At 42.9% G+C, this 1153433-nt stretch overlaps 1 protein-coding gene across 17 annotated transcripts; it reads left to right on the forward strand.

The window, feature by feature from the left end:
- The first annotated feature begins 14622 nt into the window (after window positions 1-14622).
- On the forward strand, window positions 14623-536696 carry ADGRL3 (adhesion G protein-coupled receptor L3). 17 transcript variants are annotated; one of them, XM_075421262.1, is made up of 27 exons: window positions 14623-15318; window positions 102896-102962; window positions 192780-193024; window positions 248598-248618; window positions 249350-249563; window positions 308523-308632; window positions 349968-350768; window positions 382281-382361; window positions 425138-425443; window positions 427964-428067; window positions 437072-437257; window positions 441025-441063; window positions 453852-454035; window positions 454845-454967; window positions 457253-457461; window positions 458150-458326; window positions 468964-469173; window positions 469691-469911; window positions 477285-477351; window positions 478727-478818; window positions 493718-493744; window positions 497064-497232; window positions 500069-500194; window positions 502844-502940; window positions 518708-518836; window positions 522156-522207; window positions 524205-524362. In XM_075421262.1, exons 3-27 carry the CDS (start codon window positions 192970-192972, stop codon window positions 524263-524265), a joined length of 3861 nt encoding a protein of 1286 aa, XP_075277377.1. In that variant the 5' UTR covers window positions 14623-15318; window positions 102896-102962; window positions 192780-192969; the 3' UTR covers window positions 524266-524362. The 17 variants fall into 17 exon arrangements, with proteins under 17 accessions (XP_075277377.1, XP_075277379.1, XP_075277366.1 ...); XM_075421264.1 differs by lacking the exons at window positions 522156-522207; window positions 524205-524362 and adding an exon at window positions 533018-536696; XM_075421251.1 differs by lacking the exon at window positions 522156-522207 and having other exon boundaries at window positions 524205-527805.
- The last annotated feature ends 616737 nt before the right edge of the window (window positions 536697-1153433 follow it).

Below are 1153433 nucleotides of genomic sequence, written 5' to 3' on the forward strand. Positions count from 1 at the left end.
TCACCTGCAAACATAATACGATGAAAAATTCAAAGGAGAGTGACAAAGATGGCAAAAGGTGTGCGGCAGTTTCTCCATGATAAATGAGCAAGCAGGCTACTACTCTTGCTATGGGTCAGATTTGACTGAGGGGAGACAGGGTAGTCTCTGGAGGCCGCAACGCTAGGAGAAGCCAGATGTAGAAGAAATCCATGGTGGTTGTGGGCTGCAGCATCGTTGAGGCTTTGCCAGGGATGCTTTTATGGGTGCTCAACTCATCTGCATGGCCTCAAGGGAGAAACAGCACCAGATTGTGCAGGAGAAATCCAGAAGGCTCTCCTAAATGAGGAAAAAACCCTCCATGTGTAATTGAGAAAGTCCCTGAAATTAAAATTGGTGAGAGAGTACTTGGGAGAAAGTACTATGACTGCTTGTGTTGTTCTTGCTCCTCCCTAGGTGTGTGCTTAGGGGCACAGCTGGAGTATGTGTGTGGTGGTGGGGGGAGTGTGTGTAAGCTGCTTGCATCCAGAACATGAACCATATGCTGCTTTTAAATCTTCTGAAATTGAGCAGCCTTGTCTCCCTGATCAGACCTTATCTTTAAAATGATGACCAACTTCTGGGACTTCTTTCTGTGCTTGCTTCCTGTTTCTGTGAACTTGAACATGGCTCTTGGGAAACACTGTGGATTGACAGCTTCAGCAACTAAAAAAAAATAGACATGATCATCACTGTCAGAGAAGGACTTGGAAAGAGAAACTGAGACCTTAATTATGGCTGCAAAGGAAGGGGCTCCTTGTAAGAGCGATAATAAAATGAAGATCGAGGGAAGGAAGTACAGAGCATAGGAACTGCAGTTAGGTTTTGGAGACTATTAGCAGTTCCATTTATGATCATACCAATACAGCTAGAGATTTTTAAAAGGTGCAGCCTAAAAGGCTGCCAGACTGTGAACCATGCATTCTGCAAGAGCCACAGAAGGTAGCTTCAATACAATAGGATAGTAATAGGCGATGTGTTGCAATCTTAGTCCAAGTAAGAAACACTAATGTATAAAAATCCCTTTGAGAATTTTTTTTTTTTTTTTTTGTTCTGTTGGTGGCTGTAAGGTATATGCTAGCAGGTCCAGCATGGTGGTTTTAAAAAGGAAGGAAGGAAACCGTATCATTGTGGACACTGCTTTTCCACTTCATGAGAATGCCAAACTGAGAATGCAGGAGAATACAAACACACATGATCAGCAATGACACAGAAAGCATAATTGCAATTACTTGGGAAAACCAATACAGTACTGCGTACATTAGAAACATAAATGATGCACCTTCCAAAAATACAAGTATAAAACATGGCAATAGCATTCAAAACTCATTGATAGCTGGATCTGAATTAGACCCCCTGAAAACTTGGATGGTGGAGAATAAAAACAATGACAACAACAGCAGTAACAGTGCCCTGTGGTTATTACTAACACATCTGTAGAAATGTATACTCATGTTTAGCATTTATATACTACAGATGAAAACCTGGCTGGTTTTGATGAACATTGAGATGTAACTGTCTGCAACAGAAAGAGATCCAACTTGAGGAAGCAGGGGGCCTCTACTCACCCAATATTCTTTGTACAGGAAAGCTATGCATGAAGGTCATCTAAGTACCAGTATGGCCTGAAGAGCTGAAATACACATTTCTGCCTTGCTTGCTCCATTCCCTCCAGCTTCTGTGCACAGGATCAGCTCTGCAGCCAGAGCGGACAACTCAGCTCCAAAGTCCGTTTAACCCAGGGGCTGGGATATGGGCTGCCAGGGAGACAAACGAGGGTCCCCCTGGGAGGGTAATATCTTAGTGCCCTCCTTGAATTAAATGATAGCTTTATTTCTTTAGGGAAGACCTTTTGCTTTCAATCCAGGTGCAAAAGTAAATAGACTTTTCTTTAAAAGTGTAAATGAGACCCAGGGATTTATAAGAGGGGGAAAAGCCAGCAGTCTGCAGGTGTTTGGTCACAGAGCGAACATACAAGATATCCACATGTAGGTCAATTCTTTGAAGGACACCAAGGAGCAGGCAACACTAGAGCTTTGAACACTTTGAGACAGAACACAGTCACTTTCCCGGTTAAAAGGGAAAAACAACACCTCAGCTAGCCCATCAATAAGGTCAGCAGTCCTAGAAGAAAACCTTTGTCCAAGACCTTTAATACAGAAAGGCAAGAGTATGAACAGCTAGTATTTAACAGAGATAACAAGACAAGCAGTGGAAGTAATTTAAAAAAACCCATAATCACAAGCAAAAAAAAAAAACAAAACCCAAAACAAAAAAAACCCAAAAGCCCAAACTAAAACAAAACAAAATATACACCACAGTGCAGTCCTGTTTTGACTTGGAACAGAGCATTGCAGAGGCCAGTGGTATTACACTGCCCTTAGACTGACCACAGATTTCATGGGTAGAGTTGATTCCTCCCTTCTTTGCACAAAAACGCCTACCTTCTTCAACATGCAAGCAAACACAAAATAGAAGGAGTATTATGGGCTCTATTTAAAAGGTGGTTCTATGTCAGAGTTTCAAAAAACAGAAGGCAAGTAACTTACAACCTAGATTTAAATTTATGATGGGCATCCTGGATGGATCATCAGAAAGTAGATGTTTTGGTGTTTGCATCATATTTGATGCTGTTCTCCACTGCCACTTCGAGGGTATCCAGTTCCCAGAAACTGTCACGAACAAGCATGTGGCATGAGGTAAGCAACATTGGAAAAAGCCAAATGTTTTGCAGTTCCCTTGCTGCACAGATCACTTGAGCAAGTTGAAGATGAGCAAGACGTGCCAGAAGAAAAGGTTGTAATGGATAACACAAATAGCTGGATGCTCTGTGCGCATCGGTGTTCAAACCACTGCATATACATCATCTGAAGTTAGCTGAGGGTTGAACCCAATGGCACATTATTTTGGAAAGAAAGCTCATCTTTGTGTTTGCCCTCAGTTTTCAAAAGCAACTGTGCTCTTAAGAGGTAGGAACCTGCTGGCAACTGCCTAGATTTTGCTCTGAGGACCATCTCCAACTCATTTGTAGCTCAGCAGTTCAGTGCTAAAACAGAAATTTGCTACTTCTGTTTGTTCTTCCATCTGAGTGTCTTCATAGACTGCAATTCCCCATAATGTGTAGTAATGAAGACCACAAAAGATGAATGAAACCAGAATTCCTGTAACAGCTAGTTTGGAAAATCAGACTTAACTTCTATCATTGTTAATGATATTCGGAGGTTTGGCTGTGGCCAGTGAAAGAGCCTGGTGCTGCAGGACACATCAATTTGCCAGTCAATTTACAGGGCCCTGGTATTGCATACAAATCTCCAACCTATATTGAGTGTCGGAACTGAAAAGCAATTCCGATGATTGGACCTTATTCCCTGCCTACTGCTCTAAACATGTCTTCAGTATAATGATATTCATATTCTCCAAATCACTACGCTGCTCTCATCTTGGCTCACCAAGAAGCTGTTGTGTTTGCTAATCTGTGTGGTATGTCCTGTACAGTAGGGTACCTGGCTTAATTTGGAAATCTTCTAAAAATGCATGCTTGAATTATTGATTGTGCAGAAGATGAAATGAGATGGGGTGGATTTTAGAGTTATGAATATAAACTCCTGCTACCAAGAGATGACTTCGATCTCAAAGAGATGCTACTACTACACATCTTACAGGTGCTAATATCAGGCTACCTACTGTCCTTGTTACATGTTTGTTATTTTTCTTAATAGGCATGCAGAAGTAGGGATTAGTGTGGAAACAGTTTAGGAGCACAGTTGCCACTGGTCTGTGGTGAGATTATGCACCTGAAAATCTCTTTTGAAATCTGCTCCAGGTATCGATTGCTGTCAGATTTTCATTTGGATGAATAGGTGTTCTGAAAGGTCCCTGACCCCCTTTTCTTGCTTTCTGATTGGTAACATTTTATAGCCCAGCCTGTTACCCTTCATGCAAGACATTAGGTACACCTTGCTTGCTCTTCTTTCCCTTTCAGAAATTGTTTCAGCAAGTCTTTCTCAGCCTCCTTCTTCCCCAGCCCTACTGAGCACAAAACTAATCGGGTTCATCTATAACCAAATTTATGAACATCCAAGACTACCCAGCACCTGAATTGCTCTTTTTGCACTGTTACCATATCAGCAGCTCGGCAATTGGGCATTCAGCATTTCACACAGCGCTCAGGTGTGGACCCAGTGGACCTTTGCGCATTTCAGTCATCTCTCCTGACTTGTTCTCTGCCTATGCTGGTACTTCTCGGTGTTTTGTTTGCTTTCTCTTTAGCTGCCAGACACTATGCTAACTATCTGAAGATTAGATCTCCCATTTGTCTCGGATCATTTTCCTGTGACCCTATCAGAGGAAGCATTAAAAGATTTATAAAATGAATGTGTGAAACAAGGATGTGCCAATCAGCTCTACAGAAGGGGGTAAAAACATTATTTCAGTAACTGCTGATACGAGCTAAAAGAAAACTGAACTTCATAAAAAATCATTCCACTGATTTCTGAAACAGAGCCCAGGAGGCAGAAAGATCGTGGAGGAGACCAAAAAGATCAATTGCATATCTCTGCACAACAATCCATTTCTTAAAGCCCTGATTTTTGGTCTAATCCCTTTGGCTGTGCTTTGACCCAGTCTTATTTGATTCATATTTTTTGTCATTAAATTGTATGCATGAGGTATCCACTCAAGACTTCACCTTATGCACATTTCACCAAAGGGAGCTTCTGTTGTATTTGGTACAAACCACTCTATATGGTTTTATTATTTGAAATCTTCAAAATTTGTCTTTGCATTATTGATTTCTTTCTTTTTGGAACATGACTTACCCCTAGACATAGCATTTAGTCTTCAAAATGATTAAGATCACTTTATCACTGCAGTATAACCTTAAGTGAGAAAGTTAATTTCCTTTTCAGTGTAGAATTTCGCCATTAATACTTTGAGTACTAAATTTATACCGCTGCAGTCGAAGTCCTCAGAGAGAGCGTCTTTAAAACACCGACTTCTTAACTGTGATCATTTTCTACTTTTGTTTCACAAATGGCTTTAAATCCTCTCACAGTGTTGCAGGAAGAGTGATATTTTCCCTCGGCTTCTTCTCTCAATCCTGCCTATCAGGAGACAGGTGAGATAAGTTGTTGCAGGTGATATAAGCATTATAGTACAGACGGCTAAGGGTAGTGCAAAAGCACGGTGCCCAGCAGTCCCCGAGAGGCAATACAATATTTCTGCCAGCAGATCAAATTTCTCTCAGGCCCAGCAGGCAATGTGAACTGGAACCTTACTCTTCTGGATGTCAGCGTAATTCATCCTGCACGCTAATGCTGCGATGGATGCCAAGGGTGGATTTCCTCCTCTTCTTCATGGGAGATTTTGGTTGCTTGTAGTGCGTAAAGGCTATGTGATGCTGGCTGATGGAGTCATGTTAAGTAGCAGCATGAAGTAGAGGGCTTGAAGTGCCCTATAGATTAGTGTCAATACATTGATTTCCTAACGAATATGGGCACCAGGTATCTACGCGGTGTTGTGTTGTTTCTTTGTGAAGAACATCTTATTTTCCTGAATGCCACGAGAGTGAATCAACAAGCAGCCCAGAAATTACCCTCCACATCTTTGGTCCTAAAAGTCATTCTGCCTCTTCTCCTTCTCAACCCCATCCACTGTTGTTGCTGTTCACTGGATTTCTTCTGGTTTCCCTGAACTTTTCCGACTTTTACCAGCAGCTGCAACCAATAAACCTCCTTGCCTCCAAATCTGCTGCCAGTCCCAGGGAAAATTCTCTGGCGGCACAGCTTATTTTACTCTCCTATTTCTGCTTCATGTTTTTTCCACAATAACTATGTGGAGGGGCATTTAACTGCTCTTTCCATTTGGCCTGGCTGAAGCATACTCAGCACATTCATCTGCTTTAACATGACTGCTAGATCAAAACCCCCCTCTTACAACAGCCAGTTACATCTTCCAGCCTAACCTACTGACACACTAAGAGAGGCTGCAGCCTGTGAAAATACACCCAGAGCCAGCGATCAGAATTCAAGAGTTCAAATTACCGAGAAAAAAAACAACCTCAGTTCTTTAAGGTGACACTCCAGTGATAATTTTTATTTTCTTCTACATTATTTAAGTAGTGGAACAACAGAGACAGGTCATGCTTTCAAACAGTTGAAATCACTTGAAATCGTACAGGAAGGCTGTATTGTTAGGTTTCAATTAAGCTAAATTATTAATGATTTTTGTTTCTAATTGCCTAACTACCTCGACTACAGACAGATTCAGGTCAGTAGTTCAGGCAATCCTTATGCAGGGCCATTTTGCAATCCATGTCTAAGCCACCAGTCACAACCAGCCTTCCACAGCAGGTTTGCACAGCCTTCCCAGTTGCAATGGCATTGTGAGCAGCATGGATCTGGGCACACGTGTCAAGAATGGCAGTTTGCTTAGACCAAATATCACACTTTTCAGGGCAACATCCAATCTTCAGCATCTGTGCCAGGAAGTGTTCCCATGTCCCTATTGCCTATGCTTCAAGAAGCGTTCAAACAGCACCACTGCCTACCAAGAGAGCAGTGCAGCAGGAGTATTTCTGCTATTGAGAGACTGGGAACCGCCTTCTGCTGCACAAGGCATTGGACTGAACATACAGGCTGCAAGGAAATACATCACCTGCAAGTTAAAGACCACTTGCCCCATGGCACTTTCTTTTCTTTGTGCTACTTTGATGGTGCCAAGCTACTGCAAACTACGTTAACCAGCCAGTGTGCCATGGCTTAATGTACCCCTTAAACAGAAATGTATTTTTTGACATTCCATGTTTTCAAAATAATAAAAAATAGTTATTTATTGCATTTCCTGTGTAACATGGAAGGGGTTCTTTTGTTAGTTTTTTGAGGCTATTCTTACACCTAGAAAAATGGTATTCAAATAAAGGTGAAGGTACATATCAGAGAGATGAGACTACAAATGAAGAAAAATTGTACTGATGGTCCACAAACCAATGATTATAAATCCCCAGAGTTTCACTTGTTATGGAAAGAAAACTGAATATTAATGTAAGAAATGCACCATTAAAGTACTGAGTTTTACATCTGACCTGTATTTGATCCTTATGAAAGAAAAAATTCATGAGAAAAATGCAAAATGTCTTTTAAAACCAGTGTAAGTCCAACTGAATCTGCAAAGAATAAAATACTTTAATCAAATTATGTGGGTAAAGCAAGACGTCTTTCCACAGAATCACAGAATCGTACGGGTTGGAAGGGACCTCTGTGGGTCATCTAGTCCAACCCCCCTGCCGAAGCAGGGTCACCTACAGCAGGCTGCACAGGACCTTATCCAGGCGGGTCTTGAATATCTCCAGAGAAGGAGACTCCACAACCTCCCTGGGCAGCCTGTTCCAGTGCTCCGTCACCCTCAGAGGGAAGAAGTTCTTCCTCATGTTCAGAAGGGACTTCTTAGGCTTCAGTTTGTGCCCGTTGCCCCTTGTCCTGTCACTGGGCACCACTGAAAAGAGTCTGGACCCATCCTCTTGACACCCAGCCCTAAAATATTTATAAGCATTTCTAAGGTCCCCTCGCAGCCTTCTCTTCTTCAGGCTAAACAAGCCCAGCTCCCTCAGCCTTTCCTCATAGGACAGATGCTTCAGTCCCCTCATCATCCTCGTAGCCCTCCGCTGGACTCTCTCCAGTAGCTCCTCATCTTTCTTGAACTGGGGAGCGCAGAACTGGAGACAGTACTCCAGATGGAGCGTCACTAGGGCAGTGTAGAGGGGAAGGAGAACATCCCTCGACCTACTGGCCACACTTCTCCTAATGCACCCCAGGATCCCATTGGCTTTCTTGGCAACCATGGCACACTGCTGGCTCATGGTTAACCTGTCGTCCACTAGGACACCCAGGTCCCTCTCCACAGAGCTGCTCTCCAGCAGGTCCGCCCCAAGCCTGTGCTGGTGCATGGGCTTGTTCCTTCCCAGGTGCAGGACTCTGCACTTGCCCTTGTTGAACCTCATCAGGTTCCTCTCTGCCCAACTTTCCAGCCTATCCAGGTCACGCTGAATGGCAGCACAGTCTTCCGCTGTATCCCGACACTGCTCCCAGTTTGGTGTCACCAGCAAACTTGCTGAGGGTGCGCTCTAACTCTTCATCCAGGTCACTGATGAAGAAGTTAAACAAGACTGGGCCCAGTACTGACCCCTGGGGGACACCACTAGTTACAGGCCTCCAACTAGACTTAGTGCCGCTGATGACAACCCTCTGAGTTCTGCCATTCAGCCAGTTCTCAACCACATCGACCACTCATCCAGCCCACACTTCCTGAGCTTGTCTAGGAGGATGTTATGGGAGACCGTGTCGACAGCCTTGCTGAAGTCAAGGTAGACAACATCCACTGCTCTCCCCTCATCTACCCAGCCAGACATGTCATCGTAGGAAGCTATCAGATTGGTCAAGCATGATTTTCCCTTGGTGAATCCATGTGACTGGAAAGCATTATCACCACAACTCTTTTGGATATGAACGGCCATCGTGCACAACTTTTTTTCTTCCACTTGCCAAGCGGTCTGCACAGTTTCATACAAGACAGCAGCATAACAACGGCCAGCCTGACTACCCAAGCTAGCCCCAGATGTCAAACTCCCCAAATCGAAGTTGAGTGCTAGGCCATGAGGCATGTGCAGGGAGAAGCAGGATGAGGTGGGAATCTTCTGCCCCTAGGTGGGGTGGAAGTAAAGGGCTTTGGCATGCTCAGCCTACCCAGCACAGCTTCTGACACAGACCGTACAGCTTGTGACGATGCTGGGATGAGAGAAGGTTTGCACTGTCAATCCCAGTTATAGGTAGCCCTGCCTGAAGCCACAAGGAGATATTCCAGGTTTGAAGAATTGTCTCCTGCTTGTCTTTGGTGCCAAGAAATGACTGCCTCTGCCCAGCCTGACTTTTGGATATCTACCTCTACAGGCATCTTAAAAGTAGCAGTGCTCAGATTTCCCATAGTAGAATCCCTGAGTGACTAAATTCTCTAGCAGGTTTGTAGCCAGAGCAAGTAGTGGGACAGAAACCCATCTGTCCCCATGCAATGTGGCCGAATGTTGATCGAGAATTTAGTCACCCAGGGGTTTTACCAAGGGAAACTGCTAGCTTTCAGACACATGCAGAGGCAGATATCCAAAAGTCAGGCTAAGCATGTGCCTCACCGCTGATTTCTACTTGTGAACTACTCCTTATTTTGTAAGTTTGCTTGAACCCAGTGCAATCGATCTCACTGAGGTTCATGCCTAAAAAGAAGCGTGGGAAAAGGCAGCATGCAAAAATGTGAGGTGGTCCCCCATCAGGGAGGCATCTCAGAGTGCTTTCCTAAACCAGTACTGCAGATAAGATGACAAGGAGGAAGAAGAAAACACAGAATATGGGGTCTTTCAGGGTCTAATTCAGCGTTACTATCTATTGTCATTTGTTAAAGAAATTGGCGAGCTACTATTGTGGGGATTTTATGATGGAAATGTGGATGTATGAGAGATGAGTTGAGTTTTGCTGGTTCTATAGCAGGAAGTCCATGATGTTTATTTGCATCCCTCCATAGCATTTTTTTTTATACTTGATGTATTCTTGTCATGACAATACTTCACATTGAAAAAAAAAAGGTGAAAACCAAACAAGCCACATAATACTTGATCATGAATAAAGAAAACACTGAAATATATTTCGTGCATGAGAACCGGTTAAAAAAAAAAGCAAGTCTGAAAAGCACAAATATGTACCAATGAACTGCTCCAGATGACAAGCATCTCTGAGAATAAGATAATTCATTACAGAGTGTAACGGCTCAGTGACAATTGTTTATGGAAGTTCACAGAAATCTGAGAGAAAGCCAGAAAGCAAATAGGACACAGATCTTCAGAAAAAGAAGAATGATAAAAAGAAAAAAAGGAAAATAATTAGAATCACAGGTGATTACAATTCACTAAACCTAATTTTAATCCATTGTAAAATAATGACATTATCATTAAAGCTCCATATATACCTGGGGGATAATGGAATAATGAGCAGAAAAGGATGCAGGCACTGCGGTGCCAGGGTGGTATGTGTGACAGATCCTTCTGATGAAGAAAATGGATTGGGAACCCAAAATACTGGGTGATCTTGTTCTAATAATACAGCTTGAAATGGTGATTTTTTTTTTCCCATGGGAGAAAGCATTCTGGAAAACTCTAAGGCTGCAATTCAGTTCTGTTGCAGGTTTTCCAGTGTAAAACACCAAACTGAATTTTAAGGCCTAAGGGCCATCTGCCTCTGTAAGCAAAAGTGCCTGAATGCTGGGCTGATGGACATGGAAAAGAATAGCAGTAGATTATAGAGAGTCTTACAAAATGATAGAGCAGCACAACAAATCAATGCACTTCGGGGTTGCTGGCGTAGGTAGGTTACATCCTTCGACTGCAGAGAACAACTGCTCTTCTTGTAATCGCATCTGGGATACGGCATTAAATTGCAATTCCTCATTACCCGTCCTTACAAAACACAAAAGGATTTCAGGGAATTCAGATCCAAAGAGAAAAATTATCAGACTCTTGGAAAGACTGATGCACAAGGAGAGATTAAGTAGCTTAAATATATAGCTTATCTAATCAATAATTAAGCAAGAGAAGGATAATGGTTTAAAAATACGTAAAAGAAGGATAGTTATTTTGGATGATGCATGGTCCCAATTCAGCACAGTGCTTAAACACATGCGCACATCCATCAGCCCTGCAAAACACCCATGCACGTGATTTCAGCAGAGCTTAAGCACATACCAAAATTTAAGCATGCATTGAAGTACTTTGATTAATTGAGGCCGTAACCATAAGTAATGGTATGAAATTAAGAAATGGAAAAATGTAGGCTGAACAGCAGGAAAATCTTCCAAACGGTGAGATAGATGAGACTGGGAAGTAATTGCTCAAGGGAATTGGTGAAAACCTCATCGCTGGACAGATTTCAAGTTTCCCTGGACAGAGTACAGGGAGAATATCCTTTGGGGAATAATCTCGCTGTTGCCTCTGGAGACCACAACTGCACAACTTAATGCAAGTTTTCTGTCTATAGGTTTTTCTGGGCTGGCTTGCACTGTTATACCCGAGACACAATTTTAATGAGCAATGATAGTGCAACAGGCTGGTGGCCTTCCAAAGCTCTTCCTTGCCTCCCCCGCAGAATTAACTAGGTTTTTTCCTTCTTCATTATATGTAAAGCTATGAGAGGAAAAAAAACACCAACAAAAAAACATACCACACCACTTTAAGCCTAGTGGTATTTTGTCTTTTTTCCACTCACTGACTAAACATTGATTTTGTTCTCACCTCTGCATTAAAACAGAGCTTAAAGAAATATAGCAAATCTAATTTCAGCGTGCAGGGCTTTGTTTCGTTCCCTGAGCATGTGTGGTGAATATCATCGGAGAGGTCATCGTTTCTCGGAGAATCTCATATCAGTGGGCATCCCACTAGAGGCAGTATTCAAGATTTGGCGGGGTTGGTGGTTTCTTTGGGTGTTTTTTTTCTCCATGTTACACCTGGAAGAAGGGCAGTTACAGAAAAAGAACTTTCCCAAGGACGGAGCTGTAGAGTCTTCCACTGCTTTTCACACTGGGGACACCAATTTTGGTGAGCCAAATGCGAGGCCCGAAACACAATGGCTTTTTAATTGCTTTAAAATTTACTTTTTCTTCAAGTAAACATTTGTAGAATGTTGTGCATCATTCACTCGGACTTTTGGCGGTATTTTGCAGCCTTGTGGGAAAGGCCAGGTGTTCTCTAACACGGCTTTTCACAGGAAATGTAAATGGTTGAGACAGATGTGTTGTAACTTTTAGATTCCTCTTCGCCCTCTGAATTTCACCACTGTTGACATTCTTCCTTTATTTTTGCAGTGTCAGTGAGATGGGCCCTGATTTTATTATTGGGAAAACAGCATTTATGTTTATCAGTCTTAATTTTCCACACACATCAATGCATCCAGAATAGCAGCTCTTAACCCAAAATACACATTTCTGAGCCTGTCTAACTAGCGATGCAGCTGGGAACCCATGTGAGCATCTTCCTGACCCACAGTCTGAGTTAACAAACAAGATTAATTAATTAACCTGATGAAATTCAACAAGGGCAAGCGCAGGGTCCTGCACCTGGGGAGGAACAACCCCATGCACCAGTAGAGGCTTGGGGCGGACCTTCTGGAGAGCAGGACCTGGGTGTCCTGGTGGACGAAAGGTTAACCATGAGCCAGCAGTGTGCCCTGGTTGCCAAGAAGGCCAATGGGATCCTGGGGTGCATTAAGAAGAGTGTGGCCAGCAGGTCGAGGGAGGTTCTCCTTCCCCTCTACACTGCCCTAGTGAGGCCCCATCTAGAGTACTCTGTCCAGTTCTGCGCTCCCCACTTCAAGAAAGATGACGAGCTACTGGAGAGTCCAGCGGAGGGCTACAAAGATGGTGAGGGGACTGCAGCATCTGTCCTATGAGGAAAGGCTGAGGGAGCTGGGCTTGTTCAGCCTGAAGAAGAGAAGGCTGCGAGGGGACCTTAGAAATGCTTATAAATATTTTAGGGGTGGGTGTCAGGAGGATGGGTCCAGACTCTTTTCAGTGGTGCCCAGCAACAGGACAAGGGGCAACGGGCACAAACTGAAGCCTAAGAAGTTCCTTCTGAACATGAGGAAGAACTTCTTCCCTCTGAGGGTGACGGAGCACTGGAACAGGCTGCCCAGGGAGGCTGTGGAGTCTCCTTCTCTGGAGATATTCAAGACCCACCTGGATACAGTCCTGTGCAGCCTGCTGTAGGTGACTCTGCTTCGGCAGGAGGGTTGGACTAGTCCCTTCCAAACCCCTACCATTCTCTGATTCTGTAATTCCTTTATCCCACTGAAAAGGACGGTCTTGCAACATCTCCTTCCTCGGAGATCTTTCAGAACCTGTTGAAGAAACAGATGGGCAAGATAATAAATGGAGTGGGTCTTTCCATCAGGGTGGACCGGATGGCCCTTCCAGCTCTATAGGTTTTTTACATTCAAAGATGGGAGTGCTATCCCATCTCCCCAGATGGGTCTGGTCTCCGGGGTGGAGTGTGCCATGTTGAACGTGTCAGCACTTGGGAAACTGGGAAATCATTTGCATTTTGTGTTTTCTTATTTGTTTTGTTAAGAGTTTATTTTGTTTACTTCCTTCTCCCTCAACGGACCACACGGTCTGGGAGAGAAGTGCTCATCGTGTTTCAGCCAAGCACCATTATTTCCAGAGGTCCCTCGTAGGCATTTGAGAGAGGGAGGTAGACTTCTTGTCCCCTGTCCTGGCTGTCCTCGGCTCTCCGGAGGTGAGGGGATTCATGTCCCCAGGGAGGGGACGGAGTGGGTCCCCCCTGCCCCAGGCTGCCTTGGGGCTGCCCTGAGTCCCATCCCTGGGCTGCGCAGCAGGGAGAGGGGCTGCAACCAGTAGGCGGGCTGTGATTGACCACTTGCTGGGGACAACAGGCCAAGTGGCCAATCAGGAGGTGGGGAACCCAGCGGGTAATGGTTCTGTGCCGGAAAGGCAGGCTGCGATTGGCTGTTTGGCTGGGGATAAAAGCCCAAGTGGCCAATCGGGAGGCAGGGAATCCAGCGTGGAATGGTTCCGTGCCTGATAGGCAGTCTGCGATTGGCTGTTTGGCTGGGGATAAAAGCCCAAGTGGCCAATCGGGAGGTAGGGAATCCAGCGTGGAACGGTTACGTGCCTGGTAGGCAGTCTGCGATTGGCTGCCTGGGAAGGGAGCAATGGCAGTTGTCTATCGGGCGGTGGGGGATCCTTTCTGGAGGGGGCTGAGGGGCAGATGGCGGCGGGGGTGGGCGCTGGGGCTGCAGAGGGCCCGGGGGAAGGGGGCGGCTGCGGGGCAGTGCGGACCGCGGGTGGCACGGCACGGTACGGCGGGAGCCCCCGGTGGGGCGGCGCGGTGCGGTGCCGGCTGGCTGCTAGGTGGAGCCCGCGTCCGCGCAACCCAGATCCGGGCCCTCGCCGCTCCCCCGCCCTTCGGCTCGCCGCCCGCCCGGCTCCGTGCGGCCGCCGCCGGGCAGGGCAGCAGCGCCGCGCAGCCCGCCGCCGCCGCCGCCTCCTCCCCGGGCCCCGCTCCCCGCTCGGCCCTGCGGGGGACGCGGGTGCTGCGGGTCCCGCCGCCCCCAAGCGCCTCCCACCCTCCCCTTGTGCGGTGCCTGTGTGTGCGCGCTCTGCCGAACCGAGCCGAACCGAGCCGAACCGGGGCCGCCCGCAGCCATGGGCCCCCCCCACGCCCGCTAGGCACCGCGCGGGGCGCGCCCGCGGAGCCGCCTCCCCCCCGCCCCCGCCCGCGGCGACCCGCGCCGGGGCTGGCGGTCTCCGCAGCGGGAGGAGGAGGAGGAAGGATCCGGGGTGCCGGCGGAGCTCGGGGGGCTGAGGAGCCCCCGCCTCCCTCTGCGCGGGCGCCTTTGTGTCCCCCGGCCCCGCGGAGCGAGGGGCCGCGGGCAGGGGAGCGGATGCGAAGAGCGGCTGGTGCTGAAGGGGCAAGAGAAAAAAAGGGGGATGGTGGAAGATTTCTCTCTCTCTTTTTTTTTTTTTTTTTTTTTTTGGTGGTCTCGTCGGCAGCGGCTGCTCTTCCCCAGCAGCGGCGGCGGCGGCAGCAGCAGCAGCAGCAGAGGCAATGACTCTGCCGCATACGAATCGCCTGGCCGGTGGTGCCGGCTTCGGAGACATCACCTTGCTCTGAAGTTGCCCACCTGGAGGAGGTAAATCGGAGCGGGGCTTTGGTCCGGAGGGGTCGGCGACGTCGGGGGAGAGGAAAGAGCGATCGCCTCCCCCATCCCCGCACACCCTCCGTCCTCCGGGAGGGAGTCTGCGTAGCAGAAGAACACGGCAGGAAAGGAGAGACTTTTTCTTCTTCCTATTTTTTGTTTTCCTTTTTTATATTTTAATTTTTTAGAAATTTTTCCTTCCTTGAGGGACATTTGCTGCTTCGCATTGCCCCCTTTTCTTCCTGGCTGGAGGCTTTGGTACGGTGGCCAGGTCTGCTTCCTACCCCCACCCCTGGTTTTAATGGCTGGATGGTGGCAGCAGCTCCGTGCTGCAGGTTGTTGAGGAACTGATGGGGACTCGCATCTCAGGAGCCGGAGGTGTCTAAAGGTAACTAACCACCCGACGGATGGATGCTCACCCGCCCTTTCCCGGCTGTCAGTCGCACCCTCGCCAGGTTGCGTTGGGCTGAAGGGTACCGGCCGCCCTGGGCGCACGCTTGGATTGAATTATTTCGTGATAAGGACAGTGTCCCTTCAGGGGGGCTGGATGCTCCAGGTAACGGGAGTGCCTCTCTGGGTCTGCGTGCTGGGGGCAACAGCGGGGACAAGGGATGTGCTGCTAGCTGGGAAATGCCTTATAGGCTCTGGCCGGGTTTGGCCGTGGACAGCTGGGTGGCAGAGGCAGTGGGTAGATGGAGGAGACCTGGTAGGTTTTGTTCTTGCTCTCCCTTCTCTTTTGCTGTGAAAGGCACCTCGTCGGACCGGTGGATTTGCTGGCGTTACACTGAGAAATTCCTGAGTTTCCTGTGTCCCCCCCGTCCTTATGCCCATCCCTTCATGGTTCTGTGTTTCTGTTAATTGCTGAAGGGTGCCTCGAGAAGCAGTCATTTTCCTGGGTAGAAGGAGGCAGAGGGTGGACAGGGGGCATGGGTGGGGAGGTTGCCAAATTGGGGGTTGCATTGGGCACCGCGTATGCATGGATGTGGGGTGGTAGGGTACAGATCTGCATCCAGCCCAGCCGCCCTGGGTTACAGGTAGGAGCCAGCTTTGCTTCCCCTTGCAGCCAGAGAGGGAAACATATGGTCCAGGTAGATGCATTGCTAGAGATGTTTAGAGCTTCCCACCTCCTGCCTGTGAGATTGCGTTTGCTGGCTCCAACAGCATAGGACTGGTGTTCGCCAGAGGGATTTTTTGAGCAAGAGGGCCGGTATGTGTGGATGGAGGAAGAAAATTGCTTTTTTTTTAATGTCCTTTTTCTCTTTTTTGAACTCCTGGTTTGTTTGCTTGCTTAATTGTTTGTTTGTGTTCCCTTTGCAAGTATCTTTTGAGTGTTTTGACTTGGAAATATGGTTGTAAGGCTGATGATTGCTTCCTGCCATGAGCCAGAGAGCAGCCCTTTCCCAGCCTACGGAGCCTACCTCGAGCTGGTGCCCTTTATTGCTGATGAAGATGTAGGTACAGTGCCCCAGGAATGTGCCCTGGGTACCTGGGGGATTGCCTTGAAGGGCTGAGTTTGATCAGCAGCCTTGTGTCCAGCGTTGTCCGTAGGAACAGCGTAGCCCCCCTGATGCATTTAGTTCGGATTTTTTTCCACCCTTTCCCCTATAGACAGGCAGATGTTTGGTTTTGTGGGAGGGGTGGGGAGGTAGGAAAGGAGCCTCTCTTTCTCTCCCTTTCTTGATAGGCATGTGATTGTTCTCTGCGGTAGTTAAAACAACTTGTATGTGGCCAAAAGAAATCGATTGTTGTATGTTTGTCACTGTAGCTTTCATCGGTTTAGCGAAAACAACTGACTACTGTTGTATTTACTTTCCTGTTTAGGTCACTCGTTGGGAGGTATTAGCCTTCCCACTCTCCCAGTCCTGGTTCCAGTCAGCTAGCTGCTTAGGAGCAGGCTGAGATGCCAAAAAAAAAAAAAAGGGTGAAAATGCCATCTGTGTCTTGAGATGAGGCAGATAGGTAGTCTGCTAGTTGCAGTTTCTTTCTCTATTACAGCACTGATTATTCCAGAGTGTTGGATCAAGATTTTCAAAGCTGACCAACAACAACAAAAAATCTTCCCTGGACTTAAAAATTAATAAATTCCATTTTCATTGTGGAATGCTGTCTCTTAAAGAGTGCAGCCAATGCAGCCTGCTTGGTATTGAGTAGTAGCGTGTGCTTTGTAGAGCTCATTTATCATCATTTCCAGGGGTTCACGGTATGAACAGGCTTCTACTGTGTATTCATTAGGAAAAATCCTTCCCTGCAGTTTTTTTATGGGAGTAAACCAGGTGCTGCAGGTTAAAACAGGCTGCTGTCAAAAAGTCTGCAGTCATCACTTAAGAATACCAGACCGGGGAAGGAGAAAATCTGCAGACCTGTGCCGATGTTGGGTGAGAAAGTTCAGGTTACGGCTCCACTGTAAAGTTGTATTTTTTTCTAAAGGTAAACCAACTGCTCTCAGATGGCAGGAGTCGGTCCCTCTCGTTGTGGTTGAGGCTGCTCCTGTTCCAGCTCCTTGAGAGTACTTTTTCCTTATTTAGGCTTGCTTTACTACAAAGTGATTGTTGTTGTCTCATTACCTTTTAGCAACAAATAAAGTGGATACAGATCTCTGGTGTGTCTGTTTCCAAAGGACTGAAGTTTTTACAAAGCTAATGTTGGCCCATGAGTTCTGTATGACTTTTATTATTCAATAAAATACGAATTTTCCCTTTTTTTCTGAAGGCTGTTAGGAGAGGGTATGTTTAATTTTACATGTAATTCCAGAGCAAGCTAAATGGCAGTGCAGATTGATGGCAGTGAAAACACCAAGTCCTGCTTCGCGGGGCAATGAGATTTTAATGGTATTTATTAAGTTTAAGGCTAGCCAGTCCTTGCTCGGATGTTTTGTTTGACAAAAGTAGGAGCTGGGTTTTCATTTTCTCGGTTCCCTCCGGAGGTGGTGGAGCAGCTTGTTTCTCAGCCTAGGAAATTCGTCCCCGAGTGTCTGCTGGGTCGTTCCCCCTCCTTTGTTCGCTGTGCTTGGCTGCGGGTCCCACAGGGTGGGATGCCATCGGGACCGCGTCCTTCCTCAGTGGGGGTGATGTGGCGGAGGTGCTCATCTTGCGTATCCTGCCGTTAATTGCAGAAAAGACTTTTTCCTCCTGCAGCAGAAAACAAATTGCCCTGCCCACTGGTGCGAAAATGAAGCCGGTGCCCTTTGCTGGCTGGGAGGGAAGCACAAGCAGGTTTGCAAGTGAAGATGCAGGCATGCGCAGCGAGCTGGCTGGCTGATGAGCTGGGTGTCTGCGTGCTGCCCAGCATTGCAGGGCTGTTCTAAGAATAAATAAGTATAGATTTGGAGGCAGGTGGACCGAATTATTGGCCAGGACTGAAGAGGAATATGCATGACTTTTGGCTTTGGTCAACACGTCAGTTGGAGGGCCCGATGCTGCTGTCAGGGTTTTCACATTCAGAGCATGAGCGTGTGCATCATCAACATGAGTAAATGAGATGCACATGGGAGAGTGAGGTCTTTGTAATTGGAGTAGTCCTAGGAACGGGTGATTTATTATTACAGATTTTAATACTAATAGTGTTGGGACTGGTGTAGATTGACTAGGAAACTATTTCATGTGCGACACAGTATGAAGGATGGGCTGAAGATGGATGAAAGAGATGAAATTCAGGGAGCAAGAATGGATTAGGGAAAAGCTAAAACATGGAGGATGAGCACTAGGCTTTTTATGCTTTAAATAAGCTTGCTTTCTTTTTTTTTTTTTTCTTAAATTATGTTATTTGGTGGTTGTGGAGACAGTCCAATGGTGTGATTGCAGTGATTTTGATGAAACTTCTTACTCCTTAGGGCATTCCCGCACATCACAAAAGAGGTTTGGAAGAACCGCTCAAAAATTGCTATTTTGGAACGGTGATGAACGCACTGCTCTGAGAGCTAGGCATCACAGTATTGGTGTATTGCTTGGGACAACACTGAAACACCAGGACAGCCCTGCAAAGTAAAAAAGTGTTTTCCTGCCACTTTTGATGATGGGCCGTTTATTGGAGTGGGCTGCACTTGGTGAGCATTGAAGTTTTGAAGAAATGTTTACCATAGTTCACATGGACTCCCAGTTCTTCCCTGCTGGTCCCTTTCTCGTTCAGTAGATGCCCTCCTGCTGGGGTGTGGATACTAGAAATGCACCATGATGCCAAAGTTTGAGTGTACAGGCACACTTCAGTCTTTTCTATGTCTGTAGGCAATGCTTTCAGGTGTCTACAGGATGGAGAGCTAGAAAATGTGTCATTTGTAACAGTTCACTCTGCCCTGGGGTATTTGTAGGAACGTAACTGTCCCAGGCAAGGCAATATGGGATGCTGGACTCTGGCTGTGTAATTTCCTGGGGTCGTGCCTGTCTTGGCAAATCTTTGTCACAGTCCTCACCAGCACTTAATATCAGGCTCTTTAATCCCTGCCTGGGACATGTGTGAATATTTCCTCCTTTTCGTAGGTGCTGAGATGCTCCTGCACTCCCTGATCTTATCCTGGTGCCTGCCGGCAATGGAGGCTCCCAGAGCTGGCTGTCGAAGTGGAAGAAGGAGGAGCTTGCTTTTAAGCATCTACTTTTATTTCTTGGGTACTTTAATGGCAAAGAAACCACCTCCCACTCAAACCTGTGATGTGATTCTGTCTAAGATGTTATGGCAATGTTATCCCATTGCCTGTTTTTAGCATCTGAGTTTGTGGTGTAATGCTTGCTTTACGTTCCTCACTAGATAATCTCTACAGCGCAGTGTGAAATGCATGTGTCTCCTGGGTGCAAGCTAAGTGTTCCTTTTTAAGACGACTTTTCTAAGGACACCTTGACACTAGCTTTTACTTCAGCAGTCTTTTCAGAGAGCCTCCTGATTTTACCTGTAAGACAGATGCATTTATCAGTCATTGCACCAAGCATCTGCAGCTATAGCAAGGTAGCCTGTCTTTTTGGGCAATAAAAACTTAATTTTAATTGTGTTCTAGACCACTGTTCTACTTACTAAGCAGTGCTCAATGTGGGATTTTTTCCTAGCCTGTCTGAAACCTCTGTTTTCCTGTGGCAGAGAAATGAGGACTAAGCCATTTTTAAATGGCCTTTGTCTTTCTGTCTTTTTTTTTTTTTTTTGTCCTCCCTTTTTAAACTTTTTGCCTCTACATCTTCAGGCCCATTCCAATCCAAGGGAAGTATTGCTGCATCTGTCATGGGGTTCCTGCTGTAGTCAATGGACTGCTGCAATTGGCTTCCGTGTGAGGAGAAGATGCTGAAGAATCTCAGATGTGGTGTCTTCTCAAAAGATCCTCCAGAATCTCAGATGTGGTATCTCTTACATTCCCCCACTTCAGCATTATGTTTCTGCCAATTGTGTTGTAATGTCTTTGCCAGAGGTGGCATTTCAAGGCTGAACGAAGCTGTGTACGCAGGTGAAGTCTTGGAATCTGTGCACACTTCTGAAATCTGCTTATGAAAACTGTCAAAAATTAAACCAGAGACATTTCTGTTTGAGACTTGACAGCTTTTGGTTTCGAGGCTCATAAAATAGACACCATACTGAATGAAACAAAGAAGTGTTTGGAAGCTATCCTTATTAGGCGATATGAAGTTATATATTTCATTTAAGTGCCTCATAGTAATAAACTTTTACAGAGCATCCATCGATGTATGGCCTCACACTACCAGGACTTTTTATTTTATTTTATCTTTTTTAAAGCACGTTGGTCAACGTGAGTAATTACACAGGGATTATTTTGGTGGTCACAAACCTAATGCTTCAGCAGTCTGTAGCGCAGTCCAATTCATTGCAGTGAATACCTGACAGGGAACAGTTCTGAAATATTTTGCACAATGTTTTGGGTAGGTTGGATCATGGCTTTGCTACTATTAATTATAATACCTTTATTGACTTGATTGCAGTTGCATTGATTTATGCCAGGTAAGGTCATTGATTTTGAACTTCGCGACGGAGCTATGCGTTTTTGAAACTTACAGCGAAATGTCATAAATACAAAAGATCAACATGAATGTTTTCTGACAGCAATAGCAAGTTAAAATGAAGTGAAATAGGACTCTCCGTGCTTTTGTAGAAGCGGTGCTTAAGATGTAATCGTGAGTTGCCCTACTATAAAATCCTGCGCAAAGGTGCCAGCGCTGAATAGCGCTGGTCTGAAAAGAGGTCTGGTCTAAAGCTGGCACCTTCGGGTAAGAATCGAAGTGGTTTTACACCAACAACAAGTAGTTCGCTCGTAACAGTCATCGCATAAAATGCATGTGAGTTTTTACAGTAAGTCTGTTTCCCACTCTGTGGGAACCAAGAATCTGGTTGCAGAGGTGAGGACGCTGAGTGAATGGACACTGTTTAAAGTTAGAGGGATAGAAACATTCTGACTAACGCATGCATTTATTACATGCAGACACATACACAGACTTATAAAGATCATGATTTGGGGAACAGACACAGTTCTGATTTTTTTTGTCAGATTCGGGGAGGTGAAAAAGAGGTGTCTAAGTATTGCACCTGTACCCAAAACATATGGGCCTACATCTGGATGTGTGTGTGTGTGCATACGTAGGTTTGGTTTGTGAAATGATGGTGCTGATGCATAGAGTTTTTTTAATTCTGTTGCTGGAAGCACTCCTCTCCCTATTGATTTTCTGATTCTTTTTGGAGTTCTTGAAATATAGGTGCAGTGATGGACAATAACAACAAAATACTTGTGCACGGGCCTACAGTTTTAAAATCTTAGCGGAGATGCTCACTTACTAGTCCGACACCAAAACAAAGCAGCCACATTTTCAGATATGCTGAGCAACCCCACGTTTGATCAGAATTGGTGCTGGTCCTTGCTTATTTGTTGTAGCAGCTTATTCCCATGATGAAGTTGCTGATCCCAAGCCTGCCTTAACGAGAATTTTTTTCACGGCCCTCAGAGTGCAGGAGAGGAACGTCGCTGTGTTGCCCAAGTGATGTTTGCAGCTTGCTTGGGGATGTCGGCATTTTCCTTCAAGCCAGGAGCAGGGGTACGTTAGAGATAAGTACACTAGCTAACTTTGGGCTGATCTAGGTTAGATGGGGAATTTAGCTCAAAAGAGCCCAGCACCAGGAGCTGCCGAGCTGTTGACTTTGTGCGTTTTTTTAACGTGCCTGGTGTGTTGTGTTGGAGGACGCTGGAAGAAAAGGGAAGCATTAAGCAGACGTGACAGCCCCGCTCCGTTTGATCGGTGGTCTTGCTGTTTACCAGCCCTGCGGAGGCACTGCGCTGCCTTGCTGTTCAGCACCGTGGCGCAAACCAAGCCTGGGCTTAAGCCCGTGAGAATAGGGGAGGGACCTGAGCCCAGTTTTTGATGTTCTGCATGGATGGGTACCCTGAATACTCAAATGCATTCCGCTGACAGCTGACCCTGTAAGGAGATTTTTCAATAGCTCTCTGGGTTTTTTTTCTTTTTTCTATTTTTTCCCCCTCCTTTTTTTCTTTTTTCTTTCTCTTTTCTTTTTTTTTCTTTCTTTTTTCTTTTTTTCCCCTCAGACTTCTGAGGGAAAGAAAAAAATAAAAGCACCCATTGTAGCCATCCCTTTGAATAGGGTTTCACTGTTGGAGAGAGCTGAGAAGAATTTCAGGGATCACGTTAACTCCTTTTTGTTTCACGGTGCCTTCGCACGTGTGTGTGTGTGTTACTGACCAACACATCGTCATTTCAGAATGGTGCGAATTCCCGTCACTCACTTTGAAGGGGACAGGTTTTTGGCTTTGCTTTTTTTTTGCTAGCAAGATGTACGCTGCAGGTTTCGTATCCGGAAATATCCACCACGTAGTACAAATCCTTATTTGCCAGTTTCGTCTGTGTGTTCTTTTGCATCTTTGGGTTTTGTTTGTATTTTTTCCCCCCCTCCTTTTTTTCTGCAGGAACCAAAGGCTTTTGGGTTCTGTCCTGAATGACTTTTTATGGTAAGGCTATCTGGACGTACAAAAAACTGGTCTATAATCCTGTAGTAGATGGCATATCCAGAGAACAGCCGTTCTTGCTTCCAGCACACCACAGATTGCTGTATTGCACATTGTGCCTCAGCTTGACCTCATTGGAGCTGTGTGTGTGATCTGAAATGCTGCTCCTTTGGATTTAGGATATTGCAATCAAGGCCTTTAATCATTTAGAGATGTGGTGTATATATCCCGCTTCCTTCCGAGGGAAATTATGGTGTGACTACTACACTTGCAACTCCCACAGCAGAGACTTCTTCAAGAAAATGTCCTTTTGGATTATCTTTAATGGATGCAGGTGCGTGGAGTGGCTGTGTTGCTTTTCTTTCTTTCTTTTCCCCCCCCTTTTTTTTTTTTAAGTAAGAAGGACAGTAATATTGCAATTGCTGCTTTATCTGGTACGACTCCAAAATGATCCATGTCTCCTTGTGAAAAATTCATCCTGATAGGTATTTGAAATATAACGATTACGTTGCATTGAGTGGTAACTTGTGACCTTTTGACAAGTGATCCGCAATTACAATCATAATGCACTTTATAGATCTCCTTAAGTAGGTCACCAATTTGCAATGAGTCTTTCTAAAGTCTGTGTGATGCATTTCAATTGTGGGAGTGGGGAGCACTTCTCTCTATAACATTGCTGATTTTCCAAGGGAAGGCTAAAATGCGAGAAGGGTATGATACCTGTGCGAGTATCCTTCTTTTGACAGGAAATCCAGGCGCGCATCACTGACTGCGTGAGGTTATTCCTGCCTGAGCAGCTCTGTGTTTGAGTGGCACTGAGATGTTGTGTATAACTTGAGTACCTATAGAAAGATGTTGGCCAGTAGACTCCAACAGTTGTTTATGCCAGCCTAAACTAAGAAGTTGTAATTTTCCCATTCAGGGGGAGAATCTGGACCTCCACAGTGCCTATGGGGATTTTTGCAGCAGGGAGAGTGAGATAATGGTGGGGAATATATCGAAGAGCTGCCTCGCTGTTTGTCTCCTCCAGCTTTGAGTACAGCAGATGGGGGGTTGTCTTCTCCAATGCTTTTACGCTTGATTGCTCCCTTATCCCTTGTGAGCGAAGGGCAGACCAGCATAACCCATGGGCAAGGCTGTAAAGGTGAGGATGCCAGCTTTTATTTGACCCTTTTCAATCTGTGGGCTTGAGCACAGTGAGGGTCCAGGGTTCCTCCCAAGTTTATATAATTTCGGGGCAAAACCTATTGCAGCAGTAGTCATGGTGGTGAAGCTGGCAACTTAATAAATTAATAAAAATTCGTAGCCAGAGTTATAGGCAAGTTAGTGAAGAGTATCATGGAAGTCTGGTCTATACTAATATAGATGTGTTTTGCAGTAGGAGTAATGTAATGCTGTTTCTTTGAGCTGGTTCCTTGTCTTACTACTACTATAAAATAAATGGCAAAGCCTATGTTGACCTTGGGCTGCCAAGTCCACTCCTAATTTCGAACTCAAATAGGTCTCTACTGAGCTGCAGTAGGAGCTGTGGTCACACACCAAACAAATAATCACTTTTTTTTTTTTTCTGTAAATCCCTTTTTCTTTTGTACCATAGACATTTGTGTGGGTGGTTCCTCATTGACCACAAAGATGTGTTTGTGTTTTTTTGTTGTCTTTCATTTATGTTCTCTATTGAATTAGTAGAGTTATGCAGTTTTGTCTGTCACACTTGGGTGGGATACTGCAGTGATTCAATTTAAAATGAAAGAGAGATGTCTTCATTTTAGGAAAAACTATGGCTAAGTGGTGAGAGTAAGCAGGTCTAGCCTTTACCAGAAACCCTAATTAGAAGAAATCCCATGTACGGTTGACCTTGACTATTGAGACAACCCTCAAAGAAGAAAGAGCACGAAAAATTAGTATGCTACTAGCGCTATACTTTTATTATTTGACGTTATTAACCAAACTCGGTGTGTATTTCTTTTTTGAAGCGTTTGATTAAATGTGTGATCTTATCTTGGTGAAATGGCCCGCTGGGCTGCAGACAGTGGTGTTCAGAAATGAAATTTATTTAGAGCCTCTGAACAGACATTTATTCAATGAGACTTTTCCTGAATAATAGATGTAACAGTGAGATAGCTGCGCAATGTGTTTTGGGGTTTGGGCTTTTTTTTTTTTTTTTTTTTTGGTGTAGGGAGTTTCAATGTGATCGGGGAGAAGCTAACAGAAGTGCGCAGGAGTGAGAATAGGATATGTATGTAGGAAATTAATGTATGTTGCAGAATCAGGCCCCGATTCTGCCACGAATTGTTTTTTGGACCAAGGTTTGCACACTTTGGGACCTTCCTGTTGGCGTGTAAGCTTATTCTTTAGCTAGGGCTTTTAAGATACTTTAATTTTGTGGAAATAAAAAAAAAATAACCCACAAAAATCCACAGATGACAAACCAGAGAAGCATGGTAGTTGGCTCTTGGGGTCAATGTTGATGTCCTTAAGCAGTTTTTTGGTTTCTAATAGTCCCATCAAATGAGTGACACTAAGGGAAGGAGGCTAGTCCATGCGTAAGGAAGGCAGGCTTCACCGGAGGGTGTCCACCTGCTGGATTATGTCCAGCGATGAGAAAATGTGAAATGTAGGTAAATATTCTCGTCTTCCTTGTTTTTTTCATTGGAAGCACAGTGCTTTCTTATTAGGCACAGCTACTGTGGGACCCTCCGCCAGGGAAAAAAATACCCTAAATGAAGCTTCCAGTTTTGAAGCATTATCAGAGATGCAATGGTATATATCTGTTTTTACAGCAAAGCAGTCAACTTAGATTGTAGTTTTCGATACAGGTCACAGGGATAAGATTGCATTGAATGTGTGGACTGCACAGGATTTTCAGCTGTGGACACATGATTAGACGTCTTGCTTTTCCCAAGATGAAGCTGAGAAGGAGCGTGAATACCTGAAAATGTATTTTTTTTTTTTTTTTCCAGTAGTGGTCTTATAAGAATATGCTGTGGTGATCTCTGAGGGCAGAAGACGTGAATTTTCTGAGCGACTTAGTCTTCCTCTACAAAGGGGCCTTTTTTATATAGAAAGTTTGCTTTGGAATGAAAGGAGTCCCAGAGTGCCTCTGCAGTAAAACTGTGTTTTGATCAATCCTCATCTGCCCCGCTGCTCCCCTGCATTGTACAGCAGCTGTCTTCACATCAGGTTAGATGGTGATTAAGTGATTTCTCCTTTTAGAGGCAAAATCAAAACCTTCCTTTACAGGAGTCGGGAGAATATGTGAGCTCTATGCCTTAATGATATGCCGAGGTGCCAGCTTAGGAGTCCTCCACCATTTGATGCTGCTCATCTTCCCCGCTCTTTGGTTAATGTGGTTGCTTTTCTTGAAAGCTGTATGGCTCTCAGGACTTTCTGATAACTTTTAATTACGGAGACATGTTTCTTTCCTGGTGCACAGCTAATCCCACCAGACACCAAACGTAGACTCTGAGGCTGAGTGTAAAGCACAGGAATTCATGTGTCTGGGAGCCCTGTGTATTTTGCCACGATGCTTACCTGAGCATGAGGGATAATTTCTGCTTGTGGGGTGATTTGCTTATGTGATATACTGAGGAATACAGCCTGCAAACATGTAGCTTGCAGGCGTATTTTAAGGGGCTCTTCCATAGTTCTGCAACTGGATATGAGTCATCGATGTGGCAGAGACAGCAAGCCCAGAGCTATGGGTCAAAGATCAGCAAACATCATCAATCCTCTGGAGCATCCTAGATGGTGTCCCCAGGGCTGGTTTGGTGCTGAGGGTCGTAAAGCTGCCTGCCGTGAAATCATCCCTCTGGGATGGTGGCGGGCAGCAGGGAAGGGTAGGGGCAAGGAGAGCCGCGTTTATAACTGCTCTGTTGGCTGCGCAAGGATGACAGCGGTTCTTGGCTCTGGCATGAGCTCACTGGGGTGCTCAGACAGGCCGTGTCTCATCTGGGTACCTGCATGTCAACTAGGTTGTAATCCAGTGTTAAGAAAAAACCTGAACATTTAAAAATGGTCCTTTCTGCAGCTGAAACTTGCACGTGAAAGCACAGCCTGCTAGAAAAAGTAATGATCCCATTATGATCTGCTTAAACTAGGAGTTGGTCAGGAAAATGAAGATGGAAAATTCGCCGGACTGAAGTCTACATGAACTCTACTCGTGTACAGAAGTAACTTGGTCTGAGTAACTCCATACGTGGTGGTTTCTGAGCTGAGACTGATAGTGTGTTTCTGAACTGGGAATAGTAACGTGGGGTTTTTTTGTGTTTTTTTATTTGTATGTAAATGCTGCAGAGCTATAGTATTTCACAGAATCACAGAATAGTAGGGGTTGGAAGGGACCTCTTGTGGGTCATCTAGTCCAACCCCCCTGCCGAAGCAGGGTCACGTACAGCAGGCTGCACAGGACCTTGTCCAGGCGGGTCTTGAATATCTCCAGAGAAGGAGACTCCACAACCTCCTTGGGCAGCCTGTTCCAGTGCTCCGTCACCCTCAGAGGGAAGAAGTTCTTCCTCATGTTCAGACGGAACTTCCTGTGCCTCAGTTTGTGCCCATTGCCCCTTGTCCTGTCGCTGGGCACCACTGAAAAGAGCTTGGCCCCATCCTCCTGACACCCACCCTTCAGATATTTATAAGCATTTGTAAGGTCCCCTCACAGCCTTCTCTTCACCTAATTTTGAACTTTTAATGGGACTCTAAAATGAGAAGGAAAATCCATCATGAATAAATTTCCAGGGTGGCTGTTTAAAAAGGGAGGTAGCATTTTTCACTAGCATTCTGTTGCTCCTAAAGCTAAGCCAGTGTTTTTAATTAAGAAAAATCACTTGCCATGCATGCTGGGTGTGCGGTTGGGTTGTTGCATGCTGTGAAGGTGCCACTGATGCTTGCCTTGCTGAGAGACGTGGTGGCCCTTGGAAAAGGTGCAATGGGAGCAGTGCTTCTCCTGTATCAAGAGGTATTTTTATGGTCCCATTTTCCTGTCTGAAAGTCACTCATGCAGAAGTTGAGGACTTTGTTCAGTTGTGTGGGCTTTCGGGCTGCAGTGCCTACTGAAGGTCCCGCATGTGCCAGCGTTCTTGGTGGCAAAAACTAATGGTACACAAATGCCACAAGGAAGGGAAAGTTCCTCCTGATAACATCGCCTTAGGACTAGAGGGGACCTGCCTGGCCAGGCATTGCACACCACCTACGTGAAGGGGATAGTGCCCACGCTGGACGCAGCACAAGGTGTCGTGCTGCAGCCCATCCTAATTATTCCACTTGGTAACCTTACTTACTTTCTACTCCTGTTGAATTTTTGCCTAATTTTGCCTAACACGCCTAATTTTCGGTGTGTTAGGGAGTAAGGGACTGATCACAACCATGCAGTTGAACTTGTGGTGTGTGTGGCAGTAAGAAGGTTCAAAGGCAGCTGTGTAATTAGGTTAAGTTTCCAGCCTCCTTGCTACTTTTCTGCTGTTTGAGGGGAGAAATGAGGATCCCTTTGTGCCCTGATGAGTGTCTTCTAGCAAAGCAGGGGCTGATGCCTGGCTATGCCAGCCTTTTCCTGGCTGGACGCCTGCTCTATTTTCTTGCAGTTTCTCCACTTCCATTTCCAGACTCCTTACGTCAGACATCCAGGATGTGTAAAGATGATCTATGTGTATCTACTGATGCTATTGTAACTTAGAGCAATTATTCAAATTAAGCAAGAGGACGTGTTTGATCAAAAGGGTGAGATAAAATAATAGCAGGAGCACCGACTTCTTAAATGCAGGTCTGTGGTCTTGGTAGCGAGATTTCAGCAGCTGGCAAGACACGTCGTCATCTGGGAAGGCCTACTGGGAGCCACAAATTAATCACATCACGTCGCTGATCTTGACATTGCCTTGCAATGTTTGTGCTGCCATGTTCAGCTCTAGATGCTAACGTTACATCATGGCAAAAAAAGATACTGGCATGTGCCGGTGGAGGAGGATGAGCAGATAGCCTTGCGGTTACCTCCATTTTCTGGCTGCAGTGAGCTTACGAAGGGAGGGGACTGTTTTTTTTCCTTCCCTTTTGCCTTTTCTCACTGCCTTGCATATCAGTTCTCATCTTATTTACATTTTAGGATATCAGGCCAATTAAGAATGTGTTTCTCGGTTTTTTGTATGTGTATGATTTTCTTGTCCTTGTCTCTATACTGCTCTTGTCAAATAACTATGTAGCGAAGAGTCAGTTTTCACTTTTAAACTGAGAAGAAACCATCTTTCCCTTTATTAATTTGGCTTTGGCCAATGCTCTGAAATCTTCAAAGTGGTATGGAAGTGTCCCTTAGTTTGCATGCTTGGATGAAGGCCAGCAGAGGTTTTCTTGTGTGGGCGTGCTTTGTTTGTTTTCCTCAAAAGCTGTGTGGTGATTCAGGCTAGTTGCTGCTGATATAGGCTTTGGATATAGTGTTTGTAGCTAATTAAAAATAGCCGCTAATTGCGAGCTGAATGTTGTGGACTTGAATTTTCCTGCGTGTTAGCTAGGATAGGAGTTTTCCTGGAAAAGTAAGGGGTAAAACTCCTTGAGGAGGCTTACAGGTTATTACTTAGGTGTGATTAACAGGGCCATCGCCTGCAGGTACCAACAGCAGAAGTACTGAGTTCAGTTGTGCGAGTGTGGCACGGTGTAATCCCCTCATGCCACATGAGCTGTCTGCTGAACTTCCTCCAGTCCCTGTGCTGACCTTTATCGTTTCGTGTCTTTCCTCTTTAGACAGCTCTACGTGTGCCGCTGATTGAGAATGGTGTTTGAGCGCTCCAGTGGGAAGTTGCATGTGTACAGTGACTTCCCCAAAATCATGATGTGCCAAAGCCTGTGAGTTTTGGAGATACCTTAGAAGTTGTTGCTGTTCCAGAAAGAACACCGGTTATATGTTTGATATGAAAGGAACAAAGATACAAAGCTTTTTTTTATTCGTTCCTTCATGCGGAAATAGTGGATGATGCTTGGATCCTACTTGTGTATATTTTTATACTGACAGACGCTGATCTTTTCCTTACAACTCACCTTGGCTCCAAATTGCTTGAGCCTCTGCTGGCTGCTTTTTGATGAGTATGGTGCTCTTGCGAGTTTACCTTTTTCTCTTCTCCCTGAAATAACTGAACAAAATCATGTGAGCAGGTGAAGTATCTAGAAGAGCATCCCCGTGAGCAGCCTGCCTGCTGTGCTGGTACCTGCCCGGTCACTGCGTTGGGCTGAGCCGCGCAGAGCAAGGTGCTGCGACAGCTGGAGAGCATTCACTGGGGCACGTTTGGTCATCTGCTGTAGGCTGCTAGCGGATAAGGCTGGGGTGGTTAACTGTCTCATTAGCAAACTTTTATTGCCGTGCTGAAGTGTGGTGCAGAGGAAGCAGGCTTTGTTCTGGCTTGTTTGTTTAGCTAATTGATGTTTTTATCATTTTATTCTTTTACTCTGCACCGCTCTTTTACTGTGGGATTAGTGTGTGTGGCTTTTGTGGTGTTGTATTTTGATTTTTGTGGAGTTTTTTGGGTGGGTTTTTTTTTTTGTTTTTTTTGTTTTGTTTTGTTTTGTAACAGGAGAAGGATGAGGTCGGTTTATTTTATCTGGCTGAACAGGGATGTCTGTATGCAGTCTAATCAAGTAAACTGTCCTTCTAGCTAAAGGAAAGAGGCAGGCACTTCTGAGGTATGATTCCTTTCATTCTCAAGCAGACATGTAAAATAGGTCAGATGAATTGCACCCTAAAAAGCTTATTTCTCTCCACTGACTGTAAAGGAAGCCTAAGGTGACAAACTCAGATAGAGACATTTACATTGCAGATATCTTAAGATGGAGAATTTCCCACCCCGGGAAATTACTCTTCTTGGCTTGCAGTGCATTTCCAATTTAAATGTGAATTTGTGTGATAAGCCAGTACCTGGCGCAGCAAAGCTGATGCAGCGGGAAGCACATGGGGAGGAACTGAAATGGCCCCTGGTCTTCCCAGAGCTTGTGCTTAGGAGGAGCTCTCACTTAGTCAAAGGAGGACTGGCAAGAGTCGAATTGGTGTAAGGCGTGTACCTTAAATATCACAAAAATAAATGCATGCATGGTGGAATATGAATGATCCTTCCTGTTAGTTTTTGTGCAGTCCTGTGTGTTGAGAGTGGGACTCCCATCATGGGCTTTTGTACCTCCATGGCTTTGTTTTTCCCCAAGAATATGTAGAAACCTTCAGACCTGAGCAATTACACCTCTACTCTCCCTTTTGCTTTCAAGGCCTGAAACGTTAATATCTGTGAAGATGGTGGAAAGGCAGATTCTGGGAGACGTTTCTGCCTTGACTTGTGTGTGAAGGCATCGCCCTGTGATGCTAAGCCTGTTGGTGGGAGAGGAGTTTCCCAGGTTGCAGCCCTAAGCTCCTGGTCCCTGACAAATTAAGGGTTTATCTAATGAAGCTGTCGTATGAACATGGTGTGCATAGATCCTAGTAATCTCTTAAGATTCAAAGAAAAAAAAATAACTTCTGCCCTCCTTTCTTGAGTCCCCAAAAAGCTTCAGTTTGGACAGATGTTCCAGTGCAAGTTTTGGCTGCTTCCCCTCCACCCCCAAATCAAACCCCTTTGTTTTCTCTCTATTTCTATGCCCGCGTGGGGAACCAGGCTGGGAAATTAAGCTCTAACTTTAAAATCTGCGTTGGGTTTGTAGCTCTTGCTGGGCTGCTTTCGCCTGGAATTGGTTTCCTGGCTGGTTTACAGCTGATTTTTGTGTAGCTGCGTGGTAGCAGCACAAGCTGCAGGAGGGTGCGGGGAGTGCAGAGCTGCTCAAAATGTGTATGAGGTTTTCTCTGGGGCGTTGGTGGCTCTCCCAACCTTCCTGTTTCCAACCATAGGGGCTCTGAAGGTCCGTCCCCAATGTGTTGGCTAAGTCTCTTGCTCTAAGGAACACTGAACATCACACATATATATATATATATAAAACACATGTACATGTGTGTGTAGGAAGTGTACATATATGTACATGCTTATATACATGTATGTATATGTGTGTATATGTATGTATGGTAACTTGCTAAGCAAGATATGTTCTGTTCTCTTTCTTCCCGCTGTTTCTAATATACTCCAATAAAACCAGACAGAATTTAACCTCAGCATAGTGCAAACTCATTTTACAACTTGCACAGAACTTTGGAGAAAGACATGAGAGCAAACTGCATCTTGCATCTTAAAAGCAGAGCTGTTATATGCATAGCACATGCCCGAATCCATCAATATTGCAGATACGTAGCACTAAATTCACCCAGCCCATTCTTAATTATTTGGTGCTGGTTTCTTGTCTGCACTGTTCGTTTTAATTTTTTAAGTAGGGGACTGAAGCCTTGAAGAGCCCTTCATTTTGAACTGGATGGACATGGGGATTTTTGGGACTGTACTATAGTAGTAACACACTGGTGGCTGTTTTTTGTTGTTTTTTAACAGCTAGTATAATTTCTGTGATGCCATTGTTTGGATGATTTTGCCCTCATTAGAGGACTAAGGGAAGATTTCTTTGTTCTTTAGACTTGATGTAAAACGGCATATGTTACTTTCTCTAAATAAAAAGAGAGGCAATAGGAGTATTTAAATATAGAATGTCAGCTAATGATGAAGGAGCATTTAAAACTTCTGTTATTCTGAAGAAGTTTTAAATGAACAATGAAAACAAAGGAGATGTTGCTGAGTGTTTACTTCATTGTGGCTTAAAATTGAATTTGTACTTTACAGTCATAATTGTCAGATCAAATTAAAGAATCGAAGGGAAGCTACGTGGGGTTAGATCTGATAAAGGACTTTGTATGACTCTTTGCCTCAAAAGCAGCAAAAAAAGGGATAATATTACGTGAAAATTTTAGCCAGCTTTGCTGGAGATGACCAGTTCTGATTCAGGGGATTCAGAATGTTCTCTTCAGGGTTATTTGGTAGCCCTTGGACTTTATAAGTTTGCTGCAAGCCATTGATTATGAAGTGTATTCCATAGTCATATGAAACTATGCGCATGTATCATTACGCCGCTCTCTCTCAGATATAGGGCATTTTTTGTGATTTGTTTGTGTCTGTTTAGGGTGTAGTCCTGCTGATTTGCTCAAGTTGCTTGGGATTTATCAGTGCATCGAACATCTTTACTTATTTTCGGGTCAGCGTTATCCCCTGATGACAGCGGCCAAGTGAACTGCTTTTGCATAGACCTGTTCCTGAAAATTTCTTGAGTTAACAAAGACACATGCATTCATTTTGAAAAAGAAATAATTTACGGACAAAAACCCTTTGAGCAGCGTGAAGGCTATAACTTTGTAAAGGTCCTAAGTGTGAGTTCAGTTTGTTCTGTCTGTTCCTCTCCAGGGCAGCACTTGCAGACAGAACCAGGGTCCAAGGAATTTAAACGTAGTATTTTATGATATCTTACTCACATCTTCTTTTCAGTAGTTTTCCTAATATTTGTAAATTTGAAATCTGAACAAGTCCTCCTTTTGTTGGAGAAAACTAGGTTTCTGGTTAGAGCTTGTGGTACGCTATGGGCTCCACTCAGTCCAGCTTTAGCATCTGCCTATGTAAGAAAGAGCTGATTGAGCCTGAATAGCATCGAGGCATTGCATTAAGGCACACCTTTCCTACTGAAGAACACACTTGAACAGACAAGTCCAACCACCAGCTTCTTTCTGAGTGTCATTCTATTTTTCTGCAAATCTGCTAGTCTCTTGTGAGAATCTTAAATATTACTTTAATGTAGGTTTGTATTCCTTCTGGTTTTACAGCAGCTGTTAATGCAAATTGTTCATGGAGCTGCTCTGACTTCTGTAGTGTTGATTTTTTAAATTATTATTTATTTAGAGGGGTTGTTTGTTTTTTTTTTAGAATGTAAATTTGAATCTCTGTTAGTAAAAATGGGGCATGGGGACTGGTTGGCATACATATGTGCAAGGACAGTCATAGCAAAGAACAAGCTTGTTTACAGAGCAATAAAAAGTTAGAGGACACACTTCAATAATTGTATCTTAGCAAAGCATCAGTCTGATTCCTGTAGATTGGTAAGGTAGTATTTTAATAGCTTTTTCTACAGATGACTCCTTTTTTTTTTTTTTTTAAGCTGAAATTCTGGATGTATGCAGTCTGTAAGATTCATACTGCTAGAATACCTTGAACTGTTTTTTAATATTTGGCCTTTATAGCGTATGTATTCTTGTGAATTGTAGTACTGGTTTCTTTAGCGCTGTTCAGGAATAGTATCTATGCTTGCTCTTTTCTTGCGGTGATTTGTTTTTCATAGCTTCACTCCTTTGTTTAAAAAAAAAATCTTAAAAGGAGTATGGCAATTACTAGTTATTAACCTTCATTTGCCATTAGTTGTGTTGAAAGCTGGCATCACAAATGCTATATTAAGAAATGTTTTAATTAGGTCATTAGATCCTATGTGATTTGGTGATTGACCGGAGAGAAATGATAACAGAAAGAGGTGTAAACTGGCAGAGTCTTAATTCAGCAAAGCATTTATGCACATGCAGTAATAGGGCTTAAATCCTCCCTTGTAGTTGAGCATAGGCTTTGCTGGGTTTGAGCCTAAAACAGATTTCCACCTCAAATGGGGAGGGCTCAGCATTTGGCAGAAGTCGCTGTTGCAGCGCAGCTGGTGAAGTTGGTGAGTTTCGGCTCCGTGGGCACCGTTTCTGTGTTAGCTGGAAGTGGAACCACACATTGGGAACATCTGCCTTGGTGCTTCTCCTTTGCTGTGATTTCTGCATTGGGACTGTTGTTAATCCGTTGGGGGTGGGGGGAAAGAAGGAAAAAAAGAAAGGCAAAAAAAAAGGGGTGGGTAGTAAATGAGTAAATTCTGCCTCAGACTGGAAAATGACATCTTGTTTCTCATTTACTACACTGAGCTTCAATGTATGCTTTCAGGTGGCAAAAAAAGTATGTATGTTTATCAGTATAATAGAGCAATTCTCTGCTGGGGGGTGTATGGAAATTAGTTTCCTAAAGGGCCTGTTGACTGCTTGGATTTTCATGTCTTTCCAGGGAATGCCTTATAGCAGGAAATACTGAGTTAGATTTCAGAAGTCAAAAAATCATTGACATTTTGTTGGGGGGGGTGTTTCTTTGCTCTGCTTTACTAAAAAGGGGAGAAGCTTCAACATACTAACTTTTAAGAGACATTTAGTAGCCATGAAGTGTCATGAAGGGACCTCTGTGGGTCATCTAGGTTTGTGGGTTTGTTTTTTTTACAGCACAATCAATAAGATTAATATTTTATCATGTATTCCCTTTTCACCTTTAAGAAGTATTTTGCCAGGAAAGAAAATTTATTTAATGGTTGTACAGGTTAGTGCACCATGTCATGCCCAGGTAACTTTTGAACCTGTTGCTGAATTTGATTACCAGAGGAGGAGTGGTCTCAAATCATTTTATTCAAATTCTGTGAAAGCTGATGCCCAGGTTTTCATAACCTCAGTGAGACCTAATCCTCAAATGATGTATTGCAACGGTGCTTATGCACCTTCAGCGGAGCTGCGGTCTATTTATACCCTCTGAAGTCTGGCTTTAACTGGTGGATTTTTGTACCTTTTTAAATGAACATAAATTATATGAATACTTTACAGTCCAAAGTAATAAAAAATCTGAATTGTCACCATTTCTTTCTAATAGTATCACAAGACAGATTCCTGAGTAAAGTATGCACATAAACTTTTAGCCCATTGAAATATGCATATATAATTTAATTTGCATACATTAAATTCATAGTTTCATTAATGATTTAAGATTCTTTTGCAGTTGGAAGGCTCTGTCACCATTTTTGCTTGATTGAATTGCCTATTCTATTTAAATCAGACTTGATAATATTGCTTGTGCATTACAGAATGACACTGGTAACTTTGTTAGACCTTGTATCAACATGACTAATTTATAACTGGCTGCAGTGTATTATTAGCCAGAGATATATTACAGTGTAAGACTTCCCCAGAGTGGAAATTTTAAAGTGCAAGTAAGATGGCAGTTGCAGGGGGTGTTGCTGAGAAGGTGAAGGAAAGAAACCTTAGTACCTTACATCAAAAGAGCATTGCCATATGAGCATTGTTAAAAAGGCAGTAAACTCAATCTGTGGTTTGATCTATTATGCTATAGCAAAAAAATAAATGCAGACTATTTTAAACAAATTTTAAACAGTAGTATGCTAAACGAGCAATGAGCCTTATTTTGATGTTGGCCCAATGCTGGCTTCAAAGTTGCTGTTGTTCATGGGCTTTTTTTTTTTGCTGGGATTGTTTCCTTCTTTTGAAAGTTTGTAGGAGTGTTACCTTACTAAGACAAGATAATTTTTTTTTTTTTTTGAGGTGACTTCCTGTTTCTCATGTTTACCAATAGGCATCCCTCTGGCATATAGTAAACGTGATTTCTAAAAGGTGGCTCAATAAGAAGAGGGTGTTGCTGTTGGGATGCCAATGGATTGCATCTTCTCAAAATCACCAGTTACTAGCAGTTGCTTCTCAGTTCCTTGGAAACTGGAGTAGTCTGTCTGATTCTCTGATAACCCAGTAACCTATCTCTCGTAAAGACCAGGAAGAGTCAAAAAACTGCATGGGGCATGTGCTGACTCTCTGGATGCATTGTGGTGGGACTTGATCCTGTTCAGAATTGACTTTCTCACAACAGTGGCTACATTTGGTGCTTTTGGAACTTGGATGGGCTTCCAGGAGCTCTTGACCCACCCTCAAGACATCTCTGGAGCAAGACTGGGTGAAGACAGAGCCACTTCAAGACCTCCATCTCCTCCTTCACCCAGAAATGCAAATGTATTTCTCCAGAATGGAGCAGCTCACAGAATCCCCATCCAAAGTTTAACAAGAACCGTTGAAAACGTAACCCAAGGTGCTATTGTCTGGTGGCCAGAAATAACCAAGGAGAAAGACAAAGCTGCAGAACAAACAGAAATGCCTACTTGTGCAGGACCCGCCTTTCCAGAAGGAGATGGAGAAGGCTCCCAAATTCAAGAGGATCCTTGTCTTTTCAGAGCTGCTCTGTCTGTGGAGCACCTATACTGTGGTTTCCAAGTGTTCAAGAAACTAGTCAAAGAAGCAACCGGCAAGCAGGGTCTGGCAAGTGGCGCGTATATGTGTGTGTGTATATTTATACATACACACATACACACATGTATGTATCTGTATATAATTTGGTAGGTTTTATAACAAAGCTCTTGGGACTCCTTTCATGGAGAGATGAATGGATGGAGGTGCTGGGCAGTGGGAAATCCCTCGAAGGAAAAACAAGGAATAGGTATAAAATGTAAAGCAGCAGGGGTTGCGATAGAAATGAGTGAATCAAGGAGCCCTATGTGTTAGGTCCAGGCATGTGCAGGCTGTTTGGTGAGGTTTTATGATCTCAGTATTTTGTTTACAGGGCAGATGGTTTTTGCCTGCAGGTTTGCATCCTGCTTTTGATCCTTCTTCCCTGCTTACTGTGCGTGCTGAAATGGGAAGAAAATCTGAACTATTGTCTCCAAGAAGTGGTTGATAGTAAAGGGTGTAAATGGATTGCAATTGCCCATGAGGTCTCTGATCCTGTAGACGCCTGTGTTAGCTGTAGAAAAGAGCAGTCCCATTAAACTTAAGTAGGACATCTTAGCTATTTAAATGTACACGCGTAGATTAATGTGCTTGCCTCGGTTATACGCTGAGATGTTGTTGGGCTGGTCTTGGGTTTCAGAGGTGCTGTGGTATAGAGAAGCAAGGATTAAAGAAGGAATAAGAGAGAAAGTGGACAATTACTGAGAACAGAGAAATCACACAATGCCGAGAAACTCCCTTTTTACTAAGGATCAGATATTCTCAGAGAACATACTGACACTTGCTCTTGTGTATTCCCAGTTTGCACTTTGATATTAATTGAACCAAGGACTAAAATTCCTGCTTTGTTGATAGATTTTCTTTTTTAATTTTAAACTGATTAATGTTTTCATTTGACTAGCACTGCTGACTCTGCAGAAGATGTGATCTTTTAATTAGCAGATGTCAGGATTAGCGTTAGTGTTGAGCTGTAATTAGCATTTGTACGCATAGCAAAAGACCGGGCTCAGCTTGGCAGCAAAGAGAATGAAATTATAGGTAGTGGTGTAACTTGACGTTTTCTTGCATATCTGTAGTGCTTTTTTTGGAAAAGTGAATCCCGCAAGTATCATGATCAAGGCATGAAGTCTAGTGGAGTATGCTGATAGAAAAATTACATATAAATTATTGGTATGTGTTCTGCTAGTTAAATCACAAGTTTTGTTGGCCTAAGAGAATTTAATATATCTAATTGTCACACAATGATGCTTTTAAATTGAAGGCTGCAAAGTGGTAATAGTTTCTTGGCTAGACCGCAGCAGCATACACTGACACGGATGTCTTTGGGAATGGTATTTTCTGAGTAGAGGAGACCTAACTGGAGCAGGTGACATATGGGGCTCTTGGAGTCCCACTTCAGATTAATTTAAAGAACAAATGACGTTGACTTTATACTTCTACTTGCAGAAGTGTTTATGGGAATGGAGCAGTATGTGAATGTAAGAGGAAGTAAGAGGCAGTGCATTTATCACAGGTCGGGGATATGCAGAGGGACCCAGGTACAGAAAGTGGTGAAATCTGGATGTCTCCAAGGAGGGAAACTTTTCCTCTCCTGCTGATGGAAAATCAGCATCATTCCAAGTCAATGGAAAGAGAACATCACTGAGTAATGTGGAACTTAAAAGCTGATCATCGGTTATTGTGGGGAAATCTATTCAGTAGCATTTTATCCATGTAAAGGAAAAATAGTCCTTTTTAATTCTGCTGAGGTAGTCGAAGACAATGGTGATTTCTGTGATCATTAGTCAAACAATTAGACAAAACTCAGTGGCTCTACTTTTTGATGCACCAAAGGAAAAAAAGAAATACATTTGATTATAGACAGTTCAGGAATGGAGGTTTAGAGTTTATAGTTCTGATGCTCGGAGGGAGAAAGGAGTCTTCTGTAACAGCACATCTATGATAATGGTCATAATATTATAATATAAATTGAGTTTGTGGTGATCCCAAGGCTGGATAGGAGAGCAGAATCCTATTCCCCGTTTGTGTGCAGAGGTCGTTCTTTCTGTTTTTGGTATCCTCATCGCATCTAAACCACACTGAAATGGGGTTAATGATTCTGACCACCTTTGTCAAGTGCTCTGATGTTCATTGCTGAGGAGTGTTGTATTACGGTGATAAGTTGTTTCTGGTTGTCACGTATTCTTTGTGGTTTTGAACTGTTGGAGATAAACAGGACAAAGAAAAAGACAAATGTTATGTATGTGAAGCTATGAAATGATGGTTTAAAAATGAAAATTTTTTGAGAGAAAACAGAATTGAGCCTCAAGTCCGTATTACTTTTTTTCTCTCCCACTTTGAAGCTGAAGGTTTACAGGTAACAAAAGGAAAAGCAATAAAGATTTAACTATTCTCTCACATGTATAAATAGTGCTTGTACACATAACCACATCCCCTCAAACGCAAAAATCTCCTTCTCTTGCATCCGAACCACTGCTTGGATATGTGGGAACAGCCATGAGTGATCCTAGGCACTTAACGTGCGCTGTTTTGAGTGAGTTGATATGATTGTGTTTGAACTTCCCTCTAGTGCTTTATTTCTGAAAGGAAAAACCAACTATCTCATAGACGGAGGCTTTTCAAGGTGTTGACCTTTTGAGGGAAGAGCGTGGTACATGCAGAGCAGTGTAAACTCCCAGTGATCATGCAGTGAAATAGCATTAAAAGCGATGGTGTGTCTGATTTGTCAAATGAAGAAGTAGTACATCTCACCTTCTAGCTGAATAAACACGGCTTATAGCAGAGGGTAATGCTGTCATCATAACATAATTGAAATGATATTATTCCAATGTACAATTCAATAAAACTAACCAGAGTAGTGGAGTTATCGATTTAAACTCAGTTAAAGGCAGTTCACACATTCAGTTCAAAATACTTCTGATGAATATCAGTTCTGGTAATGTGATTTCCTTCATTCAGTAGCAGAAAAGTTTTTATCAGCCTAAAAGATCAGATAAAATGTTAGGAAAGAATTTGATTTTTGCTCTGTTGGCCTAAGCAGACTGACTCCTTAGCCATGAGACACTTCATGTTTTTCAGTGTATGCATTTCTGATGCATCCCCAGTTTTAGCGTGTTTAAAGAAACCGAAAAGGATTACTTAATGACATGTGTCCAAAGGTAAGGGGACTTTTTTGCTCAAAGCAGTCACTGCTAGTTGTAGGTGTGATTGTTTGTCATGTAAATATCTAACTCCGACCTCTTCTGAACCAGAGGAAAGAGTCTGCGATAATTACTTGGGTTTTTCCTAGTGTAATTAGCAAGTAATCTGCTGTGACATCTAAGTACAACATATGTAGTCAGTGTGTGAGTAAATATGTTGTTTAGTCAATTATAAAGCAATGTCGCCCTTTTTTTAAGTGAAAAAGGAAAACCTTTTGCATACACTGGCTCTCAAGGCTGTTTTTTCCGTGGCTCGTTCTAAAAGGTCAATGAAGCATGAGGATGCGATGGCATAGATCGTTTCACGAGAAGCGAGGTGAAAATATGTAGAATTGGCATTTGTCTCTTCCTCATAGCAGGATCAATACTGCAATCTTAGGGCCAGTGTTGCCCTTCTTTGCTGTCTGCTTCCGTTTCTTCCTTCATCCCTATTTTAAATCCACTTTTAAGAGGACAGCAGGGTGATTAATACTTTGAGTATTTAGAACTTGCAGCAAGTTTGCTAGTTTGTTGGTTATCTCTTAGGCTTATCTGTCAGAATAGCTGTCAACTGATTGTATATCCTATAGGAGAGTCTTAGAAAAAAATCACACGTCAAAGGAAAGAGGTTCCAGTGTGCTTCCCCCCCCATTTTTTCCCTCTTCTTTCAAGAGTTGTGCTCTGTGTTGACCCTTTCCATTTTATATATCGCTTTCACCAAAAGATGCTTTTTTCCACCCCCATACGCTCTCCTTTTGTTCATACTTTCTCACACTAGCATACCTGTTCTGTGCTTACATGCATCCTTCTGCTTTGTGAGCAGTGTTTCACAAAACTCTTGCGGTAGGAGCAGACCAGCTGCATGCAACCTGCTGACCTGGCCTGAAATCCTTGCTCTGTCTGAGACTGCTTCGTCACTCTGAACCTGGGATGTGAGACATATTCCACGTTGCTTCTAAATGTGATGGCAAGAAAGCAATTGATAGCTGTAAGCATGAGACAAAAACAGTACATTTGATTGCTTGCATTTGACTAAACTTCATTTTCTTCTGTTTGGTTTATTCATAGAGACGCAAACCAGTTTTTTTGTTCAGCAGCACATCTAATTGATTTCAGAGTGAGGAAGAAAATAAAGCTGCAGCTCACGGTGGACATTATTCCTCCTTGAAATGTTCTGAATACTTCAATTTATTATACTGTTCCAGTTATAAGGAGGGCTGTACCCTGAAAAACCAAGAAATGAACAGTGTCTGCACTTGCTCGTGGCGAGACCTTGTTCATCAGGCTACACCTCATTTTCTTTTATCTGTCATTGCATAAATAACAGGCTGCTTGGGTTGATGGTACCCTACCTGTGCCAGATATAGCTGCTACCACGCCTCGTTTGCTCTGCACAGGTCAGGTAATGCTATAAATGGCTTGAGGAAGGAGAACTCAAACAATGAGATAAGGATTGTCCTGCAAATGGCTCTTGGCTGGTGATTGAAGGCATTCAAGCCCAGAGTCAACATCATTAACTCAGCTGGCCACAAATGTAAGTAACTTGCAGTTAGGAGTGTAGCCTTGAGTTTGTTGTTAATGATATCTTTGATATGGCTGTTTTGGAAGAGAATTTCCAGTTTCGTATGTGCTATCACAATTTTTTATATTTTTTTTACACTAGAGAACTGTGCAAAAAAAGCAGTGGGGAATTCTTATGGTACCCCTCGAGGCAAATTAAACATGTTTGTGCTTAAATATAAAACAAAAATTCAATAGACAATGCGTTGGGCAGAGTCCTACTGCAATATGCAGTTCTACATGGACTCTGCAAAGATGGATCACAAGCATATTCCTTACCTGCACTGACACCAGCACCAATCCCAAGAGCAGCTGCATGGGGCACCTCAGCCCAGCGGTCATTGGGACCGTCCCCCAGCCCAGCTCTGCTGCGCAGAGGTGGCCCCTGAACACTCCCGTGCCTGGAAGGCTACAAGACAATGCTGAGCCTGTTTCTTATCTCATGACCAAGGGAAACTTCACTCCCTTGCAAGGAGTTGTTCTGTCCCTGGAATTCCTGCTTCCAGCCAGTTTAACCCCTTCTGCAGTTGGGCCACCTTGCCCTCTGTGCCAGATCATTCCTCGCTCATGAATTGCCACTGCTGAGCAGTTACAATTAGAATTTCCCCTTCACTAGCAACGCTTGCACAGTACTGAGCTCAATGACCCTTCATTTCACAGGGGAGACCACACTCCATGCTATACCATCAGCATGCTTGCTTTGGTATATGAAGTAAGATGTTGCAGTGAGCAGCCCCTTCACGAGCTGCTGCTTACTACCTCCTTGGTCGCTGATGTCAGTCTTTCTCAAATAGGAGAATTTTTTTATTTTTTTTTTCTAAAAAGGGACTTCTTTGCTCTTCTCCACTGTGTGACCTTCCCTCACTTAATGCTGATTTAGGATTTGTTACAAACTCACGATGAATATTTTGAACAGCCTCTAGTGATGCTGCTGGTAGTACTTCCCTGTGCAGCATCCTACCACAGTCTCTTGCAAAGGTTTAGAAGGTTAAAACATACATTCATGGCTGTGTTCCAGTGTTGCAAAGTTGCTGAATTTCCTGGAGCACAAGTCACGTCATGTTGTTCAGAGTTTTTATGAAGATTTTTTGTTCTGAGTTTGAAATTTTCAGAAGTGCAACTGATACGCTCGCATCTACTGAGCCCTGACCGCTGCACGATTTGAGACACAATTGCCTGTCTAGTGGCATCCTTGTGAGCCTGATTGTGTGGTTGTGCTGTGATCCTGCAGTCGAAAGCTGGGGCTCATTGAAATGATAGCAATGGAAATCAGAATAGAAAGAGTGTTTGAGATTGCACTGAGGGGAAACACTGCTGCAGAAGTAACAGCACACCCATGGACTTAAATAGGTTATTTCAGTGTCCAGTCGATTTGGTCTTCTTTATAAATGTGGGGGTATGGAAACCATCTTTTGCTTGAGTGAATGAGGGCAGTGAAACTGCTGGATCTCTCTTGGCTTGGAGATGCAACGTGCTGGGAGTAGAGAGCCTGCAGCGACTGGAGGGATGGTATTATGCGATGTCTTCAGACTTCCTGCAAGCTCAGGGATGCAACAGAAACGAGCCCTGCAAAAAGAAGCCTGTATAGTGGTGTGAGAATGGCTTACATGAGAGGTGATCCATGTGCGTCGGGTGAGATGAGCTAAGGTTCAGCTCTCTGAGGGGAAAGAAAAGCTGCAGTAATATGAACTGCATGTGTGTAATAAGCTGTAATGGTTTGGCCGTTTTCATCTCTTGGGGCACAGTTATTTGAGCAGGTGGTGGGAAGAAGCTCTGCTTATGGTGTGGATGTGTGTGCAAATTCATTAGCCTGAGAAGATATCCCCACCCTAACGATACTGGATCAGTGATTTGAGGAAGAACGCAGACCTTTCCCACATCTCAGTGTGCTGGCCCCTCGCAGGGGCAGTCCTCTGAAGCGGTGCCGCTCTGCCCTGCCAGGCAAAGCTGGAGGGCTCTTATCGTCTTCCTTCCGCCTCGATAATAGCACTTGTCATCTTGCCATGCATGTGGATTTTTACACAGCTCAGCATGCTTTCCAGCAGACACCAAAATATTAATTATAATGCTGTAAAAATTAATTGAAACACAGCATAATCTCTGTTAAGTAAGGTCACTGAAATTGTCTTAAAATAGACCCCTCAAGAAATAAGATGAAATCTCTCAACAGAGGAGCTTGGCAAATTTCCTGTGCCAGTCCTCTTGAGATGCTTCCTATAGCCATTAAAGTGCATTCAGTATTTCTGTATTTTCCCTTAGAGCACCTGCCATTCAGAGCAGCTTTCCTATGCTGCTCATCTCTGCTATCCCATTAACGGTATTTTGGCCTCCCTTGCCCAGGTAAAGGTGATGGGAGCCAAGCACTAACCAGTGGTATCTTCGTCTGAGCATTGACTCCTTGGAAGAGTTTGTGGACCCAGGGAGGACGTGAGTGGAGACCCAGTCTTGGCAGTTCTTTGATTCCATCACGGATCTAATATCAGAATTACCCGCGATTGGTTGTTAGTGTCTACCCAGCGCCTACAAAACTGGTCTGGTGAAGTGCGTAGAGGGATAAAATCCTAGCAGCTTCCAAGTGACCCCTGTCCAACTATTTTATGGTTTTTAGGAATGGCAGCCGTGTCTTTTTCATCCTGTTTCAAGCCAGCTAGTACCAAGTCTGGTTAGATTTGGAAGCAGAATGCATGTTTATGCTAGAGGTTGTTCTTATTTAATTGAATGGGCGATAAATTACACAAATAAATATAAAAATAAGAAGTTTCAGAAACACTTTTTCTTGCAGATAGATGGCCCATGACTTCAGTACCACATTGGGATGTAAGCTGGTATTTTAAGGATGGTTACTTTCAGAAATTTAGGATCCCATGCGGTGCCATAAGGCTTTACTTGCAGAAGCTGCGTGAATGGGATCTCTGACATTTTGCAATTGAGTGACACCTGCTTCATTTTATTTTATTTTAAGGTAAACTGCTGTCTGGAAGAGTAAAATCATCTCCTGTAGGCAGACGAGGTCTAACTGGACCAAACAAGCTTCCCAACATGTCATGGCGGGATCTTTTTCCAGCTCTCGTTTTCTCTTTCCATGTTGTAAGGTCTTTTTCTCTGACCAGAGGTCAATGGCCTGCAGGAATCGTAACCTTCAAGTGGAGGGGAAAAAAAAGTGAGAAAGAAAAAATCAGAGCTTCAGATGACCAGGATGAGAGGATGGGTGGAGGAGCTGCTGTGTTGTCTGGATGCTGTGGTGCTCTGTGCCTCTCACCACTGCGCTCCAAACATGAGCCCTTCTGCAACCGTGTTTTTTGTCTTTCCCATTCACAAAATCTGTGAGGAGGAAATATGTATGTGTCAGTCTCCTGAAGCTAATAGAAAGAGGTTGCTTGTACATCACAGCTAGGTGAGAGATAAGGCCCTGTGTTGGTGCTTCAGAGGTGCTGGCAGCTGCTCACAAAAGCACATGGGGGAAGCAGATGGAAAGAAGTGGCTTCTGTAGGCAGGGCCAGAAAAGAAACACTCAGATTGTTGCAGGACTGGGACCTGCACGTTTGGAGCAGAAGACTTGAAACACACCCTTAGCATTTAAAAAGAAATGCGGTAAACTTGAGTGGTGTCCTTCCTCCTGTTCCCAGAGGGCTATGAGTAGGCAAGGATTTCACCTGCGGGCAGTGCAGCAGTGCACCACAGCGGGGGAAATACCCTGTAAATGCTGGGAATGGTGATTAATAATATTAATAATGTTGATTAATAACCCATCCCCCTTCTCGCACAGAGCTGGTGGTAGGTAGAAGGCTACAGGGCTTTGGAGGGGAGTGGAGGGAACACAGACCAGAGGCAGCCTGCGCTGGTATGGTCTCTGCCTTTTGTTCACTTGTTTTTGTTTTCAGTAAAAATTGCATGGGTTCAGGAGGACCCTCCTAAGGGAGAGAGGATAGCAGTGTTGTGAGTGAATTCTTAATTGACTTATAGAATAGAGCTTGAAGACAAAAACCTGGATGGCTTAGCTCTTAATGTTTTTCTGTGATTTTCGTTGATAGAGAGATAACTTTATGTAGTGTGAACTCTAGGCTGCTGTGGTCTCTGGACTCATGCAGCAGCCAGCGAAGGGAGTATGTTGCAAACTGCAGTAATTAATCCTAGCAGTTTGTTTGTTAGGCTTTGAGGACGCGTGCCTTGCAGTATAGAAGTTGAAATAACCCATTGGAGGGGAAATCTGAAAATCATACAGCAATCTCCTCTTAGATTTGGCTTCACACAAGGCATCTGAACTCTGCTATATCCATCTTTCTAAAATTTGTGGCTAAACTTTACATGAAAAGAGCAGTCGGACTTCAAGTTGTGATGATAAAGGCAGGATCCACTGTCAGAGTGATTAGAGGCCCAGGTTATCCCTAGCAATTGCCATGCTGTAAATACTCTGTCCTTCTCCATACCCCGAAGCCAGAAGTCTGTAACCCTTTTAAAGAAGAAATGCGAAGAGGTTGTGAGCCAGCAAACCCATTTGCGAATGTATTCTTCTTCCCTTGCTGTTGGGTGTTACAGCACTAAAAATAAATTAAAAGGCTCCATCGTAGGATATTATAACTAGCTTATGATGCAACTTACCTGCTGATAGACAGTGTATTGTAACAATTCCTTCTGGCTGCTGACAGCTCACCAGGTGCTTGGAAATGTCAGCTACTGCCCCAGGATATACGGAGAGTTTAGGGTTTAATTTTAAGGTCTTCCATACTCTTCGTGGGTGGAGAGTAGCGGGGAGTTGGCCCCAGCAGTCTTGGGTCCAGCTTGTGTTTCTCTTCTGTTCATTAGCCTACCTGAACGGTGCTCTCTCAGACCTCATCGCTCTGTTGGACTCGTGGGTTTTGGTGCGTTGTGGTCTCCTGTGCTGGTAGTCACTTTGTTTTGGCTTTATTGAATTAATCTCAGTTTTTTCATATGCTGCCACTCTTTTTTTTTTTCTCTTAAGGAGGGGCCCACTCAGCCTTACTGGTATGTTTGGTAACTGTATAATTAGAAAGCTAAAAATAATATACTGAAAGCAGCAGTTTCACGGAAGACATCCCAATTTGGCAACACTGGGCTCTGACTCATGTTTGCTTTGCTAAGAAACGAGCTGGTTTAAGACAGTAGTGGGTATTGGGCATTGCCTTTCGGAGCAGGTAACATTTGCCTATGCTGGGTGCCACGTAGCTGAGTTTATTAGGATTTATTACGACGCTTACCAAAACCCTACCCAGTGCTCTAAGTATCTTGGTGCGAGCAGCAATGATACAAATCAAAGAACCGACCTCCCCATCTTTGTCTGACAGCCAGCAGATCTCAGCTTTATCAGCAGTAGTGCTTTTATCCTTAAAGATAGTACTGCAAGCAGTATTCATTATATATATAGTTTTTATTATTTTGCTTCCTTCCATGCAGTGACAGGCCATAAATTCCTCTTTCTCTCATGCTGGTTTTTGTTATTTATTTGTAGTGTGCTAATTCCCAGAATCTGAACCTGAATCAGGACCCCGTTAATGCTGGTTCTTTACAGACCCCACCGTAAGAAAGGAGCTCTCTGAAATACCAAGGAAGCCTGTTTTACTGCCTTGCTTGGTATCTGAATACATGCTGTTCTGGGATAGAGTCTGAATGAAGGAAAATGTAAATTATGAAATGAAGATTTCATACTATGCTATTGCACCAGGAAGAAATCCTGTGTCTTCCAGCATAAGCTCTTTTTCATCAGGCCTCATCTCTTAGGTTTGTGTGGTCCTTAGGGAATCTCAGCATGTTGGCTGCTTTACCTTGTAACTGCCTGCAAGATTTTTAATTATGGATCATAAAATGCTGGCACCCAAATACAAGTGGAAAGACTCCCAAAGTTGTTGTCTTGAACATCTATTATTGTGTGAATTGCTTGCCTGATCTTCTGGTGGCTGAATTGTGACCTTCAAGCACTGAAGACCTGAGATGCCATCGGGGTGCTGGGAAGGCAGGACTGGCTTTATATCAATTTAAATGCACAGAAAGCTCATAGGACTTAACTTATTTAGTTATTTACCCCCTTTGTTGTCATTTTAGTCCTTTTCTGATGGCCAAATTCAGTGAACTGCAGAGGAGGGGTAGCTACTTAAAAGTCTGCCTTGTTCTGAGCAGTTTCTTTCAAACTTTATTTTGCCTCTTAGGTGAAATAGAGAGTAAATTTACAGCTATGGTTTGTGAACCATGCTTAGCTCAAATGATAATAAATCATTAAACGTGCTGCCATTGGCTTTGAAGGGAAGCAACTGCGGCCCAGTGCTGGGACCACTGAACTTCCGTTAAATGGTGAATACTGATAATAAATAAAAACACATGAGAAAGAGGTTTCAGTTCAACACTTTTAACGTTCATTACAAATGCTTTTTAAAAACTCTGAGACTGGTTTGCTTTATATACACGCTACTTTTTGACATCCTCATCTCCTAGTCGATTAGCTGGGCCAAAGCATGGAAGATTTCAGGTCATGCAGTAAGAGTAGCAGAGGTGCATCTGCCCACTGGACTGGGTGTGGAGATACATCAATATGTGTACCTGCAGAGCAGGAGGTGGGTGTGGACCTAAGCAAGCCCTGAACTGGACTGTGTTGGGTCATCCACCGGGCTAACACACCCGCTTTGTGTGTCCACAGCACAACTGGGGTGTTGTTAGTGCGTGTAGCTTGGTTTCTCCTAGCAGGAGGTCGTCAGGAGCACTGGTTTCAGGATAACCGAGTTGTATGAGTGGATCCCTGGATCCCAAATGTGCTCTACATCCCTGCAGGTGTGGTTCACGGGGAGTTTTTGGTGACAGGTTTTGGGTTTGCATGTCAACATGACAGCTGCTCATGGGCTGACTTACAATCCTGCTGGCCGTGTTGATCACTCAGATGATGAAGTCGGCAGTGGGTGTAACCACAGTCTTAACAGTGCAAGATCGCAGCCTGATTTAGGGAAGGACAGGCCCCAGAAAGGGGTGGATCCAGCATCTGCTATTGACAGTAAGCCATGGAGCAAATATGAGAGGCAAACAGCACGAACCCTGAAACCTGGCAGCTGCCTGGGTTGGCTGAGGATGTGTTGGGCAGTCCAAGTGCACGTGCAGCTGAGAGTTTCTCTGCTGGGTGGTGGTGAAGCTGTGTTTTTCCCTGCCTTGGAAGCTGAGCTCACATAGTTACCTAGGGAGGCAAAGTGCTGTGTCTTGTCTCAGCTAAGCTTTGGGAAGTAAAGGAGGGCTGCCCTGCTAGGTGGAGGTGCCCCAGTGGGCAGGGTTTGGGGCTCCGGATCACGGCACACAGCTGGAAACTGGCGCTGCCAGCCGTGTGGTGGCTTGCCTGCAGTAAGAGGTAGGAGTTTGCATTTATTCTTGTGGAGTTAGTGAAAGAGGGTATAACTGCTTTTGGATGGACGAAAAGACGTACGTGTCGATGTATTTATCTGGGTGGCCATGAGTCCTTTCTTCATTGCTGCAGCACAGTGTGGCTTTTTCACTTATTTATTTGTTTGCTAAATAAAAAGCTACAAAACTTCAGAGGAAGGCTGGGAACGTTGGTTTGGTATCCGAATGCCTTCCATATCCACGCTGTGCGCAGACAGATACATCTTTATATCCTGATTTTAAATTCTAATCTGCAGTGCTGTAGATAAGGTGTGGGAAGACGGCTGACATTTCAGCTCACTTCATATCATATTATTTTTAATCAGAAGCGAGTGCTCAACTTTAAACAAACACTGGTGAGTCAAGTCCACTGGTCTCACCGAGTGGTAATAAGGATTGCGATTTTGTTCTTTGCAGCACAATTAATTGCAATACCTGTAAGTGACATTTTTGACCATTAACTTTTGACACCGTAAGCTAGTTTTTGGAGAATTCTTAAAAAAAAATGATATGCAGAAGCATTTGTTTGTGTCCAGGATCATGTTTGCAATTGACAGGAATCCAATGTATTGCTGCTCAGGCTATAGGTGAAGTACTGACCTCACAGAAATAAGTGAGATTTTTATGAGTGATTTTGCAGTCTCTGGCCATTCCTGTTCTCCAGTGTCAGCAAGCTCCTTAGAAAAGAGGAAAACTTTGAAAGGAGGACTGTGCTGTATTAGAGCTCTAATTAAATTACTAAAACTTGCCCTTCCTACCCTGTGTTCCAAATTAATTTGTAACTTTTTAACAGAACATGAAATCTGAAGGCCACCTGTAAGAAGGGGGTTATCACCTGCAAGAAGGGGATTATTTCCATTTAATAATATTTTCTCAACAGAGATACAAAAGAAATGCCTAGCAGAGTTAATCACAAATATCCATTGAGAATAAACATGCAAAATGTTACATCAAGAGTGTTCCTACGTATGCAGCCCTTCGAGCTCTACTGCTATTAATTATATGTTCAGAATGCATGGATGTGCAAAGGAATGAAGATGTTATATGCATATATATATTTACGTATACCCACCGACTGCATAACCTACATGCTAGACTTTACATAGCACTGTATCAGTTTCATCCTACTGCTGCCTGCAAGACTTCCCTGGACTTAATTACATGCTAGAGGATCGAATAGTAAATGCATTATTAAAAGGAGGAGCTTGGGAATAGGACAAGCTACAAGCAGGAGTGCTAACTATAAAACATTGGGCGACGACTCGTCTTTGCCGAGCTCGCTTGCCACACGTGCACCCCAAACCGTCCTGGCTGCAGGTGGAAATACGGTTAGGTCATAGGAGTGAGGACACATGTGTAGCCACCTGAAGTTTATTGAGATAATGAACAGTTCCCATACAGAAAATCATTCTTAAAAGCTGAGTCCTGGGGATTTCTCTAGAAGTGAACCTGCAGTTGCTTTTGCCCCCAGAAGCAAATCAATTTGCTTGTGAGAGCTGGTGAGCAAGCTGCCTGCTGCTGGCTGCAAAGGAACCAACGCTGTGAATCGCTACAGAGAGCTGAACTGTGAAAAAATCAAGTTTTTACGTGTCAAAGCTGGGTTACTTGGGTCACCTTTGGTACCTCAGAGCTGCTTTTGCCCCCTGTCCCCCCACCTCATGTTATTCTGTATAAAACAAGACCCCCTCTATGGAGAAAATTCATAGTAATGAAAGCGTGCTTCTTGGTTCAGACCTGTTTGGTTGGACGTTTTAGTTTTTTTCCTCTGCAGTTTTATAAACACCCACGCAGAATTCAGCTTTAGGTGTATCCTCTATAGAGCGCTGTGGTGTGTATCTGCTTTACAGACGGGTGCAGCGCTGGCAGTCTCATAGGGCTGCAGCCGTTCCTAAAATATTTTTGGGTGTTTTTATCTGCGAGAGGAGTTGGACCTGAGTTCGACTCCTCCGACGGAGGGAAAATTTCATGATCTAGCAACTTTTAATGCTTCGCTGCCCTGCTAGCACAGCTAGTCAGCTCAGATCGCAGCGTGGGGCACTGCAACCGGTGTTTGGCTTCAAGGCAGGAGAGAGAGGCCATCCAAATCATCCCGCCGCCTGCTCTGCGCTCCTGGCTGGCTGTGTTTTTCCACCGTTGTTCAGCATTCATCAAAATGCGGTGCTTGGAGAACGGATTCACCGTGCTCTGTGGGAGTCTCCTGTGGCGCTCACTTCAAGAGGGAAGAGCAGCAGCATCCCACCCTGGCTCAGCACTCGGAGGATGCCTGGGCTAGAGTGCCTGTCAGCATGTGAGGATGGACCTCTACTTGACACCTTAGTGCCTATATTCAATGCAGAGAATATATACGTACTCTCCACTTCGCCAGCTTGCACTGATTAAATTACTGTTTACGTACCTGGATATGTCCATTGCATACACGTGTTTGCAAAATCTGGGTGTGACCAAAACCGGCATGGTGTTCTCCCTTCCCTCCTGGGACATTGTCTTCCTGTTAATAACCCCAAATTTGCCTGTGTGTTTTGCAGGTCCCAGGGTAATAACTTAAGACGGTCTCCCGTTCTGGGCAATTTGAAAAGTTAATGTTAGTCAGAAATTTTAAGTGGCTGCTTCTGGGTGAGAGACATGATGCCAAAAACAACATTTATCCATTAAAGTAAATCTTAATTACAACAAAGCCAAGTATTGTCTGTTTTGATCACCAGCTTTGCATCATATTTCCTTGTTATTTATTTTTTTGCCAGTTTATGTCTTTATAGTGAACCACGTTCACATTTATTTTTTAAGAAATCTGATTTCTAATGAATATATATTACGTCTTTTTTTTTTGGGGGGGTGTGGAAGTGATTTAGTTTTGCTCAAAATGGAAATCCAGATTCAAGGATATTTTTTGTCTTTTTTCTTCTTTTTTTCTTTTGGTTTCTTGGTGCAGTCCAATCCTCTGCTCCTTTTTGTCCAGAAATAATAGCTTTTCCAGAACACTCTGCCTACTTGAAACGCTGTATCTACCAGCTTGACCAGATTCCTCTTCCTTGTAATCAGCACCGATGTCATACACCACCTTTCTCCTCTCTGGGGCTGAGGCTACGATGATTTTAATGGGTTTAAAGACAACTTCAGCACTAATAACAGCAACGTTCATTTATTTCTATTGCTTCTGACAGGTTATGCAGATATCGCAGTTATTGTAACATTGTGCGTGCTTCAGATATCAGATGTCCTTTGATAATTTTACAAGATGTATTTTGCCTAATTATTTTGTCCCTAATTAATTCAGGCTGTCCTTGACGTCAGGGCAGCGCAGGGTGCACGTGCCACAGATTCCCGGGAAGGAATTTAAATTCCTGGGCTTGCTGGCACTTGCAGAAATAGCTGTTTCTCGCTTCAGATATAAACCAGCATCATCTCTGCCATCCGTGCCCTGACCGATCTGGGGGTGCTGGGCTCCTGCTCCGCCATGGCTCTTCCCAGCCTTGATGGGACCGGTGGCTCTGGCTCTCCCTGCCAGCTGTGGGTGACCCCAGGCAACGCCCCTCTCCAGCCCCATCGCTGCTTCCCTGGGGTAAATCCTCAACTTGTAATGCTGCAGGATTTCACTTGAAAGGGGTTGAGGAGGGGAAAACATTGCGGGCACACCAAAAAAGTGGCCCTTCTTGGAATTTAATGTGCTAACTGCAATCAGCAGTTGAGCAGTATTGCTCTTACTGCATTAGTTGTGTCGTTCTTGTTTGATGCTATCAAGAACGGTGGAAGTCTTAAATTCCTGGTTTTTTGCTGTTAGATTTTTTTTTCTTTGTTTGAGATTGTGTGTAGCAAAGGATTTGTTTCAAAATGTCAACAGGAATAAGCAAAAAGTAGAAAATGAAATTAAAATGCAGTGGAGGCAGAAGCTAAGAAAAGAATCCATTTAAAGGAAGGACAAAAGTGGACTTTTAAATTTTTTTTTAATTTTAAGAGCATCAGATTTTAAATATTGAAAGTTGGAGTAGGCAAAAATTACTAAAAAAAAAGCCCCAAAGCTTCTCCTTCCTACCGAGGCTGGGTGCACCCAGCTCTGCTCACGGCAAGTTTTTCTGCAGGAGTAAAGTCTGTGCAGAAGGTCTTGGCACAGAGCAGCCTGGCTTTTGTTGGCTGCTAGCACCTGTGTACAAACAAGGCTTTGAGCTCTACAGTTATTTCAGGGCTGGAGAACACAGCAATTACAGTCGGGGAACTGGTATTACACCAAGTTATTTTCTGATTGTATAGTACTGGACTTGCAGAGTAGAGATGATTTACAAGCCAGTTACTCCAAGGAGCTTTGTGTAAGACCCTGTTCACGTGTTTGGCAGTAAACTGTGTATTTCTCATCTTCAGTGTGAGAAACACACCTTTTGCAGGAGTGTTGGCTCTGCAGGGAAAATGAGACTTTCCGACGTTCCATCCTGGCGTCACTGGCAAGGTGCTTTGATGGAGCAGCTCTGAAAATTTTGTATGCCTTTTACTGGTACCAGTGGTGGCCTCTCCTCATTTTGTCTTTTCACCATGTCATCCCAAAAAGGGGCGGCTGCATGCCTTTGATGCCAAGCAGGCAATTAATTATAAGCAGAGTATTGAAAGTTTTGGAAATTTAGATGTCTTGCTCATTCTGGATAGAAACCCTAAACTGGGAGGTGAAGGAGACCTAGGCTGGTAATGAGCAAATCTTAACAAGATTTTAGGGTGAATCTTGAGTTTGGCAAGACCCTTTGCAGTATTTTGGACAGATGTAGCTCTTTTTCTGGAGTAATGCAGAGTGGCTTTTAGATAGCCCAGATTACAAGGTGATGCAGCTGATGCTGTGGCTGTCCTTCACTCCTGTTTTTTACTGGCAACCCAAAACTGCTTTTTCTCAAGTTAGAGAAAAGTTATGCCAATTCCTTCTTGCTGGTTAACTGGTTAATGCTTTATGGTAGTGTTAAATGTCACACAGTGTTGGTGGTAGGTAGCACCCCAGGTCATGTCCCAGGAGCACTCTGCTGGGCACTGTGCTGGGGGGGCTGAGGACGTGGCACTCCCTTGCAGCATCAAGAGAAGGTTATTCCTTTCTTGTGTCTCAGTTTCCTGGGTTTTTCTTCCATCTGAAGACCCTGAGATAGGCAATGTTGCTGGCTTGACTGCAAATGAAGTCTGTACTCTGTCATCTGGTTGGTAGGCGGTGCTGCTGAAGTCGCTCTTGAATTGAAGGAGATGAAGGTGGTTGTGTGCAGAAACATTATTTTACGAGTAAGGGAAATTATCCGAATCGTACTTATCACGTTTGTTGCTTTTTTGGTCAACCTGAAGCACGGTGTGTCTTTTAAAAGGCTGAAATTACTCAAAATAACTGGATTTGTAGTTTTGAAAGTCAGTTGTAAAGTAATTTTGTGATCATTTTGCTGACTGAGACAGCAGCATGTTATATTTCTGCTCCTCTTGTCCCTTAAGACCTTCATAAAATGAGATCTTCTACCTCATGAGCCTGTCAAAATGACTGCATTTTAAAGTAAATATGAAGACATCAGTGAACATAATTTTCTTTGAGTTCAGTCCCAGCCTAATGGCTTTGACAGAACATCCAGTTAATTTTGCTCTAGGCTGCTGCTGCAATCTGTCCTAAGGAAATTACTGGGGATGATCAGATTTCTTTGTTTGTGAGAGATGAATGCTGCTGAGTTGCCTGCTTTCTCCTTGCTGGTGTGGCCACGAGCTGGGGTCAGCTTTCCAGAGAGCTTGCTGTGAGGTTGCACAGAAGTAGAGGTCGTCCATGGCGAGGAATACCTGCTCGGTGTCCTCCACCCAGGCTGGCATTGCAGGTGGGTTTAATAAGACACCGGCTCTCTAAATCTACATTCCCTGGCCAGCAGTAGGAGCAATGCCTCAAAGCCCACCTTGGGTGGCATTGGGGCTGATTCCTACTTGCTCTGCCAAAAAGCCTTGCATTTATCCTTCCAGTTCTCAGTCAACAAGCACTGCACATTGCTATCCTTGCATTTACATACCACATGGGTGAATGTAACACATTAACCATTAAGCTGTTAGGCTAGCCACGTTTACTGGCACACAGGCTCATCTGCCACATGGTGGAAAGTCATTGCACTTTGCACACCATCAGTGCTTTGTGTGGACCAGCAGAGAAGCTCGTGTGGAGCGCTTGCACCGTGGAGATTTTGTCCAGATCAGGGTTAGGTGTTTTGCTTATAGCTGTTGGCAAATGAAAGAATGGCTTGGTTGCCATGTTGTAATTAATCCAGAAGGGTCTTGGGTTGACTAGCATTTGCGCACTCTTGGGTGGTGGTCCACCTGCTTGAAGTTTACTGTTTCCTTCAGAAAAATGACTTAAAGCAGAGAAAAAATAGGGAGAAAGCCACTCCTCTTAATAAAGAAAAAATAAAACCAAGTGTGTGTATGCATGAGAAGCTAGAAAAGTGGAATATGAGGGGAAAGAAGAAATACAGCCATATGCCTTGCTAACTGTGAGCAGGGCTCATGCAACAAATCCTGACCAAGCAAATTCTCTTCCTTCTTTTTACTTTTAACACAGCAAAACATGCTGCCTTTCTCTCTCCCCAGACTGGTCCTCCTGGATGAGCCGTGGTCTTACCCAGTACAGAACATAAATATGTAAAATTATTCAGTGTTGGTAGGTTTGAAAACACAGTGTGTTAGAGTCAAAAAGAATATTCTGAACAAATTGGAACAGGGGCTTTGATCTGAAACTACTGTACTCTTATGTTTTAAAAGCAGTAATTTTGGACTTCGAGTCTCAATTTATTCTTAAAAGAAAAAGGTTACTTAACCTTAAAAGGAATAAAATGGAGCCCAGGTTTACTACCTAGCATCTAATACCTTTGCAGAAGACATGTTTTGCAGTAATATCGGGAGGGTTTTATGTTTTGTTGTATCATAAAATAGTCTTTTTGACTAAATTATTTAATCAGAAATTTTGGCAGTATAACATAGATTTCATTTTCTCTAAAATAGCTTTGGCCTTTTTTTTTTTCAGAGTATTTATGGAAAATCTTCCTATTTTGTGTTTTCTGTGGAGAGAGGTTTTATAATTGGTTCAGTAAACTATTTCATGCTTTCACTACAGATATCACTGCATTTCAAAATGTTAGACTAGGTTTTCTTAAAAATACAGCAAAAGTAGTTGTTTCCCACAGGAGGCACATTTCCATTTTCTCCACGCTGATACTTCATCGCGCTAATCCTAAGGAGGCTGGGTGCAAGCTCGGCCATGCCATTCCCAGATTGACTCAAGGATGGTACTGGTGCTGGTCTGAGCCAGCTGAGCTTTGCTGGACTTTTGACCTTATTCCTCCTCTCCCTGCATATCGACAGGGCAAGCATTTAGCCAAAGTGCATCCCATTTTAGGGACAGACAAAGCCCTCTGCCCCATACTGACTGCTGCAATTTCAAGATCACCAAGTTGGTTTGCATCAGTATCACACAATCACCGAACCAGTTTTCCAGGAGTTGAAAGACTTTATCCTACTAGTTATTGAGGTATAAATTTGTTGCTGCAATCAGTTGTTAGGCAGGATTTGCACACAGTCCTGAAGGTTGGGAGAAACTTCATAGATGCCATACGCTGATTTTCAGTCCTCTATGTAAATCACAAATGTAACCATATAGGTTGTTCTGCCCAGGCAGGAATTTAAATCCTCTCAGCCATAGACAATATGCCCTGTTTAAACACTACATGTTCCAGTGTGCTGAAGTCTTGCATAGGTATCTTTCTTATTATTTCAAGAAAAAAAAAAAGAAAAGCTTCTTTTGAAATGAATGTTTCCATTCCTTCTTTAGTGGCTATGAAAGAGGAGTCTTGCATTGTGGGTTTATGTGTTAATGAGATCGAGTGAGGAAACCCTGGAATATGCGAGTGAAAATGTCAGGAGAAATAATAAATGTAGATATTTTACTAAGTATCTTAGTAAGCTTTTTCAGTCTTTCTACTGATTTATCTTTACTTTCTGCTTCCCTGTTATTTTCGGTGCCATTCTGAAAATCAGTAATGCAAAGAAAACCATTGCTAGAAAAAGAGAAAATGTGGGGGTTTTTTCTTTGTTTTGTGTTATTATTTCCATCTCTTTTTTCTTTTTTCCTCATTCCTTAAATGATAGGAGCTGAAAGGACCGGTAATTTATGAACTTTGAAAAAGCCTCCTTTAAATAACATGAAAGTTTAATACTGTGTTGCCTTTGGGGAGTATTTTTGAACGTCTGTGGCTAATTCTTGTTGATTTCAGTGGGAAGTAGGAGCCTAAACACCTTTTAAAAATATTTCTGGTAGCACTTAGGGCACTTTACAAGTCAGTGGGATTTGCATGCTTATGTCATTGAAGCACTTTTGAAAATCACATTGAACTCTTTGGAGACAGTCCCACCATTGGAGTCTATGGGAATTTGTTTTACTAAGTTGCTTAGGCACTGCTGATAACCTGAAATGATTGCAGGTTTCCCGTTTAAAACAATTTGAAATCCCCTTCCTTTGGCTGCAGATAATTTTTCGCTGCCTTTTCTACTTCATGGTAGAAACCATAGAGGCTCTGTGTTTTTCCAAGAGTGAGGCCGGACACAAGAAGCTGCTTTTCCCTAAAGTGATATAGAAGTCTTAATTACAAAGACCAAAGAGAAGAAAAGCATTTTACTGTTAATACAGCATGTATTATCACTCCTTAGGCAAGTGGGCAGATCAGTTCTTACCTGACTTTCAAAATAAATTTGCACTCAGATTGATCCAAGGCTCTTCTGCAGGGCTAGTCGCAGCCTGCTCGCTGCGAAAGGCTGGTCCTGCCCCCCGGCTCAGCTGCTGAAATGCACAGAGGCTACTGCTGAATGCCCCGGTCGAAGTATGTGTCTGCAAAACTCTGCACGCAGAAATCTCTGATTACAATTTTGTGTGGAGCTGCAAGCTTGACACGCATTTTTTCCATCCCTTTTTTTATTATTATTTTTTATTTGCATGAACCCCTATATGTGAGGCAGGAACACCGGTAAATCTCATAGCAGTGTGTTTGAGAAGGGTTTTCTTGCAGAAATGCTGGACGGACTTTCAGAAGAAGCAATAGTGTCTCATATTGGGAACGTTTGCTGCTTAAGAGTTACCTTAGGGGAGAATTATTCCTTCCTAAAGCAATCCTTATTTATCCTCTGCTGTCTGCTTTCTGCATACAACCTGCTTTCCTGGCTGCCGACGGGGTCCAGCCAGCGAAACTATTAAAGATAACCCAGACGGGAGATGGGTCTTTTGAAAATCTGCCCTTAATGTTAGAGCATTTAAAAAAGTAAGACTGAGAAACTCTACCAGCTGTAAGTAGTGGTACAGAGCATAACTAGCATTTTCCGCCTCCATTAATCATCCATTGGGGTTCATCGGGATACCTCAGGCTGGATTTAAAGCTGGGCGTGTGCCAGCCCTGGATTGCACTATCTGCTTGAATCACAGCCTTAGTCTGACATTGATTTTAAACTTACTAGAAGGCTCTGAGTGCCTGCAAGAAATATTTCTAAAGCATTGCTTTCCTGGAATAGAGGTGTACTGGTGAGATACTGCCATTGGCTTCATGTGGTGCATCTAGAGGGGGTGCGAAATTTCCTGGTAGTTTGCAATTGAAAGAACTTTACCATAGTAAATGCTGGAACAAGCTGAAAAAGAAGTGAACGAAATTCAACCTGGAGAGCCTGCTTTGACTCCTAGGAGAATTTAACAATTGATACACCTTAAGTTTAGGAATTAAGGGTTTCTTTTCTGAATACTGCTGCCAGCTAGCATGATTGGGGACGCTGTAGGAAAGCTTAGGGATTCACCTGCTATATTTAGCTCTTCTCCACTCAAGACTTTTGCTTTGCTTCTCTCTCAAAGCATTTCTGAGCAGTTTTTCCTGCCTTAAAATACAGGGTGGTGTAGAAGAGATAACATAACCCTCCTAAACACACATACACACTTATCCCCCCTCTCACAAACACTGTTTACAGAGATACTCCAGAACTCGCCATCCCCTCCGCAAGGTTTCTTCAAAGGGGAAAACTTTCAGAGACTTAAATACTTTCTTTGAAACAGTTGTAAAGATAGCAGCTCCTGGAGCAAAGCCCAGCTTTTGCAGGAGTCTGTTGGCCAGGTGTGAGAATCCATGGGCTGCTGGCCAGTGTCAACCCAATGTATTAGGTCTGCTGGCCAGTGTAAACCCAACAGAGCATCTCTGAGGTCTTGCGGCTTTGAAGTTTGGGGAAGGAGTCCTGCCAGCCCCAAAGCAGGGGCTCTGGAGGTGGAAACAGCCACAGTTAGTTTAGGAAGGATTTGCTGCCTTGACGTTTTGCTGTGGGATGCTGCTGGCATCTCTGTGGGGAGGCTGTTTGCTGCTGCACTGAGGGTCCTGATTTCTCTCTTAACTCTTTTTAAGTCTCAGGTACATGTTCAGTGAGTGATTTTCATAGCACTTCTGGTTTATCTTCCAAATTGTCTGGTGCCATCAGTGTGATTGCTGTGAAATCTCGACTGATACTATAAATGCGTTTGAAAGTAGCAAAATGCCATCAAATTTAATATGCATATGAAGCCATATTGGCGAGGGCTAAATTACATGCTAGTTATAGAAAACAGAGCGGATGCCTGTTCTGCTGTGAATTGATCCTGAGCTGGTGTAAATTCCTGAGGGCGGCTATTGTGTTTATTGCTAAGGTGGGTGCTGAGTTCACATGTCATCTGTCTTGCCCTGGGAGCCAAAGACAACACGTCCCTTGGGGGCTGGCTTCAGCTCTTCCTCCCCTGTCATAAAGCTTGGGAGCTGAGCAGGGACCCAAGATCTTTCATGAGGTGGGATGGGTATGGTTTTAGCTGAATCAGACTCTTGTCTCAAGAAGTATGACTGGCCATTCCTCCAGCATTTCTACAGCAGGGAGAATTTTGAATCAGTCTGTTGATTTTGATGTACTGGTACTTTGCCTCTAGTGACATGAGCTTTATTGAGGAAGGTTGCTTTTGTCCTTTCCAGTGTTTCTTCTGGTTGTCATTAGCTTGTTTGGGTGAATGGAGGAGTTGGCGGCCTTGGCAGATCACCAGCTGTGCTTTCAGCTCCATTTGGAGACGGTGATGCTTGCATCAAGGTGGCTTTTCATTTTTGCTGTTCAGTTTCCATGGCACTCTGTTCCCCAAGTGCTGATGCAGTACATCTTTGCTTAGGTCTGTAGTTTTTTGAACTTGTGTGAAATGTATCGTGAGGATGGTGCTAAAGCAATCTGTGAAAGGATGCTTGCTGTTCAGGTAAGCGTTTATTATTTGTCTCCACCATCAAATAAAGTGCAGTATTTTCATATATTTTGCATTGATGCTAACCATCTTGATGGATAAATAACGCAATTCATCTGGTAATTTTCCCTACTGAGAAGTAATACAGCTCTTTGGTTTACATCGAGTCCTCTTTTGTGACTGAGTATCGGTTGGATCTGTTTTTATTACTGTCCTCTGGTTTACTGTGAAAAGAGGTGGACACCTGAATTTTTACATGTCTCAGGTTTGAAGCTGCTTCACTTTCAGGTAGTAGATGGTGATGATTCTGTCAGACAAATGCCGTTGAAACTTATTCATTCCTGAAAATGGAAACGCGGACAGCTGCTCATTGCTTACTTGTGTCTTGGCCAATTTTTAGAAAGATGAATTTGTTGTGATTTGTGAGCAGTTGTATGATCACTGTCAAAGTGTCTGATTATTTATCATTAATAGTAATAATGCTAATGATGATAATAATACTTTCATGATTTTAGTTCAGTGTTTTATTCATGTTTCTGGATGGCCTGACATCACTTATGAAGTGTCAACAGAAAATTTAACTTATAACCAGTGATAAATTAATATTACTCTGAAATAGAAATATGAGCATCCCTAGATGTAGGAGGAGCTTTTTTTTGCCTACTTGCTTATTTTGACCCTCTTTGCTGTGACAGCTGAGCACCTCACAAGTTTTGGCATGGGAATCTTCCTGTTACGTTGTTTTACAGGTGGGGCACTGGGGCAGGGTGATACATTGAGTCCCGCAGATGCCCTGAGTCTGTCAGAACATCCAGCTCCCTTCCCACCTGGCTGTGCACCCCCTGAACTACATAAATTATGTCTATAGCTGTAACATTAATGTAATGTGTTGCCGGTGGTGGAAAGTATGATTGCATAGTGATGCAAGAGCCCTGCGCAATTTATAGCATAACTACTTGAGCTGGGTGAGCAGGAATTGAGGTCTCGCCCCTCTCCCAAGGCTTGGGGTACAAGGAGAAAAAACGTGAAGAAATCGGAGTCTCTTGGTCTGTACTTCCCCAAGGGCTAAGAAAACACTTAAAAATGCTGCCACCTTCTTCTCACTGGTTTTTAGTCCCGTTGGCTTTCTAGGAAGATTTTTGCTGGTGTGCAGGTTAGCAAGTGGTACTCACATCCTTGAACCTGCCCCTGTTAAAACATCTAATCATAGTTGCCTGTGTGTGAAGAAATTTTCCGAGAACTTAATTTCCCAGTTAAATGTTATACCTGCTGGGTGTGGAGTTTTCTTTTTTTAAAATTCCATTCATTAACTAATATCAAAAGGAAATGTTGCGAGATAAGCGTTTCTTAGTAGCATGGATTTTTTTGTTTTGTGTTGCTAATGAAAGTAAGTGAAAAGCTGCTTAAGCTGGACTCCAGTCTCCAAGTGCAATAGAGGTCCCATTTGCATCTCTTTGCACACCTTTGCAATAAAATTGTTTTATGTTTTCCTTTAGGTATTTTTCTTCCTACACATGGAAAAGATGAATAGGTCACTGAGATTTCAGCAGCCCTCACAGTCCCTGAGGAAAGGAGAAAATTATGGAGACATAGGAGGGAAACGCTATGATCTGAAATATACTGAACAGTGGAGCAGAACCCCCAAGTGAAGCTTGTTGGTAACGTCCTTCCTCTGCTGGGAGAACAGCTTTTGTAGGTATTTAGGACATGCACCGAACTGTACCATGAGCCAGGAGGGTGAGGAGGAGGTGGGGGACATAGAGGGCTTGTTCCCATTGATGGTTAGCTTAATTGCTGGCTAATGACGCTGTGTGGGCAAGCAGTCTTGGTAAGGGAAGATCAAAGAAACAGGATTTTAAGGTCACTGCCACTTTACCAGCTCCAAGCAAAAACCTCAGCCCTGAACAAGGGCTTCTGTTTTCAGGGCCACCTGGGAAATATGCTGTATTTTTTTCCCTTCCTGGTGGTGGCAGAGCTGGTGGGTACTGGCGGAGCCCTTCCCTGCTTTGCAGACCTGAAAGGCTGCAGCATTTCTCATCTGAACTTGTTTGTTCAAGGCCAGTTTGAAGGTAGTTTTGTGCGTTGAACAACACTGTGATTCCCCGAATTCTAAGCTCAGATGACTAAAACTGAGTTACAGAAGTCTGCTTTTTAGTGTCTTAAGCAGGAATAATTTGTATCCAAAGAGAAAGTAGTTTAGAAATGCATGTATTTAGGTCAGATACCAGTGAAATACTGATCGCGCTGTGCTGGACAAGATACCGAAATGCTTCATACCTTGGAGCTGTGCATGGACCGACACCACTGTGGGCTCCAGGGTGGCCTTTTTGGTGGGCGCTTGAGATGACATGCAGGAAAGGAATGTTTACTCGATCATTTTAAATTTTTAAAGTCCCGTGTGTACATAGCTGAGGCATCATTATGATAGGAATCATGAAAGTTTAAGAAGCACAAAGCATGTATTTGTACAAGATGGGCAACTTTAAACATTTATGTTTTAAGGCAAAAGCTATTTCCGGAGTTTATCTTCTTGACCTGCTGTGTAAATATAACTTAGTTCTAAATACAACATTTTTATAAATGACCATTTCTGTTGCCAATAATGGGTTTTATGCAGCCTATTATTATTATTGCCATAACACCTGGCTTGCTACAACTAGAAGTTTTTAATAATGTGCAGATAAAGTTGCTGTTGCGTTGCATCTTGTGGTCATTGCCTCCTGAAGTATAAATACACGTAATGACGTTGTTTAATGTGACACATCGTGTCTCACCATATTGACATTTCCATTTTAATGCATTATACCTGTCTGGCGAGGCTACCACAAGCATAAAAATCATCAGCAGAAAAGAAAAACAGCCCACTTGAAGAAATGATAGCTAATTTAGCATCATATTACTTCTGGGAAAGTTTTATGCATGAACAAATGTTGCAGTTTTTCAGAGCGTGCCCAAAACCTCAAAACGTGTTCTGCAGCCAGCGTAATAAAATACTGATTGGGCCATGCTGGTTCTCCCAGGGGGAGCATTGCTGCTGCTTCTTCATTTACGCTATGGCTGTTTTAAAGGAGATGTAGTCCCAGGGTGCTGAAGTTAGATTATGCACAGCTACCACTTAGGAGCTGAATTTTGATCTTTGTTAAATTGGGTGGAATATCTTCAACCTGAGCTATGGAAGGAGGGGAGGGAGAGTGTCTACAGATGCTAGGGGAATAGACCTATAAAGGGCCAGGGGGCTTTGGGAATAGGGCTCCTGATACAGGGAAGTGCAGCAGAGTCCACTGTTTTCAGCAGGAAGCGGAGCTCATTTTGTTGCTGTTTTTTATTTGACTGTAAAATTTGAGAATAGAGAGGGGAGAACCAGCGAGATTTTCATTTTTTTTAGTGCTCCTGATGACTACTGAGAGAGTTCTAATGTGCAACGCAAAATTTAATAGACTCCTAGTGCATAAGATAAATACCATCCCTGGATGTCTTGGAGAAATACTATCATACTGCCAGGGTATTCCTTTGTGCTGAGCATCTGTTCCCCGCCCCATCCCATGGGCACTGTGTTTGTGCGCTGTGGTATGTAGACTAACTGGAACTTCATTATCCCCCAAAAAAACATCCACATCACAGAATCACAGAATCACAGAATAGTAGGGGTTGGAAGGGACCTCTGTGGGTCATCTAGTCCAACCCCCCCGCCGAAGCAGGGTCACCTACAGCATCCACATCCTCCTACAGACTCTCGACAAAGTAAATTCATAATCTTTTTTATTTTATTTTTCCCAGAAGATGCGGTGATTGTGCTTTGGCGAGTGTAAATAAGAAGTGACATGGTCAGCAGGAGCAGCTCTGAATCAGCCCTTGTCTCCCATTGTGTCCCTTGCCAATTAAAGGTCATTTTCAGGGCGCAGCCGTGGGGACGTAGGGGCTAAGCCTATTGTCCACACATTAATGACCACTGAGATCAGAGGCAGATGAAAATTTCGGGGGCCAGACCCAGCTCTTGTATACTGGCAGGATGAGTGCAGGGCAGTGTTGGGAAAGGTACACGAGCATTCCTGCCTAATGATGCACAGCGGCCAACTGTGCCCAGCTCTGCTTGATTTTTCCCCAAGCTGTCACTGGCTCCGTTACCTTCCTCTGTGTCTGATCGGTGGGATGCTGTCTGGGGCAGGGACTCCATTTCCTGTTGGTATCGCTGTTCAGATGGGATCCTGAAGGTGCTGCAATGATAAGAGCAGACCCACTTTCCAATCGCATGTAACCCTGGTGGTTTCTTCCCACACAACACTCCTCTGGAGGATGTCAAAGGGCTTTAAAAACAGTCGGGGTATGAAGGTTGTGGCACTCCCTTTGTATGAGCTGTTACAATAATCGTTTTGAGATGTGGCAGAACCAAGTGGAGAGAGGTTTTTGCTTCATCATATTGAAGTCTCTCTGCCAAATTTTGGGATGGGTATGCCATGAGAGCATAAAATGGTGGTGTGGTCCAGGTGATGCCCAGTGCCAAACTGTGCGAGTGCAGAAATCCCCAATAAATGCAGAATTTTGAGGGGTGCAGTGATTTACCCCAAGCTGGGAGGCGCGGCCCTGTTTAGGGGCATGTGCTCCCATGTTTTCCTGTTTTACTTGCTGTCAGGTTCCTGCATTTTCAGTATTTCTGGTGTTGTTATTTACCATTCTGGTGATATTAGAAAGCAAATAGTGAAAAATTTGTTTCTCCACCGGGCAACCCATGTGCGTTTTTGGATGTTCAATACATAAAAGCAATGGAAATCAGCAGCAAGAATACAGTGCCATGCCATATATCTTTATCCATAAATTACCATTGCTGAAAGCAAAAAGCTAAAATGGGGTTGACAGGGAGGGATAATAGATCTGGGACTGGAATTAGGAGTTTTCTTAGATGTAACACAGAGGTAGATAGCAGAAGGCTTTCCTTTGAACATGCAGGATAGGTGAACTCTGACTGTGGTGTTTCCATAGTTTAATGTCAAGCTCAGGCGTGATCTTTTGAATTTGTAGCTGAGACGGAAGAAGTAATGGTGCAATTGTGCCAGGCAGCAGAATTAATAACAGGTGTTAAACCGTATTTCAAGAAATGCCATTACTTGGAAAGCATACTTCTCCAGCCTCTTCAAGCCTGCATTGTTTTGTGGGGGCTTTATTTCATGTTGGGCACGACAATTTGATAGCAGATTTCTTCATCTCATATTCTCGAGGCAACTTCTCAATGTTGCTGTCATAGCTTGTGTGTTTTTTATCATGAATCACATGGGTTTATTTTTTTTAATTCTGGCACAGCTCCTGGAATTGGAATATTTAGTGCTATTTTCAGCTTTCATTAAAAAAGTAACTTCAGCAAGAAAACCTAGCACCCAATGTCAGCAGAGGTGCACTGAATTCTTTATAAAGATATTCTGATGAATCTCGCTCGTTCTTTGAGACATCCTACTGCCCAAGGGACTGAAGGAGGACAGGAACTGAAGATGCTTTTTAGCCACAGGTTCCTACTGCATTTGTATTGTAGTCTAATCAGTGTTTCCTCAGAGAGATGGGATGAGCTGATGAGGCACCTGTAGAAATTAATGGCAGGGCAACTTCCAAGTCTGAGTTGCATCCCAAGGATTGAAAAGGATTGCCAAATTCGCATTGACTCAAGGCAGTAGCACAAGCAGTTTTTATTGCACTGCTTGCAGCTACAGCATTATAGCGATTGGCAAAAGAGGCACCACAGGCAGTATTGACTTTGGCTGCTGAAGTAGGAAATGTGTGGTTTAATATAGTGAATGCCTAAATGCAAGAAAATAAAACCAGCATAATTGTCCTGTGCAGGAGTCCTTTACTCTTACCCCTACAAGTGTGTGTCGTGGCCAGGTTTTTGGGGCAGCTCGTCCCATGGACAGCAGAGCCCGCGGGTGCTAAACCCTTGCCATTGCTTCAGGTGAGGGTCCCAAACAGAGGCAGGATGGAGCGGAGCCGGATCTGTCCCTCGGTTGATGTCGGTCCCTCCTCCCCTCACCCGGGAGTTCCGTTCTTCTGATTGATGGCTCCCGCCTTTGGGTTCGGCATCGGCATTGCTCGTGTCTGCTGTCTAATTTCTCATGCTTGACAACCTTCACGGGTGAGCTGGCTTTCCACTCCTTGATCCAGCACACTTCTTGGTTTATTGCTCACACAACAGAGTCTTTTAATTGAATTTATATTTGTTTGGATAGCATTTGTCAGTGTGGCATGAATCTTCATCAGGTTCGCTCGTCTTTCGCCGAGTTCATACGTAATCCCTACAGTGAGTGCTCCAAAACTGGAAGGCTTTTTTCCCCTCAAGGGGAAAGGCAGCCACTTTGGGGCATGGCTGTCTTTTTTCACAGGCCCATCCAGTGCCTTGCACCGTCAAGCTCTTGTCCTGTACTGGCGACACCAGTAACAGGCTTGTGATTTTTTTTTAAATGCAAATTGAATATTTACCTAAGGGAAGTGTAACTGTAGTTATTTTTAATGCTGCCGAAGAAGTGAGATAAGCCAAGGGACCATGGCTGATGGAAACCCTAGGAGAAAGGGAGGTTGCATGGTCTTATGTTTCCCCTTTGCACGTCAGAGGACCAGAGTCTCCCATGGAATAAGCATCTCCCCCTGTTGCAGAGTCTGGGCTGTAAGGCCTTAAGACCTTGAGAATTACTGACACAGGAAACATGGTAACAGTACTGGAAAAAGAATAAAAGAAACAGGACCATAGTAATTCAGTTAACAATATGTTCGACAGGATACATTCATAACTCTTTCTACTTGGGGACACAATTTGCTTGCTGTATTATGCCAGTAGAGATAACCCTTAATTCCTTTCCTATCCTGTTTTTGAATCATTTTGTTAAACAAAGGCCTTTGAGTCCTCCTTTGTTGCTGAGAACAAATGGTGAGATTTTTGGGGACTGTAGCTACTTTTGTTATTCACAAATTCCAGAGCCTTTCAAAATTCTTCATCATTCACATTCTGGGCTTCGCCACACAATCATTCATTATGTCAGCAGCTGCCCGGGGAGTCTCACTTCAGCTCATTCAGCCAAATAATAAGCACTGGGACAACTGCTTCTGCATTAAATAATAATAAAATAATAAATAGAGGTCCTTGCATGTGCGGAACAATGTGGCTGTCTTCTGCTTTTTGACACATCCCTGCCTGGAAGCTGGTGATCGGTTTTGCGTAGCATCCGTGTTGAAATGAACCTGGGCATTCGGGAAGTTGTCTTTTCTGAAGGATGTTGCAATATGGCCAAACACTTAAGTTCTACCCGATTTCTGGATGCATTTTAAACACATTGTCTTACTTCTCAGACATCATTTGTATGTTCCAGGCATTTGACAGGATCATTTGCGGTGCTCACCTGCCATAACTTTGCAACCTTCACACGTGCGTGGAGATGTGGAGCTAACAGCCCAGCAAGTGAAGTGGTTATTCCTGATGTGGAAGCAGGATTGCAGAGGAGTGACCAGCACCGCAGTTCTATTTTTTTGGTGCAATTGTTTTATTTTTCCAAGTGAGTGCATCCAAGGAGCTAATAATAATGATAGTGTGATGCTTTGTTCTTCCTCTTTAATTAGGATAAGGAATGTAATTTACAAAGTAAAGCGGGGTTATTCCTTCCATCTCCTGTGCAAACAGTTTGCGTTAGCTTCCTGCACAGATGTATGCAAATATAAACGTCTGATCCGAGTGCAAGGTATCAGTGCTGCAATCTCCCTGGTAGCTGACTAATCTAAGTGGGCTTTACCCAGATGTTGTGCTGTCCCAAAATCTGAAGTGGTACATCCTGCCTGTGCCATGGGCTAGTTCATCTAAATGGAATTTCTGTCCTGACTCAGCTGAGCAAAGGAGAGCCACCGGTGGCTTTTCAGGCACGTATAGCTTTTGATGCATGAGCCAGGCTGTGCGTGACGTTGCCACCTTTTGCTGAACTCTTCCTGCCTGCGCAAAGAGTGCCACATGCAACTGAAAACTACTTTTGATTGTGTGGAAGCAGCTCGCTCTCTTTAGAGGAAGCCATTTAGATGTTTATGGGAGATGCACAGAAGAAAATTTACCAGTTCATTTATTTTTTTTAATTTTTTTTTAAAGTGAGCATGAGGACTATGCGGAAGCGAACAGATGTTCCCCAAAGGCTGACATTAGGCAATTGTAAGACTGAGTCTGAAAAGGTTCGGTAAGGATTTTCTCTCTGAGCATGAATACAAGGTCTGTACAAAGGTTTCTCGTCCCACCAAGCTGGCTTCACTCCTTTTCCCAAATACACTGGATAACAAAAAAAGAAAGGGAGAAGAAAATAATTTAAATTGGGTTTGTGGCTGTTGTTCTTTTTGGTGAAGTGCAAAGAGCTTGTGTTTTCAAATGACACAATTTGTTTTGAAGTATTAGGCCAGCAGCAGGAGCCCCTTGTAACCTGCCATCTCCTCTGTGCCTTGCAGACAGAGGCATTGCCTTTCCGACCCGAAGCTGAGCTTTGGGCTGCACAGTCTCCACCATTTCTTACCACAGCCATGCTGTGGCCGCTTCATTTTTATGTTCAAGCCCTTTCCTAGCCTATTTCTTTTTTTTTTTTTTTTTTTGAGTTAAGGGAAATGTCCTCAATGATTGCATCTTTGGAGGAGAGACTCTGTTTTGCTTTCTCCTTGAAGAGCTGCTAGCCCAAGGGAACGCCCTCGCAACTGGACATCCTGTGGCAACACAACTACCAGTTATTTACCTGCGTGGTTTGTTGGGGTTTTTTTTGAAGGGGGGGTAGAGGGTGGGGGAGATCTGAACTTCATAAGACCATGTGCAACTCTAAACCCAGACAACAGGATTGTTCCAGCCTTGTGAGCCGCATTCCTAACTTGTCACATTGCAAAGAGCCTTCTCCTCCCTCCTTCCACACCCTCTGTACCCCCGAAGTTGGCTCCCAGCCTTATTCCTTCTATTTCCACACGTCGCTGTTTAAACCTCTGCAGAGGAGACTCTCAGCCTATGTCTTCACATAGATGAATCTTCTCAAAAGGGTGCAGTTTTGATGACCTTCAGGTGGCCTGGGCCCCAGCCTGCATTTCCAGCAGCTCCAGCCTGGTTATTGGTAAAGTAGCTCTTAGTCACTCCCTGGCTTTTTCACCTCTCACTCATTTGTCTGATCAATCTTTACTTTTATAGAGTGTTTTTCTGCTCTCTTTGTGTTTGTGCCTTTACATGGTGCTTGTGGGTGAGATGGGAAAAGCCACTTTTTCCCCTGGCACTTGCCTGGAGGAGAGCTGGAAAGGTGGTATGAGTGGTGGCTTCTCTTGGGTGAAGTCAGTGCTGGGCTTCACCGGTGAACATAGGCAAAGGGCTCTTCCAGCAGTTTGTCTTTTGGGCAGTCTTTGTTAGTCTATGTAAAAATCCCCTCTTATCTTCAGGACACCCAAGGCACATTGCAAAGTGAGATGGGCTGCAGTCCGCATGGCCAAATCTAGTCATGTCTTACGCTAGAGCTAGACATGCTGAATACAAAAGAATAAAAAGGGGGGTAGGGGAAATTCCTTTGCAAGGTTTCCCGCTAGATTTTTCTGCCAGGTTTTGGAGATGAACTTTCTAAAAAACTGAAGTGATGCCTGTCTGTGCCATAGCTTCCCAGGCCTTGCCCAGTCCCCTGGTGCAGTTTCAGCGCTGTATAGGCTTGGCAGAGCCTTGTGCGTGCACTGTCTGCATGGGCAGAGGAATGTTCGTATGCTGACGTGTTCGGTTCACATTTTGAAAGCTGGGCATACAGGCTGGGCATGAAGAGTAAGGCCTGATCCTCTTCGTCTGTGTTACTCAATTTAACTGCTGGGTCTCTCTTTGCAAAATTGAACATAAGTCTGAGAAGAAACGTAATTACATCTTTATAGAATAGCTACACAAGATATGTAGAGGCTGTGAGGACAAGCATAATTTCTGCTGGCCTGTCCTCTTGGCAGGCAGTTTGCTTCTTGTACGTGCTGGTGGACACCCCTGTTTGGGTCAGATGAATCACTCCCTGGATTCCCCAGACTACATTGGCTCAATCTCTGCTGACTATAAAAGGAGCCTGGTAAGTATTTAGATGACTGGTGGCTCTGTTTTAGCCACCAGTCCTTGGGCAGCTGAATCCTTCATCTAAGACTCATTAGTCTGGGAACTGCTGGGAAACGATGGTCTTAGTGCCCGGAACCGAAGGGACTGCTCCATCAGCTTGCACCTCCGTGCCACCCCAGGAGGTGGAGAGGCAGGTAGGCATGGGGATTGAAGCCCCTGCCATCCCTCCTTGAGGGGCTACATGGAGCCAAGCTCCCTCCTTCAGCATTTAACCTGCCCACTGGGACGCTCACCCTGAAACTTGTACAGCGTACCCCGAAAATTGGTTTCCCCTGGACAAACCTACCTGTCAGTCAGGGCTATGCCCACAGGTCATGTAAGAAATTTTCTCCATTCACATTCCCTACAGGGTCCCCATTCTGGGGTTCGGGGCAGCTATTGCTCCTTGCGAGGGTCTGTGGTTGCAATGACATATCGCACAAAATATACAAGTGGCAAAGTATCAGGTTTGCGGCAACTTTCCCATGAATTAAACTTTTTATGTGTGCAGGAGCAAACAGCATATCTGCCAGTCCCACTACTAGAATGGATGTGCCTTAAGCATGCAGGAAGTACACTCTTTAAAGATATATAAAGGTGACTACGTTAAAATCCATACCTGCTCGGTCACAGTGTGGTGCATGAGCTATCCTTTGAATTTCAGCAAGCTGAGAGCTGCTGGAGAAATGGTTGAGTGCAGGAATGGGGGGCAAGAAGCATTTGGTAGCGTGCCTCTTGGTTTTCCTGCACTCCAGCATCCCTTTTCCCTGACAAAGGCAGCAGCTGTTGCTGCTGTGCACAGATGTGGCAAAGTCCTCCAGGTATGGGAGAGCTGCCACTCTGTCTGAGGAGCAGCTGCTCTTAAATTGTTCTTTTCCTCTGCTATGTCCCCCAGCTCTCAAGCTCACTGATACCTCCTCAGACAGTGTCTGCCTCTTCCGGCCTTCTTAGTGAACTTCTTGCTTGTCAGGGAGGCTGCTGAACCCTGACTCCTTAGGCTGCTTGCTTTCCTCTGAACCTGTTGGTTGGAGTTGTTCCCCACACTGTGTGTGATCTCCACGAGCTGCAGGATACCATGGAAAGATGCTGTATGTCTGTTTTCTAGGACAGAAGACATTTCTGAAGATGGTCTATGCGCATTTGACCGAATGAGAAAATACCCAGGCTAACAAGAGAGAAAGTAGAAATTAAACATATAGATTATGGTTGGACTGGATGATCTTAGAAGTCTTTTCCAACCTACGATTCTATGATTCTGTTTCAAAGGAGCAAACCCATCCCACTCTCGCAGTCCGGGGCACTTAACATCCTTCCATTTAACCGACAGACCTATATGGCCACATTTATTTAATCCACCTGCATCCAGGGATGGATGTACTGGCAGGAACTCTGTGATCTTTAGCTTTGCAGTTAGCCCCATCTCTTGCCCTGATGAGATACTGGCGGCACATCCCCTCTCCTGGTGGCTGCATGGGTTGCGGGGCTTTCTGGTGTCTCCCACCCGGAGGAGAAGCTGCCATGTTTTCCCACGGCTCTGTCACCCCCTGCCTCCTGCCATGTCGTCTGATAACGTAGGCATGATTTTCTCCCGTGACACTGGTGAAGCCAGTCTAGTGTGAGTGGAGGGCTCAGTCAGAGCTTCAGCAGCCACTGGTTTATCATCCATAGTACTTAGAATAATACGACAGCAAGGACAAGGGTGAGAGAGCTGGAAGAGCCGCTGAAACCAAGCGGGCGGCTGGGCCAGGATGTGGCCCCGACTGCACACAGCCATACGTAGGACACGCACCCTGGCTATCAGTAACCAAAATTGTTTTGCATCCTGACTTTTAGTGATGTATTTCTGTAAGAGGGGTGGTTGCTCCGAATGCTCCCTGTTGGACTGTGTTCACAATGAAGGCTATAAGGCTATGACTGGAATCACACCCCTCCCGAGCTAATGATGGCACTTTTGCTGCTTATTTCAGCATTAAGCTACAATGACATAATTTTGCAAACCCCATGCATTGCCACCAACACATCTTTACTGTCACTAGGCAAGGTGTATTTTCAGTTGTGATAAACTTTCTATGTGCAAACAAAGCAAGCAGCAAATTCATCCTTTCAGTTGTAACAGTATTTTTGTTTGTGTGACTTTGTGTATGTCATGGAAAAAAAAAAATCCCATTTCTTCTACTTATGCCACTTAGTATGGAAAGAATGGGGATGCATAGGCTAGTTTAATGCAGATGTCAAAAACTACTGTGAGGATAAAACTGGTCACAAGAGAGTAATACATGGCATCTTCAGAAAAAGAGAAACTAAGCAGCAATATGTTTGGAAGGAAACCACCTTCTGCACGGGATAAAATTCCTCAGTATAACTTTCTTTGTAAGCTACTCTTCTTGCAGTTTGTGGCTTTGTTTAGTATCAGATTGCCTTCATCTTGCGGGCTTGTGCTACTGGAGTTTATCAGGATTGAGTGACATATGTTTGCATATTCATAAATTAGTCTTTTTAAGACTTCCCAGTGGGACTCTTAACTATACTTAGTCTGTTTATCCACTCAAATCCAGTGCTACAGTGTTTTAAAACTTGAAATCATAACTGCATCTGAATTTCACCAAGAAATAAAGTATTGTAAATGAGAAAACATGTTAGCAATCAGCAACAGGTCTTTGAAATGAACCCTCATGCTGCAGGTAGGGAGGCTGTTTCCAGGAAGTATTGACAGACCCTTGATCAGTTGAAGCCCAGGGCACTAAAATCCATCAGTAGGCACAGAGGTTAACACAGAACAGGTTTTGGAGGTGCTCAGCACTGCTCAGTGACAGACCAAATTATGGCAGTATCTTAACTGTAGCCAGCTGAGCTTCGTCAGGCTAGCCGGACATTGCATCATGGGGAAGGGGCAGAGGTAAAAGCAAGAGGGAGAATCTGCTTAAAATGTGCACCTGGAGCTATCACAGCTGTTTCACAGACTCCACATGCCCCTGAGTGCTGGTGTTTTGACTGGCACCAAGTTTTCCATGTACAAACGGGTCTTGTTGAATTGTTCCTCTTATCTCGCCCCTTGTCATTTTAGTACGAGCTTTGGCAAGTCTGTAGGATTACTGATTGGATTTGTTTAATTAACAGAGACTTTCATGTTGCAGAAATGAAAATTCATTTTTTTTAAATTTTATTGCTGGATAGCTCAACTGGCCAGCTGGGGATGAACTTTTCAGAAGATAAGAAGCAATGGATTAAAGTTAGGACTCATGGCCATGATTTTCTAGCAGACCGGAGATCTTGTGGGTCAAACTTATTGGAAGTCCAGCTTAGGAGTTTCTTAATGAGGTTTAATTTAAAAGGACAAGCATGCAGCATTTAAAAAAAAGATTCTGATGGCAAAGCATACTGAAAGAAATAGTTGTTCTTGAAGTAAGCAGTTAGATGATTAAAGATACTTGTTATAGTAGAGAGAAGTGTAAGAATCATAAGATTTGGTGCATTGCAATACTAGGGGGAAGCCCTGGGAGAAGTGCTACACCATAGCATATAGCACTGCAGAATGGAGGAGCTGGAAACACAGGCACAGGAATATCTTTGGAAAAGCTGATTGTAAAAAGTAGTTGGCTGAGGTTAGAAAAGGAAGAACACCTCATCTGTTCTTCTTGAGGGCAGAAGGCAACTTGTAAAACTAGCAGGTAAAATTCTCATTTAATATTTTTAATACTTAATAGGAATTCTGTTATTTGTAAAGCTTCAGGCCGTGTCTTTTTACATATATATATATATATTTTTATTAAATTGAAATTATTTCTTCTTCTGAGCTGCTATGAAGTTCCTTAATTCATTTGTCATGCCTTGGCCAATACAATAGCGGAATAATAAGAGAGACCTCTGATCCTGGTGTGCACACATTATCTTCTGCTGTATAGCAGCCTGCATTGCCTAGCAGTAATCTTATCTTCTTCTCCTTTAAAGCAAGACAATTTAACTTCGCAGGCCCTGTCATCCAGTAGTAATTTTCTGTCACTGTGGGATACCAATCCCCTGTTTGCAACTCAGATGCATTTTAACACTTTACACTGTTAGCATGCATCATTGTTTCAGGACTTATGTAGATGAGGGATCCATAAGCTGAGTTTCTGTAGACTGAGTTCACTGTCTTGTTTCAAACATTCAGCACTATTTTTACCGTGGTTACTTTATTTTGGTCGTTGTCTTATATTTGCTTTTTGACAGATTGAAAAATATGCAAACGCGAAAAAAAAAATACAGCATCTTCTGACATCTCCCTATTTTTAAATGCTGTTGGTAGTTCTTGACTTATAGCTACATTTGCGTGGGATCATTTAATATAGTTTTCCCTAGACCACAAAGTTATATTTCTTTACCCATTGATGACCAAATTAGGTTTGATTTGATGTTTAACTTGCTAAGACAGAGGAAGAAAGTTGGTGAGAACACAGAGAGGACTCGAGAACAGTTATGGTTGGAAAAAAAATAAGTGTTTCAGTTTGAGGACTTAGATAGTTTAAAGAACACAGTAAATGTTTCTCTACTGTGTTCTTTAAACTTTTCTTAAAAAGAAAACAGTAAATGGGAGAATAAAGAGAAACAGAGGGATCTTGTGCAGAACATTGAACTGTTTCCATGTGCATAAGCTCCTGCTTTTTGCTTGTGGCTATGGGAAGTCAAGTCAGTGCAGCTGTGGATTTGTGAAGGATCAGAATTTCACCCGTTATAGCTAGGAGTTTCTCTTGTTTAGTAATTGCTGTGTTAGGCTTGCGCATAGGCTGGATCTTTCAGTGAGGAGGCAGATGTTTGGAAATCTGTGCCTCCTTGCTACACTACAGCTTGTTATAACTTAATATGATTCAATGACTTTGTGAGCAGTTTCATTGTCACTGAATTTAAATTTTGTATGAGTAGATGTGATTTTTAGATAACCATTTTCAAGTTTGTCTTCCTTTTTAAAAGTCACGTTGTATTACTGTTCTTTGACCCCTGTGGGAATTGTAAAATAGGTTCTGTAAATAATACATAATGTGAAAAAAATCTTTGTTAGAAGAAGTGAAGAACTCTTGATCTCTACAAGATTAAGCTCTCTACCATGGCACACCTGAAAAATGGTCACCCTAGCAGTCACCATAACTTTTCAGTGCAAACAGATCAAGTCCCACACATCTGCCCGATTCTCAGATTCTCCCCCTGCAAGTAAAACGAGTGGTTTGTCCAGATTGAAGCCTTATGTTCCCAGGCTGGCTTGTCCATCTGCAGCAAATTGTCCCGTCCAGGAGGTGTGCGTGGAGATTTGGGAGCGTCTGTGCAACGCTCCGTGTGTCTCTTCCCACCCCGCTCCCTCTGTCCGCAGCGGCAGTGATGCAGGATCCCAGCATCCCCTCTCGTGTGCTGAGGAACACAACTAGGCATTGCAGGCCAGAGAAGCAAAGGAGAAAACTACTTTTGGTGCAGGTTTCTCCAAGGAAGGTCTCTTTTCCTGGGAGCTGGTACTTGACAGAGAGCCACATGCATCTGTGTCTCCAAAAATGGATCTTCAGCTTCTTTTCTTTGCCACAGACCTGCTGAAGGTTGATACAGATCAAGCCCTGGTTCCTCTTTTAATGCTCTGAAGAACTGGTGATCCTGTAATATGCATGACAGTGAGCGTACCTGAGAAGGGAATCCCTCATCAAGAGTCTTTTTTTTTCGCTTTGACTATTGTTAGGACATGTTGTATTTCCTCACCTCAAAGCTAGTTTTTTTTCTTATAAAGCGTGATGGCCAAGAAGCGAGCAGCAACACATGGCAGCATGGGGTCTGCAAGGAGCCTGGCATCACCAGCTCTTCTCCTTTTATGAAGGTAGTGCTGGTGTGGGGTCAGAGCTGAAAGCTGCAGTGGCTGGTGGAGGCGAAGGTGAAGGAAAGCAGGGGAGAGCTGGGAGACACGGCACCTGCAGCAGGAAGGACAGTCGTTACCTGGCTCAGAGAATTTTAATTAGGGAAAGACGGGATCAAAGGAAAGAGCTATTTGGGCAAGTTGTGTTTTTAAAGCAAAGCGCATCACCTGAAATAAATTTGAAGTGGAGGAATGAAACAGTAATTTTAATGATACAGCAAAAAGTAATGATGAAATATAGTTCCTCAGGGGCTCTGTTTCATCATGGCGTGTAACTTTAAAAACACGGGCTTCAGGGGGTAGGAATTGTAGCATCTGTCTGTGCAGGCTTTTATTTGACATGGTTGGGTAAGCTATTGAATTCCTACTTCCCGCCTTTAGCTTAGCTGTGTACTGTATGTTCTCCACAATACCTCAAGCTGAAAATTGATCTCCAATCAATACTGTGCGATGATTCGAACCACTCCCGTAATCAGCACTGCTCGTTGAATGAAATTCGTCGTGGGAGGCCTGATTGTTGTCTCCGCCAGGACTGACCCGACTGAAAGGGCTATCAGACTGTCTGAATTTGGACACTTTGGACACTTGCCATCAGGAATTATCTATGCTCCCAGAAAGGGCTAAATTGAGCAGAGATGAAGTGCTGGTGTTTATTGATTCTTTTTTTTAAGATCTTTTTTTCTTTTTTTCCTCCATTCCTCCTGACTAGGTAGAGCAGAGGCGGCTTTAACTACATGCTCTGGGGCTTGAGACAGCATTGCTGCAGTGAAGATGAATCTTTTCTGACCCCATGTCAAATTGTCTGCCGCGTGCACTGGAAGATTTCAGGGCCGCTTTTTAAGGAAAGACCATGTGCCAAAATGCTGCAGCATGTAAAACAGCCTCATAGTCTTCTCGGCTACATGCTGCGGTTGAGGTAAAACAGGAGAGTGCTGCAGGCAGGGCTGAGCGCTTAGCAGTTTGTGTTTTGGCCTCAGTACACAAGTTCTTGGGTACAGGGAGAGGAGCCAAAGCCTTTGAGTGCCTGGTTACAGAGGGGCTGACCGTGCAAACGTGGTTCACATTAGGTCACTGGTTGGGATACCGTCGCCTTATGTTATGAAGCTTTCTGGAGCTGTGTAAGCAAAAGGGACGTATTACACCAGCACAATGAAGGTCTTATTAGCAGTTAATAATATTTAAACACTTGACACTTGCTTAGATAATGCCTTTTTTTTTCCTCTTAACTTTTGTACAGGAGTACAGAAAATGGGGCAGATTTTTTTTCTCACCTTACCGGTGTGGAAATTTCAGTTACACTGATACCACCTATTCTGGGAAACCCTGTTTCCTGCTACAGCAGTGCATGCCACTGGTCTTTATTGAAAGGTATTTAAAATAGTGATAATGAGTGAAGTGCAGGTGTCATAACTGTATTTATTTAACAGAACATTTTTAAAGTTAGTGTGGATCAGGGGATGTGAAGCTTTAATCACAGAAAACCAAAGTAAGGCTTTTTGGTGAAACTGCACCACTGTGCGCTGTTGCCTGCCTACCCAAAGAGCTGTGTGCAGTAGCAGTGCGTGGTCCAGGCTTGCTAATGGCACACTTTCTCTCCCCAGAAGCAACTCTTTTGCCTCAAGTCAGAGGACCTGGACTGAAATCTTAATTCACTGCAAAGCTCTCATCGACAGGTCTCAACTTTTCTTCAGCTCCGTTTGATGGAACGTGGTGGAAGCTTTAAAGACATTCAGGCCAAAGTCTCTTCACCAAGGGTGTTGTGCCTGTTTGTCGCTAGATAACCTCTAGTCTTTTAATAGAGTTAAAGCTTTGTGGGCAGGCTCTGCCCTTGCTTAATGCCATGGCATTGTTCCCATTGGCTTCAAAAGAAGGAGGCACTTAGACTGGAACTTACAAAGGCCCTTAGGACCCTAAGTCTCATTCATTTCCTGATTTCAGTGGGACTTAGAGTTCTAAATCCCTTTGTGAATCCAGGCTGTAATGCTCTACTATGTAGGCACAAGCATTAACAGGAGTTCTCTTTATATCCTCTTAGCATGGTAAGCCTGGAAAGTGGAGCTCCTTATTATCTTCCCTGTGCTCCTGAAACAGGCCGAAAATATGTGTAGCTGTTTAAATATGGAACTTGTCTTCTTACCTGGCTCTGGATTATCTTCTCTTTTCCAGAGCTGTGAAAACAAAGAAGTCTGGATGACCAGGCTCCTTTCCAGGCTGAAACTCTGTGTGATGGGTGTTGGGGTGGAAAATGGGTAACCTCAGTGAAGGGAGAGGAGTATATCATCACTTTAACCCCTTTCTGTCCTTCTCCCTTCCACCCAGCTTGGTCCCTTGGGATGTGCATGAAAGTCATCTATGTGACAAACCCTTTCCATACTGGTAACTACACCTTGGAAGAGCGTTGTGCCATAGTATCCACAAGAGCTTCATCCACAGACCCCATGTGGAAGCCAGCTACTCATATTGGTGGGGCCATAAAATTAAACCCTTGTAAGAAACCTTCGTAATAGCCTCTTTCTGTCATCTGTCCAATGCCAAAGGAGTTTTTTTGCATCTGCTTGCTAATTTCCAAATCTATTGATGATGGGCCTGGTGCTCAGCTGATGTAAATTAGCTCAGCACTACTGAAATCAGGCCAGTGGCTGTGTTGATTTATCTTATCTGGGGAGCTGGTATAGGCTGTCTGGTTCTTCTGGTGTTAAACACTTCTCCTTCTGTAGCCATCTTTGTGAGTTCAAGAGCAATGTGAGTCTAGAAATGATTTTGAGTAAAAGAAAGAGATGTATGATGTGTTATGTCAAAAGTAAATAATGTATAGGCTTACAGAGGATGTAATGATTAGATTTTGGCATGTATTCTTGATAGATTAGGAATCCTTATCCCATTAATGGGTCAACTCTTAGTCTCTGTGATAAATAGTTTGGATTGACAGAAAAGCAAATTGATGAGATGTATTCTCTTTGCTGTGATGATCCTAAGAAACAAGGGATGTCTAGTTCTGAAAAATCCTTTCAACAAAAGTGAATAAAACACCCAATCAATCTATAGCTAGCACGGGGAACTGCCACAGAGGTGCTGCTCAAATCTTGCCATTTACAGCAAAGTGTGTTTGCAGCAGGTAAGGCTTAAACTTAACTGATTTTGTGTCGATTTTCAAATCCATGAAATACAAGGACTTGCCATCTTCCAGTGTTCCAGAGGGAAACAGGCTAGTAATAATTGTGAAGTTGATGGTAATAGAGAAGGTAGTGTGGTTTTGCATTTAGGGGCCAGGGGTAACGCTGCTGGGCTTAATTCAGCTCCTCCCCTAGATGAGCTTCTCGGCGAGCACCATGAAGTTGATTTTCTTTCTCCTTTTGCCATGGATCACTGATTTTAATGGCTTGTGCCACAGTTTTCTCTGCAAATAAGGCCCTTCTTGATTTTATGTATTTTTGCTAAAAATGAGTGAGTCCTGAGTGCTGCATAGCGTTTTGTAACCAGAGGGGTATTGATGAGGGAGATTATTGGAAGGTTTTGCATCCCTTAAGGGACATACATTCTCTACCCTTCGTGTCTGATTACTTCGTATATCAGCTGGGTCCTAAAATCCTGAGAGATGCTCAGAGTACAGCTCTGAAACACTTGTTTTTTTGCAGGGCGTTTGGCGGGATACTTTCCTTTTGCTTGCTGAATTACCAACTCGCAGTAGCAGAGAGCAGCATTCAGGAGGATCCACGGGGTACCCAACCACAACATTTAGCAGCACTGGTCCAGACGTCAGAGAGGCGAGGGCAGGCCTTGTGGTGGGCTCCAGACTGCAATTCAGGTGACCCGTGCTTGCTTGCCATTGATTTTTCATCTGACCTTGCACAAGGTGCATAACCTCCTCCTGCCCCAGTTGGCCATCTGCACCGCAGGGACAGCACTACTGCCTCTTTCATGGTCTTTGTCCTCAGATGTATTGAATATATATTGTTCAGGGCAGAAGGGGTTTTACTATACGTGTGTGTAGCACTTAGCGGGCGGGAGCTCAGGACTCCACTGGGATTTTTGGGTACTGTGGTAGTAACAAAACAATGAATGATCTCTTGCATGCTGCTTTCCTCACACTTTATCACCATCACCACCCTGACCCTTTTTCTACCTATAAAGCTACCGTGCTGGCTTTGAAATGATCTCCCGTGATCAGTAGTCTGTGCAACGATTGACGGATGATACAGAGCTTATGCAACTGATAGGTTACCAGTTGCAGGTACCTTGATTTCTTGATTTGGGAACAAAACTTGTATTTGCTGGAGCTGTATTAAAAATTCAGTGGAGTAGCAAAAAACCTGAAAGAAGCGTAACCTGACATGCTCTTGAGAAGTCCACCATCAGGAATCGTTATTGAAGCTTCTGCAAACTTAGTCACATCCTGGCTTGAACGGCTATACTGGAAGAAAATCTTAAAATGCTTGCTTGAAAATTTATAATTAGATTGATGAGGAATGGTTATAGAATATATTAAACTAAGTTGCTCTTAAATAATTTTTTTTTTTAAAGCGAATTCATCTGGTTCTCAGTATTGCTTTCTGGAGAAGTGCAAATTGCCACAACCAGCGGGGCTCTGGTGACTCTCAGGAATGTATCATCCTAAAAGTGATTAGAGATTAATTAAACAGAGTTTTATCATCTGCTAGAATAGCTAAAACATACATTTGCTTTATCTTAAGCTGGCAGTAAAAAGGATATATATATTCTTGCTGACAAAAGGTGCTGCTGCGTATTGTGGAGGGAGCGTGCCGCCCTGTTGACTCTTTAGCAGTTTCTTCGGCTCTTCCCTTCATGACTTTGGTAGTGAGGCAGAAGCATGGCATGGCCGGGTATTGATTGCCTAGGGCATCAGGGACCTTTGTTCAGGACAGGGGGAATGATCGTGGTCGCCTTCTGAGGTACAGACAAATATGTGGTCGCCTTCTGAGGTACAGACAAATATTTTATCTTTGATCTTTTGTGATTTTCTTGGGTAGCAGCTTTTCTGATAATGAGGAGCTTGGATCTGTTTAATCCCAGGATCTAAAAGATGAAGCTTGTCTTTCCCAAATTAACATAGAAGAAAAAAGAAAAAAAAAAAAAAAAAAAGACACCTTCTGCATGTCTGTGTTTGACTTTCACTGGCAGCTTCTCCTTCTCCAACTGTTGGTTGCTAAAACGCGTGCTTGTTGGGGGTGGAGAGCAGGGTTGTAAACACATGATGTTCTCCAATCATCAAGCAAATCTGACATCTCTCCCCACTCCCTATTTTGAGTTACAACTGATTTTTCTTTAACCACTCGGAAATAGTTTGAAAATCCCCTTTGTATGCCTGTAAAGGAAAAGGATAACCATAAGATCCACAAGGATCCACAAGGGGCAACGGGCACAAACTGAAGCATAGGAAGTTCCCTCTGAACACGGGGAAGAACTTCTTCACTCTGAGGGTGACAGAGCCCTGGAACAGGCTGCCCAGGGAGGTTGTGGAGTCTCCTTCTCTGGAGATATTCAAGATCTGCCTGGACAAGGTCCTGTGTAGCCTGCTGTAGGTGACCCTGCTTCGGCAGGGGGATTGGACTAGATGACCCACAGAGGTCTCTTCCAACCCCGAACATTCTGTGTGATTCTGTGTGATTCTGTGAGCTCACTTAATTCAAAGTCTTTATGGCTCATATTCAGAGTGGTGCTTTAGCACACACCTTCCTTAATTTTTTTTTTAAAGTAGATATTCCTATTCTACTCTCTCCTGGAATCAACAATATCTTTCTCATTAGTGATCAGTATAATTCCAGTAATGAAAAATCACATGAATTTTTAAAATGGTTCCACTTCATGCTTGCTTTCTTCTTCATTTTTCCCTGCCCCTCTTGTTGGAAGGATTATAAATGCATGAGAAAATGTCTGGCTATTCAGGTTGAATTATCCTTCAGCAATGTTTTTTATGTTTTGAATCTTATGCTGATATCCATATGGCAGAATTTTGGAGGTTCAACTTTTCTAATCCTGATTTCACTTCATTTTTTGGCTGGAGGAAGCAATTGTAGCCTTCAAAGGACAGGAGCAGAGACAGTTTTGTAGGCACAGGAAAAACAGACGGAATACTGTGTGCATGTTCAGTTTGCAGATTGTGTGCTGAGACAGGCAAAGGCACTGGATGTAGCTCCACACCAAAAAGCCAGCTTGCTTGGTGCATCCTTGCTGTTACGCTTCACCTTGTCTGGCTTGTTCCTGAAGCGTGAAGAACCTATATGTGGTCAAGCATTTTGTACCATGCTGCTTACCATCTTCAGCAATGCTGCCACTCCTTCAAGTACCCGAGTGCCATCTGAAGCACTGCCTTGTGCCAATGCATTCCACCAGCCGCACTGAGACGGCTCCTTTATCAAGGTGCTACGAGTTTCATGGTGTCTCCCTTCTGCTTGGGTGAGGAGGTGAGATAGCTGGGCCTCACCAGGTCAGTTGGAAATCCTGCAGGAAAAATGTAGAACCTTTGGTGGAAATGGGATCTTCTGCTGTAGCGGTTCAGCATCATAGTGCTGATCTCAGTTCTTATTAAGATCTGAATAACAAAACCAACCTTAGGTGTTGTAAGATGTTACTGTGCAGTGTATTTCTCCTAACCTACTGGAGAGTATCCTTGCCTGAGGCAATACAACATGCTGTCAGATTGTCAGAGTTGAGTTGTACGAAACAAAAAGAAAAGAAGGAAAAAAAATAAAAAAGCCCTTTGTTTTGTTCTGGCCTTAAATGCAGCAAGATGGCAAAGAAATCCAGTGTAAACCTTTAGGCAGTCTGTGCCTTTATTTGCAGCCCTTGCAAATAATCTAGCAAACAAGCATAATTTGGAGTGAATGATGAAATGCTATGTTTCTCTTTAGTGAGCTCTCTGCAGCCTTCAAAGACAGGTGAAATGACTGATGGAAAGAGGATCTGTGTGTAGTCAAAGGGCCACGCTTTATTCTAAAAATGACCTGATTGCCTAATTTTTTTTTTTGCCCTAACCAGCTGTTGTTATAAATAGCAGCTTCATATAGACTGGAAGGGTTGAAAGTGTATCTGTTTATAAAATTGCTCACTTTGCGTTTCCCCTCTGTACTTCAAAGATTTGCTAGTTTTGGCTTTGTTTTTTGCCTCTCTCTTCCCTTCCCCCCCCCCAAGCAAACAAAAACCCCCAAACCAAGCCATTTTGTCAGAGCTATGAAAATCTCAGGGTCAAGTTGCAGACTTGGCAGTAGAATATCTAAAGCTTCTTCTGATTTAATTTTGTGGGATTGTACCTATCAAGTCAACGATGCCTCCTTTTAAGCAAGCCTTATGTATCCCAGTCCCAAGCACACTGCACGCCAAGTGTTCTGTATATACATACACACATATGCATATGCAGATATATATATGTACGCGTGTGTGTATATATATCCGCTAGGAAATTTAAGTAAACTATTTACAGCAAGGTCCTTCGCTCACAGTGATACCGTGTAGCTAACATTCACTGCACCCTCCTTGGCACATTTACAAGAGAGCAAGAAACGAGCAGACACCTCTGCGGCAGTGTTTGAGCTTTGTAAAGTGATCCGCCGGCTTTGCTGGCAGCTGCATTTTGCAAACTCACTTTGGTGAACACGATACGCCCCTGCTAGTGCTCGCGATGGTGCAGGGGCGGGCACCCAGGGCCCGGTTTTGGGGGGGTCCTGACCTAGGGAAAAGGAGGGGGGGGGTTCATGTTTGCTTTCTGGTTTTCATGGGATGGGGCCAACTGTAGCCTGCTTTCTCCTCCATGGAAGGTATTGCTTAAGGTAATGTAATGCTTAACACATGAAGGTTTTGCGTTGTACATCAGTACCACACTCCAACTTTTGTTTGCAATATTTCCAAATAGCATAGGGGGTTAAATACAACCCTGTGTCTTGCTGCAACATGCAAGGAGAGGACAAAAGGCGATTCCCATCTGTACCGAACAGCTGCCTGCGGGAAGGAGGCACCAGGGCTCCCCTCCCCTGAAACCATTCCTTCTCAGCCAGGTTAACCTGCTTGGTAGCTGAGGGTAAATGCTTTCTGAAACTCTTCCTGAAAGCCAAGTGCTCAAGAAGTTTGAGAAAGGCTGAAGCTGGTGAGCTTTGGGCATCTCAACCCTGTCTCTTAGTACTTCTGCACTGCTGTGTAGCCTCACCTGCTGAACCCTGTCCCTCCAGTCTAAGTGAGCAGCTTCACAGTATTTTGTGTTCCCTCAGCTGTTGGCCTCATATTTTATTCGCTGCAAAGTATTGAGATGCTGAAGATACAGTTATTAACTTCGTTTTGACTCCTTTATGCTGTTTGTGGCAGATCTATCGCTGTGCTCCAGAACCATCAATGAATATATTTTTTCCTTACCATTGCAAAATATCTGTCTGTCTGTCTATCTATCTATTTACTTGGGTGGCTCTGCAGATGGGGAAGTCAAGTTTGGAGAACTCTATCTGCCGGCTGCAGGTTTGGGGTCAGACTTGCTTACATAGTCACTGTGTGTTGTGCTGTTTATTCAAAGCAAGGACTCCCTTGACTCCAGTTGTGGTTTTGTGTGCATTAAACTTTTGCAGTGGAGATCCTGGGTTCTCACTTCAGCTTTGTGACAATTTTTATCTTTCTGGAAGTTTACTCCCACTTCAGCTTCTCAGCTTCACTCCTGTTCAATGGGGAGGCCAAACCAGAAAAGGATGCTGTTGGTGACTGGGAAGGCATGAATGCTGTCAACACCTTCTGCCTCAAGACAGCTCAAGCCTTCACAGAAAGCTCTTGGAAATAAGTGCATTGAGCAAAGGAAAGCGATGCAGAGGGGCTGGAAAGGAAGGAGAAGGAATCTGACAGCATCAGAAGTAGCCAGCACCCTTCTTACTGGAGCGTTGATTTTGGGAAAGCCAGAGACATGAATTAATTCACAAAATGTTAGGGGTTGGAAGGGACCTCTGTGAGTCATCTAGTCCAACCCCCAATTCCCTTTCCCAGAGGCTGGAGCAGAGAAACTGGTAGATCTCCACTGAAATGTTGCTGAGCGCCCGGTGCCTCCCATTGCTCACCTGCCATCATCTCGCTGGGTGCTGCCAGCTCTGCCTGCCGGGCTCTGCGTACCTCCCAGCCCTGCCATATTCTGCTGAATATGCATTTTCCTGTGCAGCTGAGTTAATTTTCCTGCAGCGGAGTACCTTGTGAGGCTGCCTGCCTCAGGAATTCGGCCGTCAGCCTTTAGGAGATGCAACCTGCAGGATTCAAAAATAGCATCCAACCCTCTGCAAGGACTCCCTGGTTGGTGTAGGTGGAGCGGCCCTCTGCCTTGGCTCCACCAGCTTCAGTGGCCAAGCGTCATTTCTAGGCACGTTACTCTTATTTACCTGCGTAATAAGTTTAACTGGCACTTGGGGTGCTTGGTTTCTCCAAAGCCTTAAGCTGCCTCTGGCTGACTTCCATCCACAGCAGAGAAAGGGAAGCCTGGCTGAGCAGTGCCTGCTTGCCCTGCCGTGGTGACCCTCCTGGGAGGCGGAAAAGGCGTGTTTTGTTCCAAATGCAAACTGGCTCCATGCAGCTCTCCAGCGCTGTGTTGCTGCCTCCCAGCAGAGTGGAGGAGTTAGGCGGGTCGTGTTTCCCCGCAGAGGAGTGCAGCACTGCTGCGTCCCCGTGCCAGTACGTTCTTCCTCCCTGGGAATGAAATGGCTGAAAGGAATAAAAAGTTTGTGTGGACTTTGGAAGTAAGCCTCTGGTTTGGGTTCCCGTTGCTTTCTCTATGTTCTGCCTTACTGGTATATATGGAGAGAGATTTTTTTCATTGTGGAGGAGGCGGAAAGGGGAGGAATGCTCCTAAAATGCTTAGTCCTTCCTCTTAAACGTGAATTCTCCGTGTTGTCTCATTTCCAGGCTTAGGCATAAGGTAGCTATCAAAGCCTTCCCCTTGGCCTCATCATGCAGCATAGCATATTTTTGTCCTTAAGTGAGGGAAACAGTTGATAAGCTGAAGTTAGCTGTCCTTGCATTGAAAGTGCCGGAGTGGGGCCAGCAATCCCTACCACTGTGGTTATGCGCCTGCTGTGGATGCCTCGCTTTCCATTAGTCCATGCCATGTGCCAGCTGCTTCTTTTCAAGGCAGTGGTTCACATCCTTAGGAAGTTGCGGTGTTGGGGAAATGGCCAACACACTCTTACTCCTGTGCCTGCAGTCTGGCAATGAGAAGCGAGGAGTTGAAGCCAAGTCAGGAGCAACTTGTGGACCAAGAGCAAGCAAGTGGGTGCCTCCACCTGAGAAATATTAACCAAAAGCAAACCCTTTAAAGGTGAAATGTCCTCTCTTATCCAGTCTAGGAGGCTAACAGATCTTGATATCTATGGAGGGCTTATGATCCCTGCTGCAAGGTGACCTGTTGTGGCCCTTGCACTCACTACCAGCTGTCCCTTTTCTGGCAGGGAGGAGGCTACCAGTGCAAAAGAACATTATTGTCCTCTCTTAAGGAGTTGTTTATCAATTTAGTTTGCAGGTAGGCCTCGTGTTTTGAAGCTTTAGTAGAAGACAACTTTGGCTGGTTTTGAGATCTGCTGTTGTGTCGATTTGTTTGTTGCCTGTGCTTGTCCCTCACCTTGCAGGCATCCTACCATTATGTCCTTGCAAAGCAAAGTGTTATTCTTCTTTTCCAGTAGGGGTGAGTGATGGCATTTTTCTTCCCGTTGCTTGTGTGTACAGAGTTTCTGGGTTTTCTGTAGTTTTGATAGCAGGAAAAGTCCTGACTGATAGACACAGATGCCCGTCTTAGACGTGGCTCATGTGGAAGTGATTGAGGACCTCTGCTCTTGACTTCAGAGAGTCCTGAGCAACATTGACAGATGAGAATGCACAAGGTATGGTGCAGGTCAGGAGAGGAAATGGGAGGAAAAGGAGCATTGCAGTATGGTAACCGCAAATCAGTTTTGAGGATTTTGTTTTCCCCTTTGAGTGTTCAGCCAAGTAGCCTGCCTTCACCTTCTATTCCCAAGAAAATAAGAAGGGGAAACCACTGCATTATCCAGAAAGAATGTAGCGGGGGGAGGAGTGCTGAGTGCCCCCCAGCACCTTTGTCCCTTGCACCTCACGATTGCCTGGTTGACATTTGGAGTTCCTGGAAAGCTGTCTGTGCTCGTACTCCTCGCTGGGGGTTGATGTTTGCAGAAGCCAGCTGAAATCCTGCCACAATGACTCTAATGAGCACAGAGCATTGCTCAGAAGGTTTCCTGCCTGCTGTCAATAATGCCAAACCTCTTGATTGCCCTCAAAGACCTGGAGGCCTTGCAGCACTCTCAGAGTTTCCCACTGTCAAAGTTTTCTCCTTAACAAATATCCCAAAGACAACTTCAGAGTTGTATGACTCTGCAGGACAAGGCTATCAAATGGTTTCTCTCACCATCTGATTATTTTTTATTTTGCTCTTTTTCTGGAAACATGGGCCTGTGCCTCGCCTGCCCTCCCCTCCAGTCCCTAATTCAAGTCCCACAGGAAACACCAGCAGCATTACTGCTTTCAGAAAGGCTGGTGTCTCTGTTGGCTTTTCGAAGTTCATGCAAATATGTGTGACTTTTCTGGGGTCAATAGGGGTTGATTTTGTGATCCAATCTGCCATTTTACGCAACTGGATTAGGTACCCAGTTGGACATGGGTTTGTATGCTACATAGATAGGAAAGGCAAATATTTGCCCAGACGTCAGAAACTGTTTCCTCTGTCGCAGGAATACTAGATCCTTTTGCCTTATAATGTAGCCACTGAGTTTAATTCATCCGTGATGGTCAGAGATGTACCAGCTCCTTTCTGTGCCGTATCCCTTGCTGTATTCCTGCTGAGGCAGTCAGCAATGTGCAGGACAATTAAGATTATTTGCTCTCTGAAGTGCTGTGACTAAAAGAGAGAGCTGACTTGTAAGCATCTTTGAGGATAAGCATAATAAGTCTGGTATTTGGGAAACAAAAGAGGAGCTGCAAAAATGCTCCAAGAGATCCTATCTGTAAACCACTTTTATTTATTTGCCACCTTTTTTTTTTCTTTTTTTTTTTTTTTCCTATTTAGCTGGATGGAATAGTATTTTATGAGCCATGTTAACTAAATCTTGGCTGCGAATTGACTCTGACTTGGAAACTGCTATGAAACACAGAGATGAGCCAAAGCAGGATCTTACTGCGTAGTGTCCAGAACCATCATTGAGCTGAAACGCTTGCAGCTTCCCGGTCCTCAGGTGGTGGATGGCTTTCGGCTCACTGGGCTGAAGGACTCAAGTCAGGCTGAAGCATGTAGATATTTGGGAATTAGGGTACTGCAGACGTGCATTAGCTTCCATTTGCACAGTACTCTGAAGGTGATAAATGCTGTCTGAATGTTCACTTGAACTTCAGCATGAATTAAATCCGATAGAAGTTTGGTTTGGACTTTATTCCCAAAATGTTGTAACTGGACAAACAGGTTTTGTGGTGGTTTTCCAGTTTTATTCATTTAAATGTTTATGAAAAATATGGGGAAAAGATTCCACTAAGAAAGAAATCTTGCAGTATTCAGGTGACTTGTCCAGTTCTGTGGTGTGACTGCAGCGCCGAATCCTGCAGATTCCTTTCCTTTTGTGGCTACGGTAAAACATGTGTATGAGGAGACAGAGAAGGGTAATCAGAGATAGATGCAGTTCTTCCCTGAACCTTAAAAATTTTGTTTGTGAGAGGAGTTACCTCTAGTTTCCCACTTTCTGGAGTGGGGCACAGACTGACCAGCAATGACTGCACTTGGTGTGGTTGGAGCAGCGAGCTGAAATCCTCTGGCTGGTGTTACGCAGAAACCCAGAGCAGCTGAGCCATCAGTCCCTTCCAGCCTGGAAATGGGAGAATCTGGGCCAGGATTCCGGGGAACATTGCCCAGAGTTAGGCTTTAAAACACAGCCTCCCAAATCTCAGACATGCTAAAGCCCCAGTGGCTCCCACGGATGTCGAAAGCTGGTTTGGGAGCCTTGGCACACCAGAGCATGAGGCCACTTTATCCAGGTGACTGAAGGCAGTTGGCTTTAGGATTGAGATTGGGAACCTCAGCCTGTGCTTGTGGGGGGTTTGTCTTCTAGAAACCCAGACCTGTGTTTGCAGCAGTGAGGATGCTGCCTGCCTGATCAAGGTCTGACATGCAAGGACCTATATGGTCCTAGCAAATGACAAAACATATGAGGAGGTTTGCTGGGGTTTTTTTCTACTCCTGGGAAGCCTTGCTGGATAAGACAGTCCCTCTCAGTTGAATTTCTTTGTGCTCTTCATCCTCCTACTGTGCTGTGCAGAGGCTTTAACATTTTTCACCTTGTTAAATTCACCGTGTGTATTCGTACAGTGAATGAGTCATCTGGTGTATTTTAAGTCCAAACCTTAGGAGAAGATAGATAGCTCCAAAATTGCATTTTCTACTAGAAGCTGATAAGCTTATTACATATGCAAAAAAGCATGTGTATATCAGGCAAAGCCAATATGTGACTGGGTAGCGAAGACCAGTCTGAAATACAAAATATATATAAGGAAGAATTTAAACACCTTACTAAATCACAGCTGTACCATTTTATTAGACATTGTTTCATAAACTGTGAAAGCTTTAGCTATCATATAAATCTGTCTCTTAATAGGCAGCAGTTACATTTCTTTATAATTTATTTCTCTGATACTGCTCAGCAAAAACACACCTTCCTGGCAACTCCATCTGTATACTATCTTTTGTTTATCGCTGCAAGCCCAAATTTCTTGCCATGGTCTCTCCGCTTTTGCCATGTGAACAAGGGAAATACAATCTAGAGGTTGTGAAGACAAGAGTTACAAAGAAGTCCTTCTGTTGCTGGCACTGAGCAAGGGGTTGAGGTGGGCTTCTGCAAGCAGCTTCTCATGTTTCTCATCTGGGACCACCCACTGCTTAGGGTTTGCTTAGCGCCAAGGGCAGTGAGACCTCCTACAGCAGTTCAAAAGGAACGTGATAAATATACAGCCATCAGGGACTGCTGGTATCTCAGTTCAGACTGGTCACTATCATTTTTATTACCCTGATGTGATGCTTACTTGAGTCAGTTGTTCCAGACATGGGAATAGGTGTGAACGTCTTTGATAAGTGTTCTAGGAGATCCCAGCCAGTAAATATCTAATACATTACAATCTGAGGGTGTTGAACATGACTCATGATGCTGGTCAGTTACGTGTACAGACTGCCTTTCAGGGGGGTTCTCACTTGAGCTGTCATGGTTTCCCCCAGCCATCCGGCCTGGAGCAGCAGCTGGCAGTCAGGAACTCAGAATCACAGAATCACAGAATGGTAGGGATTGGAAGGGACCTCTGTGGGTCATCTAGTCCAGCCCCCCTGCCGAAGCAGGGTCACCTACAGTAGGTTGTAGAGGACCTTGTCCAGGTGGGTCTTGAATATCTCCAGAGAAGGAGACTCAACTGCAATGACTTTGTCCATCCTTCTTTTGTTTAGGTCATTAGTGTCTCACCACCAATTCCAGTCGATCAAGAGAGTGGTATCCCCCAATGCTAAGTCTACCAAATGTTTTTATATTTTTGTGTTCAGAGTTTTTGCTGATAATTCTAATACTGGATGGAAACATACTGCCTCTCAATATTCTGCTAAATGGCTAACACATGGATTTTTTCATACTGTTTAAACAATTTTAGTCTCCTTTTGTCATTCGTTTGATGTTTTTTTCCAACCAAGATTCTTGCTCTGGTAAAATGTTTTGAACGCTGTTTCTCCGTCAATGCTTCTCCATATCAATGAAGAAGCACCAGCAGGAATGGGGACAGACAGAGATTTCTCTGTGATTTTCAGCAGCTGATGCTTTTTGGCCAAATGACCTCTGTAAGGGTTTATGCAAAAAGAAGGGAAACTTAAAGCATTTTTTTTTCTAATTATTAGAGGTCTGCCTTCTTTTTCTCAGGTCAAACCATTAGTAAAATCTCCTTTTCCTTGTTAAGGAAAGCCTGAGCAGTGCTCATCGTTTTAAGAGTTGATGATTGCTCTCATAGCTGAAAACGAGCCAACTGTGATATCCGTTGAGAACCTCCTTGTGCAAAACTTCCTTAAAGGAGCACCTAAGAAAAGTGCACTTTTTCTTCATGCCTTTTTTTTTTTTTTTAATTCAGAAGGGGTTAATAATTTATGTGACTTGAGGGAAATATATCAGCCAAAACCAACACACCTAGAAGACAGTCAAGTTCTAGCTATTGGCTCCAAATGAGTGCAGTTTTCTAGAAGTCGAAAGGATCTGTAATGTGGGCTTAGAGTAGGTACAGAAATGTCACCTTGTGGGTTGATGGCTTTGTTATCAAGGACCACCACACAATAGCTCTGATTTACCTGAAACCAGTGTCTCTGCCAGTTCCTGCAATAGGTTTTTCTCACAGCCATTGCATTCAGTATGTTTCTGTAATTAAAATAAGTAATTTAGCTCCTTTAAAAAATATATGCTTACCTGGAATACCTCCTTGCATTTTTAATTGGTTTTTGCTTGTGTCAGACTACTGATGACATTGCAAAATGAAATGAATATTTGATTGCAGAGCTTACAACAAATGGAGGTCTAATTGCTTAAGCCAGTCGTGTTTATATGTCTGATGCCATCAAACTTCTTTTGAAAAAATGCAGCAAAACCCCAGTCTGGCAGGGCCCTTCACCACATCCTTAATTTTCATCTGCATTAGTTTTACAGATGCTTCTGAGACTCCTGAGTCAGAAGCTGAGAAGGGGGCTGGCTTGTTTTGCTTCTGCAGCAGCAAGGCTCAGGTTTAAGTCCTGTATCAAGGATGGCATGGCAGCATGTGCCAGTGAATCCTGGTATTTTAGAGCATGTGCAGAGTTAAGCATATGTTTAAACTGATCAGTCAGATGCTTTACAATGCTTAGTAAATGTAGCCATCAACTGAATGAAAGAGAAGTGCTACCAGGAGCATCCATCTTGCCTGAGATTCAAGAAGAAGCCGAGAAAGCAGTATTTTTGCTATTTGGTCAGGTGTGTGAAATGCAAGCGGCAGCTTTGCAATAGAAGGACTCTTCTGTCACGGATATTTAAGCAAGTTATTAAAACACTTATTCTTGTCCTTTGTGTGAAAAATTGTGGTGAGTAGTTGAGAGATGATTTGTTTATGCTGGCTAACTGCAACCAAAACTTTATTGTTTACCTTTTAGAAAATTTAGGGTGAAACCAAGCAAGGAAATTTGAGAAGTAGAAAAAAAAAATGTAAGCTGTTGAAAAGCAGTGACTTTCTCAAACACAGAGAAAATGTGTGTAAGTGAGAGCTGGTTATGTGCTACCTCTGGGAAACTAACATCAGTGACAATTGAAATATATTTATCTCTTCCAAAGTGAAAACCAGAATTGATTTGATTCTTGGTTACCCTTTTTATATCACAGTGTAGAAGTTGAGACATTTGTTCTTAATCACAGAATTTTTTCTGAAAAGGGAGGATTATACAAATTGCTTGGCTGGAGTTGAGCAGGTAGCGGTGCAGCACCTGTTCTAATTGTGTGCCCACGAGAGGACCTCTCTGTATGGTGGGGTGATGCTTCACCCGTATGAGATTGAGGGTGATGTATGTGAAGGCCAGGCTTGAATGTTTAAACCTTCCTTAAAACTCTTGCAGAGTGATGGAGGAAGATAGGTCCTGAGGATTTTAATGGGATTACAGGTGTGTGACAGATGTTAGGGACACCATTCAAGGTGCACGTGCCCCACACCAGAGAAGTTTACTGCACACCTAGAGTACCTCTTGCTCCCTTTTGGCTTGGGACATGTCCGACACTCAGTCCTGGAGCTGCTGGGAGCTGCGGCCTTTCTGTTTGTAATCTGTTCCACTTTCTGGTGCAAAGAAGAAAGTATTTTTAATGTGAAATCCATTTTAAAACACACACACAAAAAAATGCCCCTACAGCTGTTCGAAAGCTGTTCGGAAGTATGGCATATTAGAAATAGTTCCAGCTGAAATGGATTAGCAGGCAGAGTTCAAGTGAGGAGGTCAAATGTGTAAACTAAATGCAATTTATCTTGTGGCACTGCAGTTTATCACATGGCTGCAGAAATAAAGAAATACCGCACGCATGCACATATTCACACCTAATAATTTAAGAATAACTGGAAAAGGTCTTAAGAGACATTAAAAGGCTTCTGATGACATCATGCTATCTAGGGTAATAAACCAAAGACAGTCAAAGTCTGTTCCAAAATAGCTGTAGCCAGAGATGTCTTTACATGTCTGTCATATATATTTCATGTCTCAGGAAAAAAGGTATTGAACACTAGTATTGCATACTAACTGTATGCGGAGAACTGGTGAGATTTTTCTTCTCATGGATTTCTTCATGCTACATTTCATTATTGTTTTCTTACGTTTACAGAAATCCTGTAGTGTCCAGATTAGCTGCATTTACAGATCTTTAAAACTTGTGGGATGCTTTGCTTCTTAGAAAACTGGAAGAAAATTTTGTCAGGGCGTGACTATGCAGTTTCCTTGGAGCCTCTCCTTTTGGGAAAGTTTTATTTTCTGCTTTAAGGGGAGCCAGAGGCTTCCTCCCCCCTGTTCTCCCTTTTTGAAAATCTTCATCATTAGCTAGAGGGTTTCTCTGTGAATTTGAACAGCAGATGGTGGGACAGTTGAATTCACGAGGGTATCTGCATAGAGGCCCCCTGCTTCCCTGGTGGCTTCAGATCCTGGCGGCGCAGGATTTCCAAGGCCTGTGCTTTGCCAGTGCCGCAGTGTTGGTGATCCTTCAGTGCATCGGGACTGCATGCGGTATTTTCCTTGACAGGTTGCAAAGCTCATAAAATGAGCTCATAGAAGCTCATTTAAAGGTCATGGAAGATGCTCATGAAAATGTGGTCATCCTGGGACTTGTAGATTGGACTGCATTGCCCTGAGACAGTGCAACCTGTTAATAACCTTTAGTCTTGCGCTGGATTTTAATATCATCTAAGATTGCATGTGTGTGTTAATCATGCTCTGATGTGGGAAGGTATTCCTTTGCACTTCGTAAGATGTTTACTAATGTCACTGAAACAGAAAAGGTGATGGGCCTCCTTGTGAAGGAGCAACTGTGACTGGTGAGCCACTTGGAATTAAAAGGTCGAGATAATTTTGCATTTCAGTCACATTGGATGCTAAGTTTAGTGATAAGGACATTCTTTGAAAGATGCTTTAGATGGTGTAAACTCTAGTGAAGGATCTTAGTGTCGCATTAATAATAATTATTGAGAAGTGTGACAAACTCATCTCCAGCAGCCTCTATTAGACACAATCTTGGAGTGAAATTTAAAGTAGAAGGTAATTTCTAGATGCAATTAAAAACTTGTCAGAGTGGAGAAGCAGCCACTTTCTGTCTCACTTTGATTGTAAGCACTGTAACGAAGTGGCTCAGCCTGGCATTTTCCTACCTGCAATCTGAGCACGAGAAATCCTAGTGCAGTATCTGATGCAGTATGCATTAAGCTGTGATGTTGTTCTCAGAGGAAAAATACCCCAAACTTGTTTTCTATGGTAATTTTCTTTTAAAGACTTTTTTTTTTAACAAGTCCCTGAAGTATCAGTCGCCCTCATTTCAACCATAATGGTTTCAAGACGTGATCCCTGCAGAAAACTATTGAGTTGCATGTTTGCAACTTTTCCTTATCCTCGCATGCCAGTTGCTTGGGGGATAGTAACTGGGTCATGTAGCCCTCCTTCCAGTGGCCCCTCCCAGGCTGCATATTTCTGAAATTCTCCTTTGCTTTTGCCTGCCTGTTTTTTATATTATTAAGGAACTTGATACGAGCAAGAAGCTCCTCGACAACAAACTCGGGACTTCTTTGGTTTTAGGCAAAAACCATTATACTTTGCTATTTATGCATCACCATCTACCTCTTCCAGCGATCCCAATCTACTTTTGACCCAAGCAGCCACTGTATTCAGGCCATGGATGGACTTTTTATTTGTGACCGTCTAGCACCAAGGATGAATTTCTGTGTCCCCCAGTCGGGTTCTCCCACCTGCATTTCTAACAGCCATTTACCTCATTTCACATTAACAAAATTTGGGGGGATGGCATTAAGGGGAGACCATTGATATGGCTAAGGTAATTATTGTATGCTAATCTCCTTGTTTTTATCTTGACACAAGCAGGCCATTTAGTAGCTGATCTTGAGTGTTTTGTCTTGATTTGTCACAAGGCTGGCCTTGTCAAAGGAATTGTTGGAGGCTAAGCAGAGAAAGCTCATTTTAGCTCAGTATTATTGGACTTGTGGCCCCCCAAATCCTCAGTGCCAGTGACTGTGTGGAGACATGTAGTCTGTGACCCACAGTGATCGTTCCTGTCTGCTCTCCATGAGGTTCAGTGAGATATCCATAGGACCACCCCTTTGCCAGTGCATTTCCATGGTTCAGGATGCCCTTGGGCTGCAAGCTATGGTGGATCTTCAGGAGTGCCTCCCCAGTTGTGGTTGACAGCGATATAGAGCTGGGATAGACGCCTTGCAGCTCCAATGTTTGGTTATAAGTTTCAGGATAGGGCTGCCTGGGCATATCCCATCAACCAACACATCAGGAAGCCAGTGATTTAAAGAAAACTGTTTTGGGAAAGGGTAAAAATCTATAAAAGAAAATTAAAACTAACTAGCATTGAATGTATGCACAGGAGAAAGGTTGCATTAAACCTCTTTTATAAGGACATTTTTAAAAACACTCATAACATTGACTTCGGATGGAAAAAAATGGAGCCAATGTGTCCCAAGTTTGGATGTTGGTGTCTGGTGGGATTTTTGCACTGTGTGTGTTGTTTTGGTAAAGACTGGAAGAGTTCTAGGGTTGTGTAGTGCTATGCGTTTTATGGCACGTTTAAATGTCTATAACATAAATAGCTTTACCATCAGAAGGCATAAATGTCAGCCTATTGACACATTATAAAGACACAAATGGAATGTAGCCTGGCAGACTGGTGCTGGTTTTGAGATTTAATAGTACATCTGTATCATTTATCCCAGTGGGAAATAACACAGGATGTTGCCTTGTAATTTTTTACTACTGTATAATAAAATGTAACCATAATAAATGGTGTCTAAGCAAGTAATGCAGCAGATTCTGGATTTCATCCAGTGTCTTTACCACTTATCTTAGGATAGCTTTCGCCCCCCCAACTTTCGGCAGCATCTGATTTTGACTGGATACACATTGAATGTGCATCTCATTAATGTGATGCGTACGAATCTATAGGGAAAGAGACCCTCCTGCGCCAAATGCACCCCACCTCTTAGTTAGCTGGTGTTAGCAGTGTACTGGTTCATTCCTCTTTAGATCACTCACATCGTAAGTTGAACTGTCCTTGAAAGCGTCTGTTCTGCATTTCTGCGCTTCAAGAATGTCTTTGCGAGTTGATTGCTTTCCCAAACGTCCTTACTGTGATATGGTGTCATGTCCAAGTAGCCTTTTGATACAAACTCGAGGAACGATAGTTCATTGAAGTGTTATCAGACTCATGCAAATGGAGAGTAAGGATTTGGTGGCATTATGTTGGTTGAATTTAACTCATTGTGTATTCCCTGCCCAGTGCTAAATGGGGTCATCTTGCACACCTTTCAGCATGTTTGGGAGGTGCTGTGTCCTGCCTGGTGCTGGTCCTTCCCTGGCTGCAGTGTCTGGGCTGTCGCATTGCTGCAGACTGTGATTTTTTTATTTTTTTTTTTATTAAAACCACAAGAAGTCTGAGAAAGGACTCTGTATCCATTTAGGCACTTCTGCAGGGGCCTGATACTGCAGAATGGCTCTCTGGGTGCTCTCTAACATCTGGCCCACGATGTTCCAAGTGAAGAAAAATACAAAAATATTATTCTGTGCGTATGAGAGTACTGCACATTTGTAAAAAGACAATTAACATAGAAATGAGGGAGGCTTTTTGAGTCATCAAGTAGATTCATCAGACTGTGTCATTTCCTTGATTTTCATTTTAATTAGGATTAATCAGTTTTATCTCGTAAGGTCTTTGCAGGGAATTTACACGAAACAGAAGACTTTGGTCAGCAGTGTGCCAGTGTAATAGCCCCTACTTGAAGAAATCCAGCTGTGGCACGTATAGCCAGGATTTGACAGGACTCCAGGCTCTCTTCTGCTCTGGCATTAAATGCCTAGCTGTTGCAGGGAACCCTCTGGGTCTTCCAATATCAGGGCCTGGCCTTCATGTAGCTGCCTAGTTGCTTGCTTCTAAAACATCCTGGGACCAGTATATTGCTTGGGAAACCCCCCCTGGGATGCCAGCTTGAAATAATGACTGTTACCTGCTCCACGAGAAGTCTCACTTAACCCCAGCAGTTGTTGGTCCCGACAGCTGGGAACTAGAGTTGGTTGAGACAAAATGAAGCTGACCTTTTTCTTCTCAAACTCAATATATTTCACAGAAGCGTATGGGTTTGGCTGGAGTTTTGGAGGTTCTGTTTGATATGTTAAAAATGGAAAATGAGGGAAAGTAGCCAGGTAGTTATATAGGAAGGAGAGCAGCATCCCAGCGGCCTCGTAGGCGAGGTTTAAGTGAGTGTTCTGCATGATGTGGAGCAGAAGCATGACTCCGACATGCCTTAGGTGAGTGTTGGTGTCCTAGAATTGGGCTACGTACTCTTTTCTCCCTCCCCCCTCCTTTTTTTTGCATCTTTTTTAAAGTCTCTTTCTCATCTCACTGAGGAAAAAAAAATCTTCGAAAACTGTTACAAAACCAAATTAATCTTTCTGGTTTAGTTGGTAGATGTATTGATGAGCGGAAAAATTTCCTCTTGGAAATTAGAGTAATTTGCAAACATGATGAGCATTTTATTATGATTGTTTCTCTGTACCTAGAATAGATGTCTTGCTATGAATACTTCCATATAATGTGTAGGTGAAAATGTAGCTTGCAGTTTAAGTTTATTTCCTTAGTGGAAAGGATATGATTGATCCAGAATATGAAATGCACATGTTTTCGTATTAATTATGGGAGAAGAAAATTTCACCTATGAGGGCCCTACAACAGTAAGTATCAAGGGTAGGCTTTAAGCTTCTTGTACACTCAAATGACAGATTTGAAAGCCATTAGGCATATGAACAAGAAGAAAATTGAGACAGAAGGCAAAAAATGCTGAAGGGAAAATCCTACTGAAAGCCCACAAAGCATTTTCGTGCTTACAAAAATGACCTGCTTCATTCCTGTTACAAGAAGTGTTAAAATGAGAGCAGGTGACCCCTCTCCCCCAAATCATTCATCTGTTATGCCTGTGATGTATTTAGACTGAGTCCTTTCCCAGATGCTGCAGATCTGTCGGTTCTAGGGGAAATTAATGGGATTTTACCATTTGCTTTGAGGAAAAGGGGACTGGGTTTTCTCCTTCTGTCTTTGGCAGGAAGGAGTGAGGAGCTTTCCTGTCTGCTGGCTTTAAATATTGCATCTTTTTAAGCTTTTTTGCCAGATAGCCTAATTTGTGTTACTGCCATATACCATGTTGGAAAATTACAGAGGTTAATGTACAGCACTGTGATACACAACCATAATGGTAGACTGTAATGTTTTTTAAATGGTAAACCAAAGGCATTCGTAATATGAGTTACAGTGAATTGCCTGCAATTCTTGCCAGAGATTAGTTAAGCATTGCTTTTAATATTTTATGCACTGAAGTTGCTTGCAAAGACTAAAAGCTTCCCCCACTTTGCACACTCGTGCTTTGTCCTTTCTCTGTACAAAGCACAACAGAAGCGCTCTCTTGCTGATGAATTGTATGGCAGCAAATTTTATTAAATTCCAGTTATACCACCTTGGAAAGATTTTTCTAATAATCAATGAAAATTATATCAGATTTATGGTGTCATAAGTGGGCCAGTTAGTTAGAAATTTAACCTTTTGTAATATTGCTAGTTGCATATTAATATTTTTAAATATCTAAAACACATATGAATGATGTAGGAGGTTTTGACTTTAAATGTTACCTTAGAGATTTGACTGTACGTAGTCCCATTAAAACAGAAGAGTACAAGATAAAATGATCCATTTGCAATTATAATTATGCATATCGAGATTGACCATTCCTTAAAAAATTGGAAGTGCAAGGTGGAGAAGGGCACTTGAGCAATCACTCTTTGTTGAAAGCATTGATGGAAGAATAAAAAAATGGAGGGGGATCGATTTGTCAGTAATGTGCACAAAAAAGTATGGGAAGCATTTCATTGGAAGGTGAAAGGGAAGGTAACTCTTTCACTGTCATGGTTAGGTTTGCTTGTAGAGCCACCACAAAAATACATGATCAAATACAGAACAGCAAGTAACACTATGAACTACTTCATCTGCTCTCGACACTTGATAAATAAAGTGTATTAGTTCATCAACTTAGTATTGGAGAGTCAGCATGGCCTCATAAGTGCTCCACAGAGGAGGTGGGCTTTGTTCTTGCTCTGTCGATGGCCTGCTGTTTGACCTTGAGCAACTATTTTTTGTGTCTGTGCCTTTCTTTCTGCTATTCCTTGATTGCGTTGTCTTCTTGGAGGATGAGCTCTTCGGGAGAGAGATTTCTTTGCATTGTATTCTGTGAACAATGAAGTCTGAGCCTAGCCGAAGCCTCAAGGGGCATCTCTAACACAAATTATAATTGTTAGCTTTAATCACTTTCATCAAAAGAGCTTGGTAATGGAGGACAGCAGCATGCGGGATTTGGAGAGATCTGTAGGGTGCATATTAATTAAGTCACTGTAGGTGAAAGTTCCTGATTTGGTTTTATAGAGCTGATGCAGAGATGCTGACACCTAGGAATGATGCTGTACTGCTCTCTATGGGTTTCCATCACCAAAATCACGATCCCAGGTGCTCACTCCTCTGCTTGAGCAGAGCCAGAAACATTTGTGTGGTTTTTTGTGGGTTCCTCTGCCGTGAGCATTAACAACTGAAGTCGGACTGCTTGACTGTTTACAGCAGACAGCTACTCAAGGGTGGGCCATCCTGTCTTGATGGATTCTCCTCCCAGCTTGTGCTGTTGCTGAACAGAAAGTGTTTATCATTGCTCTCCCTAATAGCAGCTTCTGTTTTGGCACGGAGATGCAGCAGCACGCTGGTTTGCAGATTAATTGCCCTTCTTCTGGCATCTAGTGATGCAGAGCAGTATGTCCTTGTCCTGTTTGGGTGGATGCGTTACTCACCATAGCACAGGATTTAGAAATATTTAGCAATATGAACTCCAGCAGTCACGTTAGTAAGAGCAGGCTGTGTTGAAGTATCTACATTATCTGTTTGGCAGTACCAGGGTAACATGGGACGGAGCAAAGGAAAGAAGATGATTTCCCCTCTCCATTATGATTTTAAGTGAAACCTCTTGCCAAATTGTCCTGGCAGAGTACAGCTGGGGAAGAACTAGGGAAGAAATGACAGATGCTTTCTGAGAAGAAGTACTGTCGGTTTCAGAGGGGAGCAGGTAAGTCGAGTGGTGTGGAAAGCAGTAAAAGAAAATAAGACCAAGCTTCCCTTGCATATGGGGCAGGCGCTGTACTGCTGTGAGTGTTAGCAGGAGTCAAAGGTAAAGCAATGTCTCTCTCTTCAGTGTGTTTATTCTACCTTTTAGGGCTGGCACCAAATCCCTGTAGTTCCTGCAGTGCACCCACTACCAGTGAGCGCTGACTGTCCAGCACATATTTTGGAAGATCTTTGTTGTGCAGTCCCTGTATTGTTCCCTTCTTATTTCATTAAGAACAAGAATTCCCCAAACTATATTTGAAATCTGCATAGAAATAGCATGTGGCAGAGGCCAACTCAAGGTTGTACATGTAGCATTTGGGGAGGGAAAGCAAGAAAGATTTACCAGTCAGTACACTCACATTATGATAAAATAAAGGTGAGCTGGGAGGCGAGCATATGCTGAATCCTAAAATGACACAGAAGAGCCATAAACCACTGTATGTTGTGCTATCTCTAGCCCTTTACATTCCAAGCAGAAGTGAAATCTGGGATATCATAAATGAAACAAAGATCTTGTTTTAATTTCATTTGAAAAGCTGTTGCAAGGTAATGGGGTAACAAACATTAACTTCTTCAGACTAGGCAAACCACCATTTTTCTGCTCTATACTGCTGTCATCAAATCACAGTTATTCCCCAAAAGCTTCTTGGAACCAGGTGGAGGTTTTGCTGTAAAACACAAGTGGAGTAGTCTAAACAAGTGGCATTCTTCCTAGAAATAAAGTATGTGGATGCCCTCGTGAGGTGTTGCCTGGTCTGCTCTGCACTTGTAAAAGTGTTTTTTCCTACCAAAACTGTATATATGTGATCAAAACCAAAGGCTGAAAACAGCTAACATCTGGAGACTTTTTCATTTGTAGTGAGAAATAGTATCAGGTCTTACCCAGAGTTTGCCTGTAAATTTCTTCGATGGTCAAAAACCTATTTATTGCTTACAGAGGCAATTTTGCTCACAGACGACCTGGAATAGGTCTCTTTTTCTTCCAGAGCATCCATACTTGCCTATTACAGAGAAATCACTCAAAGTAGCATGCGTGCTGGACTCTCAAGCCTTGTTTTAAGTTTTAATTTACTACTCTGACTTCCAAGGTTACTGAATGCAAGTGATTGCTCCTTTAGTACGATGAATTATTTGTTGGGTACCAGTGCCTCAGCCTCCTTCTTTTCATACTCTTAAGGGAGTACCTGCCAAGGAGTGTATGGAGCTGGGGTCAAGCTTTCCTGTTTTGGCATCAAAGGTTAAAGCAGGACCATTCTGGATCAGCTGAGCTGTGAGACTGGAGCCCTAGGACCACTGTTTTGGTCTGCAAAGTTTTTGAAGTATAGGATGATCCAGGGTCAGGGACCACGGTAGCAGGGCTAGAGCTGTGCTGCAGTCCCTGCTGAGAAAGGCTTAGGGACCCGCCGCTGCAACTGGAGCAACTGGCCCTGGTTTATCACCAGATCTTATTTTAATCAGGCTTTATAGTTTTTCATTTTAATACACTTCTTCCAAATGAAATAGCCTGTGTTCCTCTCAACAGGTTGTGGAAAATGAGCTGGGCTTATAGTTAATGTTGGAAGCAAAATTTAGGCAGGAGGACTCATTGCCATTTCCCTTGCATGTATTTTTTAATTGTATTTTCTAATTGTTTAATTGGGGTGGGATGGGGTCCAGGAGTCCTGTGTCATCCAGCTGGACTCTGACAAAACTGATTTCCACCAAAGTTTCATCTGTAGCAATCCTAGCTGCAAGGAGCAATTTTTCATGTGTAATTAATCCCAATAACACCAGCGCTTCCAGGAGGCTGACCTGGATCCATGCATTTCATGCTGTTGTCAATTAATGTTACATTTAGCATCTAACACTATAGTTAGAAGAAAATATTGAAGATGTAAGGGAGCGGGGGAAATTTAAGGTGTAACTGCTGAGGAACAGGAATTAACATCCTTACAATCATAATTTATTTCATGTTCTTTTCAAACTAGATATTTCTTTATTGTTCTGGTGCATCAACCTCTAAAAATCTCTGGTAAATCCTCTACTATAACAATAGTTTATCCAGATCACACTGGAGTCTGTTACGGCCAAGAAATACTCATGTACCTGCATGTGTGTTCAATAACTACTTGTACCTCTAGGGTTTTTTTAATAATTGGCAGCGATAGCTTCCACTGATTTTTTTTTTCATCTAACTGTTGTTGGTTATGTGCTAGTACTGTCTTCCCATACAGAGATGTGCTTCACAGAGGTTAAAAATTCTTACAGCTTTTTAAAATCAGATCTGTTGAAAAAACCAGTTGTTCATTGCTGTATCCTCTGGTGCATGTATAGCAGAAAGTTCGTGAGTGCCTAATAGGTCCTCAGAGGCAAGTGTGAATGTTTTTTAATGTTTTTTTTCTTTTTTTCTTTGTTTCCAGAAATGCTGAATTCACTATTCTGAAAAAAATAGCGTGTGGATTTTTAGCACCCGAAGAACAAGAAAAGGTAATTACTGGACTGTATAGTCTAGCCTCATTTGTTGGCTGTGCTAAGATATTAAACTACTTGACCTGATCATGTTGCGTGAGCCTACAGCACTGTCTCTGCACATGGGTTTTGTGTATTTTCAGTTACGCAGGCACGATTGTTTCTTGAGAATATTCCTTTATGGAAAGGGAATGGGGGAACAAAAGCAGCAGAGCATGAAAATTCTGAAGCAAAATGGTAGGGAATGGCATACTGTGAATTTCTTCAGTGCGTGTAAAAGTGGAAAAGGTAAAAGGGGGGGGGGCGGGAAATAGCAAGGTGTAAGTGTGCCAACAGAAGCAGCTGTGGACTTCCCTGTATTTGCGTGACCGCTTCGCACTGCCTTGCAGCACGGTGAGCAAGTATCGTAGGAGGCGCAGTGTTCATCAGTGTTACAGCAGCCTCGTCATGTTTCGGTGACTGAGTAACTTGTGTGGTGGTGCACCCTGCTCCAGAGGTCATGAGGTCCTCTGCTGCCTGCGAGCCTGCTTCTTGCAGTCGAGTCTCTTGATCCTCTTGGGTCGTGACATTTTGCTTGGGCAATGCAGCTCGACAGGGCTGTGGCTCAGGTTCTGGTGTTAAACAAAATGCTGTTCATCAAACTTTCATGAGCCACTTTGCCGGGGGCTGCCTCTTGAAAGATTAGGCTTCAAAAAGCAGCAAGGAAAACTGTGCTGCTCTGTACCACTGCCGTCTCCTGTATTTAATTCCACCTTCTTTCCAAGTCTGAGGGGCAAGCACCCCTGTGGGACCTTGTGTGGTTTTGCACTTTGCTCCTTTCTGGAGACAAGTGATGTAGAAGTTGGGCAAGGAGGGCATGACCATGTTGGAGAGTGGTGGTCCTTCTTCAGCTGGTACATCCTTCCAGCAGTACGATGATTCAGAGGAGGGAACAGGACCCCACGTCTGCCTTAAAGCCTGTGAATGGCTTCATTAGTACTGTTGATATCCTAAGAGGAATCTACATGAGCTGAGCCTTTCAGTTACTTTTTCTAATAATTAATATGATGACTTCAAAGTAGGAAGAGATGTATGTAGATGCCACAGTATGGAGAGCAAAAGGAGACATACGGTATGAAGGTCTGTACATTTAAGTGTAGCAAAGCAAGCATAGTGAGATTTAAGAAAACAGCTGCAAAGAGGTTCAGGTAGGAGATGTTGCAGGAGTCAGGAAAGCTTCTGTATGATCACGTAACATGTTCTTATGAGACACTTTTCACTTCATTGTTAGGTTTGGAAAATGCATGTGAGTGACATCTTGTGTTCACTACATCTGCAGTGCCATACTGCCGATAATTAGCACGTGCATTTTAGAGGCAGCATAAGTAAGCCAAGATGACAACAAAAAAAATCATAGGGTGGACCAATGCTACCGCCTTCATGTATCAGCATTATAATTTTTCTGGAAGCCCGTCTTCCCACCCTACAAATGGAAGTGCCATCTCAGTCCTCAGGAAGGATGTTGAAACACACTGAAAGGGCTTAAATTTGCAACTTGCTTTGATCCTTCTGTATTTTTTTTTTGTGGTGGACTCTGCATGTGTAGATTTAGTGCAAAATTACAACAGGAGAGGAAAAATAGCAGATGGGGGAGAAGCTCTAGGAGCAAATAAACACTCGATCAAAATACATTAAGTTTTTAGAGAACCACATAGTCCTGTATTTTGGGCTCACAGTGGTTTGAATTACCTTCCATGTGCTAACGAATGGGATTCGTTTTGTTGGATACTTCCATAAGTATTTAAAGCCTTGTGTCACCATTGCCAGCTCATTTCTGTGTCCTGGGACTGTCATGTTTGGGCACTTACCCTACATCTCCTGCACATGTTAACTTTACTGGGGACTCAAACAATTCATTGCTTTGAGTATAAGTCGGTTTATCCATGTCAAAAAGAAATACTGAAAAATCCAATTTATTTAAAATCATTAATTTCCCAAAGGGAATAATGGAAAGGTGGTTTATACCTTTCTCCTTCTCAGTATCCTGCAGGTTACAGTAAGACGCTATATGTTGATAAAGAGAAAGACTGTGCTGCACTGTTGAGTTCCACTGGTATTTCACTGCTCTTTTATAGGGTCGTGAAATATTAGTCTGTTATCTGTGCAATTTAAAATTATCTGAACGAATCCAATAGTTTGTGAGTGTTTATGCTTTTTGTACAGTTGTAAAGAGATTTTTTTTAAAAAATCAGTATTTGTTTTTGTAAGCATGAAACTAAAAATACCCCCAGATTCATCATGGCTAAGTGCTTTCCAAGGACTTGGAATGAAACTACCTGCGCTTTAAAGCAATGTGGCTGAAACGGGAATTATTCCCACTGGATTTCTTAAAAGCTATAGACATTGTCTTAAAGTTTAAGCATAAGCAATAGTGTAAGTAGGTAAAGGTATGTATGTAGCAAAGAAATGGCCACTCACGTTGTTATATTTGATCAGTGTGTCATTTTTATTATCCTTTCCTGTTCTCCGAGGTCAGGAGGTTGCACGCAACTTTTTGTCAGCCCATGAAAGGGATCTCACAGAGTCATTTAGCTCTGTTGACTGTAAGAGCAGGTCAGCCGAGAGCTCCGTAATTCCTCCAGACTTCAGCAGTGTCCTTTCATTCAGTACCGCGTGGCGCTAGATTGCAGTGGCTGGGCTAGGGACGTACTGGACGTGTCTCATTGTCTTGAAGAGATGCTAGCTGCTCTGTGCATGCGCCATCCCCTAGGAAAGGCTTTGCCCCATCTTATGGGAGAAGTGAGCTTGATGGGGGTGTTCATCCCCATGAAATGGGGGCTTTTTGCAGATGGAGTGGATTTCATGCTGTGCTGCTGTTAACATCGATGAGTGGGGTCTGAAGCTTCAGTGATTGAGATTGTGCTTTTATTCCCTGCATGACGAGGCCAAAGTAAGAGATCTCAAGGCTCAAGGGCACGAGAAGCACTCTCTTTTGTTCTTGGTGCTTTTTTTTTTTTTTTTTTAAACCAGCTGGCCATGACATTAAGAATTCTAATTAATTTAGAAACCACAGGCAGTTGAAGAGAGTGAGCAATGTAATAACTGGGCCATGGGGCAGAGTAAAAGCACATCAATTATTCAGGCAGTTGCTGCTGCTTATTCCCTTCCTGGAGCTGGGCTGGCTGTCAGTGTGTGTCAGCGATGCTGCTAATGCCCTTCAGAATTTACATGCATAAACAGTGGCCTTTTAAAATCTGCACGAGGATAACTTCAGCATTTTCAATGATAGCTGCCAGCAGCGTGCTCCGTCTGGCGAGCACCGGGGGCTCTGACCAGTATTTTGGGTGCCTAGTTCAAAACCGGGATCTTCACAAGTGCATCCACTGGAAACCACTGCTGTGGAGGAGCTGCTTCTCAAAGTGGCTGAGGGGCAGTCTGAGCCATGGGAATAAAGAAACAGTCCTGCTTTAAAATGCAGATGGTGTTTGAGAGTGTTCTCTCTGGGCGAGTGAAGACCAGCATCTCTTATAATGCATCATCCTCTCCTACTGTTTCCATGATGACCCCAAAGCATGTGGTGCAAGGATTCCATGGATGCCACTGGGGCTGGACCTGCTGCAGTTGCTCTGCAGGGATGAGGGGCAGGAAGCATCCTCCTCCTTTTCCTCATAGCTGTGGCTATTTCACATCCTGCACCTTGACTTAGCTGTGGGAAAGGTGAAAAACAAGGAAGCTTTTCTCATTGAGAAGATCTAGATTCATGGGACTGTGGTGATCATCTTATACAGGTGCACCACAAAGTCTCCTGTTAGGGATGCCACGGTGAGCAACAGTGATTTCTGCGTTGAACCAGCAAGGGGTCTGAAAATTGGAGGACCTGTTGGATCTTTCTGCCGTGGACTACAAGCAGAGCACAAAGCCTTATTTTCCTGGCTGGCTAGCATGGTTATCCCTACTGCTGGAGGCAGCCACCTTGCTTTATAAAAAGTGAGCTAATTTGTGAAGGCGATGAAATAAAATGAGCCTTGCTAATTATGTGTTGTGCCGGCAAAATGACCAGCTTCGATTCGGAAAACGCTGGCTGTAATTAACAGTGAAAGGCTTTCTTCTCTGATCTGTGTAGCCATTTATGAATCACTTCTCCCCATGGAAACTTTTAAATCTGTCTCACTGGGGAGCCTGAGGAGGAACAGGTAAAATGGATTTGCTTTAATAGCTGCGGTTGTAACTTAAACACTTGAAATGATATTAAGCATCTTTCTCCATTAGCATTTCATGTTGATCCTGACGATATACCAGCCGAGGCTAAGACAGGATCAGCGTTCATTAAATGGAAGAAACTAAACTCCATAGAATAATGCTTTGGCTAAATGGGGCCTTCATTGCACTGAGAACAAGAATGCAATTAGCTGAAATGTTTGTTTACAAAATCTAATTCCTGGGGAGTATCTTCTCAGATTGGCGCTTACATCTCCTGGGCTGGTTTTGTTGCCAAGGCTTGCAGATTGACAGATTTTGCAAAGCTGGGTTGTAGCACGTGTATAACGGATGGGTCAAACTTTGCATGGTAAAGCTGAACCCAGCTGAAGAGCAAAGGCTGAGCTGCAGATGTGCCGGAGTTTATTTGTGCATTCCCCCCATCTATTTTACAGTTTACAGTTAGCTGCAATTAATAATAATTATTAAATGTTCCAGATACTAAACAGTGTAGGCTGAAGAGAAGCTGGAAATTGTGCGTTGCCGAGTGTTGTTATTGCTATGCTCCTGTCCTCCACCTAGAGCCCAAACCAGAGAAATCACAAATGGGTTCCAGCTGGGTGAGGATGCATGTCTCCCAGGGTACCTGCATGAGGAGCCTTGTCCTTCTGGTTGGTTGAGAAATGCAGACACCCTCGGTAGATGATTTAGCCCATCCATGATGTGCGTTGTGCTGTGGAAATGCTGCTTCTCCTCAGGTTACAGAGGGGAAACATGACCACTGCCATCCAGATATTAGGGTTGGGTTGTTTTTTTTTCAGTTGTTTTTTCTGGGGTGTGTGCGGGGTTTTTTTGTTAAATTAAGGCCACTAACGTGCTTCAGAGCTTATATTTAGGCGAATCAGGAGACAGGGAAAACTATTATAGGAAAATGTAAACATGTCTTGTGGGAACCGGTTGAGAAAACTGATCTTGACAAGAAGAAAACATCTCACGCCGCTTATAATATTGGCTATGCACGAAGGGTGGAGGCGTGAGCGCTTCATTCTGTGTCTTCACACAGGTGATGAAGTGCCAACGGTAGGGTTCGATTTTGTCACTGTGTAGGGTTTGTGGAGTGTGAAGGATCAGACGTCTTGAGTGTGTGTTGATACCAACAAAATAGCATGTGTTAATTTTAAAGTGTATAATAAAACATTGCTTTGCGTGCTAGGATATGGTGTGGCAGTATTTATTAGCTCATTTTCTTCTTACTGTGTAGTGCCTCTACTTTCTTTGCAGTTATTTCTTGCAGCTTCCTTGCAAATGAATAGGTGTCTGGGCTTATCTGTCAGGTGACATTGGGTAAGTACGCATTTCCTGGACACATTTGCCTCATGCATCTGGTGGCAAACATTAGACAGTTACCAGAATAATACAATTTCCTCCCCATTTGCGGAATACAGGATATTAATGGAATAGTCAGTATAATCTGTTTGGCGATGGCTTATAGTCATGTTAAATGATGGGGAACAGACTAATGAAGACCATCCTGTTGATGGATAAGGGTTACAATTTACCAACTCCACAGTCAGTAACTGCAAGAAAACAAAGCTGCTTTTGCCTAGTCCGCAGAGCGGTGGGCAGTCCACAGGTGTGTCCATGCATGTTGTACCGAGTAGATCTGCAAAGCGAGGGGTCAAGCTCCAGACCTCTGTGGGAGGTTGGGATGGGTCCACTGCAGAGGCTCCTTATCTGGTTGCAAGAGGTAAAGTCTAAAAATCCGTCAGACATCTTAGCTGTGACTTGTTAATGAGCTCGTTGCAGTGTTGTGGGTCTTGCTGCCTCCTCCCCTGCAAGTGATGCTCCCCAGCAACACTCCTCCTCCTTCAGGCAGCAAAAGGGGAACTGCAGGAGTTGATGCAGGGGCTTCCTCCTTGAGAGGGTCTGCTCAGGGGTTCACTTGGGATTTGATGCTAATATAGCATTTAAGACAGCACTTTTTCAGTTTCAACACTGGAAAGGACAAATGCTTTCCTTAATTTGCGAGAAGTGTGCCTGATACTACATGTTTATATATGCCTGAGAGTCTATTCTCAAGACAGTACATGGGCCTATCTCCTATGAAAGCTAATTACACTATTAGGGGAAGATCCTGCTAACTTAATAAGACACATTTATTTGTGTCTTAAGAGGATTTTTTGCTGAAGTGAAAGAAATCCTGAACAGTGCCAAATTTCGTTGGAAGTGTATTGTTCTTCCCTGTCCCTTCTTCTCTCCCCCTGTCAAAACTGTTCTGGAAATTGAAAATATTTCATAAGATCGAGGCATACCAAAGTAATTGATGGCAAGCAGCACTTTTCTGAGCTGTAGGGGAATTAGTCGTGCAGATGGCTTGAGGCTGATTTTTTTTTTCCTGTGGGATAGTCAGTAGGAGGCAGCATTGCCGACAGGGCCGTATACATTACAGGTATAGAAAACACAGGGAATGGAAAGAACCATGGCCAAAGTATCTCCCTTTGACCCTGCTTCGCTGTGACTTTAGCAGCCACTCCAGGTGCTATCAAGACTTTGGGGCAGATCGGGGGATTTATTTCCTGGGTCTACCTTGGGATGGAGGAGAGGACCCAGGGCCAGGGTGACTGCATCTACCCCTACCCCAGCACCCCTGTCCTCTTGGCATCCCACGAGGCAGACCATCTTCATCTCTTCTGCACTTCCACAGATAGTTACACTGCTATTAGGAGCTGAGCCTTGAGGTTTCGTACCAGCATGATTTGAATTAAGTCTAATTTAGACAAAAGTTTTAAGAGCTCTCTCCCCTCCCTCCCATACAAAATAAATTGGAGAGTTTAAATGCACTGTGTCTGGCTTGGAGGCATTTCCCTCTGGTTTATTGCTTTGCTTTTATTGATGGGCTGTGTTTGCTCTCACACAAACTGATTAATTTGAACTCGATGATTTGTTTCACACAAGTTGTTTGCTTAGGGATGAAGGCCAAATTAAGGGGTTTTTATGGGGTGGAAACTTTAGTTCCTACAGACTTCTTCAGATCTTGGTTCCGCTCCCTGCAAAGTTTATATAGACGCAGATAAAGTGGCCCTTGGCCAAGCTGGGAAGGTGCAACCTGCCAAGTAGCTGTAGGGACAGCAGGAGGACACGTTAAGTCACAGACAGAAAAATGGTGGAGCTTTTGAAAAATGTAAGATGATCTGATTCTGTTTCCTGATTTCCTAAAATAAGAACAAAATTGGAACAATCAATCCAATTATATTAAAACATGAAGGTATGCTAAGTACAGCATTCGATATGTATTTTTTCACTATAAATACACCCCCAAGGAATCATTCTATTTTTAAGATGAACTTGGTATTATGATAATGTAAAAGAAGTCTATAATTTATAATTCCAGTTGGAGGTGAAAGAAATTTAACATGTCAGCCTCTCTATTCATTACCCCAGCAGTCAAGACTAACAGGCTGTTCCTTCACCTTCGCTGTCAATCATTCAGATAGACCAATTATGGATTCATTTTAAAAAAATATGTATCAAAAGAGAAAATGCAGCAGAAGAAGGTTCAACATACAAATTTTTTAAAAACCAGGTCTGTAAGGGTACATTTAGTCCTACTCTGTATGAGCTTCATGGCCAAAACACTCCAATTATTACTCTGGTCTTTCTGGAGGTGCTGTATGGACTAAGTTGAGAAGGGGTTCTCCAGTGTGTGTGTGTTGGAAAAGAGCTGGTGACAGCTGACAGTCACTTCTAGTACCATTTAGAAACACTCACTGCCTGGCAGGGTTTTTTTTAAAAAAAAGGAGGAGGTGAAAGGTAAAGCCTTATATTGGTATTTGGGTCTTGGCTGTGCAGAGCCATTCACATAGAGCCTGGACTACTGAAAATGTATTCAGACAGGACAACCTCTGGATGCATATCTTTCAGTATGTACATTAAGAAATCCATTTGCATTAATTTGTGCTCTGCACAAGTTCTTCTAAAATGTAGATGCTGAAAAAAAATGCATTCTGGCTCGGTTGAGATTGCTCTTAATTTTTAGTGTTAGGTTTTGGAGTTTTGAGCCTTAAAGGTCTGCAGTGCAGCACTTCTTTAGCATTGAATTTAGAGGGGACTGTTTCCTTTCAAGATGTAGGATGTAATTGCATTGACCTCTGCTCTGCCAGTACTAAATATTCAATGAGCTCCAAAAAAAATCCACAGAACTGGAACTGGAAAATCAGATTCCTTATTGAGATGCATAAATATAGTCACAGATCTAGTAATCTTGTTTTAAAGCAGCAGCATTCCTTTGGGGTAAGTTTATTATGACAAAATATACATGGCCAAACTTAAATATAATTAACCTAATATAATCAGACTGATTTGGAGCAGAGGTAGGTCAACACTAAGTGCTTTGGAAAATCTCATCCCAGCTCTCTAGAGGTTAAGGCTACGAGTGCAGAGCATCAGCCTAAGTCATGCTAAAGAGGCAGAAGGGATGTTTCTCAACGGAGCGAGGCTTCAGTTGGAAAGCAGAATCATGAAACAGACTGGAGGGGTAAGAAAGATCTGCAGCCAGATGGGGAAGTGTCCAGCTTTGCCCAAGGCACGAGGCTTGGAAGTTAACCCGCTTAGTTGCATCTGTGGCTCTCTGCTACCAGCAGTATGTGTATATGGGCAATCTCCCTGGTTTTGGGTGGGTAGGGGCATCGTCTCTGTGTGTTGAGCAGCACTGCTGCACTGACGGAGCACAGATGAAAAGCTTGAGGTTGTTGGCCCCAGTTTTCTCTTTGGTTTTACCTTCTTTAAACAAAAAGCGTTGTTGCAAAGGCAGTGTCCTTGGGATTTTAATACTCGCTGGAATCTTGCAGCATGGGAACTCATTTTTGGCATAATATTTTCATTTTAATACCTAGAAGTCCAGTAGTATTTTAGGCATTTGAGTGAGTAGAGTTTTGATGTTGTTCATGGAAAGGCTCTTGAGGGCTCTTTTCATGTCTCTGTGAATAGCATTGCAACTGATTTAGTTAAGGAGATGAAAACATTAGGTCTAGCGAGGCTGTGGAAAGAGTATCAACACCCTTTGCATGCATGGCTTCCAGCTGTGTTTTTTTGAAGTGAGCCTGGATTTGGCTCCTAGATCACATGGATGTGGAAAGAGATTTGGCCAGATCCAAGCCACGCAGCTTCAGTCTCTTTGCAATCAATGAGGCAGCTCGTTCTAACCCCTCACCCTGAGCTCGTCGCTAGTGCTTCATCCCGCACACATCAAGCCGATGGAGGTGCTTCTCCCATCAGCCGCAGTGTCCTGGCATAAGATGCATGCAGTCTGCTGGTGCCTCCTCTCCTCTTGGTGCCAGCAGCTGTGTTATTGCAAGCCCCCAGAGGAAGGCATTCCTGCCACTCTCTACAATAGTTAAAGAGTAGCTTTGTCTCCCCATATAACTATTGCAGTTTATACAAATAAGAAACTGATTTGCCGATGAAACTTTCTCTTTGACCACGTGTTTGCGATTTTAAGAGTAATTTGTGCTATTAAAAAAAATTCTAGCCTAAGCAGTAAGTTTAGCCCTCAAACTGCCCTCAAACATGCAGCAGCATGGTGCCGTTTGGAAAAGCACACAGCTGCTTTATGTATAGCATATGCGTGAGTTAAATCTCCTGGGTTGCATTCCGTGATCAACGGTTTTATACAGGAACACTCACATCTCAGTACGTGGATCTAAACCTATTGAGGCTTACCCTTTGAGACTGACTTTTGCACATGCATATAATATGGAGCCTACAAAGGACTGGAAAAACATTTTCTTGGCATCTGACTATCCCTGGGCTGGGCCTGGCACCTATAGGTAAGAAAAAAAACCCTGCAAATGCTGAAGGCAGAGGATAGAAAGAAGCAGCACATTGAGTAACCAGATAGGGCGGGCCAACGTTAAGAGCAGGATGGTTATGGTAACTGTAATGTGCAGAAGTCACAGTACATCAGCTGCCTAATCAGTGCCAAATGATTTGTAGGCATCTCAGCAGAGGTGAGTTTTAAGGAGGTTTGAAGGAGAATGGTGTCGTGGCTCTGCAGATTTGTACTCTTCACCTGGGGGAAGAGGGACTCTGGGAAAAGCATGAAGGTTATTACTTCACTGCAGCTTTTCTGTATATTTTTATGTACTCTTCTTTTTCTATATTCTTTTACTTACAAATTTTTTCTTTAATTTTCTTCATATTCTAGAGAGTCTCTCTAATGAAACAGGGTGATTGTGGGCCCGGATGTCGCGCTGCAAATGCCAGTTTTAAACCAGCTGAGAATCTGGCCTGATATTTAGCAGTCGCTTAGTACTTTCATCTTCAAAGTACTGTGCAAACATTAATTAATTCTGCTGGGGAGCGCACAAGAAAGTGCTGCTGGAATAGTTATGCAGACTGCAAAGCTGAGAGAGACGGCAAGGACAGTATTGCTGGGATTGGGAGGTCTATACTTACATGCATAATTCGGCAAAGGGCCCCACAAGTGATTTCATGGGATAAAAATCTCCTTTAGGTTGCCTGTTTTTTACACTGAATGGGTGTTTTGTGTTTCCAAAGGAGGAGGGTATCTCCCTGCTGCTGCTGTCCTGCTGAGGGAGAAGGGTGACCTGGGACTTCTGAGCCCACAGCCACCCCTTCAGAGGGGTTCAAGCTTGCAGAGACAGTAACCTCAACAGCCAGGCAAATGCTCTGTGGATGCTGGGTGCTGAGCCAGAGAGACCGTACAGAAGTCAGGGCTGCAGTTGCATGCTTTTCACTTGGAAAATACATAAATTGCCTGCAGCACGTGCAGATTTGGAGGTGCGCAGTGCTCTGCTCTGCACTTGGGGGTCTTTGCATAAGCAGAACTATTTTGTCCATGCAGATGTTGGCTTTGGCAGGAATGAGAAAGCACAGCAGACCTGCAAAAAGGACTGTGAGAAAGCGTTTTATCTGCTCTTAAGGACAATGTGAACAGCTTTTGGTGTGGGCTGAAGAGGATGAGGAGTGCTTGTACATCCCCCGCTGCTGTCTCTGCACAGTGCTTTGAGAGTTGCCTGGAGCACCGCTTTTGAGCGAAGATGCAACTCCACAATATTTTAACACTGAATCCACTCAATCAGTCCCTATATTATTAAAAGGAGCTTCTAAATGATCACGCCTACTGATGCCAAATTATTAGCAGCAAACCACGTGAGCCTTATATGACTTAGCTAGTGCTGTACCAGTCGATTCCAGGTTGAAATAGGCATGCAGGGCAAGGAGGTATACAATTTATTAGTGTTATGAGGGTAAATTGGAGTGGGAGCGCTGATGGGACCAAAAAGGAAGGCAGAGGGGTGCTTGATGCCAGAAAGTGACATGACTGTAAAGAAATTTTGCTGGTTGGATGTCTGTTGGGGATTGGATGTGAATCTGTGCTTTGGTCTGGAAGCTGGAGGTGAGACGTCTCTTCATATTGAGTGGAAAGACAAACTGAACAAAAGACAGATTCAGGTTCACAGGATGGGAGCTAGGTTTTGGCTCGACTTCGCTGACCTTGCTTGGATGTGTAGGTTGAGGGAAGCTTTAAACTTCTCGCACGACTCATTTAATAGCACTTAACACAATGGCAATTTTTAGAAGCTGTGCAAATGCACTTAGAAAAAGTATATTTCTTTAGCTTTGGCGAAATAGGTAGATAAAATGTTCCTGACTGCAGGCTTGTGTTCATTGAGATCCATAGGTACCTACTGATAGTTTTCTAAAATTATTTTTTGAGTTGATGACTTAAGGAGCCAAGGAAAGAGATCACTGCTGAGGCAGTTGCTTTTCCTGCATGCATGGTCTATGCATTTGAGATAGTCAAATTGTATCTAGAGCTGCACAGTTTTAATTTCCCACTCTTCCTAAGAATTCAGTAGATTAACGTGCTCAGAAATATTTCTTTTTAATCTCAAGATATTACTATGCCTAGGTTTGCATGAAAGGCAAGGCTGGATCTCTTGAAGCTTGCAAGCTGTAATCAGAGATGTTTATATGAAACTTTAGCATTCCATCGTATCTTACCATCTTGGGAGTGAAAAAATAAACTTAATGAACCTAGATCAGACAGATTTGTGATGAAGTCCCAGAGAAGAGAGAAGATTTGCAAGTAGCTGTGATTTTGCTGTGTGATTTTAATTTTATGGGCCCCTGTTGTTCAATGTTTTCTTCAGAGTAACGAAGAGTTGCATTAAATATTAAACAAACGGTGTGATGATTCATAAAGAGGGTCATGAGCTCCATATGTGAGTTTGAAATTTAATCTCCATCTGGTTTTACTATAATCCATGTCATATGTCCGGGATAAGAGAACTCCAGTGTCTACGAATAATTAGTTAGTGATCAAAACAGAAAAAAAAATTCCATTGAAACAATTTTGTCTTAGAAAAGGCTATTTCTTCAAAACAAAATTGCTTGTTAAAGCTCATCAATTTTAATGGCATTTTCTTTTGAGCAGAAGTAAGACAAAAATAATTTGGAAAATGTCAGAATGTCTTCTTGAGATTTGCAGAATTCATAATCTTTTTTAGTGCAAAATGACTTTCATCTAGAGTTGTACCTCTTACTCTGGTTTAATAGGAAAAGAGGAAAGTGAGGCTTTGTCTTTTCATCGTATGTAACTTATTATAATAAACCTAAAATTACTTTCTTTCTAGAGTGTTTCACTAAAAAGGAAAACTTGATTAGCTTTTTTTCTGATATCTACATATAATTTTAATAGCAGTTCAGATTGGGAAAAAAAATAAATCTCCAAGTCTTTTCTTTGGATTAGGAAATAAATTTTTCCTCTGCTTACCCCAGAGCCCTGGAAAAATACCTGTCAGCCATTCATCTCTCAGACAAATATGCTGAGGTTTTTCCCAGGCCTTGCAGAGATTGCGTCCTCCTTTGCATGACAATTATAAGGCAGTGCTGGGGGATACCACAAGTCAAAAACTTGCCCGTCCTTTATAGCAGCTGCTCACAACACAAAACACACATACACGCAACAAAAAAGTCCAGTGCTCATCTGTGGAGTTTCCCAATAGGTTTTCCTATGCTGCAGGTGGCTTTCAGCCTGCACATGGATGCACACGTGGAGTTCACATGTTGGCTCAGTTGCGTCTTGACTTTGAGCTACAAAAGGTTTTTTTGCTTACGGCATTTGGAGACTACGTATTGAATAAGCACTCAAGAAATACCATGGAGGCAGTGGGAGCGCAGGTCCTGATACGGTGGGGTAGGTCACTTCATGCATGACTCTAATTAAGGAGTGTTGCTGTTGCATTTAGTTGAGCAACTATTAAAGAAGGTTTTAGCACATGCTTGAACTTCAGAAGTGGGCATATGGATGCACACAGAATTGAAGTTTTAAGACCTGTAGTGTCTACAGGCCTCAGTAAGTACAACTGTACTTAGTCTCTTATGGATGAGGGCTGTCTTTCTTGATGTGTGGCTTGGTCTTACCACGTTGTTGAGAAAGTAGGGAAGGATGTTTCCTGTCCCTGTGCCATGATGGTAGGCTCTGGGAGATACAGGAGAGCTTGTGGGATGGGATCTGTGGGGTTACTGGTCAGCCTCCCAGTCAGGGCAGGACTATTGTCTGCACGAGACCAACTTGGTGGTGGCTTTGTCTAGCTGTATCTTAGAAAGCTTCAAGGATGGAGATAGCACTATCTCTCTGATAACCTGTCCTGGGGTACTGAATTCTTAAAATAAGAGAAATGTGTAAAGTTCTGGGGGAGAAAAAAGAAGACCCAATTTAAAATATAAAAATAAATTAATCTACTTAACTTAGTTAAATATATACAATTAGGGAAGTATGCAAATGGTTACACAAGCAGAAGTTTGGTATCTAATTGTAAATTAGACAGCTGCAGGATATCGGTAGACATATGGCAGGAATGTAAATAGTTTGCTCGCACTTTAGTGACATCCTGGAAAGCTGTGTGTGAACTTTCTGAAGTGAAGAGAGAGAAGACGATTTCCTGGAAAAGAGTTTGCGAGAGAAGTAATCGCTAATAAATAATCTGTGTCCCTCTGGAAGGTAAAAGTTTTGTTCTGGCACTTGCTTAAAAAGCAGCCTCTAATCAGACTTCATTTTCTTGTTAAACTGAGGAGCACCAAGCAAGCTGGACAAGGTGCTGGTTGCATTGTGTAGCTGGAGCCATCATAGATCAGAGCTAGCTCCTCCGTGGGACCTGCCTGCTGATTTCAGCATAACCTCCTGGCAGATGCTTTGTGTCTACCAGGATTTAGGAACAATGACAAAGAGGAGGGTAAACAGTTGAGTAATTCAAGGGGGAGTGTCAAATTCCAGAGTGTAAATTCATATGTCAGTGGCCAAAACTCCACGTTCTTCCGCCAAACCAAATGCAAGAGTTGCCTGCATACCAGCTGTAGGGGTTGCTGCTACTTACAGTGACCTTTAAAATAATATCCTAGTGGAAGGCAATACTGTGAGGCACTAATTTTGGCTCATTTTGCAAGCCAGCAAAGCTGTCTAAATATCTAATGCACTTTCGTTAATAGTTGGCCATCACATGTTTTGCTTTGCATAAGGTGATGCTATCAAGGCCATAAAAATTCCCAATCTTATGATAGCTAATGTTGATTTTCATATTATCTGAAAGACAGAGCAAGAGTAAAGCTTGAATAGCATGTTTGATTTTGGGATGGGAGTCTAGCAACTTCTTAAATAATTTTTGTAAAGTTCGTAGTGGGCCGAATTCTGGCGCTGTTGAGAGCAGCAGTAGCTATTCCAGTTTACTTTGCTGGGATCATGCATCTGCCTTAGGGACGGATTTCAGTCCCGTAGCTTGTTAATTGTAATTTTAGTCAAAGGGCCAGACTTACTTTGCAGCTTGATGTAATTTTTTTTTTTTTTAAATAAGATGATTTCTGAAGGATGTAAAGAAGCTTTTATGGCGTGGAAGCAGTGAAAGGAGAGCGAGGAAAATCAAAGAAATTCAGACATCAGTAATGTTTCAAAAGTACATTTCACAGGGGAGTTTTCCTTAACTATCCTTCAAAGATGACAAGATGGAAAATTTGGTTATTAATCAATGCTGTTATCTCTTTGTTGGTTTCAAGAACATTTTTTTAAAATGAAGATTAACATCTGGTTCAGTCTACAAAGAATATTTAGAATTGTAAAACTTTAAGTAACCATAAATTACTTAAAGTGCATGGAGATTAATACGAAAAGAAAAGCACTTCGAGCATTGTTCTTTTAAGAGGTGAGCTTAGCCTATGTAGTCATGGAGTTATGTCATTGGTATATCCTTACCAAATAATTGCAAACATATAGCAAAAATCAATCCCTGGAATCAGCTGACACACAACTACACCACAGGGTGTTCTATTACAGCAGAGCTTGAGAATTGCAAAACCAATTTTCCATATAAAAATTACTTTAATATGATCTGAGTGCCATGATTTGGTTCATCTGAAATGCTGTAAGTCAAGCTGTTTGTTGATGTTCCTAGAAGGCCTCTGTAATTCTACATTTATTTATAAAGGCCTAGTTTCTAATAGAATTTACGACCAGAGCTTGTAAATAAGAAATTGGAATATTTCTATGGGGAGGTGTGGGTATATTTAACCAGGTAATTTTCCACTCGTGAAGTAGGAAGGAGAGGCTCTTATAAATGGTCATTACTTTCCAAAAGATACTCTGAAAGATAAGAAGAGATTTCTGTTTTCTCCTTTATCACAGCACATTATTGATTTGGTTTGCAGCAAGCAGAGGACCTTTCAGTCAGCCCATGGCTATAACGCTGTGGATGTTTATTTTCCCCTTAACTGGACTGTGGTATTTCAGTAGCCCCCAACTGCATGCTCAAAACACTTCTGTAATGGTGTTTCACTTAAAGAATGATAATAAGTTACACCCCTGTTAGTTGTGGTGGCACTTTTGGCATTTTAGTGGCAGGTCATTGGCATTTTAATGACTCTGCAAGCTCACTGCTGCTCCAAATGAGTCTAGAGAATAATATAATGAAAATCTCATCGCTTTCACTTTTGAAATAATTTCTTATGGGAGAGGTACCTCATAGCACTGGGTTGTTTTCTGACTGTCAAAACTTGGTGGATTTTATTGTTGGATACTGGAAGCTAAAAAGGTTAGGACTGTAAGTGGATAAAACATCTTTTCTTCTTCTGGAAAGACTGGTTAATATTTTTGTTGGTGGGTTTCTCTGGGAAGTCTAGGTAAAAGTTTGTATAAGTGAAAGAAGTCTGATGCTTTCTTTCAGTCTTAGGAATCCATAAGTAACTTATTTTCTGCTGTGTGATTCTGCACTTAACGTGGCTAAATTGAGTGCAGTGAATGGTGAATCAGGAAGGGATACTTAGGAACTAATTCCTAAAACACTAAAATCTATTTTTTACCTTCTTCAAAGGGATGGAGCGTTCATTCTTTGCATCCTCCATGGGCTTCCGTGTAATGAGACTTTCCTGTCTTCACAGTCTCTTGTTTTCTATCATCATGGATATTTAGGTCATTATCTCCTCTCTTCTCCTGTCCTATCCCTAACTTCCTTCTTTTCAAATCTGTCTCCTTCTTGAGTCCCAGGTTTGATTGATAGGCAGCTCTGTGAAAAAATTAAGTTTTTGTATGAGGTTTTGTTTCAGCAAAACCACTGCTGAGTATTACTTGCCTACTTTAAAGCCCTCTTAGGTGTTTTTCAGTGCCTCAGTAAATATGAGGTCATTATATTCTTTTTCTGGCTTTCTCTTTCTTTGTCTTTCTGGTCTAAGTCCCTTTTAGTCATGCTGAATGGCACCATGCCACCCTGGGTGCCTGTAGGTCCTGTTTCCCATCGGAAGGATTCCCTGGCCCTGGTAAGGAAGATTTTGAACAGCGATGAGAAGAGATCTCTTTGCTGGAAGATGTCCATTTCTGCCTCAGCACCAGACATGTCGCGTTGGGGCTGCCCTAAGGCTTGTGAGCTGAAACTGTTTTCCAACAGCAAAAAGGGAAGTGGATTTGGCAGCAGTACAAAAGGTCAGCTTTTTTTTGGGGGGTGGGAAAAATTAAAAAAAAAAAAAAAAAAGAAAGTCTGCTTATAGTAAAGACCATGCAGAAGAGTTTAAAATTGTCCCTCCCAGGCTGGCTCACACTATCCTGAGCTAGGTGGTCCTTCCCAATTACAGCGTGACTTTTCCCCCGCTGGCTGAGCTCCCTGCCTGACTGCTTTCCCTGAGATGCTTTACAGCTGTGTGACTTCCACACTACCCACTGGTAGATGAGCAAAGAGGTGTTCTATGAGTGGAGCATGGGCTAGATGAGAAAATGGAACATTTCAGCGCTGCAAGAAGCACTGTAGTGGACAAACTGGTAGAAAACTGATTCCAAGATAGTTTTGACTTGTTTTCAACCTCTTTGAAGTAATCCCTCTAGGTTTCCTGGTGGAAATTTTGTTTTTGCTTAATACTTTTTATTCTTGGAGTTTTGATGAAATGTCAAAATTTGTCGAGCTTCTCCAGCTAGCTCAGTTTTTGCCCTTCTGGAAAGACCAGGGTAGAGATAAAAACAAAGTCAGAGGGCTTGTCTTGCCTTTCTGCAGGCTGGAGGCGTCATTGCTAGCTAGAAGATTAATGATGTAAAACTTTTTCAGACGATCTTAGCATTCAGAAGCTCCCATTATTCTTGCTATATGTGGTACACTTTGAGAAATCAGCCCTGACTGGAGAAGCTGAGAACTTTTAAAAACTTATCTGTGAATTATTCTACTTATTTTAAAAGCCTGCACTTACTTTTTTGCATAATACACTAACCTGCTGAGAGAAAGCAGGGAAAAAGATAAATTAGAAAATTAGATGAAAAATTAGATAAATTAGAAAAAATCAGATAAATTAGAAAATATCTCTCCCCTCGCCCCCCACTCTCTGCAGTGCCAGCTCCTGCTGGTTGGTTGTCTTGTTTAACTTATTTTCTGGATTCATATAACTGAAATTTGCATATAAATTACAGGTTTACTAATGTACATTTTTCTTTTTCTGTGGTTTTGAATTGGCAGAGACTTCACCCTCCGGGCTTGCTGTCTTTCACTCTCATGTATCGAGGAAAGCTCAAAAGTCTTTTCCATATTTTTTCTCCATTTTAAAATGAAAATGTTACACACTGAAGTTGAGCAGCGCAGTCTTCTTTAATGCAATATGCAGTTTGCACTCAGATCACTTGCTCCTGTGTATAATTTATACATGAATCATGAATTACGTTTGGATTCTCAGGAAGCGAAAGTAAATTGGGTAGAGCCACATCCAATTATGTAATGAATTCCTCACGGTAAAATTTACAGCGGGGATGTTGCGAAGTGGAACACTGATAAAAGATTTCCAAAAGATTTGTTGCAGTATCTCCTGATAAGCCTCTGTCCATTTTAGGCATAGAAGAGCCATTTTGATTCAAACAATAAAATATTTAAAGGTGCATGGGATTGTTTTTCATTGTAGCTTGGTACCAGTACATAGATAAAGGAGGAGAAGAAATACTTGATACAGTCTCACCAAACAAAAGCTTCTTCCTAACATGTCGTAAAGAATTTGCAACATAACTCTTTTTTATGGCTTTAAAAGCACTTTCTAGGCTGCATCTAATGGATTATATTTTGAGGAGCTATTTCTTGACCCTGGACTTGACTTTTTTAAACTTGCTGCTGAACCCTGCCTTACCAGGGAAAATATGGCTCGTGAGCTTTTATGTAGCGAGCAAACAACCGGTGGCACTGCAAGAAGCATTGGTAATTTCACCTGTGTTTGTGACATTGATTTCTTTTAATAGCTTTCTTGTTTGCGTTTTCTCCCACATGTTTCTTATTGTGCTTTGACCTGTTACTTTTAATTCATTTTTTCAGTCAGTACTCAAGCAGCCTGGGCTTGGGCTGTGTTGTGCAGGTGTTTTTCCTGAGCAGGACATCCCCAGTCTTTCCAGTGGGATATCCTTCTTCAAAACCCATAACGTGGCTCCTAAAAGTTGCATATCGGTTGCAGCCAAAGGGTGAACAGGTGGATACATCCATGCCTTTTGTATTGAATAAATCTCCTTCTGATGCTGCACCTCATGTTAGAAAAATTCCATGACAGTGACCAATGACTTGTACCACATAGACATCAATAGCTATTAAGGGAGCACTTTTGTTTCTTTGCCTTAGATTTACTACCTTAGCAAATCTTCGTGCTACTTTGCACCAAAAAACCATGTGTCTGTGTGGTGGGGAGCTGGCTCTGGTGTGGGAAGCAGGATAGCGGCATCCCAAGAGCTTTGCTTAAGCCATGTGCTGTCTTCAAATCTCACCTTTTATAAAACCGGAAGTCTGGAGGCATTTGAATAAGGAAGGTTTATTTTGCTAGACGAGTAGAACATCTTAGCAGCTCCCATGGCTTAATTCCATTTCATAGATTAATTTATCTATTGAATTGACTACATGAAATGTTGAAGCACACCTACGCAAGGGAAGAGCCTGGGACGTTTGCTTCTAATTCCTGCCGGTTTTCAGAGTTTCCTGTGGTGTTTTTAGTTTTGCCGAATGCTTTAAGCGTAAAATCTTGGCCTACTCTCAAGCTGATGATGGGAAGTTTGCCATCATCTTCAACAGGCTGAGGATTTCCCTGAATAGGATTAAAGATGTTTGCCCTGATAGAGTTCAAGGTCAGAGTTATAAAGAAAATGCCCTGACTGTACAGAAAAGTAGCCTCAAACTCTCGGGCCATGAGCTCCTGCACGGCCTGATGTCACCTCTCCTGACAACACCCATATGGTCCCCTGAAAGAGGGTGCTGGCTCTCGAGGGCCAGCCATTCCTGCTGCCATGGTCCTCATGTCATCATATGGAAAGGTGGAGGAGACATGGTTAGGGTGACTTTAGAGGAGGTTTCTAACCAGAGCGTGTGGTCTAAGCAGTCATTTAGGTACCATAATCTGTAGTTTGCATCAAGGCTTTTGTAGCGGGAACATTACCAAACCAAAAGGCACATCTTCTGATGGGCTCTTCCAAATCTTAAACTGAATTATTCCATTCCCCTGCGTTTCCTTTGGTGATGACACAAGTCCAATTCTATCCCATCTGATGAAAGTGATCTTTGACAGGGCTGTTCCTCAACATATACTCAGTCCTAATTATACTGAATTTTGTACAGAGTGGTTTCCAGCTGGGCAGGTCAGAGTGGAGCTGACAGGAGTTGGATGCTTGTGCTCACAGCTCTGCTCAAATTATGAGCTTGGTGAAGGCATCCCACATGAAGATGTTTTCGGACATCAAAAGCCAAAACAAAGTCAAGCTGAGCTATACAGTTCCTGCGAGTTTACGGCTTTCCCCATAGTCTCAGCTAAGCAAAAGTTGTTGTTTTTTTTTTACAAGTGCAAATTCAAGCTGAGACAATAATTAGCATCTTGTTTGTTTGTTTGTCACCTTGAAGGAAGAAAGGTCGAATATAGTCAGCCTGAGAACTACTTTTCATTTCCCCCTTGAAGCATTTAATTAGATTTCTCATGTAATGTAAAAAAGAGATAGTATTTTTAATACAGCAGTCAGAGCTTGCTGGAATGGCTTATCCATTTAAGGCTTTTTTTTTTCCCCTCCTTTTATTTCTTGCTGGCTTCATAGCCCAATTTGTAATTTTTCTTAAAAAGTGACAAGTTTAAACACTTAACCCTTCTTGCAGAGAACAGGCAGGGGTTTTTTTCTCTTTTAGAAAGGAAGGCTATAAATCAGCACAATGTACAAATAAAAACACTGCTGTATAAGACACTAAGAGGCACTTAGAAAATGCCCAGAATGAAAGTCTTACAGCTTATGCATCTTTTTCTTTTTCCAGGAATGCATACATAAATGCAGTATGCATAGCTCTTTGAAAATGGGCTAATTATTTCTTGGGTATTGCAATATTTTTTCACCTGTTTCTCCTGGTTTGGGGATTCTTTTTCTTTTTTTCCCTCCTAGAGGACAGGGTTGCTAGATAAGTGGAACTGTACGTGTTAGGCTGTGAGGTTGGTTCAGTGATTTTCATGGTGGGTAGCAATTGCAAGGAGGAGAGAGGCAGTATGCATTGGTGGGTTACAGACCTTGCTGCATGTCACAACAGCTGAAAAACCCCGAACGTGATGTTGGTGGTTTTTTTTTTTTTCCTTCAGTCATGTCCCTGTTCATTGGAGTTACAGCTGGGAGGATGCTTTTCTTCTTCTCTCTCTTGTGATGCAGTGGTCCCTGTGTCTGTGTAGAGATGGCCACCAATTTTCTTTAAAATCCCAATACGTCTCCTCTCTGTGCCCAATGGACTGAGCTACCCTGTGGGTATATTTTACCTGTGCGAATATACTCATGCACTGTTCCAGGTATGCATTAAAGTGCACATTTAAACAAAAAAGAAGCTGAAACGGCAGAGCAGATATGCAGTATTGCCTGTGTCATGGTATTAAAACGGGAATTTTTCTGAAATTTCTTTCCCCTGTGTGCTGCCCCATCCGTTTTATCTCCTAAACAAACTGGAGTTTGTAACTGCTTCTAATCCAGGTCTTTTTGCTATCGGAACTTTTACTAGTAATGCAAAGCCCCATAGGGGATTAGCCAACCTGAACATTTCAAATTTTAAACTTCAGTAAGTCTCGAGTTATAAGTAGGGAGAAAAAGCCTTTCTCAGTCATTTTCAAATCAGCTTTCTATCTGCCCTGCCATACCTTCCTCTCCCCCTCCTGCAGTAAAACTGTATTTTTTTTTCAGTGAATGTAGAGTGAAAACCCTTGAAGGGAAAAATCTTGCTTATCCTTCCAGGGCATGGAGAGACAGCAAAGCCTAGAAAATGCCAGGACGCAAGGAAGATTTTTCAGAGTCTCCTGCGTGGAGAAATGCTCCTGCAGACCCTGATCCTGACCAGCCTCTTGCAGTCACTAATTGCACCGTACTTTTAGACTGGGCATCTAAACCTGCTGGATATAAAGAAGGGACAGTTGAAGATCTCAGGATTTAAATCACAGAAGCCACTCTCCAAAGTGGGTACTGTTTTACAAAGGTATCAAAAGCTAGTAAAAGCTGTTTGGTGGCGAGTTGCTAAAAAGGTCTTTTTTTATGACAGTTTCATTTTGATTTGCAAACCCAAGTCATGTCTGTGAGGATGCAGAACCGATCGATTCTTTCTCAAAACCTTCTTCAGAAATGCAGCAGTACTTGGTGTCAGAAATTAAGACACATACCTTAGCAAATGCCCATGGGCTAGAGTCTGTAAAAATGAAGAGAGGAAGACAGATTTACTGTCACATCTGGAAGGAAAAAAGGAAAAAAAAAAAATTCTTAGAAAGTGGGGAAGGTAGTTGTGGCCTTACTGCAGTCAAAACAGTGCCGTGGGGTGGGTTTAGGGTTTTTTTCAGTGGTGGAAATACATAAATTTATTTCTGCATAACACATTGGTATTCATGCTACTTAACCACACCATGAAAACAGCAATTCAAAAGTCAATATTATATTTAAATATCAGACAATTGAGATTTCAGTTGTTTCTCAGCAAAAGAGCTCCAGCTGAGAACATACTGGCCTATAGACTCATAGGAGGGAAAAGTCCATAATGGGCAATTATGGATTAAATGAGTGGGGTTATGTGGTGTTTATTTTACTTGTTTATTCAGAATTATTCAACACATAAAAAAACCCAAAACCCTTAACAGGTAATTGATCTATAAGCATTTTGTGTTTGATACATTGATTAGTTGTGGTCCTATAAAATGGTGTACACTGAAGTGCACTTTCTGGTTCTGGCGATGTTTGACTGTGACTTTGCATTTCATTTCCCTGTGTAGTTAAGTTTAAAGTCACTGCAAACATTTTACCATGAAATTGAAGAGGATACCATAAGGTATGATTCTTTAAAATTGTCTGCTAAAATAATGAAATAGTTTGATACAAGTGGTTGACATCGAAGATGACTCTGTTTGACCGACTGTGCCCATATTTTCAATGATCTTCAGTAAGTCATCAAGTTAATGAGGAGGAAAAGTCTGTCTGGAGGGGGTAAAAAGTAGCTAGAGGAATATCTGGGTGATGTAATAAAGTGTGCGTGTTTGTTACAGCAACCTTCGTCTGGCTTCGACGCAGGTCTTATTTCTACTACATCTTGTTCACAGCGAGAGAATTAAGGAGTCCCACTTACTTGAGTAGGAGTAAGATATTTTAGTAAATAGCTCTCGACTTCATTAAAAGGAGTTCTGCATGTTCAAGAATAATTTTATTTATTCTAGCGCAAAACAGGGTGTCGAGGAATTTCTTGGCTATATGTCAAAAAAAGGGAGCAAGGAGGGTGAGAAACAGCCATCCTTGGTTGTTAGTTCCAGTCACCTTAAAATGTGCAAATTAATAGTGCAAACTAAGAGCCAGATTCAGATGTGGCGTACTGTTAGAGGCACAGCTGTAATTTGCTTATGATGTATTAAAAAACAGAAATACCTCAAGCTGCATTAGGTGGTGTTGATTGCCAGTTCCCTCCTGCATAAACGCCATTAGATGCCTAAAGTTACAAATTGCTTTAATAACTTTCACAACTGATTGGTAATCACCCTGCAATTAATGAAATAGGGAAAACACCTCTTGCTAAATGCATTGTCTTCAATTCCTCCTGCATAATTTCCAAAGTATAGAGATCATTTTCAACAAATCCCATACTGGAAAGGTCATCTCTGAAGTTCTACTCATATTCAGGTTCCTATTTTCCTTTCTTAGTTCAAAAAAATGTATATCCAACCCATTTCTCCTATGCCCTGTTGTCCAGTGTGGCTTTGTGCATGTGCTCCAGCGTTTGCTGGGTAACTCCAGGGAGATATTTGTAGCTCACTGGAAGTGATGCTGAAGATGAATTTGCCAGAGCTTGCTTGCTGTGTGTCCATACAGGGAGGTGGAGCATCACGCTGTAAACTCGCATAGCAGTGCACTTACAGCCTTATAAAACCACGTGAGCTGAAGAATTGCAATTCAGGATAGACTTGTTTGGATGGGGGTTGTTTCTTTTTTTGTCCTCTCAAAGTGAGAAGAGCTACAAGAATGGTCTCTAGAAAAGTCCCATAAAATTGTGTCGTCATTTAAGGATAAAATTAGTGGCCACTAGTTAATGATGCAGGAATTAAATACATGGCACTGAACTGAGTGCAACACTTTACCTCTTGCTGTTGCTAGATTTCAGAGCCATTAATGTCCCTTAACAAACATCTGAAGGTAATTTCAAAGGGTGGGGGAGGTTAGAGAAAAGAGCACAGCGGTGTTTTATAGTTGAGATTGCCTATATATTAGACAGCTCTGACAGAGCGTGTAATTAATTTTTTAAGTGTTTATAGTAAAGAATAAATAACTAGTAATACATATGGCACATTATAAATGTTTCAAGTGCACTGTAGTTGGGCTAGATGTTAAGCTATGGCTTTGTTGTGGTTTTGAACAGAGTTAGCATAGCTAAAATTGGCCATTTAGGGTCAGGTTTTCTCAAGTAAAATTTAGCACCTACGTAAGAGTCTAAGCAAGGTGGCCTGGTTTTGGAAAAGTCGGTGTGTGTATCAGCAAAATTCAACAGCATGGCGGTGGTTTCTGCCATACTTGCTGTCCTCAGAAAAAATCAGTGGATTTCTCCAGCAGTCTCTCTCCTGACAGTTAGTATCTAAACGGTTGCTGAGCGCTTTTGAAACTCTGGCCCTTAGCTTTTTATATGATCTATAATTTTATATGCAGTGCATCTGAAGAAGAATATGTATGATTCATATGCACATACAGGAACCAACACAGAGGAATAATTTTAATATAAATCCCAGTGCTGTCTGTTTGTTATGTTCTGAAATGTTGCATAGAATAATTCAAATATTTATAGATGGTAGTTCAGCTGGTGCTTTGCTTGCAGCATTTGCCTTTTTTCATGTCTCAGTTGAGCTGTTCTTCCTTCCTTCTTTTGCACTGGAAACATCGCCTGTGCCCAGCACTGTCCTTCTGCTTCATCCTCTGGAAACTCAAGCTGTGAAAAACACATCTCGGGTTCTGGGGTCCCATTTTCTGCTCTGGACACTGAAGCCATACCAAGGAGCAGGACTGCATTTCTTTGCCACATGCTCCATCAGGAGTAGAGGAGTTTGCTCTGCTTTCTATGGGTTGTGTCCTTTTGGAGCTCCTAAGGCAGAGGAGTTTGTTTAACAGCTCCTTGTATACAGAGAGTAAGTTATGACTATGCTAGATGTAGTGATGATTAGAAGGGTGTTAATATCTGCATTTTCATGCCGACCACATACAGTGTCTTGGCCTGGCAGTCCCACGCTGGGATGTTGCTTTGAAGCAGCTTCTTTGCACCATAAAATCAAAGGGCTTTTTTCCTACCAGGGAAGCACCAAGGTGCCCCAAGAATCTCTCAGGTTAGAGATATGCCTCGAAAGCAAGGCTGATATAATTACCCATAGAGATTCGTGTCTGTCGTCAGCACTGTGGGGTGATTTGATCTGCATGTATAAAGTTGTCGGTTTAGGAAGTTGCACATCTTGCGTGTTTTTCTTTTTGCTTGTGCTTTAATTCTTCACTGCCTGGCTGGCAGATAGAGAAGCAGTAAAGTTGTCAACATTGAGAAGCGTGGTATAATATTAAAATGCTGTAGTTTCCATTGAACAGATGATGGCAAGAAGTTATTTTAATGGGTTTGTTGAGAATTGTGCTTTCAAAGACTCTTAAATTATTTCAGACTGTGCTGCTGGGGTACGTAGGGGAAACAGCCATTTTAATTAGGAAGATACGCTTGGAAATGAAAAGTCATTTTTTAAAGGTAATTTCCTTCGTGAGCATTTTACTGACCACTTGAATTTATTTACCGCACAGACCTAACGATAAAATAGGTATTTATGGGTTAGTTTTTAATTAGAAATAATGGCTGGTAGAGTTGAAGTGATTAATCATCTTATCCATATAGGCTGCGGTAGTCCTTGTGAAAGACAGTTGTATTGACAATTTAGAGTGTAATCTAACTGCATGTTTTGTCCTTAAACAGCACCGCCACCAATGCTACCACGTTTTGACTTAGAAGAGGAGAAATCAGACTATCTTACTCTAGGGAAGTTCACATGTAGATGACTAAAGAAATACCCAACAAAGCTGGGGTTTTGGCCTTCTGGATGTCACTGACATTCATAAATAAGAGTAATTAAAAGAGTAATCCAGTGACGTGGCTTAATTGCAATTGGCGCTTGGAGGGAGTCAGCCGGTGAAGACAGATTTATAGTGAGAGTACTCGTGACAGTGGGCTTGCTGCTGAAGCACTTGGGCAGATGCAAGTGAGTATCGTTTCAGGAAGGATCAGAGATTTTTAATCAGCCTTTTCGTTCTTGGTTGAGAAGCATGGGGACAGAAATTACAAGAAACCCAACTTAACAGCTTTAAGGCCTCAACAGAAAGAGGGTAAGAGTTTGGGGAGCATAGCACGAGGAAAATTTTGCATGTAATGCCAGTTAGCTTTATTAAGCCTCGCACTGAGTCATGCATTTCTTATACCCTCTCTACCCAAGGAGTTTTTTACTCCATATTTTAAAATGCAGCATGTGAGAAAGAAGAATCAGTGTGTGGTGTGATACACATTTTAGCATGTAAGAAACAAGAGCCAGTGCATATAATTTTCTGGAAAGTAGTAAAATGTCATGGTAAGTACATGAAATAAATGTATCTTTATGTACTCATTTTAGAAATCAGTGTAGTGATAAGATTTGGCTTCTTGTTAACGGGTCTTTCCAGAACTCTGCATCCAAGCATGAGCTGTCTGACTGCCGCTAATGACTCTACCTATTTTTCACTCTGAAGGTATGCTAATTATCTTTGCAAGAATCAAGGCACTTTCTTCCTTTTCAGTATCCATAGGAACCTGTCGGGGATGAAAAAACCTGACATTTTGATTCCCAGCTTTGGTTTCCCTAATCAAAAATAAAGGCATAATGGACAAGAAGAAGCAATTTCATTCAGTCTTCTCATCACGTCAAGTTTTATGATTAGCCTGAATCCCACTGCATTTTATTAAATTATGCCTCTGTTTGAGTTTGCAGCATCGCTCCTTCAAGGAGAACCAGCTGCAGCCCAATTTGTAATAATCTGTGTTTTCTCATAAGCTCAGTGTTCACCCAGTGAGCTTGAAATTTCTCACTGGCCTGCCTAATTTCTGAATTTGGTGCAGAAACCAAATCACCTCCTGCCTGTGTATTCTCCCCTGCCTCATCCTGCAGATTTGTGCCCATCCTTGCTAATGTAGGCAAAAGAGACACAGGACTGCATCACACTGCTTGCTGATTTTGTTAACAAAATGGGCTTTGCAAAGCCGCTTAAATTCAATTTGCATTTGGAAAATAAAAACACGGTGCAGCACAGTCCGCTGGGAGATTTTTCATGCCACGCAGGTACATTTTCAGAAGTGGTAATCAAATATTCTGGTGCCGTACACACACAGTTTCTGGTTTAGCTGTGGTCCTTTTGTTTCATTTGGGATGAAAGTGAATTACTGTTGTTGCTTGCCCATTGAGGAAGTCCATTCACAGGAGAACTGAAATGGTAAGCGGCTCTGAAAGTGCTGTTTATTGACTTGGAAAACCAGTTGAAAGGCAGTTTTGTCATCCTCTAAAACTTCATGTGGCAGTTCATGTGGATGGCCAAAGCCCCTTCGTCTCTGAGGGAGATCTGCGGTAGTCGATGCTGAGCCTAAGCATGTGTGCGAGAGCTGCATCGTCACTGATGGGATGAAAAGAGATTTACCACGTATTTCTCATTTCACTGCCTGCTCATCTGGAAAGAGCTGCTTTGTGAATAGCAAAAGTCCCTGACATCAGAGTGAATGCACAGAAACTGGTGGGATAATTCAGTAGATGTAAAAAAAAAAAAGTCTCTGGGTCCATCCAGGTATGACTTTATGCCCATAATATTGCTAAGGTATCATGGTCATATTTATGTATTTATTTTTGTTCTACCTAACATTGTCTGTGTCTGCTTGTAATGTTTTTCTGCTGATTGTAGGCTGAGAACTTTGATTTACCGTTGTAGAAACCTTCCCAGGCTGAATTTTCTGGCACTTCTCTTCTATAAAGAGGCTTCTTTTTTGAATAAAATGTCTTGAATAGTCCTTTCAGCTAAGGGATCCCTCATTTCCAAATGTGCAAGGTTTCTCCTCTCTTCCCCCAGAGCAGCCTGAATTCAGCGCAGAGAAGGTCATTCATTTGCATGGGGGTGAAGGGCAGGTTTTGGTGGCTCCTAACTGCTCACATGCCCAAGCAGGAGTGAGTGACCTCACAAGCCATTTTCTTTTCAAAGGTCTTTAGAAAAGGCTGTGAGCAAGACTTCATTTATTTATTAGACAGAGATCCTATTTGATAGTTTACAGCCAGTATGTATGAAGTAAGTATGGCTTTCATTAACGAGGAGACATGTATTTTATCTCAGCTGAGGAATGGCGAAACGTGGGCCATAAAGCCAGTATTGTAATAGAGACTCCCTTTTTAATAGCAAGCTGTGTGCTGCACTTTTGAAAAGCCTGGAGTTCTGGGGGCTGAGCTGATCAGAGCTCAACATGCCTTTTTTTTTTCCCTGCCTTATAACCCTTGTTAACTTTTCAACTTGTCAAGTACGTGGTGGTTTATGAAATTTTAAAGCTAACAGGATGCTGTGCAGGGATCACAGCGATATGCTAGACTTTTGAGTGCATCCCGAGATGAATAAATCATGAAGTCACAGAAAGTTGCAATTAAAGAACCCAAACCTGAATGCTTGAAATTTTATACTTGGATTCATTTGACTTTAAACAGGAATCAGGGCTGGAAGTGGTCCACACTTGAATTGGAGATTAGCAAAAGGAGGGGGGGGGAAGGTATCTGTGGACCCTGTAATCTGTTCCAGGACAGCAGACTGATATTTACTGACCTTAAGTGGGATCATTGTTGATGCAGTCAATTCCCCTCAACTCAAACAGTTAGACATGATCCCACTGGAGACGGAAATCGGTTTCCTCGTGGAACGGCTTCCTTATAAATTAAGATAATCCTTTGTCTGATGCTTACTTAGTTGGTGACCTTCCTTTATTTTGCTGAGTCTCTGTAATGTTGCTGCAGGTTGTATTCAGTTTTTTGCTAGAATCCGCTATGGCTTTAGCAGTTACATCGTGACTGTGGGTCAGGCAAGGGTTGTATTAACATTTCATCCCATCCCCGGCTCCCCAGTTGCCTTTGAGATATTTCTGATTTTCCACAGACTTGACATGAGTGACCGATGTGTCTCATGCTTGCATCGCTTCTTATTTTAGCTTTCCCCTTGAAAAAGTGTGAAAAAAAAATCACCATTACGGCTCTGCATTTCAAGATGGTCTCTGTGAGAGTCATGCCTTGTCCGTCAGTAGGGACACCCAGTGATTCACATCTTTGACTTCATATCCATGAGTAATCTCCCTGACTTCAACAGGATTACCCAGGTGTTTAAAATAAGACTGTGTTGTAAAGGTCTGTGGGATTACGAGCCCAGAAAAATTGGTTATGTGACTAGTCATTGAGATTCTCTTCTAATTTCTCATTTTATGAGTTAGAAAAGTCAATAAAAAATAATGCAAAACACATGCATGATTAAGGCAGGGGCTTAGCTGCAGCTATGCTGGGAAGTTCACAGTTAGGGTTTCTGGAGGAACCCTCTCATGTTTCTTCTTCCTTACGTGTTCACACTATTAAAAATGTGTATTATGTATCCACATATGTGGACTGATAGTACTCCATCTAAGGTAATTTTTAACTGAAAGCAAATTCATTTGATCAATCTGGCCGGGTTGGGCGGACACATCCCTTTGCCTTGGTTTCGTGTGGTTTTGTTTTTCTCTCCTCAGTTGTTTCTTGATATCGTTCTTATTGCTGCGGTTTCCAAATAGCTTCCAGCAGTGCACATCTGTATATGTTCTTTCATCTGCTCCCCAGGGAAAGAAGGATGTGGAGTTGAGTGTTTTGGTTGGGAAGGTTTATATAATTATGCACATGCCTATGCAGGTAATGTATATGTACGTGCTATACTAGAAAAGGGAAGTAAGTGCAAAATTACCCTTACACCCCGAGCTGGAGGTTCGTCCACCCAGAGCAGCTGCCAAGGAACTTCTGCCTCCTCTGCAAGCAGAACTGACCTAACTGCAAAATTATATGCCTCCATCACTCCATGGGTATCCTGGGTGATCTTTACTGGCATAAGGGCCATCGAGGACCTTTGCGGTAACGGCAGAGTACATGAACTTGACTGGAACAATTTTAGTTTTCTGCAGGCTGGAAAAGGTTAAAAAATCTCTGGGTGACCTGTGTGTATAAGGTCCAAAATTTATTCATCCTGCAGTCCTCTGGACCCTGCTTCCAGGCTGTCCTCTGGCTCTGATTGCCTTGCACTGCTGTCAATGTCCTGCCACCATCCCTCCCCTTCAGATGCTAAGGGGGTCCATTTGTAAGAGTTTGTATGGGAAACGTTAATATTGGGAAGAGGTAATTGGAAACAAAATAAAAGCACTATGTGTACATATTTCATACTAATTTCTGAAAATTAATTTTAGATTTTTTTTCCCAGGGAAAATTTTTAAAATTAAATCAATATTAATCTGCTAACAGAACTTCTTTATTTTTGTGAAAACAATATTTATCTTTGGGATGGAGGTTTATGCAGCTGCAAGATAATGTACAATTTGCATGTACCTAATTTCTGATTTAAAAAACAAAAGCTGCTGAAACCAATTGTTAAGATTTGAGGATGCTGGTGACATGAGATATATGTATGTCTCAGATAGGTGGCAGATGGGAAGAAAGAAGAAGAAACATTTTGTTTTTATCAGTTTCCGTCAACACTGCAGTGAAGAGACGTGCATGCAGTAGTGGCAAACACGAAATCCTCAGTCGGGATGCAGGAATAGTTCTCTCCCCCACATAGCCCATGTAGGAAAGGGAGCGGGGGGTCTAGTTTCACGTCTCTTCTTCCATGGTGTTTTTTGTCTCATTTTACTGCAGTTAATAGTGTGCTTGAGCTGGCTTCACTGAGATGTTCCTTAAAGTAGAATAATTTGAGAATGCAGTCGTTCTGCCCTTGTCTCCCCCTCCACTCTCCAGCCCTTTAGTAATTGCATCCTGGTTCGTATTCATTTGGCTTGCTAATTGTTAGAGTCAAGAAATAAGAGACTTGGCAAGATGCAGAAGAATTAAAGTGATTGCCCTTTTGTCTGCAGAAACAATGGAAGCTAATAATTATTGCTGTTATGTTTTTGTTGTTAAAACTTCTCTCTCCCGCTCTCGGTTTCCGAGACCTCTGTTTTTCCTTTGACAAAAAGCAACCTGATCTGATGTACATAGGAAATACTTCAGAATCCATCGCTCACAGCTACAGCCTTCCCAACCTCCTGTGTATTAATAAGCAGAGGTGTCATCCTGCAGACTGCTCAATAATAGATCTTTTTAAGAACTGCTTTTCCTCTGTGGAGTTCAGGTACTCCAGAGCTAGAATTTAAGCGCTGCTTTCATTTTCTATAGAGATATCAGGAGATACTCAGCTTAATGTAGTGTTGTATATTTGCATTTGCAGAACATTTTGTCTTCCTTTATTCTCTTTGCAGACGCAAGGTTTGGAATGCCAAATAGCTCATCAAGATATACAGTGTGCAGGGAGAAAATAATGTTGATGTCTAACTGTCTGAGTTTGTGGTTTTTTTTACCCTTCTTCCTTACATCGCTTTCAAAGGAGCCTAAAGAACTCGGAAGTACATTGAACCTAATGTTTCTTTTTGCTTTTGTATCATTCCTACAAATTTGACACCAAATTTGATAGTGCCATCCAACATGTCTCATCCCCAGTGTTAAACATATAAAGAAATTGCAGCAGCCTTCTAAGAAGACATAATTAAAAAAGCCTTAATGAGGTTAAGCTTCTTAAAAAACCAAAACAATACTGACACATTTCTATTCACTCAGCACACATCTGGACACTGGCTCATGAGTGCACACTCATTGCTGAATTACAAGGTTTTAAGTTCCGAAACGGAACGCACTGATCACCAGCAGGCTCAGCTGGGAAGACAGGGCAAGCCCCAGTTTTCCCCTTCACCTGGATGCTTGCTCCCTGAGGATGCAGCGATGCTGCGCTGGCTGGAGCGGCACTTGGGTCTCATGGACTCACTCCAGCTTGCATCCCCGCGATTTTGCTTTGCTGACCTGCAAACCCCTGGTCAAGCAGTTTCTCCTGTCCATGCTGGCCAGAATCCTGCGGATTTTGATGAAAACCAGAAACTTACCTGTTTTCTATTAATTTGGGCTCCTCCTACCTTCTGCTGAAAATAAAAAGGGCTCTGACTGGCAGGAGGTGACCCAGCTGGAAGAGAGCAAGGGCGTAAAAATGTGTTGGAGGGGAAAAAGAGGGCTGAGAGCTGCTGAGAATGCCAACCAGTTCCCACCTCAAGCCCTTCCCTTGGATCTTCAATCATTTTAAGGGAAATCAGGCTTTCTAGGACTCTCCCAAAATTGCTATGTAGAGATATCAAGGGGCAAGTTGGAGTAACGCGTAAGGCATGCTGATGACCGCAAAGGTGCTGTAATACAAACAGCAGAGCATGTTATTGTTATTATCCAAATATTATCCAATTCCTGTAACATCTGGGAGCCCTAACCGTGGACCGGGACCAGATGTGCTAGGTGCTTTACAGCTGCAGAGCAGAGAGGGGCACCTGGCCCAGAGCCCCCTCATTGTAAAGTGTTGTTTTAGACAGGGTGGAGGGAGGCCATGGGACAGCATGCCAGAAAGGAATATCTGTTAAAAATCTGTCATATGAATGCACTGTAGCTGCAAGTAGAGCTGCATGTGTTGATTTTAGTGGCAGTTACGAGGCCAGGGGTGTTTTTTATACCCTACTCAGCACACACCTGTCTGTGCAACTTCAAAAACAGATGCAGGGGTGGGTCTATCTTCTGCATTGCAGCAAGGGAGGGCTTTAGGGAAGGACCAGAGAGAGGTTTTTTCAGCAGTGAGTGGCTCTTCTCTGCATGCCAGTGTGAGAGAAAGCATGTTTGTTTGGATTTCAAATATAGAAATTCAGGGTGAAAAGTTGCTGTTTGAGGCAGAGTAGAAGTACATTTTGGTAGCGGGAGACGTGATGTTCAAGTTGGAGATAAGCCATGAGAAGAAACTTTCAGCGAAGAGCACAGTGTTTATTCTGGATGTGTGAAGTAGAGGTAACCGCGAAAGAAAAACATGGAAGTGGGATGTGGTCAAAGCAACAAGGTGTGGAGAGGATCTTCATGGCAACATTTTGAAAGAAAACAAATGGGTCAAGATGATTCTGCAAGGCCACAGGAGAGGATGTTTCAGTAACCAAAATACGAGTCCTTGGAGAGAAAGGGCTCAAACTTCTTACGGAGCTGTGAGCCGCATTTAAAAAAAAAAAAACAAAACACAACTGTGAGCGCTTTCTTGGACAGAACAAGGAAAATCTGTGCACGTACAGCACAGCCTTAGTATTCCAGGTGTACCCTGGATTTTGGTGAGCTTGAATAACCTGCTGAGACCACGCATAAAGCAGGACCACAGCTGAGCATAAGGAGGGCCACAGCGAGGAGGCCAGCAGTTGTCCCAGGGGAGTGGAGGGGGAAAGACAAAACTGAGGGGGGGGGGAGGGGTGTAAAGTGGGTGTGGGGCAAAATGTCTTCCAGGCTGCTTCCCACATACTGGTTAATGTTTTTTGTAATAACACATTAGTGTAAGGAGGGAGGGCTGCGTAGCTGGGCTCCCTGTGCAGGAACAGCGGCATTTTGAGCTATAGGGAGTCTGGTTTTCTGAGTTGTGTTATGGCACCCAAGCTGATTTGAACGTGAGATCTTGTGTGCAGCGTGCCACAGTTCCTGTTTTGTTTAGCTCTGTTGTTTTCATTTTTGAGTGAAACATTAGCTTTTAATCTTTTTTTGCTTGCATCTACTAATTAGTCACCCATCCACTTTCAAGCTGTGTTTAACGGCTGAATTTTACCTACCTTTCCCTAGGCAGCAGGCTGATTGGCATCTCTTCCTCTGTCCAGCTGCCAGTGTTCACAAATCATGAAAAAAATCAATTTATCTTTCTACCCTTCTTTCAAATGTGATTGAAAGCAACCAGTGGGTTCGGAGGGATGGGTCGGGGAGGGAAGACAAATAAGAGAGACCAAAAAAAGGCAGTTGCGTTGCTCTCACTTCCTTAGAAAATGTGCAAAAAAAGGTTACACTGCAAAATCTGGGGGAACTGGAGAAGAACTGATTTTTGTTTTAAAGAAACTTCACTGTTGCTGTGGGGTGGGCTGCATTTTTTTTGTTGTTTGTGTTTTTTTTTCCTCAATTTAATGTGATGGAACTTCTGCTGAACCTTCAAGGTAATTAATTTTCTTACGCAGTTGCAATATTTGTAATTTGATGGGTTTTAAAGGCGAAGGAGTGTTGCCTGCCTTCTGCAACTCGGAGGAAGCTTGCTCACGATTGCAAGGGAGGCGTGCGAAGCACCTGGCTTGGTGCAGAGCTTTGGTGGTGGAAAGGCTTCTTAAAAATTCCTAATTGATTCTAAAAATTAAGTCATTATGTAAATGTTTATAATTCTGGGCTGCTCTGAGAAGCTTCATTAGGAGGAATACAAGAGCGGGAATTAATTTTACATAGCAGATGGGTCCTGAGGAAAGGCTGCAAAGTGAAGGAGGGAGAGAGATGTGTGCTCCCGCTTTACCAGCTCTGTTCGTGAGATGCCATTTCACAGGGATTCACTTCCTTTTTGGTTTTGTTTTATGGGAAGATGTCTGTGAATATATGGCATGAGATTACACTTTTATTGTCTGCCATGAATCCCTTGTCAGCGTGGGACAATGTGGAGGTGTGCAGCCAATGCTGTATCATAGGGAAGCATTAGGGGCCTCTATCTCTACCAGTAATGACCAATTAATGACCACTGAGATAAGCTAATGAGAAGTCAGGGCTACTTAGAGCTTTAACTCATTATTTCCTGACCACCTACAGACAAAAAGGCTATTATTTCTATAGTTTTATTTAATGAGTATTTCAGATGAGTACAGGACTCGCTTCATGCCCTGCGGGGGGCTGCTTGAACATTTTGCTTCCAGTCTGCAAGATACCTTTATAAAATCAAATAACTGAAAGAAAATCCCAGATCTCGATTGTGGCTGGAAGATGTTTGTTCAGCATCTGCTCAGCTGGGACAGGCTGGTAGGATTTCCGAGAAGACTTGGCACCAGCTTTGATGGTGATGCTCTTCAGCCTGACAGCAGTGAAATTTCAGGTGTGCTTCTGCTTGTGCTAAATTTGCTGTGCAAAGTGAGGCACAAATCTTACTGTCTTTACTCCCATGGAGTGGACTTCACCACTGAAAAGCCTCGTAGGTTTTGCTGGGCCAACCCAGTGGGAAAAACAAAGAAATACAGAAGGTGACAGAAGAGGTATGCTCTCATATCTGTCGAACATCAGATTTTCAAATGAATAGTGAAATGGGAAATTTTTGTGTATTTCAATAATTAAGTCTGAGAAGCAAGAACTTTAGGTGATACCCTGGCTCCATTTGAAGCTGTGGGTAGATTATTGTTTAGTGTCCCTAGGATGTACATTGCACTCTGTATGTTGAGTTTTTTGGGCTGGTCTTGTCTCAGAGCTGGATGTTTAATGACTGGTACTTATAAAAGTTAGCGACCAGTCAGGGTGGCAGAGAAGAAGGCTTGGAAGGAGAAAAGGAGGCAGGAAAATATCAAAAGAGTAAAGACAACTGGATTGGATTGGGCAGGTGATGCAATTAGCAATGAAGGGAGAAAGGTGGACAAATCCAGATATGATGCCACTAAACCCAGTTGCCTTGTTCAATAATAATAAATGCCCCAACTAGCAGTTGTGGATGGGACCTTCAGCAGCAAAAGCACAAATTGGGGGAAACATGTGGCACTTTAGAAAGCTCTGACAGCTGCTGGGACTGGACTGCTGACACCCCAGATATCTAACTTGTGCTAATGGGCATACTCCTCCACCCGCCGCTCTTCTGCCTCCATCAGCAGCGATGGTTGCTGCTGCTGGGAGCCATGAGCATGCCCAGGCAGAGTGTGTCCTTTGTTTTAAAAAATCAGACTCCCATTTTTATTGCTTCCTGCTGCACAGCCTTGCACAATGCGACAGTGTGATCCCTTCAGGTTTTATAATATGGGCTTCATTCGTCTGGGTTTGGGGGAAGGGTTATTAATGAGCTGTTCTGTGTGGCTGCTAAGCAGAGTGGTAGGAAAGAGTGGGTGAATGCCTTTTTGTATTGCCCAGGCATCAAATACAAATGCTTTGTAATAACAGAAAGGAACAGACAGGGGAGCCCTTGTAAATACATTTAGAAGAGGCTGTGGAGGTGATAGAGATGGAGGTTTATACTTAGGGCTTTGGAAGGGAAGGACAATTAAGTGTTTCCATGCTCACACTGCACTGCTGCTCCCATTACTGCATCCTGGGAGCCTTGCTGGGTCCCCATGCACCCCTCGAACCCACACAGCACACGCGGGCCGCATTCCCCCGAAAAGTAAAGAGAAGGACAGGGACCAAGAAGTTGTTTTGCTTTGATGCCACAGCTGCAGGGAGCGAGCAGGGAGGTTTCACTGGCCGGGCTGCCCATGTATGCTGAACTGGGGCTCCCAGCCCTGCCTTGTTCCCCTGGAAGGAGGTGTTAGGACTCCCAGCTGTGGCCCCAGCTGTGTGCGGGGAGGAGGTATTTAGCTCTTCTTCTGCTAAGAGACTGCCAGGCTGCATGCTGGAGGGGTTTGTGTTTTACAGCAGGTGTGGCTGCACCTTTCTGAGGTGTGCCTGGCTGGTAATGTTGAGAGGGGGTTGCTGGGGATGGTGGTGGTATGTGAGGCAGTGGCTTAGTGGTTGATAATATAAATCAATAAAAAGAGAAATGTGCTTTTTCAGGGTTGAGTTTGTGAAGCCTTTCAGGCTTTATCCCTCAACAGAAATGGGGTTTGGGTCAAACAAAACTGCTGTTGCAGTATGGCCCTGGGTCTGTGCCTGTCAGCTGCATCTCTTGAGCATGCGTGGCTGGTGTGCGGTGGTCCTTTCTGCTTTGTTTTGCTCCCTGATGCTGTCACTGCCCCTCCTTTTGCTCAAAACACAGGTGATGTCTTCAATGGTGTTACAAAGGCTTCATGTGTGTCTTCGATATGTAACCCAAAACTGGGTTGTGCCCAAACTTAAAATGCACTTAAATGAGAATTAATAGCTCTTAAAATGAATGTCCCTGGGTGATGGTTGTAATGTTCCTCACAGCCAGAGGTGGAAATGGGAGATGAAGACTGTATTATTTGCTGCCTCATATTATTGCTCTTTAAAAGTGTTTGTAGGGTTTTGGGTAATCAAGGAAAAGCAGAGGCAGGTCACAGATAGGCTGTGGATAGCTTTGCATCTCTGAAGTCCTGCCTTCATAATTATGCACTGCAAGCAGTTGTTGGCACAAGGACAAATTCCACTGTAAATTATGCGTGATTTACATGAGAAGCTCATTAATTCTCTAACACCGGATTTAGACGGTTTCATTTGTAAAGGGTGTCATTTTAAACACTGCTCAAACGTATTTCCCTTTATCTGCTGACTCAGAGCGTGTGCTGAAAGATGATAAACAGTAAAGTGTGTGTGTGTGTTTGTAAATACATGCACACAGACACGCACATTAAAAAATGGTATCAATTAGAAAGTACACTCTGTGTTTAGCAGTGGTGCCTGTGATACACAAATTGACTGCCTATTTAATAATTTTGCTTGCCTCAATGTTTGCACGTCGTAGACCTTGCAGGGTTTTTTGTTTCCCTTATTGATGTGGAGGTAGCGCTTTTTAATTTTGATTTTTAGTATTGAACATGGGTCCTGATGCTTATCATCTGCCACTACAGCTATTGTTTTAAGGGCTTCCCCTTCCTGAGTGAGCCTTTGCGCTGGCTTCAGGGGCAGCAAGATTCAGTCCTGAATGAGCGGTGCAGTTCTGCAGGATTAGCAATAAGCAGGGTGTCGTTTTTCTTTTGCCTCATATATTCCCTATTTTTCCCAACTCTGCCATAATTCAGAAGTTTGACTAAAAGGATAGTCGGGGGGAAAAAAAAATCCCTCCATGGAATTACTTTTCTGCTGGAGACTCTGTCTCTTATTCCAGGATAGATATAGCCAATAGGCACATCAGAAGCAGCTGTTGTTGCAGTTCATATGTTGAGGTAACGTAGTCCATACTTTCATTTAATGTTGCTTTTGGATTAAGCAGCATGACCCTTCTGCATTAGCTGAAAGAATTATATGCTCACTTTCAGTTTGTACTTATTGTTTTAATCCAGCATCTGGAGCTATGTGTTCTCTGATAGAGGGCTGACACCGAAATTTCGGCGATGGTGTAAGTGTTTTATCATGCATTCATGCGCTGTTCAGGTTTAAGTTGCAGCTTATAATTATTTGAAATGGGCAGTTGCTCTTTCGAAAATTTTAAGCTTGACGCAAACAAGAAATGTGGGACAAGCTGCCAGACTCACTTTTGAAGTCTCTGGCCTAAGGAAACTGTTCCTTGACATCTCATTACTTTCCTTCTCTTATTAGAAACAAATGTCGACTTCCTACGTGTGGATTAAATATGGCATGAATTAAGAAAGCTGAGGTAGACAGCAGCAAAAGAGGAGAAATTACGCTGCATTCCACTGCGGTTTTGTTCATCAGGACATAATTCTGAATTTATTATTTTTTATCACTTGTAAGTTAGTGAAAGGACAGAAAAAGGAATAACATATTTCTTTTTTTTTCTGGAACTATCAATCTACTGTTCACCACACATTTAAACCATTTTTGCCACAGGGAAAAGAAAACGTGCCCATCTTAAGAACCACCCCTGTAGATGTTCGGGTTACTTCTGGTCGTAGAAGGGCTTTCCTTGCTTTGGGTGATTTTTTTATTTTTTTTTTTTTCTGTTGCCTGAAGAAAGTGGTTTGGGTTCACAAGACATGGGGAAAAGTAGGACAGGGTTTTGACAGAGGAGGAGGGAAATCTTGTAGCTCTCTGCTCATGAACAGCACACGTCAGACCTTCCCTGACCTGTTTTTTCGGCCCTCAGGCTGAAGTCTTATGTTATGACCTCTCTGCACCACTCACAAGGAGTGGATAAACATCTTTTTGAAAGTAAGAATACTGACAAGATTTTTTCTTTTCGCAACAACACTTTTTGCATAGAAGCTCCTTATCTAATTTATTTGAGGAAAATTTCTGGGGGAAAAAACCCACCAAGAAACATTGTGCTATTTCCTTTTGTCTTCAACAGCTTGCTTCTTGCAGAAGAGCATCAGAACAATATTTTGTCTAATTTGACATGCATTGCAAAGGTGATGACTAATGACTATGCCTGCCCCCCCCATCTTGAACTCGGGATGTGTTGGGAAGGAGGTAGGATGGGATACACATGGTTATGGATTGCAGACAGCTGGAAATACTATACCTTAAGTCAAGTCTTGGCAGGATGAAACACTCTGTACGTGGTGCCACCCTGCATACTCTCTCTATAAGCCACTGACTGTAAACCCTGTGTTGCCTTGATTGTTTATCTGTAGCTCTTTTTTTTTGAAGACCTAATGCTCCAGCAGGTGTAGTGAGAATTCTTTTTACTTTGTTGTTGGTTTAGCTTGGCTAAACTTTAGGTCTGGAAAAACATTTTGAAATTATTTCACGTGTTTTTTGGGGGAATATGCTTCGGTCAGTTTTGTTTGAACTGTTCCAATATATTGTACCCTCAGAGGGCACTTGTGATTTCAGCCAGCTGCTCCCTTATAGACTGAGAAGGAGGTCTGTGTATGGTGCAAATCTGTGCAGGTATTGTGGAAAAAAAATGCAGGCACAGTGCCAGATGATACCATGTGAAAAGCTGATCCCAGCTGTTAATGGCGCTCTTCAAGCACAATATTATTTTCCAGTGTAGACAAGCCCACCATGAGACCTCCCTTTCCCCAAAGCCATCATGCAATATAAGGTCTTTAGTGGAATATTTTAATTCTTTCAATTTTTATGGAAGTTGTATCCATAGTTCAAAATGCAAGCAGAGTAGCTAGTGTTTATTTCTTTGTGAGGGTGAAGGTGAGGGCCCCTTTGGTTTTGAGATAAACACTGTTTCCACCCTGAAAAAAATACAGCTCTAGGTAGACAAAATGGGCAAAAGGTGGGGGAAAAGAAGCGTTATCCTTATTTGACAGGGACTTTACTGAGGCAGAAAGGAAAATTGAAGATCCCTAGTTTTATAGACCTACAAGTCTACAAAGTAATCTCATTTGGAGAAACATGGTGGAATACAGGAGTGAAATTTCGTTTTATTTCTCTGAGGGAAAACTCCAAGAACATTTTTTAGCTTGTGTTCCTGGTATATAAGAGGCCAGGGCAAACTTTTACCAAAAATAAAACAAAACACTCTGCCAGAAAACTACTTTCTATGTCTATATGTGTGTATATTCATACATACATATACATATTAAAATAAGAAAAGTCTTATCCTGTCTTTGCACACTTTTCCATATGAGGACGCTTGGGTTTGGTTTCTGCATGGTGCTGTACATTAGGAAGCATGTATGTAGGTCATTTTGCTCCCAATCAAGGTACTGAAGAAAATCAGCAGTTAATGTTACGCAAAGTGGAGTGAGGCAAGTGTGTCACCTGTAATATGACAAGGTATAAATTTCTTCAGTCAGAGAAATGAGCTGGACAGGCTGGATTTTTAATCTTACTCTTGACTGTTGTGCCAAATAGATTTCAGCTAAGCAAGGCAAATGTTTATAATTAATTTCGGAGCAGCTGAATTTTTACACATTAAGCAAATTGGCATCTTGTTTTAGGCTCTGAAACAGGGACGTGAGTCAGCATGAGTCTGTGTGCGATTTGTTTCAGGAGACTGGCTTAGGGACTCTGAAGTCGTGCTTGGGGTTGAGCTGGTGCTTGGCGTTCACGCACTGTGGCATCGTCTCCCTCAAACGGCAGCTTTGTGGTGACGTGAAGTCTGAAACTCTGAGATGCACAGACAAAACTCAAAGGTTGTGAGCGTGTCTCTTTTCTCTTTGTGGTGGTTTGCTGCCAGCATAACTCTAATGACCTCAGTCACTTAATGAGTGACACCGCTGTAATAAAATGGTACTGATGGTACCATTGCAGTACCATTTCTCATCCAGTCTTTGGCTGCTGCTATAATCTCACCATTAGACTCTGTCCACCATTTCCACACTGGAACAAACATCAGATGACCAACAACAGTTTTTGCCTTCGGTGCTCGGGATCCCAGTTTATTCTTCCATCCAAGCAGAAGCCAAACCCAGGTCCGTTCAGTTTCCAAGGTCAGACAAAATCTGCTTTATAGCCATAGGCAGGAGCTCTTAAAGAGTGGTGATGTTAATACACAAAGTGAACAATCAGTTGTTTTAAGCAAATGAAGAATTACTCTTAAAAGGCCAGGGGAGACTTAACACAGCACATGACAGACACTGTTGTCCCTTTAATGATGCTACATAGAGTTCTTACGACATTCCTTGCCTTATCTTCGCCGTGCAGTAGCTGTTGTGCCACCTTCTTGCCAGACCCGCTGCTACAGTTCACATTTTCTGGTCTGCCCATGCAGAACAGGTTAATGTTTTATTTTTGAGTTAATAGGTATCTTTAAGATAATTTCTTTTGGGGGCTTTCCCAGTGAATTATAATTAACTTGTGTTTGTCTTTAAAATCTGGTCCCACTGAAGTCAAGAGAGGGCTGAAAACAATTATGGAGGAAACATTCTAGTTCTAAAACCCCTACAAACTTTGTTTCATCCCCCCCCTTCCCTTTTAATTCTTTAAGAATCCCTAAATAGGAGCTTTTTAAATCAAAGCACTAAGGAGCAAGAGCATGGTGCACAGTTATGAGCCAGATGTTGGTTGTGGTAACTCAGGTGCACCGTTCCCTAACACCCACTCAGCTTTCCTTGTGATGGTTCCCCAAAGAGGACCTGGGGGCTGGATGCGAGCTGAGATCAGCCCTCAGCCTCTGGCATCTGTTTGCTGAGGGATGGAGCTGCGCATGGAATTGAAGTTGTGAGAATTGAGAAACAGAGACAACGTGATGTTGGGAGCAAGCCTAGATGTTGAGAACATACTGCTCAAGCAACCAGAAACCAGGCTGCTATCCTTGTGCCATACCAAAGTCAAAAGTCATGTGGATTTCAGAACATTTATTAAAAAAAAAAAAAAAGTGTTAGAGAGTAAGCTGGATTTGATAATTGATCACTTGTTGAGTGCCCTGCTTTTTGTACTCTCAGCTTTGACTTGTGCTGTGCCCCTGAGGTCTTGCATTATAGAGAGCTGAGTATGAGCAGAAGGGAGCTGAAAATTTGACCAAAATATTGATGTTTTGACGTGCAGCATTGAGGAGTATTTCTGGAACAAGTCGTGCTGCCATGCTCTCTTGGCTCAGGGTAAAAAGGAAGGAGGAGGGATTTTCTCGTAACAGTTTTCTCCTGGCTTTTCCAAAGTTTTGCTTGGGACTCTGCTCAGAATAGCTTTGGATGTTGCATTAAGCATTTTAGTTGGGAACTGCATGTAGGTGCTGTCCCATGTCCGTAGCTTAGTACAGAGAAAAATTAAGAAACAAAGGAAAAATGGTGTTGAGCTTGCTTTATTTCTGACCTGAGATGTGGTAGAGCATGGAAGGGGAAGTTTTCCATGTGGAGTGGTGAGGAAGAAGCTGGATGTAGGAGGCGGCTGTGCTTTTATTTTTATACACTCCCAAGACATAAGACCCTAACTTTCTTTGCAAAGAAAGAAAGAGGATGGTGAGGGCAGGCTTAATTCTGGGACATCTGGCTCCTGTGAAGCTTTTGTTGGTGATTTAGTCTACCTTGAAATCGGCCTTTTCAACAAACACATTATTATTGGAGTTTCATCCCTATGTTGAATGGTTAATATATGATATTCTTATACATTGTTTTTCTTATGGCTCATTTCTCCCTGTAGTATGACTGTGCAGGATTTACACACTCAGTTTGTGTTGATGGTGTCTCACCTGACAGTTTTTGGTATAGAAAGGTTAAGGCTGTTTGTGGGGCTTGTGAAGACAGAAGAATTTTACTTGAGCCAAGCACTAGTCAGGCTAAGCTGTTTGCAGACTAATATGGCACTAAATTGTGACTTCTTTTGTTAACTAGATGCCACCAATTTATGTAGCTCTACTTACTCACCTTGCAGTCAGGCTGATGAACCAATCAAAAAATGATGATGTTGCAGGGCTTTTCCCCTCCAGATACTCTGCTTTCTTCTCTAAACGTGGGCAGGAGGACTGGAAAATATAGCCAAGAGCGCAGAAAATGCAGATTGGCTTTGCACTGTTACTGGAGCAAGTTTCTTTCTATAGGGGTATATCTGAAAAAATTAGAATATGCTGCTGAAGTTTGCATCAGAAATTCTTCATCTCCTTGCAGGAGGTGAAATGGTGCTCTCCTAGTGTGCCTGGCAAAGGTGATTGTGAAGAATGACGTCGCACTTGGATTTATTTTGATACTGAAACTGATTTAAAAATGGTAATAAATGTTACCAGACTTGCTTTCTCCTTTTACGTTTGGAAGATGATCAGGCACTGCAGAGGACATCATCAGAACTGAAGGAAGTTTTCTCTGTCCCTTGAGCTCAAGCCCTCTTCAGGGAGAGGGTTCTTCATCTATGTACAGAGGTGGGATCATTCGCTTCCTCATCTGCAGCTGCCTACATACTGTCACAGTACTAATGGAAATTGCTAGATTGTTTTTTCATAGTTATATTATTTGGTTATGAGCATGGTTCTCGGAGCTGAAAACCGCTGACAGGGCAAACAGTGAGCAAACATTCAGCGCATCTCATGGTCACCATTGATGAAACAAGTGCGCAAGGAATGTATTTATGAGCCCTTACCCCTTAGCTCTTTTCATGAACCTAATAAAAGGTTTCTTTGATTTTACTTTTTACTTTTGCTGCTTGTTACTCTAAGGAGCCATATCAAGTACAAGAAAACTTCACCTATCAAAAACTGCTACTATAGCCAAGGAGTTAAGCCATGGACCTTGGTTGTGAATTTGCTGCGTGTGTTTTTGTTTTGTTTTGTTTTTTCAGTTTTTCTTTTTTCCCTTCCATAGCTCACCTTTCTACCCATATGACTATGATTCCCATAGTCAGCTTATGGGTATCCGGTAGAACAGCATGTTACTTCTGGTTATTTTTTGACAAAGATCAGCTAAAGATATGTCTACAGTAAGTAAAACAATCTGATTTGTGACCATTCTGGGTTTTTTTTTTTCCTCTTAGTTTTTCTGCAGTGACATAAGGTGGAAGAAAATTTATTTCCAATTTTAAGAGTTAGTTATGACGAATGAGCGTTTGCATTGGCCATGCACAAGGACGAATTCCATGTGGACCTCAGTGGGAAGTACTTTTGATTACTTTGATGTGGATGATGCTTACTCAGTTTCAGAAGAGAGCTCCACTGATTGATAGTTTTAATGAGCTAGGGGAGAGTATTAAAACTGCCTGCCTATCTACCTACAAGCCCTCAGGGTAGAGAGCTAAATCACTGTGAAGCATTAGAAGTAGAAGAGGTTATCTAGCCAGGCATTTTCTCTGGTGTATATTGTATTCCTGTAAGTGCATATCACACTTTTTTATTTCTCTGTTTTCTTACAAAGCGGTATGAATGACTGTGCTCCTGTCAGCAGCCTTGAGCAACTGTTGTCTAGCCGACAGCCTGAAAACAATATAGCATGCCCAATTTCCTTGCTGGTTTGAGCCACTGAAACAAATTTAGTCTCCTCTTTTTCTTTTTTTTTTTTTTTCCTACCCTAAGGATATGAAAAGGGAGTGTATGTGGAGGAATGAGTGTGTGCATGGGGATATGGCTCTATGAGTGTATTTGTTGTACGGGCTGATAAATGTCTGGGACGACCTAAGACCTGGAAGGGGTGCCTGAGAGTATGCTACTTTATTATAAAAATAAACAGAAAACCTTTGGTAGCAGAACTTAATGGAATCAGGGAAAATATTGGTTTCTGGGTGCTATTTCAAAGTCCTTTTCATCAGAATGGCAGTGGCATAATCAATATGTAGCTGTTTGGCTGTTAACTCTTCAGATTTAGCTGAAATCACATTAAATGGAATAGATTTTATTCCTGGCTCAGGCAGGGAGGGTTATATTTAACTGAACTCTCTGGAAGTCAACTATTTGGGAGCTGCCAACTCTTCATAAAATGATGGTGCTTGTAGCTGTAACTAAACAAATCATGATACTGTTTCTTTGTCATTACTGATGCGGGCCCTGCTTTCTAACGAACTAAATACAAGAAGCTCTGGTGGTGTGTGTCCTGTTTGCTCTTCCTAATTCTCCCATTGATTTCTTTGCTGGTCTGGCCTCAGGTAAGCCTCATCTTGCCTTTCCTATCGTAGGGTATTTTTGCAGGAAACGATTTCCCTACCTTTGATTTCAAAACCTCTGCTGTAGGCAAAATTGCAGGTCAACATCTTGGGAGTGTCAGGGTCTGGACTGAGTCTGAAGCTGTGGGCAGCATCTGTACCCAGAGGGATGTCAGTGGACGTAATTGGTTTTACCACTGCTGTGAACAGCAACCAATAGTTTTAAGTTCAATGCTCAAACTTAGTCAGTCTGTATTGGCAATCTACAGGTAAGAAGACTACAATAATTATTTCTATTAATTACTGAAAAAGCTACTAATAGATGCATTCAGAAGGCCTTAGAAGCCAATATTTCCTGTTGCAAAACACTTTTTAAAAATTATTTTTGTTTCTTGAAAAAAAAAATCCACCACACAAACAAAATCCAAACAAAAAACCCTCTTGCATTCTGGAGATGCTGTCATGAGAAGGGCCTCCTAGGTAGCATCTGTTCACACTTCCCACATATTGTGTAAATATATCTACCTCAAGTATTTAATTTTCCCAGAAGTCATGCTTTTCTCTCTTCTCTAAACAAGAAAGCTGGAATCCTCTCACTTCTTACAAAGCCCACCTGTAGCTTGGCAGACTACCAGCTTAAGGTTGTTTGGGTTGGTTTGGGGTTTTATTTGATAATTTTAAATTTTAAATTTTGCATAAAAGCTGTAAATGTTTCTGGAGTTATGAATGATCTCATTTCCCCCTTTCCCCAATTCCTCAGGAACATTCCTAATAAGTTACTCAGTCGCTCTCTCTTCTGAACAGAGAGAGTTTCACCCATAAATAAAGCAACACTTGAAACCGTAAATAATGTTTGGACAGCTTGCACTGAGAGTTTCCAAAAGGGAAGAAACTATTTTGTCGTGGCAGCGTATCATGGGGCTGTCCAGTGTTGTGCTGGACGCTGATGGTGTTGCTTTGGAGCATGCTGTTACATGTGCAGAGTGCCTCCAAGTTCCTGCAAGTTGGGTTGTGTCATTTTTTCCCCAAGGACTCCTGAAAAATTGGTTTGCGGGACAGACAAGTAAATCACATTGATTAAAGGAGGGGAAGGAGAAAAAGGAAGAGGGAGAATGAAAGCCACCAAACACTAACTGGTGCTAAGAAATTCCAAGCTAAGCCTGAAACTGCAGCCTTATCTCAGGACTTGGTGGAGGAAAAAAAAAATGGCAGGAACATATGTCAATGACAGATTGCCAACCTTAGCATTTAATTCCTGGCATTTTGTGGGTTTATAGGATTTGCTGACAAAAAGATGAGGGGGAAGGGTTGGATGGGATGTAATTTCCTGAGTGTTCTTCTTGAAGGGAAAAATCTCAGCCCATCTTCTTTTATTTGAATATATTGGAAACAGGCTGAACAACTGTAGTTTTTCATTAGATTAAATACTTTTGAGTTATGACACTTTCTCTCCTCTAAAAGCAGAAGTATTGGAGAAGTATGCATAATTAAATGCTTTCCTTATTTGAACTTCATTAGGAGTCTATTTCTTTCTTCATTTGACACTTCTGAGCTATGTAGGCTCATGGTCTGTTAAAATGTGTGTGTTTACAAAGATGTGAATAACCCCAGTCTGCCTGTTCCGCAAAGATGTATCGTAAGTGATATTTTAAAAACTTCTGAGAAGCATGACAGTGAGAATATTAAAAATGAAGCCCTATATTGCACCCAGGTGTTTATTTAGACACTAACTAGCCACAGAGTATAAAAAATACCGTGTGCTTCTTTGCTTTGCCTTTTTATCTCTAAATCTCTAGCTACCTGTTGAAATATCCCTGATTTGAAAGCCTCTAACCTGCTTGTGGCATGGGCCCTTGACAAGGAACCGTTTTAAGCGATGCAATTAGAAATCCTGCTGAACTCTTGGGAATTTCATCTGGGTAGCTCTGAATATTATACAGTGAGCAGATAACCTCAATCAAGGTATTAAAACTTTTGCTGGAAAACCAGGAAACAATTCGAATATAAATTATTATTTCCTTTTTTTCCTTTTTCCTCTCCAAAGCAATTCCTGGAGGAAGGAGGTGGGGATTAGAGGGCTCTTTTTTCATTTGGGGGTATGACCTGTTTCTCTCTTGACCAAGGAAATAGCTTGGGAAAAGGAGAGCACTGTTCCGATGGAGGGTTTGAAGCATTTTCAGAAAAGATTCTTCAATATATAAAAGGTCTTTTAATATTCACAAAGGCCCTGGGTCTATTTAAGTGTGCATCAGTCTACTGCCATTTTTCTCATTGAGCAAGAGTACATGGATACTGCTTTTTAGGGTGCCAGAGTTCGCAAAGTGCTGGGTTGCAGTTTTTTCCTTTTTTGCGTCAGCATCTAGGGAGAAGGCAAAGGCCTTATCTTTGGCTGTGTATCATCTCAGTATGTACTTTGAGTTTGTGAGGTCCCCTAGCATGACAGAAGGAATATATGAACTTTATTTTTTCTCCCCCCCCCCCCCCCCGCTGATGCTGTAAGTTTTGCAGACAGTAAACTCTGTGCTGGTTATGGTGGGCTCTTCCTAACCTGTGCAAATCTGAGACTACGAAATGTGTCTGGGTCCAAGTTTGTCGATGCACCTTGTAAACTCCGCAGGCGACACCTCCAGTGGAAATTAAAATACTCTACAAGCCCTTTGTTTCAGGTTTTATTGAGCCCACAAACTGCTCTAGCAAAATGATATGTTTTATAATCTCTGTGAGTTAGTTGTTCATTTCAGGGCTCATGAAATTTAAAAGCTAGGCAGGCCGGTCGGCAGTACTTGTAAAGCCTGTGAGTCTGTCTTTGCAGGTCGAGAGACTTGAAAATCCCCATCAGAGTGTGGATATCCGTTACAATCTTCATGGATCTGCTGTGAAGGGGTTGGGGGAGTTTGGAAAATCCTCTGGTAAACCCGAAGATCATATAACCACACACGGCATGGCATTTCTTTTGGCGTTTTGTTAGGGACTTAACAGGCTGAAATCCATTCTTCTCAGGGTCACAAGGACTACAAAGCCTGTGGAGAAGGCAAGTGGTGTTTTTAATCCTGCTCTGAGGCTCTATGGGTTTATGTCCATGTGTGACTGCCATCTTCTCCGCTCCATTTCATTTGGTTTCCCTGACAAAGATTTATATACTGTCACCAGTCTTTCCTCCTGTGGATTGGGTGACTTAACCCTGGTCCTTGGCAAAATGCATCTCTAAAAAGGTAGAAACCCTGAATGAGCAGGGTTGAAGTGCATTGTCTCCTCCTCTTTGTAAAACGTGTGTAAATGTCACATTTGTAAGCACAGACCATGGTGCTGGTGCGTCCAGCCTCATGGTGTAGGCATGAGCGGAGGAGAGAGAAGAGCATGACTTAGTGTGGTCCACTGGACTTGAAGAAAGGAAGTAACAAAATACTTGCTTGCTTAGCGCTGTGGCAAACCCATGATAAGAAGTTGAGAGGTCTGTCCTTCTTGGCACATGTAGGTAGGGAAGTTTGGGGGGTGATTACATGCCTGAATGTCATAAATATCACAATGTAAACTATCTCGTGATCCTTTCCTGAATGGTGCTTGTATTTAAGTCCCTAAGTGCTAAAGAACAGGCCTGGAATCCCTTGCTTTCCCCATCTGGGGCAGTGGCAAGGTAGAGTTGGTGCACGGAGGGGCTCTAGTCTATAGGTAGGTGCTACCTGGGACTCCATGGCAGGGTGATTCAAGCGTTTCCAAACTTGATTTTATTTTGATATATAATGGTTGCTGTGCTCTTTCATGAGAAACATCTGCCTGGATGAAATCTTTTGCCTGAGGCTTTCATTAGGATTAGCCAGCAAACGCCCCATTTCGACCGTTGAGGACAGACTCCAGACTCTTGCAGTGGGGTTCTTTCCCTAAGAGACACTTGTTAACTTCTCTGGCTTGTGCGTGCACAGGCACATATGTACGTGCATACCTTGTAAATTGTGGTAAATTGCTACCAGCTTTTGAACTCAAGGATGGAAGGGCCAGGAAAACCAAAACAGAAGAGCAAAAAGCCCACCCTACCTTTCAAGTGTCTCAGGATCTCTTAACAAAACGTTCCTGCTTGCAGGGCTCATTTGGCATTAATGAAGCATTGACAAATATTTTTGCAGCTGGATGAGTGCTAATGAAAACCGTTGGTTTTGGAAGGACCTATGTACAGAACTGTGTGTTGCTTAATTTCAGGTCTCTGGATTGCTCGAGTCTGGGAGAGCATGTGGAGGGCTATGGCTAGATGGTTGTCCGGTCCTAATGCTCTGGGCTAGGCATCCACTGTAGGTGATGTTTGAAGATAATAGCATGTTTAGACCTCTGTTCTAGCCTAGGATGGCTGTTTCAATGAAGAGATAATAGATGTTTGAAAATAACTTTTTATTTCCCTCTGCTATTGTGGCTGAAGTGTGTGGTGTTCTCAGTTAAATGGGAGGTTGAGAACATGCCCCAGGACTGTGAGAGAAGACCAGGAGAGCACATTCAGTTTTCCATCATTGAGAACTGACGGATAAACCCTGATCAACCCGCTATAATCACAAAGGGTTTCACAGCAGCAAAACTGGTGACGTAGAGTTCCTGGGAAGCACGACTTGAGCAGCTTGCATTGATCTATGTCATGGCTTGGTGTCCTTAAAGCCCAGGTGTGTATGATGGGGCTGGAGGTGGGAGAACAAAGTGAAGGGTGTAATAGTTCCTCCTGATCACTGTTCAGCTGTGTAGTGTACAACTGATAATTGAGCCTTGATGAAATGTCCATGTTTAACCTGTAAAAAATATTTATTGGTGGAAACAGCGAGCCAGGAATTTCTTCAGAGATACAACACGGACAAATTCTGGAGCAATACCAGCTCACACCAGGTGGTAGTAAGGTGCTTATTTGTAGAAAGAAAACAGCCAGGTTGGGAAAGCAGGGCTGTTTGGCTCGGGCTCTGTCTCTTATATGCTCTGACTCTTGCTTTGTTGTACTTTATAATACCCAGAGGGTTGTGGCTTCAAGTTTCCCCTTGTGTCGTGGAACTGCTGTATGCCCCACTTGCATCATTTGCCTTAAAGGTATTTCCTGTTAAGGATACTGCCTGCCATTATTTTAAGTTTTGTTCCGTTTAAACTCTTCCTGTAAGAGGATTGAACAGACAGTGGTTCGTGGAATAAATTTTTTTCAACATACATTTATTTTGAGGGAATAATGTAAATGTATTCAAGTAGGATGCTATTGTGCAAGAGCCAGGATATATTTATATAAAGTATTAGAACATGGAGGGCTTGATTTATAACACTGAATAGTTACTGGTAATAAGTCATAAATTACAATGTTAAGCTTGCTGGGTGTTAGAGATCCCTGCTTCTTGGGGCGAGTCTGTGGATGGGAGGATGGCAGGTCTGTTTTTTCCATATGCAATTTGTGGACTTCCATATTTGGTTTTACATCATTATGTCTGTTCAGTTAGGCAAAAGGCAACATTTTTAATTTGTGGGTTTTGAAAATATAGGGAATAGGGGGATTTCTTTCCCTCTCTGTCTGTCCCTATCTTATTCCTCTTTGTTTCTGAAAGCAGCCCTGGTACCTGTGCCTGCATAGCGCTGCACGGAGCTCCAGCTCCAGGACATTACTCACTAACAGCAGCAGTACACATACGTGGTGAGAAGGTGGCTGGAATGGCCAGTAGGATAAATTGCAAGTTGAAGAATTTTAACTAACTTTTTTTTTCCCCTTAAGGGACAGTTCATTATGCAGGTGTCTGTAGGGGTCTGCAGTGAGATCCACTGAAAAATGTGGAAGGTAGTTGTAAGCTGTGCATGGGAAGACTGATACTTATTTACTTAGCTGTGAAGCTATGCCGGCAAGATCAACATGCTTCTGATCTCCAAAAAATCCCTACTGCTGACGAAGCCAAGTAGGGAATGAGAGGGAAGACCTAGGTGCACAGCAGAGAGGGACTGCTTGGGCAGTACCAGACTGGCTTTTCTCATGCCCTGTTTCTGGGTACCACTGACAGCTCTGATGTTGGCATCTGGGGGATGAAAGGCAAATGCTTCTTTCAAGTGTCATTTTGGGGACAGGAAAATAATGCCACAAGGAAGACTTGGGAATTTCTGGTTTATGGAAAATGGATTTTTTTTGCTTCTGGTTCTGCTCCCCGAATTGAATTTAAGACCTGGTAAACAAGTACGATGTTGATAATCATAGAATGCTTTGGTTTGGAAGGGACCTTTAAAGGTCATTGCCTCTGGAAGTAGAAAAGAAGTATTATAGTAGGGATGCTTAGTGATGAAAAACCACTGGTGATCAGTAAACCTTTGAACATTAATGTGTGCTATCTAAATAGATAGATCGTTTGCCTTGGCTAATTATTCCAAGGATGAATTGGTGGCATACAATCAGGAGATGTCAGAAAAGAAAACATCCACCCTTGAATGGCAAAGCATAGTTGTTATAGACACAATTGATAGTGGCCAGTACTGGACTTGCGCTAATGGTTGCTTAAACTGTTAGATTGGTTTTTTCTGTCTGATCTCAGATTTGGTCTGACAGCAGCAAAAGTCTGCTATCAAAGTGTTAGTTTCTTTTTATTTTTTTTCCCTTTCCTGTTCTTTTTTAGTCATTTGACAATAATTTACTACCTTGCTTAGCTTTTTAGTCAGTTGTCTCCCACTCCGGAAAGCCAGGTTTCTTAAGTGCTTCTATGATGCCAAGTTAATTGCCCGAAAATAAGTGCTTGAAGATGGATCAAGTATTGTCTCATCAGCATTCAGCATCCCTGCCAGATCATGGGGGGGGGGGGGGGATGAGGGGGGGGAAAGAGAGAGGGTGTTTGGACGGAGGCAACACCAGCAAGGTTTGAAGAAAAGAGATGGGAAGCAAAGGAAAGCACGACTGTCCTGCAAATGGCCCTGGCTAGGGTGATCCGGCAAAGCTCTCCTTGGATGCGACTGAATCCCTGCTGTACTCGCAGGCTGTCCTGCGAAATGTCATCAGTGCTGCAGTGTGGACACAGGTGGGATTGATATCCCTTCCCCAAAAATGAGAAGGGAGACTGCTTTTGGGTGGCCCTGGTTCTTGATTCTTTACTAAGGCAAAAGTTGAAGCACATACCTATCTATTCAGGCAGCACTTGCGTTACCACTGCTTTGTTTTCTCTGCCTCTTTACAGAGCAAAAGGGAGAGTCAGTGTTCCTGACTTCTCATTATGGTGAGGATGATTTCTAAATAAATGAGCAGTCTCAGAGGTATGTCTAAAACGTGAAAATATACAAGAACCATCATACAAGTCAGAAATGGTATGACCAGAGCTAAAATCGCAGCTGGCACCTACAAGTCCACCACGCTGCTGGTATGTAGTACAGTCAGATGCAGCAGAAGACTGGATATAACACAGCACCTTTTCCTTCTTTTATTGCCATGGGTGATATGCAAACAAAGAATGAACAAGTGACATAGCCACTGCAATGAAACCATGCTCATTTGAGGCAGGACAGGAAGGTTTTTATAGGATAAAGCACTCAGCATCCCCCTCCAGGCTTGCAGGGGATTTTGAAGGAGCTGTTGGGATGAGAAGCAAAGACGAATGTCTGACGCACATCAGTATCAGACACGTGCAGCGGCTGAAGTGCAAGTTGAGTCCTGCTGAAACCCCCTGTGCCTCAGTGGTGGGCAGGCTCTGGCAGCTCCTCATGAGAGCACAAATGTGTTTGGGGTACCTGGCTGTCTAGCCCTGCTTGTCGCCTTGTGTTTTGCTCCTCAGATCTGGGGAGAGGAAGGGAACTACCACCCCCTCTAGACTTGCCAGCACTGCCGGGGCTTTGCTTTATTCTCCTTTGCCAAATACAGCCAGGGCCGCTCCCTGGGATTTAGCAAATCCTCTACTATTTCAGGGCCTGCGGATATTGGCAGTGCTTTTGATCCCTCCTGCCCTATTCTTCTTCTGATTGCTTATGCTTGGGTGCATTGGACTCTGCATCCTGAAGGATTTCTTGCAGTCCTCTCTTTCTGGGACCCACTGGGCAGATTTCCCCTGATGATGTGTATATTCGTGTCAGCCCCTTTACCTGACCTCAGTGAGTTTCAACGCCTTTTCTGCTCACCTTTAATCTGGGAGAGCCTCCCTGCCCTGGAGAAGGAGCAGGCTTTTATTCTGGCTCGTGCGTCGTCAGTGGATTTGTTAACTAAGCTTTATATGTAAAACCTTTAATAAAAGCAATGTCAGCGCTTTAGAGAACCTGCCTGACTTTCACATCACGCTGGCAGGGCCTGCAGTCAGAAATAGTATTCTTGCACTAGAAAATTTGATATAGGCACATGCATATATGCGTACCCTAGGTTAGTCACTTTGGAGAGTGCACATTATTTTAAAACCTTTTCTACCTTTCAGCCCTCATCTTGAGATCAGAAACATTGCAGTCCTTTACTTGATTAGGCAGCACTGAAAGTAAATAATTATAGTTGAAAAGCACTCTGAAAATATTAAATATTGCTTTAATAAGTGCTCTCCATGTACATTTGTGCCTTTTGTCAGATGTGCAACCCTCGATTAATGCGTCAGCCTTTCTTTACCATTCATCTGTGAATGTTATCCCACTTATCGCCTGCGTTTTTGAAGGACCTGTCACTGCCGTGTCTCTGCAGCTCTTCCATATCTCATTCGCCGAACAGGTTGGGGCTGGCAATAACCGGAAAGGAGTGTAATGAGCCACAGAGAGCCCAGCATGCCTGGTGTGTATATTTAACAGCATCCCAGGTGATAAATTCGCACGTATACCTTTGTCGGTGCTCACGCAGTAATGTCAGTTCAATAACATCCCTTCAGGACAGTAAGATGGTTTTTACATTTATAATGAATGAGATAATTTGATTATTGTTGCTAGCAGCAAAGAGGTTTAGAGATAGTCCAGTTCTCAGCCCCGTGAGAAGCAGAAATGATGAAAGAAACATTGCGGCATTCCTCAGCACACATTTGATCCATCAATCACCCAGACAAAGTGTGCACTCCTAAACCATTAAAGTGTGACATCTTCTCCTCAGACTTTTGAATTTACTGACTTTAAAGCAGCAAGTCAATTAGGCAGCCAAACCTAGGCTGGGAGGAGAAGGGGGGAGAAAAACACTATTAAAACACTAACTTGACATGCTTAGGTTTGTTTGATAGGCTAACAGACTGCTAATATTTAATTTAAAAAAACCTGGATGCTGTCCAAAGCAAACTTATGAATAGCATAAGTCATATTAAAGCAAACTTTCATTAAGCAACAGCTTTCTCATAATTAGTTTCAGCAGAAGGATACGGTTTCAGAGAAACTATGGCATTTCTTTATTTTGGTAACAGAGCTTTCTGCTAAAGGTTATTTCCAGAGGGTTACTCATCGTGTGGTGTGATGAAATAAGTGGGGGACTGATAGATCTGGAAAAAAACCTAGAAGAGGAGTCCAGCTCCTGTTCTTTTCCCAACAGTCCCTTGGACATGAGCGTTGCAATAAAATTTAACCTCTACATGCAGTTGCTTGGGGGTAACTCGGGGTTGGGGTTGATGTGTGCTGGTCACAGTTCTCTGTTGGAAATGCCACTGTTAAGTTACCTGCTGAATGACCGGACAGGAAGAAAAGTGCAATCAAATGCAGTGTGGAGTGGTTTTGAAATGAAATGGTCTGCTTAAATGACAGGCCAAGGTAGTCGAATGGGTGTATTGGAAATAGCTGCTGAAAGATGGACTGCCATGCGAGGTGCTTGCATCTTGTGACCCGTCCAGTTGTCGCAGTGATGCGTGCTGTGGCCGGCAGCAGACTGTATGTGTCCCTGGGGTCAGCTGCACTGAAAGTCGTAAAGCTTTGTTATCAGATGTTTTGGTCTGGTGTAGTATTTATACTTTTGCCTTTGCTTTCATAAACTGTATTAAGTTAATTGCTGGTGGGGGGAGGAACATGCACAGAAATATCCAAAGGGAGTTAGGAGCCCAATTTCTCTTGCTCAAATTGTCCTCGATTCCTTAAATAGAAAGACACACATATAAAAATACAAAATGTATACCAAAATAATTAGATAGACAAGATGATGTGTAATTATTGACTTTTTTCTTATTATTATTTTAAAGCATGTGCACTTTCCCAGTAGTTTCAATATTTGACCTAGTAAGGTCTTTGTAATGATGAGGAGCGAGGGAGGTTTTATTCCTCTTCAGTGTGTGTTTATTTTCAGTGCCTGTGCCTTAGAAGCCATAATATGCATGTGTGACAAGTGTTTGTGTTTCCTGGGTGAGAGCAAAGAGTTGTGGGAGATAAAGGGGTCAGTGGGTGGCGTCAGCAAGAAGCATTGGAGGTGGCTCTTGTCATGAGTCCCACAGCTGCTCCTCAAAGGCATGGGAGTTCATGTTCTTGACAGCTTCCCCTCTAAGGTCTTCAGATGGGCTCTTAATTGGCAAGCTCATTAGCAGGCTTGCAAACAGGAGGGAGAGCGAGCCAAATTTGTGTTCTGTCAGCACTTGCTGTGAGGAGTCAGTAATAAATAGCTTTTACAGTGTCTTCTTTGGTGTCTACTTCTGATGGCTCAGGTTTGTAGGTCTGCTATAAACCTCAATAAATATAAAAGCCATTAATAACTGATTGACCAAAGGGATTTATGTAATCATGGGATTACAGATGCTAATTCCTTTCTCCGGTCATGTTTCTGCATTTTATTGATCGGGGGAACTGGCTGTAAAACTGATTTAAACTAATGGCATGATAACGCAAGGGTGAGTTTAATGCCACTTGGATGCCAAAAGGCTGGCTGGTTTCACAAACACTTGAAGAGGGAGGTGGAAAATGGTTGTGTGTCCTGAGGACAGCTTCTCTAGGAGTTACAGCCAGCTTGTCTAGTAGTCACTTCAGAGGAGGTGGCCATACTGGGCTGGAGTAAGTCTACCTCCTTGCAGCCTTTGCATCCATGAGAGATGTGCTCTGCTGTAGGTACTAATTTTTCTTTGAATATTCATGTCCAGGACCCTGTTTTGTCTTGTAAGGCAGTTAGGCTGTTTTCACTTGCTGGTTCCAAATGGGAATTAAAGGGTTTTTCAGCTGGGGGTGGGGGGGGTAGGTCTGGGGTAAAAGGAGCAGTGCCGCCCTTCTAGAAGGGAGATCGTGACCAGGCTGTGGAGGCTGGGAGGGATGGAGCTGCTGGGGGCTGTAATTGAAGATCATAGAGGAGGACTGGGGCTGAGTGCTGTTGGGACAAAATGGCTCCTGGGGTGAGTGTGGGTAGTGGCATATCCCCTCGCAGCCTGACTAAACCTTGGCCCTGGCTCGGCGTGAGGTGTCTGTCACATATGGGGCTGTGAGACACCACTTGCAGGAAAGAGATCACCCAGTCATGACCGTCCCTGCTCCCAAGCTTCTCCCATGGCTGTCGTGCATGTGTGACCAGCTGGAGTCACCACATTAGGCTGAGTCTCTGTCCCCTTCCCCGGTTCGTGTGGGGTGGTGGGGCTGATTGACACTAGCTATTGGCTCTTCCACGTATTTGAAACTCATATTCTTAAAACCCCTTCCAGTCTCTTCCAGAAATTACTAAAGAATATTTCCTCTGAGGTGCTACCTGAGTGCCTTTCCCAACTGTCCAGGTCTTTTGCCTGAAATTTGACCTGAATTTTCACCTGAAAACCAAATTTTTTTCAAAGGCATTAGTGAAATGAATGCCAGGGGCAGGAAAGTTTGGCTTGCTCAGTACAGGATGTTCCTGCATTAGTAAGGTGGAATTACTCCAGGTTGCAGAGGTGCTGTGAACAGGCATCCACGAGGCACTATAAGGCAGTGCTTACTGGGCTGGCTTGCTGCTATCTGCTAAAGAGCTGCAACTCAAGGTGAAGCGATGAAACCTGGACCAATGAAAAGGTATGTTGGCTCATCAGTGCTTTAAGCTGGAAAGTGCCTCTAATGAACCATCTTTTTTCCATCTTAAAGGAAATTAAGCTGAAAGAAATACTGAATAGAAAGCATCAGATGGCAGTGGTCGACAGTCAGTGTTTGTAATGTGAAATGTGCTGTCGATTCCCAAGGCAGAGGGTGCAGGTGGTGCCACGTGTGCAGTGCCTTTGAACACCAAACACGCCAGCTACATCTGAAAGGTATCAAACCCAAAATCTGAGCAGCAGTGAGCGCCGATCAGCTCTGTCAGGCAAAATCCTCTGTGAAGGTGGCTGCTGGTAGAAAAACAGACAATATGCAGGGATGAAATGCTTTTCATCTATGTTTCTGAACTGGATGATTTTCCCCAAGCTTAATTTTTTGTTTTTCTTTTTTTCAGAAAAGCAGCACTGACAGCCACATAGTTACTGTGGAGATGAAGAAAACCCAAATAAAAAGTAGAAGTGGGCTTGCTGGGTTGATGCCCTTGCTCGCTCTTGTTGCGGTGCACAGAGCAGAGCTTTTTGTAAAAGCTGTGGATGCCATTTTCTGCTGTGCCCTTCCCTCTAACAGCAGAAATGATTCCCAAGGGTAGCAGAAGCCTTTGCTGTCTAGCTCTGCGAACAACAGCCCTGTTGTGCTATTTTGGTAGGCTTCAAGAAGTTGGGCCTTGGTAAGAGCAAGGGTTTCTGTACAAGCTATTGCCTTTTCTGCTTGCACCCTGTTCCTGGACATGTTTCTTCTCTGCTGGGGCTCTGTGCAGGGGTGGGCACAGCTGAGGGGGAGGTGCCCTTCCCTAAGGGAAATCTCACTTTCTTTTCTTAAGGTCTCGATGCCTTGTGCCCCTCCTGGGGCTTAGCTGGTATAAAAAGTAATATCCCAACTTTGTGTGTCTGTTAATTATCATATTTTTTAATTTGCCAGCAGCTTAGAACTGAGTGTTACGATTTAAATGCTGTATCTGGGCTCTCTTTCAGGGGACAGCATGAATGAGCAGCAGACACTGGATTAATGCCTTGTCCTAATCTCCTTTTATTTGCAAATATCCAGTTCCTTGCAGATGGCTCTGAACAACAAAAAGCATACATGGCCTGCCTCTGGAGAAAATTAGGTTGTTTGTGGCCACTGCTGTCTGCGTTATAATCCCTGCTGGCAATTTCTTCTTTTGTCACCAGAGCGATGGTTCACTGGCACTTTGAAGGCGCAGCACGGTGAGGTGGTGTTGGAAACAGCACCCCTTTGGGCTCTGAAGCAGGGCAGTGGAAAGAGAAAGAAGAGGATTTTCTCTTTTTAGAGAGCAGGAGGTTGTGTTTTTATTTTTCATCATCCTTTCACCAGTGCCTTGACAAGGGGGTCAGGACAACCAGCTCATGTGAGCTTCTCTCCTTGCAGCACGAGATGCCTTCCCCTGGCAGTGGGCTGACACTAGAGGTAATTTCAAGCCAGACTGTCAGTTCTCCCATCTCAACTGCTGTCCCTGAGTTTAGCTGATGTGCAACAAGGCAGTGCTCATTTGTGATTTTATCCTCAACTTGTCAGAGTGTGATACGAGAAATCAAATTTGATGTGACGAATTAAGGGCAGGGCTGGGCAATAACCGTTCTTGTCAAAGGTGGGGGGAAAAGCTGCTTATCAGGAGATAATTAATCATGAAAATCAAAAGATCAGATTAAAGCTTTGTGGGCTGGCTGTGTCTCTACAGAAAAATGCAAGAAGCTTCCAATAAAGAATAGGTGTTGTGTCAGGAGAGATGAGCCTTAGGTACGGTGTGCGAGCAGAGGTACTGGGTAGTACTGTTAAAATTTGTGACCGCTCGCTGCGCAGCAAGCAGATCTTACTGTAGATGTCAATGTCACATTGTTAGCACAAAGTGAAGTGCTTTTTTTGACTCGCTATCGAAGAAGGCAGGAAATTGCAGAAGATAATTAGCTACCAATGATATATCACTAGCGTACCCAAGCCAGCTTTCTGGATGCTGCCTAGGTAATCTTGGATGCTGCATAGATAATCTAGGAGCCAGCCTGGATGTTTTTCTTTCCTTCCCCCCCACCAGGAATTTCTGGGTTATAAAGGAGACCTCCTTTCTCCCTGTCCCTTTGGTGGCACTGCTGCCTGTGAGGCTGGGGTGCCCTTGCTGCTTGCAAGCCAGTCCCAGGGGCACTGCAGCTCTTGGACCAGCACGTGGAGTCAAGCCCTGAGGAGAAAACTGCAGTGATGACAGATAATTTCGGGGAGGATCTGAGGTCTTTGGAGTTAGCAAAGTCCCTCAGACCTTCAGTTTGTTGCTTCATGCCTGTCAGGGCTGGTAGCTCCACTAAAAATAATCAAAAGTTAGGCTTCTCCATCGCTTGGACACCTTTAAAGGTGGGATTAGTTAGCAAAAGTGTTCCTGTAGCAGCTTAAATCATACTGAAAGCCTGTGAAGCACAAACATGCTGGTACTGTAAATTGTAATTGTAATTGCAGTGTGAGACCTATTTTTGGTCAAGTCTGCACTGCAATAGCAGTGAAGCCGTGGCAGGACAAAGCTTCGTTGTTGCTCTTTCTGGCACTCGAGTCAGGCTGATTAAACATACTGCAGGTATGTTAGCATGTGTTAGTTGCAGCTTTGACAGAAATATGAATGTGCCTTGAGGCTCCTGCGTTTTTGGAAGTATGTGGTTTATCTTATTTAAAGCCTAGAAATTGAAACAAGTTGCGTGCATCTTTTTTCCCCTTTAGAAGCTGACAAAATCATTTCAATATATGGGCCATATCCTAAATCCTCTGTCATCAGTGGATGCTCCACCAGGTATGGGCAGTGATGGGACAGAGCCTGACTCTGCAGAGGAAATGGCTGTCTTCTAAAGCTGTGCTTTCAAATTAGCGTTTGCTCTGTATTCCCTTTTTCTCCTTTGTTAGAAATTTTTGTTCTGTAATTGTATTGAAATTTGAAAATTGTTTTTTTGGTGCAGTCTGTAGGAGGGAAGGTCGGCCAGATGTGCTCTCATATGCATGTACCCCTCTAGCTAGATGGTCTGAGTCATCTGACTGCCTAGTGCATGTCTTTGTCTATGCTGGGCCCTCAGACTTTTAGGGCAGGAAGGCTGTTTTGTTAAATAAAAAATTAAATTAAATTTGCTGTTTCCAGAAGGCAATTAAGAGATGGCCAGGGTTCATGCCATGACATTTTGTTCTGTCATAACTGCTTCCTCATGCTGTTGCTTTCTTATCCTCTCATCTTTTCATGGTAGATTGCTGCAGGTGGCTCTGCCCATGTGTAGCATCTCAGGCAGCTGACTTGAGGATCCTCTTGAAAGAAATGTGGTTTTTGCAGTGTTGAACAGGCTGTACTTATCTCAACTTCACTTAACCCGCTTTTTAAAATACTGTGTTCCTGTCCCTTTCCTGACACATCTCCAGCACTTACTCTGTGTCTCTGAATTCAGGATGTTAAAGGAGGCTTTGCAGGTGAATGTCCTCCTTGGACGGAGATCTGATTGGGAGTTTTTTGTTGTTTATTTGGTTATGGGGCATTTTGTAGGCTTGTGCAGTGGAGGCTGAACCCCAGGAGAAAAAGAGATGCAGTATAGCTTGAAAGGGCATCGATATTTTGCTATTAGCTCCTGCTGGTTTCGAGTGTTGAGACATCCCTGGGTAGTAAGAATATCTCAAACCATGTCGCATGTTGTCCAAGAAGGGGAAATAATTGAGCTTTGGAAGACTACACGTGCGCCTGCTGCAGGGTGGGGACCAGTCCCTTACTGAGGTCCACCTGATGGCTGGCAAGTGAATTTTGGGTGATTTGGGGAGCAGAGGAGGCTTACCTTGTCCCCAAGCCAGCTGGTGTGATGGCAGAATGAGGCTTGTCCCGTGGGCGTTGTCCCTAGCTGAGCAGTGGTAATTTGCTGCAGGGCCAGCCACGGGCTGCAGCCACGTGAGCATCATTGCTTGAGCGACGATTGTATTCATTGCTGTCTGTGGGAGCAAGTCTGGAAGGCATCGCTGCCGGCCAACCCTTGCCACTTCCGTGCAATCCCAGCTCTGCCTGTCCCAGGCCTTTTCTGGCATTCCCACTGAGGGGTGCACACTCATATTGACCGATGCTTAGGAAAAGTGCCTTGGCGCTGGGTTTTTTTGGAGCAAACTGCCAGTGTCTAATATATCTCGGGCTGATAAATCTGTAGTTTGGTACAACAGATCAAGGCAGTGCTGCCTGCTTTAAGAGTAACGCTGTCTACAAAGCACATGGAGGAGGATTAAACAGTTTTCCAGCAACCTGCTGCCATCTGTGCAAACTGTTTCCTAGAATATGCTGGTAAACGCCCGTGGGAAGAGCCACGAGTCTGGCTGTGTTTGCAAACCGGTACGTTAGTCATTGGTCCTGTCTGCAGGGTCAGAAATCGGCTGCCTAGATGGAATGACAGTGATGGGAGCAGGGAGGGTACAGAGTGGGCGTGTGGGGTAACGCTGACTCTTTGGAGGGTGTGGGGAAGGAGAGGTGGCGAGCGCTAAAGAATTGGAAGGTTTTGAATCCTTGCTTAGCAGAGATGCCTCCCAGAGCATCAGTGTTATTAAGCAGAGATTGGCCATCTTCAAGCAGTGTGGCGGCGGTGTTATTATTAAATGATCTCTGTAGAGATGAGAGGCTTTTATTTCTACAAATTCACTTTGAGCCAGATCCTGCGATCTCTGCTTGCGTTCAGCAACTTGGTTTTCTGAATCCCATGGGTATTGGTGAGAGCTATTGTGTGCTAAACCCTGCTCAGCTTGAATGTTGGTGGAATATTCTGGCCTTACTACCCTAAGTGTTATATTAAAACTCTGTAATTAAAAGGAGAAGAGGGATCTTCAAAGCATTCTACTTTTTATATCACTATCTTGCTTAAGAAATGTATCTTTCCAAGAGAAGCCTCAGCGCTGGGAGTGTGCATCTCGGCAGAAGGAAAAACAAATACCAACTCTGACATAAGCTCCATTCTTCCTTGAGGCCTGTGAGATAGCAGCATAAAATGTGACATTTAACATCAGCCTTTTCTTAAGGCTTCCAGATAATTGTGAAGGATCCCTTTGTTCAGACCAGTCACTTTTCACAACTCTTCTGCAAAAACTCTGGAGGGGAGGATCAAGAGTAAGAAACCCTCCCCTCTGGTCTGGGAAACATGGCATTAAGAGGTCCGTTTTTAGCATTTGTCTTACCTCAGAACTGATAACATTTCAGCTGTCTTGCTCATTTTCTTTCCTTTTTGCTAGAAACTGGTGGGTTCATGACCATGAATTCAAAGCTGCTGTACTGATGCTTGCCGTACTTGAAATAATTTGGGACTGTGAAGAGCCCAGACCTGCAAAATGATCTATTATTCTGATGACCTCCCTTCATGTGAAGGCAGGGTTAGTGACTATAGTTTATTTGGCATCCTGCATCAAGCCGTCACTTGTCTTATACGGAAATTGTGAGCTCTTTGCGGTAGAACTTATCATTCTGGCTACTTGAAGTTATACTGCCTAGGGCAGCGGGGCTCTGAGCCAGGACTGAAGTCTTCGTTCAGCTGCAATTATTCCAGGGAAAGCACTTTGGTTTACAACTATAAGGCCTAAAAAATAAATATATATATGTAAAGAAATCTTTCAATTGTGGTGAACCAGTTCTCTTTTGATGGTCCCAAGCCCTTTTCTGAAAGATCAGGGAGCTGATTTCAGGCTTGTAAGTAAACTAGAATATACTCTCTGTTAGAAGAGTGACCTTAAACCGAACATACAAGTTTTAGCCGTGTAAGTGGTGAGAAGCACAAGAATGTCAGGGCAGCCGGACAGGGCCATATCACGGATGAGTTGCAGAGGCGTAAGCAGAACACAGGTTCCCAAATCCCAGCTGCTTGTCTTGCCCCGTTGTCTGTGTGACTTCTCATCACCAAGCAAGGTAAGAAGAAAGCTTTACTTCCAGTGGGATATGACAAGCAGCTCAATTTGGTGTTAAGTTTAACTTGGAGAAAGAGTTTGAAGCTGGCGTGCGCTTACTGGTTTGGGATTGTGTGCCCTTTCTCTTCCCTTGAAGAACGCTGAGTTGCTGCTCTGAATGCTTTGCGTTAATGTCAGGTCTTGGGTTAAGACTGTACAAAATCATCCATTTACATCTGGCTTCAAGTCAAAGTCGTAAATACTTCTCTGGCACCGTGAGAGAAAGGCAAGGGGGTTATCCCAATTCACAGCACTCACTGGGATGGCGTTGACACTTTCCTGAACTTTTCCTGGGGGCTTGAGCTGACTTTCAGACTCGTAGTGAAATGTGGATGCAGGTCAGCACGGTGCTGCTTCAGAGACAGTAACAAAAAAACCCTTGCTTATTGCTATTTATAGTCTTTTAATTTGTATTCTGGCCTGCTGAGCTCTCCGGGGGACTGAAATAATGGTGACCGTAACTCAGCCCCCAAGAATGAACTAGTTCCAGCAGGGTCGCTCTCTTCTGTAGCTATTGAGTCCAAATTAAATGATCCAGTTGACCTGTCTTTCCCCCTCTCAGAGGGGCCTTATAACATGGCACAAATACAGGCAGTGCTTTTAACAACACGACTGGCACAAGTAGGAAGAAATTTGGTGTAGCTGTGCTTCCCCCTGGAAGGTTCCCAGAGCCAAGGGTCTGGTAGCACTGACCCCCTCTTGCTCCACAGAGCATTTCATTGAAATTGATAGTATTTTGGAAGCATACGTGTCATGAGGGGCTTAGAAATGGAGCAAAAGTACTGAAGGTAATCTGAATGAGGAATAAACTCAAAGCAAGTTGCCTGTGGAGTAAGGGAAGCTGTAATCCGGTGGGTTACTTGTGAGCCAGTAATTTCCTCTGTTGCCTGCCTCGAGTCCCTTAACTTTTCCTGTGTTTCCATCTTCAAAACCATGGTGTAGTTTGCTACCTTTTTTTATAATATGTAATTGATGGAGAATTATTTGCCTGGTATTTTGGATTTGGACATTATGGGTTTTTACAGCTAGGAGAGACTTAGTTCATCCATTTTAACCTCCAGCATGTCACAATTTTTTTTGTTTTCTAAGGTGCTTCGTTCTGGATCCCTGTAGCCTGAGTTTTAGGTAGTTGTAAGCGTTGCTGTTATCCCTGCCCTTGCTTGTGCTCAAGAATATGTTGTTACAACTCTTAGGTATCTCCGAACAGAGCCCTGTCAAGGCACCCTTTGCTTATTCTCTCCTTTGCAAGGCCTCCAGCATTCCCTGTGCAAGCAGCACGTCTGAGGGTGAGCAGCACCGTGGTCTTGCTTCTCTGGCCATCATCCCTGTACTTCTTACAAATAATCTTCACACGTATGTTTTTGTTTGTTTGTTTTCTTCTCCCCTCATCTTTGGTGTTGAACCTTCAGTGCTTTAATTGAGGTGCTTTGTCCACTGGTTGCTTGGTGCTGCTCTTGGTCCTATAGTTACTTGCAGTAAAATGCAAACGTTTTGGATGCGTGGGATGTAGGGCAGCAGTGTGTGCCTGTTATGAGTATTCATCTGCTCTCACAAGGAACTTTTAGAAGTGATATTATATTGTGGTTGTTGTTTTCAGTTTTTTTTAACAGAGAATGGGGCTGTTATTTAGAACTATTTTTTTAATATATTGTGAATCTAAAATATTTTTATAAAGCACCTTTATTATGAGTAATATACACAGGCTGCAGCTGACTGATGGCCAGATATGTATGAGTAGTCTGCTTCTCATCCAAGTAACCAAAATAACTTGGGGGAGTGAGCACAGTTGCAGGGAAGGGGACTGATTTAGGATTTTGCACCACTTCCACTGAGTGCAGTTCTTTATTCAGAAATTTAAGGCATGCCTTTTCATGGAGGCTGTACCTGCAGCTAGATACCTGATTCATGGGCAAATTACTGTGAGATAACCCTGTGCTGGTGCACTGTGGTCTACAGGTGCACATTTGCTGTTGTGCTGCAGAGAATATGAAATAATTTGAGATAGCTCTCACAGCAGAGCGAGCTATGTCGTGCTTATCATGGAATTAAGTGTGTGCACAGATTTCTTCACTATGAGAGTGGTGAGGCACTGGAACAATTTGCACAGAGGACCTGTGGATGCCCCATCCCTGGAAGTGCTCAAGGCTAGGTTGGATGGGGCCTTGAGCAACCTGGTCTAGTGGAAGGTGTCCCTGCCCATGGCAGGGGGGTCGGAACTACATGATCTGTAAGGTCTCTTCCAGCCCAAACCGTTCTGTGATTCACTAGGGAACGCGACACAAGATAGCTTGTTTCAGAACACGATGTTTGGGACAGTACAGTGCAAATGCTGCGTTTATACACATGTTGTTGTCACGGGCAGAGTTGTCCTTCTGCATGCAGGCCATTTCTAGTGTTATTTTGGCCTGATTCCCACAGTCTTCCTTTAATTATGGTAGAAGCAGGAAATAGGGCTTTTTATTGTTAAAATTTATTATGCTAATTAAAAAACTATGATGGCCAAGATAAAGTTAATGTTTTGTGTTTGCAGCTAGGCATCAGTTCCCCATTTGTTAATATCCATCAGTATTTGTCTATTGTGGCAGAGTGCAGTTTGGATGAGGCTGTAACACAGCACTTGAAAATGATGAAGGAACGTCTGCTCAGGCTAACGCTTTGCCCATCTAAGGCACTTCTGTGGTACTTGGGTGTATTGGCTGTTTTGGCCTTGAGCGCAGTTTAATGAGCTGCTGCTTAAGAGAGCAGAGGGTTCCTCTGGTTTTGCTGTGGAAGCTCAGAGTCTCCCTTCATTGTACGCTCACAAGAGAGGATGGCGGCTGCGGAAAAGCACTTGTGCCTTTACATGTGGGAGTGGTGTCTGCTGGTGGTATGAGCCACTGAAAATGACTGGTCAGAGTTGCCTCTTCCAGCAGTTTCGTTGTCAAGCTCACTGTATTTGGTATCTTTCTTGAAATCTCCAGTCCTTCAGTCCTATTACTGCATGAGAATCGTAGCTTCAGATTTGGTCTCTGAGCTGTGGAGTGAACAAAAAAAAAGACCAGAGAGCTCTCTGGTAAGGGGAAACATCTCCCCTTCTCCACAGTTGGAAAATGTAAACGTTAAAAGAACAATCCAGCCAGTCCTTAAGGGGTCAGGATGTGCGTATATTTTTTTTTTCTCCTTTTAAAGAATTCACAATTTTTGAGGCAAAGAACAGTAAGATTAGAGAGCAACGGTCTGAAAATGAGAAGCAACTTAGGTGCATTAGGGAATGCCACTGTGGAGAAAGAACAGAGTGAAGGTAACAAAGGCTGCATTTGCCCCACAATTTATTTTTTTTTTTCCGTCCAGCATCAGGCATGGAGGTGCCAGCTCCTGGAACCTGTCCCTGTGATATTGCACATTCTTGTTGTTCCTGTGCTGTGTGCATGCTTCTCTGTGCTGGTATATGTTATAAGCAGGTGAGTGGAGGCACTGCAGCAGGTAAAAAACAGATGAGTCATGAAATTTGGTCTTGTATTTGTTACTCAGTTATTCCTGCGTTAGGTGCAATATATGTTGGGTTCCTTTAAACATTTATTAAAGTAAGAGGAGCTTAAAAAAATCAGGTGTGGATACATACACACTGTTTACTATTGGTCAGTAAACCCTGGGGAGAGGAGTTTCATCATCTGCTGGCTGAGAGTTTAAAACCAACAAATCCCTTCCCTGCAGAGATAAATCCCTTGTGAACAGTTCATTATCATAGTCTCTGTTTTGCTCTTAAGTTCTGCTTTCCTTCAGGGAAGCACCGATTTAACAACCCTCTTGTGTCAAGGGCCTTGGGGAAGACCACTGCATGTTTATGGGCTATGCAGGCTGGCGGTCAGGAGAGAGGAGGGTCTGTACGTGCGTGCTGTTGCCCAGCGTGTTGCTCACCATTCCCTCCGCCTGTTGAAGTGAGCTGCTACGGGACGTGTTCTTTCCCACCTCTGTGCTAAGCAAGAGCATCGCCATGTGGGGCAGTGGGATGGCAGCTTTTGCTTGCCTGCTGTATCTGCCTCCTCACAGGTGGCTCGGACTTGCGTTCTGGGGCGAATAAGCATGGCCTTTTGTGCAGGCAAAAAAGAAAAATGTTCATGTGCTTGACCTGCATTGCAGTGGTTCCTGGCAGTTCGCTTTTTTAGCTAATGCTTTGATGCGCGTTTTCAGAGTGGCTGTGACACTGTGAATGAGGGACAGTGGGTGACCTGAATTTTGGTAGAAAAAACAGGCAGGCAGTTTGCTCAAATGCCAGAAGAAACATATGATAGACTGGCAAATGATGTTTTGTCTTGAGAACCCCACAGCTCTTCTTTCTCTGAACTGCTAGTGTGGTTTCCAGTTGTTTTCCCCCTCCACTGTAAATGATAAACTCTTCCAAGCAATGGGGCAATCATTTCTACGTTGTAGAAAGTGCCAAGATGCATTGGTACTTGCGTAAAGTATGGATGTTTCACCCTTTTTTCTCTTTTTCTCTTTTTTTTTTTTTTTGTCTTCCTATTCCTATCCCTCTGTCTTAGTGAAGGCTGTTTCTGCAGAGGCCATATTTGGACTGTGTAAAAGTTTATAACCCTTTAACAGTGGTTAGGTGAAGATACTGGATAGGTTGCTATGCTGAAGAGCAGCCTCTTTGCATAGAATCATAGAATCATTTAGGTTGGAAAAGACCTTGAAAATTATCGAGTCCAGCCGTAAATCTAACACTGCCAAGTCCACCACTAAACCATGTCCCTAAGTGCCACATTTACATGTCCTTTAAATACCTCCAGGGATGGTGACTCCACTGCTTCCCTGGACAGCCTGTTCCAATGCTTTGATAACCCTTTCAGTAAACAATTTTTTCCTAATATCCAATCTAAACCTCCCCTGATGCAACTTGAGGCCATTGCCTCTCGTCCTATTGCTAGTTACGTGGGAGAGAGGAGACCAACACACACCACACTACAACCTCCTGTCAGGTGGTTGTAGAGAGCAATAAGGTCCCCCCCCTCAGCCTCCACTTCTCCAGACTAAACAACCCCACTTCCCTCAGCTGCTCCTTACAGGACTCTAGACCCTTCACCAGATTTGTTGCTCTTCTCTGGACACGCTCCAGCACCTCAATGTCTTTCTTGTAGTGAGGGGCCCAAAACTGAACACAGTACTCGAGGTGCGGCCTCACCAGTGCCAAGTACAGGGGCACGATTGCTGCCACACTATTCCTGATACAAGCCAGGGTGCCGTTGGCCTTCTTGGCCACCTGGGCACACTGCTGGCTCATGTTCAGCCGCACCCCACACCCCCAGGTCCTTTTCTACCAGGCAGCTTTCCAGCCACTCTTCCCTAAGCCTGCAGCATTGAGTGGGGCTGTTGTGACCCAAGTGCAGGACCTGGCACTTAGCTTTGTTCAATATCGTACAGTTAGCCTTGGCCCATAGATCCAGCCTGTCTGGATCATAGTATGTTGGTAGCAAACCTGCAGAAAATGCTGCCAGCTCCTTCCTCTTTTGCCAACTGACTCCATCACCTGTTTTCTGAGGTTTCTCTATTGTGAGTAGTGTTGCAAGGTTCCCACTAGAACATGGCTTCCCAGGGAAGAGGGATAGTTGACTTCTCCGTTCTCCCTTGTCTCTGGGCGGATGTCTGTGATTGCACTATGGCAATCCGTCCAGTGCTTGGGTGAAGGTGATGCCAGGGTAGCTTCCCTTCAGCTTCACATCAGTTGGAGTTCTCCTCCAAACAGTGTGACAAGTTTTGGACTTCATGCCCATCTGTGAGCTGAATTCTCACTTGAACTTGCATCTTCAGCTTGTGAGACTGCAGATTTGTATGGCTGATGGCTACTCCTCCACAGGAAGTGTTGCTTACAGGATGCAAACTCCAAAAGCAGACTTACTGTTGAAAGAGATTTTCTAAATGATTGAGTCTTCCAATTTTGTTTTCTTATTTCCAAGAACCACATGGGCATTTAATGCTCTCCCTAGTCCACAGGAAATGAACTCCAGGTTGAATCAAAGGACATCTCATGGGAGCTCTGTCTCTGTGAAACACTGCTGGAAAGTGAATAGCTTCTGTGGCAGGTTCTGTTTTCTTATTACAGCATGCACATCCAAGTCCCTCTTTTAAAAAGAAGGGAGTGTTTCTGTTGTGCTAGTTCAAGTGCTCCAAGCTTCCCCTTTCTCTGAATGCAGAAAAATAAGCTTCTCTTTGGTGTAGCAGCACTTTTTTGCTTTTGTAGCTGTGCATCCATGTGACATCCAGCCTGGTGCAGTGTTGTACATAGGTGCGCAAACCTGTACAGAGCCAGTCTGGCTACAGAGAGGCCTTCCATTCATCTCATTTTCTGCTGCTGTCACCTTTTAGTTGTGTTCTGCCTTTGTAAGTTTTGCTTAATGTTTGGTATTTCAGGCCAAGAACCATGCCTTTTAATCAGGCTGCAAATCACTTGGTACTTTTCGAGAACTGTGCAATAGTGTTTTGCTGTCCTCAAAGAATTACACCTCTCAGAGCTGCAAAGAAAGTTAAAATAAATTCTTGCTAGAACAAAGGGTGGTCGCCTTTTGATGAATAAACTTGCAGGCAGTTAACATAGTAACTGTAATGTCTCCAGACATCTGTCCTCTCCCTTTTGCCAGCTCTCCATATGGGCACAGAGTTTGTAGGCGGAGAGTAAAAAGGAAATCCCCCATGAAATGTGTTGCTGTGTTTCATGAGACCATTCCCTACCGAGCCAGTGCCATGATCCAGCCCTGAAATTGGCATCTAATGCCATGCAGAATACTGACATGTTCTGACATACAGAATAAGGTAGTGCTGATCCATAACCAGAGCCCTGCTGGGCTTCAGGGCCCAGAAGGTACCTGCTGTCACATCAGCGTCCAACACTGTGAAAGAGAAAACTGCTCATGAGCACAGCTTTGTTGTAAGGCAGATTCTGGGGGGGAGGATGTGTTGTGGAGGACAGTTAGGATCTTCTGGGCATTAAGATAGCTGTTGTTATGCAAAGAGAGCACTAGGGATATTTTTTAGTGTATTTTCCTTGTAGTTTTGGAGCTTAGACAGCCAGATAGTCCGAAGACTGATCTGGGATCCACTGCCTCGAACCCACTACATCTTCAGGAAGAAACACAGTTTTGAAAGTGGGTTTTGCTGTAAATTCATGTATTCTTGGTACACAGCAGGAAGTTAAAAAAAAAAATCTAGAATTAGCTGGGAAAGAATATAGGTAGTTGATAGGATGGAGAGGGAGGAAGAAGAGAAAAATAAATATTTGCTTATTTGTTTGTTTTCAGTCATCAACATAGAAGAGAGGTTCTCTCTGATGTGTTCTTGCTTGGGTGACTTTTGTCATAAATTTCTCAGGGTATGATGGTAAAAACTAGTCAGAATATATTTGCATCTGCATTACCCATTTGTTGTTAAAACAAATGTGAGAGTTCTTCTGTGTATGTCTTTCTTCTCTCATTTCCTTGGATCCTGAGCAGCAAAGAGATTGCCAGATCATCTGATAAATGGTTCCAGGATAACCTGGTCACAAGGATTTTTCTGAGCCCTCGAGGTTTAGGGGCTGGGATATAACATCTGCTGCTTCTGTGAATTGGCTTCATCACCCTCTTGTGCCAGCGATTTCCCTGACTTAGGTGTGACAGGGAGAATTTGAGCGATTTAATACTTTTTAACACTGTTCCATGACCCTTGATCTCATTTGGGTGAACATCAGTGCCCAGGCTACCTGAAGTTCTTTGCACGTTGTGACTGAGTCCCTTCACTGTTGCTTTGGAAGTGGTATCTATTCTGATGTGCTTCCATTGCATGCAGGATGTATGGATATGGAGTATCTCTAGTTGGTCCTGCTTTGGCAAGCCTGAATCATTGGTTTCCTTTGCACTGCTGGGATAAGGTGGCTGGATTTGTGCCAAGTTTTGTAGACGTGAAGAGGGTTCTTGCTAGCATGTAATATGTTCCCCCTTTTGAGATTGTAAAACTGCTTGTTAAATTAGTGCCAACTAGTAGCTAAAGGGGTGGTGGAGATTTAGCAGGCAGCTCTGTATTTGCGTCCCTAAACAACGTGTTGGTTTTATACTGACCTTTACAATAAGAAAAGAAAGTATTTGCCCACTGATAAGGAGATTAAAGCACTAGGGGGGTGGGTGGGAGAGAGGCAAGGGAGCACAGGAGTGGGCAAGAAAACAAATGGCTACTGGCTGCGTTCTAACTGTACTTTCCGACCCAAACTTTCTGTATATCCAAATGTCTGGAGTCCTTTCATATGTCTTTGAATAGGTCAGCAGTATTATAGGCCAAAATCCAAAAGGTTGTTTTATTCAGCTGGGAGGTGGAAGTATGTGAATCATGAGACTTTGAGCACAGCTCATTAGTGCAGAGAGGGGATAAAATAAATTGGGGGAGCCATTAACAATGATTAAATTTATCATAGTGGTAACATAATTGGTACCTCGGCTGAGTGAGAAGTGAAGTACTCCAAGCCAGTTGTATTAAGTGTTCATTTCTGAGAGGCTGACAAAGATTTATGGCTTCTTTTCTGTAAGTCCCATTTAGTCTCTGTAGCACTACATCTTTTACTGATGCTCATAAGGAACAGTTACTGTTAATGGCTGGACTGTTTCTCTGAAGGGTATGTTTAAAATCTGATTATTTTGGAGGAGAGGGGGAAGCGTTGTAGACCTTGGGCTACCTTCTGCAATGGCTGCGTTGCTTTTAGTGTACTTCTGTAGGTGTTGCTTGACTTCTTTAAATGCAGCCTGACCCCCTCACCTGGTGAAGGACAGCAGCCATGTTTTCACCGTGCTTTTTGGCCCTCTGGGGAAATTCAGGGCTCCCCAATGGCTTCAAGGAACTCGATCTCAGATAACGAGTCTTCTGCAAACCATTATTCCTGCCTGGCTGCCCTAAAAGCTGTATTAACAATTTAATGGCCTCTTGGTATTCCTGATACAACCTCTATTGGGGTCTGAGAGCAGCATTAGGGACCTGTGTCTCCTCTCCTGGGTGGCTGGGAGCCTCGGCACTGGTTTCCACAGAGGGGCATCAGTGAGGAGGGCTGTTCTGTGCTGTGGGTGTGGGGTGGGTCTGCTGGAGAGATCGTGCCAAGTTGCGGTGGACCCAGCGGGTCGCTGCGGGGCCTGGGGTGGAGGGGGAGAATTGCCGCTTGGGGGCCTTCCAAGTGAGGCCCTGGGGCCGGGGCTTGCCCAGGGACCCTGGTGGTGGAGCCTGGGGAGGAGGCCGTGGGGCAGGCCCCACCCCACCCAGGGGTGGTGGGCCCCAGAGAGTGGGTCTGAGTGCCCTGAGGTGGGGCTGCCACTGCCAGAACCTCAGCCCTGTCCTGCATGAGGGGCCAGGAGTGGTCGCCTGGCAGGGCTTCCCGTGAGATGCCGCTCGGGAGGTGTGTGGGACCTGTGCAGCCCCTTCCTACCCCTGCCGCTTCTGCCAAAACCCCCAAATCTCGACTTCTTAAAGAAATCCCGTTTGGAGGCCTCTGACACAATGTTGAAGGCATCCTCCCCAGCACTCTATCGGGATGCGCTCTGCGGTAGGGGAAAGCACTAGTAAGTAAGGTGGCCCTTGATGTGCCAGTCCTTTTTAAAAAATAATTTCAAATAACTGTAAAAAGGACTAAAATCTTGTATGAAAAATTATATATGCGTACAATATATGTGTATGCAACTTGCATATATTTTTCAGAAGAACTGCACTTTATCTGCCCCTGTGGTCTTTGAACTTGTAATCTTCCTAAACATCTCCTGACCTTTGTAGCTGTCTACCTGGTATTTATTGTTTTACCAATGTGTTTATCCCCCAGCTCTTTTCTAATCCTGCCCTGGTTTTCACCCTGAGACCAAGGGAGCAGTGGGGAGGGAGGGGAAGTTAAGCACATCCCCAGAAGCTTTTCACCTGTCTGGGAAGGTGGGGACATGCCCGTCTCCAGTGGTTGACAGGCTTTTCTGTCTTGGGATGCATGTTGAAATAAGCTCATGCATTAATTTTAGCTGGTTTTTGTCCCCCCATAGTGATGTGCTTTGCACACACTTCTGTGCGCTCAGCAGGAGCACTTGTCAGTCAGGCAGAGCGTGTCATGAACCCATCCAGGCAGCCTTGCTGAGTTGCCTGAGCTTGTCATAACGAAATGTTCAGCCTGATAAATCCACAGCAGAATAATTTAAAAAACAATTTTTGTTCTTAATGTAAAGTATTTTGAGAAACTTATAATGCAGAGCATGCTACCAAGGAAGGGTTTTTGTAATTATCTGTATATGACTTCAGGTTTTTAGGAAGCATTAATTAGGAGATTTGGTCTCCAGTTTTCCATTTTGTCAGGTGATAGAAATATTTCGGAAGGTGAAGAAAACGGCGTGGAAGTATAGCTTTACAGAATCAATAGATTCACATTGCTGCTCATTTGGTTAGTGGCTTACCACTATTGGCCCTGAACAGTATTGATTTGGTTTTCTCACTGTTGTTACAGCATAGCTTTGCTTTACACCACAGAGATACAAGTTGCATGTTTTCATTTTGCAGTGATTTTCGTGCAGGCTGCCTTTGGAATTGCTAGCCTCACAGACACAATTATTGACTTGTGAAGATGAGCTCTCGCTTTGCAGGTTATCCCTGCAGTTGTTTCTGTCTTGCCTCTGATAATCATGCTGTGGTGTTCCTGATTATTCTTCTTTGTCCTTTTGCTTAATGTGGGAAAACCTTTCCAGACACTGTTGGGTTAAGAAGACAGAGGGAGAAGTTTTAAGGGCTGGGGCTTGCTGCATTTCACAGGAACTTCACCAATTTGAATTGCAGTGATGAGATGTAGAGATGCTGGAGGTCTATTAGGGACGGCTTAGTCCTGGTGTAGTCTTGAAGTGTGGACTGCACATGTTCCCTGAAACTGTATATGTGACAATGGCTTCATTAGATAGGGTGAATCAGTCTGAGTGACACTTTCACTTAAACTGGATAAAATCCTGCTGCTGACTGGAAGATTAGTATTCAAAAATGAATCAAAGATGCTGGCTGTTTTTGTGAGGAAAGATAATGTAATGCTGCAAAGAGGAAGGCACAAGGAAGTCCTATGGATCAAAAGTACTGCGCCAACTAGTTCAGGATTCACCCTTTTTTCTTTTCTTTTCTTTTTTTTTAACAGACAACTCTGAGCTTTAATTCCAATTATTCCTGACATGAGCTTTTTAGGTCTATAATGTTCGCTTGGGCAACGCTGCCATGCGTGGTAGGAAAGATTCTGATGCTGCCTCTCCAGTACCAATCATTTGTAGATGAGAATAGCAAGACCCAGATTAGGTCAGAGAAAGATCAGTGAAAGAACACTTCAGTCTTGCACCTCGCTTCTTTGAAAACTAAGCATTAGTGAATGTGTTTCAAGGCAGGTAGGAAACTGAAGTACGTAGGGGGAACTGAAATGCAAGAGAGCCTCACAGAGGAAAGTGCTTGAACTGATTGTGTGGCGCTTGAGGATGGCAGTGCTGGAACGTGCTTCGCTGTCTCGCTGCTCTTCCCTACTCCCCACCTTTTTGCCTGAGTAATGCTGAAGTTGGGTGGGATGGACAAAAGAGCACATTGCATTCAGCCTTACTGCTAATAGCAGTGAGTTTGCTACCAGGGAGCAGGCCCACTGTTGGACTAGCTGTTCTGGTTTAATTGTGGCTAACATCCAATTACTCAATAAGGAGAATATAATTCTAGGGAGACTGTGTTTTCAGCTACTCTCTACCAATTAACTTTCAGTGATGGGCTGGTCCGTACTTCTCCCCTCAGTCTTGTTTTTACCTACAGTAATGCATGGACTCATGGCAGCGTTTCTGGGGATAAAGGGCACTGAGTTTGGGACTGAGCCTGGTGGGATGGAGGCTCTGGGTATTTGAGAGGTGAAGGGTATACAAGCTGAAGTATATTTGGTAGCAGGATAAAGCGGACTTGAAAATATGTGTGGCTTTTGCATTGGAGGAGGATGGGGGAGAAAGGACCTGTCCTTTTGCTGAGGGAAGCGTAACAGAAATATGATGGGGAAATGGGTTCATGGAGGGCCCTCCAGCACAGCCTTCATTTGCAGAAGGATTCTTCCTGGTTCTCCTCTCAGCTCTTGGTCTGCCCAGTGGTCTGACCATTTTATGCAACAGTGATGTGAGTCATCACATTGCACACATCTTCTCCGTAGAGTAGAGAGAAAATTACTCTTACTGGCAATTTTGAGGATGAAAAAAATCCAAGGAGTATTATTTTTTCTAACAAATTGACTTTCTTTTCTCAAAATCATGTATCAGCCAGAATGTTTCAGCACAACTGAAGTCTCTTCTGTTAAGAGCACCTTAGTTTCTTAAAATTAAATGCCTTGAAGTGAAACTTATGAAAAGTAATTACTAACTGGATAATAGGAAAAACTAATTTCAAAATTATTGAAATTGATAATTTGATTATTTTCAGGAAAAAATAAATTCTAGAAAAAAATTGGAAAAATGTCATTTAGTTCAGCAATGCTGGGGTAACAGCTAATTTGTATTTTCTGTTGTCCTGGAGGAGAGTTTACATAATCCTAATTCTCAAGGAAGAGATAAACGTAACTTTTCCAGGATATCCCTGACCCATGCAGGTCAGTTGAGAAGTTCCTGCCATAGCGCAGTCATGTGAGCCAAAGGCCTCTGGTGCCTCAGAATGAAATTCAGCTCTGCTGCTGGGTAACCTGGGGTGATTTCTTTGCCTCCGAGACAATTAACTCCTTTTTTTCAGGTGATGTGGCTTGTAAAGCTTCAGGCTTGTAAAAACACCTAATTTTCTTGTGTCTGGAGTAGGCTGTGTTTGTCTCAAAATGGGAGGATTTTTAAAAAGAAGGGCAGTTGTAAAAAGGAAGGAAATTCCTAGAAGTTTCCCAATCTGATTGCTCTGAAAAGGCACTTTTGTTGCCTGTGGTCAATGTGACTGTGGCACCCAACAAGACTCCTCATGGGGGCGGACTCAACCTCTGACATCAGTGGACTCTTTACCAAGCATTGCTGTCTTCCTCTAGCTGTGAGAAGGTGCTGGTTTGTGGTTTCCCCCCCCCATCCTTCGTCCTGTCCATCTAAGCCCCACATCAGTGGTTGTAATTCCCAATGTAGGAGGAAGAAATAATGCAGAAACTACTTGATAAAAGTTCTGATAGCAAACTGTGTCCTTCTTGGGCTCTCCCTACTCTCTCACTGTAAAGCTATCTACAGCCTGAAATCTACTGGCGTGTAATGTTTTGGCTTTTATACATGTCAATTTCCAAAGCATTTGGTGATAAACTGTTCCTGGTGATCACATCCAATTTATGAATGCTATTTCTGTTTTCTTCCATAGTGAGACAGCCCTTTCTGGGATCTTGCTCTGTGGGCTTGTGTATGGTACACTGCTGAATTACACTGGCTGCATTTGCACGGAATGTATGCTTTGAGTGAAGGCGGTGTTAAATTGTGCGGCCTGAAGGGTCACCAATGCCAGGAAACAACCTACCCCTTCTTGCCCTCAGAAGACACAGTCGAGTCTTCCCTTCCTATTTCTGTTACAGTCCAGGCAAAGCCTGAATATAAAAATGTTAGTTTGCAGAAAATTGATTCTAAGCATTGCTCTTTTTGTTGATGGTCAGTTTGGATCAACAGAAGGTTTTGACCTTCCTCTTAGCTGAAATACTTTTCTTTCAGTTCAGACATTGCCTCTTTGGGGTCTCTTTGCTTTGGAAATGAAACTTATGTAAATGTAAGGTAAGCAGTGGATGAAAGGATCTTAACGTTAGATTCTTAGCCATCAGTTAGCTCAGTTACGTCTGATAGATTTCCCATCACAGGCGATCTGTGTTCTTGCTTGCTCAGATCCACACTGGTGCCAAGTGCTAAACAATGACGCTATCTATCTTTCTGCACGATTTGCCAATTTTGGTTACTTTTGAAGCCCAGTGTTCCTGCTTTACCCTTGAGAATCTCCCTTATAGGGAGAAAAAAAAAGAACAAAGGAGTGATTGCTTTAGCAAAATGTTTAGAGCTGATTTCTCTTTATCGTTTATTCCCTTGGTTTTTAAACTAGAGTGCTTATTCCTCTTACTGTAAGTCAAAGTAAAGATGTAGTAAAAAGTCGTCATTTGTTGCTTACTGTGAATGGCTTTTCAGATAACTGAATGAAATATTTTATTGCAGTTCCACTTACAGCTATGACTTTAAATAACAAAGGTTTTTCTTGCTTCTTGCTAGGCTTAGGGTGATGTTTTCAAAGGCCCTCTCTTGGTTGTGCTTCTTCCTACAGAAATCAGTGGGATTTTGCCAGTGACCTCAGATGAGCTAGCACTAGAGCAGTCCTCCTCCCTCCAAATTAATCTTGCATATCAAACATAGCTACATTTTGATATTTATAGAGTCCCTTGTAAAATATCACGAGGGACAGGTTCATACATCAGATTTATTATCTTGCCTTATAGATGCCAGAGGTGCTTAATTTCTTCTTTGGAATCGAATGTGATTTTGACAATTACACAGAATATTAGCGGTTGGCAGGGACCTCTGTGGGTCATCTAATCCAACCCCTCTGCCGAAGCAGGGTCACCTACAGTAGGCTGTAGAGGACCTTGTCCAGGCGGGTCTTGAATATCTCCAGAGAAGGAGACTCCACAACCTCCCTGGGCAACCTGTTCAGTGCTCTGTCAGTTAAATATTTCTCCTCGACTACTGACACATCTTGCTTTTTCTGGATGGAAGCACTGCATAAAGAGTAAAATCAGAAATGGACTTGCATGCTTTATATGTACCACCATAAATAAAGGTGTTGCTGCAAATTTTACAACTATGCTTAGGATATATGGAAATGAGACTGTTTACTATTTCCTTAGAAATAATGGAAACTGAGTAATTGAGTTCATTGCAGAGTCTCAGAGGTATAGCCATCCCATTTCAGTCTGACTGTATTTGACAGTATTTGATTTTGCCAGATGCCTGAGACTGAGTTACATGTTTACATTGTTTTCTTGATTATTTCCAGTTCAGTGTGTATTTAAAAATGTAAAATGTTACCAGAGTTCATTGCTTCAGTTTGACTACAAATGAGAGCCTTGTTGTTGAATACAGTCCCTCCTCTCCTGTAATAATTTATCTAAAAAGATTATTTTAAATTCCTTAATTTCAGGGGGAGTCAAGTAGAAATAGGTTTACTTGGAGGGGAAAAAAAAAAAAGGCACTGAGAAAGTTTCAGGGTTTGGTTTGGGGTGTTTTTCTTGTGGTGACTTTTTTTTTCCTTTCTTTTTTCCCCTCTTACCTGATACTGCATCATTTTCTGTGACTTCAGATTACTTTCTGTGGTAAGAACTGCCTTCAGTTTTCCTGTGGATCTCTTTGTGACTGTTGCTATGTAATAGGCCATTAAGAAACGTGTTTAATTTGAGGCTTACCAAGGCAAGCACATTTTAGATGGGCAAATTTGCCAAACAGGTGTATTTTTTCTTTTGGCTGGTTGCTACCGATCCTCAGCTATTGGGCATGAAAACAGGGCAAGCGTCTCGCATTCCTTACTCAGCTGCCCAAGACAATTCTCTTAAAAAGCATATTTGTTCTGATTGTCCTCGTAATTAATTTCCACGAGAAAGCAGTCAAGGAATTAGTTAATTTTAGCCTTTCACCCACCCGAACATTTTACTGTTTAGAAAATTTATAGTACCCTTTAAAAAAGCACACCTGTTGACTGGAGTTAGTAGCTTTTCTTTTGCAAAAAGCAAGTATTTTGACTCTATAAATATTTTTTGCAAGATTTAGGGCGCCAGTCCCTTTGGAGAAGAACTAGTCACTGCATGGATCTTGGTGACGCCGGGTCATGGTGCAAGAGCATCAGTGTAGTTTCAGCTGGAAATAGCTCGGCTTTGTTTCACTTCAAAAAGGAAAAGTGAAGTACATGTGATCTGTATTATATAAATATTTTATCCATCCAGAGTTTCTGGTATAAAGTGCTTCCTGTGTAGTACCAAGAGAAGCATTGACTTTCAGCTGTAGCACAGTGGCCCCTTCGGACTGCAAATTGCTGTTGTGCGTGGTTGCGTGATGCTCCTCATTTGGAAGGAGACCAAAGAAGTTGCAGTCTGTCAGCTTGCATTTGAGGGGGGACTGTTGGCTTGGGGTGACACCAGAGTACCTTCACACACAGCTGGTGAGCCCTCATGCTTCTATTGGACAGGGGTTTAGCAACATTTTATACAATATTGGATGTAGTCTTGTCATCCAACTTTGTGAGCACATGAAAAGGGATGCTGAGGATATTCCCTTATTTCCGTAAGAACTGGCAGGAGCTTTGCTATCCAGTTTGCTCATCAAGCTTCAGTGCTGAAGTAGTAGCTTGGGAAGAGATCGGATTCACCACTAATCTAAAAGATCACCGGAGTACTCCTTTGGAGAGGGACAAAGCTAAGGCAACTGCAAGTTACTGCAGGGGGGAAGTATTTTTGTTAGCGATTGGACGGGGTTCAGTTGCCCTCATTGCAAGGGCAGCTTCTGCAGGCATTAAGGAAATGTGAAGTATTTGCAGCTTGCTATGGAAGTCAGCTGGAAATAGTCCACTTACTGTCTGGAGCTTGGTTTTAGAGTTGAAGGGCACACATGGAAATCACCAGCTGCTCTCTCTCTACACCTCTATTCTCTGCAAGAGATTTTTGCTCCTATTCTGTGTTGACTGGGGGATGTGAAGGAGGAAGGAGGAAAGCTGTGTTTTATTGTTAGAATGCCCAGGACCTTTCATAACTAGGCTTTGGGTTAGATGGTGACCTCTGTTAGCAGAATATAAGTAGTAACAAAAGTATGTGTGCAGAAAATAAGTGCAATAATTAAATCTCTTTATTTTTTTTTCCTCCTCCAAAGATCAAAGAGGCTGGACTCTTGATTAATGTGCAACAGAAGTCATTAACATAGTAAAATGTGGAAAAACAGGTTCTTGCTATTATTACACAGACATTTGCTGTAGGGAACTGTTCTGTTATTTGGCCTATTGCTTTTTCTATTATTCCTGTGTATGTAGCTTATTGGAAAATACCACACTTAGAAATTTAGATGCTACATTTATTCTTCTGCATGCATATCTCTTACTTTTTTGAAGATGAAGAATGCTGCATCTGTGTTACTGTCTTGCTTTCCCAGTCAGTCTATGGACTAGCTTTGCCTTGCTTGCCTGCACTTTCTAAACTCTATGAAGTGCTGTTTGTTTTTCTCCTAGCAACCCACTGGGCTGCTCTATTGTCTCTGGGTCTAAGAAGACGACTTTTTTTTCACTGTAGGTGTGAATGCTTAAGGTTGACTGCTTGTGTTGAAAAATGAGACAAAGTTTCTCACCTACTAATACTCATTTTTGAGAGTGCCTACAAAAGAACAAATTCTAGGTAAGACTTCTCCAACACAGCAAGGTCAGGAGTTTTTCATAGATTTTCCTTCTATCCAGACTCTTTCTTAATTTGCATAATTTGGTTGAATAATGTAACTCTCCTAAGATTTTCCAAGCCACTTACACTTAACTAATCACTTACACTTATCTTCAGCATAAACCTCATTGATTTTATTTCTCATTGCAAACATCGCTAGTAGCAAATATGATCCTATTGGCTCACAGTCTATTAGAAATAAAATTATATTAAATGTCTTGTGGGGTGTGAAGAGGTTAAGTCAAGGAGAGTTGTCCAAGAAAGCCATCCTGGTGTAAAACATAAATCTAGCTTGTATCTGAACTACATGTCACCCAACAGCCAAAAACAGCAATGATCATTAAAACCCAATTTGCTGCTAAACATTAATAGACATTTATTACATCATAACAGATCTGAAAGACAATTAAACTTAACTTTTTCCTAGATGACTTTCTTGTAAAAATGTGTTATTCATCTGGCTTTTGCCATTAATCTCATTTGCTAGCGATTTTTGTTTCATTTGATAGCGTGCCTGTGTGCATAGAGTTGTGTGTATAGGTGATCTCTTGCTGTTGCTCTAATTCTTTCAAGAGCAATACATTTTAAATGGGAAAAGCAATTAACCTCGCTTATACTGCCTGTTAATTTCCTAATCAGCACAAAAAGTGAAGGAAATTATGTTTTCCTAGTGCAAAACAAGTAATACCTGTTTCTATTTGAGAAAGGAATAGTAAGCAAGAGCAGCTGAAAAAGGCACTGGAGACACATTTTACAGATAGAAAATAGATCACAGCTTTGCTGCTGTTTTCACTGCAATTGCTCAGTCAAGTGGTACTCTTTCCCTTTTTTATTACTGTATATAATCATATGTGCAAGTGGTGGCTGGAGCTGGCGTAGGTCAAAGGCTGAGGAAATCCAGAGTTGTGAAAAGTGCTGCTTCCTACGACAGATGCAATTGGGACCCTGGTATTTTGGTTCACACATTGCTGTCTGTCAGGTCCCTGCTGCTGCAGGCTCTGTGAAACAAGCTGCTGTAGAGGCCAGGCTTTCTGCTTCAGCTCAGCAGTACTCAATTTTCTATAGCTGTTCATGTCTTTAACTTTGCTGTTTAACCTTTATATCCAAAGAGCTGTGGGGCCAGCTGGGCTGTGGAGGAGTGTGCCAAGAGCTGGACATAAGGTGGGCCTTCCCCCTTTTCTGAATTGCAGGGCCCACAAAAAAGAGTTCACCATCATCTTTGCAAGTAAGATTCTTCTCTGGTATATGCCACTTTTGGGGAGCAAATAGCTCTGAAAGCCTGTGCACCATTCTCCTGTTCCTGGCTGATGTATGGCGAGATGGAGCCCACCCATATGGGCTTTGGGCTGCCTCCTGAGAAGCTGCAGGCAAATGAGAGATGGCTCCCACCTGCATTCCGCTACGCACTCCCCCCACCCCCAGAAGAAAACCCCACCCCCAAAAACAGATCTTGGTGTGATGGCAAATCACACTAAACTCTTCTCTCCCTCTATATCTGTAGCTGCTGGACAATTTTGGGCAATGTAAGGTAAAGAGGCCCTTTCCTACCAGAAAGAGGAAAGAAAGAAAATTAGAGGTGTTATGAAGGAGACAGAGTGGGAAGGGAGAGATAGGGTAGATAAATGAATGTTGAAAATTATGTTAGAGGCTGCATCCAGAGCCATTTTAGGAGCATTCCTCCTCTGGTCCCAATATCCCACTTCACTTAAAAATGTGCTTGCTATTTGAACTCTCATGGAATTTTCTGTCATTTCCTTTGACTGATTTTCTCCTTGGAGGCTGTCATTTCCTCCAGTTAAAGCAAGACCCCATGCAGAATCTGTACCATCACAAATACAGCCATGGTAAGACATTTGAGTAAATGGGGCTGGTACATATGAGAGAGGTGATGCCTCAAAATACAAGCTTTGCTAATGGTAGCAGAGGGAAGTTAAAATTATGCTGACCCTGGTGATAAGTTTGTCTCCGTTTTCAATGCCCACACCACACATCTTTTGTTTGTCACAGAAGTATTGCCAAAGGCTCTGTGGAATGCAAATATGCATTGTGAGAGTGTTGTCAAAGCTAGGCTTTCAACATCATGGATCATTCACAGAAAAAAATTATGAGATTTGATTAAAAGTCACGCAAATTGCAAATCAAATAAATATGTTGAGTTGTGTTTATTTACCACCAGTCTACTAAGGCTCTGAGCTGCATTTGGGTCCTGTTTTTCAGCTTTTCTCTGTAAGGAGAAACTCACTTGAAAAGAAAGCTGAAATTTTCATTATTGCAAGGAGCTGCCACAGAGTTTTGCAATGAAATCATAACTGTTGGCAATACTGTTAGGAGTGCTTGCCTATGTATTATTTTCCCCTCTACAAAGATGTGCTACAAAGTAAAACGTCTGAGAAAGATAGAGTGTCAGGTAGGTATTACAAATTTTCAAGAAGGATCCTAACACCTCAAAAGTTTGCAGAACACTGTTGTAATAATTACTGCATACGATGATGAAATAGGATTGTTTCAGGTCAGAAGTTCATGGTGCTGTGCAGTTTGTGCAAGTTGCTGAATGGCTTTTCCCAAGGTGTGTAGGGTTTTTCCCTTGATGGTGTTTGGAGTGGTGGAGGGGCTGACTTGCTTCTTGCCAGCTGTGAGCTGCTTTGGCAGGTGGTGCTGCACCTGTGAGAGCACCAAGTTTTTCCTAACCAGCTTTCAGAAAGCCTGCCAATCGAGGGATGGTAATGCAATACAAACATTTGGACATTTTGCTACTACTTCAGATGACACCCTGCACCTTTTGAAATTTTGCTTGTGTCATTGTGTGTTTGCATACATGCAGGGACTTTGTGAATGATGTACCTTCTTCCTCTTTTAAATCTGTAATGAAGTGTATTGCTGGGGATAACCAGCAGGCGCTTAAAGAAAGGCTGAAGCATTCGTAGCAGTGATATTCATGCATGGAATTCGGTGCAATCTTTCTAAGCTTCTGGACCAGGAGTCCAGGACTCCTCCTTTTCTCTCTGTTCCTTCTCTTCGTCCTCCCATGTGAAATCACAAGATGTGTGAGTGGCTTCACTTTTAGTATGGTTGTCATTTTCTGCTGAAATTGCTTTGATGCTGGATTGAATGGGAAAACCAATAAGGAGCTGACAGCTTAAGTTCCCCTTTTGACCTTTGGAAAAACACAAAAGCCATCATTTCACCTTCATTTCACCTATATACATCTGGCCTGTATTCGGGTGTGCCCTTATCAAAGCCTTGATTAATCTGAAATGAATTAACTCAGTTAACACTTGAGAGTTATCTTGCAGCGAATCCTGCAGTACATCTAAAGAGTTCTTTGTCACTTTGAATTACAGCCTAAACAGGTGGCTGATGAGGCTTGGTTTGAGCTGACAGCAGTTTGCTGCAGCCTCAGATGCTCCACTCCAGGGAGCGTGAGTAGCACTGGAGCGATACCTGAGAATCTGGGTGAATGCAAACTTAACAGACATGATTGTTTGCTTTTAAGGTTTTTAAAACTACTTCTCGGAGTGGTATGTAACATACAAAGGAAAAGTGAAGGGCAGAATGGCCTCAGGTTTTTCAAATTGTAGGGATGAAATGTATGTTAATATACAGGAACGTGCAATTAGGGGCAGAGGTGCAAGTGCTTGTTTTAAACCTTGCTTGGAGATGGGGACTTGGAAATACCTTGTAGCTTGTGCATATGGGGTGAGAGGGTTGAGCAGTTTTCCTTCTGAGTTCACAACTCCAGCAGGGACGTGAGAGAGAATGGGAGCAGAGTCTGCGGTACAGAAAGAGGACATAGATGTGAGCAGGGTGAACCACAAGTTGGTGAGTCCACTCACCGGGTCTTGCACCGTGCATCACATCTTGCACACTTAAAACCTGAAATGAAGAGCCAAAAGGCATGGCTGCCACTTGATATTTTGAGAAACAAAGGCCTGTTTTCCTGAACTCTGTGAGAACTCTGACTTTATGAACATTTGCAGTATAGGATGAACCTTTGCTGGGCTAAATGCAGACACAGATAAAAGTTTGCAGACAATTCGATTTATGTGTCTGGGAAACGTGTTCATGATTTCTTAAAAATACTCATGGAAAAATCCGCCCATAAATAACCATGTCTGTGTAGTAGCAACTTCAGTGAGTGGCTGGGAGTCAAAGTGCACAAGGCTCTAGTGAAACGCCAGCAGTGCAGCCTGCTCCTGCCCTGCTCCCCCTGCATTATACCATCAGTAACGTCTGTGTGACATTTTACATGGCAGGCGGTATTGCTGCCACCACAAAGTGACCGTGGAGCCACATCCCGAGTACCAGACAGGGAAAAGGTTTGAAATAGGGTAAAACTGGAAAGAGGTGGGAGGAGCGAAATTTTTCTTTTTTAGTAATGTTGCGAAAAATAAACCAAAAAATGTCTTTTGCACACAACTCATGACCAAATGTATTGCAGCAATTCTTTTGTTTAGCCATTCATACTGGGAGTGGCAATACAGGTCATTCTTTTACTTAAAAGACATTTTCTAACATTAAATTGCAGTTAATTTACTTTTGCTAAGACTGTTTTTTTTTTACTGGGGTTATTTCTGTTCTCTGTCTTCATAGTGAAGTTCTGAAAATGTTGTCTGGAATAAATTGTCTCCAGTAGCAGATGCTGAGAATGGGGAATTACATCCGTGATTCTAGCTTGGCCCATCACCTTCAAGGAGTTTAATTACTTCCAAACTTTTTCCCCTTGTAAATAGTGGATTTAGTCAATGTTTGTTTGAAACATCATTCTTATTTTCTACTTAGTAAGCAACTTCTGCCAAAGGAGGAGAGAAGTGCAGGAATCTTTCCTATTAAGAAATATAAAGCAATCCTTGCATCACTGATTTGTTTAAGTGTGTTTTACTATTCACATTTTCAGGAGCGGGGGGAAAATTGCTGCAAGTAAAACTGGATAACAAAATCAGGGCATTTCTATCTGGCTTTTGCTAATGAGCCCCCTTGTAAAACACTCTTGCCCCTCCTGTGGCCATACATCAACTGTCCAGAAAAGGCTAGATACCTGAGGAAGGCAGGCAGCTTTTGGTATGTGGGAAGGGTAGTGTCCAGCTTTGTGCAGGTGCAAATGTTCATGTCTGGAGGAAGGAAATAATTAAGTGTATTTCTGACAGGTTTGGCTTGTGCTGCTCAAAATTCTACTTTGAATTCAGCCTATCTGTTCACTCACCAGATGAACTGGTTTCCTTTTCTTTTTCACCCTCCCTGTAGACCATCGACAGATGAGCTCAGAAAATGTTCCATGTGCTGCTTGACATCAACTGCTGAAGAACAGACTTGGGTAGATGTTGAGTTTGTCAGTGTATCTGTAATGCTCTTTTATGAATGACGCCTTCACAGATACTTTAGTGCTCATCTCTATACCACCAGGCCGTAGTTTCCTTTGGCTTTCTCCTATTCTGTCAGTACCTCTTTGAGCTGGATTTTTGGGAACTGCCAGCATGCAGATCACGTTGGGGTGATGCTTGGCAGCAGATCAGACTGCGATAATGTCAGGGGCAGCCCTATGGACAAAAAGGTCGGTGAGCAGAAGAACTTTTTTTTTAAATCAGTGCAGGCTGTGTCATCTTTGTTGTTCAAGTCCAAACCCCTTAGGTTAAGTGTAGCCCTTAAATTTTTCACTGTGATGGTATATCCCCTTCTTGTGTCAATAAATGTAACACTCAGCACTGAGCAGTTCACAGACATGTGCTTTAGCTTTGGCTGTACTTTACGTGAGGGTAATCCAAAGATTAAGTGAATTTTGTTTTGCAGGCCTGTTTCTGCATCTCATAATGCTGCTTGAGAGAGGTTGTGCGATCATTAAGAAAAAGTGTTGCTCCACTCATGGCTGTTTCCCTACGGGTATCCAGTTCACAAACACACTACTATTAGTTGATCACATGAAATACAAGACCACCCAGAATTTTGTAGCATTACAATGTGTTTGGTTAATATAGTGGTGCCCCATGTGGTTAAACAGCTTTGGCATTTCTCCAGACACATTGTGGATTTGTTAAGATTGGTACATGAGCTTAAGCCTAAGGGATTGAAGTCTTTGTGGGAGCAGGCTTAAGGACAAAGTTGTGCCAGCTCGGATGTACAGACACAATCTGGCAGGCTGTGTCTCTGGCTTGTTCTACTCTGGCAGGAAGGAAAGTAGGGCTGGGAATACTGGGCTAGAGTTACAACTGAAGTAAATGGTGTATAGTGCTGAGTTACTCCTGTTGTCTCTGTTTTGCACAGGAGCTTTGTGACTGGATAATGCTCCTTCTAGTAGGATAAAATGTTTATTTGTCGTTCTGGTGGTTGCAAGACATTAGTTCCCAAAATTAGTATTTGGACTCTGCAGAAGGCAGGTGAATCCTTTTGCTCGTTCAGCCCCAGCCCATGAGACCGTAGAAAAAAATCCTTGAATCCTGTAATGCAGGAATATATAGACAGATAGAAACAATTTGAAAGGCCACTGTGTAAATATTTTGTTGACAATTATCCCTTCTCTGAGATAGGCATCATAATTAATTTGTGACTTCTTGAGTTTACACCCAAAAATCTTTTGCTGCACCATACTATTATCTCTCTCTTACAGGTTTAGATTAGCTAGAACTTCATTCAGCTTAAACAAAAGAAAAATCACAAAACAAACCTCCACTTCTTCACTACCTGGCTGAGCTTTTGCTTCAGGAAAGCGTACCTGAGCTTGGATAGCTTTCCCCAATCTCTGTATGCCTTTCTAAATTTTGTAGCACAAAAAAATTCTGTTTTTTAAAACGTTACAGAGGATACTGTAGACAAAGCATGCATAAGTAATGGCCAGTGGTGTAGTTTGATGTGTACTGGTAGGTTCCTAACGTATAAATGGAAAACTTGATCACTGTTTACAATGTATGATTTAAAATATTAATGAGTCCTATCCCCCTTTGGAAAACAGGCTTTAAATATTATCAGTGACCATTCTGATTAGTCCCAGCTTGAACAGAGTTTTAATTTCTAGGATGTCTATAAAGGAGCCACTTGACTGCATATTTACCTTGGGCTTTTTAGTCACCCCAGTTACAGAGCTGAGAAAAAGCTTTGGAAACTAAATGCTACATTTGAGTGAACAAATTGCAGGGATAGACCGGAGAGGAGCGTAGAGTGGGAGAATAAAATCTTGGCAGTGCAAGCAGTTATATTTATCAGAAAAAAATGCAGCATCCTTATAGACTTTGGTTCTAAACAATGTGAGGTTTGATTTAGTTGATCAGCAAAGATAGGAGTCAAAACAAAGGCTACTTTGTCATGCTGGAGTTTCAGAAATATACCCACATCACAATGGCATGCAGCACAGTTTTTTGTATAGCTTTTTGGCTCAAACTGGGTTTTGGGTAACAACAAAAGTTGGCAAAAACAGCTTCTTTGCTCAGAGAAGAATAACTTCTGTTGATCAGAGATTTTTTTGAGACATTTTTAATTAGACCAGTGCTGTGAAAGCTGCAGAGTCTAGGGAGTTCAAAACAGATATGCAAAGTACTGTTCAATTCCTCATATTTTATCATCATTTCGAAGTCAGCAGGGAGCAAGGTCTCAAATTGATGCCATGATTTAACTCTGTATAGCTGTTTTTTTTTTTCCTGCCAAGTTTGAGTCACCGTGGCCATCTAGCCCCTTCTTAAGAGATTAAAATGTTGCAAAGCTGGAATACTTTCTCCAGTTAAATGAGCAAATGTTTCTATTCAAGCATGTATTCAGATTTCCCCGTGCTTTCCTGTAAGCGTGTGGGATGGACGAGACTGTTGTTTTTAATCCCACAATGAAGAACTGTGGAGCTCGACTATGAGTGAGGGACTGAGTTGCTGGCAGTCACCATAGGAAGTAGCTATAGGGTAAGGGTGACTTCAAGGCTCTACTTGGGTTCAAAGCCTGGTCCGGATTCAGTGATTAGAAGCCATACAGGACACCTCAAACGGGGGAATAAAGAAGCTTTTAGGCATATCATTGGCAGGCATACTCCAAAACCATATTACTGATCCCGCTGCCTTGGTGTCAGTCTCAACAGGTATGGGAGAAGTGCAAAAGGGAGTGAAAAGTCTTAGAAGAAAACAAGACGCAATGCCCAGCAACCTGAGGAAGCACCGTGCTTGCTTTCTGCCCAAGTCGTTCAGGATATGTAGCAGATGTTTGTGTAGATAATTTTTGGGCAGTGTGTCCACCGGCATTACAAACCACACAGGAGATTAAAGAGCGGGATTGTTGTCTGGGTGCCTTATCCCCTGCACTGGGACCAGCCAAGCTGGGGTGGATGTATTTGCATATATTGAGAAAAGGTTTCTGTGTGAAGGGCAGGGGGAGGCAGGCCAGGGAGTGCAGCTCTGTCACGACTCCTAAACCCCAAAAATTGCATTTTGTCGAAACGCTGTGCTTCCCATGCGTGCTCACAGGTATGGCGTAGACCAAGTGGCAAAGTGGCCTCTCTTGTCAGCAGTTTGTTTGCTTGTCAGCATGCTGGCAAGTGTGCTCTTTCAGGTGCCTGCATTTATTTTTTGCCTCCCCTGTGTTTGAGGGTTTTAGGGTGGGAACAAAGTGGCTGGGGTGGAAACTTATTTCTGTTTTAAGCAATCAGCACAGAGCCTAGGCACCAATTAAACCCATTTCAGCACTGGAATTTGTTGGCTTGCGATTTATAGACACCCAAACACTTTCAGGACAGTTGCAGCCTGTTTTAGAAGTCCCATGTACATAGGATATGATGCAATATGTATGGACTTGTTTTTTCTAGTCGACTTTCAAGCCTGTGGACTCCTTAGACCCATGGGCATCAATGTCCAAAACTACTGTCTTAAGCCCTGTTTTGAGAGAGAAAGCAGAGCATTAGTGATGCACAAACTGGCTCTCTGTACAGGGGCAAGTTTTAATTACTGTTGTATGTAGGAATGTGCATACATCTGAAGGGCCAGGGGGGTAAGACACGTTTGCCTTTACAGCTGTTGGCAGCAAAGAAACACAGCAAGACTTGATTGAAAACACTTATTATTTTACTAACTGATTTTTTTTTCCTTTCTCATTTTTAGGTCTCAGACTCTGGATACTGGCTGTGGGAATTTTTTTTGTTATTGTTATTTTTGATTGTTTTTTTCCCCCTTTTCGGATGTGAATTGAAGGCCAAGAGTTGACGTGTTGGAAGCAAGTACAGGAGGACACTCACCTTCTTTTGTTTGAACCCTGGTTTGCTGGGATACTTTCAAGCCCTCCTTCACAGTCATGTGGTCATCACAGCTGCTGTTCTTCACAATGCTCTTAACACCGTTAGCCCATGGTGAGTGAAAGATGGTGTATATTTGCCTGTGGGAAGGGAAGAGAATAGAAAACAGCAAGGATTTTGCCTACATCTTTTACCTAATGGTGTGGTTTTTTTCCAGGATATTGATTTCTCTCCCTACTTCCACCTCAGGTCTTCAAATTCTCAGTCTACGTTATGACTAGTTAAGTGATGAAACAAAAGACTTTGGTCATGCATAAAGATTTCTGTTATCAAGTTTAGCTGCTGCATTAAGGCAGACTTTCTTTCTCATGCCCAAAACTGTTCTGTTGGTTGTGTGTCACTGGGATTGTCTCTCCTGGCCTCTCCATGGAAATGAATTTCCCTTCTGTGCATGCTGCTTAGTAAGGGGCCACATATTGCCACAGCTCTAGGATGGGGTCTTACCATCATGTTAGACTGTGATTTCATGCATTGCTGTGGATGTTTCCGTGCTCTGCTGAAAGACAGAGGCTCCCATAATCTCAGTGACCCTGAGCTAAGAAGAACCAAAACCAGCATAGTTGTCTTAGCCTGGCACCTGTAACCCACCCAGCAATGTGGAGTTGTCAGGTGCAACACTGCTAGGCTGCACCTGAGAATTGAGCTAATAGCATCAGGCACGGCTGCTGTGCTGCAGGGAGATAGGTGCTCTAGCAGAAAAATTTGGTCTTTTTATTAGCCAGGAAAATATTAAGTGAAATCTGACACATTTAATTCTTTGCAGTAAGATTTTTGAGGCCTGGGGTTGGTTTTTTTGATGTGAGAAAGCCAAATGTAGGCCCCATAAGTAAGCTGCCAGGTTTCATAGGTGCTGAAGGGTTCAGGAGCTCCTGTTTGCACTGACGGTTGCTAAATGCTCAGAACAGAGCTTTGGAAAATCTGTCTGCCTGATTTTCCTGATGCTTAAATGGAAGGTGAGCTCCACCAAGGATCTCATTTTAATTACAGGTCAGTGGGAGCATGTTTGTAAATAACATGACTTGCTCTATGTAGGCTCTGGGCCCTTACTTTTAAAATATTTATCAGACTTTTTGTGCTTTACGTGCACTGTGTATGTGCTAAGACACTAGAGCAAAATTTTACAGCAAAGGAGGAGGTTAGAAAATGGAATATGTGTAATTGGCTGAACATATCTATAGAGCACAACTTGTCTGCTTTTATCACTTACAATACCTTTTGGCACAAAGGTTATCTGCACTATCATTCTTCAAGCAAAACTCCTTGCTGACTTGAAAATTAGAATAAATATTTAAACTGAGCCAACCAATTGGGGTGGAATGAAGGTGCTGTTCGGAAAGGTGCTCTCCATTCTTCTCTGGGAAAGTTAAGTGGTAAATGTTTTGTAAATCTTTATAATTAAACAGTATTAACAGTTAAAGCAATTAACAATTTAAATATGCCTCTGGCACTTCTGTTTTGAATTTGCGATGCCACTGTAACTGGAAAATCCTGCATGATAGTCACAGTAAATGAAAATGTCACAAGTATCCTTGGAGTTTTGTTATGCTACAGATGAGCAAACACCAGAGATGCAGAAATTGGGTGCCTGTAAATATTTCTAACCTTGTATGTTCTTCTACAGAGTAAATATACAGGGTGGCTGCTGTAGTTTTTGTGACAGTCAGTGGTGGTAAATCTGACCACCACACATCTAACCAACACACATGTGTTATCTGATCCCTATAAATTGCTAGTGAAAGTGTGGTAGAGGCCAACAGCCAATTTTGAATGGTGGAGAGTGAAGACTGTTAGTCTGAGCCAAAGGACTTGGATTGGTTCTCCCTGTTTTGATCTCTAAGACTGGCCAGGATGCAGCTGCCATCTCAGAACTCTGGCCTGTTGCCTTTCTTGGGGGATGCAGGTACTGAGCATGTGTCTGGTTGTTCGAAGGTGGTATGCTCCCGATACGAAATGAAGGGAGAAGACTGCAGTTTAGCTGTGTGATGTGATGTTCGATGTGTATGTTTGGTGTCGGCTAGCACTGGGCAGTCAAACCCATCCAGTCTGCCATGCAGACTGAAGGACATGCACATAAAATTCAGAGTTGTATCGAAGGTCGGAATAAACCATCTAATGAGGCTTCCAAGGGCTTTGAAATCAGGGGCTTTGAAATCGAAGGCTGAACATCTCATGACTTTCAGGTGCTCTCCTTTGCTGCCCCTCTCCCTGCAAGCACCTGCAGAAGGCAGCCTGAAGTGAATGGCAAGCAGGTATCAGTGCAGGGGTTCCTGCTAGCCTGAAGATGGTAGATGTGTGTTTAAACGCATGCCACAGCCTCTGCTTGCATGTAAAAATAGTCCACTTAAGCCTTGCTCCCCCTCCCCCCCCTTAATAATCTCCTTTCTCTGCATGCAGAAAGCTTTCATACTGCATGTTTAACAGGACTCAAGCATCTGAGTTCCTGTTTCATGGGCTGGAACAACTCCTATCCTGTAATGTTTGCTGGAGTTGACATGAGCTACTTTTACAGACTGGTCTCGCTATATCTCATTGCTTTTTGAGTTTCCTGACACAGTCTCTTCATCTGCAGTGGTAGCTACATTATAGACGGATTTCTTAGGCCAGTGATCTCATAAATTTGTTTGTTATTTTTGTTTTAGTTTTGGGTTTTTTTGAGGGAGCTTTTTTAGCTGTCTCCTTTCTTGGAGTATATTGTGTGCCTTGGGTTGTGATGACATGTGTGGAGTCAAAGGGTCTTGACTTCAGTGATCTGCAGGTATGTTTTAGGATACTGCCCTGGTACAGTGTGATCTTGTCGATAAGCTGTAGAAATTATGAAAGGGCAGAAAGTCATGAAACCTTGCAGTTTCTCAGTGACAACCTTAATCTTCTGTATGCTGTATGCATAAGCACTCTACTGTCTAGTTTTGCTTGGACTGCTCTGCTCTCTTTACTGTTGCCCTTCACTTGAATGGAAAATAGCTTACAGCTTGCGTAGGCAATGCAACTCAGATCAGCACTGAAGCCCCCAGAAAGTTATCCCCTCTTCTAAGCTTGTAAATCCATCTGTTGGATAAAACTAAACCTGTAATACAAAATTAGAGAATTAGCCAAGATGGAAAGCAACAATACCAGGGAATAAACAACCCCAGCCATTTAGCAATGGCAACAAAAACAAAGGCTTTGTCATCCTTTGCAAGGGCTCTGCTATGGACAGGACTTTTGCACCCCTGCCTCCTTTTTGACCTTCTTTGCAAGCTTTCCACAAAGCATCCAAAGGCCTGGACCCCCAGGAAAATGCTCCTTGGCTTGCATTCTCCCATGTACACCTGAGCAAGCTGATCCTCTTTGCCTGCAACAGGTGGATTTCCCAGAGGCATGTTCTGGAATGAGCAGCTGTTAGCTTCCTCAGCCTTCCTCCCCTTGACCCCAAACAAAGAAGGGTTCTCTTTACCCGTAAATGAACGCTGTTAAAGTTCACCCGAAATGAGATGGACGTGACAGGCAGCAACTCAGTTTGCGAGCCTGGAGAGACGTACACCTGCTCTGTGACATTGCTGTCATGCTCATGTGTGGCTGAGAGCTGAGGTTTCAAACTTCCAGACTGCTGGACAGAAATAATAATAGAAATAAAAGGATTCAGAATTGCATGCTGTTAAGAGCAGGATAGGAGGGATACCATAGTGGTCGCTGTGGGGTGAACTTTTGCATGTCTGCAAGTAACTTATTTTAGACTTTGGAAAAGAGCTGAAGGCCTGTTGTATGCAAAGATCATTATCATCCCATCAGATTGTTTTATTATTATTTATTTGAAAATTATTTTTTTAAGGATTGTATTGTGTGTGTAATTTCATGATGGGCAGCAAAGAATGAATTTTTTGTTGTTGTTACTCTAATGCTTTAACAGTCTAATCCAAAAATGGATAACCACTTATTACATAGATTAAAGCAATAGTCCAAATTGGCCAATTTCTGTCGGAGATTGTTACAAAGGCAATGTCAGTTGCAGGGATTGGTTCTTCCTTGGTGTTGCAGCTACTTGGGGTTATTTTTTATATGTTTTATCCTTGTATTTGTTGGTGGGTTGCAGACTGTTGCCTGTTGATGATCCATGGGGTTAGTTAGTCATTGCTGTGATTACTTAGGTTCCCTTGTCTTTTTCTGCATGTACAATGTGATTTTGGGCTAGAACCACACCCTTGCCCAAAGCTAAGCCAGACTGAAGTCAGAACACATCAGGCAATAATATAACCAAAACCTGGCTGAAATGACAGGACAAACAATGAGTATCTGCCATTAGAGTAGTTCTGCCAGGACGGGCTGGATGAGAGTCATCTGATCCTAGAGCAAGTTGCAGGTACAGCAAAGATTTCTTAAATAACTTTGGAGATAAGAGTTAAATTTAAGCTAAAATAGGTTCTAGTTCAGACAAAGCCTGACAAGTCCTGGAGCCTGGTATTGTTATGAAGCTTAAGGCCTGCTGCTGACATTTGACAGAACCAAACTGGCAGGGCTACAGTTGCTACTGGCCCAACTCTAAACTTCAAAAAAACGAGTTGCCTCCGAGATTTTTTTTTATGCAGGGTTGTGGTATAGCTGTAAAATGACCTTGCTGCATTTAGGGACAGATGCTATCTTGTCTCTCCGTATCAGAACTAGTTCAAGATGGGCTGAACTAATTTGTCGTTTGCAGAGTAGAAAATGAAATTTGAAGTCCTTTTAAGTCCTTGCAGCTGCAAGAAAGAGAGCCTTGTCTGCTGTCCTGTTCTGACCCTCCACACTTCTACTCCGTCTTCCTGATGTTTCTGGGAGACAGCCGTGGCAAGGGAGGGCTGCATCTTTGCGAAAAGATGGCGCTCAAAGGTCAAGCTGATCTCTCTAGGCATTGGCAGGTCCAGATGCCAAGCTAGTTTCTGTGGGAACAGTGCAAATATTTACTACTGAACAGTGCTGGTAGTTGCCTGGTGACCATGATTCTGTGAAAGCAAGCAGCACTATCTTTCTTGGGGGAATATATGATGCTAGCAAGCTGGTCCTTTGTGACAGAGTGCTGTTTAATGTGAACTGAACAGTTGCCTCACTACTATTTTAATACAGTGGAAATACTGTCACTGCTTAAAATACATACTGTGTTTCTTTTATACTTGTACAAGTGTTATGTTAGCTAGTGAATGGTGGATAATTGCCTTTTACTACAATATGCTTTATATAGTCAAAATGAAATACAAGAGACATGTTTTATTAGTTGCCAAATAGCCAAGATGACTTCCAGGCTTCTGCCGAACTTCATTGTTTTAAAGGATTAATCATCCTTGAAATATTTATAATATTTGCTATTCTTGGCAATTTGTATTACCTGCAGCCGTGCCACCTTTTCCGTAGTGGAACAAGTGCCTGAGGAATGCTTTTCCTGATAAAAGTGGGTGGCTGTTCTGTGTATATACTACAGTGCTTTCATTAGCAGCAGTGTACTAAAATCGGGAGTATTAAGTTCCCCATCTGATGAGTGACCAATCTATAAGCTGATAGAGGGTGAAATTCAACCTTGCAAAGACTCTATACACCATTTAATTCTCACTTAAGCCATTAAGCAGTGCAGAGGTCTGTGTGCAGACCCACTTCTTTCAGGTCTAAATTTCACACTAAATAAGGACGGAGATTTTATGGGGATTTTCTGAGAATTATTTTTTTTTTGGTGTTTGGCAGTGTGTCTGCTCATAGCCTCTTCCTGTGTTATGGGGGTAAACAAAATCTTGTACTATTTTCCATTGCCATTCATACCAAAGCACACTTTCCATGGGACGTGCAACCCTTAGCTATCAGCACAGCTCTAGTTGCAATGAAGTTGGAGCTATAGGATTTGAACTATAGAAGAAGGCTAGTGACTAGGGCCCAAATTAATGCATGGTAGTTATCCGTTCTTATAAGCTTCTTAACACATATGACATACAGTGGCAGGGCACGTGGGTTTCTTTCTGAGCTACAGCAGCAGAAAATGTGCTTGCTCTCACAGCAATAGGAAGGAGGGGGGGGGAGTTGTGTTATCCTGCAAGCCTGTAACCTCTGATGCTTGTTTCATTTGTAACCGTTTTCTTACAAGTCTGGTTTCTGATCTCTAGTGACCAACTCTGTGTGCTTTCATTTTTTTGTAGCATTAATTAAGCCATAAGACATGACAGCATGTGAATTACAGTGTAGTAATTCACGCCCAGCACATTCAGGCACAAAGATGAAGGCCAAGTGGCCTTTGTGCAGCTAAGTGTGAATTATTGTACTATAATTTAATTCCCAATATATTTTACTGCAATTAAAAAAATGTTTTTGTTAGTGAACTTCTTTAAGAAAAGTTACATTTTAAAAAACAGAACTGAAAAGTACAACACGGAGCTTGTCACAAAGAGGAGTAGGTAGCTTTGGGAGATGAGGAGTTTTGTTGAATCCTGAAAATTTATATTTGTGCAGTTATTAACCCTAGGTAATGAATGGGTGTTGTGGTGCAGATATTTGCTGTCTAAAAGAACTGGCCGAACTCTAGCTATTCACTTCATATCAGCTGCGAAGCAGTTGCTAAGTCGGATGACTGGGTTTATTTGTTCCTGACCTGGTCTTGATTCGATCTGGAAACCTTAGCTCGCAACCAGTCTCTTGAGCCATCTAATCTTTTTCCAGTTCAAGCTATGCAAATGCACACGTCAAACACTCATTACGGCTGGCCTGTTTGTTTTCGGTCCTAGTGAGCGCTACATGAATAGGGAAGATGGGTTGTCTGCGGCAGCGTGGAAGAGCACCAGAGGGACCAAGCTGGTATGCTTACTCTGCTGCCTGTTAGGAAAAATAAGCCAACCTGGAAAGTGGCTTGGGTGGTACTGGAGAGGAAAACCGAAAGGGCCATGAATGCTGTAAAAGTCTTTCTCAGTATTTCTTTCTCTTTGTCTCTCTACAAACTTCTGATACTCTTCTTTTTTGTTGAAGAGAAAAGGCAAAGCTCATGCAGTTAAGGTTGCTTAAGCATTACCAGGATAAAACCCTCTTCCCAATGAATTGTTTTTAAAGAAATGAACGAAGAGCAGCCATGTACTTGGCACATTGTTCATTGAGTTGACAGGATCTCTGGGGCAGTGCCTGGCTGTCTCTTTCTCTTGGGAATCAAGAGAATATTGAATTTTCTCATCCACACTGATCCTGGTGTCTCTCCTGCAGTAGTCCTTGGCTAGCAAGCATAGTTAGCTAGCCCTGTCCTGCAGTCATCCTTTTCCTAGCCAAGCGCAGAATAAATTAGTAATAGCCATTAAAAGTGAGCTGTTCTGAGGAAATGCTCTCTGTAACTTCTAGCTGATCAGGATATTGATGGGGCCAGGGCTGTGTCACTTCTGGTGGCTGTCTGGGGTTTAGGAATATTATAGCAGCCCAATGTAAAAAGATAATAATTTTCCATGTAAGCAGTAAGCGTCTGTGATGTGATTACTATGGTTTGGCTTTAGATGTAAATACTTTAAAACACAAACAAACGAAAAACCCCTCAAAAAAACCCCAACAAACAAACGGATGAAGAAACCTGCCTGACTTGTTGAAATAGACATATCAGAATAACTTTTTAGACATCCTTTTGGAGTTGTTAATCCCAAGCAACCAAGACTGAAAAATGTAGTGGGTGAAAGCTGTCTAATACGGGTACAGGTGTCCCTTAGCCACTATCCAGAGGTACCATGGAGCACCAGGAGTATTTTCACATTTGCATCTATCTCTGCATGTGAGGAGACATCTTGTCCCCTGTCTTTCTGGACATGCAGGATACTCCAGAGTGACTGGTGTGGGGCAAGCTGAGTTTGAATGAGGCTGCTGCAGTAGAGAAAGAGGAGCAGAAGTGGGCAGCTTCCCTTTCCTCATCCCAGTAAATAAGGGAGATGATCGCCTACCCATTCTCTGGTTGCTTTTACCTAATGCGTTATTACCTGAATGGGAAAATGGAGATCTATTTGGCTGATTGCTAATCCTACCTAATACTTTGTTAATGCTGAACTTCCAGATAAAGCTTTTATGTGGCGAAGATGACAGGAAGCTACCATGGGTTGGAGACAACCTGTTGTTCTGGGCTATGTGAAGGGGTTTGATGGATGAGCTGTGCATCTTTTACCCAATACTTGGAGAAGTGCAGGACCTGAAGACAGTTTCACAGCCAAAGTAGATGCATAATGCTAGGACAGTGCTACTGTTTCCAGCAATGCAGGTGGGAACCCACAGCCAGGTTTTGGAAGAGCAAAAGCTTGATGTGCCCATCCTTCCTATGGAGCTGCAACACCTCTTTTCTGGATGTGATTATGCACACAAATAGGATTGTCACTGCTGTTTCTTTTCCGGACAACTTCAACTAAGCTTAAACCATTGGAGTTGGAGAGAAAAAAAAATGACTTCTGAGGGTTGCCTGGCCCTAGTTCTGTCATCCCGATAAGACGGGCATGTTGAAGTACTTACAGCTAAAATGAGGAAAGAGTGAGTGGATGAACTATGGCCACTTTCACTCTTGCACCGCCGCCTCAGTTGCTGCTAACCGGCCCCCAGAAGATCTGGGCACATCTGCTTTTGTCCTCTGTTAGGAAGAGCACGCTTGGCCCAGCAAGAATAGCAAGCAGAAGCTCTTTATTGCAAATGAAACTGCTGATTCCCTGGAAGAAATCTCTAACATCCATTTCATCAACCCCACAGTTATGTTAAATGCATCCTAGAGCCATATGATGTTGTTTACCCCACAGCACATTCATTGTTGTTCAGCTGGTTCCTTTAGTGCTCGTGATTTCTTGAATTGGTTATGTTGTTTGGTAATGTGGTTTTATTTGAATTTGGAAGAGATTTCCTGCTGCTCAGTGAGCAACTCATCTGGGAAAGATGCTCTGGGAAGGGAAGAAATTAAAAACATGTCAGAGAGTTCAGAAGCTTTTCCCCACTTTGAATTTCCCTAATTCTAGGAAATTATTTGGTGCTGGGTAGCCCCCCCGAATATCCCTCGCAGTGCCTGGCAGGACCATCTCTTTTCTCTCATGTGTCTGCTCCAAGCTGTGGGATGCTCAATGGGTTTTCATCCAACAGCACACAGATGCTGCAATCTGCCCATCGCAGAGTGTAGGACTGGGCTGGTGGGTTTTTAGTTACGGTGCAGTATCAAATGTATCCAGCAAACTAGAGGAACTGTAATCAGAGCATTGTCTACTTTGTATATTTCCTTGTGCTTTGCTATTTTGGGCTGCTTTCTACAGTGCCTGATAGTGTTGGGTGCCTTGCTACACATCCTGAGATGTGAGTTTGTTTCACGTAAGATCTGTGGATGCTAAAGATCCTCCCCAGTCAGTCTTGTGCATTGGAGTGGGCAGAGGAAGAGGTAGGGGCTAGAAATATGTAATTTGAGTATGGTCACTCCCTGCTATACCGTAGTCTGTAGAAACTGAGAGGCCTGATGGATTTTAGAAGCTCAGTGAAATTGTTGGTGGTGCTTAAATCTCCAGAAAGTCGAGTAGAAATGGCAGTTTAATAGAGTTTAGGGTCTGATCAAAATCCCGTGGGAAGTCAGCGATTTCATGTAAATGCACTTTTGAATCTGGTCTGCTGAGTCCAGAAGGGTTATTTTGGGGAAAGCTGTAGTGTAATATGAAAGAGGTACCCTGGGCTTGTTGTTGCATAATCTTCTCTCAAATCTTAGTGCTTCAAGTGAGTTGACCAGGTTGTGGGCTGCTTCCCTGCCCCAAGAGCTTCAGTGCTGTGGTTGGTCCTTATTCACTTGGGAGACTGTTCCCCTTCAAGCTCTTCTAGGAACAATTAGCAGTCATCAGTGCTGCTGATTTAAATGAGGATTTTTTTTTTTCTTTTTTTCCTCCTCTGCAGCTCTTGTTGCTGAAGATCTGTTTCCGATTTTTAATTTGCAGTGTTTTGTTTCTATTATTGCAGTGCTGGAGGCTGTGATAAGGGTTGATTTAGTATCAAGAGAGCAGATGACAAAAAGAAATCTAGCTTTGGTATGGCAGTCCTGTGTAATACTCCTCTCTCTGGCCGGGTGGAGAGGGAAGTGTGCATATTGGTTTATAAGCAAGGCAGTTAGACTGGCTGTGCTAGTTACGTCAAGTTGGAGTTGAGCTGGGAGCTTAGCTTAGCTCCTTTGCAGTTCAAGGTGCAGCTAAACAAACCCATGTGCTAATGTCTCTGCAAACAGGGAAAGTCAGGGTGGTACTCCACAAAGCCAAGGGCTGGCAGTAGCCAGGCTACCTGCTGCTTGCTTTGCATGTCTCAAACTGCATCATCTCCCTTCCCCTAACATGTCTGCTCCTTTGCTGGAGGGGAGCATTCAGTGCTGGTGCTGAGAGGCGTTCCTGCAAGTAGGTAGCCCCTCTATTCCTCCAGTGGAGGCACAGCTCCACTTCACAAGACAGATTCATGGTCAAGTCCTTCTTACCAGTTAAAACAATATTTTGCCAGCATCGCTGCTCACTTCTATGTGTACGTAATTTGTAGCATGTTTTAAGGAAGAATGCCTACATGTAATAGTTGCAGGAAAATCCAGGTCACTCAGTTTATTTTTGTGTGTGTGTATTTACATATATATGTGTGTGTGCTTTAAATATAATTTTCACACTGCATATATAAATAAACCTATAGAGAGCTGATCTATCTAAACTTGGAATAATGCAAGGAACTTTTAACATGCCTTCACTTGATTGATGTGACTTGAAATCTAGCCTGTCATTGCAATTCGTAATCTTACAGGCATATGCAATTAAAAATCTTACAATTAGATATTACTCTGGGGGAATTCTGAGTACTGAGAAATTTAATAATGTTTAGTTGTTTTCTGTAATTTGATTGGGGGGGGGGAAAAATAATTTGGCCTCTTGGTCAGAAGCCAAATACATAATGAATTTGTATCATCAGCAAACACCTTAGAGTCTCCAAGCCCTGCTGACAAAAGTCCTTGGAAGTCATGTGTTACAGTATCAGACAGCCATAAAAAAAAAAAAAAAGGCACTTGCTTATCTTTATGCTGGTGTCTAACAAAAGAGGCCTGGATGTAAACTTTGGGAGCTGGTGAGCTCTTATTTGTGAGAAGCTATTTTGGCATGTCCTTAGCATTTCTACCACTCTAGACACAGAGCAGTCACCATAAGGCACTGCAAGCACGTCCTTGCATCCTGACAGCTACAATTCTTGTTTCAGATCGTGTATCTGAATTCACAGGAGCCTACGATTAAAGAGGTGGAAGACAATATGATGGAGGAGATAAGACACCAAATGGATGAACCTGTATCCTGTTTAGTATCCTTGGGGAACTGAATTAAAAATGGGGGCCAGAATCCTGTTTAGTAGAAACCCAAATGGTTTAGGCTGTTTGCTATATGCTGTGATTTGTAGCACTAATGCCAAAAACGTCCTATTAGGCCCCAGAAAGTGGGACTGCTCTGTTTCGATGACTGGCTTGATGTGGATTCACGTTTTGTCCTGTGCAGTCTTTGACCCAGTGATGCTGGCTGTCCCCCATGCACCTATGTAATATCTGAGCTCTTCCTGCCTTTCTCTCACTAGGGTGTTGAATTGTGGTCTTTCTCCTCTAACCAGCCAGCAATTCTTGCAAAGCATAGTAATGTAATTATTTAGGGTCTGCACTGATTAGCCTCACATCTTGAGGCTTTGCAGACTCTCAGCCGTGGAACATCTGGTGACAACCCTGTTTCTTGGGGCCCTAGCCTTTGCACAAATATGGCTTCTTTCTTCTTAGGTAGTAAATATATGACAGATGTGAAACTCTCCAGCTCTTGGGGGACTGCTGACATGTTGAACTTCATTATCCCTCCCTGGTCAGTTGGCAAAGTGCAATCGAATAATTTTTGAGGGGGGCTGGTGTATCCAATATCATTCTGGAATGCTATTAATGGTGAGAAGCTTCAAGAAGAACAAGCTTAGGGCACAGAAAAGTTGATATAAGGAGACAAGATCAGTCTGTCTAGCATTCATGAAAATGCAGTGTATTGAAAAGGGTAAACTTTATAGTCAATGGGAGCTGTGAGGTACAAACCTCTGAGAGAGTTAGACTTGCAGTGAGTTTAGGTGCCAAGACCATTTTAGTACACCTCACTGCAGTATGTGTGTGTTTTGTTTAAGTTTTTTTAATGGTTTATGCTGGGATATGGTAATCTGAGTATTTTATGGAGCTGGTAAGTGCAGAGCTGCCAAATGTTCCTTAGTTTTTATAAATACATTTATTATTGGTTATACAGTAACAATGCTTAAACCACTACAGCATTATGTGTGAAGCCAAATACTCATATAAGAAGCATAGTAGCCAGATACACTACCTGCAAAGTAATAGAAATGCTAGTTAAAACAGGGGGGAGAGAGCTAGTTAGAGCTGGAAAGTAACACTAATGCTAGTTAGAGCTGTGGGAAGAGTCATAACAAAGGTGCTTTTTCTAGGGAAACCTGGGGAAATGTTTGTTTATAAAGCTGAACATGTGGCTTTGACAGCATTAAAAAAAAAAAAAATCTAATTTGACTTGGAGTTTGCTGTGATGTCTCCGGTGAGTTGCAAATCGCACAGCTTCGTGTGTGGTGTTCTCTCCTGGTCAGGCTCCTTGTCTGAAATATGTTTCCTGGGGTGACCCACCTTCCCTCAGTAGGCTAAAAGAGGAGGTGCAGACTTGACCATTGAAGTTAAGCTGTGCAAAATGAAGACCATGTATGTAGATATTGTAAATTCCTCAGTTCTTGAATGGAGAGGGTGATCACATTCTACTTTTATTAGATTATAGAGTACAAAGCAAAGTTTAGGGGAAAATAATGAAAATCATGCAAAGAAAGTGAATGAGCTGTGAAACCTGTGTACTTCATGCCAGTGAAATAATGCTGTTGTATAGTAGAGGGAGTGAAGGACTTTTATTTAAGGATCTTTATAATGAGAATTTACAAACATTATAATCAACTTTCTCCATCCCTCACCTTCATTCCCTTCCTGCTTCCCAGACAGGGAGCAGAGAACCCAATACCCATCCTCCCACCCGCCTTTAAAGTGCCAAACCCAGCAGATCATCTCGTCTGCAGAGAATTGTCACTGTTCCTCGGAGACTGTCTCCAGGGCAACTTTGTTTGCGAGGCCCTCAAGGGAATGCTGCCCTTCAGACTTTGTTCTGGGAAACAAAGCTTTTGCCTTATGCTCTCAAATACATTGCATTATAATGCTTTGAATATATCTGAGCGCACACTTGAACCCTGCAGAATGCATAAGACTGTCATGCCAAAGTGGAGCAGGATTGAATAGGTGTCAATGGGATGTCTTGCTAGCAAATGTAAATGCTTATTTATAAAAATAGACGTTCCGTGACGCAAGGTAACTGGCTTGAATACAGAGGTATCTGGTTTAAAAGCATGGTCTTTGTTTCAAAAGTTGTGCTGTTCAGAACAGTTCCTCTCTTCATGTTCCTTGCTGAGTATTAATTGATGGCCAGTTAACTAATTGACTCCCTTTCAAAAAGAGAGCTGTAGCAAGTAATTTGTTAGTTGACTAAGAGGTTATGTGACGACTGAGATTGTTAATATGGTGCATGCAATCTATCCTTTTAGCAGGAAGAAAGGATCATAAGAAAGCATCTTATGCATCATTATGCTATGTTCTTTCTTTAACTCTTCTCCTGCAACTTCAGTGCAGATCATACATTGGCAGCAGGAAACTTTTCTTGACATACCTGTGCCCAATGCAAAAAGACTTGAGAAGTCAGAAAACTTGTCTGTCCCTGTGCTTCTAGGAGATTATCTGAAGATATTACTGTGGTGGTCTTTGAGGGAGATACTAGTTAAACAAACTTCATCATTCTGAAAAGGTAGCTTGTTTTATGCACAAGGAAATAATTGAGACGAATTTATATTGTGAATTCTTTCCTTCACTGGAGAAGCTAGTCAGGTCTGTCTGTACTGCCAGGCTTCTCACTTCCATGAAGCTTGCAGAAATTGAATTATTTATGCTCTCTGTTCTTTTTGCCAAACAGGGTTCCAAAGGCACAACAGGCTAGAAGTGGTTAGGGGCGTTAGACATGGTCTGCAAGCTCGTATTAGCTTCAATACACTTGGAGAATGAGCCTAAACATGAAAAAAAAAATCATCCCTTCTGATAAGCAGTTGGTTCATCACTGCCTGCTGCTTCCTTGTGTGGATGGCATCTGCTGGCCCAACTTCTTCCCCTTCTCTGCATTAGCAAGGTTGAGGGGAACTGTTAGGGGCTGTAGTCCTCTCTGGCCTTGATTGTCAGAAGTCAGCATTAAGGGACATGGGAGCTGTTGGTGTAACCGTGCAGGTTCAGTCTGGCACTGCAGAGATCTCGTACAGCCATGTGCTTCACATGACCATTACAGCGTGAGTTGTTCTATAGTATTAGTTGCTGGCTGCATATAATCCATCAACAGCACTCATGGCTGAGCAGAATGAGGACGCTGTGGAAGTCTTTTTGAAGAGGTGGGGGTCTAAGAGGCAAATGCTACACCACCGTTAAAACTACGCGACAATGCTGTTGAAATGAAGCCCTATAGGGTGCTATTACAGATAGGGTTTCATTTTTGCAGTTTCTGGACTTGACACTAGTTTCCTTAATTTGACACCTCTTTGTTCAAACAGAATATCAAAATGGCACTTAAATTGCACTGTGAGTGAAGAGCTTAATAATAACCATGCAGTATAATGTGTTTAAATTAAAGCACAGTGTTGTTTCAGTCTGGGGTTTCAGATTTAACTTTCAAATGCTTTTCATCTCTGTATTGCAAATTTGACAGATGACTTTTATTGGTAGAAGGTTGTAAAGACTATTTTAATTTACCTGACCTAAACGACACAGAGTTTATTTGTGTTTGGGTAGGAGTTTGTAGCACAGTGAATTAGCAGTAAACTGATACTTTAGTTCTTGTGTTTTTAAAAAAAGAATACCTTCAATAAGGCTTTGAATTTTTTTTTTTTAATACCATAATTTATTTATACACAGCTTTTTTTTTTTCAGTCAAAGAAATCCCATTTTCTCTTCAGGAGACTGTATGTAATTTTCACAGACTAACTGGTGACACTCAAAAAATATTATAGAATAGAATCAGTACAATGTTCTTTGAGACTGCTTTTGTATTACTGTTGGATCATAACTTGTATGCCTTAAGTTTCACATGTGTATAATGTATCAATATTGACTTGCAATGCAGACACCCGGTGTGCTGTGTACTTTATAGATATACCTGGTACTATTTGTATTTGTATCCTGTACTATTTTTATTTTATTCCACCTTTGATTCTGCTGCTAGTACAGGCTTAAATCTGCAAAGGTAATAATGAGAAATTTGGAAATGTTAAAATCTAAGTCCTTGGCATGGTGAATCTGACTAAATGGCCTCCACTGCTGAGGTACTGTAAATTTATCATGCTTGTAGTCTAAAGTGTTAAGAGCCAAAGACTGCTTGCTGGGTAACTGTAGAGTATCTAGCACAACATCTTTGCAGGCTAGGTGCTGTCTAAGTACATTTCATTTTTTTTATTTCATTTAATCTTCCTCATGCCAACATCTATTCCTCTCTGTCGTTTGTTGCTATTTCGGTCTGCTTTGTGGTGGTGGTGTGATCAACTGTTTTATCTTCCCTGCAAACATTTTTCCATTAGATGTTTATGGATGCTGAGGTTTCCGCTTGACGGCTTTATGTGGGGGATCTGCGTGAATGCATCTGAGATGTGGGCAGCTCTCCTTTTTTGGTAACAATGTAACATTCTTACATGATACGTACTGAACCTCCGAGTTGGCACTTGTGGATGCCAGTGATCTTTTAGTAAGTGAAAAGCAGAAGTTAAGAGTGAAGAATTTGAGGAGGGAGTAGGCATCTCTGTGTCTTAATGCTTCTAACACAGAATAATTTTTTGTGTTTGTGGTTTCAGCTATAATCTCTCCCAAAGGTCACTTAGCTGCGAGAGGGAAACAAGGAATTGTCACAGTAATGCTGTAAATCTGCTTTTGGGGATGTTGCACAGCAGCAGCATGAATGGGCACTACACAGTGTGCTGGATGGGGATGAATTTCTGAACACATGATAGTGTGCTTCATGTTCCTTTTGGTCACCGGGTGCTTTCTCCTTAAGCGATCTTCAGGTAGGGGAGGAGGCAAAGAACAACAACTGTAAAACTTTCATGCCCTGTCAATCTCTCCCTCTTTTTGTCTGGGCTTGGAGGGTTTATTTGTTTCTTGATTGTTTCTTTTCTTTCAAAATGGGTGGCCTACTTTGTCTGACTGGTCTTGGATGATGATAAGTTGAGGAGGCATTCCTTCTCAGAATAACACTCTTCTTGGCGTCATTACTTGCCCTAGGTGATACACTTCTACCTGGTGAGTAGAGTGGTGTTACAGGGTGGTATCTAAAGAGGAGCAACAGCTGGTCTTTGTGTGCATCACTAGAGACAGGAGCGGCATACGGTGTCAGGGATACTCTTCCCCAAGGAAATGAGATAAAAACGGCTAAACCCAACCTTGTTGTTCATTGTGTCCTAGTGCCTGCTAAAGTCTAAGTTACCCCCTGCTCCCTTCTCTGCCCTGTGCAGAATGGTCTTTGGATATGTCCAAGAAAGTCATCCAGGAAAAATATTTGTTTCAAGTAACTTCTGCCCTTAATGGCTCTTATGAAGTATTTGCCTAATTTTGGATCACCTAGTTTAAAAACAGGCAGGGTCATCATCGGAAAGAGTATATGTGCATAGATCCCTGCTAAGTCATAAATAGTTTCTGAAACACTGGACATTAAAGAAACTCTATAAAAATGCTGAAAACCTTCACAGAGGGAATAATTCACTTGACTTGTGATATATATATATACACATAAAAAAATCCTGTTTTGAGGTTTGACATTTTTCCTACTGCAGAATGATTTTTTCCCATCAGAGCCAGTTGTTGGCTGAGTTTTGGTGGAGACGTGTTCAATATGTGCTTGTTAAGATAACTCTGTATCATTGTGAGGGCTCCTGGAAACTTCTTAAGTTTCATTTGCCCTCAGTGGATGGAGAGAAAATAACCTGCATGAAAAATGTGACTTTTATATTTGATGGCCAGGCCAGAAATTTCAGCAATATAAGAAGAAAAATTGTTATTTCTTTTAAATCATTTAGGGGTTGGGATGTCGGTTTTCTAACTAAAGGGAAACTTTTAACCAGGAGGAAGACTTTTGACTAAAACCAGCTCAGGTTAAACTATATTTCATCATGAGTCCAAATGAAATGTTTTATTTTGCCCTTTTAGATTTTTTTTAAAAACAATGTTTCAGTCTAACATTCTCCTAGGTTATTTCAAAATAAACTTTCAGAAGTTAACTTGATGGCTTTAGAACTGCTTTTTTTGTGACTACTCTCTTTAAATGAAAAATATTTTACCATATGTTAGGCAGAAAACACTCATCTGCATCACTGAAGCTGGCATCATTGACATGTATCTTGTCATATTTTGTGGCATGCCTTGTGATATTTAGTGTTTTCTGAAAAGACCTACTGTGTAGAAATAAGTGATTACCTTAGGCTTTCAACTTCTGTTTAAAAAGAAAAAACCTGTATTGCCCTCAGTCTAACGCAGGGAGCATTTTGAAGATATGACTTAAAGTTGCTGCCTCTCTAAGACAAATAAGAATTTGACTTAGATGACTACAAATAGTGATCTGCGTGTGTCTATGAAGTTCTTTCTCATGATAGGCTTTGTTTTGCCTTCCTATTTGCTTCTTGTGAGATTCACACTACTCTTTAACTCAATAAAAGTGATGGTTGTGTGCTAAGGGTTGTGGTCAGTGGAGAGGGACTTACTTCTCTGGAGGCACTGCCTGCATCTTTTTTAACCTGAGTTATATGAGTAATGTCTTCGGCTGTGAAGGACGTGTGAGGTTGATAGTGGGTGCAGTTAAGTAATAGGAAAATCTCCCTTACAGAGTGGGTAGGACTGGACTGTTGCATGCACAAATCCTAAGCCTTCAGTTACTTTTCATGGTCCTTGGATTTTGGTTCATTGCTGCCTTCCTCCTCCTCCTCAGTGCAAGCTGCTTGTCACTTTTACTGCTCCTTGAAGGGCTGCTGGTACGTGTGGCAGAAGCGTGAGCTGGGCTAGGGGGCTGGAACAGCTAGGAGAAGTGATGAGCTTAGAGAGAGATTAAAAGGTTTTAAAACAAATTAAAATGAAATGAAATTGCCTGTCTTAAGAGGGCTAGGCAAATCCTTTCAAATTTAGGCCTGTGCTGATGTGGGCAACACTTGAGGAATACATTCAGTTAATGTGATGTCATGGGGTAGTTTAGTAAATGACGCTGCCACGTACTGATGTTTCATACCATTTATTGATGTCAGTGCATAGCAGGATTTGGGGAGCCAGAGCAAAGGCATGCAGAATATATATATAACAAACAGTGGATGGAAGGCAACTTTTTTGTCATCTCAGAGCATGCTACATGCTAGAACATGATAAACAGATTATAATTGGCCAGTGGCTAGACCAAATACATCTGAGGAGCAGAAGTGGATGTTTTTTTGGTTACTATGCAGATTGTTTTTAGTCTTGACTGCTAAGACTGGTGTGTGCAGGAAGACAGGTTTTGCAACCACTAGAACTGCTTGTGCGTTGTGTCAGACTTGTGTGGCAAAGAGACAGCAAGCGCTCCTCGTCTTGGTGGGTTTTGCATTTCATGAGGTGATTTACCCTTCACTTTTTAATGTTTTCTAGGCCTATTGTAAGACAAAGTTGGTCAGAGTGATTTAGCAGAATGGATGGGAAGCAGCAAAGGGCCCCGAAGGTGTTCACAACTGCAGTGTCCGAGCAACAATCTCCATCCTTCTGTGATACACTTGATAGCTTTGGCTGACTTAGATGACAGCCACTGGCATAAAAGCAACACAATTAAGCTGTAGACTTTAGAGATAGAGAAATTCAAACCTGAATAATAATATAGTTTTTTATAATGTGTTATTTCCTGTGCATTCTACGGTACCACTGGCTGCAAAGTACATTTGTTTCAGTGTGTCTCTGAAGGCAGAACTGTGTTGCTGTTACTGACTTCCGCAGTCTTGAAACAGTATCCTCTAATGTAGACCCCCATACAGTGTAGTGCAATCAGAAGACTCATGGAAAAATGCAAGCTCTCATTGCTAACTAACTTGTAGGAAAAAATGTATGAAAGCACCTTCACGTATACTCAGCACTGAGGAGAGACGCCAAAAAGGTAAAGGAGTGCGACGTGTGTATTTGTCAACATAGATGTCTCTAGAAGTCTATTATTAATTAGTAAAGTGTTCCACTACAAATTATGAAAATTAGCAGGAGACTGATTTCAGTTACTCTCATTTGCTCTCATTAACACTTTAGCATAATGTGCACTTCAGTCAAATAAAGAAGGGAACCTTTTTTGTGCTTTTTGAGAGTGCCTCAAAAAAGACCTTGATTTATACTCTACTTTTTAGCCTAATTAAAACTGATGATTAAAAAATGCAAGTCCCTTAAGATGGCTAAGCTAAAGTGATTTTTTTTTTTTATAACAGAATAATGTTTAATGTTGAGGGTAAAACTGTCTGTAAATGGAATTACAGCATCTCATTATGTTTTGTATTTAAACTTCAGTAATTAACATCAACACCACCACTGATTGTGGATATTATTGTGGAAGATTATGCACAGTTACTGAAATCACATATGAATGACTGCTCAGAAACACCCAGCCTTGCATCTCCAATATCGAATAACAGGGTGGCAGCCTTTGTCTCGTCTCCTGTCTCACCCAGGGATTCATCAGACCTGACTGTGTGCCTGCCATGCATTTTGGAGAGGCAGTCACTGTGTGCATGGAAGTGCCCATCCGAGCTTTATCTTTGAGTTAGGTAGTGATGGGAATGAAGGAGCTGCAACGGCAGACATTCGATGTGACATCTTGTGATTTTGGTGACTGACTTTTGTGCTATTTCAGGCTAATTGCTAGATTAAAGCTGCCCTTACTTGCTGATTTAGGCCTTGATATGTTCTTGGTGACACTGCTCCTCCACCTCTCGTTTTAGAAATCTCAAATTTGCTATTGCTGTTTGAAAATGCAGCCTTGCTTTTGTCTCTCTGCATTTATGTTTTTATTGCTTCCACTCAAACAACAGAAGGGTTTACCCTGCATAAGCAGGACTTGGTCCCTCTTCTGCACACTCATAAGGGCTCTTCTTTGCAGCCAGACTACTCGGAAGAGCAGAGGCTGCACAGGAGAAGCTAAAATCTTGGGATGAAGGGGAATGACCACGTGCTTGATTTTCCTTCTCCTTGACAGCATTGTTTCCACCACTTCTTGGGTCTGCACAAGGGGCTCTACACATGTGTGGCACCTGTGGAGATATGTGTGTGGCATGGCAGGAAGCAGGCAGGCCCTCATACATGCATTCCTCCTTGTTGGTACCATGGCACACTGCAGAAGTCTGCATAATGAGCCCTTGGCGATGGGTTCCCAACCTGTGGCTGTTGTACAGTGCAAAAATGTGTTTTAAAATGCTGCATTAGCACTGCTGCTTTTTGTGCACTGCTGCCGTGTTATGGGAGATGAAGGGCTCTGTTTGGCTGTCACACTTACAGTGCATGGTTTGGCCTGATTTGATTTTGATTAGTGATTTCGACAAGCCACATCGCATGGCTTATGGATACAAGAGACCAGGCAGATCTCAATCTTGTGAGGTGCTATAAAGCGTCCTTTGCAGAAGCAGAGTAATCTCGTTGCTGGATGGCTTATATGGGAGCTCTGGGCAGCTTGAGTCTCACAAGATCAAACTCTGAGGATTACAGACATTATTCCAAATTTTCAAGGCATTGCTCTGGGTCACATTATCTGCATGTGATGGGGGAAGCGGGTATAGTTAGTGCTTGGGGAAGCAGAGGCAAACATTAACTCCACTATCTTTTTATAAAAGCTGTTGCAAACCATCTCTTGCAAGGAACATGCACTGTCAAAGACAGGCAACACCAAATCGTGTGCGGTGGGCTGTTAGAGGGCCTGGTGTCCACAGCATCTCCGGTGATGCAGCAGGGTCTGTATTTAACCCGATGAACAAGAGTAGTCCTTCACTGTTGTCAAATTATGTTGAGAATTCACCAGGGAAATGAAACCATAACCTTTCTCACTGCATTACATCGGGGTATTTGAAGGATCTTAAATAATGAGACCTGCTGAAAACATTTTCCTTGTATAAACAGAGTAAAAATGCTGTAAGTGCATGGCTGGTATAATCATGAGGCTGCTTTAGCTTGTCTCCCTGCTTGACTGAGAACTGTGTTCAGCCAGACCCTCCACAGTGTATCTCTTAGATCCTTTACTCCCAGGAATTGCTCACTCGTTCGTTTTTGGGCAGGAGTGATCAGATTGCCTCCTTTTTGAGGACAGCAAACCTATTCTGAGTGCTTCAGGGTCTTACGCTGCCTTTGCCATGGTGGTATCCAAACACTTGACAACATTGCAACGACTACTGTGGTGACTTGGAGGCCTTGCTCCAGTTTGGTTATGCTAGTATTTTCTGTAGCTGTGGCATGGGTGCTGTGGCCAGGCTGTACGTACAAAGATAACTCTCCAAAACAGGGTGGCTCCCTCCAGCTGGCCTGCAGAATGTGGTCCTTGGTCTGTCTGAAGCCCTTTGCCTTACCTGGATGTTGGGAGAAAGTTGTTGCTGAAGCTGAAACCCATACCAGGAACAGCACTAACAGTTTGTTTGTGGAGGATCATGTGCTAGGGTTTGTGGCCGTTTCCTGGCCTTTAGTTCGCTAGTGTAACTGTAATCTCAGCATTGGGATTGTTTATTTTTTTTGGCAGTGTTTGCTCTGTCTCACTTACATTGTATTCTCACACTGCCCTGCACTCCTGCACCAGAGGAGTGTGCCTTGGCTTGCACCGGCTGTGCAGATTTGCTCCGACAGACAATGCTGTGGTTGTTTGGAGGAGGTCCTGCTGGCCACACAGCACTTAGAGGTACTTGGGTTTTACTCCAAAAAAACTTGTGTGGCCAGTGGCATCTGGAGGCAGCTCTGCTTCGCTGTGCGCTGCCTGGGTGAGCTGTGCCCTGCAGCTGCTGATTGACAGCTGCTCTGAGGCCTCCGGGTGACAGTTGATGCTACATCGAGTGCCAGCAAACTAGAATCCTCTGAGGAGACCAAGAAAGATGATCTGGAGAGCAACTGGTCGCCTGGGTCATATCTCCTACAGAGCTATAGATGCCGTGGAGCTGAGGCCCTGCACTGCGCCTCCAGGCCCAGCTGACATCCTTCCAAGGGACTCCCTCCGACGGGGCCCTGTCGCCCTTTGGGTTTGCCAGCGAAGCTCTCCCTGTGGCACGGTTCATGCTGTCTTCTGTGACAGCACACCTGGGCTGGGCTGCACAGGTGAATTTCCTAACAGGCTCTTAGAAAATTTTGGGCTGCAGCTGGTGTTGTTCTGTGATGCAGATGGGGAGGAGGACAGAGTAGATGATACAACAGGAAGGAAAAAGCTAATGTGACTATATATATATATATATTTTTTTTTTTTTTGGTGATGTAACCTGCATGTTTTCACACTACACTTCCTTGAGAAACAGAAGATTTTAGCCTTCTATGCTTAATAGGTTGCAATGAAATGTAGACATGGGTATCAAACGAAACAATCTCTAACGTTGCTTGTTTGAATTTTTGTCCTTAAAACAAATTCTGTTTTCACTCTGTTTTCTATCTTCAAGGAAATCATAATCCCTCATATGTTTATCTGAAGTTTAATAGCCTTTTGTTTCTGTTAGTTACTCTTCCTTCAGGGGGAAAATAGGTATAAATTTTGCTTAGATTTTTGCAGTTACTTACAGTTTGGCATTCCTTTGTACAGCAAGTGTTGGATTAGCTCAAAGTTCTTGGCTTCATTGTTTGGCAGTTTGGGACACAGAAGGACTCTGAATAGGAGTAAATAGCAGTTTATATGCATGATAAGTGTTGGGAAGCCTGGATTACTGAGAAGCACCTTCTGAAACATGCAGTTTGATTGAGCTCTGTGGTAGAGAGCCCATGTTGTGTTGGTGGTGTATCATGTGCATCCACGTTGGCTGATCCTTCTCTTGACTACCAGAAGGAGTGAAGGGAGATAACAGAAGGGAAGATGAAATGCATGAGTTTAGTACTCTCTGGCTCAGCTTCCTTCACATGCTGTGTGGCTCTTTTGTGTTTAATATGTGCGTCAGATCCCCAGAGGCAACTCACCTGTAGCTTGCCTCTGACGTCATCCCTTAGGACTAGGGATCAGGGCCATTTGCTGCCCTGTAAGAGCTGGTAAGAAGTTGTTTGGAGGACTTGGGCAGCGCACGAAGACCTGGGAGACAGACAAGTTCAATTCTGAAAGTGCTAGAAAACGCCTCATATTCTCCTAATAATCTTGCTGTGTGCTTCTGAGTATAATTAGTGCAACACTGATAGCTGAAGAAGCAAATATCTGATGAGAGATTGCTTTCTTTTCCTGTTTTGAAGAAGGCTAATGATTTAATTTTCCTTTCACTGTTCCTATACATGGCAGTTAAATAATTTAGTTGTTTTGCTTCCTTATTGGAGGAAGTCTCTGCTTTAGAAAAATGAGATCTGTTTTTACATTTCTTTCTCATAGCAAAAGGAATGTGAATTTCACTGAGTCGATGAAAAACAGCTCTATTGCAATAGCTACGAAAGGTGAATCTTAAAATCTATTTTTTAATGAAGTCATGAAAGGCACTGGCAATATTTAAAGTGTGCTTACATCTCTTTCTCTCTTTTTTTTAATTAAAAATAAATCTTCTGGTTCCATTTATGTTAATGCACTTAGTAAATAACTTGGTAAAGAAAGAGATGCAGGAACGAGGCATGGAATTAACAACCAGAAGGGGAATGCAATCGACTTCAGTTGTATTGTTTCCAAAAGACTTTTTTTGTCTTCTAAATGTTAGAAGCTCATGGTCCTTTAAACAGATTTCCACACTCAAGGTCACCGTAAACTCTTTGTGCCAGGAGTTAAATGTGCCGTGCTCTGAGACTGCCTTGACATCTTGAGCAAGACACACAAGGATGCTCTCCACCTTTGCAATACTTGCTTCTTCTGATTGGTCTCTTCACTGGCTTTCTTTTTCTTCCTGCATTTTGGTAGAGATTCTTACTTCCTCCTGCTTTAAATGTCTCTGAATCATTTCTTTCTTCCTTCTTCCCTGCTCCCCTGTTCTTTCCAGCTGCTGTTTGTGCGGGAAAAAAGAAAACAAACCCTGGATATTTTTATTTTTCCTACCTTTTTGTTCTGTTGTCAGTCTCTCCTCTCATCTCCAGGACGACGCCTTGCCTTCTCATGCTTGAACTTGTTGCTTTTTATCTTAAGACATGTAAGAAATTAAGTTCTCTGGGGCACAGAGTGTGTCATCTTTATTTGCTTGGAAGGCACAGACATTTATGGCAATGCAGTTGTAGTGATGGTAACGGGGAAAGAGAACAGCAGAGTGGCTAAACTCTGCCTTGCTGAAACTTTGTCCTCTTTTATAGTTTTGATGAAATGGCCTGGATTGTGGTGGAATACTGAAGGTCACAAAAAAAAAAATCATGAAACCATGTTCCTTGCATCCCTGCCTGACAAGATCTGATCGTATTGGCATTATGTCACTGGCAGGATGCTGGAGTGCCATATTAATGTCAAAAGCATTGAGATAAATGACAGCTACATTAATTGGGTAGGCATCTGGGCTCAACTTGAAAGCCTAACATTTTTTGTAGGTATGCTTGGGGCTACAGGGGGGTAGTGTGTTGAAAAGTTACTGGGCTCTGATATTAAGTGCTAGGTATGTTAATGTGAACACAAGCATTGCTCTATCTGTAAGGTTTGTATTGCTGGAGAGGGAGTTTAGGGATGCTTCGCACATAGCCTGAAAGGAGGTAAACTCTGCATGTATTAGTTTTTTTCAGCTGCAGTCCCTTAGCACAAGGGGAGCTGTACACAGGCAATATGAGCTGCTTACTGATCAGGCACACAGCTCCTACTCAGGCAGGGATTTTTAGGGAGCTTGAAGGGAACTACAGCTGGATCCAGGGAAGTGATTAAGCACTTCAACTGACATTGAAATCTGTGGGAAGCTAGGAAGTAAAGAAGATGTCAGAACTTTAGTACTTTTGTGGACATCTGTGCTCGGTGTTCAACAGAGCAAAAACTTTTTAAAAATACCAGCTCTAAACTATGTATGGGTTTGAGCTTTTCTGTAATTCAGTGTTGTACCAGAGGTTATGACGCAGATGTTTTCTTCCAGTCTCAGCAAGTGACAGAGATGGTGGGTTCTGCCTCCAGAGGCAGAGAGGAAGAAAACACATGCTTTGCATCAACTGCACAGCTCTTAAATTAAGAGACTGTAATATTTGGTTGCTCTGGAATTTGTTGGAATGCTCTTTTTGATGGTAAAGAGTTCACCTGCTTTGACTAAGTTATTCTGCTGTAATGTCACCTTCCTGGTGACAATAATATTGCTATATTTGTATTTTAAAAATTTCTGCTAGCAAATGAGAGCTAAGAAAGGTGGCTATTCTTCCTCTGCTGTGTTGGAGAAAATATGTCTTATTAAATTTTTTCTGCATGGATAATTAGTTACACTTGTGCAGCTCCAATAAATGCCATTAAATTGCACAGCAACAACTGAGGTTTACTTTGCCTGAAGAACTACTATTACTTACTGTGATGTGCAAATAAGACATATCCTGGGCTGATTTTCACATTCCAGGCTGTTTTTTGGGGGGACTGGCAGTGAGGCATTGTGTTTTCTGTTTTAATTTTTTGAAAGAACCCTGACAACTTGCGGTCTTTGTGTGTGTATGCTGTGCATATTTAATATGGAAATTACAGAGACAATAAAATCAGAGCCTTGCCATGCCTTTTTTTCTTTTTGTATACCATGCTGCTTGTCAGAGTTGACTCACACTTGCAGGATTCTGCAGCCAGGGAATGAAATTGGTAAAGAATTGAAATTGCAGCTGGCTCTGAAGACGTGCAGGTTTTTGGAGATAAATGACATTAGGGGGACATTTGTGGCTTATCTAATTTTCCACAAGTAGCAGCCAGGATGTACTCATTTTAACTAACATTTGTGCTTCAGATGATTTTTACATGCCAGGTTGGTCTTGAATAAAGTCTGAAATCTGTTTGGGTTTTATTTTATGGTGTTGATTAGTTAACAGGTTGCTATTAATAAAAACAGGAGGTTTGGTTTGTTCTGCCCTATGCTTAGCTGACAGAAGGCGTCTGGACTTTGCCTGGGGCAAAGTCCAACCAGCAAGGGCATTGCAAACGTATGAGGCAAAGCTTGAAGTAATGGGTGATTTCATTTCCCTGATGAGATTGAAACTTTGTCTTTTCTCCTGACAGAAAGCAGGAGACCGACTAGTACAGAGGAGTTAGCTCAAACCAACTGCTTTGGCACAGCTGGTATTGTACACTCACAGTAGTCTCAGAGCTGGAGGGGATATCGCTGAGCCAAGAGGGAGGTAACCAGCAGGAATATTGAGCCATGTGTTTATTAAGAACAGCTTTAATATGGTGCTCTTCACATAAATAGCACTGACTGTATCTTCAAAACTATCATAAAAACAATAATTGGTGTGGGGGAAAGCACAGGGGAGAGTTTATCAGCAGTAACGTTAATAAGTCAGGACCCAGGTTTTCAAGTCGGAATTAGGTGCTCAGCAGCTGTGACCTGCTGGAGTTGACCATTACTGTCAATCTCAGGAGCTGACTCGCATGCCACAGCTTGTTGACGTCACCCACTCCGGAGGTCGCCTGCAGAAACTGGTCTTCAGATACTCACTGTCAGCTCTGTTTATGCCACGTCGCATTTCCTGGTGTTAAAAAAGGCAAGAAATCATTAACAATGGCTGTTGTAAATCCAGCTGTTCAGCCAGGCTTTAGTGGGTATGATCATCACCATGCTTCTGATAACTCGTGCTCCCCAAATTGGCAGACTTTTGAATGATGGTGTTACAGTGTGCCCCATCTTGCAGCTTTGCAATTAGGTGAGGTCCTAATTCAGGAAGAAATAGTGAAACTATTTGATGTGAAAAAAAAAAAACTTTCAGGTAAGAGAATAAAATTCTGCAAGAACCTCCTGGGAGTGCTGTCTTTTCTCCATATGGTCCTGATGGAGAACAACCAGGTAGATGCTTGTGTTTCAGATTTTCCCCAGTTGAGTCAGAGTTTGATGGGAGCTGGCAAGGAAGATTTTTTTCAGATGTCTCGAATGTCGGAAACATGGGGTAAAAATGGCAGTGATAATTTTAGCTCAGAGGAAAAAGGTTTTGATGGTTTTGCTGCTATAACTCTTCACCTGAGTCTGGATTTGTGTTGTGTTGCAGTTGTTTTCAGAGAGATTACTTTCACCAGGAATAAAAAAAAAGGAAAGCAGAAAAAAAAAATTCGGAGCACTCTCTTCCTATGCCACATTTAGTTCCTAAAATGTATGATTTGCAGCAAGATTTTGCTGTGGGCAATGGGGATTTTTTTCTCATGTTCTCTAAGAAATGGAAATTTGTTATAAACATGATTGTTTTTGTTATACTATCTTCTATTTCTCATCTTTAACATCGGTTAGAGATAGTTTGTTCCATAAAATCCTAATCCTAAAGGAACTCAGTAGAGTGTGGCTGTGTGTGTGACTGACAGTACAGACTCCCTGTCTGCTGAGAAGAGGCAGAGGAAAACAGGCATTTTTGATCATGCCAAAATGATTTTAAGGAGAAAAGAAAGGAAAATTTTCCTATCCCAACTGGAATGTTAGAGTCTCAAATTTAATCAGTGTATAATTTGAGAGTGGGGGAAAGGGTATGAGAACTCATCAGTGAAAATACTGGATTCACGGTATTTAGAAGCACCTCATTTCAATTTCAATGCTTTTTAAACTTGACTGAAAAGAAGATTAATACGCGCTTGGAAATGAAAAGGCATTCAAGATTAGTTTAATCTCTTAATTTACAAGATATTTAAGTTGGACATTGTGACAATTTGGAAGTTCTTGTTTTATACGCATTTTTCTTTTCCCAGAAAGTTTTGTCAAAATTTCCCCTCTTCCTGTGAACAGATTTAGTTTTGACAGAACACTGTTTTCTGATGAAAGAATAAGTTTTGTCAGAACATTCTCAGCCAGCTCTTCTGGGGCCTATACATACTGAACAACACCAGCCTGACAAGCATATTTTCTTAATCCACGTGTGTGTCAAGTAAAGCATAAAAACAGGTGCATGTTATGTTAGAATAAAATTTTAGATTCTGTGGGTTTTTTCTAACTTTTTGGTATTACCAAGTAACAGTGTAACAACGATGAACTGCTGATGGCTTACAGAACTTTGATTTTAAATAAAATTTTAAAATAGGTAGTTTTGTACACTTTTCTTGTGAGGAAAAATGATGAAATCTGAAGTAGTAGCAAACTTTTTTGTTAGTATATTGCGTTGTCTGTCATGGAACACGCTTATGCTATATTGAATAACATACAAATGATTATCTTGTGGGGAAGGCGTTTGTACATGTGGCAGTCTTTGTAGGATGCACGCTCATATTTCTTTCAGAAAAGCTGCTGTCCTCGAAATTGAAATACCAGTGGTGTAGCCTGAAGTTTTCCTGCTTGTTTTTGAAGTCAGCTCTTGGGGTAGGGTGAAAATGAACTGACTCTTACTTAGAAAGAGTATTTTAAAAGCTGGCTTGAAGTAATGCCTCCCCTCCCCTCTTAGAAGGAGGTCTAATACATTCCTGTTAAGTAATGTGAAAAGGCTTTTCAGGTGGGTCTACAGGTCTTACAGGTGAGGACAGCAGAAATACAGCCAAATGCGGTAACCCATAGGTTGCTGGTAGGCTGGTGCAACCAAGGCTTTGCAATGTTCTCCCATTTGCAGGTAGAAAGCAGGTAGAAATATAGGGGAAAGATGACTTCCTCAAATCCTTACTTGCTGGGTCGTCTTCTGGACAAGGGCTCCAGAGCCCAGCAGCAGTTGCTATTCTGAAAAGTGCTGTTCCTGCAGCTGATGGCACTTTCTGCTCATGCTGGGCTGCCTTGCTGTGCAAGGTGGTCTCTGACGGCTGCCCGCAGCTCACTAGCCTTGGGGCTACCTCTCCGTTCTAACGGGCACAGGAGGCAGCAGCACAGATACAGATGCTCCAGTTTTCACTTTAGTGGAAATGTGATGGTTTTTAATCATCATTCCTACATTTTCAAACTGTATTGTAAAATGGTGAGTAGACAGTAACAGAAGGAAGAAACCTTTCTGTTTTCAAACGCGTGTTGCTTCTCTTCATCTCAGCATGCAATAACCATGCCCTGAAAACTTGAGCAGTTTTGTTCCACAAGGTCCCGTGCACCCTCCAAGTCTTGCTGGTGTGTGGATCAGCAGTTCACTGGCTTGGAGCAGCTGTTGGATAGCTGCTAAAGCTTCAGCTGACTTCTTGTAGGCTAGGATTTTAGCCCCTAAATCATTTTGCCCTGGCCTTCACACAGTGAAGGCAGCTCCTGAGCGCTTGTCCTCCAGACAGCAAGAAAGTGAATGTCATTCATGTAACCTTTCATGTACCTGAAGGTGGGTGTAGGCAGAAATGATCTGATAATTTGGGGTGCCTGGACTGGGAAATGCTGTCCTGAACCAGGCTGGAATGTGGTGCTTCTCTTGCTTTTGCTTTTCGCTTCTTAAATTTTTTTTACATTTTTATTGCTAGTCCCCACGTAACTTTCAGAAGTCATATTTGATATTTTTTAGAAGGCATATATTTTTCAATGCTCCAAAATACAATGATACAGAAGTCTCAAGTAGCCTGAAAGCTGCAATTCACATGTTCCTTGGGGTAGAAGAGAGGGAGGAAGAGTAATGCAGTAACCAGTTATTCAGGCCTAGATATTATTTTCAGCTGGATGCTGCAGTGTGTCATGTGATTTTTGGCAACTTCTACAAAGCAAAATGACTCTTCTGAAGTTTCTTTGGCTTTATTTCCTCACTGCATTGAAGCCTTTTTAGTCCAATAATTTATTGTCTCAGTGACTTTCTTCCTCTGGAGGTTCTTCACTGGCTATGTTATTTGCAGACCCGGCAGCTACTTCTGAAATAGCCTTGTGATTGCGTCTGTCCAGGCTGTTACTGTATTTCACTACAGCTTTTTATTTTCAATGTACTATGTATTTTTCATATGAGTATTTAAAACACTTATAAAATGGTATTATAAATGCATGCCACTTGCTAAGCTTTTTTCTCATTTCAGAAGGTAAATCTTGAACAGCAGTGTACTGTGTAAAGTAATTCCGTGTTAGTTTTATGCAGCATATAGATTTGCTTAAAATGTGGTAGAAAAGTGCTTTTGGTATGTATGAAGGAGCGAGGGCAAACCTCTACGGAATCATTGCATGGATTTCATGTGAGGATTTCTGGGAGAAGCTGTAAAATCTGAGTGATGTGTATTAGTAGTACCATGCTAGAGATCGTGGGAAAGTATGGGTGGGGTTTTTTATTATTATTATAATCCAGAAATATTGTATCTCTTTTTACGGTGATTTAAAACGGCAAGAAGAAAATGGAGTCTTGAAATTAATTTGACTGTTAAAATGTAACTTTGCCGTGAGCTTACAGTTGGACCGGTAGCACAATTAATTCTTACACACTGGCAGAGCTGTTTGACAGCTGCACCATCTGGCTGGCTGTTGGATAGACTGGATTTGATCAATATTTATTTTACAATTAACCCCTGGGATGCTGGCTCACCTCCAGGAAGAAGGGATTTAGAGGTTGTTGGTTCCTGCAGGGTTGGAAGCAGGAGGTGGACTGGGAAAGGTTTTTTGGCAACTGGAAAGCAGAGCGAGATCCTGATTTCACGTGGACTGGCTCTTCTGTTGTGGTGGGATAACCTGAGACTTGAATATAGTCTTTGGATTAACTGGGTATTGCTCATGGCCAAATGCACCTACCTGTGGGAGCTAGAAGATGGTAGCTTAGCAAAGTACTGAGTATACTGGATTCCTGTGGTGTCTAGTATGGGCTGAGCTGAAACTACAACTTCTTCTGTGCTGATAGGGTTTCTCTGTCTTTTCTTGTTACTAATCTTACCAAACAGGTAGGAAGTTAATTGTTAGTGAAATCTGTTTTCCTTGACTCTAATCTATTTCTGGGATGCATTAGGAGTGTGGCCAGCAGGTCGAGGGAGGTTCTCCTCTCTACACTGCCCTGGTGAGGCCCCATCTGGAGTACTCTGTCCAGTTCTGGGCTCCCCACTTCAAGAAAGATGAGGAGCTGCTGAAGAGTGTCCAGGTGGTGATGGTGGATGGTGAGGGGACTGAAGCATCTCTCCTACGAGGAGAGGCTGAGGGAGCTGGGCTTGTTCAGCCTGAAGAAGAGAAGGCTGCGAGGGGACCTAATATATGCTTACAAATATCTCAAGGGTGGGTGTCAGGAGGATGGGGTCAAACTCTTTTTAGTGGTGCCCAGCGACAGGACAAGGGGCAATGGGCACAAACTGAAGCACAGGAAGTTCCGTCTGAACATGAGGAAGAACTTCTTCCCTCTGAGGGTGACGGAGCACTGGAACAGGCTGCCCAGGGAGGTTGTGGAGTCTCCCTCTCTGGAGATACTCAAAACCTGCCTGGACAAGGTCCTGTGCAGCCTGCTGTAGGTGACCCTGCTTCAGCAGGGGGGTTGGACTAGGTGACCCACAGAGGTCCCTTCCAGCCCCTACCATTCTGTGATTCTGTGACTCAAAAGTCAGTGACTTGGTGGGATGCACAGATACAGACCTGTGCTTAACAATATTATACAAGTCATGTTCCCATATGAAGTCAGACTAACACTACGCCAAAGCAGAGTATAAGGATATACTGGAGCTGAGGTCTCCAGCCTGCCCCCATTTCCCAGAATCACAGAATGGTAGAGGTCAGAAGGGACCTTTGGGGATCATCTAATCCACCCCCCCTGCCAAAGCATTTCCACTGCTTTGGTGCAAATGATGAGGCAGGCCATGCTCCTGTGATTGCACTTGACGTCAGCGTGTTGGCATTGGAGAGCTATTTGTTCTGTTAGAATCCTTAGGTATTAGTGGCAGATAATGTGTGTTGGGTTCCTGTTAAATGTTTCCCTTAGTGATTTTCAGCTTTAGTTGGACAATTAGCATGTGAGGTGTGTTCTGTCCTCCTGCTGTTGCTACCTCCCTTTAGTGCTATCATTGAACTCAAAGGGAGTTTTAACACAGAGTTCAGGGAAAGTGGTGTTAAGCCAGTGGAAGCTTTGCAAATCGATTCTTTAGGAAACAACTCTTTATACTGGTGTGATAATATCTGATTTAATAGAGCGATAGAGTGTAGGGGGGAGAATAACACATGTAGTTCTCCAGATTTCCTCTGCACAGTAGCTGGGTAGAAGCTGACTAACATTAATTAGCTCTTACACTTTCTTCTGTTCAAAGTAGTGAGAGCATCCCTAAGGAAAGTATTACTGGGTTAGACTGAAGACTTGCTGACCCAGTGTGCTGTCTCCAGCAGTAACTACAAGCAGATGAGGTGAGGAGAAAAGTAATATGAGAATAATGGCATGTCTGTGACAGTTCCTTTGACGTACTCTCTATGTTTTTAATAAAAAGACTTTCTAATCTGGAGATAACATCTGGATTGTCAGGTTACAGCCACCGATGGACCTTCTGCTATATGAATTTGTTTAGTTCTTTTTGAATGTATCTTTGGCATCTACATTATCCTGTGGCAGTGAGTTCCAAAGGTCATTATGTTACATGCAAAAATACATCACTATGCTTGTTTGAACCTCACCACTGTGAGCAGTTTGTAGGCTTCCTGTATTTGTGATATTATGAGAAGTACTGAACAATTATTTCCTATTTACCTTCTTTATATTGGTACCAAGGTTAGACATTTCAAATATCTATCTCTGTTGTGTCTTTTCCAAGCTGAAGAAGCTGTGTCAGTATATTCGTATCATGCTTGTAAGGAGGATATGTAGCTTTTGCTTGGGTGTAAGTCATGCCACCAGTGTGCTGCAGTGACCAGCCTCTGAGTGAAGACTAAATCAGGATGCTTCTGTGCTGGATCAGTTGTCGCTGAAGAAGTCGTGTGGCTTGCTGTTGTACCTTCATCTCAGGCTGTATCTTTTCTTCAGTGAAGGGTTCATGCCTCACCTCTTCCTACCTGTCAAGTCAATACTTGATCTTTTCATGACCTTGCTGAAAGCTAGAAGATTTATTAGGAACTTCCTTGGTGTGGGAACGCTTGTAAGGGATAATGCGTAACAGGGCTTTGCAGTTTTGGACATATGCATACAAGCTGCTTACCTGCATGCCTTGCAGCAGAATGCTGCCTGTCCGCACTCTGACCAGTCCTGAGGGCTGTCGTGGAGGCAGGGGGAGAGGCAGAGTAGTGACTTCTCATCCCCAGGCATTTCCAGCTCTCAGGTGGCTAGCAAAAACTTCTAAGCTGAGGATCCTGCTTTTGCACAGGCTTTCCTTATGAGCACTGATGAGATGCTTGAGCTCCTTTCCATGTGTTGAAGCCCACTGAGATGGCTGATGAGTGGGAACAAGGTGTTTGTGTGCTGCAGTGGCAACAGTGAAGCTACCAGAGATGCTGACAGCACTGCCAAACTGAGGCTCATGGGGAAGATGCAGCACAGGGCTGAGCATTGGCTTTTGGCTGAACTCACTTGTTGGTCCTTGTACCAAGGCTTATGCTAGTTCTTCTGACCACTCCTTGTGGACCTGGCCCGTAATCCCTTTAGACCTTGGTGTATAAAGTGAGGACAGGATTACTGCTCTGTCTGTCATTGCATTGCAGGCAGAAAAATGTGAAGTGTACTCAGATGCTGTGGGAAATGAGCCTACATTAAGTGTGTAAAATAGCTTTGACTGGGGACTGCATTTAGTCCTTTAGACTGCATCTAGTTAGTGGTGTCCGTGCTCGCTGCGGGGGGGGTGGACTAGATGACCTCTAGGGGTCCCTTCCAACCCAAAACTTTCTATGATTCTATGATTCTATGATTTGTCTTCAGACTCTAGTTAAAGTCCTTAGATAGCTCCATCAACCTGTATGCTGGGAATAAATCAATATAACAAGGTCAATATCCAGAGAAACTGAAAACACCAAGCAGCCACCAGATGTTAGCATTTGTTTTGAGGAGCTAAAATAAGGCATAATCTGGAAAACTGGAGCAATCAGTGTAGTTACAAGTACCTATTTTCTAATCCCTTTTAGACCTTGCTTCTCTCCATCCTGCAAATGTGTTGGTGATAGATGACCACAGGATCATTGAACAGCCCTAAATACTACTGTGAATGGAGCTGCTGTAACTTGCCCCTGTATTTTCTGAGTTGTTTTTTTCTTTATTATTTCTTCTCTTTCCTTGCTTTGCCTGCTTCCCTCTGTCTTGCCTACCAGTTTCTTTGGGTTGGAGAGACGCATGGACATGTTGGAGAAAGTGTTGGAAGTCAGTACTGATCACTTTAGGCATTCTCAACAACTCTAAGAGCGGGGGGGGAAAAGGTCTTAGGACCTTTTCTGTTTAGTTATGGAGACCACTTTGTTTCATGAGTTCCCTGTCCCCCTGATCCTAGAGGCAGCAGAGGTTTACAGCAACAACAGAAAGAACACCCATCCAGAGCCATAAACCACCTTGCGTGGACATGTGAAAGATGCATGGCAGACTCTTTTGAAAGGATGTCAGGAGATATTTTTATGGCAGGCTCTGTAAGTATGTAGGCGCACTTGCAGAGACAACATGATCACACCTTTGCTGACATACAGGAGAAGCTGTAAGACCAGGCCATGTATATATGGTGCTTCTCACTAGCACTTGCCCAGCTGCTGGCTGTTTTCGGCTTCCCCAGCCTGATGTGGCCATACGAAATGTAGCAGTCCCCATTACGCAGTGTGGAGCTGTGCCAGGGTAGTGTTGACATGCTGCCTGACCGCCCCCATGTAAGGCTCAGACTTGGGTTTTCCGTGGTTTTGGGCAGCTGGCTCATAGCAAAGACAGGTCTTGGATAAAAGCAGTGCTGGTGGAATGTTCTGGGGGGTGAGCACTCTGCTTGTATGGGGAGAGGCTAAGTGCAGAGTTGCTGTCTGTTTCAGTTGCCACCACAAAGTCATTTACCATCTCTTTTTGCATGTGTGCGCACATGTATGTACCAACTCTGCCTCCTTGAGCACTACGTGTTGCTGGGGTGCCATTTGCAGGGGCTCCCAGTGCTGGAAAGAACCCATGCAGTGTGATGGGGAATGTGCCCGCAGAGCAGGAGCATTTGAGGATCTGGTCTCTTCATCAGTGGCTTTCTAGGTGAAGATTTGAGGAAAATGGGTTTAGTAATGCAAAAGATATTGTACTGTTACCTTTGGTATCTCTTCCATGCTCTTCTTGGTGCTTTGTATTTCTTGTATTCCTTTTTCTCTTTGTTTCTGAAGAAATCTCCATAGCAACCTCCCTGGTATGGGGAAGAAAGAACCCAGTCTAGCAGAAGCAAGAGATGCAGCCTGTGGACATGGCCAGGGTGTGTGCTGTAGTTGTAACTGTACCATTGCTAGTTCTGTTCCTGAAGTAACTGTTCAGTTTGAGGTATTATCTTGAATACAAAGTGTAAGGTGGTGCCAATGAGACCCATGAGAGGGGAAAATTACAATAGTGCTGGTCTGAAGGGAGCTTCTTCTGAGCCAACTTCTGGCTCAAAGCAGGACTGTTGCCAACTGTACATCAGCAAGAAGGTGTGATTAAAAGGAGAAGAAAAAGAAAACCCATGTCACCATCAAACTAAGTTAAGGACCTGTATGTAAGATCTCAAACACACAAAAAAACTTTTTTTGAACAAAATTCCCTTGCAAGGAACAGGGTGATAGAGGAAGGAAGACAGGAGTCTGTACACAGACCTACCTGGAGGATAAAGATCAGAAAACAACCATAAAATGTGCTTCCCAACGTATGGGAGAACAGTCACCCAAGGTATGACTGCAAAGCTGTTGCTAGGAACACTGCCCAAGGCTGCCTGGGAGTTTGTGAGTGTCCTTGCCCAAGGTGGACCAGTATTGCTTCGGTTGCCAAGATCCAGGATGTGTGAGAAGACAGAGTTAACTCCATTAGGTAGCTGACAAGTCTGGCTCCAGCACATAATTTCTGGAGACGTTGAAGACTCCCTAGGAGTGAATCCACATGATGCATGCAGGTTAGCAGAAGGGTGGGTGGAGAGAAAGCTAACCGAAAGACCCAGCCAAGGGCTGAAAACCTAATGCAAAAGCACACGTGGGCTGCAGAAGCACACGTGGGCTGCAGGAGCCCAGAATGCAGGAGGTACAGGCCTACTCTCTCAGTATGTGCAGTGCTAGAGGAGGTTGCCAGACATTCGACTGCCAGATTTGCGGCTATGCTGTGAGTCAACAGACCATTCAGTTTGTGCTGGATTGCCAAAACGGTTGATATGTAATCCCAGCCACGCTGATGAGTGGAAAATACAAGCCTAGGGAGATATGGCCCAGCCTTGGTGAGATACAGTGCAATCATTCTGTGGCTAGCAGGCAAATGCAAGCGAGTTATGATAACAAATTCATGCAAGAGGAGAGGTTTTTGCCTAGAGGTTTGTTCAGCTGACGTACAGCAATAGCACTTGTGGCAGGGCATGGGTGTAATCCTAGGACGACACTGGAGAATACCCTGGAGCAGAGGGCCACAGCAAATATCTGGGCCCTGTCCAGTGTTTGAACGTGATATGAGGATGCAGCTGAAGGAGGTGAATGTCTACAGGGTGAGATGAGGATAAAAATAAAAAGAAGCCTCTTCTCTCAGGCTTGTCTCTACTCCCTCCATCTGTGCAATGCCTGTGTGGCTTCTGAAGCATAAAGTACTGCCAAAGCTGGTGGAGAAATCATTGCATCCCTTGAAACTGCACCATCCCTGACGGGCAGCTGACAGCATCAAGAGAGCACTTTAGCAAACTGGGGAGTTGGTCCAGTCCAAGACCAACAAAGAGGATGCAGAAAAGGAGCTAACTGCTTCTTTTTCTTCTTTCTTTGTTGCCAAGGAGAAAAGATACACTGCTGCTTAACAACAAAATCCGTTGTTCAGGGTTATGGCAGCTGACCTGGATGAGTTCCTCATTTTCCTGACCTCAGGAAGTTATTATGGCTTTCCTGAATGCACTTGCCTATGATGGAAGGGCTTCCAGACATGGAGATCGTTGTTGATGGCATTTGTATGGCAGGAGCACAAAGACGCTGTAGAAAATGATCACTGGGAAGCGCAGTGCCAAGGTCTGTGCACTCCTAAAGAGAAGACACTGCAGAGCACAGGCAGGCTCACCCAGCAGAGCTGGGCTCTCCACCACTGCTAGCCTCCAGCCTCCTCATCTCCTACCCGCCATTTGTCTGCTCTGATTCCCTTGCTGAAACGATTGAGGAGGTGAAGGAAGTGAAAACCAAAAGTCCCCCAAACCACCGTGTGGGATCCAGCTAAGCTTTTTGGCTGGGCTGAAAGGAAAGGTTTCCTGTAGGTTCTGTTTATTTTGCATAGCTGTTTTAAATTGCATTTAAAGAAATATAAAAATATCTTTGCAAGGTGTTTGTTTTGTTTGGAAGATATTTCAATGGAGCAGTGTTGTGTGTATGTGTGTGTGTGTGTATTCAAAATGAGGGAGATACTGTTTGAATATTACTTTCCAGTTCTGGTGTGCCTTAAGATTGCTTTATTCAATATGAATCTGGGTGAACAACACATCTGATCGAAACAACTGCCACAAACTTCTGCCTACGTCTTTGAAGTTAAGTGAAGTTGTGATACCTCTTTAATTTAATTCTGCTAATAAAGAGAGTTTAATTTTAGAAACGTGGTATTTTATCGTGTCCTTGCCTGGCACAAGATACATGGAAATGAACTCTCAGTGTTTACTGAGTTCACTGTGCTCTGTGTAAATGTGCTGAACAGGGATCGTGATGCAGTAAACATTCACAAAAACAGGAACTGCCATCTAACTTAGGAGTTCTGGACCCAAGCCATGCCAGAGCGGGGTTGCCACTATGGACAAAGGATAATTTCCAGGATTGTCTTCATGTGTGACAGATCCATTAACGGGCATCAGTCAGAATAATTTTATATTTGGTCTTGTTTTCTTGTTGCCACTCGTGAATGAAGATGGAAGCAGAAATGGCTGCTTACAAAATGCCTCATGGATGTCAGCTGGGCCTTTGGAAGCTTTTCCCTGTACTGCTTAACAGGTGAGGCGCTTTTGCAACATTTTTGGGCTGTTAAGAGCCCTACCATATCCTGGAAGAGCCTCCGCTGGGTCTGTTCTGAATCTGCTAGGGTGGCCTCTCGCGTGGCTGCGGCTGATCCTCAAAGTTATCACTTTGGGGTGGTGACAAGGCAGGGAAGGCTGACATGATGTTTTCTCCTCATGCTCTTGTTATATTTAGGGACATCTCAACATGCTGCTGAAGTTCTCCTGTCCCCTGTGGTGCCGGAGCAAGGACCAGGACTGAGCCGGCTTCTAAATTTGGCTCATGTTGGGCATCCCCTGCAAGGCACGTGCTGGGGAGCCATCCCTATGTGGGAAAGAAATGGAAGAGGAGGGGGTGAGCACCTTGCCTTTAGGTTAGAAATGGGATAACGGATGAAGAAAGTCAGTTTAAAGTTGGTGTGACAGTGTGCATTACAAACAGGTTTTTAGGAGCTCATCTTCCACTTTTTAGATGCCTTATTTGTTTAATTCTAGTCAGTTCAGTGAATTAAACTTTTTTGCTTCACCTCATTTAACTTTTGTGTGCAGAGAGGCCTAAGCAATTGATATGACTTTTGCTTTTTGCAGCTGTTATTTTCTCAGGCGTGTTTTTGATTATTGTTGTTTCTATTGCAATTTTTTGTTCTTCTGCAAAAAGGGGGCAAAGTGCTCCTACTCTGTATGTATGGTATTCCTTTGTCCTCGTATGCATCAGTTAAAAAAAAAAAAGAAGGCGCAAAGAGGAAACAGAGAAGCACGGGTCCCTCCTTGCGGACCTTTCTGTCCAAGCGGCTGGGTTCTCATCCATCTCTTAACAGGCATTAAAAGCAGAAAAGCAATACATTACTTTGGATTTACTCTGGAAGTAGCTGATTTTGAGATTATAGGAGAGTCATCTCATTGAGCAGCTGCAGAACTGATGATGCTCACGATACTGGATCTCTACCATTTCTGTGCTCGGCTTTTGACATAAAGCCTGGCTTGCCCAAGGCGTGATAATATCCTGGAGAGACACACGTGTGCTGTTGCTCCTGTGGAATGTAAATCTGTAAGTCAACAGTGTAGGATTGGTTCACCAAAGTAACTGTAACCCTAAACCCTTTTCTTCCCCTCATTTCTGTCTGTAGCAGTAAACAAACGTTTTGGATTTGATTTGTCTAACAATATTATGATGTACCCATCTTATTGTAGACTTCCGAAGCCTCACTGAGTAGCAGTCGACATGTTCTCTGCAGCCTTTTTATGGTGGTAGTGGGGGAACTGATTGGCATGCTGTCTTCTCCCTGTCTGCGGGTAGTAGTATTCATATCAAAGAAAGCTGTTTGGTTCCATTTCTCCTGGGCAACTGCAGTAGTCAATCACCGCTCCCTGATGTGAGTGGCAGCAAAGACAGAGAAACTGTTCGTTCATTCAGAGCAAAAGAGCTCAAGCGGGTGCTTTGATTTCAGAGAAACTCTGCCCTGCAAGGGATCTGCAAGGTTAGTGTGCCAGTGTTCTTCCGAATTGTGACTCCCAAAGTGTTTTGGCAGTAGAGTGAAAGATAAGCAGTCAGGCCTCATGGATAATTTTACATTAATAACGATGACTTATAAATGCCACTGAAAGACAAGTGATTCCACTGTGAGAGTCAGACCATCATTAAAATATCTAACTCTGTAGAGGGGCTACGCTGGTGGCAAATGGGTTATTGACTTTCGGCTCCTGTTTTGACTAAAACTACATGCAGGATGTAAGGACTCCAGCAAATCCTAGTGCCTAAGGTGGTAATGTATTCTGTAAATCAATAATATACTAGTAATAAAAATGACCAAAGCATGCATCCATTAAGGATTCATAATAGAAATTTGTTTAGGTTATATGCTGTGTGTATTGATTGCTGCTATTTAAAGATGAAGTACGTCTTTCAAGCAGAGTGCTTATATATGTAGCTGTCTACATTTTAAATCCATTTATTTTTAATATGAAGATGAACTTAAATAACATGGGGAAATATGTATGAGTAGAAGTCAGTATTTTATATTGCAGAACATTATGGGAGTATGAGTATGCTGAGAAGCCACAAGTCCAGTGTTGCTGAAACTTAAATATTGGACCTGAGCAAAAGAATAAGCAATATATGTGGCAGTCACTATTTGCAGCTCCAGGCTTCTAGGTAGCTGAAGTTTTTCTTGGCTTTGTGCCTTAACATTGAATTGCTTACCTTTCCATTTTGTCATGTTGTGGTATAATGTATAATGTAACATGATGTATTATAGTAATACTGTGCTCTACTTTGCCTGAGTGGCAGGGGAAGATTTGTGGTACAGAGCTGCTGGCAGAATGGAGACCCTGCTTCTGTGCAGTGCTGCTGGCTCTCTGCAACTCCCTGCATCTGGCATGAGTGGCTGCACAGTCAAAGAGGGCTTAGGGGACCATGCCAGGGCTGGGGACACTTGCAGCACCATGACTGGGAAGTAGGATTTGGAAAACAATGCGCCCAACCCATCCCAGTAACATCATACCAGGACCCTAAATGCCTCTGCCATTGATTTGGTATTGTAGGGTGTGCACAGTAAAGACTTTACATAGCTAATACCAACCTAGAGACCAGTTAATAAGCTTTGCAGAATTATAAAAATTTGTTTAGATAACCATGTTGGAAAGCTGAATTAAAAAACAAAACAAACAAACAAAAATACAAAAAAAACCCAAAACAGACAAACCTGTAATGTAATGCCATACCTATGCTTTCATCCATCCTCCAGAACTTAATCTGGCTGACTGCTCCAGGGCCCAGTGCGTCTTCAACAATGAAGAGGTACCTTCCATAATGATGAATGGTTGAGAAAACAATTCACAGGCCATAGCTACACTCTTTATGTCTCACTGCAGCAAATAAAAACTGTTTTAGATTACACAGATTATGGTTCATTATAAAAATAAAGCAAGCCTCTGACTGAAATCCCATCTGTTGGTTTGCGTTAAGCAATTCCTTTCCTCCTCCTTGCTGTCTTTTATTCCTAGGAATTCAAAGAAGCTGTCCTTGGAACATTTTTTGTCCACTCACGACCACTAGATAAAGGCAAGATAGAAACCTTCTTTGCATGGATGAGTGCAGTAGGTATCTGCATAAAAGCTGACTGAGGATTGTTTTGGTTTTTTTACTCAAAGATAATAAATTCAGAGAGTTCCGTGCTGCCAAATGTCCCCCTCTCTTCCTGTTTTCTTTCTCCCAGATCTTCGTAGATCTTTAAAATACAAAGAGACTCCTGTGACCAACAAGCCACACTGTTTGTACAATAGAGATCTCACCCAGCAATTTGTGAATCAGGCTCCCATATCTTCTGTTTGAACCTTAACATATCTTCCAGAAAAATACGCAGTCATGGTTTAGGGACTTGAGCTGATAAGAAATATGTCATATACCTAAGTAACCTGTTCCACGGTAAATTATTCACGCTGTTAAAAATATGTACCTTTATTTCTAGCCTGAATTTATCTGGCTTCAACTTCCAGCTCTTACATCTCGCTTGCTTTTTTTCTGCTAGATTAAAGAGCTCCCTATTGTAAGAAGTTATCTTCCCTCTGTAGATAGCTGCAGATTACAATGTTCTTTTGGACTAGTTAAACTGACTAGGCAGCTTTGGTGTCCCACTTGTAAAACTGTCTTTCCAGACTCTACTTGATTTTATTTATTTATTAAATTTTCTTAAGTTCTTTTGCAAATCCTTTCAAAGTTTCTGACAATCTTTTTGAAGCATTGACACCACAATGTACATGTTCCAGTAATGGACTCGTTAATACCATATGCAGGGCAATTTCATCTTCCCACTTCTGCTTGTTATTCATCTCCTAATACTAGCAGAGATCATGTTTGCCCTTTAAGCCACTGTGTAGTGTTCGAATTCTTATCAATCATGAAAACAGTCTTGTTTCAGAGCGACTGCTTGCAAGGCCGTGGTCTCACATAGTGAGCACTTCTTGTATTCCTACATGGACTTGTACTTGTCTGTGTTAAAGCGCAGTCTGCTCGGGCAGTGTATAGATCATTCTGCAAAACCGACAGGGTCCGTGTCATTACTTAATGTTTCATCAATTTTTGTGCCGACTGCAAATTTGGCAAGCTTGGCGTTTATTTTCTTTCAGATCATCAGGAAGTGTGTTGAATGATATTGGACTGATGAGGTTCTTGCTAAACTTCCTGAAAAGGTTCAGCTGGGACGACAATTCCACATTTACATTACTTTTTGAGAAGCAACAGCTAATGCATTTTTTCTGTATGCAGTCGGACTTATGTTCTGTTTTGATAGCCTCGATATTTTTTTTTTAAAGGCTTGCTAATAGCAATGTGCCGGTGTCCCAGATAGACAGCAAGGGGTCCCTAAGAGGGTTGTAGGTTGTTTTTTGTTTGGTTGGTTTTTTTTTTTCCAAACTCACGGATAGAAGAGATCTGATTCTGCAGAATCAAAAATATTGGTCTGTTTACTATTACGTCTTTCCTAATATCTGATAGAACAAAAAGCACCTCTTTATCACTCTGAATTATGAATACATCTGTTTGCTTCTTTCCAAACACAGATTGGAATGAGTTACTGAATAGTTGTAGGTGATTGATGTCATGCTTGATAACTGATTGTCTTTGACCCATACACTTTACTATTTAAAAAATACTGCTGCTTCTTCAAAATTTTTGCAAGCGTAATGTTTTTAATGTGATTATCCAAGGTTATTTCATTTGTATTTTGAAGTTTTATTGCGACATATTTGTGTTTCCACACTGTAATTTGTACTTGTTAACTACATTGCTGCCTTTGTAGTCTTTTTTAAGTGAGGGTAGACTGTTTAACGAAAGAAGCTTTTTCTCATGATTGCAGAGTTGCGGATTTTGTCATCTGGAAACAGACTTCTCAGTTTACTGTCTGCATTTTTAAACTTCAGTTTTATTTCTGTTTAATTTTGTCTGAAATACTCTAATGTAGGAGGAGCTATCCTGGGTAAAAGCCTCAAGTATATATGTTACTAGTCAGGTCTGTGATCTTATTTTACTTTCCAATTTAAATTGGTTTGTGGCTGTTTCCTCATGGGCATCTGGAGGTGTTTGGGGGTGTTTTGGGTGGGTTTTTTTTGTTGGTCTGTGATCAACTTATTTGTTAGAACAGGATCCTGTATGAAATTACCCAGGGACAGTCTTGCTAAAATTTCCTTAACTTTTTATGGTCAAAAGTAGGCATCAATACTTTATTGGTTTTGCCAGTCATGGTATGAGATTTCCAGCATATGCTTCCCTGATAGTAATGTAATGAAAAAATTGCAGAGAGATATTTAGGACTTGCTCTTTCTCATTACTTATCTGATTTAGAAGCCTTAGGACAATCCTCTACCAGCACAGCATCCAGTGTGTTAGCACCTCTACCCAAAAACAATAAGGAAAATATTGCAGTACATCAAAAACTACATTATTTTTTAGAGAGGACAGGCTCAACAACAGACTGACAAACAACAACAACAAAATACTTTTTGTATTTTGCCCAGGCAAGTGCCCTCCAGCCCATGCAAAACAGTTTCTTAACTCTGCACAGTTTGGGGTGCTTTATTACAGAATAATATGGGACATGGGAGAACCATAAGTAGAAAAGTCTGGTTTCTTTTATGAAGATTTTTCCTCGTTCTCCAAAAGAGCCCTTGGAGGCCAGTGACAGCAGAATGCTTTCCTCAAATGCGAACAGCAAATGCAAGATGGTGGAAATATACAACAATTTTATGCTTAGAAAAAGCAGGAAATTCTAGATGTCAAGCATAAATAGAAGAACAATGCTTGAAATAGGTACAGAAATAAATGGGTATTATAGGTACAGGAAAAAGTGCTTGAAATGCATCCTTTGTTAGATAAATTCTGTTTCTATTTAGACAACACACTTAAATATACTGTAACATAAATGTATTAGAAATTTAACTGATAATCTCCCAGAAACAGTTCTCTGCAAACATTTCCGTGGTGCTTTTTTCAACTGGGAGAAATCCTTCAGAAACCTTTAGGGAGGAACAGCACAGAAGGATTTTGGGCAGTGCTGGGCGGGGGTCTTGATGTCTGCAGGCTGTCTACCTCCCAGGTTTATGGGAGGCTACCTCTAATCCTGGACTGGGGTCCTGGGGACTCCTGCCCTGGATGCGATGGCACCGCAACCTCACCCGTCCGGCACACTCTAACAATCCGAGTGAAGCTGCCTAGACCATCTTCTGTCCTGGGAGGTCAAAGCCGGGACTCTATAAGCCTAAAGTCAGTGTTATTCAAGGTCTCCTAAGTCTCCCCTGGCTGACAGGGACTGCTTGGTTGGGGGTGCTGGATTCTGGGTCTTTTCTCACTGATCAGAGAGACTGTCTGCATTGGGTGCTGTTGCATGGCTGAGCTGCAGTGCCCAGGTATGCCCAAATGAACTTTCGCCTCCCGATTCTCCAAGGGCCTCCTCTGTGTTGTACCCTTCTGTCTGGGCATCCTCTGGTGTCCCAGCAGCGCTGTCATGTCTGGGACTTGAAAAAGTCCTGCACTTTCTGACTTGGTATCTACAGGGGAAGACGGGATGAGGTCTTTCATCACGTTATTTTGTTGAAAACTTTTCTTTGCCCTTACCCTTGATATCTCTCTCTGGTTTTGTTGGGCAGTTAGATTCTGGCTTTTGTTGCCAGAGATCAGCAAAAGATTTACTTCTTTTCATCTGCTGCTTGGAGGAGGAGAATTTGAAACAAGATTAGTGATTGTGCTTAAAAAAAAATAAATAAAAAAGAAGATAAGGGAGGGAAAAAAGTCTTTTGTCCATCACAGCTGTTTGCAGTGTTTTGTTCCTGAAGCAAGTTAGATAATTTTTTTTTTCCCCAACCATCTTTTCATGGAACTGATGAGCATTGTGCTCTCACATATGGTATCTGCATCTATTTGCTACCCATCCTGCATGGCTATCCTTTTCTGTGCCACTGTAGCTCCTGCCTCTAATCTGTACATATTTCCTCTTTAAAGTGTGCTTTGGGGCACAGACCCTCTTTTTGTTCAGTCGTGTGCACGGGAGCTGTGAAGGAGCCCTTCTCTTTCCTGCAGGACAAATAATGAATCATGATATCCAGCGCTGTAGGGACTTTCATAAAACAGGATTGCCTTTTAACCTGTGCCAGGTTGGTTTTTTACTGAGCACAATGTCTCTGTGACTTTTCATACTTGTTACTGCTGCTTATAAAAATAGGCTATTATTTAGGCTATTATTAACCACTTTTGAAGGCTGGAGTTGAAAAATGAGTGGAAACCTGTATCCTGGTGTCCCCTGGTTACTTTAAACTGAAATTGTGGGGTGTGGAGGGCATGATTCAGAACATTTATTGCAGATAAAAATGTTGTAAGGTGAGTTTGGTCACGCTGTCATGCCCCAGCCACCCTGGGTTGGCAGTGGCAGTCCTGGTGATGCTGCAGGAGAAGCATCACCTCCCTAGTGTGAAGCCCGGGAGCAATCAGCTCTGTTGCAGAGCTGTTCACCTGACTCCTCTGGGAGCAGTTAATCTGTTCAGAGCATTTCTGGAAGCTTACAGGTGAGCATTATTTCAGATTTTTTTTATGGCTTACCTTGAGATGGGCAGTATTGTGTATGTGTATTATGTATATACATGTATGTATGTGTACAGTGTTTCTGGAGCAATATTTGCACAGGCTGCGTTAGGTGGAAAAATAATTAACCACAGTGTTTGCTCTGAGCAGGTGGGTGTAACAGGAAACATCATCATTCAGGATTTTAGTTGTTTCCTAGTAAGTGAACCATTTTGTAGAGTTAATTTAATTCATTAGTTTTGACATTTTCCTATTTTCCACTGAGGACAAGGGATATCTGCAGGCAAAAATATGTGATTTTGCTGGAAATCTGCTTTTATGTGGAATATATTTCCACCTAGAGCATGTGTGCACATTTCAGCTCATTCCCCAAATTTAATTCTCCCGTTGTTCTTTATTTTTAAGACTGAGGGGGAAGTAAATAAAGTTCGTTACTGTTCAGATGAATGCGTATGCTTCTGCAAAGCTCTTTTCAGTTCCTGGTATATTTGAGGTGAAATCCTTGATCTGTAGAGGTCAGAGGGGAGTTAACGTCACAGACTTTGGGGAGAGTTACGATTCAGAGGCTGCAGAGAATGGCTTGCCACAGCCTACCTGTAATTCTTGTTAGCGTATCAGTAAAAACGATCTTAGATCTCATGCTTCTGTTTCTGAGATGGAGCTCATAGATGTGATGCTGTGGAAGTCCTCATCCAGCAGCTGGGTTCTGGGTTGTCTTGCAGAGTACTCACAGATCTTGCTGGTAAGCACCGACTGGTTTCTAAAAATCAATGACCTTTAAGGTGTGCTGAGTAGGGAACCCCAAATTTCATCTTGCCATGTAGAAAAGTACACTTGCGCTTTTGTCTGTTACATAGATATCACACATTTGTAGATGTGTGTGTATATAAAAAATACATATATGCAATTCTGGGGGGAGGCAAGATCTTAAAGCAGTCTCAGGCTTCTTTATTAAACTTTAACAGAGTTATGGCTAGTGGAAAGAACGAATTCTCTGGTGTTATTTATGGCAGAGATGCGAAGGAGCTATGATGCTAGAACACCAAGAAAAAAATCAGTTATTTAACAATCTATAGTTTAGCTGTATTACGTCGTAAAGATGGCTAGTCTTCAAGGTCTGGGTAATTTCTTATAAAATTAACTCTAAAGGAGTCATTCTTTGCCTTTGGTGATGCAAAGCAATTGGTTTAAATGATAAATATTTGAGGCCCCAGACTTTTATACAGGTATTTGAATGACAGGCTCTAATACTTCGGGAGGAATTTTTCTCTTTTCCCTGTCTGTCTTCTTCTCTGGACAGTTCTTCAAATTTCACACAGTTCTCCTTTCCGGGCAATACAAACTTAAAAATAGATTTACTGCTCTGGTAAACAAGTCCATAAAAAGCACAAAGTAATCCTGGATCTGCTGTTCATCATTTATTTAATAATGCAGATCTTTCTACGAGAGCTTTAGTGCTCCCCTTCAGAGGCTATTCAGGGAACTGTAAATCAAAATTAACTTTGAGGAGGTGTTACTTGGTAGGAATGTATTATTTGAAGTCACTCTGCTCGTCAGCAAAGCTCCAGGTACATCTAACATGTCTTGATTTGCATCAGCCTTAAAAGAATTTCTGAACCTGCTGAGTTCACTGGATCTCTTCCTGACTTTGAGGAGTTTTAGTTTTGTGCGGGTTTTTTTCGGTTGGTGTTTTTTTGTGTGTGTGTTGTGGTTTTTTTCTTTCTTTTTTTTCTTTCAATTTTTTTTTTCTTGTGGCAAGACAGAAGTCAGATCTGGACTCTTGCACATGGCCACCCTCCATGGCAGACCATCTCTGACTTCTGAGGATGAATTTGGATCTCAGTCTCCTCCAGCTTATCGTTTACCTGCTTTCTGTAGCTCAGGGCTGCCACCTCTTAGGTCACAGTGGTACAAATACTGGAGAAGAGCACGTCCTCCACACTTAAGCAACATCCATTGGGGTACACCACTAAATCCTGTCGAAGCCTATTCTGGTGACATACCTAAAAATGCTCTCCTGGTAGCAGGAAACTTATTCCAAATTTGCATTATTTTAGCACAGCTAAGAATTTAAGCTAGTTTTTAAAATGGAAACAATAACAAAGTGTAATATTAAATGAGCTTATGATTTAATATGAAATCCAAAACTGATAAACAGATGATGTTTCCTTAATGTTCTTAGGCTAAACCCTTGATACTTGTTTATCGAACTGCCTGTATGATTATACCTACTATGGTGGTTTGTAAAAGTTTTTATCTGAGATTAAAAAATTAACCTTACTAATGGCTACAATAAAAAGCTACAGAAGAGTAATTTAAAATACAGTGAATTCTGTTATTACTCAAATTCTACTCGCTTCACCACATTAATTTGTGCTGCATTAAATTTGAGACTTCAAGGTTGTTCAGCAATGTCAAAGCTTCCGTGTTTTGATTTGGGTTTTTGGGGGTTGGTTAAGTTAACTGTCTGTGTAACAGCAGTAACTTTGAGTTGGGTAAGTAATAAATGGGATGTTTTTACTTATTGAAGGCCCCAGTGCTGTTTTGTGGTGTGTGGATTTGTAAAAAGGACTGGTCCCTCTGGCACAGAACCTGACACTTCCTTTACTGAGAACATCAGTGTCTCAATGTTATGGACCAGGATCTGAAACCCTGATATTTTAAGTAATGTCCCTGTTGGACTGGAAGGCAAGTTTAGCATGAGTGATAGTTATACGTGTTATGCACTGCAGTGCAGGGCTTTAACTGCAGACACTTTCACTGTCTGTACAACATTTTCCTACACTTGAAAGTGAATTCACGTGAAGGAAGCCTGTGAATTTAAAGAGCAGTTGTATGCAAGTATCTTCTTGTGCATACCTTTTGTTACAAAGGAGATGATCCCCTGCAAAAGAAAAGATACAAAGTAATAGCCTTTTCCCATGATGGGGCCTAAATATTAATGTACTTGCATTCAACCTTCCCGTTGGAAGACGTTTCATTTGTCTGTTGTTCTCAAGTTTTTGCTTCTACTTTAATTAAATTAAGTGACATTTAGCTCAAGCTGGGACTGTGCTTCTGACCTCTGATTTGAAGGTAAGTTGTCATGTATTTTTGAAAAGCACATTACTTTCAGCATCCCTTCCTTCCTTCTAAAGATGTTTTGCTTCCTTTTTATGACCTTAGCTAACCTTTTCGGAGCTGATTCAACTCTGCCAGCCCAGCAGAAACCTCTCTTTTTCTCCCTGCCCTATTTCTGGGTGGACTACTGAGTTGACCTGCCTCATGAAGGGGTCCAGCAAGCACCAGAACTGGGTGCAGGTCGAGCAGCTGAAGCATGGCTGGAGATAGGAGGGCTTGGCTAGGGGGGAACCAGGACCCTCTCTCCCTTCAACAACGGTGACCTGGTAGGTTGGTTTACGTCAGACCACTGCCTCTTTTGCAGCATGGAGGGTGCCTCTTGGTGGTACCTTGCCTTGCAGTGTGCTCTAGTGTAAATATTAGCTGCAGAAGTATTCACCTCTCTGTAAGTGGGGGATTTGCGAAGATATGGGCTTGCCAAAAGAAATGTTTATTACAATTCTCAGAGTGTTGCCTGTCACTCACTACTAAGGCAGCAACCCAGGAGTCCCAGAAGATGGGAATGGAGAAACAGAAAGGAAGCACAGTACTGCTGTTGCACTGCTTTCTCCCACAGGTCTGTCTGGTTCATTTAAGTGCCGCATCTCCCTGGGCCAGTCTGCCTTCTAACCTCTCTCCCTTTGCATATCCTCAGTCACCTCCTACTGTCAGACTCCTCCATTCGTAGTTACCCTCTGGTTTCTGTGGTCTTGCTCTTTTATCACTTCATCTCCTTTGCTCACAGGGGCTCTCAATGACCCATTTCCCTCATAAATGCCCATCCTTAGGTGCAGATGCATCAACTTCACCATTCTTTCCTCTTTCTGGTAATCTTCCACCAGTCCTCGTTATCTGTGAATTTCTTTTCTCTTCACCCTTATAGGAAGAGCTAATCTGATGTTCAGAGAGTCTAAAAGAATCTAATACGTTTTGCTAATGAGAAAAGCTTTTCCATATTTTGAGCTAGGTTTTGAGATAGATAGAAAGGTGTTTACCAGCTGAGCGCAGCAAGGAGATGAGGCATATCAGTGGTATGAAACGTGAGCAGAAGTGGTGCCCCGGGATGTAGCTGCTTGGTGCCTAATCCTCTCGCTGCTGTCCCTGGGTGTTCCGGGCATCCAATGGGCAATGGAAAGGGCCAGTTGTTTCTGTATCACCCTTTTGAGATCTGGCCTCTAGGGTGTCTAGAAACATGGAAGAAGGAGATCTGCCATGGAAATAAAAGGTACTTTCCAGGAGGCTGGTGCTGGGGGCAGAGACTTGCTTCAGAGATGTGCTGTTTGGGACTTGGCTCGGCTTTTTGTTGTGCTCCTGTTTGCATCCTTGGCTGTGTCACCTTGGAAAATGCACTGTCTATGTGTGGGTTTGGCAGTCCCTGAAGAAAACCTCTGTATGTTTACTACACCGTTCTCTGTCTCCTTTTCGTCATTGGGGAGGGTGTCAGGTAGAAACACGCTGCTGAACGTCTGTTGTATTTTAACTCACATAACCTGAAAGCAGATCCCTAGCAAGTGTCACTTGAGTGTTGTAATGGAGTTAGATTGAGCAATTTATGGAACCATAAGAGAGTCAACCTCAACTTCCACATAAAATGCACAGGGAAGGGCAACAGGGGTTTTTTAACTTTTCTTTGGTTACCATGGCTGGGGTATTGCACCACATTGTGTTCCCTTTTTTTTTTCTGTGTGTGTGTATTCCATCTCACCATGTAAGAGGAGGCTCTTGCAGTTGTGAAGTCTGTTCATACCTGCTGTTTGCTGGGTGAGGGGGGCTCACTGCTTCTGGTGAAGGTGCCCAAAGGAAACTCGCAAACAGTTTTTGCTATCTTATATAAAATAAGAAAGTCCAAGATGGCCTGGGGGGCATGCGGATGTTTGATTCACATGGGGAAACTCAGGCTGAAGCCACATTCCTCACCTTCTGAGGGTTATATCTAGTTCTCTTCTTCCTTTCCCTAGCAGATTTTGAAGTGCTTTATGGAGATCAGATAATTTTCCTATTTCATAGAGGAGACAGCAATCAGCTGAGGCACTGAGGGGAGAGTTGGGAGTGAAGACCAGCACTGTCCAGCAGCAGCCTTGCACTGCTGATGGCTTCAGCCGTTTGGCCACACTGGCTGCCTTCAGTCTTCATTTTCTCCCCAGAGGAGCTGGATATGGATGTTGCAAGCGTTTGCTGCAATGTCTTGGCACCAGCCATTGTCTGTAGAATGCACCTTTAACCCCTCCGCAGGCTGAGAGTAGAAGAAAGGCTTTTTCACCCTGTCCCCCTAGAAAAGACACAGAATTCTTTACTATTTAAATTGTTGTCAGCATATGTAAAGAAAGTGGAGGAGGGAGAACAGTATTTCCATATTTACGTACTAATCACAAGTTTTCAGAGAACTTTGGACCAATCGGGCTTTTTAAGTTTGTCAGAACTATATTGGTATTTGTAAGCAATGGAAATACTGGGGAATGGGGGTATTATACATTGGAGAAATGTTTTTTGTCACTATCTTTAACCTGAGTTTTTGTTTGCTACTAATATTGTTGTTGAGATCAGAGGACGGGTATAATTTGGATTAAGGAAAAAGGAGACAGAAGAAGCACTGAGCTACGTTTTCATGCTGCAAATGAATGCACTAATGAGACTGTATATCTCAACAGGGAAAAGTAGGATCCTGATTTAAAAAAGCACTTAAAGATGTGCTTCTCTTCAGGGGGTGAGAATCGTGTAAGGCCTATTGACTCACCGATTGAAAGGGATTTCAGCTCGTACCCATACCTGAGTAGGCTTCAGAATAAGGAGAGGAGGGAGATTTTTTTATTACTACTTTCTGTCTGTTTTTTTTTTCTTTTCCACGGAGTCAAGGTAAACTGTGGGAATATGAAGTACTGTGAAATCACTAATACAGAAACATTCTTCCAAATTAGCAGGAAACCTCTTCTCCCAGTATGTTGTGTTTGCCTTTGGGAACAGTAAGTCAGGTATTTAGCTGGGCACACCAAATCATGTGCAGAGCTTGTGAAAATAATTATCTCTACATTTCCAGCTTTTGATTCACTGTCCTTAAATATGTGCTGAAATTTCACTCTGAATTTTCTGAGCCAGAACATCATTTTGCTGGGAAAATTGCATATAAAGCCTAATTAAAAGCATCATCCCACACTTTTCTTTTAAAAGTACGTCTACTACCATCATGCCTCTAAGTGTAACAAAGCTCAACAAGTCTGTAGCAGCCAAGAAGACACGTAATTTAAAGGCTATTTCAGCATTTGATTAAGCACACAGTGATAACTAGAAGCCCATGCCCTGCAGGCATGACAAGAGGCAATTATGTTCTGAGGTCAAAAGCGAGGGGGAGAAGAAGCACAAGATTTTGATGACTTACTTAATTTTCCAGCTCCTGAAATTAGCAGAGACAAAGAAGTTCTAAATCGCCCAGATAAAATCCTGTCATTATCTGTTGCTGTTTCACCCTCTGGTCTCACGTTGCCCTGCAGAAGCTCAGGAGGATGATTCTCCACTAAATGGCTGCACTTAGAAAACTCAAGTTGGCACACGTTTAAATGTTAAAAGACTGTTTTTCAAAATCTTTAAGTTCTACCGTCTGTATTTAGATGGCTGTCTGCACGTAGGATCCTGGAAAAAGACACCTGTTTTTCAAAGTAGTGGAGCGGCCATCAGCATCTCTTGACTTCAAGCCAACAATTAGGTCACTTATTTAGGAGATTAAATAAGGAGCTCAGTGAGAGACTGCAAAGATAGGGAGCTGCTCAAAGGAGAGAGAAGTATATTAATGAATTAATACAATCGTGCTGTGTATTCCGCAGATGGGCTTTGAAGTAGCTTATTCCATAGCAAAAAGCAAAAACCTTTTGCTCCTCCCAGGAAAACCAGTAAAAACGTTTAAATAAGATTATAGTATAGGGATGCAACATCAAGAAATGTGCTCGCAAGGAGATAAACAACCAACCTCCAATCTCCATTTAAAGCATTTATTGCGGATGTCGAGGTAGAAAAAAAGCCATGCAGAGCAACTGATTCGGTGGAGGATGGCAGGATGGAAACATGCCCCATTGCTTTCTCCTGTCATATTGTATTACAGTGTGCAACTATTCCTACGATTTGTCCAGGGTGTCACATTTCTTTTATGCAGTATGTCCTGGAAATAAATGTTGACTCCATGATGCCACAGTGCGGTGTCTGTAAGTGAAAGCTGCCTTTCTAATGGCAAGCAGTGAAGTGATTATGTGAGAAACAAAAAGGTGAATTCCAGTAAACAGAATAGGAAGTAGTACATGAGCTGTTATTTCTGGGGAGGCATGTTTGGTTTTGGTTTGGGGTTTTTTAGGGGCATTGGGGACTGACATTCATGCAAGTTTAGTAGATCAGTGCTATAAAGCCTCATGTATAGGAGAGATGCCCAAGGTACAAGAAATGTGCTCTCACACCTGGTGCAGGAACATGCTTAACAGCTTTTACTAAACCTCTGTATTTTCGTATTAACTGTGAAATCCTCCACTAGAAGCCTGAAGTACTGCATCATTATTGTTGATAGAGTTGCTGTGAGATTAGGATGCTATCTCTGTCCTCAGATAAATTTCTATTTTAATAAAACCGTATTGCTGATAGCAGTTCCTAATATCTTATTTCCAATAAAAGACGAGAGTTAAGATTAGCTGCATATGTACAGGATTGGTGATTGACAAATACACCAGGTTTGTATGAGTGAATTCCCAGACAGTTAATTTCTGTGATTTTAAGCAGGGTTTTCCACAACCATCACGTGTTTAATGTCTGCTTTCTTTGACAATATAGAATAGTTACTGCAAAAAATGCATAGGAGTTAACAGCAAAAATATACTTTCTGAGGCATGTGGGTTGGAGGTTTGGGTTTTGTTTTCTATAGTGGGAACGGTAAAAAGTAAAGTAGTATTAGCAACTGTCTTTGCTGTTTCTGTAGCCTGCAGTAGCCTCCCAGAGAAAAGAATCCAAATTGCACAAGAACTGAGCCAAACCATAGCCCCAAACAGCTAATATGGACTGTGAACCTCATTTTGCCATTTTCTTGGCAGTTAATAGGAGTCCTCTAAGTGCGTGGCAGGAGGAGGGAGGGCACTTGGCCTCAGCGTTCTGCCAAAAGCTGCTAGAAACCTTCTGCCTCCCGTGTTGCCAATCTGCTCGGGTTTAGTATGGAAGAGGCTCAAAAAGAGAGCTCACCACAGCTCTTTCCAAAACCAGCAGCCTGGCATCAGAACTTTTCTGGTCAACACTCGGCCTGTGAATGCTAATAGTAACGCAGGCAAATAGAAACTCCCCCCGTGTTGCCATGGAGTCTGGTGTTTTGCAGAGCAGGGGCTACTGCAGGCTTCTGTGGACAGATCCTTTTAATCGATCTTAATACCTCTTGATGTTATTTGTAGGATAGGCTAAAATTGCTGGGCTTTGCCAGCTCTGCCTTTCTGACAGGCTTATCTCTTCGATCAAATGTTGTCTCTAACTTTGTCCCATCCTTCCTCCACTTGCCTTGTCATTGATTAGTGACATAATGCCCAGCGTAGGAATAAAATATTGCGTCTTGGAGGTTTGTGCTTGTCTTCCTGGCTTCCCTCCTTCTGTAACAGGGCAACTTGGTCACAGTAAGAATTTACTGCATTACACAGATGTATGGTGCAATATGACCTCAGAGCAAAAATGTTTCTCCGATCCTGGGGAAGGAGGACATCTTACATGATCCAAACCCTAAAGTTATGCTAATTGTAGAAGCTATTATTCGAGAATAAATGCATGTCTGTCTTGGGAGTTTGGCAGTTAGTCCAGAACTCTGACACATAAGTAAGGATCTGATACTAGAGTAATCCCTGCAAATTTACAGAAATGGAAATGTTTATCTGTCCAATAATACAAACCTAAATGAGAAAACTGACAATAATAGAAGGCTTCACGGAAGTTAGAGTAATGTGTTGGATTGCTGACTGCCAGACAGACAGCAGCCTTGATACAGGTAAGGGGTATACCTTCAGTACATATATATATACACTGAATATATATCTACCATCAGTACACTTGCATTTTCAAACTTGGCGTTCATGCACCGTGTGGAAGTTTTATGGGACAAGACAACAGCGCATTGGAAGGGATTTTTAGTTTAGGGGAGGGTATTTTGGTGTTTTCATAATGGGGCTGGGGAAGAAGTGAGCTGTTGAACGATGCTTGGTCTCAGATGGGCCCTGGATCTGTTAGAGGGTTAAACCTTCCCTGACTGCTGTGGGACCATCACATAGATACAGGCTTAGTTTATATGTTGAGCTGTGTGGTTGGAAGTAGTACAAAATGGAGGCAGAAGGGCATGTCATGCCTGCCGCTGGAAACCTTTTTGATGTGTGGGTGAGTTTTCATTCTCATGGAATAAGGAAGGAAAGGGGTTGGCTTTTGTTTCAGTTTGTGGCCAGTGTGCTCGGCTGGGAAACAGGTATTCACTTCCCAGCTTCACTGTGGATTTCCTGTGAGATCTTCTGGAAGCTGCACAACCCTTCTGTGGCTGAGACGAGAATGACAATGCATAGCTACTTCACATGGATATTTGGGGGATAAATACATTCACGTTTGTCAAGCTGTTGAAGATCTTTGGATCAAAGGGGCTGTAAAGATGGGAAATATTATGGCTTGTTATCATGTGAGTTTATTTACTAATACTTTAGGGTTTTCTTTTCAAGGCATCTGAAAGCGTGTTTCTTTTTTCTTTTGCAAACTCTAGCCTGGATTTCTTTTAAAACAGGTAAGATTTCTGAGAGCTCTTTAAATTAACTTTACTAGTATGTGCCAGTATTGATCCAGGCAGATCTGACACAAAGCTGGGACAACTTTAATCACTCAATGTCCCATACATTGGCCTTTCCATGGAAAATACCACTGCAGGGCCCAAACTTTGGGATGGTTGCCAGAACCCACAAGTCATCCCCCGGCACGCTGCAGGCTACAGCAAAAGACATTAGCCTCATGTTTTCTGAGGACCAGAAAAAGGACCGGGAGCAATACAGATGTTATTACATCTGCAGTAGGACAAATGCAATCTCTCTGAGCACGTGGGGTCCTGGTGCTTGGATTGCTTGTTGTCGGAAAATTTCCCCCAGCTGATCAGGTACAACACAGGACTGTAATTTTATGTATCAAAGCCAACTAGCTTTTCACCTGGTAAGTAGAAGGCATAACAATGCCATAGTTGCTATTTACCTCTTTCAGTAGGGGATTTCTAAAGCTCTATATAAAGGGGATTGTTAGCTTATTTTTGAAATGAGAAAATCAAGTCACTGAGTGAAGAATCGATTTCTCTGGGCAGCCAGCAAGATGGGGATCAGTCCCCATTTCTGCAGACCGTATCTCAATGGTATCAAAACTGCCTCAGTACAGCGTATGGATAAAACCTGCTGCTAAACATCATTCCACTTTTAATCCTCACCTCAGTGTGGAAAGTAAATGTTTGCTGTGTTTCTGTGTTAATCCTTGCAGCTTTCAGCCGTGCCCCGGTCCCCATGGCTGTGGTCCGAAGGGAGCTGTCGTGCGAGAGTTACCCCATAGAGCTTCGCTGCCCAGGAACAGATGTTATCATGATCGAAAGTGCCAACTACGGGAGGACTGATGATAAAATCTGTGACTCTGATCCTGCTCAGATGGAGAATATCCGCTGTTATCTGCCAGATGCCTATAAGATTATGACTCAAAGGTATAGTATTTAATATTCTTTGTTTGCTGACTGTTGTTTTTTTAATCCGGTATGTACACACCAGTTTGTGTGTGTGTGTTTGCATGAGAAAATGCAGGTACTTAGTCTGTATGTATGTGGACAGAATTACAGCTATCATTGCTAAACTGTGGGTTTAACAGAGTTGGGTTAGCGGCGCACAATAGAAGTCACATTTGCTGTAAGTACTACTAATCAGTCATCTTGAAACTCACTGCATCTCAGTTTTACCTCTGAAATACCCAAATATCAAGGCTCTTAATGAACATATAAGTGAAGTCTTTCTCAAATGCGCGATCACTGGTTTTTGTGCTGTGTTCAAACAGATGGCAAATAATCTCCTTCAGACAATTCATATTTTGTGTTCAAAATAATGTTTACATTTTTCAAAATGCAAAGAAAAGTCTCCATCATTTATTGTGTTTCCAGGCTTAGTTTTAGGGAGGATCTGAATTCCTAATCAAGGACTCGCATTCACATTGGTTTTGCAGGAGACTTACTGAAATTCTGTTTAATAACTATTGCTGTTAAGTGTGGCTACTGCATCTGGAAATGGCAGCTGAGATACACACCATGTAAACAGGTTCCGGTATTGCACAGCGAGGGCCTAACAGCTTATTCCAGCCTAGAGGTATCCTGGTTATGGAAAGCCTTTATCTGTTGCTGAAGTTTTCAGGTGATTTCCTGGCACAAGAGGTGTTGTGGGAAGGATTTGTAAGTCATAGCTCTTGACATGTAATTGCATTTGGTACATTTCTCCTAATAACTACATGTGAATAATTATTCAGTACATTTGGCTATTAATTAAATAATAATAGAAATTAGTGTTTCAGGGTATTAATAATGGTATTGACATAGGCAAAGTGTTGCTAATTGAAGTCATGACAACAGCATTTGCGTGGTGACCTAAAGGCTAAAGCAGTGCAAGGTTTTAATGGAGTATCTTACTATTGTTTTCTGTGGCTGCTTGTGCTAAAAATGGGGTTGTGTGAGTGACAGAAAAGAAAGTGTGAGTTTCGTCTGTATGTGACATGCTAACAGCTATTTTTGAGCTCCTTTTAGAATTGCTCCACATCAAGGATTTAGACCTCCAAATGCTGAGAGGTCTCATGAAAAATGTCCTCGTCGTTGCGTATGGTCCTATAAGCCCATTCTTTAAGTTGACCCCCCTTGCATAGCTGGTTGAAGTCCTGTTTGCAGGATTGTTCTGGTTACGTTTTCAAGACAAGCAGAAAGGGTAACAACGTGCTATCGGCTAGTCCCTTGGATTGGGCATGGTTTTAGTGGAATTACTCTAATTCTTCTGTTCAGGTTGTTAGTGGCTTCAAGCAGATACCCTTAATCCTCTGCATATTGGCAGAATAAAACCATGTCATCCCCTTTGTGGGGCATTACAGAGTACAAAGATTAATATTTTTATATATACGTAGTAGCGTCATCCAGACCTTAACTTGCAAGCCACACGCAGAGCTCTGCAATCTTCTGGTCGGTCCCCATGTGTAGCAAGTCTGCAATAAACATTAGCCCATTGGTCAGGGAGGGCACATAATCATGTTGTGTGCCCACAGCACTGGGATGAAAACTTGCGTCGATTACTCGGCTCCAGATATCATCTCTGCGGACTCAGACAGCTTAGCAGAGAGTTAGCAGAGAAGTGCATCTCTGCGGCAAAGCATCTCTGTTTTCCCATTTGGGCAGAAAGTGGTGCTGTAGAGGACAGCCTCTGAGGGGGAAACTTCTTGCAAGGGAAAAGCAAATCCCTACTGACTGAGTACTAATATCTGTGGGGCCTTGTCTGATGCTGTTTATCAGTGAGGAGGCTCAGGAAAGGATGATGGCTTTTTTTTTTATTTAAGCATTTGATCAATTTTCATGAATAAGTATGCAATTGTGTTATTAATTGGGTACTGTTGAGTTTCTTAGAAATAAATACAACCTGGTTCTAGTTAAAAAGCAGGTGAAAATGGGGAATAATACTGTATTTTTCATTTTTATGTCAGTCAAATTTCTTTTTTTAATCTACATTAATTCAAAGACTTGAAACCATTTAAAAATAAAACCATTAAAATGAAATATGTCCTTAAGATGCAAACCAGTCTGCCAGCTCATAGCTCAGAGTACGCCTTATAGCTGAGTCTCTGAGAAAAGTAGTTTGAAAGGAAAATCGTGACAGCCTAGTGGTTGTGCCACTAACTATGGCATTTTCTTCTGAAAGCCTCCACCTGCAAAATTAATCAGTTCAGCAGTATTTGGGTGGTTTTGCAGATGAATGCAGACTTTAATACAATGAGCTTGTCTTTGCTAACGCTGCGGGGTGGGGAAGCAGCTACTGGGAACTAAAGATCTTCGTGGCAGTGTAACCCACATGGTAATCGAAGCTGTCTGTGTGTGGAAAGAAAAACGATATGCGCAGTGCATGCTTATTATGCATTGATTAATTATTGCATTCGTAAATACACAGTCCCCTTGTAGGTTTTATAATAAGTTGTCTAACTGCTGGCAGTTTTTAATCAGCAACACTGTACAGCTGACTTAGACACATTATGGCATGGCTATGGGGAGAGGGGGTGGGAAGAAAAAGTATGTGTGAGACAAAGATGCTGTTAGTGTGTGAGCTGAGGCTGTGAGTGAGCAGATTTATGGTAGATATTAGCAATTGCTTCCCCAGCCCACCTTCACCCCCCCAAAAAAAAAAAAAAAAAGAAAAAAAGAAAAATTGAGCTAGTGTGTTCCTTTCTTCTGTATGTTTATTTAAATTAATTTTGCAGACAGGTACGTGGAGTTATTTTTAAAGGGAAAAGCATAAATCTAATGGTGTGTTTGTGGAGCCCCCTGAGCAGAGGGAACATGAGGAGTTCTTACTGCAAGCTTTGCCCTGAAAATCTCTAAAATCTTCAGAGTATTTCTCTAAGAAAAGAACATTTAAACAGCTTGTAGGGAGCTATTTTATAGGAAATTAAATCTCTGTGGCCTATTTTGTTTTTTAACTTGCCAGCTCTTCCTTCAAGCGTTCAAGCAACAGCTGCCCATAAAAGCTCACAAGGAGTGCTTTATGGACTGAAGTTTTTCCGATAAGATTACAGAAAAATGTGTTTCATAGCATATTTGCTTTGGAAAAATGTCTTTTTGAGGACTGTAACAAATAATTACAACACAGCTGAGAGGAGACAGTCTAGGAGGTTCCTGCAGTGTGTGGAAGATAACTTCCTGACACAGCTGGTGAGTGAGACTACCAGGGGAGGTGCCTCGCTAGACCTGCTGTTTACTAACAGAGAAGGACTGGTGGGAGATGTGGTGGTCGGAGGCTGTCTTGGACTTAGCGACCATGAAATGACAGAGTTCTTGATTCCTGGTGAAGTAAAGAGGGGGGTCAGCAAAACCACCACCATGGACTTCCGGAGGGCAGGACTTTGGCCGGTTCAGAACGCTGGTTGAGGGGTCCCCTGGGAGAAAGTCCTGAAGGGCAAAGGGCCCCAGGAAGGCTGGACATCCTTCAAGGAGGAAGTCTTAAAGGTGCAGGAGCAGGCTGTCCCCATGTGCCGTAAGGCGAACCCGTGGGGAGGGCGACTGGCCTGGCTGAACAGGGAGCTTTTGCTAGGATTTAGGAAAAAAAGGGGAGTTTATCACTTTTGGAAGAAGGGGCAGGCGAATCAAGAGGAGTGCAGTGGTCTCATTAAGTTGTGCAGAGAGAAAATCAGAAAGGCAAAAAGCCCAGCTAGAACTCAGGGTTGCCACTGTCGTAAGGGACAACAAAAAATGTATTTGTAAAAACATTAACAACAAAAAGAGGGCCAAGGAGAGTCTCCATCCCGTATTCGATGCAGGGAGGAATGTTGCCACCAAGGATGAGGAGAAGACTGAGGTACTTCATGCCTTCTTTGCCTCAGTGTTTAATAGTCAGACCAGTTATTCTCACGGTATTCAGCCCCCTGAGCTGGAAGACAGGGATGAAGAGCAGGATAAACCTCCCATAATCCAGGAGGAAGCAGTGAATGACCTGCTATGCCACCTGGACTCTCACAAGTCTATGGGGTCTGGTGGAGCTTGCCAAGCCACTATTCATCATGTATCAGCAGTCCTGGATAACAGGGGAGGTCCCAGATGACTGGAGGCTTGCCATTGTGATGCCCATCTACAAGAATGGCTGGAAGGAGGATCCTGGGAACTACAGGCCTGTCAACCTGACCTTGGTGCTGGGGAAGGTTATGGAGCGATTGATCCTGAGTGTGCTTGCCAGGCATGTGTAGGACAACCAGGGGATCAGGCCCAGCCAGCATGGGTTCATGAAAGGCAGGTCCTGCTTGACCAACCTGATCTCCTTCTATGACCAGGTGACTCACCTAGTGGATGAGGGAAAGGCTGTGGATGTTGTCTACCTGGACTGCAGTAAAGCCTTTGACACTGTCTCCCACAGCATTGTCCTAGAGAAGCTGGCAGCTCATGGCTTAGACAGGTGTACTCTTCACTGGGTAAAAAGCTGGCTGAATGTCTGAGCCCAGAGACTTGTGGTGACCTGAGTTAAATCCAGCTGACGGCTGGTCACGAGTGGTGTTCTCCAGGGGTCAGTTTTGGGGCCAGTCTTCTTTAACATCTTTATCAGTGATCTGGATGATGGGATTGAGTGCTCCCTCAGTAAGTTTGCAGGTAGCACCAAATTGGGAGTGTCGATCTGCTTGAGGGTAGGAAGGCTTATGAAGGCTCGTAAGTCTTATGAGGATCGGCTGAGGGAACTGGGCTTGTTTAGTTTGGAGAAGAGAGGAGGCTAAGGGGGGACCTTATTGCTGTCTGCAACTACCTGACAGGAGGTTGTAGTGAGGCAGGTGTTGGTCTCTTCTCCCAGGTAACTAGCGATAGGATGAGAGGAAACGGCCTCAAGTTGCATCAGGGGATGTTTAGATTGGTTATTAGGAAAAATTTCTTTACTGAGAGAGTGGTCAGACATTGGAACAGGCTGTCCAGGGGAGTGGTGGAGTCACCATCCCTGGGGGTGTTCAAAAAACATGTAGATGTGGCACTTGGGGATATGGTTTAGCTGGCATGGTGGTGTTGGGTGGATGGTTGGACTTGATGATCTTAGGGGTCTTTTCCAACCTTAATGATTCTATGATTAAATTCTAACCATGCCCATTGTAAACTGTGTGCACTGTACCATGGGAGTCTTCACTATGTCCTCTCTTGGACAACAGTGCCACAAAATTAACATATCATCCGTTAAACAGCTGGGGTAAAAGCAGCCACCTATTCCTGTAAGAGTTGCCTTTATTTTCGTAGTGTTAACACTGCTGTTTAGTCTACTAAAAAACACCCTAAAGAAAAATTTAAAAAAATAGGTTTCAGCATACTCTCTTGAATTTCTTGTGAATGCTTTCCACTAAGGAAATGCCCAGCTCCAAAGCACATAATCTGTGTGTTACTTTTTGCGTGCTGTTGCTTTCATTACTGGTGGAGCTAGTTGCCTTGAAAAAGTGCCACATAAATTTAAGGCTGCAACACGGGCAAGGGAATTAAACATTTAGTTGCCTCCTCCTTGATTCAGACAAATATGCCAGCGCATGCTTCTTGTTAAGGCACATACTTAAGGGTTTTGTGGAATGAAGGCCTGCCTGCGTACTTTCCTGGGTTGAAGTCAATGGAAGGAAGAAGATGGGTGGATCAGGTTTGACATGTATGTTTGCAGAACTGTGCGCTGTCAATACCACCTTTGTGTTTAACTCTGTAATTTGAAACAGTCTGTTTTACTGAGCTCCTTATCCTTTCCTGTAGGCTTTAACCTTGAATGTTAAAATGGAGGGGAAGGTCGAAGTAGCAAAGCTGGCATGTAGGTACACATACACAGAACAATTGCATTTTTTTGCCTTAAAGACACAATCAAGCCTTTCCTTTTGCTTTACAGATATTAGGAGTAAAGAGATCCTTGTCTACTGCAACCATTGTCTGCTACTCTTAAGCTGGAGGAAGGAAAGGAAGGATGGAATAATAAGATAAAGTTAGCAGGCATAACAGAAGAGCCAGGGGAGAAATGTTCACAGATATCAACAGCTGTTCCTAAAATCAAAGCAAAATTCCTTCTGCCTGCTCAAAATTTGGAAGGTAGAAAATGTGGAAAGTTCTTGCTGGGGAACTCTTGTATCTCTCAGCAACTCGAGCACTCAGTTTGCAAAGGGGACAGCTTTTGCCTGTTGCCACAATAGAGCATTGCAGAGCTCTTGGGTGCCACTGTTGCCACTTCTGGCTTGGGGATGAGGGCTGAAAGCTGCTCAGCTCTCCTCTCTTCTCCCCTGACAGGAGCACTGGACATGTTTTGTGTCCCACAGGCAAGACAGCTCTTGCTCACATCTTCCCACTGCTCTCAGGACAGAGACTGCTCCGGTGGAGGATGTGTAGCTGGCACAGTGCAGTGGGATGTGCACCCTCTCCTCCACTGCAGCCAGTCATGGTGCCATCTGCCCCCAGCAAAGTGCCCTGGTGTGGTGCAGGTCAGGGTGCTGCAGCTCTGCTGGTCTCTTCTGCTGGCTGAGCAGATCGAGAATTGCTAGTAGCTCTGCCAGAGGCACAGCTGGGAGGTAGCAGATGCCCTGCCGGGCTGCAGTTGCTTAGCTGAGCTAGTTTCCTTTTGAGTTTGAGTCTAATCTGTGTGGTTTGTCCCTGTGGTTTCAGTGTTGGCATCATTGGTGAAGCCCGCAGGTCAAGCAAGACCTAGAGTTTAAAAAAAAAAAAAAAAAAAGGCAATTAATAGTATAAGACTGTTATCAGCTTCTTGGCGGTCTCAGATTTCCAGTTAGTTTCATCAGAGGACCTGGTCCTTTCATATGAAGAGGGGCACTCACAACTGTCCTGGTAACTGGAGGGATGGCGGCAGGTGCTTTGCCCAGGGTGGGTGGGAAGAAAGAAATTGTATGAACTAGCTTGCATTACAACGCAAAGATTTTTCATCTCCTGAAGGGCTGTGTTTTGTTAATGTTTTTGGTTGATGATCTGAAAAATGCAGGAGTCCAAAACGAGTGCTATTATTATTGTAAAAATATTGAATCTCATGGTGTGCTGTTATAGATGCTATCAGCACCTGTGATTTTCCAGACACTTCTCAAATGCCAGTGATCTACTCTTGTGTTGGGAAATAAAGAGGCAGGGTTATCTGTATTTTACAGATAGGATAATTCTCGTTAATCATTCATAAAGTGGCCACTGGTTTTGATCATACCAATTTTGGGATGTTCTCATAGAGTCTTTTATATTAAGTAGTTTCTCTTGGTGCATGTTGGGTGGGAGTGTCGATCTGCTTGAGGATAAGAAGGCTCTGCAGAGGGATCTGGACAGACTGGATCGATGGGCTGAGGCCAGCTGTATGAGGTTCAACAAGACCAAGTGCTGGGTCCTGCACTTGGGTCACAACAGCCCCATGCAACTCTACAGGATTGGGGAGGAGTGGCTGGAAAGCTGCCCGGCAGAAAAGGACCTTGGGGTGCTGGTCAACAGCCGGCTGAACGTGAGCCAGTAGTGTGCCCATGTGGTCAAGAAGGCCAACGGCATCCTGGCTTGTATCAGGAACAGTAAGTGGGGAGGTGATCGTGCCCCTGTACGCGGCACTGGTGAGGTCACACCTTGAGTACTGTGCTCTGTTTTGGGCCCCTCGCTACAAGAAGGACATTGAGTTGCTAGAGCGTGTCTGGAGAAGAGAAATGAGGCTAGTGAGAGATCTGGAGAATAAGTCTTATGAGGACCGGCTGAGGGAACTGGGCTTGTTTAGTTTGGAGAAGAGAGGAGGCTAAGGGGGGACCTTATTGCTCTGTACAGCTACCTGACAGGAGGTTGTAGTGAGGCAGATGTTGGTCTCTTCTCCCAGGTAACTAGCGATAGGACGAGAGGAAACGGCCTCAAGTTGCATCAGGGGATGTTTAAATTGGTTATTAGGAAAAATTTCTTTACTGAGAGTGGTCAGGCATTGGAACAGGCTGTCCAGGGGAGTGGTGGAGTCACCATCCCTGGGGGTGTTCAAAAAACGTGTGGAAGTGGCACTTGGGGATATGGTTTAGCAGGCATGGTGGTGTTGGGAGGTTGGCTGGCCTTGATGATCTTAGGGGTCTTTTCCAACCTATGATTCTATGTGGGGAGGATGCACAGGACAAAGAGAGCTGCAGACCTGGAGGCTCTGTAATGACCAGGCTGTCAGTAGGACCGAATGAGCAGATTTCAGGTGAATTGCAGCACAGTTGTGTCAGGCTCTACAAAATTAATGGCATATTTCTCAGAAATCAACTTAGACATTGTTGTCACCTCTGACTTAGATACTGAATGCCCCATTTGGTAGGAACCCCTCCACCTTCCCCTGCATCCTGAGTATATTTTGGAAAGACTGCCAAGATACTACTCATTTTTCTAAATTTGTTACCTCACAGATGGCGTGGGAAGTGCATTTCTGAAGGACTGAGGTCTTGCAATGGGAAGCTAGGCTTTGCTCTTTCTGGGAAGCATAAGTTTGGTGCTTTAAGATCACCATGTGAAAAACATCAATATAGAGAAATAATAATGTTTCAGTTAAACAGTAGTTTCTGTAACCAGTAGAAATGAACAGGGAATACTGAAGCTCACGTTCCCCGGATGCTGATTTTGAAGGGTAGAAAACAAGCCTCACCACTTGGTTAAACAATCTTATTTTCTCACCATGCGGAATGATATTTTAAAATGAATCAAAGTCTACTAATCTCACCTGCACCTTGACCCTAGGACAAGGTCGCGTATACTATTACTAAAAGGGGAAAAAATAAAAAATAAAGGAACACGGTAAGTGCTAGTGGTGCAGTGTGCACTGAGCTGTTGAATCACTTTAAGAAAGGTTGTTACTTCCCAGCCTGTACAGTCTTAATTTATCCTACCTCTTCCATTCCTGGAAATGCTGCCAGACCCAAGCAGTGGAGTAAATTCTGAAAGCGACAGCCCCCTGGAATTGCCCTGGTACCCTAGTAAATCAGGGCTTGTCAGCCCAAGCATCTCAGCTGATTGCAGCTGCCATGGTAACAGATGAGGAGGAGGCAGTAGTTTCTGAAGGTAATTAGGTTCCAAACCGTGGAAGGCTCTGTAGATCAAAAATAATGCTTTAGGCTTCCCCGGGTACCAATTGGGAGCTGTGGCAAACTGTAAAACACCTCACTTAAAATAAATAAATAAAAAGACAGTTGTGTTGTGCCATGGTTGCAGGTTTTTGGTTGCCGTTACCATGCAATTCCAATGTGCATCTGTTTCATCTGAGAAAATCCAGACACGAGCTGAGAAAGCAACGTGCAACCGGCAGCCTCCGTGGCCAAAGGGAAAGGCCTCCTTGAAGCATGCAGGCTGGAGGAAGTTGGAGTAATTCGTCATTACTGTTTTCTAAGACTGTTTCAGTTTGCTAGCACTTTTGTTTTGTTTCATTTCATTTTTATCGCCCCTCACTGGCCCTAACTGACAAAGAGAAGACATGGGATAATCTCTTGGATAAATCATGTCTTGAAGTGGCCTCAGAAGTGCTGAACACATGATGTGCTGAAAACCATGCAGGGAAAATCCAGCTTTATTACTGCATCCATTACTTTACTTGTGTGAAAGTGGCTGGCTCTAGCATGTCAGAGGGAAGAGACTGGCAAGGCCTTGGCAGCCTGCCACATGTAGCTTTTGCCAGTGGGAGAAGACCAATGTGAAACATGTTCCTGTAACCTGTTTTTTCTGAACGTTTGAGGCTTGTTGAGAACAGCAGCTACTAATTTGTACCCGGCAAGGAATTGGTGAGCAGAGATGGAGGCGCTGCTGACCATGGTTGTCCACTGGTTGAAATGTGTGCTGCATTTATTGCAACATTGCAGGAGGTGGGTGCAAGCACAGGAAAAGCCTTCCTGTAACTGCAGGGAGGGCCATCAGGGAAGAAACAGCTTTAGGGCCTTAGGTACTATTCTCTGCTTTTGCTGGAACAGGATTTTGTACAATGAAAAGCATTATCTGAGGTGCCCAAAGAGCAAAGTTTAAAGCCAGGTATCTGCGTGCTGCCCATGGCACCTCCTGCCCGTTGCCTACATTGCTGAAGTGATGAACGTCGAAGATGCTTCTACACAGTCTTCCTACATCTTCAGTCTGCCTGAATGTGACAACCTTACGAGGCCATCATGGGGCTTGGTCTTCAGATGCTTGGTCTTTTTGTCATGAGGCTTAAATTTGTTTACAGCATTGCAAGATAGTGTATAAAGTTTATTCAGGCTAAATGGACTTATACTGTCTGAAGATAACGAAGAAATCATTTTGTTTGAGTAGAAAGATACATGCATGCTCCTTCTCCAGTTAGTCTTCTGGCTAGAAATAATGGCTAGAGGGCTGTGAGGTAAGATGACTTTGAAGTAATGAATCTATATCAGTTTCTTTTTCTTTTTTTCTTTCTTCTCGTACAAAAGAGCTCAGTTAGTCTGTGCCTGAGGGTCAAATGGGGTTTATACACAGGGGATTGTCTATTCTTCAGGGTATTTCAAAGCTTTCATTCAGCACATTTTTGACTGCATCGTTTGTGGAATCTTTGGAGCTTGAACTCCATATTCCATTCCAAGGCATGTAAAATCAGCACTGGCTTATACCACACCCTCTCTGTGTGTATGCCTGGGGCTTCTGTACTTCTCTGCAGGTCTGGAAATGCTCTCTGCAGACCTCACTCACCTTTGCACATTTGCAGTTTGGCATCCACAGCACAGCTTTGCATTTTGTGTGATCACTCCTGCTAATTCCAAATGTAAACAGGCAAAAGATTGGTGTTAGGCACAAATCATTCGCTTGCTAGTGTCAAAAACACGGACTGATGCAGGCAGTTTTCCTGGATCATCAGTTCAACATGGTCTTTAAATTTAAGTGTGAGTTTTGTTAGTGGGATGAACTGAAGTTTATATCAACCTCTTTGGGGAAAAGAGGGAGAGAATGGCTTTTATCAGAAGTGGTGACCCAAGAAAAGACTTTGCTGCCATTATGATTCAGGAGAAGGATTTTATGTATCAGTATATGGGGTGCATAAGAGATGCCAGGCTGCGTCTGATGTAAAGGAAGGGCAGGATATAGAATTTATGATTAGAGCCATCTTCTATGCATTATGCATAAGATAATACATTGGTGTCAGTATATACAGTAGAAGCCCTTAATTCAGCTGGGGTCCTGCTGACATCGTAAACTGGGAGACAGCAAGTAGTTTATGGGCAGTAGTAGAGCCTCCGGACTGAGTTATGGCCTCAGAATTCAGTCCGTTACTGAGAGCTGCAGTTTGTAGTAGGCAGTATATTAAGTGCTTTTACTCAGAGTAGGACCGTTGACAGAGAAGGAAAAACTCTATTGCAGAGGCAATGTGAGGAATAGGAGATGGAGTTAGGGGCTAGAGAACCATAGAGAACTATAAAACTAATGCAGGGGATGAAGGGAAGATTTGGAGCTGGCCAGAAGAAAAGATGCTGGAATGGGAATACGTTTTCCCCATGCTGTCACTGGTCTGCCCCCGTGCCCTGTCTGGCCTGCCTCTGGGGCAGGATGTGGCATCCCTTAGTGGGCAGGGTCTGTCTCTGCCAGCCCCACACCTTTTTTCATCTTGATGCCTCATAGTTAGAGATGGACTTTCACCCCAATGCCCAAGATATTTAATATTATTTCGGAGGTTGTGGAGTCTCCTTCTCTGGAGATATTCAAGACCTGCCTGGACAAGGTCCTGTGCAGCCTGCTGTAGGTGACCCTGCTTCAGCAGGAGGGTTGGACTAGATGACCCACAGAGGTCCCTTCCAACCCCTACTATTCTGTGATTCTGTGATTCTGTGATTTTCTTTGTTAGCATTAACTGCAATTACTGGATACTCTTGCTATCCATATAAATGGCCAGATCCTTCTGAATCTCATCGAGTCCTTGGTCATGATGACTTCCAGGAGCTCAAAGTCCAGCAGAACAATAGCTTATTGTGTGAAAAACAATTGCTTTTTGTCAGATTTTAATTTCATTGCCATCCTTTCTCAGACTGTGAAGACAGAGGCATGCAAGTTCCCATTTCTGCTCGTTAGCTCGCATGCCTTTGTCATGTTGCTTCTAACTTATTTGCCCTCCAAGGCAGAATGTTACGATCTTTCAAATATTTCTTCTTATGGGAGTTATTCTGGGTGTTTGTTATGAGTGTTCGAAGGTTTTTGTTATTTTTCCCTGAATACCCTTGAATTCTGCATTGCCACATTTAAGACAAGATGAGCTGTACAGCGTTCAAGTTCAGGCTGCATCATTACCTATATAAAAGCAAGATATTTTTTGTGTATTATTTGTACTTCCTCCTCCTCATATCCCGTAAAGCCTACTCAGGTGCTGGAGGTTTTCTGTATTTTAAGCAAAACCAAAAGGACAGAGGAGAGAGAAAAAAATTGTTTGTGGTAAATTTGAGAGTTTGAGACCATTTCTCTTTGGAAAGCCTGCTTCCTCTCTTCCTTTCCTCAAGTGGCTTTGAATTACACAGAATGTCCCATTTGACTCAAGAGTATTACAAACCACACAAATATAATTATGTCCTTCCCCAAAACGCCTGTTCTGTTCCTGATAAATTATTAGCTCTCTTGGTCACTTGGAACAGATTGTTCCACTTAAATGATTACAGTGGCACCCAGCTAGCACTGATGCAAAGTGAAGTTTGATCCTCAATGCTAGTACTAGCAAAGATGTGGAGTAAAATATAAAAGCAACCATTAGGTTGGAGGGAGCAAGGTTAGTTCTGGAAAAAATATAGTGCTTATTGCAGGTGTCCAGGGTCTGAATCATGCGTGTCAGAGCACTGTGCTCTTGTCAGGGATGTTGGTGGACTGGAGGTGTGCTGAAGTTGGTACCTCAACTGATTTTCACATGGGTAACAGAGAATTGCCTGTACGAAGGCAGATGAGTGATCTTTACTGTTGATATTTGGGGGAGCAGGGGAGAAATCTTTAGGATCCCTCTAAAATCTGTCTGCGTCAGAAGTGCTCCTTGGCACCCGTTTGAATTACTGGCAAGGTTGCCAACAGATGTACATGGGCATCTAATATCCAAGGCACCTTAAAAAACCCCAAACCCTTTAACTGTACGCACACACACAATGAGTATAGGTCACCTTCAATGCAGTGGATTAGACTGAGCTCTGGAAAATCAGTTTCAGTTCATTAGTTGCACTTGTAGCTAGATGTAAAGAGTTAAAGCCAGGCACCAAACAACACAGGCTAATGCCTGTCTTGTTGGGCTGTGATCCAGAAAACACTTTGGTACTTGAGTAACACCATGCATGTGACAGGAGCTGTCTGAAGCTGGCACAGAGGTAGAAACATTCCAGGAGATCTCCGCAAACTTAATTTTCATGGCCTGGATGGCATCCAGACGGCAAAAGCACCTGGTGGATCATCTTGCCAAGTTACTGGAAGTCAAGGGGACCTAAGGGCAACTAAGCAGCCACCTAGTTTGCTACAAACCGCATGCGTGACCGTGTTGGCAAACCAAGGGTGGATCGCATCCTAACCACCAATTCACCCATTTCTAATGACGGCAGTCTTCCATGCTTGGAGGTGGCTGAAGTGAAACTGAAGTTATAAACACTTGTCAATTATTTAAAAACCAAAAGTAGTCTATATAAAGTGTGAAGGGAGAGGAAGAGAATGGAGATTTTCTTTTATACTGCTTGAAAGGCACCTCGTTGCATCAGCTTACAGATGCAGTGCCAGTTGGCACAGCATCCCTCAAAGGTGTTTTTTTGTCAGGAGACCTTGGGTGGGGATAGAAACCTCCTATAACTGAAGCATTCTTCAGAAGGACCCATGTATTTGTGCTAGTATTTACAACAGGTGAAGTAAATTCCTTTGTCTTAACAGCCCTTCTCTGTTGCTTACATTTTAAGGGTCTATAACACTTAAAAGCATCAATTGCAGCCAGGAGCCTGACTCCCGGTGAACTGGCATGAGTCCTGGGTTCCCAATGTCCAGAAATTTCTTTTGGAAATTGAAGCTCACTGTTAAGTGGCTCTGGTGCCTTTTAATATTTTGCTCATGATCTAATTTGGATCTTAAGTATACCAATTTGGAAACAGCCTGCCTGAGCATCAAGCTCTGAGTTTTTAAACTCGTATGGTTTAATAAGATTATCTTGCTGCAGTTCTGATACAGTCTTCAGTGAAAGCTTATTCAAATTAAGAATCAGTCAGAGGGGAAGTAGCCTCAAGCATAAAGGAGTGAGGTGGTGCCAAAAATTTGGGCTTCGAGAGGCTCTGTTGTCTCACCCTTCAGTGAGAGCAGAAACCTTTAGCTGCCAAATTAATGCACTTAGGGGGGAAAAAAGCATAATTAAGAGATTAAAAACACATATTCCATTTCTTAGCTGTCTTCTTTGGAGATGTACAAAGATATGCACATATAGAAATGGATACACAGTGCAAAAAATTTCATTTTTGAGACTCTAGAATGTGTATTAAAATATGTGGGAACTGGGTATTTTCTTACATGTCTGCTTGCATTATCAGGAATAATTCACAAAGTAGAGCATGGCTACTAAAATGAATGAATAAATAAGTGAGTTTGAGCAGTATTTCTGCCAAGTCTGTGTTCTGGGCTTCTTCTGTGTAAAGGAATTAATTGATGTTTTTTAATCGTGTTAGTTTCTTCCAGTATTTCCTTGCATTTCCGCAGCTGAGCATCTCCACCACGAATTTAATTTCCTCAGTGTTGGTATGGGAAATACTGATTGTGTAACCTCTCTTGACCTAAGGTTACATATTAATCCCCTTCCTCCCAGGGGGTCACCCTCAAGTTTGGCAAGTACAGCGTGATTTTCAAATGTGTACCATTTTGATAACATGTATATGGAATCAGCGCCCTTCTGGTTCTGATTTGAATTCTGAGCATGTTGGACATTTTTTTCTTCTTCCATGAGGAAGAAAATTCTCAGCAGAGTTTCAGTGCATGATTTCACTTCACTGTTTCAGCAGGAGTAAGGCAGCTATGAAAGTGGAATGTGAAATCAAGATCCCATCACTTTTTGAATATCAAAAGTTTTATTAAGGGTGTTGTTATAGGAAGGAGGAAATCTGTAGGACAGATAGGACTTTGGTCACAGTGCAGTGTTGCTCAGCTAGAAGAGAAACAAAGCTGCAGTGGTTGCAGTGCTGATTTAAAGATTTGCTTAGCATTGGCAGCAGGAATGGCTGGAGTGCTTAGTGGTGAGTATGAGGCCCTGGGGTAAACGTTGGATAATTATGAAATCCCTATGCTGCAACAGGAGCCGTCATCAGCCATTTGTTACCCAGACCTGGTCCAGGGGAGGGCTTCACTAGAAAAAAATGGTACAAAAAAAGTTTTGACCACCCAGGAAAAGAAAAGATTTTGAGAGACTGAGATTTGCAGGGGGTACGTCCTTTGTAACAGTGACAAAAGTCTGCCAGTTCCATCTTCTGCGGCAGTTAAAAATATACTAAGAAGCAAGATTGGTCTTCTGCTGAAGTTGGTTGCCAGATGATGTAGTCTGGGTGTCTCTGTATGGATAAAGCTGTTGCAGTAATGGTTAGTTAGATTGCAAAGCGAAGAGTAGCCGGTAAATTTTCTTTCTGTTGTAGGTTGGCAGAAGTGTACAAAATCTAGTTTGGTTACATTAAGTGTTTCTTCTCTGCTTTTTTCCTCTTCCAGATGGCTATTACCAAAATAGACCCTACAACAGTATGTTTTAAATATATGCATTTCTTTAATGTGCAACATTCGGCATGTTTGTATATACATCTACGTTTACTGCATATATGTAGAGAGGGATGTACATCTGAGAAAGTACAGCAACATATGCATGGAAAAATAGTAAATGACAGTCTTTTTTAAAGAGGAAACTTCACAAGTCTTGCCTTTCATGTACACAAAGAGTAGAACTGATTTAAAACCAAGAAGGAAAGCAGAAGCAACTCACTGTCTTTTCAGAAAGTTAAAACCAGTATCAACATCCAGAAGACCCCCCAAACGTGTTGCAGCATATTAGCAAGTTCAAATTGTTTTATGGTATGTGTATATGTATTTGTTCATCATTTGGTTTTCTTCAAAACCGCAAAGCAAGCAAGAAAGTTGCACTGCCCTGGATGTCTGTTATGCCTGTGCTGCTCCACAACACATAATGCTGAAAAATTGCTGTCTTGATATCCCACAGAGGTGTTGCGACTTTCAGCTCGGCACCTCCAAACTTTTAGGACTCCTAATCACTGTGACCGTATATCCCACTTTTGCCCACACTGCGTAACACCGTGGTAGGCAAATAGGGTCCAAGGGAGCTGGCTCCATAATATGCCCAAGAATTCAGTCTTTGACTTCCAACTATTTAAATTTTTTAATCTTTTCCAAGCCTTTCACTTTATTATCATTGTATTATCATCGCATTATTAGGCAGTGGAGAAAGCTTTAACTCTTGCTTGAATACTTTGTATTTTCTCCTGGCTTTATATCTGCTAGATTTTTTCTTTCTTTCTAGGGGCTTCGTGGTGTTCTTTTGCTCCCAGGTGATCACTGTGTTTTCTCTGTAACTGTGAAACCTGTGCTGCTGCTGTTTATTTCTAAGTAATCCTTGTATCTTTTTTTTATGTGGTTGCAGGGACTTCTATCAGACTGTGTCAAAGTCTAGGTCCTGTAGGTGAGCTGCACTTTGCTGACTGCACTTGAAGCGCCCTGATTTGCAAGTGCCGAGGATCTGCGGTGTTCAGCCTTTGTGTGGCTGCCCCAGCAGATGCTGTTCCCCAGGGGTACCACCAACAGGGAGGGCAGTTTCTCTTTTCAGTGACTTCCTATGACCATCATTGTCATGGGAAGCAGATAGGTCGGCTATCTTTGCATTCAAGTTTGGCACTGAACAGGCAATCTGTATCTTGGTGGGGTACGTCACGTAGCTGTACAAGAGGGGGATTTCTCTGAGGTTGCACGGTCAGCCGGTACGTAACTAAGTTAATATTTTACAAGGCTTTTGTTCTGTGGCTGTATTCAGTCTCTTCAATATTCCCAGCTCCTCATGCGGTGAGGCCCCTGGCTTCTGCTGAGCTGCGCATGTGGCAGATAAATCCATGTTCGTATTCCTGGCCTTGGACTGCACTCTGAGATGGTGAAAACCCCAAGTGTGGAGGCTCCTCCTGCCATTTCAGCTCAGCTTTGAGTAAGCGGCCATGCTTCACTGGGGCTCTGAATAACTTGAGATGGCGTGCAAAGCAATCCAAGCAGCAGAGCAAGGTGGAAAGTACAGGACTGTATGCCCAGGGAGCAAAACCAGATGAGTTTATAGCCTGGGAAGTGTTCGCTGTGGTCAATGACATTTCTAATGGCATTTTGGAGCATCAAAAGCCTGATTCTGGAGGGTCTGGGGTAATTCAGTGCACAACTGTTGTGCATTAGTGGCTCAGTTCAACAAAGAACATTTCCTGACTCACAGTGGTCGTCCTCGTGAGTAAACGTTTGCAGGATCCAGGCTATCCCTTTTGAAGGTCTGTTGCTGTGGATTTTGGGAAGCCACAGAGAAGGGAGAGAAATGTGCTGGGCGGTAGGGAGAATGAGGAACGATTTAGAGTGAAACCTTAATTCGAGGAATTGGCTTTTTTTCATCATGTAGTAAATTCATTAGTCATCTGCAGTTGATGTATGGCTGTTAACTATACTGAACTGACAAACGTAACTTCTTGAAATTTAGTGGCCAAAATTAAGGCCTCTCGAGGCATTAATAGATTAGACCGCTTAAAACAATTTAATTATTTATCCTGTGCAAATGGAATAGGATATTTCTTGAGTGATGCCTGTATTGCTTTAGACATATTTTAGTATGCTTGTGATTAAAGCTCTGTTTGTAATTCCTACTAATTGACTAATGGCACAGAGTGGTGGAGGATGGGAAGGACCTTGGCTAAGGCTGAAGAATTTTTAATTTTGGGGATGGGCAGGGGTGGGGGAAAGTATCTCAGTCTAGTTTGAGCCAATGCTCTCTGCTCCCCATAAACTCTGTTAGCATCTGTTTATAAAGGAGTTAAAGGAGCAAAAAGGGAGGCTATTAATAGCACAGTATGTCTGCATTAAAACACAGTATTATGCATATATACTGCTATTTTTATTGCTGTAGTATGTGGATCGTGATGTCCCTTGATGATAGGCTCTGCATATACATAATTCCCCACCTGGACACCTTAAAACATCAGTGTATTTTTTCTGAGCGATCATGTCATGCAGTCGTATTATCTCCAAACGAAATGGCTGTGCTGTAAGTGGCTCATTCTCAAGTGCTATCCTACCCAGAAAGAGAAGGAAATAATTAAGATGACATGAATTATGTAAAACAGACTTGAATAAAGAGTGACAGAAGGGCTGGCTTTGACAGCTGGATGTTAAATGAAATTTGTTTCTGTTGTTATAGATGCATAGACTGTTTTTAAATGTATAATTTATTTAGATTTATTTAAGGGGTAGAGGAAAGAAACAAGAAATCCCTGATGCAGAGAATTGAAATAATGAGTTGTTATACACACATAAATAGTCATTACAAAATATTTTATTGGTCTATTTTTGCTGTATTTATAAGGGCATTTTAAGACTCCTTGAGTCTGCATTTTACATGCACGCAAATACACGCTGCGTTTTACCCAGCAATCCTTATTGCGTGCTTAATTGAGTTAATAGCAGAAAGACGTGAATACTCCTGACTGCTCCAGCTTGGCTCTGGGGAAGAGAATGAATTTTTCATCTTTTTCAAAAGAGAATTTGTTCTGAATGCTGTTTCTCAGACTGTGTTTTATTACTCATACCTTTAAGGAGGCCAAAGCTGTAGGTATGGGAAGGCTTTCTACTCTAAGCCACAAGAGCTTTAGCTATGAAGCTGAAACATCTAAAAAGAAGTACTTAAGTTACATTATAATGGGGGGGGGGGGGGGGGTAAGAACATTTCAAAAAAAAGCCTTCACATGGTTGGGGTAGAATTGGTCATCTGGTTAGGATCATATAGTGCTTTGTCAATGTGTCCAGCAACACTGCGGACCAAGGCTTTATACAGTGAGGGGAGGAATGATTTCTTTTGGGTTTGTTAGACCGAGTCACGTCAGAATTCATCTACTATTTTCTCATTACTTTTCCACTTATACTATATGTAAATACATGCTATCGCTATAAATTTTAATCTTTGTAAATAAATTATTTTCAAAATTCGGAGTATTCGGCTGCCATACTGATTTAATGGAGATTAAACTAGAGCGGCGCTCAGGACACAAGTAGTTCTGAAGCAGGGAATTGTGGTAAAATTTGCCTTCAGGGCAAATTCTTGCCTCCTCTACTCTCTGATCCTTGCTGTCACTGACTTAGTAGGTTTCACTAGAAATAACATTACATATGTTGTTCTCTGTTCTCTTTTTTTTGGCATCCCAATGTTGTGTTAGAACTCTTGGGCACCCTTGGAGCAAGTGGCAGAAGTTTCTGTTCTCCTAACCAGCTACTTTACCAGCGCTGGGCTTTTACTTTTCTCAGTGTGAATACCTTCTGGGTTTTTTAAGGCTGATATATCAGTTCAGCATAGAGAGATCTCTCTTTTTCTGCCTGTCTGTGGCATTTACTTTCCTGTAAGTTGTTTGGAATGAATTGATGTCACTGATCCTTCTGCCTGTGTTGGCGACAGACAAACGAGAATTTCATCAGGGCAGTGGGAGCCGAGCTGTATGGTCAAAGACTCTGGCATTTCTTGTGTTCCTACAGTTTTTACAGAATCACAGAATGGTGGGGGTTGCAAGGGACCTCTGGGGCCCATCTAGTCCAACCCCCCTGCCAAAGCAGGATCACGTAGAGCAGGCTGCACATGACCTTGTCCAGGCGGGTTTTGAATATCTCCAGAGAAGGAGACTCCACAGCCTCTCTGGGAAGCCTATTCCAGTGCTCTGTCACTCTCAAAGTAAAGAAGTTCTTTTGTCATTTGTGTGCTTTCTCAGAAAGACCCTGAAGTAAACAGACTTCCCCTCAGCAGAGGTGTGCGGTAGATTCTGCAGTATTTTCTGAAACAAGAAGTGATGCCATTCAAAAAGTCTTTCCTGTGATGAAAAAGTTGATTACCTGTTTGTGTGTCTAGTTCTATACCTAGATGTAGAGGATCAATTGACATGTGAATGCAGTGTGAGAATTATTCTTTACTCATTGTTTGCCTGATTATGTTATTCTTCGATGAAAACTGTTCTTTCAGCCTGTCAAGACAGAAATGCCACCTTGAGATTGCAGCCCTGTGGGCAATTCCAACAAGGTTCAAGGGAGAACTGTGTTTCTAGTCATGAAATGCAGAGACTGTTGGCTGAGGTTTTTGTCCACCAGTGCCCTTTCTCCACAAGTAAATGCATGCAGTCAGGAGAAGCATGGATCCTTTCCATGCTGGAAATGATGACTTTGTACTAGGTGATCACAAGGTGCAGGGTATCAGTGGCATTGACAGCAGCCACTCACAAGTGGCACAGTGCAGGGGGAACCTCCCCTAGACCCTTGGCTGGGCCCTGTGGCTGCATCAAGGCAGCATGAGAGTTTTGGCGTCTTCACAGAAGGAGGGTTACTGAGACCAAACTGGACAGGAGAGCTGGATGTGACAGGAATCTGCCACATCTGATGTGAAGTTGTAATTTCTCCCTTTTCGCTATAACTTAAAAGCACCAGGTTTTTGACCTTGTGGAATAGCAAGTATTGAATAAAGTGAGGACGGAGCAATTCTTCCTCTGCAAGCCATTTTAATGTGTACTTTGGATCAACAGAAGGAATGAAATGCTTGTCAATGGAGAAATTCTGGGAAGAATGTGTTGGGGAGCCTGACACCACAGATACTAGGGGAATATATTTGTCTTTTGGCTTTCCAGAAGCCAAAAGACGGTGTGATTCAAGTAACATAATAAAAAAAAAAATGTACTAGGAGGTCCCATTCAGATTACTGAAGATGCCTTTTGTGTGCTGAATCAATGTTTAGATGAGTGTTGTGAGTAGACAGAAGTCCCCTGGATAGCTGTTTGCTACTATTACTGCCAATAAGCTTCCATTTCTGTTCAATTTTCTACTTACAGATGCTATATATTAATTTCATCATTAATTTATATGGGACAGGTTACTTGTGAACAGTAAGTAAAATTCTATTTCCAAGAAATATTAGAAAGCCTGGGGTTTGTGACATTCTTGTGTATTAAAATACATGGTTACATCAATAGATGCCAAAAAAGCACATTGGATGATCTGTAAAGCTCATTTTGTATCCTTTCCACCACCATTAAAAAGGTAATGGGGAAGAATGGCAGTGTCTTTACTAACAGTCTTAATTTTAATTAAATGATGCATCCTTTATATTGTTTAATGAAGATCTTTCTGCAAACAAAGGGTTGCGTCCGTATCAGATAGCTCTTTCACTTGACAAATACTTTTGCCTCTTAAAGAAATGTTGATTGAAAAAAGCCTCCAAGATATTGTAAGCTATTTGAGGAAGAAGAGATGTACGTGAAAGCCTGGTGAGCAACAGGATCATCTTGTACAGTGCCGGATGGTTTGGTTTTGTTGGTTTGGAGTTTTTTGTGGGGCTTTTTGAAGTGTGTGTGGGGTGTTGCTGGTGTTACCAGCTGTGTGCTATGTACTAGCAAACTGAATTTAGAGAATGATGGGAGAACAAGGCATGCAGCAGGCACAACCTGGAGGCAGACAGATTTGGTCAGTACTAAATGGGGTGACAGCAGGGATGGAAGTCTTGTGTGGTGGTTGAGAGAGATTTCTAGGAAAGTATTTTGGAAGGAGCCTGGAAAGAGGATCTGAGGAAGAAGAGGGGGAAATCTTCTGGGTGGAGGCCAAAGAGCTCACTGATATGGATGCAAACCTTGATGTGTATTTTCAGGCATCTAACTCGGTGATACTTTATGTCCTCTGGGGCATGGAAGAAAACGGAGGCCATCCCTTACTTTCATCACATCCCAAATTAGATTGTGCCTGTGGGGGAGATGTAATTTAATTATCTCAAAGAACCTCTGCATCACCAAGACACTGGAGTGGCTTCACAAGCATCCCTATGACTTCATTGTGCATTCGTTATCCTGGCCCCCTCTCCTGTCACGCCTCCCGCTTTCCAGTTGATAAGAGCCTCTGCCTTTCCATTTGGTCGATTAAATGCTGTAAATTCTGCTATGAGGGGCGAAGCATTAAATTTCTGGAGCGCGTCTGTGTGTCTTATCGTGGAGCCGCTTCCTTGTTGTTAACAGTATTTGATTCATCTGAAGAAAATTGATGACCTGAATCCTCCTCATGTAAGAGCTTCATTGTTAACATCTCTTGTTCTCAGTCACTTCCCCCCCCCCCCCCTTTTTTTTTATGCCTTCCCATTCAATTTATCAAGCATGCTTTCAGCAATCAAAGGCTAGAAAATTGCTTTCATTCTTGAGGAAGATATTCTGTGTCATTTTATCAAGATGCAGAGCTCCTAATTCTCTGAAGAACGGCTGAAGAAGCAGGGGCTGTAGCTTAGCACCATCTCCCAAGTCACATTAACAGAGGATTGCAGCCAAGGTGACAACAAGACCATTCACAGTAAAAGAAAGCTCCATCACATGCTCAAGGAGCCGTGGGTAAAAAAACCTTTCACATTGCATCAGTGTTCAATGCCGAAATGCACAGAGTCAGCTCTGGCACACAGTAAACTGCTCAGGGAGGAGGCTTGGAAATGCCTAACTTCGAAGCCATAGAAGGATTGTGTGTGGATTTAAAAGAATAAGGAATATCAAAGGAGTCTATAGATGAAAGAAAAAAGGCAATTAAAACTGGTCAGACAGCATCAGCCTGAGTTCAAATAACCTCCTGCTCTGCAGAGGGCAGAATTTCAGATGTATTTTGTAGCCTGAGCCTCTGTGTGGGCAGGCTGCTCTCATAATTAATACAAATGATATTTTGTTCATGCTTGTAAGATTAATTCTAACTCTTTACTATTGCTTGATGCAACTAATACTGGTCCCTCGATTATGTAGACCCAGTCTTGGAACAGTCAAATTTAAGAAAACACTGGAGTTAATTAAGGATGCAGTTAGCTGTGGAATGGACCCACACTTCATTTTTCAGTGTGTGCTCAAGAGGTGTCTGGAAGACAGGCTTGTTTGATGTTTTTTAAATGAGGCTGAATAGGTGAATAATCCAACTGAAAACAACTTTTTTTACTGTGTGCTTCTAGCAATGATACATGTGATTCTCCAGTGTTTTGAAGGATTTGGCATTTACTGTTTGTACGATCTCCACTCTAGGCAAAGAATGTACCATGGTTTTGGGCTCTATTTTGACAACCTAAAGGGGGAAGGCTTGTCATTTTGGAAAGTGGCTTTGTTGGGGAATAGCAGTGAGACTGATTATTGTGCTGCCTGCCAAACCCTTTAAAGATAGCCTGCTTAACCTAACAGCTCTGAACAGGAGCTTAGCACTTTGGAGAGTTTGGTCCAGGAAACACGACAGTCATCATATATAACCTGGTGCTGGATATTTCAGATTTACACAAGCAAGATATAGAAATTGCCATTATTGGAAAGAGGAGTGAAAAAAAAATTGTATAAAGTTAACTGAAACCATCTGTCTGCTGGTCACCATTTCAATTTCAGTACAACTTGTAGGTCTGCCTGCTGTATGGCAACTGTAGTGCACAGTGGGAAGGAGTAGGATGGTTAGTGATGCCAACACAGTTATCCTAGTAAAAGGCGGGAAAAAAGCAAGAAAGAAGGGGGGGGCTAAATTACCACTTCACTGTCTGATTTAAATACCTTCAATTATCCTTTGCTTGGCTGCTGTAATCTGACAGCTTTCACTGTGTGGAAGCTGTTGTCTTTGTCACCCCAGTAACAGTCGAGATTTGTCTCAGAAGTTGTTTCTCTCATTGTCGGTGCTTGTCACTGCAGCCCTCCTACAAAAGCAGGAGACACCCTTTGTAATGAATTAGCAATCACCCTAGATGATTCACTCTATTTTTGTCATGCTCCTTTTTTTTTTTTTTCTTTTTTTCCTCTTTAGTGCCCTGGGTAGTTCAGCCCCTAACCAGGAATTTCTCTGACAGTAATCACTTCCCATCCATCTGGCCATTCGATCTGATAGGTAGTCCAGTTGAATAGCTTGAAGGTGTACAGCATGAAAACCACTGGGAAATGGTCAAAGATTGCATTTGGTGGTTTACCAGCTGGGATTTTTTGGTGCAGTCCATTTGGGTTTGCCATGGTGATTTTGGAACATTTGCTTTCCTTTCTCGTTAGCCAGTTTTGGCTTATGCAAAGTATTACTGAAATTGCTTTGAGAAGCTAATTGAATTCAAGTTGGGGGGGGGGTGTGGCGGGAGGGGGGCAGGCATAGAAGATACTGAATAGTCTTCCAGATGCACTTGATATGACAGCAATCTTAAACTTTCCATGTAATGATTTAAATTAAAACAAACTGATGTTGAAGGTTTTTCAGTTCATGCCTTCACCCTGTTTTGTTTTCTAATGGTCATAGCAGCTAGTGTATGCTTTCTCCATTAAGATTTCTTGGTTCTTGTTAGAGTTTTTGGATGTTTCTTGCTAATTGTTGGTTAAGTTCCTGTGGAGCTCTCTGCAGAATATCCCAGGAACCAGGCTCTGAGCCAGCCCATGGTGCTGGCTTGATTTAATCCCTCCACGCAGCTGATTTATATTTTACTTACTGTTTGGAAGATACCAGAGATAATTACTCAAATTTCTGGGGAGAGGTGTGGTTTTGGTGTGGACTAGAGAGCACTTCAAATGGAACTGAGAAAAATTCTCCCTGCTTTCATTGTCCACGTGCAGTATCACCACTATCGTAGGTCTTTGAAGTATTCTTGCAAACCTCAAATCAGAACCCAACTATTTCCCGTTTTCTGTGCACATTTGCCGTGTGTTGTATATACATATGTCTTTTCCTCTGATGTAGGTCATAAAGCTGAACTGTCGGGTATGTTTTTTTATGAGAGTAACTTATTGTAGCAATGAATTGTCTTCACTGACCTCATTTTCACTCCAATGGGGTTTTCAGTGAAAGTTTACAGACACTGTAGTTCAGGCAGGCAGCCAATGCAGAAGGGATTGCTGTTTGTATTTCTTCATTTCAGTGCCAAAGGAGGATTAGCTTGTGCTGAAAGGGGTAGAGAGGTGAGCTAGAAATGCTTGACCTGGTCTTTATTAGACATTTACTCATTATTTTCTTTTGTGCGTTCTGCAAGTCCTTCATGCATGTGGGCAAGAACAGGTTAAAAACTGTGCAGACTTGCCAAAGCTTTACGAATCTCTTCAGTAGCTCTGTTAAACCAAGCTAAATGAAACCCCCTGTATCCTTTATTTTTTTTTCTTTATCCCCCATCCCCCCATTCCCACAGGGTTTCAGGGGTTGCTTTCCAGCCCATACATGTGTAAATGCCTTCGTGGTACAGGAGACACATTTTCATAGCTCATTATCTTGCCTTTCTAGCCCCATCAGTACCCCCAGCGCTGCAATGTGTTCAGAGCTTTGTTGGGTTGCTGCTGACTCTGTAGTGGTGCAAATTTTCTGTAACATATCTGGTAATTTACTTGAATGTAGCACGAGCTGGAAGATGGGAACGAGCCTTTGATCTCTGACATTGTGAGATCAGCAGGGGAGAAAATAAAAAAACACTTCAGAGTCAAGATGTGTTAAATTAGTTGGAAAGTAAATTGGCAGAGAGTTGGCAACAAACAGATGCTATAAAATCACTAACCCTTTGAGTAAAGTATGGGTATTTTCCAGCAGTGGAAAGTAGTTTGCCCTAAAGCTTTTGTCTGAGAAAACTGGCTAGTAATAGCAAGAGCAAAGGCTTCACATTTCTTTTCTATATCCAAGAACCGCTTTGGGGATACAACAGCATTGGCTTAAGAAAATGAAGGTTGTTAACACAGCAAGAAGCTCTTCACATCTTTATTTGGGATTCTTAATAAGGCTGCATTTCCTATTAATAGCCTATCAGGCTGCCGTTTGTGCCAAAAACTCTCGGTGCCCCTCTTTTTGCAAGTCCATTTCGTTTCCTAATTCCCTTCCCAGAGCGGCATAGTAAATATAACGTAGTTCATTTAACAGCCAAAATGTTGCAGACTGTCAATGCTGTCAAATGGACTAGCACAGTAAGGCTTGGAAATCTCCGCAGTGTTTTGATGATAACACACACAGTGAAATCAACAAGCCACACTGAGCCAAAAAAATCCACCACTCCCCCAACCCAAACAAAAACCCGAGGTGTTTCCATCATCACCTGTCAGTGAGCTGGGAATCCCCCTGCTTCGCACTTTGGAGGAGTGTGTGCGTTGCTGAGATCATAAAGGTGGCCTGTAATATAAGTTGGTAAACTAATTTCTATATCCAGTGAAGTTTGTCGAGGTTTCTGAAATAACTGTTTAACAAGTGTGCATTTAAAAACTTTTGAATCACTTCCTAGAAGCCTTCCTAGAATCTTCTTCCAGAAGTCAGCTCTCTGGGCAGAGACGACACGTGGTCTAAAGAACCTGAGTGCACATCTCTTCTGCACAAAATCTGACAGCGTCTTTTCGGGAGCAGTAGTGGGATGGGTAAATCCTGAACACATTGTGACAAGGAAATGTGGAACAAAATGGTATCGTTTAAATTTAGGCCAGGAAGCCAAAGCACATCAAGGAGCAGCTCTGAACTAAGGCAGATGCGCTGGGCACGGAGGAGGGCAGCCAGGGATGGGAGGCAGAAGGAGGACCAGGAGTTAAACCACGTAATCAAGTTGTTGCATCACAGAGGAGTACATAGGAGATGGCTGTTCTCTGCAAGCACACGTGTGGCAGCAGTTTGTATGCACAGTTGCTCCTCAATCTGCACGTTTGTTGTTTTTTTTTTCCCAAGGATTCCTTTCTTTTTAAGAAGATCCAACTCAATTATTGAACTATGGACTTCTTTCCTTACAGAAGCAATATTTCCCAGTAGTCTGACTGGAGCACAAATACCTGAGTAATTTAAACAGGTGGCCATTTGCAGCATAATTACTGCGGTTGTTAATGATAAATAACAAGCTCAGCTTACAAACCCCAAGAAATATCTAATTTGTTTGCCTACCTGCAATGGATTCTCTTCTGTGCAGAATACAGATGATCCTTCTGCTAGAAGCTTTAAAAAGGAAATTATTTCAGTTCATCCACTCTAGTCCTGGAAGCAGTTGCAAGCTATTGACAGGATCAGGGCCATCATTTGCTTCTATGAGGGCAACTGGTCTTTACCAGCTTTAATGATATCCCAGTTTTGCAGAGAGGAGAGAAACCCTGGAGCAGCTTTCTGAAGTTTCCAGTGTTAGTGATTTTGTTTTCACCTTTAGCAAACTGGACGTTTTTTCTCCTTAGTCTCTAGCTGATGAAGGCAAGTAATATTTGACCGTTTTGATTTTTAAAACAGTATTTTTACACCGGCTATTTAAAAATATTTTTGTTTGAGAGAGAGATCTGTGTTCAAAAATTTCATGAAAACATCCCTTCTTTCTATGTAGGTTTTTTCCTTAAATTAACGTTGTGCTGTTAAGGGGATTAACCCATCATGTTTAAGTGTCTGTGCTTGGTGGTACTACTCAGCAATCAGCATGGGTTCTTTGCAAGGAAAACATGATTCAGGTGAATCTTGTTTCCTTTTCAGCCAATTTTTTAAAGACCTTATGTCAGAATGCTGAAATAATGATTCACTGTCTGTACTCTTTATAATCCCAAACCCTTCCTGCCTTTCCCTGTACTTCTTAGGCGTAATATATAACATAGTGAAGAAATTAAGACTTAGTATGACAATGAAGAAATAGCCTTGCAAAAATAGTATGATCAAGAAAACATCACCAGCTTTCTGTTAATTTGAAGATATGGCATGCATCTATTATCCCCACTTATTAATTCCATATTTTTGGTAGATTTGTATGGTTTGCTACCCACAACAATTATGCAAAACTGAGTAGTGATAAATACATTTATATAAAGCTGTCTTCTCTTTTTAAATACAAAAAATATGAAGCTTGGATTTGAATGCAGCATTTGTTTTCTTATAAAACCCTTCTTTAAGGTATGGGAGACACTGGAGAAAAAAATAGTACTAATATTTACTGAAAATTAATCTGAGTTTCTTTATCACATCATAGTACTAATCTTAGTAAGCATATGCTTTTATTGCTATTTATATGGTGTTTATTAAACTCCATTAACTTTTAAGCACACAAATACTTTTTCTTCTTTCTTTCTTTTTTTTTGAGATTATGCATCTGAACAGTTGGTCAAGAAATGTAATAAAAGACTTTATCTTGCTTTATATCTTTACACCATTACATTTTATGATATCATTGCGACTACAAACTTGCACTGGCATAACACAGCTTTGGTTCTAGATGATGAGTTGGCAGAGGGAGAGAGGAATTTGGTTACAACTGCATTTTTTAAGTATGCCAGCCAAAAATAGTAGAATTTGGTTGACCGTTATTATTTTTTTGTTTTTCGGGGAAGGACATTTCTTTTCTTTGATGTTTGAAAGCTTGTCTCCCAGTAGATACTCTCGGCTGCCTTCTGTGGAGCTTGGAGTTGTAAAACTTATGTCTGCCTAGAAACCTGCATATATCACAGAAAATGTGCCTTGCAGGAAATGGAATCTAAAAATTTTTAGACAGTTAAATCGCAGGCATTTGTTGATACCACATTTGATATATTGCCTATGCCAGTAGTGTCTTGTGTTAGTGAATCGAGTCTTTATTTTGAAGTCTTCCTCCTAATTGGTGATGGTATTAATTCATATTTGTTAGGAAACTGCTGCATTTTGTTAGTTAGAGCTGCTGAACACTGAGGAATATTGGGGGTGTACTTGTCGAGAGAGCTGGTAATTCCACTTTGAGTGACTTACATTGTCAATACAGTGCAAGAGAGAAGTGTGCAGATGCCTTTGTGGAGAGCTGTACTTTGTTAAATATTTCTGATGTGTTTTGTGTTACTTGACTAAACTCCCATTGAGGGAGAAGTCTGTATTTAAATTCACCTTGCAGTTTAAGCCTGATCTCTTCCTGCTGCTTGTTGCTCTGCTTGCAGCTTTCAGGCTTCTCCTCACCACCAAAGATGTCTAAGTCAAGAATACTAATGATCTGACATCCGTTGTAGTTGGAAATATTTATGGATAGTTATGCCATTATTAATTCTAGCTCCTTGTTGGCTTTTTATTTCCACCTGTCCACTTCCTTTGGTGACAGTGATGCCGCTGTCCCATACGCCTCTGTTGTTTAACAGTCCTTTTCCATGTCATTTACATGTTACTGGCCATGTACCGATTTTTAATAGTTCACAGAGTAAATCCATGTTCTGTATCTTTTGGATGAAGCCGCTTTTTGGTCCTACCCAAGCAAGCTGCCATTACAAGCTGCCAGAGCTTGGACTACTTTTGTTGGACGTGTTTTGTAATGGCATAAGAATTTTGGCATGCTGTGTTGTAGAGGCTGATTTCAGTCAGCGCTGTCTAAACACACTAGGTTTCCCATCAATTACACTGCTAAATCTTTGACAGACTCTGCCAATCTTTGCGTAAATGCTTCCCAATTCTTCATTTTGACAGCCAAAGGAGGAGAGGGAAATGAGAACTACTTTGAACAGAATGTCCAATATGGGGAGCATGTCGAAGCTTTCTTAGCTGACTTTTTCCACAGTTAGGAAATGTGTGGTAGGTTTTGGTTGTGCTACAGTCTCTTCAGATGCTTTGCATCAGAAATGTCCTAGTATTGTGCTTGATTCTAATTTAACTTAGTAAATCTGTTCTTTCTCTTTTTTCTCTAATTATTTATATATATTCTTTAAATAGGTGGTGTACTGGATTTCATTTTCACTTTTTAACCAAAGGGGTATTTTTTGATTGAATGAAAATGAAGACAAATGTCAGCATACGTAGCACTGAGTATTTCCTTGCCTTGAACCTTAGAGGTACTGTATTTCTGTCCAAGGCATCTTTGAAACAGTGCTTCAGTTTCAAAGCAGTACAGTACAGGAAGCTTCCACCTTCATGTCCATGACTCTCTGCTTGATTCTTTCCTGCTCAGAAAATCAGGTGGATGCTCTGTGGAAGTGAGTGTTTAAATTTACATGAGTTGCCTTGTTGCCTGCACCTTAAACCCCACATTTTTCTAAATGACTGGATCCTTTGTCCGTGTGCTGTGCAATTTCACCAGTGCCTGTGCAGTGTGCACAGCCAAGATTTCTGGACGTACAATAGCTTCAGGTGGGCTACCAAGTGTCCAGACATCCCTGCATTCAACACTGCAGATGTACAGGCAGTCCTCAGTCACCCACACAATTTCTAGGAAACCTGTGCAAAGAGCAAGTCTTACAATGTCCTATTACCCTATTTTCAGCCAGAGTCAGAATCTTTTCTTCTTTCATTTTGTTGGATGGCGTCTTCTTGAATATGTTATACCTGTACATTAGCGGTGTGTGTATGTACCTTGTATGTGTGTATATATGTGTGTGTTTTTATAAATGTATTTTGAAAAAGGTGTGTGCATTTATATTAGATATGCCTATAGGATAAGTAAAGTTGTGCTTGAAACTAGGAACTTAGTATTAGCATATCCCTGTACATATTGCTCTGTGTGAATATGTACAGAATTAAATTCTATTATTAGGAATGTGATTTTATACAAATGTGATTAACATCTGAACATATTGGTTGAAACCTTGTTCCTATTAAAATCATTAACTATCTACCTATAGGTACTCGGGAATGGTATTTCAATAAGCATAGGTAAGTCATTTGAGGAAACAGGAATAATAATTAGGGAAAATAAAGCTGATTTATTTTATCAAGGCTATTCTTTATTAGTCCTTAAAATGAACATTGTTTTCATTGGAGCACTGCAGAGTTAAGTGACCACTAGAGAGAGGAGTCAGAACTCTTTTTAACATACTAGTTCATTACGTTTTTCAGTGCTGCTGTTGCTTGCTTTTATGTGAACACAACAGTTAAACACAGGTAAATTAATGGAACTGGAGTTATTCTGAAATGGTTATGCCAAGTGGACAGAGATGATTTCCTTTTTGGACTTGCCTGAACAGCAGTTTTTCTCTGTTTGGGTGGAAACCTAGACCTAGGTCTAACAAAGTGCAGCTTAACGCAGGCTCGTGGTTCTGGCGGTTCCTTTGCATTTTGCAGCTCCCTCTGCGGTAGAGACCCGGCTCAAAAAGTACGCTACTAAATTGCCAGCTGGTGCAAAATGAAAGGCTAAGACAGTCTTCATGCCACTCTCCTAGCTATTTGCATCAGCCCATGAGACCCCCTTGCTGTCTTTCTGCTGAACCGTCCCCTCTTGAGGGTGGCCAAGAGGCCAGGACAGGCAGCCTGCCCGAGCCCCTGCACTGCTGTGGGGTCATCACGCCAGGCCCTGCCATCAGGACTCCTTGGAAATTTGGGCTGAAGTTTGAGAGTGTGTTCCCTCCTGTAAATTAGTAAGTTATTATTACTTTGTTTTCAACAACCATGTGGCTTTGAGATTCCTTTCTTTCAGAGATTTTCAGCATCTCCCCCTCCCGCCCATCCTTTATTTTTCGAGAAATGTTTTCTTTGGGTTTACTTCAGGTTAAGGAATTTGTATTGTGTGTGACAGCCGCTTATGGTGAGGGAATTCTGTTTTAATCCCTTAAGTGTCATTGAACAGGGAAGGAGCTTTTTCTTTCAAGTTGATGTAGGGAAGCATTAGTGGTGATAAAAGGATATATTGTTTAAAAATGACTTAGAAAAGCTGCTCTTTCCACCTTTCCTTATCTATGATGGTCTTAGGAGGAGCCTTCACTCCCTCTTTGGGCATGCGGGTCTTCATTGTGGCTGCCCTGTGAGGGGCAAGGAAAAAGAGAGAGGGAGAAGAGAGGGGAAGAGAGCTGCTAGCATTCTTTTTGGAGCCTGGTTAATGGCGCAGTCGAAGGGCAGAATCCTGTGATGTACAGAGGTTAATTAATGATCTGCACACACAGTGCTGCAGCATTAAAACAGGATTTTCTGCTCTTGATTGTCCACAGTCTTTTTTTTTTTTTTTTTGATTACAAGAAGGATGGCACTTCTCACTCGCTTCCTGCGAGTTTCGATCATGCTATTAATACAGCTTCCTAAAGTATGTGTGAAAGCAGCCGCAGTCAGTAATTTAGCAATGCAGACACACACTCATGACAATATTGAGCAACACTACAAGCATAATTTGTAGTGGCAACGGTCTAGAGGATGAACCTGAACACGCAGCATGTTTTCAAATCTAAGCCTCCAGTCTCTGAATCAGGCTTATGTTAGCAGATTCTGCTCATCTTCGGGCAAGTTTTGGGAAGAGAGGTTTTCACAGATACAACTGGAGGCTGGTGCCCAATTCACTGTTTGAGCTATGTGGGGATACTAAAAGAAACTGTTTTTTGAATGTGGTCTCAAAATGGATTGAAGTCACTTAAAGGGCCGTTATGGCTACCTCTGACCATTTAGCACCAAGCCAGTGCTGGCCAGAAATGAGTTTGCATGTCCTGTGGGTTGCTGATCAGCAGAGGAATAGAAGATTAAATGGAAATTTCAATCCATCTGGAAAGGATTTGTTATCACCCAGGATGGACTGGAGTCAATAAGGGATTTTATTAATTCAATTAATAAAATCTTTCCTCTCTTCCTGCTGAAAAAAAAAGATTAGATAAGGACTGAAAAATAAGGTGTCAGTGATGAGATTAGAGAGGCTTCTGCAATTTTTCAGTCATTTACTTTCAATTAAACAGCATTTGAGCTTGCTTTTGGGGCACTAGGGCTTTCCCACCCCCACTTAGTTTTAGGCTATAGTTGTAGACTTTTTTTCTAATGAGGCCTGGTCTGTGCCCCTAATTTGGACTATGTAGAAGCCACTTTTTGTAGATTCTATTTGTGGCAGTGCATTTGAGTGCTTGCCTCCATGTGCCCTTGTCAGCTGCTTCCCCAGAATTAAAGAGTCCTGCTCCTCCCAGGGTCCCATATGCCTCTCTGGCCTGCTGAACGCCCATGGCTTGGACCTGGCTGACTGTAGTCACACAAATCTTACCAGTAGGATACGACCCACGTACTGTTTTTTTTTAAGTACTCGAAGATTTGAGCTTTCCTTTTATTTTGAACTAGCTCCTTATCGGCAGGCACACACTAAACTATCTGGCAGTTGCGTTCAGAAGTAGGTTTTAGGTGAAAGCTTTATTCATTCCATCAGTAATTAAGTGATTTGTTCCAAACTCATAAATCTCTCCTCCCTCTTTCTTTTGCCACTGACTATCTCATCTTTTCAGCTTCATGTCAGGCACTCTATTCCCTGCTCCCTTTCTAGATCGAGTTTCCTTCATTGCCTCCTTTCTTCTTACACCTTGTGGGGTTTTTTTTGCCTGTGGGTTTGGTTTTTTTTTTTCTTTTTAACCACTCCTTGTGTTCGTCCTAGCAGCCTCCATTGCCACAGTCTTTTTGTGAAGACACTGGGTTGTCTTTGTCTCTTTGCCGAGCATCTTCCTGTCAAGTCAAAGCTCCTAATTTTTGTCTGGCTCCTGACCCTAGCATGATTTTGGCTCTGTTAGTTGCTTGTGGGTAAATTAGCTAGTTCTTCCTTCTCCTCACAGTTCCTTTCCTTTATACATCCCACATGTCCCCCATCAATCACCTTGTGCCAGTCTCAGAGGCTGGCAGGAGAAGTTGGCGCCTACTGCTTCCCCCCACCTCCTGGGGATCCCACTTTTGGACCCTTCTTTTATGCATGCTGGAAGGACTCAGCTTCTTTTTGTGTGCTTTGTGCTCTGCAGGACTGGCCCACTCCCTCGCACACCTCTTTGTGCCCTTGGTGCATCATCCTGCCTGGCAGCTGAGATGTTCCTTCCCTCCTAACTGCATCGAGCTGTACTTAGGTGGTCTTCTGCTTTGCAGTGGATTTCACTTTTTATTGCCTGACTCCTATTTCCTGCTCTAGTTCTCCATTACATCTCTCCTATGCCCTCACTTCTTATGAATGTTATGCTGATTTAGATGTGGTTGGAAAAAATACATTTAAGCTTGAGAGGGAAATTTGAACCCCCACAAAAAGAGAAGACTTCCATTATGAGAAGAAATAACTAGTGGTGTCCCCCAGGGGTCAGTACTGAGCCCAGTCTTGTTTAACTTCTTCATCAATGGCCTGGATGAAGAGTTAGAATGTACCCTCAGCAAGTTTGCTGATGACACCAAACTGGGAGGTGTGGTAGGTACACCAGAAGGCTGTGCTGCCATTCAGCGTGACCTCAACAGGCTGGAAAGTTGGGCAGAGAGGAACCTGATGAGGTTCAACAAAGCCAAATGCAGGGTCCTGCACCTGGGGAGGAACAACCCCATGCATCAGTACAGGCTTGGGGCGGACCTGCTGGGAGAGCAGCTCTGTGGAGAGGGACCTGGGTGTCCTGGTGGATGACAGGTTAACCATGAGCCAGCAGTGTGCCCTGGCTGCCAAGAAGGCCAATGGCATTCTGGGGTGCATTAGGAGGAGTGTGGCCAGCAGGTCGAGGGAGGTTCTCCTTCCCCTCTACACTGCCCTAGTGAGGCCTCATCTGGAGTACTGTGTCCAGTTCTGGGCTCCCCAATTCAAGAAAGATGAGGAGCTACTGGAGAGAGTCCAGCGGAAGGCTACAAGGATGGTGAGGGGACTGGAGCATCTCTCCTACGAGGAGAGGCTGAGGGAACTGGGCTTGTTCAGCCTGAAGAAGAGAAGGCTGCGAGGGGACCTAATAAATGCTTATAAATATCTGAAGGGTGGGTGTCAGGAGGATGGGGCCAAGCTCTTTTCAGTAGTGCCCAGCAACAGGACAAGGGGCAATGGGCACAAACTGAAGCATAGGAAGTTCCATCTGAACATGAGGAAGAACTTCTTCCCTTTGAGGGTGACGGAGCACTGGAACAGGCTGCCCAGGGAGGTTGTGGAGTCTCCTTCTCTGGAGATATTCAAGACCCGCCTGGACAAGGTCCTGTGCAGCCTGCTGTAGGTGACCCTGCTTCGGCAGAGGGTTGGACTAGATGACCCACAGAGGTCCCTTCCAACCCCTACAGTTCTGTGATTCTGTGAAGTATTTGGAGGGTAGAGAGTGGTAGTGCTGGTGGGAGAAGGGAGGTTAAAATGGCTTTGGAAATCTCAATCACCTCTCTGAGATGGGGCACAGTGGTGATGCTTCTGAAGATCATTAGAAATATTTAACTCTCAAAAAGGGCTGAGGCTCAGGTAAGCTCTTATGACTTTGTGTGCTATTTTTGTACATTGCTGTTTTGAGGTGAGAGGAGGAGAAAGGGTTAGGCTCGTATGGGCATTCAGATACATGTATATCTTAATTCTTAGGAAGTGCCGTTAGGATTCTTGGAGATATGCTGCAAGCCCACCATCTCATAAGCCAATGTTTATGTGCTCCTTTTGCCCTGTTAGCCATGAATCACTGTAGTAAGCAATCTCCAGGTTTATTTGCTTTTTACTCAGTCAGGGCCCACACCCCATATCCAGCCAGCAGAATCAGCCTTGACTCTTAAGCAGCCTGCTGGCACTGTCTCTAGCTAATTAGAAATCTGTTCTTACAGTCAGATTTTCCTTTCAGAATGTTAATTAATTTTCCAAACCTCTATTATTTAGAGGAATGGGACTACCGTGGCAAGATAAGGAAGATCTGGCTTCTTTTCCAGCTCTGTTACACTTCTGAATTCCCATCCTCTTGTGTGCTGATCAGCCTTGCGATAGCTGGGGTGGGGACATGAGCTAGCCATGGGAGAAAATGCTCCAGCCTTTCTCCTCTCCATTTGATACTCTCTGTGTGTGTCCCTGCCTTTATTTTGCCTTCTCTTGCAATATCTAATTGATTCTTCATGAAGCCTCTGTGCTCCATTCCTTTCTGTGTAAAAATGTCAGTGCCGTTCGGCATCCTTGCTCTGTGGCACGAGTCCTTGGGGTCAGGAGACAGACTCTGGGTTCGTGTCCTCTCTCTCAGTGCCCAGACTGCGCCAGGGCAGCCTGTGACCCCTTCTGTCCATGCAGCCGGGCTGCCCTGTGGGTTTTGCAGTGTGCACTTAGAATCATGAGCTGGAAAAGGAAATGCCTGTACGCTCTATAAATTCTGCAGCATGTCATGTTGTTTCTCTCCTTCCACCTGCAAAACAGAGATAACTGCTCTTAACCCATCTATATCAGAACAGTGTTGAGAGATTTAATTAGCTGCTGTCCACAGGGCTTTGTAGGTGTAAGGTATATCTGAAATATTTTTAAAGGTATTGCGAAGATTAGCCTTGCTGAGTTTTGCTCTCTTTGCCATACAATCACCATGCAGATGTACACAGTACGTGTGCAGATATGAAATAGTTAAAGAGTTCTTGTGTGTCCTTAGAAAAGACATCCCATTAAAAAAACCCAACACATCAAAGTGAATTAAGTCCTTTTGAAATAATCTTTCTTACTGTATGTGGTTTAGGACCAGCTGAACCATCTGAAAAGCCTAAGCGAGAGAGGGAGAGAGAAAGACACTTATTTATGTGAAGTCTGTCCCTCTGTTCGACTTTGTACAGCCAGCAACTGAAAGAAAGACTTCCCTAGTGTGTCCAAGTTTCTGGTGAATGGCTCCTTTGGGTGCGGAAGCGAGCGCTGTGGTTCCTTTCAGCCGAAAGGAACAGTTAATGAGTGTTTCTCTGTCCTGCGCTGCTGGAATGAGACACATCCCTCTTTCTAGGTCACTAAGTTAATCAAGTCAAGGATTTCTGTCCATTGTCCTTCTTATCAGTCACAGCTGCATTTGCATTAGGAAGCTTTCTGTTTCTTTAAGCCTCATTCATGTACTGATTAAATCCCATTCCAAGTCTGCAGAAGCAAATGTCTAATGTATTATATAGCCATCTCCCGCCCCAAGTGAAAACAACATACAGTAGAATATGTTTAAAAGCAGATGAAAAGAAAAAAGTCATTGCTTTGATTGATCTGATCCTTGGTGATAAAACATAGTGGCAAAACAGGTGGACACTTATGTTCCTAATGTGTGATTTTAACTTGGTGCTGGGTGGCTTCAGTATCAGTGTGTACCCGAACAAACAATCTAAGGTGGGAAGTGAAACTGCTGCTCTTGAATGCTTGAGTAAACATTGCTGTATCATCTCGTAATAAACAGCAGTAGCCATTGCAATGTATTAGATAATAAATTGGTCCTGGCAGCACATTTTCAGTATGCAAGGATGACTGAAGGATAAACTTGAGACAAAAATTCAACAACTACCATTTGCAACCTAACAGTTGTAGCACTTGCATTTAAAAAGTAGCAGTCTGCCTATGGTTATGCTTTGGTTTCCCCACAGATTCATACTCTTGACGTTTGGAGGCATAAGCTAAAATGTCCATCCTATTGATTATGAGTACAGTTTTGGACAAAATAATAAGGATTTCCTTGTCCTCTTGTGACTGCTGCAGCCCTCCCACATCCCAAAGGGGCACCTCATTCACCTCATTGCTTTTCTTTTTTTTTTTTTTTCCTCCTCCTCTGGGTCTCCTGAGTTACTGGGAGATGTCGACCTTAACCTTCTGCCAGTACAATTCTTGCTTTTAATAGTGTAGGAAAAATGGCCTTGGTCATCTTCTTACCTTTTCTGTGACCACTTGTCCATTTTCCAAACCTTCTTTGGGAATGTTGGGAAATACCTTTTGGGGAACAAAACTCTTTTTTTTTTATTTGTAAAAGAGCATCATCTAGGGCTCCCTGCTCAATGACTGTACTTTACTCCCTTCCTCGTAGATTTTCCTGCTGTTTCCTTTACAGGGGCCTCTCTCACACCATAAGCAATGCCCCCAAGCTTGGACTTTTCCATTCTCCCTCAGCTTGGTGAGCATGTATGGGTTCAGGCCCTTTGCAGTGTAGGAAGGAGTTTCTTTTGTTCCCATTTTCTTTCACTGCTCTTGGACAAATACTCAGTTCCTCTCAGCCCTGTGGAATTCAAGTGCTGTGTCCTGATAGTGGGGCCTCCTTCAAAAAGCAGCCAAATGAAGGTCAGTGATGCCAACAGCCAGCAGCAGGAGCAAGGCAGACCTCAGAAGTGGCTGTCGCAATACCAGCACAAGGTCTGAATGACAATGATTGTCCCAGTGGCTGCTGCATGCACTGGTACTTCTGCAGCTGAGGAGTTCAGGGACTTCTTGGGAAGGAGAAAATCACCCTGTAAAACTCCTCATTTCAAAACAGGGGTGGTATTATGAGAGCTAACTGCACAGTGCTCATCTTAACAGGCATTATGATGCAGTTGGACCAACCTGAAATCTTCTTCCATTCTCATGAGCCTGCTTGCTGCAAAAAGCTCGGGTTGTAGTTCCTCCTACGCTGCAGTGCAACCAACGTCTCGTGTGCTTGCTTTTGCATTTTGATGCCTACAAATCTGCTCAGCCAGTCCTCTGAAATACTGTAAGTGTCCAGAATTAGGGACCAAGGAAGGGCTTTGGCTGGCCACTGAGGTACTGGAGATCCGTGGCTCTTGTAAATTGTCCAGAAAAATGATTTTTCGTTGAAAAAAATGTTTCTGTTGAATCAGAATATTTTGCTTTCCAAAGCAACATAATCAATTTTAATGAGAACACATAAAATACGTTTTAAACTGGAAAGTGTTGTCCTAAGTGACAATGTGAATCTACAAGTTCCCACACAACATTTTGATTCAATAGTTCATCATTTTCCAAGGGAATACAGTCCCTCAAAAATATTTGGCTGCGATGACTCTTTGGATTCAACTGCGTTGCAAAACTGTTACTGTTCCTGTGGATGCCTGCGAGTGTTTGAAGAAATGTGGAGACTGGAGCAGCACAGCATTTGGAGGTAATAGCTCTGCATTCATCAGGGATCAGTGGTAGCTCCATAGGATCTTTATTGACTGAGACCTGCTACGGATCCGACTCACTACATATGTAAGATAAAACTATCTCAAACTTCGAGCATACTTAGGAGCCGATGACAGACGAGCTACAGATTATTTGAGTGGTTTAATTATTCTTATAATTTGTCCATGTTAGCCTGTTTCTAGAACTGCACTTTGATTAAAATTCTTTGATTAAACTGATGACTTGTCAAGACAAATGTTCCTCACAGTCCTCTGAAGCATGGTACAAAATTATGAACCTTTTCCTACTTCAGTTTTTATTCCTGCTTTCTCTCCCACCCACAGTCAAGTGGATTTGGGATGAATCAATAGGGACCTAAACATCTTTTGGAGCAGTATCTCTTATACAAGACAATGTAGCAGGTATAACTGAAAGAGGAAGAAAATGGAGTTTCTTAATAGCTTTTGCAGAAGACCGTTGTAATTTTTTAATTGGCAAAATAGTTACACTGGACATCGATCTGCAGGCTGGTCTGTATTGGACAGTTTTGTCAATGCTGTTGGTTAACAGCATAGGAAAAAGTTGTACCAAGCTGCTAGGACTCATAATTTGAGCACAGATCTATTAGCAAATAATTTGTTTTGCTAGGTGGTTTTACGGAGAGGATGAGGAAAGCTCTGCAAGCAAAAGCCGTCTTTTATCAGCCTCATTTACTTCACTGTGTTGTTGAGTTAGTTTCGTTTCGGTATTGCTATGCCGAAAAGGAGGTTTTTATGAAGCAAGTGTAATTTTTATTAAACTCAAATACTAAAGTAGATTCATCATCGTCTGTGATACTTTTAAGAGAAACAGTTAAAGCGGTTTGCTGACTTTTCTCCCTGTGCAGACCTTGGGCAGAGGCTGTCTCCTCCAGATGAGGTGTTCTCTCTCTCGGATGGCACAAGGGTCCTGGATGTTTCCCTGATTTCAGAGCATCACTTTGAGCATCAAGGCTGTTGCCAAGTCTACAGGCTAGACTGTGAGCTCATCAGGTCAGGGCTTGTGTTTCAAAACCAGGGGGGACTTTGGTCCCCCAGTAGGGATCTGTCATTGGACTAATGCAGTAAAAATAATCATCCTTGTTGGAAATGGTTAGGTAATGAGAAGTCTCATCAAATTTGATAAGTATACAGCTATAATAAAGTAACATAATGATGTTAGACCACCAGTGCTGCTGAGCAAATGTGCCATATGGCCCATTATTTACTTTTTCCTCCTAAAATTTATAGGTGAAGGCTCACCAAACGGGAGCAAAGAGCCTTCATTTTGCTGTGAGTGCTTGTCTCCTATTTCACTTGATGTAACAAGTTCCAGGTGAACAGGCAAAATAACTTTCACTCCCATGGTTTTTTTCTTTTTTTTTTTTTTTTTCAGATGCAACCAGGTTTTAACACTTACCTCATCCCAAGAAAGTGCTGACCATTTATCACATCCATGAGTGTCCCCTTTAAAAGGGAATAAAAACCTGAAGCAGCCTAAGACCCAGTTTTTTAGCACTGAGCATCCTAGTACTCCTTAGCACAAAGGTAATCGCAGGGGCAAAACCACAGCGGGTTTGATTCACTGCAGTGTTCCTGCTCTGAGGGACTGAAATAACTGCCAAAATCGATACTGCTATTCCAGTGTACAAACACAGCCTTGCCGGGGTGAATTTCTTTCCTTGGAAAGGGGCATGGAGTTACTCACCTAGTCAGTAGTCCTCTTAATTTTACTCATGTGAGTAACTGTTCTTGGCAGGGGCATAATAAAGTCTACACTTGTGGCCTGGAGAAATGTATTACACTTTTTCTGTAGAGCTATCTGCCTCTTTTTTTTTTTTTTTCCTCCCCCTCCTATTTCCAGTGGAAACGGCCTTGTTCATCAGAGGTCATCCCACATCACTGCAGCTCACCTGGGAAACGGCAGTAATTCAACTACTTTGGTATGGATGTTGGGCTTTTTTCTCCCTGTCGTTTTTGTGGCATGGGTGATGTTACTTGCTTTGTTTGAAGGCAGTGGTTAAGAGGGCAGGATGTGTAAAGCTACAATTGCCTGAGATGTAAATATACTTCGACTCTTTAGGTGTTAATACTGTTCCAGGAGCGGTGTGGGAGTGCTTCGAAGTGGGGAGGAAGGAGGAACAGGGAAGACAGGAGAGAGCAAGGTCAAAATGCCAGTAGCTGTCCCTGGCAGCTTTTGGCAGCCTCTTCAAAAGACAAAGACTCAATAGATCTTGAAAATACTATTCCTAGGTGGTGGAAAATGCTGAAAGTTGCTGGAGCAACAGCAGGATGTTTGCTTCCTTGTTGTCATTTTCATTTCATTTTTGCTGATGAAGAGAAGACATCTATTGTCTCCTATACAAGCGGGAGTTACTCGTGTGCTATGGGGGTCTCTGAGCTGTCTTTCCAAAACCTTTACTGGAACTAAGTCATCTTTGCAAATATATACGTTCAAGAAGAAGAGAAGGTCATGATGCTGGATGTGATTTGTTAGAGATGCCAAGGAAAAAGTCTCAACATGTGATTCTCTACATCACAGAGTTGAGACCAGATCTCACTGAAGTTAATGCAGGTTAGTCTAATGATGTTCAAAGAGAAGAGACCCAGGGTTTTGCTTTGGAAGGCACATCAGGTCCTGTAAAGGACAGTACCATGGTGGTGTATTTGTGCTGCAGCTGAGTTACAAAAGGCCTGCATAAGCCCCAAGGGCCACTCCACCGAGCTCTCTGTGCACCAGATGAGACACATGAAGCCGGCACTTGAGTGGAAGGGGAGGGGAGAAAAATGGTAACATCCTGAGGTGAAAAGGGTGGCCCTGGGGCATTTTAGCCCACCTTTTTTTTTTTTCCTCTTCCATCCCTAACATTGTTTTGAGTTAACTAAAGTTATGGTTTTAAATTGGTGTGATTTACTTCTGCTTGGAGACACATGTTGGTGTTTTAATGTGCCTTATTCAGTTTTATCATAAGTCTTAGGAGCAGGCAGGAATTAAACTGATTCTGTCACTCTTAACCAGGGCTTTATATCAGTTTAACTAAATTAGTTTAATTAAATCAAACACTACTTCATTCCTCAGTCTCCCAAAAAGGTGCTTGTGCTGCTACATACATGTGTGCAGAAGGGTCATGTGTGCTGAATGTGTGTGCTACCACGTGCAAGCAAGCAAGTTTCTAAATACGAGTCTGGGCATTTACAGGTTGCCAATTACTCCCATATCGCATCTAATGGAGAGATGTAAATCCCTGTATAAATTTTGCTCGCTGCTTTGGCGGCTTTGCTGACAGACTAGTAAACAATTTCTATGCAGAGTGCGATTTTCTAGTTTAGGAATGGAGCCACTTAGATTAGAACTCAGCATTTTAGTGAGAAATGTCTAAAACGTTTACATAACCTATTTACATATGAATACAAACATTACAGGCTTTATATTAACAGCCCTTGTTGTTGCTCATTACTATGCATGGAAAAAGACATCAGCATTTCTAGTAGCATCTACAAAATTATAAATATGTGATAGAGTAATTACTGATTTGGAAATCCAAATTATATTAAAATGATTGTAGCATCTGTGTCTCCAAAAACCTCTCCATTTGTCAATTCTAATCTTTTATTGCTTAAGCAATAAACATGAGTCTAATGTCTGTTTACACAGTTCTTTATGAATCCCACTCCCACCCTTGAAATCTAAAAAGAAAGTGGAGGAAGGAGAGGTTTGAAATCAAGGTATCTGAAATTGGTCCGCAGCTGTTTGTCTCACCTTTTCTTTACCCCACACCCTCAAAAATATGAGAATTGATGGTAGCTCTTGGAGAGTTATCTGAAGCAGCCAGGAAGATTATGCTGGAGCTGATGAGATTTTGCCCTCATGGTAAAAACTGCCAAGGACATTCCTTCCAAGAAACAGAGGGATTGATTCGGAGATGATCCTTTACTGTTTTCACTGCTGATTGGCTTGAATCAAATGGCTGTCAATCTCCTGTAAGCCAGAGAAGCATTTGGTGAGCTCCATGGCATGAGTGAATGAAACTCAAGCCTTACTGTGGTGACTGCAATGCAAAGCAGAAACCAGGGACAAGTTCTGATGCCCTACATCGCCACAGTGCTTTACCTCCAGAGGAGACCTAGTAAGCCTCAGCAGGTTTGGGCAGCAGATTTCACATGTTGGTAAATAGTAATAAAAGTAATATTTTTTTTTTTTCCTTCTGTGGCTCTGTGAAGACTTTGCAGAGAGGTCAGTGTCATGCTTCCCGTTTTGAAGAAGAGCAGAGATGCTGCCCCCCAAGGTCGCTCTGCCTTGCAGCAGGAATCACAGTAGAGGCCCTTCGCCACTCCCTGTCTGGTCTTCTGGCCAGTAGAAGACACTGCCTGAGGGAATTTAGTCATGGCTCGCTCACCATAGTTTTTTGTAGCAGTGTCTACTTCCATTTTCTTCAGTCGTGGACCAAAGTTCAGATCAAGGGAAGTCAGTGGGAGACCATTTAATCTAGTTGAAGATGTCCCTGCTCATTGCAGGGGGGTTGGACTTCATGACCTTTAAAGGTCCCTTCCAACCCAAATGATTCTATGATTTGCCTGGAATCGATGTGCTCGCTAGATACAGCGGTTGCTGATGTCATGGATGCTCTGATACGCTGAGTGAAGATTGACAGTGTCACACTGACCTTTAAGAAGGTCTTTGAGAATGAATTTGTGTGCCTGGTGATGGGGAGTGAATACTTCTTCTGAAGTGATATGTTTTCTCTGGCACACATTCCCCAGTTTTCACTGAGCCATCCGTGATTCCCCCCTTGGCTTTAATTATGGCGTTGCCTCTAGTTTTCATCTCTCTTTACACCTTCTACTTACACCACACAGGGACTTAAAGGCCTGTATCTGCATAGTAACAGTTCTGCGAGATGAAATGCTGCTGTATAAATAAAGCATTCATCACACCTGCAAGGGAGGTTTGCATAAAATCCCACATAGTTTTACTGCATGAGCAATGAAAGATCAGAAATGACAAATGGGTTGACAAATGGTGTGCAGTGCATAAATAGCATTATTTATTTACTCAGTCGTGTTGGAGTAAGTGAGATGAGGCTTGCTGTTTTTTGGAGAGAGTTGTCAGAGTATTTGTAAAGGGAGAGGCTGCAGGATTAAGCCTGAGCCCCTGGCACTAGCCAGTAGGTAGCCATTAGCTGGAAAACTAAGGCATCTCTTTCCCAGGCTGTGCAGTTGCAGGGAATGACAGATAGGATGAGTCTGGTTGGGAATGACGGAATTTCCTAGTTGGTCAATATTCTAGGGTTTGCCTGTCAATCTGTTCACACTAAACTATTTCTCAGCGCTGTCCATATGCCTGTGCTGGCGAATTCAGTATACTGAGGAGCACTGCCTATTTATACACAACACTTCAAAAAGCCTAGAGTGAGATGAATCCTGTTAAAGGCACTGATGACACAACGAAAAGCCTCGTCTTCTCAACATTTGAGAAAGAAATTACTTTCCGTAGATGCACTGAGAAAAAGAAGGAAGAATTTGGATGCCACCTGTGACTTAACAAGCTAGTCTTGCTTACACTAACAAAGAAAATAAAATGCTGTCAGTCACCTATTATTTTTACTACCTTCAGGGTTAGCAGTAGTGAGTATATGGAGAGTTTCTTTAACCTGAAAGCTGAGTCAAGATGGCCTCACCCCTGACTGCTTACTTTCCAGCATCTGAGATACCATTCACCACTGCTCCTCATTACAGTCAGGCTGCAAAATGGACTGCCAAAATATTGCAGGATTTTAAGTCACCGCAATTTTAATGGCATTAGATGGAACTGAATGTATCGTTTTTTCCATTGCTCTTCTTGCCTATGTGTTAATTGGTCAAATATTCACCAAGCTAGAGAGCAGCAGAGCCTGCCTGATGCTTCATTCTAGCAGTCCAACATACACACTAGAAAGCTAGGATGCGATTTTCAGCCCCCAGCAAAATGCTTCCTCAGTTACTCAGAAAGAGTGGGGTGCAGTACTTAGAGCTTCTTGTGATTTTTAAGACTGGGAGGTGTCACGGCGTTATTGACAATTTCTGTGAGTTGTTGAGCTGATACAAGGGCAAGGCTGGGGGGACCATTCCTTGGTGGCCCCAGGGGAGTGTGGCTGTCACCTCTGCACCCATGTCTTCGTCTCCTTGAGAGAATAGGGAGCTTTATAAATGTAAGCAGGTCACACATGGAGTTGGACATGGCAAAAAGTCCAGTAGCAACTTCTTGGTCTCAAGCATCCCACACAGAGTTCAGTAGGACCCAAAGCCAGCTGACAAGTTACCCATTCGCTGGGAAACATGGTAGTAGCCAGCGTGGGTTTGGAAGTCATTTTCTGGCCCTGGTGCCAGTGCTGAAGAGCTGCCCGGTCATGGCTTCTGCTCGGCAAGGGGCACTTCTTTTCTCCCTCACAGAGAAGAAATGTTCCCATGACCTCACCGAAGGTTCCAGGGTTTGTCTGAGCATCCGTGGTCAGTTCAATGAAAGTCTGGAAGGTCTGGGCAACTGGTAAGTGTGTTTGTGCGTCTGTTTGCAGTTTAAGCACTTGCTTTCATTACTTACTAGTACAAGACTGGGAACAGATTTTTCTCCCCAAAGTTGGATCTTTTGGTAAGTCAGAGCAGGGATGCTGGTTGTGTGAGGGCAGGAGAAGAGGAGGGGCAGGAGGAGAGTTTCAGGACGGAGGGTGGTGAGGAGGTAGCATGTGGCTGAGAATCCTGCAGAGAGCTTGGGTGCAGTTACAATGAATGAGTGTAGCTGAGCGTGGGTCACGTGTGGGGGGGTCCTTTTTATTAACAGTGTTTTAAATTCTTGATATCCAAGGGAGGCTTTGGGTGAATGGTTTGTGGAGTCTCTTTGGTGACGTGAACTGATGAAAACTCCTTGTATATTTTCTTAATATGGGAATATCCTTGATTGTACTTTCCTACTACCCAGCTCGGACCCTGTTAATGGTCAGCGGTGCCTGTAAATGACTGTTCACCCACTGAATTCACTGGGGTGTGGATCATGCCCCTGGGGACGAGCAGCTATGCAGCCAGCCAGGGGTATGTTGTGGGTTTTTTTCCCCAGGAATGGGCTGCTTTTTTGCTTGATGCAGTGACTAGTTGATGCCTTCCTCCTGGCAAGGCTGAAGTACTCATGACCGTGATGTGGTTGGGAGTAGACCACGTCGCACGGGTACAGTAGGTCCCGTGAGGTAATGGCAAGTATCAGAGGCTACGGTTCTCTCCACCTTGGTGATGGCTAGCAGAGGAAGCCAGCCCATCCTCAAGGAGCATTATTGCATAAAAATATCCTGCATGTTCTTATGCTTGAAATGCAACAAGGAGGAATGTGATAGTGGGAGCCACGCTCTCCTGGGAAACCCCGCTGCCAAATTCAAAAGCTTTGCGTGGCTGTAGCAGTGCAGCTCCTTGTCGTAAAATGGAGGATTTTATTTGCTTTTATTAAGTGACAGAAGCTTAATTAAGTTTCTCCTGCATGTAATAAAGCTATACAGCTGAATGTAGGTCAGTCCCAAGTAATTGTTTCATTGCTTTAGCAGCTGTTTAACTGACACTCAAGTGTTAAATAAGAATGATGAAAATTTTTTTACATTTCTTTCCTATTTTAAAGGGGCTAAGCAGTCTCTTTCTCAGGGGACTGTGAGGTTAGCCTTGGCCCTTTGAACCTAATTAATCAATGGGGAGGCTCTCGGAGTGCTGGCTGTGGAATGCTCTGTAATTGCCCACTTGTGCAGTCATTTGTTTTGTTTAACCTGCGAGGGATTAAACCCGGTTATAAAGGTCCTTGCTTCTGTCGGAGAACAACGCCAGCCGTGCAAGAGCAGGCTCTCGGCCCGGCTCCCCATCCCCGGGAGGGCTGCGCTGGGTGGGGGCCGTAGGGACGGGCGGCTCAGCCTGCCCGCCTCCCGACCCCCTGGGGGGGGGGGATAGGGACGGGTGGCTCAGCCTGCCCGGCTCCCGACCCCCTGGGGGGGGGGGATAGGGACGGGCGGCTCAGCCTGCCCGGCTCCCGACCCCCTGGGGGGGGGGGATAGGGACGGGTGGCTCAGCCTGCCCGGCTCCCGACCCCCTGGGGGGGGGGGGGGGGTTAGGGACGGCCGTCCGCCCCCGCTCCCCCTCGCCGCCCCGCAGGGACCCGCCGGCGGTTCGGCGGGTGCCTCCCGTGGCTGTCAGTGAGCTTCCCGGGGCTGCGCTCTTGGCAAAGGGAATATCATTAGCTGTTAATATAACCCAAGAATTCTCCAGATATCTCCCTCGCTTTCTTTCATTAAATGCGAAACTTTAGAGACAGAAACTTTAATGATTTTCTGTGCGTGTGTGTAATACTGCGTGCTCCGCTGGGACCCCTCTGGCATCCCACGTCTCCGAGCAGCTGCCAGGCAGCTCAGATTCTCCTCCAAACTGCCAATCTCCAAAAATATTTCCTCTTCTCGTCGAGGATGGAATTTCGCCCCTGAGCCGCAGGGTCCGCGCAAAGCAATGGCAGGCTTCGGTGACAAATTCAGGCTGCCAAAGCATTAGGGCCAGAAAGAAGGGCTTTTATACCAGCTAGGGGGGACACGGGGACGGACAGCGGGACTGTGAATTTCCACGCTACAGCAGGACTCTGCTTTCGCTCCTACTCCCGGTGGAATGTTTTGAGAAGGTGTTTCTTGTAACGCTTGCCATTAGCATTCAGAAGAAAGCTAGATCATTTTAAGAGGTTTCAAAAAGCATGTTAAAATTTATCTTCCTTTTTATTCGATCCACTGTACCAAGGCACCCAGTGGCTTCAGAAATGTAAGCAACGAAAGGCAGCAAACAAATGTGAACTGTACAAATGATTTATGGAGACATCTGATGAATTTATCCTGCATCTTTACCCTTTCATCCATCTCCCTGGACTTCAGCTAGTATGTCTGACCAGCCTCAGCCACATATTTTAAAGCTGACTTGCAGGAGACATGCTCCATGCTCTGGAATGTGGATTTCCCAGTTTCTGCCCCACCTAAAGGCTCCTGTGCAATCCCGGGCAGGCGGGTTTTTTTTTTTCTGCTGGGTTGGGTTACCAGAGTGGTTAGGCACTCCCACTCTGTGACACAGCCTGCTGCCTGCAAAATGCTTAATAGCCGACAGCTTCACCACTCTCCATGAGAACCCATGAGTCCCAGGCCGTACTCAAACAGCTGGGCCTTTTTGTAGCTCCTCCAAGAAGAACCAAGCTCTTTGGAGAAATTTAGCTCAGATGGGAGGCAGAGCCTTTCTAGAAAACTTGGCTTTTGAGTTTAGCTTCCTCAAAGGAAGCTTTCTTACATACAGCAATTTTAATTCTGTGAGTACAGCATTAGGCAGGCTCTGTAGCATGAAATAGCCAGTCTTCCACTAACAAAGTATTTTCCACATCTTAAAGCTTTGCAGAAGCCCTGTTACTCTGTTCTTGCCAGTTGTTGTCCCACAGATGTTCAGAGGCCATTTTCCTATCAGACTTTTTCTCACGATAGCCTTTTAGCCAAATCTGTATGTATTTTAACCATATATTTTAAAGGCAGATAAAGCATGTAATGAGCAAGTAGTGTTCCTTTCAGGATGGTGACCAGATGGATAGATATGCTGAAAACTGCCTCAGGAAGGACAAGTGAGGAGGGAATGAGGTGGTGGGAGGGCAGGGGCCTGTGATCCCTGCCTTCCCCCAGCTTAGTGCTGAGCACAGTGTGAGAAAGCCTCGCTGGAGCTGCTGGACAGATGTTCTCAAAAATGCATTCCTCCATCCCCTCCCATGTTGCTGCACGCAGCCACAGAAAATTTAGTGCTATGTTTAGACATTCTGAGGAACTTCACAATGGTGCTTTCAAGCAGTATATCTATGATTAGGCGCTCTTTTCTTTTTTTTTTTTCCCTTGCCATTTGCTTCTGTATATGCTTTGGCTGGGCAATGCTGGGCTGGGAAGTGTGGGAAGGTTTTGTGATGCTGTGCTTTCTCTTGAGCTTAGATTCAAAGTGCAGGCTGCCTTTATTCAAGCTGTGGGCTGAAGATCAAAGAGGCAGAGTTGGCTATGTTGGAATAAAGTTAAAAAAAACACTCCCTTTTGCATATCAAAAACATGTTTAGTTCATTTCGGGATTATTTTTTGAGAAAGTTTGTTTTTTCTGGTTATTACTTGTACTGCTTTAGTGCCTGAGACATAGAAGGGGCCAAGACTCCTTTGCACAAGGTGCTGTACCAAATCGAGTGCGATTAATGGACGCTGTATTAATAGCATGCATTCCTGGCAAGCTGTTTGTTTTACTCACTAATATTATCTTTTTGTCTGAACTGGTTTGGGCATGATGCTAAAGGCATAACCTGTCACATGTTGATCCTACGTCTCACTTTGTTGGGAAGCTTCCCCCCCTACCCCAAGAGGCTGAGGGGCGAAGGCTTGTTTAACTAAAAATCTATGGATCTTTACTTAAAAATCACCTCAGTATCATGCTCTTGGCTAGAGTAATGGAGAGAGAAGTTGTTCTGGGTTTCAGGAACAGTGCTGCATGGATGCCTTTGGTTCACTTCTGAGTTCATCAGGGAGTTTCCCAGCTTTGACCTCCTGCGCTGTTTGGACATACTCATTTTTGTTTCATTTGGTCATTCAGTTATTATGTCAAATTTGAGATGGAGTGCAGTACAAATTATTTTGGCCCAAAACCTTTCTTTAACCCTATTCGCAGAGGTGAAAGGCTAACACATTAAACCTACCAGTCCATGAATACAGATTACTTGAGCCCATTGAAGGACAATATTCTCAAATCTCAATTTTTCCTTTTGCAGGAATCAGTCAGTAGCTGGGACAAGGGCATTGGGTGGTGACAGCAAATGGCAGCATTGAGGTTATTATGGGCTGCATAATTCCTTGTACTTCAAGAAAACGTGATAGTTAGGGAAGGGGGATGCAGTGGAAGTAATACCGGATTTTCCTTTAACAACAGTACAGAATACCTCTTGTAATTGTTTTTTATGCATGAACTTAAAAGGTTTCTGAATGTTGTGTTCGGATTTGCTTTTCACTCAGCCAGTGCTGAGCACCAGGTTTGTACCTCGTGGTGCTACAGGGCTGCAGCACATTTGGTGGATGGCACAGTGTTGGCTGGCTGTACTGTGGACCAGGTGGATAGGTAAGTAGTGGTAGACCCAGGGTCTGAACGGAGGACGGAGCACTGGAACAGGCTGCCCAGGGATGTTGTGGAGTCTCCTTCTCTGGAGATATTCAAGACCCGCCTGGACAAGGTCCTCTACAACCTACTGTAGGTGACCCTGCTTCGGCAGGAGGGTTGGACTAGATGACCCACAGAGGTCCCTTCCAACCCCTACCATTCTGTGATTCTGTGATTCTGTGAACATGCTTCAGAGCTGTTGTGGAGAAAATAATTCTTTGCTGCTTTCTCTGGCTATCCCAGCTCTGGGTAGCTGCACAAAAGAAGAAGGAAAAAACAGGCTTTAACTCACATTGACTTGTGTTAAAATGGCAATGAAGACAAAGTCATGTGGAGCGCCAGCTGAAATTCAGCCCAGACCTCCTCTAGCCTTTAATTTGACCTCCTAACCCAAATTAAAAGCCAGATTGTTTTCTGTTCACAGTTATTTTAACTAGTGTTAACTCTGGCTAAATGGACAAGCCTTTTATTGGCTGATTTATTTCAGGTGTTTACTCCCCTCTCTAGACATCCTGTTAGTGTTTTGTAAAGTGGATTTTTATTAGGGTGCTACAGAAGTTTATGGAGTTGGAAGAAGTAGCGTACCTGTAAAATGGCAGATGTAGTTCTTTAAAAGATAAGCTTTACAGGCTTAAGGCTTGCCTGATTTGGTTTTCAGCCCTATGGACCGTCATCCAGTGGATGATGTTAGCCTACGTTGTAAGCTTGACCTTGCTTTGCGTCCTCAGCTCCTTGCAGCTGGAGCAACAGCGTGACTGCTTTAGGTGTGCTTGGTGCAGATAGGTTTTCCATGCTGACCCACACCTTTTGTCCAAATATACCCAGTGACTTGGAGAGACTGTCATTTTGTTGTTCTTGTGCTAACGATCAGTGTTTCTTCCACCAGGCTTGCGTTCAGGTTCCCTGTTACCACAGGGATGGTGTAGCCAGGCACGTTAGCACAAGGCACGTGGCAGGTGTTGCTGTTGGGGTACACATTCATTGCCACTGGGGATTTCAGCTCCCCTTCTCACTGTGTTAATTGCAGAAAGATTGGACAGGAAGAAATCCAAAGAAACTATAAGACTCATTACGTGACAAAGCATGGAGGAAAGAGCTTTTCGTTGCTTGGAAGGACCCTTCTTTGGAGGGTAATGATGAGCCAGGGCATCCCCACTGGCGGGTCCTGCCGCACACCTCCATTTCTTGAGCTCGGGAGTCCCGGGCAGTGGAGCAGATGCACCATGTCGCAGGGGTGCCCCAAACTAACATTAAATCTGTTAAATCTTGTGAATTTGCTGTTAAATGTTTCTTGTTAAATTTTAAGGGCCTTATCAGTGAGTTGAAACAGCATAATTACTTTTTCACTTTTCGTTTTTTCTACATAAAACTGGTATTTAAATTATTTCCAGGACCTGTTTTCCATCTTGCTCCCAGACTCCATAATATATCAAGGTAGTCCCCTCGGTGACCTTTACAGCTTGGATTTGGTTTGGCTCTGTAAGATTTTTCTGCTGTTTGGCAGGCTGGGGTTTTGGTGTGGTTTTGGTGGTTTGTTTTTCCTCAGTTTTGCTTTGCTCAATATAAAATAATAATCAGAGGAATGAAATGGGTTGAGGCTATAGAAAGAGGACTCTTTTTTCCCATCAAACATCGTTAAGATTTTACTATAACCATAGCAGTTTAAATGTATCTTGTTGGCATATCTCCACAAAGCTGTTTGGTGAGGCTGAAATTAGAGTGCTGTACCTCTGCTTGTATTAGTTTGATCACATAAGAAGCAGCCTATCTGACAGCTCTAGCACCTGGATAGATAATTAAAACCCGTCAATAAAACAACAAAAATGCAGTGTGTAGTGGGACTCGTCTGTGCTAGCATTAAACACCGTGGATAATTATATCGCAGCAGAGGTTTGAAAGCCAGCATCTCTGTGCTCTGAAAGATCAATAAAAAGGCCCATTCATAATGAAAAAAACATTAGAGAAACTGGATTTTCATCTCCCTGTCATTAGATCCTTTGCTTTTAAGGTTTTGCAGAGGCAGAAAAAGATTCTGTTGAGGAATTCTTTGTTTCTGGAAGCTAAACCGGCGAAGGATTTAGATTTGCTTTTGTGCAGCACGTTATTGAAAGCAAATGTGGTGAACCAAAGGCTTTTCTCAGGGCTTGCGGTTCTGTTCTCCCCTCTCCACCCTCTGCTGCCTCCCTTCTCTGCTTGATTTTCTTCTTTTTTTTTCTTTTTCTTCTTTTTCCCCTTATTTGCAAGCCATGATGTTAACTTCACTTATGAGTGAAATTTCTCTTTGTTTCCTGTTTACTTTCTCCAGGGCACTAATTTTTTTTTCCTCTTGGCCCTTCCTAAAGGGTTGATTTGGAAATATCACGTATTGACAGGGGAGAACACACTCCTGGCTGACTTATTTGCTATGACAGCGTCTTTCTTAAAGCAGTCATCCAGAGAGGAGATTTTTGTGTTCCAGAGAAGGAAAAGGATGTCTTGCAGCGTTGCCATGAAGGATAATGAATTAAGTCTGTCTCTTACAGTAAAACCATTAGAAAAGCATAATAGACCTTGAGAAAGAGGCTTATATATTGATGTCTCTGCTATATTAGCGTGCCTAGGCACATGAAGGCTGCCTTGTCTTTGCAGAAAAAAATAAAGTATGTGTAAAGTAGGTGTTCCAGCTGAGGCAAGAGGGAAAGAGTTTCTTTGTTGTTTGATGACTGGTGCTCATGAACACAGGTGAACCAGTGTGGTCAGCACCCACGGGCATTAAGAGTACCTTGTTGTAAGTTGCTGTAGGTAGAGGGTGGCACCAGCTAAGAGCAGGGTTTGTTAGCAGCCGCAAGGGATGGATATGGCAGCTCAGCGCTTTCCATACAAATCCAAGTTCATGGTCACCTAGCCTGAAATTTTCTGATTTTCAGGGTATTTAAGAGCCTAGTCCTGGACTCTGATGGTCTGGTTGCAGATTCAGAGGTAGCGGATGGCTTCCCCATTTGTGGTGGTTTCCAGTATCCTCTGTTTACAGGAGCTTCTGGCCATGGTGTCGCAGAAAGTGTTGCTCCACCTCAGAAGGGCTTGTGTCTAGAGGATAAGGAGGATAAGGAGCTGGAGAAAGAGGGTGTGTTGGGGGTGACATTGATGATAGAGCCTCTAGGCTTGTTGTGAACCTGTGCACGGATTTCTGGTTGCTCTTCTCCTTGTGTCCCTAGCACGACAGGCACCTGCCCCCGTGGTTTTGGCAGCTCTCTTGTCTGGGGCAAATGGTCCCCAGCTGGATGGGAAGCTGGAGAACTTACTGGTATTGCGCCTGTGATGATGAATGCTGAAAGTCTTTTGTTTGGGATTGATCTTTTATTTTGTGCTGCCTTTGCATTTTTGTTGTTGCAAACATAATGCCTCAGACATGTCTAGCCTGATGCTGTTGACAAGTCTGTGCTATTAAAGTTTCTGGAAAGGCCTAAAATAAAAATCACCTGCCAAATTATTATTTTTCCTTTTTTTCTCGTTTGGTAAATATATCAACAATGTCAGCATTGGAAAAAATCAAAGATGTCAGAGCAGAAATAAGCAGCTGTGTATGTCTTAAAGTGTTTCTGCCTCACTATCACAAGATGACCTTGTCTCTTAAAAAATGTAAAAATGTTGCCAGGGAGAAGGAATGGAACTTTGCTGAAGGGAAATGAAGTTTTGGTGTGTGGGTTGTTGGTTTTTTTTTTAAATCTGAACTGAGAGTTGCAAGCAGAGTTGAGCCCTGCAGCTGGTTCTGAACTCAAATGCTTCCTTTTGTCCCACTGCTGTTAATGCAAAACAAATGCCACATGAATTATTTTTGCTGTTTCACATTAAAACTCTTGAAAGTCATTTGCCAGTGGAAGAAGTTCTGCAAAAATAATCCATGTTTTCTGTTACAGTATGTGTGTTACACTGGATTGACACCTCTTTTCTCGGATAAATATTTTTCCACATCTGAAAAACAAAATAGGTACCTTAGTAAGGGGGAATAAATGTAGCTGGAAAGAAGGCCTAAAGAACCCCTTTTTTTATTTTCTTCTTTTTTTTTTTTTTCCCCTGGTGACTGGGAAAATTTACACTTTTCCCAGGAGGCAATTTTTCTTCTCCAAAACATATATGTGAATAACATGAACTTCTGTTTATGAGATGCTGGGTGCTTAAAGGCTGCTGAGTCCCTTGGACTGATTGTTAGGAGGGTTTGGGGTATTCTCTTTACCTGAACATACAGGAATATGTGTTGCTGTCATTCTCTGAAGTCGGGGTGAAAATGCAGATCTCGGGTTATGCTTTGGTTTCTAATTTCTTGGTTGGTCTTGGTAGGCATCTGTGCCTTGGCAAAGTGCATGTGAGATACTGGCCTTTTCATTGAGCAAACTTTGCAGTCAACACAAGTGTTTGCAGAAGAACTTGGGCACTGGCAGGTCACATTTTCCATATCTTGCAAAATGGAAAACGCAGCAGGCTTTTTGCCTTGCTAGTCTGAATGCTGTGGCAGCATGACATGTTATTTCTGGTGAGCTGTGTGGACGCTCTTGGTTCAGGCAAAGTGTCCGTGAATCCCAGCAGCAGTTACGGAGGTGGCCCGAGACATGCAGGGTCTCTGAGAAGCAGAGTCTATCTTCGCATGCCCACCCTGAGCTTCAGGGAGCAATAGGAAGAGAGGAATGGTGGCAGGCAGAAACAAGAACTTCAAAATAAAACAAACCAACAGGATGGCTATAAATTCCTAGTCAGATTTCATGATAAATGGCAATAAAAGGAACTAAAACCACGTAAGGGACTCCTTTAATTTTTCTGTGACTCCAGAACATTTGCCTTAATGTTACACTAACTAATAAAATGGAAGCTGCTTTTTTAGTGGGCATAAAATTGTCTGTCTGGTCCCCCAACTTCACAGAGTCCTCCCACAGTTCTCTTGTTTCCTTGGTTGTCCTGGGTTCGGCCAGGACAGGGTTAATTTTCACTGGACTCCAGGAAGGGGCACAGCCGCACGGGCTGACCCAACCCCAACCTGGCCAAACAGAGCCGGGTATTCCATACCATGTGCCGTCATGCGGGGTTCCGGTGGGGGGGGGAGCTGGGCGGCGGGAACTCACTCGAGGCTCGGGAGGGCTCAGTGGCGGTTCGGTCCGAGAGAGCGGGTCTGTTCTGCGGGCTCTGTTCTGCTGGTTTGTTTTGTGTATTCCCCTTTTCTGTATCGTTGTTGTTACTGTTCCCTCTGTTTGCTGTTCTGTTAAACTGCCCTTATCCCGACCCACCAGTTTCTGCCTGTTTCTTTCCATTCTCCTCCGCACCCCGGCGGGGGGAGGGGCGGCCGCGTGGCGCTTTTGTTGCTGGCGGCAGCCGAAACCAGAACATCGGTGTCAGAGCTTATGGAGAGTGAGAAAATACCCCAAGAGGCCAGGGGTCACTTGGGAAAGTTGCAGCATGAGGGCAGCGCAGGGGAAAGAGAAGTAGTTTCATTTGAAGGAGCTGATGAACCAGTGCTAGAAATAAGAGATGCATGTCAAAAAGCAAGCCTGTACACCTCTGTAAGAGGTATAGTGGGTGTATAAAAGGTGACTGTAGTTTTCTGGAGTACAGTTATGCTAGAGCCAGTGATGCACATGGTTTCTGCCCTGTTGGAGAGGAATCTAGTGAGACGAGGAGCTGCCATTTCTAGCATAGAGCTAAGGGATCTGGCTAGTGTTTCTGCAGTTGCCCTGTAGAAGAGGCAGATTTATGCTTGAGCTGATGCAGTGCTGATTCTCACTGCAAATTGTAACTCCAGTGAAAGTCTTTCTTCAAGAAGCAGGGCAGGGGATAAACACGACAAAAAAAAAAAAAAAAACAACCAACAACAACAAAAAAACCAAACCCCAAAATAAAAATAAGGGTACCTTCTTACATTGACTGGAAAGGTCAATACCCAGCACTGAACCTCATGACTCACAGGAGTTTGGAATGAGTATTGCTAAGACCCAAGCACCAAGAAATCCCAAGATTCAATCTATAATCCTGTGATTTATAAAGAAGAGCTTGTGGGATGGTTTGTTGGGGATGGAGTTAAGGCATGATTACATGGGCTTTTCCCCCTCCCTTTTCAAGGCTACAGATGTATCTTCTTATACGCATCTCTTTTTTTGTGTCACTTCTTCTGTGCCATTTAGTGTCACCTGGGCCTTTAATCTGTCTGGAAAGAAATATGACAAAATTGAAGGGAGCAAAAAGCTGTTGTGAAAGTGGGCAAAAAAGTATGAGCAAAAGCACAGTGACCAGAGCTTTAATGAGTAGTGTTTTTTACCTCTTTCTCCCCTGAAAATTTTCGTAGCCTGATGTCTGACAGTAATAGTTGGTTGAAGAGTTATTAGGATTTTTCTAAGGTTTTTAGTCCAAATTGTCCTAATCCCTTAAGCATGCTGGAATGGGAAACCTGCATGATTCACCCTGGAGTGTTAAAAGGAAACTCGAAATGCCAGGTGTCGCGCACACTTTTGGTGCTGATATGAAATGAATGTGAAAAAGAGAGGAAGCTGAGTTTTTCTGGGTTTCATGGGTTTTTCTGTATGAGCCCTTTTTTGTAAATTGTGTGAGGTACTGACACTGCATAGTATTTGAGCTTTTATTTGGGGGTTTTTCATTTCATTTTCTAATGTTTCCCCCCCAAGGTGGCTATAACAGTTCGATCTCACCTTCTTTTAAAGTTCCGGTGGTTGGTAGGCTCAGTGCTTTACCGTCCTCTGATCCAGGGATGTGCGAGGGGGCTTCAGGACTTGCTGTAGTTGGGGGGAAAAGCCCATACCGGCACTCTGCATTCCCCACTCAACCCCTTGCACTGTGATGCTTTTAGTCTCTTCGGTGATATCCCAGAAGACAGCCTGCATTTGGGGAGGTTAAAGCTAGTGTTCACAGCCTTCGGCTTCCAAACCAAGTTTTCAAATAATAGTTGTGAACCTGACGCTTTCTAGGTTGCAGGTTTTCGCTTCTGGTTTTTTGTGTCCAAGCTCTTGCATAAAAAAGAAATGGCTGTAAGGAAATGCTTGGCCACTCAAAGCAAATGCTTCCTTATGACAGAAATGAAAGAAAACACATGCAGATGAACCCTAAATATGTCTGTTCCTCCCCCCACTTCCAGTTCCTTATAATTTTGGATCCTGACTCCTGATTTTGAAACATCTCTTTGATCCATTGCTCTTATTCTATATAACATGGCCAGGGCTGTCCCTACAGCCAGACACTATTGATTAGGCCAGTGCAATTGCTTTTTGAAAGGCACGCTGAGCCCAGTAAAGGATTTTTGTTGAAAGTGAAGTTTTGGATGATGTTCAGAGCCTCTCCTGGAAGGCTGCTGACTCGCACGGTCCAAGCTACTTATGATATCCCAGCCAAGCCACCTGTCTGTAAGTAGCAAGGGTGAGGACAACAAAGTTATCCTTTTTGTTAATAAGATTGTTTTTCAGTGTATATGATAAAACTAGTCACTTGCTGTGATAACTGTTGTCTTCCAACTAGAAAACACGAGAACATCCCAGCCCTCTGGATTATCTCTTATCCAGAAAAACAGTCTGATGAGCAAGCGTATCAGCTCTTATTAATCTTTCCATAAAATTAAAGAAATTATGGAGCTGAAGGCAGTCACTAATGAATCAATTTTAATTTATGGGTTCAAATAAAATCCTCATTAAGGCTGACAAACTATAGCCTCAGGTAAACATGAAGCATTTCCGCTGCAGACCTAAATGAGTTCTGCGCTGTATGTTGTGGCTTCTGCCAGAAAAGCAGGAGGGTCAGGGGTCCCATGTCACATCAGAGGAAGCAGCATCTTAGAGAAAGTAAATGCAGTGATCTAGCCCTTAGGAGGTCTCTTTCTGGTATGCAAAAGCATAAAAATCAAAGACTAATTGTATTTCTCTTTTCTTTTTTTCTTTAAACAAATAAGCAGCGGATTTTTCTCTGTGGAACCACGGTTTGCTAAGGGTTTTTGCATCCCCAAAATACACAAAAGTAGTACATAGAGGTGTTTGTAATATGAAAGCAGAGGCAAATGTGGGTTTCCACACGGGCGCAAATCATTCACCCATGGACATGAGTCGTATGTGCCACAGGGAAAGCATCTCACAGGGCCCAGCCTTCGTGTGTGTGCTTTTAACCTGAAAGATGCTCGCTGCAGCAGACAGGGTCCCTTTCTTCTCTGTGCTGTTGTACAACAAGATATTCAGTAACAACAGTGTTGGCTGTTGGAAAAAATACATTGTCTCAGGAGATGCATGGGTGCTGGGCAGAGTGACTGCATAAAACTTAGCCATTTGCGACTCAGGCAAGTGTGTTGGCTGTATATGAAAAACTACTGTTTTGGTTTTTAGACAGCTTATTTGGTGCTGATTTTTGTTTTCCACTCAAGTGTTGCTGTTTCTAGTCTTTGCTTTGCATTAAACAGCATTATTCAAGATGACTGTTTTTGTGGGAGCACTTTATAAATATTTTGTAAAATGTATTAGTTATGCCTGCTATGAAATATACAATGATTATTTTCTCCACAAATGTTTTGGTTGGTGGGGATGCTGGTATTTAAGGTCAATTGAGGGCACTCTGATGGAGTTTGGGTTTCAAGAATCAGAGGACCAGGTACCTGTAATAATTTTTTTTTTTTTTTTTTTAAATCTTCTTCTTAGCTTAGTTTTAAAGAAATACATCCTGGTTCTGTAAGAACTGCTTGGAGGGTAAGCAGTTGTGCCACCAAGCCTCTTCTCTTTTGGCAATAAGCTGATGAAGATATCGGTGTTTGCCATCAGCCTTTGCGCGCTCTCTGGCGAGCTTCCCCAGCTGATGCTGAAGTCCTGACTTCTGCATTCCTGTTGATGCTCGATGAGCTGCTCAACCTCTTGGCCTGTCCTTCTCTCTGGAATGTTTCCTGACTCTTTTTTTCTTGCTTTTCAGATGCAGTAATCGGACCCAGTGTGCAGTTGTCGCTGGCCCTGATGTGTTTCCAGACCCTTGCCCTGGGACATACAAGTACCTAGAAGTGCAGTACGAATGTGTCCCTTACAGTAAGTATCTTAATATATTTGCATTTGTTTCTTTAATAGTGATCTAATTTATTGTGGAGACTGGGTGAGCCTTGAGCTTGCCTCTTGTTGCCCGAGGGCAAGTAAACACTCAGTGACAAATCACAGGCATCATATGAAACTGAGCTGATAAGATATGAAAAATTGCCCTCAGTGCAAGATTTGTTCTTAGGATAAAAATATCAAAATAGTGCCCCATGTTTTCCTTGTTTTGCAGTGTCACAGTGACATATCACCTTTTGGAAAACACTTGGGAAGCCCCGTTAGTGAAAGCAGACCAGCAGAATGAAGCACTATTGCTAGCTTATGGCTTCTCTTTCCAGAGTTTTATGCTTGTAATTGTATAGCAGTGCGCTTTGACTGACCTATGTCCATGTAACTGGTGACATTTCATAAGTGCCTTAAATACAGTATTGTATTGCCAAGGAGGTAGAAAGCTAATGTTTTCGGAAATTTGGTATTTGATGGTAGAAAATACTAATTTATAAGCTTCCAAAGTTATAAAGGCAAATTACTGGCAAGCCATTTAGCCTGAATTTTTTAGGGTAGAAAGATAGTCATCTGGGATTACAGCAATATGCGCCAAATGGGAAATGTTAGAGCTACAAAAAGTTAAGTGTACCTCAGAATTTGTTTTCTGTAAAAACCAAATTTGTTAGATGCAGTTAAGGTCCTGCTGTCAAAAATGGCATACTTCAAAAAAGAAATAACAACAGTAGTACTAGGAGCGCACTTTTTAGTAGCAGTTGTAGAGGGCTGGGTGGTGAATAACAGCTACATTTCTAGGTTTTCAGTTTGAGTAGGCCAAATCTTAGAGCACACATCTCAAAACAATAAAGCAAGTATGGGAATGGATGCTTTCAAGCCACAAAGTTATACTGAGAGAGCAGCAGGAGACTTCAGTTTGCTGAAACCTGGGATTTGGCTTGAGGACTAAGAGCATCTTCTTTGGTGCCTTAAGCAGGGGCTACAGGAGAGCAAACATGGCTGAGAAATGACAGGCACGCTGTTCGGAGGGGAAGCAAGAACTTACAGCCCCTTGGGTGGTCCCTGTCCCTCGTGCAGGAGGTGGCTGCCTGCCTGCTGCTGCAACATGGAAAGCCTGTGCAGAGTTTTGCTTGTTGTGAAACCGCAAGGTGAGGCTAAGACCGCCTCTGAGCATAGGCGACCTTCTCTGCTGAGGGACTCTGTCTCTCTGCTGGCAGGGGGCTCAGCGTGTCCATACTTGATTTTTCTAAATAAAAATGTGAAGCTTCTAAATGCAGCGATGGAATTTTTTGTTTGTTTGTTTGTTTGTTTTTTTATGGGGTGAGCTATTAAACCCATGGAAAGAGTGACATCAGGGGCTTAGGGTCTGCCCTAGCGAGCTCGTACCAAGTTACCAGTTTAGAGTTATTCCACTCCAAATGAGGTCTTTCGTTTTACAAACAACACTATGCGTGGGGAGGGCATGGGGAGATCGATTTCTACTTACCATAGCAGGCTGTGTTTCCTTGTGAGTTGTGATTTGCATGAGGTATGCTGTTCCCTCCTGAGAGTGGGCTGGTAAAGCAATAGTTATTACCTAGTACCCCTCCATAGCCTTTGTTGAATATAAAACAAAGAGGAATAGTGGTGCCTTGTGAGAAAGGTAGTATATGCATATTATGCCCCGAGGTGTTAATTGGCCCTACACACGAGATGTAAAATAACTCTTGTGAGAGGTAGCTCAGTACCAAATGTACAGTAGGGATTGAGTATGTTTTAATGATCTGAATGTGGGGAAGAAAACAACGACAACAAGCCGCGCTGCCTTTGCAATTAAGTTAGTAGCTTTGATGGCTGTTTCCTCCATTTGTTTGCCAATCAAATATAGTGCCTCTGTGAGTGAAGTTACGGGGGAGAGGGGAAATGAGGGGTGAGCACATTTTAAAATAGAATCCTGTCTCCTGGACTTGTTCTGCATAGCCTAGGAATTTTTTGGGTCAAATCTTCATGTGTTGTTATTCAGTGTAGCACCAGGGAAGTTGGCTGCATTCAGGCAAACTATGTCCCTTCATCTGCAGACGTGGAGTGGGAAACCTAGGGCTCCTTTTTATTCTTTTCCTACCTCAGTCTCTGCCTGGCTTTGTTACGACCTCCATTTCTTCCCTCTGAAAATGGCCAGCTCAACTTTGCAGATGTTCCTTGCCTGGGCCCCAGGAGTGCCCCACAAGTGAAAGCCATCCAAGCGATGGGGAAGGTGTCAGCTCTGGACAGGGAGGTCAGCAAGGGTATGGTTGGACCAAAGCTATGCCTGGTGGATGATATCCCTCAATGCCCTCGGTGATGCCTCTGCCATTTGCTGTGGGTCAGTTGGTCCCCTTGGGTTCTTGTCACCAAATCTGTGTGCTTCAGCCCATCTAGCCGAATTTGGGCTGTTGCCCAAGTCCTTTCACGTCCAGCTTTCTTAGCACCACCACTCACAACCAGCTGCCTTGTGGGATGCTTCGCTGGAGGAGGGAAGTGGGCCCTACAGGCTTCCCAGCACTGCTCAGTGCTGGGGAAAACCCTTCCGCAGTTGCTGACGTTTCCTCAGTGTCTTCGTGCATCGAGCTGTTGGTGAACGGTGGTGTCTGCCTTATAGCCATCTCCTAAAGAAACACAGCAGCTGCATACCAAAGGACTTAATATTTCGGCAGGCACTTGTATTTGTGTGCAATTCCAGCTTACTTCATCTAGTCAGATGGTTTGCTTGTTATGGTTTCAGATTATTCCTTATGGACAGAGACGGTTTACCCGAGCGCTGGGTAAGCAGCAGAGGGGAGCATGTGTGCGTCTCCTGAGAGCAGCATTTAGGAGTCATCTTTAACAGATGTTGTTAGGACTGACCTTAGGCACTTATGCTCAATATAGTGCTAGTATATACACTCCCTCAGAGAAAAATTATGGAAGATTTAAAACTACATTGGGTAGCCTGCTCCTCCTGCGATTTTATTTGTTTATTAACTCTTCCACTACTAACTTGTATCATTTTCAAGAAGAAAGCATCCCCCTTTCCTCTCAAGAGGGGGGAAAACAAACCTCTGCTAACTTCAGTAAGTTGTATATTTTTAAACGTCCTTTATATTACCCTCCACAATGTCCTTTATATTACTCTGCGCACCACATTCCTGTATGTTCACTAAAGATAGCCCTGACAAGGAGAGTTTCATGAGTCTGCAGTTACTCTTCACATGTGGGGAAGACAACAGATAGCCCACTCCTCTCCTCATTTTCCTGATCCAGTAGTCAGTTTATGTGATGGCAGATGTCATCTACAAAAATGGGCAGTCATTCCAAGGACCTCTGGACTTTTTTTTTTTGTTGTTGCCTTCTGACAATGAAAAGCAAGTGAAAAGCAGGTGATTTCAGCAGGTGAGAAGATACCAGGCCTAATTTGACAGGCTTCAGTGGCATCAGTTGTCCTGTTTTTCTGGTATCAGAAAAAGACACCAAATTAATTTCGTCATTCTCAAAGCAGGCTTTGGCATGTGGTGTTTATTTCTCTGACACTTGCTTTAAATACTACCCCTTTTCTTTTGAAGTACTGAAATTACTACTCCAATTTTCCTGAATTGAATTTTCTTTTAATCATTACTGACCATGAGAGCTTCTTTATGATTTTCTATTAAATATGTACTACTGCAGACCTGCAGGTTGCCATTGCCAGAGCTGTGGACACAAGGCGCGTTGCAGAGAGATGTCTGAAACTCCATTTTAGGCTGTGTTATGCTGTGTGTAACTATGAGCAACCTCACTTTGCAAGGGTCCTTTTGATGCAGTACTCTTGTTTCCTAGTGCATCCCTGCCCTCTCCCCTTCTCCCTTTTTGGAGCAGTGTTAAATGGGTAATGGGAACAGCAGTGGTGGAGGTGGTTTTGTGAAGCTAGGTCAACACCCTCATTGCGGAAACACTTCAGTATCTTCTTCTGGTGCTTGTACAGTCCTGTTGTCATGGTGCCAGTACATCTAGGAGTGCAGTTTTTCTTATTTCACCTTTGTAATGTGTTAAGGGACTTAGGATTTCACTCATGAGCCAGCACAGAAAGCAGATGAGCGATTTGTCCAATGCTGTACACAAGACTGGTGACAAGCAAGAAAGTCCAATTTTGCAAGACCAGTGGTGGTGGGAGAGCTGTTGAGCTCGTTGTTGTTGTAAGCAGCCAAATTTCTTGTTGATAATCTAAGAAACCCAAACCAATGTGTTGGCTTTCCCTATGCAAATACAGCCTTTGTATGCACGTAACACTCTACAGCTCAAACTATTCGTGTTTTAGTAGTCCTTTATGTAGTTTTGAGGTGGATGAAGAGGGAGCAACCCACTCAAGGCTGATGAGTCCTCCTTCCCTTCACTCTCCCAAGCTCACGTGCTCGGTGGGCCATGGTAACAGCACGGCCCTTCATGGGTGACACTCCAACTCAGAACAGGGGGGATTTTCCAGCATGTGAGCAACTATCTCCCACTGGCTATGACCAAAATTTTGGGGTTGTCTGCATTTAGATTTTATTTTGGTTTCAAAAAAGGTGCAAGTTGAAAGCACAAAGGTATTTGGAGTACTTTTTCTGTTCATTTTTCCCTAGAGGCAAGCGTTCAGGCTCCCAAGGATCCAGCATGGTGTTGGAAAGAGAATTGAGCTAGCTGAGTCAAATTTATCTTCAGTTTTTCCTGAGCTTTCAGTTCTCTTAGGTTCTAGGTTTCGGAGTTCACATAATATCTTGTGCACTGTTGTCCTACAGAAATAGTCTGTCTTTCAGTAGAGACGTGGAAAATTTAAGGTATAGGGCAGGACAAAGTGGAAAAAAGCTGGGGGCTCAATGAGGACAAGCCCATTGCTACACTGATGGAAAGGATGGCAGCAGCAGGAGGGAACGAGGTGGGTGCCTCAGGCATGGCATATCCCATATATGTGATTATAACCTGTCTTGCACCCAGACGACAAGTCTTCAGTCAGCTTTTAACATTGGGGATATCTATTCAAAGGGCTGTTTCCTGCAAGGGAAAATGTTCATGGCCTATGAGGAAGAATGAATTGTCCTTCCGGGTAAACAGACTAATAAATGTTACAAAGGCACTGAATATCTTTGGTACTCACAGAGATTTTCCTGCTTCTTTAACGCTAGCAAGGGGAAGGAAAACAACGCTTGAGCATGGTTCATCTTTTCTTAAGACTTTTTTCTTTTTAAACATGGAACCTGAAATCACATTTTCTAGTTACAGTATTGATGGAAGGAAAGGTCATTTCTTTGCTAGAAATATTCCTTTTATTGCTGACAGAAGAGTAGATGGGCTCACATATCAATAAAAGTGAGGGATGGTAAGTGTGATGTGGGAACAGAATTCAATAAAGTTTTATTGTATCACAAGTGGACTGAAGTGCATTTAAAAACATTAAATGAAGGCTCACAATATCTGCTCCGCTGGACCTTAGGGCCAGTGAATAGACAGATAATTGAATAATGACATTTTTAAGAGAATACAAGCACTAGAAAGCAAACTGATATTTTCATTGCTCCAAGATTGCTGATAGAAAGGGAAAGAGGGAGAGAAGCTGGGAGAAAATTGCAATCTGAAAACAATTTAATGACACCACTTTTCCCACGTATATGGTTCTTAATTATTTCTGGAGTGCTGTAAGACTATTACGTGGCCTCCAGGCTTTCCCTGTGTGCATTTTCTTGCCACCTTCCCTATCAGTTGAGAAGCAGTGTTTGCCCACTGAGAGCAGTACTGTGTTTTGTTCGATGGATTTGTGGCTTCTCCAGTTTTCTTTTGCTCTGGGTTTTTGTTTTTATTTTCTTTTCCCAAGAGAACTTGGTCCCCTGGGGCCCACTGGTGAAAATGGCAAGCGTTCCTAAGGGGTTAAACCCAGCTGCTGGCACTTTGGTTGGTAATGAGTCAATTCCCCCCTGAAGCCAGGCATCCTTTCTTTTATTTGGTTAAATAAATTATTTGTGTGCATGGGCTTGGAACAATAATTAAAAAAAAAAAAAAGAGGAAAACAAAATAACAACAAAAAGACCCCCACAAAAAAACCACACCAGACCTAACTACCTATTATGATTATTTCTGAATAAAGAATCTTTACTTTGTATCCTGCTGACAAATTGCCTTTCTTCCAAATCATACAATTTCCTGGGCATTGCGGCCAAAACCCCCTTTTTTGTATTCACTGAAATGCCCAGCTTTGCTTGTCGGTTCTTTGTCCATGGAGGCAGAAATGAAGGACGCGTTACTTCCCCTACCGGTCTTTCACTGTGTGTTTCTGGGGAGAATGCACCTATACAACAACCAGCTGGAAAGCACCTTAATTAAAATAACCTGATGTTGTGGGGCTTTGTGAACCTGCAGGGTGAGCTATCCACATGGGTGTGTGCATAGTTTTCAAGAAGGGGAGAAAAACTAAGTGCTGAGAGCTGAGGGAAACGACGGTGTTTGAAAACTTGGAAGTTGCCCGAGAGGAGGGGGAAAAGGACATTTTTCTCACACACAGTGAAAGTGTTTGATGAATCTGAGAGGAGTTTGGCTTAAATTAAAGGAACAAGGTGTTTTCAAGTGTCTGTACCTGTATTGCATACTGGCTTAAAGGTCTACTGTCAGCAGGAGCACTATGGATTTTCTTGTGAGAAGAAGTTAGATAAATGTTAGGCAATCTCCATAATGTGAAGGCCACCACTACCTGTTCCATCTATAATTTCCAACATGCTCCTGTGAAAACCCAACTTCTCCTGGTTGCTGTCATCTCGGTCCTTTCCTCTAGGTTGTGGGGCACTTCTTGAAGTCTCCCACTTGTGCCAGTATGAGCTCTTGTGGGAAAAGCCATCTTGTCTTCCCTTGTTTAGCTGATCACCTCCTGAACTTGCTCACCACTCCCCAGTCCCAGGCTTAAGATACTGAAATGCCTTTATTCATTGATGCATTCAGTCTTTACACTGTGCATTGGTTCTGAAAATTGTATCTCCACACACAACAAGTTGTGCTCCCATGTATCTTTGAGTCACACGTGCTATCTGTATCAGAAAAGCCACCACAGTGCTTCTGCTTAATTGTACTAGATCTGAAATGCTGCAGGGGGGAAGAGTTGGAGTCTGTTATAGCCTGGGCAGCTATGAACTGGTCAGCTGATCATGGGGTGTTTTGTTGCACATTTGTTGTCAAAGTCAGTAAGGACATAATTTGATTGACATGTATTAATATCACTTAGAAAAAAATCAAGTGCAAAAAAATCACAGTGAAAATCAATTTTTGCAGGAGGTGGCTGGGGAGAGTTTAATTTGCTCGCAAGTAAACAGAAGGATGCCCTACACCCCTGTATGCTCCTTTTTCTTGGTCCTATTACAAGAATTTCATTAGCTTCAGACTTTTCATTTTTCACTCCGAAGAAAAATACTTTTTTGCAACATTACAAAATGGCTTTTTTTAACTGAAGGCTGGACTAACCCACTACATGGTGAAACTACAAGCGGAGCAGCCAGCCGCGTGCTCTACTGACAGGCATCTGAATGGCATGGAGTGTTGGGCTACACGAGGTACAAACTAAACACCCATCTGAGCAGCAAGTCTTAGGGTGGGAAAGGTGTCTTTTTATTTACTTTTTTTTTTTTTTGAGGCAAATTCAGAACTGCCTTCTTTCATTTGGAAAACACTGAGCATCTTCTGGTTATGTTGGACACATCGAATGTAGTTGAGAGAAACAGCAGGAACTGTCTCTAAATTGGAAGGACATGGATTTGACAGATGGACCACTCATTGAATAAGGAACTGGCTCAATGGACACACACAAAGAGTTACAGGCAACGGCTCGATGTCCAGGTGGAGACCAGTGACAAGTGGTGTGCCTCAGGGGTTGGTACTGGGGCTGCTGCTGTTCAATATCTTTGTCGGCGACATGGACAAGGGGGACTGAGTGCACCCTCAGCAAGTTTGCCAATGACACCAAGCTGTGTGGTGTGGTTGACACGCTGGAGGGAAGGGATGTCATTCAGAGGAATCTTGACAGGCTGGAGAGCTGGGCCTGCGTGAACTGCATGAAGTTCAACAAGGCCAAGTGCAAGGTCCTGCACGTGGATCGGGGTAATCCAAAACACAAGTACAGGCTGGGTGGAGAGTGGCTCGAGAGCAGCCCTGAGGAGAAGGACTTGGGAGTACTGGTGGATGAGAAGCTCAGCATGAGCCTGCAATGTGCGCTTGCAGCCCAGATGGCCAACCGTATCCTGGGCTGCATCAAGAGAAGCGTGGCCAGCAGGTCGAGGGAGGTGATTCTTCCCCTCTACTCCGCTCTCGTGAGACCCCACCTGGAGTACTGCATCCAGCTCTGGAGCCCCCAACACAGGAAGGACATGGGTGTGTTGGAGCAGGTCCAGAGGAGGGCCACGAAGATGATCAGAGGGTTGGAGTACCTCTCCTATGAGGACAGGCTAAGAGAGTTGGGGCTGTTCAGCCTGGAGAAGAGAAGGCGCCGGGGTGACCTTCTAGCAGCCTTCCAGTACCTGAAGTGGGCCTACAGGAAGGATGGAGAGGGACTTTTCACAAGGATGTGTAGTGATAGGACAAGGGGGAAAGGCTGTAAACTAAAAGAGGTCAGATTTAGATTAAATATTCAGAAGAAATGCTTCACCATGAGGGTGGTGTAACACTGCAACAGGTTGCCCAGAGAAGTTGTGGATTCCCCCTCCCTGGCAGTGTTCAAGGCCAGGTTGGATGGAGCTCTGCACAACCTGGTGTAGTGGAAGCTGTCCCTGCTCATGGCAGGGGGGTTGGAACCAGATGGTCTTTAAGGTCCCTTCCAACCCTTACCATTCTATGATTCTATGAACAGCATGATTCTTCTGGTGTGAAAGTTTGGGTATTGTGGTGATAGGTGTAATTAAGGAGGAGATCAGGTTTTTTTCCTTCTAATTAATACTTAAGTAGGTGGAAAGTTAAATGGGTACTAGTGACAAGTTTGCAAGAATAAAATTCACAGACTGAAGGGAATGTGGGGGAGCAGGGAAAGCATGACAGTAGTTTAATGTTGTTTTTTCTTTTTTCTTTTTTTTTCTTTCAAGTACAGCTGGGAGAAGTTTTCTTCCTTTAGAGAATACAAAAAGGTTTCTGTGATAAAGGATTCATGTCTCTGTCCCCACCATCACCTAACGCTTACAAAGTTTGCAGTATGGAGATGCAGACTTTAAAGACTTTGCCGTAGATATGTGTTTTTCACATTTGATGTTTTTCTTGATGTAGAGCCCCATCAGTTCTCCCGAGAGCCTCTATTATTGGTTTATAATGAAAGCTGAAGGTGGAAAACGGTGATGAGTAGTGTAACTTATTTTATGAAGATTATGAATATAAGGGAGTAAATTCCTAGTGTAACTTCTGTGCACCATTTATTTCTTTCCAATCTTGTTCCACAGCAGCTGTTTTTTTAGTGAGGAAGTGTATATTGTTGGTTTGAATTTAGCCATTTAAACTAAAAGTTGCTTAATTTTTCAATCTGTTGCCTGAATGCCTTTGGTCTTTGAGTCTGAATTAAAGGTCATTAAATCACAGGGAAACTTTATTTCAGCGTCAGCAAACTTTGGGTCAGGTTCCCGGTAACCTGAGGCTATCTCAGGTCGCTGGCTTTTTTTGAAAAATTCATCTTTGTCGCACCCATTTCTAGCATGTTAAATAACTGATGTTGTCTCAGCTAAAATGGAAATTGTAACCAATGCTGGGCAGAAAGAATAATGAAATTCTGGTGAATTCCTCAATATATTAATAAGCTACAATCCCCCCACCTCAGTGGCTGATGGCTCCACATCCATCCATCTTTCTAATGTTTGAATTAGGTTTGTGTTTGCCTAACAAAGATGTTGACAAAACATAGCAGCCTGACTCCTGGAAACATGCTTGTCTGGAGTACCGAGGGGAAGAAACTACTGGCTGTAGGTCATTTGTACCAAGCCGTACTTTTCATCTCTTTCTGACAGGCCTGCTACTAGATATCTGCCATCAATTTGTTGTCTAAATACGATGCCATACTTCCCAATTGTCTCTGAACAATTCTGTCATCATTAAGAGGAATAGATTTCCTTCCATCTTTAATAACATATTGTCTAAATTGTGCTATTATGCCAGGCACCCTCTGGAGGCGTTGATACGAATTTCATACATTTTATAACAGATCTTCATGGAGATAATATTTATGTTTCCAGATCTTATTCCTATTATCCTTTCATTTCTGTCAAGAAGTACTGCAAAGGTTTCTTTCATTGGTGCAATCAGCGTAAGGAGATTAAGACCATCCTTGCCAGGTGCTATTATAAATTCACAAAAGAAATGAAATACCTTCATTGGTTTTTATTCTGGCCAATGGGGAGAACAGAATATGTGTACCCGGTGGTTAAGTTGGGGATTGAAATTTATTTCTTCTAGCATATGAGGGAGGAGGACGGAGGGGGAAATTTCAGTGTATTAAGGCAAATCCCTTTAGTGTGTGAAATACAGAAACGCATCTTTCCAGATCTAAAAATACAACTTTGTTGAGTTTCTTTATATTAAAAGGGCTCCCAGGAAGAGAGCCAAATGCATCTGAATGTATTACTTTTTTACTCATTTCCTCCACTTTCCTTGCTAACAGTGTTTCCAGTTGACTTTTAATAACAATATAGGCCTGCATGAAACCGCAGTCGTTCTATGTACCTCAAACTCTGGCAAAGGAGACAGAAACACAGACTGCATAGCATTTGATTTTGGTTAGCTTCTGTCGCTGTTTCCAAGAAGAATTAAATGGGAGGAGGATTTGTGGGAGGCTAAGGCAAAGGGGCCCTCCCCAGGGCATCCTTTTGCAAAAAAACAACAAAAAAAATCAACTTATGCCTACAGGTTTCCTAAAACCTCACCAAAAAGTGACAGGGCTTGTCATTTACCCAGGCTGATTGCCAGGCTATGCAGAAGTGTTCTTAAGGGTTTTTTGGGATGTGGCTGGCTTGGGGGGAGGCAGCAATTCAGATTAGAAAAGATTTATTCCAAGTGATTTCGCAGATGAATGTATTGCTGAGGGTCTAAACTAATCTTCTCTTTGAAACTCTTTTTTCCCCTCCATGGGTAACTTAAATATGTTTAACGTAGTTTTAAAAAATGCCTCATTCTCATTTATCTTTAATTTCTCGGTTCCGCTTTACAGGCCTACATGAAAGGATTTACATTGAGTGTTTATCCCTTCCAATATCAAAAGTAAATTCCCTTCCAGATCTCAGTTTTCAATGATAATCCTCAGAGATGTATAATTTTAATTTACCTTGCAGATGACATCTACCTGATTTCTCTCTCTGCTTCTACGAAGGCAGCACCTCATTAACTCTCTTTTTTCTCTCTTGTGTGTATTGTATGGTGTCTGAGTGAAACTATTGTCTTGTCCTTTGCTGGAGAGCACATGCTAGTTCAGCAGAGGCTGGGGCTATCACACCTCTGCATAATCCAGCCGAGTCCTTTTCTTTTATCCCAGGAGAGGCAGCATTGGGCCTTTGTCCTTTTTACTTTAAGAACTAATAATTGCACATTTTTCAATTTAAGCTCTTGCAAAGGCTTGCAGGACCACACAGATGCACACTCAATGCACCTGAAAGCTTCCAAAACCTCAGATGTTCAGATCTGCAAAATAATGGTTCTGCTAAACAGAACAGGAGCTATTGCACTCTGTGGGATTTTGAAAATGAACCCATTATATTTAGGTGCCCTAATGAAAGGTAAGCTCCCCTGGAAATCTGCCTTGAATGTCTGTATATGAAACACTCTGGAGTTATTCCACCTATGTTACTATTTAAAGCAACAAATTGTGTGTTTAAGTGCTATTCTGAATGCGACTTTAAAAGATGATTCCACGTTTCTGCAGCAAAACTGAAGGAATGGGGGGAATGTAAAATCCACATAGCAAATGCAGACTTGGGTTTGAAAATTTGACCCTAAGGAGAATAAAAATCAGGAAACAATGCATAGGTGACGTTGGAGCTATTTTTTATTGGTAAGACTTGGCACAAAACATTGAAATTGTAAGACAAATTACTTCGATATTCTAGCCTTGCTTGGGAGAGTGGAAGGGAGAGGCTAGTGGCTCTCTGGTGTAAAATTACACTGTATCACTACTGGTGGTCTTTTTCTTATCATAGGCCGAAATTAGTCCTAATTCAAGTATAATTGCATTTGTATCCTGCTGCTGCGTTGGGTATTTATACTGAGGTTGGCAGTGCCTGTAAAAGGAAAGACTGTTAGTCGATACTCAGCATAGAGCTGATAATACAGAGGCCTCAGCTATAGGAATTCAAAAAATATGGTGGTATCCGAGTACGGCCACAGGTTTGACATGGTGGGGGGTGTGTGCGGGAAGTGTCTGCAGCACATACAGGCACACCGGAGCTTGCTGTGGTACAGACTAGGAGATGAGATGCAGAGGCATGAGCTGTAATGCAGGAATAAATTTACCACATTAATATTTGTATGAGGCACAGTTGTACCTCTGGTTTCACTTTTCCCATTGAGACGCTTATACCTAGGCATGTGCTTAAATGCCTGATGAATGTCAGTGTGCATGTTTACATTTTATATATGCTGTATGCAAAGAACAGAAGCCTGATTTGGGGGTCACTTTATGTGCTGAGGCTGGATTTTCAAATGAGGAACAAATGGGCCTTTGTCCATTTGAAGGCTTGCTCAGAAGAGTGACCATGTGCCATGTACTTTTTCAATGAATTCAGTAATTAAATATGTTCCAGATGACTCTGGTGGGGGAGGATATTAGTAATTATCATAAAGTGACAAATCTACATTCTGCAGCTGGTACTTTGAAAACAAAAAGTCAGTGTTTCAAATAGAATCCATTAAAAATATGTCCTGGTTCAATTGTCATGTTTAAGTTAAATTAATGACCTAAGTTTTGGAGGGTTTGTTCTGGGTATTTTCAAAAAACAGGCATAATAAAGGTATAGTAATTGTCTTTGAGCATATGCTTTTGATGAGAGCCCCCTGAGAAACCTGGAGGTTTTTGCTGTGATTTAGAGAGAATTTGGATGCACAAAGTGAAATTGGGCAGGATTAAAATCAGTGCAGCCTTGGTTATTAAACAGAGTGAGTCTGGGCCTTCAGGTTTGTGAGTGGAGAAATTGTGGTGCAGTGATGATAATAGGGAGAGATATTTCCAGTGTGAAGGAAAGGCATTTCTTCTTCAAAGACAGCTGCTCCGTCTTCCTGTCTCCTCTCAGAGACAAAATTAAATGGCTATCAAAGTCTCAAACAAGTTCCAGAGTACCCAAAGCAATCATTCAGATTTTTCCTTAATACAGGGTAGATTACAGAGCTGTGGTTCGTATATGCAGGAAGAAGACACGAAAGGCCAAAGCTCAGTGAGAGTTGAAACTGGCCACTGTTGTGTCAGATAACAAAAAGGGCCTTTTTAAGTATATTAATAGCAAGATGAGGTCTAAAGAAAACATCGGACTGATACTTGCTGCAGATGGTCACCTGACAAATAGGGATGAAGAAAAAGCAGAGGCATTCAATGCTTTTTTTGCCTCAGTCTTTAATAATACTGATAGATCTTAGGCTGTTCGGTCCCCTGAGTTGGAGGGCCGTGAGTGCGGGAGCAGTGACTTTCCATTTTTGGACATTGAAATTGTAAAGGACCAGGTGCATCACCTGGATGTTCACAAGTCCATGGGGCCTGATGGGCTCCTGAGGGAGCTAGTGGATGTTACAGCAGGACCCCTCTTGATCATCTACCAAAGGTCTTGGGAGTCTGGGGAGGTCCCCACTGACTGGAAGCTAGACAATGTTATTTACAAAAAGGGCATGAGGGAAGACCCAGTGAACTACAAACCTGTTAGTCTAACCTCAGTTCCTAAAAAAAATATGGAGAAGATTATGCTGGGTACTATGCACCATTAGCAAGTTTGCTGACGATACGGAACTGAGAGGTGCTGTTGACTCTCTTGAGGGACAAGATGCCTCGCAGAAGGGTCTGGATAGATTGGAGCATTGGGCAATGATTAATAGGATGAAATTTAACAAGTCCAAATGCTGGATTCTGCACCTCAGGTGGAGTAACGCCAGGCACAAGTATAAATTTGGAGAGGAGTGGCTGGAGAGCAGCCCTGCAAAAAGGGATCTGGGGTGCTGGTTGGCAGCAGGCTCCATATGAGTCAGCAGTGTGCCCTGGCAGCTGAGAGGGCAAACCACATCCTGGGGTGCATCAAACATGGCATAATCAACTGGTCAAAAGATGTGATTTTCCCACTGTATTCAGCGTTGGTGTGGCCTCACCTTGAGTACTGTGTGCAGTTCTGTACCCTGTAATTTAAGAAGGATGTGAAGGTCCTTGAATGTATCCAGAAGAGGGCAACAAAGCTGGTGGAAGAGCTGGAAGGCATGTCTTGTGAGGAGTAGCTGAGAACTTTGGGTTTGTCTGGTTTGGAGAAAAGGAGGCTGAAGGGTGACCTCATTGCTCTCCACAGCTTCCTGAGGAGGGGAAGTGGAGAGGGAGGTGCTGATCTCTTCTCCAAGGCATCCAGTGATAGCGTGCGTGGGAGTGGTTCAGAGCTGCACCAGGGGAGGTTTAGACTGGACCTTAGGAAACATTTCTTTACCGAGATGGTGGTCAAAACACTGAACAGTCTTCCTAGAGGGGTGGTCGATGCCCCAAACCTATCAGTGTTTAAGAGGCATTTGAACAATGGTCAAGCTGTTGGACTAGATGATCCTTGTAGGTCCCTTCCAACTGAAAATATTCTATACTAAAATATGCCTTGTGTATACTTGCATTTTAATAGCTCTGTAGACACAGACAACTGCTCTGCACAGTTGCACAACCATCTAGCAGTTTGTTTATTAACCATTTGAGGGAAATGGTGCCGAATTATTAAACTATTTTGGCCATGGGAAGTTACTGAGGCTTTGCAACGACTCGATAAATGGGGCTTCCAGAGTGCCGTGTGTGTGCCCAGGCAGTTGCCCATTGTTGCCTATAATGTGTGGTAAGGAAAGCTCCGACGAATTGCTGTGCAGCACTTCTTCATCTGCATGTTGATACTCACGTTGAAGTGGTTTTTCATGTCAAACTCAGCCCAAATCTTATCAATTATGAATGGCTGCAACAGATGGTACGTATTATTGTTTTTAAGCATGAGTGATACGTTTCAAATGAGAAACACATGTTGCTCAGCAGCTTTAGCTGCCACTTCTGAGACGGGAACCAACTCCCTGACCCCTTCTTCCCTTCCACATGTTGGATAACATCCTATTTTAATAACCCGAAAATGAAGACCATGAAATACTGCATGATGGAAAACTGTGAGCAAACATCAATTCCGGTGTAAGAGGATCCTGCCTTTTCTCAGCTTGGTGGGAGCTGCGTCTGTCTGGGCAAGCGTGAAGTCTGTGCTTGCAGCACAAATATCGATCAGCCATTTCCGAGGGGGCTTGGGACAGGGAAGTTCTGAAAAACTTCTTACCTGAAGTTTCAAGAGCTTTGTACAACGTTACTGCAAGGGGCCGGCTGGGAACCTAAGATCAAGCTGTATCAGAACGATGTTGATGGGTGCTTTGTCGGGTGCTTTGTCAGGTGCCTGGCTTTGCAGAAAATACTGTGTATTCCTTTAGTAAGCAAGTTTTCTTTTCAATCTACATCTGTTGCTTTGCTTTCTTTTAAAAATAAAACAATTGCTCTAAATAGGGCAGGTGAAAGGTTGTTGCGGAATTAAAACCTGGCTCTTGAAGAGCAATCCAGATGACGGCAATGCTGTAATTAGTTTGCACCCTGATGACTGCAGCCCAGCAGTCCTCAGAAACTGGACCAACAGTCTCAGATACTACATTCTCTGAGCATGTGTCTATTTTTACTAGACATAAAAGTATATGCACATGTCTTACCTGGAAACAAACTGTGTAAGCATCTGCAGGATCTGTGCTTAATTTGGTGGAGAAAGGGCTGTTAAGAATCTTCATTGCTTTTACAAAATATGATGCAAAAAATTTTGCTGGCTATGATGCAAAATACATCATTCAGGCACGTATTGCCAGAACAAATGGGCCAAAGGTATTTTGTGATAGCAGCTGTTCAAAAATAAAATCACAATCATTTGCTTACTTTCTGGTTTATAAAATTGCTACAGCATCTTGGCTGAAACTGGAAGTAGAAAGCATGTATGTTCTTCCTCTAGCCTTTTAAAATTAGCATTTAACATTCATAACACAGCAAAATATTCATTTCTGTGTCTTTAAAACCAATCACATTAGTTATTCCCCTGCTGAATTTAGTGCTTATTCAAATGCACTCTCTGCTCTCCTTGAAAAGAAATTTTGGCTCAATTTCTTTAGCGCAAAGCCCTTCCTCAGTGCCTAGATAACACAGTGTTATCTTATTCTGTAATGCTTCACCATACAAAGCAATCTAAAACCCAAGGAAGCATGCCAAGAGACACTGGGCAAAAAGCCCTTATGTAAAGTTTGAACTTCTTTCCCTTAACAGTGCAGCATTTACACAGCCCTCTCTTCAGGCAAAGAAAATAAATAAATCAAAACAAAGCTCTGAAGTTAACCAAGAAGTTTCTAAGCATTAATTTTGATATTTATTTTAATGGGAAAAAAACAATTTTATTTCACTTTTATCAGACTAAATTAGAGGAATTCTGCAGTGCTCTTCGCTAGCAGTGGGACAGACTCCTTTTATTGTGCCGTTGGTCAGATCTGGATGTAGAGTTTCCAACATAAAAGCCTATTTTTTTTTGTGGTGGTTTCGATGCTCTTAGGGGCTGCTTCATCCTCTGTGGGAGTGTGGTGAAAGTCATGCAAGGCCTAAAGGATTTATTTTCCTTAGATCTCAGGGCAAGAAGAGGCAGACTTAGATACCGATGGCCACCTTGGCAAGAAGTGCGCCTTCTGCTACCCAAATCTGGCTGCTTGAAGATGCACAAGGGATGCATCTTCTTCCTCCTTCTCTCCCACTCGTGATCATCCTCCCCATGGTGCTTTTGGTCTAACACTGAGCTACTGCTTTTAATGTGAAGTCTGTTAACTTTGCCGTGCAGTTTGTGGGCTGCATAAATCTGAGCAGGTTGACAGGCTCATTGCAAGTCAGGATGTGTGGGACGGAGCCCCAAGTACCCAAGATTTTCTGTCTTTCTCATGATGTCAGAGTCCATGGAAATTAGGTCTATGAATGCCACTAAACAGTGTAGAGATGCGAGCTATCTGCAGAGAGATTATTTATTGCTTCCCTTTCCCTCTGCCTGAATTCAGGGAGGTTTTATTGAAAATTCACCTTTCCTCTCCTCTTCTGTTCTCTTTCCACTTCGTTTCTCACATTCTCACTTACTCTATTATAAATATACCTGCACAGCTGTGACTGTGGCTTTACCAGCTTCAGCCTCTTAGATCCAAAAGCTGTTCTTTGCAGTTGACCTCAACTTGCAGGAGCAGAGGCTCTCCTGGAAGACGAGGCTCTGGGAGGATACTGGCTTCTAGAGCATTGTATTTACTATTAATTGGTCAACCCGGACTTTTTTTTTTTTTTGGTAAGTTTTTCTCGTCATGCCAGCAGAGAGTCCCAAAATGTGTTCGCTCACAGGAATGCAGAACTATCCTAAGTTAATGCTCATTTTACTTTGGTCAATCAATAGGGTCGAGAGGCGACAGTTTGTCTGGTTTCTATCACTGTTGGCCTGAAGTTAGATAGGTAGCCAATTAAGTTTTCCAATATTGAATGAGAATAGAGTGGTAGTGTCAGCTCTTCTACAAATGGGTATTAAATTATATGATGTAAAAGTGGCTAAAGATGATGCACAGCAATAATATGACCCAGTTATGTGTTTATTGCATTTAAAAGACAATTGGAGGATTGATTTCATTGCCAGCTGTGTGGTAGTTAATGATCAGTAAGAAAACATCAAACTGAGAACAACTTCTGTTTCTAAATACAGCCTGCCGTGCTGAATAGCAGAAGTTCCCAGAATGAATTGTGTATGTGCAGTGGATCTAAAAATAAGGAGAAATAGGCTTTTATTGGAGACTTAACATATATATTCACCATAAAACTGTTCTTAACCTACAAAGAAAAATCATACGCAGAAATGATGGACTTGCTTCTAAATGCACATAATTGCTCTGACCTGCAGCTATATGATTCCTGATTAACGCTGGCCATAAATGAATGTCCTAACACAATTTTGAAACCTATGAAATTAGCAGTAGAAACCAAAATTGTTATTAGTTCTTCAGTCCAACATTTTTATTGCAACCATTAGTTTCAAAAGTATCAGGCAAGCTCTTTACCCCAGTGGTCTGTCCAGTGTCACTGTTTTAAAAATTCATTTCTGGAAACAATTACATATATGATAAACATCAGTTTTAAAATTCAGTTTACTGCATTAAGAATTTGCGGACACAATTTTTCATAAAACAAAATTAGTCAATTAGAGCCTTTTTTTTGCAGCCTGCACGTTTTCTTTCAAGCGAAATAGCAATGATTGTTTTTGGTCTATAAAAGCATAGGCATTAAAGCTCCAAAGAATGATGTGCTAGAAAAAGTGTTGAATTGGAGGTACCTAAGAGAAAATGAACGTTACAGGTTTTTTTCCTTGACTTTAAATTTTATTATGTACATGGCTTGTTAGTTCCATTTGAAGAAATGAATATGCAAATATCGCTTGCTCTGAAACACATTTTATTTGAAAAAAACAGAAATTCTTTCACATGTTAATTAAAATGTAGCAACATCCTGATGTCTCTCTTCACCCAGTGCTAGAGCGGAGATGTTTCTGTGGTGATATGTGGCAGCTCTGTAAAAAAGCATGGCAAACTGGGCGATGTTCTGGACAGCATGCAAACAAAACTCTGGCTTTAGTGGCTTGTTTCTAGTTGGGTAAGAGTGTGATGCGTGGGCCTGAATTTTGGACCAGTGGATGCTCCTGTTGGGCTGTTTGGGCAGGCTTTTGCCTGCTTGAAATGGGGATGAAGCAGAAGACAGAATTTCAGCACTGCTGCTTCAACCTTCAAGCCATCCTTTAAGCTTAAATCCAAACAAAATTTGGTTTAATTTCTCAGGGAGATGCCTGATCTGTCATACTTGTGCAGAGGCGAAACTTCCTTAGTAGTCCAGTACCAAGTAGAAGAGCTTTTCCAACTCCATGGTCTGCTAGACTCCAAACCTAATTGACGTGAACTTAAAAAAATTTGATACCAAGGAATTGCTGGAAATACAAATACTCTGTTGTGTGTACCTGCAGCATGCAATTGAACTAAAAGCTCAGAATGTTTTGGACTAGGCACACAAAGGTAGTTGAGTGTTTTTAAAAACCCCATCATGGTCTCCATAAGGTTTAGGCTGCAAGAGATCATTAATGCAGCCTTGTTTGATGGTTATCCCGCTAAAGGTGCTTTGCAGTGGACATTGTGTACTGCCTGCTCTATTCCTGGCTGCTCAGGCAGCTGAGTAATTGTAAAAAGAGAAGTGAGAAAAATAGCAAGCTTGGCAGGTGAACTTAGTGAGTGAAATAATAGATTAAAAAGAAAAGTCTTCCATTTAGTGTGAAGTCATCATTATTTAGAATTTTTGGGTACACTCTCTTTATCTAGAAGAGCTAATCTTTGACTGTTTCACTGCTAAAGGAGCAACGTTTACAAATCCTGTGTCTATTTACTTGGGATGGAATTTCACCAAATGTGTTGATGTTAGCAATTCATTGTCTTTAAGCTAATTGACCAAATAAAATAATAAAAAGCCTATTGATTGCAGGTCTGTGCATCTTTGATGGTAAGTGTGGAAGATCTAAGCTGTTCTGAACTTCCCACAGTAAATTGCTTTTAAAGAATTGGAATTATGTCAGCTGAAAGACACAGAAATAGAATAACCAAATAGGATCTGATTGCTATTTGTCATGTCCCATCATTTCTTTCACTTCCTTTTGGGTTCCCTGCAAAACATTGAACTCGTCAATGCTGATGATTCTGTGTCAAGGGATGCCATGGCTTGCTGTGTAACATCCTAGGGGAAGGCAAGCGCTCCGTGATTATGGAGATTGTTTGGACCAGTTGCATCTAGGTGTTTTATACTTCAGTTAGGAGTGTTGCAATGTAACGTGCAGGGAGGATAAGACATGCAGGGGTTTTCATCATTCCTGTTTTGCTCTTGCTAATGCCCTGACTCCCTTGTGTTGGACTTCTGTTGTCTGGAAGGAAACAGAGTCTTGACTTTACAGTGTGACGTTGATGCTACAGACTGCATTTCTGTTCCATAGGTATGAGAATCTCCATTCCTCCAGCTACTGGATATTACTTTCAGAAAACCTAATAGATACACTGAACATTCTTCCTATTTAAATTAGTTTGGTCATAATGTGTCTCTTTCCTCTTCTCTTCCCCCTTCTTACTTTAAAACATCCAGTACAGGACTTTGTCTAACATGAACTGAAGGTTTTTTTACAGACTGTTGGATATGCCACCCATGTTTCCCATCTCCAACTCTAATAGGTGGAATTAATCTTGGATAAGTTGAAAACTCTCTGCTCCTTCGTTTGCCCTAAAACTGCAGGGCAATAGCCTCTAACGGTACTATAGATAATTTTATTTTTTGCTTACAGTTCTTGAATGTGTGTAGTGCTAGGAGTTGTTAATATTTTACTCTTAACAAAGCTTCCTTTGTTCACATTTGCTTAAATACTCAATTGTGACAAAAAAAAGCTCCTTGTTTTTGAAGAATTTTCAAGCACTTTAAATTTACTCTTTTTTTTTATAAAATAAGATTTTTCTTTTTCTATTTTCCTTCAAAACGTGTGCTGAAAACTGCTGAATGGCGATTGTCACATTCACTGTGTGGAAGCTGTGCTTTACAAGAGACCTCATGTGTAACAGTGGTGAAAATCTAATCGGGAGTGCTTCATGGAGCTGCGAAATTGTTGCTGGGTAAAACATTTTAACAGGGAAGCGAAGCTTTAGTTGCTAGAGAAGGTCATGATTGCAATCGCTGCGTTGACTGGGTGTGATTTGGATGAATCCTGATGGTCCAGAAGGAGACCTAGTTATGCCCGAACCTCTTGACTGCTATTTTCCATCCCAGTTTTCCTCTTGTGAAACAGTCATTATGTGGCTAAGGTTGGAAGGCAAAGCAGAAATTCTGATTACAGTCAACAAGCTCAGCATTCTGCATGCTCAGGTCCCTGGCGTAATGATACTGTGCACTGCAGTGCCATTTTCCACCGTCAACTTTGTGAGCAGGAACCTTCCCTGACCTGCTCTATAAATAAAGTCCATGTTGCATGCAAAGCCCGAAGTCCCCTTTAGATTTGTTAATAAAGAAAGCAACAAAAAATAGCGTGCTGAGCCGCTCCTAGGGCTCCTCCCCAAGGACTGCACTGTTCAGAGCTGAAGTCCTCGGCACACCAAGTGCTCTCTGTTTATCGTCCCTTGGAGCAGGGGTAGCAAGATGTGCTTTGCAGAGCCACTTAACCTGTTCCTGGAAGGAAGTGTATCTCATGCTTTCTCTTGGGCGGGGTTTGGTGGGTTTTTTTTGTCTTGGTTCTCACAGCATGCATATACTAAATGACATTTTGTATAATCTAATAGGCAGATTCCTGCTGTTATAGTAGGGAAATTCAGAGTCGAAGGTCCTGTGACTCCCAAGCCATAGTGTGCACTTCACACACGTCACTGCATTAGACTACCCTTGCAGTTGTGGCCAGGCAGAACTGAGAACTTAACAGAGGGCCTAACTGGCTGTGCTTGGCTGGTACCCATCTGTCCTGGCACTTACTTTCCTGAAGTACCTAAACAGCTCATTTTGCTCTCTGCTGCGTGGTATCACAGGGATCCTGAATTCCAGCTCTGCTGTCATGTTTTCCACTTTCTTGTGGTCCTGGTCTGTGTCTTTTGAAGGTGGCGTATTGATGATCCTCGGCCTCTTCTGGTATTGCTAGGAAAGAAAAAAGTAAGTCCTTTATCCAGAGCCACTGCAAGCTGGCGCAGCTCTGGTGGTGGATATGAAGCATGTATCCTTCCCCGTGACCAAACTGGTATCCATCAGTCTAGTGTAGCTCTATGGCATGTGCGTACGTGCAAAGCCACCTCCAGTTAAACTTCACCTTGGAAAGTAAGAGCCTTCTGCTGTGCAGACATCAAGAATGGGAGAGAAGAAGCATCAGTGAGAGCACTGTATGCCCTGATGCTGTGTTGTTGGAGACTAGAAGGATGGTGGCACCCTTGGACCGTTTGCCAAAGGGACTGTGGCTTCACTCCATATTGTTTCCTGGTGTTCGGTGCCTATCGAGCAGCATCCTTGTTTCTATGCCCAGCTGCCTCAGACCTCATTCACAATGGGTCACCAGTGGTTAACCACGCTGGTGGTATCCCAGCAGCTTTGCCTGCTGGAGGTGGTGGCTGTTACCTCCTTGGCCATCCCCACTCCTGGGATGGACACCGCCAGCAGGTTCATGCAAAGACAGCTGCCCTGACAACAGGGGTGCTGGGGGGAGCTGCTTCTGAGCCTTGGCCAGCGTTATGGTGCGTTGAAGTGCATACAGAAGGCAACTGGCACTTTGTCCAGAGCACAGACCGTGGCCTTTCGTCTTGGGAGCTGACTTGTGTAGAAGAGGAGCAGCTGTGTTGTGCACCAGCTTTAATCTCCTGGTGGCTTTCCAAAGTGCAGCCTATTCTGAGAGTTTAATCTTGTAATGGCTGAGGCCCAGCCCAGCTTCTCAGAGGAAAAGAAACAGGCTTTTGGTGAGTTGAGGAAGATAGAGGAGCATTTCTTACAGGCTTTTCTCCCTCCTGTTGCTCAACAGATCCAACCGTAGAGTCAGATCTACTGGGAGGCTGGCACTAGGAAATGCTTGGCCAGTTGGCAGGCCAACACCCAGAAACGATGCTGTAAGGTAACAAACCTTCTCAGTTCTTTAGAGCAGATCTGCCTATGAGCAGACGTTCCCCACTCTCAACCAGGCTCTGCTGACAGCAGCCTACAGGCATCTAGGCAGGTAGCAAGACTGAGAGAAAATAGCTCCGAGTTCGTTGAAAAGACATCAATGTCCAAATCCGACCACTGCACCCTCTCTCTTCAGCAAACGTGATCCACAGGAGTTCACAATGTTGAACCTGTGGGGCTAGAGGGATGGAAAATTTATCACTTCTACCTGCTCGGTGTCGCTCTAAAGGGAGGCCACCATGCCGTGATTCCTGCAACCACCCTTAAAAAGACCCAGGCAAGGTGTCCTTGCCAGGCTGCACAGTGGAAGGATGCCGACAGCTGCATTTGCAGTCGTCATCCCTCAAGGAAAGCATCCCTATGCTTGCAGGTTTTCGTATTTGATTTTGAACTATGGTTACAGCCTGGAGTCCAGATTTGGCACCATTTCCCAGCTCTGCCATGGCTTCCTCGGGCGACCTTGGGCAAAGCAGGTAATATTTTCCTGCCACTGTCCCCAAATGGGAATCTTAATCAATCTTTAATTAACCCTGACTATTTTGTTTGTTTATGTTGCAAGCTGTTGGGAGGGCAGTCTTTTCTCACTTTAGCAGTGGACCACTGCCTTTTTTAGCTCTGGCCCTGGGATGTTGCTATAGGATAAGTACCATCAAAAGTAACAGGACGTTTCCTCACTTGGTGTCTACCATCGTGGCAGTCACAGCCACAGTAGAAATGCTGTCATTGCCTTGTTGATCCACAGTTTTGACTAAGTTTTGAATCCCAGCATGCATAACAGGAGTGTTCGGAGAAGCAGTTTCACAACATCTGTGAGGCTTGTGTTTAAAACAGGATTAAGAGGAACAAAACAAGGTATGTCCATGAAAAAGCCAGCTTTTTTCACAGTAAAACCTAATGTTTTAGGGATTTTTTTTTTTACACATCATCTAGCTTTCATTTTATTTTTCTAAGTTTGAACAAGTATAAACAAAATGCTTTTTGTTTCTGAAGCCCTGTATTTATGAGAATCAGCATGACAAGAATGTGTATATAGTTTTAAAATGAGTATTTTTTTTCCTGTGAATATGAGTTGTGAAACGATTGTTTCATCCCTTTCTTTAGGAAAACAAGGCTTGTTCATTTTGGCTGGTATATTCTCTCTATGTTTGGTTGTGATGCAGGCAGAGATGACCAGAATTGTAAGCAGTGAAGTAAGTTTTCTGAGAAGAATTTAAAATTGCAATTCTGATCCAAAGTGGTGTATGATTGGATAGAATTTACGGACGATTTAAAAATATCTATTTAGGTGTTGGTTTGGGGGGTTTTTAAACTTACATATAGTTGTCTTACAGCCCCCGCTCCCCCTGAAAAAACATAAGAGACAAAAAGAGGAGACTTTAATGTGCTCTTGCTGTTTATACTGTGGATGCTTTCTCCTAGCTCTACTTGCGCTTCATGAAGGAGCGAGACATGTTTAGCAAATGGAGGTTTATTGTAGGACACGGATCTCTGAAGAGCTCTGAGTATTAGACTTGTTGTCTCAGTTTTTCGTTGAACGTATTTCTCCTGTCCTTGCATTCATGCATGCCTGTGCATATGTCAAACACAGTTTCATTTTGCTTAATTCACTACAGATTGTACCACAAGCACCTGGTCCACTTTTCCTCTGACTTCGTTGCATGACTTGGAGCAAACTGTAAAATCCCTGGGTTTTTTCCCTTTTGCCATCCTGAAAGCTGGAGTAGTAATATTCCTAGAGAGTTTGTGAAACGAGAATTGCTGTAAGCTAATGGATAGTGAACTACACACATGGCTAGCTGTGCCAGGTCACTGATCCTTGCTCTGCCAGGGTTTCAGTGTTGGTATTTATGTCAGCTTCCTTACCTCTAAAATGGAGATACTACACAGCTACTCCCTCCAAACCATACCTGAGCAATACATGCTCTTTGCATTGAATGGGAGAGTTCAGAAGTCATCAGTTGATGGTGTATTTTGCAAACTGGCAGAGAGGTCCACTAAAAGATCTCGAGCCCAGCAAAGTGGGTTGCTTCCAGCTTGTGTTTCTTGCCCATTGGCCACAAGAGCAACATCACAGCCTTGCCCAGAAGGTTCCCCATGGCTTAAAAACAGAGGCAGCTGCTGGGGTTATGAACTGCTTAGCAGCTCGCCTCAGCAGCAGGGGCTCCTGTAAATCGATCAGATCTGTCGTTACCTATAGATTTTGCAGCTGTCATGAGGAATGCTGTCTTTGCTGCACAGCTGTGGGAGTGAGAGCGGCAGAAATGCTGCCTGGGAGAGATGGATGTGTGGTCACATAAGGAGAGGGCAGGAAAGCATGGGCTTTTCTGGATGTGCCTTCACGCAAAAAGGATTTGGGGATTTTTGCAGGAAAGGGGGTGGCTTTTGTTTGTTCTGATGCACCCTGAAATGCCATGTGAAGTGGCATTTCTCTGCCTATTTTCTATTCCTTTCCAATGGTGTCTTTTAAGGGCATGTGGTCTGCTGATTGAAGACTGCTGATTGAAATCATGAATCACGACAGAGGTCCTAGTCTGTGAGCCAGGCAGCCTGTATGCTGCAGCCCAACAGTGGGCTCCTTTTCTGGGAGCCTGGCCCGGGGCCATCAAAACCTCAGTGCGCACCAAAGGGCAGGATGGCCCTGCTGCTGCTTCCTTCTCCTCCTTCCCCGTGCCCATGTCAGCTGTGCTGGTGCCATCCCAGCCATCTACCTTTTTTCCTTCCCGCATTTGAGTGTGACTCCAGAACAGGCAGCACCAGCTGCCGAGAGCCCTGGCACCCCCTCCTTTAGCTTTCAGAGAAGGGCAGTCTCTCAGCTGAAGTAATACATACACTTCCATCCTTTCTCTGTGTCTTGCATCACACACACAATCTGTTATTATGAAGAACATTGGTGTTGAACCAAGATATGGGCCATTGTCTTTCTGAAACTGCTGAGTACCTGCTGTCTTTAAATCTGAGCCCTTTTTCAAAACTCAGTTGGTCTTCTGTTAATTTAGATTAATGTCTTTAGAGCTAAAGATCAGGCCATCAACCTCAGTCAACCCAGGTAGAGCTGTCATGGGGATTTTCTTCTTGTTTCTTCAGTTTTGTGCATTAGCTCAATGAGAACATGGTAATGTACTGAGAGTCATTTCAATTTTTATACATGTATGCGTTTGTGAAATACTCATGCCACACGAGCTAGCAGTAGGGTGGGCTACCCACAGCTCCTCACTTGAGGCACTGCTCTTGCCTTCAAGTTGTGATGGAGGTGAACAACATCCAAGGCTTTCATAAGCCTGTTGAGGCCAAACAGTTGATTAAACCTTTGTTGGGTTGCGCCTAAATATGATCTGAATTTTATAATGTGCTGTTACTGTGAGGAACACGTGTTATTATCATGCTGGTGTTTTGCTGGTCATCAGAAACTGGTGCCTCTCTCAGAGAGGTGAATGTGGAAAAAGCAGGCTGGGTTAGCTGTGGTGGCTCCTACTCAAGATATATGTTGGTGAGTGATCTCCAGGTTGTGTTTCTATACCAGTCTTAATGGTGATGCTTCTTAAACTGTTTCACTTCACATTCTAGCCTGGTGCAGCCTCTTCTCACCAGCCTTAGGTCACCTAATTTGCTTATTTTTGGTCCAACTCTTCTCCAGAGCCCTTCCCTCCCACCCCTGAGGTTACTTAGTGATTTGGTGGGCAACTGAATCTTCAAAAGCCTCTCCCAGGAGATGGTGTAAGCTATGCTTGTGCTGTTCATGGGCTCAGGCCATGGCACACTCACATGAGATCTGTTAGATGAGGCCTCCTGAATGCAGAAGAGAACAGCACGTAATGAAAGCAAAGAGTCGAGTCCTCTGCGCCACCGTATCAGCACAGCCCCATCGATGTCCCTCTGGGAAGCTCTGGCAACATGACCACTCAATTCTTGCGGTTTTGCCTCATCTAAATTTTCCAAAAGAGATTTCAAGAGAGCGAGCATTTATGTGAAGCAGGCATAGCCTTGGCATCTGGCTCTGTCCCTTAGACCTCTCAGGGTCCCTCTTAGCCCCATTTCCAGATTACTAAAGGTTGGACTGAAAACTGAACCTTGCCCTTAATTCTTTTTTTCCATTTTGAAGTCAGGAAGATAAGTAAGTGTTCTTTTACATAAAAACTAACCCTTAGCAAAGTAGACAGATTTACTGAATTACCTCATTGCAAAATGAGTATGTTTCATTGTCACATTTTCTATTTTTTTACTCTAGCAAGAATATTTTTTTTTTTTTTAAAAACATGTTGATGCCATGGGGAAAATGCTTCATTGGCTATGAAATAGAGAGAGGGCACCACACACTGACCGCTCCAATAATGTGCACCAGTAAATATTGTGCAAGAGCTCAAGGATTCTAATTTTGGAATATATAATATATTAGAAGTTAAGCTGTTGCAAAAGCACACAAAAGACTTCTCTGAACCTTCATAAATTCTTATACTTTAAATTAGAAATAAAACAGTCTCTTTTTCATTAATGGCAAAAATGATAGGTCTTAACGGTGCCTAATATTCAGTTCATTGCAAATAGTACCAAATTTCTATGTATTCACCGCATATATTTTACTGCTGTAATTTGTGGTTCTCCCAAGCAGAATAATATTTTTACTTCACTGAATATACCAGTGCAAGTTAAAGGTCTCAGATGTATTCCTTTAAAATGACAGTTCATTCCAGCTAGGTCCCTGCTTTATATATCAGTACTTATTCATCAGAAAAGAAGTATAAAATATAATGTCATCCTTCTTAGTCCCAGATTCAAACAGCAGGGAGCCAAATCCTGAAACCCATAAAGTGCTCTGTATTCACACTGGGGCTCAGAGCACGCCTTTGTTGCAAGCTGCCCTCTGTTAAGGCATTTACCTGCATATTTGGTTAAGTAAACACCCCAGCACCAACCTGTCAAGGGTCTGCTTGCGTGGCAGCCTCAGCTGGTGGCAGGCTGGCTTGTCGCAGCCTTGCCCAGAGCACTGGAGGGACTCCCAGCTTCATTTCTGCTCCTTGGCCAGCTCTACAAATATGTGAGGATTTTCTGCACTGTTTGGTAGGCAGTGATTAATGGATGCTTGGTGTGGCAGAGAGACGAGTGAAACAGGTGAGGAAGATGCTTGTGCACAGCAGAGAGAGATTTGCTCAGCTGGGGTATGAGGACACCCTAATGTTCAGCAGAACCAGCACGTTTCACGTTACCTTCTGGTCCGTAACTCTCGAGAAGGCAGCTATGCCTGTCTGTCTTGCACTGAATAGGTGTGCACACAATCTCTGCCATCTCCCCAGCACATCTGGAGCACAAACGGGGGAAGAGGCATGGGAGCCTTTCACAATTCAGCAGGGCATGATCTCTGAAACATCTGCCTCTCAGCTGAGATTTTGTTGACTCTGAGTATTGAGAAACCAGAGCAAAAGAGAAGATGAAATGAAGACTCCTAAGCAGTTTTCTGCAATACTTCCTTTAGCAGGTTGTAGATGGGATGTGAGTGTCAGACTACTGCAGAATCATTTTTTCAGAGTGTTTTGGGAATGTGCCTCAAATTGTAAGCTGTGCCAGTACCTTTGTGTTACACAAGTGAGTGTACGTGCGTGTGACACATGCTTCGGTTAGTTACTTAAAATGTTGGAATTCACTTCTCTGTGTATGAGTCTGCATGTGTGTACACACACACATACAGCACACTTGTGTTAATTACTTAAACCTAAAAATGCTAGAAGTCACGCCTTGATTCTTTTTTTTTTCTCCTTTTTCTTTTTTTATATAGCAGATGTTGTTAAAATTTACACCAGACTGTAAATCTTGTTCCAAAGGACTAGATCCTGAAGAAGTCTAACGACTCCTTCCCCTGCTCTTCAGTTGCTCTCCAAAGTGGTTGTGGTAAAACCCACTTCTCCAGCTACTTTGTAGGTGTTCTCCCAATTCAGAGAGGAGAAAACAAATGTGTTGGTTTGTTGTTTGGCCTTGTGGAAGTCCTTTTCTGATTTTGATGGGCATTTTACTACAGCATCCAGTCAGAGACACTTAAGGTAAGTACTACTGAGAGAGGCAATTGATGCGAAATCCTTCCTTACCATTTTCTCAGTAGCTAAGAAGAAACGGTGTTTTACCTACCAGAGCGTTATTAAGGGAGACTCAGCCATAGCAGCTGGTGTCAGCAATATGCCTTGCAATCAAACAAGAAATATGGTAGATACTCCAAGACATGAGATAACTGCCAAGGCTTATTGCAGAGCAAAGAGCTTTTCAAAAAATGTTTTCTCTGAAGAGCATCAGATTTCACTCACTTCTCACAGCACAGACATGCCTTGGCAATCATGATTAGCCTCATTTGGGCCTGTGGAATCCATTATTTTGTAGGTAGTCTCGTAGCTGGCAGGATGACAAACAGTTGATTCCTCTTTTGAGAGAAATCGGAGCAAAAGACACAGAGCTTTAATTCAGTGTTCCCCCACCTAAGCCATTTTTCCCTTCCTGCTTATTGCTTAGGGCAAGACGCCTAATGTTTGTCTTGATGGCTCTGTCAGGCTCTTGACATCCTAAATATATCTCATACCTGGATAAGGACGAATCTTTAATGAACTTCAGGCTTTTGTTCCTTTTAAAGTCAGACAAGGAGAGTTTACAGTTCGTCTGGCACGGAAGATACAAAGAGCTATGCAAATAATAATTATTCTTAATTAGCTACATTTGCCTAGTTGCCAAGTGATCTTTCTATGCATTTGATATTTCAGGAGGAGGAAGAAGCGGGATGGTTATCCGAATCCATTTACCCAACCCGGTTACACATGGGCTGAATGACCAAGGGGAGGAAGACCTAGACTCAAACTTGTATGCAAGAATTCTCTAGGGTTAGATTTTACCAGGCAAGGTTATTTCCCAAACAGCTGTTTCATTGTTGGGGTTTTTTACCACTCTGTCAGTCTGTGTCTCCGTTCCCCGTCTCTGAGCGCTCCTGGGCTGAGCTGGCAGCACTTGGAATTAGATGTAATGTAGGTTCCTGCCCTGGAAAGCTGCACTCAGCAGCCCTGGAGTATCAAACCCGGCTGCCAGCACCTCTTGGTCTACCTTTGCATGCACAGAAGGCTTTCCCAAGGGAGAGTGGCAGCATCTTGGTAGTCATTTTGTACCCAGACCTTTTCTAGAGGGGCACCGTTAAATAAACTTTCTTGGAAAATTGTCAGCTATCTTTTTTTTTATTTTATTTTTAGACCTGGAGCTGGAAGCAGTGTGCATTAATGCCTCTCTCCCCTTTTATAAAGGGGCTCACAGCCTAGATGAGGTTTAATTCATGTCTCCATTGCAGGGACCGGATCTCCACATCTCGCTTGTCTTAGCTGCAGGGCTGTGTTGCAAAAGGCTGGTGGGTGCTCAGCGTCAGGCTCTTCTTTGGCAGCAGGAGCCAGCTACAGAAGAAGTGCTGCACAGGGTCAGCTTTGCAGCGCTTACCTCCATTTCTGGATCTGCACTTTCACTTTTTTCTTGTTGTATTTCTTTTTCTTTTTTTTTTTTTTTAATTATGGGAGAGTGATGTCCAGGTGGCTGATCCTGCTGCAATTTAATGGCAGCTTGCTCATCTGTTGGTGTTCTGGAAAGAATAAGAGGCCAACTGCCAAGGAAGGTTTGGCTGAATGACTTGTAGCCGTAATTGAATTTCACACAGTACTTGTATGGTCCTTTTTTTCCCCCCTTTCATGCTAACTACTCTTACTGCTTCTTTTTAATTGATGAATTTAAAAGGATGAGAGAGTTGCAGTGAATTAAGAAGTTAGTGCTGTTTTTTTGTGTAAACTGGTGACAACAAGGGGATATGCTGCTGGCTGAAGGGTCACAGCAGAAGCCTACCCAGCTCATTTTTCTGCTTATGATAGTGGTGAGCCGTGGCCAGTGCTCTGACAAACACTTTGACTGGCATAAGCAACCTTTTTGTTTCCCTGTTTGTTTTTTCAGGGATGAATTAGTTTTTCACATTGCTTTATCTCTGCAATGGTGCTCTAAACATAAAAAATCTCATCAACAGAGAGATTTATACACATTCAAAAATTGCGTATTTCTTCTGAAGATGAACTTTGAATATAACAATACTCGCTGTTTCTTTTTTTCCCAGTGCAGTATATTTCAGGATTCATTATACCTTAAGTGAATTATCTTTACTTGAGGAAAAATTATTTACCTCTTGGAATAATACATTTAGAAGTGCAGCGCAATCACATTCAGAATCTGCTGAGGCTGATGAAGTGTGTCTGCTTCTTCAGGGAAGCAAGTCACTGTGACTGCCACCTGGAATAATAACAAGAGAGAGAGACAAAGAAAGAGCAGAAATTATTCATGGAATTTTGGGAAATACAAATGTTTGCAGAACTGTTGAGAACCATCTCACTGATCTCTGCTCTGTGCAACAGCATTAGCTCTTGCAGGGCTGGGCACGTAGCAAGCATTTTACTGTTTCACCCTAAAACTCAGAATCCCAATGTTTTATTGGCTTTCTACAGGACTGGTATTTTTTTTTTCCCTTAGCAAAATATATAAAGGCATAATCTTTTGTGTACTTTGGTACCTAAGATTGGCAAAGAGGTTATAATATTTAAGCTTGTAGAAAACTGGCCTCGAGGGGACAGTGCCATGGAAAAGCATTTGTTATTTTTTGGGTTTGAGGGAGAGTCCGTGTGAGGGCTTGGGCCTCTGATGCCTGTCATTCGTTATATGAATGTCTAATAAAAAGATGGCTTCCTTCAAAAATAGTCTGGTTTGATTTATAATACACAAGGCAATTTAGTAGGAAACCATAACTTTTTTCATCTCACAGAAATTTCTAGTGGACAAGAATTAATGTATATTAGTGGTTTCCTGGGTCCTGATGACTGTCAGTTACACTGACGGGTGTTTTAACATTAATAATCCTCAGTATTATTTTAGTGAACATTTATTATATTTAGTTATTATGTATTAAAAAGCAGATTGAAAGTACTGACATTTTAAGGAAGCCCAAATTAATGGTTTGAAAGGTTTCACATATTTATCAGATGAATGGAAATCTAAGGGGAAAAAAAATCCACTTACGAAAAATGACAGCTTTGATTTCTGCAAATCCATAGATACCATGTTTAAGGATCTAATTTAGGTTGTGGTTTGTGAAAGCGTTTATGGATTATTGACATTTCCAATCTTCATACTTCACAGCAAAATTAATTAGGAGGTGATAATTTTGAGAATGCATTATATGAGCTATTGTAGCACAAGGTACTTGTAGAGCACCTTCATTCGCTGATGCCTGGGTATTATATGAAAAATGTAATTCGGAAACAGAGAAGGGAGATTATTCCTCCCCTTTATTAAATAAAGGATTAGCACTTCATTTGCTGTAAAAGGCAGGCATTTCTTCTATGCAATAAATGAAGATTATTTTTTTTCCCCCAGCCTTATGGGAGGAAGTGTAATGTGCACACACAGGTACATACAGTCAAGGAGAGGGAAGTACTCCGTTTACTGAAACCTTAAATTTTCTTGGAAATATAAATAGTGTTACAGACTAAGTGGGTCCCACCATTATAATCATTTAAACCTAAACAAACTTTAAAACTTAGCTTGTGGAATAGTTTTGGTCTGGTGGAGAGCTGCAATGGAGAGGTTTGAAGTTGCATGTGGTTCTTTCATAACAGAAATTGGCAGCCATCAGAAAGTTAATTGATAGCAATGTAATTGATAAGAATAATTTCTTCATTCCTCTGACTGGAGAATGAAAATCTGAGTGCTTTACATTCAAGCGTCAGGTCGCTCTTGGACTGCAAAGCCAGGTAATGTTAATGGGGTCTGTTCCCCATTTAAATGCGTGTGTACGCGCTTGCCGTTGGCACAAGTGAATATCCCCCAGGTAAAGCAGCAGCAGAGCACAAAATGCAGTCTGTTATGTATTTAGTTATCATACCTTGCCAAAGGAAGCTGACACTGTTCTTGCTCTGAAAAGGAAAGGGAAATGATTTCTAGAAAACGTGTTGCATTGGCGGGGGGGGGGGGGGGGGGGGGGAATTGTAGTAAGTGGGATCAGGTGGCAAAAATGGGAAGACAGCAACAGTATGTATTTCCAAAGTAGTCTTAGAAAACCGAATTCTTCCATTCTCTGTGCTTGCTCCTGAGCCAAGTCCAAGAGGGCATCCCCTGTTGCATGTTAAAACTTTTACATTAAAAGCTCATAAAATGAGTGCTTCCTGGGGCTAACGGGACCGGAGCTAAATTCTGGCTTGGGGTCAGCGTGGTGTGGAGGATGGGGATAGAGGCTGGTCACCGTGTCTTTTGTAGTGAGGGCAGTTGCAATGAAGGGACTGAGACTGAAGACCACTATTGCTGTTCCTTTTCCTTTGCCTAGAGGCAAAATGCCATCTGGTATCTCCAGCTTGCTGCAGTGGATGTAACTGTGTTCCCATTACTAGGGCATTCGGGATCCAGCGACCACCCACCTGCGCTGCAGTGGGACCTCAGGCTTTCCTGGAGGGAGTGGGTAGATGACAGAAATGGTGGCATGTGCTTTGGCTTGTGTGTGTGCCGCACAGAGTGCTGAGCTTGGCTATGGTCTCTTTTGTCATTTTAATCATGTGTCAGGAGGAGAAAAGGAAGCAGAGATGGATACTTCTGCAACGTTTTGAACCTTAGGTTGCCAGAACAGCTTGTGTCATATAAATGCTGATCTAGCTCTCTAACTTCTTCTGGCAAACCGTATGTGGGGGTTTGAGTAAGTTTTAAGGACCAATTAATAAAAGAAGAATATTTTCATATTTTCATTCCCTGGGTTTAGATATGTTTATTTTAGATCTGTTGCTGCAGAGTTCAGCTTTCCTCCAGTTGTTATTCCCCATCAGGATCTGTCTACGTATCACCTGCCGTTCCTGATGGTAGAGCACCATGAGTTTGAAATGTCTACAGGTGTCATCCTCTTCAGCCTCACTGGCTGGGTGCTGGTATGTGGAACCAGAGGGACAAGCAAGAAACTGATGACCCTCCTGCAGTATCTGTGGCCCACTCTCATGTTGCCTCTGATCTGTCAACTGCTGCATTTCCTCGGGGATCTCAACCGCTTTCTTAAATTTTAGATGTTGGGAAGAGAAACAGCTCAGGACCTTGTGTTCCCTATTACTATTAGCGTGACTGGGACTACATCCTGCCCAACAGCACCTTTTCCTACAGCCTAGTAGACAGAGTTTCTGTAACACCGACTATGGAGTTCTGCTATCAATGATCCACTACACTGCATATGCTGTGAATCACAGAATCACAGAATCACAGAATAGTAGGGGTTGGAAGGGACCTCTGTGGGTCATCTAGTCCAACCCTCCTGCTGAAGCAGGGTCACCTACAGCAGGCTGCACAGGACTTTGTCCAGGCGGGTCTTGAATATCTCCAGAGAAGGAGACTCCACAACCTCCCTGGGCATTCTGTTCCAGTGCTCCGTCACCCTCAGAGTGAAGAAGTTCTTCCTCATGTTCAGACGGAACTTCCTGTGCCTCAGTTTGTGCACATTGCCCCTTGTCCTGTCACTGGGCACCACTGAAAAGAGCTTGGCCCCATCCTCCTGACACCCACCCTTCAGATATTTATAAGCATTTATTAGGTCCCCTCACAGCCTTCTCTTCTTCAGGCTGAACAAGCCCAGCTCCCTCAGCCTCTCCTCTTAGGGGAGATGTTCCAGTCCCCTCATCATCCTTGTAGCCCTCCGCTGGACTCTCTCCAGTAGCTCTTCATCTTTCTTGAACTGGGGAGCCCAGAACTGGACAGAGTACTCTAGATGAGGCCTCACTAGGGCAGTGTAGAGGGGAAGGAGAACCTCCCTCGTCCTGCTGGCCACACTCTTCTTGATGCACCCCAGGATCCCATTGGCTTTCTTGGCAGTCAGGGCACACTGCTGGCTCATGGTTAACCTGTCGTCCACCAGGACACCCAGGTCCCTCTCCACAGAGCTGCACTCCAACAGGTCCGTCCCAAGCCTGTACTGGTGCGCGGGGTTGTTCCTCCCCAGGTGCAGGACCCTGCATTTGCCTTTGTTGAACCTCATCAGGTTCCTCTCTGCCCAGCTTTCCAGCCTATCCAGGTCATGCTGAATGGCAGCACAGCCTTCCGGTGTGTCTACCACACCTCCCAGTTTGGTGTCATCAGCAAACTTGCTGAGGGTGCATTCTAACTCTTCATCCAGGTCGTTGATGAAGAAGTTAAACAAGACTGGGCCCAGTACTGACCCCTGGGGGACACCACTAGTTACCAGCCTCCAACTAGACTCAGCGCCACTGATGACAACCCTCTGAGTTCTGCCATTCAGCCAGTTCTCTATCCACTTCACTGACCACTCATCCAGCCCACACTTCCTGAGCTTCCCTAGGAGGATATCATGGGAGACAGTGTCGAAAGCCTTGCTGAAGTCAAGGTAGACAACATCCACGGCTCTCCCTTCGTCTACCCAGCCAGTCATGTCATCGTAGAAAGCTATTAGATTGGTCAGGCATGATTTCCCCTTGGTGAATCCGATGCTGCCCTCGCCTGTATATTCCCCAGTTGCCTAGACTACTGCTTTCTGTTGTGATAGCTAAAAGGAAGTCAGTTATTGACATGTGCTTTTGTGCCCTGAATTTTTAACTCATCTCTTGTTTACTTTAATCCTCTTTTAGTAGACAAACACCAAGACTCTGCCACCTAGCCATGTCTTCAAAAAAGAAGAGCACCTTTATCTCCGAGCAGGCTCTACGTGGGCGCGCTTTGGGGTGCCTTGCTAAGTTTGCAGCTTCCCAGACATGTTCCTGTTCAACCTAAAAAACACAGATGGGGTGGACGTGTGGGGGAGAAACACGCAAATTGAGAGACGTCTCTGTGGGTGCTGTAGGGAAGCCCTCAGGTAAAAGGCTGAGAGAGCTGTTGGTGCTTTGCTGTTGGCACAAAGCTGGCCAAGGAGCTTGGAGGAAAGAAAGGAAGAAAGGAAAGAAAGAAAGAAGAAAAGAAGGAAAGAAAGAGCTGTAGATCCCAGACTATCCTAATAAGAGGAGTCCTGGTGCAAGGCACCTTCCAGACTTCGTTTTATCGTTAGAGGGAGCTCAATGCTTGAGTCCAGCGCAACAGGGCTCAGGGCCAAGGGGTGAGTCAGCTACATGATGGTCACCATCTTGCACTATGGATCATGGGCCACGCAGGGCACAAGACCGGTGCTATGCCTTCTGGGGATGTTTCTCCCTAGTTGGTTCCCTGGTGTCATGACCACTTTTCAGCTTCACCTCCTCACACACCTGGTCAAGCTGGTTAGTGGAGGCAAGATGGAGAGGTTAGCCACGTCTGGCGTGAAGCACCTGTAGCATGGCTGAGATGCTGTATCTTGTGCTACTAGGGTCAGGTCCAAATCCTGTTTTCTTTGTCCTTCTATTTTGTCCTTAACTATATGTGTTTAACGTTGAGTGTCTGTATATTAAATCGGTTTGACCTGTGAAAGACGGGAACAGGAAGTGGATGCAATTTATTCTGCTGTGAAACATCTGTCCTGAAAAAAGACAGCTGGCAAAGTACAGGGCACAACTTTTTATTTACTTTTGCAATTGCCTTTTAACATCCCCCCTACTCAGATAATTTTTTGCAGGAGTTTTGTGCTCCTGTTGTGGATTTGAAGCAGTGCTGGGGAGAGAGCTGTCTACAGGACTCTGCCACTGTGTGCCTGTGCCTTAAATAGTTGAGTGCAACTCAAGGTGGTGGTAAGAAAATGAGCAGTTAATGTTGTTCAAGTGTTAATTGTGCCAGAAATTAAGAGTGTGTTTTCAGAGCCTTAACCCAGCAGTAGTAAGAGCATTTAATTAATTTGTTTGTGCAATTTCTCTGAATGGGTGGCAGGAATCTGCCTGATCGCTCGGCTCCAGGCGCAGCGGGGACAGGCTGTAGCAGCTGATGATCGCACATCGGCCTCAGTTTTTCTTCCATCCGAAGAAATGGAAGAAAGTCAGGGTTCATGGAAAGTCTTGTGTGTAACTCCCCGCAGACCTGGCAGGTGGTTCTTGATTTCCTTTGGGCCTCTGGCACTGTTGAAGCCAATGGCACTGGCGTGCAACCAGCCTAGGAAATAAGGTGAAATACCCTTGTTGTGCTCCAATGCAGCAACAGCAGGAGCAGAAGATCTCATTGTAAGAGAAATAACTGAGCACATGTGCATTTTCTGTAGATCCCTGTAAGAAGGTAAGGTGCCTCCTGTGCGATAAGCAATGTTTAAATTCTGCGGACTGGCACAGGCATTGCAGAGGTGTGAAATTGTCTGTAATTGGGTAAAATTTTAAAAACTCATCCAGTATTTTATGAGGACAGTTTTTCAATGATATGTTGCATAACTGAAGGGATAATCAGATCCTAATTAGACCTTTCCTTTTAATATTGCTCAATGAGCTAAATCCTCCAAGCTTCCCGTGCAACCTGTTTGAATAATACGACATCCCAATATAAGCTGAGTAATTATTGAAATTCAAAAGCATTAAGTCTTAAATCAACAGGAGGAAAATATGTATTTTGGATACATACAATGGAAAGCACCATGTAGGAGGTCACCCAAACATGTACCATGTCTGGAATTATGAGAGCTGGGTATGGCACTGACCGCTAATAACACAAATGAGCTATTCAGGATAAGGGTAATCAATGCTTCAGGTCACTCAGCTCAGCTGGTTGTGAATCTATTATCTCCTGCAGAAGCTCCTCTCTTCTGGCTTTACAGTATCACACTGTTGTTCGAGTGCATAACAAAAGCTTTTGCTCATTTGGAAACGTAAATTACTACCTTCTATTCTGCCAGAGGTACAGTATACCATCAGCCAGAAGAATCAGTGTGAAGCCATACATTTGGGGATCTGTCATGTTGCTTTCTTGCTTTTGCCAGGGAAATTTTAATGTTTTTCCGAATACCTTACTTAACTATGGCCAGCCACAGCCTGGGTTGGCGAGAGCAATTGCTGTGTGGGTTTTTCCAGCTGCTGGATCTGGTGTCTTTTAAACTTGCTGGCTTTTTTCCTTGCAAAAACCAGGTACTTGCACTGACATGCATCATCTCTGCTCCCTAGAGCCCTGACAGCCACACGGCGATAATATTTGCCTTTAACCTTAACCTGTTATAAGGTAGAGAGGAGCCAGAATCAAAGCCCGGGTAAAAGGCTGTTTAAGTTTGGAAGCAGTCCTTCTGGGAGCTGCAGTTGGCTCCGGGCATGCACCTCCCCACACGGCAAAGAGAAGATCCATGTGTCTAGCCAGTGCCTAAGCAGTCTTACCTTGACATTGTTCTTCTATTGAGCCTGCAGTTTTCCATCCAAATGAATGAAACTTTTGAATGCAAAAGGGTTGCAGTCCCAGCACCAGAGGACAGTCATTTGGCAAGTGTCTCTGTCTGGAAGGGGCCAGAGTGAACTCTGGGAAAGCAAAAACAAAGCGCGCCCGTGCATGCCTTTGCCCTCCTGTCTCACTTCTCTGAACGGAGATCTCAGCTGTCAAAACCATAGTGTTTTGCTGGCAACTTCTCACTTCTCCCTCAGTGATGTTTTATGGGGCCTGTCTTCTCCTACACCTTCAGGGAAGAGGCCCCGCAGAACCAGCAAACCCTAGGGCTGGGGGTGCAGAAACTGTTTGAGGCCCCACCATGCTGGAAGAAGAAGGGGTCTGTGTCATAACTGCAGAGGGCTTTTGGCTGAGGGCCCCCAAGGCCTCTCTCAGGAGATTGTTAGCTATAGAAACTGCTACTGAGCATTTAGCAATTAACAAGTGCACTGCATTTATTTATTCTGACTGCAAGGGGCTTTGTCTGAAGGGACGCAGCCTCTTCAGCAGCATTATTATGCATGGTGAATAATTCATATAAAAAAACCAAGCAAGTTCTGGGGTTGGGTTCTTTAAATAGTGCTTAGATATCTTTGTTAATACTACAAGTCTTCAGGATCTTATAAATTGTAGAAGTATTATAATATTTAAAATGTTTTTTTCTAAGTCCTACTAAAGCTTGTTTCTCTGAGACATAGGACAGGACTCTACGAACATCCACCGATGTGCTTCAGTTGACTCTCCTAAGTTCTCTATTGGCGTCGTAAGGGAATATTCTCCTGCTTAAAGTAGGGATCTCTGTTTTACAGGATTTTGGCGAAATATATGAAGATGTATATTCTATAAAGTTTCTCCCTGGAGTTTTTATTCTATACATGAATCTGTATCAGTCATATTTCAGTGTATGAGTATTTCATTTTTCTCTAAGAAACTAGTCCAAGGCTGATGCTGACGTGGTATCTCAAATAGTTCAGAGGGCTTGGTATGTCCCAAGTGTTGGGTTTTTTTTGTTTCTTAAAGATTTTTGTAAAGTTAAAATTTATCTGTATTTTGTTCAGCTTGTCTGCATATTACCCAGTGTATATCAGAGGAAAGGCTTTTTTTATATATATAAAGTGTTCACATACTAAAGTAAATTAATAAAGCTTCCTTTTCATGTGAAAGAGGTAAAGAAAAGTACCTGGCCAATACAGTACCATTAATCTATTCTCTTTTCTCCTTTCTCTCTTTACCTCTCTCTCTACAATAGAAGTGGAACAAAAAGGTAATTAAATACCTTTCAAATTATATATATATATATATATATTACTTATGTGTAGGCTAAGTTATTTAACAGTTTAACGTTTTAGTTGAAATACTTTGTCATTAATTCTCACTACTTTTTTGTTAAAGTTTATTTAGTATCTCTGCTGCTCAACTTCACCAGATCAGTAATTTCTGCTGAAAAGTTTTTACCAGTGCTGCTTTTTTTCATTAAATTTCTGTTCAAAGGTTTAGATAACTCACTCTTCTCCAAAGAATTTGGAAAATGCCTTTTAATCTTGCTAGCCCCAAAGAATTTGCAAAGTGTGCATACGTATGTATGTGCATAAGTATATCTAATTATGCCATAAAAGCCTCTTGGAAATGACACCCCTTTATCAGCAACTCTGGGTGCTTACTTGGATTCCAACAGAGCAATTTACTTTTACACCAGTTACTAAATGTGATTTTCCTCCTGTCTCACTCTCCAGAGGATATTACCAATTTCTGCATTTCCGAAAATAATTGGTTATGCTCCAAACAGAGAGCGCGAACGCGGGATCCCATCTTCCAGCCCCGCGCTACCAGAAGTGTGTGGTGGGATACCTCTTCACGCCTCCCTGCTTCCCGTCCCATCACCGTGGTTATTGTACTACTTATGCTTACGGAGATCAACATTGCAAATAACCGACAAATATTCTCCCCCCTGAGGCACATGTAGCACCTCCAGGTCAGGAGGGTGCTACCCGGGATGACGAGGGCCGAGCGAGCCAGTGTTGCTCTGCAGCATCCCTCCTTTTGTCCCCCCGTCCAGCTGGCCGGACTCTTGGCGTTGGCGTTCCTGTGATGCCAAGGTCAGCCCGGCACTGGCCGAGGCTCCTCCTGGGTGCTGGGCATGCCCTGGCCCCTCTCAGCCCCCCCGAAGTCTGAGCAGCAAAGCACCCCGGTTAGTCAAACCGCTCCTCTGTGCTCCTCTCATGTAACAATAGAAGGTATATGTTTTTAAGTTTACTACTATATTTAACAGGACATTTTTTAACTGATTAAAATCTAGACGTTGGGTTCCTCTCCAGTGAACTTTATTCTTTTCCTTCCTTCTTTCCTTTCTTCCTTCCTTCCTTCCTTGTCTTTTCCTTTCAGCATCCATACATCATTCGTTTTTAATTGTGTGGACTGCATGTTTTGTGTGTCCTGTAGAAGCTTTGAAAGCCTCGTTTCTAGTTATACTACAGATCTGTAGACCAGTGTTCACCCCCCCGCTCCCTTTGCTTTAAATGCTCTTCTGAGTTGCTAAGGGATTCTCCTCTGCTTTGCTGTTGGTACCCTTTAAATATTTAATATCGCTTGGGCTGTAAGGATGGGAATTTCTTTCTCTTATTTCCATTTCTAGGCCACTCTTCTGTAGGCTGTTCAAATAAATATGTGGATCAATTCCCCCGGAGTTTACCCCTTCACCTAGTAGGTACAGATTCACTGCAGAATGTAGTCTGGAAATACAAACTAGGAAATCCTTTGGGGGGGACATATTCATTTCAGAGTTTACAAAGATGAGTGTTCCAAGTAAGTACACCTGTAAAAATAGATATGAAAAGCACTAAGAAAATGAGCCACAGTTGATAGAAAAAGCAAGGGGGAAAAAAAATCAGCTTGGTGGAGCAAATCTTGTTCTAGAGATGGGAAGGTCGGGAAGGTCAGTCTCCAGGTACAAGGCATTGCTCTTGGGGTTTCCTCTGATCTCGAGTGTCATCTGCTCCAGAACTAGAACCTCTTGAGATGTATGGGTCAACCACCCTCAGATTGTCATTAACTTTTTTTTTTTGTTTTAATTATTTTCCCCTCCGACAGTTTTTCTTTGCCCTGGACTGCTGAAAGGAGTATACCAGAGCGAACACTTGTTTGAATCTGACCACCAATCTGGTGCCTGGTGCAAGGACCCTCTTCAGGCATCCGACAAGATCTACTACATGCCCTGGACGCCGTACCGGACAGACACGCTGACGGAGTACTCTTCCAAGGATGACTTCATTGCCGGGAGGCCAACCACGACCTACAAACTCCCACACCGGGTGGACGGCACCGGGTTCGTGGTGTACGACGGAGCTTTGTTCTTCAACAAGGAGCGAACCAGGAACATAGTCAAGTTTGACTTGCGGACAAGGATAAAAAGCGGGGAGGCTATCATAGCTAATGCAAATTACCATGACACCTCTCCCTACCGCTGGGGAGGCAAGTCTGATATAGACCTGGCTGTGGATGAGAATGGGCTGTGGGTAATCTATGCAACAGAACAAAATAATGGCAAAATAGTCATTAGCCAGTTAAACCCTTACACGTTAAGGATTGAAGGGACGTGGGATACTGCCTATGACAAGAGGTCAGCTTCTAACGCCTTCATGATCTGTGGGATTTTATATGTGGTGAAGTCTGTGTATGAAGATGATGACAATGAAGCCACAGGGAATAAAATAGACTACATTTACAACACTGACCAAAGCAAGGATAGCATGGTGGATGTGCCCTTTCCAAACTCTTACCAGTACATTGCTGCTGTGGATTATAATCCCCGGGACAACCTCCTTTACGTATGGAACAACTATCACGTTGTCAAATATTCCTTGGATTTTGGCCCACTGGACAGCAGAGCAGGTAAGGGTTTTAATACGAGCCAAAATCTGAATGGGGCTTTCTATTTTTGTTGCAAATAGGGTGTACAATTGAAGTACGTGCCTGTCTGGCTGATCTGCCTGTTTCTGCAAACTAAGGCCCACCACAAGACCTGTGATGGATATTAAGACATCAATGTGTGCAGAATATTTTTTTTTAATCTTAGATGGAAGTGATGTGGAGAAAGGAGTGTGCTGCTTGGAACTAACCTGAAGCAGTCTCCAAATGTCCACACTTCTGTTCACATCACAGGGACAGCACTCTTTTCTCCTTAACTGAATTTTCCTCCGTACATCAGATTATCTTCCCTTCTGCAGGAATTTTGTTAAAACAAAGCGTGGAAGATGCTGTCGCTACACACAGCTGGGGGAAAACTGCCAGCCAGTTTAAATAACTTTGTTCCATTAAGCTGGGGGAGTTTGGGCTGTTTAGGGAAGCTGCCGCTAAACAGGTAAGCATGCACCCACAAGTGTGTGTCTAGAGTCAGGAGGGGAATCGACAGCAAAATCCTGCAGATTGTTGGTTTCTTTTTTGTAAAGCTGCTCCTTTTTTTTTTTAATGCATCTCATGACTTACTATAACTTGCTATACTTTCTCTAAGAGAGGAGCATCTGGCTCCCAGAGGATTCCTAGCTTTTCCACCTTTTTTCCTGTTAGAAATTATGCCTGTAATTACTTAGGTGTGTTATATTCACTTAACTTTACCAGCTTCTTCATTGTTTTGCAAGTAGTATGTTCACAGTTGCCACTTTATTAGTAACATGACTTAGCCTATATTGTGGTCAAACTCATATGATGGTGCAAGAATTTCCAAAAGGCATTTGCTCAGTTATTTTCAAATGGTTACTGCTGTACATGGTACAGTCATAGTGCTCAGGTAATTCCTGTGGTGGACTGTGTACTTCAGAAAGACTGAAAAAGTGAGAGGAAAGGCAGAGTTAATATAATTTGGACAGTAAAGTATTTGATCTGTAACATGGCTATTCCCAAAGCATTCCTTTTTGTTAATAAGAGACTTGGAACTAGATGAGTAGATTCAGGGCTTCAGACTGCCAAAGAGAAGTTGAGAGGTTTCTGTCACTGAGCTTTTTCTTTTCTTGTGTGCAGCCTGTCATCCATTTAAAAAATGGATCAAGAGATGCTGAAAGAAAGTGTGGATATGAAAATCTGGGGAAGGATGGAATAAAAGTAGTAAAATGGTAGTGAATGTCTCATTTTTATACAAAAATGTAAGGAAGAGGAGAAGAAAATCTTGAAAAGGCAGATGGACAAAACTGATCGACTATTAAGAGAGGAGCAGGGATGTTTTCAATGATGTTGACCTCTGCAAGGTCTCAGATGAGCAAAAAATGAAGTAATACTTCTCATTCTCCCAACTTAATGATGAACACGTACGTTCCGAGTGCTGGACTGAAGCAGAGCAATTTGTGAGCTATTGGTTATCCCCGAGGAGTGAAAATCAATTGCATCCCTTCTATTTCACAGAGTTTCTCTCCTTTTCAGTGAATTATTTCCAGGTATTACAGCAGACTCTCTGCTGCCACTTTTTCACATGGTGACCATTGTCAGTAATAGCATCTATAATAAAAAGCCATAACCAGTGAAGATGCCAAATTTTGTACTTTCTTATAAAAAAGCAAATAGTTCTCTGCTTTTTCCTAGTCGTAAGCTGGTAAGATGGGAGAGCAGGTGAAAGTCTGTGAGGTGCAAGGATTTGATTCGTCCTTATGTCACTGTGGTTTTGAAGCCCCTTGAATTTCACTCATGTTTGGAGGAGGATTTAAAATCCCCCAATGCCTCAGATGGGAAGCTGATGCAGTTTTTGGCTTTGGGTGGTGGACACAAGAAGGTTAAGCTGGTGTCAGGGAGTCTGGTGAGCCTTCTCTGACGTTCCTTTCGTGCAAATTTTGATAGCTTTGTAATGTGGGCACAAAGCTGAATTTTACATGCGTTTCTCTTCTCTGAAAATTGCCAGGATTTCCTTTTTGGCAGAAGTGCATGAGGATCCCATTGCCTCACTATTGTATGGGGTTTGAGGACTTTTGAGAGGACTGCTCTGACAGCAAGTGAAATTCTTGAGGAGAAAGCTTGAATGGGCAAAGGCATTTCAAAGAGAAGAAAAATACCTTTGCAAAGGGAGTTTACTGCTCCATTACCTGCACAGCCTGATTAGTAGGAACATTATTGTACAAGTCAGTCAAACAGAAGCACTGATTTTGTATTGAATAGGTGAGCAAACGCTTGCTTGACACTTTTTTTTTTTTTTGCAGAGAGGAGCCAGGAGACCGGGTCTGCGTGACTCTTTCTCTTCCAAGTTCAGTGCAACACATTTTCTGGTTAGCACCAGATTTCATGCTGCATTGCTTTATGTATAATCCTAAATATATGTCTGGCTTAAACCTAGCTCCTTCCACAAAGAGCAGAACAGGAGCCGATGCAACTCTTAGGAAAGCAGTGAAGACCCAGGATATTTTTATTTGGTTATTTAGTTATTGATTTTTTTACAGAACAGATTGTGGATATGTGTTTCCCATCTTCTCTTCCAAAATACCAGTATTTCTCTGTTTAGAGCACGGCAATGTTCAGTGCAGCCATTTTCCATAGGGTTACAGTTTGAGTAGCGAAATATGTAAACAATATCTGCTTAATTAGAAAATAAAAGAAAGATTGTAAAATTGATGGGTCGAACAAATTGGTTGTTAAAAAACGATTAAGGGTGAAGTTTCAGTAGAAGAGCTCTTAAAACCAAAAATTGATTGTAACAAGAAAAGTGATATATTTAGCTACCTTTTTAGCCAGTAGCATATTTGAAACATGTTTGAAATCTCTGGTATCATACATTTCAAGGATATCTAAAATAAAAAAAATAGGTGCTGGAGGCTCCAGTTCACTTAGAATCAAACATTTTCAGTCTTTTCCCAAACCATCTAGGGAAAATGGGAGGAGGCAGGAGTTGCTTAACTTATAGGAAAGGCAGGGATCACATCGTCTCGCCCTTCACAATGATTAAACATTTTCTGTGAGTTTTAGTTAAAGGTCTTTTTGTGCATGTCGGTTTGGAACTGTCGCAGAGCTGCTTTCACCTGCTGTTTAAAAAAAAAATGGGCTTTTACTTCTCAGAGTAAATTAGTGTCAAAACCAAGAGTTTCTGTGCTCAGCTTCTGTAAAACTGAAGGTTCTAGGGAAGACAAAATATTCTGAAGTCGTAAGTGAGGGACAAAGCTGGATTCAACTTATCTAGAAGCAATTCAGGTCTCTTGACTGAATTAAAACCAATAGTTCATTTTTCTCAGAAATGGGAAAAGCTGCATTTTAAGGATTTATCCTACTCTATTTTTTTTTTCCTTTTGTCTGGGGTTGTTTTCATTTATCCCAAAAGCGATTTTGAAAGCAAACACTCCTCAGTGCCTGCAAATCCCAGGAAACCTGTCATTAATGTCTGCCTTCAAGAAGTGAACCTGAAGATACCAAAAGCCTTTGAAGCATATTTTCTTTGAGCTCTTTGGCTTTAAAATGAGTTTTTTGGAGGATGCTTCTCCATAAATGCTCCTGAGCTTTTGGGTTATTTCTTTGTAGCTGCTTTTGAGTTTGCTAATTTGAAGTGATAGTGAGAAAAGCTCTGCAACTCTAGCAGTGTTTTCCATCGCATTCTTCAAGAAGTTGAACTCGGAGAAGTGTTCAGGTTGTTATTTTTTTGTGTGCCCGGCTATACATGTGCAGAGAGGGAAACGAAAGGCTGTATCAACAGAATGAAAAATTTTCCACAATCCAATCAGTCTTAATATTCACCAGAGTTACCTGTTTTAATCATCACCCACTTGTGATACTAAACAAATTCACGAAAATATCAACATATCCTCCTCTCCAAAAAGGTAAAGTATTCCCATCCTGCTTCCCAGCGCCGTGCTGCATACAAATGCGCATCTCGTGGCTTTGCATCTCTGCACCTCCCCAGGCGGTCATGGCTCCTGGCTAGGCACCAGGTGGGGGTTCCTCGGCAGCAGAGAGACCAGAAGAAGAAAATTTTGTCTTTTAAATGCCTGAGAGGCCCCATGCCAGTGCCAGCAGCTCTTGCACGGGGCTTGGGATGCGCTGGCTGAGCGTTTAGACCAAGGGTAGGGACCAAAGCCTGTCCTGTAGCTCAGCACTGAAGAAGTCAAGGGAAGGGCTTGAACCAGGAGAAGGATCCCTCTGTGCATATCTAGGACTTGGATGTCCTGGCAGCCATTCCCAGTGATATGGGAAATACAGACCTACTTTCAAGGAGATGTCCAGTATTATGTCCAGGAGACCCAGGCATTACAATATGGAGTGTTCAGTAGATCTATGAAGTTAATAAATACACATGCCCAATACATAAGGAAGACAGTGACATTATATAGGACTTCCAATATAACCTCATTGTGCTTAAAGGGTTTCCACAGATTGCACATTAGCACTGTGGACTGCCAGTCTGGTAATCATGTGCGATATGAAGCTTCTGTCCATATCTGTGATATTTTAAAAATCTCAGAAGGTGCATGTCAAACTTCTATCCTGCACGTTTTGTTAAATATTGTGGGATGCTCTCTTGACATGTGATTGCAACCATTTTATTCAGTAAGGGTGGTTGGGATTTGGGTGGTTTTTGTCCTGAAGCAGTTTTACAATGCAGATAAGGTGAACCCTCTGTCCTTATAATATGCTAATTAAGTGCATTTGTGTCTTGGGTAAAAGATGTGGCAGTATGGTGATGAATAAGAACTTTAAACACATATGACACCTCGTTAAATTGTAATTTTCACATCATAAATCTGAGGCCTTTCCTTTGACAGATGAGTAATGTGGATAGTGGGCAGAGGATCTTGAACATTTCAAAGCTGTCACGTGCTAATAGGTAGCTGAAGGCGGCTTCCTGCGCTGCTCGCTTTGAGCGCCCTACATCCTTCCCTGGGAAATGCATCAAAAGGGCTGCCGAATCTTAAATCCCACTTGTGCAGAGGATATGAATTGCCATCGCTTCGAGATCTCATTGCGATAAGCCGTGCTTAGTATCTCTGAAGTTGAATTCAGGCTGCGTTTTAAAAGGCCAGCTGAGCCTTTTTGATGAGCAGCTTCTCCTGGAGGACACGGGACATTTTTAGGGAGCTGCTGAGTGTTTAATTGCTGCTTCTCCTGTGTTCTTTTTTTCCAGTTGTTTTCCTCCCATCTAGGAGCATCGCTAGCTCTCTCACTCCTGTTCCTCTGCATTGCTTACAGTGACAGCTGCTGGTTGCACGGTGTTGCTGGAGGTTTTCACAGAGATCAGTACTTGCTTTCAACTAAACACATATCGTGACTGGGGCCCTGGCTGTTATCCTCTAGTTTTTACCCATATATGCGTGTCCCATTTATTCTATAAGTATTTCAGTCCCTTTTTGCTATTTACGATAGAAAGACCTGTCGAAGTTTGGAGGTGAAGAAAGCAGCACAGAGACTCTTCATCTCTTATAACAAAGCTGGCATCTCAACCTCCATTTGCTGGCCTGCCCATACCTTAAGCTCAGAAGGACAGGAGGGTATTTCACCTACCTGAGGGTATGGTGGGATCCACAATTGCATTTGTTCCCCATTTAGAGGCCTGATCTGCCTCTTGATTTTTATCCTGTTTTAAATTTTCCCTCTTTATAAAGCAGTGTTTGATTAAAAAATGATAAAAAGTATCGTACCGCTGGACAGTTTTCCCTCTTTATAAAGCAGTGTTTGGTTAAAAACAATAAAAAAGTATGCTACTGGACACTTCTCTGAAATTTGGGATTTCTGCTTTTTGTCAGGAAAGCTGGAGTTTGAGCTCTTTCCTCTAACTTCTCGCAAAAAAACCCCTTAAAAAGTGCAAGATCCCTCAGCTTCAAAACACTCCCTTTGTGGAGCATTTCATAAATACTAATACTGTTTGGTTAGCACAGCGGGAGTATCTTCAGTGCCTCTCTAGTATGAATAAATAAGTGGTTGCTCCCTCCTCCTAAATAAAAATGTACTTCTTTCAGTAGGACTGTGGAACAGGAGATGGCCTTGCCAAATGGAAGTGGAGGAGCCCTCCTGTGCCTTCAGTCACTGCTCCTACTACAGGGCACCTATTTGAGCCAGCCTGAGAAAACAGTACAGGAGACCTAACCTGTCTGGGAGGTGAACCGGGACACTGCTGTATCCTCTTTGGAGATCACTTGTTACCATTGCCAACCGCATAGGAATCTGCTGTAAGACTTGCATGCCATGAAGTCACGCCCAGTATCCATGGGATGGGGTCCTGCTCCTGTGGGCTCGCAAGCAGGAGTGCTTGGAGACTGGGCTGGTGGGCAACCAGGATGGCTGAAGTAGGGGAAGGGCAGCAAGAGACAAAGTGATTAAGCTAAACTTCACTTTCAAGCTTCAAAACAAAAGGAGGCCAGAGAATCTGGCACTTCATAATCCTGTCAAATGTCAGAAGGAGGAAGCACCTTGCCAAGAACATGTCTGAAAAGCTGAGGCGGCTGTTCCTGGCAGCAAGCATGGGATGTACAGCTGAAGATAGTGGGGTGATTGCATAGGGAAAAAAGCATTAGCTGCATATGAAGGATAGCAGCTTTTCCTCTTCTGCAACAAGCTCTTTGACTTGAGGAATCAGCCTGGACTTCTGATTAATTGTTGTTTCATTAAGTTCAAGACCACTGGGTTGTCATGCTGACATCCACCACAGCTTATCAGTCTGTTGCAAATACGTTGCACCAAACCAGCTATGAGTGTGCCAGCTCTTTGGGTCTGAGCTGTTTGCCAGAGGCAGCGAGCGAGAGGTGACACGTAGCAAATGTCCGAGGCTGCCTTTTGCAAGGAGGAAGGGACTGCATCGTGTACTAGAGACAACTTCCGAGCGCTGGCTTTTTACACGTGGTTTTTAGTGACGAATACATCCTTTATTCCTTGGCCAGCAGATTTGCTGGCTTGTGTGGAGCAGTGGGGTTCTGCACAGGGTTGAGGGCTTAGCCCAACAAGAGACTCCAGGATGTTCCATTTTTGAGCTGCTGCCTCTGTCAGCTCCTCTCCTCCCACCTCAAAACAGGATTATAACCTGCCAGGCTCCTTCTCAAGACATTACCCTCTCAGCTTAGATGAGATTTATACACCTGATTCCTCAGGGCTGAATCTATGTGGTGCAGGCACCTTCTGTCTGCTCCCTGCAGCTCTGCTCTGCCCTGGCAGCAGGGCCACTAGGCTGGCTTGGGACATGAGGTCCCAAATGCTTTCTTCATGTGCCAGCTTGGTTTTTAGCTAACGTGCTTTTAAAATGAGCAGCATTTATTCCTCCTCCTCACTGAAAATACCTCCACCATGGCAGCTCATGGGTCTGGATCACTCTCTTCACTCGTCTGACACTGATTGTGTTTGTTCTGGAAATGAATACTGTAATATTTTTAGCAGCATTTATTAAGAGTCGTCTCCTGAAGTCTAGTTCAATGTTGCCAATTAACTTCTTCGATGCCGCCAGCACTCTGCAGTGCTGCCATGCCAGGTTTTCTTTTTTTTTTTTTTTTACTTTTTTACCAATAAAGCCAAGAAAGCAGACGTGAATGCCCTGCCATATTCTCCTTTACAGTCAAAGCAAGAAGAGGACGCATTGGATGCCCTTCATACTGCTGGCCTTGATACTCAGGTTAAAGAGGAGTAAAAAGCCCTTTAGGACTAGGCTACAGAATTACTGAACCTTTACGGAGAGGCTTTACAGAGCCTTCTTTTGACTTCAGGAAGTTGTTCTGATGCCCTTAGCATCTCCCCATCCTTCAGATGTGGCAGCAAGTCAACTTTCTAGACACCTAAGGTGTAACTGTGCTGATAAAAAATACCCAGGGTATATATATGAGGAATGGAAAGGTAAACCTTACCCTTGGAAATCCAGCTGAACTCTCACGGTAGGGTTGGATTTGATGGGTTGCTTACAGGAAGGGAATTATGGTTGAAGGTACAAAAAGAATCTTGGTAGATACTTTGAAGATCTCCACATTCCAACAGAAATGGGACCAGCCACAAAGGGCTGTGAAACGCTAGTTGGGGATGCTGTCAACAACCTGATGGGAAGATAGGTAGATCCCAGAAAAAATGAGATAATTGACACTTTGAAGCGCACCTGCTTGAAGTGCATTTTGGCATTAGTGACTATGTTAAATCGAGAGAGTTGGATTGCAAAAGAAAAAACAAAAACAAAAAACCAAACAAGAATAAACCAGTGTCCGTTTCTTTCACATAAGTCTGCCAGGTGCATATGATTAAAGGTTGATATAATGAAAAAGCTTTTGGGACAAAGTTCCTGCAGAGTTTCAGCTCAGTAGGTACTCAGACAAATCCTCTGAAGTTGGTGGGAGTTTGGACTAGGGCCTTCAGGAGCCAGTCTACAGTGAATTTTTGTTTGCCCTGGAAGGAATTGCATTTGCCAGTGAGAGGCTTTTTGACCTCCTGATTTGTATCTAAAGCATCTGAAGAGGATATGTAAATACAAATTGTAAGCTGGAACAAATAGTGCATATCTATATGAATTTGAGTTGCGATATCGGCCCTACATTTTTATGTTGAAAAGACTCTTTTTTTAAGAGTGTGCTCATGATTGGAGGGCAAAGCAGATGATGAAGGCTTAGGTGAAAGAGATGTGTCCATTAAAACAATGCAGTGATTGTTCGCTGTAACGGGATTTCTTCACAGTAAATAGGGTTTTTGCTTGATTAAAATGTGCTGAGAGGAAACAGGACTTAAGGCAAATTTGACTGAAACATGGGATTTGGTCTACAAAGACTGGCACTGAGTAAGAAAACTGGGTGTTTCATGTTACGTGGCCCCTCAGTTCTGTGTTCTCACAAAGTGCCAGATGCTTGAGACTCAAAAGGGAGGTGGAAAAAAAAGCAAACAAATATCAGAGCTGAAAACTATAGAAGGTATACGCTGGCCACAACCCAAGATGGGAAAATCAGCTGCGTTTGTACCAGTCCGAGCTGGCTTACTGGGGTGCCATTTGTGCTTCCCTCAAATAGCTGGAATAAATTAATACAGCCACTGGAGAGATGAGGGATGAGGCAGCTCTGCAGTTCCTTTTCATCTGTCGATGTTTAGGATGGAGATGGAAAAAAGATTGTCTCTGTGCTGCAGGCAGAGAGAACATGTAAAGGCAGCATCAAGTCTAGATATGACAGCAGAGAAGTTGTCCTTGGTCCATTCGTAGCGTCTTTCCAACATACCATGTGAAAAAGAGCTTTTGTGAGCCCCCATGTATTGGCATCAAATTCAGTTGCCCCTCTGACCGTGTTAAATTATTCCCTCTATCTAAGGCATGCGTGAAGGATGCTGTGGCTCGCTAAGGTCAATTAGCCTGAATTCATGTGAGGTTTTGCACTCTTGTACTGCTGAATTAAGCAAATGACTGGTAATATTAATGTACACACCGAGGCTCCAGAAGGAGGGAAATACTGAGGGAAGGCTGTATGGAGAAGAAAATGAGGGGATTTTTGGTTGGGTTTTTTTTTGAGGGAGAGGTAATAATACATATTTACTTGATGGGAGCATATGAATACACTGGAGGAACTAACAGCATTGAGTATTTTTGGCCTTCTCCACCTAAGTGCTTGCTTTTCTTACTGGACGGTGACTGCCAAGTATCTTCTCAGTCCAGTATTGAGTGTGTTACAGGTTATTCGCAAAAAATATCCTTGAAGTGACTGGAACAGATTTTATTAATAAAAGCACTGTGCTCTTCACCATGGCAAGTATCAGGATGAGTGAAGAATGCCAGCAATCAAAAACCAAGCCAAGATGGAAGGTGCTCTGGAAAGTTTTTGATCTATTTGTATAGTTGAAGGTGCAGATTCACCCAGTGTTGTGTTGGGAGAGGTGCCTCTGCCTGGTCTCTTGCTTGTAAATAGAAGCTCTCCTTACGGATAAACAAAGCCTTCTCCTGAGCTTGGTGGGAACTAAATGAAGCTCTTGGGTAGCGTAAAACTGCGTAGTCAGAACACGGTGTGTTGTGTAAGGCTGCTGTAATGTGTTCTTTTCATATAAATGAGTTTAAATTGACTCTGGTATGAAGAGTAGAACAGAGAATTAAATTAGATTAATAGATTTTTTTAAGACCAGAAGGGACTATTAGCTCATTTAGTCTGACCTCTGTAATGCATTCGATTGGATTTCATCCACTTCCTCTTGTACTGAGCCTGATGACTTTAACTAAAGTGTACCTTCCAGAAAGGCACCCAGACAATCAGTGCATCACTTCATGGAGTGCTTTTCTCAGGTGGATATTCCTCCCAGTGTTAAACAGATAAAATAATATTCTCATTATGAATGTTTTGCTTGTACTGCCCAGTCAGTGAGTCAATTTTATGCCTTTTTGCATCATATGTAAAAAGTCAAAAATGTGCTTCTTGAATTGCACTCTTTGCACCTTGCTCAGATGGTGCTCGGGAGGTTACCATCTGTGGGAGTTTCTGGTAGATCTCAGATTTTTTTTTTTTTTAAGAAGCTAGAAACTTGTTATGTGGAGTGGGAAATTCCTGAATAGACAGAGAAAACAAATAATTCACTAGCAATGAGAAAATAGCTTTGTGGACACTAAAAACAAGATACCCTTCTACGTACAGATGTGTATTTTATGATGAGTGTCACTAAATGTGTCTGTAAACTCTGCTTTTTAGTTAGAAGAAATTACCAGTCTGCAGAGCTTGCATACTACTCTCTTAATGCCATTTCCATTTTTATTTGAACCAGAGTGGTAGGGAGTGACATTTAAACCTCAGAGTTTGTCATCAAGTTCTCATTTCCTTGTTGATGAGAACATCTGTCCATTGGAGAGGGCAAAAGCTCATTCCAGCAGTTTTTCCATAAGGCGTTGGAAGATGTAGTTACAAATGGGTTTTCCAGTCGTTGGTTTGGCGTTTTTTGCCTTTTGATTCCCACCCTCTTTTTAAAGGAACTTGTATTTACACTGGGTAAAAAAAAAGATGATGATGCAAGGAAGTGAACTGTAGAGGACACTAGAAGCACTTTGGTAAATAATCATTAATTATATTAAGAGTGTTGTTACACCAGGTTTTTCATGTCAAAACATACTGGCAAATTCTGGTGGAAGAAGGTTCTCATTTTCTTGATATGTAAACATAAATTGGCTGCACTAAAAAATGTCTGAGTTCAAATTTAAATACTATACTGTCAGAATGTATTTTTTTCCTTATAACACCACGTTTTGTGATATTTTGGATAAACTTCACCTCCAGGCGTTTCTTTATGGTTATTGACCACCTGAGAGAGGCTTTATCAAGGTTGTGGCTTCACTAGATTAAGCACTATGAGAGTAGACATGTTTCCCCTCTTTCTCAATTTTTCACTGAAGAGAAGAAATCTTAAAATAAGCATGTATCAAGGAAGGCTAGGGAAGTCCTCTCTTCCCTTTACCATGTAATTTGGGACCACAGTGATCTTGTGCATGTTTGGAAGCCATCGCTGCAACAGCCATAACCAAAGAAAAAAGATTCAAATTAGCCAAAATGACTCGGGCACATCTTTGGGGCTAGCTAGTATAGGGTAGTGCCAATGGGAGTTTTGCGCTGCTGATTTCACTGCAACCTGATTTGCACATCAAAGGTGATAAGCATCGCCTTGCTGAACCATGTCCTTTAAGTGTTTCATTAAATTTCCCCTTTATGATGTGAAAAGTTTTTACAGTTAGTTGACATTTATCAGTGACGAATGTCTCTGGTTTAGTGGGTGGATCCAAAGCTGTAAAAGCTGGTCTTCTCCAGATAAAGCTGTTGTTATAGTGACCTTACTGTCCTCTCCCTACTCTGATTTGAAAGCAAATTTTAATCTGCAAAACGAATAATAATTAAAAATATAGCATGCATCGATGAATTTCTGTAATTCATCTTCCCTGGAAGCCTTGTGGGTGCAGAAGCAGCAGATGTGGGTTTTTGCCTGCCTGAGGTTTATCCACAGCTTCCTGACATGATGTTTAAACATGAGTCTTACTTCTGTGCATGGACTGCAGAGACCTGTTTGGCATCATGGTGCTAACATGGTTCTTCCAAATTCACTTTGTGATGTGACCCATTTCCTTGCTGGAGAAGGTCTGAGGAGTCTCTTGCACCTTCTTTGCCATGGACATCACGATCTTTTAAGGGAGCAGAGGCACTGGTGTTTTGGGAGGTTATCTGCTACCATGTAGCCCAGGGCTGGCCAAGAGTGCCCACACACCTCTGTGGGTGCATCTTGCCGCAGAGGTTGCCTGTTAGACGTTGTGGGTTGTGTCAAAAAGTGTCTGAGGCTGTTGGTATCAAACAGGGAGCCAGAGAAAATGCAAGGCTTGTGGCTGGCTGCAGGTGAGGTGTTTAAACAGTAGTAGTTTGAAGATGGACCTAGCAAAGGGCCAGGGGCTCCAGGAGGAGAGGCTCTATGTATCATGGAGATGTCAGTAGTAATAATGTATCTGCAGTAGATCCTTGATTGTTATCCTCTGCCCCTTTTCAGGTATATTTTTTTTCTTATGAAGCCAAACCCTTTTCTGATGGCCATGTATAAGGAAAGATGACATCAAGGGAAGAAGAGGACTTAGGCAGCCTTTCTTTGTGCTTGGAAACCACAGAAAACAAACCCATATTTTTGCCTGAAATTAGAAAAAAGGAGAGGCTGTGAAGTTTTATGAAATCCCTCAACATCCATGGCAGAAACTCTGGCTTATGACTAAAGGTGGCACTTCTCATAGCTGGCATGACTCATTGAAGAGACATCTTTGAGCCTTTTAGTAAAAGTATTTATTTATTTTTTTGTTTGGAAACCTGTAAGAAAGTCCTTTGGATGTTTCCATATGGGATGTCGATGCTATCTTGTCCCCTCGATATTTTTATAAACTTCAGTTGTCATTGAATCTAGAGATGTGTTTTACCTATCGAGGGCTTGTCACTCTTCTACTACAAGAGATTGGTCATTGATTTTTTTATTGTTATTGTTATTGCATATTTAACAACAAAACTGAGTGATGTTCTATTCCCATCTGAGTCTCCAAGGAATGCAATTGTTTCGCTTTATAAAGGGGAAAAAAAAGTAATTAAATTTTAATTATTTTTGCCTTTTGCCCAAATATCTTCACACAGTGCAAATTAAATAAAATTATTTAACCATGACAAGCACTTCTGCCAATTAATCCCTCAGAAGTGAAGCTGGAAAATGTGTGCCACACACACGCAGGCAGTCACACACAGATGCCTGGAAAAAAGAAACCCAAAAGAGTCTAAGACAAGCATGAGTTAACCAGCCCAACAGAGCCATGAATGGGAGTTTAAGCGATAGTAATGTCCGTCAGCAGGCTGATCTGAGCTCTTTGCAGCTTCCCATCTGATACTCTGAAGAATTTTTTTCCCTTCTGGCTTAATAGCTAAAGATTAATTGAAGTTCAAAAACTCAGTACTTCTAGTAGCCTTTATACTGAAATTTAAGATGGGTAATTTAACTTTGAATTTATTTCTTTTTTTTTTTCCTTCAATTTGAGCTTTTAGTATGTGCATATTTTTATCTCGACTGTGCTTGGGTTTCCCGAATTACAGGCAAGATTACCAAGAGATATTCATTAAACAAACATGTTTGTTAACAACATAAATTTTGTTGTACTGAATGCTTGAAAACTGGATCCAGTTACTAGAAAAGAAAATCTTTCAGGCAATTTCAAAATATTAAAGAAAAAATTCATTTTGTCTATCTGGATTTTTGTATGCCTGGTTTCATTATCTATTGAAAAACACTGGTGCTTTTTGTATGGACAATGCTTCAAGGTCAAAGTTAGCCCTGTTTCTGAATTTCAGCAGGTTAAAGAAACTCCTCTCCGGAATGACCGTGTCTCACTTCTATAGGGAGGTTCTTATGGAGATGGTTGCTGGCTTGGTAAAAGCCATACCTGCATCTCTGAGATGTTTAATTAGGCCTGTTTCATATTCAGACTTCATCTTTTAGCAACTGAAATCAAAGACTGAGCGTAGAGTCATCTGAATCTACTGCTGGAGGAGGTACTATCGACAGTAAGGCATGCACGCTTTAGAGATACATGTATATGTGTGCGTGTGTGTATATGTATGGATAGATATTTGCAGGATGATTAAATATATTTGAAAAAGTAGTATTTGCAAGCTGGCTCAGTTGCCAAGGTGATTTAACTAAATTTATGTTTATTCTCTTGGAAGAGAGGGACGTACTCAGTAGCTTTTCAGTCACAGGAGGAGTTTTTTTCTCCTTGGATGAAGCTGTCCCAAACAACGCACATGTTAGGCTTCTCTGGTAGACTTCCCTGACTCTACTCAGACATCATCATGTTATGCAGACCTGATTAATTTGATTCCCCACATCACTCCAATATAAGGAATTGACACATTTCTATCCCTTTACCTGTTTTCCCTCCTGTAGGATCCCTTAGGCAAGACTAGTTGGGCTTTGGCAGAGTAGCGAAGGGCCTTGGCTCTGTTGCATGACATCAGATGGCCGATACAAAGCTTAACTGGAAAGGAAAAAGGCCTAAACCAAACCAAAGTGGGGCAGCAAGACTCTGAGGCAATAGGCAGGGTTCCTGAATTAAGCAATTTTCCTGTGGTTTGCAGTAAAGCAAAGACTTGGTCCGAACTCTTGACACTGTTAGACTATCTTGCTTTGTTAGGCAGTGGTTTCCAGCCTCTGATGTTCCCCAGTACAGTCACTGCTTTGGAGAGGAGAAAGCATCAGCCTGATCGAAAATCAGAGGCAGATTTTTGCAGGCAGGAGAGGAGTCATCCAGGTGGCAAATGGGGGCAGTTGGGACACCGCTGCTTTCAGCCTTCTCTATTAAGGCTGAAGGTTTTTTATACCATTCCGGGGCTTAGACGTAGAAAAATGTACATTTACACTACAGTACACCAAACAACTGTCAATAGGATGTTGGTTTTTTTATTGTTGTAAAATGTCCCATTGATGTAAAATCAAAATATTTTGTGGGAACTTGTCCTTTTTTGGAAGGAAAGTATCAAAACAAGCCTTCTGCATGCTGCTGTTGTCATCAGGAATGTTAAACTTGTTATATTATTGTTTAATTGTTATTTTTAACATGGGACATTTTGGTATTACTGAAGGGGAAAAAAATTAGTTATATGGAAATGAAAGATTCAGGGACCTTTGTGTCAACATTGTTTGAAAGTCACAATCCTTTAGAAATTTCAGCTTTTTGTTCCAGGTCATAATAAAAATAGATCATCTCACATCACAGTTTCCTTCGGAGGGCAGGTTTTTCTGACCAGCACTGGTCTGGCCTCACTTTATGGCCCCTGAGCCCTACCAGAGCAACATAAAGCTCTTGTTTTTGATTGAGCCCTGTACCCTGGACTCATTGGCTTTTTAAACCAGAGAAGTTGCTCTTTAGCTACCAAGAGGGGAGTCTAACCAGGAATATTCCCTGCCCTTTCTAGCTGGCCCTGTAGCTATATTAAGTCTGTTTCATACTCTGCCCTTTTCTGTAGCTCATAACTTTCCTCTGCAGGTGGCAAATGTTGGAAAATCTGGGCAGTCTTTGCTGAACTGACCAGGGAGGGTCTTAAATTTGCTATCACTGGGTGGGAAGATCAATCATGCATCCTGCATTTTGCTTGGGGGGAAAAGGAGCAAGCGCACCAAGCGAATTACTGGGTGATTTATTGATTTGCAGTTCTGGGATGGAATCTTTTATCTTCATAAATCTTGTGTTACGATAGTTATTGTATCTATGCCCAGTGGTGATATATTTGTCTATATAAAAATCAACGCCTTAACTGTGCATAGGGAGCAAACCTTCCTGTTTCACCCTAGCTGCATTTGACATCCAGAATTAAGTAGGATTGTCCAGTGTTTAATTGCATACTAAGATGAAGCTGTGTATTTCATCTGTGTTGCTAGATGCAAGGGCTAAGATTCAGTGTCAGGTCTGCATTGGAGGAATTGCCATTTATCAGGGTGTGCATTGTGTGCCAGATCTTGTGATGGTTGGATGCATCACACTAACAACAAACCAGGAAGGGGACCTGAGACGTGCATGATATGGTTGAAAATGTCAAATGCCAGGACTAGAGGCATGGCAGAGAGGTGGCAAGCAGAGCTAACTGTGAATACGCCTTTTTTATGAGGCCATTGTTTGTTGCAGGGCTAAGAACAGAAGACTTTTGTTTTTAAAAATTAGCTGTGGTGCCTTTCCAGCGTATCTCTCTGAATGAGAGGCAGGGAGGCATCCAGGCCCTGCATCTTCCTGAGCTGGGCTGAATTTCTTTCTGAATTTCCTTCTTTCCTAGGAGCACAGGTTTGCTTTTCCACTTGATGTCGTGGGGCCCTCCTTCTCCAACCGCAGTCTCTCCTGAATGCTTAGATGCTCACTGTTTTCTAGCTAAGTCATAGTTTGCATCCTCAGATGGTCGTGATATTTTCTCATTTCATTGCACCCCACAGTAAGCTTATTGCCTGCTCTTTTCTGTCCATGTTAGTGCTGTATTGACAGTATTTTAAATTGAATTCTGGACCTTTGGTCTGAAACTGGGAGATGTGGACCAGATCAAAAAGGGTTTGCTGACATCAAAGTGCATCTACACAATTGCTGTTTAACAGCAGCCTGTCCTTTGCTTATACATACTGATCAGTTCTGATGTTTCCAGTGCATTAGTTTGTCTGTGACAATTTTCGTAGCTAAAATTTGAACAGTAGGACTGCTGACGTCAAATGACCCTAATTTCTTCATTTTGGAGACCTCCTGCTCAATAGGAGGTCGTTACAGATGAGGTTGATGAAATTTTGGTAGATTATTATCGGCTTGGGGAGATTGTGATAGAATTACTAAATTCTCCTTTGTCCTGCACCCACTGAAAATGTAAGAGTCATCAGTTCACTGAATTGTATTGTTTTAGTTCAGAAAAGCATCTGAATGAACCAAACTTTATCATCAGGGTTGAAGACCCCTACCAGCTTCTGGTGGTCAGAGGGCAACGCTGGGTATCTGCTAGTCTTCCCATCTCTCCCTTTTTGTCCAGCTGCCCCTAGTAAAGAAGCCTGTCAACAAATGAGAGAGGAGGCTGACACAGCTGAGGATTGTTGCTGGAGGCCCATCACTGTGTTGCAAATCCCTGTGTTGTATTAGAAATCACTGTGAAGTGTCATTTTTTGCCTCCCTGCACAGTGGCTTCTTCCCAGCTGAACGCAGTTCATTACCATTTATATCGCCCATCCTGTCCCAGGCTGGAGATGGCCGGATCCACAGCTCACATGGAATGGTGCAGCCCTGCTAAAGGCAGTGATGTTGCAACCACTTGCACCACCTAAAGATTTGACCATTTGTCTTGAAACTGGCTTATCATCTCTGCAACCCCAAGGCGTGTTGCTCCTTGCTTGCTTAATTGCCAGTTTAATCAAAACCTGATGTGCTGTTTCAAATATGATTTCTCCCGCTGAACAACTCAAGCTGTCGCAGCGTTTCTGTGCATGTGTCTGGTGTACACCATGAATAGCTGAACGCATGGCTGTAATTCGTGGTGCCATGAACCCAAGCAGACTTGAGCTGCCCAGGCACTGTGGCTGTTTAACGATGTTCCTGTTCCCAACTTAGCATTAACCTCCTTGCGGGTGGTTGTTCCCAGCGAAGCTGGTAGGACAGAGCACACAAGTGCTCACCTGCTTCAGTGCAAAGTCCAGCAGCCTGACTTCGTTACCAGGTCACTGGGCGATCAGGCAAGCGTCTGAGGCTATATTCTGCTTTCTTCATTTTCTGAATGCCCCCCCAAAAATGCAAATTTTCACAAAGATGGGCCCTATGTTTTGCTCTCTGAAGTTAAACTTTCAGGGCTGTCAACTCTAGCAACCGTGTTGTTGAGCTCAGTGATGGGTTTTTCCAGAGCTTTAGCCTCTGTGATCACAGGATTTTCAGTTCTGTTTAAAAGTACAGAAGTCTTCTTGCACTTCTAAGTGGAAAGAGAAGCGTTAAAAGAAGACTTTAAAGCACAGGAAAAGCCTAAATCCATAATATTTATAATTTCTTGGGGTTTTTATTTGGTTTTGGCTTAGAAGTCCCAGGATGTAATCTCAGAATTTGGGGGTGTGTCTCCTGACTGGTACATATTTGAGGCTGACAGTGAAATGCCTTCCCAGCACCAGCTTTTGAGAAATGTCATTTCAAGCACCTGACAAACTGAGGCTTTTTCAGAGGTTGTTTTTTTTCTGGTTGTCTCAGGAGCTCTCAGCTTGTTCCAGTCATTTGTAACCTTTGTAGTCAGCTTGACTGAGGTACCTGGGGAAAACCTGCTTCCCTGCTCATCCGGCTTGTAAAGCAGAAACTGTAGGTATCTGCCCTCAATCCACAGCACAGATACTTTGTTGCCCTCCAGTTTTTCTTCCAATCGCTTCCTTCTTTTGGTCTCACCCCTTAATAAAATCTTCTATTAGTTTTTAAACCTCTGCTTATCCTGAGCAGAAAGCTGCCTTTGTGTCAAGGTAACAGGCAGTTTGCAATCTGGCCTCTCATCTGTATGAAACTAATTGGAGATTTTTGGCTGCCTTCTTGCAAAGGAAAAGCTTTCAGAGGACTTACTCCCTGAACATAGTGATACAGGATTGGGTGCCATGGTCTCGATCCTGCTGTGAGGGTGAGCAAGTCCTGTCCTTTTTTTCTTTTCTTGAAGCAGATTGTGATGCTCCAAGAATCCTTCTGCAGCAAGTGGGCTCATATGTAATACAGGTTGCTGAAAGTGAAATACTATTTTCTGTTGGGTACTTGTGTCCGTGCAATTCTTGCTATAGTGGTCACGGAGGCATTCAACCAATGTTACTTCAGTTGAAACTATCATGTCAATCAGAGCTGGAATGGCTGGTATTATTGAGACTGCATATTCAGTTGCAAGGAGCCAACCCAGAAATTGTACCTCCCCTTGAGTGGCACCAAAGCCACTGAATACTGTTAGATATAACCCCAAGCAAGAAAGATTAAACATGGTTGCTCCGTCCTTTCCCTGATCCAGGGAAGACAAGCATGTAGCCATCCTGGGCTCATCAGCAATGAGGTGGGCATTACCATTGCTCAGCGTGAAGCTAATTCTTTAAAAGTTGTGAATCCCATGTCACTCAGATACCTAGTCAGAAATACTGGGATTTCTTCTTCCTTGCTCGTGTTGTGATAGGGTGAAGGAAGAGCTTCCTGTCACTGACAGAGGCCAGGTTGGCCAGACAACGGAAGCTTGAAGTTTGTCAGTTCTTCGATCAAAAGATCATTTAAGAAACCCAAATGCAAGATTAAGGGTTAGCCTGTTAGAGGAAGTTTAGCTTGAGATGGTGGTCAGGCCTAGCATATAGGAATGTGTAAACCTCTACATTCCTTAAAGCAACTAAGGGGTTGTAGCTCTGAAGGGAAAAAAAATATTTCTCTTGCACTGAGATGTTGGGTGATTGTGTTTCAGAGGCGAAGGAATCTATGACTAAGGACAATTTGAACATTGTCTGTTGCAAAGGAAAATATTCAGAACTAAAGATGTCTATAAATTTTATACCAGCATATTTCACTGCCAAGAGCCAGGAGCCTGAGGCAGAAGGAGCTGAAAGAGTTTTCAGCTGGGGTGAAACACACCACCTTTTGGGTGTACTTTTCAGACTCTGTGGTCTCATTTTCAGTCTTGCTGTACGTCTCCTGTAATCCTTTCTGAGGCCAGACAGACACATCAGAAATGGTGTAGTGTAACCTGGCTCTTCCCCCTGCATGTATGCAGCTATATCAATGTGATCAGGCAATTTGGCCGTGCCTTGCGACCCTTGCCCCAGCACTGGTAAGAGAGAGCAGTGCCCTTGCAGACCTGTCTGCTGCCCTTGCAGAGGACAGGCATCCTGCATGACTCATACAGTGCGAAGAAGTCTCAGGCGAAGATTAATATGTATTACTCAAGAAGTACCAATCAGGATCTTATTGTTCTAAGCAGTATGCAGACTTATAATCAAAACTCTTGTCCAAAGGCCTACAGTAACATTGTGGGAACTAAGATAAAAATAATCCAGAGACAAGTTTGAAGGGCCTTAAAGAATTTGGGTTCCAAATACAGAATATCTGGTACAAAAAAAAATTATATTTGACCTTGTACAAAACATATGGTCTGTAGAATGATATTTAATATATGGACCTGTGTTCCACACACAGTTATTTTAGAGTCAGTTGGCTTGTGCAGTTGCTGACCCATTGCAAATTTCTCAGTCCCTGGCCGTGTAGAAAGAAGTAAGTGTGGGATGGCAGCATGAAGGGAACAGATGGTGAAACCTCCTGTGTCGTTCCTGGCTTCATGAAGCAATGACAAGGGACATGATGAAGTTTATAAAGTCTATAGTTGACTTCATAAAAACTAAAACTGGTAAGCTACAGACTTCAGATCTCTTTGAATCCATAAATCAGCAATTCTGCTGCATGGGTCTTTAAAAGAAAAAAACTGAAAAACTGGCCACATTGAGCATGGGTTCCCCTAGCTGAGTTTACAGCAGGTAGGTAAAGAGGAAAAATAAACAAGCATCACCATGTTTTGACACTTAGCTGGAAGGTGAGCAAGACAGCAGTCATCGAGTTGTTTTAAACTATGTTACACGCTGAAGTGAAGAGTGCAAAAACAACGCAGCCCGATATTGTCTTTGCAAGGCACTTTCGGGTTGCTTGGCACTGCTTCACCTTATAGGACTGGGGATTTCTGGAGTTCCCAACCGAGGTGATAGAAAGAGATGCTTTTACTGTCTGTGACAAGAGCATGCTTAATCTTTACTATAAAGCAGTAGGAGTGCTCCCAGGATTTGACAATCAAAAATTGTATTCAGAATTGTCACTGATACGGAAAGGTTACAGATATATTCACAGCTAGGGACAAAGTTTAAAAATGCTTAGATTTCATTTTCTTTGGCGTGAGGAAGGGGGAGATGATTCTTAATGATTATTGAAAAAAATCCCAGTAAGGCTTTCCTTGGCTGGCTGATCCAGCTGCTTGCCTGTTACTGGTATTGGAGATAAACTGAGGCCTGAAAGCTCTGCTTCCTGTGCTGTTGCTGTCTGCACCCTAAACATATTGACTCTGCCCTTGCCTGCGGTCAGAACGTCCATATGCAGTTGCTAGGTATGAGTTAGGGAAACTGTTGTATTCAGATGCTGTATCCTTGTGCAATGGGGAGATGCAAGAGACTTGTGAGACCTTCCTCTCACAGGCTTCTCCATCCAGCTAGGTTAATGGTGAACAGTGCAGCAGAAGTAGGTGATCTCTCCTCTTCTCCCTCTTCTCTGAAATTGATCTGAAATGTGGATTCTTTAGAAGGCTTTTGATTGAGAGAGAAAACATGAACACAGAGAGGAGGTCTGTCAGAGTTGGATCGATTTGCCCAAACAGCTCAGTTTTTCGGCTGACAGCATTTTAGCACTCAGAGGGGAGTTGTCAAAATCTCTCTACAGGCAGCCATGTCCTTCATGCTGAGACATACGTTATGTTATCTCAAAAAGAAAGAAATAAGTAAAGAAAAAAGAAAGAAGATGAGGTGGCTTAGATTACTGTTCTTTTAGGTCATGGAGAAAATACCCACCCTTGTTTCATTTCTTCATCAAATAATGTAGTGTTCGTCTCGTTTGCTGCTTGATCACTCGCTTTGGGATGGAGTCTGTCGCCTTTTGCAGGGACTTTACACTGTAGCTGAAGCTTGGCAGCAAGCTGGAAGCAGAGGCAGGCAAGCTGTACTGCCTGTCTCATGGCTCCCGTTGCAGATCAAAAGAAGTGATTAATGAAGTTAGGGTGCACTGACCTGCTCAGGAAAACAAATTACTCATCTCCTTGCACTTCCTTAATGAGAGCAGTTGACAAAAATACCTGTAACAAAGAAGACTGCTTTAATGCTTTATTGTCTGGCAGTCCTTTCTGGGCTGCAGTCATAGTGAGGAATAGTCACAGAAACCCATGGAAGATAGGAGTTAAGGTTTGCATGATGGGTGGTCATGTGGCTATAGAGGTGGAGGTCATTAAGCTGGACAAGAGGATGCAAGTCGGGAGCCAGCGAAGCAGGCCTGTGCACTGAAATTGTTTCTTGGAGGCTTGCAATCATGAGTTCCTGGAGAGAGACTTGGCTGACGAAGAAGATGAGTGGAAGTGAGGTCTCACCTGCTCAGGAGGTGGCAGAGGAGAAAGAGAGAGGATCGCAGCAGAAGTATAGGCAGTAGCAGGGAGATACAACGTGGGGGTGGAGACCATGCTGCGCGTGCAGAGACATACAGGCTGGAAAATAAAGGCAGAATTGGAGGGGACATCTGCTATAGGCTGTCACAAATGGAGCAAAGTGAGAGTGACAAATTCTTGGACCACATCTCACCATATCTGAAACCACAAGACACTTCAATTACCATCTCCGAGCTGGTGACTCAGAGATCTACCTGTCTGCTTCGAACGTGTCTTCTACCACGTAATCCAGCATCTCAGCTGATTTCTCTGACAACCCCCCTGGATGCTTTGCCACTGACGTTTAAGCTCAACATGGCAAGAGCTACTGCTTGATTTCTTCCTTTCCCCCACGGCTCCCCTTTCTGCATGAACAAGAGCAGCACAAGCAACAGAAAGACAGGGCTGTGTCCCAAGCTCTGCCTGCGAGGAGTGAGCATGCTGTAAAGAATTTGGCTTTCATTAAAACGCTTGACCTGGAGTTGTGAGATGTAGCTCGCTAAATTATACTGGCAGGTGGATTAAAAGCTATCTGAAAGGCGGTAAAGAAGGGGTGCAATTGGTGGGAGTTGCCCTGGGGCAAGGAGAGAGTGTGGTGTGGGGGTGAAGGGATGTCCAGATACAACGCCGCTACTGTTCCCAGGTGCGGTTTTATGTTACAGTTAAGCTGATAGCTGTCTCCATCCCACCCCTGGCCCTTTTATTCTTGCCCTTTCCTTCACATCAGATCTGGCACTGCCGCCACGGCAGCCTGAATTGGTTCTACTTACTGAGCCAGTGGAAGACTAGTAATTATTATTTTCACTGGGTCATTTTGCAGCAGATCAGCTCTCGCTCGCTCTGTGCTTGCATTAATTGCCAGATCTGCTGCAAGGGAGGGGGTGGAAATGCCTGGCCATGTCCCAGGGGAGGGAAGACCATTGTGAAATGGGTTGGCTATAACTCAAAGCTGCCCCCTTGGTTAAGAACACCCAGCTGAAAGAGATGGGGGAGACAAGAAACGTAGGCGATAGTGAGAGCACAGCAGTGAAGGGAAGGTCCTAAAGGAGCACAGGTGGGGGTAAAAAGAGCAAGCAATGGGGAAAAAATAAGGCAGAAACATCTCAGACAGGGAGGCAGCAGGATTCTTTTCCTGCAAGAAAGGGAAAACAAAGGTGAAATCTGTTGACAGTGAGATGTGCTGCTCAGCGTCTGGGAGGGAGCGGTGGGCAGCCCCGAGGAGATACCTTTCAAAACAATGTAAGGAACCATTCTGCCTCTGCAGGAGATGGTCTGGATGGCCTTGGCTAGGTTCCCTCCCCAAAATCTTTTCCTGACTTCTCCATCCCAAATGTTTTCAGCTTCATCTGAGGCAGAACAGGCTTGACTCACTAAGGTAGTTGGAAATGTCCTTTTTGACTTTCGGGAGAAAAGCAGAGTAAGGACGGCAGGCGCTGGCACAGCGCTCTTCATATCAGATTGAATCTTTGAGAGGTGGCCAAGAAAACCTCCCTGGGCTTCGCTGCATTCACCGTTGCTAAACTCACTCTGGGTGGTTTGTGCTTACCAATATTGGTCATCCGCCCCAGGGCCCTGAGGATTGCCTTGCTCCAAATCCCTCGGTCTCTTCTGCACCAAAGTCCCCCTTGTCCTCCCCCCTGTTTTGCAGTGCGGGTGACTGTCAAATTGTATTCCATGGCACAGCAAGGACATCTTGGGGGGGGGAAGAATAATATGATATGTCGTGTTTCTTTACCCTGCAAGGCAAGCTTTTGGGGAGCAGGGCTCAAGAAACATGCAGCCCTGCAGATCAGCTCCCTGCCTTGGGTGCTGGGGAAAGTCAGTCCTAGATACAGCCTTCCTCCACGTGCTGCCATAGGTGGGGAAGATAGGAGGTCTTTAACATTGTTTAACTACAACGTCATGTATGAAATATTTCCCGGGATTTCATCATCATTGTTGTCTTCATCATCTTTGTTGTCTTCCTCCCCGGCCCTTATACCAGGCTCTTGTACTGCAGGGTAAATTCTGGAGGTGAACTGGAAGATGCAGAGCACCACTGGAGCCAAGGTGCTGCTAAATCAAATGTTTTAAGTCCTTAACAGAGGGCTAAGGCTCATCTAAACACAAAACACGAGTTACAATGTTTGCACAGTGAGACGAAGAATCTCAGTGTGACTTGAAGAAGCTTTTTCACCTCTGATTTCAGCTGGAACAGGAGTTTCTGAGGCCTAAATGCTCCTTAGAAAACAGGCAGCTGCCACTAATGGAAAGCCTCCAATTGCTTCAGCTGCTGTAATACTCGGTGGTTTTTAACGCCTTCCTTTGGCATTGTTTTTGGCCGCAGCTTGGGATGGGGAGGTGAGAGCCCACCTCTTGCTTCTCATCTGTAAATGGATTCCTTTTGAATTTTCCTGTTGAACCCTCTCTTTGGAAGGCAGAGAAACAAAATGTGTGTATCAAAGCAGGGTTGGGTTTTTTTTGAGGGGGGGAGGGAAGCGCAGTCCTGCATCTCCTACGCTCAGAGTTTAAATCACACCTGTAAGATAAGATGCATGAGCACATAATACTGACATTTGAAAGAGCTGCTATTACATACGTTTTATGACAACTTCAAAAGCAAAGTATAGCTAAACATCGTAAAGAGCTGCAATACTATAACTTTTCTCCTATCAAGAACAGTATGGCAAAAGAAACAATTACTTGTTATGCTGGCTTTGCACAGGAGCCCTCACCACGGCATGGATCGTGGGCTCTGTCAGTGCTTAATGAGGCTACCAGTTTTGGTAACTTCCATTTTCAGCAGGCAGCTGTGACCAGGAGCCAGCAGTCCCTCCACACACGGCCATGCTTGCAGGTACCCTTCTCTTCCTGCTGCAGTTGGTTCCTAGGATGAACTACAAGAGGCAAAATGGCAAGACAGCAGAGATAATGCAGTCAGAGACTGCTCCTTGGAAAAGAGAATGTTCTTGTATTCAGAGGCATACACAACTTCAAGGGAAGGACAGGGAAATAACCCTGGGAGGGAGAAGAAGGAGTGGATGAGTTACTGCTACCCTAAGGAGTTAAAAGGGCAATGAAAAATGAAAGAGAGATGTACAGATGAAAGAGATGCTCCATAAAAGTCCATGAATAAATGAAGCGGTGGACAGAATCGGTGCTAACTCTGACATGTCTGTCATCTAGGGAATGGCTTTATAAAAGCTTTATTTAAAAAGAAAGCTTTTAATGCAAAATGGAAAAGGGTGGGCAGTGAGGAAATGATGTTTTGTAAAGATAGTCATTGATGAAAGGCAGAAAAAAAGCTGCCGGGAGAAGTCTAAATATGTGCTGAGTAATCGGTCTGAATGAAATTTGCTTAATGGCATGTCAGCAGAGTTTGCTAGCAAACCTACAAGCTTTTAATTTCTCTTTACATATGTTTTTATATATGCCTACATATTATGGAGTTCAAAAGGACTCATAAGTGGAGAAAAAATGACAAGTAAAAAAAGTACTAATTTTGGAAATTAAAGAGGATGAGAGTGATGATCCTGGAAACTGTAGTCCAACAAAGTGGAATATAGTCTTCAGTTAGATAATGAATTAGATTTTTGAAAAAATCCTGTCAACAGTTTGAGGATTGAACAGATGTGGCCAAAAAGTAATGTTTTTTAGATGAGATAATCACAGAAAAACTGGACTGCCTTTAAAAATGGAATTTTTTGGTTACATAGGGGGGAAAAAAGGCCACAACATGCAAAGTACACTTTATCTGTAAAGATATTAGTACAATTGTTGGTATGATTTCCAAGACTTTTCCTTAGAATATATATTCAGCATACCTAGTGTGCACCAATCCCATTGTTATAAAAACAAAAATTATATGAAGAACTGAAATCAAAGTCTCAGGAATCAATGTGCGGTTTCACGGTTATTAACTCATGAATGATCCAAGCAAGTGGGCAGAATGAGGGATTAAGTCCATGGAGATGGTTGTGTTCAGAGGTGCTGACAAGAAGGGGCATAGGACTGGCAATGCATGAGAACACTGGGTTGTCAGAGGTGCCAGCACAAAATTAAATGAAATCCTCTGCATGAAATGCTAGCTAGGCTGTCTAAGAAGGAACTTGAGAGCTGGTAAGACCATGAAAGACAAAAACGTACCAAAAGAGGCTGGAAAAATGGGTAGGAAACAGAGCAAGAGATGCAATCTGAAATGCCAGCAAAAAATGTGTTGCAGTAATCACCTCCGGATGAGGACAGTAAAGAGAGGGGACTCTCACCCCTTGAGATAAATAGTATGAAGCGTGTTTGTTTAAAAAATCTATCTCGTGGTGGCTTGTCGTTGCTGCTGCTGGAGCTGGGTCTGACATGGGGGAGAACTGCAATTCAGGTGCATGACTGTCCCTGCCCATGACCCTACCATAGGCCCTGAGCTAAGGAACAGTAGGGAGAAGTGAGATCCAGCCATTCTGGTGATGTTAGTTGTCTCCATGGCATTGCTAGCACCAGAGCTATAGGAGGCAAGTCATCAGATGTTTTAAAAAAGCTTATTTTTAGTCTAGTAAATGTTGGTGTTCCTTCTCTTTGCTTTTGGGGTTTGAATCTTCCAGTCTTATGTTTTCTATTCAGATTTTCTCTGTAACAGTGCACAGTAAAATCGCAGAGAGAAAATGAGCCAGGGCTGGGCAGAAAGGTGCTCTAGAAAAATCAAATGTCACAGACACTGGAAACTCAGCATATGGTCAGGTGGGAGTTCTGCCCTGTTACATGTTACAAACAGTGGATATGTTCCCAAAAAGGACTGAGGGGAAGTTTTTCTAATAGACACACAGATGAGACTGCTTTGTTGCTACTTTCCTTGGTTAGTCCATTCATGTGCAGATTTTTTTTCTATAGTTTTATATTGTGGCGCCTGTAGATGACTAAATCACTTAGGGGCAGATTTTTGAAGATGCATGAATGTTTATTTTTTGTTTGTGAGCATCCAGATCCGTTTTACAAAAAATATCCCTTAGGCCAAACTATTATGTTTCCTGCAGTCCTCACAAAACACTATCTTTGTTCTGCTAAGTTAATGGCTTTTTAAAATATGTTGCATACCTCGTGTCAGGCCTGAAAATAATGGCTAGCCAGGTCCTTCTAATCCACAAACATCCTCCCCCATTTCCTCTTCCCAAGGAAGGCTGTGTCACTAGGTAGACTTCCAGGGTCACATCTCTATTTCATTCCCAAAATTGCTGCTAACAGACATGCTTCTTTTCCCATTACCACATCACATGCGTATGGCCTGACTGCTATGGATGCTGTATGTCTGTCGTCATTGAAAGAGACGGTGTGAGCAGAAGACAAGGAGTTTGTGGCTACTCATGTCACGTTTGCTGTTTGCCCTGTCTCACCTGAGATGGTTTTGATATTTATGCAGTGTTGGCCAGGCCTGAGTCCTTGTGGTATGGTATAAAAAAAGCAGATAAGGACTCACCCACAGTTGTCTTCCAGCATCAGCCCTTGTTGCCCATTGCTCCCCCTGTCCCTCTCCTGCCACTCGTGGGGAGCTATGGCCATCGGCCGTGTTGGTGGCCAGACCTTGCCAGCAAGAGGAATGAGGGAAACAGAGCCCAACCTTAGCGATCACATATGAAATTAGCAACTTCTTCACACGTTACTTTGATCATGGCATTTGATCGCTGTTTACTTTTTTACCTGGGAAACGACTGCAGAAACACCAGATGGTTATGGTCAGGATGGGATTTGGAGAAGGCCATGCAAGCTGTTATGGTGATACAAGGCATGCCTAACTTCCCATCAGCAAGAGAGACATCTTCAGCTTTGGGAATTTGACAGAAACCGACTTTTTTTTTTCTCTTTTTTTAACATAACTAAAACCTGAGCCACTTAGAGGTGCAGTTATTTTTGCAGCGCACTGCAAAAGTTTAGAAGGACCTGACACCAGCCGTTTCCTATAGGCATGAGTACTGGGCCAGTATTGGTTAGCATCTCCTATAGGCACAAGTACTGGGCCAATATTGGTTAGCATGTGAGCAGCTCTTCAGGTTGAAGAGAGGTCAGTCAGATAGGTTGTGAGTTAATAGATGTGTGCGTAGAACTGAAAACCTGACAGCTGGAGAGACGGTCATGTAGGCAAGGAGGCCATGTCCCACCTTGTGGTGCCGCACCATTGTCAGCTCATGCAGAAGAAATAGCTGAAGGTCCAGGCGATTTGGCGAGGGAGGTGCTGAGTGTTTCTGCCATCTATTTCTTCGCTGAGGCTTTCACATGCCCCTTTTCAAGTGATTTTTCTGTAGTAGCTGGAACTGGAGAGGGGAAGTTTGGAGTCGCTCATGCGTAGAGCTGGAGCTTGAAGTCAACATCCAAAACGGCAAAATTCGTGCAAAAAGGAAAGGGAGTTGGCATCACTTCACAAAACTTGTCAGTCTTTGTGACCGACTTGAGCTGCACCAGTCAAAAATCAGCCACAAAAATCAGCCGCAAAATCTTGCATAGGTGCACTGGTAAAATTGTGATTTTTAGTGGAGTCAGTGGCAAAATGTGTAATACTGTTAAAGCCAGAAGGACCATTGCTCTGATCCTCTAGTTTGGCCTCCTCACTTGGTTTTCTCTGTGTGCTTGTGTACCAGTCCCACTGCTAGGGGTTGCTTCAGGCATCCCCCCTTACCCCTCTTCCCTCAACCCACTCAGATGTCACCATTTCCAATAATAGTAAAACCAAAGAAAAAACGTGATTCTGTTGATTAACAAGAAGGTTTACAAGGTACTTTGATCCTGAATGTATAATTGGGGCCACAAATAGCAAGGGAAAGCCTTTGTTCCTCCTGTGGGAAGACTGTGATGAGTCTGAGGAGCAACTAAGCTGGCATTCATTTCCAGAAGATGAAGTGCAACAATTGTTTGCGTTGCTTTTATATAGAGAGAATATTAAAACCCAAAATTTGATTTATTAGCATTGTGAGAAGTGTACAGTCTAACAGAAGTCAAGTTTTATATTTTTTTGGAAGTAGGGTATTTTACATCAGCAGCAAGTAGATAAAAGCTTTCTGCAGCTTATTTCATTTATCACGAGAGCATTTGATGCTGGTGCTTCCTCCATATTAGGTAAAAGCTTTTATAAAACATTCATAAACTTCCATGGTTATTATTGAATTGTAATGAATGTCTAAACAAACTTGCAGATGTTTTGTAGTCTTTTGTATACTGTGCATGTATCTTTACTCCAGCCTAGCCCTTTAAGCCTGCAGAGTCATTCTTTTTTGTATTTGGATTGACTTGGTCCCAAGAAGACCAGGTGATAAAAAAGCTAAAAAAACAAAAAAAAACAAACAAAAAAGCAAACAAACAAAACAAAACCATGTGCTAGCAATGTATCCATAGGGCAAAAAAGGCTACCAGCCTCCTGGGCTGTATTAGGCAGAGCATTGCCAGCAGGTTGAGGGAGGTGATTCTGTCCCTCTGTTCAGCCATGGTGAGACGTATCTGGGTGTTGTGTCCAGTGCTGGGCTGCCCAGTATGAGACAGACTGGGACTTACTGGAGCCAGTCCGGCAAAAGGCCACAATGATGATTAAGGGGTTGAAGCATCTTTATGTGGGGAGAGGCTGGGACTGTCCAGCTTGGACCAGATGTGGTCCAGAGTATCTTAGTGATGTGGATCAGTACCTAACAGAAGGGGGAGTAAAGAAGATGGAGCCAGGCTCTTACAGGCATCCAGTGACAGGACAAGAGGCACAAATTGAAATACAGGAAATTACACTTAGACATAAGCAAAAGCTTTTTTTAATCCTGTCAGGGTGGCCAAGCCCTGGTACAGGTCGACCAGAGAAATTATGGAGTCTCCATCCTTGGAGGTACTGAAAATCAGACTGGACACTTGCCATGGACACTTGTTGCCCTTGGGCTGGAGTAGGTGATTTCCAGAACTCCCGGCCAACCTCAGGTATTTTGCATTTCAGTGGTAGCTTTGATGCAGCAAATGGGGAGCCTGTCCTGTGGCTAAAAGGGCACTGATCCTGCACATTGAGCAGCTTGGAGTGAGAGCAGACCGTCTGCCTGTTTCTGCTGCAGAACCAAGCAGCTATTAAATGACGACTTATGCTCACTAATGACATCGAATGGATTTTTAACATGTAAACGAGAAGGAGAAAGCAGGGTAACTGGTTATTAGCTACGGGTTTGCCTGAAGCAGATTTCCCATGTTAAAGCACTTAAAAGCAAATATAGAATTTATGATGTGTCGGTAGATTTTAAACCTGAATAACATCCGGTTGTTGTAATGGCTAATAATGTAAATTATCTGAGTCAGCCTCAGCATAAAGTGGTAAATATATCCTGCCCATTCAGTGACACTTCTTCCCCTCCCCCCGCTTTTCCCATTAATATTTTATCCCCCTGAAGAGTTGTTTTCAACATATTATGTGCACCAGCATACTGTGCTTGTGGTATTCCTGTATGTCATTACTAAGAAGCCCGAAGACTGTGCTGCTGCTCTGCTGCCTGTGACACTAGCTTGGAAATTGCTTGGAGCAACAACAGCAAGTGTCAACAGGGAGCTTTATTAATTATTTGGAATGTGTCTCATAAGAGGAATCAACTGCTTTTATTGCAGCACGAATATTACTTGAAACGGGAAGGTTACTCTAACTGTTATCGTAATCTATGTGTCATTAACTTTCCATGTTTAGAAAAAGAGATTAACAACCCTGTAAATTGTTACAGTAAATAGATGAATTATAACAACATGTTTTTGTTATAAATAGAAGTTTCTCGATATAGTTACCTCCAAATTACTGGAGAATAATTCAGCCTTTAGCAACTCGGAAACTGCATGGCCATGTTGGAACCAAAAAGCTTCCACCCAGGTGAAAGCAATGCCGAGCTCCGCAAACTGATATCTGCATCTTCTGCAGGTGGGAAAAACAAATGCAGTTTTACCTCATATCACGCTTGACACAGAAATTCTTGCTTCCCTCTTAGAGTGGGAATTAGCAGATTGAATGGGCTCGTGTGAAATCAGTTGTCTTCTGTGGCATATGGCTTTTAAAGAGAACGTCGTGCAAAATGCACGTGGTAGTGGTAAAGCAGGTATAACTAAGGTTCAGCTTAGTACCCACATCTGCCTGGAAAAAGCAAAAGAAATGGGAATGGTTTCAACTTTTCATCGGGTGTCTTCACAAAGTGGAAGTTCATTGTGAAAAATGCACAATAGAACAAAATACTTGCAAACCTGTTTTGGATCCAGTGCCATGAAAATGCTGTGTGTTTAATTATAGCCCTGAGAGATCTCTGTAGGAAACAGTGGAACTAAAACACTTATTTGTCCACAGGGCAGGCTCACCATGGGCAGGTTTCCTACATTGCCCCACCGATCCACCTTGATTCAGATCTGGAGAGACCTCCATCCAAGGGTGAGTCAGTGACTCAGTCTCCATGCACGTGCATTGCGAACCAGCCCTAGGCGTGAGTGCGTATCGTTCATTTGTCCACAGAGCCTCCGTGGTAAAATTACCACCCTCCATCCAAGGACCCTCTTGGGAGTAAATAGATTCCTGCGAGGGAGCTGTATGAGAGATATCCCATCATGTCCCGTGTGCCCCATTACGTAGCTTTGAACCTACTGTCTTGTTCACAAGCTGTTTTGCTCTTCCCACTAGTTTAATTCTGCAGGCACAAGTATACCTTAGTTCCTGCCCTCCGCCTTCCTCCTTTCCTTCCTACTGGTAGTGCGCAGGCACAGGGGGCTGGTGGCAGGATGCAAAAAGGCAGATTTCAGCTGCTCCTCAGATGAATAAAGGTACAGAAGTGGTCATGCGGTGGTTCAGGCCTGGATTCAATCCATGTTGTCATTGCTGGAGACTTTTCCTAGAGTCGGTGCGGAAACATGTTCACTCTAGAGGGTAACTCAAATTTTAGGTGAGCTGATTGCCCTTGGGAGCAATGCTAGTAGCCGGTACATATGAGGTGAGTCCAGAATAGCCCTGCTAAGATAGGTGTCTCTTTTGAATGGTGCAGATAAAGTGATATGAATATGACCCCTTGGTTTCTCTCCCTCATTTGGAGGATCATGCCCTGGCTGTGTTGTGATGAACCCCCACTGTTTGCCCCTGTGGCCTGGGGAAATGGACTTGGCCCCAGAGCAAACATCTGTGCTTCTTACACCTCCCTTTGCTTCTTTGAATTAGGTTGCCGATATTCAGGTAGGATATCAAAATGACCAGCTTGTCCTTCTTGGAATGGATAGTAGAAAAGCTAATATCAAATAGGTATATAGAGGGATTTCTTGGTCAGCTCTGGAAATGTGTATGAACATCAGACACAGGGAATGTTGTGAAGGATGAGAAGGGCAGGAACAGGACAGCCAAAGCGCGTTAGCAGGGAGATGCACTGTAGCTTAGGCTTGGGGTTTTTCCTTTCACCTGCCCTTCAAAGGGTGCTACAGTGGCAGATAGGGTACAGGATTGACCTTTGTAGTGATTGTTGCCGTTCTGCCCCAACACTGCAATGCTGCGAGTACGTGTTTGTGCGTGCGAGTGTTTCTCTTAAGTGCTCACGATTGACAAATGCAACATATTAATGCAAGATTAATCTGGATAGGTAGACTATCATTATGCAATATGAAGAAAGCTGTCTTCTAAATCTCACTTTGTTATTCATCTCTAATATTCTGGGAGACACAAAAACCTTTGTGTTTGTGAATTGCAGCTGCAACAGCAAACCCTGCTCCTCCAAACAGCCCAAGGACTTGGTGGGCTAAATGAAAGCTTACTGTTAATGCTCTTGGCATGAAAGGCCCTTAGTTTTGAGTGAGCTCTTCTACCTGCATCCACGTGGCTAGGTCTGTGACTTGGTTGAGTAAATATTTGCTGGTTTTTTTCTCTTTGTAAGTGTGACCGGTGCAGTAACAAAAACTAAGGAATTGACTCTTGCTGCACAGGAGCGGCCTCAGCAATATTATTCCTTGGTGGTTCCTATTGTACCTCTGCGAGGTGGAAACATGTGCTGGGTGGTAGAGCTTGCGTGTGAAGATGCTGGATTCACAGTCCTCTCTCCAGATCTGGTCTTGTCGTGAGTCACACTGGTCATGTACAATCTCCTGGCAGTCCACAAACTCCATTCAGCTTTGAGTGAACTAGTCTCAGATTTGACACATGCATTTGAGATCATCAGCTGCTTCTAAGCCACCTGAAAACCTCCAGTTCTGTGCTAAAATTTACTACCTTGCTTTTTTAGTAGAGCCCTGCAGCAAGGCAGAGACAGTTAAGACTTCCAGGACCTTCTTACTCAAGTCTGCCATTGATATTGAATGTGATGATTCAGAGCTTACTTAGAATGGGTCAATGTAAATCCTTGCCGTGGGGTCTGGAGCAGCCTATGGAAGGCTCAAGGATGCTGGAACAGCAGCAGCTGAAGAAGCTGTGCTTTGCTTTGTCCAAGAGAAAAGAGCTGAAGACTGACGAAAATCTTCACTGATCTGCCATTCGTGAGGGCATAGCTACCTCTGCGAGATGAATGGCGCTGCCACCAGGAGCAGGGCCAAGTGGGTCAGGCAGAACAGTTGCAGCGCTTGCAGAGAAGTTAAAATGGAGTTTATCTAACATAAACTGCTACATTAACTGCTTCCACCCGGGCCTCCACCCCTCCGGTTGAGAGATCTTAAAGATAGGGCTGTGCAGGGTGGAAGGATTGATATTACTGCTGCTACGTGCTGGTGGAAGGACTTGAATCCCCTCGTGTAACTTAATAGGAGAGTACTAGGAAGGCAGCCAGCTCTGAAGGCATCACTCCATCAGCTGGTGGCTAGGGAGTGTTAAAAATGTAGTAATTGGTACTGTCTCCGGGGCAAAGAGCAAGGCTTTCCTCTGGCCCTGAGATCTGTAGCTCCACTTAGGCATCTGCTGCCTCATTTCCAGCCTCAGTGCCCAAAATCCATTAGACTGTTGTAATAATCATGATTATTTTTTTTTAAGTGTGTGAGGGTTATGAAGTTTTTTTGTTTGGCTGCATTTTCTGACACCTTAGGACATGCTCAGGGCATGTTCCAAGCTTCATTCTGTAACCACAAAAGCTGCTTTAAACAAAGGAGGCAAAAACACCTCTGTCCTGAAGCTCTCGTTGGTTCTCCACATTTCCAGTAGCTGGAACTCTAAAAAAAGTGCCGGCATTATGACAGTCATCGTAAACCGCTAATGCTTTTGGCTGTTGCTTTGATGCTCTCATTTCCCTTCTGCATTCCCTCTCGCACTGAGCTGAACACCAGGTGCAGGTCAATGTTGCACTTAGAGTGGCAAAAAAGAAGAAGCCACTATACAATTTTAATTGTAATAAATGCAAATAGAGCCAGGGTAGGAATATAAAAGCATCTTTCCTTCACGTATTATTAAAAAACGATGCAGCTTTAGTGCTCCTGTGGGTCTATGCAGTTGCAATTCTCATCTGGCAGATTTATTTGTAACTGTCTTTTCCTTCTCCTTTTTGAAAATTTTATCACCGTTGACACTAACTCACACTGTTTATGCACGCAGGGCATTTTTACCTGCTTTTCAGAGTCCTGATGCTAGTTGTGAATAGAGTATAAACTCTAGTAGTTTACTAGTACATTAGTGTCATCGTGCATTACAGGGTAATTACTCTGAGCTGCTGCTCTGTACAGTAACGCAGTAATGACACTGTAAATCACTTAATAGAAATGAGGCCCTGAATCAGCATTTTTTATCAAGTAGCTTCTTATTCTCCGCTCCCTTTTTAATTTGAGGATGTTTTAAAATTAGTTCCCTATACAAAGCACTGTTAACCATTATTTTTACCCTTCCTCTCAGTCTAATGTTCTGGACATCATTACATGATTTTTACACAACTGTTTACACCATCCATGTGCAGAATAATTCCAGGGGTAGCTGAGCCCTCAGGTTCTGATCTCATAGACTGAAGATTAAACCTATATTTAATAATGGATTGCTGGTTACTGACAATAGCAAGGAATTTCACAGATGAGGGTGGTGCTGATGCTCTGGCTTAGAAAGGGATTTTATGGAATTATAATATATAGCAGTAAATTAAATTTAATATTTGGACTCAAAATTCTTCCAGGTACTGAAACACAGCAAATAAGTGAATTAAACTCACCGAATCCACACACTAAAACTATTTGTAAAGCTTTATAGGAAGAAACAGGTTTTAGCATATATGTGGAATCATATTAAACAGGAAATATATGCCTGGAATTTGAAGCTGGGCAGTGTGAGGAGCTCTCCTCCCCTCTTGAGCTAGCATTTTGCAAAGGTTTCCTTCAAAGTTGAAGCTCAAGGAGCAGTTGTCTTGGAGATTGACACGCCTGAAGTCAGTGCATTTCCAAAGCATAGACTGATAAGCAAAACTGTGTATTGGTCCCCAGTTCTAGAAATAAATGACAAATAAAGGAGGAATGGGAAGTTCTCACCCTTCTGTGCAGATTTCTCTAGCCAGGGAGGTTGTTTTGGCCCCAGCTAAGATACTGGGTTGTTTGGGGCTTTTTTCCCCTGTAAACCTCAGTTGTGAGATTCAGCCTCTGTAGATTCAGAATCTCTCCCTACACTTTGGGCAGCATGTAAGGGGACAGCAAGAGGTTTTGCTGATTTTTCCCCACTTTCTTCTCCAACTCAGTGGCATGCCCCTTTGTGCTTTCTTGCTTCAAAAGCTGGATCCATTTTGCCATTTTTCTCCCCCTTTGCATTTGCAGTGTCTGAGGGAGAACTGTTCCTGAACGGCAGAAGCACTGTGAAGTCTTATTACCAAAAATGCAGCAGGTTTTTGGATGCACACATTCTGGTCTCCCTTCACCCAAGTCCCAGAGAGGGTCAATGGCTTTGCAGATGATGTGGCAGGATTTGACAGCCGGGCTCATTGCACAGCCCTGGTACTCCTTCCCAGGTCCAGAGAAAGGGGCGCGCCGGGCAGCGAGGCCCAGTGGCACTCCTTGCCTTAATTCAAGCTGACACACAGGGTCGCACATCCCGCGCTCGCCAGGCCCCGAGACACCAGCTCTCCTGCCTCTCCCTCCTGAGGTCCAGCGCTGTGAGAGAGGTGCCGGCCAGGAGTCACTGCTTGGAGCCGATGGTGGCCAGGCAACTCATGTTTCCAGGCTTTTCCATTTCTGCTTGAGTCTGCCTGAGAAAGCCATTCCCTCAGCTCAAGAGTCTTTTGCAGTGTACCTCTGCTTCTCTCCAAAGTCCTGCTGTTACTCATCCTGCTCCTTCCCTTGAGAGTTAGTTACAGCTACGTGTTTCCAGCTACTGAAGGCAATGCTGTTATCCTGCCATCCTTCAGGCAGGAGAGTCCAGGGGAGAGGCTAATTCAATGCCTTTGAGCCAAGAAAGGACCATGGGACCAGAGGTTGCTGGCTGGGGTCCCCCATGCTTGGGACCCTTATTCCCTTTTTTCCTGTGCAGTGCTGAGGTGCTATATAGTGTTGTGCTCTTCCTTGGTCAGGCACAGGGTTTGCTTCATGCTTTTGCTCTGCCTTTTCTCCAAGTATGACTGCTCTCAGGGCTTCCGCTTTGTGACTGCCCTGAGCCCACCGGAGTGAGTGCTCATTGCAGCAAGCCAGCAGCACACGCAAGGTTTTCTCATCCCATGCAGCTTTTCAGGCAAACAGAGTGTATGAGGCATGCAGGTAACTGGTGTTGCACCCATTGGATGGGAGATGACTGTTCACCATACCTGTGTGGCCAACGGAAAGATTTTGCAATGACTATGAGCTTCACGTGTACTGTGAATTTTCAGCTGCCTTGTTTTGAAGAGGTCTGTACAGATTCATTTGTTGGGTTGCTTTGCTGTTGGTTTATTTTTCATTTGAACTCTGCTTTTTGCCATGATGGGCAGGCTCATTTAAAGCGCTCGGCCTCCAGGCTGAAGATTAGTCTTCAAACAGCTCACTGTGGTGACAGGGTGGTTTTTGGGCGGTGTGGTAGATGCGGACACAGGAATGCATTGTCAGATACTGAGCTTGTTTGGGTTGTGAAGGCTGTGGAGGGATGAGCTCTGATAGAAGGATGCGTTGCTTTTCTCAGTCTTATCCAGAGCTCTCCAAAAATCAGTCGCCATGGCTGAGGACGATACCAAAACACCCACCTTCCTGGACCACACTTGTTTCCCTGAAGCAGGCAGCTGCTCTGAACATGAGTTGCGCTCCGTATTTATTAATTACTCATTTAAGTATCATGGGTGGTGATAACTAATATCATAACCAGAGTAGGCAGAGCTCCTGGACGTCTTGCAGGCAGCCTGCAGTCCTCCTGTTCGCTTGTTAGCATTAGCAAAGTCCCGCTTTACGTCCCGTAGCTATCCATAGTCAGAAAGAGTTAATTGCATGCTGTTTGCCGTTTTCTTTTTTACTATGGTGTTGAACTGTTGCTCTTATTTCTCTGGAATGTGTGTTTTCTTTGCAGAGGGGCACCTCAGGGCATTGCTGTTTATTTATAAGATAACAGCGTTTGTTCTAGCAGAAAGCCGGAGCTAACAAAGTCTCTCAAGGAGGAGTGCTAAATCCTGTATGCTGGTGGGAACTGTTCAAAGTATTTACACTTGAAAATATTTAAGGATTTTGGGGTGGGGAACAGTCGGAGTGATGTTTAACACCTTTTCCATTATTCCTAGTCATATAAAAAAAAGAAAAACCGCTTTTTAACGAGCTTTTTTTACCAGCTAGCTGCTGCTTTGTAAGGGAGTTTTGCTATGGAGATCATCATGAACTGTGATTTAAAGATGCCTTGAACTGTTATTCTTTGTAGGCTGTTTGAAGCTATCATATGACCTGATAAGCTCAAAATGGACATGGACATCCACCCACGAGATTCTTTTGACAAGGGGTTTCATTTTCTGCTGTACTGAGTTGTGCCGCTCGCTATCAGCGGTGGAAGTTTTCACCCACCTGACAGTGGCAACAGCTGGAAAGCAGAGTCAGCTACCGCGGTGCACCCTCAAGCATCACTAATCTAAAGTGAATGTCCTATTACCAGCGTGAAAAAAGGCTGTTGAACTAATTCAACACGGAAAAAAGAGCCCAGTGCTGCATACAGCATGAGACCCTTCTCAAACTTTCTTTTTTTTCCCCTTTTATGCCAGACTAATTTTTGGCTACACTTCTCTTTCTGAAATATTTATAGGGCAAATAACTGTTTTAAATGAGCAGATGGAGGAGACATAAGACAAGCTGTTAAATTAATAAACATGTGTGGTGCTTTATCAGTAAGGGAACCCATTTTGGCATTTCTTCTGGATGATTTGTATGGCCTATCACCATTGCACCTGGTGCAGGGACAAGAAGTGGGCACTTAATAACCAAACAATGTGCAAACTCCTTTCATTATAACTTCATTATGTCAGATATAATTGTCTATAACTAGATGTCAAATACGTAATTTATGTCCAGCTCCCCTGTGGAATAGTGGCCATATGAATGAATGGCCCCATTAATGGGAAGGAGCTTTTGCTGTAACTTTTCCCCTCCTGGTACATGGTCCATTTTGTCATCTGGTATTAATTCTGAATCATTTCAGGACTGCAAAAAAATGCCTGTTATATTTATATTTGTGTAATGGGAGAAAATGGCAAATAAATCATACGAGAGATCAAATTTCAGGTCCACTGATTTCCTAAGCCATACGCCTGTTTAAAAGAGAATAGGATTGGTTTGCAGCGCTTTGACTGGGAGGCATAACTGGCCTTCCTTTTACCCGTCCGAAGACATTAAGAAGGCGTACGATGTGGGGTGACACTTCCTATGGGAGTCCTCCCCCACAGTCGAATTGCTTAGCGTCTGGAAAGTCTTTACCTGCCACTGCACCCATGCCGCTTGCGTCCTTTGCTGTATGTTGCATCTCCTCTCGTGTTATGTCATATGGTGCCTATTTATAGAAGTGCTGCATGACATATGTGGTGAAGTGTGTCATCATCACCTGAAAGGATGGAGGGCAGGACAATTGTGTTTTTCTAGAGGAGTCTGTTGGAAACATACGTGTGTGTTACAGCGGGACATAGCATCCCGGTTGTTCTGTGCAGGGCCTGTGGATATTCAGGAATGAAATAGGTACAAATTCAATGGATCAGATTGGCGTGGGTCCCTTTACAAAATACCTTTTATACATTTTCATGATTTAGGTTTTTTAATATATGGCCTTGTTTGGAGGTTAAAACCCTGGTGGAGAGTAACTCAATGCTCTAAATCTGGGAAGGCGGTTTGTTAGTAATACAGCTAGGAAGCTGCCTTTGATGTAGCACTGTTGGTATATTGTTACTTAATGAGAAAACGTGTTTTATTCTGTTGCTGCCACAGGGGTAATATTTGTTTTATTCTTACTTAAGTCTAAAAGTATAAATCTGGATGAAAAAGTATCCCATTAACACCATTTATAATAGTAGATGATTTCTTAGTGTCTGACAGAGCTTCCCATTGCCAGAACAAAATGATTTTCAGACTAGATAATGAATAATGGTATGTTTACCTCACAAAATACTAAAGTTTCCTAGACTTATGACGTGGATTTCTGAGTGGCATGTATGCTAAAATATTTGCAGTGGTGGGATATCATGTTACATCGATAACATCTTCTCCTGGAAAATATTTTCTTTATTCTATTCATTCTTTTCATTTTCTGTGGTTGTTGTTTTTCACTATGTGTATGATGTGTTTAAAGAAAGCAGATCACCCTTACAAAAGAAATGTTAAAAATGTAAGTCCTGGTTTAAGACAAGGAAAAGCAACTGATAAAGATCTCTGGACTATTCAGTGGTGTAGTCTGGCTGCCTCCCAATAAAATGTAGAAGTATCTTGCTAGTCAATGAGCAAGTTTAGCGTGCTCTCGTTGAAGTTCATCAGACTCAAGCCATGCATCTCTAGAAAGGCAGGCAGCCAATATCCCGTACAAGCAAATCACGTTCAGCTTAGACACACTGCTGTTGACAGCACTGAGGCAAAGAATTTTGTGTTCGTTTGATGGCTCTTCAGCTGTGCAGTGGGATTTTCGGTAGGTAAGCAGGGTTTTTACAGCGCTTCGCTCTTGGAATCATCTTGGGTTGAATCAGAAATTGTTGGAAATGAGAGACTTCCACCAGAGTCAGAGGCCTGAAGCTTTCTGAAATATTCCAGTTTAGAGACTGCTATGGCCCTTGAAGTTCCTTAAAACAGATTGTTGAATTTTGATTCTTCTCTTTCTGTGGTGTTTGTTACAGGGGAATCCTAATGATGTGATATAATCTATTCAGAGGGAATTTTATACCTGTGAATTGGCTACTCTACTCTTGAAAGGCGCTTTTGGAAATCGAGCCTTAATAAACATTATGGAGCTCCATTGTTAAGTTTGTAAATTGGCTTCCTCATAAGAGGCCTTATGATTTAAATCTTTCAGCCAAGTGAGTTTGGCTTGATAACGGAATTATTTGCTCAGAAGGCAAGGACTGCTATCCCCTAGCTCCAGTGGTTTGTTACTGCCTTCAGATTGGCTCAGTGTGGTTCATTCTACTTGAAAACTCACAAGAAGCAATATTTAAAAGATCTTAATTGCCTTTGAGAAGAGATATTAAGGTAGGTTGAATGTAATTTTAAGGGTTAGAGGGCCAGCGTGCATGAGGGTGCTACAGCCGTGGGGCTGTTGGACAAGGAGCTTTCAGGGATGGAAAGAACCAGCTGGCCTTGGGGCAAGGAGAAGACTTTGCCCTTACCCAGCTGAGGTTGCTGTTGATTTTGCAGATAAGGTACATGGGGAGTCTTACAGAGGGCTCTAGATTAAGCATGTTAATTTGTAGCAAGTATATCCCTTGTTTTACTGCAGCTGTTTTTTGGAGAAAATTGCTTGTGCTTTCTTCATTTAAAAATGACCACAATTATGCATGCTCTCATGGCAGTCTCCTCTTCAGATTTTCTCTAAGTCCTGGTTTCATCTTTATTTCATTATGAGCGCTGCTTTGCACAGACGTGTGTGTGTGCGTGCCTGGATTATGCCCACAAATTTAGTAGCAGACATGCAGCAAAATAATACTGTTACTGAGTAAACAATTACACTTCATTTTCTAGAATAAAAGGGAATGTGTGCCCATAAATCTTCTAAATAATCTGTGTTGGAGAGTAAGAAGCAGATGAGGTTTCCAAATTCATGAAGGCCCTTCACAGTGGAATCCTGTGTGCCACTGAAGTGTAACAAGCTTATTTATATTTTATTGTGCTTCTAGATCAAGCTGCATTATTATGGGCTGCATTCCCCTGACACTATAGCAGTTGCTAAGGAAGAGGTACATTATGTTAATATTTTGTGATCATAACTATGCAAGCTGGGTTCTGTACATTGAAGAAGTTAAGGGGGGAGGAAAGTGAAGTTAATGCACCACTGTGATTAGACCCTCTGCAGATTGCCGCTCACATTTAAAGGCAAAAAGTAAGCTTGAATTTGCGAAAAATTCACACAGAAAATGGGAGAAAAACAGACAATTGAAAGAATTTGTTCACTGAACGTTAAAATTGCTCAGCAGTAGGGAGCTGCTAAGAGAGAATCTGGCAGAAGCAAACCGAATGCTTTTACCAGTCACGTTCAGTGAAGAATTTCTCACCCTTCTCATGCCTTAATGTGTTTTGATCATGTAAACAGAGCATTCATCCTTAATTCCTATTTCCTGACCATTTCCAGTGCTGGTGTCTATTATGTGATTTCAGTACCTTCTGATTCATTTAGGTTGATTTACTAAGAGCCTACAACCAAGTAGTAGCCAGCACAATACATGAAGTAAAATGGCAACAGGATACATTAGCTTCAGTGTATGGAGTCAAAGAAAAGGCCAGAGTCACAAGCAAGATACTTATGTCCATGATGGTTATTTTAAAAAACAAGCTCTACAGACTGTATTGATGAGTATTATAAAAATGTTTACGCAACAAATAAAATAAACAAGGAAGGATCTTGGCATTCCTCCTAAAGGACTGTTCTGAACTGAGTTTCCCCTTTCAAAACTGTTTTCTCATTAATACTGCTGCCAAGGCATGAAGCAGGCACAGAGAGGGAGGACTGGATGGGTAGGAGCTCATCTCAATTCTGGAGTGCCTTGCGCCTAGCTGATTCAACCAGGATGGTGTCCTCAGGAGTATCCGGGGTTATCAGGGCCATGGCACCTCAGAACAGGTAATTTTTGCCTCATACTTCTGCCTCTCATATTTTCAAACATTCAGTGCAGGAGGGCTGGGTTTGCACCTGGATCGGATACAGTGAGGATTATCCCCTCTTAATCTCAGCTCCTAAGATGGGGGGCACAGAGCAAGCAGCCCACCCGGCTGAGCTCAGTCCTGTTTGCCAGAGCCCTGGCAAGCAGCAGCCCTTGAGCAGGGCTGGGAAACCTGTGGGGGGCTTGCCAGCATCCTAACCCCGTTAGTGGCTGTTTAACATCAGCTTCACCCTCTGACCCTGCTGTGGTGAGCAGAGCCACTTTTTCTCCCTTCTTCTCTCCCTTCCCTCTTCACTCTGCTTTTTGCTCAAACCTTGTATAATGGGTTCTTTGACCCTTAACAGGGCTTTAGGAAAGTTAATATTATGTTTTCCTGATTAAGGCTGTAATAATTCCAGTTATACCTTGTTGCACATACCTGATCATAAAATCCATTGAGAAGCAAAGGTGCCTGGTCTGGGAAGCATCACTTCCTTGGGCAAATTAAATATAGGGTGAGACGAGGACAGGATGGAGAGGTGGGAGGGAAAGGAGTAGTCAGCCCTGGGAAGCAGTGGGTCCTTCATACTGCACATGTGTTGTAAAGAGGAAAATGGGAAGAATAAAGAGTGGTGAGCTACCAGGACATGGGTTGGGGATGAGGTCAGTGGGAGAGAAGTACCAGAGGGTAAAGGCAGGCTGCGTGGTTTGTGCACAGAGAATAGGCATAGAGGGCTTGTTGGGCAAGCTGCAAACCTTAAAGGAAGGCAAGGTGAGATGGAAAGGATGGGGAGGAAAAAATGGATTTTTAGAAGAATACTTTTATGTAGTATGTAGAGAGATTTAAAATCCTTAAGCTTCGAACAGTTGAGACTTTCACTGCCTCCAGCAGCTATGCACAGATTAATAGCGTAACATTTATATTCCTACCCCAGGCACCTGTTCCTACCTCCTTGCTGCTTCCCAGATTTTGCACCAAGTTGCTGCAATTTAACAGCAAAAATCCAGAGATTTCCTTGAGCGTCATTAACCACTCCTAACCTGCCCTCATGGCAGTAACATAGAGTTCAACCCAGAAGTCGAGAGCCGCCCAGTGTGCTCATCCATTTTTTGAATCTGTTGAAGTCTCCTTCTCAGCCTGGTCACCCAGATCTTCAGCTCCTGTGCTTTTGGGATTGGCGTAGCTCTGCCTGCTGGCTCCCAAGGCCGTGGGCAGGGATGTTCAAAGTCATTGGCCCCTCCGTAATCCACCCATGGTTTTAAAAAGTGTGTGCCCGTTTATGACCTAAGGTTTGTGCTTATCTTTAAAGCACATTGCTCCTCCACATTGTGTTTGGTTAAATAACTGCAGCTTGGTGTAGATATTTTGCCTATAAGCTAACAGGGTTGACATTGTGAGCATTTTGCAATCATTTGTTTAATTAGCTGAAGCTCTTTGGGGAGAAGTTTATGAAATGGCATACTTACTCCCAAAGTCTAATTTAAATCTGTTTTGCTTTTTTTTTGATGGAGGGCACGTAATGCAAAGCATTAAAAAAGGTACAAGTGAATGGAAAGCAACAAAACCCCTTCCGTTAATGGGCAGTGCCTCAGTAACAAACTCGCCCAAATACAGAAAGGAAATTCCATGGGGTACAATGACCTGCAAGAGTGGAAATCGGAATGAAGTCTGCGCAGCTGTCTTGTCTTTTTTCTTTTTTTTTTTTTTAACCGTACTTCCTCTCTGTTTTCTTCTAGTGCAATGCTTAATTAAGCTTCTCATTTGTGTGGAGGTTAATTCCTTTTCTAATGTACAGTTATTTTTACAAAGGTGTTCATTACTGAAGCGAAGAAAGACTGGAGACTAGAGAATGGCAGGTGCTGAGCCTCATTTAGTGGGAGGGGTTTTTTTGCTCACAGCAAAGTCTTGCGGCCCTGCTTTCAGATGCAGGGCTTCTGTGTCATCTCTCCTCTGCTCTCTGCTTCCAGTGAAATGCTTCCTGGAAGGCATCTGAAGTTTCTGTCGTAGGACTGGGGCTGTGCTGTCCTGTCTGCTCACTTAATGCACTGAGTTAGAGCCCTTTGTGCTCCGCAGACTGTTAAATTCCCATCTGACTATATGTAGAGAGACCACTTGTTTCTCTTTTGATGCTTACCTGCCCATTGAAGTCACTGAGCAATTAAGATCCTAAATCTTTAATGAGATATGACTTGATTTTCGTGAGTCCCCATGGAGGAGTGAGCACCTGCAGCCATAGTCACAGTGTGCCCTCATCGCTCGAGGTAGGCTCTCCTGCTTGCTGGCATAGCAATGCTGGAAGTGCCTGAAGTCTCTGATGCTTGGTTAGTGTTTGTGGAACATGCAGAGCACAAGTTAATCATGTGAAAGTATTTATATTGCAACAAACTGGGGTAGCAATGCTAAATTTTGCTGCTGGGCTGCAGTGCTGGGGGGTAGGCAGCACTGACGGAGCAGGGACTGGCTTGGCATAGGGTTGTCAGTCTGTCTCCCTTGCATGTTGTGCTTGCCCTGGCAAATGGAAGTGAACACAAGAGCAAGAGCTTAAACAGCTTTTGGAGGAATAAAGTCTGTGGAAAACCCAAAGGAAGGGCTTCTACAGGTATGTCAGCTGGAAAAAGATGGTCAAAGAAAGCGTACCCCGGCTCATGAGCAAGACCGGCAAACTACTAACAGCAGATGGGGAGAAAGCTGAGGTACTCAACAACTTTTTTGCCTCAGTCTTCACTAGCAACCTCTCTCCTCACCCCGCCCAAGTTGATGGATGGCATGAAGGAGACCAGGAGGGTAAAATCCCTCCAGCTGTAAGTGAAGACCAGGTTTGGGACCTCCTGAGGAACCTAAACATACAGAAGTCCATGGGACCTGATGAGATGCATCCCAGAGTCCTGAAGGAACTGGCTGATGTAGTTGCCAAGCCACTCTCCATGATATTTGAAAAGTCATGGCAGTCAGGGGAAGTCCCCAGTGACTGGACAAAGGGAAACATTGTGCCCCTTTTCAAAAAGGGTAGAAAGGAAGACCCTGGGAACTACAGACCTGTCAGCCTCGCCTCTGGGCCTGGGAAGATCATGGAACAGATCCTCCTAGAAGATAGGCTAAGGCACATGGAGGCCAGGGAGGTGATTTGAGACAGCCAGCATGGCTTCACCAAGGGCAAGTCCTGCCTCACCAACCTAGTGGCTTTCTATGATGGTGTAACAACAAGAGTGGACAAGGGAAAACCTATGGACGTCATCTATCTGGATTTTTGTAAAGCCTTTGACACGGTCCCCCACAACATCCTTCTGTCTCAATTGGAGAGCCATGGATTTGATGGGTGGACTGTTCGGTAGATAAGGAATTGGTTGGATGGTCACAGCCAAAGGGTAGTGGTCAACGGCTCAATGTCCAGATGGAGACCAGTGACGAGTGGAGTCCCTCAGGGGTCCGTACTGGGACCGGTGCTGTTCAATATATTTGTCAATGACATGGACAGTGACATCGAGTGTACCCTCAGCAAGTTTGCAGATGACACCAAGCTGAGTGGTACGGTTGATACAGCAGAAGGACAGGATGCCATCCAGAGGGACCTGGACAAACTGGAGAGGTGGGCCTGTGTGAACCTCATGAGGTTCAACAAGGCCAAGTGCAAGGTCCTACACCTGGGTCGGGGTAATCCCCAGTACCAACACAGGCTGGGGGATAAAAGGATCAAGAGCAGCCCTGCTGAGAGGGACTTGGGGGTACTGATAGACGAAAGGCTGGACATGAGCCGGCAATGTGCGCTGGCAGCCCAGAGGGCCAACCGTGTCCTGGGCTGCATCAAGAGAAGAGTGGCCAGCAGGTCGAGAGAGGTGATTCTGCCCCTCTACTCTGCTCTGGTGAGACCTCACCTGGAGTACTGCGTTCAGCTCTGGAGCCCTCAGCACAAGAAGGACATGAAACTGTTGGAGCGGGTCCAAAGGAGGGCTAAAAAAATGATCCGAGGGCTGGAGCACCTCTCCTATGAGGACAGGCTGAGAGAGTTGGGCTTGTTCAGCCTGGAGAAGAGAAGGCTGAGGGGAGACCTGATTGCAGCCTTTCAGTACTTAAAGGGAGCCTATAGGAAAGATGGGGACAATCTTTTTAGTAGAGACAGCAGTGACAGGACGAGGGGTAATGGTTTTAAACTAAAACAGGGTAGGTTTGGGCTAGATACAAGGAAGAAATTCTTTACAATGAGGGTGGTGAAACACTGGAACGGGTTGCCCAGAGAGGCAGTGGAGGCCCCATCCCTGGAAACATTCAAGACCAGGTTGGACAGGGCTCTGAGCAACCCGATCTAGTTAGCGGTGTCCCTGCTCGCTGCGGGGGCGTTGGAGTAGATGACCTCTAGGGGTCCCTTCCATCCCAAAACTTTCTATGATTCTATGATTCTATGAATAACAGAATGTCCCGAAAGTGGAAAGCAGGACCCCTTTTACTCGACACAGTCCTGTTAGGACCAATGTGGCGGGCCACATCTCCTGGCACTGCTCTGCCCACGCAGTCCTTCACCATTCCATGGAATGGTATTAATAAGGGTCACTCCTTCTAAACATGACCTAGGAGCCATTGCTTGTCATCTGGAGACCAGATTTTTATTGTTAAGTTTCCTTGTTCTGGTTGTGTGGTTAGTCATTTCATGCATTCACACATAAATCTATTTTCTGTAGAAAGTGATTTTTAAACTGTGGCACCCTCTAACCTTGTGGCTATTTATTTCACGTACTATTCTAATAAATGGTCTTTTTGGTTCTGTGGAAGCTCTAGGTTTGCGGGAAAAGAGAAAAGGCAATTGTGGAGCTGGTCGGTTATTGCTGACACAGCATAATGAATGTGCAAATATTTCTAAAATCAGCAGCTTATAACAGAAGCACAAGTCCTATCCTTTCCACACAGAAAAGAAATGGGCTTATACTTTAAAATAATTTTTGTTTGTTGTGCCCTCTAGGCACTGGTGGTAACCCGCACACATGGGTAAAACATTTTGCACTTTACAGCATTTTATTTTTTTCCAGAAGAATTGGCAAGATGAAAAATGACATGAACGGCTCAAGGAGTATTGACTTTAGCAGTCAGTAGCTATTGAAATTAACATATTCCTTCTGTTTTGATTGCACAGAAGATTACAAATTAGATCCGGAAAACATGCTCCCAGAAGTGTGTTTTGGGCTTTTAAGAGAACACTGACATGGGAAGGAGGGAAAGCGTATGAGCACAAAGCACTTTACCCCCATTTGTAGCTGGCTTAATGCTGTAAGTCTTGCAAAAATTCAATACAAGGGGAAAAGAAGAAGAAATGTGTGGAAGGAAAGGCAACATAGGAGAAAAGAGAGGTGTGCGAACCGCTGACCAGTACAGATTGCATTCAGCTGTGCAAGAGGTGCTGGGAAGATACTCAGCGTGTTCCGTCAGTAGTGAGGATGGAAGGATGGAGGTGCACCCCGAGTGAGGTAGGTTCTCCCACCCACTAAAATTGTGCCTTTGAGCATTTCCAGACATAAAGGTTGGTTTTCCAAGGTGTCTTCCCTGTCCAAAATGCTTTCTCAGTGCTGGGCTGCTTTAAGAGATCGCAGAGCCTGTCCCTCCTGCCTTGGCAGGTCAGCATGGTAGCTCACACTCAAAGAGTGCGGGTGGGTTCAGGCCAAACAGCAAAGTGCTTGTGTTGCTGCAGGCACTGCTGTTGGGGACTCCGAGTGGACTTTGAACAGACGTACAGACTCGCACCCGGCATGCCTGGAAAGGGCTCTCCTTCAACCAGGTATCGCCAGGTCAAAAACACTTGTCAGATACTTGTCACTTCGCTGTCCCGGGGCCCAGAGGCGGATGCAAGGTGAGGATGGGTTGCATCCGTGAGTTTCAACTCTGGGCACTTGGCCACTGCAGCTTTTGAAGGGATTGAGCTTTGGTTTCTGGGTACCTGGTGGCGTTTGAAGGGTATTCGCTACCTGGCACCTTCCTATTTCACGGACAGCAAGATGGGGTAAGACCAAGCATCCCTCTTCAGCTTGCTAGAAAAGGCAGAGCAGAGGGGGTTTCTAGCGAAGAGCCCAAGCTACGGGTACGGTCCTGGGCTTTTTCTTTAGCCAAATCCCATCGGGGATGTGGTGGTGCTTCTAGGCTGTTTTTCTGATCCACACTTCCAGCCCAATCCCCAACATACAGTCCGTGTAGAGCCTCATCCCAGAGGCACTGACCACCCCTGGAGTGGTGTAGCTGGGGGAGAGAGCGGTCTGCGAATGCCTCTGCCTCCAGGCTGGTATTTGGAAGTGTAGCAAAACCAGCCTCTGCCCTCCGGAGGGCCCTGGTACATAAACAAGCATCTCTTGGACTCCAATGCCAGAGATGTAAGTAACGAGCAGTTTTCATTGACTGTAATTGCGCTTGAATTAACTAGATGCCTGTGTAGTTGGTGGCTCCTGCAGCCTGACATCCCCCCTGCAGCACTGGAAACCTCATTGCTTTGCCTCGCAACTGTTCCTATGCCAGGAAGCCTCAGAGGGCACAGCTCTCTTGGCATGACTCTAAAGTAACTTGGCAAGTAAGCTCCCGAGGCTTGAACTCTTGCCCCAGCTGGGATACATAATGATCGAGCTACCTGCACTCTCTGGTCTTCCCTTTGTTCTCTGATTTTCACAGAGTTATCATTTGTCCACACACCCAAAAAAAAAAAAAAAGGAGGTGGGGGGTGAAGGTAGGCGGGGTAGGGTAGAAGGAAAAAACAAAAAAGGGAGAGGACGGGTAACACTCCCTGCCGTTTGCAGGCAGGGCTGAGCTGCAGCCTTCGCTCTGCTCTGGGTGTCCTCAGGGTGGTAGTGCAGCTACTACTTCGCCGTGCCTTGCCGGCTGGCGGCGGGGAGGAGGCACATCGAAAGTTTGACTTTGCTGCTTAGAGGTTTGTTTTAACCTGCATCCCTGTACTGAAATGACACGGATGCGCCTGCTCGTGAGCTTAGTTTCCTGAAGGGCTGCCGGGGAGAGTTGCAAAGGGCGCGTTTTTGTGATACCGTGCTAGACGAGAGGGTTCGGAGTCGGGGGCTGCAAGTTGCTGTCAGATAAGCAAGGATTTAGCAAAAATCTCTTCTGCTGCTCTGTTGCAACCTCCGAACACAGGGCAGGACTTCTGTGGACTGCTGGCCAAAAGCTACAAGGGTGAATAATAAAAAAAAAAAAATATACAGGGAACTTTTACTGGGTCCAAAGATAATAAGATTTTTTTTCTCTGTATCCGCTTAAAGGCTGATGCAGTTTATCAGAAATCTAGTATTGCTGACTGGATAGCTGGGAGTTTTCCGTACAGCGGTTTTCAACAGGCAAAGGTACTTCAGACAGTTACAGCAACAGCCCCAAACAAGAGCGAACCACAGCCATCCCCAGCGTAATTATTCATGCTGTATCTCTCAATGCTTCTTTTGTCCTTAAATTTCTTTTGTCGGGGTTTGTTCCCGACGCTGGTCTGCTGCTGTCCTGAGAAGTGTGGTATTACAGGAGAAGGTAATCATGTAGAGGGATTTAAGCTGTTGCAGAAGGGAGTGTAGTACATGATCCACTTAAAATGACAGGTATAGCTAAAAGTCGCAGCTTTTTAGAGTGCACAGATATATAATATACTGCAGTGCATCCGTCTTTAGCAGGAGGGGTTCAAATCTATGGAGCTTTTCAGCCTTCATCTATGAAATCACTTTAGCGCTTGGGTTTTTCATTTGGCTTTCTACTCTGATTTGATTGTGGCCATGTTTGAATAATGTCAGAGCGGAAATTGGTTTTATTGGACTTAATTTTGTCCACAGCAAGATGTACGTTGCCTTGAAATATGATGTAATTTCCCAAGCAGAAGGAGATAGGCCACTCTTCAAGTCAGGCCTCGGCTCTGGTGTCTTGGTTTTTAATATTCCGGGCTGCAAAGTAGCAGGAAATGGTGGAAATTACAAGGTGGAAGTGGGTTTAAATGGCAGTAATCTCTACCCTTGCTTCAACGAGAGAGCTGTAAATTGCTACACTCTCTTGGCTCTTGCCCTAATGCAGGTTGTTGCTCTGCTTTTGTTTGGAGGTATTTCACCTTTTCTTTAAGTGGATAAAGGTAAAAAATCATGGGGAAAGGAAAGTTGTATAGCACTGTGGAAAAAAAAAGAAAAGGGTCTGTCCAAACACCTTATATTGTTGGATGTAGCTACTTCTCGGATAGAAAAGATTCCTTCCAGGGGTGGATGCACACAGATGGAGGTACTGGCTGTGAGTGGGGGATAGCTGAAGTCTTTGACTGAATGCAGTTGAGTGAAAAAAACAAGAAACATGGTACAAAATCTCCCAAAAGCCCTGAAATCATGCATGGCTCAGCCAGCAGCTGCGCCTCAGGTTGGAGCCTCCCAGCCGCCACACTTTTATCTTAAAAACCAAAGCAGGAGTCTCAGCTGTGTGAAGAACTATTTAAGCAAAAAAACGGTGTTGCTCACATTTTCTGGTTGCCATGGTTTTTGGAGACTGTGGTATTCACTGCGGTCTAGATATCAAATACAGACATAGCTAATTTCACCTGGGAAAGTGGTGGGATTTTCTCTTGTTTTTAAAGTGAAGATTTTATCTGTTTGTTCTTGACCTGCAGTTTCGGGAGGGGGGCTGCTTGCTTGTTTATGGGTTTTGTGTGTGTTACACGTGAAAATGACACTGAATGAGATCAGTAGTGAGTCTGCTGGGCTCTGTTTAGTAATGCTGGGGTTTAGCTGGAGTAGCTTTGTAGTAACTCAATGCAGTGGATGCCCATGTTCAAGATAAAGGGTGGCAAGCCAATTTTTGGCTAAGAGGTGCTGCTTTCTCAGGCAGATTCAGCAGTTACACAGCGAGTGTACAGTGATACAAACCCTGGAGCCTGAGTTCTTGGCGCAGGGGCTGGAACGCTACCGGCCGGTTTGCACAGAGGCCGGAGCGGATGATACCATGATGCCTTCTTGCTTTAAAAGTCTGCAAACCAGTGCAAGAAGTCGAGTCTCCATTTGTATTTTTGAAGAGGGATGGTTTATTCAAGTGTGCATGCTGTAACGGCATTGCACTGGGCTGCATTATCCTTGCTGGTTTGGCTGGAAATTAAATTTCCCCTTTCCTCTTCTTAGCAGTACTTGGGATCTGGAGCATTTCTGAACTGTGGATATATTCAGCTTCAAAGGGATTTTGCATTTGCATATGGGAATAGCTGTCTTGCCATAATGACCATGGCCTTAAAATTTGCCATTAACTAAAAAAAGAAGTGTGTCTCATAGCTGCATGTACATTTTATGAAGATGCTTCTTTTACCCAACACAGTGTTTTTTGGGGAAAAAAATTACAGCTAGGATCCAGGAGAGGCTGTGCAAGTCAAACAAGGTTTGTTCTCTCTGTGTTCAATCTCTCCTGGAGCCCAGCGCAGTGCATCACTAATCCAGCTGGATTTGAGCTGCCAGCTGTAATATACGAAGAGAAATGTATAGTGGGGTACAGGTCTTACTGAGTACAAAAGGTGAGAGGAGGAGGCTGGGCTGTTCCAGCACAGAATTGTGGCTGGGACTCATGCTCCTCCCGCTATTTTCTAAAGAGATCCTGGTGGTCGTGCACCACTTTAAACGGGAAAAATTTGGGGCAGGAAACACAATTTACTGGAAACGAAGTCGTACATAACCCTGCATGTTATCTGGAGACAGAAGTGGAGATAACAAATTAATTTCATTTTTCGTTTTGCTGAGTATTCCTTTTCTCTGCTAAAAGACATGTTTTCTTTTGCCTTTGACACCTGTAGCCATTTGCTGCACCAGTGGAAACGGGGGGTAAAAATATCGCTGTGATAATTCAGTGGTACTTTACACCAACTGTGCTGTCACTTTGCACAGGCATAAAAATGACTAGATGAGATACAGAAAATCAGTCTGTAACTCCATAAAAATCATGGGTTTTCTGCATCTACTGATTTTTCCATTGTCTATATTCATTAACAGAGAGCAAAATGGATGAATTAGTGCTCAGTTCCAGGCAGCTGTTCATCTAACTTTCCGAGGCTGCACATGCTGAGAGTGTTTAGGATATTTTCACTTGCAAAGAAGTAAAAAAAAAAATCCTCAGCTTCTGTTATCTCTTCTACTTTCTGTCTAGCCTTCTGAGGCCAGGGAACCTGCCGCTGTGTTTTGTGCTTCCCTGTGCTCTGATTGCGTGTCCGCCTTTGAACAAAGATTTCGTACCAAAAAGTGCCTTTTGCAGGGATCCTTCCACTTCTCCAAATGATTCCCAAACCTCAGCCACCAGCTCTTGTGTTGGGGCATGCATTTTCCATTAAGAACAGCTGGGGAGGTGCTGAGCTCTGCTTGCTATGTTAGTTCTGCTGGAGCACATGCAAAAATAGTTTCTAGGTTGACGACAGGGGATTTTTGAACTTGGAAGAGCCATGGGAAAGCTTTTAGCCCAGTGCAGCAGCATAGTAAAAGGACTATGACTTGCATCTGTCTCTTACCGAGTGGTAGAAAGGCTTGATTTATTTTATGAGAAGCCTTTACGCTCATCCTGCATGTTTACAAGGATGGGAAAGGTTGTGGCAGCCTTTGACAGGAGGTCTGTAAATTCATAGCCCGTGCGAGAAGGGATTTGGAGGAGGGTTGGGTGTGTCCTACTGCCCCGGGCACAGCTGGAGGAAGAAGCCAAGAACCTAGGCAAAAACCAGGTTGCACTGAAGGACCTGGTGCATGCTGGAAGAAGGGTGGAAGGAAGCTGTATGGGATTTCAGAAGGAACTGTTAGCCTTGGTCCTTTGGCCTCAAATGCATTGGAGAGCTGCTAGATGAGCAGCCCCGACAGCAGAGCCAGGCATGAGGTGCCATCTTGGGCAGGTGACTGAGGAGAGGCAGCCAGGAGAGGGGCGGATGCTTGGATCTGCCTGGAAAACACAGCTGAGTAGTTTGGGATACAGATGGCATGTCACAAAGAAAGGCTGCATAGATTATTAATACGGTGAGTGGCTTTCTTGGGAAGGGGACTTCTTAAGCTGTTGCTTTTCTCCCTTTCTGTGGCTTGATGCTGCTGATTACAAGAGAAGAGGATTATTGTAGATATTAGCTATTTAGACACTACAGATAACTCACAATGCTGAAAACTGAACTTATCTCTGATTAAAATTTAATTGCTCCCAAGCTTCCACTAGTTACTTGCATTAAGTTTCACACCATCGGAAAGTGCTCATCAACTAGCGTTGGATTTAATAGGAATTTGGCAGATGTTAGTGAAGTGCTGGAGGAAATCCAAACCACAAGATCTGCGGCATATCATATGTTCGAAAATTTGTTGGCAGCTGAAGGAAAAATCACAAACCTGGAAATAGCAAGAACTGGACATGGATGTCTTCTAATCAAGCAGCCAAAAGGTTGGATCATCACCTCCAGCACCTGCAAGACCAGCACAGGTCAAGAAGTGCTGTGTGTCAGGTGTCTCGGTGAGGCGTAAAAGCAGCAGATAATATATTACTGGCTTTTAGAGTGCTTTATGTGAGGAACATTGGTATTTCCATGGAAATCATCAGGAAAAAAAAAACAACAGTCTGTTCTGAGGCAATTTAGCAAATTAGCTATGTTTTATAAAATTTAGTTTTTCATCGCAGATTTTCCTTCCTCTTGAGGACATTTAGTCAGAAATAGGGTCCTTGTTCACTGAGAGGCTAATTATTTTTTTGTTACATATTTCCTTATTGCTCTCTGTCTGTGGCATTGTAACCTTCAGCAATGCTTAGCTTTCTGTGATCAGGATCTGCTCCTGCTGCAAGGAGAGGACAAATAAGAATAGCTAACAAGGTTCAAGAAAGCTTGATCAATTTTTTCATAAATATATAGAAAAAAGCACTTAGCTTTATATCGATATGTTGGTGTGTACTATTATGGTCGCCTCAACAGCTGTAGCACAGTGAGACTGCAGAGGGAGAAGATGCCTCTTAGACAAACAGGAGCTGAATTAAAATTTAGGATGGTGCAAGTTCTTTTCAAGTAAATGCTTAGCTGTGTTTAAAAAGGAATATAACACACTTCGTGATTTAGTATCTGTTATGTTTTAATGCATGCAAGTCTCTTGACAGTGGTTGTGGTAGGAGCTTATACGCAAAAAAGTAAATCTCACCTTAAGCGTTTTTCAATTGAAACAGTGTTTGGTGGAGTTTGTGCGAAAGATTAAGTCTGATTCACCCCTTGTTGGGACTGAGCTGATGGACACAGAGATAGAGCGTGACCTGCTTTGAGCTATTGCAGCATTTGATCCCTTATGTATGATTTTGTTTGTTCTCTAGTATATAGCAAAATGCATTTCATACACTTTCATCCTCTATAGTGCAACGTGGGGTTGGCAGATATCTGTTGCCAGGTAGATGCTGCTTGGGAGAGATGCTGGATCCCTGTGTTAATCCTGCCTCATCTTCTGGTGCTGATCTGGCTTTTTTTTGTCTCCTGATGAGGATGTGAGTGAATGAGGTTTAAAAGTTTGGGTCTGTGGCGGGAAATTAGTTCAGCCCATGCTAGGCTCTTAAGCATTGGCTTAAATAACCCTAAGGCTAGCCTTAAAAGCCGTTCTGAATCGAGGGCATGCTGCCATGCTCTGCGTTACCAGGTTAATAGGTTTATTATGTGGTAGTCTGTTTCCGTAAGTTATGTCTTGTATTATTACTAATAATTAATACAGTTTTTATAGAAAAAAAGGCAAATCAAAATACTTCAAGCAGTATCAATCCCTTTCAGTTCCAGATGCAAAACCCATCCGTGCTCCATTTCACATAGTATTTTCTGAAGATTTACGGAGTATATTGTGCAAAGCAATTCAGAAATACATGGATAGAAATTCTATTTCCAGCAGTGAAACTTGTTCAAAAGCTGATAAAAAAGGAGAAATTTTTTTCCGAGCACCAAAGGCAGTCAATTTGGAACTTGAACAGTGACGTGGGAGGCAGAAGGTACATGTAGGCTGGCATGGGGCTCTTTGCCAGTGAGTGGGGAGAAATAAGGCAGCGCAGGCTCTCTTCAGGTTTTGCAGAGCAAATCTGAAGCAGATGTTCCTTAGCCCTGAGACAGTGCTCTATCCATGAGCACTAATCTAACCCGACCGTAATAGAGGCTGACCCTGCTTCTAATTCTACCCATCAAATGCAAAGAGACGTGTACAGAGGTGGCAAACCATGGGAGGGTTTTCAGCCATCTTGAGCTATTTGAAGTGTGATGGGCTAAACCATCCGTTGGGTTCCCTCTGCCGTCGAGGGAGAGTGACACCTCCAGACTGAGAACTGGAAAAGCACATGCCAAAATTGAGCATTCGTGTAGATGCATGAAGAGGATGTTTGTGGTTTACTGGAAATTACAGGTATCTGAGATGTGATGTAGATAGAGCAGTCAGTTCTCAGCAAGGGGCACTCAGGATTTCCCAGTGAGCTTAAGTGAAATGGGGGCCTTATTCTTTTAGGGTTTTCTTGGCTCTGGCCTCACATGTGCAACTGAATTAGACTGGACTCCCAAGCCAGTAATGAGCCTGTGCTGTGGAAGGACGAAACTCAGAGAGAAAGAAAGACTGAGACCCCTAAATAAAATCCCCCCAGTCTTGTTTAATAACTTTATCAATGATCTGGATGAGGGGATTGGGGGCTCCCTCAGCAAGTTTGCAGATGACACCAAGTTAGGTGGGAGTGTTGATTTGCTCGAGGGTAGGAAGGCTCTGCAGAGGGGTCTGGACAGGCTGGATCGATGGGCTGAGGTCAGTTGTATGAGGTTTAGCAAGGCCAAGTGCCGGGTCCTGCACTTTGGTCACAACAACCCCGTGCAACTCTACAAGACTGGGGAGCAGTGGCAGGAAAGCTGTCCGGTGGAGAAGGACCTTGGGGTGCTGGTCGACAGCTGGCTGAACATGAGCCAGCAGTGTGCCCAGGTGGCCAAGAAGGTCAATGGCATGCTGGCTTGTATCAGGAACAGTGTGGCCAGCAGGAGCAGGGAGGTGATCATGCCCCTGTGCTCGGCACTGGTGAGGTCACACCTGGAGTACTGTGTTCAGCTTCGGGCCCCTCACTACAAGAAAGACATTGAGTTGCTGGAGTGTGTCCAGAGAAGGGCAACGAGGCTGTTGAAGGGTCTAGAGAACAAGTCTTATGAGGACCGGCTGAGGGAACTGGGGTTGTTTAGTTTGGAGAAGAGAGGAGGTTGAGAGGGGACCTTATTGCTCTCTGCAACTGCCTGACAGGAGGTTGTAGTGAGGCAGGTGTTGGTCTCTTCTCCCAGGTAACTAGCGATAGGACGAGAGGAAACAGCCTCAAGTTGCATCAGGGGAGGTTTAGATTGGACATTAGGAAAAATTCCTTTACTGAGAGAGTGGTCAGGCATTGGAACAGGCTGCCCAGGGAGGTGGTTGAGTCACCATCCCTAAGGGTGTTCAAAAAATGTGTAGAAGTGGCACTTCGGGATATGGTTTAGCTGGCATGGTGGTGTTGGGATTACAGTTGAACCTGATGATCTTAGAGGTCTTTTCCAACCTTAATGATTCTATAATTCTCTAACCCGATACTCAGATGGCCAGTGCTTTTTTAAGGCAGTGGAAGATACTGCTTTCTTAGTACTTGTGAAAATCAGGCCACTTGTTCAGAGACTAGCATTGGGAACCTGTTTATGAAAGTCTTGACCTAAATGTCTTATCCATTGTGTCTGCATTTTTTTTCCTGTGGGAAAAATAATGAACTGCAAAAATTAAAAGGGAAGTTGGCAAAGTCCTGCTTGACCCACTCGTCAGGGCACAGGCTGAACAGGATTCAATCCCTACTGCTGGGCACAGTGCATTCCTCTTGCACCCCCCTGCCGTTTTGCTCTCAGTGGGACAATGATTTTCTAAATATTCATATGTATTTGGTTAGGACTATAACATTTCAGAGGGACTAATTTCAAACAACAAAAGAGACTAAACTTATGCCTGCTTCACGAGATCCTTCACTGACCCGTGGAGCAGGAGCTCCCTGAGGAGCATGCACTTGGCTCTTTCTCTCTCTTGGCACATCTCTGTTACAATTTGTTGACGTTCTCAGGACAGCGTTTGTGTAGCTGCCCCACTTTTGAAGGGCTGAAATATTTTTCTAGCTCTCCATGGCTCCTTTCATCCTTGGCCTATCAGCCTGGGAATAAAATAGGCCTTTCTTTACCTGAGGCCCTTGGAGGATGCTGTAATATGTCAGGTGTGGGATGGCATCGTCTTCCCCAACACCTCGTGCTGCCTCCTGCACCATAGGCCTGGAATAAATATCCAGCTGCTCTTCCTGCAACACAAAGCACCTCCACATGAATGCAATAAGATAAATGCTTATCTGTGTCTCCTGCTGACTGCCCAAATGATGGGCCGTGTTCACAAAATCATTACCTATCATCATTTGTGCCGTTGCCGCGTGCCAGCTGCATGTCTGCCGCAGCTCACCTAACCTTGGCCACCGAGGACGGTGTGGACTGAATACATATTTCACAGCGAAAACTGAGGATGCCCTGCAACGAGGAAGGTTTAACCGGGGCTTTGTTGTATTCCCATCTTACTGTATGGCAGAGAGAGAGAGGCGGTGTGGGGAATTTTGCTGACACAGTTGTCATATTGTCAGCAATCAGTTGGAAAGTTTTGTTCAATGAAATGTATTCTGCCCTTTGAAGGATGCCCTTGGCTTCAAGTTGGGCTATTAGAGGACTGAGTGTCTCATAATTTACTTTTTTTTTTCCTAGTATGCTCTGTTATTGCTGGCAGAACCTTTTTTTTTTTAAATCACTTTTAAAGAATACTATTTATAATGAGACAGATGTTTTGAGTGCAAATCTTCTATCATGCCCTTTTTCATGTGCTATTTGATCAGATGCAGTTAACTAATTGTAATTTGTTTTGTGGAGGAAGAAGAGTATATACAAATATACACACACAAACACAGCTAGTTCATCTAGCAGTTCTGGGGGTGGGGAAATGAATGTTGTTTCCACCCTGTAATCAGACTTTAGCACTTGCCTGCTGGTTATGGTTCTCCAAAGGTGAAGAAAGTGGTAATTCAGCAAATATTACCACTGGGATGTAGCACATCAGCCAGAAAGAAGGCTTTTTTTCTCCTCTCCCTATACCCTGCTGTGCGGGGTTCTGCAGAAGGAAAGATGTTGATAAATGTTAGGAAATGCCTGGGACATTACGAGCTTAATTTGCACTTGGTGCTCAGGTGGGCTTCCTTCGGTCCATTAGACCTCTACCTGGAATACAAAAAGGTTTGTCAGGAGAATTTGAGACGTATGCTGGGGATCTGCAGCCCTGGGCAGAAGGGCCCTATAGGTGCCCCTCCTGCACAGATGCACCTAAGAAAAGCAATTTAAAAAACCCCATGGCTCTAAAAGCAGCTGAGCCTCGATCTTCCCTGGGGGTCTGCATGCAGACGAGGGCAGGACCTGGCTCGAACAGAAAATACCACTGAAGCTAATCTGGGGCTTTGTTGGGCTGCCCCAGTTTCCAGGGCTGCCCTGGGCTGTGTGGCAGCACTGGGGAATGAGTTGATGGGTGAGCGACAGTGGCGATGAGCTCCTGCCCTGGTGAAGCCAGGGAGCTGCTGCAGGTCTGCTCCATCGCTATCATGTCTTCTGGGCATGGTCACTGCAGGGTTAGCAGGGAGTGATCTCCCACTCCTCTCAGGTCTACTTTTTCCTCTCTGATAGGAAAACCCTAAGTGGTAACACCCTGCATCTCAAGGTAATCCTTAAAACAAAATATAAATGAGAGCTGAAGGCACCACCGCACACTGTAAATTGTGGCCAGTGGACTTTGAGGGGAGAGGGGAGAGTCAGATGTCCAGTCAAGGAGGTATCCAAAATTGTTGGCATTGAGAGTATCCTTGGTTTTGGAGTTAAGGGAACAGAGAGCTGAAAGGCGGGTGTGAGGCTGAGGAAAGCTCCAGACTGGGATGTATTTGCCAGTAGAGGCTCTTCTGGGAAAGGAAAGCAAATGGAAAACAGTGGAGAGATAAAACTGGAAGGAGCAGCTCATTACTCAAGGGGCAGACGTAGAAGTGGTTTGTAGGCAATGACAGGTGAGACAGGCAGGGGTAAGTTTTGGAACTGACCCAGGATGATGAAAAGAGCTAAAAATAGTGATTTAAGACCACTTTTATTGGAGGTGAGCCAGCACCATGCCCAGAGAGCTGTAATGCAGGTTGCATATGAATAAGATTTTATTCAATGTACAGGGAGAGAAATCTGGGTAAGAGGGAGATTGGGGGATTTCTTAATGTTATGCTGAAATTTCAGTAGGGATCCTATTACCTGCAAGGGCTCAGCTTCACCAGCGCAATGTTTCTGTTGGCAGATGAAGGCAATATAACACCACATTTCCCACTTGGAGGATCCCTGCAGAGAAATTGTCTCCAAAGGAAAAATGTTCAGTGACACTGGCTTAGCTCATACTGCTTTCAACCAGCCGGGCTGGGCTTTAAGATTTAGATACTATGAAAAAGATAAAAACAACTAGAAAGACTCGACTTATATTAATTGTAGGAGGAAGGAATTGTTAAGCGAGGTTGGTCCTTGTGCTTGGCTTCATTCTCATTTTACACCCCCTGCATCCTTTTTCCCTTGTTCCCCAGCTCTGTCCCATCTCATTCAACATGCGCTCAGGCTGGCCTGGGTCCGTTCTGCTGTGATTTTGTTTTTTATTTAGGCAAACACCAGAGTGTGGACTTGCCTCAGCTTGACAGAAAGGGACACATAATTTTCTCTTATATTGTTATCGGAGTCCTGCACGCTTCAGCTGGCAAACAGATTGTCAAACATCCTTGAACAACATTTGCTCAGATTGCAAAAGAGCAAAGAAATCTAGTATCTGCTTTTAGATACAGTTCCTTCCTTGTATGTTTTATTTGCTTTTCTTTGCACACACTTAAAATTTCCTTTCTATTGACCATATTCAGCCTAAGTTGCTTAGTGAGATCTGTTATCCAGTGAGTGCTTTCTCGTGTTTAAAAGTTCACAGTATTGAGAGCTGTTTTTTCTGCTTATTTCCACCCCTTTCCCTCAGTGGTGGTGAATGGCAGTGAATAGTAGCTCCTCTCAGGGACAAACATCCCCATCCCCACCCAGAACAGCGCCTTACCGAAGACAGAATCTCAGCTGGGAAGCGTAATTCACATTGCTTCCCCTGGAGCTGAAATGGTGCATGTTGCTGAAATAAAGTTGCATCTCCCTTAGTTGCAACCCATTGCCGCGCTGGAGTCTGTTTGACCAGGCATCTCGGTCTCTATGAGATTTCTGTGCACTCTGCTCTGAACAAGAGCTGCAGACAGCGATGATTTAACTGAATCAGTGGCACTGTTTTAGCTCAAATATGAAGTTTAATAAGGGAAAATAGCTTAATTTGGAAAGGCATTTTGTAGGCCAGGGGGACTGACCTTGTACGAGTGACTGCTGCCAAGAGGATTAGGGAGTTGTATGTTGTACTCACAAAAGCACTGTGGACACGCTGAGCTTGGCGCAGAAGACGGGAAGAGTGGTCCCTTCAGTCCAGTACCTTGTCTGAGCTTCAGACTTTGCAGAAAGAGATTCCTCGGGGAATAACCGGGATTGAGAGAAGGGCTCGGTCTTTCGCATTAGCCAGTAATTTCCTCATACAATACCACAGGAGGATCAAAGCCTTCCCCATCCTTCTCTTGTTTTACTGTAGTCCTTGGCGCATTTCGGCACGTCCCAGGAGTGTGTTGTGGACTGTGATGAATGGTGTCCTCTGCCGGAGGAGAAGGAAATAAGGACATCAGGTTGTCTGATCGGGGTGGAGCTTTCCCTGCCTCTCCCCACCAGTCTGTTCTTAGCATCCGTACTGTAGTTCTGGATTGTCTGGTTATCCATGGAAAAGCTTAAGCCTTTCCCAGCACCAGCTAAACACCTGAAGGAAAGGTGAGCAAATAGTTGAGATGCTTGCAGTTTCTTTGTGTGCCTGAGATTTGCTGTAAGAGACACTGTGTTTTTCAGGAGACAAAGTCAGAAGTTGCTTGCTGTTGGGTGGCACGATTTCCAGCCGAGGCTCAGGCATGGAAATGTTGATAGAGCAAAGGCAATGGTGTTGCAGGAACCTGTAGGCTCCTGCTGTCATCAGTGCTGTGAGGCACCTCCAAAGAGCACCTCGGGTCGTAGGCAAATTGAACGGCTTTTGATGCTACCTTTTCCTGTCCATGGACTGGCTGACTTAGGTTCCTAAATCAAATATCTTTTTTTTTTTTTTGTCTCTCTTCAAGCAAAGTCACATTCTTCTCTGCCTTGGAACAATCTCTGCAGCAGCTGAACATAGCTGGCGAGCAGCTTGCCACTGCAGTGCTTAACACTTGTAATTTCTATTTTGCTAAGCAGCTCCAGGTTGGCATGTCAATGAACTCTATCAATGGTCAGTCAGCCTCTAGCATCTTAAAAAAAAAAAGAAAAAACACCAATAACTAATATTTATTTGAAGGTTTAAACATTTCTTGATCTGCTTAGTGCTGACCACGAGGGTCTATCAAAGATGACCATCTTCCTCCCTTTCCATCTCGAGCCTGACAACCATACTAGAAAGTCTGTTATTTCCTTCAGTTCCAAATGAGTTCAGTGTTATGCTCTGTTTTTTCTAGTATTCCTGGCCTGGCAGATTTCCTCTCATTATAAATTATTCTGTCTGCTTCAGCTGCATGCTTTTTCTCATTTACATTTAAGATAATGGAATAAGAGTTGCTTTTGATGACATAAGTGAGCTAGATTTTGGGTTAGCGTTATTATAAAATGAGAGTTCTGACTGGATAATGAAAAATATTGGGGATTTTGAGATTTTTAGTACCTGTAAAACACTGCAATGACTAGAAAAACCAATATACCTCTTCCCTGCAAATTGATGAAACTTCTTGATGCATGCGCGGAATGTGAAAGGCTCAAGGCTAATAACATTACAGATCTCAACACATGTACTAAATGGTCTGCTGTAAAATATTCACAAAACAAAAACATTTCAACATATTTGACACTGAAGAGGGGGAAAATTAATATTCGCTGTAGACTGGTGTATTTATTTTATGTTACCTATGAGAGCTATAAAATGAGGTTTAAGCTGTGTGCTAGAAGCATACAGTAGCTCTTTAGCCCTGTATTGTAGCAGTGGTTTTATCCTATACTTAAAGTAATATCTCTAAGTATACAAGGGTCTCTGCTGTATTTCAGAATCAAGTACAAATTGCTTGACTTCCCCCCCCCCCCATGGTTTTCTGTTATGCTTTTGAATCTTGCAGTCATATGAAGATACATTCACATTTAACTAGACAGCAGGTATATTTTTTAAGATATGTGCATTGGACCAGGTGAGACTTTCTTCTCTCTTCTCTCTCCTCTTTTTTTACATGTTGAATATATATATCTTTTTTTACCTGACAAGAGACATGATTCGTTTGTTCAAAGCATCACATTTATGCTTTGCAGTGACATCAGGTACTTAATTTTATGGGTGTATATATTATACACAGGCGAGGAGATTACACAGCTTAAAAACCTCTAAAGGATACAATTTACTTTTTTATTTCTGTGGCATCCTATCTGCTTTTCTTTACCAGTTTCCAGCTTCCTTGGATTCTGCTGTTGCTTGTGGGATCCACAAGGCCTTTGTTAGTAGTGCAGGTGGGTCGCGGGTGCAGTTTGGACTTCCAGGCCAAGAGTACACTATGGAAAATCCCTGTTCTGGCACAGCAGCACCTGGATGTTCCTATGGGCATTTGGTGCCTCTGGTTTGAACCAGTAATTCCCCTGGGCACGTAAACTTTAGCACCTGACTGCATGCAAAACCACATGCCAAACCTGGGGAGGCAGGCATACAGTTTTGACCTAAAATACATTGCTTTTCAGCACTACTGTTCACTTTCTTGTAGATTTTTTTATGTCCTTTTCTATGAGCCCAGTTCAAAGTCCTACAAGGTCAATGGGTATATTCCTCCACTTTGCAAGAAAAAACATGCTTATATTGCAAAGTGCTGGTCTGAACTAGCCATTAACAAGAATAATCTGAAAGATGACAGATCTACAGCTAGAAATCAGCGTTGAAAGTTTTTCTGCCTTGGGCTTATGTATTGTCATCTTGTCATCAACCCTCGGGTAAGAGTTTGAAACTACGTCTCGGCCAAAGCTGACTGAAAGAGAGCTGGTAGCCCTCAATGGTGCAGAGGCCAAGAGATTGTGTTAAACCTCCTTTTCTGATTTTTGGATGCTGTTCCTTCCTGCCTCTCAGCTTTCTGCTGTGACTTTTCAGCTGAGATGACTAGCCATGGCAATGCCTCCAGCCCTGGAGCCTTCAGGCTGGAGATCTTTGCCATCTCCTTGAGATGCTGAGGCATATGAATGCATATCCAACATTGCTACCAGCACCCCAGTGTCCTCTCACAACAAAAAAATAGCCTCTCGGACACGGGTGAGGGACACCTGCATACCAGGCTTGTTAGGACATCAGCGTGGACCTGATAGTGTACCAAGCTGCCTTTGTCCCTGAGTACTGATGTCTAGTATGAAAATGGGAGATCCTTGGAAGTGTTAATGAGTTCACCTTAAAATGCCCTGTATAGTGCACAGTTTGTTTATTTGTTATAAATCCACTTTGCTGAAGCAAATGTGTTTTTCATAATACTAATGGCACTTTCATTGTTAAAGCCTTGCGCAAAACATCAGATATCTATAAAACAAATTTAGACAGCAGTCCTGTAGTTAAGCATTGTTTAGGCAGATCCCTGAGCCAACATGAATACAGCTATTAGAATTGAGCTTTACAAAATATTGACGTTTCTACATAAGTAATAAAGAGTTTTGGAAGGGAGCTAAGCAGCGTTTTATGGTTTGTCAGGGAAACTGCTTTATTTCTGAAAGGAGCTGAATATTGATATTCTTACAATGGAGTTTTGTCAGCTTCTTATGGTTGGCTTACGTGAAACATTTTTTTTTCTGTTTAGCATAGGCGTGTTCCCTCCCTCCCTTCCATCTGTCACTCCAGGGGCAGAAAGCAAACTGCTGATGAGTCTGGGAAGAGTGTGGAACTAATCCAAGCTCCGAAAGGAGACGTGGCCGAGAGGCTGAGGCTGTGCCTGACCTCCGATTTACAGGAGGGGTCTTGACAGAACACCCACACCAAGGTGCACCGGAGCGTGCTCGGAGGATGAGAAAAGACAGCCTTTCTCAGCATTTCCCTGTTTCTGCTGGTTTCAATGGTCAGCTCCCTCCATAGTTCAGGCTGGTGTTCTTGTAGGAGCAAGAATAAATAGAATAAATAAATAACGTAGAAGCCAGTGCAGTTAGAGACTGAGTGGAGTGAGTGCCTTGTAGAGAGAAGTGACTTTGGCAGCTTTGGAGAAGGATTTGGTTTTTTGAATCAAGTTCGAAATAACCAGTGGGTTGTAGCAAGAGGAGAAAATAGATGGGTTTGTTGAAAGACAAAAGGTGAGCTTTTGCTGGCAGGTTTATCATTCCTGTTGCTCTGGAGAATGCTAGAAGTACAGTGTGAATATAACATCTACTGTACCCTGCTTTCAGGTCTTCAGTTCTTCATGACTGGGAGTGCAGTATGACCTGCATGCTAATAAGGGCAGTCCTAACATGGGTTAGAGAAACAAAGGTATAAGCAACCCTTACTCCTCCTTTGATATTTTGTGTTTTATTCCCTTTCCCCTCTTTGATTTCAGCTGACCACCCCACCCACAGAGTGTGTTTGCACTTAAAACACTGTTCACTGAGGCTGATTTAGAAGCCCAGAAATGGTACACAAAACTGGGAGGGACCTCAAACCCCAAGCCTCAGAGCAGCTGGGATCGAGGGACAGTGCCCATGGTGTAAGGGGAGATGCACAGTAAATGCAAAAAGCAGCCTTTGTGATTTTAATCTGCCAAACCAGACAGGAGGAAGCAGGGGCGGGCAGCTTTCCACCCAGCTCTCCCCCAATGCTTCTCGCACAAGTGTGTGTGCTGCTGGGTCAGGGAGCTGATTTCTTGTAGTTCAAGGGGGTTGTCTACCTGGGTTCGGTTGCATGATGCCCTCTTCCTCAAGATAACAGCATAACACAATCAGGTTGTACATATTAATATGCAGATCACAGGAGTGTAGCTTGGAAGCACCAAATCACTGAGAAATGAAAAGTCTAATCTGTCCTTTTGAAAGCTGTCCAATTTCTTTTTTATTTACAGCATTTGAACCATTTCACAAATTGGAAAGCAACCATCCAGCCATTTCACAGGCAGATTATGATATGTTTAAAAGAGTCCAAGGCATTTATCTGAATGCAATTGGCCATCTTGCTGACTGGCGTCTAGATTGGAGATATTACACGCACAGATGAACAGACTATTTGAACATGATAGTTTTCTCTTATTAAAGTTGTCTTTGTAGCTTGCAACTGAAGAAACCCCTCTACACTGCGCTAGTGAGGCCTCATCTGGAGTACTGTGTCCAGTTCTGGGCTCCCCCGTTCAAGAAAGATGAGGAGCTGCTGGAGAGTGTCCAGCGGAGGGCTACAAGGATGGTGAGGGGACTGGAACATCTCTCCTACGAGGAGAGGCTGAGGGAGCTGGGCTTGTTCAGCCTGAAGAAGAGAAGGCTGTGAGCGGACCTAATATATACTTACAAATACCTGAAGGGTGGGTGTCAAGAGGATGGGGCCAAACTCTTTTCAGTGGTGCCCAGCGACAGGACAAGGGGCAATGGGCACAAACTGAAGCACAGGAAATTCCGTCTGAACATGAGGAGGAACTTCTTCCCTCTGAGGGTGACGGAGCACTGGAACAGGCTGCCCAGGGAGGTTGTGGAGTCTCCTTCTCTGGAGATATTCAAAACCCGCCTGGACAAGGTCCTGTGCAGCCTGCTGTAGGTGACCCTGCTTCGGCAGGGGGCTTGGAGTAGGTGACCCACAGAGGTCCCTTCCAACCCCTACTATTCTGTGATTCTGTGATTATGTGAAATGTTTCGGATAGTGGTGTAAGCTGACTGCCTTTGGCCCTCAGAAAGACTTGTTGCGTTGACTGGATAGATCAGAAAATGCTAGGGTGTGAATAGTCGTTTTATGACTCCTGTGCTTGCTTCCGTTCATCATAAATGCAGAGGTGGAGAACTGCTGGAGAAGGACCGACTCCATCTGGCACTGCCTCTGCAGAGTGTGTGTAAGTTGTTCAATGAAAGATGCAGAAGTGCAGGCAAAAGACAGGAAACATACGTTAGATGAAGCTCCATCTATTGCCAAATAGACAGGAAAAATTGGTTTTCCTTCTTAAGAGCTATGTATGTGCTTGTTTTGCATAGAAACTAAAATGTAAGTTTTAGCTTGCGTGGCTGAGACATATACGTGATTTAATTAAAAGGTTAAAAAAAATAAAAATCGCCAAATGTGACATTCTCGGCCTCCAGTAAATCTCGTGAAGCTTATATGTGTAGTGCTCATGTGTCTGCGCTCTGACATGGTCTGAATGAAAAACTGACAGCACCTGTTACTGAAATCAAAAGTGATTTCTCTAACAATGGGATACTGGGGAATTCCTACTGGGCTTCTCTTTAATAGAGTTTGAAGGATTCAGTTTGGAAGACAGTTCATAAGATCTGCACCACTGGCTCTGATGGATATGAATCACGCCAGGGGACAGAGATCGTTTAGGAGGTTAGAAGTTCAGTCCATACTTTCAGTAATAATATGCAGCTGGTGTGCCCTTAAAAAGAGATTGTATGCTTTTTTCCCCCCCCTCATGTGAAATAACATGTGGATTGAAAAAAAAAATAGTAGTCAGATTTTATATGTTCAAATCCAGAAATTCAAAATAACTGCAACCACATCTGACAGTATTTTTGAAAACTAGAGTGATTTGAAGCTAGATTGCCTAAAAATAGCTCTTGAACTGAACTCTCTAACCTATTAGATTAGTCCATTTATAATAAATCCTGATCTACTGTCTATTAGATCAGCTCTTCTCTAATCTTTTCCTGTTTACCAGGCCTCCTATGGACTTAAGTCATCTGCATTTCTAAAAGCTTTACAGCATGCTGTTGAAAAAAACGCTTAATTTTTATGTGTTGTGCACGATAGTCAAGTTAAATTTCTGCCTGAACGTTCAGAATCGGTTGCAAAGTCTGGAAAGGGCAATATGATATTAATGTCCTCAATGGATGGGTGCCAAAGGGTACGAGAGCTTTGCAAAGGTGAATTTGGCAGAGGTCCTGAGTGGGAAAACAGAGCTAAGACTTTAGTAACTGTCTCCTGATAGAAGAGGGCCATGGTGGAGGCAACAGCTGATGCTCGTGTGCTGTACCACTTAATTTCCTGGTATTGCTAGATGTGTTGATGTGGTGTAACCGCTTGCCAATGACAGTTACAACATTGTCTGATGTCTCTGAAGTTACACATTTTAAGCAGGATCCAGTAATTCCTTGGAGAAGAATGGGACAGAGAGAAAAAGAAGAAAGGAAAAAAGTAGCTTCTTTTATTCAAATGACAACTAAATTGGGGACTTGACACTAAGAGCTGTTGGGAGACAGACAAAGTATTAAGTGTTCACACACACGCACGCGCAAACAATCCAACAAAAGCATAAAACGAATATTTCATGAAAAAACAGCTAGGCTGCTGTTTGAGTTCTTAATTTTTCAGGCAAAACTTGGACATTTGCAATAATAGCTAGAATATTTTTGACAGAACGACCTTCCCATAGCAATCCAGCACATGTAATAAGCAGTTAATCATAGTCAGAAATGTAGTTTTGATTCAAAAGGGCTTTGGTAGACATATTTTTTTGCCTGTTGGAAGTTGGTCCCATGTGGTGGCTGCTTTGAATGTATTAACTGTCTTGCTGAGAGTTGTGCGGTGAGAAAGGAAGAGCTGGAGAAGGCAGACTGGACTTGAGCCTGTTGCAATGATTTTGCGCGCTTCAGCTCTCATTCTTTATTGTTTATTGTTAAATGCTGAAACTGAGATTCTGAGGAAAAGACCCAGCGTGTTAAGTGATTCCAGCTTGAGGTACATTGAAACAGCTGAGTTTGCACCATGTCTTGGGCCACAGCTGTATGTTTCCCCCTAGTACAGGGGACTTAACATCTGGCCCGGATCCCGCACAGCAGCTGCCCAGGCCCAACAGAATAGTCATGTGTGGGCAGAGTAGCCTCGGGCACAAAACCTGATCCCCTACTGGAAGAGCTAGGAAAAAAAAACAGAAATGGTTTTTCCATTTGGCGGTTCACAAGAGAATGGACTTCTCTTCTCTTGGATGCATACTCCTCCTCCTCTGCTATTTCAGGCGTAAGGTAAGAGGGAGGAGAAAGAAGAGCTGTGTATCTGTGTATCATACTTCATGTGGCATTTTCGGAGCGTAGGACTACATGCAGTTGTGTTGTTAAAGACAATATATTATGTTGAACACTCTGGGGCCATTGCATATTTAATCTTTTCTTTCCACCAATGGTTTTTGCAAGCCTTTTTTCAGTCTCCGTCAATAAAGCTCCGACAACAGAAAACACAGCCCCTCCAAAAGCAGTGGATTCTGGCTCAGCTTCCCCAGATAACTGCATGTGTGAGCACAGGGGAGAGCTGTTCAGATGTTTGATGTGAGGCCTGCTTGGCCTTTGCCTGCAGTAAAAATAAATCATAGTTTCTCTCAAACACGTGGAAGGAGCTGTACAGCGTTTAGGGGCTAATCTCGCCTTGTTGATTCTCCAGCCTGTAGCTCCTGGGTGGCACCAGCATGTGGCTTTTGGTCTTCCAGCAGACATCGAACATAAGATGATTTTGCAGGGTGATGTCTGTTGTGGCATAGGCTCAGTGTAACGTCGCAGTCCACCAGTGTGTTAACTGGGTTGATGAATACTTGGTTATGCAGCTCTTAGGGATGGTACTGGGTGTGCAAGGATCAGCCTGGGTGCTCCTTGACTTTAGTTATACTTTTCTGTCACCTTACGGGGAATTTGGTGAAAAACCACGCAAAAAACCAAGGTAAAAGAAAATGGGAATATATTTATTTTCAATTAATAATTTTTTTTTCTAGGGCATTTCAGAAAATGCACTGAAATGCATTTGAAAATGCCTGTAGAAAACTAATTCCCATCAGATGCATTTATGTGACAGGAAAGAGAAAAACAGCTGTGATATAATCCTTCAACTGTATTAGGTATGAGGGTTTTTGTACCGCTTCTTTCAAGACATGCCTAAACCTTCATATTGGCTATGTAAAAACAACTTCCACTGTCTTTCAGTAGAAGAAGTGGTGCTAAAAGGGGATGCTGTGAGCAAAGGATGTGGTTTTCAAATACGAAAAGGGCAAAACTACCGGCGACGAAGGGAGGGACCTTCAGATTTTGTGTTTCTTGCAGCCTTTCAGAAACCAGCAAGGCTCTGTTTGTCTTAGCACAGCAGCGACCTGCATAAATAATTGTGAACACAGCCCAGACGTGCTCAAGAAGGCTCCTGGCTTGCTGTATCCTCCTGAAGACGCTGAACCCCTTGGATTAGTTGTAGCTCAGTTGCTGAAGCGTTGCACCAGCTGCAGCACAGGGAGCAGCCATGGGCTCTTGGCCGCTGGTGTGCTGGCACGTCTGCTTGTGTGTCAGACTCAGGAATGCAAGACTCGCCGGAGAATGAAGTCATCATGGTTTGCTTAGACCTTGTGCACGAAACTTGGAGTGCAGCCTCTTCTTCTGATTACGTGAGCGAGTGCTGGCTCACAGCACGTAGCCGTCAGGCTAAACCTTTGGATTGCAACCCCCGAGGGAGATGGATGTCTTCTGTCATCTGTTACCTAGCAAAAGTCCGCGAACTTCACCCAGAAAATCTTGTCTGCAGTTTCTGCTCAAGGGGCACCCTGTTACCTTCATTCATGGGACAGAAAATGCATAACATTTCTTGAGAAGTGTTTTCAGTTATCGAGTACACCAGGTCATAGGCTGGATACTTAGGTACTAAAAGAAACATAAAGGAGAGAAAAGGCAGCTTGCTAGTGATCACAAATAGCCTTGCTTGCAATCGGAGCTGTTTCTGTGATAGGAAAACACTAGTCAGAGTCAGCTGGAGAAGTAGACTCCCATGTCTGGGATCACCAGGAGGAGCTGAGCAGAGCACAAGGTAAGATGATGTGTGCTGGATTTGTCCAGTGGCAGGTAGGAAGTGCTGGTCTTAGGCCAGTTATGCACTTGGCACCTTAGGCAAGGAAAGGGGAAAAGAAGGAAGGGGGTGAGGGGGAAAGACAGGCAGACCCTTATTCAAGATTTTTGCCTATGAGCAAATCCCTCCCATGATTTCCCTTCCACGAAGCAAAATTCCTTCTCCAGAGACCTGAGCTCTGTGAATAAGTTGGGAAATAAAAGAAACAAGAGAAAAATATAACAATTTAAATTTTTTGCTAGTCAATATGCCCGCACTAGAGAGAGACTTCTCTGGGAGTAGCAATTACTCCCCTGTGGACGCTGGTAATGTTTTAGGTTTTTTTATAAGATGCAGCTCTAGTTTGAATTATGGCAAAACTTAGTTTTCTGCTATTAGTGCCAGCTCCCTAGTTAGAGGTGGGGAAGATAAAGAATGAACTATAACTTTGCAGTGTTTCTGGGGAAGAGGTGTTTCAACAGCAGCAGTTTGCTTTCTTGGGAGCACTGTGAAAATACCTATCCCAGCACTGTGCTTTGTGGAATCGAAGTCTGCAAAGTCTTGGATTGGAAGCCTAGGAGTTAAAACTGAGTCTTACCCAAAAGCTGTCTTTAAACTCTTGGTATGGCAACACATGGTAAAAACAAGTATTAAAAGGAAGATAATCAAGATTATACATTTCTAGTGTTGATGATTTTTGAAGATCACTGCTTGTCTATGAGCAAAGATTGTATTACAAAATGTTATCTGAAGATTCTTTCTGTTAAAGCAATGCTGCAATGCTGCTTTTCCCTGAGTTAAAAATTCACAGTTTATTGGCAGCCTGAGTTAATCTGGAGGCTTGATCTCTGTTCTGTGCTGGAGGATTTAGGTGATTTTGCACAGGTTGCAGTGTCTTTGAGGTTTTGCTTGGATCTGAGAATCATTTATATGTAAATGATCCTGATCTCTTGTTCTTTCCCTTCTTAGCAATTAACTTTGTTTTAAAGCACACAGTTGTGTGAGCAAAATCAGCAAGCAGCGCTGCCTGGAGCCAGTGGAACTGGGTGGTGTTAGCATGGTGATCATGTTCGCTGGAGCTCATTACCGAATTGACTCGTTGAATAATCAGACCTTTGAACCGAGTTCAGTGGTATCCCATCCATCTCACTTCGTTAGGCCACTTCAAGGCAGCTCTTTTATGTCTTCTTATAATTTGTCCTATGTAAATGGTGGAGGTGTTTATTTTTAAAAGCAGCAAGAAAGTCCAGTGGAACAAGAAAAAAGTTGGAAGAACAAGCCCTCAAAGAGGTTTCGACACTAGTGCCAAGGGGTTTGTGAAAGATAAAACAACTCACTTTTTTTATGGCTGAAGGAAAATGCCGTTAAATCTCTTGTGCCTAACTGCTACAGTAAACTTGCCAGACCTATTCCAAAAACAATATGCCACGAGATATTCAATGATTGTCAACAAAACTAGGCTCAGAAATGCAGTACCCCTGCGTGTGGATCAAGGGTTGCTCCTGGATGCTCAATATATGTTTCTATATACTCACAAATGACTGTAAGAACGATTTTAAGGGAGGTTTGCTAGTTTTGGCTTTGAAACTGCATCCACTATATCTGCTCGGTACCTCTGCATCTGTAGTGCACAGCATAGGTCATTTTGGAAATGGAAAATAACTTGTTATTGCATGAGGAAATGGGAGCATTTCTGCAGGTTGTTATCTCCAGGGCTAGTCGTTATTATGAAGAAAGAAAACATGTAGTCATGGCAAGACCTGCTGTAGTAAAAACAGATAATATTTGCCAAAGCTCTCTACAAATTCTAATCCTCCCTGTAACATCAGATGGAAATCATTGCTTGGTGATCTAACATAGCTTTCAGCAGAAACTAGAAGAAATCTGTCAATGTCTGCAGGATTTTGCACTGTATTTTTTGGAGTTCATTCAATTTCAGGGCTCATAGTGGAAGGGAGGTGGCACAAGAAGGCTGGAAAATCTAATCAATGAGCTTGGAAGACCTGATTTTAGATCACTGTCCTGGTGCTCAGCTGATTTGGTACCTGTTGTGCTGTTGCTCACCTTTTTGGAGCTTGGGGGAGAAGATAATCCCATTTTCCAAGAGATGGTAGATCTAGGATTTTTAAACTGAACGTTTTCGTGAAAAATACTGATCCCTCAGAAAATTATGTTCATGATGCTGCTAAGTTTTGGAGTTTGAGGAGAGCGTGTCTTAGGTTTGGAGTAAGATTACCTAAAAGCAGAGCAAGCATGTGCTTCAACTGCCGTGTTATTGAGTACTCTGGGGCAGGAGAATTGCTCACAGCACAATGGACTGAAAGTGCTTAAATATCGAAAAAACTCTTTCAGAATGAAAACAGCTCACGTTTTGCACTAAAGGCAGGCATTTCTATGCATGAAATAGGTAGACTTGAATGAACTCCAGTAACAGCAATATCATTTTACATTAATAACTAATATTGCACAAACAGTGAGCGTGGTCTGCTTCACTGGACCTAGAAGAGAGAACAATGTCTGCTCTCAGGAGCTTGCAGGCTGACCCTGCTCGCACAGCTGGATAGTTAAGAGGTTGCTCCTCAGGGTGGCAGGGTGAGTCTCCCATTTAATTTTCATTTCTGGCTAGGTTGGAGTTCACATATGGCTGTCTGTAACATAGAAACTCCAGTTCATGTTGCTGGACGTGGAACAACTGTGACTCTGAAGGATTTTTGGATGCTGGAAGAGGTGAGATGGTAGGGAGATGTTGTGGCATGGGAATTTAAGAGAGAGTGGTGTCAGACAAGGATCAGACAAGCCTATTCATATGGCCTCCTTACCTGCCTTTCCCGGACAGCCCCAGTGTTTCCCCAGGGCAGGGACTGAGGGGGCAATTGTGAATACGTGGCATTTAACTGGAGTAAAAGTGTTGTGTTGAGAGAAGCAGGAGGGTGCTTATCTTTGTGAGAGGCAAGGGAGATGGGAGAAGCAGGCTTCTTCGCAAGCTGCACGCATCGCGGCACAGCAGGGACGATGCGGGAGCAGTTGGAGGCAGCCTGCCTCAGTTTCCCCACCTAAGATTTCAGGACAAGCCAAAAAGAAATCTACATGAAGCTCCGATCTGTGCAAGCACCTTGGTCTAAATAGGAGGCAAAACAAGATAATTATAAGATGGCCATCCCTCGGTATTCACCATACGCAGTGCTTAGCGCAGCTATTGCAGGATGTAGGATAGGTTTATGCATTTCTAAACCAGGTTCCCCACTTTCTCGCTACTCAACTGCTCATCGCAGGTTTTAAATGAAACAGCCTGTTGAGCATTAAACTCTCGAGCATTCGGCTGGGCTGATATACACCTCTGCATCTGCCACGTGGCCTGCAGCTCGAGAGGCCCAAGCGCTGCTGTTGGGATGGGGCAGCAAGGCATGAACCTGAGAGGAAGTGATCGGCTTGCTCAGGGGGACAGCCTTGCATTCATCCCTCTGTGCACTGCTGTTTTGGGGATGGATTTGTGGTGGTGGTGGGTTTTTATTACACCGTGGAAAATGTTTTTCTGTCCAAAGCAGCTGGGTCTTCAGCAACACTAAAAAATTAAAAGCACTTCTGTGCTGGGTGTTCCCTAAAAGATGGAAAAAAAAGATTTTTACATTAAAATGCCAAGAAGAAAAATGGTGAGGGCGTAAAGTGCTGCTTTATTTTCATCCAATGCTAGTGCTTTTGGAAAATCGGTTGTGCTCCAGCGGTCATTACCCCCCTGTGTGCTTCTCTCGCTGTGTGCTCCAGCTTCTCACTGAAATGTGGCTGTGCAGCAAGCTTTGCATTAGCTGTAGCTCCAGCTACACCCCGCAGGCCATGGGGGCAGAGAGGACATCCTTTGGACCTAGGCCTGAGTCCCTTTTTTCCTTCCTCTCTTGAATCAGCTCTGCCTTTGTTTCAGGAGTATCGACATCGGGGGCTCTGGGCCCGGGGAGCACCACTGCCAGCACCACACCACGGATGGCCACCAGCAGCACCAGCCGCCCCACCACCACGTCGGCCTCGGGCAGGAGGAACAGGAGTACCAGCACGCCGTCTCCCATGGCTGACGTCCCTGACGAGATGACCACACACCTCCCACCCGCCTCCTCCCAGCTGCCGCCAGCTGGCACGGAGAGCTGCGACCCCATGGAAGCCCGCGATATTATGTGGTCTCGGACGCGGCAGGGTCAAGTGGCGAAGCAGCCATGTCCCATGGGCTCGATAGGTGAGTCAAGGTGCAGGAGGACACAGCGAGCTGTCTCCGTTTGCCCATGGGATATTGTGAGTGTGCAACCAGTTTGCCCACAGGCCCCTGTGGCACACATGCTTTCATCAGTGGAGCACGCTGATGCCTTCTGCCGGGTCTGCGTTGCCTTGGTGAGGTATGGCAAGCAGCTGGCTGGGGCAGAAGTCTCAATATGCTGAGCATGTTTTGCAGGATCTTGGGCATCCCAAGCTCTGGCCGAAGGACAGTACAGGCTAGCAACCTTGTGGGGTTGAGCTTGATGTGCTAGAAGGGCCTCTGCCTCCAGAAGTTGTGTATGATGGGCCTTTTTTCTCTGGTTTTGCCTGTATTTGTAGCCACTGGGCTCATTGACTGGTGTGTTGACAGCAAATTCTTTGCTTGTCGGGGGGGGAGGGAGGGAGAAGGGGAAGTCAACAAAACTGGCATTGTGAAGCTCTGTGCTTCACTCTTTGCATTTCAAAGGCTGTGGCCAGCATCTCAGAGGACAGGTATTGCCACATTGCACTCCTGAACCACTGTGGGTGATTTTTCCAAACTGCAACCAGCACCCAGTGTGATCAGCAGGGAAATCAGGGGAGAAAACAAAGCTAAATCTTTCAAAATTGTTTATGGTTTATTGGAGTTTGTTCCTTTTCTTCTGCTCTTCCCCCGAATTGTTTTCTTCCAAAAGGTTGCTTTTGGAAATTTTCTGTCCAAATTAAAACACTGTTGAATGAAAAATGGGTTTTGGCATATGGTTCAGTTTGCTGTATTTTAAGAAATGCAGTGTTCCAAAAGTGCTTATTTTTCAAGCTAGTCTTGGTGTACAACCCGAAGAACTCGTTTGCCAAGAAGAAATTGAAAGATGGAGGAAATTGCCTGAAAATATGGGCTGGAGGGATCTGACTTGCAGAGAGGGCTCTCTGTTATTTCTCTGCTCCATTGTCCAAGAGAGCCATTGACACCTGTGTATATGATTACTGACTTTCTCTGGAGTTTGGTGAGGTCAGACTGATTAAATATATGTTAAAATACAAGGGGCATGGAAGTACGTCAATGGTGAGAATAGGGAAAGAACATTTTTGCTGTCCTTCCTTGCCCCGCTTTGTAAAATTAATGCGAGAAGTATCATGTGGTTCCCAGAGAGGGGAATGGATAGTCTGAACTGAAGCTGTGAGGAAGGAAAGAAAAGATAAAAAAGGAAAATGAAGGCTGGATGCAGGGAGCCCTTTTAAGCGCAAGAGCTAAGGACTGGGTGAAAATAGCTAAGGAAAAGAAAAAAATAACACAACTTGTTGATAGGGGATGGCCATAAGCCTTTCCTATCTCTAATTTCAGTGATTCATGCAACTGGTTAAAAGCTGTGGTATATTAGCAGTGGGCCTCTTCCAGCTCCCTTTGAAAGCATGAGCAAACTCTCACTGGTTCTAATCGGCGCTACCATCAGACCTTGCCTGTAATTCACTCTTCTGCTGAAAAGTTCAGCTCTGCAGGGCAGAGCACTTTATAGGATGCAGAGTCTTTAATCTACGTGTGCCGGCTTTCTTGCTTTTTAAAGATATTTAACTGCATCATTTCAGATGCATTTCTCTTTGTCTGGAAAGGCCTGAGGCACTGTGCTGTCTTTTGCAGCAGGGATCTGGGCAGCCCTTCCCAAACAAAACTCTCCTCGAAAGTCCCTCTCCACGGTTGGAGGTGGACAGTAAAGCCCAGAGTTACATCTTGGCATTCATAGTGTTTAAACTTTTGTGTGTTTCCACCCAAATGATTTAACAATGATTCAGAGCGGTAAAATCTTCATAAAGCAGCAAGGAAGTGGAGGCGCAAGGGTCTGATCTTGGGGCGCCAGCGCTGGGGCAGAGCACTCGGGGTGCTGGCTTGGCGTTTTAGATCCAACTTTGATTTCTTAGTCCCTGGCAGCTTTCCTGCCTGGCCTAAGGCAAAGTCCTCTGTGCATAGTCTCTGTCTGGTGAAATGGAGATAATATTCCTGCACTACCTCATGGGTCTTTTATGACTGAGGGCCCCTAAGTGCTAAGAAGATGGGAGACTAGGACACTGAGGTGACTTGGAAGTGTCCTGCCGAGGTCCTCAGCGCTAGTAATCTAACTAATGAGCAATAAGCTGGCCAGGTAGTGATCGGACCAGGGATAATGGCTTTAAATGAAAGGAGGTTAGTTTTAGATGAGGTAGAAAGAAATTCTTTACAACGAGGGTGGTGAAGCACTGGAACAGTTTGTCCAGAGAAGTTCTGGATGCCCCCTCCCTGGAAGTGTTCAAGGCCAGGTTGGATGGGGCGTTGAGCAACCTGGTCTGGTGGAAGGTGTCTGTGCCTGTGGCAAGGGCCTTGGAACTAGATGATCTGTAAGGTCCCTTCCAACCCAAACCTTTCTGTGATTCTATGCATAAGCTCCCAGGCTTTGCATGAGGTGTCCATCATTGTGAAATGAAGCCTCTGATGTAGGGTCATGGGGGCAAAATGCAACCGATAACACTGAACGCAGCGGTTTTCCTCTTCCAGGTGTTGCAACTTTCCGGTGTCTTGCACCAGATGGGGTCTGGGAGCCCCAAGGACCTGATCTAAGCAACTGCTCTTCTCCCTGGATCAACCACATCACTCAGAAGGTAAAACCCATTCCGTGTGTTGGCCACACTGAATCTACATACTGACCTTCCTGAGCTCCCTGGTTGTTTTCATGACACGGAACTCAAAGTGACCAACAGTCACACATAAAGCATGAGCCATGCGTAGTAGCCAGGAATTTCAAGGATAAAGCAAGACTGTAAAAATCTGATTAAAATGAAGGCAAAGAGCGTGAGGGAAAGGCAAAGGAGAGGGACTAGAGAGTGGAATTAAGGTAGAGTGAATGACAGTTCTTGTTTGTGGCAAGAAAAGGGGGAAGAGGGAGGAGGAGGTGGGTGGAAAATACCAATTTATTGCAAAAGGAAACTTTCCTTTTCATGCATCCCCAAGGATTTTCTCATTCCACACAGGCACAGGATAAGACCTGTAGCTGAGAAATCTCTGCCAAAGAAAGGCAGGCTCAATATGAAATGTTTGCTTTGCGTTTCTGACTTTCTTTTTTTAACTTCTGCCGAAATTGTAAAAGAACTGATGGAGTACAAAACAATGCCACAGTAATGCTTATCTTTTAACTCTTAAGTCCCTTGATGAATGTTTTGTAGCACTTCATCATTTATCAGTGTTAGAAGTGCATTAACATGTGACAATAGAAGTTCAAGACAAGCAGAGCTTATTTGGTAGCAATATGTTGAACGTTTTTGTTATTAATGCACAGTGGTGCTTTCAGCTGATTTCATTACAAACAGAGACCAGATGTGTGTTTACGCCACAGAGTCTGTGGGCTGAATCCTTATTATAGCAATTTGTGGGGATTTATTCACTCCTTTTGTCAGAGTGAGTGAGTCCCAGCATTGTGGGCTAGCTGTGCTGCAACCGTGTAGCAGCACCACACTCCCAGAGAGCCAGCGCTTGCTGGTGAACAAAATGGGGTGACCCTACAGACAAGACTCTTTGGCTTTCTCCTCCCTGTCCCCCATCTTAACTGAAGCTCAACAACCTGCAAATCGCTGACACATACACCCCTGATCATCCCTATCTCACTTCATCTGTATTTATACCCGTCCCTCCCCAAAGACAGGGGAAGACATCAATTAACATGGGGCTGCTGTGACATGGTGCAGCCATTACAAAGCCTGTGGTCCTTCTGCCCCACGCAGGAGGGTGGGCAGCTCTCCTGCCATACGCTCCGCTAGCTGATTAATAAAGACTGCTGTTGCTGGCATTAGCAGCTGTGCAGCTCTTGTTTTATGACCCGCATACTTATCCTGGAGGGGTTAATATTACTTACTCTAGCCATAATTCACCCAGGCAGCTGGGAGACCTCTTGCTGCTCGGTGAAGATGGCTAGGCCGTTAGCCATTAGCAGAGGGAAATAATAGCCTGCACTGATGAAATCTCCATCAAGGTCAGGCTTATTTTATTTGAAACCCCAGCTATCATTTGTGTAACAAATGAGCCCCATTTTATTTGTTACGATTTTCAAAGCAGGCTAAAATTGAAGAGCCAGGTTTTCAGAAAAGCACAGCAGGTTACAACTGGGACTAGATTTTTTTTTCTTTTTAAATTGTCATTATTTTTCTGGAGCAATTTAGTTATGTTTAGCTTTGGGAACCTTCCACCAGGCAGTGGAAAGGCTAGGGGGATCTGCTAAATTACTCTGGATCTAAACTTTTGATACCTGAGTGGGAATCCACTGGGATCTTGGGATATGTGGCTTAGCCTCTGTGAAGACCTGCTACAAAACATCAAGACTTTCCAGGAATGAATTCTGAGGGGAAAGTTCTGCTAGGCTTACATAGGAGCTTGTGTTAGGGTTTGCATTCAGTAGGATCCTTACAGCAAACACAGTTTTAAATTACTTATGAAGTGACAGATAGCCACTTGGTTTCCCTGCCCAAACAAGAGGCTTGGAAATTATCACTGCACTTAGAGATGGAGACTGATTTATCCATAAATCAGGCACTGGTTTCTCACATCCCTGCCGTAGATGGGACACTTTCCTGCCCCAAGCTTGAAGATTTTCTCCAGCACCTCTCCAAAGCTGAAAAGGAGCCTTCCTCCTCTAAACCAAGCCAGCTCCTCTTCTTGCTGCTGTGGGGGCAGCTGGAAGAAGCACTAAACCAGCCACGCGATGAGGACAGGGCTGGTCACACCCTGCAGCTCAGCTTTCCTGCATCCCCAGCACTCGGGACCTTCTTGACCACCCATCCCACAGCATTCACAGCTGCAGCACAGCTTACAAAATGGGTAGAAACCCTTCTTTGGCAGCCAGGGTTCGTACCTGCTCAGCATGTCTGCGTTCCTAATCTGCTTTGTCTCCCAGATAACCTCTCATCTTTCACCTACTGGGTCCAGGCTGCTCAGGAAGAAGGGTGATGTGTCCCCTGAAGGGATTTCAGCCAAGCCAGAGAGGATGGTAGGGAAATGCTGTGCTTGCTTTCATGTCTCTGTAGTGAAGTAAGGATTATTACTTGCTTCTTTTCTTTCTCCTGCTCTGCTCAGACTGTACATTGGGTGTTTGCCTGCTTGCATCATGGTATTAGGTTTTACAACCCTCTATTAGCTTCCATTAGAGTTATTGTGCTTGATGGAAGATCAGAACAAATGGCCGCTTCAGCAATTCACTGGCCTCCTGACATTTACTTTAACTTTATTGTTGGTGCCTGCCATGCCCTCGTAACATAGCAGGAAGATAAACTTGCCAGTGTGATTGAGTTATGCACTGCTGCCTGGGTTATTTCTAGAGTCAAGCAGTAAAAGGAAGCAAAAAGGTCAGCTTTGGATGCATTGCATCGTCCTGATCATGAGGTCATACATTCAGTCTCAGCCTGTTTGTTTTACCTCTTGTTTTCATCAGTACTGTCCTTGGCGCAGTGTGTGACTTGCCTGACAATATCTTTTCCTCACCGCAGCTTTCAGTTGTGGGTGCTCCCTGGGAGGAGAGGCTCTGCTACACTCAGCTGCAAGCCTCTGAAACAGAGGAGGCCTTTTTTGGAGCAGAATAGAAAGCGTTGTGTCCTTCATGAATGCATGAAAATTTCCAGACTGTAAATCTAAAGCACATGGCACCCATGTTCATATTGTCCTCCTGAACAGCCTTGATGATATAGTCACAAAGAGCAGATAAACCTTAGGGTTCAAAGTACCTACATCAGGTCCTGTAGATCTGCTTGGGTGTGTTTGGCAGAGGGAATGGAGTGTTGTTGAGGGCATCACCACATTGTCGTGTCCAGGACTGAGGGTGAAGTTGCAGTCCTGATTGACACCAGAATGAAATTCTCCATCCAGGTTGCTTTGACCGTCTGTTTTCAGAGCGCCATCAAGTATCGGATGGAGCAGGTGCTACAGCTGGTGGATCATTAAAGGGACATTAAATGTGGTTTCAGTCGTTTGAATTCCATAGTTTCAAAACTGCTTTTTCAGTGTTCTCCAGCTCTGCTGTACTGTTTGGAGAGCAGCGATCCAACTCTCTTTTGGATAACCAGTGTTTATAACTGGTTAGTTACATCCTTAGGTATTGTCGATAAAAGAACAAAGTAAAGTTGAATGGGATGTTTGTTTTCCAGAGAAAAAGAGGACAGTAGATATTGTCTTCCTCTCTTCTATGAATGCACACATGTATAATGAAACCTCTGCCAGGGAAAAAAATGGCCATGAAGACTTTGCAGTGTCAGAAGTTAGCCCACAGCCCCTGTTTCAGCCTGGCTACCTGACTGATGGTGCCCAGTGAAACATGTCAGGTGTTTGTCCCTCCAGAAAACAGCATCGGCTCCATGGCCTTTCCAGCTGACCAATCCATCTGTGTGTCACTGTTTTTAAAAATCCTGGTTCAATCTTTCATCTCAATTTTTTCTTTCTTATGTCAGTCAGCCCCAGGCTGCAGGAAAATATATTTGCTTTAATGACCACTGGTGGTTCAGCACATTCACTCCCTTCACAGCATCTTTCTCATTTCTTCTGAGTTTTCTTCCCTAAATACTTCTTTTCTGTAATTTCTCTCATTTTTATTCTTCTGTCCTCTTCTGCAGTCAGTTCCCTCTGAGAAAGGTAGGGCTGAAACAGCGAGCGATGCTGCAGGAGGGTCATTGTTAGTCCTTCCAGACAAAGCTTCTTGCTTCTGTTGCTTGGCATATATGAAACAGGAAGGAATATATGCCCTCTCCAAGAACTATTATTTCACAGTCTTTCCACTCATAAAAAGACACGAGATAGTGGTACAAACATCTAAAATATTAGCAAAGTGTTGCACAACATGATTTCAAGTATGCCAATGCTTATTTGTAAATCTGGCCTGAATCCTGCCAGTATGCTCAAATGGAAGAGGGGAGAAATTTTTTTGACAGAGCTAGAAAACTATGTTTTGTGTGTTGGCATTTTTGGCAGGAAACGTTTTTCCTCTCCTTCAAATTAGCATTCCAAGACTAGATTTAATCAACTTGTAAAAGGAAAAAAAAGAAGATCACCCAAAAGAACCAGAAACCCAATTTGGTTTGAACAGAATGTTTGCTTTTATCCCAGAAGCCTTTTTAGTTTTTAAATTAATTTTTTTGTAATCAAGATTGAAAATGAAAAAAAAAGCTAGTCTCAAATCAGAGAGATGTATTATTTTTAATTCTCTTTATTGTTCTTGAGCCTCCCAGTAGAAAGTTCAGCTACTTGCACACTTTTTCCCTACTTCTTGCTTGCCTCATGATCACAGCCTGACCCTTGAAGAACCTCCAAGGATTATGCCTGTGTTCCTATGTGACTAAGTCAGTGTTTGGGTTAAAGAGTATAATCTATTTTGGAAGAAATACCTCATGAAGAGCTCTTCTTCCACACAGCAATAACGAACAGGAAGATGTGGAGAGGTGCTTTATAGAAGGAAAGTAAGTTAGTAATGCATCCTCTTGGACAGCGGTGAGCTTTGCTGAGCATTACGTAGAATTAACCAAAAAAGGGGCTCAGTCCTGTTGTTATAAGAGACCAGACATGTATCTTAGGCCTGGAATATTCAGCCAGTATTTGAGACTGATAACAGAAATTGGGTTTGATGGGACTGCATAGAAGATGCTTCAATTTCAATGCAAATGCTCAAAAGAATTGGGGAAATGAACATTAACATGTTATATGGCCATCATTTTTGATACCACTCACATTATGCACGCAGTCACGATGGAAAGAGTGTCTCAGCATTGTTCTAGTGACTTGTAGCTGCATTTTCTGGGTGACAATGAATAGGTATGGAAACAAGTGTCAGTGCTAGGAAGTAGCTTCTTCACCTGTCAACCAGACGCGTCCCAAGGGAATGGCACATTTCTGTGTTTTGAGGAAAACTGGTTGCGTGAAATAAGTTGGGGTAGGTACTGCTGTTTTCCTGGAGTTCACAGATTTTGAGCTTTAATGTGCCTTTTGTCAGGCATTTCTTCCATTGTTGGCTGTTTTGGGCTGTTTATTTGATCTCATTAGAATTCCTCAGATTTTCAGCTTTTAGGATCAGTCTAAGATAAAAGCAAAAGGGTTTATTAGTGAATAGTCCACACCACTTTTGCAGAAAGGTGGGAACAATGGCAGCCTGCACTTGAATGCCACAAGAGACTTCTTAAAGGGAAAGAAAACTCTTGGGTTCGCCTTTGTAGCAGCTGAGCAATTTGATCTGAGTACACCAGTTTGCACGGGTGCATGGTCCAAGAGAAAACGTACATGTCAGATATGGGTAGCAGGATTTTTTTCTAATGTATCTGTAAAAAACTCTTGCATTCCTCCAGTTTTCTGCAAGGCTTACTGAAACACCACGTGTCATGGTACGTGCTAAGCTCCAGCGATGAACTGCAGGACGATGTTGAAATTGATTTCTTTGTGTAAAGGGATTTGATGCAGTCATTTTTAAAGTTCTGGGTGCCAACAGAGGAGGTCAAAATTCAGCCTCTGTGCTGATGCATGGCTTTCTTCAGCTGCTTAGGAGAGCAGGCAACTGTAAGAAAAGTATCTGGTTTCCATGGCATTAGCCTTGTGTGTAACAAGGCAGAAATAATTCCATTTTTTAATATATGTTATCATTGCTCTAATGGGAAGAACAACACATTATCTCCTTTATTTATCTTATCTGTATCATCATATGCTTTAATTCTCTGAACATGAGCATATGAACATCTTCAGTTAGATTTCATTAAATCAGATGGGCTGTTGCTGTCAAATTGATAGAATTTATTCATTTATAACTCAGCTAATTGATTTACAGAGAGGTAGAAGCTCAGCCTGGAGTCGTTCTCTAGAATCTCACTTTTGTAATTAGCACCAGAAATTGAGGGAACAAGAGAAATCACAGAATCACAGAATGTTAGGGTTTGGAAGGGGCCTCTGGGGATCTTCTAGTCCAACCCTCCTGCCAAAGCAGGGTCACCTACAGCATGCTGCACAGGACCTTGTCCAGGCAGGTCTTGAATATCTCCAGAGAAGGAGAATCCACAACCTCCCTGGGCAGCCTGTTCCAGTGCTCCATCACCCTCAGAGGGAAGAAGTTTCTCCTCATGTTCAGACGGAACTTCCTATTCTTCAGTTTGCGCCTGTTGCCCCTTGTCCTGTCGCTGGGCACCACTGAAAAGAGTCTGGCCCCATCCTCTTGAGACCCACCCTCAAGATATTTATAAGATCCCCTCGCAGCCTTCTCTTCTTCAGGCTGAACAAGCCCAGCTCCCTCAGCCTCTCCTCGTAGGAGAGATGCTCCAGTCCCCTCACCATCCTCGTAGCCCTCCACTGGACTCTCTCCAGTAGCTCCTCGTCTTTCTTGAACTGGGGAGCCCAGAACTGGACAGAGTACTCCAGATGAGGCCTCACTAGGGCAGTGTAGAGAGGAAGGAGAACCTCCCTCGACCTGCTGTCCACACTCCTCTTAATGCATCCCACTGGCCTTCTTGGCAGCCAGGGCACACTGCTGGCTCATGGTCAACTTGTCATCCACCAGGACACCCAGATCCCTCTCCACAGAGCTGCTCTCCAGCAGGTCCGCCCCAAGCCTGTACTGCTGCGCCTTCCCAGGTGCAGGACCCTGCACTTGCCTTTGTTGAATTTCATCAGGTTCCTCTCTGCCCAGCTCTCCAGCCTGTCCAGGTCTCGCTGAATGGCAGCACAGCTTTCTGGTGTATCCACCACTCCTCCCAGTTTTGTGTCATCAGCAAACTTGCTGAGGGTACACTCTATCCCTTCATCCAGACCATTAATGAAGAAGTTGAACAAGACTGGGCCGAGTACTGACCCCTGAGGGACACCACTAGTTACCGGCCTCCAACTAGACTCAGTGCCGCTGATGACAACCCTCTGAGTTCTGCCATTCAACCAATTCTCCATCCACCTCACGGACCACTCATCCAGCCCACACTTCCTGAGCTTGCCTATGAGGATGTTATGGGAGACACTGTCGAAAGCCTTGCTGAAGTCGAGGCAGACAACATCCACGGCTCTCCCTTCATCTGCCCAGCCAGTCATGTCATCGTAGAAAGCTATTAGATTGGTCAGGCATGATTTCCCCTTGGTGAATCCATGCTGACTACTCCTGATAACCTTCTTTTCCTCCACTTGCTTAATGATGACCTCCAGAATGAGCTGCTCCGTCACCTTTCCTCGGATGGAGGTGAGGCTGACCGGCCTGTAGTTCCCTGGGTCCTCCTTCTTGCCCTTTTTGAAGATTGGAGTGACATTGGCTTTTTTCCAGTCCTCAGGCACCTCTCCTGTCCTCCAGGACCTTTCAAAGATGATGGAGAGTGGCTCAGCAATGACATCCGCCAGCTCCCTCAGCACTCGTGGGTGCATTCCATCGGGGCCCTGGTTTCTAACTGTTGGAAGACAAGACAATTGGAAATTTCACACGAAGAACTCAGCAGAGTTGGTCAATGAGCCTGACAGAGAAGTGGGAGCTTCATTCAAATGTCACCCTGTGTAATTTCTCCTTATCCCTGGTGTATTCCCAATAGATATGCATTCCAGATCACAGAGTGGTATATCACAAAAAAAAGACCAACAACCTGCAAAAGGATTTTCGTAGTGTGCTGCTCGTAGAAAGGAGATGGGACCAGCTGCCCTTCCCACGGCGTAGAACAGGAAAGGGTCACCAGACGGGGAGACCAAAACAGAGCAAGAACGGGGGAAAAGCCACAGGGGAAAAGAGAGAGTTTCCCAAATAATTACACAGTGAATTTCACTGCAGGCGATTCATGAGTTTTATGACTCAACTAGACAATAAAAGTCTTTTAGTAGAAGGTTCAGCCAAACAGTCTACTTGGTTTTCCCTTCCAGCAGGCCTCTGCTTGGAGCCTTAAGCTTTTAGCTCCTGAGTTACAATGCTTTCATGTGCTGAGAATCACTAGCCTCATTACAGATGTAATGGCTAGTGGGGTAAGGAGCATGTCTCTGGCGTGCAGATGCTAGGTGGTAAATTAGCACCTCATTATTAAATCCACATGATGGGAATTCTGAACTTTTGTGTCTTGTGCATCTGGATTATGTCTTCTGTTTTTGTTCCTTTTACAAGGAACACTTTTGCACAGGAGATGTAACAAAAATCATCACTATCAGATAATGTTTTGGAACCTGGTACTGCTCTTTCTTGACAGGAGAGACTGCTTACATGGTTTGGCTTTTTTTCCAAGTGGCGTAGATAAGGCAATGGGACAAGCTAACTGAAGCCCTCCCTAGCATGGGCATCCCATGGAATGCAATGCCATCTTTGGTTGCATCTGCTGCAATGCAAAGAAGCAGCTGCCCCTCAATTCCAGCAGTGCCCTGTGAGAAGATCAGAAGTTGTTGTGTTGAAGCCAACATGGTGACCTAGATGGAAAAACCACTTGCACGTAAACCATACTCAAATGCTGTACGTGATCAAACCATGAAGATCCTTGCCATAGTTTCCTCCTTGGGAACTTCTTCTCTTCCTCTCTTCTTTTCTTCTTGACTTCTTCTTCTCTCTTCTTCTTGTGGCGAGTTGACTCAACACTGTGGGGCTGGGAGGGACTGGAGTAACATCATAGTAACAGCCAGGGACAACCTTTTCCTCTGCTTTCTCACTTGCAGATGAAATCGGGGGAGATGGCTGCCAACATTGCCCGGGAGCTTGCGGAGCACACAAAAAACCACTTGTACGCTGGTGACATCACGTACTCTGTGTCTGCCATGGTCCAGCTGGTGAACTTGCTTGATGTGCAGCTCCGAAACCTGACTCCGGGTGGGAAGGACAGTGCTGCACGCAGCTTAAATAAGGTAAAAATGGAGCGGCTCGGGAAGGGACAGGAATCTGAAGAAGAGTTTGGCTCTCCCTGGAGATCTATTATAAATGTCTTTCTGAACGACTGCCATTTTAGGGTAGTGATTCTTTCACAGTAGACAAGAGTACCTGCCAGTTTTTCGTTTACAGTGTATTTTATTCTTCTGAGAAACGAAACAGTTGTAAATGCTAAGTGTACTATTGGTGCTGGGAAATGTATACCCTTAGATGTGTAGATATATGAACTCCAGGTACTCCATTGTGGTCTCAGCTTTTGTAGCTCAGTATGTGAGTAACTCAAGTGATGCCACAGCAATTAATTTGTGCCAGCGTGAATGAGACTAGAATTTTGTCCAGCGCTTCCAGTGCTGAAGCTGTCTGTGAAATGCCATGTAATATGATCCAGAAAATTGGAATATTTAAAGCCCCAAGAGACAGAGAGAGTCTGGATTTTGATTTTTTCGTCTTGTAATATTACAAGATGCTGATGTGAAGGTCAAGTGAACACTTTTATGCATGAAAATAAACAAATAAAAGCAGACAGAAACATTTTTTTACACTGGAGATATATTTACCAAAGGCACTTAAGATACCATGATGTTTACGCTTCAGGTCTTCAGGATGGTTTAGTATTAAAGGGCCTTTTTAGTGATGACCCATGACTTAGCCCAGAAGCACCTTACTGCATGATGAGGGTGTGGTTTCTGTGTCCCCTATTTGAGAAGAATTATTAGTCCTTTTGTAATTTCCGGAATGAAGTGGAGTTGGTACATACTAAAGGTTCTAGAAGTTGCCAGTCATGGGAGGAAATACAGGCTGTTTAAAGTTGAGGGTTTCCTTGGTTCAAGGCCCTCTTCATCACTGCATCTCATGTAAACACATGGGATGGGAGTTATGTAGGATTCAGCCAGTGAATTGTTCAGGCCTGGTCAGTGTAACAAAATGTAATTGAAACTTGTGGCTATGAGCACATGGTTATATTGGTCACTCAGTTAAAATAAGACACAGAATTTTGTTCTCAGCTGTGTAGCTGGCTCTGACAGCCCTGGCATCCATTTACATGAGAACAGGGACAGTGAGTCCCAAGGTTATATAGGGAGTATATGATCCCAGCTAAGCCTGAAATTTCTTGTGTGTCTTCCTAAGAGAAATACTTTTCAGAGAAGTAATATTGTCTTTTTTCTTGTAAGTTATCACTGTAGACTTACACTGTTTTAAATGTAAAGGGCTTCTGGACTGTTTAAGATTACAGCTGCATGGGAATTTTAGTCCTGCATCTCATGTGCTTTGCATGTGCTGTGAATTGGGTTATCCTGATGCTTTTAATTAGTGCTGCTTCCAGCTATTTTATAACAATGTAGGTAATAATTGTATTAACTGTTACATCAGCGTAACATTATTTGTTATGATCATACCATGATTCTTTGTTTGAAATGATGGTGATGTCTGACAATATCAGGTAAAACCAGCAATTAATGTCATCTACTAACGAATTTCATGGTTGGTTTGCTTGCTCTTCTGAGTATGCCCTAGCCACACCCAACATTTTGTCACTTCAGCTTTGCAAGCACATATTTTTCATCTTTTTATATCCCACCTTCCAATATTTGTTTTGATTACATGAAATGGGGTTGTAGCACGGGGTTAGGTATGAGATACCGAGGGGAGGGGAAGACTAGGCAAGGGAGAGCTCCTTGGCTCAGCTGTCACTCCTGGGGTCTCCCTTGCAGGTTTTCACCCCCTGCCATCAGCTTTGGTCAGGCAGCTCATACAAATCAATTGTACTCCGCATTAAAATTCTGGACTGCGTGGAGTCCTGCAAAACAGCGATGTGAGTCAGTGATCCAAGTGACAGGCTCGGTAATTTACTTGCTCTCATTCCCTACTTAATTCTTTAGAAGAGCAACTGCTCTGTGTTCATTTAAGAATGCATGAATTCAACTTGGAAATAGTATTGGGCAAACAAAAGGCAGCAGAGTTACTGCTCGATTTTCCCCTTCACTGATCAAGAGTATTTCCAAAAAAAAAAAAAGGGAAAAAAGTAATTTGCAAAGAGTTTTGTTTAGTGCTTTTTAGTTAGGAAGAAGAAATAAAGTAAGCACTATCCATTAAATATTCTTTTAATCATTAAAGGAAATGTGCTGGGGATCTGGAAGTAATCACCTATGCTGGTTTGTGCTGGGTTTTTTTTTTACAAGCTGATGTACAATGAATTGAAATAAACTGGCATAATCAGATTTTTTAAAAGCCATCATCGTTCAGGAGCCACTTTCCTGTCACTAAAAGCTTTATGCTTTCCACTGAATCAGGCTTAATTAAGGTAATAATTGTTCTGTTGCACACTGGTAAGACCTCTGAGTGGATAGCTCTGTAATTTTCAGCAAGGCTTTCTTTGATCTCCATTTGTTTCTGTAAAGTCTTCATACTGGCCAAGTTTACCCATAGGAAGATTCCTACTGTTACAAATTGATAAATTAGAAATTGAAATTAGGCATTGAATGATACCTGGGTGTATTTTGTTTATTTCAGAGCCTCAAAACTCGTGGGGGCGTAATTTGGCTCTCAGCTGTACTAATGGGATTGCACTGCTGTGAGTAGAGAGCACGGGTTACCCCGAATCTCAGTTGTTGTGCAATTTCCAACCCAGGCACATGAGCAAAAACAAACCCAGCCGAGCCAGTTGCTGTGAGCAGCCTGATTTTGCAAGGTTCAGTTGCACTGATGCAGAGCTCACCAATTCACTCACTGCTGCAGACTGCCTTGCAAAGTCGCGGGGAGGTAAAGAAGTGCCTGTTTTAATTTTGTGACATGCGAACTTGCAGTTATCAGGCAGGAGGCATGCAAGTGCGTATCAAAGTACAGTCCTAAATATGGCTCCAGTGGAAAAGGTGGGATTCTTTGTGGAAAAGCTATTCAGCATATAAAACATTTAGGCCCGGGAATTACAAAGGAAAACACAACTTGGTATGAGAGGACTGGAAAATGCATTCCTGGAGAAGCAGTTTAATCCGAAGGGGAGAGAACAGCCTCAGCTGGAAATACTGCACCGGATTCCCATCTCATTGTTACAGCCTCTTCAGTGGCCCTTTACGCTATCAGGAGCCTTGGGCAACACTCTCTTCTTCAGTGCAATGTGTTATCACGTTCGACACGTGCCTGAGCTGGCTTTAATCAAGCTCACAGCAGCGAAGCTGGAGCACTGTCGGTTTTGCCTCGAGCAGGTGTATCGGAATGGGTCCATACAGGTCCATCCTGTATCAGGATGCACTCCTGCATACATCGTGCTCCCTGGAATTGGTCCTGCTCATCCAAAGTGTGGTTATACCTCACTGTGCCATCAGCCCTGTCTGACTGCAGAGCCCACGCTCCTTTTATGCAAGTAACCATCAGCCTCATCCTTTCCAGCCTTGTTTGATGTGGAAATATCATGTGTGATCTCCAAGCTGGAAGGAAAACATCATCTCTTGAGCATCTCTACTTGACTTCAGTGTCTCCTACCATCTAACAGGTGCTCTTGCAAAGTTGCCAGTCTGTGCTTTACTTCACTGAAAAAGGACTAACCTATATTTCTGGAGCCAGTCTTTTCAGTCTTCCACTGCTGCCTAACTTGCATGCTTCCTTTGGTTTGTTTGGTTTTCAGGAGCTGTTAAAAAGAGAAATGAGGTTTTTTTTCACAGGCATTTTCTTCAATTTTTTTTCCCTTGTTCTGTCACTAACTTATTTTTTCTATTCCGTCTTTAATCTGCTGTCTTTATGGACTCAGCTTCAGAAAAGGGAACGCTCTTGCAGGGCCTATGTCCAGGTATTTCTTGTGTTCTTAATACACGTGTCTAGCTGTTTGACTGAATGACTGTGAAGTGGGTTTTGTCTTTGTGAATAATCTGATTATTATCATCTTTGTGGCAGCAAGTTCTGAGGTTAAGGTTACAGGATAATAATTTAATTCTTCATCTCACCACCTGGCCCAGTTGTTCTCAGACTTGACAAAAATTTGGGGCAAAATCTCTGAACCACGAAGTGGGACAAATCACAGGAGAGATCTGACAAGACTCATATGGCCATCATAAGCAGGGTGGTATAGAATAAGCAGGATGCATACAAGTAAAGAATGCAAAACTCCTGCTCATGGAGGTGTCTCCAGACCAGCTGGGTTTCGCTTGCAGCATGTCACTCCTGTAATTGCCAACTGCATTTCCTTAGTTTTCTTTCTTCCCGTCTTACACTTGCAAATTTAGAAACAATTTGAAATGGCAACACGTGGCATGAGGGAGGAGTTAGGAACGTAATGAAATGCAGAGTGTCCTCACAGAGGGATGTAGGAAGGAGGATAGTGCTGAAAACTAAATATAGGATTAGGAACATAGGGTCCCATAAAGTTCACCCAGCTGTGACCCGACTTTTGTAGGCTTACATTGCGTTTTATGTGAACAAAGTCAAGCCCTAGCATTTTGGAAGGACTTGCTTGTGGGCTTTTTCAAACGTGGGGCCTTCATTTATGTTGTTTGTCCTGTCACCTTGCCTTGTAGCATTTGCTCCAGTGACTTTTATATAAACCTGTTTGTATACCGTGGGTGAGATAATGCTGCTTTAAGACATGTGAATGTTTTACCTTCTAATTTCTGTCTTGTGCTTATGAACATTGATGTTGTTCTTGTGGGTGGCTGATCATTGTTTATATGTGTATGTATAACATGCAGAGGTGTAAGAATGAACCCCATGTTTCTGGAGGTGGCTGTCTATACCTGAATTTTTCTGAAAAATTCAACTTCTGACAGTTGGTATTGACTTTATTTTTTGAAAGCATATTTTATTTAGCATATGGGATTAGATTATTTGGATCTGTAGCATATTATAAACAAAACAGTACCCCTCTGTGCTGGTAGGCTGTCTGTCTTCCCTTTGGATATGGTCGTGAGAGAAAGTCACCTTTTCCCTTCCATATACCATAACAGATGAGTTATGGAGTTATGTATCCCATGTCTGGAGTGACTTCTCTTAAGATCCCAGAGAAAGTAACTAGCATTTGAAGGAATTTAAGCAAGTTTACAGTGTAATGTTGACTCCCCAGCTAGCTATCTTGTGTACTGGTACCACTGAAAATGTTGTGAGGCTGGTTTGACCATGGAACTGCGCAATCCTGTTGGGGACCTTGGGTGCTACCTGATCCATAGCTGTCCTTTCCACTAGCTGCACAGGCGTACTCTACAGATTCGATGCATGCTCCTGGTCTTTTTGTCTTCTTTCAAACAGTAGTGGATAGTGAGTTTAATATACTCTACAGAAAGCTTGGCATTGACAGAATAAAGCCCGAATATTCTGCACGAACTTCAGCTTACCCTTAATTTCAAGGACTTCTTCCCTTTCGCTTGGAAAGGTTACTTGTGTGTTTAAACATTCATCATGCGCCTACCTCTTTAGTAGGCGAAAACTGATGAAAGCTCATTGCCTGAGCTGTTTAGTATAAATATGGACGAAGCTGGTAAATATATTGAAGAGGACACTCCTGTAATGGAGGGCTTGAAGAATGAATTAGGTGACCTAATTGAACCTTTCCAGCTCTGTTTTGTATTATATGGAGTTAATGTATCTGGACATATTTTCATACAGTATGTTTCCATTTGGAAAATCATGTCGCTAAAGTCATCAAAAAATCTTGTGAGGGAGAGTTTGTCTGTAGTAGCAAACATAATACCTGACTGCAGATATTGTTGTTACAGGCCAGTTGTCCTTTACCAGACAGTGAAATGTCTGGCCTGGCTAAGGCAGTTTAGCAGAGATTTTTCAACAAATCTTAAATGGTGAAATCCTCCATTTTATGAAGTCAGTTGGAGAAGGGAAATATTCCACTAATGGTGGAGAAATAGAGTTTTCAACCTTGCTGACGTGATCCCCTTGTGCTGATCCCGTTATTGTGAAGGCATCTTTGGCTGAATTCAACTCACAGGACTGGAAGTGTACCTTCAGTCCTGTGCTCCCTCGACAAAAGAAAGTGCAGTACAAACTTTATGTGAGAGATGTCCAGCAATTGTAAATATCAAAAGTGCCATTGAGAAAAGGTGGATTTTGGGAAGGAGGAGGGTGACTTGAGATGATAAGAAATGCTAAAATCAGTCTTACAGTTTTCTTTGGGCTGACAAATTTAAGTAGTCATGACAGAGCCCCTGTAATGATGGGGTTGCAAAGTCCTCTTGAGCCCAAAATCAATCAATATAAATAAATATGTAAAATAGATCTAGAAATTTTACGCATTATTCAAATATAAGACTGGGAATGCTGTATCAGATTATCATATCATCTCTCTGTGTAACTTTATAATTAAAACAAATGTTGATTTAGTTTGTGCATTGTCACAATAAATGTTGAGTTAAAAGCTCAGGGATTTTATTTACTGTAGACAGAGGTTACAAATGCTGCTACTTTGGTTGCAAGTGTGGTAAATGGTATTTTTTGTCTCAAAAATCCAGCAAGAATCAACCCAACAAGTGACATGATAAATACGTATTAGTATGATGACCAGACAATTGCTGGAGGATTTTTCACTCATGGTGATATTTAAGAAACTGCCACATGGGCTTTAATTCGTGATAATGAGAATCAACTTGGGCTGAGCTCACCAAGGTGAATATCCAAGACGGATGAAGTGAGCGGCTGCAGAAAGGTGTCCCATTAGCTAAGGAGAGCTTGGACCCAATGCGTGGCTTTTGGGAGAGCAGAGATCTACATCTCTCATGCCCACCTTTCTGCAGTGCACTGTTCTTGCACTCTATTTTGGGAAAGGGGTGGAAGAGTCGTCGTGTGGGAGAATGAGTCACAGTGGGTGACGTGTTTGATTGGCATAGCTTCATTTGGTGACTGGTGTGTGATGTAAGCCGGTATGAATTTTCTGTAATTTGTTCAGAATTGGTATTTTTTCGTTTTCCAAATGTGTTCATCCTTACGTGAAGCACTGGAGTTGGTAGAAAACATGAGACATTTGTCTTTGGCGGGCTGTGAAACTGGGTTTGGTGTCACAGATCTCTTCCACGCACTTCAGCAAGTGGCATGTGCTCACTGTTTCTCAGCTCCCAAACTTAAAATGCCATGGGTACAATTCCTCTTGCCTCCGGGAAAGGAGGTGGGGTAGTGAAGAAAAAAAAAGGCTGAGTACTCAGATATTGCAATACATGACACCATATTAACATGGAAAACTTAAACATGGGGAAAAAAATTAGAGAATTTTGCTGTAAGATTTAGTAGCTGGAAACACAGCTTTGATAAAGGCTCACACCACACCCGGGCATGTAGTCTTTTTATCACATACGTGCACCTGACTGCAAAATCTGAGCTCACCTCCTTGCTTCGCTTGGATTTGTGTGCTGAAGCTCTGGGGCATCATAAGGCCAATGAATTTCCCTGCAGTGCCAGCCAGCGGCCTTTTCCCATGTGAAACTGCATGCTGCGTTTAGGATGCAGGTTTTGGAAGACAAGAACTTCATAGAGTTCCTGTTCTTTTTGATTTTTTAAATTTTTTTAAAGCTAGTCTCGGTGGCTTCAAAGCTGGAGTCTGGTGAGTACAATAGATAGCCTGAGTGGCAGCTTTGTGAGAAGGGTGGAAGGAGGCAGCAGAGTGTTGCTTTTGCAGTGTTTTCCCTGGTCTAATGGTGTTTGCTGCTCTGGTTTCTGCCATCCTCCAGGCTGTCCTGTACATTAGCTTGCCCTGTTTTGTAATTCTGGACTTGTATGTACAGCCAATGGTGAAGATTATGGAGGTGCCACCCACTCCGTGAAGATCACAAGGAGCTTCTGAGTGCATGTGTCCTCGGAGCCACCGATGAAGCCGATGCTGAGCTGCTGGCAGTTGCCAGGTAGCAGACAGTGGAGGGTGGTTGCAGTTGGAGTTGTCCTTCTGGTTCTCCTAAAAGTTTTCTGAACACTTCTTGCTGCTAACTTGGGCTGTTTGAATTGCTGTACTAAGCAAAAAATGAAAGGCTTTCCTCAGAGGATTCAAGGCATGAAGTTTAGAGCCGAGTAGAAGAGACTTTTTTTTCTTTGCTCACTTAGTAGCTCTCAGCAGATAAAAGGTGCATTTGGGACTTAGCCAGTACTATTTAAAGTGAATCAATTCTGTTTGTCCCACTTCTCTCTTGCTTACATGGCTGGTCCGAACTTCTGTGAAGACTAAATGAAACTTGTAGCTCTGAGAGGGAGCATAAATTGAATTATGCTGAGTTTACTTGTGTTCTTGTTGTGCCTGTGACAAGAAAGACTTTAACCTCCATTTGTATAGAAAGAGGCAAATTAATGAGGATTTTTGAGTTCCTTGTTTGGTCACTTAATTGGCTGTATGACAAAGAGCTCTGCAGTGTGTGTCAAACAACTTTCAGAGTCCTCTAATGATTTGCACATTGCTTGACTCCTGATGCTATTCTGCGTGGCCTGTCAGACGAGGTATCGTTGTTAAAGTGGCTGGAATAAATTGGCTAGCAGTGTGCATACAATGTCATATATTAACTATAGCTACAGGGAGTGCTTTTAGCAGCTTTCTTAGGAGATCGAGATGTTTGCCCGTCAGCATCAAAGTGCCCCAAACTTTCATTTAGTATAATTAAAAGGACATCTGAAAGAAGTGTGACTCACAGCTGGATTCTGTGATTTGGTAGCCCTTTGTTAAAACTCCATGAACTTAATATACTTCACAGCTTGAGAAACTGGCACTTGATTTGTGTCAGCAAGAGCAAAACTAGAAATCCCCACCCTGTGTGTTTCTGCCATGGTGAACCCGTTGTTAGGGGAGAGGAGGATCAAAGCAGTAAACTTGAGTTTGTCACCAGACTCCGCAATCCTTTGCATAAGTATTAAAAAGGAAGGCGATTGCATATTCCTCTATCTACAACTGAGCTAGACCTATGCTTATGTGCCCACAAGTAACATAGCAAAACTGAGAAAAAAATCTAGCTTTTTCTGTGTTGCTATGTGCTTACTCTCTGCTTTAAGCGGAGTCACTCCTGGAATCTGGTGGCACTGGTAAAAAGTCTCAGTATAAATTGCCGTGGAGGTCAGCAGCAGATGCCCCTTTGATTTGGACCATTGGAGGAAAGGATGAGTCTCTCAGACTCCCTAGGAGTTCCCTTGAAGGTTATGGATATTCTGCCAAAGAGGCATTTCTTGTTTGCAAGCCATTTTCCTTCCTTGCTACAGCTTTGCTTACTTCCCCAGTGTAATTACTCTAGCAGTTGCTTGTATAGTCTCAAATCCCGAACAGCAGGGCAGCAAATACGAATGATTCATAAATGCAGTTCTCAGTTTATTCAGTAGGGAGGATGTCTTTAGATGAAATAGGTCATATGTTATTTCCTTCTTCCCAATCAATTCCTTTTATTTCAGTCCTAGAGATGCCTTCTGACCTTAAAATATTCTTTCTCGTATACTAAGCAAAGCAAAACCTAACCTGTAATTTGTAACCTTGTTCTGTTTCTCAGATCTTCTATTTTTTTGTGTGCTCCCATTAGGAGATTATTGGTAGTTTAAGGCCAAGATTGCAAACCTTCCATGCCTAGTGTAAGACCATTAATTCCATAGTTAAGCATTTTGTAGATGCCCTAATTTTAATAAAGGTCGGTGTCTGTCTTCTCACTGCAGTGAGATTTCAGTGCCGCTGAAATTCAAGCCATTTCTGAGTCAGTACAGTTCCTATAGCCACAGCATAAACATTTGCTGTAGAGTTGAAAAGAGAAAGTTACATGTTTTTTCCTGAGAGCCTTTGCTCACAATCTATAGAGCAATTTTACAAATTCCTGTGCAAGGTCAGGAGAACATCTCCTCTTGCCTTTGCCATGAGTTGTAGGTTTTGGCTCAGTTCACCAAAACTGATACCAATCACCACTCTAGTACTAGGTGGAGACTAGTGCTTCTGGCTTAGTTTTGAAGGCAGAGGCAGAGATTAGCAGTAGACGTTCTAATGATTTATTTTTAAGCACTTGTTGCGGTTCAGCTAGTTTCAATCTCAACATGTGTTTGTCCACTTCATTGAATGTTATATTTGTTTGGTGATGATCTTATTGCTTGTTAAAAGCCTTAGACAGTGGCTGAGATTCACGGTAAGAAATTCAGTCCAGTGTGCTTACTTATACTTTGACCAGAGACAAATTTTAATTTGGAATTAAAAGAACAAATGACAAGGGGAAAAAACATCCAAAAGTGAAGAGCCTAGTCAGACAGATTTGAAGGCACTTCTTAGCTAAGAAGTAGGATTTAATGCCATCATTTAGCCAAAATGAGATTTTCCTTGTTCAGGAAGCTGAAGAAATGACATGTGCATCTATTTTTGACCTGAAGTCCCACAGAGTGTAGGACTGTGCCAGTTTGATTGGTGACCCCTGTGTAGTGGAATTAAGGTGCCATAATTTGCTGTTCTAAAAAGGCTCGTCATTTCCTAAGCTGATCTCTTTCAAAGCAATAACCTTGCCAGAAGCAGCTCCTTACCTACCCAGATCTGTGCTTTCATGCTGGTCCTCCTCTCCAAAGGGCCTGCTCTGGCTGCACCAGGTACATTCAGAGTTAATGGGTGTTTCTCTTGTATTGGTGCTTTTTCTGGCCAAAGGCAAGAATCGCACAACTTCCAGCAGAACTTGCCATCAGTGGCATTGATTGTACCTTAAACTCAATTAGTTTGGGGGCCTGCAAATATTGATAGCGTGAGAAAAGGTTTTGTTTTAGCACTGGGTGTTTCATATGAATACAGAGCAAAACCAGCTGTTCTTGAGCAAGGAAGCAGTTAAGCTTTTTTAAAGTACCACCAATTTCCAGTAGGAAAAAAGAAAAAAGAGCATAATGTTGTGATCACTGAACCATATCCAGATTTCAGTGCATCTGCTCTCTGAGGAGTTTTTGATTTTCACTGTGCACTGTGGACCTGAAAGGGGTTTTGTGCGTGTTTTTCTCTGCTGATTTTCCATAAAACCTCAAGCTGCTATTAAAAAGTGGGCTAGTAGTGTTTTTGCATGCTTTGAATAAAGATGATGATGCACGTGTTTTGAAGCAGTACCTGGAGACCTCAGACAGGACCCAGAACCTCAGACCATAAGCACAACCTGAGGCTGTGTCTGTGTGATTGTGCTCTACAGTCTTAGCACTGCTGTTTTCAGAAAGGGTGAGCAAACCTTTTTTGATGAGGCTGTGACAGCAGACACCTTTGGTAAAGGGATAGCTGTACAAGCACTGCTTGTTTCATGCACCAGCTGTGATTTTAGTCTACTGATACAAAGCACAGCCTTTTTTGCTGTAACTCCTTCTATCCTAATTTTTGGTAGTGCGTTGCATGAAATATTCCTGTGAGATGAAGGAGGACAAGTGTTAGCAGTAGGAGACAGGACTTTAAAAGTTATAAAATGCAGATATTTTAATTAGAGAGGTCATTACAAAAGTGGTGCTTGTAACACACTGTGCCACTGTCCTCATTCTCCCAAAGCTGCTACAGGAAGGTAAGGCCTTGATGTAGGTTCCATGCAAAATAATGTATACAGTGTGTTCAATCTCTTCTTAAGGAGGTGCTCCTTTGTAAAGGAAGGACAAACTGCATATTTGAAAATTACTCAGCACAAAGATTCAACCAATATTCCCTGCAGGGCCTGCTAGTATTCACTTTCCATGAAGGAGTATTTTCTCCAGTCCTAAGTTTGTTGAGGTTTTTGTTCTTCTGTCAGCTGCTCAGTGAGAGGCCAAAATGAACAGAAGAGGGGCTGGTTTTCTAAGGTTAGGGTTGATGTGCTTAAGCACCATAGCACAATGAAGTCTGGTCCCAAATTTGGCAATGGCATGAGTAAGTCTAACATTCTTAGTGATTTCCAGTGCTGTCTCCCAGTTAAAGACAGGTTTTATGTTACAGAATCTGCTTTTGTCGAAGAGCAGTTCCTTGGATGTTGGTATGGTAAGAGATAAATAAATGGATGTTATGTCACTGCATATATACTGCCATCCTAGTTTTGAACTGTGTCACATAGCCAGATATTCTCACCAGACATTTCTAGAGGGGGAGAAGATAAAAGTTTTACAGAATGAAGCAGCTGTCACAAAGGAAATCAATGGGATAGGTGCGATTGGCCTTTTAGTAATGTACAATGTACAACTCCTAATTAGTTGTTTTTTGACAATACATCTTTTAATACCAATCTGTAAGTGTCTCAGAAGGAAAGTTTACATTTTGCTGCTGTTTTGTAACCTCAGGACAAAATCAAGAAACCATGAGCATATGCCCTTATTTGGGAAAAAATCTCCCTCTGTGATTTTTTAACATTTATTTACACTGAATGTACACTCTGTGGTGCTATATAACCACACAGTGAAAGGGATCACCATCATGGGAGTTGTCTTCTATGCCTGGCATGTTCCTGCTCTGCTCTCGAAGTCCAATTGTAGCAACTGCTGGAGATGTGAAAGGTCCACTGAGTCTAATATTCGCTGACCCAGGATGCTTGCTCTTTATGGGCTTGTATTTAGGGAGTGTGGCTTTGCATATATGGGTACCCTGACATCCAGGCAGCATAGAGCTGCACCTACATATCTCGGGATAGATAGTCGTCCTTCTTGGCTCCCCTTCTGCCATGCCTTTCTTCGCTTGTTTGATCTTAGGCTACAAACAAGCAAGATATGCCTAGTGAAAGCTCTCCCTTGATGTCATTTGAGTTACTTCTCAAAAAGTCCTTCTCCTTGGGCATATGTGTGCTTGTGCTGTCTATTTATTATGCCCCAGCAGCCATGGCATTGGTTTGGTGCCATGCCATGGGTGATGTTGGGGCATGTTTGGGCTCCAAGCCCCACATTTTTATTTCACGTGAGGCTCACAAGGGTGCTTTGGAAATTGTTCACTCAGTTGAGCTACATTTGGAAGAGGGATCAAGCAGGGGAAAAGAAGAAAACCACAGCAGAGGAAGACCTTTAGCTTGGGAAGCAAGGACGGCATCTTCAGTGAAGTAGACATGCAGCATCCTTTAATAGGTGTTGGATTCTTCAGGGGTAGGATTAATCTCATGTGACTTTAGGCACCAAAATGGGGATACTACTTGCTGTAGTTCCTGCTGTTCTCAGTGGGGAGAGAAAACTTAGCTGCCTGTTAGATTCTTGAAGTGAGGTGGGATGAAACTAGGTCAGAACTTTCCTAGCTCCCTCTGAAAGTCCCCACCAGGGATCTCAGGTAAAACCTATTGCACCATCAGCTCCCAAGCACACCTATCTCATGCCTTCTTCATTTCAAAGGTCCTCTGTCAGGGCTTAACCCTCCCTCTGCTGGTCACCAGGAGGCTTTTCTGGGAGCTTGGCACTGCTGTTTCTCTTATGCTGGAGCTTCATCAGACCATAAAGTCATTGGAGCAGGTGCTAAACCTACCTAAACCATGACGGCTCAGCTTAAATGGAAAGACACAGGCCGATCCTTGTCCCATGTGCCTGCCTTCCCACAGTTCCCACTCCTGTGCCCAATTTTCCCAGTTGACATCTCTGTCTCAAGAGACACTGTTGCTTTAACAGCTGTTTTGTTTCATTTAAACACCTACATCAGCTGCTGTCCAAAATGCAAACATTTCATTAGCACCTCATCTCCTTGGCTTCAGCCCACAGCACTCAGCCATAATGAAGTGCTGCACTCAGAAATATAATGCGGGGAGCACTTGATTAATGCACTGAGACAGGTGTGGGGAGTGACCCTCTGGGAAAAGCTACAGACTAAATTCATCTCGGATGTAATGCCAATGAAGACAGTCTACAAGCTTTATTCAGATACATGCTACGGACCTGACCCAAAGTCCTTGGAAACCTTTCTGGAGCTTTTGCGTCACACCCCAAAACCAAAACCAAAGTGATATGAAGTGAATAGTTTCAGGTCAGTCACTTCAAGAGGATGGATGGTCACCAGCACCATATCCATTGAGTAGGGAGTATACATTGTGCGGGAGGGGGCACATTAGGCCTAGTTGGTGTTCTCTCTCAGACTTTGCGTGCACACACATTAAAAAAAAAAAGGATTTGATAGAATAATTTTTCTGGGGAAGAATCTTTGTAGCAGATGTTTCACTGTAATACAAATATTTCAGCATCTGTTTCATGTTTTGACAAATAGTATTACCTTTCCATCCAGAGCCAGGAGCTGGATCCGTCGCAAAGACTCTTTCTACCGTTCAGATATTGATAAAAGTATCCAGGATGTTGTTTTAGCAGAGGTTTGAACACACCATTAGTAGCTGAGCTAAATGGAAGTAAGGCAGATTGTAGTCTGCGTGATAACATTGAAAGGGGAGAAAAATCCTCATTTTCTGCTTTCCATGCATAAAAGAGCTTTGCAGGAAAGCACAGTGTTGTCTAGAAACTGCATAGCAAAATACTCAAGCTTTTTGGTCACTGGGAAAGAATACTACCTCCTTTTTGCCTGTGAAGAGATAAGCTACCAAAGTAAACTACAGAATTTTATTAAGAGCTACAGAGATCAGACTTCAAGATTTTAAAACACAAAAAAACCCACACTTAAATGCTATGGATTTGTAGTATTTCTTCTTGAATATTACAGTCAACCAGCTTTTCACGTGCACGTTAAATGTGTTAAGATGATTTTTAGACTACTTAGGAAAATCAGTTTAATAATAAGTTTAAGAAATTGATTTATGGTTAATAAGTTCCACTTAACAGCAAATAAGAAGGAGATTCCAGTGCTGGGTTGTAAAGGCTTGACAGCAAGAAGATTTTTGCAGTAGCACTAGAAGACAGGATTTTCAGCCATTTCACTTTGCCTCAGTGGTAGAAGCATGAGTTACTCCATACTTTGGGAAACCAAGCTGTGAGGCTTTGTAGAAATGCTTCTGTTAATCAAGGGACCAGGACAGTAGCTGCCAGGGAGAGGAAGATCTGTTTAAGGTACAGGAGAGGCTTAGCACGAGAACACATGAGTTAATTGGTCATGAGTAGATGTAGGTTGGAGAGTAGGAACTTTGTATTGTCAGAGGAGCCCAATTCTGGCTCAGTCTTCCAGTAGGAACCATGGTGGTGTGAGTAGCCTTCTAACCTCAAGGACATGTAGGACGAAGATGCACATGTCAATGTCTCAGTGAAATGCCTTTGCTGGAATTAAAAGCACCAGCAGTGGCAGGTCTAGCTGTCTTTGCTTCTCATTGAACCTTGCTGTAATTTAAATTCTTTTGAAGGTCACCTGGACATAGCAATAAAATCAAATTCTGGTTTGATGTGATTATATTCTCCCATTGCACATTTGTATCTGACCACGACTGGTGAGGGAATCAGGGTGCCCCACACTCTGTGTGCCGGGTGTTGCCATTGTAACACTCCTGAAGGCTCTGCTGGAGAATGGGCCATGCCATATCTTTTTTTCACGTGTCACATTGTACAGGTGGGTTTTTAAACACTGTCAGGAGTAAGTACTGAAGTATTTCCATGAAAGTGAGCCCTTGGGGCAGCCTTTGGGCTTGCAACATGTTGAAATCCCGTGAGACCGTCCTTGCCTTGCAGAACAGAGGTCTGGGTTTGATGCCTAACGCATTCAGCATACAGAAAAGTATTAAGAACGGGAATTTCATCTAAGGGGAGGGTTGGTTTCTGCAGTCAGCATTAGCTGGCAGTGGAGGTGTTTCTTTGTCGGGCGGGCCTGCCTGGTGGCTAGACACTAACCAGCAGAAGAAAGTACGATCGAAATACCCGTTTGTGTTTTTTTCCTTTTGCTCTGCACAATCGGTTCTACTAGCTGGTACAGCTGGTCTTATTAAAAAACGTTAGCTGGAAGGTAGTTGAGTCAGCTTAGTAACTAAGTGGGGGGTTTAGGCTGAGCAAAATCTTCAGGTTGTGTAGGCTCTACTGCTGTAATTTTGCAATCATGAGGCCAGCATGGTTTCCTGTGATCCTGGATGCGCATCCAGATTAACCTGTGGGAAGTTCTCCATGGGAGAGCTCTTTATGGTAGCAGCCCAGGGCAGAAGGTGCACTGCAGGAGGGACTGCAGTTGTTACCACGGGCCGACTGCTTCCTGAATGGAGCAATTTGAAATGTAGTGTCTTAACTAAATCTCGGTAGTCATCTGCTGCTTCTCTGGATGAAGTGGTATAACTCAACTATCTTTGTGTCTTCATGACTGCCTGCCAGATGCTATATGGTGGGAAATGCTCTAAGGAGCATAGTTTTTGCAGATACTAAATACATTCCTTGGGTGCCCCAGCCCTACTCTTGAATTCTGGTGCTGCAGGTACCAGCAATCTGCTTCACAGATGGATTTTGCAATATGTTTTCCTGCATGTTTCCTTAACGATTTCCTCATCTCCCTTCCCCCCCCCCCCCTAATTCCTTCGTACTCCAAGTCCAGAGCTGGCTGATCATGGAAGCAGAAATGCGCTATTCCCAGCCTGCATTTAGAATGAAATCAGCATGTCCTCCCTCTCCTATCTGATGGGATAAATGATACCTAGGTCCATTGCAAGCTACCCCAGTGGGTGGGGAAATGAGATGCTGTCCTCTGCCTATAAACTGATGTGTGTGGGGGATGGGACTGAACGTATGTCAGAGGTCTCAATGATGCTTTAGGTTCACTAGAGCCCTTTCTCACTTAATCCCTCTCCCTTGTAGGCCATGGTGGAGACAGTGAACAACCTCCTGCAGCCACAGGCTCTGAATGCATGGAGGGACCTGAACACAAGCGAACAGCAGCGCGCAGCCACTAAGTTACTCGACACCGTGGAGGACAGTGCCTTCGTGCTGGCTGATAACCTGCTGAAGACAGACATCGTCCGGGAAAACACTGACAACATCCGTAAGGGACAGATACCATAAAGAGCAAGAGCAGCTGTAGGGAGAGTAAAGGCTGGGAAACCTGGCTTCGGTCTTAGCCCCTAGATTAACTGGAGGGCAATTTCTTAAATATGTCTCGGCCCTATGTCTGAAGGACTTATAAGTCTTTCCAAAAAAGCCTAAAGAAATAAGGCATATCTCTGCACTTGAAATCCCATGGAAAATGAGCACCTAACCTGCCTTTATTGCTTATGGCTTGGAGGACAAAATCTGCGCAAGAGCAGTGAGAGCACCGCTTCACAGGGAGATTGTTCGTCGTAATGCAATTGTGTTTCATTTCGTACAAATTTGTGTCTTTATTTGGCTGATTGTTGATTTTAATTAAAAAACAAGCATGATGGAAAGTACCAGCACTCCCACTGTGCATATGTAAAATGAGAACTACTCTTTCTGTTTCTATGAATACAGATCCCAAGCACTGATAACATTTACAGAAAGTACCAATCGCCAGTGGCAAAGAACTAGCATTTTCAGATTTTCATTTTAACTGTTGTCCTTAATATCCTGAGGTTCTTGTTTACAAGAACCGGTTGTCTTTTGTCTTCCACAGAGAGTAAAATTTATTTGCCTTTTTTTTTTTTAATGAAATTTAAAATTTCTTCAGGGCAAAGGTTTAAAAAGAAATATGAGCTAAAACAGTCTAGCATGAAACATTTCAAGTTGATTCATCTGCTCTTAGATGGTCAGAACACCATTTTGTAGCTTTGAAGTATCTAGTCGAAGATTATTTCGGTAGAGAGTTTTCTTAGTGTCGGTGTCTCTTGCAAACAGAGCTGGAAGTTGCAAGACTAAGCACAGATGGGAATCTGGAAGATCTGAAGTTTCCCCAGAACATGGGCCACGGGAGCGCTATTCAGCTGTCAGCAAATACCTTGAAACAAAATGGTCGAAACGGTAGGTCCAGCTCCTCCAGCCATCCCAGCCTCATGAATCAATTGTGCTGTTGTTTTGTGTTTAACCAGTTGTAAGTATAGTATTAATCATAGAATCATACAATGGTTTAGATTGGAAGGGACCTTAAAGATCACTAGTTCCAATCCTCCTGCCATGGGCAGGGACACCTTCCACTAGTCCACATTCCTCAAAGCCTCATCCAACCTGACCTTGAATACTTCCAGGGAGTAGGCATCCACAACTTCTCTGGCCAACCTGTTCCAGTGCCTCACCACACTCATAGTAAAGAATTTCTTTCTTACATCTAATCTAAATCTACCCTTTTTCAGTTTAAAGCCATTACCCCTTGTCCTATCAAATCCTATCATCTCGTTTCTATATTAATATTTAAGTTAATGGTAGCATCAGTTGCTCATGCCCTTCACCGCAAGCTGAGTTGGCTGACTAGGAATGTATTATGTTGCTAAGTGATTCACAGCCTTCAAAAGTATTACATGCTGGTAAAAATGCATCAGATCCTTAAATGATGTGGTTGTTGGGGAACAGCACTGAGTCCAGAGAAGTGCTTTTAACTGCTGTTGTCTGCAGTAGGAGGCATCAGATGGGATAAGAGGCTTGTTTGAGTGAACTGCTTCACAGTGGGGCACTATATAAATATCTGAAAAGGGACAGGGGAGAAACAATAGTAGCAAATAGTAATAATGAGCCAACATGGCAGAAGAGGTTGATTGACTGTTACGAGTCTAAATCTTCAGTGTCTTTCTCGCTGAAGCTTATGAACCTTCTGATACAGCATAAATTAAAGATGATGTTATATGTGAATGGTCTTCATGCTGCCAAGCCATTTATTTCTAGACCAGGAACCTGAGCAGACACGTCTGTTGATCTCTACAGCCCTGCTATAGACCGACGTCAAACTCCCAGACTTTCTATTAATGGGCCTATCATACCCTTATTTCTCAGTTCCTGTAAAATTGAACCTGTGTGCAGGAGGAAGGCACTCCAGTACGGGCGTTGATCGTTGCATGCAAAACATGGAGTGATAGGACAGTATTACAGCCAGACCAGATGTGTTAAAACTGCCAAAAATTTTCTGACAACTGTTGAGAGAAAAGTTTGGTCTGATGGTTCAGAAAGAAAGCTTTACCATTGGCTTTCTTGATGGAGTTTGGTACCTTTGCATGTAGGATTTGAAGAGAAGTATTTCTTTTAGAGACAGTGTAAAACCCGAGATCCATAGCAAAACTCCAGTGGGGCAGGAGTTCTGCCCAGCTAGCAGGCTTTGGAGATTAGTAGGCAAAGAGAAACTGGGTTAGCAGCAAGAAAGGGAAAGTCTGTGTTTCTAAGTGTGGTATCACTGGAGTTCTGGTCAAATCAGAAGAGCCCCACCAGTTTGCACCAGCTTGGCACCTGCCCAGAGGTCACCAAAGAGCTAGAAATAATCATAGAATAATTTAGATTGGGAGGGACTTTTGGAGTCACCAGTGCTTCACCTTCCTCAGAGGCTGAGGTGATTCTTATAGAGACAAAAAAATGCCTCCCCACAACTAATAGGTACAAGGGCAAACTAATGACATTCAATTTTTATTTCTAGCCTGTGAAATAATGTGAAAAACAGAAGGCAAATACAATGCTTTCAGTTAAAATCACTTGGCTGGTAGCCTGGGTTTTCTGCAGGCTCCCTAATGGTGTTTTTTTGTGGAACAGGGGATCTCTGATTGGCAAATTAAGAAAAGAAAGATATTTTAAAATGAAATCTCTGCAATTTTGTTTTACCCTTCATGTAAGATTGGAATTGTGTTGGAAAGTTTTGGATTCCTTCTCCCAGATTTGTCCCCACACTTTTCTGAGCTAGTCGTAATTTATTAATGGACTAAATTATAGTTTTATACTGCATCTGTGCAACAGGCCAGAATGAAACATGTTTCCCAAGCATAGCCTGGAGAATAAAGTGTTATGTCAGGTGGGAAATGGGCCACCTGGCCTCTTTTCTCTGGAGCCAGTACACCCACCCACTGACGCTAGAAATAAGCCCACCTTTTCTGATGGTCTTCTGCTGATCTGTTTGCTTATAGAAGTTTGTTTTGCGAGAGGCAGCTCTGCCCTTCTTATCCATGGACTGCTTGTTGCACCTTGTGGTGCTCATTGGGATTGGCAGGACCACATCTTGGTCCTTTCACATTTTCTCAGAGGAGTTTTAAAGTTGGCTCAGAGAAGAGATTTGTTATCTGAAAAAAACCCGTGCTGCGCTGACCTGGATATTTAACCTCTTACTGCTCTTCTAGGTGAAATCAGGGTGGCTTTTGTGCTGTACAACAACTTGGGCACCTATCTCTCCACGGAGAATGCCAGCATGAAGTTGGGAACAGAAGCAATGTCGACTAATCACTCTGTCATTGTCAACTCCCCTGTCATCACAGCAGCAATAAACAAAGAGTTCAGCAATAAGGTTTACCTAGCTGATCCTGTGGTGTTTACTGTCAAGCACATCAAGGTGAGTAAGTTCGAAAAGCAGTGGTTTTTTTTTCAATTTCTAAAGCAAAGTGATACAAAAGTTGGCTGATGTGAGGCCCCCAGCAGTCTTTGATTAGATTTTGAATTATACATTTGTTCCTTTGCACATTTGTGTTATTTATGGAGAGTGTCTTTTTTACATTGCATTAATAAAAGCAAAGAAAGAGCTTTCCTTTGAGCTGATGCTTATTGCTCAGTTGCTGACACACGTCATTCTGTAATTAAAAACTACCAATATATTAGAATAGACCATAATATTATTTTATCATGGTGGCAGGGGATATTAGAGCAAAGTGGAATTACCGTGAAAGAGGACAGCTACTCCTCCTGTTAGGCAAGCACAATCATTGCAAAAGTTGATTGCTTAAAGCAATTAATTTCTCTGCTCTGCAATGCAAATGAAGCAATCCGGTTTTGAAAAGCTGGATTTCGTCTATGGTTGAAATTAATCAAGAACAAAGAACTAAGTTTTCATTAGCAACAAGAGCAGCAACAATCTAACTTTCTCTGGTATCGACAGGTAATACTTGACGTATAAACCACTGCTGATTGTTTGTCCAAAATTAAAGGTGAGAGTTACAAATCGCCTCCGGAAAAAAAAAAAAAAAGCATTTAGAAATCTCTGAAACCGATCATTTTTATTGCATTTGTTCATTTCTTCCCTGCAGCAGTCAGAAGAAAATTTCAATCCGAACTGTTCATTTTGGAGCTATACAAAGCGTACAATGACAGGGTATTGGTCCACCCAGGGATGTCGCCTCCTGACAACTAACAAGACACACACCACGTGCTCCTGCAATCACCTAACCAACTTTGCAGTCCTGATGGCACACGTGGAGGTTAAGGTAGGCGTTGTAGATTCACAGGCTACCAATACAATGGGCAGGAAAAGTGGCCAATGTAACACCGTTTTGTTACTGCAAATGGAGCTGAGCAGGGAAATTTCTGTGTGATGGTAACTCTAATGGTAGAAACCATCTGGTGTAAATCTTCTTTCTGCTGTGTGGTGAAACAGGAGATAGTCACACCAATTCAAAGCCTGTCTTGAGCTCCTGGCATGGGCAGCTCTGAGCTGAGGGTCGTGAGTGAACTGAATTAGCTGTTACCACATCCTTTCCTTACTGGTGCAAAACATCACTTAGCTGGGTCTTTGCTGGTAGGGTCCTCACTGTGCCCCCAGGGAATAGCAAGCACCCTGGGTGGTGGGACAGAAGCATGCAGAGCCTGCCTCATGGGGTGGAAGTTGTGTACTCTGCTTGTAGCAGCCGCAGATACACTGCCGCGCATATTTGTGTGAGGTGTGTGTGGAGCCAAAAGTATCTTCCAGCCTCCAACTAGGGGAAGAAGATACATTCTTTGTGTCTCACTGTGTCTTCCCTACACATAAAAGGTAAGCTCCTTACACCATCCTGCATAGACTCAACATCTACCCAAGCCAGTACGTGGTCAGCTAGTTCCCTTGCCTGCATTTAGATCCATGGTATAATTCTGGCCTCGCACATGACTGTCCCCAGTGGAGCTAAAGAAGGTACTCCTGAAAGTAGATGTTCCTCATGGTAACAGTTGCTTGGGGAGTGAAGTGCACATTTGGGATTTTATTCAAGAGCGGGAGAATGGTTGAGATGGTCCTCCATTTCCTGAGCTGTCTTGGCTGTCTTTAGTCGAGAACAGTCTCAGCTGGTGTAGAAAGGAGAAGTCCCTGATGCCCAAAGTATTTTGGCCTAGTGATTTCTGTGTTGCAGAAAGAAACTGCAGCAGAATCCACAGCTCGGAGCTAGATACGGATCTGGCGTCTTCCATGAAGGCAGAACATTTCAGAGCCACTTCCATGGCTGCATAACCACAAAAGCTATTATGGTTTTAAAAGATCTTTTCTCAAATCGTCTTCCAGTGTCACTCCTTTGTATATTTTTGTTTCACTTCGTAATCTGAAGAGGAATGTGAAGAGCTGCAATAAAAATATATATTAAAGCACCATCATGCATGACCAAAGCTCTGCAGAAAAAGAAATGGGAGCCTGGAAGCACATTTGCCAGAACAGCTGGGTCCAGCTGAGAGAGGCAGGATAGATCTGCTGCTGCTGCAGGATGATATAGCCATTGTATTCTGCAGGAGTCACTACTGGTTCAGGAGACATGTCATTAAATGGCTGTGGCATTATCCTGGGAGAAGTCTGAAGGAATGGCCTATTCAGAGCACATGTTTACAGGTTAATGGCATTCTGCAGTCCAAGTCTGGTTTTGCCAGTTTCCTACAACTGCTTGAATTTTGAAAAGAAATGTGTGTTTGGCTCAGTACCACCTGCCTGGAGTTAACAGATACACCTGAATCACTGAAGTCAGAGGTTGCACCTGTGAAATGCGGATAGCTTTCCACTCCACTGATGTGAATGAGGGCGATCCCTGCTGCATGGTGCAGATACAGGCTAGTGCTGAACAAGTCTCTTCTCAAACTGCAAGCAGGTTGACCTTGTCTGCATGGCATTTCACCCAAACCTCATTAGACTAGTAGCACTGGTGTTATCTTATCTTGCAGAGATAGTGTGAGACCCTTGCTTGCCCACCCTCAGCCAACAGGTTGGAAAGAGCTACAGCTGGAAGCTTCCCAAGTGCCAAGCCAGTGTGCTGTTAGCTAGTGGATGTTTCTGGGTGTTAACGAGCGTGCTCAAGACTTTCAGGTCATGTTTTGTCATTTGGCTGCAGTGAAAGTATCATTGCTGTGAGAGCCGCATTGGTTCCACTTTGTTGACTCTGATGCAACCAAACAACTTCCTGACGTGTCTGCTGTAGCAATCATCTCAGTCTGAGGGCGAAGGCAGGTGCCTGCAAACACATCTGCAACTCTACTTTCCAGCTGCTTGTCACCTTGCTCTTCCTGGCGGCACCATCCTGCTCCGGTCTGCTGGTGGAGCCATGTGGTTCTTGGCAGATCTGGGAGGTTGCTTGTATGACGTTCCTTATGCTGTTGCAGTGAGTTGATGGGCAGCAGAATACCTGCTGGTTTGGGAAGGTGCAGGTTTAAAAATAGTGGGGGTTGTCATTCATTGACTCACATTCATCTCTCATAGGCGTGCTTTCTGAGCCATTTTGTTGTCTCTTGTCTTATACAAAAAGGCATTCCTTGCCTTCAGAGACCTTTTAGTCTTCTTTCTTCTTGGAGGTGGAATGATTCTTGAGGAAAGTATGTTGCGTGCTTGTGGAGGACCTGTTACAGCAGTGTTCTGGGCAGTGACTAGGATCCCTAAAGAGGTCTGTCATAGACACAATAATTAATAATATCCTCGGAGTTTTGCAACAGAAATAATTTTCTCATGTAATTGAGATTTGTGGCTTACTGAATTCAGTTCGTCAGATTTTTGGATCTGTAGGAAGTGTCCTTTGGTGTAATGAGTATCCACGGCATGCTACCTGAGACTCAACACTGGGCATCATGGGGTGCGAACATTGGAATCCTGCTCCATAATCAAAAGCCAGCACCAATTTGACAACTGTCGCTTCTGCTTATGAATGATCTCCTTCCCTGTCAACACGGCAAAAAAGCATGTTCTCCGGAGGAGACCGCGATGGCTGCTCTGCGAGTTATGGGCTGGGGTTTAATTATTAGCAAAGCGTATGTGGCAAGGCGGAGCTGGAAGGTAGCGCCACTGAGGAGGTGAGTGATGGCTGTCTGGCTCTCTATCATGAAACAGCAATATATCTTTGTCCAAAGGGGCAGAAAATGACATTGGCTGACCACAGCGGCAGGGATTTATTGATGTGCTTCGAGAGTAGAAGTTGCTGGGATCAATTCCAGTCTTAATAGGACAGAACTTGATTAAGAGGAGGAGATTTTAATCTGAAGATTAATTGGGCCCAGAGTTCCTTGTTCACCCATATATTTCAGTGGGGTAAATAACGGTGCCCAGGACCAAGCTCCTGCTGTGCAGGATACATAGCTGCTGGGAAGACTGATGGACCTGCACCCACATGTACCAGTCCAGCTGCTGCCACATAGGAAGAGCACAGCAGGACCGTAATGACCTGTGAGCTGGACCTTGCTCATGCATCCTCCTGGCAAGGGGTGACTGTACAGACGTGCAGCGCTCATTGTCCTTTCAGACAGTTTACCAGGAAAAATGAGAACCTCCCTTTGGAGGAAGATTTTAAGACTTGGAAACAAATCACTGTTTTCATCAGCGAAGAACTTCATTTGGCCTATGTTATGGGAAAATTATTACAGTGTCATAGCTATTTTGTTAAATTGTGAGATACGTTTAACACAGGTGAGATCTATGTTAAATATCTACCTATTTGAATCAGTAGGATATTTGTTATAACCCTTAAATGCTATAAAAATGCTATATGGTGGTTCCCATGCCATGAGACAAAGCCCATAGTTAACTAAGCCATTCTACCTGTGTAATTGTTGCAGAATTACTCAAAAATTACAAGCTGTTTTTCTTACAAGCTTGTGCTTTTCATCATATTAATTATAGTAGATGCATCTTCAATGTACCATGGGAAAAATATGCAGCCAGAAAGCAAGTTCAGAGCTGGTGGGAAAATGCAATTAAAAAAAACACCCAAAACAGAATAAGCAAAGGTACCTCAGGGTAGATAAATGTTACGTATCAGTATGTAGTGAATGCCAGAGCTTACTCTTCTTCTAAAAATAAATAAATAAATAAAACAAGAGAGAAAGAGGGGATAGAAGAAAGGTATTATAACTGTAGCAATTAATCAGAAGCTTTCAGATGTTATTTTATACCACAAACACATTACACCATACTAATTATTTGGGGAATGGAAGCGTAAGGTGAGCTAAGGAGAGAAAGGAATAAAAATATATGAAGTCTAAATGGAATTCAGTGTCCATTGCCTAAAGCAATACAGCCATTTCGGATATAAAGAGCAAGCTGAAGTTATTGCAGTGCTGGCTTATCCATATATTAGCACTTGTGGGATTGAACAGCAGTGAATGAAAGCAGAAGTGGGTGCAGGATTGCAAAGAAACCCTAACTACAGATATAAATTACTGAAACTGCAATGTAATGAATTTTGCAAGACAAATTGTTTTGTACCATCAAAGGGGTTAGTTCTCAAAAAAACAGATACATTGCACATTATGAAAAGTAACTTATTCTAATCTATTATTAAATAAGAACTGTTTTAATTAATCAGAAACATTATTAAATGTGCTTGTCTTCAATCAGATTTTAAAATTCAAAATACAGCGGTATTTGAGCTCGTGTTAGGAACAGATATCTGTGACTTCGATGAACTCCAAGAATAAGGAATTGTAAACAGCACGTTTGGTTATAACTTAGGTCAAATATACCTACTAGGTCAAGTAATCTATGCCTGCAGGATCAATTCAGAGTTGTACCTGGTAGCAGTCCTTGAGCTTTCTGTCTAGGTAGGCAGTAAGTCACTTCAGGGAGTTTGCTGAGTTCCCCACCCTCAGTTTGACACATGGTATTTTTGGTTGAGCCCTAGTTGTGTCTTACTGTTTCTAGTTCTGCCAGGTTGGACATCTCGCTGGTCCTTGTCTGTGCGTTGACCGAAGCATTGACCCAGGTATTCTCAGGTAGCCACTTTTGGGTGACCAACCTGAAAACATCTAGAGCCTGGCTTCAGAAGGACATACTCCGAGCCCTTGAATTTGCAGTTTCTTAGCTCAGTGCATACAGGTGTCAGAAATTTGAGCACACGGCAGCTTATTAGGCATGGCTTGCTTTCCCCCTAGTCCAATGGGTACATATTTGCTTAGCATCACCCTTGTCAACTCTCTGATCTGCGAGCCTGGGCGAGCTGTACAGTAAGGAGCTGTGCCACAGAGCATGGGCGGCAGCCTGACCCTGCAGGGTTTCCTGATCCTCTGTCCTAAAATGCACAATTCAAGTAGCTTCTGTTGGCAAACACTAAGCCTTGCCCTATTTCTTGCTACCATCTTCCCTTCTGGATGAGAGCAGTGTGAATGGGAGGACCAAAGTGAAGGTAGTGGCCATGGTGTGATGGAGCCATGTCCCAGCTGTCTCCTGGCACTGGGCTGGGTAAGACCATCAGTATGACAGCAGAAGCTGACGGTGCTGCGACCAGATTTTTTCCAGCAACTCAAATTAACAAGCCAGCAGCTTGGCTGGGTAGATGTCTACACTGAGTTTGGCACAGCTACCGTAGCTGATTTATCGTGTTGGAGACGCTTAGGAGTAACTAGAGCTGCGCCGCTTTACTAAATCCATCCAGCGCAGGAGGGCAGGAGAATGGATGCAATTATTGTCCCAAGCCTGTCCCCCTCTCCACAACTGAATCTCACCTCAGCTGCATCTCGGTTGCAGTGGTGTTGGTGAGTACGATAGAAACACTGGTCTCTTGCTACACGCCCTGTCCCTGGTAGCATTTGTACCACATGTCAAGGTGAGGTCTGTGCCCATTTCTCTGTGCATACCTGCCCTCGTATTGCTTTATTCTGACCATGCGGGTTTCTGCGCCTTGCACTGGTGGCTGCTTCTGGCAGTCACTGGAAGGCTGTTGCATTTTGGGGAGAAGTTTGTGGGAAAGGGTTCGGCAGGGAGGCCTTCATCTTGCCGAGGAAGCAGCAAGATGGTCTGTATGGCCCATGCAGAATATGAAAGCAGTTTTGAGGACTAAGGCAAGGAGAGGAAAGGTAGCTAAACCACCTTGTAGGAATGCTCAGGGATCTGAGCCTTATTTTAAATGGCAGTAGTCAGAAGACAGTGGTGTTGCACTGGGGCGTCAGGTGGGAATTAAGCTCCCTTTATACCCGAGTTAGGACCTGATGATGCCCATGACAGCATCACCTTTGCAGAGTACATAGTGTATAGGTACCAGGTCTGTGGGTGCTGTGTCCGCTGTAGAGCAGAGCTGCCTGCCTTCCTCAGTGCATCCTTGGGGAAGAGGGAGAGGATGGGTGCTAAAGCAGTGGGATCGCTTGAGCATGTATCCGTCTTGGCCACAGAGAGGGGAAAGCCCTCAAGAAACCTCTTGTGCCTGCATAGCCACGCTTGGAGATGCTATTAGCCAGCCCAGGCACGCTGTGGGTGCCCTTGCGGTTCCCTCCTGGTCCATGTACCCCAGCTGATGGTTTTGGCACATATACAAAACCATTTGCTGCTTAAGTAGCCCTTTGCACATACCCAGGAAGCATTACAGCCAGGTCATTGCATCTCTCTCAACACCAGCAATGGGGGGAAAAAGGGCAGAGGGGAGCCTACGTGGCCCCATATAGCTACAAATCCAAGGAGCAGCATCAGCAAGGCACAGGAGTTCAAACCTGTCCAGCCTGGGTCTCTGCCCAGCCCAGCACACTGCCAGCTCCCACCGGGCACCAAGCGGTCATATCCAAGCTAGTTGTTGACACTGTATTTTTATTTACTGCTTGCTTATTCCTTCACCCCCAAACATATTACTCTTTCAATTCCTGGAGGGACAGATTAGGCAAAGGAATGTGTCCTTTGCTGCTGGCAGCTCAGTTTGGTGGCTGTTTTTTTCTACTGATGTTTTTAATAAGGGAGGAAATGGCTGTTCATCTTGGAGAGAGCCATTCTGTCATAAGCTAACATTCCCTGGGATTTGTTTTTATTAGCTCAGCTCTGGTGTACAGGCACTGCCAGAGCTGCTCATTTATTTTCTCAGCCTGGATACTGTCTGGGCCACATGTTCACCCTGCTATGGTTGCTACCAGGACTCCGGTAACTCCTTCTACACAGGTTTCCACCAGCGCTCTCCTCCTGCCACTCTTGGCCCTACCAGAGCAAAAGCAGGGCTTTATTCCAAAGCCAGGGAAATCTTCTTTCAGTGGGCTTTGGGTCAGGCTCATGCCTAAATCATAAATGTAAAATGTAATATAGAAATAATATAGAAGCCCTTTCACTGAAGTGAATTGTTATATTTCAGTTACTCAAGAAGTCATTCCTGTACTGAAAACAATCTGCATGTCAGCTTACCTGTAAAGCAGGCATAGCTTAGTGGTAACAAAAGTCAGTGGCTTACATGCTGGGCCATGTAGCACCGGTCTTGACAGCCGTGGTGCATTTGCGCAAGGAGGTGTTTGATTGATGCTGTCAGGAGATTGTCTCTTGGACTGATGTCTGGTGTCTCCCATGGGCTCTTCCAATTGCCCAGGTCTTTGGGGAGATTATTGAGAAGCAGGAGTTGACTGTTACCAATATGCTGGTGGTTTCAGATGTATTTTGCATGCCTTAGGGATGCTAGGGCTTGTGGGGTGCTGGAAGGAGGTCGTTAGCACATACATCAAAGTTGTTTTATCTTCAGTCAGGGAGTCCTTGAACAGTGCTGAACAGGGCAAAGAGAAGATTTGCTCCTCTTGCATATCTCTGCGGTTGAGGGACCAGGCTTGGAGGCTGTGGCCCAGGTACAAAATCTTGGTGTGCTATTTATCATACTTAACACTGGAACACCATATACCAACTGTGTAAACCAGGTACATTGATCCTTTATTTGTCACATAGCAATCAGGCAATGGCAAGGATAAGCTCATGGCATGGAGTGATTACCACGATTCCTCCTTCTCTCACATTATTCTGCTTTGTCGCCTGTGGCAGCACAGTGTTTTACAAGTTTCAGTCTCCAGCAAAAGGCAAATTCCTTTTGGTTGGACTTGGTGGTGTAAAAAGCTCTGGATATGCCTGGCCTCGGGGCAGTTGGGACTGCCATGGGAAGGATGCAAGTGCAAGTGGTAACAGCTCTTCCCTGACCCATCACCTCTGCCATGGCACCTGCAACTGGGGTTCCCAGACAGGACAGAGTGCACCCAGCCTTTGAAATCCAGCTCACTTTTCTTGGACTTTACTAGAAAAGCTACAAATTCATATTTTTCCCTTGAGGTGTTTTTAAATTGCTCTTGTTCCTGGTTTATTGTTATTATTCCTTTTAGTCTGTTCTTTTGTGAGTTTGTTGAGTTTGGGGAGGGAGGTTGTAATTACAGAGAAGTTGTTTTTATGGTTGTTTCCCAGCGCTCCAGGGACGGGTGTTCTGTACATAAAAACAGCATTATCATTACGATTAATATTAAAAAGAAGAATAGTAAGAGTAATAATAATAATAATACAGCAATGGAGTCTGTGTTTCTTGCTAAGCATGGTGAGCTTCATGGGCATGTGGCTGTTCCCTGAGGAAGACCATGAACCTCGATGGCAGGATCCCTCTCCAGAAGCAAAAACACCCGTAATTGCTGCATTATGTCTTAAAGTTAGCAAACTTATGGTTTCATGATAGAGGTACAGGAGCTGAGACCTGTGAGATTCATCTCAGGTATGGGAAAAAGCCCTTGGAGAGCTTTCCCTGTGCCAGGCTAACTTTGTCTTGGGGTAGATGAATCTGTGCTGTTGGCCGCACCTGAATGGGGTGGATGCATCTGTCCAAAGTCTGCCTGGCTTCTTTCTCCTTGCAACTGCCCTCAGTAGCTGCCTTGCCCCACTTGCCCAGCCCAAGAGCTCTTGGTCACCAGCCTGGCAGCGCGATCTAATCAAGTGAGCTGGCGGGCGTGGTTCAGGGAGATGTTCTCCTGCCATTCCCCAGCAGCCACAGGTGAAAGAAAGGATGATTTGCAAAGTGCAAGGTTTGCATTAACATTTTTTTGCACTGAGTTAAGAGGGATGGATGAGCTGGAGTGGCACTGAGATAAAGCAATGCATGGCAGCCAGGAAAATGACGTGCACTTCATCTTCTCAGTTTTCTGGGTGCTGCTGGAGGAGCTGGCTGGAATAGGCAATTCTGTCGTGATCTACAGTAAGCGTACAATGATTACTTGCCTCTCTGTTGGACTTGTGACCCCTAGTTCCTTAGATATTGGAAGCACTCAGGAAGAGCTGCAAGAGTGTTTTGGGAGAGGAGCCCTCATCTCCCCACAGTTAACTCTCCCTGGAGAGAAAAAATCCAGCACAGAAGAGATGTAGAGGAAAGTTACTCCCCATCTTGCATTATCATTTGATGCCTATCACTTACGCTGATAAAGTCAAAGAGCTGAAAGGTTTGAGTTGTTTCTCACGGGTGCTGACGTAGCAGAGTGTATATCAGGAAAGGCCTGACATTTGATGTGGCTTTATCATTGGCCAGCAGGCAAAGAAAATGGATAAATTAATCACCTTTTCCCTCCATCTATCATAAGCTTTTATCCCACAGGGAGGAAAATGTTTCCAGTTTGTCCTGGCTTTTTGAAGTGTGACACTATTGTATTTGCCAGACTACATAATGCCTAAGTCATCAAAATGCTAGAAGTGGAGGGGAATGTGAGTACTACTTATAACACAGCCTAGTGGACCACAAAGCTGGGTTTCAAGCCTCTGGTCTTTTTGAAAAGCCCCCAGAGGTTTCCAGCCAATCTTTCCCTCAGCTCATTGACTGTAACCACTTAACCCTGAGCAGCCGTCTCATGACTCACCATGTATTTCTTATTTACATTTTAGTAAGTAATGATATCTCTAATTTCACAGCATCTGGTGGAAACTTGAGGAGTTACGGGCTAGTTTTACAGCCTTAATAAGGAGTAAGGTGATGGGATATCTTCAGTGTCAGGGTCCCCGCACCCCCCTATTCTTTCTGGGAGGGATATGCAGTGTAAGCCCAGGAGCAGTCTGGCCTCCTTGTATCAGCAGAGCCAAGGAGCACCTATGCTGCCCCTCACAAAACTTTGTTGCTGGGCTACCTAACCTTGCCACTGCAATGGCCATGTTTGCGTGGCTTTGGGGTAAAACCATGTTCCAAGTTCGTCACAGAGAATCACTCCCTTTGCAGGGTGTCTTGAAATCACTGTTCTGTTACAGTTTAAAAGCAAGTTCATGTTAAAATGTCTTTTTCTGGGTAGCGTTCCAGGGATCGGCCTACTTCCCAGGAGTTTTAAAATGTAGCTCCAGGCTTGGAAAAGAAAAATCAAACTTTCTTTCTCCATCCCTGGTGGATAAAAAAAAAAACCCAAACAAGATATTTAAGCGATCTCTTTCTGTCCAAGAGCCTCCAAGCTCATACATCTCTGTGAACATTTAAAGAGAGTCTTTATTCACTGTTGGTAAATGGGTGTAATGGACTTGTGCTTGTAATATCCATAGTGTTGTTACCATGAAACATTTTTACCGTTAAATCACAGTGTTCGATGGTTCTTTATACTGTACGTCCACTCCTTTGCCATGTTTCCGAAAGGTGGAGCTGCACGCAACACTGGCTATGACATCTCGGTATTTTCAACAACAGCATCGTTGTTTCCAGGATATTTTGGGGTCTGAGTCCGTTCAGGGCACCTGCAGCTTTCCAGACGCTTTGGCGTCTGTGTTTCAGGTTGCAGCTTTCTTGATGTGGGATTCAAGTCTAGGTCCATTTAGTCTTTTTACTACTGGGCCATTGTGCCACAGCTTGATGAGTGGATACAAATACTTGGTGAAGGGTCTCAGACAACCTCACTCTGTGTCTAGGATGAATTAGAAGTCATGCAGCATGCGACTGATGGTTTATTTGGGTTTTATCTCCAGCACAGCGATGCAGTCCATGACCTGCTCCTGGACTTTATCACGTGGGTTGGCATCCTGCTGTCATTGGTCTGCCTCCTGATCTGCATCTTCACCTTCTGCTTCTTCCGTGGGCTGCAGAGCGACCGCAACACGATCCATAAGAACTTGTGCATCAGCCTTTTCGTGGCAGAACTCCTCTTCCTCATCGGCATCAACCGGACTGACCAGCCGGTAGGAGGCAAAGCACTTTCTGCTGCTGTCACAAGCTCTCATCTCAGTGCATAGGGGATGTTTGACCATGCAGTGAGATATATTCCAGTGCTGCCTTAATTCCATGCAGGAGTCCTCACAGGGTTGGGCCCCTGGTTGCTAAATGGGAGTCAAATGCTGATGCCTGCTGTGATATCAGAGGCTGTATGTGCATTGTTTGTAAATAATGCGTGTGTGTATGTTTAATAAGCAGGTTGTAAAAATGCGCTTATACTATGTACATCTTTATATGATTATTTGCCAGATTGTGTATGTACCTACCTTTATATCTTTGAATATAATTTATAAATGCAGAGATGTGTCAGTTTTAAAATAGTTCACACACATTTTCAAAGGGAAGAAAAAGTTATTCCTTTGGAGAAGGGAAGATAAGAACTCCCTCATTCTTATTAAACCTCCCAGTGAGTGGAATCCTGACGGTTGCATTAATTCAGCATGGTACAAACACCTTCCCTTGCTCTTTTCGATCTGCACACAGATTGCCTGTGCCGTCTTTGCTGCCCTCCTGCACTTCTTCTTCCTGGCGGCTTTCACCTGGATGTTCCTGGAGGGGGTGCAGCTCTACATCATGCTGGTGGAGGTTTTTGAGAGTGAACACTCCCGGAGGAAGTATTTCTATTTGGTTGGCTACGGCATGCCTGCACTGATTGTGGCCGTATCAGCAGCGGTGGACTACCGGAGCTACGGCACGGACAAAGTGTGAGTGGGGCTTGGCACTGCTTGGACCTGGTCAGGAGGGATGAGAGTGGGGACGACAAAGCGAAGTGAAGAGCCCAGGGACCTGACAGGCAAAGGAGGCTTGCGCAGGAAGAGCTCAGCCAGGAGGCACGCCTTGCCTTATCTCCTTGTTTGAAGACAAATTCCTCACTATGAAATGATTTGCAAAGGTATTTTCTTGGGCAAGTCAGTCAGGGAAAATTTTATCACATCATTGGATAACATCAGCAGAGGTGACTGTCCCAAGTCTCAGTTTCGTACTGTATCAGCAAGGTCATCCTTCTTCTTTAACTAAAGAGTATTTCTCGTTTGGATGATGAAACACTGCTTTCTTCTTCCTCTTTTCTAAGTGTTGTATCAAATTAACAGAGCCTGCAAGCAAAATAGGTGGTGACTGTGCAGTGCACTAGACTCTTTGCAAATTGGAACAGCTACATCATTTATCGTTATGAATATTCTTAAATGTTTTCAACATTGCTGAAGCTGGCATCAAAGCACAACATAGATGACTGTGCAACAGCATCTAATGGAAAATAAAGGGAAAATCAAACTTTTGATTTTATTTGCCAGTGTTGTTACCATAGCTCTAACAATGTAGTTTTATTGACTTTTTTTTTTTTTCTTTTTTTGCTTTCTCTTGTCAGGCTGCCTTTCCCCGTCATTTTAACTGAGTTGAGGGCTCAATCTGAATGCATGCGTATCCATAAGCCAGTGGCATTTTTAAAGCTCTGTTTAGCATAGGTCAGGTCAGGCCGTGGCAGCAGTTGATATTCTGTTAAACTCAGCTGCAAAATTTTTACCTGAAAGCTTATTGGTATATATGCACCTGATTCCTTGTGGGAGCAAATCTATAGAGCTGTGCAGCTGCTCATGATCCATTACCATGCCAGCGGGTAGGCTTGGATCCCAGTTGGATAAATGCGTTGTGTGTCTCCTGGGAGTAGGAGAATAGCAGCCTGTATTTATATAAACGTCATACTTTGTGGAAAGGAAATGGCCCACGTAGGTAAAGGTAGGAGGGGGTAAGTTTTCAGGGATCTTTACCAATTATCCAAAGTAGTTTGACCAACTTTGACAGGCCTACAAGGCAAAGAAAAGGTAACACAACAGCTGATCACAGTTTCTGTTTCCATCACTGTTTCCATCAGCTGCCACCTGCTTTCTGCCCCATCCAGCTCTTCTGTTCACATCCCCTCCTGAGCAATATATAAGCCCCGCCCCCATTGAATCAGGTATTGAAACATTCTGCCTTGTCCCTTTAGACAAATTTATTCTTACTGTGGTGTTACTACGGAGGACAAATCTCCTCACAGTGGCTTACATAGGGCATGTTGAGCCTCAGAAATGTTACAGTTGAAGGGCCATGAGTCTGGCTCCCTGGAAAGGCAGCTGAGATGCTCCCACACATCTGGCATCACTGGAGCTGTGTCCCCACTGGTCCAGTTCACAGTCTGGTGTTTTAGTGGCTGCCTTCCATGCTGTTTACTCTGTGGCTTCCGCAGCATTACTGTCGCAGGGCTTGTAGCTCCAGAGCAGTTCTTTTGACTGGTCTCTCAACGTTTTGGACTGCCTACTAAGAAAACCCAACATTGCAGCTAGTTTGCAATGAAACCTAGCACCAACTGCATTCTCTTACAGTGCTCTGTAACTGTTATCTTCACTCCCTTGTAGTAAAAGGACATTCCCAAGCCCAGGGTGTCACTTTGGACATGAGCTAGCAGTTCATTTGCATCCACCCTCATATTTGCAAAGTTCCTTTGTGATGCTCTGCAGGGACAATTAGAGCACCAGCGTGGGTTTGTGATGCTCTGTAGGGACAACCAGAGCACCAGCCCGGGTTGTGGGAGATAGCAGAACGCAGCAGGATGGCTGTAGAGAGTGGGAGTATATGGCACCTAACCACAGCTCCTGTAAAGCACCATGGCAACTTTGTATTGCTGAAATGTTTCCGCTCCTGTTTAATTAATATATGGACCTTTCTGAAGCACAGCGAAGTAAACAAGTTCCATGAGATACACTGCCTTTTCCCAACAGGCGCTGGGTACCCAGATGTTTCAATGGCATGGGAGGTACAGGCAGAAAGTTTGTCTGTAATTCACTGGAGGCGAACAACAAAACTTTGCTGTCTTTGTGTTGAGGAGGCAGCAATCCTATGTCTATGCCAGTAAAATCTCTCTCCCTCCCCACAGCATAAATTAGTATTTTTAATGATTAAACATGTATATATAATATTTTGCAAATAAACATTTACAGAGATTTGCAGAGCCTAAAATATTTATTTATAATCTCTGATTCGAGAGTGCACAATTCTATCACGTTCTAATAGTGGAAAATAAAAAACATACAGTATGTTTTGTATAACTATCATGCTCCATCTGGTTGATGGATGATGATGTATTTTTCTGTATAATGTTATTAGAAGGGTAGAACTGATTAGAATTTGTAGTGAACTATATGCCAGGCATACATAATTTGATTGCAAGAAGTTGCTTGGTTTTGCTGGGTTTTGTAAAACATCCTCTGGAATATATTACTTGCCTCCCTCCATTATTTATTGCATTTATTTAAGCAGGACTTATGGAGCTGTTAGCGTTATTTGTTTTTTGCTTGGCATTTGGTGCCACCATTCATACATTTCAGAATGATTTGCTTAGACACCCAATGTAGGTTTTCTGTATTTCATTTTCCTTTCTAAATCCAACCCTCCTGTAACACATGCCCAGATTACATAGCCAGGAACAGGCAGTTGTTCCTCTCTGTTTCTTTGCTCATCGCCTGGTGCTTGTGATTTTCTGAAGCATCCCATGTCCTAGTATTCGTATTGGTGCTTTGGAGTAGCTGCCCAGTAAAGATACTCTCTTACCCATAATTATTGCAAGGATTGGAATTGATCCTTTTCCTTTTACTATTTCTTTGTTTAAGAGCAGTTCAAACCACTAATATAAAGAAATTATTTTGCTTTTATAACCAAGCAGCAGCATAGTGATTCCATTAAAAAATCATCCCATTCAGGCCAGCAGGGACTATTCATGTGAGCAAGCTGAGCCCTGTTTGGCCCTTTTCCCCCAAATAAGTCAGAAAAGTTGCATCTCACCTTGTTCTGACTGTAATTTCTAAAGTAAAGGTAAAAAGCAGGAAGCCTCACTGCAGACGGTGTGGTCCCCCAACATGGCCAAAGCGATTCTGGCAGTGAACTTCCAAGTGACTGTTTCTCACGGGTCACGTCTTTGGCTGCTGAGCCTGAAATAGCCATGTCTCAAGTTTTGCTGCAAAAAAAGAAGATACTGGGATTGCAGTTTTAAAGAGTTACATCATTTTCCTTGTCCGGCGTGTTAACCAAATCCATCCATCTCCTGGCCAGATCTGAATTCAAGCATCGTGGTGGGCAATCCTGCAACATGCAGAGGGAAAATAGCATTTGCATTTGTTGTTAGTGTTTGAAAATAACTTGTGTCTAAAATTCAGTAAAAGCTGGATTAAGACTTTAGCCGCCTCCCTTTGAGGACTCATTCGAGTAGCAGGCCGTCCAAAATCCACAGCAAAAGCTATTCCATATTCTCATACTGTCGTATCAATGCTTCTTAAAATCTCAGAGGAAAGCAGCTACACTTTGAACAGTTCAATATGTTTTACAAAACATACTTGTAGGTATATTAATCCACTGGTGATCAAATTCACCATGACAGGAATCTCTCTATTGTTTCTCCCCCCCCTTCCCCCTTTTGGTATGCTATAAAGCAGGATATACATGGGAAGCTATCCAGCTGTCAGAAAGCAAAATGAAAGCCCAGTGTATGTACACAGCCTCCAAGTCCATCAGCCAGCCGCCGACATTTTGTGCATGTTAATGTTGCTCAGAAAATAGCTTCTAACAAGGCAGTCTGTCTTGGGTGGCTCCACTGAACTTCTTTTATTTTCAGCGTTCATGCCAGGTATTTGGAGGAGGAAGCACGAGCAATGTGGACACCGGACTGCATTAAGCAGAACCTATATTGCACCCTTGAAAGGCACGTCTTGTGCATACATATCCCGTTACCACACCCAGACAAGGAGGCTCTATAGCCACGTGAAACAAACCGCTCAGCTCCGACGAACATGATATGTTTAGGGCTCTTCAAATTTTATGGTCCAATGGCAGCTAATGATTGTTTATTGGTTATATTTAATGCACACCAGGGATAGTTTAGTGTTTGATTTCTCTTCATGCAGAAAATAGAGTAAACTCTTTGTAGTCTTTATTACTTGGGAAAAGCTTTAGGTGAATATAGCGACTTGTCACTGTGGAAAAGGAGGAAATTAAAAAGTAAAGGAAAGTAGCACCACAGAGCTTGTTACGAGCACTGAATACACTGGTGTGACTCTGGGAAGAAGCAGTGGGGTTTTGAGCAGCATTCCCTACATCCACAGACTTTCAGATAATCCGCTCTGCCTTATCCTGAGCCCTGAAGCGGCTCGTTTGCTTAATGGCAGCGAAGTCTAAACTTGTAATGCGGCAAGTCCGTGTTCACGGTGCAGCTGCGCATGGTGGGTGAGAAGCAACTCGGCAGCCCAAGATTAGCAACTTTGGGAAGTGAGTTGCCTGATTGCTTACTTGTTTTGAGGAGCTCATTTATGCAGCTCATTGTGTATGTGGGTTTTTGTCTTTCAAGGGAAGAAAAGCTCAGTGTGGTACTTGTCTGATTAGCAATTTACAGCTCCTCAACGCAATTGGCGGGAAGCCTGTGTTTGGTGTTTTGGTCTTAATTTACATTTTTAATGAAGTATGATTTAAATGGGTTCAAAGTTGCATCTCTTCCTGATGACCACAAGAAAAGTGGTGTTTTAAAGTCCCTCTGCGGATTAGGGGCAATCCTGCAGCTTTCCGTTGAGTTGCCCACGACTGAGTGTCGTATACGGTTTCATAGAAAGGCGATTTTTCTATTCAAACAAATAAAGAATGACATCACGTTCTTTAAAGCATGCAGAGAGGCAAAAAAAAGCCTTATCTTTTTTTCGCAAGCTGTACTCTTGCTTAGATGAAGCTGTCTCTCGTTGGAAGGGGACCTTTTTGCTCCATGCCTGTCCCTCGCTTATCCCGAAGGCAAGATCCTGTTTCCCATCCACAGCATCACTGAATTGTGCTCCACAACCAGAGACAGATTTTCTAGGCAAACGGGGTGGAAAATTTCATCCATTTGGCTAGCTGGAAGGGAAACCAGTTGCTTTGCACTTCTTTGCTGATCCTGGCACAGCTTTTCCCTCATGCTGTATTTCAGCTTTCCCTGGTTTTCCCCGTGTCCCAAGCTATATGCATTCAAAAACAGCTGCGTCAAGTGCAACCATATGGCTGGCCATCGTACTTTAAGGAGTAAAGAGAGGGTTTATGTCTTTCCTCTTACCTGGGCTTTCGAAGAGCCAGCTCGCTCTTTGTACTGAAGGAAAGCAAAGTTACTTGGTGATTAAAATACACTGTGCTCCCGACTCCTGTGCAGCAGGGGCTAGGGGATGTTTTGAATGTTAAACGGGCAAAAAATCTCAAAAGGTTTTAATTTGAAAAAAACAAACCCCTGAGTCCTTTCCCACACACCAGCACTTTTATTACTGGTAGAAAAAATTTGCGGGTCTGTGTATTCCCTGGTTTGTACGTGACAGATGAGGCATACGTGCTAGTTACATTTTTTTCCGGTGGGATGGGGTAGGTAGAAAGTCTGAAGGGCTGTGTAATGTGTGAGCTGCTGCTATGTGGACATCCTTTTTCAGGGATGGGGGAAGGACTTTTTAGAAGGACTTCGTTATCCTCAAAACCTCTATTCCTCTGTCAAACCTAGTTGCAATTGGGCGGCATTTCAAATGTTATTATGGGTGATACGTGGATGTCGTGATTGCATAAACCCTTTCCTATAGGAAATCAGACTCAAATAGTTTTTAGTCACTCATGTTGTTCCATTACCAGCTCAATCTAAATCACCTTGAACTTCAGCAGTCACAGAGGAAACAAGATTTCTCTGCAGTCACTCTGAAAGCCTCTGTTTGCTTCTGGCATTAAGGTTTTGATGCTGTCACATGAAGATTTTGGATGAACAGCTGCAGAGGCAGTTCAGGAGTGACGGTCATGGAAGTGACGGTATTTTCATTTGTTACAAATAGCAGTACAGCCATATATATATCAATACATCTTCAACACTGACAAAGCCTGAAATATGTATGGTCAGGGAGGGAAGTGAGAAGCTTTATCTACATCTTTGAATTTATTCGTATCGTGACTTCTTCCAGTCGCAGAGGTTCAGGGCATGTTTTATTCTCTCGGCAGGCGGCTCCTGCTGATCTCTTCCGTGGGGCTGCTGACACAGACCTTTCTGCCTGTTGCAAAGTCCATTGGAAGGGAAAAAACACTCAGCACGTGCACTAGAGCTGTCCTTTGTGAGAACTGCTCTCTGTTCCACCATGATAAATTCATATATACAGTTCCTGTCACTTGCCTAATTATGAAATTCCATCGGATGTTTAGTATAAGAGTAGTTTTATGCTTTCTTAGTCCTCTGTGTATAAACGGAGCTGTGATTTGCAGCCTTGCAAACACGACAAGATATTATTATTTTAAACATCGTACGAAAGTTTCTTGGAATTTATATTCGTCTGTCTTGTAAGCAGTCACTTCCATTTTATCTTCCTGTCGCCTGGAATGAACTAGGAATGGAAATGTAATTTCCCAGGGGCTTTAAAAAATGTGGAGAGTATTAAATGCGGTTGAAATTAAGCGATTAATAATTTACTCTTAGGCAATGAATCAACTTCATGTGATAGTGCAGACCATATGCAACCCTCAAAACATTAGTGGAAACAAAACACTCCGGAGGTTCAGGGAAATAAAACGCTCTAAAGTGGAAGTTGCTGAACCTAATTAAACCTCAGCTTTCTGTTATCCAACTTGTGCTTCCTATTTGCACCAAATTTGCTCTGATCTGCTTCCCGGAGAAATCTCATCTCGCTGGACAGTTGACAGGCAGCTTGTGTTGCTGGAGCTGGAGAAGGAAGAGGAGCTTAAAGCAAAGAAGCAGCTCCATGGATGCTCATCAGACCACTTCCTTAAAAATCCCACAGTTTTAAGGTTTTTTCCCAACAGATGCAGAAAGCCTTAGCATCTAGGCCTTGTGCCATTTTCTGCCTGCTTCCTCCAGAGGTAATTATCTTACTCCATCAATAGCACTGTCAGAAATTGGGCACATAATTCAGCATTTAAATGAACAAGCAATGTAATATTTCCTGTCTCCCACCGGCGTGTTTTGCAGCTCACGTTCTTCTCTGTCACTCTCACTCTTGATGTATATCCTGGGTGCAGTCCTTGAATGCCTTCTCTCCCCTGTGTTTCATTACAGATGTTGGCTCCGACTTGACACCTACTTCATTTGGAGCTTTATAGGACCAGCGACCTTGATAATTATGGTAAGAACTCCTAATTAACTACTCCATCTCTCAGGTCAAGAAATAAAACTTTTGCTGTCCCTTTACTCTTTATCTTTAATTTACACAGATTAATTTGAGAAAGGCATGTTCTTCTTTGACCCCACCTGGCACAAGCAATTAGATCGTCATTATGAGAGGCTCTTGGCATTGCAAAATACTTGATCAAAATGGGCTGGGGAGCTTCAGAGTAGGCAATTGCAGAGTTTGATTTCTACTGTTGGACATTTAGAAGTGTCAAACTCTATTTTGGTGCCAGTCACTGCCCCTTCCACCCCCCCACCCCCCCTTTTGAATTCCAGAGCTTTGCATAGATCATGCAATGAAGGGAACTTTGGGGTGGGGGGAATGAAATGAAGTCCAAACTGGAGGAGAGGTTTGATGGGGTTTTTGCCTCCCCAGCAGAAGTTGAAGCTTGTGTGACTTCACGGTTAGCATATTGCCAGCATATCAGCTAACACAGGAACAAGGTAGAAAACCTTTAGAGGCAGCTGGAGTTTTCTTATCCTTTAATCGCTACAATATGGCTTAAATAAACCGTCCTTTGTTTTGAATAGACTACAGTTTGGCTAACACAACAAACCAGGCGCTCTCAATTCAATGCAGACATTGTCCCTGCTTCTCCTGCAACCGGGGGCCATTTCAGCAGCCTTCCAGATCAGGGAGGGGGCCACACCACTAGCTACAACTGTTGGTTTTGTCCCCTTAAGCAATTCATTCATAAAAAGATATCTTTCCTTTTTGATTATGCCTCAAACCCTGGCCTGGGCTTTTGGAGGAAGTCCTTTCCAGGAGTTGGCAGCCTTGTTAACACACATTGAAATACTATCACATCTTTTACAGAGCAAATCAAACACTTTTTTTTTTTTTTAGTTTTCAACTTTGAATTGCGCTGAGCATCTTCAGCAGCTGTGATTTCTCTGCCCCTCTCCCCTGTTACGCCATATTTAAAAGATATATTTACAGAAAAAGATGCTTTTTTGCTTCATTACGATGGGGCCAGCTAAGCAAGATGCTTGGAATGACTTCTCATGACTGTGCACCTCTCAGTCACAGAAAAGCCGTTAACAGCAAATATTTCTAATTTTCCATAATCTCATCTGAAGCACTACAGTTGATGTTAGAACCAGCCCTGTATCAGTAACGTATGCAGGACCATGGCTTTGGTAGCACTGTGGCATCACCAGCTCATCTTATAAAATGCTTGGCAATTTTCTGTTATTCTGTCACTATAAAACTGTAGTGAGAGCTAATTTCCTACAGCAACTCATCTGTTAGGGAGAAGCAGCTGACTTTCTCCCCATCGTGTGGTGCCATGTCATGTAACCCTTTTTTTTTCCCTGCACCTCCTTCGCAGCTTAATGTCATCTTCCTTGGAATTGCTCTCTATAAAATGTTTCATCATACTGCCATACTGAAACCCGAATCTGGATGTCTTGACAATATCAAGTAAGTGGTTTGGTTTTTTTCTTTCTCTCTGCCTGTTGGTGTCTTTTGCTGTTTATGCCCCCGTTCCTCTCTGAGGAACGTACAGGGGAGCCAACTCTGCTGGCAGCAGGGATAACCAGGGGCGGTACACTGGCTTATGGCACTGCAGGGTGGTTGCTAAGAGGTACCAACAAGTGGCTGATGATGAAGCACTGTCCTTACTGGGATTTGGTTGCCAGTGGTGGCATTTTCCATTCGATTTTGCATGAAGGAAGCGAAATTACATTTGCTGTCCTTGAAGCAGGTAACCTCCTAGTCCCTCTAGGTAAAAGGAAATCGTGCCCCAGAATTACCAGCTAATTATTGCAGTCTCTACAGGGAAGGTGTTGAAATTGTTGATCATTACTATTTCTCTGTGCTCTGAAGGTGGCAGCCTTTCTTCTTTTCTGTTTGTTTTGGCCCCTGACAGATTTAATGACCCAAATTCTCCCCAGAATCTGATTAGTTTCAGCACAGTTACCGGGGGTTTACCTGGGGGTGCCCACATCAGAGGATGTGCTTGCCAGCCAAGGCATGTTTTGCCCTTGGAGTCTGGTAGTGTCTGAGCCCAGGCATCTTACTGTCTAGCAAGCTGCTTCATTATATTGATAGAATATTAGTCTCCATCAGTGTCTGTTTATTCAAGTACCTCTGGTTTTAATTACTCGCTTCAAAAATACAAGTGGGATATGAGGTGCAGCACGTTGTAAGATGGGGAGCCTGCTAATTAACAAAACCATCTAATGAACTTCAGGAGGAGGAAATTGTTGGGAGCCAGCACTTTACTGCCCGCCCAGGAAGGGAGAATGTTGTGCGACATGGCTGGAAATTGGTTTTCCCCTCTCTTCTGTGGTGGGAGCGGGAGAAGAGGCACAAGGGCAGCTCGTTAACAGATGACAGAATTGCACAGTTGCAAGGCAGTTCTCAGCACAGTTATTGCTCTTACTGCTGATCTGCTCTCGCAGATGCAGTTTTAATTTAAACAAGTTCAGTCCCCCCTTAAAACTTCACCAGCAGGCAAGGCTTGCAATGCCACTGGCATGTCATGATATAGCATGGCCCTTTCGGTGAAGTTTTAGCTTCTTAGGTGCAGCTTCTTCTTTGAGGGTTGAGAGGAAAGGGGATTGGAGCCTGTACAAACGCAGGAGACTGCAGTGAGCTCAGGGACCTGCAGGACGCTCAGTCACCGTGTCTGTTGCTGCCCAGGTTGCGGGCAGGCTGCTCTGCAGTGTGCCTCTCTTTCTTCTGCCATCGCTCAGCTATCAGATGAAATTGGAGGAGCAGTCCCTCCTGGACGTCCAGGACTGATCCCAACGTGATAGTCTTTCATTCGGTCTTGGATGAGGCATTAAAGGCATGGTACATTTAATAACATTTATTAATATGACTACTCGTCACGTATCAGTGCTGTGGAATTGCTCACTGAGAACAAGGTTACCCACACAAACTCTTTCTAGAAAACCTTGCAGTATGACATTTAAATTAAAAACTGGGAGAAAAAAAAACAAAGCCCTTATAATTAAAGCAGAAATTATAATTGCCTGCTGAAGAATCTTGCTTGTGCTAGTCTCTAGTATCTTTGTTTAAAATGCCAGGAATTTATACAACCAGTTACATCAATTATAATGTCATTGTAAAATATTTTATAGGTTCTTTGGCAGATAAGTGTCTATTCCTGATTTGACTTCATTAAAACATCTTGAAAACACAAGCAATTAAAATACTTTTAAGTGTGTTGCTGATACCATTCCAAACGTGTTGCTTCATTAACAAATTATTTCTTTATGCTTGAAAAAATAAGAGAAACGTAATATAAACTTGGAAAGACCAATTTCAGAAGGGACCTGATTGTAGTTGCTGAATACCTAAGCAGGACAAAGTTCAGGCTCTAAATCGAAGGCATGTGTTGTCTCACTATTGGATGTGCTTGAGTTAGGAGAAGGTGACGATTTTTAACAGAAAAGGGAATTCACCTTTGAGGGAGCTTTCCTAGGGAGGTGAGGGGCTTGCAATCTCTGTAAAACTTTTAGGTAAGACCATAGTCATTTTCTAGGTAAAATCATAGTCTTCTATGTAAGATCGTGGTCTTCTTCCAAAGTCATTGGTTCTAACTCAGTTGCAAAATGTGGATGTGGTACAGCAGCTCTGGAGTAAAAAGCCACAGACCATGTTATTTCACAGGTGACCAGGAAGATCCTTTCTGAGCTCACCACCATGGGTCTGTACGGTTGGTGAAAAGACACCCAGATCAGTTTGTCAAGATGCACTGCCTTTGCTGGCTGTCAGCATGGTCCCAGAACCTTGCATCTTGTCTTACCAGTTTGTATTTAAAAAAACAAACCAAACCAAGGGCCCGCATTGGAGGGCCCCTTGCTGCAATCTGTGTGTGACAGCTTTACAGCATGCGGGAAGCTGAAAGGGAGTTTGTTCTCCCAGTTCATTTCCTAGCACTGGTCTGTGTTAAGCCATGGTGAAGCTCTCGCAATATAAATCCTGAGCCTGTTTAACAACAGCAAAATACTCGATTCCCTATGGCAACGTAAAAATAAAGGCCATAAAATATTTTAATAGGCTGTTAATATGCGCCTCTGCAATCTGGTGCTTGCCTATGTCACTTTAAAGGTTAGAAATACATTATGAAGTATAGAAAATAGAGAGCCAAATAACTCCACTTAAATTAATGAACTTGATAAGGGATCAGGTGTCACCTGGGATACCTTTAATTACTGCACCAACAGAAAAGCCATTCAAAGGGCAGTGCCTTAACCAGATGCTGTGTGGCTGAAAGATTTGTAGGCACTGTGTAAAGTTGTAAAAATAAACTTCTCTAACCTTCAGGAACAGTCCCTGTATTATTGTGCCAGCATGGGAGAATCTGACATTCCTGCGGTGGAGCACTGGTTACCCAGGGGTTACCCAGCAAGAGATTTGATGAGTACAGAGCTGGTTTATTTTTTACCCACGTTAACTTTTCCAGCTTAGCCCGGCACTTTCGAGAGGGGAGTAGCCACATATGTGGGTCCTTCCCCCGTGCTGAGAGCATCCTCCCTGTATGGCACACTGGTATCACAGAATCACAGAATTGTAGGGTTGGAAGGGACCTCTTGGATCATCTAGTCCAACCCCCGAACCAATTGGTACTGAACCAATTCAGTGGGCTGCGCCCACTGAGACAGCGAGGTTCGTGCTCTAGTCCTGCTTTTGAGGCATGAAGCCAGGAGAAGACGTGAGTTTGTGTATGTGGGATATGTTGTTCAGAGCTGCAAGAGTTTCTGTGCCTGCTGCTGGTGCCAGGAGGGCAGACTGGTTCCCATTTCACAACAGGTGCCATCACCAAGAGTAGCATGCTTTTACCTAGGACCTTTTGGAAAAGTTCAGATTGACTCCTTCCTTCAAAACAGAAATTTTAAGGGTTCACACAGGGTGCAGATCTCTTCTGTCTTTTAAAGATCTCTTTAGTATGAAGCAACACAGACAAGGATGCCGAAATGGCTGCCTCTTGGATGGTGCATGTAGCTTCTACCTATGCCTTCCCAAACGTGGTGCAGGAGGGGATTTTCCTTCCCAGCCTTTTCCAATGGCTGTTCCTGGGCACTCAAGGTCCACTGTGGGCATCGCTCTTTCATCTCTTTGTGGCTTGTTGGCAAGCATAGCTGAGCAGAGATGGGCAGTGAGGAGCAGCATTTAGTCTGTGGTAGCTCTGCCCACATCACTTCTGTCTCAGTCATGGCCAATCTGAGAGCATAAGTGGGATGCAAAGGGTGCACAAAATTGCTTGTGAGCACAAACGGATTGACTGTCAACAAATGTGTCTGGTAAGGCGTTGTTTCGGGGGATTGATTCCCCCAGCCCTTGCAAGCTTGCAGGGAAGACAGATCTTTCACACCAGGGACTATGCAAGCATTTTGGATGGCAAAAGCCTGCTGTGTCGCTTGCATCTGCAGCCTGCAAAGTGGAGACTATAGGTGTATCACTGCAGTATTGATGCACTCTTGCTAGCAGATGGCTCCTTGTGAGGACGTGTTACCAGCTGGAATACGTTAGAGCAGCTGTGAGGCTGTTTTACTGGAGGTTGCTGCCACATGGAGTGATTTCTGGAGTCGAGCAGCTCGAAGTCTCTCCTTCGCACTTTTCTGTTGTGCTGGGTAGATGTTAGATGTGCGAAATGTCTCAGACTGTCGTAGACAGGAGTACACTGAATCTTTTTTATATTCGCATTCCTGTAGGAAGCCTTATGTCGCAAAGGAAAATACATCTATATGTGAATAGTCCAGCACAGTTCTTCAGTTTTCCATCCATCAGCTCCTTTTCTGGTGGTCACACATGTAGTGTGGCTACTTGTGGTCCTCACACACCCGGTTTTTATCTGACCCATGCCAGATGCTGCAGCACAACAAACCATCCACGTGTTTCTGGATACTTAACCTCCATTCTCTGTGCAAAACGGAGGGTTTCAGATGAACCCCCTCCCCATATGACTTTGTGTTGTGTGGGAGTACAGTGCTTGTTCTGCAGCCATTTAAATGTTGCTTATTCGAGTCATCGTGCATTAGTAAAGGGAAGAAAAGAGGGGCTACACCGATGGTAATTCAGATGTGCTCTTCACCATGTCTACTGAAATCTGAGGTCCTGCCTTTCTGTATGCTGTTACTGTGCACAATATGGGGTACATTGGTTACTGACATGAAAAACTGGTAGAAAATTGGGTGACGAGAGCAGTTATTTGGTTAACAAAAGGCAAGTCCTATAAACACGTTGAAAGGATTCATCAATGGGGCCAAGCAGCTGCCGTGCCTGAAGTTAGACAGGGCATCTCCAAATGGCTGGAGGGAAGAGGGTGAAACCTCCTTTCTCCTAGCAGAGAGCAGAAACCATCCTTTCTCTTTTGCGTAGTCATAACCTTTCCTTTGAGGTTCCCATGGGCACCTGTCCCCTCTACCCCCAGCACTGCCTGGCTGCGGTTGGATTTGTTAGCGTTTCCCCCGGCCACACCAGGCTTCCTGGCATTCTTCTGCACTGCGGTATGTGGCAATGAGACTTTATTTTATTTACTTTGGAAGTGAGATGCATCGACTGTGGCTGCCAAGCACAGTTGCGGACCCACTAGAAAGAAAGCAGGAGGCAAAAGACTTTGTCAGCTCACTTCTGGTTGTGTGCATTGCATGCTAGCCAGGGTGTAGCTTGGCTTGTGCCATAGGCCACCTGCGTGCTCTTTAGAAAGCACAGCTCGTGGGGACCTCTTCAAAGAGGAGTGTGTCAGGCTGTAGTCCTTAGTTTGTTGGAAAAGCTCATTCAGTGCAATAGAAACCCACCCCAAAGTCATCCTAGAAATTTAATTTTCTTTCTTTCAGACAGAGACACCCAGAGTCTTTACTGGGAGCTCCTTTTGTTGCTAAAGAGGCACTGTTAATTAGGGGTCTTGAGATAGTTTAAATCTGGCATTAATCACTGTAGTTTTATTGCAGCTTTCTTCCCTGTTGTGGAAACCTTCTGCAACAATAGAATAAGCACTATATCAAAAACCTGAAATTCCCTGTAAAAATTTATTTATTCCAAACATGCAGGAGAGAATGTTTTTAGGTATTGTGGCTGGATTCAGAAGAACACATGCTGAAATCCCATTAATGGGGATGATGCAGAAATGTCCTGCACTGCAGCCCTCAGAAATCAATCTCCAAATGACCAAAATGACCCCCCCTCGTCTCGCTGGCTGCTGTGGGAGCTTCAGATCATCTGGGGCTAAAGGCACACAGCCCTGATTTAATGGATAAATAAAAAAGTATATGTTCTCCCAAGTTTCTGACTTGAAACAAAGCTCACACCGTACTCCCTTATTTTTTACTTTTTTTCCATGGGAGTCTTTTGCTTGCAGGCTTACAGAAATAAATCTGAGAATGTGCAACCTAAAAGCCAAAAGCAGGAGCCACATGCAAAGACTCAACAGTGATTATTGCCAGTCTGGGCTCTTTTAGGGAGTCCAGCCCAGGCTGAGGGAGGCGAGAGGTGAGGAGCATCGGACACAAAACTGAGAAGTCCCTTTTGAAAATGTGCCTCCTTTACAAACTGTTGCCGTATCTCACTCTCCCCATATGTTGTATGGGTGTAAGTGATTATCTGCTCATTTTCTTGCTTAAACATATGTATTTTATTTAAAGAGACATGACTAATCCCAGCCCCAAGATTAGCTTGTTGTTTCAGTCCTGTGGGTTTTCTTAAGTCATAAAAAAGTCCTCAGAGCTAGGTAGAAAATTGAAAACAAAGGTTAAATAGAACTTCCAAAAATCATCTGCAGAAATGTTTAAATTAAATCCTTGGTTTAACACGGCGGTATTGTGCTGGCAGGAACAGAGGTTTACCAGTCTAGTTTTATTTACTCAGCTGATTGAAATGCAGAAGAGTAAACATCCTGGGTTTGGTGCAGTGAGGAACGAGTTAGACTTTTGAAAATGCAAGATTTCTTCTCCTTTGGTAGGAAGAGCTTACATTACCAATGCAGAACAATAATTTGTAGCCAGTATCCTTTTACTAAAGGAAGGTTAATTTGTGCTATATTCTAGCCATTTTAGAAACAAGTGAATGTAGGGAGACAACAAGGATTATTTCATCTTTTTCTGTTGCGATTTAAACTCATCTATCAGTTTCCAGATGTTTTTTGCCTAATCGTAAGATGCTACAACTTGGAAATAGTTAGCGATGTCAAAGGGTCTGAAATTGAGTATTGCGTTGGGTTCACCTGGGGCACTTGACTTGCAGAGCAGCAGACTTTAATCCTTCATTACTTCTGAATTTGAGGTTGCTTGGGAGTGCACAGCGAGGACATGGTACAACAAAGGGGTCCAGCTCTTGGGAGCGTGCCCAGCACAGCATCTGGGTGCAGAAGACCCGATCCTGTATCTTCAGCATTGTCAGTTCCCAGTGAAGTGAGGGCTGAGGGTCTGTGGCCATGTGCAGACTCTTTCTTTAGAGTGGCAAGCGGGGAGAGGAGGTTACATGCACCCGTGCAGCTTCAAGAAGGTGTGAGCATTGGCGTAAGTGGTGGAAAGGACAAGGTACAAAGGCTTTGAAACATAAGCTAGTGAGTGCAAACACTTACAGAAGCCACAGTGAACCTCTGTGAAACATGACCCAAAATCCTGACTGGCCATTGCCTAGAACTTATAATGTTAAATAAAATGGCAGTGCCTGTAAAGAATGAGCTTTCTGTTAAGGTTTTCATACAGCCCTACTAACAGAATAGGAAGACTAACTGAACAGGCTGCTCAAGGATAGGGCATTGAAAATCTCTCCTTCCCAGCCAGCAGTGCTATATGCAGGATTTCTTGACTCCTCTGACTTCTGGGGACAGCAGGCTTGGAGCACAACAGCTCCAGGGACGCCTTTTAGAGAGGAGTCCTCCCTGGATTCCCGCTCCAGAAGAGGATAATCTGATCCTAGGGAACGAGAAGTCCCCAAGTCAGTGTTTGGGTCTGGACAAACTTGGATGAGCAATGAAGTGTGTGTTTTAACATTGCTTGGGAAGTGCAAGCAGCATGTTCTCTGTCACCAGAAAACTTGACAGGAATGTTCTGCAAGGATGACCAAATGATCTGGGTACTTCCGAAAATGAGGAGTAGCTTTTTTTCTCCCTTGGAATACCTCCCCCTGTGCAAAATTTAGATGTTAGCTACGGAGTACTGAGCTGGGCGTTGGAAACTGCCTGCCTCACTTTCCTTGCACAGGAACTCAGGCTATGATCTGTGTGTTTCATGGCCTTGAGAGAGAATACCATGCCTTTGTAAGCCCAACGGCCAGCTTAGCATCTCCCGGGATCCTGTGTAAGAAAGCGCCATGCTTCTTAGTCCCCTGGGTAGCTCAGTGCTGCTCCTGTATAGCCTTCATCTGCATCTCTGCATGAACAAACTTTGAACAGGCAGCCTAAGGCAAACTCAGAAAAATCACTTGGAGTTGGCACAAACTGAAGTATTTACAAGCTTCTTACGAAGAAAAGATGCGGCGCATTTATATTTTGCTAGAGTGCAGAGTCTGTGAGCACCTCAGAGGCAGAAACCCTGCCAATGCTGAAAAACATCTGAATTTGCACATGTATCTGGGTGCCTTTTTTGCCCAGTGATGTTGATGGCAGCATCTAATTTTGTTTGTTGCAATCTACTGCTGTTTTAGTTTTGCACAGAAGGGTTTGGTTAATATCTGACTGTTTTTGCTTTAGGTTTTATTTGTTTATCAATGGTTTTTGTGATGGCTCTGTCAATGTTGAATGGTGATTGTAAAGCACTAATCTCCCCACTGACAGGTGTCATCCTTTCCCAATTAAAAAAAAAAATCAATCAGTGATTATTGATTTGAGAGACTGTCCTGGAAGATATTAAATACCTAAGGTCTTTCTGTGAACCCATAAATCATGATTATTGTTTTAAAAGGCCAGACATTTTAAGTATTTTGTCAGCAAGCTCTGCTGGTTCTATTTGGATAATACAAATTTGTCTAAAGGCTTTGCTGAATCTGTATCATGTGGGAACAATCAGATATGTGGTTACGCATCAGTGTGGTTTGAATAATCATGCCTTTGCAAAGTTAGGAGGAAGGAAATAAAGAGGGTAAGCAATTCTGAGGGTAATTAATTACTTGCAGAAAATGAGATGAGCTTAACGGAATTGCTCTTTCCACTTGCAATAATTAAGAACAAATCTCAGAAAGCACGCCGTGACTTCCCCAGATGAGTTGAGGGGGAAACGGATGCTGCTTTGCCTTTGGCAGAAAAAAACAGGCATAGGTTGCCCCAAATCCTGGGTGCGGGCATCACGCAGGGCCAAGGAAGATTTGACCTCTTTTGTCTGGATAAAATTGTCAGAGCTACCGGTGGAAATCAGAAGTGGCTTTAAATCCATATAAAGTTTCCCTTATGCCAGGAGGTAGGACCCCAACCTTTAAAGATCTCCAAGGCAGGTAAAGCCAGGGATTTCTTCTTCAGGTGAAGCTGTCACAGACCTGCTGACCCCTGAGATGGTTACAGAGGTCTTCAGGGGACCAGCCACCTCCTGTCAAAGATAGTGCAGTAGCCAGAAGATGAGACTTGGAAATGAAGGCTTAGAAAGCCATGTGATGAATGCCAGCAGCCTAAGGAAGGCAATTAGGAAGACATTTGGCTTCGTGCCATCAAGGTGGTAACTTTGTCATGAAATGCGAAGGCAAAATCCTTTAAGCACTCTTTTATTGCTTGCAATTGATTTTTCTCACCATGAAGATGCTCCTTCACTAATTAGCGATGAACCCGTTTGCTTTACGAAGGGAGTGCTGGGCTTTCCAACTCCTTCCTGTAGATTTTTAGCAGTTCAATAAATCAATCTTTTCTAATCCTTGAAATTTAAAAAAAAAAGGGAAAAGAAAACAAACATCCCTACTGCCTCATATTGGCAAGCAGTGGGGAGACATAATAGCATGCTTTATTTTGTGTCTCTCTTGTGCTTGCCTGCAGGAAACGTCTGTCTCTGCTTTATTTGTTCCGTATTAAAATGAATTCCACAAGTCTTTCCGAATGCTTTTGAGGGGGCACACCATCCATCTGTTTTTATTTGGGTTTCATCACCTGTAACAGCTACTAAAGGTCCTGTGTACTCACTTTGGCATTTTTGCTTGCTAGCCAAACTGTGTTATTTTGGGGCCTGAGTACTGAGTCCATGCACTTAGTGAGCCTCTTCCTGCTATCAGAGAGATGGGAAAATACTTGGAATTGTCAAAAGACTAATAAATTCGAGTTAGGGAAAGTTAAACCATGAAGGGCTGAATAAAATTATAACACCTGAAGTTGATTTGTTTTGTAGGGTTGTATTAAAGGCCCAGTTTTACTCTAAATGTGGCTCAAAAATGAGACTGTTAAATATATATTTAAAAAAAAAAAGTAACTCTTTTAAAAATGTAAAAGACCAGACATTATGCTTTTTAAACAAGAGCTGAATAGCTGCTTTTTGATAACCAGCTTTCTCTGTTCAGCAGAATTTTAGGACCTATTTGCGTGTGAAGGTAAACTCTCACATTACTTTTTCTGCTGCAAAAAAAATGAAGGCTTTAGCAATCCAGGATATTGCTAATCTAGATATATGGAAGTTGTTTGCACCATATAATGTGAGTCGCAGATTGTGTGTGCCTCTGTATTGGCCTGTCAGCGTATATTCTGGCAATTCAGTCGCCATATGTCAAAAAGGTACCTGTTAGGTTTTTTGAAAGGATAGGCAGTGCAAAAGGAGTTTCTGAGCTTAGGATGCATTGATTTTGAAATTCCTTAAGCATCTAAACAAGGATATAAGTAGCTAATTTTAGAAACTTTTTGAAAAAAGTATTGGTCTGGAAATATCACAGGAGTATAGAAGGTGATGTGAACAATACTTTCTCATCACTGAAGGAGAAAGTACTCTGGGAAATTGAAAGACACCTAACTTAAATAAGATTTTGAAAGAGTTTTATGTGATGTGTAATTAACCTTAAGAAGTCTTTGCCCCAAGGTAAAGTCAGGGCTTTTTGAAGATTAGAAAATGAATTAGGTATTTATACGGATTGGTAGACCATCCACTATCCATCATCTGGCTGCGAAGAAACACAAGGGAGGTGAGGTAAGATTTTGCAGGTTAAAGAATAACACAGCCATTAAATGTGAAGCCCCCACCTAAGCCATCATTCAGGTTTCCTTTGCAGTCAGTGGAGAATCACAGAATCACAGAATCACAGAATCACAGAATCACAGAATCACAGAATGGTAGGGATTGGAAAGGACCTCTGTGGGTCATCTAACCATCCAACCCTCCTGCCGAAGCAGGGCCACCTACAGCAGGCTGCACAGGACCTTGTCCAGGCGGGTCTTGAATATCTCCAGAGAAGGAGACTCCACAACCTCCCTGGGCAGCCTGTTCCAGTGCTCCGTCACCCTCAGAGGGAAGAAGTTCTTCCTCATGTTCAGACGGAACCTCCTGTGCCTCAGTTTGTGCCCATTGCCCCTTGTCCTGTCACTGGGCACCACTGAAAAGAGCTTGGCCCCATCCTCCTGACACCCACCCTTCAGATATTTGTAAGCATTTCTAAGGTCCCCTCTCAGCCTTCTTTTCTTCAGGCTGAACAAGCCCAGCTCCCTCAGCCTCTCCTCATAGGACAGATGCTCCAGTCCCCTCACCATCCTTGTAGCCCTCCGCTGGACTCTCTCCAGTAGCTCCTCATTTTTCTTGAACTGGGGAGCCCAGAACTGGACACAATACTCCAGATGAGGCCTCACTAGGGCAGTGTAGAGGGGAAGGAGAACCTCCCTCGACCTGCTGGCCACACTCCTCCTAATGCACCCCAGAATGCCATTGGCCTTCTTGGCAGCCAGGGCACACTGCTGGCTCATGGTTAACCTGTCGTCCACCAGGACACCCAGGTCCCTCTCCACAGAGCTGCTCTCCAGCAGGTCCACCCCAAGCCTGTACTGATGCATGGGGTTGTTCCTCCCCAGGTGCAGGACCCTGCATTTGCCTTTGTTGAACCTCATCAGGTTCCTCTCTGCCCAACTTTCCAGCCTGTTGAGGTCTCGCTGAATGGCAGCACAGTCTTCTGGTGTGTCTACCACACCTCCCAGTTTGGTGTCATCAGCAAACTTGCTGAGGGTACATTCTAACTCTTCATCCAGGTCATTGATGAAGAAGTTGAACAAGGCTGGGCCCAGTACTGACCCCATTTCTTCACGGAATGGTGAGGCCTCACCTACCTTAAATACCTGTCCTTGTAGGGGATAAACTGCTCTTTGGGGGACCAGTCTCTGGAAGAATTTATCCAAAACTGGAGAAAGCAGTTTAAGTCTAGCATCTCAGGCTGTGCTATGCTAGGTTTTCCGATGATTGCTGCTTCGACTACTATTTGCTTGTACCACTAGTGAATATAATCTCAGTTTTCCAGTTAGAGCTCCATTTTCCTGTAAGCTAAGGCTTTTCCAAGGCTTTTCTCTTGTGTAAGTAATGGTTTTTGTGTATTGAAGATAATGACACTGTACTGCTGCAGTATTACTGCAGCACTGATAGGTTTCAGAGACTTTACTAGGCAAAAAAAAATCATTCTGGAGTAATTTTTGTCAGACACGAATTGTTGCTAACACAAGAGTTAAGCTTCTTAAGTTAAGTTACTTCAGTTGGTAAAATGAAAAGGAATGATCTGTATTTCATGAGGGATATAAGAGACTAAGTCCTGTGGGCCCTATGTGTAGAGATTTGAAGTGTTCGGGAATTATGCGTCTTTGAAAATCTCACTTCTTCAGGCAACTGCTTGCTTTTGGGCAGTGGGTCCTAGGCACATCCAGGTTGGAAATGGGCACAAACTGCTCGGGTCTTTTTAATGGTTTTCTCCTGAGCTGCTTTGAAGTGTTAACCTCAAGCTAAAAGACAATCTGAGTTTACCTATTTCGCATTTTTTCTGTATAAGGATGAAACAGAGCCTTCAACTGCCTTGAAGAAAGGCTATTACAGATCGCTGAACAACTTTGCGAGGGTTTGGATAGCAGCAACAGAGTAAAAAATTTCACTAATTTTCTCTTTTTGTAAGCTATCACCAGTGACATTTCAACAGTAAAATCTTTGCCATAAAACCTGAGTGCTTGTGAACACAGTAATAGAAATTCAAGCCCTGCTCCTGCCTACGTTGCTGGGCTGGGAGCTCCAGGCTGTCTCATGTCTTCGTTTGATTTAATTGCGTCACTGGGGAGCTGCAGATCCTGTGGTGCTAGACATGCCACGAGCACAACAGGAACCTGCCCCGATGATCTTGCAGGCTGAGTGGATGAGAGGGCAAAGAGAAGCAGGGGGATTTGACCAACATCATGCTACACAGCTGGCGTGGGCTGGAGATCCCCATTGGTGCAACTAAGGGGAGAACCTTTTAATACCAATGGCTTTTCTGTGTTCCTGGTACCTTCTCAGATACATTGCAGGTGCAGAGATCACACTGGCTCAGCCTATGGTTTGCTAAGCCAAAGGAGCTGAGCTTTTCTTGCTGTGTCTTGGAGGCAGGGACTCAGTTGCCTGCATCAAGCCACTTCCTCTGCACTTGCTTCCTCCTTCCTTCCTGATCCTGATCTGCTTCATGCTTTCCCCATGCATTATTATATACCCCCTTTGGGTGTCCAAGGGTAGCTAAGAAGTCCTCGCGTGGCTGACAGACGTGGCACAAGATCTAAGGTGAAGCAGCTGTCAGGGTGGCAGCTGAGGACCAGGGGAGGTCCCAGCCAGGGGAGCTCAAGGGGTTGGCTGGATGCTGGACTGGAGCTGCGGGGAGCTGTCAGTGGCTGCGGAGGGGTAGGGGTGGAGGCAGGGAGGGCTGCAGCTCAAGCATGCTGTAGGTGCTTGAGCTGATATGGCACTGCTTACATGTCAGTGACACGGGGACAGCTACTTTGTCCCCCATGGTGTGTCCACTACTTGTATCTTGCTGCCCAGAGTGGGGTTAGGGCAAATGTTATGACCGTGGCCAGATCCAGCCCATTTGACGGCTGTTCCCTCCTGTTCCCAAAGACCCCAGGTAACCATGCAGGACAAAGCTGGGACTGGCAGCATTGCTTCCTCTTCTGCCTCAGCCAGGATCAAGGTGGGGAGAAAATGGGAATGTTTTGCACAATATACTGTGTGAAACCACCTTCCTTCTATGAGGACTAAATCCTGCTCCTGTTGAAACTCAGATGGCCCCTCTGTGTCTTCAGGGGCATGTGAATAGTGCAGAAGTTGTCCCTGCGTGGCTTTAGCTGCTGTGAGGAGAAGACACAAAGCCTCATCTTGGTCATACTTAGTGTCCCTCTCAGTCAGAAGTTACTGCTAAAAATCATACAGCTTTAATACAGCTTCTTTCTAACTTGGGTCCCCCCCAGGCGGCGTGTTTGACTAGCAGAGGGTATAGGTTGTCAGGTTGCCAGTACTGACCGAAGGAGGTCTCAGCAGGATGAACTGGCCCGTCTGTGTTGGCAGGGGCAATGAGATGAACATACTGAGCCAGTCTCCATCTCTGGCACCCATGGCGGCTGCAGGTTCAAAAGCTCCATGCCAGCGGGGAGAGGAGGCTTGGGAGTTGGCCTGCCCTCCCCACGTTTTGCACATCACCCACCACATGGACAGAGTTAGGCGCAGAGCCTGTCCCAGAAGGTCAGGAAGACTCCCCTAGGAAAGCAGCTATGACTAATCTTGTGTCACCACAGTGGCAGAAGCTCATTTTGAGTGGTACAGTGGTCCATCTTGGCACCTTCTTCACTGCAGCAGGCAGCTTTGCACTTTTTCTTGACAGAGTCCTTTCTTTGTCCTTCCCGTGAAATGGCAGTAAATAGGTCAATGCACTTTAGAAGATCCTAATGCCGTTATCTCAAAACGAAGATAATGCTGCAGTCTGGCTTGTAAGTTGGCAACTTGGGAGGTGTGCTGTATGAAAAAGCAAACAGCAATGAAGAGGTTCCTGTAACACACTACAGCACTGCAGACAGCGAGCGCTGGAGGCACGGTGAAGTTTTGCCACCTGAATGCATGAAAGCTTTCTGTGGTGGCTACACTGGAGTTTCAAAACTTGTTTTCTCCAGAGATACCCATGTTTTTTAAAAGAGATTTCAAAGTCAGTGGACAGTTGCGTGATTGGAGCCAGGAGTGGTAGCTGCAGCTCACAGCTAGTGATGCTCGCTTCTGAGCGTGAAGCCAGCGTTCTCAGTCGCGTTTCAATTCCCTGGGGCAGCGAGCCAGGCTGGCTGGTGTGTACCAGGCGCACCTGATGCCAGTCCGCCTTTGGTTTTGGTGATGCCTGAAGGGAGAAGGGAGGGGGACAAGCAGTAAGCTATATTCTCTATGTTGTTATATTTCTAATGTTGGTGTTCTTGTCTTTATGTCTACGCATTCTTTAGCTATGAGGATAACAGACCCTTCATCAAGTAAGAATGACCTGAATGGCTGATAAATTTCATTTATCAGTGTGGTCTCACGAACCAGCTGTCAGATCAATATTAAAAATCATTAAAGCTTCTGTCATTCACATTTGAGGCAGAAGAGCAAACTGTGCAGGAAAACAGTCAGGCATACAGCTAATGTGCAGTGTAAATGTGCTGCATATGTATTGCCAACCAATTGCCACTATATTGGCTTTATATTCTGCAATTGGACATTACTTGAATTCAAGGTGAACGTTCCCAAGTTAATCCTGTGTAGTACAGACTTGTTATACCATTAGCAACGCTCTGGTCCACTGTGCTCTGTCAGTGAGAGTGCTTTATGGTAATACAAATGCAGAAGTATATTTTCAGAAAGGTGCATGGGTGGTAATCCCCATGATTCCCTTTCCGTCAGTGGGAGCAGTGCAAGCAAATCTGTGCTTGGTGCATTGGGGGCCATCTTCTTACTCATTGGAGTACCAAATTGTCCCTAATCGTAAATTGCTGATTTTCAATTATGCCAAAACGTGGATGGTTTTGTTTCTTTATTGCTATAAAATTGCACTGCAGAAAAGAAAAACCATGAAAAAGCAACAGCAAGTCTGTACAAAGAGCAAAACAAAAACTACAAGCCACACCAAAAAACCTGTGAAGCTAAAAATGCCTAAAAGTTACATGCCTTAGGGCATCCGTGCTTTTTCTCCTTCAACCAAATACTAAGGCGCGGTAGCACAACATAGAAGCAAATCAGCTTTGCAGTAGACTTTCAGTTTGTTCTTCTGGTGAAGAGTCCTTTGTGTTCATACTTGCAGCATCACTCCCATGTTCTCTTTCATTGCTTGGTTCTTTTTTTTTTTCTGCGGATATCAGATGGAGCTATTAAAAGTAATCTCCACGCCTTCTTTATCTCCAGGTCTTGTTTTCTGAAGCACAACACTGTAACGCATGCAGTTTGCACTGTTAAGGGTCTTCTAACCTGCAGTTTGCTTTCCATCACTGAAGGTTGCATATTTCCGCTAGATAACTGTTTCACTCCTGCACACCTCTGCAGCCAAAGGCTCTTTAATCGGGTTCAAGAACTGGCTGCTCTTCAGAGTAGAATAGTTTTCTGATATCCTGGGAATCATTTTTAAAAGACTCTGTAAATGCAGGAAGCCTTTAATTGTGGAGGAGAAGGGAAGGGGGAGAAAAAAAGCGTTTTCCACTTCATTTGTTGTTCTTTTTTAAGGAAAAAGAAAACATTTGTATTTTTTAAATTGGCATGCAATTAAGATGATAATGTGCTCTCACTAATGGTGGAATACTGGGGAGGAAAATATACCAAGCGACTAAAGCTGTAAACTTTATCTAGTGGCTACCTTTCTGAAGGATTTTGAGAGTGCATTTTCAATTTGCATTGTGCTGAATATTTATTAGCGGAATTGACTCGAAATGCTTCAAAGGAGCTGTTCTGGTCTGCTAGATACATAATAGTGATTTTTAAAGAACTGCCTTAATAAGCGCTTACCTTAGGGAGCTCTTCTGGCCGTGTGGTTAAATAATACATTTTTTATAAACTTCAGTGGCAGATTTAATGCTGTATTTTCATTCTACTACCTAAAGAAAAAAACAACAGAAAACATGAATACAACATTGGTGTGCTTCTGTTTGTGACAAGCCCTGCTAAAAGAAAAAGGATTCAAGGCTGCAGCTGCCATTGAGTTGTCACCGTGGAGATTGCCTGCCTGACCTGCGCAGGACTGACTTTTCCCCTAAGCTGCTGCTGCTTCATCTTTCTCCCCCTTGCCCCATGCTCTGCTTAGCAGATGGAAGCCCAAATATGCCCAAACCCTGGCCGTGTTTCTACAAGGCTGAAGTGGATTAGAAATGTAGGCAGGTCCTTGTCCGTGAGAGCCCTTCTGCAGCACCCCAGGCTGGTTTGGGGCGGGCAAGGAAGCAGAGGTGTTCGCTGGCTTGCAGGCTTGTCTGCTTTGGGGAACTGAAGGGTTAAACGATGAGGAAGGGTTCCAAAGATTGGCTGTCATTGCATTAATTTTTATGAAGTTACACCTAATGATACCAGGGGAAGACAGAAATAATCAAGACCGTGAGGGGAAGAGCAAAGGGATGCTGACAGTGCTGCTTGCTACGCACTTCCCGCTGTGCTTCCCAGCTGCAGGTTGACTCCCTCCCCTGTGCAGCCGCAATTCCTTGAAAGTTGTAGGTAATTTAACATGTGGGAACTAGGAAGGTGGCTTGAAGCATGACCCATTTCCTATCCTACTTGTCACACTTCATCTCATGTCCTGGTATTGGAAGATCAGTCTCTGAGAAGTTAATTTAGCAGGTGACTAAATGTCATTTAGCAGGGCAACATGGAACACTTCTCCTGCCATCCCAGCAGAGCTTCCAGCTTTCCAGAAAGTGCACTGAAAAAAATAACACACAGCAGCCATCCCACGTCCCCAGCTCTGTCTGTTCAAGTGGAAGGTCGCTGGGAGAAAGCAAGTAGAAACTGCAGGCTACCAATATTTGCTTGAACAACGTTTGGGGCCAAGCAGTGGCTGCACCCCTGCTCTCGCTTCCCTCCCAGAGTGGAGCAAGCAGTAATCTTAGTTTTGCAGCCAATGTGAAGAAGCGTTGCCCCTCCTTTTCTCTGAGCAGAAGTGTGGCAGCAGCTACTGTTTGAGCAAATGTGGTGTGTGAGCGCCTATACATATATATATATATATATTTCCCGTCGTAGCAGAGTGGAAGAAGTGTGAAGCAACATCACAGAGACCCTCCTTATGCGGAGCCCATCTGGCAAGTGGTGAGGGCTTGCCCACCTGCTTGTAGTTATTTATCTGGCTTACAAGCATATGGGAGACTAGCTAAAATGCAGCAATGTATGTGCCTTGGTGTTAAGCACAAAGAAGCTAATCCAGCTGGCACTCCTGCCCAGTGAAACCAGTGGACATCAAAAAAGTGACATTTGGAGTTGTTGTTTTGGTTGGTTTATTTTCTTTTCCTGCCGTTTGCAGAAATAGCATCCACATGTCATTTACATACGCACTGCTTTTACATTAAAAAAAAAAAAGAAACATTGTGGTTACAAATATGCTTTGGTTATGATAAATTTCTATGCTCATAACATTTCCATTTCTGTGTATTTCCTCAACCTTGAAGATTTGTAAACTGTATCCAGCTTGAAGACAAAACTCCCTACAACTCATTTTGATAAGCTATTTTCTTTTTGCTAAAACCACAGACAAAGTCTTCCTGTTTGTAGATGTGTGCCTTCTGTTGCAGATGAAAAACCAATCCCTTTTTTTTTTTTTTTTTTTTTTGTTTCTCGTAACAGGTCCTGGGTTATAGGTGCAATAGCCCTACTCTGCCTATTAGGACTGACCTGGGCGTTCGGACTCATGTATATTAATGAAAACACAGTCATCATGGCGTATCTCTTCACCATATTCAATTCTCTGCAGGGAATGTTTATATTCATTTTCCATTGTGTCCTCCAGAAAAAGGTAAGACAGACAGTTCCCAGCGGCAAAAGAGGTGGGAACGGGGTGTTTTGTTGCCTGACAACCGCAGCATAACGTCATCTGTGTGCCCTGAATTCGTCTCACGCAGATTTATCTTCGTGCACCTAATAAGGGTGGTATTTAAACTGGAAACCGGGAAGATGCAGGGGAATGAGGTGATAAGAAAGATATGTGGCAGTGGCGTTTCAGCAGCCGGGGCGCTGGCGAGGAGCGAGTCGGAGGCCAGGGACAAAGCAGCTGGCGGTTTGCAGGGCTTTACAGTACCGAACCTGTAAAAGGGCTTTGCCTGCTGTCGGCCAGATTCCACTTTCCCATGTGTCAGTGTGACATGGTAGCCACTCCACGAGTATCTGGAGGGTCATCATGTGGCTCAGTGCTCACAGCAAAATGGAGCTTTGCGTCCTCATTTGCAGTCCCTGCAGGAAATCACCCCTTTCTACAGCAGCATATATGGGTTGACGGTATGTAACAGGGGCTCCTTCCCCCGCTTTTTAAGAACTGAAGGACCTGTGCTTTGTAACAGTTCAGTAGCCATTGTATTGCTTGATCGTAATGTGGGCTTTTGGAAATCTTCTTCAAAGCAAGCATACTAAGTGCTTCTTGGTGGAACTTGAAGTATGCCCCAATTAACAGTTGCAAGATAACAGCAGAGTAACTTAGGTAAACTCGGGGGGGGGGGGTCAAAATAAAAATCGCTGTGTGTATAATTAGATCAAACTTACAGCCTATGACAATCAGTAATAAATATTTTTAAGAACCATTTTATTCTCCACTGAAATTCAGTATTACAGAGCTTTCCTTTTCTGTGCGTGTCTGCTGATAATTTTTTATGTACGTCTTGGTTTCAAAGGGCAGTTTCTTTATCCAATATAAACATAGAGAAATATTTATATACAGGTACATCTGGGTCCCAGTTTCTCAGTGTAACCAGTGGCTTTTGGTGAAATGGCTTAGTGGATAAAAAGTCAGGACCATGTTGAGGTCTGTTCTCCACCCAAGAGCCCCCAGGCTTGCTCTGTGTTACCCACATTTCTCTATACAAGGAAGGGAAATCTGACCTATGAAAACATAAGCAAAATTCATCGCAGCAGGTGAGCTCTGCAAGTGATGCCTCTGGGAGGATCTTCAGAGCTGTGTGGAAATGTCATTCTTGAAACCAAAGGAAGACTTTTGGGGTTCAGAGTTTTGTCCTTGTCGTTTCTTCTCAAATTTGTTCATCTTAAAAAGCTTTAAAGCTTTATCTAGATACAACTGTCTGCTGATGATCCCAAAACTTTCGGCAAGAAAGTTTCCAGGCAAGATGATAATAAGAATGTAAGGAGCATCATAGCTGCTCATTAAATCTGCAGGTGCCTCTTTGATGAGGAGTTTGAATTTCCGCACTATTCTTACTGGTCCATCCTTTTGCCTCCAGTGCACCTCTCAAAGGGTCAGTCCCTAACCCAGCATAACAGCACGGCACCACAGCCTCCTTGGCTATCGGGATGCTCACTCAGCATGGACGATACATTCTCTTTTCTGTCTCAAGCTAGCCTGTACCCTTAAACTATCAGTGATGACTGTGGGATTGCTCCTGATTTATGGCTGCATATAGGGAAGGAGAATGCAGCTGGTATATTGCTGTGGGGTGGATGCATCACTCTGACCCAAGAGCTGAGGGAGAAATTATTTGAGGAGAATAAAAAAAAAATCCTTTCCTTTCCTATCTATCATGGACTAGAAAATCAGAAAAAAGCTGCAGAGAGGCAAGCAGTGGGTGGCTAATTAAAGCAATTGAATTATTTTCTCTCAGCAAAGGATTGATTAGGCGCTTGAGCATATTGGGCACTTGTGGTATTGTGTTTGTCTCAAGCACTTAAGGAAGAGCCTAATGAAAACGCTGTAATTTGCTATTTAAACAGTTGTTTCACAGAGTTTTGAAATGCTCGTAGATAGTCTGGCAAAATGTCACAGCTAGCCGTGTGCTCAAAGGAAACTCAGCGGTGTTTTGGACATGCACGGGTGTTTTGGGACTTTTTTTTGTCAATGGGCAGCGTGACCTGCTTTTGGCTTTTCAGTAGTCTGCTCATTTTCAGTCTTGTCCCATCTGGTTTCTGGGTATTGCTGCCCATAAAAAATCACATCAGAAGCTCAATCAAAGCTTAAGTCCTGCTGTGGCACAAGTCAGCGTAGTTCCCCTGAAGCAAAGGAGGTGGCACAGCTCTTCTCCAGGCAAGGAGCTGACCCAGTTTGACTGGGATGCCCGTTTAAAACATGACTGGCTTGCACAGTGCTGTGGGAAAGCAGGCTCCAGCCACGCCTGTGCACTGGGAATATAATCTCTAGGGCTTCTGTCTCTACAGTTTTCTCGAGTTTCAATTTGACCACAAGAAATAATTAAAAAAAAAAAATCAATAGCTCTTACATGTTTCTTTTGGAATTCTTCTTAGTCCCATGCCAGAGGCAATAACTTTTAGCACCTTGATGAGCCAATATGCTAGTTTATATCAAATGTATGAGGATATTAATTTTCAGTTATAAATAGTGTATCTGTAGCTATTCCCATGCTTCTTTGATGTGTCTCAGAGGAAGCTACAGCTGACTCGTGTCAACGAGGAGCTTTGCTGCATAAAAGCAGTCCCTTGTGCCATTGCAAACACTAAGTTCGCGTATCAAGACCATTCAGCTGCAAGGTGTAAGAGGCTTCTTCCCCGTGTACTGCAACAGCTATCATTTTAATGAACCACTGAGGAAAAACCAGGGGCCGTGCTGAAAATCAGAAGGTGGTGGGTTGGAGGAGGAGCTGCCTGCTAACTGCCTTTGCTCTTTCCTTGTCTAGGTACGTAAAGAGTATGGAAAATGCCTGCGCACACATTGCTGTAGTGGGAAAAGTACAGAGAGCTCTATTGGCTCAGGAAAAACCTCGGGGTCACGGACACCTGGAAGATATTCCACAGGCTCACAGGTAACCTGCGTTTCTTGCCCACACCCCAGTGCTTTGCGCCACCACGTCAATAGCCTTTGCAGCTATGCTGGGAGGGAAGCTCCTCTCGGGACCGAAGGAGCTGCCTTGGGGCTCTCCCCAGTGGACCCACAGCGATTTCCCTCCCTCCCAGACCTGAATTCAACACAGTGGTTTCCCTTGGGATGTGATAGCAATTAGTGCCTCTCCAAGAACCTTCTAAATAATTGTGATGAGAATATAAAGTCCAAATTTACCTTCCAGAGGCAGGTGGGTGGTCATCACTTGAGCTGTCCTGCATGCTCTCCATGGGAATCAGGAGCTGGGAGCATTTTGTCAGCTATGCTACATCCCAGTACGTCCTTTAATCACAAGCTGAAGGTTGTTGTCACTGCTATTGCCAGGAAAGATGCTATAACAACCAAGTATTTTTCTTGCTAAAAAAAGACTACAAGTGTCTTGCAATAGCCTTCACAGTGAAAGTGCTTGCTTTCTGGCATTTGGTGGTTTGATCAATTCCTTGCCTCACTCAGTTTGCCTTAGTTTATAGACCTGAGGAGGATCCATTGGGGTCAGATTATCTTATTAAGTTACTGCGTTTGTTATGCTTTGCTCATCTGAAAATTCAGGTTTTGTGTAGTTTGTGCACTTAGCAATTTTGAAGCTAACTTGTAAGTATAGATGCAGATTTATGGACCAACAGTTCATATAAAATGAAGAAGCTTACTTCTTAATCAATAGAAACCAAACACAAATTCATTCAGTATTACTAATGGAAATAATTATACATGACAGTTCCACTATTAAATTATGAAAGACATGCAGCGAGTGACAGTTTATAAACTCCCAGGAAAACCTAATTTGTGATTTATGTCTTGGAGAAAATTATTATTTATTTTCAACGGTTTCTAAGATGTCATCCAAAAGCTGCACTTTGGCATTTATGTAGGTCTGGATTTTATACAGGGCAAATAATAGCAATAGAATATGGAGCCTCTCTCCATTAGGCCATCAAATCCCACAGTAATCAATAATGTCCAAAAATCACTATATCCAGTGACATTTAGGTGACTGATTTGAAAGCCTTTGGTTTTACGTAACTTAGCTACTGGGTAGGTGCCCTCCTCTCTGAGAAGAGTTGACTTTAATGGGCCCTCCCTCTTGGCAGTGTCAGCACAAGAAAACAAGCTTTTCTGAGGCTGAACTGAGTCTTCTGGCAGCAGTCCCCTCATGGCAGGCAAGGTCTGAGGTACCAAGGAAGATTACTTTGCCTGCAGAAGCTTGTCCTTGGAAGGATGGAAGTGCCTGAGGCCTATCGCAGGAGGAGGAAACCTCATGCAGGTGATGGAGGTGGATGGAGATCAGTCTGAGCTGTTGAAAGCATCTGACTCCTAAATTTTGAATAGAGAAGTCCATGAGGAAGAGAACTCCTGAGCCCCTTTTTTTCTCTGAAAAACACTTAGGAAACAGAATAATTAATCGACAATGAATTGTGTCAGAGAAATACAATAGATTAAATGTCCAGGTGAAAAATAATGCTGTAAAAGTGCATGGGCCTTGTGTCACATTGTGCTTCCATTTATAGAGGGCTAATGCATGGTTAGAGATGCTGTTACTACATAGTTAATGAGTAAACTAGGAGGGACTTTTCAGGTGTGACCACATGAGTAAGCCCTCAAAGATCTCACATGGCTAACTAAGATGCTGCTACGGTAAGCACTGGATTTTTAGCGATTAGGAAAAACATGATCTGTCACAGCAGGAACCAGCCTTCCCGATCCCCCAAGCTGCCTAGCACCACTTTCATGCAGTGATGGGACATGTCCATCATACTCTGAGAGGTAAGGTGAGAGAGAGTTTCCCCTGAACACGTGGGTCCCCCATCATCTTCACTCAGGGATTGTGGTTGAACCACTTGCAAGATGCATATTGGCTGATTTTTCGATCTTTTGCAAGGTCTAGTTGGGAAGGAGCAATAAAGTGGCATAAAAGTCACAGAGGTAGATATTCCACAGCATATTTGAGAAACAAAACAGAAAGCGAACATATTCAGGACACCGTTTCCCCAGCAGCAGAAGCTATACTACAGAAGGTAAAATCATCACAGATTTTTCAGAAGGGGAACAGAAGTCATACATTTGTTGGGGATTTTGTTTTCCCCCGATATTCCTCAAGATGAGTAGCAGCTACAGAAAACTTCTGTTCATTCAGGGACACCAAGATACAGATTAAGTCTTCTGTTACACTTCACAGAAAAGAAGATGCAAGCTATCAGAGATAGTACGGGAAGCATGCGTGCTTCTGTGTGTAAGTTATTTTTCCGTTATTTGGTGCTATACTGGTAAATCTGTAGCTCACACGGGGCTCGGTTTCTCTTGTATACAATTTCTGTTGCCTTTTTTAATTAAGACATAAGCAATTCGATTATATACTTCTTCTTTGAGATAGGCATTTGTGTTATGAAGTTAGGCAGGCAGGGTCTGGCATGCACGAGGCCGGTTATAGCAAAACAGCAACCACTTGCTTGCAGCTGGCTCGAAACAAGTCTCATCCTGAGCTAGACATGCCAATAGCCATCTTTAGTGAGGCAGAAAGAAACCTGTCTGCAGCTGCTAAAAATTCATTACCTGCTGTGGTTCAATCCCTCTTCAGAGCCGGATTCGTAGGATGTGGAATGACACAGTTCGAAAGCAGTCCGAGTCTTCCTTTATTACTGGAGATATAAACAGTTCAGCTTCACTCAACAGAGGTAATTATGAACTATTTTTCATATCTCTAACTCTTGTGATGGCTTTAAGGAGTCTGAAATGTGTTGCCCCTTTCTCCCTCCCCCCCCTCCTCCTCGCCTCAAACAGCACTGGACCCTGTTCTCCCACATAAGAAATGTTACAGTGATAACTGGGAGGAGGGTTTGTGGTAGCTGTTGCCTTTTTTTCCTTTTCTTTCTCTATTTTTATGCACATCTTTTCAAGAATTGTCATTGCTGGAAAGGAGTTAGGTAAAGCAAAAAAAGCAAAAAAAATAAATGAAATGAAGTTGAAAATCTCCCCTTACCATCAGCAAAATGCTAGTGCCAGAAGCTGCTGAGGTGTCAGGCCTCATTGCTGATGGTGAAAATGGGCCATTACGGCAGTGTACAGCCTGTGTTAAGCATCACAGGAGTTGTGATTGTCCTGGGTATGTAGCAATACTGTCATCTTTACAGAAGCAAAAATGAACAGCAGAGCATAGACGTAAGAAAAAATTGTGCTTGGAACAAAATTGTCTGCGTTGATGTTAATATACCTCGTTTGAAGAACTGATTTATGTGAACTCTATAGACATCTGCGAAGGAAAGGCTATCAGAAATGTAGATGCCAAACAAAGTGTGGTGCCTGGCACAGGAGGAAATCTGAACAGCTTTTTGGATAAGTCTTTTTCAAGGAGTTACAGCAAAATGACAGTAAGGGAATACCAGAAAAGGAGGCTCAGATTTTGGTTTCTTTCTCCTCCAGTAAAATTACTTCATGGCTTAGCCTTGAGCAACCAGGTGCCAAATTCTGGTTTGTGTATCTTCTCAGTTGATACTGGAATTAAGAGTTTGTAGAATAGGGATTACTGGGCCCAGTTGTTCTCTCATGATGGTGAAAATCAATAGTATTTCCAGTCCTGATGGTTGCACTGCAAAGCTCAACTGAGAATTATGTTGGGACTTTGGTTCTTATTCAGTCTTTATTGACCCAGAATTCCCTCGGATTTTGGGGTGAGTTTTGCCTGAGGATAGGCTTTGAAGGATTTTGACTGTGCTGTTAGTAATATTGACTGAGTGCTGGGGGACCAGGGCTATACGATTCAGTTCTCTGAAAATTATATATATCACCCAAATCAATGCAAAGGGAAAGGCAGCGTAGTTAACATGGAGATGTACTCTTCTCCTTCTGGTGGTTTTTGTGCTGGGGTATTTTCACTTTCCACTGAAGATTCGTTGATAAAGACAGCTATAATATGCCATTACTGCAAATGCCTGATTTATCCACGTGCGTTGCTCTTGCGTCTCTCTCTGTCTTTGCATCAGAAACTGAAGAGCTACAGCCAGGCTTCTCCAGGGCTCATTTAGGGGGGGATCAGTTGTCACACAAAGGTTACAGCAAGAACTGCTGTTTCCCTTGCACATCCATTGCTCCGTCTCAGCAGCAAACCAAAATATGTTGTGCATGAAATGTTCACTCCTTTAGTTAGCGCAGAAGTTGACTTGCTCTCCGATGCAGCTGATGTTACAAAGGGAAATGCTTTAGCAAACAGGATCTTCTAGGCTTTTTTCCCTCCATGCAAAGAAGGGAGTGCGACCATAAATTGGGAAAGCTGTGAAGCGGTTTCAAGTGGGCAATCTTCATCCCAGCGTGGCTAGAGCCTGTCACTAGATGTGCCTGTTATTTAAAGGTCAGTTGGGAAATGAACTGCCGGGGGAGGTATCTTCAAAGCGAATTTCATCCAGCTATTTTCCGTGTGTAACACTGGATGAGATGACTTACCCAAAGGGCCTTAATCTCTCCACTGACTACAGAAGCAGCCTGGTAACTGTCTTGGAAGGGAAGCCTTTTAGGTGGGACATTTAAGTGACTGGAATAAGTTTTGCTATTATACAGGGCCATTCTCCCTCTTTTTCATGCAGGCAGGCATAATATTTGTTGCGTTTTTTTCTTTTCTAGTAGACAGAAGTATCTGCAAAATGGAAGTTAAAACATTTCTTTGGGAGTTGGCATCTCCAAAGCAGTAGGTGGTCAGTTCTGCTAGGAAAATACGCCTGACATCAACAGTAATCCCAACCACAAGGGGCCCCAGATATTTCACACTTTATGCTGTTTATTCCAGCTGAAAAGAAATGTTCATGGTCTTAGGGCTTTGCATAGAGCATAAGTTGTTTCTTTAGTCTCTCCAGAGAGAGCTGCAGCCTGAACAGACCGGTGAGGCAGTGCGGTTTTCACAGTTCTTGTCTTCTTCTTAATATTTTAATATATATCAAGCTTTAAAGGAGCTGTTGCATTAATGTTTTATTTACAAGTGTGCAATAAAAGCTCAGAGGAGTCAAGTGCAAGTCTTGAATTGTATGGTTAGTAGCTTTCCCTGCCTGAGGTTGATGCAACAGGCTTATGTACCTGTTCAGAAGTCTCTCTCCAGCCCTCCGAGCCTAGACACCTTTTGCATGAAAGTATTTGTATTATCCCAAACTAAACATACCTTGTGCACTGTTATTTTTCCCAGAGCCTTCAGGCAGCAGCCCCCTTTCTGAAACAGGGAGAAAATGATCTTTTCTCCCCAAAATTGCCCCATCCTCCAGGTCTTGGCCCGACTCCACCTCTCCGTGTCCTGGGCCAGTGCTGAGTTTTCGTGTTTCTGTCATGGAAACAGAAAGCAGTGAGGCGTCCTCTAACTGAGGTACTTTCTCATTTAAGCCTTTTTTTCCCTGATCACATTCACAGTGCTCACAGTACCCTGCCTCTTGATAACGTCCCAGGCAAGACTGCTCTAGCTATCCATATTCCTGTATAATGACCAGCATCTCTCTATACCATCCCATCCTCTCTTCTTCTTCCATGAAGCTTCTGGACATCAGTCTGGAATATGGTGTCTGCGTTAGTGCATGTCTTTTTCTGATTTAGCAGATAGCACACTGCTTGTGGCTTTTTCAGCTCCAGATCCTCTTTTATCCACTACCCCTGCCCCCAGAATAATTGCCCATAACGTCATTTTTCTTATTCTCATTCAGCATACCAGGAATTTCAGGCATAACCCCAAACTTGCCTGATGTAATGTGTTCTGTAATGAAAACTATACTCGCTCTTGATGTGCACAACCATTTCAGCTGTTTTCTGAAGGTAGTGTCTAATTACAAGTTAGTGCAAAATGTTTCAGGCTTTGTTTCCCGTTGCTACTCATTACGGCTTAGTAATGGTGTGGATTTGGGGTTGTTATACTATTGAACTCAGGAGGAAGGGAACAGAAACCAGCCATTGATTTCCTCTTTTACTTTCAAATGAAGAGCATGCCAGTCCACCCCAAGGTCATGGACTTTGTTTCAGGATCCAGGGGAATTTCTGCTCCTTGCACTCCACTCTGCAATCTTGCCCAATTTTTCCCACCATGGGTCTGGCTGGATATTTCTGCCAGCTATTTCACATACACCCTGTGCTCTACATTTCTTTTCCTGGTGCTGAAAACTTGCAGGGGTGTAAAAACTGAACCAAGCTAATTATCTCGTGAGTAGAAAAAAGGAGTCTCCCTTTGCCTGTAGGGTGTTTGGTCTAAGTGGTCTTGATACATGAACTTGCATGCAATACTGAAAAACTGGACCAAAAGGGACGCATGTAGGATGGACTGTTCGCTAAAACTTATTACTTTGAAGGCTGAAAAGTAGAAGGTATGAAGGGAAAGCAACGGAGTTTTCCTTTGTGTTAGGTTCATGAGGAGAAAGTGGAGCAGATGACTCTTTGGCTGTAACAGCACATTTTTTTAGTACTTGGGCTAAGGACATTTTTTAAAAAGAGCTAGAGATTAAAAGCAGTTCACGGCATTACTATTATTCCAGTTCTGCTGTACTTGTGCTTTGGCAATCTAATCATGGACCTGTGCTGTGCCTGCGGATGGAGCCAGCAAGGCAAATGGGGATGTCTTTCAGCAGGGTGCTGATGGCAAGAGGAGTGGGTTGCAGGGCACTGCTGCAAGCATGAGCGGTGCTGGGCTCTGATGGTCCAGCATGGGCCCGAGCTTTGGGTACATCCAAGTGGCCACCTCAGGAGCATGAGCGACAGGTCTGTTTGCATCTTCAGAGAGTTATGGTCAAAAAGCACTGGGATAGCTCAGACAGCCTTGCAAACAAGCAGTCGTAGCACGAAACAGCAATGTGACTCCAGCCTATTTTTATCCATGTCTTAGGTGAGAGGTAATACAGTAATTACTGTCTCTCTTTGGATATGAGACAACTGGGAGAGAAAAAAAATCATCATGAACTATACGGTACTTTGTTACCCTCCAGGTTTTCCAGTTGGAGGGGACGATTTTTTTTTTTTCCAGCGGAAAAATGGAAGTTATCTGTTAAAGAATGGAGTGTTTCTTGTTTTGGTGAGGCTTGAGAGCAGCAGAGATGAAGGAGAGTTTGTCACTGGTATAAGGCAGTGCTTTGTTGTAGGAAAATGCACTGATGGACCTATGTGTATCCATTCAAGTTAGCAGATAAAGGGAACTGTATCTTCATTCACGGCAAAAACTGACTGTATCTTAATGGTTTTTCCCTCTTTGCGGAAATAAATGGGCTAGGGGTAAAGCCACCAGGTTTCTTTGAAAATAGAAACTACTCCAGAAGTCTGTTGCATTGGGTCAAGTGCTGTAATGTAATGCTCTGAGTCTTGGCTTACAAACTAGACAGCAAGTTTAATAGTTTATTCCAATAACAGTCTTGCTATACAAACAGGAGTATGTGCACCTCTTGTCTTCAGGCTATATGCATATATGCTTTATGTCACCTAACCCCCAAAGCACTGCACACCCTCCCCACCACCCTCATCCGCGGAGGTCATGTGGAGGGTTTTCTTCGTGGTCTACATTGCTCCTACACTTGTCTGAAGGACAAGAAACATGAGGGAGCTGTAAGAGCAGAGCTGTTTCATGAAGGAGAAGAGCTGGGAGCTGAGGGGGAGTCAAGCACAAGCCATGCCCTCGCTGATGGGGGGCATGGTCCAGCAGGGGCTGAAGTCAGCAGGCAGAGCTGGGTGCTGGTAGCAGGGTCCATCCACAGCCCAGGACAAGGTGAGGGTATGAAGCAGGTTCAAGGCCTAGTCCAGAGCAGCAGGAGACATTGGCAGAGACAGGGCTGGAAACCAGGCTACAACCCAGGTCCAGGACCCAGCCAGGAGACAGACGCAAGGCAAGGACTGGGTGCCCAGGGCTGAGCAGGGGCTGTTGGTTCCTGGTGGGTCTCATCAGGGCCACTAAAGCCTATCGGGGTCATCAGGACCCTGACAACTGGTGCAGGATTGGAGCCCAGGATCTCTGGCAGCTCTTACTGCAGGATGGTGAGTCTGAAATATGAATTCATGTGGCCCTAAGGGCCCTTGTGGCCCTAAGGGTCTGTTTGTGAGGGAGCGCGCCCTTTCCAGCAAACCCCATCAAACAGTCATCCCAAAGCCCTAAGATCCCCAGTACTGGCACACCAGATATTATTCCTGGCTAGGAAAGCCATATTTACTCCGTGTTTGTTCCCATGCAAATGGGCTGAAATGGGAAATGGAAATGAGGGTATTGTTTGTCCCTGCCCCTTGTTTTTTCTTCCCAAATGCATAAGTGTCGTTGCATGTCTCAGCTTCTAAGTAGCACTCCAGAATAAATACTTGATTTTCCTTTGCTTCATTATTTCTCCCCTGCGTTTTTATATCAACCACAAAGACTTAATCTGAAACGTACACAGGAAAAAGGGAAATTATTGCTACTGTTTTCAGAGATAATCGGTTTAATGTCAAATTCATGTGGATTTCTTCATAATGAACAGAACAATTTGAGCTCAAATTCAAACAGTGGGAATCTGAGTCAGAGAGGAAAATTAAAATGAAGAACATTAATATCCTGATTTCTAACCCAACCGAGACCTGATTGTTCCCTAAATGAAATCTCCCATCAAATTCCTCCCACCCACCCAAAAATATAATTAAGTTGTGATTTCCAGGCTGAAATTGTATCTGCACTGTTAACTCAGCAGGGACGACTGTGTGTGTTGCAGGGAGGGTGGGTGAAGTTATAAATTATCTTCAGGTGGCCGTATTATCCTGCATTTTTAGGAAACAGTTATTTAGAAAACACAGCAGAAGGTGAAATTCTTCCTTTGGTAGAAGACTGTCACTCCAGAAGACAGGAGTTGCAGGTTAGAGCTGGGGCACTGCAGTGAGTCAGCTTTGGGTCGCTCTCCCCAGATCTTCCTTTCCTGCTCAGAGATGGAGGCTGCTGGATGTGTCTCAGTGTTGCGAGATGAAGATGCTTCAGTTTAGCTGTCTGCAGGGGCAGTGGGTGTCGTGGTTTGGACATAGCTTGTCAATACAGCAGTGAAAACAGTGTGATTAAAAGGAGAGACAGGCAGAAGAGGAGAAAAAAAGAAAAGATCAAAATGGAAAAAGGAAAATCAAGTGAAGATTCCCCTGGGGATCTCAGACTCCATCCCTGGTACACTTCAAAGAGCGATTGCTGCTCGTTATAGCCGATTTGCCACGCTGACCCTTTGCTGCCGGTGCCTAAATAAATTGGAGAGCGGGTGGAAATTTGGACCATGGAAGCGCTACTGTTGTTGTGCGTCAGTCTTTCTCAAGACGCTCATTTGCTCCTTGACAGATTGATGTGACCAGTGTGACAGTCAGATTTCTGCAGAATCTATGTTGCATATAAAACAAATAGCAAGCAGCCAAGCTCTGGGAGCGGTGACAACACTTCTACTGATCTTGATAGAATATTCAGAGGGTGTCATCAAGTGGTCTATCACAGTCTGTCTAAATGCTTCTTAGCTGCTCTGAGTAACACCTATGGCTCTTCTTCTGGCTTAAAGATATTAGGGAATAAATACTTTCTCTGTTTTGTTTCCATTTGTGTTCTTTTTACAATTGGCAGCAAACAGTGTCCCAGTTTCTCCTGTGAAGTCATTCAGTTTTGATGTCACGTCTTTCAAAGAGACAGTTTTATGGTGTGGGGATTTTTTCATTTTAAATTAGCAGGTTGTGGCTGTACGAACACATGAGTTGGCAGGCGGAGTTAGTGATGACCACTGCAATTTTTCAACATGTTTTCAAGTTTGCCAGATCACTTTTTGTTCTTTTTTTCTTGTTCCTGTTGTGGTACTGGGGTAGGCAGGTTCAGCACAGCAGACTCCCAGGATGTCCAAGGTGCCTGGGGTTGCTTTCCTTGTTCATGAATGTAGCTGCAGATGCCTAGAGGGAGCTCAGCTAAGTATTCCTGGGTATAAAAATACTTTGCATTTCTTTTTTTTTTCCTGAGCACTAAACAGTTCAAAAATAATTGGACAAAGAAAAATATCTGTCTTCTGCAGAGACTTTGCTCTTGTGAGTATCATCCCTGTGCGACTGGGGATGTGGTGTAGTGCAAGAGGTGCATGTTAAAATCTGAGCTCCCCCTAGAGATGCTTTCGATGCTCTGTTTTCAGTGATGCTCAGGGTTTTCTGGAGGCAGCTTCTGTGACCATTCAGAGACCATCATCTGCCGATATGCAAATCTCATTTCTTCATCATGGTTACTTTAAATCTAAGACATGACACTTTTCCCCAGAACCTATACTTTTTGCAGAGTGCTGGGAGGTGTCAGTGCTTAACACTGCCCTTGATCACCGTTGCTGAGTCAGCCGGGGCAAGGTGCTGCATCAGCCTGAGGGACACAGCCATCCTTGCCCTCGAGCATCTCCCTTCCCACTGGCTAGCAAAGCTCTCGGTCCTGGGAAATTTATTCTTTGTTTCAAGGTATTCATCAGTTCTGGAGCCTGGAGGCCTCTGGTGTAGGCACAAAATGCAACAGCAATGCCACTCTCCTCCCACCTCTGGAGTATGATTAGAAGTTCAGTTTCTATTCCTTTTTGGTCCAGGCTGCCGCTTGAGAAGGGGGAATGGTTTTCAGAGGTACGTAAGTGTCCCCTGGCTGTTTGGTGGAAATCAAGGGGCGAGAAGCAAGGTGAGAGTCCCTGGCAGCATCTCTCTACTAATCCAGAGTGCAGGCTGTTTTCTAGCGTCTCCTCCAGCCACAGTTTCTAGAGCGCTGCAGCTTCTGTTTTTCACCAGGGAGACTGGTGTTCAAGAGCGTTTGCTGTCCCAGCACCATGGATGCTTGTAGCAGTGCTCACAACACCATGGAGAGCCTGCAGAAGAAATAGCGGGTCGATTTATATCAGGACTTCGAAAGTTCCGTTTTACTCAGTGGAGTAAACAGAAGGCTGTTCCTTTACATCCCATCTCACTGGCATTTTCTTGATGAAGGTCTCTCTTTAGTTTCATCCCCCATGCCCTTCTGCTTCTTCTGTTCCCTCTTGTAACCCTAACAGACTACACACATCCTCCCCTGACCCCATAGCTACCCCTGCGTGGGGTCCATCGTCTGGATGGAGGGTGTATTTGGAGGGAGCAGTCCGCATGCAGTTGCACCAAATCAGCCAGGGGGGATTGCTGTTTGCAAGCCATAAATCTCTGCAATGTGGTTAAGCGACTGTTGATTTGGCTAAATGTCAGCATCTGGCCTCAGAACGACCCATCCTGATAATCACATATGAAGTAGAGAGAAATTCCAGGTAGATGACAGCAGAGGAGTATTTTCTAGCAAATTGCCTCTGCTGTCTTTTTCTTTTTTACTCTTTTTTTTTCAATCACCCATACATTTTATGCCAGGAAAATTACGATTTTCTGCATTGAGGATCAAAACTTAGGGAATTTGACTCCTATTTCTGCTTACGTGCAAAATGAATCCCACTGTCGATTGTCTTCTGGTTTATTTTGCTTCTCTGCTGCCTGGGACTGAGTTAGCTGAGATTTGTTGCAGTGATTTCAGTGAGTGACGTGACATTCTTCCTTTGGGAGATATTATGAACTGGCTTTGATTTTAGGATTGACAGCCATATAATTGGAAGTTCAGTCATTAGGTGGATCAGATTTAAAGAGGAAAAGTAAGGGCAAAGCAATTTCTGAAATCAGAGCAGGCTTTGGGGAGTATTAAATCCAGCAGAGTATTGCTGCAGAGCAGTCTTAATATGATGACTGTGAAGGAGGAAGGAAGAAAGCACAGCTGCTTATCTAGATACCTGTAAGTATGGTTCGATTGCCACCGTAGGCAGGGCTCTCTGCACGTGTTGGGTAAGAGCTCAGGTCTAGTGAGAAATAAGCATAAGCAGGAACAGTTAGGGATAATGGATGTTTGTATAGTCCAGGTACAGTGAGGTACAAACACTTGGAAGGGATAGCAGTGGTAAAAAGAAATATCCCATCCTGGGACAATGTTTCTGCTCCAGGCAGCTGAGAAGGAATCAGCAAGTGGGCAGATATTTATAAATTGATGTAGACTAACTGTGTGTTTCGAACATGGCCTGCAGATTATAATCCAGCAGAGGTTTTTCATCTGAAATCATTGCAGAAGAAAGGGAGGAAAAAAGAGGCAAAGAAATACTTTCCCTCCCCTGTCTCTGCATAAAAGCACGCGCTGTTTCATTTGGCAGAAGATGGCCCAGAGCTTAACAACCTCATTTGCTGAAACTCCATTTCGCTGCAGTCAGTATTAATAGCTTCTCAATGAATAGATTAGATGCTGCAAGTGACAACAAACCTATTTGAGAGAAATTTAATAGGGAGGTTTATTGAAGTTTATTAACTGAATCCTGTTGGCTATTATAAGAACACAGCTCAATAAATCTAAACGTCAGAGGATTTGTTGGAGGGAACCAGGAAAAATGCTGAAAATACCTGTTGTCCTCCAGCGAATATGTGTGATTTCACTTTTCATAATTGCATTCAAAATTGGAATAAATTGCAAGTGAACACATGGAAGGCCAGGATTCTTTAAATACTTGAAAACTCTGCCTGTAACACAGAAAAGGACACTACTGAATGCTGGTAAGGAAAGTCACAAAGAAGGCTACAGCTTTGACTCCTACACACCTACTTTGAATGTATTTCTTTCCCCAGCAGTAAAGTGGAATAAGTAAGTTAATATTAAGTGGTATACAGAACCAGCCAGAATTTACAAACTGATATCAGTGCAGAGAGGCTATTTCAGTAACATTCGAGATGAGTTATTTATTACCATTAGGGTAAGGCAGCATATATCGTGGGTTGTTTTTAATGGACACTTAGGAGAGGGTTCATCTCTAACTACGTTGTCAGTGTCTGGGCTAAACTGTGGTCCTTGATAGCTCAGGCACTGCAGTACCTTCAGGGAATGGTCTGTGTTCTCTCTGGCTGTCACTTGTGTCTGCAGGGTGGTCTGAAGTCAAGTATATGAAGTGCAAGAAGTTGAGGGACTTGATTTATGGTGGCTGTGAACAGCAAGAGAACTTCGGTGCTTCAGGAGGTGGAGCAGGCAGGAGTGCAGCACGGTGCCCTAGCCCTGCAGGGAGGGAGCTGCATGGTTGGCAAAATGGGGAGAAGGCATAAAGATTAAAGTTGACCTAAAGCACAGCAGTGTCTGCTTTTTTTATTATTTCTTTCTTCTGAAAACAAAACAAAAAAAAGCCGAGGAAAAACTAGATTTTGGGACTGCTGGGTCAGAGGCAATGAAACATTTTGTTACGACTCAAATGTGCTTTTTCTAAGCTATTTTTTTTTTTTTTCTACTGTAATGAAAAGATGACATCACATAAAGAAGTTAAAATCAGCTGTCATACAAGTCACTCTTGGAACAAAAAGTGAAAACATTTAATTTCGAAAGTACTCATTTTTGTATGGACATTTTTGAAGCATTCAGCTGATTCACTAGTTTGCCCAATGAAATCTGTTAACTGGTTTCATCTCCTTTCTCAGCAAAACTGCACTTCTGGCATGTTTGGTGGTGGGGGAAATCTCCCCATCCCCGGTGAGTTTCCACCCTGTTAAAATGGACGTAGCAAGGCTAGAGCTGATTTTGGCATGCAATTGAGAAGACCCAAAGCCAAAGAAGATCCACAAGAGCATTGTAACCTATGTGGACAGATGATCCCAACTAAAGCAGTGCTGCTCAAGCCATGTCAGCCTGGTAGAGCCGTGCTGAATGACATGATTTTTCAGGAAGTCTGGAGGAGCGGTTGAATCCATTTGCCTTCCTGCTGGGTAGACCATGCAGGTGATTCAAGTTATCCTAAATGCCTTTGTGTGGCTTTGTCAGCCAGCTGCCCACAAGAAATTATTTAAATTTTGTTCCTGAATGATACAGTCTAAAGTCTGGCAATATGTGCCTGTCATCATCGTTTTCGTCCTTTGCTTTCAGTGAGTGGATAAATCATACTTGTGTTTAACAAAGTGCAGTTTTCCCTTACAGTCATAACACCAAACTCTTCCAAAAGATAATTTCTATGTTCGGTGTTGTCCTGCATCATCTTAGGGAAGAAAAAGGTACCATTTGGTTGCATACTGTCATTAAAGTAATACCTACTTTCATAGGCACATAAAGCAGCTGACTGTAGCTATCTGAATGCTCTGTGTGTGGTTACAGTGATGGTAAGAATTGTGGGGTTTTGTTTTCTTTGTCCTGGTTGGTTTCCCAATCAGATTTTCTCAGTATGCAAGTCAAAAGTGCAACCCTAGAGATCTACCCCTACAACCTGAGCACAGGCTATGCCTTCTCATAGCCTTTTAAACCCAGTAAGAAAGGCTGGATCTTCAGAACTTGAATCACGAGGATACCTGATGCTGTGAGAGGGACAGTAGCATCTGCATGTTACACAAGCTAATACTTGCCTTCTGTAAAAGCATTGTTCTTTCTCCTCTTGACCACAGTCTGTAAATCCTTCACTTGAGGAAATCCACTGAACAAGGAGATGCTCAGGTGAACCTGCGGGTTTGAAGCCCCATCTTTTTTCTAACCCCAAATTCATGCTCCCACATGTACACAGCATGATAGGGATCTGGAAACAGAGTGCATTTCTTTCAGTAGGGTATCTTGGACTAGCAGAATCAAAGGTGTTTCAGTGCAGCTGAGTTGAAGGCAGTCACCCTAACTAAAGCAAATAAAGAGTGGTGGCCATGTGCTGGGCTCAGGTGCTTCAGGAGATGGCAAAGGAGGGATATGTGTAGGGAATGTTACTGCTGAAATGTGGGGAAGCAAGGATGACACAGGGGAGTGAGATTTGTTGGGAGAAATCCATGTCACACCGCAGATGCTGAGAGCAGAGGATCCAGCTGTAAGGGAATAAATAAAAATTAAGTGATGAACAACCGCTGCTGGCTGAGGATATTAAGCATGTTGCCAGCACCGAGCCAGACAGCTGCTGAGGGTCATGCCCCGAGAGCGCTGTGCCAGGGAGGAGATTCAGGGTGGTTGACGGGCACCCGCAGCCCTGCTCTTTCTGCTTTTCGGGTCCCTGGACACGCATTGACCTTTGCAATCGCAGCCCCAGTGCCCGGCCTTTGCTGCGCACCTGCACACGGGGCTGCAGAATAAGCCTCTTTGCTTTCTATGGTGGTATTTTGGGAGAGCATGCTGCTTTGATCCCGTGCTTGCTTTACTGAATCTTTGTTGGCTGTTCATTACCAAGGCCATTTTCATGCAAATGGGGTCATAGTTTGGTTGTCTACCTGCTCCTCCGGCCTGTGCATTGGTCTGCAGACCTAATCCGCTCTTCCTGATAGCCCCGTTGCTAGAGCAATGATAAAGCATTAGGAAAAAGGCAGGATGATACTTAGTTGTATGGCTAGTGTTACCTTTTTCTTTCTCTCTCCTGGGAAGGAAAAACCCACTAATGGGGATTTGTTTGGTGTATTGTTGTTTTATCTAAAGCTTTAACTGTAGGCTCTTTGGAGCCTGAATGCAGTCCTCTCTCAGCATCCTTTGAAGTTGGGAGTGTTGCAGCTCTAAAGCAGTTAGGGAGTAACAAGAGCCCAAATTAATAAATACAAGGTACAGATCATTTTGTTTTTAAGATGCCAAAAGTCACATTTACTGTGACCTTCAGAGAGTGTGAAGTTTGCCATGGCCAGCCCACCATGACGGGAACCTGCTGCAGAGCACTTAGGGCCCAGTTGGGTTTCTGAAAGTATTGAAAGGTAGCTGAACATGTTAGCAGAGGGTTTGTTTTGGATTTGCATCAGGAGAATTACTCAGCACTAGTATCAAAAGTGGCATTTTGATCAGTAAATTAAAAAATCTCAACGCCCTCAGCAGTCAAGGGAGAGGAAGGCAGAAGATGCAGTGTTTTTGCTTAGTAACTGCATACAAGAATGGGTGGCCCACCACCCCGGTGAACACAGGTGAGCAAAGTGTTAAGTGCTGACACAGGTTGGTCCCTTCTCCTCTCTTGTCACACAGCGAGAGCATCCCCAGTGTGAAACAGCTCAACCTGCCCAGCCGTGATGGGATCAGCTTGGTCCCACCTGGTAGGGATGATTAGACAAGATCAGACTGGTGATATGTCAAGTGAGATGCTCTTTTTGCCAGTTACCATTTAATAGACGCTTCAAGCTAAAGCATTCGAAACCGCGTGGCAGGTATAGTCTTCTCCATATCAAATCTCATAGGGACTGAGTTGGAGATTGTGTCAAATCTCAAATGGGAGGACTACATCACTTCTGAATTTATGGCTAGCATTAACTCTGGACATTCCCATTACCTGCACAAAAGTGAGTCCCTTTTTGAATCTTTTATGGACTGGCTTGATTAAAAGTGGGATGAAAGCAGAAACAATTTAAATGGACTTAGTACTCACGCTGGTATAATACTAGTGCAAGAAGAGAAGAGGTTCCTACAGTCCCTCATCCCAGAGGTACATGAGAATGATGGAAAATACATTACCAGAAAGACAGAATTGACTCATTTACCTATTAGTTACATTCAAGGTTGCTTAGTTAAGCATTCATATAATGTTTTCTTACAGGAGACAGCTTTGTTTCCTTATTTCCAAACACAGCAGCTCATCTTGCTTTCCATCAGCATAGCCAAAAACATCAGGTGAGAGAAAACAAGTCTTTTTTTTCCAGCTGCATGTGTCAAGGAGCCTCCCTGGCATGCAGCCCCTATACAGCACCGCCTTCTACTTTGTCCTGTGCTCAAAAGACCAATAAAGTGATCCGCTAACACCATATGTCTGGGGCTGGGAAGGGCTGGAGGAGGATGAGGGAGAGGGGGAGAGCAGTCTGCTCTCTTCTCTACCTGTGCAGACATGGAGAAACGGCATCCTGGGAAATGGAGCCAGGCCAGGAGACACCTCTGGAGGCCTCTACCTAGCCTTAGGTTTAGCCAGTTCTCACTTTTTTTTAAATAATTAGTAGGTGTGAGCTTTCAGAGAGCTTGCCACGAAGGGGATTTGTAGCAGCTGGAGGACCTTGGGGCTTATGTATCCTCAGCACTCCATCCAAAAAAAGAAAAAACAAGGAAAGGAAAGATAAGAAAAGAAAAATCAGGTAATGAGTTGCAGAGAAGAGACTGTACCCAGCACCCCACATGTCTCATAAAGACTGCCTCCGCCTTGCCACGGGGCCACCTCCACTCCTAAAAGAGGCAAATCGTGTCTGCATGCTCCAGCCATTGATAAAGGCATCGATGGCAGGGTTGCGCGGTTTGGGGATTGGCTTTTCGGTTGCTTGTTTGGGTTGGGGCTATCAGATGTTGGTGACAATCAGGTAACTCAAACCCTCTGACAGCCCTGTCCTGGCTAGTTCTAGCTGCCTCACTAAAGACTCGCTTTCCTGGTGGAAAGGTTTTGTCTTAACAGTTTAGCCCTGGCGGTAAAAACCATGGTGTGTCCTTGAGTATTCCTGCTTTAGATCTCTACTGATGACAGTGGGAATGGCCCTGGGGGCAAGTTTTTGAGTCGGTTGTCTCTTTGGATCCCAGAAGAGATTCAGAGCAAGGGTGTAATGGGTCCTGTAAGTCAGCTAAAAGGTGGGGGGAAGGCTTTGGTTTATGGGTTGATGCCTGCAATAGGAATCAAGGTAGGTCCTGGCAGCCACCTGCCAAGCCGTGATGATCCCGAAAAGTACAAGTCCAAAGGCTGCGACTCCAAGGGATAATCCAAAGTGGGAAGACAACTGCTGACTGAGAGCTTGGAAATAACAGCAGAGAGGTTCAGGAGTGGGGAAATGATGTCTTTGTGGGGCAAATGGAGAGCCTTGAAACGTGCATCTCCATGGCCAGTCTCGCTCCTGATATAAACACCTGATTTAGCTGCAGTGCTCGCGCCTTCAAGGGTGGATTTGCATGATTGTGGATGTGCTCAACAGTGGTGCCGGAGCAGTAGCTGAAGTGAAACTCACACTCTTAGACATGAGAAACAACTCTCTGATAAGCTCTCTGATAAGTGCCAAGAGCCTTTGGAAAGGCCACATTCTCCATCCTTTCTTTTTAATTCTGCTTTTTGGGTTTTAGATGTCTTGCGAAGGACCAGTAAAAGAAATCCTAGCCCGTAGTGGGAGTTGAATACGCTGTTTTCTGTTAGTCGTTATTTTTTTTTCTTTTTCATTTGGTACCTTCTGGAGACTTTTTCCCCCCACATTGTCTAGGCTGCTGTCTTCCTTCTTTTTTTCGTAGCAAGCATGTGGGCATAGCCTTGCTTATACTCCAAGCTACCGGGGAACCACTATAAATGTAGCTTATCCGCTTTCTGATACATTTTCTTTTGCATTGGTTTGGATTTGTGCATTGTCAGTAACATCTGTTCTGCTTTAGTGGCATACAGTTTTCTGAGTCTAATTAGCTGGCTGCTTGTAATCAGGACTATTTCAACTGTTGTCATTCTGAATGTTCTTTTTCCCTTTTTTTTAATACCACATTTGCCTGATTGACCTTTTTTGTTTTTTTTTTCTCTGTCTTTCTATCGGGCTGCTCCAGGAGCCATGGCTAATCATCTTATAACCAATGCTCTGCTTCGTCCTCATGGCACTAACAACCCTTATAATACATTGCTCGGGGAATCGGCGGTCTATAACAACCCTTCTGTCAGCATGTACAACGCACAAGGTGTGCTGGAGTTTCTCTCTAATTTTTCTAGTGAGAATTCCATTTTCTGTGGCTTATTTTGGCCCATTTCTTTCTTTTTTTTCTTCCTTTTTTTTTTCTCTCCACGCACACACACTTTGTTTTTTTGGAACAGGGCACGAAAAAAAGATCCCCTCCCCTTCCTTTCATTTCACTGCATCTTTCCATTTTCTGGAGGCTTTTTTTTCCATGAGCAATCAAATTCTCTTTGAGAGACCCTTGTCAGTTCTACTCAAAGCACTCATAGTGGGTTTGATTTTTATTATTTTTATTATTCTTTTTCAATCTCCTTGCTTTTGAATTGTTTTGGTCTTGTGTGTGTATTTTGTTGGACATATCCATTCCTCTCTTTGTTGTCAGCACATTTCCTTGTTAAACCATTCATTGCAGAAACAGGAACACCTTTGAAGGTAAGTGAAGCTAAAACGGCCTTTGCCACCAAAGCTGCTCTTGTTTGAAATGGCGTAGAGAAATGTGGTCAGCGGCGCACCGGCTTGTGCAGAAAAAAAAAGTGAAATAAAGCAAAACTGCCCTTGATGTCTAAGACAAATGACAGCTGAAGCGAGGAGCATAGGTCGGCTCCAAAGGGCAGAGCCTAGATATTGTAAGAAATGTTTTGCCGTTTGCATTAATACATTTTATATGTGCTATTAGAAAGCAAAAACAATTGCATATCTTCCTTTCAGCAATGGAAAATAAACAGGTAGAGTCAGTTGTACCTAACGGAGGTTTGCACTGTGGAAGTCAGTCTCTTGTCACCTACGTGTTTGTCTCTGCTCTGGTTGTGGCAAGGGCACATGTTTGTAAGCTGATGTCCTGATGCTTCTGTGAGGGAGAGGGAGATGTGTTTAAGCAGGACCTGAGGAGGAGCTGGGGAGTGGGGAGCTCTGCCAGCTCCTGTCTGTCCATCCTGCTCTGCCACTTCCATGGGGTTATTTTTCATTTTTTGGGGTTTACTTGCAAGGTGGCTGAATCATTACAGAGTGACACTGCATTCAAGCACAAGTATGTCAGCACTCTGTCAGCTCTCCGCTTCCAGTGAAGGTATCCCTTTCCAGTAAAGGATCTCTAAGGAAGGGAAAATAATGATGGTTATAGTGCAAGCAGGAAATAGATATCGAACTATATCACTGGGGTATTTTCATTCAAAGCACAAGGAAAGCACGTGTGTTTGACCTTTTTGCTGTTCATCAATTTCCTAAACTATGCTAACTTTGTGCAATAAATGTGCTTCCATGAATACCTGTTAAAAAAGGGCTACTGTTAAACATGAAACGCTCTGAATTTTAAGAACTTCAGTGTACCGCAAATGTTGAAATGAGCTTTGATGTTCAGTATAGTTTCTTGCATGAGAACATTGAGGTTTGGGGGACTTTTAAATCAAGTGGCAGCAGGTAATGCTGGGTCAGCGCTTGGCTTAAGAGAATCCTGATGTTCAGATCTGGGCGCTTCAAATGAATACAAGTGATTTGGGCAGAAGTGTGACAAGAAGGTTTTACATGCACTTTAATAATCTTGAGTTCTTCTTATTTTTAAGACTAGATTCTGATACAGTTACCGGAGCTAACAGATTTTTATTCCACAAAAATAGTGTAATTGATTTGCAAGTTCTGTTCAGTGCAACACAGCCAGATGGATAACAGAGAAACCTGCCCGGGCTTCATTTAAGTCCCTGGAGCTTTGCCATTGACTTCAGAGGGAGCAGAACCCAACCCATTCTTTTCAGGAGGATTCAAGTTAATTAATGACGGCAAAGCTACTATAGCTATTGCTTTTCAGACTGGTTACTGTCCCTGGACAACTACAAACTTGTGAATATTAGGAGGTCTCGCAGCAGAAACGAAGGTTAGCAAAACCATCCAGGCCTAATGGCCTCGACATTTCTTTGGGATTTAAGGATGCTGCACCAGCAGGCATGCTAAAGCAATGATAGTGCATTGTAAAAGCAGACGCTGTCAGCATCTCTGGGTGTGCCTTGGCGGGGGTCGGCGTGCGGTGAGGGCATTGTGAGCTAACGTCATCCAGCTAACTCATTCCACATCACTAAGGCTATGATTTTATTTGCACCTTCATCTACTACTACTGCTGCTGGCCATTGACAGGGGCAGGACGCCATGAGAAACCTCGGGCCTGATCTGGTCCATCCCTTCCTTTCCCCTCCCCAGTTACATGTTTTAAAATATGCTCTCTGCTCAAGCCGAAGTTGCCGTCCGCAGTAGAGACTCACCAGGGGTGGGACCCCTAACAAAAAACCTCAGGAAGAGGTGGGGAATCAGACCCTGAAAGGCCAAAGTCCTGTTTCCTGGTAGCAAAAGCAATTCTTTGCTGGGACACAGATCATAGAGGAAGGAGGAGATGGTAGGTGAGGTGTCTGGCACCCCGCAGCATGTGCCGAGCGCTCAGTGCTGTCAACAGCTGACGGATGGATGCTGGCTTGGTCTCTTGAGACACAGGAGTTTCTCAAAACGGGTGAACTGCTTTCATGAGAGCTAATTTTAAGAGAAGGGGGCAATCCCAATAACAAGCTCTGGTTAAACCCCAGTGTGCCACAGACCGTTGCAAAGTGGGAAGATGACAGTTGTCACTGGCTCTTCATCTTCATCTCTGGCTCTTCTTGTTTTAACCTTTTCTTCTCAATAGCTTCATTTAGCAATGCCATTATCCAAACTACTGTTCCTCTTACATCTTTTTTGCAAAGTCCATGTAGTTTGCCATGTGTTCAGTTAAAAAAGAGCAGACTTACCAAAGCTTGTAAAATGCCAGCAGCCCTGTGATGAGCGAAGTCGTACTCTTACAAAGCACTGTTGCAAAGGATGGACGGCAAAACATTTTTAGCAAGGAAATGGATTTCAGTTTCAACTGCCAGGGGTTATTATAACTAACAGTAAGTAAAGCCATTCATTCTAAGACTTTGGAAGTGACATTGACAGTGCCTGTCTTTTCAAGCATGACCGTTACCAGCTTTAGACTTTACTTCACTTTCCAGGCATTATTTCTTGATATCTGTTGCACACTGAATGTTTTATAATGGCATTGGAAAACATTTTAAATGTGATAATTTTTTTCATAAAAATGTAGTCTATTGAATATTGTGCGTAAAATAATTTTTGTGTCTAAAATGTCAATATTTTTAACCTGAAATAAACCATGTAACAAATTCATGTATTCTGGGCAGTGGAAATTATTTCCGTTAACTCTCTCTTCTGCATATCATCAATTTGCTTTTTACTCATGTTTCTCCTACTGTCGCTGTAAGCTTACTTGTTGTTTTTTCTTTCCTTTTCTTCATGCTGTCGTTTAGAGCCCTACAGAGAGACAAGTATGGGAGTAAAGCTAAACATTGCATATCAAATGTAATTTTTTTTAGTTCACTTTTATTGCATCACATATAGATGATGTAGTTAATAAAGGAAATTCATCTCACAGTTTTGAAATCAAAAGAATATGAATATACATATGTATATATACATGTATGTGTGTGTATGTATGTGTGTGTATATATATGTATGTGTACATATATATAGAGATGAGATTAGATGATGCTTTCTTTGTTTATTTCTCATTTCTGTGGTGTCATTTACCTGGCATAGTTTCTCATATGACTGTGTGTATGATTTTTTTAGAAACTTCACATTTTTGTTTGCGAGGTCATGGCATTTTTATACAGCGTGTTTCAGCTGTTCTCACCTGCGATGCCTCTGTTTTATTTGCCCACCAAACCCCAGCTCTATGCATTGGCAGCAGAAGCGCAGCGCTCGGTGCCTCAATGCATATGTTACTCAACATGACCTTCAGACAGATGCTGTTGTACCCATCACCCATTACATACAGTCCTCCCCCCAAAATGCTCACTTTTCATTTCTCCCCAAGCATTGTGACTCAGCTGGAGAGCTTCCACCATGAAAATCAATGGTTTTGCTCTATGTCTGTGATGGCTAGTTGATTTTTTGGCGTAGCTCCCTCATTTGTTGGGAAACCCGGGATACGGCAGCACCCTCTAAGCTTCAGAAACCTGAAGGGTGACCAACACATTAGGGGCATTTCACTGAAAAGCAAGAAGAAAGACTGCAGCAGTGCTTTCCAGCCCTTGACACACAGCAGCTACTCCATCGCAGATATAGATCGAATCCTGTATTTTCGGAAGGTACACACGCCATGTACCAAGCATGGTATGAGCAACTGTTCATCTTAAATTGTCAGCTGATGGCTCCTCTAGTCCACCATGGCTTGCTGGGAGTTGCTTGCCATTTTTTTGGCAATGTCTGAAGCCCTCAGTTGAAAGGTCAATACGTTATTTCATGCATCCCCACACCTGCACACCTTCCAAGGAAGCCAGTAATCCCAAAGAAGAAAGCCCAGCAGCTTAACTGCTGGGCCTGATTTTCTTCTGCCTTGCCCACTCATGCTGCATTGCTCTCAGAGCGCTTCTCCACCATCTCCCATGGCGTGTTGGGAAAGAGCCGAGCTCCAGCCTTACGTTGACAATGTTGAAAGGCCTACACAGATACAGTGGGCAGTTAGTTGGGGGCACCCCAAGACCCCATTACTCCTCACAGGTTCCCCCGAGCCCACTGTACCATAGTCATGATGGTACTTGCTGTACCTTCCACCTGAACCCTCTGCTTTAACTTTGCAAACAGGAGCTATTTTTTAAGGCTTCGCATGACCTCACATTGGTTGGATTAGAAAATCCACACCCAGCCAGTGTGGAGTAAATGAGTTTGGCGGTGCCTTTGTGCCGGCAGAGAGAGGGCATTTCGCCTTGTTCCAGAAAAGCCTGGCCCAGGAAGCACGTTGTGCCTCTGCCTTGCTGATCCCTGAATGCCGCCTTTCAGGCCTTGTGCCCTTCCCCTGGCAGCCTGCCCAGCAAGAGGGGAGAGCGGATTTATTTTCTTCCTCTAGGAAGGTTACACTCCCAAACAAAGTTTGGGTGGTGACTAACCTGGGCTGTGAATACTTTTACCTCAGCTGGGGGGGAATGGTCCCCTCCCTCCAAAGCGCCTGAAGCCAGGGCAGTTGGGACCAGCCCAGTGTTGTCACCTATTTCTCAGCTCCCCCAGGAGTAAGTAGAGCAAAGTGTGAGAGCTGTAGAAGGTACCGGCCAGGAGAGGTTATTCCTTCCTGCTGGCCATTGCCACATCAAGTCACATACTTGGTGGTGCTTTCCATGTTTTCGGTGGGAAGACCTTAAGCTGGTTAGCTGAAGCTGTGCCCTCCTATTCTGGCCACGACGCTCTCCTCGCTGCCGAGACCCAGCAGTGCGGCAGCCTAGGAAAGGGGTTTGAGTGTGCACGTCCCGCGTGAGTGTCCTGTTTGTACAAGTCACCCTCTCTTGTGTAATGTTTTTCAGAGGGGCTTCTGAACAATGCCAGGGATACAAGTGTCACGGATACTCTACCACTGAATGGTAATCACGGCAACAGCTACAGCATCGCCAGCGGCGAGTACCTCAGCAACTGCGTGCAAATCCTTGACCGTGGGTACAACCACACCGAGAACGCCCTCGAGAAAAAGATCCTGAAGGAACTCACCTCCAACTACATCCCTTCCTACCTGAACAACCACGAGCGCTCCAGCGAGCAGAGCCGCAACCTGATGAACAAACTCGTCAACAGCATGGGCGGCGGGAGCGAGGACGACGCCATCGTGCTGGACGACGCCACCTCCTTCACCCACGAGGAGACCCTGGGCCTGGAGCTCATCCACGAGGAGTCGGATGCCCCGCTGCTGCCGCCCCGGGTGTACTCGGCAGACAACCACCAGCCCCACCTCTACAGCCGGCGGCGCATCCCGCAAGACAACAGTGAGAGCTTTTTCCCCTTGCTGACCAACGAGCACACGGACGACCTCCAGTCGCCCAACAGGGATTCTCTGTACACCAGTATGCCCGCGCTGGCCGGCATGCCCATGACGGAAAGCGTCACTGCCAGCACGCAGACCGATCCCCCGCCAGCCAAAAGTGGTGGCGATGCCGACGATGTTTACTACAAAAGCATGCCTAACCTCGGCTCCAGGAACCACGTGCATCAGCTACACACTTACTACCAGCTAGGTCGAGGCAGCAGCGACGGTTTTATAGTCCCGCCAAACAAAGAGGGAACCCCCCCGGACGGCAGTGCAAAAGGACCCGCTCACTTGGTCACTAGTCTATAGAAGATTCAGCAAAAATTAAGCAAAGAGACAACAAAAAGTCCCTCCGTAACGCTTGGTTTACTGTTCTGAGTTAATCCAAACAGTGGTAATATTGTGTGTACTCCTCAATCTTCATGCTGTTCTAAAGGAAACTCTCAGACTTTTTCTACTGGAATTTTTAGGCCGGCCCGGAGAGGACAGTAACTGCTGCCCCCCCCCCCCTCCACTTTTTCCCCCCATCCTCCTTCCCTCCAGACAGACTTCATTATGTTAATGAAAGAGATACATAACGGCACACTTTGTGGCCTTCTCAAGTTATGCCGTGTTTGTTTAAACAATCCTTGATGCTGTGTTGCTCTTAATACCGAGAACCTGATTTAAGAGGGAAAAACAAAAAATGCAAAGAAAAAAAAATAAAAGGCCAAAAATGTGCATTTGCAACTCGTAGCGTTGATGCATCTAGGTGGGAGCGCTGCACAAAAACAAGCTAGCAAAACTCTTTCTTACCAATCGAGATCACGTCATGGGTTTTTGGTCACTCACAACTTGGTTTCACCGCGGTGCCCTTTGCTGCGGGAGCAAACAAAACAAAAACAAATTTAATGAGATGGAAGGGAATCCTAGAATTGTGTGCTAAAGGCATATTTTACGTTTTAGTGTATTAACGGATGATAAAAACTAATGGCAGAAAAAGAGAAGAGAACAATTTCTATGTAATGTACAGATACTAGCATTGCACATATAGTCTGCTTTCTGTTCCTCCAGAACTTGCGTCCCTGTTAATGTAGTGGAAAAAAAAAAAAAAAAAGAACTTTTTTCTGTTGTGCTGGTCTTGTAAGTTTGTCTACCAGTAGGAGCAAGGTTTTTCATAACTCCTCCTTTTTCTTCTTTTTTTTTTTTTTTTTAATCTTGTTTTGCCTCTTCTACTGCCCCTCCCGTCCATCCCTTCCCCATCCTGGTAAAAAAAATCTCACTGGGCAAAAAAACCCCTCAACATCACTTTCTAAGGAACATTTTTAGTAACACCATCACCGTTTCTTTTCAGCCAAGGCAGTCTTTTTATTTAGCACTGTGTAACTTTCTTCAGCCAGCATATTGCTGGCAGACCTTTTGGCGCGCTAGAGCAGGGCACACTTCCCCGTTGACAGTGCACAGCCGATGGTGACGATGATCCTGTGAAGCATCGGTGGTGAGCAGCCCCTCAGCCAGGCCGTAGGGTCGCGTCCAGGAGTCGAGAGGTTTTTGTATAATCGTAGCGGGGTTTCTACAGGAGGCGGCCATTTCCCTGGAGGAGCAAAGGGCCTTCACGGCTCCGTCTGGTCCCCGGTTTAGGCACTTGTACTGCAGTGGTTAAGAAGAAAATCAACTGACGCGTAGTGAGCTAAAAAGTACTTTGCAGTGATTTAAAAAAAAAAGAAAAAAAAAAAGAATCTTCTGTTCATTATTTTTCCTAACAGGAAATTTATTTATTTGACAGGATTTTTAAGTAACATAGGCTTTCTGGAGGTAAATTAGCAGCACGGAATATGAATTCTTCTTTTTTTCTTTTTTTTTTCCTTTTTTTTTAATTTATGATCCATTTTGTACGGTCTCAACAGTTGAATGACCTCATTACTAATATTTGTTGTAAAAGTGAAGCTTGTTTGCCAACCAATAAACAACTGATCACAATTTAGAAGATACTGTATGTATGTACTGTACGATTAATCTCTCTTTTTTTGTTGTTGTTGTTCCTCCCTCCATTACTGTCTTCAGTACGAGTCTCCACTCCTTTATGGCATGGCCAAGCACTGCCAAAGAAAGGAGGCCTAAGCTGAGCAATTTAAGCACAAAGGTTATGCAGCTACGGCTGACTGAAAATATCAGGCTAGTGGTACTTGTTTAGGGGCGAGCACAACGCTGGTTGACATTTGTTGCAGATGATTCTAGGTCCGTTTTGTGCCTACTGTATAAAGTAGCCGATGACATGCAGATGATTTGAGTACGGTGTTTCATGTGTCGTACATTTTAATCATTGTAATGATTTTTTTTTTTTTAATTTTGGTTATTCTGAGATTAAAAACTGCTGGTAGCATGTCAAAGAGTAAAACAAGTCCCCGTTAGGCCTCCTCAGTCGTTGTTTGCTGTCTCTTTATTTTCTTGCTCTGAGCGTACTCAAAGCGCCATTGCTGTCCTTGGCCACATCGCCCTTCTCGTCCCACCACTGCCAATGGCCCACTGATGCTTCACCTGTCTCCTTCAACCTCCCCCTTCAAATCCCTTGGGAGCAATTAGGATTCATCATTAGGTTATAGAAAGCCACAAAATAGACTAGAAAGGTTGACAGTGAAAATAGCCGCCTCTGGTCATGCTCGGTACCGATTTTTCAGTACGTGTTTTTTCAGAAAGCCCTCCCATGCCTTGGACCTTGGGGTCTGGTGCTGCCTCCATCCAACTCCCATCAAGCTAAATAAAAGCCAAAAGATTTGGAGCAGGCAGGTGATGCCTGTGTTAGACAACATATTCCCAGTGCTGGAGGATAAATGCAGCAGCAGAGCAACTCTGCTCCATCCCGGGGATGTCCTCGCTTGGGGCGATGCTGCTCAGTGCTGCTCAGCAGGAGCTTGTCAGGGGGAGAGAACCAGGGTGCAGTGGTATCTGGTGGTATTTGTGGCCTAAAAAAGAGTCTGTTTTGAGTTGCCTGAGTCCTTTCTGCAGCCAGGCACTCAGGCAACATCTTAGGGAGGAAACTTCATTTCTGACCAAGCACTGATCACAGCTCTGCCTCTTGCCAACCCTGGTTTTGGCAAGGGAGCGTTGCCCTTTGGGAGACTGGGAATCACCTGGTTTCGTAGCAAAACAGCCACTGGCCAGCAAGGTCATGCTCTTGCTCTTAATGCTGCCTCTCTGTTTCCTTTTATTTTCCCTGTCGGCAGTGATGGAGCTGGGCAGTGCGCGTTAGACCTATGCATGCAGGCAAAGCAAGCGTTTCAGGTCCACGTGGTCATACGAGTCCATGTAGCAGCCCAATGGAGGCTGCTGAGGCTTGAAATACTTCAAGTACACCTTATTTTGGAGAAAGTAAAAACTCTTTTACCATATTAGACTCCAAAAAATAGTTTTCCAGGGAAATGGCAGGATTAAATTCATGCAGATGGTGAGCTACACCATAGCAAACATTGTCCTGTTAAATGGGAGGGAGATGATCAACATGACTTTTACCAGCACTGCTGAAACTATGCAAGAACAAACCAGTGGTGGATTTTCTATGGGATGATTGTGTCTTACTGAAAAATCTTTGACTTTCTTTACTCTGAATGGTCATTCTTCCCCAGCCTTTCTCTGTATTTCAGATTTATCAGTGGACAGGCTGTTTTCCCTGCTTCTCCATCCCTTCTTCATTGAGCTTCTGTCTGCCAGCCTACCATGCCTATTAGCACTTTGACTGCAAAAAAATACTGTTTATTTTCAAGCTGAGTATTTCCATCCCCAGGCTGTTCTGGCACCACAGGGTTCACTGTTGCTGCTTCTTACAGCATTGGAAACAGCTGAATCACAAAAAAAGAAGGGAAATAGATATCATTAATTGCATTAAGCCAAAAATGGTTTAAGACTGCAATTTAGTTGGGGGGGGGGGAGCAGAATAAGGATTATTTTTTCCATTATTTTCCCCTTGAAAACAGGCTTTTGTTGTGTCAGATAGTTGATTATGGGCATGGTAAAGGTTTCTGCTTATTGATAAGTAGCTCGGTAGATACAATTCTTGTGCAACTGGCCATGTAGTGGTGTCTTCTGTGCAGACTGCAGCATGCGAAACTCAAGTTAATGTTAAGTCCTCAGTGCCTAAAATGCTCCTGGGGAAGAAGGGAGAGCTACAAAACTTCTAAGGCATTTCTTAGTGCTGAGCCAAGGCAGAGATGTGAGAAAACTAACAGCTTGATGAAGAGGCAGTAGCAATTACGGTATTAAATTCATACCTATGCTTGGGGCACATAACTTTGCAAGCTGGGTTGAAGGGGATAATCAGCCCTGTACTAAGGGGATCTTCTGGTTTAGAACTTTGTTTAACAAAAAATTAAAACATTTTCCTTGTAGGAGAAGTTTAAAGCTTCATCGTTCAACTCCAATAAGCATCCCGCTTTCAATAAAAACCAAACAGAATACAGACAAACAGGCATCACGCGGATATTTGGACCCCCCTTTTTGAAATATGGGACCACCTTTGGAAGCCTTGGGTTGTCAGGCATCTTTGGACTGAGGATTGTCAATGTCGATCCCTTGCTTGCGGCATGCTTTCAGAAAGCCTAGCTTGCACGTGGGAAGGCAGGGGGGAGAAGTGCGAGGCTCCATGCCTTGCGTTTTCCTGACAACCATCCTGGGATGCTTTGCAAGCTGTGAATCCCTTTTTTTTCCCCTTGCTCCTTCTAATTTGCACGGGACTGGGTTATTTTTCCTGTGTAATCCCATCGCAGACTGCCCCGTAACGAGCTGACACACCAGTTTACTGTGCAATTGCTATGTTTCCTACTGCTTAAGGACACTTTGGCTCCAAGGGGCAATGCCTGCCCATTTTCTGCAAGAGCCGTAAGAGGCTGTAAAGATCTCCCTGAAACATGTGAAGGAGAAACACAAGGGGAAAGACATGTCAGGAAAGACTACATAGGCTGGAGAGTTGCTGGGGATGGGGGGGTATTCATCACAGATTTGGAGGCACTGTGTAGGCAGTAATACTTATCCTGGTGCTGTTCCTTTCTGCCTGTTGATTGCATTTAATTCCCTGAAATGTGTGGTTGTTAACTAATCTCTTGCCTTCCTCCTTGCCCTCAGGTAATGAGCAGTGAGATTCTTCAGAGGGCCTGGGGAAACAGTGGCAACGGTGGGGGGCACTGAGCACCGGGGGGTCATTGCGTGTCAATGTGTGTGTCCCTATTGCCTGCCATCCTCCTTCCATCTTCTCTGGCCAGCTGGCCTCTCGCTCACACACTCCCATATGCTCTTGATCTCGCTAGTTTATAAAGAATATAATACCCTGCAGACTTACCTAGACAACAGGGATAAAAAGATAGCTCGTCTTATTAAAAAGCTATCTCAGGAACACCTAAGAGCACCGGCTTGGTCATCTGTCACACCATGATCTGTTCCTTACATTTGGAAAGAAAAGTACTTTATTTTTAGCTACCTGCTGCATTCAGCTAGACTCTATGCAAATTTTGTTTAATGAATATTTTAGGGTTTAAATAGTCTGTGCTCGTGAACATTATATAAATGTCACGTTTTCGCAGGTTCTCCGGTAACGACATGGAGAACATCCTGCAGCGTAAAGCTGAAACCCGATAAAATCGGTGATTAATGCTCCCAGAGGAGGCAGCGGTGGTCGCGTTAGCGGTGGCCGTCCTCCGCAGGGACATTAACAGTGCAGCCGGGGAGACCACCCGAAGGGGTACCCCCGGGAGGGCTGCAGCACCCTCCTCGCCGCACGAAGAGTCATTCTGTTCAGCGCAGGCAGCTGGTGTAGGGCCAGCTCTGCTCTTCAAAGGCTTTGGCAAGCCCTAGGGGTGCATGGATCATACACCAGAGCATACGTCGTCCCGGTTCAGGAGGGGTGCTCTGTTTAATGCTAAAGTATTGAGACTAGGGAGGATAGCTTGGAAATCTTCCTTTTTCACATCAGAATAGCTTTTTACAGGTGCTTACTGTTTGTTGTATTTGGTACGCCAGACAGATGGTGATAGTCTTCTCTACCAAAATGCCAAGAACAAAAAAAAAGTCATCCTGACTGTTTGCTGTCTTTTTATTTCTTCATTCTCCACATATTTTCTTTTCTTATGTTTCTACTCCTTAATTACGCTGTACACATGTAAAAACCCAAGCTAAAACCTCAATAAATTAAAAAAATACTGGTATACAGAGCAGTTATTATGTGCTGGAAGCAAATGCTTGATATTTTGACAGCGTTGCTTAAAACCCCAAACAACCAACTTAAAAGGCACAAACTTAGCTGCTGCACAACCTCCTCAGCTGGTGTGCATGGGAATACTTGTGTGGATGACCCGGTATCTCCAACTGCCACTTGTAATCGACTGCATCTTATGTTACAGCTCTGGAAAGGTTATTTCCAGCAGCAGGATGCTCAATGGGTAAATTATGGCTATAATAAAACTGTTTTCAGCCTTTCTTCTCCCACTTCTCTCTAAGGCATCTCAGGCAGAGTTTAATTTGGGTCCCCGCGGCAGGAAAGCTCAATGCACGCGTGAGCCTTGCAGCCTTTGTGTCCCACCAGCAGCAAAGGATTCGCCTTTCGGCAGCCACGAGCCTGCGGTAACAGCCGCAGATAAATGTTTTGGGGGGACGAATATGGAAAACCAAGCGGTCAGCAAAGCGGGTGGAGGATTTCTGGGTATGCCACTGGGGAAGCGGCAGCACCTCGCCCCAGCCTCTTAGCACTTGGTCGCACAAAAGCTGCAATGTGTGCAGTGGGAAAATGGACTTTGGGCAGGGAGAAATAAAAGAAGCAGCCCCTGATTTCTGGCAAGGCTTCATCCTTTGGGTGAAATATGCCAAAAGCAGTTTCTCAGGAGCTTTCCGTATGCAGCCGAGAAGTGCGGGGTCATACGAGATTAGCCCACGTGCAATGGGAGGCCAGTTTGTGGCAGGCTGAAGCCCTGCTGCAGCTGTCCGGTGCCTGCTCTGGCCGGCCCACGGCTTTCTGACCTTGAAAAAAAAGGAGAGAAGGTTTAATGGTTTGCCGCCAAGGACCTCAGCAGCTCTTTTTTTGAGAGGGTCCCTCCCTGATAAGTAGATGAGCTGCTTTCCCTGCCCTGTGGTCACCTCTACCTCACCCTCCTCCTTGCTTGCATTGCCAGCTTTCGTACGTACAGATCAAAGGCCTCGTTGCTTCAGCTGCTGTTGATATCAGCCAGAAAGAGTGCTTCATATTAAATAAGTGGGGGTTTTGATTTTTGGTACATTGTGCAGCTAGGCACTTTTAGCTGCTAGCAATTTGCGCTGCAATGCAAAGCAGCCCGCCGAGCTAGCAGCAGCAGAAATGAAAAGAGAAAATGCATCCCACTGCTTGGAAAAACGAAAAAAGAGCTGAGCAACAAGGAAAGGATGAAAGTCCCTCCTCTTCAGAAAAAAACCCAAAAGAACAGCCAAAATGGCCAAGCTGGGAGATGCCCAAAAAGTTGCCGGCTATGCCTTCCACACTTTCCCTACAGTATCTGCGCCGCTATGCAGAGCAACACAGATTTGCTGGCCCTGGGGTGGGTGTGAGATGAGGTGAAATGATTTACGCTTAGAAAATGGCTCCGGGACAACTCTTAAATCTTCTTGAATATGCCTAGCTTATCTTAACCTCTCCCAGAAATATTATTTATAAAAAAGCCTCCATGTATTCAACCAAAACTGCATGTGGCTGCCTCTTCCCAACCTGTGCGTGTAAAAGGAGGCATTTTCCTCCCCTGGGGCTGCAATGATTATAGAGGCAGCTGTAAAGCAGAGCACTCAGGATGTGAAGTGCCCTTCAGATAATGTCTGATAGCAAAACAAATCTGTTTACTCTGTAGTCATTTATTCTGACTATTTATTATTAAGGGGGGGGGGAGGGAACCACAAAAAATGTAGTTTGCTCAAACAAGCCCTATTGGGCTGGTACACGCTGGTGGTTGCAGCTTGGCTCTGGGCTCTCCTTGCTTTAGCTGGGCTAGACCCAGAGGAGCAAAGAAGCACCTCGGCATCACCCTTCATCCGGAGAGCTGTGGGCAACCATGGCCAGTGCTGCTGGTCCTCATGCCATTTAACAAATAACTGGCTCAAGTGGGGACAAAGCCCGGCAAATGTGTGCCACCAGCTTCAGCAAAAAGGGTGGAAGGAGGTTCGTGATGAGATGCTCGGCCATAAATACGTTCACCTGCTCTGAGCAAGCCTTCCCTTTCGCGGCAAGCCCGGGCATCCCATGCTTTGTTTGAGAGTGGAAATGGTCTTAAAAATAGCTGGTGACTGCTGCAGGGTCGTGCTTTGGGGCTTTACCTGCTCTCCCCTTGTTTTCCACAGAAGGCGGAAGGATGCCCAAGCAGGAGCCGGTCTTCAGGCGAGTCACCATGGAAGACAGTGTCATCTAGCGCCCGGGGCACCTGACGAGCCTGCCCCAGCAAGCCCATGCTGGTGCACCGCCTCAGCTCCTCTGTGCCTCGTCTTACCCATCCCTTGCCTGGGATCGCGCAACGGGAGAGGCCGGAGAAACTAGCCTCGACCAAAACCCTCGGCAAACCCTCGTGTCCCCAAGGAGAAAGCAGCCCGGCTGAGATTCCCGCTGCCTCATGCATGGCAGTGCCCTGGGAAGTGCCCTCGCCACTTGGTCAGTCACTTTCTTTTTGAGATGAGCAGAACGGGTGAAAAATGTCTTTTGTAATAAGAAATGAGTTTCATCTGCTCCAAATGTTGGCTTTGCAACTTGAAAACACTTAAAGATGGCTGAGCGTGCTCAACACCCCCATCCTGAGCCCCTCTCCGCGCTCGCAAGCTGGGCTGTATAGAGGCAACCCCGCCAGATCCAGGTCCCTGTTGTAAATACAGACCTGGCTGTGTGGACAGGTAATGATGGAAGGAAAGAAGGGACAAAGAAATAGTTCTTAACACCAGAAGAAGCTGAACTTGCTGGCAGAGTACTGTTCAGTGAAGCTGTTGCTTGTACGTAGGGACTGGTGCACATGTCCAGCAGCGGCTCCACTTGGCAAAAGCTTCTGGGGGAAAGCTGCTCAAATTTTATTGTCCTGTGTAAATAGAGATATTTTTTGGAAAAAATGAGCCTTAGTATCTTGAAGATAGCGTTTCTCAATCATCTCAGCTGAGGATGGATATATGGGAAACCATGGCATCTGCCCGGTGAAGACTGGCGTGGAGTCTCACAGCCGAGCTGTGCCACCGTGGTGGGCACAGGAGGTACCTGAAAGATGACAGACGCGTCCAGCAGAGACTCGGCAGACATTTCTCCTTCATTCCTGTAAACAGGGTAGACTCGCTGGGCCCATGGTCTCCACTGGTGTAAATACTCAGCTACGGCCCACAGAGGACTTGGGCTGCTTGGTGCAGGTGTGGGGAGGTGGGATGGGCAGAAATCACCAGAGGGATGCAAACCCCATTGGTGTGGTTCCCCCAAGGCTTTTAGCATTAATTAGAAAAAAAAAAAAAACAACACAAGGAAAAAAAAGAAACCCTGAAAACTTGTTTGTGTTGTTGGGCCAGCTGTTTGGCTGGGTAAATGGAGGCATGCATAGATACCCGTGTTCATGTCGGCTAGTGCCTGTACATGCAGTTCTCCTCAGCGTGTGTGCAAATGCGTGTGCAAGGTGGTGCCCTGCGTGGGTGGCTGCCAGCCAGCGCAGGCCCCCATGTCAGTGTAGCTATGTCTGTGAGAGAAGAAGAGAGGTATGGATGTGTACGTTGTGCCCACCTTTACATGCCTAATCACATTTTGAGAAGTCGTAAGTAACGCTGCTGGGTCTGGCTCTATGAGCACGAGCGCAGGGTAGCATGCATGTCTCTCTGGGGAGCAAGGCACAGCAGGCTGGGGAGCAGGCGTTAGCTGAGTGAAAGCTGATAAATATCTGTTCCGCACTGAGTCGTCATCCGCTGTCCCTTGCTGCAACACAACAGCGGCCATCTGCAAATGCTCCTGGCAGAGCAGGGCTGCACTCCGGCATGGGTGTTCGCAGGATGTGGGCTGCTGCAGCGTGGTACCTGATGGGAGCAGGAGAGGAGCTTTGGGGTTTTCCCTTCATCCTTCAGAATTCAAAGTTTACTTATGCCTTATTTACTTTGAGTCTGACTGTGTGGATTCATGCAGTGGAGGGAAATTAGAAAAAAAATTGGAATTAGAAATTGAAATTAAAAAAAGCAGACCAGAAAAAAAAAGATATTTTTGGAAATGACCCAGAATAACTGTCTCTGGATGTAAAAGTCTCTCTTCAGCCTGGCATTTTGCAAGCAAGCAGGCCCAAGGTGGAGATATCCCCTCCCCATTAAAAAGCCAGATAGCACAAATCAGCTGTTGCACATATTTCACATAATATTGGGGGAAAAACCCTTACACCTCTTCAGGGAAAGGCCAGTGGACAATCAACAGAAATTGGAAGCTGCCTCAGAGTATGGAGGGTTTTGGGCATCCAGGGTGGTAATTCGCTTACAGTGTTTCAAGGTGATCTTCACAGGTGGTCTTTTGGGTACTTGAATACCTCCTCTGTCATCCAGCTCTGTGGGGCTGCTTTTACCATTAACACCTAACAACTGCCAGTGCCAAGCGAGTTATTTATTTATCAACTCATTTATTTATTTGTCAAACCAGCAGACAGGAGATGCCGTGCTTTTGTCTGCCACATGCGGACACCTCTTACTTTGCCCACTTCTCCAGCCTTTTGTGATGTCCCCAGGCAAGGTGGCCATCATCCTGGGGAGACTGAGGTTTCCTCCCCAGTAAAGGCTGTCAGCCTTTTTTTCCAGGGAGAAAAATAACGAAAAATATTAATAACCCACCCCATCTTTCTGCCAGAAATGTTCTGAAAATCAGACAATACATTAAGCAAAATAAATGCCTCCAAAAAGTTTGAAAGCCTATGAGCTTTCACAGTCACAAAGGGACCATCTTTATGGTTTCTAGAGCTCTAAAGGGCAGTGCTAAATACTGAGCCTGGGGCTGCCTGACCCTGCAGAGGACTGGGGTGCTGCATGGGGTGAAAGTTGGGCTCCAGTTAGAGGAAAGCAGAAATTCCCTGTTTCTTCTCTGGATCGCAGGAGAGCAGAAATCTGTTGGGTTGGATGGGGTTTTTTTCGTTAGAGCCCTCACTATTATTTTTTCTTCCTAGACAATCCCATCATCCCACACCTTAAACTCTTGCCATTGTGTCTAGAAGAGTTATTCTTGGAGGCATTTATGACAACCTTCAATGTCTCTTGCTGTCTGCAACCCCAAAGAGGCTGACGCTCGGTAACTAATGGTGACGGTTGTAAAGACAAGCGAGACTGACCCCAAGTCCTAATAAAAATGATGAATCCCATCCACTGCCTCTGTATCAATGGCGTGCAGGTTGCGTGTGGAGGTGAGCTGATGGGGAGAGGCAGATACTCACCGAAGAGCAGGTCCGAGAGGTGCCATTACCAAACCCACCCAGCTTCTGGGTTCCCTGGGGCAGAGTTTTGATTAATTGGGCCCCAAGTAATGATTGACGTTTCATCTGCTTTCCGTATCTTAACTGGACTTCCTTACTCCTCAGGCATGGAATGAATCTTAATACATTGTAATTACTGTACTCCTGGTGATGAACTGGTATGAAAAGCTATCACAGAGAGCATTAATAAAATGTACATTATGAAAAAGAACTCTGCATTCTCTGAAATTAATAATGCAGTGGATTTTTCTCATCCACGCCTGATCATTACAGGCTTGCCCTGGAGTTTTCTATTAAAATCAGTTATTCAAACTACTTGTGTAGCTGTCTTTGGTGTGAAGTTATGTGCTGTAGGTTTGCATCCCAGTCAGATGTACCGCATGAGGACTTATTAATCTGTTACGTCTTTCAGGCATTGATTTTAGTGACATTTATATAAAGCCGGTATGACTAAAATGAACTGATTGATTCATGCGTATGGATTAGTTTGCCTAAGACTTTGAGATGGGGTAGCTTTATCATGCACTGTAACACCAGAATTCATCACTGTATTATTTACAAGAGACTGAACTGGCTGCATCTCAATAACTGAAGAGATCTTCACTGTTTTATTTATGTATAAATGTTTACTTAATCAGCCACCAATTTTGTTTAGCAGAATTTGTTAGCAAATGGAAATTGTAAACAATAACGTGGTTTCTATTTTAAAATTTATAGGCTTTCATCTATAGCAAAATCCTAGATTTCCAAAGTGTCGTTGTCTACTGGCAAACAACAAGCTCTCTTGTATATGCTTTCTGGTAATTGCAATTAGCTGTTGCAATATGTCATGTAAAAAGTAATACAACCCTGATATAGGAGACCTGAGTGGTAGTGTGTCCAAGTCACCGTAAATATCCTGATACTTAGAAACACTGCTACAAGTTTAACAAAGCAGCAAGGAGCCACTGGCCAGCAGAAAGGCAGCAGCCCCACGACTTGAGATGCAGGGGGTGTCATTGACCGCTGACTGCAGCTTCGCGCCGGATCAAGGGGCAGGAGGACTCCACCAGCTGGTGCCAAGTGATGCCAATCTGCAAGGCCTGGCCCATGGACATGCTGAGTTCTATGACGTGGTGAGTTCTGCTCCCTTCTCTGTGAGAAAATCCCAGTTCCAGGTAAAATGAAGTGAATTGAAGCTGTATCTTGATTGCATGGGCTGTATCCCCTGCCACCGTTTGAGGAGAACCTGGTCAAAGGAAAGCATCTGCTCACCATGCATCGCAGCTGGGAAAGCAGCCAGGCTACAGTGTGGGTTTAAGGGAATTACACTCCCAGAAGGCTTAATCCCAGGCTCCCAGTCGATGGCATAGGTTTGCTTTGGACCACACTGCTTCTCCTGGTGACCAAGGAATAAAGAGACTAAAGGGATTTATTAAATGAAAGAGGAGACTTTCCTGTTAGGAGCCATTTAGAAATATTTTTAGTGCAGAGGCACATACGAAGTGACATGTTAAAGGCATATAAAATAATAAGTAGTGTCCAGAGAAGGTGAATTGAGTGCTGCAGTTCACCGTAGGTAATACAGCAAGTGCCACTATATGGGGAAACAAAGAGGTGAACGCTTAAATGCAGTTAAAGGCAATGCTTCATTACCCAGCACAGGATTAACCCACAGACTCCCTGACCCAATACACCAGTAAGATGATGTACAATGAGCTTCAGTAAAATATTATACCTTTGTAGAGTTTAAAAAAAGTAAAAAAAAAAGTAAAAAAAAAAATGCCTGGCATCTACAGGCTTTTGTTGCAGGGTCAGAAATAATTGCTGGCTCCCTGAGGAGCCGAAGAAACACCCCTGCTGCGTCTTCAGCCATACTTCACGCCGTTGTGATTTTTTTTAACCTCTGTTTTTTTTTTTTTTAATTAAAATCTTACAATAGTATTAGGTATGCCTGGGAAATTGCTTACCAGCTGGCAGTGCTAAAAGAGGAGTAAAGCTTGCATGTCAGCACCCCAGGCTATAGCTTCAAGAGTGTGGGGTCACAAGAAGGGGGTGCTGGGGGCTACATGTGCCTCATGACCATTGAATTGATCGCTGCAGAGCTGTTAAGAGTCAGATCACACCATGTGGGTAACATTGCTGATGTTTTATTTCTGTGGCGAGTGCATGGCTTGTAAGAGCAAACCCCACGTCTCTCCCACGACCAAACAAAGAAGGGCCACAACCATTTTGCCTTGAATCCACTTTGCACTCCAGCTGGTTAATACTTAAAGCCAAGCACATCCCCATATTGCAAATTCACACATTCAAAGTAAGGGAATTTATGCGTCAGGGTTTTTTTTTTTTTAATATGAAACTTCTTAGGTAGGGGGGCAGGGCTAAATGATGCTGTCTTGGTCAGTGATGTGAAATGTGGTGGGGGCAGCTGAGTCTCAGCAGCCTCGTTTCACCTAGGACTAGCGCTCACCTTTTCTTGGGGCATACAGCTACGTTATTAGTCACTTTTTTTAAACAGTCTGTGATTATGATCTAATGCAGGGGAGCTAAATGGGGCTTTGTGGCTTTGATTTTGTTTTTTTACACACAGTGACAAAAAATTAATGAAAAACATCAGTACAAGCTAAAAAGTCAGTGTCGTAGTTTAACCCATCACAGTCAGTGATGCTTTATGAGCTATTTATATAAGAGGCAGCTCATCTACGCACCAACTTTGTGGCTTTCAGGCTTTTAGGACAGATGTTAAAACCCAACATCCTCAAGCATGCCGTGGGCTGATTTTGACCTGAGGCCACAGCGTTGTGAGGTGTTACCCGCTCTGAGGAGGGCTGTGACTGTTGGGTTAGACGTGACTGTTGGGTTAGACATGCCTTTGGGATGCTCATAAATGGGCTCCCACCATTTTGTCTCATCTAGCTTCTGTCTCTTAACTGTGACCTCCGTAATCTGCAGGTTTGTTCATTTTGGGCAGTCAGGAGGTGCACCTGACAAGGGCTAAAAAAAAAAGGAACAACAACAAAAGTATGTTGTATGAAGGCTAGGAGCTGCTTTGATCAGCTCTGTGCCCACCTGGATGTTAACTCTAATTGGTCCCTAACTGGAGGAGTTACAGCGGCATGTCTGTTGATTAAAGAACCCTTGGCAAGCATGGGGGGATGCTGAGGATGGTTTCCTCCATGTAGACCAAAGTGATGAAGCTGATGGTGCTTGCAGGAAGTTTCTAACTCCTGGCTGAAGTGGACACTAACCTTTAGGAAGATGTTTCAAGGCTGACAGCAGCTTTTGAAGAATGAGGAACCTGTTGGACCTCTTGATAAGCTGCTCCACGTGCTAACTGTTTCTGCTGACATGCAAGTACTGCAGTTTGCCTCATATCTCAGCAATTAGATTTTATTTTCTGTCTTAAGCCTTGTTTATCCGTGCTAATATCTCTCCTAGATCATTTTGGATAACACCTGCTGTGTAGGAAGGTATAAAATTGTAGGAAAGGCTGAAAATTTGTCACTATAATGTCACCAAAACTGTCTTGACTAAAAGGTGTTGCTGCAGGAGTCTGACTTTTTTTCTGAAGCTTCCCCCCATGCATATCAGCTTTTAGTTAGTCACATTTCAATATAAAATGAAGGAATGTCTTATTTTTTTAAGCTGTAGAGCTAAAAATGAAGCTGTTGTGTGCATGCTTCCTTCTGCTTGGCTGCACTTGCTGGCATCTGCTGCTGTGGGAAGATGTAGTCACTGATGGCGAGGCTAAATTCAACCTCTCCACTGTGTGTGTCGAGGGTGTATGAATCATGTGCAAGGTGGTGTGTGGTGTAAGCGTAGCTGACCCGCATGCTGGTGGACTCTGCTTAGAGCTTTTCTGTCCAGGGGATGCAGCAGCTGCACAAGAAAGGTTTTAGAAAACCTAGTTTTCCTTGCAAGATCCTTCACCCTTACATATGTGTTATTGTATAGATTCACTGGGGTTAAAAGCTTCAGTGTGTGCTCCTGCTAAGCACCACCCAAGAGGACCAGTGGCTGCCCGCTGCTCTGTACCTACACTGAATATTAAGCGGCTTCCTAAATGCGATGAGGCTGTTATGGCTGAACAGATTCACAATGTGTTGGCTGCACAGACATCCAGCAAAGAAATCAAAGGCATGATGTCACCAGTATTTCTTATCTAAAATTAAATATCTGTCTTAGGTCCCCAGACACGCAGAGACTTTGTATTAGAAACATATACTGAGAGTTCAAACTCTGAGTCATCTCATATATATTTCACTCAAACCAAGGGAATAGCAGAGAGAATAGACTTGCAAAAGAGCAATTCTCTAGTCTAGCAAGGCGAGGGAGGAAAAACTGTTCGGGGAAAATACTAATGGGTTCACAAACAAAAAATCTTGTCAATGAAATTGCGGCTCTAATATCCTGTACCTTTGCAGTAAAGCCATGATTTGCTGCGGAAAGTGCAGCAGAGAATAAATGGGTCAACTCGAGCTCATTAACAGTGGAGACAGAGCAAGTGGCATTTAAAACAAACCTGCTTGGAGGAAAAGCGAAGTAATGATTTATTCTGAAGTCGTAAAATGTTTGTTGTCACAATTAGCTTTTCAAGAGCAAGTCGCAGCACCACGCGGTGCCATCAGCAGGGCAGGGTTAAGCCAAGCTCTGGACGTGCTGGAGCCAAGGGCTGCATTTCTGCTGCAGCTCTCTGCTGCGTCGCTGGACACGTGAGCTGGCCGACTCTCTGCCCTTTTCCAGCACACGCTACAAGTGTTTCAGTGTGGTTGGCAGGGTCTGAAATAGCAGTCGTGATGCTGGAAATAATTTGTTCCCATCTATGCTAAGGGGTAAACTGTGCCAGGCTCTGAGTCACCCGACTCGCACGTCAGTGGCTGCACTTGGGCGCAGTGAATGTATCTGGATCGAGAGCGCAGTTCCACTAGGGAGATGATATTTGGGTGGCCAGAGTGCTTTTAAGATCCCTCTCTCTTTTGCCTCCTTAGTATACCCTTACTGGCCCCTGTTTAGCCCCTGGCTCTGTGGTGGCTTGTCTTCCCTCCCTGATCTCATGCCATGTTTCTCATTTGCTTCCTACCCGGGCAAGTTCGTGTGTTGTGGGCACATCCTAGCTCCTAAATAGTTTTCTCCAAGGGAGCTAGAGATGTTCACGACTCCACAAAAGGGTTTTCTCCTCCCACATGCATTTCAGGCTGTTGAGGTGCAGGGAGGAGTGTGCACTGGGTTCCCTTGGGATCTGGTGATGCTGCTCATACAGAAAGGCGTGGGGCATGAGGCAGCACAGGAGCAGCTCTGGAGCCACAGGGGATAGAATCCCTGTCTAGGCTATTCTCCAGCTCTTACTGGATCATAGCCCAAGCCCGAGGCCCAACAGATGCACGATTGGGTATGAAGTACTGGGCCAAGATTTTGCTGACTCTGGAGTGGGAATCAATTCCCTTACCTAATGCACAGTCATTGCATTGCATGAAAATAATTATTACACATTGTGAAATCTAGTTACATTATTGCACACTGTGTCTACACTCTATTAATAAAGTCAGTGGATGCAATAACACTGCTAGTAATACACCATTTTATCAACATTACAGTTGCTGTCAATTTTACTTACACTTTTTCTTGATCTACCCTGAAGAGTGAGGCTTTTGGCTTGCTTTCTTTGGCAGGTGGATGAAGTGGTGAGACCTTACAGGGGTCACAGCACCCAACAGATCCTATTGCAACTGGGAGTATGTGAGGGAAGGACTACCATGCCCCTACTCTGATACCAGTGGTGAGACATGCCCCTTCTGAGGGTTACCAATACTGTCCTGAGATGGGTTCAAAACCAGCTGGGCTCAATTGCCCTTGGAATTGCCCCTTATCTCCACATATTGTAGATCCCTAGGCACCTGTTCTCTTAGATGTCTGAAACCAGATCATCTCAAATTCTTCCACCCCCCTGGCATTGTGGTGTGCAGGAGGAGGAGGATAGAGGGTATTTAGGCTTGCTTCACAGACATATATCTCATGTGACAGTGTGAATTTGATTGCACTGGGGTGGTACTCACCAGCTCTAGAGCCTAGGCAATGGGACATGGACTCAGCTGAGAACACAAGGTAAATTCCTAATTAGACCAATGATGAGAAAAAGGCAGGAGGAAAAGCAGCAGAACTGACCTCTGAAGTGATGAGCTGAGAGGGATTTAGCTCTCAAAGAATATTTTCAGTTCTCTGCTTTCCCACCATTAACTTCTCGTTGTAAAGCTTGTCTGATGAATACAAGCTGCTGGTGCTAACCTGCTGGTCTCTTGCCCTCTGCTCTCCTTGCAAGCTGTCACACAAGTGTGATACAAGTTCTTTTTAGTAGTGGAAGAGAAGAAGAGGGGCTCCTCAAACACATTAACATCTCTGAGGGGGTAGGTGCAGAGTTACCAGCCGTTGCAATGCTGTTTGCAATGTGCCCTGAATGCTTCAGCTGAAGAAATCACACTGGGAGCTGAGGAGAGGTAGTTGTAGGGGTTATGATGATCTTGTGAATATCCCTCCTTTTCAAGTGTGGCAAATGAGCCCAGGGCTCAGCCACTGCAGAAAAAGAAATTAAAAGGGAAGGTGTCAAACCATGGATTGAGAAAAAAGTATTACTTTGTATTTCCTTTCCTAGATGATTCAGACACTGGAAGATGTTTTCCTGCTGTGCCCATCACAACCTCTTCAGAAGGAAAGGGCGTGAGCCTGCAGTGTGTCAGTATATCTTTACTTGTAAATGAAATGGGATGCCAAAAGTTAGCCCCCCAGACAACACCTAAACGTTTACAGTGAGAAAACTTGGCACTGCATGAGTTGGTTGTCTAGGGTCCTGGTGCTGAAAGCCAAGCATAGCTGGTTCATTGCTTCTCCTAATGTGCCAATGCAGCTCCATGTGAGGTTGGTCCCTGGCATGGGGTGGGTAGTTTTGGCGTTTTTCACAGTGTACAAACCGCCTCCATAACGTCATCTCTTTTTACAAGGACATGTACTGATAGGACAGGGGTAATGACTTTGAACTGGGAGAGAGTGGATTTGGATTGGATAAGGGAAGGAAGTTCTTTGCTGTAGGGGTGGTGGGGCACTGGAGCAGGTTTCCCAGAGAGGTTGTGGATGCCCTCCTCCCTGGAAGTGTTCAAGGCCAGGCTGGCTGGGGCTTTGGGCAGCCTGGTCTAGTGGAAGTTGTCCCTGCCTGTGGCAGGGTGGTTGGAACTAGATGAGCTTTAATGTCTCTTCCAATCCAAACCACTCTATGATCCCTCTCCTAATCGAGCGTACAAAGCACCAGATGCAGCATGCCAAGTCCCAGCTGCTGCGCTGCCCCTCCTCCAGGTGCATCCATCCGTTTTGTGTTTACCACTGAAGCATCTTGTAGAACGACAGTGATTCATCTAGTCTGCTCACAGCCTGCCTGGAAGTGGCCCACCTATTAGCTTTTGCCAGTCTGTCTTGTTCAAAGAAAATCTGCTTGGAGACATGTATGTCTGTGGAGCACCTGTGGATCAAAATGTGTAATTCCCATCACAGTGTTTAGACTATAGAGGACCTCCCTCTCTTTAATACTTCAAAATGTGTCTACAGATGTGTTGGAAAAATATTCTTTCTGGTAGGCAGTGGGGTATGAAACACATTCTGGCTATAGATATTACATTTCTAGGCTTTCTACTCTGCTACAGGCTCTTCCTGGTGATAGCTTTTGGGGGAGCAGAGGCAGGTAGAGAGAAAGTGCTTAGATGAAGGAAATTATGGGAGACCATCAAGGGAGAAGAAAGTATTTACCTCTACTGTAGGAATCCCACCAGTTATCAGACTGCATCAGGAATAAGAAATGTGGGCGGGTAAGCTTTAATTCTTCCAGCCCCGAATATTTTTTTTAATCACTATGAGTTTGTAATAAGTTAATAAGAAATCTTGGTTAACTATTCAGTAAGTCCTCCTCTGGGAAGGTGTGTACGAACTTAACTGTGTTCTCTTGGCTCCTTGAATTCGTGTTCTGCATACACATTTCACATTAAGGATGCCACCACTCCTTTTTCTGTCTCCTGCCAGTCCCAGAAAACACATATCTCTATCCCTGGTAGCTGTGGTAATCCTTCCTTCAGAAAGTGTTTGTCCTCTGGTTTCATTTTTTTTCTTCCTTCTCTTGGACAATAGTCTGGAGAAAAGAGAAGTGCCAGAAACTATATATGTAAAATCAAAGGGAAACTGGGAGGCAATGAGGAGGGAGGAGACGGATGAGGAATAGGAAGAAAACCACCATAAGCTATCCTGTCTTCTTTTCCTGTGGGGTAAGAAGGTCAAGCTTCCTCAGCACATAGCTGAGTGCTAGTTATAGCTGTCAAGTTTGTATTGAACCTACTACCTGATTTTTCCCTGTAGTAAATTACTGTGGAAGTCAACAATATTTCTGCCTTTATTGCAGAATCGTGGCTATCGGATACAGAATAGACAAAAGGGCTGCCTTAATAAAGGCCTCTCCCCTGCTGGAGTGATTTATGAGCAGTGTTGCCTTTCCAGGTCCTGTTGTAGCAGGTATCGCAAGGAAGAGTCTGCTCTTCATCTCCCCTGGCCTGAAACAGAGGTGTGAATATTGCTTGTGGACAAACAGGGGCTTCACAAGCCAGTTTAACTTCATAAATCATCCGACTGGGAAGTGGCAGCAAACACCCATTGGTTTGAGCTACAGATGTGCGGAGAACGGAGGCTGCTAAACTCCTTGGGGCTGGGAAGGGTTGGGAGACCCGGGGTCACTGCCTTGGCATATGGCTGGTGTGCAGTGGTAATACCTTACAGGCAGATGTCTTTTTTTTTTTTTTTGATTACCTGTTGATTAATCTTGCTCCACACTAATGGGTAATAATGCACGCTTAATGGAGATTAAACTGCCTCCTAATGAACCAGACTGAAGAGTCTGCACACACCATAACCTTGCCATATACCTTGTGCCCTCTCCCTCCTTCACTACCACATCCTTTAGTGATCATGAGCTTTTTCATAATAGCTTCCAGCTTTTTTTCGTGGATAGTTCCAATTAGTGTCCCATCCTGCAGGTGCAACTCAATCCTCATAGAAAGTTTGATATCCTGCCAGTCCCAAAATTCATCGGTGTCCTTCACTTATGTTCTGATGCTGAGGAGCGGTGACATGCGAAATCTCTTGCAAAATGCCCTAGTTGCCAAGAAATGCTGCGATGTGGCATGAGTGACAATCCTCCTCCTTTGATATCAGTTGCATCGTTTGGAGAAAAATAAGAAAAATCCAGGCCACCACTAGAAACATTAGCCTATTGGAATCAATGAAATTTTGCCATTTGGGGACTCGCAGATGCCATTCTGTTGGGAGCGTGCTGAGGCTGCCATAAAATCCCTTTTGCTAAGACTCCATAAACATCTGGCACCTTTTTTGAAAAATAAAAACTACAGTTGTTTTAGGCCTTGTTGTCTGCCCATGCTGGTAATGTGCCTGCAAGGTCTAATTAGTTGACAAGTGACAAAAGAGGCTACTGTAGCGAAGGGGAGGCCAGGTGCCAGGATCATTAGACAGATTGGGCAAGAGCCACCAGAGCTGGGAGGTGATGGATGCAGGAAAGGTGCATTGTCCCCTGCTTTGTTGCAGACACAGGCAGGGACATGAGGAAACAAGGCAAACCTATAAACCAGAGGCTCAAGAGTTTGCTATTCGTCTTATGTAAAATTGGAACTGCAGTCTTCTGTGAGTATGATGGTTAGGTTCTTTACTAGCTGTTCAGTGCAAAAAAAAGAAACCCTGACCTTCAGCCTCTGTGAAAATCAGATGGAGAGGACTTCTGCCTGAGTTTAGCATGAATAAGATTTTTAAAACCTCATGGCACTGATGTAGCTGTATTCTTGTTTGCCATCAGTGATAAAATCCCCACTGACAGTCAGCAATATCTGAACTGGGTCAAGGCAGAGGGGAGTCCCCTCTGATTTTGTAACAGAGTCTACAGGACAGGATCATTAGCTGTGGAGAGCAAAAGGCAACTACTTGCTTTGCTCATGTCTTCCCCTTGAATTGTTGCTTATTCCTAAATTAGTAAATGTATTATCCATATATTTGTGTAGATATAGTATATTAAAGATGTTGCTGCATCCTCTCAGGCAAAGAGGAGATCTGGGCACCTCAGAAAGCTTTCCACATCTCAGATGGACTGGTTCAGCTTTTGGGACAAGCTGGTACCTACCTCTCCATCAGTGTGATGACTACAGTCTGACTACCTATGCCAGGGCAGAGCTGGGCTTGTCAGCTACACAGGTGTCCTGGTTTCAGCTGGGATAGAGTTAATTTTCTCCCTAGTGGTTGGTATAGTGCTGTGTTTTGGATTTAGTATGTGAATAATGTTGGTAACACACTGATGTTTTTAGTTCTTGCTAAGCCGTTAAGGACTTTTCGGCTTCTCGTGCTGACCTGCCAGTGAGAAAGCGGGGCGTGCACGGGAAGCTGGGAGGGGACACAGCTAGGATAGCTGACCCAAACTGGCCGAAGGGGTATGGTATACCATATTATGTCATGCTCAGTATGGAAACTGGGGGAGTTGGCCTGAGGGCAGCATGTGTCGGGAACTAACTGGTCTTCATTCAGTGGTTGGTGAGCAATTGTGCTGTGCATCACTTGTTTTGTGTATTCTTTTATCTTTATAATAATCATTATTCTTCTGTTCCTTTTCTGTCTTATTAAACTGTCTTTATCTTAACCCATTAACTTTACTTTCTTTTTTCCAATTCTCTCCCCCATACCATGAAGGAAGGGGTGTGAGCAAATGGCTGTGTGGTTATTTATCTGCCTGCCAGGCTAACCCACAATGAAAGGGATGCCCAATATGTGTGAAGCTGCGGGTTCAGGTGCTGTATGCCATCTCTTTTGAGCATGCCCACCCCAGTGTTTGATTTTTCAGCACTGGATCTATGGCCTGGCTGAGCTCCGTTTGGCCCTTAGCTTACTTATGACATTGGAGGTAGGTAGTGTTCATGTATGGATTTGAAAAAGCATTTTTAAGAAGTGTTTTAGCACTGCTTAGCATATTACTGTAGATTTGTTTCAACCAATTAGATCCGCTTCATTTGTCTTGGCTCCTCTTGAACAGCTAACATTGAGGGGGTAACAAGAGGAGTCTTGGGGACAGAGTAATGGTCGGTAAAGTGAATATCTCTTGGTCTGTGTTTCCCAGTACTCATGCCAAGTTTGCAATACTTTTTCCTGGTGTTCCTGGGCAAATCCCCTGGTGGATTCAGAGATTTCACAGCCATTAGTCTCATACCTACAGCAACATATGGTTCATCACTGCTAGACTCCCCAGCCCATGCTGCAGAAGTGGGTTTGATTTGTGTTGAAGTCGCCCTGAATCACAATTTCTGATGGGAAGAAGCAGGTGCATAAAACCAGTCACAAATAAAGTTGCTTAAAGGAGGTCATCAGAAGTAAAGATCAGATCACCGCAATGTCTGCCATCAAATTCAACACCAATAGCTACATTTGTTTCCCCATATAGTTAATGGTTCCCTTTCATCTCCCCCTTCCTCCATAGGGAGGACGTGCTGTGTACAGCAAGCAGAATCCCACCAGGCACACCGAAACAGCACTTCCCTCTCCTCCTGTAAATCGGGAATGACCCCACTAAAATCAAACAGAGTTCTCCAGGATAAAACTTTGTAAATGAAAAAAAGAAAGGTTTCATTCTCATTTTCTCCTGTCCAGGGCACCATGAAACGAACATTTTTTAGTTTTAAGTCTTGCTAAACTTAAAACTGTGTCTGATATTTTTAAAAAATATAGACTCCCAAGTTCGTGTTGTGGCAGCCATTAAGTGGCCTGATTTGGTTTAGGTCTGATAAATGGGAACAAAAGAAGTGACTGAATCTCCACACCCAGAAACCCCATGTGTTGCTCCAGATCTTGGTTTAGTTATCCCCTCTGAACAAAATGAACAACATTTAGTGAAGCTCCCTTTGCCTAAGATGTCACTCTGAAATTATAGGGTAGCCAGAGGAGCAGGAGATCGATGGGAGCCAGTAAAACACATTAAAATCTTTTAAAAGAAAGGCTTTGTCCTTTGAAAACAACTACAACAATGCCTTTCCACGATACTCAACTGCCTTTAATGCTTTGGTCCCTTTATTCCTTTGGAAGCGGGGGAAATCCAAAACCCAAACAAGGCAACAACATTAGATTCTTTATCTTTGTTTTCTTACAACACAATGCAAGGGCAGAACAATTTTGATTTTAAGATCATAGGAAATGAGGTACCATCATCTTTACATTCCTGGCATGATCTGCTTCTCAAATGAAAAGCTGGGATAATGATTATTATTTAAAAACAACAAGAATGACAAAGGCAAAGTAGGAAATGTGCTGTAAATGCAGAAAAAAAAATATCCTGGCACCAACTGCGTGTTTGTACATGTATATGTGTACATAAAAAAAGAAAATCCTACTGAGTTATTGAATACAAATAAGACTGGCAAGAAGTGTTTTTCCTCAAGCTGTTGCATATTCCACAATCCTGTCACGAAAAATGTCTTTACTCCTACTTCTGACTTTCTATTGTTGCTTTTCAACCAAAACAAAGTGAAAGGAGATGAAAAGATTGAAGAGGAAATGGTAAGTTATTTTCAAAAGTAATTTCTGTCTTTTTTTTTTTTTTTTTGTAATCATGTGCTGGCATGGTGACAAAAGTTAGCAGTGTGTGCCCAGAATGAAATCTGGTGATTTGTTTTACTTTTTGTTTTTTTTTTTTTAGTTAAATAGAGCAGTGTTCATGACACAAGAATGCCTCTTTCCCAATTTTAAGAGGTCACAGACTGAAAAGAAAAGGGGGAGAAAAAAAAAAAGAAGGAAGAATAAAAAGTCTGTTTTAGATGTCCTTGCTGGTACAAAGTGTCCAGCCTCCTCGAACAGCCCTGCATGTCTTGGAAACAGGGCAAGCAGCAGAAGCAATGCCGTAATACTGGTACAGGCATGAGATGAGCAACCCCGGAATCAAGCGAACTGCTCAGCCTAGTTGTGTTTGTGAGTGCATACCTGGCTAAAACCCTCATCACTGCAGGATTAATCTCTGTAACAGTACTTTCCAGTTTCTTATCCAGTGAGTTTTGCAAGCAACACCTAAAAGAGCTAGCTGCTAGCACGCATATCATTTGTGAGCACTGTAGTTTTATTTCCTTTTGTTCCAGTGCAGGTTTTAAAAGCTTATCTTATTCTGGAAAAGTTTGCCCTAAAACGTGCTTTTTATTTTCACACACTTTGCAGCTGCAAACACAGACCGGGTTGTGATGTGGAAGAAATGTTCTGCACATTTTTTAAATTTTATAACTTTTTTACACATGAGGAAATACTTTCTCCCAGCTTTTTGATCTCTTTCCACACCTCTTCTAAGCAAATGCTTGCTTACCAAGAACTAGCACAGCCTGCTACCTAGGTAGACAATTGTGCCACAGAGAAATACAATTGTACTTTGCTGCTTTGGTGTATGGTTTTGCAAAGTAGTCGTATGCTCCTTCATGGGCTTGAGGTTTTTATGTGCAAATAGAGGTCTTGGTTGACTGTCCCAAAGCCTAAAATCCTAGAGAAATCAAAAGAATGGAAGAGCATCCTTGAAGCGAGACGTGCTAGAGCAGTTTCCTTAATGGCAGTTGCAGTTTCCAAGCTTCTTCAGCTATAAGCATCTTTAGATTCAGCCCCAGGACTTCAAAGGATTGGCCATTTGTGGTTTGAAACCTTCATGTTGAGAGCTGTGGTCTTCTGTTCACAAATGGAAGGTGCAGGAGGCAATGATGCTGCTTTGGGTTGTCAGTGTGACCCTACCACACGCCCTTCAGTGTTTGCTCGTGACAGAGACGCTGCGCTTGTGTGGAGCCCCCCTTAGCCATGACGGTCTCCATATCTCCACCACCACGCTCCAAATCTCATTTTTGCCCTCCAGCAGAGAGCCTGTCCCCTCCCTGATGTACGTCTTGCTCTCTGGTTTGAAGCCCAGGGTTGCAGTCCTGAAGCAGAGAAGCAGGAGATGCTGTCATGGGATGCAGAGCCTGGTTTGCTAGCACACCAGCAAGCACATCAGTACCACTGGGGTCACCCAAAAACTACCCACCCTCATGAAAAAGGACCTTGCAGATTAGGAGCTGAGCTGCTAGAAAACCTTGCTTTGAAGAGCAAGCAAGGATGAATCACTTAGATATGAAATCAAACACAGGGCTTCTGTGATGGTGGGGATGAACTCACCTTTATAATGAGAAGCCGCCTCACTTGCTGCTTGTGTTGATCACATGCACCCTGTTTTCCCACAGCTTTTCTCAGAGAAATACAGCACATTCAATTAACAGCTTCAGTCCATCTGAGTATTACACATGTTCATGCCTTAAAGAATGTGTAACAGCATTTTATAACAATATCTAATGGAGATTAGACCTAGAAAAGAACTCAGTGTAATCCTGTTATATAAGAGCAAGGATATTTTGCAGGCTATAAATCAAATGTTCCTCACAATAGAAAGCTCCTTCATTACCATGTAAGCCAGATAAACACTCCAAAAAAGCTTAACTATAAGGTATATGTTGTGATAAATAATACACAAATCAAAATGTAATTGCTAGCAGCCTGGCCGTTTGCTTGCGGTGATGCAACCTCCCTTTCTTCCATGACAGAGCACGTGCAAAGCTTTCAGAAACTTCATGCATTAAAAGTGTAATTATGGAAACAATTTATAATCAATACGTGGTTACTAGGGTAACCTGCATGTATGGGATATTTTGTAGCAATTATAATCTCGACAGTCCTTTCTGAGAGCAAAATTTGCATCTAGGTTTTTCCCTTTCAGGTTTCAGTCCCAGCAGTGCCACCTACTGCTGAGATAACTTTGAAAGCTGAATTTAGTATTTCCTTAGGGGAAAATTTTCAGAAACCATTATCTGCAGGTGGAACACAAGCTTATAGGAAAAAAAAACGTTTGCAAAAGCTCAGCAATCTCTGACTAAAATCTCCCCACCTATATATGTCTGAGACCAAAAGGGAAAAAAAAAAAAAGAAAAAAAAGGAACCACCAGAAATCCCTTATCCGTAATCTCACTTTGCTGAAACTAAGTGTTACCCTGATCACTCCTCATTCGCTCATGATCATTCATTATTCAGCTGGTGGGAATTGTCCCAGGTCCAGTGAATACCATGGAGTTATATCACCTGCTTTGAGCTGAACTTCTGGCCCAGAATTCTTAAGAAAAATGTATGCAGAATTACTTTTTTATTTTGGAAACAAAAATGAATTACTTCTGCTAACAAAACCTACAGCCTTGCTTATTTCCTAGTAATGGGACATTAGTTCACTTTTCTAAGAACAATTATTAAGTAATTTGATTGATGAAGGACAGACGAGGTAGGATCTCAGCATCTCTCGTATAAATGCAAGGGGTGTGGAAATTCTGGCATGGTTCTACCAGACCACTGATGGCAAGGGAAGAAGTACCAAGGACAGTATCTGAGAACCTGGAAACAAGGAAAAACTACCAAAATGGTGCTTGTTTGGAAACAATCTGAGATTTTTTTCAGGTTGAAATGCATCCTCCTCAGGTGGTACCTTGGAGGTGTTTGTGTCTCCTTCTTGTCTAGTGCCACATCTCATTCCTGTAAAAATAGCCTGTGGGTTGGACTACCTCCTCCAGGATGCCTGTTTCCAAGCCAAAATGGACATTTGGCTCTGCTCTGGGAAGTTCAGTCTGGCCAAGCAGCTTCAGCTCTGGGGAAGAAGGGTACAAAATGCTGTGCTGTACCTAAGGCTGAGGTTTAGGGTTGCTGCCAGCAATGGGTTTATTACAGGGTAAGGAGTGGAAAGGAACAGTCATTTCTTGGCTGAGAATGCCGATTTTGCAAACTGTTTTGCTATTAAAATAAACCTTAAAATAGCACCACTCTAGAATTTATTTATACATTAATTTAAGTGAAGAGAGATGTTTCTCCAGTGTTATCCTCACAGCATGCTACAGGTGAGGTTAATTCCCAGCGAACCTGACAGGTGCTCCTTGTTTGGACAGGAGAAGGTGAGCTGTATTTTGCAATAAGGTTGCTGTAAGAACAAGACTGTGACCCAGAAAAGGGTCAACTGAAAGGCTAGAGAGACAGTAAGTGATTTGGGTGGAGGGTTAGCTGGGAGCTGATAGCAAATGCTGGGGAGTGATTAGCATTTGGCAGGGCTGTATTATTTACAAGCAGACAGAGACTGAGAAGAGAGCGACAAAACTGTGGAAGTAGTGAGAGGAGCACGGACAGCCTGACTGTGAGATGAAGTCCAGAGGGAAGATGCTGTGGGTTAAAGGGTTCGGTGAAGAAAATCTTGAAAGTTTTCAGAAACATGAGGTTTTCCTCCCTGATGTATGCTTAATGCCTGTTACAGCAAGAAAAGCACAAGAAGGGATGGAGATAGCCAAGCACCACCAGTGAAGCCCTCGTCCTTCGCCAAGAGTGCTGCGGGCAGGCAGGAGGCACAAGAGACCAGGACTGGAGGTGATTGCACAGCAGGTGTGCATGCAGAAGAGGGAGGCATCTGCTTTGGTGTAAGGGTTGGGAGGAGAAGAGGCGATGTTGTTTCTGCAAAATGAGTAGTGGTAACCTTGGGATGGAGACAGGAGCTGTTATTGTCATTTGATGCAGCTAAACACTGCTAAGGCACGCTGCCTGCCTTAATCCAACCAAGCTGTGACGCTGAGGGCTGAGTCCTGCCTTACTGCACATGGGTGATGCTGGGAAGGTCCAGCGTAGAGCTGGTTGCATGCTCCCTTCGCACTTACTGTTGCCCTGTTCATTGGTGTTTGTCGTACAACCCCATGGATCATCACCATGGGATCTCCCTGGACTGGTATATCACCCAGTGACTTTCCTAGTGAGACCTTTTCTAGAGGAAGATTTATGACCCAGTAGGGTTGTGGGCTACTGCAGCTCATCACGGTCATTGCCACTATCTCTGGCTGATTTTGCTGTTTTTTTTTTAATGTGACATGGCAGTATACTTTGCACTAGATCACCTTGTTGCATGAGGGGGCTGCAGTGTTTGCAGCTTGCTATGAACTGCCCTAAAGCTGTGTGTATTGTCTCCTGGAAACATGCCTGAACCACGCGTTACTCTCATCTGACTTTTCTTACATTTGATTTCTACTGGAAGTGAGTTTTCTCAGTCCTCTTTTCCATTTTTATTCAGCACCTGAATTTCCCAAGACCCAACAACCTCATCATGATGGGGTTGGTTGGTTTGTCTTTTTAGGTTGCCTGTCCTTAAATCTAAGTACTCCATGTTTTCCTGCACCCAGCTCTCCAGTTTGACATCTGGGACTTGCTTACTACCCCTTTTCCATGCAGATTATATAATTTTAATTTAATCTTTCCCCCAAAAGTGACAGGGCAAAACAATAAGACAGGAACAGGGAGAATATCTGGGATAAACTTTTGGTAGTATGTATACTGGGCTTTATGTAAATCTGTATAACTACTTCGGCCTAACCCCATGCTTCTTCCTGCCTTAGCAAGCACCCTCCATCACAAGCCAATAAACAATTTTATGCAGAATAATTAACAGTTCGTTGTCATTTTGAATTACTTGGATGTCAGTATGACCTTTTGTTGTATGTGGACAGAGAAGAATGAGGTGGAACAGGAGAGACTTGGAGGGTTCCCACCATCACTGGAAGCACCCAACTTAGGAGCCTGGGACAACACTGGGTGTGTTGACTGTGTTCAGAGGATCCTCACCTCCCATTAGGGACCATTAGGGACGGTGAGGCTGCTGTTTTACACAACTCACTCCAATGGGAAGAGTCCGTCTGCTGGGAAATTCCAGACTGGAGTCCCCTCACCCACCCTGACAGGAACTGGTGATACACACCCCAAAGATATTTTTACTTGAATTTGTGGGTATCGGCTAGAGTGCTTATCCTTTGAGTCAAATTAGTCCTTTTCTTAGCATTCCTCAAATGCACGTCCAAGAATTTTGCTAAATGAAAGAAAGAAAATAAAAAAAGGGTTGATGAAGGAACGCTTTTCTGGGTTTCTTACAAAAGGGATTCCAGCACCGAGTGAAAAATAAACTTGAAAGCATAATTTGCCACTGTCCTTTCAAAGCCTGTCATTTGGCCCTTGCTAAATGTTTCAACCCAGAATATCTCCAGCTGCTCCCCTGCCTGCAACAGAACTTGAATTTCAAAACACCCCCTCTGTACACCCTGTGGTCCGTGGGATTAAATCTGGACATTATTAAATTCTGCTGATCGGTGACAGAAGTGCCTTCAGAAAGCAGTGCTGAGCAGCTGCTTAATATTGTTTTTGTGGTGATAGGGAGGCAAATGTCTTTTGCATTGGCTAGAAACAGCAGTTTGTGTCATTCCTGGAAGCACTTTATTGTGGAAACACAGCACGGAGTCATTCTTTACAGGCTGGTTGCCAAAACTTCAGCAGAAACAGAAATGCTTGCAAATAATTAGCTAGACTGTCTCTAGCAGGTGTCACTTTGGAATTCATCATCGATAATAATCCTCAAAGGTTGCAGAGAGGTGATCTGAACATCCAAAACAGGTCCACTATTCACATACTCCTTTGCAGGCGACCAGTCTCCTCGCTAATGCACCAGCTCTGATAGGAAGCAGCATGACAAAAGCATCTGCAATTTGAACTACAGGGTAAAGAGAGAATAAATTGCTCTTTCTAACTTAAAAAAAAAAAAAAATCCCCCCCCAACCCCATACGAATCAATACAATATCTTGAATCAGGAAAGGATGCTGCGTAATTGGAATACAGATCCTGCTTGAAACCCCAATTCTAGCATGAGGTAAATACTTTCTGCCACAATAAAAGAAGAGAATTAATGGACTCAGTGGGAAATCTAGATGGCATTTAGCTCTGAATCAGACTATTATTTTATACTTGGCATTGACAGGAGTCAAAATAAGGCCACAAGTCCACAACTTTCTCAGCTCCTTGTGAGTGTAAATTCCCTTCATATTCACATGATCCCTGCTTGGAGGCTTCCCTTTCTCCATCTCTCAATCACAGCAGCAGTAAACTGAAGTAATAAATTATGAAGCCACTTCAGGCTAAATGTGGGTAAAAAATGCATGCATTTTCTCTCTTTTTAAATATGTGGCTATTGCACATACATATAAGGTGTAGCTGACAGCTTACAAAATATATGGTAAAAAGGCAGACGATTATTACAGAAAATTTATTCTATGAATGCATGCTTTATCAAAATGTACTGCCTGCCCTATAAAGGAGGAATTTTTTTTTTCTCACTGCTTTGATTTTTAAGGCATGCACAGCTATTTTCAGGTGAATTAAATGGGGATGAGGTCTCAACAAATTTTTTGCATTTTCTAGGGACAAAAAGCTGGTAATTTTTTGTGATCTTTTTTTTCTTCCCTGAAAGAGCATATAAGAAATGGGGCATATGAGGAAAGCTTATGAGTAAAAACAGCTCTCCAAATCCATCCTAGAGTTTATTACAAAGGGGAGGATTTATTTGGAAGGCACCTTGATCACCAGCTGTCTCAGAAGCCATCACTGCAGTGGTACTCAGGACTCCCTGGATGTATCAAAAGGGCTGTGTTGCTGTTGCTCTCCAAGTTCAGCATTATGCTGACTGTAAACCACGTAATACTATGTGTAGAAGCCATTATTTATAAACGTGTGTCTGATGAGTACTCATGATACCTTCAAAAGTCAACGTATAAAGGTCTGAACATCTCACTCCAAGCCAAATGGCAAGCGAGATGCAGAAATGAGGCTGGGATTCAAGAGCTCCCAGTTCCCATGTCATTCATACAAATCCTGTCATACAAAGATGAGGTGTGAAAGCAACAGCACAATGCAAAAAAATGCTGCTGATGATCACCAGGTGCTGTGCACTCATTCTGATGCTATTCTGGATGCCTGCCTTCAAGCAACCTGGCTTCCCTGTTATGTGAAATACCTAAAGGTTGACCTCAACATTTGCTAACCAAGTTGTAGAGCAAGTCAACAGCAATGTTCTCGCCAGATCCCACAGAGCAAGGATGCTTGCTTCAGTACTAGGGGCGAAAAGGTACCCTCCAGCAAAAGCAGATGATGGGCAGTAGGAAATCAAGTAGGAACCTTAATCCTGGAGGACTTGTCAAAGAAAGGGCTGTGGGTCTGCACTGGGGAACACAGTACCATATGAACAGCTCCTTGGCTTTGGGCTCACTGGCCAGTTTCATTACAGCCATGTTTTTCCCTTCCACTGCCTTGAAAATGGATGTCTAGAGAGCAAGCTAAGAAAATCAGTTAAAGAAAGGCTTAAGAGGGGTTTCCCTCGCCGTCCCCAGAGCAAACACTTGTAACAGGGGATTGCTTTGTGATATTGCTGGAGCCACCGAGATATTTCCAGGCTAGGGAAACCCGATCTGAATACCAAGAGGAATTGCTCAGCTGTAAGGCTCATGTAACTCTGGGCAGGCTAGCTCCTTTCAGACCTGTGGTGTTTTATTTCAGAAGTTAATCACACTCTGCAGAGGCTTGAGCTTAGCTTGGCAGAAGAAAAGTGCTTTTGTCCTCTCTATCTTCTCTCCAAGATGACCTTTAGCTTTATAATCTGATGGGCTCAAGGGTTTGATAATCTCAGATTTGTTGGTAGTGGATATCACTTGTTGGCAATCCCCAGATTGTGCAGCCCCATTTTAAAAATAATTGTGCTGAAGCAAAGATAAGCTATTGTCTCCGACTATAGAGTTTTAATAAAGCCGGTGTGTGAGAGGGCGAGGATCCAAGCCAATTATAACCTAATTGACCCTACTAAGCCTTCTCTCTTATCTAAAAGCTCATTCTTTGCCAGTCAGGCTTATGATACCTGTGGCTTGGAAAGTGTAATTTTTAATGACCTGTTATCTACAGCATTCCTGATCCAGATAAATAAACACAGGCATCCACCTCTAGATGGATGATTGATTTAGTTACAGTGGTCATAATTGGTCAATTAGGGAGAAGCAGTCTGCTAAAGCCAGCAAATGAACACAAGACGGAGGGAGGCTGAGCAGAGGATTTACCTTGACAGAGGAAGCAATTTAAACAAAGAGAAACCAGTGTTGCCTGTTTAATACTCCATGGAGTATGAAAAGGCTTTCCAGATATAATTACTCTCCATATATACTGTTGTAACAAGAAAAAATGAAGTCACTGGCAAACTGAAATCACCATTTTCCTATAAGTTTTGCTGGCTCATTTGGCATTATGTGATGGAAGCCTGAGAGCGGAGCAGGAAGGAGCACACCGTGCTGATCTGGTCAGGGGTGGGTGGCTTGCAAGCATGGTGCCAACACGTCTGTCTGGCTACATCAGTGAAAGGCATTCAGCACCAGCACAGCTCCTTGTATTTGTTGTCTGGTGTACAGCACTGCTACAAAGGCGTTCGGACAAGAGAGGAGATGGGAACAAAGTTCCTATAGCATGATGAGGAATACCATATAGCAGCTCAGGTAGAGAGGGAATTGGAGAGTGAAGCTAGGAGCAAGCAGATTAATCCATCCAAAGGGCATACAGTGGCTTGGCTGGATACACGATGTGAATTCAGAACAGATTTTCTTCTTGCTTCCGATCAGGAATACAAATGAGAAAATCAACTCCTACCACTTGCCCCTCTTAAAGACCAAAGCAGAACCCAGTGCACTGCTCCACCAGAAGCACAGCAGACCAAGAACAGCAGCCAGGCCTGCTGGGCGCTTTGGAAAGTCTACTCATTAGACTCATTTGCTGGTTTCTTATCATGGAGGTTTGCTCTGGTTTTGTTCTGCTCACTCCCATGGGTTCTGCTGGTGGGGGGCAGCCGTTTTGAATGACTGACCCTAGCTGGCTGGGGCAAGCATCTACCTTTCCTCCAGACACAGCTGCTTTGGGGTCAGGACTGCATCCCTGCTGAGGGACTGCCTTGTCCTAAGCCAAACCTTGGCCCATTGCATTTAGGGGATAGAGTGGAGAAGCAGCTTTAGGCGGTATTTAGTCCCTGTAGTCCCAGCTTGAAGCCTCCCTGTGGAGGGGTCTCTCTTTTGCTGTTGACTGGAAAGGGCAATTTGAGAGATGGACTTTACAGAGATTGAGTTAGGCTTGTAGAGCTGGAAATGCAACTTGCTGTGTTTGTCTCAGCTTGCTCTCAGCAAAGAAACCACCTTACACCACACACCAGTAGGCAACTGCCATAGCCATGAATTCATGTCCTACGCTTTTGCAGTGAGATCCATCCTCTGAAGTATTTAGGTAACTACAGCAAGTACACGCAGACCTCTGCATCTCTCCAAACTGCCTCTCTCCCCAGATGTAGACGTCCCTTGGCACTGGTGCAGCAGGCTGCTGACCAGCACACGGCAGTGGCAGCACATTGGCAGGGCAACATAGAATCATAATAGATTGGGTTGCAAAGGACCTGTAAAGGTCATCTAGTCCAAACCCTTCTGCAATGAGCAGGGACATCTGCCACTAGACCAAGTTGCTCAAAGCCACATCCAGCCTGGCCTTGAACACTTCCAGGGAGAGGGCATCCACCACTTCTCTGGGCAACCTGTTCCAATGCCTTCCAACCCTCATAGTAAAGAATTTCTTTCTTATATCTAATCTAAGTTTACCGTTTTTTAATTTAAAGCCATTACCCCATGTCCTATCACTACCTGCCCTTGTAAAAAGTCCCTCTCCAGCTTTCTTGTAGGCCCCTTCAGGTACTGGAAGACTCCTCCAAGGTCTCCCCAGAGCCTTCTCTTCTCCAGGCTGAACAGCCCCAACTGTCTCAGCCTTTCCCTGTAGGAGACATGTTCCATCCCTCTGATCATTTTTGTGGCCTCCTCTGGACCCGCTCCAAAAGGTCCGTGTCTTTCCTGTGCTGGGGGCTCCAGAGCTGGTCACAGGACTCCAGGTGGGGTTGCACCAGAGCAGAGCAGAGGGGCGGAATCACCTCCCTTGACCTGCTGGCCAAAAGCCTGGGTGCTCATGATCCCAATGCAACGCACAACATATCTGTGACAAAACAGGACCTCTTAATGCTGCTGCAAAAGGGCTGATCCATCGCTGTGTCCTCCTGGAGCACTTGCAGAGTGAATCGCTCTGTCCTTTCCGATAAATGGCTCAAAGGCTTCATGTTTCTAATCGTGCACACAGTGGCGCAAGGAAGACCATATGTGCAAATGCTCACATACGTGCCTTCACAGAATCACAGAATCACGGAATGTTTGGGGTTGGAAGGGACCTCTGTGGGTCATCTACTCCAACCCTCCTGCCGAGGCAGGGTCACCTACAGCAGGCTGCACAGGACCTTGTCCAGGTGGGTCTTGAATATCTCCAGAGAAGGAGACTCCACAACCTCCCTGGGCAGCCTGTTCCAGTGCTCCGTCACCCTCAGAGGGAAGAAGTTCTTCCTCATGTTCAGACGGAACTTCCTGTGCTTCAGTTTGTGCCCATTGCCCCTTGTCCTGTTGCTGGGCACCACTGAAAAGAGTCGGGCCCCATCCTCCTGACACCCACCCTTGAGATATTTATAAACATTTATTAGGTCCCCTAATGTGTGTACCTGCAGAAAAACTTGCAAGCTTTCTTCTGCCAGCTTTTGGGTAGCATCCTCATGGGCTGTGTCAGGTGGCACTTTCTCTTTTATTTGTTGGCTTGGGATCCATAACCTTTTCCATTCCTGCCTGGTTTCAACACCTGCATTTCCAAATGACACCCGTGCTGTTTTGTGCCCAACGTTGTTTGGGACAGGCAAGCTGTCACGTTGGGGTCACTGTCAGTGAGACGATTTGGTGCCATCGCCTGCAATATTTAACAGAACTCAGCTGCAGCTTACAATAAAAGACATCCCCTTCTCCCTTCTTCCTCCCAGCCCTCAAAACCCATTATTTCTGCTAAAGACATGGAAGAGCTCCACAGGGAGCAAATAAAAAGACAGTGGCAGGACTCATAACTTTGTGCTATCAAAAAATGTCTTTGGGATTTTTTTCTTGTCTCTGCCATTTGTATTCCTTGTCTAATTCTAATTTCTGCGGGTATATTTATTGTTGGCCATCCCTACATGCTCTCCATTTTTGTCAGAGGGCAATGGGCTAGCCCTCTCTGGCCATCAGCAAAAATCAGGAGCAATGATTTTGTTAAATGGAAATAATATAGTTGTTGACAGGAGGAGCCACACACATTGCCCTAGGTTCCAGCCTTTGCTACACTGGCAGAGTTCACCCACCCTGACAGCAAAGGTCTCCTAGGTCTCAGTAGCAACTTTCCTGCTCTATCCTGAAATTTTGGCCTCTGCAGCTTCTCCTGTTGTATTTTGGCTTCAGAACGAAATGGCCAAGCTGTACCAAGCCCCTTCACCACGTGTAGAAAATTGTCAGGGCCCTATGGCATTAAAAAGCCCTAATTACCCATTTCAGCCTCACCTGGCTCCCCACGTGCACCACCCACCCACAGCACCCATTTAAGCCCTGGCCCTAGTCCAGAATGAGGGTGCTGGGGAATGGTTTATGGTGCTAGCTGAGCCTGTGGGGGCAAATACCCCTTTTCAAAAAGGGCAGAAAGGAAGACCCTGGGAACTACCGACCTGTCAGCCTCACCTCTGTGCCTGGGAAGATCATGGAACAGATCCTCCTAGAAGATATGCTAAAGCACATGGAGGCCAGGGAGGTGATTCGAGACAGCCAGCATGGCTTCACCAAGGGCAAGTCCTGCTTGACCAACCTAGTGGCTTTCTATGATGGTGTAACAACAAGGGTGGACAAGGGAAAACCAATGGACGTCATCTATCTGGATTTTTGTAAAGCCTTTGACACGGTCCCCCACAACATCCTTCTCTCTAAATTGGAGAGCCATGGATTTGATGGGTGGACCGTTCGGTGGATAAGGAATTGGTTGGATGGTCACAGCCAAAGGGTAGTGATCAATGGCTCAATGTCCAGATGGAGACCAGTGATGAGTGGAGTCCCTCAGGGTCCGTACTGGGACCGGTGCTGTTCAATATATTTATCAAAGACATGGACAGCGACATCGAGTGTACCCTCAGCAAGTTTGCAGATGACACCAAGCTGAGTGGTACGGTTCACACAGCAGAAGGACGGGATGCCATCCAGAGGGACCTGGACAAGCTGGAGAGGTGGGCCTGTGTGAACCTCATGAGGTTCAACAAGGCCAAGTGTAAGGTCCTACACCTGGGTCAGGGTAATCCCCAGTACCAACACAGGCTGGGGGATGAAAGGATCAAGAGCAGCCCTGCTGAGAGGGACTTGGGGGTACTGATAGACGAAAGGCTGGACATGAGCCGGCAATGTGCGCTGGCAGCGCAGAGGGCCAACCGTGTCCTGGGCTGCATCAAGAGAAGAGTGGCCAGCAGGTCGAGAGAGGTGATTCTGCCCCTCTACTCTGCTCTGGTGAGACCTCACCTGGAGTACTGCGTTCAGCTCTGGAGCCCTCAGCACAAGAAGGACATGGAACTGTTGGAGCAGGTCCAAAGGAGGGCTACAAAAATGATCCGAGGGGCTGGAGCACCTCTCCTATGAGGACAGGCTGAGAGAGTTGGGCTTGTTCAGCCTGGAGAAGAGAAGGCTGTGGGGAGACCTGATTGCAGCCTTTCAGTACTTAAAGGGAGCCTATAGGAAAGATGGGGGCAATCTTTTTAGTAGAGACAGCAGTGACAGGACGAGGGGTAATGGTTTTAAACTAAAACAGGGTAGGTTTAGGCTGGATATAAGAAAGAAATTCTTTACAATGAGGGTGGTGAAACACTGGAACGGGTTGCCCAGAGAAGTAGTGGAGGCCCCATCCCTGGAAACATTCAAGACCAGGTTGGACAGGGCTCTGAGCAACCTGCTCTAGTTAGTGGTGTCCCTGCTCGCTGTGGGGCGGTTGGACTAGATGACCTCTAGGGGTCCCTTCCAACCCAAAACTTTCTATGATTCTATGATTCTACTTGTTTCCACCAGTTGTTATGCGGGTTTAGTGAGCCTTAATGTCTGTGGTTGGGGTTAAAGAGCAGCCTCATTTACTCCTGCTTTTGCTGGGGTCAGAGTGTGAAAAGTCACTGCTGATAGCCCCTTGCCTGAGCCTTTGGTCTGCTGCTTGCAAAACAAGCAGATATTTAAGTAGCAGTTTCTTTGTCCTGGCTTTGTAGTGAGCAGTTGTTTTGTTTATGAGCATGATGTATTGTAGTGTTTATGTGACCCATGAATCATTTGCAAGTGTTTGCTTATTGCTCCAGTATGCTTGCTGAGGGGAAATCTAAGCCCCTTGAGGAAGCTACTGTTTGTCTTTCATGTCTCTCCTGACTCCCTAGTTTGTCTCTGTTCCTCAAAACTCCTTGGTGGGAGACATCTTGGACAATTACCACAGTAAAGAAGCTGGGGTGGCTCATTGCCCTGCTTGCATTTGCATTGCACTCCTCTACAAAGCTGAAAATGTGCATCCTCCTCTCCCAAGCCCACTCCCTGCCTTGCATTTGTGAGCTCTTATCGTTGCTGTACCTGATTTCCATCCTCCTGAAACGATGCTCCGTGCTTCCAACCAGGGTAACTGGCCGCTAGGCTCCCCTGGGATAATCATTCCCTGCATTTCTCAAGTCTGCAGTTCAATCTCAAGGGAGGACAAGATGGTTTTTACCATGCATGGTCTGAGACAAAAGGAATTAACTGCCTGTTGGGTGGTGGTGTAAGATTAGGTGCTGTGATGGGAAATTAGGTTAGGAGATAGAGCAAGGCAGCTGGAGGTGGGGGGGTTGCTGTCTAAAACGCGTGTGAATTTTTATCCCTATAATGAATAGCCTAGACTGAAGCAGATGATTCATTCTGGAAAGGCAGCGAAATGAGGTGGGTTTCCCAAGCCTGCTTATGTTCACCTGGATCTTTTTCCATGAGCACTGAGCAACACTCCATTAATACCCATGCTTGTGCTGTCTGTGGGGACTGAGGCTGCTGGGCTGAATCAGATTCCAGCTCTGCCCATCCCATGCTTGTCCCTCTGACTACCACCAGCTCAAGATACTTCAGAGCAGCATGCAATCAGCAGCTGGTGTTAGTAAAGAGTAATCCTACCCTATGGCAAAGGGAGGGGGGAAAAAAAAAATCTACTTGACATACAGTGAAATAGAGCAACTTCTCTAGGCGGTAGTCCCAGACCAGGTCTGGCACAGCAGGAAAAGTAGCAAGGCAGCCTAGAAATCAATGTGCATGGACAAGAGCAAATGCAAATGTCTGTGGCAGGAGAGCCTTGGTGTTTTAAAAGTGTGCAGCTAACTAGTGTAGATTTCCGCCGCATGTATGTATATTTATTTAGCTACAAAGATAGAAGAGGTGAAATTTTCTTTCCACGATGTGGCCAACCTACAGTATACAATAATATAATATTAGAGAAAAGCCTTTAGTATGGTCTTTAATAAAATACCCTGACCTGACAAGCAGGTTATTGACTATTATAAAGCTGTTAGATTTAATATAAATCTTCTTGGCAGTCCCTGGTATTCATCACATTTTCATGAGTAGCAAATGGTTGTAGATATTGCCAGATGTGGTCTCAGAGTGAAGAGCAACTGAGATAAAAATTGCAAAAGCAGCTAAATGATGCATGGGCTGAAATCCCACTTCCAATCAGACCCAGAGCATGCTGTGAAAAGATTTAGTGAGCTACCTCCCAGCAGTCTGAAAGTCTCCAGAATGGTTTACCCAGCTGCCTTGGGAGAAAGGAGAGTGAACAGAAACTGGATAATCTGATCTTTGTATTAATTTTATCACAGAGATTACTTTAAATCCTGAAGCAGGAGATAATATAATCCTTTATTTGCTATTGCAACTCTGGAGGGCTGCAAAAGTGTCTGATCCCAGGACTCACTGATTTTGTTTTGACTTTGTTAACGTCTTACTGTAGCCAGCATCCAAACTCTTTGCACTGTATGTCATTCTGCTTTCTTGCACTGCCTTTTATTTTAGCACTTCCTAATCTTATTCTGTGCAATTCTGAAAAAAAAAAATCTCATTTCTATCTTCCCCAGTATATAGTTTGGGCTGTCCCAATTGCACTTCAGTGGAGGAGAGGGAAGGGCTGCTGTGAAGTTCCCTGTTCTCTTTTCTGTAACTCTGCAGCTTCCAGCTTCAGCGCTTAAATTTATTTCTCAGTTGTGCCCAGAGATGTCCCCTGTGAAAGACTTAGTATTGTTGCTCTAGGTACTGTACAAATGCATATAGTAAACCCCATGTCTAGGGGAATGGGAGCTGTGGGCCTCCTAAACAGAAGGGGCAGATTTTCAGAGGGGGGCTGCACTAAAACAGCTCACACTGGTGTTAGTGGGAGACATGTACTCTTGCAAATCGCAAAGCAAACACACGCCATCTGATTTGCCCGTGCTGGGATCCTTTTTGTTTTTTTTAATAGAAGATACCAGTGCACAGCCTCCCTGCTGAGCACTCCTGTTGTCCAAGCTTGTGCTGCTGAGTTTTGCCTTTGCCAGTTGAGTCCTGTACCACATCCACATCTACTGCAACCGGTGAACACAGTTGTTGCCCCTTTATAGGCTTCTGAATCAAACCAAGGGTTATCTTGTAACCAAGGTGATGGAATCAGTTAACCATAAACATGAACAATGCTGCTATGTCCCTTGTACAGCCCTACCCATCTGGACATTAGGTATGGGAACAGAGGGTCTAGTCTCTAGGTAACCACTAATGTTAAACAATAGTAGTGAAGGGGATTTTTAATAGAAATAATATTACATAATAGTTGCAGGTGCATTTATAGTACCTATCTATTGTGTAAATTAACTGAAGCAGAGTCTTGCATCTCCATACAAAGGGATTAGTTTTTGGTAGGGGCTGGAAGTCGCCTAGAACCGGTCAAGACGACCCTACTGTGTGGATGGGAGCCAGAAGAGAACTGAGTTTGTGCAGAAACAAAGGTCAATCAGTGAACACTGTGATGAAGAGGATGAGCCTTCATCTTGGGACCCCCGATGACCACCACTAGGAGGCACTGCGCAAGCGCAGCTGGGAGGAGTCTATGAAAATGACTTCTTGGAACTGATTTTAATATGAGAGAGATAGGTTATGCATATGTATAGGTGGATTGGGAAACCTAATGAATATGTATATTTTTGATCTATATAAACTGCATGGAAAAGGTATGAGGTATGCACGTTCAGTGGAATTATCCCCCGTGCATCCAGCGCTGCAATAAAGAATGCCTGCCTTTTAACACTACATTGGTGTTACGAGGACTTATTCCTGGATTTCAGTGACAATCTGAGCACTGAGGGGAATTAAGAGATTTGGAGTGAGAGATGGAAAATTAGCGGTGACTAAAAGGGTCAAGAAGTTTTTCTGAAAATTGGTGGCATCGGCCAAAAATCTCTGGTAACCAGACTAAGCTACTCTCTGACAAATCACTTTGTCCTAAAGAAAGTGCCTAAATATGCCATGGGGACAACATTAGATTAACTTGAAAGAGTTAATACCTAATCATAGATTTGGTTTCCTTGATTGACAGACAATTTTCAACAAGAGTGCAGTTTGTCAAGAAGTCATTCCCTTCTTCTTCCAGAAATCTCTCTTTGAAACCATAGCAGGCAATTTCCTGCCTGTGATGGCATTCAAGACATGAGATACCCTTGTCTTTGACAGCAAAGGACGTTGGTTTCATTTGAGCTTTTTCCCTTATCACTGACAACAATAAAATTGTCAAGTGTGTGATTTGAAACATCAAGTTCAGTATGAACTTTTTTGTAAGCAAGGGACATCGGACTTAATAACTTTTTTCTCCCATCTGTACTGATGTATGGGACATACAAATTGACAAATGGTAAAGATTGGCTGATGTATGTGTATGGTAACTTATGTATGAACTATCAACAGACCAACAAGGTTATAATGAAGTAATCTTTTGTATTTTATTGTTAAATTTCCCTTTGTCAGCATTGGTCTAAGGTAATGATGTGATACTTCTTAGCAGCAAAGACAGAAGAAGACTTCACAGTTGATTTTAATTGCAGGCTATGAAATACTGTCTGTCAAATAGTGGTAGCATTATTTTATTTTTACAGAGAAGTTGGACGCATTTGAACCTGATGCAAAATCCTAAAGCCATTTCTCTCCATTCAGAACAAATCAATCATGTTGAACAACTGATGATTATGAGTATTTTAGTTTCTGAGTGCCTAAAGAGTAAGACTTGAAAGTCGCCTGGAATCTGCCGATTTGAGGTTTGCTAAATTGAATATAAAGTCTGTGTGTTATGTAGGGACAAATCAGGTATTTAGACATCCTTCCAAATATTGGCCTCAAAATTTGCTTTGTCAGAGTAAAAGTCCTGCAAGGTGTTCATGAGGTGGCTCTTTGAGAGGAGAGTGCACTTTGCCTTGTGAGCCATGACTTCAATGTGTCTTATGTCAAATTGCTAGCCTTTGTGTGATGTATGTCACTATACTACAGCTGTGGCTAGGTGAACTGTAACATTAGTTTTTAACCCTGTGGTTGAGTCCTTAGGAGGTTTCTGCTTGTCGTGAGTATGGCATACTTTTCAAAGTTTTGAGTTTTGTTTCCTTTTAAAAGTAAGTAGGCATTGTCACACAACCACACCTCAATATCTTTTAGAGTGAGTCTTTATTATGGGAATTCTCAAACTCCAAGTATTAGTCTGTAGACTTAAATTATCCAAATCCTTAAGCCTAAGTTTCTTGTCAGGAACAAGGACATGGCAAAAAGCAAATAAGGAGTAGAGTTTATTTCAGTTATGTGAGACCCTAGAAAGCTCAGAGATAAACTAAACGGAAACATGTTTCAATGTGATAAACTCATGGCAGTGCATAGTATGTAACAGCATTCTCTCTCTATGCTTGTGCTTTTACCCCCGCCCAGGTACAATGTACTGCATTTTAACTTTCCCGTTGCAGTCAATGCAGGTGTGTGTATGGTTGGTTATAGAGATGGAGCTAGCTGAAGGTAACTTGTTGTATTGCCACAACCCGGCTGCATTCAACACTGTGCCTACACCCGAAGGGTGACCAAAGGCAACCAGCAGCACCAGGAGGCAAGTGGGTGGCACTGCCTGCCTATGCTGAGCTGCTCCAAAAACCGTGGGGTCCTACAGAGGTGACCCAGAAACATTACTCATTTTTACGTTAGCAGGCAACAGAAAGCGTGTTGTTTTTATCTTCCAGCCCTCTTTCCACTCTTCAGTTACTACTGCTTTCAGCCCTCAAAGAGCAAAAAATAGATGGTGGTACAATTTGCTTGTAATAGCAATTTAACTTTTGGTGCTGAGCGGTAGTGTTCTCAGCTGAATTACAGGCAAAAGCCTGAATCTAATAGGGTATTTATTTCACTTAGCAAAAATTATCCAAAAGTAAAAGTATAGTTCCTGCCACTGGAAATATGACTGTTTGGATAAAGTTATGGCAACAGTAAGATTCAGCTATGGTATGTTAATTCGAATCTGCAGTAAATCTGTCAAGGTTGAAAGTCATTTTAAGAGCTAAAACATAATTGTTGTAGAACACTGAACAGCAATTTATGTATTTTTCCTAACCACTTGTGGGCTGTCAATATTTCAGTTCTATAATCACAATTTTAACCTTTTAAAGGTTCTTATATGAACAGCAGAAGTATTATTTTATTACTTTTCTTTATGTGGGATTCCTTGAATGCAATACACTTTTGGGGAGGAAAATGGTCTGGGGATAAAAATCAGCAGAGGCTACCTTACACTTGCTTCTCTTTTCTGAAGGATAAATATGTCTGAGTGTGTAAGGAACAATTTGTCAGTCAATTTGGAGCTTGATGAAAATGACTGTTAAAGTGGGGTTTTCTTAGATTTCCAATGCCATTTGACCCTGCAGACATGCTTTCTGTAACAGTATTCTGTGATAACAGGTAGATATGATCTTTTTAAAAAATAAAAATTCATTAATAACCTAAATATCTTTTTTTAATAAGCTTGCTTGTATAATTGAGTAGAAAAAAAAATCCCGTAGACCGCTTTCAACTTGATTAGACAAATAAATTAGTGCTTTAGACTGTCAGTTTTCAGTCCCAAGCGTCTTCATGTGTGGTTTTCCATGTCAGTCACCTTTACTGTTGATTACTCAGTTTGCTACCTGTCTTCTTGGATGAGCTGTGACAGTCACTGAGAAAGCAGAGAGGGGACATGAAGCAGGATACCTGCATCATGCTTTGAGCATGTAGTTTATATTACAGTTAAGAGGTGATCCTCATTCTCATTTGAGAACAGACAGCACATCTGAGGAGCTGTATGTGAGCATCACCCTCCCAGCAGAAACTCTAAGGGTGATGGAGGTGAGGCTTTAATGCCAGACCACCCTTCCCATCAAACTCATCTTTGGCTGTGTTTCCAAGAAATGTGTTTATGTACTGCCTGTCACCCTCAAAAAAAAAAAAAGAAAAAACCCCAAAAAAAAACCCCTCTGATGATACCTTTTGAGTCCTGACTGTTGGTCAATATACCTTAATAATACAAAGGAGATTCTCTGTCAGCTTTTAGAACAAAAGCATCAGCTTTAGGCAAAGAGATAAAGAGTTGAATGTTGTCTGTTCACAGGCAGGAGTTTCTAGCGAAAAGTCTGCAAGGGCCAAGCAGCAAGGATTATGGGGACTGATGATTTTGGATGAGTCCCTATGGGTTAGGGATAAAATCTGGGGCCTTAGGATTTCATGTACTCTCCAGTCACACTTGGGCTCTGGCAGGCTCCTGAGAGGGGTTATAGCAGAGGGCATGTTGTTATCTTGAGTTCAGACCTGCAGGATCTCTTCTGGAGATGCCTTGGGAGCCACTTAAGTAAAAAGAAATTGCAGCTGTTCATTTGTCCTTATTAGGAATTATTTTTCTGAAAGCTCATGAAGCGTCGCTGCTCCAGAGGAAAGTTACATCTACTGATTGAGGACAGGAGGGGAAACGACAGGAGAAGTTACTTGGTTGACGCTGATGTAGCCTTTTCAGTTTTGCAGTCACATGAGTTTGAGAGACGAAAAGGAGAGAGAAAAGGATGGTCTGCGTGCTTACAAAAAGGATGAATACCCGTCTGTACTCAATATTTTGCTATTGTTTTGCATTTTACTTGTTAAATTTTGGGGTTTTAAACCATTAAGGGAAAGGTGACTTGACAATTCTTTGGCAGATACTAGACAAGGCTGAATTAGTGCAGTGAGACCATTGGCCATCTGCATGGTCAGGGCTGCTGTGACTTTTGAGGCTAACATACTTCACGTTAATAGGTTTTGATGGCCAGAGTCTGCACAATAAATAATGAGAACCAGGGAGAATTTTTTATTTTCTTACTTGTGTTAAAGCATGGCATTTCCTGCTTCATGCAAGGAAGGGACTGGGTGCTGCTTGCTAAGGTGATGGCCTTCTATCAGCATCTCTGGGCAAGAGAATGCAGAGATTAGCCTGTCCCAGAGCATTTACAGTCCAAGCAGATAGGGGAAAACCACCTCAGTGTCAGGAGGGATAGGGAAGCAGAGGCAGAGTGTGAGGAACAGAGTCCCATTAGCAGTCCTTACTGGCTCCATATCCAAATGAATGAGTTTCTGGAATTCCAGATGGGAATGATTCTCACCTTGCTCTTTCCCTGATCATGAAATTCCTCTTGTTTCAAGTCTAGCACTCATAAACTTAGCAAATCACTCTCTGTAGACACATGTAAGACCCTGTCTCTGGGCCTTGGCAGAGTACCAAGGGTGCCCCATGGTCATGGCCTGCATGTCCCCTTCACCAGCAGGAAGGGCAGGTACCTGCAAGGGCATGGGCCACTGACCATAATTCAGCACCTGAACTGGTGCCTGCTGACAACCTGCCTTTCTGACTGTGTATCTTTTTCAATGTAAAGAGATTGCTGCATATAATGGGAGAAAAAGCCTTTCAGATCCTGTTTGATGCAGTCTTTTGGTTTCAAAATCAAGACATCATCTAGCTGTCAGCAAAGACAGCACAAAACTCGCAGGAGAATCCTCTCTGGTTGCTATTTCCCTGTAACAAGAAGATGACAAGAAAGAAGAAAAAGCATTTTATTGTGAAGTCTCTCAGGCTTGCAAATGCACTCTGCCATCCACACGCTTTCTTTTCTTTGCATTGTGCTTGGCTTGGCAGGAGCTTGCTTTATTATCCTTCCCTATTCCTCTTCCCCTCCTGCTTCAAAGCAACACTGCAACCCCTGTTAAGAGGGAGGTGCAAGGGGTGCAGATATACAGAGCCTTCGTCCTCGTGTACTTGGACAGGAGTGAAAGCACGCTGAGAGAGGCCGCAGTGTTGTGTGCTCATATTGCATAATTAGGAGGAAGATGGAGAGTGATGAGGCCCAACAGCATTTGAGGGAAAGGAAAAAACTTCATAAGACAGACAGGGAACATGTGTAATGACACCATGAGATGTAGTCCCAGCAGGCGGCCACTGTTAAGAAAAGACTTTGAATGTGGTGGGCTGCAGAGAGCAAGCAGGACAGTCTGCTCGTTAGACACCGAGGGCTGCACCAAGAGGCTGACCAGTTGCCCCTTCCCCTGAGCACTCTGGAAAAGCACACAAAAGCAGCTGCTCTTTCTTGCCATTTATTTTCATACTTTTTATTACAGTTTGCTTTTATGTCAGATGCCAGACTGCTTTCCATCCCATGAGTGTGCAGGTGAGGCATTGGTGGGGCTGGAGGTCACAGATGGGGTATGCCCAGCAGTAGGGTCACCTCTGCTGTCCCTATCCCATTGTGCAGGAGCAATGCCTCCAGAAACCCTTTTCCTGCCTATTTGGCTGGACAGGGCTGAAGTGATTTCCCTCTAAATATAGCTCAGTGCACATGGTGGAGCCGAGCTCCACTGGCATAGCAAAGCACAAGCAAAAAGAAAGCCAGATGGCTGATTCATTCTGAAAGGCAGCATGAGGGAGCAGAGAAGACCAGCAATAACTTGGCACAGTTATCATTCTTGCATGCCTTGGAGAGGGCATTTTACCTTTCTGTGCCACCCTTTCCACTTACCCTTACCCTTAGCTTTTCAATTTTTTTTTCAGATGTCAGCGACTGTATCTCTCAAAAAGGGATAAACACAGCACACGAATTTTAGGCATGTAATATGAGATATTTAATCAAAGAAGGGAAGCAGATTTATCCTTCTGGAAACCCAAATCATCCATCTTGCTGACTACAGCAAGCCTTGCCAGGTAAGCGTGGTGGTGACTTCACTCATTTGTACCAAATCTGTGTGCTGTAGGATCTCCTTGCCATATATAGGAATATAATTCTCTCAGATCATCTGGGGAACATAAGGCCATGTTTATGCTGGTTTTATGTGGACAGACACCACCTGATCCAGCAAGTAGTTGCATAGGTCAGAGCTATCCCTGTGTGGGTTTGCAGGGTTTTTGGGAGGAATGTTGTTTTGGTTTTGTGAGCATGGACCAGCACGTAGGCAGTTAAAGACTGGGCTTAGTGTGTTTTTTGACTGAGTAGTAAACAAAGTTTTTCCTCTTGTGGAGACACAGGTGTTTCTCAGAGCAGATGCTGGTATGGGTTTTCTGCTCCTAAACAGAGTGGGTGGATTGGATCTCTGTTTAAGGCTCAAAAGTTGTATATTTTATACTTTACTTTCCTCTGACCTTCCCTAAGACCTCAGGCACTTCCTAGTCTTTCCTCTTTCCACCCACTCTGTCTGGAGGCAAGTTTCCAGAGTCCCTTCATCCTGCCTGTTAGAAGCAGCAATAGCTTTCTCTGTCCCTTGCTCCTCAAACCAGGGGCTCTCTCCAGGTCCAGATGTGCAGATTGCCTGTCCTGTCTATGACTAGCTCGATTTCTAGAGCTGAAGCTTCAAGGGATTGCAGCTTAGTTGTATAGCTCTGACTACTCATTTCTTGCATGGTAAACTAGACTGCTGGTCTGTCCACAGCTGGCTTAGAAGTGTTGGGGATGGGGGACAAGAGAGTGGGAGGGATACAGCAACGCCTCACTGGGTGTTCTCTTATGGAAAGAGGGGGAGAGGACACTCGGACAAGAAAGTGTCTGCACTTAATATTTGCCTGGGCTGTTGTGTTTCTTGGGCCAGGTCCTTTCATCTGCCTTAGCGTGTGTTAGCTTTGAAGCTGCTGCAAGAGAAAGTAAAGTGCAGTCTGATTAGTAGATAGTCCTTAGGAAACTACACTGTGCCACTGAACTGTAGCAAATGGATTGAATTGCAAAAGTTGGGAAGAGCCTCAAAACATCTGGAAGATTTTTTTTTTAAACAGCAGCAGTGAGATGGAGTGTGTTTGCAGAACCGTTGAGAAAGCGTGAGAAAGGTAACAAAGGGCTGAGATACCGTTTTCTGCTAAAACACATGCATGTGTTCCTTCCAGTGTACATGTGATTCATATTTGTCATGAGGGGAGAAACTGGAGCCACATTGTGGCACAAGCTTCAGGTGACACAAACACTGTTACAGGTGATGAATTAAGCGCAAGCATTTCAAATTATCACCTTTTTTGTTTGCAGCAGAGAAGGCTCAAGTCTGTTGGAAGAAGAACTAAATGGCACTGCAATGCTAAACATCTGAATCCAAAGCAAGATGAAAGGTATGCCTAAAATCTCTGCTAGTAATACATGGTAAGCTGGAGCTGGGAAAAACGAGTGCAGTTAGTTAATGGCTACTTCTTGAACAGCCACCAGCACCATAGGTGGGACATCAAAGTAATTCCAGCGTCAGGGCTGCAAGTTTCCTGGCTTGCTTAAAATTCGCAACCACCTCCCTGCCCAAACTGGGGATGGATTAAAAAAAATAGAACTTCAAAGCATTTAAAGTATCTAAATAGGAGCTGCCACTATGACCTGGAAACTTGATTTAGTAACAGGAGGAAAGGTACAGGGAAAAGTGACACAAACCTGAAGCTCACAACAGCCAGTTCACTGTTACAGGATTTTCATCTGTATTGCTACAAGGTTGTGTCGATGTATTCAGGCCATCCCTAGTTAGATCCTTGTGGTCCCTCGGATCCTTCCCATGCCTCTGGGATGGTATGAGTAGCAGCTGTCTGGTATTTGCTTTGCCAACCTGCAACAGTCCAGATCTGGCTCACAAAAATATTGTGTTGGAAGAAGGCTAGCACGGCAATGAGTATGTGTTTGCTTTTTAACTGTGCATTAAGGAAGACATGGGGGTAGAAACAGCGAGATACTGCAACGAAGCCCCCCAGAAAGAAACCCAAACTCAAGCTGGGAGTGGGCTGGCACAGAGGTAGCTGTGTAGATCTGGTACGTGCTGTGGGTATTGACAGAAAAACTGTCTTAAGTGCTCTGGAGTAGGGATCAATGTTGCTGGCTCACTAGCTGATTAAATGAAACATTGCCTTTCTGCAGGAAAATGGAGCCTTTGAGAGGGTCATGTGCTAGCTGCTGTAGTTTATTAGACTATATTTAAGCAGAGTCCAGAACTACAGTTTGCTGGCTTGTGTGGCGGCTGAAGCTAGCCTTTCTGACAACTTCTGGGCATCTCAGACCAGGCCCTCCATGCCCTTCCTCTAGCAGTGGGAAGCTGAATGTGTCACAGGGTATCTCTGCCATCCTCCTTGGAGTCTAAGGGAAATCTAAACATCTCCTCTGAGGCTTGCATTCCCCTGCCTCCTGGGCACACAAAAATTAGTGGGATTTTAGACTCCTAAATCCCAGAGAGTTTGAAACCTTGCTTCCCTGTGCAAAAGATTCACTTGGTTATTTGAAGGGACTCACTGTCAAACTCCTGCAATCCCTGCAGAAAGAAATCGCTTTAGTATTGCTTGCTTTATTCATCTGCCATACTGACTTAGGAAGGGTTGAGCACAGGGCTCGCAAGGCAGGATCCAGGCTCTGCTCACTTATCCTGCTCCAGCTGCAGCTTTATGGATGAAGCCATTCACTCCCCATCCTGTGCTCCCTCCGCTCTCCACCTTTTGCTGCCAGGCATCATCCTTTTCATACAGGCAACACAACCACGGAGTAATTGCATCCAGTCTGGTTTAGTAAAACAAACAGACCGAGATTAACCCATTTACTTAGTCAGTCTTTACTGTCCCAGCCCTGAAATGTTTGGGGGAATGATGATTTGAGACTGCTGGCAAAAGCAAAGGAACTTGGGGACAAGCTGCATGTGGGATAACCCAGTGCTGGCCAGGTCTGGACACAAGCAGAGCCTCCCTTCACTCTGAGATGTCGAAGAGGTGTTTCAAGCCAGGAGCTATTGTAGATTCACATTCTCCGGCAGGGAGAAGACACACGGGACATGAACCATGAGATATGCACATTGTGGGTTAAAATGCTATCGTCTTGCTGAGCATAGCACAAAAAATGTGCACATCTGGAATGTGTGGTAGCTGTGGAGGCTGTCATTATAGGTATATGGCACACTGGGTTACTGTGCTGGCTGCTGAGCCGTTGGAGCTGTTTCAGCCTGGGCTAACTTTGGTCTGATTCATGGTGTTAATGATGCACTTTCTTTGCAGCGAAGGAAGTATTCTATTGTCCTTTCTTCTTTGTTTCAGTATGGTTTTGCTTTACATCTGTTCAATATTCTTGTTTTGTCTCCAGTTTGTATTAATTTTTGCAAATTGGTCCCTGCAGTGAGAGCCTGTATAAAGGTATTGTGCCACATCTTCTAAGCCTGACTTAATGTCCCTGAATTTATCTTTTGAAGTTAATAATTAAAAGGGAAAAAATGCTGTCTGGATTTCTGTCATGATGCCAGTTGAGTCCATTTTCTCTCTTGGTGGTAACTATCTGATCTGACCTGCACCCACAACAGACTGTTTTTGGTCGGGGGAAAGTGTCGCTGCTTTCATTTCATGTCTGGCCTGATGAGAATAGTAATGAAAGTGGCAAAGTAATTGCATCCCCAGCTAGCCAGCTACAAAGCAGCCAGGCTGAGCCCTTGATGTACTGTCAATTCCATGCGTTGTGTAGGCAATTAACGTTGATGCTGAAATAATTAATGATGAGAAAACGTCAAAGGGTTCAGGTGCTTCAGTTTGGTTGAGCACCAGAAGCTCAGACTGTTATCCAGGCTTGTCTAGGTGTTGTCTGAGTGGATCTTGTAACCAGGTCTTTGATGCTGAAAACCGCAAAAAGGCTGGGGCTTCCACCCCAGGTTTCACATGTTCAGACCTCTAAAAAATCTCTAGGAGATGTTTTTATGGAAAACAAGCGTATCTCTTCCATTGAATATGAGCTGTTTTGTAAGCATCTTTTCAAAAGACTTAACTGTTTTATTTTTAAAGTAATGATTAAATTCTTTTTAGGGTGATCACTGGACCAGGCAAAAACACAGGGGAGGAGGTTGGCAGAGATGCCACAAATAGAACTTGCCATCCAAAGCAGCACCTCAATTCCCCTATTTCATACCTTGAGGACAGAATTAGCCTATATATTTCCTGGAATTATTGCTATTGAACCTGCCTTGATAGTAACTGCATTTCTTTGGAAGGATCAGAGAAACACCTGCAACTAAAATCTTCAGAGAAGAACAAGCATATCTCACTTAAAATCAACCAACCAAACAAACAAAAAACCCCCAAACCCACAAGTTTTGTTTACAAGTCTGGCCTGGCTTGATCCCGCCAACTGTTAGGTCCTTATGGAGTCAAATACGGAATGGCCATGGTCAGTACTGGAACTGGATGCATTGATTGCCACTTTGCTACCTCCAGCTGCAGTGCTTGGAGAACCACTGGCCCTGTCTGCCACAGGCTCACATGTCTTGCAGGACTCGCATGGTAGAGGACGAGTATTTCTAAAACTGGAGAACAAAATTCTGTGCATCTACTTATATTTAGCCTGACAAGTGTGTTTATTTGCTTCAAATTGGAGATACTTGAGAAAGCTAAGTGGGATGTCTAATATAGTTCTCCAGCACTCCTTTGCATCTTTCTTCATTGGGCTAGATCTGATTATATGTGCAACGGTGTTTTAGGTCCTGCCGTACAATCATCAACATCTTTTTTTTGTATAGAGGAACACAAGTTGCTGTGTTAATGACTGAACTCTCTGTCAAGTGTGAAAACGGGTGAGAAATGGAACTGAGCAGCATGAATCATTTAAAGGAAAGCACGTCACAGCATGTGGAATGTGGCACAGAAATGCTGCTGGTGGACCACAATGAAGATTTTCTTCCTGCATGTCTGTCCTCAGAATATAATTAGGTGTGTGCTACCACATGTGTGCTTTAAAAAATTTCTTACTGATAAGAATAGCGAAGTTTTAAAATAAAAAATTATGAGCCAAAGAGAATGAAAGTAGTCAATGTTTTATTATCTAAAGAGAACTTTGATGTAGAAAAGTCTCATACACCCAAATCATCTATTAAATTCACCTCATCTGTGGCCTGCTTGATTTCAAAGGCATTTGAGTAGACTTTTACAGAGGAAGTTTTAAAAGTTCTTGCATTATAGGTAGCATTTAAAACATCATGACTTATTTATTTTTTAATGATTACATGTACCCCTTGCCTCTTCCTAAGGTAGCAAGCCAAACACCTGGCTTCTAGGTCGAACGATGCTTGGATCATGATCAAAGGGAAAGGTTGCCAATTAACCCCCCATGATCGCTGTATCATGTGTGTTTGATATCATCTTTTTTCCTTTTGATTTATTTAATCTGAGTTTTATATTAAATCCCTTACCAAATTCAGATTAGCCATGGCTTTCCCATTGCTCTGACAGCACATCAAAGCTCCAGAGGACCCAAAAAGCTGAATTAACCATTGTCTGAGTCTTCACTGAGCTGTTCTGAGATATGTATCTGTGTAAGGAATAAAGGAATAGATGATATCTCTGCTCTGAAACTTTCAGAAAAGTTAAATGGGTATAAGGTAAGACTGAGCTAAACAAGAAGTACTGTACAGGGAGTCAGTTACATACAACGAAGAGGGGTTGTATGCTTTATGGAAAAATTGGTAGAAAATAAGTAGCAACAAAGATCTAGAATAACTTGGAATAATTTTGGTATATATTTCAGCAAAATGGGACACATTATTTACTAAAGGCAACATACTTTCTGTTTGCATTAAAATAACAACTTTAGAAAACTTAGGAGGAGCCGCAAGGCACTGTAAAAATTACACTCTCCTGTCATTGCTATTGTGATCATCAGTTCCCTTTAAAGCAGATGGGCAAACACTTTCTTAAGCCTGTCTCAGGGAGCTAAGCTACTGCCAAGAGCATGCAGCAGTGTGGAAAACATGAAGCTGATGCTTGGGAGGAAGAAGGGAACAGTTTGCATGGAAAGAGAAGAGGAATGTAAATTTAGCCCTTGGACTCAAAAGGATTTGTCTTTGTACAATACTGGCTTGACCTCACTAGCCCAATAGAACTGTACCATGGTGGTGCCCCTTCAGCTAACCTCATCCCCAGGGATGAGTTATTAGCTGTTAGGAGGCTACACAGACTGCTCGCTAAGGTGTGAGGAGTCAGAGATAAACGAGCTTGATTTGGTCCCATGCCATTCTCATTATAATCATGACAATAGCCAGTGGGCTGGGCAGGGCTTTGCTGTCACTATCTGGGGCAACTCTCCACATGCCCTCCGTGAAGACATAGGTAGTGGCAGATGCTCTGATGCCTATATAATTTAATCTAGTCTCTTTTGTATAGTAAGAAGTGATTTGGTACAAAATCTTGGGTCTAGCGGTTGAAATTAGGATTGTGTCCCAAGGATTGATCAGAAGTCAAGGAAGACTGGTACAAACCTTTGGACCTGTGCCACACATGGCTAGGTACTTTTTCAGTTTCTTCTTCAAATACAACTGCCACGTCCTGGTAAACCAATTCATAATTTTTCAGGAGATCTTGCGGAGTTGTTTCAGAAATGGAGCACAATCTCAACATGAGAAGAAAACTGTGAAGGAGGGAGCTGTGGTTTGCTGAAAGGACAAGCCAAGTTGTTAGAGGTAAGGAAATCCTTTAGGACCTTGAGTAGGAGCTATATAGGATGGGAAGAATTATCTGTAACAGCAATGTAGATTATTGACTGTTTCTTACAAAGGCAATTGTACAAAATAGTAAAGCATGATACAGTGGCATTGGAAGGACATCTCTTAAAAAGAAGAAAAGACTTGTGTTTGAAAAGGAAGGAGAACGTCAGAAGAGAATAACATAAAATATAGAGCCAAATGTGATCACTCACAGCAATGGTCTGATGGAGAAAGACCCTCTATTATAAAAAGTATTGCTTGTGTTACATGATAGTCTTGTTGCTGAAGGAGGTGATGGAGATCAGGGTTTGGACCCATGTTTTGTTCTCATGTCTTGTGTTTGAGCTGTGCTGTGTGGCCAGATATGAAGGCTATTGTGAAGACCAGCTGCCTCTGTATGGTGGAGGCACAAGGAATGACAGTTTTAAATTGCAACACAAGGAATTCAGGTTAGGCATAAAGAAAACATTTCTCACAGCTGGCTAGGACTGCCCTGGACTTAAGCCATCTGCATACGTCTTGGATTCTACAGCCTGGAGTCTTACTTCACTCAGGTATGTTAAGTGCATGTGTAAATCTAAGTATGTAAATTACCCTGTTTTGTTTTCAGTGTGTAATGTATCTAAGAATGTTTATTCTGAATCCCAGTGAGTCACCTGCAGCAGTTCCAGTGCATGTCTACCCCAACTTTCACATAGGCTGGGAAGAACAGGAACCCCTGGGAAAGCTTTCAGGAGCAGAAGCAACAGGAGGTTTAAGTTGCTCTTGGTTATTACCTTTGCCATTTTCACCTCTGGATCCAAGCAGGCAGAAAGTAGGGCACCAAGGAAAAACGGACTGGAAACCAAGCTTGGGGTGGACCTGCTGGAGAGCAGCTCTGCGGAGAGGGACCTGGGTGTCCTGGTGGACGACAGGTTAACCATGAGCCAGCAGTGTGCCCTGGCTGCCAAGAAAGCTAATGGGATCCTGGGGTGCATCAAGAAGAGTGTGGCCAGCAGGACGAGGGAGGTTCTCCTTCCCCTCTACACTGCCCTAGTGAGGCCTCATCTGGAGTACTGTGTCCAGTTCTGGGCTCCCCACTTCAAGAAAGATGAAGAGCTACTGGAGAGAGTCCAGCGGAGAGCTACAAGGATGGTGAGGGGACTGGAGCATCTCCCCTACGAGGAGAGGTTGAGGGAACTGGGCTTGTTCAGCCTGAAGAAGAGAAGGCTGCGAGGCGACCTTAGAAATGCCTACAAATATCTGAAGGGTGGGTGTCAGGAGGATGGGGCCAAGCTCTTTTCAGTGGTGCCCAGTGACAGGACAAGGGGCAATGGGCACAAACTGAAGCACAGGAAGTTCCGTCTGAACATGAGGAAGAACTTCTTCCCTCTGAGGGTGACGGAGCACTGGAACAGGCTGCCCAGGGAGGTTGTGGAGTCTCCTTCTCTGGAGATATTCAAGACCCGCCTGGACAAGATCCTGTGCAGCCTACTGTAGGTGACCCTGCTTCGGCAGGGGGGTTGGACTAGATGACCCACAGAGGTCCCTTCCAACCCCTACTATTCTGTGATTCTGTGATTCTGCTAGGTAGAGGCACAGCAATGGGGCTGAGCACTTCAATAGCGTAGAAGTTGTCCTGCATAGCCAGACAAATTACTTTCCCCTGGCAAAGCTCTGAAGGTAGTATTAAAGTTGGTTACAGAAATACAGACACTTCGATCTCGGTTTTCAAAATCAGATTCTTAATTCAGCAGTTAAACACCTGCACACTGATTAGTTATTCAGAAAGCCTGTTGGCACTTACCTCTTTCAGTGGGTGTCAAGTGCCAATTTTAGGTCTAAGTGCAGATGTAGGTGCATGAACAGAGGGTTTCAAGATTGGAAACCAGGCTCTTAACAACAGGTTCGTCTGCCTGTGACTCCTCTGCACTGCACAGCAAAATCAGTTGAGCGTAAATGGGGAGAAGGCAAGGAATAAGGAGCACGAACCAGCTAATAGCTGCTGTTATGAAACTGTCAGATGATGACTTGCTGCCTGACAAGGAAAATACTGTTCTGCTGAATAGGGCAGCAGGCTCTTCACCTCCAAATTTATGACATTTCCTTGCTTTGCTTCCTTTTGGTTTCTGAGCTATTCTCCAGTGCATTCACCTGCAGAGTGAGCATGTCATTTAACAGAGTATGGCACCTTCTGAACCCAAAGAGGCTGGCCACTGTTTGATACCCTTCTCCCATGGGGTGGAGGCAGTGTGTTAAGAGGCACCAAGGTACTCTACCTGTGAAAGAAGTGAAGAAAAAGCCTGAAAGCTGCAGTCTGAAGGAACAGAGGAAAAGAATGTAAGAAAAAACAGGCTGCAAAATGAGACATTGAAGGCAGCAGGGCAAACACAGCTCCTGTCATCAGGTTTCTCCCTGATCTGGGGACAGATGGCCTACCATTTTGAGCTTGTGCTTCAAGATCCCCTAGGAGATGTGATCATGTATTTTCTTTAAATCCAGGCTGGCACACTGGTAGTGTGAGCTATGTGTATCACAAAATCGAGGTATGGATTTCTGCCTTATTCAATGTAAACCCTAAAAGAAAGGCAGCCTTGTCAGCCTTGTGCTAATATCTGCTGCAACATTTCTCAGGTGAAGCAAAAAAATCAGTTTCAGGTTGGGAGTGTGTGTGTGTGCTGTTTTTCTGCACATACCCAGCCAGACACTGTCGGAGAAAAAGCAGCAGTATTTACAGTATGTAAGGCTCAGGGCAGGGATAAAATGCCATAAATATATTTGTGCGAGACCTCTTAGCAGAGGCAAAAGAAAACCCAACAAACAAAGGAGCTCAACGTACTAAAAAGAGCCTTGCAAAAGCCAGTAAATGATAACTCCTCTCCATAGATAATTCAGCTCTTCTAAAGTGAAAGTCTCTTCTGAACCAGAGCAGGGTTCTTCATCAAGATGAACAAAAGGCTGGGTTTTGTGCCTGAAAAGCCAAATTTCCTGCTGTCTCAAAGGGGAGAGGAAGTGCTCTGGCCACACACTGTCAAAAGCAATGAGATCCCAGCCTCTTTCACTCCCTATGGGTGGGAGAAGGATGGGGAGAGCTAATGGGCTTTCATCTATCAAAGGGAGCGAAGCTGTCTCCCAAATAACAGGGCACTGCAGAATGAAGTGGCATTTTTGGAGAGCTGCCTGAGTTACCCCTGGCCTCAGCAGAGCTGTTTCAGCAGCGGTGTGCTAGGAAGACTGCAGCATCACAAAAAAAATGCTGCTTGGGCACTGTGGGTGGTTGCAGCTCTCGCAGTGTGGAGCCTTGCCACGTCTTCTGAGGATTGCAAAGGTGAAGACTAAATCTTGACCCTACAGGAAAACAGAGTTTCAATAGCTGATATTCATCAGTCTGTCATCAGCATTTATCAAAGCAACATCTAGCATGCAGAAGGAGTCCATGCCAGAGTTAGCAAAGGGGCTGAACACTTAAAAAAGCATGGGAGTTTTTGTGTAGCAATCCTTTTCTCTTGCAGTGGGGGGAAAATTAAACAGGAGGACCTGTTTACCTCTCCTTTGCTGTTCATTTTCTTATTCTTCCCTACCCTCTTGACTGTTTCTTGCCTCTGCTTTGAGTCTTGACACTAGCTGCTTAGAAGAAGAGTGTGTGACATGGACAACAGGCACCTAAAGCTGCTGGGGACCAAAATCCTGTTCTCAGCAAATATATGGGAGCAGCCCCAGCCAGTTGGATTGGTGGAAAGAAGTCTATAATTATCAGTATTTTAGCAATGCCAAAAATGACTTTGCCGAGAACAGAGCCCCAGTGTGTGTGGCACTGCTATGTATCTGTTATGGAAGCACTCCCTTTACTCAGAGTTTGTGCTCAGAGAAGGAAAGAGTGGGAGAGGAGATGGATTGACTTACAAGGCATCACTGCACGGTTAGAGCACATGTTTCTATTTGAACTCGGGTCTCCTTTCTCCAAATCACGTAACTTGCTCTAGAAAAAGAATCACCTCCTTGTCCTGTGTCATACTGATGCTGCTGAGCCTTGAGTAGATGATCTTTCATTTGGGGCTGTTGGTGCAAGAAGACTTTAGTGATTTAGCTGCTGGGAATTTAAAAAAGAAGAAAAGCCCTCAGTTCTTAGACTGTTTGTTAAATCCCATCGTAGTTAAATAACGTCTGGTTTTCTATAAATACAGCAAGCCAGTCATTAACAGTGCAACTACTCGCTGTTTGCAGAGCTGTATTTGAAAAGAAACCAAAATGCAAAGTATTCATTGAAGTCTACAGAGCATCTGCCTGCAATAGACTTCTGATAAACCCAGCCTTACACACCAGCAATCTTCATACTCCAGTATTTGGATATCTTGTGTGTGGCTAGCTGTCTCATTTTTCAGTCACAGACATGTTAGTGATGCAGGCAACATGGGAGTTTCTAACGTGCACAGAAATTTCTTGTGTGCAGAACAACAACCTTGCACCCCCGCTTCTATTTAGATATGTGCAGATGGTCCATCAGACCCAATCAGCCTTTTATCCCGGTAAAGCCCTTTGCTGGATCAGGACAAATAAACACAAGTCATACATTACATCAGGAATTTCTTAGAAACATCTGCAAATCCCAGCCTGTCTGTTCTGTGTGGAGAAAGTCAAGATGAGGTCTTGACTTGCAGCAAGGCTCTACATCCACTGAGGCAGATCATCTTTATAATCCACAGGACCTATGACACAGTTAATCCACTGACGTTGCAGTCCCTTCAGGAGTAGGCTGCACAGCCAGACCATTGCAAATAGGTATTTCAAACCAGCTTTTTTGCACATACTGGAAGTAATGAAGCCTGGTTTCCACTGCCTTTTTCCTGTGCAAATATGCTGAGGCTTAATAAAGTTCATCAGATGTTTCCCCAGGGGCTGAGGAGGGAGAGGAATTTTTCCCTACCAGCAACCCAACTCTCACACGCGTGTAGGGTCGAAGTGCCTGTGAGAGATCTATATGTTGTGTTTAGATAAAAATTGCCAGAGAGGTTAAAAAATGGCCTTTGGGTGGAGAGGCAGGGGTATGCACAGCCGGATCCCGTAACTATCCCTTCTAGAAAGAAATCATACTGGAAGGGGATGTTTGCAGCTGATGATGGAGGTATCTGGCACTGAGGCACTGTTCCTGTGCGGTGAATCGACACTGGTTTCTCTCTCAGCAGGGCTGCTACATTAATGATATTTCCCAGCAGGATGCTGCACAGGAGGGCCAGAGAAATTGCTTTTTGCTACGTAAAATGGCAGAGAGCTGGCGAGGCTCCGAGCTGCTCTTGCAAAGGCATGTTCACCTGTGTCAAGATGGGCAGCCTCTGGCACGTGTTGTAATTATGCTTAGAAATGGCATTTAAGGCACTTGAAAAGCTGTTTTCAGTTGTTTCCACTTCACTGTGAATAGACACAGGGACAGATCATTGCACCTGTTTCTGCCCGTTTGGTGTTGCTCCCACCAGTCTGACCAGCCCTACTGTAGCATTGGTAGCAGGAGTGAGGGCAGGTGCCTCATAGTGAAGGAGCATGAATTGCTTTGCAAGGCATCAGGGAATGGATGAGCATGAGCTCTGCTGCACCAAACTACTGAAGTACAGGAGGAATCTGAGGCTCTGGGTTTGGGGTTGTTTGTTTTTTTTTTTTGAGTTTTAAACTGCCATGCATGGTTTCTGAGCATCTTCCATATGACAACAATTAGTAATTCTAATTCACACTTGTATGGACTCTGGTAATTAAATATCCTTCAGGACTGTGCTGTCTTAGGGCCGTAGTTGTCAGTATCACAATGGTAATGCAAGGAAGAAAAATGCCTCTTTTCTGGTGGAAGCTGCTGGTAAAATGTTTTCTAATGGTATGGACTGGCCACATGGGGGAACTGGAAAGAAAGTGATCACAGAATAGTAGGGATTAGAAGGGACTTCTGTGGGTCATCTAGTCCAACCCTCCTGCCGAAGCAGGGCCACCTACAGCAGACTGCACAGGACCTTGTCCAGGCGGGTCTCGAATATCTCCAGAGAAGGAGAATCCACAACCTCCCTGGGCAACCTGTTCCAGGGCTCCGTCACCCTCAGAGTGAGGAAGTTCTTCCTCATGTTCAGATGGAACTTCTTAGGCTTCAGTTTGTGCCCGTTGCCCCTTGTCCTGTCGCTGGGCACTACTGAAAAGAGTCGGGCCCCATCCTCCTGACACCCACCCTTCAGATATTTGTAGGCATTTCTAAGGTCCCCTCGCAGCCTTCTCTTCTTCAGGCTAAACAAGCCCAGCTCCCTCAGACTCTCCTCGTAGAAGAGATAATCCAGTCCCCTCACCATCCTCGTAGCCCTCTGCTGGACTCTCTCCAATAGCTCCTCATCTTTCTTGAACAGGGGAGCCCAGAACTGGACATAGTACTCCAGATTGGACCTCACTAGGGCAGTGTAGAGGGGAAGGAGAACCTCCCTCGACCTGCTGGCCATACTCTTAATGCACCTCAGGATACCATTGGCCTTCTTGGCAATAAGGGCTCACTGCTGGCTCATGGTCAACTTGTCGTCCACCAGCACTCCCAAGGTCCCTCTCCGCAGAGCTGCTCTCCAGCAGATCTGCCCCAAGCCTGTACTGATGCATGGGGTTGTTCCTCCCCAGGTGCAGGACCCTGCACTTGCCCTTGTTTAACTTCATGATCATGAAGTACTTCTCCCAAGTGGTATTGTGGCAGCATTGCCAATCTATCCACACACACCACAATACATAAAGCCTGAAAACTTTTCAGGCTTTCAAGAAAAAGATGCTTAGAAACTCTCCTCAGTAGAAATAAAAAAAACCAAAACAATACAAAAACAAGCAAAAATGAAAAATAAGGAAAAATTCAAAAGTTATAAATAACATGGATTATACCCATCCACAAAATCTGCACAGCAGATCTTCTGGATGCAGTATGTTCACAGAGTGGGAGCTGTAGAGATTATGTCGCTTGAATCATTGCTTTTGCTACTTTTCTTTAGTCAGTGTCTCTCTTCTCTATTGTAGCTTGATGGAAACATCACTGAAGATGGTGGGAAACATCCTATTGACTTCAGTGATCTGTGGATCAGGTCAGCAGCCTTCAAAATGCCTACAGGTCAGACATCCCATTTTAGGTGAGTCTGGGGGGTTTTACTGCCACGTGGATGGGTAGCAGGAAGATCGCATACACTGGTTTCTGCCTGGGGCACCTAGCGCAGCAGCGTAGAGGGGGTACATCCTCCTGCTTCATGTCAGTCCAGCAAGGAAAAAGTGAGACTACTCTTAGTGGCCCTTGTCAGAGATAGATCAACTCTTTTTTTTGAACTTGTGCTTGCCCTTGACTACATCATGGACTGTAATCTGGCAGAAAATACACCCATGAGCCGAACTCATATAGGCTGTGCTCTCCTCTCACACTGTGTTCAAGCAGGCAGATGCGGTGCGGGCTGAACGTTTTGAAACTCAGCTCAGTAGCAAGTACTATAAAATATGCACTGCTTAAATATTGTTAGTAAATCAAGGAAAGCTGTCAAAAATTGGTGTAACTTTTGACATTTAAAACAGTAATGGTAGAAGTTATTGCGGTTTTATTCATTTGAGAGGATGTTTAGCCTTAATTTTAATTTATTTATTGATTTATTTCACTGCCAGCATGGTCTATTATGGGAATTTTATGTCATCTTTAAAATAAAACATGCTAAGGAAGATATATTCTAAATTAAACAGGAAATTGGCATATAGTGACAAAAAACAGTAACCGAGGGTGTTTATGATGAGCTGCCTTCAGCCTGTGGGCTTATGTAAATACAACAAGCAAGCAAAATGTCTTGTTGAAATCTTCATGTTGTACATCTAGCCCAGAGGGCAAGAGACGAGAAATCACTGAATTAGGAAGGAGGCAGTTTACTTCCTCAAATTAGGAGAGGGAAGAACAATCTGGATTTGAGATCTACATGCCATTTTCTTTGAGGAAGGGGAGTATATAAGCACAAGGGGAGTTTATCATGCATTTTTAGGGCTGGAAGAGACCCTCACACACCACTCCCAGTCTGACCTTCAACCTAAGACAGACTGGGGAGATTTTGGTGTTGAGTGTATCTTATAGTTTTCAGAAATCTTTGAAGGACTTAAGGAGCACAGGTTCTACCTGAAGAGAACAATACCCTGAGGCAGCAGCTGAGATGTAAATGTGCACAGAGAGCCAAATCCACAGCCCTGAGGCCCGTCGTCTCCACCAGCAAAAACATGCCGTTAAAATGAAAGCAGCAGCCCCAACTCACTCCCCTCCATGGACCAATGCTCAACACCAGCTGCAATACACTCTGCAAAGCACCTGTGTGCTAAATCCCCAGGAAAGCACTGCTGTGTTATTTCTTTCGCAGAGATCGGTGGGACACTCCCAGCCACAGCTGATTTAAATCTTTGACTGAGGTATCAACACAGAGCAGGAAAGGAATGAAATACAGCATGCAGGGGACAGAAGTGCACACTGGGTTTCCTCTGTGTTGGGTCAGCATCTCCTGTGGGGACGTGCCAGTCTTGCACAGTCTACAGTGACCATTTGGCATGCAGAAGTTGTATACACTTCCAGGACAAGACAAAAACTTTTATCTCTTTTTCCGAGAGCTCCCTCCCCTCCATGAAACATGCCGCTGCTGTGTCACCCTTGCGGAGGGAGGTAGCCACTTCATGGGGATGTGCATCTGCAAACCACTCTGACTACACCATTAGCTATATGTAAGCAGCCTGGAATAAAACTGACTAAATGCTGGACATCTTTCCGAGCTTAATAAATCTCTTTAAAACAGGGAAGCCCAAAGATATATCTGGTATAGTAGTATATTGCAGGCAATACTCTTCACTCAGAATTTAAAACATGGCCTGGAAGAAAGGCTTTTATTTTACTGCTGACATAAGCTCTGGAATGACTTTGAAGTGCATTTTATTTGGTCTTTCTATTATATAAACTTTTAATTAGCAATAATCAATGTAAGTGGGGAAGTGTGTCAGAGCACCACCATGTAAGATGAGTTGCATCCCTGACCTATGCCAGGCAGCCTTAGAGAGGAGAAGACAGTGACTGGTAAATGTAGGTCTTGTAGTATGAAACAGCATATTAAGTGATTAGTAATTATTGTTGCTAATAAAATACACCCTGAAATTGGTGCTTTATTGTGTTAATAAACCTTTGACTAGCTTTCCTCTGTAAATGTTATAGCCTTACCATGTTGAGAGGCTTTTCCAGCCATAAAAAAGCAGGCTGAACAGGACTTTGGGTTCCACCCTAGAAGGAGCAAGAGCATTTCTGCCCAGGCAACCAATTCCCCTACTAAAGAGTCTTTCTTCATTCATTAAGTAAACACTTGCTGCAATGCAAAGCTGGTACTAAACTCATGGGGTTGCACTATATTACTGGTGTGTGAGCCTGAACTGCCAGAGAAAAGACTCCATCTAGCTTCCTGAGTCCTTGGACCTGGCCATAACAGCAGGAACCATCTGTCCTAAGATTAGCTGTCTAAAAGTACTAGGCATTTAGGCTCCCTCCACGTCTGATGCAAAGTGAGAGAAAACGCTCAAAGCTGCACAAGAAGGTACTCCTATTTTATTTCTACAGAGCAGTGCCTCATCAAAACCCTCAGATGCTCCTTCAGAAAACCAGGATCCTGATGAGATATACACTAACCTAAACCCCAAGCCTCTGTATGTGTGTTAGTGTGTATTTAAAACAGGTTTTGGAGGAAAATGAGCCATCATTCCATTTGCAGTTCCTGTTAACTTTGCAGGCAGAAAACATAGGGCCTACATTACGCACTGCATGAACAAGGGTTGGAGGGCAAAGAGTGAAATCAGGTGTGAAGGCACCTGCCCAGCATCATGGAGCAAGGCACAGCAGAGTCACAGGGAACATTCAGTGGGGGTGGAGGGTAGAAAAAGCAACTCGAAGGAAACTCAGTGAGAAAATATACACCCTCCCTTTCTTTTTTCCTTCACCTGGCTTAGTATTAGGCACTTTTCCAAATGAGTGTTGTTATAAATAGTGCTCTGCATTGCAGCCTTCACATATGACTGACTATGTCTGCCTGCAGACAGCAAAGTGTGTCTCCATTTATCACCTCACTTTCTTACCTTGGTTCATCACCTTAATTTGCCACAGTTACCTGGAAGCTGACAGCTTCCAATTACAGTCACATTTGCAATGCCGATAGAAAACATCAGGGCCTGGTTTTCAAAGGTTTGGTCTGTTTTTTCCTGAGCAAACTTTCTCCTTGCAGTCCACTCAACAGCTTGTTTCTGAGATTGTGATCTTTTTCACAGATGTGTTTTGAACTATTTAATGTATAGTGTAGTGTAACCTGTGTGGAACCAATGCAGTTCCCACTAAAAGTGTTACATAGAGTTACTGGAAATCCCAGGTGCTACTTTGAATGTTTTATGCATTTATACAAATAAAACGACCTTTAAAATTGGATCAAAGTTTTCTTTAATGTGTTTCCATAAAACAGATTGATCAGAGATTTTTGCAGGTATAACCTACCGAATTGCTCATTGTAAAGTGGCTCGGTGAATACCACACTGATATGGAGACCGAGGTGGAAAGAGATCATGGAGAAGTCAAGGCTGGTGGTGAGTTTGTTGGATGGGAGAAGAGCATATGGGAGCTGCTGTTGCTGAGAAGGGCAAGTACAAATCTTCCCAGACAGATGAGCTGCCCTTTGCCCACCTGCTCCTTTCTATGCTGTTCAGACAGTGCAGGAGTTGAGACCAGGAAGCCAGATCTTCCAGTTCCCTGTTGCCAAACTCAGTCTTTCTGCCCCCTCAACCAGCTTCTACACAGGAATGAGTGAGGAAAATGAGAGATGTTTTTGACGGAGAGCAGTTTCCCAAAAGGGTTCAGCATCACAGGCTGTAGGGAAGCTGGAAAAGCATCTTGGGGGTGCTCTGGAGAACAAATATGCCATTGAGGAGAGCATTTGTGGGATGTCAAAAGCAGTTTGTATGGTTCAAGCTGGCTGAAGCTGGCTCTCAGAGCTGATGCTCAGCTTACCTGTTGTCAGACCACTGTGCCATCCTTTGTGGACCCAGGATGTCAGCCAAGTAGGGTGGCTCCAAGAAATGAGCTGCTGCATCTGAGTGATAGCTTTTTACTTTTTCAAAACACTAAGTAGAAGATGGAGCTAAAGCAGAGACCAAGTGACACCCCAGTGCCAGCATGGAACGTGTTGAACTAGCTGTCTGAAATTCATAGCCAGCTCAACAGAAATCCTGCCAGTAATGGAGATGAGAGAAACTCACTCAATTTCCCATTCAAATTCAGTGGTGATGGTGGAAGATAGAAATGAAGTCTTTCCCATGTTACTCCTTGTCTCAGCTGCTGATGCTGCCTGCTGGCAACAGATGCCACAGTTAGAAGGACACAGCCCAGGAAAGGAGGTTGCTGCATCTATCACCTCCTGCTTTGTGTCTTTGATTCAAGCTGCAGCCATCCCTTCTTATTGTCGTTAGTGGCCAGCAGAACAATGCACTGCTTCTCTACCCCGTGCTGGCACCTTTCTGCAGACTGAAACCACTGCTGATACGTGGAAGGAGACAAAAGCAACAGTGAAATAAATGCCTTCTGCTAGGAGCAGGGCTGCTGGAGAGTGTTGGTCTCATCCCAAATTGAGTGGAGCATCACTGATCTTGGAAGAAGTTGCACTGGCCGCGTCAGGGGCAGTCTGGAGTTTCTACTGGGTCTTGCTTCTTGCACCTCCATTTACTCTATTAACAGCAGGTTTGAGAAGGGACCTCGGCTTACATGCTTGGCTCAAAGGCCATGATGCATTGGTTAGTACTGCTTCACAAGATTAAATAGAATTTCTTTGGATACTTAAACAGGGACAAGTCACAGGAAATAGCATGGCCTTCTACTCTGCCGGGATCCAAATGCAAATAAGTTCTGCTTTTTAATCTCATGATCATCCTTAAAATTCAGTATAAAGTGCAATTCTATCCTGTTTTCAAAGCTATTAAGCTTTTTGTGGTGTAAGATTTTGAGAAGAAAACAGGAAGGAACTGCTGGTGGGACTGTGAGGTCCAGAAGTCGTCTATTTCAGGCAGCTCCCTGTTGTAGTTAATACAGTTAGATTAAAGCTAGTTTGGTTTTTTGCTCCGCTAGTCATCATAGCGGATTGCTCCCAGCCCTGAGGATACATTCTTTTGGATGCAGTGAGGAGCTAAAGTAGCATTTCTCTAGCCCTGTGAACACAGTGACCGGTTATTCCCAAATGAGATGGGCCAGGCAGCAGTCACAGTGTAAGCACAGGGTGGATTTCAGCATGGGTAGGGCTACGTAAGCATGTCACAGCAGTATTGCCCAAGTGCAGCATTGCCATTCCTGAAGTTTCATGGGCAGATGCTGGCAAGCACCCAAGACACTGTTTTTCAATGTGCAGAAAAGACTGGTCTCATCTGGTTTGTCTCCGGTGTGAAACACAATGAGAGAAGTGGGGGTGCGTTCCTTGGGGAACTGGATCCCTAAGACAGAAGAAAAGACTCTGCAGAGGGTGGGACCAATCTACTTGTGTGTTTTGTTTTTGAGAAGAATATTTTTTTCTGTGGTGAGGCTGGGGCTGTTGCAGGCTGCACCACATGCGTATTTATCTAAATGTCATGCATGGATAAATAACAAGCAGAGACACCTGTGCCTGCACTTCAGTTGATCATTTTCCTAATTATACGACATATTTAGGTGGGCCAAAACATACTAAAACAACCACTTAATGAGAAGCTGGCTAGATTTGTGTGACTGACTTGCTAATAAACTCACTGTGCACTTCGTACATTGTGGAAGACCCTGAAGCACCTATTGGATTTTGAACTAGATCCTCTTTTCCCTTACACAGGTGCAAACTGTAAATGACCCCCATCAGTCAGTGCCCACGTATAGCCACACACATAAAGGCTTGGAGGGGGCAGGTTGTCAGAGATAGATGGGGAAATGGGCCCTAGACAGTGTGGGTCAACCTACTGCAGTTGCACAGCACCATAGGCTTCAAAAAGCAGTGTAAATCTTAGGACATCTTGAGCATTGCTGCCCAGTTCTTGAATCTGACTACGTCTGAGCTGGAAACCACTTTGGTGGTGGGATGAAGGGCATAGCACAAAGAAATAACTAAGCAGTTTAGACACAAAATGCCTTAAAAAAATGTTTCTGCATTACCTGGCAGGATGAGGTACTGTGTCTTTCTTTATGAGCCATGGAAACAAGATAAAAATAAACTATGAATGCAGCCTTCTGAAACTGTTGGAAGCTGCAAAATGCAAACAAACATGCAGAACTGGGAGAAATAAAATATCACAAATATGTGTGAAAGAACAGTTGCCTAAGGCACTTTTGTTCTTGCCTAAGCACGATGGATTGCTGTCCTTTCCAGGAGAGATGACGAGGAAGAGAAAGCACAAGAGGGACCACTACAGAGACCACAGATGGGGTCAGAGGAACAGGGATCTTGCAGAAGGGATTTATTATACTTACCAACAGTTTGGAGGGGGTTGGAGGCGTGGGGGGGAGACAGTTTTGGGAAGGTTTCAGTACGTGCTTCCGTCATCATTTCTACACCTGCTTCTGCCAATGTTGCTGAGCATCCTGTTGTGCCAAGGTGTTTGTGTTGTCTTACAGCCCTGTAAAAGTGTTGATCTCAAAAGAGAAAATACCATTTCAAAAGACTTTTCTGAAATCATAACTGACTGTCAGGGAGACAATTTAATAGTGGGAGATGAAACTGGGACACTAGAGAAAAGAAAGTAACAGGGGAATTGGTCACATATATGCACAAAACAGCACCAAATAGGCAGATGTAAAACAGCTCTTTGATTTCCTGCATAGCTTAGTGAACAACATCTTTTCCAAATGTCAGCAAGAATACCTCCATGACCAAAGCCTGCTGATGACCATCTCAAGTGTAGATTGCCACTGGCATGCAGGCTATATGATCTAGGTGGTTGGACCTGGATAGAAATGGTGCTTATGTATTTCTGTCACTGAATGGTAGAGAACTCCAGTATATTGAACCCACAAGATCAGTGTCACAGGAATACAAAAGATATAAAATGTGCAATTATTTCACAGCAGAATTCCAATGCTGTTACCCTGCTGTCTTCCTTTTTGTTATGGGTTTGCATGGCAAGGTTTTGGTAGCTGGGGGGCTAAAGGAGTGGCTTCTGTGAGAATCTGTGAGAAGCTGGCACATGTTTGATAAAGCCAGTGCCAGCCAGCTCTAAGATGGACCCGCTGCTGGCCAAGGCCAAGCCAATCAGTGACGGTGGTAGTGCCTCTGCGACAACAGATTCAAGAAAGCGAAGAAAAAACTCGGTGGTGAGATGGCAGCTAGAGAGAGGAGTGAGATGATGTGAGAGAAACAACTCTGCAGACACCAAGGTCAGTGAAAGAAGGAGGAGGGGGGGAGGAGGTGCCCGAAATGTTGGAGCAGAGAGTCTTCCCTTTCAACTCATGATGAAGACCATGGTGAGGCAGGCTGTTCCCCTGCAGTCCATGGAGGTCCATGGTGGAGCGGATATCCACCTGTAGCCCGTGGAAGGGACCCCACACCGGAGCAGGTGGATGCCTGAAGGAGGCTGTCACCCCGTGAGGAGCCTGCACTGGAGCAGGCTCCTGTCAGGACCTACACACCCGTGGAGAGAGAAGCCCATGCCAGAGCAGGTTTGCTGATGGGGCTTGTGACCCCATGGGTAACCCACGCTGGAGCAGCCTGTTCCTGAAGGACTGCACCCCGTGGGAAGGACCCACGCTGGGGCAGTTTGTGAAGAGCTGCAGCCTGTGGGAAAGACTTACGTTGGAGAAGTTTGCGGAGAACTGTCTCCCATGAAAGGAACCTTTACACTGGAGCAGGAGAAGAGTGTGAGGAGTCTTCCCCCTGAGGGACAAGGAGCGGCAGAAACAAAGTGTGATGAACTGACCATAACCCCCATTACCCATCCCCCCGCGCCAGTCAGGGGGAGGGGGTAGAGAAACGGGATTGAAGTTGAGCCTGGGAAGAAGGGAGGGGTGGGGGGAAGGTATTTTAAGATCTGGATTTATTTCTCACCATCCTACTCTGATTTGATTGGTGATGAATTAAACTCCCTTTTCTCCCCAAGTTCAGGCTGTTTTGTCCGTGACGGTAATTGGTGAGTGATCTCTCCCTGTCCTTGTCTCGACCCATGAGCCTTTTGTCTTATTTCCTCTCCCCTGTGCATTTGAGGAGGGGGAGTGATAGAGCGGTTTTGGGCACCTGGCATTTATCCAGGCCAAACCAAAACACTTTTAAAATACTGCTGGCAAGAAACTTTTAGATGTGGTCGTTGAGGGCACCAGTGTTTCTATTGCAAGAGGCTGCAAGAACAACCTGCGCATGCATGTCTTGAGCAGAGTGTTGCAGGTTTTAAACAACAACTTCAAGGAAGCAAAATATTTGCAGAAGTAAAAAGTGAGATAGAACACCTCTGAATCACTTGTGTTTGCACAGAGAATAAGTCTGGCATTTCCCTGATCTGCTGGAGATTTATTGTGTTCCTTCTCCTGGACCCCTTGGAAACAGTCCGAGCTATTCCAGGATGTCCTAGACCTCCCATGTCATAGACAGTTGCTCCAGGAGTTCAATATCATCAGTTAAAACACGGCAGTGTGCTCTTTGTAGGCTCATTGCTACAAGCAGCAGGTGGAAGCGTGGAGATATTTGCTCTTAGGACACAAGCCACAAACCAACTCCAAGATTGCAAGATACAAAAAACCCCCAAAAAAACTAAAGCGAGGGTGGAGGTAGACCTTCAAATCTGTATGTTAGAGATAAAGCACTCAGCAGGAACTACTGCCTGACAGCAGATGACTCTTTTAAGGTCCTAATTCACCCAGTTATTTAGATGCCTAACTCCCATTAGTTTAAAAAGACTTGACAGGCTACCCTTCTATCTCTTTTTTTGTTTGTTTGTTTGTTTGTATGAATTTCTCACCTGTGCAAAGAGGGAGTACCAGCTTTCCTTTACTTTACGGGGGTGATGCAAGAATAAATATATTAAGGGCTGTGAGGCTTGGTTAGGGCACTGAGGAAAGGACAGCAAGCTCATTGCACATCAGCAAGCGTGTGAGCTGTCAAGCTGGTTTTAGAGCAGAAATGTAAGGATCTAATCTGTGTTCAGGATGAAGAAAATAATTTGGATCAAGTTACAAGAAATGTTCGTTTGCTGCTCACAGCTCAAACCAAAATTTAAAGTATATGCTCAAATATGAGGTAGCTGCTGTTAATGTGTTCTTAATTTAGAGGTTAGCATTTCTGATATGGTTTATATTCATAGAACTGACCCTACCAGCTCAGTACCATAACATGCCAGTTTACAGGGACCCTCAAAATGTAAAACTCATTAAAATGTATACTGCAGCTGTTTTTCATCTCTGACAGTCAAACCTAACACAAAGTCAGTCCAGACTCACCCCTTGTGTATCACTGAAGTCCCTCACCAGGTGTCATCACCAAGCTCATCAGAAAAACCTTCCTGTTTTCCTTTGTCTCCCTCATGGCCATACAGAGAAAAGGCACTAACAGAAGCCTCAGCTTTCACAACGCTGCTTTCGCAGTTCCGGTTGTTTTCAATAACCCTTGATTAGAGCTTCCCTTCCACTGAAGTCAGGTGGTACACCTATTTCTTCACACTGCAGCCAGTCCTGGGGTCTGCAATAGCCCTCAGAAAGCTAGGGTAAGTTAGTGCTTAGCGCAGTGAATCCAGTAGCAGGTATGATGAGATGCAGGAACTTTCCTTCACTGCGATATACTTTTGTAGGTTTGCAAATTTACAGGTTTTTTTTTTTTTTTTAACACTTTCACAGGTTCTGGGTGTGTTTATCTTCTTCCAAAGCATCAGGTGCTGGATTCTGTTAAAGGCGTCTTATTGACATCGCTGGACCTTTGAATCAGGTATGACAAATCCTGCATGATGTAAAAGCAGATTGCACTGGGGTGGGGAATAAGATTGTATTTGCTATTCTAGGATTTGCATGTCTTTCTCCACCAGTTTTATTTTATTGATGCCTGCACAGGTGCTCTTGATGCTTACCTCTGTGGGAAGTGAATAACTCTCCTCCTTTCTTCTTCGAGCTTTGCTATGTCGAAGGAGCAATTCAGATGTTAACCTGGAAACTTTCAGTCTCAGTTATATCTTTACTGCTGAAATACAGCTGCCTGTGAATGGTCATGGGCTTTTTTACTGCTAATAGGAAAAGAATTTCTTGCAGTTGTTAATTAACACTGCTCTAGATTTATCATTATTTCAACGGAATCGCCTTGGGTTGAATTTAACCCCTTGCTCTTCTGGAAGCAGTTTAAATGACTTAGCCTTGTTCAAGTGTGTAGGATGAACTGTTGACCAGGATTTCTGAAAGGACAGGCCCGTTGGTGGAGGCTGTTGCCCTGATGCCACTGAAATCTGATAGGATTTTGGTATTGCTTGTCCCTGGGGTCAGCCTCTGATTATCGCAGTAATGGGTAGCAATTACTAGGCTTGCAGTAAGTTGCAGAGGTCTCTCATCTGTGAGTCTTGATTGCCCAGAGAAAGAATGAATTGCATTTTTTGACCCATTAGTGATCTCCAATTTTATGTGAAGCATTGCTGCTTAATTCACTTCTTAAGGTTAATATTGAAAAGCATTGCTTACTTTGAATACTCTTCCTCTTAACATATGCAATTAGCAATGGTGCAGTAGGGAGAAATGAAAGATCAATAAAGCCTCTCTTACTTTTTAGTATCCACCTTGTCAGGTGAATTCCTGTTCGCTAAAAGGGCCATGGCGTTTTGTTCATTCTGGAGATGTTTGTGGGGTTTTTTTGAGGCTGCTTGGCAACTTTACATCACTGGTATGCCAGATTTGATCACTAATTCCTACCTATGTCAAAGGTTAATGGAGGACTGTTATGTGTGTAATTGTGCCTCCTTGAGGAAAGGGGTCAAATAGGTTTATAGGGATGAATCTCTATTGATTGTTAGGAGTATTTAAAATAATTGGACTCAAGCAATCAGATTATACAGTTATGATTATGAGATGGGGCTATATGAGGTAACTTACATGCTGGACATAGATTGTGTCTGCTTCCAGTTCCTTTTGTCTGTAATATACTGAATTTTTACTCACTTACTAAAGCTGAAACTAATTAGAACAAATTTTAGGCACTGATATATATAAAATTGACTAGAAAATCATACAATGATATGCATCTCCCAGTGAATGCATGGAGAAATGTGCGTTCACTTATGAATGAGGGAATAAACTGGGTATTACAGTCTGGCCATTAATGAGGTCAGACTGTGTCACAAAAAGAATGCAGGTATCTTTCTGAGATACCCACAAAGCGTGAGTCATTCTCCTGTCATCATAACTATTTGCTGGAGGGGTTAAAAAAACACAAACAAACAAACAAAAAAAACCTACAAAAAACCAGCAGTTATGGACCATGTAAGTCAAAGGACCCAATGCAGCTTTACCACTTGCAGAGCAGAGGTCTGCAGTAATACCCACCAGAGGTAACATTAGAAATCTACATGCACCACAGGGATCCCCACGTGCTTCTGCAGTCATTTAGGAATGCAGCAAGTGTGGTCAGGAGCTAAGAAGACCCAAAGCTTTGGGGTCTTCCTATCCAGGAGGCTTCTTTTACACTGTAGGAAGGAAACTCAAATCCGTGAGTTCTACGTAGTCCAAACTGTTGGCATCAAAGACCAATACTGCAAAGAACCCAAAATGCATTTTTTTCACAACCATGTCATGCTTGCCCTGTTTCCCTGATTCCCCAAGGACCAGCTCACCGTTTCAAACATGAGCAGTGCACAACTTCAAATACCAGTTTAAAATATGCTGTTGCTGCTGGGAGATACTCAGGGCTACAGTTCTGTGGAAGCAAGCAAAACCCTCTTATTTTGCATCAACAAACAGAAATTAATCTTGCTAAGAGTTTCAAGCAGACAATTAAGTTGTTTATTAACAAATCTGTTTCTGTTTAGTTGTTCTGAAGGATCCCAAGTTCCCCCTACTTTGCAGGTTACACTAGGAGAAACATTTACATTTTTGCATTTCTGATAAGCTGCAGCCATTACCACATGGTACAAAATGAACGCATGTTGCCATAACCCAAGTCCTCATGAACTGGAAAATCTGCTCAATTAGTTAAAGCAAGGGGAAAATAACACTCTGAGGCATTTTGGAAAATGATTTGAGTCAAATCAGCAGATCAGTGATTTTTGTCCTGTGTGTCTTGAACAGCTTAAGAATGGACCTACTGGGACAGTCCATAAGTCTGCCTGGCCCAGTATCCCAACGTCAAAGGAGACAGGAAAAGAGGATGAAGAACAAGGCTTCCATACAGTGGTGTCTTCCTAGCTAGTACACTAACAGTTAAGACCAAAAGCCAGACGTTTTCTTGAGATCTCTGTGTTTAATATCTGTAATTTGATGGTAGTCAATGCCATATGACAAAAGCTGGATTGTTGTACATATGTGTTTCAAGGAGCTACTTTCATTACTGCATGAAGTTTAAAAGGAATATGTAGAAAAACCTCACAAATCTGGCTGCCAGACAAACTCTAAGCTCCCTGCTATCAAAAGAAAGACAGTGTGAAGCAATGTGGGCTTTTGGGTGAGGAAAGTGGAAGAACAAGATTCTTGTTGTATTTTTAAATTGGCATTACAGTAATCAGCCCCACTAGTATAATTCAGAGTGAATAGTTCACTTATCCTTGCCATCCAAGCACTTTTTTTTCGTAGTCCAGACCTGCATAGTTAATTGTAACATGCCGTCTTTTTGAATGTGTGGTTTGTTGACGGAAGCTGCTGCAACTGCAGGCTGCAAGCACGGGAGCAGGATGTTCTGCTTCAGCAAACGGTACTGAAAAGGCTTAGGCTGTTGACACTTGAATGTTACTAATTAGGTTTTAAAAAAACTTGCACACCATTATGCTGGAGGAGGGGTAGAAAGTTCCTATATCTCTTAGCATGGTTATTTTGGACATGCTGTGAACTTGGAAAGTTAGCACTTCATGCTGAGTACTCTTCATAGGCAGAAGCACTTAAGTGGAAGTTTGGATGCTGCAACAACTGGGATATATGTGGGGAGATCTTAGCAATGTCCAGGCTTCCCACATGCACAGCCTCCAGTTACCATCAGCCCTGTGCTCACCCTTAGAAACAATTGTAAAAACTACAAACGGATAAGGAAAATCACACTTTTTTTTTTATCTGCTTCTCTCTCCCATCGGTGGCTTGCAAAATGTTTTACAAACATTTGCAAATTACCTTGACCACATAGTAAAGGTTTAAGTGCTAGTTTAACAGTTGGGTGAATAAAGAAAAGGGATGGAGGGACTCTTCCCATCCTCTTGCAGATTCATTTCATGCCTTTTCAGTCCTGCTGACCACGTGCTGCTGGGAAAAGCTGAAAGCCTTCACTGGTAGCTTCTTAGTGAAAGCAGTTTTTATTGCACAGTATCTGAAGTTTTTATCTGAGAAGAAACTGAGGTCACACCTGCATTTGCAATTAGAAACTGATCTTCAAATTATCCACTAGCAGGGACTGACCAACTCTCATCAACATGGCTTCTCCCAGCACTGCTGAGCTCCTGGCTTTCAGGGTGGCCTGTTCATCCGCATGCCCTTCCACAGTCCACTTGTATCATCTTTGGAGCTAATGAGGGAGAGGACTGAAGCCCACTGAGTCAGAGCTGCCAGGCACCTTGCAATGCCCTTTTCTCCCTGTGTTACCTATGCATAAAAGCAAACCTGGGGGAGATGATATGCTGTGCACAAACTAGTTCCTTGAGCACCCCTGCAAAAAACCTGGGATGTGACCTAGTACTGCGATGAAGGGGAGCAGGGAAAGCCAAACCTCCACAGTGCAACTAGCTTTGGGGACAGCCACAGCAAGGGTTGAAGGGGTATAGACTTCTTTGTGAGGATGCTGCAGCTGAAGGAGACCTCACTGTGAGGCAAGGTGACCTAAAGCTTTGCTGTGCTGCTATAGTTCTCTGTGTGGCTCATAAAGATGCCTCCAGCAAGCACCCCTGGCTTGGGTTGATAAGTCGGTGAGTATTTTTTGATTGAGCAAGGCCCTTTTACTCCTTTCACAGAATAGCTCAGTAAGGAAGGATAGGGCCAAGTTGCTATTGAACTGAATGAGGACTATGAGACTTTTCTACATTTTTTTATTATGAAATTAGTGATTTATAATGTATATTACATCATGCTGTGGCTGTTTTCTTTATTACTTCAGAGCTGATCAAAGATATCTTCTCTAGAAGCCAGTTTTCCTGGGAAAAGCTGTTTTTACCGAAGGACAATCTCAATGGAAGCTACTATCTCACAGATTTGTAGGAATTTAAGGAAAAGGATATAGGAAGCAGGGGGAAAGGGGAAACGGCATGATTTTTTGGGAAAAATATCTCCTTTGTTTTTCTGTCTGAAATAATGAAGGTTTAAAAAAGAAAAATTGAAATTTATTCTGCAAGTTATCCCTTCACAGGGCCTTAGTTCCTCTGAAACACCCACAAAGCATTCTTACAGGTGTAGATTACCCTTCATCCCTGTGCCAGAACTCAGATCACCCATTGTACAGCAGGACCTCTGTCTGCAAAGTTCTGTTCAAAGGCAGAATAAAAGGATAGTCTCTGCTGCGGAGAGTTTATTTAGTCTTAAACTTGCTTGGTATTTCAAGTCCTGTGGCAGATTGTGACACAGGTTCTGCTGAGCTGAGCCATTGAGAGGTTTCTGCAACAAGTGGGCTTTCATTCACAATACTATATTAATTGCTATTCTGTTTTGATTCCTGGTTGCAGTATGTCGGTAATCTGCTGCTTACAAATGTCTACTCCCTAGGAAGAAAGTAAATCACATGTATTTTTTTGGAACCGGTGCTGATTCAATACTTAGGAAATGCATTTGGTTATAATATTGGCTGTAATCCTCCCAAGAGAAATTAATTATAAACATGTAGCTAGGTAATTGGGAAGCTGGTCTTGCTGTGACATTGAGCAAAGAACACCAAAGTGAGCAGAAAGGTTGGACAGAATCAAAACTGAAGTGTGCCATGTTTCCAGAGGCTGGGTGGCTGTTGTGGTTTAACCCCAGCTCGCAACTAAGCACCACACATCTTCTTGCTCACTACCCTGCAAAGGGATGGAGGAGAGAACCAGAAGAGTAAAAATGAGAAAATTCATGGGTTGAGATAAAGACAGTTTAATACATAAAGCAAAAGCTGCACACAAAAGCAAAGCAAAACAAAGAATTTGCTCACTCCTTCCATTCGGCAGGCAGGTGTTCAGCCATCTCCAGGTAAGCAGGACTCCATCATCTGTAATGGTTACTTTGGAAGACACATGCCATAACTCCCAATGTCGTCCCCCCTTTCCTTCCTCTTCTTCCAGCTTTATGTGCTGACCATGATGTCATACATCATGGAATATCCCTTTGATTGGTGGGAGTCAGCTGTCCCAGCTGTGTCCCTTCCCAACTTCTTGTGCACCTCCAGCCTACTCACTGATGGGGTGGTGTGAGAGGCAGAAAAGGCCTTGATGTTGTGCAAGTGCCGCTCAGCTGTAACTAAAACATCCCTGTGTTATCAACACTGTTTCCAGCACAAATCCAAAATATAGCACCTTACTAGCTACTATAAAAAAAAATTAACTCTGTCTCTGCCAAAACCAGCATGGTGGTATACAATGCTGTTCTCGGGAGCCCTCAATGTGAGGGGGAAAATGTGAGCTGCCTTGGAGAAAATAAGGAATTATAGCATGATGGTGTTATGACTGCTGATGTGCCAATCCAAAGATACAGACTGCTTCTGATTAGGTTGTGGATGCTGCTCTTGACTTAGGATGTACATGTGTGCTTAAATGCATGTTCTTGCTTGTGAGGAAAAATTCTGCTGGGTAAGGAGAGAGCGCAAAACACCCCAAGGGCTAAAATAGTGTTATGATCAACAGTACTGTGTTATTGCACTCCCCCTATTGCACAGCTACCTCCTTGCTGTCGTCTTTCCATACATCCCTGGTGCCTCACAGATCCCCATCCACTCCTACCATCTTCTCTTTGCACCTTTCCTCTTCTCAAGCTTTCCTTCCTAGGTAGCTGAAGGACTGAGGTTTGTTTGGCCTTCTCTTTGTCTGTCTTCGCTCGACATTTCCTAGCACTGTAACACCAATTTATTCACCAATAAACCACAAACTGATGTGGTTTTCTTGGAGCAATTTCACATGTAGGTAAAGAAAAAAATCTTTTCTGCTTTTATCCCTGTTGCTTTAATTTGTTTGAGTTTTTTGTTAGAAGCTGGACCTGTTCAGATATCTGGAATATTACAAGTATGTCCATGTATACTGGATTAATGGGCTAAGCATAAGGAAGGTGGTTAAAAATATAGGAGAAATGCAGCTTATCACGTGACGCATATTTACCCTACTCCCAATCACCCAAGCACAACATGTGGATCTCTGTGCTGAAAAGCACCGTTTAACTTATCTCAGGAACACATTATAGTCTAAAAGTGAGAGACAAAAGATCCAATTGAAAGTTCAGGGGGGAAATCAGAGCGTCAGGTCTGTGCTAGAAAGTTTTTTCCATCCTGGAAAAACCCTTCTCCCCAATGGGGCAAGGCTAGGGGTACCACGGCTCCAGCTGGCTTCAGCTCAGCCTCCACATTACTGTAAATATTCTCTGTGCTCATCAAACCTCTTGCAAATGGTGGTAATGTTCATCTTCATGTAGTTACTGCGAGTGACCTTAGTTGCTTTCTGCAATGTTTAAGCCCTGTCTTAAAGCTTCCAACTCTGTTTTTATTGAGGTCTAGGTGATTTTTATGGATGTTGTCCAAGCTATTCTTGCACTTGGTCTTTATACAAGTCTTCTTTTGCCTTTTTCTTTTCCATCTCACCTCTGTGCAATTACATGTATTATTTTAAAATATCTCTTGTGCTATTTGAAGTATGCAGGAGAAAGAAAAACAGTTCAAATAGAAGCAAAGAATACCAAAATCAAGATACTGCTGCTGCCTTTCCAGCAATGACAACATTGCCACTTTTTTCCTTTATTTTTAAGAGATTAAAGCTGAAAGCACTGATGATGCAAAGGCTTGCGTGCGTTTAGCTTTCCTAAGTAATAACATCAGCATAATTGGAATCATTTCCACTCAGCATATTTGTGTTGCTTTTAAATAGATCATTTTCCTTCAGAAGAATCATTGTGTCTTGCATAGTTCTTTCTTCCAGTTATCTGTATAGGAGGTCCCATTTTTCCTTTGATATACATTGTGGAATGAAAATTCAAGGCTGAAGTCCTTCAAGAAGTGTAATTTGCTATGGTTGAATGGCTGGCTTCTAATAAGATGACTCCTTTCATGTCTGAGGTCAGTAATTTGGTAACACATGCCATCCCTGATCTCCACAAAGTACCTAATGAACATGCTCCTCAGAGGCTCGAGAAACCCCAAGGTCTGTGTTCAAGGTACAAGAGTAAAAATCTGACACTGCTGTTGCAAGATGGTAGTCTCTACATTTTAATTTAGTGGACTGCACAGATTGCCAGATCTCCCTGAAAGTCTGACATCGTCTGCTCTTCTCTATTTAAAAAGGTCTGGCTGTGAAGAAATCCCCTACACCACTGCACCCTCCTTCTTTGCTTTAGCTCCAAGTATTAGCAAAGGGCTGAAGCCCACCAGGTGGCCTGGTCTGCGTCTGGGCTGCTGGGATGATGGGCATCTGGCATGCAATAGGGAGGCAATGGTGTCAGAAGGGGGAACTGGAACATGCCAGGATGCTGGAGGTGTCAGGATACTGGTGGGTTCATTATTATTGGTTTTGTATCCCCATAAGCCTGCTTGCCATGAATATTTGATAAAGCCCGAGAAGGTCACTACAGCTTGTTTAGTCTCCATATGGCATTTCTGCATGTCCCCACTGTCTCTGCGTGTATGTGTGACTTTTATCCTTTAGCCCGTGGCACTCAGCCAGATCCCCCCCCCCCCCCCCCCCCCCCCCCCCCCCCCGCCTTTTCCCTGCCTGATTAATGCATGGGCGGGGGAAAGATACAAGGGTGAGAAATAAAATAAAGAGATTTTTCTTATTCATCACAGGTGAAAAGCTGTGTGTACTCTGAGCAAATCTGAGGGAGAAGCTTTCCCACACTTTGCGCTTGTGTGTGTGTGAGTCATTATGGAACCCAATTACTTAGGAATGGGTTTCTGAACACCCTAGATAGCCTGTTTACACTTCAGTGGGTTTTGCCAGTTTAAGCACATAAGGTAGGCTGGCAACTCCCTCCAGGAGAAGTAACTTTATTCAGTGGGGAGTCACTAGCCAGTGCAGACTAAAGCAGTTGCCTGGATGGAGTGCCTTAAGCTTGCAAAAGGATTTTTGCAGGTGTAGTTGTCTCTATGTTTGTTTTTGGCTGGAAAAACCTGGCTGTGCTCAGATTTCCTATGCCTCTATCCTGTGCAAACCAAGCCTGAGATAGCTCTAATCACACGTGTGTGAGGTGAAACAGCTCTGGGCTGCAGTCCATGGTGGACAAAATCTGGTGGTTTGGGAAACTGCAGTCCACAGGAGTTACTGGCCTTGGAGCAAAGTGTGCAGATAGGGCCATGCACCTGCACTGCCCCTTGCTCCAACCCAGGGTCTGGTGCAGCAGCTGACATCTCCATAAGGTGAATTTGTGTTACCAGTGTGACTGATGGGCTAGCACAGCTCCTGACATCTCCCATGAGTCCGACAGGCTTAAGCAAGGGGGTGCAAACAAAGTGCTGGCAATGGTGTTAACTTCAGTGCAGAAGCTGCTTGCTCAGTGAACCTGCATACAAGCCCTGGCTTGGATTTTGTACTCTTGTTCAGTCTTTGGCCATGGCTTAACAGCCCTTTATACACATTAATTAATCTCAATAACTGATAAAGAAAAAAATAGTTTGGTATTTCTTGTATAAGTGAGGAAGCTGAGGCAGAGAGTGATAATTCAGACCAGACAAATGAGTCGTTCTTCTGTAACTACAAATCTGTTCTCTTTTGGTGCAGCTGGAGAACACAACACAAACTTGATGGAAACCATTTTGGTATTTCCTTGTGCCACTGTGAGAGATGAACATCTAAATCCTGGAATACAAAGTCCTTCTGCCATGTGCTCTATCGGGTGTTCCCTGGCTCCTCACAGTGTTGGATTGTTTTCTGCTTCCCTCTGTTTATCTGCACAGTGTGATGAAGGCAGAAAATATTTTCTGCTGCCTTGAGACACGTCCAGAGTAGAGCAAGAGGCTGATGCCTACCTAGGCTGCCTGGTAAATATGCCTGTGCTAAAAATTAGGAACAGGCTTACATACTTTAGCTAATGGCAGAGTGGCTGAGAGCTTTCATCATAGACACTGTTCTTCTCTCGCTTGCATCCTTGTCCTTCTTAAACCAGCTGTAACCACATCTGCTTCTTCTCTTAATCTTTTGACATAAGCTTCCTGAAGAAACATGATGTGCTGGTACAGTGCTTCAAACACTGCAGTGGACACGCATGAGACATCACTGCAACACCAATACTCACTACTGCCACGAATGACACTGGGAGGTACAGGGATGCGAGAAAATGTTTTGCGGTTACCACTATTTTTCTCTCCCTGTCATCGGGTTCATAAGGCAGAAGACACTGGGTACAGACTTTTAATAAACTGTGACAGTTTTAATAAATTTAAACCTACTCAGTAAATTTTTCCCAAGGGAATTATTTGCAAGGAGTAAAGATGATTAATAAGAGATTTTAGCTGGACAAAACAGATGGTGCAGCAACAGGCTCAGTGTTTCGTGTGTTTCAAAACTGCTCTTATTTGGTGCTAAAGAAGAGACTGTGATCTTGTGTGTTAACTCTCCACTGATTCTGCAGAATCCTTTTGTGCCATGCTCCCTCCCTTCCTTCCCCTCATTAGGAAAAGTGCTGTCCTCAGAGCACGCTAGTGACTGTATGATAACCAGCTGAGTAAAACAAGATAGTCCATAGTTTTTAATAAACACAATGATCTGTGTGTATGCAGAAATCGTAAACTGCCTTGCCTTTGCTAACCTGGTTTTAGCACTTGGCCAAAGCCACGCCTTTCTCTTAAAAGCACATCTGTAGGGGTGTGTGCTGTCAGGCTTTTTTCCAGCTAAGACAGTCTCGCATGTGCAACTTCCCTTCAATCGTTCCTGCTTGCAGGACATCACTGATGCAGGAGCAAGGATGGGGACCAGCATCTCCATGCAAGATCCGTTGCAAGAAAGTTGCGAGGGGAGGAGGGGGACAGCAGCCACTCTCTAAAATCAAGTTCTCACCTTGCTGGGATGCCCGAGATGGTCTTTGTCTTTTATCCCCTGCTTCATGTGTCTTCCTAATGCACCGGGCGGGAATTAAGCCCTCTGTTCCTGGTGTTGATACAAGCCTTGTTATCACTTTTCAACAGATCTGGCTCATGCCTATGCCTGCTGTCTACAAAAGTGCAACGATGGCACCGTGGGCCAGCCCCCAGTTGCCCTGCCAAATCCTGGAGCTGACTCCTGTCAGTTCTCCAGCTCGGCCTCAGTAGCTCTGCTAAGACCCTGACATGGAAGTTGGTGCTGCCCTATGCCCTGTGGCAGGCCGAAGCAATCCTACCACTCCTTTCTCTTGCCCTGGGGAATTCTGGTTGTCCGCTTTCATAGCTGTCTAAATTGGAGCAAAGATGAGAGGAGAAAAAGGCACCAGCAGGATCTCCTCTGCTTTCTGAGCAAATGGCACCATGAAAAGAGCTGTGCTGATGGCTCAAGAGGCAACTGGAAGGGAGGAGTACCCTCCGCAGATTGGGCTGGTCATAATGACCTTTGGGTCTCCGTGTCCTTAACCTGACACAGTCGAGATGATACAAACAAATATTTCTTGATTTTCTTTTTGATTTTTTTTTTTTTAAATTGTATGTGGGGTGCTCAGATATGATTGGCATGCCCTGGTCTCTGAAAAGAGAGTAAAGAATTTTACCAGTTGTTTCAGTGGGAATCAAGAGAGAGCATCAAGAATTAAAAACTTAAGAAAATCCTACCTGCAGTTTGCTTTTCAATGCTAACATAGAAAAGATGTACCTCCTGTGTCAGCTAGAGTCTGGTAAAGGATGATAGATGATACCGACATCAGATGCTGGGCTTCACAAAGACTTGGGGTTGTTTTCTTTTTTTTCCCGCACAATTACTCATTGTGAGCTGTCCACACTGGAGAGCAATGAATTAATATTTTCCTCAAAGTTCATGCTTTAATACTGAACTAAATAAAAAAAACAATTAAGTACCAGATGACTATGACAAGACTAGTGAGGTTTTTTTCTGACCAATATTTGAACACTAGAAAGAATTGTTGAAGAATTATTCAATTCCAAAGTGTCCTCGTTTCTGGTATTTAATTAAGTGATGCTCTAAATGATATCATATCTTTACAGCAGAATAGGGCAGGGGAAAAAAAGCTTTCCTCTATTCACTGCTGTGAATATCTCTGCTAATTAGAAGAACAGTACTTTTATGTAGCAAGTATTATCTTGTGTTGTAAAAATTCTTCCCTGTCTTATGTCTGGTGAGAGGAGAAGGAATTGTCTGAGTAAACAGGCAGGAACAGGCACAGGGGATCCGCTGTCATTTATCTTCATTCACAAGGCATTGGTCCATCCGGCAACTCAACCCAGATGATCTGTCTCTGAATCCTCATACATAAGCACTGGGGTTTCCTAATGCCATGATATCCAAGCAGCCTTGCTCTGTGGGCAGTTTTTGGGTTTGTTTTTATTTGTTCGGGGTTTTTAAAAATCTATCGGGTAGCAATAACACTGGGCCGGGGCAGTGAAAGGGATCTCATGCCTTTCCAGGCTGCTGCAAACTAAAGAGCCAAAATTGTCCCCCCTGGTGCAAAAAAAGCACACAAAGATGAAATGCTGAGGGTTCCCTCTTCATTCTTGCCAAACGATGCCTTGCATTGGTGTGAAAAACTGTGTTGAGGGCTTGCTGGAGCCAATGCAAGTGTGTTGCAACTCGCAGAAACTGGTAGGGCCAGCGACGCACAAGCCAGGCTGTGCCCGTGGTGACATGAGCAGTGGAGTTGCATGCCCTAACAAGGGCCTGCCATCCTAAGCCTCAGCAGGTGCAGCTTAGGGCAGATGCATTTTTCCAAACTTGTACCATTAACTATGTCACTAATGAAGAAGACCTGAGTGCAGTCTATGACCCCATCCTAGGGAGCAAATCAAATGTTATGTTTGTATTACTTTAGAATACCAATAGTAACTTACCCCGTATGCTTCTGCTTGGGGAAATCTCTAACGAGTCACTGTTGAATACCCCTTGAAAGCAGTGTATGCAGAATAAAGTACATAAGCTGGAGGATCAGACTGAGATGAGGGTGTGGTGTGTGTGATACCAAGTCAGTTGTGAGGGATTCCTGGCAGTAGGATCACTTCTTCGACCTGAACTTGGACCTGGAGGCAAGTCAGGCAGTTACTGAAAAAGCTGACAGAGGTTCATCTACCTGCTGCTCAGTTTAATCACTTGTGCAAAACTCCCCAATGTTATCATGAAACTTTGTGTGACTAGATTAGTGAACGGCACTTGCCTGGAGCATTAAGTCAGCGAAATGATACTTGGCCTCGTGTCACCCTCTTACGCACTCTTGATATCTTTTCCTCAGATATTACACGTTTCTTTTATTCCACAAGACAATTTCCTCTAAATGTCACTTGGTCAGATGAAATTCTTCAGTGTGAATAACAGGTGAGAGTTGCGGTTGCTGCGCAGGCAGGGAGGCAGAGGGGTGTGGGGATGCTCTCCCCGGCTCCCCTCCTGCCAGGCGGGAAGGGCACACAGACTCTGAGAGTCCCCAGCAGCTGCTGGTCAAGGAAGAAGGAAAGAGAGGAGAGTTTTTGGCAAGGAGAGGGAGCTGGTGGATGTGGTGGTGATGCTGCATTTACCAGGAGCACTACACAAATGTGCCCACCGGAGCTTTCTGCAGAGGTTTTGCAGTCTGGTCACAGGTAGCCAGGCTCATTCTGACCTGGGATTTCTGGCTAGCAGGGAAGACCCGGAACTTTTGCAAGCTATCCCCATCTCACGATTGGTTTTGAAATGACTTGCAGAAGTGAAGGAAAAACAACATAGTTTCATTTCCTTGATTTTCGGAGCGGCTGATTCTTTGGTATTCTTTTAGGTGTTTGTCCCCGCTTTTTTTCACCAAAAAATGTTTGCCAAGGACATACTAAATTGTCAAATTAGACCCAAAACAAAGAATAGTAATAAAAGGGATTATGCAGACAATAATCATTCTTTACTCACACTTTATAAAAACTTTCTGTTCCATGGTAGAAGATTATTTTTGATTGATTTTTTTTTTTTTTTTTTTTTTTTAAGTGCTAAGCAGATGCTCCACTGTAATGAGAGGAAACAGAAGTGGAAAACGAGGAGGCTCATACTTAAACAAATGAACAGATGCAGGGAGTGGAAAACAACAAGGTAAACAAATGAATACTTTGAGTAAACAACCTAAAACAAATAGAAAAAACCCACAAACAGACAGCCTGCACCAATCTGGAGATGAGATAATTCACCTCCCCAAACTTTTCACAGTTGTTTATTTTTTTTTAATGGAAGTTGAAAATGAACATTTCTAGTAATTTTGCAGTATAGTTGAATGTGGAAACCCCTGACACTGCCCCAGTGCTGGTGCGCATCTCAGTGTCCCGGACAGGGTTGCAGTGATGTTCACCTTTGCCTTTCCCCTACTCCTCACCCCTACCAAGGGAAACAGAGCTGGGGAAGACAGGAGACATGCTGAAAGTGTTACCCAGACTCCCTAGAAGAGCAAGAACAGGGACTCGAGGTCTTTAGGGTGCTCTGCTGTTTACTTCAAAAATGCAGCTTTCCTGCTAAGCTCCTGGATGTGGAGACCCTCTATAAACTATATCTCACCTTTCATCTTAGAAGACATACATCATATGCACATTATAGACCATAGAAAATAACTCCCATACCTGAGTAGCTTTTCTAGCCTGTAGCAGATGCAAGGACTTCTGCTATACTCTGCACAGATGTGGACATAGGTATCGGTGCTTCTTCTAGAGTGTGCAGAGGAGCAAGCAAGAAGAAAGGGTGAGATCAGAAAGATGTATGTGAGCCTGGGCAATGTAATCAGGCAATGGGACCATCACTGGGTTAAGCCTGTTCCTATGGAGGTAAGGAGAGGCAGAAGTGCCATTTCAAACTGGGCAGAAAAGTCTAGATGAAGCTGGAAAGGAAGGGCAGCCTGCCTCTTCATAAATATTAAAAGCCTGCTCAGTGCAATATACCAAGCTTGAGGGGTTTTCTGGTTCACAGTGACTGGCACTGGGAATTTGGATGTGACAGCCTTTCTCCCCACTCCCTGTGTCTCCCTACATTAGCCGGTGCATCAGCCTCTCCGACCTCTGCTCGGCCTTTCCTCCCATCTCTTCATGGAAAGGAGAAAGACCTTAGGCTTTTTTGGATCTGCTTTTCTGCAGAGCCACCCTTCTGGCTAACAGACGCTGCTCTGTTCTTCTCTATTAAGGGGCTTTGCATAGTACACAGACAGTATTTAGGGAAAACAAGCCCCAAACACAGCTGCTGGTGCATCTGAAAAGAGGATCAGTGTGGAGCATCACGCCACTGTCTCTGCTTTCTGCTTCCCCACCGCTGAGGGAAGTCGCCACTGCCTGGTCTCCCCCTTACAAAGCCAGTGTCCAGCCCCATCTGGACAGGCTGAGCCTGGAGGTGTCACAGCCATGTCCTCCGCCTTAGTGGTAGCTGTGGTAACAGCAAGCAGAGAGAAAGGGAATGGTAAGCGCTAATCCACGCTGCGGCAGGAGACCGGCTGTTAGTTAACCCAGGGATGTGTGGCCTCTTCTGCTAGAAGATCCTTGAATAAAGAGCATGTGTTGTAAGTTGGTGATGAATTTTGTTTCCTGACATTTCTGCAATAACTAAAAGACAGGCAGCACCTGGTTTCTGAAAAACATTTAGACATTTTTGCAAGCTCTTACATATTTTTATCTCGGTATCTCATTACCTGCTTTTGAACAAGGTTATTATTCATTCTTTATAAGATCTCCTCCCCTCTCTCTGTCATCATTTATCCTTCTTAATTAACAAATGGCATCAATTAAAATGTCAAATATACTCCTCACAGAACATGTCAAAACCACGCTCCATTGTATGTTGAAATGAGAACATCCCTTTGCAGCTCAGCAGGGACAAGGATAGAAAATCTTGTCTGAAATGCAATTACTTGCAAGCCCTGCCTGTAAGTAAAGATGGTATTTGTCTTGCACAGAGAAGCAGGCCTGACAGCTGCAAAGCTTTCTTCTGAAGATCTGCCCGATTTAGACAGTTGGCTGCTTGGGGTGGGAAAAATCTTATTGCTGGAGATTTTTCTTACATTATTTCAGCCACCTGGCCCCGGGGTCAGTCAGTGCTATCTGGGCTCCCTTGAGAGTCATCAAGAGCTGAGGAGGAGAGAAGAGCATTACCAGAGCATGATGCAAATCCCTGGATTATGTGCCTATTTTAGGATAGGATGAATCGCCATGTCCTGCAGAGGCAGGTAGCTCTGGGTGGCAACGACGTCTGCCTGAGCCCCAAATCTCCCCTGAGCACGGCATACCCAGGTGACTGCTGTGACTAGGTAGTTAATTTTTTGACAGCTGAGATTAGCTGAGATGTTCTTGCAGTGCTTAGTGTGGCATGAGGGCAGAGTGGCTCTTCATCAGAGGCCTCTTCAGGATGCTTAATCAAAATATATCACAGCAAATAGCATTTAGAGGACACGACCATCACTTTCTAGGAACAAATCATTCTTACCCACTAGGGTCTAATGACACAAGCCCTTCACTGTGAACACTCCTTATTTCAGGTCCATTGTATGAGACAAACAGTAATTTTGGCTTGTGCAGATGGAGGAGAAGTGCAATTTGTATAGCCCAGAACAGGCAGTTAATGTTCTTCACTCAAACACTAATTCACAATATGCTTCTAAGCAAGTCCCTTACCCCCACTTACCTGTGCCCCTGCTTTCCCAGGCAGTTTGCAGAAAAGCTTTACCAGCTTGGCCGGGACCTGTTGATTACCCATTAGCTCTTTGGGTCATGATTTTTTCCGAAGAGTTGAGGTCAGAGACTCAAACCCTGTTGTACTAGAGGCTGTAAAAATAGACAGTAAAAAAAGAGTTTGGAGAGATTTTTTTTTGGAAATGAAGGCGCTGTGCAAAACTGGTAAGGCAGGTCAATAGTTGTTCTAATATACACACATGTAACCCAATGCAGGCTGCCAGCTGGCAGCCACAGCAACACTTTCCTCCTTGGTAAGATTTTTGTGCTCTCTGTGCCTACTGATGACGTACTGTGGTGCCAATGCTCAGAAATACTGTGTGAAGACTCTCCCCTTGCTCTGTAAGAAGCGAGTTCCAAAGCAGGGTGCAGTTTTCAATGTCCTGGGCAGTGAAATAAGACCAGAAAGAAATATTCCCCAGGTAAAACACAAACTGTTGGGTGAAACGGCTCTTACTTCTTCCAAACAAAGGGCAGGCAGAACTGCAGGGCAGCGTTTGGACTTTAATACCGACTTATCAGAGAAAATCTAAAGCTCAATAATTACTTTTTTGAAAACCGCAATTGCGGTTAATCTGATATGCATGCACCTCAAGGGGCTCCAGTGGCATTAAGCCAAGGTCAGAGAAGCTTTTTCAAGAGAGAGGCCAATGTTTTATCCTGATTCAAACTTGGTAATGGCAATGTGTGCACCCAGTGACCTGCCACTACTGCCTTTGTCTTCAAGACCTCCCCTTGGTCTGCATCTCTTGTTTAGTGAAGTTTGACTCAAATAAGGCACTCGTGTCCTGAAAAAGTGTAGGACAATTAAGGTAGTGTTTGTGCTTGCTGGCATAAAATAATTCTGAGGGGCAACTTCAGCATCTATTCCTTTGTTAACAGACACTCAACCCATTTCCAGTAGGTGAAAGCCTAGGATTTAGGAAATCTGGGTTTGTTTAGTTAATTCATTCAATAAAATCTTTGTTGAAGAAGGCGTCTCCACTTGGCAAAATACCAAAGTTTATACTTAAATTCAACCAAATGCTGGAACGTGCTGAAGATAAAAGGATTTGTTAGGTGTGTAATGGCAGCATTGTGCTTAAATATTTAGCTAACAGGAGTGGTATTAAGCAGATGCTTATGTGACTTTCTTGAATTGAAACCCGAGAGGGCATTGCAATAGGGAAATGTCCTGAATCCAGGTTGATAAGATGCCTGGAGCGCTGGGTGGATGCAGCTGTCTGTCTGAGAGTGGCTTCTGGTACGTATCAGGCAGGGAAGTACATGCTGCAGATGACATTTTGTCAAGCAGGGTGACTCAAAGCCTTTTATGTTGTTTGTGGGATGTGAAAAGCACGTTGGAAACAACAGCCCTGCATGGGATAGAAAAAGCTTCAAAATTTCACACATGTAGTTATGGGCTCTAAAGTGACTGCTGCCAGTAAGGAAAAAGGTTTTGGAGCTTCAACATCTGCCTCAGTCCTCCTGGGTAGTTATGCTAAAAATTATTAGGGAAAGAGAACAGAAGACACCCCCAGGCTGCTGTTTAAATGTGTGGTGTTTTTTGCATCTTGAGCGCTGCATGCAATTCTAGTTTCTCTAGCTCAAAAATGATCTAGCAGAGCTGGGCAACATTGGAAGCAAGGCAATAAGGATTATCAGTATTATGGAATGGGTTTCTGTAAGGGGTGATTAAATAGCCTAAGGCTCTTTAGTGTGGAAAAAGAGGTGACTGGGGGGACATGCGAGGAAAATCTATAGAAATGTGAGTTTGGTAGAGAGGGGGAGGTCTATTGTTCTTGTAACTCAGGAGCCAGGAACATCAAATGAAATTATCAAGTGGCAGATTCAGTAGAAAAGCAGCCTTTTTTTTTTTCCTCTCACAGTGATGAATGATGCTGCCAAAGTCATTGCCAAAATGGAATCAGATCCTGAATCACCTTTCAAGCTGAGGAGCAAGTACATGAGTGTTTCATAGGAGAGGATTCTCTAATCCAACAGAAAAGGACACAAGAACATTGCGAGGCACCTCGCAAAGATCTTTCTCAATTAGCAAATTGAGTCCTTGCTGCCATAGAAAGGGAGACTTGTGATCTTTCCCATGGGTTTAGGAGTCCACCGATTAAAACTAGTTAACGTTTTTCTAACCTGCTGTTCTGGCTGGAATTCTGTCACTGACAGACATTAACCATCTTCTAATTGCCAGCCTTAATTTATTCATAAGTTAGTTAAATATATTTGGTTTTGTACCAGCCTTAGCCCTCAGCTTGAGAGGCGTTTCTTTCTCCCTGGTGTTTATTACTCTCATATATTTTGTAAAATTGCAGAAAGAGCATTGCAGGGAACCATTTATGGTTAACTAGTCCCTATCCTCACCTCAAAGCCAACCCAGTCATCCTGATGAAATTCCTGATTGATAGCTGTAACACATTTGTGAAGACATTCAGCAGTGGAAACATTCACACTGCCCACAGCAGATGCATGCTAGTGTTTTGCTGCTCCACCTTTCCATCCAGGAACAGAAAATAAGCTGCTTCATTTTTAACTTCAAAAGAGGGAATTAAAAAAGAATGAAGAAGGATAAAAAAGCTTACTGTTTAGCCATCTAGGCAACCAAGCAGGACTAAATACATAAAAGAAGCAGTCAAAAGAGTCAAATTCTTGGATTATAGTATAAATGCTTGAAGCAGAAGCTCAGAGTAAATGTGTATTACCTATTACGGAAAAAAAAAACCCCAAACCACAACATTAAAAGGATTGCAGTCAAACAGTGCAGTAAAACAAGCAACTAAGGAAAGACAGAAATGATGTTTCAACACACATGTGCACACACAAAGCGACATGTCCAACTGGAAAGTTAAATGCTAAATCCTAACAAAAAGAGATAAAAAAAACAGGGGAGAGTGGGGGGGGGAAGCTAAGTTTGCTAAATGTGAAAGAGTGCTTTCCACCTCCCAAACATATCAGAAAGAGGGATATTGCCATCTACTCTGTAGGGATAATAAGTGATTGAGGCACTCGGAGAAGATCAGACTATGTAATAAAAAGCCATTAAAAAAATTAATTTTGATGGAACCAGGGGAGCTTTCCCACATTGTAACATCTCTTTCCGGGGTGCTTTTGTGACTATCTCTCTCAAATTAAATTACTGATAGAAAAGGTTTCCAAATAAATTAACAATAAGAATAGCAACCAATTGCAAAAGCTAACTAATATTCACACAAAAGGTGTAAAGGAATACAAGTATGAAAGTGCTGATCTACCAGCTGTGTCGTTTTCACATGTTCCTTAAATAGTCTTTGGTACCAGGAGAATGGAAAGTGGCAAATACAACATATGCTTTTGAAGTGAAGTCTGGGAGCATCTGCTGTAAACTGTAATTAAGAATGGAATGAGTAGACTTTAGGGTAAATATGATACAGTGGGGGAGAAAAAATCTATATAGTTTTTATAAAAGGAAGTTATTACCATACAAATCTATTGAAACTCTCTGTAGCAATGTATATATTAATAAGGAGAATCTAATCAATAAAAAACACTGGATTTTGAAAATTTTTTGAAGAAGGTTCTTTCATCAAAGTCTTTTAAAGCTATCGTGGGATAAGAGAAATGTTAATTAATTTATGTATACGGTTCCTATTATTTGTAATTAATTTATTCCTAATAATTTTTTTCCCTCTGTTAAAAGACAAGTAATGAAGAATAAATGGCCAATCTGTACAATAGACATCCAGTAGTGACCAGTTCTAGGACGTGTTATGTTCTGCATAGTCACAGCAGATTGTAAAAGGGGTGACTGGGAAGTGACAAAATGCCCGGGTAGTTGTATGTTATTCTAGAAACACAAAACTAAAATTGCTCTGAAGTATTGAAGATGCAAAGTGACTGGCTGATAAAATAGCGTACAGAATGGAGTGTCAATAAATGCAGAGTAATACTAGGGAGAATGATGCTTAGTAAGTATACATGACAAGGGGTTTAAATGAACTGTTTTCCAGGAAAGAGATGGTGAAGTTGTTATGGTTACTTCAAAGAAATCAACAGCCAATGCTTTTTTTTTCCCTTCCCTTCTCCAGTTAAAAGAAATGTTGTAATATCTTTCTTGAGAAGGCTATTGATCCAGCTTGGTGTCAAGCTCCTTCCTCCAATTTTGTCCCCGTCGTAAGAGTGCGGACCTGCAGTAGTTTTAGTGCCTTTGTGTCTAAGACAGCTTTGCATCTTCCTAATTCAAAACTCTGAGCTCTACAATCCAGTTGACTTCCACAATTATTCTCCCTAGTTTATCAAAATTTGCTGGTACAGATCTGGAAACAGAAAACTGTAGATGTCAAAGTGAAACACTCCATCTGGGCACTGGAAGTAATTAATCACAGGAAGAGATTGCCCAAAGGTGACGGTGAATTGTCGTTCACCTCAAATTTTTCAAGCAAAATGGAACCTCTCTTGCTGTAAGGTCAGCTGTGGTTCAGATGCGGGATGTTGGGCTTGACGTTGGCTGAACTCTGCTCTGCACTACTCAGCTCTCCTCATGCCTCTCTCTCTTCACCATCATCTCTACTGTACATGCACTTCTCCCTGACAAAACACTGCATGAAATGTATTGCATTTACTAATTAGAATAGCAGTTACTAATTAAGTTTAAATTCCAATGTACCAATCAAATTTTATTTCCTAATTGTGCTACATTATCACTAATTAGAATAGCAGTTTTTACTTAATGGATTATATTTAAATTAAGATGTCTTCATCCAATGTTTTTTCCTACTTACATTTTAACTAATTGGTACTGCAATTATTAAGTTACATTTAAATTGAAATAGATCAGGCTGGTAGGGAATCATATGATAGTTTGCTTATGTCTGTATGATACTAGTAGGAATGATTAAGATACAGTCCAGTTAATTAGTTCTGGAATCAAAACAATTTCCTAACTGTTTGAATAAGGAGTGACTGTGCGCTACTCCTTTGCCACACTATTAAGGAGGACCTTATTATGGGCTCAGCAGAAATAACATGGTTATCAGTACTAATCAGCTCAGATTCAATCTGCAAATATTTAGGCCCAGGTTCAGGAGGGTATTTAAACATATACCTATATTTAAGCATGTTCTTGATGGTTGCCCTGCATTTCTGAATCAAAGTCTTTTCATTCTTGCTTGTCAACACTTTAAATATTTTTGTGATGTCTAATAGAAAAAGGCCTTTGAAGATTTATTGGCCATGCTTTGCCCTGTTCTGCAATACTATCCAAACAGATGCTGGTAATGCTACACAAACACAGACAATTGCCAAGTGCTGAAGATTAGCAAAGAAGTAGACAGCAGCTTTCAATCCCAGATACGCATGAAGATACAGAACAGAGGCTTACTACCAAGGTAGCCAGAGCTCAGGGAGGGAATCATTACCGGCCAAAGGAGTTGTGATTCCTGCTTTCTGCTGACCGTGACCTTACAGCAAGATGGGGAGGAGAGCATTTCAGATTGCAGCACATGCCATGACCTGGCAGTTTTAATGCTGCAGCCCTGCAGAGGAGCGAGCGCAGCGTGCAAGCTTCAGGCCACGCTTGCCATTCCTGTGCGCCAGCTAATCCTTCCTGCTAACACCACCTCTGCTCCCTGAGGGTGCAAGACTCGGCGCTTGTGAGCAGTAGGCATGGGGATGCGGAATGAGGAGGCCGTATATTTTTCTTTTGGTGCCATTATGAACTTAAAGAGTAGTGAGGTGGCTTTTGATATATCCATATATACATACCTGTACTTGTAGACGTGTGCCAGATCCTGTGTCCATTCACATCCATGCACACTGTGGTGCATGCAAACAGCAGATGATGAGCAGCTGAGTCATGTCTGCTGTCTTTCACAAAATCAGTTTTGCACAGGTGGTAGTGAGACATTACCTTCTGCATCCTTCAGCCTAGGCTTGGTCACATTAAGGAACTGCAGGATGTTCCTGTGGAAACTCTGCCTTTTGTTTTTGTGACCCAGCATATAAATCAGGACTGCTTGTAAGCTGCAAGGCAGCTTTGTAACAGCATCATGACAGAAGCAAATATCTGGGAAAAGAAGTATGTAATGGCTTACTATGAACTCCAGAGCCGCACTATGACCAAGAGCAAGTTGTGGGGGGGATATAATGATCCAACAGATCTGTAACAGGTTAACAACTTTCCTCAGAACAGGTGACACTTAAAAGAAACCAGCTAGATTAAATAAATAAACTAATGTGTGAAGTAAAATGAGGGTCAGATGAGGAGGAAAGGTTACTGGTGCTTCACAGACAGAAAAGCCCATTAAAAATTAGACTAAAGTGCAAAGTTTTAAATCGGTGAGATTTTAAAAACGTTTCAGCAATATCAGCTCACATCTATGGAAGAAAATGAGAGGGTGAATTTCAGAAATGGTAGATATTAAGTAATGCCTTCCTTTTCCCCCCAGCCCATGTTTTCTGAGCTTTACAGGAGCAAACTAGAACTCCAGAGACATCCATCTCCTTTAAGGTAGCCTGAGTCCTTTTAAAAAGCCTGCACAATTTAAGGATAAGTGCAAAAGAAAAGATTCCAGAAAATCAGATTGTCCTCATATTAAACAAGGTTGGCTGTTATGGGACTTCCAAAACTCCAATGTCATCAAAAGCTCCTACAGCATTGAAAAAGAACAGAAAACGTCAATGGAAAACTACTTAACTGAGGCAGAAGAATCAGCTTGAGAAGTAGGAGATGATAAGCCAGCCAGCAATGCATGTTTGAGAGACTGAGTGTGCCCTTCATTGCAACACAGCTATAGACATGCAGGCAGATGCTGTGTGATTATCCTTTAACAGTGAACATTATTCTTGAATGGTGAACTACGAGGAGATTTTATCCATTTTGTTGCTAATTTACTCTGACTTGGTAAAACCGTGTTCCTCCAAGCCCTGTTCCAGCATGCTAAGGACTCCTGTCCTCCGTGAACAAGTGATGAAAGCCTTGAGCTGTATTTTTCCATCAGTTTAACTTATTTTAAGGCAGAATGTGGAGTCTTTTCCCTAACAAACTTTGGCAGCTTTTAGAATGTAGTTGCTTTTGACTGAAATGATGAACCCAGCTGAGAGTCATGGTCAGGCAAATTTCTCAGCTGGGTCGGGTCCTGAATGGACGTTACAAATCTGTCACCAGCTGAACACACAAGGGACGCAACGAAGCATTTATGGGCTACTCATACTTAATACAGGGTGTATACCCCATCCTCAAAATATCTGCTTTTCATTCTCTGGCTTAATAAACAATAGACACAGGTGGACATTTTGGGTTGGGGACTCAGTTGGTATAAATGCATGGAGCTATGCTGATTCACTGCAGCTGAGAAGCTGGTGCTTGCACTCTATCCTAGAAATTATTTCATGGTCTGCAATTCAATAAACCACCCTTGATGCTTCTAGGAGGTGCTTTCAGCTAAACCATCTAGGGTCCAGTAGGGATATTTCTGATTGAGTTGGTCTCAACCAGAATATGAAATCATGTCACTCTATAACTTTTCTGAGCCATGTATTGCTTTTTGTGATGTTTCCACATCTTTCTGTTTTCTTAAACCCATGGGATTAGCTTCCTAGCCTTGGATGTAAAAAAAAAAAAAAAAGGGCAGGTTTGTACCTTCTGCGTTACATTCATCCAGGGTGAAAAATTGCCCTGATTCAGACTAAGGAACAGAAAGAAGACTTCGCACAGCTTAGATGAATGCTGTAGCCATAACCTTGCATGCAGGAAAAACTTAAATTTTTTTTCCTGTGGTGGTGGAGAACTCAAAATTGTGGGATTCAGTTTAAAAAAAAAAAATTATCCAGTGGGGTTTGGTTATGCTCCGCACTATGACTCAAAACTTTCAGATCTACCAAGAAGTACAAACAGGCTTGTTGTTGTTGCTTATATGAAGCATCATGTGTTTATACACGTATGTGTAACTATGATAACTGTGGCAAACGAGTTAATAAAAATGAGGAGCTAGTATTTGCTAAATTAGACCGACTGAATTTATACCAAATTTTATTTAGCTGTAATTCTCATGGAGAAATATCTTATTATCCCCCTCTGAAATTTCTCCAGCACAGCCCCCACCCCCCACAGATGGGAATTCATTTGCTAAAAGGAGAGTTGGCAGCAAAGACCATCCTAAGCTCTGTGGGCTGTGTCTCTTCGGGAGACAGGATTATTGCAAACACTCCCTCTGTGCTAAGATATTTAAACAGTCTTCCCGGCAATGTTAAAAATGTAAGGTGTGTATGACTATGAAATATAACTGTACAATGACTTTCACATTTAAAAAGCAACAGAACATTTTCCAGCTGCAGCCATCACTATGTCAGAGTGTGATATCACTCTAAGCATCTATTTGTGGAGGCAAAAATATTCCTGCCTCCCTCGCTCCCTCTCGAAAACATTCCCCTCCACACCTGATGGGCTCTGTTGTTTGAGGCAAGTACCCTTTATTGCCTGTTAGCTCCACAAGCTTGCTGAGAAATCCAGACCCAGAAGGCAGTCCAGCACTGGTGAAAATCCTCCCTTTGCCTTCATGGGGATGACACATGTTCATAGGTATCCCTTGCACCTGCAGTACTGCTTTAGCTATACTGTTATGCAGCATGCACCGTCACTATAAAAAGTAAAGTTGCTATAAAGCAAGTACAGCTCAGAAAAGCAGAGGCATATATAAGTATCATAAAGAGAGGTGAGAGATAAAAACAGCTTTTGTACATGTGGGGCTGGAAAACAGCTGAATAAAACAAACTCAGTATGAGTGCCAGCATGGTTTTCTGCCCAATAAAATGCAATCCTGTATGTGTGGAGCAAAAGAAAATGGCCTCGCTGATTTCCAGAGCTGTGAGAAAAGCCAACAGGAGAACAAAAGGAAGGTGAGTTGGGAGCAGCAGCTACTGGATGCTGCCAAGTTCTTCCAGACTGGAAAGGCTGTGAGAAGACGTGGGACCAGAATAAAAGTGTATCATGGTGTGTTTGCCTTCAGTCAAAACTCAAAGGAACAGCAAGATACTTCAGTGGACTGAGATTCAACCAGAACAACACAGCCTGGCCCTGATGGGTCAATTCCTCTGCTGTTGTGAATAACAAATGTTCTGTCCAAAGTGTCCAGAAGCCATGCGCTTATGCCCTGATCTACAAAACTACAAGACTTGAGAAAACAAAGAACCCGAGAGCTTAAGATGTGGTCTTTTTTGTGCATTGGAAGTCTGATGCAAATCCCTCTGTTAAAAGCCATGAGTGATTTCTTTTGGCCACCACTTGGCCATAGCTGCATTTCTGTAGTCCCTCTTTAGTCTTGCCTGCTGTTGTTGAAGGCTTGTTCTCTCTCATGACTGGCTTACCTGTCTGTTATTTTGGACTCAGCTATATTGTGATCTCCATGGTTTCCTTTCATCTAGACTTGCTTCTGAGAATGTGTTTGCCTTGCTCCTTGCTTGATGGTCTTTGAATATCCCTGACCATTGGACTACCTTTGGGCCATCCTTCTTGCTTAGACTCAGCTGCACCTTGGTCAAGTTATTGGGTTCTCTCCTGGGTTAGGAAGTCCTCACTTAGCTGCAGTCACTGGACTTTTCTCACTTTGTCTGCCCAACAATGATCCTTACCACAGAAGTCTAGAAGCCATATCAAATAAAATGGGTCAAAACAAGAGAGTAGAATAATGAGGGGCACCTGCAGTAGTTAGGAATTAGATGAAAGGCCAATATAATCCAAGAAGATGCATCCTCATCTTCCTTCTAGCTGTCAGTTCTGGCAAATAGTTTGTGTAACTGAGTCTCAGCACCCAAAAATTTGAGCGTTTTTCTGTGTTATCCTGTGCTTTTTAATGCACTCTGTGTGCTTTGAATGTTATGACTATTTATTATTAAACTAAGAAAGACATTGCATGAGTCTGTCAGACTTTCAAGAATAGCTTGCGCTCTTGCACATGCCTTTCCCTTATGTCCATTTTGGCACCTTCAAATGCATTGGTTTAGTCTGTGTTTATTTTAAACTGAGAAGCTTAAAGGAATGCACAAACAGTGACAGGGAAGAAGGAAACCAGTTATTTATAGTATGAAGTAGTTAAGCTTTCAGGATGGTTATAAGTGTGTTTTGAAGCAAGCAGCTACTAATTCTGCAAGCACCCCTTAGGGTGTGCTGCACTTGACTCATGAGGCGAGGGGTGCTCTTGGCCCAGTTTCAGGCATGTCATCAAGGTCATCTTTGAAAAGACACTTGTGCTCAGAACTGAAGTGTGAACTACAAGCCTGGGCTCGGGTATTGCTGGATGTATCTCTGGGTCATCTAAGACCCATCTGGGTGCCTCAGCACAGATGGCAACTTCATATGGTGTGGTGCCAGGACAGCGAGCCCATAGGGAGGAGAGAGCACCTTCTACATGGTCTGGACAGACAAGGCAGTCCACGGACTGCAGAAGGACTATCCATGTTTGCCCAGAGAAGCTGTGGATGCTCCCTCCCTGGAAGTGTGCAAGGCCAGGTTGGATGGAGCTCTGAGCAACGTGGTGTAGTGGAAGATATCCCTGCTCATGGCGTGGGGGCTGGAACCAGATGAGCTTTAAGGTCCCTTCCACCCTTTACCATTCTATGATTCTATGTTGCCTAAAGGTGTCTGTGTGGGGATGTTTGCAGAAATGCAACGTAGCTGTGGGGGTACAGGGCTACGTTGTGCTGCCAAAAAGCAAAACATTGCAGGTAACTTCAGAGTTTTGAAAAGAGGATATTCGTCGTAAGAAAAAATCTGCAGAGACTTTACAGCAAGTGCTCTTTAATTCTGCCAGGTTAGTTAAGTTCTAGCCACCAGGGGCTTTTTCCATATTTTTTTAATGTGTTATTCCCCCTTCCTGCACACATTTGTCCATTTTGGTGAGAAATGTTTTGCTAGGATGATTTTCAGCAGCAATATGTATGTGTGCTGAAGGGGTGTTACTGTTGAACTGATCCTGTTAGCGCTATGAAGAAATACTGATGCTGACAGACACTTTGATGTGCTAAACTAAATCCCAGTGGGCACAGGTACCAAGAAAAGCCCTGCAAAAAAGATGGCAGGCAGATAGTCATAATCGGCCAGAATTTTTATTGTAATAAATCAATATTTGATTAGCAACAAATATTTCCTCTGATTTCTCTCTTGCTTTGTAAGACCTAAAACAGAGGTAGGATGGGATTTGTCAAAGCTGACTGCACTAGTCTCATTAATCTCTTTTTGGACTTCATGGTAAAGTGCCCTGTAACACCAGTGGGAAGTGAGTTCTGCCAACAGTAAGCACTTCTTTGAAGCCTGTTGGTTATAGGTATTAGGATAATGTAGGACTTGGAACTGGGTTTTACCAGAGTGTATCAGTTGTGGCTTAATTTCACAGTGCCACGACAGTTGAGTTGATAAAATACTTGAGAGGAATGCTAAATCAATGTTATGAAGCACTTTTAACAGGATGGTAGACTGAAAATAATTTTCAGCTTTTTGCAACATGTAGTTCTGCATTCGCGGCACATTTTAGTCCATGCTGAGACCTAGAGAAGTTCATTGTTACATGAGATAGCTGTAGCAAAATACTTGCTATGCGACTGTATCACAAGCCTGTGATCGGTCCCACGATGGACTCATCTCTAAGATGGGGTTTCCTGCACTGTGGCTTTAAAGTAGCAGATCCCAGACACAAGGGATGCTTTTGTTCTCAGCTTTTAGGTTTGTTAGACATGGAGCTACAACTGCGACATTTTAAAGGATAAAATTCAATAAACAAGGCTTGTAAAAATATTTCTGCCATGTATAAGGTGCCCCTGCAGAGGGGGTCCTTTCTGACCAGCAGCTTTTTTTGCTTTCAGTTTGCAAAAATAACTATGGAATCCCTTTTTCTGTCTTCAAACATTTTTTTTTTACTTTCTTTCTGTCACTTCACTGTCTCCTGGATTCTCCCTGCCAATACTTCTCTGCCCTGTGGCAGCAACTCCTTGCTGGAGATGCTGTCTTTTTCAGATGGGGAGGAAAGGCTCAGAGAACAGCAACTGCATCTGAGCAAAAATATGTGTCCCTCTCTGCTTCCCCACATCAGCTTTTTCAAAGACTGAGGGTAATGAAAATGATCCTAACCAATGTTATCCATTGCAGACCTACTCATGGGAAGAAATAGGTTTAACTGCCCTAGCTACTGGTTTTTTGTTCATCAGTTATCTAGGAGAGATTATGACTGCTCAACAGCTACTGGTTGTCATATATATGTGAAGGTATTTCAGTCTAACTTCTGCCTTATAACCAATGGTTCAAATATCCAATACACAGCTAGTTGTTTCATGGTTTATGATAAGTTGTACAGTGCCTCTTTTCTTCCCTCTCTAGATATTGTTCCCTCTCAACATTTTGAGGTAAGAAAAGGATGTAAGTAAATCCTATATAATTGCACAATACTTCTGCCACAAATAGTCATGGTTGCAAAAATGTTCACGGCATTTTTATTTCTTATGTGCTGCTGCACAACTTATCTTTTGCCTTAATAAACACTGGACACAAAATTTTGGAAGAAAATTCAGAGATTTATTCCAGCAAATGTTAGCCCATTGTCTCTTTTTCTTTCTTTATCTCTCTCCCTGTCAAGTTCCAACCACAGCTTCTCAAGATGCAGCAGGCTATTTTAAAATAATTAAAAGTTTCTGCCTTTGCATGACTTCTGTTGACACCACATCTGCTTGAGTGTGGTAGGAACCAGCTCCAAGCCAATTAAAAGGAGATGGGTGTATCGTACAGCTCCCTTCTGTCTTAGCGAACTTTTGACCAAGAGGGCACTATATTGATGAATTTCATTTTTTCCTAATCTGCTTGTACCCTGCTTGATAGCTTGGAGCTTTGCTCTCTTCTGTTTCAGCACAATGACCCTGCTCTTGAGAAAGCTATGAGTTCGAAGGAAAGCAAAGATTTCAAGTTATTACAACATGTTGTCTTGGCTGTCTGCAAGATGTTGCCTGAAAGCGAGAAGGGCTCTCACCCCATAGAAGAAGAAATAGTAAGGCATTATTTCACAGCTTTTAAGGCAGTAACAAAGAAAAGGAGTTTTGCTCAGCACTACATAGCCAAATAGAGTCAGCCCGTCAGGGTGAGTATATGGAAAGGAACAAACTAGCTACACCCAGGGGCTGCATTAGTGAAAAACGTGTGTGCTATGCAGCTTTTAAGAGCTAGCCTAAAGGCAGGTGCTCTCGTGCTGGTCAGTTAAGTCAAGAGTTCCCTTTACGAGTAACCCCACACTTATGAAGACTAAGGACGTTTCCATAGGACTGCTCCTTTTTCTGTTTCTGGGATGCTGCTGTAGGTATTTTTGCAGACGTCTCGAGCTGCCAATATGCCAGCCTTTATGCCTGTTCTGTAGTGGCTTGTCTTGAGCAAAACCTAGTGAATAGGGCCAAGCGTGCAGTGTTGCAGGATGCACACGCTGCCTGCTATTATGCTAGCCAGAAAAAAGTGATTTGCTTTTTGGCCTTGTCAGATAATGAGCTTTAGACAACAGCATCACCCTCAAATAGATGTTCCTTGAGCAACAGGGAAATGTTTCTTGCTTATTTTTGCTAGCACTTGGGTGCTAGATGTTAAGATATGCAACAACAGAACTGGGCCCCAGATGTCTTCTTGTGAGCAGAAGATGATGCTGAGAGGAAGCAGTTTACACATCTTCTAAGAGAAAACCAGAGCAACAAAAACCAATCTTCTTATGCAGAGCTACAAGGAAAATCCTGACACCTACATCTTCATATTGGAACAGTTCTTTGCCATTCAGACACTCTACATTCGGGATCTAAGTGACAGGTGAAAGTAATGTTCCGAAACTAGTGCACCATGAATTTCCATTTCCTTAGGAATTTAATATTCATAAAATGGTTTAGCTTTGAATTGCTATGACAGCACTACAGCATTAAAGACTTGGCTGTCCTGATAATATAAACGTAACTGCTTTCCTGAAGAGCATCTTTGACTAGTACTAGTTCCAGTCTATTTTAATTTGTGTTTAATCATGATGCTCTCTGCACATACGAAATGTGTCTTTGTGGCATGGAAAGGAAGTAAGCATGACCTTTATCAAATAAAAAAATGCGCATTGTTACTGCAACAAAGAGTAAGTGCAGATGAAATACAGACACTAGTATTTACACGACATCTGGAAGACAAATACTGACCAAATCTTTTTATCACCACTGCACCACTCCAAGTTAATTGGAAAGACAGAAGGACATCACAGAATCTCATCAAAAGGATTTAGAGATGTCAGTCAGAGTTTCTAAACTTACAGTGAATTTGGCACCTAATTTTTTTAGCTAGTCTTTTGGAGTTTCAAGATAATAGAAAAGAAATAATGGAATGGATAGGATAAATTAGGAAGAAATTGTGTTTGAAACCATATTATCAAATAAATCACCTTCTGTGGGAGAAAACAATAGAGTGGGACCTTAACTTTACCAGTTGGATAAAGATAAGTATTCAGACTGAGACAACTACCGCTTAGGAAGATAATAGCTTGTCCATCAGGGGCAATGTTGCCAATTAATGTTAATAGCAGCATATAGATCTGCTCAGTATTGCCTTTGGGCACTCTGGGTATGTTGTTAATGCCAGAGTGGCCATCTGTTATTAAGGAATTGGAGGGCCAAAAGGATGAAAGAGCACAAGAGAAGGACGATCAACCCCTTGCTGGAGATTAAATGGTTTCCTTTTATTTAATTCAGCAGCACTTCTTCAGGTCCAAAACAGGATGAGTGTGTCCACATTTACTTACTATGTGCTTCCTCCGCAAGCATGCCATATTTTGAAACCCAAGATCGGAAGAGATATTTTGCCAACAGGAAAGCATCATTTATGCTCCTTACTACACATGGCTTGAATAGTTTGTTAATGTTACTACTTCTTCCTTGTAACTCTGTTTGTGTTTCAGACAAAGACAACCATCTTTTCCTCACCTGGACATGTACATAAAAGGAAAAAAAAGGCTGTGATTTGAGGAAAGCTTACCACAACCTTAGCTCATCTTAGCTTATCAGTTTGAAACTAAAGGAAAAGGACATTCCATAATATCATTCGTTCTAGAAGAACGTTCTAGAAGATCATGCCCAGGGCTAGTAACTAGGACTGACTGAAAAGTGTATTATTTTTTTCAGCAGAGATTATTTTTCCCCATGAGGAAATATGAGTATTAGAATATTCTAGTGGAAAAGTGAAATATTTTGGCTTAAATCCACAAATACATTAATTTAGGAATACTTCTATTTTGCCTTATGGAAATTGTAGTTCTGGGTTAAACAGGAAAAATCAGGCACCCAAATTACCTGTCTTGATCCACTTAGTCACCCTTGATGACTCCTCAAGCGTGCAGTGGCATCCTGGGAGTCCTGACCTTGGTGCATCATAAAAACCAGCTTAGAGCCTTTTCTGCAGAAGAGAATGACAATCCACAGCATCCGAACCATGGGTACCAGAAAACATACCAAAATCCTTGCCAAATACACACATTTTGTGGTTTGATTAAAACACCTCGTTTTCACTGCCTGGTTTCTCCATGAAAAAAAATGAAATATTCATGGGAAACTAGGTATTATTTGTGAACAACAACACTTAGTTTAGTTATTTAAGTCATACATGTAGGTGCTTTTGCATTTCTTATTTTCTGATCGAGGTGGAAATACCAAGATAAGACTAACAGAACATGCCTTGTATCAGTGCTGCAGCAGCTGCAACAGTACTGCAAAAACAGGGAAGAGTTTGAGAGTCCTGTCATATAAGACTCAGGATTCATATTTTCTTGAAGAATTCATGTGAGTCCTGCTTTCAGTCCCCTCCCAAAATCAAGGTTAACAACTGAAAAGGATTCCAGCTAAGAAATTTTAAGCACTCTCAATGGTCTCATGAAAATAAGCAATGCGTTCCAGTTAACAGAGGCAAATGCATTTGCCTGACAGAGAGAGTAGTGGCGAGAGATGCTCTCACTTCTAGCCTGCGTTTCAGTGTTTGCTCCTGGCCTTCAGCATCCAAAAGCAAATCAAGACTGGCCAGGGGGCATCGGGTGTGTTCTTTCTCTCCACAAGCCCTGTCTTTCCTTCTGCTGTGCAAGGGTCCTTGTGCAGACGGAGGCTCTGACTGCAAGTGGAGGGTTTTGCAGAGGTGGCAGCACATGTGTGTTTGTAGAGCTCCACGACCTCACCCTTCCACTACTAAATCTAGTGATGGGCAGCAATGTGCAACCACCAGCAAAAGGCAAGGTCTGCCAAAACATCACTCAGGAGCTTTTCTTGATGTAAATTTTTTTTAACAAGTCTTAAAAAGAAGTTATTTTTGCAAGGTGCTGACCACAGGCGTGGGAAGATTGAGCATGTCCACTCACACCACCAAAGTGAGCCACACCAATCAACGGCAAGGTTAATTGGCTTCCCAGCCCATTGCTTGGACTTCCTGGTAGGTAAGGCTCTCCTCCATCCTACTGGTGTTATCCTGTTCTGAATTTCATTTCTTGGCTCTGGTTTGTGAACAAGAATTTCATCATTCCATCATAACAACAGTTAATTAGGAATGAAAACCCACCCAAATCAATTACAACAAATCAAATTACTCTTAGGACAAAAATGCAGCAGTGAATATTGCAGTAAAATATATGAGAAACACCTCTTGCCAGTTCAGTATTTATAGTGGCCAGCAGCCACTGTAAATTCCTCAGTATAACAGGAAACAAACAGCATGTGTGAAATGATCTCATCTCTTCAGGGTGTTGATTTTATGAGCAGTTCTGTTGGTGCTTATCTTCAGACATGTAGATAGATCTACTGAACATAGAGGGGTTTGGTTCCTGAGACAGCAGGGAGAGCAGAGCCCTGAATAAGGGGGGAGAAGGGGAAGGAAGAAGGAAATTGGCTGTAAAAAAAAAAAAAAAAAAACAGCAATTAAGAGGGGAAAAGATCCTCTTGATTTGTGGGTTTTGGTGGTTTGGTTTTTTTCCACTTGTGAATGAAATGTCCTGGCCCATATTAACACCATTGTTGCAAGAAAACTGTGTCCTTGGTGTTCTCCCACTTGCTTGGGAATCATGCAGAAGGCTGAAGCAGCCCATCAGCATGGATCAGTACCGTATGCCCCTGTATGCTGCTGTCAGACTACATGTGACTGAGAGCTCCTGGCAAGTCTTGTGAAGTGAGGGGAAGGGGCAAGCTCAGGCTAGAGACAGGAATGAATGTTTTGGAGAACCATGGTCTATGATGGAGGAGACGCAGCAGAGAGGTAGGTGATAGAGAAGATGAGAATGCACTAGTGCTTTGAGCCATAGGGATTGATGGGCAGGGTTAATAGGACACAGGATGTAGTGTAAGGCTTTAGAGTTAGGTCCATGTTCAAAGCAATGCATGGTATGAAGTATGGGTGGCACAGATGCCCACTATCCAGATCCCCCGTAGGCTTTCATCCACTCAGAAGTACAACCTCCAGGAGGTAAAAAAAAGAAGGTTTAACCTACATTACAGATCTTTGAGAGTGAAAAATTCCAACAATGACCCATTTTCAAGTCCATCCAATTGCTGGCTTCTCAACTGCCCCTCCTCTGAAGGAAGAAAAGCTGAAGAAAGATGCAGAATTGATGAGCAGAGCTCCCTGCGGGAGCCAGGTGTGTTTGGGCGAAGGTCAGGGTACAGGGAGAAGGGAACAGCAGAAAGTGAGAAGCCTCCTGCAAAGAGACTGAGGTGGTGCTGGGATGCCAGTGATGGCTGTGGGGTGCAGAAACATTGGGGTTTGTACCTGCAGACATGATAGCTGAATGAAAAATTGTTGCGTTACCACAGGGAATTACTGAAGCTTTTTACCAGGAATGTGTTCTTAGCAGCACTGAAAATATGGCTAGACTGGAGCAGATGACAGCAAGCATAAATCAACAGAGGGCAAGTAATTAACAACAGTGAGGGACTCAGTCCAGTATTTCAGCTGTTGTAAGGTGCTATGGTTATTCAAGTCAGGTGGGTTGAGACATGGTGATGAATTTACACTATTTAAAAGGTGTCTTTACTTTTCTTAGGGTGTCTGCTAGGATGGGCTGCTCGGACCTCTCCAACAGGCTCTCTAAAGAGTAAATGACTGTGTGGGGACATGCCTATGTGAGGGGGAAATAATCTTTCCCAAAAGAGAAGGACTCTGAAAAAGACTTTTTTTTTTTTTTTTTTTTTTATGCCTTTGTGTTCCAGATATGAGTCTGGTATGAAATTGCTTTCCAGGTCTGACTCCCTTCTGTCCTTCCCCAAGAACATCTGTCCAAAGTGGCCAATTTCAGACACATTTGAGCAAAGTGGCAGATGCCTTAGGATATTGGTTTCATGAGACCTGGGGCCCAAGCAGAGGGAGGAGACCAATGCTGAACTTTATTTGGAGCATGTGCCTTGTCAGATACCAAAGAATCAAGTCATAAAGTAAAGCCCTGCTGTGTCTCCTTCCCAGACACAAGCAGAGGAAGATCCTCTTTCCTTAGGCAAAAGATCAGGATTAAAATCAGCATGCTGCAAATTCTGTGGGTCATCTCCTCCAGGATTTCTTCCCATTTCTGAAGGAGAATGAGAAAGGATGCATTACTTTCCTCGAACAGTAATGGCTGGGAGCCTGGACAAAGGCCTCATTTATTTTTTTTATTTAATTACTATTTAAACTTTGAATGGTGGCTTGTTTCAGAAGACTTTGAGCACCCTTTTAGGAAATGTGTTTATGGAGGACAGGTTATTTTACACGTTGGGTTTTTTTTTGTGAGATACAGAGGAACAATGTCCAGGGGATGAGATATGCTGAGGATTTTAAAGTACAGTTGGACACAATGCCAGCAATGCTCACAAGTGCAGTCCTTAAATGCACATAAACGATTGTGGAAGAACTTCAGACTAATGAACACGAAGTGCTTGTTTGTTTGTTTTTTACAAACAAAGAACACTGAAGGAAAATTAACATAGCTGATAAAAATAAGGAGATGAACCTGAATACCTTGCAGTAGTAAATGGATTTTGTCAGCTTTAATGTATGTGCCAGTGACACTTCAGGTATAAATGAGGACTTGCGAAGCTCTTAAATCTGAAGATGGAAGCTGATGAAATGTGATATGCTTCCTGTATTTAAATTAGGCTTAGCAATACTAGCTGATAAATAAACCCTAGCTGATCCATCATTTCTGTGGCTTATTAGTCCTCAATTTCTCCAGCTATTTTGCAGGAATTGATTGTTATTGTCCTGTTAAGCGGCTTCACTGAATTATTTTTGGGTCAGCATCGTTAGCTTTGGATGCAGGTACAAATCAAGATCTCTGCATGGAGAGAAAAGATGACAACAAATAAACAGAGAGAAAACTCATCTTCAGTGTAAACATTTCAAAGTAATTTGAAAATAACTCCCTTTGCTAAAACAAACAAACAAGCCAACTCAAAATATTCTCTTACATGCATGTTGCCTCTGTCTGATACCTTTATGGAGAACTGATTACTGCAGATTTTCCAGGCCTGCTCTAATAAGTTCAGTTTGGGTTTCACTGATTGTGAGACCCTTTGTTTCTCACAGATATTTTCTCTCCATTCATAACACTGTTGATGTCTCTGAGGAGAGACAGGGAGGGGGTAAATATCTGGCACAACCTAAATGACTGCACTGTTTGTTGGTACAGAATAAAAAAAGCCTGAAGGTTTTCAGCATGCAGTGAATAGATCACTGTGTATTAGGAGCAGAAAGAACCTCTCTGGTTATCCAGGCTCATCCCTGCAGGCTGTAAGTTGTGAGTGATTCAGCTACCTGTCCTTGTGGTTGGACTTATTTTTCCCCTCTTGCAATTAAGTCAGCGTACAGGACTATTTCGAAGCGCGGTACTTTTTCATTGTTTCGTGGAAACAAATACATGTAAGTTGACTTTCTACGATGACGTGACTGGCTGGGTAGACGAAGGGAGTGCCGTGGATGTTGTCTACCTCGACTTCAGCAAGGCTTTCGACACAGTCTCCCATGATATCCTCCTAGGGAAGCTCAGGAAGTGTGGGCTGGATGAGTGGTCGGTGAAGTGGATTGAGAACTGGCTGAATGGCAGAACTCAGAGGGTTGTCATCAGCGGCGCTGAGTCTAGTTGGAGGCTGGTAACTAGTGGTGTCCCTCAGGGGTCAGTACTGGGCCCAGTCTTGTTTAACTTCTTCATCAATGACCTGGATGAAGAGGTAGAATGTACCCTCAGCAAGTTTGCTGATGACACCAAACTGGGAGGTGTGGTAGACACACCGGCAGGCTGTGCTGCCATTCAGCGTGACCTGGATAGGCTGGAGAGTTGGGCAGAGAGGAACCTGATGAGGTTCAACAAAGCCAAATGCAGGGTCCTGCACCTGGGGAGGGAACAACCCCATGCACCAGTACAGGCTTGGGGTGGACCTGCTGGAGAGCAGCTCTGTGGAGAGGGACCTGGGTGTCCTAGTGGACAGGAGCATCTCTCCTACGAGGAAAGGCTGAGGGAGCTGGGCTTGTTTAGCCTGAAGAAGAGAAGGCTGAGAGGGGACCCAATATATGCTTACAAATATCTGAAGGGTGGGTGTCAGGAGGATGGGGCCCGACTCTTTTCAGTGGTGCCCAGTGACAGGACAAGGGGCAATGGGCACAAACTGAGGCACAGGAGGTTCCTTCTGAACATGAGGAAGAACTTCTTCCCTCTGAGGGTGACGGAGCACTGGAACAGGCTGCCCAGGGAGGCTGTGGAGTCTCCTTCTCTGGAGATATTCAAGACCTGCCTGGACAAGTTCCTGTGCAGCCTGCTGTAGGTGACCCTGCTTCGGCAGGAGGGTTGGACTAGATGACCCACAGAGGTCCCTTCCAACCCCTACTATTCTGTGATTCTGTGATTCTGTGACTGAGGGTGTGTTTGGTTAGCCTTCTTGGGTTGCAGATACTATACACAGAGATCACAGTCTACCCTGTTAAATGCCTTCTTCCACCTGGGCATCACTGTATCCTTTGCCCTGCTTCAACTAGGAGAAATATGGTTAACAAAGGGTGGCTATTCAAACTGTGCTTAACTGCAGTATTGCCTTTGGCTGAAACAGGCTGGGGAGTACTCATCACATGCAAGTGGCTCAGCTGGCAGATCTGGAGGTGGGTAATTCACAGCAGGGAGCAGCAGCGGCTTTAACCTCTCCAGATAGCAGAGCTGCTGCTGAGAACAGATGTGCAAATCAGTCCTGGTGCCATGGGCCATGTTCACCCTTCTTTTAAGGCAAACAACAGCACATGCCCAATGCAAGTCAATTTTTCATTTCAGCATGTACAAATTTGCCAGCCAAGAAAACAAAGGGAAACTTTCCCTAACAAATCCTTGTCTAGGAGCAGGATCTGTCTAAGGCACTGGCCTACTGTCTCCAGAGAATCATGCCTCCTGCCCAGGTAAATAAAATACAGGGTTAATTCCCAGTGCAGCGCTTAGGCCACTATTTAGATCTGAAGCACTTATTATTAGGCCCTTTAATCTGGATACGGATATGGGGCTGCCCATTTAGCAGCTGCAAACTCCTTGGCTTTGAGTGTCCACCTCTTAGGAGAGCAAATTGCTTCCCCCCACCCACTTTCTTATCCATGGATATTGCTCTCTTCCAGGAGAACTTGTTGGAATGTTACGTTTCTGAAAATAAAGGAGGTGATACTTCTGCTGCTTGGTACAGGCTGTGGTTTTCTGTCCAACTTCTACTTCATGCTCCCAAGGGAAGTTGAAGGAGGTATCCTTTGCCTGTGTGATGGAGAGCTCGGAGAGATGAGATGCTCTTGGGACCAGATGCATCCAACTGGAGTGCCAAAGTTAACTGAAGATTTTCACCTTGCGCTCTCTGTACACAGATCTCCTGATGCTGTAGAGAGAGATTTAAGCTAGGCTCAATGAACTGAGCTTTTGTTGAGCCAAGGCTTCATGCTGAGCCCAGCACAGAGCACACATCCATCATGTTCTTTGCTCTGTAGCCCACTCCTAATTACTAGACCCATTCATTCCTCCTGAGCTACTTACTAAAATAATTAGCTTAGAGCTCCTCTGTTACAGACTAGTCCTAAAAGTCTTTTATTTGCAGTTGCTTAACATTAACAAACAAATTGCCTGTCCCTGCTCTTTGCAGTGATAATCTAATGACAAGTACAGCATTTGCCATAAACTAGTTCCTTGCTGGTTGCTTTCAGTAAGACTTCTATCAGATGAAAAGATGAAATGAGGTTTTATTCTGTCAGTGGGAAAGTGGGTAACAGAAACTGGCTTGTAAATAATGAACAATTATGCTGGAAATTAAATTCCAAGGAGAGGACAGCCTCTTTCAGAATATAACCAGACAGAAATTAATGCCAGGCAGATATATAACCACATCCAGGTCAACCAGAATGTTTGGTTTCCCTTGTCCACTTTGCAGTTGAGCTACATGCTTGTACTTCTGTTCCAGAAAAATTTTAACGCATCAAGTCCCCGCTCAGTATAAGCACATGGATTTTATGGCCTTTACAGTATTGCTGTCACCTTTTTTTTTTCTTTTTTAAGAGTGAAGTAAAAAAGAAAATTGTGAAAAAGGAGGCTAATTAGAGAACACGGACTTAATTTGGAAGCCACAGGTACCTCTTTTATAAGCTTTTGTTGAGTTTTTGCCCACATTAAATTTATACAAGTCGGGCTAGACAGTAAATCTCTGTTTTCTATGGCCTGCTTTAAACGGGGAGCTTTCAGCACTACTTTGCTGACAGCTAAGGGCACAGATGAGGTAATAAAACTAATAAGTCCTGGGAAACGCCCGCTCAGCTGGGAGAAACAATTCCTTGGATCCCTTGTTTTTTTGGATTTGTGTCAAATAACAGTATTTATTGTTTTACTAAGATACTTGGTAGCTACATGGCTGTGGGTTTAAGAAGGGCTGTTACGAGGCTTGATTCCTCAGCTGTCTACTGCCTTCTGTCTGGCCAGTCAGGCATTTCAGACCTCTTTCAAAGAGACTGGCATTTATTATCACCATTTCATCTCACAGGTCCCGACGAGCCTAATTCTGGAAGGTTTCATTGAAGAGAGTTGAACGCTGATTGAACTGAACTGCCTGAATTGAATGAAGCGTGACCTGTCTACACCTGTCAATTGGATGGGAGTCACTTCGGTGAATTACTATTAAAAAAAAGTAAAAATCAAAGCAATACGATCACATTTACAAATTGTGGTTGTATTTGATGGAGGTAACTAATCAGTTGACTAGAATGTAGTGTTGTGGCTTGCACAATGCTGAGACTGACCCTGAGCAAACCCTGACAACCCCACTTTTCGACAGGGTCAGATCACATTGAATGTGATGGGTCTATGTGTTCCTCTCTGGCACAGGCTCACCAAAGAGGGCTGCGGGTGGCAGGGCAAATTGTAATGTCCCACTACTGGTTGCTATCAGCAGCCTGTGTGCTTTTACCCTACTGGGGACAGGAATCATCTGTCATGATCCCCAAAGTCAAACCAAGGCTACACCTTCACCCACGCTGTCTAAACTACAAAGCAAGCACGTGATCTGGAGAGATGAGAAATATCTCTCACTTGCAGTAGCTTCAGCTGGATGGTGGACAGCCCAGCATGTTTTTGCCTAGGCCTCAGCTGCTTAGGAAAAAGGCCTGCTAAGGCTCTTAGCTGATACCAGTCACAGTCTAGGAGCTCTGGCATTGACATTTAGAGAGCCTCAATTCGGTCTCTGGTGCTACCCTAATGACTAACACATTAACAGCTCTGCAAATCCATGTGCAAGGGAATTACCTGCCTAAAAAGCATTGTAAAAATCTGGTCACATATGTCTTGTGTTACGTACCCAGGAGCTAAGACATAATCAGTGAATGCTTAGTGTCTCTTCGTCTCCATATCATCACTGTAAAAGTGGAGTAAATTGCACCTGCTGGATGAGGATGCCTGCCTTGGTTGAAAAGGGTATCAGATCTCTGTGTGAAGGTTTATGTTAAATTTATTATACCTCTTAGCATATGTCCTGGAGTTGCAAGGGGTACAGTCTTGGCATAGAACAGCAATGGACCAATGCCACTTCCCCCATCTTGTGCCACTGGAGAACTAGAAAGTTGATTCTGTTCAGAGAAAAAAAAACCCAAAACAAACATCCCTGCTAAATACTGCAATCCACCCTCATCATCAGCATGGTAGTAATACCAGCTCCCAAGTAAATGTGAATGCTGAAGAAAAGCTCAGCCACTGAACTTCAGCCCTCCACTGATATGAAGGAATATTATTTCCTTTATGAACAACCAGAACAGCTGTGCTTCCCTGAGATAACGGAGGTGGCAGTCTTCCCCATGAAGAAAGCAGTTATAGCACGGCACTTATTGAAATACTGTGCTCTTTCAAAAGGTCCACAGGTCAGTCTTGAGCCCGAAAAGCAGATGTGGTAGACAGATAAATGAAATAGAGATAGTAAAGAGTTCAACAGTAACAGATGGGCTGAGCCCAGGTTCTGGAGGCAATTCAAGAGAGATAATCAGGTTGAAAAGTTGAACTAACGAAGACTTCTTGGAGATGCAGACAAAACCAGAGTCAATCAATATTTTTCTTTCTTTTTTAAAAAGAAAAATTCCAATAAAATTTCCATACCTTCAAAAAAAAAAAGGAAATAAAAAGCTGTTCTGGTAATTTCTTTTTATTTTTTTAAAATAAAACCTCTTCATCTGAGCACTGCATTGTAACTACTGTAATTCTGAAAATGATTTGAGGAATTGTTCATAAGGTCTCAACAGACTAGAGGCAAAATTGATTTGGGGAAATGACAAATGGCCATTAATCCAGGAAAGAAGCCTTTTAATGAAATTACTTAAAGGGCAGCACAAGAAAAGATGATCAAAGGTAGATCCTTTCTTAATAACTACAAATGTGGAGAAAAGATAAGAAGAGCGGACAAGTGTCTGATTGCCTTTTACAATGAGATTATTACTGTGTGATCATTAGACATGAATGAGGTCTTTTAATCACTGTAGCTAGACCTGGTCATTGCCCATTGGGTGAATTCTAACGAAGGTGTTAGTGTAATTTCTTCACTATTAATAAAGATTCTCTCTCCCTCACCAAATAACAAATATAAGTTGTGACTCGCAGCCTTGGCAGAGCAATGGGATAATGTTTGTCAGCTTTTGGCCATTTCCTTTGGCTAGTGAATGAATGATGACACCCTTGCCACTTCAAAATTTCTGTCACAGCATCAATTTACACTTTCCTCATTGAGCCAACTCTGTGCAAAAGTCATCCTTTAACCCTTGCTTTCTTTAATAGTGCATTTGTTGTTAGACAGTTTGTGAAAACTTGATCCCTGAGCCATGCCTGTGTGCCAAGGGTCAGGCCCGAGCCTGCTGTGTATAGTCCCAGTTTATGGAGTTATGGGATTACACTGCTGTTTCTGTTCAACTTTGAGGACATACAGTAAATTCCCAGCTCTCATGTCTGTGCTGGAAGCCTTAAAAAAAGCAGCATGTAAGTCAGTCTATTATTTCTTTCCAAGATTGCAGACAGCCTAAAACCATAACTCTGAAAGTAGAACTTTCCCTCTGTATTTTTAATAACATCTCAAAACAGTGATGGGGATACATTGGAGGGGGAGAAGAAGGATATGAGGCAGCTTCTTATCTTTAGCACCTGAGATTGAAATAGTAATCAGGGCAAGTAAGAGATCATACCTAAAACCAGTGGAAGTAAAACTGGATACCAGGCATGCTGTAAACTGACACCAGATTAGCAGCTAGATTTCCAAGCCACCAGCAGCGTGGTCCAGTGCGAAATGCAGATATAGGGACTTGATGTGTTCCTTGATGACTCAGCTGAACCCCTAAATGGCTAAGATGTCTCAGGGCTTAATTTAACATCATAGACTGCTGTCCACAGTTGGGCTCTGTCACACTAGTAGCCACTGGTGTCTCAGGGACTCCTGGATTTCTAGGTCCTATGGAGCCCTGCCCATTCTCAGCTTTCCACTTTGCAGCGACTCAGCTAATCCCTACAACTGGTTACTCCAGCATCTCTTTGCATCATCTTATGCCAGTGTGCATTGCCATATCTGGACATTTCTGATGCATATGACAACATAAGGGTCTTGTGTAGCCCTCTCTTGGGCCTCTGATAGATGCTAGACATGCTGATTATTAACTTTTTATCCAACTGCTATTCAGTTTCATTCTCGCATGCATCTTTACATCATTTGCACAGCCACACTAATTAGACATGATACATCTTATGGTTTCTGAGCATCGTTTCAACCTGCTCCACTTCACTGAAAAACCTCTCTCTAATCATGACAATCTCACCACTGCCTCCTCTGCAACTACCTTCAGTATTTCCTGTACTTTCCAGTCCCAACAGGCATGAAACTTGAATCTAGCTCTGTCTTGTACTGAATGTGAGTGAGAGATATAATGGACATTGCCTCTGCATTATTGACATTTGATATTTTGTGGTAACAGCTCCCTCTATCAGCTACCAGAAGGCACTGACTAATAATACTGGAAAAGGAGCCATGTCCTCTGAAAAACTACAGAATTATGCTAATAAAATCAGTAATGAGTGTTGGGGTCGATGTAGTTTGAGAGTTAGCATGACTAGGCCGCTTAAGCGAAACAGTTAGCATAGCTGGACAGGCCGCTGGAAAGGAGAGCTAAGAATAGCCATTGAGAAAGTTCTGATAGTGCACATGATGTGGGTTAGCAAAAACAAGATGTGTTCAAGGACGTGGAGGCGGTCTGTTGCTATTAGCGTTAGTGCATAGTTACCGATCATAAGGGAATGTGGGGCGCGTGAACAGCGTGTGATTTATGTCTGTAGCCTATCTGAATAAGCGTGATCGTGTGTGCAGATATGAAAAACGTATATAACCACGCAAGCGGACCAATAAATTGACATCGGCTGTGCATTGTATCAATGTGTGAGAGTCATTCCTGTCCCTGCATGGATGCTGAAACTCGGCAAATGAGATCTAGTATTAAAATAACACACATCCATCTCCTACCTACAGATAAAATGCAGACATCCGTTGACACAATGGAAGCCAAAGTCATTCCACACTGTGGCTTGAAGATTGACCTTAAAGCATTATGTGTCCCTTTTCTTTGGGTAGTGCTCCTCATGTGTTAATTCTTTTGAAGTATCAGCCCAGAAAGTGAAAATGTTATGAAAGAAACCCAATACATAAGTACTCAGTTGATTTAAGGTGCAGAGCACAGGAATTACGGGATTCTGGATACTGCTTAATTAAAAGGATTACTGGAAGCAGTGGTTTCCAAGGAGGAATTTCCAATATTAATTAAAAAATCAAATGTACTGGTGGAAAGTAGTGTTTTTCTATCATTAAAACTAATAGCAGCTTCCTTGTTTTACCTGACGCTTTGCCTTTGCATCGTAAGATAATTCTCTTATTTCGCATGAGTGTGAGGAGATAGTTTCACTGCTAAGCACAAAGTTGCCGTATAGGTTTGCTAAGTACTCACAATACAAAATAGCATATATGGTAGAACTCTGTTAATCATGTACCATAAATCAATTAATTTTCCCTCCAGATGAGAGTGGAAAGGGATTACTCCGGGAAGGGATGTTGTGACCTCAGAGCTCATAATCATAGCACAGTATTTGGAACCAGATTTTCTATTATGGTTGTATTTTTCTCCCTGAAGCAGAAATCATTCAATCTTAAATCATAAGTCATAATTACTTCCACACTGATGAAGTTTTAACATGTGATCTCTAAGCTACATACACTGAAGCAGACCTTGCAGTGCATTTGTCACACACGTCTACAACGTTGAAAGCTATAATCAACCAAATAAAAAAAGTTGCTTTAACTATTTGCCCTCACATAAAGTAGTCTGCGTTAGAACTGGACTTCAGTATCTCTGCAAGTCTATTACTGAAGCCATCCAGAAAGTTAGAGATCTAAATCCAGCAGATAGTTTTGGAAGCTCAAAAGAATTTCAAAAGTGTAAGGCTGAGTTCAGATCCAGCTCAGGATTTTATATTGTTCGTCCACTTGTGGAGCAACCCAACTTTAGATGCAATGAGCTGGCTCTTTTGTATATCAACATCAAGAACTGAACCAGGGAGGGCTAAACCTGGGAGTTCCTGCATATTAACCTACAGGGTATCATTTTGATCGATACAGCAATGGTATGTCCGTTACCCAGTCCACACAAGGTGACTCCCAAGGCAAGCTCAGGAAACTCATCTGCAGGAAGGAAGCCCAGCCATGGCACTCCACCATCAGAAGGCTGCTTCTTCTCTGCTGGTCAGAAAGGAAGCCTCAACCCAGACTGCGGTCCCTGGAAATCATGCAGCTGTCCAGGTCTCTGACTGCAGCGAGTGCCACCAGCTAGCGCTGGAAACGGACAACAGCAAAGGGAATAACTGCATAAGGTGCGACCAGGTGGACTATCTACTCTGCCTGGTGGCAGAGCTAAGAGAAGAGGTAGATAGGCTATGGAGCACCAGGGAGGCTGAGCAGGAGATCGACTTGTGGAGCCGTGCCCTGACAACAGAGGAGTCTACCTAGGAACAACCTGTAAAAAAGGCCCGGGACCAAAGGGCACTAGTAAAATCCCCCCATGAGGCTGAAGGGACGCAAAGGAAAACAGCGAGTGGAAGCAGGTCCGCAATCGGGGCAGGAGGTGAACCCTTCCCTTGCCCACCACATCTCCACAGGCGCCTCTGCATAATAGGTATGAGGCTCTAGATGTGGAGGACAAGACGGTGGATGGTGCAGGGGTTGACCCATCCACATCGGAGGAGGCACAAAGATCAGAAGGACCTCCCTCTCGCATTACTACCAGCTCCACAAAGAGGAAGAGACGAGTCATAGTTGTAGAAGACTCCCAGCTGAGGGGAACAGAGGGTCTGATATGCCGGGCAGACCCTTCTCTTAGGGAACTCTGTTGCCTCCTGGGAGCACGGGTCAAAGACATTGCTAGGAAACTTCCTAGAATGGTCCGACCCTCAGACTATTATCCTCTGCTGCTCTTCCACGTGGGTGCGGATGAAGTTGCAGTAACTAGCCTGAGGGTAATTAAAAAAGAATTCAAAGCCCTAGGACGATTAGTAAAGGAATCTGGAGCACAGGTTATCTTTTCATCGCTCCTTCCAGTGGTGGGCAGAGACGTTGAGTGACATAGGCAGACTCAGTCTATTAACACATGGCTCCGAGACTGGTGTCACCGCCACAACTTTGGGTTCTTTGACCATGGGACGACGTACACAGCACCAAGCTTGGTGGCATCAAATGGAAACCAGCTTTCTCAAAGGGGGAAGAGGATCTCTGCCCAGGAGCTTGCGGGGCTCATTGACAGGTCTTTAAACTAGAGGTGAAGGGGGAAGGGGAACCTATCAGGCTTGCCAGCGACAGGCTAGGGGAGGATACACAATGGTTAGAGGGATGGGGGGCTAGCAGGAGCCCTCAACCCGTTGCCCAGCAGCACGCGAGGGACAGTGTAGCAATGTGGAAGTCTTGCGGAAGGGAGCTGGAGGCGCCTGAGGTATCAGCTGCCAACAAGAACATACCCATGAAACACCTCAAGGTAAAAAGGGGTGCTTTGCTATGAAGGTAACAAGGCCGACAGCTCAGATGAAATGCCTCTGTACAAACGCACACAGCATGGGAAACAAACAGGAGGAGTTGGAAGCAATCGTGCTGCTGGAAAGCTACGACCTGATTGCCATCACGGAAACTTAGTGGGATGAATCCCACGACCGGAATGTAGCTCTTGATGGCTACAGGCTGTTCAGAAGGGACAGGCGAGGAAGGAGGGGCGGGGGCGTTGTTCTTTACATCAAGAAAACATTGCAGAGTGAAGAGCTGTCCCTAAAGAATAACCACGAGCAGGTCGATAACTTATGGGTAAGAATCGGAGAGAGAGGCAACAAAGGGAACCTAGTGGTTGGTGTCTACTACAGGCCGCCAGATCAAGAGGAGACAACAGATGAAGTGTTCTTCCTCCAACTCCAGGAGGCTTCGTGCTCGCAGGCTCTCATCCTACTGGGGGACTTCAACCACCCCGACATCTGCTGGAAAAGCAACATGGCAAGCTGCAAGCAATCCAGCAGGTTCCTAGAATGCATTGAAGACAACTTCTTAAGCCAGGTAATAAGCACCCCTACCTGAGGGGATGCGATAGTAGACCTGGTGGTCACCAGTGCGAGTGAGCTCATTGGGGATGTCAAGATCGGAGGCAGCATGGGCTGCAGTGACCATGCGCTGGTGGAACTAATGCTACGGAGGGAAATGGGAATAATGAAGAGCATAGTCAGGACCCTAAATTTTAGGAGGGAAAATTTCCAGCTCTTCAAGGAGATAGTCAGAAGGACTCCCTGGGAAATGGTCCTCAGGGACAGGGGAACAGAACAGAGCTGGCAGGTCTTTAAGGATGTATTCCAGAGAGCGCAAGAGCTCTCGCTCCCCAAATGTAAGAAGTCGGGCAGAGAAGGGAAGAGACCGGCATGGCTGAGGCAAGAGATGCTGGTCAAACTAAGGAAGAAGAGGGAACTGCACAGGGAGTGGAAGCAGGGACTGGCTTCCTGGGAAGAGTATAGGGAAGCTGCCTGGTTGTGTAGGGATGGGGTCAGGAAGGCCAAGGCACAGCTGGAGCTGAACTTGGCAAGGGATGCGAAAAATAACAAGAAGGGCTTCTACAGGTATGTCAGCCGGAAAAAGAAGGTCAAAGAAAGCGTACCCCCGCTCACGAGCGAGACCGGCAAACTGGTAACAGCAGATGAGGAGAAAGCTGAGGTACTCAACAACTTCTTTGCCTCAGTATTCACTGGCAACCTCTCTCCTCACCCCTCCCAAGTTGATGGATGGCATGAAGGAGACCAGGAGGGTAAAATCCCTCCAGCTGTAAGTAAAGACCAGGTTTGGGACCTCCTGCACAACCTAAATGTACAGAAGTCCATGGGACCTGATGAGATGCATCCCAGAGTCCTGAGGGAACTGGCTGATGTAGTTGCCAAGCCACTCTCCATGATATTTGAAAAGTCATGGCAGTCAGGGGAAGTCCCCAGTGACTGGACAAAGGGAAACATTGTGCCCCTTTTCAAAAAGGGTAGAAAGGAAGACCCTGGGAACTACCGACCTGTCAGCCTCACCTCTGTGCCTGGGAAGATCATGGAACAGATCCTCCTAGAAGATATGCTAAGGCACATGGAGGCCAGGGAGGTGATTCGAGACAGCCAGCATGGCTTCACCAAGGGCAAGTCCTGCTTGACCAACCTAGTGGCTTTCTATGATGGTGTAACAACAAGAGTGGACAAGGGAAAACCTATGGACGTCATCTATCTGGATTTTTGTAAAGCCTTTGACACGGTCCCCCACAACATCCTTCTCTCTAAATTGGAGAGCTATGGATTTGATGGGTGGACTGTTCGGTGGATAAGGAATTGGTTGGATGGTCACAGCCAAAGGGTAGTGGTCAACGGCTCAATGTCCGGATGGAGACCAGTGATGAGTGGAGTCCCTCAGGGGTCCGTACCGGGACGGGTGCTGTTCAGTATATTTATCAATGACATGGACAGCGACATCGAGTGTACCCTCAGCAAGTTTGCAGATGACACCAAGCTGAGTGGTACGGTTGATACAGCAGAAGGACGGGATGCCATCCAGAGGGACCTGGACAAGCTGGAGAGGTGGGCCTGTGTGAACCTCATGAGGTTCAACAAGGCCAAGTGTAAGGTCCTACACCTGGGTCGGGGTAATCCCCAGTACCAACACAGGCTGGGGGATGAAAGGATCAAGAGCAGCCCTGCTGAGAGGGACTTGGGGGTACTGATAGACGAAAGGCTGGACATGAGCCGGCAATGTGCGCTGGCAGCGCAGAGGGCCAACCGTGTCCTGGGCTGCATCAAGAGAAGCGTGGCCAGCAGGTCGAGAGAGGTGATTCTGCCCCTCTACTCTGCTCTGGTGAGACCTCACCTGGAGTACTGCGTTCAGCTCTGGAGCCCTCAGCACAAGAAGGACATGGAACTGTTGGAGCGGGTCCAAAGGAGGGCTACAAAAATGATCCGAGGGCTGGAGCACCTCTCCTATGAGGACAGGCTGAGAGAGTTGGGCTTGTTCAGCCTGGAGAAGAGAAGGCTGTGGGGAGACCTGATTGCAGCCTTTCAGTACTTAAAGGGAGCCTATAGGAAAGATGGGGACAATCTTTTTAGTAGAGACAGCAGTGACAGGACGAGGGGTAATGGTTTTAAACTAAAACAGGGTAGGTTTAGGCTGGATATAAGGAAGAAATTCTTTACAATGAGGGTGGTGAAACACTGGAACGGGTTGCCCAGAGAAGTAGTGGAGGCCCCATCCCAGGAAACATTCAAGACCAGGTTGGACAGGGCTCTGGGCAACCTGATCTAGTTAGCGTAGTTCCTGCTCGCTGTGGGGCGGTTGGACTAGATGACCTCCAGGGGTCCCTTCCATCCCAAAACTTTCTATGATTCTATGATTCTATGAGACTTCAATGCAGACACTGTAACAAGGGGGCAGGGAAAAGCATTTATGTCATGATCTCTACACACTGCAGTGTTCAAAGTGAGGAAGGCAATGGGACGTGTTTCTAATCTTGAGTTTCTGCTGTAGCCATTTTTTTGTGTATTACTGGGACAGATTAAAGGAGAGTAAGTGGGTAATGTACTGTGTGTGAATGTCGTCTGCTACTGGGATGCTGTTTTTATTGTCCCTCTCATCTCGTGGTCATTCTCCTTTTATTTTCTTCCACATGGTTTTACATCCTGTTTTCACATTTTGCAATTTAGGTCTAGCTCAGGTATCAAGAAGAATTTAAGTTCTACTTCTCAACCAAGAATTTTAGTCATGCTCAGCTCTCAGCAACTGCTATTATTTCTAGTTGCTTTTATTGTTATAACTAGATTTATTAATTTTTTCTAATAAACTGGAAATAAATGTTTCTTATATTTCCTTGTAAAACCCCTAAAAGGTGCAGCCTGACTGTCTGTAAAATACATGAAATGAGAAATGGCTAATGTCTGGATGCAGCAGCCAATATAGTGTGAAATTCAACTCTGTAATGACAACGACGTAATTCCATAACATTCCTGTTCCTGCTCTTTATATAGATAAGCTTTTTAGCCACAGCTCTGTTCTAGTTATGCCAAAATCATGTTGTTCTAATTTCTGTTAATGGAACGGCTAACTTTCCAGCTGAATTTTGTTTTTCTTAATAAAAATACTGCTGCTAGGTTTCGAGCAGTAGGGTCTGGGAACCGCTGCAACAGCAGATAAAATTTCTCCTTCCTGAAGAAACACTGCTAATGTTCTCCTTTTGGAAGAAATTCACCCAACGAGGAGTGGCAGGAGTGAAATGGATAACCCATATGAAATAGAATGAGTGAAATGAAATTAATGAGTTAAAAGAAGGTGGGAGGAAAAAGACTTATTTTATGCAATTATGAGCGTGTCTGAAGCTTCCCCATGGAGCTGTGAGCAAAAGGGGTTGGAGATGGACATGGAGGCTGTGAGTGCTGCTTTTGCAGGTGTGCTCATTCCCAAAGGCTACAACTCCTCCTTTTGTTATGCCTGGAAGATGCAGAGTCTCATTCCCAAACAGGCAGCATTTCCTCTTGGAATACAGAATGAAGTTTTTCAATAACGTAAGAAGGAAATTAATTTCAGTCCTTTTCAACTCAAAACCAAACAAATGGGGCCTTTAAGGAATTGGGTACCTCTAGCAGAGCTCTTTTTGCCTAGAGTTATCCAGATAACAAGACTCATCAGACCTTTCACTAAAATTCTTATTCATGGATGTGTACCATGGAATAAACAGTTTTGTGAGTAGCAGAACTGACAGAACCCTGTTTCCTATGATTTTTTTACCTCTACTCAAGCTGCTCTGCATTATAAATAAGTTAAGCTCCCTTTCAGACCTTTCTTTAATGCCAGGTAATGCATTACCTGGCAAATGCTAAGTTTCAGCTAGATTATTTCCCCTACTGATTGCTTCACCCAATCTTGCTGGCGGTCAGCTGGTGTCAAGCACAACGTGAAACAGCTGAGTGTTGCTCTCCTTTAGTTTAGAGAGAGCACCACACAGCTGCTAGTCATAGTGAAACCTGGGAGTGCTAAATCATTCTCAAATCTTCTGGTTTTGTGTTGGAAATTCAACAATAACATTGGATGAGACGGATAGGACGATTTCAGAACTATCACTAGATTACAAGTATTATAAGGAGTTTTGTAATTATTCCAGTGGCAGGACAAAATGGATTTCACCCCACTGCATAACACAGCAAAACCTATGTACTAATGCTGAGAAGAAAGTTCTCATAAAGAAAAAGCTCCTCAGTCTCTAAAATATGTGACTGCTTCCTAACCAGCTCTGCATCTCCTGTGGACTTTCAGATGATTGGACTAATCTAAGACTTTTGCTCTTTGTCCAACACCACCAGGTAAAGTGAAATACAGGTATAGATTTGTATTTGAATCGAAGAAGGATATGTCTGAATTAATTCAATAAATCTGAATCTAGCATCTGAATCGGGTTTAGTCTAAAAGAAAACTAGATATCAGTGCTCCTAGCAGTTAAATTTAGTTGATGATAGTAATACATTGGATTTTAATGTCATTTCTGCATCCTGCAATGGGATTTTTCTAGGTCTCTTCTATAGTCTCTAGCTGTTTGGTCTCTCTTAAACTGGCCATGTCTGTGATGTGTTTACTCATTACTCTTCACAAGCTATGTGATCTAGTGATTAAGTGAAGGCAACTGCCATAGGCTTTAGCTCTGTCTGTTTTACAGAGAGAGAAGTAAGCGCTGTTGGGCTCAAAAAGGAGGATAAATGTACCTATAGCCTGACATCAAGTTAATCTAGAATGTGTTTTTTTGTGATCTGCTATTGTGACAATTTGGTCTGTAAGCACTATCTGAACTACCTATGCAGCATTTGAACTGGAGGAAAGTATTCCTGATCTCTGGCCATGTCAGAATCCCACCTCAACTAGCACATCATACTGGGAAAGCCTTGAAGACCAGGATGGAGGGAAATGTTTGTTCACTGCTGGGGCAGAGACTTAACAATGAGATGGCAATATGTGATTGTGACTGACCAGTAAACTCCTATAATGGAAGAAGTCTCAGTGGAACTGGGCAAGGGCAGTGTGCCCATGAAGTTCAGGGAATAATGCAGGGTGAGACTGACCACAGCTGTTGCAAAGAAAGCTCACTCCATCTCAACACAAGGAGGGTGGCCTTTGCTTTTGTTAGACAGCTATCAGCCGTTGAGTGGATCAACTGGTGACGTGTTTCTCCCTGAGCTCATGAACAGAGTGTGACTGAGTTAGCCAGACCAGCATGGGAGGCGTGAATCTGTGGCTCAGCCCAACATACAGTAAGAAAACCAAAGAATTCTGAAGGGAACAACAGGTTTGAGCTGGCTTCCACCCACATATTCCTTCCTGGCGACTGGGGATGCCGGGTGTCATGACGGTCAGCATATTACCGAGACCAGTAGTGGGAATCGTGTCGGTATTGTGATTGGACTATGTATTGCAATTGCTATATTTTGCTAAGTGTAACTTACGTTTGTATTATGTTTTCAGTATATTTTATATCTCTCCACTAAATCAGAAATCCAATGTAGCATCAACTATCGTCAAACAAGTAAATTTGATATTAAACATTACACCCTCCATGTGTGGACTACCTAAAAGAACCATGTGTGGTTTGACACACACACAAAAAAAGAGTACTGGACTCTGACAGCAGTGGGCAGACACAGTTAGGAGACTTGAGAATTCAAGCTTTTTCTTGATTTTGCCACTGAACTACTCTATACCTTGGGCATGTCACTTTTGTCTCTCTTTCCACTTGTGTTTTTAGCTCTTAGTTTTGTCACAAGATAATCTTGGCAGTATCCCAGATATTGCCTAAACCAGCCTCAGTAATTGAACTATGCATGTAATCTACACACCTTAGGGAAACGCAAACATAACAGTATAAAAGTGCTTGTACTAGTGCAGCTGGACCCATATGAGGACTCATGCTAGCCTGGCTACTTAGGCAAAAGTCATATTTTTAAGTGACATGTTTTATAAAGCCAGTCTTCACTGTGTAGCAGTAGTGTCTAGGATAGTAACACTGAGTACAAGTTGTTTGTCATTAGCTAGATCACATGCTTTTTGTTCTGATGGCTGTTTAGGTAGCAGCAAGTGATATACCCTTCCTACTTGATCCCCTTGAACCTACAGGTTGCTGCTGCTGTTGTGCCCTGCTGCCACCGCTGTGCTCTACACCTTCCAAGACCTTCTCCACAGTCACCTCTGAAATAGGTGGATTTTCAGCTTGCTGTCAGAGTTTATGCGCAAAGTTGGTGTCATGGTATTGCTAGTCAGACCTATTGCTGAGAGTTGCCAAAGCAAAGGTCACTCCATTTGCTGTTTTCTTTTTGCTGATATGCCCTGCAAGGCAGGATCAGGATTTAGCCTTAAAAATAAGTTCACAGTGACCTCGTTCTGGAATCGTCTTAATTTCATATGGGAATGGATCAAACCAATGGTCCCTTACTCCATGCAGCTTGAGGTTCAGTAAACTTCTCTTTCTTCCTGTAGGAGACAAGCTAAACTGATCCCACATCACATGTGTTGGATGCCTATTTAATTTAATGGGGAAAGCTAAGCAAGGCTGTGTTTAGGATGAGAAGAAGAGGCTTGCTTACATGAGATGGGGAATGCACATGCCTCTCGTGGTTAAAGATGGAGCATTCCTTTAAGGGCAGGCATACAATCTTAAGTACTCAAAGTGTTACAGTATAAGTGGGAGAGCAAAGGGGCACCAAGTTCTTTTACTTTGTCTTTGGATTATACAGTCTAGTGGCTGGATACTTCCTGGAAACTTATAATTAAAGGTCTCTGCAGAATATATGAAGGTTCTGCTTGAGCTTACTGCATAATTCTCAGTGAAAGGAGAGGAAAAATTCCTTTGAAAATACATGAGGCGGTGAATGTGTCCTCTCTGTGTGCTAGAGCTCCAGCAGAGCTGCCAAGGCCTGATGTCGTTGAAGGGATGTAATACTTGAAGTACAGCATGATCAAATAAAATATTCAGAAACCAAGCACAGCCTTAGGCTCATTTCATTTTAAGCAAACAAATAAAAAACTGTAAGGGCTGATCAGGCAGTTGGAAATGGCACAGGTAAAACACTACAGAGAAGAAAGCAGACCTTTGATTCAGGAAATTGAGGTATGCAGAAATAACTTCTGTGGCAACAGCAAGGCATGGACATTATTTGACCCAAGCTTATGGACCACCTTCTGTGGTGGTTTCTATGTTTTTGAGGCTGCAAAGCATGTTATCCAGAGCTGTCTGTTCAGGCCATGCTCTTACAAATCTGTCGGTATGGGTGGACCTGGGTGCCCGTAAATAAGCTTTGTTGCGTCTGTTGGGGCTGCTTGCAGGTGTGGGGTTACTGTGTGTCTGTGTTCCTCCCTTATGAAGAAGGAAGGCATAAAGGAAGCTCTGCAGAGTTATTTGCACCTGACAGAACACCCTTAATTGTAACTGTGAACTGATCTCCAACATTGCTGGTGTACCAGCAGATGCAGTGTCTCTGGCATTTTTGAGCTTAGGAGTGAAGCAGATGTTCTGGTGGACCCGTTGGAGGGCCTTCACGATCCCTTGCCATATTCCTGTGTTTCTCCTTTATGCATGACTGCCATCCAGAAAGCAAATGCAGAAGATACAGTTGGGCCTGTGGCAGTGAGAATAAGTGTACCTTTACCAGGTGCACACTGGTCTTATGGTTTGGGCTGTCCCCACACCACACTCCCCAAGTTTGTGGCTTAAAAGAATTTACTCAGTCTTGTAGTTCTGGTGAGTTTTCTTGTCCACCAGCCTTTCTGGACCAGCATATTTTGTTTTTGATCTTCAACAGAAAATGAATAGATTAATTAACATCTCACAGAATCACAGAATCACAGAATGGTAGGGGTTGGAAGGGACCTCTGTGGGTCATCTAGTCCAACCCCCCTGCTGAAGCAGGGTCACCTACAGCAGGCTGCACAGGACCTTGTCCAGGCAGGTCTTGAATATCTCCAGAGAAGGAGACTCCACAACCTCCCTGGGCAGCCTGTTCCAGTGCTCCGTCACCCTCAGAGTGAAGAAGTTCTTCCTCCTTTTCAGACGGAACTTCCTGTGCTTCAGTTTGTGCCCATTGCCCCTTGTCCTGCCGCTGGGCACTACTAAAAAGAGCTTGGCCCCATCCTCCTGACACCCACCCTTCAGATATTTGTAAGTATATATTAGGTCCCCTCTCAGCCTTCTATTCTTCAGGCTGAACAAGCCCAGCTCCCTCAGCCTCTCCTCGTAGGAGAGATGCTCCACTCCCCTCACCATCCTTGTAGCTCTCCGCTGGACTCTCTCCAGTAGCTCTTCATCTTTCTTGAAGTGGGGAGCCCAGAACTGGACAGAGTACTCCAGATGAGGCCTCACTATCTTAAAATGAATAGATTTGCCCCTGCCCCTAATCAGTTACTTAGAGCTTTTCCAGGAGCAGAATCTCCTCCAGTGATTACATCTTTTTATGCCGATCAAGTTTTCTCATCTTTGTGTAGTAGCATGCAGAACTGGGAATAGAAGATTGTTCCTACCAATATCTGTTTCTCTTTACCACGCTGCCATTAAAAGATTTTCACCATCACTGCAGTTGGCTACAGTATAAAATCACTTGCTGCGCTCTTTCCCAGTTTTTGCTGCATTTTTTTTCCTAGAGACTCAGCAATGGGTAGAGTTGGTTCAGCTGAGGAAGTTGCTGGGCTGGAAAACTAGGCTAGAGGAAAGACTTTATCCCATAAGGACACAGACGATAGTGATGCTTGTTTCCAAGATTTTCATTTAGTCTGTCTCTATCCAAGCAGATGGTAAAGGACAAAACATAATGTCACGCCCTCTTCCTACAGAAGGGGTTGTGTTTTTTGTCTGGAGCACAGCAACAGGCATTAGCCTAGGAAAGGCTGAGAACAAAAGAGGACAAGCTGCTGTGAACTGCCACAGTCCCCCATTAGGGTTGCTGGCTCTCAGGGCTTTATGATGTCTCAGTAGTTGAAGGTCAGTTCAGTGTCCTGTCTTCTTAAGACACGTGTTTCAGTGAGGCTCTGAGCTTTCATGATTAAACAAGGCAGCCCTCCCATATCCACATTTCCTGACCTGCTGGCTGTGTAAGAAGTGTAAAACATGTTTTCCTGGTACCAAAGGACTTCAAAACTGCTGGGCATTTTTAAATCACATGCTGCTGATCCTCTTTCACCAAGTGAAATAGTAGCATTTCCCACTTTCTAGACAATGGGAGTCTTAACACTGCTGTGTTAAAAGCAGAGTTATGCCAAAGTTGAGCTCTTTTGAAAATCGTTCCTTGAGCTCCCAAGCTTTAATCTCCTGGTCTTGCAAGTACTGCCCCATACATCCCTTCAGCCCCTCTCTTGCTTTAAAAGAAGTGATCCTTTTGAGTAAGCTTGTGCCTCAAACGTGAAGTAATGTGGGGATGAACGAGGAGGGCTTACACAGACTGGAAGTCACCCTTTCATTTTTTCACTGTATTGTCATAGTAACAACAATCTGCCCTTCATGTAGTCAAAAATGATCACTATGTGCTAGCTACACTTTACAGAGAAGGATGTCACATTGTTTATCTGGAAGGATGACAAGGCATGAGAAATAATCACAGTGACTTGAAAAACCAAAAGTCCAATGTTGTGCATGATGCCATTTCTGGTCTGCATTTTGCTGTGCACCAGTGGCAGGAAAAAAGACATAATTAATGCCATAAAGCATGGACTTCCAATCCCTTGAGAAACACAGCAACTCCTTGTAGAGTTTTAGTTGACATGGTGATATTTAAAAGCAGCAATATAGGATCCTGGAAGCTATGGTAACTCTTTCTGTACAGAGACAGTATAATGTAAAGCACCCTGCAGTGGCTGGTTGACAACAGGGTTCGAATCAAGTCTTTGGCTGTAAAAGCTACAGGTTCAGTGGCTAAAATAATTGTTTTGTTATGCAAGCAGATACATCAGTACAGGGAAGCTCCGCTTTGAGCCAGGACAACATGTGACACCTCCAAAGCGGCCGTAGGTTGCTCCCATCCCAGGACAGGAGCAGGCTTTGGTCAGTCTCTCTCTGCCAATCTGCGGCTGACGGCCTGCCAATTGCACCAGTTTCTTCTCCTCGCGACTGAGTCCCCAGAGCCCTTAGGCAAGGCTTGTGAACCGGCTGTTAGCTCTGTCAGCTCTCGGAGAAACTGGGATAATGGAGAAGTAGTGTGGTGATATTGCAGCTGCCCTGCTGGGAGGCACTTGTGATGTGAAAGGCTGTCGGGGCAGATGGTATTAGCTACCTGACTGCGTGTTTCTGCGCGCAAGAGAATTGCCTGTATTGCCCAGCGCTGCCCTTCTGCAAAGCTGCTATCGCAGGGGTCAGTCTGTTGACGCACCAGCTATGTCTTGTGGAGGAAGGTGGTCTGCCAGGAAGTGCATCAAGGTGCAGATCTGCACTCCTGCGCTGCATGCCGAGCTCCCCTGGAGGCTTCTGGTGTTGTGCGGCTTTCTGCTCTTTGCTTGGGTGCAGATTTTATCCAGACTCCACTGAAACGAGCCAGGCTTTCAGCCAGAGAGCATTGCAGCAGGGATTCTGCCTCGGAGTGCCGTGCAGAAATTTATGGGGCCCCTGATCTTGCTCGGAGCTTCTAGATGCTCAAGGAATATAAAGGTTAGTAATAATAACTCATTACAGACAGAGTAGCAAAGCTGTTCCTGCGAGAAGTCCTGGCAGAAATCCTCTCTGAGGTGTATTTGACCGACTCTACTTAGCTCTCCCTAATGCTGGGCTGTACTTTCACGCCTGTCTGCCGGACTTGAGCAATCGGTAAATAATTTCGGGCCCTTAAAGCCACAACTGCCAGGCTGTGCTGAGACTTCACAGACGTCCTTCCGGAGCCGGAGGGAAAACTGCATCGTCTCATGTGTTGTTGTGTTTCCCGCCTTGGGAAAGGTGGCTATTGTTTTTCCAGCAGTATTCAAATGAAGCTGAGTGGCATTAGTGGGGTTTTGTCACTTTTTCTGGTGAATGGATAAATGCAGTAATTTCAGATGTTAAGGCTCATACCAGTCTGAAGCTACAATAACAATACTAGAAACATCGATAGTTTTCCAAGTTTATAGAGAAAGCCCAGCTTAGTATTACTGTTTTTTTCTGTTTACTTGTTTGTTTTGGACACAGCAAAAAAGGTTACATGTTCTCAATATATATGTATCAATATCTGAAGTTTTTCCAAACCTATAATGGTGGTCGATTTCACACTGGTGATCCAGTGACTAAAGAGACTAATGCTGTAAACCTCGTAGGGGATGTTTTTTTGCCTGCATTGGTGTCTTAAGGTGCATATTTTACTGTGCAGATAATCTGTATTTGTGTGCTGTTGTCATGGTTGCATAGGTATGGACTTTCCCATTCTGGAAGACAGAGAGGAAAGTTAACCGCACGTCACTGAGCAGGTATAATCACACAGGGACACATGCCTACTAACGCAGCGGGATCCTGTTCTTCCTCTTCTCTTTTCTCCTCCCCAGACCCTTTTCTTCCAGTTCTGCACTCTCATTTTAATCTGCATTGCACATTCCCTGTGGGGAGCTCCTAAACTGTTTACCACTGACCTAAGTGTTGATATTGGTAAGAGTGTTATCACTGAGACAAACAGAAGAACCAGACCAGTGCACAGCGCTTTTGACAATCCACCTTGCATCTCCCCACTCCATTTCAGCGTAAATCCATACATGGCTTTCCCAGTTGATTCCTCCTTGCACCATTTCTTATCAATCTCCTTTTCCTCTGCAATACTTATCTCCATGAATCTCTAGCCCTTCGACTTTCTTTTTTCTTCTGCTTCCCAGGGCTCTTTACCGATTTCTTTCTTTCATTATGTTCATTATGTTTCATGTGTGCTTTCATGGGGGAGATCAGGTCAGGAAGCAGAGGCTAGGTCGGAAGAAGAAAGGGAAGGATTAGAGGACAACTGAGGAACTGTGAAGGTCCTAGGCTGAACCTAGACCTCTTGACCTGCAGATACCACTTGTGTCCTCATAATCCTGGATGGTCTTGAGCAAACCACTGAGGGTCAGTGGACCAGCAGACTCCTCTGTCACCATCTCTAAATCAATGACACTGTGTGAGGCACTTGGTGAGAAACAGGGCTGCCAGCGATTTCTCTGTCTGGACCCTTTAGGCAAGTTTGTTTTGGCTCTTTGCAACAAAAGGCGTGTGACTATAGCAGGACCTAGCAAACACGTAGTGTCCTGTGTTGACATGGCTAAGGTAGACAGTGAAGACGCACCAGCAAGGACACTAATAGCCAGGGTACAAATGCTTTCAGTGAGCTGGATATGTGTTTTGGTGACGAAGGTGGCTGCCCTGGTTTGACTAGCCAGTGAGGCGCTTACTGGTGTCTGAGACGACAAACTGGTTCTGCTCTGGGAGCGCCATGAGCTCGCAACGCTGCAGTGAAGGAGCAAGAGGTGGAGATTTCGAGCAAGTGCTGAAAGCCTTCCCAGTTTCCCTCATAAATTCATACACAGCTAATGTGCCAAAGCGTACCTTCCTGCTATTGTCTCCTGCTGTATCTCTCAAGGCAGCACAGGGATGTTGGCATTTGTTGCCAAAGTGCCTCGGCTTTGCTGTGTAAACACATTCCTAATGTCTCTGGGAATGTATTGCTTTAAGAGCTTGGTTTTCTTTGGGTTAGCAAAGCAAGTAATGGGAGTAGCTGTGTCCTGCTGAGACTTTGAGGGGAATGGAGAGAGACAGAAAGCAATTATTCAAGTTAGAATGTGTGCAGAGCACTTTTATTATTGTTATTTATTGTTTTATGGTCACGCAAGTTGTGCTGCGCTTTGGAAGAGGCGAAGCAAGCCATTGGCACAGCTCGTGTAAATCACCGCGGCTTCATGACACCGCTGGATTTACACCAGCTTGCTTTTGCTACATCCTGGCCCTCGGCTGCAGCCTCAAAAGATTGCTGTGTGCATTTTAAACGTGAAAAATTGGGACAGCAGGCGTGATGAGCAACAAAGAGGGAGCGGGAAGGAAGTAACCAGGCTTGTTGCCTGATACAAGAAGGGCTGGGTGGACGGGCAGAGCAAAGACATCATCTCCTCTGCTATCTTTTTTTTTTTTTTTGTCTGGAAAGCTTTGTTAAACATTTTGATAGTATTCTGACTAATGCTTACATTGTGAGAAGGAAATGCACTGGGAGGTAGGGCATATCTTGAAAGCTTTGAGGTGAAAACAACTTTAAAATTCCTGTTTGTATCAAAATACAGTGGTTTTTCTTCTCTGCCAGCTTCATGGCTAGGTATTTCATGTCCTTTTTTTGAAGGATAGGCTATTTAGTGCGCAGAAATGTCCTTCTCTTTTTTTTAATTTTATTTTTTTTACTTCTCCCGTGTTGCAAGATGTGGCCCAAGTATCCCCTTGAGCTGCTTTACAGAAATCGTAGCTGCTGCAATGCTGCAGGTTCAAGGCGAGACTGTTGTTTTGGGTTCAGGCACGCTTCAGAAATGAGCACAGGGCAGTTAATATTTAGTATTTTCTTTCTGTCTTTATGAGCTGCGAGAAGAAGCCATTGTTGTTGTTGCTGGTTTTAACATCTTAATGCTGAAGAGGAATCTTTCCCAGGGCAGGGAAGCGTAACTGAAAAACCATGGACACGGTACTACAGAGAGGGCGAGAAGGTGTGATAAAAGAGTATTTTTAGGGATGATGTTTGTGAGGATTTCATTAGCTAATTTATGAATTACTTTATTTATCCTGTTTTTCGCGGGCTTGCTGCTTCGTGTCGCTTCTGGAAGCTTCCCGCTGCCCCTGCGGCAGCTGCTGGTCCGCCTCTCAGGAACACGGGTGAGGCGGCCCCGAAACGCTGCTGTCCCCCGGGGTCGCTCCGCTCCGCTCCGCACCGCGCTGCTCCGCGCGTCCCCCTCGGAGCGCCCGCGGGAGGTCCGGCGCGGCGTGAGGTGGCGTGGGGTGGCGGGACCTCCCCCCTCCTCGGGCGGAGGGGCATCGCCGGGGGGGTTTGGCCAGCTCGCTGCTGGCAGGCGCCTCCGGAGCTGTTGCAGGAAACCCGCGGAAGAAGTGAGTTGCGTGGGGTGGCTGTTCACGGGGCGGATTGTGGTGTTTGGTGTCCCCCCCCCCCGCAAGAAGCCAAAGCAGTCGTCGCTGTCGAGATGTGGAGAATAATGAGGCAAGGCAGCTTACAGTATCTAATCCATATTCATTTTCATGGTTTTAAAATTAGGTTAACCTTTTATAATTAGCAAATCAAAGCTTTTAATAATCATCACCCCATAGAAAAGGGACTCCTGGGAAAAAAGCTAATCTTTCTTCTTTATATATTCTACGCTAACTTCTTTTGCATATTTGGATTGCTGTGGACTTCATAAACAATACCTGGTGGTGTGCCCTGCTGTATACCATCGGGCAGTGTTCCTTCAGGAGGCTACTGTGTAACATGCTGCTCTGACACCAGCAGTACCGCTATGGCTGTGTTGCTGTAAACCACATTGTGGGTGCTTATCAGTGTGTTCACTGCCAAAACAAATCTGGCAAGCCTTCTAACCAACCCAGCTTAACAAGCTGTGATATCTGTATTTTTCACTCTAGCTGTTAACATAACATTTGTAACTTGTTCATTTAACTCGGTTGTTGTAACTTGTGCGTCTGAGCTAATGCTGGGTCTGTGTCTCTGCAGTCTCAATACTGACAGTGAGCTAACCCTCTGAAGTCTTTGTAAGACCTCTTCAGCCTCAGAACTAAGAACGTCCTACTCACATTTTTACAAAGCAAAAGTCGTAACTCTTCCAAGCCTAACCTGCAGCGTAGCTATGCAGAGTTGTGAAGAGCTGTGGGGAAAGAAACAGAAACACAGAGTTGCAGATTTCTTTTCTCGTTGATCTGAATGGCAAAATTTTTGTTCTTGCATTTTTGTAAAGCAGAAAGTTCAGCCTTTCAAAGTTTATAAAAAACTGGAGAAAGTATTAGGTGAAACGGTGTTCCAGTCAGTGGAAGGAGAGGGGAAATAATGCATTTTACCAAAACCAAAAAGCAAATACTTCTCAGAGGAGAGAAAATTATTTTGAAAAGAAATGTCAAAATACTGCATTTTTTCAGTTTGACCACTTGGATTTCTAGTTTTACAGGGCCGTACCTGTTGGCTATATTTGAGTTTGCAAATACTCCCAGGCAAGCCACAACTACATTTTAAACTGTTTTTTCTTGATAGTTGATTTTATATTTGCATGAAGATTGTTGTCTAGCAATTATTAGCATAACAGAGCTCAGGCATAACCTCTAGAAATATGCTCTAAAACTGAAATTTGTGGTGCATTTGGGCCATCTGCATAACCAAAAGAAAAGGAGTCCCTCCCTAGTCCTGGCTTCTTCCCCAGCCCCTTTATTGTGAATGTTTCTGTCCTGGCATGAATGCTGTGTGGATGTATGTGTGGGACTGGGTAGTGGTGTGATGGGCAGACCCATTCTTTTAGAATCGTAGGATTACAGAATGGCCCCGGTTGGAAGGGACCTTGAAAGATCATCTGGTCCACCCCTTTGTGGGAAAGGGAGCCTAGATGAGATTATTTAGCACGCTGCCCAATCACAACTTGAAAACCTCCAGTGATGGACACGCTACCATGTCTCTGGGGAAGTTGTTCTAGTGATTGGTTGTTTCACCGTAAAAAATTTCTTGTACCAAGATGGAACTTCTCCCAGTGCAACCTGTACCTGTTACCTCTTGTCTTCTCCATGTGGGTCCTTGTGAGCCTTGTGCTGGATTGTTTCCCTGTTACGTGCATCCTTGCAGGAAACCAAGTGTGCTTGTGTGAACATCCTTCAGGGGTAAGAGTGAGTTGCTGGAAAGTGAGAATGCCTCAGGCACCTTTGCTTTAGTGACACTGCTTCATTCCACGGGCTTGCTGTCTGACGTTTTCTGCAAGATGGAAGAGGCCAGAGGAGAGCAGGTAGGAGGACCATGACTTGCATTTGGGGTCCTTCTGCGATGTTACCTGTTGCCGGCATGGTGCTCTTGGTTCCTTGTCTGTTGCTTCCCACATTGCATAGAAGTACTTTGCCAGGCAGAGAGAGTATTTCTAAACATTGCAGGCTGAGTTTGTGGTTAGCATCGTGGAGTTTGGCTGAAGCTCTAGGAGGACTAGAAGAATGGAATAGCTCAGGGAGAAGTGGAGCTAATGAACCTTATTTTCCTATGGGTTTGTGGTTAGAGGCAGATCTCTCATATAGGTTTGCTGGGACATGGTCAGGGGGATCGCTGGTGGTGCAGCCTTTTCCCCAGCCGTGGTCTGAAACGGCCTCTTCGCTCGCTCTGCTGCTGATTCCTGCCAAGAACTTAAATGTTTTTGAGGGCTATTCCTTCCTGCCAAATGCAGCTGAATTTGGCTAATGAGCTCAGAGTTAGCAGAGGAAGGCAAAAAGGCACATAGAGCATATAACTGATTTGGAAACCAAAATACAAACCTGACCCTTGGTGAACACAATCAAGTGACATAAGGAGCTGGATCACCAGCGGGTGTGGGAGTGGGTCAAGAAGGTTATTATCCTAGGATTGCATGTGGATGCCTTATCGGTGGATGGGAAACTATTAAAATTGAGCTTTGATTGGGAAGTTAAATGAGTCATTAGGATGACTGCTATTCTAAAACTGCTTTGCTCCCTCTTGTGTCCCGTGGTATGACTAAGGGACCTTGCCAATCGAGAGGAAAATAGGGAGTTGGACTCTCAGATATTAAAAGCTCCATGAGGCTATCAGCACTTCAGGGCCCTGATGCCAGCAGCTCTTCCAAATTGATTTATAATAAAATGAAATAGTGGGGGGGGGAGGAGGAGGCATCAATATTTTTCCCTTGCTAATTTATTTTCCCCTCTCATGCATGAGCTAACATGATGGAAAGCGATGGAGCTAAAATGAGTGTAATTGTTGGGAGCTATGTGCTGTGCTGCTCAGAGTTATGGGTGGAAATTTCTCATGGGCCTGTTGGGCCATCCCGTTCCTTCCCCCGCTGTATCACCACGTGCTCTGGGCAGTGCCAGAGGTAGGCAGTCCCTGGGATATCCCATGACATGGCGGACTAGCGAGTGCAAATCTAGTCAAATATTGCACAGAGCGAGGGCCAAGTTCTGCACCTGCTTTCGCCGTCAGTGGTTCAGAGCCTGCACCTGTAAAAGGGAGGGATGTCATCCGTGCTGGGGGAAGGAGCAGCAGAATGACAGACTTCCAGCAGGACTTGTCAGGGGATCTGCCACTTCCGCCGGGAATTAGAGGGCTGTGCAGGGCAGCTGCACCCCTGGACAAGGCTTCACTCCGTACTCCTCCTTTCACTGCCTATTTGAGAGACCCTCTGAGTGATGCACCTTTACCTTGTGTCCAGTATGCTACCATGTTTCTTTTGAAGTTAAAACAAATATTGTAATGCAGTTTTAGCTGTTAAGTGCCTTGTATTTTTCCATGATGTGCCTCTGCTGCAGAGACTTCTCCCTGGTCTTCATGTTCTAAATGAAACTCTCATTTTGATGCATCTTCCATCTGCTTAAGTGTTGGCCATAAATAACAACATATTACAAAATTGCCTTCTTGTCAACACACAGATTGTTTATGTGTCATTTCCTTATCCTTTGTGTTTCTGTAACTTCCAAAGGAAGGAGGATTTATTGGTATAGCAACATTTGGGAATGAAACTAAATCCTGTGGGGGTATAAAGAAAAATATAGTCAATTTTTGGTACTACATTTTTATTTACTTTTTACAAAAATGTCTTCTTTCCTTGACGGCTTTGTATTTTGCCATGTGGCATCCACTAGCTTTGCAATATCATCTGTTATTTAGGGTCTTATATTTCCAGAGTATGTTTGCAAGCTGAGTGTAGAACTGTGAACCACAGTCCCACAGAATTTTCAACTGAAAGCTAATCTTGATTTTCCACTTACTACAAGCTAATTTTGTATTCCCACAGCCTCATTTTGGTGTCATATTGAAAGAAGGGTTCTATCAATTTAAAATGCAGGTGGGACATTGGTCAAAAGTCATGTTAGGAAAGAAAGAGAAATTTCTGTTGTCTATTTTTTTTGAATCAAATAAGCTATAACTAAGTACCCTTGACTTAAGTACAGCATATTGTGTCCCAGTAAATTGCTAGAGCCCTTCTATTCATCAGGCAGTGCACTTTCTTGTGTGAATGCTCCCTTTCCTAGTGGCTGACTGGCTATTTGGGGGCCAGCTGATACGGCTGCTCTTTGGAGTCTGAGTGTAGACTTTCACAAGAGCTCACAGTTCTCATGTTGGGCATTGTTGGAATTCTGTGCTGTCATTTGAGATGCTTAAATGTCATTCCTAATGCTGTTGAGGGCCTGTATTGCTGTAGTGATAAGTGTTCTTGTCCCAGAGAGGTTTACTATAGATGCAGAGGATACAATGGGGGCGCAGACTTAGACCACTGGGATGCAAAGGTGGAGAGCTGGGTCTCAGGGACTGCTCCCTGTGGTCCTGAGCCAGCAGCAGCAGAGCTACCCTTGACACAAGATTGTGCTTTTCCATTTGTTCGTTCTGTAAAAGCAAGCTTCCTGCATTTTTGCTTACTGAATATATGGGTGCTAAAGCTCATCCTACACATGCAAATACGTTTCCAAGCAGAGCTACTTCAAAACTGAAATGCTTGTCTCTCACTATCTTTCTCCCCTTTGTACAAGGGTATTACTGCCGTGCCACCCAGAGGAGCGGGATTGTGGTAAATAGGCCAGGCATATACTTTTTAGAGAAAGAACCTCATCTGAACAGTGAATGTCCCTGGCTCCAAACTACTGAGTTGGACCAGGACAATTCTGATGATGATTCAAGAGCAAAAACTCTGCTGAGCAAGGCCTGCTGCCATTTCTGTGTAGACATAAGTCAACTCTGAGACATACTGCTAGCTGTTTTACAACAACATATATGACAAACCCCCAGAATGTGCTGCTCTAAGTTTTCCAGAGGGGCAGGATTTGGACTGCTTGTTTGCTTTCAGGTTTATTAGATCCTTTGGAGAACTGACAGCATGGATAGCTTTTTTTTTTTTTTTTTTTTTTTTGAATTGTTTCCTTAATCTTCAATGGGCTTATTTGGCTTTAACAATGCTACACTTTACAATTATCACTGGTGAATTTTGTCATGTAGAGAGCACTGGCTTATCTCTGTTTCTGTTCAGATCTGCAGTAAACCTCCCAGCAAATCCCGCTCTTCATTTCCCTTACCTTGAGTCAGAGCTTGCTTATACAAACTTATATATAGATTTACTTTTTCTTGCATGCATGAATTAGTCCCTTAAAAAGAGTTGACACTTGTCTTCCTTTAAAGGAGGGCTAGAAGGCTTTAAGCTGCTGGAAGGATAGAAGGTCACCATAGGGCTTTTGCAGGGTGCAGGGAGGGAATGCACAGCTTGGCCTCTGCTGTGACAGGTGGTGAACACATCGCAGGGACCCCAAGGCCCGTGTAGAATTTGCAGGCAGCCCTGGAGGTGTAGTCGAAACCCTGTGTGGAAGACATGCAGTGAAGGCAAGGCAAGCAGGGAGATTGTTTATGATTTGCTTCTCTTCAGGTTTTTTGAGGTTTGTTTTATTCCTTCAAATGAAGATGTTGGCTGGCTCTGCTTATTTCTGATGGAAATTTGGCTTTTGAGATATTAAGATCATCTAGGGATTTGAGGGTGTTTGTTGGTAAAAGCAGAACAAAAACTTGTCGTTGCAGTGTGTTTGTAATATAAAATGTGTCTGTTTTATTTCTAGTATAAATTTATCTTTTTCTTATGGAAATAGATTTCGTTACTGAGCTTATGCTAACCAGAAAGTAAGTAGCACTACACATAAGAGGCAAAACCCTGATGTAGAAATTTCTTTCTTAACAATAGTGAAAATAGTGTCGTTGTAAATAAGGCTGTTGTGTGTCCCCCCCACATTATTATTTCAGAACCTGTTTAATCTTACACTTGGATTCTAGGGAGATGTATTACCATTGCTAGGTATATTGCTCCATTTTAAGGGTAATGGTGATTATCAGAATATCAACATATTTAAAATAAGCTTCCTTTTAAAAAGGGGAGGAGAAACACCCACTATACTCCACATTTGTAGTGGATGGCATGGGAATTTGTAGGCTTACATTTCTGAAAGAAAAAGTTAAGAAAAAATGTTCCAACAGAAAAGGATGGTGGATTAGACTTTTTGGCTAGGATTTGAAGTCTCCATGGCTGGCCTTCAATCACAGGTCAGGCAAACATTGATCAGGAACAACGCAGGCAAAACTGAGCCTGCCTTGAGGTGGGAGTTGGCCCTGCAACTTCTTGAAGTTATTGTTATCAGCTTCATCCTGTAGCTGAGATGCAGTCAGAGAGGGGGACAAGCTAGAATTAGTACAAATGTCCTTTTATTGTCTCAATTCAATTATTTGGCTGTGTAAATTCTTCTTTTCTTCTGTGGTGTCAAACTGCAGTCTCTAGACATCAGCAGCAGTTTCAAGTACTTGCTGCTCTTTGCCAAGGTGGTTCAACCTAGGTGTTCAGAAAATGAGGAAAGCACTGTTAAAGATCATGCAAAACTTGATGGTTGCCAAACATGATTGTCATGGTTTAACCCAGCAGCCAGCAACAAAGAACCACGCAGCTGCTCATTTGCTCTCCGCTCCTTCTTCCCCCAGTGGGATGAGGAGGAGAATGGATAAAAAGTAAAACTCATGGGTTGAGATAAAAACAGTTTAATAAGACAACAAAGGAAGAAATAATAATAATAATAATAAAGAACATGCCAGACAAACTATAGACAATACAGTTTTTCTCACTGCCCAATGACTGATTGCGCAGCCAATCCCCAAGCAGTGACTGCAGATCTCATGGATTTTGCAGAGCTCGTCAAACTCAAGGAAAATTTGAACTCATGGAAAAGAATTTCCTCCCCCCACCCCCCAGATAAACCCCATTTATATGCTGAGCGTGATGTCTATGGTATGGAATATTTCCATTGGCCAGCTTGGGTTAGCTGCCAGGCTATGCTCCCTCCCAACTCATTAACCGAACATGGGAAATTGAAAAAAGTCCTGATTTCTTAGGAACAACTAAAACCATCAACATTCTTCTCATGCTAAATCCAAAACATAGCAGCTACTGGGAAGAAAATGAACTCTATCCCAGATGAAACCAGGACAGTGATAAATATGAAAATTTAGTGTCCGAAGTCGTTGCCTTCATGCTATCTTTTTCATGCAGCAAAGGTCCCATTGGCGAGGAATAAAAGACCCATGACGTGGGTCCTATTGTGTTTCATTTTCATTGTAGTTCTGATATGTGGCTTGGGGGAAAGGGTAGTATTGCTGCATGCCATTTCTTGGGTGGATGTTCATAGCCTGCATATCAGTCCAGCAAAGCTGCAGACTCTGAAGCAAAGAATCACAGAATGTTACGGGTTGGAAGGGACCTCTGTGAATGCAGAATACATTTGAAACATTTCCTGGTGTTACTAGTTTTCAGTAAAACTAATACTAGACTTGCTAGCAAGTCTCTGCCCAGGGTTTGCTGCATGTTTTTTTTTGTTGTTGTTGTTAGCTGCTCTCTGTAAGGTGTTTGACTCTACAGGAAGCAGTGGTGTTAGCCCAGAGCCTTGTCCTGTGTAATTCATGGAAGAATAGCCTTTCTGATGTGAGACTGCAGGTTCTCTTACTACTGTGACTAGGTTCTGCTCAGCAGTCTCCTTGAGCAGAGCTTTCTTCCACAAGTTGTCGATCTGTGCTTTATTTCCTGTGTTCTGTTTATCGAGGTTTCCCTGTATTTTCATGGATGGTCAGGGTTTGGCCCTCTTACTCCTGCAGTTTGAGTTCCTGCACAATAATGAAAACCAACTTCATTGTACTTTTTCTGCCTTGGAATGAAGGCAGAGACACTGTTCTGAGGTCCATTTCAAGCATGTTTTATGTACAGCTATGAAACCTAGGCTGCTAAGAACAGTGGAGCCATCCCCAGTGTGGCAGCTAACAATTTTGACTTGGTAATTTCTGTAACACAGCGAGTTATCACAGACTTTGACCTTTCTATTTTCTTTAAATAGTTTCTGTCTTGGAGAAAACTATACATAAGAGCCATCTTCTTTACAGTTGTGCAAGAGACAGCTCTTAGAATGATGCAGATCATGTTGTTTCATAGTGCAAATCATGTAGCATCTGTAGATTGATGCATTCAATAAAGTTGTTGCCTTACTGAAGTCTGTTTAGACCTTTGTAGTCCATTGCTATTCTGCAACTCTTACTGGCTGAACCTGGTGCTTGCTAGCAGATTCTCTATCTCTGTGTGTCTTGCTGTCTTCTCACTAAGTGAAGTTGTATTTCTGCATGATACAGTGATGATAATGGTTTGTGCATGGTGTTTTTCATCGGTGTGTGGTGGGCTGCTTTACAAAAGAAGTCTGAGTCCTTGTTCCCATCTATTGTATGGAAAGCTGAATCATGGGGCTATGAAATGCTTAGTACAAGGTCTGTCATGGTGTGGAAAAGCTTGAGGTTTAACAAGCAGTTTGCCAGACAGTGTGTCTGTGGAGTATTTTGCATGGAGTTCCTGGCCTTTTATCAGTCTAGGTTGTGCAAAGTACAGCTAAGTTCCGTGCTCTTCTTAATATCTGGCAACTACGGAGCTTTTATTCTGTATCAGTATGAAAGTTGCATCTTCTAGGAACACACTGTCTTTGATCTCACAAATAAAGTGGAGAATAGAGGACCTGGAGCCAAGGCTGGGTACACTGAGTACAAAGCGAACTTGAGCAAAACCAGGTTTCTATGTTACGTCGATTTCCAGTTAGCCAAACAAATGTCTGCAGGACTTCAGAGAACCACTGCTGTTGTCTTCTGACACTTTGGAAATGGCTTCACGAGAGTCATTATCATTCAAGCATTTGATAGAGGTATGATCTTCACTTACGGACTACTGATGCGTACAATATGAAAGATGAATTTTCTGCTCAGCCACTCCCCAGTTTATTGTAGTAGAAAATTGTGCTTGGCATTACATTGTTTCTTTTGCTGTACGTTCTGTGTTATATTTCCAGTGCTTGAATTAGGGTTACAAATTTCCAGAGTTATGCGATGACAGCATAACCTTGGAATTATTTTAAGACAGCATGGCAGGTAATAGAGGCCTCAAATTTATATTTGGTAATAAAAAAATAACGTCTATAAAATTTAATATGGATATAGAAATATTATTATGACTTTGCAAATCATTGCAATGGAAAAATTCCCCTGCAAGTCTTTCTGTCCAAAGGCAACACTTAGCAGTGGTGATGTCCTCACTCAGGTTAAATGTGCCATTGTAGTTTTCTGTCTTACAGGGTGATGGTAGTGGAAGGAACTGGTAGAAAAAATAAATTTGATTTTTATTGTTGGCTTAGTTTCTGTAATCTAGGAAGTTATTAATAACTGCAGCTGCTTGAATAATTTATAAGATGCATCTCACTGTTTTTTCACATTAATTATTTGATCATTTCCCCTGCTTATTGTTGTTTGTAATTACAGTGGTGCCTAGAGGATCAAATTAAGATGAGGGTCTGTTACTCTGTGTGCTAAGACGTAGTTCTTTTCTAAAGAAGCTGCAATCTAAGTTGCTGTGATAGAGAGAGGGGAAAGAAGATAAACAGTTTTCTCAGGGTCATAGCAACGTCTCTGGCAGATCTGAGTTGACATCTTCTTGGAGTCTTACCTGAACCCCTTGTCTGTTGGGGCATAATTTGTCTAACTGTGGTGACGTGCTCTCCCACTCTCTTCGTGTATAATGTGACATAGACTATTTTGTGTATCTTTTTTTCAGCTTCATCCAGACCTGTTGTTCAGAAAGGAAAGGGAGCTCACACGTTCTCCTGTTGTTAGTGCTGGAATGACAGACTGGAGGTTTGTCTTTAATACCCAGAATTATAGTACTCAGTAATGCTGAGAAGTCTAGAAAGAGAAAGAAAATCCAGTTTCTGCCAACAGGAATGAGAATGAAACCATGAAGACTAGGATGTGACGGCTATTTTAGCAGCTTTTCCTGAAGCACTTGTCCTTTGTCATGACTTGACCCCAAAGCCTGGACCAGAGGTCTCTGACTCTGTCATGTGAGGTGATACTTAGGCTGAACTCAACAAAATTCAGAGTAAAATTCAGACTTGTCTGGGTGCTTTCTGTTGCTCTGACAAGAACAACTGTTGAAACTGTGTAGTTACATTTCTGCAGTTTTATATTACTTACTGTAATTTGTTATCTTGATTTAGCTTATGTACACTGTTTGCCATTGTAGATGGAGTTTGAGAATTCAATAAATTGTGAGATTGACTTATTCCCATTAAAAAAGTAATTTTGAGATAAGTTTGCTCCTCTGTATTGCTGTAATCGAAGACTGAATCATAATGATGAGAGCAAGTGATAGTTCTTCTGTGGATTTCAACATGCCATTAAAAACAAAGAAAAAACAAAACCTTGATGAAAACCACAAACTCACTCTTTCCATTTTAGTTGAACGGCAAATTCCAAAAAATAATTGTTCACTGAAATGGAGACGAGTGACTTCAGTTGTGTTTAACATCAAAGAAATAGAATTGAATTAAAATATTTTAATAATATGGTAATTTGTATGAAGATGTAGAGTATTGTGTTGTCCTCTGCCTGTCAGCATTGTAGACTTTCCTCAGTTGCCTGCTGACTCAGCCAGACCAAGAGAAAGATTCATCATACTTACAGTTAGATTTTGGTCTATGCCAGCGAACCAGACTCTGCCAGTAGTCTTTGGCCAGGCAGAAGTGCCGGGGCTGATTCAACCTGTGTGTTTTAGAAGGCAATGAATGAACTGAACTTTGGAGTAGCTTTTCTTCCTCGATTAGACTACCTTAGATGAACCTTTTAGCCTGAAATGTCTTATGTTTGAGTTTTATGAAAGTGAAGAATAATTTCAGGGAAAATACATATTGTCCATCTCCTATTTATTTTTTAAATTTTTCTAGAAATTACATGGAATCACAGGAAAATTATTCAAGGATGAATCTCAGTGGCCAGGTCCTCCTTTCCTCTGATCTGAGAAAGGAAACATTTGTGTATTTTTTTGGTGCATATTTATTTGGAAAATTCTTAAAAACCCACTAGTAACTGAGATTCTACTTCCCCTGGAGCAAGGTGTTTCCCTGTTTCAGTAGTCTCTGACAGCTTGATGTTCCTGTTGCAATTAGGAAAATGGTCTTGAGGCTAAGAAGCTAACTTTCCCTGTTTTCTGTGCAGATGTGCCAAGTATTATAATTTGGAGAAGAACCACCAGGTGCTTATTCTGTAAGGGATTACTGGAAGTGTTTTGCTGGTGCAAAGAGATTTGCTGTATGTAACAAGAAACGAGACTGTCTCATTCTTCTGAGCATAAGATTAAAGTTCTGGTATGTGGTGTGTTGTTGTTCATATGTGTGTGTGTTTTTTGGTTTTGTTTTAAACTTATTATTCTGACATTTTGCACATTCCTTGGTACGTGACCAAGGTTTCTATGATGCCTGTGGAGAAGGAGGGACATGGATATGGAGGCATCAGTTCCCTTATTATAGGCAGTGGTGTGTAGCCTCACATTCCTCTGTCCGGAATGGTTTGGCAGATGTTGGCCTCTAATTAGTAGGAATGCAAGAGGTGCCTTGAGTCCTTCAAGAAGTGTATTAGAGCTGTGCCAGAATAAATCTATTTCCTGCTGCAGACCTGGAATTTGATCATCAGCCCTTACAACACAACCACTCCGTTGAGCCTTTATGGCAGCTGGGTTCTATCCCGTTAGGTTTCATTGCCTTTGTCGGTCACACCTTTTCAGTCCACTCAGCTGGACAGGTATGCTTTCCGTCACCCTGAGGGAAACTGGGCTAGCTGGGGATATGTTAATGAGTGACGTAATTACAGAGGTCACTAGGCAGTTTGGCTGTATATCGGGACATGCGTGACTTCATGATTATTCCCAGGTTACCAATGTTTTAGGTCTGTTTATTTTCAGTAAAACATTATTGGTGCATGAAATTACTGCTAGGATCTCAAGGGTTCCAGAGGAGAATGTTAATATTGTTGGGATCTCACACTTTGAAAAGGAAGCTGGGAAAAGGTACATAAAGATAGGGAGGCAGGGTCTAATTACAGGCCCAATTAAAGTATCTGAAGGAACACAAAGCATAGTCTAAGAGGTAGCATAGACACAACAGAAAACAACTCCATCTCTGGACTGTGGCTTCTGTGATGGAAAACAGGTTGTGCTCTGGTTTTACAAGGGCATTGAGATTCCTTAACGAGAATACTTGGGAAAAGAGAAGGATATAAAGGAAACTCATTATAGAAGGTTTTTGTGTACTAATCAGTTGGGTGGTGGTAGAATTGTGTGCACATAGCCATAGCACAAAGGTTGGTTTCTAGCACCCCGGACCTCCCTCCAGCTCTACTCCTTAGGTCAGCAGGTCTTTCCCATACTCAGTCTTTCTTACCAGAGACAGTTATGTATGTTATGTATGTGTGGGACCTTGAACGTTACCTTAGCCACTTGAGCTAAGTGATGTAACTGAAGATCAGAGTTAACAGCATTGAAAGTATCAGACACATTTTAAATAGATTGAACGGAGCAGAAGCTGTCTGTTTATACATGTCAGCAGGTCAGGCTGAAATTCCATGAAAAGTTTACTACATGGGCTTAAATCCATTCCTCTTCCACAGAGCAATGGTTGTCCATCCTTAATTGTAAGTATATTCAGTGTATTGAGGCTTCAGTGTAGGTGCTCTTGCAGGCCTTAGGCTAGCATGCTGTGTTTTGAGATATACTTTTCCTTTCTTGCTGCATAACGGCTTGCTGTTTACCGTGCTGGTTGAACTTAACGTGTGGCACCAACCAGGGTGTTGCCTGAGACTGAAGTTTTCTGCCTGTGCCAATTTGTAGACACAGACAGGCGCGTCACAGCTGAATCTGAGTGTTGACTGAATTCCTTTCTGTTTGGAAAGGTTGTTCAGCTAAGATGTGCCTGGAAGCTAGATCTGGTGATTTGCTCTGTTTATTTCTGTGAACATCTTAGAGGATCACCTATTCACGAGGATCCTTGTATTTTCTTGTCTTTTCAGGAGGATTGCTTTTTAAACATTGATCCAAATATTAGTGTTAAAAGGGGCATTGCATTCTCTTGTGTTTTCATTCATTCAAATGCAGAGCATAATGCAATAAAAATTGTGTGGCCTTTTTTTTTATTTTTTATTTTTTTTTTATTTAGCTACCCTTTCACCTCCATAGAGGAGCCGACTTCTGGACTAGAATGGAAGTTGTTCTTATGCTGCTTTCACGGAGATACTTTTTTGTTTGTTTGTTTGTTTTTCCCCCAGAGCTTTTATCTGTTGTCCTTGTCGCTAGCCTTATACTGTGCAGCAGATTCCACAGAGGAAAAGCAGTTGTGGACCCCAAATTACTTGCACAAGAAGTAAGATTACGGAATGAGTGGGTTAATTTCTTCAAGGGAGAGCAAATAAAGAAAAGGGGAAAGGAAGGCTAGAGTGCAGGAAAAGAGGAGAGAGTTGTTTCCTCAGGAAAAGAAGGTAGTAAATGAGGCTATTCTCCTGGATCAGCAGTCTACAACCATGTCTTGTCTTCTAGAGTTGCCAGCTGCATTTGGGAAGTGCTGTGTTTTACTTAAAGGTCTCTCTGTCTTGGTGTACATGCACCTTTTTAGGAGTGTCCTGGTATTCTTTGGTATTGGCCAGGTACAAGAGCTGAACATTCAGTTACTGCAAGGTTTACATGGAGAGTTAGTACCCCTAACGCTTTATAATATAAGCTCATTTCAGGCGTCCCTGTGAGGAAAACTACTCCACCTACATGAAATAAATCTCTAGGTTTGTGTGGCTGAGTAGAGATTCTATCTATTAATCTCTTGGAGTCATGTGATTGCAAGACCATCATTTATAATAATTAGTAGCTCTTAAGCTCTCAAGAAACAACTGCAGCATGCTCCTGTGCATGTATATGCAGTACAGTTCCTCTGTCAGAGAGCTCTGGGAAACAGACGTGGATGTGCTCAAAGCTGTTGTTTGATATGTGAAAATCAAGAGATTCTTCCTAAGTTCAATGAGTCAGCGTGTTTCAGATAAAGCATAATTCCCTCATCCACCAGATCAGAGAACCATTGCTTCCAAATCTCTTCAAAACGCCCACGTCGCCTGATAGTAAGACTGAATTACAGATCTCCCCTGGTTGATTGTGGATAGTAATCTTTTATGGTCCCAGCTAAAAGATGACATTCATGCTTTTCATAGGAGAAGTCCTGAGCAGACCCCTGGTCTCCGTTGGTGAATGTTTCAGTGACTCCATGGAAATGACTGCACATTTAAAGTTCGCCATGCTGTTCAGTGCTTCGCTGAAGTACGGTCGGCGTGCAGTCACATCTCGAGCTGTATGCATTGTTGTGACAGACTGGAATGAAAACGCCAAGCACTGACACTGTTTATGGGATTGTATGAGGACATTCAAGTAGAAAAACAGAATGAGGACCCTAAGAGCGGGATAATGGGACACAGCATGACTTATCAAAGGGTTTGGTTGTATCTCTGATTCTGGACATTTTTTAATCATTACTGGATGTTTTTCTACAAGGTGTCCTCATTCAAATAGGTTTTGGTTTAGGACAATTGTTTACCAGAGGCCAGGGACAGTAATTATTGAGATATTTCTATGGGCACTTAAGTAAATGTTTTCAGGGTATGTCAAACACAAGAAAGACATAAAGACAAGATGATTTGTGCTGAATGAAGTCCAGATTGAAAACTCCTGAAACACAGTTCTCCCGCAGTAATAGTTGCATGTACCTGACACCATAAAGTGTTTATGTGACAACCATATTGCCTCAGCTTTTCAGCTGCAAAAGAAAATGTAGATTTTTCAAGAGTAAAATTTAGTTTGCAAATCAGTAGGCAGGAGACTGTTTCCATCCCTAAACTCCAGTAAAATGTCCCAACATCTACATTGTGTGCAAACTGATGACCTTGGCATAAAGCCTATAACATAATAAACCCTGAAATAGGTGGGAGGAAAGTGATTGAGGTATTACAAGTAATTTGGAAATTATGAAAATGCATCTGTATTTTTCAGGGAAAGTCAAAAGCTTCATGGCAACTGTTTAGTATGTATAACAGCTCAGTTTAAGAGCAAGAGTTTGGGGTAATGTCTTGATTTAGCAGATTTTTTCAAAAACGAAAACAAAACAAAATCCTTAGCAGAACCTTAAACTGTTAGTGGCTATCTAGTGCCCTCTTAAAATCCAAGCCACACAAACAAAAGTCTTTCTCTTATTATGGTCCTCTTATGCTGAATTTTAAGAAAGGCAGGGCTTCTCTTTTTTCAGGGTTTTGAAAGCCTAAATTTACAATTATGTGTGAGTATTGATAAAACTTGACAAACTGCTTGATCAAGTGTTCTGTAAGATTTTATCAACAGGGATTTGAGTGGCATCTTTGTATGGATCTCTAGAACAGCTCACCATGATGCATTTGCCATGGCTGCAGATCGTTATATTCCCCTAAAAATTCTGATATCTCAAATGGATAAGATGTTTCGATTTTAATCCCAAGTGCTCTGCTTTCTGGCAACAGCTGGTTTGTTGCTACGTGAAAGTGTGAGGTGGAGCTGCAAAGCCTTTGTAGTCGGGGAAATATAGATCTGGTAATAGTTGATGTTGTTTAATTATCTTTCTGCTTCTGCGATTTTTTTTTTATTCTTTTCCACTTACAATTGGTTTGATGTTTCCTTTGAGAACTCCTGGGAACAAAGAACGTTTCCTATAGTGCGTTTTCACAACAACAGGATCCTCATTTGTTTCTGTTTCCTTTGACACCTCTTCAATGAAAGCAATTAGTATGATCCAAATTAAAGTCATAGTTTTCAAAGATCAGGTCCCGTGATTACATGCAGGTACCTAGCTGGCTTGTTGGAGTGTTGCATGACCACCAACTGATGGCTAGTGTTATCTGTGTGGCATGATCAGCTCCAGCTCTTGAGGAACGGGGCAGAGAAATCTTCCGTTTTTGGAATCCCTCACAGAACACATGGGTTTGGATTGGGAGTTGACATGTTTATTTTATGAAACAATTCAATAGTGAATAGAAAGCACATTCCATTTGCATTTCAAATGCAGATGGAAACCAGCAGCATATCTTTAAGAGAAAATGAATTGCTGTGTTGAAAATGGGTATTCTGACAAGCCATGCATTGAGCTTGCATTGACAATTTATCATACTAGCCCAGCTAATTTGATTCATAGTTTTGTGTCTAGCGCTACGTGTGTCCATCTGTTTAGCTGGGTATTGTGCTGTCTGAACTCTATATGCTGGCCTGCTTGAGAACTGATGTTCTGAACAATCAGCAAACAAGTTTTGAAGCAGCGACAGGGAATCTTATGCTGTCTTGAGCAGGAGGCCCAGGGAGCCTTCTGGTCATCTTTCTCAGTTTATCCACTGTACTATTGTCTCATCTTGGATAGTGACTGATGCTCTTTAAGGTAAAAAGAAACTCAGCCTCGTAAGTATTTGGCAAAACGTATCCATTTAAAGGGGATGAGTTTATGCTGTGGTGCAGAATGCGTAATAACCCATGTCATTGTTTTTAACTCCCAGACCTGCAGCTCTTAATGGTAGTGACAAGAAGAACTTGGCCCGGCACTGTACGGCGTCTCTGATGAACATGGGTTCATTTGTGCACTTGATATAGGAGATTCCAAAGGGGTAGATTTAAAAATGCCTGTGTTGAAATGATAATGGAGAATGTCTCGATTGTGAACATCTGAACAGTCAGCCTGGGAAGCAGATGGTCCTTATGAAGATCTTTAGCTTTTATGAAAACAGTAGCTAAAAATGCATTGACTGGATTGACAGAAAGGAGGTTATGAGCTGTCCCTTAGCTCTGTCAGCCCTACTGGTTGCACCTGCAGGCAGCAAATAACCTCAGTAGTTGTATCTGCTTGACAACAGAGTAACTGTGAGATCAAGGGATTTAACTAAAAAATTAAGAAGAAGAAACAACTATTTGAAAGGAAAAGACTTGCAAATATATCTAATCCAGACTGGAGGGCATATCTTGGATAGCCAGAAGTAAGTAAAGGTATTCTTTCTCTTTTGTTTTTTTTTATTCTCTTTTCTCTTTTTTCCTCCTCGTCTCTTTTAGCCTCTGTTTGGTTTTTCTTTTTTTATTTTTGAGGAGATTCAGTTCTGTCAAAGAAGAAAATAGCTCAGATGTGGTATTAAGGCTTTGCTGGGTGTGTTGGTATTTGTTTTGTATTTTTAACTGTGCAGTGACCACAGGAGGGCTGGGGCTAAACCATCCACCTTTCTCTTTCCAGTGCTTTGTATGCTAAACTCTTGCAGCAGTTGTTGCTGATAGGGTACCCAGAACCAGAGCCTTCAACACAAGAAATGTGTGTCCTTCAAATTTGTCTCAAATGGGAATAAGCATGCAGTGCTCCAGAAAGTGGCCAAAAAACAGCATCTTTGGCTCCTATTGGAAGAGAGCATCACATAGTGCTTTGCAGCACTTGTAAATGTGTCTTTGCATTTAGGGGCTTTAAGGTCTGTTGTTGAGGAGTGCTCAAAACAAGGCAGATGTCTCATGATCCGAACTTACTGTGCGTCTTGGCTTCTGGCTCAGCTGTGGGGGTTCAGCCTGCAATAAGGGAAATGTATCCAGAACACAGTCTACCAAACTGTTACCCTTCCAAAATAGGTCTTTCAGTTGTCTGGGAGGCCTTAGGCTCTCCCATGCCCATGGCTAAGACAGGGTTGTAGGAGAATTATTATGAGTGCTCATAATGCCTGGTAGTCACATGCAGGAACACATGAGGCCTAAGCATAGTAGTTCTCACTGGCAAAGACTTCATTAGGTCATGAGAATGTTGTTTGATCTGCATGTGCAAGACTATTTTGTGGCTTATCTCGATGTACCTTGAGAAAACATATGAAGTCAGATGGCAGGCTGGTTGGAAGTTCCCATTTACTTTGACCTTTTGTTGAAGCTGCTCTGCTTTGCTGGAAGGAGGCCTCTGCTGTTATGCTGGATTTGGCCATGTGTCTGTTTCAGATGTCCTATCTTAATATGGCTTACTTGATCTGGTCGCTAGTGCTTTTCTCAGTGCATTTCTTTGCTTTGAAACCAAACTGCAGTATTCAAATGGAGCTACAGAATAGAGCAGCAGGCAACTAGTTAATACTGGTTTCATATTTGTGTTTCTTTTATACCTCTTGGTTATTTCTCTTTTTTTCCCCATGAACAACAACTTTCTCCCTGTACAAAATCAATGGCTGTACTTGGCAGCTTGTTTTTAACGGGGGACAAGATGTTCAAAATCTACATAAACCCAGTATTACGAGTGCCACAAGGTTTTGTTCTCTAGGCAACTGAGTCCTAATTTTTCTCTGAATTTAAACAAAAATAGCTTGTAATCTTTCTTCCCACATGCACTGGGAATGGGACTGTCCATTCTAGAGTTTCTAGGAGTATACAGAAAATCTCCTGTTTTCCTATAGTGCAACTGCCAATGTTTGCAAACAGTCATCTTGCATAAGTGTGTGCTCAGGGGCTTAAAAAGAGTGTGTTAGGAGACAGCACTGTCTCCTGTACTCTCTCTGAATTGAGGAGTGCTGAAGAAATTTCTGGGTTCTCCTCTCTAATGGTGTCCATTGTGAGCTGGCTCTGCTCTCAGAATGATGAAAACTCTGAGAAAAGTTTGGTATATAAAGTGAAGAGAAGGAAGTCCTATTTGCATAGAAATGAATTTCTCCAATTTTCAGAGGTTTCTTTTTATTTAAATAAAGAGAGGAGAGGTATTCAGGTGGTGGTATACCGAAAGGTTGAATTCTGTCTTCTACAGGACTTGCTTCCCAGGTCAGAAATCCACTATATTCTTCGGAATGGGTAAAAAATACAAATGTGGTGGGTGTTGTGGGTAGGTGTGTTGGGGCTTTTTTTTGTGAGATTTTGAGTGCTGTATTCTAGTCATTGGGTAAGTTAAGCATCTGTAGTGTACCTGCAGAAAGAATGTGTTCAGATTCCCTTCATCACTAGCCTTTTCAAGACGAAAGATGATTTCAGATCATTGATAGACATTTAAGAGTGTTGGTGATTAGTGTGAGGGAAAGCAACTAGTTCAAATGGCACTCAAACTGCTTTTAGTAGTTTGAGTATGTTTAGATTAACTTTTCCACTTGATGCTCAACTGCATGGTACACCGTAGAGACCCTGGCACTGAGTGCACTTAATTCAGCCACAGGGAAATCTGTGAAGTATTGAAAGCTCGAGGTATGTCTGAGGGATGGAGTCAGGTGGGAAAAGTGAAATATTTGCTGTGTGGGAGCTGGAGCAAAACTGGGAACTCTGTGCAGAAGTTGAAGTCTGTAGTGGCTACAGCAGCGCCTTTGCGTTGTGAAGAGTTAAAGGACACTATTGGCCTCTACCTAGATATGTGACATTCCACAGCTCCAAGAAATGCAGTTTCCAGTTGATCATAGATGCAGACAGATGTTTCTATTTTAGCTTTGTGTTCATGCTATTGAAGTTTTGGTTGTTTTAAGTTAGAAAGATACTTCTGGGTGAGGTCCATGGCAAAGTCAGAACATTACATCACACCTCATATCTAAGCAGGAGACTGAGCTACTTGGATCTGCAAACCAAATTAAACAGTTGACCAAGTTCACTGACTGGAGACCATCATTACTTGCTGTTAGGGGTGGGACTTTCTGTGAACTGCTGCTCAGGAGGCTGACTCACTTGAAAATGATTACTATTGTCCTCTATTAATACTAGGGCAGCAGCTAAAGGCTCCACTGTTGAAGGCACTACATATGCAATGAATGACAAGACAACGCTTGCGCTGTGGAAAGTAGCTTACATATGGGTCAGGAAAGCAATTTGACCAAGGCTACAGTGGCACTCTCTTGCATCACCCAGAGGATGATCTTGGTTCTGAGGAATGGGAGGAAGATTTTCAAGGGGATGGGACTGGAAGGAAAGGCATATTTTTATTTTGCTCTTGCCAAGTTCTTAAGGTTGAGTGCTGGACACTCCAATACCAGGCATGGGAATGACAGGCTTGTTTTGTTTCTTCATTCTCATCTGTTCCTCTGTGTTTTGACATGGTATGCATGTACCCTTTGGGAAAGTATACCACTCCATCCATGCATCAGGCACATAGTTATTAGAATGTAATAATGTATTTTCAATAGCCATTTAAGTTTTTCAACATATAATTTTAATGATCTGTTATTACAGTTTGTGCTTTTTATTTATTTATTTTTTTTCAAACTGAGCTAAGTGGATGGCAGAGTTTTTTCAGACCCTGTCAAAACTTGGGCAAGAGGCTTCATTTTTACGGTACCAAATATATTTTCTACAGTAAATGTACTATACACTGACTTAGTGACATCTTCCTTCTTCTGGCAAGGAGATGAAGGGGATAATTTGTTATCAAGTGCCATATAACTTAGGAGCAATCAGTGATCAGGAATGATGGATTGTAAATGACTGTGCTTGAGGACTTATTGATGTTTAAGATTCATTCCCACAGGTAGGGTGTTTCTGCCCTTGGCCCCGCTGGGTTTCTCACCTACTCATATCTCGGCATCCCTTCTCTATGAGAACTGGAAAATGCTGGTTCTTTCTGTTATTACACTTCTGGAAACTTAGAGCTTGAAGAAAGCATGCTAATCAGTGCTGAAATAGGTTTGATACAGATTCAACCTACTGTGTGCCACACTCCTACCTGGGACACAGCCACATATATTAACGAGCAGTAATAAAACCCCTTCTGTTAGACTTATGGATAAAATAATGATTAATATTCTGCATGTGCTTTCAACTAAATAATTCAAGCACCTTATGATGAAGCAATGGTGAAATGTCTTAATTCTTCCATGTGGTCATGTCCTGTCAATAACAATGACCTGAGACTGATGTCTTTGGATAGATGAAGGCATGCTTCTATTCTGGAGTTCTCTGTTAGCTGTAATTATCACTGTTGGTGATTATAACCTTATTACCCTGTGGTAATGCCTCAGGAAATCTTGTGTAGGATTTGTTGTGATGATAATTATGCTTCGCCCAGATAAGTTTCTCTTTTGCTTAGCAATGGTATTGAGCAGTGAATTTCTGTATGTGAAATACCCTCCATTCAGTCTTAATTTAACTAAAACCGAACCAGAGCTGAAGTGACCTAAAAAGTCACTCCTAGCTAGACATTATTCAATGGTGTAAAGGCTGTAAAATGAACTGGACTCTTGTTCCGTTGTCTGCTGACCTGAGCAGGCATTGAAAATGATAACTTGCCTCTTTGTAGATCCCACAGTGGAAAAGAGATCTGCTCCATGTATAGATGAATCTGCTTGCAGTCCATCTGATACGCAGAGCTCCTGCAGCAGGCTCTCTCATGTGTTTAGGCATAGCCCAACACAAAGTATGAGCACATAAATGGATTAACAACAGAAACATACCCATGAGGACTCTTGTGACTAGTTTTTCAGATCCAGTTCTCTAAGCCTTGCTACAAGCGGTAGTCATTAGCAAATTATAGACTGTGGAGCCCGTATGTTGAACTTGATTATCATTTCCTCATCCATTGTGACTAATACACAGAGAAATAGTCTTCCATCTACTTCTTGTAGTAGGAGCAGGCTCAAGTCCACAGTAAGCTTTCCTTAGGTATAGTCTCTCGGATACTATGTCTCTGTTCACCTTTCTGCTGCTTGGGACAGATCAGGTCGCTGCTTCAGGTCTCAGTTTTCACTTCTGTGGTGTTGATGGGGTCTTACCTTTGTGGTGCATTGAGACGAATTTGCCTTTAAAAGCTCTGCATTATAATAATGAGTCAAAGTGCATTGTAGAGTTTCTTGACTACCTTTGTTATTATATTGGTGGTGGTTGAAATTGTGATTTTAATGATGCACTGCTTAACTTTTGACATTAACATTTTTCAGTTAAAAAGGGAAATGTGTACAAATCCACCCTACAACTAGCACCTCAAACCTAGGCCTTGATTTACCTTTCCCTTTTGAGGAGTTTGCATAGCACCTGCAGTCTGATTTTTCTACTCCTGTCAGTATAAATCAGGCCTCGTAAATCAAGCTATAACTACAAGCCTTTTATCTGTGACTTTTATTTACAGTGAAAATAAGAGGCTTCAGGAGGTGAAACTGTTGTCACTTGAGCCATATTCACCTGCCTGGAGCAGCACACAGAGTATTCTAGTCAAGAGGCAGCCTTGCTCTTGGAATTGGTTTACAAATAGACTTCCAGGTTGTGAACCTTCTACATACTGTTGGAATAAATTGGCATACACTTGAGCTGCACTGAAAGATGGCCTAGTGGTGATGGTCTTTCCTTGGGTTATGGGCATTTGCCCTCGCTTTGCTGTGGATTTCTTATGACTGTGCAGGTGTGTTGCTTGGGCTTTGTATGGGAAACTGACAGTAAGTGAGGTGTGAGTAGCTGAGGAATGAACAAGTGTTAATTCTTATGCAGAAAGGCTACAGCATATGAAAACCTTTGCGTTTTATGTCACTTGCCATTCCACACAGTCTTTTAAAGGTACTGATCATGCTATTACGTCTCCATATCTGCTTGATCCTAATAGTTTTTCCATATGGACAAGTCCTTTGTTTTTTTGTCTCATTACCCCTTTATAAAAAAGGGCTAGTAGCACTCACTTTTTTTTCAGGAGTGTCACAAGCACAGATGCACAAACACAAAAAGCTGTTGTCTGTGGGAGTGTATACCTTGCAGGTACAGCATGATGAGAGTGGATTCGGACAGGAGATGTTGCTCAGCCTCTCAGGATCCTGAGCAAACACTTGCTGTAGAGTTGGACTCCAGCTCTCTGAAATGTTTCTGCTCTTGAGGTTGTAACTTGGAAAGGTTGTGACTGGGAAAAGATCGTCTTTTAGTCTATAACAGCCCCTGCTTCCAGAGCATCCTGCCTTTTGGACTGTGGTGAAACCGGGAGCACTGTGGTCCCTGCTCTGAGGAGGTTCCAGCTGCTAAATTCTGAGTGAAGTAATGCAAGTGTGGGCTGGACTTGGGGGTAGGACTGTTTTGCAGCAGTTCATCTAGATCTACAGGGTCACAGGGCAGAGTCTGCCAGACTACTGAATCTAGTTTGTGGCTGAAAGCTGATAATGTTTTGTTCAAATACTTGGATTAGATGTTTTGTCTCTAAATAAAGAATGTGTGTGTGTGGTGTTGATATGTTGAAAAATCTCATTGGTTTTAAAAACCTAGATCAAATGAGTAATGCATCCTTCAAAATAAGGAGAAACTGTTGTGGACAATTTTTCAACACTTGACAACTTCCCAGCCAATTTACTTGCTCTCAGCAGAATAAATGGAGCTAGCCTGTCTCTGGTGTGACTGCCAGCTATTTCACGCAGCTACCCCGACTGCTCTCTGAATTGAACCCATGGAGAAATTATTGCAATGTGGAAGAAGGGACTGAAGGTGCGGGGAGCTAATTAAATTGCAAACATGGGGGTTGTGAAGCCGTGGTTTCATCTCAGACAGATAAGTGAACTATGTTTAGAGAACTGATTTCCATATTAGTGAACGTGTGTTTCCTGAGATCTGATTCCATGCATTGCGTGGACATACGGTAGATGTAAGAAACAGTCATGTGAACTTGTCTGGTATCTCTGGATCCTGTCTGACTGAGACTGGAGCTGACAAGTAGTAAGAAGTGGTCAGCTGTGAATGACATTGCAATAATCATTAGTTACAGGACTCCTTGCTAAAAGTTGCCTCCTGCCACGCCATCAATTTTTGCCATGAATTTTTCTAGTTCTCTTTGGAATGCCCTAGTTTTGCTTTTTGCTTTTGCAAAGTGATGAGTGGTACAAAGCAGTTACCTGAGGCTGCAGAGAGGGTCTGATCTTGATGACATTCAGCTATTTGATTTCTGTTCAGACACATGTGATCCCTTAGAATCTCAAGAAGCTTCAAAACAATTTGGGATACAGAGTGAGACTAATCTCTTTGCTGTATTGGAATACATAATAAAGACAACAAGGTGAAGCCACTGCAGGAATTAACACATTCTGGGAATGTGTTAATAAGAGTGAATTATATTAGGTGGGAGAGGTAGTTGTAATGATTCTACTCTTATTTGACAAAAATCGAAACATATTTGGATTACTGGTTTAGGCATTCCTGTGAGCACTGCAGGAAGGTGTAGATTCATCTTAGAGTCCCCTGGTGACTTCTTATCATTTTTATCAAGAATGATAAGCTGTAAATGTTACTGAATGTTACCTTTAAAAAAAGAAACTGCTTGTTCAATCTGAAAATGAGATCTCTTCCAGTGCATGAAGTACTCACAAGAGAAGGGCAATGAACAATTGTCTTTTGTCTCTCTTTGAGGTTAAGCCAAGAAGTAATTAATTGGAAGCAATACAGATCTTCGCTTGACACTAGGAAAAGCTTCTTAACTTTAAACACTGAAAGTATGTTGCCCACATAACAGTGGAACTGTGGTAGAAGAGTTAAGTACATTACAGACAAAAAAGGACAGAGCCTACTATATTTTAACACATCTCTAGGTTGGTCAGACCCTGCTCTTCTCTGTTTAGTTGGTTGGGTTTTGTTTTAGAAAGGGCATACTAAGTGAAGAAGAATTCTGGTCGTTATGGCTTCGTTTTGCTAGAAGAACAGAACAGTGCACTGAGACAAGGTAAGCCTCTAAAGAAGAAATGCTTAGATCTGCTGAGTGAAACAGCCTTTAAATGGGAATCTTAACTGCTCATTGAGTTGCTTTTCGTTCTGTTTTAATTCAGCAGATTTCTGTTGCTCTGGGCTGCACACAATCCAAGCAGTCCCCTCGATATCTCTTATAAAATCATTTTGCTTTTCATTGTTTCCAGGGATTACATGAAATTGTACTGCATGCCACAGTCAAGCTTTCTCTCCACTTGATCTCATCATACTCGCTGTGCAGAGCATTCTCAGGCACCCTTAGGGAAGGAACATTCCCTCCTTTCCTAAAAAGTTAAATTAGATGCAGCGGACAGCTCTGGAAAAAGACAAAACATGTTTATTATATTCAACTACTCAATAAAACGTGAGCAAGCAAATGAAACTTTTCTACAGTTTGCCATGTCGAAGGTGGAAGCAGTGACTTTCTGAGTTCCCTTCCAGCTCTGTGATTCCCCTTATGGATAAGATGTGAGTTGGGGTGTTATACATCCTGTTTGGACACGTAGGCAATCCTACTAGTCATTTGTACTGTGTTCATCAAAATGATCCTAGCTCAGAAAACAGCAGTACACTGCAGCATGTAGCTTATAGACTGGCTGATAGATGTGTGAAGTTGCACACTCCATAGTTCTGGATAAATGGCGTGCTTACTTTAAAGACAAAGTGCAGAGCTCATGAACCTGTGCCTGTACAGTGTAAACAGATGCAGTTTCTAGTCTCTGTGAGACACCAGCTCAAAAAATCTGCTGTGGTGTCAATGGATAAATGAGGAGTACCTCATGGGTGCCTGCATTCTAGCATTAAAGTGCTGCAATGGAGAAAAAACAGCATTTCACACTTCCTCTTTAACTTTGACAGATGCAAAAAAACCCAGTTGGACCATCTCATGTGTTTTCTCACATATGGGTTGAAGGGAGCAGCTAACATTTATGTCCTATGGTGGGAGCGTAGGTTCCTGAGAAGTTGATTGCAGATAACAATAGTTTTCTAATAAAGAGATCACAAAATACTCCTTTGAGTAGTCGGGTAACTTACACCTACCCTTGCTCTGATCTATCTTTCTGGTGCTAGCCCAACGTATATATGCTTACCCATTGCTTGACTTCAATTTTGCTATGCAAAGAAAAGTTGTCCTCTTGAGTGGGTCTGAGCCCATGTGTACACTGTCTTGTTTGTGCAGAGACACAGATCTGGAACAAGATTCAGTGGGAGCTTCCATGTGCAGGTGGTTTTAAAGGAGACTTTTAGAATGTTTCTGTTGAAAAGTTTTCTCCTTTTTCAGGAAGTCAATCCCAGCTCTTTCCTCCCTTCCAATTCAAAAGCCTTAACCAAGTCTATTAAAATCGCATTTGTCACAAAACAATATGCCCAAGGTCATACTGTATTCACTAGGTACTTTGCGCTAGTGAAACTGTATATGGGACGGGTTGGTGGAGAGAAAGATCATCGGTAATTGCTAGGAATTGTACAGAGCGTTCCACAGTTGAAGACTATTTCTTTTTTCCCAGTGTACCATTTTCTTCTTTACTTAATGATGTAATTACTAGAAGAACTGTGGGAGAAGGGGGTGGTATGGCAAGCGTGCGCACGTGCACAATTCTTGTCTCTTGATCAAGAAACGTGGACTCCAGAACAGGGGCAAACAGGTTGGAGGGAAAGCCTGGCTCGGGAAACTGGAAAGGTGACTTTCCAACCAACAGTACTGTGAGCTGGAGACAGAATAGGCTCGCCTCAAAATAGGTGGAGTTAAATATGAGGGAAAGAAACGAGCTACTAGAGTCCTATGATAGCACCTGGTGGTGGGGAAAAAGGCCATAAATGACTGCAAATTCAGCTTAGATTGGAAACTGAGAAGTTTTAGTACAGTAGGGGGAGGTGAGTGAGATTCTGGAACAGCTTCCCAGTGAGTGTGTGTGTGTGTGTGATGGGGACAGCAGGATTGCTGAACTGCTTTTAAATGGAGCTGAATCACTTAATAGTAGTGATTGCATGCCACTGTGTTTACAGTGGTAGAAGACTGGGTTTGATGAGCCAGCAGAGTAGGTCCATGCAAACACTATTCTACCTCCACACTACCATATAAACATTAACTGATTTAATTCTTCGATCTCTTCAGGAGGCAGGAACATCTGAAGTGCAGTTTGCAAGAATGTTTGCACCCCATGCTGTGGTTTAGGGCCTGATACCATTGAATCTCTGCCACAATGAATGTAAATCATGGAGTATTTGAATGTTACCCGGCGGAATAATCATTCCTAACGCATCTCTAAGCTTCTGTTTGTTCAGGTGATTTGGACAGTTCTTAAGCAAATTGTTTGTCATAGTGAGCGTATGTCACAGGTGGGCTGATTTAGGTAACAAGCTGTACCTCTGGCCCAGTTGTAGATGGCTTGCTTTGTCCAGCGCACTTTGTGAGGTTAGCTCCTGTGCAAGTGCTGACTTGCCAGATGGCCTCATGCCCAGCAACTGTGTTGCTCTTCCTGAGGTGGAAGCAGCAGGGAAATGTATGGTTTTTCAGGGCCTGGAGAGAAAGATTTCCAGTTCTTGAGATGATGTCTGCTCTATATGACTGATTAAACGCTCGCTGGAGGAGGGATTGAGAGGCAGGCAAGTTCTCTGCAACACCTGGCTGGGCATTTTCTTTCTCCTCAGCTTAACAAGTAGTTGAAGTACTTCATTTCAGCTGTCACTGCTTCAAGAGGATGGGCTGAGCTAGTTGTTCTAAATGAATTCTTACACGGAAACAAAACAAATGCCCAAATATTTTGGTTAGGTAAAACGAGAAATGTTTCCTGTCCCGCTCTTTCTTCTGTTCTACTTACCTGACCTTCGATGGATGTTGTGTTTGTTGTAAGAATACTTGAGGGTATCACGACTCTGAAGTGGTCTGCCATAACGATTTGTGAAACTAAAATGAGACACTGTTTTCCACCTCATTTTTTCCATGACAGTGGATGTTTGTGCATGTAAAGTATTCGGATCTTTACTTTTTCAGGACTGGTAGAAATCAGTTCAGGCTTCAGCAAGGTGACTTTGAGATTGGCTGTGTAGAGTTCCCTCTTTGGAACCCACACAGCCACATAATATATTCTGAAACCAGCTAGACTTGTCAGAAAAGGAAGACGTAGTATTTTTGATCTGCTGTAGGTTAGAAGGAAGAACCTAGGCATGAGGACATGGTTGTACTCTGCTGCCGGTTATTCCAGTGTGAGGCTGCGATGACTCTTAATTTCACCGCGCCATCTAATTCCATGAAATGTCTTGTGAAATTCATCAGTGATCTCTACATCCTGAAGCTGGTGTTTCTACTGGAGATAGCTGTGCAGAATTGTCAGCGCTTCTGGTGGAATGAGATAAAGGCATTGCATTTTCCTTTACAGCCATATGTTGGCAGGTCACTGTTGTACAGCATCATGACAAGTGCTTTCTCTGTTGACAGTTTTTATATGGCAGGCAATTTAGTGGCCTGTGTCTCTTCCGATGACGGTCCGTAAGGAAGGCCTATTTAAATCCCTGTGGCAACAGGATGGAGAAGAACCTATTAAATCACTGGTGTCAATAGGTCAGAGACTGTGTTTTGTGGTGATGAACACCGTAGTGCTGAGATTGTTTCCATTTAACACAACTTGCCACTGCCCAATTTATAAACCTGACTGGTGAACTGGGAATTGGGATGGCTTTTTGGGCAGACTAACATCCCAGAGACTGAACAGCAGCTACCAGCATTATCTGTCACTTCTCATGAGCACAAAATCCATCACAAAAAGAGCATGCAATTTCTGATGCTTTTTTAATGAACTGTCTCATAGAGGGAGTGAGAGAAAAAAATGTTTGTTGCTGAGTTACATAGTAAAAAGTTGGCTTTAGAAAGCTCTGGATTTCTTTTGTGCTTGCTTCATAGTATGTAATATCACCGGGATTGCACTCTGAGCCTCTCTAGCTAATACCACAGCCTCTTAAACACAAACATTGAATTTGGAAACAGTTTTACTGCAAACACTCAGAGAGCAAAGAAGATAAACACGAGGAAATTGTTTCAGTATTTTGACAATCAAGTTTGAGAGGTTTTACACGTGGATTCTTGACAGTTCAGCATGTCAGAATACTAGAAATGAGGGGTAGTGACAGGAGGAAGCAAATAAAATAGGAACCTAACCCCTCAGCAAAACAATAATTAAAAATCAGAGAATAGAGGAAAGATGTAATTTTTCCAAGGTGCTGAAACAAGAATACAAGATTTTAGTTCGTGTGGTCAGGGTGCACGTGGGGCTTCATTAGGGCTTTTATGACTGCTGCTATTAACAAACCAATGAAGTGTCCACTAAAACTCAACATCAGCCACTGAGTATCAACATGGGAGCTATACAAGCATAATGCTAATTTCTCTACATCTGTCTTTTCTTCTTTGCATACAATCCCTAATTGCAATTTCTGGTTTGGGGTGGGTTTTTTTGAGTGGTGACCTTCAGTTAGGTTAAGGTCAATTCGTTCACACGATTGGCAAAGTGTATTGAAGTTTGACAAGTTGTGGTTCTTGAGAATTTCAGGGATAAAATCACCAGATGAAATATTGGAGTAATAATAATCCTCAGTAGTTTTTTAATCTTTGATGCCAGTTTGCTTACTTTCTCCCAGAGGACACTTCCACCGCTCTCCCTCTGCACTCCAAACCAAAGAAGTTATAAATGAAGTAAAATTCTTGAAAGATCTTGGTTTCTATGTGTGAACCAAGTGTGAGCAAGCATCTTTTCAGAGTGGGTTGAGTTGCTAAAAAACATCGATTATATCTTAATATGAACTATTTTGCATATCTCTGTGGTCATCTCTTCAGTGATATGTACGTGCATAGTACTGCTTTGTATTTCTGTGTTCTCATATTTCTTACCTTGCTGTCCATGTGATTGAACTCAGTCCAGCAGAAAAATGGTTCCAAATGGTTGACAGGTGCTGAGTACTTCCTTCATAGCTGCTTAGCCCTGGCAGCAATGAGCTATGACTTCCTACCATAGGGTCACAGGGAAGCAGTGGGCTTACCTGCTGTATTGAGATGCTTAATAGTATGCCTTGGTCCTTGCTGATACTGAATTTTAGTCAGAAAGGTCTTCTTGTCTTCTCCTCTTTTGAAGATTCTTGATGTATTAGTAGAAACAAGAACTTATATTAAACGTGCAACTTTTAGATGCAGTGAAACAGGAGAAGCCTAATGATACCTTTTTTAGCTTTGTAATTGATTCTCACATGTGTGATTGTCATGTACTTTGCCCAATGGTAATGCTGAATCTACAGCATGGAGGGTGAATCTGTATGTCTTACTTGTGGTTTTCCAATGCGTGCACGCATGCAGATGCGCATACAAACATCCACACGCTTGTTTGTCAGCCTCTCTGGTGTTAAAGCTCTGAATAATAGAGGTTCATACTTGAATTGGCAGGCTTTAGATTTGGGCCTGACAGCAGACAGTGGTGTTTACTCAGAGCTGCTGGCTGCACTATGTGGAATTGTGGGTCAGTTGAGGAAAAATGCTGAAGCCCAGCTTGCAGTAAAGGTCACAGAATCATTGCTGCCCACCTCAGTTTTCTTCCTTTTTGAAGAGTTGAGTGTTTGCTATTCCAGAGTAAAAAGGGAACACGAAGTGCCTTCAGAAAATACCCTAGCCTGAATGCTGGATCAGAGCATACGGGTGCAAGAGGAAGAATTATAACCAAATGGTGTGCCCCACTGCCAAATCCAGATCAGCTCTTTGAAGCATTTGGGGGGGGGGCACTTAGCATTAAGGAAGAAATTAGAAATCAAGTCAGTAGCATTCCTTCCTGTTAAATTTCATAGAATGTGGATCTCCATGTAGAAAACCAGCTATTTCTCTTGATGATGTAGAACTGGCTTTTAAAGTGAGCTCTGTGCCTTTACAAGCGCTCAGAACTATTTGTATGACAGTCATCTTTGTAACAAGACTTTCTATTCCATTTCTGTGTGGGAAGGGAGGTCTGTGTGCAATACTGATCATGAAATGAAGACTGTGAACATATTGCTTAGAACGCTGCTGCTGTTATAAGTAGCGACAAAACCAGGCATCAAGGTACTTCAGTGTGAATGTGAAGAGTTTCAATTAGTCATGCTGATAAGTTATTTGCTAGAAGATGCTGTTCAGTGGCCTTTGTAGAAGTGAATGATCTTGGACCATTTCCTTATAGGTGGGTGAGACATGCTCAACATGAAGCGTTGTTATGTAGTGGGCTTGTATGTCAGGGCTTGAAAACTGAGATAAATAAAATAAGTTTAAAGGACTGGTATGCCTGCTTGTACATGTGAGGCCCTCAGCCCACAGATCACCTTGGAAACCACAGTACGTCAGGCCCACCAGGTAGCAGGGAGCATAAAAGCACAGCAAGTTTTCTGGAAGATTGCAGTGGATGCTTGCAATGTTCCTGAGCTAGAGAAGCTTACTTCTAGAGAACAGAGCTCTTTTGGTGCCAGCATGATAAGACATTTTTTTGTTGTTTGCTGACAGCGCAGTACTGTGTTTTTTGAGTCTTCTGAATCTAGCCTCACCAAGTTCTGGTCCTTCTTAGGATTTCCTAGGGTAGGTCTGAAGAACAGGACCTACCTGCTTCTGCCTCCCTGTTAAGCTGTATGGTAGCAAGTGGCACATAACATTTATGTCACTTTTCTCTGGCTCTGGGCAACTAGACAGGGATGATCATAATTCCTAGCGTGTGGGGAGGAGCGTAGTGTTGTTATCTTATAGCAGTAAGTGAGATAAAAGCCATCTTGCTAATGCGTACAAAGCATGAGTACGACTCTTCTATAGGATTGAAACTAAATTGTGCGTTGGGGCACAGGCTTGAGCAGTGCTTTGTACATGAATTGTACCACTCTTGAGGTTGTGCTGAAATTTCACGTACTGCTGCTTCAGAGAACTGCAGTTTAAGGTAGCTCTGTTTGCCTTGTTGCTTTGGGTTATGTGTCGTGTTTTGTCACCAGACAGCAGCCCTTGAGAGGCAGCAGGGAGTAGCAACAGCAGCTGGTGCTCAGAGGAGAACAGAGCGATTCCTTGTTCAGCCATTATTCCTGGCGTGGATGAGAAAGGGTAAGTGCACAAGAAGAGGGGAATTCTGCATAGTTTACGAGGTGGTTCAGAGGAGGAGGAAACCTTCACACTTAGTATTGGAGAGGACCATGAAGGTGTTACTGTAGTCCCAATGGTGGGGAACCTCTGTCCCTCCTCCTGCTTAAGTAGTTGATGGGAAATTCCTGTACCCTATACTTTGGCTAGGGAGGCTAGAAGGCACGTGGTGCTCATGCTGGAGCTATTACGGATGGAGCAAAGGAGGCTGTGGTATGAGTCTCAACAGTTAACATGTGGTACTATTGTCAATGTTAACCTATTGGGCGAATGAGACCATAACATAAAGTTAGCACGAAGGCAGTGGAAACCTTAGTACCTGCTGTAGAAAGGAAAAGCTGTGTGGGGGTAAAGGCCTAACAGTATAAATGAATCATCTGAGAATGCTCGAGAAGAATCCCAAAGGTTTGATCGAGGTAATTGTCATGGAATATTGCCTGTACATTTCTGTGTCCTGTCATCTGCATAGTGCAACCATTAGATGGGGGTCCTAAGAAAGAGATGTTAGCTGAAATGATGCCAAATGGTGCTTTGGTTATGTAGCACCTATCAGCTGAACCTCCACAAAGATTTCACTTTTTTTTTTTTTTAAGTTCATGGTTCTATTTTGTTTTAGTTTCCATTATGAATCAAGAGTTTAAACACCTGAAAATGAGACAATGTTGGTTAGCTATACTGCAGCAGTCTTCAGCTGGCTCCTGCTCTACCTCTTCTGGTTCATCCTTTATAGTAATAGTCAGGGAGTTCTGCGCTTTTTGGTTCGGCAAAAATCCAGCAAGCTTGTTGCTTTGAAATACAGCTGGGAAATACTACCTTAAAGAAGTAGTTATGTCCTTAGAATAGATTAGGAGTCTGATGTTTCTAATAATAATAAATTAGCGAGGCAGTACATTTTCTGCTTCGTAACTGACTGGAAGGCAACAAGATTACTTACAGTGTTTAGTTTCAAATATTAGTTTTCTCTTCCTTAAATTGCATTAGTTATATCTAATTATAGGTACAGTTTTTGGTAATCAATTTGAGGCATAACGATGTGAGTTACCTCTCTCTCTAAAGAATATATTTTGACTTGGAACATTAGAGGTATTTTGAATGCTGTGTGATTTTCATTTATGAATTGATTACACAGGTAATTGAAATGTGACAGACTCTGATAACATTTTGTTGGAACAAATTGGTGAGTTCAACTTGTTTCTCAGACATATTTTTGCCTCCATAAAGGCAAAAGAAATGAGAGTTTTCATCTGCTTCCCATACAGATATTTACAAAGCATTTAATATTTTTGCACTGGGTGTTAATTTTTCTTTCCGTTGTGATGTCCATCAGAACAAAGAAAACCCGAACAAACCTCCCTTCTCAAGCCAATAAACCCAGCAACAGAGCTGTTACTGCCCAATGACAGTAACCCAGACTCCAGCGTACTTTGGCAATTTAGGTGTAGATTAAAATTAACTTAGGTCACTCAAAACTTACCATTGCAATTATGATATTCACAACTAAGTTATCTAGTAACTTAATTACTTCTTGATTATGATGAACTGCAAAACTATGCAGTCACTTAAAGACTTCAGAGTTGCTTGATACTTGATAAACATATGTAAATGCTGTTACAACTTCTTCCTTGATGAAACTGAATGACCAACCTTATGTGAAATGCCAGTTAAAATAAGTATTTTTACTTCCATCTTGTAATGTCTCTGGGTACTGATTGGGCGACTGCACACAAGTCAGCACACAAAACCTTTACTCAAAAATAAACTGTTTGAAGTACTTTAAATGCTATATATGTAGAAGATATTAGACAGCACATAGCCAAATTTTTGTCTTGAGTAATGTAATTTAGAATCCAGCCATGCAAATGTACACACTTAAATTTACTTATGAGTAGATTCATTAACTGCAACAACTTGTTCGTTTACAAGTGTGTGGATAAATTCTCTTGGCACTGGAACTTAAATATATTGTGATACATCATTTTGCTGGAATGGTTAAAAGCAGACAAAACCAGGCTAGCCAGAAACAGTTGTTTGCCTTTGGTAGAGAATCTGGGGAAGGACAGAGGGGGGGAGAGTAAAATGAGAAATGTTGTTTACCCGCCAAGAAGAAAAACTTGACTCAAACTTCCTGCAGAATATAAAATTTCACTAAGTTAATTCAGGAGTACTGATCCATATTGTTGTGGATACTATTGAAATGTTTCACTGGGAAAGTGTCTAAAATTTAATTTAGATAATATATTGATAGATTTGTGCCTACGTATGTGTGTAAATACACACATACACACATATGGCTACACACTACGAGTATGGGTGCCCTGCCATATGTAACGTTACAGATACTCTTCTAATACTGTGATTTGCATATTTTTTCTTTCTTCTGCAATTTGTAGATTGCTAAAATTTCTCCATGGGAGATGTGGATCCCTGTATAGTAGATTTAAGCTCATTGAAAGCAAGCCTTCTTTTCCTGGTGGAAATTGTCAGAGATTTGTAGAGTGTCGTAAGATTAATAGCAGCTTTGAACTAAGTTTGAACGTCTTGCTAGTGGCTTTTTTTCAATTCATTGTAATCAGTGTTTAAAAAGTAACAAAATAGTCCTTCTGATAATTTTGGAGGTGAAAATAATGTGATCTAAGATAACTTTTCGTAGTGCTTCCTAGTGTTTCCCTGTGTTCAAAACCAAAAGAACCCTTCATTATTTGGTACACGTGTGTGTTGTTTTGTGCAAGTAGGTTTAGTGTGATGAACTTGCAGAACTAGATTGAAGCACTACCTTCAGTTACGTATTGAAACAGATGAACCATGGGCACTTCCCGAGGTTTTGTGTGTGCAAACTGATTTTCACCACCTTTTCCTGGGGCAGAATTTTGCCTGGCTCCTTCCAAAGTGTGTCCTTCCAGTGCCACCTCTTGGTAGGTTCACACACTGACATAGCTGCAGAGCTAATTTTCATGGATAAAGAATTAAGCATACCCTTAAAACAAAACCAGCCTTCTGTCCATGTATCTGCCCGCTGAGCAAGCATTAACCTCGTCTAGTATCAGTGCATACATGGAAGCCTGGACTCCAAACTTCTTTGTTGAAAATACACTAGGCCTTATTCAAAGCAGAGGCTGGCTGATGCACCACTCCTGAGTTTAGGAATGTTGCTAGAAAGGCTTGCATGCATTTGGATTTAGCCCACTAGATAAAAAGCTGTAATGTAATATTTTCCAGCAGATTCTTCTATCAATTTAGTGTGCCTAGTAGCCTGGATGATAGTGCTGAGTGGTCAGCAGTTTTTACAGCTGATGTGAAAGGAGATGTGCTTTGGGTGTATAAAGGGTTGCACAATCTTATGTGCTTGGAGGAGCAAAATCAAGGTGCATGTCCTTTCAGAATGTCCTTCTTCCTGCTTCTCCCAAGATATCAATAATGCTTCATATTTTAGAGAGGAATATTTTCAGGTGGATGACGGCGGTACACATTCAGCTTCCTGCAATAGGATCCAAGAACGAAAGGCCAAAGTGAGGTAGGCACCTAGCACCTCTTCTTCAGATCTTGCAGTTTCTTCATTCTGTCTTGATTTGATCCTTTTCTCCTTTTTTAGGCTGTTGCTTAGTATTTTCTGTTTATTTCCAAAGCAATGTAACTGGTAAATCTGCAGGTGAATGCTATTTTTTCAACAGCCCTTGTATACATGTGCGTGCTTAGGCACAGCAGAGACTGTCAGCTTTGACCATTGGTCAGTTTGTTGCGTTAACATCTCTTCTTTAAGGAGATGGTATTGGTGGTTACAGTGCTGTGATCAATAGCTCCCTTGCCCTTCACTGTGTTATGGATTATATCTAAGAGTGCTGAGAAAAGCTAGAGATGAAGAAGTAGTTGCAGAGAATACTCCATAAAAATGCTCATCTAATCTAATAATATAGACTGAACAGATGAAAAGGAATTGAAAAGCACTATTCAAATGCCAGGCAATACCAAAGAAATCATCCTGCAAAAGTGTTTTACAACGATAATTAGGAAAGAAAACCACCTGTAACTGTACATACTTGAATGGGAACAGGAAGGTGAAAAGCTTTCATTATGTCAGTGGAGAAGGTGAAAAGCCTTATTCTTCTTTCAGGTGTACTCCTAATGAAGCTGTGGGTTCCTGACTGGCAGTTGAGCCCTAAAGCCCTACTGGCAATCTCAGTAAAGGCATTCTTACTCATTTCAACAGCAGATACTTAATGTTTAATTGCTTCAGCATTTCTGGTGATACTTCCCCCATGTGTTTGGAAAGCCCTTCATAATGTTTTTTGAAGGGCATACGCAAGTATCATCACTTTCTCTTGGCTCCACTTGCAAGGAGGATCCACTGGCAAGGCACAGGTCTCTTGGTACATAGAAAAGAATGAGTTTTCTCTGTAGTTTATCTTAAAGATGCAGGGATGCAGCGGTGTCTAAAGTTCCTTTTGTGTGTGTTCAGTGTTTGTTTGTGAGTTGATTGGAGGGTTGCTCAAAAAGAATGAAAATAATAGCATCTTGCCCCAGCAAACAAAATTGACCCCTTTCAGAATTAGTGGAATTGCTCAGAAAATAAAATATCAGGCTTCTTAATGGAGAATTGTAAACTGCTCTTAAGAAGTTCTTTTAAATTCTCTTTATTTTTGAGGCTGCTGAAAGTATTGACAAAGTTTGTTCAATCCAAAGTGTTGATTTTGGAAATGTTAAATTTCACATTGGGGATTTGACATCATTCCCCAGATCGTGGTGGGAAATCTGTTCTCTTTGATGCCTGAACATCATATAGCTCAGGAATTGGGATGTTTCTCAGCCCTGTGCGAGGTACAGTTTAGGGCTCCAGTTTATGTGGCTGAGAGCCAGAATTAGAATTTTCTCCTTTCTCCTTCCTCTTAGAAATCAGTATGCAAGATTATGCTGTGTGACTTTCTCGTGTGCCCGTCCTATTAAAAAAATATCACTAAATTCTGGGACAGAGAGGGAGAGGTTGAAACAGTTGAGGCTCTAGGCTTGTAACACGGGACACAAGAGACTGGCTTACTGGGAGTGTGATGTTTTTATAAAAATGAATTTTTCTTTCAGGTCAAAATGGAATTAGTTTCATTGTCTTCATGGTTCAATAATATGATTCTTGCAGCTCTCTGCATGGTAGTTTTATTCAATGACTACAAAATTTGGAGCTCTGTTGGCTCACATTATGTGTGAAGCGGGATGCGTTATTTCACTCTAAAACAGTGGGCAGTAAGCCGAGCTTTCTAAACTGTCTTTTAAGCAGCATACCTGCTTTATATCACTGCATTGTATAGTAACTATATAGCCATCCTGTATTTGTTCCTACTCATTTTAGATATTCTGAGTACAGAGGAGTGTTTCTGAAGTACCCAAATCTGAGTAGAAGGTGTTTATGACAAGGCTTGAATTCTGAGGTGCATCCTGTTCAATATTGGATTAAAATCTTGACCCAGCTGAAGCAGATGCAAATACCTGTCCTTCTCTCTTGAAGACAGCTTTGCCTGCCCTTCACCTGTGTCCAGACTGCCACTGTATGCCTCTTTGTACAGTAGTTAATGCTCTACTGTTAGGATTATATGGATTAAAATAATGAGAGACCAAAACCACACTTTGATTCTGCTGTCACATTCAAAGTGTGAGGAGAACTGATTTGATCTGGGAAAGTTTCTGATTAGGATTTAAGGAGAGTATTTTTGTGTTTGTCAGTGCCGCCTGTTTTGCCTTTTATGTAAAGTCTGCATCTTTGATGCGTACAGCTGCCTACGGCTGTTGTAAAATCAACCTGACAAGTTTGGAGTCTGATGCCCTTTTTTGTAATTACATGTTTCTCTCTGAAACACAGCAGAGCTGATCTTCGTAGAATATGGTGATCTCTCCCACAGCATATTTTATAGGCAAGTGATTACAATGCAAGTAGTGTGTTGTAACTTAAAACAGGCAATAATAATAAATCATCAATGTGTAGTAATAACTTGGATATATGGAAGCCTGCTTGAATGGCTTGTATAATTTTGTGTCGTGTATGTGTTTCCCCTTCTTACATTTCTTCCTTATAAGGAGAAGTTGTTTTAATAGGGTATGGAGGTCCCCAAGGCCTTGTTCATCACAGGCGTATTTACTGAAGTGTGTCTTCATTTTTCAGGACATCCTCTGCCCAAATTCTCTTTCCTTGGTTTGGTTAATGTGTGCGAGGAGAAGGGCGCGTGGAGTGGTTAGAGGCATGCACTTCCTCTGCCTTGCAGAGGTGTGCCCTAGGCTCGTGGCACAGGGTAAAGCTACTAGGGAAATGCCGAGTTTTATGAAGTCCAGCATGTTTTAGAGTTAGATTGCAAGTAAGGTTGTTGTTAGGTTTGATGATGATCTTCTCATGCACTGTAAATTTGGCAGTGAGACCTGGACAAGACTTACTGAACTCAAGTGACATTCCTGATGTGAGATGACTCTTCTACTGCAAAAGCGCATGAAAAAACGTGATTAATGCAAGCAGTACCACTGATTTCAGGCACAGTCAGAGCAGTGGGGAGTTTTAACAGCTTTCAGGAAAATTGGAGCTCTGCAGAGGGTATTTCCTCCCAGTGTATACTCCAGAGTGACATCTAGGTGTGTTGAACAGCTTGCAAAGAGATGTAGTACGGGTGAAGAGATGCTTCTGTCTTCCTTGCCCTGGGAAGAGGCCCATCAGTTTTCTGCTGTGGTGACAGCAGAATAACCCAAATGGTCCCAGCTGATACTGTGGGAACCAGAGAGTGTTTTCAGTCACCAAGGATCAAACTGATCTCTTCCAATATTAGGTACGCGATCTAAGCTAATTGTCTGGGCTCTTTCTGTGGCTGATTGAGATTTCTCTTAGTGCAAAACACATCTAAAGTGGATGAAATTAGTTGCCTTTTCTGACATCTCTCTTGTTTTGTTATGGGAGGCTTGTTTAACAGACCTCGACTGAGTAGCTAACTTCTAGCTGACTGAAGTGAGGTAATCCCTGCCAAATTCCAAAGTTTATCGTGTAAGAGCAAGCTTGTTGAAAGACTCAGCTGGGCCTAAACTTGATAGCCTCGTGAACTGCTTCAGTGTTTCTGATCATACAACCAGGTATTATGTTCTGGTGAAGCAGATCAATGATTTTCTCGCTCATTGAGACCACAGCCCCTGTAGCCTCTGTGCTGAAAAGAGAAAGGGGGAGTAGGTAATGGGAGGAGGAAGAGAAAGTCATGGAGAATGTCTTGGCAGGCTTCTTACACCTTCTAACAGCACCATTGAATGTAAGTGTGGTAGGAGGTAGAGGAAAACCAATGTGGAATGTAAACCAGTAGAAACTATCTCCCCCAAATCTAAACTGCACTATACTTCTACATGGCCCGCCAGAACTTCTGATATGTTACCTTTGGCATAAGTTATGCTGTTTTGTTTCGTTCACTGCATGAAATGATGATATTGTCCAAAAACAGGAACTGAAACAGTTACAGTAGCCTTGAGAGAGGCTTTCTCGTGTCCCGTAATACCTGAATTAAACAAAGTAATTGGAATTGAGCAGTTTGTCAATTAAATTCTGCAACAAATAAAATGGAGTCAGTAGCATTTCTGGTCATACACTTTCCAGATGATTTTGGGAGATACGCTCATTGCAGAGAGTAATGAGATGTTACTTTGCTGTGCTGTGATGCTTTGACAAGATCTACCTATTAGCAACACACAATTTGGAAAGCTATACCTAATGAATGGGTTCTTACTAGAATTCCCAAGTGAGTACTCGACCTAGCAAAAACGAGGATAATATTGAGATATTGTTGCCCTGCTCAATCTTGCATTCTCTGACCCTGGGCCTGGTTTTCAAGTGTCAACGGGAATTAAACACTTCATACCATTTCAAGTGTGTGAGCCAGAGTTCATCTGAGTGAGCGGTACAGAGGGGCCTAGTAACCCAGATCTTTCCATGCATTTGTGTCCCTAACTCCCAGAGATTTTCAGCTGGAAGCTGGGGCTCCTTAGCAGTTTATGAGCTTCTGAAATGTTTGCCTCTTCTGTATGTAGCAGGAGGGACTGCAGTTATAAAGTGCAGTCAGGTGGTCCTCTGTCTGAAGCAGATGTGTAAGTATGTCAAAGGGAACCGTTTGTCCCAGCAGTTGGTGGGAAGAGGCAGGGAATAGTAGCAGGTGAATTAAACAACAGGTAACTGAATAATACATTTGCTTAGTTTCGTGAGAACTTGTTCACTGTCTCATTTTGCATTTATACGTTGCCTGAGAATCCAGCACTATTTACAGCTTATTCCATGCTGAATTATTTCATCTGCTCGTTATTCCAAATAAGAATTTTCTGTAAGTCTCTATCACATGTGAAGAAATCTAAATAAATTAAGCACATCTGCAAACAGAGCTGCTGCTGTATTTCTTATGAACAAATAGACAGATGGCAGGAAAAATATTCTCAGCTCACTGCTGTGTCAGTGTGTCAAATCTCATCAGGATTAACTTCAGCCCCTGGGTATATGCCTATCTTTCTTCACAAACATTTGTGATTTCCTGGCACTGGTTACCTAGTCCGTACCGAAAGAGAGACTTCTATGCTGAGATGAGTTACACAGATTTAGCAGAAACATTGGCACAGCAATTTGAAATGACTTATACGTACAGTGCCTTGTCCACAAAGCTAGTTAGTTTGCTACTTTGAAAAGGCAATTTAACCATAGAAAATTGTTGATAGTGATCAAAACAGATTGCAGTGTGGAGATTGTGGGTTTTTCAGACTGAATCTAAGCTTTGTAAACCTGCTAGTTCTGCCAAAGTCTATGTACCTTAAATTACTCAAGTTTTTAAATGACTTAAATGCTTTGGAAATACTGCTTCTAAAAAGGGGCTCCAGAGAGTCACAAGACCAAGACGTAATTTAATTCTTGCAAGGTAGGATTTGAAATATTAAGCAAGTAGGGATGGGATTTGTGTATTCATTTATGTTTGAAGGTTGGCTCTAGAACTTCAAAGGCAGACTATGGAAATGGACTCCAAAGACGCAGAAGTACGCTTCGATATTTTATCTCAAGATGTATTGTTTAAATCCATGGATTTATTAGCTAAAGAAAATGTTGTGCTGTGTGCTAGGTTGAAAATTCCCTTCTAGAAATCACTCGTTATTCCATATGTTAGTCCTGAGCTGCATGCAATCTCTTGTTGACTTGTGCTGTTCTGCTGATCTGTAACAGTGGAGCTTTTTGCTTGATAGGTATTTCCTTCTACCATGCTTCAGTTGCTCCTTGTAGCTTTCTGTACTCGTGTTATTCCCTAGTATCATTGTGGTGCTTGCATTTTTCAGCCACACTTAGATCTCTTACTGAGCATGATGCTGAACAAGTGATCTAAGGCGTAAGAGGCAGGGAGAGAGAGCCAAGAGGATTTGGAAGGACCTGCCCGGAAGTATGGTTGCTTTGCTTTTGGTCTTCCTTATTTTGTCTTAACCAGGGATGTGAAGGTCATGCCTTTTGGCTCGTGTGGTTTCTTCTTTGGATAAGCTCCAGTTTTTATCATCTGCAGTGGGAAATTTTTAATAGCACTACAACACCATGACAAGGGGATAACAGCCCTAGTACCTGGCACTTTTGAATTTTCCTCAGCTAAGCTGTGCTTCGGTCAACAAATGACTACACGTTTTTATACTGTTGTTCAGCTTCAGGTCACTCCCATGATCTCATCTTGCATGATAGAGAAATATCAAATCAGTTTCTCAAAAAAATTGCATTGATGAAATCCAGTTTATGACAGCAGTCTGGCTTCCTTCGAGCAGAAGCTCTCTTATCAGGATCACAGCCTGAGGAGCTCTACAGCCCCTTTGTTTTTATGGTAATCAGATTGTTTCATCCCACAGTCCAAAATACTTTTGGAGCATAATTAATATTCTAGCCCTTCCGTGTGTCAATCAAACATTTGGGGTGGAAAACAAAAGTACATGATTTTTCCTGTTCCTCTGTATGGCTGTCTGCCTTTACATGTGTTGGTGAAGGGGTTTTCTTGAGCCAAATACTGTGGGGGAAGGTGAAGATATATCTCACCAGCCACAGAAAAACATAACTTCATCAGTGATGGTAGAGACACTGCAGAAGAGGTAAGGAGAGCAGCAGATCCCGAATCTTACTTTGTAACTCACCAAGATAGGGGTGGTGCTGGTGGAATTTTCCAAAGCATTCAGGATTGGCTGTGACTCTTTTGACATAAATTACTCTGGAAGACCCCATTTGCAAAGTGATTTTAAAAACCAGGTTGGATATAGAAGAGGAGCTCTGAATGTTAAGCACTGATTTCTCGCCCAAAGCAAGATTGTCTTATGCAATATGGTACAATCTATGTACCTGTCTTTTACAGACCTAATTATGAAAGTAACTAATCTTTTCTTTTTTTCTTTTTTTTTGGAAACTCACCTAAAAGCTGTCTTTAAAATCATAGCCTTCCTTATTCACATAACAAGATATGAGACAATGTGCGGACAATATGCCATAGATTATTTTGCTAGGTGATAATGAAAAGCAAGATGTTCAGAAGACATATTGCTTAATTTTAAGAAAAAGTAGTTAAATATATAAATCTTTCCTCATAAATTCTCCCTGAATGGTCCTAGTCAGAAATCTATCGTGTAGAAGTATTTTAGTTTCACAATTCATTTTTTCCTACTTTACATCTTTAAGTTGGAGATTGACGCCTGATTAAAACATCTCTCCCACACCAGAGAAATTTCCAATTAAAAAAATCCTTAGCAAACAGGAACATGTCAAGTTAGAAAAATCACAGCTATCTGCTCTGTGGATTTTCCACCAGATACTGACACCTGAGCTCTTTGTAGACTGCAAGAATAATTACAGTGCATTTGCATAGGCTGGCGCTGAGTTCTTGCAAAGTAAATGCAGGAAACGATTACCATGCTTATTCACAGGCCTTGCATATTGTACACTAGATTCTTGAAATAACTGTCTCTTCTTCCCCCCCCCCCCCCCCCCAATTTTATTGTTGTATAGTGTTTCTAGCTTGAAAGTTTTAGACAGAAAATTACTTTCAAACTAACTATGTTGGAATTTGTAGAGGGAACCAAGTAGAAACAAGATCAATTCTTTAAGTAAATATTGGGTCTGTCTGAATTTAAGTGCTCTGTAAGTGTAGGGCCTGTGTGTATCATAACTTAAATGGTATTTCCAGCTGGTCGAGGACAGTCAGGATTCTCCAAGGATAAGCAGCTTGACTCTAGCTGGGATCAAACCTCAACCTACTGTTAGTGTTTTTGCTAAAATGACAACTAGAAATACCAGCTGAGATCAGACTCCCAAATACTCAGTGCTGTACACAGAGAAAGCATATTCAACACAAGACCTATGTGAACAAGACACTCAAAAAGGGAGAATGAAAGCAGTGCTCTAAGAAGTTACTTGCTCGGTTGAGCCCTTCCTTCTCCATGTGTTATGAACTGGAACAGTCCTTGTGGGTTACTCAACTTGAATTCCTTCCTTCAGGTGCCAAATTGTTCCCCATGCAACTTGTATCTATGTAATCTGTTTGACTCTCACTGTTCTACCTCATGTGGCTTCTGCTGTTTCATTTGATAGGCTTTTCTGTTCCATCGTAAAGAAGTAATGTTCTGCCACTGGTAAAGGGAAAAAATTTTCCTGCAAAAGGAAAATCAAGGAGAGCTGTAACTGTTCGCAGGTTTATAAAAGGCTGTTGCACTGACAGGACAAGTAGTGATAGGCATGAACTTCAGAAAGGATGATTTAGATAAGATATGTTAGGTGAAACTTCATAACAGTAAGACTAGTAAGAGCTTGAGCTGCCTGCATATGGTGCAGAGTCTCAAGTAACAAAGATAATCTAGGAAAAGCCTGGACACGCTTTTGCAGAGGATGGTGATGGCTCTAGGCAATCTTTTCAGATCCATTTCAGTCCTGTGTCTCTGCCTTTCTTGGCCTTTCAAGGAGGTGATGCCTTCTGAGAATTAAAATGTCATTTCATTGTTATTGTTTACTATTGATTCATTTATTGTTAGTGGACAGAGCACTAATGGGAGCACAGAAGGGCCAGTATTTTCTTTCCAGTTTTACTACTAGCCTTCTGCATGACTTCATGACCCTGCTCATCAGAGAGACTCCAAGCACCTTCTGGTGTGTCTTTGTTACAGGGATGGGATACTGCACAGTTCCCTCAAATGTTAGAAATGCACCTGTCTTTTCATGGTGAGCACTACTTTTAGTGAACAACTGCAATGTTTAAAGCAATCCTGTGAGCTGATGTACTGCATTGCAGAAAAAATGTTTTTTAATATCTTTTTTTTTTTTATTAGTGTGTGCTATCTTCCTTTTATTTATTGCGATTTATGTCTGGGTACTAAAACTGCACATTAACATAGGTAGAGAGATCCTTATTACTTTGCTTAAGAGGCAATAAGACTTAAAATAAATGCATAAATTATTTACCCAGCTTTGGTGTGAATTACACTCCATTTGGCTGTAAAGCCATGCATTGCAAAAGTTATTTTTGATCCTGCAAATTGAACGGGTTTTGAGATTATGGAGTAGGCTTTTGAAACAGCTCATAGCTGCTCTTGCTGAGAACAATGGAGAAGAGCTTCCCCATTGAGAACAAAGGGAGCTGTGAGGTGCTGAGCACCTTTGAAACTTCATCCGTACAGCTTCAGACTGTGCATTTTGTTAAGGATTCTCTCTGAAGGTTCTAGTAGAAAGACTTGGTTTCGGCAGGCAATAGCACCTAGGGATTTGAACTGATGCTTATTTTTCCTCAGCTGGACAAGCCAGGGCATACTGGAAAGTATGACTGCAAGGTTCCAGGCTCGGAAGAACAATTTTGTTTCCAGCCTGAAAATTTTCCACTGCTGCTTAGACCTGTGTCTGCTGCATTCACACCTGTTTTTGAGCCTCAGCCTTCACCCATTTACTAGTTCTCCCTCAGTGTTTGCACTCACTTCCCTCTGACAACACCAGGTCTCTGCCTACTTTTTTAACAGTGAACCCTACTTTCAGTTCTTCTTGGTCTCTCGCTTTCCTAGGACTCTTTCTTCACAGAAGTCTTTGGGGCTGACTTTTCAGAAATACTGATCTCTTCATTCTACTTTCCCACTGATAAAGTCTTGTGCTAAAGCAGTAAGTGCCTTTCACCACTTACTTTTCTGCGAGAAAGTTGAATGGTCGTGGTTTAAAAACAGATATCTGCATTTTTTTGTTGCCTGTTAATGTCAGAGTATCAAAGTGCTTCAGTGCAGACTCTCATATCTCCATGAAGCAGAAAAGTACTTTTTTATGCATTTTGCAGAAGAGATGTGGTACAGAGATGGTATTGCATGACATTTTACTTAAAAGCAGAAATAAGCAATATCAATGTGGTCTATATTAAACAAACTATAATGAAATTGTAAATCTAGAATCATTGTTGCTGTATATGTGTGTCTAGTAAAGGACTTGGGTGGATTGGTCCTTGACTTTGCCTGTATGACGTTTTCATCAAACAAGGATAAAACCATTACTGATAATATCTACAGATGGCATTAAGGCTCAAGTAGTAGCAAATAATAAAGAAGAGGCTGAAATCATTGCAGTCTGCATGCAGCTTATTAAAAAGCTGCCAACAATGTGCATTCCAGTATGATCATGTGAAAAGTTGAAGAATGCTGACTATACATGTGCGGGTGGGGGCTCTATCCTAGGACGCCATGTCTCTGGAAAGGAGCTAGGCACAATGATGGGTGATGAATGGGGTATTGAATGATGGATGCCCTGTGGTGCTCATGAGCAGAGGGACTTACACATCCCAAATATATAAAGAGCAATGTACAATACGAGTACAGTGTTTATATTGTGCTTTGGTGGTGTTATGACTACTACTGGAATGCATCTTTAATTTTCATATCTATAGCTTTACAAGTAGCAGGAAAAATTAAGAGGAGAACTGCAAGAAGGGTAATTGAGATCCTGAAAATTAAACTACTGGTTGTAAGCATAGTTGCTTATGTATTCTATTTCTTCACAGAAAAAGTAGATCAATTTGATCACAGTCTAGCAATACCTATTTCAGAGTTTGAGAAATATGGTAACAGGTGTCCAGCTATGAAACGAAGGCACAGCAACATACAGTGACTAAAAGTTGAAAGTGAAGCTTCATTTTGAATGAGCAGGATAATTAATGACTTGAAATTTTCAAGCATCATTGCGAATCCACTCCACAATGAAGGTTAAATAAGAGAGCGTTCCATGTGTGTCATATCAGAATTGAAGCTGGAAGGTGAAATTGGTTCTAGATGGCTGTGACATCTGAGTCTTGGGGCAGTATTTAACCCCGAGGCTGGGGCTACTTGATTTTTTTGCCCTCTCCCTTAAGCCTTCTGGATTTAAAATGCAACGTGCTATTTCTAGCTCTACAAAACTGGGCGTGTCCTTGTTAGTGCCTTTAAGACTAGAAGCTGCAGTGGTCTGCTGCATCTGCTCGCTACGAAAGTAGGAGAACAGTAATATGGAGAACTCTAGTAGGAAACTAGAAGGCATCCCAAGGCATCCCATTTCTGCAGTGTTACCAAATTTACTTGTATATTAGATTTATGTGATAGTTTGCTACTTTGAGTAGCTTAGTACTATCCTCTTTCCTATTAATTCACACCTGCTCTTCTAAAAATTCAAACTCTGAGTAAAATACCATCTTCAATGCTTATTTCATTACATCTAGCACTGAATCCATGGATTTCAATAAAATATACCCAGAAGGGCGCTATGTTATTTTCCTGAACATTGCAGGAGACATGTTAAAATGTATATGCTAATTGAATGTAGGAAAGCAGGATTTGAAGGTCATGAGCTCTCTCTTGCTTTTCCTAGATATACTTTATTGCTCTTATTTTCATGTCGGTTCCCTGCCAACTTCTTTTCTGTATGAAGTAATCATATTCAGGATTAGATTGTAGGATGGCAATAGTAATAAAAGACTTTTTTTATTTGAAACAGCATGGCATATACCCATGCTCAAAAAATTCTTTGAATGTGGCCATGATCTCATTTCCTTCCTGTTCTTTCAGCATCACACATGCACTGATGGGAGGGGCGGTTGTTGCCAAGTACTGAGTTGCATGAGGTCCAAGGGGTGTTTTCATGTCTTTCATCAGCCAGGCTGAAGTGCTCGTTGCAGCCACAGTAGGGTCCAATAATGTGCACATTGATGAGAAAACTGCAGAGCAAACAGAAATAAGGGAGCGTTTTGTGTTTGAGATTCAGCAGGCACACAAATCTGAAAGTGCCTCTTCTGGTTTGACATTATCTACAGGTTCAATCTACAATATGCTGATTCTATCATAATGCAGAAAATTGGTTAATTCCCTCTGGAAATTTGAAATAAAAATAATTCTCCCCTTGAACTGCTCTTGCTTCTTCCTTTGATTGGATGATGCTATCACCTTTATTCTTAAGCGGGGGACAAAGAGAGCATTTTTATAGCAAAGCATGTGCATTTTTATAAAATCTGCACACTTTATGCATGTACTTTACGCTTTCTCTATAAATATTGGCAAGTGAGGATAATTAGTCAAGCATATTTCCAAATCACCAGGACCTGTGCTAAACTTCATCATTTGCAGATGGTTACCAAATCACTTCAAATTTCCTTCCCCCTTCATGAAAAAATTTTCTTTCACCATGCCTTGGTTTCTTCCTTTCTTTGAGCATTGTCCTCAACCAGAGTGTCCAGCTGTGGAATTACAGGTCACCACATTGGCTGATGGTGGTGATTTTACTGTCTCAGTAGAAGCTGCTTTACTAGTTAATGGATCCATTTCATTCATCCACCTGTGGAAGCGGAGCAAGCTTGGCAATAGCAACTCTAATTGAAAGCTTACACTTGTTTCTGCTGAGGGAAAGCTAGCCAGAAGCTAGGAATAAGGCACACGTTGTTTTCACAGTGAAAGTAATTAAGCACCAATACAACTTCCTTATCATGTGGACAAACACTCTTATAAAGTAGCTGCTAAGGATCTGACCAACATGATGAGCATGTTATGGTAATTAGAAGGTGGGGCCAATGGCTGGTGGCAGAAAAAAGATCAGATGGACGTGGTAATCACCCCTTCTGGCTTCCTAATCTCAGACACCGTGCATTTCCTGAATTTTAGTGTGTTTATGGGTAATATGCACTTGAAAGTTATGTGGCTCTGCTGTTAATGCATAGTGAAACAAGCCATATTTAGTAGCACTCACCTTCTGTTTTCCATACGAGTCACTGAAGCTTTCAAGCATCTTTGTGTCCTCCTGCACTGTGTTACACGTAGAATTCTCATGCGATGAAAGAAGGTCTTAAGACAATGTTGTCAGGGATGTGCCTTATGGTACAAGTTAGCCCATACTGAAGCCTTGGTTTGGAATGAGCATAGATGGCTAGAAAAGGGCCCTCTGGGAGGTGATGTGGTAGGGCTGCCTTTCCAAGTGCATGTGTTTGCCCAAAAAACATTCTTAAAAATGACAGGCTAGTTGTATAGTCCACAGAAGGAAATACAGACCTTGATCAAACCCAAGTAATTCAGATTACTTGGCTTTGCTTGAATTGTAGACTAGTAATAGACTGATGTTGATCTTATCACAGATAGTTTTTGTCTATTAATAGTTGTCTTCTATTAATACTGTCTATGGTAGAAAACCAGTCTTGTAATGTACCTCTGCAGCCTTTGAGTCATGCTGGCAAGTACTACAATACTTTATGCCTGCTCGTACCCACCATCTCTGCAATAAACTTGGAAGGCTTTGTGAGAAACTCCCTGTAATAGAGAATTTCTTGCTACAATTGTAAGAAGTGTGATTTCTGCTTCCTGTTGAGCTTTACTGGCTCACTTAGTTTCCCATAAAACATAGAAAGAAAGAATCTGATGTGTAAAATCTATTTTTTTCTGTTTTTCCTTTTTAATTAAAAAAAAAAATTTGCAAGAAGCCATTTTATGAGCAATTAGTTTTCTTTGCCCCAGAGTAATATTTTTGTTGCTGATTTGACATATCTTTAATTAGGCTGAGTAAAAAAGATCTGCTTAATTTCCAGAAGACTAAAGAAAAATAATGTGCCTGCCAAAGACATATCATTTTCATAGTCAGGCAGTTAGGTTTGATACTGGTTCAAGTTTAGCAAAAGTGGAGGGAAGAAGGGCTGGCTCTGGTCAGGGACAGAGTAGGTAGAATTGGCACAGCCTTTGCGTTGTCTTCCTTGCTTGTTCTAGATTTTGGGAAAACCGTGCTAATGGCCCTCTTCCAAAGCCAAGCTGGAGTCACAACAAACTGCAGCTATTCCCTCCTCAAAGGGGCGGAAGACAGCAGTAGGACCCTCAGAGCAGTTACTGCCTCTACCATCAATGGTCCTGATACCAGAAGCAAGAGTACCTGGTCTGGGTTTGTTTTGGCTTTCTGTGGTAAGAATAGACCAGCGTCCTCCAGTGGCTGGCAGAGACATGGTTTAGGCCATTTCATGGACTCCTAAGGAGGCGCACAATCAATCTGCAGTGAAAAACAGAAAATATACACAAGTGCTTAGTCCCCAGGGAAAGGGAAATGAGACCAAGACTGCTGGTGTTTAGGCCTTTTCTCTTCGGTCTTATGCTTCTGAATGCAATGGTCTGTAGTATTTCCCAAAAGGGGAGGGGTGTATTCTGAGATGGTTAAAGCTAAGCTTCTAGAAATAAAATGAAGGAAACAATTTAGAAATATCTTAGCTGCTTGGGGTTTTTATGTCCATTAAAAATGATACAGACAGAACAAAACTTCCAGAAAAAGTTGAAGAATCTTCAGTAAACCCAGATTTAGTTTAGCTCTGAACTCTTTAGGTACACCTAAAGTAAAAATATTGTCTTTTTAATGTGTCATAAATATTAAAAACTGTTTGTTTACAAGTTATTTTCCTTTTCTATATTTGGAAATTTTTTTTATGAAGCAACTAAGCAACTTCTCATTCACGGGGAAAGCTATCCGTAAGAGCTGTACTATACCCTCATTCGGTGTAACACATTCCAGACAAACAGTTTGTTACCAGCCAAATGAGTTTATGATGAACAGTTGAGTTAAAGTATCATTCTTGGTTTTTAACTACTTCTGTAATACATTAAAGGGAGAGTGAGCTGCAGCATTACCAGCCGTGAGAACACAGCCTGCAAATAACCTCTCCCTTAATTCTGCATTTCTGTTTCCTTGTGATTGTTCAACAATGCTGCACTTCCAGTTTTGTATTAGAACATTAGCACAGGTAACTGTTTTCAGGATTGAGAGAGAGTTTATAAAATTCCTATTTTCTTAAGCATGCCAGGTCTGTGTATCTATTAGGTATAAAGCAGGGCAGAGTCCACCAGCTTTACTTAAAATTAGACAAAATAGAATAGGGCATGCCAAGTTCTGTTCTAGTATGTCCTCACTATTTAAAAAAAAAAAAAAAGAAAAAACCAATATTATAATTTTTTTAAATAAACATTTTGGAAGTTCCAGGGTATGGAAGGACTTATTTTGAGTTGCTACTTTGTGTTATGACAGAGGAAAGGAAATAATTTTTTGAATGGAGGTGAACTTTAGATTCCTGAAAGGTGATCCCCATCCCCATTACAAGATATCACAGTTAGTCTCTTGCTCAACAGTCCAAAACTTTGGTCTTGCTGAGACATTGTAGATGTTGCTTTCAGCAGCTGCAATGATTTTCAGCTGTCATTCCTGATACACCATGTCTCTTGATCCTTTCATTAAACCAGGTACATTCAGTCAGTAAGAGATCGCAGCTGTGACTAGTCAGTCCAAAATAACACAAATGGGAGAGAAGATTGTATTGCATTGACTATCTAGTGTGTTGGGGTTTTTGAGGGGAAAGCACTGAAAAAAGGCAAAACAGGATTAACAAAGAATTTTGTTAATGATTGGGAATGAACTGGAAAAAGAGTTCAGGTACAATTTGAAAAGTTAAAGAAGAGAGGTGTGGTTTTGCTGGTAGTTAGCAGTGGCACTTCAGCAACAAGGAGGCAAAAATAGGATTGCTTCAGTGTCATGTGGCCTGGTTCCGAGGATGAAAGGAGACCACTGGGATGAGGCAGTATGAATTTCTAGAGCCTCCTAGTCTGGAGGCTCTCTTGCCAGTATTTCCTACACCAGACTGGTCAGCTGTAGTAGAACTAGATAGAAGCATCCAGAGTTGGTGTGAAGACTGCGAAGGACAGAAAATGCAGCCTGGCTCTCAGCTAAGCAATCTCAGGAGTGTGGAGAATGGGGAAACTGCCCAGCAACTTTTCACTTCAGGCTGTAAACTGCAAATTCCATATTGGCTTGTTAAGAAAGAAGAAATGTGAGTCAGTTTTGACTTTTCTTGTTAAGCATCTTTGTGAGTTGCTGCTTTGGAGTTGCTGGAGTTTGAAGTCCTGAGACAAACTGTGTTTTGAGGCTTGCTCGCGTCTTAGTGGTACTTGCTAATTTTCTCCGGTGAAATGAGAAAAACAGCCCTGCTCCCTGCTTTTCTTTGTTGGTCCATCAAGCAGTGTAAGTAAAAGAAGTAGAAAGAAACAGAATGAAAAAACCCCTGTCTGTCTGTGTGATGCTGATGAGCCCTGAAGACGGAATATTGGTAATATGGTGCCGGTGCCACCAACAATAATGCAACAGGAGCCTCTTAGTGATTAAATATCCTTCTTAACATCAGTAATAATTACTGTGTACACTTAAGCAGTAAACTAATCCCCAACTGAAATCCCTTATAATTAAGCTTAATGAATTGAATTGTCTTTAGTGTCAGATAGGCCTGAACATTCCCTAAAACTGCAAGGAAAAGAGATATAATAAAAAGCTTTTGCAGGGATATTACAAGGATCTTGTGACATCATGTTTCTTTAAAACAGAAATATCTGCAATTGACCAAAACACGTATTTATTGAAAAAATATGTAAATGAAATGCTGTAGTTGCATTTTAGCTGGTTGTCTCCCTCCAGCCCCTGGTTATAGAGGCTTGTTGAAAATTTTCACGATTCCAGCAAGTATTTTGATGATGTGTTTATACTCTCTTTTTAGCTCACTTTCTCATACTATTTCTGAAACTGCTGTAATGGGAAAGAAGCTGGATGAATCAAATAGTCGTTAGTGAGCTGAATTTTCAAAGCTTTCAGTAATGGCCTAATTCTGTTCATTGTTTGACATGAGAAGAAACAGTATAAGGGCTAGCAGAAAGCTCCAAGGTAATATTGCAATATGAGCTATTTTAAGGACTAGAAGATTATTTTCTTTTGATTCAGTTTGGTGGACTTATTATAAAAAATGATAATTAAAAAAAAAAAAATTCTGGGCAGGATTTCATGACAAAAAAGTTACGTTACCCTAAGGCAGGCTTCTAATTGATTGATCCTCGACATTCCAGAGAGTCTATGGTATAAAGAAGCATTTCATTCAGTCCAGACGGGTGCTTACATCTGTGTCATGTAGGCAGTTGCTGAGAGTGGTTGAAGGATGGAGAGGGATGATGGATCATGTAGTTTCTTCTTGTGCTATTAGTACCTGCTGTAAGGAGAAAGAAATACAAAGAGACTGTGGTTCTGTCTCCATGCCTTCGGTAGTTGATCTTGATGCAAAGTGATTTGCAATTGTATCTTTGTTTGGCATGCGTGTTCTTTTAGCACTGCTGCTCATGCAAATGTGAAAATGTACCGGAGCCTGCATCAAAACCTCAACTGTGGAAAACTGATGTCAGTGAACTTTGGTGCAGACTGGTGTAGCCCCGGAGAGCTGCCAAATCTGAAAAGATCTGGATCTTTTGTAGGTTTCATGCGCCTAGATCTGCACTATAATAGCTATTTAGTGTCTTTAAAATGTCTGGTAGTTGCTAGTATCAATTTTTCTGAAAATTTATTTAGATGGCACTTGGGCTGCCTTAAAAAAAATAAGTCTAACCCAAATCCCTTACACAATCTCCATTAAATGAAAATGTTCTGTCATTTCAATCTCAAGGGGAGATTTTTGTCTGAGGCAGGATTTAATATGGTGCTTATTCACATCTGTAGGAATATATTAAAAAAATACTAAAATGAGGCACATAAATCATATTATGTCATCGATCAGATTGCCATATATAGGTGCCAATGTCTGCTTAATTTGACTGGGATATATCAAAACATAATGCATCAAGTAAAAGGTATTCTTAGAAGGGATGAAAGTAGCATGTACTTCATTACCATTTCTATTTTTTTATTAATGATCAAATGGAAAAAGCTCATTTGCAGTGGTGAGGACTTGAAAACTTGGCAGTAGTGTTTTTGTGTTCTTCGTGAAATAAAAAATGTGAAAGAGTACATGTGCCTCAGAAACTGCAGAGGTTTGTGTCCATACATAAGCGTATATGTGTATTCACGTAATTTACATAATCCCATTTAAGAGCCTTTTTACAAATGAGGCAATGGAAAATGTCTTGAATGACACTTCTCTGTATATCCTCTGCACTTTCAGTGCAGTGAATTATGTAAAGGTCCAGTAAATCAAATACTTTAGGAATATGGGGCTGAATGCGTAGTTTTCCTGACTCAGACAGAAAGCAATCATCACATAAGAAATTCACCAGCCACAGCCTGGATTGCAACTGGCTGTATGACTTTAAAGGTCTTTTTATATGGCTTTTCCTTTTCCATTCTGCATAATACTACTTACTGTGATCAAAATTTGGCTGCTTTATCACCACTCTCATCAGAATTTCTCTTGTCTTTTATTTTTAAAGAATGTTTTCGAAAGAAATCAACTCATTGTGTTTTTTACTTCTTCCTGAGTTAGACATTCATAATCATGAAAATCTAAAAATGTCAGTGCCACTACTGTGCTGGAAATGGATATAATGCATGCTAATGAAGACTTCAAAGGAGGAAATGTTTTTTATTATTTTAGTTCAAAAATGACAGATATGTTTTCTTGAGTTAAACCTAAAGAGCACATTTGAGATGGATCAGTTCGGGGAAGAAGCAGGAGATACAAGGCTGTTTCTTGTCATCTTTCTGTGAGCATTTGAACTCTGGCAACTTCAGTCATCATTTTGTGGAGCTTACATGGACTACTTGAAAGTTTCTGTAGTTGGTTGTACACTGTCTCTTTCTCTCTTTATATTTTATGGAACTTGGATTGAAAATGCCAGCACTGTAAACAAATCACAAGCACTGAGTAAAATGTAAATATGAACTAAGTTTAGGTGACAATTGTAATAAAATCTCTAACTATGGGAAGAAACATAAAGCTAGTTACAGATACACTTTAATCTCTGCCTTAGAATTGCTGATGTGATGTTTGAGGAGCTAAAATAAAATTGAGTTTTTTTCTTTTTCTGAAATCCCTGTCATCATTGTGCTTAAGATAACATTTCTTTTTACTACAGTTTGTGGCTGCCAATGCTTTTTATATTACTACTTCAGAAGCCCATTTTCCTGATACTTCCAGGTTACCTACTTCAAGCCATTTGCTTATATGATCTGCAAAGTTTGCTTAGTGGCCTGATGAATGAGTGTTAGAATGATACGGGAAAGAAAAGGCACATAGGGGATGCATTTCAACTTTTCAGTTTACCACACAGCTTCAACAGCATTCTATCGAAAGGCTGCTTCTGAAAGAAGATGGGTAACTGTGTGTGTTGTGGTTTAGCCTGGCTGGGCCCCAGCTACCCACAAAAGCCTCTCTATCACTCCTCCTCCTCAACTGGACAGGGGAGAAAAAATACGGTGAAAGGCTCGTGGATTGAGATAAGGACAGGGAGAGATCACTTGCCAATTACTATCATGGGCAAAACAGATTGCATTTGGGGAAATTAGTTTAATTTATCACCAATGAAATCGGAGTAGGATAATGGGAAATAAAAACTGAATCTTAAAACACCTTCCCCACACCCCTCCCTGCTTCCCAGGCTTGACTTCAATCCCAAATTCTCTGCTTCCTCCCCCAGAGGGGCACAGGGCCACTGGGAATGGGGGTTGTGGTCAGTTCGTCACACGTTGTCTCTGCTGCTCCTTCTTCCTCAGGGGAGGACTCCTCACACTCCTCCCCTGCTCCAGCGTGGGATCTCTCCCATGGGAGACAGTTCTCCATGAACTTCTTCAGCGTGGGTCCCTCCCACGGGGTGCAGTACTTCAGGAACAGGCTGCTCTAGTGTGGGTGCCCCATGGGGTCACAATTCCTGCCAGCAAACCTGCTCCAGCGTGAGCTCCTCTCTCCATGGGTCCACAGGTCTTGCCAGGACCCTGCTCCAGTGAGGTCTTCCCGCAGGGTTATAGCCTCCTTTGGGCATCCACCTGCTCTGGCCTGGGGTCCTCCATGGGCTGCAGGGGGACAGCCTGCCTCTCCATGGTCTTCTCCACAGGCTGCAGGGGAATCTCTGCTCCAGTGCCTGGAGAACCTCCTCCCCCTCTTTCTTCACTGGCCTTGGTGTCTGCAAAGTTGTTTCTCTCACATAATCTTACTCCTCTCTCCTGATGCAGTTTTTTTTTCCCCCTTCTTAAATACGTTATCCCAGAGATGCTACCACCATCGCTGATGGACTCAGCCTTGGCCAGAGGCAGGTCCTTCTTGTAGCCGGCTGGCATTGGCTCTATCAGACTTAGGGGAAGCTTCTAGCAGCTTCTCACAGAAGCCACCCCTGTAGCCTGCCCTCTAACAAAACCTTGCCACACAAAGCCACTACAAGTCAGTAAATTGATTTCCTGCTTTCATAAGGAAGTCAAGTATCTTTCTGGTTCAGCTTAATCTGTACATGCAGAGCAGTAGAGACAGAGCTGGGTCAGTTTATGACTGTGATGTTCTTGCCTGTCTGATCTCTGCTGCTTTCTTCCATGCTGCATCCGCTGAGCATGATCTTGCTCTGTGTTAGGTGACTTATTTTTCAGCTGTGTAAGTGGGCTCATGACTAAAACCTGAGTCTCTTTTATCTTTGAATTACAGGCTCTACAGCATAGAGTTAATTGCTTTCTGCATTTTTCAGTGATAAATGGGATTTTATATTCTGTGTGTTGGGTATCCCTCTCGTGCCCTGGAACTTGCTCCGTATTGCATTTGCCTGGCTGTTGGTTTTGCACTCTATTGCTGTATTTTTCTAGTCCAAGTTGCTCCTTTAGGGTGAGTTTTCTTCTCAATATTGCTGCATGCTATTTGTAAGACCTGCACAAGGAACATGATACGCTTTGGTTCCAAGTGTAGCCCATGCTGCTCCAACTTGAAATTCAGAACTGGAAACCAGCTTTGCCTTGCTGGTAGCTTTATAGTTGTATATCAGGGGCTGCAACTCACATGAGTACTGTGTTTTGGGTTTTATATGGCACGTATTGAAGAACACTGTCCCCCAAACTCTAGAGAATAGCAGAGAAAATGGAGGAAACAGAAGTATAAACCTTTGCAGTGACTTGTTCAGGGCTAAACAGCAGTTTGGTCTTGGAAATTGTTTCTCTCCTTCTCAACGGAGTTGTGTACGGAGTAGGCTGTGTTGCACTGTTGTGCTGTACAGCCTTCTCTTCTTGTCAGCGGTGCAGGTAGCTTTCAGCTTGTCATTTGTTTGATGTTGCTAGTGCTGCAATAAGCTTTCATACGTGTGCATTCTTGCCGAGTACATGTCCTTCGAGTGGCTGGACCTACTTCCGTTTCTTCTACTTTTTAAGCTTATACAGCACATTAAAACCATTGGTGGAGTTTTCTGCTGGGTGATGGCACTCTGAGCTGAGAAAGTGAATGATAAGTAATGAGGAAAGTGGGAAGTAATGTGTAAATGTAGAAGTTTTATCCTCTGAAAATTACTGTGGCATCGAAGTTCCCAGATGAGTAAAAACAATGCACCAACATTTCATCACGGACTGTCATCAAAACTTCAAGTAGAATTTTTACATGTGTACGCTATCATGAAGTATTTATAATTATTGTGCCAGGAAATCTAGCTGGTGATTCTCAGAAATCAAAGGATTAAAAATAAAAGAAACATAAATGAATAAATAATTATAGACTCTCTCTGTGCATTCTCTAAACCTAAAGTGTCAAAGTTTTTCTGTAGCAGGAGAAGACTGACATTTTCAATTGGGCTCCCTAGGAGAGAAATACAAAATGTGCCTGTCGAGGAGGGAAGGCTTTACTATACGTAGCTCCTAGTGAAATCAGCAGGAGTGCTAGCCCGTGTAGCTTAATAACTGTGCCCTGGTATTAAGGGGTAGGTATTTTTTTAATACATTCAGGCACCAAATAGGCAACAGTTTGGTATCTAAATATCTCTCAAGATGTGGTCCTTGCTCAAGTGGATAGTTATGTTTAGTTGCAGCACATAAATATTGTGATATGCATAGGGTGTTACTGCATAAGGAAATCCTTAATTCTGAGTGAGGGCTTACGCTTTCTTCATAGGGTGTGGAGACAACTAGGGGCAAACAAAAGTGGTTCTTGGAAACCATTGGGGCACTGAGCTCCTAATATGGATGGAAAGATGGAAGAACTGCAAGTTGGAGGCTTCTAGCTAGGTGGCTGGGCCAATGCTTCTGTCTGCTTGGGATGTCATGTGGGGAGCAATCCAGGCTGTACAGAGACATACACTGGTGGTGAAAGGCAGAAAAATCTCTTTGAGCAGCAAGGCAGTGAGAGATGGAAAATACTCAGATCTGTCTGGTGCCATCAGTGTATTCACTGGACTTTGGACATACCCATCTAGCAGTCTGGAAAGTAACCCAGGATTTACCTGCTGATGTGACATTAGAGAGACATAAATGATTTCTACTATAGTTTACCTGGAGTTGAGCAGCACCAGTGTGATCTTAATTACTGTGTGCTGAGCTGAAGGTAAAAAGTCATGCTGTGTCCCTACCTGGATGCTAGTGGTGTTGGGGAAGTGTACAGGTTGAGACTGTATGCAAATGATACTCTTTCTGAACAGAGAGGTCTTCCTTTTTGTGAAATGCCACGTACTCATCATGCTGGTTGTTGAGAATAGACCTGGTGCTTAGTCTTTGCTGCTTCCAACTACCCAAAGGAGACAGAGTGCCTAAAGGCACTGGCGTGACTCGTAGGGGGTGCTAAGTAACACAGCACTGTGGTTTGTGGGGTTTTTTTTACTTTTTTTTTTTATTTTTAACAGTTACATGTGTCTTACCTGGGATGTGGTCAAAAGAAGCCCAGTTTGCAGAAAACTGAAGGTGTCTCAAAATGGGCTGACAGGGAAAAAAGAAAGAAAAAAAAAAAACCACCCCAAAAAACCCAGGAGTATTTCAGAATCCTGACCATGCGTCAATATCTCAATCCAGCAAGTTGCTTTACCCTACTAGATCTCAGTTTTATAGGAAAAGATGCCATGCTCTTCCAAGGTCTAGCATGGCAGCATTGTACCATAACTTATGCATTTGTCAGCTTTTGATGACATTCGTGTGTATTCAGTTGTTCTACTCCCACTGCAAAGCTGAATCAATCTCAGTGCTGCAGTTAAATACTGGATGATTTAGTGTGCCATCAAAAACTGCATCAGCTACCTATTAGAATATATTAAACATTCATCAGGAAACTGACTGTTCACATATATCCTTGTACCAAGAATACCTAAATAATATAGCAGTCATTACCCAAATTATCTAAACTTAGTTAATTGCACAACAATATGTGGAAGATTTCGTGACTGATGATTTTGATTAATAGAGTGCAAGAATAAAGTAGGACAAATATATTTGAAAAGAAGGGGCTGGATTTCTATGAGCAAATGACAGGGGAATATTTGCAGAGGTGTTCCCTAATCCCCACCAGGGTCTAGATTCTCAGACTTGTGACCTTTTCTGTAATAAATAGTTCTCTATTCTAGTTGTCACAATTCCAGTGGCGACTTCAATAAAACCAATTCTGTGTACTTCACACTAGTAGCAATAATATACTTTGTCAGATTTATGCCAAAGAGAGAAACAATTTTATAGATATGTTAAGTTTTTGAACAGACCTGAAAGATCCTTTGAATCCCAAGACGATGATGTATGTCCTGACAGTGGTACGATTTCCTTTATTGATGGTGTAGGTTCATTGCATGATTATTACTTGCACACAAGAGTGGAAAAATTAATTAATTGTTAATCTGTATGTTACTCTCATTTTGTTATGAAATGCTGGAGAGGAAGACAACTCTAATGGTTTAAGATGTGATGCAATTTATCAGGGTGCTTTAAAATGTCTGACACCATTTTGATATAGATACTGTCTTTCATATGGCTGAAACACTGAGAGAATATGTACTTACCCTCTAGAATGAGGGGGTCAGTCCAAAGAGATGACGGGAAAAGAAATCCATTCATTGAAAGATACCGTGGGGATACTGTTCACCATCATTCGTACGTTGGATGAAGCCACAGATACTAAGGCTAGAACGAACTGTATTTTTATCTGGCATTTCTCGGAAACGATGTGGGGCATTGCCATGACTCATAGCTTCCATTTGAACTTCATTGTTCCTCTAGAAGTCTGTCTGCATTTTCAGGTTATGTCTGTGTTTTCATTTTGAAAATACAGAACACCTGGAAAACAGAAGGAACAGTTGGGAATGGGAAGCATGCCTTGAGTTAAAAGAAATGCAGAGGATGTTTGGAGGAGTTTATAGCATCAGAAGTGAATTAAATATTTGCCCTGTATTGACAGTGTGTCTGTGGAGAAAGAACATCATTAAAAGGAATCATGGTTCTTTTACTTTCATCCAGGTTGATTTACGGTTTCGCAGTTTCTAAGCAGAGACCTGGCTGATTTGTCCCCAGCATGTTTTAAGGGGTACATTTTCTTGTCCCGTCTTCCACAAGGAGTAATGAAAATTAGTATAAGGCCTTACCCTGTTAATGACAGGAGATTTTTCCTGAGGTGGGAGAGTAAATTCTTCTAATTCCAGAGCTGGAGATTCTAGAGGAAATAAGTTTGTCCATGATTGGGCCCAAGACTGAGATGATGTCAGAGCCTAGAGATGAAATCTCTGTCACTGTTTGGACTCTATAAAATTGCTTCATTTTGCCTACACCCAAAATTCTATTTTCAAGTCATGAGAAGGAAAGGGAAAGCAACGTGTACCCGTAAGGAAATGCATTGGAAATGGCTGCAAGTCAGGTATCCTGCTAATGCTGTCCATCTTGTTGGAATGCAGAAGTGTTTTTTGGCAAGGTTTCTGTAATAGTCCTACATTGTAGGAAAAAGACTTGAAACGTCTTCCTCTTCTTTTTCTGTCTCTGTACTTCTCAGGCTTTTGCACCAATGAAAGTGTTTAACTTTTAAACATGTTGTTGAAATATTAAACAAAGTTTTTCCTGCTGATTGTTAATGCTGTATCAAAGCAGGTTTGAAACTGCTTCATAATCTCTTACATAATGCTGTCATGCTGTTCATGTCACTGACACTATTTCATCCTGATAGCTTCCACTGGTAGGAGGCTCAGAAATATGACTGTAACCATTCTCAAATGCGTTTTAAATAAATTTCACAGATCGTTCTTGGGTAGATGCGCTTTCTTAGGTTACATTTTTTTAGATGGAAACCAAATAGAATGCTCCATTAAATTGGTCTCCTTGTCTGTGCAACACAGATAGTCCTCCTCTTCTTCCCAAAAAGTGAATCATCCTTAAAATAGTTGCCTTTTGCTGGACTAGGGTTAAGGAGCTAGAGCACAAACTCTTCTGGTGTATTCATTTCCTGCATATAGATGGTTCAAGGATTCAGTCCTGTGTGGTACCTTTCATTGCAGCTAACTCTGATGCAAAACAATCCCCTTGTACCCAGACAGCAGTCTGTGACTGAAATCAAGGAGCACCCTCCTTTCCCTCCCCCTCCAGTTTCTGATAGCTGAAGAAGGGATTGATTCATGCGGGATTAGGAGATCCTGCTTCGTCTTAGTTAGATCAATAACTTGAATAATGTCTTTCCCCTTGAGTGGCTGTATCAGTGTGTGAGTGTGCCTGGATATAAGAAGTCTGTGTTTTTTGGAGGAAAAGAAAGAAGAATTCTTCAAAAAGAATCCATCACAACTTGTTATGGACTGGAATACATACAGAAATAACAAATATCTTTTGCCAGTTAGGAAAGTGACTTAGATAGGGGCAGGAGAATTTTTCTAGATTCTATCCTTCAAACCTCAGTGTAAGAAAGTCACTGAGTCATATCCTAATATCTTTTGGGACAGGTACATTCTTGACTGCTTCCCTGAGGCAGAATGCTTCTTGGAATTAGCCTTTGGGTAAATATACCTTTTGGCATGTTGATTTCTACCTGGAGCCTTCATGAGCAAACTGGTGTTCATGGTCTTCACTTGAAAAATGGTACAAAATACTTGTGGATTGAAGGTGAGGAGTCAGGGAAGAGAAAGAAAGAGGAGAAAGCAACAGAATAGGGGCCCCCCTTCTCCTCATTTCCGGTTTCGTAGTGTATTTAAAACCCAACAGAAGAATATAAAGCCTGAGATACTTGTTCTGCTGTTTGATCAAGAAATTACAATTGTTGTGTGTCAATGCAGGGTCAGTGTCTTTGAGAAAATGCTGTCATGTTTCTTGAAAATCACTCATTTCATTAATCAAAATCTGTACAGACTGTTTTAAAACAGTAGTGGGCATCTGGAAAGAGAAATGTTCCAGTTTGGCATGTCATGGCAAATTTTTGTCTAAGGAATAAATGAAAATGCTCCAGTGTGAAAGTAGAACTGCCAGAAGGGAAGTTCAGAGGAAGTCCACGAATGCAGAAACAGCCAAGGAGGAGGTGAACTGAGAGGCTGAGAACGTGTGTGTGTAGCTGGATTAATCAGAATTGTCTCCCAAGGATCATGATAAAGACATTTCTGTCAGAACCCGGATCGGAAAGCTTTGGCATTCAATCTACTTCTTTGCATCTCTATCAACACTTACTAGTTTTGGCGGATTGTTTTGATCCAGTGACTCGACTGTAGTAAACATCTCCCTGAGTATGGAACAATTAGTCAATTAACTGTTAAGTCTAATCTGCTGTCCACTAAATTCAATAGGAGGACTTCCTTCTGACTTCGTAAGATGCTGGTACAAGTTCTAACCAGTCTAGCCTGCTTGAAGGCTGTAGGAGTCTACACAACTTGCTGAGCAAAGCTATGGGCTTATGTCAGACTCTTGTCTTGTTGTTTGGGCGTTTACTTTTCTATAAAGCGTTCTTTCTCTTTTCCTCTTTGATACAGTGCTTTCCCTGCTTTGTTATTATTGCATTGATGAAAGTATACTCAGCTTTTGCAGTTCAAAACCCATACCTATCAGAATTCCATTAATCTGAGAGAGACAGAGGGATATATTTAACCTATAGGGACGTGATGGAAATTGGATTATTGATGTTTCTGTTGCATGAAGAAGCACTGTTTATAAGCTTACCATTATGCATGTGAATTCAGCTTTATAGGATCAGGACCGTAAGACTTGAAAAGTGCTTTGGAAGATTTTTGGAAGGTACTCATCACAGATAGTTGTTAGTGATAAAAAAAGATTATCTCATCTACATTAATGATAGGAAGCTGACAATCTGCATATTTCTTTTCATATTGATTAAGGAGAACAAAAAAATCGGAATCTTTAAAAATAGCACTGAATTTTAAAATATTTTAAATACTGAACAGATTATTCTAGCTGTCACTATACTTCAGAGCTTGATACTTGCTATGACTTTTCCATCTTGATTTTGGCTTTCGCAGAAGAAATTCACAGAAGGGTTTTATTTGCAGTTGGAGTGGGCTTTCCAGCTCCAGCAGAATAGTGTTTCACTGTTAGCCCACTGCTGATCACCGTTGCAAGTGCAAGCTTCACAATTGACTTCTTTCTGCACTCACACGCAGGGAAAGCACAAAAAGTTCTCAGGTTTATTCCAGCAATGCCTATAAATCTGTTTGGAAAGGATTCTTCCCCTTCAGCAATCCTGGTGATTAATTAGCTAGCACAAGCCTCTGCAATAGCTCAATCACATCGAACAAGTGGTGTTGCGTTCCCTTCCTAAAGGTGATTATTGCAAATGTCCATGACATAGCAGCAGGTTCCTTCAGTGAGATCTTTTACTGCTACAGAGATTCCAGAACATTTGCTGCTTTCATTTACTACCAGGCAGCAGAACATCTCAAACAATTTCAGCTGTAAAGCCAGGGAACACATATATCATTTTAGGATGTATTAGAAACTTATCTGCACTATTAAGTATCACAAAATCAAATATATGCAGGATCAAACTGGACTTACAAAATAGATATTTTAGAGGTTATGTTTTATGGCTGATAATTCTGTCCTCTTGAAAATGTAATTCTACTGCTTATTCTTGTCTCTTACTGCTTTCTTGCAATCATCAACCTCTCCTCATGCCGCTGAACTGTTTGGCTTGAATTACACAGGCAGATATTCCCCTAAGATACTCCTCATGGCTCCCCCACTGTTTGGCACAGCTGACCTCTGCCTCACCTCTGAATCTCTAAACGCTCCTATCTGGGGAGAAAGCCATTCTGTCCAAGAACCTGTGAACTCAGAAAGCTGGGGTTAATTACTGGGCAATACAACTAAATTATTAGCTCATAGTAATGTCACTGGTATTTGTGCCTGAATTCTGAACTGGCTGACATGTCCTCCTTGTTGTAATTTTGGCAGAATCATACCAGTGTCAGCATTTACAAAGGGAGTTGCTCTTAAAACCTTGGTCGTGGTGCTGGTACTTTTAGAAAATGGAGTTTAGTGTAGACATTTGCTTGTATGTGTCTTTCACTGCTGTCTGGCTGGGCACAACCTGTCAAGCACAGGAACAAACCCTAGAGAGCCAAGTGCTTACTCTGTGGATGCATCTACGAGTGACTTCCTATTATGTTTTCTGGTGTTTTGTGTCCATGATGCTTAAAAAATTTTGTCAGTGGTAACCTGCTGCTGTACTTGATCATAGTGTCCCCTGGAAAGGCCCTGCTTATCTTTTGATAATATAGAGGGCCATACTAGAGAAACAAGAGGCAAAGAAAGCATGCAATCCCAATGCAAGTGTTATGCTGGGGCTGAAGCTGGGAAGAGACCTGGGGTCCTGTGTATCCTAACCTGATATTCTCCTGAGTAAACTGAATTGTAAAAATTCAGCTCTGGTGTCTGACAGAGCTCAGGGTTAAAGGACAGAGCAAGAAAAAACAAGTTTGATTTCCTGTGTTATAGCAGAAATTTTCCTAGATGTAACTGTTTCTTGGCTTACGTTCTGTTGCTGATACATTTCTCTGTGGAAGATGGTGCGGGTTTTTTTTACACTGTGGTGTGTAGTAAAGATGCTTAGTTTTAGCATTTTTTCAGCCTTTTCTGACTTTTATTTTTCTTCTTTTTGTTGGCTTTAAAGAAAGTTTCAGATAAATTTTCTGGTAATACTGTTTCTATCCTGGAACTTTTGTTAGTATCTACATGCTCTGGTGTCATTAGCATTAAATCTATTTACAGCCTGATCCACAAATGTCACACACTGATAGTTATTAAAACTCGAGGTAGGGTGTGAGCTGCCTAGCAAAGAAACCAGTAGGAGATTAGCCTCTGTGAGTGCAGTTTCAGACTGGAATGCATAATTAAAGTGGAGATAAGTGACAAAAAATGAGAAGGAGATAAATTCAGTTTTAGTTCAGAGGCAGCGCTCCTACTTCAGATGACTCTAGGATGGAATTTGTGGGTTAATCAAGAGAGGTGCATAGCAAGACCTCTCAGTGACTGCTCTGAGCCTAGTAATAGGATATCTTGCCTAGACATGTACTCCTTTTGATTGCCCTGAGAAGAGCTCAGTCAGTGAGGACAGATATCTCTAACGTGTTCCTGTTTGGTAACCACAGTCCTCCAGGATTTGCTTGCTGCTCACAAAATATTTAGGGAGCAAGAATTGCTTATATGTCCTGTAGATATTGCTATTAGGATATTGAGAAGGGCTGATCCCTACAGGGCAAGGCATTGCTAGAAGGGGGGAATATACAGTCATTCCTGCTCTGCTACTACAGGTGTTTGAGAGACATGGTGTGCTGGTGTAGAGATCATCACCCGAGAATTACAATCCCCTGTTGTGGTGTTGACTGGTATACTGAATTGCTCTTTAACCTCGAGCAAGACATCTTCCTTTTCTTCTGCTTTTTCAAACCGTGAATACTGCAAACAGCTGTGATTTGTTCCTGTTGCTAGGAGTGGATGTGTTTCTCTTAGCTGTTTATTCACCAAAGATATCTTTAGAGTCAAAAGGAAGGGACAAGATCTTGTGGAGGAGAAAGGAATTCAGCACTTAGGCTGTGTATATCTCTTTGCATTGGCAATAAAGAGCCTGACCAACAGGAGCAACAGCAATCTCTAGCAGATATCTGAGCTCTATGGGGCCAAGGCTGCCATGCAAAGTGTCTTGCAGTGTAGGTGAGATGGAGAATAATTATTATCTCCAGAAGCATGGGCAAACCCAGTCTCAAAAGTCAGGTATGCATTTGAAGATAAGCATAGGGAAGCCAATAGCGTTCCTGGTAGTACTGGACAGCTAAGGAAACTGTTACCTTCCAGATGACTACCTGTATCTTGTGGCATTTCAAAAACATCCTTACAGAAATCATGCCATCAAGTGATTTTGTTTTCTAAAATGCTGTTTCAGCAGTGATTTAGGCATGTATTCTTGTAGGAGTAGACTGCATGCCAGGGGGATCAGGGTATTTAAGTGCCTCTTCCCTTTGTAAATGCTACCAGTAATCCCTTGGCCTCAGTTTCCACAGCTGGAAAAAAAAAAGACTATTATATAGTAATGCCTGCCGCCTTCTTGCGAGGACTTGGCTTTGCCATGGCTAATTCATTCCTGTGTTCAAAGCACAGCGGGTTGCAAAATTATGATTATTAAAGCCAGCTATTACAGAGTGTAGTCTCCTTTGAGAATATTGATTTAATCATGTGTCTCAGTGTATTTAAAGTCTGAAGTGATATGATGTGCAAAGATCAACTTATTCTATGTTTGTATCTAATGAATAATTACGGAATCTTCTCTGTTCTTTCTGTAATGAATAAAAATAAATGCTTTTAGTCAGGAAAGACAAGAGAATGTGCTTGACAAAGGAAGTCCACCAGACCATGCTGCATCTGCTTCTAACTTTCTCTCCTTTTTCCAGATGTACTTTTTTCCTCCTTTTTTTTCCCATCTGTGTTCTAGTCAGTGCAGCAAATTTTTCCTACCTGCCAACTTCTGTGAAAAAAGTGACCTTTTTTTTTTTTCTAAATGAGGATTATTCTAGTTCTTATTGTTCCCTGAGGGACAACTATTTGAACTTAAAGTATAATCTTTAAGGAGAATAGTGGTCAGAAGTCTGGCCCTTCTAAGTTAACTTAACGACTTAACATTGATACTATTCTGGTGTCATGGAAGAGTAGAACCGTACTTGTGAGGGGGACTATTGAAGGAACATCTGCTGACGGTCCTGTGGCTGCTTGCTTAGAGGCATCCATGACCTTATGTGAATGGCCAGGGATACACTCCTAGAACTCATTTTGTTTAGGAAAACAGTTTGTGTGGAGGATGAAGGATGCCAGTGAGGTGCAGAGCAGCTGTGTCTTAAAAGCTGAAGATCAAAGTTCCTGAGCCTGGGGGTCAGAAACTCACCACTTAGCTTAGAGTCACTGAATCATCCGTGGAACCCCTCTTTGGAAAGGGGAATAGATGGTTACCACCTCAGTCTGTACAGTAATATAAGACTCTTGTGGCTGTCCCTTGTGTTACCTGACTCCTCAATAAGGCTTATTGCTTGTGTATGTATCAGAAAATTCCCTTTCTCGTTCTCTTGAGGTGGTCGGATGAGGCATCGTGTTTCTCGCCTTCATTCCAGCAAGGAGAGTAGATGCATTGCCCTGTGTTCTGTTGCCCCTGTACTGGCTTTCCAGAGGAGCAGGGCAACTGCGAGTACCATACTCTGCCTTCTCCCTAAAAGCAGATTTGCTCCTGGCCAAGTTGTTGTCCTCCTCTCTGTTGTTGTCCTCCTCTCTGTTGTTGTTCTGTCTCTTGCTACAAAGAGTACCAATAAACCACACGTTTCCATAACTACTTCTTTCATATCTTTCATATCACTGCTTTTGAGACCATATCCCAAAAGGAAAGAGATTTATAAAAGAGGATGTGTGTCCAGCTGAGCAATCCCAGGGACTGTAAAGCTCCAGCTGCAGTGAAAACTAGTCTCCATGAGATTCTGCTGTCCTTCTGGGACAAAAATTACCAAACGCGTATATACGGCCCTGTTAGTAGGGATGTGAAACCATTATCACTAGGGGCTGAGCTTTTTCTACAAAGCCACTTCAAAACCCTCTAAGACTGCAGACAAATGTTCTTGTTTGTTGTTGCTGGCCTTGTTGCCTTTTCGGTGTTTTATGGCTTAGGCTGAAAGTAGATGTACAAGACAAAGAGGACCTGCTTCTTTTCGGCTGTTTAGTTCCGCATCCAGCACTTCAGGGTTCCCTGGGTGAATGGTAGGCAGCTTTGAAAGATGGCATCAGATCTCTGTGGAGTTGGCACAGCTGAGGTACAAATTCTCATCCCAGCCTGTGTGCCCATGGAACTGGAGCTGATGTGGATACCGTATTTTTCTGAGCGGAAGGGAGAAGTTTGTCTTCAAACTGGGCTGGAACCAAATATGAAAAAACCCAGAAACCACCAAATGTCTCTGCCTCCCAGTCCCTTAGCATTTCCTCAGCTGTCAGTACTGTTTTGGCCAGCTTTCCTAAGAACAATTTTGATCCACCCAGAAAGAGAACATTTGAAGGACTGAAGCGCTCCTTTGGGAAATGAAAAATACTTTCAGGTCCAATGAGAGCTGATTTGCTTTTATTAGACTCACTTCTCTGTTGAAATAAACTAGGGCATGATGTTGCAAATTGCATGTTACAATATTACCACCAATAATGTCAACACTATTAATATAATGTCTGTAATTCACTGCATCATGCCTCATTATTTCAACTCTAAAGATTCTTGTTGTTGTGAATGTAATCGTTTTAATGTTGTATTAAATTAACTCTCTAAGAGGTCCAGCACTCTGTTATATTCCCCAAAATAGAAGATACTAAGCTATGCACTGCTTCAAAGGTGTTACAGTTTTATTGTGAAGTGATAGATTACCTATTGGAATGTTTCCTGTTATGTCAATGGAAGGATATGAGAAAAATCTCACTTTAAAAGTATTTCCATGGTGTCACAATGGCTCTCAGATCTGCTGCTTTGTGTAGACCTTTTTGGGCAGGACACTGTAATTATGTTATTGTTGAAGTAGTAGTTTCTTTGTATCTTACCGACTCTCTGAAATAATTTTTACTTCTGCAGCCTGCTGGGTTTATGTTAGCAAACTTGCTTGCTTTGTGTAAACACAAAGATGTGACCTGAAAGATAGTTTTGACTCCAATTTTTGACACTGGAATGATTATCTTTTACCCACTTCATATTGTATGAATGCGTCCAGCCTTTGTTTAATACTAATTTGTTAGACTGGGCAGCTGAGATGAGTAGAGTGTTGTGGGTATATGTTAAAGTTGCTGTTGAGATGTTTGTACCTTAGCCAAATGCACTGTGAACTGCTGTAGCAATATGAGACCTGCTACATGAGCAACTGCAGAAAGGGCAGAGGCAGATAGTTTCTGTCAGTACTACATTGTGAGACAGCTGGCTGGGAGCCTCAGACCCAACTAATTCCCAGGTTTTTCTGGTGGGATTGTTGGAGAATGTACTTCATGGGAAACTGGTATTTGTGTATTTTTTTGTTTTCCCCCTAAAACATTTAAAAATTAACATTTTGTTTGCAAAGGGCTTCTTTTCTCTCATCAGATCTGGCTGTAATACAGATTGTTCTGCAAAGTGACAACAATAATTCAGTTTTTACTTTCCCAAAGTTTTTTTCTTTTTTCTTTGTACATACACTTTCCTATATCACACTGACTTTTATAATAACAAGTCTCTTCTTTCATTTTCCTATTAAACTGCACATAAAATATTTGCCAGTACATTTTTATTTTAAAAGTAGGTAATGTTTTGTTTTCACTACATCTTTTCCAAAGTGGGAAGAACTCCTAGTAACTTTCATGGACCAAATTATACAAAATGATACATACTGGAAGTAGCAAGGTATTATGAAAATAGAAACGTAATGTATGCCCTGTTGAAAAAAGGGCACCTTGTAACATTGCATCATAAACTGAACAAGGAGTTTCAACAGTACAAGGCTTGTTAAGAACTAGAGATCTCTTTGGTCTTTGACTTGTTCTAGATTTGAAACGTAAGGAAGTCTGTTCCTTTTAATCCATATGAGTGCAAAATCCATGAGCTTGTGAGATTTGAAGCCTCCACTAAAATAAAATGGAAAATGCACGACCCCTTTAAGTATATGGAAGATTATCAAGATTATCCAAAAGCCTGTACTTAATAGTAGGTCTCTCTGCGTTGTATGTACTCCTCCTCAAGTGCAGGTTTTCTTTTAAAGAGATAAAAATCACTGCAGAAACCTTCTGCAACAACTTTTAAAACATCAGCAGTGTATAAAAGTCTGTTCTGAGAAGGGCTAGTGACAAATCAGGTGAATTAACTTGAATCTTCTGAGAGGGGCAGCAGCAGACCTGGAAGTAAGAGAGAACAGCCTACAACAATTAGTGTCTGTAAAAACAGCCTTTGGGTTGAAAGAGGTCAGTGGGACCGTTCTTCTTGTACAGAAACTAGTAGTTGAAGTTTCATTGACCAACTTCATTTAATAATGTAACTTTCTGCAGTGTCTTTAACAAGCACAGAACTTGTGAGGTGGAGCACAGAACTCTAGCATTCAACCATCTAGAGTTACTTTTTCTGTGGAATTAAGGTTGGAGACAGGAAGAAATCTTTATTTACTGCTCATTATTGTTTATGCATACTGCATTTCTATTTGTAAAACAAGCAATTGATATTTTATAGATTTTTTCATCACTGAATGCTTGCAGGAGAGAGGGAGTTTCACTTACTTCACTTGAACAAATGGAGTTACTCTGGGATCCATCCCAAATACCTGAAATTTTTGTTCGTTTTAAATAACAAGTAGGACTGATCTTAAAAATAAATAGCAAGGTAACTGGAGAAAAATTGTGGGCTAACTTCATCACTCCTTCCTAGAGCTGAGTTTTTTCCTGTTTCAGTTTGACTGCAACTGAGGCAAGAACCAGAAATGCTAACGACTTGCTATACATTGGGAATATGGCAAGGAGTTCTCTTTTGCTGGCAACAATGATTCATAAAGGAGATGCCATGGCGCAAGGGATTTTTCTTTCTTTCATTTATGGTTTGATTTCTGTCATCATTATCTGATAGTCGTAGGCGTAGCTGGATGCCGCTCAGGCTTTAAACACAAAGTGAAGTGAGCCTGAAGCAAGTTGCCTTGCACACTGGGGAAGTCCAAAACTGACTTCTCACCAGGCTTGCTTTTCCTTTTGGATGTGATTGGAGAATGGAGTTTCTCTCACAGGAGAAATTAAATGTTTTGAGGCTTCCTTTCAGCATACATGAGGATGAAAGTGAAACCCTTGACTCTGCTTATTCCCTCTCCTCACCAGCCATGCTGTTTCTTATATGCCTTCACTGCTTCTTTGCATCAGTCACTGTCTTTTTCCTTTGCTTTCAAACATGTTAATGTCTCTCCCATGCTACCTTATGAAACATCCCCTACATCCCATCTGCTTCCATCACTGTCACTTCTCCTCTTATTTCTGCCTCCCTCTATGTTTCATCTTCTTGAGCACACTGTGCCATGGCACGCTTTCTTAGCTGTTGATTTCCATGAGTACATTGCATCTGTCCTCTACTTGCTGTGTGGGCTTCATGCTCAACACTGAGCAAGTCCATCCTGGCTGATCTTTCCATCCTGAGCCTAGACTGTCTGAAGCGCTAGAATAAAGGCCATGTTTCACAACTTGGTTCCTCGGGAGCTTTTTACTGAAGTGATGGAGTTTCTGTTCATCAGAGATGGACTTTACATCTGCGAATGCAAAATCAGTTTCTCCACCTTGCTCCCAGCTGCACTGATCCAGGGAATAAGAAAAGCCTCTCAAATTCTGCACTGTTTTCCCCATTGCAAGGTTTGTCTCTCTTATGTGATTGTCCCAGAAACACAGAAGTCACAGAAGACCTTGATTACCTTGAGTGTTTTATAGACTCACTTTCCAATTTCAAAGGAAAAGTGACACAGGATATAGGTGCCACCCTGCTCTGTTTTTTAGGAATGTTTTCAGTGTTGTGACTTTTGGAGTTTTGTACTGAAGGTCTGTACAAAGAGTGCTGGGAAGGTGGTTGCCTTGTTTTGGTGCTGTCAAGAGTTCTGTGACATGCTTAGTGGTGTTCTTAGGCACTTTCTGGATACGTGTTTCACAGTGGACGGTGTTTACAAGAGAAAGACATGGGTGAGTTAATTAAATTGTTCAGTCCTCAGTCCCTAGATTCACAGGTAGTGATTTCTAGTTGTATTGCTGCCTGCTGTTTGGACGTGAAGCTTCGATATTGTGTGGGAGAGAGTACCACTAGAACAGCATAGCGTGGCCAAATGAGGAGCAGTGTGGAGTCTTTTCCTTCAGTGTGCTCCAGACTCCCCTTCAAAACTTTGATTCACTCTACTTCAGAGGCTGAGATGGAGGAGTTCAGCATCCAACACCTCCTGGTCTTTTCCTGTTCTTGTTCTCCCCAGAGTCTGTTCTGCCTTTAGCAGGAGGGTCTTCAGTGGTCTCTTTGAGATAGTTGTTCTTGAAGACTCTGCCATCTCGTGGTGGTCTTCTCTGTTGACTGCTCCTTTACTGGGAGTTACCCCTTTGGCAGGATGAACCCAAACTGTGTTGTATGTGAGTGGCCCATGCAGAAGGTAAAACCTAACAAGATAGAAGTTGTAGCTTGTATTATTGTCTCCACATTGCAGTTGAGAAGCTGAACTGCGGGAAAGTGAAATAATGTGCCTGTTTCTGCACAGTGAGCCCTGGTTGGGAATGTGGACTCAGCTGCCTCCTTTCAGCTCTAAGCTTCACCTTCTATGCCATTTTCTCTCTCTCTTTCTCCCTCTAACAGCTCAGATTTCTTCATAAAGAATGAAATATTTTCTGCAGTGTTGCAATGATGCATATCTGAAATTTGAAGAAAGCCCATACCCAGTTTTTCCTGCCTGATATTCTTGGTGCTATGACATCATAACCGCTGCGTATCCTGTCACTAAAACAAATGTATGAAACAGTTCCACTTCTCCTCTTTAATTGGAACTAGCTTGTTTCAAGGAGCTGAAGAGGCCGACTACTCACAAAGGTTAGTGTGGAGAAATATATCATTGTCTTGCAGGATGTTGTAAGTGGGTCCCTTGGGTATCAAGGTCAGAGTTTATTTAGCAGCAAGTTCTACTGGTATGAATCATCAATAGTGTTTCTTACACAATTTATCAATGCCTGGCAATTATACTTTAGTCTCTAAAGAAATTCTACACTTTTTCTCAGGAAATGGTGCATTTTTTTAACACTTCATTGTCCTTTCCAAGTGTATTTCTCAGTTTTTTTGACACAGAAGAATGGATATGAGATAGGACTGTGTGGTTTTGAGCAGGTTACAGGTCGAAAGTCAGTTCTGTATCAAAACCAGGACTTCTTCAAAAGCGGAGTTGATTGAGACAGAACTAATTTTCAGTAAAATCCTGTTTTTCTTGATTTTCTGTGCTTTAAAAAACATGATCTTGGGACAATAGAATGTGTAATAGTTTTAAAAATTTCTAATGGGGGGGAGAAAACCTTTTACACTGGGAAATAAAACAATTTTTTTAGCAACTTAATCCATTCTTCAGTGATATTGATGAACTAAGTATTTTTGGAAATTCAGGGTGATTTTTATCAGTTTGGTGAGTGAACTCTGAAGAATGAACCTCTGTTAACTGCCAGACTAAATGTGGTTGGGCTTTCCTGGCTGAAATGGCCCTGAAATTCCAGCTGCTGGTGCCTGCTGTCTCTAGAAACGAGCTAAAGTGTTTGAACTGAGGGTGAATCCAGTAAGTGCCAAACATGGGCAGTAAATCATGAACTCTAACTCATTTTGTAGCCAAGAGGTTTTTCCACAGTTAAAGGGGCACTGAAAAACAGAGCAGGTAGTGAAGTTATAGAGAGCGTTTTGCACACCCGTAATTACTTCTTGGACTATAATTCACCATCTGTTGCCTTTGTTGGCGTGGCGACCTGGTTCAGGGACGGCTCGGCGACCCACCCCTCGGCCGCTCGGGTCATCAGCACGCAGACACCAATGTGGTGGACGGCAAATGGCGTTTATTGATAAATAACACAGAGTTATATAGCCTAGGTTTACAGCATCATTTCCGTCTGCTTACTTCACGGGTTAAATGCTATTGGCTATTAGGAGAGGGGGGGGACACTACCTTTCCGTACAGCGCGACATCTTCAGACCGCCAAGCCTTAACTACCCACATTTCCCCCCTCCTTATGCTTAACTAAATAGGCTAATATGAAATATAAAGTTGTAATACTTAACTTAACTTAGTATTTAACTTAAGACTTAAACTTAATATTATGTTAGACTTAACCTTAATTAATCTTAACTATAACTTAAAAATATAAATATTAAGATCTTACGATAACAAATATAAGGCGCCTTGAACAAATGCATTTGTAAATTAGCTAAAATATAATCTTAAAATATATATAATATAATCTTAAAATATAATCTTAAAGTCTTAAAAATTCTATCGATATTCTTATTTTATATTTATTCTATATCTTACAATAGTTTTTAAAAAGGATATGCTATAAACCTGAAAAAGTATAAGGCACAGTAAACAGGTAAAAGTTGAGGTAACTTTTAGGATAACACTGGGTAGGTACGTTTTTAAAGCAGCTGACGGTGTTCTACGAACATAATGTTAACTTTCTCTAGCTGACTCTTGACGAACGACACGATTCCATTCAGTATACAGGGTCCAAAAATTAGTGCTATTACAATCATCGCGATCGGCCCTATCAAGGTGGATATCAGGGTGGTTAACCATGGGATTAAACACTGCCAGAGATATGCATGGAGTAAGGCCTGTTTTGGAACAGATCCATTGAGCTCCTTTAGAGGGAATAACCCATTTTTCTTTGGTTTTTCCCACTGTGGACGAGACAGAACTACAGAGCTTCCGTTTTTGTCCCCACACATTGCCTATACAGGTCCCAGATCCAGAAACATATTGCATGGTTATCCTCCTTTTCTTCTCTCCCCAAGAACATTGAAGTGGTACGGATCGGGTGTCTAGGCTATATGTTGTGTTTACCCCTATAGCCTCATAAAAGGGGGTTTCACGTCATAGCACAACCAACAGTGTGCAGTTAGGTTTGGGTTGGTTTGGTTCAAGGTGTCATAGGTAGCTCGCATTAGTTTCCATAAGGGGGGTTCCCTCGTCCCATTGAGGGAGGATATTACATCACTTTGGGTGGTCTCCAGGGGGCTAGCAGTTATCTGTGGTCCACTAACAATTGGATTGGGGCCAACTCCATGAGGAGGGTTTTTTATTATTTCCTCCTTCCTTATATGTATCAATCCACCTCGATCTTGTCCTGGTTCCCAATACCTAATTCCCCAAGTTCTTCCTGTTACCCATCTTGAGTCTTCTGGATGAATTACTTGGAGGATTATAGCGTCACAATTACTGTACCCTACAGATCCTCCAGACCATTCAAGTCATGGATGTTTGCAACCTAGTGGTCCCCATGTTGTCGTTAAATATTTGTCTGGGATTGGGGGTGTCCAAGCGAAAGCAATAGTGATACAGTCCCAATATGCGCAATAATATTGATTAGGAGAATTACAATATCCCTTTCCTGGGTTAGATTGTGGACATAAGTAATAGGGCCGCTGGTTTAGGCAGGGATGTATGGGTGCTAATTCACAGAGGTGAGCAGCAAATCTAGGAGGTCCTGCTGTTATGACTTCCCTTACTACTCGACCATTTACAAGGTTCCGTAGGACCCACCTATATGGCTGATGGTGACGGTAACTTGATTCTGCCTGTCCTATAGTGACAAGCTCCAAGATTAGGATCACACAAGGGCATCGTAGCCCCCCTTTGCGGACGCTATTCTGCCGTTGTCTGGATTCTGTCCGTGAGGAGGTTTCAGGCTCGGACAGGACGTTTGCCGACTTGTCGTCTTCTCTTGTCACCGGGGTGTACGGGTTACGGGGGTGTCCGATGATCCGGTCCTGTGGACAAAAACTCACAGTTTTCATTAGTTTTATTCTGGCTAGTATGGTGCAAACAGCCACCTGGATCGGGGTTAGATGCTCTTCCTTCGTGACATGCTTAATCATGTCCTCCTCTACTACGTTTAAATCAGTTGTGAGCCACTTGTCCCCGCTGGTGTTTGAATCGGAGTCGGAACTCGACTGACTGGTCACTTCCGGCTTCCAGTACCTTTTTGCCGAGCTCCGGCCCCCTCCCCTATGGGCGGGCCGCTCCTCCCCTCCGGGCCCGCCCCGCCCTCCGCTCGGCGGGGTGCCCACCCCACAGGCGCACCTTTTGAAATGCACGCTCTGGTTGGGTCTCTGCCCCCCGCTCGCCCCCCTGTTCTCTTCCACCTCCCGCTTGATAACTTGTGCGCTTGATAACTTTAGCGCTTCCTCCCTGTTATCACCAAAGGAATTTTCATCCCGCCTTTCCCCTTTGGGCTCGGCGCCATCTTGGGGCGCATAGGGCGGTGGTGTAGCCCAGACTTCCTCAGACCCTGTTTTTTCCGCGGCGCTCCCAGCCTCCTCGGCTAACCCGCCCCAGAAGGATTTAGTCTGTTTCTCTCCCTCCGTAAGCGGGTCGGGGTCCGGGAGTTGAGGGGATGTATCGCCCTCTTGCTGATCTTTCGGCTCAGCAGAGCCGTTATCGTCTGGGGGGTGCAAAGTCTGTGTGGCTGCCCCGATTCCCAATTTTGGGGTAGCAAACAAACAGCTCCCTGCCACCTTCCAGGTCTCCTGCTCTTGTCTAGCTTTCTGCAGGGCCTGTACGACTTTCCCCCACGACTTAAGGTTTTTCCCACAACCCGAGGACATCATCTCCTCGGCTAACGCTTTAGTGCACTTATCCCACACCTCAGGGTGGAAAATATCCACCGGCTGGTCAATGACCCCAATTTGCAAAAGTCTCGCAACTGCGAGCGTAAAATCTTTGGGCTTACAATCAATCCCCCAATGCTTATGTAATTGCGATACGACCTTCACAAGGGATTCCATCCTCCTTGCTAGTCCGGGAGCGTCCTCCCCGCCGGGCTGGTCCTGCCGCTTCGGCCGCCGTTCACCCGATTCCAGGCGAGTCTTTCCCGGGTTTCAGCACCACTTGTCGCCTTCGTTGGCGTGGCGACCTGGTTCAGGGACGGCTCGGCGACCCACCCCTCGGCCGCTCGGGTCATCAGCTCGCAGACACCAATGTGGTGGACGGCAAATGGCGTTTATTGATAAATAACACAGAGTTATATAGCCTAGGTTTACAGCATCACTTCCGTCTGCTTACTTCACGGGTTAAATGCTATTGGCTGTTAGGAGAGGGGGGGGACACTACCTTTCCGTACAGCGCGACATCTTCAGACCGCCAAGCCTTAACTACCCACAACCATCTCTCTAAAAGAGAAAAACAACAAACCAAATGAACACCAAAAAACCAAAATGCCCAAAATGGACCAAGAAAATGAACAACCCTTTCCCCACATAGATTACTGAGTAGGGGATAGACACATTTTATAGTACTTGTCTGTCACACACTATGTGCCTATGACACAATACTCCCAGACAAGCTCCTGTGCTTTGGTGGAGTGCTGTGACCTCTACGGGACACGGTGAGGATGCACGCAGCCTTATGTTGCGTTTCTGGAGGCACTCTATGTTTCTGATACACCTGTCTGGCCACAGCTTCCCAGTGTTTCATCAAACACTTTATTTCTTTCTTCTCTGCTCTTACAGTATCAAAAGAATATGACCAATCTAAAATACTAACCAGCTGCAAACTCATTCCTCACCAAACCATTTATTTATTTCTCATTTGTCTGACATTTTAAGCTTCAGAATGTGTCTGCAAGATTTTTCCTGCAGTCAGGCAGACTAGCTCTTTCGTTTTTAGGAATAGCTCAGATTCCCATGTAGTTGAATTCCAGGAGCTCGGTCTTCAAGTGCAGATAGTAAAGATCACATGATTCTCCATCTTTCTGTGGAGTGCCTTTCCCAAGCTGTGCCTTGACCTGTGGTTGGAGTTTCCCCAAGTTCTCTGTGGAGATGGGGAATGTTGCAGGTCAGATTGTGTTTGTGTATGGTGGAGAGGCTCTTGGCCCCAGACAGCTTATACATAGTTGAGACATTCAATCAAGCAAATACAGGTATGACAATATGGAAGTCACTGTCGTGTTAGTGGCAAAGCTACGGACAGTCATTGCCATGCATTGTGCAAGCCTTAAAACTGAACCTGACCGAAGAAGCTGTGGTGATGTGGTGGGTGCAAAGTCAGGGCAGAGCCAGCATTCAGACCTTTCTATCGGCATGTAGCTGAGAGTAGAGTTTATCTGAGAGAAGAATGCTCTGCCCTGCACTTAAGGAGCTTCTCTGTGTTCAGAAGTAGCAGGGGGCTCTGCTGCCTTCTGATCTTCCCTCTGTTATTCAGGTTTCAGAGAAGTGTTGCTAGACTTCGTTATTAAGTGTGGCAAGTCATCCAGAGCTGCACTGAGGATTGGGCTGCAGGACAAGAAACTCACTTCCATATTCTGCATGAGCTGTACAGATTATGGGGGGCTTTGCTGAGAAGTACATGGGATGGGAAAGGGAGATGTGGGGGGTCTATGGCTGTACTTCCCTAGTTATCCAGTGGGGAGATTTGTTTCAGTTATAAGCCATCAGGAAATAGTAATCCTGAGGGAGCAAGAGTAAACGGGGAGAGAGCTGGATGACAGGAGTCCTGGGATCTACACATCTCTTTAACTTGATCATTTCACTTAAATTGGCACAGATGAGTGTGTCTGCCCCTGTATTTTGGTCAAAAGTGGCTTGTTTCATTTTGGAAGACATACTTGGAGTTGATTTGTGAACTGTGCTTGGACGCCCACTGTTTTTTTGCTCTCACTTCATTGAACAACATTATATTTCAACAGAAGTAATATTAAACTGGTACAACTGAGTGTGTGTTGGCAGACATTGGACATGTCTTCTCTGTGCACAAGTTGTGAAGCAGAAATAAGGAGTTAGATTTGACAGAACTATCACCAAGTCTGGAGGTGGTATGACCATGTCAGCATAGTACTAAACCTGGTGTAATTAGCCCGGCCAGGAGGCAGAGTCTATTTTCTTTGGCTCTGTGCCATGCTGTCAGGGCAGTATTGAGCTAGCATCGCTTCAGGGACTGTGTTCTGTAAGTGAATGTGTGCAAGACGAGAGTTCAGTGATGTTGGGGTTTCTTTTGTAGCTTTTTGGGTTGTGTTGCTGTTGTTGGTTTGTAGTTTTTTGTTTGTTTTTCAAAATGTGTTACGGTCAATAAAGCCGTAGGAGGAGGCTTTTTTGTCCTTTTGGCTTCAGACCCTGCTATGGACCTTGTTTTCTTTATCAGAACAGGTCAGTGTGTTTAGGCTGTGATAATACCTAAGCTGCATTGAATTTTTGGGGAAGGCTTTATGAGAAACCTAAAGTAATGCTTTTAAATTCCATACAAGCCAAGTAGGCTGTAGATGTGAGAAAAAGCTTTGAAGAGGAAGAGGGAAGAGCTGTACTTTTTGAGGATTTTTCACATAGAAAGGGTAAAATTTGTTCTTCTAGAGTGCTCCAGATACACTGTGTAACACCCCAGTCTCCAAGGTAGAAGATGTTAGGTTTCGTGTAGCATATGTCCCATCCCAAATTATCCTGCAAGCTTTGGGTACACAAAGGACGAGAGGGGTCTACTAGGACACCACAGTGTTTGACAGGCATTCATGAATTAAAAGAGGGTAAATTTTATTCTCAAGCTTACCCCATTTTTATTTGTTTTCCAGGAAAAAATACAATTATTAGAAAGTAAACTGTGTTACTTGGTGGAAAATGTAGTTTTTATTTTAGGAGAGAAACTGTTACTTGGTGGAAAAAGTCCATTTTATTTTACTTGGTTATGAGTTATTGAGCCTGCTTGATGCCTTTCATAGAGTTTATTAAAGCTGATTCTGGTTTCATCAGAGCTTATGATAGCAGCAGAATTGTAGACTTGGTTTTTGTTTATTTTTACTGTGTGCTCTTAGAAAATATACACAACCAATCTGTGAAAGTACTGCAGCTGGCTTAAATGGTATATTGAACAAGTAGAAATAGCACTGCTGGGGAATTAGCAATGTAAAATGATGGTGGATCAGGTGAACAATGAACAGTGGAACAGAACAGAAGGAATCCTTCCCATCTCCTAACCTCATATTGTTCAAGTTTTCTACCAGGCTACTAATAACTGCTGGAATGTGTTCCTACTGCTCTGTAAAACTTCCTCTCTTGGCTCAGCTGTGGGCTTATGAAAATTCAGTGAACTCTGTGTTACCATAGTTTCCAAACAGACAAGAAATTGTCTGGGCATATGTTTAATTGCAGTGAAAAGTCACCTTAAATGTAATTCATGGGCATCTGGAAGACCTTGTCTACTTCTTTTGCACAGTTTTCACAGAGATGATAACATCCAGTGATGGCTCTGGTACCTACCTGGTACATGCTCTCTAAGGTAGGGAACACAGAACTTCTGCCCTCTTCCACTGCTAAATCTCTGAGCTTGCTCACTTACCTTGTTCTTTTCTACTTTCATTTCGTTCTTTATACAGGGAAATTTGTAGACCTAAACATTACTTCCCCTCTCCTTCAATACTGTTTTGTGAAATGCTGATAACATGAAATCCTTAATCTGTCTGGGGACTCTGCGGGCTGGATTTTCATACTCACAGTGCCCTTGGTCTGGGGTAGAATTAACCTTCCTTCCAGGGATGTCACCTGTCTTCTAGGTGTCTTAAATGGAAGCTGGAAGCTGCATGTTCGAGAGAGTTACATCCAGATTTCTTAAACAGCTCAAAAGCACAAACGCAAATATATGCCTAAAGACCTAGCCATCAAGTTCTTGTGAAGGCAGTGCTTTCTTTCCAGGCACAGAAAACCTCTGCAAGTTCAAGTGTAAATGCTATTGTATGACCAACCAGCTACTCTAGGAGCAGCAGAACAAATGGAACCTACTTTCCTATTGCTTTCGCCTTTGTGCATTCCCTGACATGAATTTAATTCACTAGCCTTTCCTCCGTGGAACCAGTAGTCATATTTTCCTCTTCTCTAGGCATGCCTTTGCTCACAGACCTTGAAAATCTGTTTGCCTCTGAAACCTCTCTTGGATATTGTTTCATACATCCTATGAGTTGAGAAGTTACTTAGGGTAGTAGGGATAGATACTGTGATTGTATACTTTTCTACTCCTTAGGACATGGAGCAAGAAACTAATACATTGTAATGAGATCAATTTCTTTGGCTTAGTGTGTACAAACAGTACACACACTACCTTTGTACTGGTACCTTTACAAAAACATTTTTGAAATATTTGTATTACAAAACTGTGGAAGGGAAAAAGGCCTTATTTTGTTATTTGCCTGTTTCTTGTGTGACATACTGGTGTTAGTGACTTTATTTACCAAGGGCAACACATTTTTATGATAATTTTTCTAATTCTACTGAAGCCCCAGGGGATGTGCATGGGAGACTATGACCCTGGCATTATCTGGACGAGAAGCAGACTGTCAGACCTCTTGAGTGAATTGCACAGATGGAGCCTTGCTGACTTCTTCTCAAATGGATGGTATAAGGAAGTGTAAGCACCTTTCAGTTGAGTTTGCCGTGACTTTTCCACATGGATTCAGCCTTTAGGCCTCTGCTTTCTTACTGTTTTTGGGCACTGAATTCTACACTGTAACTATACAATCTCTGTTTGAGCAGATAAGTAATTTCAATTCTGCCATTTTCTGCAGAATACAACAGCTTGGTTTAGTGGTGAGGCACTCTGAAAAATCACTTCTCTAGGAAGTTAGGTTTGTGAAGCACTGGACTTTTCTGTTAGACTTTGTTAACAAAATAGCTTTACAAAGCTGTAAATGTTGGCAGATTAGTGTTTTGGATTCAGTCATCTGTTGTCTCTGCTCTTGCTTTTCTTGCTGTTGTTACTTTCTTATCTTATTGAAAATAATCAAAAGGGGAAAGTCTGGAAGAAATAGACTGTCGTATTATATTGCAAAACAGTAATCTTTGCTCTCTCTCTCTCTTTTCTTTTTTTTTTTAATAGGAAACATCTTTCTGACTTATTTTCAAAGAAATACTTCATACATTTGTAACTGGTCTAATAATTAAATCTAGCTCACATCCTCCCCATCCCATGTGTTCATCTTATCTGCAGAGCAAGGCACAGCAAGCTGCTTTTGTGTTGTATGCCTGCTCTCTGGGTGCAGGCATACCGGAGAGAAGCCCATTACTATCCCCTACCCAAGGGTAAAGCCCTGTGGTGGGGCCCTCCCTAGAGCAGCATGTTGTGTGGACCAGAAGTGATTGCTCAGTGGGCAATGTGCAGGTTTTCCAAAGAGAGCTGCAACTACTGTTTACAGTAACCTGATAGTTTGGTGAACCAAAGCATTGTGAAATCTTCATGGCAAGGGAAACAGCAAAGCCTGACAGAGAGGGACCTGCAAAATCCAGCCTGTGCAGTACCTTCATCTCTTCCAAGGCTTGCTGTCTCATGGAAATTTAGGAAAATTACGAGTGTTGTCTTAGTCCTGAGCAGGAATCCGCTGACCTGTTTCATTCTCCCTGATTATGCAAGTGAGGTCCTTGTCCCCATAGGGCAGGTCTGTTTGGTCTGTTATTTCCTAAGCTTGGTGTAAGAGCAGTGTGACTCGGATGGGAAAAGAAAAAGCAGTCTCTTCAACTGTCTGACTGCAGGCATTATTTACTAGCCTCCTGCCATGCTTATTGGGAGATAGTTTATCTGGACCTGTTGTATTTCCTGCTTGGCTGCTTCCTAGCAGGCCTACAATGAAGGTGTGAATGCAGAGAATTAACTCTGTGTCATCACATCACAAACATTTCAAGTGACTCTCTTTCGTGGAGTATACGGACTGGTCCCATGTCTTTAGTTCTGTGTGCTATTCTAGAACGGCAACTCCACATAAGAATTAAATGGCCCGATTACTGATGAGAAGGGACCCTATCTCAACAGCATGCACAATTTAAATCAGTCCTGCTTCCTCCTCAGTTGCTACTATTACCTCCTCTGTTCAGTATCTAAACCAAACATGGTGGGTTAATGGAGGGGTGAGGAATTCTACTATTCTGAGAAACACAAGGGATGTCAGAGCTTTAAATAGAGCCTTCTCTAGGCTTCTTTAGGCAGTCAGTGAAGAGTTCTTCTGTGCTCTTCTATGCAGTCTGGCTTGTTTGGTGTGAAAGGTCCTCTGGAAGATCGTCTCCTTCTGTTGTTCTTCAAGACCCTGGGAAGCCTTGCCATTCTGTACTGATGCTTGAGAGAAGATTTCCTCTATGCTAGTGCTATACATGTCCTTCTTGGCATTCGTAAGCTGTGATGATGCCAAATCCTACTTCTCATGGAACTGTGCTATGAATATCTGCAGTAATCTAGATATTTTCAATCTGAGTTACAGACAGTTGGCAATCATGACACATTGAGCATCATGATTTCTCTAAAGATACAGCTTTAAGTAGTTATATAGTGCAAGTAAATTGCTCTGAAGATAGCGAAGAGAAATGTTAAGGCAGAGGATGCTACTGTCACCTGCTAAACTAGTGATATTTTGCAGTTTGCTGTGTTGATGCAATCAAGATTCTGCAGTGGTCTTTGCTCATCTGTAACAACGGTTGGTATCAGACTCTCCTGTTATGCAACATAAATCAGTAATATCTCTCCCTTCCAGGGAAAAGGTGCAACAGTTTATTGCCTTGTAGAAGGAAAAATAAATTAACAGTGCTGACTGTAACTACAGTGAAACACGAGGGAAATCAGTTTGCCATGAAAACATCTGTAAAGGAATTATCTTGCTGAGAATCAGGTATAAGAATTGCCACTTTAGTACATGACTAGCTTCGATGAAAAGCTGAATTGCTGAGCTGCATTTCTCATACTGTGAAGTAATATAACATAGTTCTAATGCAAACACATTAGCTGAGGGCCAGCTTTATGATACCTAGAGTCCAGATTCTTGGATGCTTGCCCAAGCAGAGCTGAGTTTACCACATGCAGCAAATCTCCAAGCCCTGTGGTTATTAAGAAGACGACTTACATTCTTTGTTAACATCACAGGAGTCAGAAGGAGGAGGGCCTTTGTACTTGAGGATTGGTGGGACTGTCTGACTTTTAGGAGGAACACGAAAGGGAATAGGTTGCAGTGCAGAAAAAAAAAGGCGAGAGTTGGGTCTGAGGAACAAGTTCTCCTTCATTTAGGCTGGCAGGGAGAAATCTGGAGCAGTTGTTTGGGACTTGCAATATCACTGGGTTTGGTTGGGCAGTGCCTTTTGCTGGGGACCTCAGATGACTTTGACCTTTGCTCCTGCTGAAATCCACCTGCAGTTGATCTAGCTGTAAATGAGTAGCAAGACATTTGAGGTAGTGGATTGAAGATGAGCTGTAATGCTGGTCAGATTTCTCCAGTTTGTGCCTTTGCTATGGAAACAGATATTATGTTTGCTAACCCAGTGGACCAAGTAGGTACATGTAGACCTTTGACCTCTCTTCATTTTACCTTTTTAAACTACTGGAGGAACAGGAGAGAACTAAACGTGTATAGGAGGAGGTAGTAAATAGGATATTGCTGCCCAGGGCTCAGAACAGAATAAAGGGGTGAAAGAGTTTATTTGCACAAATGGACTGATTATTTTGAGCATACCGCAGCCTCCTGTATGAAACATTATGAAAGCTCTTCAGGGTATTTTTTTCCACTTCCCCCACCTTCCTGGGAACAACTGCATGTTGACACTACCTGGAGAAGGGGGGGCAGATGCTCTAGTGCCCTTATGCAAGCTCAGAAAGCCCCAGGGTGCTACAAGCTCAAATTTAAATTGATTGCAAGATTTCTCTTAACATGGAGCCTGGTTCTTTTCTAGAATTACTTTATTATTTCCATCTGGCAATGTCTGTGGTATTACAAGAATTGTAGGGACCTGATCCTTCTTCATTCTATGCCACATTCTGATTTTTGAGGTCTTGGCATGGTTCATACTGAAGGACTTAACATTTTTGTATATCATGTTGAGAGAAATTTTCTGGCTTGTGAAATTTGGACTGGAAGGAGTGGAAGTCCAGACTGGTTTCTACTATGGGCCCTGTTCAACTTGGTAAGTATTGTGCAGATGCTTGTGAAGAACTGGGCTTGATGTCTTAGGTCTGATGGTTTTACGCTCCTGTGAAACTAATCCTGTTTGTACATTGTGTATACATAAATATATAGAAAGCAGAATACCATCTACACCTGGAAAACACGCATGTCCTTCCTCTGTGTTGTGGCTATGTACAGTTACTCAGCGCAAGCTCTTGGACTTAATGGGTAGTGGTGTGACTTTGCATAAGGCTTTTTGATGGGAAGTTATCTTTTAAATTCTCTCTGAAGTCATCAGTTGTTAAAATAATTTTAAGTAGTCATTAAGTGCTTCATTAGAGTGTTTTCTTCTAAAGATGCTTTAGTTTGATTAAAACTGAGTTGTGCCTATTTCTTATTATCCATTTTTATCTTTCTTTTTCCTAAATGGACTTTGGTTCATGTGTTTTTGAGATTTAATGTCAGTTCAGCTGAATGCTCTTGAGTTCCTGAATTAATTCAATCACTTTCTCTTAACGACCATGAAGAGTTTTGTTAAGCTAGAGTGCCATTAAACTCAAGCACTGTAGTGTTTAAAGCTAGCAATCACTGGGGGAAAGCCTACAGGTAAAAATAGGATTGGAAATTGAACAGAATGTATGAGGGGTTCATTTGCTGTGAATCTAGTGATAATTACCTGGAGGCTGCGTGGTCCAAAGTGATCTAAAATCAGTAGTTCACTGAAGGAGAAAGTGCTAATTCTTTCAGAATATATTTTCTGGTGGTATCTACACATTTCATCTGGGGCTTAGCTCTGCATTTTCGTCTTGAAGTCTGATTAATACTTCATCATCTGTTGCAAATGAAAATCTTATATGTTGTGAATACATTTTACATAGCTGCTGTTTAACTAAAGAAGGCTCAGATGGCTTTGGCATAATCACAAATTCTCTTCCTACCAAAGCTGGGGAAAAAACCCAGACAATTGTTTTATTGTCCTATCTGTACGGATCAAAAAAGAATTTTTGAATTGAATGGAAGAGGGAGTATTGTTTTCAGGACAAAATACATTTTGTCTTAGGACAACCTAAAACTAATGTATTTATTTATATTTTTAAAGCCATTAAAAAATAAAATGAAAGGATGTTTGAAATGAAAAGCCATTGGAAATGTAAGTTATTTTTTTTTTAATTCCCCAAAATTCTTTTCTGTTCATCTTTGGCTCAAACACATTTTTAAACTTGTTGACATCACCCTATGGACATTTTCATAATGAAAAAAAAGATTTAACAGGTTAGCCTAATTCTGGTTTAATAATTCTAGCTCAAGCTGTACTCTGTGGTTTATGTGAACTGAGGAGAAAAAGTTCCCAGGCTGTACTAAAATTCTGTGTTGTAGGGGTCACTCTGAAGAGGTCAGGGCAATATGAAAGGTGCTGGTTTATCTTAAACAATTATGTGTACTTGGACCAGGCAAGATTTTTAGAAGTGGCTGGCCTTGGGCTTGCTTTCCTGTCACTGAAGTTGTTGGGATTAGGACCCCTGGTAGGCTGCTGCAGAGCACTCTGAGAAGCCCATTTACATCTGCTCTCAAAGTAGAATGTCTTCCTACCATTGCTGCCACCATGCTGGGGGAGTTGGGGGGGGAAGGTGGGTGGTGCTGTGGAGAAGAAAGAATATTCTTAATTCAAGCTAATAAACTTCAATTAAAATCTTAGTCATGCCAGAGCAGTTTTTAATCTTCTTGTGGATTAGCAGGGTAAGTTAAAAATGAATCACAGAATGTTAGGGTTTGGAAGGGACCTCTGTGGGTCTTCTAGTCCAACCCTCCTGCCAAAGCAGAGTCACCTAGAGCAGGCTGCACAGGACCTTGTCCAGGCAGGTCTTCAATATCTCCAGAGAAGGAGACTCCACAACCTCCCTGGGCAGCCTGTTCCAGGGCTCTGTCACCCTCATGAAGTTCTCATGTTCAGCTGGAACTTGCTATGCTTTAGTTTGTGCCCATTGCCCCTTGTCCTGTCGCTGGGCACCGCTGAAAAGAGTCTGGCCTCATCCTCCTGACACCCACCCTTAAGGTATTTATAAGCATTTATAAGGTCCCCTCTCAGCCTTCTCTTCTTCAGGCTAAGCAAGCCCAGCTTCCTCAGCCTTTCCTCACAGGACAGATTTTCCAGTCCCCTCATCATCCTCGTAGCCCTCCGCTGAACTGTCTCCAGTAGCTCCTCATCTTTCTTGAACTGGGGAACCCAGAACCGGGCACAGTACTCCAGATGGGGCCTCACTAGGGCAGTGTAGAGGGGGAGGAGAACCTCCCTTGACCTGCTGGCCACACTCCTCTTAATGCACCTCAGGATCCCATTGGCCTTCTTGGCAATAAGGGCACACAGCTGGCTCATGGTCAACTTGTCATCCACCAGGACCCCCAGGTCCCTCTCCACAGAGCTGCTCTCCAGCAGGTCAGCCCTGAGTCTGTACTGATGCATGGGGTTGTTCCTCCCCAGGTGCAGGACCCTGCACTTGCCCTTGTTGAACCTCATCAGGTTCCTCTCTGCCCAACTCTCCAGCCTATCCAGGTCTCGCTTAATGGCAGCACAGCCTGCCTGGTGTATCCACCACTCGTCCCAGTTTTGTGTCATAAGCAAACTTGCTGAGGGTACATTCTAACTCTTCATCCAGGTCATTGATGAAGAAGTTAAACAAGACTGGGCCCAGTACTGACCCCTGGGGGACACCACTAGTTACCAGCCTCCAACTAGACTCAGTGCCGCTGATGACAGCCCTCTGAGTTCTGCCATTCAGCCAGTTCTCAATCCACTGCACCGACCACTCATCCAGCCCACACTTCCTGAGCTTCCCTAGGAGGATGTTATGGGAGACCGTGTCGAAAGCCGTGCTGAAGTCGAGGTAGACAACATCCACGGCTCTCCCCTCATCTACCCAGCCAGTCATGCCATCATAGAAAGCTGCATGATTTCCCCTTGGTGAATCCATGCTGACTACTCCTGATAACCTTCTTTTCCTCCACTTGCTTGTTGATGACCTCCAGGATGAGCTGCTCCATCACCTTTCCCGGGATGGAGGGGAGGCTGACCGGCCTGTAGTTCTCTGGATCCTTCTTCTTGCCCTTTTTGAAGATTGGAATGACATTGGCTTTTCTCCAGTCCTCTGGCACCTCTCCTGTCCTCCAGGACCTCTCAAAGGTAATGGAGAGTGGGTCAGCAATGACATCTGCCAGCTCCCTCAGCACTCATGGGTGCATTGCATTGGGGCCCATGGATTTGTCGGTGTTCAGATTGCTCAAGCTATCCCTCATGCAGTCCTCCTCAACCAAGGGATGGTCATCCTCTCTGCAGGCTTCCTCTCTTACCACCAGGGCCTGGGATTCCTGAGGGCCTCCCTTGGCACTGAAGACTGAAGCAAAGCAGGCATTCAGTAACTCTGCCTTCTCTGTGTCCTTCGTCACCGGGACACCCGCCTCATTCAGCAGCGACCCCACATTGTCCCTACATTTCCGTTTGCTGCTGATGTACTTGAAGAGGCCCATCTTGTTATCTTTGACATCCCTTGCCAGATTCAATTCCAGGTGGCCCTTAGCCTTCTTCATTGCATCCCTGCATGCTCTGCCAACATTCCTGTACTCTTCCCAAGTGGCCTGTCGCTCTTTCCACATTCCATGGACCTTTCTCTTCCACCTGAGCTCCGCTAGAATCTCCTTGAGCATCCAAGCAGGTCTCCTGCCTCCTTTTCTAGATTTCTTTCTCAGGGGGATGCACTGCTCCTGAGCATGGAAGAAGTGATGTTTAAACAGTGACCAGCACTCTTGGAACCCCCTGCCTTCGAGAGCCCTGACCCACGGGATTCCTCCCAGTAGCTCCTTGAAGAGGTCAAAGTTAGCTCTCCTGAAGTACAAGGTTTTGATCCTACTTATCGCCCTGCTTCATCCATGCAGGATGCTGAACTGTTTAAACCTGAAGAGTTTACCTTCAAAGCCAACACTTGTGAAAATTGCGGATTGCTTTGCCTTCTTTTTAAATAGAAGCTGTCTGTCTGGAGTTTCGAGGATCTGGGTTTGTATTTTTGTTTTTTAGGGTGATTTTGTTTTGTTTGTTTGTTTTACGGTGTAGTATGGCTTTTGCTCTTTAGGCTAAAAAAAAGTTCAGGATTTTAAGGACTCAGTTTTCAGGTTTTCTACCTGATACCCTGCTCTCTGTCAGAGAGCTTTCCTGGCTAATACATCTTACCAGAAGATGTTTCTTCTTTGACTGTCTGCTCTGAAGGGTCACTACACACAGGAGGTGATTATCTTCATAGTACATTTAGCTCAGGTCAAGTTAAAGTCTAAAGGAAAGGTGAGTATGTTAAAGAAATGCAAAGCAGACAAAGTTGATGCAAATTATAATGACAAAAGTGAAGAAAAGGAAAAGAAAGAAAGAATAGGCTTACTTCACTTACTGCAAGATCACCTTTGAAAGATGCTTGAGTTAAATCTCTGGCTCTCTCTGTATCCACTTGGCAAGCTGGAGCTAATGCCAGACTACCCAGGGCAGGAAGCTTGCTCCTACCGCATGCTCTGCCTTTTCTCTTCAGCAAAGATGCTTTGCTAGAGCAGCAGAATATGCTCAAGGGGCTCAACTAGGGGTTTGTTCAATTTCTCGTGTTCTGCTCCAGGTTACTGATCCTTTCTCAGCACATATTTGTGACTTGTTCCTCCCTTCTCTGTCACTACGTTTCCTTTTCCCTGGAAGGGTGACCTGCTGCCCTGGTTGGGCTGAGATACACACATCCTATACATGACTGAACTATTAGGAAGGTGCTTGCCTGCTCTCGTCAACTTGTGAAGCCTTTCCCTATCCTAAACCTTGTGATTCTCATCAAAGTAAATAAACAACTTGATTTTATGTAATGTTTATGGCATGTGAGGTCCACTCATAGCTTCTGAAGCTGAGAAGTTCCTATGATAGCTCTTAGGCTGGAAAGGGTAGGATTTGGGGGATGGAAGAACTAACTCAGAATTTGAGGGCTACTGCTGTAGAGTCCATTGACCAATTCGCATGAGGGGGCCTGCACACACCACCATTGTCAAAAATTTTTGCTAATAAATTGATCATACACTTCACTAGTGGAGAGATGGAACTTTCTGAGCAGTTGTTATTTAGCATCTTCTCCTCATGAGCTTTGAAAAAGACCTAGCATCTCCCTGCTTCCTTCTTGACTGATACGTATATCTTAATAAAATGCAGGCAGAGAGCTACTTCAGCAAAGATCGCCCATGCTTAACAAGCTGCTGTGCACTTAACAGGTATACTTCAGCTTCCTTTGAAAGCTTTGAAGTAGAACAAGAGTTGCTTTAAGTTGGACAGTTCTACATCACTGCAGCATGTCTGTACAGCATGAACACTATCTATCTCGTATTAGAACAGATTCTAAATTTATTGCATAAAACTGGCAGTAACTGGGTACCTTCACGTACTTTGAAAGTAAAGCTAGGGCTCCAGCAAATGCTCTGCTACCTGTAAAAGATAACAAGCCTCATTTTTTGGGCCGTGAAGAGGCAGTGCTATTCACTCAACAGCATAGTATAGGAAAAAATCTTCTTTGCTGTAAAGGCCCCAGGAGCTGTGTACCTCCTACTTCATCTCGAACCACGTGGGAATGGGGGAAAGTCTAGCAAGAAACAATATCTAAAAGCTGAAGAATCTCAAACTAGCAACTGTGGTTTGCAATTCCAGTAGATTCTGTGGCATAGCCCACTGGAGTTACTGGTGGAAAACTGGTTGCTGTCAGTCTCACTTGAGCAGACTTGCCTCCTGTTTTTCCAAACAGGAAAATATCCTGACTTTGCCAGCTCTTCAGGCTCTCAGTGCTTCGTGACAGGTATTTTTGCTTACAGTCCGTGCAATCCTGCCTTTGCCTTGCTTTCCAACAATATCAGCGGGCACAGCAATGACAGCCAGGTTTGCCATTGACACAGCACTGGTGAAGTAATTTCAGTGGAATAAATATGTCAGAGGTACGAGTGCCATACAGATACCTGAACTTGCCTGGTGCATGGGCAGCAATGCCTGTTAGGAATAGTTGCTACCTTTCATTTATAAATGCAATAGGAAAAGCAGCCATTGTGGCTCCGTTTTTGGATAATGATTTTGTCATTGGGGAAGAGAGTGACAAAATTCCTCAAGATGATGTAGCAGCTGGCAAGGTCTCCATGGTTACATTGGCAAGAGATCTCGGAAACCACCCAGAGTAGTTCATTGCTTGACAGTAAAATGTCATAGGGGAATACTCCTCGCATCATCTGAAGATGATCTTAAAGAGAAGCTTTAATTAAAATAAAGGAGAGGGAAGAGGAAACCAGGTTTATTTAGGTGAAAAAATGTCTAAAATTGAATGCAGGCAATGACAAAGATGTGTCTAGGACATCTTTAATCGCAGGTTTGCAACTGCGATTTTTATGTGAGCTGTTGTCTCTTCTTATTTCATGTACTTGTGTGGCCTGACAAGATCAGGGAAATAATCTTGTCTGAATGCAAGAAAATTGTCACAGAGGTTGTAGCTATCCAGATAAGATTGTTCCCTCATGTGTCATGGGAAATGAGACGTCGCTTGCTTCATGCTCATGGATGGGAAGGTTCTGTGAGATCTCAAGACATTGCACTTCTCAAGAAATTATAGTCAGTCTTAAGAATGCGAGGCTTAAGCAAAATTTTTTTTAATAAAAAAGAATAGCAAGCTACAGCTAGTCTTAGATGGGATGTGGATCGGACTCTGTATATTAGGTTTTCATTGTGAGAATGCTAAGAACAAAGGGAAAACGGCCCCTTTTTAAAAGGCCTTGTGATTTTTATCAGGATTGTGGCTAAAATTTACTATAATGCAGCTAATTGCCTCTTTTCTCTAATGCATAAACCTAGAAAAGTAATTTTGAGCATCACCTGGTTGAGTTTGAGTTTCAGGCAGAGCTTTGTGCATATGCCTCTATCTATTCAGATTAAATATCTGTGTTTTGCAGCTCTGCTGCAGAGTTTCAAGGTCCAAGTCACAATCTAGTGCCACATGAGAGGAATACTAAAGACATCTTTCTCCAAAGGAGATGTAAGCAGCAGTTGAAGGTAATGTCACAGTTTGAGCAGTTGGGGATGTTTTTAGTGAAATAGAAAATACTGATTTGCCCAAAATGATACTTTGTTTCATTAGTTTGTCTACTTTGGTGATGTTTTTGAGGGATAAACGTTTCTGAAACTTGGTGCTATCAAAATTGAGGCAGCTGCAGACTATCAGACACTGATGGGTTGATCTGGGATTAGGGAGACCCAAACTCTGAATCTGGCATAACAGGAGACTGAGCCTGGGATGTACCCATCCTACATGAGTCCCTGAAGCTTTGGGCAGCTGGCTATTTTAAATACAAATATTTTGGTATTTCTTGTCAAGAGTTGTTCCATCTTAGACAACTGAAAATCACTGGCTTAAGGGCCCTGGCTTTGTATTCAGAGGTAAAGCGTCTGTCCAGCTGGGACCGGAGAGCCTGGCAGCCCCTCCCCCTGATGGGAAAAAGCCTCTTAGCCACTTGACCCCATCTCACATACAGCAACTGGAATCTCTTTTGTTGCAGTTCTTGTGCCTGCCTCTCCCTGGGGGATTCAGACCTTCAGGAAGATGATGATGGGCTCCTCAATCACCAGCAGCTCTGCAGAGTTACTCCGCCTGTTTCCTGCAGAACAGTTTCCAGGTCACTAGATTTCTACTTGAAGGCAGTGATACCTTTTTGCTAGAGGTAAGCAGGTACAGGAAGAATACTGTGCTTGTGCTGTGCTTAGAGAAGAATCAAATACCATTCTGGTAGCTGATTAAAAATAAATGATATTTTGCTTTCATCAGTGTTTCACCTTTAAAAAGACACTTAGCCCTTAACCAGGTCGTTGTTTCTGACCTTTATAGTAGATGAAGCAATCCTGTGTTATGTGAGAGATTGAATACATGACCTGTGCATTTGTTTCTGTCAACTCAGTTAAAAAAAAAACCTCCATAGATGTATTTGATCTTCAGATCAAATTCTGTATGGCTGACTTGTGGAAATGGCACCTGTTAGTGCACTGACCTTTCCTTGACTGTTACATGTGCCACACTCGCTGTTTTCCTCTCCTCAACAGAGGGAATGGCAGGGGAGGGAGCTGACATGGAAAGAGAGGGATGCTCTCATTTTTACCTCCTCCTTAGTCCGCTATATTCTCCACTGTCTGTGATCTGTCAGAGCCCAAAAATGATCCCATGGATTCCTGGGCTTTGAGGAATGACTCAGCCTTTTGACTCTGTGGCAATCAGACGAACAATAACCCAAGTTGTCTTTGTGAAATTCAGTAATGCTTGACTTTGAATTCACTTGTTCAGCTTCAAAGGCCCTGAGTTTGAGCTGGCCTAAATCTGAAAGATTCTGCTTGGCATTGACTAGTGCCGTCTGCTGCCAACAGCTGAGGTTCTTCCCACAGTTGTTAAGGGACTCAAGTTCTTTGCTGTGAATTCTTTACCCAACACTGGTACTTATTCAGCAGAGAGGACTGGGATCAAATACTCAGCTGATTGTATGCTGTCTAGGGATGTGTGTGATGAGCATTCATCCATCACTAAGAATTTTCTGACCTAGGTTTAGACCTCATCAGTAGTCACGATAGATATATTTAAAACCAGGAAGTTAATATTTCTGTTACAATCTGGACATAGGCTTGTTTTAGTAGTTTTGCAGTGCCTGGGCAATGCAAGGAAAATTCTGGTCTAGATATATCCAGGGCTCTTAACTAAGCAATTTAAAATAAAGTAGTGTAAGTATTCCCCTTGATGTGCTCAATCCACCAGATGTTGCTGACAACTTTGTTTCTTTGTGTTTTGTTGCCTGTCAGTTTTCTACCTAACAGATTACATGTGGGGCAAGTCCTTCTTGTCTCCAAGCTGATGATTTAGCTCATAGAGTTCCTCATCCAGTACTGGGGATAAGAGGCAGTAGGATAGAACAAACTAAAAGAGGTATCTAAACAGCTTTTTATTTTCTGACTTATCTTCGGAGCCTTGCTCTGCACATTGTTAAAGCAAAATGAAACCTCTTATTTATTCTTTCCATGACTCAAGAGGGAATAGTAAAAATTCATACAGAAAATTATTAGTCCCATTCAATATTGGTAATCTCAGCTGAATGCCAGTCCAAACTTTCTTTCTTTCCTCTGTGTGGTAGTGTCTGAGCCTGCTTGTCAAGATTGCTCGAGCATTTTCGTTTAACATCTCCCCTGCTACTTTAGAGATCTTAACATCAGCGGATAATTTTGACCTCTTTTGCTCTCTTTCTTCTGTGTGCTGATGTTTTTCTGGCCTTGCTCGTATGTGTGGAAAGGTCACAAGTTTGTTGTGATGCTGGGGAGGATGGCCACTGCTGCTGGTGTGGGCCTCCCTGAACTCGGTAATGCATCTCATTATACTGATGATAGCTTTCCTAACATAGATTTTTCCATTCCTGCTGTCTGAAGTTCCTTCCAGGTACAGAAGCAGAAGTACTGGAACCCCTCAAGTGAGGTGATATGGCTGTATTACCGGTGCTCATGAGAGCTCTTCCCTCAGGAAAGCTTCAGGACAGATCTCATTTCTCTTCTGCAGAAGTGGAACTTTCCATGTTGCTTATGTGTATTTGATCATCCTGGTAATGAGCTTTTCTCTTGAGCTGAAGTGGCCTTCAGGTTTGTTTCAGAGAGGGCTGATTCTCTTTTTCATTTTTCAGCAGTGCCAAGGGCAATGGCCGATCCCAAGAGGACTGTTTTGAAAGGACCGGCCACTTACTGATCTTGCTGCTCTTGCAGAGTAAGACCGCTGTGGAGCTCTCTCCTGGCAGGGATTCAGTGACATTTCAGTCATTTGCATCTTGTGGAAACCAAACATTTATGTTTTTTCTAACTCCATAATTTTGCAGGCAGGTAAGGACTGCAGTCATTTTCTTAGTAGAATTCCTGTTCAGTCAATATCAGTCAAGAAAAGTCTGTTTCAGAAATAAAATAGGCAGAGGTTCTCCATCCCTAGAGGGCACTTATTTTTCTGGATCAGCTGAGACTATTTTGGATGTTCTTTCTGGAAGTGATCAATACAGAGCAGATATGTCCTACTATCAATAGTGAGTATGTATGTGCTGGGAAAGAGAAACAAACAAACGCTGCGCACTCCCACTATCCTTAAGGACAAAAGCCAGAAGGGTTTACAAAAAGGAGAAAAAGGGATAAGCCTCTCAGGGTGGAATCTGGGAAACATGACAAACTATGTGATAGATTGTCCTTCAACCATACATTCCCTGTTTTAACAATTCAGGTGGTTTACCTATGTTTTGAAAAAGTCAGTAGATTCCTGTGGTTGTTTTAAAACGATCTAAAGTTATTGATCACAATTTGTCTGCCATTGTTGTGTGCTGAACATCACTAATGGGGCAATTACACTGAAACAGGACAAACTAAACTGTGAGCTGGAAAGGCTTGACTTTAACTCTATAGCTCCAGCTAGCAGCAGGGACTTACGGAGTACTGGCTCATTGCATGACATTTGCAAATGTTTGTTTTGATATTCCTAATTAGAATTAGCGTATTATTGGCAGTCAACTCTGTGTAACATTTGGAGCGTGATCGCATAACTTCCCTTTGGTGTTTTGTTGTGCATTATGTATGGGAGTTCTGCCAGGAAAAGAAGCAGTCTGAATTGAGAGCCAATGTCTAATGTCTGCCTTTCATTAACTCAGCCTGATAATTACTCTGGGCGTTATTTCTTTTTCTGATATCATGTAGTCAAGTCCATCTAGCAGAGATTTAAAGCCAACGTGTGGCAGGATCGTAGAATCATTGAATCATTAAGGTTGGAAAAGACCTCTGAGATCATGAAGTCCAACCATCAACCCATCAACACCATGCTTACTAAACCATGTCCTGAAGTGCCACATCTGCACTTTTTTTGAACACCTCCAGGGATGGTGACTCTACCACTTCCCTGGGCAGCCTGTTCCAATGCTTTACAACTCTTTCAGTAAAGAAATTTTTTCCTAATATCCAGTCTAAACCTCCCCTGATGCAACTTGCGGCCATTGCCTCTCGTCCTATCACTAGTTACTTGGGAGAAAAGACCAACACCCACCTGACTACAACCTACTTTCAGGCAGTTGCAGAGAGTGATAAGGTCTCCCCTCAGCCTCCTCTTCTCCAGAAAATGCTACCAGTAGTAACATTGGGTTACTGGGCTGATGGGAAAGGAGTTGCTGTATAAGCATGTAACACAGACAACATTCAGTGCTGTTTTATCAGTTCTTATGGGTTTCATTACAAAATGTTGCCCTGCATTATTAAAGCATTTTATCCCAGACCTGAGAAAAGACAAGACTTCGTGGCACTAACATATAGTAATATGGATGTTCACTATTTCAGTGCAATGCTTACAGCATGTCTAGTTTTCTGCAAACATATTTCCTGACTCCCCCAGAGATTTTGTGTGAGTTGAGCAGGAAAGAGCTTAGGGTATTTGTCTAGTGCTTCTGGATGCTGAGCAGTCTGGGCCAGGCAGTTGCTTTAAATTGACTACCGTCTGTTTGAAGTTGCAAAGAAGTTGCCATTGTGCCTATGCAGATTGTCTTTACTGTGCGTGTGCAGAAAACCTGATCCTCCAATTTTCCAGCCCAATTTGGAATTTCTGAACATGTATCTGGAATATCTACATGAAGAATAATTATTATACAGTTTGAAAAGGTTGGGTCCACTGCCAGTGCACATGCTGTTATTTCTGCTTAGGAAACTGGTGGAAGTGGATCTTTGTACCTAAGCACACACTTTGAGAAGCGTGCAGAGACCAATGAGGAAGTTTCACGAAATACCACTTGCCAAGCAGGCTACCATTCCGTGAGTGAGGATCTGTGAATATGAACTACAAACATTTAAAGCTACTGCAATTGATATTCTCACTTTACTCAAAATATTGGTGTTAGGGCTTTGTCACATAAATCAGCTGCATCCCTGTCAATTTGGGATTAATCCTTAGCATGCAGTCTGTGCACATGTATGTGTAGGCCAGGTTAAATGAGTAAATTCTCGGTTCTTTTAGGGAAAGATTTGCAGTCTTTGGACACTCTGCTCAATATGTTCATAAACAGCCTGAAAATTTGGTGAGCATTAAAGTGATAAAGCTGGCTGATGTATGAAGTTATTTGGGTTTGCAAGGACAAAGACTTGGCTGAAGGTCTGCAGAATGATCTTATAAAACTGAGTGAATGGGCATTAAAATAGCAGATGAAATTCAGTATAGACAAGAGCAAAATGACACACTGGGCAAATCAATGCCATATATATACAATAATGGCCTCTGAGTGAACTGCCAAGCAGCAGCCTTGCAGCTATGAAAGATAGTTGCATGAAAAGATCAACTCAGAGCTGGGAAGTGGTGGGAGGGCAGGAGCACTTGGACACTATAAGGAAAGAAATTGAAAGCAACACAGATAGCATCATGCTACACCTTGAGAAATGCAGGCATTTTTTCCCCCCTTGTCTTAGAAATTATTTTTGAGAGCAAGGAAAGTTACAGCAAGACAGCAGAAATCAGAGCTATCTACAGGATTGTGAGTATGGAGTGGCTTACTAACTTGTCTGTTTGGAAAACTGAAATTTGCAGAATATGCAGGACAGCTACATGATCTTAGCTAAAGGGTGGATGCAGATGCTCTTCATTGATTCTTCCCCTGGAAGAATGGAGTCTTTCAAATGGACAGGATAGGGCCTAGGTTCAGACAAACCAAATAAGAGGAGGTTCTTTGTGCAGTGCACAGAACTTCTGAATTTCTTGCCAAAGGATGTTATGGGTGCAAGAAGTTCACAAAGACTGGGGAGACTAGATGCATGTTTAAAAAAAAAGAACCTTTGATCATTACCAAGTTGCCAGAATGAATCAGTCAGGAGATACACCAAAGTTAAAACAACTGAAGGCTAAGGAAGTATTTGGGGGAATGTATCCTTGATTGCCCTGTTTCTTCTTCTCTGTCAGCATTCCTCTCCATCCAATATGGCAGAAAAGTTACTGTGCTAGGTGTACTCTGGGCATTCTTTAATTCAAACATCCCAACTTCGTTATGTTTAAAGTCTTTGCACATGTAGTCTGGGATTTTTGAAAGGCGGTTATTTTTTTTAAAAAAAAAAAAAAAAGAGGGGAGAAAAAAAGCAGCTCTGAACATCCAGATGCAGTTGGACAGCTAATTATATGATATCAATTCTCTTTTCATATCAGTCTTCTGCCAGGTAATATGTACCATCGGCAATACAGCCAAGTTAACCTTTCTGTAGCACTCCTAGCTACCACTTATTTTCTCTCCATTTCTCAGTAAAACACAGGTTATTCAAGTTTTATGCTGTTTTCTAAGTTCCACTAGTCTACTTGTTGATTGATTTTTTTCTTAATAACATAAATTAATTTCATAATCTCACATGTAGGAAACATGCATTTTGGGAAAGATTCAGGTCCTGGGTTTTGATGTGAAAAACTAGACTGAATAACAGGTAGGGTGGTTAAGGGAAATGTGATGGGGACAGAATGAAGGAACTCTGAGTAGCCTAATATTAGAGTAGCATGGCCACTATGGTGTGTATATGTTCATGTGGCTGGAACATGGAACTTCTCCCAACAGACTTCTCCACAGTCAGTCTACAGAACAGGAGAACTCCTAATTTGTGTTGTGCTGGGAGAAGATGAAGAGAGACAGTAGATTAAGTGCCCAGATTCCTGTTCTAGACCCTCTTCTCCTTTCTTCATGAGCAGCGTAGTCTTGTCAGCGCTGGATTTTCTGGTCTCTGTGCATGACCTGTGAAAAGAGGTTGTGTTGCAAGAAATGTAGATTAAAGACCTCATTCATCATTAATATAAGCAGCGTATGGATAGCGGCAAAGTTAGCATGGTGAACCTTATTGCTGATGCTCGAGCACTCCAAAGTGATGTAGAAGGGTGTCCCACTAGCCTTTGCTGCTGATTTTGTACCTTTCATTGAAATTGATATTAAAACATGTTTATGTAGAACAAGAAAGTTGTGCAGCATACTGTTCAGAATAGACTTTGTTGTCTTGCCTGTTTGTTGAACTCATTGTCTGGGGTGTTAGTGGATTAAGCCCCAAGCCACAGTGGAAATACATAGAGCAAGAAGTGTGAGAAGAATTAAGAAAAGCAATGCCTTCCAGCCCTGGCCTAAGTGAACCTCTCCAATTATAGCTCAGTAATGAGTTTATTAAAAAAGGCAGATGAGAGCAGTAAGTGGTGAGATGGCAATTGTTTTTCGTAACTGACCTTAGCCAAATGTAATATGAATAGACATACGTAATGTGAACTCAGAGGATTTAATTTTGGTTAGGATAATCATGGTTTGAGCACTCCATGCTGTCTTAATTCAAGATACTAATATATTCCATATTCTCTTAAGGGCCTTGGACATAAAGTTTTGCTAACAGATGTGCAACAGATTGAGTTGGGAACAATCTAAGAGTAGTCAAAAGAGCTGCTTTGATTGTGATTTATAACAGGCATATAGTTTCAAATTCAAAAATGTAGAAAACTGTGTGACTTCTAATGCTTGTGATTCACAGGCAGTTACCACCAGTTCCCATTAATGGAAAATTATGATGATTTACATAATGCTAATATCTATTCATTATTTAAATCCTTAATTATGTGTGCAGCCGTGTGGTGCAGTAAAATAATAAAAGATCATAAATGCAGAAAGTAATGACTCTTTCAAGGAACTTGGAAGTCAGGTGGCCATTACATCAAAAGAAAGAAGGTAAAAATCATGGTTGTATCACCTCTTACGGTCTTGTGATAGTTGCTGGAAAAGGGAGGGCTTTGGTTAATATTACGTTAAGATTTGGGTCCTGGTTCTACTGCTGACTTTTGCAATATAACTTCAGATCTCCATTTTGTTTCTCTTATTTGATATGAAAGCTTTCACAATCTCATATGAAAACTGGTTGTTCCTTGGAAAATCATATCCTAACTTGTTCTTCCTCTGTTAAAATTGCCCGCTCAGAAAGTTTAAAAGTACATTTATATGTTTTCTTGGTCTATGACTCTTTTGCTGCTTCAGATTTCTGGATGAATTTCACAGGCTACAGGGTGTTTGTTGCGGGTCTGTTATGACCTTTTCCATGAGTTTTATGTAAGGCTGATTAATCCTGTAAGCACCCACTCACTATTGATCACTTTACTATTTTCCTGTTAACTGATTCTTCGTTAATACAAATCTATATTGTACTGGAATTTTAATCTCAGTTCATATCTTTGCTGAATTGTCATACCAGCTGGAGCTTGAAAATTGAATGGTGTTCATCCTAGGTGTATTTTGTGACAACAGAGTTGAACTGGCCATTGTTTGTTTATTGTGGGTGGTGGGGGTTTTTTGGGGGTGGGGTTGGTTGGTGGGTTTTGGAGTTTTTTTGGGGGGGCAGGTCAGTTGACAGGCAAGAATATTTCTGAGAACAATTACTGGAATATTGATCTCACACTCGATTAGTACAGGGGTGCTGCTCCACGATAAGAAACAGGAGATAGGATATTAAGATTGGATGGTGAAAAAGAGGTCTCTTAGGCAAAGGAGTAGATAGCTTAGGAGTCGCCCGTCAGTTTTCAACAGTTCCACTTAACTCCAAAGCATAATACTTTAATATTATAACATAACAGTTAAAACATAAAAAGTTTGTGCTTGTCAAATATTAATGATCGAAGTCTTGTCCTCAGACCCAAAGCTACTGTTGCAATTAAGTAGATGAATATGAGGAAGATCTTCTTCACTCTGAGGGTGACAGAGCCCTGGAACAGGCTGCCCAGGGAGGTTGTGGATTCTCCTTCTCTGGAGATATTCAAGACCCGCCTGGACAAGGTCCTGTGCAGCCTGCTGTAGGTGACCCTGCTTCGGCAGGGGGGTTGGACTAGACCCACAGAGGTACTTTCCAACCCTTACCATTCTGTGATTCTGTAATAGCTTCCAAGTTGTTAAGGATACACAAAAGGGTTGTGTAATTGGTACTACCTTTAAAATTCAGAAGTCTGATATGTCACTGATGTCAAATGGATAACTGCTGTTTGTATTCCTGAAGTGGAATCATTACTTTCTTATCTTGTTGCACAGCTGAGAAAGATGGGTGTGTGCCATTTTGTATGTTGGCCAGGCAGTTACTTCTGCTGGGCTTGTCCAGACTCGTAGTTGCTGCTGGGTCTGTTTCATCTCCAGTTCTGGAGGAATACATGTTGTACTAGCAGTAGAGGAGGTCTATGGCACTTTGGTAGCAGAGTATACAGACTTATGTGCAGGTGTTGTTCGCTTCGGGACTCTTTGGGCACTGAAATGGCACAAGGGAAGATATGGCTTTGCTAGATCATTCCCAAGTACAAAGTTTCACGGCATTCATTTGCTTGGGTGGTCCCAAAGAGACAAGAAAGTTTCGCTGTTCACTGGCAGGGGTTATTTCAGAAGACTCTGTCTTTATATGAGACTCTTACCACAGGCAGGGACATTTAATTATTTGCATACAAGAAATGCTTGCTTTGGTACTCTGTAATTTGGGAGCATATGCTGTGGAGGAGTAGAAGGATGTAGCAATGGTACTTCTCTTAATTGAACAACTATCCCTGAATGCATGTCTGTCATGGGTTTAGCTGGCACTGCTAGTTTCATCAGATGCCTTCATGCTTTGCTGTTAACCTCAGTGGGTCTGGATTAGGCCTCCAGATAGAGGGATGGGTCACTTGAGTTTGATTTGCACAGGTCTGAGCAGCATTACGATACACTGCTATGAATATCCTGAGGACAGTCTCTCTTAGGCTCCTGACGAGAAAGCAAGACACAGTATTTGGCCCCATGTCTCAGCTGCCTCTGGCCCCCTCCATCACAAATGGAGTCTTACTCACAGGTGCTAATTCCTGGAAGCTACAGAGGCAGCAGTTGGGGTATGACTTTCCAGAGACCCTGCAGAGTTTGGGAAAGTCCTTACCTCATAGTCCTTTTACAGTGCTAATGCCATTAGCTACCATTTGTTCCACTTGGATGGAAATTATGGACACCAAAACTCTTGTATGAGAGAATGCTCAGATCCTCATGTATTTGCAAACAAGTAAGCTCCAGTGAAGCTGGTTTTGTAAAGGTTTCTTGAATGTTGCTTCAGTGTTGCAGCTAAAGCCCTCCCTACTCATTTTTAGAAGAGAATCCACTGCTTTGCTGTAGGTGATCGTATTCAGTACACGATGGTGTCTGCCCCAAGCAGTAGAGGTGCAGAGACCGTATTTTGGCCTGTATTACTCTCAAAGCTAGCAGAGTGTGTTGCTTCTCTGTGGCTGGGCTTCTGGATGCTGTTGTCTTGTTAACAGCCCTGGTAGTGCTGAATGAGAACACACCACCCCTGCAACTTTTTGAGGGTGTGATGGGTGAAGAGGAACTGAAAGAGATGTAAATTTAGGTTGTTTTACATCAATGAAAGAGGTAGAAAGACATCTCTAGAAATCTCTCCTGCTCTGACAGCTTTATGGGTCTGTGCTTCTGGTGGGGCTGCATGAATAACCAATGAATTGATCCTAAAGCTGGGTGGCAAGTACAGTATAAAGAACATACTTAATGAGTGGATGATGCCTCTGTACAACAAATAATGCAGATGCACTGTATCTGAGAGGCTGTTGAATGCTGCAGCAGAAGCCCTCAAATTCCTGTGACAGGTCTTTTTGTGCCGTGGCTGTTGTGTATTAAATTGTTTTTGGAGCCCTCCTGGAGTCACTTGGAGAAACAGATGCCGCAGACACCTTCTGTTGGTTTGAGCACATCTCAGTGGGAAACGAAAACACTGGACAATTCTTGGTAGAAAATGGTCTGAGTCTGTAAGCTTGCCTGTTACAAATGGGGCTTTACAGTGAGAAAAGGAACAAAGACAACCTTACTGCAAGAATGCTCTGAAAAGGTCCTCTGTGAGATGAAAAAAACCTGCATATGTATCTCTACTGAAGTCTTATTAGAGAAGATTGCTTACTACTGGCTTGGCTGCAGCAAATATCCAGTGTATTTCACATAACCCTCTGCTTTATTGTGGTTGCACTGTCTGCCCGAAAGCTTGACAGCAGATTTGATGACTGATATTTCTGTTTTATTCAAACATTTTATTTTATGCTTGCTCCAATCAGCCGTTGAGGAATGGATTAAGATTCAAGCACCATAGAATTGCTTGGACGGAAATAGGAGTTCAATAAATGTCATCTTCTGTGACACTAAATTGACTGTTTAAAGGGCTAGGCCTTTGATTCAACCCTTCATTGAACCTTGATTTCTGCTGATTGAAAACTTTGCTGAGGACTTAGTACAGAGAACGTATGTAGTGGCTAAAGCTCTCTCATTGCCCAGGGCTATTTAGAAGCCTCGTGTCCTATTTTGAAAAGGGATTTCTGCACCAAGCACTCTGAAGTCCTGATGTCCTTCATGGAGCCTTGAGCTGCCTTGTGTCACAGAAATAGCCTCGTAATATGTTGAGGTGCTGAAAGCAAAACTTCACAGCTATTCAGGGATCAGAGCTCAAAAATGTCATTAGAAAAAGCTGCCAGCTGTATGCAAGCACCAAAGGTGTTGCCTCTATAAGTATTTGCTTTCTTTTCCCCTAAGGCCTTTAGGGAAGTATAGCTGGGACTTGTCTCATGCTAGGACTGACCCAGTTCCAGCAGCTGTTGTTGCCTCACACTTAGCCCTTAGATTCTTTCTAACTTCCCTTGGGGTTTCACATGCATGGCACTCCTTAGGTGACTGGGAGACCTAGTCAATCCTTCCTCAGCTTGAGGGGGATTTTAATCCCTGAGTTTACCACTCTGAAAAATATCTAATGAATAAACTCTTCTGTCTGAAGTTTCTTCACGTTCTGTGAAGGAATTTATATTCTCAAACCAAGCCCACCCAAAATATTTCCACATTCTTTTTGTAGTGTGGTGGGGAGTCCACCTCAAACATCGTGACAGATCAGTTTTGTCCCAGCTTCCCCATAAATTTCTACATTCTTTTTTCCCCTCTATTCTCTCTGCCACAGTGAACATCTAAAAGTTGAACCAGAGGGTTCTCTGCTTTTCCCTGGGGCATCATGCCTATTTCCACTGCAGCACAAGATGATTTTAAAATACATTTCACACAGCTGGAACTTCCTATGCTTCAGTTTGTGCCCATTGCCCCTTGTCCTGTCGTTGGGCACCACTGAAAAGAGTCTGACCCCATCCTCTTGACATTCACCCTTAAGATATTTGTAAGCATTTATAACGTCCCCTCTCAGCCTTGTCCAAGCTAAACAAGCCCAGCTTCCTCCGCTGGACTCTCTCCACTAGTTTTTCATCTTTCTTGAACTGGGGAGCCCAGAACTGGACACAGTACACCGGATTGCAGCCTCACCAGGGCAGAGTAGAGGGGGAGGAGAACCTCCCTTGACCTGCTGGCCACACTCTTCTTAATGCACCCCAGGATACCACTGGCCTTCTTGGCAACCAGGGCACACTGCTGGCTCATGGTCAACTTGTCATTCACCAGGACACCCAGGTCCCTCTCTGCAGAGCTGCCTTCCAGCAGGTCCGCCCCGAGCCTGTACTGGTGCATGGGGTTGTTTCTGCTCAGGTGCAGGACCCTGCACTTGCTCTTGCTGAACTTCATCAGGTTCCTCTCTGCCCAACCCTGCAGCCTGTCCAGGTGTCGCTGAATGGCAGCACAGCTGTCTGGTGTATCCTAATCTGTTGTATCATGCTGGGATGTGCAGCTGAATGGATCCTGTTTATCACCTGGATCATATATCTGATTATTAATTCAGTAGAGAGGATATTTCACCATGATGCTGTGGCCTGCATTCTCCTCCAGCCATAAAGATAAGGCATAAACAGTGAAGTCCGTTTGCCACCCATTTAAAGGTTACAGGGCCCCTTATCTTGTGAATGAGAGAAAAAGATGCTAACACTTCTTGCTGCAGATGTCAAAGAGAAGCTCCCTTTTCATAAGGAGATATGGCCTTCCACAGATTAAGGCCTTAAGAGCAACTTAACCCTTTGTGGTCAATTTTTCACAGCTGCTTACTGCAGCAGTGGAGAAAATGAGAAGGGTTTGTCTTAATGGAATCCTTCCCTGAGTCTCAGCTGCTGAGTTGTGGGAAAGAAAAACACACTGAGCCTCCATCATATACTGAGGTTAGTCTAAGAATGTAAGTCTTTCCATGAATATCTTGATCCTTTATTTTTCCCCTGAGCTCTAAGGCTGATGCTTTTGAGCTATATAGACCCTGCTGCTTAACTCCTCTGTGCTTATGTGGTAAATTTGATGTAGATGCTTTGAGGTAGCCAGACTGTAGCAGTGCATAGTCTCTTACTGGGGAGCCCGTGGAGGATCAGACAGTGATCTGAGGCTTATACCATCCATTGCTGCATACTTAACTGGGTGTGCTTTAGCTAGCAGTGGGAGTGCTTCTGTATTACTCCTCTCATCCTTCCATTAACAGAGAAATAGGACTTGAAAAGCAATTCAAATCTCTGGCCCTTCAAGAGGGCGATTCAGCACGCCTTTTTTTCCTCTTTCTCTGCATTGATTCTTATTTAGAATATTTTTAACTAAGCACCTGAAGTTACATGGGACAAGTCCAGGTCTGAGTGTCCTCCCTTTTCATGTGAACTCTGCACAGGCTGCTTACACAAACAAGCCTTGCACTCTGGTCGCCTTCTGTGCACCATCTTGCTCTTTATTCCCAAGTCCTAGTCACTCTCTCAATTATCAGTCAGGCTTTTATTTCTTGCAAAATGTATGTTCTACTACTTGTAGTGGAGAAGCAGAAGTAGGAACCTAAAGCAATGAAAAATTTCAGGTGGTATTTTTGCTAACCCTTATTTTGCAAATATTTTTAGCAAGTGAAATGAAGTTACCTCTACTAGCTCCTCTTACTGTTCTGGCTGGGATTTGGGGAGCAGAGCCAATGGGATTGACAGTTGACTAATTTAAGATGCTGCTGGCTCAATTTACTGCAGAATATCAGCAACAAAACTGCACTTATTCCTTGTTGTACATTATTTACTGATTTCTTGAACAAGAGAGAGATCAGTTCTTGGAGACCAGGCTGCAGAATTGCACAGGTGCCATGCTATGTGTAATACAGTTCATTGTTCAATAGTGTCTTGCCCCTTGATATCAGGAAATATTTTACGAAGTAGACAGTGACATCATTCTTCATTTAATTACCCCCTTCTAAGAAAAGCTGAGACTTTGGAAAGCAATGCTTGATTTTTACACCATTACACAAAACAACCAGAGGATCCAGTGAACTTTTCTGATATGGTAAGTGTAGGAAACCCATGCTTTTTCCTTCTCCTGACTTGTTGCTCCCAGTCAGCAGGGGAACTTGTGCCTCCAAAACTGTGTTTGCCTGTACTAGTTCACCAGACAAAATGGCACTTTTCAACAGCACTTTTATGGTTCCTCAAATATTTCATTATAGTCCTGTTCATCCAGTTACTTGCAAACAGAACACAACAACTAGAAAAAGAGTGTCTTCTAGAAAGTCTGGTCCTGATGTGAAAACTAGGGTTATAAGGAATAGGTGGGCACTGGTTTAAGAAACAAAGAATAGTTTATTCTTTATGTCACTGTGCCTGAAAGAATATTTAAAACTGGAGCTTCAAGTATTTACTCTGAACACGTGTGAAAATGTTATATTTGAAAAAAACAGAACATGATTTAAAAAACAAGCAAGCTGAAATCTAAAGGAAGTGGATCGTCAGAATCTAACCTAAATCTGCCCTCTTTTGGTTTACAGCCATTCCCCCTTGTCCTATCACTACACACCCTTGTAAAAAGTCCCTCTCCATCCTTCCTGTAGGCCCACTTCAGGTACTGGAAGGCTGCTATAGGGTCACCCCGGAGCCTTCTCTTCTCCAGGCTGAACAGCCCCGACTCTCTTAGCCTGTCCTCGTAGGAGAGGTGCTCCAGCCCTCGGATCATCTTCATGGCCCTCCTCTGGACCTGCTCCAACACGTCCATGTCCTTCTTATGTTGGGGGCTCCATTTCACTACTCCTGATACATGCTGCTGTCTGATACCTCTAAAGCAGATGTTATAATGTGATGTAATGCTCGCCCAGCAATTTTTGTTACTTTTAGTCAAACTACCAGTTGCACTGTACATGGGACAGTGTTCTTTAAAGAAAAAATTCCGATTCAGGCGGCTTCTTCAGCGTTTTATTTATGCACCAATGTTTCAGCAAACATCTCACTTCTGCCACAATGTAAATAAGGCATTTTCCCTGTAAATAAAATATTGATTGATCTAACGGGAAAGGCTTTGGTGTATATCGCATAGCAGCTCTAACCCAGAATAGAATGTCTGTGAGAACAGCAGTAAATAAAAATTACATGGTATTTATATAAAAAGAAAAGTGTGACATTCTGTGAAAAGCAAAGACCATCCTTGGGAGAAGACTGGCAGCAAATCTAGTTATTTAATGTATAAAACAGTGCATGCAAAACAGGACAGATTTGGATCTAAATATCAACTTAGTGTCTCATTTCAGGGGGGTTTTGAGCAATAAGTCTTGTCATCTGTAAGCTAACAGCTATCATGGAATGATAATTTTTGATAAGAATTTATGAATTATGAATTTTCCCTTTTGACGCTATGAGTTAGAACAGATTAATTCCGTTTCTTACTACAGTAAACAAGAAATGTTTCTTTCTCAGTTTTACAGGCTTTTCTGATGTATTGTAACTTTCATCTCCCTATGGAAAGATGTTCCAAAAGGAAATTTTACTTGTTTGTTAGGGCACCCCAAAATAAAGGAACTCTGTACTTAGTTTATAGTTTTGTTCTTAAAACCTTGTGCATTAAAACACAGTGAGTTTTTAGGGGTTATACACTCTAGTCTGGTGAAACCAAAGCAGCTGTGAAGGATCCAGTTGCATTTATTCAGCAAAGTAGGGATGGTGGCATAGGATCAGTCTGGGCTAAACACACACAAAGTCACTCTCTGTTCCCAGTGGATTTTGCAGTTTGTTGAAGAACTTTCAGTTCACACAGTTTTGCTTCTAGCAGAGAGGAATTACTAGTTTCTGCAGGTCTACATGCTCTGTTTTGCCCAGTTGCAATCATGGTGCTTCCCATACTGTAGAGGAATAAAAGAGTAGGATAAGGATTTCAGCAGAGCTACAGCATTATGGTGCAATATGCCAACTGATCTGGTGAAGTCAACGTGTGCTGTAATTTTTCAAGGAACCTAAGGGAATTAAGTGCCTGGTGGCCACTGGAGAGCAGTAAATTAGAGTACTTATGATCCAGAAGTTTCAAAAGTTTTTGTTTAACAGATTTTTCTTTTCATCAAACTTGGCACATCTGTCTGACTTTCCTCTTGCTGATCATCCTGAGACATTATAGTCCATAGTGCCGAGCTCAGCTAGCTCAGTCCAAAGGGGATTACTTTGCATGACAGATGTGTTGGCACTGCAGATAAAAAAAAACAGTAGTTTTGCCTCTGAAATGGACATTATCATTACTGAGCAGGGCCTCACAGGAGGCTTTTTATAACAGTGCAGAACAGTGATCAGAGTTGCTTACAGTCTGCTTCTTTCCAAAAGATTCAGGAAAAAAATTGCCCCCAGTGTAAACAATTGGGTCAACAATTAAAGATTCAGGCTCCTCCTTGGCCTGTGGCACTTACGTGTTTAGCTCACAGCAAATGCAGCCCGATGTCTTGCCTTCACCATCAGAAGGATGAAGCTGCGTTGTTTTATCTTGTACTTGTTACTGCCTGCCATCCTGGTACACTTTCCCCAGTTCACCTTGTACAAGTTAATACGCTGGATCTGATTGCTCAGTTTTCTGTGTTTACCCCATATAATTCCTTTGTTGCAAATATTTCTGTTTGGTAGCATCAGAAACCCTTGGTGCTTAAAAATCTATAAACCAGATTTCCTAATGCCTGGAGTTCCTTGATTTCCTACAATGTTTGTGCTTCAGGAAAAGGATTGGCCTAATTTATACATGTCAGCTTGCATCCTCGACAGCATCTGGGATTACTCTGCATCTCTTTCAAAGGAGTGTTAATCAGGAGTATTACTGCCTTGGCAAATCTGGCTTTACCACAGAAATGTGTTTCCTCCTAAGTTCCACTTTGAACCATGTATTTTAAATTGCACGTGGTTAATGTGTATATAAGGAACTGAGTATCAGACAGCGTATGTGGGTTCAGCTCCACTGCCTTGGTAAATTTCTGTCTGTTTATCTTAAATGAGAATCTAGCTCATGGATTGTAGCAGAACAATAGGGTGGATTTTTCTTGTTTGTTATTTGTTTTCACTGCAAAACAGTTCTGGAAACCATTCAGAAACGAATACCTTTGCATCATCACAAGTTATGCATTTTGAATGTGTGTTAAAATAAACTTGCTGTGAGATCACTGGCCAGTTCAAAGAGAGCTTTGCAAGCGAAACAAAATCTCTGGAGAGATTTGTTTGTTTTTTAATTAAGCTCCATTTTTACTTAAGCACAACAAGAAAAAAGAAATATTATAACAGAAAGAGGATGAGTACCTGGGGTCTAGTCCTTCTGGAATCCCCGCTGACATTTTTCCTTCCTTGATTATGCTTTTTTTGCTTTCTTGTGTACACTTTGAAGGAATTTAAAGATGGTTGGTCTTGGGATTGGCTTTTTTCTTGGGAGTGTATCTCAAAGACGTGGCAGGAAATTTTCTTTATGCCTTAGCAACATACAGTTGCCTGCAGCCCTTTCTTTTATTCCCATCTTGCGACAGAAAGTTGCAGGTTTGGTTTCAGTTGCTTGTAAGTATTCTTCCTTCTGAATGCCCAAACTAATCTCCTATTGAAGTTTGTCAACTTGTCTTTAAAAAAGTAGTCTCTGGATTTTCAGTAACGTTACATGAGTTTTTTTAAAAAAAAAGGTTAAAAAGTTTCAATAAAACTTTTTTCAAAGATTTTTCAAAAACAGTGTAGAGAGGGTCTTTGTGCTTTTCTAGCAGTTTTCTTTTATCGTCTTGTATCAGCCTCATTTCTAGAGCTGATGATAACTGATTACAGTCTCCGTGTCGTAAACAGCCTTAAGAAAACAGGCTGGCATCCCCGTGTGTCATTACAGGATTCACATCAAGGCTTGTCTACATTGTAGAGGCACTCAAAACTGCCTGGGAGACCAGAGCTGCACAGAAGAGAAGGATGACTCCTGGAGAGAATGTTTCCATCCTATGCTTTTGCATGTACGGATAGGAGTGGCAGGCTGGAAGGTCTGGAGCTGTACTTGTGGCCAGTGCAGCTTTCCTACGTGATTTTGGGCAAGTGGCTTAGGAGGCGGTATACCACGGTGTGCCTTGGTATAGCTTGAATGACTGGCTGGGTTAATTTCTGCGAGCTCGGGGTGTCTCTTAAGTCTATAGTTTTCTGTGTTGCATCACCCTGTAAATCAGGAGAAATCATACTACTTTATCAGCCTTGTACACTAAACAGATTTAAAAGGGATTCTGAAATACTGCTGTGATGGTCAACATATAGGACAGAGGATTACTTTTCATCTTCATTTCAAACCCTCCTTGGAAAGAAAGGTGGAAGGAGCCAGTAGAAAACTGAAGCCATTAAGTCCTGAGGTCTGGGGTCCTCAGAAGAGAGACCTAGACATTTACACAGGGTTGGGAATAGCAGTGTTGAAGTATTTTGCAAAGCGTGGATATTACTCATGCTGTCAGTAAGGCAATGTCTACTTTCTCTGGAGGTGATCTTGAGTGAGGTGCAGTCTCCTCCCGCACAGACAGCTACGACGTGGCAATTACTTTAGAAGGATTTTTATAATTCTCTGCTTTAAAAGAGCATTGGGATTATATCTGCGTTAGTGACTGCAGACTGATCAGGTTCTCTCGTGGTGAGGAGCAAGTAGCTAGAAAAGCTAAATTGTGCTTTAAAGCTCAGATCACAAAGGTATTACGGTGTAAAAAATGGCTATGTATCCTGAGTAAAAACATCCTAAAGGGAGACCAAATGTTTATCTTCCTTCTCTGTTGTCTGTATTTATGTCGTTTGCTTGGTTGGAACAGGCTAATTGTTAGGAACAAACTCAGACAGTGACAATGCCCATATTGCAATAAGCATTTACTGAAATACTTAAGTATACTAAATATAGCTTTTATTACAGGACTTTTTTTGCTTTTCAATGTTATGTTTTTCTGGGTTCTCTTCTAAAAGAGCTTTTCTTGGACTCACCTTTTGTAAACTCTAATAGCATCCCAGCCCAAAGATGCACAGAGTCCTCTGTCCCCACTGTCCCAAGCTGACCTGCATATGTCCAGGACTGTATACTCCTCAGTGACACTGTGCGGTAGGTTGTGGAGTAACAGGTGAGCATGTTAGAAGCAGACCATTTATTTTAGAGTGTGAGAAAATGACTCTGAAATGGCCATGGGCTAAATTTGCCTTCATCTAAGCTGGCATTGTTTTACTTCTAATAACCTGTGTTCAGAGTTCACAGCGTTTTAAAGACAAAAGCGGCTTGAATTTTTGAAAGGTTAATACATTAGGATGTCCATGGCTTTCCATTCAGTCCCACCTTCTCTTCTTCTCTGTCACCTTCTTTGAACTCACAAATGAATCATTGAATTACATTCTGGTTTTGCATGGTGAGAGAAAGGGAAGTCAACAGCTATTTGTTTAGGGCTAGTGGAGGCTGCCTGTATATGTTTTATTTCTTTGCTGGTGGGCAATTATCTTTATTGCACAAGACTTCTCTCCAGCTGTGAGACACAATCCGGGCAGGGAGAACAAGGTATGATTCCTCATGCTGTGTCAGCTGTTTGCTTCCTTTCCAGTAGCATGCTGTTTTCTATGAAGAATTCTGTATTCATGCAGACCTGTTTTTCACACTAAACCAAAGCTGCATGTTCTCAAAGCTCCTTTCTTCATAAGCCAATTTAATAACTATTTTGATTGTTGACAATTACACATTGTATATTTGGAACACATCTAACCCTTTAGAGTGGTGGCATTGTTGGGGGGGTGTCTTGAGGAACACGCAACAGTGTTTTTGTGAGATCTGAAGCTTTTGAAATGTACTGGAAAGCTTTGTTAATAAAGGATTTGAATAGAAGATGGCTTTAAGTGTACATTTACTGATGTTCTAGTTTCTCTGATTTCCAAATGCTGGTAATAGTTCAAGGTGTAAAGCCAGGTTTATAGAAGAACTTGATCGGCACTTCAGAGATTCGGTGAGACCTGACATAATGGTCTAGGGATGTCACCTTGGGGACAGTAAGGGAGCTTGGATGTGGATAACGTCCGTGAGTGTGATCCACAAGAAACAGTGAGGTTTTTGAATGTGCTATTTTCTGTATGCATCACCTTTAGTGAATTTAGCTAAGGGCTTCATTTCTACAGATTGAGGAACATGGAGCATTATGCATATGAATCCAGAGCCTTGGTTGCCAGAAAGGTTCACAGATAATGTAAGAGGCATGGCTTGTTGTTATATGTTGTGCTGTGAATGTGGTTCACAACGTTACGTGCTCCAGCTCTTTGTCCCAAGATAGTACCAGCTATTGAGTGCAATGTAGAGTTTACTGATCCTGGTTTTTCTTTGGGGGAAGAAGGTACCCTGGGGCCATTTTGCTGGATCCATGAACCACCAGCCCACTGGTGCTGCCTGTGACACTGAAGATACGAAGCACATGCTTGCACCTAGCTCACTCTGTCCATTCCTGTTCTGGTGGCTGCATAGGCAAGTGTTTGAGGTGTGTTGTAACCTGGATAGAGATCAGACCTTTCCTTCAAAACACATAAATATACCATTTCCACTCGGATAGGAGCATTACAACTGAGCAGAAATACAAATCTAAACTGTGGTAAAACAACAGATTTACCAACCCAACTTTGCAATGAGATCTTCAGTAGTGGGTGGAAAAGACACAACAACTTTGCTAGGTCAGGTTTAATGAGCTAGCTGTTTCCATTTCATCTCAGGCTTTGAATATTTGAACATTTGATTTATCCAGTGACTGTGCTATCAGCTGCTGAACATCAGTTCACACTGTGTTTTTAACAAATGCCATGTCATACATGTACAGAAGTGATGGTCAAAAAAAAAATGCCACTCAGGTTGGTGAGGTTAGGTTTGTTAACACTCAAAGTGGACAGCCTGTTGTTATTTATATGGGACTTTGGGGTGGTATAGATACCTGTTTTTGTTTATTCACAAAAGTACTTTTTCTGTCCCTTTGTGTAGTTTTCGGTCCTTATTTTGAAAAGCATGAAAACAGCAGACACCTAATGAAGCAGGAGAAATGTATCAAGGGCAGAAGGTGAGATGAACTGGATAAAAACTTGTTAATGAGAAGATCATGGTATTCTGGGAAGGCTGAAAAAGAAGGCTGAGAAATTGAAGCTTCTTTCACATTATGTAGTAGCTTGTAAATATTACAAAATTTAATTTTTAAAGGCTCATATAGTCTTTTCAACCCAAGGCTTATAAAGACAGCACAGTGAGTTCCTAGCTTAGGGCAGTTAGTCTAGACTTATGACAATACTTGCATCCAAAAAATGGGATTGCTCCAAGTAAGAAGAGCGTGCCTTCAGTACTGGAATTCTAAAAAGCTTTGTGTTTACAGACTTAAAAATTACTGAAATATTTAAAGTATGTGAAGTACGTTTTGTCTCTTGGAAATGTATAGTGTTTAGGAAGTGGAATGGTTTGTTTCCAAGAGCATATTCATTTTTTATCTGAGACATTGGATTTAAGCATCACTGTGCCAGGATCAGTTTGGATACAGCAGAAGCCTTGTACTTGGTTACCCTGCTACATGTCTCCCTCATCACTAGTTCTCTATTTCAGAATGTCTTTGTCTTATAGAGAATGTAAAGTGACTATGACACTACCTCCCAGTTTGTGAATTAACACTGGTTTAAAATATCAATGGCTTCTAAAGGACTTATTTTTAAACTTGGGCATTTTCTTGGTGTTTTTCTCCAAATTTCAGGCATTTGAGGCAATAACTCTCTAAGTTTCAAAAATATTTTCAGTAAAAATAAAATTTCTTGTTTCAGCTGCTAGAAAAAAAGTATAAGTAAAACCAGAAAATGAAAAGCCATTAGGCTGGGATCATTTTAATATCAGGCTTCATCAGTTTTTTCCACCTGTACTTTCATTGAATACACAAGGCCCCTTTTCCAACTTAATTATTGTCTGGTGAGGTAGAGACTGTTCTGTAATGTAAAGGATGCAGAATCTTTGCGGTGTAGCATAACTATCATGTAGCCATTGTTAGGTAAACCCCAGATAATTGCTGGGTCTATTTAAGATCTGCATTTTAAGTGTCATTGTAATAACTAGGGAAGAGGAGAGCAGCCTGAGTTAGCATAACTTTGTGGCAAGGGTGTTCTACCACTGCAGAAAAATTAAGTGAAATAGTCCCACTTGTGTGTTGCTGCTATAAGAAGAGTATCATTAGGTGCTGTCATTCATTCAGAAGTGTTTCTGTAATGAGTTCTTTAACAAAGGTTGCAGAACTGGCTAAAGAAAATAAAAGCATCCTTTGTTCCACTTAGAAAATTGCAGACCGTTACTTTAGCGATGCTGGTGAAACAATAACACTCTATTAGAAAAAGACGTGGATCTCAGACTAGAGGTTTAATTAAAAAAATAAATAAATAAAGAGATGAATTGCAAGGGTAGTAATTTTCGAACTCTTCAGCTTCTAAGGCGAATCTCCTTCTTGCCGCAAGATAAAATCTGCTTGGATGCTGGCCTTATGGTGGTAGACAGTATAATTCCTGCCCATCCTGTTGTTTTTTTTTTCACAACAAGCCTGAGGACACTGGAGTAGCAAGTTAGCTATCAAAAGAATATGGGGTGGGTCGAGCTCTTACTGGGGCTTATGATCAGCACACCATTGACTCTGATGGGTATCAGTCCTTCTCCCGAACACCCTGTATTGACTAGGGCAAGCAACAACAAGAGAGACAACAGTAACTGAAAATGTGTCTTGGAAGCATCAGTTTCAGCTGTAGATCTTCTGTGTGCAGTATAACACTGACATTTCAATGTCTTCAGCCCATGCGTTTCAGCTGGGCAGACATAGTATGTGGCTGAATCGGACTGTTTTTAGAACTGCTCAGCTGTCAGATTGCTTGAATGAAAGTTGTCGTGCAGAGTGACAGGGCATATCTGGACTTGCAATGTATAGGTATCATGCTTGTCTTTCTGTCCCTGGTTAGTACTCCTCTCACCCTGAGGTTGCTGTGCCACCGCGGAGAAGCTGCAGCTCTTGAGAAAAGGTTGGATTTTACCATTTAGTGCATTAAAGCAAATCAATACCGATAGTGGTTTACCATAATATGCTGGACTGTAAATCACCTTGGAGCTTCTCCATAGGCAGCCCAGTAATTTCTGGAAACAGCATTTTGCAGAAGGAGGGGCAACAACTGCTCCAGCCACAACCACCATTTAACATTTTGTCACTCTTGTTAAATTTGCTCTGGTAGTGCATTTTGTATATTGTAAAAGGAAGGTAGGAAACCTGAAATACTTTTCATGGTGAACTAATAAGTCTGTTTAAGCTGGTACTCTTTGCATGCAGTAAAGCAGTCATCACAATGTTGGTGTACCTGTACTGCAGGTGTATGAGGGACATAGCTGTGTAGTGTGACCAGCTCAGGACTAATGCCAGTGCAAGCAAAGTTAATTCATTACTGCATGTTTTGAAAATGCTGTCTAAATATGACAGTTCAGTGGCTGTATGCCGAAGCTAAATACAGTTAGAAATGTTACGTGCAAAGGTACTGAACTATTGGAACAACTTACCTATAAACATGGTTAGTTCTCTGTCACCCACATCATTTGGCCAGGGTGAGGGGGGTGTTTTGAAAAACGTGCTGTTGTCTAGCATCAAAAAATGAAGGATTGTTGGGTCAGCCCAAGTATTCAAGAGACCAAATGAAGTGGCCGTAAATGTATTTTCTGTTCTTCCTGTGCTTATCTCCCTTAAAAATGAGATTCTGTATCTTTGGCTGCAGTTTGAAATGGAAAACAGCAGGAGAAACATTTCCAGAGGACAGAATACTGGGAGGATTGATCTACTCATAAGGTCTGTGCACTACCAGATGCAAGATGCACCCAGTTGATGGGACACCCTGTCAGAAGCTGACAGGCAAAATGGTCCAGGGGATCCTGCCAGGCTTATGCTGTTCTCCTTGAGCATGAACAGGCAGCCCTTCATCCAAGCACTTGTCTCCTTCTGCTGTCCCTGCAGTGACAGTGCTGTCAGCAGGGTCTCATCTCCCCCACCCCAAGGCTTTTGCTTAGATAGGCCATGGCAATATGGGCCGGGGAAGGCCTTCAGAAAAGAAGCAGTTGGCAGACCTCTGTTGGAGAGAGGCTCCCGGTTGTACTTGTGCTGAATGGGCTGCTGTGGCTACGGGATGTATGTAGGTCCCTAATGCTTTGTGTTGGCTGGCTCAGAGACTGCCGACAGCCTCCTGTTCTTTTCCAGAGGGAGCTTTCCTTCAAGATGCTACGTCTCCTGTTGTGTCCCTTCCTTAGCTGAATCTTGGTTGGCAGGCACTGAGATGTGGCTGCTGATGCAATGTGTTGTAGGAACCTGGCTGTCATTTCTGTGCAACAGAGAACTAAATTAAGATCAACCTCAGATATGTATTTTTATATCAGCTGTGGTTTTCTAAGGTTTTCTTTGAAAGAAACATTGAAACTTCCTACGAGCACTCAGCAAAATTCCTGATCTCTGGTTCTGATGAGTCAAATGGGCATAAATTAGTGACAGCATAAGCCCTATGTTTTGGAAAGCTTCCTGAGTCTGCCTTGTGTGATAGGACTATGTTTTTCATCTGGCATTTGGGAGGGCAAGAAGAGTTTAACACAGACTTTTCCAGTGTAGTGGTTTTACCCCATGAAGTCTACCCATACTTAGCAATTTGTTCTATGAAGCATAATGATGGTCTCTGCTGCACTTCAGTGGTTCTAGATGATGTCTGGACTGTGCAATCAGACTGTCACTAGGTGGTTTACAGTTCAGAATCACTATGACAGCTGGAATTTTGTGGCTGTAGTGATAGCAGCAAAAGTAGTTCTCAACAACTCCTTTTCTGACAGTGTGATCTTACAAGAAGTACCTGAAATTTGGCCAAAGGACTTGAAGGAAGAGTTTGTGCATCTGGCTGTATGCTTTGGTACAGTGTGTCAGTGACTGTGGGTGTTTCAGACCTGCATCTGTATAAGGGCTCTTATTATGTGCTGTATCACTTGGCAGTCAAGTCTTCTTTTCTTGCATACCCTCTTTATTAACCAAAATACATTTCTTGGCCTCAGAGCAGGATGAGTAAAGCCCTGTCACACCCCCTGTGCTGAAAACACCAGCAGATTCTTACTATAAAAGGCAGTTAGTCATTTCTTGCTTGGAAGAATACCACTCAGTAATTTAGTTGACTTTTGTCCTGTTATCAGCAGCATCAAGGGCACTATAATATTAGCCTGACTACTTTCTTCCAATTTTGCTATGAAAGAATATCCTCAAAATTTTAACCTTGTAAAAATTAAAAAGCAAGTATATGATTTTTATTCGGGGACTCAGGCAACACCTGATTAACTGTTACTATTATAATTTTCACTTGATAATCATTTTTACTGTAGCTGGACAGGGGTGCTGTCTCTCGAGACTTTAACAATGATTTCATTTTTCACTGGAATTTAAGCACAACCTTTGAAAAAGGTTTTCGAGAGACAGACTTCTGGCCAAATTTAACTTTTTGGAATGAAAGTCCAGATTTTACACTGGGTACTTTGTAGTCTTTTATGTTTGTTTGTTTGTTTTTTTTCTCAGGTAGTAGTCAGGTGGGCTGAGGGAAGCACCCTGGGCCTCCTCAGGTTTTTCAGGGTGGTAATTGCCAAACTTCTTGCTTTTCTGGAAACTTTTGATTGGGCTGAAACTGAGAATTTCTGGACACACACATTTAATTGAAAATGTTCTTATGTGTTCTGCTGATTGCCCCAAATTAAATGAAAAATGTAATGGTTTCAAGCAAGTTCTTACTGTGACAATTCCAAAAAGAGTTCGTAGAAGATCACCTGACAGTTTTACCCCATGTACTCAGTCCCAGTAGTCTTTGTGGAAGGAACCTCTTAAACTAGGTAGACTCTTTACCCATGATGGCTTTAATTCACAGCAGTATCCAAGTGGTCTCATAAGTGGGTTGTTTTATTGCACAGATGGTGGCAAAGTGGAGTCACTGTTCAACTATATTATTCCATTAAGCTGGAGCTACTGAAGATGCAGAGCAAGAAAAGTATGAGTTTAAGGCAAAGCTATTTATTAACACTCCACAAGTTTCTATTAATGAAAAGATAAGCACATTCCCTTACATTTGCCATGGCTTAAAAGTATCACAGTTGCATTTGATATTAGGAGCCCATTTATAAATATTTTATTGCAGTTCAATAATTGATAAAGTGATTTACAGCCACCTTGATAACACGTTAATGCTTGCAGAGTACATTATGCTAACCATATTAGCTGAAAATATGTTTTGTAATTGTAGTGGTTTGTCAGTGCATCATCTGTTAAGCTTTTATTGCCAAAGCCTTTGAATTGTTTCTTTGGTTTGTTATTTGAAATGGCAAACTATTTATCCGAAGAATGCCCGGTCTTTATGCCTTCAGGTTTTTTTTTATTAGTATGTGTGTGATGAAGGTGCTCCTAATAAATGCAAAGCAGAAAGCTGTTACAACCTTCTCACAGTCCAGCATCACAGGCTTGGTTATGCATGAAAACACCTTGCTTCCCCATCTTGGCAAAAAAATCTCCCTCAGAAAAGCCTGGTGAATTCAGAAACTGTTCAGGCTCAGCTTGTTGCAAGGTCAAAAGGCCCCCAAAATAAGTATCACAACCTGATTTCTTCTTTTCATAGGCTTGTCATTACACCAGGAAGATGATATGTTGCAGCCTAACAGCTGACTCCTGAAATGCCTCCAGGATCTCCCCAGAGATGATTTACCCTGCCCCAGAAAAGATTTTTCTTCTGTGTAATAAGGCTGCAGGTAGGCCAGCAGATTTTTTGACAAAGGGAGCCGTTATAACAAACGTGGTAAAAACCTCTGTAAAGGCAATATTTTTTTCTTCTGCATTCTATTCACCTGTGAAACTCTCTTCCTTTAAAGTCTGTCAGGTGAAAATCTTAACAGAATTAAAGATAAACTGGAATATTACAGGGATAACTAGCTTGTGTACAGGCGAGAGACAATACTAAACAAAGGAGACTTTCGGAAGAGGTAAAAGACCTTCTACAACAGGAATCACCATCTGTCTATTCTAAGTTGGGAGGATGCCATCCTATACCTTGGTCCAAAAGTCTGCCTTGCATCTTGTTCTGAGGTACCTAGCATTAGCTGCTGTCAGAGGCTGGCTATGAGACTCAGTGCTTGTGGTTTAACCCACTCCTAATATTTTTACCGAAGCCTTTGGGACATGTTGGCTATAATAATAGTCCATTCTGGGTCCCTTTATCTCTGTGTGTATAGCCACGAAGGCAATGTCTAATGCATCTGAACAACTTGCTGTTAAGGTGCATCTTGGTGATCACCATCAGTTTAAATCATGGAAGTACAGGTATACATGCTCACAGGGATGGCTGTAATAGAAAAGATATTTCCAACAATAAAAATACTTTCAGTGCAAGTTAATTATCTAATTCATCATCATCATGTTCAGTCTGAACATATTTTTGTAAAGCCAGTCTAAAACAACAGCAGCTGTTTTTCTCCATCACACTCATTTCAATTCTTCTTAACCAAGCTTAGTCAACATCTCGACACGAACAAAGAAAAAATGTCATCACACAACTCACTGAATGTTTTGTTTTTCTTTTTAATAATGTTAGGGGTAGAACACTGGATGGAGAAGTGAATCTTCTGTGGGCTGGATAACGTATGTTTGAGGCCAGGTCTCTGCACTACAGTTCCTATAGCACTGAGTAAATAAAGCGACGGAATTTTCAGACTTGGCTTTTATGGCTTTCCACGAGATCATCTGGGAGCTGTTGGATACCGAGCTTGTTTGAAGACCTGATCATTTGTAAAGTTTCATCTTGTCTAATTTTAGGTGTGCCGGTCAGGAAACCTACTTCCTTTGTGAAATTGTTGCATAGCATTAGTTTTCAGCTGTGACATTCAGCTTGCATTTTCACTACTGTAATATCACTTGTTATTTGTAGTGAAAGACTTTGTGTTACACAAAACCATTTCTTGAGCTATCTGGCATTCATACGTTTTGAAGGGTGCTGTGAATTATCCCCCCTCTCCTCCGTTTGTGTTTTTGTCTTTCCTGTTTAAATTGGAAGTGCTCAGTTCTATGAGCACCTTCTTATTTGTGACTGTCTTTCCAGTTTTGGTAACTCTTGGGGCTCTTTTGAGAACTCTTTCAGTTTGCTCATTTTTCAGGAATTTCCTATCTATGACTGAGTGAAGTTTCTTCTGATTCTTACAGAGGCAGTTTGAATCAGGACAAGGGAGGTGAATGCTCTGCATACCAGGATGTCCTCAGGCTCATCTTAATGGCCACCCTAGTCACATGTCTCAGTGCAAAGCATGAGGAAGTCTTGTCATGCCTGTTTGCAAACACTTCTAGAAACTCCTCTTCAATATATAAGGTAGTTGACATAGGTTGTGAAGCTTGCAGTTGCTGATTCTGTAAGGTCAGGAAGGTTGCCTCTTATGTCCTAAAGCTTTCATTAAAATATTTCTCAAATCAACATGTAGAATGACAAATGTGTGTCACCATGAACTGTTCCCCTAGGCCTCTGAGGAAGAACTTGGCTTTTGCCAATAATCTTAGACTTGACAGTGAGCTAAAAGGGGCTTGTGTCCACTCTGTGCTGTGCAAGTTAAGTGCGGAGTTAACCTATGAGACAGCTGAGTAGCTGGGGTCTTTCTGTGTCACAGAATGTCTGAAAGGGAAGGGAAAATGAGCTCTTGGAAAAGATGTCTGAAAAGTGAAGGGTTAAAAATTAACTTTAAAAAAAACCCAGCAAAATAACTGAGAAATGTCTTAATGGCTTTATTAAAGAGATTATGTGAAAACACCTCTTGAGATAGTGTGAGACATCATCCTCAGTTTCTGGTTGAGGTAATCTGAAACACTCATCCTAGAAACTTCTTGCTGATGGAAGAGCTTGTAGGTTTTTGGATAAATGTTTTTGACTCTAGAACTGACTCATCACTGGAATGTGGTAGCCTTCAAGGCATACTGGCAATACCTTTCTAGGAATGACTTAATTGGAAAGGACAAAAGTTACAGAAATTGGTCAAGCATTACAGTGCCTACATTTTAAAAACAGAATAGAACATACAACTACAGAAAGAAGTTGGTTAACCGAAAATGTTCAGAAGTGCTGGAGCACTCCAGAACACAGCCTGTAGGAAATCTGAAAATCCTGATACTCATGTGTTCTGCTGCAAAACGTGCTCTTGGCTTTGTACTAAGGTTTCTGCTTCTTACTTGTCGCTTGAAAAATAATACAATTCAGCCTCGTGTTTATCAAAGATTCTAGAAGAGCATTTGAGATAGATAAAGTTTGTGTTTTTTGATTAGGCTTTTTTATCCAGAAAGGTGCAGATCTCCTATAGGCTCTGTATTACATCTGTCAGCTGTGTGTAGATGTACTTGGTATCTAGAGTGTGTTGTGATGGCAGACACCCACCTTAAGGAACCTGGGTCACCCTACCAAATGACACTAAGACTGAAGTTTATTCTAGATTGTGGGATGTAATATTCTTGGATTAAAATGATCAGTAGATTTCAACATAGGGAGGAGAATGAAACTAGAAGCCTGTTGAGGGTGTTAAAATCATATTAGCATAACACAGGAGCGTTCAGTTTACAAACCTGGATCTCTGAAGGTGTAAATGAACATCTGGTGCCTGTGCTAATTGCAGTGATCTAAAGTAGGTGACTGTGATTTTGGGAAGGAGAGATTAGCAAGGCCCTGCAGTAGTGCTATTGATGTCTGAAAGGGGTAATTTTAGAAGTGTTGCTCCTTGCATGCAAAGACTTTTTTTGTCTATTAACTTTTAAATCAGCCAGGTTACTTGCACACTATGCCTGCTCTCCTACTATTGATATAGCTTTGGTGTTTTGAAATCTGCATTGCTAGAGGGAATATTGATTTTGGGTCCCTTTATTTTTTTGATTGGTCAACCTGAGAAACCATAAAGAAAATGACCCCAAATTTCTGAAAACTGAGTGCCCCCTTTAGGAAAATTAGATCAATTGCATCTACCCATCTGAAGACTATTTAATTATGGCCAAAATAGTTGTTCTTTTAGGCCCTGTACATTCTGATTCCGTCTGCCATTTTAGCTAGTATCTCATATTTCATCATCATAATTTTTTTTTTTTTGTTATGCTCAGTCTTACTGCAAAATAGTTGAATCTACTCTTTTAGCAGATAAGGAAGTTGAGGTCAAAATTTCATCAAACATGTCTCTGGTGAAAAAAATGTTTGTCTGTCATAAGAACTCCACCCCATACCCCCCTCCAAAGTTCATCTTTTAATGTTATCTGATTCATTACATGATTTCTAATTTAATTTCTGATCTTACTGTATTTTTATATTTGAAAATATTAGCAGAGATGAGCAAAACTTCAAAAGCTCTCTCTTCTTTGGAGAGTCCTGACAGTTTGTGAGAGGGGTTTGTGTTACTTGAGCATGTTACGCTTTACAGAAGAATTACATTCATGCCTAAGAGTCTGAGTAGATCAGTTGTTAAACCAAAGAAAAGGCAAAGCTGAAGGAGGTCTAGTTTTTGGCATCGCCATTGCTAAGTCTAATTATTTTGAAGAAAGAGGGTAAAGGGACTATTGATGTCAAACTAAATGGATGTGTGGTGGTTGCTTCTACAGCCTTGTATTATTCAAGCAGTATTTATGTCCTTTTGAAATACAGCAGGGGGCACAGATTTGATTACTCTGTTGCTGTGGAGACCACAAATGTATGTAGCTCAGAAATTTTCACTTCATTTCTGTTTTCAAGGCCTTCAAAGTTATGGTCTTAGGAAGGGCAGCACCCTTGCAGGAACAAAATCCTGTGAGGGGAGAACAGGGCTGTCGGCATGTGGAAAAGTAACAGGACCTGACAAAGACACCTAATGAGAGATTAAGTGGGTGAATTGTGTTTTTTCCATTTACCTAGTTCCAGTGAAGCTACTTTATAAAGAAATAGTTGTGGATTTGGTTCATCCAGGGCATTGGGTGAATTCCACAATCCTGAGTGGCACCTGCCTTGTTGGTAGATGGGATTTACATAAAGTCAGTGCTTAGCAGCTTATGGCCTTCAGAGCATTACAGTGTCTCAAATGATTTAGCTGGGATGAACAAGAGAAACTCAGAGAAATAGAAAAAATTGTAAGGAGCCTTGAAGGCATAATGGAGCAGTCTAACCCTCACATGGTATGATCTTCAGGTCCTGTGTAGGTGGGAGCGAATAAAGTCTCCTGACAAGAAGGCAGCAATATGAATGGGGAGAAAGACTGCCTGAGTAGCCACTGCCGTTTCCTTCCCTCTGCTCAGGACGATGGTCTGATATCCCCATGTAAGGTGAACGCACATCCAGGGACATATGTCTCAGCTGTTGAAAGGAGAGAAGTTATTGAACTGGAAATTCAACTATAAGTGGTGCAGGTATCAGGGTGTTTGATGCCAGTGTGAGCTGTGCAATGACTAACCTGACACGTGTGTGAGCACGACAGGCACAGTCTTTATTTCATGTTGTAGTGGAGCTGCTAGTTGTGCTTTCTACGTGTGTGTACCCATCACATGGAAGGGAAAAAAATGAATTATTGAATTCAACAGTAAGGTCTTAGGTAGTAGATTTGAGATGTGATAGCATTCTCTGACATGCTGCCAGTGTCACGTGCAGGTATAGATGGAGTTGGGGAATCTCAGGTGACGGCTCAAAATAATATAGCATAGGGGAAGGACATCATATCCATTAGAAAACCAGGGAAAATTTGGAATGCATGGAGGCTGTATGAGGAGAGAGAACCCATGTGGAATCAGGCAGGCAGTGCTTGAAATTGAAACAAAAAAAAATATAACAGAGTTTTAAAACCAAAAGCAAGGGAAAGCCAAGAGATGTGGAGATGTCGATGGGAGAAAAGCCTATTCAGGGAGAAGAAGTTAAGAAACTATAATTCTAGACAAAACTAGGACACAAGTTGGTAAAACTGAGAGTGGGAATAATAAAATAAGAGTTTGAAAAAGTGAAGTTTCAATTTATCAGGACATGGAGACACAACCGTTTTGACCCCATATATGTGCAGCCTTCCTGAGAAGACTAGGAAGTAGCCAGGACAAATGGGAATATCTGTTATAATTGAAGACATTGATGTAACAGCTATTTTAGAAACTTGGTGAAATGTTTAAAAAATGTGACACTGCTATGTTTAGTGACAAAGACTATAGAAATGATATAGCAGGTATTTCTTTGGAAGTGAAGCTACATGCTATGGAAAGCACACAATGCAGGAAGCAAGCTATCAATAAGTATCTCTGTGGATTAAAATTCACTTTGAGAGTGGAGAGAAATCCTTGGAAAGCCATTGTATCAGCTAGTCAGAGTAGCTGTGAGATACATAGATCAAAGAGTCTGTGAGGGAAGAAATACCGTGGTAATGGGAACCTACATGGGATACACAGGGAATGATAGCAAGACAGCATTTTCAGACTCGGTTAACAACTGTCTGAAGCAACTACTCTGCTGGGTGTGAAGGGAGAAAACTCTTGGTACAGCCCCATGTGAGGCACAGAATCTACTTCAAATTAAAAACTGCGAGAGCTTTATCTTGCAGTAGTGCGTATAATGTGTACTTGGAGGTAGCATCATGCAGTGGCCTTTTTTTCCACGGAAAAACCCACACACAAACTAACAAAAAAATTCACCAGTCTAGGGTTTAGCTTTTAAACAGAAACAAGAAAGTTCATTAAAAGTGAATTTTCAGCGACTGTCTAAAAGTAGGTGCTATGTCTAGTTATGGGACCAAGAAGTAGCACCAAATGTAAAGTATCAGGCTTTTCTCTGCTTTTATTATGTTTAGGAGACTGATGACAAGGATGCCTTTTAGCAGGCACTATATTTAAATACATGACAAAAAGACAGTCTCCATCCATCCTAAAATGTTGATGGTTCAAGGGGAGAGTACTAGGGAACGAAAGATATTTTTTAAGGAACTTTTTTTTTTTTTTCTTTTTAAAGAAGTGAACACAAGGACTTTTTGGCAAAACTGTAGCTTGTACAGTGTTCAGTTAGGGTGGAATATATCTATCACAGGAAATATATCCTTTAAAAATAACAGAGTTGCTAGCCATGGTAGCGCTTTTCACCTTTGCTTTGTGAAGCATGAGTTTCAGAAAACTTGGTAAATTGTATATACATTATAAATTGTACCTGTATGAGAAAGGTCATGTTCAGAAGTAGTTGTTGTGCTGTGCTTGCTGTCTCATGATATACCTGATAATGCTCTATTTGGCATGAAACAAACCTCATAAATTGTCTCTTGCAAAGAAAGGACAGAAGACTTGAGGAAAAGGAACCCATAAAATGAAAGGGACTGACTTTCTTATTTTGCAAATTTAGTTCTTCCCATGCTATTTGGGGTGACACAGCTATTCTGATGAGGCTCTGTTCACTCATGATCCTTTACGGCTGCCTTTTTCCTAAATTACCTAGATGTGTAGTTCTGGGCTACAAGCTGTATGTTCATTATAGCTGCTTTGAGCTTTTCCATCTCACTAATTTGTCAGACAAGGTATATTTTGTATGGTTAAGTACCTTGTTTTCAAAGGATTTGAGTGTGTATCTTATTGCAGTCCTGAACAGGTTATTCATCCATTTATTGCAATGGATGTTGCTGTGCAGGTGACTTACCCTGCTGTTTTCTTGTGTAAATCCCCTCGGTAAATCCCCCAGTGCGGTGACATACCCCAGTGTGCTGTCAGGACCCTGGGTGAGGACAGGTCGTGGTAACTCAAGGAATCTGAGCTGTTGGTGAGAATGGAGGCTTGGGAATCCAAAGCTACAGTCAGGCACACACTATGCTTTCATCTGAAATTATTTGTGTTTGGTTTTTAGGCTTGATTTTGTGTGTGTGTGTTTGCTAGAGGTCAACATTCCTCTGAAAAAGTGTTTCTAAAATGAAATTCAAGAGTTTAACATGGAGGAAAGGTCAAGAATTTCTTTTTGGGCTGTGCTGAGGCAAAATAACTCAGAGAACTAGGCTGAAATAGAATTAAAGAAAATATCAGGTAAGATTTCCTAACAATGAGATTCATTAGTCTCTTCAGGGAATGATAGGAACCCTGTGTTAAATCCTTTAGGCTAGAAATGAGGAAGGCATTTGGTCAGTTCTGCTTTCTCTTCTTTCAGTATCATTTGGCCCCATATTTGCAGTTAAGTCAGTAGGTAAAGAGAAAACCTCCTGCCTTCTCTTCATACCAAGGACTCCTTTAGGGGCTGAACTTATGCAGCTCCAGTTGCAGATAACAGGAAATAATGCTACCCCATCCGTGTGGAGTGGTATCTGTATTCTGTCTCTGGTGATCATTTTAAAGTATAACATAGCTTTCCTATGTGGAGGAACAGAAACCCTCAGAGGCAGTAAAACAGCAAATTCCAATAAGATTGCACATAGGCAGCTTAGCATTGAAGACGACAAAAATTATTACAGATTCTGCAAACACAATTAGCAGGCGTACAAGGTGAAAAGAAGTATTTCTGGCAGTGCCAGGCCGTCTGAATGTAGCACAGCTGTATTCGTTGATGCAGGTTCCACAGCACATTGAATCAGCAGTGTTCACCATGTTGGCCATGTCTTAAGTTTTGTGGCTAGCTGGGGAATCAGCTTGAGGATCTTAAGGGTGTGTAGCAAAAGACTGGACGAAAACCACAAGTTGTATGGCCAGTAAGGATTATTTTGTTTTTTTCCCCCTCTTGACATGCATGCTTTACATAGAAATCCTTCGCTTGGAATCCAAAGAGCGCCACTGTCTTCTCTGCTGTGCTTTTTTTTTTTCTTTTTGCCTTATAACTAATCTCCTCACATTGCAAGGTGAGTTTTATACTAAACAGGTGAAGAAGACAACATAAAGAATATAGTAAATCCAGTAAGGAATTTGCCATAGCTTCATCCAGAGTTAATTTGACAGTACTTATATATGGAATGATCACACATAACTACTGAGGCCTACTGGCTAAGAACAGGTAACTTCTGCTCGACCACTAGTGGAACTGCTAAGAGATTACTGAAAAAGAAGTAAAGCAGTTGCGTTTTTGGAATGAGATAGTTTCCCAGTCTGTTTGCTTAGAGCATGTTTAGGTAGGTGAAGGGAGAACATTGTACAGTGGGCAAATACAGACAGCATGTGATACTCTTATTCGGCTTAGACACAGAGTAGATGTAAGTTGGCCCAAGTCCCTTAAAAGTCAATGAGAACAAGCTGGTTTACATCTATGGAGAGTATAACCCAAAATATGTGTCCTCTGTCCCTGGAAGTGTTCAAGGCCAAGTTGGATGGGGCTTTGAGCAACCTGGTCCAGTGGAAGGTGTCCCTGCCCATTGCAGGGGGGTTGTAACTCAATGATTTAAAAGGTCCCTTCCAATACAAGCCATTTTATGATTCTGTGGTTCTATGATTTTATATGGTTTTTTTGTGAGAGGGAGGAAAGGAATCCTGAATACCACTCCGAATGTTTCTGCATGCCTTACAATATGATGTAACTAGGATTATGCCTTTGTGCTATACTACCCTCCTGTGCATAACACAGCCTGACTCCCTGATGATAGAAAGAAATATTACAAATTCTGTTCCAAAGTGCCAAACAGGGGGTTACAAATCCATAATAATAATTAAGCTTTCACCCCTCAATAAAGTAAAGTAATTAGCATCTTGTTATAGAAAAGCTTTAGCAGCTGAGGTCTTACCCAGCTGTGATTTTTCTGAGCATGATGAAGTTGAAGTAGGCGATTAATACCTGTTGCATGTAAAGGAATGACCCTTAAACAATAAATGCTAACAGACTTCTGAGAAATCTCTTGATAAAAGTAGCACCCCTATGTGATGATGCAGTGATTTGGACTGTTTCTCCAGGCATGATTTTGTGTAAGGAAAGAATAACAGCTGGAAGTATTAACCAGCGTATTTTAATATATCTCTCAGTGGGTAAAATCTGATGCTACTAAAGATGGTATATCTGTATTGCAACTGTAGCTCTTCATTCACTGAAAGACATATTTCAAGAGCAGCAAAGAAATGATAAATTATCTCTAGGTATCATATTGGATGTTACATGGAGCTACTTAGCTTTTACTATATCCCCGTTTCTCATCACCACGTGAGAAAGAATCATAGAATCATAGAATGGTAAGGGTTGGAAGGGACCTTAAAGATCATCTGGTTCCAACCCCCCTGCCATGAGCAGGGACATCTTCCACTAGACCAGGTTGTGCAGAGCTCCATCCAACCTGGCCTTGAACGCTTCCAGGGAGGGGGCAGCCACAGCTTCTCTGGGCAGCCTGGGCCAGTGCCTCACCACCCTCATGGGGAAGAATTTCTTCCTAATATCTAACCTAAAATTGTCCTCTCTTAGTTTACAGCCATTCTCCCTTGTCCTAATCACTGCACACCCTTGTAAAAAGTCCCTCTCCATCCTTTCTGTAGGCCCACTTCAGGTACTGGAAGGCTGCTAGAATGTCACCGTGGAGCCTTCTCTTCCCCAGGCTGAACAGCCTCAACTCTCTTAACCTGTCCTCATAGGAGAGGTACTCCAACCCTCTGATCATCTTCATGGCCCTCCTCTGGACCTGCTCCAACACATCCATGTCCTTATGTTGGGGGCTCCAGAGCTGGATGCAGTACTCCAGGTGAGGTCTCACAAGAGCATAGTAGAGGGGCAGAATCACCTCCCTCGACCTGCTGGCCACGCTTCTCTTGATGCAGCCCAGGATACAATTGGCTTTCTAGGCTGCAAGCGCACATTGCTGGCTCGTGTTGACCTTCTCATCCACCAGTACTCCCAAGTCCTTGTCCTCAGGGCTGCTCTCGAGCCACTCTCTGCCCAGTCTGTACTTGTGTTTTGGATTACCCCGATCCACGTGCAGGACCTTGCACTTGGCCTTGTTGAACTTCATGCGGTTCACGCAGGCCCACCTCACTAGCCTGTCAAGATTCCTCTGAATGACATCCCTTCCCTCCAGCATGTCAACCACACCACACAGCTTGGTATCATTGGCAAACTTGCTGAGGGTGCACTCAGTCCCACTGTCCATGTCGCCGACAAAGATATTGAACAGCAATGGCCCCAGTACCAACCCCTGAGGCACACCACTTGTCACTGGTCTCCACCTGGACATCGAGCCATTGATGGTAACTCTTCATGTGCGTCCATCGAGCCAGTTCCTTATCCAATGAGTGGTCCATCTGTCAAATCCGTGTCCTTCCAATTTAGAGACAAGGACATCATGCAGGACAGTGTGGAATGCCTTGCACAAGTCCAGATAGACGATGTCAGTTGCCTGCCCTTTGTCCACCAACACTGTAACCCCATCATAGAAGGCTATCAAGTTGGTCAGGCACGATTTTCCCTTGGTGAAGCCGTGTTGCCTGTCCCCAATCACCTCCTTGTTATCTATGTGCCTTAGCATGGTTTCGAGGAGGATCTGCTGCATCATCTTGCCAGGCACAGAGGTGAGGCTGACTGGCCTGTAGTTCCCCGGGTCTTCCTTTTTTCCCTTTTTAAAACTGGGGGTGATGTTGCCCTTTCTCCAGTCGTTGGCGACCTCCCCAGACCACCACAATCTCTCAAATATGATGGAGAGTCGTTTGGCAACTTCGTCCGCCGGTTCCCTCTGTGGAGAGGGACCTGGGTGTCCTGGTGGACGACAGGTTAACCATGAGCCAGCAGTGTGTCCTGACTGCCAAGAAAGCCAATGGGATCCTGGGGTGCATCAAGAAGAGTGTGGCCAGCAGGATGAGGGAGGATCTCCTTCCCCTCTACACTGCCCTAGTGAGGCCTCATCTGGAGTACTGTGTCCAGTTCTGGGCTCCCCAGTTCAAGAAAGATGAAGAGCTACTGGAGAGAGTCCAGCAGAGGGCTACGAGGATGGTGAGGGGACTGGAGCATGTCCCCTACGAGGAGAGGCTGAGGGAGCTGGGCTTGTTCAGCCTGAAGAAGAGAAGGCTGCAAGGGGACCTAATAAATGCTTATAAATATCTGAAGGGTGGGTGTCAGGAGGATGGGGCCAAGCTCTTTTCAGTGGTGCCCAGTGACAGGACAAGGGGCAATGGGCACAAACTGAGGCACAGGAAGTTCCGTCTGAACATGGGGAAGAACTTCTTCCCTCTGAGGGTGACGGAGCACTGGAACAGGCTGCCCAGGGAGGTTGTGGAGTCTCCTTCTCTGGAGATATTCAAGACCCGCCTGGACAAGGTCCTGTGCAGCCTGCTGTAGGTGACCCTGCTTCGGCAGGGGGGTTGGACTAGATGACCCACATGACCCTTCCAACCCCTACCATTCTGTGATTCTGTGATTCCCTCAGGACCCGCGGATGCATCTCATCAGGCCCCATGGACTTGTGCACCTTCAGGTTCCTTAGGCAGTCTTGAACTTGGTCTTCTTCTACAGTGGGCAGTTCTTCATTCTCCCAGTCCCTGCCTTTGCCATCTGCAACTTGGGCTGTGTGGCTAGAGCACTTGCTGTTGAAGACTGAGGCAAAAAAGTCACTAAACACCTCAGCTTTCTCCACATCCCAGGTAGCCAGGTCTCCAGCTTCCTTCCGGAGAGGGCCCACATTTTCCCTAGTCTTCTTTTCATCACTGACATACCTATAGAAGGCTTCCTTGTTCCCTTTGACATCCCTGACCAGATTTAGTTCTGTCAGGGCTTTAGCTTTCCTAACTTGCTCCCTGGCTACTCGGACGATTTCTCTGTATTCCTCCCAAGCTGCCTGTCCTTGTTTCCATCCTCTGTAGGCCTCCTTTTTCTGCTTGAGTTTGGCCAGGAGCTCCTTGTTCATCCATGTAGGCCTCCTGGCGTTTGGAGAATGCCAAGGTTTAAAAGCTGGGGACCATGCGTAGGTAGTCTGATGACCTTTTCATGGTCAGTGAAGGAAGCTCTCTGCTCTTTTAAGCTTCAAAGAAGTGATTCTGAGGATTTAAATAAGGTATTGAACAGAAATCAGCCTAGAGCCGGCCTACAGCAACCTTTCTAGAAACTTAGGCAGGCTCTGAATAACATCCCTCAAGGCTTCAACTTGGATCCTAATGTCTTAGACATACTTTCTAAATAAGCAAACCTTATTTTTTAGAGGTTTTGAACACACAGATAACACTTTTGTGAAAAATACTGTGATCGGAAATGTGAATTATCCTAACTGGTACTTCTGCCAAATTCTACCCTAATGCAAGGAGTGTGGTCGATGAGGAGAGGATGGAAGAAGTTCACACCGAGGACGGAAGAAGTTACGCGTATTGTCAAGCATGAGGACCTGTGCCTTGAGTAAGTTGTCTCTGACCACCCTACCACACCCTGTCACTGAAGTTTACTGTGGTCCAGCAAGAGAAGATACAGATAGCCTGAACTCCCTGATACTTTGTGTTTCCTGTATCCGGCCTATACCATGTTGGTGGCATCTGACTGGGTACACTTTTGTGTCTCTCCCAGCAGGTTAAGCTTGGAAACCTTATATTTAAGAAGGAGGTTCTGTATAATACAAGAATGATCCCTATGTCTGTCCTGACTGTGATTCAGAGCATTACTTGAATTACTGCTTAGTAGTTCTGGATTTCTCAGTATCTGGGAAATATTACATTAATCATATCACTGTGTATAGCAGTACCATCACTGAAAACCAGAGTCTGAAATGTCCATATGTCATCTAGCTATAATTACAGTATATGTTTATTAGCTTGCCAGAATTTATGCCCTGTGTTCTGCAAAATGTTTTGTGTATGCCAGTATTATTCACTTGTGTACTAATATTTTAAAATGCTGCACTCCTTGGAAAGGGCTGGGTGCTCATTAGCAAAATGAAGTGTGAAGGAGATGAGGTTAACTAAGCAGGTGCTGTTGGAACTGGGAATTAGAGTCACTCCATGCTCAGATGCAGACATTTACTCCCTGGTTAGTAAGCTGATGCAAAGCACAGATGCAGCAGGAAGCAGTAATCCTGGAACAAGCCCTGCATTTGTTCCTGTGATATGAAGAAGCAAGGAAGTATAGGGTTGCGTATACAGAAAGTGTGCAAGCCTCTCTAAGGAATCCTTTGTATGTTTGTGGGCAGAGAAGTGAGAAGGATGTTATGTTTCTGAGAGAGAACAACAGATGGGGGATTCTGATCTTTACCAGGACCTCCATAAGCCTGCAGCCTTTCACAAATGTTCATCAGTGCTCCTTGTCCTCCTTACATCATCTGGTGATTCTTCTTTAACTTATGATACTGAATGGTTTAAAAGCACATGCTTAAGCATCTCAGGCCACCTGGGACAAGCAAGCCTTGTGTTTGTTACCCGTGGTGGGAATGTTGCCCCTGGTGGGAATGTAGGGGTGAAAATGGAAAAGAACTATGGTAACCAAGCATGAGCTATTGAATTTTAACTCAGGTTTTATATACTTGGTGGGTTGGCTGTCTCAGGGCTTTGACTGACAGAACTAATATCTAGGTGTTTAAAGTATATTCTCCAAAATAAATGCTGGTTTCTCTCAGTACATATTTCAGAAGTTGCTCTATTCCCATTTGAGGCTATATCTTGATTACTTCAACACAGTCTAATGCCCCACTTTTCTTAACAGATACAGGGCAGTATTTTCATCGTGAAAAGCCTAAATATATGCTTCTGCATCCATGTTTTCTTTTTGTCCGTGTTTCACTGTTTCCGTATGTGTTTGGCAGCTGAATGCTTTCATCATCTTATCCAGGCAGGTCCTTTGGTTTGAATTTACCAAGTCATAACTGAGAGCTCACTGTCACGAATCAGGCTGCCTCAGTCAAGCCTGACAGTAGGAACAATAAATTGCAATTCACGCCTTCGTTTCTTAGTCCTAGCCAGATTGTGTTAGTGAAAAATGGAACATTTGTCAAAGAAAAGATGGAAAAGAACAATGTCAGACATATTTAATGGACACTCTACTACTTTATTTACAGTACAGGAGTTCAGGAAAATTACTGATCAACAGCAGAATCTAACCAGGAAGACCTTAATATAGCGGAGAAAAAAAATTTACAGCACTGTTGAACAGTGGAACTACAATAAAGTGTGCAAGCAGGATAGTCACAAAGCCATACGTAATAATGGAGTGACTAGTACTGAAATGTTGCATATGGCAGAAAACAGTGCTTATAAATAGGAAATACCATATATAATATTGTTAATTTAGGTGGCCATTCAAATAAGGCATAGCAAACAGGACTGTGCATTCTCTGAGACAGCTTCCTCCTAGATGATTTTTTGTATTTCCACAGGATAATTCAGTTTCACTCTGAACTTGAGAAACTTAAAAGGATCCTGCAGTTTAATGTCATCAAAAGTTAACAGAACAAACTGAGGCTGTGGTCACAACTTGGAAACCCTTTGTGTAATGAGGGATGCATGGTAGGACTACTGGCCTCATTTGTATTAGTGTAAGGATGGCACCATGTAAAAGAAGACTTTCATACATTTTTAGTGGTTTTATTTTCGAGTGGATTCACTTACACAATATCATGAAAACATTCTTCTTCAAGCTGTGCTTCTTTTTACATACAGTAAAACTTACAGAACAGGAATCTGGGCCCAGTTTGCCTGCCTTGTTGCACTACTGGCTCATCAGGCCTTCGAGTCTCTCGTGCATGCATGCTCTCTGGTTTTTTCAGTCCCTTAAATACTCTCTCTGTCATTAGGCACACAGAATCATAGAACAGTTTGGGCTGGAAGCGACCTTTAAAGGTCTACATAACCCATCCTTCTAAACTCCCTGAGTTGAAATTCTGGGTATTAAGTAGTTTTAATTTACTTGTTGGTGTTGTATTTTCCCTAGGGCTTGATATATCTATGCAGTGGTTTCTTGACCTTTTTCCCATGCATGTGGTGAATAGATTGTTCCTTTTGCCACAACCTTTTGTGTACCTAACAACCTTTTGGCAGGGACCTTTCAGTTTATATCCAGCCTTCCAGTCTTTCCCTACTTGTTTCATAGTTGTTTTTTGTTGTCCTCTGGCTTTCTCCTGCTTTGTCTGTGTCCTTTCTAAAGTGCCAAACTGTGCTGAACATTTCTGCTGCGGCCTTGCTGCTCTTGAGACTAGCAGGACTCTACCTAGGCAAGTACTCTCTATTTACATCTCCTGCTGTAGCTTTTGGCCTACTTGTGACAGTTCATCTATTTTGACTTCTTTAGAGCTAGTTGGGAGTCACCTGATGTTACTGATAGTGATTTTCAGCGGAATTGTGTAGAATTTCAGAAGAGCATTTTGTATCCTGTTGTCCAGGCTGTCGGCAATGGCACTGGATAGTGCAGGAGTAGGACAGAACTTTCTGGGACTCTTCTTGGTAGTCTGCCACTTTGGGTGGACAATGACACTGAAGAACTTTGAGCAGTTTTCTGTAGAGAAATGTGAAAGCTGAACAATGGTTTTTGAGTGTTTTGGGGGTGCCTAAACATTGGTCTTAGTGTGGCAAACTTTTCTGCGTTTGGATTTTTTGCATCTTTGTGAAAATCCCCTTATTAGATGTTTACTCACATTGTTGTGCTTAAATTTACCTTGAAAGGTGATTTGAAGTAATTCCTGAAAATGGAATTTTCTTTCCCAAATCATTTGTGTGTCTTGCTAGTTTTTTAAAGGTAGCTTTATCATTAATGCCAGGGCTGATCCAACATGCAGTCTTTCAAAACAACAGAGATGAATATTAGGTGCAAAATTATTTACTAAGTTTTCTTGAAATTCCTATAATAAATCTTTTTGCAATTAATGGACTCAACCACTAATCTGCTTAAATCTTCGGTGAAGATTTTGCTTGCAAATAACATAGTGTAAGAATTAGTTATTATGTGTCAGGAAGTGCTCTTTCTTGTGCCTGGTTTGGTTAGTTTATAAGGCAGTATACAGAAACGTAGTAATTTGTGGCAAAGTCAGATGGCAAAGAGTCAAAAGTCCCTTCAGGGACAGCAGACCTTAGGGTGAGCAGGGTTCAGAATACAGTCACAGTTTTTAAATCATCTCTCGGTTTGCTCATATGAATAACGTTCTGTAAACCTAAAAATTACTGGGCACTTCAAAGACTAAAATCTCAACTTATATGAAGAAAATGAGTAACTGAAGGCCAAATGCCTTACTTCACAGAATCACAGAATGGTAGGGGTTGGAAAGGACCTCTGTGGGTCATCTAGTCCAACCCCCCTGCCGAAGCAGGGTCACCTACAGCAGGCTGCACAGGACCTTGTCCAGGCGGGTCTTGAATATCTCCAGAGAAGGAGACTCCACAACCTCCCTGGGCAGCCTGTTCCAGTGCTCCATCACCCTCAGAGGGAAGAATTTCTTCCCCATGTTCAGACGGAACTTTCTATGCTTCAGTTTGTGCCCGTTGCCCCTTGCCCTGTCACTGGGCACCACTGAAAAGAGCTTGGCCCCATCCTCCTGACACCCACCCTTCAGATATTTGTAAGTATATATTAGGTCCCCTCGCAGCCTTCTCTTCTTCAGGCTAAACAAGCCCAGCTCCCTCAGCCTTTCCTTTTAGGAGAGATGTTCCAGTCCCCTCACCATACTTAGAGCCCTCCGCTGGACTCTCTCCAGTAGCTCCTCATTTTTCTTGAAGTGGGGAGCCCAGAACTGGACAGAGTACTCTAGATGAGGCCTCACCAGGGCAGTGTAGAGGGGAAGGAGAACCTCCCTCAACCTGCTGTCCACACTCCTCCTAATGCACCCCAGGATCCCATTGGCTTTCTTGGCAGTCAGGACACACTGCTGGCTCATGGTCAACCTGTCGTCCACCAGGACACCCAGGTCCCTCTCCACAGAGCTGCACTCCAGCAGGTCCGCCCCAAGCCTGTACTGATGCATGGGGTTGTTCCTCCCCAGGTGCAGGACCCTGCACTTGCCCTTGTTGAACCTCATCAGGTTTCTCTCTGCCCAACTTTCCAGCCTGTCCAGGTGTCACTGAATGGCAGCACAGCCTGCCTGGTGTATCTACCACTCGTCCCAGTTTTGTGTCATCAGCAAACTTGGTGAGGTACATTCTAACTCTTCATCCAGGTCATTGATGAATAAGTTGAATAAGACTGGGCCCAGTACTGACCCCTGGGGGACACCACTAGTTACCAGCCTCCAACTAGACTCAGTGCCGCTGATGACAACCCTTTGAGTTCTGCCATTCAGCCAGTTCTCAATCCACTGCACCGACCACTCATCCAGCCCACAGTTCCTGAGCTTCCCTAGGAGGATGTTATGGGAGACTTGTCTACTTGAAAATTGCAGTTTTCATCTACAATGCAGAAAATCAGAAATTATTATTCAAAGATGTGTCCTGACTGGAAAGAAACTGACAGTTGAAATACTATATCTTTCTACATGATGGTGTTCTTCAGAAACTGCATGTAGAGCCTTGGTACTTTAAGCCCATGAACCTCTTAAAGGAAATAGCAGCTCTGTCCTAATTTGGAGAATTCAGTACTGCTACCTGAGGCATGCGGGTGTTATGTTGGCTGGGGATGGGACTACTGATTTCTTTCTCTGGAGGTCTGGGATGTCTGCAGTATTTTCCCTGTCAATCAGATACTCCACACTGATGAGAAATGCAAGTAACAAAAGGAATGTTTTAAGGAAAATACTTTTTTCTCACTGAACTGGAAAAGCTCTGGGATTTATTGTTGTATAATTGTCTTTGTTTGTATAAAACTGAAATGATCTTCCATTCTGTGCTCTGCTGAACTTTTTTTTAAGTGTGTATATGTCTTTTTGTATAAATTTGTTTAGGAAAGCACAACATTAACAAAAGAAGTAAAATCAAACTGAACTGGTACTACGTAGTTATTCCAGAATTATCTATGAGTCTAAACAGTCTTTTACCAAAGTACAAAGGAAAGAGCATTTGATTGTGAATTTAGTCTTGATATCCTGGGAAAGAGAAGAACAAGAATTCCCTTTAATGGTCTGAATAATTTCACAAATCACCTTTCGTATTAGCAACTTGCTGGAAATGAAGGAACATTAATTATATGGAACTAAAAGCCATGGACAGTTTTGAAGCAGAGGAGTCTCTATGGAATGTTAAGTCTCCATTTATTTCTTACGAGAAGCCTTAAAAATGCTGAATATTGTTCATAAACAATTGAATAATGCATCCTTTCCAAATCCTGGAAAGAAAAGTAACCTGTTTTCGTAAAAGAAAATAAAGGCATTTGTAGAATATAGTCCAAATTGGTCACGCAAGCTTCACTTGTTGTTAAGTAGGAAAACCTTAACACTGTTTTCATGCTCTGGCAGAAATAGACTTTTTCAGCTTTCTACCCTTAGTGTTAAATTTTCTGGATATTAAAAACTGGGAGACTTTGTAAATACACACTTTTATTAAAAATTGCCTCTCTTCAACCATGGTAGAAAAATGCAGTGATGTTTTACAGTTATCCATGACTTTGTGATAAGGAATAAGAATCTGCTTTTGGAAAAGAAGAAAAGGATTTTAAAAGATTTCGAAGTATTGAACTAATAGTCTAAAATTCCTTGCTATTGCCATCACAGATGAGAGGGAAGGAAGTTTCATCCATTTAATTAGGTTTCTGAAAGAGGGCAAGTATCTGAGTGTAGTTCCTGTCTCCATAATCTCCTTAAAGGGCTTAATTTACGAGCCTGGCACGTTTGAGGCAGGATAATTTGGAAGCGTAGGCATAAGTAACAATACAAGAAAGCTGCTCAGAAAGCTTCGTGGGAGACAATACTTTTCCTCTGTATAAAGTAAGACAGGCCAACAACAGGATTGTTCCCTTGCCATTGTTAACCAATGTCTAAATAAATACTGTCTAAAGTACAGTCAAGGAAAGCATCACATCAGAGGGAACCTCAGCAGCACAAGTCCCTGCCAGAAACCCCAACCTTTCCAGGATACGCAGAAGTGAATGTGATTTCTCTCAGTTCTCAGTAAACTTCAGGGTTTTGAGGTGCATCACCATGGTCTACTACAAAATGAGAGGACCTGTTTTTCCCTGCCTTGTGTAATGATGCAGCAGTAGTTCTTGAGTACAAGTGATTCAGGCTTCACTACTTCCATCAAATCAGTGTATTTCTTTTTACCCAGAATGGTACTATTTAGCTCTCTGTGCCTGTGTTGCCGGATTGGTGTCAATTTTATGGATCTAACAAAGTGATAACAAGCACAGGGTTTTAAAGGCTGCTGTTTAAAGATTCCTGGAAAACCTGCACATTTTCATTTCAGTAATAAAGCTGTGCTCGACCTGTGCAGTAACCTTGTAGGGACTTGAGGGTTTTCATATAGACTGAACATACTTTGTGCTGGCTGTGCGCAGAGGTAGATATCTGCCGTCTGCATTTGTAGCTAAGGAGTCAAAACAGTCAGACTACTGAAGGATGTGTATTAACCTCTTCCAACACCCTCACTCCCATTAAGTAAAGCATCATGGGCTTAATTTTAATCAAGGATGTGTGCAGTTCCTTTGCTGCCTTTAGTTGAAGGGCCAGATTTTTAAGCATACTTAGAAGTTAAAGATGCGCCAGTTCATCCTATTGTAAGATCCCATCTCAAGCGGTGTCAGTCTCTGTCACTAGGCACCAAAGTTCTGTTTAGAAAAATCCAAAACTTGCCTTGGCTTGCTGAATCACATCTGTAGCCCTTGTTTGCAGCCCATGGACAAAGAATGTGCACCTGCTTTTCATGATACTTCAGCTTTATAAAGAAAGGTGATTGCTGTAGTTAAATGGGCAAAGCACAGTTCCTCTTATTTCATGCTCTAATATAGTAAGGCCATCTTATATAGCAGTGTTGTGTGTGTTGGCCCTCCTGTACTAATCATTGGCAGTAAAGCTCCCATCTTTTCTGCTCTGTTAGTGATTTTCTGAGGTCTCAAACAACATATGGTGTTTGTTGTCTAGGAAGATGTTCCTGCAGGCTTAAAAGAGAAGAAAAGGGCAAAGGAAATTTAGTCTCAAAGGTGCTATTCTGCATTAAATAGATAAGCATTTATGCACCTGACTAACAAACATTTTGGGCCTTGGAGTCTGGATTTCTAGTGTTATAGAGGTCACAGCATCTTACTCCCAGATACTTTTATCTCTGTTGAGAAATCCGTGTTGTTTTTTGTTCCTATTACTCCTACTGCTGAAAAGCTTCCCAGGTTTAATGGTTAGAGATTTCCTTATAGTTTCTGTCCTCGCCATCATCTTTTCTTCATTCAGTGTCACTGTTCTTAATGAAAACTGGGCCACAGTTTGTTTAGTTTGGGGAGAAATGTTAAATCTTCATTCAGTCTTCTCTGGACAAAAGCACTTTTCTGGCTTTCTACAGCTTGATATACTGTTACTAGTTTTTCAATAGCTGTTCAAGATCTAGCATGACTTGAGTCTTGGTGGTATTCACATCAGCCCTGCACTTTGCTTATCATTCTGTATTCCTCTTTTTGTAGGCTCACTACTTACTTTTAATAAGCTTAAATCTGCACAAGTCTGCACCCTAGTCCCACAGATTTTCTGCCTTGCATGAGAAGTGTCTTAACGGAGACAAGTTCCTTCAGATTTCAATCCTTGTGCTTGTCAGTCCATTTGACGACTTCACTGGTCTGTTTTGTTCATTTCTGAAAATGAACTCTAACAAAGTTGAAAGCCTTTAGTGCTTTTTTGCTTTTTTTAATAATGAATTTAAAGTAAATTAGCCAGATACCTAACTGTATGTCTCTATACAAGGCTGCATTTTCTTCTATGAATCAAAGCTATGTATAAACTTAAATATGAAAGGGTGGATGGTAGAGCCCACAGAGCCTAGTTAGGCTATATTTAGATAAAAATTACTCTACTTTTAGCCTAGAAAAATTAATCTTCCTAAGCTATACTCAACTGAGATTTTTGCAGGGACATTCCAAAGCACCTTGGAACAGGTTCTGAATTGCCCCCAGAAGAAGCTTATCTTTGCTGTCTTTATGTTTTTTTTCTCTGTATGGATCAGATTTCTTCTAAAATGAAATTTTCATTGTGTGCATTGATATGTATAGGAACGCATTGTCAAACAAGACATGGGTCCCACCAAAATCCTTCCATTCATCTTTACTCATGCTGCTTTGGTTGAGCTATTTTAGTTCATATTTAAACATGGTGTACCTGTGACCATAACTGTTCCCAGGCTTTGCCTGTTCATGTCTTGCTTGTTTTCTCCACTTATTTGTATTATTAGAACTGGGAGTACTTGTACGTCATTGGGAACTGAATAGCCTAAAATCAGGGTGTAAATGTATCAGATGCAATGAAGCCCAAATTTTAATTTCTGGTTAACTTTATAGAGAAGACCATGCTTTAGTTCAGTTCAGTAGATCCCCTGTGCATGTCTCTTGGCTGGCCAGGGTTTTCCACTAGTCCTATGCTCCCTCAGAGGGTTAAATGCATCTTTTATCACCAGGTAGGATTTGGCAACTAGGTCTTTCATTAGCTATCTATTTTTATCATGCAGCTACTGAGACCCGAAATGAAATGAAAGGACCTATATTTAGGGCATCAGCTGTCAACATGTGATTTTGTCTGGTGTTGTAATGTAGTTGTGTGTTCTCTTGTCATTTTGGTAGACCTTAGCAGTATTTTCATATGCTGGTGAGTGGAATTATTAAGATAAATTATCTTTGTGGAAAATAAATCTGAAAGTAAGTATTCTAGTGGGATCACATAACAGTTGAGGTCAGAAAGGATCTCTGGACGTCATCTGATACAACCTCCCTTGCCCAGACCGTGTCCAGATGGCTTTTGAACACCTCCAAGGCTGGATTCACCACCACCTCTCTGGCAATGTGTGGCAGTGGTTAGTCATTTTCACAGTGAAAAAGTGTTTCCTGATGTTCAGGTGGAACCTTCTGAGTCAACGGAAATCTGAACAATGTAGTGATCGATTTTATTGTCTTACAAGGTACGAGTAATTCATTCCACATAAAAATGACTGCAAATTTTCTTCTCAGAAGATGATATCTTAAAGAAGATGAGTGAGTAAACAAATGAATTAAATGTTAGTGATTATAAAAGTTTGTCCTGCAGTTCTCTGGATAATGTTCTTATTTAATGTGATGTTGAATATCAATGTTTCTGCACACGGTAGGAGTTCTATGGGTAGATGAGTCCAGAGGTTCACGTTCTATTTATTGCTTGGTTGACCATAATTGAAAAGTTCAGGCAAAAATTACTTTGCAGAATTGAGCAGGATTTCTGAGTCTTGCTAAGTGATGGCAGAGATTTGTAGTCCAGCTCATAGGTTGACACTTCTGCCTTTCAGAACTTTCTGGTTGTCTCCAAGCTCCCAGACATAAAGCATGTTTTGTGTCCAGTACTCTTGTGAAGGCAGTAACCTCCTGAGGAAGCTCCCTGAAGTCAGAAGCAAGCAAAAGAAATTCTGTGATTCTGTGAAAGCAAGATGCTGGCTTCAGAGATGATCTTATCAGGCTCTTTCTTTTTGGAGCAATGACTAGGAAAGCTCAAATCTGGTTCCATGATCATCTGCTTTTACAAGTATGTTGACTTCTTGTTATATAAAGCTAGTTTTACATGCTTGGCCAAAGAATAGCAGTGAATGGAGTAGAGAAAATAACAGAGTAAGCATAAAATTAGCACCTGGAGCATAGAATGAGTGGAGCAAATGAGACCTGAGGCGGGTCTAGTCTGGGTTGCTGGCTGTGACAATGGCCATCAACAGATATATCAAGGGTAGGTGTCCATCCTTTTGCAGGATGCAGCTGTGGAATAACCTGCTTTTACATACATCTCATATTCTCTTGCCCTTACAGGGTTTAATTACACACCCATGATCTAGATTTGGCTAGACGCATTGTGTAGCACTGATACACTGTGATGCTTAGAAAGCCAATGGGGAGACATAGGAGGCTTTAAAGAGGCAGTTTACCCTGCAGCAAGGCTTCCAGAGGGAGCGGGCTCCATCCTGTGTGGTGCATGACTTCCTTTTAGTGTAGTGGGATAGGATTTGCTGGGAACCTTGATCCTCAGCTGCATCTTTACTGATAATTGCATCAGTGTGCTGAGGCCTGGGTAAACCCTCCTATATATACTTCTTGTATATGTGCGCACTACAACCGTGCAAGACCTTTTCCATTAGAATACACAAACAACCACACTTATACTATAGTCCTCTTCTCTGGATATGGTGTAATGGAAGCATCACTGACTTGGGAACCAAAAGCCCCAGGATAGATATGGTCACACTTTTGCCACTGGCTGATGCTTTTACCTTCAGCAACGCACTTCTCCATTCTATCACCCAGATCCGTTTGGCTAGTTAACCTACAGGCAGACAGGGCTGCTCTCTCACTTATGTGAATAACTTTTGGAGAGACTAGTCTCTTTTTTTTTTTAACAGAGGTGTTTTTTTCCAGACTTGATTTTTCAGCCTTCTCAACTTGCAGATCTCTGGAAGTTTTCCAGTGCAGGTGTGGACACCAGTTGAGTAAATTTCAACCTTCTGATGATGGACTTTCTTTTCTTCATTACCTCTGCTGCCATAATTAAGTATTTTTGCTTGGTAGAAATGAAAAACCCTAAATGTTTGCATAGTTCCCAGCACTAGCAATGCTGGATTCAGCCTGTTCCTTTATGTGCATTGCTGAGAACTCTCTTATGAGTGTGTGCTGCCCTTTAAAACAGAAAATATGTGTATTGTGTTTCCAGTGACAACATGATCTTCCCCTTTCAAACTGGAAAAATGCTTTCTCAGAGAGGCTGTGGGAACAGATGAACAGGATTTTGGTTGGGTGTTTATTTCCTCCTGTAGCTCAAGGGCTGCTGCAGGAGAAGCGTGCCGATAGGTGTAAAACATTTCACAACACCTCTAATCCTTTCCATAAATTTTTGCTAGTGATGTTAACAAAGCAGAGCATAAGTAGGGAGCTCATTTGTAGCTGTGTCTGATTGCTGCTACTTACTTCTACACCTAGGTGTGTTCAGTCGGGGAAAGTGCCTCTTGCTGCTATGGCCATCCCAGCTAGGTGGGAGCTGAAGAAAACATGGCAGTACTTTGAACTTCTCCACACATTACACCTGACTCAGCCCTTAAAGTGCTCCTTGAAGCCTCTGTCATCCTGAGATCATTAGAGGATCAACTGGGCATTTTCATGTCAGAAGCCTACTGCTGTTGCCTGGCCCTAGGAAATAGGTGATATATTTAGTTTCACCAGCTTTCCGCGAGAAATGTTTTAAAGTTTATGTGGATGTTGATCTGTTTATGATAGAGTGTGTGTGGGGGTATGTTCTCTAGCCTGTGTCACGTGGATCTGTAGAAAGCATATACTTTGAGGACTCCTTTGGGTGAAATGGCAATGCCAATGTTGTCTGCAGTAACTGAGGCAATGCTTCTTGTCCTATGCCTGTTTTTTATTTTTCTTTTTCTTGTTTGACAGTAATTCTAGCTTTGACACGGCTGTGTTTCCTGAGCATACCCCCTGTTGTCACTGGCCAGATCTAAGCTGCATAGTGCAGAAACACTTCTCTGCTCCTGGGTCTACTTTTACTTTTAGACTTAGCTCTTCAAGGTTTGGAGAGTTGTAACTACGTGCTTATTAGTGCTGAGAATCAAAGTCTTCTCATGCTGAGAAATGTGTTTGGTGGGGAAGGCTTCCTTTTAAGTGATATTTTCTTTAGGGAAAAATCAAAAGGAAAGAATGTATTTTGGGTTGGTTTGAAAAGAGTGTATTTGTGGGCCTAAGCTATTGTGATGCCATTGAGCTGTAGTTCTTAAAGCACCTGTTGTTTCCTGAAGTGTAGCTAATGGGCTGACTGAAGTTCTCAGTGCTTGCCATGGTGGCACACATTGCCTGTGATGCTCCCAGAAGTCCTGCAGAACAGAAATTAGCTCTAGTAGTGCCTTGCACAGCAAAGGCAGTGTCACAGAAGGGCCAGATCAAGGTTACATGGAGAAAATCAAAGCTGCGCTGCTTAGATTTTGAGTGCTTAACACAAAAGTGTATTTGTGTGTCATTTCCTCAGCTTTATTTGTTATGATTATTTGTAGCACTATAAAATACTGAAATTCCGCAGTGCAGTGTTGCACAGACATTGCATACTGGGTGAACAGTACAGACCTTTGGCTGTCATAGGTGAGGAATGGGGAGAGTCTGGAAAAACAGACCTAGTTCCTGGTTCAGGAGATCTATGTTGGGATCCTCATAGCCAGCTTCCTTGCAATCATTCTTTCAAACTGATGCATTTTTCATAGCATTCTTCCCTCCCCGTCCCTTAATTTATCCTCATTATCCTAATCTTGTTCAGTTCACTCATTTTGCTGCTGAGTCTTCCCTTTACAGCTGATGGCACCAGTTTTCCTGGAGATTCTCACCTAGCTTTAGTCTTTACAACCCTCATCTCTTCCTCTCTTCAGGTGCTCTGTCCCAGCCTCTTGCTATAGCCAATCCCAGTTGCAGCTTTGCCTTCAGACAGCCTCATTTACTTCTCATGAGCTAATCACGCTGCTAATCCTCTGTTTCACAGGACGCTGCTGTACAGTTGCTGATTTCCTGGAAGACTCAACCAAGTATATTACATCACAGGATTATTTTTTTTTCCTGTGACGTCAATGCAAACTTCATATCTTCAAAACTACCAGTGCAAAATTGTGAGGTCCAGTTCTACAACAGTGACAAAGTTGTTAAAATCTGTTCTGCTTATTTATTTTTAAAAGATGGAAACAAATGTATTTTCTGTAATAAAATCCATTTCAAATTTTCAGAAACAATGGAACCTTTATTTTTCTGAAACCCCACCCCCAAAAAACCAAAACCAAAAACCCCCAACCTGAGTCAGACACCTAGCAAGGGCATTTCCTGGCAAACTAGTTAATATGGCAAAGCTGAAAGTAATTGAAAACAAGGTCTTATAATGAGACTTGTCAGACAACTTTAAACATTGGTGTTACTGCCAGTTCCATCTATATTATCCAGCATTCTTTTCATGCTGTTCTGACCTTGCTGCTTTTTTAATGAATCCAGATTTTTCCCTTTCCTACTGGCAAGGTCTTTGATTTCAGTGTCAAAGAGCGAAAGGTACTTTGAAAAGCGTTCAGTTGCCCCTGACAAACATCCTCTCCAAAAAACAAATGTCATGGCTAAATTATAATGTAAACAGAACCAGTTGGTACCATACTCTTTTGCTTTTGTTTAGATGTGATAAACATATGGAAATCGTTATACAATCAGAGACCATTTCCAAAATGCGTGGATAACAGCCTCACTGTGATTTCACAAAGAGAACAAATGCTTCCCTATGTCTTTGCAGGCAGAGCCTTAGAGCTAGGTGTGGAGTAAATGTTTTAAATTCCAGTTGCTCAGCTGTGCTTCAAGACCCTTTCATGATGCAGCAACAAAAAAATTTTTTTCCCCATGAATGCTCTTTTCACCTCATGAAACTGTTTACCAGATTAGTGCCTCATTAATATTTTAATACTGTTTTGTCATTTCATGCTCTTTTAAAAGGGATTGCATACGTATGGGTGGTAAGAATATTTTGATGCATGTTCTGCAGATATTTTTCATGTTGTTAAAGAGGGTTTGGGGCTGTTTCCTCTCTCTGCTTGTGTTGGGAGAAGACATTTAAAGACATGTTCTTCCTATGTGGACAAAGCAATTGACTGTGCGTGGCTCAGAAGATCTAATTTCTTTTCCTGCTTACAAACTCTTTCCATTTTCTTATACATTGGTTTCCCTTATTGGTAGCATGGTCTGGGCTGTGTTTTGTTAACTGCTTTAAGAACTGCTAACAAGAGGCAATACACAAGAGTGAATTTGCTGCATCTGCCTCTGAAGCGTTTTTCTGTGGTGTTTATTCAGATGTAAGTAGGCCTGATTTAGCGCAGGGCTCCATTTATGCCTTGAATAATAGGTTTGTATTGGGCATTTGCCCTTCATTGTTGAAATTCATATTTGGAGATAACTTCAACGCTTCCAGATCAAGATAAAGAGTTTTCCTGAGCCTATATTGTCAGCTTGGGTTATTTAACAGTCACTTAATCAGATAATGCAGATATAAGCCCAGAGACTGAGACAGGAAACGCATGCAATAAATGCACTCTTTTCAACTTGTCTGACCTCTTGTACAAAGCACGAGTGTGGTTGTTCTGAGAGTGGGTTGCTCTGAGAGTGGGTATATTTGCAGACTCTTCTGCTGAGTCTTTGTTGCAAGATGTATATTTGCTGGCACAGTATGCAGCAGTACCATCATCCTGATAACAGTGCACAGGCACTGTGTCTCAGAGGTCTCTTGGTATAACTTTGCATCCCACATTTTTGGTGACTGTTCTCATGGGAAACTGCTATGGCAGGGATCCAGTGTACTGTTTTTGTGAGAAGTTTGCCATCACAAGCCCAAGTGGAGGATTAGAGCAGCTGATTCCTCGGTCAGAACAGGAAGGGTAGGTGACACACAGATACAGACTTAAGAGAACTGCACTGGTGTGTTTGGGAGTTCAGGCCATTAGCCCTGACAAGCCCAGACAAGCCCCAGAGCAAGAAAATTGGGAGCCTGTAGCCCACCAGTGCTGCTGATGTGGTGCAGTGGAGAGGAGCATGTAGAGAGAGGCTGTGGTTGTGGATGTCTGTTATGGGCTCAGAAACTGCTGAACAGGAGCACTATCCAGAGGCAAGCGAGGCTATCGTTTTAGTTCAGAGAAGACTGAGGGTGAAAGAATTTGGATCCATTAGCTGGTAGAAGGTGGGGAGATGATCAGTGTTGTTATGATGCTTTAGCTGATCTTTTGCATTTGAAAGTCCTGAGCACAGACTGAGTTTTTCCACTGCTGCTAGGAAAGCCTGGCCTTTGTGTCTGCTCTAACTTCTGACTGGGTTTGAACATACGGTCTTTGTATTCCCAAGATGTTCTTTACTCTGAGATACAGCTTCATACAGAGCCTGTATATAGCCTGTGCTCTGCTTTCCAGGAATTAAGTTTTTGAGGTGCTGCTGTTCCTCTGCCTCTCATGTCCAACCCTAGTCTTCTGAGATATGTTTCATAACATGAATATTTCCACAAATAGAGAGGACCCAAATGCTTGGAGAGGCTTCAGGGTATCTGTAGGAATGGGCAGGAATAAACAGAAACAGCTGCACTTGCAGTTATCTACTGAGATCAGTACTTACGGGATAAATACATTTTTCCCCAAGGAGGCTGAAGTAATACCACTTTCCAAAGGCAGTTGATTTACTTGCTTCCTCAGTTGCTTTGGATCAGATTCCTGAGACATGCAAGTACATGCAAGCAATGTGCTTGATAGCTGTTTGGGACAGGGGTCAGGGACTTTTTGTTTTTCAAAGGAGGCCTCTCACAGGGTCTGCCATCAACTAAGGGGGTCGCCTGCTCAGTGTGACTGCATTTCTGCTAGTGCCCCTGATTCTTGGTCTCTGGTGTATTGCTTGCAATGCTAATCCACGTGGATAGTGATAGGTATGTTTTAGGGAGTCTGGACCTAAAGTTTGGCTGGATTGGGGCTTTTGTGCTATGCATGACACCGCTTCCATGAGTCTGTCACAAGCTTTTCTCTGTCTAGCCATGCTTCCTTGACCAGCGTAGGTAGAGATTTTTAATGTCAGGACATATTATGGGGAAACAACACTGCTGGGTCAGAATGGTGTTAGGGCACAGGGCGTTGCATAGCATGGATTCGAGAAACAAATCCCAACTCCATCACAGACAGGGTACCCTTTTGAGCAACTACCAAGCTTTATCACCTTGTGGTACACATTTTCAATTCCAGGAGCAAGAAGACTTTTGCTAAAGCAAAGTGAAAATTTTGTTTTATTTGGGTTCTGTTGACTATAGATACTACTGTTTCATGAAATCAAAGTATAAACTATATGAATGAGCTGGGTTTAGGAAGTTATTTATTGCCTTCAGCAAGCTTATAAGCTACTCTGAGCAATATGGTGACAAGCAGTGGCAGCTAGAAATCCCCAGCCATGAATCATCTGAAGATTTGCTCTCCACTGCAGACAGCATCTGCTCCAAGGTTTCCAAAATTTGAGCCAGAAGAGTGAGGTGGGATAATTGGAAGAAGGGTGTCTCAGGGGATTCATCAACAATCTTCTTAATTTTCCCCTTGCATGTCACTCTGTGGGATATGCATGCCTTTGCCAGTAACTAGATTAACTCAAAAACAAAAAAAAAAAAAAAGAGAAGGAAGTACCTCTTCCATCCCTAGGCTGCAGGAAACATTTGGCAGACAGAAAGTGTAACATCAAATGCCTGAAGTGAAAACAGATTTTGGTGATGGTAGCAGCATGTCCTTAGGTGTGAGAATAATTGAGAATAGCTGCATGTGGTGTGCACTGCGGTCTCACGCAGTTCTTCCCTTTGCAACCTTTATCTTGCAGACTCTTTGTCACTGGAGTAGTCTACACTCATGTGAATAATCCCTATGTTGCAGCAGGGTTTATCCTGCCAGTAGGAGTGACTGGCTACCCGGATCAGGCCCTTCTCTTGATGTGTTTACTCTGAGCTTGATTCAGGAGACCATATAGCTCAGCAGTGCAGTGGGTTAGAGAACTCCACCCTCACCCTTGTCACCCCAGAATGCTGTGGCAGGGACCTTGCAGGATAGCACAGCTCTGCTGCCTGTGCTGAGTGCAGGAGGAGCCATAATGGCCCTTGCTTTCCCTTCTTGAAGGGCAAACTGGCAGAAGCAGAGAAAAACAGGTGAGGTGGTCCTCTCCATGCTGCCTTAGAAAACAAGAGGGGCACACTAAGGAAAACTGCCTGCGGGAGCACAGTGAGCGAGTGGGCTCCTGATGTGGCTCTGTAAGCTGCAGTGATCACTTGCTTCTCCCCTTAGAAAATGCAGATGACCTTAGGGAGAAGGAGACTCAAGGGAAGAGAAGGCTGTTACACAAACATTAGCTGAAATCCTTCGTGCTGTTTACTAGAGGGGCTCAAAAATGCATGTATATACTGATGCTGAAATACAGTGTTAGTTAATTGAGAAGAGAGGAAGTTTTTTTCAGTTTCATGGGCTTTGGGCTTCCCTTGTCTGCTGAAGAAAGAAATTGTCTTTTTGCAGGACAAAGGAAAGAAGCGAGTGTAAAGTTTGCAAAAGAGATCCTTTGTCAACAAGAGTTTTGTTTTCTGCGGAAAAGGTATTTAAAATGTTTTGCCTGAAAGACTGAAGCCAGCTCTGCAGTTAACAGTTGTTTTTGAAGAGTTCCTTGTTTAGCATCCACCAGACTGAGCTTTTTGTATGCGAGATAGCTCTAATAGTGTTGTAGTCTCCAGTGGTGTTTTTCTTGGAAATTCTTTCTTTGAATAGTAAAACAGAATTGTCATTTTTGTCTTCACTGCTTGTAGCAGTGCCTTGATTTCAGGCTTTTGATGTCACTTTCAAAACAGAGCTGTTGTGTAAGACTGATTTCTGAGTCGATACACAGTAGATGCAACTAGTTGAAGATACAAATGACCTCCACTTAATTAGCTGACAGGGCATAATGAGTGTTTGCCTTATCAGTATATTTTATTTCAGTTGACATACTTATCAAAAGTTGTACAAAGTCACAGAATTCTGTAAAATCAGCTCATCTTTGTCCACGTGTATAACCCTACCATAAGCACCCATTCATATGTTTTCAGTTAAGAAGTGTCTGAAGTCCCACAAAGTACATGATGTATCATACAGTACTTGCAAAGTTTAATCAATGTTTTCATATAAAGGTTCAGTACCTGAGTAGAAGAAAATATAAGTAATGGGGGTAGAAATGAGTGCTAACATGAGATCTAAGGCTGAGAGCCTCCTAAGATGTCTCATACTGCACATTTTTCATTGTCATTACAGGGATATCATGTATTCCTGCTGTGAGGGGGAAGGCAAAGGAATCATATGTTACCTCTGCCTGAACAGCACTTGTTCAAGTGTGAACTGTTTTTCAATATGCTGCTGTTGGTAATAGTGCTCCAGAGTAAGGCTGGCAGTAGGAAGGTTTTCAGCTGTCTTGACTTTTGGGGTTTTATCCCATAAGTCTTTGCTGGGTGCCAGTGAATAGTTTGTATTCTCATGGTTGACACAGGTTTGCTGCATCTTCCTCATACGTAGCTGACCTGGGCTGGTGAAGCAAGAACAGTGCATCCCACAGGTCCTCTGTGTGCATGTGCACATCAATTTTTCATGGACCATCAGACCAGTGCACTTTGCTGAAGCAGCTGTGTGTATATGCTTTATCTGCACATGGGCATGCTAAACAACATGGCTCATTCTGAAAAATGAGGCAGTAAGCCCACCTGGGTAATGTATGCACGGAGTCATGTCTTAAAAAGAATGTATGGAACTATTAAGTTTGTTTTACAATGTGGTCTTCTTCTGATGTTATTGTCTTGAGAAATAGTTTCAGTCTCTGTCTCATCTTGGAGAACAAAGGGAATAGATTGAAGCCTAGGTGAGTTAAGTCAAAACCTAACGAGGGTGTGCTTTTCAAAAAAATTTTCGGTTGTTGGTGTGTGTTGGAGAGAGTTAAAGAAATAGCTGCAGGTTAGGCTTCAGGAACCCTGAGAGGTAAGGGGCTCCCCTCCTACATATAAGGAATGTAAATTATCCAAATTCTGAATGTTTTATGTCTGCAGGCCTGCCATTCAAACCAGTGGAGCTGTGGATGCTGTGAAAATTAGACTGCTTCCTGGGACCATTAAGTCCAGGCAGCCAAATTTGAAGCAATCTATAGGCATGGTCAAAAATATGACAGTAGCCTTAAACTGTAGCCTTCATTAATTGTATGACAGCTTTAGGACTATCGTAGCATAAGTAGAAGAGAACTAGGCCCAAGAGACCTAATTAATGAGGTGCTTTGTTGCTTGGCAAAAATAAATGAATTATACTTATGTAAAGATAGATGTAGCAGTTTGCCATTTGATCCAGAAAAGTAGCCCCTCTGTTAATTTGGAAGTATAAAAACGTAAAGACTTGTTAGACCAAAATACATGTGGTTTAAGTTTAACGATTTTTGTAGTATAAAATGCTTGGATAATATGTTTGCAAAGATAGGTTATTATAGTGTCACTGTATGACAGTATAGCTCTGCAACAGAAGTAATGTGTGTGGTTAGTCTTCAGAAATGTTGATTCCAAGGTATGTATTGTATGTGAGCTGGAAAGTGTTACGAAAATGGAAAGGTGAAAGGACAAATCTGCTGGCAGTTCTTCTCAAGCACAGACTTTGACTTGGGGCACAGAAGAACATGTGAAACTCATGGTTGTGCTGGGTAGGATGTCAACGGGGGTGAAGGCAGGAGCAGAGATCTTCTGGGACCCTTGGTTGTTTCTGCAGAGTCCTGCAGCACTTTAAATCCCCTCTGTGGTATCGAGGCTCCTTCTCTGGGCATACGGTATGCTTGGTTTTCTTGCCTTTTGTTTTTTTCCCTTTCAAGTTGTTTGCTTGACTCTTGTTCCTTCCCAGTCTCTTGCAAGTGTTTTGGCCAAGGTAGTGCGTTTTCATATCTTGGTTTGAATCTCAGCAGAGCAAGAGGTGGTTGGTATTTCGTTATACCAGTGCTATTTTGTTACCCTTTGTTTGCTTGAGCCTCTTTTACAGCCAACCAAATTTACTGCCTCCTCCTTGTTGCTATTTTCCTCTTTATTGGCTTCCCTTCCCCCCAAGTCCTCCCCTTATGGCTCTCTATTTTCCATTGTCTTTGTTCTTTATTTTCCCCCTAAGATCCTGAAACAGCTCTGGGAAGATGAAGCATTCAATCTTATTTTCCATCTCCAGCTAGTGCTTTATTAATAACCCATATTTATTTAGCATCTAGAGCCTGCCAAACACACACATTCATACACACAAAGCCAGTCACCAGTGTTTGCTGTCTGGATAATGTCTTCCCGGAGGCTTACCACCTTCTGCCAAGTCTAGCTAAATGCCTCCTTGTGGGAAAGGAAGGGAAGGGAAGGGAAGGGAAGGGAAGGGAAGGGAAGGGAAGGGAAGGGAAGGGAAGGGAAGGGAAGGGAAGGGAAGGGAAGGGAAGGGAAGGGAAGGGAAGGGAAGGGAAGGGAAGGGAAGGGAAGGGAAGGGAAGGGAAGGGAAGGGAAGGGAAGGGAAGGGAAGGGAAGGGAAGGGAAGGGAAGGGAAGGGAAGGGAAGGGAAGGGAAGGGAAGGCTGCTCTTGTTGAATGATGTTTACGCTCCAGCATCTCCTTGAAGAAAAATGAACATGGGTCAGAAATAATCCTGGGCCCTGCTATTCTTGTGGCAGAGTGTGCTGGTTGAGAGTATTGAATTTGCAAGGTGAAGAGATGAGTTAGAGTTGGCTTCAGAGCTGAGATTGCAGGGTTCAGGGCCACAGGCAGAGGCAGTGAAATGTCTCAGCGTGGTTCATGGAACTTCCAATTGCCTTAGGAAATGCGTGAGATCTTGGCTTTACTAGGGCTGGGAGGCTTCTGGGTTGCAGCTGACTACTTCCTGTCATATGACAGTGAGGGCAGGACACAGCTTCCCCCAGATTGCTGCCTGAATCTGCACAAAGATCCAGTGCATGCGGAAGCTGGGTGTCTGTGCTGGAGGAGCGCGGTCTTCCTGGTCTGTAGCAGACTATGGGGAAATGCCTCAAACTCCACTTATATGGCAGCATTTGTGGATGTCTAGGTCCAGCCGGGCACCAGCAAGGGCTACCAGCGGTGCAGAATTGTGAGTAGCAGCTGCAGTAGTGCTGACTTCAGGCATATAGCATGGGCTTTTGCTCAGACCTAGAGCATAGCGGCTAAAACTTGCAACAGCTGATATGCCAATTTGCTGTCCCTGCTATTAAATAAACCAGGCCAGGGTGTATTCCCTAGCCACAAGGCTAAAGCAGAGTGCCATGGCTCAGTTCACAACCAGTTTGCTAAATCCTCCTCTCTGCAGATTTGATGGCCTCATCCAATCTACCAAATGGGAACAGGTCCTGATAATCCCCTAGTTGTGTCCTAATACTATCTGGGACAGTTGTAACTGGCCTGGCCAAACCATTCCAGTAGCTGCAGCATTTACATGGCTGTGTGTCTATGCTACTGCTCTCTTTGCTCCCTTTAGTGGTGTAGATACTGCTACTGAGTCCTAGCTTCCAGAGCAGAGACAGTGACAAATCCTGAATGGAAGCACCTCCCAGTGGGCCTTAGGAGGCTGGAGATGAGCTTCATAGGGAGAAGTCAGCCTGAGATGACGTGCTGGTGGTGCCTATGGATATCATGGTGAGCTGTGTCATCCTCAGGATACTCCCCATCTGTGCAAACTGCCTTTGACTAGCAGAGCTCCTACAGGAGGCTGTCTGAGCTGTGAAAGACCTCATAGAAATAAGTGTCAGGCAGTTGACTCGATCTCTTGTCATAGAATCATTTAGGCTGGAAAAGACCTTTAAGATCATTGAGTCCAACTGTAAACCTAACACTGCGAAGTCCACCACTAAAACATGTCGCTAAGTTCCATGCCTGTGACGGTGATTCAACCACTTCCCTGGGCAGCCTGTTCCAATGCTTGATAACCTTGATAACCCTTTTGGTGAAGAAATTTTTCCTAATAACCAATCTAAATCACCCCTGGTGCAACTTGAGGCTGTTTCCTCTTGTCCTGTCACTTGTTACTTGCGAAAAGAGACCGATACCCCTTTATAGGCTACGCCTGCTCCATGGATCAGAGAATTCTCTACCTGTGTGTTTATGGAACTGCAAAATGAGAACACTTAATCTCATGTGAGGTTTGAACATCTTCCAGTAATCCAACTAGATCCCACTCACTTCAACAGGCTTTAAATGGTAGGCTACAAAGCTGGTTCGTTTGTGAAGTTGAATCCTGTTATTTTCCATTTGTCACTGAACACATGTTCTTTGCTGTCAGTTAATGATGAGAAACTGGGGATAGAAATGTGTTAAGGCTCACGAAAGGGTTGGGCTTCTCATTCCCTTTTTATTTCCCTCTGAATTTTTGAGTGAGACCAAAGTAAAGGAGTTTTGATTGTTTATTGTTTTGACTGTAAGTAGCTTCAAGAGGGAGACAAAAAAAAATGGGGGAGGGAGATCAAAACTTGATTTGCAATGAGAAGTGCAAGGGAGGCTTCTTCCAAGCAACCTTGATGATCCAAGGATCAGGCTTATCCCTTTCTTATATGGGACCCATATTTCAGCAGGAATGAACATGAACTTTTTCGCTCAATCTGTTATAAAATTCACTGGACATCTGATTCACGTAGGTTTAAATTCTTTGTTAGGGACCTGGAAACCCAGAGCCTCCATTGCCTTTCTTGCGGAAACTTTTGTCTTAGAAGTACATTAGGTGTCCCCAGAGAGCAAGAAGAGTCAAAACAGCAGAGAATAAGATGAACAAATAAGATACGCAAACTGAATATATGTGTTGTGAGCAAGGCACACTCCCTGTCTGGGAAGTCTTTGCTCTTGATTCAAAGATAGACCTAGCCCTATCTTCACTTGTGCTTAAGTCAGTGATGAACTTGAATGGAGAAGCAAAAGTTAGATCAGGATGAAACTAGGTCTTTTTCAAACCACGGCACACAGCAAAGGATTCTTCACAGCAACAATACATGTAGTTTTTATACATTCCTGCCTGATATATAGTATGTGAGTTCCAATAAATAATTCACCTTTTTCCTGATTCTCTCGTCAGTTGAAGATTCATCATAACAGCAACTTGGGAACCATTCCATTTCAGTGATGGGACTTTATTTTCCTCATAATAATCATCACATGGTAATCCTAGTGAAAAGGGAGGTATAGGATAAAACTATGGGGTAGTGTTTGTAGTATCAAATGCCTAAAATGCTTTTATTCATCAAAAAAGAGCTTTCAAGTTCTATGCTTGCTACCAAAGTCCTATTACTGTTTATGAATAGATGTGCCCCACAGCCTTATCCACCATCCCTTTGAATTAAGAGCAAAGACTTGCACTGACGTCAGGAGGTGCTTAAGGGGAGAGCCATGTGCATCCTGAGTGTCTAAAACAATCTTATCGTGAGATCGATCCAGGGCTGTCCAGAGCCCAAATTGTAGGATTCTGAAACACAAATGCCAAGTTACTGCATGCATGTTACGCAGCTCCAGATTTGCCTCTCAACAGCTATGCTAAGACGGCACATCAGTTTAGCCCTCTGTGCCCTTCAAGCTTTCTATTTTTAAACAATTGCATTTTAATGAACAGTGCTGTTTCATATATAGTTTAAAATATAAGAAAAAATCAGCTATTTTTCTGTGCAGATATAACACGTTAGTTTTCTGTAGTACATTCACATCTCTTTTGTTCTTGCAAGCACCTTATTGCCAGTACTCCAAAGAAATGCAGTCAGTGCCTGAAAAAAAAAATCATTTAGTGTCTGCATTGTATTTCTTTTTATGTATTTGTCTCTGAATGGCATACTCTTATAGAAGGGAATAGTTAGAAAGATAATGTAGAACTCTGGAATGAATCAAACTGCAAACATTAAGCCAGCTTAGAAAATTGTATACAAACCTTACTGGAGTTACTGACTGACATTTTGGAGGATAGTTTCATGAGTATAATTCTTATTGATACTGTTGCATCCAAATTTGCAGTTTCTATAATGACGCTGATATCACCTGCCAGTTTCTATTGTGTGGAGTCTCTCCCTTCAGACTATTGTTTTTCTGCCTTCTGAGATCTTGAAGCCTGTGACTCTGTTAAGTACTTCCAGTAGATTGAGCTGTTACTCAGTTTTTTTGAGTTATTGTCATTAACTATTTCTGTTTTTCTTGTCAGTCATATGTATAATTTAACCAAGGTGACCTTGGTAAGATTTCCAGCTGTGGAATGGCAATTAAAAAAAAAAATTAATAATCATTTCAAGGACTATTTAAATTCACAGTGTTGCTGTTCGGCTTGTAGTGAGACTGCATAAGATTGGTGTTAGGAATGTAAAATGTTTCATGAAACAAACAAAAAAAATCCTATTTTTTAGCTAGTGGGAGATTTCTGATTTTCTGGGTATGAGCCTAGAACTCATCAGAGATCTACAAACGTGTTTCAGTTCTTGACAAATCCTGACAAATTGAGGACTCAAGCACACGAAACATGTTTAGGAAATGTATTCATGCCATCAGTCATTTGCCACATACACAGAATGATGATGATATCTCCAATTTTTTCTTTCTTTCTGGGAAGGATTTATTTTTTATTTTTTCCACACATAAAACCTCTAAACCAGGAAACAAGAGCTCCTAGATTTCACTGCACACAATTAAACAGGTAGATCCCATTAACGAAAACACTCCTTCCAGTTTTCAGTAAAGGGGGTAGCTGAATTAAACATCAGAATGTGACCATTAACAAGTTTCTTATATCCTGTCATGTACATGTGCCTTAAGATTCTTAAACTTCAGGTCCCATCATAAGATTCATGCAGCTGTGATTTCCAGGCTGTTTTACAGTCACTCATAAGAACTTGGGTTTGTTTTTTTGGGTTTTATTTGTTCCGATTTTTTTTAAAAGAAACTGATATTTTACTAGAGGTATTCAAACACAGTATAACAGACAACAATGAAGGGAAACAGTAGATAATCACAATCAACCATCCAAGGTTCACTGAACACTCAGCAATTGAATTTTTCCTCCAAAAATTGTCTGTAATAAATCAAATTATAAATAAATATACAGTCTGGTAAAAGGAACATTTCAGCTGTTGTGATCTAATTAATGTTTGCTATTTCCTTATGCTGGAATGCAGTGTGTGCGTCAATACAGCTTCTGGTCCATTACCATCTTTTTTAGACAAAGCGGAACAGAACATTACCATGTTCAGCTGGCAGAGCTGTGATCATGGCTAGTTGGTGCCCCTGAAAGCTGGAATTGTTGCTGGCTGGAATTGTACTGTGGAGATGACACATGAAAACTCTGTCAAGGCACAGGACCACCAGCATTCAGGGAGAGACTAGGAGTTCGTGTCAGAGAAATGCAGACTAGGTAAAGGAAGAGAGTTTGAGGAGTCAGGGTGTTCAGCAACAGGAGTTAAGGGAGGAGCATACAAGAGTCTCCACTGCAAAAAACATCGCAAATCAAGGTTTGGTTTTTTTTTTTGCAATAACATATTTCTTGATTTGCTAATAAGTTATAGGCTGAGTCAGTTAAATTCTGTAATGTTACTCAGGGTGACAGGTCTCATGAGTTCATGATCCCGACAGCCTCGAAGTGTGAAGGTACCTTAGGTCTCCCAGCTTTTTAGCAGACTGTTGCTCTTCTCTCTTACATAGGAGAGGCTTTAGCACTGCCTCACCCCCTTAGAGTGAGGGATACCTCATCACTCTTGCAACAGCCTATCCCTTACCAAAAGAGGGGAAGGTAGGGCTGTAGCTCCAGTGCTTTCCTCTTCTCTATGGGAATCAATAATAGATACTACTCAATGCTTTTAAATTGCTTTAAAAAGCAATCAGGAAGTACTAGAACAATTTTCTTCCTTGTCCCTGCATTTAAAACCTCTCAGAGGGACCCTTGGAGACGTACTTTGGGGCTGTATCCCAGAGCTTTCCTTAAATTAAGAGAAATTAGAATTAGAGAGGAGAGTAGGTGTGGCCTGGCGGAGACTGTTCATTCAGAGAAGGAGAGTGACTGAGATAATAAACACTTGTGTATTATAAATTCAGCAAGAACAGCGTTTTGCCTCTTTATGGCATTTTTGCTACTTTTGTTTCTCATCCTGGGCCAGAACTCAAACCAGAAAAAGGACTGTGAGAGTGAACAAAACTGATGAAACCAATTTTCCCTAGTTTTGTGAAAATCGTAATAAACTCAGGCTGTGTTTAATTGGCAGTTTGGACAAAGTTTCTTTAGAAGCCTATTCAGCTCTTCCTAATTGGAGTGTAATCTTTGTGTGAGTAGATTATCATTGAGGAACAGCTGTACCTGCCGATTTCCTTTCTGTGACCGTGAGATGGTGCAACTGATGTTGTGTCACTTCACCAGATAGCTTTTTTGGGGGGAGAGGATGAGTTTGAGCTTCTAGCAAAGGGCGTGTGTTTGTTTCTTAGGTGTTCATATAGATAAAACATGGTGTATCAGTGAGACAGGCAAAGGAATATCTCTTTTTTTATGAAATCATTTAGGGAGCAAGGGTAAACAGTAGAAGTCATCTTCTAAAACAGCTGCAGTAAGATTAGATTTGCAAAAATAGACGCCTGTTCAAATTGCAGACTTTTTTTCCTTTCAAAACTTTTGTGATGAATGTTTCTAGGTGGATTGGCAGTGGAGCGGGACTGGTTGCATTTTCGGTTCTATAAGTGTGATTCAAGAAACAGGCTACCTTAGTTTTGGCAAAACGCGCTCTCATTTTATGTATCAGAAAACCAAGCAGCGCTCTCCTGTATTACCCAAACGTTTTTGTTTGACTGTCGTGGGTCTCTGTGCACCCCATCCTGTCTGCCTGCCTGCACCTGGTGAAACCCCAGCTGGGTGGGTGCAGAGTTTCTGTGGTGTGACTAGTCAGCATCTTCCAAAATGTATTTTTACTCACTTATGGTTGCAATATGTGCTTCAGGAATATTGTAAGAACTGTCACCTAGTCTCTGGATAACAAGAAGAAATGGATTCCTAAGTAGCACTGTAGAGGATTTTCTCTGAAAACTTTTGTTAAAATATGGCAGTTTTGTTTATTAACCAGAAATTACAAAATGAGTTTTTTGTGTTTGATTAGTACTGTGGTTTGCACCAGAATATGGGGCAGCAGAAAATTATAACTTTTCAAGCACGTTATTGAAATTTGTTACAGTTTTGCTTGGAAACTTCCAGTTAATACATTCTGTAAACCAATTACTTTTTGTTTCAGGGACTCTTGCTTTACTGATGAAAAGACAAAACTTCTTGAAAAAACAGCTTATTTAGGTGTCAAGTCAAGGAAAGGTGCCTTTCAACAACTCAGCCTTTAGACAGGGAGCACTGGGTTAGATGATCGCTGTCTTTGTTGTAGAGAGAAACACTCGAGGTACAGAGAGATTGAAATCTATTGCAGAGATGGGATTTTGCATCTTCTACTTGAAGTGGTAGAGTTTACTTCCAGAGTCTGGAGTCCTTTGATTATAAATACCTGAGTGCAGGTCTGCTAAAACCTGCTGAGCAGTGTGTGTGTGTTTCTGCTCCAAAATCTTAGTATACAAATTGCTGATATTTGGTTTTCTTCTGGAATGATGATTAAAGTATATTATCTGCTAAAAATATGAAATCATAGACAGTTTCCCTCACAGTCACAGAACACTTCCATCTTTGGGGTTATTCACAGTTTATTTTTCCTTTTACTAGCAATTTTTCTACTTTCGGTCTTATGGCTAGCTGATAAAAAAGCTTTCCTGAATATCTTTGCTTTTATTTTCTGTTACGCTATCATCTGTCGACAGAAAACTCAGATGTGTTTTACAGTACCTTTACACCGCTATGCCTCTGTGTAGTGAGAAATTCCCTTTTTTCTCATCTAGGAAGTGAGATTTCTTTCTTCTTCCTTGTACCTGAACTCTGATGTCACTGTCTTAAAACCTTTTCTGCCTATTTACTTACCTTCTCAGTTTTCTCGGGGTAGGTAAAGAGAATTGTTTGCTTCTATAGTATGAAGTTGGCAAATATTCTGAGGTTTTCTTAGTGTATGCAACATCTAGTTTAAAAACAACCAAAAAACTGTCCAGAGGAATTCAAGCCCAGGAAAGCAGCATACCTGAGTCCTTAATGGTTACTCTCTTCCTCATTTGCTTACTGTTGTTCTGCTTCTGTTGACAGAAGTCAAGAGGTTTTCACCTTCATGCTCCTTCTCCTGACAATGTGATCATGTTCTGCTGTACTTCTTTATGGTGCTGTACCTCACTTTTCAATTACAGGTAAAAAGGAGACAAGGTTTGGAAGTTAATGCAACATAGTAGTAGTTAAGAAAAAAATGTTTAATTCCTTAATCTACCATAAATCCCCAGAATGACCCTTGGCAAATCAAATATACATTGTCTATATTTAGGTAGCGTCTCGTGTAGCTATAACAAATGGTGCCACTCCAGAATACTTTGTGATTTCCACTTCCACCAATATTCGACTTGAAGATCTTAAAGGTCTGTTCCAACATAAACGATTCTATGATTTATGAAGGTACTATTGGCAGAACACAATGGTTGCACGAGTGGTTACCAGAAGTACAGAATCATAGAAGTAGAAGCAATCCAAAAGTAGATGTGGCCTTTACTTCTTACATTTAAGCTTCTTCAGTGCAAAGTAAAACATTTTGAGTGATTTAACAAATTCATGGTAAAAAAATGTCTGTTGAGCACTTTAGACATAGGTACAGCCTCTGGTTCAGGAAGACCATAATCAGCTGATTGCTAGAATTTGGACAGGCAAATGGTCAAAGGACCACTGTGTGCTTGCGCTCTTGCTAGTTCCCTCCTAGGTGTCTTCTGCTTGCCACTGCTGCATGCAGAAAACGGAGGCAGATGAATTTTTGGTGTGTTGCTATGAATGTTGCTTGTGCTTACAGTGGTAGCTTTTTAGAGCAGAGTTTATCAGTCGTTATTAGTATCATCATCAATCATCATAATTTCTTTGTTTCACTCTTCTGTGTATCCTTTGGTGTTACTGCATTAGTACTGCTTAGTGTGCTGAAACAGGAATTCCCACTGTGTGGAAAGTCTGTTAGTTTGATTTTAAGAACAGTGTTTCTTAGCTGAATGAAAAATATCCTTTAAGAACAGAAAATCTGAAATGGTACTTACAAAAAAAATGAAGTTATTTGTTGCCTTTTTTCCCGAGGACTTGTAGCTTGGTCAGAGCAACCTGCCAGGGAGAAGAGCAGCCTAGAGAGTCTGATCCTTGCAGCTTCCCAAGAGCACACTGAGATGTGCTGAGCATCCTTCTATCGATCCTTCTTCCAGCAGCACGGGAAACCTGATTTAGTCCTTTAAATATGGAAGATCTCACAATATCTGGCTCAGTCTGCCTTTCTGGAGGAGTCTGTCATGTTACAGTGTTAGCAGTGAGTAGAGTGTCAGTTTTGAAGAAATTCCCACTCTGCATATTTTCTGTAATGTGTGACCATAGTAAAACATGCAACCTGATTCATGAAGTCTACATTAGGAACCCTGTCTAAAGCACAGTCGGAGAAAAGGAGGGGTGGTTATTTGTTAATCTCAGAGAGTAACTTTGCCTTCTACTTTTTGCTCACTGGGCCTTCGCAAATTCTGGTGCCACATGGTCGGTGGATTTCAGAGCCTAGCTTCATCAAAACAGCAATTGCAAAAATACGCTAGGAGTATGAGGGATATAATCTGTTCATCAAGTACACTGTTTGCAGCACCTCGAGTCACAGAAAGCGTTAGTGAGACAGAGGCTTTTCATGCATTTTTGTCTGTCTTCTCATTTTTTTCAGTGGGTTGGGCCTCTAGCTAAATACATTTTATTCCTTCTGTGGTGGGAAAGATTACAGACATGAAAAGCCCCAACTGAAATGGGTAGTGTGTGACAGTTTCATCCTTCTAGCCTGTTGTTTTATGATGTGACTGTCTTTAATAACAGTTCTTCAGAGACTCATAACCCTTTGTGTGATTTACTGCGGTTATCCTGCATGCCACCTGTGCATGGTATTAATTAAGACCTGGGGAGACAATGCTGTAAAGCTGAAAAATTGACTTTGCCAAAAGGGAGTGCAGTGAAAACCAGCAAAACCCCCACATATAGCCATTTGAAGGTTCTTCCAAAATTGGTTTATGACCTTTTTTTTCTCAAGAGCTTTAAGGAATATGGCATGTTAAAGATAAACTTACAGGTTCAATTGTCTGCTTAGATGTACAATGATGCATTTTTGTCCACTTGAATTAAATATGCCTAAGGGACTGAGTTTATTTTCTGCATCCATTCAAGCACACGAATGAAATAAACAGCGTGCTTCTAGCAACATAGCATGCTAGCTATTAATCCACTAAGTACCCTATTAGTACCTATCACTTTGGATTAGCAATGAGTTTTTTATGTTCATCATGTATTTACGTATACTGACTTGTGGACGGATTAAATCTCTGTTATTCAACTAATTCCCAAAAAGCATCCATCTGGAGAACTTTATGCCTTAGAAGTCTATTTCTCAGCAATAAGTCCAAATAAGATGGGCTTTATCATCCCAGAGAGTCACTCAGGATGAGGTAATGGGAATAATAATTGGTTTATAGGGTTTTAAGTTTTTGCTGCTAGAAACCTGCTCACACATAAATCAGAGACAGATATTTCATTTCTGTCAACCATTTAAATTGTTCAGCAATTGATTAAATGTCAGGCAACCTAATAATTAGTGTACCTGAGTATCATTTAGAATGTAAACTCCCCAGAGGGGGATTTTTCTTCTTCCTTCTCTCTGTATAATCACCATCTCAAGTTTCACAGTGCATGATTTGGGCTCTTTAACTGCTGTCATAAAAGAAATAATAATGTCTGCAAAACTCCCCAAACTAATACCATATTCTCTAGTGATAATCTAATCACTACTTCTCTGAGGCATGTCGCAGTGCTATTTTGGAATGGTGCTTAAAAGGGCCAACTTGGACTTTTATATCATTAATTTTTCTACCCCTTTAGTCCTAATGTACATATGAAGTACATCTTGCCAAGGCTGACTGAGACCACCACTTGAGCCATGTCACCCCTAACAACTTATTTTAATTATCAAGGGCAGTAATTTTTTTAATTGAGAGGACTGGACAATGCAACTGTTGTACTATGCAGCAATCTGCGAAAGAAAGGTAGGGGAAGCTTGTGGGCTGGTTATTTAGCTCTTGGTGTCTCTGCTGTGGCTGAAGGTGTTCAAATGAATTTTGGTAGTATTTCTCTTAGTGGTCTCAGTAAGAGATATCCACCAGTTGATTTTCTTTGATCACCATCGAAGAGCCATTTCATAAAATTTATTCACACAAATCTCTCTAATTCTGGAGAATCAGAATCTCCCCAACAAAATAAAGTTTTATTGCAAAGTATTGATTTCTTAAGTTTGAAGTGTCTGGTAGCCATTGAAGTGTCGGTGAATCAAAAGGAATTAACTGAGTATCTTGGACTTTTGGCAAAGAATCCTTGTCTGGACAATAATCAACACCAGGAAGAATTTGTGGACACCTTCCTCCCTATCCATTATTCTTTTAGCTATTCAGTGGAAAGTCCTGGTGTTTGTTTTGTGATTGGAATTAGTGGGAACAGGAAAATCCATTTTTCTAATGAATTGCAAGATCCTAGGGAGCTTCTACTTTGCTCAAAACTTTTTAGTTTTAGGCTTTGATTTAATGAAATTGAAACAGCATTTTGAGGAGAAATCAGCTTGCAGAGAATCAGCAGCCATGATTTTGGACCAGTTGAAATTACACTAGCAGATTCAGTGGTGGGATGAGAGACTTGCACTGGAGATGGTGCTGGGTCTGTTTTCTGCTCTGGTGTGCTGAAGTCTGAAACATGATCTCTGTTGGCATTTTCTGGCGCCTGTGTGACTCCAGCAAAGCAAAGTTCCTTCACTGTGAATCATCTGACCACCGATAAGAACCCATGCTTGTGACAGAATAATATGTTGGTATTCACCAAATTAGCTGTGACACCTAATCTAATTAAGTAATTAATTTTTTTCAGTAACCTGAATGGTTAAGGAAACTAAAAAAATTCCCCAAATCTCAACAAATTGTTTGGTTGCTGCTTACGTGATTGGTATGTCTGTGTCAGTGACATGCTTTGTGTTGCAAGTTTGAGGGTGCTCAGAATTTCTGTATATCAAATAAGCCTTTTCTCCCTTAGCTCGTGTTTGCAATATCCTATCATTTGCCCATTGTAGTCAAGCTGCTGTGCAAACTTGTAAATGCTGCATTTTGGGGGATAACTTGCTACATGTGTTTTTTCAGCCTCCAACAAAATAAGCTTTCAGTCAGTCTGAAAGCTAATTGCTTCTTCTAAAACGTGATAAGAAGTGCAATATATTCCTCTCTAGGCAGCTTAAATTTCTGCCGTTTAGCTGCCCTTTTTTTAGGATAGTAACAATTTCATGGTTGCTCAGTTGCTGAGTACAAATGCTCAATTTCATTTTTAGCTTTTACAGCGAAAATATATCCAAATAAACCATCCTTTCTTAGGCTTTTGTGTCACATGTGCTTTTCATGTCCTGTTCATATTCCATTGTTCATCCTATATGCTGTTCTTGCAAGTTACCTGCAAGCCTTTGATTTTGATCAGTCATGAACTTTATGGAAGAGAATGAGGCTGAGATTTCTAAAGATACTTAAAGACAAAAATAGCCCAGTGAACGGTGAACTGGACTAGAGGTACAGGATGTGTTTCCTCTTCTGCTCTTTGTCTCTGTAGTTTATAAGCTGTACATGTAAGACTACACTTTCTATGTATTTATGAAATGCCTAGCACCAATGTTAGCAGAAAATGTAGAAGTCATTGGAATGTGACATTGTTCAGGCTATCTGGTGGTTTCAGAACTTCCAGTTTGATTTATGGATATATATCTAGGCTCACATCTGGGACAAGTTTTCCCTGGTATTTCAAGATCAGTCCAGAATGTGCATCAGGAACAATGTCCGATGAGGGATGTAAGTGCCTTAAAAGTCTGCCTGGAGTTCAGAATGGATTACTCTGGGATGGTGAACTTAATCATGTACCTCCCAGTGCTGGCTCAAGCTACTCTGGGAGTCTGTAACAGCACAGTTTCAGCTGCCAGGAAAAGGTGTCAAGCAGAAGGGGTAACCAGTGACTGAACTGATGCATCTCCTGGACTAGGCCCCAGCCAAGTAGTTAATTTTATTTTAATCTAAGTTACAGGTAATACAGGTAACTGTGCTGAGTCCTTCTTTGTGTTGCCAAAGTCCTTTCTTGGATGTAGCTCCGGGTGAGGTCCCATGTCTTCTACTTCCCATGTGCTGCGATCAGTTCTATTTTCTCAAGGACCATACCCTTATTGTTTCTACTTTATGATGTGCTCCAGAACAGAATTTCGTTAAGTTTGATTATTAAATTTTCTTTCTGTTTTCAACAACTCTTTTCTGTCATTCGCCTTGTACTCAGACCTGTAGATCCAAATTTGTAGAAACCTGCAAAAATATTTTTAAGACTTGTCTATGTTTGGTTGCAGAAGCCAGGACAGGAGGATTGTTCATAGCACATGTGGCAGCACAATTCATTTATCCCCAGCAATCAGCTGTATCATCTGGACGTAACCCAATTAATCTCCCCCTGGCATAGCATTTCTTATTCTGTTTTTTTCATTAACTGTCTAAAAGGTTATTAATCTATCTGTTCCGTTGTTTAGTCCCAACACAGCTTCAAAAAGAACTGCCTTTGTGGTTTTTTTTGTCTGTGTTACCATAGCTGTTGGTTGTTTCAGAGCTTACAGAGAATACCACAGAGGCGAAGTGCTTAACTGGACTGCTGGCATCAGTGAGATATTTGTGTATTTGAAGGATTCATTTACAAATGCAAGAGGGACTGCCCTGAAAGCTGTTTTAACCAAAACAAGGTTGACAGGCATGAGAAACTTGTTGTAAATGTGAATGGGAGAACATGAGATAGACCCTTTACACATCAGTTGTGGTTATGATGCTTTCTGTCACACAGCTTGAGTTATTTTTTCTCTTACTTCTGCCAGCACTGCATGTTTAAATTCTAGCAAGGCAAATGGATTAAGATTTGTGCAAGTATGGAAAGAAGTACTTGGATGGAGAGTAAAGTGATTTGATAATGGAAGGTGGCAGGAAGCTGGGAATGGTTGTGTAGTCTGTTGGATTTGGTCAGAGGTCTCTGTCATCAGTAGAGGAAGACGGACATCAGGGCAAGGTTACACACAGCACACAGGGGGCTCAGGTTTTTGTTTTGTGGATATATTGGGTATTTGTTTTGGTTTTTTCCTTGGTTTCAAGGTGATTGTCCTGGATTACAATTATGGTGAAAACCAGGAGTCCATAATAGAAAATGTTTCACAGATTGAGGAAGGAAAGATGTCTGCGCTGTCGTTTCAAGTTCACGTGCTGCATGCTTTATAACATAATGCGGGTGAGCAACACTGTTGCGGAGTCAAACTGAAGGTTCAGTGACTTTTGGTTTGACATAGGTGGATTTGGCCCCCGGTCATTGTAAGATATAGGCACTACAGAGCTATGCCTTCAACTCTCCCACTTGCAGTAACTGCTTGGTTCCCTTGTCCTTGATCTGGCTGCTTTATGCTGTCTTGTGTTAAAAGGCCAAAGGATCACCAAGGTTTTCTGATAGATCAAGGAATCCATTGTGCAAGCCAGCTCCAAGGATTGTCCCTCAAGTCCTTGTGCTGTCAAAGGAACAGCGCTCTGAGCGCTGCAGATGCCCTGGAAAATCCCTGTGGCCATGGGGAAGCCTAAAGCATTGGCTACTGTCTCACCCTGAGGGCTGTTTGCTGACTCTGGAGGCCTCTCCTTCCTCTAGGCTAGCTTTGAGAGGAGGACAAAGCTGACTGAATTTCGTCCTCTTTGCCCTCATTATTTGCATTTTCTGTGCTGCCAGATGTATTGCTTTTCAGTGAGAGGATAGCTCATGTCAGCTTGCAAGCAGGAGACAGACTTTCAGCTCATTGAAGTAGCTTTGAAAACAGTCATTGTTATTTGTAGAGCAGTAGCATGTGCCGCCTTGTGGTCCATCCCACTGTGGCTCAGTGGCACAAGCATACACATGTCTACCTCTTCTGCATTCTGTGTCCTTTGTTTGGCCCATCAGCTTTTGGGATCTGGAGTGCTCTCTCACTGTGTTAGCAAACCTCTAGCGTAATGGACACCCTCCTTTGTACTGGAATCTCTAGATACTGCTATAGTAAAAATGTTTCTGCGTGTCCTCCTTTCAGTCTGGTCACTTGGAAAGCTCTAAGCCCATTTTTTTCTACTCGTTATTAAAAATCACTAGTCATGCTGCATCAACATGTAGCAGCAGCAGCAGGAACAACAACAATCTCATTCCAGCAAGGCCTGATCTTTCCTTGCAGCAAAACTAATCAATTTATTGTCAGAATTGCAAATATGTGATAGCTTTAATAGCTACAGTGAAGGAAATGACTACAGTAGTAATGTTTTGATTTTTCTGCTCAGTTTTTCTAAAGCAAAAGAAAATGAGAATATCAGCCTCCCCCCTCCCCAAAGCGGAGGGGGGGGGGAGGACAGGGAGAAGAAAAGTCTAGGGCAAACAGAAGCAAGAAAGAATATTTGTTAGGAAACTCTGTCAAACACCAAAGAAGAATGGTGAAAGCCAGCTGACAGTTTCCCAGTACAATATACTAAATAATACAGCATAGAGCAGCAGGAAGGCAGCAAAACCTTTTCTGTACTGGGGCTAACTCTTCTGAGGTCTGCAAGAGAGGGATTACAACAGGCACTTTGGTACCACAGGAGTGAGAGAGCTCACTCTCATACCACAGCCTGCCCAGGTAGCAATGTGCTCTGTCTGGAGTAGCTGAACTAGTTTTATACAAGGCACCTCTGTATCTATCTGTGGGTATGTATTTGTGAAAATCCAGCCCAAATTAAAGTATTTGCCTTTGTTATAAATTAAAAAAAAAAAAATCTATCAATATCTGGTACATCCAGGTAGCCGTTGACTGCATCCAACAGGCAGAGAAGGGAAAGTGCTTTTCCTTTCATTTGAGCTCATTCACTAATTGATGATAATCTCAGGCCATAAGAACAGAACCAGACCCTGGCAAGGAAGGACTAAAGTGTTAGCTGCTTTCACTGGTGTGCAGGATCCTGAATTGTGATCTTAATAACTGGACATGTCCTTTAGTTGTGAGATTTCCTATTATTTTGAAGACATTTCCATTAGGTCCTTCAAAGATAGAGTGCAAGCCCTATTTAATGTTGTTTTAGGAAGAAGTTGCTATGTAACGTAATAGTCTAGGTACACAGGAAACAACTGCTGAGTAAAGAGATTTTTGACCAGTTAGGTACTGAGTTAATTTACTTTTTTCTGTTGGTTATACAAACCTAAGAAACCTGTGGACCTTGCAGTGCAGGAAAAAAATAGCAGTGAATCATCATAAAAGCTTTACTTGAATTATGTACAGTTCTGTGTTTTAACACAATTACTGCAGTATGGCCTGCTCCTGACTGGGAGTTCAGGGATGCTAACTTAATCCTAAAATGTGATAATAGTTATACATACCTTACTGCGGCATCAGTGACATTTTAATTTTCCCAATATAGAACAAATAACACTGGGTAAAAGGACCAGTGCATTTCATTTCTGAAATATGTTTTCCAGCAGAAGATGGAATTTTACTGTAATTGTATGTACTTGAAAAACCTAGCACTTATTTTAAAATATTTTAATTGTTTTGAGATTATTAAGGAAGAAAATGAATTATTTTTTTCCAAATATTAAGAAGTCATTCCTGTGAAGTATTAGACATTTCAATCTCAGTAAAATACTCATACCAATGAATTGAAGCAATGTTTTTGGTTCTCCCTAAAATAATTTTTTCAGTTTAGAATGTTCTGAACGAACAAAAAGGTAAGAGTTAATGTAAATTTTTCAGGCATTTTTTTTTCCCTTTACCACTTTTTTTCCTGTCCTCCTTTAAGCATATTAAAAAGAAAACTTTTCAATACTTTTTTTTAACTGGACATATTTTGATTAATAACGATTTCCATTGCAGCAAACAGGAAAGTTCCCGGGAAGAATGCACGTGATCAGTGATGGACAGCTGCATGCCTGCTCTTGAAGCTGTAAACATCCTGAAACCCCATCCCAGAAAGACATTTTTTGTCAGGTAGGCACATACCAGGATACTCACGGTTACCGAAAAATCAAATGCCCATCAGTTTTTCTCACTTTAGCTCATCTCTGTTTTGAATGGCAGTGAGCAGAATCTCAGTCCTCTGCAGAAAATAAGAACTATACAGTGATTAATGATGAGATCTTTTAAGCTCACAAATCAGAAAGTTTAGTTCTGGAAAGAGCAAGGACTGACCATATAGCAAACCACACACATTTAACATAAATGACCATGTCAGAAATGAGCCTTTCCACTTAGACTTGTCAGCACCATACCTCTCATCAACAATAGAGATGCTCCTATCCAATCTTCCAAGATCTATAGTTCTCGCGTGCTTATCGCTGCAAGTATTTTGATAATGAATTTTGTGCTGTGTATACTTATGCACATTGTTGGCCTTTCTAGTGCTCACGTTTCCCATTTCAACACAGGGAATCTAAACCATAATTCAGTTACCAAGACTGCGTCTGCTAGCCTCGAGATGACAGGAATGAAGATTTCGCAGAACTCATTAAATGGTTGCATGGCTGAAAGAGTATGAACCAAACATGTCTTGCAGGGAGAATTGTTTGTTTTTTTCCTATTAAGTTTTTTTAGGAACCTTTTATTTGCTTCCAAGAATCCTCCCTGATGAGAACAAAGAAAAAAATCTCATTGCTCAGAAGTGACTGTACTCTGCTTCATTGCAGTCTGACAGTCTTGTGCCTGAGGTTTCCTCCATGAGTACCGTTTTCCCATTTTTCATTCACTTATCTCACTGAAAAGTTTATTCCGAAATTCATACTGTCGCCTTCGTTGGCGTGGTGACCTGGTTCAGGGACGGCTCGGCGACCCACCCCTCGGCCGCTCGGGTCATCAGCACGCAGACACCAATGTGGTGGACGGCAAATGGCGTTTATTGATAAATAACACAGCGTTATATAGCCTAGGTTTACAGCATCACTTCCGTCTGCTTACTTCACGGGTTAAACGCTATTGGCTATTAGGACGGGGGGGGACACTACCTTTCCGTACAGCGCGACATCTTCAGACCGCCAAGCCTTAACTACCCACATTTCCCCCCTCCTTATGCTTAACTAAATAAGCTAATATAAAATATAAAGTTGTAATACTTAACTTAGTATTTAACTTAAGACTTAAACTTAATATTATGTTAGACTTAACCTTAATTAATCTTAACTATAACTTAAAAATATAAATATTAAGATCTTACGATAACAAATATAAGGCGCCTTGAACAAATGCATTTGTACAGTAGCTAAAATATAATCTTAAAATATATATAATATAATCTTAAAATATAATCTTAAAGTCTTAAAAATTCTATCGATATTCTTATTCTATATTTATTCTATATCTTACAATAGTTTTAAAAAGGATATGCTATAAACCTGAAAAAAGTATAAGGCACAGTAAACAGGTAAAAGTTGAGGTAACTTTTAGGATAACACTGGGTAGGTACGTTTTTAAAGCAGCTGACGGTGTTCTACGAACATAATGTTAACTTTCTCTAGCTGACTCTTGACGAACGACACGATTCCATTCAGTATACAGGGTCCAAAAATTAGTGTTATTACAATCATCGCGATCGGCCCTATCAAGGTGGATAGCAAGGTGGTTAACCATGGGATTAAACACTGCCAGAGATATGCATGGAGTAAGGCCTGTTTTTGGAACAGATCCATTGAGCTCCTTTAGAGGGAATAACCCATTTTTCTTTGGTTTTTCCCACTGTGGACGAGACAGAACTACAGAGCTTCCGTTTTTGTCCCCACACATTGCCTATACAGGTCCCAGATTCAGAAACATATTGCATGGTTATCCTCCTTTTCTTCTCTCGCCAAGAACACTGAAGTGGTACGGATCGGGTGTCTAGGCTATATGTTGTGTTTACCCGTATAGCCTCATAAAAAGGGGGTTTCACGTCATAGCACAACCAACAGTGTGCAGTTAGGTTTGGGTTGGTTTGGTTCAAGGTGTCATAGGTAGCTCGCATTAGTTTCCATAAGGGGGGTTCCCTCATCCCATCGAGGGAGGATATTACATCACTTTGGGTGGTCTCCAGGGGGCTAGCAGTTATCTGTGGTCCACTAACAATTGGATTGGGGCCAACTCCATGAGGAGGGTTTTTTATTATTTCCTCCTTCCTTATATGTATCAATCCACCTCGATCTTGTCATGGTTCCCAATACCTAATTTCCCAAGTTCTTCCCGTTACCTATGTTGAGTCTTCTGGATGAATTACTTGGAGGATTATAGCGTCACAATTACTGTACCCTACAGATCCTCCAGACCATTCAAGTCGTGGATGTTTGCAACCTAGTGGTCCCCATGTTGTCGTTAAATATTTGTCTGGGATTGGGGGTGTCCAAGCGAAAGCGATAGTGACACAGTCCCAATATGCGCAATAATATTGGTTAGGAGAATTACAATATCCCTTTCCTGGGTTAGATTGTGGACATAAATAATAGGGCCACTGGTTTAGGCAGGGCTGTATGGGTGCTAATTCACACAGGTGGGCAGCAAATCTAGGAGGTCCTGCTGTTATGACTTCCCTTACTACTCAACCATTTACAAGGTTCTGTAGGACCCACCTATATGGCTGATGGTGATGGTAACTTGATTCTGCCTGTCCTATAGTGACAAGCTCCAAGATTAGGATCACACAAGGGCATCGTAGCCCCCCTTTGCGGACGCTATTCTGCCGTTGTCTGGATTCTGTCCGTGAGGAGGTTTCAGGCTCGGACAGGACGTTTGCCGACTTGTCATCTTCTCTTGTCACCGGGGTGTACGGGTTACGGGGGTGTCCGATGATCCGGTCCTGTGGACAAAAACTCACAGTTTTCATTAGTTTTATTCTGGCTAGTATGGTGCGAACAGCCACCTGGATCGGGGTTAGATGCTCTTCCTTCGCGACATGCTTAATCATGTCCGCGATGCTGGATCCCGCTGGCAGTGATCGCAGGATTTCTTTGGTTGTCGAATTACACTGCTGACGTAAACATTCTGCTATGACCGGGCCTTTTGCCTCTGCAGGCAAGGCTGAAGAATCGACCGCTGCTTGAAGACGATCCACGAATTTTGTGAAGCTCTCACTTTCACTTTGCTTTATTGTGGACCATGGCGATGGTTTGATAATGACTCTAGAGGTTGTGCGAATAGCTTCTCTGGCCGCACGAGTGGTTGCCATAACTTCATGGGCCCGCAGGGCTTGGGCTTGTGCCTGGGGAGTAATCATTGTGGGATCTGTGCCCATTAACCGCTGCAGGCTGGAGCCATGCAGTGGATGGTCTGCCCCAGTTACTTGGGCTAGTTGCTTTGTACAGTTGTCCTCCCATTCTTGTTTAAAAACGATCATCCCTGCCCCGTCAAAGATCAATCTACAAGTTTGTTTTATATCGAATGGGAGCATATCGTCTCCCCCGAATATATCATCTATAAGGGTGGAGACAATGGCAGAATTAAGGCCTTTATCTGCGATTGCCTTAAGAATCGCTTGTATGTCCTTAGGGTTTATCGGTGTATGGACCCTCTGTCCCCCGTCCGTCACCCGGACCGGGAACGCTAGTGCGGCCGATGGGGCCCAGTCGGCGCACGTAATCTTTATTCTCCTCCAGTCCGTGAGAGGGATTTCTCCCCCTCGCGGTTTCTCTTTCATTTGGATGGGGATATTTTGGCTCTTGACTTTATTTATCTCTGTTTCCTCCACTACTACTTTTAAATCAGTTGCGAGCCACTCGTCCCCGCTGGTGTTTGAATCGGAGTTGGAACTCGACTGACTGGTCACTTCCGGTCTCCAGTACCTTTTTGCCGAGCTCCGGCCCCCTCCCCTATGGGCGGGCCGCTCCTTCCCTCCGGGCCCGCCCCGCCCTCCGCTCGGCGGGGTGCCCACCCCACAGGCGCACCTTTTGAAATGCACGCTCTGGTTGGGTCTCTGCCCCCCGCTCGCCCCCCTGTTCTCTTCCACCTCCCGCTTGATAACTTGTGCACTTGATAACTTTAGCGCTTCCTCCCTGTTATCACCAAAGGAATTTTCATCCCGCCTTTCCCCTTTGGGCTCGGCGCCATCTTGGGGCGCATAGGGCGGTGGTGTAGCCCAGACTTCCTCAGACCCGGTTTTTTCCGCGGCGCTCCCAGCCTCCTCGGCTAACCCGCCCCAGAAGGATTTAGTCTGTTTCTCTCCCTCCGTAAGCGGGTCGGGGTCCGGGAGTTGAGGGGATGTATCGCCCTCTTGCTGATCATTAGGCTCAGCAGAGCCGTTATCGTCTGGGGGGTGCAAAGTCTGTGTGGCTGCCCCGATTCCCAATTTTGGGGTAGCAAACAAACAGCTCCCTGCCGCCTTCCAGGTCTCCTGCTCTTGTCTAGCTTTCTGCAGGGCCTGTACGACTTTCCCCCACGACTTAAGGTTTTTCCCACAACCCGAGGACATCATCTCCTCGGCTAACGCTTTAGTGCACTTATCCCACACTTCAGGGTGGAAAATATCCACCGGCTGGTCAATGACCCCAATATGCAAAAGTCTCGCAACTGCGAGCGTAAAATCTTTGGGCTTACAATCAATCCCCCAATGCTTATGTAATTGCGATACGACCTTCACAAGGGATTCCATCCTCCTTGCTAGTCCGGGAGCGTCCTCCCCGCCGGGCTGGTCCTGCCGCTCCGGCCGCCGTTCACCCGATTCCAGGCGAGTCTTTCCCGGGTTTCGGCACCACTTGTCGCCTTCGTTGGCGTGGCGACCTGGTTCAGGGACGGCTCGGCGACCCACCCCTCGGCCGCTCGGGTCATCAGCACGCAGACACCAATGTGGTGGACGGCAAATGGCGTTTATTGATAAATAACACAGAGTTATATAGCCTAGGTTTACAGCATCACTTCCGTCTGCTTACTTCACGGGTTAAATGCTATTGGCTATTAGGACAGGGGGGGGACACTACCTTTCCGTACAGCGCGACATCTTCAGACTGCCAAGCCTTAACTACCCACATCATACCAACTTCATCAGGACTCAGTGCACCAATGCTGTCCATTTTTAAAATTTCCCACCGACACTGCTAGATGATGTTTAACTGTCTCAATGTGTCTCCCATTACTGTGAGGCAGAAAGGTAAATATAGAGAACGACCTGGTTCAAGAAGGGCCATGAAGTCTAACAGCATCACTGACAGTAAGAAATCATTGTTGAGCTCTAGTGAGCTTCAAAACCGAGGTCTCCAGTGTGATTCTTTCTACCCAGACTGGACCACATGGGTCTTATGACTGAATATATTCCCATTTCTAGTGGCATGTTTCTTTCATACTGTGATATGAGCAGCAAGGGAGTTCCCCACTGCCTTAGCACCCAGGAACTCCCTTGGTCTGTGTCCTTTGCTTTACTCCTCTGGGCCACAGGGGAAAAGGGCAGGATCTAAAAACACTGCCATCTCCTGCCAATCTTAGATATATGGGTAGATAGAAAAAAAAAATGGAGTTTTTTGTATGCGTCATATCCATAGCTATTTGCATCTGGGGTGGCATTCTCAAAGGCTTATAGTGACATTTGGGCTTACGTTCTCTGTGAAAGTCAGTGGGAGCTGGCTGAGAGTCTAATTTCTGCAGCTGTTTAAGAAAAAACAAGCTTTTATTATGTTGTCTTAATTAAACATACTAAGAGCGATGCACTAGGTATCACCTGCATGTCCTTCACATCTCCCATCAGTGGTCTGCGGCAGAGGCAGTTATCTCTGAGCATTGGAATGAGGAAGCTGAGGAAGCAGAGGGGAGGGGGCCTCCTGTCTCCTGGAGCCCAGGGGAAGAGGTGTGACAGCACAGACTGCATGTCTGCATGGCACCAACCCAGGGCCCAGCTTGCTGAGTTATCTATGCAGTGCAACTTTGCCGAAAACCACATCAAGATGTGGGAGCAGATGTCCTGGAATGCAGATGAATGAGGTGTTGGATTCTGATCTGCACGAGTCAAGGCAAAATTTTTCATCCCAGGCACACTGGGGACTTGAATGCAGCCTTCTGGCATCTGAGACTGGTATCCTATATACATCTTTAAGCTGTGTAGAGTGCAAGGAGGTTGCTTCGCACACGTGCAAAATTACGCACAACATATGCAGGCTCCAAAGTCTTCTGCTCTGTCTGATACCAGGGAGGCTTAATTCTCAGAGCTGTTGGTCTTCTCTGACTCTTGTTCATGCTTGTTTGTCTGGGGATTTTTAAAGCACCAGTGTCACGGACGTGATAGGAATTAGCTGCAGGGGTAGAAATACCCTAACGACTCATATTTAATGAATTGCAGTTTTGCTGTGATGTGGAGTATCTTACAGTGCGATGAAATACCTACCTTATTGGTCTGCTAGTCATTAAATAATTCCTCCAACTCAGTTTATGTCTTTCTGTTGCCAACTTGGAGACTTATATTGCTTTCTCGGTTAAATCATCGGCTCCTAATGATCCAGCTGAATTTTTATGCCCAACCTATCCCCCAGGAGACTTTTATATACAGTGTAATGATAGTGTTTGCTTGGGTGCTGGCAGTTAAGTGTTCCAGCACCTCATTTTACAGTCTTTGATACATTTCTGAGAAAGAAAGTGCTTAGGCTATTTATGAGAAATCAGAATGGCAGTTGTGTTAAGGCTGCAAACACAAAGCACATGCTCAGCTTTATTTAGATGCTCCAAACTTTACCTGAAATTAAAATTCATCCCTGTACTGTCTGGGTTACATCTCCTTTCCCTTTGTTACTGCTGCATTAGTGATGCCATTATAGCAGGCAGCACGAGTGAGTGGACTGGGAGTTAGGCACTGGCAGCTGTACAGCATAGGGGGGGTCTCTTGGTTTGAAGGAGCCTGGAGGGCTCCTCACTGCGTCCCTTCACCTTGCAGGCTCTTTGGGATGTCTCCACAGCCTGCCTGTTGTATGTCATGCCACATTAAGCGTGAAGCTGACCTAAAACAACCAAATAAGCCATTTAAAATAGTTTATTTTTTGAAAAATGTGGTGTTTCTGGGTTAGCAGAAACAGAAATGCAGAAAATAATAGAAACTAATAGAAATAACAGGAACTAATAGTTTTGTTTAGGGTCAGCATCTTTCTGCACACGCTTGCACATACCAATAGTTTTCAGAGGTTTCCAGTCCAGTTACTGAACCAAAAAAAATCAATTACTAGCTGAGCCCTTGCTAGGAGGCATCAGCAGACTGGTTGAGGTGAGGACAGCTTTAGCTTTGCTTGTTTCTTTCTCTTCTCGCTTAGGTTCTTGCTTGCACCTTGGGCCAGGTACCTGCTGTGGGAACACTAAGGCACTGCTGGGTGCCTCCTCTTTCTGGCAGAGAGGCCGCCCTTTACTCCTGCGTCTGCTGAACTGCTTATCAGACTTTCTTCTTAGTGTTTTTCCCTCTGACATATGGCACAGGGGTCATGAATTCATCTCCCACTGCAGCTGTCTCGGGACAAGTGACCCGAGTACGACCACATTTCTGCCTGTGGAGGCTTGGGTAGCAAGAAGCTGAGAATAGAGATCCAGTCAGGCAACCAGGGTGTGGTGGCTTGGATGTCCCTGTGCTGCTTGTTATGGAGTTGGGGCAGCTGTGTTTCTCCTTGGTGTGACAGTCCCCTGCCAGCCTGGCCCAGGGACTGGCTTTTTTTTTTGAGTTTTCCACCAAGACTCAACAGCTCCTGCATACAGCTGGAAACAAATTTTTTTGCACTCCAATGTTGTAAACCTGCAGGCTGTAGTCCAAAACAGGTAGACAATGTTGTTCCTGTTTTTGATTTCAGATGTCTCTATTTCATTTTTGGGAGATGTACTATGCAAAAAGAGATTTTTTTTTTTTTTTTTTAACATCATTGACAAGGCTTGCTGCTTCTTTCTGAGCACTGAGATCATTATATGAGCAAAATCTCTCTTTCGAAGGCTAAATTCCTTCATGGCAATGCAATTCAGTGTGCCCATAATTTTGAGGACATACTGAGGTGTTACCAAGGAAGGTATTTACTAAGGAAGATGGCAAAGTTTTACAGAGTCATATTTTGTTTCAGGACAGGAAAGCGTTTGCTGTGTGCATTTAAAACAGTAGCAATTGATGTTCTCTGCAGGCAGCGGGATTGAGATTTCTGTGAATAATTTGAATTTCTGCTTAAAACTCATTATTTCCCCTTTCCTTGTGTTGTAGTTTGTGCTCTTCATTTACTTGGTAGAGTTCCTTGGTGTTTTGAGAAATGCTGTGTAAATAAGAAGCTAACGATTCCTATTCATCTAGTCGTCTTCATGCTGTTTGAGATCATTAGGCGGACTCTGGGCCCCCTCCTACCTGTGTCAAATTGCTGTGTGATTTCTAAATAATGATTTAGTGTCTTGTAACTTAGGTTAACAGAAACTCCTGGACTGCAAATAAAATACTGATACTTTGTATTTGATATTGCAAACGTGTGTCATGAAAGCCTGTCTTACGCAGTGCAGTGTCCTGGGTTCAGCTAGGGTAGCATTAATTTTCACAGGAAACTGGGTGGGATCACAGCCAGAATGGCTGACCCAAACTGGACAAATGGGATATTCTATACCATATGACGTCATGCTCACTATACAGTAGGGGGAGCTGGCAGGGAAGGTTAATCACTGCTCAGGAGCAGGCTGGGCACCGGGCACTAAGAAAACTGCGCTGTGTATCCCTCGCTTTGTACATTCTTTTTATCTGTATTATTGTTGTTATTTTTCTCTTCCTTTGCTTTTCCGTCAAACCGTCTCTGTCCCAACACACAAGTTTCGCCTTTTTCGTCAAATTCTCCACCCCACCCCACCGTAGTGTAGGGGAGGAGCGAGCGACCAGCCAGCCATGAGATTCTTTGTTGCCGACTGGGCCCCACGATGTGCAGTCTCTGTCGTATTGGATTTTCAGATCTTAGATGATTTGCAATTGCCATATTACAATGTCTAGGATGAAATTTGCACAGCATCAGTGTTGTGCTAGTTCCCACTGGCTGCAATTAAAGCAGTTGGGCAGCACCGAGCCGTAGGTTTATAGGCACCTCCTGCCAATTACAGGTTACTCAGTCAAACCGCTTCATACTCTGTTTAGTTTTTGAATGGATACCACATGCAGCTATGGGGAATAGAGCAAAGCAAGTCAATTTGATCGTCTCCCATCACTGTCTGCGGTGACATAGCCATTTATATTTATTGGCAGGAGAGGAACATTTTGGGATATGAAGTTATGCCCATCACAAAATACCCTTTTAACTACAACACAACAATTCATTAAGTTGAGACCATAACTCAATAACTCTAACACAGAAACAGCCAGAGGAGCCTACTCAGAGGCTTGCAGTAGTGTTTCTCCATTTGGACTCCACTAAGCTTTCAAGATGAATATGTGCAGTAGACTTCATTCCTCTGATTATTCAGAAACCTACAGGTAAACTTTCCAGACTAAGTAGGGGTAGGGAGGGGAGGATTTGCCAGACAGGGAAAATCTTGAATAACAGTCTTTAAGTTTTTCGGAGGTCTCCTTTCTTGGGAATTGCAAATGTTAACTTGTGGGTGCAGAAACAACATTTCTGTGAAAAGGCAGTTGTTAAAACTATGAGCTACTCTGTTTGAAAATGCCTGAAGTTGACTTCTGCACATACATGCAGTTTCATACATGAAGCTGTAGGTGACAAATAAGGTGTGGGCCCATACCCTTCCGAAAAGCCTAAGCCACACTATTTCCCAAAAGCACCGGTAATTTTTTGTTGTCGTTATCAGACCTGGCCTGCAGTGAATGCTCAGCCGTACTGTCATCCAGGGGGTGGGGGAGACATGGGAACACTGAGCAATGTCTCCAGCTCAGACTACAGGTACTAAAAAATACTAGGTGATTAAAAAAAGAAATAAGTATTTTTCTTAGGGCAACCCATGATACCTTACTTGACCAATATAACATGGCAGCACGTGTCCATCTGCTCCTGTAGGGCCTATATCGTGTAAGAACATCCTTACCAAAAGTATACATTCAGAAATTGATAGCACAGGCAGATAGGGGCCTGCCTGGTCCATGGCTCTCAGCAAGACAGGAGAAATACTGAAGGCACAGTAGGGCCAAAGGCTGCTGCAAAAACAGAAGATGGCAGGTTCGTCGACGGGTGTAAGCAGGCCAAGGGAAGGCAGCTGACCCTACTAAAGGGTGCAGGTCTCTCAGCCACACTGACGAGCAGTTTCCCAAGGATATGAGGCTCATGTGGCTGAACAGGCTGTTTGCCTCTCTGCTCCCTCAGCAGCATTTGAATTTTCTTGCCACTTAGAACCAAAGCTAGCTGAAGGGCAGGGATTGTAAAATAGAATGTTCCTAAAACATACCTGAGAACTCGTGATGTGGTGGAGGAGAATGACATCCAAATTGATGCCTCCACAGTGGAAAAGAGGGCAGCAGGAGCCCAGCTACTTTAATTAGGCACTGGAGAATCTGTACGGGAGCACGCTGCAGGAAACCGGGCTGCGTAGTTCAGACTACTTGTTATTAACAGGGTAGCCTGCAGGGGCTCTGGGCTTGCCGTGAAAGTTTGTTTATAATGCAGCACAGTCTCCTGCTCTGCTGCAAAGGAAGTCTGGATGGGGCTTAGAAACCAGATTTAACTCTTTGCCAGTCTAAGCTCAAAACAAAATACACAACAAAGCCGAGCCTCCGTTCTTCTCCTAACCTCGTCTGCTTACTCTTACAGCTTTTCCTTGTCTCTGACCTGAAAACTGTTTTGCTGTGAGTTATGTGGGTCACACACCCTCCTACGAATGTGATTGGATTTGTCAAGCTGTCTTGTCAGAACAAGAGAGCTCCTTTTGCTCGGGAAACTTATGATCGCCAACATAATGGGAAGAGATGGGGCAGCAAATTTTTCCTGTAGGTAAAAGATTCTGCTGCCCTGAGGTTTGGAGCTACTTATTTTATTTACCTATAAATACAAAAATATATATATGTATAAAGAAAAAAGTGGATTTGAATGCATAGAGGGTGATCAATCATGCAGGCTTCCATGATCCTTTTGAATGAAACAAAATTAATTTTAATCTCTCAGTGTTTGTGTGAGAGGGACCAGGGCTGTTTATTTGGCAGGTGTGTGGGCACGGTCTCTCTGAAGTGCACGGTAAAACAAAGCATAACAAATCTGCATTTACAGATCTGAGGAAGCCTGCACTGCAGTCAACATATTAAAGCTCTTCCAGCAGCTCGAGAGATGAGCTGCATTGACTGCCTTAGCCCAGGTTTACTAAGACAGAGAAAGGTGTTGACATAATATGTGTTTGAAACGTCGCTTACACTTTCTCACATGAAACTTCAGCTGTTTTTTCGAAGTTTGCCACATGCTGAGCTGAAGCAAAAAAATGCTAAAAAAATTCCTTGTCAGATGCTCCACTAGATGAGAGAAAGGATAAGAAAACAATTACAATATGCAGAGGACTTATTTCCACCCATTAAAATCTGAAGTTTATAGTCTCTTATTCACAAATGTAACTAGACAGAGAAGATCAATATCACAACTCTGCTAGCAGCATTAGTTGCTGTAGGCTCTGGCTAAGTGTAATGTGATTTTGAAAAACTCTTTGGGAGAATTCAAGAGCTGGACTTCAAGGAGCTCTTTGTTCAGTGAAGGTTATACCGTTTAAATCTTAGAGAACACTGCTTAGCGGAAAGAGGTAATTAGAAAGCAGAAGTAAATATCACTGCTTCAGCATTATGGGAAAATGTAAAACGCCATTGCCTTGTGCAGCAGGCTGCAAAATGAGGAAACCTGTATGGGAAGTAATGGTTCAGAAAATCACTGTTAAGGTATAATGCAAGGGAGGGCTGCTCCACCCTCTCGTTTCTCATGGTTTTGTCCTGAGGATGTCAGTGGAAGGACAGGTGAAAGGGGGAAAGTGGTTTAAAGACCCCATCTGTTCTCTTTTCAGGCAGGAGGAAAGCATACATTCCCCCTGGCCAGGGGACAGCTTTCCCTCTTCTCCTGCTTAGCTGCCTTCTTTTCCCTGGAATCTCTTATTTAGTCTTTGGGTTGAGGTTGGATGTTTTCCATAAGATGTGCATCAGCTCCTGCAGAGATGAGGGGTTGGTAAAAGCATAGAAGATTTGTATTACTCACTTGGCCAGAAAAGGTGTGCGTGTTCTTTCAAAATTTAATAGTTTCAGGTGAAAAGGTCTAGGAAAAAAAATCCACAGGTAAAGAAATAGTGCAGATTGTGGCCTCCTGCTCCATTTAACTAGCACAGCCGGTTTCCTGAGATCCAGTAATTCTGACAAATCCAATTTTCTTCCAGCGGAGCGACGCCCACCTAATCATGATCCAGTTGTTTGCAGGAAGAATGGAGCTGAGGCCTGTCAGGATTAAGGGAAGACTGCAGCAGTGTGTTGTCCCCTCCACATCTCAAGATACAGATCCTAAATAGACAGCATGAAAAGTTAAAAACAGCTGGGCTGGAGGGATGGCGGTGAAGGGATTCTCTAGTCTGAGAAAGCAGGGAGAAGGGATGTCAGCAAGGTGATACCTGCATTCCTGGCTCTATTTGCTCCCTGTTGTGCCGATTTCCAGTGGATCCCGGAGGCTGCGAAAGAGCCTGAATCACACTCCCCGCAGCTCCTGTTGTCCAGCAGATCAGTCCTAATGGGGAACAAGGACAGGACGTTGTCTTAGCATTAGAGGCCTGCTCCTGGAGAGAAGGAGCCAATTTACAGACAGGTAGGAAAACGGCTAGAAAAGTTGCTGGCTTTTTGCCACCCTTCCGCACACTTGCTGATGAAGCCAGAACAAAGTGAGTGAAATTAAATCTCATCAGGGCCCTTCTCCTTTTCACTAACACAACCGGTTTGCTAAGACCCAGTAGTTTTGTCTACTCCACGGTGTTTTTTTTTTCTCTGAAGTGCACCAGGCCCACCTAAGGAAGGATAGAAAGCCAGCAGGCCTCTGAGGATGCGTTCAGATCCAGCTCCTGAAACCAGCCCTTTCTAGCAAGAAACATGTCAGCTTTTGCAAGGCGAGTCACTACATTCCTGTGCTCAACAGCAGAATGTGTAGCAAGTGACAAAGCAGCTGATGGGAGTGCACAGGCTGTTCTGTGTTACTAATAAGCGATCAGAGGAGCTTTGCTCTTGATTTTTAGTCACTTTTGTATTAGTCAGAGGAAACATGATCTGGACAAAGATTTGGGTGCTTGTTTTACGTCCTGATGCTCATTCCTCACCATTTGCAAGTCCCTCTGTATTATACAAAAAAGGTAATTAGAGCTTATATTTTCTCCCCACACAGTGAAAAACAGGATTGCCCTGGTGCTCCTGTTTCCCAGGTCTAACTAGACTTTTATGGGGAAGAAAAGACAGCCAGGTTTAGTGGCTTCTGAGAGTTCCTCCATCCAGACAGCCTTTTGAATAAGGTCTTTGTGCGTGTCAGAGTTTGCATGACCCATCTGGCTCTTTGGATCCTTCAACTTTAAATACCCTATGTAAAAAACTATGTGAAAGTTATTGAGTACCATCATGTGTGGCTGAATTGAATTGTTTTATTTTGGTCTAACTTTAGATGTTTGCAGGTGTTGAAGTTCAGCTTTGATCCCATTTCTTGCTGTGACTCCCATGTAAATGTTTCAGTGGTAGAAATCTTTTATTTTTAGTGCTTTGGCTACACAGATTACAAAACATACGTAAAAAGTGACACAGTCCATCAGTCCAGCCCAGCTCTACCTCTTTTTGGGTTTGCTAAGCCTGGCTGCCACTGCCCAATGACTTGAAAGTGCTAAAAAGAGTGATTTTTTTTTTTTTCCCAGGTTCCCCTTGTTCTGGCGAGATTCATAGCTTTTGTGGTTCCTTTTGAGCACTGTATATTTACTGAGGTCCCTTTCATTTCCTTTTGCTTTTCACAACATACCGCAGCTTTAAATTGCGCTGTCGCGGGTGACAGCTGGGCCTGATTCACTTCTAGAGGAATGTAAATAAACCTCTGTGTTTCAATAGAGAAAAAACTATGTTACTGTTTTTCACAAGTAGACAAGAAGAAATGCATGCTTATTTATCACAGGGCAAAGATACCCATACAGCTGTTCTGCTGCATGTTTCTGTCCGCTTGCCCTAACTCAGTCTTTGAGTCTTTCTGTGTTGAAGCAGAGCGTGCGAGTCACCTAATCTCCACCCTTGCAAGTGTGGCATCTATTCTAAGCTTGACGTCTTGGCTTCCATGTTTGGCAGACATCATTGCATCTTGCAGGCCTGCCTCTACAGAGATCCTGGGCAGCAGGCTTAGAAGATGGGTCAGATTGCTCTCTGCCGACGTCAGCAGCTAGGGTGGAATCCATCTCCCTGTATCTTTGGCTTGCTGGTTGCATAGGGGTAGACAACAGAGTTGAGGTTCAGGCATAGACTCTTTTTAAAACAAGTAATTCTACTGCTTTAAATAGTTTGGGAGTGTTTCGTAACCTGTCATGGTAGAATTGAATACAAGAGATTCAGTTTCCCTGTGGACCTTGCAAGATTTGGCTTTCGAAGAAAACTTTCTGTAAAACATTCAGGGTTTCATGTTTGCTTTTTGGAGGTTTTTTTTCTCCTTGTTTCCTCAGTCAGAGGTAAATAGGTTGTCCTGGTGCACCAGGAGACAATCTCTGAGAGGCACACTAGTAGTGAAGCCGGAAAATACGTACAATCTCCCTGTTCAGAAAGAGAAATATAATCCAGAACAAATCACTAAAACAACAGTCAGCTGTACTCTTGAACCTGATTGCAGCCTAAGCTGTGAGGGGCAGTGACAATCTGGTGGGTTTGTTTGTGAGGATCCGCTAGAGTGGAAGTAGTGGGTACGTGACAGAACTGGGAGCAGGGAACTGCATAACTTGAAACTTTAATCAGCCCTAACGCTGCCTGCAGAGTTCGCTTTTTCTTGTAGATCCAAGTAGCAGGTACTTGTCAGTTCAGGTATTGAGTAAAGCAGTATTCAGAGTCTAAGCAGCAAAAGCTGTCCGCTTTCTCCTGTAAAATGTTACTGTGGAGAGATTCTTGCTGGTAAATTTTTAGCACTGAATGTGATGCTTGTGTTGTGTGCTCTCCAGCTAGACACACATCTCCTGTGTTTGCAGGTCCCACAGCTGAAGGAGCTGCTCTTTTAAGTCTTCCTGTGCTGCAGTCTAGGACCGAGAACCTTTCCCTGGCGGGGACCTAAGAGTAGGTACGAGTTCTTGGGAGAGAGCAGATAGTTAGATGGTAATTTCAAGCCACCAGCCCTGACAAAACTGTAGAATAACATAATTATAATAAAGTTTTAAAATGTTCCTGTATCACTTGGATGTATTTTTTTCATCTTGCACTTTGAGAATACCCTCTGATCTTCTGTGGAGATGCATCTAGCATTTAAATGGAGTCTACATATTTCCCTTGGACGTAGAGTTTTGGCTAGATCTTTTTAAAGAAAAATAAAAATCAGACAAAAGAGCCTTATCCTGTGAGAATGGTTCTGTTCCAGTGATGTCGTTTAATTATGTTAGCTGGCAGTGTAAACTTAATTGCATTAGAGGCTGCTAATTATCTGATTAGGAAATGCTTGGCTGTAATAGCTTATTTTAATGAACTGACTATGTATGCATGTGAATTTTAGTTGTTTAGCTGTTACCTCAAATTGTTAAACTCTCTCAGAGGAATTCCGTCTTTTTCTTTTTTATTTTCTTTTAAATTTTTTAATTCTAATATGTGAAACATGAACACATCTCACTCAGTCCTGAAAGGCTGCAGATATTTTGCTGCTTGTGCCTACCTGTAAGTGACCACATCTCTGTTGTCACCCATGTTAGTTGTAGTGGTGGGTGGTTTTCTTTTTTTTTTTGTCGCCTCCTTCCTCTCCAGCACATGTGTTTCTACTAAGTGATTCATTAGGATCTGAGAGCTTTTATTTAGAAGCTGAATTGTATTTAAGTAGTCCCAAGAAGGAGACAGTTGGCTATTTTACTTTTCTGAACTATGTGAGATTGTGTAAGTTTTCTCAGCAAGTGCATGAGAAAAGAAGATGGCACAGAATTAGCATCTTCTGGCTAATGAATTTCAGAGGATCTGGTCCTTCAGGTTGTCTTGCAGGCCTGGATTGTTTGGTTGAATGAGAACTGTCACTTCCAGCCTAGAGGTCATGACCAAGTGATACCATGAGAATGAGAAGCAGAGATGTGAGCCTGACTAATCTCATTTCACCAGCTGCTTATGCTCTTTCTTGGGAATGCATTGAATTATAAATCTATAAGTAGACTCATGGCCAGGAACGTTTCTGAACAATGCTCCAAGCTAAAGCAAGGCATTTGTTCACTTGGTTTCAACTGATTTTCAAGGAGTGATGTCCTAAAACACTTCTTGCCCTTTTGAGCACTTTCTGAATGCCAGGGGGATTTTGGAGTCATTGCAGAAATGATGATAAAGGAGATGAGATGAAATGAAAGAAATTTGAGATGTTTCAAACTCCCCTATTCATTTAACCTTTCCAAAGTGGCATATGAACTACCCATATGTTTTTGAAGCTATGGAAAACATAAAAATACTTTGGCATAGACCAAGAATTTTTCTCCATACTTTATTTGAGATAACTTTCAGTCTTGATTTTTCAGTGTTGGTAATGCTGAAAAAAAACTGTGCTCACAAAGTGAAATATAATTGCCTCACGCAGCAGATTTTTTTTGCCTCTGGTTAGGAGCCAGAGCTGGTTTAAAGCCTGGCTGTGCTGCTCAGAAGTACCAGCAAATTTGTGACAGCAACTGGAAATTCATCTTGATGCTGAGAAAACTGTTTCTGGAGAGCTGATATTATATATGTACTTGAACCTACCTTGATGTTTTGGTACCTGAGGAAGGCTGACTTCTTGATCTGTCGGTGCAGGAAAACTTCCATTGGAGCTTCCCCGTAGTGGTTTAGTCTTGTTCCCATGTCCCGCTCTTGCTTTGAGTCCTGTCTTCCTTCGCTGTGCACTTCCTCTTGGATGCATCCAAAGCGGGTATCTGAATCTTCCCAAAGCAAGGCAGTCCTACTTATTAAACGGGTGGATAAGACGCAGTGCTGTTGAAGGAGACCTGTGTCATCCTGCTATCCCCCTCCAAGACTTCCCTTCTCAGTAGCAATGCCCAGAACAGATAGTCCCACTTACACATTTTGGGTTTGTTTACTCCAAAATAAACCATTCCATTTGCTTATTCCCTGCAGTATTTAACTTGCAGGAGTTTGCTGAGGACTAAATGAAACCTCAGACCCCTTTCACCTGTTTCAAGAGTGAAGTGGGAACCTCTCCCTGCTCCTCACCCCTCCAGCGCTGCAGGGCATTTAGCCCATGTGGTCTTACAGCAGCAGCCAGCAGTAGGAAGACTTTTCTGTGCCCAGTAGTGCTGGGAGCCTTGTGGTGTTGAGAGGTGTCATCATGCTAGGACTGAGTGAAATGCTGCAGCGTCAGTTCACAGGATCTATGGGTGAACCCTGCCTAGCTTCCTTTCATTCTGACTTTATGGCTGTGGTTTTACATGGATGTATTTGCTCTTGAAGTCAAACACTCACTGGAACTCATGTCCAGTCTCTCAGCTTGGCATTTCATTTGGAGCAAATAAGTTAATGGTAAGCATTTAGCACATTTCCCTCCTTCGCCAGGTTCATAGCTGGCTTTCATTGACCTCAAACCTGTCTTGCCACAGGTTTCTGGCCCAGTGGAAAGGCAGGAGCTGGAAAAGGGTGGCCAGAAACAGGTATGGGCAGCATCAGAGATCCAGGCAGCTCCAGTGGCTGCTTCAGAGCTTTGGCCTCACGGGGCAATCTGGGGCGTGAAAAAGTGATAGCATCTCTCTCTTGTCAAGACCCAGGGTCCTAATCCTTTGATGGATTAGGTGTAAACCTAGAGTGTGCTCTATGTGTAAGTGCTTTGGTCAGCAGTCATCAGTTAGCAGGCAAATTGGAGTTCAGTTACAGAAAAGAGACTTCTGGAATTGGAGGAGGAGCATCCGAGGACAGAGAACCAGGAGTGGCTAGGTTTCTGCCCTTATTTTAGCAGCAGGTAGTGGTAATCAGGGATTTAGTGGTTGCTGAGCAATTTTTAAATGGGTCAGAGCTGCATAAACTGATGCTTTGGGGAACAGAAGGTGTGCAAGATGAATTTCATCTCCTCTCACCTGCCTGACCTAGGACAGCAACTGTAGGCCTACAGACAGGCTCTAATGACAAAAGAGAAGGGCAGCTATGAAAAGCAGCGAGGCTAACATTGTGTCAAACACAAGAGCTTTGAATTGCACCTTGCAGCAGAGGTCAGGGTGGTTTTGCCTTCAGCAGAAGGATCTCCAGGCTGCTGCAGGGGTTCCCTGAGCATGCATGACCTCAGGTCTGGAGAACACTCTGTGGAAGGCCACCAGTGCCTGCTCTAGCCTGGCTGCAGGATGGTGCCACAGGGGTGAGATGCACAAGCAGGGAAGGCTGGGGAGAGAAAGAACCAGAGGAGGAGAAAGACAAGAGGCAGAGAAATACAGCTAGAAAGAAAGGGTTAAGGTACAAATTACTGCTCGGTCTTCTGTCACTCTGTGAAGAGCTTGCAGAGAGCAATTAGGAACTGGAAAGCAAACCTCTGTCCTATGTAGTCTCAGTGTTTGCTGCCAGGTGCTGCAAGTAAAGGCAGGCGCTGCCACTTCATATTTAATTGCTGTTTGGTGAATAAGGCTTTAGTTTTTATCTTTTTCCTCGTCGCCACCTCCAGTGTCTGCAGGTGGAAAAGCCAGAAGAAATAGCTTTAGAAGCCCCTAACATGACAGCCCTGCAGGGCTGGTGATAAGAATTAATCTCAGGCATATTTCTTCTGCTGCCTTTGGAGGGAGGGGAAAGTAAGGGGAAAGGTGCATGAAGATACTCTGAGACAGACTCCTTTGTTGTTTTTTTTTTCTAAAGGATTAGGGTGGATATTAGCTGTCAGATGGAAGAAAGAATATAAATGGAGAGGGAAGGAATTACTGTGGAGTTATTTCTTTTAGGGGAAAAATTAAAAAAAAAATTTCGATGGTTCTTTGTGGTTTGCTCTTGGATGTTTTTCAAGGGAGTGGTGCAATCTATAGTGCCAGATTATGCAGGTTCTTTAAAAAGTGTTTTTCTAATCAAAACAACACTTTCTTCAGCACTTCACCAAGATTGCACATCAAAGCACATAAAGACAACTAAGTGTAGACACTTGCTGTGCTGAAGGTAGGTAGCAAACTTTGACTTGCTGAATGGATTTGCATGGCTGTGTTTCATATTATTTTCATCTTCAGAGATGCAGTTATTATGACTGTTCCCCTCCCCAGTATCTGATAGCATTAATGCCAAGATTAACTTTCTCTTTTCCTTCCTAACAAAAAAGAGATTGATGTAATAAAAAGCAAATTAGTATAGGCTGCTAAATGGGAATAGCCAACGCTAAATATCTAAAGCATTTCCTGGTAATTACAGTTTTGAGGCTTAACTTGAAATTTTCTGGTTTTGCTTCTAAAATATTAAAAAACTGACAGTGATGGGCTGGAAAAGAACCCTAAGAGAACTGCTGCTACTTTTCATTAATTTAAGACACAGTTTTTTCAGTATAAGATTTTCAGAGCTGAAAGATTCAGGAACTTAGATTCCATGGAGCCTGTGATATCTGGCCTCCCATATTGATGAAGTGTAGGTGAAAAACCTGCCTAAAATTTATTTATACAAGGGTAGTTATAGCCAGTGCAGAATACAGTAGTTTTGGAAGAAACAGCTTAACTGCAGATGTTGAAAATATGATTAATCATGTAGAAATAGATTGGAAATTTGCATGCTATGAAAATCACAGATCTAATTTGTTCCCGGGGGATATATTTAAGCATAGCTCCATTTACTTTAATAGAGTTACTTGACAGTTCACAGTAGTGTCAGCAAGAGGACAATTGAACCCAATTTCTTTAGAGTAAGCAAGTGCAGCAGAATTTATGAATCAGCATTTTTTTCAGATTTTGATTATGAAATTGCAGTTCCATATATCTGTCTCAAACATAACTTTTTAAACTCATTGGTATTTCTTTTTTACTTTATGGTGGAGGCAATGAAAAGGCAAGAAGTTTTGTATTAAAATTGGTAAAATACAAGGTTTGCCCACTTCTCTGCTGGCTGAAACTCAATACTCAGGATGATGCCTTTGAGTCCTTCAAGATGGGTTGTGGTTGGCACAACCAGAAATGCAGTGTAGTGATGCAGAGCCCAAAATGATAATCTTGTGTTGGTAGCTGGCATGGGCCTCAGGACAGAAGTTATGGGGGAATATGTGATCTTGTTCCTGAGTGCAGGACAGTTCCTGGCATCAATCTTCCATAAAATGACCCTGATCACCATTCTCTGCCTTCCATCTCGGTGTAAGAAGATGTGCTGCAGGCTGCAACAGCACTGCACCAGGCTGCTCTTACTGTCACCCCAGGCAGTGGTTAACGTTGTTGTAATTGCAGCCATCCATCCTTCTGGTGCTGCTGTTGCTTACATCATAGAGATTGTTCAGGAGTAGGGTTTGCCTCAAGTTGGATATGAAAGAGCTGCTTGTTATCGTTTGAGTACTATTGTTGCTGAAGTTGAGGCACTTTAGTTTGAGATGGCTCCAGATACATGGGAGAGGAGGGGGAGGTCAGCCTTGCTCAGTTTAGTTGTTTGGCTTCATGCAGAGATGAATGTTGTCATGTGGGCACAGAAGCTAACGTGCTTTCTGTGTGGACTAAACAGAACTATTAGGCAGCAGGAGGGAGTCAAGCATCATGACATTGAATCCTAGATTGCAAGAAAAATCTCCATAACCCTGGATACTTAACACAACTGGAGATCTGTACCACTGTAGCTCTGTTGTCATTGCTCCTGACGTAGGGGAGCCAGAGGAGGGTCAGACTGATTATCGGTCTTTTGTGTCTTGGTTAATGTCCATTTCCGCTTCACTGAAACATTTTGATAAATGAGAATCAACTTTTAACTGCCTTGAGATCAATGCTTATATTTAGCCTGGGTTTTGTTTTATTACATAACACCCAAAGAGATGATGCACTTTGAAATATCTCGAAGCACAGTGCGGTAAGCAAGGAACAGTTTTGTGTGTATGAGTCAAAAGGCAGGTCTTTGCTGAAGTTACAGACAGTCTCAGCCTTTTTTTGTTTTGGTTTGTTCTAAGAAGTTTTGGGTGTGCACTGTCAGTGCATGACTTTGTGAATTTGATTTGTTTTTTAAAAACTTCTTGTAGAGGTTAAAGTAACGTAAAGTTTCTGTTTGATGAGTGTTATGGGTTTGTGTGGCAAGGTTTTGGTAGCGGGGGGGGCTATAGGAGTGGCTTCTGTGAGAAGTTGCTAGAAGCTTCCCCCATGTCTGATAGAGCCAGTGCCAGCCAGCTCTAAGACGGACCTGCCGCTGGCCAAGGCCAAGCCAGTCAGCGATAGTGGTAGCACCTCTGTGATAACATATTTAAGAAGGGGAAAAAAAGCTGCGGGGAAGCGGCAGTTGAGAGAGAGAAGTGAGAGAAATAACTCTGCAGACACCAAGGTCAGTGAAGAAGGAGGGGGAGGATGTGCTCCAGGCATTGGAGTGGAGTTTTTTCCCCTGCAGCCCGTGATGAAGATCATGGTGAGGCAGGTTGTCTCGCTGCAGTCCATGGAGGTCGACGGTGGAGCAGATATCCACCTGTGGCCTGTGGAAGGGACCCCACACTGGAGCAGGTGATGCCTGAAGGAGGCTGTGACCCCGTGGGAAGTCCATGATGGAGCAGGCTCCTGCCAGGACCTGTGGACCATGGAGAAAGAGAAGCCCACACTGGAGCAGGTTTGCTGGCAGGACTTGTGACCCCATGGGGGACCCACACCGGAGCAGCCTGTTCTTGAAGGACTGTACTCCATGGGAGGGACCTCATGCAAGAGCAGCTGGATGCCTGAAGGAGGTTGTGAACACATGGGGAGCCCGCGCTGGAGCAAGCTTCTGCCAGGACCTGTGGACCCATGAAGACAGGAGCCCACACTGGAGCAGATTTACTGGCAGGGCTTGTGACCCTGTGGGAGACCCACGCTGGAGCAGCCTGTTCCTGAAGGACTGCACTCCATGGAAGAGACCTGCGCTGGGGCAGTTAGTGAAGAACTGCACGCCATGGGAAGGACCCACGCTGGAACCACAGTTCATGAGGAGCTGTGGCCCGTGGAAAGGACTCACATTGGAGAAGTTTGTGGAGAACTGTCTCCCATGAGAGGGACCTCACGCTGGAGCCAAGGAAGAGTGTGAGAAGTCCTTCCCCTGAGGAGGAAGGAGCGGCAGAGACAACGTGTAATGAACTGACCATAACTCCCATTTCCCATCCCCCCTGTGCCACGCGGGGGGAGGAGGTAGAGAAATGGAAGTGAAGGTGAGCCTAAGAAGAAGGGAGGGGTGGGAGGAAGGTGTTTTTAAGATTTGGTTTTATTTCTCACTATCCTACTCTGATTCAATTGGTGATAAGCTGAGCTTCCTTTTCTACCCAAGTTCAGTCTGTTTTGTCCGTGATGGTAACTGGTGAGTGATCTCTCCCCATCCTTCTCAACACTTGAGCCTTTCATCATATTTTTTCCCCCCTGTCCAATTGAGGAGGGGGAGTGATAGAGCAGTTTTGGTGGGCACCTGGCATTTATCCAGGCCGAATCAAAACAATTGAGTTAGAACATCTTTTCCTAGGTCTAATGGATTTATTTCCGAAAATAACCTAAAAAACCCCAAACCAGCTGGAGAAATAAAGTAAAATTCGTAATTTCTTATTCATATAATCACTGGAAACTCCTCTGTCTCTTGCTAGTAGTTTCATGAGAAACTTGAAGGCAGGGAGAAATGATGTCTCTAGACCTTTCAACAAGACCTCAAACCTGAAAGCTTTTAAGAAAACTGAGCAGTTATGGAATGTGAGGCTTGCATACATGGCCATTATTTTAGCAACGTAAAGACAACTTTTAAAAGGTATAAAATAAGGATAGGAGTCTGTAATCTGTTTTCACAGTAGTAAAAGATTGCCAGTGGAGTTCCAAAGGGTTTGTGCTGGGATCAATGCTGACACTCATTCATATTCATCTATTCATTCTCAATATATTCATAAATGAGCTGGAAAAGGGGTGAATTGCTATTAAGGGCATGAATTAGTGCTATCTGCAAATGTTATTCACAACAGTAAAGATGAAGGCTGACTGAAAAATTATGGAAGGACCTTATGAGACTCAGTGGCTAGACGAGCAGATCAAGTTACGCATAGATAAATGTTGAGTGATGTATGAGGGAGAAACAATCCTAGCTTCGTGCATTACATGATGGCTTCTGGACTGGCCATTAGTCCCTGGGAGGTAGATCTTGGCTTATGACAGAGGGTTCCCTTAACACATCACCTCGGAGGTCAAAAAGCAGAGCAGTACTGGGAATATTAAAAGTAGAATAGAAAGGAATACAAAGTCATGGTGCTGCATGAAGCTGTGGCTTGCTTGTGTCTTGGTAACTCTGTGTGTTTCTGTTCTCTTCATCTCAAAAAGGACATGGTGCAACTTCAAAAAGATTTCAGAGAGTGGTAGTGGCCCAACAGGGGAGTCAAGGGAACATGATGGTGGGTAACAACACTGAGCAGTATGGGAGAGTTGACAAGGATCTTTTAAGTATGTTCTCGTTAAATACAAGAACCTATGGGGCGTGTTCTAATGAAACAAAAATAGTTCTCATGTGAGATTGAATTACACTTTAGAAGTCTTTGTAACAGTATGTTATGAATGCTAAAAACGACATGGTTTCTGTGAAAGACTGGCTGAGTTCATGCGGGAGGTAAATGGGTCCCCAGAGTCCTGAGGAGGTTCGTTGATGGGAGCAAGTACCAAATCTGGCTGATCTGTTCTTACCCTTTCACCTAGACATCTGCTTTTGGTAGCTGTCAGGGAGAGGATACTGGTCAGATGGATCTTTGGCCTGACCCAGTGTGTTACTTTTATGTTCTGAACAGATGGACTGCATAGTCTCTCTGATATCTATAAATTCCTACTGCCTCAGAAACTGAGGGCAAGAAATATAATTTCATTGTCCTTCTGTATAAATTGGAGAGATATGGATTTGATTGGTGGACTGTTCGGTGGATGAGGAATTGATTTGTTGGTCGCATCCAGAAGGTAGTGGTCAATGTCTCATTATTCAGATGGAGATCAGTGACAAGTGATGTCCCTCAGGGGTTCATATTGGGACCAGTGCTCTTTAATGTCTTCACCAGTACTCTCTAATATCTTCATCAATGACACAGACAGAGGGATCAAGTGCACCCTCAGCAGGTTTGCAGATGACACAAAGCTGAGGGGTGCAGTTGACACACCTGAGGGACACGATGCCATCCAGAGGGACCTGGACAAGCTCAAGAAGTGGGCCCAGGTGAACATCATATTATTCAACAAGGTCAAGTGCAGAGGCCTGCACGTGAGTTGGGGCAACCCCTGGCATCAATACAGGCTGGGGGGATGAAGGGATTGAGAGCAGCCCTGCTGAGAAGGACTTGGGGGTACCGGTGGATGGAAAGCTGGATATAAGCACGCCATGTGTGCTCACAGTCACACTGGAAAGCTAAAATGAAGTTAAAGCATGGGTAAAAATCCCTTGGGAGGTTGTTCTGCGGGTGTGCACACCTCTTACACGGATCTATATATTGGTGTTTTATCTATGGGCCCTCAGTCCCAAGCATTGCTCATGTGGTGATGCAATGTTATCAGGGGATGAAATGTCACTAGTGACTGATATTCTTTAAAATCCATCTGTGGATGTGTTTTTGGAAAAAAAAACCCACCCACCTCTGACCTTTTGCTTTTGAAAATAATCAGTAAATCACCATGGTGTTTTAGCCTCTCTGGGAAGGTCATGGAGTGTTTAATTGTGTATATCATTTCATGTGGCTGTGATCTTGCTGTCCCTGGGTCTGCAGAAGTCCTTGGAAAGAGATGAATATATATTTTACACATTGATGTAGAGGAAAAAATGTTGAGGAATACTTCTTATCTCCTCTGACAGCGACTCTGAAGGAAGCCAGGCGGTAGTGGGGACGAAAGGCAGTCTCATATTTTTAATGACATTTAACACAAGTGGTAATGAATTGTTAGGTTTTAATTTGTAGTCATTTGATCAAAATCTTTAACCTCAGAATCCTGATGTTCATTCAGAGAATCTTATGGGGAAAACTAAAGTGAAATTGTCTTGGATTTCTTTCTGTTTATGACAAAACATCTAAAACACCGGAGCCTGGGTAGAATTCTTGCTTCTGCTGTTGAGGCTGGCTTTATCTGGCTCATAGGCCAAAGCAGGGGCCTTCAGGGATAACTTGAAATGTATTTTAGACCTGGAATGCACAGCAAAGACCCTCCTTTAGCTGTGTTGTCTCCGCATGCTTTGATGACATTGACAACCTTCTTATCTCATTTGGTCTCTGATTACATCAAAATTGCCCTCCTGGTAAAGTGCACTATAACTGAATTCTGCAAAGCTTACCACATTCTCAAAGGCAGGAGGAGAATGTAATGGCTTTTTGTGCACAATATAGTTACTTCTGTTTTCTGAATATATTTGTAAAGTTTGCAGACATTAAAAGAAAGGACAGAATAACAGAACCTGCCCACATTGTGGACTCCTCTTAAGCCACTTGCATATAAATTGTATCCTCAAACATGGTGTCTTTAGATACTCAATTTGAAAAAGTTCATGCACCTTCTGACCGTGCCAAAAGCAATATACCACTGTAAAAGAAGAAGAAAATGCACGAGCACTACCAGAATCCTGGATCCCTGTGAATCTTACCTGGTTCAAAAATACATGTGTGATCCAGGCAATGGAAAATGCCACAAGCTGCAAAAGAAGACAAGCCAAATAATAACTTTTGCTGTTCTGAGCAGACAGAAACTCAAGAAACTCAGAACTTTGCAAGCTCTTTAACCTTGAGTGTGCGAGCAAGAGTGTGCAATGAAGGAAAAGGGAAAACTAACAGGCTTCTGTGAGACTGAGAAGAGGGCATGTTTCTGTCCAGCAGTAAAGCCAACCCTTGAGACTTGATATTAGGTACCCCAGATCTCACTAGGAGATTGCACTGGTTTCACTGACTTCCATGCAAAGCAGGGCTAGTAAGCTACTAGGAAGGAGAGAATCAACCACACCCCAACATGCTGATACATGAACCAAAGGCCACAGGCTGCTGGTCACCTCCTCAGAGCATCTTGTGTGTCCCTTTGTAGGAATTGCTGGAAACTGAACACTCTGGGTTTGGATGAATACCTTTTGAGAAGAGGAGTCACGAATGTCAAAAGATTGTTGGAAGAAACACCCTACAGGCATCAAGAAAGCAGTGAAAAAAGATCCATCTGAGGAAAGAAGTCACTGCAACCGCAGTACTGAATCACAGACAGAGTAGGACTGCTAAACTTCCCCTGGCTTCCTTAGAAATTGAGGTGCAGTTCAGCCACTACACTAACCTCTGTTGGAGAAGTGCAGTGTTTGATGTTTAAGTGGCTACAAAAATAAGGCAAATGTTGATTTCTTGCTTAAATTGGCAAACTGAAATGAGTAGCTGGCTATTGCAAATAGATTTTTAACTCTTGAGAAGGAGACAGGATTTTCTTTCATACAAAGCAACGATTCTTCATGGTTAATTTCTTTGCCAGAAATAGTCTTTATTTTTTTATTTATGATGTAGAATTGTAATACGTTTAATTGATCTTCAGCAATGCTCTGGTCTGGTCAGGGATCTTATCTGTCGAAATGCTCCTATTCAACTCATCAACAACATGCAGGCAGTTCAGTAATCCTGTTTTTTTTTCTATATTTCTTGTTTCAGTCATCATGAATTTGTGCTATTTGGTTTTGTTGTTGTTGTTGTTGTTTGGTTGGTTTTTGTTTTGTTTTAAGCAGGAAAAAAAGAAGATAAACCAGCTGCAGGAGTGGTTTTCCTCTCCTTCGATTCTGAAATTTTCTTTTGGTTTCTAAAGCACTGTTGCTGTCTGCATAAGCTGCTGGGTCTTTGCTTTGCTTGTATTCAGTTAAGTAACAGTCCACCTTATTCCAGAAACCTCTGCAATCTGCAGTGTCTCATTTAATTATGCAACATAAATAGTTACTGATTTGCATAATATATGTTTCCCTTGTTTCTAGTGCAGTTTCCTGATTACATTAACAAAATCACACTTTTACTTTCTCACCTTTGAATTTCTTACCTTGGAAGCTGAGTATATCTGCTTTGTTAGTTCAGCATAGGTGACAACGGGAATGGGCCATGGCCCATAGTGCACCAATTACAGGCAGATAAAACAGACAATTTCTCATTAATATGAATATAATCAGTTTGTTATGGTAGAGTCTGCAGTCTGTAATGAAATGGGGCTCCCTAGTGCCAACTGCTTTGTTTATTTAGAAAAAAAGCAGCCTCAGAGAGCAAATCAACTAAAGAAGACAAAAAACAGGCAGAGAATTGGGTGGGAGAGAGGTCACACATATGCCATTAGTGAAGTTCTGGTAATAGCTGAGGTCTCCTTGGTGCAATGCTCCTTTTCTAGATCAGACTTTCCCTTCATTTGTTTGTTTACTAAATTAAAGATCTACCTAAAATTTCTATGTAATTTCAATCCCCATTTTGTTAAACTGTTAAATTGGAAGTGAGTTAAAGGCTTAAGTTGGCATTTTGGATTTTTGCCTCCTAAGTCTTAGAAACATAGAATGCTTTGGTTTGGAATGGACCTTTAGAGGTCATCTAGCTCATCCGCCCTGCAGTGAGCGGGGACATCTTCAACTAGACCAGGTTGCTCAGAGCCCTGTCCACCCTTGCCTTGAATGCTTCTAGGGATGGGGCTTCCACTACTTCTCTGGGCATCCTGTACCTTGTAAAAAATTTCTTCCTTACATCCAGTCTGATTTTACCCTCCCTTAGTTTAAAATCATTACTCCTTATTTCTCTTGATTTTGCTTGCTGACTTGGGGATTTTGTTGTGTGCTCTGTTCAGATTCCATGACACCGCTGACTGATGTGCTCAGGAACTTAATCTTCTGATTTGCTCTGCATCTTACATAGTGCTCCTCAGAGTGAGCCTGCTCTGGTGTGACATGCTAAATGTTATTGCCTTTCTCTTTCCAGGACTCCTGTGGGGACTATAGGTTTGGATTTAGCCTGTCTCCTTCAAAACTGACTTATTTTATGAGCCTTGAAGAGTAATGTCCCAACAAATTATGGACTGCCTTTTGAGTTTGGAAACCATTTCTCTTCTTATTTAGTCTACTAATTCCATTTAAAATGAGGAGCTGACTGTTCCATTTGGATACCTCAGTCAGTGTCCATGTTTTGGGATTAAAGTTGCTGCCTAAAGGTAGTTGAAAGTGTGAGTTGTTGAAATGTAACTGATGCATTCAAGTGGAGTGATTGAATATGTGTTGAAGATGATTGAATCTTGATGATCGAATCTTGTTTCTGACGGGATGTGAATGTAATTGAGCACAGCAGTAACATGGTTTGCCTTTCCAAATCTGCAGCATTAAGGAAGGCTAAATACACTAAGAAGTATTGGGCAGTTGTCTTACAGGTTGCTTATTAAAAGTTGGGCTCAGCTGTCCATGTTTGAATGATTCTACATTCAGAATGAACAAGCTTGCAACAGAAAAGACAAATGTTTTCTCTGCAGTTGTCTCTACATCTTAGTACCATGTGTTAGAGGTAATCCTCATATATCTTAAAGGATGTGCAGATAATTGCATCCTATTTAGCTTTCTTGGAGGTACTATGGACTTGCTCCTGGAATTATAACCATGGCTAGGACTTAGCAAAAACTCTTGGGTGTGTGTGGTTCCAGTGCTCCGCAATGAGGTGGCTGCTTACTTTCAGTTAAGCACACATATTCAATAGGACCTGGGTTGGTTTCTGTTGCTGACTATGCTTTTATTGTGCAACTTCCCACACATGGGAATGGTTGGATTTGATCCTTGAGAGACACCTCTGAAGGTAGAAGAATAGAGCTGCAAAAAATAACTTGTGTTCTGTGTTTTGTTCCACCCAAGGGAGAAAGGCTGGCACATGGAAGCCTGCAGAGCTTCGTGTAAGACAAAGAGATCTGATCATCTGTGTGAGATGCAAACAGAACAAAAGAGGAAATTGGGATAGAGAGGGGACAGAAAATAAGGGGCAATAAATGATGCATATTTGGGAAGTACAATTGCTTTCCGGATAATTTCACTCCAGCCCCAAAGCACAGATAATGTCTCTTTTCCTGAATGGTTCCTATGAATGTGAAGTGACAATTACTCATTATACACCAGCCATCAGAGTTGGATGCTGATACAGAGAAGACTATTACGTGCTTCAGCAGGAAATGAGCAAAACTGCGTGCTTCTGCCATCTCTATCCTGTCTAAAAAGATAGAGAGGGGCTATTATCCAGTGAAAAGGCAGGAAAATGTTGGAAGTCCTCGTTCCTCTTTATTTTTCTTTGTTTACCTCACTTGGACCATGTTCCATACTATTTACTGGAAACATTTGAGTACATTTATCGTCTTCCCAGATGTGTGTGCTGAGAACGCTTGCTTGTGTGTTGTGCTGCAGAAGGAGATTCATACCTCCCAATGTAACGCAACAAGTTTACTTTTCTTGTGCACAAATTAGGTTAATTTTTCTCCACTGGCTGTAAAGGGAGCTTGGGGAAACACACTCTATATTGCTTTCTGCAGAAATCTTTCTTCACTGATTGCGTAGGAAGCTCAGGGAGTCTAACTTGCCAAATTTGCTGCTTTAGCTGTGGAATGCTTGGTAGTTTTCAGACTGTTTCCCCCCTTCTCTCAGCACAGAGTAATCTGTTATTTGGGGGCTCTAGGTGAAGAAAGCCCCTACAATCTATGCAGTGCTGAAGTACCCTTAAATTTGTGCTCAAGTGTTGTCCCCAGGCCCCGGAGGTAAGAGAAGAAGCCTACAAAGAGGACGACTTTCCCTTGGTCGAGGAGGACTGTGTGAGGGATCACTTGAGCAATCTGGACGCCCACAAATCCATGGGCCCCAATCCAATGCACCCACGAGTGCTGAGAGAGCTGGTGGATGTCATTGCTGAGCCACTCTCCATCATCTTTGAGAGGTCCTGGAGGACAGGAGAGGTGCCCAAGGACTGGAGAAAGGCCAATGTCACTCCAATCTTCAAAAAGGGCAAGAAGGAGGACCCAGGGAACTACAGGCCGGTCAGCCTCACCTCCATCCCAGGAAAGGTGATGGAGCAGCTTATCCTGGAGGCCATCATCAAGCAAGTGGAAGAAAAGAAGGTTATCAGGAGTAGTCAGCATGCCTGACCAATCTAATAGCTTTCTACGATGACATGACTGGCTGGGTAGACGAAGGGAGAGCCGTGGATGTTGTCTACCTTGACTTCAGCAAGGCTTTCGACACAGTCTCCCATGATATCCTCCTAGGGAAGCTCAGGAGGTGTGGGCTGGATGAGTGGTCGGTGAAGTGGATTGAGAACTGGCTGAATGGCAGAACTCAGAGGGCTGTCATCAGCGGCACTGAGTCTAGTTGGAGGCTGGTAACTAGTGGTGTCCCCCAGGGGTCAGTACTGGGCCCAGTCTTGTTTAACTTCTTCATCAATGACCTGGATGAAGAGTTAGAATGTACCCTCAGCAAGTTTGCTGACGACACCAAACTGGGAGGTGTGGTAGATACACCAGAAGGCTGTGCTGCCATTCAGCGTGACCTGGATAGGCTGGAAAGTTGGGCAGAGAGGAACCTGATGAGGTTCAACAAGGGCAAATGCAGGGTCCTGAACCTGGGGAGGAACAACCCCATGCACCAGTACAGGCTTGGGGCGGACCTGCTGGAGTGCAGCTCTGCGGAGAGGGACCTGGGTGTCCTGGTGGACGACAGGTTGACCATGAGCCAGCAGTGTGCCCTGGCTGCCAAGAAAGCCAATGGGATCCTGGGGTGCATCAAGAAGAGTGTGGCCAGCAGGACGAGGGAGGTTCTCCTTCCCCTCTACACTGCCCTGGTGAGGCCTCATCTGGAGTACTGTGTCCAGTTCTGGGCTCCCCAATTCAAGAAAGATGAGGAGCTACTGGAGAGAGTCCAGCGGAGGGCTACAAGGATGATGAGGGGACTGGAACATCTCTCCTAAAAGGAAAGGCTGAGGGAGCTGGGCTTGTTCAGCCTGAAGAAGAGAAGGCTGCAAGGGGACCTAATAAATGCTTATAAATATCTGAAGGGTGGGTGTCAGGAGGATGGGGCCAAGCTCTTTTCAGTGGTGCCCAGTGACAGGACAAGGGGCAATGGGCACAAACTGAGGCACAGGAAGTTCCATCTGAACATGAGGAAGAACTTCTTCCCTCTGAGGGTGACAGAGCACTGGAACAGGCTGCCCAGGGAGGTTGTGGAGTCTCCTTCTCTGGAGATATTCAAGACCCGCCTGGACAAGGTCCTGTGCAGCCTGCTGTAGGTGACCCTGCTTCGGCAGGAGGGTTGGACTAGATGACCCACAGAGGTCCCTTCCAACCCCTACTATTCTGTGATTCTGTGATTCTGTGATTCTGTGAACAGTCATGTGCTTCTCCTTGTATTCTGTACATGTTCCTTCCTATGTCTTCTACTTTAGCACCCTCCAATACTGCATTAATTAATGTCTAATATTTCTCACTCATGGCTCATCCTTCCTTGAGCAGAATTTCAGGTACAAGGGGTTTATTTAGGATATTTTTGTTCTCTTCAAAAGAACGAAATGGAGCAATATTTGCAGAAGGACCACACTCAGTCTCCAGCCAGAGTCCCTTTGTATGTGGCTTGGCCAGATGAACCAGTGGTCTCAACAGTGTTTTGACAAGCGCAGGCTCCATGTGGAGGGTAATGTTTGAGGGTAATGCATCATCATCAAAGGAAGGAAATACAATTATTACAATTTCCAGCCCAGCAAAAGCTTCACCACACACCATATGTCTCATTAACTGACACAATAGCTGTGCTACTGGTACTCTGAAAGTAGCATTGCATTTCTTCTCATAACTGAGAAAATACCGTTCCCTCTATGACTTGTTGATACACCCCTCAGACTGAGTTTGCTTTACTCACCTGCACTTTCTACTGTGAATTTCTCATGGTGGTAATTTCCATCAGCTGTTGCAATGATCTTGTTTTCATTAAAGAAACAAGCTAACAGGCAAAAACCAACCGGAGACAAGCTCATGTGCCCCAAAATTGGGCAGCTACTGTGACAAGGCCCTGAGGCTAAAATTGTCATGATGACTCTTCTCACTTGTGCTCTCTTTAAAGGAAAACCCAAACCCACCCACCCAACCAACCAGCCAGCTGTCTCAGCTGCTTACCTGTGCCTCACACCTTGCTGCATGCATATGTGCTGTCAGCTGAAGTTACATCAGGACATTGCAGTCTGTCTTTTCTAACACCAGAACAGTCAATCTTGAGTTTTCTTCAGTGGGGGAACAAAAAGGTATCTGAGTGTGAAGGATGAGTTCAAACTGTCTGTTGTTCAAAGGTCTGCATCATAACATGGATTTGTTTGGCTCCTAGATTTCCTAGCCCCGAAGGAATTCAGTTGTGAAAATGGTATAAAAGAAGCATAAAAATGTATGTGTTTTCCTTCTAGTTCTCTGTTTGCTGACATTTAATATGTGAGGAGAGGGAACAGCTTTGATGCCAAATGCATGAAGATAAAATACAGTATATAATTTGTGTCGTTTAAGTGCCGAGCAGCTTTTTTTTCACTTGCAAGGTCAGATTTCAAGACAAACACAAAGAAGAAATGCTGTAAGAAGGATGTATATTACAAAGTACTTAGTGATTAATAGGAAAAATGTTATGGTGAAACCCAGATTAAATCCTTTCCCCTAACTCTATCTTACGGAATTTCAGACTGTGTTTTAGGTTTAGTTCTCGGTAAGATCTCCAAAACAAGCTAAAGTTGAAGAAAATTCTGACAGTAGAAATACGATTCATTGGACTCTGTTGATTTCTGTCTATTGTGTGGCTGTATATGGCGTTTGATGTATTTTCAGCTTTGAATTGGTTCATTCGTTCTTGCTACCATATACCACACAGTATAAACCTGGATGGGCAGAGTTAAGAAGCAATATTAGGAATAAAGGCTGTCTGTCTTTGCCTTTGTCTTTTATATATGTCTTGGAACATGCTAGAAACTGCAGGAAGTGAAAAACTGAAGTGAGTCAGGTCTAAAACTCCAAATAATTAAAAAAAATCAGCTAAGGGTAATATTGTACTATCAAGAATATGTGAGTTCTTTCAAACTTAGTGAAATAGCCTTTGTGGTAATATCTTTAAGGTTTTATTTGCAACTGGGAGACTACAAATACAGTTACATAAAAATAAGACTCCCTTCCCCTGCCATGATTCTCACATATCATATGGACTATATTACCCGGATTCCTATGGAACTCTTGCCTCAATGTAAATGCTGAAACTTTGTGTGATTTTAAAAGAAACAACTGGAGAAATTTATGGGGCTAATATATGCACCTCTGACTCGGGAAGTCTGAGTCACAGATCCTGTGAGACTGACAGTGCATTCTGGGGAACGTGGCTAGGGAAGAACATGAGCCATGTCCCAGCTCACCTTGAGTGGAAGCGATGTGTCCCAAAGTGATTGTAACAACACGGTGTTAGTGCAGCCCTCCTCTTGAGTAGGATCAGCTGGCCTCCAATGGGCTGTGCTGGCTGGGAACCTGTTGCCTCTCTTCCTTAGCTCTGTAATAATGCCTGACAAATTAAAAATAGACCTGTGTTTTCTGTTTTAATACTCAGTCCTTGGGTCTTGCGTTCCAAGGAAAGTGTTTCCTTGTTCTCCGGGTAGCCCGTAGTAGTTCTTGTGTTCACTGAATCATCTGCCTCCTGATTATTTGTGAGCTTTTATCTCTACCACAGAACAGATGTTAAACCAGGAGATTGAATTAGATGGCCAGACATGGAAACTGTGATAGACCAAGGTTTATGTAAACGCTGCAGCAATTCCTGTCACTTCACCAGCCCAGTGACAAAGTTTTACACGAACACTTCTGTTACTGAGGAAGGAAGCTAGTCAGAACTAGCAGACTCGTCTGCAGTTTGGAGATGCAGGTTTAACTCCACACTCAGACATTGTTCTCATGTGCATGTAAGCAAGTCAGCCTGCCTGTGCTTTAATTCTTTCAGTGGTAGCATGGGGATACGAGCATCAGGAGTCATGCAAGAAACAGGCTAAAGACTACAGGGTACCTCAATACTATGCTAATGCATATGCAAGTACCACAGGCAGTAGTAGGCAACAGTACAAGGCTCTTCTGTTCCTGGTATACAGAGTATCCTGTCTGCTTCTGCACATGTTCAGTACCTGTAAGTATAGTATTCTTCATTGAAGTCACAGTAATTTCACTCAGTAGATTTGTGGCAAAAGTTACCAGTCAGTTTGATTGTGATAAATGAACATTGTTTTAGCAAGGTGGACTATAGCACTAGTTAGCATGTTTCAGTGACAAGCCCAAGACAAAAGTTTTTAGGACAGCTTGTAGCAGTCAAAAGAAGGATTTTTCCAGTGTCTTCGCCAAGTGTGAACTCGGACTATAATTTCAGAAGATACCAGTTATAAGTTTGTTGCTTGACTGCCCACTTTATTCCTTTTTGTTTTGGGGGCATTTTTTTCCTCAAAGATAGCTTTATATTTGGCATCATTCCTGGATATACTATGCTGCCACACTATGAATGTGTCTACATGCTCTATTTTTAAATAGAGTTTTTAAGACAGCTGCTGTTCTGACCGGTGTTTGCAGTGGAACATAGATGCCCAGGCCCTGCTGTGGTCGACGAAATACAGGCATAGCCTGCGTCTTCCCTGCCTTTCAGTTATCATCTCAGCAGACACATTAACTTTCCTGTATCAGCCTACATGGTCTTTGTGTGATAGGAGGGTGAAATTGTTTGATCTGTGCTCATTTTTCCTCAGAACTGTAGTGTTTATTAATCCCTTCTCATCTTGAATGTTAAGGCTGTATTTTGTGTTGTGATCTCAAAGTCAAAAATTCACAAAAATCAGGACTGGAAGGAACTGCAAAAGTTCCTGTAGTCTTTGCACACATGCAGTGCAGGGCCAGCTAAATCTGTTATCCTTCATAGCTGAAAAAGAGTAAGAGAGCTGTTTTGGAAAGTATAGACATAGATCTTGAGATCTGTAATTGCAAACTTGATCACGTTCATGTATTCTTAGACCACTGCAGCTACAGCAACATTATTGTGATGTTATTTATGGCAGATGATCCTGAAGACCGCTTAGGGCCGGAGATGCCCAAAGCAATCTGTTCTGTTGCTTATCCAGAATGCTCAGTGGAACTTAGCTCTTGGGGATTTTGTAACTGCTGTTGCAACCTTGACCTTTGCCAGTGGACACCCACAGCTTATTTTGTGCAATAAAGGCAGGAAGGTGACACATTTTGGGTACCACTTACTTTTATAGGCACTGATAAATACTTATAGTGGTAGAAAGATGTTTAATGCAAGGGGAGAAAAACCCAGCGTAATTCATTGTAAATTCACTGGTTTGAGTTGTCGTGTTCTCTTTGCTGGCTGGGAATCAAGGCTTCTGTGCATGACTGCTGTATATATTTCTGAAGAATCAAAGTCTTCACGAATAAGGTATTTTTCCCAAAGTGCGGATGCAGGGTTTTAATTTTACTAGAGGTCACCCCCTCTTTCCGTAACTTCTGTTTCCAGCAGGGCAATTTCAGAAATGGGCTTATCTTGGACACAAAGTTTTGTCAATGCTGTGCTTGTAGAGATAGCTCTGATTATGTAGGTCATACTTGTCCCCTCTATTTTTCCATTCCACGGATTAATACAGTGTGCTCTACACAGAACACACAGGGGTCGTATATATCATGCTAATAGACAGTGTTTGCAAAAGTTGTAATTCACATAGGCAGAGTCACAGCAATGACTTAGTGCTTTTGGCATTTGGGAAAGACAGCCCATTTGAAATCCAGCTGCTTGTTGGCTGTGGCTATTCATAGCAATTATTACACTGGCTGCTTTTTTCAGTCCAACTTTTCATTTAAAAAGTGTAATGAATGATTTTATTGCCATCTTAAAAGTCTATTTATAATCCATTCATCTTGTGATGAATGTGTGTATCTGATTTTCGACCTCTCTTTAATAACTGTACAAAGTTGTGTTGCTTAGTTTAAAGTTTTCTTGGCATAAATGTGAGACAATCACATTTCTTAATAGCTTGAGTGACCTTAACTGTTCATTCCTGTACTTCTAAAATATGAGTTTTAATGGGTATTTAATATATAACTATTTCTTGTAAAAATGTTTTTTTCCCTTTACATTTTAACCATCCCTACCTTTTACTCGTCCTGGCTAGCAGTGTTTGGTGAAGGACTGGGAATGCTTGGAGGTTTTGCAATACCGGCAGAATCTTGCTCATTAATCTTTAAGGCACCCACTGCAGTTTATGATGCCTGGGTGCATAAAGTAAGGCATCTGGTGGCCGTATAGTCATGATGCTGTTGTTTTAAACCTGCTCACTCTGGCAGCTACAATAGCAGTGACCACTTGACTGCAATGACACAACATTTATCAGCTTATATTCTGGTCTGTCCTGCTGTGGCACCATTGCTAACAGTACCTGAATTAGCCCAGAGCAGGTGATGGGAACAGTCACAGTCATTGCCATGCTGCTGGCAAGCCTAGTAGAAGGAGCAGCAGAGGCTTAAGCATCCTAGATGGACAAGGAATGGGGTTTAGATTCCTGAAGCATGTTTGTGAGACTGGGCATTAAGCTCTTGGGTATTTCCTTATATAAATGGAGACCATTTTCTGTCTTGCGTTCATGTATTGGCTGTGGTCATCCTTCTTGGCTGCCCTGTCCCAGCTTCACCCTTGGAATTTGGGAGATATGGGCATGGAACCTTGTTGTTCTAAGATGATCAAATTCTTCATGAGCGGCACCTGTATTTGTTGTCCCATACTCTTCCATGCTGGTTCTGCTGTCCTCTGATTTTCATAAAAACTGCTGCTCTGTCTAAACCCTCAGGAAAAAAAAAAAGCCAAGATACATTCTGAAAAAATCCAAATCAGAGATACCTCAGTCCTGAGGCCTGACAACCTCGGCACAAAGCCCGTAGTCTGTTACTGGCTGCCATATTTCCTGAGCTACTGGGCTGCACTATGTTGGCAGCAGAGCCGGACAGGCTCCTGTGAGGAACATGGTGGAGCAGGAGCTGGTTTATTTTCCTGTAAATCCTCATTTGGAGAGTCCTCTGTGATGTTGTTTCCCATATTAGAAGCCCAGCCTCCCAACCTGGGTGTCTGAAAGGAGGGCTAGAACAACCCACCTCCAGGCACAGCTGAACTGCAATATTTTGGAGGTTGCCCTTTCTTCAAGAAAAACAAGCTGGAGGCTGTAGGACCTGGCTAGTGGGAGTTCATGCCCGAGAATGTTGCCTCTGATTTTGGAAATCTCCTTTTTCATAATTGCCTATCTAAGTAATAAGAAAACTGCATGCATACACAAGCAGTAGTTGAAGGGGACAGGAGAAAATGACGCTAAATGATGTATGACAGGGGAGATCTGAGATACAGGAAAGGGATCTTAATCACAGAAAGCCAGGCACATAGCTGTGCCTTGTGCAAGGGCACGTGTTTCTGAGAGCAGTGGGTAAGGTTCAAAGCTCATCTGACAACTTGAGCCATTGTATGCACTAGAAGATCTAGAAAAATTGTGGTGTGTATTCATTTTTACTGTCTTTGCTCCCCTATTTTCTTGTATCTACAGCTGGACCTGTACAGTCTTTCTTTATGGTCTGGTATGTTGAGGCAAGTTTTTTCCCTTCTTTTGTCTGTTTCTTTTTGATAGCAGAGTGTGAAGCACAAAGGGCATCTTCTGAGACACCAAAATTCAAAGAAAGTTGCTCGTCCTTGCTTCTTCATTTCCACTCATGACCGGAAGTGTTTTTTTATGTCTGGAAAGGACTCTTTTTACTACCACGTGAAAGTACTAATCCAGGAGCATCAAAGAGTGAAGTCTTAAGCAGTGAGGAACATGTAAGCCTGTACCTCTTTCCAGTCTGGGTGACTTCATTTCCCTAAGGAACATAAGGGCAAGCAGTGTGTCAGCCCTGGCCCTCAAATCACCTCGTTTTCCTCTGAAAGTTCTGTAGGGTTTGGACTGTCGAAGCAGAGTCAAATGGACAGATTCTGTGTTACGCAAGAGATACAAGTGATGAGATCCCTAACTCTTTGCATAATTAACTCCCACTGTGTCAATCTTATCTTTAGCTTCTTTCTCCCCTTGCTTGCTGGATGTCACATTTTACTGTTGTGATATACTCAGCAGCATAAGTTTCAAGCTTTCCAAAATGTCATCGTGACTGTACTCAATAGCTTTCTTTTATCTGTTGCTAGCTAGGAAGGAGGAGAATTGGCCTGCTAAAGGTAGCATTAGGGAGAAGAAACTGAGAAACTAAAAGAGAATTACTTGCATATGACTTCGCAAAGAACTAATGGATTGGAAAAAGAGGCGCAAATGCTTTAAGTGTGTGAATAATACTAATACAAATAGCAGTTGCCTGAGTTCCTACTTGAGTTGAATGTGATGTACAGCAGTTGGACTCATTAGCTACATGAAGAGTGAGTTGCAGAGTTGCTTATCACTCTTTTGGCAGTTCTGTCAGTCCTTCTGTGTCCTTGGTGATATTGGACTCCATCCTGTACAGGCTTATGCACCCACTTAATTGTGGTGAGGAGTGTGGGAATTGCTTGAAGCTGAGCATGTACACCAGTCTGTGGGGCATCAAGAATAATGTGATGTACATACTATTCGTTCTGGAGTTTGTTAAGAAACAGAAATAAATTTTGGGTTAATATATCGTTTAATGAATTTTCACTCTCCTTATACTGTGTTTCAAAAAAACATGTTGACCCTTCTCCAGAATTGGTTCCTAATGTGAATGATCTTTCTTGTCTCAAACTGAGATTGTCTAACCTCATTTAACATCCTTTTAGGAAAACAAAATTCTGTGTAAAACTTGAAGTAAGCTTTTATTTATTAATTATTCTGTATTTTCTAAAGGGTTTCAAATGCTGAAGTTTTCAAAGCTGTTACCTGATTTTACGGATTTCCAAGTTAGGGATACTTACCGGGCTTGATTTTTGCAGATAATTCTGCCTCTTGGAGGGCTGTTTAATGTGGCTAAAAATGCTGTCTCCTCCAGACAGATATCTAAGTACCTTCATACAGATTTAATTTCTCTGTTTATATTTTTGTCCCAAGGTGCTATGCACTACTTAGAAATCTGGTCGTAGGATCTAAGAATAATATTGTTTGGAAGGAAAGTTTTGCTAGCAATTGTTATAAAATGACTATATGAGTTAGGAATATGTTTTTACTTTCTGATATGTAAAACAGACCATGAAATTAATATTCAGACACAGTAGAGTAGTCCTTTTCATTACTTAAATTGGCTTAATTGTAGTTATAGCAATTTTAGATGGCATACTAGCAGCACTATATAAATTAGGTATGCATTCCTATGAATAAGACAGCCATTATCCAATTCCCCTTCTTCCTAATTTCGTTCTCCTTCTTAAAAGAAGTTAAAGCTTTTGTCACTTACTTAATACAAATGATATTTTGCTCTTAGGAAGGAAATAATAGAAGGATTAAAAGCTGCCAAACTGTGAGACAACAGTGCAAGTCTTTTTGTCTTTTGCGGTAAAATGTGCCTTGAATTTGATAGTGGTTTCAGCATGAGGAGAGACTGTAATGTGCTGTGAGCTGCTACATTTAGCAGACAATGTAAAGATTTGGAGTCAGCAATAAAACCTTTTTGTTGCTTTTTCTATTTATGCTCACATCTACTCCTGTGCTTGTTTTCCTTTGTGACTGAGCAAGAGATGTCTCAACATGTCCCCTCATATGCATCCATTGGATGAATACTTTCTGAAACAGCAACACAGCTCCCATAATACCACATTCACCAAAGTGTTCTTTGCCTGTCAATGGTGTGTTACGTTGTGGGCTGGACTCTGTTAGGAACTTTGAGAGAGAGGAGATATGTCCCTAAGGTCAGCTAAAGTTTTTGGAGTTGATTATTGGTGATTTTATAAGTGTCACTCAATTAGCAGATTTTCCAGAAGGCAAGCAACCCTGGCTGAAGTCAAGCTTATGAGGTGACTTTCAGATGGAGAAGTCAGTGAATTAAATTTACTTCTAGTAGCTATTTACTTAGATAGTGTTTTTAATAGACAATGCAGTATCCCTAGCCAGAGCAATACTTATTTTCAATGAAAAAAATTCCTATTTTTCAGACTTTAGAAAGCCCATCAAAATCTCCCATTTCCTCTAATGAAAATATTTTCCACTTTCTTAAACAAAGGCTTGAAACAATGGTATTAAAATAGATTTCCCTTAAAAATTTCCAGTTCCTTAAAAAATGCTTTTTGAAAAAGAAGTATGTGGAACAACTGAGCAATTTAAGTTTTAATTTGTGTTTAATATTTTATCCAGCTTCTCAAGAAGCAGGGGAAAGTTTTAGGACCCAAATGAGATTTAGGTTTGCAAAGCCTCTCAGCTTTCACTGGAACTTGGATGTTTCTGTCTTTGAACCTTTTAAATATCCTCTTATAACAAAGATGCTGAGTAAGCGTATTCTTTCAGCTTGATTGAGGGCCAGATTTTAGGGTCAGAGTTATTCTTTTAATGGTCATTTTAGCATTTTTGGTACTTTCTACTCTCATAGTTATTCACAAGTGTGCATGAAATGGAAATGGATTTGGATATTTATCTTGCTTCCCTTTTCTATTCCTTGCCTTGCTTTTTATAGGCTTAATTTTTCCTCCAGTATTTATGATACATTCTGTCTAACTTCAATTTTGAGGAGTAGTTGTAACTGAGACTTAATGAAGTTTTTTCGTAGTGAATGTAGATGTATTCAAATAAAACATTTTATTGTAACATATTCAAAAACTAACCAGTGGTATTAATTGCACTGTTAGCGATTCAAACAGCAAACTGAATTTTTAGTTTGTATAGCCTTACAATAAGAACCAAGTAAATCATTGATAGGAAATAAATTAACAAAGTTCCTGAAGTTTCACCTCATGGCTTATGCAGCAACATTTTTATGTTTTCTTTCCTATATTCAGTTGAACTTGTTCATAGATATTCTTTCCTGTATGCACTTGAAGTTGTTCACAAATATTTTTAATGAATGTTTCTAAGTGTATTTTCTTGATCAGCGAGTTTTTCTGAGCAGTTGATTGCAAGTAATTGGCAATCAAAATGCAAGCTGGGCTGATTCATTTTTATTAGACACATCACTTATAATAAGGTATTGTTTCTTTCCCCAGGTGGAGGTTCCAGTTCAGGAAAATATTAAACCAGAGATTTCAAAGGGACTTGAGAAGATGCTTAAAGGTAAGTATGTTCCTCAGCACTTTACTGAGCCCAGAGTATAATGAGAGTAATTCTTTAAAGCAAGTTTCTGCTATGCATAGTTGTGTTTATGATTTTAAAATGCACTTTCTGTTTATGTTCTCTGATGTTAAATTAAAACTTGTTGCTTCCATAACATCCCTACCAGGAAATTCACTTGCCAGAAGTATCCGTAGAGAGGGAGCAGAAAAAGACTGTGAATGCAACCACAGCAAACACTGTTTTTATTTGAGTGAATAGTCAGGGGAACAGGAGGTGCAATTCCAGTCTAATTACAGTCCAAACAATGTATGTCATCCATGGAACTACAGGATTTAGAATAAAGGCTTTTTTGTGTACATTATCTAGCCACTCAGATATGGAATGAATTTGATTGCTTTGTTGTTGTTTTTTTCCCTACAAATAGTCATAAAGATAAACAGATGTTTACAGTCTCAGGTTATTATTCCCATCAGAACAAGGAATTTTAAAAAGCAGTAGGATTGAATCAAATGTACATACACATATTGACAGATATGAGCATCTCCTTTCCATGCTATCTGGTTTTGCCATGTAGTATAAAGAATGTAATCCACAGCACTGACATTGACATTTGTCATGTAACCTTGAAAGACAGTTTGTCATACAGAGGGGCTCATACCTCATTAAAATCTCATTCCCAGCCAAGGTCTGGTGATGGAGAGCTTGGTAGAGGTAAGGAAAGTTAACTGTAGGGTCAGAGCTTGAAGATGGGGATTGAATTTCTTCTGCCACCTGCCAAGGAATAGATCTGCTGTGCAGGATGTTGTGAAAAGACAAGGACATGTGGTGAACCTTTCTCCTGGACAGCACAGGGCCGTATCTGCCCAAGCTCAAGGCTTGCCAACCCCAGTGGGTTGGCAGTTCAGGCTACCACCTCCAGCTGAACTTGACAGAGACTTAACTCCCTCCCATAAAGAAATTTCATTTGGAATATTTCTAAAAAAGAATTGCATATGCATACATGATATCAGTGAGCTTTAATATAACTGATACCATGTATTTACCTATATTAGAAATCTAATCTTTTTTTGGATGGTTTTCCCAGTTATCTCTAGATAGTTAAATTTTGTTATCAAATATCTGGTTGTTATGCACATAGTGTGTGAATGATACATATTTTCATAACATCTTGAGATATATTTGCAGTAGTGTGAAGTTTCACTTGCAGAGTTTGAAATTGTAATCAACAAACTGTTCCTTAATTTAGACAAGGCAACCATATCAAATACAAATATTAACCGTTATATCTTTCAGTGCTACTTTAGTGCAGTAACAAAAGATTTGGAAGTAAATCACCAAAGCTATATGCACATCCCATGCTGGTTGTAACACAGCTTGTTTACTAAGGAAAAAGGAAGTCTTGCTTACCTGGCAGAAAGCAAGGAAAAAATAGTTTGTCATTTAACTGGTATGTCTGTGTAGACTTTATAAGCACGAACACATCAAGTATATCAAAATACTGGTTTTGCTTTCCAATCAGTGTTAGCTGTTAGGAGTACAAGGGTGAATTTCGATTCATCACATAAAAAAACTTCAGACATACCTTCTTCATTGCACAGCATTGTGGTAAGGTACACAAATAGGTGTCACTTGCAAAGATACCTAAATACAGGTAGATGTGAAACAGTGCAAGGACTTTAAGGCCCATTCTCTGCAAGAACATGAAGAAGGAAGAAAAGCCAGTGAGAGCACCAGTGATTTGTTGCTAGGAGAGCACTGGAAGGCAGTGGTCTGGACTCTCAGCTCTGCTGCTGATCTGCTACACACAGTTAGGCAATCATTTTTGCTTTCATTTTGTTAAATCAGCCACAGCATCTCAGGGTCATTTGAGGCAGTAAACTCAGTTGGTCCCTGTGGGTGCCACCTTAAATGGAAATCGAGGAAAGCAACCTTCCGCTGCAGTGTGGGGTAGGTGAGGGTTAATCTATGCTGTCACCCCCCCGTTTTCTGATTGTTCCTTCTGTGAAACACAGCCCACATTTTGGGTAGGAAGTAAAAGACCATTGACTCTTCCTGGGTGTTCTGGGTTTATTAACAAAGTGGTTCTGAATAATAGTTTGCTCTCCAGCCCTGAGGATAGGTCAGTTTTCTTCTTTGTTTTGTCCACAGCCTGTATTCCTACCTCCTGACAGCAGTCACAGCTGTCTGTGCTTCAGAGTAGAGTAACCAGATCTTTATTTCCAAGTCAGTAAAATCTGCATACCTCAGGGGTGGCTCATGAATGTTGCTAGCCTGTTGCAAACCCACGTCCCCAACTTACTCTCCTGCCTAGCTCCTTCTGCATCTATTTAGATCCTTCAGTGAGGCTGTGTGTTGAACTATGATGCATTTAAAGAATAGGCATGTGTATTAACAAAATAAACTTTGAAAAGCTTTTTTTTGGGGGTGTGGAGGAGAGTTAAAGGGAGGTTTAAAGTTACCTGGTAAGTTTAAGTTAAAAGCTTTGTGGGACTTCATATGTACTGGGATAAGACTTACCCTGAAAATAGCAGGGGTTTAAGGAGCACATTGTCTCTTGGATGTCCACCCCGTAAGCATGGTTGCCAGCATTACTGGACGTAAACCAAGAAGTCTGTAGTCCTTGTTTGCTAATGGTCGGTGCTTCAGGGATTGTTAAACTTTCTTGTGGTTTTCACACATAGCAGTTTGTGACAGAAGGGCACAGATCCCCCAAATGGTGTCTTTTGGGGTCTCAGCAGCTGTAGTGTCACAGCAGTCCAGAGCTCATTGTGGGCTAATTTCTCCTGGGAGCATTACAGACTGAATCTGTAAGCCCATGTCGACTGTCGTTTCTGTGCTGCTCCCTCTCGTATCACAGTACAATGTGGGAGTTCATGGCATGATGACATGTAGTAGACCTTCAAACAGCATGATACACTCAGCAACTCTAGAAAGTGGTTGTTCAGCAGCAGCAAATGAGGTTGGTCGGTCAGTGACTCAGCTACACGCACACAAATTGTCATTGCATTAATTGCCATTATCTCTGGAAATGTATCACCTTGCCCAGCAAATGGCTTTTGCAGAGGGCTTGGAGGGCCATCAAATTCAGCCTGTTTTAGACAGCTTTTGTAACTCACCTCGCTTAGGTCAACAGCAGGATTTGAACTGAGGAATTTCAGGGCATTTGTGAGCCATGAAAGGGCAAGGTTTGTTATTCTGAAGCAGAAACAGTCTCATAAGCGACTCAGGTCAGCCAACTAGTTGAGGAGGAGGGAGACCGCACTTTCTGTGGTGTGGACCACAAAATACAGAAGCTGTAAAGCAGTGGGAAATCAGTGTGAGACTTTCCCCCCATCCACACCGTGTCTTGCTGTCTCAGACTTCTTCCTCAGTCACAAAGGAGATGGCCCATAGTTAGAGGTCTGCAGAGGTCACCTCTCCACACTAGTGAGCCCTTTCACTCTTCAGCAGTCGGACTGGTCTTTTGGTGAGGTAGACTTTAGTCTGTGAAACACATGAAAATAAATTCTATTAGTGTATTAACCTGGCTGATCAGGTGGTGAAAGGCTCCCTACTACGCTGAATTCCCTAAGAGACTAATTTCACTAGGACTCCCTAGCTGGGAAGAGAAATGACTGAAGGGGGATTACAGGAGACTTTGAAATTAGGAGAAGCGTGAAGAGGATGAACGAGTTCGAATGTTTTCTCACAAACTAATGGGAATTTAGCTTGTGGCTTCTTGCCAAGTGAGCAGGCATCAGGTTAAAGCAAATAAAAGGAAGGTTTTCTCTACACCAGGTATAATTAAGCTGTGCATGCATCTTGGTTCTTCAGGATGCTATGGAGTTGGTGTTAGAGAATTTGTTGTCAATCTGTGACCAGTAAACATCATGGTCTCCATGTAACCTCCTGCTGAGGAGATTTTAAACTGTGAATGGCAATTACTAGGAGAAATATCTTAAACACAGTCAGCGCTCTCATCTGCATTTCTAAGAATCAGTACTGGCTGTTGTCAGAGATGGGATCCTGGGTAGAATGCTTGGTCTGAATCTATATAGTTACTTGCTTGCTTTTAAGCAGGTTTTGATCCTTCTCTGAATTAAGACATAGGTTCTGCAGCTTGGTGTTTTATAGCTTAAACCTATGAGTACAGAACTCTCTAATGGGGTTAACTTACTTCTTAGCCAGTAGACTGGCTGTAGGCTTATTGGTGAGGAGTGGGACAAGTGATTTAAATTAAATCATCCTAGAACTGTCTTTTCTCATCTCCAGTGTGTACATCCTGTTGCTATTGCGGCAGGATCTTCATGTGAAAATGAAAACACAGAATTTCATCGAAGGCTTTCATTCTCCCAGAGTACTTTAAAGCAGGCGTGATTTTGTATTCACAACACAAAAACCTGATCCATTCAGTATTTCACTTGAGCATGTCATTTATTTTCAAGCTCCCTCTGAGCAGAGAAAGGTACTACGATAATAAATGAAAACATAAATTCCCTTGAATTGCTGTTCTCTTGCTTTTTATATTGTTGCTGAAATTTTTGCTAGCCGTGGTTTCTCTTCCTGACCACCTTTCAGTCTATCCAGTGACATATCTTAATGTTTCCGGTTGGTGTTGAGAAGAGGAGAAAATCCTCTCCCAAATCCAAGGGGTTGATAAGGCTCTGCATCAGAATATTTTCAAAACCAGTTTTACTTCAGACTCAAGATGATATATCTGGCTAAAGATAGTATGAGAAATCAGGCCTCTCTGCACAGCTAATTAGTTAGCATTCTTGCCCACAGTTTCCAGACATAAAGATTTGCTTACCATAATTGGGAACAGGGACTTGATTTTTTTCTTTTTTTTTTAACTTTATTGCAGTCTTCTTGCTGGGTTTCTTCTTTACAGACACAATGGATATTTAAACATTGATATGGAGAAAGTGACTGATTCAATAACTTGTGGGCATTCAGCAGGACTGCATTCAGCTGCATTTGTAGTCCTGTGCGTTTTTCTTTTCTGTCTCTCATATCCTGCGTAATTGCTTTTGGCTGTTTTGGAAAAGTGTGTTCAGCTTGCATGTTGCTTCATGATTTTTCCATGAAAATTCTTGATATCCTCCTTTTTGTGGAACAGAACCAACTGTCAGAGCCTCAGTATTTGTCATGAAATACAGTTTTTGTTTTCCAGATGGGCCTGCTGGTGGCAGAAATGCTGGCAGCACAAAGCAACTCTTGTGACAGCTCGTCAGGAAAGTAAATCTGGGCCTTAGGCTTTCACCACTTTGGGCTCCAAGTGGCCGCTGCCTGAATGGTATGCTTGTGTCCATAGAACCTCACAGCAAAGAGGCTTGACATCCAGTGAGTACCTGTAACAAGACTAGCACAGAGCAAATCAGATACAATTAGATGCTTTCACATCTCTTCTGGTTTTACCATTGCCATTCCAGTGAGCAGTTCTTTATTCTTGACAGTGCAAATGGTGTGTTGTTTTCATAGCTGTTAATGCTACTACAAGAAGGAAAAGCCAGCCTTAAATATTCGGTGCCTCACTTTTTCAGTGGGCCATGTGCAGATGAATATTTCAGTTTTAATCTCCTTTAATGCAGTAACATACCCATGTTTACTGTAGGTACTGAATGAGAAAGCTTGACTGCTGATATAGAGGTGCCTTTAATAATTGCCAACAACACTGCGTTGTTGTAATCCACAGTATGGCAAGCGAGGTAAATGGGCTTGTGCCATGGCTCACGAGGCAAGAGGGAAATAATGCTTTTTGTAAGTGTTTTTTTGGGAGGCTTTTTTAAGATTCAGCAAGTAATTTTTGTAGATAAATGACTGTCCTCTTGCCATTTGAACTCTGTAGAGTGAATCAAATGACTGTATGTTATCCTTATCTTCCAAAGCTGAGTCAATCATGTTGAGTGCAAGAAATGTGGGTCTTTGCAAGTCTTATGAGATACATAAGAAGTCTCTAGACCAAAAGGTCGTATTCTGAATTAAGGGATGGAGCTGCATTCTCTTTATTCTTAGCTGAAGTTTTTGAAGTATTTTTCCTAGTAAATGATATTTTTCATACAAATGAGGAGCCCCTTGAGGGACAGCTCACAGCTGTAAATTCTGCTTGTAAATTTTAATTAACCTTTATTTCAATAGATGCTGATTTCTACTAGGTCAACATATACTTAGGGAACAGTAAGAGACCTCTATACAGTATGCTGCCTTATGCAGTACTTTTGATTATGCACATAATTTCAATTACTGTCGATCTGGCTTTATCAAAAAGCTCTTCTAAGTGTTTATGCTTTTTTTTTTTTTTCCCGCTTGCAGATGCCAGCAACGTAGCATTGGAATTTTCATACCACACAATATTATGTGAAGAGAAGCACCACCATAAAAAAGCAGGGAGACAGTAGTGGGTACACCAAAGGCCAGATTTAAAATAGGAAAGTATCTACATGTCTTATAGGCGTGTAAATCCTTCTCAGGGTCAGAGCCAAACTCCGTAAGTCTTTTTAAAAGCCATTTAGTCCTTAAGGCAAGATTTTTAGCACCATTTGTAAGAGTGTGTTGGGCAACTGTGAACTTTGGTCAATTCAGCATTAAGCACTTCAAGATACAGAAATCTAGCTAGTCAAATTTTCAGAGGATTTTCATCATATTAGGTACTTAGGCATTTTTCAAAATTCTGCTACTGTCTGTGTCTGCATCTTTAAGCTCTTAAATACTTCCATAAATCCAGACCTAACATCTTTAGGCTGCATCTGAATGTTAGACTTCAACATTAAAATTTTCCTGGTGAAACTAAATAAATGTCCTACTTCTCAGAAGCCAGCAGGAACTGGTCAGAACTTCTGAAGGTCAAAATTTGATTACTAATGTGCTTAGCTCCCTGAAGTTTGTAACTTGAGGTTTGTTACTAAGTTTGTCTTGAATAAAACTTTTCTGCTTTGAGGTGCTGCTGGTTACTAACATGGTAGAAATGGTAAGGCACAGTTCATAGAACAGTTCTGGTTTTTCCTCCTCTGAACACAGCATTGTTCAGAGGCTGGACAATCATGGCTCTTTCCTCAGCACTGAGCAGGAAGGGTGGGCGTAGATACCTGCCTTGACTAAAGGGTTTGGAGCAGTGGGTTTTGGAGGGGAGGAAGCCCCTAGGCGTGTGCTTGAAGAGTGGTGGTGATTGATAGGAAACAGATGAAACCATCTTTGATTGTCCTGGCCAGGCTCATGGGCTGCTGTATGCGTCTCCTTCCTGAACAATCTGACTGTTGCAGAAAGCATGCAGAGGCATCTAACCTGGCCTGGCCAGGCAGCTTAGCTCCCGCTAGTTGCCCCTACACTCTCCTTGGAGCACAGGGCAACTCCTAGTTTCACAGCAGCTTAGCTAAGTTAACCAGTGGCTGCCACAATCCCACTGCTTCAAAAATGGCTTGTGGGTTTTTTTTATCTTTTTTGTCTTTTCTCTTGTTTGATGCTCTGAAAGAGCTCTGTCAGCATAAAGGAGTGTGCAAGGGCATGCTGCTATGGGGATCAAGGACAAAGATGAGGGTGTGACTACGGCTGTCAGTGATTAGGACAGTTAGTACTGCTTGGCTTCACACTTCGCTTCAGTTTGCGCGTAGTTACAGCATGGGATATAGCCCTGCATTGGTACCTCAGGTTGCTGATGGCAAGGAGGTGCAGCAGACCCAAATCCCACATACAGCAGCAGGAGAGCAGGGAATGGGCCTGGAATGAGCTCATGTGTTCAGGAGTCTTTAGTCTCTGCCTGCTTCCCACTTTGCAGGTGTCAGCTGAGGATGACTACAAGACTGGGAGGCATTTATGTATTATGGTGATGAAGTGGCATGAGATTTGGGTGTGTGTTAAACTTTTGGAGAAAAAATATGTGACTTATTTTCTTCCTGATAGTGTGAGAGTGGTGATAAGCCTCAAGGGTTCATACCATTCTCTGATAGCAGCATCCAAGATCCTCCCTCTGCTCTGAGGGCATTTCATTTCAGAGATAGAAGGATAGTAATAAAAGCTTCCTCCCCACCCTCCTCCCAAAGCAATTCCTCAGCTCATAGCTGCCTGTCCAAAGTTACGTCAGTAATGCTCCAGTATTCAGCCCAATAAAAATTTTGCCAGGGAAGCATAAAGTTTCTCTCAGATCTTTTCCATTAAAAATCATTTTTATAGCAGCAAGCTGTAACAAGCATGCAGCTATGGAGTGAAAGTATGAAATGATGAGAAATTTGGACAGTGTTATCATCCAATGGGGACTCAGTGGCAGGCCACTTAGAATGCCTCCAATGTATGGAGCATGACAACCAGAATATTTTTCACAATAGATTATAATGTAAGAAATTTATTACAGATCTCAGAGGGGAATAGCCCACACTACCGATTCTAGTCCTTCCTTCCAGATATGTTACGCAGATAATATAAAGTCATAACTCCCTGTAAATTATTTATGAGCCTGTCCCACCTTAGATTAAAAAACATTTCTGCTGGAGACTTGCAGGGTTGATATCTGTAACATTGTGTTTGATTTGCTGAAATGCACAGTTATTTCTCTAGTCAATGGGAGGTGTACAGAATTTGCTTTGTCTGGTAACTACACAGCGGTAGCTGGTTGTGAACTTATCAGAAACAGGGCATGCAACCATGACCAGAACATGTAGGTCTAATCATAGAAAACTACTGTAGCCCAGGTGGAGTAAATTTATTTAGTGAAAGAATTTGCACTGTGGTCCTTGACTAAAATTAATCTGATTCATAGGATACCTCTGTTTAATCTGTCATGATGGATCATGCACCAAGAGCACCATGAAATGAACCAGACTTGACATTCATCAGATTAATTCCTCATTTTCTATGCAGAAGTCAGGAATGCTGATAATTTGGACCATATTTGGAGCAGACAGTAATGCCTGCATGATGGACAATATATGGCAACTAGCAGTTCTGTGGGTGATAATGCGTTCATGAAACAACACACTATTCAAAAAGTGACTTAAGAATAGAAGTAGCCTGAGACAGTGGTTTCCATTGTGAATGCAGAGGGTTACTGCAAAGGATGTGTGAGTAGTTTAAGAATAAGGAGTGCATTCTGATCTGCACCAAAGTTTAAGCTGTTGTAGACTAGCAAAAATTCTGGATAAGTAGAAGATTTCTACAGTTATAAAAATGAAAAGTTTATGAGCAGTGCAGAATTAATCATTGAAGACTTACTTGACAATGTGCTTCAAGGTTAAACAAATTATTTGGGATAAGAAGGAGGGTTTTTAAAAGAAGATAAATTTAGCCACACCTGTCTGCAGTAGCATTCCTTCACTTCCCTCTGAGCATCTTGTGATCAGTCATTATCATACACAAGATGAAAGGCTTGAGGGCACACTGGTCCTACCCAATCTATTGTTTCTTCTGTTAACTACTTTCAGACAGCTTTGTACCTCATTTATTAATCATAGGTTATAAGGAGGGGACTAGAATGACAAGGCAAACCAACACCTGGGTTACAGGACACTAAAAACACTACTGCTACTAAGGTTCTGATAGGACAAAGCAGTGCCTGAGCGAAGTGTGTGTTTCTGGAACTGGCATCTCATACCAGCTCACTTACCCTAAGGGTGACCTGTGACCTAATTAATGGTAGATTTTTCTAGGTTAAAAAGCAGTGCTGCACAAAACTCCTTCTGTGTGTGATTTAAGATTCTTTATTGTGGTGCAAAAGAAGAAAACAAGTATCCTAAGTGACTTGCAGTAACAGTGAAATTAAAGGAAGACATGATAAAGTAAGATGCACCTTAAGCTGAACAGTGTTACAGGTTGGAGGAGTTAGTTTGTGTTGCAGAATGCTTAGGACAAAGCGGCTGACTAAGTGTCTGGCATGGTTTGTTATAGAGGGATTGGTAACATCTGTTACAGCTACATATATTCTGTATCAGTCTGTGCATAAACAAACATGCTTGATACAAAATGTAGGATATATGAATAATATCCAGGGTAGGAGATCATTGAATGATAGAAGAATTTGGGTTGGAAGGCACTTTTTAAGGTCTTCTAGTCCAATGCCCCTGCAATGAGTAGGGACATATTCAAATAGATCCTGTTGATGTTTAACAGTGAAATAGGCCAATGAGTTACGTAAATAAGGGAAATTATTGAATTGTTACTGTTTTGCTAGTCAACTACAGAAGACAGTAACCAGCTTAATAAAGAGGTACTTTCTACCCCAGAAAAGGAAATCTTGTTCATTTTAATTAGAAAGAATGGACAGACTCTCCCATGAATTAGAAGGGTATAAAATGAATGCAGTTTCTATCCCTAAAGCTATCTTTATCCCTTAGGGAAGAAGAGAGGAGAGACTGAGTAGGAGAGTTACAGAGCTCCCAGCAAGAGGGGTGTATTTAAGAGAGCTCCTCCTAGATATTACCCAAGCATAATGTAGTCATATGCAAGGACATGTGTGGCAGGCCAGCTGTCAGGGCAGGACAACAAATCAGTTGTTAAGGGAGAGAGAAACTTCCGATTTAATCATATTATAAGAAGTTTGTGTATGGTCGTTCTTTCATCGTTGATATCTTTTACAATTGTCTAGTTGAGTTTAGCAGAACTCTGGCTATACAAGATATTTCTCTTGGTTTTGCCAGAACTTTAAAAGAGTCCATCCACAAGCACACAGCACTCCAGCACCTTCCGCTTTTCAGCTACAAAGGCCAGGTGGAGTCCAATCAGGGAGTGAGAGGAGGCAGAAATGTCTCTCTAACATGCTCTCAGGATATTGTGGTGCTTGCTCAAAACTGCTTGGCAATGACATTAGACCAGAACGAATGTTTAAGTTGTGTTGTAGGACTTTAAGCATCCATATGTGCTTTTCCTCAATCAGGACAGTGCTCTTACTGCTGAAAGTGGGGCTGATGCCTCAAGCTAGAAAGAAACTGTTTTTCATGCCCTCTTCTGAAGGAAGGTTTGAACAAAAGAGTTTATTTTTACTGTGAATTGTGTTGTTTGATTTTACATCCTTGTCTATTGACAATTTCATCACTTGAACTTCTTGATTTGTGGGTTTGATCTTAATCATGACCTTAATGTGATCATCACATTGTTCCATCTTTAAATACCTTGGTAAAATTATAGTATATTAGCTCAGTGACATGCAAATTTAAGTGCCTCTTTGCTTGCTCATCCTCTTTAAGAAAATTCATTTTAAAAAGTCAACAGAACAAGTTTCATCTGTCAAATTATGCAGCATGGATATTGCATTCAGTGAGTACAAATAGCCTGCAATAAAGAAGATTGCAAGTCAGTGGTTTCTGAGACCAGCTTAATATCCAGGACTCCTGGCCTGACCTACTAAGAGAAAAAGCATTTCTGTAACAGCAAGTGTATAGTGGGACAAGGAGAACAAGCCACTCCTTAACGAGATTTAGCAAACAGAACATCTGCAAAACTGCCCACGTGGGGTGACTTGTATGGATGTAGGGCACCATTTCAGTGAACAGTTTACAAGGCTTTAGTAATCAAGACCTAGTACACTGACCTCCTACCAGCAACTTACAGGTCACATCCCACCTGTATGTTGCTTCCATTATGTGTAGAATCCCAGAGGACGATTTATGGGAAGCCTTGCCTGGACCCCCAGATTGCTTCTTCTGTCTGAAGCTGCTTGACTAAAGCTGCACCGCTGCTACCACAAAAGGACAGCTGGATGAGCTGTGGGTTGCAGGACAGCCCCTCTCAGCTTGGCGCTGCTGGAATAATGGGGGGTAGGAGGGGAAGGAGGATACTGCTTTGCCGTAGGAGGCAGAAGATGATGCTATTCAGAGGATAAAGTTACATTATGCCTTAGGGATGGCTAAGGGGATCCCAAAAACTAGATGCAGCCAACTTGACCAAAAAGGTGCATTTTCTTAGTAGACAGGTGAGAAACACACCCATGTATTCTGTTAATCACTCTGATGCTGCGCAGAGGTCTATACAAGTTACTTTGCTTTCTGGTACATAACATAGCTCAGTTATACCTAGGACGGGTATTCGTCCCTAGCCAGAGAAACAGCTCCAAAGAGTTTTTGAGAGGAGCCTTATGAAGCCATGAAAAACCACGTGGTTGAATGCTCAAACCCACAAATACAAGTACACAGGCATGCATCTGCTGTATAATTGTATAAGCCTGCCAATCTCAGCCATTTCAAATGAATGTGGGATGAGAGGCATCATTGCTCTTTCACAAATGGACACTAAGGCCACTCAAAATCAATAGCAAGAGGTGAAAAGCAACTCTTAGAGAAAATACAGTTGAACTGCTCCAGAATTGAAGGTTTGACCAACCACTTTTGTAGTGATTGTGTGTGCAGTATTTCAGCTTGCAATGCTGTGAAAACAGTTGCAAAAAATATCTGGGTTTTGTGCTTTCTTGTGTTTGCAAACTCCTTATCCTAATGTGCACCTCAAAGACAGGGCAACACAGTTACACAGGAGAGAGTAGTAGCTTATCCAGAAATGGGCACTGAAATCTGAAGTCCTAGTCTGAACACTAGAAGCAGTTTTCTTTGTATACGTTAGCTCTTTGTATTTTCAACAGCAGCATGGTTCATTGCAAGGATTTATAGTGGTGTTCCTTTCCTGTAAACCAGGCTCAAGCATTTGTATGCTTATGGGCACCTACAGATGTTTTGAATGTTCTTTTTAATGAGCTCACATTTATTTGTAAAAACATTGTCTGAATTTTTGGATGATCACTTTTAATGCTCATGCTTATGGGAAAGTGCATGTGCTAAAATAGCTTTCAGGTTTTATACTAAAATACCTGTGGAAATGTTATCACTGACAGTGGTGTGTTGTGCGCATTTTCTGTGCAAGTTTTCCACACTTCTTGATGTTCATAACTTATTTTGGATTCCTTGATAGTGGTGAGTAGCTCTCTTGCAGTATGGCACCTAAAAGTAGACACAGTGATAAAACTAGCGTGGAGCAGGGGAGAGGGATGAGGTTTTGTACCATGTAAACTTGCCTCCTTTTTCTGTGTCTTAGACATTTGTGTTTTCACAACAGTATTTTGCTGTTGACGTGCTCAGTTTCTGATCTAATCTGTGCTTATTAGAGGGCATTTTACGCATGCACAGGAGGCAGGCTGAGGGAGGAGGATAGCCTTTGCCAGTACTTAGAATCTGAAGTTATTTTCCCAAAGAAGAATTTGTGTCCAGCAGTCACTCTCCAGGCCAGATTTTGAATCCGCCATTCCAACCATAAATCATATATTCACAGGAGTGAAAAATTCGAATAGGCACCTGCTGTCTAATGGAAAAAGTTTTTCACCCTTGCTTTAAACAATGTTCTTTGTAGCTTTTCACTAACTTGCAGTGAATAAGCTCAAGCTCTGTTAAAGCCTTAGCAAAATTTGAGTAACTCCTAGTGCGTAAGATTTTTGTTAAACTTCATTTGAATGCTTATGATTTTTTTCTGCTCTATTAAGTAGACTATTTAATGGATTTTGAGTGGTAATGCAGCCTGAAGCCTCATTACCTGAAAACATTATAGATACCAAAGTATGTGTTTTCAGGCTATAATGGAGAAAAATTAGCTTTCTGGTTGGAGGCTGGTGTTTCCAAGGTGAGAGATCGACACATTGTGTCTCATCTTTTTAGGACAGACCTGGAATTTCAGCGCTCTATGCCCCAAGTTGTGTTTTGTGGATAATACTCTGTAAATGAGAATTTAACTATCGTAATGGATGAGATGCAGCTTTCAGTCTGCTATTGGGCACCACCGTTTGGGCAGGACGTCAAAGTGAGCTCATTTATTGGAATAAACAAAAAAGCACCAGCGTGTGGAAACTGTCACCCCCTCTTGCTTCTCGGTGTCTAGTTTATATTCATTCTAGTGGAGGCACTCGTTGTGTCCTATTTTCCAAGAGCCTTCTTTCATTCTTTTCTTTTTTTTCCCCTCCTGTCCTATATACTTAACACAAAAGCCGTTTAAAGCATAACAGTTTAGCAAAGTGGGATCAAAGTGAAGGAGGATCATTTGCTACTTTCTAACCAAAAGGGGAAAAGCGTTGTAAGCAAACAAGTAAAATGTCTGCTATTCAGTGCCACAGGAGTGCTGCTTTCAGAGGAAATGCCTGCTATTTGAAGACATCCCGTGGTTTCCACAGTCAAGGCTGAGTCTTGGGAGGGAGGAAGTGATCTTAATTAGTTCGATGCCAGCAAGAATATAGTGATGTTGCAGGTACAGTGTTTCTGTGATTTAGAATTGCTATGAAGTTGCCCTTCAAAATGGTGTGCTGAGTGTCTGAGAAAAGCCTTAGTAGAACTGACTGTGTTGAAGAGAATGACTCCTGCAAAGCCAATTTTTTTCTTCTACTGAAGAACTTGGACTTTGTGTCATGTTTTCAAAAGCATCAGTTACCTGTTTCGCTCTGAATCTGTGTGACAGAACAGAAAGCTTCTTGTAATTTGTAATTTATGCTTGTGCATTTGTACAGTGAGAAAGTGCCTTGCCAAGATGTTGCACCACTGGCATGTAGGGCCTGGGTTCCTGCTAAGGAGAGCTGAAGGTCTTCAGGGTGTACTGGAGTTAGCTGATGACTATGTGCAATTCAAAACTTAGGACGTGCTGCTTTGCTCTTAGAAGCAAGAGCTACTTCAGATGTGTTTGCTGTCTAGGAGATGGTTATTCCGCAGGTTGCCACCTTCTACCTAGAACAGCAATTGTACAACTTCTTCAAGTCCAACCTTCTGTTTGTCTCTGAGGCAGAGTGGTCCTGCATCAGTCCTGTGCTGCAGATGAAGAGGCAGAGGGGTGGGGGGCTGGTAAACAGGGCGCTAAGCCTCCCATCTGTCCCTAGGAGTGGGTTGCAGGTGGGTAGGATGTGCATCAACCAGCACAGCTAAGTTCAGTATGGAGAGGAGCTGAGCTGTACTCGTGTACGGAGCAAAGGGTCTAGCGATGGAGCTGGGCATCTTCTGTCAACAAAATGCTGCCTCTTCCACAGGGCAGACAGAAAGAGATGTAGGCTCTGTATTTACTGCAGAAATCGTGCATGGCTCTCACGTGTGTGTAGGTCATTTACAGAGTGCCATCTACTGGCACAAGGTGCCTTTATTGCCTGCATCTTTAAGGCAGATGAAATGAGAGCTGCAGCTCACAGCAAACGGCTTCTGGGTAAGCCCTGAACGCAAGGTGCCAGCCTAGCTGTAACTCTTCAGCTGGCCACAGCTTTTATTCCTTTTCTAGCACATACAAACTCTATGGCTATCCCCGCACTCTTTCTGTGGCAGAGCTCATGGACTAGAGCCCCACCTTCTTGTATCTGAATGGATCACTGTGTTGCCTGAACAAAACAGGTCAATGGATGCTATTGAGAGACACAGAAGGGTGGACACACCTACCTAACTTCTGCCAGAAATACTGCACGTGCTGTCACTCTTCCGCATGTCCTTAGGTGTCACAGAATCACAGAATGGTAGGGGTTGGAAGGGACCTCTGTGGGTCATCTAGTCCAACCCTCCTGCCGAAGCAGGGTCACCTACAGCAGGCTGCACAGGACCTTGTCCAGGCGGGTCTTGAATATCTCCAGAGAAGGAGACTCCACAGCCTCCCTGGGCAGCCTGTTCCAGTGCTCCATCACCCTCAGAGGGAAGAAGTTCTTCCTCATGTTCAGATGGAACTTCCTGTGCCTCAGTTTGTGCCCATTGCCCCTTGTCCTGTCACTGGGCACCAGTGAAAAGAGCTTGGCCCCATCCTCCTGACACCCACCCTTCAGATATTTATAAGCATTTATTAGGTCCCCTCGCAGCCTTCTCTTCTTCAGGCTGAACAAGCCCAGTCAGGTAGGTTCCTTTGGGTCTTTATATACCCTCGTGGAGCAACTGAGAAATCAGTCACAGCTCTAAAGGAATGCACAACAGGAGGGTTTTATTATTGTCATTTAATTAATTTAATAGATATGTTTAATGAAATAGGAACCATATTGGTGTAATCATCACCAGAAGGTCCCTCATTTGTTTATTTTTCAAGTACAGCAAATTTCTGTGCAGCACAGGTGCAGTTTCAAAAGACGGCAGGGGGAAAGCCTGAGCAGGAGGCAGGTAGGTCTTCTAGCACTTTGGAATGGCAGGGTTTGATTGGGTAATTTATCGCTCAGAGTTACAGTAAAACGTGGCTGCATCTGTGTTGCTCAGAAGAGAGAAGGAGGTAATTTGCATTTATTTTTGTGGAGGGTGGAACTGTGAGCTTTTGAGTTGCTTGCATCAACATATGAAAACCAAGGTCCTCTGACAGAGCTCTTTAAGGAAGATTTGTCCTGCTGCTTTCTTTGATTAGGAGAAAGTAATTTTTCTGCCTTGCAAAAATGTTTGACATTTTAAAGGATGTATATGAAAAAATCCCTTCTGCAGTAAAATAAAATGAGAGCTTTACAAAGTTTCTCACCAAGAATAAGTGGCACTAGGATAGACTGGGGGACCTGTTCTGGTGGTGGAAGCCCCATGCTCAAGCCCTTGTTAAAACCAGGAACTCAAACTCAGGCTTGGGCAGAAGCCCAAGTCACACGTTTATTCTTCTGTAGGGTCTTCCTCCCTCATGAGTTCAGTGTCCATCACTCTACAGCAGGGCCTTGAAAATCATGTTCACAGCAGCTCTTCTCACAAAAGACTGTCATTTTTTTGCTGGGGAAATATATTTCCTGAAAGACTTCCATCTGTCTCAAGCACACACTTTATTTAAACATCCAAAATATTGAAATAAGCTGTTCACAGAACAATCGCCTTATCATAAAACACATCCTGCTAAGAACATGATTTCTGTTTCCATTTAATGTGAGGCAGTGATCCTCATTATTCTCTCTGCACACTGAGCTTCATCTAAATCAAACTGAACTGAGAAGGACAATAGTGCCATTGATTACTAGTACTAAAAATAATGCATAATAACCTCACTGTACTGTCAAATCTGTTCAGTGAATGAAATTGCTATCACAGAAAATGTATCATTATTCATCAACTTTATTATCCTTATCAAGCGGGATGGTATCTTCATTCAGGTCATTTCTATGGAACTTGACTTGAGCAAGAAGTGACAACAAGTGACATGTGCTTCTTGGTCACCCATGCATATCCAGAAGGTGTTCAAACATCTTTATTCAAGTGAGGAGAGCATGGAGGTGCCTCCCTGCTGAATGTGATGCTGAGGCTGATGGCTATGGAAAACTGCAGTTTAGCTGAGAGCAAAACTAGGAGGGGGCATGTGCATGCGTTTGAATGTTTTAAATCTGCGCAACTGTGCCAGGAGCAAAGATTCCTGATTAGAAAGATTAGAAAATATGTAACAAGAAGATTAAAAGCACAAATAATTTGCTATATGCGATCAACTAGGATACGAGCTTTTTTTCCTCTTTTAAACACACTTTCTAATGAATGCTGCAGAGGAAACCCTACAGTACAGGGTGCCAAGAGTCGTGTTCTGGGACAGGGAGTCACAGTTGTGTTGGAGGTTCAGCTGGCATAAAGTGGCTTGGGTTCACAGATGGTGTTTCTTTTTGCCGAAATGTTCTATCACATCGCTTGATGCACGGGTGCATGCTGGTGATGATTATTTTCAGATGATAACTACCTAGTTCTGGACGGACTTTCAGCAGTCTTGGAGCCAATAAGGGCAGTCCATGGCACCAGCAATGTAAAAATTATGACAGCGTAACATGCAGGGAAAGTACTGGCAGGCTCAGGCCAGGTTCTGGTCGGAGAGAACCACCAGCAAGTACTGACATCACCAGCAGGGTATTGGGAGTTTGTGGAGGTTTTTTTTTGATTTAAAAAAAACCCAAACAAACGACACACCCCCAAAACAACCCCTTTTGCATGTATTCTTCTCTTCCCACACACATACACACATTTGTTTTTTCTGAACTGCTGAGCAATTTTGTTGGGATACTTTTCTTCTTTGTGTAATAGTGAAGTGTCAACTGTTCATTATGAAGAGTTCTTAGTGCCTCTGTAGCCTGTGCTCTGTAACAGTTCCACCACTTGCAGCTGAAATCCAAAACTGCTCTCCTTCTTCTGGTTTTCATTTGTTGGTGTTTGCATCTGCACTTCCAGGGGTTGGCTGGGACCTACTGCAGAAGGGTAAAAGTGCTATGAGTGGGGAATATTTCACTGTTTTCCTAGTCCAGCTGCTAATGGGAAATACTGACATTATCACAAGAAAGTTCACTCACGCAGTCATCTCAGCTTACCTTGTAAGTTCAGTCTGACTGCAAGGTTCAAGGAAAGGAGGTTTAACTGAATCCAGCCTTCCAACTTACTTGAAGCTGACTGGAAAGGAAGTTTATACAAGGCTGAATCTCAGTTACTCTGTGTGTATTTTTCTCTGAAAATTCAGGAAAAAAATTGTTCCCTTTGTGTGAGATGTCCTAGGACTTTCCCACTAAACCTTATATTTCCGCTCTCCGCCTCTTAAACCATACAAATTCTTGCTAGAACATGGCTTACATTCCTGATGTAAAAGCCACTGATTTCTGAGGGGTCTACTTCCCAGGCCCTACTCTGCTTCATCCTGTTTGGACTTATGTGGGGAGGAGAGGAGCATGTGAGTAAGAAAGAGTGGGAGGAACTGGGATAACCCCAGGTGGTTTGCACATGGTGATGATGGTGGGGCTGAGGACCAAAAGCTTTTGCCATTAGCAAGGCCTTTTGAAGCAGGGAACCTCTGTTAGATGGCATTTCAAAAGGATAGGAGCTCTTGGAAAGGTAGCAGAGCTTTAGCTAAATGGAAGTTCTGGGTGGTGTACAGCTCATTTAGAGGGCTGCTCTGTAGCAAGAAATTTCTTCAGCTGTCCTTGTGGCATGGACTAATTCAACACTGAGCTGACAGTTTGCTTTGCGGGACCTATGTGACACCTGCTGTGGAAACGTGCTTCACATAGCAAGGCTATTAATAACCCAGCTCTTGTGAGCTCTTGGCCACAGTCTGAGGCCATATTTCCCTAATAACCCTAAAATATGTTTTGTTTTCGTGTACTTGGTGGATATTATATTGAACCTTTCCTACTGTTAGGGGTTTCTGAAACCTTAATTGCTTTTCTAACTTAATTGCCCCTGGAATGAGCTCAGGAATTAACTTTTTGCTAATGGGGAAATATTAGAGCTGTTATGACTCTGAAACTATTATTTTTAGACCTAAATTAAGCTGGGGAAATGAGATGCAGATAACAATTAAGGTTTCAGCATTATGACACTAGAACACACTAGGAATTACAGGATTAAATACAGCCTAAAATGAGCCCAAGAACCTACTCAAAATGAGTAAAGTAGTCTTGAGATGAAATACCCAGGACATTCTCCCAACTGCATGTCATCTTGTTGTTATTGCTCCTTGTTTTAATGCAAAGGTCTGTTGACAGGCCTCATTCCATTATTAATTTCACTGGGTTTGTATGCTGAAAGAACTGGCCTTATTGGAGTCATATGGGAAACTTTTAAGGTTTGTTTTTTCTCTCATCCTAAAGAAAAAAGTTAAGTGATGACCTAATTGGTTTTATCAGCTGCTCTGCCAGCATGTGGAGAATTCATGTGGTATGGATTATCATTGGGGGACCTTTACCATTTTTGAGCACTTGAAAGCTCTCAGAAGCCATACAGTAGTACCTTGCAGTACTTCTGAGACATGTGCAAAACGCAGGTTTCAGCAGACACAGCTTAAAGCACAGCAGTTGCAAGAGTGAAAACTCGAGCGTAGCAAATTAGCAGTTTTGTTTTATACCCGAGTCATTACTCAAAGATGGAAAACTATGCTAGAAAAACACAGCATGTGATAAAAACTAACGTTATTTTTATTCCTAGGAAGAAACTTTCATAGAATGGTTATTAGTGTTGCAATTCTCATTACTTACTGATTTGTTTGAAGGACTCTTCTCATATATGATGGTCCCTCTGACAAGGCAAACCACAAAAAAAATGGCAACAGATACATCAGTCAAAAAGTCTTGCACTTAAAGCTAATCATTCTGCTTATGTACATCCCTCAATCAGTTTCTACCAAGACTTTTCAATTTCTAGGGCCTGCATAAGCTAATATTTTGAGACCCTGTAGAAACCTAACATATGGTTCTTTAATTAAAGGCTGTCAAAACGCATATGTGCAATGGGACCTAACTAAGATCGCAGTGGGGAAAAAAATGGTATTTGAACCTGAATGGAAACAATTGTTGTTTGTTTTGGTGAAACAAATGGAATTTGCTTTTTTTCACTCTTGAGTGTCTCCTTACAGCATGAATGGGGCTGTTCCCTGCTGGAGACCACAGAAATCCTTCAAACCTGCTGGCAGAAGATACATAAACATTCAGCTCAGAAGCAGAGGCAGGAGAGTTAGCTGGACCATCCTGGGCTAAATAGGTGAATCTGGAGCCCTGCTCTTTTTTGGGGGAGAGGATGGAGGAAGAAATGAAGGACTAGGCACTGATCGAGTTGTTCCTGTATCTGAGACCTGCCAACACAGTGCTGAACATAATAAAAAGGGAGGAGACACACTCCCAGTGTGGTGTATATACATGTTCAAGCAGGCCTTGACTTTACTTGGAAATACGAATGTTCCATCAAACTGATCCTTATGCAGAGCAGAAGTTGGGACTAGCCAACGTGTGTGGCCTAGCTGCTGGAGATGCTGTGGTTTGTGCTGTGGCCACCATGGGAATGTGCTTTGGTTCAGCTGATCCCTCTCCAGGACTTTTCCACATTTAATCAGATGGAGCTGTTCTGGGTTCCCAGTGACAGTCTTATGGCCGAACTGGACCTTTCAGCAATCTCCCACCCCTTCCTTCCATGGTTCCAGGCAGACAACTCATGGGTCCACTCCCCTGTGTGCTGGGAGTGGCTATTACTACCTCTTCTCCTGTCAGTGTGTTCCCAAATGAATGCGCACTGCGCAAAACCAGCATTAACTGCTTCAGGCTCCATAATGAGATGCTGGTTGTACTGGCAGTACACCACTTCCATCTCTAAAGGATAAGTAACATCATTTTTGGGAAGTCTGAGAGCTAAAGCATATCTGAGTTTGACAGGGGCAATCAGATTTATGTAATTTTCTGACAGACAGTTAAGCTTAAAGCTGTACAAACTGGAAATATACTGTCAAGTAAAGTTAATATTTTAGAAGCCCAAGGTTTTATGAGGAAAGGCACAGACCTCTTTTCTTACAAAGGTGCTGCTGCGTTCTCCTGTCTTTTCAGAAACCCTGTGCTGCCATCAGGCAAGAGCCTACACATGCGTAAATCTGATCCCTATTAAAGGTAATAAAAAGAAGAACATTTTAACAAGAAGTGTGTTTGGACTAGACTACCATGACTTAAAGGCTTCTGTGTTTATGTGACAAGAGACAGCACCAGTTCTCCTCCTTGGTTATAGCTGGAACAATAAGTATGTTTTAAACTTACTAATGAAGAGGAGAAGATGTGAAATGAGTTAAAAGCTGAGGTTAAGTCTTGATTTTCCAGCCAGCGCAATGCCCCGAATGTGTCCAGAACCATTAAGGCATTTCCTTATTGCAGTCTCATGCTGTTTCAGTAGAACAATTCAGCAGTTCCTTGGGTTGTGGCACAATGTCTAAACCTAATTTTAGCTAGCGCATGTAGGTACCAAAGGCAGGAGGGACACGTAGGCCGAGTTTAGTCTACGACGATTAATTCTTGCACTGTTGACAGTGTATGTCTTGCTAGTAGGATGGGTTGCTTTATGCTTGTTAGCTCTGTGTTGCAAGTCGCAAAATGTGTTGGGAGAATACAATAGTCAAAGACAAGACTGCTGAAAGTGACGGCAGCAAATGCAGGTTTGTGCTGTGGAAAGCCCCGTCAATAACGTGGGTTCTGCTTTATGCGTCATGACACCATGCACTGTGTCTGGGTGATCTGACTGCACCCTAGAAATACACACGGTACCCTTGATGTGCACTGATGACTGCAGAGCCTTAGGGGCCCAAACCGAAGTGTTTTAATGGAGTCTGACTTTAAGTAAGTCACGGTTTGACACAACCAGCTTGAGCAATGCATTTTGTTGAGATCCCACAAAAACAAAAGGATCTGGAGATGCCAAACAGTCTTATGACACTTGATGTGTTTGTTACATTTTTTTGCTCCTGGGACTTTTAATTAGAAGAGAGTTTCTGCAGGTGAAGTGGGTTTGTCATGCAAGTATTAGTGAAGGATCAAAACCAGCAGGCTTTTGCAGCACGTTCTGTGCTCTTGATACTGTATTGTCCCAAGTTCAAGGGGCATTCCTACTTTTTCTCCTGTTTGAGTGTGGTGTAGGATGAGGACAAAAGCTTGAAGGGCACAGTCTCTGTCTGGGTGAAGAATGCAAATAACTATGTTTTTATTTAAAAACTAAAAAAGCAAACCTGTTCTGAGTAGCACAGCTTGTGCTCCAACTGTAATTCTGTAGAAAATCGTGCTGCTTTAGGACCTTTTTGCTGGAGGCAGGCCTTAAACCTTATTTTCCATCTTCTTATTGTTACAAAATAATTGTACCTGCTTATTCTGCATTTAGAGGACTCTTCAGTATAAGGATTTAACCAGGCATGATGGTTGCAAACTCTTGTTTAAAGATGACAGATATCTTTTTCCCCCTGCAAACACAATCTACTGTTCTGCAAAGTGAAGTAATTTTGAAAACTGAATGTCTCCTTAATGCTTTAACATGTCTTTCATTTACATATCACACTAAAGAAAAGAAACAAGTAGGCAGGAAATCAGCAAAGGAAGTGGTAGAAGGAGGAAGAAGACAGAAGTAAATTATCAAAAATATTTTAATTTTTTTTCTGTCTTCAGATGTAGATACTCAACATGCCTAGTACTTACTTATCCATCCAACACGAACTGATGGGAATTCATCATTCTGGAGGTTTGTCCTTTTGAGTTAGGTGCCTTCATGCACTCTCTTGTGCTGAGGAAGTGGAGCTAAATAGGTTCCTGTAACGAAAAAGGTAGTTCCCAGAGTTGTGACGTTCTTCTATCAGACTGTTTAGGGGGATCAGCCAAAAAAAAAAACCCAAACTCTGAACAGATTCCAGGAGGAAGATGATCAAATGAAAAAAATTAAAAGAAGCTCTTCAAGAATTTTACAGTACAGAGTAATTTTGTGTTTCATTAAAATGCTCTGCCTTTTATTATCCTTGTATTTAATACAGTAGGGGTTTTGTTTGATGTTATGATGATTTATGACTGCTTGTAAAATGACAGAGAAAGCAGAATTCTGGTGAAAGGAGAGATGAATTATTGCCCTTAAAAGACCAAGGGATTCACAGCAGTAGCTTTACTTGGTAATACTTTTCTAGTTTGTAGAGCACTAGTTTGTATATTCTTTCAGTGGGATACAAATCTCTGATCATCTCTGTGATGAATGCATATTTGCCTGGGTAAATGTTTTGCTTACTTTTCAGATATATTTTGGGTTTGGTTGGGTTTTTACTTGGTGATGGTTGTTTCGGTCATCCCAGAAATTAGTGGCTTACTAGTGATTTCAGCATAGTGAAGATGAGACAACATTAGGTCTGTATAGAATCCTCAGGGCATGCGTACAGAAAGCTGTTGTGTTAGGGGAGCTACATCAGCTTAGAACAGGAGAAAGTTTTCTGCTTGACCCAAGTGGAGCTATGCTGCCTTACAAGAATTTTGGGTCACATCTTTCTATCCATAATTTTTCTGTTTATTATTGATTTTGTTATGTACCTCTCTGTTTGTAATCTCCTTGCTTAGGTTTTTTTATGGGTACTTTAATAAGTCTCTTTGATTTTGGACCTTACACCGCTTCACAAATAATTCACAATTCCCTTTCCATCATGCATTTTTACTGCTAATGTATATAGTCTCCAGGGGTTTCATCAGAATTTGCAGGAGATCATAAAGTTTAAATATAGCTCCCTTCTTAGTTGTAAGGGACGGGCCTGGGTGTTAGGAAGCAACTGGACTCTATGTTTGGATCTGTTTCGTTCACAGTAATTACAAGCTTGCTCCCCTGTTCTTACTATCCAGAAAATCCAGGCTCCCAAAGTTTAAATCCAGAAGCTAATGTTGTAGTTTGGTCTCTTCCTAAAACTGAGTGTGTATCACACCACAGTAGTGGAAGCCCTTCAGTTATTAATTGATGAGTTTCCCTGTGTGAACCTGGCATAAGTATATTTAGCACTTCCAATATCTAATTATCAATATTCTGCAACATTTTAAAAACAGTCTAGAGGCTTTGGCCCTATGTGCCCTACAGTATCTTAAGCCTTGTTTAGGCTTACTGCAACACTGTAATCAGAGTTCTTCTAGCCTGAGGGAATTTTCTCTTTCTTAATTTAATTAAGCACTTCCAATTAAGTTTAATTATATGTTAAGATGGAGAATTCCTCCTGACCCTACAATAATAAGGATTTACAAACCAAAGTACAGTTTTCATGGATTTTCTTCTGGGACATCATCTTGTTTGATAGAGCAAATAATTGAACAGAGATTTTAAAATTCTGAGTTCTTGTGAAGTCTGTTTCTATTCACCTCCACCCAACTCGTTGGAAGCAAACAAGAGACAGGTCTCCACGATGTACTCCTTATTAGAAACGAGGGCCACATCTACACTGTCTGCTCTTATCCAGTAGATCTAAGTTTCTATAAGTGCAATGCCCACTTCAAGTCCTGACAAATAATCACTTTTTGGGAATTTTCCGTTCTCTGTTTTGAGGCCACGTTAATCAGACTGTGGTGAGTTCATGCCACATCTTTGTGCACTGACAACACTGGACAGTCTGATTGTCTGTTTGGAACTTTGGGTAGCGTGTAATATAGATAGTTGTACAGGGTAGCTATGTTTATCTTAATTAAAATGCTGAAGTAACATGTGAAAGCTCTGTTGGTGTCTTGAGAGAGTACTGTTGCAGTTATCTCACCAATAACAGAGGTATTTCCATATTTCTACTCAGTGTGATTATACTTATTCCCATTTTTATGTGAAGGTGACTGAAAATATGGATTGCTCATTGACCCTTTGGGCAGAAGCTGTTTCACACTGCTCTGCAAAGTTTTGCATCTCCTGGGGCTTCTGTGTGTGTTGCAAACATTTTGCTATTTAAAGGAGAAAAAAAAAAAATGTGACACAAGAACCATACATCCCACTTGCTAAACACAAGTATGCTGAAGGAACTTCATGAAGGCTGTATTTTTAGTCTCACAGCTGGCTTGTGATAGCACAACATGAGATTCTAGACAGAGCAGAGTCCCATCAACATCACATCTATTCAAATCGTATGCTTTTTAGCTTACATACTGAAGTTCATAAATATGAAAGGGAAGAAGGCTCACGGTTCTGTCTGATATGCAGCACATTTTACAGTGTAAAAATTTACTGTAGCTGTTTTAGTCAAATACATTATTCTGGCGTGACCTGGATATAAACACAGTCATTTTAGCTTTTATATAAACAATTTTCTCATCTGTTTGTTTTACAGTATTTCTATGCACAGAAATATCTGCTATAAAAGGTAAGGTCCCAGTTGTGCTGATTTCAGTAGATTTAACTGTACATTGGCTTTATAAAGCCGGCAGGCTTGGAGTCATCCCACCTTGCTTTCTCTCCTCAGGTCAGCAGGTCACAGCAGAAAGGCAAGTATGCAGAGCCCACTTGAAAGCCAGTTGTCCCTGTGGAGATGCTGTTTCTTCTCCGTGGTCTGCTGGGTGTATGGGGCCTGGACTGCTGATTTTAGGCATTATATTTCAGTGGAAGGCTGAGCTTGGACCTGATTGTCTCTGCAGCAGCATTTAGGAGCAGAAATTTTGTAGGTGAGAAATACTTTATCTTGAAAAATTATTTCAGCTCATTGAGTGATTTTCATAGGCCACATTACAGGAGCAGATTTGCTTTACAAACTGTCTGTGCTTTGAAAGTTGCTTGTTTGATGCCATACTTAAATATAGCTTTCAGGATCAGCAGATCAGAGCCTCTTTGGGTCTACACTGCCTTGAGCACAGTATCCTCTCTCTTGTGGATTTATCATGGTTCCGGTTGTACTTTTTTCCTGTGATCTTGTCTTTCTGAATCAAGTCAATGAAGTCTGTAGCCCCCAAAGAGATGCTTGCAAATCACCTTAGGAAAAAAATAACTTCTATTCTTTTCTTATTTCCTGCAAAATCTCTCTTGTTTTTTTTGTTTTGTTTGGTTTTGTGAAGCCAGTCTCTTAATTTTACAGCCCAACTTGTAATTTTGCAATAGCTATGGTTGGCAGGATGAGGATGGATAGAAAAATACAAAGGATTCATGTGATTCCAGGAAAGAATAGATAATTCATTCCCAGGGAATTGTGCCAATAGTGGTCAGAGAATACTGATGAAAAGTCTGTTTTTCATAGGAAAATGAGCATGTGTGTCTGAATACACAAGATGAACTAGTCTGTTGAATAAGAAGATCCTGATTTTATGTGATCATTTTTCAGGGAAAATACTCCTTTAAGGTTCTTGCGTGGGTAGTTTCTGCCTTTAGTTCCTGTCCTTTGTAGGGATAAACACCGAGTCATATCTGTTGGTGTTTGGATTTGTAGTTTAAGATGAAGGGTTAATGAGAAATACAACTTTTTCCTCCTGCTTAGCACAAGAGCAAATGCTACAGTCAGTTACACATTATACATCTTTTTTGACTGAAAACAAGATAATTATTTTTTTTTAAGTTAAAGAATGTCAAGCTTCTGGTAACTATTATTAGTTTTTGAAAACTAACATTATGTTGCTCTCATATTTTGCTTAAAAATGAAAAAATTTCAACTTAAATATAATATAATCCTTGCAAAGTATTTAGTTGGGGGGAGCATTTTTTAGATATAAACCAGAAATTCAGCAATGAACATACAAGTTCTCTCTTTTTGTAATGAAGCCTGCCCTTGAAAGTTGAGGTTAACACTTTTTGACTTTAAAAAAAAGAGAAAGAAAAGGCATTGGTGATCCATTTGGTGTTTTAATAAATATTTTTTTTGATGCATTAAAAATGGCTTTACAGTTCCACATCTCTCCAAATATGCCATGAACACAGGCATACTTCATCTTGGAACTAGGGATTGTCATACATTCTTAAGCATTGTGAAAATACCCCAGTGGTGGTATCATATTTTACTCATTAGGTACCAGGACAGGTTAGTTATTTTGTGCTTGTTTGTGCTGCATTCAGATGACTTACTGGCATCAGACCAAAATTTCTTCATTGGCATTCAGCACTGTTCCTAAGGGGTGAGAGAAAGGAGATTCTGAACTCGGTAGGGAGTATATACAATGGAATCCAGAGAATACCATATTTCTTAACTGAGGTATGGGTCTTCTCATACCACTAATTGACCCCTTCCTCATCCCCCTTTACCTGGGTGCAAACAGCATGCAGGAAAAGCAGTGGTACTAGAAAAAGGACATTATGCCAGAACTGCATGTAATGTCTAGTAACTATACATATTTCCTTATGGTCATGCCATATCTCCATGGTCTGTGTTTAGGAATCAACTTTAGGTGTGATTCAGGCTTTCTAAAGCTATGGGATAGTCTTTGCGTCCTAGTTAACTGTGGGGTCTCCAAAGGCCAGTGAGCTCAAGGATCTGTGCATTGTATTGCCCCCTGCCCCTTCCCAGTGTCATAGAGCAGATGAAAACTATACAGTAGACATAATTCTGTAGAAAGGCTGGCAAGTGCATCATGGGACAAGCCCAGAGGCATGGAGGAGGAAGAGTATGGAGAGCTAAGGACAGATTGAACAGGACTGAGAGCAGGTTTCCTGAGGCAGCAGCGAGGGATTTCCAGCAGAGACACTGGGTGGGCAGGATGGTGCATTGTGGAGCAAATTTGGAGTTGGAAGGACTCAGTGCTGCTCGGCAGCTGTGTCAGGCTTCAGTGAGCTTTGTGCCTATCTTGGCAAGTCAGAGAGCCCATTGGCAGGGTAGGGGGACCTGTAATAAATATTGAACTTGTAGCAACCAACATAAGAGGCTAACAACATTGTCTTCTTCAAGGAAATTTTGAGGCATTACTTCCTTAGGAGCAAAGGCAGCCAAGTTTTGCATCGTTCCTCCTAGCTGTGTTTTCTTCTAAACAGCCACAGACCTTAGATAGGGAGCTAAAGGGGTTAAGGTGTTCAGCAGGGATGTGCAGCATGCCCATCGGAGCAAAAACACACCTTTGGCATGCTTCGTCCAGCAACGGGGCTGAAAACATTGGGAAGACGTTTAGAGATGAGGTCTGCAACCAGTTGCATTGCCTGGGTTTCTTCTGCTACTGAGACAAGCTTGTTTATTATTGCTAATTTTACAAAGGGTGCTAGCAGCCATTATTTCCCCATCTGGAAAAGCAGAGAGTGTGATAGAGTCGGGTCCATGCCTGAAAGAGCATGCAGTCAGTATTGACTCAGAAAAATATTGTTGGCTCTCAAAGTGGTTGAAAATTGATAAGGTGCTTTGCTAAATGTTTCATATAGAGGATTTGAACCCTAGTCTGCTGAGGCCTCAGTTTTCCTCTCTCCTGTTTTTTTAAGTTATTTTTGAGCTGTTTAGTTAACTGCACTTTTAAACTCATGACACAGAACTTTTCTGAGCAGGGAGCCTTGTGAGGTGCTTGAAAATTGGTATTGTACACCTATAGCACCAATAATTGAAGTGGTTTCTGGAAAATGGTGAAATCAAATTACCAACCCAATTTGCCTAGAATTTTCAAGTGGGGGGAAAAAAAAAAGCACTCTTCTTTTTGTCTGTGATCACTGCCTTGAAGATAAATGACTTTGCTCCTTGCTGCAGGCCAGTGTACATAGCCTTAGACACTATACAACATTTTTTTTGTTTTGTAATTGATTTTTTATTAGAAATTTTCAGAACAATTTCAAACCCAAATATTTTCCCTCTGCCCTTTTATTTCTTACTTGCTCTCTGTCTGATTTGGCTGTCAGTATAGTGCACTGACAAATAAATCATTGTCAGGGCTCAGTTCCCCAGTGCACAAGTCATGAGTCCCACACTAACCCTGCAGTCACGCAAAGGTCCTTACTTCATAGCTTTATCAAAGTTTGCTGACTTTGCAGCATCCCATAGTGAAGGCAAACACATGATATGAAAGACAACATCTTCTGTACCCAAAAAAAGGACTAGAAACAAAGGTACCATACAAAAACAATATTTAACACAGGCAACGCAACTTCTTTCGTAAGGCGTGTGGCCTGGTGGGTTAAGCACTGCAGAATGAGCTGGGTGACCAACATGTTAGGATGTTCTGTGTGACCTTGAGCGAGCAGATTCCTGTAATTGTAGCTCAGTTTCCACTCCTGTTTCACGACACAGTTGCTACATACTTGGAGTGAAGAGCAGTCTTAATATTGGGCTTTCCTACCTTTCTGATTTCATGCATACAGTGCAAATAGTGCAAATAGACCTACTGGAAAAGCCTCTCTATCTGACAGTCTTGGGGTCAATTTCTGTGGCTCAGGTCTTGCCCTCAGAGCAATGGAAGGATAGAGTACGTATTGTGTTTCATAACTCCACTGAAAGTCTTTGAGGGTTTTGTGAGAACCTCAGAAGGTACCAGTTTACTGCTGAATATTTTGCCCTTGCTCTTTTTAACAAACATTAGAATTTCAGATCTTGAATCCTGCAGACGAAAGCTTAAAAATACAAAAACGTTTCATGAAAGCAGATGAAACCAGCAAAGCCCAAACTTCAACTTTAACTGATGCTGTGGTACAAAAGCAAATGAGTATTTTGGAATTTTGTGTGATGCTGTTCCACCTTAAGCATGCTATTGCTGATTTTATGGCATCTGTGGGTTCCTGTGTGCTGTAGTCATTTAATATTTTTAACTTCTTGCTGTACTGTACACATTTGTAGCAAGCAGAAGGTTTCAGATGTAGGATAGTGAACTTCGGAACTGCTGCTAAAGCAAAATGTGCTAAACTGTAGAGTGAAAGGTGGTGCCACAAGCAGCCTTGGAAACTTCATTCAGTTTTTCAAGGATAAGAAACAGATGAGAGAGAACCTCTATTTTTCAAATTACTTTGCTCACTGAGGAAAATAGTGAATTCACCTTTCAAGACAAATTAGAAATCAGTCCTAGCCACTTGCTCAAGGAAGGCCAAAGAACAAACATGAACATTAGAAGTGTAGAAAAATATGCTAATATGCCTGTAAGTTTGCAGAAAGGTAATCAGAGTAAAGCAAGAGGGGACAGAGAGCAAAGACGTGGAAAGACAAGCAACCTTCAGAGAGTCCCTCTAACAGATATCATGTTTACATTGTTAAAAATGGGGAAACCAATCTTTGCCTGCGTGTTATCAGTAAATGAGAGTTTTAATAATAAATTATCTATGTGATTGCCATTTTCTTTCTCTTTGCAAGGAGAGCAGCTCTAAAAAGAAAAGGAATACTGTTGTGAGTAAGGTGTTCTACTAGTGGAAAGCAAATAGAAACAAGTCTGGATTTATTATTTTCTTTAATTTTGTGGGGTGTTAGATTTTTGTGGCTGGTCTTTTCTTTGGTTGTTTTTCTTTTTTTTTTTTTTTTTTTTGGTAAGGGTAGGGAGAGTTTCTGTCTCATGATGGAGTAGTCTGCATCCCAGAGTTACTGTGGCATTAGCAGATCAGGTAGCAGTGTGAGTTGGAGTAAAACTATAATCTCCTAATCCAAGTCAGTGGCTCTGTTGGGTTGAAATCGGTGGCTTCACAACTGATGTAAAAGTGAGTGTGATCAGCAAAAAGGGAGCCAGTGGTATATGACATGATCCTGTTTTATTATCTTCTGTGACTGAACGCAGTACTTCAAAAGTCGGATGGCTGATGAGTGGTTGTGGCTCTACTGCATGGTGCCTTTCAGTGCCCTTCTCCTGAATACCCATGCTTGGGAATGTGTGAGTATCTTAGGTCCTTGCTGCCTGTTACCCAGGTCTGTCTTTGAGGACGGTCAGGATGTATTCCTCAGAAGCAGAGCAGACGTGCAACCTGTGAAAATTGCTAGGAAAGCTGTGGAAAGAATTGGGGTGGTAGCATGACCGGAAGATGGCGACGCTCATGTCATTAAACTTGATGAAACTTGGTGAAAGAAAAATGCCACAAATTTGAAACAGAAGGATGTGGCTTAGGATCACAAATCTCATTTTGCTGGTGGAGCTGCTTCTGTCCTACATTTTGGAAGTTTTGCCAAGAAGTACAAATGAGATGCCTGAAAAGAGGTTTTAGGAGTCTGACCTTAGGTCTCATAATTGACATTTTATGCTTATGGGCACTTCAGAGAGGAAGTATGCCTTGGGATACATTTCTTTTTAGGATGAGTCTGTGTGCTTATTTGCTATCTTACTTCTGATTCCCGTCTCCCTCCAATACAGAGCATGAGTCCCTTGCTTCCATGTAGGGAGAGATATAGATGAGCAGACATGTAAATGAACCTTCTGTAACTCTTGCAAAGAATTTCATAGTCTGTCACAGAGGAGCAATCGTCTGTCACATTAATATGGTTCTTATTACAGTATTTATGTCAAAACCTCTGTCTTTCATCATTTTCATTAGCATGAAAAGTAAGGTTTTAACAACTATGGTAATAGGTAATAACGTAGCATTAGAACATAAATCTAGTGACGATACAGATATCCAGGAAATGACAGGGAGATGTTAATTCTCTTCCAGCACTAATTTTGGGGACAGATTTGTGTAGGTGGCTTAATTTTTAGCAAGTATTCACTATAATTATCAGAACTAACAGGAATGCTTGGCAAAGAGGAATAAGAAATCTTTGGGTTGTAATCAAAGACGAGAGCTAGCAGTTACAAATGACCAGCTTTTCAGTGGTGCTCAGCACACGGTTGTGTCCTAATTCTGACTGATGTGTGTATAAATGTTATAGTTACCAGAGGGTTTGTTGCCAGAATCTGTGACTTTGGCAAAGAAAGGACACTTTAAAACCAGTGTGTGTTCACAGGCACAGGTGGGCTACACTTTAACTGAAGTGAACCAGATCTTTGAGTTAAATACTTTAGTTGTTAGAATGTCTCTTATTACTGTCAGAACTGTGAAGCACTTTGCAAAGTCAGTGAAGCCCTATTGAATAGCCAAAGGAGAAATTGGTCAGTCATGAAAATTTACCTAAACAGCTGAGGTAAAGGCAACCATTATTTGACAGCATAGTACCATTTAGTGGCACTGTATAAGGTAGGGAAAACACAGAAAGTGACAATTTCCCTATAAAGTAAGGAAAGCAAAAGGACTTTTGTTATCCAAACTAGCACTTGAACACAACATTACAGTTAATTTGCGATGTAATGGAGTGTTTAATGGCTTTCAGTGGTTAGGAAGTTGGTTTTAGAAAGAGTATGGGTAACAGTTTTAAAGGCATCCAAGTGATTTACAGCATCTGTAGACTGCACAGTGCGTTGTGGTGCTGAGAAGCCCCATGCTAGCATTATCTGCTCTGGTGCCAGAGCTGTATGTGAAGCTGAGGTCTCTTGGCAGTGCTGCTGCAGATCTAGAGAGCCCTGAGCCCCTCCACGCCACGCACACGTATTAGGAAGCTCAGAGTCCCAAGGACTGTACACAGCCCTGTGTTTCTTTCCACAAGTATAGCCCATTTGCTTTGGGCATGGTGATCATTTTTACCCTGTAGCACTGTCTTCTCTGACTGAGCTCTGGGATCAAACACTGCATACTTGTACGTCTGGTCATGCCACATGCCTGCAACCAAGTTGAGCATGATCAGGCAATGGTTCTCTCTGGGACTTCAGTCCTCGTTTTTGGGTCCATCTAGTACAGGTGATGGTGGGATTTTGCTTTCACTGCTGACCTAATGCTTTCAAGAAAACTGTTGCAACTGCTCTCATGGCTTCCACATTGTGGTTTGAGAGCAGGCTCCATCACTGTTTTCTGCATCACTTAGAGTTTCCTGGTCACAGCTTCCACACACTAAAATATGTTGTGCCTCCTTGGGAAAGAAACTGGCAGTATTATTGTCCCAAAAACCTGGGGTTCGTTTACCCAGTCTGCAGTACGCCAATATACACACAGAGTAGAGGTATTTTATGGCATATCTGCGCAGAGATGGGTGTCTGTCCCGAGACAGCACACCATGTTCAAAATTGACAGTCATTTATACACTTAACATTACCATATTCATCTTCCTAATACATATGCATTGTTATTCTATTAAATGATTGGTTAAAGCCTCTTTGTCCAGCATGTAAATTAGTACGCATGCTCAGTTTCTTCATCTTTGGAGTCTGGGGTATAACTGGGGTAGGTGGTCCGTGAGTCGGTGGTCACAATATCCCCCTGCTGGAATTACCTATCTCCTAGTTACCTGTTTCTTTTGGCAACCTCAGCAGCTTTTCATAGCTTGTTAGCTATTCTTATGATTCATCACGCTCTGGTTCTACTTTGGACAGGTACATCATTCTTAGGAAACAATAACACATTATTCAAAATCCTCTTTCTTAGTTTCTCTAAATCTAGTATAGTTAATTTTAAACTTTTAACTAATAGTAAGGGTAGGGCTTTATTAATTTCTGTTATCATTTATGTTGATTCCCCTTTTTATTCCTTAGTATAACAGTATGAGGTCTGTCTGCATGAAGATGGTGAGGCTCCATAAGTGGGTGGTGGATTTACCTTGTGTGCACTTGTGCACTCGCTTTCGCTGTGCAAATCCCTGCACCCAGCAGAAGGAGACTGCCTGCCAACCATCCGCATCTGGCCAGCGGGCTCAGCAACTGTCCTGGGAGTTTAGGCTCCATCTCAGTGCAATGAACTGTTCAAGCAGACCTCTGGTTAGTGACAAGGTGTATTGGTCAACTGCAGCCCTTTTTTCCTGCTCATCAGTGAATCAGTCATTGTCACCTGTGTAACTGAGCTGGCTGTTACTTGTGTTGATTTGTTATACAGAACTTTTTGTCTGGTAGAGATCAGAGCAATCTGCATATGAAGGCAAATGCTCTCATCCCTGTTTAACTGATGGGAAAACAGCAATGTAAAACAGTTTCTGAAAAGCAGCAGATCTGATAGCCATTGGGAATAAAATCCTGTCTCTTACCAGCCCTACATATGCTTCACAAATTTCAAGAGTGCATAATGTGCAGTTTGAGACATGTTTTGATATATATACTTTTGACAGACATAGCCTATCTTTGTATTTCCAGATAGGATGAGCCTTATTCTTAAAATGAGATTTCCAGTGTGAATATTCATGTTCCAAAACCAAATTCCACTTATTTAACTGTTCTGCAGCAACTGTAGGTTTAAACACATACTCTTGCCTGGTAGCTTGCTCACTACAGCATGCACATAAGAGTTTGCAACCTGGAACTGGATACAGTCAAAGTAAGTTCATGTGAAGTAGACAAATAATTGTCTGTGCAGTAGTTACCATCACTTCACCTCATTTTCAAAACTAGAGTTCAGTTCCACATGCATAGTGAACTGTCTTCTGTTATCTCTGTCATCTTTGTTTCAATGCAGTAGGTAATTCATGAACACGGGAAGCACACAGAGTCCAGGCTTTCAGCTGGTGCCAGTTGTTTGTGCCCGTGGAGTATCTGGCTCAGTCTGTCTCCCCAAAGAGTTTCTCCCCTTTGAAGCACACACAGAACAAAAGAAATGGCTGCATTATGCGACTAAAGAAGTCAAGAATATGGCTGGTTATGCTGTCAAGCATTCAAAATATTGTTGTACAGACAAACGACTTTTCCAAAGTCCATTCTGAAATGAACTGACAGTTTCAAGTTACTCTGATAGGCTGGAGTCAAATATCTTTAGATTTGCAATGGGCTGATGCAGCTCATACTCTCTAATTATTCTAGACCTTCCAGCAACTGTGACTGGTTTTCTGGGTTAGAAAACTTCTCTTTGCATCCATTAACTCCTGCCCATCTCCACATTCAGGACAGTCACACTTGACAGTATAGCAGTAACCTTTGGACAGTGTGTGCCTGCATACACAGGTGTGCCAGTCTGCTGAGATTTATACTTTCATTCCCCAGCTGCATCTGCAGGGTGACATCTGCCTGCTGGTGGTGAAAGACAAGCAGGAATAAGTGCTTCAGGCTTTTTTTATAAATATGCCTGTGCCTCTGTATTTACGTAGCTGTGTGGCCTGATTATTCAGGAGCTCTGAGGCTTATCCCAAGATGATGATTTTTACATTAAAAGTAGATTAATTGAAGTTGACAGCCTCATGTCCATCCAAACACAGTGTGAAGTGATAATAAGTGTAGAATTGCTAGTCAGTAGGGTCCCATGTCACATACTCAGACTAGATAAATGATGAATATGTAATGAAATTACATAGAATTGAGACAGATGGCTCTAGCTTTTGATAAATGCATATATCTTCACAATCAGATAATAATGCCAATGTGTGGAAGATCAATTGGGATATAACAACTTTGAAAATGAAAATCATTTCTCTGCTTTCACTTTAAGATGTGCATTTAAATCAGAATCAAGCTTAATTTAATTATAAAACTTTTTTCATCATGAAATTAAACAAGAAGAAGAGAAGAAACCCCAGGAAAAAATACAGGGACATTTTCATCTTATTTTGCTTTGAACTGTAGTTATTTATCCTACTGCATATAATGAAATACCATTGCCAAAAAATAAAAGACAATTATTTTCTCTCTAATAAACATTAAGATAGATTGATGGCCCCCACTATAAAAAAGACTAAAGGAAATTCTTGACACCTTTTCAGGAAGATGTCATTTTGTTCCTAAGAACTCCAGTTATGAGGAAGCTTATAATACGGTCCACCTGTCATTGATAGGGATGTTTAATATTTTATTGACTATTTAAGGTGCAAAGTCCTTGACATAAATCAACCTCTCCTTCTCTCTCTTGATTCTAATATTTTATTTTTCGTACATCTTTCAGAGAATTAACGTGATTTACTAGGGATATGGTGTAAAAATTATCATTTGAAATAATGTCATTACCAAAAAATAAGGAATTTTGAGAACAAAATAATTATGAAGCTCATTAAATTCAGTTTCTGCATATTTCAGATTAGTGAAAGAGTAATAGCAGCAACTCAGCACATAATTTTGCACAGCAGTTGTGTATTATCTGAGTTACTGTCACTTCATTTGAATTTAAAGTCCTTGTTTGTGCAGATAAACAAATATATCTGTCCCTCATTTGTATGGGATTTAGGATATCTTCAGGTGAAGTGGAAGTAGCTTGTGGTTTTCTGCAGTTGATTGGCCACATGATGAGTACTAGTTATAATGAAGAAAAGTACCAGCTGAGATCTGATGTTTTTGGTGCCACACCAGTATACAAAAAGGTCATTACATGTATGAAGAGTTTATAATCTTTTGTCTGCAGATGAGATTTTTTTAGTTATGAGGGAGGAAATGGGACACAGAACAGAGAAGAAGGTTTCCAAAAATGGGTAAAAGTAGTACTAGATGGGAGTACTAGGGGTAGTCCTCTGTGCTTTATGGCTGTCTGTGATGCTCCCATGGGAAAATCTTCAGGCGAGACGGTACCTTGTGTGGCTGCAGAGATCCTGAATCAGCAGCTGGCACAAGAAGGTAAATTAGGTTTAGCCTGCAGTTTGGGGCTCAGCGCATAAATTGCCGTGCTGTCTTTTGGAGAGAAAGAGAGGATGACGCATGAGTTAGTGCAGTGGCCTTGCATGAGGGCTGTGAAATTTATACTCCACCAGGGAACAAACAAGTGAGGTTCAGAGAAGCCGTCTCTGAGTCTTTTTGAGTATCCATTGGAAGAAAAAGTATGAGATCCCTTCTGCATTTAGCACTATCTAGGCTCAAGAGACAGCTGCTTCCTCAACTTTGTGTGTTTTTCCAAAGCCTCCCAAATGCAGGGGGAACCCTTCTTTTAATGACAGCAGTCTTTGCAGGCAGTAGAGTACTGCTGTGTATTGGCTTGCAGCGGCAGTGGGACAAAAGCCCTGTCCCTCTTAAGCAGGAAGGCACTAACGCTCCCAAGGGAAACCCTTGTTGGTGTAGTAAGAATTTCTGCCTCGCAGGCTGCTGGCTGCAGAGCCATCCCAACAGGAGCACACCTCCTCCCACAGTTTGCCACCTCCTCAGTGCTCCCAAAAAATAATTTATGGCTTTCTCAAGCAGAGTTACCTAAATTTGAAGGCTCACTAATAACATTTAAGCATCTTAGCACTATCTGAGCAGGAATTCTTTGCTTTTATCTTTCAAGTGGAGGGATCACTCCCTAAAGCATTTCTAGCGGTATCAATATTTGCCTTCAGTCTGCATTCATGTGAAGTCGTGGAGAATCTGGGCTGAGGCCTTAAAAAAGCCTATCACTTTGTGATATTGCCTCAGGAGAAAATTTTTCTGTGCATCACAACTGTGATAGCTTATTGATCAGAATGAGCCAGCTTTCAAAGGAGAAGATAATGCCATACATTTTACTTACGATATTTGTGCACCTGCTAAACAACTGCACCACTGTGAGCGAAGTACTTGGCAGTGGCAGGTGAAGAGTGCTCTGTTCTCAAAGGTGTCAGATCTTTCATTTTCTGCTGATGCATTTTAGAAATAAAACAGTGTTTTCCATTAGAGCAAGTCCTCATCTACCTTACAAGCCAGCAAGGATGGAGGATTCATGGTCCCTGGCCCAGACATGGCCTGCAATCCAATTTCATGTGGCCTGTAACAATTTAGTTGTCTGCACTGAAGCAGATGAACATTATCAGGGGCATAAAAACGTGGTTGGTCAAAGGTGTTGGAAGGAACACTTGGCTCTCAGTGAGGAAAAAATTTGCCATCTCCATGGTGTAGCAAGAAGGAAAAACGTAAGGGAAGATCCTGACTTCAGTACTTCCACTAGAGCATAGGAAAACATGAAGAGAAGTTGCTCTTCTGATCATGAATTATGGATGCTGTTAAAGATCAGCTATCCTAAAAGTGGGATTCCAGCTAAACAGATCATATGATTAATATCTGTGTAGTGAGAGAGAAGATCTGCAGGAATTAAGAGAAGGTCTTGAAGCACATCAGTGCTTACCACCTGTCTTTCAATGACACACTGTTCCTGGCATTTCTCATGCTTTGGTACAACTAAGACAGACCCTTCCTCTCCCCCCACCCCCAGTCACTGATACTACAGTCATTCAGAGGAGGCAACAGGTCATGGATCTGGGCAGACTTCTGTGGAAGCTGCTGCTGTGGGAATGCCAGAGCTATGGGACTTAGGGAGCCTGACCAAAAAAAAACCCAAACCAACAGACACCAAGGTTTACTTGCTCATTTGATAGTTAGGGAGAAGGTGAAAGGGTGGAATTCATTCTTGGTCTGGAAAAGGTAGATAAAATGTGTTCAGGAGAACCTTTAGTGTGATGGCAAGTATCTGTCCAGGGCTTTGCTTTCCTTTGATACCATGATCATCTGGTAATAAAGGCTAGCACTAGCAAATGCTCATTAGCAGAAGGCAGAGTGTTGTCATTCTCCTCTTTTGTAACTACTTTGTAATATATGCATGCATGTCCATAAGTATATATTGGAGTTAGTGAAGTTGTATTGTATCATAAGGGTTTCTGCATGTCTTTGCAATGGAAAATGTGGTGCGTTTTTTCCTTTTCTTTCTCCATTCCGTACCCCTGCCCCCTCCCCCTCAACTTTAAAGCTGTTTAAGTAAAATTCAGACAAAAAATATGCTAGAATTGGAAAGATAATTATAAGGCCAGAATCCCTCACACACCACTGGATTCTTTCCCTCCTGATGCGGACTCTGGATTTGTCTGTGAAAGCAAAGAAAAAGCTTTCTTAGGTGCATTGTCATTAAAACAGTCAGAGTCTGCAAATCCTGTGCAGTCAAGACAACAGCAGGATTATGTTTGAATCATAAGAATGAGCAATGTGTTTTGCTTCATTACAGAAGTTACAGAGGAAAAGGATTTCTAGACCTCCCCGTCCTTCTCCCCTCCAGGGCAGGATTGTTCTCTCCAGAGTGCTTCTTAAGTCTTTTTCTATGCAGTGTTACATGTGCCACATGATGGATCATTCACTGCTTTACTGGAGGTCTTGCAGCAGTTCTTAATGGGTTAAAGGGTGTAGAAAAGCCCGCTAGTTTTACAACAGCATTGGTTTCCAGCAGATCACGTTCTCAGTGTGGACTTTGGGAAATTGCTTTATTTTAGTATGTGCTCATCTGGGGCTATCAAAGCTGGATAAAAATATGGGCAGGTGCTTTATCTGTCTATCAAGATGTTTTTCCTGGAACTTAGTTTTCACCTTGCTTTTCTCAATCTCTTTGGAGAGCTCATCCTCATTATTTCCTTCTGGGAATTTAAATAAAGATCCCCTCATCACTCATGTTCATAACCTCTAGTTTCTTCGTCTTTCCATACTGCTTTGTTAATGCGGACTTTATCTGTAAAATGGTGTCCTTCTTGATCACATTTCAGCTAGTAGGAAATTTACCATTGAAATACTGTGTTTTGAGAAAACCCATCGCAGCAAGTTTGGATTTCTTAAAAAAACCAACACCAAAACCAAAACCCGAACTTGACTTTTTTTCTTCTTCTCCCCCTCACCCCAAAAATGAAAACTTTTTCTGTTATTTAGAGTTGCGGGGTTTTATGGGTTGTATTTGGTGTTTTCTTTTTTCCTGAATAGAAGGCAGAAGATTTTTTTATAGATAAGAAGACTTTTCTCCCTGTCCGTAGCTAATACCTTGCACAGATTTGTGGACAGTTGAATGCCTTCTCCCAGGTGTCACCAGGTTAGATACAAACATTTTTTAACACATCCTAACTCTGTCTCCTCCTAGATGTGTCACTGAGAAGCACATGAGAAATTCTGGCCAATACTTTGTCCTTCAAACCCACTGCTACCTCTTTATTTAGGCTCTTGCTATTATCCATTCAAGGTCTGTTTCAGTATTATTCCTTTCAAGTTTTTATTCTTTTTCAGTATTGTTCCTTTCAAATTTTTATTCTTTCACTAAGAATATAGGAGTTTGATTACTTTTTCCCAAGCACTCACCTCCTGAAGTTGCTCAACATATTTCTGACAAAGGAGTTTTAGCGGCTTCCTTACCCCTAATGAAAAATTTTAGTGAAAAGCTATCAAGCTAAGGAAGTGTTTTCCTCACAAGTTTTTTGGGTTTCCAGTTTTCAGAAACTGCAAACTCTTATTTTCTGTATAAAGCCGAAGGAAGAAAACTCCTAATTTGAAGAAAGCAAAACCACCGCCTCTCCCTAAAACTACCACACACCCCCCATGTATAGAAAAAGTCTACGTGCTTAATATATCCCAAGAAAAATAGTTGACATTTTCTGAACAATTTCTGCATCATTCTGACTCAGATTTTGATCTTGTGTCTTTCCATTCCCTTCTCTCCATGTTAAACTGAGTCTATTATATTTTTTCTCCCTGACATTCAGAGTGTCCCTGACATTCACACTGAATAGTCTGTAAAACATTGTTAGCAAGATGCTTATTCTACTTTAAAGTTGTTCCAAATATACGAATAAGAACATTTGCAATTTTGATCCTTAGCAGCAATCTTCTTATAAACTGAAGACTGAAACAGCAGAGGGTAGAAATTGTTATCCCTATGTTACAGATGAAGCTGAAGGCCTGAAGGCCAATCACAGTTAACATACTGTTAATATAGCTTTCCAGAGAGGAGCCTACTGAAAGAAGAGCTTTTTGAAGCTCCATTGCCGTAATGGCGCACCAGCAACACTGCTGGCATCTCTAAGTGCTTCAGAGGGTGCCACAGAGAGCTCAGGGTTTGGCAAGATGGCACTTTAGCATGTAGGCTGTTGGAGAAGTGCATTTCTCAACCTCAAAGATGTTGGACCAGATCTACAAAGGTATTTAGTATTTGAAAAGCAGACTGGCTTTACCAGGGACTAAGTAGTGCATGTCTTGTAAGTCCAGTGTGTTAATCATCATAACTTTTAATAGGCTTTGTGTGCCTGTGCTTTTGGAAACACCTATGGCCTCTTTATGCAGATAAAAGGCCTTTAGTGCTCTGGCTCATGCTGCTCACCTTTGCTTCTACCTTAGGAATGCGGTTTCTTGGTCAAGCCAAGCATTGTCTCTACAAACTAGCTGAATTATGAAATGGGGATCCACATAATTTAAGATTTTGCTCTCTGGTATTTGTGTTTTGTCTAACCCTGCATGTCCTCTGTGGGCCAAAAACAGAGAGGCTCTTCCAGAAGGCAGTTCATCACAGGCTAGGACTGGTTGAGATGTCTGTGTTCTCACTCTGTATTGAGGGAGCCTAGGACAACTAATTTATAAAAGAGTGTATTCAGTTTGCATGACAAGGTTTTGGTAGCAGGAGGGCTACACGGGTGGCTCTGTGAGAAGCTGCGAGAAGCTTCCTCGATGTCTGATAGAGCCAGTGCCAGCTGGCTCCAAGATGGACCCACTGCTGGCCAAGGCCAAGCCCATTAGCAATGATGGTAGCACCTCTGGGATAATGTATTTAAGAAGGAAGAAAACCCCTGCATAACAACATTTGCGGCAGGTGAGGGGAGTGAAACGATGTGAGAGAAATAGCTCTGCAGATACCAAGGCCAGTGAAGAAGGAGAGGGAGGAGGTGCTCCAGGCACCGGAGCATAGATTCCCCTGTAGCCCATGGAGAAGACCAGGGTGAGGCATGCTGTCCAGCTGCAGCCCAGGGAGGTCCACAGTGGAGCAGATATCCACCTGTAGCTCATAGAAGGGACCCCACACCGGAGCAGGTGGATGCCTGAAGGAGGCTGTGACCCCGTGGGGAGCCTGTGCTGGAGCAGGCTCCTGCCAGGACCTGTGGACCCATGGAGAGAGGAGCCCACACTGGAGCAGGTTTGCTGGCACTTTGGAATGATTTCAGAAAAGTATTGTGATGAAAACTGGAAAAGCCATTGATGTTCTAAGAGAAATATGCTATTTTTCTCGAACCCTTACATAAAATACTGCTGCTTTGGTTACTCTGGAAAGTTGAACAGATACCCAGCTTAGTGCATCTCTCTTTACGGTGGTAGCTTAAGCTATCTAGCAAGAGAGAGGATTTAATCACCCCTGTAGGTTATATTTTCACGTCCCAGTAGAACAAAATCATGGGACAATTCTTTATGACACCATTTGCCATGACAGGAGGAGTCTTTAAAATGATTAGAGAGCCATTTGCCACAGTTATCGGTCAATGAGCAGGGGGAGAAGCTAACTTTATCAGTAGCTTGAAGTATAATTCTAGAGTTACACTCTGCCAGAGTGAAGGAAAATAAAACACTAGTGTAACAATTCATGGAAGTAGCTGGGATCACAAGGCAGCCATCTTTCCTAGAAACTGGATTAGCCAGAGGCAAAATGCTTTCATCAGTGGCTGATTGCCAGACCTTCTTTTTTTTTTTTTTGTATTCAGAAAGGTTTAAAAAGTGGATAAAGAGAAATGTTCTGCTTTAAACTGTTTGAATATCACTTCCTGCAGGCACTCTCTGGGGATTAGAGTATTGTTTAGCAGCTCTCTGACTGGGGGATTTAGAAACCTGAAGTGCAGGTCTGCACTCATGCTAGAAAATAGTTATTATTGTTGGCAAAGCAGCCACAATAGCTCTTGGGCGAAGTTTCTTTGACTTTGTAAGAAGTCCAAGGCACCTTTAGAGAAATAGTATCTTGGATTTGGGCTATAGGCAGCATCAGTGTTGAAAAGTTCATAGGATTTTGTTCCCTTGCTGGAGCAAAGTGGTAAGTCTCTTCCCCGATGTTCTTACTACATGCTTTTATGTTAGTAGAAAATTCTACCATAGCAGCTGGGCTAAGGCAAGAGTTGTTCCCCCAGCTGTGGCGCGCAGAGTCCTGTGGCAACACAAAGTCATTGAGACCTTCCTTGACTTCTGTTTCAGTAATTTTCTCTGGAGCTTTTATTCTCTACCAATGTATGTCCGCAAAGAAGAGCCAAGAGAACTTGTTCCTTTGCCGCGCCCACCCAAAGCAAGGCAAAACTTGGTGTTAGTAGCTGAGCATCACTTTGTTGGCCATAGCACTACAGAAACTGGTGGGAGTAATATTTTCAACACATGAGAGTGGGAATCCTCAAGCTTTGCAACCTTAAAGTGGTAGCCCACAGTACTGGCCTCTGATTGGCTCCCCTTGATGCATGAGGGTAACAGCTCCTTCTGTGGGAGTTAGGTCAAGATGAAACGTATCTTATCAGCATGGATTCTGTATCTTCTACAGCTACTTGTTATATTTGGTATTGTATGAAAGATATTTATTAGAAGGTAAATCCACAGGTTCTATTTTGGCAGCCTCTTGAAGGGAATTCCTTTGCCAGTGCTTCCTTTGGCTCACCCAATATGCTCATCTTCACATGGGAAACGATTTGAAAAATAGTATTTTAATTGAGCATAAAGCATTACTCAGATGGCTGATGCTCTTTGTAAACTGTCAGCACTACTGTGTCCTGGAGATATCAAGAAAGTATGTGGAGACTGAAGATTGAGTTACTGCTAGTGATGGGAAATGGTTTTAAACAAGTTTATTTAGTTCATCTAAAAACTACACCTTTGAAAATAACCTGTATATTGTGTCTTGACACATGGTAAAGCAGATGCTCCATTTTCTGGTAATGTGTCACACATTTTTATGGTTTCTGTCACCTATTTGCAAGCTTGGAGATTGAAAAATAGGAAAGCAAACATATTAGATGGACTGTTTCCTGATAGAACCCCTTGTTTTCTGTCTCATTTCTAATGTGGACACTTCCACTACTTTATGAATATTAGCTGCTTATATAGATGGTAAATAGTGAGCATTCTCACTGATGTAAGTTGATTCAGTGCCACTGAAGAGTTTTAGTGCCACTGAAAGTAAGTTACAGTATGGTCATTTTGAGCAGGAGTCATTCATCCAAATCAGTGACAACTCACAGCTTAAATTCTGCTGTAACTCCAGTCTGACTCAAGGACCTGACAGCTTTTACAAACTCATTCTAACGTTTTACATCTTTGGTTAACTTAAATCATTTTTTGTTTTGTTTATGTGGTTTTCTTCTTTCTAGTTAATAACCCCTGAAAATAATGAACCCCTATCAGCTTGGCAGAAAAACATCTTCTTTCTTCATCACAACTCAAAATAGTCAGAGCCTTGGGTCTTCTGTGAAGAGCATAATTTTTTTAAATCCTATGTTGGATTCAGTAAGGCAAGTGCAACAACTCCATTCCTTAAAAACAAAACAAGAAACCTCCATAAACTGTCATGAATTTTCAAGTCTGGTGTGTGACAGGTCTGCCATTTCAGAAATTGAAGTTTTACACTTCTGCGAAGCCATGCTCTTATAGTGGCAGCCTTCCCAGCATGAAGTATTCCTGTCTTGTCAACGAAGCTTTGAAAGGAACAAATGCTGTTTCATCAGTATCTTGAAAAACTCTGTGCTAGTTGCATGTTGTGTATTCTTTAAATAACACAGAGAAATTATGTTATATGATGGCCTAGCAATTAAAGGGCACAGTTGGCTGTCATCTTTGTAACATCGTCTTGCTAGTGTCTGTCTAGCTGCCAGAAGTTTTTTGTGTTGCTGAGCACAAAATTTCCCCACAGGCAAAATCCCATCCATCTTTTATTCCATACCAAAGACAGGACAAAGAGTTTGTTCCAAGTTGTGCTGTCCCTTTTTTGGGTGTCTTCCAAAAATTAGGCCAGAAGAGATGAGCCTCCTGCAGATGGTGTGTGCGTTTATTCTGAACGGCTGATGGCCAGTTTGCTGCCGTTCAGCGGTCTATGCTGTAGTGACATGGATTTTTGCCATGTGCAGATTTTTCTGGTGCTTCACTGTATTTCCAAAGAAAAATAGTTTAGGAAAAAGACAGAAAACTCAACACTGCTGCTGTTATGAGTTTGGATGTGTAGGCAGTGAGTATAAAACCTTCATCTGTGTTACATGGTTGTATTTTGCTCTTATAGCTAGTTGAGAAGCTGTATAGCTGTGTCCCAACTAACTGTTACCTGGTGTCTTAAACTGTCCTGGCAGATTGAGTCTATAAGGAGCAATTTCCACTCAACATGCCTTCCTCTTCTCATCTAGATTGAAATATGAGACAGAAAGTCGCGGTCTTATATTACTTATTTCGTGAAATGAAAAGCCTCTGTTACTGGATAAGTGGTGTCTTGAGGTCCTATTCATTATTTGGTGCATCTATGTACAGTTACTGTGTGCCACTGATTCTCTGTGCTGATATTTTCTGATACGTGTCATTTTTGTGTGTAGAGAGTTCACCAGAGAAGGCCCACCTTCGATAAATGTAATGAAGTATTTCAGTGACTGTTGTTAGACTGTCTCTCTCATTCTCAGTATCAACATTCAGCCCTTTTCAGGTAGTGATATGCTCTCTATATAGCTACAATTCATTATGCACAGGAAATAACAGTAAGAGGAAATATTGAGATGGTTGCTTCCTCATCATTGGGGAATCCTAGCCTTAAGGAAGCACATCAGCCGCATTTTTTAAGGCCTTATTAAGAACCTAATTATGAAGTTTTTCTCCTTTCAGAGGCCATGGATAGGGTATGAGCTCAAAGCAGGGGAGCATGCTACTAAGGCACTGTGAGAAGAGCCTTGGTGGAGCTTACAGGAATATTCCTGTCAGTGTATGATGCCTGTAGCATTGGGTACTAGGAGGTCTACGCAAGTGCCACAGGGTGACTCCAGAACCCCTGGCATATGACACTCCCAAGTAAATGTACCTGTCCATATTGACCTAACAGGAGAAATATATGTTGGCTTTTCTAAACCAGCAAGCTAGGTCTTGTCTTCACTTAGTGTTAATCTGAGGTCACTAATCTGTCTCTTGCATGCAAAAATATCTGTTAGTGTCAATGACAGTCAGGCTGCAGCTGGATGACCTGGAGAGGTGTGGATAGAGCTTCAGAGTTGCTTAAGCTACTTACTACCTTACCTCAAGTAATGAAAGATTTCCTGTTCCTAATGCTAGCCCCACCTTCATTTAAAAACCCTATGTCCTTCAGACTTCTCCCAGTGTTGGTTTTCAAATATGAAGGAACTCGTACCTTTATGTAGGTGATTCATTCCTTCCCTATCACTTCTGTCCTGACATCTGAAATTCGATTTTGTAGAGGCACCACTTGCCTCTAACTCATAAGAAATGTTTGTTTCTGGCAAGATGTATTTTCTGTCTTGCTCCTCTCCTCTCTCCCTTTATCTGCCCCCTTTTGCATTGTTCTTGCTGTTCTTTGTCTTCAGTTTTGTCTTCTTTCTCCCCCCCCCCCCTTTCTTGTCTACTTTTTCTCTACTTTCTCCTCCAATCTTCACGTGTCACTTCATTCTCCTTTCACAGACATTTCTGCTGCTCAGCCCACTTGGCTGAATCCCTCAACCTGGAGCTGATGCAGTGGCTATATAGATTGCAGAAAAGAAAGTCCAGCTCCCACCTGCCAGCTGTGGTCTGTATGTCACAGTCAGCTCTGGGTCTCTTTTCCAGAAGCACATTGGTTTCTATGGCTTTTTCAGCTGGAATTTTTTTTTGTCAAACATTGTTTTGATTGGTTGGGACCAGCACATGTGGTTTAAGAGATCCTGGTTCAAGCCGTTGCCTTCTGTTTTCCAGAGGGGACTTATGCCCTGGTCATTATTTCTTGTTAGAGTTTCATTTTGTATAAATAATTAAAGGCTAGTTGAAGTCAGAAAAACTCTAGGCCAAACAAATTGCAGGTTAGGCATTCACCTGGAGCAAGGACACCAGAGGGGCATTAATGAATTAGCCTCTGGGCTAGCTGCCACTCTGTAGTCTTCTGCTATTTTATTTTCCATATGAAATCCATTTTCTATTGAGCCCTTTCTTCAGTTACCAAAGTGCAGGAGAAATAAATACTGTGCATGGGACTAGAGAGTTCCTTTCACCTTTTTTCTGGGTGTAGGCCTGAGTTTCTTGGGAAGGAACAGATGTGGATTAGCCCAAGCTCTGGGGAACACTGTGATCTTTGCTCTGTTTTATGTGAGTCTAGGGGAGTTGTCTTTTCCAGTGGGAGTAGGAGGGTGTTATGAGGGAGATTTCTACTGAGAGTGGAGTAAAGCAGAGCTGGAGTCTGAAAACCTTGCATTGATCTCACTTGAAGAAGGGATTAGAACAGCAGCCCAGATCATGAGACTGGGTCGGGCAGAGACAAATGAAGAAATGGAGAAAAGGAGATGAAAGGTAAGTGATGAAGAAAAGGGGGAGGAGGGAGGGACAGTAGCTCGGTGTGCTGGGATAGCTACTGTGGCCACCTGAGGAGACCTAGCAACAGAGCAGGCAAGACTCACTATCAGGGAAGATGGAGATACTGAAGAGGGTAGGGGCTGGATGAAAGTGCTGGAAGTGGAAATACATTGCTTTGGCACATGGGGCAGCAAAGAAGTGGGCCTAGGGAGGGCTGGATCTTGAAGGTGCAAGCAGAAGCTGCTTGGCAGCATTTCAGGTTCTGCCTCAGTGTGACTTGGAGTGATTTTCTATCCAGTGCACGTCAGGCTTACAGGACGGGCTAAGGGAGAAGGAGAAAGGCAGCCCACTGAGATCCTGCAGCCCTTCTCACAGTGGGCTGTGTTGCTGCCCAAGCATCCTTGGCAGCCTGCCTTTGTTAATTGAGCTTGTCAGGCTCACACCAGCACCTTTCAGAGCTGAAAGAGATCTGAACTGTATGGCTCCTTTGTTTAGGAGGAATCACAGAGGCAAAACCAAGAGCAGCAATACTGAAAAGCAACCCCCTGTTACCTTCCTCTTTAATATCATCTTTTCTTATGTGTGTGTGCTTAACTGTGACTCTCAAAGAATATTTTATTAAAAAAACTTTCTTAGAAAATGTCACATGAAGTGACTTGCATTCTCACTACTGTCACTGTACTGTTCATTCAAGATGAGAGACTTTTATGAAGTCTTTAATTTATCTCAAAGTTTTATTCCATCATTGTTCTATTTCCAATTCCATTTTTATAATAACAAGACTTTCTTTTATTTACATTGGTGAAGCCTTGAATTCATAAACTGCCAGAGTGATTTTAATATAGAATAAGGCTTTATCACTGCATATAAATATATTTAGCCTGAGATTCGTTCCGAGTAACCTTTTGTGGGCTCAGAATAAATGTAACACTTTTTATGTGTACATATCACTAGATTTAAAATGAGATTTATGACATTCACTGCCATTGTTAGAGAATGGGAGGAAATACAGAGAATACTTTCCCAGTGTTTAAGGCTGCACCACTTTGAAATAATAAACCATTCTCTCCTACTTCAAAGTAATTTTATAGATATGTTTAAAGAACACTGTGAGTTTGTCTACTGCATTTGTAAGTTTTGTACTCAGCCAGAAAAAAGACACTTTGGAAAACATTATTTATTCATTATTGTTTGTATTAAAATACAGTCTGTGGACTATGACTAGCATCAAAGCCTTGCTGTGTGCTCTGTGCTAAGCATTGCTATATAAGGGATAGTTCATGGCAGAGAAGGTACAATTGGATATTCCAGACAGAAAATGTTTTCTAGTTCTTCTTCCCTGTTTTGCAGGCAAGATGTTGTCACACAGAGACATTCAGCCTCCTATGTCAATGTCTCATAATCAACTGAGAAGACAGGTTTCTGAGGGAGCTTAGCCAAGGTCACAAAGGAAGTTTACAGCAGAGCCAGGAACTAGACCCAGACTCCCACTAGGTCCAGCATGCACGTTGACTTGGCTAAAATTTACTTGAACCTCTTGCCTGCAGCTGGGTTTTTCCTTCGGCTTGTTCGATTTTGTTGGCAAACTTGTTTGGTCCTCTCCTCAGACAGATATTGCTGATGCTACTGTTTCTCTTGGAAAAGTTTGGAGAAGTTGTGTCTGGCGCTGTTAGCTCTGCAGGAAACGTTCCAATTGATTTATCAATTGTGCTGTAAAATGAACTGTGCAACTGTTTTTTTTTTTATTAGAGAAGTGACACAGACAAATTTTGTCACAAGATTCGCTCGATAGCTGTTTCACCAGGAACTAGGAGTGCCTTTCAAGTGAGAGCGCCTCTCAGTTATGGATGTCCTGTCTTCTTTTTAGTTTTCTTGTAACAAAAAATATATGGTAACTACCACCTTATTTGAAATTGTTAGTGGCTGAGGCTTTCTGACCCGCATGGAAGAAGTAGAAAAAGAGCTGAAAACACAGTGGGTGGATTAGCAAGCCTGTGCCTCCAAGTTGCTTTAGTGCTGTTTGAGGGACAGGTGATTTCTGGTGGAAATTAACACTGCTAGGATGACATTGTGGGTACGGGGATGGAAATAGCCTGTCACATCCATTTTCTCTATATGAAACATTGACAGTGTTCAGCCTGTGGTATCCATCTCCATGGCGATCTGTACCCAGTGTCTAAAGGTCTGCAAGACGCAACAGAAAGAAGGAAGCATTATGTGGGTAGGCTTAAAGAGAATGGACAGGAACTTGCAGCTTCTGTGGATAATGCCCGGTGGTGCACAGACTGGAGAATATTGGAAACCTCTGCACTGTACGCAAGTATTACTTTAGCACACAGAATACAAATGTGTGAGTTGCATCTCCTATATGCGTTACATGTGCATGAGTGGTTGTTTTGTATTTAGTACATCTTCATGAGCCAGTGCTTTCTGTGTGCACCGTGCGTGGTTGATGGGGTGGGTGGTTTCCGTGTGTGCCCCGCGTACTCAAACACATATTTTCTGTAGACAATACCTGATCGTTTTCATTGTTATGGAGTCAGGATTCCTGGGGAGACTATTACTGAGCTTTTCTGGGTCAGACCCGATCATGATAAATATCAGTGATATTTCTCCAAAATCAATGTACTGACACTAATTTAAGGTTTGACTTCTTACCTATGTTCTTTTGTGAATGTCTGTCTGTCACTAATGTTCTCCACTAACTGCCTGCTAGATATATCAGAATCTGTTACCAGTGAAGTTATTTCGTGGCTGCTTTTAGAAAATGCATTTCTCAGACTATTTTTGATTACCTTCGTTCTGTCCTTTCTGACAGATTGTGCTTTTGATGTGTTTGTAACTGTATTATTCCTTCAAGGAAGCATTTGGAATCTCCTTTCACTTGTAAGGCAAGCTGTCAGCTCTAGGGCTGTTACCAGTTTTGCGCTCTTGCTTTGCATAGTTTTAATTTAAAGGACAATTGCTTTATTCTTGCTTGCTTGCTTGCTTGTTTTCAGGAGGGGGAAGTTGGTGTGATTTTTTTTTTGTTGTTTTTCCTTTTTTGTGTTTCCTTCCTTCCCAGTAACAGGAGGTTTGTTCTATGACTAGTATCCTGATTGGCAGATAATGGAATTATTAACAGTCCCTTAAGTCCAAGAGCTTGCATCTGGCTGTATTTCATAGTATTATAAAGAGATTTTATTTTGCTTGGGTAAAAAGAAGCAGTAATTGAATTCATGCTAAAATATTTATTTTCCTGCTTATCCTATCCAACACTAGCAGATGGCTGATAGGCGCACGGTGCTTAAAACTTTGAATGAGATTTGTAACATTATAAAAAAAAAATTAAAATCTGGATGGCTTTTGATTCAGCCTTGATCCAAAGTGGAAGATTTCTGAGTATTGTCTACTTTGAATTCAGAGCGTAACTGGGACAAGCCCCAGTGACAACAAAGAACTGGAAAGGCTTTCTTTTTTTTCCCTTTCTTTGTTTTTTTTCCTGTATGCTGAAGCCAGTTGGGAGTGTTATGGCAATCTCATCAGATCACTTGAATGTCACAGAATTTAATCGAGAGATTCCTCTCTTGCAGCATTTTTTAGGTTTGATTTGGCATAGCTGTGAGTTTAGCAGTAGGCCACCTGGACAGTTTCTTGACACTTGGGCACATATAGGCAGTGTATTTCAGTGGATTCTTGACATTGATAACTAAAAACACCAGTGTGAAAATGATTTGCAAAGGAGTAGGGCCAGTTACTTCTTTAGAGCAGGTTCAGAAACATTTTTAGTATGGAAAGCACTTAAGGCATGCGTAAGGAGTTCAGATGCATATCTCGGTTTATGCCCCAGCCCCACCAGGTGACTTGGAGCACACTCAGAGCACAACAGAGCACAAAAGTTGAAGCAGCTGCAGGAATAGGTGCATGCGACAACCTCTGCATGCTATCTTACTCGGTGACTGGACATCTTGCTTCTCTGGTGCCCATGGTGAAATATTTTATGTAACGTTGCCTCTCCCATTACCAAGCAGCTTTTGGAAAGGCTTTCTCTGAGGCTGTTCACAGTAAAAGCCAGGCAGTCTCACTGTGAAGGAGCAAGTAGAGAGAGTGGGACACTGTCCTCATCACTGTTACTCAGTGGGGTGTCCTGGTGCCACACAAAATAGTGAAACTTCAAAAAAACAACAAACAAAACAAACAAAGAATCCCTCCAAATCATAGAATGGTGTCAGTTGGAACCGACATTTTTATAGGTCATCTCGTTCCAACCCCTCTGCTATGGGCAGGGACATCTTCCTCTAGACCAAGTTACTCAAAGCCCCATCCAACCTGTCCTTGGCCACTTCTGGGGAGGGGAGATCCACAGCTTCTCTAGGCAACCTGTTCCAGTGCCTCACCACCATCATAGTAAAGAATTTCTTTCTTATGTCGAATCTAAATCTACAGTGCTTTAATGTAAAGCCATTACCCCTTGTCTTATCACTCCATGCCCTTGCAAAAAAGACCCTTTCCAGCTTTCTTATAAGCCCCCTTCAGGTACTGAAAGGCCGCAATAAGGTCTCCCCACAGCCTTCTCTTCTCCAGGCTGAGCAACCTCAAATCTCTCAGCCTTTCCTCATAGGTGAGGTGTTCCATCCTTCTGATCACTTTTGTGGCCCTCCTCTGGACCCGCTCCAACAACTCCACGTCCTTATTGTGCTGGGGGATGCAGAGCTGGATGCAGTACTCCAGATGAGGTGTCACCAGAGCAGAGCAAAGGGTCAAAATCACCTCCCTCACCCTGCTTGTCACGCTTCTTTTGCTGCAGCCCAGGATACGGTTGGCTTTCTGGGCTGTGAGTGCACATTGCAGGGTCAAGTTGATCTTATGGTCAAGTCCTTCTCCTCAAGGCTGCTCTCAATCCATTCTCTACCCAGCCCGTATTTATGCTTGGGATTGCCCCATCCCAGGTGCAGGACCTTGCCCTTGGCCTTGTTGAACTTCATGAGGTTCGTATGGGCCTGCCACTTAAGCCTGTCAAGATCCCTCTGGATGGCATCCCTTCCCTCCAGCGTGTCAACCACACCACACAGCTTGGTGTCATTGGCAAACTTGCTGAGGGTTCACTCAATCCCACTGTCCATGTCACCAACAAAGGTGTTAAATAGCAACAGTCCCAATACCGACTCCTGAGGAACACCACTCATCACTGGTCTCCACCTCTAAGCATATTTTCCTTGATGTGAATTGAGCTGAAGTGTCCCATTAATTCTACCAGGAGATTGACTTTTATGCCCCAGTTTTACTCTAAAGTACAGAGCTGGCATTTTTTCAGCTTCTGACAGGCCCAAAATGGTGATTACTCGAAACAGTGAGGACAGTGGTGGAACCAGCTCTGCAGCAGAGTTTTTGTAGGCAGCTGTCCCCACAGCAAGGTCCCCTTGCAGATGCTCAGGGAGAGATTTTAACAAATATAACATATTTCGAATGACCTGTCCCTTGGATAGCTTCCTGGCTTCTGGCAGTCACTGGCTAAGGGGCTGTGTAGATCAGGGGTTGCAACTGGGCCACTGTATTTAGTAGTACCTGAGAGACCTGGACTCCAGGAATTTGGCTCACCCATTTTTTAATACGCTTACTTTTCAGCTTGTGTAATATCCCATTGTGCTGCATGAAAGAAGTACTTCTTGTTTCTTTTGAACCTGCTGCATTGTCATTTCCCTGAATGCCTCCATCCCACCGATAGGAAAAACAGCAAACAGCAGTTTCATACGCATCTTCCCCACTCATGATCTTAGAGCCTTCTATTGAAATACCCCTCTGCCATCTTCCCTCCAAGCTCAGCTCTCTGTATCTGTAGGCCCTCTTCTTACACAAGGTAGTCTTGATTATTTTTTATATCCCTCTTTTCTTTTCTAGTCTGTATCCGTCTTGAGATGGGGTGGTCAGAACAGTGCTTGATGCTGGTGCACCAGGAACACATATGGAGATGTATTGAGAGTGCTACAAGTGAGCGCATCCCTAAATATTTTTCCCTAGAAGGAACACAGACATCAGCAAATAATCATCCCTGGTTTAAAAATAAATCCTTCCTGTGACTACTAGCAGAGCTGATATGTCATCTTCAGAGATTTAGAATTGTATGATTTTCTTATATCATAGGTAAAGAAATCTTAGATGTATGAAATGAAAGATATTCTGAACTGCCTTAAATTCCCTGTACTCACAATAAGAAGCCCAAAAAATATCAAATACGTGAGTCACTTATTAGGGACAACATTTTTATCTGCCATATCTTGATTTAAATTGAATCTGTCATGTGGCATTAAGCAAAATGTGAGTTGTATCTTGAAAGACAGCATAACTCATAAATAGTGTAGCCATAAGGCAATGGATGGCTTACTTATAACCAGGCAAATCTAATATCCTGCTTAGCTGTAGGGTATGTGATTTTCTGTATATACTCCACACTCCTGTAATTGTTTGTTGTAGAGGATGGTGAATTTGCCAGTTGCCATGAGCTCATTTCTTGCCTTAATGCAGTTAATATAGATTAATATATTTTCAAGGATTCTTTGAAATGTCACTCATATTTTAACAGTTTTCTGAATATAATCTTCCCATGGCAGAAAGAATCTGTGGAGAAAAAGACTACAGGCCAAAATATTTATTGAATTACAGAATATTTATCACTGGGTTTATGTTAAAAGATTCATACGAGGCTTCAGGTTTTTGGCCAGTCTCAGAAAGATACACAACTAGGTATGAAATTTCTTGCAAAGTAAACTACCTCATAACAAATGTTTTTATTTAAATTTGCTCAGAAAGATTTAAAGGTGAATGCTAGGAAAAATTATATGGTAACCATAGTCTGTCTTCTCTGACAAGAAAGGAGACAAAAAGTGTATTTCAGAAGCAGCTGCAAGGATTAGTATGAAAAATAGCATTACATCCACATATATGTATGTTTGAACTGAGTAGGAAGTGCTTGCTCAATCAAGAAATAAAAAATTAGCTGTGTAACTTTCAATTATTTGACATGAATCTAAACAAAACATTGGATATTGTAGAAATATTTCCAGGAAATAAAAATAATAGTAGTATTCTAGCTCTTAATACTTCCGAATAAAAAATCTGAAAATATTCCGATCAGTTCATGGGTCTTTCATAAGTATCAGCATTCGCTGATATCAGAAACTAACTGGTTTGTGATTTATTTACAAGGGCAGGTTTTATAAATGCCTTGAGGAATAAATCACCAAAACCATTTGCTTGTCTTCAAAGCAGCAGAAGGAAATAATTGACAACAAAATAGTGATGCCGTGAAAAGTCGGAATTGAAGACTCAATAGTCGGCAGACTATTAAGCAGGTATTCTTTATTGCGGCACCGGGCACAAGGGGGATCTCTCCTCCAAACGTGTGCACCGAAGAGACACAGTTACTAGGTATTTATGCTATGTTAACATACATATTAATTACATTTGCAAGAAATGCTTATCATAGTAATGGCTTTTCCGAGAATTCATTAATATATGGTAATGTCCGGCACATGTTTGTTTGGCATCTCTTAGTGATCCACGGGGTCTTCAGATTATCCTGCAGCCTCCTTCTCTCTGTAGTTTGCATACCTGTTCTCCCAAGGCCCAGGCGCCTAAAGGGATTATTCAGGAGTCCCTTGTCTTGCAGCCGTCCCAATATTCACAAAGATCCAAGACTTGTTTCTGACCACCTGAAGTGATAACATCCCCTACATGTTACATTTGTTACATTTACAGTTATCAATCCCTCCTTTTCTTTTGAGGATTTGTAGCTAGAAAGCTATGAATCCTCACTATTCTATTTTGTAGGTATTATTTTCAAATTCCTTTAGTCTTTCATGCCAAGGCTCTGGGAAAAGTATTTTCCAGTTTCTACTTGGTGCCTAATCTTGTTCCTTTTCCAGTCACTGTATGTCTCAACTGAGCCCCGACAACACCAAAGGAAACATTTGAGAGACATGCAAACAAGTATTCCTAAAATGACCAGTGTGATCATTCCCATGAGCAATTGTTTCAACCACGCTAAATTGGGGAGCCAAGAGGTTAAATTTTGTTCCCCTACTTACAAGTGGGTTGTCTTCCCGTTTGGCTCGTCTCCATGATGTTCTTAATATGCCTTTAGGTATTTGGGACTGATTATATATTCGGTCCTGGCTGACTAGATGACCTATGGTACACATTCCCTTCCAACCCGCAGGGAGCTGCTTTCAGCTAATGCCATCACCACATCACCACCAATACCCGTCGGGTAATTTACAGGGCCCGTCAGTGGCTGTGAGATTAGCTCTGCAAAATGCTTCGCGGTTTATCCAGCCAATTGGTACATTCCTAAAATAATCCCAGTTCGAGGGGCTATAGGTTTCTAACTGGGTTGTGTCACGCCTGTCCCTTTCAAATCCCAAGTTCCTACTTCTACTGTAGTTTTGTTGATCAAATAATCATTCCACCCATCTCTGCAAGTACAATTTTTGTGTGTATGGAAGGGGGTCAGCACGAACAAGTGTTGGATCTTGCTTTCCATAGGCAGCTATTATTGCTGACCAATATCTGGGATTGTCACAATTCCAATGAGTGGATCATACCCCGTATAAAGGGAGTCTCATGTCACCTTTTGGTAAGGCAGTACAAATCCAACAATCAAATCTTGGTCCAGTTATGTAGTTCGAGTTGTCGTGATCGCAGTATATTAAAAAGCCTAGGTTTAACAAAGTTACTGCCGCAATCATTATTGCAAACCGCCAGCCTTTTCGACCATCCATCCTGGTTTAGGAACCTTCTTCACTCGGGAATAATGGATCCAGGCCGGTTGTTCTCTAATCTTGGTTGCAGTGAAGGTAGTCAGCAATACCTGGTAAGGTGCATTCCACTTCTCTCTCAGTGGATCACCTGAAAAATTCTTAACACAAACTCAATCTCCAGGGCTAAATGGATGGATCGAGTGATCTAACCCTTTAGCCCTGGTACCCAAAACATTTTTACTAATCCTTTCTAATTGTTTTCCTAAGGATATAACATAATTCTGTAGATACTGATTTCCCAACTGGTTCAAATCTTCCCCCCGATGTTTAGCCTGATATGGTCTCCCATATAGTATCTCAAAAGGGCTCAAATTTTCTTTGGCCCTAGTTTTACACGTATCCGAAGTAGTGCAATAGGCAATGCTTGGTACCAACATAGATTCGCTTCTTGGCATATTTTTGCATCTTTTCTACTTGCCCACTGGCTTGTGGTCTGTAGGGCGTGTGTAACTGCCAATTGATTCCTAACAGTTTGCTGACCTGTTGCACTACTTCTGCACAAAAATGCGTCCCCCTATCTGAGGAGATAATTGTCGGTACCCCAAATTGAGGTATTATTTCATTTAATAATACCTTAGTTACTTCACTTGTTTTATTTGTTCTACAAGGGAATGCTTCTGGCCAACCTGAAAAGGTATCCGTGACCTGTACTCTCCTTTTCTCGGAAGTTCAGAGAAATTAATTTGCCAGTGTTCTCCCGGTATAATTCCCTTCCCAATACTTCCTAATTGTACCCGGTTACCTGTATTTGGGTTATTTTTTAAACATGTTTCACACTGTTGGGTTACTTGTTGGACTGTAGTATACAAATTTTTCCCTATTAATTTCTGATTTAAAAATTTATACAGGGAGTCCGCTCCCCAGTGTGTCCTATTGTGTTCTTCTTTAACCACCCCCCATATCTGTTTAGCAGGGATTATAATTCTGCCATCACTTAAGTAGGCCCACCCCTGGGATGGAACTTGGACCCCTAATCCCTCTATTAATTCTTCATCATCTTTAGAATACTCAACATTTTCTTGGTCACTCAGGTTTCTATTTCTGTTATCTGGAATTAAGGCTAAAATCTCTTGCATTCTTTCTGCTGCCTGTTTAGCTTCATAGTCAGCCAACCTGTTACCTCTTTCCTGGTCAGTGTTACCCTTCAGGTGTCCTCGGCAGTGCATGATGGCAACTTTTGCTGGTAGTTGAACAGCTTCTAATAGTCGAAGGATTTCCTCAGTGTATTTAATCTGCTTCCCTTGCGCAGTTAGTAGTCCTCGCTCCTTCCAAATTGTCCCATGAGCATGGACAACTCCAAAGGCATATTTGGAATCTGTCCAAATTTTTATCTTTTTTTCCTTTTGTTAACTCCAGAGCCCTAGTTAGGGCAATAGTTTCAGCCTTTTGAGCTGATGTTCCAGCAGGTAGTGATTGAGACTAAACTGCTTCATCTGCTGTTGTCACCGCATACCTGGCCTTTCAAATACCTTGTCCGACAATGCTGCTTCCATCCGTGAACCAGGGGTCCTGTGCATCTATCAGGGGTTCCTCTTTCAGATCTGGTTTGCTGGAGTACACAGTCTCTATGGTTTCTAAGCAATCATGTACCGATGGTTCAGAGATTGATCCGCTGAGAAAAGAAGCTGGGTTCGTAATATTAGTTACTACAATATTAATATTCTTTGATTCAATTAGAGTGGCCTGGTATCGTGGAAATAGGGATGGGGAAAGCCAGTAGTTCCCTTTTTGTTGCAGTACAGCTGATACTCGGTGTGAGATCGGTACTGTGATCTTTTGGTCCAAGGTGAATTTTCAGGCTTCCTGAATAGTCAAGACCACTGCCGCCACAGCTTGCAGACATCCTGGCCATCCTTTGCTTACTCCATCCAGCTGTTTAGAAGAAAACAGCCAGAAGCGTTTAGTAACATCAGGCAGGCCCAGTGCCGGGGCCTTGATTAGATCTTGCTTAAGTGTCTGAAATGCGTTTTGAGCTTCTTTGGACCAGATCAATCGGGTGGGGTTGTTTTTCAAAGGTTCACATAAGGGTCTCACTATTATTCTGTAATTATAAATCCATAAGCAGCACCAACCTGTCAGTCCCAGAAAGGTCCTGAGCTCTTTTACCGTCTGACGGAGGGGAGTCCTGCAGATGGCTTCATTCTGTTCTGTTCCTAGTTCTCTTTGTCCAGACAGCTTGCATCCAAGGTAGGTTACCCGTTGCCGCACCATCTGAGATTTCTGTTGAGAGACTTGATACCCATTTAATCTCAAAAACTTTAACAAACTGATAGTCTACTGTATACAGTCAGGTTTTGTTTCAGTTGCTATTAATGTCATCTACATGCTGTGAAAGGGTTCCATCTCTGTAGGGTGGGTTCCATGCTTCAAGTTCTCGTGCTAGTTGATTTCCAAAGATCGTTGGGCTATGCTTAAAACCTTGGGGTAACACTGTCCAGGCAAGCTGGGGTTTTTTACCCGTGGTAGGATTTTCCCACTCAAATGCAAATAAATTCAGACTTTCTTTGGCTAAAGGCAGACAGAAGAATGCATCATTTAAATCCAATACCATAAACCATACTTGCTTCCACAGGGTGTATGCCCCTAACAATCTTATTCAGTTCTCTTAAATCCTGTACTACCCAATAAGTTCCACCTGTTTTTGTTTTTTTTTTTACTGGTAACACAGGAGTATTGTATTCTGATTCACACTCCACTAGTAGTCCATACTGTAAAAAGTTACCTTGTTTTCCCCTCTTTTTCATTTCGTTTTTCTGTTGCTTAACTTCTAAGAACTTTGCTTTTTTTTTTTTCTCTTCATTTAGAGCAGCAGCTAGCAAAGCAGCTTGTAACTTGATACCTTTCTGTTCTAATCACTTTACACAAGCCTTTGTAAAATCCACAGGGGGTTTCCTTTTTTTTTTTTTTTCTTTTCAATACCGCATTAAACTTTTCGTCTCCTATACATTTTAATTATCCACAAAACCGCATCAATTCTAACCACATATCATAATTAAATTAATTGTTTCCTTGTGAGGGGATCACCTCCCTCCGAAGCTCATGTTACAATAAAATAACTTCTCAACTTCTCCACCAATCGGTTAACACAACACACACACACACACACACACATACAACCTAGAAGTAATCTTTTAAAATCCTTCTGTTTACAAACTGTATCACCTAAGTACAACAATATATACAGGCAAACCACTTCAGTTAACATGTTTATATACATAGAGCTCTTTCAAAACAATATGTACAGTATATTGAATACATACCCCAAAACCGGAGTCCCTAAATGATCGATCAGTGCCAAATAACTAGAGAACTTGTAACCCCGCAATATGTACCAACTTGTAAGTATTTTAAAACCAATCTCCAAATTCCCAACTCAATTCCTAAATCATGCCGATTTTCTTTAAGCAAACCAAACCCCATACATTATTAAGATGTTGTTGAGTGAGGGGTCTCCCCCTACTTTTCCCAATGTTGCCATATAGATCCTGGGAGAGACTCTCAAAATCCCCCCCACGGGAAGACCCTGCACTGATACTTAAGAAATCATAAACCACGGCCCCCATGAATCAGAGTTCAAATACAACAGTCCCAAGTCAAAAACCGGAAATCAGCAGAACATACCAAACATACGTGGTAGTTTTTTTCTTTTTTTTTCCTTCACCATTTTTTTCTCTCTCTCTTTTTTTTTTTTTTTTTGACTTACTTGTCTTTCACACAGAGGCTTCATACACAGTCACACAAGCTTTCCAATGTGCTAGAATACATCCTAAGGGGCTTTTCTTTAAAATACCACTGCTTTGCTGTCCCCCATTTTACTTTGTTGATTCTGTACTTCTGTTAGTCTTTATCTTAACAATTTTAACCTGTCGTCCCCTTCTGTCCCTCTCTGACCACGTTCCAAAAATGTCACAATTAATATTCTGGTCACAAGAAAAGAGGTTCACCGTGCAAGGTGTTTTTTTCTTTTTGGTTTTTTTTTTGTTTTTTTTTTTTTTTTTTTTGGTTTTACGATACCCGATGGGTATGTTAACAAGCCAGTATCCGAGATATCCGATACCCGAGTTCAATACCAACAAATCCGTATCGCCAGAAGTACAACTTAAGCGGGTTTCCTAAGCGTACCATACCGAATGTACGTTATTACAGAAGTACAAAGCTTAACTCATGCTTGTACCAACGCACAACTACCAAAAGCACGTTATTACAGAAGTGCAGAGCACAACCCGTGCCTGCACCAATGCACCAATACCCAAAAGTACATTATTACAGAAGTACAAAGCTTAACCCATGCTTGTACCAACGCACAATTACCAAAAGCACATTATTACAGAAGTGCAAAGCTTAACCCATGCCTGCACCAACGCACAACTAACTACCAAAAGCACGTTATTACAGAAGTGCAGAGCTTAACCCGTGCCTGTAACAACGCACAACTGACTACCAAAAGCACGTTATTACAGAAGTACAAACTTAACCCGTGCCTGCACCAACGTACCAAGACGTACACCCTCAGGCACTAGTAGCCTGGTGTACAGCGCTCAGCGTAGGACGTCTCCTACGACTTATGAGAACTCTCCGAATGACCGGTCTCACATACCAAAACAGAGAAAGAAAGGAAAAAAAAAAGAATACTTTTACTCGTTTAGATGGTCCTTGTCTGCTCCCGCAGTGATCCGAGTGAGGCGAGGAGTCCCTCCGGGAAATCCCAGGGGTACCCTAGGGAGTCCTGTTCTCAGCGGGTCCTGCAGCCGAGCAGAGCGGGTCCCATCTGGGGTGCCAGAAATGATGCCGTGAAAAGCCGGAATTGAAGACTCAATAGTCGGCAGACTATTAAGCAGGTATTCTTTATTGCGGCGCCGGGCACAAGGGGGATCTCTCCTCCAAACGTGTGCACCGAAGAGACACAGTTACTAGGTATTTATGCTATGTTAACATACATATTAATTACATTTGCAAGAAATGCTTATCATAGTAATGGCTTTTCCGAGAATTCATTAATATATGGTAATGTCCGGCACATGTTTGTTTGGCATCTCTTAGTGATCCACGGGGTCTTCAGATTATCCTGCAGCCTCCTTCTCTCTGTAGTTTGCATACCTGTTCTCCCAAGGCCCAGGCGCCTAAAGGGATTATTCAGGAGTCCCTTGTCTTGCAACCGTCCCAATATTCACAAAGATCCAAAACTTGTTTCTGACCACCTGAAGTGATAACATCCCCTACATGTTACATTTGTTACATTTACAGTTATCAATAGGAAGGTGTACTTTAGACAACTTAATGATATAAAGTAAGTTGCAGATAGTTACCATTAAAATGCCTTGGGAGTCTCAAAGTTCTGATATAAATTATCAATACAGTTTTTTTTAAAAATTGTTTTTAAAAGAAAAACATTTGCAATGAAATGTAAAGTCTCATGCCTGCACACACACAAATAGGAAGCATTTAAAAAATTAAAGAGAATTCTGTCTTTCAGAGATTGCTGGAGTTCCAATTTTGCTTTTGAATGCACCGCAGTCCCTTATGTCAATGTAAAAGGACCTTGCAGATGAGTGTAAATCACTGTATGCCTCTACCCTTATTTGGATGTAATACCTACTGGTCAATGACCTGTATCAGTGGTGGAAAAGGTGTTACTGTATGCTTGATTTCTGTGCTAGAGAGAGAAAACTAGGAAAGCCTGGGGTTGAGAATTAGAAGAGGAACCCACAGTGGGTTTATGCCCCTTTATGGTGAAGCGGCTCCAAAAGTAAGAGGCTGCTCTACCTATGAATGCCTATTCCTCATGTAGAACATCCTTGCTCCTTGATTAATGGCACATTTCCGTGTGATTTATAACCATGCCTTCATTCAGGTGGTGTCAGAATAGCAAGGAAAAAAATGAGTCAGATTTATGAATAAGGAAACTATATTGGGTTGCTGGGTTTTACTCAGATTCCCATAACCACTGTCAGCATAAGAAGCAAAATGTGTCCAAAACACAAAGGGCCAAATGAAGGTTCAGCACTGGCCGGCATAAGCCACACTGCATGTCTGCCTTGAGTCTGAGCCCATGGCTTTCAGTCACCAGCCCTCTGGCACTGCCCTTGCAGTGTCCTGCCTGTACAGCCTGGGCTTTGTGTCGTGCCTGGTGGGACTTGGGTCATATCCTGCTGCTCAGCACAGGAAATGTTTTTGACTGGAAACTAAAAGGACATAAAAGAGAGCATGGCAAAGGAGGAGAAAAAAACAGTGTGAAGTAAATGAAAGAGGTACATTTTACTTTAGAAGGAAAAAACAGTTTTAAATAGTATTTTGATCCCATTTTTGCCAAGGCTTATGGCAGAAGGATAGGAGCTGTGTCTGATCCCTCTCAAACTGCCTGACGATGCTTTCTCTATTGAGGATACCCCACTTTTTTTGAACGTCTGATAGATCTGTCATGTATTTATTTCTCCTGTTAGTGCAATTAGTTACCAGGAACACATTTTAAGTCTGATAAAATGACATAAGCAGTTAGCTTTATGCAGTTGCACTATTTGCCTTCCTAAAGGTATCGCAGGGAGCATGGCAGAGGGCATGAGAAGCACACAAGGCTGACAGTGCCAGCTGCAGCTGGAAATGTTCCCTATGTTGCCCTGCAACCGATTTCCAGTCGAGATCGGTATCAACAATTGCATATGGCCATGACTGACTGTTGCAATGGCAGCTTTAACCTTTTGCTTTGTTTGGAGTTAGCTGTGTCCCCTCCAGCTCTTCATCATTTAGCAGACCTGAAGAGGTGTTTCAGGGGGTTTTCAGACATGGCCTTAACAGGGCATTGATATTCTTCTACTGGATGCTCGAACTGACATTTAGACACACAAAAGAGTGATTTTGCCAAGTACCTGGGTGACCTAAGTCATGGCAACCTCCATTGCTGCAGGGTGCCTGGGCACACAGTCACATTTGCAGGTCTGGCTTTCTGAGAAAAGACAAATTGGCACCCAGCTTCGAATAGGAGCTGGGGACTGGAATTCTATTTAAATCTAGTGAGGTGCCTAGTAACATCTGTAAGTGAACAGACACCGTTGAAGTGTGCTCTGTTGTACTTATCCTGACGCTCCTAGCCATCCGTCCCTTAGTTTCATTTACCAATGGGACCGTACTCTCCATGAGGCATCTCCTGTTGTGTGCCCAAGCTCATTGTACAAGCAGTGGATTGGGGTATAAGGGCTCTCTCGGGATACCTCTCAAGGGAGTCACTGCTATGGGAATCAGGTTCTGTACTCGTCACTGGTGTCCTCATTATCTGTAGAAAAAAGCTTGGAAACACGTGTGGGGAGCCTCTGTCCTTTGTCGTCCACAGGCAGGCCCAATGGATTTGAGTGGCCTTAGTGCAGCATTAGGTTTTGTATGTCACCTAGCAAGGCCATTTGCAAGGTACTTATGGGACACCTATTTGTACTGGCACTGGGGGTCCACAGCTTTCCAGAGATTTTGCAGGTGTAAAATGCAGTGTCTGTGTGGGAATTTCAGACGTGGAAAATCTAGAACTAATATTTTTGTTCCTGTATGAACATTACTCAGACCCTCAAAATTATTTTAACATCAAAGAAGTCTTCTTCATCTGTGAATTCATTGTATGAAAGAAGTTTGCTTATACACAACTTTGTTTCTGGTCTTTACATTTCAGTCTAGTTGTTTGTTTATATTAGTTTCCTTAAGAAGATACTTGAAATCTGCAAAGGAACAAAGAAGGACGTATGTCAAAAGTTCGCCTTCAACATTTTTTTTAGTTGGTGTTAATTTCTGAGCCATAATTCGAGCAGCTGTCCAGGTCAGGAGAGTTCAAGCCTGCTGCTTCTATGTCACTTGCACTTCAAGATCGCAGTGAAGAACGAGGAGTCTGCAAATTATTAAGCGTTTGGCAGTGCCTTCTAGTTGTATTAGGCTATAACTACATCAGTCGCATGATTAAGAGGAAGTGACAAGGTAAGCAAAATGAGAACAAAAGGCTCATGCTGTTAGAAGCAAATGTCACCGCGTCATACATACTGTACACGTGTATGAATGCTCTCTGTAAACATACATACAAGAGAAGGAAGATTTGAGAGAGGGAACAGCTGTGTCTTTGTCGATATGTGTTCTTGTGTGTTTATATGCTTTGTGTGTTGCATACATTGATGCTTACCTCATGTATATGTGCCTGTTTCTGCATGTGGAAACCAACATACCCATGGAATTGGGGTACAGGTAGTAACAGTATGCTGGAGATGGAGCATAGTGATGCCTTCATACAGCCCACTGGTCTGTTTACTGGCTTGAAGTTTTCTGTACATGCACTTTTATTTTTTTTTCCAATTAAATGATTTTTTGGAAAGGTATTTATCAAACTTTCAAAGGTTTTGTTTCTGTTTTCTTCCAAGCTCCAAATGAATACAAGTGACATATGAAGGTTATATACTGACAGTGGAAATTACTACATTTATAGCCTGGCTTTCTAGATGAGTATTCTTTATGTATGTTGTATCATTTTAGAACAACATTTTTTAAAGTTAGAAATTCTACAACTGTAGAAGAGAGCTTTCACAAATACACAGTGAGTGTGACGCTTAGTTTGATAGATGTTGGTCTGTAACACATGCAAGGGGATGGACATACCTCAAGACGACAAGGCCACCTGTCACTCCTAAGAGTCAACGAATTATCTGGTTAGGCTCACATGTGGAGTGAGTCAAAGAGGCAGAAGTGTGTGCGAAAGAACATGAGATTCTGGGGTGTGTGAAAGAAGATGAGATTGTACAAGGGCCTGACCAAAGTAAGCGTCTCTTCCTTGTGCCAGTCTGTGGCTGGGGAGAGCAGAGTGCTGTCCCTCTGTTGTTTCAGAATCAGTCATGCCAAGCCTATGGGACGTTTTCAAAAAATCTCCACTTGGCTGAGAGCCATAGGACATACTGCATATTTCAGAGAGATGAGAGAGTCATACAGAGGCAGAAGATGGTGAGGTTTCTTGGAGAACCCACCATTACATTGGCAGGTGAGACCTGAGCTGAGTGTACAACAGGACAAACTGGTGCTGTTTGTTTGCTGCTTGCTTCCTTCCTCCCATATCTTGGGATTTTAGTTAACCAGCCGAAGTTGAGGAGGACTGCCATACTGCCAGTCACTGAGCAAGGATGTGACACCTCAAATTATTGAGTATCACTGGCAGGTTTGACTATTCCATGTTATTTTCTTGGCTCACATGGCAGTCTGTGTTCCAGCTCTCCAGCTACCCATATTGACATCAGCATGGTCAACACGTAACAGTATTTGGGGCTTGGAGGAGAGTTCTGTTTGTATTTTTAAAATATCAATACCTATATATATATGCACACATGTGCACAATATATGAACAACAATGGAAACATGAAAAAGCTGATTGAAAGTTGAGCATTGAAAGTAAAACAATATTCAGGAGATAAGATCACCTAAACAACATTAATTCCCCTGTCTGTTTTCTAACCAGTACTGTCATACACTGTTAATGGCTCCATTCACAGAGGAAGAAGGAGCAGGCTTTGGTACTGGGGATTCACATGAGATGCTTTCATAAATCCTAAAGAAGAGTGGAATTTTGCATCCTTGAAATGCCCAAGTTAAGTACATTTAGAAAATATATAGACTAGCTTGAGCCTGTCTCCTTGTATTTCCACAGGTATAAAATGAAACTGCCATTCAGCTTTCCTGCTACAATATATAAAGGTTAAAACATATATATCCTTCACTCATAGGCCCTTTGGAAGGAGGTTTCTTGTGCTGGTAACAGCAGTCAAAAGCTTTATGCTACTGCTGGGCAGGGTATTTCAATTTCTGTATATTTATAGTAATAAAACTACAAAAAGACAGAGCCCAAACCTCTCATTTTGCAAGTACTTAACGTGTGCAAACACATGAGAAAGAGCTGTTGCTTCTATTTCACTTCGAAAAAATTATCTTCTTAAAAGTGTTCTTTTTGAATTTTCTAATTGTGCCACCATAAAATCAAGACTGATGAAAACTCAAGCGGCCAAGGAGAAGAATCTTCACTAATTTCTTTTCCATAAATAGAGACTATGGATGCTTAGTATCAGCACATCGGCTTATGGATAGTTTGAAACTGGCTTGAGTGCCTGGAGTCAAGGCACCAGAGCTGGTCAGCCAGGCTGCCAGGGGCACCTTTCTGACTGCAACTGAACTTAGTGGCTGAGCTTCTCTTATTTCGCTGGAGCCAGAATTTCACACAAGTGTCTGACTCTGCAACTTCATATCTTGGGATGCTGTATTGATTAATACTGTAGAAGAGATGTGTGTCTTTTCTTCTAGCAAGCATACGTGTACAAGTCAAATATTGATGCCTAAGGTATTCTGTAAATAGCATTCATAATCTTGTTCTGAAGCAACTTTCTGTGAAGCCATTTTCTACTCTGTTTCTCAGAGAAAAACAAATATATAACAGAACTCTGAAGCTTCTTTCCAATATTTCATTTACCGGCTTTCAAGCATCATCCTGGGAGCAATGAGACAAGAAGAGAGTCTTTTCTTCCTTCAAGGTCTGCAGTGAACAGTGTAAAGCCACGCACAATGGATTTGGAAGAAGCTTTATATATTATGACAAGAGAGTGTATCTCCAGGGTGCTCTGCTGTTGTGGAATGTAGTTCTAAGCCAAATCATCCATTAAGTCACTGAAGGTGGTAAAATTTTTCAGGTTCCTAGAGATGAAAAGCAGATGAAGAGACATCCATGACTCGGTTCTTACAAATGCAATGAAGTAAGATTATCTACCCAAATTGTCCCTATTAATCAACAGTGTATCTTGCAATGATAGCCTCTGTGAATATGCAGAGCTTTGGGACTGTGTTGGGTGGAAGGAGTCTGACTGACAGTTTTAGGGTCATGTACTCAATCTGAGTCTCAAACTATTCCAGCTGAAAAAAGAAAAGAAAGCATATGTACTCTTTGCTCCTGGGGAGGTGTTTACATGGTTAGGAAATGCATGATTATGATGCTGTTTCTACACAGAGGGAGATTTTTATTTTTTTTTCAGTTTTCATCCTCTGCTATTTCACAGTTTCTCTTTTCTTACTAAACCCTGAAATTCAGCCTTTCAAAATTTGCCATGCCAACCAAAGGAGGGGATGGCTCTGTGGCTGTATTATTTCTGTCACACTGAAAATGATCTAGCATTGGAATACCTGCACTGATGTACATATATACATTCATACATCTATACCTTCATCTTGGCTTCCAATATTGATTAAGGAATAGCCTGATAAGGATTTTTAAAATGAGGAGAATGAGTTCTTTTCTCACTGATAATTAGAGGCCAGTACTGCTGTTGGCACTTTACTTGCTATACCTACCATTAAAGGGATAGTAAATACCTTCTTTAATCTTTTTTTAGTTTGCTGTCAGTGTGTGTGTACTTGTCTGGGTAATTTTCATACCTGTGATCTACTGCTTAGATTATGTCTTTGACTTCAGAAGTTGTATTTTGTTAATCAGCTTTCATAGGAAAGGGACACATTTCATAAAAAAAAGATTGCCAAGTTAATTAAGGATGAGAAACAAAACAAAAAGAAAGTGCAAAAATTTGATTAGGAGACAGAAAGTGTAGAGCAAACCCAGTGTCAAATACTATGACAATATCTTACTAAAAAATGCACTGCAATAATCAAAATGGCTCATCATTAAAGCATGTCTATGGAAATCTTTTAAATAGCCAGTGCACTTAAAAAATAAATATTCTACCAGAGAAATCTTAATTTTAAAGATTTTTTTCCCATGTGCGTTTAGGTACAGTGCCCTGGCGAAGCTTGCTGTCTGGATTTGCATAATCTTAGAGAGAGGTGGAAGAATGAAAAGCAATCGAGTTTTTTGCAGTTAATAATGCCAGAAAATGGGAGACTGCTACGCTCTGTGCCCGGAACTTAATCTTGGTAAAGAGGGAATACTTGGAGAACTGAACCTCCAAAGATTGCAAGGTCACTTAGGCTTACGAATACACTGAAGAGTCTACGCTAGGAGCTGTAGAAAGTGGAGGACTGGGGGTAATTCACAGTGTATCTTATGTCACGTTGCTGCAAGAAACAATCTCCAGTAGTAAAATGCCCTGCATATGCCATAACTTGCTTCAGTAGATGACATCCAATTTTGCAAGGCAAAATGACAGGCGCAGAATTAACTTGGGCTGCTGCCGTAGGCATGCCTGGGAGCTGCTTACCAGTTCCAGCAGCATGTCAAGATATTTGCCCCATCTTTTTTGAAAGAGAAATAGCCGTCAGCATTGGCATTTGAAAGAGCACCAATAAATTCAGGTAGAAATTGAACAGCAATTTCAGTAGTTTCCCTTATATCTGAAGTTAAATGTTACTCTAAGTTTTTTATTAAATTCAAGTCCCTGAAGACAGGGAGGAAATAGATAAGATTTCTGTGACATTCGTTAAGGTGTTTTTTAAAATAATACAAAACCACAAGTGTTAATTATGGTAAACAATTGCTTGTGTTCCTGTGTCAGGATTTTTCTGTTGTGTGTAAAATTCTATCGGTAGAATTTAGTTCTCTGAAAGTCTGTGATGTGATGGAGAAGTCCTATGAAGTTATTTTGGTTTCAGTTTTACAGGACTGTTCTGTAAAGTGTTACATCTAAGAGATACATGCTTTGGAGAAGATCCTATTCTCAGGTAACTGTTCCCGTAAGTGCAATTACTTTTTTCCATATGTGACTCATATAAAATTTGCTCTTATGATCTGATTTTTTTCAAACAAAAAAGTCAAGCCTCTTATCCTAAAGAATGGTGCAAAGTAATCCAAAAGAAGACCTCATAAGACTTACTGCATCCATCCTAATGAATCCTGATTAGGAACCTGTGCAGTGTTGTTATCCTGATTGGTGGGAAATTGGTGAAGGAAATAACCAATTTTCAATCAACATAATTGGTTTCTCAGGAGGTTTGAAATCTAGAGAAATCGCATTGAATCTTCTGCAGCTGTGTTAAAAGTTTTTACTGGAACAGCAAAGAAATTGTTGGTAAGAAATGCCCATTTCCAAAAATATTTACACTTTTGAGTAACTGTAGAAAAGTTACATGACAAGTATTTTAAAAATCATTCATGTTGTAGTGTTTTCAGTCATTATTAAAGCACAGTAAGTCCAAATTCTATAAGACATTTTAAAAAAACAGCAAGTTCAACCCCCCCGCACAACAAGTAATTTTCCTTATTGACTTCTGTCAATTTTGAGTACATTTTTTATTTGTTTTATGGGGATTCAGTTCTGTAGTACAAATCCACAGTGGAGTGGTACCCAGAGCCTGGTTCATCCCATATTCACCTCAAAGTAAAGACATGCTATTTACATTACACCACCATTACACAGTCCCACGTATGGCTGACAACGGTGATGAGCCAGAAGCAGAGCAAATGCAAATGGAAAAGCTATTCTGTCCCAAATGGAAAAGCTATCTCTGTGATGATACACTCTGGTCTTGAGCTGACTATAAATCCGTTAAAGTGCTAGAAGTCAAAGTGTCTGTGCTGGTTTACCCAGCTGGGAACTTTGACTCAATTTCACAGTTCATCATGGATTTTGAATGCATGGCCTGATGTTTTCCCACTCAAACCTTACTTCACTCGATAGATAAATAAATAAAGAAATAGTAAATAAATTCCCGTACAAATCCAGTGTAGCTCTTAACTGTTTCTAGCTGGGTTTTAAAGGTCTATGAGGGACAGAAATGGGACTATCTCTTTACTAAACATGTAAGTCTAAACTAATTCTGGTGAGGTATTTCCTGCTTAATATCTGCCTGTGAACTGAAGGTAGCCCAAAACCACCTCCTTGAATAAGGTAGCTGCTTCACTGCAGTAAAGCTGGGCAGCGCAGCTGAGCTTGTGGCACTGCCTCCGGCCAAGGCCTAGCTGTATAATAACAGCACAGATTTGCCCCTTCCCTGTCTCTCAATTGTGAAATTGCAATTGGGTATGCCTTTCCCAGAGGAGAACATTGCTGGATATACATGGTCATATGCACATATCCTCATGAATTCTTCCACTTAAGATTATCCTCCCTTAAATCAGCCAAGGCATGAAATGGTGGTGCTGTACCTGGGCATAAACAATTTTTGCCTTGCTGTGCTTCCCAAGCACTTCCCTTATCACCTTGAGCTGTCCACTCAAGTGTAAAGAGAAGTTTCACTACCCACCTTCTAAAATTATAGTTTCCATCTATTAAAAGAAGGAGGCTCAAAATTCTTTTGAGAGGATAAACAGCACAGAATGCTTTGATTCATATCTGTGTGCTGGAAATTTCACACATCAAGTAAAATACCATGAATACATCATTATTTTGACAGCTTTGTGAAAAAGGAGGCAAGAGAATTGAATTGCATGGATTTAATTTCTACAGTTTTACAGCTTTGTGTTTTGCAAAAGAATCAAATCCTGCCATCACAGCAGAGCAGGTGGTAAACTGAAGGGCAAAGTGGAGATAGTATATAAAGGCCTGTCAAATCTCGTACTTGGTGTGTGAAACCCCACCAAGGGCTCCCCAGACAGAGCTCCTGTGTCTCTCACCTTCTCAGAATGATATCTTTTGTCTCTTTTTCAAGCTCGTCACTTCTCCAGCTGCAAGAGGGGTCACAGAAGAGGGGAGGCTAGATGATACCCAGAACTGAGTTTCCCACCAAGACTGTTACAGGCGAAAGTAAACAGCTTCACTTTCCCTACTGGTGGATAGTGGGATACCCACCACCACTATGCCACCCAGCACAAGGAACTTCCTGGGCCAGCACTCAGGTAAGCTGAACATCCGTCTGTAGATGCCAGGGCCAAATGCGGTGCTCATTTAGCATTAAGCTAAATATGAGTGAAAAACACAGTAGTGTCAGGGTGCCCGGGATAACAAGCAACATCCTAGCTGCAGTGAAGGACTATTTATGTCAAGGTAGGTGAAGGGAGACTGGGAAAAGGGTCCTTTGCTTCTCTGAGCAGTAGTACCCTCCCTTGTTCTCATGTCTCCATGACCATTTGCAAAGCTTTCCTAACCAAACATTTATGCAATGTGTTTGTTGAAAATACGAACTTTTAAAGCATTGAGGATGTTTAATATGCTTTTTATTTCCTTTTGAGTCATGGATTTGGGCTTCTCTTTGTAATCACAAAATAAGAAATATATTTCTAGAAAATGAAGATCTTTTTCCCTCTCCCATTCCACAACTCCAGGATCTGAGCCTTTACGAAAATGAAAGGTACATGCACATATTTAGTTAGGATTTTTAACACAACCTCCTTATTCACCTTTTGATCTCAGTTGCCCTAATTTCCTGTTCTCCTTGATCTGAGGCAGTTTAGGATTCTAGCAAGCTTGTCTGTTCTTGTGAGGTAGAAACCTCAGGCTGTTTAAGCTTTGGCGTTGACTGACTTAAAGCCCAGTAAGTCAGTGGTGGTTTTTCAATATTTTTGCTCCTGTGACCACCATAACAGAAAAATTGCAAGGATAATACAAAATCATAATTAAAACTGAAAGTGAACTGAAATTTTGTCAAAGATCAGAAAACTTTTCAGTAAAGTTCACATTTTTATGGGCTTGTTATTTTGTACAAATCCATTTTCTTCTTTCCTGTCATATCTCAAGACCTTTTTGTAAGGAATAACCGTCTCTTTTCCCCCTAATTTAAATTCTGGTCTATCTGTTTGGAATATTAGGCATGCCTTAGCGGTAAAATTATTTTAATGATGTAGCTGAGTGCTCGTATATATTCAGGCAAGCAAACATAAAATGGTCATTCTTTATATTAAGGGTGTATCTATAGTTGAGAAAAGGTAATAAATGATAGATTGAAAGCATAGGTGGCTCCAGTAGTTGATGGTGTGTATTACAGAGGTTATTAGCTCATCATTTGAAGGTGTTGTAGGTGGCTGCAGGCCAAACTTACAAGCAACCTGCACAAAGGCTGGACTCCATAACAACTGATTAACTATGTACTAACAAGCAGATTAACTCTTTATCAACTCTTCATGAAATATATATGTTTGGCACCCAAATAGCAAGCATGGCTGCAAAAGGAGACATAAAATTTCCTTATGAATGGCAGTATAGTGGCTCTTATTTTTGTTTCAGTGTGGAATATGATTTGCAAGGGTGCCTATGCCACCTGAGATTTAAGTCCTATTTTCAGGAGTGGCACTGTGCAGTGCTTGTCTCATTTTCAGTCAGGATTAAGCCTCTCAATCTCTTGGGCAGTCTTGAATATGTTGCTGTGTTTCTTAATTTACCATTAGACAGTGCCCATTTTAAGCCCACAGCTTTTGCTAGGATGTGTATGTCTAATCTACCAGTGAAGGGGCTGAGCCACGGGGGGTTGCTGGGAAGCAGCGAGGGGTGCAGTGGGAAACCTGTCGGCAGGGCAAGGACCCAGCTTGTCTCAGGAAGGAAAGCATGGCCAGACTATGGAGGTGCAGGCAAGAGTAGAAGGGAATTCCCTGAAGCTCCAGAGTGGGTGTGGAGCATGCTGTTCCAAGTCTGAGCTCCCACTGAAAGGAGGATTGGAGTTAAGGCCATGGTATATGTAACCACGTTTCATTCTTACTTAGAAGTATGAATTAAATCCGTATTCAGTTATACCAGACAAAGCTCTGTTGAATTGGCTGGAACAAAAACGTGATTTTTGTGAAGGGGAAGTTTATTCTCACATCTTTTGATCTGCCTCGCCCAGCAGATTTTCATGGTTCCTCTCCAGATATACCTTGCTCCAGTCTGGTGCAATATAGGTCAAAAGACTAGAATTCCCTTCAGGCCTTCTGGTGCATGTGCTTCCAAGAAGAGATGGGGCAGCTGCATCTCTGATCTTTGCCCAGCTTGTAACCCTGTCACAAGTGCAGCAATGTGGCACTAGTCTCTGAAAGCTCTGCAGAGGGTAGCAGAGCTTGGTGGGAGAGAGGAGTTTTGCTATGTATACCTCATTGTTACACCTTATGTCAAGTGTTTGGCTGCTGGCCGATTGAAGACCTTGGATTGGATGCGTGGACCCAAGATGGATACTTCTCAGGTTGAAAACAGGCCTGTTCCCAGTAGCTGTAGATTCCAGTAGCTCCTTCTTTACATAGATGATCATCCTCTTCCTACACTCCAGGAGAGGAGTAATGCTAGTAACTGCATTATTATCACCCATCACTTTCCTTAGAAGTCAGAGGAGGCTTAGGTACTGGTGATCATCAGAGAATTTGTGGTTTCTCATCCTCCAGCCAGCTGCTGCAATTTGGAAAAGTGGGCTTGAAAGAATTGCCAGAAGTGAGGCAGGAAAGGGCTTTCCAGTGCCAGAGCAGAGCCAGATGTGCCTCAGCCACTCCTGAGAGTTGTCTGGGTAGCTGTTCTAAAGGTGAGGAGAGAGACTACTGTTTCCTCTTGTAGCATAGTCCAGTGCTTTAATGGTAACAAGTTTTCATTTTTTCTTATGAAATGCAAGTGTTTCTGCTTGTGTCTTAAGTGTATTATTTTTATCCTATCCACCCTGGAAATGGAGAATAGATTGCTCCCTTCATTTTTTCTGCAACATTTTATGTACTTGATTACTGCTTAGTCTTCTGTCTACTTTTGGTAGTTGTCCTTGTTTCACGGCTTCATTTTTTTCAATCAGCAGAAAAATACCCTTACATAAAGTGGCTTTGGATCAGGCCCCTTGCTAAATAAAACTCTCTATTGTAACATCATTTTAGTAGTTCAGATGTTGTATATTGGGATGGCAAGAATGGTTTATTTAAAATCATGCTTAATGGGAAAATTTGTCATTTGGAATAAAGAAAGCTACGTCCAGGCTGCTTAGAATCATTATTTCTCTTTAGCTCCCCAGCCCTATTTTTTCTATCAGAGTACCACTATTTATGGTTCTTCAGCAACAAACACTGTAAGCTTTCTTAAATTATCATAAACTAACCTTCTATTGACCAGGGACAACAAAGCCAGCATAAGACTGCTGGTGCAGGAGGCTACAATGTTAAGAATTTGGGGTTTTGCTAATAGAGCTGTTTATCGTCAGATGTTTCCAATGATGGCTTTAGAAAGCACTGATTATTTTTCTGCTTTCACCTTAAGTTATAAATTCAGTTTACCAGAGAGTGAGAAAGAACAAATCAAAGGCACAGGATGGTCTAAATGACCCTGGGTAGCTTTACTGATTTGTTCTGCCTGGGATTATCTCTCCTGCTTCATGTAGGCTTAGGCATGGAAAAAAAAATCTGCATAAATGCATTCATTTCTTTTGCTAATTTCTTCATAACGCAGAAAAGGGAATAGAATCACAGTTGTGTAAATGTTAATGAGTAAAAGACTGGGCTAGATATTTTGCGGTAGAAGAGTTTAGGGTCCCTATGGCAGGCCTGCAACTTCTCTCTGTCTGCTATGCAAGCACTGGGGGGGATGTGAAAGCCTCCCAGTGCTACCCCATCTTTGCACAAATTTCTGTGTAGGGTGGGAAAAACATGCTAAATGAGATCTTCAGAGAGGTACGCTCACATGTGGAGACAGTAATACTGCCCTTTCTTAAACATGGAAGCTGTAATTATGTCTAGCTGGAGGAAGTCCTGCTGTGTCTCCTGCATGCCCACCTAAGCACCAAGCAGGATCTATCCCTAAATGAAATGATCTTTATCTGACTGTTTACGGCTCTTGTGCCATACTCGTTATTTACTTAATGAAAAGTCCCAGTACAATAGAACAGCTATTCATAAGACCCTGACAACAAACAATCATGAAAATTGCCTTTGAATTTCCCTCATTTGCTTGTAAGTCAGAACAATGGGAGGGAATAATTGCAGTTATTAAAAGAAATTGCTGCAGGCAAAATATAACCCATTTTAAAATTCAAATACAGGAAAACAGAAAGGGGGCAAAAAGGAGAGCCACCCCATAAGATGCCTCATGTTCCCTACCTCCTTTTGTCTGTGTAATGAGAGACTTCACCTTGCCCTTTTCTCAAGCACTGTTATTTATGGGGAAAATCAAAGCATTTAGTATCAGCATAGTCATGCTGTGTGCGGCAGTGCCTCGTCTGGCAAAGCCCTTAGAAAGCTGTTTTCTACCAGTCTGCTTCATGCCAATGCAAAACTATCCTTCTCTGGAAACTAAGTGTATTGGAAACCAGTATGAAGAAAACTCACTCTAACATTAACTACTGCACAGAGAGGACTTTAACTCCTTCCTGGTCGTGAACTAGATTGCTTGTGAAACGAAGAGCCCTGTGGGATTCTCAGAAGAACAGAACTGCCTTTTAGTGTCACATCACCCTTAATGAGATTTGTTTTCTTTAGTCATTTAGAGCCAGATTTTAAAGAATTTGGGTTCCTGAAGATATATCTATAGAGCCCTGGGGATTCCCATTGGTCCAGACCCAGCTGACTTTGCACATAGATAGAGGTGATGAACTGCTGTCTGCTCTTGGCAATACAGAAGACCTCTAAGCAACAGCAGAAGCAAATAGGACTTTGGGTTTTGTGTGCCTAACTTCCTTGTAAAAGTAAAAGCCAAGCTCCTCAATCAGTTAACTACTGCAGCACTAAGTAAAGCAATGCTTAAGTACTTGTAAAACTTGTGCCTCAGAAACCAGATGGTATTGTAAGTAGAATCTGTGCTTAACACAACCGCATCCTTTTGTCCTGGCCAATTCAATAGAGCTTTGTCCTGTATAGCTGAGCACGGGGGTAACTCTTGTCTCTGAGTACAAATGAAATGTATTTGGCTCTCCCACTATTTTATAAGGAGATAACAGAACAAAGGATTGCTGCAATCTGAGGGCATGAACCCTCATTTTCTCGCCAGTCCACCTAGATGGAAAATAATTTCTTGTTGGCCTGTGATCTTCCCTTCTGCAAGTCAAAGCCCTTTGAGTTCCTGCTGCAAGTACTGGCAGTTTACTCACAATTTTTTAGCTGCATGTGCTACCCCAAATTGGCCACCTTGTTGAAATGAAAAGCAGCCTGCCAACACGGAGGTCTTTCCAAAGAAGCCTGGCTATTGTAAGAGGAGAGCAAGTGACTGTGGTAATATTCCTGCATCACTGCTTCACTTCATGCTTCATCACAGGAGCAAAACAAGGCAGCGGAGACCACTGTCAAGTGTTTACAGAAAGCAGCTTTTTGACAGAAATGATTATCAGGCAGTGACTATATCAAAACCTTAACATGAGATAGTAGCTTTTCTTGTTTTTTTTGCCCAGGCAGCTAGCAGTCTGAATTGCTCTGAAGAAAAAGAAACAGAAATTCATTTTCTTCTCTTGGTATTTCGGGATGTAAATCATTCAGTGTTTTAACTCCATGCCTCCCTGCCTGACTTTCCCTTATCAAAGTAAAGGTGGATGAAACTTCCTCTTAGTTGCCTTGCTGTAGACATCGAGTAGATCCACTAAATGTCTCTGTTTTGCTTTGATTTCATGTGAGTAGAATTTAACCTATATTCAACATCCCATAGCTGAAGTAATTTTCCCAGGTGAGCACAGAATATTGAATAGGCAGTTCGATCAGTGTTATTCAAGGGAAGCTGAAAATCCATATTCATAGCAATTCCACCCGCTGTTTACCTTGATACACTGTTTTTTTTCTTCTGCCTGTCGAACCGAATGCTGGTTTGCCATCTGAAGAATTCTCAGCAAAAGGGCCGTAGTTAAAGATGAACTGGATTGCATTGCAAAAATGTCCTAAAACCTTCCGGAATTTAAAATCTCAGGAGGGTTAAATTTGTCGACTGAATTAAAATATTTCAAGCTGTTCCTTCCTCTCTGCTTGCCACCTGCCAGAGTGCTGCAATACCCTGTGCAGAAGTGTCACGTGTTGGTGATGCTACAAATATGCACATGTTTATAATGTTGTCACTGTATAAGAAATGCTTATCCTAAACCCTGACCGCAATAGGAAAGAGCCTCCTAACTGAATTCTTCGTTTTTATAGTCTCCATTCCCTTTTACGTGCTAGGTTTAGGCCAGTGTGGAGGAGGGAGCCAGAATAGATAGTCCTAATGATGAGGCGGCTGAGCACGCCCTGCAGTGGAGCTAATATGGGCTACATTCAGCTTAACTGTTCTGCACCTCTTAGGACAAATTCTCACCTTGGATGTTGCTGTTCAGTGATCTAAGATGCAAATTCACAGTACCTACCAATTACCATAGGGATACTGTTCTCATCTGGGTGCTTGAAGATCTAAAAATGTTTTCTGGGAAACTGAGTACACGAACAGGTTATCCATTATCAAAGACTAAAAAGCCTTTTGGTTTTATGAACCTAAATCTAGAAGACTTAATCAAACTTCCCTGACATTACATTTTGCCGGCTCCATGTCCATGGTACAAACTTGCTTTGTATGTTAGCTTACTCTCCTTTAAAAGTGAAATGACCTCATAATCAGTGAATATACTGTGCTTGGTAATACTTGGAAATTTGCTTTCTGTTTCCATTAAGTGATAAAAACCTCAAACTGAGAAACAAGATTTGTTGTAGACTTTCTTGTTCTGCTAAAGGAACTAAAAAGTGGAGAATGGTAAGGAAGAGAGGTACAGTGGGGTGAGCTAGTGAAATTCAAACTTTTTGTAGGTTACACCGCGTGGCTCCAAAGAGATTTTTTTGTAAAGGTGGGCTTGACACCTGGACACCCTTTTCTGCAGAAATACAGCAGAAGTTGAACACCCAACCCCACTTCTTCCCTGACAAGCGCATGTAGGTGCTTTGCCACGTGCATACTTCTTGCTGTGTCTTCTAGAAGGATGCCAAAGACACTTCTAGGAATATACTCTGTGATTTTAAACAGTTTTTGTAAATCCAAATAAACTCCTCCATTGGTACTGGGGAATGTTAGTCCAAGCGTACGGCAATCTAAGGCTGATTTAGGAACACTGCAGTATTCCTGGTGCTTATTTCAGCTTGCTAAAGTATCTGATTGGCTTAGATCTTTTCACTGTGCTTTGATCTGATGTGTGATTTTCATGATATTTAATAATTTCCTGTAATATGTTGGCACAGGTGATTTGACACAGTGAGTGGGCTCAACAATTCACCAACAAAACATCCCTCTTTTCTGTATAATTCCTGTAGCTATGCAGAAAGAAATGGAGGGATGAAGGTGTGTTAGTCCAAGCAACTGTATTTTAGTCTGTAACTTCTACCCTCTCCCCTTTATACTCTGGAGAAGTATTTCTAGAGTTATTACAGAAAATCAGGTTAAAAGTGAACGGAAGTATATAATGGAAGAATAATCTCGGAGGCAAAGATTCTCTATCATCCTTTCTATTTTCATAGGAACCTTTGCTGATTTACTTGCCAGATGAAGGCAGACTTTCTCTTCTCTGTCATCTTGTTCTTAATTCAGTCAGACAGCTTCACTGTGGGGTCACGCACCTGGGAGCGCTAGGCTGTAGACTCACAGCTTGTTTGCAGTGGTTTTCCTGAATACACCAGCTCCTAGCTGATCCCGAGCTATTATATGGAGCTTCAAGCCACAGGTAGATTTGCTATGAAGCTGTTCAGTGGATGTCTTTCCACAGAGCGTGAATGTTCTTGTGGATGTAAAGCGATAGGTGCTAAAGGGTTGTGGCTGTTAAAATATGCTTTCTGTTGTACATGGGTAGAAGGCAAAGCAGCGGCAGCTCAAACACAGGAGTAGGATATTTTTAGTCTCAGGAAGAGCAGTGCAGAGTAACTGTTGTTAAAACAAAGGATGGCAGTTTGAAATGTGTAAGAGGATAGTTTATATAAATCTGTAGAAGGTACAGGGTACAAATCAGGCAAAATATTTCCTGGTAATGTTGAATTTAGGGACTGTTTTGGGACACAAGAGCAAGCTTTGGACACCTTTGAGATTCTTATCTTACATTTTACAGAAGTGGTCCCTTCTATAAAAGAATCTAACAAATATTTTACAGTAAATATAGGCAGTGACAAAGTAAGTGCAGCCCTCCGTATCTCCCCATACTAGTGGATTCACTAGACTCTCTTCAAAACTGCAGTGTAACGTGGGTTACTACTTCCACCACACCTCAGCTGCTAGGACTCTTGACCTTTAAATGTTAGGAATAATAAAATACATTATTAACAAGTAGTCAATTAACAAATTAATGCCCCTCTGGTAAATCCAAACAGTAATGTTTTGAAATACTGCCACCTTCTGATAAGTTTGGGGTGGAGAACTTAGTTATAAGGAATTTGTCAAAGTTTTTATCAACAGCAGTAATTTAGTTCCTGAGTTTACAATGTTACAGCCAAGTTGCACCATCTGTTTTGCAAGGCCAACCTTCACTTTATGTGAGACTATGTATACAGTAGTATAAAGAGATGAAGAAAATGCAGTATGATTTTTTACAAGTGATGGGAGAGACAGCAGCAAACTTGTTTGAAGTTAGGAAAAGCACTTAGGTGCATTATATGTGAGTTTCAGGATTTACAAGCTCAGAGCCTATGTTTTAAGTTGCGTCAGCATTAAATGTATTAGAGAATTGCAACTAAAATGTTGGTATGACCTGCAGGATGAGCTTGGCCACTGGAAAGGTATGTGTACTTTGAGTCTTAGAGAAGCAGACTTCCCTACTCCTGCGTGACACCCGTCTCTGACATGTGTCCATGAAGGGTTGATTTCTTTTACCATTTTTACTTTGCTGTCATTCAGATGATACTTGTCTGCATACTACCTTTGTGTATATTTTAATTATCCAGATGGGATTTTATGTGTCCAGCCCCATATCATTACTATATTACTTAAACTTGGCAGTGATACTTAGAAATAACTTTCCCCAAGCTGGTATTTTCTTGCAAAGTTCATCCAATTTCAGGTTTCAAAATGTCCTTTTTGCCGTGACAATATATATTGTGTACCTAAATGGCTCACGTTATTTAAATACCCTCGATAGGGAAATTCTGCTTTGCAAAGAAAATAATTGTTTAAAAGAATTAGAAATTAATACAAAATCTAAGCTATTGTGACCTGAAAGTTACCATTTCAAACTCTCAGAATCTAGGCAATCCAAAGTTGCTTGAATTTCCTTTGATTCACTTGAATTTATACAGGTTCTTTGTTGGGGTCCAGTGAGATCAGGATGCCTATGTCACACTCCCACCCGTGGGGTTGTTATGGACCAGGCTGATGCCAAGGGCCTGGCTGCACCATGTTTTGCTCCAAAGGGTGCAAAAGGGATGTGCTTGTGTCATAGGCACAGTGGTTTTTTGCCCAATAAAACGGGTATTTTGAGATGATGTCTGAGAAAGCAGATTCCTCCTTGAAGTGCTATTTGGGACAGTAACAGGAATTCCAGCAGTAAAGAGAGAGGGTGAGTTGTTTTGAAGCCACAGCATTGCTTTCTTGTGAATTCATCCCATATCATAATCTTCATCCTATCCAGAGTACCTTGAGCAGCACCTATGGGACACGTAGTAGGAGCATGCAAACTTGAACATATGCATTGCCCAGGCAGTAAGGCAGTATCAGGGCTTGGGTGGGGAAATCACAGTGGCTGCCCATGGGGACTGAGATTCTTCCAGTGGCCAGTGAAAGTGTCTGTACATTTTATTTCACATATTCATCAGCTTCTCAGATTTCCCACTCATTACATGGCTTTCGTTTTGGCGTGATTTTTTTGACTTTCAGTTTTCCACCTTGGTAATATTTTAAGTCATTAGCTGATTTCAACCTAATTTTAGGGAAGAGGAGTCTGGAGTATCCTGAGTTTCTGCAAACTTTCTGAAAATACGCAGTCATGTAAAGGACTAAAACCCGTATCAGTGCCTCACTAAAGGGAAAGACTGAAAATTGAGCTCAAATGTGTAATTGTACACCAGGGAATCCATGTGCGAGAGAGAGTTACCAAATGAAAGTACTCAGAAACTATACTTCAAAAATTCTTCTGCTTGTGTAATTACTTGTACATTGGCTTTGATAACTCCAAAGCAAGCAAAGTGGTTTGTGTTCAGCCAAAGGAGCTAAGTGCTGCACCAGGACTTGTACTGCAGTCTGGCTGATAATGGCAGGTGAATGTCAAGCTCTGTTATGCACAGATGGAGCGCCCTGGAGATGAAGCCTGTTATAACCAGTAATAGGCCATTTGTGTCATTACAAACTGAAAATAAGAACCATTTTTTCATCAGAAAGGAGCATAGGCTTGACTCCTGAACACTTAACACAGCACATGGAGGTATGCTGTCATCCCAAGATGCTTATCTTCCTGGCTAGTTTCTAAATACGCCTTTCTTGTTTCAGTTTAGTACAGAAAAATCTCTTCTGTTGAACAGTAAAAACTTCGTCTCTTGAGTTTTAAATAAGAGACTATCCCATAGCAGAGTTTTAGAGCTTCACAGACTCTGCTAGATGCAAATGACAAGCCATATAGTGAGATTTGATAGCAATTTCCAAGTGTTTTTAAAACAGATCTTAACCATACGTAGTGTGCCACTTCTACTGTTGTATACTGAGCTCAGTAGAAGGCAAGTAACATAATTGCCTTCAGCAAAATTGTCAAACAAGGAAACCTTTTAAAACTACATAGAGGGGGGAATGTAATGAGAGCCCTGGAAGGAAGAGACTAAGAGAAGAAAAACTGGCAGGGAACATTAATATATACTTTTAACCAGTCTTTTCACAGAAAGAAGAATGACTCAGAGGTTTCACTATTCTAGTTCTTTTTTCAGTGAAAGGATTTTGTATGTGCTACTATTTAAGACAGAAATGCTTATTTCCCCGGTGTTATTTTACATTTCAGTTCGGAAGAGCAAGAGGAAGCTTAATTTAGCCTGTTGAGTCCAACTCCACAGTAATACAGCATATAAAACTTTCAAGAAGTGAAAGGTGTACTGAGCTCACATTTCCGATGGTTTTCAGGATAACTCCTTGGCAGTTATAATCATATGTCATGCTAGACATAAATTATTAGAAATTATTTGCTACAGCCTGCATTCATATTACCTCCCAGGGACCTCTCAGACTGAATTTATGAAGACAGATGTTTTCTGAACATTTCTGTCTAAAGAAACTACAGATGCAGGGCAAATCAAGTTTTGATGAAATAAGGGCTCCAGATTTGAATTGCTGACTGATACCTAAGAGTTAGAGAGCACACCCTTCTCCAGGGGCAGTTAGGGGTGACTGTCAGCAAGGATAGTGGTATCTTGCAGCAATTCCTGCTGGAAAGATTGTTGTTTCCTTCATGATAGAGACAGGTGCCGCTGAGCAGCAGTCACTTAGCTGGTTCCTCTCCTGCAGGAGTATTGTGGAGACATGGCACAGGACTGAGAAGAGCCTTAAAGGTCTTTCATTTGGGTGAGCTGAAAGCAGTGAATCAAAATTGTCTGTAAGTAAGGGCAGGTGACAGTCTCCTGGGCCTTACTGGTTTAATATAAATCTGCAAAATATAACTAAGTATCACGTTATTTGTGGTGGTTGTAGCTGTATGCATCAAGGCTCTGTGGTACACTGTGATTGTTTCCAGCTTTCATTTCCTTGTTCTGGAAAGTGCTCTTCTTCCCCTTTTTTGCTGCAGCCCTTGTCTGCTTGTGCTGTAAGGCAGTATGGCACATCAAGCAGCTCACAAATCATAAGCAATAGAAAACCTTTGTCTGTGAGATGTAGGTAGCTTGCTCTGAACATTGTAGATTTCACCACCACCTTTCCTTTTAAAAGTTGTCCTTGCCCTTTGAGGAAATTTCTGGCATGAATCTAGAAATGCCATCCATCCTGTGTCTTCTTACCCAGATCCCAAGATCTCATCTGCCCCAGATGGGCATGGGTGAACAGTTCTGACTCCATATACCTGAAGACTGTGGAGAGCCTGAATCCCAGGTAACCCTGCGAATATAGGGAGTGCAAGATAGCAACGAGAAGGGCTTTATCCCGTTGCCTGGTCTGTATTACTGGAGCCAGTGGGGATAAGGTGTAGCAGCCTAGCTATTCAGAAAACCCTACTGTGCACTGCATTGTGTGTCTGGGTGTAGTATAATAACCTGGCCCTGAGTGATGGGGGAAGGAGTCTGACAGCAAAAGCTTTTAGTATAGAGATGTGTGAATAGAGGAATTCCATAATTAACAATCATGACCAGCACAGGTGACATTTCTTTCTAGTTAATAGCTGCTGGTGTGAAAGGCCCCAAGGCAGAGCCTCAAGCTGCTAAGCTAGCAAGTGAATTGCTAGGCTATTTGACCTGCAGTTCATTCTTAATATATATGGTGAGGCTATGAAAAACCTGAGCAAAATCTTCACAGAGACTTCTGCTTGGGCTGTGTGGGAATGCCAGCAAGTTTGTATTTGGGATTGAGGCAGATTTCTCATGTTAGTAGTAAGGTTTGCACTAACTCTTTAGGAAGATGCAGAACTGTAAGCATCACTTGTGCCTTCCAGAGGGGAAGCAAAGAAAGTCTTATGCACCTGAGAAAGTGTAAACAATTATAACTGAATTCTGCAGTAGGAAGATTATGTAGATTTCCGCCCTTAGGGCCATGAAGGTTGACACATGATAAGCAGGTGAACTGAAAAAAAGGTGATGCTGAAAGAGGTGATGGCATCTAGACTATCACTTCTTGCAGTGTCTCCATGCCTGGAGATTCCTTCTCCGACTCTTCTGACAAAAAGGGATGAAAAAAGGTACATGGCTCCGAGTGGTTCTGCAGGCAGGAGAACGGGGCTTGTGACCAGAAGCAGGAGATGGGGCAGCTGTTTGGCAGCCAGACACTGCATTGGTGTTCCCTGGCTGTTGCTTTTATCGGTGATTCAGAAATGGGTCATGCTCTGCACATCTGGGCTTGCTAGAAGCAGTTTGGCTGCTTTGGCAGTGCAGTATCACCCTGCGGTACCACCCTGTCAGCGTGGGATGCAGCAGTCAGCTCTGCCAGGGAGACTCACACGTCACAGGCTGAGCTGGGTAGCCTGATGCAAACTGTTTTTAAACTGAGATTATGGTTTCTGCAAGTCCTGATCACTTCATAAATTCAGCTTTGGCCAACTTATTTGGGGGTTTAGTCCTTTGTTTTCAAAGGACTGATTAAAATACTCCACTGTGCTGAACTTTGAGTAGAAGTTGTTCCCAAAGCTTTTTTTCTGATTACCAGCTCACCATAAAATCTGTTATTGCCCACTTTTAATCCTGACTATCAAAACCGTTTGTCTCCACAGATTGCCAAGTGAATAGCTACAGATGTTTATTGTGCTGAACACAGTAAGACACACTAACAAATCTACTGTAACAAGAAGTAACCCATTACGGCAAGAAAATACTTTGTGCTCTGAAACAAATATCTTTAGACTTCAGTCTGAAATACAACCTACTTTCGTGTTTTCTGCACAGCTAGCAATTTTACTGTATGACACAACAAATCTCAGTGCAAAATAACTGGGTTTTATTCTCTACTGAAAAACTGGACCTGCTGCATGGTAGCATATGGGAATTGGACTGAAGGAATGGACTCTTCCCTGCAACTGGGTTTTCATGAAGCTCTGCAGACAGAGCTTTTGATACCATCTTATTCTCCACAGAAGTCATCAGGTTTACAAACTAATACTGTATGTGTGCTGTGCTAAAACAAAAGCCATGGGACAAGTTCTTAGCTGATATGAAGAACTGCAACACCAGGCATGACATTTAAAATAGTTCTTTCCTGTCTCAAAGATTCATCCCACTTTGACTTCATATTAGATCCCTTATTTCTAGGCACCAACAGCCTCTGCCCAGTCAGCCCTCTCTCCTTCTGTTCTCCCATCTCATCAGAACGTGGTACTTAGTGTGTGCCTAGTTTTCTTCATAAATTCTGCTATATCATTTCAACTGTTGACTCTTAGCACCTTGCTGTAATTCTGGTGGATTTTTCTACTGCATGCATAGCACATCTCTGGCACCCAGGCTATTTCTGTACAAAGTGCAAAGTCCCAGCTTCCACCACATGAAGAGCTACAACTAAGTAAAGAAAACAGAGATTTTTTTGTTTTTTTGTTTGCGTAAGAACATAAAGCTACTGAAATCACTGTCTGCCCATCCCTTTTAGACCCCCTCCAATCACTCTCCAGTAGCTTAGGAGTCTATTGACCAATTTAATGCAGAGCTGACACAAAGGACAGGGATCTTAAAGAGGCTTAGTCACTGTAATATGAATAAAAATCTGTCTCCTTTACTTGGTTACCTATAGCAAAAATTGCTATATGAATCTGCCTGTTATCACACACTACAGCATTCACAGGAAGGAGGCACAGTCCCCATCCCAGGAAAACTTTTGCATATTCGATAGCAGAGGTTCCAGAAAAAGAGACAAAAACCCCATACCAAGACCTGAGTGGGACTTCTCAAAGTTTCAGTGTGGGCAAAATAACACCGTTTTCTCTCCTCCTGAGGGCTTTTTTAATCATTCAGTTCAAGTGATAGAATGCTGGCAAATTTATAAGATGCTGAAAGCAAGATCTCGTAATAGTCTGTTGGGCAACTTAGTTTGGTGATCTTCTCGGGGCTGGCTAATAAATGGGTTAATAGATGTCAGTCTTCATAATTCCAGATTGTGCAGCCATGTCACTGGGAAGAGACTCTGTCATTTTGGAGCTAGGCTGCTGGAGGAGCATAGGGGTGTTCTGCACTGCACCACCACCCTGGGAAGGAAGAGGTGATAAAAAGATGCCATGATTTTTTGGTGGGATTTTATATGTACTGCTACTAGGGGAAAAAAAAAAACAACCAATTGAAAAAGAAGCCAAGTGCAGTTGCTTTTTTCGTAGCAGTTGCAAGTGCTCTTTGTGTTAGTAACGTTTAGCCTCATCACAAAAGTATGCAGTCATCATCACTTGCATTCTCTCACTTCTTTCATCTGTGTGGCTTTCACTGTGCCTCTATTCACGATTGTGTGTTTTAGAGAAACCTCAGCTAGAAACCTCTCTAGTGGAACCCCACCTGCTTAACAGTTGACATATCAGTTTGTTTCGATGGAGTGAATATTAAAATTAATGTAAAATATAGTAAACCCCAAAGATTAAATTAAAATAACAACAGAGATATTACTTACTGAAAGGAAATGAATTGACAAAATTAAACCATAGAAGATGAATTAGATTTTCCATGGAGTTCAGTTCCTACGAAGCAACTGTATAAACAGGCATGGAAGGGCTCAGCCTCTCTCTGCTCCCATGGTTTTCTGTGGGAGCAGCTGGGCATAGCTAGTTTCTAGATCTGGTCCTTTTGAACCTTTTCATTCACACTTGCGTTATTCGTCCTAGTTCATCGCTAATTGATGAGATGCAGCCGGTATGACCTAGGATGAGTAGTGTTGTGTGTGACATGCGATATCTTTGCTGTGATGAGATGGGATGATTTGAGTAGGTCCCCTCCAGAAACCACTGTTGATGGGGAAATCAGTCCATCAGCAGTGGTACAGTCTTAATCTTGAACAACTCTGTCACTGGCTCTGATTTCGATAAGTTTTAGCAAGGGCTGTAGGCTGCTTGCAAGATATATATTTGAGTGTTTTCCTGAAAATGAATGGATTTATAGTTTCTTTTTAAGCTTCTCTTTCAACTGAGCCCCTTGATAGTTTCCAGTATGATTGTTAATGCGCAGCAGATACAGTTCAGTTCCACACTGCAAAAGAGAAATAATATCCTAATTGTACTGGAGACTGTGAATTAATTCCCAGGTGTTACAACTTTGTTCCTTCCTACCTGGAGGGATGGGAAGGGACAGGCCTATCTTCTGCTCCTCATAGAACAGCAGTCAGAGCATATGGGACTGTCTGGGCAATCCCATGGAGAGAAGGGCTGTCTGAAGGTGAAGATATTTCTGCATTCAGGTTTTGCCACTTTGGTTCTTTTTTATGGCACTGGACAGGCTGTATTTGTGAAATGACAGCTCGGAAAAGACAGCTAATACCTGCATGCAGCCCTATGGTTACCCCCCTGCCTTCTCTGTTCTTGTCCTGTCCTCTTTCACACTGATCTGATCTGTAATCCAGTGTTGTTCCCTGTCCTGGAGGTTCAGGTCCTGGTTCCACGAAATGGTGAGTGTCCTGAGGAGGTGGCAAGGACCAGGTGGACATCACTTGACAGGCTTGTGCTTGTATGTGGCACTGCCATGAAGAACTCAGACTCTTGGGTCGTTTGAACTGGACAAGGGCAATGCATAAGGAAGTGCAAGGTCCCTTGTTTCCTGTTTGCCTGGCAGAAATTGTTAATTTGAGCTGGTGGTTTGGCAAGAGAAGAAAGCATGTTTTATTACCTGGTCTATATTGGGTGGGTATGGAAATGAGGTGAACATCTGTCATCTCACGTGACTGAGAAACGCGGATGCTGAGGCAACGTATTCATCCCCATTCTCTCCATTCTGCCTGTTTCCCAAAATGCATTTGCACTGGCACTGTAGGAAATGGGTGTAAACGAAAATGTGGACTAACATCCTATAATCCCCCTTATCTCATTCACAAAAAGCTAATATCAGCAATAAGTGAACTCCAGGTCATCTCAAGCAGTGGGTAAGTTTATGTTCCTTAAAGAAATAAAATGCCACGTGAAGTCTGACACTGAGCTTTAAGATCAAACACGTGCATAAATAACTACCTTATCCTGTAGTATAGGCATCAGCAATGACCTAGTACCTGAGTTCTGCTTGGCCTGGGGGGATTTTTTGTTTGCTTGCTTGGTAAATTTTCTAGACAGTTGGGGCTGTTCAGCCTGGAGAAGAGAATTCTTTCGGGAGACCTTACAGCAGCCTTCCAGTACATGAAGGTGGCCTACAAGAAAGCTGGAGAGGGACTTTTTTACAAGGGCATGTAGCGATAGGACAATCAGTAATGGCTTCAAGCTGAAAGAAGGTAGATTTAACTTTGATGAAAGAAATAAATTCTTTACTGTGAGGCGTTGGAACAGGCTGCCTAGAGAAGATGTGGATTCCCCTCTCCTTGGAAGTGTTCAGGGCCAGGTTAGATGGGGCTTTGAGCAACCTCTCTAGTGGAAGTGTCCCTGCCTGTGGCAGGGGGCTTGAAACTAGATGTTCTGTAAGGTCGCTTCCAACCCAAACCATTCTATGATTCTATGAAATGTCTCTGAAAGCTGATACAAAAGACTGACGGTGGGTCTCTTATGCTAGAGAGAGCACTTCTGATGGTGCTGAATCCCTGATTCCAGTTACTTCAACAGTTTGACTGGTGTCTCCTATGTTTGGAGAGTAATAATCAGCGGTGGAAAAAAATGACTATTCCTGTGCAGCTACTGCAAAACCGTAACATTTTCTGACAGTGACTTCACCTAGTCACATGCTTAGTGTGTCCCCAGAAAGCTGAATTTTAAAAGGTGATATGTTTTCCATTAATGGCTGTCACATAGCAATGAGTTTGATTCCAGGTAGGCTCATTATATCAGGCTTACCTTGTTATAGATTGTGTTGGGAAACACACACTGTGTAGATGCGACTTACTAAATTATCTGTGTGAATCGGGAGGTGGTAACTTTGAGCATGTTGTGTATCTGACCCAGTTGTGAATATAGCCACTTTAAGGGCTGATGTGTTTAGCATAATAGCTAATCTGTCTCATTTAACAGGCGCTGTGTATAAGCTTGTATGTGATATATCTGACTTGGTGCGTGGCATGTCTGACTCAACAGTTGAATAACATTACTCATTCTGGAATGTATCTTCTTTAGTGGAGAATATATATACACATACACACACCCATTTAAATGTTTTGTTAGCAGATGATCAAGAACACACCAGAATGGATCAGTCCTCTTTAGTATGAGGAAGGGGTTTTTCTCCATGTACATCATTCCTCTCACTTGACCATTATTTTACTTATCAGCTGCTGGGATGCATTCAAAGCCTGATGGAAACCTCTGACTTCCAAGTGCTTTGGATCAGGCCCTGTAAGCCAGCCCAATCAATCAGCAGGCAAGACTGAAAGTAGGTAAAATTCATTGCATATCTTCCTGCTCTGTAGTCCCATAAGGTGTCCCAAAGCAGCATTTCTCTTTTCTTTGCCAGACAGCTGTGTTGTATTTACCTTCAAATAAGATGAGGTGGGAAACTCATAGTCTTGAGGTTGATACAGCCTACATTTTTACTTCTTCCACAGTCTGTTGTGGTTTGATTTGGGTTTTTTTCAGTGCATTAGTGCAGGGTAAAGTAAAAGTGCATGGGAGTCTGTGATGGGCAAAATCTGTTTGCAGGCTTTCTGGGCTCTCAGCATAGGGAAGGTTCCCAGCCCCTCAAAGAAGTAATTGTAGCTGTTTTCTGATCACTGCATACTCTACCATCCCTGCTGTAACTTAGTCATCTACCCGGTCAGGGATCAGCACACAAACTTTCAACAGCCCATGCTCTGCAGGATCACATATTTTTTCTTAAAAGGGCAAGATATTTGGCAAGATTTGGAAGCCTAGCAGTGCAGTGCTGCAGGCTAGCTAGTACTCAGTACCATGGAGGCAGGGTGGGGATTCAGCGTCCCCAGAACTGCACTTAAGACCAAGCAATAGCAAGAATATCGAAATGTGGCTCAGAAGGGAAGAAGGGCTGCCTCCCAGGTGGAGCTGGCTTTCCTAGATGAACGGTAGGAGAGCGAATGCTTATCTGTTGAGTTAGCAGAATGCCTAATGGGAAGGGAAACTGATCATCTGATTAGCATTGGCACGTTATCCTTCAGCAGCAGGTTGCCTCAGGCGATGGGCATGGAGCTGTTCATCCCGCGCAGGTTTCATGTTGTTCTGCTCCGTTTAGCTTCTGCTTTGATTTGCTTCACTTATTTCTCATTTGGTGGAAGATGGAATCAATAAATCTTGAATACAAGTTGCTCAACAGAGGGCTGCACTATTTTTATTCTTTACGGGCATGTATAGCTGCACACTTGTCCGCCTGTGCTGTTAGCATGTTTACTCTTAATGTTGTGCAGCTTTCGATATTGGTGGGAACAGTCTCGCTGCTGGCTATTTTTTTATTTTTATTTTGTAAGAGATGAGTCCCCACCGTGCAAATCTCCAGTGGTGCATGCTGTTGATGAAGCCACATGATTAACACCATAAGCCTGCTGGTCAAAACGCTATGGGTAGCAGAGCCATTAGTACAACACGGAGAATCCCAAGCTTTGCTTTACATTGCTCAGTCACTGCGCTCCAAGCTCCCTTTTTTCTCATGTGATAAATCTAGTGGGTTTTTTTCTGATTACCACATTAAAAAAAGTCTCTGGAAAGGATAAGTGAAAAGTTGCCTGAAACAGAAGTTTGCGTCTTTGGTCTTGCTTCCAAAACCCTTCACTGCAGCTGCTAAGAAATGTTTCAGTTCTGTTTCGCCTGCAACCATTACCAAGTAGAAGATACCCATGCTTTCTCTATTAGTTTTAGGTGAAACTAGGAATGGGAAACTCACCTCCACCTTTCTTGAGTGTCCTGGTCTAGAATCCGCTGTGTGGTGAGCAAATAGCACAAGTGAGATAACGCTCTTTGTGGGCCTTTTCTCTAAAACCTGTTCCGAACTATCTGATACAAATCAGAGCGCTTCCTCACAGGGAAAAGCATCTGTCAGGAAGAGTAATGCACAGGCTGTTTATCTACCTGTTTTGCACTGTTCACTGTGAGATGGGAATGATTTGTGATACTGTTGATTCTCCAGCATTTATGGAAGTGGCAGCAGAGAAAGCTCTCTTGAGTTCAAAGCTGTCCTAAAATTTGGTTGTAATATAGGTTGGAAGTGGTCTCTGGAGGTCTCTGGTCCGAACCTTTGCTCAAAGTAGGTCCTATAAAAGCAGGTTGCTTGGGTCTTGTTCAGCTGAATTTTGAGTCTTTCCAAGAATAAAGATCCCAAAGCCTCTCTGGACCCTTGTGCCAATGTTTGATCACACTTAACTCAGGATATCTCCTTTGTGTTGCAGGATTAGTAGCAGAGGAAGCAAAAATAGTTACCAGATACTGGCAGCTCTCTGACACTTCTACAGTCAGTGCTGAAAGGGTCCAGGCTTCTTCGGGACTGGAGGCAAATAAATATATATCCTTATGTCTTCAGTGAGATCAGAGATGTCAACATTGGCTGTGTTGGAATACAACATCCCGTACACGACCTGGTAGGTACGTAACTAAAATACATACCAGCTTTTCAAATGGCTGCAAAAGAATTTAATGGGGGCTGAGCACACTGGGAAAGCTTGCTGTGTTCTTGTAACTCTCCCCTGAGCTACTGTTGTTGGCTACTTTCTAGTTGCATGTTTATTTTGAGTTTTATTGGAACGATGGAAAAATTTATATGAAAATAGTAGTCAGGTACTTTTGACAGTAGGATACCTACAAATAGGAACCTACCAGCATTTGTTATGCTAAAATAGTGACTAGCAGTAGGGTTCTAGGTTATTTATTTTATAGTATCTGCAAACAAACTGTGGGTTGTGTCACCTACAGGTAGGATTCAAAGAAACTGCGACACTGTTTTCAAAGATTTCTTTAGTCAGGATGATATGTGTCTTTTAATATTTTTGTGTTGCCCTTTCAGTAAAATAATCAGAGTAAAACTATGTACAACTTCAAACCCTCCCCCCAGCAATAATCAACTTAAGCCATAATTTTGAAGAGGTTATTGATGTGGGTTGCCTGTTTTGAGGAACTGCAAATGAGCCTGATTTCCAGAGAGAAGCTGATCATATGCCTCCTGTAAACCGTGTCCTTGTAAGTTGAAATATTGACCTCTATAATTTTGATTTCCCATTATTCTAGCAAACCTTTTAAATGGGAAATGAATTCTTTCTTTTAATCTGACCAAACATGGCAGTTAAGTTATAACTGTTGTCTACAGAGGTAAGCTGTAGTGCTGCAGACATTTGTCGTGTGAGAATTTGCTGCAGCACAGAATTAGTGCTGAAAATGTTCATGCCCGTCCTCTTTCAGTATTAAAGTGAGTCAAGTTTACTGTAATTAATTTGCACGTGGAAAACTTTCTCTCTGACAAGAGATAAAGAAGATGATTTTGAGTTACCACAATTATGTCATAAACTGTACTTATCCAGAAGCCTGCCTCTTCCAAAGTAGATGTATTTGTAGTGCATATTCAGTATATACCCCTTTTGTGGTTTCCACACTCTAGCCACAATAACTGACAGCTGAAAACATCATTGTAAGGCTGTCAAATGTGCTGTCTGCATAACTGGGGATCATCTAACTATTCCTCAGCTTCACATATCAAACTGCTGGGAACTGATACTTCAGCACTTGTTATTGGCAACAGTAGGTGGAATTGAGTAATGCGGTCTGAGTGTCAAAGGCCTGTGGTGCTGACAGGAATATTAACCATAAATCAAATATACCACAATAGTGGTGCCAGGTTAGAGTGTGATGCAGGATCTTGCAAACCAGCCTGGGCTTGGTTAGACCTTACTTGTGGGAATATTTCTGTTGGCTAACAGAGGTAAGGATCGGTAGGCTGGTGCTCTAGCAACGATCTGTTTAACTCAAAACTGGGAACCAAGCAAGTGACGCGTGAGATGGCTCCGTGCTCTGCTGAGTGCATTCCCAGTTGTCCTGCAGCTCTGCCATGCTGCAGAGGCTGGTGAAGAGCAGGGGACAGCTCATCCTGGTTAGGCACCATCGCTGCTGCTCCCATCTGGCTTCTGTCGTAAAATCTTTCAGTGATGGCTGGCCTTGCACTTGCTGTATTAAGTGGAGTTTGCAGGGCAAATATCTAAAATGTCATTGATTTAGAGGCAGCTTGTGACATTCTTTCTTGCAGCAAATAGTTCCCAGTTGCAGAAAGGGCCCCACTGCCTCAATTTAGCTGCTCCTAGTGCCCACAGTGAACTGATAAGGGAAGGTGTCTGACTCCTGCCTCCGTGTTAGCAAATCAACCGCAACTATTGGTGGAAGTATTGTGAGGAAATGTCTGGGTACTCATGCAGTCAACTTGCTTGACTGATAAGTTTATTTAGTGGCTTATGGTCCTTCTAGATGCCACTGTCATATATCCTGTTGCCTTTAGTGACTCTTCCAGCACAGTTGCTCTGGTGACAGGGTTGGCCAGCTCTCTTTTCATAATTAGGTCCTAGACTATTGCAGGTTTTACATGTTCTTGAAGGTCTGTATGTTTGGTTTATTCACTGTGTTAAACAGAGATGATGCAAAAGGAGCAAATAGTGCTGAGTTGTGGGGCAGAAATCTGATTCCAGCTAACTGTACCTGGAAAACCTTTGGGGAAGGGCACTGAAAAATTGTTTTGCAATTATGTGGAGTTTCTCATCAGGGATTCAGCTAACAATACCCAGAGCAACCCAGCAAGCAAGAAGCATAAAGCCAGGAGCTAAGCAAAATACAGAGATTTCATTATAAATTAGTGTTGGAAATTAGAGCCAGGCTGTGAAATAACTGCAATTAAAATTCAGGGAGCAAAGAAGAAAAAGCTTACCTAGTGACCTCTGCTTGCTGCAGAGGGTTAGAAAAGAAGCTGTGCTGCTTTGTATTCTAGCATAACTTGCACATTACTGAAATTGTTAGGAATTTAAGGGAAAACCTAGGGACTGATTCTTAACTGAGGAAAATCAGCATAGCCCAGCTGATATCAAGGCCGCTAAACTGATCTACAAGAGCTAAACATGTGCCTCTAAACCAACAGCTGCCCTCTCACTATGCCAGTGTAGATGGAAAACGAAGCGGCTTTTTTCTGTCAAATCCATGTGTTGATCCTGAACTACATGTCTCTATTCAATGGATATGAACTGTTCAGGAGTAAAGACAATGATCTCAAAGTTAACTCCAGGGGAAGAGGAATAGATCCATAATAAATCAGATCAGTACAAGGTGATTTTTTTGGTGATGGTTTGTTGAGTTTCTTTCAATCAATTTTTTTTACTAATATGAAACCAAATTGTTCCCAGTTCAGATTTCTTATGAACACTAAAACCCTAAAATGCCAAACCCCCCAAAAAATTAATGCCAGGATTCTAACACAAGAGCTCCCTGGAAATGAATTCAAAGGCAGCCAAATAAAACAATATATTAAAATATACAAAATACTGCAATTTATAAGAAAGTCACTGAATTATTGAAATTCCATATGAGAGATGTCACAGCAGTGCTTCTAATCAGCCTCATTAAAAAAGCACACCATCCTTTTCTTTTTTCCCCTCGTTTGATGTCAAGAAGTGTATTCTAAACTTAAAATGATGTATGCAGTTCAGTCAGATTGATCTGGAAAGTTCAAAGATGCTGTAATTTTCTGAGCGTTTATGCTTTATCCTATGTAGTGGAAAGTATGTTGCATGTATACACAGTGTAATCCTTTTAATACTCTGTTGTAGACTACAAACAGAAACCACTCTACTGCAGAGTGAAAAAATAAGCAGCCTCTGTAGAACAGCTCTGTGCTGACCTTTACTGTGCTGTGTCCATACTCAATGCAATCAACGCAGTAAGTGTCTCACTCACTGGAGTGCTTTGTTCTCCCCAACTGATTATTTTGTTATAAATTTTCATACGGCGTTTGCGAGCTGCCTGATAATTGTAACATCAGCTGGCAGTTTGGAGCTCAAGGGCAGCCTCCGGACCCCTGCTCTCCAAACAAGAGTGACATTCTCGCCACCGAAGAGGCGCACAGGGCTTGCGATGGCAGTTTTGGTGAATGATGCACCATCTGGTAGCCCTCACCATATGAATGTGTTTGGGCAGAGCTGCCTCCACAGGATGCTGATATCACTGTGGTGCTCCATACCTAGGGTGCCCAAATGAGTGTGAGGGGCAATGTGCTGCTAGAGGGGCTCTGTCAGTGTTGGTTCTTGCAAAGAGGAGCTCCTGTTTCAGCAGGCAAAAGGCTTGTTATTTCCACAATGGGACAGAGACCAGGTTTTCCATACATTCTGTGTCTGTAGAGCAGTAGCCCGTTCAACAGACTGCAGAATGGACCTTGCTTGCTTAAGGCCTGTAGCAGGGAATAAACCCAACAGGCATAATTGGAGCTACATCTGTTTACACCAGCCAAAATATGTGACCCGTGATCTGTGATTACTTTGGTGGAGCAGAGTGCTACAGGGCAGGGATTTTTCAGCGGGCCTTTACCTACTTGAATTGCCTGGCCATCTACAAGTTACAGAGACTGTAAACAAGGGGAAATTGGGATGGCAAACCAATCAATTACAAAATGTTGAAAAGATCAAGAAGTGGCAGCAATGCTGCTAAAGCCAGTATGGAAAAGCCTTTCTCCTCCAATAACCTCATTCTTGTGACAAAGATTATAACAAGATGGAAAATGGCACAACATGAATGCATTCTGGTGGCAATGATTGCTGTGAGAATTGGGACTGGTTCGTACTTCACCCACTCAGTCTATCTATCCTAGATGCTGTATCCCAGGCAACCCAGGCAGAAGGTGTTATATTTATTATGTCCCCGTTGCTTTTTATCTCTTGTAGTGAAACCCAACATTAAATTCTGTTTCCAGCTTCCACTCTTTTAAACAAGCAGGAGAATGTGGCAGCGTCACCTTCACTCAGTCTCCGAATTAGCCCAGTAGAATATATTTCATTCTTCTCTGTCTGAGAAGGTCTGTGCCATGGGTCTCTAAAGCGGTTGCAGCTAGCACATTTTCTGCCTCCTCTCGTACAAGGGCCTGCCCTTTGCTTTTGGAGGTGGGATTGGTTTCATTTCCACTACACAGCATGTTTAAGGCCTTAAAGGAGACGGGGTCTGGAGACCGTACATAAAGCTTGAGAAATGGCATGATACCTGTCTGGAAAGGGTAGTGCTTACCCTGTCTGTAGAGGGTCTGCTAGATAGCTAAAGGCCCTGTATATATAAATATATAAATATATGAATTTTATATAAGTAGAAGAAATTTCAGCACATTGGAAGATTTCTGTGCTCAGCTTGTGAAATCTTTTTTTCTTTTTTCTGTATTGAAAAGGCTTCTTTGAGCCATTGAAAATACTCTTTATATCCCAGAGGTTGTTAGCGGCAGGAGGTGTGGAGGGAGAAACCAGCTTTGGCAGTCACGGGATCCAACTTGCCAGGTCAGATCTCTATTATATTTGATACGTTAGTGCATGTTAAGGTCATCTGGGTAAGATCAGAGCTGGTAGCTGACAAGAAAGAGGTGACAGCTTCTTACAGCTGCCTTTGAATAGAGCTTGCGGTGCAGCTCCTCTCTCTCCATGCAAAGCTTAACATGTCAGCATAAACTGCTGCTGTTGTGGTGGCAGTTTCACCTGAAAAATGGTTTTAGAGTTTGCCACCATGCAGCTTTCTGCTGCCACCTCCCAGACGACTGCACGTGCAAGTGCCACAAAACATGCGTTAGTTAAGGAATGATGTAGCTTTCGTCTTTTCCTAATGGGCCACTTTCCTTGTGCCCAGTTCCAGTGTAAACTGTGCATCCCGGCGGGGTTGGCCATAGGATGCAAGGCCTGTAGGCTCACAGCGAAGGCCTCTCTCTCTTGCAGGCTGTTTCTGGCCCCAAGATATGTTGGGTTTAGTGAAGTCAACTTAGTTTTATTTCAGCAATCTCTGCCAGCTATGTGATGCTGTAGCCTGTAATTGGGAATGTCAAAAACGAACAGTGAAGTGTCGGCAGCAGTCCAAAGTGGCTCCATCTTCTCTGAGCTGGCAGCACTTGTTCCTGGTCTTCAGGGCAGGACTGTGAGACCCAGATAAAGTCACAACCTGTAAGTGCTTACACTAGCTTGTGAGCTGCTTGCTGTTTTGGATCTCTGGTCACTACTCAGTTCCAGTGGACCAGAGTGGGGAAGAAATGGTCGCAGCCTGGGACCGCAGCCTGTGCTCCTGGCCTAGAGGAACTTATCTGCTGCCGACTCAGGGTCACGTGCAAACGGATAAGCCAAGGGGATCCACACATTCATAAAGACAGAAATCCTACTCTAATCCATTACTGTCGCAAGACGTAAAGCATAAGTGAGTATAGCAGTTTTCAACACAAAATTTGAATTTGCTTTTGTTTTGCCTTCTGTTATCCTTAGCTGAAATGCTCCATACTCCTTAGCAAACCAGGGGTCAGGACTTAGAGTGATAGGTGCTCCTTGGTCTTCACCTATGCCCAGAGAGCTGCAGAAGGCTTTTCCTGCAAGGCTAGGGAAGTCTTCATTAAGCAGCTAGGGAAGAAAGAAATTCCTGTCCTGGTGATGAGGGAGAAATGCCTCCTTCTGCGTGACATTCTGCTTTTCTTCAGCCTTACCAGCATCAGGTTGGTGTGTTGCCCTCACTGTGGGTGATCCATTTGCAGAAGAATAGTTCAAAAGTCACAGCTGCTGTTTGAGAACCCTTTGAAAGTTCTTCTGTCCCTTTTTAGTTATTCTGCAGATAGGCCAAGACAACAGCTTGTTAGTGTTTAAATGATTCCATCCATATTTTTGCATGAAATTCTCAGTCATTTAAGCCTTGTGTCTGGTCACTGTAGTGTTATGATTTGCTCTGTAGTGCAAAGCTTTGCTTTTAAGTCTAACTAGAGTGTAACACTATTATGTGGTCATTGCCTCTCAAAGGAGGGATAATTGTGAACCTAATCTGCCATTTCTGGCTTTATTTTTTTCAGTGTTGCGAATAGAGAGTGAGGTGCAGGAGGATTCTGCATCATTTAAGTGAAAATGAGGGATATCAGAAGAAAATTGGTGGGTAGGTGCAATGGAGCGTGCCATATTCCTGATGCTTCCCTAGAAGAGATTGCTGAACAGGCTGTGTGTCAGGTTCTGTCTTGCTGAAAATACATACCACCCTAGCCAGGGAAGGGCATGCACTAGCTAGCTTGTCTGGAGATGCAAACTGTAAGTCCCCTGTAAATATAGACTCGCATCGAAATGCTGTTGGCTCCGACTGACCCAATACAACCTGATGTTGTTGACTCCCTGCCTGCCAGCTAAAAATTACAACTCACAGTCCTCTTTGGCTCTAATCTTTCTGCTCCTGTGTTCAGGTGCCACAGGGCTTCTGCATCTCCTGCTGGGGTATGCAGACAGGCTGCCTAAGCATGTGGTCACTGTGCTTGCAGGCAAGGGGGACTTCAGGTCCTCAGTATAGTGCAGCTCCAGATGTATGCATCTGTGTACAGTGCAGCTTGCCAAAATGTGTGTGACTGGGATTTTGCTTTTTCCCCTTTTATTTTTTTGGGGGCAGTGGAGGTTGTTTGTCGCGCTTTTTTGCACTGGAGCTTACGGGTGCTTTATGCCAACTAACAATATGTATGTCATAAAATTTGCCAGCTGATGTGCAAGCCAAACTCCCATAGCGATAGTTGGGTTGTATTTTTGTAATTGACTTGGATCCAAGGTTTGCATATTTTAAATAAACCAACACTCTGGCAGAGATCCACACACAGACAAGTACCTGCCATTCTGCTAAGTGACTGATTCTTCCCCCAACAGCTCTCTCTTGATCTCCTCGGAGGTAACTCAACTGTGGCTTCAGGGCAAAGGACGACAGTCCAAAATGAGCTGAAGAAAACTCTCAGGAATATCTCCCCTCCTCCCCATTACTTTAAAAAAAAAAAACTTTTGTTTACTCTGAAGGGTTTCTGTTGCTCTCAAGCCATATCTCCTAATAGGTTTCTTAGAGAAGCATTTTTCTCTATGCAAGTAATTTAAGCCTTACATGCCCTCAAGCTATTTTTTAATTAAAAGAAAAATAGAAAATTCTTGGCCCAAGTAGGGGGCTTATGCTGTTGATTGACTACAATAAGGAATTTTATAGGAATTTTGAATTCTGCGCTGCCAGATACTAAATCAGCCCTGCAAGTATAACCCTGACCTGAGGCTGGGATTTTTAAAATGAGTTTCTTAATAAGAAAGGGAAGAAATAAACTCATCTTTGAATAAGCATAATGCAATTTCCCTTCACACAAATTACTCCTTTATTATATCACAGATATTTACATTTATCTGTCTAAATACTGAAGTCGTAGGCAGCTTCATTTTGCTGGACTCCGCTCAGTCTTGCCTAACAGGGAACCCATTACTAGAGAAGCTTAATTCATACCTGCTCACCCTGTTCATGCTGCCATAACCCACTAAAGGCATGTGGCACACCAGCTCCCCTCCTTTCCCTGTGGCTGAGCCGGGAGTGTCTCTGTAGTAGTGATGATCTGGAGCAGTGACAGTGCCATTCAGCTGCATTTTTCAAGAATTTGGAGTAATTCTCCTTTGGTTTCTCAAAGTATCAGGTTTCCTCAGACATGAGGGAAATTGAGGATGAAGGAGATACCCTAATTTATGCAGCCAAAAGCAAATCTATCCACTTACTGAATGAGCATGCAGTACCACACAGCACACTCTTCCCCTGCTGTGTGGTGTCTTCACCGAAGCAATGCTTACAAGGGCACAGAGTTGAGAACTCTGTGCTCAGGGCGTTCCTGTACATGTGGCTTGTGTTGGTGATCTCCATGGGCACTGGGGGGCATCTGCTGTTCACCATCCCTGGCCTTTTCATTTCAGGGAGAGATGGTCTGTTTTCTGCCCTCTTCTACCAAAATACTCTCATTGGGCTTACTAGGGAAATTAGGGCAAATCTAAAGGGTTGCCATCAAACAAGAAGTCACAGTTGTGTTGTGTGACTTCACCTTGCTGCCAACACATGGATGCATAGGTGCCAACCCACCAGTGTGAGACTGGCTGCTATGGGCAAGAGGCTGACAGCAGTAGAGGGCTTGGTTAATGCAGGAGGGCATGTCCAGTGGGAGCAGGGACTTTAAATAAATAAACCAGTCAGGAAACAGTTAATGGTGGATCTGCCACCTACATGGTATTTGAGAGCTGTTTTCTCAGAAAGGGCTGAGTTTGCACTAGTGGCTGGGTAGAAAAAGGCCTGAGATCATCGTTTCACTTGTCTGTTTTCTCATGTCTTCCTTTTTTTTTTTTTGTTTATTAAGACTGACTTTCTTAGCTGAGAACAGGCTAAGTATGTCCAAAGCAACTCAGCAGCTGGTGAAGACAAAGCTAGGGCTGCCAGAAAATGCTAAGCAGAGGTATTTTTGCAGGTTGAAATGAGGGACGTGAGAGATCCATTTGGATTAAAAAAAAAAAGAATTAACCTTGAACCTCTCCTCAAAGTCTGATTTAAACATGAATGTCATTTGAATTAAAAGAAAAGAGCAAAAAATACAATTCACTGAACTCTTTTATGCAGTGTCTTGCAGTTCCTGGTTTAAGGAATTGAGGAGTTAAAGACAGCCAGAGTACAAGAGAATGGTGCTGAGTACAAGAGAGTGGTGCTGAGTACAGACATCACCTGCACAGGGGACAGAAGCAGAGAGGCCATTAACTTTTCCCTCAGGTTTGTGTCTTGTCCCGTCTGGTGTGCTGGATTGATCATCTGGTGGATTATTGTCCCCTTGAAAGTGCTGATAGAGATTATTCTTTGCAGTAGAGAGGAGTACCTGTGATAGCACCAGAGATGGGCTCCTTACATACAGGGTTAGATTAACCCATGTCTCTGTTTAAGATTTTATGAGGTCCTGGTGAGGAATAATATTCCCTGTTACTCCCTGGTTTAGCTAGAGCATCTCAACATGAAGCTACTCTGCACAGGATGGTGCTGCTTCACACGAGAAGTAGATGATGAGGGAATGGAGGATTGAGCAGGAGAAACTGCAGAAGTTTCAGCCTGCATAGTCGGCCAAGCAAAGAAAAGTGCAGTAAACTGATTGCAAGTGAGGCAGGAGCACATAAATGAATCCAACTTCAAGGCAGAAACCTATAAAAATCTACCACTAGCCCTTTGCCTCTTCATCAGCCTGTTTTCCTGGTGCTTGAAATACTTTTTCCACTACTCTACTCCTACCACTTTCAAATAACTAGAGAAGGGGTAGTAGAGGAATGAGTTTTGCAGTGAGCTCTGAACATGTCTAGAATGATCACAGAATCACAGAATCACAGAATCACAGAATCACAGAATAGTAGGGGTTGGAAGGGACCTCTGTGGGTCATCTAGTCCAACCCCCCTGCCGAAGCAGGGTCACCTACAGTAGGCTGCACAGGATCTTGTCCAGGCGGGTCTTGAATATCTCCAGAGAAGGAGACTCCACAACCTCCCTGGGCAGCCTGTTCCAGTGCTCCATCACCCTCAGAGGGAAGAAGTTCTTCCTCATGTTCAGAGGGAACTTCCTGTGCTTCAGTTTGTGCCCATTGCCCCTTGTCCTGTCACTGGGCACCACTGAAAAGAGCTTGGCCCCATCCTCCTGACACCCACCCTTCAGATATTTGTAGGCATTTATAAGGTCCCCTCGCAGCCTTCTCTTCTTCAGGCTGAACAAGCCCAGTTCCCTCAACCTCTCCTCGTAGGGGAGATGCTCCAGTCCCCTCACCATCCTTGTAGCCCTCCGCTGGACTCTCTCCAGTAGCTCTTCATCTTTCTTGAACTGGGGAGCCCAGAACTGGACACAGTACTCCAGATGAGGCCTCACCAGGGCAGTGTAGAGGGGAAGGAGAACCTCCCTCGTCCTGCTGGCCACACTCTTCTTGATGCACCCCAGGATCCCATTGGCTTTCTTGGCAGCCAGGGCACACTGCTGGCTCATGGTTAACCTGTCGTCCACCAGGACACCCAGGTCCCTCTCCGCAGAGCTGCTCTCCAGCAGGTCCACCCCAAGCCTGTACTGATGCATGAGTTTGTTCCTCCCCAGGTGCAGGACCCTGCACTTGCCCTTGTTGAACCTCATCAGGTTCCTCTCTGCCCAGCTTTCCAGCCAATCCAGGTCACGCTGAATGGCAGCACAGCCTTCTGGTGTATCTACCACACCTCCCAGTTTGGTGTCATCAGCAAACTTGCTGAGGGTACATTCTAACTCTTCATCCAGGTCGTTGATGAAGAAACGATGATAGCATGCGTGAGCTGGTGAACACTCATGTCTGGTTTTGCCATCCTGAATTGTATATTCCTCTCTTTCTGTGCTGGAAATCTTCTCTGAAGTATATTTTCAGTGATTACTGACTAGTGACTATCCCTTGGAAAGAGCTGACAGCTCTCCTCTGGAGTCCCTGCCCATAGTGTGAGATGGACAGATTAACTGGGATGCTTGGCCAACAGGGGAGAGTGGGAGCTCAGAGGAGGAGGAGAAGGAACTTAATTTTCTTTAGAAGCACTGCAGTAGCAAAACCCTAAAGACATTTTCCATTTGGGGATTTGAGGTTTTTTTCAGTGGAAAACTGTGCTTTTTCCTATTTAATCAAAAGCCCAGTTTGCCTCAGCAGTTATGATAGAACATTTTCAGGTAGGTCTTTGTTGTAAAATACCAGCTCGTCAGAATTATCCCTTTATCTCAGCAGACGTGCTTTCCAGGAAGGGAACATCTCAGGTAATGAAAAACACAGCAGCTTTGCCACCTTGACTCAGTCAGACAGTTTTTTGATGACAGAGAATTTTGTCTAAACAGACTCTTTTCATTAAAACTGAAATGCTTTGTGGACAGGCTTCGGTTTTGCTGAAGTTTTCACTGCTAATTTTTCATTACTTAGTTAAGTGCAGTGCTTCACTGTGCCTTCTGTAGTGACAGTATGTGTAGTGGTATGGGATCAAGTCTCTGCTTGGCCCCAGTTTAAACTAGTCTGTCCTGAAATGATTCAGATGAAGCCAAATCATGTATGGAAGAATCTTGTTTCTGAGGCTGCCAGAGGTATTAGTTTGTTTGCATCTCTCATCTGGGATTAGGAAGTGGTGCTTGACCTAGAAAGAGAAATTTTGGCCTGATTCCAATTTTGCAGAATCCCTTGAGACTGGTTTTGCCCTCCTGTGGACTAGAGAAGCCTAGGAGGCTACCCTAGAACACATATGTTATTCTGCCGCTGACCACAGTGGGAAAGTCTTTTTTCTTGCCGACACCAGAACCTTTTTAAAAGGATAAAATCATAGAATCATGGAATCGTAGGCTGGAAAAGATATCTTAACATATAAATATAGATATCTTAACATATAAAAGTAAAACTCTTAAGTGGTGTGAAAATATGTAAGCTGTCGTGCTCAGGTGTCTGAAGGGGCCCTCTGTGCTGTGCCATGGAGCCTGGTGCAGGGGCAGCCAGGTCAGTGCCTGTCAAGGGAGATCAATGGTGTCGTGCTGCAGCCTGGCAAACGATGTTCCCAATGACATGCCATACTGCAATTAATAAGCTGGGGCTCCCAGCAGAGCTAAGCAACATGGCCGAGCATGGTGCTCTTGTGCCTTTTCCAGCTTTTGGTTCAAGAGTTGAGTCTGCGCTCGACATGGTGCTCCCTGGCATGGTTTTAGACACACCGTAAGTTCCGGCCTAGTGATGTAGCCACTGGACTATGCAGTCTCTCCTACTAATTGTATTGAGATGAAATGCCCTTAAAACATATCCTACTCCGCCGTCCTGTCTGCTAAAACTACCTGGCATGGCATTCACTGCCAGAGTTCAAACTACTCCTAAGAGAAAAGGCAGTATTTTTAAAGAGAGTCTTTAAATCTACCTGCTGGCTGGCTGGATTTAAGTTGATTTAAAATCCATCTTTGTTCTTCTAATCTGCTAGGTTGGGCTGGCTCAATGTAGTGACTCTGCACCCTTCAAAGTCTTCAGTTGCTATACATGGTACATATTAGATGTTCAGCATAGGAGTTTTCATTTTCTTTTGAGGAACTATGGCCATTTCACCCAAATTTCAGCCACGAAGGGACACACAGGCATTCTATAGGTGCATCTGCTTGTAGGCTCTTGGAAATGGGTATTTCCTTGTAATCCTCAGTATTCAGTTGGTACCAGGACCAGTGGCACCTCCCTGGTCAGCAACAGATGTGTTCTACAAAATCTTTGTTTCTCACCTGGTGGTTTCTAAAGAGCCCCAGGGATGCCACAAGTGGAAAATATATATCCAGCAGTGGCTCTTCTTAAGGAATATCTGTGTATTCAGATTGCATCCAGCATGGGCAAAATATTAGTGAGCAGTGAGCCAGTCTTTTGCAATGGGATATGACATATTGGTAAAAATCAGCTTCCTGGGAGCCACTGGAAACGTGTTCTCTCTTTTTCCCAGCCACTTTCTCCTAGCTCTGCTGTCTGCTGATGAACAAACTGCCTATGCAAAGGAGATTGAAAAGGGGATTTACTTTGATTAGACCAAAGCCTTTCCTAGCATTTTTAGTAGTAAGTCTGATAGCTTTAATGAGCAGGAAAAGAAGATAAATAGGAGTCACAGACTGACAAGAAACTCAGCTGGAAGAGTGAAAAGTCCTGTTGGAAGCAATGCTGTAAGTTACGTCTCTTTTAGCAGTCTCTGTGATAATCTGCTCAGTCCGAGGAAGGTAGCTTTCTGCACAGCTCTGAAAAATGCCAACTAAAGGATTTCAAAGGGATGAAATCAAATCTTTAATTGCTGGGATAGAACTGAATCCATATTCCACCCAGTTAAGGCTGGAAAAATTTCCTATCAGACTTTCTCCTTCTGTGACCTCTTGTTTCATAGTAATCTCAAACCAAAAGGAAAAGAGGTTGTGAGCTGACCTTTTTAGTACGAGGGAATAAAGCCAATTTTATATGTCATAAATAGGTGCGGAAAGAGCCAAGCACAGATTGTTCTACAGTTTACCCAGTGGAAGCTGTTGATTCATCACTTATTTAGGAATATTACTTATGCCTATCACTTTGTTACCCTGCTATGCAGATATCAAGCTAAAAGCAGATATCATGTGCAACAGTCATGACAGATGTTGGCTTTATATTAGCCACTATGTCCTTCAGCACCAGTGTCATGAAGTATTGAAAATTAATATTATTAATATATAATTAATTATTAATAATGATAATTGATGGATGAAAAACTAAATATGAGCTGGCAATGCACACTCACAGCCCAGAAAGCCAATCTCATTCCCGGCTGCAACAGAAGAGCTGTGGCCAGCAGGTCAAGGGAGGTGATTCTCTCCCTCTACTCTGCTTTTGTGAGACCCCACTTGGAGTACTGTGTTCCGCGCTGGGGCCCCCAGCATAAGAAAGACGTGGACCCGTTGGAGCAGGTCTAGAGGAGGGTCACAAAGGGCTGAAAGGGGTGGAGCACCTCCCCTGTGAGGACAGACTGAGAGAGTTAGGGTTGTTTAGCTTAGAAAGAAGAGAAGACTCCCAGGAGACCTTATAGCAGCCTTCCAGTACTTAAAGGGGGCCTACAGAAAAAATGAGGAGAGCCTCTTTATCAGGGAGTGTAGTGATAGGATGAGGGGCAATGGTTTTAAACTGAAAGACGGTAGATTTAAACTAGATACTAGGAAGAAATTCTTTACTGTGGGAGTGGTGAGACACTGGAACAGATTGCCCAGAGAAGCTGTGGATGCCTCCTGTCTGGCAGTGTTCAAGGCCACACTGGATGAGGCAACCTGGTCTAGTGGAAGGTGTCCCTGCCCATGGCAGGGAGGTTGGAACTAGATGGTCTTTAAGGTCCTTTCCAACCCAAACCATTCTACAATTCTATGATAATTCTCCTTAGTGTTCTCTTCCCACTTGGACAGATAGCCAGCAGCCCCAAAATGCCCTGTTGGCTGTCCAAAACATTTCAAATTCAGATCAAAGAAGTAGAGAAGGGATGTTTGGAAAGAGCAGCTGTTTTAGCAAACAGGAAAAGGTATGGCTTTTATGGGGGATGAATGGCAAAGCCGGTGTCGTTACCTGAGGCCAGACAGCGGCAGAGCCTGGAGTAATGATCAGTCCAGACTCTCCTTTGGCTAACAGGAGGGAAATCACTGTTCGATGTTATTAAGATGTCATTCAGATAAGAGGTCACAAAGGCATGATTTAGCTATAGTTTTGTGAAGGAGCAGTTATTCCTCATCAGAAGAGATCACAAACATGGGTTTTTAGCATATTTGCAATATATGTGCTAGTAAGTTACAGAAACAGAGACCACACAGTACCCAGAGTTTATTAAGGATCAGATATACCTTATGGAATGTGTGATACATTTGTTAAGATACAAACAAGGGTACCAAAGTGGATTTTAGGACCTTTTCTCCAAAAATAAATTGTGCTTGCTATTCATCTTGTCCCTCCCATGCTGGACTGTTAGTATGTCTATCTCTGTTGTACATTGACTGCTGTATGTAAAAGGATACATCCTTTCTGGGAACTATCATAGCGATATTGCTTGTAACGTGATGGGGCCAAGGAGTAGATGTTGCAGAGTTCTTAGTACTTGTGAAAGTCTCCAGAAAATGTGCTGCAGCTTCATAGATGTATTTCCCTGTTGGATGCAATTTTGAGGATAATAGCACAGCCAAGAACGAGATGATACGACCTGTGCTGCAAAAGCCTGTCAACAAGGCTTTTGAGATGAGAGTATGGGAAATTCTGGTCTGCTTCTTACAGGATTTTTATAGGATTTATATTCTTAACCCCATGAGTCTATGTGCTCCTTTGTCTTTCTGGTGCATCTCCCTCAGGTTTGGATCATGTTTCTGCAGACAGCTTTTCTCCTGAGTTAAACCTCCAAAGTATTTAATCTTGAGACAAGATTGTTAGTTCAGTTTCAGTATGGCTCAGTGCAGAACTGTGTTATTGAATGGTGTTGTATTATCTGTAACAATAATAACTGAGAAGAGGAACCATTGCGGGGACTAGAATTTGGTAAAATTATCTCTGCAGCTGACCGAAACATGACAAAAGGCAGTGTGTTTAACAACATAATAAAAGTCGCATGTGCCTTTTTTTCTCCAGGTGAAGGAAGAGACACTGTGGTGTGTCTCAGGATTTACTCTCCATCCTCTTTGAAAAGCAGTGAGACATAAGCACTACTTATTCGCTACACCAGCCACAGGCATCTTCTCTGGCCATTTCACACTCTTAAAGCCCGGGAGGAGAGGTACCATTTTGTGGCCACAGACTGCAGTTACAGCATGAAAGTATAACAGTTTTTGGTTCTGTGGGAGAATAAAATTATGGTGGCGATAAATCCAGCAGCTGTGAAAACAACCCCCATATCCTTCTTAGGAAAAAGTAGAAGAAAATACGTTTATCCTGAATCAGCGAGCTTGAGCATTTAGTCAGGTTGTAAGAGAAAGGGTAAGAACAGACACTAGATATCTTTTATGATTGTTTAAAGACAGGTTTTTGCAAATAGCTCATCCACTCCCTCGTGATAGGTAGATAGATAGATAGAAGGAAAATCATTGTGGAAAATCTGTTCTGCCACAGTAGCATATAATTATGTGACAAAAAATATATCAGGCTGTGCTGCAGGCAAGACATTGTGTCTCATTAGTGTTTGGTGGACTTGATCACAAATAACATGTTTCAAAACTGTCAACTCCCTCTAATTCTTCTTCTCTGCTTATACTCACAAACAATCACGTTCAACATTAGCCAGTTCCTGGAAAGAGACTTCATCTGGCCAGCCCTGTTTCTAATAATTTGCTTGTGGAATTAAAGGAGTATGTCCTTCAGCAGCTGCACTCTGAGGGACTAAAAGCAGGCAGACTGTTCTCAGTAAGCAAGCAGTCATTTTTAGCCAAGTTAATGATACCAAATTTCCCTGTGCAGTGTGTTATGATAACTGGCTTAATGCAGTTTTTAAAGATCAGTGCTGGCCGTACTAGGTACCCCTGAGACGCACAGGCGAGAAAGCACTTACAGTCCAAGAGATCACATTTGAGATCCAATATTTGGCTCCAGTGGATGAGACTGATGGCAACAAGAGCATTGATAATGGCAGATTCACTTAGGGCTGTGAATCTATGCCTTGATGCCGATAGTCTGCAGGCCATTTATGAAAAAATTGAGCAATCTGCAGCTGATGGTGCAATTTATTTTTTTTATTTCATCCTTGACAACCTCAGCAGCTGATAATTAAGGTAAAAATTGCCAGCTGAATTTAACACTTTTTTTTTGTCATTATTAGGATTTGAGCGTGGAGGCAAAGGGACTGCAATGGAATCCTTGCTGCTTCAGTTCCTCTCACTAGTTTTGCGCTGGCAGTATTGCTGAAATACATGCAGGCATCTATCATTTAGTCCCTCTCCGAGTTCCCATCTATTAAAGCAGCAGAGAGGAAACAGAGGTTTGTTTCTTGATATCCACAGGCCTTTCAAGATACACCCAGTCCAATCATTTTTAGTAGAGTCGATTCATGCTGATTGATTTCTCATGCACTTTAGAGTTTGTTTCTATTTTCTTGAAAGACCAGTGTAAGAATTTTAACATGCCATATACTCAGTGACAGACAATAATAAAGCATACTACTTTGACCTTTTTGGTTGCCTGCACTTTAATTTACTGGCTGTTCTCATTCCCCTTTGTTTATGGTCTCTCAATGTAACTGGCAAGGAGAAAGTAGACTGAACAGCTAGTCAAGATGCAGATTATTTAAAAGGCTAAGGCCTGGCTTTATGGTTGTATTAAAAAGTTATGGTATTTTGTGGTTGATACTGGGCATTAGAATGATGATAGCCCATTCTCAACTATAGAAACACAAAGTGGCACAAGTTCAACTTCATTTGTAGTGGTTTAGGGGCCAGTCAGCAGTGGTGGTGTAATCTGGATTAAGCCTTGTAGGAGTTAATGGATTTTCTCTGAATTTTGCAAATGAGCCTATGTGATTCGTTTGAAAGTGACTGTATGGGTGCTCGCCTGGCCATAGCTCCAACTCCAAACTGATGGCTAGTGGGAAATCAGGGGAAAAGTAACTCCATCACTGCTTTTGCCCTTACCAGCTTGGTTTGCAACTCCTAACCCTGCTGCAGGCTGTGGCAGATTTTCTCCATCACATGGTCATGAACATAGCGACTTGTCTGGCTGATGCAGAGAGGTGAAAAGGGGTAAAGGATGCCTGTGATCTTTCTCCATGCACTTGTGAAATATGACCCACTTTCCAAACTACAGATTGAGATACTTGTTGTGTTTGGTTATCAGCACACCACAAAACTGCAGGTCATCCTTCAGCTTAGTGAAAGCCTAGACGATATTTTCATGGTAAGAACAGTAAAAGGAGGACAAAATGCTCTGGTAAAAGACTTGTTTGTGCAGGGATGTCTGAGAGTTTAGTGATGATTCAAGTGGGAAATCAGAGTGACAGCAGAGCCTGGATTTTTGTGGCAGACCTGTGTGTATAATAGATCGTTGCAATTTTCCGGTGGTTCTGAAAAGCTGCAAGTGGGATTTATATATTCAAAAAAAAAGGGTGATAAAAAAAAAAGGGTGATAAAAAAAAAAGCAGCGGCTTTGGTCATTTGGTTGGTTTCATTTGCTCTCCATGTAATTGTTTGGATTTCAGGCTAGTTGCTATATTTTTAATTTTTATGTCTCTGTAGGATTGCAATAAAAAATACAACTAGGGGAATGAGGAAGGGTAGCCAAAGGTTGATTACAGTCTGTTGCTCAATGCATAGATTTGTAGATTGTTAAGGCGGAAGGGACTGTGAAGAACTCCTAAACTGACGTGCATGCAATAAATTTTACCCTCTGAGTCCTGCACCAAACCTAATAGCAACCTGTGGCTGAACTAACTCAAAGTTCTTAAAGTATGTATTCAGCGTTGATTTAAAAACTGAAAGATTTTAAAAGATCTAGAGATCTTTAAGATTTAAGGAGAACAGAGAACACCCTGCAGATGTTCTCGCTGAAAATCTTGCAAGACCTCTGGATAATCTTCTGCCAGTTAGAAACTCAGTTTAAAGAAGAAGTAAATGGAAACACATGTCTCTCTCTTTTCATTATTTGGAGTTTAATTTACAGCCTGTAGAGGTAGGAATGATGTGCCTGATATACTGCAGTGTCTTAGAAGCATTAGAAATGCTCTTTCTCTTTGGATAAACATAGGCAGTGGTGAATTACTAACCTTTTCCCTTCCTTTTTGGAAAGAGGAAACGAAGAGGAAATCCTACCTCATGGATCCGTAGAGCCCAACATCACTTCACTGTTCTCCCTGGACAGCATGATTAAGTCATGATGTCTGGCAGGTGCTGACTGCAAAGATGCCTCCTTGCTCCGGGTAATCAACAGGACTCGCTGTGGAGTGAAGCGTTACGAGCAAAGTAAAAATGTCAGGATGAAATGATGCAGACATTTGGTAGAGCTGGCTGAAAATTTTCCATCCTAGTGGATTCGTACTGAAAATTGTGGTTTTGATGAAAGCTTTTGTTTTCCTCAAGAAAAAGTTGTGCAGAACTTGAATGTATCATTTTCATTTGGGCTTTGAAACATTCTAGTTTTTCTTGGGATGAGACAAAATGAAACTCTGTGTTATAAGTCAAGCTCAGGAATAAGTTTCTACAGAAAGAGACAAAACTAATTTCCAATTATGTATATTTAGCTTTTTTATCAGCCAGTTCTAGTTTTCTAGACAAAAAACAGAATTTTGTGGATATTCTCTAGAGAACTAGGCCAAAAAAAGGAAGGAGAATTCAGACTATGAGTTGTTTTTGAAATGTTTCAAACTATAGTAAGAGGGAGCTCAGACCCTGGTTTTACAAATATAGACATTTGTCCCAGTTTTCTACAGTGGCATAAATTAACTCGGCTCTTTTGCAGTCATGGGATCAAATTCCTAGCTGATACAAATCAGAGCAACTCTATTTCTATGAGTCAAATTTACATCTAAGATAAAATAGCACAGCTCTCTTCATGAAGTCATGTGGACCAGATCTGCAGGGGTGTAAACCTAAATTAATGAAGTTATCTGATGCAGATCAGTGGCAGATTTGACTTATTTGAGGTTTTGTTGAACAGTCTGAACTTCTGTGCGGAAGAGTTCTCACTGCAGAGTTCAATAACTGAGAAGCTTTGAGCAGGGTGGCTTGGTCAGATGTTTCAAAAATCAGTCTTCAGAGCTGTTAACTCTGTTAACGCTCTTTTGCATAGAAGAGCCGAAAAGGGAAGAGAAAGGAACAGTGCTTATTGATCATGCAAATTATAGTCTAAATAGTATAAAGATACATGAGAAAACCTTCATTCTGTACATTCTGTGCTGAGAAATTTTTGTTTTCCGTTCTGTTGAATTGTTTTCTCGTGGGTGACATTTACTGCTGCACCAAGCTATCCACAGACACTGTCATGTACATGGGGTGGAGGGAAGACTTTTCTTCCACTGTGGTTTCTGCTTTGTGCCAAGAAACTGCCTTCTGGTTCCTCACAGGGGATTTTTCAGAGTGTAGACATGTAACCATCAATAACTGTTCTGAGGCTTTGCATCCACAAGCTTTTTCGTAGCCTCTAATCCTTAATGAAGATCAAAGAAATATTGGGAGAGGAGAAATTATTTTCCCACCGCAGCTCCTGACTCCCTGATTGTCCTGTACAAAAAGGACTTCATAATTCTCACTGGTGTAACATGTCCAAAGAGCTCCTCTTAAAAGATTTCCCAACAGACAGTTCTGTAGTACATGACTGTGTCTGACCCTTACATTCCCTTAACCTCTCTAGAAGGACTAGGTCAGATGCATTTAAGATAGAGCTTTAATTCTCTGCTGAGTCTTTCCACCCTCCCCTGCGTATATAGGTACCTTTGTATTTCAGTCACTACTGCTTTTGAGCAATAAGGTACGGTTACAAACAATTTTTTTTTCCTATCTGTGGAAAACAACAGCAAATGCCATTGTAGCAGCAAGAGGCAGTCATGGCATGTCAGCAAGATTTTACTCAAGTCCTTGCCATCCCTTGTCAGAGAGGCAGGGGTTTCTAGCTGTCAGAAATGGAGCAGCAAAACCCTAATTTGGAAGGCTACTGAGAGACTGAAGGACCCGATGCTCAGTGCTTTTTTCTTTTGAGCTTATGTTACTGACCACACAGTTGATGCACACAGTTAATATGTACTGTGTTTAGAAAGCTCTCATCTCACTTTCCCACTAGTTGATGTAATTTAATTTATTATTTTTTTTTTTTTTCCCACATTTCAATGAGGTTTTGCAGCCCTTCCATTCCAGTCCCAAGCTAAAACTATAGCTTTGTGATCTGTATTTACAAGCATTAATTTGGACATTTGCCTTTTATATATTGTCTTGATTAAGCAATGCAAGGAGATATAACAACATGACAAATTCCTTGTCAGAAGAAGAGTCTTATGTTTTCATTGGCAGGGATCAAAGAAGGTAAACTTTCTGGGAAAGATGATTGTTAGATAATTGTCTGTTGATGCTGTCCTTTTGCAAATCTCAGCCTGTGCTTATAAAATCAAAAAATGGAAATAAGTCAAATGCAAGATGGTAAAGTGTATAGAAGTGGAACTTCTGCTCAGAAACTTTCTTGGCTGTTATGACAGTCCTTGTGCTATACCCATTAAATTTCCTGCAAGTCTCTCCCAAATCACTCCTCTACAATATCCTTGTGAAAGAAGAGGATTAAAAAAACACCCTCACTATGAGGACATCTATTCTTCCAAAGTTACTCCTGCTTTTCTGACCTCTGCTTTGAGCAGGTGTATTCATGTAGTGCATTTTTGGAAAGACTTGGACTTGCCCCTGCTTGCAGAATGCCATTGTATACCAACACCTGTATAGTAACTCTCAAACTGGGCTGTGCATTTTCTGTGATTCAACCTCGTTATCTTCTGAATTCCTTGGAGATTTTCTTTGAAGGCAGTTAATTGCTAAGATATACCAGTGCTGCTGGGTTTCGATTTGGTGCATTCTTTTAATGTGCCAGATAACTTGGATTTAAAAATAAAAGCATATGTTCACTTAAGGGCATAGTTTTTCAAATGGCAACAAAATTAAGATTATCCTTAATGAAGGGGCTGCTTGGCTGCTTCTACCTCATTCTCTTCAGTTAAAGTGAAATCTCTATTTATTAATACAAGATGCAGCTTTATTACCCAAAATGACTGCTGCTAAATTATGTTGCTACTTTTGCACTGCAGTTGTCTTTCTCATTGTCCCACATAATTGCATGGCAACTATTTTGATACGTTCAGTGAAGACTTAAAGACTGACAAGTCCTTTCCTACCCCATTCTCAAATAGCAAAAGATTGGCATATAAAGTCAAAGAGTCTTATGCTTTTTAAAGAGTTTATCTAGCTCTTGGTTTTGAGCTAGCGTACACTACAGTATATTTTCACACTTTTCTGAAAAACAGTGGCAGGAATATTTTTCGTATCTTTCCTAATTGCATGGCTTCAGAGGCTGGGATTATAAGAAAGAATACCAATTATCAAGACTTGTAATAAAATTAGAAGTGTTGGTTAACTACATAATCCATGTTGCTTTTCAATAACCTCTTGCTGTAAAGTCACCAAGGCAGATAAGCAGGATGATGAGATCATAGAATCATAGAATCATAGATTGGAAAAGACCTCTAAGATCATGAAGTCCAACCATCCACTCAACACCACCATTCCTACTAAATCATATCCTGAAGTGCCACATCTACAAGTTTTTTGAACACCTCCAGGGATGGTGACTCAACCACCTCCCTGGTGTTGCCTTTGTTGGCGTGGCGACCTGGTTCAGGAACGGCACGGCGACCAACCCCAGGCCGCTCGGGCCATCAGCTCGCAGACACCAATGTGGTGGACGGCAAATGGCGTTTATTGACGGGTAGCACAGTATTATATAGCTTAGGTTTACAGCGTCACTTCCGTCTGCTTACACCTATGGGCTAAACGCTACTGGTTATCAGGAGAGGAGGGGGGGGCCTACCTTTCCGTACAGCACGACATCTTCCGACCGCCAGGCCCTAACTATCCACATTTCCCCCCTCCTTATGCTTAACTAAATAGGTTAATATAAAATATAAAAGTGTTAATACTTAACCTTAAGACTTAAACTTAATATCTGGCCAGACTTAACCTTACTTAACCTTAACTACAATTTAAAAAATGTAAATATTAAAATCTTACGATTACAAAGATAAGGTACCTTAGACAAATGCATTTGTAAATTAGCTAAAATATAATCTTAAAAATTCTATTGTTATTCTTATTCTTATTCTATATTGTACAGTAGTGTTAAAAAGTATATGCTATAAACTTGAATAGAAAACATAAGGCCCAGTAAACGGGTAGAAGTTGAGGTAACTTTTAGGGACGATTGAGGATAACACTGGGTAGGTACATTTTTAAAGCAGTTGTTGGTGTTCTACGAACATGATGTTAACTTTCTCTAGCCGACTCTTGACGAATGACACGATCTTGTTCAGTATACAGGGTCCAAAAATTAGTGTCATTACGATCATCGCGATCGGCCCTATCAAGGTGGATATCAGGGTGGTTAACCATGGCGAATGGTTAAACCACGACTCAAACCATCCTTGTTGGGCTTCTTTGTCTCTTTTTCTTTTTTCTAGACCTTCTCTAAGTTTGGCCATGGTATCTCTGACTACTCCGGTGTGATCAGCATAAAAACAGCACTCTTCCCCTAATGCAGCGCAGAGGCCTCCCTGTCGCAAGAAAAGAATATCCATTCCCCTCCTATTTTGTAACACAACTTCTGATAGTGAGGAACTTCCAGGCTTGGACAGAACGTTTGCTGACTTGTTATCTTCTTTGGTCACCGGGGTATACGGGTTATGGGGGTGTCCGATGATCCGGTCCTGTGAACAAAAACTCACAGTTTTCATTAGTTTTATTCTGGCTAGTATGGTGCGAACAGCCACCTGGATCGGGGTTAGATGCTCTTCCTTCGCGACATGCTTAATCATGTCTGCGATACTCGACCCCGCTGATAGTGATCGCAGGATTTCTTTGGTTGTTGAATTACACTGCTGATGTAAACATTCTGCTGCGACTGGGCCTTTTGCCTCCACAGGCAAGGCTGATGAATCGACCGCTGCTTGGAGACGATCCACAAATGTTGTGAAACTCTCACTTTCACTTTGCTTAATTGTGGACCATGGCGATGGTTTGGCAATGACTCTAGAGGCTATGCGAATAGCTTCTCTGGCCGCACGAGTAGTTGTAATGACTTCATGGGCCCGCAGGCCCTGGGCTTGTGCCTGGGGAGTAACCATTGTGGGATCTGTGCCCATTAACCGCTGCAGGCTGGAGCCATGCAGTGGATGGTCTGCCCCAGTTACTTGGGCCAGTTGCCTCGCACAGATGTCCTCCCATTCTTGTTTAAAAACGTTCATCCCTGCCCCGTCAAAGATCAATCTACAAGTTTGTTTTATATCGAACGGGAGCATATTGTCTCCCCCGAAGACACCATCTATGAGGGCGGAGACAATGGCAGAATTAAGGCCTTTATCTGCGATTGCCTTAACAATCGCTTGTATATCCTTAGGGTTTATCGGTGTGTGGACCCTCTGTCCCCCGTCCGTCACCCGGACCGGGAACGCTAGTGCGGCCGATGGGGTCCAGTCGGCGCACGTAATCTTTATTTTCCTCCAGTCCGTGAGAGGGATTTCTCCCCCTCGCGGTTTCTCTTTAATTTGGATGGGGATATTTTGGCTCTTGACTTTATTTATCTTTGTTTTCTTCTCTTCTAAACTTAAATTAGTTACGAGCCACTCATCCCCGCTAGTGTCTGATTCGGAGTCGGAACTCGACTGACTGGTTACTTCCGGTCTCCAGTACCTTTTTGCCGAGCTCTGGCCCCCTCCCCTATGGGCGGGCCGCTCCTCCCCCCGCCTGGGCCCGCCCCGCCCTCCGCTCGGCGGGGTGCCCACCTCACAGGCGCATCTTTTGAAATGCACGCTCTGGTTGGGTCTCTGCCCCCCGCTGGCCCCCCTTTCCCCTTCTAGGTCGCTCCTACCGCTCCTCTCCCCCCTGTTCTCCTCCGCCTCCCCTTTGTGTGCGCTTGATAACTTTAGCGCTTCCTCCCTGTTATCACCAAAGGAATTTTCATCCCGCCTTTCCCCTTTGTGCTCGGTGCCATCTTGGGGCGCATAGGGCGGTGGTGTGGCCCAGACTTTATCAGACTCTGTTTCTTTCGCGGCGCCCCTAGCCTCCTCGGCTAACCCGCCCCAGAAGGATTTAGCTTGTTTCTCTCCCTCCGTAAGCGGATCGGGGTCCGGGAGTTGAGGGGACGTGTCGCCCTCTTGCTGATTTTTAGGCTCAGCAGAACCATTATTGTCTGGGGGGTGCGAAGTCTGTGTGGCTGCCCCGATTCCCAATTTTGGGGTAGCTAACAAACAGTTCTTTGCCGCCTTCCAGGTCTCCTGCTCTTGTATAGCTTTCTGCAGGGCCTGCATGACTTTCCCCCACGACTTAAGCTTTTTCCCACAACCCGAGGACATCGTTTCCTCGGCTAACGCTTTAGTGCACTTATCCCACACCTCAGGGTGGAGAATATCCACCGGCTGGTCAATGACCCCAATTTGCAAAAGCCTCGCAACTGCGAGCGTAAAATCTTTGGGCTTACAATCAATCCCCCAATGCTTATGTAATTGCGATACGACCTTCACAAGGGATTCCATCCTCCTTGTTGGTCCGGCAGCGTCCTCCCCGCCGGGCTGGTCCCGCCGCTCCGGCCGCCGTTCACCCGACTCCAGGCGAGTCTTTCCCGGGTTTCGGCACCACTTGTTGCCTTTGTTGGCGTGGCGACCTGGTTCAGGAACGGCACGGCGACCAACCCCAGGCCGCTCGGGCCATCAGCTCGCAGACACCAATGTGGTGGACGGCAAATGGCGTTTATTGACGGGTAGCACAGTATTATATAGCTTAGGTTTACAGCGTCACTTCCGTCTGCTTACACCTATGGGCTAAACGCTACTGGTTATCAGGAGAGGAGGGGGGGCCTACCTTTCCGTACAGCACGACATCTTCCGACCGCCAGGCCCTAACTATCCACACCCTGGGCAGCCTGTTCCAATGCCTGACCACTCTTTCAGTAAAGAAATGTTTCCTAATATCTAATCTAAACCTCCTCTGATGCAACTTGAGGCCATTGCCTTTCGTCCTATCGCTAGTTACGTGGGAGAAGAGACCAACACCTGCCTCACTACAACCTCCTTTCAGGTAGTTGTAGAGAGCAATAAGGTCCCCCCTCAGCCTTCTCTTCTCCAGTCTGAACAGCCCCAGTTCCTTCAGTCGCTGCTCGTAAGACTTTTTCTCCAGACCCCTCACCAGCCTCATTGCCCTTCTCTTGACACGCTCCAGCACCTCAATGTCTTTCTTGTAGTGAGGGGCCCAAAACTGAACACTGGATTCAAGGTGCAGCCTCACAAGTGCTGAGTACAGGGGCACGATCACCTCCCTGCTCCTGCTGGCCACACTATTCCTGATACAGGCCAGGATGCCATTGTCCTTCTTGACCACCTGGGCACACTGCTGGCTCATGTTCAGCCGGCTTTTGACCAGCACCCCAAGGTCCTTTACCACCGGGCAGCTTTCCAGCCACTCCTCCCCAAGCTTGTAGCGTTGCATGGGGTGGTTGTGACCAAAGTGCAGGACCTGGCATTTGGCCTTGTTGAACCTCATACAATTGGCCTCAGCCCATTGATCCAGTCTGTCCAGACCCCTCTGCAGAGCCTTGCTACCCTCAGGCAGATCAACACTCCTGCCCAGCTTGGTGTCATCTGCAAACTTACTGAGGGAGCACTCAATCCCCTTATCCAGATCATTGATAAGGTGGTTAAACAAGACTGGCCCCAAAACTGAGCCCTGGGGAACACCACTTTGGACTAGCCACGAGCTGGATTTAAATCCATTCACCACCACTCTCTGGCTTCAGCCAGATAAATCCAACAAAGAGTACACCCATCCAAACTGTGGGCAGCTCGTTTCTCCAGGAGGATGCTGTGGGGAACAGTGTCAAAGGCCTTACTAAAGTCCAGGTAGACAACATCCACAGCCTTTCCCTCATCCACTAGGCAGGTCACCTGGTCATAGAAGGAGATCAGGTTGGTCAAGCAGGACCTGCGTTTCATGAACCCATGCTGGCTGGGCCTGGTCCCCTGGTTGGCTTTCACATGCCTGATGAGCGCACTCAGGATGAACCGCTCCATAATCTTCCCCGGCACCGAGGTCAGGCTGACAGGCCTGTAGTTCCCAGGATCCTCCTTCCAAACCTTCTTGTCGATGGGCATCACAATGGCAAGCCTCCAGTCATCTTGGACCTCCCCTGTTATCCAGGACTGCTGATAGATGATAGAGAGTGGCTTGGCCAGCTCCTCTGCCAGCTCCCTCGGCACTCTTGGGTGGATCCCATCCAACCCCAAAGACTTGTAAGTGTCCAGGTGGCATAGCAGGTCATTAACTGCTTCCTCCTGGATTATGGGAGGTTTGTTCCACTCTCCTTCCCTGTCTTCCAGCACTGAGGGCTGACTACCCTGGGAATAACCAGTCTATTAAAGACTGAGGCAAAGGCGGCATTAAGTACCTCAGCCTTTTCCTCATCCTTGTTGACAATATTCCCCCTCGCATCCAATAAGCGATGGAGACTTTCCTTGGCCCTCTTTTTGTTGTTGATGTATTTGCAAAAACATTTTTTGTTGTCCCTTACCACAGTGGCCAGCCTGAGTTCTAGCTGGTAAAAGTGTGTGTTCTGCTGTATTAATATAGTTTGAGATTCATCTTTTCTGATTCATGAGGAGTTTGTAAGTGTAAATTCAAAAGAAATCTTTTTTACCAGCAAAGTTTTTTAAAAAAAGTGCTTCTTCCCACTCAGCTGACATTAGCAGATGCGTTTGCCTCACCTAGAATGCTATACGATATTCCAAATTTATTGTGACTGTAAACAACAACTCTGCTTGCTTTATAGCTTTCCTGGGCTCCAACAGTAAAACACAATATCTCTATCTGGTTGGAATTATGTGTTATAACAGTTTTATGGTGGGGGGGGTAAAGCTCTGATAAAGATAAAATAGAGTTTTGCTTTTTTGTGTGACCTTGTCATTTGAAAAAGCATTGCACTCTAACGAGATATAATTTAAAAGACCTCTGGGAGCAAATTGAGTTTACTGAGATATTTCTAAGAGTAATTACTTACAGTGAGTTGTCAGTGCGCTCTGTTACAGTTCCTTTCCTAGCAAATGTAGATATCTGGGACTGTGTGGAATGGATTAGAGCTCCTACCATTAATGTTTGATGGGAGACAGTAGTGAAAAAGATGGATGCTTATATAACTGACATTTCCAGCATTTATGGCCATAGACTAAAATGCCAGGCGCATAATTTCAAGTAAAATGGCAGACCCAACTCAATAATATTTAATGATGTAGCAGACCTTGGCTAGGAGAATAGCTAACGGAAGTCATTGCACTGCATTTATCGAATTGTTAAAATGAGTTGAATACTAATTGTGTTTTCCTGGAGTTTTGTTTTAGAAATTTATTTCTGAGATCTGGTACTCTGAAAATAAATTATTTACCATTCCATTCAACACAAAATATAGGAAAGACTTCAAGCTAGTTAGCTGATGGCAAGATTTTTGCTCTGACTTCATCCTGGTGTTTACAGCACAGAAATATATTCAGTAGCTGAGGACACAGTTTGGAAGATTGGGTGAGATTGATTTGAAAAGGTAGTGAAAGATCAAATTACCTCCCAGAAGAATCTCCTTTCAGTAGTTTGACTCTTTACAAAGTCAGACCTTTTTGTCTATCATTGTACTTCTAGGAATGTCAAGATCTAGATTCTACAGAGCGTGTTACATTATGGAGATACTTGCGTGCCAGAACTATGCTATCACTGATGTCAACAAACAGAATATTGACTTTTTCAGTACCCTGCTGCTAATATTTTAATAAGCCTGGAATAAGCAGTAAAGACTTGAACTAATGGAGAACCTCAAAATGATGGAAGTCTGTAGGTGTCTTTATACCAGGTCTGCAGCCACAGAGCCTCCCAGGGCTCTCTCCTAGGCAGAGTTTCTCTGCATGGAAGGCACACAACAAACGTGTACTAGAGGAAGAAGTGTGCACAGACTTCCATTTGTGGGTGTGTAGGATTTCCATTGGAAAACCAATGCAGCAGTTTGTCACATTAGGTCTTCCAGCCAGAGACAGATGGTTATGCAGGCTTTCCAGAAGTTTATAAATGAAAAATGGCCAGTATATGCATTCAGGTTCAACAACAACAACAAAACCTCAAATTTTTACTTTTTGAAAGAGAATTCTGAAAGCCATTTTTCTCTTGTAAAATCCAAACATCTTGCTTCTGAGTATTCTGCCTATAAAAAGGGAAAAAATGGGTTTGGGAAGAAATAAAAGAGCTTTGTTTTTCAAATGCCAAGATAAAGGCTTGAATTTTTCAGGTTAAACCAAAACCAGATACACTAGGCAAAGAAACAGAACCCTGAATCAGTATATATACCTCTCTGTCAGTATGTATCAGCTTATTTAACTGCATGTGGAAGAGTCATCAGGTTGCACCTCTTTAGCCCTAAGACTTCAGGAGGCGTAGCGATTGAAGACACGAAGGAGGTGGTGGAACAGATTCCCTAAACAGTCCCCATTCCTTGCCTGCATCTTTAACAGGCCCTGTGCAGCCTACTTTCACCACAGTGTCCTGCACCCCAGGTTGCAATTCCCACAACCCGCAGCAGGACCTAGTGGGAGACAGCACATCCCACTTGATAGGGCTTCAGAATGGGCTTTAGTTTTTAATTTGTGGACTGTCCCCTTGAGGAACCATTTTAACTCTGTTCCACCATTGACCAAACTTTTTTTTCCCCTTTTAATTTTTTTTTTTTATTAGAGGCATATAATTACCTGGTGTAAATGTAGGAAATTTTTACTTGCCGTATCCCCTGTAGCCCTCTTTACTAGCTATCTGAAAAGACTGAGTGCTGAACAGCCGAGCTGCTTTCTTTCAGTGAAAGTTATGCTCAATTTCATTTCTCTTTCAAAAAGCCACCAGGCTTGCTTGTCGTGGCCTTGCATGTAAATTTATCAAAGCTGCATTACTGTCAATGGGCCATGCCATAGTTCTTAGCAGTACGTAGTATGTCTTTTTGTTCTTCACAGATGCAAAACTGAAATGGGGAAAAGCTGCACTTCACATCAGAGAAGTGGACGAGGTTAATGCAAAACTTATGGAAGCTTTAGCTGAACTGCAGAATGTTTTAAAGTAGTTCAGGCGTGGGAGGAATGGAAAGGCTGATGTTAATAGATCTCATAGGTAGGGCTGCTATAAGTCCCCAAGAAATGGCGTGGTGGAAAGTTTCCAGGTGCTACAAAGTTGTAGGGGACATCTCAAGAGCAGTGGTTAGGTGCCTATTTTTGGCCTTGCTTGTTTGGTGCAGCAAGAACCAGTGTACCAATCTGGGCAGCTTTCTGGGCTGGGAAAACTTCTGGAGTAGAGCAAATGGTAGTCGTAATAGTAAATTCCTATCAATGGCAAAATTTCCTCTCACTTTAATAGGGCCAGTATTTTCCTGGAGTGGGAAGTTCTGGAAATTTAAACTAAACCTCTCTTGTTTCAGAACTGTCTGAGAAAAAAATCCCAAAGGAGCTGCAAATTCCACCCTGGAGAGTGTCAGCAGGTGCCCAGAAGACATCTCCAGGGTCACTTAATTCTCTGGATCCTAGCCAGCTTCTGTTGAAGTTAATTGAAAAAACTCCTATTGACTTGAAGAGGTTTTGGATCTGGCTCAAATGGCTCTTGGTGGCAGCAGATTGCAAGAAGGAACCCCACTGTGCAATTGCAGCCGTTCCCATGCTTATGGGTAAGCATTTGATGATACAAATGTATTTGCTTGGAACATGTTGTGAGGCATTTCACTTCCAATTGAGCAGTATTTCAGACTGAAGGAGATCTCTCCCGCTCACCTGAGGCCTTTGTTATCGGAGATCTATTCTGAGCTGGTGATCTATAAAGTAACAATACAAACCTATGCGCAGCAGTGTCACAAGTTTCTTCTTTCTGTTCTGCGTATGTAAAAAGATAGGCTAGTGCCAGGTTACGCTAGTGTTCAGATTCCTGCATTTCTGCTGGGTAGGTGTAGAGCTGTTTGCGTGAGACAAGACATAATGTCATCATTCCCATTGCAAACCTGTGCTCACTGATACCATTGTCATTATCAATCTTTTATTGTATCATCAGCTGTGGGGTTAGGTAAGAGAACTGTTTCAGAAACAAAGCTGAGAAGGCTGACTGAAATATATAAGGACTCTCTTAATTAGCACACGCAGCTGTGTGTTGCCCTTTTCATCTAAAACTGGTTAAGAAGGGGAATGATGTGTGTGGAAAGCATATCTGAAGGATGATTGTCTTTAGTGGTATTGCAACATACCAGAGAATCAAATGAGGTCAGATGTAAAACACAGCCAGAGACTGTGTAAATTGCCCCAGCTGATTAGGAAACAGCAAAGCTGTTAGCATCCTGGAACATGATGCATGTCACAAAATTGCTCAATGGTGTGAATTTGGAGAAGAGCAACTGAGCAGCCTGATTGTGTGCCAGGCCTCAGCAGTGTCCTGTGACTGCTTTAATCATCAATTACTGTAATGCTGGGGCAACCCACCAACAACTTAATTATTGTCTGGAGCTCCAGGACGTAGGTGGCTCCTCAAGGCTAGGTTACATAGTAAAGCAAATCAACCAGCATACAGGCTAGAAGGGACTGTGCTGTAGCCTGTGTCAGGGCTTAGGAGCTCCTTGAGCTTGTGCTGGAAGTGTCTCATAGTCTTACTCTGCTAGACTCCCCATTCCTGCATCAGGGAACCTATAGCACAAGGATAAAAAGACAGGCAGTGATACATTTTTTAGGCTTGGGGCAGCTGTGTACTACCAGTGCAGGAAAATGTAGCAGAAGGCACTTCTGTTATTCGAAGTCATTTATTTGCCCAGGCTGGCAAGTCTGAGAGCAGCCTGGATTTTGCACCATGATGAAAATCAGAGCAGAAATGTCACAACGGAGTCTCACCGAAGCTCACAGAGGCTCCGAGACTCTTTTGATTGCTTTCAGTCAGTTTAGTCAAGCCCTTGGGCTCTTCTCCAACCAAGTGTTTGTCTGCCTCCAGGCATGAGTCTGCTACTAATCCCCTTTCAGTGCTGGGCTAGTTTGTGTCCTTGATAGGAATTTCCAGCATGAATAACACAGACCTTTTGTTGCTTGTGGGTTTTTGCTTATATGTGTCAGAAGCAGATTCAACACCCATTGCTTTGACCAGCAGACATTTCAATAAACATACGTATAAGCAAAAAGAAACTTCTCTGCAGGAGAGAGCCTTTAGCTCAGCTCTGAAAAATGGTTGTGATCATGAAGCCAGTGATATAATAGTTTCAGTTTTTCTCTGGACTGCAGTTGCCCTACAGTACAATACTCATAGGTCATAGGTCAGTGTCATTTAAGGAGTCACTTTCCAGATGATGTATGCTACAATACCCTGACGTGGAATGAAATGTTGTATTTCACCCTGTTGCAAGCTGACATTTTGAGCAGGGACAGTGTGCTCCCAGCAAGCCCATCACCCACTCTTGCAAAGAGTTCATTAGCTTACAAAGCTCTACTTTTTACTTCAATGGTCTTAAAAACTTGATGTACCAGGGCACAGGGTATTGACTAGAAGAGTCTTTAGCGAGATGGACACTTGTGATAGGGCAGTGTTGTTACTGCCCCGTGGAAACAGAGTAGAGGTAACAGAGGTTGAGGCAGTCTATGAAAGAGCTGAATCTGGGATGCACGCAAGGTTGGCCAAGAGGCCTTCTGAGTATAATGAGGTGGTGCTAACTGGAAAGAATAGGCTTAATTTGGGGCTAACAAGACTGTGGTGTCCCAATAGGGTACTGTTCCTTGACGTGTGTGTCGGATAGAGACATGCACATCTTGAAATCTCCCGGTAGTCTCCACGTGTGGCATGTAGCAGGTTGTTTTGTAGAGAAATTTAGCAAACTGCAGAAAACTAAGAGTTAATATCCAGGCCAGCAAGTCTAAGATATTAAAATTCCCTTCAAGATAATAGATTGGAGGAGCTTGCCCATTGTGCTAAAATGCCCAGTTAATTTGAGAGCCAAACAGATGGGAAGTTTTGAGAAGGTAGCAGAGAAAAGGAGATAACAGAAGCTGCAATTACATACACAAGATATGCTCTGAAATAACAGCTATATATGGAAATGATTTGGAGGATATTGCCCATATGCTTCCCAAACCTGCATCCTGGCTGCAGTGTTTTCAATGACATCCCCAAATGCTGTCACATCTTTTGTAGCACTGTAGCTGAGAGGGGTTTTGACTGTCAAGTTGGGCAAACAGCAAGATTGATGTCAATATTAAAAGCTGATGATCTTTCACAAAGGTGTGCAGCAGCACCAGATCAACATGGCTGCAGATTTCTCCATGAGCAGGCTGCAGGAACAGGTTGCCTGTCCACTTACAGCTGGGTGGCTCATACCGGCCTGCAGCAGCCTTGCCAGGAACATTGCGCAATGCACATGCCTGCTCTTCTAGTGGCAGAGGAAACATCAAGCCCTCGTCTTCAGGGCCCTGTGCAGGTCTCCCCATCCCAGCTACATCTCCTTCCTGTGGCTCAAGTGACTCCATAGTCCCTAATCCATATCCACCAGCTAGCTGGTTATAAGATATCAAGATTTTAGGTGGTTGTTTAGGTTTACCTTGACTAACTGCTTTGACAGATGCTTTTGGACCTCTTGGCATCAAGGACATAAAACACACACACACCCCCACACACACCCGCACCCCTTGTAGACAATTTGTGGCACTTTAAGGACTTGTTTGGCTGTCCTTCCTTCCTTCCTTCCTTCCTCCTTGGATCTTATCTTCCATCCTCATGTTCAGTTGTGGGATATTTTTTCCTTCTGTATACATGCTCCCCACTTCTGGAAGCAAAGGGAAATGGCTGCTTTTGTGTGGACCCCCTCAAACACTGCAGGTATACAAGAACATTAAAGCAACTTTACAAGAAACATGTTTTCTCACATGGGGGAAAAGTGAGGATGCAACAGACCCATTTTTTGGCCTCTACTCTATTGAAATCCCTTCATTCTTCTGCTCTTATCTAAGAATGGGGGGCAATGTTATTAACCTCATTATTTGGGGTGATTGGATAATAAAATATCTAATCAAAGTCAGTGTAGAAAAAAACCAAAAGAGATGCACATTGGGGAAAAAAATCAGTCCTAACTGTTCACTCAGCAGTGGGTCACCAGCTACCTGTTAGTCTTTCAAGAGGAAGATGTTGGGGTTGAAATAGATAGTTCTGCCAAAAGATTAGCTTAATGATCAGTAGCAGTCCTAAAAGCGGGTGTAAGGTTAGGAATTATTTTGAAGGAACAGACAACAGGGTAGAAGTCATTATTATAGCACTATATAAATCCATGACTCTCACCTCTTGAGCACTGTATTTCTGGCAACCTTATATTTGAATAACTTTACTGGAAAAGATCCAAAGGACATATCAAGGACAATCAAAATATGGAAGAACTTCGGCACAGGGAGTGATCAAGTAGCTTAGGACTTTTCAAGCTGGAAAAGCAATAGCTGGAGGACTGTGAAATGAGTTCAAGGTAAAGAAAGATTGTTCAGTGTTTCTTCCAGGACTTCAAGTCCTAGAGTTCAGGGAGGAAAAACTATCACACAAAGGCTTAAAGCAATTCAAAGAAGCATTTCTTTACAAACCATATAGTTCAGCCATGGAAACTCTTGATGCAGAATGTTGTAACCACTGAAAGTTTACAAGCATTCAAAAAACCTAACAAAAACCCAAACAAACCATTGGAAAAATCTACATGAGAGAGGTGAAAAGCCAACTGTTCAAACAATGACAACATTTCTGCATCTGAGGTCTCCTGAGCTTTCAAGTACTTGTGCAGGGAGGGACTGTTATTAATGTCTGTAGCTTCTAGTGGAATTTAATGTGAACCCTTTCTTTTAACCTTAATCAGGTCTGTAAGAAAGCTTTTTCTTCTCCTTATCAGCATTATGGAGAGATGACTAAACTGGTCTTTTCCCTCTGGGAAGGTCTACGAGAGGACTAACTTATAGAGAATGACCGTGACCTTCTGTTTGCAGGGTGGATGGCAATCTCTTTACTTCATGAAGGACTTTCTCCCTTGAAACCTTGTCCTACAGTTCATAGCGTGTGAAATCGATCTGTTCTGAAGGAGTGTTTTTTCCTATGGTTCTTGCGTCTTTGAAAGCAAAGTCGAGAAGAAAAATACAAGAGATCACAAAACACTTACTACTCACAGTGTGATTCAGCAGGAAACAGAAGGGCAAGAAAAGAAAGTAAAATAGAGATCTCTTGAGAACGGGCTGAGGAGAGGAGTCAGGAAAGAAGCCTCATGTCTTGCACGGAGACAAGAATCACTGGCTGCTTTAATGGTCTTATTATAACCTGAAAACGTGAACTGTGAAGTTGAAAGTGACAAATGCCCAAGGACTCTTTGAAAGCTTGTCAAATCCAGCCCATCTTATGCAACTTGGCACTGAATGGAGGCTCTTTCAGACTAAAAGAGTTGCAGATCACTCATTGGCAGTGGTGGCTGGTCTCCACCAAGCAGATTATGGCTTCATTCCCTCTTCTCTCTCAGAGTTTTGTCAGATACTTCCTAGTAGCAATGTGGTGTAATTAAGTTTCTGGCTTCTTTTTAGCCTGGTCTGATTAATAAAATCCTGGGCTAGGACTCAAGAGAACTGATTTATATGCTGGCTTCTGCAGCTGAGAGCCAGGAGGTCAATCAGTTCCTCATGACTGTGTCTTAGTTTCTCTAACTGCTAAACAGAAAAGAAAACACAGTTGTTTTAGAAGTGCTATGAGTTCAATGAGAGGAAAGAAGTGCTAGGTAGTCTCTGAGCTAGCCTCCTGCACAAGTGTGGTCCGGTGTTGTCATAGGGTCTAGAGAGGGTGCTCTGTGGGTCTGCTGGGAGCAGCTGAAGATGCTGTACCACTATCTGCTCCTTATTTTCCCATTCTCATTCTTCCAGAAGGGATGCCTGTTCTCATAGTTGTGGTGTCTCCCAAACTTGTGCAAGATTTCCGATCTGCTTCAGTGCTGGGAATGTTTTAAATGAATCTGTGTTACTTTGTGCTAAAATGAATTGGGAGCACTTGCATGAGCCATTCAGGTATGTTAGCTGTGATGTGTTATAACCAGTCAGGGCACTGAGATCTTAAACTACTCCAGTGAGGTCTGCCAGAGAACATTTGTCTCGGCATTTTTTTCCATATATCTGTGCCATTAGTTGTATGACAGACCTCTCAGCTGATGCTGGAACAGGCTTCAGCTCTCACAGCTTTAAGCATTTACACTCAGCCCTGTATCTCCAATAACAGTCTTTCTTGGGGCCTTTAGCTAAGGTTTTTTGAAATTGCATGTGCTCTGTCCATGGCAAAATTCATATTTGTCCTACATACTCTGAGGAGAAACAGTCAGAGAGCTGCTTAGCAGTGTAGGAAGCTTTGAGAAAAACCATCGTGTGATGTAGCTCAGAGGAGGAGAACTGACAAAACACAAACCTGATATTTGCTGATGTTTCCAAATGCATCCAAGAAGCTATGGAAGCTCAGAGTTGAGTTCTCTCAAACTGAGGGTGCTGGGGCCATGGCCCGACCATGAGGTGCCAGAGCTGTCTTAAATATTTTTGCCTGAAGAACTAGCAGCAAAGCAGCATAGAGCTTAGTCTTGGCTGCCATATGAGCCTGGAAACACAGGCTGCTTCTCTCTCCTCCAAGTCAGAGCAGCGGGGAAGGCTGAGCTTCTTGGGTCTGTTCCTCCCTCACTGGAAACTGCAAATGTCAGGGGGCAGTGGTGGACGACAGGCAAAGCAATGCCAGCACGTGGCTTCTTGGCTGTGAAGGCAAAACTGGACCTTCCTGCTTCTGAGAAGGAGGGGCAGGGCTCACCTATAACAGACTTTTTTCTTTGCAAGAACTCAAAGGCCTGTCCTGCATGATTGTTTGAGGAGAGCTGATTCATTATATGCCTGCAGCCTAGGCTGAAGGTAAATGCCTATGACAGGCAGAAGGGATCTTTTCTGTAGCTCTCCTGGGTGCTTTCTCAGTTAAAAAAAATTTGGATTAATCTGTCTTTTGAAGTCACCTGCTGAAATCAGATACTAAAGAAAAGTTGAAGTTTAGTGATGAGAGCAGAAGATTGGGATCAAGGTTCTAAATGTTTTCCTGAAGATATCAGGGTCTAGTTACTGTTCAAACCTGAGAGAAGTCTTGCACAACTTGTGCATGTGAACAGGCATGCATGTTATTTCTTCAAGAACAGTATGTTCAGCAAATTATTATTGTCTCTGTGATATTGATATAACTTTTCCAACATTGGAGCTTCCTTGAATTTTTTGCTACACAATTATCTTTGTACCTTTCTGTGTTATAGCTCCTATTATTTAGAGGGTAACTGGGACGGGGAGGCTAAGCTGCTTAGTATTATTCTGTACAACATGCAGCTTTCAAACATATTCTTCTGAAGCCATATACAGACAAACACCCACCAAGCTGTCTCCATCTTCCTCTGTGAAAGAAAGAAATTCCCACTGAGAAGTGATGAGAAGAGATCCTTGCAAAGAGACAGGCTGAGTAAAATGCAGCAGGACACGGGAGTGTGCTCATTGCTCCTCATTAGTGGAGGAATCTGTGCAGCACATCACAGCACACGCAGGCACCTGTGACAGGTAGTGCACCTCCACACTATAATACAGTCAAGCTGGGAGGACACAAAAGCAAGGAATTTGCCTTTACTCTCCTAATATTGTTTTCAGCAGGTTTTAACTTACGCAGTCTCTCAGAATATACTGACCACTGCTTTCAAAGATGAAATTTTAAGTGAGATCAAATTGCTTTGTGCAGGAGGATATATGGCTCCATTTTCAAATCAGGATTTTTAAAATCCGAAGCCAAAAAGCATTTCTATCCAAGTTATCTGTTTTCATGTAGAAAAAAACCTGCGAACACCCACAAACAAACACAACCCTGGTCTCTGTCTTCTACCAAATCTAATAAATACTCGGTTTGAGCTAGTATTTAATTTTTTCTGAGATTCAGTACTGATTTTTTCAGTTACAAGAAAGTATAAAGCTGCTGTTATTTACAGAAAAGCAAAACAAATGTTTGTAGTAGAATCATAGATTTTTGTGCTCAGAAATGTGTTCAGTAAACACTAAAGAATTGATACATACACCAAAGGAAGAAAAGAATACAGGCTTACAGACTGTATGGAATAGCTGCTAAAAACCTTGTAAAGCGTTTTGCATAGTATACGTTTGACCTTAGTAAAAGTATAAATAAAAATGCAGTAAGAAAACCTAGGAAGAATAAAACATATACATTTTGTCTCCTCTGTTGCCATGGACCTGTATCAGAAAAACATGTGTGCTTATCACAGATTCCAATTTCTAATGACTTCCCTGGTATAAATGACCAGCAATACCATTCTTCAAAACAGTTGTCGTCTTTCCAGTGAAATCCATAGCAAATTTACCTTTGCAAGACAGATAAGCCATTAATTAGTTTTTCTAGAGTCTTCATAAAGCTGTGCATCATGAGCCAGTGAAATCAGAGAAATGTAGGCTGAAGTGAACCACACCATATTTCTCTTAAAATTGGTAAGATTGACCCCAAGTGGTAGATTTGTCCATGTATTGCATGCTTTAAAAAATGGAATTTCTTTACCTGAACTGTGTACTTTGATCAGTGGGAGAAACACAGGTTTTCAGTATGTGTAATGGTAAATATTAACCTACAAATAGGCTCTTTAGTGCTATTTTCCCACAAAATGCAGGTATGGCAGGATGCAAAGGTGCAAAAGTCTTGGGCTAGTCAGAAATCTTGTTGAAATTACAGTGTCAGTTGGTTTTGGTTTGTTTTATTTGACTTGATTGTAGGTGTCCTTTTTGTGAAAGAGAATTTTGAAAAGTCTCAGCCCGTTGAAGTCAAGGAATTAGTTGCCACTGACTTTACTCTGATGGATGAAGGATGCCTCTATGGTCCGAAGGGTTTCAGCCTGGAAATTACTACTCAATCAGACTCTTGACTGGAGAAATGCACTAATCAAAAAATACTTGGAGCTCTGTCTCACTGATGCTTCTCTGTGAGTACCAAGTCAGAAAGCAGTACTGGTTTTCATCATTAAAGCTTGCCTCAGATCAGGAGGTGACAGCTCTGCTGTCAGAGAGCCAAGAAGCATTGATGCCGTACATATTTATCTTCCTACAAATGGAAGAAACTACAGTGGAGTCATGTTTTCCCATTTATAGGTGGGTATCAAGGTTTCCAAAGCACACCAGAGTGTAAATGTGATACATTTAAGTTACAGAGCTGAAGGTTAGTCAAGGCTAGTGAGACACATCTTCAGCAGGAGCAGAGGAGTAAGCACATTCCCAAGCAGAAAAACGAACCCCAGCATCGTGCCTCGTAAACAGGCGGTCAGTGGCCTTTGTGTATGTGAGTCTCAGGGACCATAAAATAGGAATCCAAGGTCATACAATTGAAAAACAAAATTAAAAGCAAACCTTTATGATATTTTCATGCTGTAACTCGAGTATTTTCCTCCTCACGATTTTTTATTTTCATCTGAAGCATGAAACTGAAGTCTGATTTCTAACACCCTCCTGCAAAAACAACTGAAACAAAAATCCCTCAAACACAACAAAAAAATCACTCTGTCTCCCAAAAAAATTATTTCACTTTGTTTTCTCTTGGGGCTACTGCCTGGGATTGGACCTGATTCACTGCCCTGATTTTTAACACCAAAATGTCCTGCCATTCGTTTTGATAGTTTTTGGATCAGGCTCCCAGATGAAGACTTTCCAATTGTTCTCGCTGCTGGAGCTCAATCATTACACATTCAGAAACTCCACTGTGCTATTAGCTGTGAGACTAGGATCTCTGATCTATGGCTGCACAGTTATGGTGGTAAATTAGCCAGCTGAGATCTATGCCTGAGAAAAAAAAAAAAAATGGGGATTTGGCGGGTGACCTGCCAGTTCCAGAGAAGAATGAGAGGGGAGGGGGAAGGAAAAAAACGTTCAGAGAAATAAATATTCTGATGTTTTCTATCTCAATTCTCCCTGACATATATGTTTTGCCAGAACCCATATTGAACTACTGTGCTTTGAATAAGACTTATGAAATATTTAAAAAGAAGAAAATTTCAAGGATATTTCCAAACAAATAACTGTTTCAAAAGGAAAATTGAAATGTTTTGTCACAGATTCTTAGACAGATTCAGAGCAAGCAGTCTGGTTCAGAGTAAGGATTTCTGACATGCTTGCTGATACTGTGAAATCTGCAGTCTTGCGGTTGAAAAAAACCATTTGCTTGCCCCGGCTGGAAACAGAAGCACCCTGATTTCTTGTCACTAACGACAGGAACATTTTGTTTTATTCACAGTGTTGTGTCTGTTAATGATACATGCACAGAGCTTGCAGCGGGGCTTATTCTTCATAGAGTATTCTGTCACTTCTACACAGAGTCAGATTTAGACATGAGCATCCTAATGTCTTACCAAACTTATAAGTCAATGCCAGAGTAATATTTTTATTAGTTAATAATTAATGTTAGATACTTTCCTGACAGGAGGGTTTAGAATCGTACACTGGTTCAACTGCAGTCTCATTGCGTCCAAAGTTGGGATGTGGCCAGCCATAGTAGCACATTTTTCAGTCCCTATTAATACACAAAACCGATAAAAATGAAGCTCCTGTTAATACATGTGTTCCCATTAAGTATGATATATGAACGTGTTTGAGGAGTTGGGGTACAGGGATGTATCTTCTACAAACAAGTAATTTTGGTTTGTTTTTTTTGTTTGTTTTTTTTTTTTTTTAATTTTAATTACATTTTTGCCTTAATCTCAAATTCTGAAAATCAGCACTGGCAGATGTAGCAGTGGATGTGAAAAGTACATCAAGGTCTCTTGCCATTGCTCAGGTTTCAAAGTTGATTGGTTTATTGGCAGGAATGGCTAGAAGGTAAAGTATTTGATAACTTTCCAGTGCACTATTATGACATTGAACCTACTGCAAGAAAACAGGGATTAGAAATGAGATTGTAATGACAGCTTAGTTGCACAAAATTGAGGAATTAATTTTTATTGGACTTAGCAGATATGAGTGTATCCTCTGAAGAAGACAATTATTTTTAGCTGAGGTGTTTGGACTGGATTGTTTTAATTACAGGGTTTTCTACTAAGCAGACTTCATGGGTTTGGGCCTAATACCTGCCTTAGGCTTTGGCCTTCGCGTTAATTCCTTCCTAATACTTGGCCCTGCCTCAGTACTGACTGCTGGGAAGAAGTCTCTCAGTCACAGAGGCACGGAGGAACAACCAGTGCTGGAATGAGTTTCAATTTGCCTGTTTCCATTCTTGTACTAAACTAGCCCCCATTAAACTGATTAAATTTTTAACAAATTATTCAGCAGGCTGAAAGGTTACCCAATGTAGCTACTTATTAGTCACTTTTCAAATCATTAACAAGCTGTTTATGACACCTTCATGTGCAGGTACAAAGCCTTCTGGAAGATTCCTCGGATTTAATTTCTCTAGCTTAAAGCTGAATGGAGAGAACAAAGGCAGAGCTCACAGTCACTAATTAAGAGGGTGAAGGAAGGCAGAGGGGATGCTGACAGGAGGTGACAGGCTCGTTGAAAAGAAAAGTCTACATCCTGGGAATGGGGAGATATTACAGACAATTATTTGAGGCTTGCTGAAGTGCAAAACTAATCCATGAGTATCTCACTACCTCTTTGAGTTAAAAACTGCTTTGTCCTTAACTATTTACTTAATACTGCACAAAAGTAGCTTATAATTTCACATCTGAAATAATACTGAGTACAAATTCTGTTTTTCTTTGCCAAAGGACTTTGGTAGGACATGTAGTCCCTTGATTACTACCAAATGCTTAATGAGAAGCTGTCAAAGGAGCCGGGCTGGGAAGCAGGATTTCCCCGGTCCCATGAGCATGCTGCCTGAGGTTGACCTATCACGCATGTCAAAGTCTCAGCAAACCTTGCTGTCCAGGTGGCCTGAGTGTCCTGGCCAAGTCCTCTAGCAGAAAGAGATTTCCCTGGAGCAGAGTTGGCAACCAGAGAGCCTGGCTTTGTGAGGCAAAGATGGGCTTTTCTGTTGATGCCCAGGGACTCTCTAGCGTCAAGGGCAGGAAGATGAGAGGAATTTCTGTGGTTTTGGCAAAATGTCTTGCCAGTGTGGTGTCACCTTCTCACGTAAAAAGTCCTGATCAGAAAAAAAAAGTAATACATTTTTAAAAATACCCACTTCCCTAGACAAGCAAAGAAAAGGGGGAGTCACTGATCATTCACTTTGGCATAAACTCATTGCCAGCCTTTTTACTGCCCTCACCTGCTGTTCATTTTCTCTGTGGTTCCCTGGCCTTTTCATTCACCAGTTATCCATCCTTCTTTTCACTTCCTCCTTACTTCCGTGTTTTTTTTAAATATTAAGTTGCTGGGGTTTGTGCAGCTGCAATATTCACCAAAATAATTTTCTCGGCTGTAGACAAGGGAGTGATTCCCCCCTCTGGAGCTGCATTTCTTCGGGGCATCACTATGGAGTTTGCAGCCATGATGTAGATGCATATTCTTCAATTTCATTTTGCCCTCATTGTCTTTGCTGCCTCAGACCTGTGGCTGTGATGAATTTGATGTCAACACCAACACAAACTACTTGAAGCACGCAATTCCTGCTCAGGAGGCTGAAACAGCCAGTGCCCCAACCTGTGCCATTTGGTGGCAATTATTGCCTGCCTGAAAGGGTTGGCAGAACAGGATACACACTGACCACTTGGGTGCTGCTTTTCTCAGCCCCTCTTGTTAAACGTAAATGAAAATGATAGTTTGTCAAGCTACAAAAAGCAGAAGGAGAGGTGCCCATCAGGCAACTGGAAGTTAGGCAGGCCTGCATCTCCAGAGCTGGCTTGGATGTGCTCTGGGAGCCCCTTTTTGGTCTGGCTACCCTGCAACCTGGTGTGGGGTGCTCAGTTGTCAGCACCATCACGCACAGGTGAGTCCCCATAAAGCACGGACTGTCAATGTCAGAAGTGGGGAGCTTTGCTGTGTGTTCATGCAGTCCATGACACAGCGGGCTCCATTCTCAACTGGGGTTTGGACTCCTCACATTTGACTTCAGTATAGTAATAGCCATAGGACTGACTTGGTTCTTCTTGGTAAATTCCTGTAACGGTTTTAATTGGTTCAGGATTCTGGGGAGAACAAAATCAACAGTTGAAATGGTAAAGCTTAAGCACTGCAGAAGTGCTGCTTTGTGGCACTTGAGTTGAATGGGAGCCCTAGCTGAAGAGGAGAGCTCATTTGTAAAGCTGTCTCTTTCTTTGCCAGTTTCTAAAAATTTTTATTAACAGAACAACTGTTTCATTAGCGCACTGATTAGCTGCAGAATTCTCTGCTTTCGAAGATGTGTGAAGGACAAGCTCTTAACACAAAAGGAGCAATCAAGGGGAAGCAACTGGTTGCAACATGTGTAACTGATTACTAAATGCTTTTACACCCTTCTGTTGCATTTATTCATGTACAGAGATCCTGATCCTCGCTGTACAAAGGACGGAAAACAGGGCAAATTGTAAAAAAAGCTGAGCAAAAAGGTAGAGAGCTCTGTGAAGCACACCTGCTTCTGGGTATCAGCAGGCCAAGGAGGCAAATGCAACAGGGATAACAGAGGATGATGTACGCTGGAAGATCCTCACCATAGGAGGCACAGAGGTGGATGGGAAATGGCCTGGGAGGGGATACAAAAGTTGGTTGAGCTTGGGCTTGCTAAGTAGGCAGCCTTCAGCAGGTATTTTTGCCTTTGCGGGAAAAGCAGTCAGTCTCCAGCAAAGGAAGCCCTGAGTCTTTATTCCCAGAGCGATGCTGACTGACCACTGTCGATTCAGACCATCCATGCAGGAGCCATGTATAATGCAAGACATACCTAAGCTAGATTTTATCTTGCATATTCAAGTGATGAGCATTGATGAGCAACTTGGGGTGCTGCAGGAGAAGCTGTACATACCCACTGAGAACAGTGGGTACAAGCCCTGGCTGGTGTATCTCAGGGAATTCAGGCCAGGTGTCCATGCTCAAGCTGCAGACAGTACAGGGAAACCAGGATCTGGCACTGTTCGTAGCTACTGGCCATCCTAGCTCATACATTTGACAAGTAAAATGGGTGTGCTGCGGATATTGAGAAGCTGGCAGTATGACAGAGGCAACATTTATCTTTACTTTTGTTGTATATCAGGCTTCATGTAGGACTGTCCCAAAAGGTGTGATTTAATGCTCATTGAATTCAGTGGGATATTTTTTTGTTTAATATGAATGTCTTTTACAGCTTTTGAGTAATTAAAAGGCACATTTTAATTTTGTTTTTTTTTACAACAGCCACTGATGCCTAATATTCATGTTATGCAAGCACTTCATTTTTGAAAGTCCTTTGAATTTTTCTCAGGAAAATCAACTTTGAAAAGATAATCATTTCAAATTAGTTTAATCTTTATTTTCCAAAACTGAAATTAGATAAAAATTTTGCCCAGAGGCTATGCTACACTAATTTCATTTTTTATAGTAAAATAACATTTTCTAAAATGATACTGTTTGATTCTGTTACAGAATGAAGGTCAGATTCTCCATCCACCCATGTCTGTGGTGTCCTGGCATCAGAGTTAGTGTTTTTCCTATTCAGTACCTGTTACTTTCATTATCTATCCAATCTTTTTTTTAAACAATAACTGACTTTTCTGGTGTGTGATTAACATCCTCAATCTGGCACAGTTATCAACTGGCATGTATGGGCTAGAGGTATTACATGAATTATGTGGACTGCTGGATGAAGTTGGAATTTGAATACGATTCCCTTTATAAAAATTGATCTCTCGTTTTCTGTCCTAATCAGTCATTTGTACTCTATTTATTTTTTTCTTTACTCTGATCCTTCTTTTCTAACTAACTCTCTCATGCTCCTCTGAGAACTTTTGCAGCTTAACTAGAAGCAGAAGAGAAGCCTCTCTACTTTTGTCATTAGTAATAACTCCAAAACAGAAATCTGTGTTAAGAATATGATAAATGGGGGAGTTTGTTTCAATTAACACTTACAAGGAACGGTACCTTTTGTAGGCTATAGTTTTAGAAGAAATCATAAATGCAGAAAAGTACCATTCCAGGAAATTTTCATTGCCAGTTTACATAGCCCTCAGCTTTTCAGCTATGCAAAGTGAGCTGTACAGGTATATACTATATTATACCATGTCCAAGAGAGCTTGCAGTTTTCCAGGAGAAGAGGAGGTGGGAGTAACGTGATTTTTGCTCAGTTCAACTACCTATTTGTGTCCAGGGCTAACTAAAAGAAGATTTTTTTTAGCTGCTGGTCCGCATGCCCCCAGATTAAATAAGCTGTGTCCTGTGAGTAGAACGGCTGTCATTTGGCGGGGGAGAGTGTAACTCTTTCTCGCCCATTTTCTGCTGGTGTAAAATGACCCCAAGGCAGTGATCAAGATACTCAGAAGACGGCTGGAAAGATTGTATATGTTGTTTAATGATGAGAGGACACTTTGTGTTTGCAACAAAGAAGTATTTAATGCAATGTACTTAATATTAGTGAAAAAAAATTGTTCTTTTAGCAGCTGCAGTATTCTCTATGTCAAAGAAATGCCAGGAAGTTTGTCTTCTGTGAAGTGGTGGTATATGTGCGCCATGTTTGTTTGAAAGCTGTCCAAAATAAATTAAATGTATGTGTCTATGGTCATATTTAAAACTAAAGAGATCGCTGTACTTGCAGTGTAATTACGTTTTAGTTACAAGATAACCACCTAATTATACTTTTTCATATTAATAATTTACTGTTAATAATATAACCATAGGTTTTCCTACATGATTTATAACAATTGTAGAGTAAATATACTTAGCTATTAGCAGTATATCTCTTAGTTTGTCAAAAGGGTAATATATACAATGTTGTTATTACTTTCAACTTCATGTATATTGTCTTTAATTACATCATGAAAAGCAAAACTTTACAATAGACTAAGTCTCTAGTTACGTAAATCTTAATGAGAAATATGATTGTGTATCTACTAATACCCATAGCTAATCTTTACTTTCAGCTGATACAAACTCTGGCATATCTCTAGTGACTGTTCTGGAGTGTGGGTGTAAGGTAATAAGCTCCTTTGCACTAAGTGATAATTACTCTGAGGTCCTGCCCTAAATTGCCTCTCAGCACTAGCAGATTATGAAATGTTAAATAAATGCATATAATGGGAGGACAACTAGACCCCGGGGTTTAAATGAGACATCCTTATAGCAAATGAATAGTTATATTGTGTTTAAAGCAGATTAAAATACGTCTTAATGGATTTCATTCTTCTTATAGCTTTCTCTGCGTAAAGTTGTATTTAGTTTTAAGTAGGGTATGCACTGCAAGCCTGTGGGCATACAGAAGTAACCTTGTGCTCTTAATGCTGTACCTTCTTCTCTACTGGTGACTCTCCATTTTTCTTTTTCCAGAGTCTATTGTTCTTCCACATGCTCCCCTTTTTGCTGGCACAGAAGGAGGTGAGGATCTGCTGTGGCATTTCATCTCTCCATTCTCTGGCTCTAAAGAGGGAATGCTGACCTCATGCCAATTTTTTTGTATGAAGATAAACTTGTGGCTGTTTGTAAGGCTGTTATCTATTAGGATAATGAAGGCTGTAGTACTTACATTAAGTGGAAGATGAGGGGACACAGCTGTAGAGAAATGTCTTGCATCACAGGGGAGCTCTGATTAGATGTTCTGGGTGAAGGAATGTATTTCACCATAATGGTATTCTGACCCTGTTAATATTACTGATGTATGTTATTTAATATCCCTACACAAGATAATTGGATGTAATTAAAGTGGGCAGACTTCTCAAGTCAAGATCCTCCTTTCAAAGGGTGAATCTGAGTTATCATTGCAGTTCAGCGCTCTTAGAAATGAAACAGAAATGTGGTGCTATTAAACTTTTACACTTCTGTTTTTTGCCCTAAGCTCAGTAGAAGAGACAAACTCTGGGCAGAACTGAATTTCTTGATCAGATTTGGGAGAAATTGTGCTAAGAAAAATTATGAAATAAAATCCAGCATCTCTGTGTAGACCTTTTCATTAGTCCTGCCTTAGCTGGTGCCAGTTCTGTACATGGCAATCCCACATGCATAACCTTCCAGACAGATGGTGAAAAAGAACTGTGAGGTCAAGATAATGCACTTTCTTGTGGTTCAGTTTCAGAATTTCTTTCTTTCTTTGACCCTGTATGGGAGTGAAATGGCTTTTTTCACACTAGATTCAGGAAGTTAGTGACTATAGAGTGTGAGTGAGCTCTTGTGGTTGAAGACCTAAGGTTCTTGTACCTGCTTGTCATTTTTGGAGAACTTTCTCCTTTCTGGAATTTGAGTGACACACCAGCATTACCCCACGTGGGTTTTCCCCAGACTCCCATTTCCCTTGCTTCGCAAACCTGCTATCTGTATTCCTGGCTCAGCTTCATCTAGTTTGCATCCTCATTGTAGTGACATGCTGCTTTCCTGCTTAACGTGTATGTCACATACAAATTATGGCACTGCAGCAAGGTCTGACTTTGTAGAGAAATCACGATGTCTGTGCGCATTTGAGTGTGGGAGTGGGCAAATGTATTTTATATGCATATGTAAGAGATTGAAAAAAAACAGCAGCTCATTAATGAAATGATTCTTCAAGTTTGTTGTAACCTTTTAAGTCCAGATTTTCAAATGGGCTCAAGGTTTTAGGTGGTTGAATTTTAGTGGCCTAATTTAAAGAGCCTATGCACTTACTCTGTACTTTGATATTCGACTCCTTTACAGTAAGTCCTTTTGGAGGGCAAAAAGGGAAACAGCTGAAATCACAAGTCAGTGCTGAGCTGCCAGTCTATTTGTTATCCCTAATTTTTAACAATGACACATGTTATGCCATTTGGAGAGGCAGGATGGTCTTGGTTCTCATGAAAGCAGCAGCACTTAAATTTTGTTTGCTTGGGAATAATTATGCCAGCTTTGGATGTACATTTTCATACCTCCCTGCATACCACTTGATGATCATCAGATGCTGGTATCTGTCAGTAAACCACTTCTTTTTGAAAACCACAAAGTTAATTTCCAAAGCATTCTTTCACTGGCATGGCATAAATGTGATTAAATGTACTATAGTTAAGTTACAGAATCCCTGAGCTTTTAATCTGTGTAAACCTGAAAAGTTAAACACCTCATATTGCTTTCAGAGCTTTATTCCATCCTGAAGAAACCATCTGCTTTCTACCAAAAATCACTCTGTTTCCTTGATCTCTTCAAATTAATCCTACTGTGATTAACTTCAATCCAATTAAAAAGAACATGTAGGCAGCTGCACAGGTCTGATTACATGTGGACATGATAGCAGGGCTCCTCATAGGGGAACCAGATTAAGGGCCAATATGTTAGGCCAGATGAGGTTAGTAGCAATACTTCAAACTCTGGTATCCTGGCACGACATGTGGTATATAATAGTATCATACTTGCTAGCTATAAAGCTCCTTGCAGTCAAGGAACTCAGAGGTTTTCATGTGTATTTATATCATTACGCATCCCTCTAAAGATGCTGTGAGACCGAGCAATTACATCTATAGCAAGATCTTGAAATAGGGCTTTATTTAGTGCATAGGGCTAAAGCATGCCACAGGAGACAAGCATTGCCCTACTGCACTTCCACAAGCCTGTGGCAAATTGCATCTTCCTTGTTTATTCTCAGTGAAACTGCCAAAACCAGGGGCATTTGGGAATCTAAGAGTTACTGGAGCTTTTTTGTTTTCTTACAAAAGCCTGCGGAGAGGGGCAGAATTTTAGGCACAAATTCAGAGAGATCATCATGCACCTCACCTTGGCATCTGGGCTCGTGCTTCTCAAGCTGGCTCTGGGTCTCACTGCAGGAAACACGAGGCATGGAGTTTGCCATGGAAATTCGTCTGTCTGAGCCTGTGTGTTCCTCTGCATGGCACTTAGCAGGCTTCCAGCATTGCAAAGGCTTGTTCCACATCACGGAGGAATTACCGTCAGTTTGTGCCGACAATTTAATGAGAAGCACTTCAGAAACGTTTATTGTTATGCATCATATTGCCATGAATAGCTTGCAGTTAGTGATGGGCCAGACTCGGTAATGGCTCAGCGCCCAGCGCATCTGCTTTCAGACACCTAAGTGGGGAGTTTGGGGGCTAAGACTTGATTGTTCCCAGGTGGGACTGCTGGAGACTACCCAGCCTTGAAAAAGAAGCAAGAGCAAGCCCAATCTGGGATTTTTTTTAGGATATGTAAAGAAAGGAGAGAAAATGCCTCTCTCAGTTTGATCTTTGAGACATCTTTGAAGGACCTGACCGTGGTGTGACCAAACCTGAAAGCTACTCCAGAATCATGGTTATAAGACAATAGGAAGAGCAAAACACTTTTCAGTAACGAGTCCAGCATTACAAATTAAGGCTGAAAGCTTTTATGATTGAATTGGTAGCGTAACAACCTTGCATTGGCTGCTTTTCTATGATTGCAATAGGGCTTTTTCAATAAGACTGTTTGTATATATATTCTAGCTTGTCATTAGTGGTTAGACACTGATTTGTAGCAGCACAAAATTATTCCACTGAACGTCACTGCAGCTCCTACTCTTTTTCAACTTCTCTCTTTCATTCCTTCTCTCCCTCTCTCTCTTTTTTTAACTAAAAAAAAGGTGGAGAAGACCATTACCACACTGATTTACATAAATACAGCCCTAATTCAGACTAGTGTTCCAGCAGTCACATAAAAATGATTCAGTGACAAGCTGTTTGTATCTTTAATAGCTTCTGGGATGGAAGGAATCCTCTTCCTAGTAAGGCCACCTCTGAAGGACTGGAAAAATTGCAGATTTTTCAGCAGAGCTGTACTGAATGCTAGGATGATGAATCAGTGACTTCAGGAGCATCTAATTCAATTAAAGCTCTGCATCAAAGAACTGTGGCTGTCAACGTCAGCAACCAGGTGAGGATCCTGTTGACCTGAGTATTTAAGATGATATTCAGAGATTTTAAGAATAGATGGCCAATATCCATCTACTATTGATCATATATTATGCTAGGTAGAAAATATGGAGCTAACTAATTGTTATCTGATTAAATCTAGTGATTAGCAAGAAAGCCAGAATGTGCTATTTATTACTGTAGCATATTTTTGTCTCTTTCTACTATACTTTTTGTAGCTTTCTTACACGTGACATAACCTTCGTTCTCTGGGTCTCTTCTGTGTAGACTGTAAACAGGATATGCATAAATGAAAAATGTAAAGCATTACTTATAGGCTAATGCACCCAATAAAATGAGTCAGCAAACAGACTGATCATTAACGCACTCAGTATCCCAATGAAACAGTCTTTACTGGCCAGGCCAGTAGGGCAGGAACATATTCCACTGCTCCTTGGATCAAGGCTGATCGTTCATGTTGCAAAATTTCCATCTCCTGAGTCTTCCCGTATCCCCACCACCACCACCTTTCCCTGTCAGTATTCTTCATGTTCATGCTCTGGACTGCTTACTGTCCCCAACTCAAAAATTACACTCTGTGTTTTCACTTTTCTGATCTTGCGTGGCTTTAGGTTCTTATGGTCTTTGTCACAACATAAGAACATCTTGCCGATTAAACAAGTGCAGGTGCTGAAATACAGCCTTGCCATTGGTATTTCCTCCACCTCTTCCAGCTTTCCTCAAGCGTTAATTGCACATTGAATCAAACAATTACAGGGTGCTCATAAGAGAAAGAAATAGGTTGTCACCCCTCAGTCCCCTCTGGCTCGGAGTTTGCAAGTCCTCTGCCTAGGCACAGGGCTGCCACAGCAAAGGGAAGTCTGCCTCCCTCAGTTTCGAGCATATTTGTGCTGCCTTGTATGTACCGTTAGCCTAGAGACATCTCTGTTATCTCAGAATAAGAGATAATAATGATTCTCTATGGAAATCAGCCTTTCTCTCCACCATTACTGTCTTTGTGGGGATATATTTCAGCACAGGGAGGTTCGTATATAGAGACTCAAACAGTCAGATTTCCTAAAGTACTGAGCAGTAATATCAGCTGAGATCCCTTGAGCAGAAATCACAGAGATGGGAGAGAATGCAGTGTTTCTGGATTGGTTCTAGAGTTTTCTTTTTTGTGTTGTTTTTTTTTGTTTTGTTTTGGTTTGGTTTTTTACCCTCAGCTGGTTTAATTGGGAGATACTGGTTGGTTAACATTTGTAATAGCAACTCACCTTGCTTCTGAGCCTTATTTAGGCTTTTTAAAATAGCTTGGTTACAGACACCAGCTTTTGCAGTATTTGGCTTCAAAAGTCATTAGATGAGGTTCTGCGAAGGTGGATGCTGTTCAGACAGTGCACCATTATTGTATAGCTGGGACTTTGTAATACACATTTGGAGAATGCTGAGAAGGGCATATCCTATATAGCGTATATTTTAATGTATTTTTAATACAAATTTTGTTCCAAGAAGGACTTGCGGCTCACAGTTTAAGGCAGTTCAACGTCATTCAGAATCACCTCAAGAGGACCCTTGGAGAGCTTAAACCTTGACTTTTGCCAGCTCTTTTTAAGAACAGTCTGGGTAAGTGTCTATCCTGCACGATAAGTCTACTTGATGCCACTGTGAGCAGGTGAATTGAACAGGTATGTGGGAACATTCTATATCAATGAAGGTCATGATGTCCTTGAGAGTTTCTGAACAAGAGAAAAATAAGGACATTATCAGGTGCAACAGAGGATTTTGGCAGAACTCCCAGAGCAAGCGAAGGAGAAATCATACACAGCTAAGCTAGCCAATTGAATGTTTAGAATAGGCACATGAACAATATATGTTAATCAATAAGCATTTGGGTTGGAGCGTGTGGACAGCTTTGTAAGGCTATAAAACGCAGCTTTCTTATAGGGCTTCGATTTGGATATCGGAGTCCGTGTCATCAATCTCCTCACAGATATTCTCTTGAGATCCCTTCAACCTCTATTTCCTAAGATTTTCTAAAGGCCTTTGGAAACGTAACAGCACTTGCAATCATGGAGAAGACAGATCTAGTGGTCAGTTATTTCTATGAGAAATTAATAATCTGTGACATTAGGTAGCAAGATTTGTAATGCCAAAATACACAGTGTGGTCTGACTCTCCTGTTCCACACACGGGAATAAATTAGTGGTAATGCCACAGAAGCTAGAAAGTTACAGTGACTTAAAACTGGTGTTGAAAATAATGTCTGTGTGGATCAGTGTTTTCCCCTGCACAGACAACAAAGTGAACAAGGATCTTTTACCTTTTCAGGGTCTTTACCAAGTAGGTTCATGAGATGCTTTGCTATTTTTGAGAGCTATGGAAGGATATTTTGTGTGTACCACGTACGAAACTCCTCCAGCACCTATCTGGCAGAACTGTTTTTAATATCTGTCTGATTTATTAGGAGGTAATCAACAAGACGGTCATTCCCAGTAGCGTTCTTTTCAGGGGCTGAATGATCCCAAGCAAGGGCAGATAAAATGAAGTCAAAGTGAGTGTTTGTTAGCTAAGGAAAACATTCTCTTCTGATCCTGTCAATCACTTGCACAGAAAGAGAGATTCAATCATAGTGAAGGCATTGGACATTCAGCTCAGCTCGATTTTTCAATTTTATAAACAGTAGGAGACTCAGGAAGAAACAATGAGGAAAAACAGGGCTATAGAATCAGTAAACAGAGTCAACTTTTGATTCCTATGCCATTTAAATCCAAATTATAGTCATTTGCTCAGTCCAGAGAGCGTGAATTTTCACTGTTTTCCAATTCAGGCAGCTATGACAGCAAACTCCATGAAAAAATCCTGATTCAAATTTACATGATAAATTTACACCTCCTTTCCGTCCCCCTCCCCCCTATTCTGCTAGGGCAAATGTAATCCCATGTCGTTATTTGTGTTAGAAACAGTAGAAACTGTGTAATAATAACCTTTGCAGTTAGCAGGATAAAGGACGTGTCATTAGTAAACTCATAGCCACAGGCTCCCATCTTGTCGGACCTCACTTATCAACATTGTAGGGACACAGCCTTTGCTTGGAGTTCTGGTTCCTATCATACTCCTGTAGGAGCTGCATAGACAGCTGAGGTTCTGTCTTTCTTGCTGAAGAATAATTTTTAAAGACAGTGACTATAATAGGGATAATTATTTCTAATCAGATATTTCAATCTCAAAAGAAATATTTCTTTTTCTGTTTCAAAAACTCCTTAAAAAAGTGGTATTTCCTATACTGAAGAATACAGCCTTATTTATCAAATGTTGAAGCCCATAGATTTATTCCAGTTAACATCCAACTGAAACAATTTATTCAAAGTTGGAAAAAAAAGCAGTGAAAAGCTTTGGCTGATGAAAATCCTTGGGCGGTTCAGTACTTTTGGGAGTTAGGAGGTAGTATTTTGACTAAATGAGTTAAGCACAAATTCAACTAATTCAGATTGCTGAAGATCCCCATGCTTGGTGTTTTCTGTGGACTGACTGGAGGCCTTCATACTCTTTGCTGACAGGACACATGAGCACAGTGATTTGGGTGGATTTTTAACTGTTTATGCCTGAAGTCTGGCAGGCAGACTCCCACATTCTTAAAATCTTATCCTGTGGTCTTCCCTGTATTTAAAAAAGGTTTTTTAAAAAGCTAGATTAAAATCCCCTTGGAAATTCTGAAATATGAATTAAGAAGTCCTCTAGTATTCATGTTGGTTCTGGCAGTTCCATGTAAGTGGCTGTGTGCAAGCATCACTATTGCCAGGGCATAATCACTGCACAGGACCTCTTCTAGCTATTGTTGAGCACCCTCTCCTGGCTCTCTGCTGTTCGCACGTAAGTCATCTCACGAATTGAGTGCTCTGGGATAAACTGCAGTGCCTAGTTGAGTTTAGGAGGGTGTCTTTTCAGATGGTATGAGTTGCTGCTCTCCTGTAACCCTAGCCTATTTTTTAACAGCCTAGCTGGTTTACAGCCAAGAAATCCTTCTAGTGGTGAAATTCCTCGGTAAGGATTTTTTCTTTCCTCTAATGCTGCTTCTAATTGATCGCAGAAAAGCACTTGCAGACTAGTGAATACAATGCATCAGGCATAATCTGATAAGGGGATTATGCCCAGCTGGTAAAAGGTTGTTTATTGGGTGACTGAGCCTACGTTCACATCTCTCAGTGGATCTTATCTTTCTGTTAATACCTCAGGAGTCCTAAGCCTGAGTCTAGGGATGAACTGGTATGTCATAAAGCAAGTTGATTTGCAGGGATTATGGCAAAAAGAAGCAGCTACAATGAAAATAGGAGGTGAAGCTGGAGGATTACCACTCAGTTAAGAGTTACAATGTGAGAAACAGTCATCTGATTTTTGGATCTCATAATAAACAGAGTTGAGACACATGAAAGTTTTCTTGCACTATGGGTCTGTCTGTCATGACTAACGCAGTCCAAAATTCTTTCCACAAGTCATAGCAGGAAGGGAAAAAATCTTCATTCATTATTACTCTGCTATTATTCCAGAGTCATGCAGTCAGGCAGCAATATCGGTAGATTTAGCATTTCCCAGGCACCAAGTCTGGATCCATCCAGTAGCTTCAGGTATCTAATGAAGGCACCTACATTAGGTCTTCACCCATCACCATCTTTGTAGTTTGTAGGAGTTGGGCATCCCTGTAGAGCCAGGTTCATGCTTTGGAGAGATCTCCCTTTGCTGAGTACATCAGGAGTCCAGGGAGATGAAGTTTTAATTATAGTCCCTGATGGATATATGGGGTGCCTTTCTGCTCTTATTAGCCCATGTTCCTGATGGCTTCAGAGAGTTATTTGCTCTTGGTACATAGTGTACCTCGAGGCAATCACCACTGCACAGCATATAGAGTCCAAGAACCAGGCTCCTCCTAAAGGTGCTAACAGGAGCTTCAGAACAGCATTGTAGCCAGTTCCCTGAGCGCTGACGATTTTAAACACGCAATTTAAGTGCTTCCAGGCTGTCTTAATGTTGTAACATCGCCCAAAGTCTCCGAGATATTTGTTCTAATTATCATGTTAAATAAAACATTGATTTAGCAAGGAGTTCCTAACATCAGCCCCTCTCATCTTACTTTCAGGCACCATTCCTGCTCAACCAGAGGCATTCTCACAGGAAAAGCACATTTCTGAGCACTGGGAACATCATCCCAGAGTGTGCACCAAAGAGTAGGAAGCTAATTTGCAGTAGCGGAGGATTACGCTACATCACGTTTTTATTGCACTGTGCTCCGTGGTTTTGTATTCCTATACAGCGAATATGACCCTAGCTTTTATGGAGGAAGGCCATCATCCTCTCCTAGATGCTATCATGGGACTGTTTGGTGTAAGTAAAGATATCCTATTTAGCTCTTTGATTTCGGCATTCTAGCCAGCTTTCGTTTTGGATTACCCTCAATTAGATGATACTTTGAATTTTTCTGCTGTTTAACTGTAGAATGGGAATAAAGAAGCAGGTAGAAACAAAGAGAATATAGAAGTATTTTCAGGTCATTGCAAAATCAGAGCAGCAGTGTTACTGAATTTGAGTGGATGTGAGTAGGGGCTGTTTCAATTTGTGTGTGAATTTGATACAAGCAAAGAGACGGAAGTCTTATGGTTTTTAAGTCAAGAGGTGCAAAGAATAAATTGACTGCAGCTGAGATCTGAAGCAAAATACTTCATTTCCTTTGTATGGGTGAGAGTATACCTTTTAAACTGCCAGAGAAGCTCCCTAATTTGCAATGTGAGATTAACTGGAAGAGAAAGAACAGCAAAAGAAGAGACATCATAGCACAAAATATTTGTGTTTATTTATTGCATGCAGAAAATAATCATCCTAGTTTTCTTTTGTCTGATTCCTAAATCACCAGGCCAGCTTCATCAGGAATAAATGCAAGTAGTTCTGCTGATTGCAGAGGGCCACGTTCACCAAACTATCCCTGTTTCATGCCAGCTCAAGTAAGCAAAGAATTCAGAATATGGGTCCTCACTGTAGATGTGGCTTTGCTAGACAATGTTTATCATTTTTGTCAGGTAATAGAAGCAAGGGGAGGCGGTAATAGGCATGGAGCAAACATGGCTAGATGGGAGGCTTTTGGGGTGAAAGTCAGGGTGGGAGCGGGTTGCTTGCCCAGCTGCAGGGGTAGCATTGATAACTGTGATTTTTTTACTTTTTTCTTGTTCTGGGCTGCAGAGTTCCCAGCCAGGGCTCCCTGGGTACACACATGACACCCAGCACAAGCGGCACGGTGCCTTCTGCTGTCAGATCTGACCAGGTCCATGCTGCGAGGTATCTTCAGACCATTTCTAGTACTAGCCTGAGTCAGTGGTGATGCAGGTTTTCACCCGCACTGGGTTTTCAAGCAAGCTTAGGAGCTTTGTTACTTGCACTAAGTCTACTCCCCTGTGTCTTTCCCATCCCTGTTATCTGCATTGGCTACATTAATACTACAGAATAGGCCTGTGTGGGATGGAGTCCTATTTTCCCTTTTACTGTAGGCCTAATGGAATGCACCAGTACGCTCCATAGGCAGAGAGCAGTTGCAGCGTGAGAAGAGTGTGTTATACTTTCCGATACACCTGTAATCACTTGCAAGATGATGCTGCAGAGCAAGGCTTTCCCAGCTTCCATACCATCCACAAGTCAGACCCTCGTCGGGGAGTATCTTGGCAGTAATCCACAGAGTCAATGGAGCACAACCAAACTGCAGCAGCCGAGAGCTGGGCCCTGCATCTTGAAGTAAGTGAATTTGCTTGGCTAATTGCACGCAAGTGCTCCCTCCGAGCACCTGTAAATTGTTGAGTTTAATAGGGTGGCAGCTGTTGCCGGCTGCCTGGGTTCTTGCTGCCTTGCAAATAGTTGGGAGATGAGAGCAGCAACTTGCAGCGTGATTATCTTTTCCTCCATTTCCCTTCAATTTCATTGTCATCTTCTTCTCTCTTAAGAGTGCTTAAAAGCATTTGTTGCTCCTTATAATACCCACTGGAGCTATTATGAAGTGCACTTTTTGTGCTTAAGGTTTCAAAGTCTAAAATCTCTGATCCTTAAGAGGTCTGGAGAGTGGCTTAGTGTGAAGTCTGCTGCCGTATGGACACCTGCAGAACACTGAACTTACGCTGGCACAGCTGGAGGGAGGGATGGCTCATAATGACGGGTGGTTATATTGCTGCATTTCAGTGCCCTTGTCCTGCAGGAACTGGATTTTGTTGCTGACTGAGTGGGAAGTATGTGCCTGAATATCTGGATGGATTTGGCCTTTAGATTTGACAGCTTGATACTTGTAGTGGGGCGATTGTTTTTGCAAACTGTAGTAGAAGGGACACAGAATCACTAGCGATGAATGAGAGAGATTTTTTAGTTGCACAAGAAGATAAAATCAGGGCAAAATCATAGTCTTTAGTGTGAGTTGCTGCAAATAATCTGTCCGTGCAGCGGAAGGAATTTGACATGTCTGGCCCTGAGATTTACCTGGCTGAAGTAACCCTCAATCTGCAGATGGCAGAGGAAGCTGAAACGCTTTAATGCAGGTACTTCCATCAATTCTTGAAGTGCACTGGGGGAAATCTTCCTTGTGATGCGTTATAGACAACCAGGAGGACTCTGGCAGGAGATGCATTGCTCTGAAGCCTAAGTGAGCTTATCACAGCCCCTTCACCACTCCTAAAGTAGATAAGGATTGTTGGCTCTATAGTTATGATGGTTGAGTGCAGTCAACTCAGCTACCTCTGTTAAGATTTAGGATGCTATGGACCTGTTGGGCCAGGCACGTTTCCTTCTGTTGCAAATGCATCTGGGTGTGTGACCTAGACATATAAATGAGCATCAATGTGTATGGGGAGATCCTTTGGTGTTAGGAGCATTGCTGTAGTCTTACTTTAGAAAAATGAACTTTTGTGTTAATGCGCTGCTGATAACAGAGAAACTCCTGACCCTGAGTCGTCAGAACAATCTTTAGCCAGGGACGATTTGCTCCTCTCAGGAATAACCAGGTGGAGCAGGAACACACTCTGTCTGGTGTCAAAGCGATGCCATGGCACAGCAAAATCCTTGGGAGTCATTGGGAGGGGAGAGGAGGGTGAAGGGGAAGGCCTCATGCAAGGACCTGACTTCGTAATGAGGTAGGTAGGATGCTCCCCTGGCAGGGTGTGGTGAAGTCTGCATGCCAGGCGCTGCTTCCCTGCACCATCAGCATTTTAAATTAAGTAGATGAAACAAAGAAAGTACAATAAATCTCATCCTCTGATCTGACACCAAAATAAGATGGCAACCAAAGGAAATACTAAGGCTGATGAGCTTTTGAAAACCTGGCCATTGACTTTGGAATTGGATTTCTTTTTTTCCCTCTCTTTGGTCATTCATACACTTGCCAAGTGGCCAGGGACTCCTCTCTGTTCCTGACCACAGACTGCCTTTCTTTGGCTTCAAAGAGGGAATAAGTTTAACCAGTATGTTAATGATAGGTCAAGGCCAGTCATGATTAATAGTCACATGAAATCATGTGTGAAGAACATTCAGTTATAGCTGTCCTCAGGAGAGAAGAGTTTCCTAAATATCTTAACAGAAAGAAGGAAAAGGGACAATTTGGCTTTCTCCCCAGTTACTGTTTGAATCAGATGAACTGTGCTTAGTTATTTACAGATATCTGGGCAGCCCAGGTTAGAGGCACATCAAATACAAACAACCAGCCCACCAGCTAAGACCCCTCCAGGACTAAGCTCTTAGTTTATGTAGATCCAGGAAAGCCAACTTGTATCCACTACAAATCTGGCCCTATTACTGTCCTTCACTTTTTGACTGCAAATCTGGATTTGTCTTTGGCATCAATTAGAGCGAGGGGCACCACTTAAAGCAGACCCAGGAGACAAGAGGTGCTTTGCACACAGGCAAATGGCACCTAGTAAGGAATATAGCTGCTTGCAGAGGGAGTTGGGGGGGAATTGGCAGTGAAAGGGTAATAAGAAGTTTGTGAAGTCATTAGAAAAACTTTGGCTTTTGCTAAAACTTGGAGTGGCGCTCCACTGGGAGCCCTTCTAGCCCAGGGGCCGTTTGCTTTTTGAGATCATTAATAGTCAGCTCAATCTCCTCCAGTGTGATTGGCTGAGCCAATATATTCCTATTAATCTGACTGAGCTCGGAGACAGAGAGGAAATATAAAAACCTCTTCAAGTTGCTGGTACCTTCTGGGATCTCAGGTCTTGAGAAATCTTGCAAAAATTCAGACTTGGGGGTGCACTTTCTAAGTGGTTCACAGAGGTTTAGCTGCATGTTAATGGGCAGTGTTCGGGTAAAACGTTGCAGAATGGTTTTACCCTAAGCCCTGTGGTGCCTGGTCTTGGTTTTAGACGGAATGATGCTATCTTCAGGAATAATTTAGCCTTTTATTTGGGCTTCCAGAGAGTTTGCTGATATTCTGCCCAATTTTTACAGTGTAAATAAAATTGGTTTGGATGTTTATAGCCCAGATCAGCAGCTGCTGTAAGATACATAGCGCAAATAACAGTAGTGAGCTCTACTGAAATGCCACTGGGCTATAACCCACGAGTAGCTGCCCTAGCCTGCTCCCTTCTCCTGTGTTTTGTGGAGTGGTTAGGAGCAGTTGTCCATTGACTAAGCTCTTTCCTTTGCCTGAGATGATTTAAACCCATCCTAAAAAAACCCAAGTGAATTAACAGGAGGAAGGTGAAACATGACCCTTCTGTTTCCTGAATCATCATGAGGTTTAGCACTCAGGTCTTGCTGCTCCCTGGAGCAAAGCGAGATGTTTGAATTTCTGAATGGAAAAAAAAAATATTCCCCCCTTTATCTGTCTCTGAGTTTAACCTGAGATTCTGTCCTAGTCAAACTTCACGGTGATGTCCCTGTCCGCTTCCACAAAGCCTTACGCATACCAGCCTAAAAGCAATGGGTATCTATCATTCATCCAGGCACCTTCATGCTTGGCTATGAAAGTGTAGAAACCCCCAAAACATGGTTCCTGCCCAGAGAGCTGCTCTCCATGCCTAAGATGCCAGGCAAGGAGTGGATTCAAGTGCGGACACATACAACCAAAAGAGAGGTAGTACCAGGAGGGATGTGGCACAGCAGCCTCAGTACATGGCCCCCCTCGCTATTGCCAAGGGTGTCCTGAAATAATGTACGTGCAAGAAACTGTTGCTTCAGGATAGAAAGCAGTTCAAGTATGGATAATACAGCATCTGTACTGCACATAAGAGCTGAGATGTACAGGGTTTAGCTGTCTACCATGAGGAACTAGGTCCAGAGAGGACAATGCATCACTGCTAGGAGCGGTAAAGTTTGTGTGTGTGTGGTTCAGTTAATCAGCAAAGTTTGCAACAATTTGCCTTAATGTGAAATATGTACCTTGATCAGCAAATTATCTGCTTGCACATTAAATTATGTTCCGTGATCTCTGAGGTGTATTAAATATTGAAATTGGAAATTTTATCATTAATGGAACCTAATGAACAACAATGACATTATGCGCCTCGCTTAACTTTTGTCAGAAGCAACCCATTGTAGTTGGAAGGTGACTTTTCTGAGTCTCTGGTGGTAATACGCCAATTATTTCAGTTATCGATGCCTCTAGAGGCTCCAAATGCCTACCATGGATGTTTTACCTCAGACTGTGTATGGAGTAGGGTTTCTCAGTATGTAGATAAAAGCCTATTTGAATGGACTGGAGAAACGACCAGTTTTTACCATGTAGATTTATAGCTAAAGGCATTCTACCAGCTTCTGTATTTCAGATTCTTTCATCATATGAGGTAGCTTTTAGGATGTGCAGTTTCTTTGGACTTTGGGTAATAAAAGCACAAGGTGATGCCTTCACCTACAGTAGGTGTCTAAATTAGAATATATACATATGCAATGCAAAAAGTGCCTGAGGATGACTCTAGGTAATTCCACCTCTGAAATGTTTATTATTGGGATTATTGAGCCATCAGAAATCCCAGTCAAAAATCAAAGTCCCATTATAGCAGACTGGCTCTCCGTCCTTGCTCTACAGGTTAAATAGAGGGGTAAGAAAGCGATGTGACTTTTTCAAGGTCACTTAAGTTGTCAGTGACAAACCAGAAGCTAAATAGGAATCTTCTGCTGTTTGGTTTACATTGCAGTACAGATGTTGGATTGCAGGTCATATATATTTATGTCCGAGTTAGATTTTAACTATCAGTATGGGCTCCATCTACTATAAAGGGTGTCTGGGTTGGCTTGACGAAGCCCATGACACTGCTGTGCCTACCCATACTGTCCTTTCAAACTGTCTCAGTATGTCCACATCATCCCTGTTTGCACCATGAAGCCTTGCACAAATAAAACTGGAGGCTTTACATAATGCTCTCACTGATGAACTAACCTGCTTGCTTTCTGCTGGAGCAGATAAGCTGAAGCCAGATTTGGATGCAACTGTAATCATCCATGACATGGCAGATGTCATGGGCTCATAGCTTGATGGACAGCAAGTTCCAATTTCTGGTCTCTGTTCCTCAGCTGGTGTATTGGCTGCATAGCCGGTTCCCTCCCCGGTGCAATTTGATTAGGAATGAGTAGAACTGTGTTTCTGCCCCTTCTCTGCTTGGACCTGTAGAGCAGAAGTGGGGCCAGGAAGATGATAGGCACTGTTGATCCCACTGTAACAGTGTCAGATACAGAGTGCCTACCTGGTTGGCGTGTGCCTGTTAGGTGAGGTTGGGTATTGGCTTCCCTGGGAGGCTATATGCATGCGCTGACCCTGGCTACAAACACAAAATCCAGCCTGCTGCTGGATGAGACCATTTCCAGGGATTAGAGGTGTCTCGCTTTTACACCCTTCTCCATTGCTGCACGCTGTTAGTCTCTCTTGTCTTTTATGGAGGTCCTAAATTGCTATAGAAAACTGTATTGTTTTCTGCTGGCTTAACTATTGCATTCCTTAAGGCTTCTTTTTCAATGCTACAGTTTACTGCCTGTTAAGTTAACTGGATTTTTATCTGCTCTGCCTCTGACTGTCTTCTGTAAAAGCCCACAGTAAGCCACAGCTTGCCCAGAGGAATATTCCAGGAAGGGTAAGGAAGAATTCAGGAACAATAATAATGCAGCCCTGGCAATACTATTGCAAAATAATACTACAAAAACATTTAGCATGAAAGAGTGGTTTCCCCCCACCCTCGCTGATATCTACTTACAGTACAAAAAAAATAGCTCCCCAGGGACTTGTTAGTGCTTGGAAGAGATTGCAGGTCTAGTTTATCCTCTGTAGACGCACATGCAGTTTACAGGTGTCTTTGAGGTGTGCGTTAATGGGAGTGGTATCTTCTCTTCTTTGCTGTTCCTGACCCCTTTGCCCCCAAATATTGGAGGAGAAATCTGTTATAATCCATTATATTCCCTTGGGTTTTATATTTGCTCTTGCCTATGTTGAGGTAGGAATCTGCACCCTCTTCCTCTCAGCCCCCGATAAACCCCTGTTGATGTGGGAACAGAGCAGAAATGCACGACGGCAGAGTTGGCATGGCAGCCCCAAGCAGCATGGGTGAGCAGGGTCAAATCTTGTTCCCCAGGACAGGGCTGAAATGCGAAATGGGCATTTGATGCTCTAGCCTAGTGCTTTGTTCCCCTCAATTCAAAGATACTGGGCTGTGTTCTCCCTTGTTGGCTATAGTTTGCCTAAAGGCTTTGCTAACTTTACCCTGAAATATGTTCCTGCAGACTGTTTATGCTATTCTGAGCCAATTCAATAAAAGCACTGTTAAAATGTTTGCATTTCCTTGTATAGCAGCTGCTGAGCCCTTTATCCTACAGCACTAGCAAGGGCTGCTTTGGGAGGGGACTTCTGTGCAACATGGGCCAAAGGCATATACTCTGCCCACGCAGAGCTAATCCCACCAGAGCCCACCCAAAGACACAGAACAGACATAGAGACAGACTACTGTTTACAAGGCTTGTTGAACCACAGGCAGGGATTTTGAGAGAGACATCTGTGTAGATTGTCTGGGTCTAGTAATAATTTGAATAGTTGAAGTAGTGAGTGTTGAACGAAGGTGTCCTGGCAGTGCTTTAACAGCTGAAGTTTGCCGTGAGGAAGTGAAGGGTGCTGGAGAGCTGTTTGTATCACTTCTATGGCTAAACATGGCAGTAGGTTTTATTTTCTTTTATCAGATGTTACTTGTGAGCTAATGTTGAGGGCTGATCCAAGCAGATCCAAGAGAGATGGTGGTGGCACACCACTGTTCATTTCTCTGCAGCTTGTGTTCCGTCATTGGCTGGATGATTAATGTGAAGAGGCATAACAGATGGATTCTGGTACTATGAAATTTAGGGAACAGTCAAAAGTATTACTGAAGCTCTTGTCTTATTATTACAGGAGTGTGAAGGATTCATTACTTTGCAGAGCAAATAATATATTATTTCACACAACAAGTAATAAATGATCGTGATGAGAGAGAAAGATCTTTAAATATCAATGGACTGTGCTCATGGTCAAATTGCATCACATGGAAGAAGAGACAGAAATCAGTGCAGGAGTTTCATAAACATTCCAGTGAACAAAAACTCAGTGAAGGGGTACAACCAAGGATGGTCCTAAACCAAGGCCAGATCTCAAATTAATGTTCCTAGCAATGTAGAGGGACTGTCATGATATTTTACTCTATTCTGCTTCTGACAGAAGAACAAGAATTACTGTAGGAAGGAAAGGAGAATTTATATTGCCAAACACAGTTTCTCAAGTAGTAGAAGCGAGACCTAAATCCTAAGATTTCTTCATTGTTTTTTGTATATTTGATAGCTTCTAATCCTCTAGCAGTGGCTTGCTTTGTGTATTTCACTTTTTAATTGCAGCTTTCTGAATTAGTTATAAAAAAGATTAAAAAAGAAAACCGAAATTTTCTGATAATCATGAAAGTTAAGGGTTCATAGAATAAATATTGTGAGTTTAGCAATGAAATGGTGATACTTCTTCACTGAGAGGGTACTGTTTCAGTTCAATGAAATAATGAGGAGGAGGATGCTGTGGCTGAGCGCACACTCTTCAAATCTTGCGCATAGAAGACTTTTGTGTGCTTGGTATACAGGGCCAGGAAAGTACCCTTCCACCACATAAAAAGGCTGTAGCTGCATTTAAGCAATATAAAATATTTATTCAGCAGGTGTGTGCCTTCAGATACGAAACTGCTTTCTGGAAAGGAGCAATCGATAGCTGATAATAATCCAAATGGTAATTTTAAAATACCTTCTCTGGCTATTCAAAAGCCAGATGTGCATTAGTTTAGCAATACTCTTGACAGTTCAGGTTGCCTTTTTACTCACAGAATGTGGGTGGTAACAGATGGTGTCTGGTTAAGCTGAGTTGTCCATTCCCATCCTGCCATCTCCAACTTGATAATTATGATAATAACATACCTTCTAACTTTAAACAGCCTGGGACTTTGTATCTCATCATGTGTTTCCTGCTGTTCAACCTGCTCTTGGGTGAAGTATTCTGCATCTTTAATGCTGAAGAAATCCTACTCCTATTGCATCTTGAAGCTGTTAGTAAAAAATATTGGTGTGAGCTTTTTCTGCTTATTCCAGATGTTTTATTGTAAAGAGGCCTTCTTTCTTCAATAAAAGAAAAAGTAGTAATAGGTGACAGGCAAAACATTCAGATGACAAACCTGTGTTTAATCCACTGTTCTCATTTTTGTGTGAAGCTCTATGATTGTATGAATGCTGGAATTATGGGAATGCAATGAAAGCCCAGGATACCTCAGGAAATAAATGCTACTTTTCCCTCTGCAGAGCAAATTCATCCACCAGCTAGCTGGGGGAGCATGCTCTGCACTTGGACTTGCTGCTGTACAGAGGACATCAAGCTGGAAGGACTCCATCTAGGGCAAAAATTGTTGATTTGAGAGCTTTCTGAAGCACCTTGTAAGATATGGGATGTTATGATTTCCCCTGACACTGAGGCTTGTAAGTCTATATGGTGCCTTGAAAATTGGGATGATCCGTCATAACACAAGTGTAGCAACAATCTGAGGATGTGGGATGCCCCTGTCTTGTTTCTCCATTGACTTTAGAGGGAACCTGGGCAGATGTCTGAGGCTCATCATCTGATTTTTAGATGCAATAACCTTTTGAAAACTCCATTGCATGTTCAGCTGCACCACTGAAAACTCAGCTTTGGGTAGACTGACCCAAAACAGCTCAGAAAGGCTGCAAAGATCTGAACGTGCTCTCCCATGGGTGCCAATTCAATCTCTTCACCTTCTGGAACTGAGTAAAAAGCACCTTTCCCAGATATCAACAGTACTTATTTTTTATTGGAAAGTTCTAGTCTTCTAAATTGCTGAAAAGGGAGCAGAATACTCACCACCCATCAGAGTCCTATCCCAAAACATGCTGGTGGCAGGTCACACATTTTTTGTATTGTGCTTAGCTCCTTTCTAGCTTCTCCACTCCACACCCCAGGTGTAGACACATGCCCCTCTCGCACAGCGGGCCCGCCCCAGTCTGGTGGCCAGACTTTGTGACTGCTGCGAGACGGTGGGGCTCAGCTCTTCTGTTCCAATTGACCTGATGACACACTGGTGTTGTCATACCAAATGGGGTAGAACAGAAAATTCTGTAAGAAGCACCACATGTGTGTGTTTTGCACCATATTGCAACTGGAAAGGGGTAGTTGAACTGACTGATTGAGCCTCTCCTGGCGTTACTGATGATCTCTCCGTCCTTCAAATCTAGGACTGCTTCCCTGAAGCTTTTTAATAAGAGCTGCTACAGGCTTGGCATGTCGGCATTACGTTAGTCTTCACACAGAAACAACCCTTATAGTCTTGCATAAAACACTACTTGGAGCTGACCCTGATATAAGTCTAGTAATTCTGCCTTGGGAGAGAAGAATTCATGAAAAACCCGTACTCCTGAATCCCCTCCCTGTGTCTGTCCTATGATACAAATGTATTGCTGGGGTCCACAGAGTCATCACAAATTCCCTGGCCAGGGCACATAATTTGGATGGCTCCACTTCCCTCTGAGCTATCATTAAGCATCATCTTGATTTCCCAATGTTCGGTGACCATGTTTCTACTTCACGTCCAAGAGGTGCTTTCTGGTTGGCCTTCTCCCAGCTGGATAAAGGCTATTTTTGGCCAGCCTGCCCTTTTTATACCCGAGCAGTGTATTTTGAGGAAGGAACAGTTACCCATTTCAATAAAACTCACCCATTGTCCACAGTATGTAATTCAAGGCAAGCCTGCAATGTTGTCTCCATGAAGAAATGCGCCATCCTCTTTGTGTGTGAAATGGTGTCTGGGGCTGTCCATGCAGCCATGACTTGCAGTGATGTGTAGATCAAGCGGGCCATAACATGGCCTGTCTAGGAAACGATACAGCCAATTATAAAACTGACGGAAGCAAGGATATTTTTTTTTCCTAGGCTACAGAAAACACAGAAATGAATATTCAGGCTCTGTAGCTGCAAGTAAGCCCTAGGGCAAGGTCAAACACAAACATTTTGGTGACTTTTTGGATAACCTGTAATGGCCTTTTCTGCGTTGTAACATGTGAGACATCAGGCTTCTGGTTAGAGTATTGGGTGGTGCTTAGAGCTCATGTTATTTCTTCCCTGAGGCTAGATACTGTGCTTTGTGGCTATTCTACTATAAAAGTCAAGCTGCTGGGGTATGAAGTGTATCCCTGCTTTTCCTGTATTTTTCTCTTTTTGGTCTGCTTCCTTATTTGGGGTTTGTGCCTTCCTTGTGCTGTTACAGTGTGTATGCATCAAAAGCAGGTTAAACAACATTATGTACTCTCATTCTGGCTATTTTTCACCTCTGGCTTCACAAACTGTTTCCTATGTTGCATATTGGTATCCCCAGGAAGGTGTTCTTTGTTAGGAAGCAAATTAAATTGAGTGGCAATGCTTGACACCAAGTTTATGGGTAATCAGTGATTAAGTTACCTCTGAGAAGCATTTGGCTCCCAAAGAGAGAAATGGTATATTCTAAATATGCTCTAGTTTACTTCAAGGTTTTTTGATGTTGGGGGAGAGTTACAGAATCATAGTTAATACCTTATTATTAGTTCAAAGTTTGTCTTTCAAAGAACAAGATCTCAGCAGCAGCAAAGGCAATATGGCAGGAAACACAAGTATTGTGCTAGTTTGAGGGGTTTAGGGTGGTGGTTTGTTTTGGGCTTTTCTTTTATTGCCTTTTTTTTTTTTTTTTTGTAGGGTCATGATGGATGGGAAACTGCAGTTAATGTCCCATGTAGCAGGTAATGCTATCAGGATCTTAGTGCAACTTTGTCACCACCCAACATGGCTAAGGCATAGTCAAGAACTGACAGCCAGGCTACGGTCATTAACCATGTATGGACAGCAATTCCCTTTGTGAGGATAGCTTCATTTTCTATAACATGGGAAGGTTCAAAGTTAATCAGATAATTAGGGTTTTATTAAGTGGTTTATATGTTTTGCTGTGTTCTGTGAAAGATCATCCTTATCTTTCCCTGCAGTCTGGCCAGGGTAAAAGGAGAAAACCTATAAAACGATTTCCTATACACCTGTTGTGGCTCATGAAGGTAGAATCATGTGTACAGTGCTGAGCTTCCAACCTTTAATCTCGTGATTAGCCATAGCAGGATTGCTTGTACCTCCATTTACTATTCAAAGGTTCACGATTTTAAGATTGAATAGCTGAATTCCCTCTGCCTTGAGTCCTGATTCTGCAAACAGTTCTTCTCAAAAGGGGATTTTGTGCAGGTCAGGCACTTGATTTGCTTTTCTGTCATTTAGTATAACCCTGAAAACTGCCTTGATGATTATGGCCTTGTGGTACAGCAAAGCGCAGCAAGTGGGGTTTTTTTTTAGGTTGGTTGTTTCTTTGGTTTTTAGTTTGGCTCATTTTCTAGAAGCTACTAGCCCAAATTAGTTTGGGAATTGCAAAAGACTGCTGTAGTGTTCTAAGCACTAAAATCTCAGTCCGGCAAAACTCTTAGGCGCAGGTTTAACTTTGAACATGTACTTCAGCTTCCTTCATGCAAAATGGACTTTTGGGAAGCCCTGAGGGTTTTATTCAACTCCAGCCCCATTTTGGGGCCAGTAGCACACCTGAAAGCAGTGTATTTAGCTATGCATGGCAATGCTGGGCTGTGTTTTCTTTCCCTGAAGATGAGGGCTGAGACACAATTTTGTCTAGCAGGTGTGTTAGTCTCACAGGCTGTCTACAGTATTTGGGATTATAGGGCACTGTTCTCCCTGACTGTGCTGTTTATCAGCAGTGCTGCGAACGCAGCTGTCTCTAGCTCACCAGTGAATGAATGAGAGGAGCTTGTTTATGTCCACTCAGACAGCAGCTCTGAGATGAGGAAGAAAGAAGGGAAACACGCAGTTGCAGAGCAGTTGCTTTGCACAGAGGTGAAAAAGCTGCTGCAGACAGTTCTACCCAGGATGGGACGTGGCAGTCTGAAAAAGCAGAAATAAAAGTAGTTTGGGACTTGATTTCATTTCAGCTGGTGCCAAAATAAGTATTTGGATGTGAATGAGCAATAGCAGGTCTTACATTCCTGCTGAAGGCAGCGGGATGACAGATTTGGAAACACATGCTTCTTTTGCTTTGCGTAATAACAATATTCAGGTCACAGCATCTCTCTGTGCCTCAGTTTCTCACACAATAAAGAGGAGATAATATTATTTATTGCATTAATGTGGTCTTTGGGGTTGGATTTACACTGCATAACATAGGAGTTAATCATATGGCAGTCTCTCTATAGGTAATAGAGAGAGAAGAGTCTCCAGCAAGCAAATGAGCCCACCTGAAGTATTCTCAGTTGCTCTCTGGAGTTTCACCTCTGTCCAGTGGCTAGAGAAGACAGTTAAGACAACTGCATGTGCCTTTTAGGCATCTTGATTAAATGCCTGCAGGACAGTGGAACAAATCAAGATCTTGAGAGCTACAGATGTTACTGAGTTTACACCACCTGAAGTATTCTCACTGCCTATGAAGGAATTTTTCAAGCGTAATATGCAAAAGACCCTTTTCTTCAAGGCACCTGGAGAGAGTGCCATCCGCATGGTTAATCTCTCCTAGTACCCTGCCGCTTCCTCAGGCTTATGCTAAAATCATCATAAAGAAGAGAATTTTTTCTATTAATATGCAACCAGCATTGCATTGCCAAGTGCTAGGTGTCATCTGGGGTCATTAGACTGCTCTTCTGCTGCAAACTTTGGGAACATTGTGACTGACTTCATGCAAAATAACGGTTTGGATATTAGAAATCATAATTCGTAATTAAGTAGTGTCCTGAGCACTGCAGTTAATTAAAAGGTGTTTTAATCGGAGGGGGGTTTGTTATTGTTGTTTTGGCTTTTTGTTTAAAGAGTTTGAAGTCTATTTCTTTTTGGAAGGCTTGCCTAAGCACTTTCTAACCATTATAATGTCATTATATATGGGATTCATTACATTAGAGACATTAGGGGAGATTAAAAAGGATCTATTGGAGGCATTGGCTGAAAAAGAAAAGATAAAGACTAGCTGCAGTTTGAGCTTTTATTGCGTGGCTTGAAACAAATGCTGAAATATTGTGTTTAAGCTAAGCATGTTTGTTGGCAGGAGCATTAGGAGGGAATGCAAAGCAGCAAATACCACTCTCACCATTAAAGAAAGAAATCACAATGATTTGGAACAGTGTGTTAATTAGCAAACTAATTTCCTTGTACTTTAAGTGCATAACAAGTTTTAAATGCCTTCCGAATGGCTTGATATCAATTGCGTTTTGTTCTTTGAATGTAATTGTTTCCATGGCAATACCGAGTTCTGCTGTACATGGATTATGTCTGTAAAGCCTTCCAGTCATTTATGGGAAGTCTGTATTAGCTTAGCAGCTGACCTGTATTCAGGTTATATTTTACTTCTGTTGCAGTTGTTTTAGAAGCAAATGAACAAAAAAAAACCAGTCACTGGAAGTGGGCCAGATCCTCAGTCCATCCCATTTGGCTTGGTTTCACTGATTTTAGTGGAGCTGTACTGCATTACACCAGACACTGTTCTTTTGAATATCTTTGTTATATATGCAGGAAAAAGGGCCACAAATGTCATTTCCCTGTTATTATAGGCCATAATTCAGGTCACTTTTAATTTGCTGCCTAGTGAGATGCTAGCAAGTAAGCTCTTATTCCTCAAGGAGAGCCGGTAACGTCAGGGCATTGCTGCAGGGCTGCTACCTGCTGCTGGGCAGCTGGAAAGGGCCAAGAGGTGGCTGTTGCTTTTGCAGGGCAGTAGTCACCGATTGCAGGGTGACCTCAATGTTCCTGTTAGTGGGAGGGAAAATATCATACAGGAAAATGGCTAACCCACCAACTTCTGTGGTCTCTTTTTGAGCAAAGCAGCAGCACATCCCCTTTTCTCTACCAGCCGTGCCTTTTCTCCTTGACTTTTACATAAGGTGCTGTAATTACAACTTGCTCAGATTCCCTTTACCTTTTCCCAAGGTCATTAGATTATATTTTTTGTTCTGGTATCAGAAAGAATAGTCTGTGTTCAAGAACTATCTAGAAGCCTGTGCTTTTCAACTTGGTATTTGTTGGATTTCTCCTCACCCCATTTTCTAATGGTCGTGAAGTTCAGTGTTATAAAATACACTGTCTGCTTCAGGAAGAAGGGCCAACTACCTGTGTTAAAATACTGAAGGGCTGAGTTCAAGTCCTAGCTCTGGCCCAAGCTACTTCTGCAGCCTTGGGTAGATTAGCTAGTGTCATAGCCTTGGTTCTCTTTGTGTAAATCAGTAACTTTTCACTTCCATCACCATTTATCAGTCCTTTCTAGTCCAACAGGACCAATTGTTTACCATTCTGTGTTGATGCAGCACTTAGTAGAAAGGAGCTGGAGATCTTAAAAATGTGGCTCTCACCAGGAAAAAAATATTCTGTATTGGCATTTTGTTACTCATTTCATAATTTACAGGCTTCATGTAAGATTCAGTCTCCCAAAACTGGCACCAGCTGGACACTATGGTGTCTACCGTATTTTGGCTTTCTCTTTTTCATTTAGAAATGTGAGGTGCTGCTGGATTCATCCATTTGTTTACATAGTTATAAAAGATTAAATAGAGAAAATACATAACCAACTCAAGGAGCAAATGGAAACGTTTATACAGAAGGCTCAGCAGTTTCTAGTTTAGTGTGTATTTTCTCTTTCCCATTTACCTTTGTTTGCTCAGGACAAAGACATCAAACAAAATCCTGTCCCTGAAGAAAGACTGATGTGTGTAACACAGAATTCAGGAGGAATGTACCCACTAAAACAAGTGTTCCATAAATGCTTGTGTCAGAGAGGAATTAAGCTGTCTTTGGAAGTGGAGGAGAAAATAAAAGAAACTCAGTTTTATCTTTGCACCATGTAGCTACCACCCCAGCATGCCTCCTTCTATCAATAGTCTTTAATCTTCGGTTGTTCTTTGTGTAGTGTGTTGTATTTGTCTTTTAGTTAGACCCAGGTGCTCATGTTTATGACTCAGTTCTACATGAGGTGAGGCATAAAGACATAATAAGAACAGTCCTTGCCCTCAATCATCTGCTAATGATAAGAGAAGATAGAGAGGAGCTGAAGTAGAAGTTATCTCTGTTTTAAATGTAGGAAGCTAAACTATGGAGAAACTGAGTGATTTACCCAAGGTCCCATAGGAAACTCATCCAAAGTTGGGAATGCAGAGTTCACACACTGGGTAGACTGCACTATCACAATTTGTAGCTAAATATTTAACATATTGGAGATGTAAGATAGGTAGGCAGTCCAGACACTAAACTGCTAGAAATGTGCTTATGCTTCAGTGACATAAATTTGAGTTAGAGAGACTTTTTTACCTTCTGCCAAGTATTGTACAGGTGTTGAGTTCGAAGCCAGTCACAAGAGCTCCTGCAATGCCTGAATGCACAGCACTCAGTAATAGAGTGGGTGAGTAATTTGCAGGAAGCAAAAAATCTAGCAAACAGCTCTTCCTTTCATGCTTGGGTAAAATATTGGTCATCTCTAAAATACGAGGCAGCACCCAGATACTCCCCAGAGGATGTCCCCCAGAGGTATTTCAGGGCATTTCTCCCTGCCTCTGGAATTCTCCCTGGTAATGCTTAAACAGGAATCAAAAAAGGCTCTGTTCTGGGAAGAGACCTGGCTTTCCTCATTTCTGCTAGCTGGCAGAGTAGAAAAGTATTACAAGCAGAGAAATTGAAGAAACCCTTGGTTTAAGAGCTGTTTATATGGCCAGACGCTAGTTAGCTATGCTTAGTGCAAAGACAAGTGAGAGCTAGCATTGTCTAAGAACATCACTCTGACTCAACACTAGCCAGGTTATGTTAGCTCTTGTAATACCTGGCCCTGGGAAGTGTTAATTGGACTGACAACCAGTGAAGAGCTGAAGAGCTGTTGGGAAAATGGATTTTTAGTTCAGCAGTCAAAATGGTTGTCCCAGACAATTTATTTTGCTCTTTTAGGAGAATATAGAGAAAAAAGAAGAGAAAAATATAGTTTTATATTGACATAAACATTTCATTTGTTCTATTTTTTAATGCTTTTGCTTTTTAATTATTTCAATTTTAGAAAGAAATTTTGCTCCAAAATGAGAAGTTGAACACCTTTATTTAAAAAAAGGGCAAGACAATATTTCACTTGTGGAATTCTTACGTTCTGTCTCCTCCTCTCCATACTGTTTTTTGGCCATAACTACCTGCCCATTTGACTCAAACAGTTTCAGTTGCATAAAACTAGATTCTTTAAATCATACTGCTTGGAGATTCTTGCAGCATCATCCTCAGCCACACTTTAGCTTGAGAAAAGTCAAGTGCTCTGCTTCCATCAGATTCTTCCTCTCTCCATGTGGTCAGCCTGGGGCCCCCTTCTCCCTGGGAGCTGCCTCTATCTGTCACCAGTACAGTATGCGAGTTTAGGCTCATTAAACTCTTACTGTGACCCAAAGCCAAGAGAAGGCAGAGTAGAGCTCCAGGATAAAAAAACTTCAAGCACTGCATTTTCCTTCAATAACTTGTCCTACTGAGGCTGTGCTCTGTCCTGGCTTGGTCTTCCCCTTCAGCTAGGCCAGGTACCAGCCTTTTCATGTCTCCCTCTGCCTTGGCCTCATTCAGTTAAGAAACATTGTCCCATGCTGCTCCAGATGTGTCCCTGAGGCTATAGCCCTATTGTGGAGTGAGTTAGTCTGTGTGGCATCTCATTTCATGTACTATCCCGTGGTGCTTCAGTCACCGTGGTCTTTTCTTTCTCATCTTTCCTGCAGGTACAAGCAAGAAGTCCCAGCATTTGCTTCTCCATTGCTCCCTGTGGCGTTCACCTGTTCAGTCTTCTCTCTACTAATGGCAATTAGGAGCTGTCAGGTAACCTAATGATGTGTAAGTCATTACAACATCTGCACCTCACCTCCAGTAGATTAAAGAAGTCTTAAAGATTAAGACACCTTTCTCCTGAGTTAGTACATTAACACTTCTGCCTGGTTGTGTCAAAGCCCTCTGGCTCTCCAGCATCCCGCAGCACGAGCATGTTAGCACAGGGGGATGCTGGCACCATTTTTGAGTACTTAAACATAGGAAAGGTATGGAGAAATCAGTTCCTAGGTATTTCTGCTCACTGTAAGGATGTTTCCTTCCACTCCTTCACCCCCTTCAGTACATCTTGCTTGGCCAGAAGAACAGCTACATTCACACACTGGGCTGCACTCTCACTACTGCACACACTCTTGTGCACAGTCATGCACATGCAGTCATGTCATACACAGCCATTCTGACAAGTACTGTGCATACATACACGCTTGCATACCTATACTGTCTTACACACACACTCGGTTTAAATTTCATGTTGGGGGTGTTTTTCTGGACTTTGGGGTTCTTCAGAGATTTATCTCTAGGTGTGACTTGGAGTCTGTTAAGGTACTGAAGAAGTAACACATTTTCTTCACTAAAAGGGATGCTAACCGTATCATCCAGTCCTGCACTGCGCCCATGCTCTCTAAAAACTGGAGGAACCAAATACTGTACAGTCTCCTTTACTAATGAACTGCCTGATGAATCCCACTCTCAAAGAATCTGGTTTCTTCCAGGAAACTTTGGGAGCTCTGTTACCAGCAGGATGTTTCAGGCTCCACAACTGAGAAATTTTAGATTTACAAGGAGAAATAGAGTTAATATATTTAGAAATTCAGGAAAATAAAAATTGAAGTTATAATTGTACCACATAGCATGGAATATTTCAAGCTCCTGAGAGTGATGACTTGTGGTACTAATGTATGGGGGACTGTGATGAGTTGGGAGCATCTATTATAAATTCATAATTTGAGTTTAAATCTGGGGAACATGAGAAGAGGAAAAAAAAGAAGATTTAGAAATAGCTGTGTGCCTTCTGCTGTCAATTCACTCTGCAGGAAATCTGAATGATATTCAGGAAATACTATAACTCCCAGAAAAGCCTGTTGTTTCTAAGTAGAGCCAGTCTGGTCTTATCCACGCTGAGGAGCAAATGGGATTGACAAGCATGTAACAGAATTGAGACAGAAAGTGTGAAACTATGTTTGAAAGCAGAGAGAAGCTTAGATACAACTTTAGTTTCAGTGTGATTGAGAAAAGAGAAGGGGGAAAAAAAAGGAGATTCCTTAAATGAATGGGGCTTACATTTGGAAAAGGCAGTGGGCACCTGAGGGGACCTAAAGAAAACCGGACTAAAAGCTAGACTTTTGTGCCAAATAACAAAAAGTGCATATCATTAAACAGAGCGTGGCCAGCTTAATGGAGCTGAGCAAAAGCCATCAGCATGGCAGCAAGTTGCATCCACTTTGTGTCCCTTATATGAGCGAGTACATGAGGACTAGGAGCCAGAGCAGAGCCACATGAGCAGAGGGAGGAAAGTCCCGCCAGCTGAACACAACCCTCATGAAATAACTGTCTGGCTGAACAGTCATAATTTATCACTGACTTGAGGCAGGGCGTCACTCCATTGAAAACGGAAGGTTTAGTTTCCAAAACTGGTTCGCATGGCAACGAGACCTTGTCCATGCATGTGCATTTCACTACAGTAATTTGGTGCCTTTCAAGCAGCTCTGCTGCACTGAAGAGTGTCTGTGTGGTAACACAAGGCTGCACCTGCAGAACTGGTCAGGCCTGAGCTATGGCAAGAGTTGCAGAATCTCCTCAGGCCCAAACAACACTGGTGATTTTTTTTTTTAGAGTAGCAAGATGAACCTTCAGGGCTATGACCTGCTCCTTTATTTCTTCTGTCATCCCCAAGACTGAAAATACCACCTATAGCATTGTACACTTTCCTAGTCCTCTCTGAGAAATGCCACCCATGGTCTGGCACCCCAAAACTTGCCCTGTTCTTCCTGCTGGGTATCTCTTTCTGTTCAGGATTCAACAGCTAGTATTGGGAAGCAAAAAAAACTTGGGTAAACAGAAAGTGTTTGCGTGCAGAGCAGCTGCTTTCATGGGTGAAATAAGCACATGCAGAAATCTGCCCATGTGAGCATGCAACCTGCTCACTGCTCACAAACATGTAAATAGTGGTGATTTGTGAAAATCCTGCCAAGTGTGTCATCAGTCTTTGTTCAGCTAAAAAAAAAGTTTGTTGTTTTTCGACTTGGTTATTGTCTTGATTTAAGTGCATTCAGCCATCTGTTGAGGGCACAAAAAGACAGAAGCAAGTAATTAAGCAGACCAATTGCAGTCCACACATAACAAATAATGGAGATGAAGTGTTAGAGACAGTTTGTAGGCTAAAAGCCATTTTTTGTGACTAGTGAGTGCTTGTGAAAAATGTATGCTCTTGTGAGAGAAAGGGGTGTCTCATGAGTAATATGCAAACCAGAAATAAGGTATCAAACCTGGAAAAGGATTTTTTGAGACTTTTCTCACATCGCTGTGTTGGTCAAAAAGTCTATCTAGACCTGTAGGCAGGTCTAGTAGTCTAGACTACTCAAGTAGTCAGCAGAGAGGTACACTCATTATATGAGTTGCCCCTCACTTTGGAGATGCTGCCCTTTCCCATTGCTCCTGGAAGGAGCACACAACCCAGGGTCATTCAAGACATCTTACTTCAAACTGGGTAAAGTCAGGGGAAAAGTGCTGCTCATGGAGTGAATTCCCAGCTCCGTTACAATCAAAGGCAGTTTTGCCTTTGTTCAGTATTTTCTGAACAAGAGTCTTCCCATTTAGGAAGAAACATCCCCCAGAAACTTAGAGTAAATGTACAAAATTATAGGGTAGGTTGAACACTAAACCTTAAGTTTAGAAACAAGCAAAAAAGGACAGTAGATAGCAAATATTTCTGTGCCTTCCCAAAAGCCTCTTCCCCCCTCCCCATAGTGGGTGACATTATTGAAACTGGCATAATCCACAATCTAGAACAGATGTTTTAAGGGAAGTGGTTGAAATCAGAGGCTATCTAGGATTTTTATTTTTTTTTAATATTGCTTTTTGGTGAAGCAAGCCATAGTGTCAACTAGTTTTGCCAGAGTGGATATTAAATATTAGGATATTTGAAATGGGCCTCGGCATCGCAGCACCAGTGTGACCTTGTCCAGAATGTCCCAGTAACACTGGCTGCCACATTTTTACCTCTTTCTTAGCAAATTTACCCATACTTGTGTTCCTGGCAGCTTGTAATATCCTCCCCGTTCACTGTATGGAAGGGGCATGGCAACAGTTTGTGGAAGACTAACGAACCAATGCTGTGTTGGGAACTATGATAACCTGATTCAGTTGTCTTTATTTGTGATGTATTCTCATACCCCTTTGGAAGGTGCTGGTGGGACAAAGACTCTCCTCACCCATGGTGTTGCCAAATTCTGCAGGAGCGAACATCCCCCACCCTGGTTTGGGTGTGATCTGGTCCAGCAGTTCTTATGGAGCTACATGTAGGTTTGCAGTATATGACACATTATCAACTGACGAGCAAAATGACTTATCAACGTTATAGTGGTTGTACTTTGACAGGTATTCAAACTGAAAGATCAATTTACATTTTCTGAAAGGAAAGAATATGCAGAAGATTAGTTTTCAAATGGTTTTTAGTACAAGGAATGAAACTACTTACATCAGTGATTTTCTAAGGTTACATTTGTTTTTGCTGTATTTTTTTTCTCCTCTTCTAGATGCAATTCCTATTTACTAAGGATTCTGAGCATTACATTAGAATAAGGAAGACTTGGAGGGTAATTTTAGAAAAATAGATATCCAAATCACTACCATAATCCTTCTGGCTCTTTGAAAATGAAAAGTAGAGTGCTTCAGAGCGCTGTTTATTGGAAAGATTAGTTTTATCGTGAAATTATTACTTCAGCACATGGTTTGAGATTGGCGATTACCTTAGAAAGTTCACAGATGAAAACACAGGGAAAGCTGCCAATGAAAAAGACCTAATGACTGAAATAGTGTTTTTCTTGTGTGCTTCATTTTTCCCCTATAGCTATGTATTGGCTTCAACTGTGAGAAGTACAAAAGCCAAGGATGGAAAAAATTAGTTAAAGCTCTACTGTAAATTTTGTAAATCAACTGATTTTGTTGATGAAAGCCATTTTATTTATTTATTAATAGTGCTAGGTAAGTGTTGAGAACACCCAAAATATTTGTGCACAAGTGATTTTAAAACCAAACTTTTTTGTTCTTTCTTCAGGAACAATCTGGCTGTAAGTATTTACATGGGAGCCTGAAGAAGAACTCTTAGTCCTTTTGAATGTGTGTGTGCATATATGAAGATCATGCGATGATGTAACAGTCCCATTAAAGGGAAGGCGAAGACAATTCATCTACAGTCTCGTAATGCATGGACAGCCTTAACCTAACTGCTTTATTAGAGGTAACCACTTGGGGAAGACCTCATCAACATCACCTAAAACCAGAAACCAGCTGTCAGTTGAATACTCTAAATAGGAGAGAATCCTGTGTGTTCCCTTGCAGCGCCATTTCACCATCTGCCTAGCTTAGTGGTGGAAGGACTCCAGAACCAAACTCTTAATGGGGAGTCAGTTGCTTTTACTGAAGCTCTGGATTTATAGTCCTTCCTTCCACATATGGAAAACTCTGATGTCCATAGTGATGGAGCTTGAATATGGATGGATATGTACTCATGTCCGTTCCTGTTATGGAAACACATATTTTGGAAGAAGACTTCTACTGTTGTAGTCTTTCATTGTATTTTCTCATTTGCTGTGTTACATTGTAATTTGATTTTGGCCAGTGTAGGAATTTTCTTGAGTAAAAACTAAATACCTATATGAGGAATCAGTCCCCCTGTGTTAAAAAGACTGAAGTTAAAGAAAAGTGGGTTTTGAAGTGTTCAGAGTCATGTAATGATTTTTCATATCAATATAGTATTTTCATGATGAGAGGAAGGGGTGGTATTGAAACTTCAGCAGAGAGGGGCAAAAGGAGAATGAGATCAGTGTCCCTTTAAATGTCTCACACAGTTTGCATGAAGGCAGGATTATATCAGTCTCAGGATGCCAAGGTTTTATTTATGAAAATAAATTCTTCCAGAAAATGTCCCAAACTGGGGTCATGTTGTTGAGTGCTAATGGCTACATTAGCAGTTAGCTGTGGTTGTACATATGTCCATCCATCTGCCTTATGACTTTCTATCCAAGGAAGGTGCTGTGCGTTAGTTACTCTATGTAAAAGTCTACTTTTAATGTGTGTAAAGAAAAGGATTGCAGGCGGTGGTGATACGCTGGGCTGAAAACACTCATCGGCGGCCAGATAAAGCCCCTTGCTGTAGACACGCTTGTCCCTGGGTAGAAGGAACCAGAATTAAGACCAGGCCATAAAATGGATTTAATGGAATTATGGACACGTCCTTTTTCAAATTTTTTCTCAGTCAATGCTAAAATTTTAATTTATAACTAGAAAAGTTTTTAAATTGGCAAAAGCACTCTTTTCTTCGAGCAGGTTGGTCTATTTGTCTTGTGCAAGGCATTGCAGTATTCTTACTGGAGGGAGTCAAATGCTGCAAAATGGCATTTGCAAATTCTTGTTGCAGGTCAAGTGCAGTGCGTTTTGCCTACACCTGGGGCTGCTTTTACTTGCCACAGGTGAAAACTTCCCTTTTGGCAAGCAGCCAGCATGAGAAGATGCAGATTCAAATGTTAGTGGGAATTTGCACTGAGTCTTCACACGAGGCTTGAATTTATAATAGAAGACATACTGTTCCAATGGGAAGAATAGAAGTACCTTGCTTGATAAGGATGGGTTACTGTCATGGGAACATGTTGTTTATTCATTTCTTACTATTTCTCTGTTTAGGAAGTTTCAGTCTTTCAGTCAGAGAGAAGAGATACAGACATGTAAGACGGATGCAACTTCAGTGTAACATGCTGAGTAGCAAATGACTGCTTTGAAAATGTCTCAGATTCTACGTTGTGTGACAAATCTTCATTATAGCCATCTGACGAGGATGCATGGAATTGGGCTTGGAAATATATTCTGATTTCCAAAGTTCAGTGAGAGAAAGGAGATAAATTTACAACTAATGTTACTTCCCATTAATAATTCAAGCTTCTATATACCAGTTAGTGTTTGCTGCAGTAGCCCAAGAGGCCACAAACATAAGCCAGTTTGCTGTATGTGGTGGTTTATTTCTGCAGAGTTTTTGTACATATATCTCTGATTCAGCTTCAGTTCTGCCGTCATCTTCAGAACATCTGAGTTGGAGCACAGATATTTAGCTATTGGTCATTATTATCCAATAAAAACTGTGCTTTCTTCCAAAGACTTCCCCTCATGCCCCATGATTTTTGGAAACAAAGCTTCTGAGGACAAGGGAAATATCTTGCATTCACTCTTTCAGTAGTTTCTGTTTGTTTGTTTGTAAACTGATTTTGCAATGGTGGAGATCTTGCCTGTATCCTTCATGGTCTGGCACAAGTCTTTGTCTTCCTTTCCCTTAGTAAGATGGAGTTTGCCCTCATCTCTTATTCCCAACATTGCCAGATGGCAAACTTCTTTAGTTATTTATAGAATCTGCTTGTTGTCTAGTGGTACCTAGCTGGCTGGCTGGCTGATCCAGCTGTTTGTAAGCTTTTCCATAAAGTAGAGTTTATCTTGCTTTAGGAAATAAAATGGATTAATTTTCCCTTTTGCAGAAATACAGGTCGCGAACCTGTCTTCATGGCAACCTCATGCTGTTCTGTTCATCCAGGAAGATGTTTCGCTGTTGTTAATCATCTTTTATGTGGTGTATGGGTTTCCCTTTGAAAAAAAAAAAAAGTAAAAGCTAAACCAAAATAGTCTGCTTTTCCCCCTTCTTATTCTTACTTAATTACTCCTCCCATTCTTTTGTATATCACTTGTAAAAAAAAAAAAGAAAATTTTGTGTGGTGGAAAGGACTTTGCTAAATACTCTGTTAAATTAGTATAGGTACTAAATATACTGGTGCCTTCCAGTGAAAGCCTGTGGATCTCTTGATGCGAAAAGACATTTCCTGACTCTGGCCACAATATGTCTGCTACTTGTAACACTGCAGTCCTCTCCTCCATCAGGTCAATTCAAAGTCAATTGTATGAATCTAAGGAAAATCCAATGTCACAGGCAAGCTGCAGATAAAATGTGAAATGAGCGTGCAGGATTGCCAGCTGTGGGACTTAAATATCACAAATATGTCCACCTCTCTATCCACTCATCCCCACAAGGAAATGTTTGGCTGGAATATTGTAAGAATAGATGCCCTCCTCCCAGTTCTAAATGTACTGGGTTTTCTTTTCATTTACCAGCAGTTTGAACTAGTTAAAGCTCTTCTAATTGCAGCTGTGATGCTTCATGCTGTCATTGATTTCTGTAAAGAAGGTGTTTTGACTGGTCTGCACTTCCCACGATTGACCACGGCTTCACCTGGTCATAAAGGAAAGTCTCGATGGAAGGCAGAGGAAGCTGGCTTGGAGCCACAGATTTGTTAACTGGCAAAGTTAAAGTAGACCTGTTGCCCCCACAGATGACTGAAACAGTGAAATTTGTGCAGGTTGGTTTTGCATTCAGTTCAGAGGAGTTTGAATTGAGTTGGGACATTAATACATTCAGTACCTGAATCTTACGGGGTAAAAGCATGCGTTGTAAGGCTTGGGGCATGTCAGCCCTGCCTGGGTAGCTGTGAGTAGTCCGCAGGTGAGCCCCGGCATCACTGATTTGTGCCCAGTGTGGCAGTGTGGTTTCAATGAACTGTGAAGCAAGGACTAAACACGTGGGCCCGCCTTTCCAAGAAGGACTTTCCCAGTTCCCAGTACAGTAGCTATTTTTGGGTGGATTTCTGCTCTTCTCACTCATTTTCCAAGCAGCAGCTTTCAAAGGTGTCTCTCCTACTTTTCAGAGGACCTTTTTAAAGAGCTCCAAGTTTCACACTCCACAGAACAGGAAGGAAAAACTGTGAAAACCTCATAAACTCTCCAAAACCAAGACAATTGTTTCCTGCTCAGCACTAATTAGGCTAAAAAATAATAATAGTAATAGTGGTAATTTCAAATTAATTTCTGCGTATACTCATGCATGAAAGTTGGAATCTATTTCCTGCCAACTGTTCTGGTAAGATTTTAGAAGTTGCATCTTTAGAGAGAAAAAAAGTGTCTGAAATGAATTGATTTGAATGTTCAGATGTACAATCATAACAGTCTTTCTGCATTATTTGCTCTTAATGAGAACAAACTGTCATTGGCACTGTTTCCCAGGCAACTACCAAGGAATGTTTAACCTTACATGGGGGCCTCGCAAACCACACATTATGCCAGGTAAAGGATATCTTTACAATGAAAATATCTCAAGAGATCATGTAGAAACTGTTTATTTAATCTTTTTTTTTAATTAGCAATTTGCCTGATTTTCTGGGCAATTATTTTTCTGTTATAGACTTGCTTTCCTTAATTAGTAGAATCAAGTAAAATATTATCTTTTTCACATTCTGCTTATATTTAATAAGCCAAGAAGTACTCTAGGATACAGTGGTTACTGTGGTGTCATTTGGAAGGATTTTGTCAGTTTGAGAGTGTTCCTTCATAATGAAAATGAGAAGAGCCAGTAAGCAAAGTATGATGGGCAATTTTAGAGGCTTCCATAGAGACTGAAGCCTCATTATGCATCACACGTACTTCAGATGCCCATCTCTTTTAACAGACTACAGCCTGAATAAATAAGAGATTGATGGAGAAATTAGGGTACAGTAATAAGCGACACAACTTGCAACAGGCTACTCTCTTCCCAAGTCCCAAATGGCATCTCATGAACTGAGGGAGGCTTCAAAAATTAATCCAGGCTGGCACTGATGAAAATTACTTCTCTCTTATTTAATGAAAAAACATATATGTGGCATTGAATGTTACTGTCCTTCACGTTTGGCCGCATCTTGAATCAATTTTTGTGGTTATATTAGAATTTGATCATCAACATGTTTTCTATCCACAGTTCTGAATGGTGCGTGATGACTAAATTGGCAAATAACTTGAACCTTTCTTTGGCAATTCGCTAAAGATTACATTTTCTCATCACAGCACTGTTCTCTTTGAATGCTCTTATTACTTGATGTAGAGAACTGCTAAAGTGATAAAACAGCATGCAGCAAACAAACCCTACCTGCTCTTTACCACCACAGCCTCTGAGGATGGCTCGCCCAACTGCCAAGGATGCTTTGAACCTTGATGCAAACCCACTGGAGAATCAGTGGCAGCTATCACTTCATTGGGCCTAGAAGGTGTTGTTTCTCTCAGTGGGTACTCGGTTTAAAAGCAGGGCACACAGGAAAGGGGAAGCTTTGTGGAGCATGGTCACAGCATCCCTGCTTATGCCAGTGGACCCCAAAGTTAAAAATTCAGTGAAATACCTTCCATGCTTTGTGATCAAAGTGAGCCTGAACCTGCCCCTAAATTTTTGTGCTGGTAGTAGGAATACTTTCTCATGCAAGATGGCTATCTGCCAGGGATCAGCCAAAACCCTGGCTGAGGTCAACCATCAAGCCATAGTAGCTTGGACTAACACTTATTTACATGAAATCACTGTTGGGCTTGTTGTCTCTTTCCCTGTCATAAGGACTGGCTTCTCTGGGAAGGCAAACAGGGTATCTGGTGGGTTATTTAATATTCCAAAGTCAAAATCACGAACCGCATCAGCAAGAGCTCCAGTATGTTTTCTTACCCAGTTCCCTCAGCTTCCAGAGGACATGGAGGAAAAGTGGATAAAGGTTCAAGGGAAGATATTCTTGTTAAGACAGTCATGATTGTTATACTAATTTACATGCTTTTCTTGCAAAAGAAAATTTTCTGATGGCAGCAAGTGCCCCAAAATCTGAAGCCAAAGCAGCCCTGCTCTCTTGATCTCTGCAGAGATGGGCTTTGCTGTCTTATCTCTACCAATACACGGACATGATGTTTTTTTTCTTCTAGCAAAAGAAATTCACATAGGGCCTGCACAGTCTAGCCTAAAGTGAGAAAGAGATTTGTCATTTTTTTGACAATAATTCACATAGACTCCAAAACAAATGTACTTCTGAGCAGTGACTCCATGAACAATAAAGCAAACACTCTCGACTACCTACATGCCCATCCATCTTTTTAAATTGCGTCAGCAGACTTCAAATTGTTCACCAAGTTTTTATTGTTTCATACAGAAGGAAATAATTTGCAGTGAAATACACTGAGCTGTTGAACTTTGCAATTGTTTATTACTTGGTCTTGATTTCTTGCACATTGTCGCTTCATCATTTACCTGTCATTTGTTTTGGTGTGACATGGTTTGTCCTTTCTTCGTAGGTATGTAGATTGCATTGGTAAATTTGTAAGTTGAACTGCTTAGCCTTTCTGCTTGTAATAGCATCCTCCTACTGTCTGTAGAATTTGCAATAGTGCTGTGTATGTGATTCTGTTGTAGGCTAGGTGTGAATTCTTCCTTCGATGCAGCCTGGTGTGAAGCTTGCTGGCAAGGAGACGAGTCAGGCTTTTGTTTGAACTGGAAGGCTGGTGAACAGACTTTTTAGAAAGTGAGAAGATGCAGACAACATAGCAGATGGATACAAAGCAGTCGACATGGCAGGTAAGGTAGACTTTGTGCCGTAGGCAACATCTTAAGGTGTAAGAACTTCTCAGATACGGGTCATTTCTGTGACATGAGGGAGAGAGAGGTGACTGCATCTGAGCTAAGTCTGCTGTTATTTCTCCCATGTTGTTATTGCTGTTATAAATGAGTGCCCTAATTAGAACCGAGGGAATTTATGGACAGATATGAAAATGCGGTTACTATAGTTACCAGGTGCTCCAGCTCAGTCGGGAAATGTCGCTAATATAATGATAACCCAAGGGTAAACACATGAGGTAAATGATGCACAAGCCCCCCTGCTCCAGGAGAAAATCTTTTTCTTCACGTTTTGTTTGGTGGCTTGTGTGGCAAACTAACATCTACCACTGCAATTCACTTTTTGTCCTTCCCTTTCTTTCAGTGGACTGGTTTTGGTCAGACTATAAAGTAGCTGTGGGGAAAAGAAAGTGCAAAAATGAAGTAGCATTTAGAGCATGAATAAAGTTCTATTTACCTGTCTTTCAAAGCTCTCTACTAAAATTCCTCCCCATTTCTCTGTATGTAGGCTAGACAGCAAGGTAACTATGCATATTTCCACAAGTTCAGAAACAGAACTTTTCTTGTGTTTGTATTTTTTTCTCTCCTGACCCTAATTCCAGCAGTGACCCTTGATGCCCATCTTAGCCTGTGGACAGGGAAGGAAGAGAATGAGCAGAAACCCCGTCGGCTCTCCCCTCATATTCCTTGGCTGAGACAGGGACATCTCAGTGCCTTGCTGCTTCAGCCCAACTGCTAACATTACCTGCCAGGTGTGGAAGGATTCAATGAGAAAAATGTTATTTCAGAGGGGTCAAGCCCCACAGATGTGGTTGGAGCAGCCTTGTGCTTGGTGCTGCCTACAGGCAGGATCTACGTAGGTTATTCCATTTGTTACAAAGAAAGGAAGAATTGTGAATTCAGATTAATTCCTGCTGCAATTTCTCTGAAGTCAATGAGGTGACACTGCTGATTGCTTTGACATGGATTTTTTAGTCCTGAGTAATTACTAGGTCTTTTAGAAAAAATACAGGAGGAGACAGAAAATCAGAACAGCTGCTGCAAAGGGAGCTGATCCCCTGCCTTAAACAGTGCTGGCCATGAGTTGCTCTCTAGTTTTGGAGGAGACATGCAAGAAGAGAAAGAAGCCTGAAGCATCTAAATCCTGCTCAAACCAGAGACAAACTGCAACTATACTTAGCAGTATCCAGCATGTTGCCTCCTGCTTCTTATTGATGGAGACTGCAAAATTATTGCTCTGTGATTCCTTGTGAGTGTAGGGCCAGACTCTGGTGTTGTACAAAAAAGCAGAGCCACAGCTGCAGCAATGAGGTCAGTGTTAGCACTGCCACTGGCCATGCAAGCTCCAGCTCCTCTCTAGGGATCACTTCATGTTGATGAACGCTAAGATCCTTCGGCTTTCTAAAATCGGAGAGCGTTGCCTATCCAGTTTAGTCTCAGATACCTTGCTGAGGTGCTTTAATCAGACACCATAACCTCTGTCTTCAGCATTAGAGAGAGACAGGAGCTCCAGAGAGCAGTTTGTTTCCCCTAGGATCTGCAGCCTGGCATCCCTGCCTCTCCCTTGGCAAAAGATGCAAAAAGGCTTTGAATGTGATTGCTTCAGCTAGGGTCTAAGTCACAGTCATTGTTGTCTTCATGAACTTGGCCATCCTGAATGGCTTAAACTACTTTGGATGATGGCTTTGCTTCATTAGCAAGATGACCTACCAGCTCTGTCACAAGCCTTCCTGCAGGAGGAGTAGCTGTGCTGAAGTGCAATGTCTGGGCTTCAACATTGGTGTTGCTTTATAAAATGAAGCAAAGCGCACATGAAAAGGCATCTGACTAGGCAGTGCCTCATTACTGCAAATACTTTGCTTTCTACCCAGAGCTTTTTGGAGTGCTATGCCAGTGCCAAATGTAGTTGAATCAGGTTCCCAGTGGAAGTAGCCAGGCAGAAGTTGCACATGGATCTATGTCTGCAAGTGAGGTGCGGCTTTGCTGCAGGCTGCAAGCATTGCTGTGGTTGCACAGGGCTCAGCTGCTGTAGCCTGCCCTCCTGTGCGGAGAATACCGAGGTCATCCTCTCTGAAGATGGTCCTTCACTAAATGTCCTGGGGTGTGAGTGGCAACCTCACGGTCTGTTGTTATAGTCTAGCTGCTGTTGCTTGTCGTCTGCTGTTTGCAGTGAGGCACAGGTTGCCCACTGCAGCTTGTCTTTCCTGCAGTGGGCCTACCACAGCTCATCCAAATGGAAGATATAGAAAATATCTAGAAAAAAGACTTAAAAAATGACTAGGAAAGGAGTGAAGAAGCAAACAGGTGAGATATGCACTAGTAATGAGGATGACATTGCTTATACTTTTCTTGTGATACAAGAGATATCAGTGAAATTAAAAAGCCTCAAAGATGCCTGCTGCTGTAGTATTACGTAGGCCACTGGTCTGACCTAGTGTAGCATGTTTCCCTCTCTTTCGTTTTAGAAACCGAAGAAAGGTTCATTCCACTGGGGGTTTGGGTTTGCCAGCATGGCGTTGCTGGGCAGCAGAGTCGTAGCCTGGATGGGACAGAGAGAAACAGAGACCGTTAAATCAGATGTTTCCCTGGTCGGTGAAAGGGCTCCAGGCAGTAAGCAAAATAAAGACTTTTGTGCTTCAGCTGGATTTCAAGATTTGTCTTCTCAGGACTGTTTTTTTGTTCGATCTCTCCATGGCTCAAGGAGCAGCATGAGAATCCCATCCTACCCACTTCTCCATCTGTCTCTTCCTCATAGCCCCTACCCTGTCGCTGTAGTAGCCAAGTGCTTCACAGCTTATACGTATATTTGAATTTTTGGTCAAGTTTAAAAATGCTGTTTTCCCCCAAAGTTAAAGAAATTTTAGTCTAGTTGCTTACTTTGGGTTTCTATTTCTGCATATTTTGAAATGCACACTGAATAGTTAATTTTACAAAAAAATGTTATTTCAATCAGAAAAAAGCAACAGCTCTTCCTTTTGCAAAATCTTGACATTGACTCTTTTGAACTTCTTAGAATCTTGAATCTGTATGAATTCAGCAGCACTGACACATGTATTTTGTGGGAGGGATAGTGGGGGGGGGAATTCTTTTAGAGTGTTCAAATAGCGAAATCATGCTTGGCCCCAGGAATCCTCAGTGATCTGTACCCTTGTGACAGCACCGGAGAAATCCCATCTTCCTCACCTCATTAAGACCAAGGGCAACTGCTGTGTGCTGAATCTCTGAAAACATGTGAAACTTGGTGCTTCAGACCTCCCTCTCTTTGCTAAGTTGATTATATAGATTTCCCCCCTCCATAAATTAATACGGTGTTAAAGATGCTCTAATCACAATGCTGGTTTTCTTTTTGCTGCAAGAATACAGCAAGCGGCCTTTGCTTGGTTGTTACTTTCTCCCTAATTGCCTAGGCTGGATCCACTGTTTGAATTCTGGCTTGGGCAGATGGCATGAGCCAATTTTTTGTGCTTTGGGATTTTAGCAAGGCCCAGCTGCCAGACTCTGGGTGAGATGTGAAAATATTTTTCTGTAGATCTTGGCTATTTTTCTTGGCCACATCTTTAATGCCAAAAGAGTCCAGGAGCATCTAGCTCTCATGTGGTCTATCAGCCTTGAAATAGTGCCATGGATCTGACTGCAGACGCAACACGAGCAATTTTTTCTGTACTCTTTCTATAGATTTTGGTCTTGCAGTATTTTTTTGGAATTGCAGTTTATATGGCAGCCTGAACAGCAGTCTCTCTGTATTTTCCCTCTTTGGAAGACAAAATCCAAGAACCCTTCAGTCCTTCCGGCACAAGAAAATGGGTTTTTGCTCTGATTGCTGAACTGGTATTATAATACCATGGACAAGGGTTACTATTACAAGTCAGTAAGACAGATTTGCAGCCTGCCAAGTTTTCTGGGTTAGCATGGAATACAGGCTGACAAGCCTGATCACTAAGATCGGAAAAGTACTATAACTCATTTTCACATTTCATGTTAGCACCAGGATAAATAAGCCTGATTTTGAAAAATAATAAAGCTAGCTGAGAAATGATCTCCCAGCTCTAAAAATGTTCAGGATGTCAACACTTTGTCACTTAATCTCAGCCATGGCTAAGGACACTACAAAGTCCTCCCTTACATCTCCTAACATCTGCTTTTTCTCATGTGGTTTGGGCCACATGGACTCTTCAGCTGGAAGACGGAGTTGCTATGAGTGGTGTTTTGAAAACCAAGCCAGTTCATGCTATAGATGTACTTAAAGATTAGTGATTTTGAAACCCACTGTAAGTCAGGGATCTGGTTGCTTGGACACACAGAATGACCTGGATAGAGCCAAGAGTTGTGCAGGGCTTCTGCAAGCAGGACCTTGTGCACCAAAGTATCAGCTGTTGTGAGATTAAAGAGTGACACCCTTCCTTGCCTTTCTTCTGAAAGTTTCTTAAAGAAATGAGCTCAGGCACACTGAAATGTCTTTTTCTTCAGTCTCACTCCTTTAATATATAACTTTTGAATTATTTTGCCACTTTTAACCAAATCGAACATAAGTGTGCACACAAGTAATTAAGCTTCTATGAGCAAGGTGGTCAGATGTAAAGAGAGAGAGATCCAGTATTGCTCCCACCAAAAGGACATCACTGATTGCAGGGAAGCCACATTGTACAGAGGCATCCTGACAGTAAGAAAACTTACATCTTATTAGTCATCAGCAACTCCAGTGAACAGGGTGGAACTATCCAGATTTTCAGTGATGTTACTTCACATTGAATGACTCACTTTCAGAAGAGATAATTAAAACCAATAAAAAACGTCTTAAATAAAATAATAGTATATGTCACCTGTGACAATACAGTAACTATGACATAATACACTTGAGTGAACTATGAAACCAGGCATTCACTCAGGGATGCATCACAGAATTTCTTCTGAAACAGACTTTTTTTTTTTTTTTAAGTTAAATGCTGTTCAGTTAAGAACTTGAGAGGTTTATGGGAACATCCTCATCATGCATGTCATTCTGCTTAATTCCTGTTCCTAAGGAATACCTCCAGTATCAATACAGGCTGGGAGATGAAGGGATTGAGGGCAGCCCTGCGAAGAAGGACTTCGGGGTACTGGTGGATGAAAAATCGGACATGACCCAGCAATGTGCGCTCACAGCCCAGCAGGCCAACCATATCCTGGGCTGCCTCAAAAGAAGCGTGGCCAGCAGCTCAAGGGTGGTGAATCTGCTGCTCTACTCTGCTCTGGTGAGACCTCACCTGGAGTACTGCATCCAGCTCTGGAGCCCTCAGCACAGGAAAGACCTGGATCTATTCGAGAAGGTCCAGAGGAGGCCCACAAAAATGGTCAGAGGGCTGGAGCACCTCTCCAAGGAGGAAAGGCTGAGAGAGTTGGGGTTGCTCTGGGGACACCTTATCGCGGACTTTCAATACTCAAATGGGGCTTATAAGAAAGATGGGGACAAATTTTTTATCATGGCCTGTTGCAGTAGGACAAAAGGTAATGGTTTTAAAGTAAAAGAGGGTAGATTCAGACTAGACATAAGGAAGAAATTTCTTGCAATGAGAGTGGTGAAACGCTGGCACAGGTTGCCCAGAGAGGTGGTAGATGCCCCATCCCTGGAAACCTTTCAGTTCAGGTTGGACAGGGCTCTGAGCAATGTGATCTAGTTGTAGATGTCCCTGCTCATTGCACGGGGGTTGAACTAGATGGCCTTTAAAAGTCCCTTCCATCTCAAATTATTCTATGACTCTATGATAATAGCGTGCTGTTTGCCAGTGGAGCAAATCAGTACATTTAATGGATATGACATATACAGCTAGCTGAAAGGTGTTAAAATCGGCTTATTCATCATTTTCTTGATTTTTCTATTCCTTGAATGTTTAATATTTTTTCTGATGGTGACCCTATATATGCCATACTGACTGTCACATATCTGAAGTGTAATCAGCAATTGCTCATGGATCCATAGAAATTGTAATGAATAGCATGAGCTCAGTGGAAAAATGCGTCTTATCCGCGTACTCCTAAATTGATGCCATGCATGGTCCAATCCGAAATCTGGTCTCAACTTCTTCTTTCTCATCTATGTCACCTTCTCTAATGCAGCTGCACAACTTGTGAAATGGAGGTTAAACATACCAAAATATTTCAGTTCTTGTTAGGATTACTGACTGCTTAGAGTGCTCTGTAAGCGTTAGCCAGTGGTGTCTAGCTATATCAGGTTGTGCACTTACTCCTTGGAACTACAAGCCAGCAAACTTTCCCCCCATGTGTGCAAACTGGAATAAAATACAGCAGTATAGAGGCATCTAGATGAGCATGATAGCAGACAAAACGGCAGCATCTCTGTAAAATGTTACCCACCTTCTTTGGAAAGGGAGGAACTGGGAAAGGATTGGTAACTACCACATAGAGATGAATTTTTCAGTTAGAGTTGTGTTTTGGGGTGGTTTTATATATGTGTTGGTAGGGTAGGACACTACAGGATGGTGGTCCTTCAAGAATGGGACATCTTCTCAAGGGTTCAAGCTTGAAAAAGTAAATGGTACCTGGCATGTGAGGAAGCCAGCCCTGTCAGAGCTCCCATCACCTGCGGGATGCATCTGCGCTAGTAGATTAAACAGTAGCAGAGAGCAGTTTTTGGTTCTCAGGCCAGCTGGCAGGACTTGACCTTGTCCATACTGTTAAACTCATTCAGCTGAGTTGCATGCCCACATGGAAACTGCCTGTTGGACATAGTTCCTGGGCTGTACTAACGGCAGAATTTGGGAAATGCCTTGTTGGTGCAGGCCAAAGCATGATGGAGCCAATCTGCAGATGTAGTGTAGATGACGGTCAGGCTCCCGTGCCCAGAAGTGGTTTCTGGCACGGTGTTTTTGACTTCTGCAGCTTCAGCTGACCTCTCTGCCTCTGCATACTTCTATCTGTTATTTCAGAGTTCAGAATTATCATATATGCTGAAATTTTGTGCAGTGCAAGGAGCACTAAGTGTTTGAAAGTACCTTAAACTCTTTCCTGACTTTCTGAACCTGACTTGGGGAAATCCTCATTAGCCCTATTAACGACATGAGATGCCAATGGAGCTAGGAAGTTGGTTTGCAATAGTGACAACTCCTGTTTTGTGAGTCAGACTTGTGTCACTGAACTGTGACCCTTTGGAGCTGGCAGCTCCTTTGCCGTTGAGAGAAGGCAAGCGCTTTATGAAAACTTAGAGGTAGTGTGAAAGAGCATTAGCAAGCAGAGTTTCTCATTGCCCCAGTCAAGCACTTGTCTTTCAAGATGTGTCCTAAATTTTAACCTATTGAACAAGAACACAGCAAATCAAATGGAAAACACATGGTTCACTGCTCTCAGTTTTGATAGCATCAGGAAGGTCAATCAAAGATTAATGGGTGTAACTATTTTCTAAGCCTATCTATAATGCTTTTACCTTGGTTTCCAAATGAAACGGGGCATATATAGTAATCCTCTTCTATATTTTTCCTTCCCGGTAATTGTTCCTCTGAACAAATCTGACAACTACGTGAATTCTTGCAAGTTTTGTTTAGCCAAGTATAGGAGAGCATCTCTGTCAGTGTCCTCAGTGAGGAAAGATGGTGTTTAAGCTCAGCTAAAGACAAGCAGAGATTGCACAAGAAAAAGCACTTCTATAAACACCGCAGCTGAAGGAAGAGCTTCATCTTGTGTTTTCTCCTTCATCAACAGAGATCTGTAAGAAAACAGGGCTCCAAAACTGCCTTTCTGGTACTCTCCATCACACCTCCATCTTTTTTCCAGAGGAAACACTTTACAAATGGGACAAAACAAATAAAAGCTACTTGGGAAGGTGAGGGCTGGTGTTTGCATCTCTGCCTTGGTAGATAAGAGCAGTAGTTGCTAGCAAAGGAGGGTGGCATCATCGGGCTTTGCTATCTAGAGGTAACGCTGCTCAACACAGCAAGCTGCAAAGAGATCCAGCTGCCTGGTCCAGAAAAATACTGTGTGCTCAGAAAACTCTGCATGCTGCATCTTGTTCAAGGTGGTAACAGACAAGAACAAAGATGTGTGTTTTGCCCAGAATGGGAGATTTTAAGACACTGTTTTTGAATGTGACCTGTCATTTCTGTGTCATTTTGTGTTTCGCTTAGAATAACAGCCTAAATGAAAGGCCAGGGTAACACAGCTGCATGCAGAAACTCAGACAGATTTCAGGAAAGGAGAAGGCAGGAGCCAGAGGTATGGCTTGTTTTCCAATTTTTTCTAAATTTTCTCTTCTTTTGTTCCTTTCTGTGTGTATCTCAGCTTTCTCAGTGTCTCCCAACCATCTTTCATTTCTCTCTTTTTCTGTGAACTCCTTTGCTGCTCACTTTGTGTTTTTTCTTCTCTTTCTTTCTCCGCATTGCTTTGTTATTCCAGGTAAATCTGACTTATCTGTTTTGAGCCTTCTCACTCCATTTAACTGTTTCCTGAGACTTTTTCATCTCTTTTTTCCTCCTCTCTGTTTTTTTTCACCTTTGTCTCTGCTGATACTACTTGAATTCAAGCACTGTGACTCACATGGACAGCAGACTTCCCTGGGTACTGAAGAGACCCTTGATTTGATGAGGATTGACTAAAGACCAAGCCTGAGCATCTATATTGTAACTAAAACAATGTCATGTCTTTCCCTGATCATGGCCTGACTTTTCTGCAGCCCTAAGGGACATGGAGAATTGGATGCCGTTAGGACCAGTTGTCTATGACTGGAGATAGCAGAGCTGAACTCTGTCAGAGCAGAACTACGGCTACCAAGTGTCATTTGACACATGCATGTTGTATTTGAAGTACGGTGAACCCAGGAATGCTAATGGTGCTCACATCCAAGAGACACAATGAAAATGCTCTCGGCTATTTCTGTTTGCTATTATTTTGGACCATTGGCTATGAATGAAGTTCAAGCCAAATTGAACACAGATCACCTAGAACTGCATGTAAAAGGTCTCAGATAAAATTAGCAGTAGAGCCGTGAGCCTCATGCAGCTTAAGTGAGCCATCATCGCATAGCTACCCCGAAATGTCACTACTGGTCTTCGCGCCTCTGTGCTGCTTTACATTTGAGAGCACATAGCCTTGGCAATGCTTGATTGCCACCGAATGGTCAACGCTGGCTGTATGGATTGCCTTCCTGCATGGCATTTTGTGAGCATGCCGAGTGACCATTGAAGGTTAATAGGACTTGTGACAGTGGGGACTGATGTTTGTGCTGTCTCCAGCAGCAAGCAGGTAGCGATGGGGAGGATGTTCTGTCTTGTCCTTCAGGTGATCTTTCTCCTTTGCACAGGAGGAAGGCTCGTTGCACTGGCTACTCATCAGCAACACAGGAGGGCTCTGAAATTACAGGCATCGGCCACAGGGACTCCATTTCAACTAATTTCTGGATTGGGGGGAGGAAGGACAGTAAAAAGAAATGCAGGAGATTGTATGGGAAATGTTAAAGGACTAGATGGCTTCTGTTCCAGACCCTGGGGCTGTGTGGCTTTGCATGTCTGTCAGTAATCAGGAGCAGGAGAGAGCCCCTTCTCTCTGACTGTCCCTCTAATTTTGTTTAATTGAGGAAATGGCTCTTTTTGTGGACAGTTCTCTCTGTTGGGCAGGTTAATGCTACCAAATGCTGCTTCCAGCGTCTTGTGCAGCGCTCAAATGAATGGGAGGGGAAGTGCCTCTGGCTGCATGGCATTTATTCATTGCCTCCTCCTTGAGAGGGAGGTGGTTGTATCACAGCATGATTAAGGGCAACAGGATCTTGCCTTAAATCAGAGAAAGCTTAGGAAGAAATTAAAATTTACTTCCTCCGGCCACATACATTTATTTTCTTTCTGCTGTCTTTACCCCATCACAGAGCTCTAGCATTGTGGGCACGTACGATCTAATGGGTACACCAGGGCCAGCAGCGTGATGGATTTAAATGTCACAGAAAGAGTACTGAGTGAAGCACATAGGAAAAAAAAGAGAAAAGAAAAGATCCTTGGATTTCATTGCACAAATAAATGTCAGAATGAAACAGGTCTGGCATGACTTCAGCTCCCTGCTACCCACAGTCAATCACACTGAAATGCTCATATAAGCAAGAAATACTGTACTGCTCTGGCACGGGTGAACTAAGGGGTCTAGGACAAACCTTGTTGACCACTTAAATGCTGCTTAAAACTTAAGAATAGGTTTAGTAGCACTTCAGTGGAGTCTAGGACTTTCCACCTATCCTTTTAGCAAGAGTAACCAGTACCACAGGTTATCAGCCCTGGGTTGGAGGGTAGGTCTGATGCTATGCTGTAGGACCCCAAATGAAGCTCTCCTCTTCCCTTTTAATTCCTGTGTGTTGAACATGAGAGGTGTGTGTCTTACACTGTGCCATCACCAGGTCTTGAGCCTGTGTTTTTCTGCAGCACGGGTCCATATTTCCCAGGCTGAGCCTGGGCATCCCCAGCTCTTGCAGCCAGCATCTCCAAGAACCAAGAGCAGAAGCACATATTTCAAAGGCAAGGCAAAGGTGACTTGGCACCTCGGTGTGATGCTGGCTGAGATGGAGGTATGGGTACAGTCATAGAGGAATTTAGCAATGTGTGGTCAATTCAGGTCATACACACAGCCATCTCCAGATGTGCTGCTTGCAGTGCGACCGCAGCGCACATCAGCTCCGTTCAGTAAAGATTTAGCCTGAACTTACTTGGCTCAAGGACCAGCTACTGCTCTTTAATAGTTTTCATTGGAAATCCTGTAAGTAGAAAAAGGCTGGGCTGGCTTTGATTTTTTCCCTTTTCCCCACCACTTTCCACAGGCAGACTCTTTTCTCAACTGGAGTGAAACACTATGTCTTTAAGGGGGAAAAAAAACACCTCAAAAAAGGAGCAATATTTAGAACTACAAGAAAGTCTTTCTTTGCAGAATAATCTGCCTTTAAGACCTGCCAAAAACATTTTTGAGCTTTTAATTAAAGTATTGCTTGTTACAGCACAATCTGTTGTGATTGCAGAGTCTTTCCAGAATCTGCAGTTGTTGGAGGGCAGGTATCTAGCAAACAGCACAAAGCCACAAAATATTCATTAAATACCCTGGCAAAGTTACACGTGTGGCCAGGTCTAGATCCCAAAGATATATTTTCCTTCATTAGTTCCTCTATTTCTGCAGGCATTACAAGGGGGCTTAGCACATCCACCTTGGTCTGGAAATAGCCTAATCTTTATTTGCCAAAATGATAGTTTAAAACTAGAAACCAGCCTAAGAGGCATCATGTCAATTGAACAAATAATCATAACAGTTTCCATGTCTCCTGCAAGGTTTTTCTTATTTAAAAAAAAATAATAAAAAAGCTGAAAGCAAGCACTGAATCTTTGTGTAAACCAGTAAGTGCAGAGACAATAAAATTGCTTTATATGACTCCCTCTCTTACCCTTATCTTTCTTCAAAGTATCAAAAGAGGAAGGCAATAAAACTAAGCACTTTATAGCATGATAACCTCTGAACTGAACTGTTTTAAATGAGTAGACATAATTTAACACAATGTGATGGTGCTGTTTTCCTCACTGATACCAGGCTGAAATGTAAGGTGAGGCTGTGTCCTGTATGTAGCTTTTGAGCTGCTACTTGAAAATTTGGTTTAGTTCGTGTGGTACAGATATCTGGAGTTACTTGTATGGCAATGCCCTTAGGGGTTGTTTCAATTAAAATACTACAGTATAAAATCAAATTATTAACCCTTTGGGATGGAAATCCCAGCTCCTAAAGAGTTTGTTAGTACAAAACCTTAATGTAGAACAGAAATGTATGAATATCATGGTTTTTTGTTCACAGGCCAAAAAAGGCCAAAAAAAGGTAATTAAACCCTCCGATTGTTCTCATGAAAGAAAAGACAACCCCAATGTGTTAAAAGAACTTTATTTGACTTAAAACACTGAAATTTTGAGTTTGAAACATAACATTTATCTTGAAATTTAAATTCTATTTGAAGTGATAAGAAGCACTGAGTGGAAAACAACCTCCTGAGTCTTTTCAATTATACCTGAACAAACTGGGCACTTGCAGTACTCGCCCATTGCTCTTTTCCTCCGCCTTCCACCCACCCCCACCCCCCCGCTCTATTTTTCTGTCAGTATTGTCATGAGTTTGCCATGTTGGCTGTAGGGGGCACCTGAAAGCGCCTGGCTCTTTTTTAGGTAAAGCATGGTATATATATCTCAGAAGACATCCTTTCAAAAGTGCTTGTGATCACCTGGTCGTACTTAGTCATTATTTTCTCATTTTCTTAAACTGTGAACTTACTCTTCTTGTTCTTTCCCTGGGAAGACAAATATCCATCAATAACTTCTACCCGCTGTATAGTGACAGAGCAACAGCTTCCCACGAGGTCGTGAAATCCTTCATAAAAGAGTTTGCCTCCAAGCTGTCTGATGCACTTTACTGGGATTATTCTTTGCTGTCTGGCTGAGTTTCTGCTGTAGCATCATTGCTGCTGAGTTCCTGGGTGCCTCAAATGTGGGGCTCAGGGACATGAGAGGTGAAGGGATATTTCATACTCTTCTGGAAGCTGTTTTGGTGTGAAAAGAAATGGGCCAGATTTACCCATCTCCACTATTTTATGATCCTGTATATAGGAAAAGAGGCTGTTGATAACACAGCTTAAGACAAAAATATGTTCCTTGGTAGTGCAGCCCTTCAACATTGAGCAAGAGTAGAATTGTGGACATTTCCAGGGACTTGCTAACAACTTACCTTCAGGGGAGAGACATATTATGCCCATGCCACTGTTCCTGGCCAGCAGAGAAACTTTCAGGCTTGATTGTTTTTTTAATCTGAATTTGGACAAAAAGTACTCTGGCATAAACATCAACCTGGAAGGAGTTTTGGGGGTGATCCCTTATGTTTCTTAAGTTTTCCACAGAGTTTTTAGCAGAGATGTCAGCTGCTTCTGTGGCAAAAAGCAGAAAGTTAAGACATGGCAGTGCTTGGTTTGCATCTGATCTTAGGTGTCTCTTTCTTTTCTGATAATGAAAGTCAGTGACTTTTCATGCATCTTTGGTTTCATCAGATGATTCTCAGTGCTCTGGGATGCAGGTTTCGAACCAGTAATCCTCTAGCATCCTCAGCTGCAGCTCTAGAAATATGTTTTTTGTGTTTGCTTTGGTGACAAGATGGCATCTTTGCCTGTGAAAAACAATCTGGAAACTTTCCAGCACAGTAGGGCAGAAAGGAATTAAATTCATGGTTGGTACGTACGGACAAGTGTGAGTACAGCAACCTGTGTCTCACTGATAGCAAATGAAAGGTAAATATTGTGAGTGCTGAGACTGTTCGAAGGGCTGAAATGAAGCTTTGCTCTGACTCTTCAGCATGCCTTAATTTCCAGGCAGAGGAAACCTTTGCCCACCTTGAGATGTGCACCAAGAGCAACTTAGGAGACTGGAAGGAAAACCATCCTCAGAACTGTGGTTTTGTCGCTCATAGGTTCATTCCTCGAAGAGGAACAGTAATCAGAAGTGCTGCTGGTGTTCAATGGGATGGCCTGAGTGTGAGCCTCTTATTGCTACCTTTGCTGGGTCCAGTGCTGATCCATAGTGGTTAGAATCTTACAAAGTTCTTCTGCCAGCACCGGAGCAGTCTGAGTGGTTTTTAAAGAAGATGTCATAGAGTAATAGCATCTTTGTTTGGCACGTGTCTGTGGAGCAGATTGCTTCTGCAACCAGATCATTTCATTTACTTGCTTTCAGTCCATGTTCTCATCTCTTTAAAATGGGCACTATAATGCTGTCTCATTATGCACAGACTTTATGGGAGAGGTTCAGTAATCATTATGAAAAGGTCAGATGCTTCTGTGAAGGGCACCTATAAATGAGTCTATAAATAAATAGTCTGGAAGCCTTTAGGAGAGGCTAACAACTTATTTATCTTTTATCCTGCTGGTTGCAGGGGATGTATAAAAGCACTAGCATACTGCTAATTAGTTTAATGCTCAAATTTTGGTTTGGGGGCACTGAGACACTGCTGGGTGTAGCAACTGGCTTGATACGAGACCTGGCCAGCGCTGAGCTCCTACCAATGCAGAGTGTGGCTCCCTGAGATCTGTTCTATGAGGACTGCATTTCTTAACTGGGAAGTGTTTTACTGAGATGATGCTATCTGCAAAATACAACCTCGGCAACAACGCGGTACTTTTTTTTCCACTTGGCTTGGAGGAGAAGAACAACTGTTAGTAATGTTTTTTATTGACTGGTCTGAGTGCTGCTGGTTGTTCAGGTAGTGTTCAATAGTGTCGGGTCTGGACTGAAAACGCTCAGTTGCCTAGCAAGAAGCTGGTTTCATTCCACACTTAAGTGGTGTTTAAGGCAGGTAGTAAGAAACAGCTCATTTGCTTTGAGGTCATTTCACTTTTTATGGGGGAAGACACTCTTGATCTGCCTGTATACCAACCGGATGGTTACTTTCATCTGCCTGTGTTTGGCTGCAACAGAAAGCGCTGTGGTGAAGCACAAAGGCAGTCCCAGTTCTGAGTGATGTCAAGGGATGGAGGAAGTCTCATGGTGCCTGGGGAGATGGGTCTTTGAAAGGCTTCGCTCTTGGGCAGCTCGTTTAATCGCTTTCAGTATTGCTTAGCATTTTGTCACATGAGCTTCAGCACTTCCAGCTGCAGAGAAGTGGACAGTCTCAGTGTGGAGATTTTCAGAGCCTCTGGCACCTGATCCTCAATACACAGCTTCGTAGGAGATCCCATCTGACTCCTTGACCCCTGGCTGCAGACTGAAGCACAGAAAAGCCACTTTACTTGAACTGCAGGACACAGAGTGCCCCGTTCCTTTTCTCTCTGACCAAGGAGACTGGAGTTACCAAAGGAATTCAGTCCCAAACCATCCTGGTGCTTCTGAATCTGTCCTGCTCCAGGTTGCAAATCTGTGTAGGCCTCTGACTGTTCCCTGTGTTCCCAGTTTAATGCCGGGTAAAGGGAGAACATGGTAGTTACTCATTGTCTTACCTTTGTCAGTCTTCTGAAAGCATTCAGCCAGGCTGGGTGTTTATTTTCAATCTGGTTTAAATAACTGAGTTAAAAGAGTGGCCTTTTTCTTTGACAGCCTGATCCCACCTGGGTTTGCTTTTATCAGCAGTCTGAAGGGAGCAGGGCTCAAACCTTCAGCTGCTTCACAACAGACAGGCTCATTTCTGCCTGCCAGGCTTGCACAGGATGGTACTGGGTGTTGCACTCTTTGCAGGAGGGATTTTAATGGTTGCAACCTTTCTTCTGTTGCAGCCCTTCCTTTCAGAGAGGTAGGAAACACGTGTGTGTGTCCATGAAGAGAGCAAGGACCACTTAAAAAGGGAAATGCACTGATACACTAGCAGAAGAAAAATCAGACCTGCAGACTTTGTTCCTCAGTGCAGGATGGAAGGCAGATTTGGTAAGTGGCTTATTTTGTCTTCAGTCCACTGTCTCTTCTTATTATCTCAGAATGCAAAATGTTCCCCTGCTTCAGCATTTGCACTGCTTTGATTGGGCTGGTGAGAACTGCAGGGCAGGCCCTTTCTCTGATGGGGCCCTGAGATATTTCAGTCCAAGAAGCAGGAGAGCACCTACTTCAAAAACATAGAGGCAACTGGAGCTACAGCAAAAGGTAGTGCTGAAGAGCACCTGCGTTCAAGATGGCTCCAACTCGGGTGCTAGAGGAAAGAATTAAACAACATGTTATCACATTGCCAGTTAGTCTAGGATTGGGTCGGCATTCCTGACCACCCAGGTCAAGTGTGTGGTTGGGGTTCAGTTTCTACAGTCAGTGCCTGAATTGTTGTATGCATTAATTAAACAGTGTGGGAGCTTTTCCATTGGCACATCCAGCAGAGCAGCATTATTCTGTGTAAGATGCAGCAATATGCTGGACTCCTTGCTAGAAAACACAGGGCTGAGAAGAGTCTGAGTTTGGGACCTAGGTAGCTGGGCAGTGCCCACTGTGTGTTGCCTTTCAGTGAGATACAGGACTCCAGCTCCAGAATGACTTGGTCGTTTGGCCTGTTTAGTTTTCCCTGGAGGTCTTCCTTTCTTCCCTGATTATTTTTTCCCCAAATCCTTTTCACATAAGGGACCTCTCCATTTCACTTCATGCTAGCCTTCTGAGAAGAGTTCAGACATGTATGATGAGGACAAGCTGAAGAAGAGCATGAATGGAGACTTTTTGGATAAACAGGTCGCCAAGTTCCTTAGAAGCTTACACCAGTCCTCTCCTCTCTTTCTCGCATGGGTGTAGCCTGTTTCTCCTGGGGTTTACTCTTAGTGCAGAGCAGGGAGATAACTCCTCTTCGAAACTTTCATCACCACTGAGGAGTACTGGATCTTCCTTGAAAGAAAACAACATGTTTTTGCAAGCAAAGAAATAAAGTGCGCTGATGACTACTGGAATAGACTTTCCTTTCAAGCAGAATGAAACATTTTTGCCAACCTGAGGATGCTTTGCTTTGGGAATCTCTAATAATGGGGTTTACAGTCATCGCTAGCTGAAATATTGTCAGTCCTTCAGGCTCCATTTGCAGGCATTAGTACATGTGTAAATGAGAGTTTTCCAGACCAAGCCTCACACCATAGAAAAGTGTATGGAGCCAGGGCTCGACAGGACATAGCATTAGCTGGACTTTCACTCACAGGGTGTTATAGTTGTAGGGATCATTCATTCAAGCCCAAATCTTTGCAATTTTTCACTACTGCCCAGGTGCTCTCCTGGAAAATTTTCACCTAAAATTTTCACCTAAATAACTAGTGAGTTCTTTTTTTTATATATATATTTGTTTTTTCCCCCTAGTAAGCTAGTGAAACGAGACCAGTTTCCTCAACATCTTTCCCGTGTGACTTTTTTTTCCCGCAATACCAGCAAGACACTTAATTGCTCTTTGTTTATGTTTCCCCCTTTTGAAACAGGCGTTAGTGTTGCCTCACTAGGCAAACGTGTCAGAAGGATGAATTCAGTCATACACGTGAAGAAGTCAGATACTGAATAAGGAAACCCTGAGCTTCAGCTCAGTATCTCACTCACTGCCCAAGCTGTGGCCTGGCCATGGGAGACGCCAAGCAGCTCCTGTCAGCCAAGGCACTCCTACATGAATGATAATTTTTTGTTGTCTCAGGTTAGATGATGATCAACTTGGTGCTGTCTGACAGTTATGTTTGCTGCCTTTTTATTTTTTTAAGGAAGAGATTTCTTTTACATTTGCTAAAGGAGAAGTGAGGATATTTGTTCTACAGGTGCATGCTCCAGACAAAATATTTCATCTCTGTTTATATTCCTTCTTTCTACAACGGGCACTGTTATTTTTATCTCGTGATTCACAGACCTTTGGAGGATTAATTAAGCAATAATTGTGAACAGGCCAGATTTCTTCTTTAAAGGTTCCAGATCAACAAGGCAATGAATACATAGGACAAACAGATTTAGCCATGGCTTACAGTGTATTAACTTCATCTCTTTTCTCATTAGTTTGGTATCGAGCTTGTCTTTTAGTCTGCTGGAGCATCACTGTATATAAAAGCAAGTTGGTTGTTTCTGGGATTTATAAACATTGATGGCTGAATGTGGCTCCCGCTTGTGTCATGACATTTCACGCTGGAAAAGAAGAAAGTTGCAGCAGCTGTGCGGCATCCCAAGATCCCTGTCACCAGCCATTTTTTCCTCCACTGTTCAGCCTTTCTTTTCAGCCCTCCTGAGGACAGGGACATCGGGTTTTTTCATGGGCCTGAACCTGCTTGGGAAATAAACACTCTGCGTACATAACGGCTAATAGCCAACTGTTAATTTTAAGCTACTCTTGTTAAAAACCCTGCCTCTTACACATGGCTTTATGCTGTGCCCTCAGGCATGGTTGGAGATTGTGCTCTTCCATGGTTTTGGACCAAGGTGTCAGAGCTGTAAGGGTTCAGGTGTGTGAGTTAGCTACTTGAATTCTTTCTCAGGTCTGGAAATGAGGAATAAATATGTCATGTGTCTCTAAGAAGTGAAGCACACCTTTTTCTGCCTCTCTGCAAAGATCATCACATTTAAGAAAACAAAGCAAAAGATACTTGGGTGTGTTTATGTCTTACTGAGATAGAAGGGACACTGTTCTCAAAAGCAGAGGTGCAGAGAGCAATCCAGGCTATCGATTTGTGACCCCTCCCCCTCCTTTTGTTCCAAAGGAGAAGGTTCTTCATCCTTACTTTAAACTGCGGTTGTGTTGGACATTGGAAATCTGTCTAGCAAGGTGAATAGGAATGGCTGCCCTAAAACTTAGTGTAAGTCTGCATCCTCTCTGGAAAAATCCCTGTTGTAGCTACGAACTGGTGACATCTCATCAGCTCCAAGCAGGAATTGTCCCAAAAGGGGGTTCTTGTGTGCTTTTTCTTGGAAGCTTGCACCTTGAAGGAGAGCAGCTGAACACCAGCCACTGTCTGACAAGTGCCTGTGCAACAGCTTTCTCCAGTAATGAGCAAGTCAGGACATTTTGTATTTTTGTGTTTATGTACCGTGCTCTGTCTCAACAGCTCTTGTAATATTGTCTCACTGTGAAGACCTGCTGTTACGAGAAATGCTGTAATAACCACAGAGATCAGTTGTTTTAGGAAGGAGCTCCACTTGTACCCTGATAAATAAACAGAAAGGCTGTTTCACAGTGCTTTCAGGGGGAGAAGAAAGAAGTCCTGTTTCCCCTCATTGTCTCTATTTATGAAAAAGGTTATCTTTTTTTCTTCATGTATTTTTTTTCTCACCACTAGATAACCAGAGCAGCATAGTGTTTGGGAAATTTTCCCAAAATGTGTTGACACAATTAGCTGTTGTCTGCCAGTGTCCACAGCTGCTGTGTTGGGAAAGGAAAGGGACTGGGTTGTTATCCAGTGATGGTTTGTTGCAAGCTTAGAGACAAGGATACCTGTTTTTTCCCTTCACCTAACTCTTTCATTTATTCCTCTGAGGAGAAAGCAATCCCGTTTGACAGATACAAAGGGGATACAATAGGGTAGAGTCGGGATTATTCTTTTCTCAAGGTAATTCAACCCTTGCTGCAAGAGGTATATCTTCATAGGGGTGAATGGGAAGAGTTTTCCTGCCCAAATGCTGCTTAGTGGTGTGAGGCATGCAAGCTTAAAACCTGTGACTGTCTGGCAACATAGTGGTTCAGTTTTGTCTCTTTGTGCCAGTGAAGACTATAAAAAATACAGTCTGTATCCAGAGATGGTGGCATTTGTTGCCCCATCTTGTCACGCTTTTGTGTGCATGTATGCCTCTGTCTGTCCCCCCTTACTTACAATTACACCCACTGTCCAGATGCATCCCAAAAGTCTCACGGGTGCTCCTGTGAATTTGGTGAAAATAGGTGTCCAGATGGAAAAGAAATGCCCTGCTGAGGGAAAGGCTTCCAAATTCATGCTTCATTAGACTTTGGGGAAGCCACAGAGTGCAGCCTGTTGGGTAACAGGATACATTAGCTCTCTTGAACCCAAAAACCTACCTGTTGGGTACGTTTGGTTTTCAAACTGCCAACAAATCCCTCAAATCAATTAGTCACGCAGCTCTACTTGGAGTGCATGTTTTCCTGCTGTTCGCAAGGAGAAGCTATTTTATGTTATCTCTAATTATTTTTGCATTCAACTTTTCTTGCTGTCTAAGGCAGGCACTTCTTTTTGTGGAGGAATTAGATCCCAGGTAGCTCCTGGGCTTTTCAAATCTGCTGTAATCCACACTGAATAGCTGCACTGGTATCAGGCACTGTTTCTATCGCTGTCTAGCACACTATATGAGGAAGGAGAGAGGGTGGCAACTGTTTAGTCTCCCCCCAAAACCTTTGACACTACTCTTCAGAGTAAGTAGAAGCCGACGACTTCTTCCTATGGCCAGATCTCCATCTCTCTTTCCTAGATTCAACTGGAACTTTAGAGTCCAGCTCAGAAAGCAGGAAAATGTGGTTGTTTGGTTACATTGATTTTAGTAAATTGTTTTTATACATATTGGTATACGCACATGTATTATGTGTGTATTGCAATCTGTTGTATACATGAGCCTTACTTGGATGGGCAATGGGCTTAGCACCTGTAGGTGGTTTCCTTTTTTGGGTCCACTCAAAGTTTTTTCTCTCTTCGCTTTGAAGACATTTTCAGCTGTCAGAGACGCTGGCTGTTAGGCCCCAGCAGGAAGAGGCAACCCACTCTGATCTGCAGTGGGGAGTGTCTTTATTATCCCAGAAAAAATAGAAGTGTATCCTTGTCTTACTGTACTAGAAGAAAGTGCTGCTACCGAATTTCATGTGTGATCCAGGTATCAGTGAATGTTTTCTGTCCACTAATGGCCAATGTTTTAATCTTAGCTTTAAATCAAAGACGATCCTTTTCTACCACAACCCAAAAGGTTCTGAAGGACATAGAAATTGCCACTTGGAAAGCTGGACTTACACAGGGAGCTACACGCCTGTTACACATGAAGACACAATCCTGTTTTCTCGTGTGCATGTTCTTCTCCAGCCCATCATATCTTTTTCGGTCATATTGATTCTTACTGCAATGAAGTAAACACAACATGTTTTTTTTATCCCATCACCACATTGTTCACAAAGACTGCACCTTATTCCAAGGAGGTGCATTGCTCTAGGCCTCCTTCACCAAGGCGAGAGGTACATGTACGGGGGCATTACATAAGTGGTGGTATTAAGATGCCGGAACAGCCCACTGAATGACTGCCAGCTGCCAACAGCATGCATAGGCTGGAGCCAGCAGGTATTAGCCACACATTTGGTTTGCAGTCCTAGCAGTAAAATTAGGATTTCGGTAATTGATTTTACTGAACTAAAGCAGACCTTTTTATTTATCATAGCTCTCTCCCAGTCTCCAAGCCAATGTAGGAAATAAAAGGGTTTGACATTGAAAGCTCAGACAAATGCACTCCCGTTCCCCCAGCATTCGATGGAATTGTTTGGCAGTGCCCCCCTTGATAGCCTGGGCTACACACTTCAGGTATGTTTTCTCCTGTTTTTTGAAGGTGGTTCTTCTTCCATGAAAGGGAGATAGAGAAAAGGGCTTGGTCCTGAGTGTGATGGGGAAATTTCACGTTAGGCATTCTCTCAATGAATTTGCTATAAAGCATGGACTAAAGAATGGCTAAACAGTCCTTGCCGGCTTCTTCTAGGAGCAGCAGTAAATGCAGGAGTTAGCAGGGCAACGTTTGCTTGCAAATCAAACTGGCAAGTGATGGTCCTTTTAAATCTGCAGCAATCCCTCCTTTAAGAAGCTGCATCAAGCTTCCACATCACAGGGCAGAACACGGCCCTTGTTCAATAGCTCATGCTCCTCCGCATATGTCCCTGAGGAGAAAGCACACATATCCTTTATTTTAGCCATTTAATCAATAGGAAAATAACAGTCCTTTTAGGGAGATGAATCCTTTTGGCCACTATACAGCGGAAGAATTCCTTTCTAGAGGGATTATATCACCCTTATTGGTAAGATTTATCTGGGATGCACTTTACATTTCTTAATGTTAAAGATTTTCCTTTGCTGTAAAGATCTTCTGTGGTGTGGGGCATGCACTTCAAATCTGCGGCGGTTTTGAAATGGGGTGGTTCAATTCCTCCTCTTGGAGGAAGCAATGCAAGGCTGGATGCTAATTCTCCAGCAGTTCTCCCACTACTAAAGCTTGGATAACCCAAGCAAATTTGGCCATCCTGTGGCTGTGTCTCTTGCAGACCATTGTCTTGCTAAGGAAAATGCCATAGAGGAGAATGTTTCAAGTTAATTTGATATGTTTTCCACAAAAAAAAACATCCCTTAGTTTCTTTATTTGCAAAAGTCTGTTAATGCTTCTCAGTGATGAAGGGGATGCTCCCCATTAAGTCTCACTCTCCTCTACCCACTTGTTCCTCATCTCACCTTCCTGCTTTTTCCCCTGACCTCAGCTCCCTGTCCCTAATTCCATCCCTCTTCCATCTGCTAATGGTTATCTAGACAGGAGATCGTGCATTTTGAAGCTCGCTCTGAGCTGCCCAGTAGCTGCTCAGCCACCTGGCAGGACGCATGGCATGGAGGATAGCCGAACCCTTCTACTTAGCCCCAGTTTTTGCAGTTTGCTGCGATCCGTCATTGAGATTTCTACCCTCCCTTCCAAGTCAGTTTGAACCAGGCAAGCAGTTCAGACGCTGTTGGGAGGGGCCTTTCAAGACAGCCACAGCGCAACCGTGCAAACGTTTGCCCTTTGAAAACCAGGGCCAGAAACATCCCATTCCAGCTAAAGAGTAAGAACATAATAGGATGTTCTCACCCCAGTGGAGTGTTTCAGGGTGATCGGTGATAAAATTAGAAATGCTGCCTCTATCTCTACCCTGTCCAGTAGCTGTCCTAGGAGCAGCCTGGGACCTGAGATAATTTGGTAATTTTGTTCTTACGACTTCAGCTCCCCTTAATGACCTTTAAAATTGATTTGCTTCATTTGCCTGGGTTTTAAGAGATTATGCTTAAGTAATGCTTTGCTCCATGTAATGTTTTGTTGTATTTTAATTTACTGTGTAATGACTCTCTATATTAAATAATAGTAACAACATCTGAAATTATTAATCAACAAAAGATGACAAATAATGCATGTGAAGTTCTCTTTATATTTTGAATCGTTTATCTCCCAGGTAACATAAGAAAAATGTTAAATCACACTGAAATGCATTCCTCAGCGGATGTAAATCAGCTAATGTTCAGCAGCTGAATTTCTGGCCCATTATGTTTTTCCATGAAAGATGTCTTTGCCTTTGGAGTATTAATTATCCATGATTCTTTTCCTTTTCTTGTTTTCTGCCTTTGCAGGTGCTGCTAATTCTCCTAATTTCTTCCAGAAATGTGAAAATTGATCTATATTAGGAAATGTGTTCTTTCTACAGTAAGCTGCATTTTCATTTTTGGCATCCATATTGAAATCCTAATGCACATACACATATGAATTATGTGGGTTTTAATGCTGACAGTTTCAAATCCCACCATGTATCAGCTGCATAGACAGCTTAACCCGTTCCTGCTCTAGCAGATCATAGTTTTTTTGCAAAAGATGACGATGGCTTGCTCTTTGTCACACACTGCACAGAGGTCTTTGTCAACAAACCATCCCTGGCTTCAAGTCCTATCCCCCAAAATCAGTTAGGTAATAAATGATGCCCCAAGACTGGTTGCTGGAGGGGGGATGAAGGGAAGGCTCAGAGCCCCTCACCCACCACCTGCTGACACTGGAAGATGCACCAAAAGCTTCCACCCAAAGGGACATGGTTGCAGAGGCTTGTTTCCCCCTCCCTGGATGCCCCCTTCAGCAAAACTTGGGCTGAAGCCCACCATATCTGAGCTCTGGCATATCTTTTTCATGCCCCACTGCTGTACATGGGGGGCATTTGGGGCAAGAGTGGGCTGTCTGCCAAGGCAAGGAGCATCCCATGCTGCTCTGGAGGAATGAAACACTGGTGACCTGCATCCATGATTGGAGCCACAACTGTGGGGGAGACCCTCTCCCCGTAAGCCTGCGGGTGCGATTTGCCATCCCACAGCGGTTCCCTCGGGAGATGCAGGGCATGCAGCCTGGACATAACAGGGGAGAAGATTAATCCTGCTGTCTCTACTAGATTTTAATTGGAAGGGAATCTGTCTTTGACTTAATTTCCTCTCTCATCTCAGCTGAACTCTAGTGGATCAAAAGAAATGCAAACTGAAAGAGAGTATTTTGGATGTGCCTGATTTTAAAGTTGAATATGAATAATCTTCCATGCCTCTGACTTCACGTCTGTAGCATTTTTCTCACAAAAGTCTTGAAACAACGAATATTTCCTCGTGTGACAACAAAAATTTACTTTTCAAGAGAGGAAACCTGAATGATACTGTCGCGGTATTTAAAATGTAGCTACTAACTGCCTCATGTTACCAAACCTGACATTATCCTTTACAGTAAAATAGCGTAAGTTTTTTTTTTATAACGGGAGGGCAAAGACTGAGTTACTACAAAGTATCAAAGTACTGTATGCAGGCTGCCATTATATAGCAGGAGTTATTCACAAAGAAATTCAGTCGACTAATTATCAGATTATTGGCTAATGTAATTTAATATAAAATCTTGCTTTTCCTTTTTCTTTCCTTTTCCTTTCTTTCCTTGTTATTTTGAATTACAGCACTAGGAAAGTATTTTTCAAGTGGTTAACTTGAGTTTACTTTCCGACGTCTCTTTATTTAGGAAGAAATGAATTCAATGGTTCTGTTTTATTTTTAGTGCTTGTGAAAATGAAGGATAGTTGCGCCTGCACTACAAGAAGGGTGATTTAGGTAAGTGTCTCTGAGGCAGCTTGAGTCAATTTACTTTACACTTGCCCTGAAATTCTCTATTGCTTTGTTGCAAACCTTCCCAAGAGAAAAGATTTACTCTTACTGAGCTGTATCAGAGTAAACCATGGTTTTGCTGGCATCCTACATTATGGCTGAAGAAAAGAAGAGAGGAAAATGCTACATTGATGGAACCACATCAATGGGGAGGAGAAAAGATTTAATTATTTTTTGTCCACATATTCAGCCTGGGGGTGATGGATGTCAATTGTGTCATCTGTAAAATTCATATTGGACTCAGCCAAGAATTCTACAAGGATTTTTCTATTCCAGATCTCCTTGTTGCTTGTTTTCCAAGAATTCATCATTTTCAAAGTGCGCACAAGATTCTTCCACAACCACTTGACTGAAGATGGTATGTTGGCTGGTATGTCGATAGAATGAATGCCTGGCCATCTGCTCAGCCCTAGCTTGGGAAGGCCCAATTTTATAGATGGAAAAACCCCCCACCTACCTTCTCTGCCACTCAAACCATGCTGTCCTGAGCACTTACTCCAGATCTGCCCCATGGAACGTATGGGAAGGCAAAGCCCTGAGCTGAAACAAAGGGAGAAAGTTCAAGGGCAAATGCTATTTTTCCATTAACGCAACACTTATTTATAGATTGGGAGGAATAACTTGTGCCTGCTCTCTGAACAGAGCCATTCCTTTGCTCATGCAGAGACATCTCGCAGGCCAGCTGTGCTGCCTGTGAGTCTCTTGTCATCAAATCTTACAAGTGTGCGGGAAAGCGACAAAATCATGACAATGATAAATACTGCTTCTTTACACGCTTACACGATGCCAGCCCAGTTTGTGGTCCAAAAGCACCACTGTGGTCTGGCTCCAAGTAAACAGAGCTATTAGCAATCACAGGAGGCCGACAGGTTGCAGGTTTGAGCTGACCAGTTATTACAGAAAACCAACAGATTCCTTCTCTTTTTTTTTTTTCTTTTTTTTTTTTCTGGGCTCCTTTTATTGCTGAATCTTTCACACTCTAGAGAAGAGCATTGCTGTTGTCTAGTGGCTAAAAGCAACATCACATAAAGGGGGAAGACAAAGGATAGTAAAACAAAGATGTCTCTCTTTCCCAGCTTGATAACAAATACAGCAAGCGATCCCGTAGGTGCACCAGCCAGGGCCCCTGGGCTTGCAAAGAGCCCATCCGTGCCATCTGCTGAGTTTCAAACCTTCTGCTTCCCATCCTGCAGATCCTCCTTGCAGCCAGGCACTGCTTTTCTGCTGAAATCACTGCAACATGCAGCCAGCCCAGATAAGCACTTTGCTAGCATTTGCTACAAAGAAGGGGAAAGGGTATGCATTACATCTTCATATCTTTGCAGTTATAATGTTATAATAAAAGTTATAATACTATAATTTGTTATAGTATTTGTGAGTGTAATAGGACTTTTCTCCAGCTATTTACAACAGCTCGGGGCAAGAGCCCTGCTTCCCATATGCCATCTCACTAGAACTGTGGATGTTTGGCTATTTTCATTTGCTGAACGCAACTTTAGATGGAGGCTAGTGAAACAGCCACATTGGAATCATTGATGTGATTAGTGAGTTGAAGGAAAACAATAAATAAAGAGATGTTGTATATATTATGAGACGCAGGACTCAAAATGATGGACTGTCATATAAAAGTGGGAATGGAATAGGAAAATGAGACCCAAAAAATAGCAGTAATAAAACGCTCAGTATTTCATTCCATGTTAGATGGTTTCTCCTCTATCTAAATTGGCATATTTCCTAAAACAATATCGTTTAAGGAAACAGCTGGTCCGTCAGAATAATTTCTCTCTGCTGCGTATCATCTGCCCAGCATTTTGCTCTAATTTGAAAGGTAAAGGACGTGAGGAGAGTGAGGGCTGAAGGAAAAAAAATCCCTTGCCCCTAAACAACAATGCAGCAGCTCCAAGCAGTCATAGCAGTATAAAGAGAAATTCACCGATAAATCAAGCATTGACATTTTCAGCAGGAGAAAGTATGTCCCAACTCTCATAATTTCTTTCAGGTTTTACAGAGCCAGATCAGCAGTACTTCAAATTAGTAAGAATGTAAGAATAGTGTCTGAGACTACTGTAAAACCATCTGATTTTCCACAGCACAAGAAATTTCCGAGAAATTTTGTACAAATAGGAGATCTAGAAGCCTTCCATGTGAACAGAATCATGTTGCACTAGTTTTAAAAATTGCAGATACAAGATCTGGTGCAAGATACTTTGAAGTGCAAAATGACTCTCCCCTTAGATCAGATGCTTTTAGGAAAAGCCTGTTTAGGGTTGGAGCATCAGGTTTTAGTTTAACTTTGGCTGGTCTGTGTTAAAGAAGAGTTCCATTTAGGAGTCCTTGTGCCTAAAAAAATTAATAAAACATTTGTGGCAGTGTCCTATTTCTCCACAGAAGAGTTTAATATCTAGTCTCATAAGCCTGGATTCTTCTGAGAGCTCTCACCCTCTGGCATTTTACCGTTTTGGTTTTATCTGCTTGCAAAGTTGGGAACCTTGGAGACGTACAAAAATTAAAAGCAGGGTGAACAAAAGAGGTGTTTTGCCAGGAATAGTATAAGTTTTACATGATGGTGCATTTAGACTGCTTTTGTTTTAACCTGAACAAACATACTGTAATTGCAAGAAATGTACATACATGATATGTGATGTTGGACTTGAAGTGTTAAGTAGACACCTTAACAAATAGCGTGGTAGTCATAGAGGATGAGTACTGAGTGGCAGCTAGTGAGTTATTAACCTTTACTTTGCTCATTTTATCATCTATCTTTCTGCTAATTTCTTGTGATCTCCAACGCAGATCCACTGGTTTAACTAATTTTCTTCTACAGCACCTCTGCTTGATCAAAACCAAGGTTTTCAAGGCAGACTTGCCAAATTCACTGATGCTGATCTGGAAGTCAAAAACCTATGTGTTTTGAAGAGTGGAAATTCTGGAACCTAAGTATCTTGCTCAGAGCTTTTAGCTCTTTTCAAAACCTAGCACCTGTATTGCCACCTCTGCTCAAAATCCCTGAGATCTTTTGAAAAATGCAACTCTAAATGTGCATGATGAGCATTTAAAAATTAGGCTTTGGTTCTTTTTGGAAACACAGGTCTGCAGCTCATTTGTATAAAGTTAAGCTAACCACTGCATCTCCTAAACTCTACTGAGTTGATGCAGATAGCTGGGAAAAAATGCCAGGTAGCCTTGCATTGAGACACTTAATTGCATTTGACTAAAGCACACGTTTTTGTTAAAAGCATATCTTCCAAAAAACATGCAGATGTAATTTTAAAAATGTTGAAGTTAATTGTTTTGAACATTTTTATTTTGCTAAAATACAACTCAACGTTTCTACACTTAAAAAACATCATCTCAGTTTCAAGAGGTTTTCTTGAGGCTGTAAACAAAAACACGGAACAGCTGTATTACACAGGCAGAAACTCTGGCATCTTTTCCCACAAAATACAAGGACAAGCCATAGTTTCTGGTCTTGCTACAGTTGATTTACTGCAGTTTTAACTTGGAAATCTAAAGTCATATGCCATAGGCTTACATTGCTTCAGTTTTACTAAAACTTCCCGGCCTCTTAGGCAGCTTGGTGTCAGGTGAAGTTGGGTTCACTATTTTTACAAATGCAGGCTGCATGGTGGCAGCCGCTGCTTGGGCTTGATGCCCAGCTGAGGTAGCAGCCTCAGGAAAGGGTGCTCAGGGCACTTGGTCAGCCAGCCTATCTGCAGCTGCAAGAAGAGCCTATATCAGTCCCAGGAATTGCTTGGGGATGGCTGCACTGCCTCTGGAGGAGCTTTTTAATGGGCTGCAGGGCTTCCAACTCATGGGATTAAAGCATGGTGAGATCAGGTATTGCAGTTATTTTGGAGAGGCACAGCATTCAGTCTGGGCTAACTGGAAATGATTCATTTTTTTCTTTTCCAATCAAAATTTCATTTCAGCTTGAGTTAAGGAATTCTGCTCAAACACCAAGTGTTTCAGATTGCTTGTTTGGGCTTTATTGCTTTAGGCTGTGCCCTTTCCAAGTGCCACATCCAAACGTTTCCTTTTGAACCCATTGGCACGCAGTGCTCCAGTGTGTGTGTTTTTTTGCCTGCCTCTTTTCTAGGCAAAACTGCTCATCAGACAAGCAGAATCTGCACTTTTCATCTGCCACAAGCTGGGCCTTGGGCTGGAAAAATAGCTGAAGGCTGCTGCTCTCCAAAGGAGCACAGGGTTTAGGATCTATCTGCACCACAGTACCTAGAGTTCATTTACCTCTTTCTGGTAAGTAGATGCCATGTGGACACACCTGTAGCTTTTACATATATCTCCTTTAGGTGAGCATCTAAGGGTCTTCTCCAGAGGCTCCCTTGCGACTTGCATGTTGGGTGAGTACATCCTGTAACAGTCCTAGTACATCCTGGAAATGTTCATAGAGTGAAAGCTGCTCAGGTTTCTACTAGTTGGGCTGGACACATCACTGAGAGGTAGATGGTGGTGTGGAGAGGGTGCAGCCCAAGCAACATCACATGGGGCACTTGGGCTGACCTGTTCTGTCAGAGCTGAATTACAGCCTCAGAGCTGCGCGCGGAATAAAATGCAGCTGAATGGACTGCAGCAGGCACTTTCCTGAATGTTAGAAATCCCCTTCAACAGACACAACGAAGCTGAATTTGCTGTACAGCCCCCTGTACTCATATAAAAGCATTTCTAACATTTAAACAACAGATTAATTTTTCTGGGGAGACAATGTCTCTAAAATTTCTGGGGAGAAAGAAAAGCGAACCTTCAGAAAACTGCAGATGGAAAGCTTGCATTTATGTAAAATGGAAGCATGCTGTGAATCGTTGGAGAAAACCTATATTTTCTTGACAATTATAACAATGTTAGGTAGCAGTGAAGGTTTCCATGGCAACCTGGCCACCGGTGCATTCATGTGGAGTGTGTGTGACTACTTGCTTTGTCAAGCAAATGGATGGATGTCAGAAGGTGTTGTGGTGGTGGGGTACATATCATTTCATCAATTTACACTAGGAACACTATTTAAAAGCAGACTTGTGGGTTTTTTCGGAGTATGTCTCACTGCTTTTGTTTCTAGAATAGGCAAGACAAATGCATGGGAGCTAGGCTGAAGGCAGCTGGCTGGTGAGGCGTCCCATGGTTATAAAAGACCTTCCGGGCAAGTTGGTGTAGACTCTGCTCATAGATTCTCTGCGGGTGTAAATAAATGTACAGCACTTTCCCTGAATAAGCATTCTTCTTCCTTTTGTGCCTAAACTGACACCAGCCTGTATTTCCCAAGGTGCTAAATCAAAGGGATCCTTCCAACCCCTCAGGTTTCTTGCCCTCAGTTGCAGCGCTTGGTACCATCTTGTCTTTGCCTGTCCTTCTTCATTCCTCTCCGCCATGTCTCTGTTTTTGGTGTACAGGAGCTTTCCTGGCCTCTCAGGCTGTCCTGCAAAGTACAGAAAGTGCAACACACAGTGTGGTCTTCCACATGTTGTTCTTCAGGCCATCACTCTCGTTCCTTCTCAAGAGCCATTGCATTTAAATGTTGTGCGAAGAGCCCCGCTGTCAGTCTCCAGGGAATTCTCTGCCTTGTCTTTGACGTTTCAAAAACTTCCAAGAGTCACAGGTGCCATTGGTTTAGATAAAAAGTCAGGGCTGCAGAATACCTGATACGGGTGTCAGGAAAATAAAAAATCACCCTCTAGCCACCCAAAGGAACTGAGAAAGGAATGTGGGTCACATTCACCAGTCCTGAGTGTTTTCCAGATCGCGGGGACAGGTGCGACACAGCCATGATGTAGAGCAGCCCGTCCCTTATTTTACCTGGTTGGTAAGCAGAACTTGCAGGTCTGTGCTGACGTCAGAGCAGTGCAGGTCACTGGGGGATGCAGCCAGAGGCTGAGATTTAGCTATTTCCACTGTTCTTCGATATCAATTCCCTTTACAAATCAGTTTTGTTTCAGAAGAAGGCAGGGAGGATTCTGAATTATCATTCTCTAAATCAAAACTCTTCTAGTATTGAGCTTACTGAAACTTTGCATCTTCCCCTGGGAATTAACCAGTCACAGGAGGCGTTCAACGGAGCGGTTATTCAGGTATTGAGAGCTGCCTGCGTGATCCCTTTCGGCTCTGGTGTGAGGGCTCCAACCACACTGGAACTCTGGTAACATGCACAGCTGCAGCCTTGCCCTGCGCTGCTTTCGGAGTCACCACTGTGGCTGCTGTGTGCAATGAACGTCAGTCATACCCTGAGCACCCAGAAGTAAGCCTGAGTGAAAAACTAAGATTCTGGGAATTTGTGTTTTAACTATTTCACCTAACTGTTGCTTTTCGTGGTGGACTACAAAATGTCCTCTGTGCACACAGATGTGCTCACAGCTAGCTCACGCTCAAGGGCTTGCGCTTTTGCGCTTGCAGCTGTGGTTCGGATGTGTGCCGTGCCGTCTCCGTCTCCCTGCGCCAGTGCGTACACTGCCATCCAGAGGTGCAGCAGCAGCATCTCCGGGTACACCCAAGCTAGCTGTCAGCAAACAACGAAACACGCTTGCAAAAAGGCCTTGCAGCTGGCAGCCTGGGACTCCCACCCAGCACACACGTACCTGACGGCCGTGTTGCTCTCACGCCCAAAGCGGCCGAGCCCTGGCTGGTGCCATTAGGTGCATGCGCAGCACCCCAACTGCAGTTGGGTGTCAGGGAGTCTGCAAACGGGATCCTCGTTCCACAGTGGTTGTTCAAGCAACTGCCAAAGCCATACAGGGAGGAAACAGAAAGGGGAGGATGCAGGTCAGGAACCCTCTCAACTGGCCAAACCAGGAAAATGTACTCATCTAACTTCACCGAGATTTTCCAATGCATTGGCTGCTCTGAAATTTTGGGCGTAAGCCCATTTTTGTGCTCGTGGCCAAGGAAAGAAGAGACCTGGAAACAGCCAGCCAGATGCCAGAGCCCACACGTATGGAAAAGGATAAACTCAGGCCATCTGCGCTCACGCTAGCGTAACCTGAAAGCCAGGCACCCAGCTCTGCTGCAGTGCACGCAAGTACCCAGGCTTCCAGGACATGCGCCGAGTGCACCGGCTGGGTTTGTTGCAAGGCACGTGTGTTTCCAGAGGTGAAGTTATCTGTTGGATTACAGTGTGGGTGAGCTGCTCAGTTTGCTGAGGGCTTCTGAGATGGTTTTCAGCGCTAGAAATACGAGCATGGACATAGCCGAGACATTGACGGCAGGCATCTAAAGGTGGCAGTAGCCACTTTTTGCACCCAAGGCACTCCTGACACTGAAATCTTGTGTTTAAGGCTCTCAACCACCTTAAGGCTCTGCATTTTGGTTCCAGAAAAAGGTGTATCAAGCTCTTGTCTCTGGAGGAAAAATCAAACGCTGGATTGAATTGCCTTTCCTTTGTACAATATGGGACACTTGACAGAGCTATAGAAATCCCATCTGAAAAATGATAGTTGTTGATTTTCTGCTTGCTGAGAATTATTAGTATATTTCTATCCTGCAAAACCAGCCATTAAATCAGCAAAATGCTTTGGTGTTAGAGCCATTTAGAATGTAAAAATACTGCTGCTTCTTGTTGAGCTGCAAATGTTCAGTTGCGAAGTTAAGGGAAAATCTAAAAGGACAAATAATGATCTTAATTTGAAAGACATTTTACAAGTAAACATGCTGCAGTTGTAGCCACAAATCAGATAATTGCTGAACATTTTAAAACCCAAGAGTATAAAATTAAAAACAAGAAAATCAAATTTAAGTACAAACAAATAACAGGGGAATTCTAAGTAGACAGTTCAGATTATTTTTTTTTCTTTATGGACCATTTCTTTATCTCTGCAACCTCAAATATCACACAGTGATCTCCATTTAATCATCCAGGTTATAATATTTAAATGAGCAGGTGCTTTAACATAAAATGGTTTACAGTCGGTTTTTCTATTACTGTATAAGAAATGTACCCATGAAACATAAAAAGGTCAACCACTTCAATGAAATAACTTTTAAAAATAATACAGTTTTACAGCCATACATAAATATATGTATTCTATTATGTCAAAGAATATGAAATAATAGCACTCAGTGTTAAGCCACAACTCTTTCAAGGAGTACACATTAGCTTTAAACAGGGATATATGATCATTGAAATACATTATTTCTGCTTTGGACTTTACATTTCCAAGTGAAAGGTTTTTCTTCTCTCTGCTTCCCATCTTTGGCTACTCTTTTTCCCCACTTGTAATGATTTCCCTACCAAAGCACTAACAATGTCTTGTCACCACGTATTTTAGTAACGTACAGTCAGGACCTGGGGGCTGTGCTGGCCCCCTGCATGCTGTCCAACTCGGTGGCCCAGCTCTGCCCCGCCAGGAGAGCCCACCTGCTCTGGCCCATGTTTCAGGAGGGTGCTGGCAGCTGGGTGGGGAAGCAAAGCTGAGGTGCAGCCATGATGCAGGTGGCAGAGAGACTCTGGATGTATCCCCAGGTGGGATGGGACTTTTGCTCGGAGGAAGATGCAAGGAGACAATGGTCATGGTGATGCACGTGGAAAATTGTTCAGCAGAGCTTCCCGAGAAGGTGGATGGAAGGGGAGAGGAGACCAGAAAATGTACTTTGTACATGGATCTGGTTCTCCTGTCTAGCTGTGACAAAGTGTGTCTCAGTCTAAGCTGATCCTCAGAGAACTTCCAAATCCCTGGACAGGTTCTGCAGCTTCTGACAAATCTCTAGTAGCCCGGATATCTGTGCTGAGCTGCAGGCTAGGTCCTCCTGTACAGCCTCCCAGGACGTCCCACTCGACTGTGGGATCCCATGAATACAGATTCCCAAAGCATCCACTGTTACACAGTTAACTAACATCTCTAGGCCATACCTGACCTAAATTTTAAGCATTCCCATTCCCTACACATCTTTCCTCTGAAGCGATCAATAAGTTTAATTAGAGTGGTTAGGAATGAACTATGAAAGCAGCAAAGTTAGTACCAGATAAATTAGGGAAACACGGGGACAGAAGAGATATGTGTGACATTTCTAACAGAAATCTGATGTACATAATTGCCAGTGCCTGTTGTTATGAAGTGGAGGAGTGCATGCATCAGGACTTTGCAGCAGTGGAAAGAAAGTCCATTATAAACCATCCATTTCACACTGTAACTGCAGCCTAGAGGGGACAGAGATGTAACACCTGCTCCACCCTGCTTCCCCTTTGAGAAATACTGGAGTCTTTTGCTGACTAGCCACTAAAGTTAATGGGTAACGTACAGGTCTGATATACTGCTAACCCTCCTTTGTGCAAGTCATTACACTTCAGATGCACACTTTGACTCTTCCTAGTATAGAATGAAATCTGCTGCAGCAGTCCTTTTCTGAGTACCACTTGGAACAAAAGGAAATCCCAAAAGATATAGACACCCGTAGATTCACCCTGCTATTTCCCAGATCCCTAGAGTTAGAAGTCTAGTTGTCACAGCAGAGCGAATGGTACTTCTAGCTGCCCACCTACAGCTTCATTCCACTTTGGAGGTGCCAGTCTCTCTTTATTGACCATAAAGACCCTCCCAGAATCAGTGCTGTGAATCTAGGCCAGTGTTTCTGTAAAGTTTCAGAGGATATCTTGAGTAATTCAGCACAGCTGTCATCACTAGACAGGGTCATGCAAGATACCCCTGTGCCATTTCCAGCTTGCGTTAGTATTAACATCAGCTCCACACAGAGTTCAAAGTAAGCCACATCTTTTCCGTTCCCTCTTGCTGGTGTGCTGGACCATACTTCTCCATGGAGGCATGTTGACCAGGGGGGTGCTTAAGTAGATATTTTTAAGCAAATAGTTCCTGAAACAATGGACACAGATGTAAGGTGTGGAGGCTTCTGTAGTAGGGATCATTTTTAACTGCAAGCATTGGCTTCCTAGGGAAAGGATTTTAAGAAAACACTTCATTTCTAAGTTCATTTTGTTTGTGGTGGGGCTGCTCATACTTTTGAAATAAGCATGTTCTTAAGAGCTTTGTTTGGTTTGGGACACAGGGATAAGTGACAGAGCTGAGAGAAGCTTTCATAGCAAACATCTCTGTGAAAAATGCTATAGATCTGTCGATACCAGAATGTTTTGTGGGCACATCCTTTTAGTTGTTTTTATGCATTAAAATATCTGAAATTTTATCTGAGGCACTGAATTTCAAAATTTTGTTATCTGAAACCTCTGAACTTTCAGTTTAAAATAGCTCCTCTTGTCAATTTTTTTTTTATTAAATTGAGACACTTAAAAGCAAAACATTTTGTTGGATTTTTTACTGTGAGAAAGGGGTTTATTCAGTTTGGAGGAGAGAACAATTTGGATTACATAGTCTAAAGGAGAGAACATGATGGAGGACATCTCCCAGAAAAAAATAAAAGGCTGCTGTAGTGAGGAAGGCAATAAATGCTTTCCATGTTCATGGCGGATACAAGAAAAAGTAATGGGACTCCAATTACAGAGGAAAAAAAAAAAGTAAAAATGAAGGTAAGCATTAGGAAAACTTTCTACTGGTAAGGCTATGGGTGTTGGAGAAGACTGCCTGACAGGAGATCTCCACCAAGATATCTCAAATCTGTTCTTGAGGAGAAGCACCCTCAGGATAACAGAAAGGGCTTGTCCTGCCTGAGGCTGGATGATCTCTGGGGTGTCTCTGAGCCTTGGGATTCTCTGATGTTGTGAGGGCTTTTTTCTTAAAGATAAAACACTACTGATATGGAAACAGTCTGGTAAGAGATTGTAGGTGCAGCAAGCAGACTCTCAAGGAGAAATTCCCTCAGACAGTACTGGCTTTGGCAGGCTGGTGTGACCATCCCCAGCCTTTGTGCATGCCTTGCCTGTGCGTGGTCTGCATGTGCACAGGCACAGATGGGGCCGGCAGAGGCGAAACATTTCTTTTAATCCTTCTAAGAAGTGACAAATTAAGATGTGATTACAGAACTGTTAAAAAGGAATTACCACAGAGGAATTTCCAGATGGTCATGCAGAATAACTATTGAAGAGTGAACAGAAAGGTTGAGCTATTTATCCAAGTATGGTTCTCTCTTTCTTTCCAGTTGGCGAGTCCTGTTCTGTCTTCCAGTCAGTGTAAGAATTTCTTTTTCAGTCCAGTTACATCTCTCTGCCTGATAGTTCATTTTCTTGTCCAGTGCTGGTAATATTATTTTAAACCTAATTCCTCAGGAAAATAAAATGTATGAGATCAGTTTGTCCCCTGCTGTGGAAAATAACTTCAGGATTTTTTGGCTGGTGTTAAGCCTATGTGATAGTGGATAATGGATGCTTCGGTACTGTTCTGTGGAGCAGCATGCAATTCTGCATGATAGGGTATGAGAAAAAATCACTGGTGATAACTTGCTAGGCTAGTATTACAGTATTACTGTACAGTGAGTGACCCTCTGCTTTGAATCAACACATTATGTTTAGTCCAACACACTACGGCTACCTCTTTACACTGACTCTGTGGTGCTTCTAATTATCATTTACGTGTGATGGGTGACGCTTGCTTCAGACCCATCTAAGTGATTTAGATACAAGAGTTTAACCATTTGGCAAGATCTCATCCCTGTAGGTGATTCAGGCATAACGTACATCGCAAATGTTTCTACCCATTCCAGCTAATGCCTAGATAATTTCCTACTCCCCTTCTCATCAAAGATTGTAAATCCTTATTTGTTCTCTGCACAGTGGTGAGATTTTTTTTTTTAAGTGCTGAGGTCACCATGAGATCCTGCACATAAGTCCTAGAGGTCACCAGGAGATCCTGATGGAATTTGTCATCTAACTGGAGGTTCCTACATATGATAGAGCGGCCAAATGCTGTGTTTCTTCTAGCTGGTCCTCTGGGAGACGATCCCAGGGATGGAAGAAGATGTTAGTCAAATCAATGGGAAGATTCTTGTTGCCACTTCTTTGTCTCAGGCCCTTAGAAACCATTCAGAAATCAAAAACCCTGAAGAGCATGGGATTTGTTGTTGCTGCTGAGGATTGGACTGGATTGCAGTTTTACTAAGGGAAATTTCCCAAGACATTTTACAGGAACTAGATCCACATTGCTATTGAGCTTTGCTGGAAATTTCCAAAAGTAGAAAAAGCAATTTTGCTACTTCTGAAAAAAACTTGCCTTTATGATCTAACTGGGGCAAGGCTGCTCTAGTCCTAAAACGCAGCATCATGTTTCCTTAGGTTAAAATAACACAGTGTAGCAAAATAATATATTTAACAGCAGGGCTGAGCAGGTTCTTCTTCACAATTTCACTGACCAGTCATGAGACAAGAGGAACTCTGTAACTTGCTCAATACTTCTTTCAGTATCCACATTGCTTGTGTTCAGCCTCCTTTTTCATTAGGTCTCGCACTTCCAAATCACAACATTGCTCACAACCTGCTGACTATTTAAGTATTCTTGCCGTGGAAGGCTGCAAGGGAAGGCAGCTTCTGTTCCTCTTTTAATGTCTTTCGTGAGAAATTCTGCCTCTGCAATGCTCTGTCTTTCATTTATTATTGTATCACTCACAGCTTCATTTTATGTTGTCTCACACCTCAATGTTTGCAGTATTCCACCCACAGTAATCAAGGGTGTGACTGAATTTACATCAGCTTGCAATGTGGGGAGTGGGGTGAGGAAGGAAGGGAGACAATGCTGTATGCACCCTGCTCATCTAAGCAAAATGAAGTCTGTGTACACAACATGCAGTTACTTCAGCTGTAGCAAAGCCCAAGCAAAACACTGTTTTACGTCGCAGTCGGCTAGGAACTATTACAACAACTTCCACTATCAGCGTCAAAACAAATATTTGCTTCCAGATAGAACAGAGTAAGTTTTCTTCACAGGTTCACCAAGTAGCTCTCAATCTACATCTTATATGTGGAAACTGTGAAAGGAATGTGTATTAACTGTTTCGGCAAAATGCTGATCTCTGCTTTGTAGTCTGTGAGGATTTCCATTTGCATCCTCATTGCTTTCAAGGCTGGTACTGTGCTGACAGCAAATACTGGTAAAAGTTTTTTTTCCTCAATCCTTCTCCATCATGTGCTTGGACCTGTAGTCTAAGCCTAGCTTATAGGCTTTAAAGTTAACCTTAAGTATCCATGAAATAAATACATTGCAAATATAACACTGGTCTCTCTGTAACTTTTCTTTGTTTCTCGTTTAAAATTTAACCTATTTTTAAGTGAGCATTTAGAACAAAATATCATTTGAATTCATAAAACCCACCTCTGGGAAAGAAGGCATGTGGCTCAAAATAAATGTGGACACAGGAGTAGACAGCTCTGGCAATGAAATGCTTTCAACAGCCCTTCCCATGCAGAATGACTAACCTGCTAAAATTATACTTATCGGCTCCTACAAATGAGCAGACAGGGTTCAGTAAAATGCAGGATGTTTCTGACCAATTGCCAGCGTTTACATGGAAATGACAAGGATTTTGCTACTTTGACTATTTCTGGGTATCCTTTGTGTCACTGCTATATACTCTTCTTCTCAAGTTGTGTGAAAGATTTTACTGGCTGGAAATCACAGTCTCTTGTTTGAGGAAGGTTTCTGTAGAGAACGTCTGCTGATCCTGATCACATCTTGGGGTAGTACAGTTCTGTTATTAAATCTAGATCTTAGTCTTGCTTACACGTTAGGCCAGGGTTGAGAATGCATACCCACAGAGGATATGATGGGAAAAGGTGGGAGGCTGGCATTCACCAGTAAATTAAGAATAGCCTTCATTTGCAATGAAAGCTAATGCCTTTATGTACAGAAATATTACAGTATATGCTGTATTATCAGTCGTTTTCTTCTTCTACCCGGCATATATCTTCATACTTTCCTCTACCCCTCTGTTTTTGTAGAACAGTCCTGCAAGAATTTTTCTAGTGATTCTTAACTACTCTAGAAATTGGGGCCTGAGACTGGTCATTTGAAATTGTGGAACAGTATAATGTGTTTTAAGTGCTAAGATTTTTCTTTGGGTGGATGCTTTCAAAGCAAACTTTCATCTGCAGTAAAAAGTTTTCAGCGTATTCTGAGGTAGAAAAACATCATTATTGGTAATAAGCAAAAAAGAGAAGGTACCTTTTTCGCCAGAATTCGAAACAAGTGAGGGCATCGCACAAGAATTTTGCACACTATAAGAAGCACTGAAGAAGTAAACAATGGTGTGTGCTGGAAATGACAGGGACACAGGCTCAATCAGCCACATCAGCCGCCTGTCCTCTGCCTTCCCTGCTGCCTGAACGGAGACACCAGACATGAAAGCTGATTCCACACAACGTTCACAACATGGAGGGTCATTTGTAGGGTGTTTGCTGGTGTTCCAGAGAGCGCTACAAGTTGGTGGGTTTTGTTGCTGAAGTCAAAGCATTTTTGTCTGTGGTCTAGGTTTTCTGTGCTGTGTCTTTGAAGTGTGTGTTGGTAGGTAGCGGAGGGTGTCTGCATTTACACCGGTGTGTGAACATTGCTCTGTACAGGTTGGTGCCATACATTGCTGCTGCTGCAACTGAATAGGTGAGAGCAGAAAATGCAACTGGAGCATTTCAGGGGCCCCTGGGCATTTCCTGGGTTCCCATTATTGGAGAGCCCTCGCAAGGAATTCACTCCTAATCAAGCAAAATTCATCCTTGCTTTTACTTGTAAGAAATCTTGGCTTTTTTGAGGCAGATATGGCTGGAAAGGTCCCAAAGGACATTGCAGCTGGGACTGTGGGTACAGAAATGCTGTTGTGTCCAATGCCTCCTCAGTCACTGAGAGTGCTCTCCAGTTACCTGAAATGATGACATGCCTTCACCTATCTCAGTGTCAAGTACTTCTATGAGTTTTGGGACACAGCGACCTACAAGGAACAGGCAACCACTCCTTGGGGCCCACAGAGCTCACATCTACTCCAGACCCATTTTAGGCTGTACTGGCTAAAGCCTGAGGCTACGTTGCTAATCTGTCTCAGAGCTGATGCATGTCCCTGTGTAGATATATCCAAATTAGCTACCTGAGGGTGTCTGTGGTATTGCAGATGGCCTGTCATCTTTGTCGGGCTGCTATGGCTGTTGTAGCTGCTGATATCCTGTAAGACTTTGGTGTCCACATTCTGGTTTAGAACAGTTTTGTGACTGCTCTGACTCTCCCGAGACTGGACTTAATACACATAACCTTCTTGGGAGGGAACTGATCCTATTCACGGTCAGGAATCTGAGTTCCTCGTTACATAATGTCTCTAAATTCAGCTTTATGCGGGCGGGAATGAACAGAAAATTAATATTAAATGAAACAAGGAAGAGAGAAAAGACAACAGCGTTTTTCATGTATGGATGTGTCTTCAGAGGAATGACCTACAGAGAAACTGTGCAGTGAAAGGAGTATTTGATAATGGCTAAAACTCACTGAGCAGTCAAATCAAATGAAGACACGCGTTAGAAATCAGCACGGGAGAGAGGTGCAGAAAATTAACGATGCATTCCTCAATATAATAAATATTTTTTAACGGAATATGCAGAAGCTGATGCTGTACAAGGACCAATCTTTTGTTGCTTTTGTCTTTTAATGAGAGCATAGCAACTACCTTTTGTCATGGGTAAAATGTGCTTTTTTTGAACATAAGTGCTGCTAGTTGCATAATACAAAACTTACTGATGCATATAATGGTAGCAGTGGGCTGTCTGAGCACAATGTATGCTTTAAAATTAATCTCTGTACAGATCAGCAAGCACATGCAGACTCTCCCATGTTGACAAAAGCAACATACTTCTTTAGGAGAAGCCAAACTTTCAAAGCCTGGCAGCTGGAGTTTGCAAGTTTGTCATTCCGTTATTAACTCTGTAGGCCTTAGAGAAGGGGTAATGGATGAGATGATCCCGTGGGGTCCTTTCCAGACCTACTTTGTTTGGTTTCATGGTTCCTAACCAAGCAAGCAATAAGCAGAAATGTTCTCTGAAATGACCAGGGGGAAAGGGATGTGTATTAATTATGCAAGACACTCGATCCAGTTCAAAGCAATGTAGCTGGCGCCGGTCGGAGTTCAGCAAAGGGAACGTGAACGGAGCCGTAAGGATGGTGTTTGCTAGGGACACCTGTGATCCTGGTGTTGCTGGATGTACCTTGAGGATGAACCGTGAGACTGTAAAGAATGGATTTAGAGGGACTGAGTTTGGGCAGGACAAGACTGCTAGGGAAAGCGTCTCCCAAGAGACCGGAGGCTGAAACGAATAGGCCTTGCCAGCACAGCTCATCAAAATCTCATTTCTTTTCAGCAAGAGGTGGCATTTTATAGTGATACCAAACCTGCTCAACCCATACTGTAAATACTGGGGATGTGATGGCAAAAACTTACTGGATTTCTCTGTTGGTGATTTGTGTGCTGTGATCCCTTAGAAAGTATGAGGCTGGAGGGAGAGGTCGAGCTCCAGCTCAAAGCAAGGCCAGCACTGCATCCAGGTAGGTTTGCTCAGGGCTTTGTCCAGGGGGGACTTGAAAACCCCTGAGGTCTGAGATCCCACAGCCCCCCCAAGCCCTTGTTCCAGTGCTTGGCTGTCCTCACAGTGAGTGCAATTCAGTCATCAAAGCAGGGGAAGTGTAAAAGGCCAGCCCTTGGTCAGGCAGATCCGTTATCTGCTTGCAGGACTGGGGATGCCAGAGGTTTGCTGAGGCTGGCAGGGTGAGACCGTAGTTGTAGCTCAGCTCTTTGCAGACCTTTCAGTGCTCCAGTTGTCATCTCCAGTCACCCCTTGCAGCTTGTCTTGAGGAGACTTTTCTTGCATACTTTCTGGTTTCAAGTAATATCTCCACTTTCTTTTGGAAGGAGAAGGAAGGGCATCTATCTTTTGAATAAAATCTGTCCCAATCTTTTTGCAATGCTTTGACTAGAGAGAAGCTACAATAAAGCATTTGTGTGTTCCTCCCTTTGCTTTCTTCCAACAAATCAAGCAAGCCCTCGATTCATATTTTAAATGGAACTCAGATGATTTGTAGGCATTTTTGTTACGCGTTGTAGAATATTTGTAGGTTTATGAGCCCAAATCAGAATTTTCCTTGTGTCTAAAGAATTTAGATATCCTTCCCTCATCAGCTTTCAGGGGGTTTCAGGCATACATGCAAAAGACCCTGAGTGATTTTGGTACCTACTGAATGGAAGTCAGGCAGGCAGAGGACCCTATCGTGCTTTTAAAAATGTAACTTTCTTCAGTGTGTTAAAAATCCCGGCTGGGATAGCTGTAATGACAAGGCATTAAGTCGAACTGTGCGTTTTTGTAAGACAGGATAGTTTTTCTCTGTGTTCTGGCAGATTTACAGTCCAGAAAAACAAGTCATTAAAAGATTCATTTACAAGGATAAACAGAGCTGACAAATAAAGCTGGCTTTTGAAACTAGGCTGAAAAAGAATTTTTTCTCAAGAGGTGATGATAGGTTTCAAAACTGAGTCCATGCTACCTAATGCCTACACCATAATTCCTCCCCCAATTAGCCAGTTGTAAGACAGTGCCATCTTCCACTTGTCGCATTATAGGCTTTATTCAAATGAGATGTAAAGAGAAGAACGAGCTGATACTGCTGTCATTACCTGAAAGAAAAACCTCCAGTCTGTCCAGTACCACGGAGCAGAATTCTATTATATAAATCTACTTCCATATTTTGAGAACAAATGATAGGCAGGACAAAAAATGGAAAAATAAATTATACTCACACGAGTAAAAGATCAGTCAGGCAATGTACTGAGATATCATTAGAGCTGATGAATCACTATTATCATTACAAAAATAACATATAATGCTTCAAATCCAGCATCATGGTTGACTTCTTTGCTGATGAATATTTATGCAGTTTCTTTTGTTTCTTTGTGTGTCTAACAGATGCCAAGCTAAGTTCAATACACAAATTGCATCTCTGTGAACTGTCACAGCCCTGTCCTTGTTTTTTTCTAGGGAACTGAACTTAAAGAGCAAAATGGAATAAATAAGCAGAGGTCAGAACCCTCATCTCCGTACAAGATTCAATCAACTGATAAATAATCTGTGGAAGGATTCAGTTCAGATCAAAGAAGGAATGAAAGTTAAATCTGCTCTATTTGAAATGAACAGTTTGCTTATCTGTACTCTGAGGATCATAAATTATTTAACCAATGTATATATCATAATCCAATTAGTCACCTACATCTACTAAATTTCTCAATATTCCTTGTGCCTATGCTCCTTACCTGCAGTGCAGGATGGGAGAATTATTATACATGTGTCATTTTTATTAGCAAATAAGGCCTTTAAGCAAATAAAAAATTACAAGGAGGAAAATAAAGATGGCTAGATAATGGTATTTGTGGGCACAAAAGCTGAGGTCAATGTCATTTACTACCTTTTTCAAGTGGTCATAAATCAGTTCAATTAATTCAGTGTCTTAGCATAATCTTGTTCCAAAGCAAACTTTTATCTTAGCACGGTAGTATTTATGGCCGGTGATTTTTTTTTTTTTTTTTTTTGTGTCAAGGACCTCCAAATGTACAATCCTATTGATTTGCTTTGCAAGCTTTCTGTAGAAGGGAGAATCGATGGTGCCCTGTCACCCAAACAACTTTGAAGTAGAATCTATAGATTTGGGGAAATGGCTTAATTGCTGGAATGATGCTTGCAGCTAAGCCTGGCCACTTAAACTTGCATGACTGCTGTACATTATCCAAGTATCAGGCATAAAATATATAAATGTATATAAAGGTAACTGGAAAATAATCTAATATATCTGGAATGTCACCACTCTTGTGAGGTCTTACACTGCATTTAACTGATGTTCACACAGGGGTACAATCTCTGAAGTTTCTCCCTCATTCTGCCTACAACAGCCTTGCGTCTCTTGACATCTTTTAAGATACACAAGGCTTCCCACAACTAACTTAGGCTGTACAAAAGCAGAGTTCACCATTTAAAAACCATGCCAGGCAGAGTTAGGTTAAGGATTTTCTCCTGCCTTGATACTGTCCATTTCTTTCTGTCTTCATGTGGAAAGCTGCCACTTGCAGAAGCAGCACATGGGATTTGGTAGTGATTCAAAGGGATAAATAGGTACATGTCTTCTGAGAAGCATTTAGCTTGGCATCGCTTGGCTACATTGACACATTTGTAAAGATCACAGAATCACAGAATCACAGAATGATAGAGGTTGGAAGGGACCTCTGTGGGTCATCTAGTCCAACCCCCCTGCCGAAGCAGGGTCACCTACAGCAGGCTGCACAGCACCTTGTCCAGGTGGATCTTGAATATCTCAAGAGAAGGAGACTCCACAACCTCCCTGGGCAGCCTGTTCCAGTGCTCCGTCACCCTCAGAGTGAGGAAGTTCTTACTCATGTTCAGATGGAACTTCCTATGCTTCCGTTTGTGCCTGTTGCCCCATGACCTGTCGCTGGGCACCACTGAAAAGAGTTTGGCCCCATCCTCCTGACACCCACCCTTAAGAAATTTATAAGTATTTATACGATCCCCTCTCAGCCTTCTCTTCTTCAGGCTGAACAAGCCCAGCTACTTCAGCCTTTCCTCATTTGAGAGATGCTCCAGACCCCTCATGATCCTCATAGCCGTCCGCTGGACTCTCTCCCGTAGCTCCTCATCTTTCTTGAAGTGGGGAACCCAGAACTGGACACAGGACTCCAGATGGGGCCTCACTAGGGCAGAGTAGAGGGGAAGGAGAACCTCCCTCGACCTACTGGCCACACTCCTCCTAATGCACCCCAGGATCCCATTAGCCTTCTTGGCAGCCAGGGCACACTGCTGGCTCATGGTCAACCTGTCGTCCACCAGGACACCCAGCTCCCTTTCCACAGAGCTGCTCTCCAGCAAGTCTGCCCCAAGCCTGTACTGATGCATGGGGTTGTTCCTCCCCATGTGCAGGACCCTGCACTTGCCCTTGTTGAACGTCATCAGGTTCCTCTCTGCCCAACTTTCCAGCCTATCCAGGTCACGCTGAATGGCAGCACAGCCTTCTGGTGTATCCACTATCCCTTCCAGTTTGGTGTCGTCAGCAAACTTGCTGAGGGTACATTCTAACTCTTCATCCAGGTCGTTGATGAAGAAGTTAAACAAGACTGGGCCCAGTACTGACCCCTGGGGGACACCACTAGCTACCGGCCTCCAACTAGACTCAGCGCCACTGATGAAAATCCTCTGAGTTCTGCCATTCAGCCAGTTCTCAATCCACCTCACTGACCACTCATCCAGCCCACACTTCCTGAGCTTCCCTAGGAGGATGTTATGGGAGACAGTGTCGAAAGCCTTGCTGAAGTCGAGGTAGACAACATCCATGCTCTCTCCTCATCCACCCAGCCAGTCATGCCATCGTAGAAAGCTATCAGATTGGTCAAGCATGATTTCCCCTTGGTGAATCCATGCTGACGACTCCTGATAACCTTCTTTTCCTCCACTTGCTTGATGATGACCTCTAGAATGAGTCGCTCCATCATCTTTCCCGGGATGGAGGTGAGGCTGACCGGCCTGTAGTTCTCTGGGTCCTCCTTCTTGCCCTTTTTGAAGATTGGAGTGACATTGGCCTTTCTCCAGTCCTCGGGCACCTCTCCTGTCCTCCAGGACCTTTCAAAGGTGATGGAGAGTGGCTCAGCAACGACGTCCACCAGCTCCCTCAGCACTCATGGGTGCATTCCATCAGGGCCCATGGGTTTGTGGGCATCCAGATTGCTTAAGCAATCCTTCACACAGTCCTCTTCGACCATGGGAAAGTCATCCTCTCTGTAGGCTTCTGCTCTTGCCTCCAGGGCCTGGGATTCTTGAGGGCCTCCCTTGGCACTGAAGACTGAAGCAAAGAAGGCATTTAGTAACTCTGCCTTCTCTGCATCCTCCATTACAAGGACACTCACCTCATTCAGCAGCGGCCCCACATTGTCCCTAGTCTTCCTTTTGCTGCTGAGGTAGTTGAAGAGGCCCTTCGTGTTGTTTTTGACATCTCTCGCCAGATTCAATTCCAGGTGGGCTTTGGCCTTCCTCGTTGCATCCCTGCATGCTCTGACAACATTCCTGTACTCTTCTCAAGTGGCCTGTCCCTCTTTCCACATTCCATGTACCTTTCTCTTCCACCTGAGCACCGCTAGAAGCTCCTTGCTCATCCATGCGCGTGTCCTGCCTCCTTTTCTAGATTTCTTTCTCAGGGGGTTGCACCGCTCCTGAGCATGGAGGAAGTGACGTAAACATCAGGTGTCTACTTTGATAAGTTGAAACTCACATAGAAGTTGATTCTCCCTTGTCAGCTCGACTGTTCTAGTGCCTGTTTTTTCAACGTAGGCAGTGCCCATCAGTACAATTCCCACTAATCATTGTGCTTACTCCTGGCCCAGCCTCTTCTCGGAGGTCTTGTAGTCCTTCTGCTCCAACTTCTTCAGAAGGTGAACTTGATGATATTCAGCAATGAGAAGACTGCAACGAAGCAGTGAGTGGGTTTTTTTTGTGTGTTAATGTACCACCAAATACACCATCCAGATGACTCAGCAATACAAGGCATCATATACATCTTCTGTTGGGCTTTGTTCCTCTTTCTGACAAGGCCATTATGGATGAGGCAAGAGTGCCTCTTATTTCAGGACAAGATTTGAAATATTTGGCTAGAATTCCCACAATCCTGTAGCAAGAGAGTGTAACTGCTCTGCATATTTTGGGCAGCTTTGCCCAGGAAATTTTAATGTCTTCACAGAAATCATTACCTGCCATACCCACCTATACATAAGGTACTGAGCCTTGCACTGAACACCTCCTAGTTTTTCTGTGCTAGGCCACTGTCAGGACATTTTCCAGTGATGCATTTGCCAAGAGATCCAGCAATGTGTAACCCCACACTGTTTGCTAGCACTTCCGAATCCTGAAGAAAACATTAGGTCTGGAATTGTAGGAGAGTTTTTTTATTGGGAAATCCTTTTGTGCACCTGCATGGTTCTCTTTAGCCAGTAGCTCCTGAAGTGGCAATATAAAGTCATTTGATTCACTTGCTTGGCCAGTTTCTAATTGGATATAATGAAGCGATGCAAAATAGCTGTATACACCCCCTCTACCACTGCTTGATTATTTCTTACATCTGTGTGATAAGATCAGCAGGACCATTTCATAGGCTCTCTATGCAGGTGCCAATCCTACCCAGCTAATCAGGCTTTACTGCTATTTTTGTTCACTCATCCTTGGATCTACACTTCACATTAGCCTTTGCAAGTACTGCACAAGTGTATTGGCTTCTTAATGCAAAACAAATACATGGTCTATCAGTATGTATTAAACATATATACCTTTTGCTAAAAATCAGTTGTGTGTTAAATGGATGGCATTTCTATTTAAAACAGCAAGCATGGTCTGAACTTTCGAAGATACACTGCGACCAGGTTGCCTAGGCAACAAAATTCCTCAGATTGGAGGAGTCTGTAACAGAAGATGTTTAGATAGCTTTCATTTTGGGGCATGGTTTCTAAAAATCTTAATTGATTCCCTTCAAATGTATGTTATCTAGTGATAATACTATGTTTCAACTATCAACTTGTACAGCTTCATCTATTGTAGCTCTGCTACCAATTATAGCTATAAAGCATATAAAATAGAGACAAAGGCTAAAGGGTAACTTATTTCACAGTTTGGCAAGTGTTTAGATGGTTGAGCCTGAATTGTTAGTTATTATAATACTGACGATATAAAATTTGTTTATTTTCTTCATACATACAAAGCATCAAAAAGTACCTCCTTCAATTTGACTGCTGTTTTTATTAAGTTCTGTATTTTCTGTAATTGTTGCTATAAGGGTCCCTGCAGCACGGTTGCTCTCTCCACTTAATTCACTGCCATGCAGAGTGGCTCTCTCTAATCCTGGAAATGGTGCTGAACCCATTAGCAAGCTATTGTAGACACTCTGCTTTCTGGATAAGCGGGACGGGGCTTTTCCTCTCGGTAGAGCGTGACTGTAGCCTCGCTTAATCTCTGCCCCTCAGATGGCTATGGGAGCAGGGTCGCACATTAACATGGCTTCGCAGCAAGGCTTTGTGGCTCCGTGTGGGACAAGCTCCCACACTGGGGGCTGTGGATGCTTCTTCATCCACAATAGGGCAGCCCTACTGCTGCTAGGGCTAGAGTTGGCTTGTTGGGGGCTACAGCAGGCTCTGCTGCGAAGGGTGACGTTGCAGGGTGTAGCTGTGCGTCAGCGTGAAGGTGAAGCTGGCTGTACATCTAGCTGAGGGGATGCTGCAGCACCGTGTCGGGGGCAATCATTTCAGAGGTACTCCAGCATCGGCTTCCCAAGCGTTTGGTGCCCACAGCTGGAGGGAAAACACCAAAAGGCTGATCTCCCACTAGTCGTTAGTTAACTGATGATAATGTGAAATATTCAATACTAGGTAACTTCTGTTGTTTCTGTAGCACCCGAGGCCACTCCAAGCTGGCCATGGCAGCATGGTTATGTCCTGCAGGTCTGTGGCAGCTGACAAGTTGCTTTCAGAGGCAGCCGTTTGCGCAAAGTTGTCCCCACTCAGGGGATCCCTTGGGAACTAGATTTGCTGGCTTTCCAGGGGCTTTGAAACGAATGAAGATTAATAGGAAGTGAGCATTCAGATCCCTTAAGAAGCAGTTTCAAAAGCACAGGCTTAATGTTTCTGTAGGTGATTTTTGCAAAGCACTTGGGAGATTTGAGAGCACGAGGATCCCTGCAAGGAATTGGAACTGCACTCCTCAGTCCCTTGAGGGAGAAGATTGCAGGCTGCTTACCCAAAGACAGGCAGAAAATATCTCTCTCTGAACAAGAAGTTGATAATTTTCCCCCTTGTGTTTCTTTTCTGCTTACGTGGATTAAACTGATCTGCACTTAAAGCAAATCTATGACTATGAACCAAGAACACATAAGCAACTCCTGCTGTCTAGATTTAGGTATTTCTTGATCTCTGTTTGAAGCCAAGGTTTAAGGGCAAGGATCTATGGTTTTGTGATTTTTAACTTGGGAGGAAAGACTTTGGTGTGCGTCTGCTCTGAACAGCAGAAAACTTGCACAGATGATGGTGATATTAAACCTTTTTGTATTCCCCTCCAAAATTAAATCTGTTTGTTTCCTGAGTAGATATTTTTGATTTTCAGCACTGTTTTCCACAGATGTCTTTAAAAACGTTTGGTAACTGTATCTTGAATGCACCACATGGGAACAGTTGTATGCACTTGTGCTTGTGTCTTCACAGAATAGAAATTAAACTAGTTTGACACTGATTTGAGGAAATCTGGTGAAAATGACCTGTCAAATGTCACTAGAGCACGAATGCTAAATGCAGGCAGTGAAATGTTTTCTGCTCAACTGAGATTGGCTAAAACTCTTCTTACTGAACACCCATGTGCTCTCTTTCCTGAGGGTAAGATGTTTCTCACTCTCATTGGGTTTCCCTGAAAATTCAGACAGTATTGTTTGTTATTCTCTGCTGACAGGTTTTGGCCTTTTAAGGCTCAGTCTTGCTGTATGATTATGAAAGTACTACTGAACGTTGTGATTCTGTATTTTTATTTTTGATTGCCCATCATTTTTTTGTATCTGAAAATCTCAGTCAGACGAGAGGGATGTCAGATTCAGCTTAAAAGAACTGGCATGATAGCAGTCTTTTAGTAGGATTTCTCAGGGATGATATTTCGTTCCTAAGCTTTCTTTTGCATGCAGATTTGGACATTTATTGTGAGGGGTCGAGCTTAGACAGATGTATGCCACATGTCCCATCTTGTTCTTACAGTAAACAGGAGAGATGAAAAAATGTACAACTAATTGCCAGTGGGGTAATGAATCTCCTAATCCTTTGATAGAGCCTGTTAACTCAGTTGTGATCCTGTGGGTTATTTAACCAATGATGCTTGGAAAAGAGTGGAGATACAGCAGCTGCTACTGGGACTAGAGAGAGAGCTGCCGAAGAGTAACTAGAAGGACCTGTTACCCACTAGCTATTTTAAACTAAAATTAAATTTCTGTCTAGCTTGCTGGAGGTACCAAATGAAACGAGGGCTTCATTTCACAAAACTTGTGCATATGATGAATATATATGTTAGTGTAAAAAGAACAGAGAATAAAAATGGTAATAATGGGTTGGACTAATAACTCTTTTGGGTAATCTGCTTCACCCAAAATCCCCCATTTTATACCAGCCAAAAGTCAATGCATGGGGAAGAGTGTAACACGTACGTAGTTTCCCCAAGTACTTGTATCATCTGAGACTTGGAGACTTCCTGAACTGAAACCATTTCCTTTCGTTTGTTTTTGAATCTGCTTTCTTGTATTTTTATATGATGATCCCTTAACTCTTGTACTGGAAGAGAGACTGAGTGATCAGTCTCTATGTACCCACTCAGGATTAAAAAGTAAGGAAAACTCTGTTTCTGATTGAAGCAAAATAAACACAAAATCCAAAGTTTTAGTCAACTAAAATATTTTAAAGCAAACTTTCCCTTTTTTTTAATTTGTTTGGTTTTTGACTGAGGTTTTTAAGACATTTTAAAGTAAGATGGAAAGGAATTTTTGGAAAGTAACAGTCACTTGGAATTGAATATCGGAAGTACTTGCTTAAAAAAAACAAAACAACAAAAAAACCCACAAACCAAATGCAGCATACCAACCTAAGATGTCTAGATCATTACCACCCTGCATCTCATTCCCTCCCTAGCCCCTCGCTGGCATGAAAAAAAAGTGGAGGTAAACTGAAAGGTTCTTTTTTGAAAAAATACTGTGGTGTTACCAGATCACCATTTTCCCCCCAAAAGCATTCTTTAACAGAAAAAAAGAAAAAAAAAAGCTCCACTTGGTACTTATCTAGGAGTATGTAACACCCATCTGAAGTTGCAGGTGAGCACAAGGAAGAATACAGATCTTCTGCTATCAGCAAAAAACAGCTTTAGAGTTAGCTCTGCACTGGAATTGCTGAAATCCTCTTCAACTGCAGGCAACAGCAGCACAGTCCTTTAGGAGAAAAACAAGCAAACTGAATCCATTCTGTGGGGCTTTTATTAAATCACATAGCCAGAATTCATGCATACAGTACTTAAGTCAGTAAAAGCTGCTCGTGGGAAATACATTTGGGAGAAAAAGTACTCCCAATTTCTTAGCATCATTTTACTTTGCTTTAATTTTCAAGTTAGATTTGGAATAGCTTAATACTTTTTCTGAAATGTGGTGGTGCACAGAAGCTAACAACTGGACTAGAAATGGAGGTAAGAAGGGTATACGAGTGATTGCGGAACCCTTACTCCTGTCCATGGCTTACCTGAAAGCCAGGCACCTAATGCTGCCATGACATATGCTTATTTGCTCTCAGTGGCAGTGGAATTTGAAAGTGCTAAGGGTGCTCATATTTTCTTTTTATCCCAAGTAGGGGGAATTTTATTTTTATCCATCATTTGGCAGTACTGGGTGGTTATGTTGAGATCTGAGCTGGCTGGCCTGTCCCTGCAGTAGCAGACAGGCCAGTCTATCTAATCACATTACTGTTTCATGTCTTCTGCTGGTATTCCCTCTCTTAGGACCCACAGTGTCCACTGTGGTTCAGCAGGTTAATCTTCCTCCACCTCATCCTTATGCTGGCTTAAATGCAGACCCAGACGTTTCTGCACACAAAAGGCCCAAACCCAGTCACTTCTCCTGACTTCATTTCTCGTATTGGTTGCCATTGGTTTGACAGAGTGCTCCTCTTTTGTAATGTGACACTGAAAACATGACCTTAAGAAGTCCCACTGATGTGCTAAGTGATCTCCACAGGTGTTAAGGAAATGCTGTGATGAAAATCAGAGCTTCTGTAGACTGCTGCTCCTTTCGCAATAAGCCTTCCCCATCCCTTTTTCCACAACCCAAACCATCCAGCAGGTCGAAAACCTGTCTATAGGCCATATTTACTCATTCTTCTGAATGCCTTCTTTCCCTTCGCTTCTCTAGGAGACTAAGATAATTCTTGGGAGTTTTAAAGAAAGGTGCCTACTGGCTGGTGGGCTGCAATGGTCCCAGCACAGCACAAAAAGGAAGTGAGAAGTTTGTCCTGCAGATTTGGTGACTTGAAGCAAGGTGAACATCCCAGTGCAAAGGAGTTTTGTGAATCCATGTTGGAATCACCTGAATTATGTGGAAAGTCACCTGCAGAACAGCTTAGAAATAATTTCCTATGTTAAACATTTAGCCTATAACAATTGCTTGAAGAGGAACCATCTCAGAAACTTTATGGTCAATGTAAAGTTAGTCCTGGCTGACTAGAGATGGGTGTCTCCAACCTCCATGTGTAGCCAGCTCACAGACATTTGGTCTGCTGATCTGGACAGGAGAGATACCTTTGACACCTATTTAAACCAAGGGAAGTGGCTGTGGTTCAGGCAAGTAAATCAAGGCAAATGTTGAGGGAACCCCATTCTGGACTGGGAAGCCTAACTCGAGGCAGCTGGATCTGGGATTATTTGCAAATTTGATCTGTTTGCTGAAGAGGCAAACTAATTTCTTGCATTTCAGGGATTTTCTGATGTTTGTTCTGCTTTCCTCTAAGTTGCCTGAATCCTCTCAGGGCTAAGGCCACTTTATCCTGCTCAGCTGGATAGGGGACAGGGTCTTATGACCTCTCGGGCCCCTGGTGGCATCTATTCTCTTTCTTTGTAACAATTTTTGCTTTCTTTCCCCATTTCTATGGCAACTTTTGACAATCTCCCCTCTATTATGCAGTTCAGCATAACTTGGAAAAAAACCCTGTTAAATTTTCAACAGGGTCAGATGTCAGGCTTTTTAGAATGAGAATGAAGATTTGTCTTGTGATGCTCGTCTTGGCAAAGCAGGGGGAAAACTCCTTTGTGAGGAAGCTTTTTCAAAAAGTGCAAGATTTAGCCTGCAATTGCGGGTGATATGTTTCTGCATTGTACCCCCAGCATGAAGTAAAGGCAGGGTGACAACAGCAGAAGGGAATCAGCCACCTTTCTGGACTACCTGCAACCTTTTAGGCAATTGCATGCACTTGTCTCGTGCTGCTTCATGGGTTTCTTTGCAGCAACAAGGCAGTCCAGCTCAATTGCTCTCCTGGTGCCATGACAAAGCAACAGGTTAGAGCAAGGGTTTGCTTCTCATCTCTAATACGAAGAATCCAGAGCTGCCCAACTGCTTTCACCCTTGCTTACCAACAGCACCTCAATTCTGCACAGAAAAATGCAATGGGAAAACTTGGCATGCACATGGCATGTGTTATGCTCATCTGTTCCTCAGCAGTTGCCATGATACCCATGGTAAGCCAGCCAGGCAATCACTGCACAGCTATGAATGACAATATTTTAGCAGAGGTCTTGTAAAAGTTGCCGGCATGGTAGTTGGTTCTTCTTCACCACTTTCAGAGAAGCTGCAGGTGCCAGACACTCTTAAAGAGCTGGACTCCTCAGTATAGGGATAAAATACCGATGTATGTCTTCCAAAAGTCTGGCCCTGAGTAGTTTTGCCTCTCTAGAAAAGGGATGGCTAGAAGAGTCTCTGACCTTGTATGTGCGGTTAGGAGAGAATGAGAGAAACGCTTCCTGCACACCAAGCCTGTGAATGAGATCAAAGTTGGCTCAGAGGCCAGAGCTTAAATGGAGTTGGGGGAGGAGCAAATATCAGCTGTTTTTAAAATTTCAGATATGTAAGATGCAGTTTCAGAAGATACCATGGTTATCACTGATACACTTGTTTTCTGTTTTTTGTCTTCTGCCCTAGGAAATGACAATGTGCTAAATGAATGCAGCAGAGAGGATGGGCAAGCCAGTGGAGACACCTTAAAACAAGTGGCTTCCCCCAGAGGAACGGAGGAACACACATGTGCTTTGTTTACACACTGTTCGTCAGCGTCATAGTACTGAGAGATGAGTGATGGGCCGAGATCTCAACTGTGCCTCCCCAGGCATGGGAGTTGAGGTCCATGTCTGGGGCATTCCTGGCAGAAGATGGCAACATGTGCCCCCAGCCAACCCCTGTGAGTGGTGAGAAGTAGAGGCGTTGCACTGGGGTAGCTGCCTCCTTTGCACTTGTGATGGTGTTTGGAGGAAGACAGAAATGCAGCAGGTGTTATTTTGAAGCAGTCCCTCTCTCCGTTGCTTTGAAGAAAGCAGAGCAGCTGTCAGGAGGAATATCCCTATTCCATATGGCTGCTCCATGTAAATATAGCACTGTAAACAAAGACCTGCCTGGGAATTAATCCCAGGGTGGCTAAAAAGACGTGGGTGTGTTTTTGCTGGTTCTTCTGCCACTTAGCACAGCACTTTTTTCCAGCCATAACTGATAGATATTTTCATTAATGCATGCACAAGTAATTCGAAGAGTTGCCACTAGCAGAGCAGACCGGGACTTTCAAGTGTCACAAACCTGAAGCAGAGAACAGAAGTCATGTTCAAATGCCAAGCCCAAACGTTTGCGTGGGGTGGTGCTGGTGAAGCGGTCCGTGCAGGGAACAGCGAGTGGCACAGGAGGGTCATGCCACCGCGCGACCCCAGGCGACGACAGCTCGTCAGTGCCCGGCCAGGCTGCCCCACTGTCACGGGGAAGCGGGGTGTGTCACAGGTCTGCAGGGATGTTGTTTGCTGTGGGTCTGCTCTGGGCATGGTCGCACGCTGCTGGTTTTGGAGGCCGTCCTACCTCCTCGGCTGCCCAGCCCTTGGGGGCGATTGCTCCCTGCCTAGCCGTGTCAGTCATTCTTTCCCCCTAGGCGTCCGTGGGTAGAGAAGTGAGGAATAGAGACTGGATTATCTTTTTCAAAGAGATTCATTTATATTTTGCATGAAAGTTTTCATATCTTTGTAAAAAACAAACCTCCTTCCTCCTCCCCTTTTCATATCACAACAATATTCTGTTGCTTCTAGAGGAAGTTTGCATTTAAAAAAAATCAGTGCTTTGAAATTAATTCTATATTCAAATAACCCCTTCCTCACTCAGGAACTCTTGAATTTTTTAAAACTAAAGAGAACTCAAGGGTGTTGGCAAGTGCATTTCTCCAAAATGGTCCCACGGTGCAGATTTGGAAGCATTTATGAGATGTTTTGATAATCCCTCTACTGAACTACTTTGTAATTCTGGGTTCCGAAATACTTCCCTGACTCTGGCCCAAGTCACTCCAAAAATGGAATTCAGGCACTTAAATCATTAGGAGAAAAAATTCCTACCAGTAATGAGGAAGTTCTTTTGAGAATATGACTCCATGTCTTTGGCAGCAAGTCCACAGAACCCGCACATCAGACAACAAAGCAGGTTTTGCTAACAAGAAAATCCCCTCAACTTCGAGAACTAAACTGCCACGACACCCTGCAAGTCACAGACTTTTTGCAGCAGCCTGTCATCAAAGCTCAACATCTTGTTCAGGTCTTGCACGCTGGCAAACAGCTGCCTGAGTAAACCAGAAGTCGCACAGACAACCCTCTAGAAAGAGCAAACTGTGAAAAATTTCTTCTGTGTCACATCTCATACAGCAAAATCTAGGAAGTTTTAAAGTGCACAAAACCAGAAGCAAAAATAATTGTCATAGACAACTTAGGTGACCTACATACTTACACAGTAAACAGGTAATGCCTTTGCACATGGGAAAGGAGTTAAATACAGATCCTGACTCAGATTCTTGAACAGGAGAGCATGGTTGGTTGGTTTTTGAAGAGGAGAAATTGCACAGTTGTGGTGGTGGTGCAATTCCCCCACACACCTGGCAACCCCAGAACCAGCCAACACTGTGTTCTTGCTTGCGCTGCAGGAGTAGCTGGCTGGTGTGCAGTGAATCGGGACGACTTGGCGCTCTCCTTGTCTCTGTACAAGAGCAGCGAGTTGGGCCCATCAGGCACCCCTGACGGCACCTGAAACTCCCGATGCCTGGAGTCGCACCCGCCTGGTACATGTCAGAACCGTACCTTCTGGGTAGTGCTGGAATTGTATACTTTCTGTCTAAATATCAAGATTGCATCATGTGCATTGTGACCAGGATGGAAAATGACTGATGCCTAAAGTCAATCATCTTGAGACCCTATGAACAGTGGTACCAAGGAAGGCCCTTTGAGCTACTCTGGTCTGGAGCAGGCTGTGCCCAGTAACTCCCTCTGAGTGGGACGCTTCTCTGAGTACTTTGCAAACTACCTGGGCGAATTACCTTGAGACTCAACCTTCGCCTGTTGAGAAATTGAACTGAGTATTTCACTGAACTCAAGGGGAATTTTTATGATTATGTGTGTGTGTGAATCGATTCAAAGCATATTATCCTGTTACTGTGATTGTAGTAAGAGTAAATTCTTTCTAATCACTCTGTAAATGCTGTTAATCAGTGATTATTAATCACTGCTAAATTCCTGTGATTCTCACTAAACTGTGAACACACCACGAATTTTTGTTAAACATATCCCTTAGACATAAATTCTTGTGGTCTAAGGGCGGTTCTGGATGCAGCTGCACGTAGACTCCTCTCTGAGAAGTTTAGAAAGCAAGGGGGTACATTCTGAACCTGGTGACTCAATGGGAAGGTCTCCCTTACCCCTTACACTTTTAGTCTGTATAAATCATCTTCCACTCAAAACATCCTTCGATTTTGTATTCCATTCATTTAAGAAGTAATAGAGTGACCCTTGCCAATGAACTTTGTAAAATCACTTTCTAAATTTTCAGTAAAATCTTTTCTTGCAAAACCTTTGAGTGATCATTTAAGCGACCTCACCACTCATGACAATCGTGCATCTGCAAATGTGTCGCCTTGTAATTCTGCGCGTGCCCTGCACTAAGGTTGCACCTAGAAATAGTTTGGACGTTCATTTTGCTTAAACCTGAATGCCTACTGTCATGGGGCTGGCAGATGGGAAATACGACCCGCAGAAGACAAATGTTTTTCTGGAGATGTAGCCCACTGCTTGGCTGGGTACAGAACAGGGTAGTGTTTCTACCCTCTGCCTGCAGTCTGCCTAAGGAGTTAGCTGGAATGTCTCACCGCATCACAGCCTACAACATTTACATAAAGCCTATGAGAACATTCTTTACCTGTGCATCCCCATCTTCACTTTTCCTCATGTGGCACATGAGGGATGCATCCCGTTGGGATTCCTTTTCCAATAGCTCAGGATTTTCTTTTACATTTACGTATTTACCTAACAGGGAAGGAAAAAGAAAAAAAAAAAAAGCAAGCATCAATGATTTGGTATTTCTGCTGCATTTGTAGTGTGTGCTTGGCCTGGGATTTTTTTTTCAGCCCTTCTTTGTTCAGACTCAGTGGTGAACGGACGACATATGTAAATACAATATATAAGATACAGTTACTGATGGAGGTATGGTTTGGCTATTGAGCATTGATATTTACAGCCGATTCTTTTTCCCCCAGCCCAGACTGCTCCCATCACCGAGTCCCTGAGACAGCTCGCGCCACAGAGCAGGCGTGGAGCGGCCTCCTGCTGAGTCCTTAAAATACCGAGTTCGTCAGCCAAGAATCAGGGGGTGCGAGTGTAAAACTGGACTTACCCAAACTTTATGCAACTTGGGAGTGGAAGCTGAACCCCACTGACCCTATTCCCAAAGCCACCTGTGAGGCAGTCCCGAGTTCCCCAAAACGCAGTGCCCACAAATTACCCACAGGAGCCACTCACCTGCTCCTGGTTCCAGTGATCTCACAGCTGTGACTCACCTGTGAGAACTGAAATCCCTGCAGAACTCGATGTATTTGCTTACCCCATTTGACCAGTACTTGTGACCGATACACATTTAAACCGAGTGCTTCAAAGTTTTATCTATTCATCAGTCATATTATTCACTCCTTTTAATGCTTTTTCTGTGTCGTGGATTTTACTGATCAAAACACTGGTAATACTTTATTTCAGGCAGATTTGCAGCAGTCACATCACCTCCCCTCCTGTGATTTGCTTGTTCCTTGTGCACAGTATCAGATTTTTAGTAATGCTAAATGCAATACAAGTTAAAGCCTGCAAGTTCATTTGCTGTGGTGCCAATTGATGTTTTATGAATCAAAACTAAAGAAGTGTTACCAACATGTGTTCATACAGTTTCTTTAATAAAGTAATGCAGGGACGTGACACTGCCACATCGTATTGGCACAGGATGACGTACGGCAGCATTAATGTAACTCAGTGCACAGGGACGTTTTGATCAGTTTTCATTCACTTGGCATTGCCCTCCCTACCAAGGTTCTCAGGTTTGATCAGGGAGCCCCTTCTGCTGCTTATCACGCTGCAGCCTGGAATCTTCCTACCAAGGTATCTTGAATGTAAGTTTGTTACATGGATAAATGAATTACATTATCGATCCTAAAACTCCCCCCTTCTCACTTACGGCTGCAGTAGCAGTGTTAGTTTCTATAGGGGTTACGAGGTGGCAGCAGTTTCCTCCTCTCCCCCCGGTCTGGTGGCTGCCTGACACCGCAGTGCTGGCAAGGACAGGAGGCTGTGCCTGGGGTGCCAAGGCCTGAGGGACCTTCTCCCAGCAGCGCCAGAAATCGTACGAAGATGCTATTTGTGTCCTCCTCCCTACCGTCACCCCTATTTTTGTTTTAATTTTCTCCTTTATCACTTTAGCATCCCCTTACCACCCATGTCTAGACCCTCTGACCAGACTTTTCTCTGAAGGGCTGTGTTGTTGCACACAGCAGGACCGGTAGCCCTCGGTAGCCCAGGGCTGACTCCAGGTCTACAGGCCAGTATTTAACTGAGGGGAAGGCACTGGAAGCTGGCTGGTCCACCTCACACTTAAGGATAAGATGGTTCTTGGCTTGGCAGCCGGGCTGACTACACAGTTCCTTGGTGGAAATTGTTTATCAGCACCTGTAATTACATGGTCCGTGTTTACCTCGGAGACAGTGTTGTAGCGATGCGAGGTGTGCACTGAAACTGACTCTGCTGTGAGCCAGGTCTTCACTTCTGTTGTGCATGGAGTGACATGTTGCAGCTTTTGGGTTTAAGGCCACCTCTTCACTTCTCTCTGCCCTGTCCTCCTGTGTTCAGGGGAGGTCCTTTACACCAGCGCCTGTGAGTAAAGGCTTGTGAATGATGTATTTTTGCTGTCTCAGCCAGTAGCATTGCAGTAGCAGACGGAGGTCCCATTTCGCCTTCTCATGAACTTCTTCAAAGAAAAGAGCCGGTATTGCTTTTCCTGGATTGTCCTTGAAGCTCCAGTCAGCTGTGGCAGATGCGGCACCTAGGCAAAGCACTCTCTCCTTCTCCCTTGGCTGCTGAGATCTTTGTTCTGTGGCCTTCCAGTCCACTTGGGGAGCTCCCAGTGAAACCAGTTATCTGCTTGTTGGGCTGTAATTGGCAGCTCTTCACCAGTCTGTTGTCTCACTGCTACTTCCTATTTTGTGGGGCACAGTTTTGCAGAGATATTTACTTCCTGCAGCAGTACTAGAGGAACCGAGGAAGTCCTCCAAGAAAAGGGAAGGAATCACATACCAACTAGTGACAGTAGTTATCTGCTTCTTCTGCACACACAAATTGTGTGCAGTAGATCAACTAAGTGAAATGCAAAGCAGGCAGGAGGAGATGTTCAGATTTTCTAGGTTTTGAAGAATGACATCAGTAACTTTGTATGTCTTCTGTTACGGCAAGATAGCTACAGGGATATTTGGGGGGAATAACTAAGCCTAATGGCAATAACCATTTAAGAAACAAGGCTCTGACTCAGTTCTTGAGTTTTCCTTTGGGGGTATTATCTCAAGGTAGCAAATATAAGAAAAGAAATCTTGCTGGGGTTGGTTTGGCCCACAAAGAGCTACTATGAAGACAGGGTGATGGATGTTTTTGACAGAATGACTATTTCAAGTGCTTTTTGGAGTTGAAATACTGATCCTAAATATGTTTGAAAGAAGTCAGAGTCTGACTGACTACTACCCAAGTGACAGGAGAACTGAGAAGTCCATTTGGTGAATAATATGTGGACATTTCACCTAAAAATGTTATTCTTTCTCCCCCATAAAACTTTCCCTGAACTCAAGTATTAGTCGTCTGAGGTCCTCACAGCAAAGTATGGGGGCAGCTCACCATAAACTTCTCATCTGCAGTCTGACAGGCTGTGCCTATGCCCATCACTCCATCTGCTTAACCTTCCTAGGAAGCTGATGTTCATCTTTGGGCTCCAGTGGATGGTTTTGTTCTTCCAAGACAAAAACCTGGCACAGCAGCACTCACTGGGCTGCCAAACCAAAATGGAGTTAAAAAATGTTGGCAATTGCTCTCATAACCAACAGTCTGCTTTGAAATACTCTTGATGGTTCCTTCTCAAATTAACTTGAGAAATATTTTTATACGCAAAATCTTTTGGTGGTTTTCCTGACCCCGAGAGTTTGAAGATTGTCCTTTGTATGCAGAAAGCTGGAGGGACCTCCTGAGAAAGTAGCCTCTAGAAATTCTCATTTTTAGTGCTTTCATTATATCCAAAATAGGCATTATGCAGCTGAAGGCCTTTTGGTTTATTTCCATTGCCTTTGTTGCAGTTTAGTTACAGTTCATCTGCACTCTAAAAGGAAACTCCTTCAGACCCAGATAGGAGCAAGTCTTGCTTCAGTTCATGTTCGTTGGTTATTAACTACTAATCCTGGAAGTTTGGCAATGGCATAAGAAAGCTTGATTTATGTGGGATTTCTGGTCAGGCTGTAATAGAACGAGTTCTTCCCTTGGAAAGAAGGGCTATGGTTTGTGTTTAATAGCGTCCCTTTGATCAAGTAGTGCATAACCAGAATTATGTTAACGTCTAATCTAAGCTTAAAGACAGAATATCTAGGCCATCTACACTATCCATTTAATCAAAGACAAATTCTCCTTCTTGAAGAAACAAAGAAAAATTGGCAAAAGAAAGTAGCCTGAAGTTGTCCTTAGGTGACACGTGACCATATACAGACAAAAGCAATTAGGTACTTCATTCAAATTTCTGGGCTGCTGGGGACTCAGTGTAGCAGCTATAGAAGATTCACTCTTGCCATGCTTTAGGGGAAAGGTTTTGATTCAATGTTTTCTAGCATGATGGCCAGCCATACTCAAGTTCCTCCACCCGTACGATTCTGAGTTTTGGCTTGTTACAAAAGAGGGGCATGTACACACAAAACAGACCCGAACACATGATGTTAAAGAGAACTTTGTAAGCTGAAAGCCAAGTACTCAGGCTTTTGAGAAGCATCCTAGTTTCATCAGGCCCTGTTCAATCTCCCTGTCCATTTCTGTCACCTACCAGGCTAATAATGCTGACTGGAGGGAGCATGCTTGATCAGCACAGAAGCTGCAGCACTAATTGGCTCTTAAGCTTTGTGCAGGCGCATTACTTGGAAGTACTTACTGGCTACCTAAGTAACTATTAGTTACTAGTGCATCTTCTAAGCTCTGTTTGCTTGCTAGCACAAGGGTCTAAACTCCTAATACCAGCCCAGACCTGGAAGAAGGGACAATTCATACATTAAGGACGTTACTAGCAGACATGCAGCCTTCAGGAGCTGCCAGCGCAAGTTGATTAGACTCCAAGGGGAGAGGCACAGCACATGGCACAGGTCAAAGCCCTGCCCAGGTCTCCAGAGTGAATGAGAATGACCCTAGCACAGCACGCTGGTCCTGGACACAGCTCTGACAGCACCCAGCATCATGGCTCACCCACTGACCTTTCTTGCCTACCGCTAGGACGAAAGCTCACACTGTACACACGCAGTTGCCGGAATGCAGTAACACAACCACCAAGATACACTTCACACTATGGCAGGTGTTGGTGACAGTTTATAACAGCGTACGAGGCCAAATGCAACAGTCCTGGAGCAGAGAGGCCTGAACAAGTTGCACTACTGGGAAGTTACCATGTCTTGTAACTGACAGAATGTGCTGACTTAACATTTTGGCGTGGTGGATAACCCAGAGTAACTTGCTAGAAACAGTTTTATTCCTGACAGTATGGTGCTGGCTGCCTCCCTTGTGTCCACAGATTCCCACAGGCTCAGTTGCTGCTGGAGCCTCTGCTACTACAAGTACAGTGTGGGTGGCAACTTCAAACTGTGGTCTTACTGCAGAGATGACACACTATATGTTTTACTATCTTGCTCAAAGAATTTTAATGGGAAAATAGCAGCTGGCATTCAGAAAAGGAATATAGTAACTTTATATTTTTACAGCTACTTGGTTAGTCATTTGATAACACTTTCCCTTACAGTTATAAGCCTACATATTACAGATTTAGTTTTTTGACATCTCTAATTGAGGAAGCTCTTCTATCTGTCAAGTACTACTTTTAACTTATTTTTACCTACTCCTTTTTACCTATTCAAGGACCATTAATTTCCGTAATGGTTTTCTGAAGACATGAAAGTATAGTTCTCACTTCTGAAGTTGCAGAGACAGCTTAATGATAACAAATTATACTTTACCAGATTGCATGTGGGAAACATTTGGACTTAATTGAATTACTTGTTTCTTCCAACTCAAGTATCATTTGCAAATACATCTAATTGTATCTACACAGACTTATACACACACTCCACAATTTGTACATAAATATATTCATGATCAGGTCATTCTGATCAAATTTAGCAGTGAGAGGAAAACAGTGTCCCTTGCTTGGTCTCTGAGACGCCCTCGAATTTGCACTGCTTGGGTTCCTTATTTTCTTCTTTCCTATAACTTCAGTCATGGACATGAGTGAAGTGTGGCATCTTTTTCTCCTCATATAAATATGTGATAATGGAAAATAATTAAAGCAAAGTTAGGCAGCAAGTACTTATCAATATCTATGCAGTGGAATGAACTACTTGCTCTTCTGTGATACTTATGGAAGCCAATTAAAAATAACATAAAACTGGCATCAATGATGACCTTAGTTACCCAGGCTAGAACATCTTCCTCCATAGCAGTCAGATGTTAACATCGTAGTCAGTAGATTTTTTTTTCTTTTATTCAGCTTATTAGCTATTAAACTGCTGTTGACCAGATTGTTCGTTATTTCTTTGTTCCGTCTCTTCCCTATAACAAAGGGATAAAGTTTATAATTTAAAGTTGCAGTTGCCACATTCAGGCATAGATTTTTACCATCTTTTTTCCTTCACAGGAAAGGTTTTAATCCAAGACTTATAATCACGTGCCATAGTAGCAATTTCAAGAAACATGAAATACAACAGTTAAGCCTCAGTTATTGGCAGATATAGTTATCCTCTACTATTTTATTAATTTTCACCAGGATAGAGTTAATTTTCTTCAAAGTAGCTTCTATGGGGCTAAATTTTGGATTTGTGCTGGCAACTGTGTTGATAACACAGAGACATTTTAGCTACTGCTGAGCCGTGCTTACACAACATCAAGGCTTTTCTGCTTCTCACTCTGCCCTGCCAGTGAGTACTCTGGGGGTGCATGACAAGTTGGACAGGGACACAGCTGGGACAGCTGGGCAAAGGGATATCCCATACCATATGACGCCATGCTCAGCAATAAAAGCTGGAGGAAGGAGGAGGAAGGTGGGACATGCAGCGTTTGTCTTCCCAAGTATCCATTACGCATGATGGAGCCCTGCTTTCCTGGAGATGGCTGAACACCTGCCTGCTGATGGGAAGTAGTGAATGAATTTTTTGTTTTGCTTGCATGGCTTTTGCTTACCTACTAAACTGTCTTTATCCCAGCCCGTGAGTTTTCTCACTTTTACCCTTCCGATTCTGAGCAAGCAGCTGTGTGGGGCTGAGCCACTGGCCAGGGTTAAGCCACAACCATTTTGCTTTGATGTTACTTCTACTCTGTGAGAAATCAACATTTTACTATTCATTATTCTCCCCTCTGAGATTTCTCCTATACTTGCACACACTTGCTTGAAAAAACTTGACTGAAATCACTAATTCCAGCACTAGGTTCAACTGCTTCTTTAAGTTGTTCTTGTAGAGGATTACCCTGTACAACAAACCAGAGAGCCCCACCAAACCTATGAAGATGCTTAGTTTTGGAGCATTTTCCTAGTAGTTGATGGAGATTCATGGAAGCACTTTTTAATACCATCTATTCCTGAAGTATAAACTCTTTGTCAGTGTCTTCCTTCACTTCATGTTTTGGACAGCCATCTCTTGTTCATTGTGTTTCACAGTAGGTTTTAGAGTTTTTTTCCCCAACTAAAAAGACTATTATTTCTTGAACTTGCAGTCTTTTCCTACATTTTAACTGGGCTTCCTGGGCCATTATCTAGATCTCATTTTTGTGATTAGCCTCTGCAGCAGGCCATCATTACTAATTAGTATTTGCACAGGAGCTTTGATGTATTCTACTTGCATATTCAGCTTCTCCCTCTCATTTATACCTGTAAAAATGCTGTAGCACATCATCCTGCATTTGAGTAGTGGTTTGAATGGCACTCCTTACAGCCTGTACCTCCCTACATTTTCTACATTATGTTGATGAATGCATCAATATTTTACACTACCCAAGAAGACTTAGTTTAAGTCAGCTTTTAAGTTTGTGAAACTTGAAACTGCAAACTGAAAAGATGAGAGGTAACAGAATAACTTAAACTCACAGAGTTACTGCTATTCCTACTTGCTTTGCTAATCATCATCTTACTATTTTTAACAATAGTGGAAGGTCACACTGGTAAGGGCAACAGTACCTAGAAAAATCAAACACACCGCTCATTCCTGCATATGTTGTTTCTTTAGAGGAGACTGGTGGTTTCACTCTTCATTGCCATGTTTATGCAGCTAGGGCCCCATGGTCTGAGCTACAGGTCTTCTCCAGGTCAGGCCACTTACTGTCATTTCCAAAGGATTCATGGACGACTTCAGGGCAGGGGTAACCTGTCACAGTGAGCTGGTTCTTAAAGCAGTTTTGGTTGCACAAGGGTAAGCCACGCACCACGCTCCAGCAGTAGCTGGTGGCACCAACCCATGTGAGGAGGCTCAAGGCAGGGACCACTCCAGGGTGGGCCCATGGCCACCAGTGTCCCCCGCACATCTGTAGCTCTGCCTGGGGCACCGCCAGCTCCCTTTGGTGCTGTGACCAGCTCTGCCGCGGGCCCACCGCTGCCCCCCGCCTCCCACCAGCCTGCCCCATGCAGCCAGCATGGAGCCTGGGGCTGCCTGGCCACCACGCCAGGAGCAGCAGCACACGGGCGTCCATCCCCCCACTCCCCTGCGGCCACCCCTGCCCGACGCCGCGGGGAGAGGCCTGTGATGGGCGACTACAGGGGCTGACTGGCCCTGCCTGGCTCCTGCCGCCTCCACGGGGTGGGAGGGCAGCTCTAGCTTGCTGCAGCGCCGGGGGGCTCTTGGTCTGGCTGTCAATCAGTCACAGCCATCACTTGATTATAAGTATCATAGTTAATATTGCATATGTGTTGAACAATCCATTTACAGGTGTTTAAATAATAATGAATTATTAGTTTACAAATATCATCTGATTATTAAACACTTAACAATTAGTTAATAAATACGGAAAGTATTGTATAAGCATAACTTGTGAAATCAAAGACGCGGTTTGGCGGTTTTCTCACTGAAAAGTTCCTCTCTCCCCAGTGATGGGGGGTCCGGTTCAGTCCCGGGTTCGTCTGCGGCAAGCGAGGGCGACCGGGCCGGTGGCACTGCCCCCCCAGTTCGCCGAGCAGGGACCACGCGTGTGCTGGGACACATCGCCTCTGCCCTTGAGGGGAGACGGGGAGAGACCTGCCCAGGGCTTGCTGATGCCTGAGAAGGAAGCTGCCTCCGGCTGCCTGCGCCAAGCACGATGCTGCTGCCTGCCCTGCTCCTGGCTGGGGACAGCCCTGCCCATCCTTCAGCCAATTACAGCTCCTGCTCGTTAAAGCAGTGTGGGCTTTGACAAGGTCGTCAATCACTGTCGTTAGAATAGGAACTGAACTGTCATAATTACACAGTGTCTAAATATGGACTAATGAGTTAATGACTACAGCTGTTGTACGCACCTCGAATAGAGTTGGACGCATGGAGACAGTGTGAAAAGTGCCTTTCCCCCCAGAGACCCTCTCAGACGTTCAATTTGGCCCGATGCACGCCGGCCTCCCAAGCTTTGGGGGCCAACACAACCCTTCCTGCCCCAGAAGCCCACTTCCCAGCCCCAAAATGCAGGACTTAATCTCTGTTTTCAATCCCCTCCAACGGCTCTGTGAGCCTGTTTTCAAGTCTGGAAAACACAGGACTTGGTCTCCATTTTCAGGCATGTAAAGCACAGGACTTTTAAGTCTCCGTTTCTGTGCCCTAAAACCAACCGCATGGGCCTGGGCCCGACCCCCACGGGCACGCGTCGCCCTTTGAGGTCCAAAGCCCGTGACTTGTCCTCCCTTCCTGAAGCCAAATGAGCTGCGGTTTTGCACCCGCAAAACAGACCCCCCCCCCCAGCCCCTGTCCCAGCCTGGAAAACCCAGCGCCCAGACTCTGTTTAGAAGTGCTTGAAAGTGCAGAACCACAGCCCGTGTTTCTGACCCCAACACCAGCCAACCGAGCCCGGCTTTGAGCCCCCAGAACAGCCTCTGATCCTCCTTTCGAGGCCTGACAAACACGGGGCTCCTGCGCCCCAAACCAGCGGCACACGCCCGCGCCCCCGGACCCCCCGGCGCAGCCCCCCGCTCCAGGGCTGGGGGCACCCTCCCTACAGAGGGCCCGGCCCCCCCCCCCGCCCCCGAACCCCGCCAGGCCGCGGCGAGGGCGCCTCTGCCCCTTCCCCGGGGAGCCCCGGAAACGCGGCTATCTCCGGCGGCAACACCTCCGCCGGCCCCGGGCAGGGCCTGCCCCCGCGCCGGGGCTCGGCTCCCCCGTGCTCCGGGGGCGGGACACGGCAAGGCCCCGGGGATCTCCCCCGGGCCGGGGGGGGGGCGGCAGCCGCGGTGGCGGTGATCGCCGGTGCCTCAGCTCCGGGAGCACAGGCGGGACGGGGCGGCGGCGGGGGGCGCGGGCACCGGGCGAGGGCCCGGCCCACCGGCGGGGAGACTCCCCGGTGCGGGCCAGGTGACGCTCGGCCGTGCGTGAAGGCCGCGGGGCCTGGGGGGGCCCAGAACCAGGCCTGTGAGGGCAACGCCAGGTGTCCCCAAAATGCCAATGCCTCTCCACGGCCCACGCGTCTGGGGAGCTGAGAGAACCGCGCGTTGTCGCCTGGTGTGGTCGCCTCAAACCCGCCGGCAGCAGGAGAAGACTTCCCTCCGTGCTGGGAACCCAGCTGCTCCCTTCGCCGGTGTCTGGTGAGGAACAACCCCGAACAACCCCCAACAACCCCCAGCCGACAGGTGCCGCCGTGCCCTGCCCTGGAGGGGCGGGAGTGGGGGCAGAGCCCAGCCCTGCGAGGAGGCTGGGTTGTGGGGACCACCCCCAGCTGGGGATACGCATCTTAAGAGCAGCAGTTACTGTGCTGTGGCCAAATCTTCAGCTGTGGGTGCCGTGGACTGGCCAGTCAGCACTACCCACCCATGGGTCTGACAGCACGGTGAGTACAGGGGCAGTGGTGTTTGTGCTCTGCTAGAGCACCGTGAGACCCTCAAGTTGGAAAACATTTCAAGAAAAATCAAAGCAAACAACAAATGCTAAGAAAGCAACAATTACAACCAAACAGACAAAACCAAAACAAACAAACTAGAGAGGGGGAAAAAAACCCCAAGCCTCCCCATATCAGGCTCAGATGAACAAACGTGAGTTGGCTTTGCTGAAACGACCAGGTCTCCGTGCTCTGGGCTGCACCGGCTACCCTAGTCCCAGCCAGATTGTCATCTCCCCATTTCAAGGGCTGCTCAGCTTGGTGGGTGCCACTTAATGTCTTCGTATCTGGGAACTGATGTTTCTGAGAGGAAAAAACAGAGTAAAAACAACCATTAATGATCTGTTTCCACATCTGGGGCAGACCAGAAAGTTCCCTTGGGGGCACATACACTGACAGCAGCACTGGGCCAGACACTGAAGGTATCAGAGCTACTGTGAGAGCACACTGACATGTTGAGAACTGCAATTTCACTGGAGATCACGCACTTTGGTGCACAGGACTCTCACAAATAGAAAAATAATAAGCAAGGAGGAAGAGAAAGACAGAGAGAAGCCCAAGGATCTCCCTGGCATCATTTTATCATCTCTCTTTCTACAACCAGATTTGTGCACAGGAGTGTGGGTGTATGAAGGACACACACATTGCTATCGGCTTCTTTCATTGTGCCTGAAGGACAGACATAACTTGAAGCCTCCTGCAACTCTTGGCTGGAATAAGCACCAGAAGAAAAGGGAAGCCCTGTTTGTGGAAACTGAGCCTCCAGCCCCAGCCATTGATAAAGGAGGACCCCAGCGAGCAGCAAAGGCTGGCGCCCTCCCAAAGTTGGCATTCCAGGATGCCACCAGCCTGGCGTTGCAGCTGATAAATCCCAGGCTGGATGGAGCCCGCCTCTCCCTGGAGCCATACGGGGGATGCGGGGCTTCAGCGGCTTCCAGCCTCTGCTCCCAGCTGCTGCCTCCCTGCTGCCCACACAGCAGGCATAGGAGGAGGCAGACCTCCCCTCCGGTCCCTCAGTGCAGTCGGATGCTGCTTACTGAGGAGAAGGCAAAAAGCCTGTATCTAAAAGTGACTTCTGACATATTTCTAAGGGAGAGGGATAGTTATTTTGTAATACCACAGTGTCATGTCTGCCATCTTGCTTCGTTAGCGCTTTGTTACTTTGTAGACTGACTGGACAGGGATTTAAACAAAACCCGTCTAATCAACATCAGGACCTTCTATTCTCATCCCTCCTCCCTGACTCTGGGCATTGAACTAACCCTCCTGACTTAGGAAGACCTCTTCCCTGAGTGTTTGGGGAAGGGAAGATGCCTTGGGAGCTAGCTGTCTCTCCCAGGATTACACAAGGAATCTGGGAGAAGGCACCTGAAAAAGTCAGGGATTTTGTCCAAACTAGTTGTCTGATTTCACTCTGTTTCTCCCAGAGAGACCACCTGCTCTCAGGCAGGAATGGGCAACAGGCCCTAATTGCCCTAAACAGCCTCACCTGGGTCCTCCTCACCACCATTTAAGCTCCAGCTGAGGGACTCTTCTTTTCCTGGCTGTGGGTTGGTCTTTGTACAGCTCTGGTCCTTACTAAGCTTGCTGTCCTTCTCTGGATGTCTCAGTTTCATCAGCTTGTATTGCTTTTTCTGTGCTGGTCTTTATGCTGAACCTGCTGTTGCCTCTCCTGCTTGGCTGCTGGGGGAGCTGGGCTTCTTCTGTGAGGTTGGTGTATGTGGGGTGCTTATTTTTGGTTTGTTTCCCATCATGAGATTGTTTGGGCCTGGGCTGTAGCTTTAGGTTAAATTACACGTAGTGTAAGAGGCTGTTATCAGGTTGCAGCTGTGCAGGGTTCTGGGGTGCTGCTTCCTGTGCCCTAAAACTTCTATGGACTGAGGCCTGAAGGGAGCAGGAGTGCTGTAGGTCATCTGTCTGCCTCCCCAACACCTATTAACTGTTTAGTGGCAATAGCTCCTGAGCATGGTTCAAGATGTCATTTGAGCAGGCAGTGGTGTTGGCAAGAGTACGAACTTTAAAGACAAGCAGACATGAGGGGAAAAGCTTCCAAATCCATTAGCTGCACAAAATATAAAGCCCATGGACACACAGTAAAAGGATTGTGTCTTCTGTAATCCTCCAACTGCCAAACCAACAGTCCTTTTATGTTTCTGATGAGCTGGAGCAGGACTTACATTGCCTTTCCTGCCTCTGATTTCTCTCCATGTGGTGAAGACTTCCCGCCACCAAAGACAAGCCACAGACTGCATGACCACTCTCCTGCAGAATTTGCTGTGTGCCAGACCGACAGGTGTATGACGACTGGATGATCACCTTTCTGGTGGAACGCAGAAGTGAAAGAGTGCAGGAGATAAGAGGTTTTCATTTTTCTCTTTGACTCTGGATTTTCTTCTTTCCTGCTGATGAAAAGCTTTTACTGATGTGGGGCAGCCTGGCTGCTGTTGGCGAGGGGCTCTGCATGTCCTGTAAAACTGCCAAGGGGGTGGGGGGAGATGTGGGCAACTTGCTTTAGTCAAGCTATTCCTCTGGCCTCAGGTGAGTTAGGCTGACAAGATAATGGAAATTAGCTTGAAGTTGTCCTTTTTTCCAGTGGTCCAGGAGGCAAATTCTGCTTTTGATAACTACTTCTGCAGTTCCTAGTGCAAAAAGTCTTGTTATGGAAGCAGCTGGGACTTTTGGTAGCCTCGGCTGAGTTTCGAAAGGTTTGCATGGCATAACTAGCCACTGAGGTCACAACTACTGTGTGGGACTTCAATTCATCAGCTGGGGAAGGGCTTTTATGACCATGCAGTGCTCACTTCATGTAGCCTTTTCCTGGCACTGTTGCTTCACTGTCCTAGAGTGCTATCTGAGGACAAGGTAAAAGCATGTTTCTTGAAAAAGTCCTGCGTGACGTGTGTTTTCCCCTCTTTACTGAGGCTGTGGAATAGTGTAGCTGCTGAAGCTTTGGAGCAGTGAAACTTTCAAAGATGCAACCTGTCTGCAGACTGAAAGCCGTATCAGTTATTTAAGAATTAAGATAGGACGTGTTTTAGATGACACAAGCACAGAGCTTTTGACAGCAGTAAAGCTTACATTTGATTCTGAAGATAAAATCACTTCAGCTTTCAAATGGTTGTTGTGACTTTCACTGGAGAATATCTAGCAAAGGCTCTCACAAAACCTTTAAGGTGACCTGTAATGAAAAACAAAGTTGCAGTTCTATTGTCAAAAATAACTTGATCAATTAAGAGGTCTGTTTCTTGCTTGATTTCCCACCTGCCCCTTTGTCCTTAAACAAAACCCGAATGAGACTCCTCCTTCCAAAGAGAGAAGAAATCTTTCCACATTTAAGACCAAAACATGCAAATATCACGTAAGTGTGTACTTTGAAGTTGGTGCTTAGCACGAGCTGTGTTTTCAGAGCTTTGAAACAAGGATGAGAAGTATGGTATCTTATTTGCTGGGTGTTAGTCTTCTGTGCTCGAAATTCAAAACAAGTAGTGCACATTAGTACTTTTTTAAGCTGTTCCATAACTGGAAGGGAACATGGTTGGAAGAATCACCTGCTGTGTATGTCAGTCTGGCAGGAGATTTCTTGCTTTAAGTCAGCCCAGCCTCTTTACATGCACTGCTGAGAGCTGTTGCGCAAAGCTCGGCTTTAGTAGGCGCTGAGCAGACTGAGAGTGCTAAATGAATACTGCAAAGTTGTGTGGATATTTCTTTTGGTCACTTGTGCTGACAACTGAGCTTGAAACCAAGATGTGCTGTTGCAGAAGTCTGTAGTAGCATTGGCTGTGCTGTCCTCCCTCCCTATGAGTGAGAAACAGCACCATGCTAAAGAGCAATCTGAACAGACATGGCCAACAGAATGGTAAAGGAACAGCTGTAGAGACCAAGAGAAGAAATGTTGTTATTGGTGCTTTCAAGCATTAATAACACCCCAGTCCAGTGATCTCCTATATATACCTGGAAGTAAGATGCCAAATGCCCCCATTATCCTTGATATGTCAGAGTGAGGGGGGTATCAAAGGATGCAGGTATGGAAGAAGTGAACAGACATTTGCTTGATGTTATGCTGCTCACTGGTTTGTGGCTGTCTGGCCTACCTGCAGAATACTTTCCTGTCTGCAAAAGTGCAATATTAAACTTTGAGTGGACAACTGATAATTTGGAGTATAATTTATGGTGTTTTCACATCCCCTTAGTTTTCGGTTCATATAAAACGTCTTGTTTATTTTCCTGATTATTCATTTCAACTGTACATATGATTAAAAATAATGAATGGTTATTAATTTCTATCGTTAGTACTATCATTACACCTACTCATATCATTTGATATTATTGCAAAAATTATCTTTAATAGTTTTAATAGGAGCTATTCCCCCATACTAATGAGTATATAAATCAAAGTATTAAGATGGAAAGTACAGTTTTGGACTGTATTCTGAAATTGAATCTCCCCTGTGGAGTGGATACCTTCAGGTTTTGCTCAGAAGATTAATGATGTATGTCTTTTCCACGTACTTACACGAGATGGGATTTAACCACTTGACTGGCGTCAATTAAACTGTGGCAGTAGGGAGACATTCAAAGGTAGGAGAAAGAGCAGCTAGGATGTTGCACTGTTGAACTCGACTCTTACTTATGTCAGGAAGTTTCATGCTACTTGCTGGAGCAAGTTGGGGTATACTGAGTACTGTGGGGAATCCCACCTGAAGGACTTCAACATGAAGTAAAGGGTGAGAAGCCTGTGCTCTGATATTGAGTAGCTGTCAGTCATTAAATGCCATAGTAGCATGCAGTAGAGCTCCCTGTTTTAATTACTGGGATGCCATCTCTCTTAAAGCTGAGACATGGCAAAAAGGATGTCTTCTAAAAATGGCAATCCATCTTCTGCCCTCATATTGTCCTCTGTTGCTTTGCTGCTTGTGACAGGGTGAAGCCTAGCAAGGGTACAGTGCTGGCAGTGGATCAGAAAGTCATGCTGGCTTCCTGTGTGTTCTTGTTTTATTGGGTGCTTCACTAAGCTCTAGTTAAAATGACATTAATTTTTGCAGGACTTTTTTTTTTTTTAGTGGATATTGAACTAAAGGTCACTTCATACAGCACAGCACTCTTGCCAATATGAGCAAAAGCAATATAGCAGGATAATACTTTGGCATATTTTCTGTATTCCTAAGATTTCCTGTTCAGAGTTGAGATCCCTGCTTTAAGAGGATTGCAGACCCTTTGCTGTGGATCCTGCTAATGAAAGGCCTTCAGATACCCAGTTTAAGCTAGTGGTTGCTAGTCTTCTCACAATTATTGAGGCCAAGGATGTTGTGCTGCGTGGAGGAATCTGTTAATGTACTGAATGAAGCTGCTAGAAAACAAAAGCAAGGAAGTGCAAAGAAAACAGAGTTGTGCACCTAGCCTATTGCTGGCCAAATACTCTGAGTAATTGTGGGGTTTAGTGACTTCAGTTGGAGACTGCTGGCTGCACCTCTGATGTGTTGCATTTCTCTCCCATTCTGTGGTGAACCCCTATCCTGGGAGGACAGCAGTGATGGCTAGTGTTTAGTTCCATAGCTGATAATTGGACAGTGGTTTTGTTTCTGTGTGTGGAGAGGAGAGTAAGAGCTGCTGAGAATCTTCTCACAAGAAGAAAATAAGGCAGCAAATGAAGTTGCTGGGTGGAGAGTTTAAAACTATTTTTTCCTTGCAGTGCTTAATTAATCTGTGGACATCACTGCCAGAGAATGCTATGGAGGGTATCAGTAAAACTTCAGAAAGGTTTAGTCAAGTTAACGAACATGCTGAATATCCATTACTGCAGTTAATGCTCCAGATAAAATCTTTCTTGGGAACACTCATCTCTTGCCTGTCAAAGTGGAAGGATGTAGTGGGGTCAAGATCTGCATTGACTCTTGCTCTGAATTGCTAGATAGAAGACATCAGTTAGCTGGACTTCAATCTGATCCAGAACAGGTCCTCGTAGTTTTCTGTTCCTAGGCTTTGAGAACAACTTGTTGTTCCACAACAATTGAAGTGCCAGCCTTTACATGGGTTACTGAAAAAATACCATGACCCTGGAAAATTGGAGCTGGGTCTTACCTAGAACTGTCACCGGCAGTGCTGGGAGGCAAAAGGCTGTTACCAGGAGGGTGACCAGAGCTAAGTGACTTGGCCAGGGTTGTGTTGCAATCCTCCAGCAGTCAATTTGAATCTGGGTCCATGGTGCCCTGAGGCAGCATGGGGTGTGCCCCTTGGTCCTTTCAGTCTGCAACCCACTCTACTGGTCCATGGTAAATGCTCCCTTTTAAACGGCTGTAAGGCACATCTGGGGACAAATGCTTGCAAATCTACTTGGCTTTGATAATGGACTGTAATTGAAGCAGGCTTGGAAAACTTGTTTTTAATCTTATGCAACACCTCTGCATTACTGTTGCTGCTTTTTTGCAAGAGATGATGAAAACTATACAAGCAAATGGAGGGAATTACAGATGCATTTTCTCTTTGACCTTAGTAAATGAGGTCTTCTGTGCCAGTCATTTTTCAAACCACTTGATTATATATCATATGTATCTGTCTGAGAGCATCTCTTGTTTGAATAGCAACAGCTCCCTCTGCCTGCCTTGAGTAAACAATGGGCTGTTGCACATCAACAGAGGATGCTATTTTCTTTTTTCCTGCCCAGTGAAACTCATGCTCTCTAGATATGTTTGCAGCTTAAATGGATTAACTTTGAGATGGTTTTAGATTTTGTTCATATATTTTTAGGAGTGGTTGTAAAATTTTTGCTATTACTTCAACTTCTAGTTTATGAATGGAACAACTGCTTTAAAGAAGGGATAGGGAAGCTTGCAGTGCAAGCGACTATTTTCTGTTGAAAGGGAGCTTTGAACAACCTGTGAATTACTGTCACATTGAACGTGTCTCTGGAGATTTGAAAGTTTTATACCCTCTTCCAAAGTGCTTCTATTGTCTGTGTAACAAATGCGAACTGAACTGTTCTGTTAAAAGTAAGTCATGCACACTTAAGAACATAATAGTAGCTCAGCGTTAACAATACTGCTACATTCATTTCAGCAAACTGTTATTGTAGCACAACTGAAGCTCTAGCAAGCCGTTTGCTTTGTGGTGAAGAGCCAGCATGCGATTAAAGGCATGCTATTAACATTTCCTAGCTCTTTCCTCACTGACATTTCTTCCATATTAGGGTTTTTGATCATAATCTCAGCAGTGGACTTTACTATGCGTAGCACTTGAAGGTTTCACAAGGCTGCCTATAAAGGGTACATCATGTCTCATCTGGTATTTGCTGCAGTAGGTAAAGGAGAAACAATAGCCTGGTGAAAGTTTGTTTTGGCTTAAAGTATTTTGCCCAAGAACTTGCTTTCTTTGTTAGTTTTTTCAGCGTATAAAAATAGCTAGGTCTCCAGCTCCAGAGTACAACACAGATGATGGCTTGATGCAGCTCTGCTACTAGGAAGGTGTTTGCAATGCATTAGGCTGCAGGACGTGTTCACATCACAAGCCAAATAGTAGTGTTGTCCACTGCAGGAAGAAAGGTTGTCAGGGTTTGTGGGAGATGTTGTCCAGTCAGGGTGCACTGTACAGTGGCATGTACAGTCCTCTAACCTGGCTATGGATCCTGAGAGGTTTTGCTGCACTCCTTCTGAATAAATCTTTCCGTTCTAGTGTTTCAATCTGAGGGATTTTCCTCTTAACGTAGAATTCCCAGCTGGATGGGGGAATATTTTTTCTGCTAGGTTACTGCTGCCTTCTTACTGAGTAGGAACAAAGTACCTTGCAGTGTTTTCCCCAAGCAACCAGAAAAAAAACAACCAAACAGATAAACAAAAAAGCCCCAAACAATGAAACCAGCAATGTCAGTTTGCTGCTGTTCATGAGTTCTGCTGTAGTAGTGAAATACCAAGGTTGTCTTTGCGTCTGTTTGCATGGTCAGAGGTGTAAGAAAAGTTGCAATGTACATGGAATTGTTTTGTGGCATGGCTCCAACAAGTGTGTATGCCTATACTTAAAAAAAAATCTTGTACAAGAGTGGCCATTTGTAGAGTATTCTGATCTTTCATGCTTCATAACCAGGCCTGAGGGATGGGTCTTATGGGCATGTAACTTGTGGCAGCCAAAGTTAAAGCTTTATCAAAATTGGAATGTGCTCACAAATTTTATAGTGTATACCATTAGCTACTGAAACTGTTTTAGTAGCCAAGTATCTCCTCAGGGGTGACTGTCCCACTGTGGATGTGCTTGTTGAATGTCCCCTTCTGGATTTTCTCCTAAACTTCAGACTCTCCCTAAATGTGCATATAAAATAAACCCACTTTACATTTAAAATCACAGAATGATCGGGGTTGGAAGGGACCTCTGTGGGTCATCTAGTCCAACCCCCCTGCCGAAGCAGGGTCACTTACAGCAGGCTGCACAGCACCTTGTCCAGGTGGATCTTGAATATTTCCAGAGAAGGAGACTCCACAACCTCCCTGGGCAGCCTGTTCCAGTGCTCCATCACCCTCAGAGTGAAGAAGTTCTTCCTCATGTTCAGACGGAACTTCCTATTCTTCAGTTTGTGCCCGTTGCCCCTTGTCCTGTCGCTGGGCACCACTGAAAAGAGCTTGGCCCCATCCTCCTGACACCCACCCTTGAGATATTATTAAACATTTATGAGGTCCCCTCTCAGCCTTCTCTTCTTCAGGCTGAACAAGCCCAGCTCCCTCAGCCTCTCCTCGTAGGAGAGATGCTCTAGTCCCCTCATGATCCTCATAGCCCTCCGCTGGACTCTCTCCAGTAGCTCCTCATCTTTCTTGAATTGGGGAACCCAGAACTGGACACAGGACTCCAGATGGGGCCTCACTAGGGCAGAGTAGAGGGGAAGGAGAATCTCCCTCGACCTACTGGCCACACTCCTCCTAATGCACCCCAGGATCCCATTAGCCTTCTTGGCAGCCAGGGCACACTGCTGGCTCATGGTCAACCTGTCGTCCACCAGCACTCCCAGGTCCCTCTCCACTGAGAGCTGCACTCCAGCAGGTCCGCCCCAAGCCTGTACTGGTGCATGGGGTTGTTCCTCCCCATGTGCAGGACCCTGCATTTGCCCTTGTTGAACCTCATCAGGTTCCTCTCTGCCCAACTTTCCAGCCTATCCAGGTCACGCTGAATGGCAGCACAGCCTTCTGGTGTATCCACTACCCCTTCCAGTTTGGTGTCATCAGCAAACTTGCTGAGGGTACATTCTAACTCTTCATCCAGGTCGTTGATGAAGAAGTTAAACAAGACTGGGCCCAGTACTTGACCCCTGGGGGACACCACTAGTTACAGGCCTCCAACTAGACTAGATCAGTGCTGCTGATAACAACCCTCTGAGTTCTGCCATTCAGCCAGTTCTCAATCCACCTCACTGACCACTCATCCAGCCCACACTTCCTGAGCTTCCCTAGGAGGATGTTATGGGAGACAGTGTCGAAAGCCTTGCTGAAGTCGAGGTAGACAACATCCACGGCTCTCCCCTCATCCACCCAGCCAGTCATGCCATCGTAGAAAGCTATCAGATTGGTCAAGCATGATTTCCCCTTGGTGAATCCATGCTGACGACTCCTGATAACCTTCTTTTCCTCCACTTGCTTGATGATGACCTCCAGGATAAGCTGCTCCATCATCTTTCCTGGGATGGAGGTGAGGCTGACCGGCCTGTAGTTCCCTGGGTCCTCCTTCTTGCCCTTTTTGAAGATTGGAGTGACATTGGCCTTTCTCCAGTCCTCGGGCACCTCTCCTGTCCTCCAGGACTTCTCAAAGATGATGGAGAGTGGCTTAGAAATGACATCCGCCAGCTCCCTCAGCACTCGTGGGTGCATTCCATCAGGGCCCATGGCTTTGTGGGCGTCCAGATTGCTCAAGTGATCCCTCACACAGTCCTCCTCGACCATGGGAAAGTCATCCTCTCTGTAGGCTTCTGCTCTTGCCTCCAGGGCCTGGGATTCCTGAGGGCCTCCCTTGGCACTGAAGACTGAAGCAAAGAAGGCATTCAGTATCTCTGCCTTCTCTGCATCCTCCGTCACCAGGACACCCGCCTCATTCAGCAGCGGCCCCACATTGTCCCTAGCCTTCCTTTTGCTGCTGATGTAGTTGAAGAAGCCCTTCTTGTTGTTTTTGACATCCCTTGCTAGATTCAATTCCAGGTGGGCCTTGGCCTGCATGCTCTGACCACATTCCTGTACTCTTCCCAAGTGGCCTGTCCCTCTTTCCACATTCCATGTACCTTTCTCTTCCACCTGAGCACTGCTAGAAGCTCCTTGTTCATCCATGCAGGTCTCCTGCCTCCTTTTCTAGATTTCTTTCTCAGGGGGTTGCACCGCTCCTGAGTGTGGAGGAAGTGACGTTTAAACAGCGACCAGCATTCTTGGACCCCCCTGCCTTCGAGAGCCCTGGCCCATGGGATTCCTCCCAGTAGCTCCTTGAAGAGGCCAAAGTTAGCCCTCCTGAGGTCCAAGGTTTTGATCCTGCTTATCGCCCTGCTTCCTCCTACAAGGTCCAGCAGAGTGCCTTTCCTTGTTGATTCCTCCACCACTTGCATCAGAGGCCGCTTCAAATTCATGATGCGTTTTTCTGTTAATAAAATTTCTTTCACATGATGAAAAATGTCATGGTTTTTCTTTACTTCAGTTAGTGTTGTAAAGTTCAACAAACATTCTTGAATGAAAAACAGTAGCTTTGGGTGGGTACGGACCCTGATAACCCAAGATGTACAGCTCACTGCCAGTCCACTTACTTCGCCCCAGGGTCCATGGCTACATCATTAATTCAGTCATTGCTGACTGTGCAGTCAATGGCAAATGCCTGGCTCTGCAAGCGCCTTCAGGTTTTGCTTGCTGGGACAATGACTGCAGCCCAGCTGGCTGGCTTTGGTCATGTCACCCCAAAGTCACTGTGGAAGGCTGTAGTCTCTGCTCCCTACAGGCTAGCTTGAGCGGAGCCTGAATCTGGTGCTGTATCCATCAGCCAAGTTTAGAGCAACATGGTATGCTCCATTTAGCTCTCTAGCAGGGACAAAGGTCTCTCAAATTTTTCCCTGTAGTCAAAATACTCATTTCACTGGAAATTTTTCCTGAACCTGTACAATTTCTCACAGTGAAACTCCTTAATGAAAGCTCTATCTGTAGAGAGCTTGTTTTGAGGAAACAATGCTTTCTTTTTTTATATACGTACATATATAACAAAATAATCCTAACTAGACTTAATTTGAAAGAGTTATTGTCTTAAAATAATTCTGCTCCTATGAAACTTAGTTATGCTTCACTCTATCAGAAGTTGTAATGTCAACATGCTCAAAGAAAAACAGCATGCGGTGACTGTAAGACAGTATGTTTAAATGTAAGAAATCATCCAGTTAGCAGTGGTGTTGGTAACAGATCTACTAGTTAAAGCAAGGGGAGGTAGATGAACAACACCTTATTAATGATATAATGAGGGCTGTTGGGCTTGGTGAGCTATTCTGTGGTTAGTTGCATGTTTTCAAAACAAATGATTCAATGTTACGTGTTGTTTTGCATGTAAAATAACTAAGTCTATGGTGAGTTCTGTTCTTTTTCTGTTTACGAATAACCCTGTGCTAGTTACAGCGTGGGTTGTGTGAGGCTTGGTGTGTTTTTGAGAGCAAAGAGCATGTGCTATAGGGAGACAGATGCTTTGCTGATGTGTGCCAGTTAGGTGAATCTAGATAGATAGATTGGATAGATGTATGTGGGAGACAACTATGTTCCCTATGCTGTACTAAGCCAGATGTTCAGCATCTCCTTCCTATTGTCTTGGCATTGCTTGCATGAGCACCTGCTTGTTATCAGAGCCAGCTGGCCATAGGGAATCCTCTGATCTGCCCTTTGGGCTTACTGGTCCCAGAGCACTGCCTTGCTGCTTCTGAAACCTGGAGAATCAGCCAAGAGGCATTGAAGTCTGTGTGCTTGGGCGGTGGGTGTCTGAGGCAGTCTTTAAGGCCCAGGGGGATTGTTGCCAAATTTAATTAGTATTTTGGATCTCCCATGAAGTATTTGGGTAGTTGGAGCTGTACTGTGTATGTTTGGGTGGGGATCGTGAGGAGAAGGCTTTGTGTGTTTATTTTCCAGGTCAGTGAAGGACTATATTGCCATTTCAAGGGGAAGTGAATGTATTTCCCAGCTGGTTTGGTGTTCTGAGATTTAAGGGCCATTTCTGTCAGCTACAGTGATAAAGGGTCATCAGATCCTTCCTGTGTGCATTGGACTTGTGTTGTGGGGACTTAAAAGTCCCCATGCATGCAGGCAAACCAGGAACAGAGGCGGCTTGGACAGTGCATCTTCTGTCTGAAGAATGGAGGGGAGAAGTACTTCCCTCATGCTCATAAGGGAGCCTGGGTGGACCCATCTGTCCATTACAAAAGACTTTTGCAGTGAATGAGGACTGAGGGCACTAGAAGAGAAAGGCTGTATGTCCAGGAACAATGTCTGAGCTGGCCTTTCAGAGCACCTCCCAGCTGGTGCCATCACCACCACCGGGGTCTGTGGCACCCAGGTGATAGGCACCTATCCAGGCTTGTCAGCTGCTGCATCTAGCAGGGAGGAATTGGGCTAGCACACAGCCTGTCTGTCTTCTGCATTTGAGAAACACCCAGCTTTTGACTTCCATCCCTACATAATGGGATTCTCTCACTCAGCTGGGAGCCCCATGTGAGGCACAAACCTTGAGTGAGGTCTGAACTGAAGTAATAGCCAGAGGCCTGAACCAGTCTCTGGTTACTCCATGAGTGCTACAGCTGTGCCTGGCTTCAGTCTGCTCATCTGCAGCTCCAGGGTTGAAAGCTGCAAAGAAATCTTGTTCAGTCTGAACCAAAAAGTACAGTCGGGCTTTGTGAGCACAGAGGGCTTTATAAAGGTAGTGAATTGAGCTCTTGTGCCAACCTTTTTGTGATTTACTTCTCATTGTTTCTCTCTCCAGGAATTCCTCCTCTGAATTGCCATCTGCTTTTTTTTTTTTAACAGGGAGTTCTGTGTTGCAGGTTTTCTATTAGTGCATGACTTAATGCCCTTGTGCAGGAAAGCTGTACCACTATGGAGGTCTGTCACTGCCTCCATGTGTTGCTAAATCTACTGGAGTCATGCTGGAGAGTTACCAGTTAGTTTTTGGAGGGGCAGGAACAACTATCTCCAGTCAGTCTGCAGCAATGGGTGTAAACTAATCTCTGGGACAGCACGGAATTCCAGAGTATGAGAGATTGTTGGATGAAAACCAAATTCATTTGTTTCTATAATCAGTTCTGTGTTTTAGGACTGGAGGGTTCATTCAGACTCATTCCCAAGTCTTCTGTTACCAATTCTGAGCATGTTTTCAACCACTTTCACTCTGATGCTGTGGAAGAGGATTAGGCACCAAAGACCAGCTGCAAAGATGCTTCTGGTCACTTGTCATAACTTGGGTTTACTGCTGTGCTCAATCCTTCAGATAGCTGATATAGACTGACATGGTTCTGTCTCTCACTTCAGTAATAAACAGTATAAAATGCTCAGGATGCTTTTGATTAGTAGTGATATAGTTATGGAACATATACAGCCTTCATACCTATTTCTTTCAAAATACTCAAGGTGATTCGGTCACACGTTGGCATTAGAAATTCTTCATAATCCTACTTTTGGAAGAAGCCAGCATCTCCTTCTGCGCAGAAGAGCAAGGGAAGCTGCTTCTGTTGAAACTCAGCCAAGTTCTGTTTCTGTTTGGGAGCGGAGGTGCATCTATTGTAAATAGAAGATTGTTACTACTGCTTTGTGGTTTCAACTATGGCAGAAAAGCAAGGGCTAGGCTATGCAAAGTAGGAATCCTGGGGAAGGATTTATTTGCCCATCTGTGGGGCAAGTGTCTAAGAGTGGGTTGTCTGTGAGAAGTGCTTGATTTCTTTAGAATAACTAACAGCCTAGATGCCTGACTTTTAGCCATTCAGTGATGGGTAAGATGATTCTTTCCTGCATATCTATATTAAGAAACAAGCTGTTGATTTTTTTCAGCTTTCCAGTCTTAATAATTACAAGATTTCAAAGGATATCCTAGCAAAAATAGAAATCGGGATGGGATGTGTGCACTCGCCTATCCCTTCCTAATGCTAAAGCCCACTTTGCAGATGGAAGGCTGAGAAGATCGGAGGGTTCTGGGTTGCACTGCACCACAAATACTGATTGTCAACATATTTGAATAGCGAAGTGCAAGACAGAAACGTTGTTAAATAATGACAGGTCTCTGTACAAGGTAATTCATGATCCTCAGGGAAAAGCATAGTGCATCCACTGGATGTGGATAAACCCCACTTTGCTATGGATGTTTGAGGAATCAATAAAACCCAGCATCTCCTTTGCTTGTGTTCTGACAGGTGGTATCTCATCTAGTGCTTCCCCTGTAAGGATCAGACACCTTTGGCTTTTGTACTCCTGGGCTCTCTGAACTCCATTTTGTCTCTAGTTTCCTTGCACAGACCTGTTATGAGGCATGAGTTAATACGATGCCGCTTGGTCCCCCAAATGTCTAAATCTGAGTCTGTCAGATTCACTTCCCAAAAGACAGGCTGTTTCCCAGGAAGCTGTGTTCAGCTAGAGGAAAGAACTGTAATCTGGAAGTGATATTTGCAGTTGGGCACCCTAGTATCCCAGAAAATTGGAGGACCAATTCTAATTAACTAGCTGCCATCTATCTGCAAATCCCATCTTGAAGATTAAGGACTTTTAAAAACATCTTTAAAAAGTGTAAAAGAAAAGAAAGGTAGTATGGAAAAAATCCAGGCTGCCTTTTTCTCTTGCAGAGGTTTTCTTATTCAAAGTCTCTCCCAGAAATCCAACAAAACCAGAACCACTGTAAAGAACGAGGGACCTACGAAGGCTTTTGTGACATTAGTGAGCTTGACGTTGTGTCCTTAAAATGAGGAGCTAGCCACAGCCTTGAGATCTGCTGTTTTAAAATTTGTTGTAATAGAACACAATACATAGATTGGAACAAGATCATCCTATAAATAGTAAAAGTTTAGATGTGATGGTGGAGATAGGTTAAATGAGGCTTTGTAGAAGAATAAGACTACAATAAAGATGTGTTCAGTTCTTGCGTTTGGGGTGGATGTTTTAGCTGTTTTTTCTTCTCCTGGTTAACACTGCTTTATTCTTCTGGATACATAAAATCTGAAGCTGAATCGGGACCTTGCTGGGTCCCCAAGATCAGCCTAGAACTGGCTGTGCAGGAACTCTCACACCAATTTGCACATTTATCATCACAGTTTAAACTCCCTTCACTTTCCAAGGCAGAGAAAACTTTGTAGGGCTCAGGTTTTAATGCATAATGCAACCTTCAAGGTCCAAAAGAAGCATGCAGAAATCAAAGACTTGACATGAAGTAAATGATTTGATCCTGCAAACAGAAATGCAGTTGGTTCTTCCATTGAAGAGGCTGTATTGCCTTTAGGATTTACTGTAATCAAGACAGCCACTTGCTGGATATTGATAATTTAGCTGCTGCCACTCTGGAAAAGGTAATTCACTAACCGCTGTAAAACAGTTTTCTCAAGAGTGAGAAATTGAGTGTAGCCCAGCTAGCTACATGCATTTCTCAAAGGGTTTTTTCTTTCATTTTTACATATGTTAATATATATTATTTTTATTTTGCATAAGATCCTCAACAGCAAGTGGAGTTTTCATGCTGGAAAGCAGTATTTCCATTTTAAATAGTCACAAATCCACTTTTTGTGAGGAGGCAAAACCAGGGGCATGGCACTATTCACATAGCTAGACCACTGAGCGGACATCTTCCTGTGCTTGCTGAGCAAGACTGGCTGGGAGCGATGTGACAACATGGGGCTGACACTAGGCAGGGCTGCCTGCCTCAGAAAAAGAAATCCTGGGGTTAGCAATTATGATAGAACCTACCTAAAGCCCTGTGACCAAGGGCTGGCTTTTATACATCAAAGTCTGAGAATTTCCAGCCTGACCAGAATTTTTATTTTAATGTTGTTTTCTAGCATTTCTATGCCAGATGTATTGCTGTATATGTCAGATTATCTCTTGATTCCAGTTTTGTCAGCTATAACCTACCTCTACGGGTTCAGGGGTAAATACCAGCCCTGCAGCTTAAAAGTTTGCAACTCAAACAGGAATTGATTGTTCTAACTTGGCTGTCTAGTCTGGCAAGTCCAGCTAGCCCTGGCCTTAAGAAGCCAGTTTGGCCATGCTTATTTTACTAGAATATGTTCAAGGAACACTTTATCTCCAATGGTAACTGTTCTTCTAGGGGCCCTGTGGGGCCCAAGTGAAGCCATGGCATGCCGCTTTCTTGGCGTACCTCTCCTCCCACTGCCAGCAGGTCAAAGGGGCCTCTTGAAGAAAATCTGCTTATTGCAAAATACTCCCTGGTGTCGGAAACTGTGTTTTGTTAGCAAGCACCTCTCACCCAACATGTGTGTGTTGGTTGCCGTGGGTGGGAGGACTTGCTGTGCTGGGCTGCCAGGTTTTTGTTTCTTTGTTTGCAGTGCTCTTTCAGGCGCAGGGCCCTGCTGAAAGGCAAAGGCCTCCTGCTGCTAGGCAGCATAGTCTTTTTCCGTGCCACCTCTTCAGTGTTTGCGTGATTTCTGGGAAGAATAGAAAGCTGGACTGACACAGCAGTAAATAGACAAGATCCAGGCACTTCAGCAGTGGGGAGCACTGGACTAAGTCTTGCAAAGAACAAGCAAGTCTTTGCAGGTCTGAGGTACACTGATAAAGGAGGAAATGGCTCCCTGAAAGCCCAGTGGACTGGCTACGGTACCGTGATTAAAAGGGCCCCATGTTCCTCCCTCAGACTGCCATGTACCTTTGGTGTCCTGCCTGGCCTGGGGAGAAGTGGGAAAGCCGTGTTCCTGCTGATAGTCAGGAGTTCCTCTCCTATCTGAGGCGGGTAAATTCATAGCTCTGAAGGGACATGCTAAGGCAGAGTCCTCAGTCAGTTATAAATCATTTATGCTTTCTCAGTCCTGTGCTTCCCAGACCTCAATAATTTCATCATTCCAGCTGAACAGGAGTTTTACCTTGTTAAATTCAGGGAGTGCCACTGATGGCAGTATTCTTTTCATCCTGTCCTTCTCATTTGCTGCCAGACCCATAATGAATGATTAATCTCAGTGTGTTGCAAAGGGTGCAACTACCTGTTTCTTTTGCCTCTAATAAAATATATGCCATTTGATCTGGTTGTACAGCATCTGTATTTGGATTTTTTTTTTGTCTTTTCATCTGTTTTGTATTGTGAACCCACTTAAAGAGCTGTACTGTAACTCTGGGGAATGTAATTTTTCCCCTATTGTCCCTCTTTATATTTAATGAACTGATTTCACTATTTCTAATGCAGATCAGCTTGTGTGCCTTTACCACCCATCCATGTTAAGAGTCAAGTTTATTGATCCTAAATACATATTCCACTAGTCTTCGTGCTTATTGTCAAAAATCAAAGCAGCCAGACATATCTCTGGTCCGCAAGCCCTGCTTTTCGTAGACAGATCACTTTAAAAATCACATCTCTCTCTATTCATGGTCTAGAACAGATCCTCCACAGGTGTAAATTGCTACAGCTCCATGGGGCTATTCAGATGGACACCAACAGGGGCTGTGGTCTTCCAGAGCAGTACATTTTCTGACAAATCTGTATATTGGAATCATGCAAGTCAAACAGTGCTTTAATAATTTAAGAGTGTGGAAACACTGGGCTCATTGATTTGTCCTCTTTCTTGGAGTTAGTTATTCTAAATTTTTCTTCCAGCGTTCTTTTTGGGTTGAAATACTGAAAGCACAGTAAGATGGAAAATGAGTTGTACAGAAACATTGTCATAGGAGGCTTGATTGCTGTTACACCAAGAGCAGCTGTCTTAATTTGCTAATGTATCATTCACTTCAAAATAAACCTGTAATTTTTATGTTGTAAATTCAATACTTGCTATTCAATATTGCGTAAACTTTATTTCTGGTTCTCAGGTCTAAACTTACCATAATAGCTATACCCAATATGTACTTGTTTGGATAGCTTGAAAGTCTAGTGGATTTCTTGCAGCAGCTTGACAAAATTGCTTGACAAACATTGACTGACTTGCTGCAGATGGTTTGTCACAGATTAACTCTTCAGATAACTGGGACTCAGACTTTACAAGTGACCCTGAAAAGCCCAATGACTATGTAAATGTAATTCTGCAGCTCACCTGAATCTTCCTGACCTCAGGAAAGGTTACAAAACCAAAGTGGTTTTCTTACTTCTCCACCCACCTCCCCAGTACAGTGACTCGTTAGTGTGTTATTTTTCTTCTCTGGCCTTATTTAAATGCTGTCTCATAAGCTGGTGGTTTTTAAGGCCAGGAAATGCGTGTGGATCTTCTTAGTAACAGTGGTGTGAACTTTTGTTCATAGCAACTCACCTGCTGTTTGTATAACACCCATGGTATTACTGATGGTTTTTTAGAAAAGTGCAGCTGATGAAATGCTGAGTTGATGCACTGTTTTCCATCACTTATGTTCAGATAGTACAGATGACCTCAGAGGTATCTACTCATTTTATGGGCACCCTACCTTTGAAGTCATTAGTGCTTAATTTTCACTGCTGCTTGTACTCAACAACATTAGTAGTGGCTTCATGAATTACTAATGTGGTGCTTAAAGGTGAAAAGTAAAGACCTCATCAAATTCTGGATATTTGCATATACACTGCAGATAATTAAGTATCGGAGAGGCAATGTTTTCTCTTCTCTCCCCCTTTGCTGTTAGGATGTTCAATAAGAGAGTCCATTTAATATCTTTTGCTGCTGAGGATTAACCTTTGTTTAATGCTGTCTGGTCCTATATGATATATCATATGCTGCATGAACCCTTGTTTGCAAAGCAGCTTCTTGGGTTCTGTTGTGTTCACCCTGGCAAGATCCAAGAGGTAATTACAGAGCTCCTTTGTTAGAAATTAAGTGCTGCAGATGAAGATCTTTTCCAGTAAATCAGAAATCACATATACAGTTCAGTTTAAGAACCTGGGGAGACCATCTTTTTCTTTTCCCTCTGAAATTCTTCTCCATAAAATCAAAAGCTGTTCTTCAAAGCAGTGAAGTGTGTACTTAGCATTGCATTCTTGAATTCAGTAAGACACTTCTGCCTTTACTAAACAGGCATGTCTTTAAACAAAGCACTTAAACACATGCTTAATTAGTTACTGAGACAAGAGATATGATGTATATATACCATTCATATTTAAAAAAGGGGATTTTTTTTTCCCAGTATGTGTGACCTCTTTAAAGCAGGAAACATGCTTCTAGCTTGAGTAATGTCGTTTTTCTTTTTCAATAGCATTTCAGTTCAGTGTAGATAAAAATGATCTTTTAAGGAGTCAAAGGTTTAAATGCCTGTTTTGCCCAATCCTTTTTGAAACCCAGTTCAGACATACAGCTTCTTTGAAATAAATAATTGTGCCAGAAGCTATATGTTCATCAGGAAACTGTTTTTAGTATCACCTGCATAAACCAAATCACAGATGCTTCAATCAAGGAAGATTTTTTTAAAGAAAGGCTTTAAATTGCCTACTCTGCAGTATCACATGCTTGTCTGTAATTTAGTGCCTTATCCAATGGAGTGTCAGAGGGGTTAGCTTCCTCTGGAATGTAGAAATGATTAGAAGATTAAAAAACCATACAGAGTTCCCTGATCTTTTACAGAATACTAAAAACATCTGAAAAATGTTTAAATTATTATTATTCTGATAATCATGTTCTAGACATTCTTTCTGCCTTCTATTGTATGCTATATTATTTTTTTTAACCAGAATAATGAGTTAAACTTTGGTTTATATATTGTTTGTTTTTTTTTGAAGTTGCTGTTTCTTTATTAAAAAGGAGACAGGTGAAACTGGCATTTTGAGTAGAGGTGTACTGACACTCTGGCATGCATGGGCACTCCACGGAACATTACTTGAAAGAGGAACTGTGAGGGATTTTAACTCTTGCACACACTTGCACATCTGAGCCGATTGCTTTAGGAGTAGAACTGTGATGTTCTCCATCTTTCCAGTGACAGGTAACATCACATACATGACATAAGACTTTCAAAAGGGTTGTTCTGTTCTAGCTGTTATAGTGGGACATAGCCACCAGTTGACTTGATGGCATTAGAGTGAGTGAAGTCGGGGGTCAGTGTAACTAAACCACTTCTTATTTTAAATTGATTTCACACTGTCTGTTTTGGCAGTACTAGTGTACAGCGCTCTGCAGCTTCCTCTGTTGGTGCCTTGTGTCACGGACCAAGACAGCCCATGCCCTCTACTTCTGGAGCATGTATATGTAGTGAAGCATAGGCCTTTTGCGTATACGAAAAGGAGGTGAATTAACACAGCAGCTACAGTATCTGGAGGAACCATATTGAGGAACCTTCTGTTGGGTCTAGGGCCATGAACAATTTCTATGGTGTGTTAGTGAATGGACTTGTGCTTTGTGAATGCAAGAGTGAGTATTGTTACCAGAGCACCTAAGGAAATTGGTGGATAGCAGTCTGTTTGGTTTGCCATAGACCAGCCATAGGAGTGGTGGTCCAGGACACTTTTTCTACAGATGATGTCACTCTGTCTGTACCATTGCTGATACCAGTCAGCAGTTTTCAACTGATGGATATCCAAAAGTTTTTCAGTCATTGCAAACCTCTTTGTAAAGTTCATGTGCAGAGGACTATGTAGACTTTGTGGACGTTCTAGTCACCATTCTTGGGTTCTGATAATGTCATGGTGAAAATCACTGTCAGTAATGAAAGCATTTCATCCTGAGTAAAACTGATTGTTCAGAGGTTCACAGGAAACTGCTCCTGACCTGCATTTGTTTGTAACAGATGCTAGAAAGAAAATTCTCATATGCAGGTACACACTCACCTGACTAGACTTGCTGATATAGAGACTGAATCACGTGCTCCTGAATCTGTAACAGTGAAGCTCAGACTTGATTGCAGAGAAATTTAGGTGCATTGATTTCCAGTGTGGAATGGACATCACACTTCATTTCAAAGTGCTTCAGCCTCTAGTTCATCTAGCTGTGACTAAACTGTGAATGAGAGCTATAGGGGGCTTGAATGTCCTCTTATCTGGTTAAAAAGCTAGCCTGGCAATAAAGCCTGCTGCAGATCTGCCACAGCCACTTGTGGAGGAGCAAATGGAGTGCTAACAAGAGTGTAAGGTCTATCAAATTCAGAGGTATTCGTGTTTCTACATAGTTCAACCTCAAGACTAATAGCTTACAGGCGCACAGGTCTATTGCTCTTCCAAAGACATACAAGCATTTTCATTGTTTTTGTTGTAAGGCACACAAATGTCAGTGTGCATGATAGACAAATGATATTACTGAGAGGTAATTGGCTGGAAGTACATCATACTTATGTAGAAGTCGTCACAACAACTTCATAGTTAAATGAATGCTTAACTATTAATTTTCCTCCTTCCAATCTACGTGGAAGTTCCTAAACTACCCTCTGGTTTAAAGCAGAAGGAATAATGTTTACTCTGTCACATGAATTTGTCTCCTGTTAGTATGAGGATGTTAGTCTGTGTTTGGCAAGACTTTCTTTTGTGAAGCATGATAATATCAAAGCGATTCAGTGAAAAGATTGGGTTTGGAAAATTGCAGTTGACTATGCTTTCCTTTCACATTCTTATGTTCCCTGGAATAGTTCTTAATTGCAGATGCAGAGATGACCGGTCACCTCTTTGTAGGAGGCAGTAAGATCTTCAGTCACCACTGTATCTGAGCCTCTTGGAACAACTTTGGGAAGCAAAAGGGTGCCATTATCCTAAATCATTTGTCCAAGATCACAGAGGAGGTGAGTGGTGGAGCAGGACTTGAACCCACACCAGCACTGTATCTGTCTGCCCTATCACTACCTTCTGTTTAATGACTTTGGGGGCTGATAGCAAAACCTTTGGAGCACTGCTTTCCTGTAGAGGATCTGTCTAGTGTCCAGTGTGCAAGCCACCTACTTCTGCACAATGCCACAAAACCTAAAATGTTCTTGATTGCAATGTGTGCAAGTTGTGAGCATTGAAATCAGCTGACTGTAAATACCTGTTCAGTGGTAGGCATGTGCTTAAATGTAGCCTTGCATAGGAGTGAATGGTGGCAAAAACTGCTGGGTTCTGGTGTTGTGTTTAGCAGCAAGTTGTTTAAAATTCAGGAGAAATAAATAGTTTTCTCATTTGTAGATGTGGCTGTGTTGCAGTATCAGGGAGAGAAGTTATGCTCAAGAAGCTGTTCAGCTCCTACTTGTACTCGTTCCTCTGATAATGAACTCAAAAATTCAGTCTCAGGAGTTTTAAATCTGTATCTTTAACATGAAATTCACTTGAACCATTGTGGAGAGTGCTGGAGGGGGAGGAAGAGGGAGGAGAAAAGAACATCTCAGCTCCAATGTTATTTTTCAAAGAGGCATATCAGCACCTAGTAAGTTTTACCATCATATTAAAATAGACGATGATTATCTACCTTGCCAGTAAACATCTGACTTTAGGCAATTGTGAAATAACTTGATCCTTAACCAGTGTGATGTTACATACAGGCATACCCAACCTTTACAAAAGCAGCCTTAAAAGTCAAATGTCATCCTCTTCCTAGCTTCTATTCCTCTGCAGCCAGGCTACCTTTCACTTGTTCATTGCCTTGTCTAATCTTCATTGAATAAGTCTGGCAAAAATCAGAGCTGCTTTGCTGATTTATACCAAATCAGGCTTTGGCTTTAAACTCTGAAGCTTGTAACAAAAGTTTTGCAAACTTACCTTCATCACCCAAGAAACCCTCCAGAAGACATCAGGATTTCTGTGTCCCAATTCTTGTATTGGGTATACCATTCACCAGCTTGGACCAAACCCTAGAGTGGATATTCACAGACTCAGGTTGGGCTTGGAGGCAAAAGGCTTCCTGAATCCAGCCTTTCAAGAAGTACATACCTGTTAGCAGAACTCTAGGGGAAGGGAAGGATGGAGTAACTATCCCATCAAACTTCTTACCTTTTTTTCTGAGCTTTATCTAAACAGGTTCAGGCTACTGAAAATTTTATAACCTTTCAAAACCTTACAAACCAGCCATGAAGCAAGAGCTCCCCTTGTTTAACAGGCAGCAAACCGAGGTGTGAAGCTAAGGACATGCAGTAGCAAGAGAGATAAGAGAAGTGCCTCTTCTGCTGCATTTATCTTTAATAAGAGGATGCCTAAGAGCTTCAGCTATCTGTTATCTTTCACAAAGATTTACCAGAACAAGTGGTACTAAGCCTTTAATGCTTTTGCTTTACATACACAAAAATGCTAATTTTTGTTTCCATTTTCACTCAGCCTGATTTGAAAAATTTCTATGTTAAATAGCAGTCTGTCATTTTGGAAGTTATTTTTCTGAGATGCCAAGCGGTACTGATTATATCAATGGAGTACACTGATTTTTTTTTTTCCACTCGTATTTGCACTATACAGTCAGTAAGCATGGTATTTGACATGATTTATTTTCTTTCTCTTTTTATCTCCAAATTTTTGCAGAAATAATCAGATTTACATTGAAACCAGCATTGAAACTTCATTGTGACAAATCTCCTGTGCTTGTTCAATCTAATGCAAAATGTACAAGGTGGTACTTAAAGCCTTTGTCTGACTTCAGGGTCTGTTTATGCCAGTTCTAACTTGACACCTTTTTCTCTAGCCTGTGGTTATATGGCAGATGATGATGTTCTGCAAGTTCTGAGTTTTGAAGGTGAGACACAGCCTCTGTAAGCAGCTTGTCTAACCCTTTGGTACTGGTACCTGTCTATGGCAGGGCAAGGACAGCTGACCAGAGGATGTGACTGGGCCACCCTGGGTTTATGGTGTTCCTTTGCCATATGCTGGGACCAGTCACTGTGGCTATAAAGGAAAGGACTGTGCTATACATCATCATTCTTTCTTATCTCAACTTTTACAGTGGTCTGCCATGGTCTTGGTTGGTGTATATCACTGTGATCTATTGATTTTAATTAAGTGATGATAACTTTTATTACGCAGATCCCAGCAAGATGAAACTTGAGTCTTAAAGCCAGTTCTCCAGATCTGTATGTTGTATGGCTTGTGAGATCTGCTAAAACCTAACAGCTTACATTCCTGACCAGTACTGCTATTTCTGGCACAAGCATGTCAAAATGCTTTTTATTTTATGGCAGCATGCCTGTCCTCTTGTCTCTGAAACATGGTTTTCTTGCTGAAACTGGTTGTAGCCAGGCTACAGTGGTTTGTGTGGGAAGTGTTGCCTCCTACCCAGAAACCACAGCAGTATTTCCTACTGCGTAAGTTAGACACCTAAGAAGATTTGGATTTTAATTTTAATTTGCTTTTCTTTAATGGAGAGAAAAAAAAAACCCACAACACAAAAAATTTAATTAATTGATCCTGCGTTGCACAGAGAGAATGATCAATCTCCTGCATGCAGCTGCATCTGTCTGCTACTCCTGGTTGAATTCCTCAAAAGGCTAAGTGTTTCTAATGGCCATTTAAATAATAAATGCCACCACACTCATTAGGGTGTATCAGTCGTTCTTTTTCTGCTCTGGTGCTTGTTGTATTCTATTAATATTTATTGAATTCAAGGAAATTTGTCCTGAGCTAGTGGTCCACATTTCTTTTCAAGGTCACCAAATATAAATATTTTATTTATCCAATTTAGAAAAACGACAGTAGATGCTATGCAGCAAACATGACAAGAGTATGAATTAGGGGAAAGTTTCCCTCGGGAAATGTATCCAGGTACCAGTAATGGATAATTATAAGTCCAATAGCTTCTCTCCTAGTGGGTAATAAAGATACATAATGACAATACAAACCCTTACCTGAAAGTGTGCGTATGGCAGTAGCAGTGAACAGCAAAACAGACTATTTACTATAAGCGCAGTGGAAGCATCCAAATCTCTTTCTGGTATTGGGACCCTAAGTAGCTTTATTAGAGATTCAGCTTCAAAATTTTACGTGGTGTTATGGGTTTTCATGGCAGGGTTTTGGTAGCAGGGGGGCTATAGGGGTGGCTGCTGTGAGAAGCTTCCCCCATGTCTGGTAAAGCCAGTGCCAGCCGGCTCTAAGATGGACCCGCTGCTGGCCAAGGCCAAGCCAATCAGTGATGGTGGTAGCGCCTCTGTGATAACAGATTTAAGAAGGGGAAGAAAACTGCAGTAAAAGGGCAGTCGAGAGAGAGGGGTGAGAATATGTGAGGGAAACAGCTCTTCAGACACCAAGATCAGTGAAGAAGGAGGGGGAAGGAGGTGCTTGAGATGCCGGAGCAGAGAGTCTTCCCTTTCAGCTCATGATGAAGATCATGGTGAGGCAGGTTGTCCCCCTGCAGTCCATGGAGGTCCATGGTGGAGCAGAGATCCACCTGTAGCCCATGGAAGGGACCCCACACCGGAGCAGGTGTATACCTGAAGGAGGCTGTCACCCCATGGGGAGCCTGCACTGGAGCAGGCTCCTGGCAGGACCTGCGGACCCGCGGAGAGAGGACCCCACACTGGAACAGGTTTGCTGGCAGGGCTTGTGACCCCGTGGATACCCATACTGGAGAGCAGCCTGTTCCTGAAGCACTGCAGCCCATGGAAGGGACCCATGCTGGGGCAGTTTGTGAAGAGCTGCAGCCCATGGGAAGGACTCACGCTGGAGAATTTTCTGCAGAACTGTCTCCCGTGGGAGGGGCCTCATGCTGGAGCAGGGGAAGAGTATGAGAAGTCCTCCCCCTGAGGAGGAAGGAGCGGCAGAGACAACATGTGATGAACTGACCATAACCACCATTCCCTATCCCCCTGTGCCGCTTGGGGGGAGGAGGCAGAGAAACGGGAGTGAAGTTGAGCCCAGGGAGAAGGGAGGGATGGGTGGAAGGTGTTTTAAGATTTAGTTTTATTTTCTCACTATCCTACTCTGATTTGATTGGTGATAAACTGACCTTCCTTTTCTCCCCAAGGTCAGTCTGTTTTGTCCCTGACGGTAATTGGTGAGTGATCTCTCCCTGTCTTTGTCTCGACCCATGAGCCTTTCATCATATTTCCTCTCCCCTGTCCAGCAGAGGAGGGGGAGTGATAGAGCAGTTTTGGTGGGCACCTGGCATTTATCTAGGCCAAACCAAAACACTTGGATATGCATGTGGACTATATGGCAGATTTTCAGTAGCCCTGTGGGAGTGAATATGCCTAAGATGCTTGATTATGAGTCATATGTTGGCTCAAAACTGCTGGATGAAAAATGTGCCTGTAGCAATCACATGAGTGTCCAGAGTAGCTTATCTTGAGTATTGCACGGTATTTTCTTACCCCTGGTGGTCTACTGTTCTCCCTTTGAACCAGGGCAGTTCATGGATATTCTCAGTGGCAAGACCTTGGCGAGAACAGGTATGGGGAATAAATGACTCCATCTTCCTTCTTGCAAAACTTGTATGTACTTGCTATGACTGTGTAGCCCAGGAAGGTCCTATTTATTTCCCACCAGTTATGAGATGAAGAGAAGATCCTGCTGAGATGCTGTGTTCTGATTGTTCCTGTAGATTAAGACTTTCATGCCCTTTTCTGCTGCATTTTCAACTTCTGCACACTTGGAGCATGTCTTCTCTGTGTTCCCTGGAGGCATAGAAGTTCTTTTATGATAATTTCGTGTTGAGCAAGCAGATCTTTGCTTTACATTCATCCTGCACTCTCCTAAAAGAAGGCGAGATGATGGAGGCCACATTTTAGAAATTAATAATTGCATTCCTGCAAATGCTGGCTATACTAAAACAATGCTTCAAAAAGGAAAAATCCAATAGATTGTGTTTACCTCCTCAAAATGTTCACCAAGGAACAGTTCCCCCAAAATGAGTTTCAAGCTGTGCAGAATCAAAGAAAACAAATGAAGTGGCACTTAATTTAATTGAAAAATTGTGCTTGTGGGTTTTTGTGTCTCCATTCAGTTTTTAGCACATTGTAGTCTTTTGCTTTTTCTAAGGTTAAAATTAAGTGTTTATTACCATTGTCTAGAGATATCGCAGACAAAGCACAGGCTCTAAAGAAGTGGGTGTTGAGTAACTGGTGTCTTTGTAGCAGTTCTCTTTTTAGATAATACACACACAGTATCTAAGGGAAGATGTTACAGGAGAATTGGCTGTACAAATGAAAGTTAGTAACTCTGGAGTATTGACTGAAGTGGCGTGTGACCTGTGCTGCTTCCTGACTTTCCATGTAGGCATTCCTGTGGCCTGTTCTGACCTATAGAACTAGAGATTTTATGTCCCTGTCTCACTGCTGACATCACTGGTATCACGCTCTGATAAAATATCACTAGTTGGCAGCTCATTGATATTCTCAATGGCAAGACCTTGGCGAGAACAGGTGTGGGGAATAAATCACTCCATCTCCCTTCTTGCAAAACTTGCTTTGCTCTGGAGGGAGCAGGTCTGATCTGCTGCATCCTGGTAGAAACCATATCAGATGGCGTCCATGGACTAAAAAGAGGAGAAATAAGGCCCTTGTATAGTCACAAGGGAACAAGCAGAGCTCTGATAAATATAGAGCTGAGTTGCTAAGCTAAGTGCTAAAAGCATGGAGGCTATTACAACTCTGACCCTGAGTGATGGTGATGGACAGGCGGCAACAGGAGCAGAAGATGCTGGGAGAGGGAGAGGAAAGATTGAGAAAACTGAGGTAGTAGGAGAAATGGAACTGAATGGAAAAAATAGATATCTCTGGAGCTGCATGTAAAATCAAAACATTAGATCAATGTTGGGCAGGCCTTTGTAATGAATAAAATAGGTCCTTATGCACAGGGGACACAGGGCAGAAAGCATAGAGACACCTGAAGAAATAGCGTACAGGTGACTGAACAGTTCAGTAAGCCCCTAAAATGGGTGGGGAAATGTGACAAGAAGCTGAACAACCTGCATGGCAGAGCAGGACCAGTGTACATATGGCAGGGGCACAGAGAGGAGGAGTGTTTTGGGGACTGCCAGCAGAGCAAGCCAGGAGGGCAGAGCAGCAGCAGCTTGTTGAGTGGGTCTGAGCTGGAACTGGGTCTGAGCTGGAACTGGCTCTGGAGACGGGCCTGTTATTGCAGGAGCTAGAGAGCGTTAGGCTGAAAAGGGAAGGGAGTCTTAATGTGTTTGGCAAATAGCCACAGCAAGGCACAGCAAGTTTGTCATGTGCTTGAGCAGAGCAAAAATAATCGTGGCACCTTCATTGTTACTGTTCTCTAGAATTATATCAGAAATTATGCCTGCTGCATTAATGTAGATATCCTTGTGCGATACACCACATCCTTCCTTTATTTCAAACCAACATGGAAAATATGCATGGCAAAAATATCTTTGGGGTAAGCTAAACAAGTTTTAGCATGACAAGCTCTGAAGTAAATACTGAACAGTTGCTAATTAAAGTTAAGTGCATAGTCCCTGATTTTTCAATTAACACACTCAATACATAGTGATGCCTTAATTATTTTTGTGTCTAAATATACTTAAACAAAATCTGTAAGTCTGGAGGTGAACTTTACAAGGCAGATGGTTCTCTCTATTTTCAATGGTAGGGTGGAGGTAGACTTAACTGAAATTGAAGGGAGGCTCTCATGGCAATGTATGCTTGTCTGAATAACTTTGGCCTTAGATAACCCTGGCTCTTCCCATCATCTTCCGTTTATCTTCACTTTAATTTCAGATGAGCCTTTTTCAAGCAATTATTTGCCACTTAACTAGCCATGGGGTCAACTAGTCTGCGACACATCACGTTGGCCTTCGTTAGGTAGTTCTGCCAATTACCCACACAGTGATCCACATTCTCTGCTGTGAGCTGTGGAGGTGCTATGGCATTTTGTTCAAACCAGGCAGCTGCCCTCTTTCTGTAGTTGATGCGGAGGAGGCTGAATAGCCCCATCATGAGATCAGTGTTTGACAAATGAGATGAATTGCCCTCTGGAGATGCCTGCTCACGCTGGGGACGAACAAGGTAACTACCTTAAACAGGTCACCTAACAATCAGGTATATAAGGGCAAGTGGAATCAAGGAGATGCCCATGGCTTAGCTGCTGTCTGGACTCCCAAGTAACTAATGATAGCCTGCTGCTGGCCTGTTCCCATGGCAGCACCCGTAATGGTCATTTGTGTAAAAACGGCCGCTTCTAAAAATACTCACCTATACAACTCAGGGATAATGGTTTAAATCACTCAGTACTGGAATTTTTCAGAAGCGCTTAGCGTCAGAGCTTGTCAGGATTTTCTCAAGTATTTTTAATCAGAAAATGCCAGCTTATTGAAACATGAAGTCTGGGGACACAGGTCTGTTTTCAAGAAGTCAACTACAAAATTTCAAAAATAAAGTCCAGATTTAAGGTGTTTTCATAGCAACATGTGCTGACTGAAAAGTTCCCGTTTTTCTAGCCCAAAATTAATTTTAAAAGCATGTGTTACTTTGGTGATTTTTATTTTAATTACTGATCAAATTTAGAACAAAAATATTCAAGTCATATGACATATTAAATTTACTTGAGCTGACACTGTGCATTTAGTTTAGGGTCTATTTGTGTGTTAAAGCAATTTCAGCCATTAATGTCAACTTGACAGGAGGAATTTTTTTCATATTTTGAATATTTTTGTCATGTCCTATCTGTCTCCACTGAGTGCTGGTCTAAACGTGTTCCATTTTAGTAAAAGGGTGATTTTTTTTGAGGCCCAGTGGGAGAAAATGTTAGGAAAATTCAGAATGCTTTTGAAAAACCTTTCCTGTGTTTTGCAAGGGGACTACTACTACATTTAGGGTTTTAATGCCAGGAAGTGTATTTCCCTTCAAAATGAGGGCTATGAATTTGTCTCAACTTTGGAGGGACTGGGGAAAGGGGGACGTCTTGGAGGACTGACATTGGTTTCTACTGGTAAAAAAATGTAGCCTGCCACTCAGCTATGAAATTCAAACCTCAAACCAAAGTAATTGGGCTGAGAATTGCTCTACCAGTTGGCTGCTAATTCTGAAAAATAATCTACCACCTGTTGTTTAGTCTGTAGGATTAAAGAAGGTTTAATTATTGAGGCAAGAGAATTTTATTGCTCCAGATGGAGCACAATTTTAAAAAAAGACTATGGACGAAGATCAGCATTCAGTGCAGTAGCCTACTACTTTTAAAAAGGCAGCTTGGTACAAGCCACAGCAGTTTTAATAGCAACCTATGGACAGAGTTGTTTTCCACCTTCAGAAATTGTTTTCTCTATTTGGAAGTCATCACAGATGAGTTTATCACAGTTCTTGAACAGATATGCTGTGCAATTGTCGCTTTTCTCCCTGTGTACATCATCAGAATTTAATAAGAGGCGATAATTTTATTGTCCCACTGAGAATGTAATCAAAGATGTGTTTGATACACAGGATAAATAGTTGCCGGAGATGGAAATGTGAAAATTTAAGGGTTATTTTGTTTGTGTGCTATCTACTGGCCATCTGGAAGCAGGAAATACTGGCAATGAGAGACTTTCAGAAATCAGTGGTATGAAATAGATGAGAAGACAGGGTAAGGTAAATCTGTCGGTTGGACAGACTAGATCATATTGCTGGGAATATTTCTGCTCAGAAAAAAAGCAGACAATGCTTTTCTGATAAATGTGTAATTTTTGTGACAAATGTGTTTTCAGGAAATATTTGCAAGTTTAGAGAAGAGGGGAGTGTGGGGATACTTTCTGATAGGTCTAGAATAGGGGACTTTAAAACAGTCATGTTCAGGGCCTGAGAAACTTACAGGGACTGGGAGATGTGGGTTCAATTCCTGCTCTGGCTCAGCCTGGAATCTGAATTTGAGCTGACTGCATCCCACACTGATGCCCTAACAAGCAGATGTGTGGCTGTTTCACTTGGGCCATTGGACAGATTAGGAAAGCCGGATTTTAATGGCCTGCTATTACTACATTTGGTGAGAATAGGGGAAACTTGGCCAACTTTGTGCAGGGATGTGTGTTGTCACACCAGCCATGTTGGTGTACAGCTGTGTTGTGGAGGTGATGATTCCCTGCAGCTGATAACCAGAATGTGCAGCAGAAGCCCCTGACACATGCACTGACCCATCCTTGGGGCAGATTTGGGGATATATTGAGTGGAAAGGGGAAGAGAAGACAGACTATGCTGGATAGGATTCATCAAGAAACTTTCCTTGCTTCTGGTCAAGTTTGTATTGAGTCTTTTTTCCTAGCTTGTACTTTTAGCTGCTGCTTCCATTTCCCCTCTGTAATATTTTATTCTCCTTTTCTTCAGTCATCTCCTCCTTGCTTTTTCCCTCTTTGACCCTAAAAATCTCAGGACTTGTTGGATGAGGTAAATTAAATTTCAGAAAGTATATCTATTATTTGTCCAGTGCCCTTTCTGGGCGGGTCATTTATACCAGTCCAGGAGTTTTCTGGGGCATCTTTTTTTTTTTTTTTAGCAAAGCTCCTAGGGGATTGAATGTCTTCTTTAAGTCACCCCTGCAGTTTAGCTATACAACTGCTAACTATCAGCTGCATCCTGCTCCCCTTGCAGACTCCAAGTCTCTCACTTGGTGACTTTCCCTGATTTCCCCAGTCAGGTTCATCTGGCTGACTGTATTAAGGGTGGAGATCCATAGTGGCCTAGACCAGTCTAATTACAGCAAACCTGTTCTTTCTGCCTCTATTCCCTGGACGTGTGGTCCTTGCACCTCCCATGCGCCTAGTCTGTTCAGTTTGCTGAGCCAGCAAAAAACTGGGTTTTTTTTTTGTTTGCCTTTGTGGGATATGGGTTTTTTTTTCAGCAAACTGAGCAGGCTGGGCACAGGGTGAGATGTGGAACTTCACAGCATGGCATGGCACTGTGGCACTTAACAATTGGATCCATTCAGTCTTCCTTAAAGCCAGAGGTCTCAGGTTCTTTGATCAAACAAGTGATCCCTGCCTGCTAGATGGGTCCTACAGTATCCAGAACAAGGCAAAAAACTTGTTCTCTTGTGCTCATCCACAGCTTCTGTAAGAGAACATAAGGTAATGCAAACTGTGAACAAATTAAACAGAACTACCATCTGTAATAGATATATGGAGTGGCAACTGCTGGCTTTTGGAAAGCTTTGTAGATAGTAGCTTGACCAGGAAAACCTGATAGTAGACATTACGTACATTAAAGCATTGAATTTAAAGGATCTAGTTTTTCACCACTAGCATTTTGCATTTCAGTGGCAATAAATATTCAAAGGTCTCAAGACGTGAAGAAACTCTAGGGATACTGTAAATCTCCCTTGTTTTTCTTTACCACAGACATGAACATTAGTATAGCTAGTTAAGAAGCAATGGCTTTGTCTAACTGAAATCGTTAAACTCAAGTACTTTTGTTTGCTGAAGTAGTTTGGTTTTCTTGAAGTTTTTCCAATACAAAGGACTTTTTTCCTCCTTTCCTGTCCTGCTTGGGTTGTTATTCCCACCTCTCCAGGTGAACAAATTCAGGAAGGAATGGCAACAGCCCATATGTCTATTATGGTGTCCTACTGTAATGAGTGTTTGTCGTCTTCCAATGCTTTAAGTACTGTTGATGTTTTGAAGTGAGCTATGTCACCTAACAGCTTATAAGCAGAAAGTTTAACAGATCAGTAATGATTCCTGAGAAATTCAGTGGAAGGAGGCATCTTTTTAAGCCATCTTTCTGTCTGAAGCACCCTTCTGGCAGGCTATAAATGTTTACCATTCTCAATGTCTGACCCGTGTCAGGGTTATAGTCTCGTAGTCGCTTGGTGGGAGGTCAGTGGGGAGGTAAAACCACTATGCTTTTGTTCTGGATGGCTTGCATAGTTTACAGAGCTGGATCTTGCTTTGGTATGTAATCTTTCTGCCAGCTGCTCTTTGGAAGTGGCTGCACACTCTCCATTAGCAAGGCTGGTGGACACATTTATGTAGCAACCCCTCACGATGGTGCAATTGCCCTATGCTGTGAGGTTTGTCTTGTACTGCAAGTAACACCCAAGCCACTTTTAGGGAACTTCTACCTCAAGGAATATTTGCAAGATTTTGAGGGAATTCAGAGCTTTGAAAAGCAGATTCTAGGCAGTGACTAAGATGCCAAGAGAATGGATAATGTTTTGTTATGCAGAACACTTGCAAATATTTCTTTACAGTCGCACTGATACCACTGTACAAAAAGCCCTGTGAATTAAATATGCAGTCCAGGACCATAATTTTTCCACTGCCCCAAAGGGAAGGAATGGCCCTTATTCGATGTATTTAGTGGACTTCTTATCAATACATTACAACAGATAAAGATGCAGTGTTTGAAGGTCTTCAACCAAAAGACTCGATGATAGAACAGCATCTAGCAGTTACATTTTATCAGATGCTAGTGTTTCACTGTGGGTGATAGACCCTGTCCAGCTCTTTCAGTTGATGTCTGAGAATCAGATAATCTTAGCACAAAAATCTGCTGAGAAAAGAGATTTATAGCTCAAGTGCTGCACGTGGAAACCCGTGCATGTACATCACATCTGAGTTAATCTCAAAAATCGTAAATGAAAAAAATCCCAAAATTATCTAGGATCTCCCCACAGCTCCAGTCTTTTCTTATTTCTTCATTTATTGTAATGACAATGCAATTATTTGTGAAGATAAAAGTTATTTGTTTAGTGACTAAACTGATAAACGTACAACAGTATTTCAGGTAAATGGAAGGAAACAAACTCATTAACTTTGCCTTAGAAAATAAGTAAATGTTGAGCTGTGCAAAGTTCCAAATGTTAAGAATTTTCTCCCTGATAGAGCTGGATGGAAGATAGAAAACCTGAAAAAAAAAACCCTGAGCCAGTAGTACATATAAATACTGTGCTGCTGCATTTTATCCCTCAAAGAAAATATACAGTGAAATATTAGTGTTCCATGTTTTCGTCTTTATTTTTAACAGCTAATTTCACTCTGCACACCGAAACCCCTCCTCAGTTCTTCAAATGATTAGTGTCTGATACAGATAGCACTCAGGGAAAATGCCAGTCACCTTCTGGAAGGTTTGCTTCCAAGGTATGTGTGGAGGATAAGTAGTGTAGATTGTGTGTAAGCACGCTGGTGTGATTCAAGCTCCAAAGATTTGATCAGAAGATTGGAGAAAGCAGTGGTTTGGGTTTGAGAAGACGTGATATTTGATGACTCTGCTATATAATTCCTTTGGGAATTTAGCAGATCCTTTTGTTCAAAAGTACTGGCAGTTCAGTGCCTGAATACCTTAAATCTGGTCCCAAAAATCTTTGTGTCTGCATTTCTGACACAGGACTGACACAAGTGGTCAAGCTTTTTGTTCTGTATCTGAATGATACATAAACCTTAGTTATGAGGTCTTTGGGGGTGGGATTCTTTCACCCTTACAGTCAGGAGGTTGAAAGCAATGTGAATTAGGATTGTCAGTGCCTCTGAAGTTCATAAATGGCATTTTTTAGCATCTGTAGGCTCCCTAGATATGTTTAAAATATGGCCTCTCATCCATAGCACTGCCATAATAGGACTGGTTCCTTAAGAAAATTTCTTCAGATTTTTTCCCCTCACTCTGATATCCTGAAGTAGTAAATTTTCACCATTCTCTTGGATTCTTTAGGATTGTTTCACAGGCTGATGAAGTCAGAAGGGATTGATAACAATTCTGCAACTTGTCTTGATTTGTGCAAGTACCCCATCAAACTGTGTTATAGCCTATTGAATGGGTCTGTTTCTGGCCACACTCAGGACATATAAAGTACTAAGAAGGACATGGGGAAAAAGTAGGTCCAAAGTTTTTTGTTTTTCTCAGTCAAAATGAACAGCTAGCATTTTAACCTTATACATTCTGTTCTTAAGCTGAGGCAGCTGTATCTAGGTTGGCTCCACTTCAGCGTCCAGAGTAACAGAGCTTTTTCTGGCATCAGAAAAAGATGCAAATTATTTTCCTGTGGCAGGTGTTTCAACCAAATATCCTGGGATCAAACTAACATTTATCAAGTACCTTGAATCACAGCTTTACGTACTCGGTGGGCATTGCCCACGGGGAGGTAATACATCAGCAGGCAGAGAAGCTTTAGAGCACAAAGGAGAATAACAAATCGCAAATCAACAAACTCAATTGTATTAAACATACTGCCCAGGGATGCTTTCCTCTGGTATGAAAATATTCAGATACAAACTTACTATTATGAGTTTAAAAAATAAACCAGCTGTAGGTAGATCATCGTGGTTTGGTAACATGCAAGCAGTCAGGACCCTGAGCTCCATTTCGAATACCTGCTTGTCATATCCTTGATCCTGGAAGTTATCATTATTGCTGTTCAGTTAAACTGAATTGGGTATGACAGAATCTTACCAAATACTAGCATGTGAGGGGGTTGCTAAAATTTGAATAACATGCTGTTATGAATGATGGTGTTTTAAATTAGTAAGGCTACTAAAAGAAGCAAAAACAGACAGGGCATTGTGAGATTTCCCAGCATCTGATGTGTTTGGCCTATTATTATATAGCTGAGTTCATTTGAAAAGACACATGAGTTTCAAGGATTCTTAAATGCAGTGCCAGATAAATTAAATAGAAGGGAATGAGCTTTACAATGTGTTTTGATTAGTCAAAATTGGAAAACTTTGAGATGTTCTCTTTTTAACTTATTAGTGTCCAGGAGGATGCTGGATGTAGATTCCCCATGACTACATTCTTTCATGTGGCCTTCTAATCCCTTACAGTTTTGTGCTGGGATCGAAATCAACACAGCCAATTAAAGACAAGGTGATGTACGGGACTTTGTTATTTTTACTACTCTCAGACTGGGTAGCCAGCCTGCTAAATGAGAACTACTGCCTTGGTTATTGCTATAGCTAGAACGTCCACAGTGGTGGGGCAGGGTTCTGCTGCAAGATTGAGGATATCCTGGGGGCTCCTGCAGTCTGTGGGAACTTAGTAGTTCCCTGTTCTGGACCCTAAACACACAGTTCCTGGCATCTCAGCCTGGCAGCTCCAAATTTCTGGCATGGGAAATAACGAATGAATGTAATATATCTGACACTCATATAATGTAACATCCGGAGTTGGTAAAACACATGGAGATGACACTGAAACCCACCTGATGCTTCCCACGTGATAGTACTGTGTGATTTTCATGTGTTCTGTTTCTGGAGGAAAAGTAGTGTGTTAGGGTCTCCTGGTGGCACTGCTCAGATGGCATAGATTTGAGGCTGTTCAGACAGATGGCATGAGAGATTGCCTGTGTTTTCTCCATTCTGTTTTGTAGTTTTCCGTTGTCTTTATCTTGGTTTGTTTCCTCTTATTTCTGAGGTTGAAGCACTGGGACAGTTCTTGCTCTGGGAGGCTGGAAGGCACTGTTACTTATACTTTGCACCTCAGTTCAAACTGCACAGTGAATTAAAGTTAATAGTAAAACTTTGCCTCTGTTTTCTGCCTCTGCCATTCCCCATTTTTCAGAAGGCCTTCCCCACCAGTTAGATACCATAGTTTCTGTCAGTGGCAGCTCATAACAAAGCCTGTATCAGAACGTCTCTTAATTGAATACTGTTCAGCTCTTTTATTTTCTTTTTCATTTCTTAGCTCCTTTAATGCTGTCTCAATAGTAGTGTTCTCTGAAGACTTCTTTTCAGGGCTTCTTTTCAAATAAATTGGTGTTGAAATGATCATAACATAGCTCCTCTCTTTTTTTTTTTTTTTAAACGCACAGAATTATCTGAATTGGCATTAAGTTCAGGGAGTCACAAGGCCAGACGTGCCTTCATAAATCTGAGGTGACTTCGCTGAAGTCTTTGAATTTACAGTCTCTTAACAGAGAGTTAAGAGTTGGGTTGACCCAAGAGCTCACAATATTATCTGTAATGTGAAATTTAGAATTTTCTGGTGCACTGAATTCAATGACATTGGTAGGATTATCTGAGGATGGAAAGCAAATATTTGCTGTACGATAGCATTCCCTTCTCCTCTGTATACATGTCTGTTCTATTTGAATGGTGAATTACAGTGACTGGGATTCAGGGTGATCATGTTAATAACCAGGGTTGAACTTAAAACAGCAGTTTTCCTGGGAGGATTTTTCTTTCCTCTTTCAAGTGGAGGTGTTGGCCAGGGTTTGGGTTTATTTTGTTCTTTGTTCTTTCGGTGCTTGTCTTCCTAAGGGCTTGTCTGTGGCTGCAGCACTGTCCAGTGTCTTCTCACCATCACAGCCACTTCCCGTGATGTTACCCCAGTGATTACTCGGGAGCAGCAATTATCAACAATGAGGCCCCAGGCCATTAATACGGGATGCATAGGGTGAGGGGTAGTGGTGTGTGGAGTACTTTAACTTGCACTAAGGTGCTCTGGATGGCACTACTCGTCTTGTGCTCAGCTTTCTTTTATTAGATTTTTGCTTTCAGACTGCAATTTATTAACATGAAATGACTGTCTTTATGCACCTTGGTCATGGAGATTTCTATGTAAAAGTGCTTTATTTTTACTTGTTAACTTCTTCACAAATGGAATTCTGCATCTCCAGTGCCCTATCTCTTATTTGTTTACAAAATCAATCACACCCTTGTTCTACCTTGTCTCAGGGCTGTGTGTTTGTTTGCACTCTTCTATCAATAATAATCAAGGATCTGATCAAATCTACATCTCTTTGTCTTGACTTTGTGGAGCTTGTTGATTAATGTGGGAGGGATAATAGAGAGAATGCAGTAGAAAGGCTGTTCATTCAGTGAGTATATACAACATCATGTGTTAAACTCCACCCCAAACATGCTTGCCTTCCATGTCCTGCTGTCCCCCCTTTATCCATTCATGCCTTTCCCAACTTTGTTTTCAAAGACCTGCTCAGACCAATGTTGGTCTTCTGGGCAGGACTGAAGAAGTCAAGACTGCCATCCTGTCTGTGCCATGTCCTACTGAGTCCCTCCTTCCTGCTGTGTTGACTGGAGTGCCACGATTTTAGTCCCTCCTGCCAGGCCTGTGTCCTGTTGCTCTACGTGATAAGAATGCTAGGTAACATGGGCCAGTACAACTGATCTTTGTGCCCATTTTCTGCTGTCAGCAATCTGTCCCTCTTCTGACCAGGCTGTGGGCTACACAAAACCCCAGGACAGGCACTGTTTCTATGCACAGCTAGTCTGTAACTGCAATGCCAGATGTCAAAGGGTGCAGGTAAGCCAGGAATACCGTGAGCAGACCTGCCAAAGATAGCTGGTGGATAGGACATGTTACCACCTGGCATGTACTAGAGAAGTATCCAAGCTGCTATAAACCACTGCAGGGCCCATATGGGGAGCAGAGGCAGGCCAAAGTCAAGTCTTGTTTTCTTCAATGTCCTGAACAGAATGTGGCCACTGCCAAATTAAGTATAAAACTTGACTACTACAAAGCAACCTCACACATGCTTTGACTGGCATGGTAGGGCAAATACCCCCTCTGTTATATAAACAGCAATCCAGCTCCCATAGCAACAGCATCCATGTCACAAATTCAGTGATGACAACGTTGTAATAATTGGCAAATATTTAAATTATACATGATTGGCTTGTCAGTTTTGTCACATATGTTTATATGCAAACAGATCTTATGACTAGCGCTTCCAAAAGTCGCTAGGAATGAGTCAGTGCTGAACACTCAGCAGGTTTTGTTGGTTGGGTCTGACCTGAATGTTAATCATGCTTTGCCTTAGATGAGCATTACATCTCTTTTGCTTCTGGAGACCAACATCAAAATTCAAATATTTAATTTGCTCATTGACATTTATTAAAATAGCTTCGTGCTTGAATATCAAGTTAAGGCAGTGGCAGCTAATTTTGTTAGTCTAGATGACGTTGGAAGTAAATTTAAATCTGATTGAGAACCTTTTAATACTCACTAAGAAAAGGGGGAGATGAAAGGTCAATGGTATAAAATGTTGATATCTTCAAACACAGCAGAGTTTAAGTAAGTTTTGGCTTCTGAAGTAACTGAGTGAAACCTTAAAAATTTGGAACAGGGATATTTCAAAAGGTTAGGAAAGAGGTCTTCTAATGCTTCTGGAAATAAGTCTAACAAGGTTCTTCTTTCTAACGCTTTCTTTAAAAAATTCATTCTTGATTGAAGCATCTGTGATTTGATTTATGCAGGTGACACTAAAAACAGTTTCCTGATGAACATAGCTTCTGGCACAATTATTTATTTCAAAGAAACTGTATGTCCGAACTGGGTTTCCAAAAGGGATTGGGCAAAAGAGACATTTAAACCTTTGACTTGTTCTTAAAAAATCATTTTTATCTACACTGAATTGAAATGCCACTGAAAAAGAAAAATGACATTACTCAAGCTAGAAGCATGTTTCCTGCTTTGAAGAGGTCACGTATACCTAACAAGGCAGAGACCTCCTCTTGCCTAGAGATGAAGTAAGGAATGTTTGAAGCCTTTCAGGCCATTCAGGTTTAAGTCTTACTCTTCAGCCTGAAAATTGTTGGACTGGGATGTTAAATGTGGATTCAGCAGAGATGATTGTGTTCTGTGAGCATTTCCCTTTACCAGAGGAAGAAGTTGCTAATTCAAAGGCTGCCATTTAAGTTGGAAAATATATACATATATATGCACATATATTGTAGGAAGGCCTTGTTTTGAATAATATTAAGTACATAATGGCCTTTAACTTCCAAATAATGCAAAGAAAAGTGTTTACAAGTATAGACGTAAAGGAAAGGCTGTGTTTTTCAGGTAAGTTGAAAATATGAGGAGGGTGGACAAGAATACTTGTTCACCTCTTTAATCACCTCTTCAAGCAATTGGCTGGTCTCCTATTAATAAGTGGCTTTTTGGGTGTAATTCCAGTTTTATACCACTTGCTTATATGATTGCTTGTACTGTTGGCCTGGAACACTGAATTGTGAGTTTATTGTTAAATTCCTTTTCACTGCGAAACCATGTGGCTGTAACAGAGAGAAACGTGTTTAATTTCCTAGGGGTAGGGTTCAACTATAGGCATGTAAGTACAAAAGATTATTTTTTCTCTTTTTAAGAAAAGCTTCTGTGTATTTACAGATCAGTAGATTGGTAGATTTTTATTCAGGAAACAATGAAGGGCTAGTCCTTTTTGCAAACAGTGTGAGATTTGTTTTAAGGGTTTCTGTTTGGTTCTGTTTCATCACATTTCTCTAGAAACACTTCTTTTGGACCCCTTTGAGAGAGTTCTGCTGTTTCCTTAATCTTGGCTGTCATGCTGAGCTAGCAATGACCTGCTGAAGAGGAGGTCAGTGTTAAGTGAAACTTCCGTATCTTAAAATATAGCTGTCAGCCAGTGTGCACAGGGTCCAGTGAATAACACTTGTTTGAGTAAAGCTGGTTGTCTACCTATGAGATGCAGTTCTGGATTCTCAGTGGAGTGTCCTACAGAAAAGCCTGAAAATTCATCAGATTTCTCAGACTGCGAGTCAGTTTGAATTAACCCCAGCTAGGATTTCACACTGGAAAGTTCTTACTGTGTGCTCTATTTCAGGAACTCATGAGAGGTAGCATCTGGTCATATTGAAGAATGCAGATGAAGACATTGCTGGTGATGATCAGTTTGCCACATGCCTACCCCTGGAAAAATTGACCATCCTATTTTACAAGCAGTGAAAACACAGACACCAATCCCAGAGCGTTATGTGAATGACATCTGTTGATTGTTTTTTGGCAGACGTGGCTTTTCTCAGAGAACTTGGAATTCTATGTGCAAAGTTTGCAGTCACAAAGAACTTCTGTTGTTAACATTGTTTCAATAAAGATCCCTTGAAGCAACTTTATAGATCAATACTGCTTTCCAGAGAGTAATTTTGTTCATTTATTTGTTTTGCAATTGTATGGCAAAGTACAGTAATGCTTTATTGTCTGTCTCTTACTCTCAGTTTAGTTGAAGGAACACAGAATGATTTATTAAGGCATCTAATTTCTCATTTTTTTAACTTATTATTGAAAGGAAATTAGAGAGTATTCGCGGACTCAGTCATTCAAGAAGAGGAATGTGGACCAACATCCAGCTGTTCTCCAAGCGCAGTTTCCTGCTGCTGTAGTACTCAGCTTCCCTGAGAAGCAATGCTCGCTGCTAATTTACAGAATACCTTTAGCAGCAGCTGAGAAACTTCCCATACGCTGCTTGAGGAACATACCTTTCTGTAATCTGGAAAGACCATATGCAGGAGAAGGCCGAGTCTCTGTACGCTTGTAGTCTTTGAACTAAATCCAAGCAGTGTCAGTCTTCCTGGGCATTTTGTGCAGAGAAGGCTGCTCTTCACAGCCGCTAGAAGACAACTGAAAGTAAACTGCTTTGTCACAGCAACACAGTCTCTGAGATGAGATCTAGAGTTGGTGAGGAGAATTCCCACCCAAAGCCTCACAACATTCATGTTTATAAAAACCAAAACTTTGCAATAACAGTCACTCTTCTTTCCAGACCCATTTCTTGACAATCTGGCTGAAACCTCCAGGCTCAGTAGCTCTGTGGAAGTCAATCACGGGAGCTTCTGGAATATTTGAGCTCCTTATGCTGTGTTTAACCTAGGTGGGGCTTCTGGGTTTTCGTTTGCTAGGGCTCCCAGTAGCCTGGTGAGTAGTCAGACATCTTGGATCTCTGGTCCTCGCAGTGTGGGGATTTGAGATTAATTGGCTTGTGCTGAAGGAGGCAAAAATCATCCCTGAAATCAGGATTTCCAGGCTTCCCATGTTCTGTGCTAGGTGGCAAAGTGTATATACAAGCATGTGGATGCAGTTGTATGGACTGTGGTTTTCCTTTATATACAAGATGTTGGAGTTCGGAATTAGAAGAAATCCCATATTGAAAAAACAATTTGCTTATGAAATCATATTTATCTTTTGTTTATAGCTCTACAAGGGTATCAGAAAATGAAGCATTTCTAGTTTGAGGCTGGATGCATAACAGGTACTCATCAATCTGTACCTTCCTCAGAGCACCATCACACTCTGTGACCATTCAGATGGAAGCTCTGTGTGAATACCCTTCTCTATTTTGCTCCCTCTTAGCTAATTTTTAAGGATTTGGATTTGGGGATAGGCTGTTTTTCTTTTTTTAGCTCTTAACTCTTAGTTTGAGAGCGTTCTGAAATGAACTGTTGGTTTTTCTTGAGTGTGTTGAATCTGATTATCTTTCTAGCCAGCTTCAGCAGGGACTTTCATAGGTATTAGCAAACCGCCCAGAACACTCTTGTGTTTACAGCAAGTCTTTATGCTGGCAACAGCAAGTGCATGAAGAATCGATGTCAGCTTATTTAGGTAACACACCTGCTTTGGTCATATGGGACAAAGTGGTCCCTGTAAGGGAACAGCAGTCCCTGGAGGACTTGTCCCTGCAACTGCTGCTTTCACTTGGCTTCTGTATCGAGTAAGAAGCCACTACAAGAAAGTCAAAAGAAGAAAGAATCAGCCTGTATTATTAAATATTGAAGGTGTTTTGAGTCCAAATGGATTGTTCAAGGTTATATACCCTATTTTCAAATATAAAGGAAAAAAGAACTACTCAGTTCTTCTTCACCCTGACCTGTGTCTGGGGATATTTGCTGTAGGAAGGTGTTGGTTACAGCAGTTGTGAAGAAAGAAGTGTCACACAAGTCTTCGTTTTTTGAACTAATCTTAGATAATAAGTAGGCGGATTTTCTTGCTCACCTCTGTTTGAGGGTGGGTGTGACGTCTTGGTCCTCTGTAGATAGGAGAAGGGCTTATCAATAAAGAGCCCAGAAAGCAGCTTCTAGTGATCTTGACATCAGGCACAAGTAAAAGGAGAGATAAACGTGATAAATGGTGATACGTAGTGAAAAGCAAGGCTTTTAAATTTATTTCTGGCTCCTCCTTTTGTCCTGCTTGCTTGTAATTTCTCCAGCCATGTCCAGGCTTAGATTTATGCAACCTTTCTCCATCCAAATACTTGCATTTCCCAAAGACTGGAAAATCTAGGAGCTAATGCGGTTTGTACTTGATATAATAGAGATACAGAGCTGAAAGACCTGACGTTTCTGCCAGCTGGGTCTAAGCCTTCTTGCTATCTATCTTTGCAGCTGTATTTAGATACCAGACTGGATAGGGAAGGAGATTTGCTCATTTTTCTGGTGCATTGTTATATGTTTATCAGGTCTAGCAAGAGAAGGAAAATTCACTGGAACTGAGTACTTTTATGAACACTATGCAAAATCTTGGCATTGCATCATGGTTTTCCTCCAGTGTTAATTAAACTCATGATTGTGACCAACCCCTTTGCCTTTGGGACAACATTGAAAATGTAGGCTTAAACACGAGCTAAATCCTGCTTATAAACTACATGAGAATCACAGGGCCATGCATAGCATGTTATATGTCTATTGAAAAATATTCTTAGCAATGTAGTTGCTGCCCTTCCATAACTTGTCTGCTTTGGCAGTCAGTGGGAAGCCCACAGCTGTCTCTAACTAGCTGTCAACTCTTGCCATCCATTGTAATACATGTATGTAGCCAGCTTGCACTTAGATTGAGAAGTAAACTGTTTTCAAACTAAGGCAGATATTGATAGAGCTAGTTAAAATGCTTGGCTTTTTTTAGCTTGTTAGATCAAGTATTAGGGAGAGGTGAAGTGGGTACATTAGAGAAAGCAAGGCTTTTAATGTTTCTTAGTTCCCGGGTGGGCAGGGTAGGCATTGGATACTTAGCTAGCTGCTTTATTCTCAAGTGCTTAAGTATGGGACATGGGTCTCTGCCCTTGGCCTGGTGTATGCCGTTCAGAATATCTTCCACGTTATCATCTCGATGACCCGATGGGACCTGTTGCCTGTGAACTCGAGCGGATCATCCCAGCTGACTGAATCTATTGTATTGCACATACGTCTATCGTGCAAAAAGATCTTTGTGTTTGGGGGGAGAAACTGATTTGCATACACTTCATTTTTATTCTTGCAATAACTGTGCTCTGCCAATTATGCTATAAATAAACTGGTGTGTAGGAAGGTAATATATAGTTATTGTGTTCCTGACTGTCCTCTCTGTAATGGGAACCGTGTAGGTACAGTGTTGGAGCATTTCAGGGACTACAGTTTGTTTCACAAACTGGTCAGGGAAAATAATAGACATACCTGCATGCCTGCAGCACTCTGAGTATACAGCAGGAGAGCATATTCATGGCTTTGAAGCCACATGCTGTGTTTTGGAAACTCATCACTGTCTCTTCAGTCTTTGCAAATGGGCACAAGCAAGGACCTGATGGACTGTTTTACCAAGAGCCAGCTGTCATATATTGGCATGACATACTATACTCTGTTCAGGCTGCTTAAGCCTCTGCTTTCAACCAACACACACACACACATAGAAATCAAATCAAACCAAAGTTTTCTGTATAGATAAGATCTATTCAACTCCAAGGATAAGGGGATAGAATTTTCAGACCCACTTCTGCCAGTAAGGAGTCTGGAGGAAAATATTTGTAAATGAAAGATGCAGATAAATGGCTGAAGGGATATAAGGAAACACAAAAGTGGGTGAGATGCTTTGGAGAATCCTGCTATATTCACAGTCATGTTTCCATGCTAGTCCATGCCCCATGTTTAAAACACTATCTAAAATTTAAAAGGAATTTTTAAAGGCATTCTTCAGTCAAGTAGGAATCTTCAGTAGAATTTAGACTCCGAAGTGATTTCCACAAATGGATCTTCAGCTCCTAAAGCAGGTAGGTGCTTTGGAAAATTTTACTCTATGGGTCTTATTATTGACATTTATTTTGAGTTGCCAGGCAATAAAATGTTGGTTCCTTCTTCATGGTTTAGAGCTATGCACTGCTGGGAACTTAAACAGAGCAGTCCCCTTTCCTGAGAAGTGGCAATGCTTGACGACAGATTTCAACTTAGGGAAACTGAATGTGACATGTAAAGTCAAAGGGTAAAAAAGGAATTGGACTTTCTTTCTAAAAATACTTAAGGAAATGGTTTGAGATAGTGAAGGCAACCTGCTATACAGATCATATGTTCCTTCATATCAATGGAAGAGACCCCTCATATCCTTCATATCAATGGAAGAGACTTTTTATAGCCTGTGGGGAGGATGAAGGCAGTGTGGGGACACATCGGTATGCAGTCCCTACAGGGAAGTGGGAGCACAGAACCATCTTCTCTGGTGTCCTTAAGATCTTTCCTAATCCTTCAGAGCTGTTGTCCAAGTCTGGACCCCTGTCAGAGGCTGGCTGTACCTTACAATTTTTCCTCCCACTTAATCATTCCATGTCTTATTTATTCTGGTAATGCACCTACCTTTCTATTTTTTCATTTCTATTTTAATATCTTGGTTTTATCCTTCCCCACTCTCTCAGGATTTTTTCCTCCAACCCCAAATCCAATCCCTCAAAAAAGTAATCCTGTAATCAATAAATGTTTTTGTTTGACTGACTGACTTTGTTCAGATGCTTTTTTCTCTTCCATAAGAGAAAACTGACACAGTTATCATTTGCTAAAGGCATGAATTATTTTTGTTGTTGCTGGCTTCAAAGAAATTTTGCTATCCTGGAAAACCAAGTAGTTTTTCACTGCAGAAGCTTCTGTGTTCTAAGTCATAAACCAATGGAATGTTTCATATTGTAACAGCAATGAAAAGGTGTGACTGAAGAATAAAAATTCCACTAGAAGTGAATGTGTGCGTGCATGTGCATATCTATAACTATTAATAGATAGTAAAGGGAGCATAGGTTGATCTGTAGGACATGATGCTTGTCAGTAGGCTCTCAGGTAGCTGGTATCTAGTTCTTCAGTCCTGATTTTTTTTAAGCTGTTTTTCAGGGGAGGAACTCAGGAAATTACATGGTTAGGCAGTTCCTTCAATAATTTTAAAATCTCCTGGCCCAGCTGGAAAGAGGAATATTGAAGGTCGTTGCATTCTTGTGTGATTCATGAGAACTGGTGGCTGGAAGAGGTGACCTATGCAGGTTAGTGGCCTTGATGAGGGGACAACACCAAACTTCACCCTTAGAAATTGCTAGGCAGTGATTAGCTCAGCTGCTGGCTTGCTTGTACTGGATAGTGTAATATGCATGACTTTTGCTCTAGATTGCTAGATGGGTGTCTTAATGAGGAGATTGCATTTGTGCTTCTAGGTACTGTGTATTTTGTTTGACTGTAACTATGGAGTTTTCTACAAAATGTTTGGCTGCTTTATTGAAGTGTGGTTTGGGATAGTACCATGTTCAATGTAGCTTAGCTTGCTACTTTTCTTATTCAATGGATCATTAACCTGCTTTAGATTCCTCAATATGGTTTTTCACTACCGTTAAAAGCAAGTTGTGCCACCACCTTGAAATCATACTTCTTCTGTTTTATGAAGTACTAGGTCTGTTCCTAGAAACATGAATAATATATGCACTTTGCAATTTCAGTATGCAAATACTAAACACACCTGGTACGTGACAACCTATTTAAGTAGATACGGCAAAGCTAGATGAATAGGATTATCTGTTTCCTAAGTGTGCTGAACACAATTGTGTATAAATCTTACACCTGCAATACTTTTTATGAAAATGTCTGAGAACATGCTTTTGTTTCCACTTGGAAGTACTAGAATTGGCATTAAAAAGCATAGAATTCTTATATTAATAAGGATTGTAATGGCTGGCTAAGTGTCCTGTTGGATGTCTAGATTGCCAACAGCTTTTTGGCAGAGCTGAACAGAGGACATGGAAAAAGTCATAGAAAAAATGCAAAAGATAAAATGAGAAAGCTCCCAATGCTGGATTTTTTTCAGGAAGATCAGAATCCAAATCCTTCTTCCAGTTTGGGAAGTGATGTCAGACCTTATACTGATCATTGGGGCTGCAAAGAACCTCAACCTGAAGGACAGCACTTCTTGTGTGCTTTGATTGGCTTACAGAAATGTGCAAATGAATTATCAGCAAAACTTCTTTAGCCTCAGGGCATTCATCATAGACTTCACAGCTGCATCCTCATCTGCTTTTGCTGCGGCACAGCAGGAGAGTGCTGGCAGGATCAGAGCTCAGGGAGTAGTGCTGCAGGGCCTGAGCTTAGCATTTGTGTTGCTCCAGGCTTCCTTTTATTTAAGAACAGCAGCTTTCTGAATTTGCTGGTATGAGGTAAGCAAGCTACAGATCTGCAATTTGAGTTGTTCTGGAGAGTGTCTCCAGTGTTTTTGGACATTCTAACTGGAAAACTGCTCTGCTGGAGAAGACTGAAAAAACAACGTATGGGGAACTGAAGGGGAGCTGGGACAGCTGACGTATTAGAGCTTTCCCAGGCTTTTTATATTGCATGACACAGAAGAATCAGCCTAGCTAACTCTTCTCTTGAAGGCACTTTACATGCTTCAAGAAAAGAGCCATCCCTTTACGGTGCATGTGACCCTACATGCTGATGTACATGTCCTTTCTAGCATGCTTTCCTCTGAGAGCGACATGCTCCCTCATGAGATCCTACCTTGTAGGACAGGCTTCATGTTTTGAGTCTGGCTGTACTTTAAATGCCACCTGATCAAACTGGGCTTTCTCTGAAAAC

The sequence above is a fragment of the Opisthocomus hoazin genome, chromosome 5 (genome assembly GCF_030867145.1).
Source record: "Opisthocomus hoazin isolate bOpiHoa1 chromosome 5, bOpiHoa1.hap1, whole genome shotgun sequence".
Lineage (NCBI taxonomy): Eukaryota > Metazoa > Chordata > Aves > Opisthocomiformes > Opisthocomidae > Opisthocomus > Opisthocomus hoazin.

Excerpts from the sequence above, each read along its gene's own strand:
- ADGRL3 (XM_075421251.1), top strand. The coding sequence starts at position 192,970 with ATGTGGTCATCACAGCTGCTGTTCTTCACAATGCTCTTAACACCGTTA. Across the intron at positions 249,564-308,522 it reads TATAAGATTATGACTCAAAG|ATGCAGTAATCGGACCCAGT; the intron begins GTATAGTATTTA and ends CTTGCTTTTCAG. Across the intron at positions 382,362-425,137 it reads GGAGAGACCTCCATCCAAGG|GAGTATCGACATCGGGGGCT; the intron begins GTGAGTCAGTGA and ends CCTTTGTTTCAG.